At 44.7% G+C, this 988,973-nt stretch overlaps 1 protein-coding gene across 1 annotated transcript; it reads left to right on the plus strand.

Annotated features, from left to right (window-relative positions):
• The first annotated feature begins 230,705 nt into the window (after nucleotides 1-230,705).
• On the plus strand, nucleotides 230,706-888,562 carry ZNF704 (zinc finger protein 704). The gene is made up of 9 exons (XM_078685607.1): nucleotides 230,706-231,089; nucleotides 440,330-440,577; nucleotides 625,766-625,869; nucleotides 691,676-691,908; nucleotides 752,643-752,743; nucleotides 768,364-768,628; nucleotides 841,315-841,419; nucleotides 856,009-856,106; nucleotides 887,201-888,562. Exons 1-9 carry the CDS (start codon nucleotides 230,817-230,819, stop codon nucleotides 887,310-887,312), a joined length of 1,539 nt encoding a protein of 512 aa, XP_078541733.1. The 5' UTR covers nucleotides 230,706-230,816; the 3' UTR covers nucleotides 887,313-888,562.
• Nucleotides 888,563-988,973: the final 100,411 nt, after the last annotated feature.

Here is a 988,973-nt window from a genome sequence, read left to right on the forward strand (position 1 = left end):
AAAATGGAGCTTCCCAAGGAAGAGGTAATCAGTCACTGTAATCAGACCGCCCAGCAGTGAAATTCATGCACACCATATTTACACTAGATCGCTTTACACCGAGTTTTGCAGAGTTTGGCAGCCAGGAAGCAAGTCTTTTATGGCTGTACGGCGACACCTAGTGGCGTGTGTGCCGCGTGCAACCAATAAGAAGCCTTCATTATTTCCTTTCTTCAGGAAGACCCTTTTTAGCGGCCAAATCAGTAAATATCGCGGCCATCGCGCTAATCTGCCAATTTCGCGATTTTTTTATGAATCGCGAAATCGCGAAATGCTGGAAGGTCTGTTAAATATCGAATTTTACCGATTCGGTATTTCAGAATCGGTAAATGGTAGGTAGGAAAGAATTCGGTAAAAAATACAGAATCGGTAAGATTCGGTATTTACCGAATCGGTAATTACCGATTCGGTATTTGCCATTCATTCCTATGGGCCTTGGTAAAGCATGATCGTAGTCCAGCAAGAATATTTCTGCTGGAGAGCAATTCCTAACAGCTCTACACAATGATAGAATACCCATTAATGTACATTTTTTGGGGGGCCCTCTATAGTTTTTTCTATATTTTTTGAGTGTGTGGTGAAGGTTTTGCACTCCCAGTTGCAGTTTTTGCTAGCATGAAAATAAATTAAAAAAGTTTAAAAACCACATAAAAACAAAAACCTTACAAAAAACATCTTTACAGTTAAAAAAATACCCTGAATGAATATGTGTATAAGTATGTCTACAGTGATTGACTAAGTGAATGATGCTATATGGATGATTGAATGTGTGCAAGAGTAATGAATGCATGCTTGAATGAGCGCATCAGAAGTGCATGGGTTTTAGAATGAATGCATGAGTGGTGCATGAGTGATTGAACGAGTGCATGAGTGACTGAACGAGTGCATGAGTGGTGCAGGAGAGATTGAACGAGTGCTTGAGTGCTGTATGGGTGATTGAATTAGTGCATGAGGGGTGCATGGATGATTGAATTAGTGCATGAGTGGTGGATGAATCATTGAATGAGTGCATGAGTAGTGCATGGATATTAGTATGAGTGCCTGAGCAGTGCATGTCTGTTAGAATGAGTGCATGAGTAGTGTACGGTTAGGTGAATGAGTGGTGTATGGATGTTAGAATGAGAATGAGTACATGAGTAGTGCATGGATGATTGAATGCATGGATGGTGCATGGATGATTGAATGAGTGCATACATGTATGGTGCATGGATATTAGAATGAGTCTATGCGTGGTGCATGGTTAATTGAATGTGTGGTATATGGATGATTGAATGAGTTCATGTGTGGTGCATGGATGATTGAGTGACTGCATACGTGGTGTATGGATGTTAGTATGAGTGCAGGAGTAGTGCATGGATGTCAGTATGAGTGCATGGGTGGTACATGGATGTTAGAATGAGTGGTGCATGGATTTTAGAATGTGTACATCAGTGTGCATGGGTGATTGAATGACTACATTAGTGGTGTATGGATGTTAGTATGAGTGCATGAGGGGTGCTTGGATGTCAGTATGAGTGCATGAGTAGTACATGGATGTTAGAATGAGTGCATGAGTATTGCATGATTGAATTAGTGCATGAGTGGTGCAAGGATGACTACATGAGTGGTGCACGGATGACTACGAGTGGTGCATGGATGTTAGAATGAGTGCATGATTAATGCACGAGTGATTGAATGAGTGCATGAGTGGTGTAAGGATTGTAAAATGAGTGGGGCATGGATGGTTTAATGAATGTATAAGTAACGTATGGATGGTCGAATGAGGATGTGAGTGGTGCATGGGTAGTTGAAGGAGTATATCAGTGGTACATGCATGTTACAATAAGTGCATGACTGGTGCATGGATGTTAGAATTAGGGCATGAGTGGTGTATAGATGTTAGAATGAGTGTATGAGTGGCAGATGATGTTGGAATGAGTGCAGCATGTGTATTAAATGGCTGAATGTATACATGAGTGGTGTATGGATGATTGAATGAGTGGTGTATTGAAGACTGAATGAGTGCATAAGTAGTGCATGGATGAATGATTTAATGAGTGCATGAATGGTGTGTGGATGTTAGTATGAGTGCATGGATGTTAGTATGAGTGATGAATGGATATTAGAATGAGTGTATGAGTGGTGCATGGATGTTAGAATGAGTGTATGAGTAGTGCATGGTTCATTGAATAAGTGCATGAGTGGAGTATGGATGATTGAATGAGTAGATGAGTGGTACATTGGTGATTGAAAGAGTGAATGTGTGATGCATGGGTGATTGAAGTAGTGCATGAGTGGGCCATGGATGATTACATGAGTGGGACATGGATGATTGAATGAGTGTTTGAGTATAGATATGTAAATTGCTACATATGTGTGTGAATGGGTGTCTAAATAGGTGTATAAGTGTTTGTATGTGTGAGTGAATGGGAGCACTAGTTTGTTTATGACTAAGGAATCTGTCTATAATACAAACCTAATTTGACATATACAGTCTAACTGAACTCCAGCTACTCTGGAGAAAGAAAAACAAAGAAAAAATATGTTAGCATTTGTTCTTTAAGATTAGAAAATTAGAGCAACATACATTACTTATACGGTGCCAGTTTAATACAATATAACGGAAATATTATTTCCTCTTTTTTACTGTTTTCAGCATTCATATTTCTTCATCATAAATAGTGGTCTGTATGAAGCATCATCAATGAACAGTGGGGGAAAATAGATTGTAAAAAACCAATGCTAACATAGTACATCTTTACAAATAATTAATACAATGCACAACACTTACTACAATTAGCAAATTATAGTTTTTTTCTAAAGTTACTACATCAATCTCAACAAACGTAGGTATTAACTTAAGTATCTTATATTGTTATATCTGGCACAATATGACATATAATTGTAAAGCAGTATTTAATTTTCCAGATCCTTTTGAAAACATTGTTTCTTGTAGGTAAAATAATATGGAAAATGGTGATGATCCATGCAGATAAAATACCACACTGTAGTATGTAGACATTTTTGTTGCAGAAACAACTGTTTTTTTTATTCTCAAGACCGTTTTAGGTGGTAACATAAGGCTGCTGTTTTTGCACTATATTCATATAGTATTTAACTGTAATAAGAGAATTTAGTTTTTAGATGTTATATAAACTCCTTTGTTGAACATAAAAGGACTGTTGCGTTTCTAACAATATTCTGAAGACATTGCCCCCAATAGGCCGAAAAATAAACCATAAAAGCCGTAATAAAAAAACACTGCACACCAGTCTTTATCTACAAATAATCATCAGAACTTTGGTTGAAGAAATAGCAGATGAGTTTGGTAATTTCTTAGGTAGTCTTGGTGTTAATTTTCGATTAGTGTTGTTGCATTCTATCCATCCAGATTGGCATCCTAAATACACAGTGTAGTGTCCAGATATTGTTTTTAGTCCTTCCTGAAAGATGACTGCCAAAGTAGTAAAAGTCCTTCCTGAAATTGATATTTGTCCAGCTACAAAGTTCATTTTAGTAATTCATTTTGAACCATCTGGTCTGCAAGGTCGTAACATGAATATAATGTAAGTTCCTGTTCTTTGTAGAAACAATGTAGATAGAAGGTCTAATCTGTCGTTTGGGCAGGTCATATTTTGGTTGGCGTTTATGGTCACTTGTTCAAAAGACACAGTTTTACAATTTGGTAATGTCAAGTACAGGAATCGTTCTGAATTGACTACAGTAGTGCGGGTGAATTGACAATCTTCACACTTATGCTCCAGTTTGTTACTTAATACAAATAAGTCATTAATATTTACTTCTTCTTCCTCTAATACTCCTAACCTTACTATAGCAAATTCTTATGCATCTTGTTTAATATTGAGAGAAAATGCCACTGATCCAGCAGACATATCTATATACAATTTCGTATTCCTGAAACAGAATGTGTTGTAGTTCTGTCACTGTGTGAACGTTGCAGCGAACCATAGAATGTTTTAGAAATTCTCTTATCTGTTTGATTTCAGTAACACAATCTGGCAAATGGAATAGTACATTAATGACATTTGCATAGCAGTTGACCCCTGTAGTGTTGTCGAATTGGTAGCCTACAATGTCTTCATCATTTAGTAGTTTCCTCTTCTTTGATGTTGGGATTTGTCCTTCTGTACTTCCTTTTGTTCACCATCTATATTCTGTTTTGTTATCTTTCACTTTGGACAGATTACTAATTTTTCATAACCTGGGTACTGGCTTAAATGAGGAGGAAATATACTCCTTAACCGATTGTACTCCCTTACGCAGCTAGTATCAGCAAGTGAGCAGCGGGATAGCATTCTATTTTGGCAAGTAATAAACAGACCCTGTTTTGCTGATCCACTGAAACACGCCCTTTGTCAACACATTACCCTGGAAGATTGGATTGCCCATTACCAAGGGGTCTATAATTATGGGAATTGTGAGGGAGTTGATAGGGCAACTCCGTTGGACACCCCTATAACCTTCACCCTGGAAGAAGTAAGGTGGACATTGAGGGACTGGTCCAGAGTAAGGCCCCGGTTCCATACGGGGTTCCACCGGATCTTTTCCAGGATAACACTGATGTATGGGCCCCAGTTTTGATGAGGGTGTTAAATGAAGCAGTAAGGAACTGGTTACCATTGTCGTGGTCTACTGCCACGATCATGCCGATCTTCAAGAAGAGGGACAAGAATAATCTCCATTGTTACCGCCCTGTCTCTCTTATTGACTCTACAGTTAAAATGAGTGGGTTGACTGAAATGATATCATCTCTGACATGCAGTATGGCTTCCAAATGGGAAAATCAACCATGGAGCAATGTTTGAATCTGTATTTGACAATTGCTAAATACACGGTTGCTCAACCTGGTGCCCTTTCTCTGGGTTTCATGGATCTCACTGCGGCCTTTGGCCGGGTGAACCGCAAACAATTATGGGCCCTACTTGATTCCCAGAGGTTCGCGCCTGCCATTGTGCATTTACTTAGGACCCTCCATGCCCACACTACTGCCATAGTTAGATACTCACGGGGCGTGAACCACTGATTATTTTAAGTGCACCAGGGGGTTCGCCTGGGGTGCATCTTAGCCCCATTTCTATTTACTCTATACATTAACGGCCTAGAGACGGGACTGACATCTTTGCAGGCAGACAGTCCTGAGTGGATAGGAAAGCAATCCCAGTTCTTTTATATGCAGATGATGCGGTCCTGATGACATGCACTGCCAGTGGCCGTCAGGCCCCGATTTGATGGATTTGCAGCTTTTATGAGCGGGTTGGACCTATCGGCCAACTTCACAAAGTCATACATTTTGGAATTTGGCCCCCGGGGGACCCGCTCTAAAACATTCAAAGCAAATGCCCACACTTTAACTAAGGCTCCAGCTTTTCAATTTTTAGGAATCCTATTGTTGTGAAGAATAATCGTAGTCAGTATTCATGGATTATTCTTTATTGATAACATAACCCCGATTCACAGAAGAGACGCGGACGCAGCCGCCAACCAGCTCTCACCACCCGAACTGCCCCCAACCACCTACATACATCAGGAATCCCCACCACAGTTTGAATAATGACACATTAGGCAGAGCGAGGATGCACGAGCGCAAGAACACAGCTGTGCAGTGCTCGAGCCTAGAAGTGTAAGGAACAGGTTCCTGGCTCGAGACACAACACTTCTCCCCCCTTTACAATAACAAACACAACGTACCTGGCTCGAGACACAACACTTCTCCCCCCTTCACAATAACAGAACATTAAAAAAAAATATATAAGATAAAAAGGTTCTCCATGCTATACACTCCTATAAGATTGCACCTTCAATTATGTCCCTGTCAACATGTTTCTGCATTACGCAATCACACCGTGATAAGTGCGAAAGGCCCGGAAGGAGACTATTTAGATCAAACTTAAACAATATCTAATTCCTTACTATCATAGTTGTCATCGCACTCATCACTCACATAAGAAACCACAACATCACCAATATCTTGCTCCCCGCTATCGTAGTCCTCATCGCACTCATCTACAATACACGTCACCCTTTTATTATTTTTACAAGCCCTAGCAAAATGACCGGTCATTTTGCGATAGGCACATGTTTGACCTAAGGAAGGGCATCTTCTGTCATTAGCAAGATGTGTTGAGCTACCACAACGGAAACAATCCCCCTTATTCTCAAAAGCTGTAGCGTTGCTAGTTTGTCTTTTTACGTCTTTCCCATAACTTTGTTTTGGATTTCTCTTGGTTTGAACAGGCGTCCTAACTATTGTAATTATTTTGTCACTGTTCTCACCTTTGGCTTTATTAACCACCGTTTTAGCACACTTAGAGGTTAATTCAGCTTTGCCAATTATCGCTGAAATTTCTCTTAGACTGGCATCGCCATTTACCCATAACTTATCCTGCAAACCACTATTGTTACAATGCATCACAAGTTGATCGCGTATTAATTCCTCCTCTATGGTGCCAAAATTGCAAGACAAGGCAAGTCTTCTGAGCGAAGCAATATAGTCTCTATTTTCTCATTAGACTCTTGCTTCCTATGATAAAAATTAAACCTATGAACTGCCTTACACACAGTAGGTGCAAAATAAGCATTGAGATCATTTATAGCTTGTGTAAATACATTACTATCACCTCCACTGACATTCTTTTTCTCAATTCTATTGTAAACTCTTAACCCACCTGGTCCAATACAATGCAAAAGTATTTTCTTCTTCCTTTCTGGGGTCAATTCCTTACTCTCAAACGTTTCTAAATAATTTATCAAATAATCCCTCCATTCTTCCCATCTCTGACTCGAAACGTCCCCATCACTTATCAAAAATGCCTGTGGCGCTGGCAAATTCATTGTAGTAGTTGCCATCCTTGATATCAGAATGAATAAATACACCAATTTCTTTTAAAGAGTTAGACCTTGCATTAATTTGCGCATTATACTTAAATTAATTTATGCCTATGAGCATTGAAGAGATAACTACACAAAACTAGTCAGCGAGTAAACATCAAGTAAGTCATTGAGTAAATGACACGCTGAGTTCCATTGACTAAAAGATTTTTTTTTCCTTTAACGGATCCGAATGCGTCTTATTTTCTAAAGTACCTCAATATAATGAAATACACTTATAATACTAAATAATTTAAATTTAGTAACATCTATCTGAGTACTAATTAACTTCAGTTACAGTTCTAACATTTCCAGATTGGATTTATAATAAACATTACTAGATTGAGCTTAGAATAACTATAATATTTGATAGTGTGTGCATCACTGGTGAATAAATGATACCCTCGCAATACCTTGTAAAGTAGTTCCATGTAGTGAACGTATCACTGATGAATGTGAGTGTGTAACTGAATAATTTTCGAAATTACACGCTGTGTGTGTATCACTGATGAGTTGTCGAAATGACACACAGTGTGCGTATTACTGATGGTTTGTCGAAATGACACGCAGTGTGCGTGTCACTGATGAGGGTAATTCTGCTTTGTTATCCTTTTTTTCGCTTTTTAATTATCAAGCTAAAATTGATTTAAAGACTAACAATGTGGAGTATGCGATAACATAAGAGTTCTGACGTATTCCTTGGCTGTTACTAGGTAACCTGTAAAACAAAATGGAGTCACGTATCTTGACCCAATGCGTGACCTTGCGCTGGCATCTGCGTGATGACGTTGAGTGTAGTGCTGTGAACAGCGTTCAATCAACACTCCAATCCAGCTTAGAAACAGAACGTTCCTGCTTTTAGAAGACGCAAGTTCCAACGTCAGGTTAACCGTTAACTTTCATGTGTTTCCAATTAATTTTATGTCGTGAACTTTTCCAAAATCCATGCAATCTCACAAATAACAACGGAGAATAACTAACAAATTTTCAAAATTCAGTCCAAATTTGTTTTCTCCTTTAAATACTGAATTCAACTCTACAGTATTTAAATTTAAAAGTAATTCCGTGACACACTACGGTAACTGGTTTCTTCTTCTGTCACTTTTAGAGGAAAATTCCGTAAGCATTTGTGCCAGATTCAATCTGACTTGCGATATCAGGTCCAATAACATTACGTTAAATCACCCTTTTGCAGTATCATTTCCAGGTTGCGGTATCAGATCCAAAAACGTAAGGTTTCAATCAGTATCAGTCTCACGCGCACTTCCCTTGAAGATGCGCTACACTCAATTACGTTAACTTAACTTTCAAACGTAAAATGTGACTTACGTTGGATGTTCACTATGGGTGGTAGCCGATCTCACTTTCCTTGTAGACTTGTTTAATTACTCCTCCTAATATGCTTCCGTTTCTTGTTTATTCCGAAGTCACAATTACCTTAATAAATTGTTTCTTGCATGGGTTCTTCTGGGGTTATGTACCATTGTCGCCATTGTTGTGAAGAATAATCGTAGTCAGTATTCATGGATTATTCTTTATTGATAACATAACCCCGATTCGCAGAGGATACGCGGACGCAGCCGCCAACCAGCTCTCACCACCCGAACTGCCCCCAACCACCTACATACATCAGGAATCCCCACCACAGTTTGAATAATGACACATTAGGCAGAGCGAGGATGCATGAGCGCAAGAACACAGCTGTGCAGTGCTCGAGCCTAGAAGTGTAAGGAACAGGTTCCTGGCTCGAGACACAACACCTATTCGGCGAGAAATTGAACTGGAAACAGCTGATAGAGACGAAGTTAGGCGACATGAATAAATCAATGGGAGCCATTGATAGCTATGCCTACAGACTAGCTTCATGGATCCCGGTATGAGGATATGAGGATGAAGCTCTATCAGTCATTTTGTGTATCCAAGGCCTTTTACGGAAGTGAAATGTGGGGCTATATCGCGACCAACAAACTCATGATCGCAGAAAATAAGTTCGTGAAACATATTTTGAAGGTCCCACAGGGTACCACATCGTTTTCCATGCATGAGGAACTAGGGGTAAATTACATAGTGGACATGGCGGCAGTAAAACCCCTGACTTGTTAATCGGGTCTAATAATGAGTTGGCTTTACATCAGCAGATTATATCAGATTGTTTATCACTAGACCATGCACTGAAATTCCCTTTGCTCCGCTATATTAAAGAGACGTCTGCTGCTTTGGGCAGGGCAAATATTTTTCTAAAACCTGACTCAGTGAAGCCCTGGGACATGAGCATAGCGAAGGAGCTATTTTTAACACACTCCATGGCCTCCCCTGAAAACACCGAACTAACCAAGCCAGCGGTGAGAGGGCATTCTCTCCTAAAATCCGTTCAGGGTACGGAGAATTACCTAGGTAAGTTGAGAAATGCCTCTGATAGATTTTTAATATCGCGTTCCAAATTTAACCAGCTTCCCATCTTTTAGCTCAGCCTGCTGGTTTTATTTTACATGATGAGATGAAAGGCCCCTGTGGTTGCGACAATAGGTCCCCACAGGATACCCTACATTTTGTACTTTTATGTAAATATTTTACTAATCCTAGGAGAATATATCTTAAACCTCTTTGAAAAGCAATGTGTTTGAGACAAGCCTGCATTGCCTTAATGTATCTGCAGTTGCTACCTAATGATCATACGCTTTTTGCAGTTATGAATTTTTTTAGAGCAGCGCTTAGATTTAGAAATACCAGATGTATTAATGGTTGATTGGATTTTTCTCTTTTGCACATTATCTAGACTGATACTCAGTTGTGCTGATGAAGTGTTTTAATGCTTTTCTCTGTTTTATCATTGTATTTTTTATGGATGTGAACAATGAAGTGTTTTAAGGATTTTCTTTGTTTTATTATTGTATCTTTTATGGATGAGATTACCTCTCAATAAAGAGTATTATTATTATTATTATTATTGCATCAGCACACAATTTTGATCTCATCAAAGTCAATCAAAAACAAACCGGACAATGTTCTAATTCATGATAATGCTACATATGTTGTTATGTTATGTTATTTTTTTTTTATTGAGCGCACATTTCACCTGAAGGTCTCAAGGTGCTCGCCTGTTCCAGGAAATGGTGACAGGAGGGAGAAACGAGAAAGGATAGATAAAGAGAGAATCTCAAAACAACCAAGTTTTGAGAGTCCTACGGAACTTTCTGTGATCGGTCTCAGTACGTAAATATAGAGGGAGTGAGTTCCAAAGGGTAGGGGCAAGTGGTAAAAAGGATTTTCCGCCGTTACTGGCGGTACAGATCCTGGTGAAATGAGAAGATGTTTGTTAGCTGATCGGAGGGTTCTAGAAGGGTTGTACCTAATCCGTTTCTTATCAACATAGAGGGGACCAGACAGTTGATTTTGAATGTTATGCACTTTCTGATTGGAAGCCAATGAAGAGTTCTCAGATTGGGTGTCGAGGGGGATCAAGGTGGTAGATTTAGTACCAATCTGGCTGCCACATTTTGAAGGACCTGGAGCTTTGTTAGATGTTCTTCGTTGATGGAAGCCACAAGTGCATTACTGTAGTCTAGCCGGCTGATGATAAGTCCATGTATGAGCGGCATTTGTGATGACAGGGGAACCCATTTAAAGATCTTACGGAGGCTGCACATTAGTCTGTAGCAGATGCTGGCCACATGATTGACATGATTGGACATGGAAAGATGAGTGTCGATCAGCACTCCTAGGTCACGAAAGGCTGAATTAGGTGAAGGACAAGAGCCCAGATTGGTGGGCCACCAATCACTTGACCATTGGGTTGATGCTTTGCTAAAGAGAAGGATTTCAGTTTTGCTAGCCTTCAGTAGTAAGAGGTTATTTTGCATCCAAGTGTGGATATCGGACATACACTGTCTAAATTGAAGTTTGGTGTCAACAAGATCCAGTCCTAGCATGATTAACAGCTGAGTATCGTCAGTGTACGATACTATTTCAAAGCTGTGAAACGTAATCACGCCGGCCAAGGGTGCCACATAGATATTGAAGAAAGTGGGGCTCCGAATAGCGCCCTGAGGGACACCCTTGACAATGAGTTGGCTGCTGAATACGAAAGTGCCCATGTAAACTTTCGAGGTGCGATTGGTCAGGAAGCTGCATAGCCAGTCCAGTGCGGCGCACCCGACACCCATCTCCTGCAAGCGATTCACAAGAGTGATGTGGGAGATGGTGTCGAAGGCAGCTGACAGATCAACGAGGACCAGAATGGCTGATTGCCTGCCATCGAGGTTGAGTCTTATATTATCTACAATTTCCAACAGAGCGGTTACGGTGCTATGAGAGGCCCGGAATCTGGATTGAGAAGGATCCAGTAGATTACTTCTTTAAATACAGTACTTCTTTAATTATTCGTCCTGGATCATTAATGCAGCCCTATAACACATTTGAAAGTGTTATTATTATTTGCTGTTTGGAGTATGCACAAGTATGTGCTAAAAATACCGCTTTAGGTGATTTTACTTATTTTTCTACTGGCTGGGACCTCAAAATACCGGTTGTGCCAAAATAAATTCGATCAGTTAGCAAATCTAATCAGGAGACTGAAAGTGTGTTGCAGGATCTGCACATTATTTATTTCACCTTCCTCCTGTTCTGCAGTCACACGAGCACACCGCTCACCCTGCACACATGACACTCCACTCACTTGTCACTTTTACCGCTCACCCTACACACATAGTGATCACACTGCACTCAGGCTGTTAGCCTGCACTCACACAGTTCATCCTCCTCTTACCCTGCGCTCACAGAGGCACACCCCTCAACCTGCACTCACAGTGACCACACTGCACTTATGCCCCTTGCCATGAACTCATGTTCTTCTCCCTCCACTTACCCTGTGGTCACATGAGCACACCGCTAACCCTGCCCTCAAAGTGATCACACTCCAATAACACCATTCACCATGCACTTACGTTTTCACCCTGCACTTACACAAGCAAACTACTCACTCTGCACTCATGTAACACTTCACTCACCTGTCACTCTCACGGCTCACTCTGCAATCTCACTCAAACAAGCACATCACTCACTATGCATTCATTCCACCCACTCTGCACGTTAACCCGCACCCAAATTTATATGTCACACTACTCACCCTGTAGTCACTCCTCTCCCCCTACTCTGACAATCACATCACTCACTGTACACTAACATAGGCACTCCTGTGGCTCACACAGCTCACCCTTTACTCACATGGCCCCTGCACTAACACTACACAAACAAGCACAGCACTCACTCTGCAGGCACACCTCTCACCCTGCACTTACACAGACAAACCTCTCAGCCTACATTCATACAGGCACTCTGTTCACCATTCCCGCACACAGGGACAATAGTCTGCCGGGACTCATAGGGACACACCAGTCACTCTCCACTAACTCCACTCACCATTCACTCTCACAGATCACTCTTCAGTCTCACTGCTCACCCTGCACTTTACACAGGCCCACCACTCACCTTGCATTTACACAACTCACACCACCGTGCACTCACTCCTCTCACTCTGCATGCCCTCCTCTCACCCGATACTCACATAGGCCCTCTTCTCACATTGCATTCATGCAGCTCACCTGACACTCGCATCAGCATATTTTTCACCCTACACTTGTACCACTCATGCTGCACTCACACTATTCACCATCACTCAGCACTTACATGAGCACACCTCTTACTCTGCACATATAAAAATTGCACAACTATCATGAACATAAACATATTTCTACAAAGGCACCCACAGAATACATGCTCTTTCTGTAGTTCTAGATGCCTACTTAATTACATCTGAAATAATGGGGCTGGTACAAGAGGGGAGAGTGGGCTGAGAATGTGGGATGGTGTGAGAAGGTAGACTAGGGCTGAGGCTTTGTGGTATGGTAATGGACTGAGGATTGTGTGACACCTTCAGCCATTCCTGGCTTTCTTATAACCACAATGCTTCATTTTGGGACTCAAAAACCCAAGAATGCAAAGTGCTACTGGATAAAATCCAGGGTTGCCGATGAAGTTAAGTATTTCATAAGATCAGTTGGCTGCTGTGATATTACGTATTAGAATGTGGATTTGTTCATTTCCGATCCTGTAACTGTTTGATCCACACATGAAACCAAATATAAGCCCCATACCGCTATTTTGAGGAAGTGTACTTTTCATTCATATAATACTTGTAACAAGCATTGACAAGGCAATATATCATAATTTTTGAATATCGTGTAGAGATTGTTATATAAAACTTCACTAATAGGCAAGGTAGGTATAGCAGAAGCAGCATGGCAAGCTTTTCTAACACAATAAAAGCAGATTCACTAATGGAAGTGTGTGTGTGTGTGTGTGTGTGTGTGTGTGTGTGTGTGTGTGTGTGTGTGTGTGTGTGTGTGTGTGTGTGTGTGTGTGTGTGTGTGTGTGTGTGTGTGTGTGTGTGTGTGTGTGTGTGTGTGTGTGTGTGTGTGTGTGTGTGTGTGTGTGTGTGTGTGTGTGTGTGTGTGTGTGTGTGTGTGTGTGTGTGTGTGTGTGTGTGTGTGTGTGTGTGTGTGTGTGTGTGTGTACACACACACACACACCAATGTACAAAAGAGTGCAAGTGATATTGTGAGAATGAATGTGTGTGAGACGATCTGTGTGTCAGTGTATGTGTGTGCTGCTGGTCTGACATATTGGAGGTTATTCTTGCCTTATGGACAAGGGCACTAATAGAATATGGATGGGAGGTGTTACCTATGTCAAACTGCAAGCCCTGACTTGCTTCTACTACGACACCATCATTGGCTGTGGGGACTTGAACTATCTAACTGAGAAAGCCGCTAGCCTAGTCATACCCAGTGACAGGGACGCCACCACACCTGGCCAAAAGCCCTGACATAATGCATGTCATTCTTAGCATATGTGGTGAATCTATAGCAAAATGTTGGAATTGATATTTGAGGTAACTCGTCATAAGAGTTCCAATAATCATTTTATAGGGGTTGTCAATGGCAAAATCCTGACCCTTGTATACTGGAGGAAATTTTTATAAGTACCCATGGCTGTGGCTGACGTATTCATTGTACATTTCTGGCACTTTCATATTGAATGTACTCCTTGGCATAAGGGGATCACACTTGAAAAAACGATGACCTTGGTATAAAGGAAGTAATTTCTGAATTAAAACATTTGAAAAAACAGAGATTTAGCCTAGGAAAGTCCAGACTTCCCTGGTGCACCATGAAAGTACTGGAATATTTCATGAATGACCATAAGGGTCTGCCACGTTTTAGCAAATTTTATCCCAGAAGTTCCAAAACCTTCTCAGGGGAGAAGTCTACTCTCCCTTAAATCATCTACAAGACATCTGTTAACTTGTTTTGCTAACTGGAATTTGGGAGAAGTATGACACCCCTCCAGTTACATAAATCTTTTTCTTCATATGATGGATATAATGTGAGCTCTCACCCCATTTCTGGGAATGTTTGTCCTGCCCCATTGCTGGGAGCAGGACCGGCTTTAGGGTGGTGCAACTGGTGCAGCCGCATCTGTCGTTGACGTTGGTGGGTGAGGCGCTGCGTTTAAAAATAATTTTTGGTTTAAAAGCACATGAACTTCCTTGTGCATCAGGTAGTTTTCAGGCAACAATAAAAATATTGGGATAACTCTGGTGATTAATGTTCCTACTAGTGAGAGTTCCAAATTGTGTCTAGTTGCAGTTTTGGCTTATCGTAAAGTAGCGCAGATGGTTATTGTGCCTACTGCAAAGAATGTGTACCATGCAGATCACAGTACAGAGAGAACTATGAGTAGCAATATAAAAAAAATGAAATGTACGTCAGAGAGGCTATGGAGAGATGAGGTGCACTGCTGGAAAGTGGTAATGAGGGAATTCATGGAGAAGGATAATATGGAGGAGGAGAGCACCAAAAAAGTCTGCCATAATGGCTGCCACCAGTGCTTGAGCTGGCCCTGGCTGCGAGTCTTTGCCCATCCATCCCGCCCCTGAAGTTCAGGTCTTGTTGCGCCATGGGTTGGGATTCAACGTAAGTCAAAGCACTGAACCAAGCTGCCTGCAGCCACATACAGAGCTATCCCTGCAAAAAAAATCACAGAGGGTTGGGGTAGTGGAGGGTGTAGAGACCAGGCACTGCCTGGTGGCGTGTTCCGCATGCAGACGTTATTCTGATAAAAACAGTTTACTTCACACGTAGCCGCCATATTGAGAAGAGAAGGGGACTGCATGTAAATACATGTGATAAAAACACAAAAAGACAATGATCTTATGAGATGCTGGGGAAGCTATTTCAAGGAACAGGAAAGGTACTGGGAAAAGAGATTATAACCGGATGGGTAAAAAAGTTAAACATGTTTTGTGATGAAACAGACGGGAGTCCTGACGATATAAAAGGCCTCAGTTTCCGACGGTTTAATATAAGGATAGTCATTGAGCCTTGCTTAATTGCCCCTCATATTAGAACCTCAGCATTTGCAGGGTTAAAGTCCAGGTGTGGATGGCACTTGTCCTACGTTAGTTTCTAATGCAGTCATCTTGGCAATCTTTGGTTTCTGAGCGGCCCCTACCTTTGTATATATCCCTTTTAAGTGGCAGTATTTCTTTGATAAACTAAACCACGGAAGGCCTCGGGGGCCGGCGCGTTGACAGCGCAGGTTACAGTGATGTATGGTGTACACATTGGATCGGAGTACAGTACACCGTGTTTCCGTTAGAGAAGATGCAGTCTGTGTCCTCGTTCTCAAGGTTGGATAAGAATGCGTCTGGGGTTCACTGTCATCCGTAGACGGCAGCCTTAACCCATCTGCATGAAGTGGAACAAGGATTCAAAGCTCTCTCGGTACAACATGGCGGGAAAAACAGCCAGAGGGCCCAGCGAAACTCTCTCTCCTCATTAACTATAATGAAAGAAAACCTCTCGCGAGAATAATCCATCATGCAAGGACAAGCTTTTTAAAAAATGAATGCCAGAGCCGAACATGTACTACGGATACTTTTTAATGAGCAAGAACTTTTGGGGATTCTTGCTGCTTGAAAGGTTCTGCAGCTATCTTAAGAAAATAAGAAAATATTGCCATCATACTAACCTTTTTGTATTCTTTTATGTAATTGACATTTCTGAGCATAGTTTATCATTTCACTCCCTAGCTATATTAGCCCAAAGGCAAGGCAGGAGTAAATGTAGCCAGCTCTCCTTGGTTCACTGGTCTGCCCCGCTCCCACGATATGACCTTTTGGAAACAGTTTCGGAAGCATGCATAATAGATTAGAATGTTTTAGCTGGCATTTTTTTAAAGTAGTGTTACTTTGAAAACCTTTTAAAACTTTTTGGGAGTATTCCTGGCTATCATCACAAATCATAGATCTCTGTGAGTTCAAGCAAAGTTCCATCCAACGCAGGTTTCGCTGCAGCTCTGCGGGCTGTGGGGCTTCTTCAAGGAGTATTTGCTGTCAAGTTTACTTGGATTAGTTTGAATAATGATCAGTGTGGTCAAAGTGTTACCAAATCAGTCTACTCACGGTGGCTCATGTGGAATCTGCTTCTGTTGAGTGCGGTCCCAGATTATGAATAAATGTACGTTCCTGCCTGGGAAAATCTGATGCACTTGCACTTAAATAATCATTGTTATTTTTTATCCACAGAGAAAACATTTCCCCCATCGTGAAACCCTTACCCTCACACCATCATGTGGCATTCTCTTCTATGCTCTCATCCTGAACAAAACAATTATTCCTGCCCCTGATAGGTTTAAATTAAATCCAGCCAATTATTGGTGAATGCCCATAAATGCACAAGAATGTTGGTGTTCCCCAGGTTTCCACGGTGCCCACATGAATGCCCCACAAAGTAGAGCTGAAAAATAGATATCCTCACACAATACTTGTAGTATTTCCATTTGAACAAATTCCATTTGCAAGGGTGTAAGAAACGTGGGTATTAGTTAAGGCGGTGGCACCCACCTTAAGTAATAAACGCAATCCTTGTCAAAGTGAACCACTAAAGTCACTAAATTATCCTGAGCTCTACCCCCGGTAGCTATGGCAAAGAGCAGGCAGACTTAATTTAGAGACAACTTGTAAAGTACTTATGTAGTACTAATAGAGTAATAAAGTCAAATCACAACACAGTCTGGTTGAAGTGGCACAGAGAACAGGGAACCTACTTCAGGGGGTTCCCCTGGCCATTGAGGGCATTGCATCTAATGCACAAAGGGTGATGGGAGGAATACTTTCAATTAGTATAACCCCTGGCAATTGCTCAGGGTAGGATTCCAGCCTTGCATTTTTTTTGCCCGCCATTCCACCTTGGAATAAACCCAGCCACATGCAAGTCATTCTGGGCCTGCTCCAATAGGAACAGTCAAACTCAAACTGCCTGGCCAGCTCCTCTCCGAAGAGGACCAAAGCCCCCCAAGACCATTTCACCCTAAGTAAGGCTCATCAGACAAGAGCAACCTGCTTTCAGCAGCAGTAGTGGCAAGAGTATGCCCAGGCGTTGGTCCCATGCTCATTGTGCCACTCAAATCAAACTACACCTGAATGACAAGCCCCAATCAGGGCGAAACCCGTCTTGGGTTGCTTGTGTTCCAGTTCACAAAGGACTTGGCGTGGCAGTTCGGTCTGGACTGTTCCTATTGGACCAGGGGCAAGACTGGTTTGCATATGGCTGGGTCCAAATTGAGGTGGCATGGTGGGCAAAAGAAAGATGGGTTGGAATGCTACCAGAATGTCTGTCCGTGATTAGACAAATGCAAGCATTCTTCCCTTCACCATTTGTGAATTTGATGTACTGCCGTATGTGGCAAAGGACGTGAGTTCCATGCTCACTATGCCACTGAAACCAGGCTGCATCTGACTGGCAAGGTCTATTCTTGGGCCAAACCAGTCTCTGGGTGGCCTGTGTTTCAGTTCAGGGAGGACCAGGCTTGGTAGTTCGGGCTAGACTGATCCTATTGGAGCACAGTCAAGACTGATTTGCCTATGGCTGGGTCCAAACTGAGGTGGTATTGTGGGCAAAAGTGCAAGCATTCCTCCCATTACCTTTTGTGTATTTGATGTATTGTATTGTATTGTAATTGCATTTATATAGTGTTTACTACCCCTGACGAGGCGTCATAGGAGATTCGTAGTATTTGCTATCTGCTTAACTAACTGGACCCCTCCTGAGGCGTGAGCCGGGAGGTAGGTGCTACTGAATTGTACTGAATTGTGTGATAACTTGCAATCATCGGCTGATTACTAGCGTGTGTGAGTTACTTTTTATACGGCGAATTTTAAAAATCATTTCTCACTTATTTGAACTTACCCCAGCCCCCGCAAATCCCTTTCCCTGCACTTTGACGGTTCCAGACGATTTTAGGGCTGTGTACCGAGGCTAAGGGGAAGACTCCCAACGGCAGCCATCTTGAGTGGGAGGGGGCAGCTGTGACAGCGCTCTAGCCATCCCTACAAAAGGAAACGGTCGCTCTCCGCGTCAGCGGATGCGTACAGTGGACGAGCCTCGTCAGCGCCGGAGTCACGCCAGAGTCAGCCCGTCCGCGCCTTGGACGTGCCTAAGGGCTATGGCGACACCTCCAATACCTCCTAATGATCATCTTCAGGCACTTCTTATAGAAGATGTATCAACGGTTATATCCTCCCCCATACCCATTAAATACACCTCTGAACATTTGCAGGCCTTACGACCTATAAGACAACCCTCCTGCAGTACGCTGAATTTGGGTTGGGAGAAAGATGTCTGCCAATGTTGCCGATTCTCCATAGATCCTGTAGGGACAAGAGCCTCAAAGGCCAGAAATAGTAAGGACAACGAAACAACAATTTCAAAATCTTTTTCATTTTTCAGTATTAACTGTCGTTCACTACCCAAGCACAAGACAGAAATATTTAACTTATTATTAGATGAGGCTCCAGACGCCATGTTCTTAACAGAAACATGGTTGCAAGAAAGCTCTGGCCCAGATATAGCTATGGCACTTCCTGACCTATATGCTATTGTGAGACTTGACCGTGAAAAGAAATTAGGCGGAGGAATAGCAATTATCTTCAAAAGGACTTTTAGCTGTGAATTCAATAAACTCCCGTGCGAAGGCTGCGAAGGCGCAACGTTCAAACTTTCATTATCACCAAACTTCACTTTTTCTGGAACGCTTATTTATCGGCCGCCAGGAACTGCATCTAAATGGCTGACAAACCTGTCAGAACTCATGGGCCCTTTAGTAACGAAAACTGCTAATTTTACAATCATTGGTGACACGAATCTGCATCTGGAAAATGAGGAATGTTCAATAGCCAAAGAATTTATAACTGATTTAGCATCCCTCAACCTTATATTAAAGAACTCGGGACCTACACATAGAGCCGGTCATTTGCTGGATCCCATCTTCTCCAACCTAAATGACATCTCTATGTATACCGCCCTGCCCTTGCCCTGGTCAGATCACTTTTTGATCAAATTTTCCCTCCTGGTGAAACTGTCTAATAAAGAAAAAATACCGGTACCTATCCAACTTGTCAGGAAATGGAAAAAACTTGATATTGAGAGTCTTAACTCTTTTTTGGAAGGCCAGCTTCCCTGTACAAAGTCAACGGTACAAAACTTCTCGACAGCCGTCCAAAATTGGTTCACGGAAGCTATTGATTTCTCCCTTCCTAAAACAAAATTAAAACAAAATACTCACCGTCCCCCCACCCCTTGGTTCAATGAGACACTAAAGCAGGAAAAAAGAAGCTGTAAAAACGCTGAGCGGCAATGGAGGAAGACCTATTCTCAAGAAGCCAAGCAAAATTATAAAATAAAATTAACAAACTATCAGAAGTTATGTGGCAAAGCCAAAGCTGAATACGCTTGCACTAAAATAACAGAAGCTCTAGACCAATCTAAAACACTCTTCAAGATAGTGAAAGAACTGGCTGGTTCTTCCACAATACAACCTCCGCCAGACCTTAACAAAACACAATGCAACTTACTAGCTGCCTTCTTTGTCGATAAAGTTGACAAAATCCACCAGGACATTGCACAAGTTCTAAATGAACATAATCAAACTCACCCTATCCTGCCCAATATTCCACATTGCAAGCCGAGTTACAATACTAACATTCCAGGCTCCATCCCCTTCGCTGAGGCACCCTCTGTTACACTAGATAACTGGCCGAAGCTTAGCCCTGATATGGTTCACAAACTACTTAATACCATTAAATCAGGCTCGCCCAAAGACCCATTGCCATGCTCAGTGCTAAAACAACTCAACAGTGGCGCCCTGGCCATAATCACCAATCTTCTTAATGCATCCCTGCAGGAAGAATCTGTGCCTGATGAATGGAAACATGCGATGATCCATCCGCTGCTAAAGAAAACGGGAGCGGACCCTAACCTGCCAGCTAACTTCCGGCCCATCTCCTTGTTGCCCACCTTTGCAAAAATACTGGAAAAACATGTGCACAGGTCTCTTACCGACTTCATAACTACTCATGATCTGTTACCCTCCCATCAATCAGGATTTCGTGCAGACTTCTCCACAGAGACGACCTTGCTAGGTGTAACTGAGAACATCCGTTTCATGCTGGACAGAGGTGAAACTGTGGCCCTGGTGCTGCTCGACATCAGTGCAGCATTCGACACGGTGTCGCATGCCGTCCTTGCCCAGACACTTTATTCCATAGGCATTCGTGGCGCGGCCATAAATTGGATTAAATCACTGCTGGGAAAGCGTACTTTTCAAGTCTTCTCACAATCCGCCTGTTCTGACACCATGACCTTCAAACATGGAGTACCACTGGGCTCTATTTTGAGCCCGTTACTTTTTAACATTTATATGAGCCCGCTTGCCAAAATAGTAGAAGAAACTGGACTACTCATGTTCTCATACGCTGATGATTCTCAGCTTCTTTTCTCTCTGTCTTCTGCGGAACCTGACAATCCCTCCTCCCTTAAACTTGGATTAAGTAAGATTGCGGAGTGGATGTGTAAAAACTTTCTTAAACTCAACGGTGAGAAGACCGAGTTAATTGTCCTGGGGAAGAACAAAGAGCATTGGGGACCCCAACATTGGCCAGCCGAAATGGGTACTCCCCCGGTTCCAGTCAAACATGCTCGTAATCTAGGTGTCATCATTGATGATTCTCTTAACTTGAACCAGCAAGTTGTGAAGACTTCGGCCACTTGCTTCGCAATATTAAAATGGTTAAAAAAATCTTCTGGATGCTGCCCGAACATACTAAGAAAACAGTTATCAACGCCTTGATAACCTCTAGGCTTGATTATGGTAACGTGTTGTACTTAGGGGCTAAAAAGGCCACTATCCGCAGACTGCAGACAGTGCAAAATGCAGCAGCGAGACTACTGTGGAAAATCCCCATCTCCACATCAACTTCCAAGTACATCCGGGAGTTGCACTGGCTAAAAATTGAGAATCGGATCAAATTTAAATCCCTATGCTTCATGCATAAGATCTCCACTAATAATGCCCCAAAGTATCTACAAAATCTTATACGTCCCTATCGTCCATCTCGAACCTTCGATCAGCTACGGCCAACCATTTTCTAATTCCTAAAATTAGGCTGTCACGCATGGGTGGCAAATCCTTTTCGTTTCTTGGACCCTCACTCTGGAATACTCTACCACATACATTACGGAATGAGACAAGTTACATGAAATTCAGAAAAGCCTTAAAGACCTGGCTGTTCAACATCTAAAAGACCTGTTTCTAATTATACTACTAGATCATTAGCGCCGGGAAACCCTTTGTTGGGTAGCTGTTGCGCTATATAAATGAACTAAATAAATAAATAAATAAATAATAGCGCTTTTTCGGCGAGTAGCACGCTACTCTGGGACCCATAGAGGATTAGTGTTGAATTAGAATAGTGAAACATGCAAGTACATTTTAAGTGGTGGATAAGTTAGTCAGTTATTTGGATTTGGAATAATAGCAGAAGGATAAAGGAGGAAAAAAGGTCTGTATTTATATAGCGCTTGTTACCCCTGATGGGGTGTTGAAGCACGCTATTCAGGAAGCCCATAAAGGATTAGTGGTGAATTAATAGGGTGAAATAGGAAAGTAATTTCAGTGGTAGATATTATTCAGTTATTTGGAGCGAGAAGGATAGCGGAGGGATAAAAGGGGAAGAAAGGATTGCATTCATGTAGCACTTGTAACCCCTGATGGATGTCGTAGCGCTTTTCTGGCGAGTAGCACGCCACTTCGGAACCCATCAGGATTAGTGTTGAATTAGTATGGTGAAACATGAAAGTAATTTTAGTGGTGGATATGTTAGTCAGTTATTTGGATTGAGAAGGTTTGGGGAGGAGTAGAAAAGAGGGAAGAGTTTAGAAAGGTTTGTTTTGGGGGTATAGTAAAAGAGGTTTCAGATGATGCAAGGAGGGGTAGAGTAGGAGAGAGTCTAGAAAGGGTTATTTTGAAGATCATAGTAGTGGTATTGGGTTTGGGATAAATGAGAGTGGATGTAGACAATATATTGATAGATACATAGGGTGAGAGATAGGGTAGTGCATTGGAGAGAGTAGTAGAAAGAAGTTTGAGATGAGTCAGAAGGTTGGGCTAGAGGATATATCGAGCGAAGTATAGGCTGAGAAATAGGGAACTGCATTGGAAATGCTAAATTAGAAGAAAGTGATAAATATATAGATCCATAAGTACATTGAAGGTATATAGATTCATAAAGGAGGTATGTATATTGAGCAGCATTTCTGGTCCTGGTCCTGGTCAATCTCGAACAGGCTCAAACAGGCAACTGCCCTCGTCCTCTCCGCCCTTAGCCTCGATGCCCGGGATGAGACGCCCTAACCCTGGCCTTTTATAGCCCTAGTGATCAGGTGACCCCGTCAGCCAATGGGAACCCTAGCCCTAACACTATCCAATCACAACACTAGCCCTAAAATCTAGAACCAATAGGAGACCAGGACCTTACAGCCAATCTTAGCCCTAGTCCAAGCACCCAATCAGTTCAAAAACCCTGAACTCTACGTTCAATAGAGGCCCTAGTCATACCAGTAGTCCCAACCCAAGTCCAAGCAACCAATGGCACAGGAAGCCCTAGTCCCTACTTCCAATAGAAAGCCTAACTCTAATCTTAGTCCCACAACTAGTCCAGCAACCAATCACACCAGAAGCCCTAATCGCTACTTCCAATTAAAGATCTAACCCTAGACCCACCCTAGTCCCAACAACCAATAACACAGGAAACCCTAGTCCCTACTTCCAACTGAAATCCTAACCCTAGCCCTAGTCCCAACCCTACATTGATTGAATCATAGACCCAGAAACCAATCGGAACACTCAAATACCCAACCAATGAGGAAACTAACCCTAATCCAATAGAAACATCAGATACAACCACCATTCAGTGTATACGTGTACCAACCACTAGCAGACCATATAAGGTCCCAGCGACCTCAGACAAGGTTTGCTGGCCAGGGAGTTAACAGCTGCTTTTCCTGTTCAGAATCTCCTAGGAGACAGACCGGCTCAATCCACACTTTGGACTTTTGCAGGTAAAGGCCTCACTAACTTGAAATCTAACAATACTGTTTGAATAACACTTTACTCCCTCTCCTGGCCAAAAAATGAAGTGCACAGTCCCTGGTAAACACAGTTTAAACAGCTCACAGAAGCACCCTCTGATGTAGAATATCCCAGTTGTAGGGGGAGGGGGCAAGGGGGTTGATTTCACGGGGTTTTAAACACAAAATGGTGGCTGGGGCTGCACTGTTTTAACATACAGATCTTAGCACAGAGCAAAGGAGAAATTTGGAGGGAAAACTGAATAGTCACCAGGAATGAGAGGGAAACACTACAGAGTTTGGACTGCAAATCCCACAATTCAACAGGTTAAATAGAAGCAATCATGGGCAGGAAAAACCACAAGTTTAAAACACAAAACAGGTGATAAAATATGAAATCACAGGCAGGTTAAAACTACATTTTCAAACTGTAACAACCACAGGCAAAGACAGTAATCACAGAAAGGGAAAATCGTTTTTTTAAAAACCTTTGTTTTGGGGAAGAGACAGCACTAGTCTGCCTCCTTACCACTTCCTGGACTCTGCTCACTGCAATCTGGGGCACAGGTAGGCTGCAACTCACAAGATGGAGGAGAATGATTTGGGGTGCACCCATCAAGGCCTTAGGGGGCCTGGGCAGGTGAAAACTCCTCAAATACTTTGAGAGGCTTATAAAACCATCATCAAGGGCCTTTGGTGGTTGCAGCAAGGAAACCTCTGATGGGCCCAACTAATTCATGTGCGCACATAAGCAATCATAGGTGCATGTGGGATCAATGCATATATGTGGCACAGTTGTTGGTGTATATAACTCAATGGCACGACCTACAGGCTAATCCTTGTCTTTCTCTAGTATATTGCATTTACAGGACAGTGTTGTCATGGTAGTTGCCTGAAAAGCCCTATGCCCCGTTATGTGTAGTGCTAGTTCATCTAGATTGATAATCATATATATCGATCACCATGCAGCATAGGTATACCAACATTAGGTCCCTTGCCTTTGGCTGATGAATTTGGCTATTGTAGATCTGTTCATACAGCAACAGGAAGTAGTGTTTAAATACCACAACACCTTGCATAATGGTGTATCTTGTGCAGATTCAGATTATGCTATATCTCTTCTGTTCTTTGATGGTAGGGTTCTATTACAGAGTCTTCAAATAGACCTTCAACAGTTAGCCACTGACACTGTCATATGTTTGGCCTTATTTCCATCCTAGAGCCCCCTTTTAATGTTATGTTATGTTGTTTTGTGTCACCCAAGAGGGTATATTTCTCTAATGTATATCTGGTTGTCTGATCTTATTTGATTAAGGTATTGCATATATTTCAAACTGATAATTGCTGCTTCCTATTTCGTATATGTGCATACACAGTATACCAATGTTTTCTCATAAGTTGTTAGTATGTTTCTAGTTCATATAATACATACAGTCAGCAGTTTTAGATGACTGTGTAAGGGAATTCACACACTTCTATTAGCAATCTGCAGCATAGATTACAGTGTTAATTTCCCCCAAAATAATGTTGAAAATATTATATAGAGCTTGTTCTAGTGCTTCTCAGGGAGAGAGAAGCTTCAGACGTTCCAGAAGGAGCATTTATGACAATTTACCAAGGTTGCATCCCATCCCTTGCTAGTTAGCTCTCTTAGGAAGAGCAAGAAAATAGAGAGGACGCCTGGCCGTGTCAATGGGTAGAAACTGCCATGCAAAATATGAATACAGTGAACAAATATGAGTGTGTGCCATTTAGGAAACGCATATTTTTGTGGTAAAGTAAACATTAGCTAGGACTAGAGAAGAAGGGAGTTGATTACATCAGAGATTACAACCAAGAACATCAGCAATCATGCTGCCAATTTTGATTTTATTTACCTGTATTGCATTCATTTCTTCACCATAATGCTATATGTGCAATTACACTTTTTCATATACTCTGCATTAAACCAGACCGTAACATATTACTAAAGCCTTTTAAAATTATAGTGTGTATTTCGTGTGTGTGTATGTCCTTCATTACAAAGCCTTCCAGTAATGTGCTGTGGAACTCAGTTAACTTCCCACAACCACCGCATGTGAGTCTTTGAGTTTGTCTGCATATTCAACTCATCAGTATCATGCCATGCCTCAGGAAAGAGTTTTGACTAGGCTGTGAAACATAGGTGGGCATAACATATCAAAAGGATGTTGAAGCATGTGAGGAATTTCAGTAGTGTAGCAAGGCAACCATGAGCACTGATGCAAGAAGGCTCCCTGTCCCTCGTAAGGTAGTGAAAGACAGTCATAACTGGGGTACAGTGGGCCCTCAAGCCCTGCACCCCAGTGTCAAGGCACCTGCTGCTCTATTGACAGGTACGCAGCCATAGCTTTTGCTGTAATAAGAAGGTGTAGCTCAAGTATTTCTTGAGAGTAAAACATGTTATGTTAATTATCCTCAATCACATGAAGGAAAGCACTCGTTGCTTGTCTTCTTCCCTGTAATTTGCATGCAAATGTACTAAGCCTTGTAGAGTATTTCTGTGACTTGTCTGATGGATGGTTCTGAAGTACCATGGGCCCAAATTAGCAGACCGTGAGCTGGTGGAAAGTCGCCAAAAGTGATAAAAGTCAGTGAAATGTGTTGATTTTTAAACTTTCCAGTGGCCTGGAAATTGCCTAAAAGTAACACAAAGTAGCACAGTTGCAATCTCACACTACCACCCATGGTTTTTGACATACAGTTCTACGTATTAATAATGGTAGGCAGGGCTTTGATCCCAAAGATTTTGAATCCTTGAGGCAGGTGCAAAGTGGGAGAAATATGTTCATTTCTCCAAACTTTGAATGTGAGCTGCACTGTACAGCACACACATAAAGTGGTAAACATTGTAAAGATGTATCTAATCATATTTTCTTGTACTGCAAGGCGACCCTTCCAATATAAAACCTATTAATAACTCTCACACACAGCTTGGAGCTATGGTACAAATGTGTGTGCAAGGACCTAGGTACCTGATTGTGCACCAGCACTTGGGAATAGCTCATCAGCGCCATATCTGTGTTCATATGTCAATTACCTTATTTCTCGATTTTTGCACAGTGAATTTCTGAAACTTTGGTTGCTGTACTGTCATGTGCTATGCTGTGTTGCATGAAATGTTATGTTATGCTAATTTATTTTGTAATGCGCACAGCTACCCAACAAGGGTTTCCCAGCGCAAGCCATAACAGAAACTCGAAGATATCTGAATTAGCAATGTTGATTAAAAAAACTGGTTTTTAATTGCTTCTGGAAGTTGGGGAACAGCTTCTCCCTCCTCATCACATCAGGTAAGGAATTCCACAAAGTTGGCCCAAGCAGAGAAAAGGGGCGGCCTCCCATTCTCGACAATTTGAACCTAGGAATTTCAAAGAGCTCTTCTGAAGACGAGCGAAGTAGGCGCAGGGGACGGTACACGCGTACCAGATCTTGTAGATATTTAGGGGCAGAACCGATCTTAATTCTGAACTTATAGCATAGGGCTTTACATTTTATTCGGTGTTCTACCTTAAGCCAATGCAGTTCTCTCAGGGCATTTCCCATGTTGGACATTCTGGGAAGACCACATAGCAATCTGGCTGCAGAATTTTGCACCACCTGAAGCTTGCGCAATACATCTCTGTTAGACCCCAAAAAGAGAATGTTACCGTAATCCAGGCGAGATGTTAAAAGTGCCTGGACAACTGTCCTTTGGGTGTCAACAGGGAGCATCCAAATTATTTTTTTTAACCATTTTAAGACGGTAAACCAGGTGGCTGCAATTTGTACTGCCTGTTGTTTCATTGACAATTTATTGTCAATAATAAAGCCTAGATTGCGGGCCTGCAAGGAAGGCGTAGGTAAAGGTCCCATTTCAGCTGGCCAATGCTGAGGGCCCCAATGTTCAGATTCTTTCCCAAAGATAAGCACTTCCGTCTTTTCCCCGTTGAGCTTGAGCAAATTGAGTTGCATCCATGATGCAATATTGAGCAAGCATAATTGCAGAGTGGAAGGGTCTTGTTTCCCATCCGCCGATAGAGAAAAGATTATTTGAGTGTCATCGGCATAGGAAAACAATACGAGCCCTGCCGCTTCCGCAATCACTGCTAAAGGTTGCACATAAATGTTGAAAAACAGTGGGCTCAAAATTGAGCCCTGTGGCACACCATAGTGGAATGTGTAGGACTTTGAAGAGGCCCTAGTAGAAAACACCTGGAATGTTCGCTCCGATAAAAAGGAGGACAACCAGCCAAGCGCTGATCCAAAGATGCCCAATGCCTGTAAAGATTTTATTAATACGGTATGAGAAACCGTATCAAAGGCGGCACTTAGATCTAATAATATAAGGGCTACTGTATCCCCTGTATCCAAGTGCTGACGTAGCATCTCAGTGACGCCTAGCAATGTGGTTTCTGTAGAAAACCCTGCTCTGAAACCTGATTGTGAGTTGTGCAGAAATTGGGAGGATTCCACGAACATAGATAGCTGGCCATTCACATGTTTCTCCAAGACTTTCGAAAAAGTCGGGAGCAGGGAGATAGGCCTAAAGTTAGACGGCATGACCGGATCTGCGTTTGGCTTTTTTAACAATGGTAAAACCATTGCGTGTTTCCAGGATGTTGGCATGTGTGCCTCCCCAAGAGAAGTGTTTAATAGCTCCATCACTACTCTTAGAGCGGGTTGTTCCATCTGTAGAAGCACTGTGGCTGGAAGCAAATCACATGGAGAACCCGATTTAATGCTTGTTAAAATGTTTAACAAGGAGCCAGTGTCCAAGAGAACCCACTGCTCCAATTTTAGCCGAGAGACTTCTGCCACGGTATGTGCCCGAGCAATATTAGGCAGAGCCGAGGTTGAAGCATTAATTCCACCTAATGTCTGATGAATTTGTTCAACTTTGTTTATAAAAAAATTGGCAAGGGAGTCACATTGTGGTTCATCAAGAACAGGCGGACTGGGCTCAGTCCCTGAACTAGCCAGCTTTTTGACCATGGAGAATAGGGTCCGTAGACAATTTTTTGCCCCCACAATAGACGAGGAAACATAGTCAGCTCGTGCCTTTTTACATAAAGCATGATATTTTTTCAATGTGGCTTTATAGATATATTTGGCCTCGGTAGCATAATTCCTTCTCCAACTTCTTCCCATAGCTTTACACTTGCTTTTTTCAGCTTTTAGCTGCTCCGTAAACCAAGGGGCAGGAGGCCGGTGGTTATTAAAAAAATTCCCGTAGATGGAAGGCAGACATTAGCAGCAGAGGCAATCCAATTATAAATACTATTCAAAGAAGCTAGAGAAATAATAGCACATTTGCACCCAAGTGTATCTTGAGTCTCTGGGTGGAACCTGTGGCATAGTATCAAGGTGCACATTGTAGGTTTGAATTGGAAGTTAGTAACACTGGTTCCCCTTCTTGAGTCTGATGTACTGTTGCCTCATGTGTTTGGCCTATATGTGACAAGTTATTTGGAGACACAATATCCGCAACCTGGAAGCACCCAGGCTCCCCTAAGCCAATCGCAACACTACAATGCAGCATTGTGACTGGTCTGAGCACCGTGGATCGGCACTCAGTTGGGGATTGGGGGCCTGGGCATGTTCCACACGAGACTGTGTAATACAGCCTGGTGGGGAACATGCAAAGTGCGCATGGCTGTATGGCTGGCACAGGACGGCCAGCCAAGCGGTCATGCTCACTCGGAGTGTGCAAACCACTCCTCCCCTTGTGCCTCCAGCGTGCCCCACCTCAGCCCAGCCCCAAACCTGTGAAAAATAAAATGATAATAACTATGTTAATATCATTTGATTTTTCCTGCTCACAGAGCAGTGGGGCAATGCTCCTCTGCCTTAGTGGAGGAGCCGGCCCATTGTCCAGCTCTTTTTAGACAATGTCTCTAACTTCAGTCGAAAAGCCATGTCTTGAGGACCTTCCTGAATTAAGCAAGCGATGGTGATTGCCTGAGGTGGAAAGGCAGGGTGTTCCAGATCTTTGCTACAAGGTAGGAGAAGGATCTTCCCCCAGTTGTGGTCTTGCAGATACATGGGACGGTAGCCATGGCCAGTTGGGCAGAGCGGAGGTCTCTGGTGGGTACGTGGAATGTGAGGTGGTGGTTGAGGTACGCATGTCCCGGGTCATGTATTGCTTTATAGGTGTGTGTGAGGAGCTTAAAAGTGAATATTTTGTTGACTTGGAGCCAGTGGAGGTCTCTTAGTGGATGGTGATGTTGCAGCAGTGGGGGGATGCTGAGGATGAGTCTGGCGGAGACGTTCTGGATTTTCTGTGTTTCTTGAGGAGTTTCTGGGCGATGCCAGTGTAGTGTTTCCATAGTCAATGCTGTTGCTGACGAGCGCATGGGTGACCGTCTTTCTGGACTCAGTAGAGATCCATTTGAAGATCTTTCGGAGCAGGTGTAGCGTGTGTAAGTAGGATGATGAAACGGTGTTGATCTGGCGGCTCATGGGGAGCGAGGAGTCTAGGATGATGCTGATGTTCCGCTTGGTCTATGGGTGTGGGGGAGGTTCCAAGTTCTGTGGGCCACCAGGGGTCATCCCAGGGGGAAGAGGTGCAGCCCATTATGAGGACTTCGCTCTTTCCTGATTTGAGCTTGAGGCAGCTGTTCTTCATCCAGGCGATGACAGTCTTCATCCTTTTCATGAACGTTGTACTTGGCAATTGTGGGTTTGTTAGTGAAGGAGAGAATCAGCTGGGTATCGCTGGCATAGGAGACTATGTGAGTTCGTGGCTCCTGACGATGGCTGCAAGCAGGGCCATGTAGCTGTTGAAAAGTTTGGGGCTCAGGGAAGAGCCCTGAGGCACTCCACAGCTGATCTCTGTGGGTTCCAAGACGAACGGAGGTAGTCTGACTCTCTGTTTTCAGCTGGTAAAGAAGGAGCGGATCCATCCCAGTGCTTTGTCGCGGATGCCGGTGTCATGGAGTCCTGTGCATAGGGTGCGGTGAGGTCAAGGAGGATGAGAGCTGTAGTTTTGCCTCAGTTGAGGAGGGTGAGGACATCGTCTGTTGCAGTGAGGTCTCAGTGCTGAGGTTGCTTCAGAAGCTGGATTGGGAGAGGTCCAGGACACGCGAAGCGGCATTTCGTTGCAATGGCAACAAAATGGCAAGGGACTGTCAACAGTCCCACGGACACGCGCATGCTGTTTGCAATGGACAAATGGCGAGAGCAGCCATCTTTGTCCATTGCAAACGCGCGCATGCGAGCCCTCGCAGAATCGATTCCGAAAGGAGCTCTCCATGGCGAGAGCAGCGCATGCGCTGCTTTCGCCAGGCAACACCTAACTATAATGTCACTGTAACCTTTACTGTTTTTTCAGTGAAATTCTGAAGCTTTTATACTGTAAAGTGAAATCTTATTAACATAACCAACTATAACTTCACTTTAAAATTTGTTTTTTTCTAGGGAATTTCTCACTTACATTGTATTGTGCAGAATAAACAAATGTTGGCAAAGGAACTTGGCGTCTGTGCCTGGTCCTTACGGTATATATATATATATATATATATATATATAAGTATATATAGAGATGTAGTGAACAAAGTGGACTTGTCCGCCGAAACACGTCTGGTCGTTTTTTAAAAATAAAAACCTTTGATTTCCATCCACGGAGTCGGTGCCTGTTCTTTCTAAGCCAACCAGGATTGTATATATATATATAAACCCAGATCCACATTTATCCCCATCATGGCACATGATGCCATCGATACTTTCCATGAGTGTGTAAGCAAACAGCTAAACACCTACAGGGCCAAAAATAAAAATAAAAAACATAGATCAGGACGTGAGAATCTGTCCATGACCCAGAGAAATGCCCTTAAAGCTCTCACAGATGACGATACCATCGTTATACGTCCCACCGACAAAGGGGGCAATATCGTTATCTTAGATAGGGACCAGTATGTAGCTGCAGCCCTGAGGCAACTATCTGATGACACATTTTACACCATTAGCAATTCAGAATCATACAACAGGAGTGTCATTGCTCTGTGGGAAAAATTGGATATGTGGAGAGAGCGGGGCATTTTGGAATGGGAAGAGTATAGGTTTTTGAAGAACAACAACCCTACTCTCCCCGTTCTATATCTCTTACCCAAAATCCATAAGAACAAAGAGAATCCTCCTGGGAGGCCCATCGTCTCCTCTAGAGGAAGTGTGGCAGAACATGCAGCCAAATATGTAGACCATTATCTTCGGGATTGGGTGCAAGGTCTAAGTAGCTACATAAAAGATACCAAAGATTTTCTGGCCAAACTCCAAAATCTCACATGGGATGATGATTACCTTCTCATCACCATGGATGTCCAGGCCCTTTACACCATCATTAATCACCAACAGGGCCTGGAGTCCTGTGAATACTTTCTCAAAAACCGTCCTTTGCGTTTCAAGGAGCACAACAAAATGCTCCTTGAAATGATGGAATGTTGTCTCTCAAACAACTTTTTCCTGTTTGATGGTCAAATCTACAAACAGGACACAGGTACAGCGATGGGTTCAAGCTTTGCCCCTAGCTTTGCCAACCTGTTCATGGGGCAGTGGGAACAGAAAATCTTTTTGGACCCGTCGCTTGAAGACCAGGTGAGGCAGATTGCCACCTGGTGGAGATATATTGATGATCTTTTCTTGGTGTGGAGAGGAACGGAGGAGGAAGCCTCCCGCTTCATTGATCGTCTCAACACCAACGATAGAAACATCAAACTGACTAGTACCATCAGCAAAAACAAAGCAGAATACCTAGATGTCAGGATTGACATAATCAACAATAAGATTCAGACATCACTCTTTAGAAAAGAGACCGCCGGCAACAGCATACTCTATGCCCTCAGCAGCCATCCTGAACCTCTGAAGTGGAGCATTCCCTACGGAGAACTGCTGAGGGCAAAGAGAAACTGCAACACTGAGGCCGGCTACCAACAGGTAGCGAAGGAAATGCTGGATCGTTTCAAACAACGGGATTACCCGGCAGGGGTGTTGAAAAAAGCCAAAGCAAAGGATGATGGTGTCACACGCACTGACACACTTACCGAAATCATCCCTGATGACACCATACCGGGTGATGAGACCACACGACTCATTTTAACTTACAACAAGGAGTCTAAACAGATCCAGAAAATTATAGCAAAGAACTGGAACATTCTGAAGAGTGACAACATCATAGGAAAGCTCATCCCAGATAGACCCAGCATTACTTACAGGAAAAGCAGGAACATAAGAGACATATGTGTCCACAGTGACATCACGAACTACTCTAGCAACCAAGGCCTTGGTTTAAAGGGGTATTTTCCGTGCGGTCACTGCAAAGCCTGTAAGAATAGCACCTTGGTCAAACATACAGAATACAATGGCATAACCAAAGAGATCACCCAATTTCTGACATGCAGTACCATGTTTGTGGTGTATGTGATTGTTTGCCCCTGTGACCTTTGGTACATTGGCAGCACAACTGCCTATGCCAAAAAACGTATACTGGAACACTACCGTGCCATCATCCACAAGGATGTGAAATATCCAGTGGCCAGACACTTCAGTGAACATCACTTCTCTGATCCGGCACTCATGAGATTCTTTATCCTAGAGCAGGTCAATAAGAATCCCAGGGGTGGGAACAGAGTACTGAAGTTAAGACAGACAGAATCCAGGTACATTCTCAATTTCCAAACAAAGGTCCCCGGGGGTTTGAACCATGATGAGGAATTGGCAGTCCACCTGAAAGATGATTATCTATAAATGTCGACCTCTTTGCATGGTTGTTATCTTATGCAATTTTCATGCGTCATTTTTGCATGTTCAATGCACTGTTCTGCTTAGTTCTTCTTCCATGGGCAATGAACTTGTTTATTAATTGCATGCATACGATGTTTGTCATTTTTGATTTTAAATCTTGCTTTTTAATTTCACAGGAGCACCATAGGGACGGAGGCCCCCCATTGCACTGTGCCAGGCCTAACGTCTTTTTCACGTTCCTGCTAGCACTTAGAGCACGCCTTCTCCAGGCATCACCTTCAAGAATTTGACACTTGTGGAACCAGGTCTCAATTAAGTTTTACTTTATTCCATTCTATCTTATTTGCTTCTGGGACTTAAGATGCATTTTGTCGCCCGAGCTGGGATCCACGTCCTTAGGTATTTTACCTGGTAACTTGCAGCACTAGCCACTTGGCTTGACTTTTTTCTACCGTGCGCGCTTCAAGCACAGCCGTTTCATGGGGCTAGCGGAGCCTCACAGGCACTGGACATTCCATCTCCCCTGTGGTCACAAACCGGATAATCACCCATTGTATTGTCCAGGCACGTTGTGAAATGCGGCTCCCTGTTGTTCCCGGTCATTTTGGTGCATGCTGTTTTGCTATTTTGCTGACCCAACTTTATTAAGCGCTTGTGACCAACAACAAACACCAGGGTATCATTCTGGCTGTGCCTGATTTGTTTCTCCGCACGCAGCATATTTTATCTTATTTGCATTTGAAACAGCAGGTAGTACCTCCGTTTCAATTTTGCTAATTTTGTCATCATACTCGTTGGCAAAAATACGATATGGATTTGTACTTACATGTGATTTCATGTTGCATCCCTTGTGTTCCGATGTACATAACAATTAGATTCCCAGCATTTTCATGTGGATTACAATGTGTATTTATTTTGCAATTATGACTGTTCCAAGATGGCGGACACATTTTGTTTCTCACTCTGAGACCTGAGTCCTATGTTTATTTTGTTTACACTTGTGACATGTATTTAGTTTCCCTTCTCTATGCACAACACTTACATGATCAAGGCTTTGTGGAAGCCAAAACATGTAGTAGGTGTTAATAAACACCCTTGGATTCTGCTGAGTTGTGTGGTGTTTTTGGGAACCTGAGAGCGTGGTACATAACTTTCGAACTGTTGGATGATTTGAAATTCTGGCGTGCTCTGCCGGCGTTCACGCCACCTCCCACGGGGCCACCGAGCAACCCTCTAGAGCAACTTGCACGTTTGGATATATATATATATATATATATATATATATATATATATATATATATATATATATATATATATATATATATATATATATTACCTACTGGCGGTCGCCAGTAGATAGATATAGTTAGGACCTAGTTTCCATAGGAAATCTGCAACATTCTATTGGGAATAACTTTGGCGCCGGTTGATTAATCTTTGTGAATTTCTCAAAGAAGATGGCCAGCTCCGCTCTGTTCCTTCCCTGAAAGTTTTGGGGGGATTCGTGAAGTGGGGGCTGAGAAAAAAGAGGGATCCCAAAACGTGTTTTCCCTATGTTATTTTCCATAGGACGATTAGACACGGCTACAGCCCGAACGGCTGAACGGAATTACAAGAAATTTGGCAAAATGGTAGAGTCTGATTCGCAGATCACCCTTTTGTTTAAATGGTGTAAATCCCTCCAGTAGTTGTTGAGAAAATCGAATTAAAAAAATCTATATATCTATAAGCGCGCACCGTACGCGTACCGTACGAGTATGGTACGCGTACGGTGCGCGTACCCCGCGATTTAAAAAAAAAAAAACATTTTTGGGGCCTTGGGGGTCCTTGTGGGACCCCTGAGCAGGCCTAGGGGGTCAGGGTGCTTGTACCCTGCCCCCTTTTTGAGTTCTACACGTTTGTTTTTCTGCTTTCTTGTGCCTCAGTCTACCGAGGCACAAGATGGCTGCCAACAATTTCTGTTTTGGAGTGTTGACAGACAGTGGCAGCCAATCAGCACGAGCTACATGCTCATTGGCTTTCAACACTTCAAACCAGGAAGTGTTGGCAGCCATCTTGTGCTCGGTAGACCGAGGCACAAGAAATCAGTGAAAAAAAAACGTGTAGAAGACAAAAAGGGGGCAGGGTAAAAACACCCTGACCCCTAGGCCTGCCCAGGTGGTCCCACAAGGACCCCCAAGGCCCAAAAAATGTTTTTTAAAAACCCGGTCTGTTTATTTTCAAATTACCCCCCCGGGGGACCAAATCGCGGGGGCATAGTGATAAAGAAGTGTGGGGGGCCCCCAATCCCCCCCCCACACTGCCCCTGGGACCACCGTCCACCGAGGCAAAGCAATGCAGCCCCCTGGTGCATACTGGAAACGCGCCAGGGGGCTGCGTTGCAGAGAGGTGTAAAAAGGGGCATAGCCTCATTACACCTCTCTGAAATGCAGCCCCCTGGCGCATCCTGGAGGTTCCAGGTGGGCTAGTTGGCCCCCAGGGACCCCTAGTATGCAAGGGGAATTAGTTCCCCCTCTGCAAATGCGCCGGGGCTGCGCTGCAGAGAGGTGTATAAAAGGGTGTGGCCTCATTACACCTCTCTGCAATGCAGCCCCCTGGGGAATACTGGAGGTTCCTGGTAGGTTAGTTGGCCCCCAGGGACCCCTAGTATGCAAGGGGAATTAGTTCCCCTTCTGCAAACGCGTCAGGGGGCTGCGTTGCAGAGAGATGTAAAAACATTTGTTTTTCAATTTATATTAAAAATAGGTAATGTAATTTAAAAAAATATCTAAAAATAAATAATTTAAAATAATGTAGTAAATCAGTATAAAAAATATAACAATTAATACATTTAAAGATTATCATTTACAAAACCATTGAAATTCACTGAAAAAACCATAGGTTTCAGCCGCGTTATAGTTAGGAATTACCATTTAAAAAACCTTTGAAATCCCCCGTTATAGTTAGTTGTACTCACTATAACTTGCTCGCCCGCAATGCACTGCTGATGATGTCACATATTACATCACTCATGACATGGTCAGTGACATCACTCATGACATCACTGACGACATCTCAAATGACATCACTGATGACATCATCCTTGTGAAAGAGTGGCAGACCTCCTCTCAGAGTAATATAACCCTTGATACACACATTCAAAAATAGAAACTAAAATTTTCAAAAAAATGGAGATACCAATTCCAGTTAGAACAACCTATTCAGTAATTCCAAAATCTACATACACATCCAGTCATTCACTAACAGTTCTATATGGGCACTCATACATATACTCACTCATCATATGTACTCATACACCTATACATCTTATTACACACGGACACTCATCTATAGAGTTACTCACACACAAACCCAGAAGAATCCCATGGCTGCTGTTCTGCCATTTTTATATGAAAAAAGCTGCAACAAAGCAGAGATCCTTCTCTCAGGAAACGAAAAAGAGATAGTGAGGGAAGTGGGTGGGGTTTTTCAAGATTCTGGAAAAGAAACTACTATAAACCAATCAAAACTGTTGTTTTCATGTCACATGACTTTACGTGCACGCAACGTGTGCGCACGCATGCGTGCACGTTGCGCGACCGTCGCATATAAATTACGTTTTACCCGATTTTCGTAAAAGCTTTTACAAACGTGAAAAGGAGGCAGGGAAGAGACTCCCAGACCCCCTAGGCCTTCTCATGGAGTTCCTGAAGGACCCCGAAGGGCAATAAATAAATAAATAATTAAATCGCGGGGTGCGCGCACGTTGTTCGCACCCTCGAGGTGGAACTAAGTCAAAAACAATAGTGGAGAACGTGAAAAGGGGGCAGGGTAGAAACTTCCTGACCCCCTAGGCCTTCTCAGGGGGTCTCTGAAGGACCCCTAGGGGAAAAAAATGTTTGTTTTTTAAATCACGAGGTGCGCGCACGTTGCGCGCACATTGAAAAACATTTTTTACAAATTTGACTGTTTATATTTTGATTGAAGATGAAGACTATACTGTTTAACTTTATCCAAATCATAAAAACTAGCTGTGCTGTTGCATATTACAGGATATTTCAATGTATTACAATATACAAAGGCAGTTTGTTGGAAAATAAATATATAAAAAATATAAAAATTGATACAGAAATTAGCATTTTAAAAACCTTGGAAATTCACTGAAAAAACCATAGCTTTCACACACGTTATATTTAGGAATTAGCACTTAAAAAACTTTGTAAAATCACTGAAAAAAACATAGATTACACACATGTTATAGTTAGGAATTAGCATTGAAAAAACCTTAGAAATTCACAGAAAAACCATAGGTTTCACACACATCATAATTAGGAACTAGCATTTAAAAAAACTTGCAAATTCACTGAAAAAACCATCGGTTTCAGGCCTGATATAGTTAGGAATTAGCATTTAAAAAACCTTAGAAATTCACTGAAAAAACAGTAGATTTTAGGGGTGTTATAGTTAGCTGGACATTTCACTCATACAAAACCATTGAAATTCCTCCGATATAGTTAGTTGTACTAACTATATCTCGCGCGCCCGCAATCCTCTGCTGATGATGTCACATATTACATCATTCAGGACATGGTCAGTGACATCACTGATGACATCTCAAATGACATCACTGATGACATCATCCACGTGACAATACACCTCATCATACACTAGTATAACCTTTCATCACTCACTGTAAAATACAGAGTACCATATTTAAATCCATTGACACACCGATACAAGTTTATAAAAAAATACTCAGCGATTCCTAGATCTATACACACATCTAATCACTTACCTACAGATTCACTCATACATGCAGTCAATGATCAATAGAACACTATCAAATATACTTATACACCTATATTGACATTACACACCAGCACACATCCTATTCACTTATAAAGTCATCCTATTCACTTATACAAACAATGGATCATACTTACATTTACTTAGCTATACACTTATACACTTATACAAACACCACTTTATCTATTCATATAGATAGTAAATTATGCTTAGTGTGTTATAAAATCACTATTACAAGTATACAGTTATCTATACAGTCACGCATACAATCAGTGAGTCTTACGTATACTTATTTATAAACAACAACTGACACATACATTGCCTTTTATTTTTCTACTTTGTTGGACATGTACCATTAAGAGAGATATTTGCTCATCACCACACCCATAAAGATATTCACTCACCCAAACAACTGTTATAACATGTAGTCTTAACGTCATATACCTACTAAATCAACAATTCACACATCTTTGGGCAGTCGCACACCTCCCACCGAACCACACACACATTCACTCTCAAATACAAATACTTAGTGAACTAAACAATAACGAATATAGACTTTCAAAGAGCTAGTAACCAACTGGAGAAGTAGTTTTCACAACAACTGTCAAAGTGATACAGATGTTCACAAAGTTTAGTCACTATCCAATATATTTAGAGAGACACTTTAAATTACTCAAGTAAACAGTCAATCACACTGCTACTAAATCCTCCATCCAGATATTTATATTTATATATCCACCCATTCTTCAATGCAAATTTGCTATACATATAATACATATTTAAATAACAAAGCAAACCACATTCACTGGGTGATGTCATCAGTGATGTCATTTGGGATGTCATCAGTGATGTCACTGACCATGTCATGAATGATGTAATATGTGACATCATCAGCAGTGGATTGCGGGCGCGCAAGATATAGTTAGAGTGAAATGTCCAGCTAACTATAACACCCCTAAAATCTAGTTTTTTCAGTGAATTCCAAAAATGCTAATTCCTAACTATATCAGGCCTGAAACCTATGTTTTTTTCAGTGAATATATATATAATATACACATATTACCTACTGGCGGTCGCCAGTAGGTAGTTATAGTTAGGACTTAGCTACCATAGGAAATCCGCAACATTCTATTGGGAATAACTCTGGCGCCGTTTGAGGAATTTGCGTATAATTTTCCAAAATTTTGGCCAGCTCCGCTCCATCCCTGAAAGTTTTGGGGGGATTCGTGAAGTGGCGGCTGAGAAAGAAGGGGAGTCCCAAAACATGTTTTCCCCATGTTAATTTCCATAGGACATTCTGACAAGTCTAGAGCCCGAACCGCTCAACGGAATTACGCGAAACTTTTCAAAATTGTAGGGACTGGTACGCACATGTGCCTTTGCTATATTGGTGAAAATTGCTCCAGTGGTTTTTTGGAAAATTAACTTAAAAAACACATATATATCTATAGGCGTGCTCCGAGCGCTCACCGGTACGCATACCGGGGAGCGCACCCGGCGCGCTACGGGAGTGCGCGAGCGGAAAGCTGATTGGCTGTCGGATGTCTGTCAACATTCTAAACAGTCCGGAGAGTCGGCCATCTTGTGTCTCGGTAGAATCGAGACACAAGAGGTTAAAAAAAAAGGGGGAAATGATTAAAAGGGGGCAGGTTAGACACCCCCTGACCCCCTAGGTTTTCTGAGGGGGCCCTAGAAGGACCCTGAAGGGCAAAAAAACTATTTTCTTTTAATTTTCGCGGGAAACGCGCTGGGTGCGTTCCCAGGTGCGCTCTCCGGTACGCGCACCCAGAGCGTACCACAGGGAAAAACATTGAAAGAAAATAGTGTAAAATAAGAATTTGGATTGCTTAGAGGTAGGGTAGCTCTAAAAAGAGCTGTTGTGTTATGTGGGTGATTTAAGTACCTACAATTAGGTACCGATGCAGAGTCTAAAATTCACTTCAATACAATCACTTCGGTACTACTTCATACATTAGAAACAAAAATGAATAATATGTCAACTAATTTTGAATTTGTAAATATTAATTTATTGTTCAGAATTTTCATAATTTAATAGAACTTGTAGCATGTCCTCATCTGGAATTTCCTCTTCAATCATATGATCACGAATGTCCTCATTATAAGTGTGCCATGATGATTGTTGGAATTCTATTGTATCCAAACATTCAATTAATTCTTCGTCAAGAGATTCATCCCAAAAATTATTTATGTTATCTCCTCCTTGTGATAAAATGGTGCTGTCCATATCCGTGACATTTTCAATTTCAATTAATGTAGTTGAAATTTCAAAAGAAATTTCCTTGGTCTCCTCATTCTGATTCATTTTAATTTCAAATTTCTTGCTGTAAATTGCAGAAAAAAGTAATCACTTTCATTTATTGTTTTAGTAATACATAATATAAATGTAGCTTAATCAAGTATTTAGTTCTTTAAAATTAGTTGGGTAGTGTATAGTATCAGGCAGGAACTAGAAATATAAAGCACTGCATGTGATGAAGCTTATCTTAATCCATAATTATAACAGAAGGACTGTAAATAAGTAACAGAAAACATTTTCAAAATTATCTTAAAGTGTACAACATAGTTCCCCTTACAAATTAACAACTCACCTTTTTGAAAGTAGAAGAGTTAGTACTGTGTAATTCAAAGTCCAGCAATTGAGCACACAAAATTTCTCTCAAAAGTACCTCAGACAGGAGTATCACAAAATGGCTGTGTTTTCCTCTCATTTAAGATATATACATAACCAATCAAACTTCATCACACACAAATTCAAAACTAAAGTAATATTTTGATTGTTTCTAAATTTCAATACTTTCAAATGTGTTTTCCCCATGCAATTTTCCATAGGACATTTAGACACGGCTACAGCCCGAACGGATGAATGGAATTACACCAAAGTTGGCAAAATGATAGGTACTGGTATGTAGTAGGGCCTTTTCTATATTTCTTTGAAATTTGGTTCAGTGGTTTTTATGAAAAGCAACTTAAAAAAAACATATGTATCAATAGGCACGCTCCGAGCGCTCACCGGTACGCGTACCGGGGAGCGCACCCGGCGCGTGTTTTTTTGGAAAATTAACTTCAAAAACACATATATATCTATAGGCGCGATCCGAGCGCTCACCGGTACGCATACCGGGGAGCGCACCCGGCGCGCTACGGGAGTGCGCGAGCGGAAAGCTGATTGGCTGTCGGATGTCTGTCAACATTCTTAACAGTCCGGAGAGTCCGCCATCTTGTGTCTCGGGAAAATCGAGACACCTGTGGTGAAAAAAAAAGGGGGAAATGATTAAAAGGGGGCAGGGTAGACACCCTCTGACCCCCTAGGTTTTTTGAGGGAGGTTTAGAAGGACCCTGAAAGGCCCAAAAACGATTTTTTTTAAACATTTCGCGGGGTAAGCGCTGGGTGCGTTTCCATGTGCGCTATCTGGTACGCGCATCCTGAGCGCACCACGGGGAAAAACAGTGTAAAAAAATAGAGTAAAAAAATAATGTAGAGTGTTTAGAAGTAAGTTAGCTCTGAAAAGAGCTGTTGTGTTATGTGGGTGTTTTTTGTACCTACAAGTAGGTACCAATGCAGAGTCTCAAATTCCCCTCATCTGTAAAATGTACACCATCTCTCCTATAGATGCCTTGCATGTTGTAACGCAAGTTGTTGTGGTATATGGAACCCATACCATAGTCTCTGAGGAAAGCAGAAACAGTTTTATTCACATGTTTCCTTGCTTTCTCAATCTGTGGACAAAATTGGTTGGACCAGTTCCATTTTTGCCTTTGGCATATATTAGAAAATACCAAGTCAGTTTTTGGAAAAAGTGACATCAATTGCCCAAAGATGTCCTTTAAAAGCATTTCCAGACCTACCCCAGTCAAAGTGCCTAGGTCATTTACACCACAGTGCACAATTATAAGGTCAGGGTGTGGAAGTTGCATAAAGGATTTTATCAATGGTATCAATTGGTGACTTCTTAATCCTCTCTGTCCAATCCACACAATGTCCACATTTGGTAAATCAAGGTTGTAAATTCCTCTGTTGCTTGCAAATTTTTCACTCCAGAAGACATAGCTATGACCCACAAACCAGACTTTTGGCATCTTGAAGGTAGATGTGCTTCTATTCAGATGAGTTGTGGACATGAAATGGCAGTTTGAAAGTAGGAATTATTAAAAAAAAAGTGGTTGAGATTCAGTGCACTTGAAAACCCAGAAATGATTGGTGCTTTCTTAAAAATCTCCACTGAAAATTAGGGTGCATGCTTTTTTTTTTAAAGATGTCATTTCAATGGTTGAGAAAAAGTCATTTAAAGAAACATTGCACTTGATTAGCTAGTACATTGAGAGGTCAAACACCCTTGCTGTATTCTTTTACAACATAGTATGATGAACTTCTGAACTGTGTGCTGGGTTAGGAGGGAGTTACCATGGTAACAGGGTGAATGAGCACTGGGGGGATGGGTGAATGTTATGTGAGTTTCAAAGTCTTCAAATGTACAACCAATTAAAATGTGCAGTTTGGTTTTGAATTTGTGTGGGAAGAATTTTGATTGGTTATGTACAAGAATATAGTTCTGAAATGAGTAAGAATCTGTGCCATTATTCTCAGGCTCCAGTGAAAGAAGCATTATTCAGAGATTCTGCTTAAGAAAATCTGTTGAGTGTGACTGACACTGTTCTACATCTTTCAAATAATTTTTAAAGGTGAGTAATGATTCTTTTAATAAATATAGAGTGCTTTATGCGCTATGGGGAAGATTAAGAAGCATATTGTGCTTCTTTATTCTTGCATTTTGTGTCATGTTTTTGTGTAATGTTGTTTAAAAATAAAATGGTGCATATTGGCAATGTATTTTGAAAATGAGTTAGGTTTCTGCTTTGTTTCTGTAGTGGTCATTTAAATGAGCTGTGCTTTGTGTCAAAAACAATTTAGTATGCAAAATCTTTTCTGGAAAAAAGTCTGCTTTTTAAATTTTGGAGACGCATTACACTGACTTTCTGTTTGAAATAAGAGAAAACATTTTCACATTTTTCAATAATGTCACCTGTGCTTGTAACAGTTTGCCTCAATTAGCTTAAAGAGTATTCTTTGCTTGTGTCTCACTTTACTTTGTGCCTGTGTGTAATCTGATATATGATTCATTTAATGAAGATACACTGCTGTTAAAAATATGGTAGTATATGTTTTTTGAAGACATAATAGATTACATGTAACATTCTGGTCATGTACCTAGGATCACACTGATGGATGAATCAAGCTTCAGTCACAGTGTGATCTTCGGCACATGACCAGGATGTTACATGTAATGAGAAATTAATGTTATGTCTTGCTTATATATGGGTGGCCTGTTTTTGGTCTGTAGAGACAGTGAAATGATATAAGCAGAAACACACATACTGTTTGCAGAGACAGACATGGTAGATTATATGTAACATCTTGGTCAAGTTCCTAAGATCACACTGTGAGTCTAGCTCGATTTTAAATGGATGTGGGTGAATAATATGCTTACTTGATGTCTTTAAAAATATGGAAGTACATGTTTTTTAGAGACATGGTTGATTACATGTAACATCCAGATCATGTGCCTAAGATCACACTGTGAGTGAAGCTTGATTTAAAATGGATCTGGGTGAATAATATGCTTAGTTGATCTCTATAAAAATATGGAAGTACATGTTTTTTTAAAGACATGGTAGATTACATGTAACATCCTGGTCATGTGCCTAAGATCACACTGATGGGTGAATCAAGCTGCACTCACAGTGTGATCTTAGGCACATAACCAGGATGTTACATGTAATGAGAAATTAATGTTATATCTTGCTTATATTTAGGTGGCCTGTTTTTGGTCTGTAGAGACAGTGACATAATATGAGCAGAGACACACATACTGCTTGCAGAGACAGACATGGTAGATTACATGTTACATCCTGGTCATGTGCCTAAGATCACACTGTGAGTCAAGCTTGATTTTAAATGGGTCTGGGTGAATAATATGCTTAGTTGATGTCTTTAAAAATATGGAAGTACATGTTTTTTAAAGTCATGGTAGATTACATGTTACATCCTGGTCATCTGCCTAAGATCACACTGATGGGTGAATCAAGCTTCACTTACAGTGTGATCTTAGGCAGAAGACCAGGATGTTACATGTAATGAGAAATTAATGTTATGTCTTGCTTATATATAGGTGGCTTGTTTTTGGCCTGTAGAGACAGTGAAATAATAAGAGCAGAAACACACATTCTGCTTGCAGAGACAGCCATGGTAGATTACATGTAATATCCTGGTCATGTGCCTAAGATCACACTGTGAGTCAACCTTGATTTCTAATGAATCTGGGTGAATAATGTGATTAGTTGATGTCTTTAAAAATATGGAAATACATGTTTTTAAATATATGGTAGATTACATGTAACATCCTGGTCATGTGCCTAAGATCACACTGATGGGTGAATTAAGCTTCACTCACAGTGTGATCTTAGGCACATGAGCAGGATGTTACAAGAAATGAGAAATTAATGTTATGTCTTGCTTATATAAAGGTGGCCTGTTTTTTGCCTGTAGAGACAGTGAAATAATATGAGGAGAAACACACATACTGCTTGCAGAGACAAACATGATAGATTACATGTAACATCCTGGTCATGTGCCTAAGATCACATTGTGAGTGAAGCTTGATTTTAAATGGATCTGGGTGAATAATATGCTTAGTTGATGTCGGTAAAAATATGGAAGTACATGTTTTTTAAAGTCATGGTAGATTACATGTAACATCCTGGTCATGTGCCTAAGATCACACTGATGGGTGAATCAAGCTTCACTCACAGTCTGATCTTAAGCACATGACCAGGATGTTAGATGTAATGAGTAATTAATGTTATGTCTTGCTTATATATAGGTGGACTGTTTTTGGCCTGTAGACAGTGAAATAATATGAGCAGAGATACACATACTGCTTGTAGAGACAGACATGGTACATTATATGTAACATCCTGGTCATCTGCCTAAGATCACACTGTGAGTCAAGCTTGATTTTAAATGGATCTGGGTGAATAACATGCTCAGTTAATGTCTTTAAAAATATGGAAGTACAAGTTTTTTAAAGACATGGTAGATTACATATAACATCCTGGTCATGTGCCTAAAATCACACTGATGGGTTAATCAAGCTTCACTCACAGTGTGGTCTTAGGCACATGACCAGGATGTTACAGGTAATGAGAAATTAATGTTATGTCTTGCTTATATATAGGTGGCCTGTTTTTGGCCTGTAGAGACAGTGAAATAATATGAGCAGAGACACACATACTGCTTGCAGAAACAGACATGGTAGATTACATGTAACATCCTGGTCATGTGCCTAAGATCACACTGTGACTGAAGCTTGATTTACCCATCAGTGTGATCTTAGGCACATGACCAGGATGTTACATGTAATCTACCATGTCTTTAAAAAACATGTACGTCCATATTTTTAAAGACATCAACTAATCTCATTATTCACCCAGATCTATTTAAAATGAAGCTTGACTCACAGTGTGATGTTAGGCACATGACCAGCATGTTACATGTAATCTACCATGTTCTTAAAAAACATGTACTTCCATATTTTTAAAGACATCAACTAAGCACATTATTCACCCACATCCATTTAAAATCAAGCTTGACTCACAGTGTGATCTTAGGCACATGACCAGGATGTTACATGTAATCTAACATGTCTGTCTCTGCAAGCAGTATGTGTGTTTCTCCTCATATTATTTCACTGTCTCTACAGGCCAAAAACAGGCCACCTATATATAAGCAAGACATAACATTAATTTCTCATTACATGTAAGATCCTGGTCATGTGCCTAAGATCACACTGTGAGTGAAGCTTGATTCACCCATCAGTGTGATCTTAGGCACATAACCAGGATGTAACATGTAATCTACCATAACTTTAAAAAAAATGTTCTTCCATATTTTTAAAAACTTCAACTAAGCATGTTATTCACCCAGATCCATTTAAAATCAAGCTTGATTCACAGTGTGATCTTAGGCACAAGACCAGGATGTTACATATAATCTACCATGTCTGTCTCTGCAAGCAGTATGTGTGTTTCTCCTCATATTATTTCACTGTCTCTACAAACCAAAAACAGGCCACCTATATATAAGCAAGACATAACATTAATTTCCCATTACATGTAACATCCTGGTCATGTGCCTAAGATCACCCTGTGAGTGAAGCTTGATTCACCCATCAGTGTGATTTTAGGCACATAACCAGGATGTAACATGTAATCTACCATGTTTTTAAAAAACATGTTCTTCCATATTTTTAAAGATATCAACTAAGCATATTATTCACCCAGATCCATTTAAAATCAAGCTTGACTCATAGTGTGATCTTAGGCACATGACCAGAATGTTACATATAATCTACCATCTCTGTCTCATCAAGCAGTATGTGTGTCTCTGCTCATATTATTTCACTGTCTCTACAGGCCCAAAACAGGCCACCTATATATAAGCAAGACATAACATTAATTAGTAAATCGTTTTTGACACAAAGCAAAGAACATGTAATGTAAATCAGCCTTTTGTTGTATACTAGTGTTTATATCGTTTACTTGTTGTAATTGCTATGTAATATGTTTGTAGTGGTCTATAATATGTTATTTTTTCTTTACCACAGATTATAATCATCTATACAAAGAAAGAAAAATATGCCATCCAAACAAAGACGTGAAAAACTTTATAAAAAATATTTAAGGTCTAAGGAAAAAGAAACAAGACTCAACCAAAACAAAATCTTCAGAGAAAAAAATAATGCTCCAGGTAAGCAAACTAAAAATTTTCTCAGGAACTTATTGAAATGTCAAAAAAAAATGTGTGTTTTCAAACAAGAATAAGACACCTGTAATGAGAAAGAAGACAGTGTGTCCCTCTAAAAATGTTAGACCTGTACAAAGAGAAAATATTGACTATAGCAACAGAAGGAGAAATCAATTTATTGAAATTCGTAGACAAATGTTTTATAACAGAATTATATCTAATTAATTAAAAAATGTAAAGAGGTATAAAAAAACGCTTTTTACAAGAAAAAAAAACATAGTTAAGATTGTGGATGAAGCATTTAAAGTTAAAAATAAATTGTTTAGTTTAGTAATGAATAGAATTCGTACACTCGATAAGGTAATCAATATGTTCAAATCAAAATGTAAGTGGAGGAGAGTAATTAATCGGACTAATTTTTGTGAGGTTTTTTCAGGAGAATGGAAGCATAGTTCAAGTTGTGAGCCATTTTTTAATGAAGAAAGTTACTTTCAGGATAATGATTTGGTGCATGCAGTTGACACCAGTGGTCAAGCATATGAGGTGAAGGACGGTTGTCCGGTTGAAAAAGAAGAGATTGTGCCTAGAAATACAGAAGAGGTGTTAGCTGATGAAGTTTTAGGGAGATGTCCTAAGGCTCCAGTGTATACTTGGAATTGTAGTAGTATTTGTAGTGTGCGACAGGATTCAATTGATTTGTTTCGCAGTTTCTTACGGACATATACTAAGAAAAGTGTGAAACAAAAAAATAAAATTTTTACAAGAGTTAGATCCTTGTAGAGTGAGGGAAAAAACAGGTTTGCAAGGGCATTCACTGGCTTGTCTTTCAAGAAAAGTATGTCAGAGTGTTTTTCACCATTTTAGGATGTTAGCAGTGCATCATAATAAAGTGAGGAAATTAGTGAGAAGGTTGTATTATGCAAAAAGTCCAGCACTTAAACTAAAACAGTTAAACAGTGCTCTTTTGCAGGGAACTGAATTAGATGTCAAAAACATTTGTGATGAAATTGAGTTTTGTTACTTTGGTGAAAAAGAGGTCAGTGCAGAAATTGATACAGTACTAGAAGGTAATGTAGAAGAGAATGTAGAGATTTTAAGTACAGAACAATTTGAAAATGAAATTACAAAGTTTAAGGTCAATTCAAGTGAAAGGCCTAATTTTACTTGTGTGTGTTGTCGACAAACTCCTTATAAGCATCAGACTAGATTAGTTGATTTATATGTAAAAAGCGAAAAGATAAATAATAATGAGTGGAAGGATTTTGCAACTTATTTGTTGGTTGAAAATTGTTTTGATTTGGGTTCTGATCAACGTATTTGTAAATATTGTTTTAATAAATTAAATGAAAACAGAATGCCTGCTAGAGCTGTTCATAATAATCTAGAGTTGGTAGACATTCCTTCTGAATTGATGGATTTCAATACCTATGAGTCTATTCTGATTCAATGTGTGCATCCTTTTCAGGCTATTGTTCGCATGGAGCCTAAGACAGGGAAATTGCCTCCTTCAGATTTACAGAGAGGATTAAAGGGAAGAGTTGTTTATTTGCCTCTAGATTTTAAGAAAAATATTGATATAATTGGTGTCGAAAAAGTAGAAGAGGAACCTCTGGTTATTCTAGTTAATGGTGTTCCGACAAAAAGTAAGAAAATCTGGCAAGAATTAGTGGATGTTAGGAAAGTCAAAAAGGCAACGTTGTATCTGGTAAAAAATAATCAGTACTATAAAAATGTGTATGTGGGAGAAGAGGAAACAACTGTACAAGACGACACCGATGTCTCTGCTGGGCAAATAGAAAAAGTTGATGTCTCTAGAAGTGAAGAAATTTATGAACATTATAGTGTTCATCCTTTGCATTCCAAAGAAGTAATGGGGAATGCTATCGACTTGTTTCAGATGAAAAAACCCAAAGGAAGTCCCATTAGTGTATGGGAAGAAAGTTTGGAAGCTCGTTGTTTTCACAGTTATTTCCAACAGGTGAAGGTGGACGATATGACAACCAACCTGTTCAAATTCCTGCATCTGAATACCGGATTTCAAGATTATATGCAGAAGATCCAAGGTTTCGTCAATGCATTCCATATTTGTTCCATCTACTGTTTGAGAGTGACTTGTCTGGACTTACTTATGCTGTAAATCATATACTGAAAAGTGGGACACATCTACAAAATGTTTCGGCAAGGGATTTTATGGATAAAGTGAAACTGCAAGACAGTGTTTTGGAATCTCAGCTAATTAATCTCATGGCATGTCAGCGTGGTACTAACGAGTATTGGTACCGTCATCATGGGGAATTGAAATGTATGCTAAGAAACTTAGGAACTCCTACATGGTTCCTCACTCTTAGCTGTGCTGAGTATGCTTGGGAAGACTTACTTGAATTTCTACGAGAGGCAAATAAAAACATTCAAAATATTGAATACAAGACACCTGGAGAACTGTGCTCTTTGGATCCAGTTAATGTATGCAGATATTTCAATCATAGGTTTGAAGCTATGATGTCTTTTATTACAAACAAAAAAAATCCTCCGCTTGGAGAGGTGTTGGATTTCTTTTGGAGAAAGGAGTATCAAGCAAGAGGTGCTCCGCACATACATATGCTGCTATGGATTAAAGATGCACCAAAATTTGGAACAGATTCAGATGAGAAAGTGATGAGTTTCATTGAGCAGTATTATACATGTGCTGTTCTGAAAAGTACAGAAGAAAACAATTTAAGGCATTAAGTTTTAAGCTTTCAAACCCATCGTTGTGGGAAATACTGTCGTCAAAAATATAAATCCAAGGACAAGTTCTACACGAAATGTCGTTTTGCATTTCCACGTCCAGTAACATTGAAAGGAAGAGTCAACAATTTTATGTCTTCTCTGCGACATACTGTGACAAGAAAATCACCCAAAAATACATATAACCTAAGAAGAAATGAGGAATCCAAATTCATAAATGACTACAACCCAGTCATTTTGTCCATGTGGAATGCTAACATGGATATTCAATATGGGGCTGATAACTCTATTGCTGTGGCTCGATATGTGACGTCTTACATCACAAAATCAGAAAAGACGGAACTGAAGGAAATGTGGGAGGAAATTTCACATGAAAAGAGTCTAAGCAAGAAATTATACAGTTACAGTCTGAAGATGTTGTCGCATCGAGAAATTGGAGCATATGAATGTTCTGATCGGTTATCATCAGCAAGCCTATACGCCAAATCTAGAACCATCATTTGGGTGAGTCTAGGTCTTGCTGCAACACGAAACCGAGTTTTGAAATCTGTACAAGAAATAGAGTATTTAGCGGAGAAAGAACCAGACAGTACAGATATTTTGAAGACAAACATGTTGGATACATACTATCCAAATAGAAGTACTCACCTTGAGAACGTTTGTCTCTATGAAGTTCTGCAAACCTATACTTTTAAAAAGAACGTCACAGAAGACCTCAATAAAGGTGTATATGCTGTAATTGGTTGTGAAGGCTGTCTAGTGAAACAAAGAAAAGGCCATTTGATTAATCATCGAAAATTGAGTTGTGAATCTCCAGACAAAAGGGAATTTTATTACTTAGTTCTTTTGCAACTCTTTAAACCTTGGCGTACAGAAGAGGAACTACTTGGAGATTTTTTTACTTATGAAGACTAGTTCAATGCAACCAAGGATACAATAGAATGTCCTGTTTTTTCAAATTATCTGCAAATGTTGAATGAGGAAATACAGCAAGAAGCTACAATTCCAGCAGAGATTGCTAGAGACAGTTCTCAAGATAGTCAGAGTTCTGCTTCATTGAGTCAGGATCCACTAGGAGGACCAATTATACAAAATGAAGCTGCCACTACCATGGATGAAGTTGAAAGATTCATGGAACAAGCTCAGGAGGATGGAGTTCACTTAGAAGATTTGGAAAAAGAACTAAACGTTGAGCAGAGACAAATATATGACGAAGTCACAGAACACATTGAGCATGGTTTATCTCATGAGAAAAAAGAGTACTCATGTACATCATTTATACCTGTCCAACTGTATGTGAGTGGAGAAGCAGGAACTGGAAAAAGTTGCCTGATTAAAGCGATTGCAACATATTTGCAGAAAACAACGGAGTCATCGCTCTCTTGTGTTGTTACTGCTCCAACTGGGTTGGCAGCACACAACATTAAAGGGATTACTTCACATCGCTTGTTGATGCTGCCAGTAGAGCATGATAACAAATTACAATACCACAAGCTATCTGGAGAAGCTTGTTGTGAAGTTTCAAGAGTCCTAAAGAAAATGAAACTTCTTATCATTGAGGAAGTAAGCATGGTATCAAATGTAATGCTTGCTTTTGTGCATTTAAGAATTCAAGAAATTCTTAAAACAGACTATGATGTGTTATTTGGAGGCAAACACATCATTGTTTTTGGAGATCTACTGCAACTTACTCCAGTGAAAGGACAGTCAGTGTTTAAAATGCTTACGCATGAAGATACCAGGAAGTGCTTAGGAAGCATTGGAAATGTTAACATATAGTTAAATTTCAAATATGCAGAACTGCTTCAAAATATGAGACAGGCAAAGGATGAAGATTATAAAAATATTCTATAAGATGTAAGAATTGGAAAACTAACTGAGCATGGCAAAGAAGCTTTACATGGACGATTAATTTCAAATTTGTTTCCAAATGAAAATATTCTCCCAGAGAATATTTTTAAGAAAATTCCTGAAAACAAATCTGTCATATGCTTGATGCCAACTCTGCAAGAATGTTCAATCTTCAACAACAAAATGTTAAAGTTGGAAAATCAAGAGATTGTGAAACTGGAAGCTATTGATAAAATCGAACATGAAGGAGCAACTATTATTTTGTCAGAAAAGTTGAAATCAAAATTGGATTCTTTAGAGAAGACAATATCTAAAACTGCTGGTATGGAAAAGACTCTGTATGCATCTTTAAATTGTCGTATAATTTTACAACGTAATTTACATGTGGAAAGAGGTTTAGTAAATGGAGCAATGGGTGATGTTGTGGATTTTGTGAATTACCGAAATAGAGATGGAATTGAATTTATAAAAATTAAATTTGATGGTATTGAAGAAGTACAATAAATCAGTGGTTGTTCTGCCCGATTTTTGCTTGTGAAAGATTTATATGTCCGCAGAAACAGTTTCCTTGCATATGCAGTGACTATTCATAAATCTCAAGGTTTAAGTGTTGATAGTGCTTTGGTGAATATTGGAAATTCTGTGTTCAAGGAGGGTATGGCATATGTTGCTTTATCTCGAGTCAGAACTTTATCAGGATTATACTTGATTGATTTTGATGAGACAAAGATTAATGCAGATCTAAATTGTGTAAAAGAATATAATAGGTTAAGAAGAGAGTATGCTCCAAATTTACCTCAATATCCTCTATTTGAAAAGTGTGTGGGAGGCCGAAAAAGAAGAAATGAGAAAAATTGTAGTGAAGTTGTAGCAAAAAGAAAAAAGCTAGATGAACCAGTAATTGTAAGCAGAAACGAAATGGATTCAGTTAAAGATGTTGTTGGATTTCAGTTTGAAAATAGTTCTGCTGTCAACTGCTATGCTAATGTAGTGGTTAATGTTGGTTTTTTTCTCCAAACTGTACAAGAACAGATTGCTGAAAATCGTGATCAAACATTTTGTTGTTTATTAAATTCTGTGTTAGAGAAATGTAGCAGTGATAGAACAAAAATACAAAGTGTTTCTGAAATTCGAAATGTTTTAGACATATGTTCTGGTCTAAATCAATTTTCACAGAATATTCAGCAAGATTTTCAGGAATTTCTAATGTATATGCTTGTTGTTTTGCAAGATGAAGGTGTAGATGTAGAAAATCTTTTTGGCCTTTCCTATAAATGGCAGCATGACTGCGACAATTGCTCCTTTTCAAGTAGTACTACAATAGACACTGAAAGATTTATATATTTGACTTTACCAGACTGCAAATCAGTGTAATTTAATAATCTAGTTAGACAAGCGAATCAAAGCAAGGTCTGTACTCAATGTAAATCAGCAATGCTATCAACATTATTTATACAAAGATATGGACAGTATGTTATTTTAATGTTCCAACGATGTAGACCTGATGGAACTAAATTGACAACATTAATTAAAAAGTTTGTGGCTTCTCAATTATCAATTTCAGGAAGAACCTTTACAACTGCAGCAATTATTTACCATGATGGTCCTTCAACAACATCAGGACATTACACAGCTTATTTAAAATGTCAAAAAGGATGGAAACACTGTAATGATACTCAATTGACTTTCAAACAACGTTTGCCTTCTGACTTACAAACTTCTTACCTAGTGTTCTTACAACCGAAATTGTAGGAAAGGTAATTGAAGATTGCAGCAGTTAATATAAATTAGTTTGCTGTTCAAAATTACTTTCTGAATGAGAGTGATGAAGATAATAAAAAACATGTAGTTCTCATAGAGATAGTATATGTATATCACATAGTGTGTGCTGTATTATAGAAAATATTTATAAAAAGTAAGCTAGAGGTGGAAATAAAACTATTGTTTCATAATGTAAAAGATGTTGGAGCTTTTCTTTCAGAAACTCGGGTAAATGAGACATTAAGAATACTCTGGGCTAATTTTCAAAGAAAATGACTTTCCATATACTATTTGGCCTCGTGGAAAAGTAGATGGATCAAAAGTGAGTTTAGATATGTTTTTTCTAAATTTTACATTATTTATTAAAAGATTGTATGGTTTTTTTTCAACACAATCATTTTGATTGTGTTTTTTTTGCCCGCTGTTATATGATGAGTACTATTGAAGTCACTGTTTTAAGTGAAATTCAATATATTATGAGAACAGCAAAAATAAACCATGTAACATGTTGTTGAAATTATTTTGTATTTTCTATTATTAAATATATATTATTTTCCCATTCTCTTATGCTCACTCACCTATTTCCACCCTCTATCACTCCTCTTAACTCACCCTCACTGGCCTTTTTTCACTCTCCCTCACCTCCCTTCCCTTATTCCACTGTCCTCACTTATTCTCATTATCCACTCCTTCACTGCCCTTTCCCTCTCTCACATCCACCACTTTCCAGCTGTCAGTCACTCTACTTCACTCCCCTTCCCCTTGTTTCCTTTCTTTGTTCCCTCAATAATTCCCCTTCCCTCACTCACCTTATTACACTTCACTCACTCCTTCACTCACTCCTTCTCTCACTTACTCTGTCCTGTCACATCCTCACTCCCTTTCCCTCACTCCCTCTCTCTTAGCTTCAGTCTCTCGATCCTCTCACTCTCTCACTCCTCTTCCGTCACGCTTACTCCCTAAAACTCACCCACACTCCCTTACTTACCTTTCTTTGCTCTCTTACTCAGTTCCTTTCTGCCACTCTTTCCTTCACTACCTCTATGTTCTCACTCCTTTACTTCCCTTGTCTCAAGCTCACTTGCTTTTATCCTCTCTTTATTTTCCCTTTTTCATCAACCTCACTGCCCTTCACTCACCCTCCCTCACCCTTGTTCCCTTATTCCAGTTCCTTCAGTTAGCCTCATTCATCATCTTTAACTACCCTTCTTCTTTCTCTCGTCACGCACTCACCTTTTCCCAGTCCCTTTTTTTCACTTTTCTTCCCTTTCTTCCCTTCCTTTGCTCCCTCAGTCATTCTCCTTCCTTTACTCACCTTACTGTCGTTTACTCACTCTTTCTTTCACTCACCTCTGTTCTCTCATATTCTCACTTGTCTTCCCTCACTCCATCTCTGTTACCTTCACTCCCATTGTCTCCTCACTGTCTTACAACCCTACATTCACCCTCACTCACCTTCCATGCCTCATTGTCATTAATCCACAGTTATTCACTCCTGCTTCTCTGTCACGCACTCCCCTTTCTTTACTCCCCTTTCTTCCTTTAGTTTTCCTAATGCACATTCCTTTAGTATCTTACTCACCTTCAGTTCATTTCTCTCTCCTGCTCTTGTTCACTGTCACTGAATGTATCCATATCATTATCCTTTTAGTAATTTGCTCTCTCTCTATTTCTTTTTAACTCTCTCTGACCTTCACCATTCCTTTGTTTTTCTTTCTGAGTCCTTCACTTCTACTTTATCTTTTACTAACCTTTTATGACTTTTAATCTCTTACTTAGTCTCTTGTATTGTAAAATATATATTATAAATATTGTAACTTATTTTGTTTTCTCTTTCACAGATATTAAATTTAATGAAAATATGTAATTAAGTTTACATTACTTATAAGGTAAGTTTGATGTACAAAATTTACTTTCCCTATACTCTTTTCCTTAACCTCACTACTCTTCTTTGATGCTCCCACACCCCTGTTCCCTTATTGCGCTTGCCTCACTTATTCTGAATCCCCACGTTTACTCCCCTTTTCCTCACTCCTCTCTCACACTCACCTTCTTTCAGACCTTCTCCTTCATTTCTCTTCCTCTCTCTTCCCTTTCTTCACTCCTTTACTCTTTTCCCTTCCCTTACTCTCCTTACTCCCCTTCACTAACTCCTTCTCTTTCTCCCTCTGTCCTCTTAGTTCTACACTCCCCTTCCCTCATTCACTCTCTGTTAGCCTCATTCTCTCCATTTCCTTAGTCTCTCACACCTCTTCTGTCACGCTCACTCCCTATAACACAGCAATACTCCCACACTCACCTTCTTACAGACCTTCTCCTTTACTTTCCTTCCTCTCTCTTCCCTTGTTTCGCTCTTTCACTCTTTTCCCTTTCCTTACTCTCCTTACTCCACTTTAATAACTCCTTCTCCTTCTCCCTCTGTCCTCTTAGTTCTACACTCCCCTTCCCTCATTCTCTCTCTGTTAGCCCCATTCTCTCCGTCCCCTTAGTCTCTCACTCCTCTTCTGTCACACTCACTCCCTATAACTCAGCCATACTCCCACACTCACCTTCTTTCAAACCTTATCCTTTACTTTCCTTCCTCTCTCTTCTCTTACTTCATTCCTTTACTCTTTTCCCTTCCCTTACTCTCCTTACTCCACTTCACTAACTCCTTCTCTTTCTCCCTCTGTCCTCTTAGTTCTACACTCCCCTTCCCTCATTCACTCTCTGTTAGCCTCATTCTCTCCGTCCCCTTAGTCTCTCACTCCTTTTCTGTCACTCTCACTGCCTATAACTCAGCCATACTCCCACACTCACCTTCTTTCAGACCTTCTCCTTTACTTTCCTTCCTGTCTCTTCCCATCTTTTGCTCCTTAACTCTTTTCCCTTCCTTTACTCTCCTTACTCCACTTCACTAACTCCTTCTCTTACTCCCTCTGTCCTGTTAGTTCTACACTTTCCTTCCCTCATTCTCTCTCTGTTAGCCTCATTCTATCCGTCCCTTTAGTCTCTCACTCCTCTTCTGTCACGCTCACTCCGTATAACTCAGTCATACTCCCACACTCACCTTCTTTCAGACTTTCTCCTTTACTTTCCTTCCTCTCTCTTCCATTCTTTTGCTCCTTCACTCTTTTCCCTTCCCTTACTCTCCTTACTCTACTTAATTAACTCCTTCTCTTACTCCCTCTGTCCTCTTACTTCTACACTCCCCTTCCCTCATTCTCTCTCTGTTAGCCTCATTCTCTCCGTCCCCTTAGTCTGTCACTCCTCTTCTGTCACACTCACTCCGTATAACTCAGCCATACTCCCACACTCACCTGCTTTCAAAACTTCTTCTTTACTTTCCTTCCTGTCTCTTCCCTTCTTTCGCTCCTTCACACTTTTCCCTTCCCTTACTCTCTTTACTCCACTTCACTAACTCCTTCTCTTACTCCCTCTGTCCTGTTAGTTCTACACTTTCCTTCCCTCATTCTCTCTCTGTTAGCCTCATTCTCTCCATCCCTTTAGTCTCTCACTCCTCTTCTATCACGTTCACTCCCTATAACACGGCAATACTCCCACACTCACCTTCTTTCAAACCTTCTCCTTTACTTTCCTTCCTGTCTCTTCCCTTCTTTTGCTCCTTCACACTTTTCCCTTCCCTTACTCTCCTTACTCCACTTCACTAACTCCTTCTCTTACTCCCTCTGTCCTGTTAGTTCTACACTTTCCTTCCCTCATTCTCTCTCTGTTAGCCTTAATCTCTCCGTCCCCTTAGTCTCTCACTCCTCTTCTGTTACACTCACTCCGTATAACTCAGTCATACTCCCACACTCACCTTCTTTCAGACTTTCTCCTTTACTTTCCTTCCTCTCTCTTCCATTCTTTTGCTCCTTCACTCTTTTCCCTTCCCTTACTCTCCTTACTCTACTTAATTAACTCCTTCTCTTACTCCCTCTGTCCTCTTACTTCTACACTCCCCTTCCCTCATTCTCTCTCTGTTAGCCTCATTCTCTCCGTCCCCTTAGTCTGTCACTCCTCTTCTGTCACACTCACTCCGTATAACTCAGCCATACTCCCACATTCACCTGCTTTCAAAACTTCTTCTTTACTTTCCTTCCTGTCTCTTCCCTTCTTTCGCTCCTTCACACTTTTCCCTTCCCTTACTCTCTTTACTCCACTTCACTAACTCCTTCTCTTACTCCCTCTGTCCTGTTAGTTCTACACTTTCCTTCCCTCATTCTCTCTCTGTTAGCCTCATTCTCTCCATCCCTTTAGTCTCTCACTCCTCTTCTATCACGTTCACTCCCTATAACACAGCAATACTCCCACACTCACCTTCTTTCAAACCTTCTCCTTTACTTTCCATCCTGTCTCTTCCCTTCTTTTGCTCCTTCACACTTTTCCCTTCCCTTACTCTCCTTACTCCACTACACAAACTCTTTCTCTTACTCCCTCTGTCCTCTTAGTTCTACACTCCTCTTCCCTCACTCTCTCTCTGTTAGCCTTAATCTCTCCGTCCCCTTAGTCTCTCACTCCTCTTCTGTTACACTCACTCCGTATAACTCAGCCATACTCCCACACTCACCTTCTTTCAGACCTTCTCCTTTACTTTCCTTCCTCTCTCTTTCCTTGTTTTTCTCCTTCACTCTTTTCCCTTCCCTTACTCTCCTTTACTTTCCTTCCTCTCTCTTCTCTTACTTCATTCCTTTACTCTTTTCCCTTCCCTTACTCTCCTTACTCCACTAACTCTTTCTCTTACTCCCTCTGTCCTCTTTCTTCTACATTCCTCTTCCCTAATTCTCTCTCTGTTAGCCTCATTCTCTCCATTCCCTTAGTCTCTCACACCTCTTCTGTCACACTCACTCCCTATAACTCAGCTACACTCCCACACTCACCTTCTTTCAAACCTTCTCCTTTACTTTCCTTCCTGTCTCTTCCCTTCTTTCGCTCCTTCACACTTTTCCCTTCCCTTACTCTCTTTACTCCACTTCACTAACTCCTTCTCTTACTCGCTCTGTCCTGTTAGTTCTACACTTTCCTTCCCTCATTCTCTCTCTGTTAGCCTCATTCTCTCCGTCCCTTTAGCCTCTGACTCCTCTTCTGTCACACTCACTCCCTATAACACAGCCATACTCCCACACTCACCTTCTTTCAGACCTTCTCCTTTAATTTCCTTCCTCTCTCTTCCCTTCCTTCGCTCCTTCACTCTTTTCCCTTCCCTTACTTTCCTTACTCCACTTCACTAACTCCTTCTCTTACTCCCTTTGTCCTCTTAGTTCTACACTCCCCTTCCCTCATTCTTTCTCTGTTAGCCTCATTCTCTCTATCCCCTTAGTCTCTCACTCCTCTTCTGTCACGCTCACTGCCTATAACTCAGCCATACTCCCACACTCCCCTTCTTTCAGACCTTCTCCTTTACTTTCCTTCCTCTCTCTTCCCTTCTTTTGCTCCTTAACTCTTTTCCCTTCCTTTACTCTCCTTACTCCACTTTACTAACTCCTTCTCTTACTCTGTGTCCTCATAGTTCTACACTCCCCTTCCCTCATTCTCTCTCTGTTAGCCTTATTCTCTCCATCCCCTTAGTCTCTCACTTCTCTTCTGTCACGCTCACTCCGTATAACTCAGCCCTACTCCCACACTCACCTTCTTTCAGACCTTCTCCTTTATTTTCCTTCCTCTATCTTCCCTTGTTTTACTCCTTCACTCTTTTCCCTTCCCTTACTATCCTTACTCCACTACACTAACTCTTTCTCTTACTTCCTCTGTCCTCTTAGTTCTACACTCCTCTTCCCTCATTCTTTCTCTGTTAGTCTCATTCTCTCCGTCCCTTTAGTCTCTCACTCCTCTTCTGTCACGCTCACACGATATAACTCAGCCATACTCCCACACTCATCTTCCTTCAGACCTTCTCCTTTACATTCCTTCCTCTCTTTTCCCTTCCTTCATTCCTTCACTCTTTTCCCTTCCCTTACTCTCCTTACTCCACTTCACTAACTCTTTCTCTTACTCCCTCTGTCCTCTTAGTTCTACACTCCCTCTCCCTCATTCTTTCTCTGTTAGTCTCATTCTCTCCATCGCCTTAGTCTCTCACTCCTCTTCTGTTACGCTCACACCCTATAACTCAGCCATACTCCCACACTCATCTTCTTTCAGACCTTCTCCTTTACTTTCCTTCCTGTCTCTTCCCATCTTTTGCTCCTCAACTCTTTTCCCTTCCTTTACTCTCCTTACTCCACTTCACTAACTCCTTCTCTTACTCCCTCTGTCCTGTTAGTTCTACACTTTCCTTCCCTCATTCTCTCTCTGTTAGCCTCATTCTATCCGTCCCTTTAGTCTCTCACTCCTCTTCTGTCACGCTCACTCCGTATAACTCAGTCATACTCCCACACTCACCTTCTTTCAGACTTTCTCCTTTACTTTCCTTCCTCTCTCTTCCATTCTTTTGCTCCTTCACTCTTTTCCCTTCCCTTACTCTCCTTACTCTACTTAATTAACTCCTTCTCTTACTCCCTCTGTCCTCTTACTTCTACACTCCCCTTCCCTCATTCTCTCTCTGTTAGCCTCATTCTCTCCGTCCCCTTAGTCTGTCACTCCTCTTCTGTCACACTCACTCCGTATAACTCAGCCATACTCCCACACTCACCTGCTTTCAAAACTTCTTCTTTACTTTCCTTCCTGTCTCTTCCCTTCTTTCGCTCCTTCACACTTTTCCCTTCCCTTACTCTCTTTACTCCACTTCACTAACTCCTTCTCTTACTCCCTCTGTCCTGTTAGTTCTACACTTTCCTTCCCTCATTCTCTCTCTGTTAGCCTCATTCTCTCCATCCCTTTAGTCTCTCACTCCTCTTCTATCACGTTCACTCCCTATAACACGGCAATACTCCCACACTCACCTTCTTTCAAACCTTCTCCTTTACTTTCCTTCCTGTCTCTTCCCTTCTTTTGCTCCTTCACACTTTTCCCTTCCCTTACTCTCCTTACTCCACTTCACTAACTCCTTCTCTTACTCCCTCTGTCCTGTTAGTTCTACACTTTCCTTCCCTCATTCTCTCTCTGTTAGCCTTAATCTCTCCGTCCCCTTAGTCTCTCACTCCTCTTCTGTTACACTCACTCCGTATAACTCAGTCATACTCCCACACTCACCTTCTTTCAGACTTTCTCCTTTACTTTCCTTCCTCTCTCTTCCATTCTTTTGCTCCTTCACTCTTTTCCCTTCCCTTACTCTCCTTACTCTACTTAATTAACTCCTTCTCTTACTCCCTCTGTCCTCTTACTTCTACACTCCCCTTCCCTCATTCTCTCTCTGTTAGCCTCATTCTCTCCGTCCCCTTAGTCTGTCACTCCTCTTCTGTCACACTCACTCCGTATAACTCAGCCATACTCCCACATTCACCTGCTTTCAAAACTTCTTCTTTACTTTCCTTCCTGTCTCTTCCCTTCTTTCGCTCCTTCACACTTTTCCCTTCCCTTACTCTCTTTACTCCACTTCACTAACTCCTTCTCTTACTCCCTCTGTCCTGTTAGTTCTACACTTTCCTTCCCTCATTCTCTCTCTGTTAGCCTCATTCTCTCCATCCCTTTAGTCTCTCACTCCTCTTCTATCACGTTCACTCCCTATAACACAGCAATACTCCCACACTCACCTTCTTTCAAACCTTCTCCTTTACTTTCCATCCTGTCTCTTCCCTTCTTTTGCTCCTTCACACTTTTCCCTTCCCTTACTCTCCTTACTCCACTACACAAACTCTTTCTCTTACTCCCTCTGTCCTCTTAGTTCTACACTCCTCTTCCCTCACTCTCTCTCTGTTAGCCTTAATCTCTCCGTCCCCTTAGTCTCTCACTCCTCTTCTGTTACACTCACTCCGTATAACTCAGCCATACTCCCACACTCACCTTCTTTCAGACCTTCTCCTTTACTTTCCTTCCTCTCTCTTTCCTTGTTTTTCTCCTTCACTCTTTTCCCTTCCCTTACTCTCCTTTACTTTCCTTCCTCTCTCTTCTCTTACTTCATTCCTTTACTCTTTTCCCTTCCCTTACTCTCCTTACTCCACTAACTCTTTCTCTTACTCCCTCTGTCCTCTTTCTTCTACATTCCTCTTCCCTAATTCTCTCTCTGTTAGCCTCATTCTCTCCATTCCCTTAGTCTCTCACACCTCTTCTGTCACACTCACTCCCTATAACTCAGCTACACTCCCACACTCACCTTCTTTCAAACCTTCTCCTTTACTTTCCTTCCTGTCTCTTCCCTTCTTTCGCTCCTTCACACTTTTCCCTTCCCTTACTCTCTTTACTCCACTTCACTAACTCCTTCTCTTACTCGCTCTGTCCTGTTAGTTCTACACTTTCCTTCCCTCATTCTCTCTCTGTTAGCCTCATTCTCTCCGTCCCTTTAGCCTCTGACTCCTCTTCTGTCACACTCACTCCCTATAACACAGCCATACTCCCACACTCACCTTCTTTCAGACCTTCTCCTTTAATTTCCTTCCTCTCTCTTCCCTTCCTTCGCTCCTTCACTCTTTTCCCTTCCCTTACTTTCCTTACTCCACTTCACTAACTCCTTCTCTTACTCCCTTTGTCCTCTTAGTTCTACACTCCCCTTCCCTCATTCTTTCTCTGTTAGCCTCATTCTCTCTGTCCCCTTAGTCTCTCACTCCTCTTCTGTCACGCTCACTGCCTATAACTCAGCCATACTCCCACACTCCCCTTCTTTCAGACCTTCTCCTTTACTTTCCTTCCTCTCTCTTCCCTTCTTTTTCTCCTTAACTCTTTTCCCTTCCTTTACTCTCCTTACTCCACTTTACTAACTCCTTCTCTTACTCTGTGTCCTCATAGTTCTACACTCCCCTTCCCTCATTCTCTCTCTGTTAGCCTTATTCTCTCCATCCCCTTAGTCTCTCACTTCTCTTCTGTCACGCTCACTCCGTATAACTCAGCCCTACTCCCACACTCACCTTCTTTCAGACCTTCTCCTTTATTTTCCTTCCTCTATCTTCCCTTGTTTTACTCCTTCACTCTTTTCCCTTCCCTTACTATCCTTACTCCACTACACTAACTCTTTCTCTTACTTCCTCTGTCCTCTTAGTTCTACACTCCTCTTCCCTCATTCTTTCTCTGTTAGTCTCATTCTCTCCGTCCCTTTAGTCTCTCACTCCTCTTCTGTCACGCTCACACGATATAACTCAGCCATACTCCCACACTCATCTTCCTTCAGACCTTCTCCTTTACATTCCTTCCTCTCTTTTCCCTTCCTTCATTCCTTCACTCTTTTCCCTTCCCTTACTCTCCTTACTCCACTTCACTAACTCTTTCTCTTACTCCCTCTGTCCTCTTAGTTCTACACTCCCTCTCCCTCATTCTTTCTCTGTTAGTCTCATTCTCTCCATCGCCTTAGTCTCTCACTCCTCTTCTGTTACGCTCACACCCTATAACTCAGCCATACTCCCACACTCATCTTCTTTCAGACCTTCTCCTTTACTTTCCTTCCTCTCTTTTCCCTTCCTTCATTCCTTCACTCTTTTCCCTTCCCTTACTCTCCTAACTCCACTTCACTAACTCTTTCTCTTACTCCCTCTGTCCTCTTAGTTCTACACACCCCTTCCCTCATTCTCTCTCTGTTAGCCTCATTCTCTCCGTCCCCTTAGTCTCTCACTTCTCTTCTGTTACGCTTACTCCCTATAACTCAGCCACACTCCCTCACTTATCTTTCTTTCCTCTCTCATTCAGTCCTCTACTCTCACTTTTTCCTTCACTTCCTGTCTCATCACTCCCTTACACCCCTTGTCTCACGCTCACTTGCCTTTATGCACTCTCTATCACCACTCTTTCCTCAACATCACTGCTCTTCTCTTACCCTTCCACACCCCCGTTCCCTTACTCCATTTTTTTCACTTATCCTCATCTACCTTGTTCACTCCCCTTCTCCTCACTCACCTCCCACACTCACCTTCTTTCAGTCCCCCTAGTTCACTTCCCTTCCCCTCTCGTCCCTTTCTTTGCTCCCTCACTCATTTTCCTTTCCTCTCTCACTGCACTCCACTTCACTCACTCCTTTTGAATTTGTTAAGAATACAGCTCTTTTTGAAGAATTGGAGGTAGTTCTAAAAAGAACTGTTTTTTTTCTTCTTTTTTAGTTTTTTTCTAAACAAAAACAGGGTATGTCAAACTTCTCAACAGGAGCAAAAAAAGGGCTAAAAATTAGGGCTGGGGACGGCAGCGGTGATTTTCCCTTGTACGTACAATGTTCATGATGCTTCTGCTCTCCGTAGCAAAGCAGTTCATCACACTGCTTACATTTTATAATGATGTCATCGAAAACAGGCTGAATGTTAGGGATCAGCTGCTCAGGTCTCCCTCTCACGGATGATGTTGTTGGTCCTCCAGTAGATGTTGAGGCGCCATCCCTTGGGGGATTACGTGCCAGAGCCCTGACACTCTCCCGGGCATAGTTCTGAGGGTGCCTCCCCTGAACATGGCGAATCATCGTTGAGTTGCCAAAACTATACTCCTTCTAGGGTCACCCCGTGAAAGCACAGTTTGGCAAATTTTACACTCCACCTTTGGAGCATTAACTTTTTTTTCACCTGGTGGTACGGTAAAAAACTTCCATATAAAGTGCTCCTTTACCTTGGGCTGAGGAGCCTCTTCCTGGATGAACTCATCCGAGTCCTCACTGCTGCTGGGTGGTCTAGCAGCCATTCTTTTCACAAAAAGGTAGAACAGAGAAGAACAGATCTTGCTGTCTCCAAAGTGAAAGAAGAAGTGAAGGAAATGGGTGGGGTTTTCATTATTTGTAAAAAAAAAATGTAAACAACCAATGAAAAGAGTTATTTTAAGGTCACATGACTTGACGCGCTTGCGCTGCGCGCACCGGAGCGCTTCCGGGGGCGCTTACGCAGCACGAATGTAGGCGCTTCCGGGGCGCGCCTAAATGACATTTTGCTAGCTTTTTGGAAATGTAAAATCATTTTAATTCGGAAAATCAAAAATACTACTTTTATAAGTAGGTTACTGAATGTCTTGCATGATTATTTAGTTGAAATACATATTTTTTTTTTTACTTAAGCGGAAATAGCGCTCTCGCGGCGCTCTCGGGTGAGCTTACCGGTGCACGCACCCTGAGCGCTCCAAGACAAAATGATTGAAAAATATATTGAAAAAATTATTTTTGAAAAAAAAATAATAATAATAAATAGTTATAAAAAACAGCTAATAAAATTTTTTTTTTAAATGGTAGGTTACAAACTCGATATACAAAGGAATTAGCTTTTAAAAAACCTTTGAAATTCACTGAAAAAACCATAGGTTTCACAATCGTTATAGTTAGGAATTAGCTTTTAAAAAACCTTTGAAATTCACTGAAAAAACCATAGGTTTCACATTTGTTATAGTTAGGAATTAGCATTTAAAAAACCTTTGAAATTCACTGAAAAAACCATAGTTTTAATATTTGGCAAAATGGTAGGGACTGATATGCAGCAGTGCCTTTTGTATGTTTGGTGTAAATCCCTCCAGTAGTTTTTGAGAAAATTGAATGTGAAATTGAGTCCAATGCAATTTTCCATAGGACCTTTAGACACGGCTACAGCATGAACGGCTGAATGGAATTACATCAAACTTGGCAAAATGGTAGAGCCTGGTATGCAGAAGTGCCTTTTGTATATTTGGTGAAAATCCCTCCAGTAGTTGTTGAGAAAATCAAATGTGTTCAAATTATATATCTATAGGTGGCACACGTGAGTGCACTGTAAGCTTACTGTACTCTGTACCTTCCAGAGTATGAGCTGCATGCTGATTGGCTGCTACTGTCTGTGAACATTCCAAAACAGAAATTGTTGGCAGCCATCTTGTGCCTCGGTAGACTGAGGCACAGGAAAGCAGAAAAACAAACTTGTAGAACTCAAAAAGGGGCAGGGTAGAAGCACCCTGACCCCCTAGGCCTGCTCAGGGGGTCCCACAAGGCCCTCCCAGGCCCCAAAAATATATTTTTTCTTTCGGAAAATCGCGGGGGTGCAGAGTACAGTAAGCTTACCGTAAGCTTACTGTACTCTGTACGGTGTGCGTACCCTCACGATTTTTTGCCTTGTGAGGCCCCCTGAGCAGGCCTAGTGGGTCTGGGGTCTTCTACCCTGCCCACTTTGCGTGTTTTGCACCTTTGTTTCACTGCTTTCTTGTGCCTTGGTTCTACCGAGGCACAAGATGAATGCCAACACTTCCTGGTTTGGAGTGTTCACAGACAGTGGCAGCCAATCAGCATGCATTTCACAGGAAAGCAGCATGCTCATTGGCTGTCAACACTTCTAACCAGGAAGTGTTGACATTCATCTTGTGCTAGGTAGACCGAGACACAAAAGAAGCAGAGCTCACAGCCCACACAACTCTCACAGCCCACACAGCTCTCACAACCCACACAGCTCTCACAGCCAACACAGCTCTCACAGTCCACACAGCTCTCACAGCCCTCACAGCCCACACAGCCCTCACAGCCCACACAGCTCTCACAGGCCACACAGCTCTCACAGCTCACACAGCCCGTAGAGCTCTCACAGCCCACACAGCTCTCACAGCCCACACAGCTCTCACAGCCCACACAGCCCATACTCTCACAGCCCACGCAGCTCTCACAGCCCACACAGCTCTCACAGCCCACACAGCTCTCACAGCCCACACAGCCCTCACAGCTCACACAGCCCTCACAGCCCACACAGCTCGCACAGCCCACACAGCTCTCACAGCCCACACAGCCCTCACAGCCCACACAGCTCACCTCCCACAGAGCTGGGGGGTGAGCTGGGGGGCCTTGTGAGGCCCCTGAGCAGGCCTAGGGGGTCAGGGTGCTTCTACCCTGCCCACTTTGCGTGTTTTGCACCTTTGTTTCACTGCTTTCTTGTGCCTTGGTTCTACCGAGGCACAAGATGACTGCCAACACTTCCTGGTTTGGAGTGTTGACAGACAGTGGCAGCCAATCAGCATGCATTTCACAGGAAAGCAGCATGCTCATTGGCTGTCAACACTTCTAACCAGGAAGTGTTGGCATTCATCTTGTGCTAGGTAGACCGAGACACAAAAGAAGCAGAGCTCACAGCCCACACAGCTCTCACAGCCCACACAGCTCTCACAGCCCACACAGCTCTCACAGCCAACACAGCTCTCACAGCCCACACAGCTCTCACAGCCCTCACAGCCCTCACAGCCCACACAGCCCTCACAGCCCTCACAGCCCACACAGCTCTCACAGCTCTCACAGCCCACACAGCCCACACTCTCACAGCCCATGCAGCTCTCACAGCCCACACAGCTCTCACAGCCCACAGAGCTCTCACAGCCTACACAGCTCTCACAGCCCACACAGCCCTCACAGCTCACACAGCCCTCACAGTCCACACAGCTCGCACAGCCCACACAGCTCTCACAGCCCACACAGCCCTCACAGCCCATACAGCTCACCTCCCACACAGCTCTCACAGCTCTCACAGCCCATACAGTTCTCACAGCCCACACAGCTCTCACAACCCACGCAGCTCTCACAGCCCACACAGCTCTCACAGGCCTCACAGCCCTCACAGGCCTCACAGCCCTCACAGCCCACACTCTCACAGCCCACACAGCTCTCACAGCTCTCACAGCCCACACAGCCCACACTCCCACAGCCCACACAGCTCTCACAGCCCACACAGCTCTCACAGCTCACACAGCCCTCACATCCCACACAGCTCTCACAGCTCTCACAGGCCATACAGCTCTCACAGTTCTCACAGCTCTCACAGCCCATATAGCTCTCACAGCACACACAGCTGTCACAACCCACACAGCTGTCACAGCCCACACAGCTCTCACAGCCCACACAGCTCTCACAGCCCACACAGCTCTCACAGCTCTCACAGCACACACAGCCCACACTCTCACAGCCCACACAGCTCTCACAGCCTCCACAGCTCTCACAGCCCACACAGCTCTCACAGCTCTCACAGCCCACACAGCCCACACTCTCCCAGCCCATGCAGCTCTCACAGCCTACACAGCTCTCACAGCCCACACAGCTCTCACAGCCTACACAGCTCTCACAGCCCACACAGCCCTCACAGCTCACACAGCCCTCACAGCCCACACAGCTCGCACAGCCCACACAGCTCTCACAGCCCACACAGCCCTCACAGCCCACACAGCTCACCTCCCACACAGCTCTCCCAGCCCATACAGTTCTCACAGCCCACACAGCTCTCACAACCCACGCAGCTCTCACAGCCCACACAGCTCTCACAGGCCTCACAGCCCTCACAGCCCACACTCTCACAGCCCACACAGCTCTCACAGCTCTCACAGCCCACAACGCCCTCACAGGCCTCACAGCCCTCACAGCCCACAATCTCACAGCCCACACAGCTCTCACAGCTCTCACAGCCCACACAGCCCACACTCCCACAGCCCACACAGCTCTCACAGCCCACACAGCTCTCACAGCTCACACAGCTGTCACAGCTCACACAGCCCTCACATCCCACACAGCTCTCACAGCTCTCACAGCCCATACAGCTCTCACAGCTCTCACAGCTCTCACAGCCCATACAGCTCTCACAGCCCACACAGCTGTCACAGCCCACACAGCTGTCACAGCCCACACAGCTCTCACAGCCCACGCAGCTCTCACAGCCCACACAGCTCTCACAGCTCTCACAGCCCACACAGCCCACACTCTCACAGCCCACACAGCTCTCACAGCCTGCACAGCTCTCACAGCCCACACAGCTCTCACAGCTCTCACAGCCCACACAGCCCACACAGCTCTCACAGCCCACACAGCCCACGCAGCCCTCACAGCCCACACAGCTCACACAGCTCACACAGCTCTCACAGCCCACACATCTCACATCCCACACAGCTCTCACAGCCCACACAGCTCTCACTGCTCTCACAGCCCACACAGACCACACAGCTCTCACAGCCCACACAGCTCTCACAGCGCTCACAGCCCACACAGCTCTCACAGCCCACACAGCTCTCACAGCCCACACAGCCCTCACAGCCCACACAGCTCTCACAGCCCACACAGCCCTCACAGCTCACACAGCCCTCACAGCCCACACAGCTCACATCCCACAGAGCTCTCACAGCTCTCACAGCCCATACAGCTCTCACAGCCCACACAGCTCTCACAGCACACACAGCTCTCACAGCCCACACAGCTCTCACAGGCGTCACAGCCCTCACAGCCCACACAGCTCTCACAGCCCACACAGCTCTCACAGCCCACACAGCTCTCACAGCCCACACAGCCCACACAGCTCTCACAGCCCACACAGCTCACACAGCTCTCACAGCCCATAAAGCTCTCACAGCCCACACAGCTCTCACAGCCCACACAGCTCTCACAGCTCTCACAGCCCACACAGCCCACACAGCTCTCACAGCCCACACAGCCCACACAGCTCTCACAGCCCACACAGCTCTCACAGCTCACACAGCCCTCACAGCCCACACAGCTCACATCCCACACAGCTCTCACAGCCCACACAGCTCTCACTGCTCTCACAGCCCACGCCGCCCACACAGCTCTCACAGCCCACACAGATCTCACAGCTCACACAGCCCACACAGCTCTCATAGCCCACACAGCTCTCACAGCCCTCACAGCCCACACAGCCCTCACAGCCCACACAGCTCTCACAGCCCACACAGCCCTCACAGCTCACACAGCCCTCACAGCCCACACAGCTCACATCCCACAGAGCTCTCACAGCTCTCACAGCCCATACAGCTCTCACAGCCCACACAGCTCTCACAGCACACACAGCTCTCACAGCCCACACAGCTCTCACAGGCCTCACAGCCCTCACAGCCCACACAGCTCTCACAGCCCTCACAGCCCACACAGCTCTCACAGCCCACACAGCTCTCACAGCCCACACAGCCCACACAGCTCTCACAGCCCACACAGCCCTCACAGCCCACACAGCCCACGCAGCTCACATCCCACACAGCTCTCACAGCCCATACAGCTCTCACAGCCCACACAGCTCTCACAGCCCACACAGCTCTCACAGCTCTCACAGCCCACACAGCCCACACAGCTCTCACAGCTCTCACAGCCCACACAGCCCACACAGCTCTCACAGCTCACACAGCCCTCACAGCCCACACAGCTCACATCCCACACAGCTCTCACAGCTCTCACAGCCCATAAAGCTCTCACAGCCCACACAGCTCTCACAGCCCACACAGCTCTCACAGCCCACACAGCTCTCACAGGCCTCACAGCCCTCACAGCCCTCAGAGCCCAAACAGCCCTCACAGCCCACACAGCTCTCACAGCCCACACAGCTCTCACAGCCCACACAGACCACACAGCTCTCACAGCCCACACAGCTCTCACAGCCCACACAGCTCTCACAGCTCTCACAGCCCACACAGCTCACACTCTCACAGCTCACACAGCTCTCACAGCCCACACAGCTCTCACAGCTCACACAGCTCTCACAGCCCACACAGCCCACACAGCTCTGGCAAAGGCAAAGATAATACCAGCAGCGAACAAGCACTGGCAAAGACAATAAAGGCAGCAAACAAACACAGGCAAAGGCAATACCAGCAGCGAACAAACACTGGCAAAGATAATACAATCAGGGGGGCAGGGGCACGAAAAACGGCACAATCAGGGGACAGAAGTCCCAACAAACGGCACAATCAGGGGGCAGAAGGCAAGAAAAAATGGCACCATTAGTGGGCAGAAGGCAACAAATACGGCACAATCAGGGAGCAGAAGGCAAGAAATACTTCACAATCAGGGTGCAGAAGGCAAGAAATATGGCACAATCAGGGTGCAGAAGGCAAGAAATACGGCACAATCAGGGTGCAGAAGGCAAGAAATATGGCACAATCAGGGGGGCAGAAGCAAGAAATACAGCACAATCAGGGGGGCAGAAGGCAAGAAATATGGCACAATCAGGGGGGCAGAAGCAAGAAATACAGCACAATCAGGGGGGCAGAAGGCAAGAAATATGGCACAATCAGAGAGCATCTTGCTCCGCTCCAAAAATCGGATCCCTAGGGCTGCTCAGGTGGTCCCACAAGGATATTAACATATTTAAACGTTATCCGCTAATAGAATTAGCATTTTTAAAACCTTGCAAATTCACTGAAAAAAACATAGGTTTCAGGCCTTATTTAGTTAGGAATTAGCATTTAAAAAACCTTGCAAATTCACTGAAAAAACATAGGTTTCAGGCCTTATTTAGTTAGGAATTAGCATTAAAAAAACCTTTAAAATTCAGTGAAAAAACCATAGGTTTCAGGCCTTATATAGTTAGGTATTAGCATTTAAAAAACCTTGCAAATTCACTGAAAAAAAACATAGGTTTCAGGCCTTATATAGTTAGGAATTAGCATTTAAAAAACCTTTGAAATTCACTGAAAAAACAATAGGTTTCAGTCCTTATATAGCTAGGAATTAGCATTTAAAAAACCTTGCAAATTCACTGAAAAAACCATATGTTTCAGGTCATATATAGTTAGGAATTAGCATTTAAAAAACCATTGAAATTGCTCCTATATAGTTAGTTGTACTAACTATATTTCGCGCACCCGCAATCCACTGCTGATGAAGTCACATATTACATCATTCATGACATGGTCAGTGACATCACTGATGACATCACTGATGACATCTCAAATGACATCACTGATGACATCACCAAGTGACTGTGTGTTTCTGTAAAGTTTAAATATGTTTTACATATTGGAGAATGAGTGGATGTATAAATGTCTGGATGAAAGATTTAGTAGGTACATGACTGAATGTATGAGTGAGTGATTAAATGTGTCTTACTGAATGCATGGGTTAGTGACTAAACTGTCTGAATGTGTGCATCAGTATGTCTGTTGTTGTGTAAGCAACTGCATGTGTATATCAGTAGCTATATGAGTGGCTATATGTGTTATTGATTGGTTGCCCGAGTATTTGTATGGGAGACTGAGTGTGTGTGTTGGTAGCTGGCATATATAATTGACTATACATAAGAGCCACTGATTGTGCGAGTGGCTGTATGGATCATTGTGTACTTGTAACAGTAGTTGTATAACAAAGTAAGTATGTGTTAGTATATGTTTGAATAAGTAAGGTGTTGTGTGTATAACTGTATAGTTGAGGAAATGAAAGTGTGATTGATTCTTTGCATGACTGACTAGATGTGTGAGTAACTCCATGGATGAGTGGCAGAGTGTGAGTGTCTGTATAGGTGTTTGAGTGCAGATGATAGTGTTGTATTGATGAGTGACTGTATGTATGAGTGATTCTATGGGTAAATGATTGGATGTGTGTATAGACCTAGCAATCAGTGTGTGCGTATGTAGTAACTGGTATTGGTGTGTCAATGGTTTCAAGAATGGTAGTCTGTGTTTAACACTGGGTGTATCAAAGGTTATATTAGAGTGTGAAGAGGTGAGGTGCATCGTATTATCACATGAATGATATCATCAGTGATGTGATCAGTGATGTCAATTGACATGTCATCAGTGATGTGATCAGTGATGTCATTTGAGATGTCATCAGTGATGTCACTGACCATGTCATGAATGATGTAATATGTGACATCATCAGCAGTGGATTGCGGGTGCGCGAAATATAGTTAGTACAACTAACTATATAGGAGCAATTTCAATGGTTTTTTAAATGCTAATTCCTAACTATATATGACCTGAAACCTATGGTTTTTTCAGTGAATTTGCAAGGTTTTTTAAATGCTAATTCCTAACTATATAAGGACTGAAACCTATGTTTTTTTCAGTGAATATATATATATATATATATATATATATATATATATATATATATATTACCTACTGGCGGTCGCCAGTAGGTATATATAGTTAGGATTTTTTCTCTATGGGATTTTTGAAAATTCTATGTCTAATAACTTTGGCGTTTGTGGACGGAATTGGCTGAAATTTTCAGGAAAATTGAACATTTTGTTTCTGAGCAGCCACTGAAAATTTTGGGGGGGTTTGTCAAGGGGGGGCTGAGAAAAAAGGGGGGTCCCAAAACGTGTTTTTCCCATGTTAATTTCCATAGGGCGGTTGGCCTCACTTTTAGCCCGAACGGCTGAATGGATTTGCACGAAACTTGGCAAAATTGTAGGGACTGGTAGCCCGATGTGCCTTTGCTAGGTCTCAAGATATGTGCTCCAGTGGATTTTGAGAAATTAACGTTCAAAAAAAGATATATATCTGTAAGCGCGTTCCGGGTAGCGCTCCGGTTCGCGTACTTGAAGCGTAACGGACCTTCGCGTAGCGAAGCTGATTGGCTCTCCGGTGTCTGTCAACACTCTAAACAGTCCGGAGCGGCCGCCATCTTGTCTCTCGGTAGGATCGAGAGACAAGAGGAGGCAAAAACAAAGGGGGAAATGACCATAAGGGGGCATAGTAGATCCTCCCTGACCCACTAGGTTTGATGTGGAGGCTTTAAAAGGGCCCCGCGGGGCAAAAAAATAATAATTTATGTTTTGTTTTTGTTTTTTTTGCGTGGGGAGCGCCCGGGGGAGCGTACTATAAGGAAAAAAGAATGATAGACTTTTCAAATATTGTATGTTAATTGATTGTTTGTTTTGTTGATTTTTTTTTATTTCTTTATTTTTTAAGCAATTATTTATTATTGTGTTTCAAAATTTAATAAAATGTCTAACATTTCACTGTCTGAAATGTTGTTATTTTCATTGAACATAGCTTGTAATTTTTGAGTGTGTAAAATGTCCTCATTTTCAAGTAGGACATCTACTGATTGCACACATTGCAGTAGTTCTTGGTCCCAAGTTTCATCCATAAATTCAATGTCATTTGGATCAATGATTTCTTGGTTGGTCTCTGCAAGGACAATTTCAAATGAAACTTTCTGTTCGCCTTCCATTTTGTCTGAAATTTGCATAAAAAATATATATATTAGTAGAGATAGGGCACTGTTGGGATTAATTTTAGATAGGCAGTTTTTAACAGTGAATTTATCTTTGGGCAGTGTATAGTATCAGAGTGGAAGTAGGAATATAAAAAAGTGTATGTGATTTAACGTAAGTAAATTCATAATTATACAAGAGAAGCCTAAGTCCATCCATAACTATAACAGAGAAGTCTATCTAAATCTATAACTACTACAGAGGGATAGTATATAACTATCAGAAAAAGTTTACCATATTAACTTAAAGTGCACAATATACTTCAGTTTTTAAAATAACAACTTACCTTTAAAAAGAAGTTGAAGATATTAGTGAAAATCCTATTGAAATGTACACCAGGAAGTAGTAGTCAAAATGGCTGTGTTTCCTTCTCTTCCTTTATATATATTCAGGTACATAACCAATCAAATGTCAGGTAAAAAAAATAGAAAATGAAAGTAACATTTTAATTGGTTGTCAATTCCAACACTTCAGATGTGTTTTGTGAAGTAATTTACCTCAGGGTATTTAGAGATGTCTACAGGCTAAATGGCTAAATGGAATTCCAACCAAATTTGTGAAAATGGTAGGGATTGGTATGTAGTATGAGCTAATCTATATTTGGTGAAAGTGTCTCCAGGGTTTCTTCTGTAAATTACTTTCCCACCTTTTTTGATGGAGCGCTTCCCGGTGAGCGCCCCGGTACGCGAACCGGCAGCGTTACGGGAGTCCACCATTTTGTGTTTCGGTCGAATTAAGATACAAGATGGAGGGCAAATAATGTTCAGAATGGGTAGAAGGGGGCACGGTAGACGTATCTTGACCCCCTAGGTTTTCTGAGGGTGGCTGAGGAGGCCCATATGTGCGGAAAAAAACCATTTTTTTAAAAAATTTCGCGCGGTTAGCTTCCGGTTCGCGTACCGGGTAGCGCTCCGGGGAGCGTACTTTGTTGAAAATTTGTGAAAAAAGTTAGAGTAAAATAATAATTGTGAGTGATCAGATGTAGGGTAGCTCTGAGAAGAGCTTTTGGGTTTATGGTACATTTAGGTACTTATAAGTAGGTACCAATGCACAGTCTTAAATTCAAAATGAAAACTCTGTTGCCCTCATCTGAGAAGTGAACTCCATCTCCTCTGTAGATATCTTGCATGTAGTAACGCAAGTTATTGTTGTACATGGAGCCCATTCCATGGTCTCTCATGTAAGCTGAAACAGATTTGTTTACATGCTTCCTCGACTTCTCAATTTGTGGACAAAATTGGTTCGACCACCTCCATTTCTGTCTTTGGCATATATTTGAATATACCAAGGCAGTTTGAGGAAAAAGTGCCATCAATTGCTCAAAGGTGTCCTTTAAAAGCATTTCCAGACCTACACCAGTCAAAGTGCCCAAGTCATTTCCTCCACAGTGCACAATTAACAGGTCAGGTTTAGGCAAATGCATAAAGGTTTTCACCAATGGTATCAATTGGTGACATGTTAATCCTCTGTGGCCAAACCACTTAATTTCCACATCTTGTAAATTGAGGTTAGGTAAATTTCTGTTCTCAGCATACCTTTGAGCCCAGTAGATGTAACTATGTCCAACAATCCAGACAGAAAACATGGTGAGAGGAGGTTCTGCTGCAGTCAGATGAAGTATGGCAATGAAATGGGAGTTGAAAAAATAAGAGTTTAAAATGAAAAAAACTGTGGAGTTTCTGTGTTAAGGAAGCAGTAGCAGTGATTGGTGGATTTTGATTGCTGAAAACAGAAAGTTAGGGTGCATGGATGTGTTCTTTGAAAGGTGTAATTTGAATGGTCAAGAAAAAATCATTTAATGAAAGATTGCACTGGATACGCAGGTGCACTGAGAGTTCAGAGTTCAATTGAAACATTGTTGTGTGAACTTGCAAACATGAGAGGTCTTTCAGGAGGTGGTTGCTATGCAAAAAAGGCAGAAAGGCCAGAGGGGGGAAGGGTGTTGATTTGAAAAAAGTGAGGGAAGAGTTTTGATTGGGTGACATGAGAGATATGTGTGATGAGTTACAGCATTTCTGTGCTTTTCATAGCTGCAGACTCTGGAGTGCATACCTTTTGCTCTGCTAAAGACAATTTGGTGTGTTTCTGAGACTGTTTTGAAACTCATAAAGTATTTGCTAAGGTGAGAAAAGATTCATTTAATTTAGGTAGAGAATAGTATGGTTTAGGGAGAAATTTATGAAGAAAGTTGTGTATTTAAAATGTTGCTTTGTGTCAAGTGTTTTACAAATAGATTTTGTTTCTTTGTGTTACATAGCCATGTTAAAAGTGATGCAAAAAAAGTGCAAGGGTCTTACAAAAATGCTTTCATGTGTCTTAGGGTATTTTAACTCACTTCCCCATGAATGTATGAATATAATTGTTTTACAAGATGTGTTTAAAAACGTTTTTTGATACGTACTGCTAGAGTTTCATAGGTTGCTTGGGGCATATTTTCAAGGCTTTTGACTTCCTTTGATGTAATTTTTCCCATTTTAATTTAAGACCTTTCCCTGTGGTGCAAGGTCCTTGTAAATATGCCCCCATCTGTGCTCGGCAAATTTAGATTTTAATTCTTTGACTAACATAGCTATGTTAAAAGTGACCCAAAAATGTTGCAAGGGCCTTTAAAAAAACGCTTTCATGTGTCTTAGGCCATTTTAAGTCATTTCCCCTTGAATGTAGGTATCTAATTGATTTAGTTGATGTGTTTAAAAACGATTTTTTAAATCAATTAGGTTTCTTGATATGTACTGCTAGAGCTTCATAGGTTGCTTGGGGCATATTTATAAGGCCTTTGTGTCTCTCTGATGTTATTTTTCCCATTTTAATTTAAGACCTTTCCCTGTGGTGCAAGGTCCTTGTAAATACGCCCCCATGTGTGCTTGGCAAATTTAGATCTTGATTATTTGACTTACATAGCCATGTTAAAAGTGATCTAAAAATGGAGCAAGGGCTTATAAAAAACGCTTTCATGTGTCTTAGGGTATTTTAAGTAACTTCCCCATGAATGTATGAATATAATTGATTTACAAGTTGTGTTTAAAAACGTTTTTTGAAATCAATTAGGTTTCTTGATATGTAATGCTAGAGGTTCATAGGTTGCTTGGGGCATATTTATAAGGCCTTTGAGTCTCTCTGATGTTATTTTTCCCATTTTAATTTAAGACCTTTCCCTGTGGTGCAAGGTCCTTGTAAATACGCCCCCATGTGTGCTTGGCAAATTTAGATTTAGATTTTTTGACTTACATAGCCATGTTCCATACAGTTGTAACCTTCTGCGTAGTCTTTGATATGCTAGACTCCATCTGCACTATGAGATACCTAAGCAAAGGAAACACAGGTGATGTGATTGTGAAATGAGGAAAAGAAACTCCACATTTTTCAATTACATCACATGTGTTTCCTAAGTTTACGAATGACATTGTGCAGATGAGGTTTAGGTCTGTCCACGGACACAGAAAAGGTCTGGCCTTTGTTCAAGAGTGAAGTGGACATGACTTACTTCATTGGTAGGCCTTCACATGTATTATCTCCTCTGTACTCTTCAAAAAGCGTAAATTTCATCTGCAACCCTGAGTAGGCCTCACCTCAAACAAACCTCTGGATAGGGCACACCTTATCGTCATCCTGAATCAATCATTTAAAATATTAGGGACAGATTTATGATAGGTGTGTGTCTCTTTTGCGCCGCTGTGCGTCACTTTTGTGACGCAGCGGCGGTGCAAAAGATTTGCTATGTGGCGACATATTTACAACTTGATGCATCTAGGCAGATGTGTCATGCTGTAAAGTCCCGTGCCACATGAAACCGATGCAGCAGTGATGTAAAACATGCACCATGTTGCAAGACAGGCCTCATTTCATCTCCAACAAGATAAGAAGCTGAATCTTCTGTAAATGTCAAAATTGTTGTATACACTGCTCAACTTATGTGTACTCTTTCATGTGCTAGGGTCCATCTGCACTATGAGATACCTAAGCAAAGGAAACACAGGTGATGTGATTGTGAAATGACGAAAAGAAACTCCACATTTTTCAATTACATCACCTGTGTTTCCTAAGTTCACGAATGACATTGTGCAGATGAGATTTAGGTCTGTCCACGGACACAGAAGAGGTCTGGCCTTTGTTCAAGAGTGAAGTGGACATGACTTACTTCATTGGTAGGTCTTCACATGTATTATGTCCTCTATACTCTTCAACAAGCGTAAATTTAATCTGCAACTCTGAGTAGGCCTTACCTTAAACAAACCTCTGGATAGGCCACACCTTAATGTCATCCTGAATCAATCATTTAACATGTTAGGGACAGATTTATGATAGGTGTATGACTCTTTTGCGTCACTGTGCGTCACTTTTGTGACGCAGTGGCGGTGCAAAAGATTTGCTATGTGGCGACATATTTAAAAATTGATGCATCTAGGCAGATGTGTCATGCTGTAAAGTCCCGTGCCACATGAAACCGATGCAGCAGTGATGGAAAAGATGCACCATGTTGCAAGACAGGCCTCATTTCATCTCCAACAAGATAAGAAGCTGAATCTTATGTAAATGTCAAAATTGTTGTATACACTGCTCAGCTTATGTGTACTCTTTGGTATGCTAGAGTCCATCTGCACTATGAGATACCCAAGCAAAGGAAACACAGGTGATGTGATTGTGAAATGAAGAAAAGAAACTCCACATTTTTCAATTACATCACCTGTGTTTCCTAAGTTTACGAATGACATTGTGCAGATGAGGTTTAGGTCTGTCCACGGACACAGAAGAGGTCTGGCCTTTGTTCAAGAGTGAAGTGGACATGACTTACTTTATTGGTAGGCCTTCACATATATTATCTCCTCTGTACTCTTCAACAAGCGTAAATCTCATCTGCAACCCTGAGTAGGCCTCACCTCAAACAAACCTCTGGATAGGCCACACTTTATCGTAATCTTGAATCAATCATTTAAAATGTTAGGGTCAGATTTATGATAGGTGTATTCTCTTTTGCGTCACTGTGCGTCACTTTTGTGACGCAGCGGCGGTGCAAAAGATTTGCTATGTGGCGACATATTTACAACTTGATGCATCTAGGCAGATGTGTCATGCTGTAAAGTCCCGTGCCACATGAAACCGATGCAGCAGTGATGTAAAACATGCACCATGTTGCAAGACAGGCCTCATTTCATCTCCAACAAGATAAGAGGCTGAATCTTCTCTAAATGTCATAATTGTTGTATACACTGCTCAGCTTATGTGTACTCTTTGATATGCTAGAGTCCATCTGCACTATGAGATACCTAAGCAAAGGAAACACAGGTGATGTGATTGTGAAATGAGGAGAAGAAACTCCACATTTTTCAATTACATCACCTGTGTTTCCTAAGTTTATGAATGACATTGTGCAGATGAGGTTTAGGTCTGTCCACGGATACAGAAGAGGTCTGGCCTTTGTTCAAGAGTGAAGTGGACATGACTTACTTCATTGGTAGGTCTTCACATGTATTATATCCTCTATACTCTTCAACAAGCATAAATTTAATCTGCAACCCTGAGTAGGCCTTACCTTAAACAAACCTCTGGATAGGCCACACCTTAATGTCATCCTGAATCAATCATTTAACATGTTAGGGACAGATTTATGATAGGTGTATGACTCTTTTGCGTCACTGTGCGTCACTTTTGTGACGCAGCGGCGGTGCAAAAGATTTGCTATGTGGTGACATATTTACAACTTGATGCATCTAGGCAGATGTGTCATGCTGTAAAGTCCTGTGCCACATGAAACCTGCGTCAGTTTTCATATAGGTGTTTTGTTGCAAGGTATGCATTAATTTGCATGAAAGCCCTGTAAAACTAACAGAGTGAAATTTAGAAGATTTCACTGAGTCAGCTTTATAGCATTGCTGAATCAAATCCTTACGCCTGTTTGAAACAGGCATAAGAAGTGATGCACCATGCAATGTGAGGCTTCCTCCTGTGCATTGCAGTAGACATGTCGCGCTTATGACGTGATTCCTGCAATGTGCTGCTTTTGCGGCACAGATGCGTGACGCATCTGTGCTGTTTTTGCTCAATGGTGCTCCACATTGTAAATGCGGCACACTATGGGTGGCAGAGCAGCGGTGCACATTAACTGGTGCATCCGTGGGGATGCGCCACTTAGCATAAATCTGCCCCTGTACATTTAAGTATGAGCAGGGGACACAGAGTCGGTGAGGCTTATCCAAGGTTAAGAAGAGATGAGTCTTGTTCACTGAAAACTTGGACATAGGCCTCACCTCCTCAGCATCGCTGGACATGGCTAAATAATAGCTGCAAAATGTTACTCTTGTTAAACAAATTTAGTATTATAATCTCTGAGATTTGTCTCTTACTCTGCAACATCTCATTGTTGTTCTCTTTCTTTAAAGATAACGACAACATCAACATGAGTGACAATCAGCAATCAGTTGATCTCGACCTCATCATTGAACTTGTAATTGAAACGTCAGTGGAAGTAGATCCCTTGGATGATTTAAATCCTGAGGATGATCAAGAACATGATGAGGATGCCGATTTGTCAGAATTGTATGACATAGGGTGGGAAGCTGACCTGCTTGAGCCTATGGAACTATAAACATTTATTTTTAAAATTTAGAATAAATGAAAAGTAAAAATGTAAACTGTTTAATTTTAAATTAAACACACCTTCAAAAACAGGTTATGTGTAGTGTCTTCAATAAAATATTAAAATATGCTCATAAAATTAGATCAGATTCACATATAAAACAGGACAGGTAAAATGAAGAAGAATTCCATTTCTTTTCTGCTATTTCTGTATTCTAAATTTGCCAAAGCACTAAAAAATATTATACGTAAAAATGTCAAGTAGTGTGTTAAGTTTTTGATGACTGTTATTGATTTACTGTTTGGTAATAGTGGTTAATAACATTTTTTATTATATTTTACTACAGATTCAACTGCAGATCATTTCAAATTTTGAGAATGCCAACTAAGGATAGAATGAGAAAGGCTACAAAACGTCAAAGACAGCAGGTCCATCATTTACTGCAGCAGTCCTCTACAATAAAAAATCGTCAAGTCACCAAGAAAGCACCGGGTAAGACCACGAAAACATTCATAAGAAACATTTCTAGAAAAAAAAGTAGTACTACAGAAAATGTTTTTGTCCAGAAAAAGAGAAGCAATTTAAACGGAAAGGAAAGGCCAATCAAAAATGTTACTGCTAGAGCAAGAGATAACTCTGTGCATGATAGTAGAAGGAAACAACAGTTTAGGGACATTCGTAAACGAATGTTCCGCAACAGGATAATTGGCAATTTGTTAAAAATATTAAGAAAGGTCAACAGAAAGTGGTTTTTTATAAGAGAAAAAAAAAGTTGAGAAAGTTATTGATCAGGCATTTGAAATTAAACGAAAGTTATTTATTTTGATAATCAATAGAATTAGGAAGCTAAACAAGGCAATTTATGATTTCAAAAGAAATAGTAGATGGAAGAGAATAGTTAATCGTAGTAATTTTTGTGAAGTTTTTTCCGGAGAATGGATGCATAGTTCAAGTTGTGAGGCATTTTTCAATGAGGAGAGTTATTTCCAGGATAATGATTTGGTGCATGCAGTTGACACCAGCGGTCGAGCTTATGAGGTGAAAGATGGTTGTCCAGTTGAAAAAGAAAAACTTGTGACAACAGAGGCAGAAGAGATGTTAGGTAATGAGGTTTTAGGAAGACGTCCTAAGGGACCTGTGTACACCTGGAAGTGTAGTAGTATTTGCAGTGTGCGACAGGATTCCATCAATTTGCTTTGTGATTTTGTATGGACATTTAATAAGAAAAGTTTGAAGCAGAAAATGAAGTTTTTGCAAGAATTAGATCCTTGCAGAGTGAGAGAAGTGACAGGTTTGCATGGTCATTCACTGGCTTGTCTTTCCAGGAGAGTATGCCAGAGTGTTTTTCATCATTTCAGGATGCTAGCAGTGCATCATAATAAAGTGAGGAAATTAGTTAGAATGTTGTATTATGCTAAGAGTCCAGCAGTTATGCTTAAACAATTATGCGCTGCTCTTTTGCATGGTTCTGAAATAGATGTGAAGAATATGTGTGAAGAAATTGAGTTTTGTTACTTTGGAAGTAAAGAGGAGAATGTTGAAATTGACCCAGAAGAAGAGGGTAATGTGGAAGATAGTGTACAGGTTTCCAGTACAGATAATTTTCAGAAGGAAATTGCCACGTTTCAGGTGAAATCAAGTGAGAGGCCTAATTTCACTTGTGTGTGTTGTCGACGCACTTATTATAAGAATCAGACTAAGTTAGTGGATTTATATGCAAAAAGTGAAAGGGAAAATAATAGTGAATGGAAGGATTTCGCTACATACTTGATGGTAGAAAATTGTTTTGATTTGGGATCGGATCAACGTGTGTGTACTTATTGTTGTAATAAATTAAATCAAAACCAGATGCCTGCTAGAGCGGTTCATAATAATCTGGAATTGGTTGAGATTCCTTCTGAATTGAAGGATTTAAATACTTATGAATCTATTTTGATTCAAAGTATCCATCCCTTTCAGGCTATTGTAAGAATGGAGCCAAAGACAGGGAAATTGCCTCCATCAGATTTACAGAGAGGATTAAAGGGAAGAGTTGTTTATTTGCATCTAGATTTGAAGAAAAACATTAACACAATTGGAGTAGAAAAAGTGGAAGAGGAACCTCTGGTTATCTTAGTTAATGGGGTTCCGACAAAGAATAAAAAAATATGGCAAGATTTAGTGGATGTTAGGAAAGTCAAAAAGGCAACATTGTATTTGAAAAAAAAAAATAAGTACTATAAGAATGTATATGTTGCAGAAGAGGAAGTAAGTGAGGAAGAGGATAGTGATTTGTGTGCTGGTCAAATTGAGAAAGTAGAACCCTCTAAAAGTGAAGAAATATATGAACATTATAGTGTTCATCCTTTGCATTCCAAGGAAGTCATGGGGAATGCTATTGAGTTGTTTCAAATGAAACAAGCCAAAGGGAGTCCCATTAGTGTCTGGGAGGAAAGTTTGGAAGCTCGGTGTTTCCCACAGCTATTTCCAACAGGTCAAGGAGGAAGATATGATGAGCGACCTCATCAAATTCCTGCTTCTGAATACCGGACTTTACGATTGTATGCAGAAGATGCTAGGTTTCGACAATGCATTCCCTATTTGTTTCATCTCCTGTTTGAAAGCGATCTGTCTGGACTGTCATATGCAGTGAACCACATCTTGAAAAGTGGTGTACAGATGCAAAACATCTCGGCAAGTGACTTTATGGATAAAGTCAATGTCCAAGACAGTATTTTGGATTGTCACCTGATTAATCTCATGGCGTGTCAGCGTGGTACTAATGAGTACTGGTACCGTCGTCATGGTGATTTAAAATGTATGCTGAGGAACTTAGGAACTCCCACATGGTTCCTCACTCTGAGCTGTGCCGAGTATGGCTGGGAAGACTTACTTGAATTTCTACGAGAGGCAAATGGAAACATCGAAAACATCGAATTCAAGACACCCGGAGAACTGTGCTCTTTGGATCCAGTGAATGTATGCAGGTACTTCAATCATAGATTTGAAGCTATGATGTCTTTCATCATGAATAAGAAGAATCCACCTCTTGGAGAGGTGTTGGATTTCTTCTGGAGAAAGGAGTACCAAGCAAGAGGTGCTCCTCATATACATATGCTGCTGTGGATCAAGGATGCACCTAAATTTGGAACAGATCCAGAAGACTTAGTGATGAGTTTCATAGAACAGTATTCTACATGTGCTGTTCCAAACGCAAAGGAGGACAAAAGCCTAAGAGAACAAGTTCTACGCTTCCAAAGCCATCGTTGCGGAAAGTACTGTCGTCGTAAATTCAGAAACAAGGACAAGTTCTACACCAAATGTCGTTTCGCCTTTCCACGACCGGTGATTTCTAAAGGAAGAGTGAACAGTTTGATGTCTTCGCTGCGACATAATGTGAGGAAGAAATCACCTAAAAACACATACAATTTGAAGAGGAACGAAGAGTCCAAGTACATCAATGACTACAACCCAGTGATTTTGTCCATGTGGAATGCTAACATGGATATACAGTTTGTGGCTGATAACTGTATGGCTGTGGCTCGGTATGTGACCTCTTACATCACCAAAAAAGAAAAGACAGAATTGAAGGATATGTGGGAGGACATTTCCCATGAAAAGAGCCTCAGTAAGAAGTTGTACAGTTTCAGTCTGAAGATGTTGTCGCATCGAGAAATCGGAGCTTACGAATGTTCTGACCGGTTGTCTTCAGCAAGTCTCTATGCCAAATCTAGGAGTATCGTTTGGGCGAGTCTTGGTCTTGCTGCAACGCGTAATCGAGTTCTGAAACCTGTGCGGGAAATTGAGTATTTGGCGGAAAAGGAGCCAAACAGTACCGACATTTTGAAGACCAACATGTTGGATACATATTATCCAAATCGAAGCAGTCACCTCGAGAATGTTTGTCTGTATGAGGTTCTACAAAATTACATATTCAAGAGGAACATCAAAGAAGATATTGATAAAGGAGTGTATGCTGTAATTGGAAGTGAGGGATGTCTGGTCAAGCAAAGAAAATGCCACTTGGTAAACCATCGAAAATTGAGTGGCGAATCTCCTGAAAAAAAGGAGTTTTTCTATTTAGCACTTTTGCAACTTTTCAAGCCTTGGCGTGCAGAAGAGGAACTGCTTGGAGATTTCCTCTGTTACGAAGACTCTTTCACTGCCGCCAAGGAGACCATAGAATGTCCTGCTTTTCTCAAATATGTAGAAATGTTGAATGCGGAAATCGAGCAGGAAGCAACGATTGCAGCCGAGATTGCCAGAGACAGTTCTCAGGACAGTCAGAGTTCTGTTTCATTGAGTCAGGATCCACTAGGAGGACCTGTTATCGAAAATGAAGCTGCCACTGCCATGAATGAAGTGGAAAGAGCCATGGCACATGCTCAGGAGGATGCGGTTAACTTAGAAGACTTGGAAAGACAACTCAACGTTGAGCAGAGGAAAATATATGACGAAGTTACCAAGCAAATTGATCATGGATTAAGTCATGAGAAGAAAGAGTGCTCATGTACGTCGTTGAAGCCTGTCCGACTGTACGTGAGTGGAGAAGCGGGAACTGGAAAGAGTTTCCTCATTAAAGCAATTTCATGTTATTTGAAGGAAAGGACTGAGTCATCGCTGTCTTGTGTTGTCACCGCTCCAACTGGACTGGCAGCACATAACATTAAAGGTATTACTTTGCATCGTCTACTGATGCTGCCAGTGGAGCATGATAACAAATTACAATACCACAAGTTATCTGGAGATGCTTGTTGTGAAGTTTCAAGAGTCTTGAGGAAAATGAAACTTCTTATCATTGACGAAGTAAGCATGGTTTCCAATGTCATGCTTGCCTTTGTGCATTTGAGAATGCAAGAAGTTCTTAAAACAGAGTATGATGTGTTATTTGGTGGCAAACACATCATTGTTTTCGGCGATCTTCTGCAGCTGACACCAGTGAAAGGACAACCTGTGTTCAAAATGCTCACGCATGAAGATACCAGGAAGTGCCTAGGGAGCATTGGCAACGTCAATATATGGTTAAACTTCAATTATGCTGAACTGCATGAAAATATGCGTCAGGCGAAGGATGAAGTTTACAAGAATATTCTACAAGATGTTAGAATTGGAAAAGTGACCGAGCATGGGAAACAAGCTTTACATGCACGATTACTGTCAAATTTATATCCAGAACAAGACGTTGTGCCTGAGAATATTTTTCAGAAAATTACTGAGAAGAAATCTGGAATATGTTTGATGCTAACTCTTGCAGAATGTGCCATCTTCAACAACAAAATGTTGCATTTAGAAAACCAAGAGATTGTGAAACTGGAAGCTATTGACAGAGTAGAGCATATGGGATCAACAATTATTTTGTCTGAGAATTTGAAAACAAAATTGGATTCACTAGAGAAGACTATATCTAAAACTGCAGGTTTTGAAAAGACTCTGAATGTGTGCTTAAATTGCCGTATAATTTTAAGAAGGAATTTACATGTTGAAAGAGGTCTGGTAAATGGATCAATGGGTAATGTTGTTGATTTTGTGAAATACGAAAATAGAGATGGAATTGAATTTTTAAAAATTAAATTTCATGGCATTGAGGAAGTACAGCTAATTGGTTGTTGTTCTGCTAGATTTTTGCTTGTAAAAGACTTGTATGTTCGCCGTAAGCAGTTTCCTGTTTGCTTGGCATATGCGGTGACAATCCATAAATCACAAGGTTTAAGTGTAGACAGTGCATTGGTGAATATTGGCAGTTCTGTGTTCAAGGAGGGTATGGCATATGTGGCATTGTCACGAGTTAGAACTTTATCGGGATTGTACTTGATTGAGTGTGATGTCACAAACATTTGTGCGGATCTAGATTGTGTTAAGGAATACAATAGGTTAAGAAGAGAGTATGCGCCACATTTGCCTCAATATCCTTTGTTTGAGAAACGTGTGGTAGGCCGGAAACGAAGAAATGTGACCAATACTAGGGAGGTTGTAGCAAAAAGACGAAAAGTCGATGAACCTGATGTTATAAGCAGAAAGAAAAAGGATTCTGTTGAAGATGTTGTTGGTTTTCAATTTGAAAACAGTTCTGGTGTCAACTGCTATGCTAATGTAGTGGTTAATGTTTTGTTTTCTCTAGAAAATGTAAAAGAAGAGATTGTGGTCAATTCGGATCACAGATTTTGCAGTTTGTTAAATTCTGTGTTAGAGAAATGTAGCACTGATAGAACAAAAATAGAAAGTGTGTCTGAAATTCGAAATCTGTTAGACAAATGTTCAGGTCAAACACAATTCTCTCAAAATATTCAGCAAGATTGTCAGGAGTTTTTAATGTATATGCTTGATGTATTGCATGCTGAAGGTGTAGATGTAGATCACCTGTTTGGGCTTTCTTATCAATGGCAGCATGACTGCGTCAACTGTAGGGTATCAAGTACTACCAGTGTAGACTCAGAAAGATTTATATATTTAACTTTGCCAGACAGTAAATCAGTGTCCTTTAATAAGCTAGTAAAAGCAGCTGATCACAACATGGAGTGTAGCCAATGTAAATCTGAAATGATGTCAACATTATTTATACGAACATATGGCCAGTATGTCATTTTAATGTTCCAACGATGTAGGCCTGATGGAACAAAATTGACAACTTTAATTAAAAATTTTGTAGCTTCGCAGTTGTCAATATCAGGAAGGACTTTTGTGACTGCAGCAATTATATATCATGATGGTCCTTCAATAACATCAGGACATTACACAGCTTATGTAAAGTCTAGAAACGGCTGGTCATTCTGCAACGATTCTGTTTTAACTTTCAAAAAAAAAAATTGCCGTATGACCTTAAAAATTCTTACCTGGTGTTTTTAAAACCAAAATTTTAGGGAAAGAATCTCAGGATGTGCTCTGAGGAATTTCAAGAGGTTCTAATGGCTCCTACACGATTTGGCCTTGAGGATAAGTGTAGTACAGAGACAATAGTTCCTGGGAAAAAAGAAGATTTTCTTACAGAAAGTGGTGGGCACAGATTAGTTGAAGGACAACAGAGTATTTCCCAAAGCAAACGGTCTTCTTACCATAACACTTGACGTCATGGAAAAATAACTGCACTTTGAATGAGTTCAGAAAAACTGTTTCTTTTTATAAGCTAATTCAAGCAGCCAATCAAAACATGGAATAGAGGGAATGTAAGTCTGCAATGCTGTCTAGATTATGGGTCCAAATTTTTGATTATAATGTCATTTTGAAAATCCAACTATATAAACCTGATGAAAGTAAGTCTTCAACTTTAATTACAAATGTTGTGGCTACACAGTCGTTGATTTTAGGAAGAACATTTGTAACTGCAGCTATTATATGGCATGATGGTCATTTGACAGATCCGCTTATTACACAGCTTATTGAAAATGTAAAAAAATTTGCTGTTTCGGAAGTTATTGCCATTTGACTACGATACAATGTTGCCTTTTTATTTAAAAATATTCTTACTTTCTGTTTTCAGAAAAGAGAATTTAGGGTAGGTAACTGGCGTATAATGATTCTAGGGGTTGATATAATTTTATCTACTGTTTTATATTGCTTTGTGATTAAAAGTGATGTAGAGAATTAAATAATTGTAGTACTCATAGAGGTAGTGTAAGTCTGCTTCATAGTAAGCAGTATCAGTGTCATAGGAAATGTAGAACATGAGTGAGCAAGAAGGGTAAGATATTACTAGTCCAGGATTGTGAAAGTGATCTTGAACGTTTTCTTTCTGAAAGTTGCGGGAATACAAAATGACGGGATTTGCTTAGAAGAATTCCAAGAGTTATAAATGGCTCTTACACGATTTGGCCTTGTGGAAACGTGCGGTAGAGAGCGAGAAGTCATTTATTGTATGTAACATATTTCTCAAAACGATGGAGCTTTTCTTTCAGAAAGTGGCGGGCTGAAAATAAAAACAGCACAACCGAGTGTAAGCTGTTCATAGGACATCCTTCGACGTCATGGAAAGTAAGTTACTTTTGAGGAGTTCTGATTTCTGATTGGTTATGTTATATGGTTATTTTAAACACAATCATTTTGATTGTGTTTTTTATTCCCCGCTGTTATATGATGAATACCTTCAAGTCACTGTTTTTAGTGAAATTTGATAAATTCTGAGAACAGCAAAAATAAACCATTTAACATGTATAATTAATTCTGTACTTTTTGTACTTATGATCTACATTTAGAAATGTGTAGTAGACATGGAGAAGCTCAGGCTTCTGTAAGTGTCAAAGTTGTTGCATACAGTGCTCACATTCTACATAGTCTTTCATATGATAGACTACATTTCCACAATGAGATACCTAAGCTAAGGAAACACAGGAGATGTGATTGTGGAATGAGCAAAAAAAATTGCACGTTTTTCAATTATATTACCTGTGTTTCCTAACATTACACATCACATTGTGTAGATGAGGTTTAGGCCTGTTCCAGGAGACAGAGGAGGTCTGACATTTGTTCAAGAGCTCAGTGGACATGACTCACTTCGTTATTAGGCCTGCACATGTATTATCTCCTCTATACTCTTCAACAAGCCTAAATTTCATCTGCAACCCTGAGTAGGCCTCACCTGAAACCAACGTCTGGATAGGACACACCTTATTGGCATCCTGAAACAATCATTTAAAATGTTAGGAACAGTTTTATGATGATTGTGCACCTCTTTTGCGCTGCCATTGCGTCACTTTTGTGAGACAACAGCAGTGCAAAAGATGCACCATGTTCCAAGATAGGCCTCACTTCATCTGCATCAAGATACTGTTAGTTTAAAATGTATATCTTTAGGACTGTGTAGGGGGCCTGGAGAAGCAGAAGCTTCTGTAAGTGTCAAAGTTGTTGAAAAATTGTTTGTCCTTGAATCTTTTCCCTTGTCTTTTCTAATTTTTAAATACATGTTTTAATATTTTTCAAATGTTTGTTCTCTCTTTCACAGATTGAAAGTATAAAAATAACAAGTGACTAAGTTAACGACAATTATAAGGTAAATGTTTTGTACTCTTTTCGTTACATTTCTATCACATTTAACTACTATTAGTTCCACTGCTTCATTTCTTTAACCATCACTTTCCTGCCTTTGCTACTTCCCTCATTCCTTTCTCTATTACTTACTTACTCTACTTCTTCCACTCCTTTTCTCAGTCCCTCTCTTCTCATAGTTCCTCACTCTTGTTCACTCACTCCGTCTCTATTACTCTTAGTGTCTCTGACTGATCACTCTTTCACTACTTGTTCATTATGCTTTCTCTGTGTAGTTGAAGAACAATAAGGGGCATATTATGAACACAGCCAATAAAATTATTGCTGTTTTTATCGGCAGAAAACTGCTGCAAAAGCGGTTTTAGCGGCAGTTTTCTGCTGCAAAAGCGGCTTTAGCGACACATTTCTGCCGATAAAAGCTTCAAAACTTTTATTGCCTATGTTGATAAAATGCCCCTATGTTATTTAGATTTCTTTGCTGTTTCAATTATTCTTTTTCTGTTACTTCTTCTTTTCTGCTTTCTGTTTTTTCTCTCTGTTATTCCACATGTTTTAATCTTATTTTGAATATTCACTCACATTCTCTAAGAAACTCTTCTTTGTTATTCTTCTACTCTCCTTTTTTTCTTTCACTTCCTTATCTATTTTGTTTTTCACAATTATATCCTCTTCCATCTTTTCTTCGGTAAATAAATCTATTAAACAGTATCTCTGGTTTAGTCCCTATAGCTGTCTTTCTTTTAACATTACTCTCTGTTTACTTCCCTTATACTTACTCTTCTTTTTAAAAAAAAAAAAATGTGGGGGTTCGCTCCCGGTTCGCGTACCGGGGAGCGAACCGGGAAGCGAACCAAAAGAAATAGATGTTGGCAGATTGCTAAATATTCTACCAATTTTTTTATAAAGGGGAGGTAGTTCTGATAAGAACTTTTTTTTTTATTGTTTTTGTTGTTTTATATTTTTTGTATTATTTTTCTGAATTTTTTTTTACTTTTTTGTATTTCTTTAACAGTTTTCTATTTTTTGGTTTTTTTTGGGGGGGGAAACGAAAACGATTCATTGTAAAGGGCTCAACAGGAGCAACAAAAAAAAAAAAATTTATTCTCTGGGGCGTTTTGGACAATCATGATTGTCGATAGCTCTGTTGATCAGAGTGATGCTACTTTCTCTGTAGCAAAGTAATTGGTTACAACGCACGCACACTTGTTTCACTTCCCCAAACCTCATCTGTATATTTGGGATCGTCTCCCTCGCCTCTGGTCCCGTCACTTCCTGTACAACTGATCTTCTGGCCATAGAAGGGGGATTATCTTGCTGGTCACGTAACTGTGCAGCACTGTAGTTGATAGGATGCCACCTCTCCATATGGCGATGCATAGTATAATTCCCGTAACTGTATTTCTTATCTGTCCCTCTGGACAAATCCTTCTTACAGATCAGGCAAGTTAAGTACCGTGCATTGACTTTTTTTTGGCCCCGAGGATATTTAAAAAATTGCCAAATAAAGTTTTCTTTCAGATGAGACCTCCTGGGCTCCTCAGGCAAAAAATGCCTCTCTTCCTGCTGTTCCTCTTCTTCTTCTTCTTCCTCCTCTTGCTGAATGATAACTTCAGCAGGTGGTCCTCTCTCCCTTGAAGGTGGTGGAGGTGGTGGGGGTGCACCAGCTGAAGCTACTAATGAAGCCATTGCTCAGTGATCACAAAGGGTCTTCCTCTCACAAAGATGAAAGTCAGAGTGAGGAAAGAAGGAGGGGTTTTCATCATTTGGGAAAAACAATACTTCTAAACCAATGAAAAGTGTTACTTTTAGGTCACATGACCTAGTCTTACATCATTAGGAAACCAAAAGTGAAATGAACCAATGAAAAGTGTTATTAACAAGTCACATGACCTATTGTGTTTACGTTACGTGCTTTGCGCCGCGTCCCGGATCGCTTCCGGGAAGCTGCGCTTCGTGCCTCGTTCGCGTACCGGTTCACTTCCGGGTACGCTAACGCGGCACGTCATATGACGTTTCACGCGACAACGCGATACGTCACGCTGACGCGACGCGTCACAATGTTGTTTTCTAACGCGGCAGTTGCGCAAACGGAACGTTTACCGGTTCGCGGACCGGGTCGCGGCACCATTTTGAGCTAACGGGAAGCGACCCGGTTCGCGGACCGGGAGCGAAACAAAAAAAAATAATTAAAAAAATTATTAATAAACATATAAAATATATTTTTTGATTTAAAGAAGAATACATTTTACAGCTATAGATATTAGCTTTTAAAAAACCAATGAAATTCACTGAAAAAACCATAGGTTATAGACCATATATAGTTAGGAATTAGCATTTACAAAACCTTGAAAATTCACTGAAAAAACCATAGGTTATAGACCATATATAAGGGCTCATTAGGATGGCGGACGGACTTGCGTCCGTCCGCCACCCTTGAGGAGGAGGGAACGTCCGCAGGGGCTGCGGCGTTCCCTCCGTGCTGATTAGGATGTGACCGCCAGGGTGGCGGTCACATTCTCTATTTTTAACATTGCGGCGGGTGCAGCTTCAAGCTGCACCCGCCGCAATGTTAAAAATGCATGTGTTACATTTACATGCACAAAGCGGCAGGCACCGCACGGTGCCTGCTGCTTTGTGTACGCAAATGCAGGGGGGTACCATAGGTACCCCCCATGTGCACCCCCCACCCCCCATTCACCCAGGGGGCCCGCAACGGGCCCCCAAAGTGAATGTCCGTATGCTTTTCCATGGCGGAAAAGCCGCCGTGGAAAAGCATATTTACACCAACATCATAATATGGCGGACGGTGTCTCATAGACACCGCCTGCCATGTTATAGCTTTTCCGCTGCGGTCGGAAGCCGACTGCGGCGGAACGGCGGCGGACGGAATTCCAGACCCACCAGCCATCCTAATTTGGCGGTGGGTCTTTGGAGTCTCCGCCGCGGTTTTTCCGCATCCTCCAGGCCGGCGGACACTTCCGCCGGCCCGGAGGATGCGGAAAAACCGCCATCCTAATGAGGCCCCTAGTTAGGAATTAGCATTTACAAAACCTTATTTTACTCACACAAAACCATTGAAATTCCATACTAACTATATATCGCGCACCCGCAATCCACTGCTGATGATGTCACATATTACATCATTCATGACATGGTCAGTGACATCACTGATGACATCACTGATGACATCTCAAATGACATCACTGATGACATCACTGATGACATCTCAAATGACATCACTGATGACATCACTGATAACATCTCAAATGACATCACTGATGACATCTCAAATGACATCACTGATGACATCTCAAATGACATCACTGATGACATCTCATTTGACATCAATGGTCACATCACTGATGATATCATTCATGTGACAATACAATGCATCTCCTCAAACTTTAATATAACCTCTGTTACACCCAGTGTTAAATACAGAATATAATTTTTTAAACCATTGACACACCAATACTAGTTACTACATATGCACTCACTGATTCCTACGTCTACACACACATTCACTCATTCACCCATACAATCATTCATACATACAATCACTCATCTTTACAACACTATCATATGCACTCATACATCTATACAGACACTCACACTCTGCCACTCATCCTTGGAGTTACTCACACACCTAGTCAGTCCTGTAAAGAATCAATCACACTTCCATTTTCTAATCTATACAGTTAAACATAGAGTACCTTACATTTTGAAACATATTTTAACACATACTTACTCTCTTATACAATCATTGATACAAGAACACATTGATCTGCACAGAGTCACACATCTCCCAGCCAGCCACACACACACTCAGTCTCCCATACAAATACTTGGACAATCAATCAATAACCCATGTAGTTACTCATATAGCTACTGATCAACACATGCAGCAGTTTACAGAATAACAGACATAATGATGCACAAATTAAGACAGTTTAGTCACTAACCCATGCATTCAGTGAGACACATTTAATCACTCACTCATACAGTCAGTCACGCACCTACTAAATACTTCATCCAGACACTTCTACATCTACTCATTCTTCAATATGTAAAACATATTTAAAGTTTACAGAAACACACAGTCGCTGGATGATGTCATCAGTGATGTCTTCAGTGATGTCATTTGAGATGTCATCAGTGATGTCAGCAGTGATGTCACTGACCATGTCATGAATGATGTAATATGTGACATCATCAGCAGTGGATTGCGGGTGCGCGATATATAGTTAGTGCAACTAACTATATATGGAATTTCAATGGTTTTGTGTGAGTAAAATAAGGTTTTGTAAATGCTAATTCCTAACTATATATGGTCTATAACCTATGGTTTTTTCAGTGAATATATATATATATATATATATATATATATATATATATATATATATATATATATATATATATATATATATATATATATAAAACACCAAAGAGTCGCCCCTGAAGAGATCGCCACACACGGAGGATCAGCGCTCACAGCACAGCAGGCAGCTTGCTCTCACAGCCGGTAGCAGCCCTCTCAAAGCGCCATACGCGTTTCGAGCTTCACGCTCTTGATCACTGGCTGGCAGAAGAAAGGAAGCGGATTTAGAAGAACTTAATTTATTCAAAATAACAGTCCCGCCTTAAATGGGCGCACAGTGGCATTCTGGTTATTGCAGTCCAAAATACGCCACCATTGACTGACACAGTTCACTCCCCCAGTGGGTTCCGCTGCCTCCATTCTTTAATATCATACCCTGTAAGGTGGGGGGGCTTGCAGTCCATAGTTGAAGCAAGCAATGCGTCCCTGTAGTGCAGGCACCTCCGTTCTCTGATGCTCAAATTCGGAACACCAGAAACCCGCTCTGGCAAGCGGTGGGGCTTTCTCGCGGCCGGACCAGCCGCATTATGTAAAACACCAAAGAGTCGCCCCTGAAGAGATCGCCACACACGGAGGATCAGCGCTCACAGCAAAGCAGGCAGCTTGCTCTCACAGCCAGTAGCAGCCCTCTCAAAGCGCCATACGCGTTTCGAGCTTCACGCTCTTGATCACTGGCTGGCAGAAGAAAGGAAGCGGATTTAGAAGAACTTAATTTATTCAAAATAACAGTCCCGCCTTAAATGGGCGCACAGTGGCATTCTGGTTATTGCAGTCCAAAATACACCACCATTGACTGACACAGTTCACTCCCCCAGTGGGTTCCGCTGCCTCCATTCTTTAATATCATACCCTGTAAGGTGGGGGGGCTTGCAGTCCATAGTTGAAGCAAGCAATGCGTCCCTGTAGTGTAGGCACCTCCGTTCTCTGATGCTCAAATTCGGAACACCAGAAACCCGCTCTGGCAAGCGGTCGGGCTTTCTCGCGGCCGGACCAGCCGCATTATGTAAAACACTAAAGAGTCGCCCCTGAAGAGATCGCCACACACGGAGGATCAGCGCTCACAGCACAGAAGGCAGCTTGCTCTCACAGCCGGTAGCAGCCCTCTCAAAGCGCCATACGCGTTTCGAGCTTCACGGTCTTGATCACTGGCTGGCAGAAGAAAGGAAGCGGATTTAGAAGAACTTAATTTATTCAAAATAACAGTCCCGCCTTAAATGGGCGCACAGTGGCATTCTGGTTATTGCAGTCCAAAATACGCCACCATTGACTGACACAGTTCACTCCCCCAGTGGGTTCCGCTGCCTCCATTCTTTAATATCATACCCTGTAAGGTGGGGGGGCTTGCAGTCCATAGTTGAAGCAAGCAATGCGTCCCTGTAGTGCAGGCACCTCCGTTCTCTGATGCTCAAATTCGGAACACCAGAAACCCGCTCTGGCAAGCGGTGGGGCTTTCTCGCGGCCGGACCAGCCGCATTATGTAAAACACCAAAGAGTCGCCCCTGAAGAGATCGCCACACACGGAGGATCAGCGCTCACAGCACAGCAGGCAGCTTGCTCTCACAGCCGGTAGCAGCCCTCTCAAAGCGCCATACGCGTTTCGAGCTTCACGCTCTTGATCACTGGCTGGCAGAAGAAAGGAAGCGGATTTAGAAGAACTTAATTTATTCAAAATAACAGTCCCGCCTTAAATGGGCGCACAGTGGCATTCTGGTTATTGCAGTCCAAAATACGCCACCATTGACTGACACAGTTCACTCCCCCAGTGGGTTCCGCTGCCTCCATTCTTTAATATCATACCCTGTAAGGTGGGGGGGCTTGCAGTCCATAGTTGAAGCAAGCAATGCGTCCCTGTAGTGCAGGCACCTCCGTTCTCTGATGCTCAAATTCGGAACACCAGAAACCCCCCACCTTACAGGGTATGATATTAAAGAATGGAGGCAGCGGAACCCACTGGGGGAGTGAACTGTGTCAGTCAATGGTGGCGTATTTTGGACTGCAATAACCAGAATGCCACTGTGCGCCCATTTAAGGCGGGACTGTTATTTTGAATAAATTAAGTTCTTCTAAATCCGCTTCCTTTCTTCTGCCAGCCAGTGATCAAGAGCGTGAAGCTCGAAACGCGTATGGCGCTTTGAGAGGGCTGCTACCGGCTGTGAGAGCAAGCTGCCTGCTGTGCTGTGAGCGCTGATCCTCCGTGTGTGGCGATCTCTTCAGGGGTGACTCTTTGGTGTTTTACATAATGCGGCTGGTCTGGCCGCGAGAAAGCCCCACCGCTTGCCAGAGCGGGTTTCTGGTGTTCCGAATTTGAGCATCAGAGAACGGAGGTGCCTGCACTACAGGGACGCATTGCTTGCTTCAACTATGGACTGCAAGCCCCCCCACCTTACAGGGTATGATATTAAAGAATGGAGGCAGCGGAACCCACTGGGGGAGTGAACTGTGTCAGTCAATGGTGGCGTATTTTGGACTGCAATAACCAGAATGCCACTGTGCGCCCATTTAAGGCGGGACTGTTATTTTGAATAAATTAAGTTCTTCTAAATCCGCTTCCTTTCTTCTGCCAGCCAGTGATCAAGAGCGTGAAGCTCGAAACGCGTATGGCGCTTTGAGAGGGCTGCTACCGGCTGTGAGAGCAAGCTGCCTGCTGTGCTGTGAGCGCTGATCCTCCGTGTGTGGCGATCTCTTCAGGGGCGACTCTTTGGTGTTTTACATAATGCGGCTGGTCCGGCCGCGAGAAAGCCCCACCGCTTGCCAGAGCGGGTTTCTGGTGTTCCGAATTTGAGCATCAGAGAACGGAGGTGCCTGCACTACAGGGACGCATTGCTTGCTTCAACTATGGACTGCAAGCCCCCCCACCTTACAGGGTATGATATTAAAGAATGGAGGCAGCGGAACCCACTGGGGGAGTGAACTGTGTCAGTCAATGGTGGCGTATTTTGGACTGCAATAACCAGAATGCCACTGTGCGCCCATTTAAGGCGGGACTGTTATTTTGAGTAAATTAAGTTCTTCTAAATCCGCTTCCTTTCTTCTGCCAGCCAGTGATCAAGAGCGTGAAGCTCGAAACGCGTATGGCACTTTGAGAGGGCTGCTACCGGCTGTGAGAGCAAGCTGCCTGCTGTGCTGTGAGCGCTGATCCTCCGTGTGTGGCGATCTCTTCAGGGGCGACTCTTTGGTGTTTTATATATATATATATATATATATATTACCTACTTGCGGTCGCCAGTAGGTAGTTATAGTTAGGATTGTTTTCCATAGGGAATCCGCAACATTCTATTGGGAATAACTTTGGCGCAGATTGAGGGATCTGCCTGTAATTTTCCTAAAATTTGCCTCACGGTGGTCCGCTCCTTCCCTGAATGTTTGGGGGGGATTCGTCAAGAGGGGGCCGAGATAAAAGGGGGGTCCCAAAACGTGTTTTTCCCATGTTAATTTCCATAGGGCGGTTGGACTCACTTTTAGCCCGAACGGCTGAATGGATTCCCACGAAACTTGGCAAAATTGTAGGGACTGGTAGCCCGATGTGCCTTTGCTATGTCTCAAGATATGTGATCCAGTGGATTTTGAGTAATTTAGGTTCAAAAAAATATATATATCTATAGGCGCGCCTCGGTACGCGCACCGGGGAGCGCTCCCGGCGCGCACCGCGAGTTCCCGCGCGGAAAGCTGATTGGCTCTCGGGTGTCTGTCAACATTCGAAACAGTCCGGAGCGGCCGCCATCTTGTGTCTCGGTAGGATCGAGACACAAGAGGTGGCAAAAACAAAGGGGGAAATAACCAAAAGGGGGCAGGGTAGACCCCCCCTGACCCCCTAGGTTTGATGTGGGGGCCATAAAAGGGTCCCGCTGGACAAAATAAATATATATTTTTTCCGATTTTCGCGGGGGGGAGCGCCCGGTACGCGCACCGGGGAGCGTACCGGGGAGCGTACTTTGGTGAAAAATAGTGAAAAAAACTGATTTTTAAAGTTATGATTTTTAACCTCTTCATTTGTATCTTTAATTTTAAATACATATTTTACTAATTATAACTTATTTTTTCTTCTCTCTTTACAGATACAAAATGTAGTAAAAAAATGTAATTAAAGTTACATTTATTATATGGTAAGGTATGGTATGACTAGGTGACTAAAAAAATGTAGTTTGTCATGACCCTTTGCTTTAAACCTCACTATTATTCTCTCACCCTACCTCACTCCTGTTTCCTTACTCTGCTTCCCTCAGTTATTCTTATCCTCCATGTTTACTCCCCTTTCCCTAACTCCCCTCCCACATTCAACTTCTTTCAGTCCCCCTGCTTTACTTCCCTTACCCTCTGTTCCCTTCCTTTGCTCCCTCACTCATTCCCTTTCCCTTAATCATTCACTTCACTCCTGTCACTCCTTCTCTCAGTCCGTCTGTCCTCACAGTTCCTCACTTCCGTTCCCTCACTCTGTCTCTCTTATCGTCGCTGTCTCTCTCCCCTCATTCTGTCAATACTCTTTCGTCATGCTCACTCCCTACAACTCACCCACACTGCCTCACTTACCTTTCTTTGCCGCTTCACTCACTACATTTCAGTCACTCCTTCCTTTACTCTCTCTCTCTCTCTCCTTTCTCTCTGTCACTCCCCATGTCTTACCTTTATTCACTTTTATCCACCCTCTTTCACCCCTCTCTACTTACAGTCACTGCTATTTTCTAATCCTCCCACACACTCACACCCAGACACACACACGTTACACACCCACACCCCCACCTACACCCACTGACTCACTATAAGTCAACCACACTGCCTTACTTACCTTTCTTTCCTGTTTCACTCAGACCCTTTCAGTCACTGATTCCTTTACTCTCTCTCTCTTTTCTGTCTGTCACTCCCCATGTCTTACCCTAAATCAGTTTTTTCACCCTCTTTCACCCTTCTTTACTTACACTCACTGCTCTTTTCTCACCCTCCCTCACCGTTGTTCATTGATCCCGGTTCCGTCACTACCCTTCTTTCCCCATTCTTTACTGTACTTCCTTTTTCTTTCAACACCCACTCACATTCTCCCAGTACCTCTACTTTACTCTTCTTCGTCTCTCTTCCCTAATTTCGCTCCCTTATTCATTTTCCTTTTCTCAATAACATCCTATTATACCTTCTCTGTTTTTTACTATGTAATAAACAATCCCTCTGTGTTGCTCTCTCTAGCTCTCTTCCTCTTAACATTACTCTCTCTGTGTTCTTCCCTCATGCTCACTCCTTCATTAATTTTTTTTTTTTTTTTTTTGAGTGCGCGCCCCGGTGCGCGTACCCTAAGGAAAAAAGAATGACAGAGATTCTTTAAAAATATAGGTTTATTTTTATAAATTAAAGGTAGTTCTAAACAGAACTGTTTTTTTATTCTTTTTGTTGTTTTATATTTTTGTTATTGTTTTTTTGAACATTTTTTACTTTTTTTGGCTTTTCTGAACACTTTAAAAAAGAAATTGTATTTTTTATGGGGAGAAACAAAAAACAGGGAATTGTAAAATCAGGAAAAAATTAGGTTTTTTTGGGGCAATTGTGGTTGTCACCAGCAAGAACGATGAGCTTTACGCTCTGCTCACCATAGCTGATGGTCTTACCACAAAAAATACAAGTGACCCTGAATTCACCAAACCGTGGTTGGATGATTGGCATCGTCTCCCTTGTGTCTGGTCCCGATGGAGTGGGTTGCTTTCTTTTGGAGGTGCTGGATGAAGATTGGGGAAGGTTACTGGCCATTTCTCTCATCTCTGCAGCAGCATAGTTCCTGGGATGCTTGTGCTGCATATGCCTAATCATGGTGTAATTACCAAATGAATATTTCCTATTAGGGTTCCCCCTTGAAAGTTCCATGCCACAGATTAGGCAAGTCACCTTTGGTGCATTGACTTTCTTTTTGCCCTCTGGAATGGAAAAAAACTCCCATACTATGTGCTCCTTTGGCCTATATGGGGTATTGTCTTCTTGGAGGAATGTCCTTCTCCCCTCCTCATCCTCCTCCTCCTCTTCTTCTTCCTGACCACCAAAGTGATGTTGTGGTGGTCCTCTTGGTGGTGGTGGTGGTGGTGCAGATGCTCCAGCTGCTGCTGCTACTGTAGCCATTTTAAAGTAGAAAAGATTGGAGACAGATCTGCAAACAGGTCTTCCTCAGTCAAAGGACAAAGTCAGAATAAGGAAAAAAGGTGGGGGCTTTCATCATTTGGAAAACAAAACTGTTCTGGACCAATAAAAAGTGTTATTTTCAAGTCACATGATCCGAGTTTTCATCATTTGGAAACCAAAACTGATCTGCACCAATGAAAAGTGTTATTTTCAGATCACATGACCCGACGCGCTTACGCTACGCGCCCCCGTAGTCGCGCCCCGGGGCGCGCCCGGGGGCGCACAGTGTAAGCGCGTCAGGACGTTGCGCGATCGTATGCGCTCGCGTGCTTCCGGGTGCGCTTACGAAGTGCGTCATATGACGCATCACGCGGTTACGCGAAACGTCACGATGTTGTTTTCGTTCACGAGAATAGCGCCCCGGGAGCGCTCCGGGGCAAAAAACAAAAAACAAACCTATTACATAATTATACAATATAAAATTCGTTATAAAATTTTTTCCTTTTTATACCTATAGAGATTTGCTATTAAAAAACCATTGAAATTCACTGAAAAAACCATAGGTTTCACACCAGTTATAGTTAGGAATTAGCATTAAAAAAACCTATTAAATTCACTGAAAAAACCATAGGTTTCACACCTGTTATAGTTAGCTGGAAGTTTTACTCGCATAAAACCATTGAAATTCCCACGTTATAGTTAGTTGGACTCACTATAACTTGCGCGTGCAATGCACTGCTGATGACATCACATATTATATCACTCATGACATGGTCAGTGACATCACTCATGACATCACTGATGACACCATCCTTGTGACACAGTGACAGACCTCCTTTCACTGTAATGTAACCCTTGAAACACATATTCAAAAATAGAAACTAACATTTTGCAAAAAAATGGAGATACCCATACCAGTTACAACAACCAATTCAATAATTCCACCATCTGTATACACATCCACTCATTCACCAACAGTTCTATATAATCACTCATACGTATACTCACTCATCATATGTAGTGATACACCTATACATCCTGTTACACACCGACAGTCATCCAAAAGATACTCTCACACATACTCACACATGCAAATAAACTATTGAACATCCATTTATTTGCATATACAGCTATACACACACTACCACCTACTTACTCTCTTAAACAATCACTTATAGAAACACATACTTATTTAAACAGGAACTCTTACAATCCCTTACTCTCACATATAGTCACTTATATACATCAATATTCACATATACTACATTAAAACATATGTAGTTACTGATAAAGACAATAGTGAGACAGTCATTCAGTCAGTAACACACACATATACACAGTCATCCACCCATACAGTCCTGCACATATGCTGTCTTCAAAACAAATACAAACAGAGAGTCAGTCACTCATGCATCTATGTTCTAAGTAATACCCCCACCAAACATATAGACACTCATATTGATATTAAAAAAAAACATCTAATAACCCATATACATACACATGTAGCTACTCACCAACCCATGCAGCCACTTATACACAAAGTGAAACACTAATCCATATATTTAAATATTTAAACATTACTCACTAATATATGTATACACTAAGATACACTTAATAAGCCAGTGAACCAATCATTTTTTTTTAAAAACATCCATGTAAACCCTTATTTAAACATGTATTCTTCCATCAACTTTTACATATACATATATAACACATATTTTTTTTTTAAATGCACACATTCACTGGATGGTGTCATCAGTGATGTCATGAGTGATGTCACTGACCATGTCATGAGTGATGTAATATGTGATGTCATCAGCAGTGCATTGCACGCGCAAGTTATAGTGAGTCCAACTAACTATAACGTGGGAATTTCAATGGTTTTATGCGAGTAAAACTTCCAGCTAACTATAACAGGTGTGAAACCTATGTTTTTTTCAGTGAATATATATATATATATCACAAACACACCACTCTGGTTCAAGAGAAGTAAGAAGCCACACGGGGGTCCGGTCGGAAACCTTCAATGGGACAATGCAGGCATAATGCATTACGGCGCTCCTGCGCCTTCCTCAGATGCCTCTGCAAACAAAGTCCGATTCCATCCCCGCCTTCATCAACCTCCTGTTGTGCTCCCATTGGTTGGGGAGCTCCACCCCACGATCATGTAACTTCACGCCCACTGTAGTTCATACCCGTATACTACAGCTCCCAGAATTCACCTCAGGAAAAAGGGCTGTGTTGGGGGGTAGAAAATAAATGGCTGGAATAGTCCTGATGTTAGGGGCAAGGCGAGCAATGTCCAGATGGAAAGACTTGTTGTGATGAATATTGCCCTCGGGTTTCCTTGGGTCCCCACTGACGTTTTGAGCCCATAGTGAAGACTGCAGGCGGGCCACCGGAAGGGATACAGTGATTCCCTAACCCTCATGAAGTCACGAGCTGCTTTTAGCAGAAGCCCTGTCCCGCGTCAACACTTACTGGCGGGCTGGAGTTACTGTATATATATATATGTTCCAAATCCGAATCACAATTGAATAAACAGGCACTGACTCCGTGGGATGTGATTTTCAACGAGAAGTTTTTATTCCATGTGAAGGACTTGATGCGTTTCAGCGGACGAGTCCGCCTTGCTCACAACATCTCATCTGTCCACATTGCAGTGAAGTACAATATATACGTGACTTGCTTGGTAAAAGTGAAAGTGAATTGTCATACATACACACACATCTGAGTGCCAAATACCACACAAAACATTAAAAAAGAGTAGGGGGCTTATTGATAAGTAATGGCGAGGTCTCTCAGACCCCGAGGGACAGGCACCTACCGGGGCTTTTGATGAAGTTAATGCGGGGGCCCGTACAGCCTCCCCCATATACCCGGGGACCGCCACCTCCACAGGGCTAATAGGAAATAAATTGGGGGGCCTCCCAGACCACCGTGCCCCGGGTCTATTTAATTTTGTAATGGGGAGCATCACTGACAACCTGGGCCCCAGGGACCACCACCTCCTTGGGGCCAAATAATTTTTTTTATGGCAGTGGGGGCTGCGGGGGCCCCTCCTGGACCGTTCTTGGCTCCAGGGACCACCACCTCTCCAGGGCAGGCCCTGCACCAACAATGTAGGGTGGCCATGTAGCCCTCCTCCTGGAGCCATGGGTGGCCCTGGGGACCGCCACCCCCCAGCACCGGCTCCTGCTATGTCTCAGGATATCTCCCCCGGGACATAGCTGTTTGCTATGGCTTGGCAGAAGCTTTACCACTCCCGCCAAGTCACAGCAAACGCCCTGCTTCCAGCAAGCAAGAGCTGAAAAAATGCTCTTGCTTGCTGGAAGCAGAGCATTTGCCTGTTTCTCTGCCCGCTATCAAGTGAGCACAGGAACAGACAAATTGCTTTCAGACACAGGGAGCTGCATGCATGTTTAGCAGCTCCCTGTGTCTGAAAGGAGGTGGTAATCTGGCTGGGACTGTGGGGGCCTTCAAGCTCCTCCCACGATCCCAATTCAAAGTGGGTGACCTGGGGGTACCCAGTACTAATGGCCAGGCCCCAAGGGATAGTGTCCCCAGGGCCGAATTCGGCATGTAGAGGGGAGCCATGCATCCCCCATTTCTAAATGGCCAGGCCCTGGGGGATGGGGTCCCTGGGGCCTAACTTAGCCCAGGGAAGGGGAGGTCACGAGGCCACCTCCCCTAATAAAAAACTCTGCAATGGTGCCTCTCGGCCCACAACTTGTTGCGGGTGAAGTTCCGTTGGCTGGTGAGGGTCATTGGGGGGAACTCCCTCCCTTCTCCTTTGAGATCCAACCCTGACCTTGTTTCCTTCCGCAAACAACTAAAAACACACCTGTTCAACTCTCCTTAACAAATTCAGCTCTACATCCCTCTTCCCCGGTCTGCAACCTCACTCAGCCTACCAACAGGTTCCTCTAGCGCTTTGACGCCTCAGGGCAGCAATTCGCGCTCTAAAAATCCACTTTCATTCATTCATTCATTCACAACCCCTCCTGTTACCTCCAGTAAGTCCCACACAGTAGGATTGCTGAGAGATCATCGGAGGCCATGCCCTCTTTTGCCACTTCTCTGCAAACATGCCTCCTGGCACCCTACTAGTTTGGGGGATGAAGTCCTCTTGGATGCTGAGGGTCCTTGGGGGTCAAGAACCCCTCCTATTACCTACAGTATGTCCCCCACAGTGGGACTGCGAGGCTTGGCTGAAGGCCCCACCTCCTTTTTCCACCACTCTGTAAATGCAACTGCTAGTTAAACAAGCATTGGCATTGCCAACAGGTTTCACCTTTTGGAGCTTATAAGTGTTTAGCTATAGCTAATGACTTTGCGCTCTGTGCCTATTCAGTCACTGGCCCCAATGCTGAGACTGTTAAAATGTCGTCTGTTTTCCAATGGAGCTTTTTCTGAAATGCACCTCGAGTCCCCAGAACTCCCAACTCTTTGCGTGACCGTCATGTTAAAGTGAGAGTTCTAAGATTTTCACACAGACCACCGACGATGATTAAAAGGGAAACATTAACATTTCTAAAATGTAACAACCACATTACAAGAGGCAGCATCTTTCCTATGAGGAGCAGGCCTGCTTCTAGAGATCTCAACATGAGAGCAGAGGTGAGTGAAGGAAGACGCCATAGTGACGTTTAAAGATGTGTTGAACCGAAGGAGTTAAGAACGTAAAAAACAATGGCACAACGGAAGTGATGGATTTGAAAACAGGAAGTGTATTTAAAAAGACCAGAGACAGAAACACGGAGGAATAGAAGCGAGAAAGCATTAGTAAAGCTGGAGACACGAGAAAACAGAAAAGCGTAGGGTGGAAGGGCATTCCTTGTAGGATGAGCAGTGGCCTAAACTGAACAACAACTGCTTGGTGAGCCGCCCCCTGATGTAGAGAACCTGAGACCAACTGCTTGATTGTCACCTCAGTCAAAGCAATGCCGCCCACAGAACCTAGGAAACAAGATTACTTTTTCACCTGCCGGGTTTGTCTTGGAAAAGCTTTCAGTTGGATTAAAAGCAGTTGAATGTAAAAGGGTTGCAGGGATGAGAACAAAAAAGAGGAAAGGAGAACCGGAAAGATTTTTTCGTAAACAACAATTAGAAAGTAATATTGGAAGATGTCGGGTTACGAGTAAATGGCACACAACGGCTTTATGTAAGCCTTCTGTAGACAATAACATTACATCCCAGTTTAAAACTAATTCCAACAGTTTTGCGTAGTGATCCCTGATTGCGCTAAAATAAATGCATGCATACAGAGGAGCAGAGGAAGAGGGTGCAGCAGCATTATGTGTGTATGTGAATACAGCATGTAAAAGTTAGGCGTAACCACCCTGTTTAAAAGACTGTGGCTCCGGGGCCCAAAGGCTAAGTTTCGAGTGAAAAGTAATGCGCGTTTGATTACAACAACAACCACACTAATTAATACGATTCAGTCCACCACTATGTTACATATACGCAACCTCTGCTCTGTTAGCGAGTTAGCAAATAAGAAATAATACGCATTTGTAAAAATCTAACTCCAGGACCCAGAGGCTATGTTTTATTGCAACCACGGCCTGCAAAATGGGGTAGAAAGACTGCATGTGAACCAAAAACAGATGGTTCCTGCGCGCCACTGCTGGCTCCCGAGAGCAAAACACTCTGGGAGTAAACCTTTGAAAAGAAGCTGGGACATCCACACACCTTTGGCCAATAGCATACTGAAGCCAGACGCAAAGGCCAATAGCGTGTGAGCACAACATGCACGCGCTTTGAAGAAAACTGAAGTGATTCCAAGAGGTCGATTTCCTATGCAGCACATGCGCACTGCCATAGGCTCGACTTAAAAACCATAGAAATTCACTTAAAAAACCCTAAGGTTACAGGGACTTTATAGTGAGGAAAAATAATTTTAAAAACCTTGGAAATTCACTTAAAAATACACAGGTTACAGGGATGTTATAGTTGGGAAATAGAAATAAAAAAACTTTTAAAATTGACGACAAAAACAAAGGTTACAGGTGATTAGTTAGGCTTAGATTTCACTCATGCAAAACCATAGAAATTCGGCAGATATAGTTACTGGAGCTAACTACAACGTACACCCCCACAATGCGCTGCTTATGATCTCAAATATTACATCACTCATAACATGATCAGTGACATCACTCATGACATCTCAAATGACATCACTGATGACATCATCCATAGAATCACTCTCACACCCACTCATACCCACATACAACCTCATGTACACCCACTCAGACACCAACACAATCAGTCACATACGCATTCACAGACCCATACAAGTACTCATACATCCACTTACTCATTGACAGAGCCACACCCACTCACTCACTCACTCATACAGCCAGTCACACAACCACTCACTCCCCCATACAGCTACTCATACAACCTGTCACTCGCCCACACAGCAAATCACACAGCCATACAGCTACTACACACCTACTTCTTCACCTATACAGCCTCTCACACAATAACTCACTTGCCCATACAGCCTCTCAACACAACCACTCACTCACCGATACAGCCAATCACATACTCATGTGTTTTCTCCATGTTAATTCCTGCAGTGTACTGAGGGTCCCTGGGGGCCAACTAGCCCACCAGGTGCCTCCAGTATGCGCCAGGGAGCTGCGTTGCAGAGAGTTGTTCAGAGGCCACGCCCCTTTTTATACCTCTCTGCAACGCAGCTCTGTGGCGCTTACTAGAGGTACCTTGTGGGCTAGTTGGACCCCAGGGACCCTCAGGATTCAAGGGGACTTAATCTCCCAAATTTAAATGCGCCACAGGGTGCGTTTGCACATTGGTGAAGGGGGGGGGGGCGGGGCCTGAAGTCACATGTGTGCAAACACGCCCTGTGTCGCGCTTAAAGTTGGGCAAATAATTTCCTTTTAATCCTGAGGGCCTCTGGGGGCCAACTAGCCAACCAGGTGCTTCTAGTAAGTGCCACTGTGCTGCGTTGCAGAGAGGTGGTCCAGGCCACGCCCCTTTTTACACCTCTCTGCAACGCAGCTCTGTGGCGCTTACTGGAGGTACCTGGTAGGCTACTTGGCCCCCAGGGGCCCTCAGGATTGAAGGGGACTTTATCCCTCAACTTAAAACGTGCCACGGGACGCGTTTGTATAGTGGTGAAGGGAGGGGGCGGGGCCAAAGGTGCCATCTGTGCAAACACGCCCTGTGGCGCATTTGAAGTTGGGGAATTAATTCCCTTTCAATTCTGAGGGCCCCTGGGGGCATGGGCAACGCAGATGTGTCACTCTTCACCTGGTTTGGCATCTCATGGCAGTTGCCAAATATTAGGCCTGTATTACATTTTTAACTAGAATTGTAAAAAAAGTATGCCCCCCCACTCATGCAATATTTTTAGAGATATAGGGGCAGATTTATGAAGGCCTTGCGCCGCCAGTGCGTCACTGTTTCCCATGTTAAAAATGACGCACCGGCGGCGCAAGGCCTTCATAAATCTGCCCCATAGTATATTGTATTTTTACGTTGAGTGAAACATTTGCTGCTTCATAGTAACGTTAAGTATGATGCGTGTTACTATTAAAACAACTCAGTGGTGCCCTTTTTATTTACAATAGACTGATATAAAACTGTGACCGTCAGTAAATTGGCATCACTTAGCAGCTTAGGGTTGGCACCTGTCGTCATAGAGTCAGGATGCGATGGTTCCAGAACTGGGCTTTCATTTGACAAGCTAATGTGTTCTGGGAGTTGTAGTCATTGGTTGCTTCCATTAAGCCACTTGAACTAAACATGAGGTATCATTAACTTGTAACAAGGATGCCGGAATTGGAAACATGTATTCCTGACAACATGTGGCTAACCTGCATCCTTAGAACAGTTAGCATTGACATCACTGAGCTACCTTACCTGCTCCAAGGAGCTAGCTAAATTACAGAATATGTAGAAACTAAAAATGTGTCTTCTCCTTAGAGATTCATTATATGTTATATGTCATATTTTGTTTCAATAATTCACAGACTGTCTCCGCTACTGTTTCCGAAGAGGAGGAGGAGGGGCGAGGTGGAGCGAGGAGCGAGAAGCGAGGCGTGCAGGCGAGTGAGACGAGCTGCTGCGGAGGTAGTGCTGGCGAACGCGAACGCCGTTGGGACGCCAGCGGGATTAACATCAACGTTGGTGCCGACCTCTGCCCCACTGCCAGGGCCTGCCACGCCACGCCTAGTGCCTAGCTCCACGCCTAGTACCTAGCCCAGCCATCGCTCCGTGAGCCTGCACATCCGCACACCTGCGAGCATACCTGCGAGCTCGCAGGCAAAATTCTCTGCAAACCCCTCCACCTCCAGATATTGCATGTTACTGTAGCGGCGGCGGCAAAACTCTGAAGGACTCACAGGATTTAAAGGAACCAAGGGACTGGTAAGCCCGCCCCTGCTCCACCCCGATCGCCCCCGATTAGCCGGTCCCGAGTATACGGTTCTACGGGGGGGCCAAACGGGGGTACAGAGCTACAGATCACGGGACCTACGGGAGCACAGGGGAAATCTCGTGGTAAGAAATGCGCGGCGTGAGGCGCAACCGTGGGGGCCACCCGGCAGTCAGTCAACCGCAAATCCCCACCACAGGCCTGCAACTGCCTCACAATTGCTTTACAAACACTTTAATTCCGCCTTGCACGCCCTGATGACTGGAGCCAGGGTGGACGTGCACAAGCAAGAAGCAAGCAACCACACACGAGCGCAGCTGCCGTTAGAGGCGGCTGCCAAGTAAGAGCCGGGGGGCAGTGAGCCTGGCAGCGCTGACTAGGTTCAACACTGCCTGAGGCCCGCCCCTGTGTGCCCCGCTCGCTATCTACTCTGCCCCTCTCACTTGCTGCTTGCCACCTCGCTATCCGCTGCCTATTAGGAGGTCCCTCACCAAAGGGCCCCCTACAAAAACTTCCCAAAACCCCGCAAAAAGCCTTCTCTGAAGTACCTAAAGCATCAAAAAACGCCTTTAACCCTTTTAAGCCTTTTAAGCCTCTTCAAGCAGAGAGCATAAGCGCAATAGTTCTCAGAGATTCCCATCAACCCCCGATAACTGCGGGTGATTACTACATTCAATCAACTTTCAACGCTATTACCATTGTTATCATTTCTAAAAAACTTCACAACTTCTCACAACTGCTCCCACAACTTGAGTGCTATCGGCTGCCTAGACACCTCGCCATTTTGCTACTCTACTACAATGCGCACTAGGAGCAGCTCTCAACCTCCAAATACTTACCGCCCTCATAAATCCGCCAAGCGCCAAAAGACGAAACTGCTCCTCACACAAGAATCTGGCAGGGGCCCTCAAACTCCCCCTTGCAAACTGCACCCGAAGCCAGCAGAAGCGGTGGTCGCGAGCCCTCTAAAGCCCCCGCAGGGGCACTCCAAGGACGTTAATATGGTCATCAATCTCCCACAACCCGCTTGCCCACCACACCCACCAAAAACAAAAAGTAGTAGCACCGCGGACATTAGAGAGCATTTTTTGCGGATCAGTAAATTAAATGAAACTGCCCCACTTCAATACGGCATGCACGGGAAATCTCCTCAACAACCGTTAGCACCATTAGCACCACCAGCCCCCCAACCTGATGTCGCTTTACCCGGAAATTATCATTCAACGCAAGACCACAGCCCCCTCCTCTGCTCCGCTTGCCCTGCCACCCTCTGAAAGCCAAACCTCTGTTTTCCCACCAGAGAACAAACTTTTAACTCTTGCACTGGATTATAGAGACCGCAAGTATAAGGTCAAAAAAACGGCAGGTAGCAACGATGACTCCATAATCTGGGTCTCGACAACGCATCGACCCAAAGCTCTAAAGCTCTCGCCAATGAAATCTGACTCAGCGCACGAAAAGGCGACAAACTCATCGCGGGGCTCGCTTCACGATTCCCCCCACAAACGCAGTTTTATCCCCCATCACAAACATCCACCCCTTTTTTTAGAGGGGTACCAGACTCCGTTTGCTCCAGAATTAATGGCTTGCCCGAGGAAGGGCTCAAAGTAAGCCCACCAAAAGGGATGTCAGTAACTAGCAGCAGTCACAATAGCAACACTAAAGACCTTAGTCTCACTTTAAGCCCAAGCAATCATCTCCCAAAAGAACATATCAATGCATCGATCAACCTATCCTTGGCTCATAATTATTCCACTGTAAAAAACTCACTCGCAAAGGATCTCGGGCAAGGAGCCACCCAACTGGACACTGGAATGCTCAAAATTGAAGCTCTCTTGGCCGTCACCAACAAAGCCTTGAGCTCTATGACTCGTGCTGCTCACATGCACGCCGATAAACTTGACACCCAGATAGCCATCCTACAACTGGTGGCTGACCCCATAATGGGAATCGACTCAAAACTTGACCAACTAAACTCGCTAATACGAGGAGTTCAAAATAACGTGGCCCAAAATCTTGCCCCCGACGCGAACCTAAACTTGGAACCAACTGCAAACGCAACTGCACATCTAAATCACGTCCAAAGTGGATGTATTTGCGAGCCTCTACTGAACAAACTTGAAGCACTTCGTGATATAATGTCAACATTAAGAGAAGACTTGAGGCTGCAAGCCGAAATCAGAATAAAGAATCATGATACCCTGCCTATCCACCTGCGAACCTCGGAAACCTATAGACCATCAGAACCATGCTCTAATAGCCTACTTTGCCCAAACACAATCCACATCAGTTCAAAATCGGACCACTCTTCGCTCAAACCAATACCCAATATCCCCCCTGAGCAATTTCTGTCCGCGTCTTCGGACCCAGTTGGTAACTCCTTTTTACAAACATCAAGCGCTCCAAAAGCAAGCACGCAACCCAATACCACAGTGTTCCTCCTTACCTCACTAAGCCCTCATAGGCCTACCACTAAGAACGACAACGATTCAAAAGCAGGCACTCATTTGTCCAGAAAGAACAAGAAGAAGCTGAAGAAGTTAAATAAAGCAAATAGAAAGGGGAATGTACTAACACAATGGCTTGGCAAAAATGTAAGCAGGCAGCCCACCGACCCGACCAATAAGGTCGAAAAACTAGCACCCCCCAAAGAGGAAAACATTGAATCCCCGGAAACTATGCCGAACTACGTGCAGCCACCAGTGTATCGCAAGCCTTCGGGCAACTGCCCAAAGCAAAATCACGATCTGGCTAACCCTTCCGATAACAGCCCCTTGTTCCCAGCGGTCAAAACACACAAATCGGCCCCCAAGGATCAGAGCCCAAAAGCAAGAACACTGGAGGGAGGCATTCAACTGACGCGAACAAAAGAGGAAGGAAAACAGCCCAAAGCAAACACAAACACAGACAGTACTGTCAGCATGGCGCCCTTCCATCAAAAACCTCCAACGGGCGGCGACCCCTCAAACACAGTCTGCCCACTAACGATTAAACCAAGCACCCACACCAACTCTGGGGCAGATTTATGTTAACTGGCGCATCCCCAGGGATGCGCCAGTTAATGTGCGCCACAGTGCGCCACAGCTCCGCCACCCATGGTGCGCCGCATTTACAATGCGGCGCACCATGGGGCAAAAACGGCACAGATGCGTGACGCATCTGTGCCGTAAAGGCGGCGCTTTGCTGGAGTTGCATCGCAAGCGCGACGCAGCTCCAGCAAGGCTCGGGGGTGCCCTATCTGACCAATGCTGCATCAAGACCTACGCCTGCTTCAAGCAGGCGCAGGCTTTTGACGCAGCATTGGCGTGAAAGTGACTGAGTGAAATCTTATAGATTTCACTCAGCCACTTTTGCGAGGCGCACCTGCCCTGGAACGCCCACCCTGCGCCGGAACGCCCACAAGCGGCGCAGGGCTTTACAACGTGACGCATCTGCCTAGATGCGTCACGTTGTAAATCGTTCGTAGGGATGCGCCACGTTCACGCCGCATTGCGTGACGCAACAGCGGCGTAAACGTGGCGCAAGGCCTTCATAAATCTGCCCCCAAGAGTCCTTGGGTAATGACCTTGCCGGACCTAGCACCAACCCAGTTAAATTGGACCATGACCCTTGCCCTGGACAACAACAGCACAGAAAAATACTGCTCTACCCCGAGTATGAGTCTCAGGGTCAATGGGACATTTTAAACAGAGGTAACATCCTAAGGCTATGTCATTATCTGCCGGGCTTAGAAATTGTGAACACCATGGACGTTGAGACGGTGGACTTTATAGACCCCGCGCCTGGACAAAGAAATGAGCCTACACTAGTAACCTTCTCCAATCCGGAACGGGGGGAAACGCTGATGAAGAGCAAAAAACAACTGTCCGAATGGGGCATCCAGGCCAAAGCCTACACCCCTACCAATTACCCGATTTTTCTCAGAAATCTCTCTGTCGTGGAAAGGACTCCTACCATCAGACCAGATCAAAAACAGGACAAACATCCAACTGAGCCATCGACAATACTCCGGGGATCCCAACAGGAGCCAAACACAGCTTTATGGATCGAGCACCCCCTGCAAGTATTTGCCTCCACAGCAGGTGGCCCACGTAAATGCATACTAAAACCGCACAAATCGGAAGACTGGTCCTGGCTCTCCCAGGTGTTAGGGTAAAGCGCCGGCTTCCACGCACAGCCACAAACCAATCCACGAGATAGCCCATCATTTAAACATCTGCTCTTGGAACATTCGGGGCCTAACAAAGGAAAAGGCGGAGCGATTAATCTCAGAAACGCTGAAAACTTACGAAATCTTTGCCCTACAAGAGACCTGGGCCCTGGAAAACACCATCTGGGAAGAGTTTACGATAATAGAATCTATCGCCATCCCGTCCAAGGTAGGCGGCCACGCGTCTGGGGCAGTGCTGATGGCAGTGAAGAACTCTCTGACTACGAAGATAGAAACCCTGTACAGGGGAGGTGGCGATCACATCTTCATTAGCATTGAGATTAAGAGCCAAGCAAAGGGGAAACCAATATAAAAAATGATTCTTGGATGTGTTTATTTACACCCAACAAAAGCAAGGCGAGAGCTCACTCTGAGTACTATACTCACAATAATGTACAATCTCGAAACTTTGTACCCCACCGACCTGTGGCTGATAATGGGCGACTTTAATGTAAACCTATTGGAAACTGACCCAGCCCGATCCTCTCAAATAACATCTCTCAACGCAATGTGGGCAATCCCGGCGACAAAATTCCAGTACCACCGAAAGGATGCGAAAGGAATACAATTGGCAACAAAACTGAACCATCTTGGTCTGCGCACTCTCAATGGAAGGATCGCCACTGATTGACCAGCGGCATACTCACATTCATCCTTCTTCCGAATGGCCACCCTAGACTATGTATGGATATCATTAACGGCCTTCCACCTGGTACGCCAATTCGTGGTAACGCCCTCTCCAGATAGCGATCACGCCATTCTAACATGCAGCATTGCCTTGGGCCCCCCTCAACGTCCAACCATAAACCCGATAGGGGCGGCTTCTAGCCTACAGAGTGTGAAGAAACTCCGATGGTCAGAAAGCAATCAGGACGCAATCGAAGTGGAAGTGGACAAGCTTATGTAAATGTAAATGTAAATGTATTTCGATTTATATAGCGCACAAATCACCCAGGGGTCTCAAGGCGCTTGCTTAGGGAACCCGTCCTGGTATTCCCCTGTGAGATACCCCGGCAGGGTATTCACAAGGTGAAAGCCAGGCATCCCGCCGCGAGGGGCCGTAGTGGAGATTAAGCAAGCTATTGCCCAGAGTCGCAGAGTGTGACCCCGTGAGTCGAGTAGGCACCGGAGCGAGAATTGTCAAGTCCGTGGAATTTTTGAGCCCGAGACCCGCCGAGGCGGGGAATCGAACCCTGATCCAGGGCTGATCTCAGCTTCCGGGTCTGCCGCCTCTAACCACTGAGCCACGCTTCTCCATATGACTAGAGGGCTCCTGGCTGACATTAGCCATGTGACGGCCCCTACTTGGGAATCTATACTGACCAACTTAAGAGACCACTTCACCTCAAACCTTTAAACATCCGCTCAAAGGACATCCCGACCTCGACAACTCTGTTATCGCAAGAACAACTCACAACCACTGCCAAAAGTAAATTTAATAAGCTCCAACGAGGACATAAACGCTGCACGAAAAGCTTACAGGAAGGCTCGCTTTAATCAAAAGAAATTGGAAGAAGAACAGCATTGGGCAGCAGCCTTTGAGATTATAAAGTCTAAAGATCAAATTAAATTCTGGAACTGGGTCAATAAGGCTACTCAAACAACTAAACCTCCCACCGCAACTAACATCTCCCCTGCGGAGTGGGAGTCCTACGTCAAAGTGCTTTATTCTGCACCAGATGGTCAGAGTGCTAATAGCCCGGCCATCTTTGCTCAACTAACTAACCAGGACGGATCAACAGTCCTCATTAACACACTAACAGACGATATAACCAGAATAATAAAGAAAACGCGCTCGGGCAGCGCCCCTGGTCCGAACGGCATCCCGACCCAAGTTTTCAAAGCCCTCGCCAGAAAATGGGCCCAGATTTTGACCCCCCTCTACGAGGCCGCAATTTTGGGTGGCCCCATCCCAGAGTCTTGGCAAGGATCGCTCCTCGTTCACTTCCACAAAAAAGGCTCGCGTCTAACCTCGATATCTATCCGATGATAGCCCTTTTAGACGTGGAGGTGAAGGCATGTGCTAGCATCCTATTTGTATCAAAAGGAGGGAGATTAGAGAAGGAGATCAATCGATCAACGGACACGGTTAACCACCCACGGGGTGGGTGGAAGGTCCAGTTGCAGCTTGTGTCCGTGTTTTGCACTAAGGAAACAAAAGAGGTCGCTGTACTGTTCCTATGGGAAATGGGGGAAGTGTCTAGCTGGCATGACCACGGATGTTAGAGTAACATCCTGGGGCATCCATTTTGTTGGATATAATGGCCTCACACACCCCGAAGGATGTCATGCTTCATCATCGGCAGTTGCTCCTCGTCGGGGAGGCGGTGCAATCCCCGACGGGCTCACCTCAAAGAGGGGCTACTCGAGCTCGGCGGTGAAGGGTAGGTCGAACTGCGCGGACACAGGAGGAACGAGCTTTAACCTTGGGCTCTCCCTGATGTCTAACCCCGCCGACGCCTCATGTGGCATGTAGTCCTCAACCTTTAGGCATAGGAGTACCCACAGAGGTAAACATAAGACATACATGACACTAGCATGTTTTGACACTGCACATTTACACGGTCCTGATGAATCGCGGGTGACTATACCCATAGCGTGAAACATGTCGACCTTCATCACCTTTAGCCTCATCTAGGGTCACCTGACCTAACTTGTTGACTCGGAGTGAGCCTAACCCCTCTTTTTAACTGCAGCCAGGGGACCCCCAGAATAAATTGAATTCCGGTACCCCTTGCTACATTTTAATACCCCACACACCACCACACCTAGCCCGGTCCACACACCCCCACCTCACCATAAGGCAGTTGGAAAAAGATCTCCGCCAAAGAGCCCCTCTTTGAGGTGAGCCCGTCGGGGATTGCACCGCCTCCCCGACGAGGAGCAACTGCCGATGATGAAGCATGACATCCTTCGGGGTGTGTGAGGCCATTATATCCAACAAAATGGATGCCCCAGGATGTTACTCTAACATCCGTGGTCATGCCAGCTAGACACTTCCCCCATTTCCCATAGGAACAGTACAGCGACCTCTTTTGTTTCCCTAGCATCCTATTAACAGCACTCACTGAATGGGCGGAAAATAACAACTTGGTCCCCTTCACCCAAACTGGTTTCCAAAGAGGGTGCCACATCGAGGACAACCTGATATGTATTGCCCATCTAATGGAATCCACCCTAGCCTCAAAAGGAAAGGCTCTCCACCTGGGGTTCATTGACTTTCGCAAAGCTTTCGACAGCGTAAGTCGGCCAAAATTATGGGAAAAACTTGCAAGATGGGGCATTCCACAGCCGTTGTTAAAAGCATTAATCGCCCTACACACTGACACATGGGTAAAAGTGCGAGTTACATCAAGCTGGTCGACCTCCAACAAAATCTATACCACCAGAGGTTTAAAACAAGGGTGCACCCTTGCACCAATGCTATTCAACTTGTACCTCGCGGATCTCCCAGAATGGCGGTCACGCATCCGTGCTTTCCCTCCAGGAATAGAGTTAAGAAAGATCCAAACTCTCCAATATGCTGATGACACCATCCTGTTAGATCAAACCCAGGTGGGTCCTCAAAGACTATTCGATTTCCTTGCTCAGTATTGCACCACCAATACGCTCAAGATAAATGTGTCAAAAACCAAAGCAATGACAATATCTTCCGGAAAAACTAAAAAAATCACGTGGCTCGTCGAAGGGAAGAGATTGGAAACTGTTTCCGCCTATAAGTATCTGGGAGTGTGGATAGATCACAAAGGGAGAGCCTCTGCACATATAACTGAAATGCAGGCTGTTGCTCGATCTCTGGAAGGGGCCTTTATAAGAACAAAAAGCGATCTGCACTCCCAGGACCTAGTACCATTAATAAAACTGATCTCAGCAAAATTTCTTCCCACAATCTCCTTCGGTGCAATATCATTTAAAGACAAAATGAATAATTGGTTGGACAGAGCTCAATCGTCGTGCTATCTCAGGGTCTTCCGACTGCCAACTTCAACTGCTCACGCCCAAATCCGGAAAGAATTCTTATTGTCCTCCCAGAGATGGATAATGAGCGCACGCTACATCAGCTATTGCCTAAAGACTAAGCATGCTAGCCTTATACCTTAAAGAGCTGTTTATGGTCAGTCTTCAGTAACCACAAAACCTCCTGGAGCAAATATTTGTCATCATGCCTTGAATCCCTCAAAGCGAAGGACATATGGTTATCTACCGTCCCTATCGACGTGAAAACAAAACTCTTCACCAAACAAGCTAAAATTCTATCAAGCGACTCTTATGAGCAATGTGTCGCAAAGCTCTCCCATGGTCCTTGGGTCTCCAAATTATACGCCCCAAAAACTCTTCCGTCCTACCTTGCATCTTCTACGAAAGTCCGCACAAAACTTCAACTAATGCGACTTCGATTCGGCCTAATTCCGCTGATGGCCTACAAGTTCGGCCAAGGATACAAGAAAGAAGTATCATCGCAGTGTCGCTTTTGCAAGCTGGATGACGAAAACTTTATTCATATCCTGTGCATATGCCGAAAACTCCAGGCTCAAAGAAACTTCTGGCTGAGTCCAATTTGGCTGCTTCTTAACATCAGGACTTGCCAAGAAGCATTAGACGCTTGCATGAGGGGCGACTCCCCACAGTTGGCGGCGCGTTTTGTTAAGTTTATTTCAGAAATTAATTCCCCCAACTTTGTCTTTTGACCTAGTCTGCGTCTGTTTCCCCTCCAGTGACATTATCATCTGTCCTTTAATTTCCAATTCCCCTGTGTTCGCAATTGATTTGTGTACCTTCTGTTCCTTTCACTAGCACTTGCTGCCTAACCTGCCCCTCTTGCTGCTGTTGCTAGTAGTAGCTCCTATAGCGCCATGAAACCGCTGGGTATAAGCGCGCTAAATAAATGCTTTTAAATTCAAATTCAAAAACGGTCATTTCTGTGAGTGCACTTTGCAATGATTTTAATTAATTGTGCAAATAAAGAACTTAGGGGCAGATTTATGAAGGCCTTGCGCCGCCGGTGCGTCATTTTTAACATGGGAAAAAGTGACGCACCGGCGGCGCAAGGCCTTCATAAATCTGCCCCTAACTTACTTACTCTCACAGTTGTCTACCTCATGTATGACAGTTTCAGTCACTCTTTGCTTTTTTAACCAATAGCACTTTGCATTCTGGAACTTGACATTTTCTGCGAAAAGAATGACCTAAAATCGAAGCATGGAAAGCGTTATTGTTTTAAAACCCAGCACTCTTTTGTGGTGACAATTGTTTACTCCTTGATGCGCGGTTTTTAGAAGTGTATTTATTATTGGTGGCAAGAATGCAATGCTAATTGTAAATAACACAGCACAGCACAACCGCCAGCTCCTGAAATGGACTTGAGCGTAATGTTTTCTGAATGCGTTGGCTTGGTCAGCTGCGCCAGACGTGGGGTGTGTGGGCACACATAATGTGTGTCCTCCGTCTCACATTGTGTGCCTCCTGCTGCGCAGTGCTTTTTAAAAGCTATGGCGGTCCTGACGAGAAATGTCTGGGTTCTCTCCCTCGTTTAGAAGGGAGCCCTGGGCACACAACGGCCGGGAATCATTTACCGCACACAAACGCAGCTGCGAGCCCGTATGATGATGACTTTTCGCGCCCAAACCAGGGCTATTCGTTGTAAGGGGGACAGCTCAGCGGCAGACATACCATAGACTTACCAGTGAAGGCGGGCGCTTTCACTCAGCCGCACATGTTTACAGGCGGCAACCCGAGGGTGTAGTGGAGGAAAGGAAAATCCCGGACTGGAGTCCGCTGGGAAGCATGGAGCGAGCTGTCCACTAAACGTGTTCTATGCTAGCAAATGAGATGTGAGAACAATACACGAAGGATTCACTTTTTGTCTATATCAATGTTCCATACACACGTGCACTCCGAGATAGAATAGACGTTGCCTTCCCAACAGTGTCAGACGTGTCCAGGTGCAGATAGCATCTGTATTGTGCTTAAACAAGATGTAGAACACAGTTTAAATACTATGTAAATTCAGTTTTTTTTTTAACCTTGCTGATTGTGCCAACAATCCACAAAATCTGGTGCAAAGGACGACCCCTTTCTTATATGAGAGTAAAAATCCCGGAATTATTTGTCTCAGTACTCAAAGAATACCCAAAATGTTCTTAGTTTTAGGAAATTGCTTCAACTGGGTGCTTTAAGCAGTACTGTTTTTATTACTCACCTGTACTCTTCATCGAACAAATACAGCCACTGGTAGGATGGACCTTTATTCATCCACATACAGGAAAATCTAGGAGCAATCATTTACATACATCGCAATAACAATGAAGACCAATGGGGCTGCACAGAAAATGACAAGGAGACTTGTAATGAGTTTTAAAGGATTTATTGACTAATTTAGTTAAATTAAGGTCATTAATTAATTAAGATCTCAGACTTAAGCTTCATCATTACAAGTATAAATGGTTCAGGAGCTGAACTTCCCAGACAAGGAAAATTAGAATTTTAACAAGCACTACATAAAGAATACAAAATATCCAAAAAGTGTGTTCCATAAAGGAAATCCCTAGTCCAAATTAAGCAAGTATTAGTGGGAAAGGGCCATTTGCTTAGGCAAATAAGGTAAGGTGTCAGCTTCAGCAAACCAAATACAGGACTCTGATGTGAGAATATGAATGCTTAGGCATAAAGCCTTTGCACTCAGGCAGTAAAGATCAGCAAAGCCAAGAAGGGTCTTCTCAGTTTGAACTCAATAAGCATCTCCTCTCTTGTCTAAGGAACGCACACTATTAGTATTTCAAAAAGGCATTTGTTTGCAACATCATAGCTTGTTCTCACTCTTGGGAGCCAATGATGTTACTTTAGACTCTGGGAGCAGGTAAACCATCCTTTTTCTCAGGGCGACACGATGGTCCATGCATGGCTATGTTCTTGGATTGGTATACTTGACAGACTGCTGTAGGGTAATGTCAGCTCATCTCACTTGTTGTTCTTATAGTAACGAAGTCCGCAGCCGGATGTAGTTTCAGGTAGATTTATTGAGGACAGTTACAAGTAGATAAGTAGTAGAAATACAGCCCCACGAGCAGTCAGTCTGCCTGCCTCTCAACCCATACTCCAACTGTCACACTCCAGCATCCAGGCACCCAAACACTCCATTCATGACTCTCACACCAACATTCCATGCATCACATTCACACTGGCTGAGCAGCTAGGGAGTAAGTAACCAGATAAATACAACACAGGTTACTGTATACATTCCCTTCTTCTACAAAACAAAAATAGCAACCACCAAGAAGAGGAAGGTTCAAACAAAGGGAACCACAAGAAAAATTGAAAAGTAGAGAAAAAGCGAGAAGAAAGTGGACCCAAAGCGTGAAAGGATCATAGCAAAGAAACCATAGAAAATCAGGCGTGAACAAAGAAGAAAATACAATGGAGGTAAACAAGAGTAAATACAATACAATGGAAGAAACATACATAAGGATAGGTAATAACATAAGGTACCCAGCTCCCTAACCTCCTAGCTGAGGTAATTGCCATAAGAAAAGCTACGTTTGCTGACAGCCATGACAAAGAAGTGGTTTCCAAGGGTTCAAATGATGGCTCCTGAAGACCTCTTAGCACTGTATACAGGCCCCAAGGAGGAAGGGGATTAGAAACTACAGACTTCTTCAATCAATAGCTTGTAAGCAGTCTGATTTCCAGAGAGAAAATCTTAAAAATGTCTTCCCAAGATTCCAAACCCCCCGCCCCCCTGAATTTTTACCCATTGCTCAGGTACAACAGAACGGGGCAAATCTTTCAAAAACTCCTCCCTTGGGGAAATTTTTTTTTTTGAATGGATTGCATGATCTAGCTACTAAACCTCTATCTTTGCACCAACTCTCAAAAGTTTCCAGTGCTTTGCATACATGAGTAGCATAGACAGCTGTCTTGGGCCCTGAATGCAAATAGCCTCTTAACAAGACAACCATAACTACTAGACACCAATCCTCTCAACTTTCACTGTTCTGCCCCAAGGACGTTGCGAAGGAGGAGGTGGGTATGTCAAGAGGAGAGAAAGATACTCCACTGAAAGCTGTGTCAGAGTGTGGAACCATGGGTGACGAGGTCAAAAATGAGTTGCCAGTATCACTGTGACATTCTCAACCCAAACACCCTTAGAAGAAAGGGAACTGAAGGAAGTACATAAGAAATTCCCTTAGCTTAAGGAATTGCTATATAATCCATCAACCGTGCATTTCCATAGTATCCATTATCATCTCCTGAGGAAGACAAACTGAAGCAGGTCGACCAGGGAGAGAAAAAGTGGAAGGGTGTATAGAAGGGGCTCAGCTTGGTGGGTGATAAAAGGAAGAAAGTTGCATTACAAGCTTGTTTTCTTCTTTTCGCTATGCTTTACAATGTGTTTATCTGGAGGGTGTAGGGGCTGGGGAGCCACCTCAAGTAGTGGGACAAGAATGACGGACAAAGGAGTAGCTTCTACATAAGCCACACTGTTCATATCACAAGGACACCTTTCCAGATAACACAGCTCTGGCTAAATACCTTAAATATATAACTAAATCTACAACTCTGTTATCGAAGTGTCTGCCTGAGTTTAGATATAAACCAAAACAAGTTGCACCCCTCCTCCATTTGTTCACGGCATTATCCTGCAGGGTACCCCATTCGCAGGCTATGTCACTGCAGGCTGTCATTTAGGCCGTAGTGTATAGGGTTATTTTATGTCTTAGCAGGTTAAGCAGGTTTATCTCACCCTTAATTCCCAAAATTGCATTAGCAGTTGTTTTCAACCAATAAATTAAATAATCACTCAAGTGATGGAACTGTTAAAAAACTTGAGTTGTGTATTTTTAAAACATTTTCAAACACTGCAACATCGGAATGGAGCACAGATTATGGGCAACACCCACTGCCAAAGCTTATGACTGGCATGTGAGGCAGCAAAGAAGGGCCTCCAATTCTGTCTGTCTTGGGCAAGTCTCTATATGGTACCCAAATTGTGGTTCAGGGTCTTCATTTCTATTTCCACAGTTAGCCTCCAGGTGTTCTCTGGCCTGACTCTCTTTTGTCTGCTTTCTGTGGAAAAATGTTCCTGTGATGGAGGAGTGTTCTCTTCTGATAGTGTGTCCTATCCATCTCTATCTTTTTCTCATAGGATGGTGTTTATGTTTTTTTGCTTTCTCCTAGTTAGAAATTCCTGGTTGGAGGTGGTATGTAGGCAGGAAATGTGCATGATTCTTATCAGGTTACTGGTGTGGAAGGCTGGTGGTTTGGTGATGTTGCTTTTCATAATCTGCCAGCATTCTGATCCATAGAGTGTGGACGGAACATAGCTCTGGTAAAGCCTAGGCTTGATTTTTGTGCTGTACTGAGATGATCTCCACACATTTTTAAGCACCCTGAAGGCATTCCTGTCCTTGCTCAGTTTGCGCTTTATGTCACTGCGTGCCTCTCCATTATGTACTACCTAGGTAGATGAACTCTTCATTCATGACTAGGTCCTCTTCATCCACCTTGATTGGTGAACAGTTTGGGATACTGAGGGACATGACTGCATTCTACGTGTTGATCTTTAGAACCACCTGCTGTCCATAAATGTTGAGCCAAGGAGCCTTTTCCTACATATGCTGGTGTGTGTGAGAGAGCAAGGCTAGGTGATACGCATTGCCAAGGTCCTCTAGGGTATTGATAAGGTCCAACTGATGCCTCTGGCTAGGTCTTCAGTTGTGCATTGCATCACCCACCCAGTCAATGGGTTGAATTACAATGCTAATATCACACATACATGTCTCACACTCTTGATTTCAAAGATATACTCACTATCTCCCACCATGCAGGTAGAATTATCATAAAAGCTCTTGATGAGGAGAGCTATCTGTTACGGTATTCCATAGGCTCTCAGTATACACAAGAGGATGTCACAGTGGATAGTGTCAAAGACTTTCTCAAAATCAATTCATTTGATGCATAATTGTCTCTGCCACTCCATATACTGCTCTAGGGTGTTGTGGTAGAGTAAGGATCTAATAAACACACTCTCTGCCCTTGTGAAAGCTAATCATTTCTTAACTGCTTGTCCACTACAACAGAAATGTACTGTATGATTTTTGCCAGGATTTACTTGGGATTGACAGAAGGGTGATTCCATGCCAGATATTTCAGTGATTAGTGCTCCCTTCTTTGGAATCTTGGCAATGATGGCTTGGTTTCACTCATCTGGCACTTTCTTTCTCTCCCAAATTGATGTAAACAGTGGTTGGAGGACTTTAGCTGATATCTCAGGATCTGCTTTGAACATTTCTTCATTCAGTCTGTCTTGTCCAGGAGTTTTTCCATTCTTGAGAGAGCAGATGGCAGTGAGATTTCTTCTTTCTGTGGTATTGTTCACATCCAAGTCTTTCTCAGCTTCTTGGATGTCTGCTTCGCTTGTAAGTTCTAGTCTGTTCCAGACTTCTTTGATGTGCTTGGCCCAGCCTGCTTCCTGCTCTTTTTTTGTTCTGAATAGTCTGTCTTGCTTGTCTATTATAGGAGTGTTATATGTTGCACAAGATTAGCCATTGACTACCTTCGTAATGTGAAAGACCTTTCCCAGATCTCTTCTAATGGCTGTCTCTAATGCTTGGCTGGCAATATTATGCATGCATGCTCGCATATCTGCTTGTGGCATTTATTCGACTGCTCTGTTTGCTTCTTTGTACTGGTGCCTGTACTTCTCCTGCAGCCTGTCAGCCTCCACAAATTTCTTTTTTGCTGTCCTCCTGACTATAATAGCTTGCTGTGTGCCTTGTCTTAGCCATTCTTTCATCTTACTTGTCCTGATCTTCAGGCATGCTTCGCTGCTCTTCACATATATTGAAGAGACCTGTTGCAGCTGGCTCAGGTTGATCTTCCATGTTTGCCAAGAATTCGAGACTGTTTCTGATTCATGAGACAAATGCCTTCTCATTCTTTGAGACCTGTAATAATGCCACATCAACGTGCTGTTATCCTGATGTTTTGCATCGCTTTTCAGAAAAAAGAGGAAAAGAGACCTGGCAATATCTCTAAAAGCAATGCAGGAACTCAGTGGGGGATCCTCGGCTAAGGTGGAGGAGCATCGCTCCACTGCTTCAACTACAAGCTCAATACAAAAATGTAAAATGATAATAACTCTTCGTTATTATAACTTTATTTTTTGTATTGAGCTTGCAGTTGAAGTGGCAGGGCGGGGCTGGGCTCCCTACGTCACAGGGAGGAGTGGTGGTTGCATCTTAAGTGCACATGTAGGTTTGGCAAGCCCACTTGGGCCGGCCAAACTTACATTTGCACTTTGGTGGAGAACATGTCCACGTTCCCATTCCCCATATGAACTCTGATCCATAGTGCTCAGACCAATCACAATGCTACATTGCAGCGTTGTGATTGGCTGGGAACCTCAGTGCTTGCTTCCTGGTCCCTGTGTGGAGGAATGGCAGCAGCTGGCAATCGGTGCAATAAGTAGGTAAGGTTTTCTTTCTTGTCTATTTTTTTCTCTGCCCACTTGCCAGCAGGACGCAGCGTGTCAGACTCCCCCCTTTCCTCTCGGACCCCACACCTATCACCTGCGGAGTCCCCCAGGGCTCCTCCCTCAGCCCGACGCTCTTCAAGGTCTACATGGCTCCACTTGCCCCCATCGTCAGAACCTACGGACTCAACATCGTGTCATATGCAGACGACACCCAGCTCATCCTCTCCCTATCCAACGAGCCCAACACCGCCAGACGCAACTTTCGAGAAGGCATGGAAGCCGTCGCCAAATGGATGAAAAACAGCTGCCTACAACTAAACACCAACAAAACAGAAGTACTCATCATGGGCCCAAACCCCGACGCCTGGAGTGACACCTGGTGGCCCACCGCCCTCGGAAACCCGCCAACCCCCACAGACCACGCACGCAACCTGGGAATCATCCTGGACTCCGAGCTCAAAATGGACCGCCAGATCAACTCTGTCTCATCTTCCTGCTTCCACACCCTCCGCCTCCTTCGTAAGACCTTCAAATGGATCCCCCTCGAACACCGAAAGACAGTCACTCACGCCCTGGTCACCAGCAGACTCGACTACGGCAACGCACTCTACGCCGGAATAAACAAAAACCTCATCCGCAAGCTACAGAACATCCAGAACGCCGCCGCAAGACTGGTCCTCAACCTGCCAAAACACTGCCACATCTCCCAGCACCTGCACACACTCCACTGGCTCCCCGTCGAGGCGAGAATCACCTTTAAGATGCTCACCCACGCACACAAGGCCCTCCACGGCACCGGACCAGCATACCTGAACAGTCGACTCAAATTCCACGCACCCCAAAGGACCCTACGATCAGCCCAGCTTTCCTACGCTGTGGTCCCCCGCACCAGAAAGACCAGATCGGGAGGCCGCTCCTTCTCCTTCCTCGCGGCCAAAGCATGGAACGCCCTTCCGCTCCACCTCAGACAGACAACATCGCTCCCCATCTTCGCAAGAAACCTCAAAACCTGGCTCTTCGACAGACCCCCTCCTTGATGGAATGGAACCTGCACCCCCCCCAACCCCCCCCCCCCACCCCTAGCGCCTTGAGACCCTTACAGGTGAGTAGTCGCGCTTTAACAAACTCCTGATTGATTGATTGACCGTTCCCTACCAGTCTCTACTGCAGGAGCTAATGAGGTCTCAAGATATTTCACATGTGACAACACTCCATATGCAAATAATGTTTGCTGGGGACTCTGTCTAGCAGGACCTACCTGATACTGTGTACATTATGGTGTCAAAACAAGTGGTTTTCTTGGCAGAAGGCGAGGTATATATACAACCGAGTCAAGATGAGTTTACTGCAGCAATGTGTTCCCTGTTTAGACTTTCCAACTGACAAAGGAATGAAAAAGTGCTGCATTGGGCTATGCCCAAGCCTGCGATCATGAAGGGTGATTTCAGGGAGAAGGTAAAGTCTAGCATTTATTGAGGCATGTGGAAACTGTACACTACTATGACATCACTCTCTCTCTAACAAGGAGTATGAGAAGATATTTGTGACCTCCTTGACCAGGAAAGAGCTGAAACTAAGCTAATCTTGCCATAAGTGCAGACAACCATTCCAAGTTTGGATTGCATGTCACTCATAGACAATGGAATGACCATTAGGATTATGTCAGCTGTCATGTCAGAGAAACATTCAAGTTGAAACCAGGGCAGCATCCCCCGGCAACATGGATCTATCTATGCCTAGACATAGCCCACCTCTTGCCATGACAATACAAGGAACAGTTGAATCAAGAAAGGCAGAAGTGACCATAAAAATATTTACAGATAGAAAAACCACCAAAGTGATGCAGCTAATCTGCTTTGTCAGTTGGAGGCCGTTCCCTTTAAATAAACAATGCATATTTAAAGCTATGGACTGTCTACAAAACAAGTAAGTGAACCAGCCTGTCAATGAAATGGAGTATCCAGTAGTTCTATATCCAATTTCCCACTTTGCTCATGCCTTAAAATGCCTCTGCCTTTTGGAATTGGTCTATTGTTTCATAGCAGAGCACATTTTCAAACTTAATAAAGATGGTAATTACTGCTACAGGAGGGAATTCATTCAGGGGAATCGTTTTACTTCTGCTAGGCTTTCAGACAGCACAAAGCAAGAGTTACCTTTCCACTCTAGATATAAAAGAGTCACTTGCACCGCTGAACTAGATTTTTGTTAAATAGAAAAAAATAACTTTTGTGCAGGTTTCTAGCATTTTCCTGGCAGACATTGTTGCAGGAATTCTGCACATACACGGAACTATGTGCAGGAAAACAGGACCTCAGTGAATAGGGGTGTACCAGCCTAAGACATCAGTTCACAAAATCCCAAACCGACTAGCTATAGTGTCTCATTCGTTCTCCTACAAAGATCACGGAGCTACAAATGATTAGATAACCCAGAACACAACACTCCCGACTCTCTCAGGAATTGCAGGAGCAAGACATACTCTTTTGCTCACTCACTTGTACTTGTCCACAATATGAATAGTCAGAGTCACTGAGATAGTTCAAAATGTTTATTTTAACTATCGTGCTCTACAATACAGTATATGTGCCACTACTAGCAGCAAAATGCATAAAACTCTGCACAGTTAGCATCATTACAATTCCATACAATATAAAGGGAGAAGTCATTTTATAATGACTGTGTAAATGAGGCCTTTTAGACCTAACCACCCTCCCCTTGACTAGAAGAAGTTTATTTTATGAAAAAGGATGATCTCTGGGCTTTGACAGCAGTCCCCATACCTCAATGCCTGGATGTAAGGTTTACATCACAGGAACAGCAGAGCTCTTCTCCATGGAACGGCTTTCTCCAAGTGTGTTAAAACAACATGCAACAATGTAATATCAAAGCACGAGTCTTCAGTACTGCAGCTGTGTGTAGCATGTTATGTCTAGGTGGTAATGACTGACCAGAAGAGAATAACAAGGGGCATTGTTGATCAACCTTGCACACTGTGTTCAGACTAAACTCCAGGAAAGGCAGAGAACGCGAAAGCAGCCCGTTCTCATGTGAAAGGCACAACAGAATGTTGCAAAAACAAAGTCATGTAGTAATGTGCGCAAAAGCAGCATCATGGCAGCGAAGCTCATGCTAACTTAGTAATATCAACAATGTCCCTAAAGGCCCATATAACACCCTCCCCTTGGTAAGGTCATAGGACATACACAAAGGACCAAAACAGAGTTCAAAAGTCAGGCAGAGTTTAAAGCTTTTGAAAACAAAAATTGGAAAAAAATCGCAATTTTTCAATTTCTTTTATTTTCCAATATAGTCAGTATTGTGAATTGAAATAAAGCTGTCTCTGGGATAATAACGCTATTTTGAAGCAGTTATTATGAAGGAGGTGGGAAGTCCAATAAGGTGTGTGAACTCCATTCCTTCCAAAAGGTCATCTCGTTCGTTGGCAGAAATAAGAGATGCCATCAAATTTAGTAAGTCGAAAGAACAAACGTGCTCCTCATAATCGGATTCCTCTAAAAGCATGAGTGGGCAACTTGCGTGATATTTGATGAAACTTCGTTGTAGGATGTTCTGCGCAGCCGCACAGACATCCCATTCAGCCAGAAATCCAAGTGCAGCCACCCGCACCATACGACCATCCCCAGAACAAGACTGGTCATGAGCCCAACAACTGGATAAAATCCGGGACTGGATGTGACGTGTTGGAGAGGCATACATCCATTGACCAATAGAAGGGCCATCGCTGACAGTAATATACTGGTTGCATGCAAGTAAAGTAGGCAAAGCAAAAAAAGTTAGTCCATAACTGACGCCAAGTGCTGCTAACGGCTAGCATCCAAAAACTTGTTGAATCCGAGCACGGTACAGCTGCAATTGGCTTGGTCTGTGCAGTATCACAAGATGAGCAGCCATTACGCAGCAGGAACAGGAGAAGCAGGATTCCAGCACCTAATGCCAATACTAAGGGAAAGCCTCTAAAGATGCTGGAAAAAATAGAATGAATAAAAGCCGGTATTACTCCAAATATCGCCTGAAAAGAAGTCACAAGGCCAGATCCCACACATTTAAAAACATGTGCAAGGCCTTTTGTGACAGGCGTATCAAATATTTGGTGTATAAGCTCCCCAAAATGTTGTGGGAGGTTAGTGTTCAAAAGGGACTGTATCTCACTAGAAGTCCTAGCCACCTGTAACTCAAAGGTCTCCCTGGCCAAAGTGAGAGACACCTCTTGTTGGAATAAAAACGCTTTGAGCCTGCTCAACATGTTGAAATCTGTTTTCAAAGTCGGAATGGAAGGCCAAATTGAACTATCTAGACTCCCATGCGGGGGTGGAAAAAGCACAGTGCTACAACAAGTTATGCACTGGTAAACTGTTACTAAATACGGGACTCCTGTCGGTAAACCACAGCAGTCTTGGTTGTCATTCGTAAGCAAAGTAAAAGTGGGAATAATTGACGGAACTGGGGTCCCTTTAAAAAAACAAGCAAGATTGGGCACTGACACTTTACACGCGCTGTGCAAATTAATGTGTTTGCAAACCAGGGAATGTCCTATTGTTGAGTTGCAGTCCTCCCCTGTAAGAAAAACTTCCTTACCCTCCCTCTGACATCTGTAAGTGAAAAGCAGGGACCACAATTCATGTACAAATGCACTACCCAGTGGTTCAAAATGGCCAATCGGAAAAGTTGCATACATGATTTAAGTGAAATAGCGAAAAAATAACCCCATGAATTAACCAAACAGCAGAGTCTGTTTCCGCTACCGAGAACGGCAAGGGCTCTAATTGTTCAATATGCAATAGTGTATATGTAGCATCTTTCATGGACATAAATCGTTGTTTATCAGTCAGATTAAATGGCAAAAACAAAGCATTCAAATAATCACCAAGGTACTTTTCCCATTTTAAGAGTTTGCAATGTCCAAGCAAATTGCATAACAGATCTTAACTGATTTTGACCCTGATATAACACAGAAACATCACTTTGAACAATATCGATAACAGATGGAACAATATTGTCTAACGTATAAATGCGCGAGAAAAGTGTGTTAATGCTGTTATCTACTACGGCAAGGACCTTTTCTAAATTGACTTGGTCAATTTGGCGCAGAGGAAAAGCAGCTACAATCTGCAAAAGCTTCCAGATTTCATTGTAAGCAGCATAAAGAAATCGCTTAGCTCTAGGATTCCTAGGCCCTAAGATGAAATTAGCCAGATTGATATCATGCGAGCAGAGAAAGATGTTGTTTCACTGATGTCAGCATGGAATGTTCCAACCATTGTTGGCATTACTTACCCACCGAATATGTGGTGACCGAATGTGTAAATGTATACCGAGGATCAAGTCTAGTCTGAATAAAACTGGGAGTAACCTTATAAAAACACATTTGACATGCATTTGTATTAGTAGCCACACCAACCATCCGGAAGAATCCACTTCAGAGACATTGAAAGTGTCATTTCGAAACACAGCTTGCAATGCCTCGATGGTATAATTTGTGTGAGTGCGCCAATCATCATATTCCACTAAAGACGGAATAGATGGAGTATTTGCATTTTTGACAGTTGCCAGGCCAAAACAAGTTGTTTGGTACACTGTATCATTTAAAAACAAAATTTGAGCTGGGATCAGGCAGGCACGATGTAAAGCTTCAGCTCCCTGAACCTGCCAAGGCTTCGTACACCAGACTGATTTTAAATCAATATTCTCTTTCCCATGGTCATAACCCTGCATAGCCAATTTATTTCTAAACAAGTTGGCGTAAATCATTTTTGTGTGGGTCAACATAAATTTGGATTGTGTAGATGATCGAAATTCAAAGTAATAGGATTCCGGATTAGATATATCATAATCTGTAAAATAAGTGAATTTATCCCTAAGAGTTTTAGAACTCCCTTCTACGGGAGCAGGACAGTGCTCTTAGGGCCCGATGTAGATAAATTAGATTTACCGATTCATAAATACCGAATTTTACCGATTCGGTATTCATGAATTGGTAAATCTAATGTAGGTAATTATTCTGTAAAAAATTTACCGATTCTGTAATTACCGAATCGGTATTTGTCATTGATTCCTATGGGCCTTGAAGCCCATAGGAATCAATGGCAAATACCGATTTGGTCATTACCGAATCAGTAAAATTACTGATTTGCCAAGGGGGACAGGGTGTCACTTTAACACCCTGTTTCTGGCTTGTGTGCCATGTGACACACAAACATGCCCTTAGGGCATGTATGTGTGCCACATGGCACAGGTGTACATGGACAGATGTGCATGTACCCTAGAATTCGTTATTTACCATGCAATAGTATTACATGGTAAATAACGAATCGGTAATGGCCTGTGGCACTGTTTTCAGTGCCACCTATATCTGTATTTACCGATTCGGTAAATTTACCGATTCGGTATTTTACAGAATCGGTAAATTTACCGAATCGGTAAATATACCGATTCTGTATATTTTAAGGCCCCTACATCTCCATTTGCAAATACCGGTTGGTAACGGCCGAAATCGGCCGTTACCGACCGGTATTTGCCGACCTACATCTGGCCCTTATTGTGTAAAATTCAAAACAGGTGTCATCGTGTTTGTTTTGTGTAAAAGATGATGCCCATAATGTTGGTAACAAAATAAATCCCCATAATTGGCGGAATTTAAATACAAATCTTCAGCATCATAGGCAGCATAATATTTTGAATCTGAAAAAAATGCGTGTACTGCTTGCACATCCCAATCATCAGAATGAATGTCCCGTGTCACCACATCTCCTAAAGAGACACGAAACGCGTATGGTACCCTAAGTTCCTCGGTTGGGCCATGGATTTTGTAAGCAACTTTGTCCAAATCTATGCCATCTGCAATCGGGAATGCCGAAATGTCATGAAACTGATTATGTTTCATGATATGGGATGATGTGTGAGGGGCCAGAATTCTATCGACCAAGTTTACTACATATTGTTCTGGCAAGTAATAACCACTGATGAGCAAAAAGAACACTGTCACAAATCCAATTGACATGAAGAGGAAAATCAGGATAAGCACCAACCAAATGTAGGCCCATGGAGGGACCAGGTAAGTCTTTTTGAACCAAGAGAAAACAATTCTTAATTTAGTCGGTGTGTCTGCCAAACTGGATGTCGAGGAGGATGAGCCGGAAGAGAGGCTGTTGTGATCTCCATAGTAGCCACTCGTAGGTTGATTAATCAGAAGTGGAAGTGTCGGGTTCCCTTGATGTTCTTCAGGACTGTTCGGCTCCTCACTCACAGACTCCTCAGGATTATATAAATACTCAACATCCACAGTAAAATATAGAGGTCAGACGGATGAGAGATCAATACTGGTCTCCATCACTTTCGTAACCCTACGAGGACCAGTGGAAGATGATGAAGTCAGTGGATCCAATGAAATTGCGTTGCACGGAACTGCTGGTGTGACACTATTCAGAATCGGCCACATGGTGTAGCTTGACATTGTCCACTGAAATATATCTCTTGTCTTTGCGACCAGGTAAAGGTGGTAAAATAACTATACGAGTACCCTTCACTCCAAGCACTGGAACCGGTGCACAATAAGAGGGAACACATTCTTTTTTGTTCTGCAGCTTTGCTCGTACCAGATCTCAAATTTTAGGAAGCCAGCCAGCAACTGGAATCAGCAGTGCTGCATCAGTGGAAGAGGGTAAATGTTAAGTTGCATATCTGTCACGTGTCTTTTGTAGATCCTGTATCACAGTAGAATGATTATCTACATCAAAGGTTGCGGCAGCCACCACAACGTCTAGACCATCAAGGTCTGGCACAAACATTTTATTGCCAAAGAGCAATTCGTATGGGGTCCGCCCACCCAGAGATCATCTACGGAGGTTATTGAGTGCACGTTCAACCCCATACAAGTGGGCCAGCCAGTTCCTGCCAGTACCTAAGAATCTAGCTGTCAACGATTGCTTTAAGTCACGGTTCATTCGCTCCATAATTGAGTTGCCCTCAGGCCTGTATGGAGACGAAAACTGCACCAGAACACCCGGAGACTTCATCCCATCCTTGTACGCCTTAGAGGCAAATGCTGGCCCTTGATCAGAATGGAAGGTGCCATCGGCAAACATCCTGACAAAGACATGCAACTCCTTGATGACATTTCGAGCATCAGCGCTCCTTTGTGGCCAAACCCAAATGAATCTATTGCACGAATCAACTGCAACAAATATACATTTATACGCAGTATCAGAAGAGAGAGGACTGCAGTGATCAAGATAGATACAGCCAAAAGGTTGATTCGAAATACATAGCTGTGTTTGTGGTGGGGTGTGACTGTAGACGGCTTAATTTGCTGACAAATGTCACAAATGAGTACATAATTACGGGTCTGTTTACATAAACCACGCCACCAGTAACGTTGCTGTAGAATAGAGACTGTCACTGACACACCGGCATGTGTAGAAGCTATGCCTTCGTGTGCGGCTTTGATCAGTTTGGCTGTGGTCCAAGTTGGGAATCACCCGATCCCCAACTGATGGAATCAAAGCATAAGGAACCTGTTTGGGAGTTATGTGATAAGAATATTTCGAAGGGAAGCCCTGAGGATAAGCAATTCCTTCCCTCATTGCAGCTACTGCTGCCAAAATCTCATTATCTATTTTAGTCATGGATTTTGTAACTGCTGCTATGGAACACGTGGCTACTGCGGACTTGGCCGCTTCATCAGCCAAAGAATTACCAAGAGCATGTGCTTCCTCACGTTGATGGCCAAGAGTATGTATAACATGTGTGAGGGGCAGAGGTTGTTTAAGATCTGCCACTCGAACCCAAAGCATTTTATGCTTATTTGCGCTGCCTTTGGAATCCTAATAGTCATTCCGAGACCAAAAGAATAAGTTGTCATTAAAAGACTGGACACAGTAATAAGAATCGCACACAATAAGAGTATTCACATTTGGATCAGCAAACTCGAGAGCAAGTACAAGAGCACGTAGCTCTGCCAATTGTGCTGTACAGTCTCCAAGTGCCTGAGTATGCACAATGGAAGACTTAAACCCTCCATTAACAATTGAGACTGCAACAATCACACAAGCCGCAGAATAAGCATGTTTGGAATCCGTGGCCGGTTGAGCCGAGCCATTGGTGTAAATTATGTAGGTGTACTCTTGTAGAGGTAGCAGAGACAAGGGAGGAGGATGAACGTGTTCATACTGTTAAAACTCCTGTGTCTGTAAGGAAGGATCAAAGATAAACGTGACATCAGCTGATGTCAAAGAAGTAGCCCATTGTATCCAACGGGGATGTAGTGCTTTCGAGTTTGGTACACTCACCTTATTCACAGCTTCTAAAGCAGGGAAGGGCGTGACCATAAGAATGCGTTTGCCTTGCACCAGTGAGCATTCCTTCAGAATCGCCATCTGCACTGCCGTCAAGATTCTTTCAACAGTAGAAAAGCACATTTCAGCAGCAGTGTTTAAATGTGATTTATATTCAATAGGTATTGTGTCACCCTCATTGAACGTCATGTAAGTGAAACCCATTCTTTCAGAAACAATACGTATTACTAGGTTTGTGGTGTTATCACGTGTCAACAAGTAGTTAGTTGCAAGCAAGTCAGATTGCAAAGAATTTAGAATAGAAGTATGTTCCGGAAGCCAGCTGGCAGAAGAAAAGGTCAGTTGTATCAATTCATAGAGCGGTTTGATACTGTGGGCATAATCGGGAATATATGTCCTCCCGAAATTAAAAAATCCCAGCAAAGACTGAAGTTTCTTCAGTGTAGAAGGGGATTGCAATTGTGCACATTTCTCTAAGAAGTGAGGGACCAAGCCCTTTTCTTAATTATTGAGCTCATAGCCCAAAAAGAGCACCGCCAAATGGGCGATGTACGATTTTGCAAAATTGAATTTATATCCATAGTCGGCAAAGGACAAGATAATCCTGTTGATTCGGACAAGATGCGGCATAAGCTCACCGTCCATCCGATAAATGTCATCTACGTACGAGAATGCATCAGGGTCTATGTCGTTCATCAAATACAAAATCTGTGTCGCAAATGCCCTGGGACTATTCCTATACCCCATAGGCAATCGTGTAAATTTTTATTGATTCCCGACTGCAGTGAATTCCGTCAAATCACTGCTCTCAGGAGCAAGATTGTGACTGTAGAAACCATTAAAAATATCAAGTGTAGTTTTGTATTTTTTGGAAACGAGATTGTTCACAAGCGCAGATCTGTGAGTGTTCTGCACCGCAAAAGTGCGACAATGACTTCAAATTTCGATAATCCAATACAATCCGATATGAACCATCAGGTTTTGATACCGTAAAGAGAGGATAATTCATGGGTGATGTACATGATTCAATCACTCCTTGATACTCCAACTGCATTTGAATATCACAAATGGAAGCTTTTGCTTCACGTCTGATTGGATATTGCGGTTGCGGCTTTGGCATAGAGCGTAAAGGTATTTCATGAGCCGGTGAATCAACATCCCAACCCACATGATTACGATACACCGCCGGGGCAAGGGCCAGAGCCCACTCAGCTGGGAAAGCCTGTGCATGCTCCTCAGGGACATAACACGAAAAACTCAGAAGTATCACGTCTTCCCCTCAAGAAGTGGCTAACAAAAAGGGTGGAGGCCAATCTGTCTCCGCTAACAAAATGTCATATGAGGAAGTGAGAATCTCTCAGAAAACCGCTTTGATTGGACGAGGTATATCAATTTCAATTTGGAAAATAATTTCATGGAGTCTGTCCGGGGGGCAACCCGGGTGTCTGCAGTCTCTACTGTAATGAATGTTTCAGTTGCTTTCGCCTCCAGACAGGAAAGCTGAGCCCGCCGCACTATGGTAACCTCCGCTGCCCTATCGAGTAGAGTCCCTGCCCATGTCCAATCCAGGAGTCGCGTCCTCACCGTCTGAGGCATATATCGCTGTTAAAGCAGCAACTTTTTTCTTTTGAAACGGGGGTTGAAAACGAGGTAGATCCTCTTGTTTTCCTTCGACTTTAAACTGTCGAGGCTGATCTAGTCCCTGTGGCGCAGGTTGACTTTAAAAAAAATAAATCTTTTTATTAAATGCAAACAACAAATAAACAGAAAGAAAAAACAGAAAACAAGGCAATACAGTACAAATACATCATGTGGGTGCTGGGGGGGGATACATATTCAAATCAAATGCCAGAAGTAGGTGATGAAACTGGGGAAGGGGGAGGAGTCCAGGAGTAAGCAAGGTAGCTAAATTCCCGTGGAGGAAACATCAGGTTGGGGGGAGGACAGGTCAGTATCCAGTCCCGAGGGGGGGGGGAGTACAGATGCCACCACGGTATTCGTTCCATTGATTCCAAATTTTACCCCATTTGCGGGGCGTGCCACGGGAAACGTACACTGTCTTTTCCCTAAACATGCACCAGTCCATGTTTTGTTGCCACACCAGAACTGTTGGTGGCCTCTGGGCACCCCACAACTGAGCAATGTCTCTCTTAGCAATCATATTACCCAAGGTCACCCATCGAAGCTGCGCCAGGCCATAATCATTCAGCTCCCAGACATTCAACAGACACCGCCTCGCCTCTGGCATGGATCGCACACCCGTGACCTCACTCATCACTTCATGCACACGAGTCCAATAGCTCATAACCGCAGGGCATTCACAAATATTATGGAAGAACGTACCCACCAGACCACAACCACGCCTGCACAATCCATCCACAGAGAACCCCATTCGCACCAGACGAGGACCAGTTACATAGACCCTATGAAGAATTTTGAGCTGGACAAACCGGAGGCGCGCCGAGATAGCCACTTCCTTCGGGGAGGAAATCGCCGCCTGCCAATCCTCATCGTCGAGTTCCAGACCGTCACTAGTCCACACCTCTCGAAGGTTACTCAGTAAGTCGGTTCTGGCATTGATCAACTTCTTGTATATGAGTGAGATTGTGCTGTCAGGGACATGCCCGTCTAGCACCCGATCTTCAAGCGGGGACGCCTCCGGAATATCCGAGCCCAGGGGAAACACAGACAAAACCGCATGTCGGATTTGCACGTATCGAAAGGATTCTCTATCATTCAAGTCATACTCAACTTTCAGCTCCTCAAACGTCTTGACTCTACCCCTGACCCACACATCATTCACCCTGCTGATACCGATCACATCCCACTTATCGAAATCCTTCGACTTCCAGAGGGAGCCAAGTTTTTCCGATGCATAAAGCGGGGTAGCATGGGTCGGCTTATCAGCCCAGCCCAGGGCCGCTGAAGCGTGATGCCACACCTGCACCGCTGTCCTAGTGGGGCCCGTGAGAGATCCGCCAACAGATTTCGCATACAGAGCCCTGTTGTAGTCTCCACCAGGCAGCAGCCATCTATCCATCTCAAACGCCGGGCTTGGCAGAGGACCGTAAGTGCAATGGTTGATGGCCCCCAGCTGAGAGGCCCAATAGTAGCGGCGGATGTCCGGGAGCGCGATACCCCCGTCGTACCACGGGAGCGTCAGCTTCGCAAGAGCAATACGAGAACGGCCCCCCCACACCAATTGTCTCTGTAGACTTTCAATCTCCCGGAAGCAACGGGCGGGCACAACATCAAGAGTATTCTGCAACGCATAAAGGAACCGAGGGAGCGACATCATCTTAAATAACGCCGCCCGTCCCAGAGGAGAGAGAGGGAGCCTACCCCACGCTGTCACGTCGGCGCTGGAGAGGGGGCAACAAATTGCGTTCATAACGAAGCACAGGGTCCAAGGTGATAAAAATCCCCAAGTACCTGAATCCCTCCCGCACCACTGAAATAGGACATCCACGAGGCAGGAGAGGGGCCTCGCCGCATAAAACATAGATGCAAGACTTCGACCAGTTGATGACCAAACCAGAGTTTTTACGGAAGGAAGTTAAAATGTCAAAGAGGACGATCAACGATTTCTGAGGCGACGTAAGATATAGGAGTATATCGTCTGCATATAAGGATATTCGGTCCTCAAACTCCGGAGTCCATCTAATGCCTTTCAAGGACGGTTCCCATCTCAACCATGCCGCCAACGGCTCCAAAGCAAGGGCGAACAAGAGAGGGGACAAAGGACAGCCCTGGCGCGTTCCCCGACCAAGAGCAAAGGAGGCCGAGACACGACCGTTGACCACCACCTGAGCTAAGGGGTCGGTATAAAGCAATTGTACCCAAGCAATAAAAGAGGGGCCGAAGCCAAATTTAGAGAGAACCGCCCATAAATAAGGCCATTCCAATGTATCGAACGCCATGGTGGTGTCCAAAGACGCCAAGATGGCAGGTTCACACAGAGTCGCCGCTCGCGCGAGGACTCCATGCAAGCGCCGAAGATTAAGTGCTGTGTTACGATGGGGTATGAATCCGGACTGATCCGGGTGAACCAGATCGCCAATAACCGTGACCAAGCGAGTGGCAAGTACTTTGGCCAGAATCTTCGGTTCCGCATTAATCAAGGATATGGGCCTAAAGGAGACGCAGCGGTCACGCGGCTTGCCATCCTTGTGGATCACCACTATGGAAGCCAGCCTTTGGTCGGGAGGGAGGGAGCCTGCCTCCAATGATTCCAAGAACATCGACCGCAGATATGGTGCTATCACATCCGGACGGAGCTTATAAAGTTCCACCGGGAGCCCATTAGGACCCGAAGCCTTCCCCGAGCGAACCGAGTGAATAGCCATAGCAACCTCATCAACTGTAGGCGGAGCCTCTAGAAGATCCCTGTCAGGGTCAGACAAACGTGGCAGCGAAATATCACGCAGGAGCAAGTGGGAGTCCTGTTCCGGTCTATCAGAAACGGGGGAGTACACTCCCCGAAAGTGGTCAGCGAAACATTCAACAATATCAGCAGGGTCGGTGATACTCACATCATTCACATCAACAATCACAGGGACAACCCGACTCGCACGTTCCCTCTTATCCACCCAAGCAAGCAATTTCCCCGCCTTATCCCCCACATCATACAGTCGTCCCTGTTGCTCCCTGCTCATCTCCCTTGCAGCATCAGTCACCAGCGCTCTATACTCAAGTTGTTTCAGACCCAAAAGGTGCAGCCTCTCCGGGGTGACCTCGGTTTCCAACTCCCCCTCAAGAACGGTGATGTCATTTTCAACACGAACAACCTCCTCCCGACTACTTCTCTTGACACTGCCAATCATGGAGAGAGCCTGGCCCCATATAACAGTTTTGTACGCCTCCCACAACGTGACAGAGGAGGACACAGAACCCACATTTTCGGCAAAGTAGTGGTCAATCGTTTTGAGTAGTTCCGCCCTAACCTTGGGGTCGCGGAGATACCAGGAGTGGATCGGGGCCACCCTACCCTCCGACCCCAAATGAGCGTCCACCACCAACCACAGCGGGGAATGATCCAAGATACCTTTAGCAAGATGTTTCACCTCCCGTATGGAGGAGGCCTGGGAGGAGGGCATCAGCACATAATCTAATCTCGAAAGACTGCCATGGGCACCAGAATGAAAGGTATACTGCAATTGCCCAGGATGAAGCAGGCGCCAGCAGTCGGTGAACCGCAAAGCCTCCAGGAAATCCCCCAACCAGGACTGTGACTTCGCAATGTCTCGGGGAGGGTAGCGATCACACAGCCCCGACACTACAGAGTTAAAATCCCCACCCACTACAAGCAGACCCTCGGGGTATCCCAAAATCACTCATCCCAAATCGGCATAAGTGGCAGTCTGGAGACCCGGGGGCACGTAGACAGAGAGCAAGGTGACAACCCTTCCCTCCCAGCGCCCCACAATGGCAGCGTACCGTCTCCTGTCATCAAGGATGATGTCGTCAACAGCAAGAGGGAGGGAGTTCCGAACCAGAATGCCCACCCCCCTGGAGCCAGAAGTGAAACCCGAGTGCGCGACGAGACGATAGCCACGCCTATTCATTGCGTGGCATGTATTGCCAAGCAAATGCGTCTCCTGAAGCAGGACCACATCAGGGGACAACCGTCTCAAGAGCTGCAACACAACGCCCCGTTTAATCCTATCTCCCAACCCGTTCACGTTCCAACACAGTACCTCAAGTCCCCTAACCCCCATCCCAAAGGTCAACCCCACCCCCACCCCACACCGTGTGCGACACTATACGACAGGAGATCATCAATAATATGCCTTGAAGAAAACAATGAAACAAAAACTGTAACCCCCAACCCCCCAATAAACCCCATACATCATACCCCCCACCCGCACCCCTGCGTAAGACTCAAGAGCCACCCCAACTTGCAGTGTGCCTGTCGCCCTAACATATAACTATTCTACAAAAATAACCCCAGAGGAGGGAGACTCGCCCATCCCCCCGCCCACACCCCCAGAAGACAGCATGATAGCAAGCAATAGTGGCATAGCACCAAACCACAGCCAAAAAGTCAACACGATGGACCGGGAGCCGATTCAGCCCCTTATTCCTGCTCCACCGGGCCTCCCTCCGCACCACCGGAGTCTCCAGAGTGTTCAGAACGATCCGGGCCAGGGGGCAATGTGTCCAGCCAGTCACTTGCCGCCCCTGGATGATCAAAGAAGAATGTTCGCTCGTTGTACACCACACGTAACCGGGCCGGGAAAAGCATGGCGTATTTCATGTCTCTAGTCCTCAGTCTCTTTTTTACCCCCTGGAATCCTAGTCGCTGTTTCTGAACCTGCTGGGTAAAGTCCGGGTAGAAGCTGACGGCAGTGTTCTCATAAGCCGTAGGACCAGATAGGCGCGACGCTTGCAGGATTGCGTCCCTGTCCCGAAGATTAAAAATCCGAGCAATGATGGGTCGCGGAGTGGCGCCCAGCTTAGGCGGACCACCCGGGATCCTGTGTGCACGTTCAACGGCAAAAAACTTGCTGAGGCCCTTGGGTGCAAGATGATTCAGGACCAGATCCTCCACCAGCAGGTCCACCGAGGAAGCTTCCGAAGTTTCCGGGACACCAACCAGACGGACGTTGTTTCGTCTTGCACGGCCCTCAAAGTCGTCCAGGCGGCGAGTGAGATAGTCACGGGCGGCACGCAAGTTACCGACCTCTGCCTGTAAATCGGAGACGTCAGTAACAAGACTAGATGTCTGTAGATCGAGGGATTTGACATTCTCATTAGTTTTCGCAAGGTCAGCCCTGATCAAGGTAACATCAACAGCGACCGTATCCAACTTGTGGGCCGGGGCCTCATACTGTTGACCCAGTGTGGCCTTCATCCCGGCAATGGCGCCCATGACGTCCCTCAACGACATCTCTTCATCCAGGGGGGAGTCGTCCCCCATCGTGGCCGGGGATTTAGTTGGTCCACCCGGAGAGCCCTTGACGAGGGTGTATCTGTCCATGACATTTGATTGCACGGAGCCCCCTCTCGTTGCCGGTCTGGTCTTGCGTTTCTCTCCCTCAGGCTTGGCGGCCATCTTAGTTCGTGCGCCCCGAAGGGTAGCCCTAGACCTAGTAAAAATGACTAAAATCGATGCGTCCGCAACAATATAGAAATGAAGATGCAAACCAATCACCAAGTGATAAGTGACAGGGGGCCGAGTCACCAGTCGGTGAACAGCGGTGAGGTGAAAAGCAGCAGGCCAGGGCGATCGAAACAAAGTCAAGTAGGACTAGGCGCCTGAAACGAAACTGAAAGTAGACAACCGGGCAAAGGAGGCTCGCGTGATCCGTTGTTGTTCAATTACTGTCCGGCTGGCAGAGAACCAAGCCCGGGGGCAGCACCACGGAGCAGGCCGAAAAAGTTCAAAAGTCCATATCTTCAGTTCCCGATGTCCAAATCAAAGTCTGAAAATGGATAAACGATCAACAGGGCCGTGCCAGTAATAACCCGTTGTCCAAGTCAGGATAGAGTTCAGGATAATTGGTGGAGGTGGCGAAGGACCGGGAGCCCTAAGCTCACGCGACCATCTTGGGTGCGCGCTAAGCGCCTCCTCCGCAGGTTGACTTTTGCCACGATCTTGGCGTTCCCGTCCTCTGACTTGAGAGCCAGATGTGTCCAGTGAAGAACAAGGAGAACGCTGATCAGGGCCTTGAAATGTATCAGGAGTCTTAATTTTCACGCAGTCGCCCAAGTCATAAGTGCGCTCAGAAGACTAAGATGTTAGTGCACCAGCACGCTAACCTTGCTTCTGTTGTTGCTGCCCCTGTTTTTTATTTTTCCAGTTCTTTTTAGGAAAGACTGGATGCCCATCTTTATCAGTCTGGGCTTTTTGTTGAGTTTGAGATTGAGTTTGCATTTGAGTAAAAGGCTTATCTGCCAGACTATTGCTGCCTATGGTCTTATAAGCCTTTGCAATAATCTGCGGTAATTTGTGTGGTTTGTCCACATCAGGGACAGCCTCCAAGCTGTTCGGCACTTGAAAGCAGACTGCATCCCCCTTGACATTGGCAAGGATCATATCAACAACCACGTCGACCACCCCCACCAATCTCATTCCCAGCTCCACAGGCGCTTTGGCTCTGTGTTCATCTTGAACACGTTTTATCATGGAGGGGAGTACGGTCATGGAGGGAGTGCTGAAAGACTTCTAATATACCACTGCAAACACCTTGCCCCAGGTGTTATAATCAGCTAACTCATAAAGCAAGTCTTTAGGCAAACTAATAGTCAATCCTGTGTTTCACCACAGGAGAGGTATTTGGAAAAACAGCTGCTAGTTGTCCAAATTTTTCAGCAAGCCAATAAGGTAATTTGTCCTTATTCTGTGGTCGCTTCCCCATTACTGAATTAACCATAATGGGACTGATGGTCACGCCACCAGGTCCTGCAGGTTGCGCAACAACGCCAGGTGGTCCCATCTGGACGTGGCACATAATGTACTGAATAACAGCTCTATATACGTGATTAAAGACGTAGGTAAGATGCGAAGGTCTCCAATTGCAAGAGTTAAATAATGTGGGTATGGGGTGTACCCAGCCAAAACGGGCCAAGTGGCCCTATCTATTGATAAAGGACCTAAACGGACTGGTGATACTGGGTGAGGAAGGGCACCAGTAAACCACATTTGGTGTTGCCAAACTAAGCTCCGTAACTGCATCAGGCACTCCATATTGAGCCAGATAAGCCTTGAGCTCACGGGTATGAGGCGGAACATCGACCGCCATCACGAAAAACAAAGATTAACAACCTAGAGCACGGCAGCGCAATAACGGGTTAAGAATAAAGAGAAAAAAACATTTTAAAACTTCAAGCTTGAAAGAACATATAAAAACATCAATATAGGAGGTTACACCGTCACAGCTGTCTCTAGAAACAGAAGTGAGGGTATTGTCTACAAGCACAAGCGCTATTCAAGCGTCTCTCAGATAAGAACCAGACCAAACATTGGCGGCGCCATGTTGCAGGGATTCTGCACATAAACAGAACTATGCGCAGGAAAACAGGACCTCAGGGAATAGGGGTGTACCAACTTACCACATCAGTACCCAAAATCCCAAACCGACTAGCTACAGTGTCTCATTCAGTCTCCTACAAAGATCATGGAGCTACAAATGATTTGACAACCCAGAACACAACACTTCCGACTCACTCAGGAATCGCGGGAACAAGACATACTCTTTCGCTCATTCACTCACTCGTACTTGTCCACAATATGAATAGGCAGAGTCACTGAAATAGTTAAAAAAAATTATTTTAACTATCGTGCTCTACAATACAGTATATGTGCCACTACTAGCAGCAAAATGCATAAACCCAGCACAGTTAGCATTGTTACAATTCCTTAGAATACAAAGGGAGAAGTCATTTTATAAAGACTGTGGAAATTAGGCCTTTTAGGCCCAACCATCCTCCCCTCGACTAGAAGAAGTTTATTTTATGAAAAAGGACGATCTCTGGGCTTTGAAAGCAGTCCCCATACCTCAAAGCCTGGATGTAAGGTTTACTTCATAGGAACAGCAGAGCTCTTCTCCATGGAATGGCTTTCTCCAAGTGTGTTAAGACAACATGCAACAACGTAATTGCAAAGCACGAGTCCTCAGTGCTGCAGCTGTGTGTAGCATGTTATATCTAGGTGCTAGGGACTGACCAGACCAGAATAGCAAGGGGCATTGTTGATCGACCTTGCACATCCTGTTCATACTAAACTCCAGGAAAGGCAGAGAACACTAAAGCAGCCCGTTCTCATGTGAAAGGCAGAAACAGATTGTTGCAAAAAAAAAAACGCATGTAGTAACGTGTGCAAAAGCAGCATCATGGCAGCGAAGTTCATGCTAACTTAGTAATGTCGACAATGTCCCCAAGGGCCCATATAACAACATTGGAAATAAATAAACGTTTATGCACAATCTCTATAGGGAAATGGCACTTTGTTTCCCGAAAGACAAACAAAATTTCTTAGATATCCGCTGTAGGGATATATGTTTCTTTAATATTTAGCCCGTCCCACTTTTATTCATCATATATGCTATCTGTGTGTTTGTAAGGCACACATATTGTTGACTCAGCCAATGTATAACAGTAGGTTTTATGCATGAGGAAGGACTTTTCCTGATGTATTATTACAGGGTTTTAAACTGCAGTCAACCAGTCTGGAGACATATTTTTTCATATATAGACTATGAGATCGCTGCAACAAAGAAATACATCTCCCAGAAGGCTATACGCCTATGACTCTGTCAAACTAGCCTATCAGGAGGTGAGAGACTGATCACGAGAGCCAATCAAAAGGTTTTTCTAATAAATAAAAGCGTGATGCACAGCAGCGTATTTTTGTGCCATAAGCCCATGAAGAAGGAACACATTTCCGATACGTGTCGGCAAGGCAGTCCAAGTGTAATGGAGGGCAGGATGTAAATTGTTGCCTGTGTGCATCCCCGACCTTTGTGCAACTTGGAGCGATTATATATATATATATATATATATATATATATATATATATATATATATATATATATATATATATATATATATATATGATTGTTGATACCGAGACTTGAGACTGCATAGGTGACTAGAACACCATGAAAACAGAATGTATATATACATATGAAACAATGAGTAGAATTGGCACAAATGGAATGTTCTTAATGTGTTCACTTTGTCATGAATTATTGAGTTATTATGATTTTTTATGGATAATTCTGACACTGGACCTGTGTGATGTTGTAAACACAGAGTCTTTCTTCTATTTTCTTTGAACCTAAAGGTATATTATCACCTGATATGGAACCATGGTCATGTGACCAAGAGCCTGTGCGCTCGAAACGTGTCTTATTTTGCCCTAAAAATAAAACGAATTGAAAAGTACCTGGTTGGTGTGGCTCGATCTTCTTTATCGAAAGAAGGAAGGAAGTTTTGCAGGATATATATATATATATATATATATATATATATCCACAAAGAACTCCTTAAAAACGCATTGGAAACGCAGGAGACAGACCACAGGACCAGATATTAGATTTCTCTGTTTATTTGCTCAGTTCAGTGAAATAGTGCATAACGCGTTTCGGGCTCCCTGAGCCCTTGTTCACATGCAACATTTGTTAGTACGTTTTCTATTTTTATAGTGCCCAATTTTCACAAGTATAGCCACCCCTCCACACATCATGTGATCATGAAGATAAAAGACAGATTTATATTTGAAGTGCCTTAATATCCGTATAAATACATATACAAAGTTAAAATCACATAAGCCTCCAAGTTTGAATTTGTAGTCACTGGATAAATCCATCCAACATTTGTATCTAGAGGGGGGCAAGAGAAAAAAGGATGACGAAATTAAAAACAATCTTTCTTAAAATAGTAGTAATATAAATCCTCATTTCATCAACGGGACCAAAGAATTGAAATTTGGGCGACATTAGATTTAATAATTTTTTTCAAAAGTGCAAACAGTGCATGTCCATAAAGTGCAAAAGACCTATTGTGACAAATATTATGTCCTAGAGGAAGAAAAAGTGCCAATGTGCAAAGTGAAACCTGCTTGTAAATATTATACTTCATCAACATGATTTCAACAATTGGGTTGAACACCACATTTTGTTCATTATAACAATCATGATAAAAAGTATTTTCAAAAGTCCAAACAAGTATATTTATAAATTATTAAAATTTATAAAAACACCCAGTGTATATAAAAAAATATCTATAAGAAATATATCACAATAAATATAGGTAATAAATTACATATATTTACACAGTAGGGAATAAACCAAGAGAATTTCATATTTTCCGACTAACAGGGACCCTGACTAGACGGAATAAAGATGTGATGATATTATACAAAGAAACTTATTATACATATCCTTAAAGCTGAAATAACCTCCAGGCAACAGGGAACCTGACTGCCTGGGGGCATGAAACAGTGACTCATAATTTGGCTCAACCAAGACAGAATCATTATACAAGTTCATAGGGATTTTTAGAGAAAAGTGTGCAAATCCTCTGTATTATTAAGGCCATTCGGACTTTTGCTGTCGAATTCCAATATCATATTAGATTCCAGCTGCCTTAACTTTAAATCCCTGTTGCCACCTCTTCGTAGTTTAGGTATGGCTCCCACAACATAGTATGTTAAACAATTTACATCCCTGTTGTGTGTTGACTCAAAATGGCGTGCAACCGGATAACTCGAGTCATTGTGTAGAATTGCCCGCAAATGCTGGAGGATCCTGACGTGCACCTGTTTGCTAGTACTTCCGATATAATTTAAGCCACAAGTGCACGTCAGGACTTATACCGCAAATTCTGTTTTACATGTATATTGACCTACAATAGGTATTGCGGTCTCACTGAATGGGGTAAGATAATGGGTCTTATTAACCCCAAATTTGCAGGCCCTACAACTAGAGCATTTACGAAATCCACCAACTGTCTGCATCCAATTGGCTTTTTGCTTGAGTTCTGGACATGGCTGGTCCAGAACAGCTCCCATGATGCACCCAGTTGGAGAACCACACACGTCGTGGAAAATGCTTTATTTCGCCAAAGTTTTCCAACCGGTTTCGAACATTTTTCTCGCCCTTTTTCACAGGAAATGGCTTCTATAGAGATACGGCATCACAGGTGAGTCTTATAACGGTGTTCACATTGTGCCTGGTGGGCGTGTCTGCATAGTGCATTGTGGTACCAGTAGTCTCTGTTCAATAATCCTTGCGTGGGACCTGCTGCCAACTCGCCTAACTTCAATTGTAATACCACAGTGGGTTGTCATCTCTGTACAGAATTGAAGGCGGCGCTGTTCTTTTCCTTGCGAACCGCCACGTCGTTCCAAGCTGTGCTGTTTGAGTGACAGCACTGGACCTGCTCGTCCACAGGGGGGTCAACATACTTATGGATATTCACTTCGTTTTTGCCTTCTCAGCTCTGGTCTAACTAACCTTCTTGGCGTCTTAGGCCCTGATCCCCAAAGGTAAACTTACACTTTTGTGTAAGTTTAAGATTGTTTGCTATTCACAAAATGATTTACGAGTTGTATCTTTACGAGTGTGGAGATCGGTCTTTTTAGGTACAGAGTCCGCACTCATAAAGATACTACTCGTAAATTTGAATTTCTTTGAATAGCAAACAATCGTAAACTTACACATAAAAGTGTAAGTTTACCTTTGTGAATCTGGCCCTTACTGTCTGCAACTAGTATCCACTGTAGTTAGAAACTCGAGATAGTGACTTCTGCTGATAAGACAGGTGAACCTGATTCAACCTCTGCTAATAATAATGCTCTCACTCTGAAAAAAAAAAAAGGACCAATTATATGTCATGGTATTATGCAATAGACATAGGAGCATCTTGAGGTACCTTGTGTTACACACTAAAGAACACAGTCAATGGAAACACAATTTATGTCAACTGTTTTATTTTATTTCTCTACCCACATAAGCTCGTATTACTGTATTATATGATGACGTCTTAATTGTTACTCTATTCATTTTTGAAAACGATGTCTTAGTTAAGGCCTCTCCTTACGAGTATAACCTTGGACCCTCAATGTCAGACCACATTTAGGTACTCCACGCGTGAATTTGACATCTGACCTTTACGTGCTATGTGGGCTTGTGCTGTATTCACCTTATTTTGTTATCTTACTTTACTTTACTTCAACACAAATTGATCCATGTATGTATCATTGTAGGTATCTTTTATGTATTTTTTTTTGTACCATGTATGTATCAATTGTATACATTATTGTTTGTACTTACTTTCTTCTTCCTTTTCTGGCTAAATAAAAACGATTTGTACATAAAAAAATAATGCTCTCACTCTGACGGGTACATGATATTCAATGCCATTCATAACCTACCCATGGCTGAGTCGAATCTCTGGTCAGTGAAATTCTGTTACTTACCTGTACCTGAGACGATCCATCAGAGGGAGATTCCAGTCCATTGTTTCTCTCTTCCCTGGTCCTTGTATTTACCTCGCTTCCTAATGTGTGTTTGTTGTTATGCTTATGTGTCCACATAGGGACTCAGGGATGACAGGGACATTCGACATGTCTCTTATTTTGGAACCTGGCAGTGTCACACGGTGCAGACCCAAAATATGAGCAAATATCAATCTGAAAAAGTAACCACTCGAAAAGATGTACTTTCTCATATCACCTGTTTGTAGTCTGCTGACTCTCAAATCCCAATAGGGCTCTCAATTGTAACCTTATCCACAGAACAGCTGTAGTCATAACCACCATTAAATCCTGGACTACTAACCATTCTTAGGCTGTCACTAAGAGTTTCTTCACAAGCTACCTCAGCTGATTCCCTACTTCCAGTAACCTGCCCCATGGAGTAATACTCACCATGCTGTGGAGGTAAAGAGGGTGCTTATGAGCAGTACAATTATCAATGGTCACAGCTATGCCTCCTGAATGTTGATTGTTAAACCAAATCCCTTGAGGAATGCACCAGCCATTTGAACATACGATGTTGCCTGCTGTTTAGAATCCCCATGTACAAGTCTACCATCTAAGTACAGAAATAGTGTTATTACCTTGGAATGCATTACTCTTAACAGACGGGCAAAACATTTGGCCATGGCTATCCCAAACAGCAAGACTTTGGATTGAGAAGCCAGCAAGCAACAGAAAATGATAAGTATTTCTGATAACTATGGTGGAACTGAACGTGGAAGCATGCATCCTGTAGGTCCATTGATACTAGAAAATCAATCAGGCACACAACTCTCATTTGCAAAGATGATGTTTAATGAACCAGTTCACTGTATTAGGAACATTCACTGGTCTGAACTTGCAGGAAAGATTCTAAACCAACAAAATAATTGAATAAAACTAAGTTCCTCTTTCTCTGACCACTGGTATTGAAGTATTTTTCTCTTTTGCATAAGCCCTGATTGCACACTGTCCATTAGTGATTTTTGGTTCATTGGATCATTTGGAAAGCTAGGACCATGATTTCTGTGTATGGTGGAAAATAACTGAATTTCCCAAGGTGATAATTTCTATAATACATTTATGTGTTGTTCATGTGCCCCAAGCATGGCTAAAATATACATTTCTTCGTTCCACTGGAAATAAGTTAGACTGAAGACTCGTACCGTAACATGAGTATGTATTGGTTAGGGCGACAAGCTGTTGCCACCAAGATTTAGTGATGGTGGCCTCCCCTTTCTTGTGCTCTCCTTTGAAAGGAACACCTGTCTGCCTGTATAATCACACACCTAGACCCTCACCTGGAAATCTGGAAATTAACAACGTGTAGTGTCTTTGTGAGGCACAAATGGACAAACAAGCAAGGAATCAAGCCTCCAATTGCATCATTTGCATGGACCTGTGCTGCCTTGAAAAAGCACTTGAGATTTATCTTATGGAGAGAAACAAGATCTCTCCTCTTCTACTCGAGAGCCTGGTTGAGCCATGGTGCCTGCAATGGAATTTCTGCGAGTACTGTCCTCCCAGCTTCTTCTGCAAAGACCACGATCATCTGCCATGATCATGCCGAAAAGTGACAGCTCAGCCTTGCTGGTGGTCTCCCATTTGATGTTGATGCCACATCATATCCGGCAAAGGCGGAGGAAACTCATAGGTAAGAAAATGTATAATTACACCCGAGGTGACCACCAACACAATCAGGATCTGCCCGAGCAGAAAGAATGTAATTCTCGTGAGCAGGCCTTCCATACGTGAAAAAATATTACCCACCAAAATGCTTTTGCTGCTATTTTGTGATTCTCTCTGAGCATGAAGTAACAATTAAGGACGTCATAATGGAAAGTTATTTATGGACAAAAGGGGGTGACGATTGTAAATGTACTTTGTAAATGTATTTTTTACTACCTTAATGGAGGAACATGGTCAGGCTTCTGAGGACATTATCTCCTCTCATTTTGAAGATTGCGACGAGAACGAGGGACAATATAATAAGGTCTGGTGTTGAAAGAACAAGCCAACAAAACATCTCTTCTTGGTAGCTTTGATTACATTATTGTAGGTTCACAACTGCTTCTTCAAATGGTTAAAGCAATGCAGACACATGCAGGGCACTAAATATGATCAAAGGAATGGGTTTCTGTATTTTTCCGTGTAAGTCGATAGGCCCATGCAATAAGCAGCGGAGCAAAGATAACGGCCAGAAAACCCGCACTCGCGGTAGCTGCGAGCGGTGTCCACGGCTCACCACCGGCACTCACCTGGAACAGAACTGCACAGGATTTGCATAAGGATTACAATTGAAACATGTAGATGACAGAGCCAATAAAAAAATACCTTATTGGCGGCTTATCCAGTGATGGAATAGTCACCAGTGGCAAGCAATCGCACTTAGGGGTTGATTACGATGTCGGGCGGATGGAAACGGGACCGACCGACTGATCACGATGTGACCGAACACTGTTCGGTCACCTTCTCCCTTTCCTCTATGGAAGCTCATGTTACGGCCGTAAATCTGCCATAACGCAAGCTCCCATTGGGGAATGGGAGTCTGTGTTCATCCCTGCACCGTGTGGCAGGCACCCCGGGGTGCCTGCCGCACAGTGCAGGAATAAACAGGGGGTACCATAGGTGCCCCCTTGGCCCACAACCAGAGGACGCAGAGGCAAGGGGGCCCTAATAGGGGCGTCCATACTCGCTCTCCGACAGGCTTACCATGTTGGAAAGCCTGGGATGTAAAGCCTGCCGGAGACCAAGTATTGTAATCCCAAGGGTGGAAAGGCCACCCTTTGGGATTATGGTCCGGCCTCCGATTGGCAGACAGGCTCCTTGGGGCCATGGGAAGACAGCTGGAATGCCTGGGAAGTTTAATTCTGGACCACCAGCATTGTAATGCAGCGGTCGGATATTAAACTGAGATGTGGCCCGGAAAGGCTGCACCATAATAAGGCTCTGAGACTGATCCGCTAACACCCCCCCTCCGTTCCCCCCACAGCGCCTTGAGATCCTCACAGGTGAGTAGCCGCAGTTTACAAACCCCTGATTGATTGATTGATTGAATCGGAAGCACCAAACAAACATCTCAAGATCACAGCAGTAGGTTAAAATAAAGTACAGACACAGAGCTTCAGCTTCCGACCTCAGTGTGACCCCAAATTTGTATGAGGTGTGTATGTCGGGGCACGCCATGGGGTCCTGACGATACAAATAATTTACCTATGTTAGCTTCTCCCACAGTGGAGGACCGACCACTGGCAAGGAACATGTCCAATGAAAACCCGTTAAAATGGGTTACTCTATGTGCAAATGTAAAAACACAGTTGTCAGACGATCACAACATAAGAATAATGCGCCTAAAAGAAGGCGTTAAATCCTAGGTAATCCAGGGAGTGTCCTAGAACATGTGTTCTAGAATCCTGCGCTTCACACAACTACCACCAGACCGGTATTTAGGAGCCTCTATCTGTGTTTTCTGTTAATGCATCCAAACATATACAACAGTGAACACAGGCACCTACAACAGATCAGACCATTTGGCTTTACCAAGGCTTGTCAGCATTGAGGCTTAGTAAAGTTCAGATACATGGGTAATAATAATTGAAATTATTGAGAATATTTAAACTTGAAAATGTTTCAATTTTGAAAGTATGAGATTGTGAAATAAACATTGCACAGGTCTATTTGAGTGGGTGGGGGGATTTTGTAAGTGAGCTCAATATCTCCCAGTCTCCCCTTCACCTTTGCGGTCTACCATTTTACATTAATGACTTACATCCCCTTTCTCCACAAATCTCTTTTTTTTAAATCCCCTTTTGTGCATGTCTCACACTTCCTTTCCTTCCTCTTCATTGCTGTCTATTAAATCCCTCCTTCGACATGTACTTTCTTATGCCACCTTCACTTCACCATTCTCTCTCTCTCCCAGGCTCATTCACTTGCTCTCTCCTAACTTGCAAACACAGCATCTTATTTTCCTTTGGCACTGTCAATATTTCAACAGCTCCTTCACACTTTTACATAAAATGATAATTACATTTTTCACAAAGATGTCAGTCACTGTGGGAGCTCTGCAGAAAGGCAAGGACTACATAACCATGCACCGCCTTCAGCCTCAGAGATCTCAATCGTGCTCCTTTACATTATGTGCTAAACAAGAGTCTTATGTTGCATGAAAAAAAACACAGAACCATTTCTGGCAAACACACATAATCTTTCAGAATATAAAATTAAGTAAAACCTATGAAATGTAATCAGAACTGAATCGCTGGAATGGATTATTTATGGACTTTTTAGGTCTTGCCTGCAGACAGCTTTTAGATGTCAGTTTGCAAAAGACGTCAGGCATATTCACAAGGTAATGGTGAAGCTTGACGTTAAACAAACATTGCTAACACCACGCTCCACCATTCTGAAAATGGAGGGATGCACCTTATTCACAAGAATGCAGCGCACACCTGTGTTCCCACTAGCCCTGGCGCTATATCTAGCTGCCTAGCGCTAACTCAGGCACCCTTGCACCATAGTGAGGTACACGGTCCAATGGATAACCGAAAACCTCCTGAAAATCAATCCAGACAAGACCGAGGTATTGGTGATTCCATCTGCCACCTCACCATGGTGCGACCTCTATTGGCCTGCGGAGTTAGGCCCGGCTCCAAAACCTAGCTTGAATGTAAAGAGCCTGGGGATCAAACTAGATTGCGACCTATCAATGATCAATCAGATTTCTTCCGTGGTGGGAAGCTGTACCAACATCATCCGACAGCTACGGAAGCTAGTCCCTGTCATCTCCCAAACCATGATGCGCTCTATCGTTGCAGCCACCGTGATCTCGAGGATAGATTACGGAAATGCCCTCTACCTCGGCCTGCCGAAAACCCTGACTAATAGGTTACAGGTTGTCATGAACGATGCAGCACGTCCCATCTTTAGGTTACCAAGACGATCCAAAGCATCGCCCCTGTTACAGAGCCTGCACTGGCTCCCTATTAAAGAGCGAGTGGAATTTAAGAATCTGTGTATAGCTCATAAGGCAATCTACGGTCTGGCACCCGCCTACATCAAAGACCGCTTGGTGGTGTACAGTCCAATGAGAACTCTTAGATCCTCAGATTCTCAATTATTGGTCTGTCCCCGGTACAAACTTGTAACCAAGGGAGGGAGAGCCTTCTCTGTGTTAGTTCCTCAGTTATGGAACACATTACCTGAGTCGCTGCGCAGGGAAGAGAACCTCCTACGCTTTAGAAAGGTGCTAAAAACATTGCTGTTTAGAAGGTCCATGAGTGCCATCTAGGCTAGTGGATGTCTTTTCTGTATTGCTAAGTTATTGTTTGTACCATCAATTTCCGAGCGCCTAGAGACCTGCAGGTGATTGGGCGCGTTATAAGTCAAAAATAACAATAACAATAACAATAGTGCAAGAGTGTCTGCGTTGGGGAATGATTGCTTATGTGCAGGAAGGTGTTCCTTGCTGCACATAAACAATCTAGAATTGCAAATTGTAACTTCTAGGTGTGCTGCGTTGTGCAGAACGGATCACTGACTAAATATCGAGGGACAAAATATAGACTACCCAAAATATAGATTCCAAAATATCAACAGACAAAATATCGAATTCCTATCTACAAACAGGTAAGTACCAAAATATCGAACCCAAAATATCGTTTATATATATATATATACTTTGTAAAAATATCGAATTTCTTAAAAATAATGTAAAATTAAAAAAATATTAAAAATAAATAGCTAAAATATACTTAAAAATACTTAAATTACCTTAAAATTATTAAATAACTAATTTAACTTATAAAAAAAATATACAATCATATCTGTTAAAACATATATATATTAACATAATATTAATAAAAAATACACAATATTATTACCGTAGGATAGCGTAGGGGTAAAAATTACTATTCCCACTCCAGAGAGTGCAACAGTAGGGAAAGCGTTGGAAAGCGTAGGGGTAAAAATTACTATTCCCACTCCAAAGAGTGCAACAGTAGGGAAAGCGTTGGATAGCGGAGGGGTAAAAATTACTATTCCCACTCCAGAGAGTGCAACAATAGGGAAAGCATTGGATAGCGTAGGGGTAGAAATTACTATTCCCACTCCAGAGAGTGCAACAGTAGGGAAAGCGTTGGATAGCGTAGGGGTAAAAATTACTATTCCAACTCCAGAGGGGGCAACAGTAGGGAAAGCGTTGGATAGCGTAGGGGTAAAAATTATTATTCCCACTCCAGAGAGTGCAAAGGTAGGGAAAGCGTTGGATAGCGTAGGGGTAAAAATTACTATTCCCACTCCAGAGAGTGCAACAGTAGGGAAAGCGTTGGATAGCGTAGGGGTAAAAATGACTAATCCCACTCCAGAGAGTGCAACAGTAGGGAAAGCGTTGGATAGCGTAGGAGTAAAAATTACTATTCCCACTCCAGTGAGTGCAACAGTAGGGAAAGCGTTGGATAGCGTAGGGGTAAAAATTACTATTCCCACTCCAGAGGGGGCAACAGTAGGGAAAGCGTTGGACAGCGTAAGGGTAAAAATTACTATTCCCACTCCAGAGAGTGCAACAGTAGGGAAAGCGTTGGATAGCGTAGGGGTAAAAATTGCTATTCCCACTCCAGAGAGTGCAACAGTAGGGAAAGCGTTGGATAGCGTAGGGGTAAAAATGACTATTCCCACTCCAGAGAGTGCAACAGTAGGGAAAGCGTTGGATAGCGTAGGGGTAAAAATTACTATTCCCACTCCACAGAGTGCAACAGTAGGGAAAGCGTTGGATAGCGTAGGGGTAAAAATTACTATTCCCACTCCAGAGAGTGCAACAGTAGGGAAAGCGTTGGATAGCATAGGGGTAAAAATTACTATTCCCACTCCACAGAGTGCAACAGTAGGGAAAGCGTTGAATAGCGTAGGGGTAAAAATTACTATTCCCACTCCAGAGAGTGCAACAGTAGGGAAAGCATTGGATAGCATAGGGGTAAATTTTACTATTCCCACTCTAATGAAAATAAATTAATATAATTCACATAATTATCAATTAATCAATTAATAAAAATTAATTATCAATTAAGAATTAATTAATTATCAATAAAAAATTAATTCTCAATTTATTCAAAATAAATACCAATAAATTAATTAACATATTTAATTAATTATAATTAAATTACTTCCCACCCTATTCCCCTATAAACACACAACCCGCTGCAGACAATAAATTAATTTAATTTACATAGTTATCAATTAATCAATTAATAAAAATTAATTATCAATTAAGAATTAATTAATTACCAATTAAAAATTAATTAACAATTTATTCTAAATAAATACCAATGAATTAATTAACATATTTAATTAATTATAATTAAATTACTTCCCACCCTATTCCCCTGTAAACCCACAACCAGCTACAGAATTAAATTAAGTAAAAATTAAATAACATAAAATTAATTACTTAAAATAAATTACAAAAATATATACACTTTTCACACATATACTAACATACAAAACACTTTAAAAAATTCGATATTATTAAAAATTCAATATTTCTAATAAACTATATTATGTTCTTCGATATTTTGACTGTCTATATTTTTAAAATTGATATTACATTTCTTACCTTAAACGATATTTTTGATGTCTATATTCTGTCCATTCGATATTTTGTCCATTCTATATTTTGGAGTCGATATTTAGGTTAGTCTATATTTTGGAATCGATGTTTTGACCATTTGCCGTGCAGAACACATAGAAGTTGCAAATCGTCGAATTGTAACTTCTATCTGTGTTGCGTTGTCCAGAACACATAGAAGTTGCAAATCATCATTTTTTTATTTACATGATTGTTCATGTGCAGGAAAGGACAGGACCCCTTCCTGCACATGAACAATAATTCATGGTGCTTTGCTGTTTCTATATGTCACACACATACTTCGCTTACAGGCATCTAAAAGGAGAATCTGGGCCTTGCAGAGAGCATGGGCCTGGGTAGCGGGATGGTGGAACAGCCAGGAGATGACCGGGGAGGGTTCCGACGACCCGCAGGAGAAGCGCGAGGCCGGAACCCACCAAAACTACAACTCCCATTAGGCAAAGCAGAAGTCTGCGATTGCCTCCTGGGAAAGAGCCACGTGACCCGGAAGCAGAGGAGTAAGCCTCCGGTGTCGGGTTCACCAGGAAGCTGAACAGGAAACATCCACAGATCCTCCTCAATGGGGATGAGATCAAATGGGAAAACAGCAGCTCCTACCTAGGGGTGACTCTGGACTCTAAACTCAGCTGGAGAAACCACATAGAGAAGACCTGCCAGAAAGCAGCAGCCAAACTGGCTGCATTATACCCACTCCTGAAGACCAAGTCGATGCCCATGCAGAGCAAGGTACGAGCAATCACCGCAATAATTCGACCAACTATGACATACGCTTCACCAGTTTGGAGTGGCTGCCGCCCACAGCTCCGGGAAGACCTACAGAGACTACAGAACAAGGCCTTACGGACTGCAGCAGGTGCACCTATATTCACACGAACAGCAGACCTCCACAGAGACCTGGGCATTGAGATGTTGGACGACCATCTCCTCAAATTCAACAGGAAATTCTACAATTCCTAATAAGCTCATGCTAACTTAACACAGTGCGAAGCCAAAGCATAACAATATGACACTTCCAAGTGGTTAATCTTTCCTATTTGTCCCTTCTTTTCATTGGTTGTTCACTCCTATGGAGCAGCGCTACATTACTTGTAGCCTTACACTTGTCCCATTTTAGCCACTCTTCAGGGACTACATTTTCCTTATCTGTCTGAATGCTCTTTGAGCCAGAAGCTATGTTGGTGTATCCTCCAAGCTTGCTGTTGCCCTCCTCCTCAGTGTGCCTGCAGAGGTACCTATTTTTTTTATTATATTCCCTAAATCAATTAACCTCCCCAAGTCGTTCCCCCAACACCACCTCAAGCCCGTAGCTGCCTCATTCTTGCATGGGCTTATGAACCCTTTCATGCAGAGCGCCAAGTGGTTACACGAGCATTAGCTGCAGTGTGTTGCTCAATGCATCACAGTGACTCGAAGTGGCGTATTGCAAGAGTGGATAACTTCAAATCTGGGGAACCATCCTGTGATTCTGGGCAAATCACCGACCTTCTCCCCTGCATGCCTGCAGAGGTACTTATTTTTTATTATAGTCTATAAATCACTTCATCTCCCTGTGCCGTCCCCATCACCACCCGCACATTGCCGCTTGCATTTTATTGCATCGTCCTTAATCTCCCTGTGCCATCCCCCACCACCACCTCCCCCTGTTGCTGCTTGTTTGATTTTTTACAAGTGCTAGTATACTTCTGTGCTCTCTCTATTTATAGGTAATTTTGCATACTCACTAACAGGCTGACATACAGCCTAAACAGAATCACACTATGTTACGTCCATTACCTTGGTGATTGCATACTGGACGGAGATACCTAGGGCAAGATACAGTATACTTTCTCTTCTCTAACTTCCTTCACTCCATTGCAAGTTATTGTCGAAACATATTCGTCCCTCATAGTGGATCCAAGATGTTGGCATGCATGTTTGTGCAACTGGCGACTCCCCAACCTGAGTGTGCTCGCAGATGAAAGTCAATTTATATCTAATCTAAAATTCGAGCGCTTTGATCATGCTTTCTAGGGTGAAAAAGAAATTCATTAGTTTCACTAGTCCAGGGACCACACAGAGGACGACCGATGTATCCCAATACTACACTACAGTGCCCATACTATTGAGCTCACAAGCCCTGCCAATGCACCTCAATCTTGGCCTGAAGTCATCCCTACCATTTTAGATTGGAGACTTGGGAACCCCGTCAGTGCATGTCATTCCTGTTCTATAGCATGGTTGAGGGACCACACAAAGCTCGCTGAGTGTGCTTCAGCACTGTCCTACAGCCCCATTTGTTTCTAGTTTATGGACCACGTATCCTTCCAAGCCCTTAACTTCTTATATGCAGCAGCCCTGCTAGGCAAACTATGATTGATTTTCCAGTGCATACTGCTTCCAGCTGAAGACATTCACGTTACGTGTTATTGTACTGGGGACGTGAATCAGCCATACAAGGTACTCTAGCCTTGACCTACACCACAATGTGCAGCCTTGCTGCTTTAGTAGCTGGGCGAGCACTTAACTCTGTTCATTTACCTTCATCTCAACACTTCTACTATGATGATGCTGGGACCAATACATAACTTTGTCAGCGGATCCGTATCTTTTCATAGCTCTCCATATTTTAGACGGGGCAGAGTGTGGAGTATTTCATAGTGTTTACAAACATACTCTCAGCAATATATGCTACACCAACACTGAGAACTATTGCAACACCGCCCAAAAAAGCCACAAGTGACTTTAAGCATTGCCAGAAAAATTCAATATTCCAGTAATGGAGCCAAGGCACTCCTCAGCGATGCACCTCAATCTTGACCTTCAGCACTCCTGCTAGCAGTCTGGTGCTAAGACCCACACCCCCACCGCCCCCACACTTACACACGCAATTCTGCCAATGCACCTCTATCTTAATCAGACCCACTATTCTAAAGTTAATCTGATTACAACATACCTTTAAAAACACATTTTATTTACACATTCACAGCATACATCAAATCATCAGCAAAACATTAAAAACTATTGGAGTATCACAAACAATATGCACTTAATAACCACACACCTACTATAGAACAAATAAAACAAAAATAAAACCTCTCGCAAAGGCGATACCTATTGCTTTGCAAATGATTTTCCTGATTGTGGCCAAAAAAATGTTGACATTTTCCAAGTGTGAGGTGAAGGGAGGGCCAGTGGTGTGTGGGTTGCAGGAAACGCTTGTGCCTTTTCAGGGGAAGAACTGTTTGGCCCGCAGCACCTATCCTGCAGAACTTGTGTCAAGCCTGGGGTGTCCGGGCCCAGAATGATTAGGTCTGGAGTTGTTTGCCCTGTTAAGTCTGGGCCCAGGCACACTTGCAATTGAAACTATTGCTCCAGGTGAAATTCCCTGAGCTAGTAATGATGTGATAAATATGGATTCCAACAAAAACCGCACAAACACCATTTGTTCCTGAATCCGTATGTAATGAGTAACCAAGGATGTGTGGCCTAAGGTTTGGGCCCTGTCTGACTGACAATGGGTGTTTTCCATCTACGGCCTTCCGTTTTTCTTGACAGCCTCAGAGACCATTACATCCCTATTCCCCCTGCTCTTGATTAAGACTCCAGTACGTTTTATTATGTACAACAAGCAACGTTGTCATCAATTGGCTCAAATCCAAGTGTCAAGAGCTCCTGCCTGTGAACATCCCTACGACCTAAGACTAGTGCTTTTCTTACATCTTGCAGTGTAAGGCTTTGTAAAGTACGGCAAGGCGAAGTTTCAACAAACATTTTTAATAGAATGGGGTTATCAAGTCGCTCGGTGCCAGAGTGTGTTCTAGTTTTTTGACAGAACGATTTAGAACCAGACGTGGTTTGCAAAATGCCAACTGCATCGTATAAATACACACATCGCTGTGCAACAAACGTGCCTCTGGGCTGTTGCCTTTTGTTCAGGCTTCAGTGCTCCCCGGATAATACTGTAACATACACACACACAGGCACAGACAAGCACTGACATTCAGGCAAGCAAAGACATGCAACGCTACAGACACACAGAGAAGATACATACAGGCCCTCACTTCTACACTGCAGGCACACATAGACAGAACAGAAATACAGACAGGCACTAAGGCTCAAACAAACATTGCCAACGTATTATTTAACTTGTGGAATGAATTTTACAGTTAAACAAACGGAGGTAAACATGTTTTTTTTTTTATTAATAACTTGTTTTAGGTTTAGCTGAAAAACAGTTTTAGCTGTCTTCCAGACTTTTACATTTTTTTTTTACTGAGGGAGCTTCCCCCGAACTCTGTATATCCAACGGTTCCCCCGACTCTAAACAGAACAGCGGAACTGCAAGTTTAGCCTGGAGGATGTGGAGGGGGCGGGAGCACTGCCAATATCTAAATGACCCCTTCAGTGCTTTTTTAGCGCTAAACCTTTAAAGTTTAGGAAACTTAACCTAAGATCGAGCTGAAAAGTAAAGACCTTCAACACTTCACTGAAACCTTGAGTGATTGATGTTACATTGGTTGTTAAAACTGTGATGAAGAAATCTGCTTGAATGCCTGAACAACACAGTATTGTATATTATGTGTGTATAGCACCGTGTATGTCTGCAGCACAATGAGGCTTGTTCACAAACTTCCCTTTGTACTGCATTTAGCTGTACTAATATACTAGGTTTGCATCTGCATCTAGGTTTTGTGAAAATCCTTTCATTAACCTAGATGCAGAGACCCCATCTGCCTCTCTCCTATCTTTTCTGTGCAGAGTTAACCACATAGGTTGAGGAGGGCTAAGCACACATATGTATATGTTTTAATAGTAAATATGAGAGGAACCTGGAGCAGTGGCTGGAAAATGTACTCTAGCCCAGCCGTGAAGTAAACCCAGCACCACACATGGCCACTCACATGCACTGCAATGCACACACATAGAAAAATAATGGATGCAGGGAATTAAAAGAACAGCCCCTAGGAAAAATGTTAAGAACAGTAAATGATTTCCAATTTTAAAATACATATATACATATTAAAATTTATATTTTAATAGATTATTTCAATCTTAGTTTTAAATTATTTTAAACTTTTGAATAAAATACAATTAATTACAAGTAAATAAATAGGTTTAATTGAAATTTACTACATAATATTTAAATGTAAAACTATACAGATTGTACAGCATGATTTTAAAATTATTGTATACAATCTTAATGATATATGTAATTAATATATTTGATTTATTTATTAAACACTTTATTTGATGATTTATATTGTAACTTGTTTTTGTTCTGTGCTAATAATTACTTTAAGTTAAATTACATTTCTATTTTAATATCACAAATATCTTTAGTATCTTTTAAATTAATTCTTAAACTTTATTATTTTTTCTTTTACTTTATCATAGGGAGACTTCTGTTCTCGTGTTGCCGACGTCCACTTTCATATGAAAAGTTACTAGTAGTAACTTTTCACTCAAATCCTGTTCAAGAATTTTTCAGCACCTGTTTTAAGGGGGTGGAGACATACAAGTCTGTACCTAGTAGTACATTTATACTTGGAAATGGTGAGTAGCAAAAAAGTTTAAAATTACTACTAAGTACAGTAATAAGTTTACACATGGGTAAATCTATACATGTAATTTGTTTTCCTTTCAGTCGGCTCTATATGTGTGGCTGTTCATTCATGTATTTTGAGTTATGCTCATGTTTCCTTAAGGTTATTTCATTGTGTAAGAAAACATTGTCTGCTAAGAGATACATATGGATAAAGTTGCCTATGCTACACTGTTGTCGTAGACTATGATTTAAATCGGCCCACATGAAACTGTGTCCTTTGGTGTTTAATGGAGCTTTCCAAGCATGTTAACTGCTCAGGAAAGTTTTCTCTCAACAAGGAAACCGTGGGTACATAGTTGATAGATGGAGGAATATGCATAGCTCTGAGATTTGTGTCCAATGTTCCAGAGAAAGGCATCCTAAAGCGAGGCTCGACCGACCATTACATTTCCCAAAAATTATAGGCTGATAAACCTCTTAGATATAGGGGAAAAAGTCTTTGCAAAAATCATATTGAATGTCTTAAAAGACTGGGTAGAAGAAAACCAGATTATCCCCCCGGAACAGGGAGGGTTTAAAGCTGGCCACTCCACAATTGATCATTGCTTTGCCCTTTGGGCTATAGCACGGAAGTCGATGGAAACACGGGGAAGGCTATTTTGTTGTTTTGTAGACTTCTGTGCAGCCTTTGATCTGGTGGATAGACAGCTGTGTGGGAGGCCTTAATTAGTTATGGAATTCCAAATGATCTACTACGGCTGATACAAATGCTCCATACTAAAAATTGGGCCCAGATAATCATAGACATAGATGGCAGTTTATCTAGGAAAATAGAAATTGGAAATGGGCTACGGCAGGGATGTGTATTGGCCTCCCTGCTGTTTTCCTTGTTCTTAGCAGACCTGCCATTTATCTTGGGTAGTGCATTTGGGGCAAGCCCGAAATTAAATGGCAAGCAGATCGCTTGCTTACTTTACGCCGACGATCTGGTGATCATGGACCAGACCGAGGTTGGCCTGCAAAGGAAATTGAATCTATTTAATGACTATTGTTCCAGGAAAAAACTCGTGATCAATATGGATAAGACCAAAACCCTGAGCTTTGGCCGTAAGAAAACAGGGTTTTCTTGGAGGATAGGGTCAGAGAAAGTGGAATCGGTTACTGAGTATAGATACTTGGGGCTATGGTTCGACAAAAGTTTGAAATGGAATACACACCTCGAGGCGTCAAAAGTAAGAACCTCAGCTTCGATCAGCGGCCTGAAATTGTTTAATAAGGCCTATGGTGCAATGACCGATAGACCAGTGCTAAAAGCATATGTGGCTATTGTACCTCCGCAATTTTTGTATGATGCTGAACTGTTATTTCTAAGCGGCAAGGAAAACTGGGATGACGAGGAAGATAAAAACATAAAAAAATTATTTGCTCTCCCCTTGACAGCAATGGTTCAGGCCGTAAGATTGGAACTCGGTTTGACCTCATGGGGTATTCAAATCGGTATGGCCCTATTACGCTTCTGGCAACGCCTAGAAGTAGGCGTAAACACCAAAATATCTCAATGGTGTAAAAATGAAATACAGAATAGCGAATTAAAATGGGCAAGGGAGATCAGGGGGATTATAACAAAGTTATGTAATAAGATGAGAGTTAATATACGCCCCACTGTTCATGTGGTTAACATCGATAAGAAGACATTTAGGTTGTTGGGGAAGGAAATATCCAATGCACAGGATCAAAACCACCTTGTAAATAAAATCTCGATTAGTTTTATGGCTGCTGCTTGGAAAAATGATCAATGCTTCCCTTATATTGATAAGCTACCGGACTGTCAATTACGAAAGGAAGTTTTGAGGGTAAGAATTGGGGTAAATCCTTGTTATATGAACAATCAGGTAAAGCGTGCTATGATAAACCATACGGGAGGCTGCACTTGCTCCTTGGGTACCCAATGTGATCTGCCGCATATCTTATTTGATTGCCTGAAGTTCCTGGATCTACGGATTAAGCTTTTAAAACCAATATTCATGAAATATGAGATTAAAACAAGGACCCAGGCTGTGACACTGATGGCCGAAATGGCCTATTTGGATATTGCCGTGGCCATGGGGAAATTTATGCAAAAAGTGAAGGCAGTTTTATACCTTTTTAATTAATTTTAGCTAGTTTTTCCCGCAATTTAGGTCATAGTGGGTTTTTAGATTGAACTGTTTTTAGGATGTATTTATGTGTGTTAATGAAATGTTTTTTTAGAGGAAATTTTTATTAATGACATGTATTGTTTGTGGACCAATGGTCCGAATAAACGTGAAATAAACTGAACTGAACTGACCGGCCTTTACACATCAGATCCTCCTCTTCACTTGTCTCACTGAAGTCTGCAAGAAGCTGAAGACCTGGCTTTTCAATTAGTCCCACTAGGCCCTAGGTGTGCCTACACTCACACCTGCTCAGAGCCAGAATACCCTCCTGTGTGATTGTGCGCTTTACAAATCTGCATAACTGTCATGCCTGTAGCATTGCGGATGGCGGAAAAGGATAAAGCGCCCCTGATCCCGACGCTGAATGCTGCACGTTTCGAGATTAGACCACTTCCTCTTACGGTTCACTTACCCGTAGCGGGCTCCTGGCGTTCTGCTCGGCTTCATCGCAGTTGGCTCCACATACTTACCTGCACACGTCTTGTTCCTGCGTCGGATCCTAGCGTTCCTCACTGTCTGGACACAACTCCTCCACGTTAGCTCCAGGCTCCTCGTGATGAGCTCTTGGAATTCCTTTGGGCTCCGTCGGGATAAACACACACAAATCCTGAATCGCGTCACGGCCCTGCAAAGAAAAAACAGTCACCAGAATGCACTACCAAAGTTCTTTTGCTAAAACATGTAGGTTAATATACTTATCTAAATTTGGTATCTTCGTCTTTGGAGATCTATTTCTTTTCTTTTTAGTTAACCTCGCCGAACCAAGATGTGTTCCTATATAAAAAGAGGGAATATAATATTTCTCCTTGAATTTATACAGACGCAATATTACTTTCTACTGAAGTTTAGGCGGAATCATTCATAGTTTTTAGTATTGAGTTCCCAGATTGTACTAGCAAGTTACGCTGCTACTTTGTCTTTTCCTTAGACAGAATCATATCTCCCCCTCGACCAATTGTGTGATGTATAATAGAAGAAGGGAATTACTAAGGTATTTACCAAGAGATAATCTTACCTATACTATCATCTTAATATAGTCTTTTCTGAATACTCATATACTCTCTCTCTCCTATTAGAACATCCTCCTTCTACCTTGTCCTGTGCTTGAGTTGGGGAACATCGTGGGGCACCTTCACTCTTTCTTCTTCCCTTCCCTTCTTCCCCTGGTTTACTACTGGTGCTTTGACTTAGTTGGGTACAGTGAGTGACTAGAGAAAGTTGGGGCCTTTCACCTTGCATATCGCTCCTGCGGAATCGTTAGTAGACTTGACAATAACATAACATAACAAACATAACTTCCTGCCTTCTTATGCTGTTTTTTCAGTCTTGTATTGGTGCAGTACTGTATGTGTGTGCATGGATGTGAAGCATGATGTTTATGTGTGTATGTGTAACAAGGAAGCATGGCTACATTAAATAATAGGCGAGTGTGTACCATGTGTGCGAACAGCATGGAGTGTGTGCTCAAAACATGTGAGTTGTGTGCATGGCGTGTTTGCATATGGTGGTTGAATGTGCACGAGGCTCAGGGTGTGTATTCATGATGTGTATGCAAGGGCTGGATGTGTGTGTTTGTTAAGAAAGAAGCATGTGCAACATTAATTATTGGTGTGTGTGTGTAAATATGAGATGTGTGTGCATGTAAAGCATGAAGTGGGAGTACATGCAAATCGCAGTGGTTCTGTTCACAAAGCGCAGATGGTGTGTGCATAATTAAATGAATGAAAACAAATTTATCAAGCTCACTATACCCAGATACATCAGAGCGCTGAGCCAAAAAGGTAAAAATCCCAACAGAACCTGAGAAGCTCTAAGGGCAAATTTTGCAAAGAGATGATCTAAGGTTCTACGTGACAGGTACCAATGGAACAGAGAATTTAGATGGCTGGGTCTTTTCTGGTGCAATGCCAAGAATACCATGCAAAGCACTTTAAAGGTTATCCGCTTTTTAACTGAGAGCCAGTGGAGAGCATGAATACCGTCTATGTTCGAGAGACGCTTAGGAATATTCAAAATGAGGTGAACTGCTGCATTCTGAACCACTTGGAGTTCATTAAGAGAGGAGTTGTTGGTGTTTAAATACAGTGCATTGCAGTAGTCTAATCAAGATTTATCCGAGTGATGACTACTGATTGACACCTTTCATGAGGAATGAAAGGAACAGTTTTTCTTACTGCCCTAATGATATAAAAACAAGTATTGGTGGTACGACTAACCTGTCAGTCAAAGTTGAGAGTGCTGTCAAAAATGATGCCAGATTTTTTAGCAGACCTCAAACCTCCAGCCACGAATGATGGTACCAAATGGAATCCATAGTCCCAAACACCAGCAACTCTATTTTGTTTGCATTCAGCTTTAAGAAATTATCTTTCATCCAAATACTGATGCTGTACGTACATTTTTTGAATTTGTCAGCCCCAAAAGGCAGTTTGTCAGAAATAGACAAAATAATTTGTGTGTGTCATTTGCATAGGATAAAACTTGGAAGCCGAAGGATTGCACTAACTCTGCAAGAAGGGAGAAATACAGATTAAAAAGTGTCAGATTAAGGGACGAACACTATGGCTCCCCAAACGGAAGACTAAGGGCTAGATGTAGGTAATTCGTATTTACCGATTCATAAATACCGAATTTTACCGATTCGGTATTTATGAATCGGTAAATATGAAGGGGGGAGATGTAGGTATTTCTAGAAATTGAAATACTGAATCTTTAATATTCGGTATTTACCCATTCGGTAAATACCGAATCGGTATTTCCTATTGATTCCTATGGGCTGTGAAGCCCATAGGAATCAATGGGAAATACCGATTCGGTAATTACCGAATCAGTAAATACCGATTCCTGCCAGGGTGCAGGGGGTGTCACTTTGACACCCTCTAGCACCCCAAATACAGGCATGTGTGCCATGTGGCACACAGACATGCCCTAAGGGCATGTCTGTCTGTCACATGGCATAGGTGTGCATGCACACCTGGATTCGGTATTTTACCACCCAATTGAATTGGGTGGTAAAATACCGAATCTGTATGGCCTTTTGGACTCTGAAGAGTCCCATCTACATTTGGATTTACCGAATCGGTAAAATTACCGATTCGGTATTTTACAGAATTGGTAAATTTACCGATTCGGTAAATTTACCGAATCTGTAAAATAAATGCCCCTACATGCCAATTCTTAAATACCGGTCGGTAACGGCCGAAATCGGCCGTCACCGACCGGTATTTAGGCTCCTACATCTGGCCCTGTATGTCTTAGCCTCAAATCCTCCACAGCTGACAATTTGCAGCCTATCTATGAGAAAGAAGTGAAGAAGATTAAGAGCAACGCTACTCACTCCAGCATGCTTTAATCGTTGGACCGTACTCAATGGCGAGACGGTATCAAATGCTGCAGATAAATCAAGCTTCACAAGGATAGCCACCCTGCCCTGATCTACCTGGGGCAGGAGACTGTCTGCTGCTACAATGAATGCCGTCTCTGTACTATGTCCACTCCTAAACCCATCGTGTGATGGGTTCAGGATATCATGAGTATCAATCAATTTAACCAAATCCTGGTTCATGCACTTCTCTAATATTTTTGCCTGTGAGGGCAGTAAAGAGATGGGGCGGAACTTTTTCATTTTTTCAGGATCAGCGTTGGGTTTCTTCTGTAAGGAGACAACTATGGCTTCCTTCTATAATCTAGGAAAATATTCTAGTTTCCAGAGTGTAATTCAGAACTCTCTGCAGATATTCTGCAATACATTTGAGTGCCAATTGTAAAGGTTTGGGCAGACAGGGAACCCGATTTAATGTTCATCAGAAATTCCTTAGTTTTCTGAGCACAAATACAGAGGAAAGCAGAAACCAACGAGGAATAGGCAGAGGTAGTAAAAGCCTCAACTAGAATGTCCCTAGCCAATAAAGATTTAAATTCAGAATATATGTTAAGCATTTTATCTCTGAAGTGAGTTGCTAGTTTATCGCAGAAAACTTGTGAAGTGTCCATGGAACATTGAATAGGAGGATGCGACTGCTGCTTAACCCCTAAAAAAGGTCAATTGGACACATTGTTTGCTAATCTGATTTTCTCTGTATAAAAAGATTTGGCTTCACCTATTGGCACATTTATAGCAAACTAAGAGAGCTTTATGTTTCTTTTTTCTGCAGGAGTTACATTCATCCACCGTCTCTGCTCCTGTCTGTGGCATTGCGGTCTTAGGGCCAGATGTAGGTATGTTTATTTTTCCGATTCTTAAATACCGACTCATACCGAATCGGTATTCAAGATTCAGAAAATGTGGTGTAGGTAAAACATTGGTAAATATTACCGATTCGGAATCACTCGGTATCTGAAATCGGTATTTACCAAATCGGTAATTTCCGAATCGGTAAAACCCATTCATACCAATGGGCCTCCTGCCCCATAGGAATGAATGGGTTTAACTGAATCGGAATTTACCGATTCGGAAATTACCGATTCGGTAAATACCGATTCGGATATTTGAAACTGACTAACATGTGAGCCTGTGAACCAATCGGAAACACCAACCACACCCAAAAACAAAGGTACAGTGGAATCAACCAATCAGAATCAACACCCCTCCCCAGTACCTGGGAGTGGCCACACCCATGCAGGTGCAGAAACAAACTGTCAGGAGAGCAGGAGGACAGACAGAGGAGCAGGCTACCCTGAGCTTACCTGAACAGCATCATGGAGAGCCAGGATGGACAGAGGGATGCAGTAGAGCGCAGGAGGAAACAGAAATATAACCCTGAAGAACTGCAGGTGCTGGTTGCAGAGGTAGTGAAACACCACAGCAAAATCTTTGGGAAACAGTCACTGCATGTTGCAGAGTCCGTCAAGCGCACTACCTGGATTGAAATACAAGCAAAGGTAAATGCCATCGGGGTCACCCACCGTGAAATAGACGATTTAAAAAAAAGGTGGTATGACCTTCGCATAATTACCAAAAAGAAAATAGCTGCCCATAGAAAAGAAGCTGCAGCAACAGGGGGAGGCAGAAACAGAGCACCACGATTCACCGACATCGAGGAGCTTGTGGAATCCACCCTAGAGCCGGAATGCATCCATGGCATCGGAGACGCTGACAGCTCGGCCAGAGCTGCAAAGAAACAAGGTAAGATGCATGTATATCATCATCAACCCACTTACCTGTTCTCCTTCCCCACTCTGTGTGCCTACATCACACTCCACAACAGGTATTACTGATGCTCAGCAAAGCATCATGGGAGACGTAGTCATGGGTAGATAAATCTATGCACGCAAATGAGGAGCAGGCAAATGTGTGATAGTAGTGTGATTTAATCATGACACACAGGTGAACTACTCCACTGACACATTGTCCATGTCTGTCCACAGGAGAGTCATTGCGCAGCACAGCAAGGGATAGGGAGAAGAGGATAGAAGGAGCTGGTCCCAGCACAGTTCAACAAGGGAAGGACACAGAGCAGGCAGCCAAGACACCTGAGCTGACAACCACACCACAGCCCCAGTCTCCTCTTTTATTTGGGAGTCAGGAGTCAGGAGCAGCTGCACAGTCCCCCACACCAACAACTCCGTCACCAGTGCAGGAAAGGGCTAGGTGGCTTGATGTGCCCCCTCCCCGCATCCTCGAAACATCTGAGGAGGAAGAGGAGGAGGGTGACATGGCAAACAATCCGCCAGAGTCAGCCAATGATGAGTAGCAGCCCACTCCAAGAGCTGTGCGGGCCAGTGTCCAAGGACAAAGATCACGAGAGAGTGCTGAAGGGCACTACAGTCAGGAGGTCTTCTGTGGTCTGGAGGTCACCATGGTCAAGGTCCAGCGCCTGCAGGCAAAGGCAATGATGGGTGTTCAGAGGCAGGCGCGCAGCATCAACAACAAGCTGGATAACATTGACAAGGGCATGGAAAACATTTCAGACAGCATGCAGTCGCTGGCAAATGGCATGACAGACATGACCCAGTGCATGACTGTCCTGTGCGTCAAACTGGACAGGGACCACTTGGAGAGGCGCAAGGCTCGTGTGGATGTGCGCCAGCAGACAAAAGCGTTAAACCGATTTGCAACTGCAACCTCCCTGCTGTGCAGACGGTCAGTGGCGATGCAGGATGCTATTGTGCAGTGCTGCACCAATTTATCTGTGGGGATGGGCAGAGTGACCTCTGCCATGGAGATGATGCTTACACAACAGACAGCCACTCGAGGCGACACGTGTGGCTGAAAGTGAGGAATCCACCAGCAGGAGTGGCGCAAGCACTCCTGTCCCAGAAATACGCAGGAGCGCCAGGCGTCATTCCACAGAGCCAGGCAACACCGAAAGCCGTGAAACACAGCCACAGCAGTCCCACCCTGTAATCCGTGGACGGAAACATTGACTATGCCCTCCACCCTAAGGACAGGTCACAGTGGGGTTAACTGTGGCCACCCAGTCATGGACATTGATATTTTGTGTAACCATTGTGTGGTATCATTGCGTTTGCGTAGTGACAATTAAACTACGTACATCATAATCTTAGCCTGTCTGTGTCTCATTACTCACTCAGAAATATTGCTGTGTGATCTCTGCCCGTCTCAGTCTCCCATCTGTAGCTGGTGCTGCTACTGTAGCATAGGGCTCTGCTTGTTCTGTGTCATCATCAATGTCCTCATGATGTGTGATCTCCACCTCTGTGCCTTTCTTGGTGGTGAGATTGTGTAACATGGCGCAGGTTGCAATTATTTTGCAGCACAGGATTGGAGTGTACTGGCGTGCCCCTCCACTCTTGTGGAGGCAGCGAAACCTGCTCTTGAGGAGTCCAAATGTGCGCTCCACAATGTTGCGTGTAGATCTGTGAGCAACAGTGTAACGCCTTTCACTCCTGGTGGATGGGTTGAGGTAGGGGGTGAGCACAAAGGACCGCAGGGCATATGCACTGTCGCCTAGGGGGGAGAAAGATTGGCATTAGTTGCATGAACATGATACATTCAACTACTGTGACTGTCAGGGTGTGTCTATGTCATTTACCTAGCAGGTATCCGTTCCCAAATTCTCCGGCAACTAGGCGTGTGTATATCCCACTATTCTGGAATATGTAGGAGTCATGGGTACTCCCAGGGAACTTCGCAACGATGTCTGTGATGATGTTGCCAGCGTTGCATATGACCTGCACATTGATGGAGTGTGTTGATTTCCGGTTCCTGTATATGTGTTCTGTGGCTGCAGGTGGACAGAGTGGAATGTGGGTGCCATCTATGCAGCCTATTACATGAGGGAAGTGTGCCAGTTGATAGAAATCAGTCTTGGTCTTTGCAAGTTCCGCAGGTGTGTCAGGGAATGTAATATAATGCTCCATCCTCTGCATCATGGCGTCAAGGAACCTCCGGAAGAAGCGGGACAGGCAGCTCTGGGACACACCACCTACAGCAGCTATCACACTTTGGTAACTCCCAGAGGCAAGCAGGTGTAGGCTGCACAGCACCTGCACATAGGGTGGGATGGCGTGCGCCCTTGGTGTTGGGTGCTCCAGGAGTGGGTGTAGGTCCCTGATCAGGTTCAGGATGGTTTGGGCATTTTATCTCTGAAGTGAGTTGCTAGTTTATCGCAGAAAACTTGTGAAGTGTCCATGGAACATTGAATAGGAGGATGCGACTGCTGCTTAACCCCTAAAAAAGGTCAATTGGACACATTGTTTGCTAATCTGATTTTCTCTGTATAAAAAGATTTGGCTTCACCTATTGGCACATTTATAGCAAACTAAGAGAGCTTTATGTTTCTTTTTTCTGCAGGAGTTACATTCATCCACCGTCTCTGCTCCTGTCTGTGGCATTGCGGTCTTAGGGCCAGATGTAGGTATGTTTATTTTTCCGATTCTTAAATACCGACTCATACCGAATCGGTATTCAAGATTCAGAAAATGTGGTGTAGGTAAAACATTGGTAAATATTACCGATTCGGAATCACTCGGTATCTGAAATCGGTATTTACCAAATCGGTAATTTCCGAATCGGTAAAACCCATTCATACCAATGGGCCTCCTGCCCCATAGGAATGAATGGGTTTAACTGAATCGGAATTTACCGATTCGGAAATTACCGATTCGGTAAATACCGATTCGGATATTTGAAACTGACTAACATGTGAGCCTGTGAACCAATCGGAAACACCAACCACACCCAAAAACAAAGGTACAGTGGAATCAACCAATCAGAATCAACACCCCTCCCCAGTACCTGGGAGTGGCCACACCCATGCAGGTGCAGAAACAAACTGTCAGGAGAGCAGGAGGACAGACAGAGGAGCAGGCTACCCTGAGCTTACCTGAACAGCATCATGGAGAGCCAGGATGGACAGAGGGATGCAGTAGAGCGCAGGAGGAAACAGAAATATAACCCTGAAGAACTGCAGGTGCTGGTTGCAGAGGTAGTGAAACACCACAGCAAAATCTTTGGGAAACAGTCACTGCATGTTGCAGAGTCCGTCAAGCGCACTACCTGGATTGAAATACAAGCAAAGGTAAATGCCATCGGGGTCACCCACCGTGAAATAGACGATTTAAAAAAAAGGTGGTATGACCTTCGCATAATTACCAAAAAGAAAATAGCTGCCCATAGAAAAGAAGCTGCAGCAACAGGGGGAGGCAGAAACAGAGCACCACGATTCACCGACATCGAGGAGCTTGTGGAATCCACCCTAGAGCCGGAATGCATCCATGGCATCGGGGACGCTGACAGCTCGGCCAGAGCTGCAAAGAAACAAGGTAAGATGCATGTATATCATCATCAACCCACTTACCTGTTCTCCTTCCCCACTCTGTGTGCCTACATCACACTCCACAACAGGTATTACTGATGCTCAGCAAAGCATCATGGGAGACGTAGTCATGGGTAGATAAATCTATGCACGCAAATGAGGAGCAGGCAAATGTGTGATAGTAGTGTGATTTAATCATGACACACAGGTGAACTACTCCACTGACACATTGTCCATGTCTGTCCACAGGAGAGTCATTGCGCAGCACAGCAAGGGATAGGGAGAAGAGGATAGAAGGAGCTGGTCCCAGCACAGTTCAACAAGGGAAGGACACAGAGCAGGCAGCCAAGACACCTGAGCTGACAACCACACCACAGCCCCAGTCTCCTCTTTTATTTGGGAGTCAGGAGTCAGGAGCAGCTGCACAGTCCCCCACACCAACAACTCCGTCACCAGTGCAGGAAAGGGCTAGGTGGCTTGATGTGCCCCCTCCCCGCATCCTCGAAACATCTGAGGAGGAAGAGGAGGAGGGTGACATGGCAAACAATCCGCCAGAGTCAGCCAATGATGAGTAGCAGCCCACTCCAAGAGCTGTGCGGGCCAGTGTCCAAGGACAAAGATCACGAGAGAGTGCTGAAGGGCACTACAGTCAGGAGGTCTTCTGTGGTCTGGAGGTCACCATGGTCAAGGTCCAGCGCCTGCAGGCAAAGGCAATGATGGGTGTTCAGAGGCAGGCGCGCAGCATCAACAACAAGCTGGATAACATTGACAAGGGCATGGAAAACATTTCAGACAGCATGCAGTCGCTGGCAAATGGCATGACAGACATGACCCAGTGCATGACTGTCCTGTGCGTCAAACTGGACAGGGACCACTTGGAGAGGCGCAAGGCTCGTGTGGATGTGCGCCAGCAGACAAAAGCGTTAAACCGATTTGCAACTGCAACCTCCCTGCTGTGCAGACGGTCAGTGGCGATGCAGGATGCTATTGTGCAGTGCTGCACCAATTTATCTGTGGGGATGGGCAGAGTGACCTCTGCCATGGAGATGATGCTTACACAACAGACAGCCACTCGAGGCGACACGTGTGGCTGAAAGTGAGGAATCCACCAGCAGGAGTGGCGCAAGCACTCCTGTCCCAGAAATACGCAGGAGCGCCAGGCGTCATTCCACAGAGCCAGGCAACACCGAAAGCCGTGAAACACAGCCACAGCAGTCCCACCCTGTAATCCGTGGACGGAAACATTGACTATGCCCTCCACCCTAAGGACAGGTCACAGTGGGGTTAACTGTGGCCACCCAGTCATGGACATTGATATTTTGTGTAACCATTGTGTGGTATCATTGCGTTTGCGTAGTGACAATTAAACTACGTACATCATAATCTTAGCCTGTCTGTGTCTCATTACTCACTCAGAAATATTGCTGTGTGATCTCTGCCCGTCTCAGTCTCCCATCTGTAGCTGGTGCTGCTACTGTAGCATAGGGCTCTGCTTGTTCTGTGTCATCATCAATGTCCTCATGATGTGTGATCTCCACCTCTGTGCCTTTCTTGGTGGTGAGATTGTGTAACATGGCGCAGGTTGCAATTATTTTGCAGCACAGGATTGGAGTGTACTGGCGTGCCCCTCCACTCTTGTGGAGGCAGCGAAACCTGCTCTTGAGGAGTCCAAATGTGCGCTCCACAATGTTGCGTGTAGATCTGTGAGCAACAGTGTAACGCCTTTCACTCCTGGTGGATGGGTTGAGGTAGGGGGTGAGCACAAAGGACCGCAGGGCATATGCACTGTCGCCTAGGGGGGAGAAAGATTGCCATTAGTTGCATGAACATGATACATTCAACTACTGTGACTGTCAGGGTGTGTCTATGTCATTTACCTAGCAGGTATCCGTTCCCAAATTCTCCGGGCAACTAGGCGTGTGTATATCCCACTATTCTGGAATATGTAGGAGTCATGGGTACTCCCAGGGAACTTCGCAACGATGTCTGTGATGATGTTGCCAGCGTTGCATATGACCTGCACATTGATGGAGTGTGTTGATTTCCGGTTCCTGTATATGTGTTCTGTGGCTGCAGGTGGACAGAGTGGAATGTGGGTGCCATCTATGCAGCCTATTACATGAGGGAAGTGTGCCAGTTGATAGAAATCAGTCTTGGTCTTTGCAAGTTCCGCAGGTGTGTCAGGGAATGTAATATAATGCTCCATCCTCTGCATCATGGCGTCAAGGAACCTCCGGAAGAAGCGGGACAGGCAGCTCTGGGACACACCACCTACTGCAGCTATCACACTTTGGTAACTCCCAGAGGCAAGCAGGTGTAGGCTGCACAGCACCTGCACATGGGGTGGGATGGCGTGCGCCCTTGGTGTTGGGTGCTCCAGGAGTGGGTGTAGGTCCCTGATCAGGTTCAGGATGGTTTGGGGATGTAGCCTGTACCTTTGGAGTATTTCTGGCTCTGTCAGTTGAAAAAGTGTTATCCTCTGCCTGTACACTTGCTCCTCCCTTAGCCATTCCCTCTCTCCTGCTGCCTGTAGTCTTTGCCGCCTTGCAATGACGTAGAAAGCCGCCATTCTGGTTACACTGTTGCATTTTGGGACTCTTTTTATAGCCTGCACCTGGTTACCACCTACATTCAATCTATGGTAATTACCGACTCCTAAATACCGAATTTCCTTAAATTCTGTATTTTTCGGGTTTCCTACATCTCCATGCCCATTATTTTACCATTTCTTATTTAACGAATCTGTAATTAAGAATTCGGTAAATGTGAATTCGGTAGATTCCACATCGATAAAACACCGGCTCATATTTTCCGATTCGGAATGATACCGACTCACGTTTTCCGATTCGGAATAATACCGACTCATGCTTTCCGATTCGGAAAAAATAGGACTCCTACATCTCATTTCATGGATACCGGTCGGTAACGGCCGAAATTACCGATTTTAGGCCGTTACCGACCGGTATTTGGCGACCTGCATCTGGCCCTTAGGCTTTTAAGTTCTCCCGGGAACCAAGGCGCTGTGGATTTGCTTCTAGTACTAAGTTTAACTGTCAATGATGCCACATTATCTAAAGCTGCCTTATTCCACCCTTGAAGAAATATTGAACACCTTTTCAAGGCCTGCCAAAGAAATCCTGCTCAAATTCCAGCAGGTTATTTATTTATTTTATTATTTATTTATTTTTTCTATTTGTAAGGCGCTACAGCTACCCAATAAGCGTTTCCCGGCGCCGAGACAGAGCATAAGGATGTCAGGAATAATTACTGGCTATTCTTGATTATTGTACGAATAGCCAGGTCTTGACGTGCCTTCTGAACCTGACTTGGTTCTCCTCCTTTCGAATGAAGGGAGAGAGTGCGTTCCAGAGGGATGGCCCAAGGTGGGTGAAAGATCTGCCTCCCATTTTTGCCAATTTAAATCTTTTATCCTCTCAGCACACATAGAGTCCAGAGGCCTCCTGCATACCAACCAGTCGGGCTTCCGGGCCCGCCACTCCACAGAATCTGCCCTCCTTTTTTCGACTGAGGCACTGAGGAAGCACGTGGACGCCGGACATGTGGCGGCACTAGTGCTCCTGGACCTCAGCGCAGCCTTCGACACTGTAGCACATCATACGTTGCTACAGTGTCTGAAGAAAGGAGGGGTGACAGGCATGGCCTGGTCATGGCTGGAATCTTTTCTTACTAACCGTAGCTTCTCGGTGGAGCAAGGAGGAGCACGCTCCGACACCTTTGACCTCGGTCAAGGAGTGCCTCAGGGATCAAGCCTCAGTCCAACCCTTTTCAACTTGTATGTCACCCCCGTGGCTATTACTGCGGAGCGCTATGGGGTGGAAGTAGTGACATACGCAGACGACACTCAGCTGGTGGTCGCTCTGACCCAACCAGCTGAACAAGCCGCCGCGAACTTCTCATCATGCCTCCAAGAGCTGGCTGGATGGATGGCGAAGAACTGCCTCCGTCTGAACGGAGACAAGACTGAGGTGCTAATTGTAGGAAAACCCCCCTCAGTCTGGTCATCTGCCTGGTGGCCACAGACCCTGGGGCCTCTCCCTACCCCCAGTGATCAGGTCAAGAACCTTGGAGTATGGGTGGACTCAAAGCTTAATTATGACTACCACACCAGACGGGTAGCTGGTACGTGCTTTTCGATTCTACGGAAACTCCGTAAGACCCTGGACCTGCTCCCAGAATCCTCAAGGAAGACCCTGGTCCACGCTCTTGTCACTTCGAGACTGGACTACGGCAATGCCTTGTATCTAGGCGCCAACGCCACTAGTCGGCGTCGACTGCAGACAATCCAGAATGCTGCCGCCCGTCTGGTCCTCCGGCTGCCCAGAAGAGCCGCCTCAAAAAAATCTCTACAAACACTTCATTGGCTTCCGATCAATGAAAGGATCGACTTCAAGGTCCTATGTATTGGTCACAGGATCGTACATGGCAAGGGCCCGGCCTTCCTTCGGAACCTTCTCTGCCCCTATACGCCTACCCGACAACTCCGCTCATTGGGAGCAGGCCTCCTCGCTGTCCCCAGACACAAGAAAGCCAGAATGGGGGGTAGATCCTTTCGCTCTCTGGCGGCACATAAATGGAATTCTCTCCCCCTGAGCTTAAGAGTGGAAACATCGGAGCTCATCTTCCGCAGGAAACTTAAAACATTCCTCTTTCCTAAAGAATAGCCCCGTCTATGTCTGACTGACGGAGCAACTAGCTCTTCTGACAGCGCGGGGACACACTGACAGTGTAACCAGGCGCTATACAAACTCAGAAATAAATAAATCCTGGAAAATTACGGAAAAATGTTTCACCCAGTCCTCGCTGCCAACGTTGGAGGAGAGCTGTGGATTTTTATCATCTTGGAGGAAAGGGGAGTTAACGGTGGACCAAAACAGGCGACTATCAGCGGTTTCTGCTGCCTTGGATAGGTGATCCCAGGCTTCCTGCTGTAATTCCTTCTTCCTTTTGGATAGCGCCTTTTTGTATTCAATTCTTAAGAATCTGACCCTGTTCTTGTCTCTTGGAGTAAGGGCTAAAGCGTGTTTAAGTTGCGAGAGAAGGGTCGTACAGGTATGGTCAAACCATCCGATCCCTTTTCCGCTTCTGCTGATTTAGTCCCCGTAAAGATGTTATTAATAACGTTGTTAATGTTAAGAAAATGAGTCATAACAGAAGCAGGCGGACATCCTGGAGTCAGGATAATATCAATGTCTGCCAGGCATTTATTTACAATTATAGGTTCCACTATAGCTGATTTTTCCCCTTTCCACCTAAGCCTAGTCCCATTAGCCCTGTGTGGCTCAATGTCATCCAAGATTCTTGTTGGCAGTTCTACTCTGCACTTCCACGTAGTTATTTGCATTGTGATATAGTTATGGTCGCTCAGGGCAGAAGCATCCCTTACCTTGGTCAGGCAGTGGGGTACCAAACTAGATGAAACCATAATATGGCCGATAGTGGATCCGCTATTCCGCCCAATAAAGGTTGGAATTGAACTCTCACTACCCCCTAGGTCAGTACTCACTAGCTCTAAATCATAAGAAGCCATGACGTTATTGATAGCCTCCCCATAGGCATGATGTGGGAAATGCAACATGCACTCCCCACTATTGGTTTGAATCCCACAAGCCCTGGAGGAGGACAAACTGCAGACTGTTAAATTAAAATCCCCTAACCAAATATAAGTAAAAGTGCATTTTGCCTCAGATATCAGCTTCATGAGGGCACAATCTAACTCCTCTATCACTTTGTGCCGTAAGTTATTAAAAATATTATTATAAAAATGTAGAGTTTCTATGGGCCAAACTCTGAATTATTGTGATTTGCATTGCTGAGGTTTTAGTTTATGATATGGTGGTAACTCATGTCGGTGCCCACAACTTTACACTGCTTCCGTGGATCACCAGAGACCACCAACTGGTTATATGCATATACAAACATTGTGCCAGGACACATTTTCCCCTAGGGGTTCATCCTTAGAAGAAGCACCCCCAGTCACAAGATTGTTGAGATGGCTCTTCCACTTCGTCATTGCCAGTTAAATTATTTGACATCACCTGTCAGTCTCGTAGGTCACCCGTTATGTTATCATCTGATATCACTCTGGAGGTAGGCAGGGCTAAACTGGGAATGGTCCTGCTGGTGATGAGCACCAGCAGTACTAAAAAGCACGTGCTGAGACGGGTCCCTATCGGGCTCTCCATTTTTGCCTTCAAACTCAGGATAAAAAAAAAAAATCTTAACTCTGCAGCAGTGCTACCCTTCACTTCCTTTTTATGTAACTTTAAAAAGACTTGTTATAGTTCTTTCAGTCTCATCATGTCAGAACTGAAGCATTTTCAATGTTATGTACCATGAAGCCGTAGTTGGTGCTTTTTTTTATCTTATGCAAATAACAAGCATTGACAAAGACAATACTCCTGGCTTGTTGTAGGTGTAAAGTTACTTGTATTATATATCTGGATGCATTGACAGAGCTGCAAAATACCAGTTGGGCAGCACCCTAGGCTAAGTAAAGATTTTTAGCTTATGTGTTTTCAAGCCACAGCCTTAAATACATCAGCCACGACTTTGAGAGGAACCCCCCCCCAGTTTTTTCATCCCACTTAACCCGTTGACCGCGGCGGAAATTCTACTGCTGTGCGGGTGATTTATGACTGGGCGTGGTTCGGAAAACCCCCGGCCGTCCTCCGCACATGCCCACTGTGACGTCGGACGGCCGGGGGCCATCCGACACACGCAAAAGGTAAGGCCCTGGAGATAAGTTTCTCCTCAAAGGTCACCACTAGTTTGCATTACGGTACCATGCAGAAACGAGCCATTCACAGTGGATCTGGTGGATCATTACCCACCTCTTGGATAGCAGCATGGCCATGGCTATGAATCAAAACATTCCTTGGCCTAGGACATAGGCTTAATATGCAATGTTTTGGTGACTGAGTGTCTCTATCCCCTTACATGCCTCTAAAGGCACTGGTTACTTGTTTCCAATCACTGGACACGCCCATAACCTACGGAGAAGGTCAGCTTCCCAGTATTCGCATCTTGGGCAAATGTTTGGTCTGGTTGGATACATTTTACTTAGCATCAGTAGGGTGAAATAAGCTCTATGTATGATTTTAAACTGCATTAAATGGGAAGCTACAATGTTATTGTTTTCTCTGTAAATTGTATATGAAGGTCTCTTTCCCATTTATCCTGTGTCATTATGAAATGTTGAGTGTTCCTTGTTGAGTGCTCTGTATATTGCAGAAATCAGTTTACCCCCTTGTGTTGGTTTACGGACAATAGTCAAGGAGGGTGAGTCTGCTGTTCTGCAAAGGAATCCCTCCGAAAGACCTGATTACGAGTGGGTCGATATATTGCAATGCACGGGTCGGAATTTTAAGTTTGACTGTATTTAACACATCTGAAAATTATTGGATGTGTTAAATACCTCAACTGTTGTTAAATTCTGGCAGGTCAAACCTGACAAAATATAACATCCGAAAGTCATATGGTGTTTACCGTACCATGCATGTTTTGGTACATCAAAGACCAAAACCGGCATGTTATTCCCCACAAACTCATAATGGGTGTTATTTATCGCACCCGATAAAAAACATAACCTGTGATTTTGTTGCTTATCAGGTGCTATAATAGCACATAAACTTGTAGTCAGGGCCCAAGACTCGAACTGCTCTTGCCTACACAGCGTGAAACAGGAAGTGTTCTGCCCCTACTTCAAAGTGATTTCTAGCCTCTTTAAAAGTTAACACTTTACCTCCATTCTATAAGTAGTCTATTATACCCTGTCCGCTCTGGATATCTCCTGTTGTTCCGGTATCATGCCACAATTCCTGAATACAGTGGAGGCCACCAATTTCAGCATCTGATGTAATTGAAACCATTTTCAGCACCAACTGCAAATTATGATTACCAAAACATTTTGGGAAGGAAATTTCGGGGCTCTCCCGCCTCCTTAGTGTGAGTGAAGTTTTCAATTCTATGTCAGGGAGGCATTCAGCAAACAGTATTCTGGAGGGCTAATCCAAGCCCCTCACACAGGTATTTAAGGGTGTTTAAGCTAATCCTAGGGCGAGAGCCTGCCCCTGGAGTAGTCCTGGACAGGAGGCACATCATTTCATGGAAGATATATGTAGCCATTTGGACAGTTCTATCATTTTCACTCATGCAAAGTGGATCTTTGAGGGACCAAATGAGTTTTGGCCTGAAGAGGACAGATTGCTCCATGCTGTGGAGGACCCTGCCAACATTCTTAATGGTGCCTGTCTTCTTATGCAATGACAACAATGGACACATCTGGAATGGCAGTTACAGTTAACCAACTGGCCGCTGGGACTGAGCTTAATGTCCCCCTCTGAGAGGCAGCTAAAGCAGTCTCTTCTGCCAGAAGCGCACAGCAAGCTTCATGAAATAATACCTACAGCTAGAGAGTTAGTTACATAAACTGTTTGGGTTCAAAGGAAGCAGATCCCAGATCTTAAATAGGTTTCTGGGACAAATAAAGGATGGAGCTGAATCGACTGATAGGATTTTGCATTTGAGTACAGTTTACTTGCAAGAAAAATGCGAATCAAAAGAGGAAGCAAAAATGGGCCGGCAATTGGTCCAAGCCATCTTCTCTACTCACATCCTGTTTCTGTGTCTGGGCCTCTGGCATTCCCAACACTTGCTCAATATTCCTGCTCTGTATTCTAGACTGGATCCCTTCCATTCTGCTTCAATTATGTACTATGAACTCTCCTACTAATGCTACTCTGTGATCTTCACACATACCTTCCTGTCCTTTTCCAATCTACCCTCAGTGCTTCTCAAATTGAAGTGCCTGACCACAAGATATTCAGGACCTTGCAATTCGTAATATACTTGCTCTTCCATCACTATATCTTCCAACAGGATATTTTCTATACTTAAGTTAGTGGCAATCCTTTTCTAAGTTTGTTTCTATCTACTTCTGGATCAGGACTTACAAATTCAGGATATCACACATCTTGCTTTAATGCTTCCTTGCATCTCAGCAATGCTACAGCTGATGTAAACAAACAAGAAAGGGCTTCGACAGCACACCTCTTGTTAGTTATGTAAACATGAATGACATTTGTGGGTATATGTAGCCCAATTCAACTTTAGTATACAGACATTAACAGCAGCTTTAGTCAGACATAAGGATCCAAGACGTGTAGTAATCTTGATATTCTTTTATTCCAAAAATCACTTCAATAAAAGTTCCCAGCACACGGCTTGCCGACACGTGTTTCGTCTTACAAAGACCTTTTCAAGGCAAAAAAAAATGTATATCCTAGACATCCGGAGGGTTCAGGGACCAAATTCGGTCTCCAACGTAGTGAAAGATTCACATGAAGTCGCCCTGAAATCCGAGTCTTAGAACGCTCGATTACTTCCAGTAAATGTTCTGCCTTGCTATCAGATGTTACACGACCCGGAACTGCAAATAACGCCACTGGGTAGTTGGTGTTGTGAGGGCAAATTGAGCACCCTAATCCAGACTTCTTGGGAAAAGAAAAATTCTTATATTGCACGTATAAACTACAGTATATATCTACGAATGTGCGGACGTTTCCCTATTAGGGAACACTACTACCCATTTCTTTGTTGACTACAGCTGATGTACTTTGTCCCATTGGCTCATAAAGCCTCCTGAGCCTGCTATACATATGGGGGCACTGTCCCAGTTTGCACTGCAGGGTGTCTGTAACAGGGTGCATCCAGCACAGAACAAGAGTGTGTCACCTATTACAGTAAATGGGCTCTCCCAAGGGAATCCACCAACTCACAGATGAATTTCCCATCATCCATCTGCACAGGAATTGTCATCACTGGATTTTCAGCTAAAGCCATCTTTAAGAGAAAAAGCCAAGGAAGAAGACTGCATTTCCCATCTGCACAGGAAGTGACATCATGGTATCCTGTGCTCCTCTCTTCTCTCAGGACCTATTTCATCGACGCTGCTGCATGAACGCACAGCAGATGTGTGCAGTGGGTGCGCCTCTGGTATATCAAAGGCAAAACCTTCTGCACCATTCCAGGCTTGGATCATGCCCAATGCCAGGAAATCTGGTTCTCCCAACAAACACTGATTCCCTGCTGCACTCCTCCATGCTTTTACTCCCGGCTGCTGCTTGCCGCAGCTGTGTCACACAGCATGACTCAAAATGGAAGGAGCATTTACATGCGCCTCCAACAAGTTCTCAGGCACTCTCCCACACCCTACCCCCACTAATACCGCACCAACAGTACCTCACAGTCACACAAACCAGCCACTCACTCACCCTCAAACAGAGCAAACACCACCTAAACAACACTCCATACTCGCATGCATGCTTCTCAACACCCATTTGATCATCAAACATGCCATTGAGATATGGAACCTGCACGATCACATTCAGGGCCTGCTCTTTCTCATGGAAACATGACTAAACCTATCCTGGCACCGGATATCACAAAAGCCATCCCTGCTGGCTACACGATCATTAGGCAAGACCATCAGCACAAGTCCGGAAGCGGAGTCACCATTATTTTCAAAGATACCACCTACACGAACAACTCATGTTCAAGATATGCAACATAGCCAACTTTTCCCTGAACAGAACACTTCTACAGACCACCAGGACTTAGAATATTGCACTGATCCAAAATCTACAGCCCTTCGAGGAAACCTTGGCCTCACCCAGCACGTTATTGAACATACCCACACCACCGGACACCTATTGGACCTGATCTTCTCCTCAATCAACAACGTCATGGTCAACGAGCCCGCACCTATACCTGGACAAACCAGGCTCTCAACAGTTTTAGAATACCCATCCAGCACCATCACAGATCTGCCACCACCAGAACCACCGCCAGTAGCCAGAAAGACATCTCAGAAGAGGAGTGGAAGTCCATCCTCAATGAGCACCAGCCCGAGCACACCAGCAACTTGATGAAATACATCAAAAACATCAACTGCTGGATCACCTCATACACTGACACCATGGCTCCCCTCAAGCACAAGCCACTGCAAGTAACTAGAGCGCAAACTGAGAAAAAGTCACGGCACCACCGATTAACATATCTCCAAATCAGCCCTAAGATGGTACCACATATGGATATGGAAAATCAAGCCTACAGCTCTTGCAGATTGCATCAATGCCATCACTAACAGCAGCATGGAAATCTTCGCCTACAAAGATTTCACTGCACCTCCTGCCACCTCCAACAACATCAACTTCTCACAAGCCCTTTGCAACAAGTTCTCTGAATTCTTATGCAACAAAACCACATCCATATGCAGCAGCTTTGAGCCTCAACCAGATCCAGTCACTGTCGCAACTCAAATTCCCATCATGATGTATGAACAAACCCTCACCTTGTGGCCTGCCATCACCACCATTTAAATTGCTGCCACCATGAAGACCATCCACTCAGGGGCTCCATCTGACCTTTGACACCCCCACGTTTTCATCAAAAGTCTTTTACCCATCAGTGAAGCACTAACACCTGTCCTCAACGCTTCCATTGACTCATTTATATTCCCAGACACCAGGAAGCATGCCACCGTCATGGCCCAGCTCAAGAAACCATCCACTGACCCAGCCGCGTTTTCCAACTACAGACCCATATTCCTCCTACCATACCCGGCAAAGGTCTTAGAGAAACTAAACAACCAACACTACACCGACCACCTCTGCAACCACCAGCTCCTCGACACCACGCAGTATAGATTCAGGCCCAACAGCTTTACAGAAGCAGCACTCATCGCCTTCACAGTCAATATCCGCATTATACTTGACAGAGGAGACACAGCAGCCCTCATTCTCTCGGACATCTCTGCAGCATTTGACATGGTCTCTCATCCATTTCAAATCAGGCATGTGCAAAAGATTGTCATCCAGGGACCCGCTCTCCACTGGATCTGCTTCTGCTTCTTCTTAACGGATAGAACACAAGCTGTAAGCCTGGCACCTTAGTCCTATGAAGCCTGTAAACTAATTTGCAGAGTGCCAGAGGTTCATCACTCTGCCCCACCCTCTTCAATGCATACATGATCCCTCAGGACAACGTCAACATTCTCTCCAATGCAGATGACATGCAACTCATACTCTCCCTCTTGGACAAGACCCAACACAAGAAACAAGTTCACAGCATGCATGTCCAAAGTCTCTAACTAGATGAAAAGGAGAGGACTCAAGCTCAAAACCAACAAGACAGAAGCAGTGATCTTCAGCAAGAACACCTCATCATGGGACTACAACTGGTGTATGGCTGAACTTAGACCCACACCCACATCTAGAACCCATGCCAGGAACCTCCGAATAATCTTCAACAGCAAACTGGACATGACCGCACAAATCAACGCTGTCAAGCCATCCTGCATCCACACTTTGAAGATGCTGACGAAGATCTTCAAATAATTCCCAAACCGCAGTAGAAAAACTGCCATTCATACCCGAGTCACCAGCAAATTGGACTATGGGAACACCCTCTATCACCAAGCAGCTTATTAGAATACTACAAACCATTGAGAATTCAACAGCCAAACTCATCATCGATCTCCCACACAGAACTCACATCCCACCACACTTCAGGGATCTACACTGGCTCCCACAATCACACTCAATTTAAACTACTCACAGGCACATTCATAGTACTACACAACTCAGGCCGCACCTACCTGAACAGTTGCATCTCCTTGCACCAAACACCTCCGCTCCACAGGACTTCTAGTTGAACACATCCCATGCATACACAGAACCAGATCAGGGGGATTGGCGTTCTTTTACATCAACCCTAAAGCATGGACAACATTCCGCTCCCAATCAGAGTCTCCTTTTCTCTTCTTAAATTCTGAAAGAAGCTGTAAACCTGTTTTGTCAATTAACCAACCTACCATAGGCAGGGATTGGTATGCACACCTGCTCAGAGCTAGGATACCCTCCCGGGTGATAGTAACCTTTACAATTACACATAACAAATCAACATAACATAACTCACACCTACTCTGGGGGTAGCACATTAGAATTAAGGTGGACCGGTTGTTTGAAGCAGGAGGTCCAACTTTCACTTTGCCGATGACAAGCTGGCCTGCATTTCAAGGGGGGGCAGAGATATCCCTGCAGGCAGGTACAGTGAGTCAATGCACCTGCCTATAGTGAGGTCCCTGGGTGTTTTGTAGGATTCCCTTTCCACCTTTGGAAGGGCATCCTTGTGTAAGGGCATTAATTGTGCCCCACCTCTGTGTAAACTCAAGGAATTGCACCCCCTAACAGAGCCTTTGTCTCTGTGTTTAGATCTTTTATACTGCACTAAATATACCCCAAGTCCCTACTTACTCTAGGGTTTTCTTAGTATGCTTGCATCAGGATCTGTAATACAGCGCAGGTGTCGAAGCAAAGTATGTACTAGCCCCAAGCAAATGAGATAACGCCCTGTTGTGAACGCGACAGCACAAAATGTGTGCAAGTTCAATCCTTGTTAAAGAATGGGCCACGCAAGTATCTGAAACCCTTCTTTAATAACAAAGTGCTCAGCGGCGAAAGATGCAGAAATTAACCATGTAATTTGCCTAGGGCACTTACCTTAACACGGACCCTGGTATACTTCTTTCTTCTGTGCCTGTTGCTGTTAACCTAGCCATTCATTCTTGAGGCCCTCCTTAGCTGTTCTTCTCAGCAGGAGGCTCTTCTTTCTTGTCTGCTGCAGTTAGCCTACATATCATTGTACAAACTCCACCTCTCAGCCTTTTGCCAGCTTGCCTTTGCCTATTGGAGACACAAGATTCCTTCCAGCTATAGACACCCATGAACATCTGAAGCTATATCCTGGTCTTTTTTGTGGACCTCAAATCCTGTTTTCGCTTAGAAATATGCCTCCTCAGGGTGGTTTCTGATTTTTATTGTGTTTTTGGTCGACCTGTTTCAGCTATAACAGAATAGCCTTAGAGAAGGCAACTGCTAACCCCAATTTTGTTTTAAAAATACAAGAAATCACTAAATAGGTTAGACTAACCCCAATAACCATCTTTGTAATCTCCAGCACTCAAAGATGAAAGAGCTTCTATCATTTCTGTTGTCTAGAAACATGAGCAAGAGTGCATTGAGACAAATGAAAAGCAACAGGTGAGCTTGTTACAAGCTGTTATTGTACTTTGTTGACATCATTTGGTTAGGATTAAAACTATTGTCTAATATTTTCACAAAAACCACACTGAAAAGATTTCATATGAGACCTTATAGCAATACTAAGTTATCCTTTGGCATTTATATACCTTAACTTCAGACGCTAATTCACACATAAGTTGGGTAACACAGTCTTATGAGGTCTGTTTTCCATCACAAGGCACGTCTACCAACCTTTGATTATTGGATTCCCATGGACAAGCTATAGAAGAAGTGTCAAGGTAAGAAAATTCTTATTTAGCTCTTTTTTGCAGACATTCCCCAGATTAATGTCAAGATGACCTTGGCTCCTCTAATATACAGCTTTTTTTACAAGAACTAATATTGGGCCATACTATTATAAATCTAGATCTGCTGGGGGTCTTGGCTTGATAGCCTAAGATGGCGGACATGTGAGCCCGAAGCTCCGTATATGCCTGCCAATTATCCTAATACATCCATGGTAGCTGGGGGCCCAGGCACCCGGCGGGCAGTCCCCTATACAGGAAAAGGAACTCAGAAGTCATCCAGGGCTGTATGCTGGTTGAGGGAACCCGAGTGATCTGAGAGTTTGTGAGCGGGCCTGCGCTTCCCAAAATGGCAGTCTAGATCTCCCGTGGGACAGAGGCAGTCCAGCCTTGAGGGGTGATCAGATCAGCCCGGGCCTGTGGGGGCTAGATGAGGACTGCCTAGCAGAGTGACGGTGTCACAGAGGTGGTTCCTTGGTGGAGCGAAGAGATCAATAGGGACCGAGCTGCTGCAGTGAGACCGGAGCCCGGGAGGCCCCTGCCGCAGCCTGGGTGGTGCTGTAGTGCTGCTGTGCCTGAGCAAGACCCCCGTAGACGCCCTGGCCTCCGTGCTGGCTGAGGGAACATGAACGACCGGGACCTGGGAGTGAGAGAGTGGGCCTTTGCTTCCCAAAATGGCAGCCTGGATCTCCCATGTGACTGAGGCATTCCAGCCCTGGGAGGTGTTCGGACTGGGCCGAGACTGTGAAGGTTAGATGAAGGCTGCCTAGCGGGGACACAGTGCCGCGGAGGTGGCTCCTTGGTGAAGCGGAGAGATCTGCGGTGGCCGGGCTGCCACTATGAGAGCGGAGCCTGGGAGGCCCCGCCACAGCCTGGGTGGTGCGTAGCGCTGCTGTGCCTCACCAAAAACGCTGAAGAGCAACCAGGAAAGGAGACCAGGCGGCTACCAGAAAGGAATGGCGGTGAGTGGCTGCATTGGATGCTCGGTGCCTGGGTCGGGCCCGGTGTCGACATGGGGTGAAGCGAGGTCCAGTGACAGGCAAGAACGGCAATAACTGTGGCACTACTGCGAGTGGAGCCCCTCTCTGGGTTGAGAGCCCATGGACTCGAGTGGCGGCCTGGGACTGTGAGGGGACATCTGTGAAGAACACAGCCCGGGCAGGGGAACGGCACGATCAGCAGTGGGTTGGAGACGCCTGATGTTATTGCCTACTGGCTAGGACCCAAGACAGGAGGAAGGCTGCGGAACCTGGGCCTACAAAACCAGGGTCTGACCCTGTAAGGACTAGATAGCCGGAGGAGATCTGACCAGCTGCTGTGACCTCCGGAGGTCCCTACATTATTCAGCCCCTGACCAGAATATAACTGGGGGCGACTCCCCTGGGCTCGAGATATTGACCGACCTGAATAGAAATCATGAGGTGGTCCGAATGACAGAGCGAGAAAGAGATTCTCCCCCCATGAGATTGCGAAGAACAGCAGGGGCTAGACCGGCCCTGGACCCGCGCACCCCTGGACGCTTCTGCTGGAGCTCCGGACAGCGCTGGAGTGGCAGGGGCCTCCATTTGGTGATCATTTACAATCGCTGGGCAACAGGACTTTAGAACCGTGTGGGGGTGACTCGGGTTAGTCTCACGATCTTGCATGGCTACACGCTACTACATTGGACATTGGGCACTGTAGGTGGGATTGCCCCACACCACTGTTACCTCAACTGCTTCTGAGTACACCCTATTATCCAAGATTGGCAAGCCCAGGGCGAGACAGATGGGGGCCACTCAAGATCAGGAAGATGAATCTCGTGAGCAAATACAGAACAATCACAGAATTGTCCCCAGGAAGATCCAGTGCAACAATTGGCCAAAATATTAGAAGCCATAGCCGATACCAAAGCAACATTGCACCAAGATATAAGCACGATGTCAGTAGGACTGGGTCTCCTTAGGGCGTAACATAAAAAACTGGCTAAAGAGTGAAATTTACGGAATCCTCAATAGCGGACCTCACACCGGCGCACCAAGCACTTTCTCTACAGGTGAGTGAACTTTCCAACAGGGTTCGCACACTGGAGCGCAGAGCTGAGGATGCAGAAGGTCGGAACAGGAGGAATAAGATCAGAGTCCTGTTCCTACCGGAGGGAGTGGAAGGAAGCAACATGATTGCCTACCTGGAGCACTGGCTCCGCATGGTGGTCACACCGGAGGGACTGTTAACCTTCTACACTCTAGAAAGAGCCCACTGGGTCCAGGCCAGGCTACCGGCTCCGGGTCGGCCCTCATGCCTCGTGGTGGCCAAAATACTCCACTTTAAAGACAGGGATACTGTGTTGCAGAAGGCATGCACCAACAGACCTTATGTGGTGGGCAATAGTAAAGTCTTCTTATTCCCCGATTATACGCTAGATGTCCAGAGATGAAGTGCATCTTTTCTTGAAGTCAAGAAAGCACTGAGAGACGAGGAACTCCAATACCCTCTAATATTCCCAGCCCGACTGCGTATACTCTTAGATGAGAAAGCACATTTCTGTGAAGACCCCAAATTGGCATGGGAATGGATTGAAGCCTACAAAACTGAAGGACCACAGGCAGCACGGGGACTCGCGGGACGCTCCCTGTTTGTGAACCCAGGAAATGACCCAGGCGTGGTGCTCCAAAGAAGCTAAGACCACGCAAACAGAGAGGGAGAGAGCAGCGGCGTTGCAGGCTGTGGCTGAGATACTGCTGGACCGACAATCCCCATCAGAGGTGGGATCACCCTCAGTGAGAGGGACAGAGGGATCAGAATCCGACCCCTCCCAAGGAGATAGTATAACCCTCCCAGTAGTGACCCCAAAGACGGCAGATGAGATTATCTGACAATAGATCCTCACACAGTCAACCTACAGGAGTGGGGGATAACTGTGGGCGGAGAACTCCGCTCCGCCCGGGGAGTATGCAGAGATTTGCCTACTCTGCATTCCACGGAGAACGCAGAGTAGGCAAATGTCTGCACACTCCTATAGAATCCCAGGTTAGATGTGCAGGACATCTAACCTGGGATTCTATAGGAATTCTATAACGCATATTAGCAAGCCCATTATCGCTGTTTTATCAGCAGTTTCCTGCCGCTAAAACAGCAATAATTTTAAGGTTCCTTGCTAATATGCCCCCAGGTTAGGCACCTTCCTGGGTGGGTACACCGGCCTTCAACAGCTCTATCACACATACCGAATTCTTGGGCCAGACCTTTTCTGACCACAGCCCATTATTGATGACTTATCAACCCCCGGATGAGAGCCCCCCAATCGCCCTATGGAGACTTAACCCTGTAATGTTATGTTATGTTATGTTATGTTAAACACACTTCTATAGCGCGCATCTGCCCCAGCCAAGGGGCGTCCCGACGCTTCAAGAAGGATACCCAGACACAACACAGCAATACGAGGGCGGAAGCACACAGATTTGAAACTTTAGGAACTATGAGGGAATAAATGCGTTTTGATAGCCCTCCTCAATTTCAGCAGCTCATCTATTTCACGGATGTGGGAGGGAAGAGAATTCCACAGTTTTGCAGCCAATCTAATACTAGAGGATACCCCATTCAGAGAGTCCCTTGTTACCCTCATTGATACATTCTTCCCCGTTTATACCCACACTGCATCCACGGCATTGGTAGAGTGGGAGGCGTTTAAGGTGGGGGTGAGGGGACATTGCCTGGGTCAGTCAATTGGAACACAGAGGGAAATTCGGCAAGAACTAATAGACTTGGCGGATGAGCTGATAAGGCTAGATAATGCACAGGGAGCTGACGTCCACACCTTGTTAAAACTGCAGGAAATACATACACACTACAACGAGACCTTAGAGAGACTGGGGTGCAACAATCATAGGGAATACCTCGATAGTATGCAGAGGGAGTAGGGGAAAGCTGGCTGCCTACTAGCGTGGTTGATCAAACCAGAGACCCGAGGGACACAGATTACACACACCTGGACTGAAACAGGTGAAACTATTTATGACCATGAAGCGATTAACACCTTATTTCCTAAGTATTATGAGATGCTGTATACTGTCCCCCTTCCAGTCCCACAATCTGCATGAGCAGGGTGGCCCAGTGACACCACAAAGCTATCACAGACATGGCCTCTGGAAAAACACCAGGGCCGGATGGCCTCTCTGTGGAACTATACGCAAGATATGACCCCACATTGGCACAACAGCTGGAGACTCTGTACACGGAATCCTTACGACTATACCTCCCTGAAACTACCCAGAATACGCTTGTGATCCCACTCCCCAAGACTTCAGAGGTGGGTGCCCGGGTGAAGGATTACAGACCACTCTCTATGCTCAACATGGACCTCAAGATTCTCAGTAAGGTCCTGGCACTTAGATTACTCCAGCATATGAAATCCCTTATACACCCTGATCAAAATGTTTCATACCGTCCTGTAACACCTCCTATAACCTACGCAGACTCTACTCCATACTCTACCATTCTGAGGCGAGATCCATACCACAGGCCGCAGTCCTTTCAATCGACCTGGAAAAGGCCTTTGACACAATATACTGGGACTACTTGTTCGAGACAATGCGACGCATGGGCCTCGGGAAGGGCTCCGTGAAATGGATGCATCTTCTTCATACATGTCCAACGGCAAGGGTTAAGATGGGCAAAACCAGTAGCGGCTCCTCTTGGGAGTGCTGCGGGTCGATGGGGCGGGGTAGGGGAGGGGTAGGGTGGGGGGTAGTAAACTCTGGAATTGGGCCGAATCTGATATTCACTGCTTTATTTCTCCAATTGTCTCCAGCATGACGTGTTTCGGCTGCGTCACTGCAGCCTTGTTCACATGACTTTTCGAATACAATTAAAGTGCTTAAATAGTGATTTCCTGGCTGAGCATGTCACATGGCGCGTAGAACTAAACAAAATACTATGTATATAAACAATAGTATTAAAAAGGATCTATCAATGCAAAATATGTTGTGTATCAATAATTAAACAATTAAAATTCTTATAAATATACCCACAACATATTTAGAAAAATATAGCAGCAATATATAACTCTGTCTAAAACCTGTTTTTCCTCCGCATTGATAAAGATACGACATAGCATCTATTTACAAATTGGGCCTAGTGGCTTGACTGCATAGTATAAATCCATTACTCTTGATCCTATATTGTCATGTCAGATAAAATGATATTAAAATGGCATAGCAAACTTCCAGGTTAAAAAATAATCATATAAAAATTAATTAATAAATACCGTGAATGCATGAGCGGACAAATTGCTAAAATCCATTGCATTATAGCTTGACCTCCAAACATATTATACCATATATATAAATATAGATAAATTCAAGTGCAAGTGCATTACACGTTGAAAATCCCTTAACTATCTTGATCTTAACTGTGATTCGTACATTGTCAAGTCCCATGATGATATTACAATACTTCAATTTCCATTTTCCATTTATATTTATATTTCCAGGAACCTATCTTGTGATACACTAATCCAAACCATTATCAGAGCTCGACTTAGAGTTGTAAAGTTCAATATCTATGTCTAGTATAGATTTCATAGGAGTAGATTAGTTGGTGCAACAGGATAGCTAAGACATTCTTACATTAAAATTCAGAAATCAATTGAGATCTGTGGGGTGCTACCTCTAAAGCTGTTATAATTATAAAGGTTATAAAACCTACCCTACTAGCAGTTTTACAGAAAATTGTGTAGGTCCTTCCCCGTGTTCATACCTTTTGGGATCCTCGTATCTAGTAAAAGAATGTACTTGGATTCTAGCTGCCTGAGTTATTTCTCCCTGTTGCCTCCCCTTATACTCTTGGGCACTGAGTCGATGATATAATAACTAAGGTCATTCAAGTTTTTATCATGTACCAACTTGAAATGATGGGCTACTGGGTAGCTCTCATCCTAGTTTACAATTGCCCTTAGATGTTGAAGAATCCGGTTAAAGGCTTGCAACTTTGTGCTGCCTTTGTATTTTAGCCCACAGGTGCATTGCAATACATACACCACATATTCTGTGGGGCATGTGTATAGTCCTTGGATCTTAAAAGGGTTAGTATCAAAAGCAGTGCAGTATTCGCTAGTATTTACACCAAATTTACAGGCTCTGCATGATATGCACCTGTGGAACCCTGTCTTACTCGATAACCAGTTCTTAGAGTTGACCACCTCTGGACTTGATTTCTCTAGGGCATCCCTCATAGAGGGCGCCCTTCTGAAGGTGGTAGATGGTTCCTCTGGTAACAATTGAGCTAGGGTGAAATCGGCCAATGTTTTTTAATGATCCCCTCACTTTCCTTTCTTCCATGTTGAACGTGGTGATAAGGCTGATCTGATCTTGATTTTTGATGGGATCTAAGTTGTCTCTCAACTTGTCTTTATTAATTACCTGATCCAGCCAAACATTCCTCTCTGCTATGGCTATTGGCCTTAATCAAAGCAGAGGGTGTGTCCTCACTCGGACCATCAGAGCAAGGTCTGTTTAAAATGTTCAACACCTCGCAAACAAGGAAAGACGACACCGTGTTCTGGTTCAGTCAAGTTATTTTAATCAGCTCAAGGAAAGACGCGTTTCGCGTGCCTTGCATGCTTGCTCACCAACAGTGCATTATGTGAAAATCACCATTTTTAAATCATCGTGCTCATACCCAGTCACATGATGTGACTACAAATTCAGTGCATTAAAAGAAAGACTGGTAGTTCTTTCACTAACTTGTGGCATGGCGTTTTTTCAGTGCAAAATTAATTTCATTAAAATACCCAACACACAACTATTGTCCCGTATAAATTGTAAAATACATTTAAAAACTACTGCCTTGCAGTCATAGACATATGCGTGTTTGTGTGTCAACATGATTTTCGACACACGGTATATTTATTGCTGTTAAATACTGTAATTTCAATGCTGCCCATCGCATGCTTGTTTATAATTATAGCGCCAAAGGAATTACCATTCAAAACATTTCACACTTGTATTTATACTCGTTATCAAGCCCAAGTGGGCAACAGTATGCCACATGTTATACTTCATTCATAGCTCCTATTCAGTCCTTCAAAAAATAATAAGTGAATGTTGTGAGAAGTTGGCCTGATACATGATGCTCACTAGTTCTAGTGATCACCTTGTATCAGTCCAAACAACCCTTATGGTGATTGGTTGTAAGTCAACCTTATAGACCAGCTATCCTAATGGTAGCATGAACAAAGCAGTCTTAGGCTAAACTCTTTTGGCATGTGAAGCAAGCTGTTTTACCACAATATAACCCCTTGAACACCAGATGAAAGGACACCACACAGGTTGTTATGAAAATAAACAGTATATTTATTAATACCAACACCTCTGAACTCTTTATGAGGTCAGAGGGCTAAGCACATGACAATCTCTTAAGAAAAATACGATAAGTTGCCCAAAATTACAATGGTGCCCTAGGGGCACGACAAACCATATACTAAGTAAGTGGAATGTGAGAGTCGATAAAAGGAATGGAGCTGTCCAGAGGCTGTAGGATCGATGGGACCACGCTACACTAACTCTAGGTAAGTAATAGGAGGCCCACGGAACGCGTGTGCAGAGTGTGAACTCACACGCGAGATGCGTACCAACGTCTACAGACAGTACAGTTCGAGTAAAAGGTGAGTACGGACAATCCTGACTAGTTAGGACTAAAACGACTGTGGAACTGGACACTAGGACAGTTAAACTACCCTTGAGCACCGAAATGCTCTCGTTACCTCACCCACGGGCTGCGGGTGCATAGGTGCCAAAGTGTGTCGGGTTCTCGCGTTGAAGTCAATGGAGCCTAAAAGAAAAGATGCTGCAGGCGACCAGGAGGAAGATGTCCGGTGCGATCCAAGGGTGGATCGGTGAAGAAGAGGACCTGAAAGCAGAGGGGACAGTGTTCAAAGTCACTAGCCAGTGACCGGTGTGGAACCAGGAAGGAACAAGATGCTGTTGTCGCGATCAGGTGAAGAGTGGACGCTTGACTCTGCAGCCACGTGGACCAGGAGGTGTCTTCGACGACCAGGATGGAGGCACGAGCTGTCGGCGGGTCGGATCCGGGATTGGAGTCAACAGGCCTTGGCAAAGGCAACCCACGCGGTGAGTGGAAAAGGCGTCTGGTGCGGACTAGGAGAGTCCGGGGTGCCCCTCTTTTGGAAGGGTGCAAGAGCCAGTCTGGAGCAACCAGACCAGCAGTGAAGATTCAAAGGTTCGTCGTCTAGGAGGCCACTAGCCAGCCGGCAAGTGACCAGACAACGCGTCGAGCAGCAGACAAGCAGAAGGGCCCCACGCAGATCTCGTGGAAGCTGGAGGGCTGATCTTCGGTGCAGGGGCTGCTCGGGGCTGGGGCTTCTCAATCCCCAAAGCACTTGGTCGAGTTTACCTCGGGAGTCGTGCTGGAAGCGAAGTGCAGGTTCGTTCAAGATGGCCAGTCCCACGTGTCTCGTCGCACCCACGGGTCTCAGCTTTGCTGCAGATGTGAGTTGAGGTCGGAGAGGTCTGGGAATCCGGGTCTCGTCAGGCTCTGAAGTCTGGATCCTCGAGGGAAGACGACAAAGTGAAGCCGCTGGACGCTTGATGGTGCCTGCAGTTGCAGGGTGGACACTCCTTGTCCACAAGGGAGATTCTTCAGTCTCTGTGGAGCAGAACGTCGAAGTCCAGAGTTTCTTCTTGTAGAATTGTTCAGGATAATCTAATTTGGAATGGGACCAGCTCCTACCTTTATCCTACTAAAGGGGGCTGCACTACTGACTAGGTCCCTCCCCTGGGTGGGACCAGGAAGGGGGGTGGTTACACCCCCTATCCTTTGTCCGGTTTCCCGCCAGAGCTGGGGCAGGGATGCCCCAGCAACTGGTTTGAACCGGTGTATGCACAGGACACCTTGTGTGCCCCGGGCATGTCTCATTCCTTTCAGGCCTGTCCTACCCAATTCACAAAATCCTGTCTGGGGTGGTGCTAGCACCTCACAAGGCAGGAAACCCTTTGTCCAAGTCCCCCTCGCTGGAAGGACTCCCAGCAGCAGGAGGTCAGACTTGTATCTGTGGTGGCAGCATCCATTTTGTGATGCCAAGGCTCGAGTTAACTTTAACCGGGGTTCTCAGTTACATACATGTTGTGTCCCTCTAGAAGGGTGGGATGCTACCCCCGTCGCCAGAATTGGCGAGGGGGTAGTATTCCAATTCGTATGACAACTTACTCGACATGTTTTGATAATGTTATACCAGAGTTGGCATTTAACCGCAAGGTTGATAATGCACTTAAGAGTATATGGTATAGCGTTATCATGGAAACAGCTAAAGGACTTGGTTACGAAAGCTGTAGACAGGCTCAGCTCATGCTAGAGCACCATCTCACATAATTCCAAGCACTCTGCCTTCAGGGTTGATAAGGCCTGCCATAGGAGTGACTCATAGGAGGATATGTGTCCATTTTTAGGGTTAGATATAGGTATTCTATATCTACAGCAAAGGGTGATTACACCACCTTGCCCCAGCTGTCGTGCAGCCAGTTGTGTCAGTTTTAGATGGCCAGAGAGGCGTGGCATAATACATGCTTCAGCCCCTGGTAGGCCCTGGGTACACCTATGCCCTGGGTACAGGGACTGATAAGGTGGCCCAGTACCAATTGGTAAATGCACCTAAAGTACATGGTTGTAAATTTAGAGAGAGAACAGCTAGGCTGTGGGTCTGATTAGCAGGCCCACAGCCAGGGAAAGTCGTAAACCAGTGAAGCAAAAAGCAAAAATCTGGGGTGACCATAGGATTGCAGACCCCACTCTCCTACATAACCCCCCCCCCCCAAACTTAGGGACATTAAACTAACCTTGACCAGGTGAGTCTGCCTGTTCTAAGTGGAAATACCTGGAGAGACCATCTGCATTGCCATGGTCAGTCCCTGGTCTGTGCTCCACTGTAAAGTCCATCCCCTGTAGGGAAATGGACCACCTAAGAAGTTTGGGGTTTTCACCCTTCATCTGATTTAGCCATAAGAGGGGCTTATGGTCGGTCTGAATCTTGAAGTGAGTTCCAAACAAGTATGGCCTCAACTTCTTCAGGGCCCAAACCACAGCAAAGGCCTCCCTCTCAATAGCTGACCAACATTTCTCTCTAGGGGTCAGCCTTCTGCTTATAAAAGCAATGGGCTGGTCATGACCATCAATATTCAGTTGAGATAGAACAGCTCCCACACCCAACTCAGATGCATCTGTCTGGACAATGAAGGTTTTGGAGCAGTCAGGACTCTTGAGAATAGGTGCAGTACACATGGCCTGCTTTAGGTCATCAAATGCCTTCTGACAGCTAACTGTCCACTGAACTTTCTTTGGCCAGTCAGTCAGTCAATTATCTTTATTCGATTATTAAAAATCATAAAAGAGCGAGCAATAATACATGACAACATTTCATCAGGACACATAATAATATAGATCAATATTTTGTTAAAAAACCCTAAAATCACATTATACAGAATAAATTATACATTAATGTTTAAAAAGAGTAAAATCGATAAAATATAAAAGGTAAACATTAGTCTGGGACAAGGTGCCTAATTCTAGAACGATGCTTATTTGTACGTACGCCTGCAACCAAAAAACTAGCAACATGAAATGCTACTTTTAAGTTCGGAAGAAGTTGCAGGAACATCATAGCTGGTTTTACCTGTGTAAAACCCAAATTGCACAATATAGGCAGCAAATATTTTTTCCTAATCTCTTTATAATGGCCGCAGAACAAGATAAAGTGAGTCGTGTCCTGGGTGGAAAAGTAATCGCAATCACATGGTTCAGCATTTTGAGGTCTAATCCACTTTTTAAAATTACCCAGAATGAAGGGAATCAGGTCAAGACGAAATCTCGTTAGAAGGAAACGGTGGTATGGTTTATTTACCAAAAAAAGATATGGTTCCATACCTGGGACAGATCTTAACGTGCAATGTTTCCTAACCGTAGATTTATTTAACTCTGTGGCTTCCCTCTCCAAAACATAATGATTTGTCAGGAGATTTTTAACTATTTTTATGTCTTCCTGAGTTATCAAATGTGGAGAAGAAAAAAGTTCGGCTCGGCCAACTAAAGTTAACTGCGTCTGAACGTATTTTAACAATGGAATATTATGTGCTCTATCCAGGGCTAAACAGTCTTTAAGGATGTTATGATTTAAAGTAAGCTCCTGGTTGAGCCAAACTTTCAACCATCCAATAACTGGGGCTAATTTTAAAATGTCGGTGATATAGCCCAGTCCAAGCTCTGTATGTACTATATATGTGGAAGTTGATTGAGGGACAGAAAGCAGGGTTCTCAAGAATTTATTTTCTACTTTCTGGATTTTATCATATTCATGATTTGTGTACCCCCAAATAACAGAGCCGTATTGAGCAACCGACCAACATTTAGCTTTGTAGACCCTTATAATGCTTTCCATGGGACGGGCTCCAAGTTTTTTAGCAAAACCAAGCAACCCAGCAGCCGCTCTTGCTACAGCGTTGCTTTTAGCCAAAAGCTGGGGGCCCCACGTGCCCTTTTCTAGGATGTATGACGTTACATCGCGAACTTTTACAACGCACACCGTTACAACGCAATTTTTACAACGCAGATACATTTACAACGAATGTTTTTACAACGCATGACATTACATAGCAGATGCTATTACAACGCATGCCATTACAACGTAAGTATAGGTAAGTATATTATTTTTAAAAAAAAATTGTTTATTAAAATTTAATTAATTTAATAAATTAAATTATTTTTTAATAATTAATTTGTAAATATATATACTTTAAAAAATAGTTTATTTTAAAAAGAACAATTATTATTAAAGAACTAATATTAAAAAATAATAAAATTATTAAAATTAATTATTTAAATTATTTTAAATTATTTATTTAAAAACTGAACCCTAAAAATACCCGTTACCCTGAACCCTTAAAATACCCATGTATCCCATAACCCATATCTAGCCCTGAAACCTAAAAATACCCATGTACCCTAAAACCCAAACCTTGTCCTGAAACCTAAAAATACCCCTGTACCCCAAAACCCAAACCTAGCCCTGAAACCTAAAAATACCCCTGTACCCCAAAACCCAAACCTAGCCCTGAAACCTAAAAATACCCCTGTACCCCAAAACCCAAACCTAGCCCTGAAACCTAAAAATACCACTGTACCCCAAAACCCAAACTTAACCCTGAAACCTAAAAATACCCCTGTACCCCAAAACCCATACCTAGCCCTGAAACCTAAAAATACCCCTGTACCCCAAAACCCAAACCTAGCCCTGAAACCTAAAAATACCCCTGTACCCCAAAACCCAAACCTAGCCCTGAAACCTAAAAATACCCCTGTACCCCAAAACCCAAACCTAGCCCTGAAACCTAAAAATACCCCTGTACCCCAAAACCCAAACCTAGCCCTGAAACCTAAAAATACCCCTGTACCCCAAAACCCAAACCTAACCCTGAAACCTAAAAATACCCCTGTACCCCAAAACCCATACCTAGCCCTGAAACCTAAAAATACCCCTGTACCCCAAAACCCATACCTAGCCCTGAAACCTAAAATTACCCCTGTACCCCAAAACCCAAACCTAGCCCTGAAACCTAAAAATACCCCTGTACCCCAAAACCCAATCCTAACCCTGAAACCTAAAAATACCCCTGTACCCCAAAACCCATACCTAGCCCTGAAACCTAAAAATACCCCTGTACCCCATAACCCAAAACTAAATATATACTATTACTTAAATTAATTTATTTAATTTACATTTAAAAAAATGATTAAAAAAAATAACATACTTACCAATACTTACGTTGTAATGGCATGCGTTGTAATAGCATCTGCTATGTAATGTCATGCGTTGTAAAGGCATGCGTTGTAATGGATCCTGCGTTGTAATGGTGTGCGTTGTAACGGTGTGCGTTGTAATAGTTGCGTTGTAAGGGTTGTTTCCCCTTTTCATCAAAGGTCACTCCTAGGTAAGGAAAGGATGGGACTCTCCTGACCTCTTTCCCAGCACAGAAAAAAGTTTTAGTCTTTCTTTTCCTGCCTGCGGCTCCTGCTATCATTACGTGGGATTTTTCTACATTGGTTTTCATGTCCAACGAGGACATGAAATCCCCAAAGGATAAAAGGAGTTTATTTAATGCCACTCCAGAGCGTGCTAAGAGGACAGCATCATCCGCGTACAGGAGGACAGGTATCTTTATCTCACCTGCACGCGGGATGTCAGTATGGGAATCTGCCAGGACTGCCTCGAGGTCATTTATATAAAGAGTAAAGAGGAGGGGGGCAAGGATACATCCTTGCCTAACCCCCCTCTCTGACTTAAAGTGACAAGTACATCTTCCTTCCCTAGTCACTCTGACCGAGGTCTTAAGGTCTCTATGTAGCTCTGCCAGATACCCCACCAAGGGAGCATCAATGCCCATGGACAAAAGGACCCCCCACAGCTTAGCCCTGTTAACCAGGTCAAAAGCTGAGGAGAGGTCCATAAAGGCCATGTACAGAGAGCCCCCCTTGGCAATTACATATTTATTTACGATCAGTTCTAGATTTAAACACTGATCTAGAGTTCCTCTTTTGGCTCTAAAACCATATTGTGCATTTGATAAGGCACCCTTCCCTTCTAAAAGCTGAGTCAGTCTTCCTAAAAGGACTCTCCCCACGATTTTAACACTAGAATCAATAAGGGAGATTGGCCTATAACAGGCCGGGTCTGTTCTTTGTCCCTTTTTAAAAATCGGTATTATGGTAGATTTAGACCAGCTAATGGGAAAAATAAAATCTCTTGTAGCATTAAAAATATTAGTGAGAATTTTGGCACTTAGTTCAGGGGCACTCTTAAAGAAATCTGCGGGAACCCCATCGGGGCCCGGTGCCTTTTTAGAGTGTGTATTTACAACAAGGGGTGGTGATGGACAGAGTCTCTGAATTAAGCAGAATACTCTCACCCAGTCAAGAGATCAGGGCTAAATCCAACACCGTTTTTTAGCTCATTGCACCATCCCAGTTTCAGAACCTGGCTGTATGCAAATTAGTCTGTCCCTGGCCCAGTGCATCATGGGAACAGGGCAGACCAGACTACAAAAGCCAATTCTTACACTGGGAAGGAAACAAGCTTCCGGGGACCGGTTTCTGGCATTTCAGCCGTCTTCGGCCCGGCTTGCTTGAATCCTGATGGTGCAATGAGCAAGGGACTCACATCTGAGTATACCCTTCCACGCTTAGGGTGGACAAAAATATTTACAACAAGGGGTGGTGATTTTTAGAGTGTTGTCACTGATCGCTTTTTTTACCTCCTCAATGCTAAAAGGGGGGATGATAGCTACTACTTGTGTAGGTTGTATTTCACAACCTGGAGTGTTATCAGGGCAGCTATAAATATTACTGAAATGTGTAACCCACTGTTCATCGGGTATGGTGCAATCTGCTCTCTTTTTCTCTAAGCCCACAAAAAATGGATGGTTTATTATCGCCCAAAATCTAGAACTATCTCTCTGTGTATCGGGCGACAATAAGTCGTTCCAGGCCTCCTTTTTGATCTCAGATTTCCTCATCCTGATAGCATAATTATATTTTTTTCTCAGTAATGCTATCTGTTCTTTGTCTCTAGGTTTGTTTTTTAAAGCCTTCAAGAGGATTGAGTGAGCCTTGGAACAATTTGAATCGAACCATTTTGGGCCCCTATATATATGGAGCTTTTTCTTTACAGTCAGGTCTAGATTGACCTGGCGGCAAATAACATTAAACGCTTCTATCAAGGTGGTAACAGAGTTATTATTATCCAAGCAGATTGCAACCTCCCCCTCAACTTTAGCCAGGGTATCCTGTATAAAGGTAATTGGGGTTACTTGATCCCATTTCAGTCTGCGATTCTGATCTCCCAGAACTAAGTCAGTCACACATAAAACTTCAATTTCTCTCTTTCCCAAAACTCCCTGAGATACAATCTCTAAAATTATTGGGTTATGGTCACTAAAAACTGAAGTTTCTACCTTGTAATTATACACTTCAGACAGAATACTGGACGATAAAAAAATATAATCCACAACTGTGCCGGTGTTGTTACCCACGTATGTTGGTAACCTCAAACAAGTGTTACTACTATAAAATTCATAAAGATTAAAAATTGCTAAGAGTGATTCCAAAGCCTCTCCACGTGATGAGTGTTCAAAGTGCGGGCTGGGGAGGTAAGGGGGAAAATCCTCGTATTCCACGCGGCAATCCATGTTACATGGGTGAATATTATAGTCTCCCATGAGAATCACATCGAAACCATGAACACTATTCTCACTGTGGGTGGACAGGAAATCCTCTAGAGTTACCAAATGCTCGTTAAAGATTTGACTGGCGGGGGAGTTATAAAAATTAACAAATAGTATAGGCTGTGAGTTTTGTGTAGTTAATTCAACCGCTAAGATATTTGTTGAATTGGTTTTAATCTGTCTTGGCTTTCCTTGAATATCTAAGGAAATATATATAGCCAAGCCCCCCTTTGCCCTTCCAGAATTACTAGGTACAAAGAAATGGGAAAAGCCGTCTAGAACAAGTCTGTCTGACGTTTCCCAAGTTTCTTGGAAGGCAAGAATGTCATTGGATCTGACCATCTCCAACCAGTTCTTATCGTTGAATTTAGATCTGATACCAGCAACATTCCAGCTCATAATTCTGCAGGCCCTCTTATCTGTGAGTTTTGGATCTAAAGGCCCGAAAACAGGCAAAGGACCCTCATCATTAGTATCTTTTCTAAGAGAGAGTCAATCGTCTTGATCCATGAAGGATAATGGGGCATAGCGATTAAATAATTGAAGGGGTTCTACGAAGGAATTTTGCTGTGGTAGAAGGGGATAATGGACCAATGCATTATGCCTTATATCTTGCCCCCGTCTAGGATTAGAGTCCCAAAATCTATCCCACCCTGGCGCAGGAGTCCTTGGATGAGTGACGTTCTGTTGCTCCCCATAGAAAAATTTCAGGGTTAGAGGAACAACAGTACCCTGTCTGCGTTGAGGAGGGAATAGGTTAGCAAGTATGTTAGGAAGGACATCTTGATTTGAGAGGCTCACTGCCACACAGTCCCCTTTAAACCTTTTCGGCCGGTTTCCCAGCCAGGGGACCCTGGTTGCTGACTTAATTACGTTTGCCAGTTGATGTTTTCCCCCTGGAGCTAACCGCATATTACTGGTTAGCCAGTGCAGAGCCTTGCTTGTAAGGGAGGTAGGGCTTTCCACTGTTCCCCCTTCCAAAGGAGGGACATTCGCTAACACAAGAACCACTGGTGTGGCCTCGACTAAAAATTGTACGGGGTCCGTAGAATGAACAATTACTGGGGGTAAGCTGACAGGGGGATTATTATCTGTTGGGATGTTAACTAAATGAGGGCCCTCAATAGTAGTGGTCAATGATGTTAATGGTTGGGGCGGTAAATTCTCAACAGACAACTGAATCCCTGCACCATCGCTTACAACCTCGTTAACCACATTTCCCCCTGTGTTATTGCTCAAGTTTGTAACTATCGTGGTAATGTTTTCTACCCCTCCTGCAACCGTGGTGTGGAGACCACCCAATCTTTTAATCTCCGCTTGCAATTTATCAATTTTAGATATTAAAGGTTTTACAATGGCATTAATTTTTAACTCAAGAAAGTCAGCAATCCTTTCAAAAAATGCGTCCTCAAAAATGTGATTTTGTTTATCCTCCACTGTATTTACTTGCTTTGTCTTTCGGGTAATAGCCCTCTTCCTTCTTGTCCCTGGACGTGGTCCACCCAACTTAGGTGGATTTTTAGTACATAATCGTCTTGGCCTTATTGCGCGCCCTTTAGGTGTCTGCCCATCAGATGAAACTCGTACGTGTTTCTCCTGGTCAGAGTCAATGTCAATGTCACTTTCGGCCTGTATATTGGAAACCTCAGAGGCCGGGACTACATTGTCAAGTGCGCTGCTTAATCCTTGAAAAATAGGGCCACTAATTATGCTCTCCTGATTGGCTTCCTGCAAAATTGTGTCATCAATCAAGATAGATGCAGTCGGGGACAAACAACGAAGGTCTGGGGATTGGCTTAACCCAAGAGAGTTTCTCCTCTGCGTGTTTATTTTTTTCACGGTCTGGACAAGGTAGTTGTCAAGAGTGTTTTGTGGAGCATCCTTCGATTTCGTAGACATATTTACAATATATTCACAGCCTTGATTTTTAAACTAAGATAATAACTAATAGGAAAACTCTTTCAACTGTGAGTCTTACTTGCAAAGATGAATCCTACAGCATTTCTGGCCCTGCCCCTGCCTCCTCGTGCCGATGAGGGCCGTAGAGGGCCCGCCCTTTGCCCGGGCTTAGCCCCGGGCGTCCCGCTCGCGTCCCGCGAAGCTGGTTCCTGGGCGCTTATGTGCGCCTCCCTGGCGCCCTCGCGGTGTCACAAAGGCGCGCCGCCGCGTAGGCTGCCGGGATTTGTGGTCCCGGAGCGGCGGCGCGTGCAGTCTGATGGAAAGTGACTCTTGGCGGTGGCGGCGTGCTTCCAAGTGCCTAGCTGTGGCGGCGGCGTCTGGCAGGTATGTGAAAAATGGTCTCCCCCGCTTCGCCGGTTCCTGGGCGCTTATGTGCGCCTCCCTGGCGCCCTCGGGGTGTCACAAAGGCGCGCCGCCGCGTAGGCTGCCGGGATTTGTGGTCCCGGAGCGGCGGCACGTGCAGTCTCATGGAAAGTGACTCTTGGCGGTGGCGGCGGCGTCTGGCAGGTAAGTGAAAAATGGTCTCCCTTTCTTTGGCATTTGCTTGCTTGTCAAGTCATTAAGTGGTGTCACAATGGACCCCTCATTTTTGACAAACTTCCTATAGTAACCAGACAGGCCCAAGAAAGCTCTGACCTGTGTCTGGGTGGTTGGAGGAGCCCAGTCCTTTATGGCCTGTATCTTGCTCTCCAAGGGTTGAACCTGGCCTCCACCCACAAGGTGGCCCAGGTACACAACCTGACTCTGCCCTATCTGGCACTTGGTGGCCTTGAAAGTGAGGCCTGCCTTTTGCAGGGCCTCCAAAACTTTCCTCAGGTGGATCAGGTGATCCTCCCAGGTGGAGCTAAAGACAGCAATATCATCTAGATATGCTGCACAGAAGTCATCCAACCCAGTGAGAACTTGGTTCACCAACCTTTGAAAAGTGGCAGGTGCATTTTTCAAACCGAAGGGCATCACCACAAATTGGTAATGACCTCCTGGGGTATAAAATGCTGTTTTGGCCTTGGCATCCTCAGCTAACCTGATCTGCCAATAACCAGCTGTTAGGTCAAATGTACTTAAGAAAGTTTCAGAAGCCAACTTGTCTATCAGTTCATCTGCTCTAGGTATTGGATGGGCATCTGTCTTAGTGACAGCATTGAGACCCCTGTAGTCTACACAAAACCTCATCTCTCTCTTACCACCCTGGGTGTGAGGTTTTGGCACTAGAACTACAGGACTAGCCCAAGGGCTCTCTGAGGGTTCAATGACTCCCAATTCCAACATCTTTTGGACTTCTTTCTTTATGCAGTCCCTGACGTGGTCAGGTTGCCTGTAGATTTTACTCTTGACAGGCAGACTGTCACCAGTATCCACCTCATGGGTGTACCAGTTTGTCTGACTGGGGGTCAGTGAGAACATTTGTCTAAAGGATTGAAGAACCTGTTTACAATCCTCTTGTTGATGCTCAGAGAGGCTGTCAGAAAATACTACACCATCTACTGACCCATCATCAGGGTTCTGAGTGAGCAGGTCTGGGAGAGGGTCACTCTCTTCCTCCTGCCCCTCATCTGTGGTCATGAGCAAGCCGATGTCCTCCCTGTTGACAAATGCGTTGAGCCTGTTTACATGAAGCACCCTGTGGGGGCTCCTGGGAGTTCCCATGTCCACCAAGTAGATGACCTCTCCCTTTTGCTCAATGATGGTATGTGGTCCAGACCATTTGTCTTGGAGAGCTGCTGGGGCCACTGGCTCCAACACCCATACCTTCTGTCCTGCATGATACACAGTTAGGACAGCCTTTTGGTCATGCCAAGCTTTTTGAAGTTCTTGGCTGGCCTCCAGGTTTTTAGATGCCTTCTCCATGTACTCTGCCATCCTGGAGCAGAGACCAAGTACATAGTCCACTATGTCAAGTTTAGGCTTTTTGAGAGGTAACTCCCATCCTTCCTTCACCAGACATAGGGGTCCTCTTACAGGATGCCCAAACAGAAGCTCAAAAGGGCTGTAACCAACCCCCTTCTGTGGGACCTCCCTGTAAGCAAACAGGAGGCAGGGTAAAAGGATGTCCCATCTTCGCCTAAGCTTTTCAGGTAACCCTTTTATCATCCCTTTGAGGGTCTTGTTGAATCTTTCAACAAGCCCATTGCACTGTGGGTGATAGGGTGTGGTGAATTTATAATTGACACCACACTCCTTCCACATTGCCGTCAAGTACCCTGACATGAAGTTTGCACCTCTGTCAGAGACAACCTCCTTAGGAAACCCCACTCTGGAGAAAACTCCAAGTAGGGCCCTGGCCACAACAGGAGCTGTAGTGGTCCTAAGGGGAATAGCTTCTGGATACCTGGTGGCATGATCCACTACCACCAGTATAAATCTGTGCCCAGATGCTGTTGGGGGGTCCATTGGTCCAACAATGTCTATCCCCACTCTTTCAAAGGGTACCCCCACCACAGGTAGTGGTATAAGGGGGGCCTTTGTTGTGCCACCTGATTTGCCACTGGCTTGACGGGTGACACATGAGCGACAAAACTCTTTGTTGTCTTCAGACATATGAGGCCAGTGAAAGTGTGGGGCAAGCCTGTCCCAAGTCTTGTTCTGGCTCAAGTGACCTGCAAGGGGAATCTCATGGGCTAAGGTGAGAAGGAACCCTCTAAGAGACAAGGGGATGACCAGCCTCCTGGTAGCACCAGGCTTGGGGTCTCTTGCCTCAGAGTATAGGAGTCCATCTTCCCAATATACCTTATGGGCACCTGTAGCATTCCCTGCAGCCTCAGCAGCAGCCTGCTGTCTGAGGGGTTCAAGAGAGGAACAGTCTAATTGGGCCTGCCTCAAGTCTGCCCTAGAAGGTCCCCCTGTCCCAAGAAACTCAACCTGATCAGGTTCAAGCTCTTCTAGGACAGTTCCTTCTGGGGTCTCTGGGTCAGCCCCCTGAGAGGGCTGATCCTCAACCTGAGGCAGGGGGGAAGGCTCTGCCTTAACCCTACTATCCCTTCTCTTGGGTAGTGTCTGGTCCATTCTTCCAGGATCCAACACTTGTTCAGCTGGGCATTTCTTGGCCTGTGACCTAGTCACAGCAAGGACATGTGAGGGGAGACCTAGCATTTCTACATGAGTCCTGTACTCCACATCTGACCACAGTGGGGATTCCAAATCATTGCCCAAAAGACAATCTACTGGGAGGTCTGAACTAACTACAACCCTTTTGAGGCCAGTTACCCCTCCCCAGGAGAAATTAACAACTGCCATACTGTGATTGGTAGTGACATTGCTAGCATTGGTCACTAGGTAGTCTGAACCTAGCATGATCTGGTCAGGGTCCACAAATGTTGGTGTCACCATAGTGACACTGGCACATGTGTCCCTGTAGGCCGGAGCCATTTTTCCATTAATTAAAGGTGTTTGTCTGTATTTGCCCAGAGTACTAGGACTTACAGTAGGGGTCATATCCATGTGCCCAGTACAAACAAGAACTGCCTGAGTAGGAATTCTGACTAAGTCAGAACCCACCTCAGTTCCCAGGGTTAACCCAACTATAGCCTTGGGAGGTACACTACCACTACTAACTGTACTACGGGGTGCAGGTGTCTTAGGGACAGTAGTTGTAGGAGTTTGGCCTTTCTTGGTGCACTCACTAAACCAGTGAATCTTACTTTTACAGTATTGGCACCATGGTTTCTTGGGACCATCATTCTTCTTCTTTTGGGAATTCTGGGACCCACCCTCTTTAGGTTGTTGGGGCCCTGTTGAAGACTTCTGGACATTTTGCTTATTCTCATTACCCTTCTGGTCTGCTTTCTTCTGGCCACCACCCTGGTTCTGGTTCTGCTGCTTGATCCTTGTCCTGACCCATCTGTCTGCCTTCTTTCCCAATTCTTGGGGAGAGGTCAGATCTGAGTCAATCAAGTGCTGATGCAACAACTGGTTCTGACAATTATTTAAGATTTGCTCTCTCATAATTAGATTATACAATCCTGTGTAATCAGTAACTTTACTTCCCAGTAACCAGCCCTCCAGAGCCTTAGTGGCACAATCAACAAAGTCAGTCCAATCGTGAGCCTGAGTTTTCTGGGTGTCTCTGAACATCAACCTGTACTGTTCAGTTGTTAAGCCAAACCTATCAATCAGTGCAGTTTTCAAGACTTGGTAATCATTAGCATCCTCATCTCTAACAGTGAGGAGCTTGTCTCTTCCTTTACCTTCAAAGGAGAGCCACAATATAGCTGCCCACTGACTCTGAGGTACCTGCTGTACTTTGCAGGCTCTCTCCAAAGCAGTTACCCACTTGTGGATATCATCTCCTGTCTTATAGGAGGGCACTATTTTACTCAGGTGTCTATTATCAAAACTCCTGTCTCTATCCCTAGGGATATTGCTGCCACCAGTGGGGACTACCCCACTCAACTGTTGCTCTCTAGCAAAGGCAAGCTTTTCTTTGGCAAGGGCAAGTTCTTCCCTTTGGATCCTCAGATTAGCTTCCTTCATCTTTACTTCATGCTCTCTCCTCTGAGGGGAAGTCATTCTCCTCTGAGCAGATGCATGAGAATGCACAGATCTGTAGGAGTCCCTAGAATGAGATCTATCTCTTCTAACTCCAAAGTTAGGCCTGCTAAGGGTCAGCACTGGGGGTCCCCCAGTTCCTTCCCTATGCATGTCTAAATTGGCCCTGGTTAGTCTGCTGACTACTACAGGACCCTTGTCTGCCTCATCCCCAGAGGGTTCCTCATCCTCCTCTTCCTCATCTACATCTTCTGTTTCAGGGAGATCTGGATCACCACGAGTACCTTCTAAGGCTGGCATGCTCCTATCTGGATTAGAGGGGTCTGTGTCAGCAGCCCTTCTGGCATCATATGTCTCTAAGAGACCTAGCAGAAAAGGAGTGGTAGGGTTAGAACCCTGTTTCAATTTCCTGGAGGTACACAATTGTCTCATCTCCTGGAAACTGAGAGCTGCATATCTGGAAAGGACCTGTGGAGGGTCACTAACCACTAGGGGAGTCTCTGAAGTCTCTCCATGGGTAGACATGCTTTCTAGTGAGGTGTAAGTGATGCACCTACCTACACTATGGGTTTTCCTACTGATCCCTTGCTAAGAGTTGTAGTCAGAGTGTGCTAGGCCCTTTCTACTACAACAGCTGGTTCAGTAGAACTCAGAGTATTTCTAAGCTTGATATATGTACCTATAGTACCTTATGTGATCTTTCAAATGATATTTCAAGATTAAACGTGGTAAAAACAACAGCAAGCTCAAATCCCAACCGCTGCACACCAATGTGAGAAGTTGGCCTGATATATGATGCTCACTAGTTCTAGTGATCACCTTGTATCAGTCCAAACAACCCTTATGGTGATTGGTTGTAAGTCAACCTTATAGACCAGCTATCCTAATGGTAGCATGGACAAAGCAGTATTAGGCTAAACTCTTTTGGCATGTGAAGCCAGCTGTTTTACCACAATATAACCCCTTGAATACCAGATGAAAGGACACCACACAGGTTGTTATGAAAATAAACAGTATATTTATTAATAACAACACCTCTGAACTCTTTATGAGGTCAGAGGGCTAAGCACATGACAATCTCTTAAGAAAAATACGATAAGTTGCACAAAAGTACAATGGTGCCCTAGGGGCACGACAAACCATATACTAAGTAAGTGGAATGTGAGAGTCGATAAAAGGAATGGAGCTGTCCAGAGGCTGTAGGATCGATGGGACCACGCTACACTAACTCTAGGTAAGTAATAGGAGGCCCACGGAACGCGTGTGCAGAGTGTGAACTCACACGCGAGATTCGTACCAACGTCTATGGACAGTACAGTTCGAGTAAAAGGTGAGTACGGACAATCCTGACTAGTTAGAACTAAAACGACTGTTGAACTGGACACTAGGACAGTTAAACTACCCTTGAGCACCGAAATGCTCTAGTTACCTCACCCACGGGCTGCGGCTGCATAGGTGCCAAAGTGTGTCGGGTTCTCGCGTTGAAGTCAATGGAGCCTAAAAGAAAAGATGCTGCAGGCGACCAGGAGGAAGATGTCCGGTGCGATCCAAGGGTGGATTGGTGAAGAAGAGGACCTGAAAGCAGAGGGGACAGTGTTCAAAGTCACTAGCCAGTGACCGGTGTGGAACCAGGAAGCAACCAGATGCTGTCGTTGCGATCAGGTGAAGAGTGGACGCTTGACTCTGCAGCCACGTGGACCAGGAGGTGTCTTCGACAACCAGGATGGAGGCATGAGCTGTCCCACGCAGGCTCTCGCTGTCGGCGGTGTCGGATCCGGGATTGGAGTCAACAGGCCTTGGCAAAGGCAACCCACGCAGTGAGTGGAAAAGGCGTCTGGTGCGGACTAGGAGAGTCCGGGGTGCCCCTCTTTTGGAAGAGAGCAAGGGCCAGTCTGGTGCAACCAGACCAGCAGTGAAGATTCAGAGGTTTGTCGTCTAGGAGACCACTAGCCAGCCGGCAAGTGACCAGACAACGCGTCGAGCAGCAGACAAGCAGAAGGGCCCCACGCAGATCTCGTGGAAGCTGGAGGGCTGATCTTCGGTGCAGGGGCTGCTCGGGGCTGGGGCTTCTCAATCCCCAAAGCACTTGGTCGAGTTTACCTCGGGAGTCGTGCTGGAAGCGAAGTGCAGGTTCGTTCAAGATGGCCAGTCCCACGTGTCTCGTCGCACCCACGGGTCTCAGCTTTGCTGCAGATGTGAGTTGAGGTCGGAGAGGTCTGGGAATCCGAGTCTCGTCGGGCTCTGAAGTCTGGATCCTCGAGGGAAGACGAGAAAGTGAAGCCGCTGGACGCTTGATGGTGCCTGCAGTTGCAGGGTGGACACTCCTTGTCCACAAGGGAGATTCTTCAGTCTTCTGTGGAGCAGAACGTCGAAGTCCAGAGTTTCTTCTTGTAGAATTGTTCAGGATAATCTAATTTAGAATGGGACCAGCTCCTACTTTTATCCTACTAAAGGGGGCTGCACTACTGACTAGGTCCCTCCCCTGGGTGGGACCAGGAAGGGGGGTGGTTACACCCCCTATCCTTTGTCCGGTTTCCCACCAGAGCTGGGGCAGGGATGCCCCAGCAACTGGTTTGAACCGGTGTATGCACAGGACACCTTGTGTGCCCCGGGCATGTCTCATTCCTTTCAGGCCTGTCCTACCCAATACACAAAATCCTGTCTGGGGTGGTGCTAGCACCTCCCAAGGCAGGAAACCCTTTGTCCAAGCCCCCCTCGCTGGAAGGACTCCCAGCAGCAGGAGGTCAGACTTGTGTCTGTGGTGGCAGCATCCATTTTGTGATGCCAAGGCTCGAGTTAACTTTAACCGGGGTTCTCAGTTACATACATGTCGTGTCCCTCTAGAAGGGTGGAATGCTACCCCCGTCGCCAGAATTGGCGAGGGGGTAGTATTCCAATTTGTATGACACCTTACTCAACATGTTTTGATAATGTTATACCAGAGTTGGCATTTAACCGCGAGGTTGATAATGCACTTAAGAGTATATGGTATAGCGTTATCATGGAAACAGCTAAAGGACTTGGTTCCGAAAGCTGTAGACATGCTCAGCTCATGCCAGAGCACCATCTCACATAATTCCAAGCACTCTGCCTTCAGTATTGTTAAGGCCTGCCATAGGAGTGACTGATAGGAGGATATGTGCCCATTTTAGGGTTAGATATAGGTATACTATATCTATAGCAAAGGGTGATTACACCACCTTGCCCCAGCTGTCGTGCAGCCAGTTGTGTCAGTTTTAGATGGCCAGCCAGGGGTGGCATAATACATGCTTCAGCCCCTGGTAGGCCCTGGGTACACCTATGCCCTGGGTACAGGGACTGATAAGGTGGCCCAGTACCAATTGGTAAATGCACCTAAAGTACATGGTTGTAAATTTAGAGAGAGAACAGCTAGGCTGTGGGTCTGATTAGCAGGCCCACAGCCAGGGAAAGTCGTAAACCAGTGAAGCAAAAAGCAAAAATCTGGGTGACCATAGGATTGCAGACCCCACTCTCCTACAAATGTGATACTAAAAAGTGGTTAAAAACAGATATGAGAATGCTGCCTAACATTTCTTACTTCATTAAGGTACCCTCCCATGCTTACAAATGTGTAAGCAAGTCTTCTTCCATATTCAGACCGACTGGGGTACGTGTGACAAGCGCCAATATGTAATTTGACTCTAATCTTCTCAATTGTTTTTCTCGGTCTCTGCCTTGTACATTAAGTGGTATACTATCTACCACAAAGTATGTTAAACCCTGCTCGTTCTTCTCGTGATGTGACTCAAAATGGCATAGACTGTTAAATCCAAGAAATTCACTGAAGTGCTACTTATTGTACTAGTGAACTTTAGATTTAACTCGTTGTCTTGTAGTTTTTTAATAAACTCCTTCACTGAAGTTTCCGTCCCTTTCCATACCAAGAAAAGGTCGTCAATGAAGCGACTCCAATGCAGTACATTGTTCTCCCATTCTACCTGATGTTGCTCCCGGACCACCTGCTCCTCCCACCAGCCCATATGCAAATTCGCATAGCTGGGGGCGAAGCAGGTGCCCATCAATGTCCCACAGATCTGCTGGAACAGAACGTCATTAAAAAGAAAATAGTTATTCTTTAAACAGGTAGGAATCATTGTTAGCAACATCTGTGTATGTGACCACAATTTGATGGAACGATTACTGGGGAAGTATTTTATAGCTTTTAAACCATCCTCATGCCTGATGCTGGTATACAACGTGGTGACATCGATTGTTACCAGCAACAGGTCAGCCTCCCAGGGTAGAGCGTAATTTTTTTTTTTTTAAATCCCCAGTATCTTGGATATAAGATGGAAGTAATTGCACTAAAGGACACAAAAATGAATCTACAAATGTGGACGTTTTTTCAAATGCCCCACCAATTGCAGAAATGATGGGGTGCCCAGGTGGATTTTTAAGGTTCTTGTGTACTTTTGGGATCAAATAGAATACCGGTATTACTGGATTATTAATCTTTAGGAAACGGAATTCCTCATGTGTGAGTAAACACTGGTTATACCATCCCTCTAGTTGTTAATTGAATACTCTAAAGCTCATGTGCATGAGCTTCTCTGTGACCCTTGCATAGTTGCTCCGGTTATTCAATTGCTTATATGCCTCTGTTAGATAACTGCCCTCATCCCACAACAGAATATTTCCCCCTTTGTCCACATTGCGTACAATACAGTCATCATTAGATGCTAGTTTTGTAACCAGGGCAGAATACTGTTTTTCATGCTGGGTCAAAACTTTATGTTTTACACTTGTACATTTTTCCAAGTTTTTCAAATCATTTATAACCAAATCATTTTACACATCAATAGCATCCCTCCCAGTCATTGGTATATATCTGGAAGCTGGTCTAAAAGATGTCGGTGCACTGCTGCTAATTTCAACTTCTTGCTCCATGGCAACATTAAGCACCTGGCCCGCAGTTACAGTCATAGACGATAGATTTGCCTCTATTGTGGTCTCCACAGTTTGATTAGATACATTCATTACATTGTCCATGGGTCGAGTATAAATACAAATGTGAAATGTTTTGAATGGTAATTCCTTTGGTGCTATAATTATAAAGAAGCATGCGATGGGCAGCATTGAAATTACAGTATTTAACAACAATAAATATACCGTGTGTCGAAAATCATGTTGACACACAAACACGCATATGTCTATGACTGCAAGGCAGTAGTTTTAAAATGTATTTTACAATTTATACGGGACAGTAGTTATGTGTTGGGTATTTTACTGAAATTAATTTTGCATTGAAAAAGCGCCATGCCACAAGTTAGTGAAAGAACTACCAGTCTTTCTTTTAATGCACTGAATTTGTAGTCACAACATGTGACTGGGTATGAGCACGATGATTTAAAAATTGTGATTTTCTTTTCGAGGGAACATCTGTGATCCACTGCCTGAGTCCGATACTGATAGCTCGGATGAGGAATAAGAGTGGGGTGGAAGAATAAGGGGGAAGGAGGTGTCGAAGGAACTGCCACCAGATGTACAGTATACTATTGATTTTGTAAGGAAACTGTATTTGGATATATCTAAACGAATCATGCTAAAAGGTTGCTTGATTACTGTCAGTACTACCTATTTGTTGATTACTTTTAATAAAAACATTTTTTTTTAAATGGTGATTTTCACATCCACATTGCCCACAGGCTGACAGTACCAACACAGCGGACAACCAATATCCCTCCGCAGACAAAGCTGCTGGCTGTGCTACACCTGTTGGCCTCTGGTACCGTCCAACCAACAACTGCCAGAGTCGGAGGAGTCTCACAGCCAGCCCTATCAAAGTTCATCACAACTGACTTGGATGCCATCATCAGCTTGGTACCCCAGCACCTTCTCTTCTCCCACACTGCACAGGAACAGCTGGAGACCAAGCGAGGCTTCTATGCCATAGCTGGCTTCCCGCACGAGTTGGGGGCAATTGACTGCACACATGTCCTACTTGTGCCCCCTGCCGACACTGCACACAATTAACTCAACAGAAAGCACATGCATTCCATCAATGTGCAGGCAATAGTGGACCACCAGGAACTCTTCACCAACGTCGTCGCCAACTACCCAGGAAGTGTGCATGATTCCTACATATTCCGACAGTCCCTCATCAACCAGCGCTTCGAGGATGGCACCTATGGAAATGCACTGATCATTGGTAAGTACCAAATGAACACACCACACACCTCAACTCCACAACCATGCAACTCTATGACTCCCTTTGCAACAAACAGTTGCTTCCATTGGAGTTCTATGTCAAGGTGCCTATGCATAAGGTATTATAGAATTACTAACAAGTATAAGCGTTGTTAAGGTTGGAACTACAGAATAATATTTCCTAATCAACTTGCAAAAACACAAGAGTCAATTAAAAACTATAACTCATCTCCACAGACAGTGCATAGTCATGAAGCTTGAGGAAGTAATCTTACTCCTATAAAGAAGAGTATGTGAAAGTACAATCTACTCCTCTATTGTATGTTTCGTTTCCGAAACTACAAGTCCAGATCAAAATAGAGAGTACTGGTTACACAGACATATCACTAAGGTATATCCAGTCATGGTTACAGTTAGATGCAAGATTTCAAGGCAAGTTACTAAAGACATCTCTTTGCCTTTAGACATCTACTGCTTCCTGCAGGCATCACTGCCCAGCAGAGGTTATATGTCAGAAGTGCAGTCCAGTGTCTCTGTTTTCTCTCTTAACCCATTCCTCTTTTCCACCACTGCCCCCCTCAAATTTTTGTGTGTGTGGTCAATGACGGAGCTGGTGAGGGACGGAGAAGTGCATTTTCCCCATTGGATCCCAAGTGCATGGTTAGTGCTCTCCGATACTAGACAGGTGATGAAGATTCCAAAAGTGGACTTTGTTACCAAACACAATTGCTTCCGTCTTGAATGTATCCAACTGTAGCCACTGGTGCTACATCCGAAAATGTATGGTCTGCATGATAATCTGATTCATATTTTAATGAATCATTGGAATATCTGGGTTTTGTCACAAAAGTGAAAACGTCAGTGCCATCTGAATGAGCCTGGTGACAAAGGTAAAAATTAAAAAGTAGTGGTGAATAGAACAACCCTGAGACAGCACAAAAGCTATGAAATAGAAGAGTAAAATTACAAAAAAGTAATGCCACTCGAATGACAATACAGAAAGGGCAATATACAGTCTACTGAGCTACGTTCAGTAATCTCCAATTGCAGCACTGGAAACTGGAGAGTATTCTATGATGGAGGCTCCTACTGTCTAGAAATTCTGCCCCATTTATCTATGCCAATCAACAACAAGTGTTACTGGTTTTTAAATACCCCAATTCAAGGTAGGTAGAAATCATAGTCCCCACCACTGCTGCTGCTTTCACTCCATAACATTAAAAACAAATCATAGTCATTACTGAACTTTCAGCCAAACTTAAGATCAACTACAGACCCCCACTCAAAGGGGGAGAAAGACAATGAATCCATTGTCAACAGACACAGCACAAACCCCTCAGTGGTTGGCAGCTAATGGATAAGCAGAAAGATTAACATGTGCTATGGTTTAGATACTTCACATAGCCACCAATCAGCAGCAGGATGTTTAAATGGCTATTTACCAATTCCAGAAAGGGTACTACAATTGGCCCACCATCAACACCCAGGATGCACCCACTGCAGGCTCGATACCCATGGACCCATCCAAGACTCCTCCAACATTGCGGTAAACAAATAACTATGGGCAGAAGCACAAGAACCTGAAGTAAATACAAAGTGTAGGGAGGTTACGAGTGGTAAGACATTACCGTTTCTCTACCATGGTCATCTGAATGTCAAAACGCATATCAGCAGCTTCGCACATCCCTTTGTTCTGCTCCAGTGTTAGGCACTCGAGGCTACACCAAGCCTTTCATATTATATGTAAACGAGAAGAAGGATGTGCATTATCGGTTTTGACACAGCCGCATGGCAGTAAACATCGTCCATGTCCTTATTTTTCAGCTGTATTGGATCCAGTGGCCAGAGGACTTCCTGGCTGTCTTAGGGCGGTTGCCGCCACAGCCATTTCTACATGACAATCTGAAGGGATAGTGTTGAGTAACAAGCTTATGGTTATGGTACCACATTCCATAGATGCACTCCTTAATCAGACCAAGACACAACACTTAACTAGCGCTAGACTCACAGGATACAAACTTACGCTCTTGGCACCCCAAATCACACTCAAGAGATGTTTGACATTAGACCCAGCAACATTGTTACCCTTACCAACTGAACAATCTCATGATTTGCACGATTGTATTTTCTTGACAGAAGAACAAACCAAGGAAAGAATAGATCTTAAAGATACACCTTTGTTAGATCCTGAATTATGGGTGGCTGGTTCTTGCTTGAGAATACCCGATGGCACCACCTCTGCATCCTATGCCATAACCACATTACAAACAGTGGTAGAAACAGCCCGTATTCCGCAAAAATCTGCCCAAACTGCTGAACTCATCGCACTTTTAAGGGCCTCTGAACTTAGTGCAGGGTTATCTGTAAACATTTACTCGGATAGTCAGTATGCCTTTGGTGTGGCACACAATTTTGGCAGGCTTTAGAAGGAACGGGGATTCCTAACCTCCCATGGTTCTAAAATATTGTACGGTGAATTGGTAAATAGTCTTCTCATTGCCATGACATTGCCAAGAAGTGTTGCCATTATCAAATGTGGTGCCCACAAGAAAATTATAGACAAAGTGGGACAAGGACATGCCTTTGTGGATGAAGTTACAAAAAATTCTGCAAGTACGCACACAAGTAGGATGTATGTACTACGATCCCAAGCTGAAAGATGGGAAAATATGTACACGGAGATCAAGGAAATACAGCAGTTAGCTACTGAACAAGAAAAGGCAGAATGGAAAAAGAAAGGAGAGTTAGATGATGAGGGATGTTGGAGATCCAATGATATGCTGAAATGGAAGTTGTCCTATGCCTATTTACTGCCCTTTTTAACCATGGCTCATGGACCTGCTCACGTTAGTGCCAAAAACACCATCTCCCAATCAGAACAGGTTTGGGATAATCAGCACATTTGGAAAACAGCTGAGCATTTGGTTAAATATTGCATGATATGTCTACAACAACATCCCGGGAAGGGAGTATCAACCCCTACTGGTCAATTTCCTCCACCCCGGGTCCCCTTCGAAGCACTTCAAATGAATTATATTCAGTTAGAGCGCTGTAATAATTTCAAGTATGTATTAGTAGTGGTTTGTTCCTTTAGTAAGTGGGTGGAGGCTTATCCAACCAAAGACAACACAGCCTTGACAACAGCTAAAATTCGGATAAAAGAGTTCTTCCTCCGTTTCGGAATTTGTAGAGTCCTATTGAGTGATAATAGCCCCCATTTTACTGGCCAAATGAAGTACCTAATGAATGGTTTATGGGTAAGACAAAAGTTTCATTCTGCTAATTATCCCGAGGCAGCAGGTATAGTAGAGAGGTACAATGCCACATTAAAGTTGAAACTGGCAAAGATACAAGCAACAACGGGCTTTAATTGGCCAGACGCTTTGCCTCTAGGCTTGTTATTTGCTCATTCCATCCCACATAGTAGGTTTGGACTTTCTCCCTACGAAATAGTTTTTGGCAGGCCTATGAATGTATGGGGACCCCCAAGATCAAATGTGATGAAAGAATTACAGTATCCTGTTTTGAGTGATTACCTGAAAACCTTGACTGAAAAATTATCGCTGATTTACCAGCAGGTGCATGACGCTATACGAGACAAATCAGAAGGTCCGGCTCATGGTCTCCAACCTGGAGAATTTGTTTTAATAAAGAATTTTCAAGGTTCTAAGAATCTAGAACCTCGTTGGAAGACCACAGAGCAAGTTCTGCTGGCAACCAGAACTGCTGTCCGTGTCACCAACAGACGCAACTGGATTAATGCTGCACATTGTAAAAGGATCCCGTCGACTGTTCTCCAACCAGAATGCGGAAACAATCTAAAAGACATCTTACAAACTCAGAAGAGTGTTGCTCCTCTGAATAAAGACACTTTGTTTCCTGATCAAACTACGCCTTCGGCAACCAGGTACGATCTACGACCAAGGAAGGGAAGGAGTAGATAGAGATACCGGAGGACCAGTTTCAATTAATGGGATGGTTCAGCTGTGACATAGTAGGATCACAGAATAGGCTGGAGTAGGTTCAGTTTGGGTTGTGATACGTGTTCAGTGGTGCCTGGGTCTCTCTCTGACCTGTGGTTGTATTGATACCGAGAAGGATAAATGCAGAAATTGGGATCTAAGTTGTGAAGCAATGACAAGACTCTGTGTATAGTGACTTTGATCATATTATTGATAATATTGGCAGCAGCTTTTTGGATAATGGAGGAAGTAATTCCGGCTCGAAACTTATTGCCCACTACTACTCCTGCCCCCACAGAACATTATTACTTCACTCTTCCCTATCATTAAAAGTAGCATAGAATGTCATACCTTGATAACACTTTCATACAAATGTTACATCATACTCATAATGTTACAAATACTACTAACTGCTGGGTATGTGGAATATTGCCAGCCCATCAGAAGAAGGGAGTAACGCCTCTCATTCCCCTGCCATTTTCACATAATGGCACTGTTGTGGGCCTCTGCTGTTGATAATATTGCTCCAGTGGATGCAGGCAGACTTAATACACAGGTAAATCAGGTCTGTTACCCCGATGATGAAAGCCTCCCACAGGCCAAATGAAGTGTATGGGAAATGGAGGAGTATCGCAGAGGAAATTCCTCCACAAGATACGTTTTCCTAACACTCCAACAGCCAAAGGTAATGGACCTCCTGTCATCGCTGTTACTAGAGCCGAAGCAAATCTCGGTGTAAGCAGTATTGGCAGTATCCCTGTGGGAAAAAGTGACTGTATTACAGTATTGAATATTATTGGAATGAACAATAGCAGTTTTCTATCTTCTAATAACACTTACTTCATTTGTGGAAACAAAGGTTACTATCATCTACCAATTGGTTGGTCTGGAATATGCTATGTGTCCTTTTTGCTTCCTCCTGTGTTCTTAGCAACTGCATGTTATCACAAAGACCAAATATTGTTTAATGACGTTTCCTTGAACCAATTCAAAAGAACTATAACTAATGAAACTAGAGTAGTAGAAGCAGTAACTAATCAAACTGCGATGGCTCTGAGAAATATTACAGAAGAGCTCCAAATTACAAGAATTGTAACTTTACAAAACAGGATGGTGTTAGATGTAGTCTTAGCCGATCGTGGTGGACATATCACATTATCGGGAGTAGCTGCTGTGTGCTTATCCCTGACCACGCCCCATATGTTTATGACGCCATTTCCAAATTGCATAAAATAGCTGTGGAAATACATTAAGACCAAGGTACATGGATTTGGTCTGAGTGGTTATGGGGAATTGTTTCTACTTGGGGCTGGAAATTATTAATGGGAATAGTAACCATAGGAATCATCTTTTTCACTTGCTGTTGCTGCATTCAATGTGCCCCTACGATTTGTACAGCTTGTATAGCCACTTGTAATAGTGTTAAACCTCCCCCGATTAATGTTCATGAATTGAATCGAGAAATGATGATGCAACTTGAAATTAACAAACTTATGAACATTGGTATACAAGATTAATATATGTGCTTTTAAAATATATTCAGCATAGGCTAAAAAGGAAGGACTGTTGAAATTTAAAATCCAATTCTCTAGTTTTTTAGGTCTCGTCTATGCAGCGCGCATGACCTTTTGCAATCGCTTTAGCTTTTCACCCAAAAACGTGCACGCGTTCCATTGCCTTCAATGGCAACGCATGCACGTGTGGCGATTCACTTGCGGGAACGCGCGGCACCATATGGTTGCAATTATCGCTCCTGGCGCTGCTCGCTCTCGCAAGTGAAACGCTTTCACTCGCTCCCTCCTCTCCCCCTCCCCCTGCTGCCTCCTTTTAGCGTGAGGAACGTGCTTGTTTAGTTGGTAACTTTCTCTGGTTTACTTTCTCTTGTTTTCCTCTCCCCTCTTCTCTGAGATTGCAACAAATAGATGTACAAAGCAAAATGTTTTTTCTTTCTTTGTGGGATTTGCATTGGCTTCCTATTCTCTCCACCTCACCTGACATTACCCATCTGACTAGTCCCTTTTAATATTGATGTAACGAATGCTCGAGCAAGCAAATTCGTCAGGCTTGAATTATTTTTTACCAGGCCGGCTGCATTAGATAAACGTTCCCGGCTGATTTTAATTTCCACATCTACGATATTTTTCACTTTATAATCTTCTTCTTTTTTTCTGTTTGTTTTTGGGGCAGGCATCAGTACTTTTTGTAGCAGTTTAAATTCATTTTCTTTTTTTATTAGTGTAAATAAAAGTAAAATAGCGCCTACTGCAGCTCAAATCATGTGATTACACCTAATACACTTTGGCCATCCTTATGAGTAGCCCTGTTAAAAACCCTGTTATTTCTCTGGCGTTTTTCGGGCCCGGTATTTCAAGGGTTGGAATAATAACAGGCATTACATGTTTTTGGGGAAAAAACACGTGGGAATGGGGGGGCGTGGCTAACAGCCAATCAAGATGGCTGCTTAGCTTAAGAGCTCCGGGGACGGCGTAATCCTTTTCGACAATCCGTCCACTAATCCGCAACACAAACACACTCCAGGGGCCAGAGTTGAGGTCCGGGACCAAGCGGCATCGGTCGGAACAAAACCGGAGGAAATCCGACACCGGGAAGCGAGAGTAATCGTGTGTGCCTGAGAGCGGCCTACGACGTCAGCTGAAGCCGGGACCTCCATTACATGGTGGCCGGGACATAGGTCGGAACTTCGGGGAACGAAGCAAACAAGGACCGGAGGTGAGGCGTCGCAACAAACTCTGACCCGGAGAGCTGTGGCAAAGACACTGTAACAAACGACAACATTTACGGTGCAGGGAGGGAGACGGCGAGAACGGAAATAGCCTCCGGGACCCTCGGAGGAGAGCAGTTCGGGTGGTATCGGGCACAGTTAAAACCGGATGGTCGTGGAAGCGCAATATCTAGTAGACACCGGCCTCTGGGGTTACAGACGTTGGAGGCGGCACAGACCCCAGATACTCCGGGGACACGGACAGGTACCCCTCCTCCCCCCTTCGCCCACGCTCATATCAGACGGCGTCTAGGTGCTGCAGGCCTGGAATCAGTACCTCATAGACATTTGCCATAAGGTGCCCTGGGGAGAGCGGGACACACCTACCGTCGCCCACACAAGGCTTTCGGCTTGACAACCGGCAGATAGTGGTGGCACGAGGCGCAACGCAAGTACTCCCAAGTGCGTGAGAAAGCCCATAGGGTGAACAGTATCCAGGAGATCGAGTGGCGGCGGAGCAGGCAGGTGGCATAACTGTTACAGTCACAGGAATCTGGAGGTCCGGACCTGGAACACAGCAGAGATCCTGCCCCTTAGACACGGTAATTAACCACCCCCACCCTCCAAATCCACGCTACACAAGGGCATCGCAAGGCATAACTAAGCAGAGACCTGAGCCTCACTTATCCAACCCAGGCGCATCGGTGAAAGACCACGAGGCGAACTAGAAGGCGAGAGACATCGACAAAGGACGAAATCGTAGAAAAGACCTCAAACGGAGTCGGGCCTCTGCGATACTGACACTCACCCATCCGCAAAACAATTGCTGTAACCAGACCGGTGCAGGCTTCCGGGGTGGCGGTTGGCTAGCTGTAGAGGCCAGTGAGCCGCAAAACACTGACAGACGCAGCGAGTAGCCCCATCCTGAGGGCAACATGTCGAGTAGCGGTCCAAGGAATCAAGCTGCGCAAGCCAAACTTGATGAATTTGCGTACGACAAAGGAGTCACATCACTCCCCGAGGGACGCAATTCATCGGGCAAGGGAGCAGAAGGAATTGGAGGTAAAAAGGTAACGTGGAGGACATTATGGCGGCCCTGTCAAATGTCCAAACCACAGTCGGATCTATCTCAACGGATGTCAATCTGCTCCGAGCAGACTTCCAGAAAATGACAGACAGAGTCAAAGAGGTGGAAATCGTCACAAAATCCCTAGTGGCAGATACAACAGAACTACAATCAGCCCTGGCTCGTTTGGAGGCGGATAACAAGCAGCTGACGGAGAAGCTCGATGACCAGGAAGGCCGCTTGCGCCGGAATAACGTCCGTATCCTTGGTATTCCAGAATCTGAAGGCACTCAAGCGATGGATCTCTACGTAGAAGAGCTGGTGAAAAAGAGACTACAACCAAAGGGCTTATCTAGTTTTTTCTCGGTGGAAAGAGCCCATAGGGTTCCAGGAGGTAAGCCTAAGCCAGGAGCTCCCCCTAGGCCAGTGCTCGCCAGACTCTTCAATTTCCGAGACAGGAACGCAATTTTACAAACAGCGAGAGTTTCCCCGCCAATCCGAATTCATAACTCGGCAATCGCCTTCTTCCCGGATTACACGGTGGCAGTCGCCCGGCGCCGAAGCAGCTTTATGGATGTGAAAAAAGCCCTACGTGCACAGGAATTGCCTTACTCCATGCTGTTCCCTGCAAGGCTCAGAGTAGTGGCGGAGGACAAGACATGGTTCTTCGAGACACCTGAAGCGGCTTATGACTGGCTTGAAGGATGGCGTACAGTGGGAGCACACCGCAGCGGAAACAGGAACCAACATCGTCGCACAGAAGAGAAGGTCCCGAGCAGCCAGACCACACGCCATTTAACACCAAGTCACTCACCACGGTCAGAAATGGAGGTGGCCGATCAGGAGTGACCCTGCTGGTCATATTAACTCCAGAAATACGCTCCCGGACAATGAAACCACGGCCGTGTCGCTTGTAGATACCGGACTGAACCGGGTCATGGAGGCAGAAAGGGACTGACGCTTCCTTGGACTCTTTACCCCGGTCACGCAAGTACTATGGTTGGGTTGGGGAGTAAGCACTCTGCTAAGTTGGGGAGGCGGGCGGTTCTAAGTCCGTTCAGCAGGGAGGGGGGGAGGGACAAGGGGGAGGGCAGTTGAGACTAGGTCTCATTTGGTTCTAGTTTATAGAGGCACTGACAGTCAGGCAGAGAATCGAAAGGTGAGAAGGTCCCTGAAGATGTTAAATAGACAACAATTACAAACCCGCACACACAGCACTCATGACAAGCAATCCACACCATGGGAAACCCGCACCCCGGCCCAAGTATCCCAAGTATCTTCTCTGAAGCTAGTCACCTGGAACGTCCGTGGACTGGGTGATAAGATAAAGAGGAGACTAGTCTTGCAGGCCTTGAAGCGCCTAGGCCCCACTGTAGCCTTATTACAAGAGACACACCTCATAGAGACGACATGCAAAGCATTGGATAGATGGGGCTACAAGATGGTGGCGCACTCGGAGTTCTCCTCAGGATCCAGGGGGACGGGAATACTAGTGAAGAAAAACTCCTCCTTTATGGTACTCCAGACTAAAATAGATGGGCAGGGGAGATTTGCGGCGCTGTAGGGCCAATGGGAAGGCAAACTCCTCAATATAGTATCAGTATATATCCCCCCAGCACTGCATGCAGTGACACTCCCGGCTCTGAGTGAATTCCTCCTGGCTCTGCCCGAGGGAGATCTCATTATGGGAGGAGACTTTAATGCTACAATGGATGCCTCCAAATATAAATATCCGCCCCAGACCCCACTGACTGGCGCTTCTCGCTTCCAGGGATTCACAGACGCCATGGGCCTGACCGAAATTTGGAGACACACACACCCCATGGCACGTCAATACACATATCACTCAGCAACGCATAACAGCCTCTCCAGGATCGACTATTTCATGATATTACATGCAAACCTGCAGAATGTGGTAGAGGTAGATATTAAACCCAGGGGCATATCTGATTACTCTCTGGTAATACTGACTTTCTCCTACCAACAGAAGTACCGACGGCAAATATACCCTATTCGCCCCGGGTACCTACAGGTTCCCCAGATAAAAAGAGACTTACGGGCGACCACAAAAGACTATTTTGCAGAAAACGCTGCATCGGTCACTTCACCTTCAATAGTATGGGAGGCATACAAGACCGTTTTAAGGGGACAAGCGATAGCTTCTATTACAGGCCACAGGCGCGAAAAGGAGAAAGAACTCTCAGAATTGGAAATAGCTCTACAGGCAGCCGACAATGAACACGTAACAAACCCCACACCAGACACGGCGCATTCCTTGCATCTTAGACAACAGCAACACAGAGCGCACCTACAGGAACAGACGGAGGCTAACATAGCAGCTACCAGACACAAAATATATGATGTAGGGGACAAGGCGGGCAAACTACTGGCATGGCTAGACAAGCGTGAGAAAGGTAACGGGGGGATACGAGAGATAAGGCAAACAGGGGGACAACTCACGACGGACCTGGAAGCCATAGTGGGCACACTGGCACGACACTTTCGAGAAGTATACACACCGACATCAAGAATAACAGAAGAAGAAATGGCGGAGTTCGTAGGGAATATAGAGATGCCAATGCTGACACAAGAGGCCTCTCAAGAATTGGATGCAAGCCTCACGATTGAGGAATTGCAGTTAGCAATCAGAGTGATTCAATCAGGGAAAGCGTTAGGGCCCAATGGGATCCCGATTGAATGGTATAAGCGAATGACAGAAATTGTGAGCCCGCCTCTACTGGCTATGTACAATGAAAGCCAGGAGAAGGGCGAACTGCCACCAGACCAACGGCTAGCAACAATAGTGGCGATTCCTAAACCAAACAAACCCCCGTCTGAATGTACCTCCTACCGCCCTATATCTCTACTAAATGCAGAGGCAAAGATTCTAGCCAAACTGTTAGCTAACAGGTTGATGCCTTACCTACCCCAATTGATACACCCAGACCAATCGAACTTTATGCCCAATAGGAACACAGCACTAAACCTCCGGCGCCTTCATGGGGTGCTGGTGAAGGCTCCATCATTGTTAGAACCTACAGACGCAAAGATGGCCTTCGATATGGTGGAGTGGAAATATCTCTTCGTACTCCTTCCGCGATTGGGATTTGGTCCCATATTCTGCGCGTGGGTAAGGCTACTATACGAGAAGCCCTTGGCGAGGGTATTAGCTAACGGGCACACGTCGGACAAAATACCACTGGCACGGGGGACACGTCAGGGCTGCCCATTATCACCGCTCCTCTTTGCGCTGGTTTTAGAGCCCCTGGCAACACTGATTAGGGAGACCCCATTGCTGAAAGGAATACAATGGAGGGAAGGTTGGGAGGAGTGTCTCTCCCTATATGCAGATGATATATTGGTTTATTTGACAGATTCGGAGCACTGCATACCAGAGCTCCTCCACATATGTGATAAATTTGGGAAAATGTCAGGATACCTGATAAATTGGTCTAAATCGGTCCTACATGTTTTACAGGGGGGGTCCCGTGTTTGCCTTCCGACTGTCCACTCGTAGTAACGAGTGAATCCTTTAAGTACCTGGGCATACACATCACGAAAGACCCAACAGACTTCTTCTCCAGAAACTTGAAACCCCCTCTAGAAAGATTGAAAAACGACACGATTCACTGGGCATCCCTGCCCCTTACATTACTAGGCAAAGCGGCATTATACAAAATGATGGCCCTGCCGCGCTTCCTTTACGCCCTAGAAAACACACCAAGTAAATGCACATGTGTCTACGCTACTTTGGGGTCACAGCCCTGCACGTATAGCACGAGTAAAACTGCATAAGAGTTGGTGTGAGGGCGGAGTAGCACTACCTGACATACAGTTATATTATTGGACTGCACAACTAAAGGTTATAAAGCAGTGGATCCATGCTCCACAGGATGACCCAGCATATAGGGCAGATAGAGATCAACTGGGCTCCTGCAATATGCTTGCAGCCCTGTACAATAAAGGACAGGCAATGGAACTGGAAGGCAGTACAAAGCACACAGTCACACTTTGCCACACTGCACAAGCCAAGTTAGGCTGGGGAGGAACTATCACTAAACTTACTCCACTCTGGGACACTAGAAAGCTGAGACACTAAGAAACAGCAGGGGATTTGACTGGTGGGACGACATAGGCATCTCCACGGTAGGTGACCTATGGGAGAGGGGGACAGTGATACCATTCGCCCAACTCCAGTCACAATATGATCTGAGCCACAACGAGTCATATAGGTATACCCAAATACGTCACGCACTACTGACAGCAATACCACCAGACACGGAGGTCCCGGAATCAGTCCCGTTAGAAGATCGACTTCTCACTGAACACATGCAAAAACATGCCACGTCCTTCACATACAGAAAAATACTTAATAACCTGCCAGACCCCACAGTAGATATTAGGGGCAAATGGGCATTAGAAATAGGAGATATGGATGATTCAGAATGGCAAGAGGCCCTGGCATCTCCTAAGGAGGTCGGAATCTCTGCAAGGTTCCGCTTAGTGCAACTTAAGATTCTCCACCAGGTGTATTACACTAGGGTCATTTTATATAAAATACATAGAGCGCAACATCCATTTTGCCTTAGAGGATGCGGAGAAGAAGGGTCATTTATTCATACAATATGGGAATGCGCAGCAATAACAAACTACTGGCGACAGGTGCTACGTATGATATCGCAAGCGATGGGGGTCTCGCTCCTCCCTGACCCACGTAGGTGCCTGCTTAATATATGGGAGCCCAATGATCTTACCAGATACGGTCAAATATGGGTCACGTTAGGTCTCATGGTAGCGAAACGAAATGTTGCACAGAAATGGGGGGCTGCTGAGACGCCATCTCTAGTAGCTTGGTGCAGGGACATGGATGTGCTCATGGTCACGGAACGGACAGTTTATGCTAATCGAAAGAGCCCCAGAAAATGGACAAAAGTATGGGCGGCTTGGAACATATATAGGGGGGATATATGTGACCCATTACCAGAATCAGAAGGAGAGAGCTCGGATGAAGAATGAGGGCTGGTGAGTGGATAAGGCTGGAATTGGACTGACATGGGGGACATTGCAAGAAAGCGGGACATTATTGACTCCATACCATTGGGATCTTCAGCTGCGTACCAGCAATTTTATTTTGTGATTCTTTGAACACTGTCTTTAATGCCTATATGTTGCATAAAACAATAAAAACAGTTTTAAAAAAAACAACACATGGGAATCACTGTTTCTGCACATATTTCGCCATGTTCCCTCAGGTGTTTCAAACAAGAATGTTGGCTGCTTTATGAAGATTTCAGCAACTTTAGCACTGTGTTAATGAAATAAAAAATATATTATTCCGATGGGCCTTTTAACTTTAGTTACCGCACCGTTAGAATTCATACGCCACTCGTAAAGCGGGCATACATTACTGCCCAGAGGTCTTCTTTTTGCTCTGTCCATACATTTCCAGGCAAAGTAAAAGATGGAAGTGAAGCTTCTTTTGTGTCCAGCTAGTCAGGAAGCAAGGGCTCGCTGTCCATAGCGCTTAGGGTGGGTGACAGGATATGGCATCAGCATTTAAGTAGCGCACCTCTGACGAAGTGCTTTCTATGGATCTACCAGCAAAGGTGTAATTTGCAGTTGGAAACATACCAGGTATGTTTTTTCACTCTAAACAAAGGCTCAGTTTCGAGTTCGATGAGTTCTGGTACGCCGTGCTCTAGTGAGGCATGTACAGTCCCGTGAAATTGAAGGTTTGCATATAATTGGAATTCATCATTGCCGAGTTTGACATTAAGGTACTTCCGAGTTCAATGGCTTGGAATGCTGTGATTAGAAAGTCAGGTGCAAGGGAGTGCATCCTCCCTATAATTAGTAGGGCAACTAGTCTTGAATTTATGGGTATACTAAAACCAGTGTATAGGTTCTGATCCTGTGAAATACAAACAGCTGCGTCCTTGTGAGATAAAAGGAGCAAGAACTCAGCTGTGCTGCTGCAATGATTTTCAGACCTCCGGGCAAAATTCATCATTTTTGTACTCATCGTCCTCTAGAAACAAGGGAGTGTCGAGCCATTTTTTACAATCTCTGGTATCCTCTGTAGGCGTCTTGTGTTTGTACAGTAAGAAGTACCAATTCTTTTTATTTTGAGAGGGAGAGTACCGGCACTTCTCAAGAGAAATGCAGTACTTTTAATTGGAGATTAGCAGCACTTCTCAGAATCACGCAGGTACTCTGGTACAGAGTACCTGCATTCTATTTTTCCATTTGAAGCACTGGCACTAATATGTGCACGCGTTTCATTGCCTTCAATGGCAACGCGTGCACGTGTGGCAATTCATTTGCGGGAGCGCGATGCGCCATATGGTAGCAATTATCACTCCTGGCACTGCTCGCTCTCGCAAGTGAAACACTTTCACTCGCCCCCTCCTCTCGCCCCTCCCCTGCTGCCTCCTTTAAGCGCGAGGAACGCACTTGTCCTTTTAGCCATCGCGTGAGAAAGTGAAGCGTAACCAGACATTAAAAAACAAAAAAAAGAGATAGAATGTACAGCAATATACACATGCTGTGTGCTTTTCTAGAAACAAAGACAAGTTGTTTGGAAACATGAAGAATAAATGCTGTCTAGGGTGTTTTGCGGGTTGGCATCCACCCACAAGTCCACAATGGATGGGGTCGGCGGTGCAATGCTTGGGAGACAGGACACTTTTGAAAACGATGCCTTAGGATGTCACTTCTACCCGCCTGGGCCCCTCGGTGCGCGCGCACAGAGAGATGCCAGCCCCTCACATCAGCGAGGAGACATTTCCATCAAAACGCAGGAGAGGTGCTCACTGTTCATTCATTGTAATGACAGATAGTTGTTTTAGGATGTGCGCAGTTCCTAAAATATGGGTGCACCCGGTCCACTCTCCCACCGCCCCCCAACATTGCTCTTTTTTAACTCCTGAATGAGGATTTGTAAATGTAGTTTACGAGGGAGACAGGCGGTCTCTCCAGTTAATCCCCCGTGAACATATATGGGGGTCACACAAGGTATCGCCCATGGAGCAAGACACAAACAATTCTCTTCCGGTCTGAAGCCCTTCAAGGGTACTGGGCTAACAATTCCCTTTATTTGGTTTTTGGAAGGGGGGAGAGGGTTAGATATCATTGCTAAACGGGGAAATTCGGACTTTGTCCATCTCACTGCTCATGGACAGAGTTTTCCGCCTTTACATTTCAGGAAACAATGTAATGCATTCTGGGCGTTGTAGTCGCAGTGCACCTCTATTCATCGGATAAGATTAAACTGATAGCCGATATTCGCAGGTTAAGAGCCAGTGGCATAGTTAGGGGCCACGGGCCCTGGTGCAAACAAGGAGAAGACATCCTCAGACTTATTTTGGGAGGTACAGTATAACCACGGTTCAGTGCGCCCCGGTGTCACTGTGCAGGCTGCACCATTGGTAGCTACGAGCCTATGGCCGGGATCAGTGTCCGAGAAGTCACAGACTGAGGTAGGTGGCCATGGTTTGCCTGGAACCAATCAGCGGACTGAAGCCTGTTTGAATGGATCTACAGGCTGGACCGCCGAGTGACACTGCCTCACTGCTGCCGGTACATCCCTCCCTCTGCTCTGATTAAAAAGCGGCTTAAAGTAAACACGCATTGGCATAGCCAATAGGTCTCACCTTTGGGACCTTATAAGTATTTAATTATGCAGCACAATATCCTTGGTGCAACATCAACTGTTGCATGGCTAAACACTTATAATGTCAAAAAGGCGAGACCTATTGGCTATGCCAATGCTTGTAGATTGAGCTATGCATCATCCATTTTCACCCCTGTCCTACTTTCAGCCCCGGCTCAAGCCTTGACACCGCACTTGCATAAACATTGGTAAAGAATCTAGATTAGGGTATTGTAGGCTATGTATACATGGGAGTCAACATAAAAGAACAGATGGAGTCTGCTCAGGGTTTTTCAGACAATGGTAAAGCCTCAAGTAAAGTTTACCCAGATAGCATATCTTGTTGTGCAGCCTTAGGATGCGACGATTGCACAAAGCTCCAAGGCTGTCGATTCCTACTGTTACCTCATTTGTGTGTTTTTTCCAAAACTCTATTTTCCTCTGCGTGTCACTTGTTTGTGATCTTTTTCTTTAAAAACCTGTGTAACCATCATTCAGTGTGCTTCCTCCTTGGGTATCTTTATGGTGCTTACCGACTGAGGCCCCATTCATGGATGCTAATAAATTATCTTTGGTTTGTACTTCACTCCAGTGTGGATTCCTCCTTCCTTATCAAAGAACCCCTGGACGAAGGGTGATCCTGCACCAGTGGGTTTTAAATAATCTGCTTCCACAAGTGGACTCCAAATGCAGGTTTGCTGGTCTCTTGTTAATCTTCAGGGACAACAAAAGCTAAAGAAGTTCTGCACCTCCAAAGTGCCTAGCAGACTATTTCGCCCTGGACTTGTCCTGGACACAGCGGATGCAGTCTAGAGATTGAGTTCTAGCCTCCTCCCCCAACAGGTCCCTTCCAGGTCCTGAACCCTTGGCTAGTGCTGAAGTGGACTCTTCATTGCCACAGAACTGCTGCTTGCTAACTTAAAGCCAAATATAATGGTTCCTGAGCCCAGAGTCAAAGGCTCATAGACTACTGCTACTTGCCGGTTTGTAGACAGCCTTGAACACCGCAGAGAACCGAGGCTGTCATCGAACCCCTGGACAGCGCCGATGTGTCGACATCAGCCCCCAGGGCAGGCTCAGTTGCAGGGGACTTTGCCAACCTCACCGTAGATGAAAAAAAGGTTCCAGAAAATATTTTAAGTGTGAAGGTTGCATCTTGACTGGACCAACTGGATACCCTCATCTGACCTCGACTTCCATTGCGATTGATCTGCAACATTGACTTTGCACCAGGCCTCAGTTTGAGGCTCATAGATTACCGCTAAAAGTGAAAAGTAGTTATTTACAAAACTTTTCGAAACTTTTTGGAGTGAAAAGTTGTAAATTATAAAAACCTTCAAAAATCATAAATCTGGTTCCCTTCATCTGATTTTGTTGTTTGGGTATCTATTTGAAGATAAAAATATACTCTATTTTTATAAATTGCTCAAGACGCACCTTTTTAGAGAACACTATTTCTTGATGCACTAACAGTCAATTTCACTCTTAGAAACCAGGTACCCTTCCGATCACACACTGTGGCTTTGCCCTTGTACAGCCGCGCCCCACTGCCTTTGGACTATGTTTGCAGTTTATGAATAACATACATACAGCTGTCAAAACGGTGCACTTATGTATGTTACTTTTAAAGCACGAAGTAAAGTGTGCAGCAAGAAAGTGCTGTGCAAAAGAAGGGGTTCACAAAAAGTAACAAGGGCACAAGATGGGCTTGGGGCAAATATAAAGGGCCAAGGAGGTACAAAGCGTGAGAGGTTCGAGCATTTTATAGTAAGGGCTTTTGAGAACTCAAGAAGTACAATGGAGATTGGCACATAACTAAGGTAAGCAGGGCAGGATTATCTCATCAGACGAAGTGCAGTGGCCACTCAGACGCGAGAGAGCAGTACTTGCACTTGACCACGTTTCAATGGTTGTGGTGTCGATGCTTAAAAGGAATGACGATGTCAAACTCGGTGTGTCTGGAAGTCCAGTGCTCGAATGCGAGAGTGAAGACCTTTTCAGGGCAGACGGGTTTTTGAAGGACTACATTCACCCTCCTCAATTCCATGAGAGGGCCGACGCTGGAAAAGGCACGCGCTTGGATATGTGGCATTTTCTGGCACTGCATCTGGATTCGCAGTACCTGCCATCCATTTCGAAAACGTACAGAAGTCCCGATAAGACAATATTCGAGCACTGTGCAATAAAGATATCTGCACCTCATGACACGAGAAGCTATTATTAGTCTTTCAACGCATTATGGCGAGTTGCTTCTTAATCTTAGCGCGCCCTTCCCGTTCATTGAGTGACTCTCCGCGTTCCTTGCATTAAATACCGTACCTGTGCGCTGATAAGCAGTCCTAGAGGGGTGGCACGGCCGGCAGTTGTTAACTTGCAAAGGTGGACTGGAGAGCGCGGATCCAGTCCGGGTTTTGGGGGCACTGCTCGGCTGCGTGGATCGGAGTGTGTGTAGCAGACACAAACAGAGCTACAAACAGCTGGAGCCCAAGGAGCGGGCCACACTTGTTTACATTCTGCAGGAGGCGGATCCCGCGGGCGGGGAGGGCGCTGTGCCAGGCGGCGGAGGGGCAGGGGAGGCTGCGGCCGCACCGGGGGATCGCTGCACTCTCCGAGGGGGCCACACAGTTGCTGCAGCCGCCTCCAGCCAGGAGCGAGCCGGGCACCCGCGCAGCATGCAGGCGCGGCGCCTGGCCAAGCGGTCCCTGCTGGGCAGCCGGGTGCAGGGCCTGGCCGGGGGGCTCGCCAGGCCAGGCTGCAAGGAAGCGGGGTCCGCGACCACCCAGCTCCGGCTGCTGCTGGAAGAGGACGCCCGGCTGACCATGCACCGGCGGCGGGAGCACGAGCTGGAGGAGCCGGGGCAGGAGGCGCCGGAGGAGGACCTGTGCATGCACAGCCCGGGCGCGCTGCACATGGACGGCGTGGGGCCGCCGAAGCCTGGTCGCAAGGTGGGTGCTTTTCAACGACGCATGTGCCCGACACGTGCACCGGGTGGGAGCAGAGGGGCCCCCGGCACGGCCGGCCGGGGCCACGCGCGCATGTGTGTGTGTGCGCGCGCGTGTTTTCTTTCTGGGGCATGGGTGGGAAGGGCCCGGTGCGGCATGGAGGCGCGGGAGGTGTGTCCTCGCTGGGTACCACCGCTCACTGGCTGAGCGCAGGCACGGATTGGAGCTCCTAGCCGGCGGCTGTCAGACGGATGCTCCCTGTCACGGGGCTCTGCTCTCTGTCAGGCTGTCATGTGTTTTTTTCTGTGCAGTTTTTGACTCCAGGAGTGTCATTGGACATAAGCCTTTATATGTGCGATGTATGTTATATATATCGAGTGGTTGAGTGCGCTCTCTCGGGCGGCATGGGTTTATTTATGTTCGAAGAGACTGCCAGCAGCATGTTGTGTACGTCAATGACGTACGCTCTCGCAAGCAGCACGTGCGCAGCAGTGAGGGTGCATGTTTCTTTTGGCGGCACGAGGCGTGCATCAGCTGTGATGTATTCCCTCTGCCAGCACAGCGGCGCGCGCTTCGGATATGTATTATCGTTGGCGCGCTCTTCTGATATATATTATCGTTGACTGTTTACACTGACGTGTATCGTGCCCATACATTGTGGATGTAGGCTCCAAATATCGACCTGCGTTTTGTGTCCTTGTTGTTTTTGTAGCCTTCTGATGTGTGCACATTTTCTGTCAGTGACTGCAAGGGGCTGTGTGTTCTTTCTAGCAGCCTGGGTTGTTTGTGCATCAGTAATGTGTGTCCTTGATGGCTCCTTGCTGTGCGCGTCAGTGATGCACATTATGTTGGACGTCGTGGGCTCTGCGTTGTCAATGCGTGTCCCGCCTGCCTCCATTGCTGTGCTTTGGAGATGTATATTCTCCTCAGCCGCTTGAGAGTGGGTAGTGTAGTAATGTGTTATTTCTGGCAGCGTGACCTTTGACGTGTGCGATCATTGGCGCCGGTTACATCGCAGACAGTCCTAAGATCTCCGGCAGCGCGGACTTGCACCGGAGATGGGTGCGCTGTCACAACAGATGGCGTGCACTGTTTTATTTGTATTCTCTCTAGTATGTCATGTGCACAGATGACGCGTGTGCTCTCTACCAGCATCATGCACGTTTTCTTCTGGCACTGCAGCCGTGTAGTGAATTCTCTGTCCATAGGGTCCCAACTCCTTTCGAGATCTGGGTGGTGGTCGGGGATGACGTCACTTGACTTGGACCCTGCCAGAATATTGTTGTGTACTACAAGCAGCGGCGCATCGATTCTATTTGACCGTGCCGTCCCTGGTGCAGAATGCAGCTCTGTGGCCGTGGGTGCCTTTGTCTTGCTGTACCCGGGGACCAGCAGCAAGGTTAACAGTTCCCTGTCACCGCGCCGGGTGTCTTACCGTGTTACATCACCCCACCCCACCCCACCCCACATCAATCCCAGAGCCGAAACAGGGGGTGGGAAGCTGTTTCGGCTGGTGTCGCACAAAGCTCTTTGTCTTGCTGAGCTAGGAATCATCTAAAATGAGGTGTGTGTAAAGGTGCGCAGCTCAGATATGAGAGGAGATGCAGTGTGGTAGTAGTGTGCATTGTTTTCCTGCAGCATATGGCTTGGATCCCATTTGGCAGCGCACTGCATGCACACGCATTCTTTGTAACTTAGACCTGCCTTCACTGCTTCCTGCAAAGGGGTGTCTGTCCACATGTAGCTAATTTGTTGTTCTTCTGAATACTTGATGGCTTTCGTGCAGAACACATTTACTGTTCGCAAACTCTGTGATTTTGTAAATTGCACGGTTTGTTACATATAAATGTGTTTTTGGCATATAGTAAACCTATGCAATAACTTGGTAACATGTTGCCAAACCGCTCAATGGCTTTAGAAAACCAAACCGAATCGGTTTTTGGAAGGGCAGGCACGTGTTTAGGGCAGTGCTTGTAAAGGAAATACGACCGCCCCCACACACACCTGAAAATGTGCATCCCTCCGATCCATCTCTGTTTCACATGAGCTGTGTCCTCAGACAGCCTGCATGCAGCTCACTTCAGCTGTGAGTGGTCCCTGGACGCCTGGAGTCTGCGTAGGCGGTGCGTGTGTTATGCTTTGAAGTGTGTGGTGTGCAGTCTGGCACCTTTAACTAGGCAGCAGCGGACAGTGGCACCCACGTGCAGACCCTTTAGCTGCATAGCGTCGTGTGTTTATTGTGCGCTGTCGTATCGATTCGTGCACTGCCAGTTCATCGCAGTGAGCACGTATGGTTATTTCAAGCACTTTTCACTTTGTTACTTTGATTCAATGTCTCTTTTCCTGCTCTTTCCTCATTGACGGCGGATGTTTCATACTCGCGCTGGCCTCTTCCCTCACCCACCCACCCCTTTCTTTCTCTTCACTACTATTGTGTCATTTTGTTGCCATAAGTACTTCGCAGAGACACCCTTGTATCGTTTAGCGATGTTAAAATACATTGATACTAGTAATATTGATACTTTTTCGTTTTGTTGTTATTTGTTTAGATTTTAAAAGCATATTTTGCCACTGCCTTTATCCCTCCGAGAGGCCTTGTCCTCTCCCAGAAGTACAATTAAAATAAGGGTACCCGTAGTGGACGGAGTTTAGTACTTTGTTTCAGCACAGGATTTAGCTAGTATATCTGTTTCATCCTCATTAACCAGAGAAGATAACCACACCCTTGCTGCTGATTCTCCAGTGCACTTATGCAAGAGTGAAACTCATTTTGCCATAGGACAAGACCTAAACATAAGAAGTAGTGGTTAAGGTTTGGCTTTCTTTTTCCTGCAGGGGCAATCTTAAATGGGCAGACATGGGCAGTAGTGAAGAGGCAGAACATTTTTAGACGTCGTTCATTACTAACAATTATTGAGAATTATAAAATCTTTGGCCTACTTTCACAAGATCAAAGGGACTCGTGGTGTGGTTCTAATCTCATTGGATAACAAGAGTGAAAAAAAGACACACATCTACACTCTCAGACAGGTAGCAGTTGCTAGTCAGATTTTATGGGATCACACAGCAGTGTTGCCTCTTAAATTACACATACCTTCAGACAGTTGATTGATTACTCTAATTTTACTGATTACTGTTTAAGGGAGCAATAGTTGCTATCATTCAAATATCAGCATGAATCGTCCCAGTACACTAGTTCATTAGTATATAACTATGTGCAGATTTTGCTGTCAAAAATTTGATTTTCATTGTAAAAAAAAGAGCCAATTTCGGCCAACAAATATTTATCTTTTTCATGGAGAAACGTAGCACACATTTTTTTGTGTCCTGAAATAAGGGTTGTCCATTTTTAGTAAATGCCTCAATTACTAACCCGGTAATTGCATTACTCTGTGTCTCTTCCCTTGCTTCAGTTCATTACAATTTGAGACAGCCCTGCCGAGATAGACACCCCACCTGCTTTTCACATTAGTATAAATGCCCCTCCCTCCCAATGCCCCTCGTGTTTACTAGACAAGCTCATCCCAATGTAGACTTAGTTGTCTTGTTAGTAATGGGCAGGAGGGAAGTATGAATTGACGCAAGGGAGTAGGACTCAGAGTAATGCAATTACCAGGTAAGTAATCGAGGCATTACACCTTCATCCCTCCCTCGCCTAAATTCATTAGAACTTGAGATTTAGCAAGCAAGAACAGAGACAGACAACTGAGGATGCAATACAATCCCACACTCTGTGTTCAATAGTTGCATTAATACATGTTAGACCTCACAAGTACAATAAACTTTTACTTCATAGCACAAAGAACCTTGGAGCCCAATACATCCTCTAGATCAACCGTCTGGCAATTCCTGTCATGATTCATAAAAGTGAATGCAGATGACCAAGGTGCTGCACAGCAAATCTCCTAAATGGATGCCCCTTGAAGCTTGACCATCGAAGAAGATATACTGCAGGTTGATATACCCAGAAACCCCTGCTGAGGGTCCTGATTTCTAACTCCATAAGCTAGAGAGAGCCGCGTTCTCACCTACCGACTTAGAGAAGTCATAGAATGTGTTTGCCCTTTCTTTGCATTCCCAGAATTGACAAACACAGATTCAGAGACTCTGGACAGGGAGACCCTTTGCAAATCTATCCAAAGAGCACATTAGACATCCAGTAAATGGAATCTCTGATCCTCTTCCGAGGATGGAACAGGAATACTCCTGAAGAATCAACTCCTGCTCTTGTAAAAGGCAGATTTAACCATAGGTAAAGGAAGGTAATCCCACTATCCTGTCCTGAACAACTTTACTGTAGGGAAATCTACACAAGAGTGCACCTAACTCACCCAGTCTCCTAGCTTTTGTGCTGTAGTTTAATGTCATCTATCTTAACACCACCAACTCCAAGGGCTCAAAAGCAGGATCAGCTAATGCCCAAAAATACAAGCTATACATTTCAGGCTGGAAACTGTGTAGGCAGATCAGGATGAATATTAGAAAGCCCCATAAAAAAATAAAGAACTAATCCCTCTTCATCCCTAAAATTACCCTAGGAATTCCTGAAGGCGTTAATGGCTGCCCATTGGACCTTAAAGAGGCAACTTTCAACTCAATAGCCGCTTCATTCTTCAGTAACTGAAGAACGTGGATCAGATCAGCAGTCGTAGTGTCCAACTCCTGCTGAGTGCACCTTATTGAAAAGGTCCTCCAATGTTTAGAGAAAGATCTAAAGGAAGACGGCCTCCTATAAACCTTTACTGCAAATGCTAGCTGATTAGATAAACCCCTGTGCATCGGACATCTCCTTATAGCCTCCAAGCCAGGAAGATCCCGGATTGGAAAGTACAGAGAAGAAGGAGTCTTTCATTCCTCCAAGACGCTTTGAGTTAGTAGAAGAGGCAACCAATTCTCTCAGAGCCAAGGCGGGACTACCAATATCTCCTGAGCAGACTCCCTCCGGACAGGGCCGGACTGGGAACCAAAACCGGCCCTGGCAAAGTGCTCGGCCGGCCCCCCCGCCCCCTGGGCGGGAGGGGGGCGAGCGCTTTGCCAGGGCCGCTTTTTAGCTGATTTTGTTACAGGGCCGAAAACGGCTCTGCAATAAAAACAGCCCCCAGGGCCCAAAACCGGCCCCCACCCTTGCGGCCGACCGGGGGATTGCCCGGTGCCCACAACGGCCAGTCCAGGCCTGCCTCCGGAGCCGCACCAGAAAGGAGAGAATGAACGGAAATGGAGGAAACACATATAGGAAATCATTTGCTCACCTGCAGGACAGGGAGTCCATCGCCCAAGCCCCCATCTCCTTAGTCTTTGCACAAAACTTTGGGACTTTTGCATTGCTTGCTGTTGCAAAAAAATCCAGCACTGGCAGCTCCCATTCCACTGACTAGTGGAAAATCCGAGGATGAAGCGAAAACTGTGTCAAAGAAGAAATCTGTCAATGTTTTTAGGTCGAGCTATTATATCCCGCAGGGATTAATAGCTCGAACCTATAGCAGGGGAAACAAACTCTCTTGAACACTGCGGATTCCATGCAGTTCATGTGAGAAATGCGCGTGCACAGAAATCCGTTCCCCCACCAAGCAAGACAAGCCAAGAACATCAAAGCGACCGGCCGCTTTGAGTCCATTTGCCACCAGCCACTTCACGCGACACCAGACAACAAAGGCTGCTGCTCCCCCGCCCTCCCACCCCCCCCACAGCAATGCCGAGAGCTTCCCTTAATGAATAATTATGTGCGCCTCTTCTTTTAATTTTTAGCACGCCATGCACACTTTCACTATTTGTTTTCTTGAAAGTGGGCCATGCACTTTCCGTTTTATATGGATGCTCACACACACCACTCCCCCTCCCATGCCCTTCCTGTAGCTTGTGTGTTTTTTCCCGATGCGCTCCTACCCCACTTCACGGCCGGCCGCAGCTCTTTTGTCACAGTTGATGGAATCCACGAGAGTGATGTGCGTGCCGCCATGCCCGCTTTCCCTTTCAAGCAGCCCGGGACAATGGCGGCCAAGGTCTCGCATTTACAAGAGTTTGAGCTATTGCCATTGTAAATAACAATAGCTTAAACTACTGCTTTGCACCATTCAACGCCACAGCATCCCTCAACGTCACAGCATCCCTGAACGCCACAGCAGTACTCAACGCCACAGCATCACTCAACACCACAGCATCACTCAACGCCACAGCATCACTCAACGCCACAGCATCATTCAGCACCACTCAACACCACTCAACGCCACAGAACCACTCAACACCACAGCACCACTCAACACCACAGCACCACTCAACACCACAGCACCACTCAACGCCACAGCATCACTGTGCACCACAGAACCACTCAACGCCACAGAACCACTCAATACCACATCACCACTCAACACCACAGCACCACTCAACTCCACAGCACCCCTCAATGCAACAGCACCACTCAATGCAACAGCACCACTCAACGCCACAGCACAACTCAGTGCACAGCATCCGTCAATGCCACAGCATCACTCAATGCCACAGCATCACTCAACGCCACAGCACCACTCAACACCACAGCACCACTCAATGCCACAGCACCACTCAACGCCACAGCACCACTCAACGCCACAGAACCACTCAACACCACAGCACCACTCAACACCACAGCACCACTCAATACCACAGCACCACTCAATACCACAGCACCACTCAGCACCACAGCACCACTCAACGCCACAGCATCACTCAACACCACAGCATCACTCAACGCCACAACATCACTGTGCGCCACAGAACCACTCAATGCCACAGAACCACTCAATACCACAGCACCACTCAACACCACAGCACCACTCAACTCCACAGCACCCCTCAATGCAACAGCACCACTCAATGCAACAGCACCACTCAATGCCACAGCACCACTCAGTGCACAGCATCCCTCAATGCCACAGCATCACTCAATGCCACAGCATTACTCAACACCACAGCATTACTCAACCCCACAGCATCACTCAATGCCACAGTATCACTCAACGCCACAGCATCACTCAGCACCACTCAACGCCACAGCACCACTCAGCTCACAGCATTCATCAACGCCACAGCATCACTCAACGCCACAGCATCACTCAACGCCACAGCATTAGTCAATGCCACAGCATCACTTAATACCACAGCATCACTCAATGCCACAGCATTACTCAGCACCACTCAATGCCACAGCACCACTCAAGCCACAGCACCACTCAACGCAACAGCACCACTCAACGCCACAGCATCACTCAACACCACAGCATCACTCAACACCACAGCATCACTCAACGCAACAGCATCACTCAACGCAACAGCATCACTCAACGCCACAGCATCACTCAACGACACAGCATCACTCAACGCCACAGCATCACTCAGTACCACTGAATGCCACAGCGCCACTCAACGCCACAGCACCACTCAACACCACAGCACCACTCAACGCCACAGCATCACTCAACGCAACAGCATCACTCAACGTAACAGCATCACTCAACGCAACAGCATCACTCAGCGCCACAGAATCACTCAGCACCACTGAATGCCACAGCACTACTCAACGCCACAGCACCACTCAATGCCACAGCACCACTCAACGCCACAGCACCAATCAACGCCACAGCACCACTCAGCGCACAGCATCACTCAACGCCACAGCATCACTCAATGCCATAACATCACTCAACGCAAGAGCATCACTCAACGCCACAGCATCACTCAGCACAACTCAACGCCACTGCACCACTGAACGCCACAGCATCACCCAGCACCACTGAATGCCACAGCATCACTCAGCACCACTGAACGCCACAGCATCACTCAGCACCACTGAAGGCCACAGCATCACTCAGCACCACTGAAGGCCACAGCATCACTCAGCACCACTGAACGCCACAGCATCCCTCTGTGCAACCATTCAACAACAACTGGTTCTAATATGTTCTCTCAATGTTTCAAGCTTTATTTCAAATGTCACAAAAATATGTTAATATTTCACTTCTGTTCTTGGATTTTCATCACAATAAAATACACTGAACATAATCTTCCCAAAAGTTATTTACAAAAGTTTAAGCTATTGCCATTATAAATTACAATAACTTTTATTTAAGTATTAATTATTTAAAAAATAAAAGCCATTGTTATTTGTAATATTAATACAACTTAGTCATGTAAATACAACACATATTGCATTATAAATGCTATAGGTGTCACGTTTGCGAAAGTTAAAACTATTGGCATTGTAAATGACAAAGCTATTAATTTCGCTATTTTCAAAACAAACACATAAATTAAAAAATTGTTATTTACAATACCAATAGCTCAAACTTTCCTAACGCGAGACCTATTGCATTGCAAATGCTTGTTTATTTTTATTTTGAAGAGGTTTTTTGTTTTTAAAGAACTTTATATAGTGCTGGCTAGACCCGAAGGTATGAGAGCACTTTACATAAGGTTCCACATGGTTGCCAAATTATATCAGTTACAAATTGCAAAAAACATACCATTAAAAACATTTAAAGAACATAGAGGGTAAGTTAAATGGAGTGAAGAGGGGAAAGGGGTATGGTATAGATATGACAGAGAGACGAAGGGAAAGTCTGCCCCAGGTCCGGCTGGGAAGGTGACGGCCACGGGGGAATCCACAGCCCATCTCCTCTTCAGCTATCAGGTAGATCCACCGGGCATCGGTCAGATAGCTAGGTTTCAACGGAAAAACATTTAAAGAGTGAAGATGACGAGAGGAAAGGAGCGTGGCGGGAAAGGGGTAGGGTGAAGGAGTAGGAGGGAGATACGACAAAGAGAGACAAAGGACGGTCTGTCCAAGGTGCAGCTGGGTAGGTGACGGCCGAGGGGGAATCCACAGCCCATCTCCTCTTCAGCTAACAGGTAGCTGCTCCACCGGGCGTCAGTCAGATAGCCAGGTCTCCACAGTCAAGGGAAAGATCAACAAGGAAATGCCCTGGAGAGAGCAGGATAAAGGGTCAGTGAGGGCTGTAATCAAGATCGGGTAGATGGCTAGATCAATTGTCCATGAATGGTAGGGCGTCGTGGGGAGACCAACTGAGGCCGCCATCTTGAGGTCAGGCAATGTGGTGGAGTCTTTGTTGCTAAACTCAGTCCGTCTCCAAAATTCTCCAAAACTCAGAGTCAAAGGGGGTGTAGACAATGCAGTGGTGCAACATGAGGACGGGACCAGTGTCCACATGTCTTCAGGGGGGGTGAGCCAGGTGAGTAATATCCGTCAGTGGGAGAGACAGCAGCCATTTGCAGGTCAGGCGGAGTGCCTCAAGGGTCATTCTCGATTAGTCACGGGGGCTCATCTGGGTCATCCCTTTAGGTCTGGGAAGTAGATGCAATTTCCGTTCAATTGTGAGGCATTTACATCGAAGAAGAAAACCGGGGGACTCTTTTGAGGTGTTGCTTAGACCCCAAGCGACAATCTACTGCGGGAGCCATTTTTGAATCAGGCACATTACTTAAAAGGCTCTCGACAAATGCATCCTTGCAAATTATAACGTCCAAAAGGACCAAGGAGGACGTGGTCATGAATCCCAGCATCCCGGGCTCACCCCTGAGCTCCAGTGCTCCCGGTGATAGCAACGATGTCCCCACAAGCCGCCCTCCATCTCACGGCGGGTGCCGAAAATGGCGGGCGGGATGCTCAAGGAATCGGAGCCGACTCCCCTCAGCCCCCAGTGCAACCCCAACCTACCGTCCGGCAGCTCACTGCACCTACGGCGGAGATCTCATTGGTGGGCCGCAGACCAGTTGGGCACAAAGGCGCTGCATTCCAGCTGCTCTGCAATCTCAGAAACATTACAGTGTCCACTATCGTGTTGTGGATTGAGGAATGTGAATGCTTTACTGATAACACTGTCCTCGGAGCCTATTGCAACTGCTTGTCCAAGATGATGTCCAAAGAGTGAGACCTTGTCCCCCCTTTCCTGTTGACAAAGTCCTTTTCTGTGACATACCAAAACATGCCTGTTTTAAAGAAAACACAACAAAATGTTTCAATGCTCGCCTTATCGCCTCTTCTCCCTTCAATTCAATGAGTTCTGGCTCTGTGACATCAACCGTGAGCACCACATTTGTGGTAACCCTAGCAAAGCTCCTTATCCTAAAAGACTTGCATGTGATATCACCACCACAGGAGAGGGGGATAACACATTTTTATTGTTTAGCTACCAAGAAATCTCCCTCTTTATTTTACATAGGATGAGAAGCCCTTTTCTATATTTAGAGATGCCAGACACCAAATCCTGAGAATCAACCTCATGAGTAGGTGGAGATGGAACTTGGCCTAGGGAACCAAAACAGACTGTTGTGGCTAGGTCCCCCTGAACTCACATCCAAGAGGACACTTTTGGAGGGTTAACCGAATTTCAGTAATTTCAACAGCGGGAATCATTTGTCATTTTCAAGTCATTGCAGATTTATTCAAAAAGGACAATTTCTTCATTATTCTTTTGCGCAAATTAATATTCCCACATTAAAGTGTATGAATTTTGATTTCTACTGTGGTTTATTTGACTGATTAATTGTTATTTTGCGTTTATACATTTGTGGAGTTTTCATAATATATATATGTATTTTTTTAAATTAATTTTATAATTAGTTTTTTTTGATGATTAGCATGGCTTAGTTTCAATCAAGAAGTATGGAATGCACAACATGTTTTATTATTCAAGCATTTCTTTTCGTTTCAATTTCCTAATAGCAGCGTCTGTTTAAACTTCATGGCATGTTTACATCAAATGGGTTTCACCTGTGGTGTGCACAAAGGATTGATAACTGATCTGATAGCTTTGCACACAGCTCAGCCGATATCACAAACACTAAGGGCCAGATGTATGACCCACAGTGTTTGACACTTACAAATTGCGAATCTCAAACACTAATGTACAACAGTTTCTGTCTGAAACACTGTTTGCAATTCTAAATGGGTTGCAAAGGACCTGCCTCATTAATATTCATGAGGCAAGAAGTATTGTGTGACCCATTGGTAATAGCCAGCACTCACAGGGATGGTGGCCTGCTGGGGTCAGCAGATCACCATGTCTGGGACAGGTTTTTCAATAAAGCTGTTTTGTCTTAAAAAGTAGCCTGTTTTCCTTAAAGGAAAATGGGATGCATTTAAAAAAAATTTTTAATGTTTGAGTTACATTTTTTAAGAGCAGGCAGTGGTCCATGGGACCTCTGCCTCTTCTTAAAAAATATTTTTGCTGCCAATCACAAAGCTCTTTGTTACTGGCTTACCACCAATTTGCAAATGGTGGTAAATACATTTGTTTTTCAACCTCTTTTACGCGCTCCTCCCTAATAGCGACTCACAAAACCTTTTCTAGTGACTCAGTAACAGGTCACTAACTCACAAAAGAGGGCTGGTACATAATACACCTCTTTTTAGCGGTCGCAAATGGCCCGATTTCCCGTTTGCGAACGATAAAAATGGTCACACATTAGCCCTAGATAAAGCGACCACACTGCCTGCCACGGTGCTGGGGTATTGATTGCACAGCGAGTTGACTGCTTGTTTTTGTATAACTGATCGTTGCATATGGACCGTTGAGCATGGGGTACGTTTGATTAGCGGTGCAACAGGATAAATACTTAACACTGAACACTTTTAATTTTTGCAATTCCTCAAAAAATAATATTGGGTTCGAACATGGGGGTCGATTAGGATGGCGGACGGAAACGGGTTCCGTCCGCCAAGGACGCGGCCAAGATACACCCGACCGCTCCGCGGATAAACCGCCATTGTGATTAGGATAATAATGACATAAAACTCCGTCCGCGGCGGACGGAGTACATCAATCCCCGTCCGCAGCGGACGGAGTACACCTGAGACCGCCGCAAGCGGACGGAACCTAAGAAACACCGTCCGCCGCGGATGAACATGACCGCGGGAACAGGCACAGCCACCGCAATACCTGCGGAGGCTCCGTGTCTGCGATTAGGATAACGCCGCCAGTCCCACGGAACTCACCTCCATCCACGACCGCTGCGGAAACAATGCAACGATAAACCCAGCATCCCAGCGGAAGGACAACACGAACACCATCCCTACCGTCAAACCAATTTACAAATGGCTGACGGAAGTAAATACAAAACACACTACACAGGACACCCACCCACCTGAAACACCCACACCAATCACAAGCCACAATGACACCCCCCCAAGCACCTAAAAATCCACACAAGTCAACACACCCACCTGACTGGCAACAACCATTGGGACACTACCACGACACCGAGTATAAAAAGATTCCCACCCACTACCACAATCCTTTGCACCACAGCATAGCTGCAAGCAAGAGGCTCAATACAACGAACAGCAGACACTAAAGTCCACACATACAACCTGCACACAAACACACCCACCACACAAACACCCACCACACCATTCCTACACACCACACACCTGCACATCCCAACCCACTCCACCCACACCTTGCACACCACACACCATGGCACCAAAGAAAAATCCTAAATTCACTGACACAGAGTTGAAGGTCCTGGTGGATGAAATCATCCGTGTTGAACCCCACCTATTCGGCACACTAGTCCAGCAGACCACCGTGGCAACCAAAAACCACATGTGGGACAGGATAGTCAGTCGGGTGAATGCGTCAGGGACCGTGCCACGAACAAAGCACGACATCCAGAGGCGGTGGCACGACCTCAAAACAAGGGTCAAAGGCATCAGTGCAAAAAATCACCTGCGGGCACACCACACTGGCGGCGGCACAGCCCATACCCTATGCCGATTGGGAGTAAAAGGTGCTGGGCATACTGCACCCAGAGAGCCTTGAAGGAATCGACGAGGGAGAAGAGGCTGGTAAGTACAAACCAAGCACCACTATCACACCGACATGGTCTGCCTCCCACAACTGAGAGGACACATCCCCCAGGCCCCAAACCATGCATGTGGGCCACATAATCACCAAAATGTGAACGAATGCCAACAGGCCCCCATGTCCACAGGGAGGGTGGTGGTGTGTGTTGGGAGGTGGGTGGTGTGTGTTGGGAGTTGGGTGGGGTGTGTTGGGAGGTGGGTGGTGTGTGTTGGGAGGTGGGTGGTGGGTGTTGGGAGGTGGGTGGGGTGTGTTGGGAGTTGGGTGGGGTGTGTTGGGAGGTGGGTGGTGTGTGTTGGGAGGTGGGTGGGGTGTGTTGGGAGGTGGGTGGTGTGTGTTGGGAGTTGGGTGGGGTGTGTTGGGAGGTGGGTGGGGTGTGGGGTGTGTGAGAGACCAGCACTACGACTCCCAACAGGCCCCCATGTCCACAGGGAGGGGTGTGGTGTGTGTTGGGAGGTGGGTGGGGTGTGTTGGGAGGTGGGTGGGGTGTGTTGGGAGGTGGGTGGTGTGTGTTGGGAGGTGGGTGGGGTGTGTTGGGAGTTGGGTGGGGTGTGTTGGGAGTTGGGTGGGGTGTGTTGGGAGGTGGGTGGGGTGTGTTGGGAGGTGGGTGGGGTGTGTTGGGAGGTGGGTGGTGTGTGTAGAGAGGTCAGTGATATGTAATGTAGGAAAGATTAAAACATGTCATGTCCACTGCATTGATCATTAAAATCTTGTCCCTCAGGTGATCGCAACCTGACTGGCGAAACCAGCAACCGCCTGCAACAGTCGCCACACTCACAGCACGGACTCTCTGGGGACGATCCCACTGTCAGCTCCGGTGCGGAGGACGAAGGGGGCCCAAGCCGACTCCCAGGGCCATCTGGCTCACAGGAAATCCCTGCCTCTACAACGTTGGCCTGTGTCACCCCACCGACACCTGCCATAGTGACCTGTGCAGCTACCACCACCACCACCACCACCACCACCTGTACCACCACTCCTGCCTGTGCCACCCTGCCTGACCCATCGCAGGACGCAGGCCCATCTACATCCCAGCCAAGCAGGGAGAGTGGACGGCAAAGGACAGACCAGAGGCCACATCTTACCCACAGGAGTGCTTCTCACCGGCGAGGTGTGGAAGGACACCCACCCCATCCTGCTGCAGAAACACTGGAAGCCCTAGCCAGAGACGAGGCCTCCTATGACCGGGGGCAGGCACAGGCTGACCGTGCCCACCAGGACTCAATGGAGAACACAAATCAGTTGCGGTCAATTGACAGGCGCATAGGGCAACTAGTGGACATCATGGGCCAGGTAACAGTACTGTGGAGGGACTGTTTATCCCGCAACACCCCCCCCCTCAGCCAAGTGCCCAGCCGCCACGGTCGCCAACACCACCGCCACCGCCACCTGAGCCCATGGACACGGATGTGGCCCCTGACCAACCTGACCCCCCAGCTGTCTCTGCTCCGGCTACAAGACGGAGGGGCCGTCCGTGGCTGGAAGTAGGTGAGAGCAGCGGGGATGCACCATCCACCCGCCCAAAGAGGGGCCGCAAATGACATTAACCTTGCCTGACCCTGCCATTCACCCGCCAACTATCCTGTCCCACAACGCCAAGTATTGGCACCGGTCTGCTGGACTAGCTGGACATCACCCAATGTGGTGTCACCACGGTCTTTTCATCTACCATGACCTTCAACTCATACTCCCCCACCCAACACTTACTTGTAAATATCCACCAGCATCAATTCACAACCTGTAAATAAATTTCACTTACACACTCAATTATGTGTTGCCTCCATGTTTTAATCACATGATTGTATCTGAATCAGACGTCACCAGGCGCAGGGAACTATGTCGGTGAGAATTATGCCTCAGTGGGAGTGACCTAGGGAAAATGAGAGACAACAAACACATGTCAGGAAACTGATTCACACCCATCACAACACACTGTACTGCAACATACCACAAACCACACTCCCCACCAAATCTGTGGATGAGAGGACACACATCATGGAGCCTTGCATGTCCACAATGAATACAACACACACATGCAAACATAACATACCAGAACAGCCAGCTTTCAAACACCCCATCCACACACCACCAGCAAACATACATCACGCATTGTCAACCTGCACAAGAGGTAGTCACTCACATTCAAGGAAAATAGCGATCAATGAGCTGACGCCTCTGGTCCACACCTTCTTCCTCACCACTATCCTCATTAGTCGACATGGGTGGGATGGGAGGCCGAGGGACTTGTTGGTCTTCAGGGTCCAAGATCAGTTCAATGTCATTGCGCACGGTCAGGTTGTGGAGCATGCAGCAGGCAATCACGATCCTGCATACTTTGCCTGGTGAGTAAGGCAGGGCTCCTCCGGTTTTATCCAGGCAGCGAAACCTAGACTTTAGCAGTCCAAAAGTACGTTCCACCACTCTACGTGTCCTTCCATGGGCATCATTGTATCGCATTTCACCAGCTGTAGTTGGATTACGTATGGGACTCAGCAGCCACGGCCTGTTTGGGTACGCTGAATCGCCTATGTGGGGGGGATGACAGACACAGATATCACTACCAGGATTGGTGGGTACCCCATGCCACACAGAATACACAACTGTCCCCACAGCATACTCACCAACATGTCACGCACGTTCTGGTCGCAGATTTGCCATCAGTTGGGGTACAATGCTGCTCCGCATGATGTGGGAGTCATGTGCGGAGCCTGGAAATCTTGCACACACATGGGATATGATGTTGTCGGCCAGGCACACCACCTGCACGTTCAGCGAATGAAAGTGTTTCCGATTGCAATATACAGGCTCACGTGCCCAGGGTGGAATGAGACCGATATGGGTGTCATCAATGGAACCCACTACGTGTGGTATCTGGCCCAGTGCATAGAAGTCTGCTTTGACTGCTGCCAACTCTGCCGCCCGTGGAAAATGGATGTAATCATCCTTGTAAATCATCATGGCCCTGAGAACATCCCGCAGTACCATGCTGAACATGGACTGTGACATCCCCCCGGCATGTCCAACTGTGTACTGGAAGGTGCCAGTTGCAAAGAAGTGAAGTGCCTCCATCACCTTTGCTGTGGGTGTAATGGAACCAGGATATGTTCTTCGTGGCTGCAGATGAGGAGACAATTGGTCTACAAGCTCCAGCAATCTACGTCGATCAAGCCGGAATTTCCTGATCACCTCCTCGTCAACCATGTCCTCCAGCACAGTGTATGGGCGATGCACATTTGGAGCCCTCCTGTGTGGGAGTAGATGTAGTAGATGTCAATTTACCAACAACGCATAGCTGTGCAACTCTATCACATGTAGGCCAACACAATCAAAATGAGAAATGCCGTCGACAATTATCATATGTGTGACATGTCTGCAATTACCTACAATACAGAGTAGCGTGCAAACAATGTGCAGCCACTAACAACATGATGTGTGCCAACATGTACAATGTAACGTACTCACACGTCAAAAGAACTGCCAACAAGACATGCCTAATGACCCTAATGTGGACAAGCGTCATCACAGACACCGGCGGTGGTTGACCGGCCTGGCCCGGCGGTGGGTGACCGGGCTGGGATGGCGGTGGGTGACCGGGCTGGGACGGCGGTGGGTGACCGGGCTGGGACGGTCGGTCTACGGTGGATGATGCAATGTGACTGTAATGGGGGTCATGAACTGCCATTTTGATTTCCATAATCACAAGTATGTGTTGGCCTGCACCACCCCCACGGAAGGCGTGCCCCGCCATGGTGGCGCCACTGATTGAACATTGTTGCAAAAGATGCAACCTTCGCGGAAGTGCGCACTTGCGGTTGCCGATGTGTGTCCGTGACGGCACGTGCACAGGCAGCCAATGAGAAGAGGTACCGCAGGGCGCGTATGCGCCATCGACAATGGTGGAAACAGTGCACCGCCACACCAGGGCCTGTCATTGGGCCTTTTCGAATGAGGCATCCAGGGGGAACCAATAGCTGGCGACGTGTGCCACTGACATGGGCTCTGGGCCCCATATATGTGTTACTTTCACAAGCACACATTCACTGCTTTGATCCAGTGCTGCCTGTGACCATCACCTCGACTTGCTGCTGCTGAGCTGACCAACGGCTGCTGCCTGTGACCATCACCTCGACCTGCTGCTGCTGAGCTGACCAACGGCTGCTGCTGCTGTGCCACAGTCCAAGACCCTGCCATGCAGGGAGTGCGAGAGACCCGGTCTCGTCCCTTCACCGCAGCGGAGCTGGATATCCTTGTGGACGGTGTGCTCAGCCACTACCAACGGCTCTACGGTGCACCCGGACAGGTGGTAAGTACAGTGGTGTACATGTTGTTGGCCATGCGGTGTTCAGTGGCTCCTGTCTTCTGCAAGCCTGGCAGTGTGCTGTGGGACCTTCACATGTGTAGTGCTGAGCATGGCTGCATGTAGAAACATGTTACTACGATGTTTGTGCATGTCATACTGTCCACTTACGTCTCCCATCATGGTAGGTAAAGCTGCACCTTCGCAAGGCCGTGTGGAGGACCATACCACGTGATGTACGGGCAGTGGGGGGGTGCAATAGACGACACACACACTGCCACAAGCGCTGGGATGACATTTCCAGGCTTAGCAAGAATGTGGCGGAGATGACACTGGGGATGATTCCAAGATCTACACGTCTGGCCCACCGCACAATGACCCCTCTTATGCACTGTATCATTGCTGTGACGCATCCTGACCTGTCCGCCCGGCTGAGTGGGGATCCACAGCAAACTAGCGGTAAGCAGAATGTATGTGTATGTTACTTGGGCCTGCAAAGCATGTATTGGTGCTCAGACACAGTAGTGGCTTCCGTGGTGCGTATGTTTAGCTGAAATACCATGCTGGTGCCATTAGCGGAGTAAGCGTTGGCATCCATGTCCGCCAGGTGGACAGCCTACTTGCTTAGTAGTTGAGGGTTCCAGGACATGCCGTTGAGGTCTGTGGTCCCATGGCATGACATGTGTGCAGATCTACAGGCACTTGCCATGTTCGTGTGATGTACATGTTTGACAGCCAACACCGGTTCTTTGATGTGTGGATGACTGGCAGGGGTGGGACGTGTGCAGGATGTGTGCTACATGTACTATGTATGTAATGCAATCCTAGATCTGTTGTCCTTAAGTACGTGAGTGTGGCACTTACCCACACCTCGTTTCTCTCTTATTTCAGCTTTGGCAGAGGGCACTGACCCACAGACGACGGAGATGAGTGGTGGCAATGCTTCCGGATCAGAGGTCACACACACGCAGACTGACACTGAAGAGGGCAGTCCCGGAGATGGGGACATGACCGTCCCTGAGGACTCACATGTGGAAACACCATTGCCCTCATCCTCAGAAAGTGTTGGTGAGTCCGCACTGTTGGCACAGACAGGGAGTGGGCAATCAACACCTTCAGTCGGGACACAGCACACAGGGCCCACATTGCCACCCACTGCAACATGTACTGCTCGTGCTCGCCAGAGGAGGGGGAGCAGAGTTGCCTTCGGTGCAGGAACCGCCGCCCCTGCCCCAGTGACACAAAGTGCACTTTGTGCAGAGGCTGTTGATCTGCTGCGACAGCTGTGTGTAGGGCAGACCAACATGATCAATGCATTCCAAGACCACAATAGGAAGTTGGGGCAGGTGGTGGCATTCATGGAGGGTATGCATGGCGATGTTGCTGGTCTACACAGAACAGTTCAGTCATTGGCTAACACTGTGTCTTCTGCCATTGTACAGTCGCAAAGACAGGGTGCTACTTCTGTTCCCCCCATCCACACCACTTGATGTCTCAGGGGGGAGTGACTTCTCAGAGCAGGACTCTTTTACAGGTTATTGCACTAGGAGCAGCAACAGGCAGCAGGGCAGGGCACGGAGAGCACAGACCCCATCCCCTAGGACTGGTAAATCTGGCACCAAAGACGACGTGAGCTACACTGGAGTTGATACACAGGATCCTCAAGGGGTGTGGGTAGAAATGGCTTCACATGCTACACAGGCATCCCCACAAAAGGTAGTCCCAAGGGAAGGGCAACTCCCAAGTCCAGGGACACTACCAAGGACACCACAAAGGAAGGTTCAACTCCTAAGAGCAGGGACACTCCCAGGGACAAGAACACTACAAAGGCAAGGTCACCTCAAAAGAGCAGTGACACTCCCAAGGACAAGGACAATACAAAGGTAGGGGTAACTCCCAAGAGAAGAGACACTCCCAAGGACAAGGACACTGCAAAGGAAGGGGCAACTCCCAAGAGCAGGGACACTCCCAAGGACAAGGACACCACGAAGGAAGGTTCAACTCCTAAGAGCAGGGACACTCCCAGGGACAAGAACACTACAAAGGCAAGGCCACCTCAAAAGAGCAGTGGCACTCCCTAGGACAAGGACAATACAAAGGTAGGGGCAACTCCCAAGAGAAGAGACACTCCCAAGGACAAGGACACTACAAAGGAAGGGGCAACTCCCAAGAGCAGGGACACTTCCAAGGACAAGGACACCACAAAGGAAGGGACAACTCCCAAGCGAAGAGACACTCCCAAGGACAAGGACACTACAAAGGAAGGGGCAACTCCCAAGAGAAGGGACACTCCCAGGGACAAGGTTGCTTCTAGAGACAGGTACACTACAAGGGAAAAGTCTGCACCCAGGGACAGGGCACCGACCAGGGAACAGGGAACTTCCAGGGACAGGACACCTCCTACGGCCAAGGCACATCCAAGGGACAGGGCATCTCCCATAGACACTAGCTCCATCAAGGACAGGCATACATCACCCCTGGCTGCACTGAGGCTGATGTTGTTGAAGGAATGTAGTAAAGATGTGTCCGCGGTAGAGTCCCCCCATACCTCCACTCCCATCCAGGCCCGTCAGAAGCAGAGGAAGGAGTACCCTGTTGTTGCATCCCCCATTAAACATGATGCAGAGGCAAGAAGGCAGGCACACAGCAAACGAAAAGCAGGCTCCAGCACGTCCCCAGAGAGCAGACCCCCAGCAACAGATGCTCCACCTTTGGTGGGTGATATTTCATTTGAGTCCGCACCACTTGCCAGTCCTGTCATGTCCAGGGTGCCCTCACATATCCCTAAGAAACGCAGACACACACCATTGACACCTGAACACCCCGATGTCGCTCCAGTACAGCTATCCCCAGCTCCCAGAGCCACCCTGCCTCCTGGCCCATTCAGCCCTGTGGCTCATCATTTCAGTGGTACCAGTGGCGCAGATGCAGTTGACTCTCATGTGCCAGATAGTGGCACTGTGTCTGTTGTTTGCTGTCATGCATCATGTAGTAGCACTGTCTCAGTTGTGCCCTCTCCTGTTTCTGGTGCTGGCAGTGTGTCTGGGTTTGTGGCTCATGTGTCAGTCACTCGAGCTGTGGCTGTGTCTCACACTCCGGTTTCTGGTGCAGGCAGTGTGTCTGGGTCTGTGGCTCATGTGTCAGTCACTCGAGCTGTGGCTGTGTCTCACACTCCTATTTCTGGTGCTGGCAGTGTGTCTGGGTCTGTGGCTCATGTGTCAGTCACTCGAGCTGTGGCTGTGTCTCACACTCCTGTTACTGGTGCTGGCAGTGTGACCGAGGCAGGTAGTTCAAGCAGTCCACCTGATTCTGTGATGAGAGGTGCTGTTCACTTCACTCACATGTCTTTTCACATGGTGTGTACATTGTCCATTGTAACCAGCCTTGCTAACAGTTGTTGTACTTGGGACGGGTGGCTTGAAACACGTACTTGTGTTGCTAGTGATGTACCTGCTCTGTTGTCCACAATGCCCTGTTGCTGTTCTGATACTGCATTCTGCCCTCTCACGTGCTGCCTCTGATGTACCTGCTCTGTTGTCCACAATGCCCTGTTGCTGTTCTGATACTGCATTCTGCCCTCTCACGTGCTGCCTCTGATGTACCTGCTCTGTTGTCCACAATGCCCTGTTGCTGTTCTGATACTGCATTGTGCCCTCTCACGTGCTGCCTCTGATGTACCTGCTCTGTTGTCCACAATGCCCTGTTGCTGTTCTGATACTGCATTCTGCCCTCTCATGTGCTGCCAATGATGTACCTGTTCTGTGCAATGGACTGTTGATACACTTAACCCCTCTCATGTACTGCCAATGTTGTACCTGTTCTGTGCAATGGACTGTTGATGCACTTAGCCCCTCTCACGTGCTGCCAATGATGGACCTGTTCAGTGCAATGGACTGTTGATGCACTTAGCCCCTCTCACGTGCGGCCAATGATGGACCTGTTCAGTGCAATGGACTGTTGATGCACTTAGCCCCTCTCATGTACTGCCAATGATGGACCTGTTCAGTGCAATGGACTGTTGATGCACTTAGCCCCTCTCATGTGCTGCCTCTGATGGACCTGTTCAGTTCAATGGACTGTTGATGCACTTAGCCCCTCTCATGTGCTGCCTCTGATGGACCTGTTCAGTGCAATGGACTGTTGATGCACTTAGCCCCTCTCATGTGCTGCCTCTGATGGACCTGTTCAGTGCAATGGACTGTTGATGCACTTACCCCCTCTCGTGATGCCAGTGATGTACATGATCTGTTGTACCCAATGCCCATGCTCTTGGATATTCTGATATTATGCACCTATTATGTTGAATAAAGCTAATAAATAATGTTTTGTGGTTTGTCGCTGTCATTCCTGGTTGTGTACTTCAATTGTGTATATTTTTGTGCGTTCGTCAATGTATTTCCTGTGACATGACACTCCCCCTCCCAACGTCACAGCCCTGCCAGATACTCCCCTTCCGACAGTAAATGGTGTGTAGCGTACCTGCGTCGTCGTCGATGATGGTCCATGACTTGCTGGTGGAGGATCGCGAAGAGTATCGGAAAAGCGTGTAGCGCTCGGTCCATGTGGGCGAGCTGCTTGTGGTGGGTATCTTCGCAATGTGTGGTTTGTTAGCTGTGGGGAATCCGCCGTGTTCAGGCAGGTTGTTTTTCCGCAGCGGTTTTATGTGTGTTTTCCGCCATCGTGATTTGGGACACGGTCGGAGACGTCATTCCGTACGGCGGTGTCTCTGGATTGGTTACGTCCGCCGCGGGGTCAGGTGTTATTCCGCGGCGGTGCGTTCTCTTCCGCCGCGTACGGAGTTTTGACAGTGTTTCCCATCCTAATATGGCGGTCGGACTGTCCGCGGCAGGCGGACGGAAAAAGGCTTTTTCCGCCTACTCCAGGACGGCGGTCGTCCTTCCGTCCGCCATCCTAATAGCCCCTAAGCATGGACCTTGGGGCACAATTAGTTGTATTTCCATTTGATGATGACTGTTTGGTATTTATTTCATAGAGCGCATGTTGCATATGGTTGAACAGTCTATTTATGTTCATGTTTTATGAAAATATATATTGTTGCTGATGGGCTTTTTTATACCACAGTTACCCCTGATGACGGGCGTCCTGTCCGAAATGCATTGGGTAACTATCTGCACAGTTGCCTAGGATGAGATGTGACTTCTAACGTGCCATAGAAAAAAGCTTGGTTGGTCATTTCTCTAGCATTTAAAGTTTGGAATCACGCTGCCTCTGCATGTACTTTGAAACTATTGAAGAATATTGGAATAAACTTGTATTACTTGGTGAAAATTGCATATTTGACATCTTTTGACTTTTATGGCTTATGTGCAACTTAAATCTGGTGCGCGAGAGTGCACCAGTTAGATTTCAAATTTTGCATCGTGCTACTCGGGCAGAGCATACATCAAGCCAGCACGTCCTAACTTTACCATTGAGCTTCTTTTAAAATGTTTGAACAATGAGAAAAATAGCGTGTGCCCTCAATTATCAGTTTTTGACAAAATAAGCCCTTAGCCAGGCCTAAACATTCCTTTTTAATACATTTGCCACCTTTAGAGTAGGCCCTAAACAGCCCATAGGGAAGGGTGCAGTGTATTTAAAAAGTTGGACATGTACTGTTAACTTTTACATGTACTGGTAGTGAAAAACTCTTAAAGTTGTTTTTCCGTACTACTAGACCTTCCTCCCCCATAGGATAACATTGGGCTACTTTTTATATTTAATAAGTGATAACTTTCAATTGGGAGCAAGTAGGAATATCAAGTTCTCTGTTCAGTGAATTGTAATTTAAAACCCTCTTTTATGGTGAAGTTGGATTTTTAAGTCACAATTCTGAAAATGCCACATTTAGAAAGTTGGGGTTTTCTTGTCCCAACCATTTAGGGCCTGCAGTCTGTATCCTGGATCACACGACCAGGTGTAGCTGACAGTTGATCTGTGTGTATGGCGCCCAGACAGTGAGATAAAGGGGAGTAGGTATTGGCAGGATGGGCAATCTCTGACTTGATAGGGGGGGCAGAACTGTCACCTACCACAACGCACAAAGCCTCTGTACACTCAAAGGTTTTGATTCTAATCTTTTGTGTCCCAGACAGTCTGGAGCCAAGCAGGGTAGCAGGAAATTCCAAGCACCTCCTGGGGTGGAACATTTTAAAAACTTCTCCTCAGTGGTTAATTTGTAAAAAAAATAGGTGCCGGGGCTCTCGTCAGGAGGCAGCTTTCACCGTCCAATTTTTCCTGGTAGCACGGCCTAAAACCGAACTAACTACTAACCATGAAATTGGGGAGAGGAAGTGGCATAATGGCCAGAGCTGGGGAATCCGGTTCGAATCTCAGCTTCGGCTCAACATCCTGTGATTCTTGGCAAATCACTTAAACTCCCCCTGCCTACCACCGGGTCAAATGTAGCATTTCAACTGTTGGAATTGACAGTCCCTGGGCGGATGTCTTTTCATACAAAGTAGGGGAATGTATAAGCACTTTGCTGACAACCATGCTATATAATGCCACACTAGTGATTTGTTTTATTTTTAAATTGGTGCATTATACAATAAAACCAGGTTACCTTTTACAACCACAATCATGTGCACTTCTCCCGCATGTTCAACTATAAAGCAACTAGGCTTATTTCCTTCATAATGAGGCAAACGTGTACAACGCATGCCCCATTACATCGTGACTCCACCAGATACAATCAAGATTGTGAGGCTTAAAACATCATCCTCCCAATGATCAGAACAAAAGAAAATGCTCCATATCTGCAGACACTAATCTATTGTTTAACAACAATTTAACTCATATTAATTACTCGACTGAAACTTAATAATTCCCACATACACAACCACACTTTTCTATTCAATCTAGCTTCCCACATTGCGTATACTACCTCACCTGAATCCGTATCACTTGCCGAGTGGTTTGGGAAAGCAAAAAAACACACATGTATCGAGTCCACTTTTATCCCCACCACACGGCTGCCCAATTTAGGCTCAAATTTAGTACTAACACAGAGGATTTGAAAGGATAAAAGGCTTGTCCCCCCTTTCCCACCCACCAGCTTTCTTAACTCGAAAAGCCTTACTTCAAGGACAATCTGGTAATATCTTTTGTTGCATTGATATCCTAGCTGCCAGAATACATTAAAATTTAAAGGCAGCAAACATAGACAATGTGTCACAAGCCAGTTTTTTGGCAGCCTACACTGATTAAGCCACTCAGAGCAGAGGAAGATACTTCAAAAGGGGCTCGGTAGGGCCGCTTTCAATTAATCCTGGCTGAGCCCTGTTCTCCTGTCGTAAGAACATATAAAATAAGTGTACACTCTCAGTGCCATCCCCGATAGTGGGCATTCAAGTCAACAAGAGCAAAGAGACAAGCCCGTGTTTTGGCAGCCTGCGCACAGATTTAGCTACTCTGAAGCAGGGAAGGATACTTCAAGGGCAGGGGCCCGGCGGGCCCTATCGTGATATATGGCATGGCTACTGCTACTTAGTAGTACTTCCCTACCGTTACTCGTGGTGAGCTGGGACCCTGCACTGCCTTAATCAACTGATTAGACCTGGTGGTGGTGCGGCTGCTGCCTGCCCTCAACCGTTCAACGTCGACAGGCTGACTAGAACAATGATTCGTGGGGTGCGGCCCGTGGGTGTGCTGGGGCCTGGAAATGAAAAAAAAACTGTGCACATGCTACCTGCTGCCGCACAGCCCCTACCCCCGCAGAAGCAAAATCAAGCGCAATCAGTGTCACACCCACTAGCAACACTTCTGCCATCAACATATCATTAGAATCTCCTCTTGACTCAAGCTCAGTCTCACAGCCGCAACACTCTTCACCTGGGGAGACACTCTGCGCCGAATCCGGTAGGGAGGTAAATATATGAATGCAATATGTGAGGTGAAGCAGATGCGTGTAGACCCAGCTCTGATAAATAAGTGCTGGTGCTAAGCACCGGCACAAATAAAGCACTGCTTCTCCTACTTCAATGCTGGCACCACAAATAAATAGTGGACCCTTAGACCCACCTTTTCAGTACATCTCTGGACCTGTTGAAGACTCTGAAGGATTGCTCTGCTGCCCTGCTGCCGGAGTGAGAACTGGACCTGTATTTTGAACTTAGAACCGCTAGAGTGACTCTAAGGGCTAGTTAGCTAGTCTCCTGATCAGAGCCTCAGGGACAGAAACCATGTGGAAACCTGCACCCCGACTACACCTGCTGTGAGTCCTGCCCCCCCTCCCAAGTGGTACAACCCCAGTCCTGGACCCTCAGAAATAGGCCTGAAGGTGCTATGCTAGCCCAGCTGAGGTCCTCTCCAAATCTGCCGCAAAGAAATGAGAAGCCCTGCAAAGCTTCACCACACAGTTACTAGGTCATCAAAACTGATGGGAAGGAAGCAGAGACCTTCAGAGCTGTGCCGCACAGCTGCCAACCTCATTGGATTTGACGCCAAGCGACGCAAAGCCTCAACAAGCCTCACTTCTCAGCTACCAGCTTCATCAGAATCGAAGTGAAGCCTCACAAAGCTTTGATCCACAGCCTCATTGGAACCAACTCAGCGAGACACAACCCAACGCAGAACCTTGCATCATGGCCTGCAAAGTCTCGCAAAGCAATGCTGTGCAGACCGCACATCAGGATCTAAGGTACTTTGTTCAGCGTGCCTAACTGGGCCCCTGTAGCCAGTCCATGCACCATTGCAGTTGGCATGAATTTGTGACTTTGTCTCAGTCTAGCGCGACCATATAACCACAGTTGGCGCGTGGTTCTTTTTAGGTCAAGCCTAGAGGCCGAGCAGGTGCGCTGCTCTGAGAGGCATGCAGTAATCCCTCTGTGGGCCTAGGCCACACCCACCATTTTCCATTTATTGTTTCGTGTGCCTTTCAAAATTGGTTTCTTTATATTCGTGAAACGCTGTTCTTTGTCCCACATTTGGGCGTGTTTTCACTTTAGTTCTGACTACCCCTGTTACATGTGCCCTTAGTATCGGGTTGATTTATCCTTTGTACGGCGCACTCTTTTTTTTTGTTGCCATTTAATGGTCCTGCGCCGTTTGTCGTTTTCATGCTGCCGCTCTTATTCCCTATCTGTAGTCTTCAATCGTGTGCACTACCAGTTGTCCATGTTGCCTTGGCTCACACATTCTCCCTCGTCTTTCCTCCTCTCCCTTTGCTGCCGTGTCTTGCTTTTGTTCTGTGTGCTCGTGCTGCCATTGATCAAGAGCAGGAATCCTTAAATGGGAGCATGGCAGTGTCTTGCCCGGCTCCCAGTGTTGTTGCACCGCAGCACACTGCCCTTCATTCTTTAAATATGGCTGCTGTGCCTTGCTTTGGGTCTGCACGGCATGCCACACACACAGTGGATGCAGCTGGGCTGGCGCTTCTATTGGCTTTGAATGGGAGCCCGGCAGAGTCATGGTTGTTGCACCACAGCATGCCACTCTTAATTCTTTAATCTTTGATTTGGGTCTGCACGGCACGGCATGCCACACACACAATGGATACAGCAGCGCTCACACTGCTATTGACTTTGAATGGGAGCCAGCCAGCGTCCTGCCTGGCTGCCAGGGTTGTTGCACCACAGCACGCCGCTCTATAGTCTTTAAATATGGCGATTGCGCCTTGCTTTTGGTCTGCGCACCACACAGTCTATACAGCAGGGCACGCACTTTGCTTGTACTGCCATTAATGGAGAGCGGGGAGGCTTTGAATGGGAGCCCGGCAGGATCCCGGCCATCTCCCATGGAGACTCTGAGCGTGCATGCCTTGAGTGCCTCTTTGACCACACCTTAAAGAAATACTTAACAAGCGTTTGCAATGCAAGAGATCTCAAATTTGCGAGAGTTTGAGCTATTGACATTGTGAAAGACTTACAGCCAGATTCATCAAGGGAAATTGCGCTCGCAAAGGGCCAGATTCTGAGAACCTGGCCCTTTGTGAGTGCAATTTATGCATTTGGGATTCATCATCCCAAATGTAAAAATCGCTAATATAGAATTTACAATTTTGCGAGGAATTGCATTTAAGGAATCTCTATTTGAGATTCCTTAAATGCAATTCATGAAACATTTAAAAATTGCAAATTCGCAATTTTGGGCCGCTATTTACCGCGAAGTCAAACCTCGTGGTAAATAGCGGAAACGTAGAAAAATGCACTTAAGTGCGTTTTTCTAAGTTGTATGTTACACACACACATGTCCTTGGGACATGTGTGTGCGTAACACCAGCGTCCAATATCATTTCAGCGGTGCAACAGGGTGTCCTTTGAAATCGCCCTTGAAATCGCAAACTCAAAATGCGAATAGCGATTCGCACATTGCTATGTGTGTGCGTAACACCAGCGTCCAATATCATTTATGGGGTGCAACAGGGTGTCCTTTGGACACCCCTGCACCCTTGAAATCGCAAACTCAAAATGCGAATCGCTAATAGCGATTCGCACATTGATATGTGTTCCCATTCATTCCTATGGGCCTTTAGGCCCATAGGAATGAATGGGGAGTTATTCCTTATTTGCGATTAGCAATTAGCTAATCGCAAATAAGGAAGCTGTAGGAATCGCAATAAATATTGCGATTTCTACTTGAATCTTGTTTTGCGAGTCTGTAATAGCGATTCCTTAATAATAGCTATTACAGACTCGCAAAACATGCCGATGATGAATCTAGGTGAATGCCTTTTATTTATGTGTTTTGAAAACCTACAAAACATGCACTTTGTACCTATAGTTGTTGCTTACGAGAAGCAAGGCGGGCAGTAACTGTGCCTCTTTTACTGCCAGCCTTTCTTCTCATAAGCAAGGACTATAAGTACAAAGTGCGTGTTTACTCAATGTTTGCAGGTTTTCAAAACACAATAAATAAAAGGCATTGAGATGTACAATGCCGATAGCTCAAACCTTTGCAAATGTGAGACCTATTGCATTGCAAATGCTTGCTTGTACTGTTTTCACCCAAATCTATAAAAGTTGTATATCTTAGGTTCTACTTATTGAATTTCTGTTGTTTTGGTCTCAAATTATTTGTTACATTTTACTCAGTTTTTCTAAAATGGTGTACGGACTTTCTTGTGTTTCACTTTATTACAGTTTGAAGTACTGCATAAATACGTTCCACATTGCCAGTAAGTTAAGCCTGACTGCGTTTATGCACAGCTACCAGAGGGTTCAGCACAGGTTAATATGGGGTTTGCTTCTGTTTCACCCTGACAAGAATTGTGGTTTCTGCTTGAGTAGGGTTTTACCAACCCGCAACCAGTAACCCTTTTTCCTTCAATGAGTAAATAAATACTAGCAATTTGTGTAGCATCTTTTTGAATGTTTGTCCTCAAACAAATAAACTGCAGCCCAGTGCTGCTGTTTGTCAGGGGGCCACATGTCAAGGCCAAGGGGTGGCACCCAATGACTATCTCTGTTTTAGACACTACCAGGCTTAAAGTGCTACAGGTACTTAAGTCTTAGAGCCAACTGAAAGGTACAGGACATATAGTTGATGGGAGCCTAATCCTTCAGTTTAATACACCCAACATCTAGTGGAGGCAAGTGGATGGCGATTTGGGTGGGCATTCTACTTTCATAATTCCTTCAGCCCTGCCATGTTTCCCAGGTCCATGGATGATGTGCTGCTCCAGGCCATTGATTCACTAGACAGCTCCAAGGCTCCATGCCTTGATGGTCTTCTATAAAGTGTACCAGTACCTCCCTGTCCCACACTTTCTAGATATTTACAATGATTCCACTGAAGAGGGAATCCTACCACCCTCCCTAACAGAAGCAGATATCACATTATTGCTGAAGCCCAGTAAAGACCCTCAGCTCTATACTTCATACAGACCTCTCTCATTGCTAAACTTTGATAATAACATCCTGGCCAAGGTGATTGCTACTGCGGTAGATGGATCAGATAATCTCATATGGACCATTTTCTCCTTTGCCGATTACATGACGTGCTGTGTACAAGAATCCCCACTTCCCCCATAGCCCCTGATGACTTTCCCCTGTTTATATTACTAATATTTAACATGAAAGCGGGGATATTGATCTCTAGGCTCTACAGGGCCCTCAAGTGCATGCAGGTTACATTCGACGAGAAGACACAGGAGAAATGAGCGAATGACCTGGGCGGTGCCCTAACTGAAGTGGAGTGGCATTACTGCTGTGCAAAGATGAAATTAGTGTCCTCAAATTACAGGAACAAAATGCTTCATTTCAAATGTCTGCACAGGGCATGTGTCACCCCCAGCACTCCCACCCGTCTTGACCCCACCGGATCCTTCTAATGCCTGAACTGCAGCATGACAGGGGCGGACTTTACACATCTGACCTGGACATGTCCACACATTGGTACATACTGGGGCGAGGAGATTGAACGCCTCTCCTTGGTGACTGAAAATGATTTTCACCCAGACCCCCTAATTGCAATGCTGGGCTATGTGGCAGATGTCCCTAAAACCATCTACACTGCCATAGCAATATTATTAGCTGAGAGGGAGATAAAACTGCACTGGGGTAATGGCATTCGGCCAACCGTCAAAGCTTGTCTAACAAGTATGATATACTGTGATACTACAAGCGAAGTGTATGCAATGTTACAACCACCTGCCTGCAGACTGAAGGATATTTGTCTGCCTCTTTGAGAATACCTCATAACAGTTGATTCAGATACCCCCACTTAACAATCCGATTGCATGCCAGTGTACGACTCACACCTTCTATGGCCAGTTGCCCAGGTTGTTGCGAACAACCCCCCTGGGCTATTGTACATCTCTGCCTTGCTCCTGAACACTAAACTTCTGGTATTTGCCTATGATTAAGAACCTTCCAGCACATCACTGCACAGAATGTATCACATGTATGCCCACCTTCTTCTCTGCACATCTCATTTATCTGCACATCTTCAACCTCTTCTCTTTCCTCTCAGCACCCTCCTTCACTCTCCCCTGACTTCACCACCCCAAACAAACACTGCACTCACTCCCATTTAAGCACTTTGTTTTCTTTTACTTGTGCCTTGAAAACATGTTAATGTCTGTGTACCCCCTCCACACACATTTACACAAAATTTCGATTGCAAATGGAATACATGACCGCAAATAAAACCGCCGCCACCGCCCAATATAAACTCAGGCTGATTAAGAAAATCATACCGTTCCTGCCAGTTGCAGCAGGAAAGACATTGGTAAGCTCCCTGGTGTTGTCTTCCCTTGATTACTGCAACGGCTTATTCATCAATGCCCAGGCCAGAGTGACCAATAAAATGCAGAGAATCCAGAACGTAGCAGCCCGTCTCCTCTCTGGAACCCCGAAGTTGATGCCTATTTCCGAAACCATAAAAGATCTTCACTGGCTTAAGATACGGAACAGGATTAAGTTCAAAACATTATGCATAGTGTATAAAGCTCTGCATAACCATGGCCCGCATTTCCTGAAAGCCCACCTCAGGTTTCAGTCTTCCACAAGATCGCTTAGATCTAACAACCTTCATCTTTTGTTGGTACCGTGAACCAAAACAGTCACTTGGGGCGATAGGCGCTTCTTGGTGGCTGCTCCTAGACTATGGAATTCCCTGCCAGTAGCCATTAGAGAGAGCCCGTCCCTGATGCAATTTCGCAGAAAAATAAAGACCTGGCTGTTTGGTCAAGAATAACTGCCGACTTAGCCAAGTGGGAACCCTACGCATAATTTCTAGCGCCGAGACACCTAAGGGCAATTGTTCGCGCTGTATAAATTGTAAAAATAAATAAATAAATAAATAAATGACCATTGTTCTGTGTTGTCAAGAGAAAGGCCAATCCACTGACAGGCACTTTGCTTTGCCTTCAGCCTCAGAATTGAGCTCTCAATCAAAGCCATGGGTGGGATGGCTCAAAGTAGGCACTATACAAGACTAATAAGATTCACAAAAATACAGGAATGCAACTTGATGAAATAGCTAACGCTCTTGCGGAATGCAAAATTAAGTAAAACGTGAAATAAAAGAGGAACTACATGGCTGACATGCATTAACTTAACGTTCGTAAATCAATCTATGTTTCTTGCAATATTATTCAGGGAATGAAGATAGGGACAGTTTTAATGCCATACAGCATTGTTGTGAATCTATCTAGGACCCTAATTAGATATCCCAATTCATGCCCTTATGTGGTTATAACAAAGCATATCCTTATAAAGGCATAAGAATCATGTCCATATTTAGGCATAGCCAATGCAGTCCAAATACGGCAAGGCTACTCCCATAGACTCCTAGAAAGCACAACGTGTTCTTTAAACAAACCAAGCCTCCAGCAGCCCGGGAATTCCCCGTCCTTTTGTTTTGATTTGCACAAGAACTCCTGGAGTCCAGAAAGAACTGTTAGTTCTTAGTGACGTCTTATGCCAAACCTTACGTCAAACCCGGCACCTTTCAGGTATAAATATACCAACGTTGCCTTAAGCAAACACACTTTGGTTTGGAGCAGAGCTGCTATCTACTGGCCCGACGCCCAGCTGATGCGAGAGCCGAAGGAAGCCGACCTTCCCATTTGACGCACTGAGAGAGACGCTGTCTTTTCTCTTGCCGAGAAATCCAGCTCCGGTGTTTCCAGTCACCCTTGCGGGTTGCTGGGAGATCGAGTCCTGACAGAGAGATACAAGACCTCCTTCATTCTATAACCAAGGTACGGAGCTGATTAAACCCTTGAGAGAATTCTTGATTCAGATTCTTGGCAAAAAACCAACTTAACTTAAACTGCAACTTATTTACTCCTTCCCACGTATTAGGCTTAGGTCAGGTACACCGGGGTAGGCGTATCTTAGAAGCACCAGTTGAGTACGTTAGTCAATGTTTTTATGTATGTATATATTTTATCCGTTTTAAAGTATCATATGGCTAAGAAACCATATCAATGCTTTTACAGTATTATTTCATAATACTCCTTTTACTGTACACACTTTACTTCATGATAAGTATTGCAATTGTGGCAACTCATTTCTCTTGCATGAGAAAGAAGACTGCTCAATAAATAACAACTTTTATTGAAAATGCCCGTCTCTCTATTTCTCTGCACTCCTGGTGAAATTAAGCATGCACGATTGACTGAGTGAAATAGCTGTCTATTGTTTTCACACGACTCTAGAGATATACTCTTTATTCTGAGGGAGCAAAGTTGTCATGTTTATGCGGTTGTCAGAAACTAATCCCTTCTTGTCTATTCAGGAAAGTTAACCCCTTCCTGTTCACTCGAGAAAGTTTCTAGTGACCTCTGAGCTAGCTGGCAAACCTAATTAAGTCTAACATAGTCAGTAGAGACCTAGATGACCTCAGTCCTACGTCTAAACTGCTGTTTGTTATTCCAATGCGCAGAGCCTATTGGGAATATAGGAACTACACTACAGCATGTTACTAACTATCTTTACCATAAGCACACATTTCTCCCATTGTGCTTGACTCAGATATTTGGATCAACTTCACAAGGGAACAAAATCCTGCTCGTCTTTTGAATCAATTTTGTGATGGAACAAATACTGCCGCTTCAGTTCTAAAGGGGCCAGCGACCTGTAGTAAGGGCCTGGGCTGTCACAGTGGGGAAAGTTAGTGTGATGAACGGTCTTAGCACAATATACATAACAGAAGATTAGCATTATAACAATTATTACTTCCGTGGACAAGGGGCCAAATCACATTTGCTTGCATACAGTCCTACCGTGTGACGAATGGGAAAGGGTAGGATCTAGGCCTGTGAATGACAGTCGTCTGGCCTCACACTGGGATGTAGACTCCAACGCTCGAAACCATGATGCTGACAGTGTCATTGGCCTAAAGTGAATACCACCATAGACTGCAATGGCAATGAAGGGCTTTAGAAAGGTAAGCCCTGCGGCAGGCTGGGCTTGCATGATCCCTATCAGCTACTCACATTGGCGGTATGCCACTCATGATTTAGCCAAGACACAAGCAGACGAGCTTGTGCTGCACGCATCATTATAATACATACGTTTTCATTAAACTGGGAATTCTGGTATATGTCAAGGCTGAAAATTTAAAGCCCTGAATTCTCTGCAAAGTTCGGAGCCATGATGCGCACGTCAGTACATTCGGTGTCCACAGCTTGCAAGCGCCCGCTCTTCCCAGAAGACCCCCCTACCCCCTTCCAGGATTTCGCAGTGTGGGTGGCACATTTTACCGTGAAAAACGCAAAACTTGTGGTCTCAAATTTTATGGCATTTTAGGGGTAGGTACGGAAAATGTGCCTTTCACGAAAATCCAGCTTGGACTGTGGATTGTCAACTGCTGGAGACTCTGCCAGGTCACTGTCTGTGATCTGGCCGAGGCTCCAGCAGCAGGCATGTGTTTGGTAACTTAGAGTGCAGATTTCAGTTTGAAAACCCTGCCCTCTCTGGCATCAGTCTGCCTGCATGCCAACGATGCACAGAGCATCACCCACCTTTCTGCCCCAGATCCATTAATGAGTCCTCAATCAGTCCTCAGGGGAGACAAAAAAGCACATATATAGGGTGGTCCAGTTGTCCATTTTATTGCTGTTTTACTTCCCCCGACGTCTATGGAGATGCTGCTGATTGGTGACCTTGTCTGAAGGGGCAGCCAATGGTGGAGCCAGAGTACAGACCTTCCGTCTGTGACAGGGAGTTATGGGGTCCACTGGGCATTTTCATGTGGGGTGGGTTTGGGTAGGATCCCTTTTCCCTCTCTAAATCTACCCCTCCATCGGTGTCACGAAGTAGACGCAGAAATTACAAAAAACACAACAGAACAAAGAGACACCATCACCATTGCAAGCACCACTGACTTGATTACTGAGAATGCTGCCCGCGGGAACACTTGAATAGTCCCACTCCCCAGAAATAAGTGCTGGCGGTACCCACCGGCAATCATGGGCACAAATTAACCACTATTGCAAAATAATAACTATAATCTGCTGGGGCCAATATTTTCTGTCAACCTAATTCTCTGTTGTGCTGACCCATTGAACTGGCACACATTATGCTTTAATGCCCAGCTTTTAAAGTAATGCAGATAAATTATCTGCAACTCCGTACTATTATAGACGGGCTATGCAGGTCATATCGCCTTTCGAAAGTCTTTTGGAATTACAATGTGATAAAGCCGCAATTGCTGTGGCCCTATTTTTTTATTATTGTAAGAAGTTTTGAATAGGCTTTAATTTGAACGATTCTTTTTTTATTGTAATCTTTACTGCTGATTTTAAATGCTTGCTTTTTCATTTGTTTTAGTATTTGTAAATGTATATGAGAAGTTATTGTTTAATTCTTTATCATTTGTGCATTGGCATTGCTGTGTTTATTTGCACAGAAATGTCTAAATAAATGACTTTTCATGAAACATTAAACCTTGAATTTACATCTGTTTTATACCTTTTCATGCATTGCACTGGTTTGAGAAGTGTGTTTCTGTGCCCTTTGGGGGTGTCTTGAGATGGCCTTTATAAGGGACAGTGTAGGTATTTTCATTTTGGCTTAGTGAATGTGTTGGAGGTGTACATACTTTGGGCCTCATTAATGGAGATTTGAGGTAGGGCAGCGCAACAAGTCACCGTCCTGCGCTGCCTTACTTCAAAGTGAAAGGGCAGGAATGCACAATATTTATCTAATGCAGTGCATTTCTGTCCTTCCCATAGTGCTGGTGCTGTTTCGGCGGACACGTGCCAAAGCAGGCACCCTTGCACCATTGTGTACCTTCCTGCACAAAAACAATCCTGAGATGGGGTTTCTGCCTTTCTATGTGTGCTGCACCATGGTAGGAGGAATAAACGAGGAGAAATTAAGTTATTTCTCCTCGTTACGCCTCAACTCGATAAGCGTAAGGTTTTGGTGCCTCCCCAGGTGTACATGGTCTTGTAAATCTGGGAAAGTGTAAAAATCCAGTGGTGTGGAGTGGGAACACCCACAGCAACGCCCATGGATCGCCTCCTGAGCACTGTGGCTTTGCATGATCTCATAAATATGATTCTGTAATTTGCGCCGCTGGAGTGTCACAAAATGTTTTTTTTTGTTATTTTTAGCAAGAAATTTTATTTGCAGCATGTTTAATAACCATAGAAGCTATTTAATTAGATACCGTCATTTCGCTCCTCACACCCACCAGAGTCCTGGTAATTAATTATTCCCTGATCAGATTCCCAGCCTTCAATATAACCAATAATAATTTAGCAACATATTTACCAGTTGAGCTCAACATTGACAACAGATGATCATTTCTTGGCTCACTAAAACACAATTATTGAAACCTTTTAAAAACATTAAATAGCTTCTTCCTGCTATAGCAAGATTCAAAAGATAAAATTGTAGCAGCCAATATCATCATCAATAGTTTAAAAAAAGACAATGTGCAAAAACCTGCAATAAAGTGCAACAGCAAAAAAGTGCAATAAAGTGCAGTAGCAGAAAAAGTGCAAATATTACAAAGTGCAATAACCACAAAAGTGCTAATGCTTCTAAAGTGCAATCATCAGGAAAAAAGAATTCTAGTGCTCTTAATCACAAAGACTGCTACAATTTCAACATCATTATCAATATCAAGTATTAAATCACCCCCCTCTAATTCTTCTAGGTTTTCAAAATATTTCCAATTTTTTTCAAATCTCCTAATGGCTCCCACCCAACTTACATATGCCTTTTCAAAATTACGAGTCCTCTTCATTTTATTGCACCACTTTAACTGGGCGGGAACCTCACTGGATTTCCAGTTCTGAAGGATTAACCCCTTCGACGCTCATGACGAGCTGGGCTCGTCATGGCATAGCCTCCTCGCACGCTCATGACGAGCCCAGCTCGTCACGTAAAGTGCGGTTTCGCAAAACCCAGCGTACGGGCGGAATTCCGCCCGCACGCATGCGGTTAAGGAGCGGGCTACAGTACAAGATATAAATACGAACATTTCCTCAGCCGTATTGAACATCATTCTATCTTTACATATACCGAATAGGGTCAGCTCGGCCTCGGGCTGGATTCTCTTCCCGATTGCCAGCTCTATATCTGCAAAAATTGCGACCCAAAAGGGCTCTAACCGTGGACAAGTAAAAATATTATGGTGCTACCCACCCTTGGCATCTGAAACATTTGTTTTTGACCTTCGGATATCTCTTCCCCAGGGCCTCCGGAGTCAAATAAGCGAGCCAGCATGTTAGAAATGCCATCCTTTTAAAATTGGCCGCGCGCAGGGATTTACTTCCTAAATGGCATAGGGTCTCCCAATCCTTGCATGAAAAAGCGCATTGTGTCTCTTGGCCTGTTTTGCCCAGATGGCTTTCTATCAATGAAGTTTGTCCCTGGCGGTGTAGCAACTTATACCAATTCCCTATGCCGTTCATTTTAGCCCCATAAAGAGCTACTACCAATTCAAGACTCAAAAAGGCCATAACTATTTTTTTTTTTTTAAATGAACAATTTGCAGATATTCAAAAAAGATGGGTCTCCTAGGGTTATTTGCCCTTGTCATCACCTCTTGCCAAGCAACCACCCTATTTTAAATAACGAAATGTCTTAACTCCCGTAGCCCACACTTTTTCCCAGTTTGTTAACTGGCTTGTCCTTAATTGGAGACCTAGGCTGGTACATTCCCTCAATCTCATATATTGTACGCCTGAGGAGCCAATCTTTTTGATAAAGGACTGAAGTCTAAAAGAATATTCCCTTTAAGTCTTGTATCTGGTCTTTTTTGGAAGTTTGGCGGTTTTTAAAAACACTTGAATTTGAGAACCAATTTCTTGTAGCATTTTATCAAAGAAGAAGCTATCCCGAATACATTTAGATCCCATCAATCCCGCGACTATATCTAAAAAAGGCAGCCTCATAATACGTTTTTAAATGAGGTAGAGCAAGGCCCCTCTGGTTGGTGGATAGTTGTACTACCGACAACTTGACCCTGGATACTTTTTTCCTCAGATAAAACCTCTAAGCATCGTTTCCACTTCTTTAAAAAAGGATGAATTCATCTTTATTGGGACATTACTAAATAGAAATATAAGCAGTGGTAGTATCGACATTTCAATTAGTGAAACCCTGCCACCAAGTGAGAGAGGGAGTAGAAGCCACTGATCCAAAAGTCTCTTAATCTTATTTTTCATTCTTGTATAGTTCAGGTGATATAACTGATGGTACTGACTGGTTACAAATATGCCAAGATATCTAAGTGGATCTTGATTAGTGGCTTGAACTCGCAAACACGATGGAAAAAGATTTAAATCAGCATTGAGGGCAAGGACCTCTGTTTTATTAGGATTTATTTTGTAACCCCCAATTTGCTCGAATTCTCTAAATTCCCTCAGTATACTTTCCATATTTTCTTTATTGGGCATCAGATATAAAATGATGTCGTCCGCGAAAAGTTTCAACTTAGCCATTCGGGGAATCGGGGTTGAATAGCAGCATTATTTCTAATTTTAATTGCTAAAGGCTCTATAAAAAAGGTAAAAAGCAGTGGAGAAAGTGGACAGCCCTGCCTAATCCTTCGGTTCGGTTTTATCGATCCTGCCCGGTTTGTGTTAATTAATACCTGGGCCGAGGCCCCCTGATAAATATTACGTAACATATTAATAACCTGAGCTGGAAATCCGAATTGACCAAGGAAGGAAAACAGGGTCGTCCAATTAACCAGGTCAAATGCTTTTTCAGCATCGACCATTAAAATACATGCCGGGGTTAAATTAGTGTTAAAATAATCCAAGGCGTGTATTAAAAACTCGGTATTAGCTGCCATATATCTTCCCGCTATAAAACCTGTCTGATCACTATGAATTACCTCCTGGGCGGCAAATAAAAACCGTTCAGCCCATACTTTCATTAAAATCTTATAATCCGAATTTAAAAGACTAATGGGCCTATAAGAGTTTACATCCTCCGGGTTTTTGTCTTTTTTAACAAATGACACTATTACTGCTTCTTTGACGGTAGCGGGCACCAACCCTCCTTGCTTAATATAGTTAAATAGTTTTTTCAGATGTGTCAGTAATTAATTTAAAAAGGTTTTATAAAATTCGATGGGGAAGCCATCCTGGCCGCATGCTTTTGCCCCAGCTGTTACTTTAATAGAAGCCACTATTTCTACTGTAATTTATATCAGATCCTAATTGACTGATCCGGGTACCTGAAATTTTAGGAACATCTATATTAGAAAAATATACCTGGATCAGTTCTTCCCCCACCAAATACTCTGTGGAATAAATACGGTGAAGATGCTCTAAAAAAATTTGTGAGATCTTATCACTGTTAACCTCTTCCTGGCTGGTCTGGGGATCCCGTACCTTCACTATTATTGCCGATTCCTGTCTCTTTCTTGTAGAGTTTGTCAAGAGTTTCCCTACCAACTGACTGTCTTCATACACCTTTTGCTGGTAAATTTCGGAACTGCAGATTTCTTCTAATACAAAAAAGTCTCTCAGAGCCGCTCTCGCCTGTTCAAGTTGGTTAGGATACTGCTGGAGCTGAAGGGCATATTCTTTTTCAACTGCAGTTTGTAACTTGGCTATTTTATGCCTCCTATCATTTGCCTGGGCAGCTGTATAGGCGATGATCTGGCCACGAGCTGCCGCTTTGAACCAACCCCACACAGAGAAAGGCTCCGCAGTATTATCATTAATCTTGAAATATTCGGAGATCCAATTTTTGAAGCCTACCACCCAATCCTGATCTTGGAGCAGGGTGCGGTCCAGCTGCCACCTGAACACCTCTCTGTTTTCCATACCAAATACGATTTCAAGCTCAACTTTTGCATGATCTGAGAAGGGATTACACCCACTATCTGTCTTGGAGACCTGAAGAGATCTAGATATTAAAAAAAATCAATTTGAGATGCAGTTTGGAAACAATGCGAATAACAAGTAAAATTTGTTTTATCTAGGTTACTAGTGCACCAGGGGTCTACTAATTGATATTCCAGTTTAAAAGCATCTATAATTCTTTTGGTGTTCAGTTTCAGTTGTTTCTTATTTTTGTTTGAAGTGTCTTTTTTCAAATCCTGTATGTAATTAAAATCCCCTCCTACGATAAGCTGCCCCGGGGCCCCCCTCAAAAGCTCATTAATTTTGACCAGACTGGAAGTATCGTCCGAAACCGGACCATAATAATTAACAAAATTCTAAATGTTCCCCTGTAGCCTAGCCACTACCCATATCCATCTCCCCAGTGGATCTCTCTGAACTTGTAAAAATTCCCGAGACAAATTTCTCGAAACATAGATGGCAACTCCTCTCTGGGGCCGAACCTGCCGATGCAAAAAATGCATGAGAAAAAATCCTGGGTAAAAATAATTTAGGAGCATTTGTCTTTAGATGCGTCTCCTGAAAGAATACCACTTGGGGATTAAAAGATATCAACCATTTTATAAGGGCGCCGTATTTTTGTTTGTTTGAAATTCCATTTGCATTAACAGGTACGATATTACATTTGTTAGTTTCCATCAAGGTTTCTAATTGCTAAATAAACTTAAGCTTTTCATTAAGCAATATCTGTACCTTTTGCTCTTACTCATTTTATTGCAATTACCCCAACCCATCCTACCCTCCCATCCCACCCAAGACGAAAAAGCAACTACCCACCCCACGGGATGTGGAAATACCCCCCAAAGCCACGCTATCCACAATCCAGCCCTCCCCACTAACCTAATGGGTGTCCTGAAGTTACACCCACAGTGACCCCGCTGATCCAGGCCCCCCCTGGCAAAATTATCACTATTAGTTACTAGCTGCTGACCAGCACAAATTATATTAAGGAAAGAAGCAGCAAATGTTATACCAATTTTCATTCTGACACACAGTCGCTCCCCAAGTAGTACGTATAGTGCCTCAGAAATAATCTCACTATCAGGCTATACACCCCTAACAGTAATATAGGACCACTCTAAGGAACAACTAGCCCAACTTACATTCTAAAGGAGGGGGACCTCAAGTGTTACTACTACAGATGGTAGATCCCTCTAAATATACTTATTCAGGCACTGGCCCCTGCCGACCCTGACAAAATCTCCTTCAAAAGGGCTAGTGCTTCTTCTACATCTGTAAACATAAAAAATTTCCCTTTAACCAACACTCTTAGCTTCGACTGCTGAGCAATTGATACCTGTGCACCATGAGCCTTGAATAGATGGAGAATATTAACAAATTATTTCCTCCACCGTGCAGCAGCAGCGGTCATGTCAGAAAAAATATGGCACTTACTAGTTTCTGTCACAGCAAATTTTCTCTGCTGGATTGCTCTCGACAGGATCTTCTCCTTAACACGAAAGTCCGCAAAATTTAACAAGATAGTTCTGGGAATGGTAGAATTAGGAAAGCGTTGTGCCGGTACTCGATGGGCTCTAGTAATCGTGAGGTCACCCTCAAACTCTGGCAGCACATTCTGTTTAATGAATGAATTCACCCATTGAATGGGTTGTGAGCCTTCTATACTTTCGGGAACTCCAACGATCCTAAGGTTGGACCTTCGAGAATGATTTTCGAGTTCCTCCAGTTTGCTCTCAAAAACATTTTTCTTTTTTGCAGCTTCCTTGGCCTCTCCTCTAGCCGTATTAATTTGATCCTCTAGTACGGCAATTCTTGCTTCAGCCTCCTGAAGTCGAATCGGGAACCCAGACATTGTTTCCTTAATTTTTCCTAGTCTCAAATGCAAGGCCGCAATCTCTGTTTGCTGTGTTTTTTTCATTTTGCGGATCTCCTCTAAAATCAAATTGAGCATGTCTCTGATGTCTAACTGGTAGATCCCCTTAGTCTCTGAACCTTGACCTCATCGGTGCTCGCACTCGTCCTTCCGGTCTGGGGATCCGCCTGTACCTACGGAGCCAATGGACCCGATGAAGCCTTTCTTTAAGGTCTTGTTTACAATTCTATTTAAGGATGAGCCTGTGGAATGAGGGAGGGGCTGTGAGGACACCAGGTTCACCGGAGTCTCGGTCGTAGACTCCCTGCATTTATCGACTACATCCAGCACTAGCGAGAGATCCGGATTGGATATTGCAGTTTCTGCCATATTCAAGGAGGTCGATGGTGTAAGGGGTGCTCCCAGAACTTGTGCTTGGATATGCACTTGAGACGGTGCTTGAGTCTGCTCCATCTGTTGCTGCAGGCCTCGGAGGGCACTTATTTCAGGGGTACGTTGCGTAGAACCCACATCTCTGGAGGCTACTACTACTGCTGAGCTGAGTCCTGTATCTGACAACAAGGCATCGAACGGCTGGCGGGCCGCACCAGACGTCAAATGGGAGGATTGAGGATGTGAGGATTTCGGGGTAGTTTACTTTATAAACAGTGGAAAGTCTTTCATTTCTTTTGTACCTTTCTTCGGGCCATCTAATGCCGGGCTTGTTGAACCTGCCTCGGCTCCAGCAGATTCCTGGATAGCTTTCGCCGGATCAGCCCCAGATTCCGCCAGGTCCAACTGCCCCTCACTTCGCATAGAAATAGGGGGAGCTCCTCTTCTGAGCTCTCCATGGTGGTATCGAGGCCTGAAAAAGAGGAATTATTCCCCCTATCCTTGTCTTTTGCTGCCCGCAGTGCAGCTTTTTTCACCAAAGCCTGGCGTGTTTTCACTTTGAGACAGGCCGCAATCTCCGCTTTACTGGGCTTACTGGCAGTACTACCTTCTTTCTGTGGTTTACCCATTTCACCCCCCACTCTTTGCTCCTTGCTATATGGCCTATGGCCTATTGAATGTCTTGTAACTTTTTAAACATTTTTTTTTTGCCCCAGCCACGTCTCTGTCTTCTATCTTCTCAGTGTGTTTCAAAAAGCACAATTTTTAATTTTTTTTTAAATTTGGCTCTCTGTTACACTCTATTGATCTACATTCCCTTAAAAAATGAGCCCCAGAATAGCCCGTGCCTTCTCTCAGGTTCTGTTCTCACCTGCTCCACTCCTCACCTTCTTTTGCCATAAGTCAAAATGGGACTCCAATCTCATATTTCCAGCTTTCCCCCTCTTCTACAACATGCCATGCCGTGCTCACCAGAATTTTCTTTACGCTGCTATTGTCCTGTAAGCAGCCGCAGGGGGAGGTAAACTGGAGGCAGTCCGGGCTCCTTTTTTTTTTCTTTCCAGATTGAATCAGTACACGAATTCCTCAGCCGCCTCTCCTCTCCGCTCCTCCTTGCCGCCGCCACTGCCCCCCAAGTTACCGAAGGCTACGGTCACCCAGCGAGACCGCCGTCACTGCCGTCATTTGCGCAAAACAAAATAGGAAGCCACAGCACTCCTCGCGGTCCTCGGACACCGCAAATCCGCATGAATCACCACTTCAGCAGCACAAGAGATGCAGCGTCTTACTCCTCAGCCAGTTACACGCCGCCATTGCGGGGGGCAGGATCATGAGTCACCTACGGCTACACGGAGGCGTGGAACTCCGTAGCACAATGTGACACTCAGGCAGCTGAAGGGGCTCATAAATATGCCACTTTGTCTCTACTGCTGTACTGCAAAGTTATCATTTATTTGTTTTCTAAAGTTTGAAACTATCCGCCCAAGGATACATATGTTCCTCTTGATGTGTAAACCATAATATTTTGTGATTCTTCTATCCGTTATAAAATCAGCTTTCACAGGTGTGTCTACATCAGTACTGAGGGTAACCAGTAGCATAGGCAACCTTGCAGCCCCCAAGTAACATTTAGTCCATCTTCGTTCATTTAGCCTCTTTGCTTAAGAGTGGCTGCAAGTAGTAGGATTACTTTTACTTAACACAACTCAAGATTAAGCACTATAAATAATGTTTCTCAAAATATACCCAAAATCGGAGATTTATTAAACAAAACAGTAGCCTTGTTCTGGGGTAACTTAAGGTTTTATCGGCAGCATTGAGAAATTATGTTCACTTTCCTTTGTGGACATTCCTTAATTTGCATGGCATTTTAGGGTATGTTTCAGACTACACCTACACACTCAACTGCTTCATATGCAGTGGTGTAACAGGGGGGCCATGGCTAAACTTCCACTCCTGTTGTTATGTGATATATAGCTTGAAATGAGATAGGTTTGAGAAACCCAATGGTTATGCTTATAAATGTGGAAAACGTTGTACGATGGCCTGAATTGTTGCAGTGACACTAAAGAGCATTGGTAAATGATGGCTGTGTGGGTGCATGATGGCCGGTGTGTTGGGTGCATGATGGTGGGTGTTTGGATGTATGATGGTAGGTCTTTTGGTTTATTATGCTGAGTCTGTGGGTGTATGCTATTGGCAATGTTAGCATTTGATGGTGGGTGTAAGAACATATCTTGATTGGTGTGGACATATGAATGTTGCATTGTGATTGTCTGATTAGGGATGTGTGGTCTATACTGGTTGTTGTGTGGAAATATATGTTGTTTATTGGGCAGTCAAATGGTAGTGTGTTTTTACCATCTGAGGACCAGTGAAGGTGGGTGTGTTGGCTTATTATGTTGGATTTGTTGGCGTATGATCACATGTGTTGGTAAATGGTGTAGTTAATATGTTTTATGTTGTCGAATGTGTTACATTGTGAATTCTGAATGCGAAGTGCTAGAGTTAAGGTTGACATAATATGGCAGGGTTAGTATCCAATGTGAATCTTATCTTGCAAATGTCATGACGTTTTAGGTTTTAAGGCAAGTTGTTAGAAAGTGCCTGACTTTTTAGCTTTTAAGGCACGCTGTTGGTAATTTATTTGTAAACATTAAGTCCCTTTCAACTTCAGTTTTTTAGGGGATGACATTATTTGTTTGCTTTTGTGTGTTGGCATTTGATGTTGATTATGTGGATGTACGATAGGTTTTGGACATAGTGGTAACGGTATTGGCTGCCACAAAAATCGCATTTGCACCAAGAACTCTGACAGTCTTTTGTTGCTTGCCATTTCGAAGTTGCACCAATGAAATCATCTTTGAAGTTGTTTAAACATGTGTCAGTGTAAATGAAGTTTGAATGAGCACTGAAGAAGGCAGAGGGCCAAAATGCATTTGCTCAGAATAAAACGATTGGGGTGAATAACTGGAAGGGACTGGAGCGGGAAGTGCCTTTTCGGCCCTAGCCCTGAGGGGTATTGCCTCTTACTGGTCCCCTGGTGGGGGGATAGAAATAAACCAGTGGATAAGCCTTTATTAATTCATTAGGTGAGTTTCTAATGTGCTTCAAAGCAAAATGCGTGCACTTAGCATTGTTAAAATTAAGTAACTTGCACACTCATTGGATGATGTCATCAGTGATGCCATCAGTGATGTCATAAATGATGTAATGTATGTGATGAGATTAGCAGTGCGTGGCGGGGCACAAGTTATAGTTAGTGCTACTAACTATAACTGCAGAATTTCTGTGTTTTTACTTTTAGTTTAAAATGTTAACGTTGTCACTGAGAAATTCACATAACTGTAACGTTACTTCAACCGATGATTCTTTTTTTAGTGAACTTCTAAAGTTTGGGTTTTTTTCAAATGAAAAGAGATCTTTTTTTACACCTAACTATAATGTCACTTTAAACGTTGTTTTTTTCAGTGAATTTCTAGGGTTTTTTAAAGTTTAAAATAAATTATTTTTGTAGGTGTTTATATGGTAGGATAACTGAATAATATATCCGGTGCCTTCGCATTTCTCTGAAAGGGAATTGCTTTCGTATTGTAACTCAAAAGAAAAGAATGCACACTTTGCAAAATGTTTCTAAAAAATGTTTTAGCATAAAACAGAGTTATACTACAATATTTGTGTTGAGATTATCTATCTCCTCAGTTCTTCTGACTGTCATATTGAGACATTTTCCAAGCATGTCCAGTAATATTATAATAGCATACTTTTCAGAGACTTTGTATGTGTTTTTACATTAAAGTTGCAATTATAATTCAGAAAGAGAGTTATCAGTTTTTGTTATATTGTATAGTATTACGTTTCATTATATAAAGCTATTTCTGAAGTGTTTGATTACTCACTAGAGTTGTATATTTTGTTTTAATATGCTGTTCAGAACTTTTTCATTTGTTCAGTTATTATTTAATGTTACTCTGTAAAATCAAAGTCATTAAAATATGGTTGTTATATTCTTTTTGGTTTTTTTTACAAAAAAGGTGGTGACTCTAGCGAGACACTTGCGGGAGTCAAACCCACAATCCCCTGCATGGACTCCGAAGGGGGATGTACTGCCTGGTTGGCTCTCGTTACCCACGCATGAGATTGTACATTTGGTATTAAGTTAAAAACTGTGTTTTTCCTGTAATTCTGAAGAAAGTAACAGATTACAGAAGTTGATTATATTAGTAAAATTGATTTTGATTTGTTCCATTAAATATATAAAGCAATCATATTTTTACTATCTTGCAAGACGCTCATGCGTTTGCTCCGATTGGACTGTACTTCCTGTTCGACTCTCACGATCTATCCAAGGGATTGTGCATTTGGATTTAAGTTAATAACAGTGGTTTCTTGTAATTTTGAACAAAGTAAGACATTAATATTGTTGATTAGCTTAAAAAATTGATTATGAATTGATTCATGAAATATATAAAGCAATAATTTTTTTACGATCTTGCGAGATGCTCCCGGGTATCTCACCAGAGGTTGGGAAGAGGAAACACGTCCTCAGGAAAGATTGTGATTGGTTCATATGGATGTCTTTATTTTGAAGAAAGAAGAGTTTATCCTTTTTGCTTTTTTCACTATTGGACTTTGGTGAAAGTAGACATATTTGGCTTGCTGTCCTATCCTGTTTCACCTTGAGCAGAAAGATGTCTTCATCTGTTTCAGTTGAACACCCAGGGGCTTCTGTACCATCACAGCCACCACAACCATCCAAGGAATCCTTGGTGTGGCAATTCTGAGGCTAGGTGCCAAGAAGGTATCTGAGAAGTACGTGACCTGTACATTTTGCAGCAAAGAGTACAGCCGTAGGAGCAGAAATAAATATTATAATATGAATACCACAGGGATGTGGAGACACCATAGATCCATACATCCGCAAAGGCTTGCATGGGCAGAGTTGGGCCATGCTGGGGAGGTAGACAACTCTACAGGGGCTTCAATATCATTTGCTCCAGGAGATACTGCGCAGGTTCTAAGTGCACAAGTGGACAGTAGCCCAGCTTTTTTTTTTTTTAATAAAGTGCTATTTTGCTGCTTGTGCAAGCAGATATTTTTTTCATCAGAGACAGGCAGGTCTGCTCAGGAGAAGCTTGTCCAAGAGGACAAGTGTCCCCCTAGGCCAGGGATACTCAAATTGCGGCCCAGGTTCCGCATGCGGTCCTCCTGACCTTTACATGCGGCCCACTGGGCAGCAGCAGCACTGGGCTGCTGTTTACTCGACTCAGCATTAACATAAAAAAAAGTTAAATATACAGCAAGCACTTGTTTAAAGGTTAATTGCAGTCAGGTAAAGGAAGTAACTAGCCCATTAACTTTAGGAACATCTTCATTTTTAAAGACAGCAAACTTGTAAAAATACAATAGTTTTTCCAAAATTCAAAAGGTGTATTTCATTGACTTGTAGAACCATTTCAACGTAATAAATCAAATTATAGTAGTGCTTTCAGAAGTATTTTTTTTAAAGTGATGGTTTTCGAACAAGAATTCAGAAATGTTCATGCCCTCCTCACCCTGACAACAATGCCACACCCAAGCACAGGAGATGGTTTAGTACAGCATGCATCCTGAAGTCACGTATTTCGAGTTCCTCTTCAATGTGATAATGAAGAAAAAAGAGAGAAATTGAAATAAAATAATTGCCCTGGGCACACAATTTGGTCAAGTGGAGAAGCAGGGATTCATCCCAAGTTTTCTGGTTTCACATTGCGCAGTTGAGTTCATCTACTAGAAATGCATGCCTTTTTTTTCCCCTACACCCATTTTACACCCCTGCTGGCATCAGTGAGGCCCTCGGTCACACCATAGACCAAACATTGCGCCCCCCAGGAAAATGTTTGTGAGCATCCATGCTTATTTTTATTTTTATTTTATTTTTATTTATTTTTATTTATTTCTATTTTAGTTTATTTTAATAATTTATTTGTTTTTAAGGCGATGCTGTTGGTGTTTGTCTAATACCTCAAGCAGTATGCTTTTTGTTATACCCTATAAAAAATTAAACATTTTTTAACTACACAATTTATTTTATAGTTGTTCAAAACTGTTAAGAACAATGTCTCTTTTCAGAGCTACCCCTTTAGTTTTTATGATCCATGTTGTTTGTACTATCCCTCCCTTTCCTGCCTTCTCCAAAGCTCTCAGAAGAATCTCTCTGGAGCCAAGCAGGCGATCCCTTACGTGCAGCCCGAGGGGGCAGTGCTTCCTTTTTTGCTCTTGCAAAAGGGTGCTTTTATAATAGATTTTAATTTAATCTGAATATATCCTGATGTAGTATGTATAATTTAAATACAGCCGAATAGTAGACAAACTTTGGTACATAGTACACACTGATACTCATTTATTTACTTTTAAGTCCATTTATTATTATTAGAAAAAGTTGAATCACTACTTTTGTTTTGATCCAGCTAGATCGTGTTTTTAGCACAATAATTTATGCTTTCCTTTATTACAGCCTCGTCCAATTAGAAGGATGTGGGGAGAAAGTAGGCTGTCAAATGAGACACTTCTATCTCACTGGCACCTCTCCACAGTCTCACGACCGTGTATAGTAGACTATTGTGAGAGATTGGCCTTCCCAGTGAGACCTTGCATTAAGGTAACCAGTGTGTAGAGTAGGGTGTAAAGAGATGCTGTCTCTCCACTCACACCTTTTACTGGGCTCAGCAGTATGCATAGTAGGATGGGGAAGGTACACTCCTCACATGCATGAACTTACTATTCCATATCAAGTATATCAAGAACTGTCCTCTCAACTGAGTCCTCTACCCAGGAAAATAACCATATATATTAGGGTGCGGGAATGAATTTCACTGTCCAATCACAGCTCTTCCCAGGATAACATATACAATACTGTATTACTTTCTCCTCTCCACTAACACCTATCTCCAGAACAATATAAATGTGCAGGACAGTGTTAGTAAGGATTAGCCTCTCTGCAGACACCTCTTCCTGGACCAACAAGGATACACAGTGACGTCTGGGAAGGGGGTGATCTGTCTGCTAATACATATTAGCAGAGTGAAAGGTGTCTGTAGTAAGGTTTGAGAAAATGTGTCTCTCTGCTCATACCTCTTCCTAGGCTGAGAGGTATACATAGTGCCCTGTTTCCTGACAGATATCTGTTTCATGATAAGTCTGTGTAGTACATTGTGGAAAGAGACTGGTATATCTCCTGTGACCTGTGTCTTGGATTGTGGGTGTGTAAATTAGTGTATGAAAATGGGCCTAGCTCTCTAGTCACAGCTCTCCCCAAGATGATAGATGTACTAGTAAGGTATAGGGATAAAAATTGCCTCTATGCTGAAAACTCTGTCTCTCAAAACAACTAAGGAGACTATGGTACTGAAACACATTGCCCTGTCAGCTGAGACCTCTTCCCAGAGTCATATATGTGCCAAGTAGACTGTGGGTGCAGACTATTCTCTGTGTGCATAATATCATTCAAATGTATACTAACTGTTAAAAAAGAGAATTCAAAAGTAAGTTTAAACATTTCTATTACAAAAAAACAATTAAAAAAAATATAAAACTACAACTATATTAACAAACTATATGAACAACTATAATACAAAATAAAACAAACAACTTTAGGAATATATAACATGTTCTCTGACGCTCATCAACAGGCACTTATCTTTCCCCCTTTTTAGGTCATGCTTGCGTGGACTGCGCACATGCGCAGTCTCACTCGCGAGATTTAATGATTTAGAGGGAGATTCACTAGCGGGCTTTAAGCCCCGCCCCTCTTTCCCATTGGCCGGCATCACCGTTTATGCTAAACGGTGAGTACACACAATAGGGGGAGTAGGAGGATACAAGTCTAGGTCGCCCTCCTTTATACGTGTAGTCAAAAATAAACCCAAAGTGTCGGGTTCTGAGACCTAGCTTTTGACAGTGGCTTCTGCCCAGTATAGTCAGAAAAAAGCCTGGAAGAAAAAAAAAATTCACTCACCAGGGTTTCCCCATGGTGACATGTTTCATCATTGGGGCCATCCCAGCTCTCTACGAACTGGGGCGTGCTATGACTTGCGGAGTTACATAGGAGCACTATTTTGTCGAAGACCATGGGGCCCATTAGGATGGCTTGCCGATTGCCCCCGCCAGGCCAGCGGTGGTCACCACCGGCCTGGCGGGGGCAATCCGCCCGCCATCCTCAGCTAAATGACCCCCGCCATATTAGTATGGCGGGGGACCCTGGCGGACGGAAAGAAGGTCCGCCGCTTTTCTGCCCCGGTCGCCTTGCGACTGGGGCGGAAAATGGTTATATGGTGGCAGTGTCTATCAGACACCACCATCCATATTAGCATGGGCTTTAAACAATGCCTTTCCGTGGCGGCATGCGGAGACTCCCAGCAGGGGCCCGTTGCGGGCCCCCAGGGACTCCGGGGGGATGGGGGGTGCGCATGGGGGGTACCTGTGGTACCCCCCAGCAGTTCCATGCACAGCATGGCAGGCACCGCGCGGTGCCTGCCATGTTGTGCATGGAAGTGCACAGCATGCATTCCTGCCATTATGGCGGGCGGTGCTGAGTGCACTGCCCGCCACAATGGTAGGAATGCAGGATGCGCCCGCCACTGTTGCGGGCGCATCCTAATGCTGCCCACGGGACCCCGCCCTTATGGCGGGTGGTCCCTTTCACCGACAGGATGGCAGGCGGGCAAAGTCCGCCCGCCATCCTAATGCGCCCCTATGTGTGGTGCAATGTGTGGTGGAGTCGATGTATAGTGATTAAAAATACCGTGCTAGTGGGCCTAAACAATTTTATTCCTGCTCCTAGGTAGGTATGGTTAAAAATGGGGTGACACTGTGCACCTATCTTAAATGGGAAGGGAATCAGTGTGCGGTCGGCATGTTTCGAGCTTCCCCTAGCTCTTCCTCAGGACCACACAGGGACCAGCCTGTGTTTTCCACTCCTACATAAACCTTAATAGGAAAATAATTAAAGTTAAAGTGTAAGGGCGGACGCTGCTACTAATAAAGCATGCATTTAAGATACATACAATTTCTAGTTCTCATAGTATACCTGAAATACAAAAAAATAAAGAGAAGGCATTAGACATAACAACCCCCCTCCTTTGAGTAGGGGTACACATTTGTTCTTCCACTGCGATCATATATGGGTGGTATGCTCCCTATTGATGCGTGCAAACTTCCAAGGCATGAGTGGTTGTGCCTAGAATAGTATAACACAAGCAGGTGGAATGTGTGGCGTGAATTCACACATAGAAACAACACAGGACTTGTTGTGGCAATTACAAAACATACACAATGTTTTTCACAGACAGATGTGTACGATTAGAGTATCTCAAAATTGTACTTGTCAGCGTGCGTAATAACACATCATGGTCTCAGGGGTGGTGTCTCCCTTTGAAACAATCCTGTCAGGGGATGATAAGGATAGAAAAAGAAAGAAGAACGTAGTGCCCTGGTTATTAAAACTCATAGAGATGTGCTGGTGTACGGTTCTGGTAGCGTGCAAAAGGTGCACGGTAATGGCCTCCTTTTCCGCTGGACCTGTAGGGATTCAAAGCACTTACTTCAAGAATGGGGACGCCGCGTCTCGTCACCTACTCGTCTTCTCCGCCGGACCGCATCTTAGCGTGTCTACGGCGCCGGGAGTATAAAAAGGCTTCCGGGTTTGCCTACCGCGTGTTAGTCTAGAAAGACTAGACCACGCGTATTAATACTAATGGCCGCCGTGGAATGGGAAGTATGGCGGCCATTTTAGTAGGAACCGCGAGTGGGATTCGCGACCTCCTTAATGTATAAATGGCTGAGATGGGTTGATTATGAAAAAGAAACAATGGACTAAAAGTAATTCAAAATGAACAATTAATAATTAACAAACTGTTATTTTGTAGTTATTGAATCACTGACTTTGGTATTGACTTTGTAAACAAAATTGTTGATTCATAAATTCTATAGGTGCCTCAGGAGGGCGAAACTCATTATTATTCAGAAAGGACAGACAATAATACGGGATGAGGATGTCTAGCAGGTCTTGCGCATCCCGTTAGTGATGATTTCAGGTTGACTGACTGGGTATGGGTATTCATTAAAATAGAGTCAAGGGTCATATGTTCTATAAATAAGCACCAATACGCCAGTGAAACAGAAAAATGACTCATGCTGAGATTACTTCGTGTGGCCCTTTAGTATGTGTTGAGTAAACCCTTTGCAATGTCATGTTTATCATGATAGCTCTAATTCTTTCGCTGATCAAGGACAGAAAGCGCCCCAAGGTATATCGTCATTAAGACCATGGGTGTCTGTGTAAAGTTTGAACACCCAGCGCTGTTACTGCTCCTGTAGTTTCCTTTCTAGTTTTTCTTTGTTCTTGATATGTTCTAGCACCACCCATCTCAGATCATTGGGTGTGTGTTGTTTTTCAATAAAATGGCTAGTCATTTTAGTGGTGGCACGTTTGCATCGTATATTGCTTCTGTGTTCCACTATGCGTGTGCTCACTTTTCTTGTTGTCATTCCTACATAGTGTAGGTTACATGTACAGGTGATAAGGTATACCACGCCTGTGGTGTGGCAATTAGTAAATTGGCGCAGTTTTCAAGTGCTGTTATTATTTAGGGAAACTGTCTTAGTAGCTGTGGTCAAATGACAGACATTGCAATTACTGCAAGGGTAGTGGCCTGCTGGTAATGGGTGTAGCCTGAGGGTGTTGTTCTCATTAGTACTTGTGGTTCTGGGTCGTGTATGTACTAGGTGGGTCTTCGGGTTCCTGCCACGTCTGTGGCTGACCATGGGTGTGGGAATGGCAAGTCCCCCACTGTTTCGTGTATTCATGTGTTTCTTCACTATTTTAGTGACTTGGTTTGAAGCTATGCTGAAGGTGGTTATGCATATGGGTCTTCTTGTTTCTGAATTGTTTGGTATTTTGGGCTCCAGGAGGGACTCCCTGTGGTTATTGCCTGCCCTCTGTGTTTAGAGTAGTGACGTGTCAAGAGTTTCTCGCTCAGGTCTTTGGCCTGTACGTTGTAATCATGTTTGTCAGTGCAGTTCCTTCTGAGACGGAGGACCTGTCCGAACGGGAGGTTTCCCCTCTTCAGAGCCAAGAAATTGGGCCTATTGGCGTCGCGAGGTAGGGCTAGGTGGGGCCGGTGCCCCTCTGTAAATATCCTGGCTCCACTGCCGGAGACAGACCGCAAAAACAGACTGCCTGTTCCGGTTTACATTTCACGTTTTGCTTACAATTGCTTTAATGAAGTATATTGGATGGTGTGTTTCTGCAGTTTTTTCAGGTATCTTGTTATTAATGTGTAGTGCGTAATGTGACACAAGACGCTCCTGTGAGCAGGTGTTGTGGGTTGCCCATTATTGAGAGTTGCATTCAGGCTGAGCTTCTGCCAGCGGCTCATAAAGGGATTCGGAATACTTGCTCCTCTAATCCTTGGCCTGTTTGCCGATCGAACAAGCAATAGTCATGTGTGCAACTTTTAATTGTGATTATATGCAAAAGTGTGTGAAGGAGGTGTGCAGCTGTGAAACTATGGACAGGGCGAAATTTAAAGAACATGCCATGTGTGCATGTGAGTCGGTATAGGTGAGTGGGTGTATTGTGTGTGCGTCTGGGGGATTGGTGAAGGAAGAAGATGCAGGAGAGAGTGAAAGGAGGGTGCTAAAGGAAAGGAATCAGGTGTGAGGGATGCAGATTGAGTGTTTCATGCAAGAAAAAAACTGTTAATATCTAATGGAGACTTCAGCAGACAGAGGTGTGAGGAGGAGAACGATAGTGACTAAGACACTCCGGGACCGTGCCACAGCATATGGTGATGTTTAATTCACAGCCTCCTGCTTAAAAAGATAACGTTACTTTGTATAGAGTTGTATAACACACACAACGCCCATTGTAGGATGCCCCCCAGTTTGTATCAGCCCATTGTGTGCCCCCTCCCCAAAAATCAAGTCTAGAGATTCCACTGATTGGTCCATATCGAGCATTTCCTATTAACTGCAGTGTAAAATGTGCAGCGTTACTTGTACTACCAACACATCTCTATTTCTTAGAAAATGTAGGTCACAGCTTTCCAAACTTTTCATGTTGGTGACATCACCTTTTTGTGAAAACATTTTCAGGGACACGGTAACGCGAGGAAGCGCAGTGAGCCCGAACCACCTATGGTGGGTTCGGGCCCCACACACACACACACCACAGCCCCACACACAACCCCACACACACCACCCCACAGACACACCACCCCATACACACACACCCCACACAACCCCCCACATACACATCCCCACACACACCCCACACACACAAACACACAACACACACACCCCCACACCCCCACCCCCACACACACCCCACACACACACCCCCACACACACCCCCACACACACACACCCACACACACACACCCACACACACCCCACACACACACCCTCACACACACACCCCACACCCCTCCCCCACACCCCCCACACACACCCCACACACACACAACCCCACACACACACAACCCCACACACACACACACACACAACTCCACACACACCCACAAACACAAAAATGCAAGTGTCCGTCTGTAACACAACTGGTGCTCATGTAAAGCGCTCTGATACCTTTGGCTCTAGTTTGCTCAACAAAAAAGTTTTGCAAAAGCTGCATGGTAAAGCATAAAGGATGTTTTCTACCATTATTTATCAACGTAATTGCTTTCTTAGAATTACTCCTTGAGGACCCCCCTTTCTCCCTCCCCCCAATCATACTTATGCAGATGTCATCTAAAGCGCAGCCTCTTTTAGGCAATATTTTATTCCCTGCAGTCCATCAGGGGTTAAAACATCTGAAATAGCAAGCAAGGATGAAACTACGGCATGAAAAAGTCTGTCAGACCAGCTGCCTTCACGTTGCGTTATAGTTGATACACTGTATCAGGCGTGCAACACCCATTGGCATCAAAGGGCTTCAGCCCTTTCTCTACCCCCCCACCCCCCGGTCATGTTTGGCCGCCCGGGACCGCTCACAGCCGCACCCGAGCACTTCACAGGTCATTAAAGACTTTGTGCATGTTAATAGGGCTGTGTTGTTATTTTTAAACGCCACAATGTATATTGTCTGTATATTGTCTGTAAGTGTGCTCTCAAGACTTTTTTATGCTGTTTTGAAGCTTGCTCACAGCATTCGGCTCAGTGGCACCTGTTCCCACTTCTCTTGAATAAAAGGAGTGATCAGCATGGACCCCCACTTCCTGCTTCGCTAGAGAACACTCTGAGAGGACTGGACACAGGGCCACCCTCCTTTCATTATTAACTTCCTCGCCCTTCATACTGCCTGCCTCTGTGCTGTGTGTCTAGATATGTCTCCAGGAGGTAGGAGGCTCGCCTACTGACCTGGGACAAGGAGAGCTGAGGGAGAGAGAGGATGCCAGAGGGGAGACTGCTGGAAAGAGACTTTGAGACACCAACAACAGGTGAGACTGCTATGGAGAGATAGGGAGAGGCTGAGGTGCCAACCACAAGGAAGGAGGGGTTACAGGGCAACTGGAGAGAGGGCTACAGACTCAGCGGGGAGAGGCTGCCAAGTGGGGTTGGAGAAATGAAACGGGGAAGGAATCCGCAAGGCGCTGAACGAGAACAGTAAACATATTAGACCCGAAGGGGCTCATACGTGATACAGGAGGAGGACTAGTAGTCAAGATGTGAAGTGCAGGACTGAACAGTGAGGAGCGCAGGGGGTCAAGGGCAAAGGCCAGAGGTGAAAGGACCACAGCACAGGGCGAGGAGGCCTGAGTTCAAGGGTGAACTAAGGAGCGTTATAGTTGATACACGGTATCAGGTGCGCAATACTTATTGGCATCAAAGGGCTTCATCCCCCCCCCCTCGTCGTGTGTGGTAGCCCGGGACCGCTCACAGCCGCATCCGAGCACTTCACAGGTCTTTAAAGACCTTGTGCATGTTAATAGGGCTTTGTTGTTGTTTCACCCCTTCTAAGAGACCCTGCAGCCTGGCTCTGCCGATTGCCGGCAGACGTCAGATCATCGCATCTCGCGTGACACACCAACATATGGGTCGCTACACAGTAATGTGTCGCGCCACACAGTTTGGAAAGCTGTGATGTAGGTACTTGAATTAGGTGAAAAATGCTCTATCAATCAATATGGGTGTAAAGATGACAACGCTGTTTACCCAGTTCAAGAGTTTGAAACTGTACACCAGACTAGAAAGTTTGTACCCCAGTACCTACATTATAAAACACTGAAAGCACATGTATTCTGCGGACACTTTTAGTTAGTTAGTGGTGACTAATACTTTCCACCCTTAGGAATGCAGGTCTAATTTTTTTTAATGCACTGCATCAGTGAAACATACATACCTCCCTTCCGGGTCCCCTCTCCCTTGTGAGTACATAGGTGCTGTTAAAGTACTTGCAAGAACATATATAGCCTGGTGAATACTACTAGATCAAACAAAGGTAACGTTTTGTACACGTTGTAGGTACTTTATTTATTATATTGTAATCACGGGAGTGCTGTCTAACACAGAAGAGTTTAAAGTCACCAGTGAGGCTGGTACTGGTCTTACACATGTGACTTTTATGAAGCACAGAAACAGGCTTAGGATTGGATGTAAAAATAAAAGCCTGTAGATTTGGGATATGCACAATTTGAAAAGCTTTCGGTTTACATGGCGAGAGATACTGAATGGAATCACTGTGCTTTTTCTGTTATTCGGAGATGGTGTTTATGGAAAATCCTTATTGTTGCGAGTAACGTGAGAGACGTTTTAGCACCGAGAGCGGAACACCCATAATTTCGTAACAGACACAAGCTTAGTTACAGGGAAATTCCTAAACTGTCCAACCCTCTTAGTTTTATTCCGCTCACATTGCGATACTTTAAAGCTACAATGTAAAAATAACTATCGTAATACAGCAGTACATTAAATGCATCAAACATTTGCATTTTCAATGTATGATGTAAAGCTGTATTAAGACTTCTTTTAGTTGTCTAACAAAATTCAAAACAAGCATTTGCAATGCAATAGGTCTTGCATTTACGTGAGTTTAAGCTATTGGCATTGTAAATGACAAAGCCTTTTATTTATGTTTTAAAAGGGAAACAAAAATAAAAGACATTGTCATTTGCAATGTGAATACCTCAAACTTGTGTAAATGTGAGACCTATTGCATTGCAAATGCTTGTTCTTTATTTGCCTACTGGATTTTTATGCTAGTAGCATTTCTTTTCTAGTCTTTTAGCCACCTTAGACTGCCAGAGTCTTTACTTCATGGCTGTATCATAGCAGGCTAGGTGGCATTAAAGTCTCAAAAAGCAGCATATCTATAAATTACATTTCATAAAGCCTACCTCGTGCAGCGTTAGCTCATGCTGCTGAACTGTGCAACTGTTCAGACGCGTTCACATCCTTCCAACCTGAAAACACTGTGCTTCAAGAAGTAGTTATTGCTGAACAGCAGAATAATCCTGCTTGTGTTAACTATACTCTTTTTTTGCTGCTTATGTAAGTTTCCAATTTCCTCCTAAAAAAAGACAAAATAACCAAAAGATCTGTTGATACTGATCAATAATTGATATCAGTGAAACATCACTATATCGTCTAAGCTTTACTACATTTTTCACCCACAATCATATATTTACATCCAGCTCATCAGTAACTTGTTATTCCTTTCTCTTGAAAAATTCCACATGCTCAAACAGTCCATTTCCATATTTTCACACTTAAATTATAACCTGGCAAGAACTCTGCTTCCATAAAAGTTTATAAAGTAACATATTAATCTTGACACACAATCTCACTCAACACAGTGTTTTAATCTAGAAATAGCATTATCACCACTCAAACATCTCATAGGGTTAAAATATATGCACAATGCGGTTCATAGAAACAGTAAAGCTTGCTTTATTACATTTTTTGTTCTAAAACTTAAGAAATAGGCTTTCCTTTACTGAAAAGTATGTACAGTTGAAAAAAGCATTTTTTAACACAATCTGCAAACTTTGAACACATCTTTCTACATTATAATGCGCACCTCTTGAAAGCTATAACACATCTACACCTCCCCAAACAGCTTTTTACACTGTAAACATGATGTGGAATAAGTTTACCACCATTAGTACACTTACTGACACTTGACAACAAAGTTTATAAAACATATTAGTAAATACCTGAACTTGCAGTTCTTTCTTAAATGCAGTTGAACACACCAGTCTCTTTCAGCTCCATATAAATTCACTTCTGCTGAGCACAATTCAAACATACTTCCTTCTCCTCCAAAGTACAAAGAACAATCTAAGCTATCGCTGGTTCTGTACCCAATCACATCACAGCATTTCTTCAACCATGTAATAAGAATGATAACTATTAGTTGCGCCTTGGCCCTTTTTTTTTTACTTCCTCCTAAACTATCTCGCGAGACTCTTGCAGGGTAATAAAACACCTTGTGGCAGATCCAGTAATTTTCCATTTGAGTAAAGTGATTTTTTTGTGGGATTGCAAAACATCTTGTGGCAGGCTCAGCAATTTTCAGTATTGGTATCTCAAGATCGTATGAGCCTATTGTGGCAAACTTCGCTCCCTGAAGCTTGGACTCTACTCTTGTGAGACTCTTGCGGGATGGCAACACAATTTTAAGGAAATAGTATATGGAAGCACTCTCTCCACTGAGAATCCTCTTATGGATAATGGGTGTGCATACTGGAATATGAGATGGGACTACCCTCTGCTTACAGACCTTTCTCTCAGATGACGGGTGTGCGCAGTAGGATGTGGGGAGAGACTGCCCTCTTGTGTCAGACCTCTATGTCAGATGATGGGTGTACGTAGTATGGTGTGTGGATGGCAGAGACTCTCCATTGAGACTTCTGTCTCAGATGATGGGTGTGCGTAGTAGTGAGTGAAGAGGGACTGCCCTTTCCACTCTATGAGATGACAAGTGTGCATTTTGGAGTGTGTACATGGACTGGCCACTCCTTTCAGGCCGGTCTCTCAGATGATGGAGGTATTGAAAGAGACTGGTCTCTCTACTGAGACTTCTGTGTCAGATGGCTGGTATGTGTAGTAGGGTGAGTCGAGGGACTGGCCTCTCCTTGCACAACTCTCTCTCAGATGACAGGCGTGCATAGTAGTGCATGTGGAGGGACTGCCCCCTCCTTTCAGACCTCTCCCTCAGATGCCAGGTGTACATGGTAGGGTGTATGGAGAGAGAATTGCCTGTCCACTGAGACCTCTCTCTCAGATGATGGGTGTGCGGATGCTCCTTAATTCTACTCACAACTCTTTCCAAGCCAATGAGCATGGATTGTAGACTTTGATAAACACCATCTCCAGTAAGACTCCTTCCTACAGTAACGAGTGTGCTTTGCAGAGTGTATTCAAAGATCACCTACTCCTTCCTATTTTTCACGAACATGGGAGCGTCTCCTGAGATCGTTACATTTAAAAAAAAAAACAAGAAGTAACATTCTAATCATCACAATATCTATCTCTTACACACAAAAAAGGGACACAATATGCATTCCTACTAATACAGTGTATTGAGAACTCATCTACTCCTTTGTACTATTCACGATCCCGTGAGAGTCCTGTGAGACCCTAATTTTTTTTTAAAAACAATATGCATTTATTATCATCACAGTAGCTATCCCTTAGACACCTCTAGGCCTTTCTGTTGCCCCCTATAGAGATTTTTTACTTGATTTCCACAACACCTTCAATTTTTCACAGTAAACAGTAATGGCGCCCATTTGTCTTCAAACACTCCAACAGCCAACCAATCATAGCGATTGTTCTGGTGGTAGTCATGGGAGCTCGCACAAGAGCACGAAGTCTCAAGGCAAAAATGGGCCTCCTGCCCAATCACAAGACTCCATTTTTGATTTTGCGCCCTCGCGGGATGCTCGCAGGGCTCTTGTGAGCCCAACTGCCAAAATATACAATTAGTTTTCACCCGTAATTTCTTGAAAACGACGTAATGGATTTATACCAAATCATAAAACGCACAATCTATGGACCAAGATCTAGCTTCCTGATGAATTTGTTGTAATTTCGTTCAGTAGTTTTTGCTGTAGCCCTGCCTAAAGATTTCTATGAAAAATGCAAAATAGAAGGAAGATGCATCTTCAAGACCGCCCATATCACCCACAAAACCCTTCACATCGCAAACCCTAAATATTTAGAAAACATTGAGAGCGGGCAAAACTCGCATTCTAAGAAGCTGTGACTCACTTATTCTCATCCCTCTCAAATAAAAAAAAAATCAACCCAGAAACTCTCTTTCTGAGGTAAGGCTCAATTGATTTGGAACTCACTTCCTAGAGACCTTTGCTGCAACCCCTCCTATACCTGTTTCAAATGGAATCTCAAAACTGTACTACTGAACAAATACTTCAACCTGCCACATTGAGTTTGCTACACCAAAAGGACCATCCAATACAGTCATCTGACCCAATTCAGCGTCTATGCCATGGATGGACAATGCTGGATTATTTGTGGCTCTTGGAGATACATATATTATGTTGCACTGTTCTTTTTTTCACTCTAGTGATACTATGTCAATGGTGAATCCTTCTATTATCGCTATGTCTTGTAAAGTGCTCCGATACCTCCTGGTCTAGTCAGCGCTATATAAAACTCTCAAATAAATAAATCTTAGCTTAATTTATACAGTGATCGATCGATTCAGAATTGTACATCCTAAACACAACGTGTTATGTTCTGAGATAGCTCGAACGTGCTTTGGAATGTATACTGTGTGTTACTTAAGAAATGCATACAAAAGATTTGTGCAAAAATACCCTTGCCTTGCCCAGGAGCATGTGATAGATCACCAACCATTGGACCCTCTTTGGAAACAGGGAACAGGGCGAATAATTGCAAATCTATTTGTTCCTCACCCAGAGCAATGTGTAGATCATGGAGGAATGGATCAGCTGGTACCTGCTGCTGCATCCTCTTCTCAACAGAGAGCAACAAGACCCGTGGAGGCAGGATGGTGCTAGCTAACCCATTCCGCCATGTTTCACATAGTGGGTCGCGATGCATTGTACCTCATAAGTATTAATGAGGTAGGTCATAAATTTCATCCCACTACGATTGGCTACAATCACATGCATGGTGGCTTGCATGTATGTGATTGCTTTTAAATAAAGCAATCTTGTTTTAATTAAATTTTAAAAGGAAAACAGGATGCATTTAGAAAAGCGAATGAAAACGTTTACAAACATTTTTTAGGATGGGGCATTGGACCACTGCCTGCTCCTTACACATGCTATTGTGCACATTCACAAAGGTGAAGGGGTACCTTGAGGACCCCTTCCTGTTTGAGAATAGGCTACAACCTCATTTGAAATGGTGGTATAATATTAATGTTTTTCGATCGGATTTTGATTGCAAAATATTAATACATACAGTAAGGAATCGGTATTTGGAAGGGGAGCCGTTAACAGAACTTTTCCAAATACTACTTTATTATCATTTCCAAAACCCATTTAACAATTTGGAGAAAAAAATCTAATACTGGCCTTAGTATATTTCAAAAAGGGTTTTGGTGCTCGAAAGGGGTGCTCTGTGGCACTGTCATACAGTCCCGGCCAGACGCCGTCAGGAAGCTCTGATGCTTGGGAGCAGGGCCCGATGCAAGTTGTGCTGCTTGCCCCCAAGACCCCGTTTTTCTCTCAGATGGGGTTTGCACCACCGACCCTGCTGCAGATGGTCAATCCCTCTTAGCAGGCTCAATCAGCACTGCTGGTTGAGTAGAGGAGTGCCCAGGGAGCCTTTACCAACCGATTAGCGTCCAGTCACACTGAAACTAACTTTGGGACGAGCCTCCTCGTAGGATAACTGTCAGTGGGGTCATCTGACTGGTTTACTAATGCCTGGCCAGAGGCGGCTTGCATGTCTGTGCTAACGTGACTGGAGCCCATGCAGTGATGGAAGGCAGGTCAAGAAATTGCTGATAAGGACATGAGGTTTCTCAAGGCACCAGGGCCAGACGGCTTCACGGCCGGTTTTTATAAGCAGTACCTGCACACTCTCGAACCAACCATGAAAGAGGTCTTCACGGAATGTGTCCAGAAAGGACGTATGACACAGTCAATGGCAGAGGCAAATATAATAGTAATACCAAAGGAAGGGAAAGACACAAACGAGGCAAAGAATTTCAGACCAATCTCACTCATAAATGTAGACTGCAAGATATACGCAAAAATACTTGCAAATAGACTCAACGCATACCTACCAAAGCTCATACACAACTCCCAAGTAGGCTACCTCAAGAACCGCATGGCCCACGACAATACAAGGCTACTATGCCACATAATTAACCACTCTTCCAAAAGTAACAACGCAGCAGTCATGATAGCCTTAGACGCTGAGAAAGCGTTCAACAGGGTGTCATGGCCATTCCTAGATCAATGCATGGGGAAATTTGGGTTAGGACCAAAGTACAGGAAGATGGTGATGGCTCTATACAAAGACCCCAAAGCGCGGGTGGTAGTAAACGGAGGCACATCAGACATACTTAACCTAGGTCGGGGGACGAGACAAGGATGCCCATTATCACCAGCCCTATTCCTACTAGCCATAGAACCACTCCTAACGATGATCAGAACAAACACAGAAATAGCAGGAATACCTATAGGAGAAGAAACCTTCAAGTTAGCGGCATATGCGGATGACGTACTAATAGTCACAGAAGACCCAGAGAGATCCATCAAGGCACTGACCGACACAATAGAGCAAAATGCCCAAGTCTCGGGTTACAAACTTAACAGGGACAAATCCGAATGCAAACCACTGAACGTCCATACAACAAAAACGGTATTGGGAACGTCCGGACTAACATGGCAACAGAAGACCATTAAATATTTGGGCCTCCTTTTCTAGAGAGATCTAAGAGCAACACTGGAACACAATGAGCAAGCAACCCTCCAGAAAATTAAGGACAGAGTAGAAGGGTGGTCCCCCAAATTCACAACATGGTGGGGAAGAGTAGAAGCGATCAAAATGATGCTCACGCCAATGGTTAACTATATGTTGAGTATGCTTCCACTAATAAACACAGAAGACTTCCACAAGAGACTAGACAAAATGCTGAACAGTTTCTTGTGGAGGGGGAAAAAACCCAGAATAAGCCTACACAAGCTCAGACTTTCAAAAGATCTGGGTGATCTTAACTTAACCAATTTCAAACGAATCCAGATAGCGTGCATAGCCAGACAGGGGCTTCATTGGCTCGACCCGAGACAGGAATACACCCTCGCATGGCTGACATTTGAGCGAGGACTACTTAAAGGTATGAACCCCATCACCCTTCTTACGGCCACCCGTCACCCAGCAATCAAGGACAACCCCGTCCTAAAAAACACAAAAGCAGCGCTTCTAAATGTCGACAAACTACTGACAACAAGCATCAGGAAAAGTAAATTCGAGTCCATCTGGCACAACCCCACAATAAAGTACAGGGACAGGGTTCTCAACATGCACTCATGGTATAGGCATGGCATCTCCACTGCCCACGACCTTCAGAAACAAGGCACGCACGCAACTTTCGACACCCTCAAGGAAGAACTCAACCTACAGAACATAGAACTGTACAATTTTCTGAAAATAAAGGTAGCGATCAGGAAGGCAAACCTTAACAGTCTAACACCATCCCTCATAAAACACGCCGCTAATCTCAACACAGTAGGACACCAAGTGGCACACCTATACAAAACCCTATGCCCCAAATCCACCAAACTCAATGATAAGGTCACGAACTTCTGGGGAGCTTTAGCGGGGAAGGTGCTAAGTGAGGACGAGAGAGCAGAACTATGGAGATCCACCACTAGGAAAAAGGTAACGGCAACCCTAAACCAGACCAAATATTGGCTAGTACATAAGGCATACTTGACACCGGCCCGCCTAGCTTCCATGGGGATCCGAGAGAGCGACTCCTGCTGGAACTGCGACAAGGGGAAGGGAGACCTGGAACACCTAATACTCAGCTGCCCTAAGGTTAGGGGATTCTGGGGGAAAATAGAAACACTTATTAATGAGATCACAGGAGTAGCCCTACACATTGATTTCCCAAGCCTAGTCCTGGGCCTCACATCCCCATCAATCGCAACCACAGAAGACCGCGACCTCATTGACCTACTACTGACGGCTGCAGTCAAAACAGTCCTAAGCAATTGGAAAGACACATCGAAAGCTGCGCCACAGGCATGGCTTAACTGGATCACCTTCCTAAGGGGGGCTGACAACATCACAGCGAAACACTCGCCGAAAACTCACAGGCAGTCGAACATGTGGGGTTCCCTAGACCTCTACTTATCATCGCACAAACCCCCATAGGCGGCTAATCTAGACAATGCACGAGGTGGCACACCTCGCTGGTCCGAGGGCACCCAAAAGGGAAACAGCCTGCAGAGCTCCTTTCTTTTCCTATCTTTCCCTATCCTCTCTATCCTCTCCATCCTCCGGGGCGTGGGACAGAGATGCAACCAAGCAATACGACGGGGCGGCAGACGACAAGGACAAGCAGGACTTGAAAGACTGGCAATCGAACTAGCTGAATGAGACTGGAAGCTAAACAGCTAACCCCCCCCCCCGGGCGTTTTTCTTCTCCTTTCCTTTTCCATCTTCCTCCACCCATGTATATACCATGCTCCATGTAAATATATATTTTTTTCTATATACAATAAAAAATTACTGAAATAATAACAGCAGGAAATCAGGGTTGCGTTTATCTATGCTACCATGCAGAAGGCTCCCATAAAATCTTGTATTCAGTTCCATTTTAGAAATCAGGTTTCTCTCCCAGGCTTAAATCTGAAAGACGTTTTACAGCTTGGCAATGCCATAGCAATGTGGGCGCTTTCTCATTCAATTTTAAGAAAGAAATAGCGCTGCAGGCAATAAATCACTATCCTCTGAAGAGAGAAGAGATGCAATGCTTCTCTAGTCAGTAGGACCCAAACATTCTACTAGTTGAACTTCCTGGTTAGGTGCTTGAAAGTACCCCACAGGGTATACGCACCCAGGAGTACCCGCTAGAGTGTGTGCATAATTATCTTCATATACAATTGTAGAACAGGAAACTTTTAAAAACTCAGAATTTTCTTAACCTAAACAGTGAGTAGATTAATTTGATACAATATTTCGAGGTGCGCTGGTTGGAATATTAAATGACCAACCTATCCCTGAAAAATAATTCCACCTCCTGTTTTCCGATTACATTTTTAGTTTAGGCACCTATGTTTTGTAAAAAGAGTGAATTTATTGGTGATACCTCCCCTATCCCCTTTCCCAATAGACTATTGTCAAGCAATGAGGACCGATTTAATGGGTAAGCAATGACATTTTGTATTCACAACTATTAACCAAATAGTTAAAAATAATGCCGGCCCAATAAATAGTTAAAGTTGAGTAAATTCATGTGAGAACTGAAGAAATGAGGATCAATACAAGGACAAAACTGGAGCTATTAAGATAGTTCGGCGCCTATCCTCATATTCTCTTAATGTATCTATCTGAAGGGCCTGCATTTTGTTTTTATTGATGCAGCAGTAGGTGTTGCTGTACAATTTTGTATTTTCATTAAAGGCATTAGTGTAGAGAGCGTTACAGAGCCTGCCTCATTTGCTATATGGACAGACACCAGTTGATTAACAAAGTTTTCCAATGATCACCCAATAATTTAGGATTCAATACACGAGAGTTCATTTGAAGCTGAGTAGGCTACTATCAGGGTGTCTATTTCATGTGTGTTGATGTCAATATGAGAAATATGATGTATTATCTTTCTGAGTCATCATGCCTCCTAACTGGCCACCACACACTTCTATTTACTTACGAAATTATAGTAACAGCTTGTTTTTAATCATGGTATTGCCTTCACATACATATTATTTAGCTTCTGCTATAATTTGAAAACACTGATGTTCTCCTTGAGACTGGCAATTCAAATACTGAATTAATGGGTACATTAAACATTATACTACTCATAGATTACTCTCTCTCTTTCAGTACCATAGAGTACGCTTTCCATATTTATGATAGGGTAAATATGACAGCCTGTGGCTGGCATTTTACTTTCCAGGTGTGTAGGTCCACAAAACCGGGAGTCAGGAATTTAGTAAATATCCAGGTCCTGTTTTAAGAGAGAGCATATTATCAGTAGTTCATTAATGAGGGATCATTTTTTATAATCCTTTTCTTTCTGGTATTTTGGATAGAAATGCAGGGCAGAATTTCTCATGAAAATGACCCCAATCATATATATATTCACTGAAAAAACCATAGGTTTCAGCCACGTTATAGTTAGGAATTAGCATTTAAAAAACCTTAGAAATTCACTGAAAAAACATAGGTTTCACACATGTTATAGTTAGCTGGACATTTCACTCATACAAAACTATTGAAATTCCCCCGTTGTAGTTAGTTCAGCTAACTATAACTCGCGCGCCCGCAATGCACTGCTGTTGATGTCACATATTACATCACTCATGACATGGTCAGTGACATCACTCATGACATCACTGATGACATCTCAAATAACATCACTGATGACATCATCCAGTGAATGTGTGTCTTTCTGAAAATAAATATTTTTTATATATGTATATCTAAAGGTTGATGGAAGAATAAATGGCTAAATAAGTGTCTAAATTGATTTTATTTGTAAAAATGATTGCATAACTGCTTATTAAGTGTATCTTAGGGAATACATGTATTAGCGAGTAATGTTTAAATATGTAAATATCTGTATCAGTGTCTCACTTTGTCTACAAGTGGCTGCATGAGTTGGTGAGTAGCTACATAAGTAAGGTTTATTAGTTGGTTTTTTGAGTATCAGTATGAGTGTCTGTATGGTTCGGTGGGGGGTATTACTTAGCGCATAGATGCATTAATGAGTGACTCACTCTTTGTATGTGTTTTGAAGACATCATGTGTGCAGGACTGTATGGGTGGATGCGTGTTTGTATGGGCGTGTTAGTGAGTGAATGACTGTCTCAATAGTATCTTTATGAGTAACTACATATGTTTTAATCTAGTATATGTGAGTATGGATGTATATAAGTGATTATATGTGAGAGAGATTGGAAGAGTTCCTGTATAAATAAGTATGTGTTTCTATAAGTGATTGTTTAAGAGAGTAAGTATGTGTACATTTCTGTGAAAGTAAGTGTAGTGGTGTGTGTATAGCTGTATATGCAAATAAATGGATGTTTGCATGTGTGAGTATGTGTGCGAGTAACTATGGATGAGTGTCGGTGTGTAACAGGATGTATAGGTGTATGAGTACATATGATGAGTGAGTACATGTATGAGTGACTATATAGAACTGTTGGTGAATGAGTGGATGTGTATGTAGATGGTGGAATTACTGTATAGGTTGTTGTAAGTGGTATTGGTATCTCCATTTTTTTTAAAATTTTAGTTTCCATTTCTGAATGTGTGTATCAAAGGTTATATTACGCTGAGAGGAGGTCTGCCACTCTTTCACAAGGATGATGTCATCAGTGAAGTCATCAGTGATGTCATTTGAGATGTCACCAGTGATGTCATGAGTGATGTCACTGACCATGTCATGAGTGATGTAATATGTGACATCATCAGCAGTGCATTGCGGGCGCACGAGTTATAGTTCGCTGAACTAACTATAACGGGGGAATTTCAATAGTTTTGTATGAGTGAAATGTCCAGCTAACTATAACATGTGTGAAACCCATGGTTTTTTCAGTGAATTTCTAAGGTTTTTTAAATGCTAATTCCTAACTATAACGTGGCTGAAACCTATGGTATTTTCAGTGAATTTCAAAGGTTTTGTAAATGATAATTTTTAAATGTATTAATTGTTATATTTTTTTATACTGATTTACTACATTGTTTTAAAGTATTTATTTTTAGATATTTTATTTTTTAAATTACATTACATATTTTTAATATAAATTGAAAAAAAGTTTTTAAAAATATTGAAATTGTAATATAAATTTTTTTTATTTTATATATTTTTAATTTGTATATATTTTATATAGCAGGCATTGATATCCTATGGAAGGAAATTCAAGTTACTGGTAAGTACGGTTAAAATTACTTTTCAGGGACAGTAGTGAGCTGAAAGTGCAGCACTGAGGTCTCTCCTGATAACAGGTGAGTAAATCGAAATTCGTAGTTCAGCTGATTTTGGAGGAATTTTTTAAAGTTCCGAAATTCCACACTTAAAAGAATTTCCAAGTGAAACCAGTCAATGTTTGCCTATGGAAGGAAATTCAAGTTACTGTAAGTATGGTTAGAATTACTTTTCAGGATCAGTAGTGGGCTGAAAGATGCAGCACTGAGGTCTCTCCTGGTAACAGGTGAGTAAATCGGAATTCATAGTTCGACTGATTTTACAGGAATATTTGTACATTTCAAAAATAGACACTTAGAAACTTTTCTGGTGAAAACCACACAATAGATTCCTATGGAAGGAAATACAAGTTACTGGTAAGTACGCTTAGATTTACTTTTCAGGGTCCGTACTGGGCTCAAAGATGCAGCACTGACGTCTCTCGTGATAACAGGTGAGTAAATCGGAATTCGTAGTTCCACTGATTTTAGAGCAATATTGTGCTCAATAGTGAAGGAAGGGGGCGGGGCCCGAGGTAACATGTGTGCAAACACTCCCTGTGGCGCGTTTTAGGTTGGGGAATGAATTCCTCTTCAATCCTGAGGTCCCCTGTGAGCCAACTAGCCCACCAGGTACCTCCAGTATGCACCAGTGAGCTGCGTTGCAGAGAGGTGTTCAGAGGGCACGCCCCCTTTTTACAACACTCTGCAATGCAGCTCTGTGGCGTTTACTGGAGGTACCTGTTGGACTAGTTGGCCCCTAGGGGACCTCTGGATTGAAGAGGAATTATTTCCCCAACTTAAAACGCGCCACAGGGCATGTTTGCACATATATCACCTCAAGCCCCGCCCCCTACCTTCACCACTGTGCAAACGCAACACGCCCCGTAGTGCGTTCTAAGTAGGGGGATTAAGTCCCCTTGCATACTGGGGGTCCCTGGGGGCCAACTAGCCCACCAGGAACCTCCAGTATGCGCCAGGGGGCTGCATTGCAGAGAGGTGTAAAAAGGGGCATGTCCTCATTACACCTCTCTGCAACGCAGCCCCCTGACGCGTTTGCAGAGGGGGAACTAATTCCCCTTGCATACTGGGGGTTCTGGGGGCCAACTAGCCCACCAGGAACCTCCATTATGCACCAGGGGGGTGCATTGCAGAGAGGTTTAATGAGGCCAAGCCCCTTTTTACAACACTCTGCAACGCAGGTACCTGGTGGGCTAGTTGGCCCCTAGGGATCCCCAGTATTCAAGGGGAATTACTTCCCCCTCTGCAAACGTGCCTGGGGGCGCGTTTGCAGAGTGGTGCAGGGAGGGGACGGAGCTTGAGGTGACGGATTGCACCAACCTGCAAATGCGACCCTGGCACGTTTGCAGAGGGGGAACTAATTCCCCTTGAATACTGGCAGCTCTTCAACCGCGCTCTCCTTCCCTACTAAAGGCTATTAATTATTCATGAGCCACACACAAGCAGCAGAAACCTACTCAAGGTTATGAACTTTTCTCACCTCCACGGACTACAATATCCAGCATCCTGCTGGATGAAAATAATAGCCACACCCACTCAGAGCGGAGTGATTCAATAAAAACGAAATTGAACACAGAAGGTGAGCTCGTGATGTCGTTTGTGAGAAAAATCCATGATTAAGGGGCGGGTGGCCCCGAAACGCGTCGGATCTGGTGATAAGACTATATATATATATATATATATATACGTGTATGTGTGTTTGTCTATACATACACTTAGATGTACAGGCTCATGTGATGTAAGATCCTCAATGTAAAGACCCCCCAATGTAAAATACTGTGAAGTAGACTTACATACGATTGTTGTGGTAAGCTTGTAATCTCATTGATGAGGTGTAACATGGGTGCAATTGTTACTCAGTTACGATAGTGTGTGAACACTAATCTGCATGTAAAGGACACGTGATCAATTGGGAACGGCCCACATAATGTTTTTGAATTGTAAAATGTATCACTGTTGCAATGTTAGGTATATTATGAGCTGCATGAAGTGGATCCATTTTGCAGACTGAGTTTCTTATTGTTAAACCACTTTAATAAAGTATTTCCGTAGTGACATTGATATGTCCTATGAACAGAAGGATAGAGTTCAAAGGAAATCCTCTAATAAGCACATTTTATTTGATAATGCCGGCGCTAACTGCCCCCAGCAGAACCTATGATCGGTGGTAGGGACAACGAGTGTCACTACTAAAAATACATATTGGCGGTAAAGCACATATTTGTCCCAATACTGTTAATTTCTACAGTGCTACAGTGACGCACCTCTACCGTATATCTATCATTATTCAGTAATGCACATATTCTCCAGCATCTGCAATGTTGTACTAATGTGCATTGCAATTGCATATTTTTCACAATGACAATAATGCGTACTTTAATCCAGTTTCCACAGTCCTCTAGTACTACACTTTATAACCAGTTTATTTTTTTAACCTTCTTCATTTTAACCAGAGGACTCTTCCGATATGCCATAGTGTATTGAAACACATCGATTACACATCAATGTTTGTGGTATGTGCAGTAGTATACCAATCAACGCTATGAGTGCAACCTGTATCCCATATGCTAAACCCACAGTTCAGCAATAAGTACGTTATACCATTGATTTTTAAGTATTTTGATTTTAATAAAATGTTATGTAGTATACTCACTAACAGGGACTTTCAGTCAGCCTTCTTCTTCATCCAGTGGGCTGTTGTGTTATTCACATTTTCTTCAGCCCACTACATCATAGGGCAATGGGTCAGCCCACTTCAGCATTTGGCTAACTTCACTGTGAGTGACAGTACTCTGCTCTTTCACAGGTAGAACATCCACACACAGACTATTTCCCTTCAGTGCTGGGGACAATTATGACAATATATGCTTTATGAGCCCAAATAACATTTTAATTTTTGTTAATTGTATAATTTTTTTTAGACATTGCCGAGGGCCCAGCAGCCACCACAAAAATGTTTTATAAAAACCATGGCAAAACAAAACTAGCATTGACAAAGCTAAATGGCTGCCAGCTGATGTCAGACTATTGTATTTGTCAATGCTTGTCCGGAATGGGTTTAGAACTAATGATCCACAGGCTATAAGCAGATTTTTGTAGTTAGTAAATAAACCCATTGAACTATCTCACAAGTATGAATATCATTGGCCTGCAGATTGCACATAGAATTCTGCATTAAGGGCCCGATGTACGACGGATTTTTGCATGCGTGAATGGGTTTTAAACCCTTTTGCACATGCAAAAATCCTGTGGGCCATGTACTAACCTTATTTTGCGAGTAGTAAATAATTTGCGATTCGCAAAATGGTGTTTAGCGACTCGCTATTAGGAAGGGGCATTCCTTTCCTAATAGCGACCCCAACACTATGTAAGAATGTTTTGTGACTGCAACACTTGCAGTTTAAAGCGCTCACAAATGGGAAGGGGTCCCCAGGGGACCCCGTCTCCTCTGGGAATGCATGCGCAAGGACCACTGCCTGCCCTTAAAAAATGAAAATGGAAAGTTACATTTTTTTTTAATGCATCCCTTTTTACTTTAAGGAAAACAGGCTGCATTAAAAAAACTGTTTTTATTGATTTAAAAGCAGTCCCAGACAAGGAGGTCTGCTGACACCAGTGGGCCACCATCCCTGGGAGTGCCCGCAATTCCCAATGTGGTCGCAATTTGCGACAGCCTCATTTATATTCATGAGGAATGCAATTTCTGTCCCCATTGGGAATCGCAAATAGTGTCTCAGACACTGTTGTACATTGGAAATTGCGAGTCGCAATTACCAGTGGTCGTACATCTGGCCCTAAGTACTCTAACCTCCTGTAATCTCGCACACATGTTAACCTGCAGAAGACAGAGCCTTGTTACTTTTCTGCTGTATTCTATTGCTATTCCTTTCGCTTTCCCTTCTTTCTCCTTCTCAGTTTTTTCAAGATCTAGTTCTTTTGTCTGCCGTCTCTCTATTAATTTCTTTTCCACTTGCTTCTTATGCTTCACTCTTTTTTGCATCATTTTCCTTTTTAATGATCTCTTCCGTTTGTCTATTTCTCTTTTGTTCTACATTCTGCCTCTTTTTGTCTTTCAATTTACTGCATTTTACTGCAGCTTTTTATTCATGTGTTTCCTTTCTCTCCCTTCCTGTCCTATTGTATGGTTTTGTTCTGTTCCTGTAGTTTATTTTAATTTCTTTTATGTGCATTTCTGCAAGTACTTGTTGTTTTACTTTCTCTTCCTTTATCCTCTTGCTATATTCCGTTTTACATCTTCTACTTTCATTTCTATTTTTTACTTTCCCTTGTGCACCCTGCACGAGATGGTCTAGTGACTAGTGGAACAGGCAGTGGTGGCTGGCAAGTATAGCAAATGGGTAAATATATATATTTTTTAAATCATAAATGTAATTAAATGCATAAATGAAATAAATAAACAGGTGCTTACCATGCTTTCCGGAGACACGTCCTCCTCGCTCTGGTCATCTTCTTCTAACATCACGTGAAGCTGGGCTTAACCAATACTGGCACTGTTTTTGATGCTGTTAACCAACCAGCATCAGAGCAGTGCCAGGATTGGACGCTCCATATGATACTGTAGGCTTCTGCATGCTGTCAACTCAGCTGTATAAGACAGCTGGTTTGCGAGGTTTAAAGTGCGCATGTAAGGCTGGCCGTCGCAAGACGGCCGGCCAAAGAGACATGCACACTATAAACTAGTGCACAGGCAGCCCACAACTGCTGCCACTCAGCAGGCTCCACCCTGTTCTGACTCTCGGTTCAGTACGGATTGACAGAAAATATAATGAAAATGAATTAACTTCAATACCATTTTATTTGTTGTCTCTGGGGCATTTCTGGGAAGCTATTAAGTATGGCGACCCTCCTCCGCTCAAATGGAGGAGCCACCCCTCAGAATAGGTGATTTTAAATGAAAGGATTTAGTTCCAGCAGGGATTTCACTTCCCCAATGTGAGGTAAGGCATCACTTACCCTTAGATCGCCGTCTTGTGGTGGTATCGAAGTATTGACAATTACTGAGAAAGGCCAGAAATTCATGTTTTGCCATGACCACTGAAAGGCCTCGGGCAAGGAGAGGACTTCAATGCCTAGTCTAAAGAGCAGTAGTTGACATCAGCACCAATCTTCTTCTGATTACTCTTTCCATTAAAAAAGCCATCTGTAGAGAGGACATAGTAGAATTAGTGTCATAGTGAAGCTCGCAGCTGCTGCTGAAGGTGGGTCTTTGAATGTGTGGGCCCTTGCACAATGTTAGTGACTACACCATTGCCACCCACGAGCCCAAGGTTATCAGCGAGTTATATTTTATTTTACTTCTATATTTTAATTACTATTGTGTACATTGAAGCTGTTTCCCGTCTCTGCAACTTTTGTGAGTGTTTCAACGATTTCATTTGCAGCCTAATTACTAATTAAGTTAGAACTTCAAACTTGATCCATTCAGTAAGTAAATATGATTCTTGCATAATACGTTAATATATATACTAAGTGGGGTACTGGAATTGTTTGTCGATAGTTCGACATGAACAATGTTTTCTAGAATTGATTTTCTATACTATATGAAAAATAGTGTCTATGTTAATTATACATATGGCAGATAAACATGGTATTGGCATTTACTCATTCATTATATTTGTTGTATACAGTGTCAGAAACATAGACTCTGCTTCTGTATGCTTTATAATAAAATAGTTTTCACCTAGGCATGTGAGATAGGTGGCAATAGTAGGACTTTTGTGTCTGACAGACATGTTACATACAAGCCAGTCCTGATTGTGTGCTGTCAAGTAAGCACTAACTTAAAGTGTGTGTGTGTGTGAGAGAGAGAGAGAGAGAGAGATGGGTTAAGGGCTTGGAATGTTAATGTTCTGAATAGTAATTCTAACAGTATGTGCACAATCGCCTTAATATTTTCAGACAATATTTTCAGAGCTTTAAGTTGACATTAGTCACACTAACATAGCAAATAACTGGAAATGTTATACTCCCTGAGAGCTTCATAGCTATATGCACTGATTAGAACTACAAGGCGATCCTGTCTTGTACAAATCAGACCTGGAAATAAATAGAATGTTATGTTATGTTAATAACTTTTATTCAGCGCACAGCTGCCCCAGCGAAGGGGCGTCCTGGCGCCTGATCAAGTACCACAACATAACAGATCGCCACTGAGAAGAGGAAATTAGTTAACGGAGGTGAACAGATGGGTCTTAATCGCCCGTCTGAAGAGAGTCAGGCTATTCAGGGCACGGATATGGACAGGAAGGGAATTCCATAATCCAGCCGCCATAACACAAAAAGAACGACCTCCTATCCTACTCAATCTAAATCTAGGCATGTTCGCTAGGTAGAGGGACTCCGACCTGAGAGACCGCCTGGGGACATATGGGGAAACAAGGCCCATCAGGGCGGGGGGAGACGAGAGTTTCAAGATCTTAAATGTCAGACAGAGTGCCTTAAATTTGATTCTCTGTCTGACCGGCAGCCAATGCAGGGAGGTCAGGACTGCCGATACAGAGCACCGTCTCGGGAGGCCTACAATGGCCCGCGCAGCGGCATTCTGCACCCTCTGCAGTCTAGTCGCCTCGGCCTGATTAACGCCGAGCAACAGAGCACTCCCGTAGTCCAGCCGGGAAAGAATGGAGGCTTGGACCACCAGTTGCCGAGTAGGGGGGTCGAAGAATTTAAGGACCGGTCTCAGTCCTCGCAGAATCCCATAACAGGTGGCTGCGATCTTCTTAGTATGGCTGGTAAAAGAAAGGTTGGAATCCAGCCAGACCCCCAAGTTCTTCACTTCGGCCGCTGGAATGGGAGTCACCCCCAGCTCAGGAGGCCACCATTGATCTCCCCACAAATCCGCTTGCTTTCCTAAAATCAGGACTTCGGTTTTCTTGGCGTTTAACTGTAAACAGTTAATACGCATCCAGTCCGCCACGGCAAGAAGCCCTGCGCGAAACCTGGGGGCAGTCACCTCAGGGTCCCCACTGAGTGTCACCGCTAGCTGCGTGTCATCGGCATAAGATGTCATGGTTAAGCCAGATTGTCTAACTACAGCAGCTAGCGGTTTCACATACAAGTTGAACAGCGTGGGGCTCAACGCCGATCCCTGAGGGACTCCTAACCCCAGAGGATGGAACGAGGACTGACCAGGAGGAATGGCCACTTTAAAAAACCGGTCCGAAAGGAAAGAGCGGAACCATTGAAGAGCCTTGCCCTCAAGTCCCACTTCCTCCAGCCTCCGCAACAAAATGCCATGAGACACAGTATCAAATGCGGCGCTCAGGTCTAACAAAAGGAGCGCCGCTGTCTGCCCCGCATCCAGCACCGAACGGAGATGTTCGCTCATAAAGAGCAGAGCCGTTTCGGTGCTGTGTTGTGCCCGAAAGCCATTCTGACTCTCGTCGAGGATATTATTGCGAGAGAGATGGGCAGACAAGATGGAATTTACGTGTGCCTCAGTGACCTTGAAATGGCTACATTTGCCTGTCTTCTCACACACACTTCTGCAACAGAGACTTTGGTAGTGTTCCTGAGCAATGACACTAGAAACCACGCAGAATTTCCCTCTCCCATCTCCGTGGAGAATAATTAGATGAGAAAGTTTAAAGAGATGCCAGGGTTTTGGAGGGACCAACAGAAGGACTGATTGCTGAGGTGACACACCAAAGTGATGATGTCCAACAGCAGACCATATGGATTTATAAGGTATGGGGGTATTCTTACATTGGGTTGCATGGAAACAAAATTAGGGAATTCTAATAACTATTCAGCTAATGTAACAATTAAGAGGCTGAGAACACGTAGAAATTAGGTAGGTACTAGACTGTTTGAACAGGGCCATAGGGATGTGTGAAAAATATGCTTGGGGTTTTTCTAATGCTCATTTAGTTTTATATTATGACTGCAGAGAATACCGTATTATTTGCCATCATTCTGCTACACAAGATTTGAGGATGAATAGTAGCTAATAAATAATGGGATTTTTCAAAATACCAACAACAATGTGTGTCTACTATTTCAAGGGCGAACAAAGCAAACACAAGGAGATGATGGACGGAGTGCTGAAACTTTTCAGACACTCACCCCCAGTCACAGATCTGTGTTGAATCCATCATCATTCTTTAGCTCACTTTGCCACCCCAGTTCAGACACCGCTATATACAAATCAGTCTTGACCCTGTCCCTCATGGGAACAGTCCAGTCCAATCTGCCACGCAATGTCTTCCCTGGACCAGAAACGAGCATCCTGGGACCGGTTTCGGGCTAACTGCCCTCTTCAGCCAGGCTAGCTTGATTCCATTGGCAAAGTGAGCAAGGGACCCTTGTCTCTGGCACACCCCGCCAACTTATACCGAACAAAGCAAACACAAGGACATGGTGGACGGAGTGCTGAAACTTTTCAAACACTCACCCCCAGTCACAGATCTGGGTTGAATCCATCATCATCTTGACTGTGGGTTTTGATTTGTTCTGCATTCCGTCCATCAATTGTGTGTCTTTTATTATTTCTAGGGGCAGGATTAGGTTTCCATTTCTATATACAATTCTCGCCCTCCAGATGAGAGTTCTCTGACACTGATGTCTTACCCCTCACAGTTTTTATCTGAATAAGCATAAGTGATTGTAGAGAGGAGTGAGAGACACCAACCAATTCTCCTTTTCTCCGAAGAGACTACACTATGCATTACTTGGGTGTGGCCCCCTTCACTCGCAGATGAGGGCTTCACAGTACACCAAACATTTCGAAAAAGGGAGTACTTTTTTACTGATGTGTATATTTCTAAGCATATTGTTGTAGAGACATACTTCACCTTGAAACTCACAGCTTGCTCAACCATTAACGTGATCCGAAGGTATCAGGTATGAGAGCGCTTTACTTGAGCACCAGTCGCATTACACCCAAGAGACATTAATTTTTGTTAGACACGGGCAGATTAAGTGATTTGCCCAGAATCACAGGATGTCGGGCATCCCCACCGAGACTCGAACCTGGTCGCCCAGATTTGAGATTGACAGCCCTTGCCGTTAGGCCACATCCACTTGAATTTTACTTTAATTAGGGTTAAAGTGTCAGAACGTGTGCACTGTTTAAAAATCAGCTCCCCAATTCAAGCAATTGGCTTTTCTGACACTCAGGTATTCTCGAAGTGCCTCAAGTTGTAAATTCATAAATACTATTAAGAATGCTAATTTGATACACATGTTCTTTTCTTTTCTTGTCAGATGATGTACGTCTGCTTATTTTAACATATTTTAATGCTCTAACTTCATTTTATACTGGCTTTATTAAAACCAGGCGGAAAAAGAAGCTGCATTATTATCACTTTTACAATAGGTTTAGTTGTTCTTTGGCCCTATGTGAAGGCCATGTTATGGCTGTCATTTACTATATAATTGACCATTTGCTCATCTTTGCACAAAATGACTTGTTTAATTATTATTCCTTTGTCTTTTTATCCCATTTGTATGTAAAGCGCTCTGATATCCGTAAGGATCTTGTTCGCGCTCTATAAAACTTTAGAAATAAAAAATAAATAAATAAACCAGGAAATAGCAGGCCAGTTGTTGTGATAATCCGAATAATACACACACAATAGATTTCCATAGCCCTCTCCTCTGAGGAGACCGATACCTTTCTGCAGAAAAGGACAACGGAAAGGAGCTTCTTACCCCTCCCTCTGACTGATGCTCGAGAGAATTAGGGATGCATAAAAACTAACGAACCTCTTGCTCTCGGAAGTAGAAGATTAGGGTGTCCTGTCACGAACACACAAAATCAGTCAACACACAAGCATTGGTATTTTATAGCAATTAGTATTTATTGTGGGCCATTCTTCTGCAATTCATGTGAGCAAGGATTGTCATAATAAGGAGTACCTCAGTAATTTAAAAAAGTCGCGTGAATAATAAGATGGACCCTCGTCACTAAACTTTAACCTATTAGTCTAAGCACCCTAGTTGCTTAGTGATATGATAAAATTAGTATATTATATGTGGCACTATTGAACCCACCCCACCACAGACCTGTCAAACAGAAGGCCTCACGCTGGATTCCCATTTGACAGCATCTCTCACAGCAAATTCTTTTCTGTCTGCTCAGTTGCTAGTGGGCTTTCATACCTTCCTCTCCTAGAAAAATCTAGGAAGCAAGTGGGGCTGCTATGCTTGAAAAATGCATTTTAAACACAGGGCAAGAACAAGCGCTTCTTTTGAGAACATTTGGAAGAGTGTAAGCAGCAATACTTTTTTTTCCAGGTCTTCCAGTACAGAACTATTCAGGGCCAATCTCTAAAAGCCTTTGAGCCCACCGGGAACATTCAGCAACTAATTAAAAAATTCCTCTCTCACTGAAGCGAAAAGTGTTTTGTTAGTGACACAAAATGAAGTAGAAACTCTCATGTTAACCAACTTCATGCCTTTCACACTTAAGCTAAGTGAACCATTTGCTTAGTTCCATCTAACACCCATGCGTTACAGGCCTTGATGCAGCCTAACGTGTGGACTATGGACATGCACATTATTAGCATGCATCAAGGGCCATAATACACGTGTAGAATTTCATGAGGTCTCTTCTCACGCTAGGTAATCAGCCCTATAAGGAGCAGTGGACAAATATCCAGTCTGATTTAATTTGATCATTGCTTCTGCCAAGTTGTGGATTGCCACATTACTTTTACCGCCTACACCTAATTGAATATAGTAAAGTTAGAAAGATAAAATCCATTTAAACTTAATAAGGGACAGTATTGATTGGGATATTCAAAACATGATATCTAAGGAATTACTCCAATCAGAATTATTATGGGCCTCATTATGATTGTGGTCAGGCTTACGTTCGACCGCCATCATATCGGAGACGGGACCACCCGATTTGGTGTTGGTTCCCGCCCTGCCGCTGTACAAAAAATCGACTTTCAGCATATCCCTGCACTATGTGATGCTTGGTACATAGTGTAGGCATATGTGGTGCCCCCCGAAACCCATAACTGTGGGCCTGGGGAAGGGGTACCCACTGTGGGGCCCCAATGTCCCTTCCCACCTGCCTTTTCATGGCGGGTAAACAACCATAAAACAGACGGCATTAGGGGCATCATAATTCACCACCATTGTAGGGATTGGATTTCCCTCCGAGGGGATCCCATCCGATCTGTAGCGGTCAGTCTCTCCGACCGCCACCCACACGCCCACCATCCTAATGTAGCGGGGGCGGAAAGCATTATTATGATGGTGGTGGGCCCATCGGTGGCGGTCCCACTGTCATCGTAATCAGGCCCTATATGAGGAAAAAAAGTATGACAGCTATAACTTAAGTCAAATATGACTATATGAGGAAGTACGACAGCTATAACAAAAGTCATATAAAGTTTTTGAATTGTGGCACTCTCTATTAAAACAATATTATTTAGATCATTTTCAAAGGTAAACTGGGTGTAGGGTGCCAGTGGGTATAGCCCTCTGATCCCAGGCATAAAATTCAACAAGTTGGGTAAGTGCGTTGTCTAAGATTAGATCAACGTCCCCACTTAGCACACCTGAGAAATATGTATTAATTACATCAGTCTTGTCAGATGTTTTTAAATCCTTGCACTTCATTAAATCATAACTTTAGTATCACATTTGTCGTGTTTAATGTTCACATGTAGAACCATAAAAGGTTTTCTACTTTTTAAATCAATCCCAATGCATTTCGAGATAAAGCCCTTCGTCAGGGGAACTTATCCTATAATGTAACAAACAATGCATCCTTTCAGAGATCCAAACAAAACAGTGGTAAAACTAAGTGTGAGCGGTAAATCCGTTACGCCCACGGATTTTTCGGATTTTTGGGAAATCCGCAATCCGCGTATTTTACGGATTTCCCACAAAATCCGAAAAAAAAATCAGCGCGGACGTAACGGGTTCAAAAGTTGAACCCCCACAATTTACAATGGCGCCAGCAAGCTGCCAGCGCCGTTGTAAAATAGTTACAAAGTTAGCTTGCACAGGAACCACTAGATAAAACGAAGCAGGTGCTGCTTTATTTTATCTAAGTGCTTCCTGTGCAAGCTAACTTTGTAACTATTTTACAACGGCGCTGGCAGCTTGCTGGCGCCATTGTAAATTACAGCAGCAGCTCACCCTTCGGGGCGATTGCATAGTAACACACACATGGTCGCTGTAGACAACTCTCTGGCACTTTAGGAAGCTGCAGTATAGTAAAAGCACTATACATTTACCCAACGAGGTAGCACTTACTGATTATCCAGTAGAAAGTACTCCAGTTGAGTAGAGGTATGGCACAAAACGGTGGCGTCTTCTTGAATAAATATGAAGGGCAGGGTTCATTCTGGCACGATGGTCCTGGCACAAAAATTAAACCTCAACAGGAAGCACTTACAGATATCAATAAAGCATGTGCCCTAGTTGAAGCTTAAATTCAGTGACTCATTCATCAGCCCAAAAACAATCGTAAGCGTTGTCAAGGCTGGGCAGATGTGCCTTCTTCCCAAACCTACCGTCGAAAATCAGCTGTGATGCTGGATAGACTTTGCATCCTTGACTTTCACGAGCGCAATACCCAGGCACATTGTGTTCGCACGGGTTTCTGCACGTTCGCGAGCGTTTTATACAATAAAACCCTCGCGAACTTGCAGAAACCCGTGCGAACACAAAAAAAAAAATACGCTAGGATCCGCGGATTTTGCGTATTTTCGAAATACGCAGTACGCAAATCCGCAAATCCGCGGATTGCCAATACGCAAAATCCGCTCATGCTTAGGTAAAACAATTAAATAAAAATGCGAGACAGTAATAAAAAAGGAATGTAGAAGATTATAAACCAATTGTGTGCAAAACTCGTACGAAACTGTGATGGAAATCGGGAAGGCGAGAAACCCCCCACCCGATAGAGCGTTGAATCATTGTTAAGTCCCGAGCGTGAAAAAGAAAAAGAAGAAAGTGACAGCACAATCTGTAGTGAAAAATTTAGCACACCTCAAGAAGTTAATAAGTTGTTTAAAAAGATATTAGAATCACTTTAATATGTTAGATTAAAAAAACAAATGTGGTATGCTCAGAAAGTGTGGAAACATCTATTTTACTGTAATGGATTAAATGGGGCCATAAGTATCTCCTTTATGCTGGCTGCTGTTCGTTTTTAGAAAAAATAGATAAGAAAATTGAAAAGGCATTCTTGTTTTCGTTATTTAAACTGCAGTAGCAATTATGCTCTATGAGCTGCATTTGTCCTTGGCTGCTCGCTCTGGCAATAGGCATTATGACATCACATCTCAACTGTAATCCTGTATTACAGTTGAGCAGCTACAACGGTATCTTATTACAGTGACTTGAGATGTCACTATTGAACTATAGTAAGGGAATTAGCAAGGTGATTTTACAAAGGCACTTCGGGCTCCCATGTATTATAGATGAGTTTAAAGTACCCCCACTATAGATTATAGAGATATTGCAAGTCACAGAGGAGTTGTATTTATAGAAGGACAACTGAAGGCCAATTTCCTTTATAAGTTCATGGAACTTCGAGGTCACTTGCAATATCCTTTTTTTTTAGTTCAAAAGTAAATTTAGTGAGAAAACAGGTGATCCAGTTCAGTACAATATGAAGGGGGTGGGGGGTAGTAAAAGGAAAGAAGAAGAGGAAAAAAAGGTTTAAAGTATCATGTAAATATAGCAAGGTTGGAACGAAAAGGTCTTAGTAATATCAATGTATCTATAAAACAAAACATTACATGTAACAACCAAGCAGTAATGTAGAAATAGTCAAATTATAGCAACATAGTATAAAATATTAACATTTAAGATGTGGAATATCATGGAGGTCGAGCGACTTCTTGTTGGGCCGGAGTTAAAGAAAAAGAGCTTTTGGCACTGCAATAAATAAACAATGTAACAGGAGACCATACAATAGAATACTTCATGGCTAGGTGAATGGGATGAACACATGCTGTGTCTAATCTGTGAAGATAACACACTGCGTACCACCAGGCTTGTAAAGAGAAGTTTGTAAAGTCCTTCCAATTTTTAGTGATCTGTTGAAAGGCAATTGGCAACAATATGTCTAGAATCTTGGTGTTGGAAGTATGATCTTCCCAGATAGGAGATAAGCTACCCAAAAAATAGATGTGTGATAGAGAAAGGGTAATTGGATAAAGATGGAATTTATTTGACCCCAAAGAGATGTCCAAAAGTTATGTAAGTAAGGGCAAGTAAAAAGCAGGTGTTTTAAATCAGCTAATGGAGAAGAACAGGACCAACAAGTATCAGGAACAGTGGCATGCCTTTTATGTAATATAACCGGGTGTAGCAAAAGCCTAGTATAGATAACGTTTGCGTAACATTTGCTGCTCTAGAAGTTTTTCCGATTTTAGACCATATTTTATTCTATTGGAAAAGAAGGCCAATCAACTCTAAGACCCTCCTCCCAGGACAATTCAGTCTTGGTCTTTGTTCTAATGAACTGTGTGGATCGTAAATAAGTATAAATATTGCACGCTTTATGAGATGAAAGAAGAAAGGGCAATACATTATTAGCCTTAGGAGTTATCGAGTGCATTTGAATTTGAGTATAAGTAGTTAAAAGAGCTTGTGAGATTAAGTTATATTTGGACTGAAAGGGAGGGGGTAAATGAAAAAGTTGACTGGCTTCAGAAAAAGACAAGGTCTTATTTTGAAAAACAATTGATGTGTCCAAATTAAACCTCTGTCTTTCCAAGATTTCCAATAAAAAGGTTTACCACCAATTAAAATAGATGTGTTATGCCAAAAAGGAGAGTTAATGAAGGAATCCGGATCGGTGGGCGATGGGGATGGAGAAAAACCTAGAAGTTTACAAGTATATATAAGAATAGGAGTAGATAAAGATGGTGGTCTACGAGTAAAAGAGAGAAATTCTTTGAAAGAAAAAGGGGAGAGAAAAGAACATTTGAGTGTTACCCATGAAGGACAATCCACTGAGGAGTCGGAGAGCCATCTCGAAGCTTGGCGAAGTAGGAAAGATCTATGATAAGTGGGGAAATCAGTATAGTTAACACCACCTTCCGCTTTAATTTTTGTTAAACGCAACAGGGACATGCGAGGATTTTTTTTGTTCCTCATAAAAGATGATAATAAAGAGTACATTTTTGTAAAAGACCCAAATATTTAATGTGATGTGAGTTCCAAGCAAAGTTGGAAGAGCTAAAATCATCTTTGAATGTGTATTTAGTCAGAGGCAGTATTTTGCATTTATCACGATTAAGTTTATAACCAGATACAGAGGCGAAAAGCTTCACTCTTGTAAGAAGGCAGGGACAAAAGACTGAGGATCATAGAGAAACAAGATGTCAGCAGCATAAGCTGCTAACTTAAATTGGGTGTCTTTAGTTTTAAATCCCATTATATCACCATTATGACTGGATAAAAAAGGTTCCAAGGCTAGATTAAAAAGAAACTGTGATAATGGGCTACCCTGACGTACCCCTCTTTTTAATTCAAAATAAGGAGTCAAAGTACCATTAACAAGAACAGCTACTTATGGACTAGAATATAGGATAGAAATCAAAGAGATAATTCTTGAGCCAAAATAAAACCATTAAAATGTGTGAAAAAGGTGTGACCAATTTACTCAATCAAATGCCTTCTCGGCATTCAGTGCTATTGCAGCTAATGAATGTGGTAAGTGAGGGGCTACTTGCAATATCCTTTTAACTTACAGCAGAGGGTATTTTATTCCTATGTCCCTTGTCATTTTCTTCTTACAGGTGACTTATTATTATGAGCCACAGCTCGACTGTAATAAGGAAACTAGTGACAGATTTCTATACTGGGAAAGCAGGCTCCCTTGTATTATATTTAGGCTCATAAAAAGTAGTATGAATCCTTAACACCATTTACATCTGCATACAAGCACAACATTAATTTAGGCTCTCCAGCGTATTTTTTATGTCTGTTTGCCTCCCCAGGCGTCATTTTGTCTAACTGATTTTGATGAAAAAAATTCAAAAAATATTTTCACTGCTTTCATCACACATGCAGAAGCATTCTTCACCACACTACATAATTATTCAAATTCACATTGTATTCCACTATTTTATTTGTGTAACTTGGTTAGAATTTGAACTCTGTGCAATCTGAGATTACATGGACTGTTGCCTCTCTTGGGTACACATGCTTTACACTTTCACATTCTTTTGCTTTTATACCAATCACTGTTCATCTGGAACGTCACAAATATAACCTAGCCTGAAACACAGCAATTTGTCCTTGTTCCAAAACCTATTGTTAACTCTTCATTTTCTTTTCGTTTTGCAATATAATATTTCATATAACAACCCCTTTTACATAAAACAAAAAAAACACATTCTTTAAGCTTTAATTCTTTCATCTGTGTTCTCAGAGGAAAACAAGATGCTCTATCATCACAGAGTAGACTATCCATTTCTTCATAAAGTTATAACAAACTTCATATAGCCATAGGCTTTAAAAATTCCACCCTAAAATATTTTTACCCCACTAATGAGCAGTTTCAACTTTAATCTTATTTAGGTCTCATCTAGTGATGCAGCGCCATGCGCTGCTCGCGGAAGCGAGGCTTATTGTTGCCGGGTAGCTTAGCGAAGTGGGACAGGAGAGGTGCATAAGCTTGTTTTATCAGGGATTATTTTTTAAGAAGCATTGGTCTGCCCAAAACATGGGTGTTCATCTCATTTAGGGATCATTTTAATAAACAACATTGAAATAGAGACACCATAAAGTGTCCCAGGCATGACCTTGACTTAACAGTCTTTTCTATGAATGTGATAAATGTGATGAGGACAGTTTGCCACTTACGGCAATGTCCAGAAACATACAAGCTCTTACCCTGATCAGTCTGTCCATTCCGAACTACCAATTACCCCGTGCTTAGTTTGACCAAGCTTTATGACCGCGTTTTTTATCAATAATAGCTGCCTTGCTTTCCTTTGAGTATAACTTGGAACACTGAATCTCAGGCTACAATGTCTGCATAATACATTGTTATTGGCTTAGACCCATGTCAGGAGCAAATAATTAAGCACAAATGGTGAAGTGTATTAGAAGGAGGGAGTGTAGGAAATAGGGTTCCAGTTGCAGCAACCCCCCACTTTTTGTCTGACGCTTGATGCACTTTGATTTGATGTGCTCTGGGTCCCAGCCAATCATGTTCCCTGGACTTGTGTTCTTTTCCAAAACTGTACCTTTGTACACACAATTGACATCGGTGGCCACATGTAAGCCCCTTGTAAAAGATACCATTGGTCTGAAGCAGGGCACTGCACCTATTGTGCCACCCTTAAAGATGCTGCACCTTCATACCCACATACTGCCATTGCAGGCTGAGCATTTTGGTGCATAGAAAAGTGAAAAGTCAACATGGCACACATGCCTGCAACACACTGACTGGGGCCTACTCAAGTACCTTTCTAGCATGGTGCACTAGCCCACCGGTGAGGGTACAATTACATGAGCACTGTGCCCCTACAATGTCTAAGTCCATTCTTAGACAGGTGTTTCCAGGCATCATGGAGAAGGGTAGGTCTTGCCGTACTGTCCTGGACCATACTAAGTGTCCAGCAGTTTTTCTGGGACCCTCCAACTTGCCTAAGGGGTGTTGCTCTGCTCACCTTGGGGTGGATTCGTTGTGCTGCAACCATTCAGGTGCAGTATCATACATAATGAGTGACCATCCCTTATTAGAAAGGAGTTCTCATGCCCCTCGGAGGGGGGGGGCTAAATCACTATTTTTGGTCCTGATGAAATTCTGGCTGACCCTTTGGGAAATCAAGGGATGAAACATGTCGACCTCACTTTGCTGATAGCTGTCTAAGTTCATTGTGACCGTATGATAGCACCACTGTTTTCACTTAGTCCTTGTACCCTTACCCTAAAAAATTGCTTTTAGGGCACCAGAGTCTATTTTAGACACACCCCACTTTTCACTTGACACACTTTCGTGCAACCCCCTCACATGCATTCACCCAAACGGCGTATTTGGATCAAAAGATTTCCATCTCCCCCAGGCCCGTCAGGCATTGCGGTGCCAGTCAGATTAGTAGCGCCCAATGATGAAGCATGACACCCCAACAGGTATGTGAGGGCATTAAGATCTGTCCTTTTGGTCTCCCCGCAACAGTATTAATAGCCTAATTTTCACCACTTTGTGACCACCCGGCCTATGAGGAACTACTCCTACTTTGTTGGTCAATAGGTTAATTCCTAGACATTGTAAGTGCAGTAAAGCCATAAAGAGTTTATGGTCTGGGAGTTGGTAATTGCGAACTCCACGGCCCCATAATGGCTTTCCTGAAACCTGGGAAGTTTGGTAGCACACGTCACAGCACAATACAACCACACTGATTCCAATGGGGGATTTAATCTAAAAGGCCCCCAGAGGGCATCTTAGAAATGCTTCCTGAGACCCCTGGGTAAAGTGCCTCCGCTTCCTGGGTCCAGAAATAAAGCCCATCCTGGGCAGAGGTATCATGCCTCTTCCCCCAGGATGGACTGGGTCCACGAAGGCGAAGCTTAAAAAGGCCTGCTGCCTTTGTAAACTGTCCCTGCATTTTGCTGCCCTCCGGCAATTGGCTCCCACTGGTTCTGACCACCACTTTGGGCTGGAGAATTGGCAGGAAAACAAAGTTATGGGGGGGGGGGAGCAGTGCGTCCACCCTTGCCAACGTCACCTCTCCAGTGGGGGAGGCGAGGTGAAGGAGACGTGGCTGTGTCCCCTCCATCTTGAAGATGAGGGGACACAGCCAATTAGAGAGAGGCTCATACTCCCTTCCCACTGTAGGGTGGTATAATTGGGGGTGTACTCACCCCAAGGAAGGGACCTATTGGTCCCGACCTGCACACACCTGTAACACCCCTAAATTTAGTATTTGGGGACCCTGAACCTTGCCTCCCTAGAATCCTGCAGCCTATTAAGAAGAACAGAAGAAGTCACACAGAAGAGGAGACTGTGGAGAAGAACTGACTTGGCCATCACCCTCCCTGTCCGTCTGCAGTTTCCAGAGATTCTGCACTAAAAGTTGACTTGTCTTGCAGCCAGCGACCTCCAGAACCCCTTGGAGAACTGACTGCCTTTAACAAAGACTGAATCTCCTGTGAACAGCAGCTCTGTTACAAAGAAACTCCAAAGAAAGGCTCTGAGCCTGCTGAGGACGAAGAAACTCAATGCCTGGAACCACCACTGCATCCGTCGCCTACGGCCTGAGTCCAAGTGGCCGACTAGTCTCAGCGAGGTCCCTTAGCTCTTCAGAGTCCGAGTCCACCGTGGGTTGACCCCTCTAGGACTCCCCGTCATCGCCTGCAGCCTCTGCATGGTGATCCCCTCCAACCGCTAGTGGCCCAGTAAAACAAAACCTTACCTCAAAAGGCACCCCTTGCATCCAGTCGCCCAGCGCACTGGAGAAGAGGGCCAGAGGTACACCTATGTCCCTGATCCCATCAACTTACCTTCCCTGCTGTTGTTTCCTCCTGGAAGACTTCCTGGAGCAAGCCTGCAGCCAAAATATAAAACTGGAACCCCCCATAGGATTACCTTGGGGCGCGACACCTCCTAAGCACCCTGCACCCCCCCCCCCTGTGCTGCTGGTGGTGTGGACTTAGTGCTGACCAGGGACACCCTTTGCTCTGACCTTAACCATAGGAGCTTGGCTCCCAAGACCGAGTGATCTGCCTGTGAACAGCCCCCAATCAAGGTGCCCCCAGCCCCAGTGGCTAACATTGGGTCTTTGCACTCTGCACCCGGCTGCCCTAGTGCAGCTGGTGGTACGATTCAAGTTTCCCAACTTAACCTTGAGGAACCTTGGTTCTAACTCCAAAACCTACTCTTGCAGGTCATTTACTTACCTGCAAACCGATAACCTTCTTGTCTTCCATAGGAACCAATGTTATGGTTTTTGTTCCTAAAATGTTTTGTATGAAAACCGAAGTAACTTTCTTTGCTTCGTAAATTGTTGTACTTACCTGTAAATTGTAAGTACCCTTGTGTGATGTCTCGGCATATCACCCCAAGTACTCAAAGTAACTGAAAAGTAATCAACAGTATTTTCTATGTATTTTAAACTGTTTTAAAAGCAAATACAAACCTGTAAAGATTCTAATTCCATCCACAATTGCTTTTCCATATGCCATTTTATCGCTACCTAGTTGAACTGGATTCTGTCTCTGAGCGTGTGCCATCTGTCTCGCTTGAGTAAATACAATAAATGCTTTACACACTCTCCTGATAAGCCTAACTGCCGAACACACTACCACAAAGAGATCTGTTAGTGAATATCTAGTTTAGCCTCTGCTATACCTCTGGGGATGCCCTGGATTCTGTGCGCACTGTACCTTACTCTGGTATAGTATATACAGAGACAGCTTCCTACAAGGGGCATAAAAGGCAAGGGACCCTAGGATTATGAATACTTTATATAGAGTGTTAGAAATGAGGTCTCTCATTAGCAGTGGTTTGCACCCTGTCCAAGTAGGAATCCTCAATCTACTCATGTTAAATAAGGTACACTCTCAGAATAACCTGTGTTTACCCCTTTGGTAGCTTTGCAAAAGCAGTCAGGCTCAATGTTACAGTTCTTTAGAAATTGATGGTTGCGCTTGACCAGGACAACGTACCTTAGATGTGTTAAAAATCATGGAAGATGCATGACGCAGGGGAGGTGAGGAGTCGAAAAGGCAGGTGTTGCGTCTGTTCCAGAGCATCAACGTGCCAACAGTATAGGACAGTGCATTGCGCAGAGGAGTTGATGCATCGCTGTAAGCAATGATGCGTCAGTTCCTTAAGGTGGTGCAAACTCGTTGAGTCGCTAACTCCTAGTGACAATGCATGGCGCAGGGGAGATGATGCGCCATTTGTGGGCACATTTTCTCGGATCCTTACTGCAGTGCTGTGTTGTTGATGAAGTCGGTGCCCAGAGATGATGCATCAGTGATATGTCGAAAGGCAAGTTGTGCTGCCTCGATTCCACAGTAGTGAAGCAGGCGCTGCGTTCGAGTGGTGTGTCAAGGACTTTGGTAATGCAGTGTTCAAGACTCATGTAGTGGTGGTTCTTCAGAGGCGAGACATGTTTTCAGGGCTACTCATGTGGGTGACACAATCAGTGCTGCAGGCCCACCAGTAGCATTTGATATACAGGCCCTTGGCACACCTGGTACACTGTACTCGGGACTTACTTATAAATTAAATAGGCCAATTATGCAGAAACCAAATACCATCAAATTTTAGACAGGGAGCACAAAAACAAATTCGAGCACACAGTCAAAAACAGGAGGACAGAGGCAAATATACAGGGGAACCACACCAAAAGATGACAGGTCTACCATAGAGTCATTGTTAATTTTTTGGCCCATTATAAGAGGATTGCAGCTGGTTGGAAAGGGTTACACCGTAGTTGTGGGTTTGCTGAGCACTAAACCTTAGGGTAAGGAATATTTTATTTAGATACATTCATTTTCACGCCTTTTATAGAAGGATTGAAACTGGTTGGAAAATGTTATACAGTAGTTATTTGTTTTCTATGTTTTGGTGCCGAGTAGTTTCAAGAAAGTTGAAACTGGATTCAGTATGTATAATTGGGCTGCTTGTATGCTCACAGGCCCACATATTATCACATGAATCCACCCCTGAGTCTGACCTATCGTTTATGGGTGAGGGAGTCATTGCCCAGGCCGGTTTTCACTAGTCTGGAAAGATACGAGATGAGATTGGCAGAGAGAGAGGAAAAGAGACAACTACTTGAAATAAACAGTAGAATATTGAGGTTACAAACCAACAAGAGAAAACCAGAGCAGAAGATGTAAACAGACAGTAGGACCAGGGATAAAACAGGAGATCGAAATATAAAGAGGTCATAGCCAGACATCGATTTTTTTTTATTCAATATTTTTATTTTTTTCTCCAATGCTTACCTGGTGCTTTTTCTTGGGGCACTCACTGATGACAAAACAAGTGGCATGGAATCGTAGGACTTTTCATACCTGCAACCAGAAGGAAACAAGCATTTGCAATGCAATCGGTCTCGCCTTTGGGACCTCCGTATATGTATTGAGCTATGCAGCACATTAGCCTGGGTGCTGAAACATCTACTGTTCTTTAACATGGAGGGAAAGTAAGCACCAAACTGCGTGACACACCAGGTATGGGAACACTTGGAGAGAAATATTGCCTTTCAGCATGAAATGGTATAGTCCAAAGCTCTGTTTTTAATATAACATCAGGACCTTCGGTGGTCATATCACTGAAAATACAAGATTTGAAAAATATATTATTGTCTGTGGGTGCTTGAATCTAGAGAATGCTGAAGTGATTCTGGTATTTTACTGACCTCTGCTGGTTGTTTTCTATCAAGACAGTTAAATAGAACCATTTGAACAGAACAAAAGTCCCTAAGCAGAAGCAGACAAGTCCTAGCGCTGTTCTCCAGAGCCCACAAAGTACATACACATATAAGTATATACTAAAGTATATACAAGAGGTCTTGAATGCTCGACCTAAAATGGACTTGTGAGAGACATGTTTTCTGTTCAATTGAAAAAAGACTTTTAAATCCTATAGTTTGGGGAAAGTAAACCATTATCACCTTATTTTGGTGTATATGTTTGCTATTGTGTTTAATCCCACTTTAATAGGAGGATTAACATGGAAAGTAATGGAAAGGTAAATGAGGCTTCGGAATTTCTTTTTTAGTACCTGGAAGCACTTGAGCATTTTCTAAGCTATATGGTCCCAGGCCACAAAGGTCTGTGAATTTTTGATCTGGGCAATTATGTTTCAGGGATCTATGTAGGAGATAAAATCCTCATCGGCTTCCCCTAATGTTACTGCTGTAGCATAATTTTCTTCACTGAAGGCTTTCACATCAGACTATTCTGCTGTCTCTTTGGAGGCCATTGCGTAAAACATTTATCATTCGTTTGACTGATTACATCGAACATATTTTACCAATTTGTCACTCCATTATTCTTTTTTTATGTTTAACAATATTTTTATAACTTTGGTTAAACCTCTTTTAAAAATTCCAAAACCTTATTTTATTTCACTTAAATTCGCTAGATGCACCTGCCTTGCAAAGCTCCTAAGTGACCTTCTTTTTTCCCCAAGTCAAACATGGATAAAGATATTGTGTTTCTCTTCCTGGATTTAAAATAATCTAATCTTTCATGACAACAGATATAATAATAATATGTAGATTTATAGAGCGCCTGGTACACCACACTGGTGTGTACCCACGCTAACACCAAGAGCAGGTTGCCAAAGCCCAGCAGAAGCAACACAGAAGCCCAGGTGGGCAATTATGCAGAACTAAAGAGCCAGGTTTTTAACAAATTCCGAAACTGAGTCTCCGAAGAATCGGCACTTATCCCTGCTGGGAGGGAAATCCAAATCATAGCCGCTAGGAAGGAAAAGGGACATGTCCCCAATTTGGCCCTTTGGATCTTGGGTATTTGCACCAAGTTAGCTTTGGAGGATCTTAGGTAATGTTGCGTGGACTAGGGCTTTATCAGGGGCCACAAGTATTTGGGACCTTTCAAAGCTAGACTAAGGACCAGACAGGCTGGAGTATTTTGCGCTCTTTGGTATTTTTTTAGGCTTAGCCAAAACAAAAACTTTATAAAGGGGTCCTAAGCGGAGCAATGATTAAAGACCGAATAGTACCCTACCCCCTAAGTCTAGCTAGCAAAAAACACACAAGGGGTACTAAAGGTCTGGAAGGCTGGCAGAGAAAAAGTCTACTTGTTAGACAACACAATTACTACCACTATAAAGTGTATAGATAAAAGTGGAGAGGAGAGAAAGGACATAGAAAGATGGAACTAAAAAAGACCCATCAGCCCACCCGTTGGCGGAGCTTCATCATTTGGGATTTTATTCCTCACTGGTAACACCCAGAATCCTCACTAAACAATCATGAGGAAGAGCTGGCATCCAAATTACCGGTGTGTACCGCCACAGGAAGAGGGTAAAGAGCTGTGGGAAAGGAAAAGTTGCAGTGCAAAAAAAGAGGTGTAGTGCAAGAATTGTGAGTGTAAAATTGCCTACGAGGATGCCAAAAGAACAATTTTATTAATGAGGCCACCCAAATGGCAAGATTAAAACGCAGAGTGAGGGTATTATTTAACAAATATAACTACCAAGTGTTCTAATCGCTGGTCAACATGTTTCAGCCACCAAATGGCTTTCTTCAGGACCTATGAATGGAACACTACTGCAACGGTGAAAAAAACTGTGCTCAAAAAGAACCAGAAAAAACACAAATAGATACAACCACGTGTACCAGGAAGGCCTACCCAATGGTTAGCGTCTGATTGGTTGAAGGTGTGGTCTTGTTTGGATATTATCCTCTCCTATAATACATATAAAACATGCAGCAAACAATGTGGGCATGTAATCAAACATGCAGTCAGTAAAAGAACATATATCTGCATATTTCAGCCTCAAAAATTTTATTATTTTGAAAACAAAACTCACCCAAAATTTGAATTGGGAATGGCCTCACCTCGCCTGGCACTCGCTCAGGTCAATAAGGCCCCGCTCTGAGAAAACAGAGAGCATCTAGTCAAACATCAACTCATTTGCGTGATGATACCAGTGATTGTTGTCTCTTAATCGCTCTGTAGATCTAGGATTTCAAAGGAATAGGACGGCAAAGTCTACTAGCCATGCTAGCTGATACCACTCGCTACTTGGCAACTTGCAAGTGTAGATGTTCCAGAGGACTAGCAAGCCCCTGGTGCCAAATATGCGAAATAAGGCCAAAAAAGGGGGAGGGGGCACCCATGTGTGATAAAGAGTGCCTCATAGAACAGGGACATGTTGTCAAATAGTAACAACAAAAATAATAAATATAAATTAGGCCTGCTCGTAAAATTAAAATTAAAATTAATCCGCTGTAGAATGCATTGCTAGACTAACAAGGGATCAAAAACTGTTAGCAAGATCTAACATTGTCTGCTGGTGAACTAAAGCCAATATGGAATGCACTTTATAGTGGTAGTAATTGTGTTGTCTAACAAGTAGATTTTTTTAGGCTTCCCTTTGAGTCTTTCTTTTTCAAACCCTGCTAGGAGCAACGCCAACCCATTTTTCTACCAATAGATAGATAAAACTGCATCATCGGCATATAATAACAGAAGAATATGATATAATCCTTATCTTGGGATGTCCTACTCATTCTTTTTTAAGGCGGCTTCTAGGTAGTTTATAAAAACAATAAAGAGAAAAAGGGCTAAAACACAACTTTGACAGACCAATGCACTCTATTATATCCCCACGTGGTTTCTGTCATAAATCCAAGAATTCTAGCTCTACCTTCTGCCCCAAAGATCATCTGTCAAATGTGGCATTGAATTCTTTCTCAAATGCTGCATCATTCAATGAGAGATTGCTCTTCTTGGGTAAAATCATGGGTAGCCTGGCCACCTCTGCCCTTATGGCATTTCTGTTGATGTAAATGATTTTCATTATGTCCATTTTGATGGTCTTGGCTAATACACTGATTCACCAGTCATTGCTAAGCAAAGCTTGGAAAATGTGATCAGTAAACAAGAAACTGTTCTTGTGGTGAAAGGTGTTGCTGAGCTGCTGGAGAAGAAGTGCTAATATGTTTTGGTACCACTGAGTGAGAAAATAATTTTCATCATTCATTTGATGGACTTCTTATTGTATTAGGTTGGTATTTGATACGGTTGAAGGGCCTTGGCACTGTAAAGCATTGTTAAATGTCAGAGCCAGCCTCACAATTTGGCCCTGCTTGTGAGGAAATACAGCACAAAGATGGTAGATTGGCAGGATAATGATGCAACACCCACCCAAACGTTTTGGTAATCATCAGCAAACTCCTATGTAACAAAGACAATATGGGTACGGGCTCCAGAATAATAAGATCAATGGCAAGAGAAAAAAAGACAGACAAATGAACCAGCACCAAAGAAAAAAAGATCCTCATTGGCGCAGTTAAAAAAACAGGCACAAGTCAGGCTCTACAATGCAAAGCACTGGTTCATGTGTCCCAGCCTTTCGCATACCATTTCACACGTTGGCCAGGTCCACTCCTCCTAAACCATTTATGGAAAATGTTTTCTTGAGCAATTAATGTTTGGACTTTTACGGTACCTTCTCATGTGGTATGTGTCCTGCAGGGAGCCTGCCTTCTAGGTTTGTGCATGTAGAGTGTCTAGAGCCGGCCAATCTAGTTCTCCCCACATGCCCAAGCCACAGGGGCACAGCCACAAATCTTAACCACAGACAAACCCTCCGAAAAGCAAACCTAGTGTCACAGAATCACAAACACCCAGGACCAGCACTCTTTATAAGGTGAACTACCATCAGCAAACGTTTCCCCAGCCAGACTCAAATATATTTTAAGTCTGACTTCAAGCTGAGAGTTTGTTCTTAATTAAAGAGGTATTCCATCCTACCCTCTGGACCCGAGAAGCACTGCCACATCAATAGTAGCATAGAGACAGTTAGGCATTGAATCTTATCTATGGTATGCTATGCTCTGTGGAGTTCTAAAGCGTGTGGCTACTGATCCAGCGCTCTCACCAAAATATTGCACAAATAACACTATCTACTACCACAAAACTTACACTACAACACTAGGCCCATATCAACAATAGAGCGACTGAATCTTGAGGTGATAAGATCTAAATATGTTGTTTAAAACTATCTACAATAATCAAGACCAGCTTGTCATTTTTGAAAGTTTATTTAAACACATCTAGGAAAACTTAGATTTTGGTATTTTATTAAACAAGCATTAGAAAATGTCATAAAGAAAGATTTATTCAGTATTAATAAAAAGAGCATAAATCAAGAATTATTATTCATTAGCAGGAATAAGTAAAATTAAGCATTTTCCAAAATCCTAACTATATCTCTGTCTCTACCCTCATCACCTAGTAATAAAGTAATTAATAAAAACTCCTGTCCTCACGTGTAAAGTCCATCAGCATAACATCGTCCTCCAGATTTCTCGAGCGTAAGCCAACTATGTGTTCTCTGAACCTATTCTTATACCCTAAATTAAGCTGAGCTAACTATTTTTCACATTCCAGCAGACGAATTCTAGTTCTCCATTGGCTGAGCCACCTCGTACCACAGTAAACTGTGACACCTCCTTCTTACATGCCCGGGCAAATTCACTAGTTCATTGTTCATTTAGAAGTCTTGGCAGTTCTTCCTTAGGCTGCTACATTTTGTAGCTAAAGCTTCCTTTTAACCTTGAGCCTGTCAGCTCTGAACTCCCGTGGCACGTTAGCAAACGTTAGCAAATTTCTCCAAAGAGTCATCTTTTTAGCAGTTCATTCCAAAACCTTTCAAAATAAAAGCTCAGAGGCCTTTTCCATCCTTCTCAGAATTATTTTCACTTGAGCCATTTTCATCATTAGGCCTCTTTTCAAAGAGCGTCAATTTTCTGCGCCACCTCTCCTGCGCCACTTTTAAAAGGGTACTAATTTTCTGCAGCCATCTCTAAACTTCATTTGTAAAACTATTATATAAACAAACACAAAGAATAATTAATGAAAGAAATACAGTTTGTTCTGTTGCCTCCCATCATTGCTAATAATTAACCCATTAGTCTAAATTACCTAGCAGTAAAGCACAAAGAAAGCAGCATTTTATATCTACCAGTCTTCATGAATCCATAAAACCTTATGTGCACCTAGAATAGTAGAAATGACATCACATATACAAGGGAAGCAAAATAAGCACATGCCATTATTTTAAAAAACAGCTGCTATTAGTTATGACATGACAATAGACAAGATTAATTTATTATTTTCCACATACATAAGAATGCAACATAATGCACATTTATGAGCACACATATTAGTTTCCCGCGTGTTCTGTGAAAATGCAACTTTAAACTAGATTGAATTATTATACACACAGCACAAATTGTTAGCATTATTAATTTATTTATGGAAGTGTGACTTCACGAGTTTAAACAGATTTCTGTTTTCTATCTCGCTCCATCAACTCCCTCATCTGGTGATTAACAAATCACCACACCACCACCCAAAATTTAGCAAAAATTTTATCAAAGATGAACATGATTCAATTTCACCTGTGTTAGTATTTCTAAAGACTTATCTCATCAGTGTATCTACAATTCTCATATTGAGTTTTAAGAAACCCCTCTAGTTCTATTTCTTTCTCTTGTTTAACATACAACTGAGCTTCAATAAAAGTGTTGCAAAAACTATAACTAATAAAATGTCAGTATCTTGCTTGTCATATTAACCTAAAACTTCTCCTTGTTAATTTCAAAAAGAACAATAACCTAAATTAACCAAAGCAGAATTATTAGGAGCATATATATCAGAGACATCTTACAATATCTCTTTAAAATTAGGCATCTTGAATTGCCTTTACAAAAACATGAAAGTAATTTCATTAAGCTTGCGAAGAAAAATAAAACAAAAATTTGAAAAATTTTACCTAAATTTTCAAAAAATTTCTAACACCCCCCTTTTTCTAATTTTTTTTTTTTATACTCTTTAAACCTTCTAACAGTTTTTCTTCGACCTAATGTCACAAATTAATTTTTCAGCTAACAGAATTTCTTCGACCTTGTGTCATCTAACAAGATTTCTTCAGCCTTATGCCAAAAACAGAAACCTAAAATTTAACAGGTATGTACTTCAATCATTGTCACTATTCTTTTCAATCACTTTTTGACTGTGACTATTTACCTCCATTACAGGTATCACTTCTATTTTCTTTCCTGCCTCACTTTTCTTTTCAGAATCCTTTTGACTTGATTTTTCATCAATCTGTTTCTTTGATCTGTATCTCAATTTGAATTTTAGGCCTTCAATTTCTTCTGGCCAGTTATCACTTTTTCTTAGTAATTTCTTCTTTTGCTTGGTCACATTACATTCTGTTCTCCAAGCTCTTTTTCTGAATTTTCTTATTTTAGAATCTTCATCATTCTCATCAGTTTCAGTGTCAGAAATTTTCATTCTGGACTCAGGTACTTCTTTACTCAGCAGCTTCACTCCGTTAGGAACATCATCTTTGTAGCTGGTACTTGGCAATTCATCTTCTTCTTTTTCTACAATTACCTTCAACTTCCCAGTTTCAGAATTCCTGTTCCTGCTTTCAGAGCTACTTTCCTGCTTTTCAATACTCTCCTGGTCTTGAATCACAATCTGATCACATTCTTCTTCTGCTTCTTTTTCTGGCAGATTTCCATCATTTTCTGAGTCTTCAGTCACGACTTTCAATTCTTCTTCAATCAAGGCTTGTTTTCTATTCATGTTCTCCAGATGTCGACCAACTTGTCGATCTTCAAGATCTGGATTCTCTTCAGTCTCTTCTTCAGAATCTGAATCATCAATTGTGACACTATCCTCATCAGGATTTTCAGGTGTAGTTACACAAAAGTATGGCTAGTGTCAATCCACCTCTTCAGTCTTTTGCACTTCTCTGCATTTGTTGTGACAAGACTGACTGACCTCCTTTTCTGCCACCTTGGCACTAGAGAATTTCTTTTTAGACGAACCTTTTTCCTGATTCATTTTCCTGGTAACAAATCAAGTGCTTGCTCTTTTTCTCTTGTTTGCACTTCAGTTTCATCTTCATCAAACACAGTAATCATTTCATCTGATAAATTCCTGCAGTTCTCCAAATTGATGCCATCATTGATAGTCATCATTCTCTTCTCTGGTATGAATGTCTGTCTCATGACCTTGTCCATCTTAATCTCACGTGGACTTAACTCTGTCTTTTTATCAGTAATGTTTCTCAGAAACATCAAAACAAGTGGAAGGATATCTGTCCACTTTGTACCTGCAGCTAGGCACATTTTAGCATCTCTGTCTTTTATAGTAACATTCTCATGCTCCTCAACATCTGAAATTTCTATTCTATCTGTACAATGGAGCAATCTGTTTTCAATATGTCTTTTGCCATCTGATAATTTTTCAGCAGTAATTTCATCATTATGTCGCATCTGAAATGTTTCAACCCATTTTGAAAACAAACAGAAAATCACAAAAATGTAGCACAGTTTTTTATGCAGTGACATCTGAAAGAAATTCATTTGTAATCTAGTGAATAAACCACTCTCCTGTAATTCTGTTTCCATTCTCACAATTGTTTTCTTAATTGTGTTCACTTGCTGACAAATCAGACACCTCTGGTAAAGAAATTCTGCAATTTTATGGTACATCCTATCCATGTCAGTAATCATGCTATTTAGTAAAACTACTCTGTCATCTTTGTGTATCCAAATCTCATCCTCATCTCGCTGTCTAAAATCTGCACTCAACCATGTGTTTCTCAACCATGTGTTTTTCTCCTCATGAGTTGCTTCATCTTGTAAGTCTTTGACTACCTGCCATGCTTCAACTACAGATGTTAGAATTAGTGAACTCAAAGCATGTTCATCATTCTTTTTGTATGCTGCACATATCACGCCAGCAAACCTTTCTGCCAATTGAATATCATCAATCAACCTTTTAATCAAATTAGCATATCTGAAAAGTGAACCTGCAGAAGTCAATGTTTCAATCTGTTGATCAATTGTGTCCTTTACTTTGATGTCTTCACTCAAAAGAACATCATTTTTATACCAATATTCTGGAAGTACATTTATTCTTTTTGAACTGTTTTCTTGTTCTTTATTTAATCCTGTATCTGTATTCTCTATCTGTTCATTAACAAAAATTTGCAATGGCAATGAAGCCATGTCATTCTGCTGAACCATTACCTGTCGCTGTATTTGTAGCTCTTTATTTAACTCATTTATCTCAATCTCCTTTTCTTTTGAACATAATGTTGACTCATCAGACTGTGTCAATTTAATCAGATCAGTATCAGACTTCTCATTTGCTAAAACTAAAGTCATCTCTGTTTCTTGCTGAGTTGCAATCCCTACTAGTTCAATCTCAAGTACAATAGAATAAACCTTTTCAGTTAATGGGACCTTTAAAACTACGGAACTAATTTCATCCTTTCCCAGCACAGGGACTGTCACTGTTTCCATATATTTCATGGACTTTATCAAATCATTTGATGAATTTACATAATCAGGAATATTAATTCCAGAAGTACTAGGCATTTTATCATGCTTTTCTGTCACGTCAATTTTAGTAGAAGTCTGAGCTGGCACTTTATCAGTTTGATCTGACACTTTTGGCGTTGCATTAATCTGTTCTGGGGGTCTTCTTGAATTTCTGTTCTGATCCATATTTACAACATCAATTGTACACTGATCAACATTTTCTACTTTGACACCTTTATTATTTATTTTCGCTAATTTGGGAATCTTTAATTTATTCTCGCATTTAGCAACAACCTTTTTCATTTTCTTGTACAAGGAAGACATTTTCTTTAATAAATTTGGTAAATGTACTCTTTAAATTTGCCTTGCAGCGCTTGCTGATCAATTAATTAATTAATTTAACACTATCAGGTGTAGAAAACCTTATAATTTGGTCAATTTAATTTTTCTCTTAATTTACCTGTATTATAAATTTTTATAATTAACCTGTAAAGAAAAATATCAATTTGCAAAAACAATAGCAACGCAAAATATTTATTTATAACAATAATATCAACGTATAATCACATGTTTTTTAAATGTACTTAATTTTCACTTACACACCTTCTGCAACATATACCTGTGGAAAAAGAAAACCTAATCTATTTTGCCTTAATTTTCTGTATCTTAATTTTAATAAACCTGAAAAATGTTTATGTATTTGCAAAACAGCAATATAAAATATTTATTCAACACTTTAATGTGACAGGGTAAAATTTTGATACATTTGTACATCAACTTTGAGAATTTTCGTTTTTCCTTTTATTTGATATAAATGATATTGCTGTAAAAACCTCAGACCACTCCCTGCAATATCCAGCTCTAAATCTGCCTTCTACTGCACTTAGTTTAGCTTCTCATCAACACTCATTCCAATATCCGCAGCCCTTTAAATACCTCCACAGTCTTTCAATGCCCCCACAAACATCACCTGACACTAGCGTGATGACAACGTTTAATTCCCCTTTTAAAGTAACTACTCGGCAGGTAATTCAACAATACATTTGTTTCAACACTCATCAACAGCTCATCGGCCAATCACAACACAGTGGCTGAAAACGCTCGGCCAATCACAGCGTTTCACATCAGCCAATCACAACTCAGCAGCTGATGCTAAGATGTATGCTGTTGCTGCTGCAATCTCTCTCCCCTCGCGCTTTGTTTTAGGAAGTATTTTAATACAGCGCGCAGTCTCTGGCCCACATTAGCTGTAACACAATCAGGAGCGCAACCTTGTCATAACGCTCCGGAGCGAGGCAGCCCCAAGACACTCCAAACCATGTATTATTAAATGGGAGAGCCTCGCCCAATCAGAGCGGGGCTCACGGAGCCTCGGCCAATGAGGTCGCAGCCCTTATGTGACGCTACGCGTCAATAGCCAATGGGTGCACCGGGTCCTTAACTAATCACAGCGCTGTCCCTTCGTGAATATTTCAAAGCCGAACAAGCATTTCAAAGCCTGGCAAAGTCACAGAAAATACAATACAATCCCAAACGAAACATCAGAAATGCTTACAAGGAAGGTTTAGGAATTAAATTTTCTTTACAATGCGCAATCGTTTTATTTTATTTATCATGCATGCATTCGCTCGCCCACTTCAATCACAACACCCCTCTCTTCTGAAAACAGCAGTACCATTACACCAATGGAAACCAAAGCGGACACTTTATATTACTCGAGGACATTTGCAAAATTTACAGGCAATAATGATGCATATTAGTTAACCCGAGCGTCACCATTCTAAATAAAGAACCGCTATCAACAAATCACAATGCAGCTCAGTTCTGATGCTGCGTGTCACCAGCCAATGGGTGCGCGGCTTTGCTATGACGCACTGGGGCCGTTTTAGCCAATGACAGCGCGGCTGCTGATGTAGGGAGCCGCTGCAGGCAGCTCTCTCTCCCACTCGCTCCTTAACAGCCCCCCTCCTTCACAAAATGTGATTGCAACGCAGTGCGCTATGCTTATGGCACGCATCAACTGTTACAAACTGCCTTTCAAAATACCAAAACAGAGATCTCTATATTTCGAGTAAACTATTCATCAATCAATTTCAGCATAGCTTTATTTAAACATTCTAAACGCCTCTGCCAAATCGGAGCTTGGTTTTATGACTCGTCGGGTGTTTTGACTAATCAGAACACGGCGGCTCACACAGTTGTTGTTTTAGTTCTCCCTCGCTCTATTTATTTACATATATAACGCATGTCGACAGCATGTTGACAGCTGCCACAATATAATATGTGCCTTTTTATACAATTTGCTTTTAAAACGCATTAATCTTTAGAAATAACAGTGTGATTCTAACTAAGAAAACCAAAACGGACGCCTAGCCAATTACAGCATCACATTAACGCCTCAGCCAATCAGAGTACACCTTTACTGTGACACTCCGAATATTTTAACCAATCAGAGCGCGGCAAGCTCTGACGTATGCAGCAGCTGCGGCTGCAGGCTCTCTCCACACGCTCTCACTCCTAAAACAGCCCCTCCCTTACAATTTTCGATCGGGGCACTTTTAAAAGGATTTAAATAGCGTGCAATGCTTTTTAGTGTATTTAAACACTGTACAACATCATAAAAAGTCTTAGAATGGTACAGACTTTACCTAGAACATTCCTAAGTACCTTAGAATTACTTTTGGTACATTTTAGTGAATACATAAAACGAAACTCATCTGTCTGCTTCTCTAATTAGGATAGTTTACATACATTCAAGTATCCACACTTCGGAATAGTCGGCGCTATTCTCACTAAGGATAATTTTCATTTGCCAGTAGAGCAACTCTTACCCTACCCTTCTAACACGTAAAAATATGAACCCGTTTTCCTCTGAACGCACCGCGAAGTGACAGTTCTAAGAGTTCCACTTGAACATACCTTACAAAACAATCACGCACTTTCACACTGAAAATTCCCTAACTTCAGACACACATGAAATCCGTACAGGACTCTCACCTGTTTATAGAAATCATGCACCGTTAGCAAAATAACACCGTTATCCGTACAGGGCTCTCACCTGTTTATAGATATAAAACATGTACCCGTACAGGACTCTCACCTGTTTATAGATAATCATGCACCGACATTACCCTACCCTTCACTCAAGCTTGAATATAACTAATACTCTTATCACAGTGAGTTTTATGGAAGGCGCTTTGTCCCTATTCTCATGCTGCTCTAATTTCTTAGAAAACCCTCACTATTACAAGATTCACACCTAGCCCTAAAACTGTGTTGCACGGCGACAACACTGTATTGCACGGCGACAATACCTCTGGTACATGGCGATACCAACAGTGATACTCGGCGATATCACAGAAACAGATCAGATATTCTGCATGACTACCTTCTCATCACACAGTTTTTGTACCGGTACACACATAGCACAAAATAAACAAACTCAACATGTGTTAAAATTTAATCCTATGAATTTACCAACATATAAGTATCATGCATGTAACATGTATGTCAAAAACAACATATATAAACCGTCCGATGGCTACCATGAAATTGATCCAGCGCTCTCACCAAAATATTGCACAAATAACACTATCTACTACCACAAAACTTACACTACAACACTAGGCCCATATCAACAATAGAGCGACTGAATCTTGAGGTGATAAGATCTAAATATGTTGTTTAAAACTATCTACAATAATCAAGACCAGCTTGTCATTTTTGAAAGTTTATTTAAACACATCTAGGAAAACTTAGATTTTGGTATTTTATTAAACAAGCATTAGAAAATGTCATAAAGAAAGATTTATTCAGTATTAATAAAAAGAGCATAAATCAAGAATTATTATTCATTAGCAGGAATAAGTAAAATTAAGCATTTTCCAAAATCCTAACTATATCTCTGTCTCTACCCTCATCACCTAGTAATAAAGTAATTAATAAAAACTCCTGTCCTCACGTGTAAAGTCCATCAGCATAACATCGTCCTCCAGATTTCTCGAGCGTAAGCCAACTATGTGTTCTCTGAACCTATTCTTATACCCTAAATTAAGCTGAGCTAACTATTTTTCACATTCCAGCAGACGAATTCTAGTTCTCCATTGGCTGAGCCACCTCGTACCACAGTAAACTGTGACACCTCCTTCTTACATGCCCGGGCAAATTCACTAGTTCATTGTTCATTTAGAAGTCTTGGCAGTTCTTCCTTAGGCTGCTACATTTTGTAGCTAAAGCTTCCTTTTAACATTGAGCCTGTCAGCTCTGAACTCCCGTGGCACGTTAGCAAACGTTAGCAAATTTCTCCAAAGAGTCATCTTTTTAGCAGTTCATTCCAAAACCTTTCAAAATAAAAGCTCAGAGGCCTTTTCCATCCTTCTCAGAATTATTTTCACTTGAGCCATTTTCATCATTAGGCCTCTTTTCAAAGAGCGTCAATTTTCTGCGCCACCTCTCCTGCGCCACTTTTAAAAGGGTACTAATTTTCTGCAGCCATCTCTAAACTTCATTTGTAAAACTATTATATAAACAAACACAAAGAATAATTAATGAAAGAAATACAGTTTGTTCTGTTGCCTCCCATCATTGCTAATAATTAACCCATTAGTCTAAATTACCTAGCAGTAAAGCACAAAGAAAGCAGCATTTTATATCTACCAGTCTTCATGAATCCATAAAACCTTATGTGCACCTAGAATAGTAGAAATGACATCACATATACAAGGGAAGCAAAATAAGCACATGCCATTATTTTAAAAAACAGCTGCTATTAGTTATGACATGACAATAGACAAGATTAATTTATTATTTTCCACATACATAAGAATGCAACATAATGCACATTTATGAGCACACATATTAGTTTCCCGCGTGTTCTGTGAAAATGCAACTTTAAACTAGATTGAATTATTATACACACAGCACAAATTGTTAGCATTATTAATTTATTTATGGAAGTGTGACTTCACGAGTTTAAACAGATTTCTGTTTTCTATCTCGCTCCATCACTACCTGTAGGCTTCCCAGTGCTGACTAAGACAAAGTGTTGCTTTGGGAGAGGTGGAGAAACATAGGGGGGTATTAATGTGGATCTAGCCTTGCTTTTAACATTTTCCTGAATTGTGGAGAGTGTTCCAAAGTTTGGGGATGAGATTAAGCTACCGCCCCATCTGAACTGTGAATTCTAGATACCTTCAAGAATCGACCCTAAGAGGATCTCAAAGCCCTACTGGGAGAGGAGGGGGTCAAGAATGCCCTTTTCATAGTGGGTCTTTTGGCATTAAGCCGGTGGCGGCTCCTCCGCTAAGGCAGAGGAGTGTCGCCTCACTGCTCACTGAGCAGTGTAAAAGAAAAAAAGCCTGGGTGGAGAACATGCCCAGGCTCTCATTCCCCATCTGAGCACTGAACCAAGGTGCTCAGCTTATCACAATGCTGCGGTGCAGCGTTGTGATTGACTTTGGGGAGCCTGAGTGTGCTTTCTGTTCTGGTGGTGCGGAGGGACGAGGAGGAGAGACAAATGAGAAACGACTGCTCAGTTATTTTGGTTTCCCCTCCTCCCTTCCCCCACCCCCGTACCGTACCGGCCGCCACTACGTTAAGCTCTCTATGTGTCATTCAGTGTGTTTGATCAATGCCTCATTGGGGAACAAGTTCAGAGAACCTAGAGCACTGTTTGCTGCGGCAAGTTATGGGACCTTATAAAAGATCCCTACTGCTGCATTTTGGACATCCTGGAGTCTTTTGATGACATATTTGGGGGAGCCTATGTCCCATAGTTCAACTGGGATAGGACAAGGTATTGGACCACAATTCTTCTGGGCACACTCAGAATAATGTCTAGGATTTCACACAGTGCTCTGAGGGTGCCAAAACAAGTTGACACAACTTTTATGGCTTGTGCCTCCATGGAAAGGAACTTGTCCAGCCACATCCCAAGGATTTTAATTGGGGAAGAGGGCATGGGTGAATTGCACAGTCATCCTGCCCAGTCTATAGGTGGTTGAGGGGTCAGCTCTGTTCCATCATTAGAATCATCATCACAGTTTTTCCCCTTTCAGTTTTAAGTAGCAGTTCATCATCCACTTGGATACTTTTTTCAAGCAGGGAAACAGCTAATGGGACTGTGAGCTTTTTCCAAGAGCAAGGGAGACGACCCGTTCTGTGTTGTCAGCATATGATGGTATTGACAGCCCAAACTCCAGAACAATATCTGCAAATTGGCGTGTGTACAGGTTAAAAAGTGTGGGACTGAGCGCTTAACCCTGCGGGACCCCACACTTCAAGGCAAGAACGTCAGAGTAGCATGAATTCTCTTAAATTTGGAAAGATCTGTCCTTTGAAAAGGAGGTGAGCCAATTATTACTGGAGCTCTTTATTCTGGATTCATCCATTCTGTACTTAAGTGCCTTATGGTCACCATGTCAAACATGTCAAATGCTGATCCTAAGTCCAAGAGGAAGATAACAGCTGTCCCTCCCGGGTGCAGCAGCATTTTTTATTCCTCTGTTACTGCAAAAAGGGCATCTGGTGTTTTTTTCTTTTTTCTTTTTTTACATTTTCAATGAGTTGCCCTGCTTTCTCTGTCATTCTGGTGAGGAATACCCATGAATAGACTAACTCCTAGCAAGAGGGAAGGTCACCCTTTAAAATATGTATTCTTAAATAATGTGAATGCTGCTCATGCAAATCAATAGACAACCACAATAACATTTGATGTAGACAGACAAATTCAGGGTATTGTCCTTGAAGCTTCACACTGATTTAATTGTTCATCAAGTTTGATAACTAAGTGCAATTTTAATATGCTCTGTAAAACAATTTTCTTCACCTGCTTCACTGAAGGCACAGCTTCGATCATAGTCTTAGCAAAAGAAAAACAGCATTTAATAAAGGCTTAACAGATTTACTTTGTACAGTCTGGAAAATATATGTGGAAATCACACCTAAAGTTAGAATGTTAATTAGAAAATAAAGGAGACATTAAAAGGCAGTGATTTTACAGTATACATGATGTTCTGATTCCCTAGAGCTAGATCACCTGATTTTGGATTGACACACTTTATTTGGTATTATAAGACTGTGGAAAGACAATGCAATGTATTTGTTCTAAGGTTGAAAAAGCTTTATTTATCAATAACAAGTGTATTTTTAATGAATCATGGGATGGAGATGCAATAGATTTCAAGCAAATTACACCATGAACAGTATGTTTAGAAAGAAAAAGCTTTTTAGTTGTTCTTGCCGATTGGGAGGGAGGTAAGAGAAAGAAGGGCAATTAAACGCTGGAAGGGTACTATAAATATACAGCCATGACGCATAAATTCCTCACCATCTTTAACATATGGTTGCACGCCACAGATCGTCCTTGGTGGTGGATTGAGAAGATGTCGAACAAACGCTAGGACTAACGAGCGGCGACGGATTAACTAAAAACCCGTGGAAAATAAGAAAAAAGAAGTGATTCCCCCCTCGTATTCATTTGGAGTTGGGTCTGCATTTACTAGGGAGCGGCCTTAATAACAGCGGTAGAGGAGAATTGGACAGGAGATATTGTTTGGAATAAAGAAGCCCCCTACCCCCGCTTTCTCGAGTGTCGGAACAGTGCACTGAGAAAAGAACTTCGCCGTGCGTTGTCTCCATTTCGGTTGGAGATTCACTCATTACGATGGATCATTATTAGCCCTTGTCCTGATGAGGCCCGTAGTGAATGGGCTGAAGCGCGTCGACACCCATGAAAAGACACCAGTGTTAAAAATAGTTTACTTTGTGAAAATATATATTTAAAAGAGTACAATAAGAAGATAGGTCGAAAGAATATAGACCGGGTCTGCTCTTTTGTTGATTTCTGGTTAGATCTTAATGCTTAGGAATGCTTTGTTGTACATGTTTATAGCATCCTTTATTTTCAAAAATTGGTGGGCTAACATGTTTTGAAAGATATAAAAAATATGTGTGTGTATATATATATATTTGTATAGAAATATTGTGTGTATATAGATGTTTATTTTGTGATTGTACCTAAATATTGTTTGGAAAATTAATAAGTCGTTGTGGTACATAATTGTTCTACTTTTTCAAATCAAACGCAAAAATAAAGCATAAGTTGGAAAGTGGTGTTTTGAGTTGGAATTGGGTATGGGTACATAAATGAGGCAACATTTAGTTTCTTTGAAATGATTAATGGCATTCAGAAGGAGATATTTTACATTGCTCTTTCATAAATAGACTTTGAGAACCATACCATAGGCATCGTTAGACTTTAGACTGCATCTTTAACATATGAGCATATATTCAACAGTGCAAAAACTGAGGTGTTGCACTGTTCCCTGGACCGCATCCCCAGACCTCTTCCGCCAGATTTCTGGCCTTTAGATTTCCAGGGCGCTGCTGCGCCCATAGAGTCAGTCCGTAATTTGGGAGTAGTGTTCAGTACTAACCTGCAGCTTGATGCTTCAGTGAATCGCACAGTGTCCACTTGTATGGCACTGCTCTGTTCGCTGCATAAGATCTTGCCCCTACTCCCGCCCCAGGTAAGACCAGAGGTAGTGCGGAGCATAATTTCAAGTCGAATTGACTACTGCAACGCACTACTCCTGGGAGCACCGGCCAATTTAGTCGGAAAATTACAGCGGGTGCAGAATTTTGCCGCTAAACTGGCCCTTTCACGCCGCCGTGCGGACTCCTCTACTAAGGCACTAAGAGACCTCCATTGGTTGCCAGTCTCCCAGCGCATTGAGTTCAAGGCACTATGCCTGGTGTTTAGGGCCCTCCATGGGCAGGGTCCGCCCCCTTTGCGGGACCTCTTCTCCTGGTACACCCCGTCTAGACTGCTTCGGTCAGCATCCTCCCACCTGGTGGTTGTGCCTAGGATTTTGAGGTCCCGGACGGGTGGCCGGTCTTTTAGATTCGTGGCTGCAAGACTGTGGAACTCCCTTCCCCTAGGTCTGAGAGGCTTGGAAAACTTCATCTCTTTTAAAAAGACTTTGAAAACTCACCTGTTTCCCAGGGTAATGTAACCATGTATTGTATGTGTAAGCGTCAGGACAGTCTAAGCGCCAGGATGCCCGCCGGGTGACAGACATGCGCTATATAAGAATACCTATACATACATACATACATATTTTTTAAAATACATAAACAAAAAATCAACATATATCCATACCCAATATTAAGAAAAAGTACAGAGAGGTAAAGGTTCATGGTGGGTGGAAGTTGTCAGTACAAGTACTGGAAGTAGGAGAAATCTCATTAGCAATAGCATGAAGAAAGGGAGTCAATGGTAACCATTATGCATTCCTATTATGCAAATAAGTACAAGAAGATGCATAACTAATGTTGAACTTATTATTATGACAAATAGAGTCCTACCAAGACTTATATGACATTTTTGACGAATATTTCCAATTAACAGCTATTTGTTGAAAAGCTACAGCCAACAATATATCAATTAATTTGATGGTGGGATAGTGAGGAGAAAACTCTTTATTTCAAGTCCCTAAAAAAGATTAAGCACATTAAAAGGTTATGAGAACTAAAATACCAATGTAATTTGAGTCTACATCTTGTGTCAAAATGATAATGTATTCGGCTACCAAAATAACTTGAATAATATCACTGTCACAAACCCAACATTTAGTTGATTTATCTGTAGAGAACTTAGCACAATGGTGTGGAATAATGCAACATCAGTGATAAATAAAAACAATGTTTGAGTCGTGTTAGGTGCTCGGGATACTTTATAAATACAAAGCCAAATGTTCCAGAATGGAATGTTCCAGGTAATACCTAAATTATGTACCGAAAAGAGTTCAGTCTTGGACTTGGTTCATATGGGATTAGGAGGCAAAAGAAGCGTTTAAATTATGGCAGATATAGGGCAGGAAGGAAGCTCAACCCTGATTTGCATGTAATGGAGGGAGAATTATCCTTTTAGGTGAAAAACAAACAACCAGGATAGTATTAATAATCAATGAAAAGGAGGGGGGCGTGGCCTGCTGAGCAGCGGAATGGCCGCTCTTTGAGTGTGCTCCGCAGGTCGGGACATAATCCTTTAATTATCCTGCACTGCGGCATGATCTTATGCCGCCAGAACCTCTAAAAACTGTTGCAGACTGTGCGGAGAGGAGCTGTCTGCAATCCTGAGACCCCTGGACAAACTGGGGCTGAGAACAAGCGACGTGAACTTCCCGCCGAGGAGACTGCAGGAGGGCGTGGAGTCCGGCGGGCGGGTGAAGCAAGTAATCGAGCCCGCGACTCCGGAGGCCTAGACGGGATCGGAGCGGTGGAGTCCGGGCGTGTACATGATCCTGCTGCGCTGCGTACAACATTACTGGCAGTGAAGCGTGGGGTCTTTTGATGCCGCATACTATACATTTATAAACCCCACGACGCCTTCATACTGTGTGGCAGTGCGGGGTCGTACTACCTGGCGCGAGGTGAGGCGGCAGCTCGCCCGTGTTCGGACCCGCTGTGGCGCCAATTAGTCAGCTGCGGAGAAGCGGTGGGAGATGAGAGCGTCACCACGGTGGCCCTGTGTGTAGATGTGGGGACGCCTGGATGGGACTGCACGCCTAAAATTAGCTGAGCTTGCCTGTGTGGGGCCCTATGAGGGTGAAATTCTCGGCAGAAGCGGCGCGGGGAGGTGAACCGCGAGGACCAGCAGCTGGCGAAACCTGCAGCAGACCAGGTCTGATTATGGGCGCTGTCGTGCGGACAGGCAGGGCGCGCTGGGCTGTTGCGGCGTCCGTGTTACTAACTAGGCAGTGGCTTGGCCCGGAGCTAAACATCGGTTACACTGCGAGGAGGCAGCCATTTTGTGGGGATTCCTTGGCAGCGCTCGTCTCCAGAGGAGGTGGCGGAGTGCTTTAGCCCGGGGATATCTGCTGCCCCTTGCAAGGGGAGCTGGATGTGGAGACTCTGGCTAAGAATATAGCGGGCGACACATTCCCAGACCAGAGTTGTGGCCGTCGCTGGACACCTATCTGCCATTTTGTGCTCGCCCTCACTGTTGGTGTCACGACATGGGACGGCGGATGAGATAAGAGAGCCGCTGGGATCAGAGGTGATCTGTTGGGTTGAGAGGGAAGGACGCCCTGCATGGTATTATCCTGTCTCCTGCAGTGAGGTGCTGATCGGAGGTGACTCTGCGGTGGCGAGGGCTCCACAGTTGCCCGCCATTTGCCAACCGGAACTTTACTAGGGGGCACTCTTGTTGCACTTCTGAGCTCCTCTTCTTGACTGACCCGAGCACCTGCAATTATGGGAAGGCAAGACGCCAGGCAACCCAAACTAACCTTCGAGAACAAAAAATCCGCTAAACAAGGGGAGCCAGAGCCGGACACACAGGCGGAAATTTCCCGAGACCCAGATGGGGATGACCAGGGTCCAGATCTTAGAACCCTAATGCTGGACATGTGCTCTAGCCTACGCAATATAGACGCTAAGCTTGACAACTTAACCTCGCAGCTAGACGCTGTCAAATCTCAGATGGGGACACACGAGAAGCGCCTGGACGCCCTTGAAAACCGACACACAGAATGCCACGAATTTCAAGTCGAGACCAAGGAGCAGCTACTTCAAATGGATAAGCTGCTGGGGATAATCAGGGCTAAAAATGGAAATTTGGAGACGTAATAATCTACACATTACTGGGATACCAGAGACGACTGCCATCACTAAAATGGAGACATATGTGTCTGATTTGCTTAGAGAATTGTTTGACCCACATCTCTCTGGAGTATTTGCGGTGGAGAGAGCGCATAGGTCACTGGTACCCAGGCCTCCTGTTGGAACTCCGCCTCGGCCAATAATTGCGAGACTGATGAACTACCAGGACAGGGATCTAGTCCTTCGTATGGCCAGAGAAAAAGACAAGATCACTCATAGGGGTAACTTCATCTCGTTCTACCCAGACTTCACACCTGCGGTACAGGCGGCAAGAAGGGAATTCCTCCCTGCTAAACACATCCTGTTTCAGGCGCAGATTCCCTACTCTCTGCTCTACCCTGCGAAATTGAAGGTCTCAGTGGAAGGCACACCACACTTCTTTACAGATGCAAAGTTGGCACTGAAATTTGCAAAACACTTGGGAGGAAAGACGTCTAAGAAGAAGCAAGCTGTGGAGGAGGCGTCGGGAGGAGTTCTAAGTGACAATGATTAACTGGGATATCGTATTAACAGGTGTTAATTGTGTTGGCGCTCATATTGGAGGCCATGATTGACTGCCTGATTTAGACTGAAGAGTTTGGGGCAGCTGTACCACGCAGTTTTTTCTTAATCTTTTAGGCTAATGGGTTTCTGGGCGAGCTGAGACATCCGCAGTTTTCCCGACCACCTTGTATAATGCAAGGTTGCATGCCGGTCCAGCTGCGCCTCCAAGGGAAGGTTCCTGCTTTTTGATGATGCACTGTTTGAAGTTCAATGTAGGGTGGAATACTCTGCAACCTGATTGGGGGGTTGGAGTGGGTGGGGGGGGAATGGGAGGGGTTTTTATGTTGTGTGATGCCAGTCACTCAGAAATGTGGTGCATTGTTGTTGCCTCGCATATTCATGTTATGTCATGTGCCATGAAATATCACTGAATGCTAAAGTATAGTTGCGCGTGTCTCCTGGCAACACATTGAAATGTCTTACTTGGAATGTTGGTCTGAACGATGGCAGGAAATTGAGATTGGTGCATGCCTATCTGGCCCGTCACAATGTTGATTTATGCCTTTTACAGGAAGCGCATTTAAACACTGTACCATCCCGAAGGCTTCACCACAATAGATGGGGGCATGTATACTCGGCGATATATTCTAACTACGCCCGGGGGGAAGCGGTTTTGATACGAAGGGGAATGGATTGGAGGGAGGGTTTGACACAAGTGGATCCAGAGGGACGTTATATCCTGGTGCAGGGGCTCCTGTGTGGTATGTCCATCCTTATAGTGGTTGTATACAGCCCGAATACTGATACTCCTGATTTTATTTAACACAATATGGTCACAGATCAAAACACTTGGATGTGACACTATTCTATGGGGTGGAGATTTTAACACAATACTTAATGAGAGTTTAGATAGAAGGGGCACGGCTAGAACCCTGCACCCGGTGACCAGCGCAGCACTTCAGGAGATAATAGCAGAGGATGATTTGATAGACATCTGGAGAAACAGGCATGGAGTGTTGAAGGAGGGCACTTGTATCTCAGAGCATCACAATGCATGGTCCCGCCTAGACTATTGGCTATTGTCCAGTGATTTGGCTGCCTGCGCGGTCGAGCACTTGCCCCGTTCCTTGTCCGATCATGCCCCATGCATGTTGCAACTGTCCCTACCAGCTATGTCTAGGCGTGCATTTACGTGGAGACTTCCGCCACATGCCCTACTTGATGCAGATTTAAGGGAAGAGATCCGCAATGATATTGCAGAATACTTTCAGAATAACGCGGGATCAGTCAACACAGAAGGTGCACTTTGGGAGGCCTTTAACGTAGTTATAAGGGGGCAATGCATTGCCAGGCAAGCAGGGTTACTTAAAGCTATAAGGGGATCCCTGGCTTCCTTGGAGGCTGATATAAAGACACTCGAAACACAATTCTATGATGGGGGTGATTGTGGCACTACCGGGCTGCTGAAAGCTAAACTGCTAGATTATGCGGAGGAGGCACAACGCGAGGTGAAATTCCTAGGGAAATATGCAGAAGCAAGAGGTATGGTGAGGGGGACAGGCCAGGGCGCACGCTAGCAAATATGATCAGGCCCTCCAGAACCGCGACACACATTCATGAGATACATGACACATCTGGGAATGTGGTGAGAGGGCAGGAGGAGATATTGAGGACGTTCTCTGGCTTCTACTCCGACCTGTACACTGCCACCCAGATTGAATGCCCGGAGGAAATGGGGTCATTTCTTGAATCCATGGTTCAATGACACATATAGGAAATACATGGACCTTCCGATAACAACTGAAGACGTTGCTCAAGTTATCAAAAGTTTGCCTCTAAATAAAGCTCCAGGCCCTGATGGCCTCACAACCACATTATACAAGGCCTATGCGGAGGTGCTGGCGCCTAGGCTGCTGGCGGTGTATGAGGAGGCTTTGGAAGTGGGCAAACTGCCTGCCACGATGAGAGAGGCTTTAATAATTACCCTGCTGAAGCCGGGCAAAGCTGACGACGAGTTGGATTCCTATAGACCCCTCTCATTAATCAATGTTGATGTCAACATTTTCGCCAAGTTACTGGCTAACCGGCTGCAGCCCTTGTTGCCTCTAATAGCGCTCCCTGACCAGTCGGGGTTTATCCCTGGAAGATCAACTTTGCACAATTTACGCACAATTTTTTCTACCTTACACTATCTGCACCCCAGTGTCCATACTGCTGAGGTGTTTTTGGACGCCACAAAAGCGTTCGACACCCAGGAATGGGCGTATTTATTTGCCATTTTGACCAGAATGGGATTCAGCCCCCTCCTTATTAGTAGAATTTGTTTATTATACACGGCTCCCAGTGCCAGAATACAAGTGAACGGATTGATCTCTGATCCATTTCCCATTTCGCGGGGTACGCGGCAGGGATGCCCCCTATCCCCGCTGCTCTTTGCCATAGCAATGGAACCGTTAGCGACCTGCATACGACAGCATCACACTGCACGGGGACTTGGGTTTAGCGCAGGAAGTCTGTTAATATCCTTATACGCAGATGATAGGACCCTGTACCTTATTGATCCAGAAGTCAACCTAGACCCAGTATTGCGCGAGTTTATCTGATTTGGGGGTCTGGCAGGTGTTTGTATAAATTGGTCTAAGTCGGTCGTGTTCCCTTTGACAGAGAGCACGTCAGAGATCGTACCTGAGTTCCCTCTGAGGTGGGAGGCGGAAGAGGTTAAATATTTGGGAATTTGGATCAGTAGAAATCTTCATGAAATCTGGAATCTAAACTATGGGCGTGCTATGACATGGTTGGAGGGGAAGGTGAAGTTATGGGCGAGGTTACCTCTATCCCTTACGGGGCGGCTCGCTTTGGCAAAAATGATCATATTACCGAAATTTTTGTACTTATTCCTTAATGTCCCGATCCCACTGACGTCGCATTTCTTTGCCACACTAAAGTCACAACTTGTCACTCTGGCATGGGCGGGTGGGCAGGCCAGGGCGGCCTGGGATGTGCTGACGCTGCCTTTGCAACAGGGAGGACTGGGAGCACCGGACATGCACCTCTATGCGCTATGCGCCCAAGCCCAATTTTTGCATTTTTGGGTACACCCGACCCCGTTTCAGCCCCATGTCGCTGTAGAGCAGGACACTGTGGCTCCGGTTCCGTTGCAGGTGGCTGTATGCGCAAAAGCAAGGCGTCCTAGAGGTGAGGTTGATATGGCAGAGACATTGAGATGGGTGTGGGATGAGTTGAGAAAGAGGGCGGATGTCACCTGATGTATGCCCCATCATTATCTTTGGTACAAAATCCCCTACTGCCCTGCATCGAGGGAGGTATTGGCACCTCTCTGAAGCAAAAACTAGGCTTGCGCACATTTGCTGATTTATTCCCTAACAATGAATTCATGCCCCCCCCCCCCCCTGCGGCTACTGAGGGTCGGGAGGTGCCTTTTTCAGAACTGTTTTTGTATCATAGACTGAAGTCGGCTTGCCGTGCGTTAAGCAGTGAGTTTCCGCTGGCTCCTCTGACCTTTCAAGCACTAGAAGCGATAGTGAGCTCCCCCTCTCCCTGGAAACTGATTACTAGAATATATAGGCAAATGCAGAAGAGCGCTCCCATAGTGCAGCTCACAGCCATGCGAAACTGGAATAACGAGCTTTCTACCCCACTCACTGAGGAGCAATGGGACTTTTGCTGTGGGCAACTCACTGAATTATCCCCCAACTACAGGCTGCGGTTAATCCATTTTAAATATTTGCAACGTTTCTGCACATGGCGTGGTCGTGCGAGAAGCTGGGTGACTATTGGTCTTCGGTTTTTGTGTCAATAAGCCAGATTGTGGGAAGAGCTGATGTCCTGTCCCCTGAATTAGGGATTTTGGGATATGTACAAAACACTGTGCCCAAATTAAGAAAGTTGCACGCACTGCTGTTTCTATATGCTAAACGGTAAGTGGCAGTGAATTGGGGAGGAGAAGGGTGCCGTCAATCAAGAGCTTGCTAGCTGATGTCACTTATGGGCACACGCAACTGGTGACCTTTTGGGAGTTAATGCAGCCCACCTCCAGGCCACGTGATATTTGGGAGCCGTTCACTCAGTGGAAACGGGGGAGTCAACAAGAAGATGGGATTGTGGAGGAGGATATATATTGCAGGGATGATACATAACTATAGTTATCGAACAGTAGTACGGCTGATAGTAAGCTGAGGTACATATGGTCGATCATGGGTGACTGTTTTGTATTCGGGATGTCGCTATCTTAAAATGTGTGGATGCTATAGACCTGTGAGACAACAGACTGCTGGAGTAAGGACTTTCAACGAATGTAAATATCTAAATGTATGTAACTATATTAATGTAATGACATAACGGTATAGGAAGATTATAATTTTGAAATATGGCACAGGACTGCACTTGACTAAGCTATTGGAAATGCATAATGACTGGCCCACGTTGTGTTTGCTATGTGGTTATAAACTGTTTGAAAATGCTAATAAAAACAAATTAAAAAAATAAAATAAAATAATCAATGAAAAGCGAGCATGAAAAGGAGGACAATGAAATACGTGCCTGAATTGGTGAAAAGTAATGGTATTATTTTCTTTCAAAAATTGTGATTTTCACATAATACCTTTGTCCTTCCAAGACCACCAAAAAGATGGGTCTATTGTGTATTACAATATGTTTGTTATATCAGATAGGCGTGGCTAAGAAGGTAGACCAGGAGAGGGCAGCAGGAGGATATACTGACCAAAGCAAAGAGCAAGTGTGTATCGGAAATGGGAAGGAGAAGTAAGGGGAGATTTGGATGAAAATAAAGAATTTCTCGTGGGTTTAAGGGATGAAGTAACTTTTCTTCTGTATCTACCCAAAGAGAATTTGTTATTGAAGTCCAAAAAGAAACTTCCTGTAATCCAAAAGTTCTATGTATCGACTGAAATCTGGGAAGATTACGCCTCCTTCTAATTTACCCCGTAAGAATTTTGATAGAATGGTGTCAACCTTTTTAAAGAATGATTTAGGAATATTCACTGGCATCATAGAGACGAAATAGAAGGTGAGCGGAGAAAGCCTCATTTTAATGGAATCCAAACATCTCCACCATGACGAAAATAATGGGTTCCATGATGTGATTAATTTGTCTATATTAGTAAGGCATGCTTTGTAGTTAAGAGTAGCAGAATCCTGAATAGTGTGTAAACCAAATGCCTAAATATTTATTTTGGAAGAAGCCCATTGAAAGGAAGAGGTGTTTAGGACTGCTTAGTTATATATTTTTTGCGGGAGTATTTCAGTTTATCCATATTAACTTTGTATCCTGAAACCTCAGAAAAATAAATTATTTCTGTAAGTACATCTGGAAGCGGTACTTCAGGGTGGGAGATAAAAAGGATAACATCATCAGCATATGCTGCCAATTTTAAAGATTGATCACAGTATAGAAAACCTGTTATGGATGAGTTCTGTCTAATGCGAGATAGGAAGAGTTCAAATGCCAAAACAAATAACAGTGAGTAAAGAGGACATGCCTGACAAACTCCACAGAAAAGAGGGAAGTATGAGGAGGTCAATCCATTGACTAATACTGAGAATGAGATAAGCGTGTAATTAGGGCAATAATCCTAGGATCAAAGCCATGCCAAGATAAAGTTTGAGCATAAATTCCTAATTTATCCTATAGAAAGACTTTTCAGCATCAATAGTTATTGCTTCTAGTGGAAATTTAAGAAGAGGGGCTTTGCTTATTCAATTCAGAAACAAATGAGTAGTGTCAGAAGCTAATCTTCCCTTAATAAAAACTGACTGTTCTTTACCGATAAGATGTGGAGAAAGGCCTCAATGCAAGAAGCAAGAATTTTTGTAAATATTTTATAGTCAATATTTAAAGGGAGATAGCGTTTGCAGTGAGCAGGATCTTTGTCAACTTTATGAATCAGACAGATTGTGGATTCATGAAAATAACCTGTGTAACCGACTGTAGTGTAATATTGGAATAGTTTTAATTAGTGAGGTATTAGAATGTAAGTACATAAACGATTGCGAGATTTCCTGCTTGGTTATATCTGTTTCTGAAGAATTAAAATCAAGATGTGTGGATGGTATTTGGGAGGACACTGGAGATAGGAGTTAATGTGGATGGACTACACTTGGGATTCAGGACTATATAAAGTTTTATAAAATGCAGTAAATTCCCTAAATATATCTTCATCTTTGAGCAGAGTAGTTCCCTGTGAACTAGTTAAGGAATCAATTTTAAATCATTGCTTTTTAACCTTAAGGTACTTAGCTAGTAACTTACCATATTTATTTTTCCCACCATAAAAGCGGGCACTACTTTTCAGCAATATTGAAGAAGCCTCTTTAGTTGAAATTCTAGTAAAATGTAGATTAGCTTCAAGAAGGGTTTGAACATCACTACTTGATACTCTTTAGCTGGAGTTTTTTTTCTTTTTTGATACATACCCAATAATAAAACACCGAGCAGCAGCTTTAAAATTATCCTATAAAAGTTGAGGTGAAGTACCTTGAGGGAAAAGAATTCAGAGGCCAAAGACATGAAAGATTAGGGAAACTGAGTGTCTTTTAATAACAAGTTATTGAACCACCAACTAAGCGGATGAGGTTGAGATGGGGCACGTCCAAATCTGTGATTAACATAACTGATAATATATCTGAAAACATATCTGAAAGGATGATAGGGCTAAAGGTAGATTAGATAATATTTTGGGCTAAAGATTGGAAAATAAAAATGTGATCTAGTCTAGTAAGGTGTCCATGTGTATTAGAGTCAAAAGTATAGTCCTATGAAGTGGGATTACAAAGTAGTCATGAATAGATTAAAGCACTTTGCGAAACAGTGGCGTGAAACTGTTTATGCATCATGTGGGGAAGAAACCTTAATGAGGATTGCCTGTTCAAAAAGGGTCCATAATTTAGTTGTAATCGTCTCCCAAAATAAACTAAGTATTCTTTTACTGCAGCCATTTTTTTAAATTGGGGGCCAGAAGTTATAATCAATTTGGTTTGGTGCATAAACATTATAAACAGTAATGGAAATCCTGTTAATCAGTAATTCGACAATAAGCTATCTACCATCAGTATAGTTTTTCTATGAAAACAATCTTAAGATCTAAACTCTTTTTTACACAAAATTATAGAACCATTTGTTTATTAGAAGAAGGACACAGCAATACAGAGCCTACCCAGCCACCTTTAAGTTTTAAAACTTCAGAGTATTTTAGGTAAGTTTCTTGTTATAACACTAGGGGGTGTGGTTTAGATCTTGGCGTTACGCCTGTCGTCCTTCCGTGGCAGCGATTACAAGTACTCGGTGGAGCTGATGGAGTCCTGCCTGTCATATTTAGAAGTGGGCTTGTTGAAACCTCCGTCCACATCAACAGACTGTTTACCATCATGTAAGGTGCACACCTCCGTCAACACGGCGGACTCCTCTGCTGGCTGACAGTACTCCGCCACCATAAGGCCGGCGGCAATTCACTGACCCTATTTAGATTTCCCTGTTGTCCTTGCACTGATTCCTTATGGTTTGAGTCCATGGTGGAGTGGAGGCAGGTAAGTACTACTGATTAGTGTGTCAGTACCCGTATATGTTGGGTTTCTTTCTAAAATATATGTAGGTAATGTGTTATGCCCCTTTTTTTACATATGGCATTGCACACAAACAACACACACACTATTTAATGCAACAACCATCACAACCATTTTTTTAAGTGTGTTCGTTTTACCTTGAGAAGATGTAAAATGAACACTAAAGCATTACACACAAAACAATTGAATGTACGAGCAATGTAAAAATCCGCAAGGTCAAAGCAATTGTTAACACATGATTCATAGTAAGACAAGTGTAAAAGATGCCTACCTTTGATCCCCGGCGACAACGTAGTTGATTATCATCGTTGTCAAGTAGACTCAGCAAAAGAAGGACCTGGACAGAAACAAAAGTGGTAAACATAAAAAAGTAAATTTCAACCACATTTCCGTTAAACTCCGCCAATTCAAATTAGGAGGTATCCGATACAAAGTTTTCTCAACAGAAAGGTACACCGTGACTGGCCCGGAAGAAATCTTTGCAGGATTCACCCCGACAACTGCTTCTGCTGATGACACCGTCGACATGGGTGATAATTCCTGTAGGCAGTACTCGGATGGTCTTTCGTCCATAGACCTGCCAACATCTAAATCAGGGGTCTCCAACCTTTTGTGTAGTCAGAGCTACTTCTAGCCAGTGAAAATCGCCGTGAGCTACTGAACCCGAAGCAACTCGCGCATTTTTCCGAGAGACCCCCCTACGCCCAGTTTCATTGACTTTAAGCCTAATTTCATCAGAGCCCATACTGTGGTTTGAACAAAATACCCAAGACAGGCCTGACTTAAGAGTTCCCTAGAACACCAAAAGGAATGACTTTGGATTTGTGACGCTTCAAGACATTTCAATTAATAGGTCCAAAATTAAGGTCCAAAATTAAGACCTTTCAGTAATAGCTGTCATTGAAATAATCATTATAATGCAGCTACATAATTTGTTCCAACAGTGCCACATAATACCAGGGGCCCTGAACAATGACTTAACAGCCATGCCCCCTCAATCCCATGCCCCCATACCCCTCTACTCCCCCCCCTGCCACATCATGAGCTTGGCCTTGACTACTGGACACAGATAACTGCAGAGTTGTAAGAGGCAGTGGTACCCACGGGCTTGTGGAAAGTGAGCAATCAGACAGCAGCATGAAAATCCTACGCATCTATTTTTACCTGCTTGCCAAGTAACAGTAACCTATACACATGTGCCTTTCAACGTTTTATTGCGTTTATTGTATTGCCTGTATTATCATTGTTGTGACTGCTGTTGTCTGTCTTCCCCCGCTGCCTGTACGTGGCCCTTGCCCCTTTTTCTTCCCTCTGTTCCCCTCGGTGTCCCCAATGCTCTCTCTGCCCGGTCTTTCCTTCTGTACCCCTCGCTGCCCCGTGTCTCTGCCCCGTTTTCCCTTCTGTTCCCCTCGCTGCCCCCATATTTCTGTATTCTGCCTCTGTGCCATTCGTTTTTTGTGCCCGTCTGCCCTCTGTGCCACTCATTTTTCCCTTGTCTTTGTGCCCCTTTTGCCTTCTGTTCCACTCATTTTTCCCTCGTTTTTGTGCCTTTTTGCCCTCTGTTCCACTTGCTTTTTGTGCCTTTCTGCCCTCTGTTCCACTCGTTTTGCTTCGTTTTTTTGTGCCTTTCTGCCCTCTGTTCCACTCGTTTTTGCTTTGTTTTTTGTGCCCTTCTGCCCTCTGTTCCACTCGTTTTTTGTGCCTTTCTGCCCTCTGTTCCACTCGCTTTTTGTGCACATTCATAAAAAAAACAGAATCCAACGTCACTAAACTATCTATCTGCTTACCTGCAGTGGAAGGCACGTCTCCTGGCTGCTTCTGGCGGTGGAAGTAAAGTCTCCTACTGCTCCACGCTGGCACCCGTCGCACAATGGCAGACAGTGCGATGCCAGCGCGTTTTCAGTAGACGATGACGTCACAAGAGTCACACTCTCACGAGTAGCTCGCGATCGACCGGTTGGAGACCCCGGATCTAGACAGTCTGCCATCAAAGAGTCGAGTAATGATAGTCATTCCTGGAAGCTGGGGTCCTTTTGTTACCCATCCCCACTAATCTCATGCTACCAAGACTGGCTTTAGGGCGGTGCCACGCACTGACTTCAGAAGGGGTGGAGGAGATTTTCTCAAATATGTGATGGAATTTAAAGCTCCTGCTGCAGCTTTCCTTGCCTCTAATATTTTTCTGTCACCAATAAAAATGTCAAGATGACTCTGCAGAGAGATGGAGTTTTGCCTAGTGAAAGTTTTGACTCATCATAAGGTAGCGCGGAGGGTATAAGCTGCAAAGCACATTTACCATGCAGATCAGAACGTGCATATAACGTAAATGGTTAAGTAGGTTACTGTTTTTGTCAGAGATGTTTTTGTTACTTGCAGTTTATGAGTTAAAATCCTAATATAGGTCAGTGAGCTAATACTTGTCATGAAAGGCCTGCATGCAGAAATGGATGTGAGAATGGTGGTTATGGAGGCTTGAGGGTCACTTAAAGGGTGGTAGTGAGGGAATCCGTGGAGAAGGAGGTTTTGGGGGCACCAGCAAGCAAGCATTGGCGGTTGGTGCACCGGCGCCACCAGCACTCAAGACGGCCTTGACTGCTGTGATGCGGCACGTCCGAGTTAGGAACACCCGGTATTAGAGTGAAAAGTCTAACAAATCTCTGGCCAAAGCGGAGGAGCGCACACAGTCCAAACATTCGTACTACACTTGCCCCTTTCTGCCCCCCACTCCCTTCAGCATCCGTTCAACCACTTTGCTAGTCCCCCCCAGCCCCTCGACTTGTGGTGCTTTTTCCTCCTCTGGGCTTCCTCTGTTCCATTCCTTGTGTTCTTCCTCCTGCTCCTTTCTCCCCCTTTACTCATCGTCTTTCTCTCCCCCTTTATCCCGCATTCTCTTGCGGTTGTTCCCTCCCCTCGTGCTCCTTACATTTCATCCCTCCTTTGCCCTAATCTTGCTTTCTCCCCTCATGCTGCCTTTCTCCCTTCACTTGTCCATGCGCACCTTTTATTCCTTCTTTGCCCTTCACCTCTCGGGCTTCACTCTTCTCCCTGAGCACCTTGTATACAAGCATCCCCTGCTCTCCCCTCCCGCCATCCCTCGGTCTCCCTGCCGGAGCGTGGCTGTTGGCTGCCCGTCTCCTCTAGCACTTCTGTCTGCAGGCAGTGCCCCACCTCGCTCCGCGTCACGCTCTGCAGCTGGTGAACATCCCCACAAACAGTGCGCGTGCCACTAATGAGGAGCCCCTGGCAGGGCTCCCCACCCGCACCGCACCTGCCTAGATGAGTTTTATGGAGGGCGGGCGCCCAGCCTGACTTCCTGGCACTTCACAGTGCCTCATTAACTTATTGGGGGTAGGCCGCAGTCAGCCTTGTGTCTTTCAGTTTTATGGCGTGCTGCAGTGCTGAGCCTCGTAGGGGGGTGTCCTGGAGAACCGCGCGCTCCTCTGTGCATCTTTAATAGGTGAAGAAGGCAGCTGACTGCGGTGTCCTCCGGCTACACGAGTTACTCCCGGGGTCTCCGCGAGCTACCAGTAGCTCGCAATCGACCGGTTGGAGATCCCGGATCTAAATAGAGTGGGCGTACTGCCAAGTAGTCGGACGGTAAAACCGTCAAAAATGTGCAGTGGGACCGGATCCACCAAGATTTAAATCCAAACCTTGGTCTGGATTAGCCTTAGCTAAATGAGATAACACTCATAAAAATCCTTTTATATTCCCTGAAATTATTCTGAAAGTGACATGCAAAAATGAATTACGAAGAAATCAGGAGAACAATCCAAGCTGTAAAATAATTTCAGAATCCAAATATCATAAGATTAAGAATGGAAAACTTGCCTTTTGCTGGAGCTCCCTGATGGTCTCCTTCTTCTTGGAGGGGACTTTAATTCTGTGGTCTCAGGCGATTCTGATGGCTACCCGCCCAGGGCCTTACCGAACTCCCAGAGGTGGCTCTCCGAGCTCCTGGACGCTTTTGGGTTGGTGGATACTTGGAGAATGCTACATCCTGTGCAACTACAATACACCTTTCACTCTGGAGCCCACGGTAGTCTTTCCAGAATTAACTACTTCTTATTGCCGTCGGCCCAATCCTCATCAGTGCGAGAAGTACGACATCTCCCGAGGGGTATTTCTGATCACTCTCCCTTGTGGCTCAGTGTTGCTTTTGGGGCGGGTAGTGCAGGGAGAGTTGCACCTATTAATCCCAAGACACGTTCCGAGCTGGTCAAAGCTATTGATTGCTACTTTGATGTAAATGTGGGGTCTTTTTCCTCTTCTGTCTCACTGTGGGAAGCCTTCAAGACTGTAATTCGGGGTTGTTCACTGTCATTGATTGCCACTGCTAAAAAGGTCAGGAATGGGGAGCTGACGCGACTTGAAGATGGCCCAGACTTTATAAGATCGGTCTGAGGGGGACGGTGCTCAGCTGGTTTCGATCTTTCCTGGCTGACCGCCGACAAACGGTCTGGGCCTCCTCCGGCTCCGCTGAGATGCCGCCATTGGGTGTCGGAGTTCCTCAGGGCTCAGTATTGAGCCCGACGCTCTTTAACATCTTCATGACTCCTCTGGCGGCAGTGGCGGAGTCTTTCGGGGCTCAGATCGTGTCTTACGCCGACGATACCCAGCTCCTCTTCACATGCCCTAAGGGTGTGGAGTTTGATGGAGAGAGTATCCAGGGTTGCCTTGAGGCCGTGTTCAATTGGTTCCATCTGAACGGCCTCAAGTGCAACTCGGATAAATCTGAGGTACTCTTTTTTGGATGTAGTGCGGATCCAGAGTGGCAGGAATGGTGGCCAAAGAATATGTTTCCACCTTCAGGTTCATCTCAGGTGGCCAAGAACCTGGGTATTAAGATCGACAAGGACTTGTCTTTGCGTTCTCAGGTAATTGGGCTCACTGGCACCTGTTTCGGTCTGCTTCGGATGCTCCGCAAGTTTCTGCCCATCCTTTCAGAAGATCATAGGAAGGTAACGGTACAGGCGATAATCGGTTCTAGACTAGATTACGCCAACATCTTGTACCTTGGCCTACCGGAGTATCTGCTACAACGATTACAGGTGGTCCAGAATTCGGCAGCCCGGGCCATTTTTGGTCTGTCAGGCCGGGCACGAACCTCTGGTCTCCTGCAGGCTCTGCACTGGCTCCCTATTCGGAAGCGAATAACTTTCAAGGCCCTGACCTTGGCTCATAAAGCTCTATATGGGTCAGGAGCCAAATACCTCCGGAAAAGGGTAGCTTTCTATCACCCTCCAAGATCTTTAAGGTCTGGATCTTTGTTTCTTGCGGCGGTCCCTCGGATTAAGAGGGCCCGCATAGGTGGCCGCTCTTTCAGACTGCTGGCACCCCAGCTCTGGAATTCTTTGCCACTGGCGCTGCGCAGTACATCCAATTTGTTGATGTTCAGGAAGGGCCTCAAAACTTGGCTTTTTTCTATCTAGCGTCGGTTTCTTAGGCGAGTCTGTATCTTTCTGCTGTTCTCTTCCCTTTGCCCTGTTTTTTTAACTGTGTTATGTTTTCAGTATGTAGTGAAAAGCGCCGGGACACTCTTTGAGTAGCCGTGCGCTATATAAAACAATTATAACATAACATAACATAACATAACATAGGTGTGCTCGAGGGCGCCCTGGGTGGGAACGATACCCCTGCCACTCTTCACTCCCTGGCTCTGAAACAGGCCAACTATAGGGCCCTGGCTACTGATGCTGCTAGGGTTATGTGCAGTGAGCAGCAGGGTAGACTCTATGATGTGGGTGATAAGGCGGGTAAACTCATTGCGTGGCTGGACAAGAAAGAGAGAGCAAATCGAGTGGTGCCGTTGACTGAGATGCCGTCTGGGGAGTGTGTGTCTGACCCTACTGGAATTGTTGACTGTTTCGTGGACCACTTCCAGACGGTCTATGCCTCTGTGAGCGACAGAGATGAGTGTGATTCCCACCTACTGTTACGTGATATCGCGTTACCCTGCCTCTCTGATGAGGATAGATCCCTGATGGATGCTCCTATTACAGTGGATGAGATCACCGGTGCTATCCGCGCGCTTCGGTCGGGCAAGGCCATGGGGCCCAATGGATTACCCATTGAGCTGTACAAGCTACGGCCTGACAAAATGGCGCCTTATTTGAGGGACATGTTTGTCGAGGCTCTTGATAATGGTGTCCTTCCTGCTGCTCAGCGTCTGGCCACCATAATTGTCATTCACAAGGAAGGTAAGCCGCGGGATCGGTGTGCTTCGTACCGGCCCATCTCACTGCTCAATGCTGAACCCAAGATTCTAGCTAAATTGCTTGCTAATCGACTGGTTAAGGTAGTTGGAGACCTGATCCATCCGGATCAATCCGGTTTCATCCCGCACCGGAATACCGCCCTTAATCTCAGGAGACTCCATGGAGTTCTCGCGAGAGCTGGGACTCTTACGGAGTCGGCCATTTTGGCCTCCCTCGACGCTACTATGGCCTTTGACACGATAGAATGGCCGTATCTCTGGGCGGCTCTCGCTAAGTTCGGGTTCGGCTCTCAATTCATCGCCTGGGTCCGGCTCCTCTATGAACGACCACTAGCCCAGGTGTTCGTGAATGGCAGGGTCTCTGGTGCTTTTGCACTCGGACGTGGCACCCGCCAGGGCTGTCCACTGTCGCCTTTGCTATTTGCCCTTGCTTTGGAACCGTTGGCTGCGTGGCTTCGCTGGGAGCCCTCTATAAGGGGCATCCGGTGGTCCCCAGACTCTGAAGATCGTGTCTCGCTATACGCTGATGACATTCTTCTGTACCTCACCTCCCCCCGAAAGTCTCTGAATGTGCTTTTCGATGTTCTCACCTCTTTCGGTAAGAACTCGTGGCTAGTCATCAACTGGTCCAAGTCATGCGTCTACGTTTTGGCTGGAGATCTCCCCCCGCTGCCCCGTAGATTTCCAATACAGGTGGCTGAGTCTGGTTTCCGGTATTTGGGGATTTATGTCTCGCTAAACTCCGATGTCCGTTATGAACGTAATCTTCTGGCCCCTCTTCAGAGGCTTAAACTTGACGTTCTACGATGGCGATGACTTCCCCTTTCCCCATTGGGTCGAGCGGCTCTGTTTAAGATGATGTCGCTTCCCAGATTCCTTTATGCACTTCAGAATTTCTATGACCCTGTACCTTCGGCGTATTTCCGAGCAGTCGAAGGCCTTCAGAGGCGGCTGATCTCGGATGGGCGTGCTCGTATTTCCTTACCCAAGCTCACCTTGCCGTGGTATGACGTGGCATCGCCCTCCCTGATATCAGAAGCTATTACTGGGCCTCACAACTTAGCGCCGTCAACCATGTGACTTACGCCCCTGGCCATACTCCCACTTTTTCAATGGATAAGCATCTCTTGCCGGGCGGGAATTTTAGCAGGGCACTGTATTCCAAGAACCCATTGGGAGCCCTGACTGGCCCCACAAATATTGCTGTGCGAGTGTGGCGAGATGCTACTGCTGCTACGGGATGGAGTGGTAGGTTGACTCGAATGACCCCGCTGTATGATTCTGATCGTTTGGGCGATTTGTGGAGAACGAAGGGATTCGATAAATGGGAGATGATCGGTATCAACAGAGTGGAGGATCTCTGGTCCAAGGGGCACGTTAAGACTTTTGAGGCGCTTCAGCTGGAATATGAGCTCGATGATAAGGAATACTTCAGGTATATTCAAGTGAGACACGCATTGCTCTCGGTGTTCCCCCCGGGGACTGAGATTCCTGAATCCTCGCCTTTGGAGGACCGCATCCTTGATGGCTACTTGCCTGACAGTGCCATATCTCTGCTATACAAAAAGCTCATCAACAACAGGGCTGACTTGCTTGGGAGCCTCAGAACCTCGTGGACCGCAGACGGCCTTGAACTGGATGACGAGGATTGGCAAATGGCCGTCTCCTCCCTTAAGGAGGTGGCCATACCTGCTCGACTCCGGTGTGTCCAGCTGAAGATTCTCCACCGTGTGTATGTAACGGGTCCGCGTCTGGTGCGAATGGGTTACTCTCTTGATGGACTATGTAAGCGCGGCTGTGGTATGAGTGGAACCTTTTTGCATATTATTTGGGAGTGTCCTGCTGTTGCTGCTTTCTGGTCCAGAGTGCATGCCATCATGGGAAGGGTCACTGGGGTATCCCTATTGCCCGAGGTCAGAAGGTGTCTTCTCAATGTCTGGGAACCCACGGACTATAACACGGCTCAGACTCTTTGGGCAACTCTTGGTAACATGGTGGCCAAGAGGGACATTGCGCAACTCTGGGGTTCCCACAGATCACCTACTATAGCGGCCTGGAGGGAGAACATGGACTGGTGTATGATCAGAGAGAAAACGGTTTATGTGGCTAGGGGTCCCCCTAGGAAATGGGGTAGAATATGGTCTCAATGGAACGCGTATCGTGGCAACCTGTGCACTCCCCCACAAGAACACACTATCGACAACTTATTGTCCCCTTAGTTGACGTTCCGGGTTTATGCTGACAATTTTGTATAACATTGTTCTCCTCGCCGCCCCCCCTCTCGAATTGCAGGTTATCATTGTAAGCAACCCAGAACCTACCGCCCTTCCCTCTGACTCCCAGTAATCGACCACCGCCATGTGATTGTGTTTTCTGTTGTTCGTTTTGTATCATCAAAATTTTAAAACTAAACCTTCAATGCTAGTCTTCTGTATCCTCGACCACGTGCAAGCCATAATACTTAATGTTTCTACCTGACGGACTACCGTGAAGACTGGTATTTTGTGATGCATGCAAGTTGTCTGTCAGAGCGGCCGGCCCCCCGGGTTGTAGGCTGACGGCTGTGTATCGTGTGTAAATTGAATAAAGGTTTAAAAAAAAAAAAAAAGAATGGAAAACTTAATACATAGGAACAAACACATGGTATTCAAGATAGTGCAAGGGAAGAACGAGGAAAGGAAACATGAAATAGAACAAGGGAAGACAATACATGTAAATAATTGACAACTGATAGCACATCTTTGATATAAAACAAGAAGAAAACTTGGGAAGGTGACAACACAGATGCAGGTGGCACACTTCAGAAGGGCCACACACCAACAATGGAACAAAAGCGAATTGGGGAAATTCCTATAATGGTGAATTCATGTGAGGAGAGAAAAATGGGAACTAGCATATAAGCATCTCCAAGGAAAGCATCTTAGCAAGATAAACACGATTGAAAACCACATGAATTGTTATGAAATTCACTAGCAGTTAGAAGAGCCAGCTGTGTCCATAGCATCAGTCATGTGAGAGTTTATAAATCTTCTGAGTGCAGACAGATCCTCAAACATGGTAGTTTTGTTTTGATAGGTGAGCTTGATCAGAAAGAATGAAAGAGGTCATAGCGAGCTCCTAAAGTATATAGCACAGGACGAAGGTTGATAAAATCCTTCTGTCTATTAGCCGTAGCGTTGGAAACATCCCGCATGATAAAAATCTTATTGCCAGACCAGATAACCTATCTCTTGGATTTAACTGCGTTGAGGACTTTTAGAAGGCCAGTAAACTCTAAAAATAAAATAACTCCTAGAGGTGTAGTATGCAGAGCAAAGGTGGGATATTATGACTCTGTGTGCTTGCTGTATATTCAAGTTAGTGGCAGAAGGAAGATCCAATAATTGCGATAAAATTGATACAAAAAAGGAAACTGGATTCTCTCCCTCCATTCCCTCTGGAAGCCCATAAATATGCAAACTACTACATCTGTTTTTATTTTCTAAATCCTCTGAGTGTTTCTTTAGTTAGAGTATTTATTTTTCCTGAGGCGCAATTTTGTTAGTTTAATTCTGTAAGTCACTCACTTGCTGTTCCACGTCCACAAGGGACCATTTTTCTTCTTAATTTTGTATTCTCTTGTTTGTTTCTTCCTCCAGTACAAATCCCTTTTGAAACAGGAGAGGGTGCTTTTCTCAGAAGATGGAGGATCTTGTTTAAGTTGTTTGTTTGTAGATGACACTATGTGCTTCATGTTGGGATTGACGCAAGTAAAGAACGAGAAGTAGTAGGCTGCACCAGTCTATCAGAAGGAGGAGGGTTATCCATGAAGTGGTCACTAGAAGGAAAGTGTGAGACTGAGAACTTGCACAAATGTACTTTGGCAGATAATGAAAATTCTTTATTCTGCCCATATAAGAGCTGTTAAGATTATTTAGCAGATCCTAAATGGAAAGCATATAACAAGAATAAGTGCAAGGCGCTTCATGCAAGAATTCCTCACAGGCCAAATGAAAGATGATATAAGTTGCACTCAGTAAAATAATGTCGGGAGCCAGTAGTCTGTGCCTTAAAAAAAAGTACAGGACAAACCACACCATACAAATGTAGGATTATAAATCAGCTAGTGACGTTCTGGTGAACAAAGAAGGATACGATATATTGCTTACACAGCAGCAGTAAAGAAAATATCAAAAGGACACATTTTAAAGCATTGTAAAGAAGGAATCATGACATCATCTGCTCTGAATGCTCTCCATGAAGTCGAAACTTGATAGGGAGAGGCAAGCCAGTCTTAAATTTGGTGAGAAGGCAAGTAGGCAAAAAACAAAATTACTGCCGTAGTCTGAAGCGCGGATGAGGTGCCTATGGAGTACTTGCCCATAGGTCATGCTCATCCAGGCAGCATCAGCAGCATGCAGAAATGGTTTCCCCGACTCATAGTTTGGTACGACCACACTTAGCAAAGACATTGTTCGCTGAGGTGTGGAGCTTTCCTGTTAAGCAGCTATCTTAGGTGGCGCCGAACCACGTCCCCCACAATGCAATTTATTTTGAATACATATGCACAGCATCTTTAGCTTTGACTTTTATACTCTAATGCATGCTAGAGCTACTTTAGCTGGAATGTGGTTTGTCCATCTCTTGATGATTCCAATAGCAGTTGACTTACTTTTGCACTGAGGAAGACCTTTTGCATTGAGGAGGACCTCTGGGACTTGGGGCCAGATGTAGGTATCCACATACCGGTCGGTAACGGCCGAAAATACAGATTTTCGGACATTACCGACCGGTATTTGGATACTGAGATGTAGGGCATTAAAAAACACAGATTCGGTAAATTTACCGAATCGGTAATTTTACCGATTCGGTAAAATTACTGAATCTGTGTTTTGAGATGGAGATAGCACTGTAAACAGTGCTACAGGGCTATAAGGATTCGTTATTTACCACCAACTATTAGTTGGTGGTAAATAACAAATTCCTATGTAAATGCAAATATGTGCATTTACACCTGTGCCATGTGGAACACACACATACCCTAAGGGCATGTATGTGTGCCACATGGCACACAAGCACTAATCAGGGGTGCAACAGGCTGTCACCCTTGAATTTTTCGGTATTTCCCGAATCGGTAATTACCGATTCGGTAATTGACATTCATTCCTATAGGCCTCCAGCCCCAAAGGAATCAATGGCAAATACCGAATCGGTAAATACCGATTCGGTAAAAAATACCGAATTATTACCTACATCTAATTTACAGATTCTAAAATACCGAATCGGTAAAATTCGGTATTTTAGAATCTGTAAAAAAGATTTACCTACATCTAGCCCTAGGTGATTTATGATCTGCCTGGTTGCACCTCATCCCACTAATTCAGTACTTAGTGGGAAATCTGAGATTCATACAATCCTATCTCCTCTGTTTTCCTTAGGATATGTCTGTATGGGGAAGTTTTAGAGGAGAAAAAGTTGGCTCTGGCTGGTTAATAGAGACTACCTCTATTCCCTTTGGAATCTTCCTTTTAGAGTATCTGCTCCTAACTCTTCCACTGGGTGTGGGCAGCCTGGGTATGAGACAAGGGCCATGGGCTGTGGTTGTAACGGATGATCTATGTAGCTGTATTGTTACAGCTAATCCAAGAGTAAAGAATAAGAAGATCCGTAAGCCCTCGCAGAAGAGAAAAATAGGTTAACTCTTTGTCCCAGAATGAAATTGGGTCTTGAGGTTATTTCCAAGTCTACAACCTGATTAAGATCCAGCATGTACTTATGGGTTTAGTCATGGTTGCTTTCACTATGCCTTCATTGTTCCTCATTTATGAAAATCCACTGGAAATGGTGAGAGAGAGAGAGAGTGGAGAAAGATGCTTACTCTTTACAAGTGTTTAGGAGCTATAGGGATGCAGAAACGCAAATAGCAAAGTAAACCAGTGAAAGAATACATATTATAGTTTTTAAACCTAATTAATAAAATATACGGTAAATATATAAACAACCAAAGATAAAACACAAAACGGATAAAGGGAAATTTGAGGGTAAATAGACCTTTGAACGGAAATAATCCCTAAATCAATTAGGTTAAATAAGGGCAGTCTATAAAACAAAATGCCAGAAATATGTGAAAAATGTAATGCATTGATGCATAAGTGCCTGCTGATGTCTAGTATGGTGGTGTCTAACTGATCAATTCGAGTTTCTTTATATTAGCTCCCACTGAATTACAGGTGTTTTTTATATAGTTTTAAATGATGATAAAATGCGATCTAGCTTGAGTATAACATTGGGCCATGATGATTGTACATTAAATGCTTTGAGATGGAACGGTGCAGGGTTGCAATCTGACTTGAGGTGCCCAGACTGGCCTTCTTTTATTAGCCAGTTTGACGTTTTAATGTTTTGAGGAGACCTTGGTGACACATGAAATATTTGTAGATGGCTTTACATGTTATTACAATCAAGCAACTCCCTCGAGATCAGGCCGTGCAGTAGGTGGGTTGGCTATCTGGGTGAACATTAAAGCAGGAGGTTGTGTTAGGGCATTAGAGATTGTTGACAGTAATTTCCGGCAGTGAGGAACAAAAGAGGTCCAACAATATATTGAATCAATTTTTACAATAATGATTTTACCAGTGTGCCCAATACTAAATATACAATCCTGTTTGAATATATATCTTTTTTACAAAGTTCTGTTGAAGATAGTGGACAGCTAGCTGGCCTTTGCTTAGGCGATGATCTTAATGCAAGGTTGAGGCCATGAAGCACCTCCCTATATCAGTGGCATAGCAAGCCCTTTGGCCACCGGTGTCAGCCCCTGAGTTTGCCGCCAACGACGGCCATACAGAAGAGCGGGGCGGAGGGGTGTGGGTGGATGCTGGCAAGATCGCCGTTCCAAGTTTGCCACCCTCGAGGCCGATCCGATTTTAGAGCGGGGGTGTAATGCTGCCCGCCAGAGACTGCAGGTAAGAGCAGGGGAGGCCGCCGCCCCCAAAACCTGTGCCACCTGGGGCGGACTGCCCCACCCGCCCTCCCCTTGCTATGCCACTGCCCTATATCTTTCTAGTAACGCTGTTTCTAACTCTAACACTATCACCTCTGAACAGAATAGATCTGATGTTAGAGATTCAAAGCTGGCACCACTTCTGGCATCTTGTGAATTGGATAATGTTATGTATACTGTAGGTAATGGCACAGAGCCATTACTCACCTTTAGGGGTCGTGGCCATACATCTGTAATTGACTACTTCTTCATATTGTCTAATTTAGAGTATTGCTGCTGCTATATGAAAAGTTGTTCCTTCTAACCATGGTGATCACAACCCAATTGAGGTAATGTTTACCCTGGCCCCTAAACCCCATTACTCCAGGAGCAAGCAATCTTGAACTCTCAACACACGGATTACGATTAAAATCGAGAGCAGTCGCACCCGCATACTTGTTATAGAAAGTGATTAAAGAGAACCTACATGTGGTCAATAATGTCTTATTAAACTTGATGACACTATCAAGCAGCTGCAGCCTCTTCCCAGCTCCGCTCTTTTGTTAAGAAAGAGCTTATGAGACCCATAAAAATATTTATTATTAAACCCAGATGGTTCAGTCACAGAAAATCAGTCAGGACTAAAACCACTATCAATCAGGACTCCACAAAGGCAAATAGTAGGAAAGGAAGTTGAGGTTTTTTAAAAGGTTTTAGAAAAGGAAATAGAAGATTTACTAACTAATACATTCTTGAGCAAAACAATCTATGAAAGGAACATAGAGATGCCTTGAAGGGATTAGCAAGGTGTGTCAATATGACGATTAAACCTTGAGATAAGGGGGGAACTATTGTAGTTATGGATGCCCACTGCAGGACGTTGAGCAGAGATGAATAGAAAACATTTGAAGAAAGAGTTGTTAGGTTGTTAAGATCTGCAACTGAAGATGAAATAATCTGCCTAGATGAGTATGAGTTTCTCCATAATGGACATCCTATACTACTAGCCCTATACGGACTCCCCAAGGTACATAAACATTTATTGGAGCCCTCAATGAGGCATATTATCACTAGTATAAACCCCCTTACTGAACCACTCAGTAAATATGTGGATTGCTTTTTGAGACCAATGGTCTCAAAGCAAACCTCATATATTTAGGATACAACCAGTGGTGTAACACAGGCCCCTGCAGCCCCCGCAGTGGGGGAGGGGACAAGCCCCTGGGGGCCCCCTCAGCAAGATACTCTGGCCAGAGAGCTCCTGACTGAGTCCAGAGGGGGGCCCTCCACGTACCTTCCAGGGGGGCCCTATAAAGTTTCATTACGCCAGTGGATACAACAGACATAATTCAGGACATTGAAGGTTTAAGATTTGCCCACAACAATGAATGGCTGGTCTCACTAGACATTGAAGCCTTATACAAAAACATTCCCCAAACGGCCATAGTGGAGATGATTAGAAACTTATTACAAGACGAACAAGGGGATTTATCACCTCGTGCCAGTTTAATTACTGAATTGGTTTTGCTTGCCAGTATAGCTGCTGCGGGAACTTGTGTGATCAACAGAAAAATACTTATGTTGGGCACAACTGAGAGAAAGCGTTTGGTCTGCCCATGTTGGTTACCTTGAGTAAAGAACTTGTTTGTTGCACTCCTATTAGCTCCTGAGGGTGGTTACTTCACCTAACATGACTGCCCCATTAAAATGTAATAACATGGCAGTATGTAAGAGGCAGACCCCTGAATCATGATGTGATAGTACTGGCAAAGAGCATCGCTGAGAGAGCCAGTCGCAGTATGACTCGTAGAAGTGTTGGTGAATAGAGCTTGTCGATAAAGGTTTGTCCCTCATTAAAATGGCTGCTGCACATAGGATCTGTGCATTTAGACAACATAAACTGTGGGATTGCTATCCAGACTGATTCCAGACACCCCCACCGGATATGTTCGCCTGTATACCAGCTAGCTTACAGTGCAAGATCGAAAGGCCTGCCTTAAGGGTGACTTATAGGTTTTAAGTGTAGTGACCTCGGATATAAGTATATCTGTCGTAGTGGTGCTAGCACCAGCTCACATGGGCTGCAGTGGCAGGCATGTAGTCACAGTTTGAGTGGTCTTTCATGGGTGGCACAATACATGCTGCAGCCCATCAGAGACCCCTGGTCTACCTATGCCCTGGGTACCTTGGTACCATATACTATGGACATACAGGGGTACACCAGTAGCCAATTGTGGAGGTACAGAAATCCTTACCATGACAAATTTATGGAGAAAGCACAGTGACTGGGGTCCTGATTAGCAGGATCCCAGTCAGAGTAGTCAAAAAAACATACTGACACCAGCAAAAAGTGAGGGTGACCATGAAAGCAGATCCTACTTTCCTACACTTCCCCATCTATTTATGACTTGTAGAGAACACACCCACCCTCTTAGGCACTGCAATGGATGTGTTGTTTGCTGCAGTCATACCCCGTGGTTCTACCTCCTAAAAAGCCTCCCACAAATACCCACTCCTCCCACACCAACCCACAGCCTTAGTTCTCTCTCAATAACTGCACCTGCTGCTCCCTAACCAGCTCCCTGTCCCGCTCTAGTCCCAACAGATTCAGCTCGCTCTCCCCTACAGTAGCAGCATTGAGTTTTGCCTCAAACATAAATTCCAAATAAACAGTTGCAAACCCTGTGCAGAATGTTACTGAATCAGCTCTAAGGCATCTGATACATTTCACTTAATGCAGCAGTTCATTCTAGTGTCCTGAAGTGAAACACCTCCACATTAAAGAAATACTCTGTTTGAATTCTGAAGAGTCTTTAGCTCATTTTTACACAACGATTTACATATCATGCATAGAGCTTTAGTTGTGTCATAGCGCCTAAAGGGAAACCCAATAATCTAGAGAGCTCTGGCTTGCCACGCCCTATTAAATTTCTGCTTGCCAATCTCTGTATTCTTCTTGAAATATATATTCTCCCACTGTGGCAGCAACAGTCCTTTACAAGAGTGGGAGCAGAGAATGTAGGCAAAACATACAAAAGACTCGTCAACTTTTAAATTGTTTTAGAAGACCTGCAAAAGACTTTACATGCATCTGAGGCTTCGGCCCCTGCCCGACCCATGTCGCCTTGTGCCCTCGAAGTTGAAGCTGCACCCTCCGGGCTATGGCAGACAACAGGTGGTGGGGAGACGGTGGGGTTGGCTAAAGCTCTTCCAGCCCAATGGGGGTTGTGCACCTTAACTCTCTTGAAATAAGGCAGAAGAGGTACCTATCCGCGACGGAGTACCTATCCGCCAAACTCTAAATCAGGCCTCTAAAAATTATAATAAATCTCAGTTCCTCATACAGTCTCCAAGCATTGCAACATGTAACTGTTCCCCAACTTATTCAATAGTACTCAGTTTGTCAACCAGAAAAGATGCGAGAATGTGGTCTTCTAAAGAGTTGAAGTCATACCCTGCGGTATTTTCTACATGTCAATAACTAGTGATTATTTCAATGGGCAATTTTTCCAGCTGAAGTATCACGTTTTTATTGCTCTCAAAAGACACGACAGCTTCTATTTTCCTTCTGAATCAGAGCCTATCAAGATCAATTATGCTTGCCAAATGTCTACTTTTGCTACATTTGCTGGAAATAAGATGACCTAAAATGCATTTTAAATGAGAAACATGTGAAATAGTCTGCTGTAAAGTGCTGCTGTATAACAATCTCTATCACTCAGTAAAACTTAAAACGTTACAGTACAACTACCTAACTGAGGGCAACGCAACCGGTCACAGAATTACCATGGAGGCGTGAAATGATGAGTTTATCGATTTAAAGTTGATTTACAATGGTATTAGTAGTGGGCTTTGGACAGCAGCAACATCAAGACAAAACACATTAAATGTGTACCATTACTTTCAAATGCTTTCTTGCAGCTGAAAATGTTTGTTTTGCCATCTCAGCAAACAGCTCCAGAATACAACTGAAAAAAGAGCTTGCACTTCCTTTTGTGGACTCATCTCACCATTATACCACTAAATGACCACATACATTAGTGCAATGACAACTCCATGTATCCAGAATAAGAATCATAGGAATGAGGTGTTTAGTGAATTTTATAAAAAGCACAACAAAAGCATTCATCCAGACTCTGATATTTTAAATATGTTGTGGTTATGCTCCTCACTGCGGCAGTACTGGGAGGGGGTAAATCAAAAATTATCGACCTGCGCCGACCAACAGTTTGCATGCATTTGGGAGGTCTGCTGTATACTAGGCATAATCCTGAGAGAAAAGAGGAATAGGGGCATTACACGTTTTGGACCTCGGCTTCATAGTAGCCAAATGCCTCATTACGAGATGCTGGAAGGCTAGTGAGCCACCGTCTATAAAAGCTTGGTCACACTCCATCCTTACCTGGGCCAGAGCAGAGGGGACATCTCTCCGATGGGAGGACACACCAGGATTACGCAAATACCCAATCTCATCTAATTGGGACACAATTTTGACCGCCCTCCAAACTGCATTATACCCTAGGACGAATGTTGAAGTTGACACTACAGCTAGGCTTATACCCAAACAGCCATGACCACATACGCTAAGCATACATTACCAATGACGTTTCACTGTATATATATCATGATGTGTACTATTTGATACTGTTTTAACTGGGAGGATAGTAACTTGGCCAAAGGTATATTAGAAGCTGCATTGAGAGACGGTGAACTCTACCTGTTTTCCCCTTGTTCCCACATCCATCACCACAACCCCTTCCTGTTCCTTTTAGTTCTTTTCAAGTTTACTGGTTGCTCCAGGTTAGTGGTCTAAATATGTTTGATGTCATTGCCATGGGATGTTACGGAAAACGCAACTGCATATTGTTTACTCACCTAAGGAGACACCTCTAGCTCCTGAGTTGTGTTGTGCATGGCAATACCTTTTAGAACTGTAAGCATGTATGTACTAGACTGGGTATAGCACATTCTTTTACGTGCTCCAGGTTCTGATATGCAGCACAGTATTGACAACCTTGTATGTTTACTGTGCCTACATCTGATTTGTAACTGTAATATGAAAATGTAATAAATAGATCAAACAAAAAAAACAGCACAACAAAAGGTCTGATTACAATGTCTCTGTTGGACCTAACCCTCTCCTTGAGGTCACCTCCAAACTTTTTGCTTCACCCCCTCCTGTTTGGCTGAATCCATTTTTGTTGATGTGAGATTCTGGCCTGGTATATGATGTCCACTAATGTAAGTGGGCACCTTGCACCAGTCCAGACCGCCCTTATGGTGATTTAAGAGGTCTCAGACAACCTCAGAAAGCTATCCAAGTGGTAGCTGTGGAGAGCAGCCTTCAGGCTTAGTCTTGGAGTGTAAAGCAGCTTGTTTCACCAGAATGCAATCCTATAGTATAGATTAAATAAAAAAGAACTACACAAAGTATTGATAAACGTATGTATTTATTATATAACACTATCTAGTACGTTACAGTATTTTCTACACGGTGATAGACACAAAGCACACAATACCTTAGCAAAGAAATCACAGTAAATAGCACCAATACACAGTGGGCCCCGGGGTGGGGGGGGGGGGGGGGGGTCAAAACATATACTAAGAAAGTGGTATAGGAACTCGAGTCAGGACAATGTTGAGAGGACGTAGAATTGCAGGGACCCCACGGAGTGCGTCTGTAGTGTGTGAACAAACAAAATCTACCAAACTTTGGCTCTAACGAGGCGTGCGGGAGACTCTGAGTCTCTTCAGAAAGATAATGGATAATAACAGGGCATCGGTAGCCAATAATTCTTACAGACCACCGCATACTATTTTAATGGGTATTTTTATCTTTACTTTTGTCTGTCTGAAAACTGATGCCATTTTGTAAATTAAACTTTAGTGGCACTCTAACTGGTCATTAGGGAGGGTGAAAGAAAAAGAGATGAGAAACATGACTAATAACACAAATTTAAACAAGCATTTTCTATGTCCATTTCTAAAGGTTACAGTTATTTATAATGAGGCCCCTCAGACAAACTAGTGCTAAAATTAGTTGGGGTCTATTTTTTGAAAGCAAGATAAATTAATAAAAGAAGGACATTAATGTTATATTTGTGTGAGGCAGATGACTAAAACGTCAATTTAACATTGCACCGAAAAACGTCAAATTACAATTCATTCAATGCGTTCCCATAAACCACATTACTGTAGGCCAGTGTTTTCTTACCTTAACTTTTATGGGTTGTTTTTAACTTTTTCATCTGGTGAAATCAATATACTTTTCTTGCTGTGTTTTATCATGTTATGTTTCATTTCATTGCCATTGGCTGTGGTAAACTTCTGCAATGTAAGTGCAGCTGCCTTTCATCTAGAACGTTTGATTTTTCTTTGGTTTGATATATTTTGGAATCTGTGCAGTAGGTACATAAACCAGTTTAAATGTACATTATTAAACAGCAAATTGATGACTGGTTAAAAGCTAACTCCAGGTCCTCCCATCCTGACAGATTGACCAACTGCACTTATATAGCACACACTTCCCAGAAAGCTCTTTTTACATTATTTAGGTGACCTGTGTTAATACAAAGACAGGAATGTCGAGCTTACAAATTCAACTTACTTAGAAGCTCCAAAGAATGAAACAAATGAGTACTTCTACGTTAATAAGCAGGTAAGCATAACTAAAGAGTTTTAAAAGCCAACTTGTCATTAAGGCCATAAGGTAAAACTTAAACCCACATGTCCTACTTTTAAATACCATGCACCCTGTTCTCTAGGCTTTTAGGATCTGCGTTAGAGGGTGACTTATAAGTATTAAAAAGGAAGGTTTAGGCTTGGTCAAAATGGCTATTTAAAACTGCACTGCAGGCTGCAATGGCAGGCCTGAGACAGGTTTTAAAGTGCTTCTTTAGTGGGTGGCACAATGAGTGGTGCAACTAGTAGCATTAAATGTACAGGCCTTGGGTACATGTAGTACCGTATACTAGGGATAGCATTAAGATAAAATAATGAATAGCAATAACTAAAGAGTAGATATGACTCATCAAATGGCATTGAACAAATAAAAGACACTTTCATTTGACTTTGCAGAGTGGATGGTGATTGGAGGTGATGGACTACAGCAAAAGGCTCACATTTTGTACCCAAGGCAGTGGCTTCTGACTAGCTTATAAACCTTTTTTGGCAGTAGCTCTGAAACAGACCAAGTCTGTCAATTAGGGTTTTGCTCAGGTAGGGCTCCCCTGTGGAACGTCACTGCCAGGGAAAGGTTTTTAGTTTTTAGTTTTGAAGTGTGTGATTTTGGACATCTGTGTCTCTCTGCAAATGGGGTGGATGGGAAGTTTGTGGAAAAATGGCGACCCTCAGTTATTCTGAGAGACATTATCATATTGCACACAGCTAATATAGGGTGTTATTTCTATTGGCAGGGAAGTATTCATGATGTCAGAATTATTTCTACCACCTTATTTCTTATGGTATTTTTGTTATTTTTAACAAATATTTATGTGTTCTTGATGGTTGTGACTTCTGCCTTGGCTCAATTTTGTTAAATGGAAAATATTTGCTCCCTGAAACAGTTTCTTGTACTGTGTCTAGGCGTGCCCCAGGACAAAATATAAAAATGTTTTTTATGTGATAGAGAAATAATGCTTTAATGTCAATCATGAAAACTATGAGCATGTGATGAACACCTAAATTCCTCATTAGATCATCCTTTAAACTAAAGGTCAATCATTATCGGTACAAATGCATCATTATGATGGAGAATTTGCTCACTATCAAAGATCATACACAATATCAAATATGTCAGAAATACATCCATAGATTTAGCAATATTTGGTTAAGATGCATTACTGAACTTTGCAAAAACATCCTGGGGGGACCACATTATACACTACACTATCTATTCCCTCTGTCTCTCTCTCTCTCTCTCTTTCTCCCACACACACAAGCACACACACACACACACACACACACACACACTCTCACTCACCGATACTCTGATTTTTTAAAACCTACATGATTTTATCAAGCTGATGCCACTGGCCGGCACCCACACTACAAATATTTTTTCCAGCACCACTACTTCCACGTCAGTCAATGGAAATCCCAAAACCATCTGAAAAGGATACTCATATGAGGAAATGCTACAATTATGTAGTACTTGTAGGGACTGTTACATAATATTATAAAGTAATTTAATTCAAAAGAGTATGCTTCATGCAATTCCTGTAGACATCAATAGTGTAATTGTGTTTGAATAGAATAAACACAATTGCAGAATTACTAAATTCCAGTTAATTCCTAAAATAGGCTATTGCTTTAAAGGAGAAGGCAGCGACAGTATGCTTTGTGTCATAAATAAACAAATATACAGCATCAAACTTGTCTAAAGTAAGCTACACTCTTATTAATAGTGTGCCATGTACATAATAGAAAGGTGTAGCACTTAAAGCGAAGGACATAAAACCAAGGCAGGTACAATACAATAATATGCAGACCTCGACTGAGTCCAGAACTAACAGTAAAGAAGAGGCAGAATATTTGGAGACTTGAGAAATCAGGATAGAGAAGAGGGAGAATGTTTGGGGACTTGAAGTAGGGTGGATGGGTTTCTTAACTCTTGTTAGTTTATTCAGTGTAAAATTAAGTGTTCTATTAACCTTGTACCAAATATAGACTACTCCAGAATGTGATGTCAATTTATTATAAAAATATAAAGTGGTTTCATCGTTGCAAGCAAGCATAAGTGTTTTTCACAGCTAATGATGGATATATACCATAATTTCTTGGCATGATGATATAGCATTTTGTAACATTGTTTTTATTCTTCCTATTACTTTCACAGTCAGCCCTCTGTTTTTTTATTTCATACTATTGTCAGTCCATTCTGCCTCTCAGATGATTTACTTAATCCTTTCTTGAGTGTGTTTCCTATTATATAGTAACATTCACCTTCAGTCAGTTCTTCTACTCTAAAACTTTTAGTCTCTGTTATGTTTTCAAGACCATTGATATGACATGATTTAAAGTTGAGTCCATCCAGCTTTTTAGGTCGAGCATTCGAGACCTCTTGTATATACTTTAATATAAACGTATATGTGTATGTACTTTGGGACTCTGGAGATCAGCCCTAGGACTTGTCTGCTTCCGCTTAGGGACCTTTTTTTCTTTTAGCCCTCTTACATGCCTTTGAAAGAGCTCTTGATGGGATTCCTCCAAACAATCCATGCGAACTGATTCCAACCCTTGGGTAAGGCGTGTGGAGAGAAAATGAGCTTTCCCTACAAGGTGTTACCGTTTCCTTCTCCCACTCCTGTTCACATTTCATGAAACACCTTTTGTTACTAAGGAGTACAGGACCGACGGTAGCCTTGGCATAATCATAGGACCAACATTACTTCTCCCTCCAGATCCCTAGAACCACCCAAATCTTACTTTTACTTGTGTTGTCACAGGCCATATCAGATTTGCAGGTGAAAATAATGTTATTCAAACACTCAGCAAAGGTCGGGGGGGGGGGTCCGATTTCCATGCCCTACATATTTCCCTCCTTGCAAGAATTATCACATAGAACACAAATTTGGAGGCGGGGACATTCATACGGTAATCTTTCGGAAGACCGAACAGAATCGTGCTGGGGCTGACTTCCACCTGCTGATGTAGCACATCTTCCAAAAAAGCACCTACCTCAGGCCAGTACTGCTCAATCCTTGGACAATCCACAAACATATGGAAGTCATCCGCTGCGGAGTACTTACACCTTGGGCAGTAGTATTCCTTCCCAGTCGCTTTAATAGGTGGTTCCTCCTAAGAGCAGCTGGTTTGCTCTATAAAACTTGATAAATAAATAAATAAATAACTACTGCCTGCAACATAGAAAAAGAATCAAACCATAATATAGGCATTTCCTGTTCATTACCTCTAAATTCATCGCCCAAGAGTCTTATAACTTCCAGTTCCGCCTCTTCTCTAGCTTCCAAAAGGGCCCCGTACCAAAAGGAAACTTCCCTTTTCCAGATGCCTGTTCTAGATACTAAATCAAATTTCCAGTTGACTTAATCCTTGACCCAGGTCTGTGTTGCCCACCACGCGGATAACTGATCAAACCTAAACCTTGTTAGTGTCCCTCGAGTTAGACTGGTTAGCGACTCCCAACTTAATAACTTTTGAGTCTTTTTGCAGGTCTCCCCAAAGACTAATCTCGGCCAGTTTAAGTGGATTACAAAGTTGGTCTTGTAGGCATTCCGGGGTCCCGGGAGAGTCCCAGATTGGAGCCTGTGCGGCATAGTACGGAATTTTCAGTCTTTTCCTGATGAACGTCCAATTCTTTAATGCAGCTCCCAGAATCTGTAGTCTGATTTTTTTGTAGAACTTAGGGTTCCCGAATTTATAAAAAAAGTACTCCTGCCCCTGCACCACATCTTGCAACATTGTCCAAATAATAAACCAGAGAGGAGGAATCAGTTTTGTTGGCCAACATCCTAAATTTTTTTAAATGGAAGGCATAACAATAGATGAGTAGGTCCGGTAACGCAAACCGTCCCACGGTAAGACCTCTCCTAAGCTTTTTTCACGCTATCCTTGGACTTTTTGTGGCCCATATGAACGACCCTATTTTTCCCTGTAATTTAGCGATATCCTTAGCGCAAAAAGATAATGGAACACAATTAAAAAGGAAGGTTATTTTAGGCAAAATTATCATTTTAACAAGGTTAACACTCCCATAAATGTTTACAGGGAGGTTTGCGCATCGCGTTAGGAGAGGGACAACCTCTTTGGAGACCCTGTTCCAATTAATTTTGGGAATGTCTTCTAAGTTCTGAGCCAGATGAACACCAACGTACCTCATTTGGTTCTTTGCCCCCTGACTTCCATTGACTTGGTTCGATTGCGTTATTTTGGTCTTTTCCTTATTAATTTTGTAACCTGAAACTTCCCCAAACTTTTCCGCCTTCTCAAATAGCCTGGGAATAGCTACTACTGGGTTTGATGTAAATAAAATCAGATCATTAGCATATAGGGCAAGTTTTAACTCTAACTCTGCCATTTTGAAAGGATGAATAGATGGATCTGCCCTAAGCCAACAAACTAGCGGTTCAATATACAGGTTGAATAATAAAGTTGACAGAGGGCACCCCTGCCCGCTGCCTCTTGAGATACTAAACCAGTCTGTCAATGCTCCGTTAACTAAAATTTTAGCTTTAGGGTTACGGTAGAGACACTTCACAGCCTGTACAAAATTGCATGGAAAACCAAAGCTTTGTAGAGCCTCCCACAGATATAGCCAGATCACCTGGTCGAATGCCTTTGCGGCGTCTATTGTAACTATAGTAAGAGAGGCCTTTTTTACCACAGCAACATCTATTGCCCCCATAACTTGAAAAGTGAGCTCATTTAGCTGTCTCCCGGGTATGAAAGCCCTCTGATCTGGGTGCACTATCGTCTTGATGACTCTAGCCACCCTAGCTGCCAATAGTCCTGCAAAAACCTTATGATCAGAGTTTAATAGGGATATTGGTCTGTAGGACTCGATCTTCTGAGGATCTTTGTTTAGTTTTAAGATCAGAGTCACTGTAGCTTCTGCCCATGAACTTGGAGTGCCTTCTCCCTCCATATATATTTTATTAAATACATTTTTTAAGACTGGCACTACCTTATCCAAAACACCCAGGTATACCTCAATTGGAAGCCCATCTGGGCCAGCTGCTTTGGCCCTGGCCATTTTTTACATTGTGCCCTGATCTCCTCCTCCATTATATTCGCTTGTAAAGATAACCTTTGTTCTTCAGTCAGCTGGGGGAGCGTTATTGACTTTAGCCATTCCTTCTAAGAGCAGCTGGTTTGCTCTATAAAACTCGCTACAATATCTTCCTCATATAGGTCGTTCATAAAGGATCTGGCCTCCTCCCGAATTTTGTCGTCCTCATACAATAAGACTCCTGTCCCTCTTTGGATTAACTTGATAATCAGGTTCTTTGCCCTGTCAGTCCTCCCTTCCAAGCTAAAAGAGAGCCGCATTTCTCTCCGTAAGCAAAGTGCTGGAGCTTGCTAACACTCCACCTGTCCTTTAATTTCTTGTCTAGATTGGCCTGAAATTCTGCCTGTAGAGCCTCCAGCTCTTTTTCCAAACGTGGCACTAAGCTCTGGGACACCAAAGATGCCCTCTGTAAATCTAACCCTTTTTCCTTTATCTTGTTTATCCTATCCGCTTTGTCTTTTTTCAAAAGTTCCCTATTACTGATCATTATGGAGCTTAGTAGCCCTCTTAAGAAGGCTTTAAAGGCCTCCCAGGCTGACTGGTCTTTAGCTGTACCTATATTAAACTTTAAATACTTCTCTGTTTTTTCTTCTAGCTCCAATCTCACTCCTTCATCCAATAACACAGCCCTATCTAGGGTCCACCTTCTTTGACACTCTTTTTGTTTCAGACCAAATATCAGTTCTACAGCTGAATGGTCAGATAAAATCGCAGGGATATGCGTTATTGACTCAACTCCGGAGAACATCATCTGATCTACCAAGAAATAATCGATTCTGGAGTGATGTTTATATTTCTTGCTATAGAAGGTGAAGTCCCTAGTAGTCCCATTCTTAACTCTCCAAATATCCAGCAGGTTGTTTTCTTTAATATAACTTTTAAGTGCTGCAGACATTCTTGATGGGGGGGGGGGGGGGGTCATATTTTGCTTTTAGGTACGATCTAACTGCTTATTCATTTTCATTACCAAGTTAAAATCACCCCCAATTATGAATAGTGCAGATCAGTCAGGGAGATGGCTGGTGGCCACCCCGACAGTCAGGGGCACATTTGTAGTGTGTGCAGCGTATTATGGGCCGAATGAGGATAATTCAGGAGCACTCTTAAAATTAGAGGCAAGTTTGCTAAACTCTTCTGCACCGATCATAGGGACCTTTTTTTCTGTTCAACTGCCTCTATTTAACTGTCTTAATAGAAAACGATCAGTAGAGGTCAGGAAAATACCAGAATAGCTGCCTGCTTGTTCAACTGCCTCTATTTAACTGTCTTGATAGACAACGACCAGTAGAGGTCAGTAAAATACCAGAATAGCTTTCCAGCTAAGGGATTTTCTTTTAATAAAGATTCTGGCAACTGCCTCTATTTAACTCTCTTGATAGAAAACGACCAGCAGAGGTTAGTAAAATTCCAGAATCACTTTAACATTCTCTAGATTCCAGTCCATAGAAATTGTCTTCCACGAACACCCGTAGACAATATTATTTTTTTCAAATCTTGTATTTTCGGTGATATGATCACCGAAGGCCATGATTTTATATTGAAAACAGAGCTTTGGACTATACCATTACCCGCTGAAAGGAAATATTTCTCTCCATGTGTTCCCATACCTGGGGTGTCACGCAGTTTGATGGTTACTTTCCCTCCATGTTAAAGAACAGTAGATGTTTCAGCACCCAGGATAATGCGCTGCGTAGCTAAATACATATAAGGTCCCAAAGGTGAGACTGATTGCATTGCAAATGCTTGTTCATCTTTACAAACTATAATATCCTACGTTTATTGTTTTACAATTTTTGCAATCCACATACGTACATAAAACAAATTCTTTTTTTTTTGGTGCATAATTTGTATACTTATAATTGCAACATTTTTTAATCTCCTGCCCTGTTCCCTCATGAGAAGATAACTCTTCCTGTTTTTGGTTGCATCTTACACCTGAAAATGATATTCTCAATGTTCAGTGGATACATTTTCCTTTACTATAAATGCTCTTAGCTCATCCTAGACTCAACATTTAGAAAAAATAAAGCCAGGTAAATATTTGTGTAAACAGATTTATGTGTTAAACTGGGAACACTCATCTTTGGTGTAGTCAAATCTTGAATCCACAGCAGTCTCCAGAGCGAGGCAGAGCAGTATCAGGGATGGCTTTTAGAAGTCACTTATGCTTTGTTGGTTCCTCTTGGTAAAATGTAGTTCCCATTTAAAAAGAGTTCTGAACAAAGATACATTATTTGATGAATAACCTACTTACAACCACAATTGTTTTAAAGTTGACTTTATGTCTCTACTAGTTAGATGTTGTTGAAATGTAGTGATTTCTTGTAGTTTTACAATTGGCAGTTCGGGCTGGACTGTTCCCATGAGGCACAGGGTCAGACTGATTTGCATATGGCCATGTCTGAACTGGGGTGGCAGAGTGGGCTAAAGAACGGTGATGGATTAAACCCAGATCAGTTGACTGGGGGTGAGTGCTTGTATTGTCAACGCTCTATCCATCACCACCTTTGGTTTTGCTTTGTTCGCCATAAGTTAGCAGGGTATGCTCAGACGTGAGTCCCTTGCTCACTTTGCCACTGGATTCAAGCAAGCCAGGCTGAAGACGGCTGTAATGCCAGAAACCGGTCCTCGGAAGCTTGTTTCCGGTCCAGGGAAGGCATGGCTTGGCAGTTCGGGCTGAACTGTTCCCATGAGGCACAGGGTCAGACTGATTTGCATATGGCCATGTCTGAATTGGGGTGGCAGAGTGGGCTAAAGAACGGTGATGGATTAAACCCAGATCAGTTGACTGGGGGTGAGTGCTTGTATTGTCAACGCTCCGTCCATCACCACCTTTGGTTTTGTTTAGTGAGGAGTGGCCATGCCTTATAATCTGCCTTTCCAAGATGGTGGTCTATACATCGAATGTTACCTGAGCTTCCCTATCCAAAATGAAGTAGAGTATTTTCTTGTGATATAACGTCCTGCTTTAATTAATAATTAGGAGGCATTTCTTAGTGATGATGCATCCCAGTGCATTTAATTCCTTGTTTTTCATTACATTATTTGAGCGTTGCTAATACGTTAGTTCCTGATATTTGCTTCTATCAGTTGGAACGTTTGCTGGATCTAGTCCCGGGCACTCATACTCAGCAGCTCTTTCCTCTTCTCTGATGTCAGGAGGAATCTGGTGCCTTTCTAATCACCTCAGTATTATTCTTCTCCTTGAATCAAGAGTTATAAGATGGCCAAGGAGGTTTTTTTTACTTTGAGTTTTTTTTCCTTCCTATTTGGTACCCTCTTAAGGGGACAGTTAACACCTTTCGCATGTATTATTCAGTGCAGGGTAGCAGCGTGGCTACTGGGGGGAGTCACTTTTTCCTCAATCAATCAGGAAGGGGTCTCAATATACCTTCTCAACTTCCAGTCTTTGACACTTCTTATAAAGCAACATGCAATTAGTTTTATATATTTTTTTCATAATCAGGGCCCCAGGAATTATGCTATTCTGTGTCAGTTGCATTTACTCCTTAGTTGCTGATTTTCCACATAATCCATCTTCTGCTGCATAATTTGCATATTTTAAGAAAACATTGTTTCTAGCTCAAACGAATCAAAAGTTACTAAAATGCGGGATCGGGTGTAGCTGTGCAGTGGAACTCAAAGGTTTACAGGTCACCTTTAATTTGATTATTGGTGTATATGGGTCTGAAACTGGTACTAATGATGGGAGACCTTTGCCAAGACAATATTATGATGTGTAAAAATGTCAACATTTCGAATTAATACTATCACAAAATGTGCCACATTACGCCACATAATTGACCTGTTGTTCCCTCCTAATTTAGTCAACATTGCTACATAATTTGGACATTCCCCTTCTCATAATTCCAGTGGTCCTTATCAATAAAAAAAAATAGTCTTGTTGCGGAGCGATAGGAAGCGCTCTCTCGTCTCTCTGCTCTCACTCGATTGGGCCCTGATTCATAGCAGCGGATTTGGGGACCGGCGGAGGTGAATCTTCACGGGAAAATCTCCCCCCACCAGTGGTGTAGCCAGAGGTGTGCTCAACTGGAGACAGGGGTGCGCGATGGTGGAGAACGGCCATGACATCGTAGGCCATCGGACCAGGCCCAGAGCGAAGAAGACTCTTAAGTGGCCGTGCTGTAGGCCTGCACGGCGCCCTTGAAGAGAGCGTGCAGTGAGCTGATGACACCATGAGAGGCATCCGACACCCGCCGAGATGCCGCAGTGTGGAGCGAAAGGCTTGGGACGGGCCTCCGCAGTTTGACCGAGGATGCGGTGCGAGTACTCTCGGCCCGCAATACATCGGCTGGGGCATGGCTCCTTGGCAGGAGGGAAAGACGAAGAGGTCTGGGCCCTTGGCCCATAGAAATCGGGCGGCCCGGGCCTACCCCAAACCCATCAAGTAAGAACCCACCGGAGCAAAGCAGACACGCTGAGCTGGGAAAGTTTGGAGGAGGTACAGCCTAGTGTGGGGCAGCGGGAGAAGATAGCAACCGGGAGGCCTGGATCATTGGCACTCGTGGAGAAAGTGTGAAGCTGGAGAGTCCCGTCCTTGTCCTAAAGAGCGAGACTGCATGCCAGGACAGTAGTTTTGCTTCCCTGAGTTGGTGAGGCTGGTGCGAGCGGATAATGGACTACCAACAGGGTCCCCTGGGGGGCCTCTGAGACTCCACGCAAACGACAGAGAGCCAGGGGCGTAGCTACAGCTTGTGGCGCCCAGGGCTACCCCTCAGATTGCCGCCCCTTGGGGGGGGGGGGGTGCTTGGGAAAAAGGACGGTGAGCACTTCAAAGATGTTCGAGTCTCCGAGGAGAGAAACGTAGTATTGCTGCTAACAGTTACCTCAATCATGAAAGTTACATTTAGTTATTTATAAAGTTTTATATAGCGCGAACTTGATCCCGAAGGATATCAGAGCGCTTTACAATTTGAGGCAAAGGTAACAAATCAGAACATTAGTCGAACATGGGGAATCTAATGGGCATTGAGATGTTTACTCCTCTCAAAATCGGAATGGTTGTTTGTTAGAAATGGGGGTCTCTAGTTAGCAATGGCTGGCCACTGTCCAAGTGGGGACCCTAAGTCAGAGTAAGGGTAAGGGGGCTACACCCTTTGATAACCCCTGCTCAACCCTGTGGTAACGTAGCACGAGCAGCTAGGCTTATCTCAGAGGCAGTGTGTAAAGCATTTATGATCATACACAGTAACACAGTGAAGAACACTACAAAGGGACAAGTTGACATGTTACTGCTGAATTCCCAATTTCCCCTTGGACAACCTGCAACTGCCAAAAACAGTCCACGCCTAATTTTATCACCCCTGCATAACATGCCAGCTCAGTCGAGGAATAACTCTGTCTTAGCCCACCCACCCAGAATAGTACTTGCTCCCAACAATGCTAATTTTACTTCTCACATAAAATAGCTGAGGGCATCCTCTTACACGCAGGAGTACCACACGGAATTTGTACAGTGTTTTTGTTCACAATCACAATGAATTTAGGTTTCTATTAATTTCCAGCACTACACAAAACACTGCACCCTTGGCATTTACACATCACAGGTAACCTCTCAACTTTGAAATATCTCAACATCGTTTTGTAATTGTTTTGATCCAACAACAAGATTGATGCCCAACAAGACTGATGCTGCCCATGAAATTACCAGGAGCCACCAACCAACCCTCACTACGCAAATGTAGATTAATGTTTGGGTGCCCACTGCCCACTGCCTTAACACGACACCACCCTAGAGTCGGCCCTGCTCACAGCCATGCGCTGTTCCCAGTACTCACCGCCATGCCCTCTTCCCAGTACTCACAGCATGCCCAGTGCTCCTTCAATAGATTCAGAGATTAAACTGAGCAAACAAAAGGGCAGTGGTCGTGTCTTATTGTTGCTGGGCACGTCCACTGCGGTTATTTAGTCCTCGTGACTGTAGAGCCCGCAGGATTTGCCCTTCAGCCATGCTCTGCACGTGCAGAAGAGAGGCTGCGCCTTTCACCGTACCCTACAGCCAGCCAGCCTCCTGTGCAATCGGATTACAGTGCTATAAACTCTCTTTAGTAATGTTGTTTCACTGATTTTCTTAAATTGTTTAATGGTATCCTGCAGGCAAGTCTGCAGGGTGCATGTTACACCTGAGAGCAGCTCAATGGTCATTAGGAGCAGGGCCCTTTCCTTTACACATTAAAGGCTACGAACCTATACAAATGTGTACGAGATGACGGCTATGTCCTATGCTACGTACCTATAAGTCGTGGCTTGAGCAAGTCTATAATAATGAAATCTAAGAAATAAAGTAGTCATACATTTTTTTATATAGCGCGAACTCGACCCGAGAACCAGTTACATTTCACATTCATTTTTAGACAAGGGGTGATTAAGTGATTTGTCCAGAATTGCAAGAGACTGTGCTGACTCAAGAGACTCGAACCGGGTACTCCTCAGTTTCACAGGGTGAAACTTTGGCCGTTATACTACATCATCTACCGAGGTAGAGCACTCTGATTGGATCTTATACTAACTTATATTTTAAAATGCGCGCAAATTCCCTCGAAAGTACAATTTGGAAGAACAATATGTTTGCAATGGAAAAGCTAAAAAATCACAGAAATCCAACATTTATTCATTGGTAGGTTGGCAGACATAGTGCTCACGCATAAATACGGAGTGCTCGCTCTTAACTCACATCTCTTATCTCGAATTGAGCAAACTCATACTCATCCAGAATGGGTATTAGAATTCAATGAAGTGCATACAGGGCCATAGATCCTAACTAACGGCAGAGTGCAAAACGAGTCTGGGCACTTAAAGAGTGTGGAAGTAGTGTAACACTTGTTGGTGCGTGCCGGTCGTGCAATGATTGCAGGTGTAATTGGACGAACCGTTGGTCATCTTTATTCTTTCCTTTCCTCACCTGAATTATTTTATAGTTGCGCTGCCGCTGGCCCTGGTCCGGCCGTATGCCCCAGGCAAGATGAAAGAAGAAGAGAATGGTAGTGACTCACTTCTCCAACTCCAGGCTCGACGCGACGAGGGGCGAGCGTAGGGGGCACTTCACACTGCTTGCTGGGCGCTGCGAGGGCTGGCCAAAGTCCTTACAGGGCCGTCATTGGTTGCGCTAGCGCACGCCGCGCATGCTACCACTGGATTGACGGCCCTGGAGGACTAGTAGCGTGACTGAGCGAGGCTGGGAGGAGGAGGGGCAGACCAACAACGGTCATCACATGATGAATGTTGAATTTTTATTTAATTTCGAACCCGGGCCGACCGTGACAGCAACTAAGTCTGTGTTTACACTTACAGTCAGTATTTATTTATTATAATGGCCATAAGAACTCTCTGCAGTCAGTGCTTAGTGCTAACTTTACATATTGCCATATGTAAAACTAAAGAGCTCCGCCGGTGTATGTCACAGAGGCCGCCGCAACGGGCCTCGGCCTATGACAGTCAGTGCCGGTGTTCTGAGAACCATTGTACCCCCATGTGGCTCTGTACCCCCTACGTCACGGGGTGCAGCGATTCTCAGAACCAAGCTATTCGCCGTCGCTCCCCCATGGCCCTTTGTACCCCCTACGTCATGGGGGAGGAGCGGTTCTCGTGCTTCAGTGTACTAGAAGAATTGCCGTTGATACTTCTTGATACTGCGAATTGAATTGCCGTTGATACTTCTTGATACTGCGCTCGCGGGCGCCATTTGTTTTTTTCATGTTTATTTAGGGTGGAGCGGCCCCCGCGCGGTGTACTCCACAGAGCTTTGCCTACATTGACAGTGCGTCCTCTTCGACCAGGTTTAACTCCCCCGATGGCTGCGGGCATGGTAGTTTTTCCCGGTTATTTGAAGCTTCAATTAATTATCAGTCTACAGCCAGGTTTGCCTTCCCCCGATGGCCTGCTTGCATGGTGGAGTGTTCCGGGGAAATAAATAAAAATAATAAAATAAAAAGAAGCGGTGAACTGGTGGTGTTGCGCCTTCTTCCGCTGCAGTCTGTGGATGGTTTGGTGCACGAGGCTTCATGGCGCAGTCAGACATAAGGGCAGGCGCGCGTCGCTTTGATTCAAGCAAGCTTAAATAGCTCAGTCGGGAGAACGTTCGACTGCAGAGCTAGAGGACCCTGGTTCAATCCCGGGTTTTGACATACTTGCAATTTGTGCTTTTATTTTGTTGTTATTTACGTATTTATTTATTTATGCGATTTTAGTGCTCCGGGGAAATAAATAAAAATAAGAAATTAAAAAGAAGCGGCGTACTGGTGGTCTTGCGCCTTTTCCCGCTGAAGTTTTTTGATGGCTCGGTGCACGAGGCTTCATGGCGCAGTCAGACAACAGGGCAGGCGCGCGTCGCTCTGATTCAAACAAGCTTTAATAGCTCAGTTGGGAGAGCGTTCGACTGCAGAGCTAGAGGACACTGGTTCAATCCCGGGTTTTGGCATAGTTGGCAACTTGTGCTTTTATTTTTTTTTATTTACGTATTTATTTATTTATGCGATTTTATATAGCGCAGACTTTACCCGAACGTGTCAGAGCGCTTCACAAGAGGAGCAGTAATGATACAAGAGGAAACAATTGCAAATGAACAAATTATAAAAGCAAACCTTAAATTACCTGATCAAAAGTGGCAATAGTGAGCAACCAAAATACATGAGGTAGCAATCGGTACATTACAGGAGAAAAAAGTGATATGTGTGCAGGTTACAAAAGCATACAAAGTACAAGTAGAGGTATAATACTGCAATAAATGGCAGACACTCCAGCACAACAACAAATGTTACGTAGGCAATGGTGGGACTTGTGCAAGTATCTAAAGCAAACATAATGTGAGAGGTAGCAAACAGTGTGTTACAAGAGAAAAGTGACATGTGCAAGTTACAAAAGGGTACCATCACAGGTACAACGGTAATACTGGAAAAAATGGTAAACATTCAAACTACCAGAACACACTCGGAAGGAACTTCCATAGTCCTGGACAATAGACTTTTCAATAATGGGAGGTCTTCCTTCAGATGATAGCGAGGATGTGAATTAGATTTGGAGGTGTCTTTGGAGGAGGAGTCAGTCTTAAGTCAAAATCAAAATCCAATTAAGATCAGCAGAAACAGATCCTAGCATTCCTTATGTATGAAGACCTCCATGCCGACTTCAACACCCATGGCCAAGGGTTGTGTCCTGATTACCAAGGTTTCTGGCATGTCCGCCGTCAAGTAAGCAATCACCTTTTTTGGGTTCATAGTTTCCGATAACAACGGAAAATTGCCATGCGATTAACTGCGTTACTGGCGCTCCCCTATAACTCCAGGTTCTTCAGTCCCTTGCGATTCATTGAACGTTGGAGGGCCAGGTTAGCTGGTGGATATATGACACGGGACTCTGCAGTTGGGTTAATTTTCCCCACATGGCGGGCGCTCTTATACCAAATGTGTGCATATTGATTTTTCGCTCGTTTTTTCCAATGGACCGGGTTTTATACTATTATTTTCCAACAGAGGGTGAATGGATAGGATTGAGCCAATATTTCTCGTTAGGTATTCCCTTCACTCCCTTCCAAAATCAGAATATTCCTCAGTGGAAGGGTTTTTCTCTACTTTCCCTTATTGATAATGGCCCATTCATACATACTATCTGGTGATGATAGGCCTAATCCAATTTGCCAGTGTGTGTTGTGTACGGTTTGGCTGGCGTGGATGGGGAGCAGGTAGTATTTATCCTCCCCGTGGTTTTTTGTACCCGCTAACTCAAAAGGGACCTTATACAGGCCTGTTCTAGTTTGCCAGTGTGCGTTGACTAGTGTTTTGCTCGCGTTTATACTTGCCTGTTCAAGTTGTTTGTTGTGCGTTGGCTAGGGCTCGGCTGGCGTTGATGGGGAGCAGGTAGTATTTCTGCTCCCCTTGGTTTTATGTACCTCCTAACTCAAAAGGGAGCTTATACAGGCCTAATCTACTTTGCCAGTGTGTGTTGTCTAGGGTTTGGCTGGCGTAGTATTTCTGCTCACTGTTTTTTCCTGTACCTGCTATCTCAAAAGGGACCTTATACTGGCCTGTTCTAGTTTGCCAGTGTGCCTTGACTAGGGTTTTACTGGCATTGATGGGTAGCAGGTAGTATTTCTGCTCACCGTTGTTTTGTGTACTCCCTAAGTCAAAAGGGAACTTATACAGGCCTGTTCTAGTTTGCCAGTGTGCGTTGACTAGGGTTTTGCTCGCGTTTATACTTGCCTGTTCAAGTTGTTTGTTGTGCGTTGGCTAGGGCTCGGCTGGCGTTGATGGGGAGCAGGTAGTATTTCTGCTCCCCTTGGTTTTATGTACCCCCTTAACTCAAAAGGGAGCTTATACAGGCCTAATCTACTTTGCCAGTGTGTGTTGTCTAGGGTTTGGCTGGCGTAGTATTTCTGCTCACTGTTTTTTCCTGTACCCGCTAACTCAAAAGGGACCTTATACAGGCCTGTTCTAGTTTGCCAGTGTGCCTTGACTAGGGTTTTACTGGCGTTGATGGGTAGCAGGTAGTATTTCTGCTCACCGTTGTTTTGTGTACTCCCTAAGTCAAAAGGGAACTTATACAGGCCTGTTCTAGTTTGCCAGTGTGCGTTGACTAGGGTTTTGCTCGCGTTTATACATGCCTGTTCAAGTTGTTTGTTGTGCGTTGGCTAGGGCTCGGCTGGCGTTGATGGGGAGCAGGTAGTATTTCTGCTCCCCTTGCTTTTATGTACCCCCTAACTCAAAAGGGAGCTTATACAGGCCTAATCTACTTTGCCAGTGTGTGTTGTCTAGGGTTTGGCTGGCGTAGTATTTCTGCTCACTGTTTTTTCCTGTACCCGCTAACTCAAAAGGGACCTTATACTGGCCTGTTCTAGTTTGCCAGTGTGCCTTGACTAGGGTTTTACTGGCGTTGATGGGTAGCAGGCAGTATTTCTGCTCCCTGTTGTTTTCTGTACTCCCTAAGTCAAAAGGGAACTTATACAGGCCTAATCTTGGTTGACAGTGTGTGTTGACAAGGGTGATGGTGTTTGTATACCCCCTTTGCAGGTCCTTAATCATTCTAACATGTAATTTCTGCACTATCTTTCCAGTTTTTTACAAAAGAGTGTTACCCCAGTGTCTTGTCATCAGGTACGATATGTTTGTCACCTTTTTAGGGCATGCAAGCGAAGCGAACGAAAAACACTTTTACTAGTGTTTCAAAAACTGGACCTTGAAATTCCACATAGCTCGTGCATGTGCATTTCAAGGTCCATTTTGATTGAGCTTTGCATGCGTGCTGTTTTATAACAAAACACGCAAGAGGCCATAGGTGGTTGCTTAAGTGCGCCTATGGCCTATTGGTGTTTGTTATGCGCACCAAAGCCCATGTCTCTTCCATAATGGCAGCCAGACACGGCCGCCCTAATTGAAGACATATGCTCGCAGTGGCGCGCGTGGTGCCACTCAGGAGCATCTTTTTTTAGTTTTGGGATCCATTTCACTGTTGAAGCAACTAAACGCTGGATGGTGCCTGTTTGCCCAGGTTGGTCACTCCTTGGCCACAAGGGAGATTCTTCAGTCTTCATCTCAGTTGAATGTCGAAGGGTCCAGACTTTCGTCTCGAGTCGATTCCAGGAGTAATGTAAAGTCTCCTGGGTCAGCTCCTACCTCTATACAACTGAAAGGGGCTGGTTCGCTAACTAGGTCCCTACTATGGTTGGGACCAGGAAGGGCGGTGGTTACACCCCCTTTCATTTGTCCAGTTTGGCGCCAGAGCTGGGGCTATGCTTGGATCACCTAGTGTGCTCCAGGCAGTGTCTGTTTCTTGTCCACCCTCCCTGTCCCAATATAGAAAGTCCTGTCTGGGGTGGTGCTCCCACCTCTCCAGGCAGGAAACCTATTGTCCAGACCTCCCTTGCTGGAAGGACTCCCAGCAGCAGGAGGCCAGACTTGTGTCTGTAGCAGCAGCATCCATTTTGTGATGCTGGGGCTCTGGTTAACTTTAACCGGATAAGTACGTTCAACATGTCTTCTCCCTCTAGAGGGGTGGAATGCTACCCCCGTCGCCAGAAATTGGCGAGGGGGTAGTATTCCAAAGTGTATGACACCTTACACGACATGTTTCGATAAAGCCAAACCAAAGTTAGCATTAACCGCGACGATTATAATGCACTTAAGAGTATATGGTAAGGCGATATCATAGAACAACTTTAAGGACATGGTTCCGAAAGCTGCAGACAGGCTTAGCTCATGCTAGAGCACCATCTCACATATAACCAAGCACTCTGCCTCCAGGATTGTTAAGGCCTGCCATAGGAGTGACTTATACGTTACTATGAGTCCATATATAACTAGGTATAGGGATACTATACCTAAGCAAGGGGTGATTACACTACCTTGCCCCAACGGAGTGATCAGCCAGTTGTGTCTATTTGAGTGACCAGCCAGGGGTGGCATAATACATGCTGCAGCCCCTGGTAGGCCTTAGTTACACCTATGCCTTGAGTACCTAGGGTACACTTTTTACAGGGGATGGATGACAAGGTGAACCAATTCCCAATTGTGGTTGTACCTAGTGTACATGTTGAATTTATAAAGAGTACATCTGTGCTGGCGTCTGATTAGCAGACCCACAGCCATATCTAAGTGGAAAACCTCGATTCCCGAATAAGTCTAAGAACTTATCGTCTTTTGTGGTGTCCGTTTGTAGTGTTGTGGTTACTCTACTGTACGATCCTGGCGTTATAGGTGAGCTGGTAATATTTTGCTCACCGTGGTTATTGGCTCCCTCTTAAGGCTAAAGGGTGGTGTTCTTTGTTTTTACTATGTGTTCACTAGTGTTTTGCTGGCATTCATTGTATTCTGCATGTATTTCTCCTCACTGTTGATTTTTGTACCCTCTAAGTCAAAAAATGATCTTATACAGGCCGGTTCTGTGCTTTTATTGTATTTTAGCCAGGGTACGGCAAGTGTTACTGGAGAGTGTGTGCTATTTGTGCTCACCGTGGGTGTTCCTTCTACATCTAAAGGGATTTTTTACATGTCTGTTCTTGGTTTGTTTTTCTGTACACCCCAAGTCAAAATATGATCTTATAAAGGTCCGTTCTATCTGTTCCGTGTGTGTCTACAACAGTTTTGGTCGCTGTAATGGTGGTGCAGGTATTATTTCAGCTCACTGTTTTTTTTTTTACCTAAGTGAAAAGGGAGCTTATACAGGTCTGTTGTAGTTCTTTACTGTGCGCAGACTAGTTTTTGACTTCCGTTGATTTTGGAGCACTTACTACATCTTCTGACCAAGCTTTTTTGTTGTCCCCCTAATGAAAACGGATCTTATACAGTCCTGTTCCTCTTCTGTTCCTCGTTTTGTGTGTTCACTAGTGTTTGGCTGGTGTTCATTGCGAGCAGCTACTATTTCTACTCCCGATGTTTCTGGTGGGCGTTGACTATGGATTTGCTTGAGTTGATGGACAGGTATTATTTCTGTTGTAAAGGGAGATCATACAGGCCTATTCTATTTTGTTAATGTTCGTTGACTCTACTTTCATTGTGGTTTATGGTGAGCAGATTGTGTTTTTGCTCTCTGCAGTTGTCTGTACCTCTTAAAGTTAAATTGGAGCACATACAGGCCGGTTATATATTGGGATTGTCCGTTGATAGTGTTACTGCCCGTCCTCTGCTGCTCCTAAAACATTGTGACTTATAGTTTGTGCACTTACATTTCTTTGTAGTACTACATTGTTACCCCCCAGTGTGCTTGGCTTTTATGACATTCTACCGTTGTTTATTTGGGAACACCGCATTATCATAGATCTTTTGCACCTGCCTTTGCAATCTGTTCCACATTGTGTCAGTTGTACTTTAGTATACCTCTTCAGCCGATTTTTCACATTCTGTCGAAGATCGTCTTACCTATTTATGTACTTTGGCTTCGTTTTATGTTTCATGTAGGACATAGGCTCTTCCATGCTCTACTCAGATTTCCAAACACACCAGGACATATGGGCTAATGTGCTTTACCCATTTACATTCATTTCCAACAACCTACAAAATGTTGGTGTAACATAAAGTGACAGTCTTTGGTTGCTTTTGTGTTACATTTTCCACATAGTAGGTAGGACACAGATTAATTGACTAAGCCTTCACCACCCAAGAACCTTCCAGCTTTTTCTTGCCACCTCTTTTTAAAAGGCTTATGCATTACTTGGTTATTTGTAATGACAGTTCTGTAGTAGGCTTATGTCTGTTATACTTGTAATCTAATGAATATCCCTGTCTATTTGTATGGACCCCTTGCGTAATATAATTTACTCTGTCAAGTTGCTTTAATTGCAGTTATTTTTCATGCTGTGACTATAACAGAGATACCCTTAGTACAGAACTTTACTGACTGCTAAGAAAGTACTCCATTGAATTTGTAGACTTAACCTCTTACTCGTCCAGCGTTTTCTCCTCACTGTCCAAATTTGTATAATTCTTTTGTCGTTGACCTCTCAGTGCATGTTGGATCCACCACTTCATATTCATTATTAGACACCAACTTGTGCGTACCCATTATTATAATGCCTCCAATGGCCATTCTTCATGCTTTTGTCTTTCATTTTTCGTGCAAATTGTATTTGCCAGACCTCAATCACCATTCTCGTTAAAAACCAAGAAGGATGTGAAGCAGCTTTATTTGCTACCTCTGCATGCCATATTAATCTCAAAATTATTAAAGTACTTTCTTTTCACCTTTCTGCAATGTTCTTTATTTGCAGTCTACTTGTGTTTGTGCGTTTCACAACAATTGAATGCACCATCTCCATGCATATTGCGTACCAAAAAGACTTGACAATGAAGTCACAATATTTATTTTTAATTATTCTTTATTTCATTTGTTTAAATAATTTCCATATGTACCAATTACATTCATTTATTAGCATAATAAATAACAATTTTACATTATACATCACAAACACAAACATTACAGTAAAGAATTGTTGAGAATGTATCAAGTCACAATCGTTTCAAAATTTGCAATTCCAACAGTAATATGTAAAAATCCAATTCTGTACTTCACACCAAAATTTGTGGGCCCACAAATAATTATTACTATTGTTGAAAAATGTATGATGCTCTCAGTTTAATTTTAATTTGTGAACATGATGTCTCCAAACACTGAAAAAACAGTACAGAACAGGTCAAAATAGTTTCAATGTTTCAGAATGGTTATTTACTGTCATCTTTCCTTAGTACTGATATATGTTACATATGTTAAAAAGTCACTTACACAGTAAATATCTCTTTTGCATGTTCGGCTGTACATTAACATGGTCGCTGTGTCCTGATATTTTTTCAAGGGCCTACATTCTTTTGTTTGCATCAATGTAGAGATGGTGGCAATTGAATTATGAACACTTTAATATTCTTCGATGTATATGTTAGTGAATGAAACTTGGACACTTGGTAAGTGTAACAAAAAAAATAATTCTCATTTGCTAAGGCCTAAATCACACGGAAGGGCCGCTGGGGGCAGTCTGTAAGAAAAAGGCAGCTGATCGATCTGTGATCCACAGATTCCGGAGTCAGTCACCATACGTGGTGCCACACCTCTTCCCTAACTGTACAGTGCAGCCCTGATATAGTATTGAGTTACGACATTATATATGACACTGATAAATGACTAAGACATTCTAGTCTACTTTAAAAAAACGTTTGTAAACATTCAAGATACGTATATTTTCATCACTTACATCTACCTGTATACCTAAATAATCTTTTATGCTTGTAAAAAAATCTGTTTACTTTAATGTTAACCAATGTATGCAAGTGTTGTCCTCCATATTGCCGGCCAATTTGTTATTCTGCTTTTTGCATAACTAATCAGATGTTGTAATCACATTCAGTCGTCTTACATAGATATTTTCTATACTATTAAAAACTGGGCAACTTTTCCAATCTTATAGATTTAAATAGGATAAATTTGCACTGATTTCAAGTGTTCTCGGTATCCCAAATACACTGATGCCGAAAGTGTAAGAAGAGGCATGTACAAATACCATCGAAAACTGGTGCGAAGAAGCATGGCTTAATACAAAAATCAAATTCACTTTCACTTCCAAATGGCGGCTAGAGGTACTGGAGTCTACAGAGGTAGCCATGGCCGTTGCAAAAGTGTTATGCATTTTCTTACTGTTAGCTATCTCTCTCAATTTGGTAATTCAACACGTTTATTCCTTATGACTCAAGCATTAAAGTTAATCTAGTCAAGCGTACCTATTAATTTAAATTTAAAAAAAATTAATGTTTTTATGATCCACTTTTTATAATATACACGCACCTTCCTTGAAATTTGAAACTATTCTTTCTCTGCGAAATACTGGCGTTCATTGAATCTAAGTACCCAATTATAAAATTTGTTGCTTACCATAAATCCCTTTTAAGGTTAAGGGCACACATCTGTAGCATTACCTTTGTATTAGTGGATATCTGTGTATTTATACTGTAATTACCACGCAGCAATTAAAAATAATGACATTGTCTGTCTTCTCTGCCTTTCTACATTGTCAATTTTGATGACATTAAAGACCTAAATTTCAGTCTATAATCAGACTTGAGCAATTACAAATAATGTCATTATCAGTTCTCTGCAGTTCTACCTTTTCACTAAACGATGACATTAATGACAAAAAATTCAGCCTATAAATTCAAGGCATCATTGGCCACCACTTCATTGCAAATGAAAATGTAAAACATAGCTGAATATCATTATTTAGATAGATATTTGTCGTACAATACACTTCCGGTGGAAAAAGGGGCTTGAGATCTTACCTGTTATATAAGAAATTTTCTGACCGTAGTATTGCCACGCGTACACCAAAAATGTACGTCCGCACACCACAATTTCAAGCCTTACCAGCCAATCAAATACTGAATTAATCGCCACCCAAGTGGCTCTGATGGTCCAGATTCTCCTCATTACCAGTAAGCAGTATACCTAGCAGGTTTGGTAAACGTCTGGACTCCATTGCCAACAACGTGTCAACCACAGCACTAACATGAAACATAATATGTTCCCTGTGGTCTGCATTATTTCGGGGTCCATTACTGGACTGTGAAATCTTAACCAAATCTTATTGTTAACTTGTACCAGATGTTGGCGTCAACGTCACAGCTTTTGCTGTACTTCCCGTGACATCAGCATTCTTCCTTTACTTCCTCCCACCATTGTGCTTTTTTTTTTTTTTTTTTTAACCCGTTTTCCATTCTGTTGGAATATTGAAATAAGTGTTTTACACACCTATGGGAATCTTACCAACTTTAACCTATATGTATCGACTGCGATACTTAGCGACGAATAGTTTTATGCTAAGCATCATCACAAATTATCGCACATAAACCTTGCTATATTCAACTTATTATTGCAAAAGGAACAAAAATTGGCCACATGCATCAAGAACCTTCACAAATCAAAGATATTCATGCATTACATAGTTAATGGTTTTAGCAATGTCATCCACCTTCCATTGGATAACATGGCTAAGGACGGCTCCGGTATGGTGTTAGCATTTCGAGATATTGGGGTGTAGTGCCAATATTTACAACACTTGCTAATTATTGTTAAAACTTTAAATTTAGCATATCCACATTTCTCATATAATTTTTTTCTGTAACGCCATCTTTGAATCTTAGATGCAAAGTGAAACGAATGACAAAGGGTGCTAACATGCGTTTTTCCATGTTAGCACAGTTACTGTCCACGTACGTGCAACATCTTCTCCATTCCCATCTTTAGTGCGGAGGTGGGTGTGTTTGCTGGTGATTCCAATAAGATCTTCAAGACGAATAATGAAAAAGACATGGATTACAACAAAAGTGGGTGTCAACAACCCGCCTGCCCGCCGAGATTGGGCAGATGCGCAACACAGGTCGAAAACATTTTTGGGAATAGAAGATTATCAAAGTAAGATTAATAATCTGCCTTACAATGGGTCTACTCTCTTGATTACGCTTAAATTGATGGAGCAGGTAGCATCAGACAATGCCACAACAATGCAAAATTTCAAAAGTCTTTGTCATACACTGCATGAGACTCTGTCCATCACCACCCCTTGTTGTAAATAATTTTGTCCACCCTAAGCGTGGAAGGGTATACTCAGATGTGAGTCCCTTGCTCATTGCACCATCAGGATTCAAGCAAGCCGGGCCGAAGACGGCTGAAATTCCAGAAACCGGTCCCCGGAAGCTTGTTTCCTTCCCAGTGTAAGAATTTGCTTTTGTAGTCTGGTCTGCCCTGTTTCCATGATGCACTGGGCCAGGGAGAGACTAATTTGCATACAGCCAGGTTCTGAAACTGGGATGCTGCAATGAGCTAAAAAACGGTGTTGGATCTAGCCCTGATCTCTTGACTGGGTGAGAGTACTCTGCTTAATTCAGAGACTCTGTCCATCACCACCCCTTGTTGTAAATAATACACTGCATGAGCAGCACAATGAAGGACAACAAGCTCCCAAAACGGTCATGCTGTGGTACACGTGTACAAACATGACGCACATGAAACATCACGCATGTCTATCAATACTAGTCTATTTTAAATCAGGATTAAAGCAGCTGGCAAGACCAAGAATCCAGTTGCCCAGATAGCTAACCCCGCTGCCACGGAGCTCAACATCTTACATGGTTCATATAAGTAAATATTGACAGACAGACTTTACACTGAAAATACTTAAATTTATTCCGGTACAGTGGTACGATAAGTCTCCTTGTTTATTTACAGCAAGTCACTGTTGTATACGACCATAATGACTGAATGTGCAAGTAAAATATATTTTTAAAAATGCATGTCAGAAGTATAGTGTACTGTTGCATATCGGATACTTCAAGCAGAAGGGGAACATCTGACAGGTCGCCTGACAAGGATCACCAACCCATCCGCCTACAGATTTATTAATGAACCTCAATTCAAAGAACATTATTATGTTATGTTATGGACAGGTCAGTACTTGTGAGGAGTGTGCGTAAAGTGTCCAATGATTTTGATCACTGTGAGTGTCTAGATAGTCCCAAGTAACCATGATGTTGAACGTTCTTCATAAGCATAGTTAACTCACAATTTGATACAGGTGTAGCATATGATTGAGAAATGAACAGAAGAAGGTGTAGATGAACATCCGCATGTTTGTCTCAAAATCTCTTAACGGTGATTGATAGGAAGCGACCAAGAAGGTCAGCAAAAGATCATTAAATTACATTATTGACTAACCCATTTTTATCAGAAAGATTGCATGGAAAAATGGCTGAATTTTTAACAAGGTAATTGAAAATGCAAGTAGGCAGGTGCATTCTTAAAGTCTTTGCCAGGGTCAGAGCCATATCCGAACAAACCAGATAGCCTGTGTGGATGGGGGTCAAGACGTAGAGTCGATTGAACGCACAGACTCACGCTGAGGTCAAGAAGAGACCCCCGATTGTTGCGATTGTGTCCAGTGTGAATAAATGGAAGCAGGACATGATGATATCTGCTGGCATCAAGCCAACTGCATGTTGAAGAACATCAATACCAACAGAGAGGTGGCTAAACCTAATTAACCAACACGGCCATTGTAAATAATTCACATACCACCCATGTAGGGGATTATGTACACAGTACTTTTACATCTGATTGAACTCGAAATGAACGCACTCAAGCAAAAAGATGATATTGCAGGACTTTTTGGGTTGTTGAACTGAAGTTACCGACTAATTCTTACAAAAATTTGAGGCACTGACATGAATTTTGGAACTCAGGCCACTCACTTCTTACATACAGTCAGAGCATGTTCATATGATTACTGGACAAGTACTCCCATTTAGAAATTCATATACATCCTTTTCCTTAAAAATATATAACACTTGTTCTACATGCTGGATACTATCAGTTCAAAGTCAATCCATTTGTGCTTCAAAAGTACATCACGAGTGTTTACAAACTCTATACCATTAATAACAGCACATCTTTGAAGAAAACATATTAGACCTTAGACAACACTACAAGAAACTCAGAGCAAAACGGGAGTAAGCAGGTCTCTAGATTAGTCAAGGTGAACAAAAAAAAAACTGGGCTTTAAGAAGTTGGGCAATAAGACAATCGACAAGTTCAAGAATCTAGTGGCCCAAAAGCCCCCCCCCCCACTCCAAAAAGCCATTATCATCTAACCACGGTTGATGTCGGAGAAGAATTTTGACATTGAAATGATTGATGTTGAGTTTTTGAAATTGGAAGACATCGACGCAAATTAAAAAATATTATACATCAAGGAGACAGTACATGTTGAAAGTTGACCGTCATCACGTTCAGACACACCAATATTTAAATGTCAAGCCATAAAAGAACAGTGACTTGTGGCTGCATATCAATTTAGCATCACCACATACAGTATTGACACCTTTCGGAAAAAAAATGGATATAATGGGTCCGATTTGATTTACAACCAAATACAAAGTTATATGTTGTTTTGAGCTGAATAGCAAACTCCAACTAAGACTAAATACTTGCACAAAACTGATTGGAGTGTTGGGTCCCTGTCATGGGATCGTTTGTCTATACTCGTTTTGGCATGGATTTGCATCATTGAGGCATTTATGGACCTGTCCCGATCCCGTTGACACACAACTATATTGAAGCGTCTTATGAGCTTAGAAAGACATAAAAGAACACTTATTCTTGGAGGCAGAAGAAGTGGGAGAAAAAACTGCAAAACAAACATTATATTTCGGCTGTTATGGACAGCACAATGATTGTGAATGTTGGAAAAAATGATCATTTATACTAATGTTAAGCTCTGAAGTCCATTACACAGACAATGAGTGTGCACTACGGTACACTTCCAAATACAATCTAATACAAGCCATTGCTTGAAATACAAGCCGGCGAACAATTAGTTATCTGCACATCGAGTACTGACACCAGTAAGAAAAAATGAAGACATAGTGTGTCCTGTTTGGTTTGTAACCTCACTACACAGATATGTGGCTTTTGAGCATAGCAAACTCCAAGTAAGACTAAATACTTCCACCAAACTGATGGTAGTGGTGGGGATCATTTTAATGCACACGAACTGCCATGGATTTGCCTCATACAGCCATTATTGGATCCGTGAAGTCTGGCATTAACAGATTTACAATAAAACTTTAAGAAAGAGCTTGAAGGCAAGAAGGCGGCCAAGACTCCAGGCAACCAATTGGCTTCAGTTGATTTAATGGAGTTTAAACAATAAATACAATGGAGAAACATCCAACGGAATCAGATAGCCAGATACGGCTGCCTGGAGTGCAAGCGCACAGCATTTGACAATACACCACTAGAATTTGTGAAGAAAGAGGCTGAGAACAGCTTGGAGAGTAACCTTTCACACACAACTCATAAGGCAAGCTAAGAGAGGCTTCTCAGATCTGATCTTGAAAGTGATGAGCGCCTCTGCTGAGATTAATGGAGTACCACTGGCGGGTGCAAAGCAGTCACAGTCAAACCAATGTCACAGAATAATGCGATCTGTCTTGAAAATGATGCTAAGATGCGGGCAGGTGCCTGGTTAGGAAAAGCGTCCTACTGTTTAAGACTATAGAGGAAGTTTGTAGAAAACAGAAAAAGTCTAAGTTGAAAATGATTTAAAATAGAACAGAAAACATTTCATACACATGCCCTGCTTTGTTTTGATAGGACCTTTATAAAGCACACTGAAGACTCTGCAGATGGAAGAGCAGATGTAATGACCTTGCTTGCTTCTATTATATGGTAGGATGAAGGCCTTAACAATCATAAATTAGTTTGGAAATCAGACAATAGAAGTTCAGGCCCAGAAGGGTCCTGAATTTTTGAAATCAGACAATAAAAGTAAAGTCCCAGAAAGGGCCGGAACTTTGGAAATCAGACAATAAAATTACAGGCCCAGAAGGGGCCCGTACTTAGGAACTTGGACAATACAAATATAGGCCCAGAAGGGGCACGTACTTTGGAACTTGAACAATACAAGTGCAGGCCCAGAAGGGGCCCGCACTTAGGAACTTGGACAATACAAGTACAGGCCCAGAAGGGGCCCGCACTTAGGAACTTGGACAATACAAGTACAGGCCCAGAAGGGGCCCGTACTTTTGAATTCTTCAAGGATCGATTAATGTGACCTTGAAATTGCTGACTGTCTCAACTGTTAGACAATAAAAAAAAATGACCGTCTCAATTGTTAGACAATAAAAGTACAGGCCCAGAAGGGGCCTGTACTTAGGAAATCAGATCATAAAAGTACAGGCCCAGAAGGGGCCCGTACTTTGGAAATCAGCATGGATCGATCTATGGAAATCATGTAACACATTGCCAGATTTAAACACAATGGAAGAGCGGAAGAACATCAATAAGGTGCATGTACTTAGGAAATCAGACAAGAAAAGTACAGGCCCAGAAGGGGCCCGTACTTTGGAACTTGAACAATACAAGAGCAGGCCCAGAAGGGGCCCGCACTTAGGAACTTGGACAATACAAGTACAGGCCCAGAAGGGGCCCGCACTTAGGAACTTGGACAATACAAGTACAGGCCCAGAAGGGGCCCGTACTTTTGAAATCTTCAAGGATCGATTAATGTGACCTTGAAATTGCTGACTGTCTCAACTGTTAGACAATAAAAAAAGAATGACCGTCTCAACTGTTAGACAATAAAAGTACAGGCCCAGAAGGGGCCTGTACTTAGGAAATCAGATCATAAAAGTACAGGCCCAGAAGGGGCCCGTACTTTGGAAATCAGCATGGATCGATCTATGGAAATCATGTAACACATTGCCAGATTTAAACACAATGGAACAGCGGAAGAACATCAATAAGGTGCATGTACTTAGAAAATCAGACAAGAAAAGTACAGGCCCAGAAGGGGCCCGTACTTTGGAACTTGAACAATACAAGTGCAGGCCCAGAAGGGGCCCGCACTTAGGAACTTGGACAATACAAGTACAGGCCCAGAAGGGGCCCGTACTTTGGAACTTGGACAATACAAGTGCAGGCCCAGAAGGGGCCCGCACTTAGGAACTTGGACAATACAAGTACAGGCCCAGAAGGGGCCCGCACTTAGGAACTTGGACAATACAAGTACAGGCCCAGAAGGGGCACGTACTTTGGAAATCAGCATGGATCGATCTATGGAAATCATGTAACACATTGCCAGATTTAAACACAATGGAACAGCAGAAGAACATCAATAAGGTGCATGTACTTAGGAAATCAGACAAGAAAAGTACAGGCCCAGAAGGGGCATTTACTTATGAAATCAGACAGTAAAAAGAAAAACAGACCCAGAAACATATTTTCAGAAACAAAATTTGCCACAATACTGTTGCCTATCGGATGGTCCGAGCACAAGAAAAAATTATGACAGGTCAAATGTCAAGGATCACCAACCCAGCAGTCTACATAAGCCCGAATTAACCTAAAAACAAACAATATCATGTTAGGACAGGTCAGTACTTGTGAGGAGTGTGTGTTACGTGTGCAATGATTTTCTTTACTGGCAGTGAGATTCCCATTGACAGTGATTAATACTATACAACCAAGATGCTCTGCAAAGGATCAACCGATTGCATTAGTGACAGCATTTCCATCAACACTTGTTTCTAATAAACCAGGATTAATGTCAGCTGGCAAGATCAATACTTCAGTGGGCCTGAAATAGATCCATTAATGGATCCATGAACTGTTGCATTGACCGATTCACATTAAACCTTTACCAAATAAGCTTGAAGCCAAGAAGGCGGCCAGGACTGCAAACAACCAATTTGCTCCCCCCCCCCTACGCCCGGAGACCAAAAATGGCTGTCAGCAGGGCAACGGACAAGACATCGACAGTAAAAATACAGGCCATTTTTGTCCATGCAATTTTGAAATCAGACCCCGAAGTGGGACTGAATTTGAAATTTAAGCAATAAAGGTAAACGTTGGAAATCAAACAATGAACATACAGACACAGACGGGGCCTGTACTTTGTAATTTTAACACCGGACCACTAAATGGACAGTATACAGCTCAGAAAGGGGCTATACTTTGAATTGAAATCAAAGGAAAAAACACTGCTCAGAAAAGGATCTTGAGTATGAGTTAACATAATACACAAACACAACTCTGAATGAGAAATAAGTGGTGGTAGGCTACCACTTTTTTCTTTCTATCATGTTTTCCAGCAAGGTATGAACTGGTGGCCTCGTGATGTCCAAATTTATCTTGAATTTTGTGACCGCATCAGCTGTATTTAGGAATTAAAAACAATAACTTAAGCATCGACACCTATCATGGACATATTTCCCCCCCAATCACCACATCGTCAGACTCGGCCAGACGGCCGGGGGAATCGCATGCTTTTTCAGGAGCAATCTCTCCGTCGGTAAAATCACTTCCCCCTCCCTCACATCTTGTGAACTCTTCTGTCTTGATATCTCCAGCAAGGGCAAACCAGTATGTGTTCTATATCTCATCTATCACCCTCCTGGGGACAACCTCATCTTCACCCAACACATCATGGACACGATGTCATCCAACGCTGGTCGGCAGATCACGAAAATCTACCAGGGTGAGTTCAATCAACACTGGAACGATAAGAAAGACGGTGTGTTATATTGTCTCAAAACTTTCCTTTACGCGTTTAAACACAACCAAATATGCAACATCCAAACACAAGACAAAGGATCAAAACTTGATCTCATCATCGCCAACGAAGACTCCACACAATTAGGGGAAATTCAACCTTGCGATTGGTCAGATCACCAGATTATCACCTCCTACAAAATGAAAAAGGTTAAACCTATCACACCTCAACCTACCAAATGTAAGATCTGGAAAAGGGACATGAATAACCTGAACCACAACTCACTGCCTCACAACCTCACCAATCGCCTCCTCCCCCCTCCTGGGACTTGTGATGTTTCATCACCGACTGACCAGTACATCCACTATATCAATTCAATAATCAATGAAGCCGCCCCACTGCAAGTAAAGAGAGTCTCCACCAAGATCTAGAACCATTGGTAGGATGGGAGACTCAATGAAGACAGGCTATGCGAATGGCAGAGGGGACATGGACATCTGACCCCTCATCACGGCATGTAAAAATACTTAAGACCAAGCGAATGCATACTTTAGGAGAATAAAGCACACAAAATCTGAGTTCTTCAGCCTACAGCGGGACAAAGCCAAAGAAAAAACCAAGAAAGCTGTTCGAACTAGTCAAAAGTCCAATAAAGACGCAACCCTTACTATCAATCAACCATTACTATTACAAGACACAAGAAACGACATACCACACTGTGAACACTTTTCTGCTTTCTTTAAGCTAAAGACTGACAACATAGTGAGTGACCTCCTTAATGATGTAAGTCAATACACGAGCCTCATCAAAAGGCCCGACACACAACCTTAAACTAACACATCCTGGTCGTATTTCGACACCTACTCTGAAGAAGCAATACACAAAATGCTCAGCACCTTGAAGCCCTCTAATAACCTCACAGACCCACTACCTACTAATGCTGTTACAGAGTTCACCCCCGTTCTCCTCCCACTCTGGACTAAAATCAGCTCCCTTCAGCAAGGTCTCATCCCACACTCCCTCAAAGTGGGGCAAGTCACGCCCAGACTCAATAGACCTACAACTGACCCAGCTGACTTAAACAACTACCGCCCTGTCACCAATATCCCCACTCAGGCCAAGGTACTGGAAAAATCTGGACGAGGATACGGGACACACGCATATCTCAATATGACAATTAAAAGAGAAGGAGTTGTGGAAACTTGAAAAAAAAAACTGTGGTTGACAAGAAAGAAATAAACGGACAATAAAGATGTCCACGCCGACAAGGCCCAGACACGGGGTCAATCAGAACATCTAAGTTCTAGTCCGGTAGGGGCCTGTACTTTGCAATGCAAACAATGGCCAATTAAACGGAACGTAAACAGATCAGAAAGGGCACTGTCCCGTGATATCGACAAAAAAAACACCTCTCCGAAAAAGTTCCAGAGTTTGAATTAAATGAATTGTCAAACACATCTCTGAAGGAGCTGGACGACTGCTAATGTTTTCTTGTATCCTGTTTTCAATAAACTATTCAAATGCTGGCCTCAAGTTGTCCAAAATGATCATGATTTTTGTGACTGCCTCAGCTGTGCTTGGCAAAGGAAAACAATAAAATTACAGGCCCAGTAGGGGCCTGTACTTTGTCATTTGAAGTCTGAACCACTAAATGGACAGTATAGAGCTCATAAAGGGGCTGTACTTTGAATTGAAATAAAATGAAAAAACAGTCTTCAGAAAAGGGTCTTGATTTTGAATTACAAGAAAAGACAAACACAGCTCAGAATGAGAATAAAGTGCTAGAAGACTACCAATGTTTCTTTGTATCCGGTTTTCCGGCAATGTATAAACGGCTGGCCTCGTGATGTGTAAAATGATATAGCAACATAGAATGAGCAGAACACGTTAGTATACTGGTAGACACCACTCACAATTACCTTCAATCTTTAAGAAAGTACATATAGATTGAACAGAATTGACCTGAGGAAATAGACCTCGATTTGAGTGACTCAAAAATGTGCCATTGGATATTTCGGCTGTTATGGACAGCACAATGATTGTGAATGTTTGAAAAAATGAACATTTAGACTAATGTTAAGCTCTGGAGTCCATTACACAGACACATGAACGCAATGGCTCACGCTGGGGTCAAGAAGACAACCCCAATTGCTGTTTGTGTCCAGTCCGAATACATGTAAGCTGAAGTGGTAAATATCTGCTGACATCAACACAACTGCCTGTGGAACAACATGAGTAATTTAGACTGTTGCATAACACAGTGATCCCAGTACATGGAGATTTTGTGAACAAAAAATAAGAAATGATCACCAGAGAGTAAACAAGGCGGACAAGTAGGATATTTCAAGAATTAGCTGACCCCCACCCAGAACCCCATCAAGGGTCCCGTGCAGGGGAACGGGACACATATGTAGACCTACTTCCGTCTTATTCCCTTACACTACATGGCAAAGTACAGCAACAATATGGAACCTATCACCACCTTGCTTCAAGATTCCAATGTACACTTCCACATGTACGCCGATGACACCCAACTTTATCTCAAACTACAATCACCGAAAGACATCATGCTCTCGAATTCCACGATCATAAGCATCCAATCCAGGCTGGCCGCTAATCATCTCAAAGTCAACGCTCTTAAAACAGAGTTCCTTCCGATCTCTCCTCCTGCGAACATTACTCCCGCACAAATTTGGCTTAAACACCTAACGGCACTCAATGTTCAACCCACCATCGTGGACTCAACAAAATCCTGCTTTAAACACAATGGAGCAGCCGAAGAACATCAATAAGGTGCATGTACTTTGGAAATCAGACAAGAAAAGTACAGGCCCAGAAGGGGCCCGTAATTTTGATATGAGACAATACAAGTACAGGCCCAGAAGGTGCTCGTACTTAGGAAATCAGACAATAAAAGTACAGGCCCAGAAGGGGCCCGTACTTTGGAACAACGGAACAGACCTCGACACTAAAAGTACAGGCCACTTCTGGCCATATAATTAGGAAATCAGAACAAGCAATCAACGGGCAATGAAGGTGTCCCCGCCAAAAAAACCACAGACACGTGGTCAATCAGAACAACAAAGTACAAGCCCGGTAAGAGCCTGTACTTGTTATTTAAACAATTGCCAATTAAAAGGACCGTAAACAGCTCAGAAAAGGGGCTGTACTTGGAATTGAAATCGACAGAAAAAACACTTATCAGAAAAGGGTCTCGAGTTTGAACTGAATGAACTGATTGAATTAAATGAATAGACAAGCATATCTCTGAATGAGCTGGAAGACTAATAATGATGCCCTCAATCCTGTTTGCAGGGAACTATTAAAACGCTGGCCTCAAGTTGTCCAAACTGATCATGAATTTTGTGACAGCCTCAGCTTTGCTTGGCAATGGAAAACAATTAAAATACAGGCACAGACACTTTTGCAGTGTGTTTAAATATAGAATGAACAGAATTAACCTGAATAAATACACATGGATTAAAGTGACTGAAAAATGTCCAATTGGATTAAGCACATGCGTTTCAGACTGAATTAGCCTATTAGCCAAAACGATTGTATGGACATACTGAAGGAGGCTAAGCGACCTTCCACTACTACTTCTTCTGCTTATAAGTGTAAGAGGTTTTGCATCTAGTGCAAGTCTAAGAACTATGATGCGACGACATGCAAGAGTTGACGAATGAAATTCATGAAATATTTTGCTACCGGCGTCAACACCACCAACAATTTTCCTCTTAGTATCTTTAAAAGTATACAACAAATCTCCATGTATGTAGATGCTCTACAAGGAATATCAAGGTGAACAAACAAAAGCAGGAAGCCCAGAATGTTGCCATTGGAACTTGTAGAAAGCAAAGAAAGAACAGTGAATGTTGGCGGCAGAAGAAGTGCCAAAATTAAACCTGGAAAGTCAAGAACAAATGTAGCAGAGCGATGGTTAGCCCGCAGCTATGAAGGAGATCGACATGTGACTGGATGGCATTATAGAACTCCATAAAGAAAAACAATGTGACACATTGCATGATCTAAATACACAATGGAACAGCCGATGTAAATCAATCAGTATACTTTTGGGAATCTGGAAAACAAATATCAACCAAGTTTGAAAGGAGTAGGCTGTCTGAGAAGAGGTCTCCAATCATAATTCTCTGGGAAGTGGAAGAGTATCGTATCAGCTGGAACTGGATTAAGCCCATTTAATAGACAGGGAGGTTGGTCAATGTTTTAAGTTAATGAAATCCATGAAAAAAATACAGAAAACCACAGAAACAGATACGTAAATTCACATCAACAGATCTTCCAACAGGTAAGTGCACTCAAAATAAAAGCTGTCTTTTAATTCAAGTTGACTCGACCCCTGACAGTTGAACAAATGCCATGAATGGATTGTTGGGAGCAGATGCACCGATCAAAGAATGAAACAGGCAGCGGAGTGAACAGCATGAGCAAACAAATGGTAAGTATTATGCAAACACTTCATGGACGCTTGCCCTCAATAAATTACCATCAGAACATCAAAGTACAGGCCCGGTAGGGCGCTGTACTTTGTAATTTTAACAGTGGACCACTAAATACACTGTAAACAGCTCAGAAAGGGGGATGTGCTTTGAATTGAAACCTACAGAAAAGACAGTTTTCAGGAAAGGGTCTCGGGTTTGAATTGAAAGAATAGACAAACATATCTCTGGATAAGCTGGAAGACTACTAATGTATTCTTCTATCCTGTTTTCAAGTAACGTATAAAAACGCTGGCCTCAAGTTGTCCAAAAGATCATGATTTTTGTTACTGCCTCAGCTGTGCTTGGCAATGTAGTGGCAAAGCTGTGCTTTGTAATTTGAACACTAGAATACTAAATGGACAGTAAACAGACAATAAAGGCCAATGGAACATCTTGCAAAATAGCTCCCCCCTGGCATGGGACAGGAAAATGGATCCTGTGCAGGGGAACGGGACACAGCTCAACGGAGATCCCGTCTACCATGATCCCCTTAACACACCGTAGTTGAAGCGTCTTCTGATTGTAGAAAGCCAAGAAAGAACAGTGACTCTTGGCGAAAGAATAAGTAGGAAAAAGAAAACCTTGAAGTCAAGAAGTAATGGACCAGAGCGATGGTGAGTCCGCAGCTATGAAGGAGTATGGACAGGTCAGTACTTGTGAGGAGCTTTTAGAAAGACAACCAAAAAAAAGGTTGAAAGCTGAGAAAGTTTACCAAGTACATTAAAAAATATACAGAAAACCACTGCAACAGGAACGTACATTCACATCTCCAGCTCTACTAATAGGTAACAACAATCAAAATAAAACCGGTCTTTCACTTCAAGATGACTCTACCCTTGACGGTCGAACAAATGGCATGAATGGCTTGAAGATAGAAGAAGCATCGATCAAAAAATGAAACAGGCAGCGGAGTGAACAGCATGACAAAACAAATGCTATTATCTCATGCCTTCATAGAAGGTTGTTCTGACTAAATGACCTTGCTTGCTTAGATTATACGGTAGGATGAAGCCCTTCTAACAATCATAAATTCGTTTTGAAAATATACAATAATAGTACAGGCCCAGAAGGGGCCTGTACTTTGGAACTTGGACAATACAAGTAACACCTAACGGCAGTTAATGTTCAACCCAACATCGTGGAAAGAACTAAATCCTGTTTTAAACAAAATGGAACAGCCGAAGAACATCAATAAGGTGCATGTACTTGGAAAACATACAATAAAAGTACAGGCCCAGAAGGGGCCCGTACTTTTGAAATCAGACAAGAAAAGTACAGGCCCAGAAGGGGCCCGTAGTTAGGAAATCAGACTATACAAGTACAGGCCCAGAAGGTGCCCGTACTTAGGAAATCAGACAATAAAAGTACAGGCCCAGAAGGTGCCCCTACTTAGGAACTTGGACAATACAAGTACAGGCCCAGAAGGGGCCCGTACTTTTGAAATCAGACAATAAAAGTACAGGCCCAGAAGGGGCCCGTACTTAGGAACTTGGACAATACAAGTACAGGCCCAGAAGGGGCCCGTACTTAGGAACTTGGACAATACAAGTACAGGCCCAGAAGGGGCCCGTACTTTTGAAATCAGACAATAAAAGTACAGGCCCAGAAGGGGCCCGTACTTAGGTAATCAGACTATACAAGTACAGGCACAGAAGAGGCGAGACGTGCTAGAGACGGGGCTAGCCGTGCTGGAGACGGGGCGAACCATCCTGGAGACGATGAAAGGTGAATTGGAGTAGAAACATTTTGCGATTCTGGGAAACGTGATGGTGACAGTCGGAGAGGTGCAGGACATGATGGAAGCACAGAGGAGCAACTATCACTGTTCATTGTGCCTGCAGAAACATTTTTTGGAAAAGGACATTATCAACAAGTTCATTCAATAAACACAGTACTATATCATATACCTATAGCAAATAAAAACATAACAGTCAGAATAGTCAATTAGTATGGTATTTAAAGGATTGTGTTCAGAACAAGTCTGTTCATGTCACTTAAAAAGAAAATTAGAAAATCTGCGGATAACACACCATGAATATTAGGTCAAGAATGAAAGCAATGTACTAGAACAAAAAATTACCTGGATTGCTTACATTGTAAGGCCTCAACATGTCCAAATTAAAAGTTCTATTTAATACTGTGTTTTTAGCATTCATTAGCTTTACACGCATCCCTTGAAATTCTGAAACAGTGTAGGGTCCTGAAAATCTGTGCTCCAAAACGCCGCCTTTTCTGGTTGGACGCCTACTATTTTTCAAGAACACTAACTCTCCTTTTTGGAAGATGTATGGCTGATATTTTTTGCACACTTTATTTAAAATTTTGTTAAGTAGTGAAGTCTTTGACCGTCTCAGTTGGACTTGGCAATGAAAAAGAATAAAAATACGGGCCACATTCAGGAACCTTACTTGTGAAATCAGACAATAAAAGTACAGGCACAGGAGGGGCCCGTACTTAGGTAATCAGACTATACAAGTACAGGCCCAGAAGGGGCCCGTACTTTGTAACTTGGACAATACAAGTGACACCTAACGCCACTTCATGTTCAACCTACCATCGTGGAAAGAACTAAATCCTGTTTTAAACACAATGGTACTTCAGAAGAAAATCAATAGGGTGCATGTACTTTTGAAATCAGACAGTACAAGTACAGGCCCAGAAGGGGCCCGTACTTAGGTAATCAGCATGGATCGATCTATGGGAATCATGTGACAGCTTGCCCAATTGAAACACAATGGAACTTCCGAAGAACATCAATAAGGTGCATGTACTTTTGAAATCAGACAATACAAGTACAGGCCCAGAAGGGGCCCGTACTTAGGTAATCAGCATGGATCGATCTATGGGAATCATTTGACAGCTTGCCCAATTAAAACACAATGGAACTTCCGAAGAACATCAATAAGGTGCATGTACTTTTGAAATCAGCAATACAAGTACAGGCCCAGAAGGGGCCCGTACTTATGTAATCAGACTATACAAGTACAGGCCCAGAAGGGGCCCGTACTTTGTAACTTGGACAATACAAGTAACACCTAACGCCACTTCATGTTCAACCTACCATCGTGGAAAGAACTAAATCCTGTTTTAAACACAATGGTACTTCAGAAGAAAATCAATAAGGTGCATGTACTTTTGAAATCAGACAATACAAGTACAGGCCCAGAAGGGGCCCGTACTTTGTAACTTGGACAATACAAGTAACACCTAACGCCACTTCATGTTCAACCTACCATCATGGAAAGAACTAAATCCTGTTTTAAACACAATGGTACTTCAGAAGAAAATCAATAAGGTGCATGTACTTTTGAAATCAGACAATACAAGTACAGGCCCAGAAGGGGCCCGTACTTAGGTAATCAGCATGGATCGATCTATGGGAATCATTTGACAGCTTGCCCAATTGAAACACAATGGAACTTCCGAAGAACATCAATAAGGTGCATGTACTTTTGAAATCAGACAATACAAGTACAGGCCCAGAAGGGGCCCGTACTTAGGTAATCAGACTATACAAGTACAGGCCCAGAAGGGGCCCGTACTTTGTAACTTGGACAATACAAGTAACACCTAACGCCACTTCATGTTCAACCTACCATCGTGGAAAGAACTAAATCCTGTTTTAAACACAATGGTACTTCCGAAGAACATCAATAAGGTGCATGTACTTTTGAAATCAGACAATACAAGTACAGGCCCAGAAGGGGCCCGTACTTAGGTAATCAGCATGGATCGATCTATGGGAATCATTTGACAGCTTGCCCAATTGAAACACAATGGAATTTCCGAAGAACATCAATAAGGTGCATGTACTTTTGAAATCAGACAATACAAGTACAGGCCCAGAAGGGGCCCGTACTTAGGTAATCAGACTATACAAGTACAGGCCCAGAAGGGGCCCGTACTTTGTAACTTGGACAATACAAGTAACACCTAACGCCACTTCATGTTCAACCTACCATCGTGGAAAGAACTAAATCCTGTTTTAAACGCAATGGTACTTCAGAAGAAAATCAATAAGGTGCATGTACTTTTGAAATCAGACAATACAAGTACAGGCCCAGAAGGGGCCCGTACTTAGGTAATCAGCATGGATCGATCTATGGGAATCATTTGACAGCTTGCCCAATTGAAACACAATGGAACTTCCGAAGAACATCAATAAGGTGCATGTACTTTTGAAATCAGACAATACAAGTACAGGCCCAGAAGGGGCCCGTACTTAGGTAATCAGACTATACAAGTACAGGCCCAGAAGGGGCCCGTACTTTGTAACTTGGACAATACAAGTAACACCTAACGCCACTTCATGTTCAACCTACCATCGTGGAAAGAACTAAATCCTGTTTTAAACACAATGGTACTTCAGAAGAAAATCAATAAGGTGCATGTACTTTTGAAATCAGACAATACAAGTACAGGCACAGAAGGGGCCCGTACTTAGGTAATCAGCATGGATCGATCTATGGGAATCATTTGACAGCTTGCCCAATTGAAACACAATGGAACTTCCGAAGAACATCAATAAGGTGCATGTACTTTTTAAATCAGACAATACAAGTACAGGCCCAGAAGGGGCCCGTACTTAGGTAATCAGCATGGATCGATCTATGGGAATCATTTGACAGCTTGCCCAATTGAAACACAATGGAACTTCCGAAGAACATCAATAAGGTGCATGTACTTTTGAAATCAGACAATACAAGTACATGCCCAGAAGGGGCCCGTACTTAGGTAATCAGCATGGATCGATCTATGGGAATCATGTAACCACACCAAAATATGCAACATCACAACACACGTCAAAGGCTCCATACTTGGTCTCATCATCACAAAGACTGAACCCAAATAGGGGAAATCAAACCTTGTGATTGGTCAGACCGCCACATTATCACCTTCTACATAATTGAGAAAGGTTAAACCAATCGCGGCACAACCCACACAAGTTAAGATCTAGAAAAGGGACATGAAGAACCTGAACCACAACTCACTGCCTCCCAACCTCACCAATCGCCTCCTTCCCCCTCCTGGGACCTCAGATGTTTAATCACTGACTGATCACTACCTCGACTCTATGAATTCAATAATCAATGAAGCCGCCCCACTGTAAGTAAAGAGCGTGTCCACCAAGATCTAGAACCCTTGGTAGGATGGCAGCCTCAATGAAGACAGGCGTGCTATGCGAATGACAGAAGGCACATGGACATCTGACCCCTCATCACAGCATCGCAAGATACTTAAGACCAAACGAAATGCATACTTTAAGAAAATAAAAGGCGCAATATATGAGTTCAGCCTACAGCGGGACCAAGCAAAAAAAGACAAAAAAGCAGTTTGAAGTAGTCGAGAGTCAAACAAAGACGCAACCCTTACTATCAAAAGACACAAGATACGACATCCCACACTGTGAACACTTTTCTGCTTTCTTTAAGATAAAGACCAACAACATAAGGAGTGACCTCCTTAATGATGTGAGTCGATACACCAGCCTTATCGAAAGGCCCGACACCCAACCTGAAAGTAACACATGCTGGTCGTTTTTACACACCTACTCTGAAGAAGCAATACACAAACTGCTCGGCAGTTTGAAGCCCTCTAATAAACTCACAGACCCACTACCTGCTAATGCTGTTACAGAATTCACCCCCGTTCTCCTACCACTCTGGACTACAATTATTAACAGCTCCCTTCAGCAAGGTCTAATCCCACACTCCCTCAAAGTGGGGCAAGTCACGCGCAGACTCAATAAACCTACAGCTGACCAAGCTGACTTAAACAAATGCCGCCCTGTCACCAATATCCCCACTCAGGACAAGGTACTGGAAAAATATGGGCGAGGATACGGGACACACGCATATCTCAAAATGACAATTACGAGAGAAGGAGTTCTAGAAACTTGAAAAAAAGAGTGTCGTTGACAACAAGCATTAAACGACTAAAAAAGGTGTCCATGCCGACAAGGCCCAGACACGGGGTCAATCACAACATCAAATTACAAGACCGGTAGGGGCCTGTAGTTTGCAATTTAAACAATGGCCAATTACAAGGACTGTAAACTGATCAGAAATGGGCTGTACTTGGAATTTAAATCGACAAAAAAAACACTTCTCAGAAAAAGTGCACGAGTTGGAATTAAATGAATTGACAAAGACATCTCTAAAAGAGCTGGAAGACTACTAATGTTTTCTTTCATCCTGTTTTCAAGAAACTCTTAAAATGCTGACCTCAAGTTGTCCAAAATGATCATGATTTTTGTAACTGCCTCAGCTGTGCTTGGCAATGGAAAAAAATAAAAGTACAGGCACAGGAGGGGCGTGTACTTTGTCATTTGAAGTCTGAACCACTAAATGGACAGTATAGAGCTCAGAAAGCCGCTGTATTTACAATGGATAATTACTTAACAACTTCTTAGGCGACATTCATCAAAGGAATTGCCCTATGAAGCTGAGATGTTCTTGTCGTTTAAAAAAAGTTATTTGTTACTGCGGTTTTGGTGTCGGTAAGTGAACGTAAAAGCGCCGACCGACTGTGGGCGTAGACAGGTACAGTGCTCTCCTTCAAATCCCACGCGCATTTGGAGTTACTGTTAAGTGAGCGGGTTCCCTGTGATGTGCACGTGCATGCGCCGTCGGAGGTAAAATTAGGTAATAGGGAAACGGCCATTACAACGAAGCCGTTTCCACGAAATCGGTAACCACGCATGCAGTACAACGCATGCCTGGTTACCACGAAAAAATTTACCACGCATACCTTTACTACGAGGTTTGTAGTAAAGGTATATGTGGTAAAGGAAAAAGATAAAAAAAGGGGGGCTTGGGGTAGTATCCCCCCCCCAAAAAAACTCACCTGAAGTCACGTCGTTTAAGAGAAATCGGAAAATAAACTTCCGCTTTCTCTTAACGACGTATGACGTCACCACGCCACCAATCGAGAACAATGTTACGCGTGGAAAACTAATTCCGTTGTAACGCATGCGTGGTAAAGGCATGCGTTGCAACGGAATTCGTTGTAATGTCATACATTCTAAAATTAGTAGTTCTGCAGGGCCTGGTTATTAAGCGCGCAACATCATTGGTAAATGATAAACTCGGACTTTGACTGTATGCTACGGCCATCCTGAAAACCGCGCAGTCTCCAATCAACATGGTGTGGATAGGTTAAAACAAAGTACAAACCACAACCAAGCCCAGTGGAATGAAGAGCTTATGCAATAGCTTGTTCGGAAAACTGTTGCTATCGCAGTGGGTCTTGCCGGTATACACCCGTTACGACGCAACTTTTACTCCGCACTACCATTACAACGCGGGCATTACAACGCATGACATTACAACGCATTGCGCTGGGGGGCGCTCTAGGATAAGAGGTAAGTTTAATTTACTATCCAACACCTTCCCTAGGGTCCACGGGGACTGGAGTTAGAATAGTAAATTATACTTACCACTATCCAGCACCCCAAAGCGCTATGCGTTGTAACGGTATTCGTTGTAAATACCGCGTTGTAATGGTATGCGGAGTAAAAGTATGCGTTGTAACGTCATACATCCGTCTTGCCATTAAATTTGTTAATGGTTTTATGCTGTAATATGCTGACATGGTATTGACGTGGAAGGCGAATGTCTTTAATTAGCCTCAGCGACCTGGCCTTTTTTTGTAGCACTCTTCAAGTGTGAACGTGTGCGGTCACGTGCACGCAGATGCGATGTTAAGTGTAAGCAGTGTCTTTCTATTTTTAATCTATCTGTGGTGTTTATTTAGTTTAAGATACCATTGTTTTCGAGGCTCCTTGTAAGTGAAATAAATGAAAACAAGCAAACAAATCCCCCCGGCCCTCACTTACCACATGCCGTCTGCGGCCCACAAGCCCGTAAGTACCGTGCTGCGGCCACATAAACGCTGGAGCACGCACACGCCCACCGCAATTAGGGCTGGAGCGCGCCTTGGAAGAGACGCGGGAGGACACTAGCGTGACGCCGTGAGCGTGCACGTTGGTGTTCCCTGCATCTCGCGCGTTTACAGTCCGGTGTCTAATCGTGCACCGGTCTGTACCACTGGGGAGGCATTCACAGCGACAATAAGGCTTGCCAGCGGCAGCGCGCTTGGCGCTGCAACGCAGGAGGGCCCTAAAATGTCGTTCGAGAAGGAATGGGCGGACGCCATTTTGAACAGTAACTCGATGCGTCGCAGTTTATAAAAAATACACACATGGGTGGGGTCAATAGAATTACAAATGCAGATATGAAATGCAAGGACATGCACAACATTAATTTACAATTTGTGATGGTTAGGAATTCAACAAAGACAAATTTGGGGTTTCAACGCAGACGATATTAAAAGTAACGACCGGGCACATGGCGGGCTTTCATGTACAAATCGATCGATAATGAATGGGCAAAGGTAACTCAGTACGTAGAACATTACAAGGAAAAACACATGGGTAGCTTAAAAATTAAAAAAAAAGGTTAATATGCATTGCCACCAGACGTCGAACATTACTTCTACATTTATGCTGGCTGCGCATTCAAACACGCACATGTGGGCTTTCGACGACGACGCCGACTGTAGGAACCTTAAGTGCTTTTTATCCCCTTTAGGTTGTTTAACAATACAGAGCAGGCACACCTGAGGTTTTTCCTTGATCGGCTGTGCAGCACTGCCTGTAACTGTGATCACAGTTGTCTAATAGGCATGCACCATAGCTCGAGCATGCCCAGGCCATATGCAGAAGGGAAGCTCTATCTCCACCACATCTAGGACAATGCACACTCACGGTCTCTCGTTTTTAAAGTGCTGCCTACCCGATTTTGGGGAGAAGGCCTTGCTGGATCCACTCAGTCTTGGCAAACGCGAGATCCGGTTCCTAGTCCTTGCACCTTTGCCTTGCAAATGATGTTCAAACATGGCTATCAACCTGAGATTAAGTTAAAAATAAAGAATCCCCCGGATTACGCTTGAATGCTACTCTGTCAGCGACGCTGTAAAACCCTCCAAGGCTCCCCTTGTCAATGTGTAGAAAATAAACTATCTCCCTAGCGGTGGTGCAGGGCCTGTTGCCGTTGTCTCCAGTCTTAACACTTTGCTTTCTTTATTGTCTAAAAACGGTCTTGAAAGAGAGTCTCTTTTTCTCGGTGAAAGTTTAGTGCAGGAAAGGCTTCCTTCGGTCATTCCTGGGTACTTAATTGCATTTTGGCGTCTGGATGTAGGCGCTTTGGTGGGACTCGGGGGTGGTGGATTCATTAGCTGGCTACAGTACTCGATCTTGCAAGTACAATAATTACTTAACAACTTCTTAGGCGACATTCATCAAAGGATTTGCCCTTTGAAGCTGAGATGTTCTTGTCGTTTAAAAAAAAGTTATTTGTTACTGCGGTTTTGGTGTCGGTAAGTGAACGTAAAAGCGCCGACCGACTGTGGGCGTAGACAGGTACAGTGCTCTCCTTCAAATCCCACGCGCATTTGGAGTTACTGTTAAGTGAGCGGGTTCCCTGTGATGTGCACGTGCATGCGCCATCGGAGGTAAAATTAGTAGTTCTGCAGGGCCTGGTTATTAAGCGCGCAACATCATTGGTAAATGATAAACTCGGACTTTGACTGTATGCTACGGCCATCCTGAAAACCGCGCAGTCTCCAATCAACATGGTGTGGATAGGTTAAAACAAAGTACAAACCACAACCAAGCCCAGTGGAATGAAGAGCTTATGCAATAGCTTGTTCGGAAAACTGTTGCTATCGCAGTGGGTCTTGCCATTAAATTTGTTAATGGTTTTATGCTGTAATATGCTGACATGGTATTGACGTGGAAGGCGAATGTCTTTAATTAGCCTCAGCGACCTGGCCTTTTTTTGTAGCACTCTTCAAGTGTGAACGTGTGCGGTCACGTGCACGCAGATGCGATGTTAAGTGTAAGCAGTGTCTTTCTATTTTTAATCTATCTGTGGTGTTTATTTAGTTTAAGATACCATTGTTTTCGAGGCTCCTTGTAAGTGAAATAAATGAAAACAAGCAAACAAATCCCCCCGGCCCTCACTTACCACATGCCGTCTGCGGCCCACAAGCCCGTAAGTACCGTGCTGCGGCCACATAAACGCTGGAGCACGCACACGCCCACCGCAATTAGCCCTGGAGCGCGCCTTGGAAGAGACGCGGGAGGACACTAGCGTGACGCCGTGAGCGTGCACGTTGGTGTTCCCTGCATCTCGCGCGTTTACAGCCCGGTGTCTAATCGTGCACTGGTCTGTACCACTGGGGAGGCATTCACAGCGACAATAAGGCTTGCCAGTGGCAGCGCGCTTGGCGCTGCAACACAGGAGAGCCCTAAAATGTCGTTCGAGAAGGAATGGGCGGACGCCATTTTGAACAGTAACTCGATGCATCACAGTTTATAAAAAATACACACATGGGTGGGGTCAATAGAATTACAAATGCAGATATGAAATGCAAGGATATGCACAACATTAATTTACAATTTGTGATGGTTAGGAATTCAACAAAGACAAATTTGGGGTTTCAACAGAGACGCTATTAAAAGTAACGACCGGGCACATGGCGGGCTTTCATGTACAAATCGATCGATAATGAATGGGCAAAGGTAACTCAGTACGTAGCACATTACAAAGAAAAACACATGGGTGGCTTAAAAATTAAAAAAAGGTTAATATGCATTGCCACCAGACGTCGAACATTACTTCTACATTTATGCTGGCTGCGCATTCAAACACGCACATGTGGGCTTTCGACGCCGACTGAAAAACAGACGTCGAACAATAATTCTACATTTTGGTATGTTCGGTTTGTTGCGCATTAGTAAAAGGAACATGGGTTTTCGACGCCGACGGAAACACAGACGTCGATCAATAATTCTACATTTCGGTTTGTTGCGCATTACTAAAAGGAACATTTAATACCTAACAACTTACTATAACAATAACAATAGCAATGACAACTTTTTTATAAAAAAGTAGGAGCGATTTAGGTTGAAAGGACTTCGTGGATAAATAATTATACATTTCGGTTCGGTGCGCATTACTAAAAGGAACATTTAATACCGAACAACCACTTACAATAACAATACCAATACCAATAACAACAACAACAACGACAACTTATTTATAAAGAAAGTATGAACCAGTAAAAGACAAGAGCAGAGGCAAGACTCACCGACGAGCAGCTTAAAAAGAAATTTCCGAACAATGTCATGGGATTATATACACCACAGAATTAGATCATTGGTTAAATGGAAGTGAAACTAAACGTAAGTACGCGATGATTGGATGGACTGTGATTCAGAAATGTGATTGGACTGCGACGAATGTGCGCCGATAAGGGGGTACAATGAATTATACCCTACGTAGTGAAACGGCATGAAAACGTAGATGCGCATGCGCAATGTGTGTACGCATGCGCACACACACAGGGGGGACGCTCAGTCACGGGGGACGATGTAACATGGAACACTGGCCCGTGTGCCGCGACCGCCTCAGAAAAGGTGCCGCCTGGGGCGGCGTGCCCCCCACCCTCCCCCCCCTAGCTACGCGGCTGCAGAGAGCGGAAGGTGAAGGAGAGCAGTGAACGGGGGGACCATGGACAGATAAGCACTGACTCCCCTGAGGTAACGAGAAGACATCCTGTTAGAGACTGAGACTTATCACTGCTCCTCGTTGGAGGGGGCGAAACAGATCAACTTATAATTGGGGCGACATCAATACGTTCTTTGATAATCAACTAGACCGGTTGGCGCGGATACATAGACAGGCAGGTGCTATCACACAGGCTGGGTGGTAATGTGTGAGGGACCTGGGGGCTGACCGATTTTTGGCGCACATTTCACCCACATTCCACAGACTACACATTTTATTCACACGCACATAAAACATATGCCGGGGTAAAATACTTTATTGGGTCCCGTTCGCTGCTCCCAAACATAAAGGCCTCGGATATTGAACCTGGCTCCCACTTCGATCATGCCGCTCTGACACTCACATTGGCACTCCCCTCCCCAGACAGACCAGCATATACATGGAGAATGTGCGACACCGTCCGGAGGTGATAAAATGCCTCGGTGCAGCATTAAAAGAATTCCTGACCCTTAACGATACCCCTGACATCTCCATCGCTACACTTTGGAAAACGCTTAAAGTATTTGCCTGGGGGAATTTATTGCTACCTCCGCAGCGGACAATAAAATTAGGAGAGATAAGAGGGAAGACCTCACAAAGCAGGTGCCGGAGCTAGAGCGTTTCCATAAGAGGACGGGGCCCCTCTGGTATGGCAAAAACTAGAAACAGCGCATCTGCATTGTGCCGGGTTAGATCTGGATAAGGCGGATTATGCCGCCCTTCGGTTACGCCGTTTTTTTATGTAGGAGGATATAAGTGCAGGCGCCTCCTAGCCAACACACTCTCTGCCCATTGCCAGGCGTCCTGGGTCCACATGATCTACCACAAGACAGGCAGTGAGTGCTCTAATGACTCAGACATAACACAAGCTTTTTGCAACTTCTATGCAAAACTATACCCAGCCCAACATCTCTCAGAATCAGACTCCCTTGCTTACATCCAGGGGCCCACTCTCCCAAAATTAAAAGCGGATCAGGTGGATAGTCTTGATAGCCCAATATGTATAGAGGAGGTGATTTTGGCAATTGCCCACCTTAAGCTTCTTAAGTCCCCTGGCCCTGATGGATTCTCTGCCATCTTTTATAAGACATTTTGCACCACCTTGTGCCTATACTCACCAGGCTCTTCAATGAGATAGGTGAAGCTTTCGATATCCCCATACAATGCTAATGGCCTCAATTGTAGTGATCCCGAAGCCTCCGAAAGACACTCGACATTGCACTTCTTACAGGCCGATATCTCTTTTGAATAGTGACCTAAAGCTATTCACGGGGACCTGGTGTCAAGTTTAGGTCCTATGATGCCGGGGTTGGTGGACCCAGACCAGACCAGTCTTGCTTCGTGGTCACTAGACAATGCAATGACAATACAGGATGGCTACTCCATCACCATGACAAAGCACAACATCAGAACGTGGAGCGGGTGGTGATATCGGTTAATGCTGAAAAGGCATTTGACCAAGTACACTGGAAGTATCTGGAGACTACCCTTGTGACCTTTGGGGTCGGCGGCCGCTTCTGCAAATGGGTATTTAGCGGTTATAGCTGTCCCACAGTCACTGTCTTGGTGAACGGCCATTCTTCCGAATCCTTTCCGATTACCCGAGGGACGAGGCAGGGGTGTCCACTCTCCCCACTCCTATTCGCACTCTATGTGGAGCCTATGGTCCAGAGAGTGCAGGAGAGTCCATTGATCTCAGGAGTCCCCTTTGGAGGGGTTACCCATATTATTAGTTTATATGCAGACGATGTGGTTGCCAGGATGGAGGACCCTTGCACCTCCGTCCCTGCGTTTTTTGCCGAACCTGGAGAATATGCGGAGGCCACTGGTTTTCAGGTTAACATTGTAAAATCGCAAGCCCTAGGGGTCTCCTTACAGCCTCATACTAAAGAGGCTCTCATACGCTCAGTTCCACTTCTTTGGGAGACAGAGTCGATCCCTTATCTGGGGATCAAGTTAATGACCTCCACATGCAACACAGTCACCATAAATTATAAGTCTCTCCTCTCCCAGACCCGCAAAGATTTAAATTGCTGGAGGCCTTATAGCCTCTCCTGGCTTGGACGGGTGGTGGCACTTAAGATGAATGTCTTGCCCAAAATCCTATACCTTTTTCAAACACTCCCAGAGGAGCCCCCTCCTGGGGTTATTAAATCGCTCCAAAAGGAATTTTGTGCATTTGTCTGGGCCAACAAAAAACCTAGAATGTGCAAAGAAGTAAGTTACAGACCCCCCCCCCCCCAGAAGGGAGGAATGGTGTTCCTAACATAGCCCGATACTACCAAGAAACTCAGCTACCTATCTTACTAGAATGGTCGCGTGGGGAGTCGGAAAAACATTGGCTTTTTATGGAGAGAGTGATTGCAGGTCAGGAGCTCTAGGGAATACCCTTTCGTCACTAGACCCAACACCCAGCCGGATTGTACGGCTCACCAATCATTTGCACAACCTTGAAAGCCTGGTACTGCACTGCGATAAAATATGGATTGACTACTTTTCCATCACCCCTTATACTTATAGTTAAGAATACGGAATTTACCCCAGGCCTGGATCAAGGGGCGCTTCAATTCTGGAATAGAGAGGGGTGCAGATCCATTGGGCACCTCTTTGATGTGGACAGCCCCTTGCCTTTGCTCCATATTTGCTTTGCCGGAATCGAGTGATACAGCTTCCATCAGATCTGCAATCGGGGGCCCAGAGACCACTAACTACCTATGAAAAATGGCTGCACACCAAGACATCCAATGCACACCTAATTACCGAACTCTATCACCTGCTGCACCACGCTGAGGCAGTGGCTCCCACAGCGGGGCAATGGCATTGGGAAACAGAGCTAGGGTGGGCATTGTCACAGGGGCATTGGAGGGACATTTTCTACTGCGTGTGCCATTCTGCCAGGAACGTCTCCGGTATCGAGACAATGCACTAGAATGTCAGTGCTTTCTTAAACAGGATTGCTGTACATTTTCTTATAGGGGCAAAATATAATTGGGAATGTAGTAGAAGCGCTTAGCAAATATTCACAGATACATATGGAACAAGGGGGTGGAGATGCCCCGGACCGAAGATGTCTGCTTCTCCCAGGAGCTTCCAAAGAATGAATTCGATGGTACAGTCTCTCTCTCTATCTATCTATCTATCTAACTATCTATCTATCTATCTATCTATCTATCTATCTATCTATCTATCTATCTATCTATCTATCTCTCTCTCTCTCTCTATCTCCCCCCTTCTCTCTCCCCCCCACAATGTGGGTGGTTCAATGTGGAAGAGACACACAAGTTTGATATCTTTCAGTCATCCAGTTACTCTCTACTGCTGCCTTTGATGAGTGAGATATTTCTCTCAAAATTATAGACACACATGGAAAATAATAAAAAGCAGTAACCTTCCTCAAGCTTCTCATGTGGGGAGAGTCACAGGGGCAGGTAGCAACATCCACACCTGAGTCAGATGATAATTTAGTCAAATGATGACCTGTGGTGAGCCCAGGGAAGCGATGGAGGTGTATTGGCCAGATTGTGTCTCTCACAAAAGCATATATAGAAGATGGCAATCCACTTTGAATGATTGCCAGCATAAGGGCTCTCCAAGAAGGCCTGTCCTTTTTCTAATGTATTTGTCGCCTGTTACCACGTTTTTGTTACTTTGAAACTACTAAATTTTAATCTTGCCTCCTAAATTATGGAACAGTAATAGTTGTGTCCTGTCATCTGCTGTGTTGTTTCAGTGTAGTATCATCCGTCACGTTACTTATAGTCCTTCTTCTAGGGGTTTAGGGAATGTGTAAGATAATACAGCCCAACACCACACCCCTATTAATGCTCCATTTTTGCCAAGTATTCTAATAGCAGGGAAGAGGGTAGATCTGTAGGGGTAAACCTATATTATGCCCCTTCTGCAATGGGAAATTTGATTGCATTTTCATTTCTGGTTGGTATTCACAGGACAAACTCCTTTTACAGGGTGGTAAAGGACTTATGGGAGTGAAGCAAAATTAGCTCATAAAGTGTGTTCATATCAGACCAATCATTGATCAGGAATATTAAGGAAGGGAGGAATGTTCCTAGATTTGTGTGTGTGAGCAAGACATTATCTCTATAAAGCAAAGACTTCTATTGTCTGGATTAGGTTGGTATGCCCAATCTCTTCCAATTGCCATAGGGCACTGCCAAATGCTCTAGTAATAACAATATTAATAGTAGGGGAGAAGGAGTGCGCACCTTATGCCTCCATGAATCATAAATGAGGAAGATAAGCCCCCACAGTTACTTGCACTGTTGGGCTGTTATATAGCCACCAGCCCTTGGAAATATAGCCAGTGCCCAGTCCTGCTCTCTCTAATATTCAAAGAGATAACCCCATTCAACCCTATCAAATGCATTTTGGGGTCGAGAAAAAGGGGAATGGCTTCGCTTCAGGGAGTCGTTGTTGAGAAAATGGGTCTGTGTTCTGAGGTGGCTGTGACTTGATCTTCCAGGTACAAACAATACATGTGGTGGGTGGAAGCGATAATTCATCTTCTTTTTTAGGTTAATTGGCAAGATTTTCCCCTATAATTTTATGTCTATGTTAACTAGGAAATTGTCCAGTTGCTTGTGCAGTGAAGGGGTATTTTCCCGGTTTTGGGGGCACTGTTAATAACACCTCATTGGATGAAAGGTTAATGGAGCCAGAGGTCTCAGGTTCCTTGTATACATCATACAGGGTTCCACTTATTGAGCTTTGCCTAATTCTGTGGTCTTATACTATATGGCATTTCAGCAATTACAAGACACTTTAATCCTTGGTGGCTTCTCCACACAGATTGGCCCTTCGTCCATCAGATAGTTCAGTTCTTCAGTTCCATACAAATTCCTGCAGATGATAGAAAATATTTCAGCTAAGCCTTTGGGGTGTGTTTGCAGGTTACCAGTTTATCATAGATGACTGGGATAATACAGTTAGCATATCTACATTTAGGATGGGCTGCTAAAAGCCGCCCTGCCTTTTCTCCTACTCATAATGACGCCGCCACAGTTGTGCCAGGGCATATTCAGATTTGGACATGATTCGCAAGTTTAGGTAAAACTTTGCTTGTTCCAGTGCTCTCTTATTAGCTTTACTTGCCTTCATAATGTTCTTGTTTAAGTGTTTAATTCCTAACCCGATTCTGCTTTCTTACTTGGTTAAAACATGTCTGTAGCAACATCTTTTATCGTCATTCCTCTCAGTTAGCCCTTGCATGCCATCCACCACATTTGTATTGAGGTCACAAATTGCCTGTTCTGTGTGAGGTATGTCTAGATGTGGCTTAGCAAAATCTGTTTCTCAGTAGATAGTTTGTACTTATTATTGACTCGCATTTACAATAGTTTGAGCTATTGGCATTGTAAACGGCAATGCAAATGGCAATGCCTTTTATTTATGTGTTGTTTTTGAAACAGATAAATAAAAGTCATTGTAATTTACAATGCCAATAGCTTAAACTCTTGCACATACAAGACCTATTGCATTGCAAATGCGTTCGGTGCCCGTGCTATGAATTTTTTTTAAAGCGTGTCCTGCCTGCAATAGCTGGCAGGACAAAGTTATTTGAGATAATAGTGCTTGGAGACTGTAATTAAAGCCTACTGAGTATCAACACGCGTAACAGGGGGTGCCGTTATAGGAGGTTACAAAATGAGACATGGAGGTAGTAAGGAGGGACTACTAAGCCTATGGACCAATAAACATCCACAGTTAAGAGTGGACAATGATACAAGCCGATGAAAAATATAGACGGAGTAGTCGGAGCTTCAAGTCCCTACCTGAATACAACATGCCTCACAGAGCATGCGTTGCTCAGGCTCGACCTAAAAAAAGGAGATAGAGCGAGGGAGTGGAGCAGGGACAGGAGGGAGTAGTATTATGAGTGGTACTGAAATTAGCAGGCTTACCTCGTGATTGCTCCAGAAGGTTTGTCTAAACCACCCTGACCCAGTATCTGTCTAAATACTTCTCTAGTAATGGGTGCTGGAGGTTTCTGTTCTTGAGAGCCTATGTATATTCAAGTGTCTGTATTTCACTTTCTCTTGGTGCTAATTATTGAAGTCATTCCACAATGTCACTTGAATATATGGATTGCATGTGAAGGCAGTTCTGTTTATTTCAAGGCTGCAGATGTTACAAATATTACATGTGCAAATTAGCCCTTGGGATGTGATGTTTTAGACGGGACATGGCTAGATCTCTCTGTAAGCTCAACTTAAAATGGCGGCATTTGTTTACCAATTCCGAATCTGAAGAGGGCAATATCTAGACAATAGCAAGTGTGTAGCTGGTCTTTGAAGCTGCTTAGGTTGTATTATTATCAGTCGGGGGATACTGTGCAAGCCATATGCTCATTCTTTCATCCATGAGAAGGTTTATTGTGCTCCTGCACCCACTTCTACGTCGAGTTTGTATGGATCCCGTTGATCTTTATTTACTTTCCCAGATTCAATAGAATGTCCTTAATTAAAATTTAAAAGGCTTTTTCTGAGAAGTAGCATACATATTTCATTGTGCTACCAATGTAGAATGTAAATGCCCTTCTGACATGTCTCAATGGAAAAGTGCTTTATTAGTCTGAAGAATAAAAGGGATGCAGCGGCTGGGGAGGCAGATGAAAGATGAATTCTCTGGATCTTCAAAGGGTGACGTCTTAAGAGCCTCTATCGACAGAGATAACGCAAGCAGGGAGAAGCTAGCACAGTTCATGCCATTTTGTTGCATCTGGTGGTACCTGTATTTATAGCGCGCGGCGAAGGGTATATAAACTTGGTCCTTCTAGTGTATAACTTCCTGTATTATTAACTGCCTTGTCCTTTGTTTAGCCATTTGGTATGGGAGGGGGTGCTCACGCCGTTGCTTAAGCTTTTTGGAAGATATGCTCCTAATAATTCAAATAAACACATTTTTTCTTTGCCATGTTTGGAGAGAGCCACCCTGGCTCTCCCCTACAGTGTATCCACATTCACGCATGCATACACCCCTCGGGCGGGCTCGACCCGAGGGGATAAATAAACAGCTGGAGACCGCTCTGGGTCTTCCGGCCAAGAAAGTAAAACTAACGTGTTGTGCCGTTCCTTGAAGCGCTGCTGTGGCCTACCTTACAAGTGGCCCTGCCATGCTACATTGGCGATGAGGCCGGTCGCACCTCACGTGTGTTTCACCGCCTGCTCGGCAACCTGCAGATAGCTTGTGGAGCTCACCTGCATCGCTCCGCTCCCGCCTGTGGTCTGAAGCTGCCCGGTCCCTCTGTGAGCCTCCGCCGGCATCTGTGGCCCGCATCGCCTGCCCCTGCTGTTACTGCCATTGCTGTGTCAGCGAGGCCCAGCTCCGGGTCCTCCGCTGCTGTGCCTGCGCCCGCCCACGCGTCTCCCTGACAAGCGGATGCTTGCTGCAGCCGAAATTGCCCGGGGTGAGTGTCTGCCATGCATGGGTCTTCCCACTGTGTGCCTCGCGGTAGTGTGGGTGCCCCTCCTGCTCACCGCAGTGGCTGTGCCTGCACAGGACTTCACGCTCCTGCTTCCAGCCCCCACCGCCGTATACCATTGCCTGGGCCTGCTGCTAGCCCACAGCTCCTACTGCGGCCAGATCTGCTGCGAGGCCCCCAGTCATTGCTGCCCAGCCTGCTGCCTGCACCCACCAGGAAGACTGGGAAGAGATGGGGGAGTGAGAAGAGGATAAAAAAAAAAAAAAAAGGAAAGAAGAAAAGGGAAGCACACCAGGTTCTCAGCAAGGCATACCAACAGACTAGGGTCTGGTGCCTGCTCTGTTACCCTGCCTGTCAGCGCCAAGGAGCAAAGACACCTCTTCTGCGCCATCAAAGCCACAGAACAGTCTATCGCGTGTGGCCACGCACTAGCACGCACTCCCACCAACGGATTCTCAGCACCAAAGCCACACCTTCACACCTGCGTGCAGATGCACGGTCGCAATTAGCAACCCACTAACGATGGGCGCTGCCAGACAGCAGGCCGGGGGAAGCAATCCAGATATGGGTGCCAATGCACCACCCCCAGGGCACAGCCACAGGGCCGCTGCACCTCTACCACCGTTCGGTGAAGCCTCAGGCCCTGCTACAGCTGCGCCACAATGGAAAGCGTGGGTTGGGCGGCTCAACCATTACTTCAAAGGTACTAGAGAGACCAATGGCACCGTGAAACAGTCGCTTCTCATCTACTACGGAGGCTCCAAAATCTATGACCTCTTTGAAATGCTCCCCAACACAGGCAATGACAACGACTACGTTGCAGGGGTCGCCTAACTCAACAGGCACTTTGACCCCCAACTCAACCCCGACTTTGAGAAGTTTAAGTTCAGAAGGGTGTCGCAGCTGGACATGGAGTCTGTCGACATGTTCTACACGCAGCAGCGCCGGCTGGCTGGCACGTGCACTTTCACGGATCACAGGGAGGAGATATGAGACCAAATCATCCTGGAATGCCGCTCCAAACTACTGTGGAAGCTGATCCTTCGTCAATCCGTGATCTCGCTGGACGAGATCCTTGTCTTGGCTCGATCCCACGAGCTGTAAAATATTCGAGCTGACGAAATGGAGGCTGCCCTACACACGCCAGTTTCCGCATCACATGCGTCCTGGCTCCTGCCCATCAAAGAAGAGAAGGTTGAGGCAATCCAATGACACCCCAACACAGCTCGCCAAGCATTGAGAATGCAACACAGGAGGTAGTGTGGATACTGTGGAGATTATCACTCAGCGACAGCCGCTTGTGGGGCGAAGGGGAAGACATGCTCCCGATGCGGCAAGCTCAACCACTATGCCAAAGTGTGCCACACCGGACGGTTCAGGCTGACTTCTTCGAAGCCGCGAGGCATGGCGCAATGCCTTCGCCAGGTCTCCATCGATGACTCACCAGCGACAAGGGAGGTCCAGCAGCAGGAATGGTGCCTCACGCTTTAAGATGATGATGACGAGGTGTTTGTCGTGTCGTATGTCAACAGGACTGACCATCGCTGAAGGCCACCACCAATGTGCTCTGTCTCAGTGGAAGACACGGCTGTTCGCGCCCTCATCGACACTGGTGCCTCAGTGAACGTGATGGACTCAGAGCAATACGATCGCATGTCGCCACGGCCCCCCGGTTGCGCCTTCCAGGGCTCGGATTTATACTTATGGAGGGACGGATCATCCATGCCAAAGTAGCCAGTGGAAAGTACACCACGGAAACCAGGTTCCACATCACAGAAGGACGGAAGGGGACATTGCTCAGCTGTCATACCACTGAAGACCTGGAGCTCTCGTCTTCTTTGCCAACCAGATCCATGACTCCCACGCCGAAACCATTCTGAAAAAGTTTCCGGCACTATTCACTGGACTGGGGAAACTTAAAGGGAAGAAGTTCAAACTCCACATTGACCCCACCGTGAGGCCAGTCGCCCTAAGGCACCGGAGAGTGCCATTCAATCTTTCCCGCAGGTGGAGGAGGAACTAAAAAAGCTTGAAGATCTCGACGTGATTGAGAAGGCCTCTGTCCCCACCCCATGGGTGTCTCCGCTGGTTGTGGCTCCCAAACCCAATCAGCCAGGACCCATCCGGCTCTGCGTGGATATGAGGCTACGAACACGGGCGTCAAGAGAGAATGCCATATTACTCCCACCATAGAGGACATAGTGGCAGACCTGAATGGAGCCAAGTGGTTCTCAAAACTGGATTTAAACGTGGGATACCATCAGTTAGAACTTGAACCCGAGAGTAGGTACATCACCACCTTCTCGATGCACGTTGGCCTCCGGAGGTATAAGAGATTCAGCTTTGGGGTGTTGTCGGCCGCCGAAGTTTTCCAAAACGCCATCAGAGAAGCACTGTCGGGTTTGCAGGGTATGATTAACCTTAGTGATGACATCTTGGTGTTCTCAGACACGTTGGAAGATCATCACACCCATCTCAGAGCCACCCTGAACAGACAGGAAGACTGTGGGCTAACCCTTCACAAGTCAAAGTGCTCCTTCTACCAAGAATCTGTTGATTTTTTCGGGTACACCTTCACCAGAGAGGGATTCCTAGAGGACCCCAAGAAGGCCGCGGCCATCCGAGCAGCCAGCACCCCGAAGAACCCCACAGAAGTGAGAAGCTTTCTCGGCATGGCCACATACTGTGGAAGATTTATTCCAAATCTCGCTGCCATGTCAGAGCCTCTCCGGGCTCTCACATGCAATGATCAAGACATCAAGGCAGCACTGCTGGACAAAACGGTAATGGCTTATTTCCATCCGGGGCGGCACTGAACTGATCTTTGAAGCCAGCCCTGTTGGCCTGGGAGCGGTCCTTCTCTATGAGCACACCCCTGAAGTCTGGAGGCCGGTGGCCTATGCAAGCAAGGCCCTCACTGACACCAAATCGAGAGGGAGGCCCTGGCCATTAAATGGACATGTCAACATTTTCACCTCTACTTGTGCGGCCAGGAGTTCCATGTGGTGACCGACCACAATCCTTTACTCCTGCTCTTCGCAGGATCGTCCAGACTGTCGCCCCCGAGGATTGAGCGATGGGTGGTGCAGTTGCAGTCATACAATTTCAAGGTCCTGTTTCGTCCCGGGGCTCACAACCCGGCCGACTACCTGTCACGCTACCCTCAGTCCATGTCACATCCAGAGTCCTCAGCGGATGCATGCCACGCAGAGGCATTCATGAAGATGGTGTCGCAAGGAGTGTGCCCCACAGCCATGACACTCGAGGAGATCGGCCGTGTCACTGGCGAGGATGAGAAATTGTCCCGGGTGAAAACCACACTGGCAAACAATGGCTGGGCACACTTCATGAACGGAACTCGCACTCTCAGGACAGAGGTCAGCCATGCTCGATAACGGCTCTGGCAAGTGTGCCACAAACTAAGTGTGGGGGAGCAAGGGGTCATCTTGAGAGGACATCTGATTGTAATTCTACAACGGCTGCAGTAAAATTCTCGCGCTGGCGCATGTCGGACATCAGTGGATGGCCAAGACGAAGGCCAGGCTGTGTAGCAAAGTCTGGTTCCCGGCAATGGACTCCATGGTTGAAGAAATGGTGAGGCAGTGCCATGCCTGCACAATTACAGGGGGAGATCCGGCACCGGCACCAGTGATCACTGAAGAACCCAGTGAGACTCCCTGGGCAAAAGTCAGCCTTGACTTCGGGAGTTTGCCCGACGGGCGTTACAGGCTGGTAATGGTCGACTCTTTGTCGAAGTTCCCTGTGGTGGAGGTGGTGGCGTCAACAGCGTTCACACATGTAAAGAGAGTTCTGGACAAGACATTCGCAATGATGAGGCTGCCAAAGGAAATCAAGTGGGACAATGGGCCTCCATTCCAGGGCTGGGGAATTCCAAGAATACCTTGAAAACAAAGCGATTCATCACAGGAAGATCACCCCATTGTGGCCTCAAGCTAACGGGGAGGTGGAACGTTTGATGCGAACACTTAACCGAGCACTGTGCATTGACGTTGACCAAGGTGAAGACGCTGAGGCGGCACTGGACAAGTTCCTTGGTGCCTATTGACAGACGCCCCACAGCACCACCAAGTGTGCGCCGTCTTACCTGCTGTTCAAGCACCCCCGCGAGACAGTATCCCGTCAGACCCGACGTGGGAGCCTTCGGAACGAGGCAACGGAGCGGTTCAGGCAAGAAGGAAAGACGACAAACTAAGAGTGGGAGACCGGGTAGTGATCAAGGACAGGCACCCTGGCTGGAAGTTCCGGATACCCTACGAGCCGGAGGAGTGGACAGTCGTAGGCATTCAAGGGACCATGGTCACTGCCCAGTGGGGACAGCAGTCCATCACAAGAAATGTGTCCAGTTTCAAGAAGATCTGCGAGAATGACTCTAGCCACGAAGAGTCAGACTATCCGGAGCCTACCCCGAGTCTCTCCCCACCAGTCTCACCAGGAACATTGAGTTCATCATGGACGGGATCAAGAAGAGTGAGCGAAGGTGCTGGTCCCGCGGCTGGGTCAGCCCGTTCTGATGAAGCACCTGAGTCGCCCCCGTCTCCCTGACAAGCGGATGCTTGCTGCAGCCGAAATCACCTGGGGTGAGTGCCTGCCATGCATGGGTCTTCCCACTGTGTGCCTCGCGGTAGTGTGGGTGCCCCTCCTGCTCACCGCAGTGGCTGTGCCTGCACAGGACTTCACGCTCCTGCTTCCAGCCCCCACCGCCGTATACCATTGCCTGGGCCTGCTGCTAGCCCACAGCTCCTACTGCGGCCAGATCTGCTGCGAGGCCCCCAGTCATTGCTGCCCAGCCTGCTGCCTGCACCCACCAGGAAGACTGGGAAGAGATGGGGGAGTGAGAAGAGGATTCAAAAAAAAAAAAAAAAAAGGAAAGAAGAAAAGGGAAGCACACCAGGTTCTCAGCAAGGCATACCAACAGACTAGGGTCTGGTGCCTGCTCTGTTACCCTGCCTGTCAGCGCCAAGGAGCAAAGACACCTCTTCTGCGCCATCAAAGCCACAGAACAGTCTATCGCGTGTGGCCACGCACTAGCACGCACTCCCACCAACGGATTCTCAGCACCAAAGCCACACCTTCACACCTGCGTGCAGATGCACGGTCGCAATTAGCAACCCACCAACGATGGGCGCTGCCAGACAGCAGGCCGGGGGAAGCAATCCAGATATGGGTGCCAATGCACCACCCCCAGGGCACAGCCACAGGGCCGCTGCACCTCTACCACCGTTCGGTGAAGCCTCAGACCCTGCTACGGCTGCGCCACAATGGAAAGCGTGGGTTGGGCGGCTCAACCATTACTTCAAAGGTACTAGAGAGACCAATGGCACCGTGAAACAGTTGCTTCTCATCTACTACGGAGGCTCCAAAATCTATGACCTCTTTGAAATGCTCCCAAACACAGGCAATGACAACGACTACGATGCAGGGGTCGCCTAACTCAACAGGCACTTTGACCCCCAACTCAACCCCGACTTTGAGAAGTTTAAGTTCAGAAGGGTGTTGCAGCTGGACATAGAGTCTGTCTACATGTTCTACACGCAGCAGCGCCGGCTGGCTGGCACGTGCACTTTCACGGATCACAGGGAGGAGATATGAGACCAAACCATCCTGGAATGCCGCTCCAAACTACTGCGGAAGCTGATCCTTCGTCAATCCGGGATCTCGCTGGACGAGATCCTTGTCTTGGCTCGATCCCACGAGCTGTAAAATATTCGAGCTGACGAAATGGAGGCTGCCCTACACACGCCAGTTGCCGCATCACATGCGTCCTGGCTCCTGCCCATCAAAGAAGTGAAGGTTGAGGCAATCCAATGACACCCCAACACAGCTCGCCAAGCATTGAGAATGCAACACAGGAGGTAGTGTGGATACTGTGGAGATTAGCACTCAGCGACAGCCACTTGTGGGGCGAAGGGGAAGACATGCTCCCGATGCGGCAAGCTCAACCACTATGCCAAAGTGTGCCACACCGGACGGTTCAGGCTGACTTCTTCGAAGCCGCGAGGCATGGCGCAATGCCTTCGCCAGGTCTCCATCGATGACTCACCAGCGACAAGGAAGGTCCAGCAGCAGGAATGGTGCCTCACGCTTTAAGATGATGATGACGAGGTGTTTGTCGTGTCGTATGTCAGCAGGACTGACCATCGCTGAAGGCCACCACCAATGTGCTCTGTCTCAGTGGAAGACACGGCTGTTCGCGCCCTCATCGACAGTGGTGCCTCAGTCAACGTGATGGACTCAGAGCAATACGATCGCATGTCGCCACGGCCCCCGGTTGCGCCTTCCAGGGCTCGGATTTATACTTATGGAGGGACGGATCATCCATGCCAAAGTAGCCAGTGGAAAGTACACCACGGAAACCAGGTTCCACATCACAGAAGGACGGAAGGGGACATTGCTCAGCTGTCATACCGCTGAAGACCTGGAGCTCTCGTCTTCTTTGCCAACCAGATCCATGACTCCCACGCCGAAACCATTCTGAAAAAGTTTCCGGCACTATTCACTGGACTGGGGAAACTTAAAGGGAAGAAGTTCAAACTCCACATTGACCCCACCGTGAGGCCAGTCGCCCTAAGGCACCGGAGAGTGCCATTCAATCTTTCCCGCAGGTGGAGGAGGAACTAAAAAAGCTTGAAGATCTCGACGTGATTGAGAAGGCCTCTGGCCCCACCCCATGGGTGTCTCCGCTGGTTGTGGCTCCCAAACCCAATCAGCCAGGACCCATCCGGCTCTGCGTGGATATGAGGCTACGAACACCGGCGTCAAGAGAGAATGCCATATTACTCCCACCATAGAGGACATAGTAGCAGACCTGAATGGAGCCAAGTGGTTCTCAAAACTGGATTTAAACGCGGGATACCATCAGTTAGAACTTGAACCCGAGAGTAGGTACATCACCACCTTCTCGATGCACGTTGGCCTCCGGAGGTATAAGAGATTCAGCTTTGGGATGTTGTCGGCAGCCGAAGTTTTCCAAAACGCCATCAGAGAAGCACTGTCGGGTTTGCAGGGTATGATTAACCTTAGTGATGACATCTTGGTGTTCTCAGACACGTTGGAAGATCACACCCATCTCAGAGCCACCCTGAACAGACAGGAAGACTGTGGGCTAACCCTTCACAAGTCAAAGTGCTCCTTCTACCAAGAATCTGTATATTTCTTCGGGTACACCTTCACCAGAGAGGGAGTCCTAGTGGACCCCAAGAAGGCCGCGGCCATCCGAGCAGCCAGCACCCCGAAGAACCCCACAGAAGTGAGAAGCTTTCTCGGCATGGCCACATACTGTGGAAGATTTATTCCAAATCTCGCTGCCATGTCAGAGCCTCTCCGGGCTCTCACATGCAATGATCAAGACATCAAGGCAGCACTGCTGGACAAAACGGTAATGGCTTATTTCCATCCGGGGCGGCACTGAACTGATCTTTGAAGCCAGCCCTGTTGGCCTGGGAGCGGTCCTTCTCTATGAGCACACCCCTGAAGTCTGGAGGCCGGTGGCCTATGCAAGCAAGGCCCTCACTGACACCAAATCGAGAGGGAGGCCCTGGCCATTAAATGGACATGTCAACATTTTCACCTCTACTTGTGCGGCCAGGAGTTCCATGTGGTGACCGACCACAAGCCTTTACTCCCGCTCTTCGCAGGATCGTCCAGACTGTCGCCCCCGAGGATTGAGCGATGGGTGGTGCAGCTGCAGTCATACAATTTCAAGGTCCTGTTTCGTCCCGGGGCTCACACCCCGGCCGACTACCTGTCACGCTACCCTCAGTCCATGTCACATCCAGAGTCCTCAGCGGATGCATGCCACGCAGAGGCATTCATGAAGATGGTGTCGCAAGGAGTGTGCCCCACAGCCATGACACTCGAGGAGATCGGCCGTGTCACTGGCGAGGATGAGAAATTGTCCCGGGTGAAAACCACACTGGCAAACAATGGCTGGGCACACTTCATGAACGGAACTCGCACTCTCAGGACAGAGGTCAGCCATGCTCGATAACGGCTCTGGCAAGTGTGCCACAAACTAAGTGTGGGGGAGCAAGGGGTCATCTTGAGAGGACATCTGATTGTAATTCTACAACGGCTGCAGTAAAATTCTCGCGCTGGCGCATGTCGGACATCAGTGGATGGCCAAGACGAAGGCCAGGCTGTGTAGCAAAGTCTGGTTCCCGGCAATGGACTCCATGGTTGAAGAAATGGTGAGGCAGTGCCATGCCTGCACAATTACAGGGGGAGATCCGGCACCGGCACCAGTGATCACTGAAGAACCCAGTGAGACTCCCTGGGCAAAAGTCAGCCTTGACTTCGGGAGTTTGCCCGACGGGCGTTACAGGTTGGTAATGGTCGACTCTTTGTCGAAGTTCCCTGTGGTGGAGGTGGTGGCGTCAACAGCGTTCACACATGTAAAGAGAGTTCTGGACAAGACATTCGCAATGATGAGGCTGCCAAAGGAAATCAAGTGGGACAACGGGCCTCCATTCCAGGGCTGGGGAATTCCAAGAATACCTTGAAAACAAAGCGATTGATCACAGGAAGATCACCCCATTGTGGCCTCAAGCTAACGGGGAGGTGGAACGTTTGATGCGAACACTTAACCGAGCACTGTGCATTGACGTTGACCAAGGTGAAGACGCTGAGGCGGCACTGGACAAGTTCCTTGGTGCCTATTGACAGACGCCCCACAGCACCACCAAGTGTGCGCCGTCTTACCTGCTGTTCAAGCACCCCCGCGAGACAGTATCCCGTCAGACCCGACGTGGGAGCCTTCGGAACGAGGCAACGGAGCGGTTCAGGCAAGAAGGAAAGACGACAAACTAAGAGTGGGAGACCGGGTAGTGATCAAGGACAGGCACCCTGGCTGGAAGTTCCGGATACCCTACGAGCCGGAGGAGTGGACAGTCGTAGGCATTCAAGGGACCATGGTCACTGCCCAGTGGGGACAGCAGTCCGTCACGAGAAATGTGTCCAGTTTCAAGAAGATCTGCGAGAATGACTCTAGCCACGAAGAGTCAGACTATCCGGAGCCTACCCCGAGTCTCTCCCCACCAGTCTCACCAGGAACATTGAGTTCATCATGGACGGGATCAAGAAGAGTGAGCGAAGGTGCTGGTCCCGCGGCTGGGTCAGCCCGTTCTGATGAAGCACCTGAGTCACCCCCGGATACTCCATCCCGTGCAGTGGCCAGTTCCAGCTCCAGGAGCCAGAAGTATGGTTTCCGGCCAAACCCTGCGCCAAGTCAAAGACTGAAAGACTTTGCATGCACCTCTCCATGAACCTGGAGGACCTAATGGCCTGGTACCGAAAGAAAGGAAGGATGTAGAGAGCCACCCGGGCTCTTCCCTACAGTGTATCCACATTCACGCATGCATACACCCCTCGGGACAGGCTCGATCCGAGGGGATAAATAAACGGCTGGAGACCGCTGAGGGTCTTCCAGCCAAGAAAGTAAAACTAACGTGTTGTGCCTTTCCTTGAAGCGCCGCTGCAGCCTACCTTACACGTGGCCCCACCGCGCTACAATATTGGGCGTCAGTACACTACCTTTTTAGCAGTTTCCCTCCACCATGCCACAGGTAAATATCTATTTTGCACTTTGACAGTGTAGTAAAAAATATGACAATTTGATTCTTATTTAAAATAAAATGGCTTATTTTTGTGTTGCGGTTCTCAAAAGTACTAATCAAAATACGCTATATTGAATGCATTGAATCTGGTAATATACGCATGTGGTTTATAGCTATTGTCGACAAGACTAGGCAAGCACATGTGCAATCATTTCTCATTTCATCATGTGTGATGGTTGGATGAGGTCTGCTACCCACCAAAGATGAGCACAAACACGTTCACTGACTTAGGATTGTGGACTAACTAGATGGCCATGTTTGAATATTTGTTGGCAGAACTGGATATATACATGGAAGTCCCAGGTCCGAATTTGTCATCATTGATGTTCCTCTGTGGCATGGCTTCCCTTGTTGCATGTCCCTCATTTTACTTGCCCATTCTTGGCCACTCTATTTTGTCTATGATTTGTCGCCTGGCAGAAACCATGTATATTTTGTTCTATCGTTGGGATAGACACTTTCATGTAGAGGTGTTTGGTTGCTGAAGATGTAAAAGCTTCTGTAAAATGCACAATGATTTAAAAGTGGGTTGTGTGTCCCATCGAAATTTAGGTAGGTTGATTGGTATAAGTGTGAGCTTATCAGCCTTTTTGCTACTACTATTGTGATTGTAGCATCGATTAGGAGGTAAATGGTAGTTTAGCACAAGCCTATCACAATACCATTTCACCATTTAAATGAGACAAGACCATAGCGTGGACCAATTGTCAATGGGAGACATGGACTTAATTAAAAAAAAAAAAGTTCATACTGCGCCCTGGCTCTTTTCCATTCACAGTGTGTGAACGGCTAGATGGCTACTCTGCGGTCTTGTGGTGGTAAGAGAACCTACTTAAAAAGCTGTTTAATCAGATCTTTGCCCACCAGTACCATGCATGCATTAATACATCATCCTCCCCTTCTCTGTCTGCATATGTGCTGCCCTCACCAGTTCCTATACTTCGCCATTTCTGTGAATTGGATCCTAATTCTCTTGTGCTGAGTGAATTCCCATGCATGGTCTTGCTATGTTTTTTTTGTGATTTATTTTTATTTAATTTATTAGCTGGTTCTCTCACTATTTCTTTTCTTCCTTAAGATTGGATTTGTAATGCCAAAATGCTTTGATTTCATATCATGCACATTGTGTTACCAACTGTTTCCAGTAGATGGCCCACATAAAGCCTGTGTCTCCTGCCTGACAAGCCATCCTCTGGTGCATTCATGCACTTCAACATGAGGACCCTCTGGAGCCACCTAGAGTGCAGAGCAAAGGGCAGTTATCCCTCAGGAGATGTTGAGTTACATCAATTGGAAGAAGATTCAAGAGACAAATACAGGGCCCCAGCTAAAGGGTGAGGCGTAGAGTATTCTTCCTGCTAGTGAGGTAGACAAGCAACTTTGAATATATGACGTTACAACACAACCAATTACAACGCATGCTTTTACAACGCAGTTTTTACATCGCAACTACCATTACTTGATTTTACAACGCATGCCATTAAAACGCATTTTTAAAAACTACCATTACAATGCATACCATTACAACACATAATAAATACTTTTAGGGCAACAGTATGGTAAGTGTTGGATAGCGTAGGGGTAAAAATTACTATTCCCACTCCAGTGAGTGCAACAGTAGGGTAAATGTTGGATAGTATAGGGGTTAAAATTACTATTCTCACTCCAGTGAGTGCAACAGTAGGGAAAGTGTTGGATAGTGTAGGGGTAAAAATTACTATTCCCATCGACCCCAAAACCAATACCCACCCTAAAACTAAAAAATCTCTGTTACTTACCTTATAATGCGTTGTAATGGCATGCGTTGTAATGGTATGTGTTGTAATGGCAGTTGCGTTGTAACAATTGTGTTGTAATAGCAGTGCGATGTAATGACTGCGCTTCAATGGAGGTTTCCCACACCTTTACCAGGGATCTCCTCATCTATGAAGAAGTCACCCTCGCTGGGTCTAGACAAATTGTAACCTTAAGAACTATAAAAAGCACTGGGGTGCACTCCAATTTTATTTCAAGTACTTCATAAGCTGTTTGAGCTGGATGCAGTTTTAAAGGTCTACAGAAGGTGTGCTAAGTGCCAAGAAGTCAAGTGCCCTTCAGAGACATGATGCTCCTTAACTTAAGAGACTATTCACACTGCCAGGTCACACTTAACGTCCTGGCTGGATGCAAAGGTCCCAAACTGTTGCACATGAGGATTAAGCATGTCTCTTCTTTTGGAGGTGGTGTTAACAGTCCACCTCACTTAAGGAGATTCTCCAAGCTAGCCATTCCAATCAGTGGTCAGGGGACTAAAGGCCTGATTTAGAATTTGTAGAATTGGTTACTCTGGGTTACTGCAACATAAACAAGAGGGATTTCCTGTCTGCCTTATTATTAGGGCATTCTATCCTTAGTCCTAGTTAGTTTTTTTGGCATTAAGGGCTGTACCAAAGAATACAGCCTACTTTATTTTCTGGACACCAAATATAAAAGAGTTATGTACTCTTTTCCCATCTCCTGACTCCTCCACCACTGTCATTGGTGAGAGGGAGGAGGTTGCCTATTTAGCCAGTGATAAACTCAGCTGGAAGAAGTTAAGAAGATCTGCCCTCTTTCATTTGCAGAAGCACTGAATGGGACCCTGAAGCACAAGAGGAACAGGAAAAAGCAAACGCACTAGGGGCCTTATTATATATGGGATGCACTTTCCCTGTTTGGGCCTGGCACACCTTACAATAAGTGCACAGGGTGCAAACAGGAACAGTGCACTCTATTACATAGAATGCACTCCCCCCGGGCAGCCGCAAACTTGCTCTGCCCTGGGGGCAGCGTATTCAGGTGAAAAACTGAGCAGGTTTGGAGCAGCCACTCCATGTTTCACTGTGCAGGCAGCAACCTGCCTGAACTTTTAATGTGGATTAGAGATCCCCTTGCAGGGGATGTCTGGGGGGTCCATAGGATCCCCTTTCCCCACTCCAGAGGGCTGTTATCAGGGAGGTAGAGTACTGTCAGTGGGCCTCCAAACAGCTTCTTTGCCTTTGCTCTTGCGTCTATAATACGGCAGGGCAAAGGGATTCCCTGATATGCATGGGGTCATGCCCCCATGCAAATGAGGGGAAGACCTCTTGAGAAAGCACTGTATGTGCGCAAGCACTTTCAATATTACAGAAGGGGCCACACAAGTGTCTGCGGCCCCTTCTGCAATACTAAAGTGCCCCGGAGGCGTGCAAAACGCGCTTAAATGCCTGTTGCGCTCTCTGGGCACTTTGTGTAATTCGGCCTCAGGAGGCCCTATCCCTCACTGAGTCCACCTTTGAGATTCATCACCAACTGTGTTCTTGTTCAGAGTTTGTTCCTGACAGTGGATGTGCATCACCTAGGTGTACGAGACCTTTCCGGTCTCCCTGCCAGCACAACTGGTACACCGTGATTTAGTCCCTAGCTTGTGAGCTGTTGTATGTATGTATTGATCCAATCTATTTCTAGCCCACAAAGTGTTTAGTCCCTGTCTTAAAAGCTGTTTATGCATGGAATCTTTCTGTCTGTTTCAGAAATGTAATTGATTAATTCATTGCATCTGTACTTGGTAGGAAGAATTTAATGTTTTAACATTTCACTTACCTCTGCTGTGATACTTCTGTTTTCATAGTGCCATTATTTGTTGCCTATTTGATTATTATAGCCCGTTCAATGCGTCGGATGGCCCCCGGCCGTACGAAGTAACGGTGGGCATGTGCGGAGGACAGCCGGGGGCCGTCCGAACCATTCCCACTCTTTATTTCACCCGCACCGCAGCGGAATTTGCGCCGTGGTTAAAGGATTAAAGCTTTTATGAAGTGTTTACTTTTTACTACTGTTTGGTATTCTGCAGTTTTTTCTTGTTGTAGTGTTGTAGCCCTATGGGCCTTCCTCCATTTCGTTCTTTTTGAACTTGTTAGTTCTTCTTCATTCTTCATTGTCTTTCACAGTGTACCATGTTTGAAAAAGGTGTAAACATAAAGGATCTCTTATATTATGGATTCCTTGGCTCCTTTCACCATCAGATGCCACTCACTGGACATACCAGATGTGGAATTTGTAAACATTGTCCTGGATGCATTTTGTTTTGCTTACCCCTTCCTAAGTGCTATTCTATGCTTATTGTAAGTGTCTGGTTGGCTCTTATGAGTGTCTTCACCAAAATATTTTCAGCAAACATTTGTATATTTTTGCCTATTGTCCTTTGATTCTAGGGAATAGGGATCTCCATCCCTTTCTCTGAGTAAGTCATGTATGAGCTAAAACTCTCCAATGGACTGCAGTACAACCCAAGATGTTTTTAGTTGTATGACCTTCATTTTTTAATACTCCGGATTCTCTTCTTGTATTGTGTGAATCAACTGAGTACCAAGCGTTTTCATTCACTAATTCGCAAATGTCTCCTGCGTGCTCTCTTAATTTTATACCAAAGTCATTTTGAATACATATTTCCTTTCTATGCACCATAGCATCTTCATACAGTGACTTTTCTAAATGGATTGTTATGGCATGTGTTGTCTTCTATACAATGAATTGTTCAAATGAGTTGCTTTGTTCCCTTTAGTCTCTTATAATATGACACTTCTCTCTGCCCATCAAGTGCAAAGAAATCTCCCTAGGATTAATTCCCATGCCCTCCTTTTTGCTGGGGACATAACTTGGGGGTTCAACCACTGTCCCAGACAGTGATCTTGATCTTAATGCAGGGACAGGCGACCATGAGGATCCCAACCAGACAAGGCATTACCACTCACTTAAAGCCAAATTCCTTGGTGTTCTGTCCAATGAAGCAAACTTCGACAAAGAATTTGCTTTCTCCAAAGAAGAACACTGATGTTCTGGTAGCTGCCTTCATGCCCTCACTATAGCCGGTTATGTCCTTCAAGCCCCATGTCCTCAAGCAGGTGGAACTGGGACACACTGAAACAACTATGTCAGAGGTAAAGGACAATATAAATATGTGTCGGACTCACAAAGAGAGACCCATGTTTATCTGCAAGCGTCTTCCAAATCGTTCTGTTATGGTATTTACATTGCTTCTCAACTGTGGAAAAGCTACATAATTTGAAAATCAGGCATGACTAGTGATATTACTGTGATAATCAACGGGCTCAGCATTGTTTTGTGGCCTTTAAAGTAAAAGATGGCAATCGAACGACTGCTGAGTACATCAGGGTAGATTATCTCTTGTGTCTTCTCTATACTCATTGCTAGTATCTAGGGTATCCTGTTTTAGGTTTTAACCTATAATAACTGATAAAACCCTACCGAAAGAGAAATAGCCCTCACCAGTGTAATCATATAAGCACTGAAAAAACACCTGCACAACCACAAACTAAATGCCATTCAAAGAAAGGAAAAGGAGAGGGAAAGAGTAATTTTTATTTCTTCCTGAAGGGCCAATATAATGTAATTTTGTTATACAAGGTAGCAGCAAGAAAGACTGGGCAAACGTTATTCTACTTGAGTTTTGTTATTTAGGGATGTCACTAAAATATTGTTTCTTCCCTTTGCTTTTTTCAGTTTTGTGGTCTTTGGTCTAAAGATGCTGGGTTTAGAAGCATGTTTTAGGTCTTATTTAATTATTTTATATACTGTAGAGAATCAGGAAATATCATAGCCATATTTGATATTTTGGCTACGTTTTATTCTTTCACTTATAGGCAAAATAAGTGGTTTCATAAGAATCTTTCCCAATACGTACCATTACATTTACCCACAGAGAATGGGTAAAACCCCTTGATACATCAGCCCCCTTTTCTAGCGAGTCAGTATTGATAGTAGGTGAATTGCCAAGCACCCCAGGCTTCAAACATTCAATGCAAGGTGTAGTGACATGTATATGTGAAAAGAGTGCTGTCAACAAGCATCTGGGATAGTGGTTGAGACCAGACATTTGGAAAGCATGGAATGCAGTGTCACTTAGAATGCTGCTGGAGTGATATTGTTTGTATTTGTAGTGATTCAGATACATATATGAAAAAGTTGTGTGATGACCTGTAGAAATCGATACCTGAGCTGAAGTGCTTCCCTGTAATAGATCCTTGTTACTTGGTAGATGGTATGCTGAAAGCATCTTTACAATCTTGAGAGTTAATGAAGAATCCTATTGACTTTTTAGTCCTTTCTGGTGCACTGCTTTGTTAAGCGCTGGAACTAAAATGCTAATATTTCTCATTTTGTGCTCTGTGTGGCATAAAAAAAAAAGAGTCATCCCAACGGTGTCCTTTAGCTGGAGGTTCACAATCCTAGAGGCCGTGAATACTATATTATCAATATGGCAACCGTTTACAGAATTTTTGCTGAGTGGTGATGCCAACGGCAAGAAATGTGAGGATCTTCGGTCGCATATTGATAGTGATGTGAAAAAAGTGCAATCTTCAGGTGCACCAGTACTGGCATGGAAAGCTATGTGAGCAACAGAATTAGCCAATTGTGTACTGGCTGTTTTGCCATTGCCCATCTCAAGTGACAATGTTGAGAAGGCCTTTTCACAGATAAAAGTTTACATAGGAATAGAAAGAGCGAGCGTGCATGAACAAAGACTCATTCAAGAAGTTTTTTTTGTTTTTTTTTTTAGAGTTTTGTATAGCGCAAACCAGACTCGAAGATATCAGGTATCAGAGCGCTGCACATGTGCACCAGTTTCATTACACAAGGACACAGGGAGATTAAGTGATTTGCCCAGAACCACAGGATGTTGAGTGTCGTTGCCGAGAATTGAACTTGGTTCCCCAGCCTTGAGGTCAACAGCTCTAGCCGTAAAGCTACATCTTCTCCCCTGTAGTATTGTATGGTGTACTACAATAAGTTGATTTGTAAAAATGTATTTGGACCTCATATACACTGTACATAGACCATGCACTATCAGTGTAGAAAGCTAGCAATATTAAAAGCAAAACTTCCATAAACGATGGAAAAACACTATTTCTGTTGTTTTTAATGACGCGAAAATGTGTAACCACTGATAAAAACTGTTTCTTAGAGGTATTGAAATTGCTCGAAAACACTGAAAAAAAAACACCTGAATTTACTACAAATTGAAACTGAAAACAGGAAAGCCTACTAGTATCCTAAGACACTCTACCAGAGCTAATGCCACTTTCATGGCATTCTCCTGCTATGTTCCTGTGAGATTCTTAAACAATCAGATATTAGTAGGATAATGTCCAGCCAGACAATACATTTAATAATGTGAACAATTAGACAACCGTAGTTGAGAACATCATTGTAGTGGGACACAATCCAGTATCCTATATGAACCATAACAAATACACAACACAAAAAGACATTTCAGGCAAGACAGATTTAGCTTGTCAAATGCAAATTCTTTCAAGCTTAGTATAAACAGTCAGTGCACTTGTTTTACACAATGGATTAAAGCGCATAGCTGTTTAACATGGGTCGACGATGTTTCGATCTTTTCAGCGAAATAGTAGGATCATTTTCAGGACAATTCACTCGTAAATTTCCAGCGAGGATGCTGCGTTGAATCGTGCATTGTCACAAAGACGTAGCTGTGTTTTCCATGTAATTAACTGGAATTATTTAGTTCTCATGGAATTGACTTGTTCATAAAGATTTTAGAATTGGTTCGTTGAACATTAGAAGATTACAGTATTCTGATATATCGTAAATTGAACTAAAAGTTGGTTCCCTCGAAACGCTGAGGCAATTTCTTAATCAAATCCGGCATGTTCTTATCATGGTCCTAAAGATGATCCGACTATTTCGCTGAAAGAATCGAAAGGCCGTCGACCCATGTTAAACAGCTCTGTGCATTAATCCATGGTGTAAAACAAGTGCACTGACTGTTTATACTAAGCTTGAAAGAATTTGCATTTGACAAGCTAAACCTGTCTTGCCTGAAATGTCTTTTTGTGTTGTGTACAGGATTGTGTCCCACTACAATGATGTTCTCAACTACGGTTGTCTAATTGTTCACATTATTAAATTTTGTGTCCGGCTGGACATTTGAAATATAGCATTGCTTTCAGACTATATATATCCTGCTAATATCTGATTGTTTAAGGACCTTTGTTTACATATATATAACTGTTACCCAAGGTCCTTATTTACCTTGAGGGTTTCCCATGTTTTTCTATCCAATGTTCCTGTGAGAAACACATGCTGGCAGCTATGTGAGCCACCCCGCATGTATTCTACCATAGGCTTAAGAGGCTTGTTGCAGAGTGATGCAGTTTCAGTTTGGAATGTCAGTTTGGTCGGCAACTATGGGCAAAGTAAGTTAAATTGAGCAATGTATTCATGTAGTTGCGGCAAAGTAAGTTAAATTTGGCAATGTATTCTTTTCGTTGCTTGGCAACTGTTTTCTCAGTTACTTTCAGCTTAGAATGATTCACTTACAAAGAAACTAATCAAAGCTTACATTTTTATCTTTCCAACAAATATTGCCATTTTGTGGTACTTCAAAGGAAATTTGTCAGTATTCAGTACCATGTATTTTGAGGAACGTAAAAGTGTCATTTTATTGGTCTGTATGGTGCATTAAAGCAACTAATTAGCACTTTTTCAACTAAGTAATTTTGACCATTTTGTGTTTATTTTTAATGCTGCAGGGCTCAGGCAGTAAACGGGAAATAGTCGCCAATCCCTTTCAAGTTGATGAAACGCACAATGAAGTCAGCCAAGAGGTGACATACCAACCCACCTTACTTCTGGGCACAAGGGAGGAAGATGTGAAGATGACGGAGACCAAAAGGCATAACAGTGTCCATGAGCATGAAAAAGACAACACACGCTCCATCTGCCTCCTCGAACAAAAACGCAAAGTTGTTTCTTCAAATATTGATGTTCCTCAAGCAAGGTAAGGTTGTGCCACTGTATATAAAGTGTGCTTGCTTGTGGTGGGAAGGGTTGAGAACAAAGGGGTGGGCGACGCCCACTGGGTTGCCTCTACGGGTACGACATGTTGTCAGCTGTAGTCTCATTCCAGTAGAAAGGACTCTAGGTGTTTCATGTGGTTAAATCTTTCAGATAATATGAGGGCATCCTGTACATCATATTGTGTTGAAAATTATAGTATCTGGCAAAATAGTTGTGCCTCACTGTATATTCAACCCTGTGATGGGTAATGGTAGTGTGACCTTTATTGTGAGCAGTTTGTTTACACCATTGTGGGGTGACTTGTCATTATCCTTATTGCTGCTCTATTTGGTAGGTGGCCCAATATCTGCTCAAAGACAATCCTCTGTTCTTTTATGTGGTTTATGATGTGCTTGCATTGTGCATTGGTTGTCAGTTGTTCTATTTATTCGTCGACCATGGAGACTGTCAGTTGACACTAGCGTCGTAGACTGCATATTTTGACTGCTACCAAAGAGGTCACCAGCCATCTATGTGACTAGGTGGATAGTCATCTGATGTCTTCTACTTTGTGAAGTAGTTCTAAGTATATGGACTGTGGTGTGTTGACAGTGATTGCTCTGGAAAGCTCTGACCAAATAGCTTGGGAGTAAAGGTTTAGACTTTTGGAGTGCCTTAGAATGTGGGGTAGGTCACATCATTGGCTTATACATCTCCAGCAAGGGCCGCCAGGAAGCAGCCCTACTCTGTACAATGTCTCTGGAGGCCAGTATCAAAGATTCCGTATTCTAAAATACATGAATTTCGGCCTGGTTCTACTGGTTTCAAGTGTAATGAGTTGGTGAGGAAATCGTACATCCATAGGAAATGCCCCACATTTCTCCCAGTTTATTTCAAATTCAGGGAATTATGAAATAGCTATCTGGGGCATAGTTGCTGGAATGGACACATTGGGATCGGTTAGTGTTAGCAATATATCATAAGCATACAGCAATGTTTTAATCTGGCCTGCTGAAGTCTCTAGGTACCACATATGTCTTCTGTGAGGTGAAGTGCAGCCAACAGAGTTACCAATGCCAGTAAGAGTTAAAGTGGTGATAGTGGACACCACTGATATGTGCATCGTCAGATTGGGATAGGTCTTGATTGGAAATCTCCACAGTTTACATTTGCAGTTCATACAGCCATCTCAGTTTTGTGATGAAAGTTTGACACAATTTTGAGAGGGTGTAGAAAAGGTGTCCCTATTCTACTCAGTCCACAGCCTTCTCAACATCAAATGACTGAGCCAGGGCCTCTGTAGAATGGTCTTTCTTATTCCAGAGAAGGTGTGACAAGGTTCTCAAATGATTTGTGGAGGTGGGTCCTGGCACAACGTCTACTTGCAATCCATGTGTTAGTGAGTTTATTATAAGATTAAATCTCCCCTTTGGAAATAAGCAATCAATATTTATATATACATGTAACTCTAACAAAGCCATCTCCCCCCACCTTAACTAACCTCTCCTCCCTCCCCTCACCCTAGGCATGCCTCCGGGTCAATAATGCTTCGCTGTTTGATCAGTGGGCAGGACAGCGATGCTCTGTGTCCTGTATATCCCAGACCTCAAGTTTTGGTGTCAAGGAACAGATGTTCCCCCAAGGTCATCCCGCCTTCCCTTGAGGTACACCATGCATGTCCTACTGGTATACAGCACTGGTATACAGCACCGAGGTGTAATAAACTCCACTGAGCTTGAGTGACATCCATTCCTCCCAAAATCCAAGGGTCCACGTAATGTTGGGCATGCATAGACCCCTGGCTGAGATACATACAACGTATTGTCCTGACTGAGTACCATGATGGGAGGAGGGCCCACCCCATGGACAGTGGAGTGGGTTTTCAACCAGTGCACTTCCTCACTGTTTGGGGTGTGTAGATCTATCAGTCATACATCACTGTGTTTCACATGTGTTTGTTTTTCCAGGGTCTATCCATCTTCTGAGCCTCATAAAAATGGGCTATGGATGGCAGCATAGAGCAGTGCATCTGCTCACTTTGGTTTGGTCCTCTGCCTGGAGAAACAATGTTCAGCCACTTGGATTCCTGAGCATTTTGGCTGCCCTTTTGAAAGGGCACTAGTGCTGCTCTGAGTAGGCACAATGCCCTTCACTAACTCCCATCCTTTCAGCTACCTGTAACCCTCTTGCTCTGTCTCAGCCAATCAGACTTTTCTTCTGAGATATTTCATTGTCACACTGAAACCACTATTCTGTGGAGTAAACCTAATTATTTCTCTGCAGCTAGTTTACTCCTTACATACTCAGCCCAGACAAATGGACTACTCAAACATCTTCCACTCAGGGATACAGTGTTTAGACAGGGGCGGCTCCTCCACTAAGGTGGAGGAGCGTCACCTCACTGAACAAAAGTAAAAACAAAATGATAATAACAATAGTTATTATCAGTTTAGTTTTCCTATTGCAGTCAGTGGGTCTCGGGCGTGGCAGGGCTGGTCACAGCAAGGGGAGGAGTGATATACACTCCCTAAGTGCACATGACTGCATGACCGGCCAAACAGTCATGTGCACTTTGCATCTTCCCCACCAGGCTGCATTACATAGACTGGTGAAGAACATGCTCAGGCTCCCATTCCCCATCTGAGCGCTGAACCACGTTGCTCAGATTGCAGTGCCGTGATTGGCTCAGGGGAGCCTTGGATCCCAGGTGCTTCCTGCTGCCGGCCAGGACTGCAGGAAGAAGGAAGATGATGGAGGACAGAGGAGAGGCAGCGGCCGGACGTTCCAGTTAAGTTTTTATTCTTTTTTGAAACATCCCCCTCCCGCCCCACCACCCGGGTCCGGTAGCAGCCACTTCTGTGTTTAGAAATCCTCCTGGACTCACTAACAGAGGATGCTCAGATACCTGTTCTATCAACATACCTTTTGCAAACACACTATGTATGTTCTCACCCAATATAGCAAAGAGAGTCCTTTTTGGGGTCCAAGTGAAAAGGCAGACCGAGAATACTTGCAATGCGTATAAAGCAAAGTATTTGTCATACAAAATAAAATGTAATTAAACATCATGCAAAATATTTGGGTCTGATTAATTCCTTGGCATTAACCAGATTCCAAATGTCAGAAGAGGGTCAAACCCTATAGAGCCTCCTTTACTTCACTTTACAATCACTCAAAGGTGATGATGCTTGGTCTCCCAGTTACTAGCAGTGGCGGCTGGTAGTATTTGAAACTGGTGAGGCGTATGCAGAACGAACCAACGTATGCGAGCGAGTGCAGCGAGCGAGCTCGACGGCAATAAGGGGGGTTCAGGGGGTTTCTCCCCAGTGAAGAAATTAAAAAAAAATTGGCATCTTTTTGGTGAGATTTTCAGCACTATTTCTGTCATTAATGGACTAAAAATTCAGTTCTTCTAGGCATTCATAAAAGAGAAAACATACATTATTTCAGAGAAGAGGGCTAGGGTACTAAGCAAGACTGCTTTGGCTCTACCCTTTCCAATAGAAAACAAGTTCAATAGACGAACCTGGGGTCTAGGGAGTGTCCCTCTCCTGAGAAAGAAATTTTAAAAAGATTGGCAAATGGTGCATTTTAAAGCAAATGAATGCAGTGATAAAGCAAGGCTTATTAAGTGGTGGGAACGTATAGTCTTGAAATATTAAACACAGTAAAAACTGCCCCATATCTTCTTGCATTAATTTGTTCAACATTTACTGTAATATGTAAATTGTTCTGCATGACAACTTTAGCCCTTTAAAATGTATGCTTGCCCAGTGTCTTGCACTGCATGCAGCATTAACTTTGGAAAAATATGCTCTAACCAGACTTCGGGAAGCACCCACAGCTGCTGGCTGTAACTAGTCATATAGAAACATGTGCAGACAGGCCTTTAAGTGAGATGAAAAAAGTGGGTGCTCCCTATAAAGGAATATGCCAAATACATTTCTGTGGCTCCCATAGTGTGCCATCAGACCAGTATTTCAGTTTCTCTCTGAGATGTAATTGTATCCAGATAACTGGCACAGCAACTGCCATACACCTAAAGCCTGTCAGTATGATTGGCTTTGTCACTGGGTGTTATTTGTTTAAGATAAATGAGTAACAACAATGATTTCTTATAAATAATTAAAATTGAAAATGTTTAAATTCTGAAATAGTGAGTCTGTGAATTAAATAGCATTGAGTCCTGTGGAAGGAGTTTGGGCCTTCAACTATGTGTGCTTGATGTTAGATATGTATCCTCTTTTTCTCTGCATATCTTGTCCATCTGCACCCTCTCTCTTTCCTCTTCAGCATCCTCTTTTCACTCTTCCCCAAATGCCCTTCGTCACATCTTTGTCACTTCACCACCCCCAACATGCACTGCACTCCCTCAAATATAAGCACTTTAATTTTTCTCTTACATTTGCCTTGCAAATATTTTGACATCAGTGTACCCCTTCACATACATTTCCACAGAATTTCAGTTGCAAATGGAATACACAAATATTGTTCTGTGTGCTCTGCAGAGAGACCAACCCACTGACAGGCACTTTGTTTGGCTTGAGCCTTCGCGCCTGCGTGCTCAATCAAAGCCCCTCATAGACACCTGGCATGGCTCGTGATGATGATGAAATGATTCTTATATAGCGCATGGCTACCCGAAGGCATCCCAGCGCTTGCAGCTACAGACGGAGAGGTGAAAAGAAAAACTAATTTATTGGATAAAGCCAGGTTTTTAGTTTCTTACGGAAAGAAAGATGGTTGGGCTCCTGTCGGAGGGAGGGTGGCAGGGAATCCACAACCTTGAGGTGTTGTAAGAGAATAGACGACCCCCTGAACGGGCCTTGTTAATTCTACTGACTTGTGCCAGGTTCTGGTCATTCGAGCGAAGGTTTCTGGAGGCTTTATGACTTTTAATCAAGTTGGCCAGGATGGGGGGGCCTTTGCCCTGAAGATTTTTATGGGCAATACAGAGGGCTTTGAAATGTACCCGTTCTTTGATGGGTAACCAGTGGAGTGATCTCAGCGCTGGCTTATCTGAGGAGCGATGGTTAGTGCTCGTCAGTAGTCTAGCGGCAGAATTCTGCACCACCTGAAGTTTCTGGGTTACTGAAATTGGAACTCCCAGATAGAGCGCGTTACCATAATCCAGCCTCGACAGGATCATGGCTTGTACCAGGATTTTTTTGGCTCTATCAGGGAGTAGAGGGAGAATTTTTCGTAAAGATTTAAGTAAGCCAAAACAGATCGCCGCGGTTTTTCTGGCTTGTACTTTAAATGTAAGATCGTCATCAAGCCAGAACCCAAGGCTCTTGATGACGTTTTTTGGGGTTGGACTCGCACCCATAGCTGGGGGCCATAGCGTAGGGGAGTTAAAAGATGCCTTCCCGCCAAGTAACATCAGTTCGGTTTTTTGATTATTGAGCTTTAACTGGGATAAGCCCATCCATTGTGATACCTCTTCGAGACAGTTACTCAAACTCGGGTGAGACAGATCAGTCTGATTAAGAGAGACCACGAGCTGAGTATCGTCAGCATAGCTGACCAGTTCGATTCCGTAAGGGGCCACTATCTTGGTTAGAGGGGACATGTACACATTAAAAAGTGTGGGGCTGAGGGAGGAGCCCTGTGGAACCCCACACTGCAGGGGGAGGGGCAAGGAGTGACAGTCACCTTCAAATACTTTGAAATACCTGTCGCAGAGAAAGGATTCGAGCCAAGAAAGAGCCTTTCCCGAAATTCCAATTTCGTTAAGGCGGGCTAAAAGGATACAGTGGATAACCGTATCAAAAGCGGCGCTGAGGTCTAGGAGGATGATGGCCACATTGCCACCTGTGTCCAGGATCCTCCTAGACTCTTCCACCACCTTGAGGAGTGCCGTCTCAGTCCCTTGACCTGGACGGAAGCCTGTTTGAGAAGGATGGAGTAAATTGGAGGCTTCCAGGAATAAGGACAGTTGCTGGTTTATAAATTTTTCAGCCAATTTACTATTGGCCGGGAGAAGGGAGATGGGACGGTAGTTAGATAGGTCATCTGGGTCAAGATTGGATTTCTTCAACAACGGTTTGACCATGGCCAATTTCCAGTCCACGGGGACTGTGCCTGTTTCGATCGAGGTGTTAATCAGGTTGATGACGGGAGACTCCATGATAGGCATAACTAGCTTCAAGGTGTTAATAGGGACAGGATCAAGGGGGGAGCCACTTTTGATTGAGTTGAGGAGGGGGGATAGCAGATCCTTAGTGAGCAGAGCGAAAGAAGAGAGTTCGGAAGTAGAACCAAGAGAAGGAGGTTTAGGTGACAGAGGGGATTGGGGAATAAGGACAGGGGGGAGGGCCAGAAGAATATTTTGAATTTTGGTGTGAAAAAAAAGTGCCAATTCTTCAGAACGGGGTCCAGATGCTTGTGGGGCCAAGGGGGGATCCGGGGGTTTCAGCAAACTTTTGACAATAGTAAAGATCTCTTTCGCGGAGTTAGGTGATGCAATGATTTTCTTGGAGTAAAAGGCTATTTTAGTAGCCTTGAGCGCGGCTTTGTAGGCTTTAATGGAGATTCTATATTTAATTTTTGTCTCCGGGTCAAAGTCTTTTCTCCATAGTCTTTCCTCTTTTTTGCAGCTCTGTTTGAGTTTTCGAAGCTCTGGAAGAAACCAAGGGTGGTTGATAGGTCCCCTTTTTTGAATTACAGATTTTTTTGGTAAGGTAAAGTCCAGTGAGTTCTCTATCCACTGGTTGAACTCTGAGTTTGCTATATTGATGTCTGAGTTAGTGAACGGTAAAGTAGTACTTAATACTTCCGACCATATTTTTATATTAAGCTTAGACCAGTGTCTTGTTTGTTTAGTGATAAGGGTTTTAACCGGGGCTGAGGGAGGAAGTTTCCAAGTGAAAGGTATAATAAAATGGTCTGACCAAAGGATCGGGATCGGGTGCAAAGTGATAAGATCGGTGATATTAGAGAAGATGGGATCAAGCAGATGTCCCTTTAAGTGAGTAGGCTTTTGGACTGTTAGAAGCATCTCGCAAGTCTCTAGATCTTGAGCCAGATCCACAGCAATAGTGTCATGTGGATCGTCAAAGTGGAGGTTCAAGTCTCCCAGTATAGTAAAGTTGGGGGCTAAACTGGCGAGATTTACGACCGTTTCCAACAATGACCTGTGAAATTGTCCGAGGGATCCTGGAGGGCGGTAGATTAAAAGCCCCGTGAAAGAAACTAGAGGTGAAAGAGTGATCGAAGAATGAACATTTTCACGGTCCAATAATGGGCTACCTAAGAGGCGACAGACTAGATAATTCTTGTAGAGAATAGCAATCCCCCACCTATGTTCCCTGATCGATCAAGATGTTGGATTAGATAACCCGGGGGCAAAGCCTGGACAATATCTGGGCTAGAACTAGGCCCTAGCCACGTTTCAGTAAGAAACAGTATGTCCAGTGCCGAGTCCTGCAATAGAAATGAAATCTCAGAGACATGTTTTGGCAGGGAACGGCAATTCAAAAGTGCCATATTAAGCTTGTGGGCTGGTTTCTGCCCAATCTCAGGCGATTTGATCAGATGGTAGGGGCAATATTGGCAGCTATATTGATTGCGTGAGGGGTCTAACAAATTTTTACACAGGGAGTTGGGGGGGGTCATGGCATGATTTAATTGCAAAAGGTGGGGGCACGGATATGTGGTTAAACCAGCCAGGGGAAGACCAGGGGGACTGGTCCCTGGGCCCGTCTTGGCGCGGACGGGCGCAGACGGGCAGGACTCTGGCATGACTCCGGCGTGAGTCAGGCGTGAGTCAGGCGTGTCCGCAATCGCGTCCGCTACGCGGAGGGAGACCGTCCTTTTTATATGAAACTAGAGCGCACCAGAGCGCTTCCTTACCCCCAAGATGGCCGCTGTGGAGGCTTCGGTTTCCCGGGACCACACCCTCAGCGTCTGTGCTCAGCTGAGAGTGGGCCCAGGCAGCAATGAGCTGGCGCTACAGGTATGTGGCAAATAAAAACGCTTCTTACTCAAGCGCAATGTCAATAGACCCTAAAAAAGGTAAAACGCTATTTTAATCTAGCGATATACAGGTAGCAGTTTAAAAGATTGCAAAGGGTGCAGGAGGACCTCCCGGCTTCCGCCTCAGGAGGGAAATCAGAAAAGTAGCTCAAAGTTGCCTCAAAGTATGCACAGAAAAAAATACAGATAATCAACAACATTTTAAAAAGCTAACTCATGGGGAATGCAAGACCAAGTGAACACGTAAAATAGGAGAGGAACTAAAGCGCTGAAATGCATTCCCTCGACGTTTTTAACATTCATTGTTTGCAAGCAGTGGCGGACACTGGATGGTACAGAGAAGGGGAATGCAGCGCTAGAGGATGACCAGAGGTAGCGTGCAGGGAAAGAGCATACACGGGGGGATGCAGGATTAGAAAACGCATGAAGGTGGGTGCAGGGAGAGAGGATACACAGAGAGGGGGTGCAGGTTTAGAGAATGCACGAAGGAGGTTGCAGGGAGAGAGGATACACGGAGAGGGGGTGCAGGGTTAGAGAATCCACAGGATGCACAGAAGGAGGGTGGAAGGAGAGTGGATACACGGAGAGGTGGTGCAGGGTTAGAGAATGCACAGAAGGAGGTTGCAGGGAGAGAAGATACACAGAGGGGGGTGCGGGGTTATAGAATGCACAGGATGCACAGAAGAAGGGTGGAAGGAGAAGATACACGGAGAGGTGGTGCAGGGTTAGAGAATGCACAGAAGGCGGTTGCAGGGAGAGAGGATACAATGAGGAAGAATGCATTGTTAGAGAGGATGTACAGATGGAGGATGCAGGGTAGAGAAAGCACAGATGGCGGGTGCAGGCAGGGATAGAAGATACACGGAGGAAGAATGCATTAGTAGAGGATGTGATATCACTTCTTGGTTTGGACTCTACGCCAGAAATATTAGCGTGGAATGCTAATACTGTAACCCAGCAAACACACATACAGTTCAAAGTCGATATATACAAGAGTGCTGCAGAAAGATGCACGTTATTGTTGAGATTGCTTTGCTACATAAACAGTTTAATGCAGATCTGCAGAAATAAAACTCTTTCCGATAGTGCACTGCGCCAGAATACAACAAAATTGTAGCAATCAATATCCGGTGAATCTCTCTAGAAATTAAACAGCCGCTTCACAAAACAATGTCTACTGCACACAGTAAGAACACAGGCAGCCTCTGCTACGCAAAATGCACAGACGTACTGGAATTCACAATCTATCAAACAGGAGAGGCCAACGCAAACATAAATGTTGGTGCACCTTTGCGCATGTCATCTCTCTTCATGAAAAGATGGTGCCACCGTGCCCTGGCACGTCGCCCATTGCTCAGATTCACCTTACCTGAATGTCTAAAGCACACAGAGGCCAGTCCCGACCTTACTTCTGAGGCATGTATTTCTTCAGTCCACAGTCTTGTGTATATCCTCTCCAATAAGAGTGGAGTTTCACAATTTTCCAACAATTATAGTTTTGAAAGGCAAGTGGAAGTGATTTTAAACCTTTAGGCACACTAAATTGGAGTTTGTGGTGCATTCCACAGGGCACCGACGACCCTCCATGCTGCAATGACCCGCTGGGGCACGGAAGGCCTCGCGCCACAGGACAGGGCCACAAACATGCGTCAGTCTGCAGCCAGATTTGGACTTTTAGTAAGGGTCGCAAGCGTGACGCAAACAGGCTTTGTGCAATAGCAGACATAATGACGTTTCACTTTTTCAAATAATTTTTAAGTAGACTGGACAGATGCATCTTCCAAATCACAGCCAGGGACCTCCGTGGTCTAGTCTAATACAACATGACATATTTTAGACTAGAGAAGAAAATAAATCTAAGTTGTAATATTGTTTCTTCAAAGTAACCAAGTACTGTAGCTGCCAGGTGCATAGATACTTTAAGGTGTCTGCTGCTGGTGGAAGCACGTGCAATCTCAAGAGAGGTGTGTCACTTACAGGAACACAAACACCCCAGTGAGAGCTGGCATCACTCATTTGTAGCAAAGCATACAGTCTACGAGCACATCGCACATGCACCCTGACAAGCGGCCCCGCGCACTGACAGGAACACAAACACATTAACGAGAAGTGTGTGTTGTCGGTAGGAATATGCACGCTCTATCAAGGGGCATTTAGAGAGGTGCGTGACACTAGTAGGGTGACTCGCATTTTAATTCAACCTGTCTCTCCTGACTGAATAGGAAAATATTAATTCTAATAAAATGTGTCTCCCAGGAAAAATGCATTCTCTAATGAGGGTACCGATATGAATATATCCACCCTACTGAGAGGGAGAAATCATTGATTAAGGTCAGTTTAAGAGATGTCATGTCAATTATCGGAAACAAACACTCTGGAAATTTCACAATTCAATAATGAAACCTCGATTTTTTTCTGGTGAGGCACCAAGACTCTAGTTCAACACCCCACACCTTTCGAAACAACAACATCTTCAACTGTCATTCGTGAAATGGAGAAAGCGTCCCTCGTAACTGCTGATCTCTCACGTTTCCCAGATGCTCGGACGAGTAGCTGATCAAGTCCAGGATTTGTTCTATGAATTCTGGGACCTGTAGTCCTGGTTAGTAATACGATGACGAGGACTACAAATCCCAGAATGCAGAGATAACCCCCTGCCCAAACTGTTTCATTAGCCAAGAAAACAACATAAATGTGATAAGGAATTTTTTTTAAACGATATTTCCTTAAAGAAACAACAATATGTGCACGAAGTGGAAGACGATCGGTTAATTAGTCTGGTAGCAAAAACTCGAAGTGAGTTTGATTAGTGATTGCATTTGATTACACTTGTACATATTATGTTTTTATACTTATGTAGAGCGCTGTGGCATCATCATGACACGGTGCAACATAAAACTTCTAATACATTTAAAAAACGTGGTTCTGGGCTTGCATACTCTCAACCAAGCTCCAGCCCCTGTGCTTCAGGCAATTGGTTCGGTTGGTGGCTCACTGACTGTTTATTTGCAGACATTTAGTTCAGCTAATGTCGCGGCTCGCGGGGGGGGGGGGAGGGTCGCGGCTCACCAGGCAGGGGGAGGAGACAGGGAATTAAATATAGAACTAACTGAACACCGCGCCGCCTCTGCTCCCCTTGGCTCTTTCACAACGGCACTGGAGTGGACTGGCAGCCCCTCTCAGCCAATCCTGGTGGCTCCTAACGGGCATGCGCAAACCAGTTCAAACACAAGTGCACGTGACTGGGCACGGGATAAGAATTCGCCCTCCGTCCCCACTCATGCGCACTTGTGTTGTGCTGCTGCCTGCCCCTGGTGACGGTCTGATAATCATGTCAGTCAACATGACGCCAGACTGCCCACCTCCTTCAGTCTCTAAAGGGGGTTGGCGGTCCGACGTCATGCTGACTGACATGATTGTCAGTTCTCCCTCGGCGTCTTTGAACTTAAGTAAACTGAGTCAGTTTCCTTAAATTCAGAAACGCTGAGGGAGCTGCGGGCGGGGGGGCTACGCACCCACGCCCCAATGGATGCACTGTTCCTGGTTACTGGGCAGTTATTAGCTCACCTACTATTACAGCACCAAATACATATTCCAGTTTCCAAACATAAGTTATACATTGCATAATAACTATGGGGAGACATCCCTTACTGCTCTCTTGGCTTTAGATAATGGCATCCGAATAATTTTGCACCCGGGCAAATACGGAGATCTAATTAGTATCAAGCAAACTGAAGTCAGAACATCCATGAACAGGATTGTTGATCAAGCACTATTGTTCTATTGTTTGTTAAGGATAGTCCAGTAGTGTTCCAAGTTCTATGTAGAAACTGGAGAAACCATGTCAAGATATGAATGCGAAGAAACTGATCTGGTCAACTGGAATACAGAACAGGACACCGGAATCTCTGAGAGCAATGTCAGTTTAATTAGTGTGTTGAACGGTAAAAAATGTATTCTGTTAAGTTAGCCTCTACTCCTCTTCAATTTTGTCTGCCAGCCCCCATTTTTGTGTTTCTGCGGGGACTTTCATAAAGTTAGAAGTTGCGTGTTCACTGAAAACGGGTTGTACTGTTAATGATCGTGTGTCAGAGTAAGCAGCCCAGCCCTGCCGAAGGGCCTACATGCACAGATGTCTAATCTATTTACCTACCAATGCCTGTAACCTCCCTTGCCTATCTACAAAGATGACGTGGGTAAGGGTTTATCAGGATTCAACAGTTCAGCATGTAAGCATGTAAGCATTATGCAAAGGGGTCGTGGAAGCCTTCTGTAACAATGACAAAGTGGTTTCAATGTGTTTCACGAGGCGCAGAAAAATATAAATGCCAATATAAATGCCATGTGTGAATTTATACTTGTTAGCCCCCTCCCTCCAGCACTTGCAGTGTCAGAGTGATGAGATTTATCTCGTGAGATATAATAAACCTGTGTTTTGTTTCACTTCAGTGTCGATCCTCATTTACTGAACCTGTAGACTAGGGGTGTCCCTGCACCAGTGAGACAGATAAGATCTCTTACTTCTACAAGTGTTAGCAATTGAGTTTGCGTTCCTGATTGCCTGCACTTCACAACCGTATAAACTTGGTGATTGATCAGTACCCAGTGGCAGCTCTCATATGTCGGTCCCCCGCCAGGCTGCAAATTGCTTGCTGTCTGTGATCAGAGATGTTATTTTTGGCAGGCCACAGTACTAAGTTGGCATTGCTCTCGAAGGTTCTAGTGCCCTTGTCTATATTCAAATTGACCATACCAGTTTCTTCTCATTCATATCTTGATGCACCTGCATCCCCTAACAGAGACTACTGCATAAAATTAAAAAGGATTCTGCAGGGGGAGGAGCCAAGATGGCGATTGGGACGGACACGTAGGCTCCCGGCTCCGTGAACCTCCGAGCCCCGCACGACTCTCCTGTCATCATCCTGATATTGCGCCTCAATTTGGTGTTGGGGAATGAGCGCTGGAACCGATGGCGCGATCCCGAGATCCCTGCCGGCCCCATACCCAAAGAAATCTGCGACGGCAGTCAGCGGCCCTGAAAGACTCTGGCACCGGGGCGTCTGCTGCTAAATATGGCCGGGAGCTGATGCAACAACAGCGGCCATCTGTTCTGGGGCGGAGTCGGTCTACTGGAGCGCAGTGTCCATCGGTCAGATTTTCACCACAGGCGTCCTGCTTGACAAGCAACGCGGCCGTGGAGCACCCCCGAAGCGTTGGCCTGGTGGGAACTTTCTATATATGAGGAGCGCAGATGGTAGCTGCTCCGACGCTGCTTAGGATTCGGCCCGGTTCTTGCGGGCCGCTCCCGAATTTTCGGCTGGCGCTGAACCGGAGCGCAGATGACCGCTGCAGGAGACCGTTCCTTGGGGGTTTGCCTTCCCTGTCTCCGCGAATCGGATAGTTGTCGCATCGAGCTGGACTCGCCTTTGACCGATTCCCAGTCCCCATTTGCGATGGAAACACCAGAATGCCGCCTGGATGAGATGGAGAATGCCATCCTGGCTACCGGGGTACAGCAAGAGGTTGAGTGTGTACAGTTATGTGGCGCTACGGTATGTGAGAAAAGGGCTACGCTGTTCTGCGGTGAGATCCTTGCTGCGATTGGTGCCTTTCGATCTGCCTGGGAACATTGTTCCCGTGAGCTGGGGAAGAAGCTGGATGATATCACGCTCATGCTGGGGCACTCACGGTCGGACGACTTCTTGGTGCACGAGGATCTGCCCCGAACTGTCTCCGAGGGGGGTACCGTGACCGCCCGTGTATGCGGAGGGGTACGAATGCTACTGGACTATGCTGTGAATCGTAGACAGCTATCCGTGGCTTTGGACTATTCTGATGGCTCCCTTTCACGACTGTTGTTGATGGCTCCGTACGCTGCTCCGCTACCGACGTCCTTTGCTTTGTCACAGCGACGGCTGGTTCCCGTGCCTGCTTCTTCCGTTTTTGTCCTCGCATCCTTGCTGTGGAATACATGTCCCGGGACTGTCTTGGGGAAGATGGCCGTATGGGCCGATGAATCTGCTGGTGGCCAGCGACGTCCATCTTGTATGCTCGTGTTGCTCTCCGGCCTTGCTTGGACACTTTGTTTCCTTATATCGGCTGATGCGGGAATCGATTGGCAGACGTGCCTCCGGGGACTTGTAAGGACTGGCCAAGGATAAGTTGTCTCCCTTAAAATGTTGACAATTAGGTGGCTGGCGGGGATGGGGGGCACGTGTTATTCTGTTACGCTTAGTAGTGCAATATGTTGATAATTCTCCCCATTATTGATTGATCCGATCGATTACTGTTGTGGATTATGTATCTTGGGGAGGAGGGTATTTTGCGGGACGGGGTGGCCGGGAGCCAGTACGGATGGCCCTCCCCCAGTTTTTAAAAACATTAAAAACTAACTTTTTTCCTTCTCTTTCTGTGACTAAATTTCGGGTATTCTTCGTGGGCGACAGGCACGCTGCTAGGGGGGTGGGGTAGGCCGTAGCCTCTGCAGAGGTGCAGGGTGGGGGGTTGGAAGTGGTTTTTTTTTGTTTTGTCCTTTCTCAGTTTCTATGGGCCTCTTTTTTGTCGTTTCTCTTTTCTTTTTCTTTGTCTTCTTTATCTTTTCTTTCCTTTCTGGGTCAGCTTGACGGTTAGACATTGCGCTTTTTGTTGTTTTTCATCCTGATAAGTATACTTCACCACCGATACTCCGATTATGATTCTCCGCTCTGTTGATATTCGGTTGTGTGCATCACACGCTATATGTCCTTGGTTGATCGTATTGCATTTGATCCTTTTTATTTTGTATTATTAAAATTAACCTTCTTACATCCTGTAACTCAACGGTCACGTTAAACTGGAGTACTATTTTGGGGAAATTGTCGTATTTTGTACTGGGGAGACTGCTGAGTGACTCTATTATTGACGGGTACGCTAAAAATTGCTTTCGAGGCCGGCCAGGGTGGTTGTAGGCCCGTACATGTATGCTATTGATGCACAATAAAGGTTTTAAAAAAAAAAAAAAAGGATTCTGCACTGCACTGTCTAGGGCAAATGTTGATTCAAGTTCTGATGATGATCCCTTTATAAATGTTGTTTGAAATGTCGTTGACTAACTAAGCAGACCTGTATTAATAATTAGATTGAATGTTCTGGTTGTTTACAGAATATGTAAATTGTGATGCTCTCATTGTGTATTTGTATCACTTTTGCCTGAGAACCAAGCATGCTGTAGTACCCTACTGTCACTTATGCACTTGAAAATTGTTTCTTTAATTGTCCTTATTAAAACATTGTTTTGAGAATACGCTTCCGATTAATGTTTCTTGAAAAAATTGTGCATAGAATCAAAGACTGGAAAATCACAGCAAGGAAAAGAAGGCTAAGTTGTTGTTATTTGTATTAAGACATGATTCTGTGACTTACTGCAAACTAATTGGGGCCCAATGTCCCCAGGCTAGTGGGAACTGAAAATATTTCAGTGCCTTAGCTCTTTTGGGATTTCAAAGACATTTTGAAAAAAGGAATGGGGTATATAGATGGGTACAGTTTAAATAGAAATTGAAATTTGGAAAGTATGATCATCTTAAGGGAGATGTTTTCATCTTCTCAGTTGTTGTACAATCCCATAGTAAAGCATCACAGTTCAAAATCAGAATCTTTTCATACTTCTGCATGTTGGAACTCAAAGTTCTTCGTGATCTTGATCAGTCTTTGGTTTTCGAATCCAGGCTCCTCCTGAGGGTAGGCTAAATTGGTGTGCCAATTGCGAAATCTCCATTTATGCTTTTGAAGGATCTATTGAATAAATTAGTACATCATTAATGAATGTTGAACTGTAAGTGCAGCGTTGGCTCACAGAATTATTTGGATTGTTACCGTTCCCTGCAAGAGAGCCAAACATGGCTCAATGTAGTGAGGTGGTAGAAGATTACGAGGGTGAGTGGGCATTCCTATCTTGTAAGATTTGCTGAAATATTGGAAAAGATAGGCATTCATTGATGCCCAACCTTGTGGCACCTGATGCGGCTTTTAAACCAATTTTACAGTGTTTAAATCTTATGATGATATATGGTGAATTTGATTGAAATTTCGGACGTTGCAATCTCGTGCCAGGTGTTCACTCACATGGGGGCCTCTTGCCAGTTTAATTAGTCGAAATAATTACAATTCAAAAACATACATAGAAATAAAAAACAACATACACATTGTAAAGCAACATATTTCTGAAGACGCTCTGTGAGCCACCAATGATATGGACAGCAGTAGCAGGGGCTCAATGGATGGGCATCCTCTCTGGGGCCCCAAAGAGCTTGTAGTGCTTTTGATAAAAACATCAATTATTTATCTGGCAGCCCTTTCTCTCTAGGAAAATGGCTGCCGGTCGGGGAACAGTTAGAGGTTGTTGTTGTCCATATATAGGAGCCACTGGAGGGTGATTTCTCATGGCTTGGTAGAAATCATGCTCATCCCCATATATTTCTGTACATGAGGCCTCCTTCAGAGATGCACTGTTTGCCAAATTAGTCACCAGTGTGTTTGTTGCTTCGAAGATTTAAGATCTGTTGCTGACAGCCGCGGATTACACTTGTTTAATGTTTCTAGTTTTCAGGCACTAAGGGCACAGTGTGCTTTCTCACCTCTGTTGTAAGTTGTTATAGGCAGCTACGTGGGACATGGCAATATTATTCCACATAAGGTGAGAATGTTCTGTAAAACAAGTAATCCATATTTTTATTTGCAATCTGAGGCAAAAATCAGGAGTTTATGTTCACAACTTTGGATACGCCATGAATATAAAAGAATACTGTGCAACTCGGAACAAAAGTGCTTTTGTTGACAAAGCATTGGCAAGTGTAGCAGAATTATGCTACATTACGCTCTGAAATCCTGGAAATGTTGTCGACAACAGCTCTGTCATACAAGATTCAACAATATTTCTTATATCGTCTCAAAGATCGCTTGCATTGTGAATGAATGACTGAGTTTACAGTGGAACGCTGAGGCGCACATGAAGTAATGTGTCCACAAACGTAGTGTAGGCCAAGTAGCTGAACTGCAAGCTCCACCTGGCTTTTACAAGATAATGGTTACTGGTGGAGAATAAAGTATGAAGGGAGTTATCATACCTTTCTAGATCTCTATACAAATTAGAACATTGATATGTTGAGATCTGCATTGAAAACAGCAGAGTTGCTCAAGCCCAGTGATGGCTGGTATAGGTCTTCTACTGCAGCATTCCAATATATGCCTTTCTAGATCTTCATGTTTACTGTAGGACATTTTACCATCCATCATTAGGTTGAATGTTCTAGCATTATATCTTTTTTGTCTTGGGCTACGACTGTCGCCAGAGATCCACTTCACCTAAATTCGGGTAGAGTGTGTATATATCTTTCTCCATCATCGTAGGTATAAGATATATTAATAAACCTAAACACACACACACACCTCTCCCCCATGGTTAAAATGGCATTATAGTTAGATGAATATGTCAGCGCCAACATTAACATTTTAAACAAAGAAAACACAGGAATCCACAAGTTATAGTTAGCTTAGCCACGCACTGCTTATGACCTCACATATTACATTACTCATGACAAGTTCTATGACATCTTTTATGACATCTCAAATTACCTGTCTTGAGCCTAGGATTCAGTCACTGGCAAATATTTGTTGTTCTCAAATACATAAATATTGATACTGATAGAGCCTCACAATGCAAACTTTCTGAAAACAGTAGAAACATCCCTCTGTAATACGACTCTCTGAAAGTTGCCAAAAACAAACATTGAAAACAGCAAATGCTACCTACTCCTGGACCCACGTTTTCTATGGATAGATATTAATTGCTTCTTGAATTGGATCGTAGCAAAAGGTATTATTATCAAATTTGAATGCTGTAGATCACTTGGCCCGACAAAATCAAGTCTGAAGCCATATTTTATGTACCTAGTTTTACTCTAATGTTTATGGCATATCTCAAATAGTGCCCCTAAGCAAATCTAGGTTAAATAAGGTATTTTCAGTTGTGGTTGAGGATATCATGCAGAAATCTTCCCTGTCTCAAACCAAGTAGTAATGGTATTTCTCCAAGAGGTCTTCCTTTCAATGCAAAGTCAATTTCTTGCTTTTGGTTCCGTTCTTCTACGCAATACCTATCAAAAAAGTGTTAATAATTCTCTCACCTTAGTACTTATGGCTTTCTTGGGGGTTTTCACATGAACAGCATAATAATTATGGTGCTTGTTGTGCTCTTTTTCGAAGCTTGCCAATCAAACGTCAGTCATCTCCCTCTTCCATGTGTCTTTTATTAGAAAATTATTATGTCAGGTTCGTGGTATCGATTACTGCTACACGTTCTACAGGGAGTGATAATTTGCTAATATATGCAAAAATGATTTGGTTATTGTGCAGAACAGCACCGCTGAAAACGTACACAATTTCAACAATGCCAGGCTCATGTGAGATTTAAGACAGCATTTTGTTGTCCTAAGAAATGCAACTATAATGGGCAATTTTGCTAAACAAATTTTCTTTCACATGTTCCTTATGCAAACGGGTATTGGTTCAGGATTTGCGCCATTTAATAAGCATGCATGTGCCAAATTATACTACCATGCTGATTTTTATCTCACATGCACTTGTTTTGCACAAAGGTAGTGCTTGCCATCTGACTTGTTGTTATGCTGCTTTACTTTGTTTTATTTGTCTTGGGTCATCATTGTCTATTGTACTAACTAAGGTATAACACAAATCTTGCCCCTTTTGATGATGAAATATCAAAAGCGAGGTTCTTGTTATGACATGTTTTTAGTGTTTATCCATTTTTTTATCATCCTTTTTGTATTTATATTTTTAATATGATGATATTTTTAGTTATTGTGCTTCTTTTATGATCCATTTTTGAGATCGAATAAATATTGGATTGAAATTGAATATACCCCAAGTTGTTGATATTGGGCACAACAGGTCAAAAGAGATCAACATGTTTGTACAAATATATAGCATTTTGGAAACAAGGATTGGCGAAGGAAATCATTTTGGCTTAATGTGCTAAAACTTGGAAATACCAGCAAATGCTGACATAGGCTAATGGGCACTGGAATAAGCCTTGTTTATGTGTAATTTGCTTCTTATATTGTGCTGTTTTTATTCTCCACGCTAGCGACACAGATGAAGAAGGCACAAAAGAAGAAGACTGTACAAAGACACGATTCAGATAGTTACACAATTTCGTGCATGCCTATGGTAGCATCTTTTAGCACAATAAAGCACCAACGATCACTTTATACAATAGTATTGTAACATCACAATTACAACATTATATGAATAGGTAGACATCTAGGTAGCCATGAACAATGTTACTTACACTAGTGAGAATTTAACAACAAGCATAATGGTAGTCAAGCGCAGCCAATCCAAAATGGGATTTATACATTCAGTTTCACCATCCATCTCACTCTCGAACATCGATAGAACTCCTAATCAACAGACACGCAAAGGCGCTTGCATAACCATAACAGGATTGACTGAGTCTCTTTCCCTCTCAGTGTATGCACCCATAGTGTTTGATGTGTTTTTCGTGTTAGCAGGAAACATATTTAACCGGTGACAAATTTAAGAAATCTCAGTTCAAACCATCTGTTCCTTTTGAAGCATCTCAGCTGAAAGCAAACAACAAAATGTTTCCAGTTCGATGTAGTAAAATAAAGTACAATTATTACTACTAGTAGTAGTAGTAGTAGCAGTATTAGTAGTGGTAGTGGTGATACTAGTGGAGTAGTAGTATTGGTTGGAGTGGTGGTTGTAGTAATAAAATAGTGTTCTTTTGGATAAACCCCTAAAACATCCATCATGAAGATTGACACAGATGGAATGGCATTAATTGCTGGCAGTATCATAAGATTATGACATTGAATCTTTAAATTATTATTTACAGAAAAAACATTTTCCCACACTGGTGATAGAGAAAACCTAATCAGTCTATTAAAACAAAGACAAACTATTTTAAGATTCTAGTTATCACTACATAAAAAAGAAAATAAAACTATATATCAACATTATTACATTAAAAGATGTCCCCAAAACAGAAAATAAATGGCATCAGAAATTCGACATATTAAAGTTACTTATCAGCACCAGAGGCACCTGATTTAAGGTGGGCGTATAATCATTTAATTTCATGTATACTATGCATCCTTCAAATAACACTGTATAAATGGTGTGCATTGCACCAGCTATCTAAATAGGAAGTAATCAGGGGCGGCTCATCCGCTAAGGTGGAGGAGCGTCACCCCACTGGCTTTCAGCACTGCAAAAAAAGAAAAAAGAAAATGATAATAACACACTGTTATTATAATTATATTTTTCCGTGCTGAGGCTGTTCTATAGGGCGGGCTAGGCTGCTCACAGAGATGGGGAAGGGGTGGTTGGGGCACTTTCTAAGTGCACATGACGGTTTGGCTGCCCATCTTGGGCCGACCAAACCATTCAGCATTTTCTCCACCCGGCTGTAATGCACATCCTTTGTGGAGAACATGCACAGGCTCCCAGCCTGACTGAGCGCCGAACCACAGCACTCATACCAATCACAACGATAGTGTCATGGTGAAAGCAGTGCCACGATTGGCTTAGGGGTAGACTGGGAGCCTGTGTGCTTCCAGTTCACACAGAAGCAGAGGACGGATGAGGGATTGCGGCTGGCCGCCAGTTAAGTGATCTTGTCTTTTCTTTTTTTTAACTCTCCCACCCTAATACTGCTGCCGGGAGCAACCACCACTAGAAGTAATGATGGAATCCACTCGTCATGAGAAAGAAAAAACTGTAAAAAGAGATAAACAGCTTCTATTGTTTGTTTCTCACAAGGATAGAAAGGTAAACTATCAACAGGAGAATTTGAGAGTTGCTTACTTGAACCATAACCTGAATTTGGCATATATCCTCCTCCAAAAATAGACTATACAGGTATGATTCTTGACCAATAGATATTTCGATACAGTCTGTCCCGGTTCTAGCCAAATACCTGTTAGAGTAGCAAATATTAGAGGTTTGGATATTGCATCAAATGTGGGTGTTAGCTAAAAAATGCTTGAAAAAGAGAACCTTTTAAAGTATTTTGGAATGGTAGTATAAAATCTAAAAGTAAACACTACTGTGCCATTTAAGTTCTGAGACCATCCTGAAAGAGGCCATGATACAGCCCGACTAAGAACATGTTTCCAAATTCCTGTCCAGCTGCATCTAAAAAAAAAATGAGGTGACATTTATATTGCATTGTTTTATAAACCTTACGTAAAAAGGAGATGGTTACTACATCACACAATTCATTACGTTAATCAGGAGTCTTTAGTCGATATTTTGGCTACTCTGGTTAGTAAAGGTATTTAAATTGCCATATCGTTTTTAGATACATCATTTGAGATCCATCAGGCTAGTTGCTTTCCTGATTTCTAGCTTCTTAGATGTTTAGAACTCAATCAATAGAGTAAACAGGCACACTGATTAGGTCCGAAAATATTGTTTGCTAAAGTCTCTGATAAGGAGTTTAACTCTAAAATAAACGGATATGCTCAAGTTTCTTTGGGAATCAATCAGGTTGCCTATTATGACAATTCTTGCCTGAAATATCAGGATTCCAGAAATCATGACATTATGATCTCTGTACAAAGTATGCTGTTTATCTCAGGTTAATTTGTAATGAAGTGCTTACTCTGCTGTTGCCGCTTGCCGTAGCCCGCCTAACCTCCTTTGCCTGATGCAAACGAGTGCATGTGCACCCTGTCGTGCTTGTGCCCGCCTAACTGCCCACTCGCAATATTATGTAATGAAGACGTGGATGCCTGCGTTCGGATAGGAAATCCGATCATTATAGAAAACTGGGAAAAGCGGATTAGATAAATAAATAGGAGAAAACTTGAGGAGGATGAATTTTGCTATAATACTGCCGCCAACCCCTGGCTTAGCTGACATCCTGAATAAATGGTAAGGCTTCAGAGAAAGCCCGGAGTATAACGCTGTAGCAAGGTTGGGCAGGGTTCTCTCGGGGGGTAGGGAGGAAGAGTAGTGCCAACTTCGATACGCCTTTAGGGCCCTGACCACCAGCTAAAACCACTAAGGCTAGTAAAATTTAAATATTGGCAGAAGAGGTCTGGAGAAGACCGGAGAAAATCGAAGAAATTGGGTGGAGGTTGCAACAGGAGAGGACAAAATACTCAGGTGAACAGGCACAGCAGAGGTAAGTGGAAGTGTTGGCTATTAAGAGACTCTTTTGTAAAGTAAACCAAAGAGTAGAACAATTTATTTTAACCACTTGGCTGCTAAGGGGTGTGTGCGAGGTCCATTGACTTTCCATTGAAATCAATGGAAAGTCCATGACGAGTTACCCTTGTCATTAGCGCTGAAGGGGTTAAACACTGCAAAAAGTACAGTAGGTGCCACTGGAGTGTAAGGGAAAAGTGCTGCGTCTTAGTGGGGATGGCACCTGGTAGAGGTAAACTGCGGAAAGACAAGGGCTTGTCAACGGACACCATGATGAGAATAAATCCAGTAGAAGAGATCAAAGTAATACCAAAGGAAAAATGAAAAGCAAAAAAGACAGCATACCAGTCTAACAGCAGGGTTTCTCAGGAAAGCCTGCAACTAGATGAGATGGGAGGAGGGTTGGTCCCTTCAGACCCCATCAAGGACTTAGTAAGTAAACATTTTAAAAGAAAGGAGTGACTGCCAAGTCCAGGCATAAAGGTGAATGGGCAACAAACAGATAACCTATGCGAAGTTGGGCTGGACTGTCTGATCCCACCGGACCCAGATCTACCCATCATTATCAACCAATCACTATCCAACCAAAGTGTTCATACTTTTAATCCAAGGTTGTCATCATCACCACACCTATTCACCACCCTGACAGATGGAAGCACTGAGCAACAGATGAAGATGGTGGGTCAACTAGAGCATAGTACCTCAGGATTGGTGGGTATTGAGTCCGCACAGGGGCTGCAATTGGAGAGCCCAGAGCAAAACCCGAAGACTGTAAGGGAGGAAATGGCAAGCTCAGTAGTTGTACACTGAAAAATATATATAATGAGATGCACACCTTTGTAATCCTGAATTTAACGTATTTTAAACATTTTAATTTTTGCTAGCGTGCAACACCTGCTTAGCGCTTCGTCTCGTTGCGCTGTAATGTGACTAAACCCAAAGAAAGGAACCCATTTCAGTTCCGTCAGGCTGCACAGCCAATTCGAATCCAATTAATCAAATTCATTTGTTCACAACTATTTTCTTCTTAATTTCACCACACTTGTCATCCATTTAATCTCTTATGTTCAATCCATTTTATCCAAATCGCGCTTGTCATCTGAATTCACAAAAACACAGGAGTGTGGGTTGGGTTTCGCATGCCATGAATTTAATCCAGTCACCCAAGGGTCTAGGAGACGCTGCACTAAAATTTTATGGTTTACCGTGTCAAATGCAGCGCTTAGATCGAGGAGGACGACTGCCACCGATCCTCCTCAATCTAAGATTTCTCTAGTTTCCTCCGTAACCGCCTACAGAGCAGTCTCCGTCCCATGTTTGGGGCGGAAGCCCGTCTGTGAGGTGTCAAGCAGCTGATTACTCTCGAGAAAGAATGTTAAAAGACCATTTATGTATTTCTCTAGGATTTTGCTGGCCCAGGGAAGCAGGGAGATGGGATGGTAATTATTAAGGTTGTTAGTGTCCATATTGGGTTTTTTCACAAGTGCCCGCACCATGGCCTGTTTCCACGCAGGTGGAACAGTACTTGTGGAGATTGAGGCATTAAGTACTTTCAGCATAGTGGGGAGAATGGTGCGAGTGACGGCAACCAATGTGCGGGGGGGCAGGATCACTAGGAGAACCTGATTTCACTTGCGCCATTAGAGTGGCGAGTAGTTCCGAGCTTAGCAGGGAAAGCTCATCTAGCAAGGGCGACAGACTGTACATAGCTGGTACATCGCCCACATGCGAAGAGGGCGATGGTGAATCTACAGGGGCAACCAGATCCGTGGCCGGGAATGATGAGTAGATAAAATCGATTTTACGGAAGAAGAACTCCGCGAGATCCTCGCACCGCGATTGCGAGTTATAGTCGGTTGAAGGAGGTTGAGGAAGCTTAGTGAGGCTTTTCACAATCTGATAGATCTCTTTGGAGTTGGAGCTAGCTTCAGAGATTTTTTGTGTATAATATATAGATTGGGCAGTCTTTATCTCTTTTTTGTAGGCTCTAATAGCCTCTCTATAGGTGGTTTTATCCAACTCGGCGTACCCCAGACGCCATTTGCTTTCCAGTCTTTTACACTGACATTTTTTCTCCCGGAGCTCAGCTGAGTACCAGGGGGCAGTGATCCTGGATCTTTTTAAGGTAGTTTTCTTGGTAGGAAGTATAGCGTTAAGAGAGTTCTTTATCCAGTTGTTAAACATGTCATTAGCTTCCAAAGGATCCTGATTAATTGATGGTTTTGTTGTCTCTGACTCATGGACCCATTGATCCAGCGGGAGTTTGGACCAGTTCCGTGCTTCCCGAAAACCCGGTGTTAAGGCGGGGTTTTTATGAGTCTCCCAAACGAGGGGGATTAGCAAATGGTCCATCCAGGGAAGAACGATCAGAAGATCTGCCTTCAGATTGGGGCAGTTGCTGAACACTGGGTCTAACAGATGGCCTTTAGTGTGCGTGGGAGATGGAACAAGCTGGCCCATCTGTAGAGCGGAGAGATCTCCAATTAGCTCTCCGGAGATGTGGTCAGTGGTGTCATCAAAGTGAATGTTCAAATCGCCTAGCAGCGTAAAGTTGGAGGGGGAGGAGGCTAAATCCGCAATAGCCGAAGGTAGTGATACATAAAACTGTTTTACAGGGCCAGGTGGGCGATAGATAAGCGCCCCAGAAAAACTATTGTTCGGGGAAAACTCAAGACAAAAAGACATGCTTTCGCAGTCAGTAAAGGGATTAGGGGAGCATCAGCAGGCATAGTGGTCTCTAAATATAATTGCCAGGGCCGATCGATTCTTACTATTTGATAGCCCTGCGACAGGGCTTGTACTAAATCAGGTTCCGAATACGGGGTTAACCACGTTTCGGTGAGAAAGACTGCATCCGGCTTAAGTTCCTCAAGCAGTAAAGATATTTCTATGTAATGTTTAGGTAAGGACCTACAATTAAGAAGGTACATTTTATATGCCTGTTGCTTATCGGTAGGGGGCGCGGGTTTGAGCTGTGCATTGCATTGCGAGCAATGCGTAGGCAAATCTAAAGGATGATAAAGATGATGACATGTCGCTTTAGCTTGTGTTCTTACTCTAGTCAGTTCGATTGAGCTATAACTCTTAACGTTCCCTTGCCCCGGCCGGGCGCGGACGGGTGCAGACGGGCTTGGCTTTGGCGCACTGCAGGCGCGCCGCCGGGGCGCCCGCTGCGCCCCCGGGAAGTGGCAATCATTTTATAGGCGATGAAGGGAGGGTGGGAGGCAGCCAGCAGCTAGAGCGCTACCCTTCCGTACCCCAAGATGGCGTCCACCCCTCTCTCGCACCAGCCCCTAATCGGCTGTGCAGGGGGTAGGGGTCAAGGAGTGGCTTGGACGAGGTAGGGAGTAACTAAAGTGCGATTTTAAGCATTCTAAAGTCCACCAACAATTTCTAAACACTCAATTTTTTTAAGAGATTCAATCAAATGAAGCGTGTGGCGCCGCAATTTTAAAATAAGCACAGTTTTAAAAATGTATTCTACAAGCCTTGCAGCCCCCGGCTTTTCGCCTCAGTGGTAATGGTGATTCTAAAAAAGACTTTACAAGGACTGTTGGAAGTATCTATGGTGAATAATGATATATTGAAATCCCAAAAGGTACAGCTGCAGTTAATTGTGGGTAAGCTTAAACACATTTTAGAACATATTCCTTCTATAGTCAGACCAGTAAGATGCGAAAATTAAAATGTTAATAGGGTGCCAGGAGAGCAAGCAATACATACAGCTAGGGGTCATAGTGTATATGTCTCGAGGTGCCCAATGTTTGTAAAGAAATCTGGATTAGCAACTAGCTATAGACAAAGCATACCAAGATCAAGAAGGTTGATCAAGAACATAAATGGGAGGGAGAGGTTATTGGGAAAAAATAACATCGCCAGCATTAGGGTCAGTGATTGCAAAAGTAAGGAATCAGAAAGTCTGCACTTAAAAAATAAACCCTGTAAAACGCAGAAAATGCAGAAGGAGCAAATGTTTGGAACGAAGGATGAAAATAAAAAAGAGGGGAAAAGATGAATTTAAGACCAAAAAAAGTTGAAAGGAGAGAGCAGGAGAATGCTGGCCCATCTAGACCACTAATTAGAAAAGATAATGTGACGGTGCAAGGATTGATTAGTGGGAACTTAACTTCGTGGGGTAGGGAAGTGAAAAGTGAAAAGTAAAAATATGGAAAAAATCAAAGAGAAAGAGAAAAAGGAGGGCGAGACGTTTGTGGCTGCATCTTGAAGTATCACACTATAAGGATGGGGGTAGAAGATTAAGAAAATTGCACCCCCTAAGTCGATCACAGCTACTAATAACTTTCTCCAAATGTGTCGGCCTAAGGGATATAGGGACAAATGACCTCCGACAGGTAGGGTTTGTACAAAAAAAAAACGGGAAGGAGGTATCCAAAGTCCTGATGTACTCTGGCTTAGTAAAACATACAATACTAAAAGCAGAAAAGTAGCTGCAGAGGGAAGTAATAAGGATAGTCCCAGATGTAGAACTTACTACAATGGATAACCAAAGATGTGTCTTTCTGAGCCATCATGCGGGTCTGGGGCAAAGACAAATAAGACTAATTGACCAGGATCTGGATGGAAAGAAAGGCATGGAAATTACAGTATGAGGGGGAATGATGGCAAATAGCTGGAGTACTGAAGTCGGGGGAGATATATACCTTTGAACTGTGGTACACCAACCCAGAGAGATGAGGGGTGGCTAAGTGAAACAGATTAGGATACCGGGTCATTGTACAGCCTTGCGGTTCTCTCCTGGAATATAAATGGCTTCAATAAAATTTCAAAATCAGAAACCTTCAAAAACATTATAGATACTCAGAATATTGTGTGCCTGCAACAAACCTGGCTGTGAATGTAACCCCATCAATAGAAGAATATGTGCCGGTCTATAAGCCTGCAACAAAAGGCAGCAAGGGTGATCTACAGGAGGAATCTCTACCCTAATATCAACTAGAATAGCTAGAAAGGTAACACCCCTATCAGTAAGTTGTAAATGGTTGGTAGCATGCAAGGTCGAGCCCCGAGACCCGTACCCTATGAATGAAAAGCTGATTAAAGCTAATGTTTATATACAGGGGTGTGCGGTCTGAGGAATATAGGCACAAAATGAAAAGGATGAAAGAGGACATTGATTGGTTGTGTGAAAGTTATCCAAAATATATTTTTATATTGAATGGGGGACCTAAACGACAGATTGAACCCAAATAAAATGGACAAATGGTCCAAAGAAATGCTGAAATTATTTAATATAAAGGCGGCAACATTTCCAATAAACAAAGGATCTAAATGGGATATAGCACTGGGAAACTACATGGGCTTAAAAGATCCAGTTTGCTTAAATGGGCAGGTAGGCGAGGATTGCCCAGCACGTCAGGCCTTTAAGTTTGGCCAACACCTATGCCCAATTGATTATATGTATATGCATGCTTGGAACTTCGACAAAAAAAAAACTAAAAAAATGGGCTGTGAAGAAGGAATTGATCACGATCCTCTGAAGTTTAAAATGAAAACAGGAAAAGCTGCACAAAGGGAAAAGGTGATCCCAGTACAGATGGAATACCCGAAACAACTTTCCACAAGATAACAGAGGAGCATATGGAAAAACTGTCAGATTTTAAGCAAAACCAATCAATGGGTCATAGCCTACACCCCCACCAGTAAGGGTATGAGAATATTTTTTTGCAGGTAGTACAGTGCTTTGGAGCAGCTTTAAAAGGGAAAGGATTAAAACATGTAAAGCCCCCAAACAACCAAATTAATAGAAACAATTGGTACATTAAGGAATGTAAGATCCTTAAGGCGAAAATAGGGAAAGGGGAGAGAAACCTTAAATTAAGGTAAGATAGAGAAAGCCTTAATACGCTGATGAAGTTAAGGCGCAGGTATAAAAACGTAATCAGAGACCAGAAAAGAGAATACAAAGAAAAGTGCTGGAGACTTATGATAGAGGCTATAGAAAACAAAAACATAAAAGATTTTTGGAAATTAGTGCAAGAGGGGTCAGGAAAACCTCAGGGATGGATGGTTTGTGTAGTGTAGGAACAAGCTTGGGTGGACCATCTGGAGGAGATATATGGTAAAGAAGTTGAGATGGTGGGGAAACAAGTAACCCCTTGGTAGAGAGGGAGCGAGGATATACAAGCTATGTTTGTACTAAGAAACATTAGAAATATAATCATAAGATGGAGCCTTACGCGAGCTGCTGGACCTGATAATATGCCTGTGATAATTATAAAAAATCACCCGGATTGGTGGACGGAGTTATTGTACAGGTTATTTGATAGATATTTGGATACAGGGTTTATACCAGAAAACTGGAGAGGGGCAATTATCAGGCCGATACATAAAAAGGGAGAGATAAAAAGCCCCAAAAACTATAGGTTGATCAACCTCTTAGATGTGGCCGCAAAGGTATAATCTTAGGAATGTTAAAAGATTGGGCCGATCTAAATGGTATAGTACCTCCGGAATAGGGGGGCTTTAAGGAATGGCACTCGACAATTGACCGCTGCTTCTTGTTCTGGTCCATTGCATGTAAGTCTGAGGAGCAGAGGGGGAGCCTATTTTGTTGTTTTGTAGACTTCCGTGCAGCTTTTGATCTTGTAGACAGAATTTGCCTTTGGGAGGCATTGAGAAAATTAGATATCCCTAAAGACCTCTTAAGGCTAATTCAGGAGCTGCAGAGGAGAAATTGGGCTCAGGTTATTTTGTATACCTTGGGGTCCCTAACACAAAAAATACAAGTGAATAATGGGTTGAGACAGGGTTGTGTATTAGCCCCTCTACTCTTCTCTTTGTTGGTTGCCGATCTGCCAGTGACTCTAGCTGCAGCAAAAGGATTTAGCCCCAAGATAAATGGTAAACATGTAGCATGCTGTATGTATGTAGATGATCTTGTGACCTTGGACCAGACTGAAATAGGCCTGCAAAGGAAATTAGAGAAATTGCTAAAACTAAAAGCAAATTTAATTGGCACCTAGGCTCAGAGAGATTGGAAGTAGTTAATGATAACTACCTTGGAGTTTGGATCAAGCGGTCTCTGAAATGGAATTTTCACCAAGAGGCTCTAAACGGAAGTTGGCCGCCCGCCCGCCTCCCGCTTCCCGCGCGCCTCCCGCCAGCCCCATGAGTGGGCTGAAAATTTTTAATAAGGACTTTGGAAAAATGTCATGTAGACCAGTGCTAAAAGCCTATAAAGCCATGATTTCCCCCGCAACTTCAATATAGAGCTGAATTGCTATATATTAGTGGTAAAAACAGTTGAGATGCCGAGGAGGGTAAATGTCTGAAGTAGTTACAGTCACTCCCCAGTTCAGCCATGATTCAAGCAATAAGATTAGAAACTGGCATGATTTCATGGAATATGTGGGCCGCAAAAGCCCTAATAAGTTTCTGGGGGAAATTGAATGGGGAGGATGAACAAAAAAATCTCTCAGTAGTGCAAGAATGAAATTGTGAATTAAAATGGGCAAGAAATGTTGGGACTAACCTGGCTGCCATTTGCACTGCTTTGAAAGTAAAGCAGCTTCCACAGTCTTTACAAATTGATATCTCCAAGAGTGAGCTAAAAGCGCTAGGCAAAGAATTGTCCAATGAAAATGACTACCAATACCTTAGAGAGAAATCTGTACATTTTATGTTAAATGCGTAGCGGAATAAAGTGAGTTATCTATATGTGGACACCCTTCCAAACCTGTTGCTAAGAAACAAAGTGCTAAGAGTAAGAATTGGACTCAACCCTTGTAAAGAAAATGATACGGTAAAAGCAAAAATGATTGGTCTAGGAGGGAATTGTGCTTGTGGGTTGAATACCAAATGTGATATTTTGCATATATTCTAAGGGTGGGCGGACATTTCCGTTCCGCCCACGGAATAAGCGGAATTTTGCACTTTCCGCCTTACGCAAAGAAGGCGGAAAAACGGGGCAAATTTCCGCCCATTCGCGGGCGGAACGGAAGTTGGCCGCCCGCCCGCCTCCCGCTTCCCGCCCGCCTCCCGCCAGCCTTATTAAATTAAATTAAAAGGCTAAATATAACTTTCAATCAAACTTACCTTATTGCGCCACAATCTTCCCCATCGCGGCTTCATCTTTGGAAACTGTGCATGCGTAGAAGATTTATGAGGGCAGTTAGTGCAGTGCTCATTGAAAACGTGTAAGAGTATGTATGTATTTTTCTGAATTATTTGCAGATTTTATTGGAATATATCTTTTATCTGAATAATTTCTTTATGGTTTTATTAGATGAAAATAATTATTATATATGCATTTGTTACTATATTTAAATTCTGTATTGCCATTGGTCTAAATAAACATATCTTTGATTGATCCGTATTTTTTTAATTTCTTTTAGAACGTACTAATTCACAGTATGTTCTTCTCACAGTTTGGATGGTAGACCTAGAAAGAAACCTGTTTTTCTTTAAAATGACCAAAACATTGTATTTGAATGTTTTAGGTTTTCATCAAACCAGAGGTTGATCTGATACTCGGTTGGAATTCATTTTTTTAAAATTGGTTTGGTTAAGCGCTATGTCTGGTGGATCCTCCTCAAAGATAATAGATGACTCATCTGCAACTCAGGGTTGAACTAATTTGCATTCATGGCTGCTAATTTATTAAGTCACAAGGATTCGTGTGCACTCACTAATGTGACAGGAATCACAATGTTTTTATCGCAAGAATCTATCTCAGGATATAAAAATGTAGTCAAAAGGACTCTGGATGTAGCCAGATCTATATGTTAGGTTGGGCAGGGAATTCATCAGAGCAGAGACCAATGAAAACTGAAATACAATGATCACTCATTATTTTCTGTTGTTTTTCCACTCTACAACCTAGATTACCAAACATTTTGAGCTGAGTTTGCATCACAAAAATTATGTGAACCTGGTCAAAATGTTTTTTTCTTTACTTTCCAGTGCAGATTTGTTTTGCGCTGGAAAGAAGTTGCCTGAAAGTAACGCAAAGTAAAGCGAAGTGGTGCTTTGTGTTGCTCTATTTCAAGGGCACCCCATGGGTGGTACATGGGTGTTCCTATGCAGCCCCCCATGGTTACTGATGCAAACCCCTATCTACTAACAATAGTAGACAAAGTTTATCACCAAAAATATAACGCCACTTTGAAGCAGGCTTTAAAAAAGAGAAATGCTTTTACTTCTACTAACTTTTCTGACTTTGTATGTGTATGTGTGCTGTACTGTAAAGCACACTTCCAAAGTGCGAACATTCTTAAAGTGTGTCAAGACATAGGGGCCCATTAGGATGGCGGGCGGATCGCCCCGCCGGGCTGGCGGTAGTCACCGCTGGCCCAGCAGGGGCGATCCGCCCACCATCCACACGTCAAAGACCCCCCGCCATATTAAGATGGCTGGGGAGTCTGCGGCAGACGGAAAGACAGTGGTGGTGGCATCCTAATCACAGGTGCAGGACCGCCACACCCCTTGCGGACGGTCCCGCATTCCGTTACGGTCCACCCACCATCGTAATAGTGCCCATAGTATTTTGTACTGGAAAGGTACCCTTCCAGTACAACCCATATGCTAGACTCACACTGACACCTTTGCACTATGATGCAAAGGTGTGTGTGTGGGGCGCTCAGCAGCCTAATTGAGCGCCAGCACTAGCGGGAGGGACGGATAGTGCCATATATTTGTAGATATGGCACTTTCCTGCTCTCTCACCTTTCACACTTGAAGGTGTTGTTAATCTGGGCCTCAGAGTCTCTTTAAAGCTCACGTTAGAAAACATTTCACGGACTTTCCAAGCTTCATCGCACACTGCTAGATCTCCAGATAAACCATTATATTCCCTGAATGAATTCGTGAAATTGCTACCAAATGTTTAGGACCTTCTTTTCAGCTGCATCCGTCTGGTTTGTATAATTCGATAACATTACACTGGATAATGAGTCCACCATGGCACGATCAGTGCAGCAGTGATTTGTTGGATTGTGTTTCTTCCTTTAATAACGTTCCCAAAGATTACTCTGCTTAAACAGATTATTTATTTGATTTAATCAAGTATTTCACTTACCACGGATATATGTGTCACTTAGGCAGGAACACCTGCATGTTGCATTTATTGACCTCAGGGCATTGGACCTGGTTCCCTGTGCTACTCTTTGGAAAGTGCTTCAATCACTGGCGTCCCAGAACAGCTGTTCAGAGTATTAATTAGGTTACTTAGTGGCAAATATGCACTAGTGGGATGGGGAGAAATGGTGAGCTGTCAGCGTATCAGTGTAAAGAGAGGCGTAAAGACAAGGGTGTGTTCTGGCACGCATGCTGTTTACGCTTTAGATCAATGACATCATTCATTTTTTTAATAAGACACTTAACGATTCACCTAAATTAGCGGGTTGGAAAAACTACTGCACTTATGTACCCACACTACACTCTCCTAATCGATCTCGGGTATAAAATCTATGAGGATGAATTTCTAAATTTTTGGAAATCAGCGGGGTCTCGAAATTGATATTTCAAAACTATAATTCCAATCTTTAATCCACACAAGGAAATTCAATGGTGGCTTCATGTTGAATGGGAGTGCTTTGGAGACTATCTGTGGGTAAAGCTGTTAGATTCCCTTAGTTGGGCTCCACAGATCTGTGAGAGTCATTTGTCTCTAATGCATAGAGCAGTGTCTGCCCTGCAAATCTATTGTACCCAAGGTCTAGGGACATTTCTTGACGAAGCTATCACTATCAGTAGCTGGAAATAGTGTTTTAGCTCTTCATTCAGTCTACCTTTGAGTTCCTCTTTGTGTTCCCCTTTGCTCCCATTTTTTTTACGCCTGTCGGTGAACAGAGATGGGGACATTATTAGCTTCGAGACATTATTGTATAGGCTACACATCTGGACAACTTCTAACTTGAAACCTAAATAAATTGTTTAAAGGAATTGCTCATAAGGGATAGATCAACTAAAACCCTGTAGTTGTCTTTTGTAAAAATCCTTGTTTTGTAAACTGGGTTTGAAAGAGCTGTGGGTTTTCCCTGAGAATATTGCTATGAGATCAGCCAACGAACTTAAGTGCATATCTAGGCTGTTTATAAGGGAAATATCTGGTATACAATCTAGGGCGAATAGAATTATAGATCGTTTTTTGATCATAAATGGATTCCTGCTTATGAGGATTACATGGATAAAATTATGACCACTGTGTGCTAAAAATCTTTGTATTAAGGTTTGCCAGAGGATGTTACCAGTGAATAATTTCAGATGCAAATGGACACTGATAGCAAGTAGGAACGATTGTGTCTGCTGTGACTGAAGAGTGCTGTCTGTTTTTTCTGTAAGGCTATCTTAGTTGAAGGATAAAATGTATTATCCCAGTATGCCGCTCTCTGCGGTCTGGGCATTATACTGAAATCTACATGTATTGAAAACTGAGACAAACGATTTGATCACTTTTGCACTCTCCAGACTTTTATATCATGCATGGGTTGTAAGGAACCACTAGTCTGAGTGAACAATACATTTTTCTAATAATTGTAAGATTTCTGTTATTTTTATTTAGCTTATATGAACTATTATACCTTTTATATGTTATGATGAATTTTGTAAGTGTAGTTTTATTGTGTTTTTATTGGACTGTTTTATCCCAAATACACTTTATTACAGGGAATTATTACTTGGAAAGAGATAAAAGGTAAGACGAAAAATAATTGGATAAACTGCTATGAAAATAGATCATAAGCCTCTTATCTGTTAAACGGCTTCCAAAACCAGGCAATTGAAGTCATTCTCAGAAATCCTATGTAAGATGAAATATATAATTACCACATAGAGGTATGGTTAACCTTCTGCCTAATTATCAAACGTCTGAGATTTGAAAGTTTGCCTTAGCGTAATTGTAAGTGCTGCAGCCATCTTTGCGCTTATGCCAACCATGCCTTCAAGTTGTGGCCGTCTATGACATATGAAGCCTCATTTCCATTCTTGAATTGAGAAATCTCTGACTAGCTTGCTGAGGGGCAAGCGTTTACATTTCTCTGTCTGCTTGAAGGTCTTCTGCATACTTTCTTATAACTTCAGCATCTTGCACCTGTGTTTCCTTTGTTTCAATCTCTTCACAAGATCTCCATTGGAGCTCTGTATGCGAAAACCTATAAACATCTTTCCTGCCTCTGCTTGTTTAATTTATGTTCATTGGGAGTGCTGGGGAATCCCCTTGTCGCCAGTTTCAGTGGCTCACACACAGCCTTTTCTTTCTTCTGTTGAACATTTTCAGATTTCGAATTGGCTTGTGGGCGGATGTACTTTAACAGACATAACTGTCAGAATTATACACAGGACTAAAACAAATAACTGCAGCTCCACAGTGTTGAAAAATGAATAAGGCTTTGTTGTGATTTATTAGCTCTTAATGTTCCCATTAGTTGTATTTTTCCGTGGTTCCATATTACTTAGAACTGAGCTATACCCGCGCATGCATTAATTAGTGTTACGACTTAATTAAAAACAAAAACAAAAAAACCCAGTGTAGTTCATTTCAAACAAGACCTAGAAATATGAGCTCATACAGTTACAGAGAACTGAAATAAGAGACGAAGAATATTTTCTCTAAATGTCTCTTGTAGTGCTTTACACAACATGGAGCAGATTATGGAGAGGGCATACTGTGAGATTCATTAGAGCGCATCCTGTGTTATTTATTCTCTTTTCCCAGACATTTTTGAGAGGACACTGCAAGTTTAGCTTGTTTGGATTTCTTCCCGATAGCAATTATGGTTTAATTATGTGCAGCATCCTTTCACTCCCAATTAGAACTTTACACCTGAAGGGAGCTTTTAGCACTCTCTTTTAGAGCAGCAAGGTCCACTGTCTTGTAAAACACAAAGTGTTTTTATGTACTGCTCTAACTGTTCATGAAGGCTTTTTATGTGTTTCTTCAGACTGTTTGCACAGCGGGTGACGCTGGGGTGTTCTCAGGACAAATAAGATAATAGCCTTTCTACAGCCTTTCTACAGCTTAGCTTTAGAGTTCTCATGTATTTGTACTATGAATTCCATCTGCCACATTTTCAGCACTGTTTATCCCTTTACCTGAGTCTCAAATCCAGAATGTTCTCTTCTAGGGGTTGATTACAAATCAGGTGAAAAAAATGTTAGGTACCTGAAATTTCTATTTCCGGACAGTACCTCTGCCCATATATCTGCCTATTATGAGATGAGTCCCGAAAAATGGGGAAAACTGTGCAGTTTTGCCAGTCAGCATCCTTCCTGGAATTGCCAATTACATTAATTTAACTCACATATTTACCTCCGGTTCTGAGCAGTGGTAATTGTGTACGAGGGTTCTGGGGGGAAGGGCCTGAGGCAAGGGTGGTATGGAAGAACAGGAAATTATGTTATCTGTCTGGGGATGCATCACATGTCCCCTTGTGCCTTAGACGGTTGGGCGGCGCCGTGGCTAGTTGCACTGCAGCCCATTCCCAGGACGAATTTCTGGATGGCAAAAATAGATCTGGTGTTCCAAGAACCATAAAATCCAAGTGTTGAGCCACTGTGTCACTTGCAATTGGGTGGAACCGAATTTTACCTAGGGATTCTGTTCCACTCGACTTTTAGTCTGGTCTTTCTTGTGTTTTCGTTTGTTACAGTCATTGAAAGGCACTCTGTGAAGTTCACAATATATTTGGTCTCAATTTCTGATTGTTGTATTTGAGGCTTGTCATTAGTTTACTTAGTCCCCTTTACAATCAGCAAACATATAGATTTCAGATTTCTTTTACTCAATTATAAAACATTATTTTTGTGTTTCAGCTGCTCTGGGATTTCCATTTTAGTCAACTTTGTACGGAAAGCATGCATGACACATGACTAACTGGACTTGTGTAGACTGTTGGTCCAATGTCACGTGAACGCGAAGCTGAGAGTCAGTGAGTGGTCAGGAAAATGGAGAGGTGACAATAAGACTGACTCAAGAGGAGACAGGCAAAGGGAGAGTTTAATATGCAGCTATTTATAAAGGGGCAAGATCATGAAAGCATTTGAGCTAGACTGCCAGGTTAAGGGAGTGGACCAAATGAGTGGTAAGACAAGCAGGGGCCTCTGTTTGAGCAGAGGAGCGTAGCCCCACTAACCAAAATGCCCCTCAAAAACCCCAGAGAGGAAAAATAAAATGAAAATACAATTAATGTATTACTAGTTTATTTTTCATCCTCCTCGTCCCAAACTGAGTGTCAGGACGGGGCCAGGGTTGTTGCGTGGTAGCAGCAGGAAAGAGGGTGGGCTGCCTGAGCACTTTTCAAAGTGTGCATGTCTCTTTGGCTGGCCAGACATGTGTACTATGAAAGCTCTAATCCAGCTGTTTTAAGACATAGGTTAGAGCAAGTGCAGGGCTCCGGTGTCCTTGGGAGCCGCGAGAGAGGCTGCTCCCTCCAATCCTGGCACTGCTCTCATGCAGCATGATAGCAGCACCAGGATTGGTTAGGGGAGTTGTTGAGTGTCCAGCATAGGAGAAGAAGATAACTGGACTGGAGCGCGGAGGACGTTCGTGCAGGTAAATGACACTTTTTGTTTGTTTATTTATTGTGTCCCCCACCCATTTGCCTGCCTCACCACTCTTTATTCCTGCCAGCCGCGACTAAAGACAAGTAGGCATTCAGGGAATGGGTAGGTTAAAGTTTACAGGCTGAGAAGGGGGAGCTGATTTAAACATGTACATTTCAGATTTCTTTTCCTCAATCATGAAATATTATTTTTGTGTTGCAGCTGCTCTGGGCTTTCTTTTTTAGTCAACTTTGTATGCGATTCAAAACAGTTTTCCATACAAATAAATATATCTCTCGGATGTATGACATTACAACGCATGCTTTTACCACGCATGCCTTTATAACGCGGTTTTTACAACACATGCCTTTACAACGCATAGTGCTTAGGAGTGCTGGATAGTGAATAGTTTAATTTACTATTCCAACTCCAGTCCCCGTGGATAGTAGGGAAGGTGTTGGATAGCAAATTAAATCTATTCCCTATCCTAGAGCGCCCCCCAGCGCAATGCATTGTAATGGGTTGCGTTGTAAAAGTTGCGTCGTAAAGGCACTGCCTGGTAAAAGTTGCGTTGTAAAGGATGTTTCCCATATCTCTCATTACGTCCTACCAGATTTCTACCATCGCTTCACACCCTGACAATCTACACATCCGTGTTCAAATGTTTCAAAGACTGTATCTGACCTTTCTGGAAAGCAAATATGTCATTTCTTTAATTAATTGTATGCATCTCCGAAAGCCAAGAAAAAGCTACTTTTCATTAGAAAACCCTTTGAAATTATAATTTCAAAGGAGCTTTTGAATAGTATCTAATAGTCATTGGACTCAGCATTAACAATGGATGGGATTCTTACCAATCCTCACGGCCAAACTTGACTAGTCCTCAACACATTTGCTAGCCCACTGATTTAACCTCCCTCTCAAAGCTATACCTGTGATCCACTTGCTGTGGGTGTCTGTCTACTTCTATGCATTTCACAAAAGCACTTGCTCCAGTGAAACTTTGTTGGGTAGGTTGCTTAGTTGAGAGTTAGATGTCCTATAATACTCAGATAAATAATATGTTCTTCTCTGTAACAAGGTTTTCGATGGTGTTCGTCCCCCTGTGTTAGAGACCACTGGCATCGTGATAAAAATATGGACATTAGCCGTTAATACCTGGAGACAAAACATAATCTGACTTGCTCCCAGTTCATACAGAACACTGTAAATAATCAATTGTATTAAACCATAGCTTAATCTTGCAGTGCTTTTACAAAGAAAATCCTCTTTAATCCATTACAGGACAGAGATGCCAGCTCGTCGGTAGATGATGACAATCAAGGTGTAGGGCTTTGGCAATTTAATGGAAAGATTGGTATGCCAGCTATAGAAACAGGATTGCATCTTACTGGGCCATGCCAGCAAGTCCTGAACATTGACTAAAGAAAAGCCTCTAAGCAGCCATGTCAATCATTAGCTAGATGGTAATTGGGGACAGAATATCAATGGCAGAATATCGTATATAAAATATCGATAAGTGAGTCAATTTTTTTTTATACCTAACTTTATATATATCTACCTAGGTGGTACATAGAACTTCAAGGTATGTAGATGTGAATAGTAAATCTATAATTCCCCATATGCACTTAACTTTCAATATTTTGTCCCTACATATTCTGTCCTCGATATGAGTATGCTTGTTGGTGTCAATATTCAGTCGTACCATCTCTTGCTGTAGGCTTTATTCACTTCCTCCCTCTGCCTGCATAGCTGTTACTCTGCTCCATCCTCTGTGTTGTTAAAATCATGAGAACTGGGGTAAATAGAGTTGAAATTAAAAACCGAGGAACAACAAGTAGAACCAGGGCTTAGTTTGTAAAAGAATAAATATCGGTGCCCAAAGCTCTGCTCTGAAGTTCACGTCCTGTGCAATTAAATGTTGGCATGCACCACACCAATTCTGCATAGTATTAAAACCACCTCATGCCTCTTTAATCCACTAACAAACACTTCCTGCTCCTTTATCTCAACAGTCGTGCTTCCTGTATTCTCCGTTGGAATCTTTCTCTTCCTTTGTCTTTCCATTTTGTTTTTCTCTCTCTTACTCTCAGTAAATGAGTGATTCATAAAAATAAGTGCCATTCCTACAGTGCTTGATGTACCAAGGGATTTCTCTGGAGGGCACTGCAGCTTGCATCACCCATTGCACTGCTAATTGCACCAGCAACACAACTACTAGCCACCACACACCTACAAATAAGACAATTCAAACTCTTCAGGCGTCCCAAAAGTATGAAAATGGTTTGGGCGGTAGATATTATTATTATTATAAATCTTTATTCGGTGAATAAAATCATTATAAAAGAGTACAGATTAAAGGCATTAATATCAAATGCATAGTTAATAAGTACAAACAGCATAATAACTCATAAAACTGTGGGCAATAAAACAGTAATTCAGGTCTCATTCTCCTGGATACCCACGCTGCTCGTAAAAAGGATAAAACAGTAAAAATGACATACTGGGTGGGAAGCGTCTGAATATACATTAAAGCTGGCCTAACTTGTTTCAGTTTTAAAGATTTCAACAAGGGCATTAAAAAACGCTTCCTCGGCCAGCTGAAATAAGAAAAAAACATTGTAAAATGCAGTATGTCCTGCGGAGACAAATTGACGCAGCAGCAGGGTGCCCTTACCTCAGGCTGTACCCACCCACATGGAGTTGCCAAAAAATATCCGATTGATTGAACCTAAACCTGGCCAATAATAACCTCTCATGCTGTGAGTGAACCATGACAAGCTACGGCTCTATCCCCTGCACAGTTTTTAACAGCATATAACATCGAACTGATAGCTTCCGAAGTTCTAAGCATTTTTCTCCAAATGAAAGCGTTCCAAAAACAACCTTTTGATACCCCCCAACTCGCACACGGAGAGAGAGGAAGGGTCCACACAAATATTAGACCTACCTATAGAGGAAAAAGCAGTCTTAACATAGGCTATCCACGGTATACCATTTACCCGATCCAGGGTCAAACAGTCTCAACCGGTTTAGCTTCAATTCCGCCCTGCTCCAAATCTTAATCCAGCACATGAGGGGCTTAAGGATATCAGGTACGACACTTGTTCAAGCCTCAGCTCTGCCAGATCGGAAAAAGCTGGGTAGACTGAGGGACCTGAACCATCTTGCGTAAAAAATGATTCTCCACTGTTTGGATCCGATCCAACTTGGCATACCCCCAGATCTCACTGCCATATGGAAGCTGTGCGATGCACTTGGCCTGATAGATTTTTAAGAGATCCCTTGGTACCCTGGACCAAGCCTGTGTGCAAAACTAAAGACTCATCTTTTTGCCTCGATCAAAGGTTTCCAGCAATTATTAACGTCAAATAAAATACCCAAGTTAGGGAACGCCTTAACTTTGCCCAGGGTATAATTAGACACCTTAAAAGACTTACTGCTTGTTGATTTGAGGCCCACTACCATTACATATGACTTTGAGAAGTTAACCGACAAATCAAGGTTCCCCATAAAAGACACATACCTGGCCAGTAGTAAATCCAAACCATGTGTGGTCCAAGCCATAAGACCGCGTTATCCGCATATAATAAAACAGGGAGAAATCTATCACCAACCTTAGAGCAATTAGCCAAAACTGATAATAGCGCAGACTCAAGACCGTTTACATACAAGGTGAACACAAAAAGGGGCATGTATGCAGCCCTGACGAACACCAGCGCTCGTCGGGAATTAACAAGTACAGGCTAATCCCTGGGAAAAAAATGCACAGAGGCTGAGGTCTTTGAGGGAGATTAGCTAAAACGGCCACAATCGTAGGAACTACCCCCATCGGACTAAGTGAAGTCCAGAGTTTCACACTGTTCACTATGTCGAATGCTGACGTCAAGTCCACAAATGCTAGATGTAAAGATTCAGGCTAGGCCACAATCTATTAATTAATGATTAGATGAAGGATCAAACATTGGTCTGAGGTCTACCTCCCTGCCTTAAAGCCATATTGAACATCGCTCAGAATGTTTTTTTCTTCTGCCCAGTCCCCCAGCCTATTTAAAAACACCCTTGACCATTACATCCAATAAAGATATTGGTCAGTAACATTGTGGGTTCCCTTGGTCCCCCTTCTTGAAAATGGGAACAATCACTGCAGTGGACCAGGAGGCTAACGTCCCCTCCTGTACATCCGCATTCAGGACCTGCATTAAAATTGGAGCTGAGACCTCTTTATTTGCTTTGAACAGATCTGGTGATATACTGTCAAGGCCTGGGGCCTTATTACTAGACAAACAACAAGAAAAATTTACCTGAACCTCAAATTATTTCAAACATGTTACTGATATACATTAGGATAAATGAAAATTAATACGTTTATCTTGGCAATAAATGTTGCCTTTTTATTTTATATTTTTTTGAAAGATTTTACTTTAAATCACAAAAAGAACACATCATCTACTAAACAGAATATCACATTAGTACAAAAATAGTGTAACAACAAATGAATTGTGTCTCACTGTGCATATAACTACACATATACATTCAATACATTTAAACACAACCTGTGTTGTATCACAACAAAATTATATTAGATACATTTACACACAACAAATGTCACAAAACGGTGATATATACATAATTGATCATATATAGTTATCCAAAAGATTAGTGAAAAAACTTTGAACGACTAAAAACCCTTTCGCTCAGAGAAAAAATTATTCTAATACTCTAAGCATTCGAGGACTTGAGTTATTCATTGATTCCATTGCCACTTAATGTCATAGCCATTAGCTATGCATGTAACAGGAGGGAGAGAGAGGACTAGATAGCTAGTCCGAGTCCCCGCGGGTTTATATGTGATTAAACAAAGAGGACTAGCTTAAGTTGACCAAAGTGTTGCAGTACTCTAATTAGTTCTGTCACGGGCACCTTGTTGGTGTATTCATGAAGCCCTCACCCACCAACCTAGTTGGTGGCATGCTTCATCATCGGGCCCACCCAGTGACACCTAGTATGTCCCGGGTGTGCTACGACGCCTGATTACAGCGGAGCTGGTATATTGCTGAGAATGCAGTGAGTGAGGTTGAGTGAGTTGTCATTTAAAACGGCTTGGTGGTGGTCCCAGTACCCGAGGGTAAATTAAATTTTAATAACTGGGCCGTCACCAGCGGTTAAAAGTAAGCCTACAGGACGCGTGAGGGTGGCGAGTTACTGCCCCCTGCGTCATTCAGATGGTCGACATGTTTCAGCCAGTGCCTTAGAGTATTCTGGCTTTCCTCAGGACCGTTTTTTAAAAAGGTGTAGTGAAATAAAACAGACTTAGTGTTGTGGTACAGACTATGTGATACACTCACTAAGGCGTTTTTCTGTATGTGAGAGGGGGATTCCCTTCTCATGCATACCTGTACAAACAAACATTAAGGACAAGGACAAAACATTTATAGAGAGAGTCAGTAGTCAATTTAGACATATGGTCAACAATGCTTTGGTGGCCGGATCTATAGTGCAGGGTGAGAGGACTATAGTCGGCTAGGTGTGATGGTACTGGTGGTGCCATCAGAGTGATAATACGCGACTGATTAGGAGAGTGGTGTGGCTAAAACACGAAAATCACACTGAAAGAAGTTGACTTAGAATGGCAGGGCGCAAGAAAATTGTTCTTACGCTTTGGGTTATTAGCCAAGGCTTCCTGGAGGGAAGCGGTAAGGGGATGACCCTGTGGGAGAAAAAGAGGTAGGCTGTAGGGGTTAGGGACCTGTGAGGAAAGAAGCGCTTACCCAGTTTGTTGTTTGGAGGCTTGTCAGGTTTGTCATACTCACAGTCTTTCTGGTCAGTGCCTGCCTTGTACCTGTTGTCCCGCCGTCGTCCTCCGGTACAATGAGCCTGTCGACGTGAGGGCTTTTTATACTATGGTTAACAAGGTAATGATGAGCACCTGTGGGAATAGTCAGGGTGGAAAGACTACCCCTTTGTGTTGTTGCTGCTCATGCTCGTGGTTTGCACACTAGTCTCTCGTGCATGCTCAGTATGACAGCGCGATTGCTATGTTACTGCTCATGCTCATGATTTGCACACTAGTTTCTCGCACATGCTCAGTATGATTGCGTGATTATAATGTTACTGTTCATGCAGATGATTTGTACACTAGTCTTTTGCGTATGCTCAGTATGATAGCGCGATTACAATCTGTGTGATAAAGTAATTAAGGTACATGTAGCAACAAAAATATGCCGCAGTTGGAACAGGGAAAGGGGCAACACCCGTGTTAGGTGTGGCGTGGTCTATCTGCGCAGGCGCGAAGGGATCAGTGTTGGCCACGTATGCGCTAATGTTGGGGAGACATGCCTGTGGGACGCGCGGCGGCCAAGGGTGGTTAGGCCAGTTAATCACTGCATTGTGCGCATGCGCTGCTGGGCGCTGCGCGCTAAAGTTGACATGGCAATATTAAGGGGGTTTAAGCATGTGCCCATGATTATGGCAGCCTAGTAGTGCACAAAAGGGGGGAGCATGATCTATGTCTATGTACAGAGGGACTATGGCACGGGGGACTGACCACTGTACACAGGCGAGGTAACTGTGACTGGCGTCAAACACTTACTACAAGTCATCAACAACTCTGAATTCAACCCAGAAACCCAACTCTTGGTGGGCCTGGATATTGAAAGCCTTTACACCAGTATCCCCCAGGACGCCACCATCCAAGTCCTGAGACAGGTACTCATGGAGTCCCCATGGCCGCACCGCACACCCAGAGACTTCATCCTCCAATGTGCCACAATAGCACTAAAAGAAAACGAGGGTAGCCTGTACCTCCAAACCAACGGAACTTCAATGGGCAGCGTCTTCGCCCCCAGCGTGGCAGGACTCTATGTCCATCTCTTTGAGCAGACCCACATCACCCACAACACCAATCCCTATACCGGGAATATTCTCACATGGCGTCGATATATAGACGACATCCTCATGATCTGGCAGGGATCAGAAATAACTCTACATCTCTTCCTCACTTGGCTCAATGAAAGAGACCCATACCTGAAATACACAAGCACCTCGAGTGCAAGCCACTTCGCGTTCCTTGATCTGAACATATGGGCCAAAGATGGCCAATTGATCACTACCACCTATTACAAGCCTACCTCAAGGAACTCACTCCTCCACTACACAAGTTTCCATCCCCGCCCTTTAAGGGAAAACTTACCATTTGGGCAGTTTCTGCGTATACGCAGAAACTGCACTCAAGTAACCGATTACAAAAATCAATCGGCAGACCTGTCTAAGAAATTGGAGGAATGAGGCTACCCCCGGGCCATCATTAACAAAACCAAGAAAAGAGCCAGGAACCAAAATAGGGAGGCCCTTCTGGAAACTGTACCCAAGGACAAGAGTGACCAACCCATCACGTGCGTCACCACATTCAACACAGCCTCCAATGAGGTGGCGAAGCTCATACGCAGAAACTGGAAAATCCTAAACTCTGGGCAACGACAATGGGAAACCCCTAGGTTTGCCTACAAAAGGTGCAACAACCTGAAAGACCAACTCGTGAGCACCCGCCCCAGACCCCTGACCAATAGAGAACCCAACACTATCCTGAATGCGTGGGGCCTACCTAAAATTTCTGGACACTATCCATGCAATGACTGTAGCATGTGCCATCTCACCAGTCATACGAAAACATTGATACTAGAACCAGACAAAGTGTGGACTCAACGTAGCCACACAAACTGCAATTCACGTAACGTGATCTACCTACTTACCTGCAGCTGCGGCCTCCGATACATCGGTATGACCGCCCGCAAAATAAGGACTAGAGTCACAGAACACAGGAGCACAATCAGGTGCAAGAAGAACATTAGCAAACTGACCAGTCATTTCATCACCCAGGGACACACCCCCAATGACCTGACCTGGACCATCATCGAACAACTACCGGAACTGGCAGTGGATAATGAGAAGAAATTACTCAGCAAGGAACAACGATGGATATATCACCTATCCACCCAAACCAATGGACTCAACGACGCCATACCGTGGAACTCAGTCACACCCTAGACCAACACTAGTCACAGTTACCTCGCCTGTGTACAGTGGTCAGTCCCCCGTGCCATAGTCCCTCTGTACATAGACATAGATCATGCTCCCCCCTTTTGTGCACTACTAGGCTGCCATAATCATGGGCACATGCTTAAACCCCCTTAATATTGCCATGTCAACTTTAGCGCGCAGCGCCCAGCAGCGCATGCGCACAATGCAGTGATTAACTGGCCGAACCACCCTGGGCTGCGGCGCGTCCCACAGGCATGACTCCCCAACATTAGCGCATACGTGGCCAACACTGATCCCTTCGCGCCTGCGCAGATAGACCACGCCACACCTAACACGGGTGTTGCCCCTTTCCCCGTACCAACGGCGGCATATTTTTGTTGCTACATGTACCTTAATTACTTTATCACACAGATTGTAATCGCGCTATCATACTGAGAATACGCAAAAGACTAGTGTACAAATCATCTGCATGAACAGTAACATTATAATCACGCAATCATACTGAGCATGTGCGAGAAAATAGTGTGCAAATCATGAGCATGAGCAGTAACATAGCAATCGCGCTGTCATACTGAGCATGCACGAGAGACTAGTGTGCAAACCACGAGCATGAGCAGCAACAACACAAAGGGGTAGTCTTTCCACCCTGACTATTCCTACAGGTGCTCATCATTACCTTGTTAACCAGAGTATAAAAAGCCCACACGTTGACAGGCTCATTCTACCGGAAGACGACGGCGGGACAACAGGTACAAGGCAGGCACTGACCAGAAAGACTGTGAGTATGACAAACCTGACAAGCCTCCAAACAACAAACTGGGTAAGCGCTTCTTTCCTCACAGGTCCCTAACCCCTACAGCCTATCTCTTTTTCTCCCACAGGGTCATCCCCTTACCGCTTCCCTCCAGGAAGCCTTGGCTAATAACCCAAAGCGTAAGAACAATTTTCTTGCGCCCTGCCACACTAAGTCAACTTCTTTCAGTGTGATTTTCGTGTTTTAGCCACACCACGCTCCTAAATAGTCGCGTATTATCACTATGATGGCACCACCAGTACCATCACACCTAGCCGACTATAGTCCTCTCACCCTGCACTATAGATCCGGCCACCAAAGCATGATTGACCATATGTCTAAATTGACTACTGACTCTCTCTATAAATGTTTTGTCCTTGTCCTTAATGTTTGTTTGTACAGGTATGCATGAGAAGGGAATCCCCCTCTCACATATAGAAAAACGCCTTAGTGAGTGTATCACATAGTCTGTACCACAACACTAAGTCTGTTTTATTTCACTACACCTTTTTAAAAAACGGTCCTGAGGAAAGCCAGAATACTCTAAGGCACTGGCTGAAACATGTCGACCATCTGAAGGATGCAGGGGGCAGTAACTCGCCACCCTCACGCGTCCTGTAGCCTTACTTTTAACCGCTGGTGACGGCCCAGTTATTAAAATTTAATTTACCCTCGGGTACTGGGACCACCACCAAGCCGTTTTAAATCACAACTCACTCAACCTCACTCACTGCACTCTCAGCAATATACCAGCTCCGCTGTAATCAGGCGTCGTAGCACACCCGGGACATACTAGGTGTCACTGGGTGGGCCCGATGATGAAGCATGCCACCAACTAGGTTGGTCGGTGAGGGCTTCATGAATACACCAACAAGGTGCCCGTGACAGAACTAATTAGAGTACTGCAACACTTTGGTCAACTTAAGCTAGTCCTCTTTGTTTAATCACATAGCCATTAGCTATAACATTAAGTGGCATAGGTTGCGTTTAAATGTATTGAATGTATATGTGTAGTTATATGCACAGTGAGACACAATTCATTTGTTGTTACACTATTTTTGTACTAATGTGATATTCTGTTTAGTAGATGATGTGTTCTTTTTGTGATTTAAAGTAAAATCTTTCAAAAAAAGATCAAATAAAAAGGCAAAATGTATTGCCAAGATAAACGTATTAATTTTTGTTTATCTTAATGTATATCAGTAACATGTTTGAAATAATTTGAGGTTCAGGTGAATTTTTCTTGTTGTTTGATATTGAGGCCCTACCTACCCTCTAATCCTCAGGGCCAAACCCCCCCTGTTCACAAAAATTATTACTAGACAAGGCAAGAATACCTTGTGTGACTCCATCTAGAGTATAAACCACTGGGTTACAAACTGTGACCTGTGCAACAAGGGTTTTAACACCCCCACCAGCCCCCTGATTACAAATACCCTCAGAGCAGACATCATTGGTGGCTAGAACACGCTTTGGTGTTCTAAGAATGTTGCACAAAATCTTGGATATACTGCCATTAGATGCCAAAAGGACCATTTGCAGGCTACTGTCACGTCCCGTCTGGACTACTGTAACATCCTCTATCTGGGGGTTACTAAAATAAATCTGAGCATCTTACAGAAGGTCCAAAAGGCTGCTGCCCGGGTGATATTGAATATCCCTAGGCGAGTATCAGTGGGGGCAGCCTTGAGGGATCTACACTGGCTCCCTGTACAGGCTAGAATCACTTTTAAGGCTCTGTGTTTCTGCCACGCAATTCTCAATGAGAAAGGGCAGAGGTACGTCCGCCCATTACTCACTGCTTATAGACCTACCCGGAATCTGAGATCTTTGGGCACTGCTAAGTTGGTAGTGCCTAAGGTTCGCAAGGTACAGTCAGGAGGTAGATCCTTTGGTTTTCTTGCGGCTAAGGCCTGGAATAACCTACCTATGGATTTGAGGACCTATCAATCGGAAACAATGTTTCTTAAAAAACTGAAAACCTGGCTCTTTCAATCTCCCACTGGGGTTTGGTGCTAGTATTCTGATGGCAGGCCTTCACGCATCTCAAGGGCCAAGAAACAACCTTCTAATAGATAGACTAACGGGGGAACCTGTTGAACTTATATCTGAAACCAAAAAAAGATTATGCACATTGAGCAGAAATACATTTCATTAATATGAAGTCTTTTAAAATTAGGCCTATAATAACTAATGTTAACTTTAACGTAAACATACCCTAACTATGGTTAAATGTTAATGTAAAAGTCGCACATTATGGTAATTCTAAACATGAAGTTATGCATGAATATTTGCAACTAAATAATACCAAGTATTATACATTGGCGTGTCTTAAATGCAAAGGGAAAAAACTAGACTGCGTCACTAAATCTCTTCTGCCATCCTTGAAGAGGGACTCTTCCTCATTCTGGTCTTTTTACCCTTGTTTGAAGTACGATAGCGAATAGGGGTGATCGAGTCGCTGCAAACAGTTTTTTAGCACAACCTATGAGCTAACCAATCTCAAAGTGATGTTCAGTTTATGGATTGTAAGGAGGGGATGAAGAAGTGACCATGCAGCAAATAGGAACAACAAATATGTTGCAAAATAGATGCCAGACACTGGGGAATTAGGATTAAGCAGGTACCTAAATATATTGTTTAAATACTATCCACTCTTTCCTTAATGACCTGTATGACAATCAAATAGTCGTATTGCAAGTTATGTGAGAAACTTTCCTCTAAACAAAAGAAAGCTACATTTGAACAGGGATTGCCGGCACATTGCTGGGCTGCGGGAGGGCCGTCTAAACAGTCATTGCAGACAGGAGTGTCTACCACTCCTCCCCTGCTGGTCCACCCCTCCCCCTCATGCTCTGCCGGAGCAGGAGGAATAAATAAAATGATAATATCATTCTGTTACTATCATTTTATTTTTTCCTATCTTTGTTGCTCCCAGCAGTGGGGCGACGCTCCTTCGCCTTAGCAGAGGAGCTGCCTCTGCATTTGAAAGTAGCATTGACAATACCAATAGGTCTAGATTTTAAATGAAAATGCCTCCTCAGTCAATAATGGTTCAGGCATTAAATTAGTCATATTACATACATTCTAACGCTCATATCAGCCCTTCTGTGCCCATTCATCAACCCACCGAGTAATATTTGCATTCATCCAGGCATGCAACCATAATAAACTCACACAAACTTAACAAATCATAGAATATTAATTAAAAGAACACAAGTAGAAAAAGAAAAAATACTGCTGTCTAAACATGAGAGACATATGATTGCAATAACAAATAAAATGGAGCATAGTAGCAGGTAGCCATTTTGCAGTGGTACGTACACAGTGTTTCATTATTTGAATTTCCAGAATTGATGCCATATTTAGAAGAAATGTGTTTGCCATCTCGGAGTGGTAGCACAGTGAAATTATGGACAATAGGATTCCATGACTGTAACCTGGTCTAGGGGAGTTGGCCTTTTGGGATGCAGCACGCTGCAGATGAAATGTATGGCAAGGACACAGGAACCTGTTAGCACTGTCTGGTGAGCTTAGTATTCTCCATGAATAATACAAATAAAAAGATGAGAAGGAAGTAAATGAGAGGGAAAATAGAAAATTGAAAGACTGGCAGGCTAGTACTGGCACTGAAGCGCACTGATTTTAAGGTGGATGTGAACATGATCATAAAAATGCTGTTTCATAGAGCCAATGTCTGAAGTGGCTGACCCAATTTCCCATGCTGAATTTTATCATGGTTGGAAGCGGAGTTGCTTCAGCCATTGGCTCTATTGCCCAGTGAATGAGATTTTTCTAATTTGATTTCCTTCTCCAATTTTTATTTAATGTATATCTGAATTTACTGACAAAAACTAAGGTTACAGGGACGTTATAGTTAGGCTCAGATTTCACTCATACAAAACAAGTGAAATTCAGCAGTTATAGTCTTTTTTCCAGAGTTTTATACAGCACAAACTTGACCCGAAGGTATCAGAGCTCTTACCTGATTACCAGTTATGTTACACAAGGACACATTTTTTGGATTCGCACAGGGAGATTAAGTGATTTGCCCAGAATCACAGGATGTTGAGCGTCATTGCCGAGACTCAAACCAGGTTCCCTAGATTTAAGATTGACCACCCTAGCCTGTTAAGGCACATCCTCTCCCCATAGTTGCCTGAGCTAACTATTACTTATGCCCTCACAATGCAATGTGACTGTGTGTCAGTGATTGGGTGAGTGAGTGCCTGTGTGGGTATGTGAGTGGGTCTGTGAGTGTCTGGGTGGGTGTGTGAGTACCTGTGTGGCTCTGTAAGTGGGTGTCTGATTGCCTACCTATGTCTGTGAGTGGTGTGTGTGTGAGTGGTGCTATGCAATTAAGGCATTTGCATATTTGCAGTATTTAAAAGGGAGAATCATGGACTCTGCTGTCACCAGGAGACGAAGAGAAGAAAATCACTAGTCACAGTCACCCCAGATCAGATTGCACTCCAATAGATTAACAATGAAGTCACCTTCATTAAACATTTCAGATTGTTTTTCAATGTGGAATATGAGAGGAAACACTTGCTTTGCTTTTGCCAAGCCCAAGAAGTTAGGATTGTTTGTGATTTACTGAAGTGGAGCTTCTACTGGGGCACCTGCTATGTCATATTAGTTGCCAATAGGTAGTTATACTTACGACCATGTTTCCATAGGAAAAGCATTTTTTTTACTTGCCTATATCTTTGTCACTGTTTGATGAATCTTCATAAAATTTCATAGAAAAAGTGCCCGGTCATTCTTGTTGGGGCGATGTGTCAGGTGCGGGCTGAGAAAATGTGATGGTAAAGAAAGTGTTTTTCCAATGTCAACTTCCATAGAGATTTTAGACATGACTGCAGCCCGAACCGCTGGACGGAATTCCACCAAATTTGGCACAAAGGTAACTCTTGGTCCCGGAAGAACTCTTTTTGTTATTTAGGGTAAATCCATTCAGTAGTTTGGGAGATATTCATGAAAAAAATAATGTGTATGTCTATGGACGTAAAGGCGTTGCAAGCCGCCCCTATCTTGTGCTGATATCTGATTGGCTGGCAACACTTCAACTAGGAAGTGTGCAGAGCCAACTTGGGACTTGGCTTTATCCAACGTTTGTTTCAGAACAAGCCTCCGGGTGGGCCAGGTACCAGGGCCATTGTATAAATCAAGGATAGGGAGGCATGGGCCCCCCTACTAAGGCTCTCGGAGCCCTAGGGATCACCACTGTTGGACCCGGCTTCATGGCGTGGTCCTACCCCTCCCGCATGGCGGGCCGGGACGACATCGGCCCTCCATCGATCCGCTGTCGCCCCCTTGGCGCTACCCTACACGAACTCTCGACAAAGAGCAGCCACCCTGGCAACCCCCGGCTCTCCCCCTGGTACATGGTGAACCCTACACGCCTCAACTCTGCAGGTCCAGCTACCACTCCGGACCACCATGTCAGGCCCGACGCCATCTTGGGCCCATCACGTCCCGAGCACGTGGCCTCGGCCACGACCCCAGCGAAGCCCCGACATCGAGGCACCAAGATCCCCCCAGTTGGTAGAGTGGCCACTCGACGGATCCAAGAGGAGGGGAGTTTCGATGGCCCCCCAGCCGTCCCCGGACGCCTGGTATCGATCGCCCTCCGGCCTCCCTGGGCACTGGCTCCACCCCCCTGCTGGGTGTCTGGACACCACCATCCCGGCCCCTCTGACCCCCTGGCGCGAGGGTCCGGACATCAAAGGACTCCAGTCCTATATCTGGGCTAGCCCTGGATTAGGGCGGCAGTTGTATCCTGGAGTCGAGAGCCCTGCTGACGCTGACGCAGCTGACCCCGAGAAGAACTCGCTACCCTGAACCTTGAACCCCTTGTTGGAGTCCTGCTGGCGCTGCCGCGGCCCATCTTTGCTGAAACCATTTTGGGAGCCTGCTGGCGCTGCCGCGGCCCATCTTCGCTGAAACCATCTTGGGAGCCTGCTGGCGCTGCCGCGGCCCATCTTCGCTGAAACCATCTTTGGAGCCTGCTGGCGCTGCCGCGGTCCATCCTCGCTGAAACCATCCTGGGAGCCTGCTGGCGCTGCCGCGGCCCATCCTCGCCGAAACTACCTCGAAGCCTGGTGGCGCTGCCGTGGCCCACTTCGTCAAAACCATCTTTCGAGATCTGCTGGCGCTGCCGCGGCTCGACCTTTCGGAACCCCCCAGCTCGAGGATTGAGAGCTGTGCGCAGGGTATCCCTACGCCCAACCAGTACTGAGACTGACCCGCTACCCTGTTCCCTGTTTACGAGACTTTACGGATCCCTCGATCCGCTTGTACATATTGCCGAAGATAATCAACCTTTATTACTGATAAAACCTAAGAAACTTATCCTCTTGTGTGGTGTCTTATTTGTAGTGGTGTGATTGCTCTGCTGTACGATTATAGGAGAGGACCCTCACCCAGGAGGCCTCTCGACAACGCTCGGCCACTTCCAGAAGGAGGCGTGGACCTAGGGGTGGTCAGTCAGACATCTTCTGCCTCCCCCGGGATCACCTTTCTAACATTGGTGGCAGGCGGTGCGATCCGAGCCAACGCAAATCGTACAGAGAGTGACTCAACCACTACCGACAGAAACACACCGCGACCATGACTACCAAAGAAACCAGACCGACCGCAGAGTTCCAGAAAGAAAAAATGGAAGAGTACAGTCATAAGGAATTGAAGCAATTCTGCAAGGACCTGGGCATCGCTACCACTGGCTTAAGCACCAAAGAAGATTTCAAGTCGGCCCTGCAAACATGGGTGGAGGCAGGAGCGACGCCACCCCTGAACGAACATAGCCCGGGCCCGAACGGACCCCCGGAGATCGACGCAACCCCAGCAGGGGAAAGAGCCGCAAACATAGACACCGGCCTCTCCCACGAAGACGCCCGAGAACGAGAGAGGAACCGGCTCCACGAATTGGAGCTCGCCCGACTCCGGCTGGACGGAGAACTGCAGCTAGCTGAAAGAAAAATAGCCCTTGAGCAACTATGGCTGGAAGGAGACCTGGAGGAGAAACGGAGGCAGAGAGACCTAGAAGAAAAGAAACTCACGTTCGAGCACGAACGGGGCCTTAAAGAACTTGAAATCAAGTCCAAAACGAGTGAGGCCAGCGCCTCCGGGAGCAGGAGCTCGCCTCCCCCTGTGGACACGAAAGTTCACATCCCCAAGGATGTCGTCAAAGAGTACTCTAAAAACGACGACATCCAACAGTGGTTCAAAGCTTACGAAGTAGCCATGACCGCCCATTGAGTACATCCCAAGGACTGGGGCGCCGGCTTGTGGGGGAAATTCGTCAAGGAAGGAAGAGACGCTCTGCTAGAACTCCCCGATGCCGAGATGACCTCGTACGAACATATGAAAGCTGCCCTCTTCACTCGCTACGGACTCACCCCCGAAATGTACCGGCAGCGATTCCGAGACTGTAAAAAACTCCCCGGTACCACATGGGTGGAGTACGTAAACTTTTATAGTAGAGCCCTAGAGGGATGGATCAAAGGCAGCCAGGTCACCACCTACGAGCAGTTGTTCAACCTCATTGTGTGGGAACACCTCTCCAACAACTGTTTCATTGAACTCCGGCAGCATCTCCTCGACAGCAAACTGACAGAGCCACGGAAACTCGCTGTCGAGGCTGATCGATGCGTGAGCACCCGAGTCCCCCGGAGCCAGATGGGAGACTACGGCCGGGGATCCCCGGGGAACCACCGGCCACGAGGCGGCGGAGGAGGCCAGAACAGGGGCCGAGACGCCCCCACAGGGCCGCCCCCAACCTCCACTTCGCCATCCCTGGCACGACCGGGGCCCCGCCCAAACATTACCTGCCACAGATGCCAGCGGCCTGGTCACTATGCTAACGACCCCCTCTGCCCGATGAACCAACGACCCGGCACCACCGGTCCTCCAAACCGCCAGATCGCGGCCGCCGCCCTGGGCGAAGAAAGAGGCGAGGAAGAGGACGACGACCCCGAGCAGGCCGAGTGGGAGCCCGCCGCTATGTCCTTGGTGTGCTTGGGTGAAAGAGACATGATCCCCCGAGCCCCGATCCCAGGCAACACACAAAAGTACCGCCAATGGGTCACCATTAATGGACACCGGGCCGAGGCCCTCCGTGACACTGGAGCCAGCGTGACGGCGGTCCGCTGCCATTTGGTGACCCCCGAACAGATCTTGCCCAACGTCCTGTGCCCAGTACGGTCGGCGGACAACTCCGAGAGCTTGTGCCAGATGGCACGTATTCCCTTCGAGTGGGGAGGGGTGTCGGGCATGCTGAAAGTGACTGTCCGGGACGATGCCCCCGTGGACTGCCTCCTCGGGAATGACCTGGAAAGTTCCCCCTGGGCCCACGTCGAGCGGAGAGAGCATCTGGGGATGCTAGGCCTGCCCGAGTGGGTCTGTGCGTTCACCCGATCCATGGCCGCCCGGGCCACCGCCCCGAACGAAGATACCCCGCCTGAAGAACCAGAGTGGCCCGCACCTCCGCCGCCCGCCGTCCCCGAGTACGCCGACCCAGAGCCCGACCCCCATGGGCCCAGCCATAAAGACATCACCGAGCTCGGCCACCTTTCCGAACTAGCCCAATGGCGCCAGGAAGGTGGCCCCACACGAGAACAGTTCCGGCAAGAACAGAAAACGTGTCCCTCCCTCGAGGGAATCCGACAACAAGCCGCCACTCAAGCCGCCGGAGACCCCTCGGGGTCCCACTGGGTCTATTGGGACCACGATCTCCTATACAGCGAGCAGAAAATTGTGGAACTGGGGCTAGACGAGGGCTGGTGGTCCCCCTACGATTCAGAGACTTCCTCTTAAACCTGGCACACGACGTGCCCCTCGCCGGGCACCTGGGGCAGGACAAAACCTACAGCAGCCTGGTGACCCATTTTTACTGGCCAAAAATGCGCAACGATATGAACAATCACTGCAGAACCTGTCCGACCTGTCAAGCCAGCGGGAAGAGTGGGGGGAAAGTCAAGGCCCCGCTCCAACCCTTTCCCGTGGTAACATCCCCCTTCGAGCGAGTGGGGATCGACATAGTGGGGCCCCTGGACCCCCGCACCTCTCAGGGACACCGCTTCATCCTCGTCCTGGTGGACCATGCCACCCGCTATCCCGAAGCCATCCCCCTGCGGACCATAACGGCCCCCGTGGTGGGCCGAGCGCTAATGGGGATTTTCTCCAGAGTCGGCTTTCCCCGAGAGGTCGTGAGTGATCGGGGCACAAACTTTATATCCAAATACATGCGGTCCCTGTGGCAACAGTGCAGGGTCACATATAAGTTCACCACCCCATATCACCCCCAAGGGAATGGACTTGTAGAGCGGTTTAACCGAACACTCAAGGGGATGATCAAGGGCCTAGAAGAGCCACTACGACGCAAATGGGACGTCCTACTGCCCTGTCTCCTGTTTGCCTATCGGGGGGTACCCCAGAAGTCCCTGGGGTTCAGCCCATTTGAACTATTATACGGACACCCCGTCCGAGGTCCCCTCAGCCTGGTCAAAGAAGGCTGGGAGACGGCTGTCCGAGATGCTCCACCGGATGTCTAACGGTACCTCCTGACCCTCCGCAACCCAACTCGGAAGTTCCGGGAACTTGCCGAGGCCAACCTTGAGGCCAGCCAGGAGGAGATGAAACGCTGGTATGACCAGAACGCCTCGTCCATCGAGTACGAGCCGGGCCAGCAGGTCTGGGTCATGTCCCCGGTCGAACCTTGTGGCCTCCAGGACAAATGGACGGGGCCCTTCAAAGTGGTGGAGCGCAAGAGCCCCGTCACCTACCTGGTGGACATGGAGTCCCCCCGGAACCCCCTCCGGGTTCTACATGCCAACCGGCTCAAGCCTCACTTTGCCCGCACGGAGCTGAGCCTGCTGTTGGCTACAGATGATGGAGCTGAAGACGACTCCGAGCCCCTACCGGACCTCCTGAGCACCGCCGAGAAGGACGGCTCCGTCGAGGGGGTCACCCTCTCCTCCGCCCTGACCCCAGAACAGCACCAGGACTGCCGAAAGCTGCTGGGGCAATTTGCGGACCTGTTTTCACTCACTCCCGGGGTCACCCGGTGGTGTGTCCACGATGTCGACACCGGGGACAGCCCGCCTGTGCGACACCGGGCTTTCCGAGTTCCCGACAGAGTTCGGGCCTGCATCCAGTCCGAAGTTGCCAAGATGCTAGCCCTGGGGGTGGTCGAACCCTCAGACAGTCCCTGGGCCAGTCCCGTTGTCCTGGTCCCTAAAGCCGCCGCCCCCGGCGCCCCCCCGGAACTCCGGTTCTGTGTCGACTACCGGGGGCTGAATGCCGTCACCAGGATCGACGCCCATCCCATCCCCCGGGCGGATGAACTGATCGATCGCCTGGGGGCCGCCAGGTATCTCAGCACCTTCGACCTCACGGCCGGGTATTGGCAGATCGGCCTCACCCCTGGTGCCCAAGAGCGATCTGCCTTCTCGACCCCCGATGGCCACTTCCATTTCAAAGTGATGCCCTTCGGCATGAAAAACGCCCCGGCCACCTTCCAGAGACTGGTAAATAGGGTGCTGGCGGGGCTAGAAGAGTTCAGTGCCGCATATCTGGACGATATTGCGGTGTACAGCCTCCACTGGGACGAGCACCTGACGCACCTTTGGGAGGTCCTGACGGCCCTCCGACGGGCCGGACTGACAATTAAGGCCAGCAAGTGCCAGATAGGCCAAGGGTCCGTGACCTATCTGGGACACCAAGTAGGGAGCGGCCAGGTGGCTCCCCTCCAACCAAAGATTGATTCCATCCGGGCCTGGGAGCCCCCGGTCACCCATACAGCAGTCCGAGCCTTCCTGAGGCTCACGGGATATTACCAGCGCTTCATCAAAGACTATGGGAGCGGGGAGGAGCCAAGCACGCGTTCGAGATGGCCGTGTTTTAGCTCGGCTCCGTTCGCTCTCCTGTCTTGAACGACTATCCTGTCTTTTATCCTGCCCCGGGAAGTATTCTTTGATGGACTATGGAACTACGACATTTCACAGGCACTTACCGTTTGATCCTTTTGTTCCTGGGTGCCGCGGATCCTGAGCTGTGCCCTTGTCTGCTTCGGGGCTTCCGGAGCGAACGGGCCTGACTCTCCTTGGCGGCGCCCGGGCCTGACGAGGCGCTGTGGCCGGCCCTTGGTGGCGGTGTGGGCTCGGTCGGTGAGGCCGATATGCAATTAGACCGGTTACGCTATCCGGGCCTGGTCCGGCGGTCCTGCGGCCTGGTGTTGGGGCACTGCCTTCCATGGACGGGGTTGACCGTGTATGTGGCTCGTCTCCCCTTTGTCCTCCGGTCCGGCCATTTTGAGTTCCTCCGCCCGGACTCGGAGAACGGTGCCGGCGGCGTGTGGGAGCCGGCGACTCGCCTTCTTCTGGTGGCTCCCCTTTCTGTCCTGGTGGTGCCTCTGCTGGTGGTCGGCCGTATCCTGTTTGCCCTGCCGGTGTTCGGACGGGGGTTGGAGTTTGCCGCGGCCCCGCCGGGCTTCTAAGATGGCGGCCGGCCCCATGTCTCTCGGCCTGGCCGAGACTGGCGACGCTGGTCCGCCGCAAGGCACGTTTGCTGAATACTGTAAAGGTGGACCTACGCTTGGCGACATCCTCGCCGCCCTGCGCTCCTGGGATACTCCCACGGTCGCACCTATCATTGACCTGGAGGAGGATCGTTTTGCCGGGCCCGCTGGGCCCCCCCCGGTGTGTGCGGCTTCATCTCTGTTGTGTGCTGCTGGAACTTTCCTGGAGGTCGTAGGCCCGGCGGCTGCCGTCGATTTGGGTGTTCAGATGTCTCCTGCCCTCCTTCATCCGGTGCTCCCTCCTGGGCTGGGGATCCGCCGGACGGGTCCCGTCCGGACCAACCTCGTTGGATCTCCCTTTCCTTTTTTGCCTCGACTGGCCGACCGAAGATTCTGTGATTGCTCCGCCGGCTCGGCTTTCCTCATGTTGTCTTCGGAACTGTGCCTGCATTGCCCGATGTGGCTGCCGTCCTTTCCTGTTCATCCGGGTCGCGATCGATGCGGCTTGTGTGGATTGCCGATCGGACTCCCTGTTATTCACCTCCTGTTCCACATGATCTGGTTCCTTGTGCGTTGGATGACTACAGCTTGGGATAAACGAGGACAGGGTTGAGATGAACTTGCCTCGGTGGACTATTCTTTCGCGGTATGGTCGGATGATCCGTTTGTAACTGTAAGACTATGTTAGATTCTTCTTCATGTTCCTGGACTTTATCCTTGTGCTTATTGTCTTCCTGTGGGCTCTGAGTGTTCTTGGACGGGGGGTGGGAGCTGCTGGGGTTTTGATTATATGGCTCCTCTCCCGCTGTTACTTCCCTGTTTTCCCTTCTTCTTTTTGTCTTTGTGGTTCTTTCTTACTTTTATTTCTTCTATATTTCGGGTTCTGATTAGGGCGACAGGCACGCTGCTGGGGGGTAGGCCATAGCCTTCTGCAGGGGTGCAGGGTGGGTTGTGCGGGGTGGGGGGGGGGGGGGGTCTGTCCTTTTGTGTTTTTCCTTCATTCCCCCCTTTTTTTGTTCTATGGCTCTTATGTATCCCCCCTTTTTCATGATGCGGTGTCGGCATGTGGCCCCCTGGGGTGTCTTTTGCTGGCATGGGCCTTCTGGTATTCCTGCTGACCCGGTTTACTACGCATTCATTCCTCCTGTTACCACTAGTTCCTTGTGCCGGTCTATTCTTGAGTGCTTCGTTAGCCATGGGATGCGTGCAGTGACGCTGCGTCCTTACTTCCCCCCCCCTTTTTTCCTATGTCCTTTCATCCCCTTTTTTTTTTTTTCTTTCTCCCCTTTTTCTTTCCTCCCCCGGGTTGTTGTGGCAGAGGGCTTTTTGTTTTGCAAACCTAATTTTTGTTTTGTGTATTAGTGTGTGTTCTTGTAGTGGTGGGGGGCGCTGGGCAGCGGTTGCAATTGCTATTATTGTGGGACTCACGTTCTGCCTTTGCCAAAATGTGACTGTTCTTTTTGCATTTTCCTGTGTTCGATACTTCTGCTTGCTCGCGGCCCGCCACAGCCCTCTGGACCTTACGGATTGCCATTATTCTGTGACACCCTTTCCTTTATTATAAAATTTAACCTTCTCTCATCCTGTTTGTGATGGTTGCTCGGAGGCTTTTTGCCTTTGCTTTTTGTAGGGACTGCTTTGATATCCTGTTGGAGCTTCTGTATTGCCTGATATGTTTCTTTCATTGTGGTGGCCGGCCCGATGGGTTGTAGGCCCGTATCTGTGAGCACTTTCTGTATAATAAAGGTTTAAAAAAAAAAAAAAAAAAAAGACTATGGGAGCATTGTGGGGCCCCTCACTGAACTGACCTCCAAAAAACTACCACAGAAGGTGCACTGGACCCCGAGTGCCAAACAGCCTTTGAGACTCTGAAGACTTCCATGTGCACCGCCCCTGTACTCCAGGCCCCCGACTAAAGCCGAGAGTTTGTGGTCCAAACCGACACCTCGGAGCACGGCATCGGGGCGGTCCTATCACAAGTTAACCCTGAGGGAGTCGACCTTCCTGCGGCCTTCATCAGTCTGCGCCTGCTGGCTAGAGAACAACGATGGAGCACCATCGAGAGAGAAGCCTTCGCCGTCGTGTGGGCCCTAAAGAAACTCCGGCCCTACCTCTTCGGCACCCACTTCCGGGTACAGACCGACCACCGGCCCCTGCGGTGGCTGATGCAGATGCGGGGCGAGAACCCGAAGCTATTGCGATGGTTCATCTCCCTCCAAGGGATGGACTTCACTGTGGAGCATCGCCCTGGCAACGACCACGCCAATGCTGATGGCCTGTCCCGTTTCTTCCGCCTCGGCGAGGAGAACCCCCAAGAAGATGGGTGACTCTCCCCTGCCTTCAGCTGGAGGGGACGTGTGTTGGACCCGGCCTCATGGCGTGGTCCTACCCCTCCCGCATGGCGGGCCCGGGACGACATCGGCCCTCCATCGATCCGCTGTCGCCCCCTTGGCGCTACCCTATACGAACTCTCGACAAAGAGCAGCCACTCTGGCAACCCCCGGCTCTCCCCCCTGGTACACGGCGAACCCTACGCGCCTCAACTCTGCAGGTCCGGCTACCACTCCGGACCACCATGTCAGGCCCGTCGCCATCTTGGGCCCATCACGTCCCGAGCACGTGGCCTCGCCACGACCCCAGCGAAGCCCCGACATTGAGGCACCAAGATCCCCCCAGGTGGTAGAGTGGCCACTCGACGGATCCAAGAGGAGGGGAGTTTCGATGGCCCTCCAGCCGTCCCCGGACGCCTGGTATCGATCGCCCTCCGGCCTCCCTGGGCGCTGGCTCCAACCCCCTGCTGGGTGTCCGGACACCACCATCCCGGCCCCTCTGACCCCAAGGCGCGAGGGTCCGGACATCAAAGGACTCCAGTCCTATAGCTGGGCTAGCCCTGGATTAGGACGGCAGTTGTATCCTGGAGTCGAGAGCCCTGCTGACGCTGTCGCAGCTGACCCCGAGAAGAACTCGCTACCCTGAACCTTGAACCCCTTGTTGGAGTCCTGCTGGCGCTGCCGCGGCCCATCTTTGCTGAAACCATCTTGGGAGCCTGCTGGCGCTGCCGCAGCCCACCTTTGCTGAAACCATCTTGGGAGCCTGCTGGCGCTGCCGCGGCCCATCTTCGCTGAAACCATCTTTGGAGCCTGCTGGCGCTGCCGCGGTCCATCCTCGCTGAAACCATCTTGGGAGCCTGCTGGCGCTGCCGCGGCCCATCCTCGCCGAAACTACCTCGAAGCCTGCTGGCGCTGCCGCGGCCCACTTCGTCAAAACCATCTTTCGAGACCTGCTGGCGCTGCCGTGGCTCGACCTTTCGGAACCCCCCAGTTCGAGGATTGAGAGCTGTGCGCAGGGTATCCCTACGCCCAACCAGTACTGAGACTGACCCGCTACCCTGTTCCCTGTTTACGAGAATTTACGGATCACTCGATCCGCTTGTACATATTGCCGAAGATAATCAACCTTTATTACTGATAAAGCCTAAGAAACTTATCCTCTTGTGTGGTGTCCATTTGTAGTGGTGTGATTGCTCTGCTGTACGATTATAGGAGAGGACCCTCACCCAGGAGGCCTCTCAACAACGCTCTTGGATGCTTGATTCCGTTCTGGGAAGGACATGGCTTTTGTAGTTCGGACTGGACTGTTCCCATGGGGCACAGGGTCAGCGCTGATTTGCATATCGCCATTGTCTAACCCAGGGTGGTGTGGAGTGGAAAAACGATGGATTTGGGCCCAGATCTTTGGACTGGGGTGAATGTGTGACATTGATCCACATTCTGTCCATCACTGTTGTGTTTGCAATTACCTCTCAACAACGCTCGGCCACTTCCAGAGGGAGGGGTGGACCTAGGGGTGGTCAGTCAGACATCTTCTGCCTCCCCCGGGATCACCTTTCTAACAACCACCTTCCCAGGGCTATATTTTGCAAATATGCCCCCGGGAACCACCAGCTCTGTGGGGCTATATTTTGCAAATATGAGGGGTTGTACGGATCCACACCTATCCCCAGGGGACCACCACCTTCCCAGGGCTACTATTAAAATGTGGTGGGCATATGAACCCCTTGTTCATATGCCCGGGGACTATCACCTCCCTTGGGCTACAAAAAAAATGGGGGGCCACGCAGACCCCCCAGGCCTTGGGAACCACCTCCTCCTTGGGGCTACTGTCAAAACTTTGAGGGGAGCTGCGTGGGCACCACTGTGCCTCGGGGACCACCACCTCCCCCCAGGGCAGGCCCTTGTAAATTAAAGGAGGGGTGCAGTGCAGCCTCCCTCCTTGAGCCATAAATGACCCTGGGAATCACCACACCACAGGGCTGGCTCCAGCTATCTCCTGAGGTACCCACCAGCAGGCAATAGCTGTTTTTTGTTTGTTTGTCGGGAGCTGTGACAGCTCCCACCAAGCAAAAGCAAACACTCCGGTTTCAGCGGGTGGGAGCTGTCAAAGTACTCCTGCCCACTTGAAGAAAAGATTTCATTTCTGTTCCTGCCTGCAGATGAAACGATTGCTCTTGCACACAGGGAGCTGCATTTCTAGCAGCTACCTGTGTGCAACAGCAATGCCAACTCCCGCAGGAGGCAGGGAGCCGGTAGTGACCGCGGGGCCTTGAGGTTCCCCCGCAATCCCTTTGCACATTGGGTAGGCTCCAGGGCACCCAGAAAAACAAAGCCTGGCCCCGGGGGATGGGCCCCCGAGGCCAAAATCAGCCCGGGTCGGTGAGCCATGCTGCGTCCTACCCCCATTGCATTTAATGTGGACCCTGGAGGATGGGGTCCACAGGCTGAATCAGTCTGAAGAGGGGACCGTGCAGCCCCCTCCCCTGTTGAAAATATATAAATTACGTCCGGGCCCTGAGAGATGGGGTCCCCAAGGCTGAAATCAGCCTGGGGAGGGTGGGTGCACAGCCACTCTCCCTTGTGCAGAGGGCAGAAAAACAAGCAGAAAAGGCAAAATGGAGGACAGAGAGCAGAAACAGCAAAACAGAAGGCACAAAAAAGAGAAAGAAGGGCATAATAGAGGATAAAAAAATGAGCAGGAAAAACAAAACAGAGCAGAAAAGAGCAAAACAGAGCACCAAAAAATGAACAGATAATGAAAAACAGGGGCAGAGAAGGCAAAACAGATGAAGAGGGTGAAACAGAGAGCACTCAGACACTCACACACCCACTCACAGACACACTTAAAGACTCACGCACCCATGCTTTGACCCACCGAGGCAGTCATACACCCACTCACAAACCCACTCAGAGATTCATGCACCCATTCACAGACACCTTAGAAACCTACGCACCCACTCACAAACCTGCTCAGAGGCTCATGCACCGACTCACAGACCTACTTAGACTCACTCACCAACCCACAGACCCACTTAGAGACTCACACACTCTCACTCACAGACCCACTCAGAGACAAGACTCATGCACTCATTCACAGACCCACTCAGAGACTCATGGACTCATTCACAGACCCACTAAGAGACTGTTTTGCTCACTCACAGACCTACTCAGTGACTCATGTACCCACTCACAGATCAACTCAGACATTCATGGATCTACTCACAGACTCACTTAGACACTCATGCACCCACTCACAGACCTACTCAGAGACTCACTCACCCACTCATAGACCAACTCAGAGCCTCATGTTCTCACTCGCGGACCCACTCACAGGCTCACACACCCTCTTATAGACCCACAGAGACAGTGATACACCCACTCACAGACTCATGCACCCACTCACAGATATACTCAGACATTGACGCACCCACTCACAGACCCCCTCAGAGACTCATGCACTCACTCACAGGCTCATGTACTCACTCACAGACTCACACACACTCGCTGACTAACTCAGAGACTAACATGCCCACTTACTGGCCCACTCAGAGACTCATGCACTCACTTACAGACCCATGCAGATACTCTTGCATGCCCTCACAGACCTACTCAGACTCTCATGCACCCACCCATAAACCCACTCAGACATTCACACATCCATTCGCAGACCTATTCAGACATTTACCATCCGCTCACAGATCTACTCAGAAACTCACACACCTACTCACACTCAAGCACCCACTCACAGACCCACTCAGACACTCATGCACCCACTCATGTACCCAGTTGGAGACTAAAGCACTAACTGACAGGCCCACTGAGATACTCATACACTTATTCACAGACCCACTCAAAAACTCATGCACTCAGTAACACACCCACTGAGGTACTTATATGCCCAGTCACAAACTCACTCAGTGACTCAAGCACTCACCCACAGACCTACTGTGACACTCCTGCACCCACTCACAGACCCACTCAGACACTCACAGACCCACTTAGACACTCACATACCCACTCACAATCCCACTCAGAGACTCACGCACCCACTCACAGACCTACTCAGACACTCATGCACTCACTCACACACTCACTGTCAAAGGTTAGTGGTTACAGTTAGGAAATAAAATGGAAAAAACTTAAAAATTCACTGAAAAAACCAAAGGTTACAGGGACGTTATAGTTAGGAAATAGAATTTTAAAAAACTTAAAAATTCACTGAAAAACCCTAAGGTTACAGGGATGTTATAGTTAGGTTCCAATTTCAGTGGTACAAAACCAGTGACATTTAGCGGTTATAGTTATCTCAGCTAACTATAACTTACGCCCCCACAATGCACTGCTTATGACCTCACATATTACATCACTTATGACATGGTCAGTGAAATCACTGATGACATCTCAAATGATATCACTGATGACATCATCCACAGAACCACTCACACACCCACTCAAAACCTTACACCTCTCATATACCTACACATACTCTCACTCACATACCCATTCACAGACCCATATAAGTACTCACACAACCACTTACTCATCCATAGAGCCACTCATATGCCCACTCACTCACTCATACAGCCACTCACACAATCACTCACTCATACAACTAGTCACTTACCCATACACCCGCTCACCCAGCCACACACTCACCCATACAGCTATCACACACCCACTTATTCATCTATACAACCACCCACACACCCACTCACTCACTCACCCATACAGCATTTTAACACAGCCACTCCCTCACCCAGACAAACACTCACACAACCACTTACATCCCCATTCACACATACGCTCACTCAGCCATACATTCGTCCACACTTATTCTACAATACAGCCACTCACAGAGCAACTCATTTAACCAAACACCCAGTCAAACAACCACTCCCTCATCCATACAGCCACTTACACACCCACTCAACAACCCATACAGACACTCTCTCACCCTTAAAGCCACTGACACACCCATTCAATCACCAATAAGTCACTCACACAGCTACTAAGTCACCCACACAGCCACTCACACACCCACATTGTTAGAAAGGCGATCCCGGGGGAGGCAGAAGATGTCTGACTGACCACCCCTAGGTCCACCTCTCCATCGAGAAGTAGCCGAGCGTTATCGAGAGGCCTCCTGGGTGAGGGTCCTCTCCTAGGATCGTACAGCAGAGTAACCACAACACTACAAACGGACACCACACAAGAGGTTAAGTTCTTAAGCTTTATCAGGAATAAAGGTTGCGGGTTCTCAGCGGTATGTACAGGCAGATCGAGGGATCTGTAAAGTCTCGTAAAAGGGACAGGGTAGCGGGACAGTCTCAATATGGGTGCAGGAAGGGATACCCTGCGCACAGCTCTCAATCCTCGAGCCGGGGGTTCCGAGAGGTCGAGCCGCGGCAGCGCCAGCAGGACTCGACAGGTGTTTCGGCAAAGTTGGGCCGCGGCAGCGCCAGCAGGCTCTCAAGATGGTTCAGCCGCGGCAGCGCCAGCAGGCTCTCAAGATGGTTCATCCGCTGCAGCGCCAGCAGGCTCTCAAGATGGTTCAGCCGCGGCAGCGCCAGCAGGCTCTCAAGATGGTTCAGCCGCGGCAGCGCCAGCAGGCTCTCAAGATGGTTCAGCAGAGGTGGGCCGCGGCAGCGCCAGCAGGCTCTCGGGGTATCTTTCGGTTACGGGGAAATGAGTTCTTCTGGTGTCGGCCGGGACAGCGTCAGTAGGCTTTCCAGTCCAGGATACAACTCGCGTCCTACTCCGGGGCTGGCCTAGATATAGGTCTGGGGTCCTTTGATGTCCGGACCCTCGCGCCTGGTGGCCTGAGGGGGCGGGATGATGGTGTCCAGACACCCAGCAGGGGGGTGGAGCCAGCGCCCAGGGAGGCCGGAGGGCGATCGATACCAGGCGTCCGGGGACGGCTGGAGGGCCATCGAAACTCTCCTTCCTCCGGGACCTGTCGAGTGGCCACTCGACCACCTGGGTGGATCTTGGTGCCTCGATGTCGGGGCTTCGCTGGGGCCTGGGCCAGGGCCGAGGCCACGTGTTCGTGATGTGGTGGGCCCAAGATGGAGTCGGGCGAGGCCTCGTGCTCAGGACGTGATGGGCCCAAGATGGAGCCAGGCCGGTAGAGGTGGTCCGGGATGGTAACCGGACCGGCAGTGTTGGGGCGTGCAGGGTCGGGCAGAAGGGGCTGCCCGAGGCTCGGTGGAGGGCCGATGTCGTTCTGGGCCCGCCATGCGGGAGGGGTAGGACCACGCCATGAGGCGGGGTCCAACACGCGTCCCCCCCAGCTGAAGGCAGGGGAGAGTCACCCATCTTCTTGGGGGTTCTCCTCGCCGAGGCGGAAGAATCGGGACAGGCCGTCAGCATTGGCGTGGTCGTTGCCGGGGCGATGCTCCACAGTGAAGTCCATCCCCTGCAGGGACTTGGACCATCGCAACAGTTTCGGGTTTTCTCCCCGCATCTGCATCAACCACCGCAGGGGCCGGTGGTCGGTCGGGACCCGAAAGTGGGTGCCGAAGAGGTAGGGCCGGAGCTTCTTTAGGGCCCACACAACGGCGAAGGCTTCCCTCTCGATGGTGCTTCACCGTTGTTCTCTGGCCAGCAGCCGCCGGCTGATGAAGGCAACGGGGAGGTCGGCTCCCTCAGGGTTGACTTGGGAGAGGACCGCCCCAATGCCGTGCTCCGAGGCATCGGTTTGGACCACAAACTCTCGCCTGTAGTCGGGAGCTTGGAGCACAGGGGCGGTGCACATGGCAGTCTTCAGAGTCTCAAAGGCTGTTTGGCACGCTGGGGTCCAGTGCACCTTGTGGGGTAGTCTCTTGGATGTTAGTTCTGTGAGGGGCCCCACAATGCTTCCATAGTCTTTTATGAAGCGCCGATAGTATCCTGTGAGCCCCAGGAAGGCTCGGACGGCTGTCTGGGTGACTGGGGGCTCCCAGGCCCGGATGGCGTCAATCTTTGGCTGGAGGGGAGCCACCTGGCCGCTCCCCACTTGGTGTCCCAGATAGGTCACGGAACCTTGGCCTATCTGGCACTTGCTGGCCTTTATTGTCAGTCCGGCCCGTCGGAGGGCCGACAGGACCTCCCAGAGGTGGGTCAGGTGCTCATCCCAGTGGAGGCTGTAAACTGCAATGTCATCTAGATAGGCGGCGCTGAACTCCTCTAGTCCGGCCAGCACCCGATTCACGAGTCTCTGGAAGGTGGCCGGGGCGTTTTTCATGCCGAAGGGCATCACCTTGAAATGATAGTGGCCATCAGGGATCGAGAAGGCCGATCGCTCTTGTGCTCCAGGGGTGAGGCCGATCTGCCAATACCCGGCCGTGAGGTCGAGGGTGCTGAGGTACTTTGCGTCCCCAAGGCGATCGATCAGTTCATCTGCCCGGGGGATGGGGTGTGCGTCGGTCCTGGTGACTGCATTCAGCCCCCGGTAGTTAACACAGAACCGGAGTTCCGGGGGTGGCGGCTTTCGGGACCAGGACAACGGGACTGGCCCAGGGACTGTCGGAGGGCTCGACTACCCCTAGAGCTAGCATCTTGGCCACTTCTGATTGAATGCAGGCTCGAACTCGGTCGGGCACTCGGAAGGCTCGGTGTCTTACAGGCGGGCTGTCTCCGGTGTCCACGTCGTGGACACACCACCGGGTGACTCCCGGAGTGAGTGAAAATAGATCTGCAAAGTGCCCCAGCAACTGTCGGCAGTCTTGGTGCTGCTCTGGGGTCAGGGTAGAGGATAGTGTGACCCCTTCAATGGAGCCGTCTTTCTCGGTGGTGCTCATGAGATCTGGTAGCGGTTCGGAGTCGTCTTCCGCTCCGTCATCGGTCGCTAGCAGCAGACTTAGTTCAGTGCGGGCAAAGTGTGGCTTGAGCCGGTTAGCGTGTAGAACCCGGAGGGGGTTTCTGGGGGACTCCATGTCCACCAGATAGGTGACGGGGCTCTCGCGCTTCACCACCTTGAAGGGCCCCGTCCATTTGTCCTGGAGGGCACAAGGTTCAACCGGGGACATAACCCAGACCTGCTGGCCCGGCTCGAATTCGATGGACGAGGCGTTCTGGTCATACCAGCGTTTCATCCCCTCCTGACTAGCCTCAAGGTTGGCCTCGGCAAGTTCCCGGAACTTCCGAGTCTGGTTGCGGAGTGTCAGGAGGTACTGGTAGACATCGGGTGGAGCACCTCGGACAGCCGTCTCCCAGCCTTCTTTGACCAGGCTGAGGGGACCTCGTGTTCTGCCTGGTTTCTCAGATTAGATCGGACCAGCTCATCAGAGCATTACTAACTCAGCCAGAACGTTACCATCTCCCCCTCCCTAGGACCTATTTACAACAGGTAACAACATACATCTACCACCTAAGGACAGGGAATTCCTAAGATGCATACCATGTACCTGCTATAATATCAGCAATCGGCGGCCTCGCGGTCCCATACGAACCGAGACCTCTCTACCCAGACGGCAGTATCAGAATCGGCGGCCTCGCGGTCCCATACGAACCCAGACCTCTCTACCCAGACGGCAGTATCAGAATCGGCGGCCTCGCGGTCCCATACGAACCCAGACCTCTCTACCCAGACAGCAGTATCAGAATCGGCGGCCTCGCGGTCCCATACGAACCCAGACCTTTCTACCCAGACGGCAGTATCAGAATCGGCGGCCTCGCGGTCCCATACGAACCCAGACCTCTCTACCCAGACGGCAGTATCAGAATCGGCGGCCTCGCGGTCCCATACGAACCCAGACCTCTCTACCCAGACGGCAGTATCAGAATCGGCGGCCTCGCGGTCCCATACGAATCCGGACCTCTCTACCCAGACGGCAGTATCAGAATCGGCGGCCTCGCGGTCCCATACGAACCCAGACCTCTCTACCCAGACGGCAGTATCAGAATCGGCGGCCTCGCGGTCCCATACGAACCCAGACCTCTCTACCCAGACGGCAGTATCAGAATCGGCGGCCTCGCGGTCCCATACGAACCCAGACCTCTCTACCCAGACGGCAGTATCAGAATCGGCGGCCTCGCGGTCCCATACGAACCCAGACCTCTCTACCCAGACGGCAGTATCAGAATCGGCGGCCTCGCGGTCCCATACGAACCCAGACCTCTCTACCCAGACGGCAGTATCATAATCGGCGGCCTCGCGGTCCCATACGAACCCAGACCTCTCTACCCAGACGGCAGTATCAGAATCGGCGGCCTCGCGGTCCCATACGAACCCAGACCTCTCTACCCAGACGGCAGTATCAGAATCGGCGGCCTCGCGGTCCCATACGAACCCAGACCTCTCTACCCAGCGGCAGTTTATCCTATGATTACCATTACATAAAGGGATCAGTCTCACTATTCATCAGGGGTATAGAACTACAGTATTACCGATCACACAACGGTTGCCAATTTGGATAATGTACAACTTATTCTCTAATTCAAGGGGCTCCTCTCTCCCTTATTCAGTTACCACTTACCTGATCAGGGTTAGCATCTGTTCACATAACAGCATCTGACTAGAAGAACAGGTTACCCTCTCATACAAGAACACGCAGCACATGTCGGTTCACTAAGAACTGGGGTACTTTATTTCTCATTACAATAAGCAATCATGTAACACCACACTACAACACATAGCCTGCAAAGAGAAGTGAAAGATTAGGTTGTACACTCTAATAAGAAAGGGTCGACATCACCTTATTAATATGAAGTCTGCACTCAGCAGTCATCTAGGTTCCCTTCTCGTCTGTGCCTTGGCTCGTCTTGAAGTCACACCTCCGCAATCACGGGTACACGGCTGCACCGCTATGCGCTGTTCCCTTCACCCTTCTCCAAGTCACTGGAACCTTCCTTTCATCGGCTACTCTCTTTTCCCTGGCTGTTCTGCTAAGAGAGTATCTGTTTCTCGATTCTTCTCCGCCTTTGGAATGGCGCCTGTCTTCCCTGGAATAAGTAATAGCTTTGCTGCTAACGGCTAGATGCCGCCTACGGACTAACTCCACAACTGTCTTGGGCTTTCACTAATATAGAAGCGTGTTTCTTCATGGAAAATTCCGGCCAGTAACCTGCCGCCCACCAAATTCTTGTACCTCCCCATACCAAGGACACGTTCCCAGCCGGCCGGCCTGATGTTGTGTCTTCGGCATGAAGAAAAATACAATCCTTCGACAAGGGCCGGCCTGAACCAGTTCTCTCCAAGCGAACAACACCTCATAACTAAAACATTACACTTGACCTAGAAGCATCCCAAGCTGCCGGAGCAGAAAGAAAGATGGAGTCTCTCCCGTTTGAGGCCTACCAGGCCCGAATTCAGCATAACTCCATGGAAAGTATAATAATACCCTAACTGAAGGACGGATTATCCCTAATACTAACGAATCTATCCCCTAGCCTATGTGTATAAGCCCTAATCTAAGGAGGGGAATACAGAATTATATCAAAGTGCCTTGTAAATAGGCTCTATTCACTACTCTAACCCTTGCACTGGAATGATAAGAGACTGAAGTCACCTTCAATCACCTTTCCTCAAAAGAGGGCCGGGAAAATCGAGCAGAACATTTCACCCTTGACTTCAGTCTATTATACATTCATCAAACAGAACTAACATCTGTGGACGAGTAATATGAAACAAAACTAACTGATCTATGTCTAGTACCAGGTTTGCAGTATTGAAGTAGAGAAGGAATACACTGAATGAAGCAACAGATAGCAATCAGAATGCTAATAGTAATCAAAATACCCCCTAATATTTGACGCAACATATGTAAATCAGGTAACCAATTAAAGAGCCAGTCAAACCAGCCCTGGTCAATGTGTTTTCTAACCTCTTCCGTCAAGTCATGAAGTTTGTCAATATGAGCCTGAATGGATTTCGTATGGTCAGACAGGTTAAAACAACAAAGACCCTCAAAGTCAGAACAATCATGTCCATGTTTAAGCAAAAGATAATCAATAGCCGCCCGGTTCTGCAAGATAGCTCTACGTTCACCCTGGGCGTCTAATAGTATGTCAGACAGGATTGTAGAAGTATGATTAATGGATTTTACCATCCAGCAGGCCATTTTCCCAATAGACTTGGCATTATAGACCGCCAAGGCAGGAACACCAACAATTGAGATAGCTAAACTAAGGTATTCAGATTTGGAATATAAATGCATAGACGAATCACAGTCCTCCTGTAGCATTACAGTATCTCGGATCACACGGGAATTGGCATTAGGATGCGATGAGAACATCAACAAACTAAGTCTGGTAATGGCACAAGGGCCTCCGGAAATGTTCGCGGGAATATATGGCCAGGATGTATTACCACAAGAGAAGAGCCAACCAGAGGGTAGCAGCATTGTACGATAATGACTGGGGGTAACCACTAAACTCCTACAAGTCATATTATTTTGAACAGAAGTACATAATTTCGGTGATCTTCGGAAGCACAAAGTCCTTTCATGAGCTGTGAATGAAGTAGTACCTTTCAATTTTAAACGCACACACTCAGAAATAGCATTGGGATCACAAGTAAGGAAAAAACATAAATCACCCTGCGTGATATTATAAGTGATTATCTGGGACTGGATCAGGGTGTCAGATCGGACAACTCAGTACATAAAGGGCAGTATTCATGTGTAGCAAAATCTCCCAAAAGGACATTAGGATGGGCATTCGATATATTAAAAATATGGGCCAAAGTCTCTAATGAAGCAGGGACAGCAACTAAACAAGTCGCTAGAATGTCAGTCACCGACCGCATCGGTGTTAAACAAAAATGAGGGGCATTAGTCACTCGCTTGGCCAAAGTAGTCCAAAAGTTCGATGACGAATCCCACGCAGCAAAGGAACGCGGTACTCGGGTTCTCAGATCAGCCCGGGTCGATGGGTTCCCTCCTCTCTCGTCGTAGCAGTCCAAAAGGAGTCCAACGCCGACACATCCTGCAGCAACAGTCCAGAGAATGATCTGAAAGAAAATCAAATACAGGCATTATTTATTCTCGTAGATAACATTTGTCAGCCGGGACAGCTTCCCAGCTATCTTTCCCTGGTCTCATGACTAGAACAGTATTATCATGACCGGTTGCAATAATCTCAGCTTGTTCAGGGGGATTTTTAGGCGATTGCACCCAAACTCTAGCTCCAGGATTATCCGTGGAACCAAATCCTTTTTGTCCTCGTACAGTTAGCAACGTTGGGGCAGTGCCTTTTGTGATCTCACCACTGAAAACAGGCATTATCAACAATTGAGCAATTCGGTCAGTTTTATGTATCGGTAAATCAACCTCACTGCTATTCAGCAGGAGCACCTTAAGCTCTCCCTGATAGTCACTGTCAATGACTCCTCCGAGTACTTGAACACCTTTTACAGCCAGCCCCGATCTAGGGGCGATGAATCCAACATTTCCAGTGGGTATACAGACACCAACACCGGTTTCAATGATGACTCGATCTTTACTTTTTATAATAGTATCATTCATGGCATGCAGGTCTAGACCTGCCGACCCCGGGGTCGCTCTGCATGGAGCCAGTGCTCCGGGGGTAATTTCCCAGTACATCACAGTGTCACCAATAGAATTGGGCTTTGCATCAACATTCGGAGGAAACAAACGCATCAATGGAGATTCAGCATTTAGAAAGGGACGATTATTCAAAATTAACAGTGCCTGGAACAAATAATCCCTCCAATTCTTATATCTGTCATCGGTCAATTTACGCAGTTGATTTTTCAGCAAACCGTTCAATCTTTCAATCAGGCCCGAGGCCTGCGGATAATATGGTATATGAAACACCCATTCAATATTATTTTCCACACAAAATTCCTGCACCAATCTTCCACGAAAATGGGATGCATTATCCGATTGAATTTGGAATGGGACACCATAATAAAGCATAATCAATTCAAATGTTTTAATGGTATTCACTTGGGTAGCTTGTTTACAGGGGAAGGCCACTAACAGGCCACTGTATGTATCAACAATGGTGCAAATGTATTGACAATTTTTACTCATAGGAAGTGGACCAATATAATCAATTTGCCAAATTTGAGCGGGCAATTTTCCGCGATGTAAATGACCTTTAACAATTTGAGGCACTTTCCGCTGTCTAGCATGCTGACAAATGGGACAATGCAAAATAATGTCTTTGATTAAATCTAAAGGAATATAAATTCCTCGATCAGCGGCCCACCTGCTAGTGGCTTTCTCTCCATAATGTCCTGCTTTCTGGTGGGCCCATTTCACCAATCCTTCCATATCAGAATCCTGCATGTCCACCAGTGGAGAAGCGTGGCTCAGTGGTTAGAGGCGGCAGACCCGGAAGCTGAGATCAACCGTGGACCAGGGTTCGATTCCCCGCCTCGGCAGGTCTCGGGCTCAAAATTCCACGGACTCAACAATTCTCGCTCTGGTGCCTACTCAACTCACGGGGTCACACTCTGCGACTCTGGGCAATAGCTTGCTTAATCTCCACTACGGCCCCTCGCGGCGGGATGCCTGGCTTTCACCTTGTGGACACCCTGCCGGGGTTTCTCACAGGGGAATACCAGGACGGGTTCCCTAAGCAAGCGCCGGGACGCTTGCGGGCAGCCGTGCGCTTTACAAATCCAGCACATTTACATTTACCAGTGCCTCAGCAATTTTAGATTTTTCATCTGCAATATTATGAAAGAATTTGTCAAGGGAATCTATTGGGGTATGAGCATCCACATGAAAGATTGTAACAGTACTTTGCGGGAGCATTTCCCAAATCTCTTGCCATAATTCTTTTCCCCACAGTTCTTTTGAATGCAATTCCCAATTATGGGAATGCCAAATCGGTAACCAAACTGCCAATCCATTGGCAGTAGACCAGGAATCAGTAAAAATATGACATGTGCCAGGTAACTCTTGTTTCAAAACTTGATAGACAGCATAAAGCTCAGCGAATTGGCTGCTCTTTCCCTCACCAGTTGTACTCAGCTAATTTTTGTGTGATCGGATTATAGGACACTGCCTTCCAATGTCGTTTTGTACCTATGAACCTTGCCGAACCATCCGTAAACCAAACATGGTTTCTGTCCTCCGCAGATAGATCATCAAATGGTTTACCCCACTTAACAGGGGATTCCTGTACTAAAGGTACGGAACATTCACTCTCCGTCTCAACCAATGGCGCCCGCGCCACCTGCTCATGCAAGGATGCAACTCCTTTTGGTCCCACACGTGCCCTGTCTTGTATGTACCATTTCCACTTAATCACACTCGCCTCCTGAGCGTGTCCAATTCGGTGAGTTTTTGGCGAACTCAAAACCCACTGCATGATAGGAATTTCAGGTCGCAGGACCACATCATGTCCCAAAGTTAATTGCTCGGTATCCACCAGAGCCCAGTAACATGCAAGCAACTGTTTCTCAAAAGGTGTATAACGCTCACCAGCATCAGGTAACTTTTTGGTCCAAAAACCTAACGGTACTTTACTTTTTCCTTGTTTCTGCCACAAACTCCAATTTGCATAAAGGCCTTGTACAGACACATTCAAATCCACATCACCATCGCACACAGGCCATAAATCCAAGGCATACTGAATCGCTTCTTTTGCCAAACTAAACGCATCTTGCTGTGGTTTACCCCATTCAAACGCATTCTTTTTACGAGTGACACGATACAAAGGGGCCAATATTTGACTCAAATGTGGAATATGCTGGCGCCAAAAACCAAACAAACCGATGAAGCTTTGGGCTTCTTTCCTACTCCTCGGAACTGCAAACTCAAGAATCTTCTGTTTTACCTGTGGGATCACTTCTCGGTGACCTTCATGCCAATTAATGCCCAAAAATTTTACAGTCTGGGATGGACCTTGTAACTTATCCGGGTTGATTTCCCAACCTTTCTCACGCAGACACTCAAGCATTTTATCTAATTGGGTCTGAACTTCATCTCGTGTTTCACCTTGAATCAAAACATCATCAATGTAATGACATAACTGAATTTGCGGATGTACAGGTACCTCAGCTAAGTGCTCGGCCACCAGCCGGTGACATATCGTAGGACTATGCACATAGCCCTGGGGAAGACTTCTAAACGTCATTTGACGTCCGTTCCATGTAAAACTGAATTGTTCCTGACACTCAGGGGCAATCGGAATCGAAAAGAAAGCATTAGCAATATCAATGGACGCATACCATGTACCTGGATGCTTTTGGATTCTTTCAATTAAAGTAATGATATCCGGTACTGCAACAGTCAAAGGGGGTGTATACCTATTCAGTTCTCGATAATCAACAGTCATGCGCCAAGAATTATCACTCTTACGCACGGGCCAAACGGGATTATTCCAAGCAGAAGTAACCGGAGTTATAACTCCTGCATCCACCAAATCCTGAATAGTGGTACTAATTTCTTCATGACCACCTGGGATACGATACTGCTTCTGACAAACCACTTTTGTCGCCTGGGGAATCTTTATGGGGCCATTCTTAAACGACCAACCCGTACAGGTCTGGATGATATATAATGTTTAGTTCCAAATTGATAACATCCATCATCCAAATGCAAAGTCATTCCTTTCAGAATGTCAATTCCAATTATGTACTCTAAAAGTGGCACGACTAATACAGAATATTCTTTTCTAGGAATTCTGCCTATTCTCATTTCAAGTGTAGTTTGTACTGCGGGAGTTTCCTTTCCACCTAAACCAGTAATTGTAAAAAATTGGCCTTTAAATTTCTTTGATTTTCCATGAATAAGAGTGGCCTCCGCTCCTGTATCTACCAATGCTCGGGCCCTTTGGATATTACGATGTCTCCAAAAAATTTCAATATCTACATAGGGTCTATTATCTCGGTGAGCCCATCTGTGTACGGGAGCTTGACCTACTTCCTAGTCATTTTTACTACGTTCTGTCAGCCAGGACAAATCAGGATAAATGTTCTCACGTTTCTCAGGTATCAATATATCATGTTCATATCCATCTCCATTACGAAATGGATTCCTGTCCTCTGTATTGTACTGCGAATTTCGATCGGAAAATCTGTGTCGATCCTCCCTCCTCCTCAACTCAGGGGACTGATCCCTTTCATCTCTACGTCTGCTGTTAACATAATCATCTCTCCCCCTTTCTCTTTCCCCCTCTCGCTCTCTCTCTCTTCCACGTCGAGGGGACGCATCACGTACATATCGTCGATCATCACGACGATCAGAACGCACACGACGGTTGTCATCACCGCTGTCATCAGAATAATCACGATCGCACTCATTTGTCCGCACGCGCCGGGCACCCTCCTTTCGGTCTAAACCGCGTTTGCGAAACAAGTCCCACAAACGAGAAGTAGTTTCACCATCAATATCCTCCTTCCTCACACCATCAGCCAAAAGTGCAAGAAACATGTCACGTCTAGTAAGCTTATTGTCTCCAGGAGTACGAGTGTCCGACCGGGACTGTCGTTCAGGTTTAAACCAATCACCCAACTCACCGAGCTGGCGTACAGATTCCAGTACCATAGACAACGCATTACCAGTCTGATTAATCAATAAAGTCATCATGACTTGCTTATAAGCAACCGGGGAAGAACGAATAATACGATTCCGCACAGAAGACGTCAACAAACCATCAAGCAATCTGTCAGCAGTACTCAGAAAAATCGCAGTTTTCATCACCTCCTCTTTGAGACGTTGTGCAGCATCGCGCAATGTATACCACGGCTTGTCATTCACAGGCCAGTCAGATTCAGTAGGGTATTTTTGATTACAACCCTCAGTCGCCAACTGAAGCAAACTGATTTGACCAGCACCATTATAATTACGAAAATGATCTTGAACAGTAGAATCCGAACTCAAGGAACAAAATTTCAAAGAATCGCCAGCATCCAACATAATGCCAGCAGCGCCCAGTTCATAAAGGCGCACCATCCACGTAAGCAAGGTCTCACCTGCTCGCTGTCGAAATCGCTGCAAAATATCACTAATTTCCTGTTGAGTAAAATCCTCCAAAGAGTCCAAAGGAATACCATTCGGATTACCGGGAGCCTGCTGCAACTTCCTACGAAAAACAGGATGTACAGAGACCGCAGGAAGAGCATCACAAGGAGCCCGATCAGTAAACTTAGGGGAACAATCTGTATGAGAAGTATCAACACAGTACAAAGAGCGATCGTAGTCACGGGACTCAACATCTGTAGCACAAGAAGCAGATTTAAAAGCCTGTCCGGAGCGAGAAGACTCGCGATTGTTAGACTTCTCATCCGAGGAACGAGAATCACTCGAATTCCAGATATTACCATCCCATTCATCAGGATTCCAATCCAGTCCGGCTTTCGCCACGACCAGTCGCACTTTCCGTTTAGAAACGCGACCACGACGATTCTTGTATTTATATCGTGCAATCCGAACAGCCGCCCTTTCAGCGATAGTCTGATACGTTTCAAGTTTGTCGGCAAGCAATTTATTTTGACACCGCAACAAAGTATGAGCATTTTGAATTTCAACCAACTTCCGTTCCATTTCCACATGCTCCTTCTGCAATTTCAACAACCTCTCATGTACAAGCCTGTACGCAGACAAAACAATCCAACCTCTGCGCCCTAAAATAGGAAGCTCCTCACCCTTCGCTACTGGCGCCTTCTGCAAACAGGAAATCACATCAGCCGGCTCCGCCAGCTCCAGACAAGAATTCCAATTTTCACTCAAACCAGTAGAATCAGCCCACTCGCGGGCCAAGGCCTCATAAGGCGTTGAATCCCAGCCGGGAATATCAACAGGTAACTTAAAAACAGATTTCGACTTTCTCAAAAACATCCTGACAAAACAAAAACTATACACACAATCATATACAAATAATATACAAATGAAACCACGTACGCGCCGAGTACAAACTCAAAAACAACCACAACGCACACAGGTTTCGTAAACGGTTCGTGACGCCAAATGTTCTGCCTGGTTTCTCAGATTAGATAGGACCAGCTCATCAGAGGATTACTAACTCAGCCAGAACGTTACCATCTCCCCCTCCCTAGGACCTATTTACAACAGGTAACAACATACATCTACCACCTAAGGACAGGGAATTCCTAAGATGCATACCATGTACCTCCTATAATATCAGCAATCGGCGGCCTCGCGGTCCCATACGAACCCAGACCTCTCTACCCAGACGGCAGTATCAGAATCGGTGGCCTCGCGGTCCCATACGAACCCCGACCTCTCTACCCAGACGGCAGTATCAGAATCGGCGGCCTCGCGGTCCCATATGAACCCAGACCTCTCTACCCAGACGGCAGTATCAGAATCGGCGGCCTCGCGGTCCCATACGAACCCAGACCTCTCTACCCAGACGGCAGTATCAGAATCGGCGGCCTCGCGGTCCCATACGAACCCAGACCTCTCTACCCAGACGGCAGTATCAGAATCGGCGGCCTCGCGGTCCCATACGAACCCAGACCTCTCTACCCAGACGGCAGTATCAGAATCGGCGGCCTCGCGGTCCCATACGAACCCAGACCTCTCTACCCAGACGGCAGTATCAGAATCGGCGGCCTCGCGGTCCCATACGAACCCAGACCTCTCTACCCAGACGGCAGTATCAGAATCGGCGGCCTCGCGGTCCCATACGAACCCAGACCTCTCTACCCAGACGGCAGTATCAGAATCGGCGGCCTCGCGGTCCCATACGAACCCAGACCTCTCTACCCAGACGGCAGTATCAGAATCGGCGGCCTCCCGGTCCCATACGAACCCAGACCTCTCTACCCAGACGGCAGTATCAGAATCGGTGGCCTCGCGGTCCCATACGAACCCAGACCTCTCTACCCAGACGGCAGTATCAGAATCGGCGGCCTCGCGGTCCCATACGAACCCAGACCTCTCTACCCAGACGGCAGTATCAGAATCGGCGGCCTCGCGGTCCCATACGAACCCAGACCTCTCTACCCAGCGGCAGTTTATCCTATGATTACCATTACATAAAGGGATCAGTCTCACTATTCATCAGGGGTATAGAACTACAGTATTACCGATCACACAACGGTTGCCAATTTGGATAATGTACAACTTATTCTCTAATTCAAGGGGCTCCTCTCTCCCTTATTCAGTTACCACTTACCTGATCAGGGTTAGCATCTGTTCACATAACAGCATCTGACTAGAAGAACAGGTTACCCTCTCATACAAGAACACGCAGCACATGTCGGTTCACTAAGAACTGGGGTACTTTATTTCTCATTACAATAAGCAATCATGTAACACCACACTACAACACATAGCCTGCAAAGAGAAGTGAAAGATTAGGTTGTACACTCTAATAAGAAAGGGTCGACATCACCTTATTAATATGAAGTCTGCACTCAGCAGTCATCTAGGTTCCCTTCTCGTCTGTGCCTTGGCTCGTCTTGAAGTCACACCTCCGCAATCACGGGTACACGGCTGCACCGCTATGCGCTGTTCCCTTCACCCTTCTCTAAGTCACTGGAACCTTCCTTTCATCAGCTACTCTCTTTTCCCTGGCTGTTCTGCTAAGAGAGTATCTGTTTCTCGATTCTTCTCCGCCTTTGGAATGGCGCCTGTCTTCCCTGGAATAAGTAATAGCTTTGCTGCTAACGGCTAGATGCCGCCTACGGACTAACTCCACAACTGTCTTGGGCTTTCACTAATATAGAAGCGTGTTTCTTCATGGAAAATTCCGGCCAGTAACCTGCCGCCCACCAAATTCTTGTACCTCCCCGTACCAAGGACACGTTCCCAGCCGGCCGGCCTGATGTTGTGTCTTCGGCATGAAGAAAAATACAATCCTTCGACAAGGGCCGGCCTGAACCAGTTCTCTCCAAGCGAACAACACCTCATAACTAAAACATTACACTTGACCTAGAAGCATCCCAAGCTGCCGGAGCAGAAAGAAAGATGGAGTCTCTCCCGTTTGAGGCCTACCAGGCCCGAATTCAGCATAACTCCATGGAAAGTATAATAATACCCTAACTGAAGGACGGATTATCCCTAATACTAACGAATCTATCCCCTAGCCTATGTGTATAAGCCCTAATCTAAGGAGGGGAATACAGAATTATATCAAAGTGCCTTGTAAATAGGCTCTATTCACTACTCTAACCCTTGCACTGGAATGATAAGAGACTGAAGTCACCTTCAATCACCTTTCCTCAAAAGAGGGCCGGGAAAATCGAGCAGAACACTCGGACAGGGTGTCCTTACAATAGTTCGAAGGGGCTGAACCCCAGGGACTTCTGGGGTACCTCTCGATACGCAAACAGGAGCCAGGGCAGCAGGACATCCCATTTGCGTCGTAGCGGCTCCTCTAGGCCCTTTATCATTCCCTTCAGTGTTCGGTTAAACCGCTCCACAAGTCCATTTCCTTGGGGGTGATACGGGGTGGTGAACTTATATGTGACCCCGCACTGTTGCCACAGGGACCGCATATACTTAGATATAAAGTTTGTGCCCCGATCACTCACGACCTCCCGGGGGAAGCCGACTCTTGAGAAGATCCCCATTAGCGCTCTGCCCACCACGGGGGCCGTGATGGTTCGGAGGGGGATGGCTTCAGGATAGCGGGTGGCATGGTCCACTAGAACGAGGATGAAGCGGTGCCCCTGAGAGGTGCGGGGCTCTAAGGGCCCCACGATGTCGATCCCTACTCGCTCGAAGGGGGTGGTGACCACGGGAAAAGGCTGGAGTGGAGCTTTGACTTTTCCCCCGCTCTTCCCGCTGGCTTGACAAGTCGGACAGGATCAGCAGTGATTATGTACATCGTTGCGCATTTTCGGCCAGTATAAATGGGTCACCAGGCGGCTGTACGTTTTGTCCTGCCCCAGGTGCCTGGCGAGGGGCACGTCATGTGCCAAGTTCAGGAGGAATTCTCTGAATCGGAGGGGCACGACCAGCACCCGGCTGGCCCCTAGTTCGTCAATTTTCTGCTCGCTGTAGAGAAGGTCGTGGTCCCAATAGACCCAGTGGGACCCCGAGGGGTCTCCGGTGGCTTGAGTGGCGGCTTGTTGTCGGATTCCCTCGAGGGAGGGACAGGTTTTTTGTTCCTGCCGGAATTGTTCGCGGGTGGGGCCACCTTCTTGGCGCCATTGAGATAGTTCTGGAAGGTGGCCGAGCTCGGTGAGGTCTTCATGGCTGGGCCCCTGGGGGCCGGGTTCAGGGTCGGCGTCCTCGGGGACAGCGGGCGGTGGAGGTGCGAGCCACTCTGGTTCCTCGGTCGGGGCATCCTCCGTTGGGGCGGAGGCTCGGGCGGACATGGAGCGGGTGGTCGCACAGACCCACTCGGGAAGGCCTAGCATTCCTAGATGCTCTCTCCGCTCGACGCCGGCCCAGGGGGAACTTTCCAGGTCGTTCCCAAGGAGGCAGTCCACGGGGGCATCGTCCCGGACGGTCACCTTCAGCATACCCGACACCCCTCTCCATTCGAAGGGGATACGGGCCATCTGGCATAAACTCTCGGAGTTGTCCGCCGTCCCCACCGGGCACAGGACATTGGGGAGAATTTGTTCTGGGGTCACCAAGTGGCAGCGGACCGCTGTCACGCTGGCTCCAGTGTCACGGAGGGCTTCAGCCCGGCGTCCATTGATGGTGACCCATTGGCGGTATTTCTGCGTGTTGCCTGGGATCGGGGCTCGGGGGATCATGTCTCGATCACCCAGGCATGCCAAGGTCATAGCGGCGGGCTCCCACTCGGTCTGTTCAAGGTCGTTATCTTCTTCCTCGCCTCCTGTACCCAGGACGGCGGCCGCGATCTGGCGGTTCGGGGGACCGGTGGTGCCGGGTCGCTGGTTAATCGGGCAGAGGGGGTCATTCGCATAATGACCCTGTCGCTGGCATCGGTGGCACGTAACATTCGGGCGGGGCCCCGGTCTTGCTGGGGGGACCCCCCTTCGGCCCAGGGATGGCGAAGTGGGGGTAGGGAAGGACCCCGTGAGGGCGTCTCGGCCCCTGTTCTGGCCTCCTCCGCCGCCTCGTGGTCGGTGGTTCTCCGGGGATCCCCGGCCGTAGTCTCCCATCGGGCTCCATGGGACCCAGGTGCTCACCCATCTATCCGCCTCGACAGCGAGTTTTCGTGGCTCAATCAGTTTGCTGTCGAGGAGGTGCTGCCGGAGTTCGATGAAGCAGTGGTTGGAAAGATGTTCCCATATAATGAGGTCGACCAACTGCTGGTAGGTGGTGACCTGGCTGCCTTTGATCCACCCCTCGAAGGCTCTGCTGTAAAAGTTCACGTACTCCACCCAAGTGGTACCGGGGATTTTTTTACAGTCTCGGAATCGCTGCCGGTACATTTCGGGGGTGAGTCCGTAGCGAGTGAGGAGGGCGGTTTTCATGTGCTCGTACGAGGTCATCTCGGCATCGGGGAGCTCTAGCAGAGCGTCCCTCCCTTCGTTGACGAACTTCCCCCACAGGCCGGCGCCCCAGTCCTTGAGGGGTACTCGATGGGCGGTCATGGCTACTTCATAGGCTTTGAACCACTGTTGGATGTCGTCGTTCTTGTAGTACTCTTTGACGACATCCTTGGGTATGTGCACCTTCGTGTCCACCGGCGGGGGCGAGGTCTTGCCCCCGGAGGTGCCGGTCTCATTTGTCTTGGCCTTGATTTCTAGTTCCTTTAAGCCGCGCTCATGCTCGAGCATGAGTCTCTTTTCCTCGAGGTCTCTTTGTTTTCGTTTCTCCTCCAGGTCTCCTTCTAGCCGTAGTTGCTCGAGTGCCATTTTCCTTTCCGCCAGCTGCAGTTCTCCATCCAGCCGGAGTCGGGCGAGCTCCAACTCGGGGAGCCGGTTCCTTTCTCGTTCTCGGGCGTCTTCGTAGGGGCCCATGCCTAGATTTGCGGGTCTCTCCCCCACGGGGGTCGGGTCGGTCTCCGGGCTTCCGTTCGGGCCCGGGTTGTCCTCATTCTGGGGTGGCGTGTCACCGGCGTCCACCCATGCCTGTAGGGCCGATTTAAAGTCTTCCTTGGTGCTCAGGCCAGTGGTAGCGATGCCCAGGTTCTTGCAGAATTGTTTTAATTCCTTGTGACTGTAGTCTTCCATTTTCTCTTTCTGGAATTCCGTAGTCGGTCTCGTTTCTTGCGTAGTCATGGTCGTAGTGTGTTTTTCTCGGTAGTGAGTGAATCACTCTCTGTACGATCTGCGTCGGCTCGGATCCCGTCGCTTGCCACCACTGTTAGAAAGGCGATCCCGGGGGAGGCAGAAGATGTCTGACTGACCACCCCAAGGTCCACCTCTCCGTCGAGAAGTAGCCGAGCGTTATCGAGAGGCCTCCTGGGTGAGGGTCCTCTCCTAGGATCGTACAGCAGAGTAACCACAACACTACAAACGGACACCACACAAGAGGTTAAGTTCTTAAGCTTTATCAGGAATAAAGGTTGCGGGTTCTCAGCGGTATGTACAGGCAGATCGAGGGATCTGTAAAGTCTCATAAAAGGGACAGGGTAGCGGGACAGTCTCAATATGGGTGCAGGAAGGGATTCCCTGCGCACAGCTCTCAATCCTCGAGCCGGGGGTTCCGAGAGGTCGAGCCGCGGCAGCGCCAGCAGGACTCGTCAGGTGTTTCGGCAAAGTTGGGCCGCGGCAGCGCCAGCAGGCTCTCAAGATGGTTCAGCCGCGGCAGCGCCAGCAGGCTCTCAAGATGGTTCAGCAGCGCCAGCAGGCTCTCAAGGTGGTTCAGCCGCGGCAGCGCCAGCAGGCTCTCAAGATGGTTCAGCCGCGGCAGCGCCAGCAGGCTCTCAAGATGGTTCAGCCGCGGCAGCGCCAGCAGGCTCTCAAGATGGTTCAGCCACGGCAGCGCCAGCAGGCTCTCAAGATGGTTCAGCCGCGGCAGCGCCAGCAGGCTCTCAAGATGGTTCAGCAGAGGTGGGCCGCGGCAGCGCCAGCAGGCTCTCAGGGTATCTTTCGGTTACGGGGAAATGAGTTCTTCTGGTGTCGGCCGTGACAGCGTCAGTAGGCCTTCCAGTCCAGGATACAACTTGCGTCCTACTCCGGGGCTGGCCCAGATATAGGTCTGGGGTCCTTTGATGTCCGGACCCTCGCGCCTGGGGGCCAGAGGGGCCGGGATGATGGTGTCCAGACACCCAGTAGGGGGGTGGAGCCAGCGCCCAGGGAGGCCGGAGGGCGATCGATACCAGGCATCCGGGGACGGCTGGAGGGCCATTGAAACTCCCCTTCCTCCGGGATCTGTCGAGTGGCCACTCGACCACCTGGGTGGATCTTGGTGCCTCGATGTCGGGGATTCGCTGGGGCTTGGGCCGGGGCCGAGGCCACGTGTTCGTGACGTGGTGGGCCCAAGATGGAGTCGGGCGAGGCCTCGTGCTCAGGACGTGATGGGGCCAAGATGGAGCCAGGCCGGTAGAGGTGGTCCGGGATGGTAACCGGACCGGGAGTGTTGGGGCGTGCAGGGTCGGTCAGAAGGGGCTGCCCGAGGCTCGGTGGAGGGCCGATGTCGTTCTGGGCCCGCCATGCAGGAGGGGTAGGACCACGCCATGAGGCCGGGTCCAACACACATGTACACCCATACAGCCACTCACACACCCAGTCACACATCCGTACAGCGGTTATAGTTATCTCAGCTAACTATAATTTACGCCCCCACAATGCACTGCTTATGACCTCGCATATTACATCACTTATGGCATGGTCAGTGAAATCACTGATGACATCACTGATGACATCTCAAATGATATCACTGATGACATCATCCACAGAACCACTCACACACCCACTCAAAACCTTACACTTCTCATATACCTACTCATACTCTCACTCACATACCCATTCACAGACCCATATAAGTACTCACACAACCACTTACTCATACATAGAGCCACTCATATGCCCACTCACTCAATCATACAGCCACTCACACAATCACTCACTCATACAACTAGTCACTTACCCATACACCCGCTCACCCAGCCACACACTCACCCTAACAGCAACTCACACACCCACTTATTCAACTATACAACCACCTTCACACCCACTCACTCACCCATACAGTATTTTAACACAGCCACTCCCTCACCCATACAAACACTCACACAACCACTTACATCCCCATTCACACATACGCTCACTCAGCCATACATTCGTCCACACTTATTCTACAATACAGCCACTCACGAGAAACTCATTTAACCAAACACCAAGTCAAACAACCACACCCTCATCCATACAGCCACTTACACACCCACTCAACAACCCATACAGCCACTCTCTCACCCTTAAAGCCACTGACACACCCACTCAATCACCAATAAAGTCACTCACACAGCTACTAAGTCACCCACACAGCTACTCACACACCCACATGTACACCCATACAGCCACTCACACACCCAGTCACACATCCGTACAGCGGTTATAGTTATCTCAGCTAACTATAACTTACGCCCCCACAATGCACAGCTTATGACCTCACATATTACATCACTTATGACATGGTCAGTAACATCACTGATGACATCTCAAATGATATCACTGATGACATCATCCACAGAACTACTCACACACCTACTCAAAACCTTACACCTCTCATATACCTACTCATACTCTCACTCACATACCCATTCACAGACCCATATAAGTACTCACACAACCACTTACTCATCCATAGAGCCACTCATATGCCCAGTCACTCATTCATATAGCCACTCACACAATCACTCACTCATACAACTAGTCACTTACCCATACACCCGCTCACCCAGCCACACACTCACCCATACAGCTACTCACACACCCACTTATTCGTCTATACAACCACCCACACACCCACTCACTCACTCACCCATACAGCATTTTAACACAGCCACTCCCTCACCCAGACAAACACTCACACAACCACTTACATCCCCATTCACACATACGCTCACTCAGCCATACATTCGTCCACACTTATTCTACAATACAACCACTCACAGAGCAACTCATTTAACCAAACACCCAGTCAAACAACCACTCCCTCATCCATACAGCCACTTACACACCCACTCAACAACCCATACAGACACTCTCTCACCCTTAAAGCCACTGACACACCCATTCAATCACCAATAAAGTCACTCACACAGCTACTAAGTCACCCACACAGCCACTCACACACCCACATGTACACCCATACATCCACTCACACACCCAGTCACACATCCGTACAGCGGTTATAGTTATCTCAGCTAACTATAGCTTACGCCCCCACAATGCACTGCTTATGACCTCGCATATTACATCACTTATGGCATGGTCAGTGAAATCACTGATGACATCTCAAATGATATCACTGATGACATCATCCACAGAACCACTCACACACCCACTCAAAACCTTACACTTCTCATATACCTACTCATACTCTCACTCACATACCCATTCACAGACCCATATAAGTACTCACACAACCACTTACTCATCCATAGAGCCACTCATATTCCCACTCACTCAATCATACAGCCACTCACACAATCACCCACTCATGCAACTAGTCACTTACCCATACACCCGCTCACCCAGCCACACACTCACCCATACAGCTACTCACACACCCACTTATTCATCTATACAACCACCTTCACACCCACTCACTCACTCACCCATACAGTATTTTAACAAAGCCACTCCCTCACCCATACAAACACTCACACAACCACTTACATCCCCATTCACACATACGCTCACTCAGCCATACATTCGTCCACACTTATTCTACAATACAGCCACTCACGAGCAACTCATTTAACCAAACACCCAGTCAAACAACCACTCCCTCATCCATACAGCCACTTACACACCTACTCAACAACCCATACAGCCACTCTCTCACTCTTAAAGCCACTGTCACACCCACTCAATCACCAATAAAGTCACTCACACAGCTACTAAGTCACCCACACAGCTACTCACACACCCACATGTACACCCATACAGCCACTCACACACCCAGTCACATATCCGTACAGCGGTTATAGTTATCTCAGCTAACTATAACTTACGCCCCCACAATGCACAGCTTATGACCTCACGTATTACATCACTTATGACATGGTCAGTAACATCACTGATGACATCTCAAATGATATCACTGATGACATCATCCACAGAACCACTCAGACACCTACTAAAAACGTACACCTCTCATATACCTACTCATACTCTCACTCACATACCCATTCACAGACCCATATAAGTACTCACACAACCACTTACTCATCCATAGAGCCACTCATATGCCCACTCACTCACTCATACAGCCACTCACACAATCACTCACTCATACAACTAGTCACTTACCCATACACCCGCTCACCCATCCACACACTCACCCATACAACTACTGCCACACCCACTTATTCATCTATACAACCAACCACAAACCCACTCACTCACTCACCCATACAACATTTTAACACAACCGCTCCCTCACCCATACAAACATTCACACAGCCACTTACATCCCCATTCACACATACGCTCACTTAGCCATACATTCGTCCACACCTATTCTACAATACAGCCACTCACAGAGCAACTCATTTAACCAAACACCCAGTCAAACAACCACTTCCTCATCCATACAGCCACTTACACACCCACTCAACAACCCATACAGCCACTCTCTCACCCTTAAAGCCACTGACACACCCACTGACACACCCACTCAATCACCAATAAAGTCACTCACACAGCTACTAAGTCACCCACACCGCTACTCACACACCCACATATACACCCATACAGCCACTCACACACCCAGTCACACATCCGTACAGCCACTCAGAGGACCTGTCACACACAGATACACACAGCCACTCACAAAATCTGTTAAATAATGGAATCACTCATTACTAGTACAGAAAGTAGACTATTTAAACTTGTGTTGTATCTTACTATATATTTTTAACGCTCATAAACTATTAGAAAACAGTCATACCCTCTGGATGATGTCATCAGTGATGTCATTTTAGAAGATGTCATCAGTGATGTCACTGACCATGTCGTGAGTGAAGTAATACCCATTGTATTGCAGGGGCCTCAGTTGTAGTTAGCAAGAGTCATTGTGTTGCGCTCCACAATGTACCTAGACTCCAATCTCTTTAGTCGTTTTTCTCTGTCACCTCCCCTATAGTTTCTAGGTATGGGGTCAATAACAAAATATTTAAGGCCTTATTCATTACTGCTGTGACCTTCCTCAAGTGCTGAGCAACGGGGTAGTGTTTGTCCCTATCTATATTCACTTAAATAAACCACAAACGTTAAAGAGATGTTATAGTTAGGCAGAGTAATAATATCTTACTGTACATGAAAAAAAAACTTTAGAAATTCACTGGAAAAAAGTTAAAGAGACATTATAGTTAGGTAAAAATGTCAGTTAAAACTTAACATTTTAAACTAACAAAAACACAGAAATTCACCAGTGGTAATTAAGTGAAACAACTATAACTTGCACCGTTGCCAGGCACTGCTTATGACCTCACATATTACATCTCTCATGACATGTTCAATGACATAATTGAATAAAACATCAGTCATGGCATGTGAAATTAGATCATTAATTATATCACTGTGAATGGCGGTGGAGCAAGTTATAGTTACTTCAGTTAACTATAACTGGTAAATGTCATTGTTTGGTTTAAAATGTTACATTTAGACTAATATTTTCACCCAACTATATCATTATTTTAAGCTTTGTCTTTTTTCAGTGAGATTCTGTGATTTTTTTTTTTTTAAATGTAAAGTGAGATATTATTACCTTACCTACTTAGGACGCCTCTTTAACCTTTGTTTTTTTCGGTGAATTTCTAGGGTTTGTTTTAACATTGAGTAACATTTTATTACCATACCTAACTATGCAAACCCAGGACCTGGATGTCATGGGATTGGCCATCACAATAAAAGGGGTGTAAGTATAGGTGACCTACCGGCTTCGTCAAAGGTTCACAAAATAAATATATAAAATGCAGGGTTATTGGCTTTGTCATGAGGTAACCACGTCAACATATATAAAGCTTACCTAATAGCCTTGTCAAAAGTATACCACATTAATAAATCAGCCATATGTCATCATTTACCAATATAATCAATAACAATATTCCAATGCACCCATTATTAATACACCCATTATTAATACACACATTGCAATATTATATAATAGTAATTGTCACACTTGGATGCTATGACATGTCCATAGGGCCCCATGTAAATTACATTGAAATGAATGGGAACTCCATGACGAGTTACCCTTGTCATTAGCATCCAAGTGGTTAAATTATTATGAATACTGCACTTTAATCAAAATACCCATATGCATATGGTTGAGTCTTTCTTTAACACTCTCTGGTCACATAATGCAGCTTTAGGAGCAACTACCGGGGGTCCCCCGCACTCCAGCTGAAAAGCATTAAGCTGCAATTTAGAGTGCTTTGAAAATGATGGAAAGCTCAGGTCATGTATTTAATTATCCAGGAGACTTACTGAAAGGTTTCTTAAAATGTTCCGGCGGGGGGCTGCTGCGCTACCTGCAGATCCTCACAACATTTAAATACATTGTTGGAGGGGCACCTGCCCTTGTTTTGGGCACTGTCACAAAGTAAAAATGCAAAAATAAAGCCTTCCTTTCAGCAGGTGCAAATGTTTTATAAGCGGCTAAGCTAATGCTGCCTTTCTATGCGGCATAGTGCCATGCGCAGTTTTTACTTTCTTTTTATTTGGGGACTTGCCCGGTCCCACCTGGGGCAGTAACGACTGATAGTATTGTTGGGGGTCATCGTGGGGATGGCGTCGTGGGAGCTGGTACACTTTATTTATTTATTCATCTATTTATTTGTTTATTTATTTTTGGTACGTCCCCTGGTTGCACTCGGGGCACCCACAACTCAACCTTTTGTTGGGAGTTGCGATGGGAGGGCCAAGGCCGCTATGGCTCCACTGGCTCCCCAGCCAGTATCTATCCTTGGGTGCTGATGGGAGCCTGCAACAGTGAATACGCTCCAACCTGGCAGGTGTAGTCTTACTTTCTGCTCTCGTGATGGGAGCAATGCAGTGTTTCCTGTAACCTGCTTTTGCAGGCCAGGAGATAAGTTTGTGCTCCCACCCGACATTAGCCAGCGGGTGCAATACAGCATTTATTGAAGGGAGATGGGATCCCCAGGACTCTAAATCTGCATCAGACCCTGGGGTGTGGGGTGCTAATACCTGGCTTTGTGAGGGGGCTACACATAGGCCACCCTACATAAATATTTTTTTATTAAAAAAAAGAAAACTTTGATCTGACTCCAGGGTATAGCGGCATGGATTAGCAAATTTAGCGGCACAAATATAGAAATTTGGCTGCATTTTTGCGGCACTTTATTTTACTCATGATCATTCATTTTCAGCTTTAAAACAATGGAAACAGTTTTAGCACTTTGAAATAGGCCCTGATGTGATGTAATTTCCTTTGATGTCCCCTTCCTTTACCCCTAGCATTTTAATGAATTGACGCCCATGCTCTAGTTGGCCATGTTACCCCCTCACCTTCCATGTCTAATGTGCCTGTATTTAAAATATATCTTGATGCATTGAGACAACCCATACTTTCATATATTAAAGCAACATCTGAATTAGAAAGGTTTATTCTGTCCTACACGAGAGACGGGCGGCTAAGCTTAGGGTCGCCTTATTGGATGTGGTCGAAATGGGATTACTGAAATGACAGTAAAAACCCTGTATCTTGTTTTTAATTACACAACAAACAGCCGCCTTTTGACTCAGGTTGGTGAATTTTCCACCCCCTATGCTGGCAGACTTACTCCCTCTGACAAGGCAGCTGTTGAAAATTCACCTTATGAAGGATTAACCAGCAGGGCACAGGAGGGTTGTCCACTAAAGTTGCAGCATCCGCCATGGGAAGAAATACTTTGGTGGGTTTCGGCCTTAATGTTTTATCACTAAAGTGGCTCCTCTCATGGGGGGTGCAGATACTCTGTTGAGTAAAATCCAATGCTGAGGAGGTTCCATCAGTAACATAGCGTAAGTATTTGTAAAGAAAACGTTCACCCAAGGGCACCTTGACGCTGAATAACAGATGTTTGTTACCCAACTCCGTGGTTTAATTTTATTGATCTCAGAAAGATGGAAGGCTGAGTGGACCCACCGGGATTTGAACCTGTCACTGTGAGGACCCGGCTTAACCATGGCCACTGGGAAGGCCATGCGAAGTGGAAATACAAGGTATGCACCACATATCAGCCTGCATTTGGCACAGATTTGGGGTACCATGATTACCTTTCCATGAAGGCCCACCACTTACTCCCTGCTGTTCTTGCACAGAACTAACTCCACTGGCCCGATACTGGACCAGCCACAGCAGACTGGTCAGGGGTTCTGCACCTATGTGGTTAGTGACAACTAGACATTAGTGGCCCCAAAGGCAGTTCAGGAGGCGTCTACACCGGCTTAGTGTCCCCTTGAGTACACTACACAGGGTGGTATCATGGGTGAGCTATCCCTTGCCACCATCCTCATCAGGCTATTAACCTGAAAGATGTGGCGATCTAAGCATTTGTTTATGCAGGCCAACGTTTTTTAAAGGTGACTTTGGCTTTCTGTTGCAACAAATGTAACCTTAGATGAAGGCAACAGTTTGGCATTTAAGTGCAAAGACAAACCGCCCAGAGGTAGACTGGACTTTACGTTATCAGCATTTGTGAAGCGCCTTCTACTTTTAGTATTGCGCTGAAGCACTTACTTAAATGGGGACCTATTTTCAAGGTCCTAGAATTCCATTTATCCGTTGTATATGGTTGTTTATTTACAGAGTGCTACTAGAGTTTTCTTAATATTTTTTGATTTGCATAGGATTAGTAGAGGTTTGTTTTGGTTGTTCAGGCCTGAAGCACGCAATAACGATATGCCGGGTTGCAGCCCGATGTTTGTGGAGCACAATGGCTCATTTTTCTCTTTGTGGGTAAAACTAATAAAAGAAATTTAAACCAAAACGAGTTTAATAACTTCGTCTAACAATGAATTAACCTCGGGGGTGACAAGAAATGTTCTGCACCGGGTGCCACCTGACCTTGCTACGCCACAGGGCCTGGAATGGACAGAATACCCGAATGTTTACTTTCAGTTTCACAATACACTGAGGGTGAAATCCCTGTCCCTTTGCCCCTGCAGGAGGTTTGACACTTGTCTAGAGCAGAAGCAGCTGCACACTTTTTCAGCATGTAATTGTTAAGTATTAGTATTGGGGGCATGCACTAATACGCTGATGGTGCACATTACTATAGCGCCTAGTGAACATTCTTTGTGAAACTTTGCCCCGGTAGTGTAAACTTGTCCAAAAACACAAAACAATGATGTAATACTGTCACAAAATGTGCCACATTATGCAGCATAATTTGTCTTTTCTTGCCATATAATTTAGTCAACCCTTCCACATATAATGATCGTCGCCCTGTTGCATAATTCTAGTGGCCCTGCCACCTGCAGTATGGTGCACCGGACATCTGTCTTGATTGTGACAGATTATCCTGTCTGCCAAACTCAAAATAAGGTCATTTCTCTTTCAATCTACATAGGACACATGAATTCCTTAGATTTCAACAAGTGTTCAAAGTCAAGTTCATAAACCTGCTGCAGCTGTTGAGCCATAACGTTAGTAACCAGATATGGGCAAGCTGGAATGCTGCTGTGACTGTCTGCTTACGGGAAAAAAGAAGATATTGTTATATACAAATTGAGCAAAACCAGTAACTCTACCCTCTCATCTTAATCTTCATTAATAAAACATTGTAATACTGTTCCAATGTTTTGTTTGTACATTTTGTCTAACCATCAGATTGTGGGTGAAAAGTAGAAGGGAGCATGAAACGCTAGAAACAATAATCACCCGAAGGCTTCCAGACCTTTGAGGTACATTGAGCAGACCCTCCCGGGTTTCGCGATTTCACGGGCACTTTTGTAAAAATCGCTGCATTTTTACAAAAGTGCCTAATTTGCGGCAAACCGCGAAATCCTGGAGGGCCTGTATAGGGTTCCCAGAGCCAATACCAGAATCGGGGAGGGGCTCAGGCATCCCATCTCCCCACATTTGTAACTATATTCAAAACAATAAATAGCACCAGCCCCCCAGGGCCCTGGTCCACCCCAGGTGGATGTTAATGAAAAGAGGTACCCACCCCTTTTTAAAAAAAATATCCTGCAGTACTCTGAAACAAACAAAACTTCTGGCACCAAAGGTCGGCCCTCTGGGACCCCTCCCTCACCCCCATGAGGCTATGATGTCAGTGTATCCCTACCCCGTCCCCTTAAGTCCTTTTTAAAAAACATTTTCAGGTCAGAGGACCAAGTCTTGAGTCTTGTAATGACTGCTGCAACATTTCTTTTCATGTTGATGCCAGATAGTCAGAGTGCTAACTCCAAAAATAAAACCCTCAGCCAATAAGAGAGCTTGAATTTTCAATATCAGCCCAACAGTCAATCTATCTCTAAATTTTGAACCTTAATGTCTCCAAAATTTCTGAACGTATTTACATAATATCACAAAACTTGGGTGTCATTCAGTTCAGCTGTTTCCCCTGTAGCATCGTCTATAATTCCCTATGGAAATCGCATGAGGAAATTTTCAGTCAGTCAAAAAGCTTTATTCGACGATTGTCATAAAAGCAATACATTATAACAATTCATGCAATAAGAATGAATAAAATTCACACAAAGACAAGAGAAAAGCTAAAATTCATCAGTACGGGAAAGTATGAGGAGTTCAAGGATCATAGAGATAATCATAACATTACTTATTCTGTAGAAGTTTTACTTCTAATGATTACCGTAAAAACAGAACATTAGACAATTCTTCCTATAAAAATAGTGATAACATTTTATTAAAAATACTACAAAAGCTAAAATACTACAAAAGCTAAAATCCATCCATATAGTAATGTTTCATCAAGACTAGGGACATCATGAGTCATAAAGTTGATCGTAGGATTACTTATCCCTTGATGCGTTTACTTCTGATGACCCATGCCCAACCCAAGAATTTGGCAACTGCTATGTAGATTAGGGGGCTGGGATTCGTACAAATAATTCTAAGGGCCAGTACTCCACTCCTAGTGCCCAACAACCTGGCCATTGGGCGCAACCAAGCTCTACGCGGTGGAGAGTATGCTTGACATTCAAAGAGTAAGTGGCTAATTGTTTCCCTGAAATTCGGGCAAAATGGACATAAGGGATTACCACCACTAGACCACCTGGATGTAAATGCTCTGACAGGAATACTGCCAAGTCTCAATTGAAAGTAAAGCTTTCTATCCAGCGGTTTAGTTATGTCGTCCCAGGATGGCTCAAATGATGTCTCGTCCTTGAACTCTATAAATACCCCGGTTAATGAAAGTGGGGGGGTGTAGACCTAAACAATTTAGAAAATATCATTTCAAAATACATGCCCTTTAGAGCCTTTTTTGACGGGAAGGTAGCATTCACCGGGTCCTCCCAGGTCTCCACCAGACCCAGCTCTCTGAGAACCGCTCCAATTCCAGAGAGCCACCTTATCTGGTGAAAGACATCACTTTTAATAATATCAAGGAGGCCTCTTGCAAATATTTCCAGTTCTGGTGTTACCCATATTCGCCTCCAGTATAATACCGGGCGAAGGTTTGCAATGATTTTTATCGGTTTCAAACCTAGGTCCTGGAAAACAGGCCCCATAGGGGTGCTCTGTGGGAGGGTGGTAAGTTTACGCAAAAAGCTGTTTTCAGAACATGTTAATTTGCCTAGGTTTCCTTGCCCCCAAATTTCTACACCGTAAAGGGCGGCATCCATAGCCTTCGCTTTGTAGACCATAATTGCAGGGGCCAGAGGTTTGGTCAGGGACCTAGCATGTTCTCTATTCAATACCCCGGCAAGTTGCCTATGTTTTAATACCTCAAGGTGTATCTGTTCATTCCATCGCAGGTCATGCTGGATGGTCACACCCAGGTATAAAAATGATTTTACTTGTTCCAGGGGTTGTTTATTCATTAGTATTTTCCCTTTAAATGTCTTGTGCTGATTAAAAGACATGAATTTTTTAAAACATTAATTTCAAGCCCCTGATCACTACAGAAGGCTTCAAAGATTCCAAGTGCTTTTTGTAAGCCGCTCGGAGTCTTTGAAATAATAAGACAATCGTCGGCGAACATTAAAATAGGTATTTTGGCGCATGCTAGAATTGGTGCATCAACACTTGCCTCGATCAAGGCCTTTGCCACATTATTAATGTAGAGAGAGAAGAGCGTTGGGGCTAACACGGAGCCTTGGCGCACACCTCTCTCTACTGGGAACTGGTTGGTGACACTACCAGGGGGCCCCCATCTTATTTGGGCATAGTTGTGTTCGTGTAATTTCACTATCATGGATGGTTGGGTGGGGGCATGCCCATATCTTTCAATACAAGCCAGAGATTTGTGCGCGGGACAAGATCAAAGGCGGCCCTCAGGTCAATGAAGGCAGTATACAGACTACCCCCTCCCAATTGGACAACCTTCCAGTGGAGCATGGCAAAGTGTAGAACTTGGTCCACTGTACTTATACATGCCCTGAACCCTGCTTGAAGATGAGACAGGATTCGCATCTCGCGCTCCCAATCGAGAATTTTATTTAATACCAGTCTGCCATAAATTTTTTGGATGGTATCGATTAGACTGATAGGGCGATAATTGCCTGGGAGAGTCTTATCGCCTTTTTTGAAGACGGCGATTATTTCTGCCCCCTTCCACGATTTTAGTACGGGTGATCCTTTGGCTATTGAGTTTGCCAGTAATAAGATATACTTTCCCCATAGTTCTCGGTCGTGCAGGAAGATGTCAGCTGGGACGCCGTCTATTCCTGGCGCTCTACCAGGTGTGATGGAGTCCAGCGCGCATTCAATGTTCCCAATAGTGAACGCATCTTCCACCCAGGGGGTATATTCTATTCTCTCTCTTCGCTCTGAAGGTAAGTCCTGCCCTCTTGCATACTGGTTCAGAAAAGGGGGTGGTGATGAACAGAGTGCCTGAATTAAGCAGACCACTCTTACCCAGTCCAAAGATCAGGGCTTGATCCATCACCGTTTTTTAGCTCACTGCACCATCCCAGCTCAGAACTTGGCTATATGCAAATTAGTCTGTTCCTGTCCCAGTGCATGATGGGAACAGGGCAAACCAAACTACCAAGCCAATTCTTATACTGGGAAGGAAACAAGCTTCCGGGGACCGGTTTCTGCCATTTCAGGCGTCGTCGGCCCGGCTTGCTTGAATCCTGATGGTGCAATGAGCAAGGGACTCACATCTGAGTATACCCTTCCACGCTTATGGTGGACAAAATGATTCAGAAAAGGGGGTGGTGATGAACAGAGTGCCTGAATTAAGCAGACCACTCTTACCCAGTCCAAAGATCAGGGCTTGATCCATCACCGTTTTTTAGCTTACTGCACCATCCCAGCTCAGAACTTGGCTATATGCAAATTAGTCTGTTCCTGTCCCAGTGCATGATGGGAACAGGGCAAACCAAACTACCAAGCCAATTCTTATACTGGGAAGGAAACAAGCTTCCGGGGACCGGTTTCTGCCATTTCAGGCGTCGTCGGCCCGGCTTGCTTGAATCCTGATGGTGCAATGAGCAAGGGACTCACATCTGAGTATACCCTTCCACGCTTATGGTGGACAAAATGATTCAGAAAAGGGGGTGGTGATGAACAGAGTGCCTGAATTAAGCAGACCACTCTTACCCAGTCCAAAGATCAGGGCTTGATCCATCACCGTTTTTTAGCTCACTGCACCATCCCAGCTCAGAACTTGGCTATATGCAAATTAGTCTGTTCCTGTCCCAGTGCATGATGGGAACAGGGCAAACCAAACTACCAAGCCAATTCTTATACTGGGAAGGAAACAAGCTTCCGGGGACCGGTTTCTGCCATTTCAGGCGTCGTCGGCCCGGCTTGCTTGAATCCTGATGATGCAATGAGCAAGGGACTCACATCTGAGTATACCCTTCCACGCTTATGGTGGACAAAATGATTCAGAAAAGGGGGTGGTGATGAACAGAGTGCCTGAATTAAGCAGACCACTCTTACCCAGTCCAAAGATCAGGGCTTGATCCATCACCGTTTTTTAGCTCACTGCACCATCCCAGCTCAGAACTTGGCTATATGCAAATTAGTCTGTTCCTGTCCCAGTGCATGATGGGAACAGGGCAAACCAAACTACCAAGCCAATTCTTATACTGGGAAGGAAACAAGCTTCCGGGGACCGGTTTCTGCCGTTTCAGGCGTCGTCGGCCCGGCTTGCTTGAATCCTGATGGTGCAATGAGCAAGGGACTCACATCTGAGTATACCCTTCCACGCTTATGGTGGACAAAATGATTCAGAAAAGGGGGTGGTGATGAACAGAGTGCCTGAATTAAGCAGACCACTCTTACCCAGTCCAAAGATCAGGGCTTGATCCATCACCGTATTTTAGCTCACTGCACCATCCCAGCTCAGAACTTGGCTATATGCAAATTAGTCTGTTCCTGTCCCAGTGAATGATGGGAACAGGGCAAACCAAACTACCAAGCCAATTCTTATACTGGGAAGGAAACAAGCTTCAGGGGACCGGTTTCTGCCATTTCAGGCGTCGTCGGCCCGGCTTGCTCGAATCCTGATGGTGCAATGAGCAAGGGACTCACATCTGAGTATACCCTTCCACGCTTATGGTGGACAAAATGATTCAGAAAAGGGGGTGGTGATGAACAGAGTGCCTGAATTAAGCAGACCACTCTTACCCAGTCCAAAGATCAGGGCTTGATCCATCACCGTTTTTTAGCTCACTGCACCATCTCAGCTCAGAACTTGGCTATATGCAAATTAGTCTGTTCCTGTCCCAGTGCATGATGGGAACAGGGCAAACCAAACTACCAAGCCAATTCTTATACTGGGAAGGAAACAAGCTTCCGGGGACCGGTTTCTGCCATTTCAGGCGTCGTCGGCCCGGCTTGCTTGAATCCTGATGGTGCAATGAGCAAGGGACTCACATCTGAGTATACCCTTCCACGCTTATGGTGGACAAAATGATTCAGAAAAGGGGGTGGTGATGAACAGAGTGCCTGAATTAAGCAGACCACTCTTACCCAGTCCAAAGATCAGGGCTTGATCCATCACCGTTTTTTAGCTCACTGCACCATCCCAGCTCAGAACTTGGCTATATGCAAATTAGTCTGTTCCTGTCCCAGTGCATGATGGGAACAGGGCAAACCAAACTACCAAGCCAATTCTTATACTGGGAAGGAAACAAGCTTCCGGGGACCGGTTTCTGCCATTTCAGGCGTCGTCGGCCCGGCTTGCTTGAATCCTGATGGTGCAATGAGCAAGGGACTCACATCTGAGTATACCCTTCCACGCTTATGGTGGACAAAATGATTCAGAAAAGGGGGTGGTGATGAACAGAGTGCCTGAATTAAGCAGACCACTCTTACCCAGTCCAAAGATCAGGGCTTGATCCATCACCGTTTTTTAGCTCACTGCACCATCCCAGCTCAGAACTTGGCTATATGCAAATTAGTCTGTTCCTGTCCCAGTGCATGATGGGAACAGGGCAAACCAAACTACCAAGCCAATTCTTATACTGGGAAGGAAACAAGCTTCCGGGGACCGGTTTCTGCCATTTCAGGCATCGTCGGCCCGGCTTGCTTGAATCCTGATGGTGCAATGAGCAAGGGACTCACATCTGAGTATACCCTTCCACGCTTATGGTGGACAAAATGATTCAGAAAAGGGGGTGGTGATGAACAGAGTGCCTGAATTAAGCAGACCACTCTTACCCAGTCCAAAGATCAGGGCTTGATCCATCACCGTTTTTTAGCTCACTGCACCATCCCAGCTCAGAACTTGGCTATATGCAAATTAGTCTGTTCCTGTCCCAGTGCATGATGGGAACAGGGCAAACCAAACTACCAAGCCAATTCTTATACTGGGAAGGAAACAAGCTTCCGGGGACCGGTTTCTGCCATTTCAGGCGTCGTCGGCCCGGCTTGCTTGAATCCTGATGGTGCAATGAGCAAGGGACTCACATCTGAGTATACCCTTCCACGCTTATGGTGGACAAAATGATTCAGAAAAGGGGGTGGTGATGAACAGAGTGCCTGAATTAAGCAGACCACTCTTACCCAGTCCAAAGATCAGGGCTTGATCCATCACCGTTTTTTAGCTCACTGCACCATCCCAGCTCAGAACTTGGCTATATGCAAATTAGTCTGTTCCTGTCCCAGTGCATGATGGGAACAGGACAAACCAAACTACCAAGCCAATTCTTATACTGGGAAGGAAACAAGCTTCCGGGGACCGGTTTCTGCCATTTCAGGCGTCGTCGGCCCGGCTTGCTTGAATCCTGATGGTGCAATGAGCAAGGGACTCACATCTGAGTATACCCTTCCACGCTTATGGTGGACAAAATGATTCAGAAAAGGGGGTGGTGATGAACAGAGTGCCTGAATTAAGCAGACCACTCTTACCCAGTCCAAAGATCAGGGCTTGATCCATCACCGTTTTTTAGCTCACTGCACCATCCCAGCTCAGAACTTGGCTATATGCAAATTAGTCTGTTCCTGTCCCAGTGCATGATGGGAACAGGGCAAACCAAACTACCAAGCCAATTCTTATACTGGGAAAGAGTGGTCTGCTTAATTCAGACACTCTGTTCATCACCACCCCCTTTTCTGAATCGCTCTTGCATACTAGGGCATGAAGTAGGGCACCCAATCTCCTTGGGCTACCCAATTTTGGGGCTTTTCTGGAGAACCTCCTGACCCCCATTTTACTAAATCCCAGAATTGCTTAGAATTCTTAATTGTGCTAGCCTCCTTAAGCTCCCTCCATCTTCTTTCATCCCAGGCACGCTTAGATTTTTGGATTACGGTTTTGTATGTGCTCCTAGCTAGACGGACACCGTCACTAGAACCGGTTTTGATAGCCTGTCCTAAATCTAACCTGGCCTTTCTACAGTCATTATTGTACCACCTGGGAGAATAGTTATTTGGGGTTTTATTCGAAATATGAGATTTAACAAATAGACCCTTTATTTGGGTGAAGAAAGTTTCGTGGACCTTAACCGCACTATCACTCCCTTCCATGGAGGCATGATCAGCTAAGTTCCTTAGTGGCTCGCTGTAAATGTTTACAAATAAAATCAAGGTTTGACTGACTTTGCGCTACTTTTGCCCACTTCAAATGGTGCATATCATTTGTGAGGAGGGTAGTTTGGGGAGCTAGGATACTCGAGTCCTCTGATGCGACTGGCACTTTCCAATATGGGAAAGTCATACAGAGAGGGTTGTGATCACTCTCGACGCGGTCATCGACATATCAACTACATGTTTCCACAGCTCTAAGTGGACTAGAATGTAGTCGATTCTGCTTCTCTTTTACCACGCTTAAACGTGACAGCGCCCATCTTATCTTTGGGGGTTCTGCCATTGGCGGCCCTTAGCCCTTTGTTTAAGCAGATGGAATTGATCTGGATGACCAGATCAGTCCACCTGGTTACTGGGATCAAATCGAGTTTAGGGACCCCCCATTGGCTGTCCTGTTCCTCAGCAAGGTAAGTATCGTCATTTGATAGTGTTTTGAAATTTACATTAAAATCTCCTGCAACTATTATCCGTGAGTGAGAGGAGTATTTATCCATAAAATCATCAAGTGCAACAAAAATACCAGACTTCTGCCCCCCCTGTGCTTCTAGCGTAAACATTATAAATGTCCAATGTTTCTGACTGATTATAGGAAAGTGAGAGGATCTGGATGTCCTTGTGACTCTTCAGGAACTCCTTTATAGTGATTCCGGAGTCCTGCTTGATCCAGATTCCATGTTCACTCTTTTCTGCGGGGATACTAAAGTTTAAAAAACCCTGAAAATACAGGGGGGCAAGGAGCCAGGTCTCCTGGAATATGCAAATGGTAAACTGACTAACAAACAAAGCCCATTCTGGGCTTTGCATCCTGGCACTCAACCCCGCAACGTTCCAGGATATTATAGAGCCAAAGGCATCAAAACCCGCTAGAGTACCTGCTTCGTAGGTCAGATCTAGCGGCCTAATGTCCCTCATACCCATTTCGCAATCCAATGTTATAGGGGGAATACCCGTAGAGGGGCCTTGGGACATAGTTAGAGGGTCTGATACTATATAATTACAGGGATTACATTCTGGCACATCTGGTAGAAGTCAATCGTTATTGTCCAAACCAGACCTAACCGTATCTGCCCTTGGTAGTTGGGTTCCCCTGGGATTTAACCAGTTTTGTGGCAATGAGGATCTCATTTGGATAAGTGAGTGATCGGGGGAACAGGATCTAAACTCCAGCAATGTAAGATTGTAGGCTAGATGTACATGTTTTAGCGTAAGTACAATACAGTCAGTTTTAGATCCTGGGTGTGAGAGTCTGTCAGCCCTAACAATATCTTCCCTTACCACAGAGCGGCATCCTCTTGTGTACCTGATCCAATGTATGGCTTTGTTTGTCAGACAATCTTTGGTTTCAATATCCTTCCCTGAGCTCAGTTTTGGAACATTAACCATATATACTTTGGATCGGTCGGGAAGAATACGGTGGGTTAATACAGGCCCACTACCTGTGGTTTTGTTAGAGGAGGGCTTATAGGTGTTGGGGGCATTAGTTAGTCTAGGATCAGATTTTATTTTACCAATGTTGTTTGCTCTTTCGAGTGGCTTATGAATAGAAGTTTTCATGGGTAAAGGGTTGGGTGGAGCCTCTTTACCGCTAACAACTGTACTATATGGTGCATCCGCCTTCCCTCTCATACTACCTCTAGGGTGTTGCAGTAATGGTTGTATAGCTAGTGATCTTTGTTTCTCTGGGGGTACAATGCTCTGCTGTTCATTATCTAACCTGCATCTAGAGCACGTGTTTGGTTTAGAGATTACATTAAGTACTTGGGAAGTTAAATTATCAACCTTGTCTTGGATGCAATGAATGGAGTTACACAAACGATTCCCAAGGTTGCATAGATTAGTAATATCGCTGCTAACACCCAAGTCAACTGCAATCGAATTCGTTTCTGATACACTTGTCCCCTCCCTAGGCCCACTGTTAAATCTATGTTGCACTGGAAATCCACCTTGTTACCAAGAAAACTGTCAATATCAGCAAGGCTAGGAAATCTATTTGCGCAAAGCACAATGGGGTCAAGCGAGGTTACGCTAGACATATCTGCACCCATTGTCGTGGGGCTTTCAACCATTCCATGTATTGCATCGGAGCTAGCCCTGTTTTTTCTATCCATGAACATTTGTGGGATAACAATAGGACCCCGTTTGTCACAATCCTTTGCACGGTCTATGTCATTTTCCCTCTCAATAGTAACCACATTATGTTCGATGGGGGATTTAGATGTAAGTATGTCATTGCAGTCTTCGATCAGTTCGTCAATACGGGACATGACACAGTTCTCTCCCGCATGCCTAACTGCTTTGCTAACCTTCTTTGATTTTCTCCTCTTCGCACGAGTGATAGAACACTCTGCTTGCCCCTCGATATTTTTCCTTTTCCCCATGTTATTTGTCTCTCGGGCACAGTACCTGGGTGTGAGGTGGGCGAAGGCAGATGTTGGTGGTGGGGCCCAACCCAACCACGTTCAGCCACGGACTGTCACAGACTGTCCGCCCTTTGTCCGGGCTTCGTCCGGTTCGTCCCGCGGCGCGTGGGCTGGCTGATGTTAAGTGGAGCTTGGCGGCTTGTGGGCGGGCCTCTGTGCAGGTGAAATCACGCACGGACTCCTGGACCCTGGAGTCCCGTGCGGCGTGCCGGATTTGCCCCCACAGGTGAAGGATGTCACCAGTCCCTGGTTGCAAAGCCCCTCCGATGGGCGTCAGCAGCTCTGCAGTCGGCGTGCTGAGGGAAGCGAAACGAAGCGGGACCCGCGCCAGCGGGTCCGGCAAGTCGTTAAGTGGAGCTGGGCAGCTTGAGGGCGGGCCTCTGTGCAGGTGAAATCACGCACGGACTCCTGGACCCTGGAGTCCCGTGCGGCGTGCCGGATTTGCCCCCACAGGTGAAGGATGTCACCAGTCCCTGGATGCAAAGCCCCTCCGTGGGCGTCAGCAGCTCTGCAGTCGGCGTGCTGAGGGAAGCGAAACAAAGCTTCTTAGATGTGCCTGATTATTACCAGCTCGTATCTCCAAGACACGTAAAGTGAGGAAGTGAGGTAGAGTAAGTCGGGCACGGCTGGGAATGATCCTGTCTTTAACTCTAATGAGCGGGCCATGAAGTTCACATTCCCCCTGCAGGCTTTTTCCACAGTCTTCACACCATAGCGACTCTGTCGACATGTTTGGGGACTCGCGACAGGGGCTGCGGAGGGTCGAGCGCGGGGCGAGGCTGGATTTCCTTCGCCATTCTTTACCGCCTCTGTCCGGCAGCACTGCCTGGCCTCCGCCGGAGCTGAGAGCCCATGGGGATCTAACCGCAGGCACTCTCTGGCAGCTGCTCCGTAATCTTGCAGAAGTTTCCTACTTGTTTCTGCGACTGCGATAGCTCCTTCACTCGTTTACTAGGAACTGCGCATGCCTCAAAATCTACTACCAATTGTGTTTTGGGACCTCTCTTTACTTCAGTCCCCACTTGACGAATTATATTTGCCTTTGTTGTAGCATTCATACAAACAGATCGGAAATATGGCATTTTGCATGATTTTCCTATTGTCCTAATGAGGCATATGGCCTTTATGATTAGTTTGTTATCATAACCAACTCAGACCAATTGTATTGAACATAAGCTTACTCACAAGGCAACCATCAGATACAGATTAACAACATTATACTTTTTTATTGCAAGAAATTGAATCATTCTTGTATAAATTAACAAATATATATATATATATATATATGTATATGCAAATTCACAGCTGTCAAAATCATATACATTCTCTCCAAGGAGAGCCTAATAATAATTATCACAGTGCAAATCTTGTATCCCCATGGTCTATTTGAGTATGTCTCCAACACCAAAACTTCCTGTTACACCTTCTGAGATATTTTGGGAGATTCCATTTAACAAAATACCTACCTTCAAACTTTGACCACAGTTTAGTAACAATCCACAGTTATCCACAATTATTGCCTTTATCAATTGCTTTTAGTAATAGGTAGACCAGGCCAAGTGTCTTTCACATAACACTTTTAGAATAAACAGATCACCCCTAAAAATCTGACATAACGTTTCCCAAGTACCAATAAGGCCTATAGCTTTTACTGATATGTTTTCTAGATTACTCCAGAGCACAGAGTTTGGTCTTCTAGACCCCTTTGGCAATAAAGGATAGAAAACCAGATGGCCTACCACTATCCCACAATCTACTGAGCAATACATGAGTGAGGCATTTAGAACCCCAGCCCCTCTTTCATTCAAGTAGAACACATTAGACACTAGGAAATGAGAAACTATTCATACATTTGAAAGATTTATTTTTAAAATCAGAATCCGATCCTAGTGCTCACAATATGATTTTTAACCACAATAAGGATAAATGGAATGGCAGCAGTAATGTTTGCTAAAAGCGTAAATAACAGGAACAACCCTAACATATTTTCTGTTTACTTTTATAGCAATCCTATCCTCATTCTGCAACTTCTAGGCAGTAAGCTAATACTAGAACAGCAGAAAATAGAAAGCTTAATTTGAGTTTCAAAGATTGTTTACACTCTTATACCTGTCTGAGCAATAAGGCTTCTGTGAAGTATAATATCAGAGCCTGCTATCCTCATCCTATGAGGCCAGATGTGCTGATAAGCTCAGCAGTCGAAGGCTGAATGCCCCCCTCCCCAGTACCTTTCAATTAGAATGAATGATATGATTGTGAGTGAGCTGTCTCATTGTAGCCTGGCATGAAGGTTTCCTCCCTAATCCTCCACTCTCTGTGCTATGCTTTTACAATAATATTCAGTCGTTGTTGAAAACTCTCAAAATAAACCATTAGCAGAGAGTGGCCAGATGTCCTTTTACTTATTTTCGTTCTGCAAGAGTATGTTCTTTTGAATGATGACAATAAAAGAGACGTAGTTATCAACCTTTTAGAAACTTTTCAGAAATCAGTAAAAATGGATGTAGAACAGAACAGTCAGTGTTTTAGATTAGGTATGGTGAACATATTCAAGCAAACTAGATAGCCCTCTGAAAAGTATGATTTACTGGAGGTGACTTTTTCCACGGGAATCCACTTTCCTCAGTAAGTTTGGCACAAAGAGAAATAATATAAAATAAATGTGCTTTCTATTTTAATCACACACATCCATTTTTGAATGATCAGCACATATAACTCAACATAACGGGAAGGCGTAGAAGAGAAAAAGTCATAATATTCATGGCATTATCATTGGCTTGACTCCATAACCTACACAGGCCAACTATAGTGCGCATATGGTAGCTACCATCATACATATCAGTGCTGGCTCGCACAGGTAACGCTGTGGGCGGGGCTGGGTGGAGGGTGGAGAGTAAATAAATAAATAAAAGCACTTATTTTGTTTTCACAGCAAAGCCGACTTGGCGATGCTGCGAGCGCAAAGTAAGTGCTTTTATTTATTTCTTTACTCTCCACTTTCCCTTCGTATGTCAAACGCAACTACCCCCCACCCAGCCCCGCTCTGCCATACAGCGTTACATGTGCGAGCTGCCACTGATACATACAGTTATACAATTACAAATATATACAAAATTACAATTGGCAAAACAATATACAAACCCTATAAAAAGGACCTAACAAGGATTATCACAATGAAAACCTTCTACCCCCAGAGTTTGTCATGGGATGACAAACACTAAAACCCATGACAAATATGGTAATCTATGAGATGTCATGTAAATAAGTCCCTGTGAACACATCCTGATAACAATCCACTATTAAAGGCTTATTGGCTTTAACAAATGCTTTCCACAATAAATAAGCTTTTTAACATTGTATAATAAAGATATCCGACCTATGGCTTCAGACATAACTTACCAGTAAACCAATCAGGCCTGTACCCATTATTTTTTCAAAAACATTTTATTGATCATTTCAAATAATATCAGTACAACCGGTTACATATAAATTAGTTGATTGATCATATCAGCAGTCACTTTTTAGTATGTTTCGCTTACTTTGTGGAATACATTTCTTATCCAAGCTGCACAGTGCATTGTGAGTGGTGTCTGCCCAGAGTGTATATGGCCATTATCGGTAAGGCGATTATAAGAGTAAGCAAAAGAAAACACGTTTATTAAAACATTGTTACTATTAAACCCCCCCTCACCCCTGCTGATGGGTGCATGGATGATCACATGGCTGATGGTGGACCTATTTGGTCTGAATGTTTCTTGTGATGTATTGTAATATGGATTTCGATGTGGTTGGAGACCTGGAGCGATGGGTGTCGGACTCCAGGCATGTCTATATCTATATTTGTTGAGAGGGTATGAGGGATCTGATTGCTAGGGTATGGCTATTTAAGAGGTCATGAGTATGGTGAGTTAGGAGTGGGGCTATCTAATACAGATATCCTTGAGTATTTAATGTATCTGATGTGTTGAATGATTCTAGCAGTAAATCCCAGCTCATAGCTATGGTCTTTTTCCAGAGACCCCTGTTCTTCCCTATGAATGGCTCTCTACCAGTCCCCAATGCTCGACTTCCACTTTCCATGACTGTAGCATGGGGGGGTGTGGGGGGTGGAGGGGTAGCTGATTTCCACCTCCTAGTGATGCATCGCTGAGTTAGGATAAGAGTTAAGTCTACAAAGCTATTCTGAACTTCCTCTCCCTTCTTCCGTGGGTGGAGTCCCATTATGCAAGTTTCCCCTGTATGCCAATTTGTGCCTCCCACCATCTCCCTGAGGGTTGTTATGACTAGGCCCAAAAATGTTGCAAGCAGGTGCAGGTCCAAATCATGTGGATTAAATCTGCATCCTGCTCAGGATATCTGGGGCAAGCCATCGTGGTGTTGGGGAATATGCAGTGTAATTTGTGCGTTGTCAGGTAAGCTCACTGTTTTATCATGAATTTTTTACATTTAAAACATGTATTGGGGGAATCTTATTTGGGGTATTCTAGTATTGTCTTTCACTCCTTATCTGAGAGGGCCCTATTTTTGTCCTTTTTCCTGTTGTGACGCACCTGGACTAGTCATGATGGTAGTTGAGTACGAATGCCTATGTAAAACCACCGGATCAAGTATATTCCTGTTCCCATTAAGTATATAGTAAGGCTACCAGTTAATTTGTAGCAGGCTCTGTACCTTGAGGCGCTCAGTGTTGTTTGATATAACCTACCAGGCTGGCGTGCAGCAGGAAAAGCGCCCCTGTGGTTCCTTGCTCATGCATAAAATCTGCATGTGTTAGTAGCATCCCATCACTAAACAGTTCCCATATTTCAGACACCTTTGTCCATGGAGTGAGTCTATGTTTCGTAAGAGTTCCCTAGGCTGTTGATATGCCAAGAAATGGTATATCGGGAGCATAGGCGGGAGTATGTGCAGTGTATTTCATTGCTTGTTTCCAGTAAGTGAGTGCAGTCTTGAGCAGCAGAGGAGTCACCGGTGGTATTGTGGCTCCCGGGAATAGCAATTTGTGTAGTGCGCCCTGGTCAATCATCTTGGGCGTATCAGCTAACTCATGCAGATTCCGTCCCACCACCCAGTATGAGAGCCATTGTAATTGTCCTGACAGGCAGTAGGCTTGAAAGTCGAGTGCCCCCATACCTCCGGCATCCGAAGGGAGCTGTAGTTTTGACAGACTGAGATGTACGTGGCCTGCACTCCAAATTAAGTCAATCAGTAGTGTGTTTAAAGCTTTAAAAATTGATCTGGGAATCACCACAGGTAGATTTGTAAAGAAATAAAGGATCTGCGGAAGCATCACAATTTTAGAGATTGCTAGGTGCAGGGCTTTAAGTGGGAAAAAAACTGGGGGTGCTCTAAAAGGGGCGTGGTAAATCTCGTAAAGGGTGTGACCTATCCGAATAGGGGCGTGGTCTAAATCTATATATCCAGCACTGCTGCTCACGGGATCCCTTTAATCCCCCGGTGACTTTTTCCCAACTAAAACTCTGCAGTTTTTCTGCTTGACCTTTCAGGTTGAAAGCCGGGGCTATCAAGGGCAGCCAAGTATAAACAACATTATTTTTGTGCCCGTATCACATCCACACACTACTTTCACTCTCCCCCCCACTCTTCTCTCTGTGTTTTGTCTTCCTCTCTTTCTGTAGGAATGAAGGTCCTCTACTGTGAATTTAACCTCTAGAATATTTTCTGGCTGACCTTCTAATCTCCATATTTGGTCATTTGATTGAACCAAAACGGGCCAAAAGGCATTTTGTGACCAGTTTGTTTTTAGGTTTACGTTTTATTTTTGTGAATCACAAAAACAGCATCTAACAAATGCAAATACCATCAATATGGAAAAGCCGGCTTACAGTAGTATTTCACCCAGGAATTATGTTTCAGCTTTTTATTTTATCTTCATTAGTTTATTTTTGCAATTTTATACGGTGCAGACTCGACCCAAAGGCATTGACGCAGGAAAGTAAGAAGTACCCTTTGGATAATACGCATCACAGAGTCAAAGATAAGCATTACGGTACTAAAAGTAACAAACAATTTGTCGCAGCGTAGACAGTCCCTTGCTAGGAGGCACTTGGCTGTCAATCACAACGCACGCATAAAAAAATAAAGATGCAAGTTTGTAACTGGAATCTACATGTTCTACAAGCTCAAACTAAAAAACGATTTTAATCAAACTGTGGGGATTACCCACTGCACTTACAGATCAAGGATCGGGCTACAAAGGTGAAAAATGGAGAAACTAATTTCCCTGACCTCTCGAATTCAAAACACAGCTCCAATTCATTAAGTGGAGGTTGTGTAGGTCCTGCTGGAGCAGGCTGCCTAGGGCAGAGGCGCAACTAGAGCCACATTTATTTGGGGGGGGGCTAAGAAAGAAATTCGGGTGGGGGTGAATCTTTAAGCAATGGGCAGAGTGGAGCTGCAGGGGCTCTTAGAAGGGGTGAAACAACAGCAAGTGCATCTATGCCCTGATAAATTACTGTTAAGCTTCAATTCTCCAAGCCCGGATCTTGCTCGTCACAACCCGGGAGTCCCCGCCTTAAAGCCATGTACAGGTACCAAGCATAAATGAGACTTAGTAGTAATCATGGAAATTGGAGGACACAGGGTCCTTTTATTGTAACACGAAGGGGAGCCTTGCATGGGGGCGAGTTATAGGAAGAGCATTTTTTTATTTTTTTATTCTTGGGCTTGCTTAGGCAACAATCCTGCTTCCCACAGGAGGCAATAATTCACTCTGTTAGGGCTGCGGTGCAGAGGTGGCAGTGTGGGGCTGCTGTTAAAGCCGGTTCTGAAGTATAGTTTCTTCCAGATAGCTTACCCCCCTGGGGTTACGGGAGGCTTGCCCCCAGCTGCACTTTACCCCTTCAGATCCTGCATCCAGAACCTTGGTGCCCTCCAGCTTCTCTTTACCCCCACACTTTACTCTCGACCACCTCAGTGCCCGTGGGCAGAGCTCAGAGGCCACCTGAATGCTCTTTACCTAGGACCCTGATATGAGCTGAGAGCAGATACCTCTATCTACCCTTTACCCCTTCTCGCCCGCATGGGCGCAGCTGAAATCCCCAGGCTGCACTCTGTGACCTCATGCCCAAGGAGTAGGCACCCTCTGGCTGTTCTTTGCCCCCCTCGCCAAGCTCCGTGGCATTCTGTGTGGCTAGCTCTCGGTTCCAGGCCTCAGACACCGACCTTACTGTTGAGAAAGCGCAGATAACGAGAAAGGAGCAGCTGATACGAGTCAGCCTTGAAGACCTCAGACAGACCAAGATAACCTTTCGCTGGAGCCAGTGACGGGAGGGGGCGTGCACGTGCAGCGTCAGTCAGGGGAAGACGTCTGCACTGCTCACAGGCTGCAGACATGCTCTGCCTGGGCACAGTCAGGGCTTTAAGTGGGCCGGGTCTGCCGGGTCTGAGCACCAGCAGTTTTTTTTGGGGCCCTCGAAACGGGTGTGAAAAAAAAAATGAAGAAAGGACTACCTTTGCCAGCAGCCAAAATAGAGCCCGATAGAGACCCGTTTCGAGGGCCCCCCCCAAAAAATGCCGTTGCTCAGACCCGGACAGACCCAGCCCACTTAAAGCCCTGGATAGGTGGCCTGTCAGGCCTCCCCCCTTTTCATTGGCTTGTCACCATAACCAACTTAGGTCTATTGTTTTGTCTGTGAGATTTCCACCATGGCAACCATCAGGCACAATCGCGGTCAGAAGCAGATGCACAGCTCTGTCCTGCACACAATAAGTCTCCTAGGGCTAGATGTAGGTAAATGGTATTTACCGATTCATAAATACCGAATTTTACCGATTCGGTATTTATGAATCTGTAAATATGAAGGGGGGAGATGTAGATATTTCTAGGATTTGAAATACCGAATCGTTAATATTCGGTATTTACCGATTCGGTAAATACCGAATTGGTATTTCCTATTGATTCCTATGGGCTGTGAATCCCATAGGAATCAATGGCAAATACCGATTCGGTAATTACCGAATCAGTAAATACCGATTCCTGCCAGGGTGCAGGGGGTGTCACTTTGACACCCTCTAGCACCCCAAATACAGGCATGTGTGCCATGTGGCACACAAACATGCCCTAAGGGCATGTCTGTCTGTCACATGGCATAGGTGTGCATGCACACCTGGATTCGGTATTTTACCACCCAATTGAATTGGGTGGTAAAATACCGAATCTGAAAGGCCTTTGGGACTCAGAAGAGTCCCACCTACATTTGGATTTACCGAATCAGTAAAATTACCGATTTGGTATTTTACAGAATCGGTAAAGTTACCGAATCGGTAAATTTACAGATGCTGTCAAATAAAGGCCCCTACATGCCAATTTCTAAATACCGGTCGGTAAAGGCCGAAATCGACCGTTACCGACCGGTATTTTGGCTCCTACATCTGGCCCCTAGTATTTTTTAAGATCCCACAAAAGTCGGTTATTGAATTCAAATGTAGACATAAGCCTACAGGAGTAAATGTCTGTGTGTTTGCGGATTTGGCCCCCATTTCTGGTCTTCTGATATAAAATCGGATGTATGACGTTATAACGCATACTATTACTCCGCATACCATTACAACGCGACTTTTACTCCGCATACCGTTACAACGCATAGCGCCTTGGGGCGCTGGATAGTGGTAAGTATAATTTTCTATTCCAACACCAGTCCCCGTGGACACTAGGGAAGGTGTTGGATAGAAAATTAAACTTATTCCCTATCCTACAGCGCCCCCCAGCGCAATGCGTTGTAATGGTATGCGGAGTAAAAGTCGCGTTGTAATGGTAGTGCGGAGTAAAAAATGCGTTGTAACAGGTGTATACCTATAAAATCTAGTCGGGGAAAATTGTGAAAACAGTCTATGCTTTATCCTAACCTGTTAATAGGAGATGCAATGGAACCACACCAGTTACTCAGTTTCACCCTGCTTAATAAGCTGTAAGAAAGATATTTAGAACATGTAAGAGCTTTTTTTATTTATAGAACATAAAACACAGAAGCGCAATCAACCAAACATGTTCTATATTTAATTTCCACATGTGTTGTTATTGAATGGAAAAAGTATGATAGAGATAAAGACGAGCTATACCTCTTAGAGCATAGAGAATAATGGAGGAAACTGTAGAGAGCCACCTACTTGAGGACATTGAACACACCCTCATGGCCAGGCACAGCTGAAGGTTTAAATAAAGGGGAGAGTGGCACTTTGGGCTCACTCCCAGTCTGCAGATACTGTGTCTAGTGTTGTTTTTTTGCACATTTATATAGCACAAACTCAACCTGAAGGTATTGGAGTGCTTTACATGAGCACTAGTTGTTACGTTACACTAGGACACATTTATTTTTTGGGTAGGCACGGGGAGATTAACCTCTTAACCGCGGCGCGAATTCCACCGCGGTGCAGCGGTTTAATCGGGTGGGTGGGGCCGCGTCGGCCAACGGGCGTGCGCAGCATTACCGAGGTAGTGCTCGCAACGGCCATGGCCGACGCGTGCAGCGAAGGGGTTAAGTGATTTTGTCCAGAATCACAGGAGATGGAGTCGACCCCGAGGCTTGAACCTTGGTTTTCCAGCTCCAAAGTCTGCAGTCTGGCCGTGAGCCCACATCCTCTCCCCAATTGTTATGCTACGCGCTACCAGCCTAGGCCTGCACTGACTCCAACAATAGGAAGGCATTCCTATGTTGATGTCATATAAATATTCAGATATTTACAACAAGGGGTGGTGATGGACAGAGTCTCTGAATTAAGCAGAGTACTCTCACCCAGTCAAGAGATCAGGGCTAGATCCAACACCGTTTTTTAGCTCATTGCACCATCCCAGTTTCAGAACCTGGCTGTATGCAAATTAGTCTGTCCCTGGCCCAGTGCATCATGGGAACAGGGCAGACCAGACTACAAAAGCCAATTCTTACACTGGGAAGGAAACAAGCTTCCGGGGACCGGTTTCTGGCATTTCAGCCGTCTTCGGCCCGGCTTGCTTGAATCCTGATGGTGCAATGAGCAAGGGACTCACATCTGAGTATACCCTTCCACGCTTAGGGTGGACAAAATTATTTACAACAAGGGGTGGTGATGGACAGAGTCTCTGAATTAAGCAGAGTACTCTCACCCAGTCAAGAGATCAGGGCTAGATCCAACACCGTTTTTAAGCTCATTGCACCATACCAGTTTCAGAACCTGGCTGTATGCAAATTAGTCTGTCCCTGGCCCAGTGCATCATGGGAACAGGGCAGACCAGACTACAAAAGCCAATTCTTACACTGGGAAGGAAACAAGCTTCCGGGGGCCGGTTTCTGGCATTTCAGCCGTCTTCGGCCCGGCTTGCTTGAATCCTGATGGTGCAATGAGCAAGGGACTCAAATCTGAGTATACCCTTCCACGCTCTGTCCTGCACACATGTTCACAATAAGTCTCCTAGGGCTAGATGTAGGTAAATGGTATTTACCGATTCATAAATACCGAATTTTACCGATTCGGTATTTATGAATCGGTAAATATGAAGGGGGGAGATGTAGGTATTTCTAGGATTTGAAATACCGAATCGTTAATATTCGGTATTTACCAATTCGGTAAATACCGAATTGGTATTTCCTATTGATTCCTATGGGCTGTGAATCCCATAGGAATCAATGAGAAATACTGATTCGGTAATTACCGAATCAGTAAATACCGATTCCTGCCAGGGTGCAGGGGGTGTCACTTTGACACCCTCTAGCACCCCAAATACAGGCATGTGTGCCATGTGGCACACAAACATGCCCTAAGGGCATGTCTGTCTGTCACATGGCATAGGTGTGCATGCACACATGTGCATGCACACCTGGATTCGGTATTTTACCTCCCAATTGAATTGGGTGGTAAAATACCGAATCTGAAAGGCCTTTGGGACTCAGAAGAGTCCCACCTACATTTGGATTTACCGAATCAGTAAAATTACCGATTCTGTACTTTACAGAATCGGTAAATTTACCGAATCGGTAAATTTACAGATTCTGTCAAATAAAGGCCCCTACATGCCAATTTCTAAATACCGGTCAGTAAAGGCCGAAATCGGCCGTTACCGACCGGTATTTCGGCTCCTACATCTGGCCCCTAGTATTTTTTAAGAATCCCACAAAAGTCGGTTATTTAATTCAAATGTAGACATAAGCCTACAGGAGTAAATGTCTGTGTGTTTGCGGATTTGGTCCCCATTTCTGGTCTTCTGATATAAAATCTAGTCGGGGAAAATTGTGAAAACAGTCTATGCTTTATCCTAACCTGTTAATAGGAGATGCAATGGAACCACACCAGTTACTCAGTTTCACCCTGCTTAATAAGCTGTAAGAAAGATGCTTAGCACATGTAAGAGCTTTTTTTATTTATAGAACATAAAACACAGAAGCGCAATCAACCAAACATGTTCTATATTTAATTTCCACGTGTGTTGTTATTGAATGGAAAAAGTATGATAGAGATAAAGACGAGCTATACCTTTTAGAGCATAGAGAATAATGGAGGAAACTGTAGAGAGCCACCTACTTGAGGACATTGAACACACCCTCATGGCCAGGCACAGCTGAAGGTTTAAATAAAGGGGAGAGTGGCACTTGGGGCTCACTCCCAGTCTGCAGATACTGTGTCTAGTGTTGTTTTTTGTTTGTTTTTTTGCACATTTATATAGCACAAACTCAACCTGAAGGTATTGGAGTGCTTTACATGAGCACTAGTTGTTACGTTACACTAGGACACATTCATTTTTTGGGTAGGCACGAGGAGATTAACCTCTTAACCGCGGCGCGAATTCCACCGCGGTGCAGCGGTTTAATCGGGTGGGTGGGGCCGCGTCGGCCAACGGGCGTGCGCAGCATTACCGAGGTAGTGCTCGCAACGGCCATGGCCGACGCGTGCAGCGAAGGGGTTAAGTGATTTTGTCCAGAATCACAGGAGATGGAGTCGACCCCGAGGCTTGAACCTTGGTTTTCCAGCTCCAAAGTCTGCAGTCTGGCCGTGAGCCCACATCCTCTCCCCAATTGTTATGCTACGCGCTACCAGCCTAGGCCTGCACTGACTCCAACAATAGGAAGGCATTCCTATGTTGATGTCATATAAATATTCAGTGACATTTAATGCCATTAACTCTAAAGGTGTCCACAACACTTTAGCCTTGCGGTTCCTGTTACCTCACGCCTAAAGGAACCACTTTAAACTGGGACAGAGCAGTAAAGGGCGTGTCATGTATGAGAAAATTATGCGAACAGAAAAAGCCTGTAATGGTGTAATTTTCTTGACTCTATAGCTGTGCAGTGTAATTAAATCGTACATTATCTGTGGAGTGAAATACCGAAATTCTTTATCCTTTTGAATATCTTTTTAGTGTGGAATTTAAGGCCTCTTTGCATTGCTTTAAATGTTGGAAACGGCTGCCTGTAGTCACTTTCCTGCATATTTTACACTTTTACTGGGAAACTACTATTACTGTCAGTTTTTACTACACAACTCCCCCTGCAGAAAAAAATCCGAAAGAGGCATCAGACTTGTTTCTGAAATTAACAGAAATGGTGCGGTATAAGCATCATGCATCCCATTAATACCTGTAAATCATTAAATTTTGCAATGGTGCGGTGGGAAACAATGGCCAGTAAACCGACAAATGGATATATTTCTCTACCACACTACTGCCAACAAATGTGGCATGCGAGGCTAGGATGTGTAATTGAGATGTGGGCCTGGCTGGAATGTCTGCGGCTACTCTGACATTTATAAATAACTTTAAGTCAAACGTGGTAGGAAGCCTTTTTTCTGTATCACATATTTTCTCACACCAGATTGTAATTTTTCGCAGCTCTAAAATATTTGCGTAAACCCATCATGGGAATTGCTTCACATGTATTAGCAGACTACATATGACTGCTCTTTCTGGCCTGCTGTGTCTTCATTAGAAACCCGTGGATAATTTCCTACTGCGGGTTGCACTGTTTATTATATATTGAATCAAAGGCCATTCACGGCCTGCCCTCATCCCTCTTGGTAATAAACATTTTATGAGGATCACAGATAATGACCCTCAGAAAAGTATAGACTTGCCGGAGGGGGCTTTTTCCATCGGAAACCATTTTCCTGAATAGGTTTGTGCTTCTGTGCTGACATTCCAGATTTACCAAATGACTCGCTTCTAATTGGTGTCTCCTAAGGCCTGCTCAAGCGTAGCCGCCATGTTGTTATTCTTCACAATAATGCCTTCTTTTCTTACGGCAGTTATTCTAGTCACCCTTCTCCTGTAGGTAAATTTCATCCCTGTTTTGTTCGGTCAGAAGATAATGCAATATTGTTCTCTCTCATTCAGGTTTTAGGCTCCCCTCCATGTTCTCCCAGCACTCCTTGTAATTCCTATACAATTCGTCTCATGAATCTCCACTCCCTTGTTTTCAACAAAAGCAAGCTCCACATATGTTATCTCGTTTCACTTCTCATTTCAGGCCTCCGAGGCCACGGCCACTTCATGAGGAGAATAGTTTAACAATCAGTGACTTGTAGCCACGAGTGATGCCTTTATCCCAAATCTGTAGTTTCTCAAAAGATGCACTTATTCTCCTCCAGTCTGCACTTCTGTCCTTGGCCTCTGGTTGCACACCTCAGCACGCAGCAGGCTATGTGACATATTAAGAACATATATTTATTGCACACAATCAACGACCTTTTCTGTAATGTGGAAGCACGACATAAATTTGCAGTATGAATGGGCCTTTTAATGCTTTTTGCTCGTGGCTGAAGGGTGTATTGGGCTTGCTGTCCACTGTGTTATATGGAGTATGTCTTGACTTTGACCAGCAATTGAAACCTAGTTCATTTTAATTAGCTGAACATCTCCTCCACAAGTCTTCTTCTATGATCAGTGATGTGATAGTGTCATCTAAAGCAGATGTTTTATGAATCTTACACTGAATAACTACAGACCCCATGCTGTCACCTAGAGATGTCATTGTGAGAGGTTTCTCGCAAAGGACAATTTCTTTGACAAATAGGCATTCTTGTTGGGCTCAGCTTTATTATTTTATATATTTTCCTATTTATGTTCCTCAATTGGGTGGTGGACTTTCAGATCTTGAACGTCTTATGTTTCTTTACAAAGTACCCTGGAATTGAGTTTTGGTTAAGCTTAACTATGGTCCCTACATTGCAGTCATGACCAGCCTTGTTAAGAGTAAAATAATTAACCTTTTTGTACTCTGGGTGGCAGGATGGTGAGAAATGAAAGGGGACAAATTCACAAAATTAGCTGCATATTTGAGATGCACATCTTGCCTATAACAAATGTATTTGCAAACTTTGCATGGATGCAGGTCCTGTTCCATACACTGGCTGCATGCAAGAGGAAGATCAGGCTAACAGTGCAAGTGCTGTATTATATTATGGTATGTTATGTATATGTGCATTTATATAGTGCACAACTTACCCGGGAGGGTATCCTGTCACTGAAGCAGGAGATGTATGGGCCATGGCAGCAAGACCGGCTTTAGGGCAGTGCGACTGGTGCGGCCGCACTGAGCGCTGACACGTTGAGGGGCGCTGACCTCAGGGGGGGGGGGGGCGCTGTGTTTAGCGATAACTTATGATTGGAGAGGGAGGCGGAGCTAGCTCGTGAGCGCAGTGGCCGCTTAGTCCCAGAGCTCCACCGACTTCAAGTTAATATCCAGCAAATTATCCTGCAGCGGAGGTGCTAACCTTATGAAAATCATGGCAGAACTGCTGCTGACGACCCGGAGCTCTGGGATATCGCTGGTCCCGCGGAGCTCCTCTTGATCGCGGTGGATAGAGGCGGATGGCTTGGTCGCGACTAGGCCGTGAATCCCCGGCCCCCAGTTGCCAGAGGGTCCGGGCGACGTGCCTCGACGCGCGGCTGCCTCGGGGGCCTTGCACCGGCTCCCTTGGGTCCGCGGAGATTGGTCGCTGGGACTTGCTGCTGCCGCCTGCCTGGAGGCAGGAATAGGAGGGAGACAAGCAGCGATGAGCGGGGAGCGGACTGGGGGCCTCGATAGTGGCCTGCACTTGGGGGAAAAGACTTCGTGGGAGTCCCTGACGCGGTGAAGAGGCCATAGACACCCTGGGGAGGGTGTGCTACGGAGGGCCGTCCCCCACTACAGAACTGCCCTGTGATGCTTGGGGCCTCGCTGGCTAGTGTAAGTACCCTGGTCATATCTGCTGCTGACTTGGCTGCCCACCTCAACTCACATAGTCGGGAGTTGGAGAGGAGAGACTGTGGGTGCATTGGATCCGTGCCTCGGGCGTTCCCCCTGCCTGGCGTGGCTTTTGCTGGCGGCGGCCCTCCCGCTGACGGAGGTGCACCATTGCCTCTGCACCTGGCTGACCCCCTTGAGTCCTGGCGCGCGGCGGCGGCGACATCTGAGATTTCAGCAATACCTAGGGGTGTGACTGCTTGCACGGTGGCATGGACTAGCGGGAGTGACTTTGTTCCGATTTTGGTGCTCCGGGAGAAATACCCCTGTGATGGAGAGCTGTGATTATTCAGCGGCGCAGCGGTGCCGGTCTGGAGCCTACATACCTTTTAGGAGTCGACATAGCTGAGGTGGTTGGGGCTCCTGACGGCCTGCCCTCCGTCCCGGGATCTAGCTTACTGGTCGCTGGCCCCGGCTTTGCTAAGCTCGCTACACTAAACCCCTGAAACTCTTGGTTCCCACAGCCATGGGCAAAGGAGACAAGACCCAAACCAAGTTGACGTTCGAGCAACGGAGGTCTAAGTCCCAGGACCCGGGTCCTGGCAGGAGTGTGGGGGACTCTGCGCCGGTGCGAGGCGATGCAGAAGATGACATTCGCACTATTTTAAAGTCTATGGAACACTCTCTACAGAGCGGCATCTCGGCGCTGGATACTAAAATGGCTGCCATGTCGTCCAGGATGGACAGAATGGTGGAGCGCTTAGATAAACATGCTGAGCGCCTTCATATGAGTGAAAGACGCCTCACAGAAGTGGAGGAGTCCCACACGATGCTGGACGCTGACCATAAGCAACTGGGGAAAGTAATTTGTATCCTTCAGGACAAAGCGGAAGATGTGGAAGCGCGCTCCCGGCGCTGTAACCTGAGACTGGTGGGTCTTCCGGAGACGACAGCCACGGGCAACATGGAGCAATTTATGGAAAAGTTGCTGGTCACGCTGTTGGGGGAGGGGGTCTTCTCTGCCATGTTTGTGGTGGAGAGGGCACCCAGGGCCCTGGGGCCCCGCCCGAAGCCGGGCGCCCCCGCGCCCTATCATTGCGAAACTCCTCAACTATCGTGATCGGGACGCTGCTTTGAAGATCGCCCGGGAAAAGGAGGTCCTACGTTACGTGGGCTCAGAGCTATCCCTATTCCCCGATTTTACAGCCAGGGTCCAGGAGGCCCGCAGACATTTTGTGCCCCTCAAGAAGCAACTCCGTGACCTTGGAGCGGATTACACCATGCTGTACCCTGCAAAGCTCCGGGTCAACAGACAGGGGAAGTCACACATATTTACGGACCCCAAGGTTCTCCAACAGGCTATCAAGAAATGATCCAGCTCAGCGAGAAAGTAACAAGACGACGCGCTGAATTCGGTGCTGGATGAACAAGATTGACTTTCCTGGTAACAGTTCTTGGAACATTGGGTGGTCAAACTGTTAGTACGGTGAGACGTTAACCGGAGCGGGACGTAATCCCATGTATATTGCTGTGTGGGGGTTCTGCTTGGGACAGTAGAGTCCAGGGTGGGTAGGCTCTGTTGGTGGGGGGAGCCGCACCTCAGTGTGGAGCTATGGAGCCAATAAGTGGACAACTGTGGATCATTATAATATGAGAGAATGCTCTGACCTAGGCTTATTGATGGCAGCCATTTTGGTTTTAACTGTGTCACACTTGACTAACTGAGTTGGGGTCACTGGTCTGCTCTCCAGGGGGGGACCTTCAGCACTACCACCTCAACTGCAAATGTCCTTTTGTGAAGGGCGGGGCTGGGGCTGAGGCCGTATTTTGGTAATTGTTTCCTTACTGTTGCTTAGTTGGACTCTGCATCCGCCCTCATGTGACTAGCACTGTGGTTGTTCTTTTGGCAGCATTGTAAAGTTAATGGACCAAGTATTGGGGAGAGGGGGGGTAGAGGGGTGGAGACTGGTATCTCATGCGGCTAGGTTGGGGGAGGTCGGCTGTGGGTGGAGGGCGGATGTAGGGGCTGTTGGGTTTCAGGGGGGGGGGTTGAGGGTTTGTGGGGGTTTTTTCAGCTGATGATACGCACAATGTTATCCCACATGCAGTTTATTTTCACACACATGCTTGCACAGTCACGATATGGCACGTGAAACTCTAGATCCCAAGGAGAGATTGGGCGGGCTGCGAGTACTTTCCTGGAATGTCAGGGAACTGAATGACCATCGTAAGATCCATAAAGTAATTAGTTATCACAATAGACATGATGTAGACCTGGTCTCTTACAAGAGACGCATCTTCCCACATCTAGCCCTATGCTTAAACTTAGAGCATTGGAGGGTAATATTAATGCAGCTGGGTTCACCACACACGCTAGGGGGGTCCTGACTTGGGTTAATCCCAGATCCACTTTTACGCTTTGGGTACTACAAGGGAACGTCGGGGGCGATACGTTATTTCCAGCTGGCGGGGCCGGGCCTTGGACATCCTCATAGTTAATATATATGGGCCTAATTTCGACTGCCCTGAATTTTTCGGGGACCTTGCTAAGATTACAGCTCAATTTGGTTATACTAAGATTCTCTGGGGAGGTGACTTTAACTTGGTTAGGGACCCTGATTTGGATAGGTCCGCTGGCCCCCCCAGAGGCCCAGCTGCTGCTGCGAGAAAGCTTGAGGAAGTATGTATGTTTGGATTTGAGTGACGTTTGGTGGATGAGGAGTGGAGAGAGAGAGGGTTACACACATTACTCTGCATACCACAATCTACACACGCGGATAGACTATTGGTTGGCATCGGGCCCTCTGGGTAGGCTGGTCAAGCAGTGCAGGGTGTTGCCGCGCACGCTCTCGGATCATTCGCCGCTGCTATTGGTCCTGCATTTGCCCGGGAGAAGGATTCCGCCATTCACTTGGAGGTTCCCTCCCTTCTCCCTTCTCGACCCGTTGTTTCGTGAGGAGATGACCGTTGCGATTGACACCTTCTTTACTGCTAACATTGGCTCTTTTGAAAGCTTTCAAATGATCTGGGAGGCTTTTAAAGTGTATATCAGGGGGGTTGCAATGTCAAAACCCTCTGGGGTCCTCAAAGCGATTCGGCAAACTTTGACTGACTTGGAGGGCAGACTGAAAGTCCTGGAGCAGCGACGTGTTCAAGGTGACGCTGCGGCTGTGGATGGTGAGATTAAGGCTCTGCTGGAGGAATACCAGGCAGCGGCAGATTGCGAGGTGCAGCATATGGGGAAGTATGCCGCGGCGTGTACTTATGGGGAGGGCGAGAGACCGGGATCTGTCTTGGCTCGATTGATGAAAGCTAGACGGAGTAAAAGTGTAATTTCGGAGATTAAGTCAGACAATGGTGAAACTTTGACGACCGAGGCGGAGGTGGCTGAACGTTTCCGGCAGTGTTACGCAGAATTATATAGCTCCAGATCAGAGGGAATGGAGGACCATATTAGCGAGTATCTGGAGTTCATTCGGCTGCCCTTCCTCCCAGACGCACACAGGGAGCTCTTGAGCCACCCGATAGAAAAAGACAAAATTATTGAGGCCTTGGGCGGCATGAGAGCTAGCAGTGCGCCTGGGTCTGATGGGCTAACTGTCGCCTTCTATAAGACATTCTTAGTGCAGTTACTTCCCCATCTTGCGGCTTTGTTCGCTGATATATGTGAATTGGGTACCATGCCCCCTACAATGAGAGAGGCTATGTTGATCGCCATTCCGAAACCGGGTAAGGCTCTAGATGAGCTCTAGATGAGTGCAGTTCATTTCGCCTGCTGTCGCTCCTTAATGTTGACCCAAAACTATTCGCTAAAATTTTGCCTACAAGATTGGCATTGGCGTCGCACATCCTGGTCGCGCCTGAACAGGCGGGTTTCATCCTCTCCTGAAATCTGACTTATAATATACGGACGGTGTTTGGTGTGATGCGGGCTGTATTTTTAGATATGGAAAAAGCATTTGATTCGGTGCAATGGTTGTTTCTGAGACGGGTGCTGACTAGTATGGGGCTTGGAGAAATCTTTTTACAATTGATTGGCACTTTATATTACAGGCCAACGGCCCGTGTGCGTATTGGAGATCTTGTCACCGCCCCCCTGTGTATCTCTAGAGGCACCAGACAGGGTTGCCCCCTGTCCCCATTGCTTTATGCCTTGGTGGCAGAGCCTCTGACATGCGCCCTGAGGGAGTATCACAGAAATGAGGGTATTGGGTTCCCTACCTATAGAATAATAGTGTCCACTTACGCGGATGATACGCTTCTCTATATACGCAGGCCTGAGGAAAATTTGACGGTGGTTATTAGAGAGGTGGTGAGGTTTGGGGCGTTGTCTGGACTTAAGGTCAATTGGGAGAAGTCCTTGGTATTCCCGCTTACCCCGGCCACCAATGAATTCGAAATGGAATACCCTTTGGTGTGGACTGAGGATTCGGTTCGTTATTTGGGCATACGATTGCACACGAAGTCGGATATAGTCTTCCTGGAAAACTATGGCACGGCCATTTCTAAACTTGAGGACGATGTAGAGTTGTGGTGTCGTCTTCCCCTGTCACTGATGGGGCGTATATCGATTATGAAAATGGTGGTCCTGCCCAGATTTCTTTTCCTCTTCACGAACATCCCTCTTGTCCTACCGCTCACTTTCTTTATCAGATTAAAGCAGCTCATGTTTAAATTGGCCTGGGCTGGCAGGCAGGCCAGAGTGCAATGGGGGTCCTAACGATGGGTGGACTTGGTGCGCCAGACATGGAATTGTACTACCGAGTGGCGCAGGCTGTGCACCTTCACGCTTGGATCCATGGTGACGCGAATGTACCTTATCTTCGCATGGAACGACTATTCGCAGACTCCATGCCCCTGCCAGCTGTTGTTTTGGAACAGCCAGATTGTAGGACGGGCGTCGTGGACTCCTTGAATTCAACCAGACATGCTTGGCACTGGTTATTGACACAGCAGGCAGGCGCGCTGCTGTATTCTCCGGCTATGCCCATAGAGTGGTTGCGATGGCTGGGCCCTTGCACCAAGAGAGGCGTGATTAGGGCTTTACACGCTCTTAACATTAAGGTGGCGGGCGACCTCTTTTGTGAAGGTACGGCTCGAACTGTGGAACAACTTGAGGGGTTGCTGGCAGGCCAGACTGGCCATAGTGGGCACCGGGCAATCCCCCGGTGCGCCGCACGGGTGGGGGCCGCTTTTGGGCCCCTGGGTGCCGTTTTTGTTAGAGGGCCTGCAACAAAATCAGCCGAAAACTGGCCCGGCAAAGTGCTCAGCCGCCCCCTCGCCCCCCCTCCGAGTGGGGAGGGGGAGCCGGCCGAGCACTTTGCCAGGGCCATTTGTGGTTCCCAGTCCGGCCCTGGTTGCCGGAAATTCACACAACGCTAAACAAATTCCAATTTCACCGAGTGAGAGGGGCACTGAGAGCGTTCCTGGGTGAGGATATGGCTGAGCCACCTGAGGTTTGCGAATTGTCATATGTGGTCAAGTCCCCTTCCCCTCGTAAGATGGTTGCGGTGCTCTACAAGAGGGCAATGGCTCATAGGGTGCATAAATATACGGCTGCCAGACTAGCGTGGGAAAGAGATTTGGACACTCAATTGGACGATGCTAAGTGGTCCTATTGCTGCATGAATATTAGAAGGATATCACTACATGGCAGGCACCGGCTGGTGCAATTTAAATACCTTAATAGGGTAAAGACTACATAGATATGGGCTGCGACACACTGCTGAATGTGAGAGATGTAGTGTGGAGGTTGCAGACTTTATGCAATTGCCAAGGAAGTGCCCAGATGTGTACTCCTTTTGGGAGGCAGTGTTTGCTGAGCTGGGTAGGGTTGTGGAAATGGAACTCACAGCGGAACCACTGATGGCTCTCCTAGGCTACACTAAGCCCCTTCCAAAGGCTATCCGCAGACTGGTGGACATGGTAATACTTATTTCCAAGAAGAGAGTAGCAATGTGTTGGTTGAGGGGCCCTACCCCCACATTACAGCAGTGGTCCAGGGATATTCTCTATTGTTCCACGCAATCTGAGCTCTATAGTGAGCTGCTGCCGCCTAGGAGTAGACCAAAAAATTTCTGGGGCCTATATACAGTTTATTTGGCGGGTGGTAGGAGTAAACGCCTGGACGAGTCTGGGGATGAGGTTGTGTTGGACGCTTCTGGCGTTACTGAGCCGGCTGGCATTGGCTGAAGTGATGGCTGGGATTTGAGCGTGGAACTGAAGGACTGGGAGGATGGATCTTGCTCGTCATGTGAACTTTGCAATGGTATGGTTGGGTGCTGTGTACTGATGCGCCCTCACTTTGGGTCTGCTGTAGGTTCTCCTCAATGGTCCTGGCTGAACTGTACACCAAAGTATACGAAATGTAACTCCGCCTGCCCTCTGAAGGGATGATGGCATTATGGTTGTGTTAATTTAATAGTATCAATGATGAACGCTGCAAGTGGTTTTGTCCGGGGCTACTGTTTTGTTGGGTGCCTTCATCTGCTGTTGTATTCTTCATATAATTAATAAAAAAAAATTAAAAAATGGAAACTTATGATTGGAGAGATGCGGGAAACTTTTGCCCGGTGGTAGGGAGAGAATCTGAGCAGGCGGCCATGGGGTGTGGGCCGTGGGGGTGCCAAACTTGATTGGTGCACAGGGCGCTGCCAGCACTAAAGCCGACCCTGCATGGCAGGTTTGGGGATAGGGGAAAGATGTGTAGCCTCCTGCAATTCTGTCATCTGTGGATTCTAAAGCAGTAGGTATCACTACTGCTGCTTTAGTATTCTTTGGCTCCGATTAGCCAAGAGGTGGGGACACAGACGCCACCTCATGTAAAAAAGATCCAAATATGTTATCAAACTTGGAGCAATAATGTATATTCCCATGGGATCCTGAACAAAGAAAACTTAGAAAGTTCGAACAATATGCATTATAGATTTCCTCTTTTGATTTACATAAACTTTCTTGGTCTCTGCATACACGTGTAACATGTCTTTCCATGGTGGGAGAGGCCATGCACGTTTAGTTCAGTACTAAAAAAATCAGTTAGTTTATGGGTTGTCCTCATATTTTGAATGCCCTGACCACCACCACTACAGAACTTCCTTTGCCATCCCTATATGCTAAACGTAATACTCATTGAAATCCCCCCACTTTCTTTTGCAGTGCAAGTTCTTTGTATTGGATTATATCACTGTGCATCCTGATTCCGTGTACCAAGATCCCAAGATGTATGCCCCTCACGTCATCTTCTGAGATCAAAACCATTTGTGAAAGAGGCCTTTATTTTTAAGTGACCGTCCTTTGCTTGAAAAAATCTTCTAGATGGGACACAATTTCAATCTTAGAGTACGGAGGTGAACAACATAACAAAGTCATATTCATAATGCCACAACCTTCTATTTCAAGGAGTAGAAAAGAATAATGAATCACCAATCCATATGTTGATGCAGAAGTTGAAAATGAGGAATGCAGCCAGAGTTCCACACAGAACTGCATTTGTATTGATTCATTCTAAACCAAATGTTGTGGAAATTTGGCAAGTAAAACAATGGTTCAAGAATGTGACGCGTTAAAAAGAATGGATTCCAAATAAAGAAATGGACTAAGATGAAGACTTTGAGCTGTTGTTTTCAGGAGCTATAGTGAAAACTGTTATTAATTCAGTTACAAAGATAACATTGATTGTATATTCAGTATTGCAAAGTTGTATTGCCATTCGCTGTCTTGATTGATTGATTGATTGATTGATTGAGTTGGGGTACAGGTATATTATGTGCAACGAAGAGTTCGTTTTCAATCCTTAATTATTAATGTTGTCTTAAAACTAAGTTCTATATATTTTATTTATACGTTTATGTACTGCTTCCTTTATTTTAAAAGTATATAAATATCTTTTCAGGGCATCCTGAAGGGAAGTATTTTGTGCCCGGTATATAAAAAGGACAGTTGAGAAAATTGTGAGTGCCTTAACACACTCAATTTAGTGGGTGAATGAGCATGCCTTGGCTTCACTTTTGATGCAGAGTTGTGATGGAAAAGGAATGTATACTTACATCCCTGAAACCAGGGTGCCTTGATGAGATTAAACAATCAAGTTACACAGGGTTAACAATGCTCCAAAATCGGCATATCCAATTGTGGATAATATAATTCTTGTGCCTCAGGCCAAATGTTAAAAAATATTTGTATTTTGGCTTAGAAAAACAATGCACTTCATTTGTGTAGAAATAAATCTCAGGAACATAAATACTTAACCTTTTTTTCGTTCTTCTGTTGTGATATGGTCTATTCCAGGCAACATCAATGTGTCTCTTTTCCAGTGGCTACTTACCTATATTAGAAAGTAGGAATAACCGCTGCACTCCAGGGTGATGCCAAAGCTTAGTGGTAACCAAAGATTAGAAATTTTCTAGGTACTCTGAGAGATCACCTTCTGGTTTCATAGGGTGGAAAAGAACTATCAGCAAATGGATGTCTTACGAGGGTAAGAACTGTCTCAGAGGACTCTTGATGCACAAAAAATGCGTAGAATCATTAGTTGAAATAGACGTAATCGTGTCTCCAAATGTTTTCAATAAAGTTTATTTGTCAAAGTACTTCAAAAATATCTCAGAAAAAACATATTGACGTCATATGTTGTAAATTTCAACTTTACACAGAGGAAAAGACGTAAGGTCCATGTAACATTCTTCTCAAGGTTTTTCACAACCCCAATGCATTTCGTGCTAGATATAGCACTTCTTCAGGGGGATAGTATGTCTAAAGGGAAAACATAAGTAAATTCGATGTAATTCGCCGAAAAACAAGAAGTAACACAAAGAATCTGAACGAGATTGCTAGTACCAGGCTTAAGATTCAATTTAAAATGTGCCAAGCTAGAAATATAAGAAATAGTGCCTATGTATGGAAATGAAATGTGCTCGAAGGAGAAATGGATTTTTATCGTGCTCAAAAAAGAAGAAGTATAGAATACACCGAAAGAAGTGGGATTTGGTCACCCGGGTATATTAAAGAAAAACATGCTGAAGAAGGATTGGTGCGGGTCAAAAATATAGCAAGAAAATACAAGCGTGTGAAAATCAACCACGAAGTATTATTGTGAACATAGAAAATGAGAACGTGCTCATGCAGAGTACGAAGTTGTGCGTTAATCTGTTGTGCGAAATAGCTTACGGAATACCGAGAAAAGTGCCGGGTGAAGTAGGTAAACCGCATCCAGTATTGCCGAGCCGTAACCCGGAAGACGCCACGCATGCGCAGAGGCGCTCAATAAAAGGAGAAAGTAATAACCAAAGAAATAGGACTGTGTACGGTGTAAAGGATGAAAACAAAGAACGTAATCAGGGAGACCCCGAGGGAGAGCATTGAAGGGAGGATAAATAAAATATAGAGAATAAAGGAATACAACAAGAAAAAAGGGAAACAGAGGTAACTGAAGGACGGAATATAAAAGTAGAAGGTGGAAAGCATCTAAACAGTGTATGCAAAAACTATGACCAAAATAAAGTCATACAGTCTGTCAAATAAGTGGGAAAAGGGAAAAGCAGGAGCAAGAAGAAAAGGGGAAACGTTAAGAACTCAAAGAAATAAAATGAAATGAATAACAGACACAAGAGAGAGCAAGAAAATTACTCTAAACCCATCATTATAAATGACAACTTAGTTCAATTCTGTCATTGAGCCCCTTCGGTTGTAGGGCTTGTAGAAAATAAATCCAATTAAGTTCACGCTGTAGTAGCAGTTTGTTATTGTCTTTGTTGGGTGATTTCTTTACAACTTCCAAAACAAGAAACCGTATTTGACTTGGATTGTGGGATTGTGCCACGAAATGCGCCGCAATGCATGGCTTTAGATTCTTCGTGCGAATATTACTCCGGTGTTCTGTGAGTCGGGTTTTAATCTTGTGTTCAGTTTTACCCACGTATGGGAGACCGCACAGGCATTTTAGCATGTATATCAGGTTCATGGAATCACAAGTTGCATTTACTTGGAGATGAATGGGGGTGCCTTTCGTGGGATGACATAGGGTGTTGCCAGGTATGATACTGTTGCCGTGTCCACAGTTCAAACAAGGTATGGTTCCTTTGAAAACAGGCAGAATGGGCGATGTCGGTTGTTTGAGAAGGGTTTGTAAGTTGTTGGAGCGTTGGTATGCAAAGATAGGAAATTTTTCTAAAATGTTGTTGAAATCTTGCTCCAATTGAAGCATAGGCCAGTGTTTGCAGATTATTTCTTTGATGTTTTTGGACTGTGTCGAGAACTTGGATACAAAAACATGATGCTGTTCATCTTCTTGATTGGAGCATTTGGGTTTAAGTAGATCTGTTCTGTTGAGGCTCATGATTCGTTGTTCTGCAGTTTTGGTAATGCATGAAGGGTAACCACGTTGGTGGAATTTAGAGATGATTTTTTGGCTGTCTTGGGCGTATAATTCAGGTGTAGAAGCAATCCGTTTGGCACGTAACAGTTGTGAGTATGGGAGATGACGTTTAAGACTCGGTTGGTGAAAACTTTGATAATGAAGGTAGTTATTCCGGTCAGTTTCTTTCGTGTAAATGGATGTGATGAGTTGGTTGTTGATCAATTTGATTTGAACATCTAGAAAAGAGATTTCAGTTCTGCTGTGAGTGTAAGTGAATTGAATTCGATCATTGATACTGTTCAGATTTTCAATAGCATTGTTCAGTTGTGTTTCATTGCCTTTCCACACCAGGAAAATATCATCAATGTATCGATGGTACGCACATAAGAATGGTTCCCAGTTTTTGTGTTTCAAGATGTTTTGTTTTTCAAAGTGGTACATGAATAGATTGGCGTAGGCTGGGGCAGCACAGTTGCCCATGGCTACTCCAGATAATTGTAGATAATGTTGGTTATTGGAAGATTGAAAATAGCTATGATGTAGGGTAAACTGCATGAGTTCAAGAATAAAGATTTGTAAGTCCATGGGTTTGTTGGTTTGTAACAAAGCTGATTCCAAGGCTTCAAGCCCCAAGTCATGTGGAATCGAGGTGTAGAGTGCATTGACATCAATGGTGGTGAGAATGACAGGTTGGTCAGGTGTAATTTGAATTTCATGGAGTTTTCTTAAAAAGTCAGTTGTGTCTTGAATGTAGGTTGACATTGATTTGACACTGGTTTGAAGATGTTTGTCAATGTATCGTCCAGTAGGCTCATGGATGGATTTGCAGGTACTGACGATCGGCCTGAATGGAGGTTTAGTTGGGTGTTTGTGGATTTTGGGCAGTAGATAAATGTGAGGCGTTTGTGGATATTCTTTAATGAGAAATCGTTTGTCTCTTTCAGTGATGGTATTAGCTAGTGTAGCATTTGTCACTATGGTGCACAAAACTGCTTTAAAATCATTGGTGGGATCCGAGGTCAGTGTCATGTATGGATCTTGATCATTCAGATGAGCTTCCAAGTTTTCAGAATAGAAGCTGGAGTCTAGAGCTACTATGGCTCCTCCTTTGTCAGCTGAGGTGATTTTTAGGTTCGAGTTGTTGGCAAGTTGTTTTAATGCTTGATGTTCGTTTTTTGACAGCTTTGTTCTATGTGGTATAGACAATGAGAAAATTCCATGTAGTTCTTGTTGAACCACTGTTTCAAAACTGTCCAACACTTTGTGACTTGTGGGCGGAATGAAAGTGCTCTTGGGGCGAAGGCCCATAAGTGTACTATTTGTTTCTTGGTCAGTGGGTTGACATATGTTGGTAAAGAAATGTCTTAAACATAGTGTTCTCATGAACTTGAAGAACGAGATGGTGGTGTTCAGTTCGTTAGAATGGTATATCGGAACAAAGTTCATGCCTTTTTGAAGGACTTTCTGTTGTGATGAAGTTAAAGGTATTTGAGAGATGTTGATAATCAAATTCTGTGACTTCTGGTCGACTTCGCTGGTGGTAATGAAGTGGTGTTTCCTTCGGGACCTCCTGGATCTATGGACAGCATAGGGCCGACCCCTAAAAAAGGATCCGCAACCGTGGTGGATTGGTTAGCATTTCTAGAAGCGTTGTTGGTTCCAGATGTGGATGGCTGGTCCGATGTTTTTGTTCCTTGTTGAGGACCTTGTTGTCTAGGTTTGCCTCGAAATAGACCTGTTCTTGGTGGTTCTTCAGATGATGTAGAGTCTCCTTCTGTTGATCTATTTGTCTGGGTACGTTGTTGTCTCCTTGCTGCATATATCTCTGCCCAATTGTAAACTTCACCAAGTTCATAGTCAACAGTATCACGCTTAAATTTTCTTAACTTACGTTCGTTGATTTCTTTCACATATTTATCTAACTGGATATTAATTTCATCCAAGATTTTGTTAATTCTTCAGGTGTTAGTTTGGTACTGAGTTCATGTTTTAGTTGTTTCGCTTCGTTTTCCAATTCTTCTAGTAGTTTAGACAATTCTTCCACAATAAGTAATATTAAGTCTAAGGAGCATTTATTTAGTATTCCATACCATTTCTCTGTGAAACGTGGATTGTTTTTACATAAAGTAGATTTCAAAGGAATTCGCAAACCACGGGGGGTACTTGATGGTATCTGATTAGTGTTGAGGCGTGTAGCCTTTGGTTTATCTCTCTCTTGGCTGTAAACAAAAGTTGACGAATGTTGGATTGAACAGAGCCGGAACTAGATTTGATGTATTCAGGTTCCTGTATCAGCGAATAAATACGATCAGTGTCATCGATGGTGAATTCAAAAGTATCCGCTTTGTTGCCGGTCAGGTTGGCAATATGAGCGTAAGACATGGTGAGTGGGTGCAAAGCAGTTGTGGACCAGAGGAAAATATATGAGAAAGTAGGAATAACCGCTGCACTCCAGAGTGATGCCAAAGCTTAGTGGTAACCAAAGATTAGAAATTTTCTAGGTACTCTGAGAGATCACCTTCTGGTTCCATAAGGTGCAAAAGAACTATCAGCAAATGGATGTCTTACGAGGGTAAGAACTGTCTCAGAGGACTCTTGATGCACAAAAAATGCATAGAATCATTAGTTGAAATAGACGTAATTGTGTCTCCAAATGTTTTCAATAAAGTTTATTTGTCAAAGTACTTCAAAAATATCTCAGAAAAAACATATTGACTTCATATGTTGTAAATTTCAACTTTACACAGAGGAAAAGACGTAAGGTCCATGTAACATTCTTCTCAAGGTATTTCACAACCCCAATGCATTTTGTGCTAGATATAGCACTTCTTCAGGGGGATAGTATGTCTAAAGGGAAAACATAAGTAAATTTGATGTAATTCGCCGAAAAACAAGAAGTAACACAAAGAATCTGAACGAGATTGCTAGTACCAGGCTTAAGATTCAATTTAAAATGTGCCAAGCTAGAAACATAAGAAATAGTGCCTATGTATGGAAATGAAATGTGCTCGAAGGAGAAATTGATTTTTATCGTGCTCAAAAAAGAAGAAGTATAGAATACATCGAAAGAAGTGGGATTTGGTCACCCGGGTATATTCAAGAAAAACATGCCGAAGAAGGATTGGTGCGGGTCAAAAGTATAGCGAGAAAATACAAGCGTGTGAAAATCAACCACGAAGTATTATTGTTAACATAGAAAATGAGAACGTGCTCATGCAGAGTACAAAGTTGCGCGTTAATCTGTTGTGCGAAATAGCTTACCGAATACCGAGAAAAGTGCCGGGTGAAGTAGGTAAACCGCATCCAGTATTGCCGAGCCGTAACCCGGAAGACGCCACGCATGCGCAGAGGCGCGCAATAAAAGGAGAAAGTAATAACCAAAGAAATAGGACTGTGTACGTTGTAAAGGATGAAAACAAAGAACGTAATCAGGGAGACCCCGAGGGAGAGCATTGAAGGGAGGATAAATAAAATATAGAGAATAAAGGAATACAACAAGAAAAAAGGGAAACAGAGGTAACTGAAGGACGGAATATAAAAGTAGAAGGTGGAAAGCATCTAAACAGTGTATGCAAAAACTATGACCAAAATAAAGTCATACAGTCTGTAAAATAAGTGGGGAAAGGGAAAAGCAGGAGCAAGAAGAAAAGGGGAAACGTTAAGAACTCAAAGAAATAAAATGAAATGAATAACAGACACAAGAGAGAGCAAGAAAATTACTGTAAACCCATCATTATAAATGACAACTTAGTTCAATTCTGTCATTGAGCCCCTTCGGTTGTAGGGCTTGTAGAAAATAAATCCAATGAAGTTCACGCTGTAGTAGCAGTTTGTTATTGTCTTTGTTGGGTGATTTCTTTACAACTTCCAAAACAAGAAACTGTATTTGACTTGGATTGTGGGATTGTGCCACGAAATGCGCCGCAATGGTGCTATACTTTTGACCCGCACCAACCCGCATGTTTTTCTTTAATATACCCGGGTGACCAAATCCCACTTCTTTCGGTGTATTCTATACTTCTTCTTTTTTGAGCACGATAAAAATCCATTTCTCCTTCGAGCACATTTCATTTCCATACATAGGCACTATTTCTTATATTTCTAGCTTGGGACATTTTAAATTGAATCTTAAGCCTGGTACTAGCAATCTCGTTCAGATTCTTTGTGTTACTTCTTGTTTTTCGGAGAATTACATCGAATTTACTTATGTTTTCCCTTTAGACATACTATCCCCCTGAAGAAGTGCTATATCTAGCACGAAATGCATTGGGGTTGTGAAATACCTTGAGAAGAATGTTACATGGACCTTACGTCTTTTCCTCTGTGTAAAGTTGAAATTTACAACATATGAAGTCAATATGTTTTTTCTGAGATATTTTTGAAGTACTTTGACAAATAAACTTTATTGAAAACATTTGGAGACACGATTACGTCTATTTCAACTAATGATTCTTTGCATTTTTTGTGCATCAAGAGTCCTCTGAGACAGTTCTTACCCTCGTAAGACATCCATTTGCTGATACTTACATATATTGACATGCCTAGTTCCCCATAAAAATCTGCTTTGTAACCGATTGACTCACCCTATTGCTAGGAATGATTACTAGCAAATTCGAGGACAAAATTGGTGAGACCAGCACAACAGTGCCTTCTACAAAGTAGCAACAGTCTCCCAACTATCAGCTTGAGTATTGTGATCCAGTTTACAGTGGTTGCGTTACAAATCTCAAAGTGAGGGTGCTGGCTGTCAGCACCACCTCACTTAAAAGAAGGTGGAAAATCCATCAACTACTTAAAGAGGAAACGTGCCAAAAAAGCCAATGTTTAGGCCTGGATTACAATATATTTTTGACTGGTACTACTTCATGTTCTTTGGGGTAAATTAAGATAGTTCCTGCTGAGGATTCTGAAGGTGATAATATGTGACAAGAATGTTGTACATATTTGTTGTGTGCCTTCTTGTTGTGGTGGCAATATTGTTGCTATTGTTTGTGCTGCTGTTTTTTTGTGTTGCATTGCGCAATGTGAATGTTTTGTTCTGTAGTTCGTTTGTTGTGTCACTTTGTTTTAGCTGTTTTGATGTGATGTGGCCTGTTAAGTTACTTTGTGTATGTTCTTGTGTTACGTTCTGTAGGTTACTTCAGAGACGTCAACAAATGCTGCTACATTGCAGCAAAAATCAGCATATGTTTTGAGTTAGAATAAGGCATTAGAGATACCTTAATGACTTTCACAGCCTATGATGATAGCACATATTAAATCTAGAGAATCGTGGTATCTCAGCATGCATGGACACTGCACTACGAGATTTCCATCTCTAAGTGTAAAGGTGCTATCCCAACTTTCACCATCAATTGGTCCTTGTAAATATGTGGAATGTTTAAGACGGTCTTGGGCTGACTGCTGCTGATTCGTTTTCAGCGCACACAATCCCAAAACCCTCCTCTGCAGTTTGGCACATTCTGAAATACACAGATTGTGAAACAAGGAAAGGCTGAAAAATAGTTGGCCTGAGAAATGAGTTTCTATCCCTCCCTTTGTGTTTCTACTCTCCACAAAGTCTTAATTTCTCAGGGGAACGGCCAATTGCTATTGCAATTGGTAGTTTGTGAAAATAACTGGCTGGTACAAATCGGTTTCTGGAAGTGTAATAGTGCTCAGTCTTCACTATATGGCCAGTTTCCATAACATTCATAACCACCCTCCTCCAAACAGTGTCATCTTAAGCATTTTGTGGGCCCCACAACTAAGAAATATTTTAGGGACCCCTGTTTGAAACATCTTTAGTTCCCAGTTCCTGCTAATTCAATCCCCAGGTTATGAACCTTATTGAATTATGTATTAAAGATTGAGATACAGAAATATACATAAGTGAGCTATAGAGAAAGTTCACTTTTCTAGGAGGCTGCTGGAAGGTGGGAGCCCTGGTCGGTTGCCAACTTTGCCCAACCCTTAAAACGTCTCTGCTTCCAAAACCTAAAAGCATCCGTGGTAGTGATATCAAGGAATCATGTAACAATTCACAATGTGAAAGAACAGTTAATATATATTACACCTTTGTTGCTCAAGATTTCTTTTAGGAGCACTTCTGAACAGCTTGTGTAATATTAGAAATTGTCTCATACAGACAGTTTCATACTAAGGATTTGGGGAGCCCCAGGCAAGATCAATTTTGGAGGGCCCTGTATGCAACAAATTTGAATTTACTGCTAGATTCCAAACAAAGCTAAATTATATGGTAAACTTTAAGAGGGTCACAGAAAACAGTTGGCAAACGTGTTGTTGGAACCTCAGAGATCCTCAAGGTGGCACTGGGTACCCAAACAGACTTAGATAGATGTAGGCAGAGCTGGTGAGAAGTTTAGGTAGATAATTAGACTACAGAGAGGTCTAATAGAGAGGCGGTTCACTTTCATGGAGGGTTCTAGAATGTGGGGGCCCTGGGCAATTGTCCATTATGCCCATGCCTTAAAATGTCTCTGCATACAGAACTTGTGAGCCACAACAAAAACACAGCACCAAGAGAAATAGTGGCTATCAATATTGCTGTGCTACTGGAAAACATACAAGGTGGTTGCCCATGCCAAATACTGCCATCAAAAGTACTTTCCAATCAGTAAGAATAATGGCTGATGGTGCTGGTCTGCAGCCGGTTTATATCTGTAAACGCTACATCCACATTTTAGGCTATTGGTTAAAGTCTACGTTTAAAATATATTGGTCCTAGTTCACACAAAAGTAGTAAATCTGCACGTGTAATAGCATTCCAAACAGACCGAAGCACTGCCTCCCATTCTTCATGTTTTGGAAAATAGTGAGGCATGGCACATGGTAGCACAGTTATCACATACTTCTACATATGTTTATGTATTCACTGACTACTATCATTTGCAGCAGATAATGGTTCTTGTGGGTTATGCACAGTTTCTCTTACTTGTCGCAGATGTGGTTAAATAAGGTACTACATAAAGTTTCATTTTTAAATGTTAAATTATTGTATGCAAACAATAACGTGGTGTTATTAGGTATCTGGTACTATTGTGCAGGAGATTAATTAATTATAAATATGTACGATGGAATGTAAATGGAACATTATAGCAAATACTGCATTGGACCCACTTGGTGTAATAACAAACATTTAGATTTGTGAATTTGCATTGTGCTAAATTAATATTAAAGCAGAACAAATTTGACCTTATATGCATCACATAAAATAAACCTATTATATCTTGCTTTACTTTGTCCCTATTAAAGTCTTTGTTCCTATCCCTTTTCAGGATCGAGAGCCAGTATTTATTATGTTGCTAGGGTGAGCAAACCAATACTTTTGTATAGATGCATGTTAGAAAAATCTTTGTCAGGCTGAAGCCTACACTTTTCACACACTCCTTTACCCTAGTGACATATCACTAGGTTCAGCTTACAATTCCTTATATTTAAGTCAATATAGATAAAATATAGACCCCACATGCCCAAGGTAAAATAATTACCAGCTGTTTGTCAGAAAAGATTTTCTGAGATCTTACTTTCTATCTTTAAAAAACACTGACAGATAGAGGCATAAGAAAAACAGTTTCAAAAGCCTTTTATTTTCTAATTCGACATCTTAGCTCCTTCTAAGTTATCTGGAGGTGCTGCAACACCTTCCACACCCTTAGGTCCGGCGCCCCTGCCAGTCTGTTCCTATGTTCAATACAATTATTTCCAATATTTTCAAGAGGAACTTGCTAAGATGCGTTTCAGGACTCAATGTTGTTACTTTGTCGGGTTAAAACACTCAGTAAATATACAATATTTTGTTTTACTTGCAAAAAAATCGGAAAATAATTAAAATGGGCTCAAGGTAGTATAGTTACAATATCATGTTTACATACAATAGTAATTTAACACAAAGAACATGAATACTTTCATTAATTGGCTTGTTGTGGTTCTAGTCCCTCATTTTTAATTAATTGAAAAATGTCAGTTCTCACGGAGCTAAACAAAATAGTAGAGTAAAAAAAATAACATGTTTCAGAAGCAGGCATAACACCTCTGCAGAATCTTAAATAAAAAAATGTAAGTAAATAATACATATAAAAATGTGATCTTATTTTAAAACCAAATACATAAAGGATTCTGCTTTCGTAGGTTACTCACTTGAGCATCATTAATGATCATTCTTTATAAGGATTACATTTGCAACATTGTTGACAAAGACACATTTTGGGTATATCTGTAATAGTTATATTTCCAAAGCAGTTATACTTCTTTTAGTGTCTGACAAGTCATTGTTCAGGAGAGAGAAACATAGCAATCTTTAAAAGTCACAATATGTACGCAAAGTGCTATTACATATTGTTTTATCATTTGAAGTTTATTATACAAAAAGCCTGGTTTACTATCTTATTCTTAAAAGGTTGTGATAGCCCTCTCATGGGCTTCAAATCATTCAAAGATGAAGCAAAGTCTGTGAGTCTTCATATACAGAGTGCCAAGAACTGTTAAAAGTACTGAATGATTTACAGTGTTTGATGAAGAAACTTTAGCTTTGGTTGCTACTCAGGTTTTCTGACCTGAAACATGAAAATAACATAAATGTTATCAGTAATTGATCTGTGCTATAAAAACATTGGATGATTAGATTAAAAAATCAATTTGTTAACACCTGTAATACATAACAAAGATAGCTAATTCATCTTAATTTATTGAGAAAAATTATTTTTGAAGCATTTTTTAATCACTATTATCTAATATGTAAGAATATTTAAAACTTCCTGTGAAATCAGAAAAAATTGATATGATTTGAATAGTTGATATTGCTATTGATAAGTGTTGTATGGATTTATATAGACATTGGTGGGAAAAACTGTTTGCTCTCTCTATCCCAGAATCAATTAAACATTCTATGTCCATCTCCCCTGAAAATGTAAGTCTCCTATTGTCAGGCTACCAGCACCCAACACCCAGCCGTCAACTACTAGGTGATGGAAGAAGTGGAAATGCCACCAGTCAATATCCATGTCACAAGCTTTTTATATATGAATCTTATGACTCTGTTCAGAGTCTGACTTTTAGATGTCAAGGTGGGGCAGATGGATGCTTGCAGAACCCATCAATTCCCTGCTGGCCACAGTCACCTATTAACCAATTCTTGGGCTTCAGGGAATCACTGGGTACTCGGCCTTTGCTAGGTGTCATGAGTGAATCTCTGGGGATTTCTAGAGCCTCAATATGGGTCTGTCCCATAGCACCACAAACATCATAAGCGCAGCTATCGGAACAATATAGCCCCAACGTTTTGTGGGCCTTTGGCTGCCCACTGTTCATCATTTTACCATGAAATATTGACCAGTTTTCTGCATTAAGCCCCAGAAGTAACTAATTTTATTCAGACACATAATTAACCGCATGCCCGCTAGCGGTTTTCCCGCTGCGATTTTAAAAAACCCGCGTTACATGACGAGCTCAGCTCGTCATCAGCGTAGGGCACGTTACGCTCATGACGAGCTGAGCTCGTCATGAGCGCCGAAGGGGTTAAAGAAAGCAAGATGTTGTTTTCAGGCTAGTTACAACACTATTGAAGTCAGACTTCTTAATAAGGCAAATTCAGAGGATCTTCTTGAAGTGATCCATCTAAAAATATCTATTTCTCAGAGTTGCCTTCTCCAATAGAAAAAAACCCAGAAAAAATGAAAAGTTGCAAACAAATAGTTCATAATACAGCTCATCAATCTGAAGAGGACAAACCATAACCTGTAATTTTTTTAAAGTTATGTGCCAGTTAGGAAAAGTAGGCTGCGGCAGACCATTACAATGAGGCCATGTGCATCCCAGGCCATGATAATCCAGGGATAGCTCCCACTAGTTGGTTGTGTGAATGGCAGCATGGAGGAGTCTTTAGTTTCAAGAACGAGAGGTACTGTAGTTTCTGCCAACTCTGAACTGCAGAGACTGATTTGCTCCTGGGACTCACTCCATTCCCTCATTTCCACCCAGTGGTCTGTCAAGGAAAGAATGAGCATATAATAGTGCTGCCTGATTCTAACCTGATCGGAAGTTGAAGATGGAAGTTAAAGATGGACAAAATAGATTCTGTTGTATCCTCAACTCTGCCACTTTCTACAAACTGGCACGCCAGGAGGTAGATGTTGTGAGCTTGTTGGAAACAATTATGGCCTTCTCTCGCTAAACTCTAAAGCGAGGTTTATATCTTGCGTGTACAGTTAAATATACGTACTAAAAATATTTTGTGTGTAGTGAAGTTTGTTGTTCGAAGCTGTTATACCTGCTTTGAATTTATTTCAAATCCTCACTGTACATGTGTATTAGACTTACTCTGAATTCTTCTTCAATGCATATGAGTATATCGATAAAAAAATAAGTGTTAAGGTTCCTTGATTTAGCAACTGAAGGGGTGCCTGGAACCCTTAACAATTCTGGATACATGTGAAGATTAGGAGTCAGGAGAATCATGAAGGTTATGAAGTTTAATTGAACAAAGATAAACTACAACAGTGATCTCCATTCTCCATTTTCCATAGCTGGTTAGCAGTTGACCACTACAGTTCATGCTTTAACACACATAATGGTGTGTCGGTATCTCCATCTTAATGGTGCAATGGTTTTCCTTACTAACAGTTACTGTAACCCACTTGTAACACTACAGTTTTGAATATTCTCTCTTCCATCTCTAGTATAGCCACTGCTCACACCACCCTTTAAGTTCTTGCAAAAGTGCATTAAATGACCTTCCTTTCAACATTTATGATATTTTCTAGTGTCTGCTAACAGCCACTAAGAGCACATTATTGTACCCAATAATGTACACTCCTTTCAATGACTTCTGCTCTTGTCCCCCATCAAGTATACATCATTACATTCAAATCCCATCTAGCTACTTTACAATACTCGTGCTACCATCAGTTCTTCTTAAATGTATTTACTCTACATGTTTTTTCAACATTTCCACATTTTTCTCTCTCTCAATAGCATCATTAGTTGAAGGATTGTTTACCTGCCATGCTTTATTATGCATTTCCCTGTTTGATGTATGAAACATCTATTGATCACTCAAATATTCTTCATGAAACCCCTAGAATGTGCATGTGGTAACTCAGTCATATAATTGTATAAATTTTTTATTTTGGGAGCCCCCAAATAAAATATGCCTTTATAGCACCATGTTTACTTTCGAAGCACAATGTCTCTCAGTTGTTACATCATTGGCTATGGCAGAGGCCTGAGTACTTTTAGTCAGGGTACATAACAACACCGGTTTGCTTCTTGTTATTTCTCATTGTAAAATCTCCATACCTCTATCAAAACCTAACATTTGTCACTTAAAAATGTCTTGTCTCATCGGCCGAGGAGTTTTCCTTTTACAGATATGAAAGAGAGGACATGACAATCTTCTGCCTGTTTCCTATCAATACCCTTTCCCTTGTGTCTGAATGGTTCAGTAGTATTGTTTCAAACACACAAAAGTTGGTGAAAGTAATGTTTGAGACAGGTGGCACATTCACCACACAACATCAGGTGGGCCTTGGGTAATTTGTCTTTGTAGGTTAAGACATTTTACAATCTCCCAGCAATGGCTTACCACAGACATACCAACATTGCAGTTCATCTGCCAACCAGCAGTGGTGCAACAGATGCTGGTGTTTCACCTAGTTGCGTCCCACACACGGTGATGGTATCCAGGCTGTAATACACCCTCTGGTATAACTTGCTCCACCTATCCACATTGAGGAATGTTGTTTGCCAAAGAAGGCAGGGAGGTCCAATGTGTGTTTCAGAGATACTTTCACAACGATGTGGAGAGCATATGTCTTGTCATTTGGCATACTACATACCAGGGTCCTTTCAGCTCTAATGTAGTCTCGCTCAAGGCACCACCAGATTGCCTACATACCACACATGACAGTGTTGATAACTTAAGCCCTGACATTTTTTTGCAATAATGGAAGTGATTTAATGTAGTATTTATTTGTTCAAAGCCTGTAATAGTCATAGCACAGACATCCATTGATCGCTGACTACTCCCTGGAAGATGCCCAATGCCTTTGTCCTATAATTCTCTTGGGGTATCTGCCTCATTCCACTGCCCTTCAGAACCCATACTAGTTTATGAAAAAAAAGGATTTGTAAAGCACAGCAAATCACCCTTGAGGGTCTCAAGGATTTAAATTGTAGGCACGGAGAGATTAAGTGATTTGCTCAGAAACAGAGGATATTGATGCGGATGCCGAGACTCGAACTTGGTTCCCACTGGCTCCGAAGTCTGCAGCTCAGGCCGTTACGCCACATCCTGTCCCCGAGAGGGTCAAGATGAAGAAGATGATTGACCTCCGGCCTCCAGTGACCAACTGAGCATAGCCACTCTTTCTAGAGCACATGCTCATGTTACAACATTACGTTGTTTGAACTGCTCATAAAGCATGTATAACTCCAGAGGAAGTTCCCTTCATACTAAAGGGGATATCTTCAAGGCATTTTGCATCATGGATCGGCACCAGACTCCACCATGGAATCCTTGCTTGGATTTTCCTATTTTACTGGGTGAAACGTTTGAAACTGAGTTGTGGAGGTTATTTTACAGCATTGCAGGGATTGTGTTAGGTAGAAATGGGCTGGTTGAGTCCCTAATCTTTTTGGTGTATTACCTTCACTTTTCATGAAGGCTCCTAAGGTCTGCTAATGCATGGAAATAGTTCCTAAATAGGGCCTTATTTGGAGATTGTGGGATGCCTAATGCTGTCATGGAGTACGTTATTAGTTATTTTATGAAATTTCTAGCAGGGTAATGTTGAACTTTCTGTACCTGTCAAATCATTTCCCATAGAGTTTGAGATTTGCACCTCAGGATAAACAACCCCATCAGAACATGGTTGGAAAGGGGCTTGCTATGAAACAGGTTTGAAAACGATAATGCATTATGACAATTGCAGTGTGATGAGATGATATTCTGTTTATCATCCCCCTGGCTTCTTTACTACGATCTTGCAGTTTTCTGTATACTTGAACGTTAATACTTTTCTTTACACCTGTATTCCCAATTAGGGCCAGATTCTATGTAAAGAGAGAGGAATAGCATGAGGAGATGAAGGGAGGGTGGCTGGTTTGAGCGTTTTTGCCAGGGCTAATTTTGGTTCCATAGTACGGCAAGCCGCGGCCCAGGCAGGTACGATACAAGGGTGTTGGACATGGGGTTCCCTCCCACCCCATGTTGAGGGTGAATTAGAGCCTGGGCCGTACGGCGGGGACCCTCAAGACCTGAGAGCAAGCAGGCCAAGGTGTGTAGAAGAAGGGGGCACAGTGCCCTTTAGCAATTGGCAAGCCTGGCTGGTTCCGATCATTGAAATACCTATCCTCGCCCCCACAGTAACGCAACAGGCCTTCTGGGGACTGACAGTAGAGAGGAGTGGGGAGCGGACTGAGTCCCCGTACCTTCCTCCCTTGGCTGAGCCTGCAGCGGCCCTGCAGGTTTAGACCACCCTACAGGGAGTTCTGCAAGATGGGCCCTTGCGGTCTCTTTCAAAAGCCACTGGCGGCTGCTGGATCCCGCCACAGTGACTGCCCCAAAATAGTAGCCTGGGATATTAAAGCCATATGGTAATCCAGCTGCTGTGACAGTGAAGCTCTATGCCGGGGTCAGTGAAGATAGGGCTGGCGCCGGAGCACCCTGTTATAGGCCACATCCCAGCTCTTGCACAGAAGGCGGCGCCAGATAGCTCATTGAGGCTGCTAGTCCTATACCCGCCGATAACACAGACCTCTGTCTGTACAACCTAGCAAGCCTGCACCATGTCGGTGAACCAGCCAAAAAAAGATCGCTCCCTTAAAGACATGTTTGTGAAGCGGGGCGAGCAGCACTGTATATTAAACAGTTCGGGACCGGGGGAGAACACAAGGAGGAGCCTGGCGACGGGGAGAGCCCTGTCACCAAGTCCTTCCTGCAATCTCTTTTCACATCACTTAGAGGAGACCTCCATTCCATGAAGGCAGAGCTTGCAGCAAACCTTCGTGAGGTTTGTTGTGATTTGGAGTATGTAGGAGACAGAGTGGCCCCAATAGAAGACCGAGAAACGAGCCGAGAGGAAGAGATGGAGTGGCTGCAGCAAGAAGTCCTGCATCTTAAGGAGCAACATCTAGACCTACAGGCACACAATGAAGATTTGGAAAACCTCTCCCGCAGGAATAATATTTGCATCTGGGGAGTGCCGACGCATGCTGAGGGAACGAACCTTTGGCATTACGTGGTAGAACTCTTTCAACACATCTTAGGCCACTCAGGAGAGGCAAAACAGCAGCTTGACTGTGTCGACAGGGTAGAGCCCCTCTAGATCTGAAAAGAATCCGCCTGCTGACATCTTGGTGTGTGTACATGATTTTCAAACAAAGAAGGACATTCTAAAGAAATCCTGAGAGGCGCACCAGCTCCAATTCCAAGGCCACTTCCCAGTTATCTGCTAGGACCTCTCCCGGATCATGCTGCAAAAGCATAGAGAATTTAGTCCAGTCACTAACCACTTGCACAAAGCAGGCATAACATACTCATGGGGGTATCCCTTCCAGGATCATCTTTTGCTACAATGGAATACAGCACCAACTGAGATCCCTTCATGGCCCGCGCCAAGCTCTATATTGAAGACCCCACGGAGGTGCAGGGATGGGCTATTCCCCTGATCGCAGAAAACAGAAGAAGCCGGGCTGGAAGCGGGTTAAGGGAGCCCCTATTAAAACAAAGCCGTACCCAGACAACATGAGCAAAAAGCGGCAATCAGTACTCCAGGGGCCTTCAAGAGAATCCACCCTCTCGGAAGTGACTTGAAGCAAAAAGGAATCAATTGAAACGGCTTTCGGTCTAGGGATGTCAGAGGACTAAGCGGTGACATCAGGGATACTGGGATGCTACAGGACTGCCTTTCCTGATGCCCTGCCCTACTTGTGACTGTAGGTCCTCTGAGTGCTTCCTGGTGCAAATGGATGCCAGGAATGCACGACGCTCCAATACAACCATGCCGTTTTGATGAACTCTGGTCATATCACATTGTTCTTAATGTTACTAAATTGGTTTTCTTGGGGTCTTTCCTGTCTTTGTTTTGTTCTCACTCCTCCGCACCACCGCTGCTACCTAGGCATTTACAACTGCGCCTCAATAGGGCGCCCCATTCATGCTCCTGGCATCCTACCTATGAAATTCTTCGGTGGAGGATTCAGACCCAAACCCCAGGACCTGTGCATTGTCAGTCTGAATGTCCGGGGTTTAAATAGCCCGGTAAAGTGTGCTGCCGTACGTTCCCTGATCAAGCTGTCTGGCAGTGACATCTGCCTGCCACAGGAGACACACTTACTTGTCAAATATACCCCCTGCATGCAACTGCTCTGGTTCCCCCGAGAATACTGGTCCTCCGGCCCGGCAAAAAAGAATGGGGTAGCTATTTTCCTTGCCCAGAAGTTCCATGGCAAGCTAATATCCACGTTTGTGGGAGTTATCGGGAGGGTATTAGTGATTAGACTGCAATGGGAGCTGTCGCATTCACCCTGGCTAACATATACACATTTAATGACAGACAGGAACCCTTCATTATCAATGGCCTGGCGATGGCCCTTACTTCCCCTGACTCGGCCATTCTGATATGGGTAGGCTTTAACCTAGTGATGGAACCTTCTCAGCTGCCAGCCTCAAATGGCTGGCTGATGGCGACCTCTGTGATCTCTGGAGACATCTCCACCCCACCTCACAGAGGCTACACGTTTTATTCGGCAGCCTACAAGTCATATTCTTGAATTGACCACTTTCTCACGTATCCAGCCCTCACAGTCTTTGTCAGAGAGTTGAGCATCGAACCCCGATCTTTGTCAGATCATGCCCTGATTGCACTAACAATGCAGATGAACACAGCACAATTCTGTTCTTCAGGATGGTGACTGCGTGACGCTATGCTTTATTCCGTACAGACGGTAGTGGCGATCCGTGCTGCAATAGGGGATTACCTCTACAATAATGACCTTGAAGGGATTCATCTCTCCTTGGAGTGGGAGGCACTCAAGCTCGTCCTTCAGGGTGAGTTGATCACTTCGGCAGAGGCTGAGACTAGGCTGCGACAGGAAAAACAACAACATCTGGATTAAGCGATTTCCGAGCTAGAGTCGATTCACAAACATATGGGGGCCCCAAGGGTCGGACGGGAATTTAAGAAGCAGAGACTTCTCCTAAAACGCCTTGACCTTTACTGGGTGGAATACACCCTGTTACGACTCAAGCATAAATTCTACCTACATGGAGATCATTGTTGCCGCGTGCTGGCACACAGACTGAACGGCAAGGCACTGTCTGAGTCTGTGAGTACTGTGCGCATCCTATCTGGGGTAGAGGTCCACATGGACCGTGAGATAGTGGAGGCTTTTAAGGGTTTCTATAGCGTCCTGTATGCTGGCTTAGATGCCCCGGCTGGAGACGCTGAGGCCTATCTGCGAGAGGTCCCTCTGACATCCCTCCCACCGGATCCACATCCCAGCTAGATCAACACATTTGAGTAGAAGAGGTGGTCACGGCTATTGCTCACCTCAAACCCTCTAAGACGCCGGGCTTGGATGGCTTCAACCCCTATTTTATAAAACCTTCTTTCAAGAGCTAGCTCAGCTATTTAACTCTTTCCTAGATTCCGGCTTCCTCACTGACATGATGTTGAAGGCATCCATCTCTGATTCTTTAGCCGCAGAAAGACCCTGTAGACTGTGGGGCCTTTAGGCCCATCTCCATGCTCAATACTGATGCCTTACATTTTGCAGGCATCTTACTGGCAAGACTCAACCTTGTCATGCTGGGCCTGATCTACCCCGATCCATCGGGCTTCATCCCAGCGCGACAATGTGGGGACAATACGAAACGCCTCCTCCATCTCACTGCCCTTACCGAGCAATCACAGAGGAATGCCATTTTCCTCTCCATCGATGCAGAAAAGGCGTTTGATCGCGTCCACGGGCCTTGCTTACTTGCCACACTCTACAAGTTTAGATTCGGGGATAGATTTATAGTACAAATACTCTGCATTTATAGCGTTTCCTGGCCCTTGGTTCGGGACAACAGGACTTCGTCTTCTATGTTCACTATAGCGCGGGGGAACCTGTCAGGGAGCCCCCTATCCCCACTCCCCACTCCTATTTGCGGGCTACATGGAGCCTATGGCGCAGAGTCAGGGACAACCCACTGGTCACAGGAGCCGACACACATACAATTAACCTATATGCTGATGATGTAATCCTGTCCCTGACAAACCTGTTAACCTTGCTGCTGTCCCTGCTTCAGGATCTGAGGGTAGTTAGCACGGTGTTGGGATTCAAAGCCAACCTTCAAAAATCCCCGATTTTGAATCTTTCACTCAGCCCTTGATAGCCACACTGCACACACAGCTATGCCCAACTATGGCCCCCTTCTGACCCAGACCAACAAGACGCTCTCTGCATGGAGCTGTTTGGGGCTGTCATTGTCGGACATATTGTGGCTGTTAAAATGACAATACTCCTGCACATTCTTTTTATATTTCAGCCCATACCATTAACTCCATCGCCAGTGATCCTCCGTAAACTACAACTCGCCATTAACTGGTTCATCTGCAATGGCAAGAAACTGCGTCTTCACCAACAACGTATCCACACAAAAGCGGAGGGAGGCCTGGCGCTTCCCCTGATCCTGCAGTATTTCCAGGCTGCACAGCTGCGCTTTGTCGTGGAGTGGAATCAACTTCTCTCTGAAAAACACTGGTCCTTCATGGACAATGACAGGAGCTAACATCTGAAGAGCGACCACTGCGCCCACCACGGCCTGGTCGCCCCCACACCCCCTGCCTGCTCCTCCTTACCTGCTGCCATTAGCCTGACGCCAGAAGCCGAGCCTACTCCCCAGCCGCCGCAGGGCCGCCCCAGCCGCCGCAGGGCCCCCAGCCGAGCCCCCAGCTTTTCCCGCCGTCTCAGACTCAAACCCGCCCCCCCGCCTGCCGATTGGTCCCCGCGCTACCCGCCTCCCAGCGGACCCTCCCTCCCGGCTCCCTTCTTAAGGGGACCCACAACACAGACCAGGAGCGACCACTGCGCCCACCACGGCCTGGTCGCCCCCACACCCCCTGCCTTCTCCTCCTTACCTGCTGCCAGTAGCCTGACGCCAGAAGCCGAGCCTACGCCCCAGCCGCCGCAGGGCCGCCCCAGCCGCCGCAGGGCCGCCAGCCGAGCCCCCAGCTTTTCCCGCCGTCTCAGACTCGAACCCGACCCCCGCCTGCCGATTGGTCCCCGAGCTACCCGCCTCCCAGCGGACCCTCCCTCCCGGCTCCCTTCTTATGACGCCCCCAGAGCGACCGCGCAGCGGGAGCACCGGTTGAGCGCCGAAGGTGCGCCAAAGGTAAGCCCGTCTGCGCCCGTCCGCGCCTGGTCCGCGCCCAGTGCCAGGACCCCTGGCCCCCGCAGACCCCAGCCCGCCCGCCGGACGTACGACGTCGCCACCCTCAGCGCACTCAACACCGGCCGAATCCCGGGATGCTACCGAGCCACCCCGAGACGAACCCACGAACCCTTCAGCTGTCACGCCTGCAAGTTCTCCTGCATCCGGACCTGCCCCGCACCAGCACCCGCCAAGCCGAACACCAACAGTAACCACCTCAAGTGCATCCTACTCAACACCCGCTCCGTCCACAGACACACCATGGAACTCTGGAACCTCCTCGACACCACAACTCCTGACGTCGCCTTCCTCACGGAAACCTGGATGAACGACTCCTCAGCGCCCGACATCGCCATCGCCATCCCAGAGGGCTACAAGATCACCCGAAGAGACCGCGGCAATCAGACTGGAGGAGGCATCGCCATCATCCACAGGGACACCATCCGCATCATGACCAACACCGACGACACCCTGACAACCGCCGAACACCTGCACTTCCAGATCCACACGGACCCCAAGACCACCCTCAGAGGCACCCTCATCTACCGACCCCCAGGACCACGCACACAATTCAGCGACGACATCGCCGACTTCATCAGCCCGCACGCCCTCTGCTCCGCTGACTACATCCTCCTGGGGGACATCAACTTCCACCTGGAGAACAACAACGACCGCAACACCGCCACCCTGCTTGACAACCTTGCCAACCTCGGACTCAAGCAGCTGGTGACCACCCCCACCCACCTCGCCGGACACACACTCGACGCTGTCTTCTCTTCCAGCAAGGACATCGCCTTCAGCCACGCCACCGGGCTCCCCTGGACGGACCACAGCTGCGTCCACTTCACCTTCAGAAGATCCACGATCCACCACCACCAGCAACAGGTTGCTCGAAGAAACTGGAACAAGATCACAGCAGACCAGCTCGCCGCTTCCCTGAGCCAGCACCCTCCCGCCAGCTCAGCGAACCCCAGCCAGGCCGCCGACAACCTCACGATATGGATCAGCAACTGCGCAGACGACCTCGCCCCACTGAGGACCCCGCCTAGCAGACCCGGCAGCAAGAAGGCCCCATGGTTCACCGACGAACTCAAGAGCTCCAAGAAGAACTGCCGAGCCCTCGAGAAGGCCTGGAGAAGGGAGCCAACACCGGACAACATGACCACCCTCAAGCACGCCACCCGGAAGCACCATCAACTGATCCGCGCCACCAAGAAAACAGCATACAAGGATCGGCTGGACAACAACGCACACAACTGCAAGGAACTCTTCAACATCGTGAAAGAGCTCTCCAACCCCAACGCCGGAAACAACGACATCACCCCGTCGCAAGACCTCTGCAACTCCCTCGCCTCCTACTTCCACAACAAGATAGCGGACATACACAACAGCTTCAGCACTCAACCGACGCACGCCACGACCGAACCACGGCCCCCCACCACCACCCTCCGCGCCTGGACCCCGATCAGCACCGAAGACACCATCTGCACGATGAACTCTATCCACTCCGGATCTCCGACCGACCCCTGCCCCCACCACGTCTTCAACAAGGCCGACGCTGTCATCGCACCCCACCTGCGTGACATCATCAACACCTCCTTCGACACCGCCACCTTCCCTGAGAGCTGGAAGCACGCCGAACTCAGCGCTCTACTAAAGAAACCAACAGCGGACCCCACCGAATTCAAGAATTACCGCCCCATCTCGCTCCTCCCGTTCCCAGCCAAAGTCATCGAGAAGACTGTCAACAAGCAGCTGGCCGCCTTCCTCGAGACGAATGGATCCCTCGACCCCTCACAGTCTGGCTTCCGAGCCAACCACAGCACCGAGACCGCCCTCATCGCTGCCACCGATGACATCCGGGCCCTGCTGGACAACGGTGAAACAGCGGCCCTCATCCTCCTAGACCTCTCCGCGGCGTTCGACACTGTCTGCCACCGCACCCTAGTGCAATGCCTCAGCAACATCGGAATCCAGGAGAAGGCACTGGAGTGGATCATCTCCTTCCTCGCTGGAAGGACACAGAGAGTCCGCCTACCACCGTTCAGATCTGCAGCCACGGAGGTCATCTGCGGCGTTCCTCAGGGCTCCTCGCTCAGCCCCACCCTCTTCAACGTCTACATGAGCCCCCTTGCGGCCATCGCACGCCAACACAACCTCAACATCATCTCCTACGCCGACGACACCCAGCTGATCCTCTCCCTGACCAACGACCCCGCCGCCGCCAGAACCAACCTCCACGAAGGGATGAAAGACGTAGCCGAGTGGATGACGACCAGCCGCCTGAAACTGAACTCAGACAAGACGGAAGTCCTCATCCTGGGCTCCTCGCCCTCCGCCTGGAACGACTCCTGGTGGCCCCCCGCCCTGGGCACCGCACCCAAACCGACAGACCACGCATGCAACCTGGGCTTCATCCTGGACTCCTCCCTCTCCATGACCAGACAAGTCAACGCCGTCTCCGCGTCCTGTTTCAACATCCTGCGCATGCTACGGAAGATCTTCCGGTGGATCCCCACCGAGACCAGGAAGACGGTCACCCAGGCCCTCGTCACCAGCCGACTGGACTACGGCAACGCCCTCTACGCCGGAACCACCGCCAAGCTCCAGAAGAGACTCCAGCGGATCCAGAACGCCTCAGCCAGACTCATCCTCGACATCCCCCGATGCAGCCACATCTCCGGACATCTGAGAGACCTGCACTGGCTCCCCGTCAACAAGAGAATCACCTTCCGTCTCCTCACCCACGCACACAAAGCCCTACACGACCAAGGCCCAAGCTACCTCAACAACCGCCTCAACTTCTACGCTCCCAAACGCCACCTCCGATCGACCAACCACGCCCTCGCCGCCGTCCCCCGCATCCGAAGAGCGAGAACAGGAGGAAGGTCATTCTCCTACCTGGCCGCCAAGACCTGGAACACCCTCCCTCCCGACCTTCCCCTGACCCAAGACCACCTCTCCTTCAGGAAGAAGCTCAAGACCTGGCTGTTCGAGCAGTAGCGGTACCCCCCCCCCCCCAAACGCCTTGGTACCCTCCGGGTGAGTAGTGCGCTCTATAAATGCCTTGATTGATTGATTGATTGAAGAGAGATGTGGCTGCCTCGCAAGCATAGGGCCAGGAGGATATACTCCTCTCTGGTAATGGCCACGACCATGAACATTTGGGACGCAGTGGATCTCAAACACAAACTAACAATGTTCCCCTCTTGGATACCGCAGACTATTGACAACCCTTACCTCCCCCCCGGGGATGAGTTCGGAAGTTTTCCATTGTTGGGTTGAGCAAGGATGCAAACAGGTGGGCTTGCGATTCAACCCCCTGGGGGTCCTTCCTTTCGACTGACTGCAACAAGACTACTCACTACAGGCGACAGACTTGTTCCATTATGCGCAGGTGAGGCACTGGATAACCTCCCCCGGGCTATGTACCCAGATCCTCTCGCCCTCTGACCCGCTTTGAAAAGTGGCTAGTATGCAAAGACAGAGATAACATATTATTTCTGAACTCTAGGCCGTCCTCTCTGATGAGAACAACGCTTCCAAGACCAAGGCCCAATTCCGCTGGGAGGATGAACTGGGGGTGCCCCCTTTCCAGCAAGGAATGGCAGTATATATATTATAGGGTACATCACACAGCGCACGCTATGTCCAGCACAGAGGCAGCGTACAAAATTGACGCCTATTGGCACTTAACTCCTGCACACATTCATGGCTGGAATAGAGGGCGTACCTACAAGTGCTGGTGGAGCTATGGTCAAACGGGCTCTCTCCTTCACCTGCTGTGGCATTGTCCCAAGCTGGCCAGGTATTGAGATTGGGTCCTGAATGTCACCAACCAAGCATTTGAAATGATTATACCTCGCTTCCCTGCATACATGATTTTGGACCTATCCTATCCCCTGATCTTTCCCCTAAGGTCGATTAGAGGCAGACAAATAGCGATTGCATTGAATGCCGCCCGACATGTACTCCTTGTGCGATGAGGCACGGAAGAGACCCAGACCATGTGGCGTGGCTTCATAGATTATGGTTCTCGCTGGCAATGGAACGCATGTCACTGATGCCATACAACAGAGTAGCCACATATCCAGAGCTTTGGGCCCGTTCATTTAATTCTGTCCCCAAGTGATCTGCCAGAAATATTTGCAGATTTTGCAATTGCTCCCTGGGAATGTCAATGATGTTACCCAGACCGATTCCTGAGAGGTTGGCTGATCCTGATTCTCACTTACCTTACTTCCTAGGAAACTGTGACAATGGGCACGTAGGTGCGGATGAGTTGGGGGAGGAAGGGAGGAGGCTGGGCGGCTTCTATTATTGTTTTGTATTTCCTTGGGTTCTTTCCTTTCTTCTTTTTTCATCTCTCTCCAAATTACAAAATTCAAAATTACGCATAATGCTGCTGGCCTTTGGGTTACAGGCTGAGAGCTGTGTATCATTTGCTACATTAATGCACGCTACCAGCCAATGGTTGTAGGCAGAAAGCTGTGTTGTTGCTCAGTGGGCTGTATTAAGAAAGAATTGTTCTATAAAAATAAAGTCTCACGCAGCCTGTGTACTAGACATTAGACGGGATAAAGAAGCTTGTCTGAAGAACTAAAAAAGAAACGTCCATTGAAGAGGCAGGACTAACAATTGAATAATCTTGCTACCAGAAGATCTATGAAACTAGGTTTATAGATAAGTGAACAGGTGTTAGAGTGTCCACCAGAAAGGGCATTAACGAAGCCAAGTAACTTATTTTTCTGGTAGATACTTTTCCTACAGATTGCTCCCCTTAAGAACAGATACCTAAGCAGTACATCACAACACAACACAGCACAACAGGTGATAAAAGTAGAGATGGTTACTCCGATAAATCGAGTAAGCCCAAAAGAGCCAACAAATAATCTTTAACTGTGCCCACTGAAAGGCTTTTCTGGGCTAATGCTAAGACAAACAATAACACATCTGAATGTTTGGCCTGCAGAAGGTCAGTATCTTTCACTGCCCAGCTTAGATAAACTGTGTTGAAGCGAATCAGAATCAGGACCGGACTGGGAACCACAACAGGCTCTGGCAAAGTGCTGGCCCCCCCCCCCCCAGCCACTCTGGGAGGTTTTAGGTGCCGCCGAGCTCTTTGCCGGGGCTGGTTTTCAGACGATTTTGGTACAGGGCCGATTTTGCAGCTATGCTGCAAAAATGGCCCCCAGGGGCCTAAAACCCGTGCAGCGCACAGGGGGATTGCCCAGTGCCCGCTATGGCAAGTTCGGCCCTGATCAGACTGAATAGATAATATTGAATCCAGCGACTGGCAGATCGAACACATTTAACTGTCACCACTCAATCTCCACATATGGAGGTGTAGGTTGCAGAGACTTGGGTGCAGGACCCTCCCTTGTTGCTGAGACAGGAGGTCTTCCTGAAGCAGTAGCCAGATCGGCAGGCAGATGTTCATGCTCAGGACCTCTGGCTACCGCACTACCCTTGCCCAGTCTGGGGCTATTAAGAGAACTTGACCTGGTCTGTCCTGACTGTCCTCAAAACTCGAGGCAGAGTTGGGATTATGTAGAGAAGACCCACGTGCCATCGCAGACGGAATGTGTCTCATAATGACTCTTCTGAAGGAACTCCATCAGACACATGCAGATATGGGGCACATCTTATGCACAGTTCGTTGGTGTGAAGAATCCACCAGGTGATTTATATTGGAGATGAGTTGCCCAGGCATCTGCAGCTCTCTTCTTTGGTATAGAAGTGCACTGAGGGCAAATGGCCCATTGTGCTCGGCAGCAATACAGTTTTCAGTCTTCTGGTGTCTTACCCCTGCTCTTCCATCAGACCCTGCAAATGAAAGCAACACACGCCCCTGTGCTTGGCTCTCCTCCCTCTGTTGTCCCTTTCATCCCTTTGGGCTTACTCCTGGAATTTAGGTGTAAACCACTCCAGTTCAGGAGTAAGACATTACTGATCAGAAAGAAAGCTTTATGAATCAGAGTGGATTACGTTATTTATTGTATTGATGAATCATTTTTGCATTAGTGTATTGCTACTGAAATGTAAAATATTATTTAGGGAAAACAAAAAAAATCGAAATTTTGCAGCCATGTACTGGAAATTTTCAAGAACAAATATTTGCTGACTACAAATTTCAGTTCTACAGCCGTTCTGAAAAATACGTCCTATGTGCCCTTTCAGGAAGTCCAGTCTTGCATGTAGTGCTCTTAGGCATCTGTCTTCCGTCTGTGACTGCCACACTGTGCCAGTGCAGTTTTTCACCATGGCAAGCATTCATGAAAGAGATGGCTGTATGTCACGAGGTGACACTAAATAGTTAGTTTGGCTTGAAAATGATTCTGAAAAGCATCCAGTGTCCTGCTTCCCCTGCAATGAGAACATTCTATTGTGAGTTTACTTCGATTTCTCAGGTCTTGGCTCATATTTTTCCGGAAAAAAAATGCAAAAGGTTAGATCATGTTTGGGGCATTGAAGAGAGACGAGGTGTTTCATTGGCCATGTTTTTTAATAACCTGCTGTGTTTGTCACTCTCTGCAGGAGCGTGTTGCCAGTGACAGGCTCGGGGAAGTTTATTTATTGCTCAGACGCTGCTTGTGTACGAATGGCTTTGCAGCAAATCGATGCCACTGTGGGCTCTCGTGGACGCCCCAAGAGGGGATGTGCATCAGTGCATTGATGCATTAATGTACCCAGCAATGAAACGTGATTAGCATTCATTAAAACACCAAGGCTGCACGTGCCACTTATCGCGTATGGCAGTGGGCGCGATGCATAACCAGGACCAAGAGCGCCGGTCCCACCACAAAACATTAAAAGATGTTTTTATCACAAAACCAGACCACTTGGCTGTGGATGGAAGAAGCGAGAGACATCTTTATATCTCCTTATTAATTTATTCATCAGTTGCTGACAAAAACATCTATCTGAATAGTAACCATTACTATCTTCAGCCCAGCCCCGCCCTATTGTCACCCCTCCAACCAAATAAGCACACCTCATCTTACTTCCTTGGAAAAGCCGGGAACAGAAAGCCCCAGGGGAAGACTTACACAAAGGGCAACTGGCATTTGCAGCCGGAGACACTTTGGTAGTAATGAAGGGGTCGTGTACACATCTACGGCCCCTTCTGTAAAATTCTGCAACCCTACGTGGGCTTTCCTTCATCTGTATGGGGCGTGACCACATACAGATGAGGAAACACCTTGACGCAGGCGCATTATAGATGCAGGCAGTGGCACAGAGTGTATTGATTACACACCACATATGAAGTGCCACAGACATTGTGTCCCTTCTTGAGTGCTTCCCTGGTAAAGGGAAGTCTGGGGCCCCAGGCACTCACCCAGGCATATTCTTGCAGGGAGGCATAGCAACACACTGCACCCCCCTGTTGGGAGAATCATGCACCCTCTGCAAAAGAAGGGGCTAGTCACCTTGTACTGGAAGGGGGACTAGTAGTTTCGAAATTTAAAAGATGCACCTCTGAAAGCATGCCTCAATGCAGCAGCAAGGCTTATTACCGGTTCGAGGAAATTCGACCACATCTCCCCACATCTAAAAGCGTTAAACTGGCTACCATACGAAGCCAGAATCCATTTCAAGATGGCATGTGTCACCCACAAAGCACTACATTACAAAACACCAAGATATCTGGCCCAGAAGATTGAACTGTCGGGAGGAGTCAGACCAACCAGGAGCGCCAATGCGCTGATACTGAAACCACCCATCTTCCGAAAAAAGAAAACATACGATAGAGCCTTCTCAGGGGCAGCACCCAGAATATGGAACTCACTCCCTCCAAATATCAGGAAAATGACTAACACGACAGCATTCAAAAAGGAAACTAAGATCTTCTTAATGAGTAAATTCCTTACATAGCCAGGAGATGACCTTCAACGACACTGCGTGCTAAACTTCTCCCTAAGGTCTTAGAAAAGAAGAAAGTGAGAGTCGCTAACTAGATGGGAACTAGCCTCAAGAGCCTTATGGACCCAAAACCGAGAAGAAGTATATACAAACAAAGAAAATGCCTGAACTATATCAAAAGGAATACAATGATCAAATATAATAGAAGAGCCGTAGACGCTAACTGAAAGTACTTATAATGTGTAAACCGATGTCAAATACTAGACTATACTATAATATGCTACGATATGTCCCTGCTAGACCTATACAGATCCTACCTCACAGCAATGTAAATGTGTACGTTATTGAACTTGGATTGAACTTTTATCTGACCTTCATATATCTACCTCATAGCAGTGGGATATACTACCATATTGCTACATATTTACCTACCTCACTAGCTATATAACAATTTATATGTATCATTTGCTAATTATATACCTCATGTATATGTCATTGTGAAGCGCTCTGATACCCATGGGTCACGTTCGCGCTATATAAAACTCTCTAAATAAATAAATAAATAAATGCCTTAAATGCTGTGCTGTACCAATGCAGGTGTGATTTCAATCGCAGGAGATCTGGGGTGTTTGCCCGATACAACCTGTTGATACTTGGGTTTAAATGACTCACAAATACCCAACTGTATTTTCCACTGTTTGGAGCGAAACTGTATCTAAGAAGGAGTTTCATCATCTTGGTGCTGTCAATGAGGCCAAAGAGTAAGTTATGCTCTGGAACTGCCAACATTCGAATAGAGAATGAGGATGTGAGGTCTGTCATGAAGATGGTGACATTGACCACAAATAATAACTTCTTGGGGAGGAGCTTCGCGCGCATCCACGTGAGCACAGGGCTCCCGAGGACCCTCGCTGCCTCCCGCATTTATCCTGGATAATATCCTGATTTGATGGAAGGTCATTGAAGACACAGCCCGGCTGATGTACTAGCAGGCTTCTGGGTCGGAATCGGACGCAGGGTCCCCGAGTTACGCCATCCTGAAGTTCGCGGCCTTCTCCATGGAATCGCCTGGGCCTTGAGTTGTGGCTCTACCCGGGTTGTAATTCAACAACAACGGCTGGCGGGGATCAGTTCACAGCCTCACTTCACTTTCGGTTTTGTTTCTCCTGCGCACCGTCTCCCTCTGCCGGGTGACGGCTGATCGGGCTGGCCCCTTTGCCAGTTCATTGGGCTTGAAGCTAGCGACAGTTTGGCTGTGGACTCAAATTGACTCAATTTTGCCTCTGCTATTCTAGTGGGTGAATTCTAAGGAGCCATTTGGACCAGATCTCAAGCCTCCCTTCGGGGCACCCGGCTCGCCATGACGGGCAAGCCCGAGGGTGAAAAACGGAAAGTCAAGACCAACTTCCGAGGAGGCTCAACCCAGACAAATGTCATGGACCGCTACACACTTTCTAAAGTATCCCCCGGTGGCACGCCTAAGACCCGGGAGGAGGCTGTCGACGATCCTGCTGTATCGGCGGACTTATCGCTACAGGACGTGATGGGCACCATTGCTGGTATCAAGTCCTCTATCGGCCAACAATATGAAGCCCTGGCTCTGAAGCTGGACACGGTGGCCATTGATGTCAACCTCATTCGAACCGATTTGGCCAAGACGAACGAGAGGGTGAAGTCTCTTGACATAAAGACATCCAGCCTCACAACGGATGTGTCCGACTTGCAAACAGAAGTGCAGAACCTCTAACTGCCAATGACTTCTTTGCTCGTCGCTTGGAGGATTTTGAGGGCCGTGCACGGCGCAACAACGTGCGTATTATTGGGGTCCCGGAAGACTCTAGTTCACTCTCCACTGATCTTCGAGTGGAGGACCTTATCCTCAATCATCTTGCTCCCAAGGGCCTGAGCAAATTCTTCGCCATTGAACGAGCACATAGGGTGCCGGGGGGGCAGGCGTAGCCCGGTTTTCCCCCCCGTCCGATTATCGCACGGATCTTCAACTTCAGAGATCGCGACGCCATTTTGCAGGCGGCACTGACAGGTGGTCCTACGCAGTTCGATAACGCTGCTGTGAAGTTTTATCCGGACTTCTCTCAATCGGTCCAGAAACAAAGAATGGGTTTTCAAGGGGTGAAACGCCAGCTTGGAGACATGGAGTCAAAATACGCGATGTTGTTCCCGGCCCAACTGCGTGTTGAGTACGACAATCGAACATTCTTTTTTGTCCGGCCTGAGGACGCAAGTGATTGGTTGGACACTTTACCGGCTCGCCGTGCTGGCCAGGACCATACTGGTGGCGATGAGGGGGGCCTAATGGACCAGGACTGACTATGACATCCGTGTCCGGAATACTATTCCTTATGAACAGCTGAGGCTCACTGACTTCTTTGATCATTCCCTTCGTATCCTGGGAGGTAGCGGGGATGGCGGGACCCTTTCCTCCTCTGGGGTTTCTTTGTGTAGATTAGTTGTTTGTTTGTATTTGTAAGGGCGACAGGCACACTGCAAATTGGGGTGGCTTCTGAGTCTGTGCAGGGGTACAGGGTGGGGGGGGAGTTGTGTTGGGAACATTGAGGGGAGGGAGGGTAATGTGTTGGGGTTGTTCGTTTTTTCTTTTTCAAGGCAAAGAACTTTCACTATTTCTGACATTGGTGTGGTGCTCGTTTTGAGATGGGAGTTCATAGTGGATTTGGATGGGGGGTAGGGGGTTGAGGGTACTGTGCTGGAATGTGAATGGGTTGGGTGATCGGATAAAGAGGGGGGTAGTTGCGCAGCTTTTGCGGCGCCTCTCGCCTAACATTGTTTTGCTACAAGAGACGCACTTGAGTGGGAATACTTGCCACGCCCTTAATAGACGGGGTTTCCGTCTTGTTGCCCATTCTGGATTTACATCTAGTTCTAGAGGGGTGGGCATATTGCTTAGGACTTCCCCCCCTTCGAGTTTGATGATGTGGTCCTCGATGCCAGGGGTCGATATGTTGCACTTGTCGGGCGGTGGGAGGGAAAACGGTCTCGTTGGTGTCGGTGTATGTTCCTCCTGGCCTGCAATCCACGACATTTGCTGACTTGGGGCGGATGGTTTTGGGTCTCCCGGAGGGTGTTTTGATATTGGGTGGTGATTTTAACTCCGTCGTTTCTGGCAGAGCGGATCGCTATCCGCCCAGAGACCTTCCTGCTGCGCAATCCTGGTTGGGCGACTTTCTGGAGACGTTTGGACTTGTAGACTGTTGGAGGCTAATGCATCCTGATCAGACTCAGTTTACCTTCCACTCGGGAGCACATGGTAGTCTTTCTAGACTGGATTATATCCTGATACCGGCTGCCCTGTCCCCTTCGATTGGAGAGATTAGACACCTGGCTCGGGGTATATCAGACCATTCCCCTATCTGGTTTCATTTTCATCTTAACACAGGCGCTGCAGGGAGGGTGGCCCCGATTAACCCCTGGTATCTTCTTAACCCCAAATCTCACACTGAATTGATTAAATCATTTGATCTGTATTTTGCTGAAAACGTGGGTTCTGTGTCCTCACCTGTTTCGTTGTGGGAAGCCTTCAAAACTGTTATCAGGGGCCAGGCATTGTCTTTGATTGGGTGTGCCAAGAAATGTAAGAATGAGGCAATTGTTCATCTCGAGACGGAAATTACAGACTTAGAGACTGCATTGGAGCGAGATGTGACTCGAGAGGCATTGCATGTTCTCCACCTTAAACAATTGAAATATAAAACTTTGGTTACTGATGCGGCCAAGATGATGAGTAGGGAACAGCAGGGACGGTTATATGATGTAGGCGATAAAGCAGGAAAATTGTTTGCCTGGCTGGATAGAAAGGAGAGAGCGAGTCGTGTGGTTCCTGTGATTGAGAAATTGGATGGTGTACGCGTGACGGACCCTGTTGAAATTGTTGACTGAGTTGCTGATTATTTCCGAGAGGTATATACCTTGGTGTCCGATAGTCCCGAGGAGGATTCTCAATTGTTGCTTAAAGATATAGCACTGCCGTGTTGGTCAGAATCAGATCGGGATTGTTTGGATGCTGCACCCTCGGTGGATGAGATGGCTCTCGCGTTGCGCTCTGTTCGTTCTGGCAGGGCTCCGGGTCCCAAGGGCCTTCCTATAGAATTATATAAATTACGCCCTGATACCCTGGCTCCCTATCTCCGAGATATGTTTTTGGCTGTGCGAGAAAATGGCTCCCTCCCTAGTGATCAGCGTCTCGCGACCATTGTGGTGATCCACAAGGAGGGCAAGCCACGGGATCGCTGCTCGTCTTATAGGCCTATTTCACTCTTAAATGCGGAGCCTAAGATTCTCGCCAAGCCACTCGCTAATCGTCTGATTACGGTGCTCAGCGACCTGATCCATCCAGATCAGTCGGGTTTTATCCCTCATCGTAACACGTCATTAAATTTGCGACGTTTGCACGGTGTTCTCGCGAGGGCCCCGACGTTGCGTGAACTGGCCATCTTGGCGTCTTTGGACGCCACGATGGCCTTTGACACAATTGGGTGGTCGTATCGTTGGGCCGCGCTCGCCAAGTTCGGATTTTGCGCCGGCTTTATTGGTTGGGTCAAACTCCTGTATGAAACGCCACTGGCGCAGGTGGTGGTTAATGGTCGGGTCTCCATGCCTTTTGCTCTCGGGAGGGGCACGCGGCAGGGCTGTCCATTATCTCCGCTTCTCTTTGCTCTTGCGTTGGAGCCTCTCGCCGCTTGGCTGCGGTGGGAGCCTTCAATGAGGGGCATACGTTGGACTCCGGAATTCGAAGATCGTATCTCCTTGTATGCGGATGATATTTTGTTATACCTCACGTCTCCCCAAAAATCGCTTAACGTATTGTTCGACGTGCTTAACTCCTTCGGGAGGAACTCGGGCCTTGTTATCAACTGGTCAAAATCCTATATCTACGTGCTCACGGGTGATGTCCCTCGTTTACCGCGGGGCTGTCCCATCCAGTTGTCGCAGTCCGGTTTTAAATACTTGGGTGTGTTTATTACGCTGGATCCGGCGGTTCGCTACGAACGAAATTTGCTCCCCCCACTCCAAAGGTTGCGCTCGGATGTAGTGCGCTGGCGTAAATTGCCGTTGTCTCCCTTGGGGCGTGCGGCCCTTTTTAAAATGATGTCGTTACCGCGCTTTCTATATGAACTTCAGAATAGTTTTGATGTGATCCCGTCGACATATTTTCGGGAGGTAGAATCGTTGCAGAGGCAGTTGATATGGGACGGCCGTTCGCGCATCGCTCTTCCAAAATTAACACTCCCCTGGTATGATGGCGGCATTGCGCTCCCGGATATTCGTAGGTATTATTGGGCTTCCCAACTTGCTGCCATCAACCATGGGATGTATGGTCCGGCATTGAATCCGGCTTTTGAAATGGATAGGTTGCTGCTCCCGGGTGGTGACTACTACAGGGCGCTTTACTCGGGGTCCTCCCGTTCACAACTTTCGGGACCTACCGCTATAGCCGTGCGGGTATGGCATAGCGCGACTGCGGCTATGGGCTGGAGCGATAGACTAACTGGCGCAACTCCGCTTTACGCCTCCGCGAAATTGGGTTGTCTATGGAAGACTAAGGGATGTGATAAATGGGACACGATCGGTATTAGTAAAGTGCATGATCTCTGGGTTAAAGGAGGGGTGAAGACCTTTTCGGATCTACAAGCGGAATATAAGCTGAGTGACAGGGAAATTTTTCATTATGTTCAAGTACCCCATGCCTTGAATTCTGTGTTCCCTGTGGGTAGTAATATTCCGGAGTCCTCCCCCCTTGAAGATCGTATATTAGATGGTCACGTGCCAGATAGTACTATCTCATTGTTTTATAAAAAGATGATTAATGACCGATCCGGTTTGCTTGATCGCCTTCGTGCAGCCTGGATTGCTGATGGTATTGAACTGGATAATGAGGACTGTCAATCCGCGATCTCCTCTCCCAGGGAGGTTGCGATTCCGGCCCGCCTCCGTCTCGTCCAACTCAAGATCCTCCACAGAATCTATGTTACCGGCCCCTTCTGATCCATATGGGCTATTCCACGGATGGCTTGTGTAGGCGTGGCTGTGGTCTCCTCGGCACCTATCTACATATAATATGGGAATGCCCTGAGGTGGTGCGTTTTTGGAATCATATACATGATGTGATGAGTGAAGTGACGGGTGTTGTGATGATGCCAGAAGCCCGGCAATGTTTGTTGAATGTATGGGGTCCGAATGATTATGATGTGTCGCAGCTTCGGTGGGTGACTCTTGCCAATATGGTAGGCAAACGAGATATTGCACAATTGTGGGGGACCCTGAGGCCGCCTACAGTGACTGCTTGGAAAGAGAGTGTGGACTGGTGCATGTTCAGAGAGAAGACAGTGTATATTGCAAGAGGTAGACCCAGAAAATGGGGAAGGATTTGGAACCAGTGGAACTCGTATCGGGGAGATATCTGTGGTAAATAAATAATTAATTACCGGTACTATTTTTGAATACAATGAATAAAACAGATAGCTCAATAAATAAGAGACAGGATTTGAGGTATCTTGAGTCTTCAGGCTTTAATCAGGCATAAGGGAAAAGGACAGAACAGCCTGGAAGCACGGGACGGCAGCTGCACGGGGAATGGGAAAGGACTGGAATGGCATGGGGGGCTTTCAGTAACAGTACACAATATATATACTAAAACAATTACATTACATTCAATACAGTAGGCGTAGCAGTAGGCGTTTCTCGTAGCAGTCGCGAAAGATAAGGGCAAAATGATGTAACAAGAAGGCGTGTACAGGGCGTATACAGGGCGTGTACATAGACATGTGATGTAAACGTAACAGAAGTGTCATAAATGGGGCGGAAACATGGAGGGGGCTACCTGAGCAGCTGGGACCTTTAACCTAGTGGTGCGCGCAAACGGGCAATGACGTGTTACCAGGAGAACTGGGGGCTATGACTTCTGCGCTAGAAGAGGAGACTAAAGTCTGGAGTGTCAGAGCGATATGTACCTAAGGCATATCTAGTATCTGGTGTTTGGAGTACATATTGATAGAATCCAAAAGTTATCAGGGCAAAGGCTACTAGACACTAAGACTGGTGCGTGCATAATTCTACATGTATTGCGTGTGCTAGGAATATTCTATGAATATTAATACAGTATTTCTCTTACATGGAGACAGGAAGGCTAGACCATGACGGAAACTATTGATGCGATTCAGTAGCTTAGGAATGCAGAGAAGGAGGGCTGGACTGATAACTAGAAGCATAACATACTCTTGGCAGACTGGCAGGCAGAGCCAGGCCGGGCCGGGCACTGTGAGGCAGGATGTAAGTGAAGGGTCAGGGATGCAGGTGGGGGCTGTATCGCTCCTCGGAGAGGGTTCAGGAGACAGGAGCTGAATCTGGTGTCCGGGCCCTTTTGAGGCCTAGAAACGGGGACAATTCAATGAATTAACGTGCACACTGTAAAATGTGGCAACATAGGTTTACATAGGCCTAAAACTCGTTGCTTTCACGAGGACTGGAAACTGACATACTAGAGATGGACACAACTATAATTGCGTCTTTAATCGATCATAGGGGGATACATGCATATCGATCATGCACATATAGCATAAGATGGGGAACACGTAGGCACATACAACATGGCAAAATTTACTTTTCCACATTCCCTCCTTGTGCCCTACGTTTCCATCAGGAAACATCAATATTCATGATACCATCTATCTGTTCATATAGCATCATTTGCTCGTCTCAAATTGTCTTGGAACGGGATTTAGGACTAGGAATACAAGAGGTAGCACACATGCCGCAAATCGCAGGGCCACATTGTATACAGAGGCAGCAACTGAATATGATCATTACTGCTATACCTAGGAATGACAATACTTTCCATCCCCAGGCAGATATGATACTCCAGAGCCAACCGGACCATGTCCAGGTGCCTGGATTCTGGTGTAACTGATGGGCAATTTTATGAAGTCTGGTTATAGCTGAATAAACAGACGGCGCGTTATTAGGAATGAAAATGCAGCAACTAGATCCAATGACTCTACATGCTCCTCCTCTATCGGCCAGTATGACGTCAAGAACGAGACGATTTTGGAGCACGACAAATCTCATAGCAGATTGCTCTTCGGTTAGGTTACCTAGAGCAGAAGTAGTCTCATTCACTACTGCTTCAAGGGTTCTGGTTAACCTACGTATTAACTTACTATTCTGGACAGGTCCTATAAAGAAGAAGAAACCTTTATTAAAGTCTTGATACTGTTCTAGAGTAGTTTCAGTTTGATCGACAATTGGGGACTCGATCTCCCTTCTATGTCTGACGTGTACTAGATGTGTGTTTCTGTGATAATCAGATGGGGCTAGAAAAACTGGTGGCAGTAGGAAAGCAATATAACATGTTCCATCCCAATCGAGGGGCAGACGAACATATGCGGTCTGACCACAAACAAAATAAGAATGACGTGAGGCTTTGAAAATAGATTTCCCACTGTCACTATACTCGACAATAGTAGTACAATCACTATGTCCTACATGTGCGGAACCATTCTTTCTGATACATAATTCGCCTTTGACTGGTAATACTGAAATAGCAGGCAAATCTGGAGTAGTATCGGACTGAACATTCAGGACCATGAAATTCGAAGAATAATTACCTAAATCATATACTTCATTTTCTAGATCTAACCCTGTTCTATGGGGAAGACCTTGCTTGTCTGGGAAACATGTTCGATTCAGAAGGGACATATCATTTGAGGATGACGTTAACGTGGACCATGCTCCACACGAACCATTATGTGAAAATGGATAAGGAAAGCGTGGCAGAACTCCCTTCGGTGTCTGGAAAGGGGGGAGTCGACCACACACCCAACAATTAGTGGCATTGCTGGTCTGGTGTGAATAGTGTAACATTCGGATGAATGTATTATTACGCATAGCAAGACGATAGGATAGCTCGTGAGGAGGCAGATCACTAAATGTGTGCTCTACTGTAGCATTAGAAAACATATGTACATGTGAAATTGGAAAACATAAATGTAAAGCATAACTTGTGCCGGTAACCATAAGACTCAAAAATAACAAGAAGAATAGAACAATAATACATCTCTTAGAGTTTTGACTAACTCTCTCACTGTGTGGGTCTGTCTCATACATGTCAGGAACCTGTCTAACCGTTTCACCCGAGAGGGACTTAGACAATTAAACTGGCTGACTTATTTTACTAGACCTGAGTTTATCTTTATACTCCTGCTGCGGAGTTTTCTCTAACAGGGGAGGCTTGAGTTCAGAGTCTGTTTTTAGGCAGTCTTTAGGAATAAGGTAGTCCTTAACAAATGTCTTTTCTCGTAATCCATGGAACTTTTTAATATGGCTGAGGTGGACCCACCCCTTCCTGCCTTCAAGTTTCACAGCGGTCCTTGTTGTTAACAACACCATTCGAGGCTCCTTCCACCTGGGCTCCAGCGGACTTGAACGATCAAAATTTCGGACCAATACATGTTCACCAGGAACGACCTCATGCGGTTTCACCTCGGTGTTGTCGGGAAATGCGGCGGCAACCTGTGAACGACAAGAGTGTAGGGCAGACATCAAGGAAGCTAGGTAATCTGTCAGCATATTACTGGAAACATCGGTAAACTACGGGGTCTAGGTGTACCCCACATGTTTGGAGGGCGGCCGAATACGACCTCATAAGGGGACAGACCTGATCTGGAATGCGCAACCATCCTCATATAGAATAAAGCAACTGGCAGGGCAACTAACCAGTCTACACCTTTTTCTCTGGATTGAACTGACAACATATCATACAGGTACGGACTTTCTGCTTGGCTGCAGCTCGTAAATGCTTGTTGAACCAAAGGTTCTGAATACTGTCTAACATAGCTTTTTCTCCTAGATGTGCTGGACTATGTGCGGTATTAATAATGACTTGAACCATAGAGTCGGGGAGAAACCATGTGGCTTTTCCCTTCGTCAACCATCCCTGATCTGTCTGGACCCCTCCTTGTTCAGACCATTTCTTGATTTCTTCGGGAGTAGCATGTAACTGTATGTCTATGACATCTTGTGTAGGGTCCTTAACAGTCATACAAGTAGTCTGATCTGGAGTGAGTGTCTGTGTCGTGTTAACTGGAATGTCTGGAGCCTGAGCTGTAAGCTTGGCTGTTCGATCTGCTAGATCGTTACCTTGGGAAATGATGTCAGTGACTTTCGTATGTGCCTTGCACTTCATGATAGCGATAGCTGTCGGTAAATGTATTGCATCTAACAGAGCTTGAATGAGAAGACCATGCTGGATCTTGGTTCCATGAGAAGTCATAAAACCTCATTCTTGCCAGAGCACTCCAAAGTCGTGTACGACTCCGAATGCATAACGTGAATCTGTGTATATGTTTACTTTCTGGTTCTTGGCACGTATGCAGGCTTGGGTCAGAGCGACTAGCTCTGCTGCTTGAGCAGACAGGGTGTCAATACGACGTGTTTCTATAACTTCGGTTTCAGTAGTCACTGCATACGCGGCTACTAGTTCTCCTGTACTTGTTCTCAACCATGAACCATCCACATAAAGTGTCAGGTCGGGATTAGGTAATGCAATATCTGTCAGATCTTGTCTTGGCTTTGTCATAGTGTTAACAACTTCCACACAGTCATGTGTGACAGGATTTGAAGTAACTGACGGTAACAGTGTAGCGGGATTTAAAATGTTGCAGCGTCTGATTTCTATGTGTGGCTGAAACAGTGTCAGTTCATAACCTGTTAAACGTGCAATTGTCAAGTGCTGAGTCTGGGTTCTGTTTAAAAGAACTTCCACGGAATGTGGGACTTGTACTGTCAGGGAGTGTCCTAACACTATGGAATCACTTTGTCTGATCGCTAGAGCTGTGGCTGCAACTGACTTGAGGCACGCAGGCAGAGCCTGGGCCACTGGATCTAATGTGCTCGAAAAATAAGCACAGGGCTTGTATTGTCCTGCTTGATCTTGTGTGAGAACAGATAATGCAGTACCATCACGTTCTGTGACAAAAAGTGTAAAAGGCTTACTGTAGTTCGGTGTTGCTAGAACTGGTGCTTGACATAAGGCTTTCTTTAACTCATTAAAAACAAGTGTATGTTCCTGGATCCAAGGGAGGACAGTCGATACGGCTGCCTCCTGTGTCGTTAACTGTATCAGTGGCTTGGCTAGAAATGCATACTGAGGAATCCATTGTCTGCAGTAAGAAGTGAGGCCGATAAAAGCTCGTACCTCCTTCTGAGTCTTGGGCTGTGGAAGATGTGCTATTAACTGGATGCGGTCAGGTGTCAACTGCCTACCCCTCTTGGACAGTAAGTGTCCCAAGTATACCACTTGCTGGACACAGAATTGTAATTTGGAAGGGGACACCTTGTGCCCCTGCTCGGCTAGAAAATACAGAACCGTAAGTGACGCTCGCTCGCAGTCACGTTCAGAACGGGCTGTGATCAGTAGATCATCGACATACTGGAGCAGGGCAGTGTCAGTTGGCATGTGAATATTGTCTAGTTGTCTCTTAAGTGCTTGACTGTAAATACTAGGACTTTCTGTAAAACCTTGAGGAGCTCGTGTGAATTTATAGCTTCTTCCATTTAAACAAAAACCGAAAAGGTACTGGCTGTCTGGATGAATGGGGACACTGAAAAATGCGTTCTTGAGATCGATAACTGTGAAGAACGTAGCTTCAGAATCAATGGCTGTCAAAAGTGACGAAATATCTGGGACTACTGGGTACTGAGGTATGATACATTTATTAAGTTCTCGAAGGTCAATCACTAATCGATATACTGGAGGTGCGTTTGGATCAGTACGTTTCAGGACTGGAATGATAGGAGAATTACATACATTGGAGTCAGTTTCTACAACCACTCCTTGAGCAATAAGTTCGTCAATAATCTTGGATAAGGCTGCTACAGCCTCAGGTGGCAATTTGTACTGTCTGATTCGTGGCAAAACTACACCTTGCTTTAGAGTCACACGATGGGGTGTGATATGCATACAACCTACATCAGTTGGACCTTGCGCCCATAAATGCTGTGGTACATTCAATAATCTTGGATCAAAATCATGTAATACATAATGACCTTTAAAGTCTCTCAAAAACAATCGGACCCCTTCTGGGGAGCAGCAAATAACTGCTCCTAATTCTTTCAATGTCTTAATGCCTAACAAATTTTCTGGACAAGATTTCGTGAGTAACAAATCAGTAATTCGGGACAATGGACCAACTTCCAGAGTAACTGGTTTCGATATTTCATTAACAATCGGCTTTCCTGAAAATCCAAGGGAAACATTTTTAGAGCCTGAGAGTGGAGCCCCTGGAACCTCGTCATGACTGATGGTAGTCCTACTTGCCCCTGTATCAATCAAAAACTTTCGGTCTTTCCCTAATACTTGACTGTGTACATAGGGACCCTCTTGATCTACAGGTATCTCGATGAGAGGCAAGCCTACCTCCCTCTCTAGGCTGTTTCATGAATACGGCTGATAATCTGGATACTCTGTCTGGGCATACTGGTACATCTGCTGTGTAACATGCTGTGTTGCAGCGATAGGCTGCGATACTGGAACTGTCTGTTGTGCATTCTGTGGTGACTGAGAAGTCTGTGAAACTTGTTCTTGTCTGGGCGGACGTGGTCTTTCTTTAGTTTTACCAGTAGCTATGTTGTGTTTCAGAACTGCACACTCGTTTATAAAATGACCTGGCTGTTTACAATAATTGCATGTCCCTTTAACGGGAGCTGCAGGATGACTGGCTTGATTCGGACCCCTCTTCTGATTGTCTTGTGGAACAGATTGTGCAACTAATACTTTCATTTTCGTGTCTTTCATACGTCTCCTTTCGTGTTCTTGCTCTTCCCTGATTCTGTTCTGGTGATACTGGAGCATTTGTAACATTTGTGACGGAGTATTAGCTTGCCAGGTACTTTCGACTTTCAAAACTCGATTTTTAACTTGTGGTAAAGAATTCTCGACTAGTTTGGTAACAAAAAGATGAGGGAACGATTCACTACTTGTTTTCAGACCACTGTTAATAATAAAACATTTTTCAAATCTAGAATAAAAATCACTAGTATCTTCATCTTGTTTCTGTTTACAGGCTGAGATTGCATCCCAATCTTCCTTTTTCGTGGCTAGTAATCTTGGCAAAACTTGTATCAATAACTCGGGCAAATCTTTACATTTCTCCCCGAGACCGGTACCTGGTACTCGTAAACCATCTTCAGCTTCTAGAGCTGTCCAATCAATCTTTTTCTCTCCCACCTCCCATTCTTTTTCCTTGAGTTTTTCATATACCCCTGCGGGCAGCAGAACCTTTAACATTTTAATGATATCAGGATACGTGTATTCTCCCATACGGAGCATGTCTTTTAATTCTCGATGGAACCCTGCTGGATCTTTGTCGTGACAGGGAATTAACTTTTTCATCTCTACGAGTTCCATCTTTGTGATAGGGGTGTAAACAAATACTCGTTCTAGCTCACCACCCGCTGTCCTAATTGGGTGTACTTCTCGTAATGGATGCTGTCTATCTATGTAAAATGATTTACTTTCTGGAGGTGAGACATGAACAAAATGCGGATTCAGAAACGTTCGATATTTGTGGCGCTGTTCTAGAATGATACTAATTAAATCAGTACCTAAACCTCTCCATCTATACTGGAGTAACTCGTTCAATACATCATGTAACGGACCTGGATCAGAATGCTGTCCCTCATACAGTGTAATGATGTGCTGGATCATATACATACCCACCAGTCGCTGCTCGGCTGGGGGCAGTTTCAGAAACATTTGTGCCACTATTTCATCTGGAAAAGTGGTAGAATCAGTAGTCCATCGGACTGCTGATCGGGCTAGTTCTTGTTCATGCATTGTACTAAGTTCACTATAACCTATTCGTGATTTCAGAATGTGATCGGTAGCTTGGAATACTTGTTCAAGAGAACTCTGTTCTGGCGCTGGAGGAGGGAAAACTTTCTTGTGATCTAGGCGTGAATGTCGGTCGGGAAGTCTAGTTCTACCTACATACGCTATTCTGGAGGGATTCTCGTCGTCTACCTCTTCATTATCAGAGTCGTCTTCTTTCTCGGTTACTTGTGCTGCTTCCCGTTTCTCGTGTAACTTTATTATTTCCCTACGGATTTTCTTGTACATACTCTCTATACAGTTTTGTGTCTTGTGTCTTCCCTCGGCTATATGGTCACTCCACCTAGTCAGGACTTTCATTTCTTCCGGATCTTTATCCGGATAATCTTGTTCCCTTATTAAACAATTAATTAAAAACTTTAAAAGCATGAGCTGAATCTCGACTTTTCTTTGAATCATGGCGTCGCGAACACTCTCTGGATCTACTCCTGTACGGATAAAACGATATATTCTGTCTAGATATTCTTTCATATTGGGCAGGGTGTCCAAATATTCGGTCACCCGTCTTACACGCAATGAATATATGACCATATTACCATCGCCTGAAACTGGATCATAACGGCATTCAGTAAGTGCTCGCTTGATATCTGCAAATGTCTGAATTTTGGGCGAACGCTGTAACGCTCGTTCATGTAGCTCAAGTATCGTCATACGTCTGTGTTGAGGCGGGGTTCCAGGAGGACTTCCCCCCGTTGCTCCTAGACTCGAATCGTCGGTGTGTACTGTACGTGCTGGTAGAGTGACTGATGTAGCGGGTACATGTACTGTAGGCTGGACCAGGGGTGCCGTAACAGATGCTGCAACGGGTGCCCCGGTGGCTGGAGGAACAGGAATTACATTATTTACGGGAGCAGGCGGAACAGGATTTGCATATTCCGGGACTGTATCGTCCAAGTAGGACGAGAGAAAAATATCAGCTGCGGTCGGTTTGTGACGTAGCTTAATCGGAACTAATGGCGGCGGAAAATTACATGATGCTTCCGGGGTGGCTTTCGGCAAGCCCTCGGCAAGAAGAGGATACATACCTTTAATAAGGGCATTTCTCTGTCTGTCTGACTGTTCTGCTTTGACTCGTTCACCTACTTCGATTAATTCCCTTTCTTGGGCTCTTTCTGTGGATTCCCTACTTAATTCTGTTTTTCTGATTTCTTTTTCGGTTCTTCTATGAGATTCTTTGCGCCATAACTCGATGGCATCTTTCTGGGACTGTCTGGATTTCTTTTTCCATAATGCTTCTTCTACTCGCATGATGCACTCGGCATCCCATGTACCTGACATGGGCCATCTATATTTCTCTTCTAACTCCTTGGTATAATCCACCCATAAGTCTAGATATAATATGGCACTTAAGCCATGCTTGTGATACATAAAATGACCTGGACTGTCCCTTGGTGGGACAGGAACTGCTTCCTCGAGCAACCCTTTTCGGGTTTTTAACTGACGTAGCTTAGAGAATAGAGGCATTCTAAACTTGAATCTGAACACAATACAATACACGATAAACACAATAATGACTGGAAAAACAAATCACTCATACCACAACATTGAAAACACATTAAACGACATTTAAAATAACAGTTCGGACAGAATATTACCTGGTATACTGAGAACAGGACACATGAATTTCTCGAGAACGAAACTTACTAGAATGACTAGATGCACTGCTAAACAGTACGAAACTTACCGGTCTCATAAAGAGACACGTCAGGACCCGCATCCACCTAGGTGGACACTTCGTGTTGGATCTGTGTACCCAAACCCACGGACCAGAGACAAATTAATTGACCCTGTCTAGATACTACCCCAGCAACGGTACTCACCGGGCAGCAAGAACGGAAGGCCTCGGACTGGACTGGACTGCTACGACGACGGACTACGAACTTCGGACTTCAGTTACAGGTGGGCCTCCGGATACCTCGGACCTTGGACTCTCGGCTTGGGCTCTGGTCGGGACTCGCCGCGTTCCTCACCGCCTCGTCTGGATGCTGGACCGCAACCTCCGTCTCCTCCGTGGGCCTGAGGGATACTTGAAGCAGAAATATCTGCACGTGCACGGTATGGTTCCGTCACGGCTGCAGAGGATCAGGGGGCCTGCGTGGCTTCGCCGGCGCGTGGGGAAAGGGCAAGTCCCTATTCGGGCACCATTATGTGGTAAATAAATAATTAATTACCGGTACTATTTTTGAATACAATGAATAAAACAGATAGCTCAATAAATAAGAGACAGGATTCGAGGTATCTTGAGTCTTCAGGCTTTAATCAGGCATAAGGGAAAAGGACAGAACAGCCTGGAAGCACGGGACGGCAGCTGCACGGGGAATGGGAAAGGACTGGAATGGCATGGGGGGCTTTCAGTAACAGTACACAATATATATACTAAAACAATTACATTACATTCAATACAGTAGGCGTAGCAGTAGGCGTTTCTCGTAGCAGTCGCGAAAGATAAGGGCAAAATGATGTAACAAGAAGGCATGTACAGGGCGTATACAGGGCGTGTACATAGACATGTGATGTAAACGTAACAGAAGTGTCATAAATGGGGCGGAAACATGGAGGGGGCTACCTGAGCAGCTGGGACCTTTAACCTAGTGGTGCGCGCAAACGGGCAATGACGTGTTACCAGGAGAACTGGGGGCTATGACTTCTGCGCTAGAAGAGGAGACTAAAGTCTGGAGTGTCAGAGCGACATGTACCTAAGGCATATCTAGTATCTGGTGTTTGGAGTACATATTGATAGAATCCAAAAGTTATCAGGGCAAAGGCTACTAGACACTAAGACTGGTGCGTGCATAATTCTACATGTATTGCGTGTGCTAGGAATATTCTATGAATATTAATACAGTATTTCTCTTACATGGAGACAGGAAGGCTAGACCATGACGGAAACTATTGATGCGATTCAGTAGCTTAGGAATGCAGAGAAGGAGGGCTGGACTGATAACTAGAAGCATAACATACTCTTGGCAGACTGGCAGGCAGAGCCAGGCCGGGCCGGGCACTGTGAGGCAGGATGTAAGTGAAGGGTCAGGGATGCAGGTGGGGGCTGTATCGCTCCTCGGAGAGGGTTCAGGAGACAGGAGCTGAATCTGGTGTCCGGGCCCTTTTGAGGCCTAGAAACGGGGACAATTCAATGAATTAACGTGCACACTGTAAAATGTGGCAACATAGGTTTACATAGGCCTAAAACTCGTTGCTTTCACGAGGACTGGAAACTGACATACTAGAGATGGACACAACTATAATTGCGTCTTTAATCGATCATAGGGGGATACATGCATATCGATCATGCACATATAGCATAAGATGGGGAACACGTAGGCACATACAACATGGCAAAATTTACTTTTCCACATATCTGTACGCCCCCACTGGCAGAAATTCCTAGTCCTTCTCAATCGCCCTGACCTGCATTCCTTCTAGCTGTGTTACATTGAGCTGTTTATGTGTAATTTTTGCCTTTGGCCCCCCCCGCCCTCCCTTATCGGTATTTCAAGTATTTTTCTCCTATTGACATGTGTCTCCCGTCCTCCTCGAGCACAAGCCTAATGGATGTACTATTGCCATATTGCCTTGACTGTTTGTTGAAGTGTTTTTTCTGTTTTATGCAATAAAAAAGTTACAACAAAAAAAAATAATAACTTCTTGTGGTCACTTCCATACAAATTATTTCTGTCCTCAGATCTGATCCAGAAGGGCCGACAGCTCCATAGCCATTGCAGAATTAGAAAGGAGAGCGGATGCCTCCAGTAGCAGCTCTAAAGGGCTTGAAAGCACATACTTAACAACAACTATCATCAACAGTGAGATGTACAAGATCATGACAATATCTATGAATCTTTCCCAAACCAAACATCCATCGGACCACAGCTTTAACGTCTAGTCCATACTGTCAGAAGCCTTCTCTGCATGAAGCGATATTCATGTCTTATTGGCTTTCAAGATAGGCTAACCTTCGAACTGCCTCAAAGGTTGGTGTTGAACTGTATAATTTGTATAGCACTGCTCTAACCCTTCAGTAGCCCTAAAGCACTTTATTGTTGGTTGAGTAAAGTGCTACGATTTTTGTGCAAGATCATAAGAGTATTAGCTGAGGTTTAACATATAAGCAGTGTTACTGGAATTATGTGGCAATGGTGGACCAATTTATGCGACAGACTAAATTAAGTGGCAAGGAAAGGTAAATTATAGAACACATTCTGTTGCATTATTTTCTCACTCTTTTGACATATTTTAGCACAAATATAACACCCGTTGGTAAAAAAAAGTATCCCTTTACTATAGAAAATGCATAAGAAAGTAAAGTATATATATTTATCAGATCCCATTTAAAATGTTATTGATCAACAAGTAATGACTCTGTCTTACAGAGAAGAACTAGACTTCCCATTTCTTTACACTGACAACTAACTTCAGGTGTAAAATAATTTACATAAACATAGTTTCTGTGAGGACAGAAGGAACTCCTTCTTTATTTAGGGCATCCCACATATCCTAAAGCTGGTTTTCAGTCTAGGGTTTCTTCAGTGTCCATAATTTTGGTCTATGGAAACACCGGTTTGCAATAAGAGACAGCTTGCAGACCATTATAGTACAATGCATATGAATCCTGTACATATCTCAGTGGGAGATCTCAAACCTTAAAAAGGGAAACAAAATATTTGGAATCTCTCTGTTCTTTGAGTGCCCTGCGTTGGGACAGAGTTTGTGGAGTACCATTGATTTACATAAGTAATAAAACAAACATTTTTATGGCAAAGAGAGAATCATTATGTTCACTCTGTTTGAGTTACACTGAAATATGAAACATGTTTTTCTTGCACAATCAAAAGCCCACTTCCAGTCTATCATTTGGGGCATTGATACTTTGACACTGACCTTTTCACTGCGTAAGTACCTGTTAATATCAGAATACAGCAAACGCCAACTAAAAGGTAAAGGGCTAAATTTGATGCAAAATGTCTGCCAGTGCAGCGCATCTACTGTGCCATGTTTATTTACTAACTTTTGAACCTTTTGAACTGGAAACAATATCCTTCTTAGTTTGAATCTGCAAATTATGAAGCAGATTCTGGATTATGCAACACACATGGCAAATCTATATTTACTGAAAATCAATGTGGCCGCAGATTCATAGAATTCTATTTTCCATGCCCATCTGTAATATGTCTTGGTGTCATGTGTGATGCATGGAGGTGTGCGCCCCCACTTATTGCAGTACGTAGCAGCTTCTTGCGCTTGAAATGGGATGCAAAATAGTGTTATGAATATGGTTTTAGATTGTATATACAAAGTAATGTAGCTTGAACTCAGTTAAATCATGATTTGGGGAACTGCAAGGTCGTTATTACCATCCTGAGTTGCATATGTAACCAGAGTCGGACTGGGTTAGAAAATAGGCCTTGGCACCAAAATAAAAGTGACTCCCATTGTTGAATCAAATAGCTAAAAAAGTGGCCCACATTGGAAATGGGGGCAGTATTGAACTTGTAAAGGCAAGCTGTATAGGTGTTTTACAAGGTAGCAGAGACTACATGCATTTGAGCTTGCTGCAAGTAATGTTTGTGGTAATATTTGCAAAACCGGCCCTAGCCCATAAAACAGGCCTCCAACCAGCCAGAAGACTGATCTACACACTGACCTGTCAGATCAGCCCATGAGGCACTACCTTATTGCCATATAGGCCACTCCGACACTGCATGTAACTACTGATTATCCTTATTCTTTACATGCGCGTATGCCAGAGGTTCCATGCCTGTCCTGCAAAAGAGTTCCTACCAATGCACGTTTTTTTCGGGATTGAGGAATGATCACTAATGGGGCTATTTTTGATTTGAGGTTTCTCCTTGGACTGTACAGTCTCAGTTTTGACTGAAAGAAGTTTGGCTGTCCCATGGATTGTCTAGTGAGCAAAGCAGAGTTCATTGAAGGAGGTGTTGTAGATTGCTAATTAAGAGTCTAGGGAGTCCAATATAGCCCATGGGTGTAATCAAGATGTGACAGCGCTGGAGGCATCAAGACCTGTAATCTGTGAGCACAGAGTGATGCTCCCATCATTTGGAAAACACCTTTGGTCACTTGGTTAACTCCGATTTGAAATCAGTGTTTGGAGTTCAAGATCACACTTAAGTTCTAAAGACTATAAGAAGATAGAGTTTTAATTTTGCCATGATCCGTTGGTAAGTTTCTCTGTTTTGGAGAAGTTCATTTTCAGATAGCTCTGTAGCATCAGTAGTCTGCTGCCATGAAGCAATGACGAGGTTCAAGAGTTTATCCAGTTTTAAGCTGATTTTGGCAAATTTAGAATAGTTATAACATGTAAACTTGAAATAATAAGTTGGGATAAGAACAACTGAATAGAAGAGGGTTGATTATTGAGCCCCTTGGGAAACACCTACCTCAAAGAAAAATGGTGATGAGCAGAATGTAAATGGTGGAAACGTGTGCTCTGTCTGTATGGTAGGAAGTATTCAAATTAAGGACCAGTCCTGTATCACTTGCTCTTTATACTAGTCGTTGGCATTCAAAATTGTGAAATTAGGAATATAATGGTGACTGCAGTAGAATCAACATTAGTCTGAAGTTCTTCCCATATAGTAATTAGTGCAGGTTCATTGTTCTTTCAGGTTAGAATTCTGTGTATCCACCCTTCACAAATAACCCTGTGGAAAGTGATAGTGGGATGGTGAAAGTGTGTGGTCACAAGATCATTTTCCCTGCTTCCAGATACCTTGTTCCAACCAGACCCTCTGGTCCCTGTCCACGGTAGTGGTTAGAATTACCCCGGTGCTGAGGGCCTTTCTAGGACTGAACCCCCTCTTATGCCCATTTGAACCTTAAGTAGCTCCTTTTCTTTGGGTGGAGCCACAACGCATCACAAAACTAAAGGGTTTTGCAAGTCTTTTTCTAATTACATTGCTGAGCATTACATTGTAGAGAGAGGATGAGGATGTCCTTATCCATGGGCACATGTCGGGGAAATAAGTATCAGTTCACTCGTCAATAGCCAAGTCTAGCTCCGTCTGCAGGTTTTCTCTATTAGTTCCGACCTTGCTAGACAAGACAGACCCCGACTCCTCCCCCAAAACTGGGGTTCAGCCATACTTCTGTACTTAACCGGTTGCAGTTGCAAATGGGAGAGCCTCTGAGTTAGCAAATGAAAATCATTGTTATAAGATGAAGCACAAGAAGCAGTCGTCCCACAGTGGTCAGACACCATCAGGCCTTCAAACACCACCAAGCGAACACTCCTGGCATCCAAATACAGCAGACCTGTTTGGAGCCCCCGTTATGGGAAGCACTTTGCACCATAAGTTACATCATCTGGTATGAGCTGAGGTTAGCACAAACTCATGCTGCTCCAGTCCTCTATAGTGACTCTTCTTTGAAAGCTGTTTTCTAAGGTAGAGTCTGCTGTAGCCAAAGTCTTTGCATGAAAGGTCCCAGGCCTTGACTGACTGGAAGGTTTGACAATACAAAATTAAGTGGTGATGTAGGCAATTCTGCGTGCATGGCTCTCAGTAATTTGGCTAGGACCATACCTTTCTTGTACTGATGAACAACATCATCCTTTCAGGGACTGAACAGGGTCTTGCTATCGAAAAGAGGTGGGTGACTTTCTCTTAGCCCTCCGGTTTAAGGTCTGACAAATTAAGCCAGGATTGGCCATTCGCAGATAAACCAGAGTTCACAGGTCTTTTGGCATTATTGATGGCATCACAGAACATCTGAAGTATTGTTCCGCAGCTTCCTAGTCCAGGTTGAGCATGAACATATATTGCTCGTAAGCACAGGTGAGAGAAAATATGTGTACCATTCAGACTTATGCCACAGATACAGTTTATAGCTGGCCATGATTTGACTCATATTGGCATTAGCCTCTCTCAGGAAGAGAACCAGACTGACATATTGTCATGCTATATGTCACCAGACACCTGGCCTCCATGTTCCTCTAGGAGTATATCACTTTACCTTTCAACCTAAGGAGGGGGAAGACGGCAGCTATGTGGTTATCATGGTCTGACCTCAGTAATTTGTTCCAAGTAAAAAAATAGAAAAATGCACGGTTACTTTTACATCGAAGAAAGTACTCTCGTGAGTAAGTAATCCAGTAGCCGAAAGTGTAGTTAAGTAGGTGTATTCATTGTAAGTAGAATGGTAAAGGAGGCCCCACTGGGAGCAGCGTCCTGCTGCTCAGCCCCACTCCCTCAAACTGATCACTCATTCAAACTATGCTTTCACGAACATTCTGATTACATCACACACACAGGCTGAGCAGCAAGAAAGGAGAAGACCAGAATACAACACATCTCCCTCCTTCAAAACAATGAACACAAAAGAAAGCAAGAGAGAAAAAATACTGTATGCCATGAATATGACAAGGTTAGAATTTCCAAATAAGCACTTCAACAGGAAATAGATGGATGATTACAAATCTAAACTGCAAATTACATCACACACACAGGCTGAGCAGCAGGGAAGGAGAAGACCAGAATACAACAGTTACTTGGCTGGAAATATTGAATGTGGTAAAGCTGCTCCACTTGCACTCCTGTTTTGGCCAAATGCTGACGTTTATGGCCACAAGGGAATAGGAGGTTACAAATAGTGAGGGCCTAAGTCTTTGTCTCTTCAACTGTTTTGTGAGTACGGATTGGTGCTTTTAAGCAGGAGACTGACCTCCTATTTGTAGCAGTAGTAACAAGGAATGAAAAAATACTGATGGAAACTTCAAAAATACATTTAATAGTTTAGTTGGGTGTTTACTTGAACAGTTCATGTGTCACAAATTAATTTCTGAATATTAGGCACTAGTTAAAGGTTGATCAAGTTAATCAATCCTAGGTAAAATTACACAGATTTATTAATTACAACTGCCAAATTGGCATGCTCGGCTGAGGAGGGATCTTTCGACATTTGACATTTCCTGCCAGGAAGGATGTGCCCGTCGATAGCATGTTGAAGATTAAGCTATATCCACACATCTTGTCTGCATCTCTTTCATCATTGACCGGATCTGGCCCGGGGAACCGCAGGGCATCTGCATCTGGTCTGAAGGGGTCTTAGGGCTTGTTATAATTTTTATCAGGCAGTTCATTAACTTTAACTCTTCTCGTGATTTTTTAAATTAGATTTTAGTTTTAAAAATCAGGTCATTCTTTGAAGTCTCTGATGACGCAGATGTCTGCGTAATTAGAATCGGATTCAGAGCTTTGGGTTCCAATGTTAGACTGTTATCTGTATAATCTTGTCAGTTTCGAAGGAGTGAAGAAATCAGTTTTGATGGAGTGATGAAAATCAGAGTTTCGATGGAAAATCAGTTTAAATGGAAAATCAGTTTTGATGGAGTGATGAAAATCAGTTTTGATGGAGTGATGAAAATCAGTTTTGATGGAGTGATGAAAATCAGTTTCGATGGGGTGATGATACTCAAGGGAGGAGAAGCCATGTGGGAATCTGTCTTGAATTCTTCCTGTGCTGGTGTGGCTGTCAATATAGCAGCAGCTGCAACACCTGGAAGTCTTCTGGAATTTTCAGTCAAATTTGCAGAAGAGGGAAAACGTACCTCTTTGGGTCTGGTTTTTTGTAACAATTTCCTTTCATAATGCCAATTAGGAAAAACCACTAGCATAACGTAAGCTGTTACGCTTTTTGGAGGGTGAATGGTATAAGGATGTTCAAGAGTTGGAAGTGGTCCTTGGGTACTTTTTTCAGCGAGATCATAAAACGTTTAGCCTCTCCTCCCTGAATATTCTTTCGGTGCATTTGAGTTCAAAGGTCACGTGGCTTTTTGGCATAGGATTAGCACAGGCACAAAGCTCTATGAGACTGTAGGTCGATTAGAGGCACTTGTATGTGATCGTTTCTACATAGCTTAACGTTAAAAAGTGTTGGAGGGAACATGTTCCATAAAGAAATGTACAAAACTCGCCTAAACCGAAATCACAGGCTGCCACCCAACCTCAGTCTATTATTACATCTTGGGCAGAATTATATTTAACATTCTATCCATAAGGGATGATCTATATGAAGGAGAAAGGGAGACAAGGGTTTAGTAAACACAGAATTAACAAATTAGGCATTTACTTTTGTCATCAGAATGTTCCATGTTCTGGAACCCTCTTACACCCAATTCCAGCTTTGAAACTTATGTCTTCAACAAATAAGGACACCAAACGTGTATATTGCGTCAAGCAAGTAACTACCAGTTAAGTACATTCAACAAACTGAATTGGAAATACATGTTTACTTGTGCTAAACCATAGCTTTCAGGCCTAGGTTTAACAACTATATTCATATAATATGTCACTATCTTCTTGCTACTGTTATCTGGCTTACATTAGGAAACAATATTCTCAAGCCTTCAAATACTAAATACCTTGATCTGCTGGCCATCTCAGAATGCCTTCCCTAGACTTGCAGTCTTTCAAAGTCACTATCAGAGTTTTTCTAAGGCCCGAAGTATTATCACCCATAATACCTTTATATTAAATTGTATTGCAGGTTTCCCTTAAGTCAATCACTTTTATGACTCATATACAAAGAAATTGAATAATTATTTTTGGTTTTGGGACAACAATACAATTTTCATTTATGATACAGAAAGCGTTTGCATTTAGCTGGACAGACAACAGATGTTTCACTCTTTTTGGTCTTATGGCATGCATACATAGGGCTTTTTCAAGGCTGGAAAAACAACATATATATTACATTAAAGAAATAAACAAAACTAGTTTTCTTAGATACGTAATCAACACTTGTGTTGCACTTCAAGCATGCGTTACACTTGTGGATATAAAAACTGCAATTGAAAAGGGGGCCTATAAGACTTGGGGGCACTCGGGTGCTTCTTTTTGAAGGTATACGTGGTACATATGGCCATTTGGGTAGCTCCTAGGTGGTCAAAAAACATTTGATTAGTATTAATTATAATATCACGCACATGCTTAAGTGAGGGACATAGGGGGGTGGTCAGTAGGGACTTTAAGGTTGAGTTCCCCAAGTTGTCAACACAATAAAAAAAGGCGATTAGCCAGATGGTTAACTAATGTACTTTAAGTAAGTCTATTTTGGGCATAGCAGTGGTCAGTGCTCGTATTTGTACATATTGTGCCTGTTTCACAAGGGTAAGAAATGTCAGGTATGGGGAGAGGAAATGTAGTAGGTGCTGAAGTAATAAAGTGTTAATTACCATTATAATGTACTTTTGGTAATTAGGATCTGCAAAAAACCATATCAGTGAGGTAATGAACATAATGGAATTGTCTCTTTGGGTTCTAAATAATATTAAAAATGAGTTGCGAAACTGGAAATAGGTCTCCCAAATCATAGTAGCCATTTATATGGTGGCGGATAGTTTCCAACAAGTGGTAACTTTTCCCTGATGGTCCTAGCTGTGGAGTTAAGAACAATAAATCTGTACTTATCTATACGCAGTTGCTCCTTGATATTTTGGTTTTCCATATTTTGTTCACAATATTGTGGCCACTCAATATTCTACACTCAGTCAAATGCGTTTTAAGGCATGGGTAAAGTGGGCTATTGCCCATTGTACCCAGCTTCTAAGGGGCCCCCTGGGGAAGTGAACTTTCTTTCTAATTGGCTGCTGCCTATTCTATTTCTCTATCTCAATCTGCCTCTACCACTGACTCTATATGCCCGGTGTCATTTTAAGGATTGTTTGGATTACAAGAAATTTCAGTTGTTTCTGTCTAAAGTTTAACAGATAATTTAGCATTGTTTAGCATCATACGTTCTTGAATTAGCAGGAAATAGCTAATAATAATATTCAAATTTGTTATGTAAAGGTGACCCTAAAATATAGATTGCTGGGGGCCCCGTAGATCCTTATAATGACACTGCACTCAGTATTGAGGACTACAACCCTCTATTGCTATTTAAGTGGTTTGTTCTCTTGTTGTTTTGTCGTCCTATTTTTGTAACGTTCCACATTTCCTAAAGTCAGTCTGTAAGAAACAAAACTGTGACATAGAAATTATTTTGCTATTTTAGCCAGCTCTTTGTGCGCTAGAGGGATAGTAAGAGAGGACAGACTTTCCACAGGCCCTCTTATTTTAACTATGGAGAACAGCTGTAACAACGCGGGGATTACCCCGCACTGCCATTACAACGTGGGGATTACAATGAAAGTCGTTACAACGACTTTCGCTGGAGGGCGCTGTTGGATAGGGAATAGTTTAATTTTCTATCCAACACCTTCCCTACTGTCAACGTGGGCTGGAGTTGGAATAGAAAATTAAACTATTCCACTATCCAGCGCCCTCCAGCGAAAGTCGTTGTAACGACTTTCGTTGTAATCCCTGCGTTGTGATGGCATGCGTGGTAAAAGCCTGCGTTGTATCGACATACAACCTTTAACTATTGTCACTAATTGTAGCACATGCTGTACTACAGAAATGTATACCCAGTGATGGTAAGGTGTGTTGTTTTTGCCAGTGCTCTTTTTATTAAAGTGAACATTGTACGATAAATTGCTTATATTGAATGATAATCATGCATGTTGAGTGAAATGCAGTGACAACTGGAACAAGCATTGACAACTCCAAGAGTTCTGGGCTTGGCAAGTTGGTGGGGTGGCTATTTTATTTATTGCAAGCATTTACCAAGAAAGTAATTCAAATAATGGAGAAAAAAACATGCTATTACCTGACAGGGTGGCTATGTGCACATGCGCTTCCTTTAAGGCAAGTTTAATAATAATCGGATTCAGAAAGCAGTTTAGTTTCAATGCACAGCACAGGGAAATTAATCGTAGTTGGTGCAAAGCAAAGCTATTATTGGTGTTCAAATACTGTCACATAAAGACATAGTTTTAAAAAAATCAGATGGCTAAGAGAAAAACACATTGCAGCAACTTCGTTGTACTGATCTTGTGCTTACTGTCTTTATTGCCTGGTTGTTTTTCGCTAAGAACTTCCATTCTCTGATGAAGGACTCTAATCCTGCCTTTAAGCCATTATACCAAACTGCAAAAATAAATCAAAATAAAACGTAAAAGTTGACATAAATTAGAACTGCTCGTCCATTTGCAAACAAGGATCTTTCCCACAACGATCTTCTGTCTGGTGGCTGATACACTGTGTGTGTTTGAATCTTTTCAATTTATATTAAAATGCTTACTTTTAACAACAGAATGCTTTTTGATGTTCTTTTGTGTTACACTGTTTTGTACGGGAGTCATGAGTGTGCATCGTACAACTTATCAAAAATATAATTGGAATTATTGATCTACTGTGCCTGTTAAAGAAATGTTTAGTTCCCGTAAATGGTGCTGGGATTTTTGTGTGGAGATGCATTATGTCACCTTTATTTACCAGGCTTGAAGATGAGCTCATTGAGCTGAGTATTTACAGATTAACATCTGTTCCTCTCCACCATCACTCTAATAGCCTGCACAGCGCCTCTTCTCGGCTGAGCTAGATTACAGGGATGCTGCGTTATAAATTACTTCAAACCATAACAGGCCATAAAAAATGCAATTCCTGGCTGTCGTTACAAATAGGGGATAATGCTAATCGTGGCTGCTTCCTAATTTTACAAATGGCTTTGAAAGGGCATCGTCCGTTGTGATTCGCTTGTCTTCCCGCAGCGCCCCCTCCTTTATAGGTTTAGCTCTAATGATGATTTACTGCTACCCATTTATTATTATTATTTTGGTACCCACTGGTCCAGACCGTTTGAACAACCAACTGAACCAAAAAAAGCTATGATCCCTATTTCCATTTATGGCTAGCTGAGGGCCGGGCAGCCTGGATTGAAGAAACATCCTCCATCGGCCACGCCATGGTGGATCCACCATATTTAGGGTTTCACATTGTTTACGGGTTAAACTGCTACTGCCGACATGGTGAGACTGAGATCAGTGAAAATTAGTAATGCCGATTAGTCCGCCATGTTACGAGGTCACGGTGGAACAATCAGCGTTTACCTTGTTCTCCAGCAGATTGCAAAAGAAAGCATTTAAACCCTCCAGGGTCTCCTAGATAAATACATCTCCCCATAATTAGCCCCATCGCCACCAGCCTGTCGTCTTAATCTCCACTGCCCAAGTAAAATAAACATTCAATACACAACAGAAATGCTTCCGTAAATTCTATCACGATAAAAAAATAGCTTCCTTAGGCCTCTAAAACGTACTGAATCCTCCCAAAGATGTGTAACTATCAGTAGGCATGACTAGAAAAAATGTAACCAATTGAAAGCAAGTCCAGGTTGTACTTCTGACCTCTAGTTAGAGATCCTCAGGGCCATCCTCTTCTCCACCCTCACTGGTGTCTCATCCTTCTAGACCCAGTGCCCCCCCCCCCCCAAGACTGCAGAAAGTATAACATCCTTACAACCGTCAGTTTGCCACGGAACATCTAAGCCGAAATTCACGCCTCCAGCAGTTTTTCCTGCTGGCTGACTACAAGAAGCGAGAGTACCCGGGACTGCCAAAATCAAGGACCCTGAGGCCTATCAGCGGGGAGGACCCTAACCCTTTCTTCCACGCTCCTGACATGTATCATCACTGGGCGACCTGTATGCACATCTTTTTCTTTCAGTTTCATGATTGTTTTCTTCAGGCACCACATCTGTTGTTAAGATTTCAGAAGTCATCCTCTGAATGGCACTGGGTCATAATTCCCCCTCCCCCCCCCTACTTCATGCACAACGTGACTCCGTCTGTGATTTTTAGGGATGCCTAGGCAGCACTTGCGCTGTCTCTTCAACACATGCTGTATTCAGGATTTGTGGATAAAGCTCCACTTACTTCCCACCCATCTTTTTAAATGGCTCCTGTCCCTGCCCTTTGTAAATGGTGGCTTTTCATTGTTAATTAGGCTTTGTAGTCCCTCCTTAGTACAGCCTTGTCTCTTCTTGTAACCTCCCATGAGGACAGCTCCTATTACATGTGTTGTTACGCCTGAAGTTTTAATTACATCCTCAAGGCACTACTTTCCTAAAGTGGTACAAAAGAGGGTGGTGATGGACAGAGCATCTGAACCACTCAAACACTCACACCCAGCCAACAGATCTGGGTTTAATCCATCACCGTTCTTTAGCCCACTCTGCCACCCCAGTTCAGACATGGCCATATGCAAATCAGTCTGACCCTGTGCCTCATGGGAACAGTCCAGCCCGAACTGCCAAGCCATGCCTTCCCTGGACCGGAAACAAGCTTCCGAGGACCGGTTTCTGGCATCACCACCCCCTTTTGTACCACTACTTTCCTAAAGGCCTTCAGACAGGAAACTCACTTAGTCCTAAGCTAGATTGGCAGTGATTACTTTACTCACTAGCACATCTCACATTTATTTGAGACCTTCTATAAATTTCCCTTCATCAGCTCATCATAGAGGACAACCTAATCTGGAATTAATATATTAATTACTTTGTCACATTTCAAAGCTAATAATTGTGTACATGGACATAGCTATTTAATGACTTGCATGCATTGCATTATGGGTAGGGTAGATTTACCATATCTTCAAAGTTTATGATTCCATATCTTCAAATGTTATAATGCTCACTAGGGACTTCCAGGCACAACTTGTGCTACTGCACCTAGACAAGCAGTGCTTGTGCCTTGCTCACTGGGGACATCTAGGTGCAGCTTTGCTGTATTGCACCTACCATGTCTCATTTATATTAGACCGTCTCTAAATTTCCCTTCATCAGCTCCACATAGAATACAACCTTATCTGGAATTAATATAATAAATATTCATATTTGAAAGCGACTAATTGTATTTGTACTTTGTACTTATAGTCGTTGCTTATGAGAAGCAAGGCTGGCAGTAACTGTTCCTCTTTTACTGCCAACCTTGCTGTTCATAAGCAATGACTAAAAGCACAAAGTGTGTATTTAGGCACCGCTTGCAGGTTTTCAAAGCACATAAATAAAAGACATTGGGCCAGATCGAAAACACTAAAATTCGCAGAATTTCAGCGTTGGTGTTCGCAAATGTAGCACACAAAAACCCCTTTGCAAAATAAGGTATTGCAAAATTTGCGATTCTCTATTTTGCAATTGCATTTAAGGAATCGCAAATTGTGATTCCTTAAATGCAATGTAAGAAGCACAAAAGAAAGTGCGATTTGGCCTTAAGGTATCGCAAATTACCACCAACTTCAAGTTGGTGGTAATTGGCGATTTCCTTTAAAAAGCACCTCTGCTTTTTTTAAAGTGCCATGTGGCACACATTCATGCCCTTAGGGCATGTATGTGCGCCACATGTGCAAACATGCACATTTCAGGGGTGCAACAGGGTGTCCCTCTGGAACCCTTGCACCCTTGAATTTGCGCACACAATTTGCGACTACCTATTGGGTACTCACAAATTGCGTGGGCAATTCCAATTCATTCCTATGGGCCTCTAGGCCCATAGGAATGAATAGGAATGTATTCCTTGATTGCGAATCACAATTTACAATTTTGCAATTAAGGAATATCAAGGAATCGCTAAAAATATTGTGATTCCTACCTACATGGCATTTTGCAAGTCCTTAATAGCAATTCCCTAAAAATCGCTATTAAAGACTCGCAAAACTGCTTTTACCTACATCTGGCCCACTGTCATTTACAATGGCAATAGCTCAAATTCTCGATATGCAAGACCTATTGAATTGCAAATGCTTGTTTTAAAATGTTTCACTTTATTTTCCAGGAAGCAATTCTTTTCCATCTAGTCCAGCTGCAGCCGTTTTTGGCCTTAAGGAAGTGGCATGTTGAATGGGCTAGAATAACTTCAAGTTAGTCGATAATTAAACTATTTTAGTTAGAACTGTACCTACTACGAAAGGAAAGAAGAACCATCCTCCCTTTTCCCAGTTCACCTTGGACTTCCAAGCTCTCGTTCCAAAAAAAGTGCACACTTTGAAGACGATCACCTTTATAGCCCTCGCATGCATAGTGACCTGGCCGTTTTCGGTCATCTTCATCACTTGGTACAAGTGGACGCCTCCCTGATTAACACCAAACTAGAGTAGGCCAATTCTCTGCTATTGGGGAAATTGGTTGCCAATGTACGAGGTGGCATTATGCCAACAAGTATGATACTGTTTTACTCCTTATCCTAAAATAATCACACATAACATCACAGATGACATAATCAATATCATCACTAATGACCTCTCATTATGTCGATGAAATCACTGATTACATCGCAAATGACGCCCCAATGAGATATAAGTCATAAATATGACAGCGATTATGCCATTACTGAGCTGTTAAGAATTTTCCAAGTAAAAATGTGTATTGATCTTGTGTAGCAAGATTCCTGACGCAGATCTCCTACCATTTTTGTATACTTGTTTGCCAGTCTTTAGCTGATGTTAAACATTGGTGGTTATTAGTGTGTGGTGGCACGGTAGTCGCTGCCAATGTTTAAGTTCAGCAAACACATTCTCCAGAATTAACAAACATGTAGCTCAAATTATGATTCCAGCACCTACCATTGACAGCACTGAAATTATGTTGGAAGGGTCTCTCTTTTCATGAGTTGTACATATTGTGATTTCGATTTCTTACCTATTGTTTTTGTCCCTCTTTTAAAGGTTTTAACATCTTTGAATTCTGGTTTCAGGAAATCATCAGAAGAGGCAGAGATGGATAAGGTGACTGCTGCCATGGTACTAACCAGTTTATCCACCAGTCCTTTGGTTCGAAGTCCTCCAGTGCGGCCAAATGGTAAACCAATAATGTTTTCTTTTGTGGGTCTGGGATGCAGGGAAGAAGGATGTAGTAGGGATTCCTTTTAATTTTATAACATTATTGATAGCACATGATTCCCACCGTGAAAATTGTTTACATGCCTGTGTTTTCTCTGCTGTGCTTTATGTGTTTTTTGTGCAAAGTGTGACTTAAGTTAAGCATGATCCGACATTGCATTTCCTGAAATATAATTTGGGACATAATTCACATTACATTATTCAATGAGGAAGATCTGCTTCCTTAAGATAACCCCCAATGCAGTTTGCTTCCTCCTCTGGCCATGCCTTCACAGTGGAAGTAAAAGGTAGACTCACTCATAGCAAGCACTTTTTTTATTTTTATTTGTGTGCTGCTTTTCTTTGAGGTGGTACACCTAAGCCCTTGATCAGTCAGAGGTCCCTAATTTCTTCATGGATTCTGATAGTGGGCTAGGTAAGCAGTGGTGATTGTGATGGCTCACACTCCTCTTCCCGGTTCTCTAGAGTGACAAATAGCTGGGCACTTTGCTCAATATGAATCGTACTGGTATTAGGGGTGTGCCCCAGGAGTTAGTCGATAACAGCAACAGTAAAAATAGTAGTAGTATGCTGGAAGTAGCTGGCCACAGACCTCCCTTTCTCTCTGCTGATGACAACAAAAACAAGTGTTAGGACGCGGGAGCCGCAGCACCCTGGAGTAGAGCTTTCATCTGCAGCAGAGACACACTCAGCAGGGCCTTAAGGCTTGCATGTAGGCTGCTCTGTTCTATCCTTTAAAATGGCTCCCAATTTGAACTGGTTGCAGGTTGCTTCCTCGGTATTGACTTGAAGTTCATCTCAAAGACTTAAGTGCTCACCCTTGACACAAATGAGTTACCTGCAGGTCAAAGGGTCAAGTCTTGACAAGGCCTCTTCACACTGTGGTTCAGATCATGTGAAGACATTAAGCAATCTCATATTTTAATGGGATAGAATGGTTGCAGGACTGTTATGGCCACCTGCGTATAACATACAAGTAGCTGCCATTTGGGGACAGTGGTGTACAGTATTCTCCCTTTTTCATTCTCACTGCTGGATGGTGTGTTTTTGCAACTTGGTTTCTCCAGGATAAGTTAAAAGTTAAAAAACACTGTTCAACTGTCCACACTAAATGGGTAAGTTTTACTTTCACAGAGTGAATTTTCTTTTGTCTGCATAAATCTTGCGGTGCGTCTGACTCAAAATCATCAGGTGGGCAGACCTTGAGTTTGGCAAACAGGGTACTCTGTTGCCAATGCTACAGAGGTCCCTGGCTGCCAAACTCTAAATCAGCCCCTGAGTCTCACCTAATGCAAATCGTTACTGACCCTGCTCCTCATGGGAAGTCCATCCTGAACATTTGCCATCTCACCCATTCACCCTGCGGCCCACTGCTTTTGTAGTTGGGAAATTTGAGATGTACTCCCCCCAAATCTCACTGACTAAGCTACACCCATGTAGGAAGCCTCCCTTCCTCCCTTTGCATTTTTTGACAATGTTCCCTTCCTTCTGTGTTGTTGTCAAGGGCCCTTGGCCAGCCTGTTTTATTGTGATGGTGAACTACAAACTTGATGCAGCTGTTGGCCTTTACATTTGGGCACGCTCCATAGGTATAGTTCTAGACATGTAAAGTGAGTTTTATGTACTTGCAGAGGTGTAAGTAGTGCACTGGCCACCTAGTGGTTTACGCAAGGCCTGCCATTTATAGGTTTTAGTGGATGTTTGCTGTTTTTTGTAGCCTCTGGATAATTGTGGACTATAGGTGCCATCAAGACTGCACTTGCAGATCCAGTAACCTGCCAACTCCTAGGGGTATTAGTACAAGCACCATGGCTTGTGGTCAGTCCTGTTTCCCACAACAGTTGAGTTATGTTGCTTTTGATTAATTAGGAATGGTTATCCAGGGTACTTCCCTTAAGCAATGTGAGCTTGTCAGGCTTCTCTTTCTTGCCCTGGAAGCACAGACGTAGGGTTGAATTTGAAGCACCAGTTGAGACCTCTTCTCTTTGCACTGTTATTGGTGGCTTTGGCAGGACAGGTGGGTCTTACACCTAAAGTCATATGCATGCAACTTTCATTTTGTGTGTGATCTTCTTTGGGTACAACATCATGAGCTCAGTATGACAGTGTTGTCCTCTAGAATACATTTCTTCCCTTCTGCTCATGCTCTGGTGGAGAGTTCTGGGGAATAGATCATGGTTTATCTTGCCACTCCCACCTGTGTCTGACGCCATTGTTAACCTCAGTGGTGGAAAACTGCTGTTTGAATAACATTTTATTGTTTTTGGTGCTTCATCGCTTGGATTCTGTTGGGTCCGGCTACATTTGGACTGGCTATATTTGGGAAGTCTGGCCTCTTTGAAATGGAGCCTCATTTGAGCCAGTTCTGGCCTTCGGCTTGCACAATTATAATGGACTGGCCTGGTGCAGTAATTTTGGAATATAACGGTATGGCCTCATTCAATCAATCATTTGCATTTGTAAAGCGCGCTACTCACCCGTGGGGGTCTCAAGGCGCTGGGAGGGGGGGGGGGCAGTGCTCAAAAAGCCAGGTCTTGAGCTGCCTTCTGAAGGAGAGGTGGTCCTGTGTGGCGCGCAGGTGGCTGGGAAGAGAGTTCCAGGTCTTCGCTGCCAGGTAGGAGAAGGACCTGCCCCCGGCGGTGGCCCTGCAGATGCGGGGCACGGCTGCCAGGGCTTGTCCTGTCGAGCGCAGGGTGCGAGGAGGACAGTAGAAGGAGAGGCGGTGGTTGATGAGTTTTGGTCCGAGGTTGTGAAGGGCTTTGTGTGCGTAGGTGAGGAGCCTGAAGGTGATCCTCTTGCTGACTGGGAGCCAGTGAAGTTTCTTCAGGTGTCCGGAGATGTGGTGGTGGCGGGGGATGTTCAGGATGAGTCGTGCGGCTCCGTTCTGGATTCGTTGAAGTTTCTTCTGTAGCTTGGTAGTGATGCCGGCGTACAGAGTGTTCCCATAGTCCATGCGGCTGGTGACGAGGCTGTGGGTGACGGTCTTCCTGGTGTCGGTGGGGATCCAGCGGAAGATTTTGCGGAGCATGCGGAGGGTGTTGAAGCATGCCGATGTCACCGCGTTGACCTGTCTGTTCATGGAGAGGGACTAGTCCAGGATGAAGCCGAGGTTGCGGGCGTGGTCGTTGGGTTGGGGAGTGCTGCCCAGGGCGGGGGGGCCATCAGGATTCGTCCCAGGCGGTGGGAGTAGGGCCGAGGATTAGGACCTCCGTCTTATCGGTGTTGAGTTTAAGCCGGCTGTCTGTCATCCAGTCCGCTACTTCCTTCATGCCTTCGTGTAGTCTGGTTCTTGCTGAGGTGGGGTTGTTGGTGAGAGAGAGGATGAGCTGAGTGTCGTCGGCGTAGGATATGATGTTGAGTCCGTGTTTGCGTGCGATGTTCGTCAGGGGGGTCATGTAAATGTTGAAGAGGGTGGGGCTGAGGGAGGATCCTTGTGGGACGCGGTAGATGACTTCAGTAGCTGTAGATCTGAAGGGGGGAGTCGGACTCTCTGTGTTCTTCCGAAGAGGAAGGAGGTGATCCATTCCAGGGCCTTGCCTCGGATGCCGGCATTGTTGAGGCGCTGTATTAGAGTACAGTGGCATACCGTGTCGAAGGCTGCGGAGAGGTCCAGGAGTATGAGTGCCACGGTCTCTCCCTTGTCTGTCAGGGATCTGATGTCGTCTGTGGCTGCGATGAGGGCGGTCTCGGTGCTGTGGTTAGCTCTGAAACCGAACTGTGAGTGGTCGAGTGAGTCGTTGGATTCTAGGGCGGTGGTGAGTTGAGTGTTGATGATCTTCTTAATCACTTTGGCGGGGAATGGGAGGAGCGAGATGGGCCGGAAGTTTTTGAGTTTGGTGGGGTCTGCTGTAGGTTTCTTTAGGAGGGCGTTGAGTTCGGCGTGTTTCCAGTTTTCGGGGAAGGTGGCGGTGGTGAATGATGCGTTGATGACGTCTCGTAGGTGGGGTGCGATGATGTTGTTGGCTTTGTTGAAAATGTGGTGCGGGCATGGGTCGGATGGGGATCCTGAGTGGATGGAGGTCATGATGCGGGTGGTTTCCTCGGTGGTGGTTGGGTTCCAGGTGTGGATGGTGGTGTTGTCAGTGTCGGATTCCGGAGGTGGGTTCGTGTTGGATGTGGAGAGGCTGTTGTAAATATCGGTGACCTTGTGGTGAAAGAAAGCCGCGAGGGAGTCGCAGAGACCCTGAGAGGGGGGATGGCGTTGTTTTCAGCATCGGGGTTAGAGAGTTCCCTGACGATGCCGAATAGTTCCTTGCTATTGTGGGCGTTGTTTTCGAGCCTGTCTTTGAAGGATGATTTTCTTGCTGCGCGGAGGAGTTGGTGGTGTTTGCGGGTGGCGTTCTTGAGAGCAGACATGTTCTCGTCGGTCTGATTGAGGCGCCAGGTTTTTTCGTGGGTGCGACATTCTTTTTTGGAGTCCTTGAGGGTGGGGGTGAACCAGGAGTTTTTCTTGTGGTTGTCTTTGTGTACCTGGGTCTTCAGGGGGGCCAGGAGGTTGGCGCAGTCTGAGATCCAGTTCGTGAGGTTGGAGGCCGCTTCGTTGGGGTCTGCGGTGCTGGTGGGTGGGTTCTGGGAGAGGGCTGTGGTGAGTTGTTCGGTGGTGACTCGGTTCCATTGTCTTCTTGGTGGTTGTTGGGCGTGGTGGTGTACGGCGGGTTTTTTGAAGCTGAAGTGGACACAGCTGTGGTCCGTCCAGGATAGTTTGGTGGTGTGGCTAAAGGATATGTGTTTGCTGGAGGAGAAGATCGGGTCGAGTGTGTGTCCGGCGTAGTGGGTGGGGGTGTTGACCAGCTGTTTCAGTCCGAGGTTGGCGAGGTTGTCCAGTAGGGTGGTGGTATTGTTGTCGGCGTGGTTCTCCAGGTGGAAGTTGAGGTCCCCTAGGAGTATGTAGTTGGTGGAGGGGAGTGCGTGTGGGCTGATGAAGTCTGCGATGTCTTCGCTGAATTTTGTGCGAGGTCCCGGTGGTCTGTAGATGAGGGTGCCTCTAAGGGTGGTCTTGGGGTCGCTGTGGATTGAGAAGTGGAGGTGTTCGGCATCGGGGAGCGTGTTGTCGGTGTTGGTCGTTATGCGGATGGAGCTCTTGTGGACGATGGCGATGCCTCCTCCGGTGTGGTTAGTGCGGTCTCTCCTGATGATTTTGTAGCCGTCGGGGATGGCTATGGCGGTGTCGGGTGCCGAGGAGGGGTTCATCCATGTCTCGTGAGGAAGGCGATGTCCGGGGTTGTGGAGTCGATGAGGTTCCATATTTCTATGGCGTGCCTGTGGACGGATCGGGTGTTGATCAGGATGCATTCGAGTTTGTTTCCGGGGGAGTTGTTCTTGTTGGGTGCGTTGGGTGTTCGTAGGCAGGTGAAACGGCAGTTGCGGCAGGAGAAAGGTCCGTGGGCTCGCTTCGGGGTGGCGCGGCAGCAACCCGGTGTGCGTCCGCGGTTGAGGGCGGTGAGGGTGGTGGTGTCGTAGATCCGGCGGGGGAGGGTGGGGTCACGGGGGCCAGGGGTTGTGGCGCTGGGCGCGGTCCAGGCGCGGACGGGCGCAGACGGGCTTGCCTTAGGCGCGCCTTCGGCGGGAAAAGGGTGGCGGGAGGGCCGAAAGCAGAACGAAGGGGAATCTGTGGGGAGAAAAAACAGTGAACAGACACAGACAAAGATGGCAAAAAAACTAAGGGGAATCTGTGGGGAGAAAAAACAGTGAACAGAGACAGACAAAGATGGCAAAAAACGAAGGGGAATCTGTGGGGAGAACAAACAGTGAACAGAGACAGACAAAGATGGCAAAAAACGAAGGGCAGCTGTGTTCTTGTTTTTGGCCAGTTCTTCCATGATACTTGTTTCCCAACCTGAATCAAAGGGATTCTTCAGACCGCCTGTTCCCAAGTTGCTGCTGTTCTTTCTTAAATTCCAATGGTCCCTTTCAACTTAGATGTGGTCCACCAACTGTCAAATCTGGTTCAAAGATTTTGGCCTGCCAGTGTTGGCTTCTCTTTATTAATCGGTGTGCATGTTTTTAGATTTTTTTTGTACATGTCCCTCACATTAAAATGTACAAACAATATTTCATCATTTTCCTTGGCAGGAAACAACCACGCTTTTGATTCCTTACCAAATTTATTAAAGAGGAGCATGGCCTAAATGAGGTACATTTAGAATGGCTTTAGGGTGCAGCAGTGGACAATATACAATTTGTTGGTTAGGTGTAGGTAACACACACCTCATTTTTAGGTTGAGCGTAGCGAAAGACCTATTGTCGGCGTGTTCGGGGGGAATCTGAGACAGCGTTGGTGCACGAGCCTCTGCTGTCTCAGATTTGCCCTCGAGGGCGCGCACGGCGCCATGCACATCCCCTGCCTCGCATTCGCAGCATCTCTCAATCACACACAGTCACGCATGCGCACACACATTCCCACGCGCACACACTCACCCCCCTGCCCCCAGTCATACACACACACAGGTAGGCACGCACACACACACACACACACACACACACACGCATGCACGCACCCCCTCCCCCACAACTCACGGGGCTCACGCGCACACACCCGCGCAGACACACATATCCCCCCCCCCCACTCACCGTGCTCTTTTGTCACGTCGCCTCGCTGAGCGCCTTTTCTCCGGCGCATCTCCACACGCGGGGCACTTCTCTGGATCTTCACGCTACCGCGGGGCTCTTCCTCCATGATGGGAGCCCCGCATCAACGAGCAACACCGGCCTCTTCCGGCTGCGTCACAGGCCCCGCCCATGTCACGGGCAAGGATGCCTGACTTCCTGGTTAGTACTTTAGTTTTGCCCTCACGATAACACATTCTATCCAAATCCTTTTCTTTTCCAATCAACATGTAACAGTTTTTTTGTCCAAATGCATTTTATGTTCAACTTTCCGAGTCTCGACAGTCTTGCAGTGTTTCTCTGGCGTCTGCGTCTCCATTTCCCTCCCCTGGCTGTGACTTTACCGTGTCATCATTCATGCGCCTCTCATCTAGTTCTTTTTTGTATCTATTTCTTAATTTTTCCTTCTCGGGACCACAGTAACTTTGTGTGAATTTTATTTGCCGTCCACGGCGCAGTCTTAACTAGGGAGAGAGACACACCAAGTGACGCGCAGGGAAGGGTACTGAGAGACATCACAGTTTCCTCCCGGTTCTCTGCTGTGTTCATTGGTGCATTTAGCTGTGTTAGTGCACTTAGAAATCCTCTCGAATTTCACCATTGCATTCGTGTTCCCCACTTCTGACTGACGAAGCGAAACTGATCTCTACAGATTTTCTAGAAAAATCACAGCATCACAGGTGTGTGAATCACTGCTCTGAAACTACTTGACAGTGTGCGAGCCCCCGGCCATTGCACTGTGATAATTGCAGTTTGTAGCAGTTTCAGTAACTTACAAGCATGGGAGCGTCCGGCCGCTGGTTCAGCTGTGTGCATTCCTGGAATTGTGCGTCACAGTGATGGCCCATGTTCAGCAAGACGTAACAGATATGTGCACGTCCATCCAGCGCTCGGAGGAGTCATCACTTCCGGAGGAGCTTTAACTAGGCAAGTGGGATTCCAGAAAAAGTTACCATTCCATTCCCGTGAATGCAGTTCACGATCGTTTCAGTAACTCACAACAAGTAAGGAAGTGTCACCATCAGCTGGTCAGCCGTTGCTGGTAAATCTGTGAGCCTTCCTGTTCCTGTCAATCTGGTCATTCTCTTTCTCCACACACAGTAGCTGTTCAGATTTGGGGTGGTCAGGGGCACCCCAAGCCTCAACAGGTCTCTGCTGCAGGGTCATAACCCCCTAAGCTATATTACAAGATTGTTAACTTTTGCCCTACAGGCAGCACAAGGCTCTCTGCAACACAAGCATTCCCAATGCAATAGGTCTCTCATTTACGCGAGTTTTAGCTATTGACATTGTAAATGTATGTATGTATTGCGACTTATATAGCGCACGTATCACCCGAAGGCATCAAGGCGCTTGCTTAGGGAACCCGTCCTGGTATTCCCCTGTGAGATACCCCGGCAGGGTATCCACAAGGTGAAAGCCAGGCATCCCGCCGCGAGGGGCCGTAGTGGAGATTAAGCAAGCTATTGCCCAGAGTCGCAGAGTGTGACCCCGTGAGTCGAGTAGGCACCGGAGCGAGAATTGTCGAGTCCGTGGAATTTTTGAGCCCGAGACCCGCCGAGGCGGGGAATCGAACCCTGGTCCACGGCCGATCTCAGCTTCCGGGTCTGCCGCCTCTAACCACTGAGCCACGCTTCTCCACTTGTGCGTTCATCTCTGATGGATATATGTAATTACATCGCATACCAATATCACGCGTGCCTTTACAACGCGGGTATTACTATGCGATGTCAATGACCACAACATGCCATTATATCACAAACGTTTACCACGACTATGCCTTTAACACACATGCCATTACAACGCAAAGGCATGTGTGGTAAAGCTATACTCGTGGTAAAAGTTTGCAAGTTAAGTGACTCTACCCTACCACTGCACAACACTCCCCCGACCCCCAGTCCTCTCCCTACAATAACACTACACTACCCTGCACGGCACCTCCAACACTACCCTAAAACACTACACTACACAAACACTACAACACTACCCTAAACCCTAAAACACTACACAAACACTACAACACTATCCTAAAACACTACACTACACAAACACTACACTAAACTCTAAAACGCTACACTACATAAACACTACAACACTATCCTAAACCCTAAAACACTACAACACAAAAACACTACAACACCACACTAAACCCTAAATCACTATACTACACAAACACTACAACACTACCCTAAAGCACTACACTACACAAACACTACAACACGACCCTAAACCCTAAAACACTACAAAAACACAACAACACTACCCTAAAACACTACACTACACAAACACTACAACACTACCCTAAACCCTAAAACGCTACACTACACAAACACTATAACACTACCCTAAACCCTAAAACACTACACTGCACAAACACGACAACACTACCCTAAACCCTAAAACACTACCTCCAGCACGACCCTGCCCCTACCCCTTGTCCGGACCCTACACTGAAAACTACCCTGCACGACCCCCCGACACTACCCTAAAGCCTAAAACACTACACTACACAACACTACACAAACATTACAACACTACAACAAAAGTAACCCCCACCCCAAGCGCAATCCCACGTACTTCACTCTCCTTGTGGTTCCTCTCTCCTGCGTTCGTGTGGTGGAGGGGGGAGGATGACGTCAGTTGCTGCGGAGACACATTCAAATTCCCTGGCTGCTTGCGATTCCTGCCTGCTTACGTTGTTGTGAGGAAACAGCCTCAGTTTCCTGATAATGACGTGGATAGCCATTACATCGCATGCGTTGTGAAAGCGCATGAGATGTAGTGGCATGCGTAGTAATGGTTACGCGTTGTTACATCACATGCGTTGTAACGCATGCATTGTAATGGCATTGCGTGGTAAAATCCGCGTAGTAATTGCTGTTTCCCATCTCTGATAGTGTCATCCACTTGTGAGGCTCCAATAAATGAGGGATGGTATAGCTCTCCATTTTCTATCAATGTTTTAACAGGTTTCCCTCTTTGTAATTTTCAAGAGTACAATATAGCCCTGTCTACTTCTTGGACCCACGAATTCCCTTGGATGCCCTTGTGCTTACTAGGCATACTCTTTCCCTAGGACTTTCAAAATTTCTGATTTTTCTCTAATCTCTTTTGGGTCAGGTTGGGTTCCCTATCTTTTATAGGTTGTGCCCACCTTTAAGAGTTCGATCATTCAAGACTTGTTTGGGTGTCTGCCCCTTTTGGGTGGTGTTACTGGTGGTTTTCACTCCTTGGTTGTTGACCTTGGTTGGAATACATGACTCTCAATGTCTTGCTTGCACTCTTCCCTTGATGTTTGGTGTGGTAAATTGTTGTACTATTGTGGGCTGCCAGTTCGGTACAATATGGATCGCACTAAGATGATGCTGATTGGGTACATACTTGCTAAGAAAGGATGGACACGTTTGAGGAGAAGGTAATGGACAGATTACCTACCCCTTATCTTAAATACTTCAATTCTCCCATACTTTTCCCAACACGTACAATCACACTCTCCATTCGGAGTCTGGGCTTGTGTGTTATAGGTACGTGGCGTTCGTGGCCAGAATAAAGGACTTCGGCAACATTCAGGAAATGTTGTACTTCGTATAGTACTGTTGTAGAGTGCCTGTCTTGAGGAGATGGATTCTCTTGAGTGAGTTAGTCCCGGGACAATAAAAAGGTAATCGGAGTAATGAATACTACTCGTAAGTACTTCAAACGTTTTGAATTCGAAGGTTTTGTGCACCATGCTTGTCGAAGGTTACCTTCACCATTCTGAAGTCATTTTGGCTTCCTCTGAATTAGTGCCGAAGTCTTTCAAGCCACATGAAAGTAAACTGAGAAACCTCTTCAGTCATTTATCACTCTTCTGTGCCCCTTGCATTCCAATAGCAAAGTGCATGGGCAAGATATTGTTCCCTTTAGAATGAGCCACAAAAAAGAAACACTCAGTAACCACAACTGAAGGTCGTTTACAAAAAGCTGTGTGTTCTGAACACTGAAATTGCTATACACGTATAGCAACATAGGCCAACCTGAATGATTGCTTCAACGAGGAAGGCAGGGAGCAGCAATTGTGATGTTCTGTTTTATTCCCAGACCAATGGGTCAACCCTGTTTCCTAGAAGAGCTTCAACGTCTGTTATTACTGATATCTGCCATCGGCTTAAAAACAGGACAAAGGGAGTTGAAAAATAACCTTCAAAGATAATTCCAAAATGTCAAGCCACAGCCGAACGTCGTTATGGAAAACCAATTTAAGGGTACCCTGCTGTTTCTGTTTGCTCCCAAGATCCCCAGATACTTTATAAGGTACTACTGCTTTGGAGAAACGTACCCCACATCCCCAGATACTTTATAAGGTACAACTGCTTTGGAGAAACGTACATCACTAGAATCTTAAACTGAAGAGGAGTGGCTCATACAAGCCATGGAAGTAGTGAATATGGTTTCTTACCAGTTTTATTTAATTGTACTTTCTCACATAGATCTCGTGTCATCTTATACCTTTGCTCAGGAATTGTTCTGCAACAAACGTTTGAAAAATAATTTTCAAAATTCAATTCTGAAAGTAAACTTAAACCCTCAAATTATTGCGGACTCCCCAAATGTAAACATTATTTTGCTAGTTCTACTGCTGCAGGAAAGAAAATCGGAGTAAGGACAAAAAAAAGTATAAGAAAAGCCTCAGTACTGTGAGATATGCTTGCATGCATCATCACATATTCCCACCTATGCGCTCATGCCAGCTTCTCCTGCAATAGTTCTCCTGTCCAGATTGCCCACATTCCTCTACCCTCTGCTGCCTGTCTATCAGCTGCCCTCTGTTTGTGACTCCATTGCTCGTTTCTTGCTCTATTTGTCCTTTCCTTCACAGTTTTGCCTTTTCTGCTCGTTTCTCTGCCCTTTGTTTTGTCTTTCTGCCCTCTGTTTTTTCCTTTTTTGCTATTTTTTCTGCGTTGTTTGGCCAATTTTGCTAGTTTTTCTGCCCTCTGTTTGGCTTTTTCTGCTTATTTTTCTGCTCTCGCTTTTGCCTTTTTCTGCTTGTTTCTACCATTTACTTCCTCCTGTTGTTTCCCTCCTCCCTCCACCCAGCACCCCGCCTTCCCCCAGATTTACGTAATGGAGGCTGCAGCGTGACCCAATTGAATAGGCCAGTTTTTCTGCCCTCTGGACTTTTCTGCACACTTTTTTTCTGCCCTCTGTTTTGACTTCTTCTGCTTGTTTCTTCCCTCTTCACGCCATTTCCTCAAGCCCTAGCTTTTTAAAGGAAACTTCACACCCCAGCGCCCAGATACCCCCAGGGGGCCAGTGCTGCACTCTACAAATGCTGATTGATTACGCTACAGTATGCAGTGTGATGATATAGATGCTAGGTGGCATTTTATTTTTCTCTTTAATTTACAAATCCATGAGGACAGACATCCTTCTTATATATTACATTTTTTTTTATAAAAATAGCATGGAAGGGCATTTTATTAAATGAAGTGGCCGGGTAGCAAATTTTAGCTGGTGGGCTTAGGGAAAATATAAAATACAATTGGAATTGGTGGGGAACAAGAAATTATAGGAGCAAAGGATGCCACCAAGTTGTGCTGCATGGAGGAATAATGGACATGGAGGGACAGGGAAGCAAAGAAAGAACTAGGGAAGGGAGGTTGCACAAATTAAAAAATTTTTTTTTTAAATAAGCAGGATTGGGAGTGATGGGGGATGCAACAAATTTACTAGGTGGAGCAACAAAGAGTGCAGGAGGTGGGGTTATGAGAGGGAAACAGTACACACAGAGACATTAAGAAAACAAATACACTCCCATGAAGTGCTAAAAGCAAAAGTTCATTAAATGTAAACTGTGGAAGGATTCATGTAATCTAATCTAGAGGATGATAAAGTAGCTGCATTCCATGGAACTGACAAACACAAGAAGATAAAGGTAAATCATTGAATAAGAATCAAGCAAATGAGATTGATAAACCAGCCAGTTATAAGAAGTGGGCTAACCCAAAGCCCACTGCAAGTTTTGGAGTTGTAAACAATAGGTCTTTTGACTTTGGACAGCTAAAGCTGTCTGAGGTGAGACTTAAAAAGGTGTAGATTCAAATGTGTGGATTATTTAAAGAGCAGAGTGAATTTGAGTATTCTCAATTATCATTATTTTTCATCTGGTACTTGTAAGAGCCGTAAACCATCAACTTGAGACTTATAATTGAAAGGGCCGTTGAAGGTTGCCGATTTTGAAGTGAGTTCTATGTCTGCTGTGAGTGGGATGGCAGTAAGGGGCGTATTCTTTTATTTTGACCTTTCTCTGGTCTTTGTGTCTTGACGCTTTCTCTTTTTTTCTCTCCTCATGTAAACTCAAGTATTATTAGTTGTCCAGCTGACATTGTGGGCCAGATCGAAATGTCCTTTCATGCTCTGCTCCAGTGCAAAAAGGAGCTATGCCCTTAATTCTGGTTTCTTGAGTACTCACATTAAATTGAAATATCTCCAATCTAATTTATGATTTTCTAATAGCAGACATCGGAAACACAGACGTAATTACTGCCCTGTGTGTTGGCTTGCTACCTTGACCAACACCAAGGTTTACACTAGTATCCCGTTCCACGGGAGCGAAGAGAATGTCTCCTCTCTTTCTCAGAAATACAACTCTTAGTATGAAGTTTCAGAATTACACAACCCAGAGTTAATATCTCCAAAAAATGAAGGGACCAAGAGGAACCATTAGAGAAGTCCCAAACACAGCAAATAATGGGAAGGCCAGTTCCCGCCAATAGGAAAGCTAGGGAAAGAAAGCGACAATAAGAGTTTTGTTAATAATAGCAATCTTACATCTTGAATATTGCCCTTACACTTATAAATAGTAATTGTGCACTCTTCCACACTTACCCTGTATAGAATTGGTGGTACTTTGAAGAATGGTCTCTTGAAATCAACAAAAAAATTGGGAGCAATCCTTTTATGAGCAACACTAGAAGGAAATCCAAGTATTGTGTTGTTCTTGAAGAATATCTCAATGTCTATATCCACAAAGGCAAGTTCATGCGCTCCTGCGCTGGTCTCGAGGAAAGAGGATTGCTGTCATTAATAAATAAAAACAACCAGGAACAAGAATCCCAGGCTTCGCGCTACCCCGCTATCCAAACAAAAGAAATATCACCCACTGGGCTAAACAAAAGCAGGACTGGAGTAAGCCCGAAATACGGACTGCTGATGTAGGAGGCGGAGCGTCCCCCGAAAATGAAGGGAGGTCGAGGAATCACAAAGGTGCGGAGCAGGAAGGCAAAGGCAGCTGACTTAAATGTACTCCAAAATGCATGCTATCTAAAGGTGCAGACTAGCGATTAACACCATGCGAGTAAACAAAAAAGAAACGAGAAATTAGAAGTGCTTCCAAACATGCGCTGACAAAATGCCGGTCAGGGATAAGGGCGGGGAAGAAAAGCACATCCTAGCGTTTTCTGAGAAAGAACAGCAGCAACGGGAAAATCCAAACAAAAAAGCTCAGTCCAACTGGACTCTAATTGCGAAGCAACGTACAAAAATGACTCGAACTCTACTGAAGGGAATTCAAGAAAGTTCGAACAGTTCACAGGAAACAAGGAAAGCAGCAAACGCCGGAAAGCCAAGCAATTAGTGAATGCAGCTGCTGGCTTAAATCCTCCCCCTCACCTGACCAAACCAGAGCAGTGTGAGAGAGTGCACAACGCCCCCTTTGCCGCTTTGCTATCTGGGAGATGTAGTTTGAGAACCCCACTTATAGTTTGACTCCTAACAGTTCTCCCCCCTAATGGCCGTCTCACAGGTCTGGGTTTGGCGGGGTGAAGTGCATGAAATCTCCGTACCAACAAAGGTGCATGTACATTTTCTGCAGGCTCCTATGTTCTATCCTCGGGCGTATATCCCACCCAATCAACTGAGTATTGTAGTCTACCCTGATGCCTTCGAGAGTCAACTATACTCCTGACTTCATATTCCAATTCTTCTCCCACTTGAATTGGAGGAGGTGGGGTTTCGGGGCAAGAAGGAGGAACATAAGGTTTGATTAGAGACATATGAAACACAGGATGTATCTGTAACTCGGATGGAAGTGCTAATTTTATTGCCACAGGATTGATTATCTTGCTAATAGTATAAGGGCCTAAATACCGGGGTTGTAGTTTACGAGGACCCGGTAACCTCAGATTTCGAGTGGCTAACCAAACCTGTTCATTCACCTTATAACTAGGTGCAGTTAGTCTCTGTTTGTCAGCTTGTTCCTTGATTCGGTCATCCTCAATTAATGGCGAGCTTTGTCCCAAATGGATAAGAGAAATATATGGTGGTCTAGGACTGCAGGTGTATGTATGTCAGCTGAGGGTAGTTCCAAAGGGAGAAATTTAGGATGGTAGCCAGAGATAAAATAAAAAGGTGATACCTTAGAGGCGGAATGTGTGGAATTATTATAGGCAAATTCAGCCAAGGGTAGAGGCTGGACCCAGTTACTTGTAATGGTGCTGAGTAAGCATCTTAGAAATTGTTCAAGGGTTTGGTTGGTCCTCTCTGTCTGCCCGTCTGTTTGGGGATGGAAAGCTGTAGAGAGACGATGGTCAATTTGGAGAGTCTTGCATAACCCTTGCCAAAACTTGGATATAAATTGAGGATCCCTATCTGAAACTATCATGGAGGGTAGTCCATGAAGACGAACAATGTTTTGGATGAAGGCATCCGAGAGTTCTATAGCTGTGGGCAATTTTTTGAGGGGGATAAAATGGGCCATTTCAGATAACATATCTCCCACCACTATTATAGTAGTATACCCGTGAGTGGACGGAAGATCTGTAATGAAATCCATGCTAATGGAGGACCATGGACTGTTAGGTACAGGCAAGGGTTGCAATAAACCAGCAGGACCGCAATGTAAGGTCTTCTGTCTGGCACAGGTAGGGCAGGCTTTAACATACTCGGTAACATCTTCAGTCATGCCTTCCCACCAAAACCAGCGCAAACACATTTGTAGGGTCTTCGTAGCCCCAGGATGAGCTGCCAAAGGTAATGCATGACACCAGCGCATTATTAACTCTCGAGTTTCTGTAGTGGGGAGAAATAGTCGACCTTCATGAAAAAACAGTCCGTCTTTAATCTGATTTTTGGAATTGATTAGCCATTCATGGGGATCTAAAGACTCTAATGCTTTCTCTAGGATTGAAAAGAAAGTGTCAGATTGGGTTTCTTCTCTTTCCCCCACAGCAATGAGCTTATATTCTGGAATAATATGTATAGGAACTTCTATAAAGTTCTTATGTTCCTTCCCTAGACGTTATAAAGCATCTGCTTTACCTTGTTTCACACCCGGTCGAAACTGGATAACAAAGTCGTACTCACAGAAAAAGGACACCCACCTCATCTGTCTAGGTGTAAGTGCTCTGGCTGTTCTGAAATATTGAAGATTCCGATGATCGGAATAGATGGTGATAGTATGAGGGGACCCTAGAAGGTAGTGTCTCCATTCCTGAAAGGCCATCTTTATGGCTAGGAGTTCCCGTTCTCCAATGGTATAATTTTGTTCAGCTTGTGATAATGTTTTGGAAAAATAAGCTATAGAGTGTAAATTGCCCATAGCGATATCTCGTTGTGATAACACACCACCCACTGCTTATTGTGAAGCGTCTGCTTCTATGTAATACGGTTGGGTTTCATCAGCATGGTGTACAATGGGTGCTGAGGTGAGGCTGTCTTTTAAGGCTTTAAAGGCAATGTCTGCTGGTTGGTCCCAATGAAACACTACGCTTTTTTCAGGAGTCTAGTGATGGGAGTGATTAAATCAGAAAAATGACTAATGAACCTCCAATAGAAGTTAGCAAATCCCAGGAATGATTGTACTTCTTTAACATTAGAGGGGCTAGGCCAGTTGGTGATTGCAGATGCTTTATCAGGGTCCATATGTATGCCTTCTGGGGAAATGATGAACCCTAAAAAGGCCACTCTATGGGTGTGAAAGTGACAATTCTCTAGTTTCGCAAACAGATGCTGTTCTTGCAGTTTGCGTAGAATCAGACTAACATGTTGTACATGATCTTTCTCATCTTGCGAATAAATCAGAATGTCGTCTATGTAGACTATAACAAAGACGTCTAGGTATTCTCGTAGTATCTCATTTATAAAAAACTGAAAGGCTGCAGGGGCGTTACATAGACCAAAGGACATAACGCAGTACTCATAAAGCCCAAAATTTGTCCTGAAAGCCGTCTCCCACTCATCTCCTTCTCTGACTCTGATTAGTGATATGCTCCTCTCAGATCTAGCTTGGTAAAGATGGTGGCTTTTCTAACTTGATCTAAGAGGTTGGAGATGAGTGGAAGAGGATACTTATTCTTAATAGTGACTTTGTTCAATGCTCTATAGTCCAAACATGTTCTCAAACCTCCTTCTCTCTTGGGAATAAAAAAGAGAGTGGAGAAGACAGGAGAGGTGGAATGCCGAATAAAACCCTTCTTTTACATGTCCTGCAGAAAGTTATAAAGGTATTTGGTCTCGGGTTATGTGAGGGTATACACTCTGCTTACTGGAAGCTTAGCACCAGGTACTAAATCAATTCGGCAATCATAGGACCTGTGCGCTGGAAGGGTTACGGCTTTGATTTCACAAAGACGTCAGAAAATTCTTTATACTCCATGGGTAACGAAGAGGAGTCAGAGGTAGAAAGGGAACAACATAAAGGAGTATGCCAATGAGTAATTTCCCGATAACAATGGGTCATACAGTAAGGTGAACGTAACGTAACCTTCCTAGAAACCCAATCGATATGAGGGTTATGTTGCTGGAATATACAAAAAATTGTTGTGTAACCTGCACACCAATTAAATTCAAAAATACTAATCAACCTTTTATTTATAGTGATCAATCGGTGCAGACCCGCGTCCTGACTCACCCCTGTCAGGTAGTACTAATACTGCAAAAACAGACACAACTGTGCCCTTTGCCGGAATGCACTGTTCGAATTGGCTCAAATGCCAGGATGCTATACCCTGATTATTAGTCAAAATTCAATATCCGTATCCACATATATATGCACATTCAGTGAACCATCTGTCTACGTAAAACATTTATCACTCAAATGCAAATTTATGTGATGTTTCCAACATGGCTTTACTTGATTTGTTCAAAATTCTTCATGTTTGAATAGACTTATTATCAAATCATACCATAATCATCATTCATTTCATGGTCAGCAAAATGCAAATTAATTTGATAGCTCAAAAACTCATTATACATGTAATTTTCGGTTAACATGATAAATTCATCAAAACTTGCGACGACTCCCTCCCAATGCATTTCGATGCCAACGCATCTTCGTCAGGGGAATGATTCTGCAGAAAAAATATATATTTGTATCCATTTCATGTAAAATAACATTACATTGACATCCCTTGTCCCATTACTTTCCTTCTTTAAACTTCCCAAGCTTTATTCATGCCTAACAGATCAACATCATGCAAATAATAATGTTCCAAAACACCCAAGCTAACTAGCGACATAAGCAACATAATGTAGTTCTCGTGGTGTTCCCTATACATGCTATTCACTTTTATGACGAGTGCAACCTCTGTTTCCTGACCCCTGAGCCATGCTCCCATTATCACCGACTCCAAACCATTATGTGAGAAACTTAACATAAATCCCCTTCCAATAACAAAATGTAAATACCTGAAGGAGCGTTCTGAAAAAACGATTCTCTCTGTAAAATCAAATACACATGACCAGTCAATCACTACGTTATGTATTTGAGCCCTGGCCCCTCCTGTCACCATTGCACCACCGTGCTTACTTGAAAAATAGCGTAGCGTTCCTCTCATTGAATAGTCTCCAACTCCTGCTCACCTATCTGTGAATGAAAACGGAACTTGTAACTTTCCGGTTTTTAAACCTCCACCTTCCACAAGCCCTCTTTGCTCTGACTCTTACCTCGCTGCTTCGCTCGTTCTTTCCCTTCTCCTCTACCCACTGCAAGTTTACTCAGTGGCTGCTGCGCATGACAGGACGTATTTTAAACGTCTGTCCTCAACGCGGGACCCATGCCCCGCCCACCCTACTCCAAACAGGATCCGTGTGTGTCACTCCAACGCGATCCCGCGGCAACCCCCCCTCTCCCCCAACCAGTGCATCGAACGAGACCAAAAAACAATCTCCCAAACATCCCAAACACAACAAACACACATGACACTCAGTGCAACCAACACAAGAATAGAGATGAAAAAAAGACCATGAAACCCGCCACGCCACCAAAAACCCCCAGCTCAACCACAATTCAATCCCTCCCAACCACCCACAACCAATGCGCGCCTGAACCCACAAAATCAAACTTCACAAACACCATCACATGCCCCTACCCGCCCCCGTCCCCGCCAAAAACCACGGCGCTATGCAAAAATAAGTACTCATTAAAGTCATACCTGAATAAAAATTACAAACCATAAACATTAATTGCACTCCTCAAAAAACCGAATCCTGTATTAACAACTAATTCATCACCACGAGTACAGATATATAAATACATTCTCTCATAAATAACATGAAAATTCAATCTTGTCATTTAACCCACCGGGTTTAACGGTCTGGAGATACCTCATCCAGAATGTTTCTCTTTGGGCAATTCTTATATTAGGATCCACATGGGATTCAACCAATACCTGCTCTAGTACAGTATATCTGAGTTGTGGAATCGTGTGTTGCCTCTCTTTCCAATGTTGTGCAAGACTAGATTTTTCGTTGCTCGTTCTGATGTTCGACTTATGCTCAGTGATCCTGATCTTAATTTTCCTCATAGTGCGGCCTACGTATACTAGGCCGCATGGGCATTTGATAGCATATATTACTGAGCTAGTATTGCAGTCTGACGTGTGTCTCAATGTGATTGGTTTGCCTGTGTGCGGATGCGCGAATGTGTTACCTACTAGTACGTTACCACAATGACCACAATTATAACATTTCTGCATACCTTTGGCTGTTGCTACAACCGGTTTCAATTGTTTACTCTTTAACAACTCTTTAAGGTTCTTAGATCTGGATAAAGCGAAAATTGGAGTTTCAATGAAGACAGTTTTAAAGTCTTCCTCTTGCTCAATGAGTTCCCATCTTTTCAATATACATTTCTTAATCTTTGATGTGATTGTCGAATGCTTCAAAACACACACCTCTCTTTTTGAAGTCGATTTCTCTGCCTTTTGAAGTAAGATTTCTCGTGTTTTTAATGATACCTTCCTCTTAGCTTCTGTTAGGACTTTCTCCGGGTAGCCTCTACAACTATATTGTTGTGCCACGTCCTCTATGTCTGTTTCTGCTTGTGCATCATCACTGCTGATCCTTTTGATTCTGATAAACTGTGAGAATGGTAAATGATTTTTTAAACTCTGTGAGTGAAAACTGGAATAGTGCAATGCGTTGTTCCTGTCAGTGGGTTTCTTGAATACCTTTGTGTTAAGGCGGTTGTCCTGCTTCGATATCGTTATATCCAGAAAATTAATGGTGTTCTGGTCGATGGTATGAGTGAACTTAATTCTAGAGTGACATGCATTCAGATGCTCTATGGACTTCTCTAACTGTGTTTTGGGGCCCTGCCACACAATGAGAATGTCATCTATGTAGCGTGCATACATTTTCAAATATGTCGTCCACTCTGGATTCTCAAGTATGTGCGCTAGTTCAAACTTAGCCATGAAAATGTTTGCGTAGGTGGGCGCCCCCGTAAAGCCCATTGATGTACCCGTCTTCTGAAGGTAGAACTTTGATTGCCAAGAGAAGTAGCCATGATAGAGACAAAATTGTAAGATCTCCAATAAAAAGATGTTCAGCGAATACGAGGAATCGCACATACTTGAGAATCCAGAGTGGACGACATATTTGAAAATGTATGCACGCTACATAGATGACATTCTCATTGTGTGGCAGGGCCCCAAAACACAGTTAGAGAAGTCCATAGAGCATCTGAATGCATGTCACTCTAGAATTAAGTTCACTCATACCATCGACCAGAACACCATTAATTTTCTGGATATAACGATATCGAAGCAGGACAACCGCCTTAACACAAAGGTATTCAAGAAACCCACTGACAGGAACAACGCATTGCACTATTCCAGTTTTCACTCACAGAGTTTAAAAAATCATTTACCATTCTCACAGTTTATCAGAATCAAAAGGATCAGCAGTATTGATGAACAAGCAGAAACAGACATAGAGGACGTGGCACAACAATATAGTTGTAGAGGCTACCCGGAGAAAGTCCTAACAGAAGCTAAGAGGAAGGTATCATTAAAAACACGAGAAATCTTACTTCAAAAGGCAGAGAAATCGACTTCAAAAAGAGAGGTGTGTGTTTTGAAGCATTCGACAATCACATCAAAGATTAAGAAATGTATATTGAAAAGATGGGAACTCATTGAGCAAGAGGAAGACTTTAAAACTGTCTTCATTGAAACTCCAATTTTCGCTTTATCCAGATCTAAGAACCTTAAAGAGTTGTTAAAGAGTAAACAATTGAAACCGGTTGTAGCAACAGCCAAAGGTATGCAGAAATGTTATAATTGTGGTCATTGTGGCAACGTACTAGTAGGTAACACATTCGCGCATCCGCACACAGGCAAACCAATCACATTGAGACACACGTCAGACTGCAATACTAGCTCAGTAATATATGCTATCAAATGCCCATGCGGCCTAGTATACGTAGGCCGCACTATGAGGAAAATTAAGATCAGGATCACTGAGCATAAGTCGAACATCAGAACGAGCAACGAAAAATCTAGTCTTGCACAACATTGGAAAGAGAGGCAACACACGATTCCACAACTCAGATATACTGTACTAGAGCAGGTATTGGTTGAATCCCATGTGGATCCTAATATAAGAATTGCCCAAAGAGAAACATTCTGGATGAGGTATCTCCAGACCGTTAAACCCGGTGGGTTAAATGACAAGATTGAATTTTCATGTTATTTATGAGAGAATGTATTTATATATCTGTACTCGTGGTGATGAATTAGTTGTTAATACAGGATTCGGTTTTTTGAGGAGTGCAATTAATGTTTATGGTTTGTAATTTTTATTCAGGTATGACTTTAATGAGTACTTATTTTTGCATAGCGCCGTGGTTTTTGGCGGGGACGGGGGCGGGTAGGGGCATGTGATGGTGTTTGTGAAGTTTGATTTTGTGGGTTCAGGCGCGCATTGGTTGTGGGTGGTTGGGAGGGATTGAATTGTGGTTGAGCTGGGGGTTTTTGGTGGCGTGGCGGGTTTCATGGTCTTTTTTTCATCTCTATTCTTGTGTTGGTTGCACTGAGTGTCATGTGTGTTTGTTGTGTTTGGGATGTTTGGGAGATTGTTTTTTGGTCTCGTTCGATGCACTGGTTGGGGGAGAGGGGGGGTTGCCGCGGGATCGCGTTGGAGTGACACACACGGATCCTGTTTGGAGTAGGGTGGGCGGGGCATGGGTCCCGCGTTGAGGACAGACGTTTAAAATACGTCCTGTCATGCGCAGCAGCCACTGAGTAAACTTGCAGTGGGTAGAGGAGAAGGGAAAGAACGAGCGAAGCAGCGAGGTAAGAGTCAGAGCAAAGAGGGCTTGTGGAAGGTGGAGGTTTAAAAACCGGAAAGTTACAAGTTCCGTTTTCATTCACAGATAGGTGAGCAGGAGTTGGAGACTATTCAATGAGAGGAACGCTACGCTATTTTTCAAGTAAGCACGGTGGTGCAATGGTGACAGGAGGGGCCAGGGCTCAAATACATAACGTAGTGATTGACTGGTCATGTGTATTTGATTTTACAGAGAGAATCGTTTTTTCAGAACGCTCCTTCAGGTATTTACATTTTGTTATTGGAAGGGGATTTATGTTAAGTTTCTCACATAATGGTTTGGAGTCGGTGATAATGGGAGCACGGCTCAGGGGTCAGGAAACAGAGGTTGCACTCGTCATAAAAGTGAATAGCATGTATAGGGAACACCACGAGAACTACATTATGTTGCTTATGTCGCTAGTTAGCTTGGGTGTTTTGGAACATTATTATTTGCATGATGTTGATCTGTTAGGCATGAATAAAGCTTGGGAAGTTTAAAGAAGGAAAGTAATGGGACAAGGGATGTCAATGTAATGTTATTTTACATGAAATGGATACAAATATATATTTTTTCTGCAGAATCATTCCCCTGACGAAGATGCGTTGGCATCGAAATGCATTGGGAGGGAGTCGTCGCAAGTTTTGATGAATTTATCATGTTAACCGAAAATTACATGTATAATGAGTTTTTGAGCTATCAAATTAATTTGCATTTTGCTGACCATGAAATGAATGATGATTATGGTATGATTTGATAATAAGTCTATTCAAACATGAAGAATTTTGAACAAATCAAGTAAAGCCATGTTGGAAACATCACATAAATTTGCATTTGAGTGATAAATGTTTTACGTAGACAGATGGTTCACTGAATGTGCATATATATGTGGATACGGATATTGAATTTTGACTAATAATCAGGGTATAGCATCCTGGCATTTGAGCCAATTCGAACAGTGCATTCCGGCAAAGGGCACAGTTGTGTCTGTTTTTGCAGGTTATGTTGCTGGAGCCATGGAACCCCCAAGAAGGCACCAAAAGTAGGAGTGTCAATCAAATCAAAGGGGATAACCTCAGAATGACCATTATCACACATCATGATAATATCAGGAGTATGGTATGTAATCAGGCCCGAGGATAATTCAGAGCCATGTACCGCTCTTACCTTCTCTGGATGTTTTTTCAAGAGAAACTCTAAGCCTAAAGCTCGGGCAACCTTTATATTTAGAAAATTTCCTGTCACTCCTGAATCAAGTAGAATTGCGAAATTTTGTCTGAGATAAGAGGGTAAAAGGAACACCACATTGATAGAAAAATGTTTCGGAACGTGAACCAGTTTATTACCCAGAAATTGAGAGGTCGGTACATCAGAAAGACTTGGAGGAGTGACCTCGAGCTTCTCCAAGTCAGTTAGTTTTCCGACTGCACAACCAGCCCGCTTTTATTGGGCATGGCTCGAGAGATAGTCTTGGGTTTTGCTGGATATTCTTTAGCGAAGAGACCACCTTTGCCACAGTACAAGTAAAGATTCAACTTTCGACGTTTCTCTTTTTCTTCACTAGACAAAGGCCCTCGAATACTGCCTATTTGCATCGGTTCGCTAGTGTCCTTCATTTCTTTTTTATCGCTTCTAGCCACGAATAAGCGAGAATAATCTCCTTTGGCCTTTTCTCCCTTCCTCTCAGAAAGTCTATGATCGAGCTTGACCACAAGGTCCATAAAATCAGAACAATCTTCAGGAGGGTTAACTATTTTGGAGAGTAGGGGCGCTAGGTGGCGCCAGACCAAGATAGCCACACTGCCGTGAGGCTCCCGCCGGACCGAGCGCTTCTCATCATCCTTCAGCCATCCTGACCGGGTAGAACTGGTCGAGCATCGCCCCTCTGCCTCCGCCACACCTGGCCGATCACAGCGGTGCCCCTCCTGCCCGGGGACTCCCGTCCGGCGCACTGACAGCAGCCTTTAAAAACTGAGCGGGCTGCGGCGCTGGAAGCAGGGCTCTCGTGCGCCGGCCCACAACGCAGGGAGAGACCGCGGCTTGCGGCCTACCTGGCGCTGCCAGGAGATCCTCGCCTACGGGAGAGCGCCCCAGCCCTGATCACCGGAGCTTTCTGCCGTGCCCGTGTGGGCCCCAACGGACACCTCAGGTGAGCGCGGCTTTCAGTCTGCACCCATCCCCCTGCCGCTACCACCTCCCCCACCCCACCCCCCAGCGCTGTGATCGCTCCGCACCGCGCTTCCCGCTTCAAGGGCCTGCCTGCCGCCTGCAATCTCAGGGCATATACTCCTCTACCTGGGACTCATTTCTTCGCCTCGAGGTCCTTACCGCCCTCGATTCCAGCTCTGTGGTTGTGGTCACTCTTCTTGCCGGAATCGCTGCCTGTCCCCTCGCCATACCGCCTGGTGGTGCCCTCAGCCCCTGACCACGTGGCCTGCACCCCACGCAGAATCGAGGCCTGCTGCTCCTATGCCGATCCTGCTGCCGCCATCGCGGTAACCTGGACACTGCTGCTTGTCAATCTTCAATTGGGGGCTCCTTGGTAACCCCCGCAGCCTTTTGGCTACTCTCAACCACATCTGCATCTGCATCGGCACTGCGCCGCCACAGTCTGCCACTGGCACTACCTGCCGGCCACTCCACACCTTGTCGTCGTCCCCCCCCCCGGGGGCGGCCTGCACGGAGGGTTTCCCCTCCCCCTCCCCCCCCCTCCCTTGGGTGGAGGGCCACACGATACATCGTCCTTTTTCTGGCTGACCCCACCTGGGGCTGAGGCAACGCTACTGCTCAGCACGTGGCCGGCTATACCTGTTGTTATGGCGTGGGACGTCGGTCCGCAATACTGCTGCCACCCTGGAACTGCACCTTTTTGCTGCTTAACCTGCCTGGAACCCTTCCTTCCCTCCTCTGGTGCCTGATGCTCCCACTGCGCCCCACCAATATCCGTCCCATTGGCCGAGTAGGAGGTGGCCCGCTCCCCCTTTTCTGTCTAGACCCTCTTACGACCTGGCGTCCTCCCCTCATATAGCGTCGCAGACACCCAGACGAGATATGGGCCGCAACGATGCACGCCAGTCCAAAATTCCATTTGAAGCTAAAAAAACTTCCAAAACTGCGCCAGAGACGGAGGGCAGCCCTACGGCCTCGGCCCCGCAGGAGGAGGACTGGAAGACACTCTTGCTGGACATGAGGCAAAGCCTGTCCACAATAGACTCCAAAATTGACTCCATAAACTCGCGCATGGACAAAGTTGTGACCAAGCTGGAGCAACATGACACTCGCATCAAGGAGTCAGAAGACAGGATTTCGGTTCTGGAAGATGGCGCTGCTTCGACTAGCAAACAGGTCACTCAAATGGACAAGCTGCTCAAACTCATTGCAGACAAGAATGAGGATTTGGAAGCGCGTTCCCGCCGTAACAATGTCCGTATTTTAGGCCTTGCGGAGTCCACCAACACTGGCAAGATGGAGACCTTTGTAGAGACTCTTGTCACGGACCTGTTTGGTAAGGAATCCTTCTCCTCACACTTCATCGTCGAGAGGGCCCACAGATCCCTGGCAGCTCGCCCTCCTCCTGGTGCCCAACCACGTCCCATCATTGTGCGCTTTCTAAACTACAGAGACCGCGATGCAGTCTTAAGGCGCTCTAGGGAACTGGGAACTGTGCACTACTGTAACACGACTCTATCTTTTTTCCCTGACTTTACCCCTTCCGTCCAGGAGGCCAGGCGCCAATTTGCAGGGGTTTAAAAGAAACTTCAAGCGCAGGAGATCCCATACGCTATGCTGTACCCAGCTAAATTGAAAATCACGCTTGATGGCAGGCATCATTTTTTTCAAAGCCCACATCAGGTGGAAGACTTTCTTAAACATCATAGGAGAGACCAAAACGGCGAAGAGGCGGCTCGACGGCGATCTAGGTCCCCTTCACCAATGTCACAACAAGACTGATTTGTTGTACTGCGATCTTGATCCAATCAGAGCTGTGATCTATACCCTTTGTCTATCCGTAGCCTGATTCCTATAACCTCAATTGAGATGCTTGATCTGTATGTATCTCACCGGTCTATAGTATACCTTGGCGCTCGGTCGCCCACCTCCGTCCCACGCTAGGCGTCCGGGGTGCACCCGACTGCCTGTGGGTGCAAGTAGGGAGGTGGTTGGCTGGTTTGGCGCCCCTAGTCTTGGTCCCCCGATGGGCGAACCCCCAATCTCCCCATCCCTTCTCAGGGGAGGGGCAAGTGTAGTATCTAATACACTCTTTGGTTTGTTATGTTTCTGGGTAGGTGGGTGGGGGTTGTATACCCAACTAGTTGGGGTTGCCGGTGTGGGTGGGAAGGAACTTCGAACTAATGTCGATGTTATTGTAAGGTTTGACATGTTTCTTTTGGGTGGGATCGGGGGGGGGATTTTAGGGGGTAACTGTCCTTTCTATACCATCAACTGTGCTTTGGTCTTGGTTTGCGCCATCATATGCTACATGATTCGATATGTGTCTGAATGGGTGAAGTAGAGGATACACAACCATCACACCAGTTTCGACTGGCCTCCTGGAATGTTCGAGGGCTAAATAATCCCAGGAAAAAGAGACAAATTCTGGGATACCTTGACAGACAAGGCGTATCAATAGCCATGCTTCAGGAAACTCACCTGCTACCTGATAGCTCTCCCTTATTTGCCTCCAGGTGGGCCTCATGCAAGGTTTTCTCTTCCTACTCCAACTATGCCAGGGGGGTCACGATCTTGGTCAGACGGGGGGTGAGGTTTACACCTGCTGGTATGGATGCAGATTCATGCGGCAGGTACTGCATGGTCTGGGGGAACCTACACTCGCACACAGTCCTTTTCGCCTGTTACTATGGCCCTAACTCCGACAACACTTCCTCTCTTCTCACATTGTGGGGCAAGATTCAGACATTGGGCATAGGTCGTGTTATATTGGGTGGGGACTTTAATACCGCTTTAGACCCTCGCCTTGACAGATCTGTCCCCCAGGCCTCACACTACTCCCATACCCAACGCATTCTGTCTTCCATTGTTGCTGAACACCACTACATCGACGCCTGGAGACACCTACACCCGTCCCTCAAACAGGGCACTCACTACTCTGCCGTGCACTCCACATGGGCACATCTAGACTATGTGCTCCTTTCGGCAGGCCTTGCTCCTTGGTTGGTTAACGCCCTGCACCTTGCCAGAACCTTCTCAGATCATTCCCCGGTCCTAATATCGCTACGCATGCCCACTGAGGTCTCCCCTTACCTGAGCTGGCGCCTCAACCCTGCCCATCTCACAGACTGCCTTCAGGGCGGAACTTGAACAGGATATCCAAGACTTCTTCGAGCGTAATATGGGGTCGGTGTCGGATGTCACGACGGTTTGGGAGGCCTTTAAGGTCATGGTGCGAGGCTGGTGCATCGCTAAGGGGGGAGGGGTCCTTAAATCTTTACGAGATGAGTTACGTAAGCTAGAATCCGAACTCCGCGAACTGGAACAGAGTAGAACCCGTGCCGCTCGGGGACACACTGCTAATGCCCTGCTCAGGGACAAGCTGAACGAGTATACAGAAGCCGCTGCTAGGGAGTGTAAGTTCCTCGGAAGACAGCACACCGCACGCATTTTTGACGAGGGGGGCAGACCGGGCAGGGCGCTCGCCTCTGCCACTCGAGCCCCTCGATATAACAATTTCATCTCGATTTTACTGGACGAACACCTACTCCCTCAGCGAGACCTCACAGAACAACTCCACATCCTCACTCACCATTATTCCACTCTCTACACCTCTCAAAGGATGGCTCCCATCAACCTAAGTCCATACCTGGAGGACAAAGCCATTGCATGGCTTGGTCCGTCTCAGCAAAAATTCCTGCACCATGTACTCGAGGTGGACGAAATAAAAGATGCCATCATGTCCATGAAGTCGGCAAATCACCGGAATCTGACGGGTTGCCAATTGACTTTTACAAGGCCTACATCCATATTCTGGCCCCGATACTGCAGCAAGTTTACTATTCGGCCCTAGAAGAGGGTACTCTTCCGCCTACCATGCGCGAAACCCTCATAATGTCCCTCCTAAAACCAGGCAAACCACCGGAGCACTGCGACTCCTATAGACCCCTTTCCTTGCTCAACACCGATGTTAAAATTTTTGCGAAGGTTCTAGCGTCGCGTCTCAACCTCTTGATGGAACGCCTGGTCTTGCCAGATCAAGCTGGCTTTGTCCCCAACAGGGCGACATCCCATAATTTGCGTACCCTTCAGGCAGTAATACAAGATATTAACCCTCACTGTGAGGCAGCTGCGGTTTTCCTGGACGCTACCAAAGCGTTCGACTCCCTTGAGTGGGATTACCTTCTAGCTCTTCTTGAGCGTATGGGCATTCCATATAGCTTTCTGGATTGGATAAAATTACTTTATTGCAACCCCACAGCTTCAGTCCTGCTAAATGGTGCCAGGTCATCTCCCTTTGAGATCCAGAGAGGTACCAGACAGGGGTGCCCTCTCTCCCCTGGCCTTTTTGCGATTGCCATTGAGCCATTGGCGGCCAAACTCCGACAAAACCATAATCACCGTTCTCTAATATACCCGGAGCGCCAGCTACTCGTCGCACTGTATGCCGACGACATGACTCTGTATGTCGATGAGCCGAAAAACAACCTCAATACCTTGCTACGTGAAATTACTAAATTTGGTGCCATATCTGGTATACAAATTAATTGGTCGAAGTCTGCCCTATTCCCCTTAACTGATAGGACCGTGCAATTCCCCCTGGACTACCCCTTGATATGGGAAACTGAGGAACTAAAATACCTCGGTATCATCGTGTCAAGAAACCACGAGGCTCTCATTAGGGCCAACTATGGCACAGTCTTGGATAAACTGACCGACACCATCACTAAGTGGATCCATCTCCCACTTTCAATGGCGGGACGCATCTCCCTGATTAAGATGGTGATCCTTCCCAAGCTGCTGTATCTCTTCACCAACATTCCATACAGCCCAGGCCCCCACTGACGCGCCTCATATGGGGAGGCAAACAAGCCAGGGTTAGCCTAAAGACCCTCATGTTACCATATCATCAAGGCGGGTTTGATGTTCCCAACTTTCAAAGTTATTACGACTGTGCCCAGTGTCACTTCGCAGCGTACTGGTTTCACCCTCCTCCCTTCATGGCCCATCTGGCGGTGGAAGATGGTTATATGCGGCCTCTACAGCCATCGGGTTATTTATACACTACCACGCGTATCACAGACCGAGACCCGACTACTGTGGACTGCACCGTCCAGGCATGGAAACGCCTGGCGGACCACATGGAGGTCGAGTTCCTATACTCTCCATGTATGCCTCTTGCGCATGACCCACGTCTGCGGGTCTCCTGTGAGGAAATTGGCTGTAAACTACTCATGAAATTGGCGCTGCATACGTGGGGCGATCTTTACCTTCAAGGGCAGTTTCGTACATCAGCACAATTCTTTGGAGAGTACTCCCCCTCTATTATGGACACGTTCCCGTATGTCCGACTTCGGCAGAATGTCAAAGCTTTTACTCCTGCCTTCCCTGATGAACCAGATACCTTTGCACCCCTCCACAACTTGTTACAAACGGACACCCCCAAACATGTTGTGTCTATGCTATACAAACATGCGCAACCTGCCCCGTCACCCTCACCGTTAAAAGCTCGTAGTGACTGGGATAACGACCTCGACGCTCCGCTAACGGACGAACAATGGGAGGACAGTTGTTCGCACACAAATGCAGTGACTGGTAATGCCCGTCTACGACTGATTCATTTCAAATTTCTGCACAGACTATATTATACCCCCTGCAAATTGTTCCGTTTCGGCCTACGAGGCAACGACAAATGCCTCAGATTCAAGGGCGAGGGTGCTGACTTTTTCCACCTGGCGTGGACGTGCCCAGCGGTAGCAGAGTACTGGCGCGAGATATTTGGTGCCTTGTCCGATATGGTCGGGGTAGCCGTTGATCCCTGTCCTAGGGTTGCCTTGCTGGGCCATACTGTCCCCACGCTGAAATCACACAGGAAATTCTTCGCACTGAGCCTCCTGTTAGCTAAGCGCCAGGTGGCATGTAGATGGGGCAGGGGCCGGGCGCCTAAATTCAAGACGTGGCTAAACACAATGTCTACTTGGCAAGATCAACTCCATAACTATGCCGAACTCTTACCACACAAATCTCGACCCAAGGATCTCTGGGGACCCACTTCATACCTCCTCTGCCAACAGGGAGAGGATCCATCGGAAGAGTGAACCCAAGTTGCACTGACCTACACCAACTCCCTTCTTTCTATCATTAGTCTAGACTGCATCCGATGCCTTATGGTGGCTCTCCCGGGACATTGCCCTACCCTCTGCTCCAGGTGATGACTTACCATTAGCCTCGCTGACTTACGAGGCCCAGTGTCTGACTGATATGTAATGTGCACCCCCCCCCCAGATCGGACTACTTACTCACCTCACCTGTATGTTTTGGACGTCCCAACTTCCATGGCCTTTGCACGCTATTACTCTTTCTGACTTGATGGTGTAACACCCCCCCTCCTCCCACCTCCCCCCCTGTTCCCCCCCCCACCCGTCAGCCAGGAGTATCCAATGGATGCGGAGCTACACTCATCCTGATTAAGAGGGTCCCTCTATACACTCATTAACACTCTATAGCTCCTCATCTCAGTGTCCTCTGATCCACATACTGCGTATGGTGGTATATCATGGGAGGGGATTTGTCTCTGTTGTTTGTTTGCAGTTTCCTTAACAAAAAATGATAAAAGGAAACCTCAAATTATTGCTGCTTGTTCATATGTTGCTTCCGTTCTGGCAGTATAATGTACATTCCGGCGGGTTATTCCAGCTTTACATCGCGGCCGGCCCTGCTGGGTTGTAGGCGACATGCTGTGTCATAAAATGTTTTACTGCCTGACCATCTAACTGTTACCGTTATCCTCCCGTTAGTTGCTGCCGGCCGGTCGTAGCAGGTTGTAAGCGTGCAGCTGTGTATTATCCTTCTATTGCCATCAATAAAGGTTTACAAAAAAAAAAAAACTATTTTGGAGAGTATATCCTTGAGTTCGTCTTTGAGACCTCGATAAAACAGAGAGGTTCTCTTTTCTTAATGCCATCGTGTCTCGGTCACCAACCTATTGAAGGTGGTAATATAAGTTAGCAAATCTTTGGACCCTTGTTTCAGGCTTAAAAGTTCATTGTCACTGGCCTGCATGTAGGAATGACGTGCAAAAAGACTCCTCATTCTGTTTTTGAACATGGTTAGATCATACTAGATAGGATCGTCGTTTTCTACAAGTGGCACCGCCCACTGTGGAGCGTTTCCACTTAGATAAGAGATGATAAATGCTACTTTGGCTGCGTCGTCTGGAAATGAGGCCGCGCGGCATAGAAATTGAAGATACCATATTTGTTACTGTCTCCACTAACAGCTAGATTCATCAAGCCCAAAACGGCTCGCAAAGGGCCAGATTCTGAGAATCTGGCCCTTTGCAAGCGCAATTTATGCATTTGGGATTCATCATCCCAAATGCAAAAATCGCTAATACAGAATTTGCATTTTTGCGAGGAATAGCATTTAAGGAATCTCTATTTGAGATTCCTTAAATGCAATTCATGAAACTTTTACAAATTGCAAATTCGCAATTTCCGGCCGCTATTTTCCACGAAGTCTGACTTTGTGGTAAATAGCGAAAACTTAGAAAAATGCACTTTAGTGCATTTTTCTAAGTGGTATGTTACACACACACATGTACTTTGGACATGTGTGTGCGCAACATCAGGCTACATTTCCATTTCAGGAGTGCTACAGGGTGTCCTTTGGACACCCCTGGCACCCTTGAAATTGCATCCTTATTTGCGATTAGCAAATTGCTAATCGCAAATAAGGAATAACTCCCCATTCATTCCTATGGGCCTTTAGGCCCATAGGAATGAATGGGGAGTTATTCATCGCAAATAAGGAATCACTCCCCATTCATTCCTATGGGCCTTTAGGCCCATAGGAATGAATGGGGAGTGATTCCTTATTTGCGATTAGCAATTTGCTAATCGCAAATAAGGATGATGTAGGAATCGCAATATTTTGTGCCATTCCTACATGAATCCTGTTTTGCAAGTCCTTAATAGCGATTCCTTAATAATCGCTATTAAGGACTCGCAAAACGGGACTATGATGAATCAAGCTGTATATCTTTCTGACATAGCTAAAGGAGTTTGAGGAGGGGTGACTACCGGGACATTAACAGGGGAAGTAGAGGGTTCTATAGGACTTGAGGTTCTTTAATTTTGACTCCATCTTACATTTGTCGTCATTTTGTGTTGCCTTTACACAGGCTGCTCTATTCATAAAGTGTCTCTGCCCTTTGGACTGCCACGTGTTGAAAACCCCCTCTGTCCTCGTTTTGAAACCAATCTCAGACACCAGCTGGCCTAACTGCATACAGACATGTCCTGGCATTACTGATTGACCTATAGGTGCTGTAATTGATTGACTTATGGGTTGGGCAGAAACACGACTCAAGGGGGACCTTCTGGTTACATGATGCCTTGTTTTGAATGTTTTCCTATTGGCTAATATTTTGCAGATCTTGTATGTCCATATCAGGTATTTTGCATGCTTGCAAAAGCTAGGACTGCCCCTTACTTTTGTGCTGAGTTTGTAACCCTAAGCATATAAAGGCCTCTGTGTTCTGTACTCTTTAGACTGCCTCATTCAGTTGCTAAGGCTTCTGTGTGACGTAGTCTCACTTATTTAAGTTTAATAAAGATGTCTTTTCATATTTCAGCTTCTGTGCCAAGTTCTTTGTATTAGTGAGACCCCTGAGATTGAAGACTTGATGTAAATCATCATTTTTGTATATATTGTTGCAGATCTGCACCCCAGGTTTAGAGTTCCTATATCGCACTGTATCTGACTGGTCCTGAAGAAGGTGGTTCGTACTCCTGTTCCTTCCACCGAAACGCGTCGACCATCTCCCCTTTTTCAAACCTAATGACTTTGGTCATCAATTGGACATCAGACCCAATGCTATAGGATACATTATTTGTTTGTGTAATGGAATGGATGCTTAGGAAGAATGTATGTGTTGTGTGTGTGCGGCTCTCTACCTGTTTTGTGCATTAATTAATTGATTTAGTGTTAATATGAATCTGATCAACCAAAGTTATATTTGCACTGTCTCATTGTGGTGAAATAACATTTCTCCGAAACTTTTATGTGGAAAAGTGTATATATATATTTTTTTTTTTATAAATGCTATAAGTGTAAAATGATGACAAAAAAAGAAAAAAAGAATCTTTCTATTGCAAAATAAAGTAAAATGAAGAAAAAAATCTACAATTTGTGTAGACATTGTTAGTGTATGCCCTATGTTTGAGAGACTTTTCCCAAGATAAAAGTACTTATAGGTCAAGAGGGAGCATTTTTCAGTTGGTTTGTTATTTCCTTCCCCTCTACTCCCTGACCTGAATGTAACTCTCAGAGGGGGGTCCCCATTATTTCACTATTTTTTGTAGAAAAATAAACTTATAGTATTTTTTACTTACATACATTGTGTTAGATATTAACAAGCAAACTCTTCAGCTGAAGTAAATTTTTGCTGAATTCAAACGCATATTATAGAATACGCATTGATGTGTCTTAGTTTGAAAAAGATTGCCACCGTGCTCATGTTAATACTGAGAGGAGAACTTTTATTACCTCTGAGCAAATAGCTGTTGCCTTTGTAAGTCACAGAATAGACAGGAATATTTACCAATCTCAGGACTTCGCCCTCAGTTGCACGGGTGAATCTTTGCATTTTAGAATGTTGTTTTAAAAAGGTTACAAACATAAGATTCATTATTTTGTATTATAGGAAGACATTTCAATTAAGGGTTTTCCTCTCTTTAAGCATTTCAGTAAGTATATCCTTGGTTCTGTTGCTAAATAATAATTAACCTATGTAATGAAGAAACATTTTAAAAAAAAGAAACAGTAACAGATGCTGAACAAGATAAGGTATGTGCAAGGAAACTAAAAAGTTAACGATGTCCTGAACATTGATTGGCAATCTCAGATAAAGATCAATCAGGGAAATTGGCTTTGCGAGGTCAGTTTCAGGTGAAGAGGTCAGTTTCTTACAGTTCATTTCAGAGAAGCCTAGTTAATGTGTACATGAACTAGGGAGGCCAGGCCACCTTGTTCGCCAGGCTATCTTTGCAGGCCTGCGTGGAGGAAGGTGCAAAATGGTGACATAGAACAGAAAAAAAATGAAGTCAGACTCGAGGAATTACAGAACCTCAATATGTAGAATTATAAAAAATGATTGGATTTATTAAAAATATTTATTAATTAAGCAAAATTATTATTAAAAATAAGTGCTACAAAATTTGTTTTTTACTATTCATGAAGCTTAATGCTCATACTGTGACCCCCTAGCATTATAATTTAATTTAAGTTATGTTATACTGCATAATGAGGACATTAGCATATAGAATTTCACTTGGCGCAGGCGTGAAAAACTCATTTTTCTAAGGATTTACATGAGATATGTCTAATGTCCAATCTCTGTAATCTGTAAAGAATATTCTGAGGATGATTAATATGTAACATAATTATAGGATATTTATTTTTAAGTGCCCCGAATATCAAAGTCGAATTTGGGTATTCTTGCCATTTAAAATAGCTTTAAAGTGCCTTAGGCTTCAGTAAATGCATACATTTAGGTATGATACAAATTTGCAGGTTGGGTTTGCTTTTAAATGGCTCAGTGAGCCAATGTGCCTGGTGCAGAGGTTTGAGTTTAATATCAGGGTTGAAGGTTTTAACTCTAAGCTGGACCTATTGAAACGTTCATCCATTTAAGGTTGATGAGCTGAGTACTGTTGCATAGGGTAGTAACACACATTTGTTCTAAAGCTGGTATGTTATGTTATTATGTTCTGTGAATTATTCACAGTAACTGTTTTAATAATCTAAGTATAGAAATAAATTGTAGCCCCTAACAGGAGTAATATATATACCATGTGTTTTTAAATAGGGTTGGTTATTGCAGGTTAGAAAGAGTTGGGAAGGCTTTTTGTCTTTTTGTCAGCCTAAGAGTGAGGAAGAGGGAGAGGGCTGAGGAGCCCGCAAGGCAGATTTTGACCTGAAGGTCAGTAAGGTGGGAGTTAGGAGTAAGTGTAAACAGATGGAGAAATGATTGCCTGGAAAAGCAGGGCCTCAAAGGGTGTTGGCGCACGGGACACGCAGAGTGTCTGTGAAAGAGTTTTTGGGAAGTCAAAATTAAGGTGGTTTAGGATGTTTTCAAAAGATGGTTGGTAACAGTTGATATTTTGAGTGTTATGTGCAGTGTCAGCAGTATGTTGAAAAAAGATGTGGTTTTTATTATGACTTCTTTATGAAAGGAAATGTTCGTGCGTTTTACATATGTTTGCATTTTATCCTTTTATGAATTATTCCTGCTGGTCCTATGTGTCAGAAGCGACACAGTAAGTTGTGTTTGACAGCCAAATCTCCACTAACTGGTGATCTGCTGTCAAAAGGAGGGTGAGGATTTTAAACCTGACAAATTAAGCAGTCCCGAATATTGGGTTTTGGGCTGCAGGTTCACAGTGCATAAAGAACATGACATGGTGTTGTGCGTCACCGCTCATTTACATATGCTATTGTTTTGTCTATGCTTTTTGGGCTTGATATACAACAAGTATATCTGATGGCTTGACATGTCCGTTTTGTGCGTTTTTTATTTTATGCATGTTTTTGTTTTATGTTGCTGCTTTTGATACTATTATAAGTTTACCTGTGTTGTGAAGGGATATACATGACGATGCATATCGCTGCACAACAGTTGGGTAGATTTGCTCTGACACTAAATTTCACAGATAGACAGACAACACTTCATCAGTGTATGTCAAATTTGGCTATAATGGTATTTGAACAAAAATAAAAGAGATATATAGGATCAAAGTGTGTCACCTGCAGTTTGTCAGGCTACTGCCCCCTTCCCTTAAGGAACAGGCAGCCCTAGATGTATGTATCCTGATTGGACGTAAGGATAAATTATAGATCTGTGACTCTTGTACATGGTGACCTAATTTCTATATTACATTAGTCAGTTTTGTTCTGCTTCCTAAGTAGTGTATGACTTTGTACCATAAAGGAAACAAGGTTTCATTTTTCCCTGAAGAAGGAACTGGAACATTAGCTGAGGTTACCGTATATGGTTTAGCGGCCAGCGGTAGAGCTAACATTTGTGAACTATTTTGGGATTTTTGTTCACCCAAGTAATTCCTTGTTCTTCCTATAGATTTTTCTTTTGTTACTTCTCCCCTGACCGATGTCGCATCGTGCCTAGCTATTGGGGATTTTAGCTGTGACCTAGTCCCATTTCTCTTTTCCATATTCCTTTCACCAGTCAGCTTTTATTATTGTTGGTGTATTGTTCAGGTTCTCACTTCCAGATTGCAGTAATGTACTAGGAACCCCTATATTATGTATAATTCCCTTTTGTATGACTAGACTGGTTTTTAAGAATTTTCTTTAGGCCTACTTTGATGTTTTCCAGTCTGACCGTCATGGTAGTGATGGACTAGTTAACTGACTCAATACTATAATAAGACAAGTTTCCACCTCAATAGGAGATACCTTACATTTATTTTTTTGAACATGACAAATTTTCAATGACTATTTTAATTTGGATTTTTACCTTTTTGTTCCTGCTTCTTTAATTTTTGGTGGATGAGATGTGTTCCAAATCATGGAAATACCAGGACTTTCTAGTTCTTGTCTTTTGTTTCCACATTTGATCATTAGCCTGTGTATTGCATAGTGCACCTGATGCACAGTTATTAAAAGGGAGGTATCTACATGTCCCTGATCATCTGTATTATGCAATTTCTCTTTTTAGATGTTCTAGATAAGGAATTAGGGAACACCTATATGTAATCATTGAGAGAAAAAATATGTTTACCCCATTAGACGATGTCACCATGTGTGAGGACATCCATTCAGATAGAATTCCCATGTCGCTATCTACCCTTAGATGGTAGATGATATGCTCTCACATGGAAAACCAATTGAAGAGGCTAGAGGCACTGTTTTGCCTACAGCCTTTGTCTTTGTATTGCCTTTGAGAATGACAGTGTATTCTAGACCAGAATTGTCCCATGGCATATGGCCACTCCTTTGAAGATTGCAGGCCACCTGCTTACAGTCCCCTTGTTAAAAACAATAAACTGTTTTTGTACTAAATTTAAGGAAAATAACAACTGTGTCACATTTCCTAAGTCACTAGTTTTTGCAGGGTTAAGTCATAATAACCTGCGGAACTCACCCACAATCCCATCAGTGACAGCTATAGATGAAAAGTCCCAGCACCCAGAAAAGAAGCAAGGCTGGATAGCGATCACCAGCGCGCCATCAATGGTATCTCTAAAGCATCGCACTTGCTCCATCAGACGGCATTGGACATCACAGAACCATAATTTCAGTGCAAAAGAGCGAAAGAGAAGGATTCTTGTTGTTTTGAGGCTTCAGATTTCCACCTGTCATGTGCTGGTAACCTCTGACAGTGTGCAGTCCCTTGAGCCCCTTGGCCTGAGTTTTGGCCACACACACCCCCCTTTTCCTTTGCTCCAACGGAAGTTCAGTGCACCGGAGGATCCAATATTGGAAAAAGGCACTACATTATGGTGCCCATGAAAGAGCAGCCTGAGCGTCCTCTGACACTGAATAATGAGTGTTGCAGCCTGAGAATGTAGACCCGGGTCTGCACGAGATGATCTGTGCCCATGACCAACGAAGAGCACAATATCTGTAGTGTCTGCCACAGAGGAGAGACACTGGTGCACTGCATTGAGACATTGAGACTGTCGAATGAGCTGTGAGTGTTTGCCAGGAGAGCACTCCAAAGGATACTGAGAAGCACCATTTTCATGAAAGGCCTGAATGAAGAGGCCCATGCGGAAGAAAACAACAGAAGCAGATTTGATGGACAATAGGAGCCTGCCAGAGAGGCTTGGACGGACTCTGGGTATTTCCCGTGCGATTGCATAGAATGGGTGTTAGGAGACTGATTCATATTGTTTTACTGGCATTGTCAATAGTCGCTGAAATAACTAGGAGCCCTGAAAAAGTTTGCTAAATAATTTTAGGATTTGCTTTTGCCTAGGGTTGTGAAAACAAAATGATAAACCTGTTTGTAATAGTGGTCATTACTTTCTTTTGCTATCTAAATGTTAAATGCTTTGTTCTCTTTGTATTCCTGCTGATAGCTTACATATTCCTATTTTTATAAAATAAGTAGAATGCTCACCTAGCAATGAATTAGGATTTGCCTGTGTACTGGCAAAAGGAGGGTCTGAGGTTCTTTAATTTTGACTCCATCTTACATTCGTCGTTATTTTGTGTTGCCTTTACACAGGCTGCTCTATTCATAAAGTGTCTCTGCCCTTTGGACTGCAACGTGTTGAAAACCCCCTGTGTCCTCGTTTTGAAACCAATCTCAGACACTAGCTGGCCTAACTGCATACAGACATGTCCTGCCATTACTGATTGACCTATAGGTGCTGTAATTGATTGACTTATGGGTTGAGCAGAAACACGACTCAAGGGGGACGTTCTGGTTACATGATGCCTTGTTTTGAATGTTTTCCTATTGGCTAATATTTTGCAGATCTTGTATGTCCATATTAGGTATTTTGCATGCTTGCAAAAGCTAGGACTGCCCCTTACTTTTGTGTTGAGTTTGTAACCCTAAGCATATAAAGGCCTCTGTGTTCTGTACTCTTTAGACTGCCTCATTCAGTTGCTAAGGCTTCTGTGTGACGTAGTCTCACTTATTTAAGTTTAATAAAGATGTCTTTTCATATTTCAGCTTCTGTGCCAAGTTCTTTGTATTAGTGAGACCCCTGAGATTGAAGACTTGAGTTCTTCAGACTCTGGTCTGCGGAAGCGGAGGGGACCTGGAAATGTGCAGGCTGAATATAGCTACGTTTGTATTTAGGAATGGTATCAGGCACTCTAACCTCTAACTGTTTTTGTGTTTTCAGGACATTAACTTCAGTGATAAGTCTTAAATTCTCTCCTTTAACTAACTTGAGTTCGGTTTGAAGGTTCACCACCGCTGCAGTTAATTCCCTCATCGTATTCTCGGTATTCTCAGGGGACATGGCCTCATCCATACCAGCCGAACTAAAACTCTGGGTTCTTCGCTCAGGTGGAACATAAAACGTGGGCTTGGCTTTCTGTTGGCTTGCTACCTTGACCAACACCAAGGTTTACACCAGTATCCCGTTCCACGGGAGCGAAGAGAATGTCTCCTCTCTTTCTCAGAAATAAAACTCTTAGTATGAAGTTTCAGAATTACACAACCCAGAGTTAATAGCTCCAAAAAATGAAGCGACCAAGAGGAACCATTAGAGAAGTCCCAAACACAGCAAATAATAGGAAGGCCAGTTCCCGCCAATAGGAAAACTAGGGAAAGAAAGCGACAATAAGAGTTTTGTTAATGATATCAATCTTACATCTTGAATATTGCCCTTACCCTTATAAATAGTAACTGTTTACTCTTTCACACTTACCCTGTATAGAATTGGTGGTACCTTGAAGAATGGTCTCTTGAAATCAATAAAAAATTGGGAGCGATCCTTTTATGAGCAACACTAGAAGGAAATCCAAGTATTGTGTTGTTCTTGAAGAATATCTCAATGTCTATATCCACAAAGGCAAGTTCATGCGCTCCTGCGCTGGTCTCGAGGCAAGAGGATTGCTGTCATTAATAAATAAAAACAACCAGGAACAAGAATCCCAGGCTTCGTGCTACCACGCTATCCAAACAAAAGAAATATCACCCACTGGGCTTAACAAAAGCAGGACTGGAGTAAGCCCGAAATACGGACTGCTGATGTAGGAGGCGGGGCGTCCCCCGAATGAAGGGAGGTCGAGGAATCACAAAGGTGCGGAGCAGGAAGGCAAAGGCGTACTCCAAAACGCACGCTATCTAAAGGTGCAGACTCGCGATTAACACAACACAAGTAAACAAAAAAGAAACGAGAAATTAGAAGTGCTTCCAAACATGCGCTGACAAAAATGCAGGTAAGGGATAAGGGCAGGAGAAGGGCGGGGAAGAAAATCACGTCCTAGCGCTTTCCGAGAAAGAACAGCAGCAACAGGAAAATCCATACAAAAAAGCTCAGTCCAACATGACTCTAATTGCGAAGCAACGTACAAAAATGACTTGAACTCTGCAGAAGGGATTTCAAGAAACTTCGAACAGTTCACAGGAAACAAGGATAGCCAAGCAATTAGTGAATGCAGCTGCTGGCTTAAATCCTCCCCCTCACTTGACCAAACCAGAGCAGTGTGAGAGAGTGCACAACGCCCCCTTTGCCGCTATGCTATCTGGGAGATGTAGTGTGAGAACCCCACGTATAGTTTGACTCCTAATACTGTGTTTCTGAGCTCTTCAGCATAACATTCATTCACTTGGAGATATTTCAAGTTAGTGTTTGTGCTAAACATGCCAGTCTGAAGCACACAGACACTTCTCCACTTGTGCAGCAGAGAAAACAGCAGCATGATATGGCCCTATGTCTTTATCTGCCATTTCCAAAGGTTTACCTCCTGAGTTTATTACATTTAACATTCAGCGCATGCCTCCACTGAGATCAGTCTTATGCCCCTTGTGTACTGAATCTTTGACAACTGATCTTCTTCAAACAGATCCAGGCATTTCATAGTTTCTATTCTGAAGGCTAATCATGTAAAAATTGCTATCCAGATCACAGCAGTTTCTGAGAGAAAGACTCTCGGGTCTTGACTCTGCTTGCACAGATCCACCATTTTGGGTTGACCAGTTTGATACTTACTCCATCATTTGTAACAGTTAAGAGGGATGTATATGTGGTTAATGCAGATATCATCATGGTTCACAGAGTGGATGAGTCCAGATTGTAAAGCTCTAAAGAGCAAATGCACAAGTATTTCTTTCAAAAATTCCTTACAGGCCAGAATTGTAATTTGAACAGTTTAAGAGCATCAAGAGAGGCGTCTTTATCCATTGAGGTTCTTCTGCTTGTTCCTTTTCTATAAACCCCCTGCATTTACGGTTGTCAACCCTTGATAGTGTCACCAAAATCCTCCATGAGTGCCAGCAGTTTCCAGTACTCTGATCTTGTTTCATCCCCATGAGCATTCCTTTCTCGATATAAACTTCTCACAGCAAAAATATTTTGTTATCTACGGATGCCAATGAGAGACTCCCAGGTCAACAAAGTAGTCACTAGCAAGCAAATAAGGGCCCATAACAATTTTTATTTGTACCTCTGATTGCTCTGATCATATTAGTCTAAACGAGGGTTGCAGTGCGTCTGAAGCTAATGTTGACAACCTATCACAACATCCTTATCCAACGACTGCATGAAGCCTGCATCCAAGTACCCACACTACACTGAATCTGCTTTTTCCGCACTCAGTTAGTCAGTCAGTTTGGCTCTGTTCACCTCTGATGCCGTCATCTCATCTGTAGAGTTCCAAAATAATCCTCACTCAGCCCCATCATGTTCAATGCCTACATGACCCTAATCCCCAGCATCATCCTCGCCCATGGAATCAACATCATATCCTAGGCTGATGACACCCAGGTCATTCTCTCCCTCACTGAAAAGATCCGGACCATTTTCTCTGCCTGCATGGCCAAAGCCACTTGATGTATAAAAAGCAACTGCTTCAAGTGAAACACAGACAAGATGAAAGCAGCAATCTTCAGCAAAGACACCTCATTCTGGGACTCCACCTAGTGATCTGTCGAACTCGGACCCACACTACTCCTGCAAATCATGCAAAGAAACTCAAAATAGTAATTGACAACCAACTGACCATGACAGGTCAAGTGAATGCATTCTCTATCTCCTCCTACCACACATTCAGGATGCTCAAGAAGATCTTCAAATGGCTCCCTAGTAGCATTTGCAAAGAAATCACCCACTAGGTATCTAAATGTGACCTACAGACAGACAGTTCTACTGTACTCAATGTGGGAATTAATTGCACCCATTTTTATAAAGGGGAATAGCAAGAATGTAATGTGGTACCGGAAGCTGCACAACCATCTAAATCTCAACACCTCCAAGATGGAGTATTTCTTAATTGATTTCATGATTGCAATCTTGGGAGGATGTTGTTGGATTGTGTCCCTGCTTGGGTATTGGACTTGAAAATCCTAACCGATGTCAAATTCTGTTTCAGTAAGGGGATAGTAATTAACAAGCAGTGTCTTCAATTATTATGTCTTAATACACGGTAGCCAGTAAACGTGCTACTCACCTTGAGTCTATGGATCTGGCACCTGCTTTTATCAGCTTTAATAGGGTGCTCATTTGGCTGGCCATGAAGTTACGGTCCTTTATAAAACTCTGATTATCTACTTCAAATATACATTGCCAAATGCTGGTGATGGTCAGATTTAGTTCTACAAGGCAGTGCAGTACGTTTTTCAGATCATCAAGGGTGCTCTGTCAAGGCTGTGTCCTGGCCCTGCTTTTGTTTAACCTTCATATCAATTCGGTTTATGCAGTACTCAGGAGCAGGTCTACGGATACCCAAAGATAGACACAAGACCTCCACTGCTTCTCCTTTTATATTCCCAGGTTAGGCCCGTGTTATGAAGGAGCTTATTTCTTACATTGCCCTTGAAAATAAAATTTCAGCTGTGAACTTTTGCACACATTTGCATGCACGACAATTTTGGATTAGTTTCTCTGAAACGACTTTGTTAATACATCCAGCTTCGCACAACATTGTCACGATGCTCTGAACATCATGTACTAGGCCTCTCTACGTACTGGGTACACAAGTCCTCCTATCTTCATCCATGAGGCGACAATACTATCTACATATCCATGACATCACTAATCTAAAACGCACATCGCGAGGCTGCCCTTAATTATAAATAATAGGCATCCTGATAGATTGGTAGAGAAGGTACTTCAGCTGACACTGAGGGTCTGTGCATTCTGAGAATCCACCATGCACTGGTCTGACATTTTGTGAGGGGTGTCCAACTTGAGGCCAAAGCTGGGTCCTTCACTCTATCCCATCAGGTAATGGGAATGGATTGTCCCTTGGGGTGATTCTTGGCTCTACACCTACACACACTCTAGGTACACTTAGAACACGGTTCGCATAGTAGGAGTACGCTAGATAACTGCCTTATTTTTATGCCTGCATATATACAACTGTTTAGCACCACAGTAGAACTATATCTACTATTTATGTTGTTGGTGCTTGTAATCACGTTTATCTGCTTCGTTCAACTCATCATTGCAGCACACATATTTTGTGCAAGAATAATGTTGGTTCAATAAATATTGTTGAAAACTTCACTGTGTATTCTCTGTATATTTCTCTGAGAATAAGTGAGCACGAGTGACTGAGCAAAAGGTTCTATGCCGCTTCCATGATTCCAGAGAAATCAAGGATATAATGTATAGTGTTTGCCAGAAACTATTCGCTCCCTTGTATGCTCGAGGGGCTTTCGGTGGCACTGTGAGCTAGCTGGTCTATAGACCAACAAATCCTGCGGGGTGTCTGGAATCAGTCTTGACACCAAGCCCTTAGTTTATGTTGTCTGAACAATGCGCAGGTTCTACGGATTGGTAAGAACTACACGACACTCCTGCATTTAGACAATGCAGTTTTATTATCTCGTACAGCTAATCAGCTACAGTTCTTAATAGACATATATGCCTTGTATATGGATTTTATCTACCTACGGTCAAAATTAATCAAACATAATCAAATACAAGTTAATATTAATTTCCTCTCTGGCAGTAGGTCAAAGAGTAAATTGTAAATTGTAGTACCTTGCTATTGTGCTAGGAAAATGCAAAAATCTTTTTTAAAATGTTTTTGATAAGAGAACAAGCACACCAAAAGACGATTGCAAATAGGCACTGACTACCGTATAAATTAAAGGAGAGAAATTGCATACCCTGATGCATACCCTTACAATTTGTGTTGGAGGATTACGTAAAATCTGAGAAACCCTAATCTAAATCAGTGTACTCCAAGAATGTTGACTCACAAAACTTTGACATACCAGACGGTTGTCTAATTGACTTTTGGCCCGATGTAGGTAGCCAAATACCGGTCGGTAACGGCCGAAAATCGGTAAAATCGGCCAATACCGACCGGTATCAGTGCAACGTGATGTATGTCACCAAAAACGTACCGATTCGGTAAATACCAGTCGGTAAAACACCGATTCGGTATTACACGAATCGGAACTTACCGAATACATATTCTCCGAATCGGTAAATAAGAAATGGTAAGTTACCGAATCGGTAAATACCGAATTCATATTTACCGAGTCGGTAAATAAGAAGTGGTAAAAAAGGCCATTTGAGATGTAGCATAGTCAGGAAATACCGAATTTCGTGAAATTCGGTATTTAAGAATCGGTAATTACCATGGATTGGGAGCAGGTGGAAACCAGGAACAGGATATATAAGAAGCTCCCAAAATGCAACAGTACACCCACAATGGCGGCCTTCTACGTAATTGCAAGGCGGCTACGGATACAGGCAGCAGGAGAGAGGGTCTGGCTAAGGGAGGAGCAGGTATATAGGCAGAGGATCACCCTCTTCCAACTCACTGAAGCTGAGATCCTGCAAAGGTACCGACTCCACCCCAGAACAATCCTGGACTTGATCAGGGACCTCCACCCATATCTGGAACACCCAACCCCAAGAGCACACGCCATCCAACCACATGTACAGGTGCTGTGCTGCCTACACCTCCTTGCCTCTGGGAGCTACCAGCACGTGATAGCCACTGTAGGTGGAGTGTCCCAGAGCTGCCTGTCACGCTTCTTCAGAAAGTTCCTAAACGCCATGATGCAGAGGATGGAGCACTACATTGAGTTCCCTGAGACACCTGCAGAACTAGCAAGGACAAAAAACGATTTCTATCAACTTGCACAGTTCCCGCACATAATAGGCTGCATCGATGGAACGCACATCCCATTATGCCCACCTGCAGCAACTGAGCACATTTACAGGAACCGGAAATCCACACATTCAATCAATGTGCAGGTGATCTGCAACGCTAGCAACATGATAACGGACATCGTAGCCAAATATCCTGGGAGTACCCACGACTCCTACATCTTCACCAACAGTGGGATATACAGACGCCTTGTTGCTGGTGATTTTGGTGATGGATACCTGCTGGGTAAGTATGTGTGAGACACCCTGACAGTTCATGCTGAAGGAGCACTCCTGAGTATGTGAATAATCTTATTATCCTTTCCCACCCAGGTGACAGTGCATAGCCCTGCGTTCATTTGTGCTCACCCCCTACCTGAACCCATCCAACAGGAGTGAAAGGCGTTATAACCTGGCACACAGAACAACACATAGCGTGGTGGAACGTACATTTGGGCTGCTGAAAAGTAGATTTAGGTGCCTCCATAAGAGTGGAGGTGCACGGCAATACACGCCAATTATCTGTTGCAAGATTATTGCGACCTGCGCATTGCTGCACAATCTTGCCACCAAGGATGGCACAGAGATAGAACTCACATATCATGAGGACATTGATGATGGGACAGTACAAGCAGATCACAATGCAGCAGGAGCAGCACCAGCAACAGATGGTCAACTGCGACGTGCTGAAATTACCAACAGATACTTCTAATTGAGCGATGACACACAGCCATGTCCAGTGATTGGAACACTCACTTTAATGTACACAACTGCACCTTCCAAAAAAAGCTATAATCAAATTAAATTCACTTTGCACAATGTATTGCCAAAGTTTCCTCACTTTGACCTGTCCTGTGCGCATTAATTATTTCAATGCTTGCGCTTACGCATGGTGTTTTGCGAGGCACGGGGCTGGGGGTCTACATGTGAAGTGTTGCCAGTGTCTTCGGCATGGAGTCTGCTGCTCCTACGTATGTCCTGAACAGGCGTGCTGGACCCACTCCTGCTCGTTGTCTCCTCAGTGTCCCCAACAACCATGTTGCCACCTGTGGCTGTCAGCTGGGTCAGCATTGCCTCCATTGCTGAGGTCACCCTACCCATCCCCCGGGACAAGTCACTGCAGCAGTGAACAATGTCAGTCTGCAGATTTACAGAGCGGCGACACTGCAGGGTGGTGGAGGTTGCCAAGCGGTTGATCGACTGATTGAGCAGCCTGACCTCGCGCCTATACCTGCGCCTCTCTTCTTGGTCACTTTGCAGCCTGTCACAGAAGGTGCCCATGCGCTCCTCCATGCCCCTCACCCCTTCTGCCATGGTCTCCATCCCTTTGCCCATTGCCTCCATCCCTTTGCCCATGGCCTCCATTCCCCTTGCCATGGCACCAATCCCCCGATCGATGTCCGACATCCTGGTATTGAGGATGCGCACCTGCCGGTGCACAGCCATGATGCCTCTGGCCTGCATACGCTGGACTTTCACCATTGTGGCTTCAAGCCCAGCGAAGACACCCTGCACATCCTGCCCCTTATCCTGCTCTCGTGCCCTACGGACACGGTCCCCTGCACGGCCAGATCCCTGTGAGCCAAGTTGTCCAGCGTGGCCAGACATTGTTGGTGTAGTAGGTCTGGGAGCCACTACCACTTCCTCATCGGAGCTCTCCAGTATGCGTAAAGGTGGGACATCCAGCCTCCTTGGCCTCACGCGCACAGGGGACCCTGAGCTGGGTGTTGTAGCTCCTGCTGGTGCTGGCTGTGTCTGTGTGTCAAACAGCAGGGGCGAGAGTGGCTGAGCATTGGTGTCATCCTCCATCGCTGTGGGTGCCTGGGGTGTGGATGTTTCCTCAGGGACTGTGGTAGGTCCAGCAGTGTCTTTTGCCTTCTCCCGCGCAGACGATGTTGTGGCACTACACTCCCCTCCCAGCGCTACTCTGCGCGATGACTCTCCTGTGAACAGACATGGACAATGATCAGCTGCCTGTTTTGCCAACACAGATTCCTAACACACATTAGCATTTGCCTAGACTGTTTGTGCATGGGGAGTGTGGCATGGCATGCAGGGTTCGGTGTTGGCAGCTTTGATGTATGTACCTATGACTACAACTACCATGATGCATTGCTGGGGACTACAGTCATGTGTGCTGGATTGTGAGTGATTCACCCACATTGGGGAAGGGGCCTGGGAATGGGTGGGGTACATGTCCATGCATCTTACCTTTCTTACTTGCAGCTCTGGCAGAGCTATCAGCATCCCCGATCCCATGTATGCTTTCATGCTCCATGGTTGATTCCACGAGCTGCTCCAGGTCGGTGAGGCTTGGGGCACGGCTCTTCCCCCCCACCGGTTGCTGCTGATTCCTTCCTCTGGGTGGCTAGTTTTTTCTTGGTGGTGATCCTCAGATCATACCACCTCTTCTTCATGTCGTCAATGTCTCTGTGGGTCACTCCTAGAGCATTGACCATGCTCTGTATTGCCAGCCAGGTGGTCCGCTTTACAGACTCTGCAACATGCAGAGACTGTTTCCCAAACAGCTGGCTGTAGTGCTGCACAACCTCCTCCACCAGCACCTGGAGCTCTGTGGGGCTAAATTTCATCTTTCTCTTCCTGTCACCTCCATCCTTTGGTGCCTCCTGGGACTCCATGCTGTTTCCCTTGGTCTCACTGCTGCCTGCTCCTCTGTCTCCCTTCCAGCTCTCTCTGCAGTTCTGTTGCTCTGCACCTGCATGGGCGTGGCCACCTCCAGGTACTGGGGTGTGGTACTTGCACCTGATTGGCTGATCTCTCAGGTGCTAGGATGTGGGGTGTGGTGGGTGTCCCTGATTGGTGCACAGGCTCACATGACATGTATTCGAAATTTCAAGATCGGATTTTACCGATTCGGTATTTACCGATTCGGTATTTACCGAATCGGTAAAATCCGAATCGTTGTCTCCCATTCATTCCTATGGGACTGGAAGGCCATAGGGTTGTATGGGTGTTACCGAGTTGGAATTTACCGATTCGGTAGATACCGAATCGGTATTTACCGACTTTGAATACCGATTGATACCGAATCGGTATTTTTTACCGGATTTTTACCTACATCCGGTTCATAAATACCGATTCGGTATGAGTCGGTATTTATGAACCGGTAAAAAAAAATTACCTACATCGGGCCCTAGGACTTATGCAAATTCAACATGAGTAAAACTATGATACATTTTTTTGTTCATGATAACTTTCACTTTACAATTTGCAATAAATGTAAAAAAAAATTCTTTCTGATTAAACAGATAGCTGTTGAAATGGATAATACCTTCTTCCATATCGATTTACAAACATATCCTTAATCACTTCTCAAGAATTTGTTCTCAATTTTTCTAAACATAACGGCTTTTACTGTAAATTCTATTGAAATATGCCCCCTCTCTGTCAGCCTTTGTGATTTCAAGCTCATCAAGAGGGAAACACCCCAGGAGGGCTCCAGCCACAGGAAGGGAGCAGCAGGAAGACCCCTTTGCATTAGCCTTTTGGAGATGCATAAAAGACTTGAAGCAGCAGGGACATCCACTTGGCATTCGCTTTATCAAAAGATGGATAATTATGTACTGACTGACGATCAACAAATGTGTTAGTAGTGGGTACTATTATAATAGCACAGAAGGGATTTTGATCTTGGCCGTACTGGTTCTCTGTCACCATAAACAAAATCAGGGCCAAAATCAGTTCCAGTTGGTCTCTCGCCACATCCCAGGTTAAAATACCTATACAACTCTGTTTTTTATCCCAATTATTATAAATTGTCTGTGACAAAGTTGTACATCATTCTCCACACGTGGTGATTATGGGTACCTATTCATGCTTTCTGAAGGATAGTGCTTTCCAAAAATGTATTTTAGTTAAACTATCATTTCTCAGTGATCCTCATGTTTCTGGAGACTAAAAATAATTGGGACATTTTGTCCCAATCAAGCCCAACTGTGAATTAATTTTGCTGCTCTACTACTGATAGCAGAATGTTGAAAAAAACATAGAAAATAACATTCAAACATATATTCGTTGTGTCTAGCAATTATACATTAGATTGTAGAGTTACAACCTCTGAGAATGCATGTTTACTAAAAAAATATTTATGACAAGACTTTCATAGTTTATTGGAATTTGATACCCCCTATTTTCTTTAACATAGCATGGTGCATACACAGCCAGCAACCATGACTGTGATCACAATGGTTTACAGAGTGAGTTGGAGAGGGGCTACCATACTCGGTAAAAGGAACAAGCCTTTCTAACATGTCTAGATGAAGTATTTTTATTGAAATGGTGTATCTTTAGCCCCTCCTCAAATGATGGAGGGCTTGGCTGTTCTAATGGATATGGGGATGTTGTTCCATATTCTGTATATGTAAATCTAGAGAAAGCCAGCGTCCTGTTTTATCTTTCCTACTTCTCTCCATTTTCAATATGGTTGATTCTGGCTGCAGCTTTGTTGAGTTCCACCAGAGACGGTTAGTTTGTCAGTCAGGTAGGGACAATGGTGACCTTGTAGATTGATGCAGCTGGTCCTAAAATATAAAATCCAGAGAGAAGCACAAAGACAAAGCAAACAAAAAAATAGACACCCTCCTCATCAACACACCAAACATGATATAGCATGTCACACAATCAACACACTCCAAAGATATTGTCCTAAACCTGTCTTCTCAACAGCATTGACAATCCAATGCAAATCGCAAATAAACCTCGACTGCACCAACCACTTTGCCATCACTATCTCCCTGCACAGCGTCAAGTTCAAGTTCAAGTTCAGGAATTTGTATAGCGCACTACTCACCCAGAGGGTCTCAAGGCGCTTGAGGGAGGGTGGGTGCATTACTTATCGAAAAGCCAGGTTTTTAGCTGTTTTCTGAAGGAGAGGTGGTTTTGTGTAAGGCGGAGTTGAGTGGGAAGAGAGTTCCAGGTCTTGGCCGCTAAGTGGGAGAAGGATCTTCCTCCCATGGTGGATTTATGGATACGTGGGATACCGGCGAGGGCTTGATTGGATGATCGTAGTTGGCGGGTGGGTGTGTAGAAGGATAGATATGTGTTGAGGCATTCGGGTCCTAGGTCGTAGAGGGCCTTGTGTGCGTGGGTGAGGAGACGGAACGTTATTCTCTTGTTGACGGGAAGCCAGTGGAGTTCTTTCAGGTAACCAGAAATATGGGCTTGACGGAGGATGTCCAGTATGAGTCTGGCTGAGGCGTTTTGGATGCGTTGAAGTTTTTTCAGTAGTTTGGCTGTGGTTCCTGCGTAAAGGGTATTTCCATAATCAAGTCGGCTAGTGACCAGTGCGTGGGTGACTGTCTTGTTTCGGTGGGGATCCAACAGAAGATTTTTTTGAGCATGCGTAGGATGTTGAAGCATGATGATGAGACGGCATTGACTTGTCTGGTCATCGAGAAGGAGGAGTCTAGGATGAAGCCCAGGTTACGTGCGTGATCTGTAGGTATGGGTGCATTGCCCAGGGCCGGAGGCCACCATGAGTCGTCCCAGGCAGAGGGGGATGATCCTAAGATGAGGACCTCAGTTTTGTCCGAGTTTAGCTTTAAGCGGCTGGTCTTCATCCAGTCGGCTACTTCTTTCATTCCTTCGTGTAGATTGGTTTTGGCGGTGTTTGGGTCTTTGGTGAGGGAGAGGATCAGCTGGGTGTCGTCTGCGTAGGAGATGATGTTGAGGTTGTGTTGGCGCGCGATGGATGCGAGGGGACTCATGTATACGTTGAAGAGGGTGGGGCTGAGTGACGATCCTTGTGGTACGCCGCAGATGACTTCGGTGGCCTCTGATTTGAATGGGGGGAGGCGGACTCTCTGGGTTCTTCTGGCAAGGAATGAGATGATCCAGTCTAGAGCTTTTCCTTGTATTCCGATGTTGCTGAGGCGTTGTATAAGGGTGCTATGACAGACTGTGTCGAAGGCTGCGGAGAGGTCGAGTAGGATGAGGGCAGCTGTTTCTCCGTTGTCCAGTAGCGTTCGGATGTCGTCTGTAGCAGCGATGAGGGCGGTTTCGGTGCTGTGTTTGGCTCGGAAGCCGGACTGGGAGGGGTCGAGGGAGTTGTTGGATTCAAGGAAGGCGGCGAGCTGAGTATTGACGGCTTTCTCAATGACTTTGGCAGGGAATGGGAGGAGTGAGATGGGGAGGTAGTTCTTAAGTTCAGAGGGGTCTGCTGTGGGTTTTTTCAGAAGGGCGCTGAGTTCGGCATGTTTCCAGCTTTCCGGGAAAGTAGCGGAATTGAAGGAACAGTTGATGACGTCGCGGAGATGGGGTGCGATGATGGAGGCTGCTTTGTTGAAAATGTGGTGGGGACATGGGTCGGTTGGCGATCCTGAGTGGATGTAGTTCATCAGGCGGATGGAGTCTTCAGTGGTGATTGGGTTCCAGGAGCAAAGGGTGTGAGAATGCTGTTTTGGTTCGCGGGTGGGTGGAGTGGTCTGTTCTTCGGACTGGTTTTCAAAGCTGTTGTGTATGTCGGCGATTTTGTTGTGGAAGAAGGCGGATAGAGAGTCGCAGAGGTCTTGGGAGGGAGTGATGTCGTTGGTGCCGGCGGTGGGGTTGGTAAATTCTTTGATGATTTTGAACAGTTCCTTGCTGTTGTGGGCGTTGTGTCGAGTCGGTCCTTGAATGCTGATTTCTTGGTGGATCGGATCAGTTGGTGGTGTTTGCGGGTGGCATCCTTGAATGTGGTCAGGTTAACAGTGGTTGGGTTTTTTCTCCAGGTTTTCTCGAGGGTACGACATAACTTCTTGGATTTCTTAAGGTCATCGTTGAACCAGGGGGCCTTTATACAGCCTTGTTTGATCTGGTGGTTTTTCAAAGGTGCTAATTCGTCAGCGCTGTGGGTGATCCATTGTGTGAGTTTGGTGGCAGCTTGGTTTGGGTCTGATGATATGGCAGGAGGGTTAAGGTTGAGCGAAGTGAGGAGTTGGTCGGTGGTAATTTTGTTCCAGTTTCTTCGAGGAATAGGTTGTGGTGGGTTGTGGGTCGTGGTCTTTTTGTAGCTGAAGTGAACGCAGCTGTGGTCCGTCCAATGGAGAGCTGTGGAGTGATCGAAGGAGATGTGTTTGCTGGATGTGAAGATGGGGTCGAGCGTGTGTCCGGCTAAATGGGTGGGGGGTGTTCACAAGTTGTTTGAGTCCGAGGGTGGCCAGGTTATCCAGAAGGGTGTTGGTGTTGTTGTCGTTTTTCTTTTCCAGATGGAAGTTGAGGTCTCCCAGTAGAATGTAGTTGTCGGATGTGAGGGCATGTGGGCTGATGAAGTCAGTGATGTCTTTGTTGAATTGTGTGCGGGTTCCTGGTGGTCTGTAGATGAGGGTGCCTCTAAGTGTGGTTCTAGGGTCGGTGTGGATCTGGAAGTGAAGGTGTTCGGCGGTCGCGAGGTTGTCGTCGGAGCTGGTTGTGATTCGGATGGTGTTCTTATGGACGATGGCGATGCCTCCACCTGATTGGTTGGTGCGGTCCTTTCGGATGATTTTGTAAGCGTCCGGGATGGCAATGGCGATGTCGGGCGTTGATGAGGTGTTCATCCATGTTTCTGTGAGGAAGGCGATGTCCGGTGATGAAGTGTCGAGTAAATCCCAGAGTTCAGTGGCATGTCTGTGGACCGAGCGGGTGTTCAGTAGGATGCACTTCAGGTGATTAGAGTCGGAGCTGTGTTTGGAGGAAGTGGATTTGGTGTGGGTCTTGATGTTGGTGAACTTGCAGGAGTAGCAGGCGAATGGTCCGTCGGTGTGTCCTGGGGTCGCCTCGTAGCAATGTGGTGTGCGAACGGGGTTAAGGGCAAAGAGGGTGGCGGAATCATACGTAATGCGGGTGGAGTGGGATTCGAAAGCGCCAAGGGGTATGGCGCTGGGCGCGGACCAGGCGTGGACGGGTGTAGACGGGCTTACCTTTGGCGCACCTTCGGCGCGCATGGGGCGCGACCGCGGCGCGTGAACGCTGCGCGCAAATGCATCTGTCATATGTGGATAGGGGAAGGGGAGGAGTGAGGGAGGGTCAGCTGGGAGGCGGGGGCGGGGTGTAGAGACGGGCCAGGAGGCAGAACAACAACAGCAAAATGGCCGCAAAATAAACAAAACCAAAACAGGACGAGATTGGGGTGTGGAGTAAAGCTATGGGCAGTAGTGGCACCGGCACGATCAGTCAAAATTTAATTTACCGATCAGTGCGAGCAAAGCAGTGATGGAAATATGCAATAGAGCACTATGATTGAAGTCAGGCGCAGAGAAATATAAGATGCACAGTGACGCTTACGATTTTAACCAAGCACAATAAATGCAGTTTCAGCAGTGAGCACTGAGAGCAATGAAGCGCTACGATTAGATTAAAGCACAGAGGAATTTAAGATGCAAAGTGACGCTTACGAATTTAGACAAGCACAACAAAAGCAGTTTCAGCAGTGAGCAACGAGACAGTGAAGCGCTACGAATAAATTCAAGCAGAGAGGATTTAAGATGCAGAGCGACTAAACCTTCAGATCCTCAAAGATTTCTTTATAGACAACCTAATACTTAAACATATCTCTTACCACCAAAACTCCATATCCAACACCAACATCCTTTTGAAAAACTTCAACATTTTCTTGGAAAACTATGTGAACATAAATGCCCCAGTTAAAACACGCAAGTGCAAATCAAGGTCTTCAGCACTCTGGTGCTCTAAAGACATTGCTGACATTAAACTATCCTTCCTTAGACAGGAAAATTAATGAAAGAAAAATAAAGCTCCTTGTGATCCGTTGATACAGAGCTCATAAGCCATGGCAAAGTACTATACCAACACATTCATTGAAGCCACCATCAGAAGGAGAATGCTTCTCAAGACAATTGAGCACTGCATTAGCAACTTGCCCTGGAGACCACATATTACCCACTCCACAGAAAAGTGCAATGCCATCAACCTTTTCTTAAGTGAGAAATTACAGATGATCCAACCCCACATCGACAACACCAAACATCCTTTATCTTGTACGCCCACGCCCTTCATGTCGAATCTTGCAAAGATCATGCTTCAAAGCTCCAGCTCTTGAGGATCTCAGTCATTCTCAACTCCCTCAATGTTCCTCTCACTCTAGTCATCTTTCCAGAAGCTGTGAAGACAGGCTAAACCTTCCCACTCCTAAAGAAATGTACACTAGACCCTGATAACCTCGCCATCTACCAGGCTGTCACTCATGTAGCATTAATCGGCAAGATCTTGGAAAAGCTGTCTGCATTCAACACCAAGATCACAATAATGCTCACAATCCCCTCCACAGCTACCAATATGGCTTCAGATCATGCTGCAGTGCAGAGACTACTACATTATGCATCATAGACAATGCCTTGCTAACCACAGATAAATATCACCCCTGCCTCCTGATACTGATGAACTTCTCTGTTGCCTTCTATACAGTCGACCATCTCACTGCCATATGTACACGGGAGTTTAGAACAAAATTCACAGCAATGCCCACGGATTCTCATCCTACTTTTCCAACTCCCACCAATTTGTGCACATGGGCACCTTCAGGTGCAAAAATATCCCTATCACCTGTCATCTTCAACCTCTGTATGGAACCACTTGGTTCCCTACTCACAGATAACAACATTGAGATTCACCAATATATTGATGATACACCATTCTGCTTGAAATTCTCCTCTGCTTCAGACATCCACTATGTCAAATACAGCATGGACATAATTCAGACTTGAATGTCAAGAGCCCACCTGAAGCTCAACCCAATTGAGACAGAATATGTGTTATTTGCCATGAACAAAGAAGATACAGTACTAACATAGTTCAATAACATGAATCTTGACAACTTTAAACCCTAACTTTTACTGAATGCCAAGTCACTTGGATTCACCTTGGACACCAACTTCACCCTGAAGGACCACATTGCCAAAAAATACAAAGTCAGCCTGGTACTAGCTCCCTCTTCTAAAGAAAGTGGAACAGTTACTTCCAGAAAGTGGCTTTGGCACTGCTGTTCAAGCCCTTGTTCTCTGTCATTTGGATGGTGGTAATGCCCTGGTTTATATTCTCCCGGCACCCACACTGACACCCAGCGGCATCACTAGAGGGGTGCGGGGGGTGCGGACCGCACCGGGTGTCACCCCATCATGGGGTAACACCAATCTGGTTACACTACTGGCTCGCCGTGTACCACAAACACAGCTCTGTTTGTGGAGAGACAGTCGCGGTAGGAAGTGCGTGCGCAGCGCTGCTAGAATAAATTGTCACCTCTGTCAGTGTTTGATATCGCGCGCCGGCCGTCGTCTCCCCTTCATCCGGTAATGGGACCGGAGGCCGTGGTGAGAAATATTTATATTATGTAGTTTAATTTAGAAATGTGGCACACAACAATCAGATCATATCTGCTGCTATGAGTAATCGCACCAGCACGTTTTGGATAAGAGCACTTTATTACACAAAAATGTCAGCACAGCCTATTGCAATGTTTTCACCCGCGAATGCTCTCTGCATTTGCTCTGATATTTGAAAAACAGCGAGACCTGAGAATTTCAGTGTGTCCTTTCAATATGTGCTGGGGACCTCTGTGTCAGACAATAAGGGTGGACAGTTCCCTCTAGCCAGTTACCGGTACCTTTTAAGAATCGCACAAGCAGTTTTTCATACTAGATCATTTGGGTTCTTACACTTTCACAACGAAATGTCAATCAAGTTCACTGTGATGAATCTTCCAGTGAATGCACAATGAACTGATTTGAGACTTCACTACTCCTTAATCTATTTGAAAATAATGTGCGCTTCTCATGTGGGAGAGTTCAATGTTATCTAACACGGTCGACAGGTATTTTTTATACATAACTACTTGCACAAGCACCTTACCACACCAGTCCAGTCATTTAGCAATGTTGCCATCTGTCAAGGATTCCACATTCAATCTGAGTTTGGACACACATTTTAGCACCTGTGATTGTTTCTTAAGTATTATGCAATATGGCTGGATGACGCCCATAAGTGAATTTTACGTATCTATAACACACTGCACAACCTTTTTTTTCATAATTTCAGATAAATTGGACTCTAGCACCAACAATTTGCTTTATTTCAGACCTATTATTTACAACAAGGGGTGGTGATGGACAGAGTCTCTGAATTAAGCAGAGTACTCTCACCCAGTCAAGAGATCAGGGCTGGATCCAACACCGTTTTTTAGCTCATTGCACCATCCCAGTTTCAGAACCTGGCTGTATGCAAATAAGTCTGTCCCTGGCCCAGTGCATCATGGGAACAGGGCAGACCAGACTACAAAAGCCAATTCTTACACTGGGAAGGAAACAAGCTTCCGGGGACCGGTTTCTGCCATTTCAGGCGTCTTCGGCCCGGCTTGCTTGAATCCTGATGGTGCAATGAGCAAGGGACTCACATCTGAGTATACCCTTCCACGCTTAGGGTGGACAAAATTATTTACAACAAGGGGTGCTGCCTTGCGCTACTTTATGTCTTGTAGGCATTACATGGGTGCAGAATGAGCGTTCGCTTGCATCCACCCATGTATTTTGACACAAACACAGATTTACAAAGACTTTGCGGCAAAATGGTTCGCCAACCCAACAGACGTAACAAGCAGAAATATCTTTTTCTCCTTGCTAATTGCTTTTTCCATGTATAGATTGTTTTTGTGTAGGAAGGCGTCCTTTCCTACTCAAGGACAATCATGCCTGTAACACAGACACACTTATTCTATGGGCAAAGGTGCCTGCAGTGGAGTTAGGCAGCTCACAGTGAGCCAGAGCAAGAAGCGAGCATAAATGCGGCATATCTTTATAAATATGGAGACATTTAGATTTCTTCCTTTCAGGCAGAACGGCACAGCAAGTTCTGTTGCTGCGCCACGTTGCGTAAAAAAATAGTAAATGCGTCCTTAACTGTTTTCCAAAGTATGCCTGAGTTGCCACATTCGAAAGGTGCCTGCTCTGAGCTAATCTACATAATATCACGCTAAAATGACGTACCTCCGCATATCAATGATTGTAATCAGTTTTTCAAATGGACACTGGTGACTGGTCCACTTGCCAGTGCTCAATGTTTGTAATGTCCGTCGGGGTCACAATTCTGGTATGGACAGACTGTCTACTATTCTGTGCATGACCTAAGCACCGTCAATGTGAGGTTCACAAGCTTCTTGTGTTTTTCTTGCTATGTGCATACATCAGCGGCAAGTGGAGATTTTAGGTGGGACAAAACAAAGAACATGGTCTGGAAGCAACTACCCAAATCTTATAAATATGCTTGTCCAAGATAAAGGAGCAAAGTCTGATAGATGAGGCCGCTCGTCGAGGACACCATTGGTACTGCTCTAGCAAAAATTACACTTTTCCTGGAAATCCAAAAGAGAGGGAACTCAGGCCAAAATAAGAATTATTCACAGGCTCAACGTACAAGAGAAGTAGGACTCCTGCAGCAGTTTGCCAGATGTGGACGTACTGTGCATTCACGAGTTAGACCCAGTACCGGCTTGCACATGCCAGGGGGGCGAGGTGGTGGAAGCCAACAGACTACGGGTTAAGTAATATTACATATTATTTTTTTTATTTTACAGAGTTTTATATAGCGCAAACTTGACCCGAATCGGGTATCAGAGCGCTTTACATAGCACCAGTTGCATTACATGAAGACACATTCATTTTTGTAAGGCAGGGGGAGATTAAGTTATTTGCGTAGAATCACAGGATGTTCAGCGTCATTGCCGAGACTCGAGCCCATGCGGTAAGTCGTGAGGGGGTGACACCATGAGTTACTCGCACCGGGTGACACCAACCCTAGTGACGCCTTAAGGGCATCCTACACACCACAGTGCGTCTCATACAGGGCCTAAAGAAATATAATCACACCACTCCAATCCTGATGGAACTCCATTGGCTCCCCTTGCCATCCCACACCATCTTGAAAACCAACGGTATCATTTACAAAGCCATCAAAGCCAACACCACCACTTTCCTTGCAGACAAGTTCAACATCTCTGGTGGTTCTCAACACACCCACTGCCAGGACACATTCAGACTAAGAAGAGTAAGAAAAGAAAAACAAAGCAGTGGTTGTAAAAAGTTTTTAAAAAGTAAACAAGGCAACAGGTCTTTTCCATCTATGCACCCAGGATCTGGAACTACATCCCTGTATCCATCAGGAAAGCCCCAATGCTGCTCTAATTTATGAAAGAGTTGAAGATGCATTTATTTAAACAACTCTACATCACAGTGTATTATAGTCCACAAACTATCTACATTTCCTATCACTTGTTGACCTTATGCGTGTGTCTGACCATATACATTGCTCTGCTGCCTTTTGGTAGTTCACGTTATAGAAATACCACATAAATACCTGCATACATACATTTAAAGACAGATACAAGGGCACACACACCACAATTTCATATAAAATGTGTATTGTATGCTTTTAAAGTATACCTCTTCATGGTTTCAAATGGCCATGGCAAGTTATACTTAACATCCAAATATTTGTACATATTTTTTAAATTTAAATAAACGTTTTATACTTTTCCATACACTTAACAAGGGGTTGACTCAACAGTTGGTGTGGATATCTCCCTATGGTAAAATATAGGGACACGTTAAAAAAGTTTATTACATTTTATAATAAATGAGTAAAAGTACTTTTATGTTAAATATTATTGTAAATTATGTTATATATTTTCAAATATAGAACAAAAGAAAAAAAACGATAAATCTTTACTTTAAACATATTAAACTAAATTAAATGTATTTTTCGGATGTTTAAATTAAAAAACACTTTCTCACATAAAGTTATTTTATGATTCATCCATAACTATTAACAGTACTGTATGGAAATAATTAACAGTCGGTTAATTGTAGTTAAATGAAAATTAAAGTTACAATGATCTATACATTTAAATGAGGTTCTTAAAATATGTTACAATTAGATACTTCGCCTATTTTTTCTATATTTTCTTGAACAATAAATTGCATTTATCTATAGTTTAACCCATTTTAAATAATTTAATGTATTTAACATTATTTGTATAGTCCCTGTCTCCGTTATTTTCTATGAGAGGATGTTGCAGTATCCGTGGTTGGCCATGTGCGGAGCCAGATTTACTACTGTTTGTTTTTGACAGTAGTAACTTACACTCATAAATTTGTGTCCACCTCCTTTTTCACTTTCTACCCTTTTAAGTAACTTTAGGCTCAAATTTTGTGATTAGCTAAAAGAAGTAAAATTACTCAAACATATAAGTAAATTACACATGTACATTACTCGCAAGTGCAAGTTCCCTTTGTTAATAGCCCTGTTTGTGTTGTGTTACTACCTTTTTCCCTTATTAATGTCATGCTGTTCTAGTATTAGCCTTGCTTAATTCACATGCACACGGTACTTTTTTCTGTTGGAAGGGAATGCCCAAGGGAAGTGGAATTGCAGAATGTAATGGCTCTGCGCCATAGTTGTCAGGAAAAATCACTGACCTGTATGTCTGGCCCTCTTGCCTAGGTGAATTCTGCCTTTTGGTCAATTGGACCAGTGAACCACTAGATCAAGACATTTCTTATGGGTGCAAATTAAGGTGTGGTGTCATGGCCTCCATGATAAACGGAGTCCCTTGCTATACTTCTTACACATCACCTAGCCTCTTGAAAACCCACCAGTGCCCCCTGGCATTACAGGTAATGGGGGAAAGAGGCGGAATTGCTTTTTCATGGTGACTACTCACATACAAATTTGGCTGCACCACTTGTAGGGTGCTGTTTAAAGATCTTGATTATAGATTTTTCTGTGTCTTGCTCACCTTGAAATGGGAGGTTGCAGATGATGTTGTTATTTTAGTAATAAGTGTTCATCAGAGTCCTAATTTGTTTATTTCTCAACTTTTCCCTGCACTGCATCTTGGGATAAATTTAAGTAAAGAAATCGGTTACCCTAGATAACCTGTTTGCCAGAGTCCTTCGGGGCCCCCCTCTCCTGCAGGGTGTAAATAACCAAAACCATTTTTTGAATGGCAGGGAGCAGTTGCTCATCGTTCTGTGTAGTTCCTGCCCAATTCACTGTCTTCCCATTCCTAACTGTGCAATAGGCAACCCTACCTTGAGAAACCTCCGTTTAATTGTTTTATTTTGCTTAGTGGCCCATTATCTCTATATTCCTCCTAGCGGCCAACAGCCTATTTATGCTAATTACTTACCAGTTGTTTTTATTTTCGCAGAGAAGAAATAACCCTTTGTTGTGGGTTTAAATAGATCCGTTATGGTATTACCTTTCTGCATTAAATTCCTTCCAGGACATCTAAAACTCACACGCTTCCACAGTGTGGCAGCTGCCTTTCGGAGTCCTGCAAGGATTCTCATTGAGCCTTTGCTTTTCAATTTATGTATCCGCCCTTTGGCAGATATTGTGGATGCTTCTTTGGTTAAACTTTATTATTGTTACTGTGGTACAGTGGACGGGGGAAACAGTTTAAAGCTTAATGACAGTATGACAGAGGTTCTTGTGGTGGGACACAACCTCATTTTAAGTGTCCCAACACTCTTGAGCCTCTTCCTACTCCAAAAATGATTTTAAAGATCTTGGAATATAGCTGGACAGAAAGCTTTAGATGGATTACCAAATAAATAGCGTGTTTGCTAGCTCTTTTGGATGCCTGAGAAAAAATCCTTTGGTTCCTCCCTATTTCTACGCAAAGGACAATTGTTCATGCACTGGTCTTCTCCCGCCTAGATTCTGGCAATGTATTTTGGGATCAGTGGGGCTGCTAAGTCATTAGTGAAGATACTAGAGATTATTCAGAATTCAACTGTACCACATGTGTCGTCCCTATACATGTCTCTGTTTCCACTCAGCTTTGCAACCTTCACTGCCTTACTGTTGACAAGAGTATTATGTTCAAAGCACTGTTATATATGCATAAAGTCATGACACAGATAGCACCCCAGTTTAGTATCTCACTAATTGTTCTTTTCACTCAAATAACTAGAATTTATCGGTGATCCCATGATTTAATTTCTCGAGAGACGGAGGTCTTTCTTTTACATATCTTGGGCATATACTCTGGAACTCTTTGCCTTACTCTCTAAGGCTTTGCACTTCTACTGACAGGTTTCACAAGCAGTTGAAGACCTGGCTATTTTAATTCTGTCATTATGTCTAGCTCTCTTATGTTAGTGCTGGAAAGCTCTTTTGGGGGGCTAGGCACTTTATAACTCAGAGTAACATAACATAACATGACTCAAGTGCAGGAAGTTGAGTTTACACAAGTCAGCTAAGCACAGATGTGGGATTTTGGCCAGCTACGAGAAATGATCAGGGTGACAGATTTCAAGGTTAGTTATGAGCTGCTCAACTTTCCTTGTGTGCAATTTTTGTTTGACCATATTACTCCTGTGCTAATATGTCTGCATTAACTATCTATTAAAGCAAGCTACTCCTATGCATGTAGATTAGCCACAATCTTCTACTCCCCTCCTCCCATCACTGGGCATCAAACATGAAAGTGGCTGAGAAACATGATTACTAAAACCTCTAGTTTTCAAGAAGGAACGCTCAATGGTGTAATCCTTTTCTGGCAACACTACCACATTCTGGCATTCTCTTCCCCCTGGTTTATGAACTACCTCCTCTATGGTTACCGTGAAGACCCAGAAAAACTTATTTCTAGAGAGACCTCTTCTCTAGATAAATTTGATACATTCTGTTAACTTCCTACTTTTCTGTTTCTCTTTTTCTTTCTCCACACTCGACCCTCAAATCTTGTTTCTCAGTCTTTTTCCCCACCATCCCTACCCCACTCTTTCTCATGCCTACAATTCTCCTGCCTCCCTATATTTACTACTCTTTCTTTTCCACTTAGTTTTGAGGTTGTCTTCTTTCAAACAACCTCACAAGGTCACAACCTTTCTCCTTATCTCTTGTTGTCTACATGAAGCCATATTATATATAGGGTGCACTTTCCCTGTTTGCGCCACGACGCACCTCTGGGCAGCTGCAAATTTGTGCTGCCATGGGTTCAGCGCAATCAAGTGAAATAGTTTCACAGTGCATGCGGCATGCCACCTGAACTTTGGAGAGGGGAGAGAGATCTCCCCTTGTAGACGCGTGCAGTGAGTGACTGCATCCATTTGCAGGGGAATGTCTGGGGTGTCTGAGACCCCTTTTTCTCCCTTTCATAGGGCTGCCTTTAGGAGGTGCACTAAAAGTGTGCCACCTTTTTGTGGTGCACTTTCAATTCACATCCTACAGGCATGTTTGCCTATGAACCCACTTTGGTAATACGGGGCGGGCGCAGAGGCAAAGGGATTCCCTAATTTGCATGATGCCTCACCTCCATACAAATGAGAGAATGCCCTTTCATGATAGCACTTTTGCTACATGTGCCCCAGTGCTATCAGTATTACAGAAGGGGACACACCAGCTTCTGCGGCCCCTTCTGTAATACCGCTGTGCCACAGGGGTGCACAATTCGGGCGCACACGCCCTTTGTGCCCCTGGGGTACAATGTATAATACAGCCCCTGGTGGCATATACTCCATTTTTGCTCCCATGTTAATTTTTATTTTGTTTCTTTTGGTTTTAGCTTACTGCGTATCCCTGCATATTGATGTCCACCCTTTTGTTACGACTCCTTCATTGATACCTTGACTATCATTGACTGATGTTTAGAAATTTAATTTGTTTGCATTTATCCATATATGTTATCCTGGTTCCCTTTATTTTGTAACTTTCCATCTTCATACATTGCTTCATTGTCTCCCCTAATGTGGTCTAGCACCCTCGGGCCAGGTTAGGATTACCTACCAAGGCATAAATGAGTCGTTATATGAGCATGGACTTATTTAGGCCTGCAGAAAGTTTAAAGAGGTTCCAACAAGTGGAACCACTTTGAATTTTGTGTGCTGGAGTTTTGAGTGCAGAGTTCATGAATAATAATTTTAAGTTTTAGAGTAGATATCATTTTAATTGAGTAAATAAAAGGTGCTCTGCTTTTATATTGACCTCTGAGATTATGCTAAGAAATGGTATGCTGACACAGACTTTGGATTGTCACTATAAGAGGTCTAAAAAGGAAGCATGAATGGGCAAATGAGGGTATTTTCCTTATTGTATATAGTGTGTGTTTAAAACTTTATTCACAGTTGGTGTCATGCATTGATAAAACTGTGTTATGTGCCTTATTTCACGGATGCCTTCAATGGGGCCATCTTGTGTAAGGATAAAAGCTTGTCTTCTCACCAGTTTTACATCATTAACACTCACCAGCTATGAAGTTTCAAGAGTATTAGTTTTTATGAAGTCTGATTGGGTTTTAAACCTATTTTGATATCACTCACTAGAAGGCCCATTGAAGAGTATACAAGTTGGTTGTTAAGTCAGCAGATTTATCATGTGGTGGGTAAGAATAGAATCCATCAAAATGATTATCACGCCCCATATCATTCTTCTAATCACTATGTCCCCTTTATACCGCTCTGGGTTACTTTGGGGATCCAAAAAATCCAAAATTGCTCTAAAGAAACTAAGGCTGCCAAAAAAACTTGGGGGCTTAAATCTACCAGACTACAGGAGGTACCAACACACTTTCCTAGCTAAACAGGGAACCCAATGGTTTCTATCTACTACTAACACTTCCCCCTCCTGGCTCAACATCGAAAAAAGAACTGTCTAAACCATTACCCCTTGCATCTCTTATAACTATCAAGAAAATCAGAAGAGAGCATTCCACTAACATACTTTCATGCACAGTACAGGCATTGCGCAAAATTGATAACAAACTACCCAACAAAATGTGATACTCACACTTAGTATACTTATGGCACAACAAAAACGTGAAAGTAGAAGGCAGAACGCCATTTTTAGAGAAATGGGCGCAAAAGGGCATACTATCAGTGAGAGATATTGGTACCCCCCTCAGAACCCATACCCTGCTCCCATTTCAAAACGGTATTCGACCGCAATGATATGGATTTCTTTCACTTCTTAAAAATTAAATCACTCATAGCCAGATGTAAACCACCAGCCTCTCCCGACCTACCCAAAACACTAAGTACATACAGCAAAGGGGGACCTCTGACATCCAAATTATACGCTCTCCTCTCCCCCACTAATTCTGAGATAACCTAACCCATCCAAGATAAATGGGAAACCCTAATTCCTGATCCTGGCAACTCCCAAGAGACAATGCCAGATGGGGCCGTCCATGTGGGAAAACCTCACTACCCGAAAATGAACCCCCTCACTGGCACAATGCCACTACTGAATTGACGATATGGCCCACTGAACCCCATCCACACTTTGAAAACTAGGCCTTCGCCCTTTTGAAACCTGCTAGAGTTGTGAGAAGGTAAAAGGAGACTTGAGACACATGCTTTGGGAATGCTCCCTCAACCAAAAATGTTTGGCTGGATATCAGTGACTCCATATCACAAATTCTTCGCATAACCTGGACTTCCAACTTAACGGTCATTATATTAGGTATCCTCCTGCCGGAGGCAAAATAAGCTCTGAAGAAAGACAAACAAATCTTATGGGATATACTAGTCACAACTGGTCTCAAAGTCATCCTCACTGAGAGGAAGGACTCTCCCAAACTGGCCTCCCACATCTGGTGGGAATGGGTTAGATTTACCAGAGGTACAATTAACACACTGATTATGTACCTTAAATCCTTACCACAGAGTAAGAGGAAAATCTGGACCAAAGTGGATAGCTGTTTATCAATGTAGCCCCCAAACCAATGCTAGTAGTCATTCCCAGCCACTCCCCTTCCTCCCCCTCTCCCATCCCCACTCCACCTATAGTCAACCCCCCTACTCCCAGCCCCACAGCCGACATTCCTGCCAACTCTTGACTATTCCTATCGCTCTCCTTCCACTATCTCTTTCTCTTTTCTCTACCTGTCTCTCTATTTTATTTCACTCCATACCCACTGACAGACATATAAGTTGTGGAGGAGTGTGGCTCAATGGTTAGAGCGGCAGACCCAGATGCAGAGTTCTGGCCAGTGACCAGGGTTTGATTCCCGCTTCGGCGGGGTCTTGGGCTCAATTTCCTCGGACCTGTTAATTCTCACCTCGGTGCCTATTCTAATCACGGGCCCCACGCTGCAACTCTGGGCAATAGCTTGCTTAGCCTCCACACCGGCCCCAACAGCGCTAAGGATGCCTGGCTTCACCCTGGGGGTGCCCAGGAGTGGACACTTCACAGGGAAAGCCAGGAGGGGTTCCACAGCGGTATGAGTATCAGCGCCAGGAAGCCGAATAGGCGACACCGCAAGGTGACCGTCTGGTGACAGTGCGCTCTATAAGTACCATGACATTTACATTTACATTTAAGTTACCGTACAGTCCTCATACAGCAACCAATCCAACCCATTCACCACACCAACATTAGCCAACTAAACCTAACAACATAATACTCACACCTTCTGCCCACTGATATGTAACACTCATTCATTATGAGATATAATGTTGTCTTTCACACAGCTTATTAGTATCACCCCTTGGATGGAATGCTTTATTTGTACTTCCTCACCTGTATTTTCTGTATACATAAAATCCTAATTAAAACTTTTCTGAAATAAAAAAAGACTAATTTGTTCCTGTGATTTCTCTCTGTTGCTTTTGCAGAGGGCTTGAATGGCTCCTGGAAAGATGGGGGGTATGTGCCTTCCAGTACAAGCAGCAGTGGATACTGGAGCTGGAGCGCCCCCAGTGATCAGTCCAACCCATCCACCCCATCGCCTCCATTGTCTGCCGATGGCTTCAGACTCTTCCGTCCACCGGCCCAGGCTGACGACGGCATTGATGAGGCTGAAGCGAGCAGTCTTATGTTCGATGAGCCAATACCTAGGAAAAGAAAGGTTTGTCTGCCGTTTGTGTGTTTGCTGTTGATACCATTCGTAGGTAGTAAACATTAAGTAATATGGAAATATTATTTTGTGTTTAACTGTCATTAGACAGCAGAGCACACCCAAACATAAACAAGCATTTGCAATGCAATAGGTCTCGCATTAGGAAAGTTTGAGCTATTGGTATTGTAAATTACATTTTTGTGTTGGTTTTGAAAATAGCAAAATTAATAGCTTTGTCAGTTACAATGCCAATAGTTTTAACTTTCTCAAATGTGACACCTATAGCATTTGTAATGCAATGTGTGTTGTATTTACGTGACTTAGATGTCTTGATATTACTAACAGCCACGGCCGGTGGTAGGTGTAACTGCAGGGCGGTGACGTAGGGAGGGGGAGGGACAGGGTGGGGGTTGTAATGTATGGATTACGGACTTTAATAGGTAAGTAAACATATAAATAAATTAAATGAATTTTGTTGTGTGCACTGCATCACCAAATGTGATGCAGTGCGCGCAGCGAAATTTGTTTTATTTATTTTTATGTTTACTTACCTGTAAAAGTCCGGAATCCATACATTACAACCCCCACCCTGCCCCTCACCCTCCCTACGTCACCGCCCTGCAGTTACACCTACCACCGGCCGTGGCTGATTACAAATACCAATGGCTTTTAATTTTTAAAATTATTAATACTTAAATAAAAGGAATTGTAATTTATAATGGCAGTAGCTTAAACGTTTGTGGTGGTTGTGGTGGATGTGGTGGTGATGGTAGATGTGGTGGTGGATGTGGTGGTGGTGGCGGATGTGGTGGTGGTGGATGTGGTGGTGGATGATGTGGTGGTGGAAGTGGTGGTGGATGTGGTGGTGGTGGATGTGGTGGATGTGGTGGTGGATGTGGCGGTGGTGGTGGTGATGTGGTGGATGTGGTGGTGGTGGATGTGGTGGTGGTGGTGGATGTGGTGGTGGATGTGGTGGTGGTGGATGTGGTGTTGGATGTGGTGGTGATGATAGATGTGGTGGTGGATGTGGTGGTGGTGGTGGATGTGGTGGTGGTGGTGGTGGTGGATGAGGTGGATGTGGTGGTGGATGTGGTGGTGGTGGATGTGGTGGTGGAAGTGGTGGTGGATGTGGTGGTGGTGGAGGTGGTGGATGTGGTGGTGGAAGTGGTGGTGGATGTGGTGGTAGATGTGGTGGTGGTGGATGTGGTGGTGGTGGATGTGGTGGTGGATGGGGTGGTGGATGTGGATGTGGGGGGGTGTGGTGGTGGATGTGGTGGACGTGGTGGATGTGGTGGTGTAGTTTGTTGCACAAAGTTGACCGCGAGTTAGTTCCATTGTATTGTGATGAATAATTAGCGTGGGGCTCTGTGACAGCATATCCACTCCCTAACCAGGAGCTTCTTTACACCAGTTTTATACTCAATCATGACCTCCATGCTTCATCTCCTCCAGCTGCCACACGTACATCCCTAACTAAAATGATGCCTCCCCTCCACACAAAGCCAACCAAAAACTGAATGTCTGGGGCTAACAGTAGATGAGGCGGGAGAATCATCAGTGCAGTATCATCCATGGCTCAGTGCAGAAAGGGAGTAAAAGCTTACTCACACCTCTGCATCACTGTTCAGCAGTTACTATCACAAAATGGTTATGTCCGCACTGGCAGTGTGCATGTCCTAAAGCAGGAAGAGCAAACCTGTTGGTGATTAGTGAAAGCTGACTCCGAGCGTACGACACGAGCCTAAAGTCACTAGGCCCAATTGTCACCTGAAAATCCGCTCCTCGGCCACCGCAGTGCAAAGTATGGGAAGTCCAAACAGAGCACAGACCCGGTGTGGACACTGCAACCTACGCCAAAACAACACAACTGCTAAGGTGCAGTTTAGCTGCCACAACAATGCTTCAACCCCCGCTCCAGAGCCGATACACTGAGCACCGCAGTCATTCGTCTGTCACAAAACACGTGGAATGAGGCACCTCAAAAATGGGTCACTCAAAAAACACACACAGCAATAGTTCTCAGCAGGGCCGGAACGGCGTTCAGCCTTTACTCACGGAAAGGAAACTAAACGAGTGCTGTTGTGAACCCACGGTTCAAACACAGGACAGAAAATACCTACGTTATGCATTTCCTAAAGACCCTGAGCACGCCCCTACCTCGTCTATCTATTACTAGCGTTAACAAAAAAAATAGAGTGAAAAAACAGTAAAAAAAATGGTATAATCCAGAACCGGCAAACATAAAGTGGAGTGATGGTGAAGGATATCCCGGTGCAAAAACCGGAAGCAACTAGCATGGCTTGTGGTGGGGCTTCTAGCAACTAAATGTATTATAGTTTAACAATAATTGAATGTGGCCCCAGGATTCAAACGTGCAGATTGCTATGTTACTGTACATTGTACTTTTAAACATTGCATAAAATATAACATTCTGTAGATCTCGAAAGTTGCTAGCGCAGTGTTCATTCGGCCAATTCTGTATAATAAAATACTTTATACCAAGAGCTGGTAGATTTTGTGTGGCTTGACATGGAATTACAAAAGTGCTGGCAAAGAAAACAAGTTACTTAAACAGCAACAGTTTTGATTTACGATTATTTACAAGGAACCCACCTTCAAATGCACCGCACTATGACAAAGGCCAAGGCATGGGGTATTTTAAAGAAAAAGGCACCTGTATCCCACCCGTCTGAGCATTACATAAGACATTTCATATGCAGCCACCACCACTCGTTCTGTTTTTCAACATTTCCACCCATTAGAAGATGGACCTTTCCAACCTGAAGATCGATGTGAAGGGAGTGTCATGTTGGTGCCCAGAATACCGTCAGCCTCTGGGCAATCGTGGGTTCTGAGAGAATATCAACTTCCCATCTCAGCAATTCTCATAGCCACAAAATGAGCAAGAGGTAAGGGCTCTGCAGCTAAGTTCCTTATGAAAATGGAGTGTACAATATTTGTTGACCATTTGCAGGCAACCGATTTTAAAGCAATGAACACTGCCTTTGTCTGGGACTGTTCAACCAGCAAAAGTGAAATTTACAAACAGTGTGCTACTACAGGATACCAAAGACAACTCAGGCTCTAATATGTATTTAATTCTGGCACCATTATCAAACAATGTACATCCATGACTTGTTGTTAGCATTGCCATAAAAAGTTGGACCATATTGCTGCATAGTAAGGTGTACGGGATGACCAACATTTAAGACAGGTCATAATGGGTGCGACCACAGACTAATGCTTTTTATTTCTGCATCTGTTAAGTACAGAAGGGGGGGGGGGCGGGAAGGGGGAGAAAAAACATTTTTTAAAACACAATTACATGGAGTATCCTAATAACAATATGACTCAATAAGTTTGGTATGTTTACTAAAGATCTTGGATTGAAAAGCCCTTCCACCTGGGGAATATGGACATAGAAGATTATTAAACCAGACAATTTAGATCAGAAACTGGTCCTCTTTTGCATGGCTATTTGATCTGGTGGTTGCTACGGACATCTACAAATAATCACGATTTAAGTGACCGATCATTCAGTCTGAGGAGCCGACAGACCCAATTTATAGACTTCAATCCCTTCAAAGCAGTACTGGTTGATTATCCCCTGCACTGGCATGGATGCAGACACACTGCTCTATGATGTGGTTATGACCCACAGCTCATACCTTACATGAGGTAACGTTTAATGAGATATACAGCTTTGCCTGATAGGCCCAAAGGTGAAGGATATCCCGATGTGAAAACCAGGAGTTCGGGAGCGTGAAGCCGGTCGTGGGGTGGGACTTCCGCCTTCTGCGGGAAGCCCGCGCCCACGGATTGCCTGGCAGACAGCAGTAGTGGTGACGCGGGGCTCCCATGCCTGAGGGATAGCCCCGCGGTGGCTGCACATGTAAGGAGGAGCGTCAGAGTCCTGACTGTGACGGAGCCTGTAGTCCGGTAAGTGGGGCTTGGTTGTAGGGGGGATGTCTGTATGTGTGTGCGCGCCCGTGAGCGATTGCAGGAGGCTGACTTAGTTGAACCATGGCTGGGGGTGGGGGGGTTGTGCGTGTGTGTATGTGTGTGTGTGCGCGTGCGCGCATGTGTCTGTGTGTCTGTGTATGTGTTATCCACTTGCTGAGAATCTGGGACAGGAGATGTGCACGGCGCGTGGGTGAACGTGCACGCACACATGGTGAAATCGCCGACGGCCCTGCGCGTGCCCATCCCCTGTCCCACTTTCCCAGCAAGTGGATAACAAAAGACGCTTCGCTGGATGCAGCGCTTCGCGCTGCTTACACCAGCTTGACCTAATAAATGATGCAAGTGGAAGAAAGCAATAAACCACAGACGCAATCTCTTCCACATATATCCATATTTGACCAGAATGCTTTGATTGCCCTTATCGCATGTGTGTTGTCCGTCTCACCTCTCTCTAACAATCGTCTTTACCTACTTGGTCACTTCCATTAACCCAGGTCACTGTAATTATGTGGCGGAAGAGGACTAAATTATGTGGCACCGTTGACTAAATTATGCGGCATTAAAAGGTAAATTATGTTGTGTAGTGTGCCACATAATTTGTGTCAAAATTACTTGATTGTTTTGTTTTCGTTTTACAAATGTTAACTGTGCTTGGACATTATTTATACATCACTAGTATGAATTTAAGCTCTAAATAAAGCAACTGAAAGATAGGCAGTTAACCTTTGGAAAGGGTCTTCCATTGAGCTGCAAGACGTGGCAGCGTTTTTAGTAACTTGATCTGTCTGAGGTGCACTAGACCCACCAGATGTCCTCACCCACACAGACTTACTCTTCTCATTATCATGCCCACTTAGCACATGCCCTCTCTTTCATCCTGTGTGGGCCATGCCACAAACTGTTGATAGTTATTTTCAAGACAGTTCCCTTTATACTATTTCACCCTCCCTTTTTCTCATTCTCAAATTGGTATCAACCCGCCAAATGGCACTACCAAAATCTACTTTAAACGTTTTGAATTCAGACCTTTGTGTGCTGGTGACATGCATTCATATCTGAACTACGGGCAGTGACTCCGACTTCCTTGCATATGCCTGGCCTCCCAGGAAAGGTATTAATTAGAGAATTGATCTTTTACGCACAGTGACTTTCTAATGTAGATTTTGCCACGGTACACCATTACCTTTTTCTTTCACTGCTATTGTATTAGCCTGTGCCCCCTTTCACTTTAGCTCTGGATTCTTTTGCTGCAGGCTGTGAATGTTCTGTCACCGCACATTTATAGCAGCAAACCAGCATAATCGTTGTCTCTCATGTTTATATAAACCTCATTTGGTGCACATCTGCTCTCTGTGTGCTACCCTTGGTGCAGTGCCCTTTCAAACCCCCACCGGCTTCCATGCAAGGACAGGGTGCACCGACCTGCAGGAGACATTCAAATTCATCGTTGGGAAGAATAGTAAGATGGTGAGTTCAGGGTGTTCACACCTGGGCAAGATCCTAAGCACCCTTTGTACTAGTGAGATAGCGAAGCTCACTACCCATGGTACACCCATGTAGGGGTCACTCTTACAGTCACAACGATGGTGGTGCTGATAACCCATGAAAGATTACAGTATCTTTTTGTATAACCATGCCTCCCCTGAAGTTAAGCAACATGTTTCAGTGAGATTCAATTGTCATTTTCCAGGAAAAGGATTGCACACACGGAAAATCTGAAGACCACTATGGTGAAAACCCTCTTCTGCTCCAAATATTGCATGGAATCCACGGTACTTTCAAGTTGAGCCCAGCTGCTAGCCCAAGTGTGTGCGTGCAACAGCCACCTGTGAACATTAGAACTGTGCCCACCTCCTTTGTACTGTGCTGCTGGATGGCTCAGGTGTCAAGAGCTCATGCAAGTCTCGCTCCCTTGCACCTTTTATTGATCCATAACTCGTCCCAAAGATGTTCTCTCTCACAGTCAAAGTTTGACCAGGTAGATTCATCTCATAACTTCTGCTCCTTCTCTGCGCTACTGCCTAGCTTACATGCTGTGCAGGTGGTAGTTGAGCGACAGGGTACAAGTCAGTGAGCAGGAAACCTTGTTGCAAGAAAAAGATCTGGACACCTGCTTCCCTCAGTTTTCGGACACAGTGATGTAAGGGATACAGGCTCCAGCCAAGCTAGCCACTGAGGAGACAGGACAACAGCAGCTTTGTTGGGAGGGAGGTTTCCCTGGCACAGTTGGCACATTCCCCCCAAAAGCTGTAGACCTCACCACTCTCACTGCTGAAACAGGTTCTGAAAAAACTGTATTGGCACCAGTTCTCACAGTGCATTTGCAGCAATCTCTCTCCGTACCCGTTCTTTCCCTTCTCAGCACCTAGTAGTCTCAAGATTCTCCCCTGGGGGCCTTAGTGATGAATCATTAAATTATTGACAGAGAAGTCAGACTCATCTGCTTTATGGGACCAGTAGAAGCATGACCAGGAGTTGCCAAACCTCTTCCAGACCCCTTCAGCTCCCTGCAAATGTTTACGATTTGCCTCAATGAGTGCAAAGCTGTAGGCCATGGAGATTATCCCAGCCCTGAGCCTCATTGCAGCTCCTAATCATCCCACCTATATTGGGAAGGCAACTCTCCCAGGCCTAGATGACACTAGCCTGCAAATGGTTACTCTTCAAGACTCAAGATTCTGACCCCAAGATGGATTCCAGATACGATAAAGGCCTGCATCCAAACATGTGCTACTATTCAGTTGTTGCCAATGCTTTCGAAAGCCTATCCTTTGAAACCACAGTATGCCTGCCAAAGAATTAAAGCGCGTATGCTCTGATGCCTGCAACGTGTATTTGAAAAACAAGGGAACCCCGACAGTTGAACCTGGGGTAGTCTAAGTATTAGAAAAAACAATGGTCAATGCTAGGCCAAACAGGTCCTAAAGCAGCAAGAGCTGTTGAGTTACGATAGCCGTAGGATCGATATGAAGCAGCTGTCCGTCCCGAGAGAACTCGACCGACTCACGCGGTCTGGAACTACATAAGCTGAAGTTGACATCGACTACGAGGTGATTGCCCAGGATCCGGTATTGATTGCCACGGCTGTTTTTTTCAAATTTGCCCTCCCCATCTAGGTTGTTACCTTTAAAAGGTGACTCTGTTGACACAGACTACGGGTGATTCCCCGCCTTCTTGAATTACATGCCACGGTCGTTAAATTCCTAAACGTGCCTGCGATATCCATTGGATTATTCATATTCTTCATGCTCACATTTCTTTGTGATTTCTGATGATGATCTCAAATCAGTGAGATCGAAACGCAGTTGACCTCTATACAACAAAAAACTCCATTACTGTTAAAAATGACAAACAGAAGTTTTTGTCTATGTTGTCAATGCGATGTATATATTTTAAATGTAACCTTCACTTGCCACATCACACTTGTCTTCACTCTTTTGTGAGCACTTGAACTATATCTCTTATATTAAAAAAGCTTTGCTATATCAGTTAAAATAAATCTTATACTAGGCAAAAGCCTGTATGTGTCCCCACGTATATATTCAGTAAAATTGTCTAATTTTGCTCCTTAGGGCATCAATTGATTCTATATGCATAATGCTATAAGCATTGTGTTTAAACACTATCGTAACTCAACAGGTCTTGCTGCTTTATGACCTGTTTGGCCTAGCAGGAACCATTGTTTTTTCTAATACTGATGCCTGCAACAACATCTCCACTGAAACCTCAGGTCTTCATGGAGTCCAGGAGGTCTCGAGGAAGTCGATGTCAGAGCTGGAAATTTCAGCACCCATAGACAACAAGTACCAGGCTTCCAAAGATAATCTTATCTTTGTCTCCTGGAAACCCCAGCTTTGCCTGTTTTGGTGATGGCCACTTTGCTAATAGGTAGGGCATCATAATTCCATATGGACTGGTTAGCCAGACATGTGGGCAGAAAATATACAGTTTGTCTTGCTCATTCTCAGACAGGCCAAAGACAATGCCATCAAGACAGTTGCAGATGTTGCATAGGTTTGACAGATGCATCCCTTTCTTCGCAGCCTATGACCAGGAAGGGTATATGTTCATATTTAACTTGGAAACAAGGCTACAAAAGAAATACTGCTGATGTCTTGTAATCTTGTTGATATTAGCACATGGACCCTGGTGGGTCCATGCACCATCAATTGTGGCTTTTATCTTCTAATCTAAAATCTGGAGAATTTGTAAAATATCATAAACCTTCCAATCCCTTCAATGGAAAGAACATTTTAAATCCCTTGATTCACAAGGTTCTCCAGCACTATAAGACTGTCACGGTTGGATGAGCATCCCTTAGTACCCTCCAAGAACTACCTCCATCGTCTCCTACCCTTTTCCAGCCAGTAAATGCCTGCAGTCTAGCAAGTTTGCTCTTCTGCTTAAATCTAATGGCAGGCCCTCCTCTTCCTCAGATAGCAACCAACAATAAAGAGGAAACATGTCAAAAGAAGAAACAAGCTCTCACCAGCAGGCACGAAGAAGTCCACAGTCTTCAGGGTCATCTCAGGAAGTCCATTTCCCTTCCTTGAGGAGAATGCTTAGTCTTTTTTACTGTCAATTTATATAGATAACTACCATCTCATGGAACCTCCTTTTTGGTGGGCTCCTACAGTTCATAGAAATGCCCCTGTCCTGGCTACCTCTGCCCCTGAAGCCATCACAGGAGCTTTGTCCAAGAGGTCAAGATTGATATGCTCCTGCTTTTAGAGCAACAGAACTGGTCCTGCCCCAAGTATGTCCGGGACACCACTCTTACTATCTTCCTGTAACAAAAACAGTACTCTATCTACTTAGGATCTCTACAATCAGAATAAGTGATTTTCTCTGCTATGGTTCAAGTTTCAGACTTTGGTACAGGTACTGGCATCTGTTCAAAACAATGACTGGATGTGTTTGGGGGTCTGCAGAATGCTTAGTTTCATGTTTTGCAGAAACAAAAACACCTTCATTTTATGGCAGGAGAGACCAATTCAGTCAGTTTGGAGCACTGCTGTTCAGTCTAATAGCTGATGCAGCATCTCCCTTCCTCAAGATAATGGTCCCAGTGGCGGCCTCTCTGTGGGTATCCCTGCCAGATGATTGTCTCACACCTGTACTGTGACAGAAGGAAACAGAATACTACTGAGCTCTGATCCTAAGGGCCCTGTTCAATGTTGGGATCTCAGTAAACTAAATCAGATCATCCTTGCTCCCATCCAGCATCCAACAGGATGCAGTTATTTGGGGACATCCTGGGCACCATTTTAGCGATGACCTTCCTGCATCTACGGGCTGTATGAAACATTAACCTGAAACTGGCTTGTCAGCATGGTCATTCTAAATGATTCATTGACTACAGGCACATTATTAGCTCCCCATGTGTTCTGCAACTCGACCTGGCTGGGCACTGATACAAGGAACTGGCTGACTAGTTCAGGCCTATCCTAGAAATGCTAATCATGGTATCTACCTTGAGTATATATGTCCATGCTTCTGACCTTTTTATGATATGCCCGTTCAGCCTTTCTTGTCCACAGCTTGCAGTCACCACAAGCTCATAATATGTACAACAGTGCCTTTGTGGCATAAATCATATTGGTGTCAAGGCTCCAGGTTCTCCTACTCGGAATAAGGCTGAAGCTTAATGGGGTCACCTCTCGACAGCCCCAAGTCCGGATGGAATAAATCCTCTCGGACTAGTCGGATGGTCAAGCGAGGGAAGGAAAGGGTAGGAACAGCAGGGAGGGAGATCTAGGAGTAAACAAAGAGATAAACAAGTATTATTGCGGTATACAATTCTCAATATCTGTATCTACCAAGCAGCATATGTGAGAAACGCTATAGCTATATTAGTATTCACAACTACCTGTAAGGAAAATAAGGTTGGCTGTAATGGAGAAGAAGATCGAAGGGGGGAAGGCACGAGGTATGAGCCCCAATCTAATGCAATGAAATGGGGGAACATCCTTTACCATGAAACTTTTACAACGTGGTACCATTACCACGCATGTTTTACAACGAAAGTCGTTACAACGACTTTCGCTGGAGGGCGCTCTAGGATAGGGAATAGTTTAATTTACTATCCAACACCTTCCCTACTATCCACGGGGACTGGAGTTGGAATAGTAAATTAAACTATTCACTATCCAGCGCCCCCCAGCGCAAGTCGTTGTAACGACTTGCGTTCTAAAACCTGTGTTGTAACGGTACGCGTGGTAATACCACGAGTTGTACCGTCATACATCCCAATGAAATAATGAGTTAGTTTTCATATATAACACAAGGAAGCATTCTCATTCTAGAAATCTCCTCTACAACTTGTTTGTAAGCATACCTGTAAAAGACTCAGGCTTGTCCCTTACTAAACGATATCAGTTTAGCCCAGGATCCCCCCAACAGATCTCCCCTAGAAATAAAAGATAACACAAGGCTGGTTTACTGAGTGTTCCAAGGATGAGTACATCAATAATAAACGTACTGGATGGAATGACACATGAGTTTAAAAGTATGTGCCACACTAATTCTTCATAATGCGAGTTACTGATTCACCCGAACCAACTGGTTGAAATACAAAAATTAGTGTTCAAAGTTAGTTCTCACAGTTACTCTCACAGTGAGGAGAAAAGCACTCCGCTAATTAAATCCAGGAAACAAAAGGTTTCTCTCCCGCAAGAGACCGCTTTAGTATTGCGCGTCTCGCCAACAGGAGAAAGGAGGTAATCGCAGGCAATGCAAACTCGTCCTTCTCCCTGCAAGATACTGCCGTAGAATCGTGCGTCTCACCAACAGGAGAAGGAAGGAAAAAGCAGGCTGCCTTTACCTTCTCCCCGCAAGAGACCGCCGTGGAATTGCGCATCTCACCAACGGGAAAAGGAAGGCAGGGAAAAGGCTTGTAATGATCCAAGATCCGTTGGAGGGGTACAAAGAAGGTGAAACAGAGTGGGGCTTCCGCACCCTTACCGTCCGGACAATTTTGTACACAGCATACGGCAGGCATAATCGGCCTCCTCGTCCGTGCGCCATCTTCTCATATACTCTGCCGATGACATACGTTAGAGGCGTGTTGTCATCAGTGCGTCTTTGGGCAACGTACGCGCGGCATGACGGAAAATGTAGTTTTCCGGCCCCCCATGATGCTCTGAGGCATGCCGCGTTATCTTCCCAGATACGCCCTGACAGTACTTCCTCCTTTCGGTGAGCACTGACAGACACAAGGCTTGTCCGGGAATTTCCTGTGAAAGGCAGCCACCAGCCGAGGCGCCTGTACAGAAGAGGGGGGCTCCCAAGAATCCTCTTCGGACCCATAACCCTTCCATGACACCAAGTACCACAAACGGTTATGTGAAGTTTTAGAGTTCACAATTCCACGTACCTCATATTCTAAATTCTGGTTCACCCATAAAGGGACAGGACGCTTCATCACCGGACAGCGGGAAGGTTTCAACAGTGAAACATGGATAACAGGATGGATACGAAAATGCATAGGCAAACGCAACTTCACCACTACCTGCCCCACCATTTGCAACACTCTGTAAGGACCTATGAATTTAGGGTTAAAAAACCTATGTTTCTTGAATCGAATGTTGCGGGTGGAAAACCAGACCAAATCTTGTATTCTGGAGCAGGTCTCCTGTGCCTATCGGACTGTCTTTTGTACAAAACCTTGGCATGTTTGAGATGGTGAGAGGTATCAAGTAGTGTATGTCTAATGTGTGTCTACCTCTGCTGAACTTCAGGGAGTTTCAGGGAACGACTGGGGGTAACAAATGGGACAAAACGAGGGTGAAACCCATAGGAACTGTAGAAAGGTGAATGGTGCGTGGAACTATGAAGTGCATTATTATAGGCAATCTCTGCTATCCACAACCAATCCACCCAGGCCTCTGTGTTAGTGTCTACATAACATCATAGGAATTGTTTGAGGGTTTGGTTCAACCTTTCCGTCTGACCATCAGTTTGCAGATGGAAACTGGTGGACAGAGCAGATGATATGTTTAACCTTGCACACCAAACTCTCCAAACCTTCGCAGTGAACTGAGATCCCCTGTCTGACACTATGGTACGGGGAAGCCCATGTAACCTAACCACATGTACCAGTAACAGATTAGCTAACTGCCCGGCAGTTGGAAGCTGTTTACAGGCAATAAAGGGTCCCATCTTTGTCAAATAGTCTACAACCACAATTATGATTGCATGCCCCTTATCCCTAGGTCCCCCAACAATAAAGTCAACTGACCATTGTTCCCAGGGATTGTCTGGAGTGGGCATGGGTTGCAGAAGGCCTTGCGTCTTTTGGTTATCTGTCTTCATTTGAGCACAAATGCCGCACTCTTGCACCCAAAGAAGTGTATCTCCACGAAGAGGCAGCCACTAAAACTGTCTGAGGGTGTTTGCAATGGTTTTTTGAATCCCACCATGTCCTGCACAGGGAAGAGTATGGCACCAGTGAAAGGCTTGTCTTCTAACCTCTTTGGTAGGTAATAACACTTGCTTTCCTTTCATGGGTACCCCTGGAACATCTTCCATTCCGGATGGTGTTTGAGCCAGTCTCTCCAATAGAAGGTACTGATTCCTTTCCTGAATTTGTGAAGAAAATCTTTGGTTTGAGTTATACACACCAACTGATCTGGCGAAATGATGGCTCGTGTGGGATTTGAGATTTCTTCCATCAGGGTATCTTGTCTGGTCAAAGCATCCGCTTTCTTGTTGTCTGTTCCGGGCCTGAAGGTGATGATGAAGTTATATTCGGAAAAGAACATCATCCACCTGAGTTGTCGAGGAGTACGTTTTCTAGCTGATTTCATAAACTGCAGGTTGCGGTGATCAGTATAGACTGTGACGAGATGTTTAGCCCCTTGAATCCAATGTCTCCATTCAGAAAAGGCAAACTTGATAGCCATCAGTTCCTTTTCTGCGATGGTGTAGTTCTTCTCTGCACTATTCAATTTATGAGACATAAAGGCTACCGGGTGCATCTGTCCTGTTGTAGAATGTCTTTGTGCTAATACAGCCCCTACAGCTCCATCAGAGGCGTCAGCTTCTATGATGAAGGGCAATTCAGGGTTTGCATGAGCCAGAACTGCTGCAGAAGAAAAAGCTGTCATCAAAGAATCAAAAGCATTCTGTGTTTCTTCATCCCACTGGAAAGGCACATTTTTCCGCAACAGACGTGTGACAGGTGTTACCAGGGCTGAGAAATGGTGTATAAAACGCCTGTAAAAGTTAGCGAACTCCAAAAAGCATTGTATGTCCCTCACTGTTTTGGGGATGGGCCACTCCGAAATGGCGGTGACCTTTCGTTCTGCCATGATCTGGCCAGCTGGGGTAAGCATTACTCCCAGAAATTCAACGATCGTAACGTGGAATTCGCACTTGCTTATCTTGCAAAAAAGGTGGGATTTTTGCAAAGTGCGCGGTACGATCCGAACGTGATCCTGATGTTCTTTGGTAGTTGCAGAAAAAACAAGAATATCCTCGATATACACGACCACAAATCTGTCGAGGTATTCCCTAAGAACATCGTTCAAGAAGAACTGGAAGGCCGCAGGGGCATTGCAGAGGCCGAAGGGCATAACGAGATATTCATAAAGCCCGTATCTGGTCTTGAAGGCGGTCTTCCAATTGTCTCCTTCGCGCATTCGAACCAAGGGGTAGGCCCCTCGAAGATAGAGTTTGGTGTATATCGCGGCCCCCTTTAATTGTTCCAACAAAACCGAGACAAGGGAAAGAGGGTATTGATTCTTTACTGAGATGGCATTCAGTGCTCTAAAGTCGATGCATGTTCGGAGCTCCCCATTGGCCTTCGGAATAAAAAAAACGAGGGGAGGCTGCTGCAGGTGACCTTGAAGGACGAATAAACCCCAAAGAAAGATATTTATCCGGATATTGTCTCAAGTGTTGGTTCTCAGGCTCGGTCAAGGCGTAAATTCTGCTTCAAGGCACTACAGCACCGGGTATGAGATCGATTTGGCAGTCGTACATCCGGTGCGGTGGCAATTCCTCAGCCATGCTATCACTAAACACCTGTGGTACAAAAGGGGGTGGTGATGGACGGAGCATCTGAACCAATCAAACACTTACACCTAATCAACAGATCTGGGTTTAATCCATCAGCGTTCTTTAGCCCACTCTGCCACCCCAGTTCAGACATGGCCATATGCAAATCAGTCTGACTCTGTGCCTCATGGGAACAGTCCAGCCCGAACTGCCAAGCCATGCCTTCCCTGGACCTGAAACAAGCTTCCGAGGACCGGTTTCTGGCATTTCAGCCGTCTCAGCCCGGCATGCTTGAATCCAGTGGCAAAGTGAGCAAGGGACTCAAATCTGAGCATACCCTGCCAACTTATGGCGAACAAAGTGGTACAAAAGGGGGTGGTGATGGACGGAGCATCTGAACCAAACACTCACACCCAGTCAACAGATCTGGGTTTAATCCATCACCGTTCTTTAGCCCACTCTGCCACCCCAGTTCAGACATGGCCATATGCAAACTCCTGAGCAAATTCTTGATAGCATTCTGGTAGAGTCACCTCTTTTTCCGCAGCTGTGGCAATATGATATCGCCTGGATAAAGCCTTGGATGGCAGAATGATGGGGTATAGGCAGTGGGTGGAACAGTATTCTGACTCCATTGTCAACTTCAATGAGGACCATTCCACCGTGGGATCATGCTGCTGAAGCCAAGGCAATACCAATATGGTTCCATATTGAGGAGCATGGATCACATTGAATGAAAGGAACTCGCAATGATTATCCTGCTACCATACTTCCAATTTCTTTGTGCGATAACGAATAGGACCTGACTCCAACAGTTTACCATCCACAGCAAAAACTTCTTCCGGGAGGTCTTTCTTGATTAACTCGGCTCCCAGTCTGAGGGCCTCGTCTTCATCCATGAAGCAACGCGTAGCCCCAGAATCCACCATCACATGGAATGGAATCTTGTCTTCTCCTACTACCAGTTTCATTTCAATAAAGAAATGTTCAGACTTAGTATTGATTTCGTTATTGACTGAAGGGATTTCATTTCTGCTTAAGGAGTGTCCTTCTTCCCTCCTTAAGCGCATTAGTTTTCCGACGGCTGATCTGCCATGATTACAGCAACTTGACAGCCCCTGGACCGAACACTCTTAGGCTTCACAGGGCATTCACGTAAAAAAACGCCCTCTTTTCCCACAGTAGAGACAGAGCCCCTGTTTCCTCCGATATTCACGTTCCTGGGGTGTAAGGGCGGCGCGGACTGCCCCAATTTCCATGGGTTCCGCGGTGGCTGTTCTATGCTCTATCGCTCTGGATGGCTCCACATGTAGCGATCCCCGTTCCCTCCTTCTATTATTGCCCTTGCGTTCCTTCAATCTGTGGTCCAAACGCAGCGTCAATTCAATGAGAGCAGTACAAGTCTTTGGCTGAGGATCCACTTGCGCTATGACAACTTTTAAATCATCCCTTAGGCCCTGGTAGAATATAGCGGCTTGTTTAGATTCTGGCCAATCTGTCTCTGCCACTAGTATACAAAAGGTATTCAAATACACCAAGAGATCTTTACTTCCTTGCCTTAACTCGAGCAAATCCTTATCTGCAGAAAAGGTTTCCGCTCTCCGATCAAAGGTTTTTTCAAATTCATCCTTAAAGGTATCCCAATCATGGAGAAGGGGGTCATCTCTTCTTACTATGGGCACTGCCCACTGGGCAGCTTCTCTGCCTAAATATGATATAAGAAAGGCTACCCTGGCCTGATTTGTAGCGAACATCTTGGGTTTGCAATGGAAATGAAGCATCACTTGTGTTAGGAACACTTGGACTTTGTGCATATCTCCATAATATCTTTCTGGAGGGGCCAATGGTATTTGTGAGGGGACTTCGACTACCACTGTACCAGGTTGTGGAAGAAAAGACCTGCCTGCATCAAAGGGATTTCTCTGCAAGCGATCTGCTCTGGCCTGAAGCAGTGCAGTTTCACTACGTAAGGTAGCCAACTCATTTTGAACTATAACAATTGCGGCTAATACATCGTCTAGGGTTGCCATGTCAGCTTCCACCTGATCGGGAGGAGAGAAAAACGTGGGCCGATTATTCTGTCAAGGCTCCAGGTTCTCCTCAGAATCATGCTGAAGCTTAATGGGGTCCACCTCTCGACAGCCCCAAGTCTGGATGGAATAAATCCTCTCGGACTAGTGGGATGGTCAAACGAGGGAAGGAAAGGGTAGGAACAGCATGGAGGGAGATCTAGGAGTAAACAAAGAGATAAACTAGTATTATTGCGGTATACAATTCTCAATATCTGTATCTACCAAGCAGTATATGTGAGCCACACTATAGCTATATTAGTATTCACAACTACCTTTAAAGGAAAATAAGGTTGGCTGTAATGGAGAGGAAGATCGGAGGGGGAAAGTCACCAGGTATTATCCCCAATCTAATGCAATGAAATAATGAGTTGGTTTTCATATATAACACAGGAAGCATTCTCATTCTAGAAATCTCCTCTACAACTTGTTTGTAAGAATACCTGTAAAAGACTCAGGCTTGTCCCTTACTAAACGATATCAGTTTAGCCCAGGATCCCCCAACAGATCTCCCCTAGAAACAAAAGATAACACAAGGCTGGTTTACTGAGTGTTCCAAGGATGAGTACATCAATAATAAACATACTGGATGGAATGACACATGATTTGAAAAGTATGTCCCACACTATTTCTTCATAATGCAAGTTAATGATTCTTACTTCGGAAACTTTATTGCGGCTATTACAGCCATAAAAGCACAATTTAAAAATACAACAATTTTTTTTTTCAACAGTTTAAACAATTCGGGAAATGATCGATATAAGAGTGCAAGAATACAAATTACACAGACAATTATAAATTCGTTTTTGGGGGCAGTGGCCAATAACGATGCACCAGGGTAGGAAATATAATTACAATAAATATCTTAAAAATATAATTTATCTAGATAATAAAAACAGTATAAAAATTGCATTGAAAAATTACTCAAGCCCAACATCTCCCTCCGCAACAGATGGACATTTAACGGTCATGTAATTCACAAATGCCTTGGGGGAGGCCATATCTTGCCTAATCTTCCAGTAAAGTGTCGGTGAACTGCAATTGTTATATGTTCTCATTTAATTATCAAGCAGACGCCTACGCTTAATCCACATGGCAAACAGGAATTTGGCGATCACAACAACAAAAACCGGGTCTGTATGAGTTTTTAAAATCCTAAATATTTCTAAGTAATTTCTAAAGCCCAGGTTTCTGCACAATTAGATCACCCACCTGGATCTAGGGCTCGTATACGCCGGAGGACAAAATAGAACCACGTGAATCACGGTTTCTTCCTCCTCTAAACAACCAGGGCAAAGGGAACCGCTGCTACCTGTCCACTTGTTGGTTCTTGCATTTAGTGGAAGGGTCCCATTCCTAAATTGGAAGAAACGTTTTTTTGCCAAGATAGGTTGGATGGTATCTACAGCCTGTTCAAACTTGTACTGGCACTTAAAGTTGAGGAACCCATGTGTTAGACTGGAGGAGTCAGCCGTCTGAACTATACGCGACAAATTGAATTCCTTCATGGTGCTTGCTAGGGATTTTTTTGAGATTTCTGGGCACGTTATTTCGGGAGTAGTCCATAAATCTTCCCTACCCATAGCTCTTAAGGTATCTCTTATGAAGGCCAGCCAGGGGATACTACCTGCACCCACAATGGACAATACCGCTTTAAGGTCATCCCTACAGTGGGCCAATTCCGGGGTGCACCAGAGCCTAGTTAATGATTCACCCGAACCAACTGGTTGAAATACAAAGATTAGTGTTCAAAGTTAGTTCTCACAGTTACTCTCACAGTGAGGACAAAAGCACTCCACTAATTAAATCCAGGAAACGAAAGGTTTTTCTCCCGCAAGAGACCGCATTAGTATTGCACGTCTCGCCAAAAGGAGAAAGGAGGTAATCGCAGGCAATGCAAACTCGTCCTTCTCCCCGCAAGAGGCGGCCGTAGAATTGCGCGTCTCACCAACGGGAGAAGGAAGGAAAAAGCAGGCTGCCTCTACCTTCCCCCCGTAAGAGACCGCCGTGGATTCGCGCGTCTCACCAACGGGAGAAGGAAGGCAGGGAAAAGGCTTGTAATGATCCAAGATCCATTGGAGGGGTACAAAGAAGGTGAAACAGAGTGGTGCTTCCGCACCCTTACCGTCCGGACAATTTGGTACACAGCATACGGCAGGAATAATCGGCGTCCTCGTCCGGGTGCCATCTTCCCATATACTCTGCCAATGACATACGTTAGAGGCGTGTTGTCATCAGTGCGTCTTTGGGCAACGTGCACACGGCATGACGGGAAATGTAGTTTTCCGTCCCCCGTGACGCTCTGAGGCATGCAGTGTTATCTTCCCAGATGCGCCCTGACAATTGGTCCCTCCACTTCAATTTGCTAGTGCTAAAGACAGTCTTTCTAGGATTGGTTTTTGTTCTTCAGTTGTCAAGATACAGACTGGAGAGGATCCCAATGGCATTAACAGATTAAGATCCAAAGGGCCTTAAGGCAGAGGTTCCTAGTCCTTCGGTTCTGACCAGATGATACCCATTGGGGAAATATGATCGTTTCCTCAGTAGTGGGAGGAGAATGCCTTATACCACTAGGTACCCATAGCTATCAAAATCTGATTTTGCATTGAAATACCTTATCATCCACCATGTCAAAGCAGACTAAACAAACCATATTTACTGTATCTCCTGGCAAAAGCTTCATTTTGTCTGAGCATAAGTATTATAGAAGAGGTCTCATCATCACAGTGGAGGAGCAGAGGAAACTCCCTGGGTGTTTCCTCAACCCAAATAAGGATGGTACACTATGACCCATCTTGTATTCACAAACTCAGAATTGCTACACTTTAGGCTGACATTCCTCCAAGACGTTATTCAGGATGTGGTTTTGTTGTTTCCACTCCTATGATACACCAAATACCAATTAGTTTGTTTCAACAAAAAACATAATCTCAAGATTTTTCCTCCAGGTACCCAAATCCATAGTCTCAGCAGGCTGCTTTATGCATCAACGGGTCAAGGTTATTTGCCTATTCTTTTTTCATCTCTACCTCGTCTTCCATATGTGGCCAGGAAAATGTATCAGACCCTACTGAAATTGATACTCTCTGCTCCAAAATGGCCCGGCAAGCTTAGCTCTCCTATCCCATGGATATGGCCAGCCATCCTTATAGCAAACCACCTGCTCTTTTTCTAGTGTGTCAGCCTTCGGGCAGGTAAAGACTTACAATCTAATCTACCCTTCCCCTATTTAGCAATTTCACATAGGGATCATAAAAATAGAGACTTTCAATTGCCACAGGGCCCTACGAACAATCATAAATAGGTACCTTCACTAACAACAAGTTCATGCTATGTTATCAAAGAGACATTCTTTGTCAACTACTGTTTGGCAAAGGGTGTTGGCTTACTCTGTGTAAGACTTTATTCAGTATCTTGTGAATCTTCAATAATCTGTGTACATGCTCATTTGACTGCAGTTGTATTGTACTACAGAGCAGACATCGTCTCTGTTTTCAAGATTCCTGTCATTGGTGCTTTAATAAAAGGCCTCAACCCAACCATCCTATCTAAAACACATCCTGTTTTTACATGGGATTTACACTATGAGCCCCACCCCCACCCACACCCTCCCTTCTGCTCCTGTGTATGCATGTGATCTCAAAGAACTGTTGTGGAAAGTCGTTTTTCTGGTAAAGATCACTTCTTTTCATAGGGTTAGTAAATTGCAGGCCTTGTCAATAGAGGAACCATACTTTTCAGTATATACAAATTGTTAGGTTTTGCATACACATACACATTTATTACCCATGATAGTGTCACTGGTTCAGCTGATTCAATCTAATGAGTAGTCTACATTATTTACCAACATGGAATAGAGGTCTCTCCATAGAGTAAATATTACAAAATTACATTGACACTTGACATAAACAGCTGTTTGTATCCTTGGCATAACTACACCAAAGAAAGACTATCTTTAATTGAGGTGTAGCTAGATGGATGTAATATTCCAGACACCACCCACGATGGCAGGACAGTTTGTAAATCTGCTAACAAAACAAGCTGGAAAATGCAGTTTTTTCCTAGGATTATCATTCAAGTCGTGATTGGCATTCCCAGGTCAAGTGAGAAAGGAAACCTACCTTTCTTTCAAAGTAGCCTGACCACATTTTTATCCCTGGTTTCCTGATTTTCCTTTACCATAAAATAAAGAACGGGACAAACGAATATGTTCATTAGAAACATACCATCGCATTTATTATTGTAGTAGACATGTAATTATGCTTGTATAACCTTAGGCTCTATCGTGGTAGATTCATATTCAATCATTGGACTTTGCTTGAATTTTAAGAGGCCCGCTTTACTTTTGAAATAGTTATTCGTGTGTGTTATGTTGAGACTGGTGGCATATCTTTCCCATTCATGCAATGACCTTTAAACTCCTTCTCTACTTAGAAGCCGTTCGAGGTGAGTTCAAGGGAGAGAAAAAACAAACGAATATGTCACTCAATCTTCCTCTGGCTGTTTGCTAATTTTGGTGTTACAATTGTTGACTATTAAATGCTGTGAAGTTGTGCGCCGTTTGCTGTGAACAGCTGTGCCATTTGGCTGTTTAAACAAGGTTATAGTTGCATATAAAAAGTAACAAGGCCTTGCTGATACACTGATGCACTTTCAGCTGTCGTGAACCTGCTCTGTGAAGCTACAAGCTGAGTGCATTCCTTGCTGAAGGCGTTCATGCTTCAGCGACACAATCTTCAACAATGTATCGTTAACAAAGGCCCATCATTAATGCAGCAGGCTTGTCTCTCCTGCTTACTCCCCCCCAGCATGCAGTACCACTGGAGTTCGGTTTTTTGAAGCTTCCCATCAGTCAATGCCTCTGCTGGGCATGCAAAACTGTATTGCACATATTTCAGGCCCGTATTTTCATTCTCCCGTTGTGCTGATTCTCAAAAACACACTTCCCTTGAATATTTGAGTAGTACATTTATAATAGTAGTTTATGCAGCCCTCCAATGTTTGGGCTTGTGTCTATGCCACTTCTCTGATTTTTGGGGCAAGCTTAGAAATACGACTATTGGATGAAACACTGGAGTGATAGCTTCACAGACTGAATGTAGAGATGAATTTAGGGTGAAGCACATGCACGGCTGCTCCCATTAAGCAGAAGTGGGGCGGGGAAGGGGGAAGAGGGGGAGGAGCGGGGTTAAGAAAAAAGAAAACTTACCTGCCGGCCCGCCGCCTCTCCTGCGTTCTCTTCCTGGTTTCTTCTCTTCAAAGAAAGCTGGAAGCACCCGGCTCCCAGCCTTCTGATAGCCATTTACAATGCTGCAATGCAAACACCTAGGTGGCTCTAGTACTCCACCGTTCAGGCAGTGGTGGTGAGAGGCAGGATTACTGTGCATTTCAGTACGTTTTCTGTGTTGGGATGGAAAAGGAATATAAATTATCTATTGGCCCAGGATAGCAAACATATTTAAAATGTTTCTGAGCTAAGGTGACCATATGCCAAACAACCCATCGTAGTGTTTGTGCTTGAGCCAGCTTCCCCACACTACTCTCCGAGGGTCCCACTTTAAATGTACTTTAGGTTCTGCATGAAGACGATCCTCATTGTTGATGCTTGTCACATGTGTTCTAATTTTTGACTGTGAAAGTGTTTAGTGAACTGCAGGCCCAGTTTGGGCGAGAGCGAGTCTATGAAAATCTTCCTCAGTAGGAGTCTCAAAATGATCTAAAACCTCTTACTTATCCTCACTTGCCTCTTCCACCTTCTGAATCAGTGGCGGCACCTTGGTCGCTCTGATTTCACCTTCTATCTCGTCCACCTGATCTACTTCAAGACCGTTGATTATTTTTTTTTCACAACAAAATTTTTATTATGCAATGGAAGGGAGGCAGAGCAATAGCTGTGGTTCCCCACAATCAGGAGAGTGCCACCAAACTTTATAACACATTGTACGTTTGCCATTGTGATGTCAAGGAAAATGAGAATAAGACAAAATAGACCACCCTTCCCTACATCCCTACCCCACCCAACATCCCCAAACGCCCAACTACCCCACTACCCACCCCTTATCCTTCCCTAACCCATGCACGTGTCAAAGGAAATACAGTTTTTAATATTCTTGAGGTGTGACACAGTAACGAGGCCCCCTCGGAACCTTTGTCTATAACTCCTCCTCATTTGCTGCAGGGGCATCAAGCGGCAACCCCCTATACTCCGCCCATCTCTTCCAGATCTTAAAATGCTTACGGGGGCAGCCTCTCGCTTCAAAAACAGGCCGCTCCAGTCCCATATAATAGTCCAAGGCAGCCTTCCATGCACTCAGGGGGGGGGCGCGGACTCCCTTCCACGCTCTGGCCAGGTCTCTCTTGGCCACCACCAGTCCCAGCAGCAATAAGTGGCGCTTATATACGTTCCCACCAACCCCTTCAAGTACGTGGAGTAAACCCAGACGGTGAGTGCGTGGGAGATCCCAACCCAAAACCTCAGACATGCAATCCCATACACCCCTCCAGAATCCAATCAGTCGAGGGCATGACCACACAGTATGTATCAGCGTACCCACAGCCGCTCCGCACCGCAGACAGTCCGAGGAGCTAATCAGTCCCGCTCTCCAGAGCCGCTCCCGGGTATAATAAGATCGATGGAGATATTTGAATTGGATCAGGCGAAGCCGCATCGCTACCGCAGTACCGCGTGGGGACTCCAAGGCCTCCCTCCAGTCATCCTCATCCAGGGGACCAACGTCAACCTCCCAGGCCGCTTTCAGAGGGAGCAGGGTGGAAGAGCAGTGGGTCACCATCGACTGGTAGATGCGAGAGACCTTTTTAGTACCAAGGTCACCCATGAACACCTTCGCCTCAATGGGGCTAAACTCCGGGAGTGAGTCTAGATCCGCTATGCTTGGTGTAAGTGCATGCCGGAATTGTAAGTAACGAAAGAACTGAGTTTGGGGCATACTGAACTCAGTGCTGAGCTCCTGAAAGGACTTAAGGGTAGTACCTGACATAACATGTCCCAACATTGATATACCTATGGCGTCCCAGCCATCAAACCCGGAGAGTGTCATCAGTTCGGGAAGGCGTCCATTGTGCCATAGCGGTGTCTCAGCTGTCAGTTTACCCCACCAACCCATTCGTCGTAAGGCCTGGCGCCACACCGCAAAGACCACCTTCGTAACGCACGGCAGCCCCCACCGCAGTCGGGCCGAGTAGAGAATCGTGTGTAACGTATGATCCCCCATCAAGTAGTGCTCCAGGGCATACGTCGGATCCCCCCTGTCGCCATACCACCACTCATTGAGGACGAGCAGTTGCGAGGCCTGATAATAAGATAGCAGATCGGGGGTGGCCAATCCACCACAATATGTGGAAAGGAAACAAGTCTTTAGTGCTACAAGAAGGTGGAGAAGTGTGGCTCAGTGGTTAGAGGCGGCAGACCCGGAATCTGAGATCGACCGTGGACCAGGGTTCGATTCCCCGCCTCGGCGGGTCTCGGGCTCATAAATTCCACGGTCTCGACAATTCTCGCTCCGGTGCCTACTCGACTCACGGGGTCACACTCTGCGACTCTGGGCAATAGCTTGCTTAATCTCCACATCGGCCCCTCGCGGCGGGATGCCTGGCTTTCACCTTGTGGATACCCTGCCGGGGTTTCTCACAGGGGAATACCAGGACGGGTTCCCTAAGCAAGCGCGGAGATGCCCCAGGGTAAGTCCTGCGCTATATAAGTTTCATACATTTACATTACACGAGCCGCGCCACCAGCCCACAGAAAGTGTCTCAGGGCGGAATTAGCCTGCCGACTCTCCTGACCTGGTCGGAAGAGGTCGCTCCCCCACCCTCGCAAGGCGCTCTGACTCTGGGGTATCGTAGCGCTCTGACTCTGTGACTCACAAGCTGTTCCTCGACGCTCTGACTCTGTGGTATCGTAGCGCTTTACAAGCACACCCCAGCGCGACCTTTTGCTCCGCTTCACTGCCGCTGCCTGCTTAGCTCATTGTACTTGTTGATTGAATTGTATGCACTGTGCGCTGTGAATTGTTTGGGCTGTTCCGCCAAGCCTGCGCTTTGTTTACAGATTGCGCTTCACTTTGTGCCCGATTGTGCCTTCTAATCATCCCCAGGCTACTTTCGATTTCCCCGTAGTTGCAGCCATTTTGTTGTTTGTTGTTTCCCTGACCGTAGCTCCACCCCGCGCCCGCCTCCCAGCTGACCCTGCCTCGCCCCCGCCCCCTCCACCACCCATATATGACAGTAGTTCCAGCGCGCAGCGTCTACGCGCAGCGACCGCGCCCAATCCGCGCCGAAGGTGCGCCAAAGGTAAGCCCGTCTACGCCCGTCCGCGCCTGGACCGCGCCCAGCGCCATACCCCCTGGCCCTCGCTCTGCTCAGCCCGCCCGCATTACCTACGATGCCACCACCCTCCTAGCCCTCAACCCCGGCCGCTCCACCAACTGCGTCCAAGCCGCTCCTGGACAAACCCATGGACCTTTCTCCTGCTACTCCTGCAAATTCAGCGGCACCGACAACATCTCCGCTACGACCACACCGCTGACTCCCGACCCCAACCACCTACAATGCATCCTTCTCAACACCCGCTCGGTCCACAGACACGCCATTGACCTATGGAATCTACTAGACACCATTTCTCCAGACATCGCCTTCCTAACGGAAACATGGATGAACGCTTCCTCCGCACCAGACATCACCATTGCCATCCCTGAAAACTATAAGATCACTCGCAAGGACCGTACCAGCCACACAGGAGGAGGAATCGCTATCGTCCATAAGAAATCAATCCGCATCTCAACCAGCTCTGACGCCAACCTCGCCAACTCCGAACACCTTCACTTCCAGATCCACATCGACCCCAAAACCACACTCAGAGGCACCCTCCTCTACAGACCACCAGGACCCCGCGCAAAATTCAGTGAAGACATCACGGATTTCATCACTCCACACGCACTCCCCTCCAAAGAATACATCCTCCTGGGAGACCTCAACTTTCACCTTGAAAAGATCAACGACCGCAACACCACCACCCTCCTGGACAACCTCGCCAACCTCGGACTTAAACAACTTGTCACTTCCCCCACCCACATCGCAGGTCACACACTCGACCCCATTTTCACCTCCAGCATTCATGTCTCCTTCAGCCACACTACGGATCTCCTCTGGACTGACCACAGCTGCGTTCACTTCACCTACAACAAGCCCAAACCCACCAACATCCTCCAACCAACTCTACAAAGAAACTGGAACAAAATTACCATCGACCAGATCTCCTCATCGCTCCTTCTAAACACCCCAGCCCACTCCTCGGATCCAAACCTAGCCGCCACCAACTTCACTCTATGGTTATCCAACACCGCCGACACCTTAGCGCCACTGAAAAAACGTCAAAGCAAACCTGGCAACAAGAAGGCCTCTTGGTTCAACGATGATCTTAAGAAGTCCAAGAAACTCTGCCGCACCCTTGAAAAAGCTTGGAAAAAAGACCCAACCACCAGCACCAAGGACGCCTTCAAAAACGCCACCCGCACTCACCACCAACTAATACGAAAGGCCAAGAAAACAGCATTCAAGGATCGACTTGACAACAATGCCCACAACAGCAAGGAACTTTTCAACATCGTCAAGGAGTTTTCCAATCCCTCGGCCAACTCCAACGACATCACCCCCTCTCAAGCCCTCTGCGACTCCCTAGCCTCATTCTTCCACAACAAGATTGCAGACATCCACAACAGCTTCGCCAACCAACCCGGAGTCCAACCCACCCAACCACATGCTAAACACTCTCCCCCCGCGAACACCCTTAACGACTGGAACCCAATCTCCACTGAGGACACCATCCGCCTGATGAACTCCATCCACTCAGGATCCCCCACAGACCCATGCCCTCACCACATCTTCAACAAAGCAGACTCCGTCATAGCACCGCACCTCCGAGACGTCATCAACTGCTCCTTCAACTCCGCCACCTTTCCGGAAAACTGGAAACACGCTGAACTCACCGCCCTTCTGAAAAAACCCACAGCGGACCCCACCGAACTCAAAAATTACCGCCCCATCTCGCTCCTTCCATTCCCGGCCAAAGTAATCGAGAAAGCTGTCAACAACCAGCTCGCCGCTTTCCTCGAAGCTAACAAATCCCTCGACTCCTCACAATCTGGCTTCCGAGCAAAACACAGCACTGAGACCGCCCTCATCGCAGCAACAGACGACATTCGAACTCTACTGGACAATGGAGACACAGTCGCCCTCATCCTCCTCGACCTCTCTGCAGCATTCGACACAGTCTGCCACAGCACCCTTTTACAACGCCTTAGCAACATCGGAATACAAGGAAAAGCACTTGAATGGATCACCTCATTCCTCACCGGAAGAACCCAGAGAGTCCGCCTTCCACCATTCAAGTCCGAGGCCACCGAAGTCATCTGTGGCGTACCACAAGGATCCTCTCTCAGCCCCACCCTCTTCAACGTTTACATGAGCCCCCTCGCGACCATCGCCCGCCAACACAACCTCAACATCATCTCTTACGCGGATGACACTCAACTGATCCTTTCTCTCACCAAGGACCCCAGCACCGCCAAAACTAACCTACACGAAGGAATGAAAGAAGTTGCTGAATGGATGAAACACAGCCGTCTGAAACTGAACTCAGATAAAACAGAAGTCCTCATCCTAGGTACATCCCCCTCTGCATGGGACGACTCTTGGTGGCCGGAAGCCCTTGGAAAAGCACCCATCCCGACAGACCACGCACGGAACCTAGGCGTTATCCTGGATTCTTCACTCTCAATGAACAGACAAGTCAGCGCCGTATCCTCATCCTGCTTCAACATTCTTCGCATGCTCAAAAAAACATTCCGCTGGATCCCCACCGAAACCAGGAAAACAGTCACCCATGCTCTGGTCACGAGCCGACTGGACTACGGAAACACCCTCTATGCAGGCACTACCGCTAAACTCCAAAAGAAACTCCAACGAATCCAAAACGCCTCAGCCAGAATCATATTAGACATCCCACGCAACGAACACATCTCTGGTCACCTGAAAGACCTCCACTGGCTACCCGTCAATAAGAGAATCACTTTCCGACTGCTAACCCACGCACACAAATCACTCTACGACATCGGACCGGAATGCCTCAACTCACGACTGTCCTTCTACACCCCCTCCCGCCAACTACGGTCTTCCAACCAAGCCCTCGCCACTGTACCTCGCATCAACAAGACCACCATGGGAGGCAGATCCTTCTCATACCTGGCTGCTAAAACATGGAACTCACTCCCCGCGCACCTTCGCCTTACCCAGAACCACCTAGCATTCAGAAAGCAACTTAAAACGTGGATATTTGACAAGTAATCCTCCTCCCCTTCCTAAGCGCCTTGAGACCCTCTGGGTATGTAGTGCGCTATATAAAATTCTCTGACTTGACTTGACTTGACTTGAAACCACCGGGGAGGAATAGGATGAGGGTAATTCTGTAATTGGTACAAAAGACGTGGGAGAGCTACCATCTTAAATATCGCTGACCTACCAAAGATGGTGAGGGGCATCCGGGACCAAGTCTTGACATCTTCTTGAACTTTATCCCACACGGGCACAATATTGCGCTCCCACGTGACTTGGGTGGATTCGGAAAGGAACACCCCTAAATATTTCAGACCGTCCGTAGCATGCTGCAAGTCCATCGCCCAGGGATCTATCTCCGCCTCGCCTCCCAGCACCCAAAGGGTGGATTTGCCCAAGTTTAAGCAGAGACCCGAGACCTCTCCGAATATGCGCATGATTTCTAACACTCGGGGCCCGGAGCGTCGCAGATCTGTGAGAAAAAAGAGGACGTCGTCCGCATACAAGGCAATCCTGTCGAAAAGGGTCTCAGACCAGACAAAGCCCCGGAGCTGAGCATCTATGCGCACCCAGGAAGCTAGAGGCTCCATGGCCAACGCAAATAGGTACGGGGACAAGGGGCATCCTTGACGGGTCCCCCGTCCAATGGAGAATACCTCCGAAATGGCCCCAGCAACCCTGACAGACGCCGTGATATCAGTATAAAGCAACGAAATATAGGACAGATACACTGGGCCCAGGTTGAGGCGGGACAGAAGAGCAAAAAGGTACGTCCAGCTAACAGAGTCAAACGCCTTATGGATGTCTGCTAAGAGCAATGCCGCTCTGTCCCCAAGCGACCCCATCGCGTCAACCGCCGCCTGTGCCCGTCGAATGTTGTGACGTGTCGCACGATGTGGCATGAAACCTGCCTGGTCCGGATGGACCAGTTCCACCATATGTGGGAGTAAGCGGTTCGCTAGTGCCTTTGCTAGTATTTTGGCTTCCACATTAAGCAGTGAGATAGGGCGATACGAGTCGTGTCTGTCGGGGGGTTTGCCAGGTTTCTGGAAGACCACGATCTCGGCATGTCGCCAGTCCGGAGGCAGTCTGCCCCGCTCTCGTGCGATCTCCAGAGTGTTCCGATAGTGGGATCCCAGGAGGAGCTGGAATTTCTTAAAAAACTCACAAGGGTAGCCATTGGGACCCGGTGCCTTCCCTACATTAAGTTGGCCCAGCGCCTCCCCAAGTTCCTCGGCCGTGAGGGGAGCATCAAGTGTCTTCCTGGCCTCGTCAGACACCGCCCGGGGCGGTAAGTCGTCAATGAATTTAGCTACTTCGTCCGCGTGGAGACTATCATGAGGGGCATATTGGGACTGGAAATAATCCGCAAAACTCGCTGCAAGCACAGCTGGGTCCGTAATCGTCACTCCGTCGTCGGCAGTGAGGCCCAGCAACGTAACCGGTTGGAGACGGCGCTGACACAGCCTATGGAGCATGGTACTGGACTTGTCCCCCCATTGATATATTCTGCTCCGCGTGGCCAGCCACGCCAGTTTAGCCTCGTCAATCAAGATAGAGGCGTATGACTGATGTGCCTGGAGGAGCAACCGTATCGCCACCTCATCACCCCCTCCCCTACTCCGACGTTCTAGGTCTTCGATGAGTTTGGCAGCTACAGTGGCCGATTCCCGTCGTCTACGGCGGGCCTCGGCACACCATGCAATATCCACCCCCCGTATAGTAGGTTTCATGGCCTCCCATACCACCTCAACATCTATATCACCCACCAGATTTTCCTGCCAGTAGTGTGCGATAGCCTCTCGTAGGTGTTGGACATAAGTGGGCTGCTGTAGATGCCACGACGACATCCTCCACCGAAAGGGTTGTCTTGTCGTGAGTAGTTCTATCGTGACTGACACTGGAGAGTGGTCCGAGAGCCCCCTCGGATGTATCGCAGCCTCTCGCACCCTACTCAGATACATTCCAGGAATAAACACATAATCTAATCTCGAGAACGAGCCGTGCACCGCAGAAACATATGTGTACTCGCGTACAGTTGGATGCATATGTCGCCACACATCCACCCAACCTAGACCTTCAGCCGTGGCCCGTAATCGAGTAGGGGAATTAGGGGAAGGGGCCGCCAGCACTCCCTGCCGCCTCTGACGGTCCACACAAACATCCATCACCTCATTCCAGTCCCCTCCAATCACCGCCAAGGACTCCGGGATATCCTCCCACACCTTAAACAACTTCTCGGACAGGGCCCACTGCAGTGGGGGGGGAGCATAAACACTTCCAAACACCATCGGTTCTGTGCCCGACCGTTGATTATTTTAATAATCTTCTCATCAAAAAAAGTCGCTGGACCATTACATAGGTCTTGAGTCGTGATGAACTTATAATTTATACAGTTGGGCTTAGAAAGGTAATTTACTATTCTAAATACGCTTCTAGCTTTGTTAGACGCCTCTAAGATGGTGTTGGCATAATACTCGGCTTTCACTTTGACGATTTCCCCTTTATAATTACCCAATGTTACCTTGAAAGCTATTTTATCATCCTCCTCATAACATTTTCTCCACTTTCTTTCTGTTTGTTTGCAGCCCTTCCCTAATTTCTTTTTTCACGTCTCATTATACCAAGGCACTGACGACTTATGCTTATTTTTAAAGGGTGTTGGTAATCTGATTACAGAATTTCAAATACATTTTCCTCCACTGATTTACTTTCATCAAAGGCTTCTTTGTCAGTGAATACTGGGGATTGTTTTGCTATATTTAGCAGTTTGTTCCATTCCCTGCTGTGACGATTTTCTCCCGTGGCAGCAGTGTATTTACTCTTTCTGGGGTTGGCCCCTGAGAAGTTAATAAGGAAATGATCAGTCCAGCATAGAGGTAGAATGTCTTCCACTTCAGCCACATTATTCTCTAAAAAATGTAAGTCTAAAATATGGCCACCCTGGTGTGTCGGTTCCTTCACCAACTGGTGCAAATTTAAATTCTCACAAGATTGAAGAAGATCTTTAAACGCTGTTCCTGAATTCCCATTTGTCCATAGATTGAAATCCCCCACCATAATCATTCTAGAATGAGTAAGTGACATATTGTAAAGAATGACACTGAATGTCTGTGGTTGAGGACGAGCTGGACCAGTGAGGGCATTGAGGAGCCCCAGGAGAATGTATGCAGGGAACTGGGGAAGTTCAGTATTAAAGGCGCCATCGATGTCGTCCAGGACCACCTCCCAGAATCTCGTTAGCTTGGCCAATTCCACAGGAGGTGTATCGGGTCCCGGGGTTGCCTCGCCAGCACTGGCCGTCACATAGTGTGTTCCATTTTTGAATGCATGTAGAGGTGTAGTACCAGTATGAGCTAGTTTTGTATGCTGTTTCGGCGTGTCCTACCTTATGTGCAGTGTGGTGCGTCCCATAAAATATATCTCCCCATTCTTTGTCTCCCATCAGATCTGGCCAGGAGTCTTGTTGTTGTGGGTTGTTTTCATCAAGTGTTGATAGATTTCTGCTACAAGCATCTGGCCATCTTCTTTGAGGAACAGCCATTTTTCAAAGGGAGTCATAGGTCTGCTGGCTTTAGTGTGCGTCTCTGTGTTGAGCAGCCAGGGGGTCAGTTGAGTGTGGGTAAATATGTGACCAACTCGCTTGCAGCAACCTGCCAGCCAGCCCTTAGTAATGCCTGGTGACAAGCCAGGGGGAAACTCCAGGTTTGCAAACAGAGGGGTCATAGAGGAAGGGAAGGATGAAAGCCCGGCCGTCTCCACTACCTTATCCCATATTTTCAGTGTAGGTCTGGTGACAGGGGATGAGTAGAGACCCCAGGATATGTGGACACGGGGAAGCCAGACCTCTCTCCAAATATGGGAACCTGCAGCCATTTCGTCCATAAAGATCCAGTGCTTTTCCGTCATTGGGCGATTCCACTCTATCAAGTATCTCAGCTGCGCAGCTTGGTAGTACCACAAGACATTAGGCACTACTAAGTTTCCCTCTTCTTTAGTTTGTTGCAGCAGCTGTTCTCCCCAGATTCGGATTCACTGAAATAGAGGCCTGCAGCATTGAGTCTGTTAGTGTGCACGTGTTGGAAAAGGAATTAAAAAGGCAAGTCAAAAGGGGAGCCAATTCTCTACAAAACGTCTTATAAAAGATGGCACTGAGCCCATCCGGGTCAGATGATTTTATTGGCTGAAGCCTTGCAATCACCCGAATCACTTCATCTATTCTGATATGTTGTTCGAGTTACTCTGATTCAGCGGGTGGGAGAGGCGTAATCGCTGCAGACTGTGAGGAGGCGTGGGGGTCCAAAATTATAGTGGAGCCCCGCCTATAGTGCAGCATAGAATGCCCAGAATTTGGCCGCAATAGCTGAGGCATCAGACACCGCTGTGCTGGCGCGCGGTTGTATAGCCTTGACCTGTATTCGCATGTTGCTTGCTGCGCAGAGAGTGTACTAGCATCCGCCCCTTTTGTTAGTTCCTACATAAAAAATTTGTTTGAGGCGCAGCATCACTTATTCGGCCCGATCTAGGTCAAGACATTTAAGTTGTAATCTCTCCTGTTCTAGTTTACACCAGATTCTAGGAACCCTGTGCGCTTGTGGATGGTCTCCAGTTCCAATATTGATTTCTCCAGTTCCTCCCTCTTGTCTCTCCTGGTCTGATTGTTGTGGGCAGCTTTTGCTATGAAAGCTCCTTTGGCAACCAATTTGAGAGCTTGACCTTGTCATTAAGGCCCAGATAGTCGCCGATCATCTGCCTGATTGATAATACCACTTCAGGGGAGTACAATAGTGTTTCACATAAGTGCCATGATGGGGGCTGGGTGGGGGGTGCATGGGATTTCAAAGTGAGCGTGATAGCCGCATGGTCAGATAGTGAGTGGGGCTCAATGGAAGAGGTCGTTATCTGGTCACAAGCCGAGGAGGAGACTACGAAATGGTCTAAGCTAGCGTAGGTTTTATGCGCTGCCGAGAAGAAAATGTAGTCCTGTTCCTCTGGGTGTTGCAAATGCCAAACATTGTGTAACCCACAGTCAGTAACCAGGCCAATCCTTCCAAAGAAAAGGGTCCAGCATGCCCAGACCTTTGCCCAGAGCGATCCTGACTCAAATCCATTACTATGTTGAGATCTCCTCCCACCAGAATTACCTGATCAGGGGACTGAAGGACCTTAGCTAGGGGGGCGTGGCCACAGAGGCGACCAAGATGGCTGCCTCCGCTTGAAGCTCCGCCGGTCGGGCTTCCCTAACTTCATTTTACCATGTCTTAGAGCTATCTCAGCAGACTTCATCCATCCTCACAGTCCTCCGATGCACCTGTCCGGTGCCCCGCTGGGCTTTCACGGGGCCAGGAGGATCGAGTACGGCGGAGGGGATTGAGGGCCCGCCCACCCTCTCCCTGGAAGAACCAAGCTGTGCCCGGCTTTGCAGTGAGTGCTGCATCTGTGGGGTCCGCGCCGTCCGTTGCGCTGCCTCGCGGGTCCTGGGGCTTCTCCTCCCTGCCCCCCATCCCTTGCGTTGCTGTGCCTATCTGAGTCCCAATTATCTGGACGCGCTCTCGGCCTTCCGGCCTTCTGCGCACTCCCAAGCCGGGGCCTAGAGTTTTGGACTTCGGCGAGGGGCGCTGGGGCGGGGACCCTGCGCTTCACGGTGGGGCGCGAAGGTGTGCCCTGCGGGGGTGAGCGCTTTCCCCTGCCTAACAGCGGCTCTGCCGGGCACTCGCTGCCCCCACCTCTGACTGCACTACGGCCTGGTGCTTCGGGCCTGCAGAAAGGGATCCGGCTGCCTCCGCCCTGCTCCTATGATACCGACATCGTCCTGCCCGGCCGCCCAGATCACATGTGACCTCCACCTCAGCACATAAACCTGACGGCCGCCACGCACACAGAGGGGCACCGGTGCTTGGCTGGATTGAGACCTGAGGAGGCCCTGCAGCCATCTTCTGAGGCACCACCATAGGGAACGCAGCATTTGCCTTGTTAGCGGACAAGTCCATTTGCCACCACTCCTCGGCTCGGGGCGGCACAGCTCCGAGTCCCCGCCATTACTTTGCTGGTCTGGACCATCTACGCAAGTTTTGTTATTGGCTCCTATCTGCTCCAACACGAGCGCTCCCGTTGTGCCTGTCCTGTTGCTTGTGTTTGCTGCGCTCACTCTGCCTGTCATCCGACTATGCCCTTGGGTGTTCCTCTGCTGGGCCTGGTTCCCTGCCTCGTGTATGCGGAATTATTTTTTTGGGACCGCCATTTTACCTCTCTGCCGCCACCTACCGCCTCCTGGTTTGCACTATGGGAAAGAGAGACCCGAACCGATGCAAGCTCAGCTTCGACAAAGCTTCCTTCCCCACCTCGGATGCCCCCCTGGTGTATCCTCTGGCGCTGTGGATTCCAATGACCGAGATGACGCGACTTCCTTAGTCACGGCTATGATGAGCGAGATGAGGGCCGGTTTTAAGTCGCTGGACAGCCGCTTTGACAGACTTGACCAAAAGCTCGCGGAAATGGGGTCTAAGGTGCAGGCCCACAACAGGCGTTTAGATGTGGTGGAGTCTAGAGTCTCGGATACAGAAGATGGCGCTTCAACCTCGATCTGAAACGTCTAGATCGAGTGGAGAAAATCCTTAAGGACGTGGCCATCAAGAACGAGGACTTGGAGGCCCGTAGCCGACGTAATAATATCCATATCCTTGGCGTGACAGAGACGACCTCCACTGGTCGCATGGATGTCTTTGTGGAAAAGTTACTCATTGATCTGTTTGGCAGAGAGGTGTTCACGCAGGGTTTTGTTGTAGAACGGGCCCACAGATCACTGGGTCCCCGCCCTCGTCCTGGCCTGCCTCCACGTCACATCATTGCAAGACTCATGAATTTCCGTGATCAAGACGCTGCTTTGCATGCGGCTTGCGAGATGGGTGAGATCCAGTGGCAAGGTAGCAAACTGTCCTTTTTTCCTGATTTCACTTTCATGGTTCAGGAGGCACGGCACGGTAAGTACAATGGCGTCAAGGCCACCTTGAGAAATCTGGACCTCAAGTATGGCATGCTTTATCAAGATTGAAGGTAGAGGTTGCCGGTCGGTTTCACATTTTTGATTCCCTCACGGAGGCACAGGAGTTCTGCCAAGGTTATAGGAATAATGGCTCAGGTGCTGCTGTCGATCCTGGTTTGATTTCTCCAGTCCAGGGTGACTCACAGAACAGCGCCGACCTCTTTTCGAATCCAGGGACTGGATGATTGTTCTTTGTTTCATGTCTTCTTAATTCTGCTGTGTTGCAAATTATCATACATTTATAATGCTCATCTATGACTTGTTTTAGGGGTTTGCCTGACCGACGTGGCGTTGCAGCGCCCCATGGCGAATGCCATTGATTCCTTGATCGTCATGGTTTGTTTTGGAACTGCTTATTTTTCTCCCGCTTGGTCAATGACATGTATATCGTATTGGCGCCTTAATTTGGTTATGTGGGTCTGCCTCTTGGAGGTTGGCTAGAGGTTGGGTGGCGGGTAGGGGTTGGGTTTTTGTTTCATTTGTTTTTGCTCATGATAGTTGCATTGTTTATTATGCTCTTTGGGTGCGATTGGGAAGCGTGCATTTCAGATTGCTTTTGATATTGATTCTCCAATGGTGAAGAACTGAAATCTTCATTCTCAGGGAATACTTACTAATAAAAAAAAGAACTTGGCACAGAAGCTGAAAATATGAAAAGACATCTTTATTAAATTCAATAAGTGAGGCCACGTCACACAGAAGCCGTAGCAACTGAATGAGGTAGTCTGAGGAATACAGAAAACAGAGGCCTTTTATATGCAAACTTCCGCATACAAGTAAGGGGCAGTCCTAGCTTTTGCAAGCATGCAAAATACCTAACATTCCTTCTTACACAAGCCGGGACAGACCCATAATAAAAGGACCACAACCCATATCATAAACAGACCATAAAAGAAGGAACAGAAAACAGATAAGAAACAGTATAAGGGGTGTGTGTGTGCATACCAAACTCTACAATGTCCTGTGCTTTGATCCTCAATCTTGATCAGCTAAAGGGCAGGAACTGGTATAACAAGGTCAGCTTCAGGCAACAGGGTCAGTTCACTCAGGTCAAACAGGAGTCAGCATGAACTCAAGCTAAGGTCTACATGTCCTTAAAAGACTGGTTTCAGCCACAATCATGGCCTATGTGAGGGCAACCAAAAAATGGCTGCCATACACAAAATGGAACCCACGGGTTCAGAATTCACAGAACCTCAGACCCTCCTTATGCCCTTACATAGGCAATCACTCAGTCTGTGTCTGAATCAATATCAATATTATCCGTTATACCCTTCACTAAGGCACTATTACTTGAGTTATCTTTCATGGAACACAAGGGATAGACTTCGTTGGCATAAATAAACATCGTCTGATATGCCCATACAGACCCATTGTAACTAAATGGCAGAACCAGAATAGGGAATACCTCTATCTGTAGTATGTGGCATAAGACCACACACCCAACAATTAGTGGTGTTCATTACTAACTGGTGTTGATGCAGAAGTTGTACAAAGGAATTATTAGTAAACTCTGACCTCCTAACCAGTTCATGTTCAGGTAAAGTATGGAAAGAATACAAAGAAGTAGTAGTAGGAAGAGACATAGGTTGGGAGGTGGGTACAGATGTCAACTGGGTAGCAAAAACAATCCCACCCATCAGAGACAACATCATGCTTAAAAACACTAGAAAACATGTTATTAAGAACATATGGACAACAGGAGAAAGTAATGACCACTATTACAAACAAAATTATAATTTTTCATAACTCTAAGCAGAAAGCAAATCCTAAAATTATCTAGTAACATTTTTATGGCTCCTATGCACTTCAGTAACTTATTATATGTGCAGGTGAAACAGTGGTGATCCTCATCAATGCTCTGAGGTGAAAAGGGGATACTCTTCCACAAAGAATGGATTTTATTCTGCTTTTACTAAACAGAATACTACTTTAAAACAATGCCAGTTAAACAATAATGATCAGTCTCCTCAAACCCATTTTATGCAAGCACACGGAAACCACTTGTGAAACCAACTATGCTCAGAGTCCATTCAAAAGCCTCTCTGGCAGGCTTCTATTGTCCATCATATCTGCTCCAGTTGTTGCATGGGCCTCTTGATTGAGGCCTCCCATGAAAAATAGTGTTTTCAGTATCCATTGGAGTGCCCTCCTGGCAAACACTCACAGCTCATTTGAAAGTCTCAATGTCTCAAGGCAGTGCACCAATATCTCTCCTCTGCGGCAGGCACTACAGATAGTGTGCTCTTCATTGATCAAGGGCACAGATCATCTTATGCAGATCCGGGTCTACATTCTCAGGCTCCAACACTCATTACTCAGTGTCAGAGAACGCTCAGGCTGCTCTTTCATGGGCACCAGAACGTAGTGCCATTTTCCAATCTTGGATCCTCCGGTGCACTGCACTTCCGTTGGAGCAAAGGAAAAAGGGGTTGTGTGGCCAAAACTCAGGCCAAGGGGCTCAAGGGACTGCACACTGTCAGAGGTTGCCAGCACATGACAGGTGGGTGGAAAACTGAAGCCTCAAACAACAAGAATCCTTCTCTTTCGCTCTTTGCACTGAAATTATTGTTCTGTGATGTCCAATGCCGTCTGATGGAGCAAGTGCGATGCTTTAAACAGTTCATTTTATAACAAGGGGACTGCAAGCAGGTGGCCTGCAATCTTCAAAGGAGTGGCCATATGCCATGGGATAATTCGGGTCTAGAATACACTGTCATTTCTCAAAGGCAATACAAAGACAAAGGCAGTAGGCAAAACAGTGCCTCTAGGCTCTTCAATTGGGTTTCCGTGTGAGAGCATATCCTCCACCATCTAAGGGTAGATAGCGACATGATTAAGTCTAGGTATTCCTAAATTTCTTATCTAGAACATCTCAAAAGAAAAATTGCATAATATAGATTATCAGGGACATATAGATACCTCCCTTTTAATAACTGTGCACCAAGTGCACTACGCAATACACAGGCTAATAATCAAAATGTGGAAACTTGTCTTATAATAGCATTGAGTCAGTTAACCAGTCCATTACTACCATGACGGTTAGACTGAAAAACATCGAGTTAGGCCTAAAGAAAATTCTTTAAAAACTGTCTAGTCATACAAAAGGGAATTATACATAATATAGGGGGTCTCTGGTACATTACTGCAATCTGGAAGTGTGAACCTAATACAATAATAATAATAAAAGAAGGCTAACTGGTGAAAGGAATATGGAAAAGGGAAAATGGGACTAGGACACAGCTAACATCCCCAATTACTAGGGACGATGCAACATCAATCAGGGGAGAAGTGACAAAAGAAAAATCTATAGGAAGAACAAGAAATTACTTGGGTGATAGTCAGGCATGTGACACAACACCAAGAGTGGGGGTGATACATAAAAATCAAAATAGTTCATGATAGTCAGCTCTACCGCTGGCCTCTACACCATATACGGTAATCTCAGCTAATGTTCCAGTTCCTTTTTCAGGGAAAAAAATGAAACCTTGTTTTCTTTATGGTACAAGGCCATACACTATTTAGGAAGCAGAACAAAACTGACTAATGTAATATAAAAATTAGGTCACCATGCACAAAAGTCACAGATCTATAATTTATCCTTACGTCCAATTCAGGATACATAATTTTAGGGTTGCCTGTTCCTTAAGCGGAGGGGCAGTACGTGACTAACAGCATGTGACACACTTTGATTCTGTATATCTCTTTTTTATTTTCCTTCAAATACCATTAAAGCCACATTTGACATACACTGATGAAGTGTTGTCTGTTTTTCTGTGAAATTTAGTGTCAAAGCAAATCTACCCAACTGTTTGCAGGATACACATCGTCATGTATATCCCTTCACAACACAGGTAAACTTGTAATAGTATTAAAAGCAGCAACATAAAACAAAAAACATGCAAAAATAAAACGCACAAAACGCACATGTCAAGCCATCAGATATACTTGCTGTATATCAAGCACAAAAAACATAGACAAGACAATAACATATGTAAATGAGCGGTGACGCACCCACTTCAAGTCCTGTACTTTATGCACTGTGAACCTGCAGCCCAAAACCCACTATTGAGGCCTTCTTAATTTGTCAAGTTTAAAATCCTCACCCTCCTTTTGACAGCCAATCACCATTTAGTGGACATTTGGCTGTCAAATACAACCCACTATGTCTCTTCTGACACACAGGACCCGCAGGAACAATTCATGATAGGACCAAATACACAAACATTAAAAAAAAACACGTGAACATTTCTTCCCAAAGGCTACGCAAAAACACATCCCTTTTTAACCAACCAAACTCACGTGTCTTGTCAGCCTTAAAATCACCCAGAACAATCCATGAATGATCTGTTGGCAGAAGCAAAAAAAATATACACAACACACAAAAGAGAGACATTTCTCATAACAAACAGACATCAATTATAACTTTTAATCAGAAGACAAAACATAATACACATTAACAGCCACAAAAATAAATTTCCATTACTTAACTGTTACCATCTTGTCAGTTACCTTGCAACATTAAGCTATTTTAACTTTCCAAAAGTAAAATTCTTTCACTGACACTCCATGTTATCTTTGCGCCACAATTCGTTCTCACTTAGGCATGTAGCCTTCAAATTTTCAATAAAAAGCTTTGTCTTGTTTTCTGTCTAAGACTTAATACAATGCTTCATTTTCGGTCAAATAAAAGCAACTAGCAGACATTATTTTTTTAGAGGCAGAGATATATCATTTCTGCAGAGCATTTAGCATGTGTTGGGACTTTCAAAGAAACCTGTTTCATATTTTCCCTTTGGAATTAAGTTCTTTAATTTTGTGGAGAAACCAGAAACCCTTCCTTTTAGAGGCCTGTTTAGCAAGGTCATTCTGCATTTCACAGAGACAAGTCCCTAATTTAAAAGGTTACAAATGTCAACATGACAGCCTCCTTCCATTGTTTACAGGGAAACCAAAGATAGCATCTCAGCGTGACTTGAGCCAGCTGCAGCTTCTTCTAGCCCCCACCCTCTGCTCATTCTGAGGCTGACAAAGGCGAAAAGCCTTCCTAATTCCTCCTAACCTGCAATAATTCACTCTATTTTGAAAAATATTTTCTCTTTTTCAGGCGCTAAAAATGATCTCCATTCCCAGATTATTATTATTATTTTTTTTTTTTGAAAACCTTTATTTCGTATTATTGGCAAACATATACGGGCCCACAACCATCCGGCCGGCCACAACATTTTGCAGGTCAAAGCAGCAATTGAAACGGCGACTCGGAAACAAATGAGAACAAAGCATAATCATTCCATAGTACACCAGGGACATAGGTAAGCCCGAGGAGCAGGATACATAGAGGTTTACATTTTAAATTTATAGTATAGCGTAAAAATTAGGAGTTGAGGAGGATCGAAGTCCATACAAAGTGTCCAAAACAGAAACGGGCGAGCGATACCGACAGAGATCCAGCAAGCCGTAAGATTAATACAAAATGGCGGCCTATCGAAAATACAAAAGGATGTACATTCCCACAGCATGTCACTCGCTGGTCACCACCCACCCCGCAGCGATCCCACCCACCACCCAAAGGGAGGCAGAAAAGAAGAAGAAAGAAAGGAAGAAAAGGCCCATAGAAACCAAAAAGGAATAGGGAAAACGCATACCCCCCACCCTACACGCATGCAGAGGCTACGGCCACCCCCCCCCAGCAGCGTGCCTGTCGCCCCGAAAAGACCCGAAATATAGAAATAAGAAAGAGAAAAGAAAAAGGGAATCGGTGAAGATCGGAGGAGGGCTAAACAGTTGGAAACAAAACCATCGACACATTTAACCCAGCAGCCCCACCCCCCCGGCCCCGGAACCCAAAACAGAACCAACGGCTAACTCCCCAGTCCAGGTAACATTATCCAATCAAAAAAACAGGCAGCAGAAGGCAAAAAAGGAGAAAAAACAGCATCAACCTTGTCCCCTTCGGTCGAGCACGACGACGAGGTACCATCGCAGCGTAACCCTCGTGGATGGAAAAAACAGACAAAACGACGGCCACAATAAAGAGCACTGTCCACCAAGGTCTGTCCACTTCAATGTCCCACGGTCGTCGGCTGAACAAAACAGGAACCCTCGAAGAGCGATCAGCCAAGACAAGAGCAATAAAGCCAGGATAAAACAGAGAAACATGTCAGTAGTACACACAGGATTTGTTCGGCATAGCGTCCAAAGATCATCCCCCAGCCAGCGCCCCGGCACAGATAGCGCACTCCATTGTAGCCTAACCATGACAGGCAACATCACAGCTGGGTGCTCCAAGGGCACCACGCAGATCTGGGGAAGCGCAGCCCGGCATTGGAGCACAGGGTGTGGCGAAGCGCACTGCACAGTGAAACCCATTCGGCAAGTCGGGGGCTCCACGGTGTGGTAAATAAATAAATAATACCCTATTTTTGACTAGACTTATAGCATAACAGATAGCTCAATAAATAAGAGTCAAGATTCGAGGTAGTAGGAGTTTCTGCAGGTTTATTACAGCATAAGGACAGGATCAGGACAACCTGCATAGGAACAGAATGACAGGGCCCAGCAGGACAACTGGGGCCCAGCAGGGGAAAAGAGGCCCAGCAGCTGCTGGGGCTAGGTCTGGGATGAGCGCGCTAACATTTAATAACAAAACATTGACTTATATACATAGCGCAAACACATAGCATCACATTGCAGTGGGCGTAACAGTAGGTGGAGTAGAAGGCGTGACGCGTAGCAGTCGCGAGAGATAAGAGAAATAAGAGGTGTAACTGGGCGTATACATAGACATGTGGTGTAAACGTAACAGAATATGTCATGAATGGGCGGAAACTTTGGAGGGGGCTACCTAAGGAGCCGGGACCTCTAACCTAATGGTGCGCGAAAACTGGCAATGACGTGTTACTAGGAGAAGCTGGGGGCTACGAACTCTGTGCTAGGAGCAGAGACTAAAGTCTGGAGGGTCGGAGCGACATGTACCTAAACCCTATCTGGTATCTGATGTTTAGGGAACATGTTGATATAAACTAGAAGTCATGAGGGGAAAAGCTAACTTGATTCGAAGACTGGACCATGCATTATTCTACATGTAGTGCGTGAAGAATATTAAATGACCATTAAATACGGTATTTCTCTAACGTGGAGACGAGAAGGCTAGACAATGACGGAAACTATTGATGCAGTTCAGTAGCTTAGGAATGCAGAGGAGGAGGACTGAACTGATAGCAGGAACTATAACATACTTTTGGCAGACTCAGAGGCAGAGCCGGGGTGCACCGGGCACTGCAAGGCAGGAAGTAAGTGAAGGGTCGAGGATACAGGTGGGGGCTGTATCGCTCCTCAGCGAGGCTTTCAGGAGACAGGAGCTGAATCTGTGGTCCGGGCCCTTTTGAGGCCTGGAAACGGGGACTTTATAATTGAATAACGTGCACACTGAAAAACGTGGCAACATTACTTACATAGGCCTGATATTCGTAGTATTCACGAGGACTGGAAACTAACATACTAGAGGTGGACACAACTGTAATTGCGTCTTTAATCAGAAATGGGGAATAACATATGCATATTGGTCATGCACACATAACATATGATGGATGAGGCGTAGGGACACAGAACATGGCAAAATTTACTTTTCCACATTCCCTCCTTGTCACTACGTTTCCATCAGGAAACATCAATTTTCATGATACCATCTATCATTTCATACAGTATCATTTGCTCGTCTCGAATTGTCTTGGAACGGGATTTAGAACGGGGCTTGGGACTGAGAATACAAGAGGTAGCACACATGCTGCAAATCGCAGGGCCACATTGTATACAGAGGCAGCAGCTAAATATGGTCGCTACTGCAATACCTAAAAAGGACAGGACTTTCCAACCCCATGCGGAAATTATATTCCAGAACCAACCGGACCATGTCCAGGTGCCTGGATCTTGGTGTAACAGATGGGCAATCTTATGGAGTCTGGTTATAGCTGAATAAACAGACGGCGCGTTATTAGGAATGAAAATACAACAACTGGATCCGAGAATTCTACAGGCCCCGCCCCTATCGGCCAGTATGACGTCAAGGACGAGACGATTCTGTAAAACGACAATTCTCATAAAGGATTGCTCTTCAGTTAAGTTACCTAGAGCGGAGGCAGTCTCATCTACTACTGCTTCAAGGGTTCTTGTTAACCTACGAATAAGCTTACTATTTACAACTGTGCCTAAATAAGGGAAAACACCTTTATCTATATCAATGAATTGCTCTGCGGCAGTTTCAGTATAATCGATAATCGGGAGATTTCTCTTGTGTCTAGTGTGTACTAAGAAAGAATTCCTATGATAGTCAGGTGGGGCTAGAAAAACAGGTGGCAGTAGGAAAGCAATGTAACAGGTTCCCTCCCAATCGAGGGGCAGACGGACATATGCAGTTTGACCACAAATAAAATAAGAATGACGTGAAGCTTTGAAAATAGATTTCCCACTGTCACTATACTGGATAACAGTAGTACATTCACTATGACCTATATGTACAGAACCATAACTACGGACACATAATTCGCCTTTGACTGGTAGTACTGAAATAGCAGGTAAGTCTGGAGTAGTATCAGACTGAACATTCAGGACCATGAAATTCGACGAATAATTTCCTAAATTATATACTTCATTTTCTAAATCTAAACCTGTTCTGTGGGGGAGACCTTGCTTGTCTGGAAAACATGTACTGTTAAGAAAAGACATATCTGTTGAGGATGACGTTAACGTGGACCATGCTCCACACGAACCATTGTGTGAGAATGGATAAGGAAAGAGTGGCAGAACTCCCTTCGGTGTCTGGAAAGGGGGGAGTCGACCACACACCCAACAATTAGTGGCATTGCTGGTCTGGTGTGAATAATGTAACATACGGATAAATGTGTTATTACGCATAGCGAGGCGGTATGCATATTCGTGAGGAGGCAGATCACTAAACGTGTGCTCTACTGTAGCATGAGCAGACATATTTACATGAGGAACTGAAAAACACAGGAAAAGTGCGTAACTAGTGCAGGAAATCATTATGCTGAGAAATAATACGAAACTCAGAAAAACGATACATTTGATTGAGCTTTGACTGACTCTCTCACTATGGGGGTCTATTTTATACATGTCAGAAACAGTCTAACCGTTTCACCTAGGGGAGGACTTATACAATCAAACTGGCTGACTTATTAGACCTGAGCTTTAACTTATACTCTTGTTGCGGAGTTTTCTCTAACAAGGGAGGGGTTGTAATAATGTCTTGTGCGGGACAGTCCTTTAAAACAATGTTCCGGCAATCCTTCGAATCCTGGGAAATGTTCTTGGAAATGTTTTTGAAGACTGGTTTCGATCCTTTGAAAAGTTTTACATGAGAAAGGTGGACCCACCCCTTCCTGCCTTCCAACTTGACGGCAGTTCGGGTGGTCAAGAGGACCTGACGTGGCTCCTTCCAACGTGGTTCCAGCGGACTTGATCTGTCGAAATTTCTGATCATCACAAGGGAGCCTGGAACGATCTCGTGCGGTGCCACCTCGGTATTGTCTGGAAATGCGGCGGCAACCTGTGAACGACATGAGTTGAGGGCAGACATCAAGGAAGCTAGGTAATCTGTCAGCATATTACATGAAACATCGGTAATACTTCGGGGTCTAGGAGTACCCCACATGTTAGGGGGGCGGCCGAATACGACCTCATACGGGGACAGACCTGATCTGGAATGTGCGACCATACGCATGTAAAACAGAGCGACTGGCAAAGCTACTAACCAATCCACACCCTTGTCTTTACATACTTTTGCTATACGGATTTTCAGAGTCTGATTATGTCTTTCGACTAGTCCAGCTGCTTCTGGATGGCGTACACAATGGAACTTCCACTGGTACCCTAACAAAAGGGAAACGTGTTTCATGAGTTCAGATGAGAATGGCTGGCCGTTATCAGAATATACGACTCTAGGGAGTCCATATCTAGGGAAGAATTCACGAACCAACTGCTTGGCAGTGGTCGCGGCTGTGTAATCTGGGACTGGATATGCTTCTGTCCATCTGGACAAGGCGCATACAACTACAAGGACATACTTGAAACCTCGACATCGCTCCATTTGAATATAATCCATCTGGAGGACCTCAAAAGGGTGGTCAGGGGGCTGGAAACCACCTTGTTCCACCGGGACACTTTTACCTGGATTAAACTGGCAACATATCATACAGGTACGGACTTTCTGCTTGGCTGCAGCTCGTAAATGCTTGTTGAACCAAATGTTCTGGATACTGTCTAACATAGCTTTTTCTCCTAAATGTGCTGGACTATGTGCGGTATTGATAATGACTTGAACCATAGAATCGGGGAGAAACCATGTGGCTCTACCCTTCGTTACCCATCCTTGATCTGTCTGGACCCCTCCTTGTACAGACCATTTCTTGATTTCATCGGGGGTAGCATGTAACTGGATATCTATGACATCTTGAGTAGGGTCCTTAACTGTCATGCATGTAATCGGATCTGGAGTATGTGTCAGATTAACTGGAATGTCTGGAGTCTGTGCTGTAAGCTTGGCTGTGCGGTCTGCTAAATCATTACCTTGGGAAATAATGTCAGTGACTTTCGTATGTGCTTTGCACTTCATGATAGCAATAGATGTCGGTAAATGTATGGCATCTAACAGGGCTTTAATAAGGAGACCATGCTGAATCTTGGTTCCATGAGAAGTCATAAAACCTCTCTCCTGCCAGAGCACTCCGAAGTCGTGTACAACTCCGAATGCGTAACGTGAATCTGTGTAAACATTAACCTTCAGGTTCTTGGCATGTATACAGGCTTGTGTCAGAGCGACTAGCTCTGCTGCTTGAGCGGACAGGGTGTCAATACGGTGTGTTTCAATAACTTCAGTGTCAGTAGTCACTGCATACGCGGCGACTAGTTCTCCTGTACTAGTTCTCATACATGAACCATCCACATAAAGTGTCAGGTCAGGATCTGGTAACGGAATGTCTGTCAGGTCTTGTCTTGGCTTTGTCGTAATGTTAACTACTTCCACACAATCATGTGTGTCTGGATTTGAACTAACTGATGGTAACAGTGTAGCAGGATTCAGGACGTTGCAGCGTCTAATTTCTATGTGTGGCTGGAACAGTGTCAATTCATAACCTGTTAAACGTGCAATTGTCAAGTGCTGAGTTTGTGTTCGGTTTAAAAGAACTTCTACTGAATGTGGGACCTGTACTGTCAGGGAATGTCCTAAAACTATAGAATCACTTTGTCTGATAGCTAGTGCTGTGGCTGCAACTGACTTGAGGCACGCAGGCAACGCCTGGGCGACTGGATCTAATGTGCTCGAAAAATAAGCACAGGGCTTGTATTGACCTGCTTGATCTTGTGTGAGGACAGATAATGCTGTACCTTCGCGTTCAGTAACGAAAAGCGTAAAAGGCTTACTGTAGTTCGGTGTAGCTAGAACTGGAGCTTGACATAGGGCTTTCTTTAACTCGTTAAAACTAAGTGTATGGTCAGATGTCCAAGGGAGGACAGTCGATACGGCTGCCTCCTGTGTCGTTAACTGTATCAGTGGCTTGGCTAGAAATGCATACTGGGGAATCCATTGTCTACAATAAGAAGTAAGGCCGATAAAGGCACGTACCTCCTTCTGGGTTCTGGGCTGGGGAAGACTCGCTATTAACTGGATACGGTCGGGTGTCAACTGCCTACCCCTCTTGGACAGCAAGTGTCCTAAGTATACCACTTGCTGGACACAGAATTGAAGCTTCGAAGGTGACACCTTGTGCCCCATCTCGGCTAGAAAATACAGAACTGTAAGTGATGCTCGCTCGCAAGCACGTTCAGAACGGGCTGTGATCAGTAGATCATCGACATACTGGAGCAGGGCAGTGTCAGTTGGCATGTGAATGTTGTCTAGTTGTCTCTTGAGTGCTTGACTGTAAATACTAGGGCTTTCTGTGAAACCTTGAGGAGCGCGTGTAAACATATAGCTCCTTCCATTTAAACAAAATCCGAAAAGAAACTGGCTGTCTGGATGAATTGGAACACTAAAAAATGCATTCTTGAGGTCAATAACAGTGAAAAACATGGCTTCGGAATCAATGGCTGTTAACAGGGAAGAAATGTCTGGGACAACTGGGTACTGAGGAATAATACATTTATTAAGCTCTCGTAAATCAATCACTAATCGATATACTGGGGGTGCACTTGGATCAGTACGTTTCATGACTGGAATGATCGGAGAATTGCATACATTGGAGTCAGTTTCTACAACTACTCCTTGAGCCATGAGCTCGTCAATAATTTTGGATAAGGCTGCTACAGCCTCAGGTGGCAATCTGTACTGCCTGATTCGTGGTAACACTACACCTGGTTTGAGAGTCACACGATGGGGTGTGATTTGCATGTAACCTACATCAGTTGGACCTTGCGCCCATAAATGCTGTGGAACATTAGACAATCTTGAATCAAAATCTCGTAATACATAGTGACCCTTAAAGTCACGTAGGAACAGACGTATTCCTTCTGGGGAACAGCAAATAACTGCACCTAATTCTTTCAGTGTCTTAATACCTAATAGATTTTCTGGACATGACTTAGTAAGTAACAGATCAGTAGTACGGGACAATGGACCTACTTCTAGAGTAACTGGCTTAGATATTTCATTAACTATGGGTTTTCCTGAAAATCCAAGGGAAACATTTCTTGAGCCTGAGAGCGGAGCCCCTGGAACTTCGGCGTGACTAATTGTGGTCCTACTTGCCCCTGTATCGATCAAAAACTTTCTGTCTTTCCCTAATACTTGACTATGAACATAGGGACCTTCTTGGTCTACAGGTATCTCGATGAGAGGCAAGCCTACCTCCCTCTCTAGGCTGTTTCATGAATATGACTGATACTCTGGATACTCGGACTGTGCATACTGGTACATCTGCGATGTAACGTGCTGTGTTGCAGCAATAGGCTGCGGTACTGTAACTGTCTGTTGTGCATTCTGTGACTGAGGAGTCTGTGAAACTTGTTCTTGTCTCGGCGGACGTGGTCTTTCTTTAGTCTTACCAGTAGCTATGTTGTGTTTCAGAACTGCACACTCGTTTATAAAATGACCTGGCTGTTTACAATAATTGCAGTTCCCTTTAACGGGAGCCGCAGGGTGACTGGCTTGATTCGGACCCCTCTTCTGACTGTCTTGAGGAATAGATTGTGCCACTAGCACTTTCATTTTCGTGTCTTTCATACGTTTTCTTTCGTGTTCTTGCTCTTCTCTGATTCTATTCTGGTGGTACTGGAGCATCTGGAGCATCTGGGACGGAGTATTTGCTTGCCAGGTGCTTTCGACTTTCAAAACTCGGTTTTTAATTTGTGGACTTGAATTCTCGACTAATTTGGTAACAAAAAGATGAGGGTATGACTCACTACTTGTCTTGAGACCACTGTTAATACTGAAACATTTCTCAAATCTAGAATAAAAATCACTAATGTCTTCATCTTGTTTCTGTTTACAGGCTGAGATTGCATCCCAGTCTTCTTTCCTAGTTGTCAATAATCTGGGTAAAACTTGAATCAATAATTCTGGTAATTCTTTACATTTATCTCCAAGACCGGTACCTGGTACTCGTGCCTTGTCTTCAGCTTCTAGAACTGTCCAATCGATCTTTTTCTCTCCCACCTCCCATTCTTTTTCCTTTAACTTTTCATACACCCCTGCGGGTAGCAGGACCTTTAACATTTTAATGATATCTGGGTAAGTGTATTCTCCCATACGGAGCATGTCTTTTAATTCTCTATGGAACCCCGCTGGATCCTTGTCATGACAGGGAATTAATTTCTTCATTTCAAGAAGTTCCATCTTTGAAATCGGAGTGTATACAAACACTCGTTGCATTACGCCACCCGCCCCTTGGACTGGGTGGACTTCTCGTAGCGGATTCTGTCTGTCTATGTAGAATGGTTTACTTTCTGGGGGTGAGACATGAACAAAATGCGGGTTCAGGAACGTTCTATACTTGTGGCGCTGTTCTAGAATGACACTAATTAAATCGGTACCTAGACCTCTCCATCTGTACTGGAGTAACTCGTTCAGGATATCATGTAACGGGCCTGGATCAGAATGTTGACCCTCATACAGAGTAATGAGGTGCTGGATCATATACATACCCACCAGTCGTTGCTCGGCTGGGGGCAGTTTCAGAAACATTTGTGCCACTATTTCGTCTGGAAAAGTGGTAGAATCAGTAATCCATCGGACTGCTGATCGGGCTAGTTCTTGTTCGTGCATGGTACTTAATTCGCTGTAACCGACTCGTGATTTCAGGATGTGATCGGTAGCTTGAAATACTTGTTCTAGGGAACCTTGTTCTGGTGCTGGATGATGAAAAATAGACTTAGGTTCTGGACGTACATGGCGATCTGGAAATCTGGATTTTCCTACATACGCTATTCTGGCGGGATTCTCGTCTTCCTCTTCAGGATCAGAGATACTTTCTTTCTCGCTTACTTGTGCTGCTTTACGCTGTTCGTGTAACCTTATTATTTCTTTACGAATTTTCTTGTACATACTTTCCATGGCACTAATGGTCTTGTGCTTACCCTCGGCTATATTATCACTCCACCTTGTTAGAATTCTCATTTCGGCTGGATCTTTAGACGGGTAATCTTGTTCTCTTATTAGACAATTGATCAGGAACTTTAACACCATGAGCTGAATCTCGGCTTTCCTTTGAGACATAATCTCGCCAATACTTTCTGGATCATCCCCTGTACGGATGAAACGATATATTCTGTCTAGATCTTCTTTCATATTTGGTAAGGTGACTAGATACTCGGTCACCCTTCTTACGCGTACGGAATATAAAACCATATTATACTCGCCTGGGACTGTGTCATAGACACATTCGGCAAGGGCTTGTCTGATTTCTGTAACAGACTTATTACTTTTAGGAGTACGCTGTGATGCTTGAGCATGTAATTCGAGTGCTGATAAACGCTTGTGTGGCGGTGGGGTTTGAGGAGGACCTCCTCCTGCGGCCCCTAGACTGGAATCGTCGACTGACATTCTTCGTGCTTGCAGGGTCGGTAATTGTAACGTGGGCTGAACTTGTATGACAGGCTGACCCGGGGGTACCGTAACAGGTACTCCGGTGTCTGGAGGAACGGGAAGTGCCTGATTTACAGGGACAGGTGGAGCGCGAACTGGATTTGCATATTCTGGAACTGTGTCGTCCAAATAGGACGAAATAAAAATATCAGCTGCGGTCGGTTTGTGACGTAGCTTGGTCGGAACTAATGGTGGCGGGAAATTACTGGGTGCCTCTGGGGTCGCTTTTGGCAAACCTTCGGCAAGGAGAGGATACATACCCTTAATAAGGGCATGCCTCTGTCTGTCTGACTGTTCGGCTTTGACTTGTTCGCCTATCTCGATTAATTCTCTTTCTTGGGCTCGTTCTTGGGATTCTCTACTTAACTCTGACTTTCTGACTTCCTTTTCCGTTCTTCTATGCGCTTCCTTACGCCATAACTCGATGGCATCTTTCTGTGACTGTCTGGCTTTCTTTTTCCATAATGCTTCTTCTACTCGCATGATACATTCGGCATCCCATGTACCCGATACGGGCCATCTATACTTTTCTTCTAACTGTTTGGTATACTCTACCCATAAATCTAGATACAATATGGCGCTTATGCCATGTTTCTGATACATAAAGTGACCTGGACTGTCCCTAGGCGGAACAGGAACTGCTGCTTCCAGCAGACCCTTTCTAGTTTTTAACTGACGTAACTTGGAAAAGAGCGGCATTCTAAACTTGAATCGGAACACAATACAATACACGAAAAACAATAACAATTGGGAAAACAATTCAGGCATACCACAACGTTGAAAATACATTAAACAACATTATAAATAACAGTTCGAACAGAATACTACCTGAAAATACTGAAAACAGAAACAGAACAGAATTCTCGAGAACGGAACAGACTAGAGTTACTGGATGCACTGCTGTAACAGTACGGAACATACCGGTCCCATAAAGGAACGCATCAAGACCCGTATCCACCTAGGTGAACACTTCGTTTGTGGGCTTGGGTACCACCAACCCACGGACCAGGAGTCAATTTAGACTGACCCTGTCTAGACACTACCCCAGCAATGGTACTCACCGGGCAGCACGGAACGGAAGGCCTCGGACGGGACTGGACTACGACGACGAACTTCGGACTTCGGACTTCAGTTACGGGTGGGCCTCCGGATACCTCGGACCTTGGACTCTCGGCTTGGGCTCTGGTCGGGACTCGCCGCGTTCCTCCACCGTCTCGTTCGGATGCTGGACCGCCTCCTCCGTCTCCTCCGTGGGCCTGAGGGATACTTGGAGCAGAAATATCTGCCAGTGCACGGTATGGTTCCGTCACGACTGCAGAGGGTCAGGGGGTCGGCGTGGCTTCACCGACGCGTGGGGAAAGGGCAAGTCCCTGTTCGGGCGCCATTATGTGGTAAATAAATAAATAATACCCTATTTTTGACTAGACTTATAGCATAACAGATAGCTCAATAAATAAGAGTCAAGATTCGAGGTAGTAGGAGTTTCTGCAGGTTTATTACAGCATAAGGACAGGATCAGGACAACCTGCATAGGAACAGAATGACAGGGCCCAGCAGGACAACTGGGGCCCAGCAGGGGAAAAGAGGCCCAGCAGCTGCTGGGGCTAGGTCTGGGATGAGCGCGCTAACATTTAATAACAAAACATTGACTTATATACATAGCGCAAACACATAGCATCACATTGCAGTGGGCGTAACAGTAGGTGGAGTAGAAGGCGTGACGCGTAGCAGTCGCGAGAGATAAGAGAAATAAGAGGTGTAACTGGGCGTATACATAGACATGTGGTGTAAACGTAACAGAATATGTCATGAATGGGCGGAAACTTTGGAGGGGGCTACCTAAGGAGCCGGGACCTCTAACCTAATGGTGCGCGAAAACTGGCAATGACGTGTTACTAGGAGAAGCTGGGGGCTACGAACTCTGTGCTAGGAGCAGAGACTAAAGTCTGGAGGGTCGGAGCGACATGTACCTAAACCCTATCTGGTATCTGATGTTTAGGGAACATGTTGATATAAACTAGAAGTCATGAGGGGAAAAGCTAACTTGATTCGAAGACTGGACCATGCATTATTCTACATGTAGTGCGTGAAGAATATTAAATGACCATTAAATACGGTATTTCTCTAACGTGGAGACGAGAAGGCTAGACAATGACGGAAACTATTGATGCAGTTCAGTAGCTTAGGAATGCAGAGGAGGAGGACTGAACTGATAGCAGGAACTATAACATACTTTTGGCAGACTCAGAGGCAGAGCCGGGGTGCACCGGGCACTGCAAGGCAGGAAGTAAGTGAAGGGTCGAGGATACAGGTGGGGGCTGTATCGCTCCTCAGCGAGGCTTTCAGGAGACAGGAGCTGAATCTGTGGTCCGGGCCCTTTTGAGGCCTGGAAACGGGGACTTTATAATTGAATAACGTGCACACTGAAAAACGTGGCAACATTACTTACATAGGCCTGATATTCGTAGTATTCACGAGGACTGGAAACTAACATACTAGAGGTGGACACAACTGTAATTGCGTCTTTAATCAGAAATGGGGAATAACATATGCATATTGGTCATGCACACATAACATATGATGGATGAGGCGTAGGGACACAGAACATGGCAAAATTTACTTTTCCACAACGGACAGAATGGCGTCAAGGCGGTCCCCCAGGTCCCGAGCAGTGGTAGATAGGGCAGTGCGCAAAGTACTCAAAGCGCTCATAACATCAGCAAACGTTAGAGACGCCACAGGTGAGGTAGATGCAGCAGCGTCCCGCACTCGGGGCACAGCCGAACAGGTCTGATCACAACACCGGTCAGAGACATCCATCGTGCATAGGCAGCCAGCATTCCGCAGAGCCAACAATATCGGGGGCCCGGGGGTCACGCAATCCGGCAGAACACCGCACTCATTTGCGGTGCAGCGCCAGTTGTCACATACACCAGCAAAGCAGCCCCGCGTCGGTAGATGCAAGTATCGAGTGCGCGGTCCAAGATGGCACCCACAGCGTTGCTGGCAAACAAAGAAGCATCAAACGTCGGCTATCGGCTGGGGGAAGGAGACATTGTAGCACTGGTCGCAGAAACAGTGTTGCAAGCGTGGAGGGAGCCAGGCGGGATGAAACGTTGCGGCGTGAGGAGCAGTACAGCAGCCGCTCCCCGCCAGTCGACCGTCGGAAGTGAGCACGGGTGCGGCACTCAGGATCAGCCGTCCTCACCGGACAAAGACGGGGACGCCGCCATCACGCCCAGAACGGGACAAGGACGTTTCTCTGCCTCCGCTGCAGTAAACACGCCGGGGAGCGCACCGTTGGCACCAGGACAGTCTCCCGAGTCCGAAACATCTGCGCGGGTACAGGATAACAGGCAGGATCAGCAGCCCTTCGGAGGGAAAGCGAGAGGGTCGGCGGAGCCGAGGGATCAGGCGGCCATCATGGTTGCAGGCTAAGCTCCTCCTCCATTCCCAGATTATTAAACAACATTTACTGTGAATAATTCACAGAACCTAATAACACACATACCAGTTTTTAGAACAAATGCTTATTGCAATGGTAATCATTTCATCAACCTTAAATGGATCTCACTGGGTCATTTAAAAGCAAACCCCAAATGGGGACAGTCTACAAATTTGTATTATACCTAAATGTATGCATCTACTGAAGCCTAAAACACTTTAAAGCTATCATAAATGGCAAGAATGCTGTTTTAAATGGTCTATTATACCCAAATTCGACTTTGATGTTTGGGGCACTTAAAAATAAATATCCTATACTTGTGATACATATTAATCATCCTCAGAATGTTCTTTACAAATTACAGAGATTGGACATTAGACATATCCCATGTAAATCCTTAGAAAAATGAGTTTTTTACGCCTGCGCTAGGTAAGATGTTATATGCTAATGTCCTTATTATGCAGTGCAACACAACTCAAATCAAATTATAATGCTAGGAGGTCACAGTATGAGCATTAAGCTTCATGAATAGTAAAAAACGAATTTTGTAGCACTTATTTTTAATAATTATTTTTCATAATTAATAATTATTTTTAATATACCCAATCATTTTTGCTAATTTCACATATAAAAGCAAGCTGCACCCTTGCCTATCATTTTAGACGCATACATTTATAAGCCTAAGCACAGAAGCCTAACTTGAAACATGACAAAATTTGGCGCTACATTTTTCTTTCTAAAAAGGACACTTTTTATTTAGCAACAGAGCCAAGAATATGCGTATGCTTAAAGAGAGGAAACCCTTAATTGAAATGTCTTCCTGTAATACAAAATAATGAAGAAATGATATAAGTTGGTTTTTCTACAAAAACACACCATTCATTTTTGGGGACCTTTTTATTCCTAGTGAATGTGAATTTAAAATTTTTTTTTAAGCATTTAGAAATTTTGCTTAATAGACTGAAAACATAAAAAACCACAAACACACATTTGAGCTCATTTCAGACATAAACAGAAAGGGGTGAAACACTCAGGACACACAATACAGCGAGCTTTTAGCCATGCATTTCATAAATAGCGCCATCGCAATTAACTTACAGAAGTTGCACTAATGGGAAAACCACATAGACATTTAAACACACATTTAACCCATAACTCAATACTCAGGACAGAAACCAAGGACAGCCCACAAACTGTACTTAAACCAAACCATTTGCAAATACTAGTTGTAAGTTATATTTATAAGAAACGCTTATCAGTAGTGTTCCAAAAGACTGCAAAAACAGCCCAACAGACTGATGTACATCCAAGAAGCGAAAATACACTCAATTCACTAGCTTTGGCTAGCAGAACACCAAAAATCGCTCTGCATATCTTCATTTATAAAATTGCACAGAACACAGGATCCTTGTATGTATTATGTCCATATTTTAATTCCCTGGGGATACAAAATCACCAAGGAAGAAATATGTTTGTAAATCTAAACCTATTTAGATATTTCCCGCTTGGGGGGGGCGGCTAATTTACTTCACATCACACTATGGTACCTTCCAAAAAAGCAACACATTTTTCCATGTGAGCTTGAGAACAGGCATGCCAAAAAATACTGCGGAATACGCAAGTATTATAATCAAAGTGGTGCTTAAGGTACTTTTCGTACGTGCACCGTTCAACTAAACCAAATGGAGAAATATCTCCTCATTACCTGCCTACACAAATTGCAATTCACATATACAAACCTATACAAATCCAAAGTTGGCCAACACAAATTCCAAAGTTCCAAAGCTACAGTACTAAATTTGCTAAGACCAGGCATCTTATAGCTCACTAATCTAGCTTCAAACTTCAAGGGGTTATCTCTACCAATACACTCGCAAATATACGAGCCCCTCGGCTTTGGTAAATGCAATAACCAAATCAAAACCAAGAAACCAAACAAAGTCGTGGGAGCGACCCACTTGTACTTCTTATTCTTACTAATCAAAAGGTTATCCAAATTCTAACTGTCAAGTTCTACATGACCTAACGGTCTTTTTTAGAATACTCACGTCAAAAAGGTTCTCAGTCAGGAGTGACATCATGTGGAGGATCAAAATCAGGAAGAGCAGAAATATACTGGGCTGCAGAAACAGAGAATCTCCAGAATTCCTGTTCACAGAGTAGTAGAGTCCCGTCCTGTTCTCCTCAGTAGATTTCAGTCTTCTGACAAGATCACTCCCACAGAAAGTCACTTCTCTGATGAAGCCCACGTTGGCTGCGCCATTTGAAGAACTGAAATCTTCATTCTCAGGGAATACTTACTAATAAAAAAAAAGAACTTGGCACAGAAGCTGAAAATATGAAAAGACATCTTTATTAAATTTAATAAGTGAGGCCACGTCACACAGAAGCCGTAGCAACTGAATGAGGTAGTCTGAGGAATACAGAAAACAGGGGCCTTTTATATGCAAACTTCAGCATACAAGTAAGGGGCAGTCCTAGCTTTTGCAAGCATGCCAAATACCTAACATTCCTTCTTACACAAGCCGGGACACACCCATAATAAAAGGACCACAACCCATATCATAAACAGACCATAAAAGAAGGAACAGAAAACAGATAAGAAGCAGTATAGGGGTGTGTGTGTGCATACCAAACTCTACAATGTCCTGTGCTTTGATCCTCAATCTTGATCAGCTAAAGGGCAGGAACTGGTTTAACAAGGTCAGCTTCAGGCAACAGGGTCAGTTCACTCAGGTCAAACAGGAGTCAGCATGAACTCAAGCTAAGGTCTACATGTCCTTAAAAGACTGGTTTCAGCCACAATCATGGCCTATGTGAGGGCAACCACAAAATGGCTGCCATACACAAAATGGAACCCACGGGTTCAGAATTCACAGAACCTCAATGGTCAAGCTAGGCTTACAGCCCGGGCCTTCCGGGCTTTCACTGATGTCTTGGAACGTTCGTGGGCTGAATAATACTAAAAAATGCAAACAGGTATTAAACTACATCGTTAGACACAACATTGATATAGTCTTCCTGCAGGAGACGCACTTGTCCTCTACTGACTCCTCCCACATTGGCAGGAGCTGGGGCTCTCATCGCTTTTTTTCTGATTACAGTAGGTATTCCAGAGGAGTGGCCATATTAATACATAAACGGGTCCCGTTCGTACTGTCCAAGATCATGACTGATGGGGAGGGCCGTTATCTGATTGTCACAGGGACTCTTATGGGACACAAAATCACGCTTGTCGGGGCCTATGGCCCTAATGTTGACTCCCCTTCTTTTTTCCATGACCTGCAGGTGCGTCTGCTCACACTCGTACCTGGGATGTTGATTATCGGGGGTGACTTTAATTTATTAATGAACCCTACTAGAGACAGTACATCCTTTTCCCCTGATGCGAAACCTTGATCGTACCCGGTTCATCTTGACCTATGCGCTCACTTTTCATTAATTGACATTGAGGAGAGATTACACCCACACCTCCCTGACTTTACCGATCAATCAGGGTTTCACAATACTTGGACCAGAATAGATTATTGGCTCCTTTCTCCTGGGGTCGCCGGTTGGGTGGAAGGCCTCCTCACACTCCCACGCACGCTCTCGGACCACTCTCCCATTGTTCTTAAACTAAATATCCCCAGACTGGGTGGATATGAGAGGCAGTGGTGGTTTCCCGGGAAGGCGCTACTAGACCCTGTTTTTACTGAGGAGGTTAGACAAGCAATCAAGGACTATTTCGAACTCAACACTGGGTCGGTGGATACCTGGGCGGTTCTTTGGGAAGGATTCAAGGCGTATATTCGTGGAGTTTGCATTGCCAAACAAGCAGGAGTGTTGAGGGATATTCGATCCACACTGGCCAGAGTTGAAAGAGACATTGCCGATTTAGATAGAGAAATATTGCTGACTCCCTCCATGTTTGACACTAATGATGGAATTTAGAGATGAGGCAGACAGGGAACTGTGGTTCCATAACAAGCAATCCGTAGCGCGCAGATACGGCGAGGGTGAAAGACCAGGTAGATTACTGGCTCAACTGCTTCGCCCTCCTTATAACACATCTTACATCACCGAAATTGTAGGACCACAGGGTGATCTGCTCCATACCACTCCGGAAATTTGCAACACTTTCCTGTCCTACTACACAACTCTATATACGACCAAATTAAAGGGAAACCTGCAGGATCAGGGTGACTACCTAGCCGAGATTGCAATGGTCTATCTGGAAAAACACATGCAAGATTTTCTAGCTTTCCCCATTACGCAAGATAGCATAATCAAGGCTATTGATGCGTTGAGGGGTTCTTCGGCGCCCGGACTAGACGGTTTTTCCGCCGAGTTTTATAAGGCCTACAAGGAGATATTGGTCCCTCGGCTAGTAGAGGTATATGCCGAGGCACTGGAGGCGGGCCGCTTGCCCCCCACATTTAGAGAAGCGGTCATTATTCTGCTTCCCAAGCTGGGTAGGGACTCCAAATTATGCAGCTCTTCCAGACCTCTCTCTTTATTAAACCTCGACTATAAGATTCTGGCTAAAGTTATTGCTATCTGCCTTTCACTATTGATAGAGGCTATCGTCTCCCCAGCGCAGTCTGGCTTTGTGCCGCATCGTTCAACTTCTCTGAACTTGAGGACCCTGTTTACGGTATTACATAGAATTGACCCTTCCACTCCGGCCGCCGCTGTCCTTCTTGGCGCGGAGAATGCATTTGACTCCCTCGAGTTGCCCTTCTTCTTGTCCATTATGAGGCACATGGGCATGCCGGAATGTTTTGTCTCTACAGTGGCTCTATTATACACTGCGCCTACGGCCAGGTTACGTCTTAAAGGCACCATCACCGAGCCTTTTTCCTTATCTCGCAGCACACGCCAGGGATGCCCTGTGTCCCCATTGCTTTTCATTCTGGCGATGGATCCTCTGGTCCGTCATTTCCAAGAAAATCATCTACACCGGGGCTACAATTCCGCCTCCCTCCTGATTTCACTGTATGCGGACGATACGATTTTATATGTCAGGATGCCCCACATTAATCTTGAGCCTCTTATCTTGGAAATAACTCGCTTTGGCAAATTCTCTGGCCTTCACATCAACTGGCATAAATCTGTTATTTTTCCGCTTACCCCTAGCACGGCTGCTTGGAATTGCTCCTTCCCCCTTGAGTGGTGTCAAGTGTCGGTTAAATATTTGGGTGTGCATATTCATCTAGATATCTCCACCATGATCAGATTGAACTATGGTAGTGCAATCAGTATGCTGGAGCCAGATAGAGAGCTGGATACGTCTTCCATTATCTATGGCAGGGTGTATTGCTATCATTAAATTGATTGTCCTTCCACGATTTTTATAGCTTTTCAATAATATCCCGATCCCGCTCACCAAAATCTTTTTTTTTCAGCTACGCTCTTTGTTATTGCGCCTAGTGTGGGGAGACAGGTCTCCACGTGTCAACTAGCGAGTGCTGACTCTTCCATATGAAAGAGGAGGATTCGGGGTCCCTGATTTTTACCTCTATTTCTTAATAGCACAATGTTCCTACGCATACCCCTGGTTCCACCCAGACGCTCGCATCTTATATCTGAAACCTGAAGCGGATTTGGTTCTTCCTAGACTCCTCTCCGTTATCCTCCCCACGGGCTTCCCACGCGACCCTTGGGACATTTCCCACCTTCATTATCTGTTTTCTTCCCCTGCTCCTACCCCCCTCCCTTGAATCTCTCCCTTGCCTGCTTTTCCCCTTAAATATGTGTGCTTATTGTTTATCTCGATCTTACAAGTAACTATGTTGCCATGCTCTAATAACTGTGTAACCTTTGTAATGATGTAACCTGTAACTATGATCTGATACTCATGTAAAGCGCTCTGATACCTCCGGGTCTAGCCAACGCTATATAAAACCTTTAAAATAAATAAATAAATACAGACTTTCTCGACAACCTGCCGGGCCTGGGACAGACTGCGCAGACTACTGGGCCTCGCCCAGCTGTATTCACCGGCCCTTCCACTGCCCAATGATACTTGGTTCCCGATTACGGGGGAATTAGTCGTCAAAAACACATTGGGGAAATTCCGCATTCATACCATCGGCGACCTTTTCCCTGAGGGTCACGCTTTTTCCATTTCTGCAGACTCCTGATTCACTGAACGCTCGTTCATGGATTCCTTCATCTTGACCCGGTTGCGATCCATGCTACGCGCCTCGTTTACCACATTCCCACTGGCTCCGGACCCTACACCCCCACTCACGCTCCTTATCCAGCACCCTTCGGGAGCACACATGGTCTCTAAATTATACAAACTGTGTAGTGACTCAATTCCCGTTTTTGACTCCAGGGTTCGTGCCGCGTGGGAAGAAGATCTGGGTAATTCTATCACAGACGACCAATGGGAACAATGCTGTAAGCTACGAAAGAAGTTTCCCTAAACAGTAGATATAAACTCCTCCATTTTAAGTTTCTCCGCAGATTGTACCATACCCCAGCACGTTCGCACAGAATTGACCCTAGTCGTCCCCACCACTGTCCTAAGTGCAAGGCCCCCTATGCCAATTTTGCCCACCTCTCTTGGACTTGCCCCCTTCTTCATGACTATTGGTCTCAGATACACAGGACCCTCAGTGATATTTTAGGGATGAACCTGATTCCCACTCCCAAAGTTGCGTTGCTGGGCTATGTTTCCAATTTCCCTCATGCTGTTAAAAAGCTTGCTGCACTGGGTTTTTTGTTAGCTAAGAGGGATGTCGCTTTGCTATGGGGTGGTAGACGACCTCCGAAGTTGAAATCATGGCTTGCAAGCATGGCCTTTTGTAACACTAATTGTGAAGAATATTCTGCTCAAGTCCCTAGTGCGTCCAGACCGGTGAACATCTGGGGTCCATACCGTTCCTACATTACCAAGATTACTGCTGAACGCCTGTCTCAGCCAGAGAATGGCATAGTTCCCGAGTGAATTGGCTGAGGAGTCTTGAAGTTATACATGATTTGCGAACGTTCTGATTGATGCTCTGTCCTCTGATGTCTTGATGTTTTTTTCTCATTGTCCCCTATGCAAATCTGATGGTTAGTTCCACCGCATATATGCCGCCGTGTCAGCGATTGATTCCCCCCCCCCCTCTTTCTCCGTATGTACAGTCTTCTGCCTCATGGTAGTCTCTACAATGCACAATGTGTTAGGCCGTATCTTGTATGCATGCTCTCCATGTTGTCATCGCCTATCTGCAATGCTATGTAACAAACATTATGTCATTGTATTTCTATGTGAAAAGGATAAATAAAGTTAAAAAAAAGGACCTTAGCTAGTCCTCCTGGTGTTCTTTTGGGGCATACAGTAAGGCTATTGTGAGATGACATGTACCTATTTGCACCCGAATAGCCAACCAGCGACCCTTGATCTTGAGGCGTCTACCTAAGACCATGCCAGTGAAGCGTTTAGAGAAAAGGATTGCCAATCCCCCCTCTTTCCCTTTCCCGATGACTAGAAATGTTGGGGGAATCTCTCAGTGTGCATTCTGTGTGTGTCTTGAGCGAGCAGGTGCGTTTCTTGAAGCAGGCATATATCCCCTTGTGAGTGTTCTAAAACAGAGAGTATCGCTGACCTCTTATTGATAAAACTTGTATGACATTAATTGTAAACCTTGACACTTTTTCAATTCTTGATTTCTGAACAGATGACAGCTATTTAGTGCTAACCTAGATTCAGACTTTATTTATTCTGCACACTATGTTACAATTACATGTGATGACCAATCTAGAATTATGGAAAATTAACAAGGACTGTGTTCTCCATTCCAGAATTCCATGAAAGTAATGTTTAAATGCCTTTGGAAAAACTGCGGAAAGGTTCTGGGTACAGCAGCGGGGATCCAGAAACACATCCGTACCGTCCATCTTGGGTAAGTCACTGTTTCAATTGCACACGGGCTAGGTTTTCTGTAGCCCAGACTAATACAAGTTGAAAGCGGTTCAATGGACACAAAACTGCATTATGGGATTGTTTAGGATTTCAAGGAAAAAACACAAAAGTAAGGAAATGGAAAGTAAAAAATTCCGTCCATCAAGCTGAAGAAAAATAATATCGGTGCTAAATTTTTGTTTGTTAGCAAACAATTTTATATTCCTGTGCCACAGTTGCCTATAACAAAATTAGGTGACTTAATGACAATAGGCATTGGCGAGCCAATACTTCTGGCAGAACTGCAATACATGCGCAAAAAGGCACAGAACAAGTAGACACATGCAAATACATATAGATCGAAAAATCTAAATGAACATACATAGAGGGCCAAATGGGCACAGACCAACATAAAGGCACCTGATTACACACATAAATACACCTCAGGTCATTCATGCACATACACGCTGTCAAACATACAGCTACCTATGATCAAACACTGCTCATATCCATGTAGACAAACAGAAGAAGAGGACACCACCAACATAAATCTATGCACATAAACTAGCATACACAAAGATTGTAGTGTACACAGACTAATTGTACCAATGCACATCCAGGTAGGCACGGATACCCACAAACACACCTATAAGCACTCGGGTACACACAGTGCAATATATATACTGGCACTAATATACATACAAGCAGTACCTACAAAGGGGCAAATACAGACAACGCACATACAGGCAAACATACAGGCTTAGACTACATATGCATAGGTCTGTAGGTTAATGCTTGAGTATGTGGATAGATAATCCATGGATGCATCAGCGTGAGTGATGCAGTGATGATTAGATAGATGAGTGCTTTGAATGATGGATAGATGAATTTGTGGGTTGTTCGGTGGATGAGTAGTTGTGAGTATGTGGTTGTAAATGCAAAGGAACTAAGTATGATTGATAGCTTAGTCATGCACATGGTTATTTATTCCTCAGTCATCCGCTCACTCAGACATTCATCCTATCAGCCAACCATTGGTCTATTCTGTCATAGATCCATTTACACAACAACAGCAACAAACTTAGCAAAAGATTGAGGGCCTGATTTTAATGTCTGGCGGCTGGACCACCGGCATCTATAGAGGCGGTTTGGAGACTGCCCGACGATCATGCAGTGGTCTCACCATTGTATTTCAATTTGACCACCAGGCTGGCGGTCGGAAAGGCGTCGGTACCAGGGTGGGGGCATCCTGTGGCCATGGAAAAGGGCTGCAGCACATGCCTCTGCCATGCAGTGCTTACTGCACTTCTGTGCACCGTGTGCCATAGCCCATGTTGCGCATGGCCTAAAGTGCATGGAGGTTGGTGGGGGCACTACTTGTGCCCCCAGGGCCACCAGGGCCACTTTTCAGTGGCCTACGATGGCCAGGGACCCTGTTTGGGGCTACCTAATCGTTTCTGACAACATTTACATGAATAGGCTGTCAGAAAGGGGTATTTTAATCCCGACTAGGGTGCCTGCCTTGGCACCGCCGCCATTCTAGGATGCTCCTCCGATCTCCGCCCCATCAGGCTCTATGATCCTGGTGGAGCTGGCGGTCTTGCGTCCCACAACTGTGGGTCCGACCGCCAGTATCATTTTACAACGGTCGAACCAAAGGGCAGTCGGCGTTCGGACTGCCACTGACTGGTTGTCAGTGGTCTAACCTACGACATCAGAATTAGGCCCTAAATAACTACTTTTACCTAATAACAAAACAAGCCGGACCTGTTGGTTTTGTCAATGCTTGTTTACATTTTACATGTATTATTTGACGTTCTACTGTTTAATGTATAAAATGTATACAAAATAAAATCGACCAAAAGTGTCGAATAAAAATGTGAAGAAGATGTGAAAACAAAGAACTTGATTAAAAGTGTACTTTGACTAAGCACACACAGCATTAAAGCTGAAGGGCAGATGGAAGGTGAAAACCCTTACTTAATCCAAAGAAGGATTTCAAGGAAGAGATTCACCACCGGGTAATCCATGGCTTCATGGACAGGACAGGAGTGGAAAACTTGTACAGAATTCTGCAAGGATACACAAGAATGATGGGCACGTTGTTTCCAATATTTTAATGTTCTTTGAATTATGTCACTGTTTTCTGTTTCTTTTCCACCTTTTTTCTACTTTTTGTGTTTTTATCCCCCTTTCTCTGGGTCAAAATCTTACGAAGAAAATTATTGAACCCCCAAAAAATATAGCCGGTGGGCCCCATCTGCAACCATCACCTCAAAGTCAACAATGTGTACATGAAGCAAATAGGATATTATATACCCTGCTTGCCTGTTTGATGATTTTCCAGTCAGAAGAGTACGAAGGCCTATGCAGAGCGCACAGCGTGCAATACTAGAGCTAACCCATCTTCGTGAGAGTCAACTTTATTGGCTATAAAAAATATTTAACAAGAGGGGGCTAGCTTCCATTCATAGAGCTACATTCCACAGGAAATACGCACATATTTATACCGAAGCTAAAGTCACCTTGAAAGATTGATTTTCACAAGTGCACCATACAAAATCCGCTAATGACTCACATAAAACACTCCTCAGCCCTCATTCATCTGCTTGTTTTTCATCCAGTTGGTAATGAAAATAACAAAATAAAACGTTCAGAAGCCCTGCTGCAGTTCGGTGTTTCACGTTTACACATGTTTTATAATTAAACAGGACGTTAGCATACAGTCTGCAGTTCACCTAACCATTTTTCTTGTTTTAAATGCTAAGTTTTTTTTGCTCAATAAAAGAATATAAAAAAACGGCCACTGAGATAAGCATATCAGGTGTGTAATGACGCCTTCTTCTTGTAATGAAATATAATTTGTTCTAATTGGACTGACAGTCCATAAATGGGTTTTCAAAAACTATTTTTGATACGCACTTCATAACCAAATTAAATATTAAAATTAATATTATATTTTTAGATGCACTTGTAACTTTCCATCGAAGACTCATTTAATCAAGTAAATGTGTTTTCCTTGCATTCTGATTCCTGTTGCTCTGATTTAAAAATATGATAAACAGAGCTAGTATTCCCACAATGCAAAGAAAAAACTGGCCTTGATGATAGTGCTCACGAATGGACTTGGAAAGCTTGAGAGTTCTTTTGATATTGCTTTTATCACCTCATGGCATTGCTATACACCTGCTATTTTCAGTGTTCCTAGAAGAGCATGAAGCCAGGGTACACAGTAAAAACACGAAACCAAAGAAGATGCATGGTTTTCAAACCTTTGCCTTCATAGCATGTAAAATAAAACGGGCATTGCCAAAGTCAATATTTGGGGCCCATCGGGGGGGGGGGGAGGAGGAGGAGGCAGCACCGACCACAGACACAATTTATGGTGTGACAAAGGCCGCTTTATTGGAAGCAGGTGCACCTTACAAACACAAAACCCTTGGCCTGTGCCGTACAAAACTAAACTTCACTAGATATGAAAAACCTAACAACCCCCACCCCTACAATGGTTCCCACCAGAGAGCAACATAAACACAATTTACCAACTGGAACATGCCTCACTACCTAACTAAATAACTTGTCATATGTAATTCCCCCATTTGTCAAACAACCCAGGCCTCCTACCTTTTTCCCCATTAACTAGGAAGAAACGCCCAATGTCTTAAACGCACACCAGCACCTGTTCCAGCGACACGAAAAACTCCAATAACAAAAAAACCCCGATGCACCGGCTCCCAACAAAACCCTTCCAAAAATCCATCTCACACCTAAAACACCCTCTTGCCAAACCAAACGCACAAAAAAAAATGCTAAACACAAAAACCCCAGGCACAAGGGGTGGGAGGGCGGGAAAATCGACAAACCCACCGACACCCCTGCCCGGCTGCTGTGTCACTGCCACCGAAATGGTGGCCAGTGACACAAAATGGCCGGTTTTATTCACGCCAGCCCAACCTAGCCCAAAGACAGCCCAACCAGGAGCCCAAACCTACTGCCAGCCCAACGAAAACCAGCCCACGTACGGTGCTGGCCATAAACTCCCCCCCTCCCTGGGCCCCCAAAACCCCCCAGGAGTAGCAGGCCTCCCGCTGGTCGGCTGCCCCCCAATGCCCTATTGGGGCCCATCGGGGGGAGGCCGCACCGACCACAGACACAATTTATGGTGTGACAAAGGCTGCTTTATTGGAAGCAGGTGCACCTTACAAACACAAAACCCTTGGCCTGTGCCGTACAAAACTAAACCTCACTAAATATGAAATACCTAACAACCCCCAACCCCATCCTAAAATGGTTCCCCCAGAGAACAACATAAACACAATTTACCAACTGCAACATGCCTCACTACCTAACTGAATAACTTGTCATAGGTAATCCCACCCCCCTTTGTCAAACAACCCAGGCCTCCTACCTTTTTCCCCATTAACTAAGAAGAAACGCCACTCGAAAGACGTACTAACGACTTTTGACCCCCCCCTTAGGATGCCTGCACCTTCGGATACCTGCGCACCCCAATAGCCTGATCCAGTGCCTCCTTCAATTGGACAATATAGAGTTCCATCCCATACCGAGACAGATGTACACCATCTTCCCTGAAAAAATACACTGCCCCATTCCTTAGCTCCGGGTGCTCGATTCTACCCAAGCCCTCCTTCTCACAAAAAACCTTCATCTCTCTGTTAATTTTCCTCCGCGTCTTATCTATGGCCACTGGCCTTTCCGCCCCCCTCCAAAACCTCCTGGGAACAAACACTGACCAGATGACATGGCACCCCGCCCACCTAAGCCATATCTCCAACAAGTCCCTCTTCATCTGCTTGACCAACGCTAAACCCTTGCACTGGACCAGGTCATTCTCCCCTAAATGTATGACCACAACATCTGGGCACACTCCCCCCTTTACCACTTTATTCAAAGCCGGCAACAGCTCATTCCAGCGCATGCCCCCCTTTCCTTGCCAATGACATTGAAACAACCGTTCATCCAATTCCAAGTTAAGGCTCAGGTGCTTTTCCCACTCCGCCCTCTCTGCTCACTTTACAAAAGAATGTACTATAATGTAAATGTCCAACGCCGCCGCAGCTGGCCCAGCCACTGCACCTGCAAAGACACACATGTAAGAGGGTGGGAAAGTCTGTCATTTCAGTGATCCACCCCTGCCCCTCGCATCCTGACATATGTCCTGTAACAATCCGACTTCCAACGCCCCAGTCGCTTGATGTCCTCCTTCCCCCATCCTCGACGCGCTGCCTCTGCCGCCGCCCCAATCCGAAACGAATGCGTCCCGAACGCCTTTGGGTCCTCACCCATAACCCGCAGGGCATGCCACAGGACCCACAACACCTGAGCCGCAGTCACCCTGATGTTTTCCCCCGACCAAAAACCTCCCCTGCCAACACCCGCCTTCCAGCCGTGGACCTCCCCGGCCCCAACACCACCCAAGTACCCTCCCCCGCTGATCAGTCTTCGAACGCTGCAGCCTCTTCCTGGTCCACCTCCCCCCACAGTACACCTGGTCCCCCCTTCGGACCCACCAATTCTGAAACCCTAAAGGCTCCAAAGAACGTCCATGACATAAGTGTGGAAAACAAAGTCGTCTCCCCCCAACAAGGACGCAATCAAATCCTCAGTAATGGGCCGCCGTGACTCACCCTGGCCCCCTTTTCCCTCGCCCAGCCTTCCAGGAGACGCAACCCCAATTCCCCCGCCGATGGCGAATAACCCCACCACAACTTCCCCATGAATGACACTGCCGACAACTTACCCAGAATCGTCACCCTCGACAAACCCTTGTCCATCAAGCTCAACATGAACTGTACCACCTGCTCCTCCCGCCGCCACAGGTCCCCTTGTCTTACCGCTCCAAACCGCTGAAACTCCTCCCATGCCTGCTCTTGTGGACACCGCCACCGATGTCCTCACCAGCTGAACGACCCGGCGTCTCCCACCGACCACAGATCCGTTGGAACCGGAGTCCTGTGCTCGTCCGCCTCCATGGCTAGCCCATGGAACCTCTACCACTGTGAACGAGACAAAGCATCCGCAATGTCATTGTCCACCCCCGGCACGTGTCGAGCCTGAAATAAGATATCATGCTCTAAGCATCGCAGCACGAAAACTCTCATCAGTTTCAACACCTGTGGAATCCTGGCCGACTGTCTGTTGACCACCTGCACCACCGACATGTTGTCCACCTGAAACATCATCCGCTTATGCGCCAAATCCTGTGCCCACACCATAACGGCCACCACCAATGGGAACAATTCGAGAAAGGCAATGCTCCGCCCTCCAGCTTGCCAGTGCGGCGGCCACTGCTCCGCACACCATCTTCCCGCCCAGTAGAGCCTGAATCCGCCAACCCCTGCCGCATCCGACGATAGCCTGACGTCCTACTCCCAATCCTCCGGGGCGCCATGGGCACACCATTGAAGCGCCCCAAAAACGCCTGCCACATGTGCAAATCCTCCTTCTTCCCCGCCGACAACCGCAAATGATGATGTGGCAGCGTTAAACCCGTCAGCGCCAAACCGAGCTGCCGGCAAAAGTACGTCCCGCCCGCACCACGCGGCATGCAAAGTTTAAATGCCCCAACAAGACCTGAACCTCCCGCGCGGTCACCTTCCGCTTGTCCAACATGCTTCCCACCAATGCCAACATTGCCGCTCTTTTGTCCTCTGGTAGACGAGCTTCCATGGCCGCTGAGTCGAGCTCTATACCAGGAAATGACAGCACTGTACTGGGACTGTGCGTCTTCTCTGGCGCCAGGGGCACCCCGAGGTAACCCATGAGGTCCGTAAAACCGTCCAGCTGCTGCTGGCAATCTGTCGAACCCGGCCGTCCCACCAGGAAGAAGTCGTCCAGATAGTGCGTCGCTGTCTCCGAGCCTGTGCGCCAGGAAAAAGCCCACTGGATAAAGGAACTGAACCTCTCAAACAAAGCACAGGATATCGAGCACCCCATGGGCAGCGCTTTGTCCACAAAAATGCCCCCGTCAAACTGAATCCTCAGCAACTGGTGATCATCAGGATGCACCGGGAGGAGCCTGAATGCTGACTTAACGCCGCATTTTGCCATGAGGGCGCCCGTACCAACTGCCACCACAATCTTCCGTGCCACATCCACTGACGAATACGACACCAACGTAAGCTCCGCTGAGATATAATCGTTCACGACGCTCCCACCGGCCATGACAGGTGCTGAATCAAGCGAAACTGCCCGGGCTCCTTCTTGGGCACAACACCAATCGGTGAAATAATCAGATCCGGCATCGGCGGCTCTGGGAAGGGGCCCACCATGCGGCCCTCCTTCACATCCTTGAACAACTTCTCCCGCACAACCTCTTTGTGCACATTGACGGACTTCAAATTCTCTGCCCACTGGGCGATCCGCGGTCCCTCATATCCCAACCGAAAACCCTCTGTGAAACCTCGTCGCAACATGGCCGCATCCTCTGTCCGCGTATACGACACCAGCAAGGGCTCGAGCCGATCCAGCCTAACTAGTGTATGAGCCTTTTCCCATAGATCCTGACCCCCTTTTCCTCCCCCCCGCCCCCGGCCTGATTTCCAGCCGCCGCGGGCTGCTGCCCCTGTGCACCCCCGGACTCCCCAGCAGCACACAACCGGGTGTCTTTTTCTGCACTTGGAGAATTCATGCCGGAAGCGGCACACTTGCCTGCCGCACGCGCCCTTATTAAAATCCCAGCATGCCCTGACTGCGTTCTGTGCGGTGCTCTCTCCCTGCCCCACCTCCCCACGGGTGGGGCGGGCCGAAAAGGGGGTCGGCGCAAGCAGCAAACCACTGGCCGTATAGATCGTGCGGCCGAACTTCGCACCGCCCATAGTCTGGTGGTACAAGTCCGAATCCAGCTCGCCCCACTTCGCCTCCGGGTCCGAAGCCATCCATGCCCGGAACTCCTCGTCATAATGAGACCAGGCATAACCTCCATAAGTAACCTGAGCCCGCCTGACCACCTCCATGTACTGGAAGAGAGCAATGGCCCTGTCCGGATATTTCTCACAATATACGCTAGCGTATATCAGGAACGCCGCCAACCAATTGTCGATCGTCAGAGGCACCTTGGGACGCCTGGCCAATTCTTGTTTCTCTTCCTTCGACCCTTCCTTCGCCGTCAGCTACTGTGAAGGAGCTTCAAAATCTCTACATACTCCCCCTTACATATTTTCTCCTTAGTCGCCAGCGACAGGTGGGCCCCCAGAGGCTTAGTCACCCCCATGTATGGGAGCTTGCACACCGGGACATCGCAACTCTCCTTACCCCCGTGGGCCCTAACGGCACTCTCACCCGCCTTCGCATTCCCCACCCAGGCACTCCCAACACTGCACGCCTCCGCCCCCCCAGACTCCCCGCCGTCTCTCGTCAATGCCCCATCTGGGCCCACCCCTGTGTCCTTCACATATCGTCCTCTGACCAGACGCACCAGGTCCTCCCCCCAAGCGTCTGTACCCACAGACACCTGCGAGCCACGAGGCTTGCCCGAACCACTCCCCACTCTGCCACCATCCTTACCTGGCGTCAAGGCCGGCGCTGGGGGGGGCTGTCACTCTCGGCGCATCCTGCCGTGGCATACCTTCAAGACACTTCCAACAACATTACTCCTCTCCCCCTGCCCCTCTCAAATTTCCCCTTCCTCATCAGACTCCTCCTCATAGTCCAGTCGCCCCCTTTACCCCTGCTCAGCACCTAGCCTCACCTCCCACCTTACCTCCTGGCCGCCCGCTAGGGACTCCAGCCGGCTCAGCCCCACCTTCTCCCTACAAGCTCTCATCAAGTCTCCCAAGTCCACACTCTCCCTCCACACATCCCCCGCATATGACACCGCAGCCTGATCCACAACGTCCGAACTCCATCCCCGTCCCCCGGCGGCCGTCTCGACCCTTCGGGGTGGGGCTGGCGGAACCTACCGCCCCGCTTCCCAGCGTGCTCCCTCCCGTGGTCCCTCAGTAGAGAACGACCGCCTGTACAAGGTGGAGTGGAGCCGCAATCTGCTCTCCTGAGCGCCTTGCAAAGCGTTCCTGCCAAGAGAAAAAGATGGAGTCCAGCATGCTGGGGGAAAAACGAACCCCCTCCCTGCAAAACACACCAGGACCAGCCACCCCCCTCTTCCCACCCCACCCCCCATCACGCCCCCCACCAGGTTCCCCCCGCTCCCCCTCCCCTGCCCCAACTCCGCACGCGCCCCCCTCGGTGATGGCGATCTACTTGGCCCCACCACACTCCCCTCCCCCCGATGACACCCCCATCTAAATCGCTCCCCCCAACCCCGCCCTCCTCCCCCTCTAAGTCAGAATCCTCTATTAAAAGTGGAGACTCTGCCCCCCATACGCCGAGCTCTCACCCCCTGCCCCACCTCCCCACGCGCCCTGGCCCCCGACAGCACTCGACCCAGTCCCCCTCCCTGCATCGTCGCTCTATCAACCCGCACCACCTCGTCAACCTCCAGCTCCTCCCCCGCCCCCTTGCCCCAGCTGTAAACTCCAGGGTCAGCCTGCCCCCGCGCCTCGCCTCCCTCCCGCCCTCCTCCGCGCTCCAGGCACCATCTTTGCACGGCCCCGCTGCCCGCCCTCAGCCGCCTTCTTGCCTAACCTCCCTTCACCCGGCTCCCGCCGCGACCGTGGCTGTTCCGTGGCCAACACCACCGCCGCGGCGTTACTCGCAGCACGCTGCGGCGGTCTCACCTGTACCTGCAACCGGAGAGCCTCCCGGACTCGGGGGTCGTCAATGAGAGCCATGCCTCACACCGGGTGCAATGAAATTATCCGCAAGTTCGCTGGCACTCGCTCCACCGCCACACACGCTCCACACACGGTCCTGCTTTTCCCTCGCCGCGCACCAGGCAGAGCCCAGTACGACGCGCACCCCTATACAACGAGCAGGACAACCAGGAAAAGCAGCACAGCGAACCACAACTAGCCAGGTAAGCCCACCATAAGCCAAGACCGCCAATGCAGGCCACACCAACAAAACTAGGCCCAACAACAAAATCGACAAACCCACCGACACCCCTGCCCGGCTGCTGTGTCACTGCCAACGACATGGTGGCCAGTGAAACAAAATGGCCGGTTTTATTTATGCCGCCAGCCCAACCTAGCCCAAAGACAGCCCAACCAGGACCCCAAACCTACTGCCAGCCTAACGAAAACCAGCCCACGTACGGTGCTGGCCCTAAACTCCCCCCCCTCCCCGGGCCCCCAAAACCCCCGGAGGGTAGCAGGCCTCCCGCCGGTCGGCCGTCCCCCCAAAGCCCTATTCTTTCCTTTGGGACCTATCAGCTTTGCCAATGGTATGTAGTTATGCTGCACAGCATCCCCTATGCTATGCAGCATTGCTATAGAAAACAAAACTTTTGTCGCAGCCAACCACACAATTTTGCGCACAACACATTCACATGCCTGCAAAATGGTGCAGCCGCTATTTTTTGTTGTTGTTAGTTACCGATCTGAATTGGATTGGTAACTTAAAAGAAAAAAAGTGCAAACGCAGGTGGCGGCAAAAGCAACACGGGGCACTGATGGGGACAGAAGCAACACAGGAGGCAGGGACAGAAGGAACACAGGCCACTAGGGCGGGTGAAACAACATGGAGGACTGTGGTGGGAGGGAAACAATAAGGAGGATGCAGAGGGATGATCAAATAAGAGCTGTCGGGGCAAGGCACATAGGAGAGAATGCAACACGCGGCAGTGGGAGAGAAGTACAAGGGCGAGAGAGAGGAACATGGAGTGTAGAAAAGAGAGGAGTACACAACAGAGACAAGTACATGAGGGAGACAACTGGAAAAAACACACACTCTTGATGAGTTTCTGAACAAAAAGGAAAAAGTAGTGTTTGAAAAGCAAGCAGTAGAAGTACACAAGTAATGCATCCATGGTTCAGTAGAGGGACTATTGCATGAAGAGGAAGGAAAACTCACAGAATCTAGTGAAAAAGAAGCAAGCAAATGAGAGTGGCAATAAAGCCATCCAATAGGTGAGCTATAAGCCCACTATAAGTTAACAATATGTCTTGTGTGTCTGATTCCCTTATGAAAACTACATTTTAAGGCATCCATGAGAAATTCTTTCAAATGATGTTTTATTTTCAACCCACCTGGCGAGTAGTTAGATGCTGTGATTGGGATAAGGCAGATCACTCATGAACGGCGGGGATGGCACACTGGCACCGTGCAGCAGTCCCTCCAGTCTGGATGACATAAACACAGTAACGCCTTGTCAGTGGCTCTGAGTAGGGCTCTCTGTTTTGTCACCAGTAGCACACAAGCACAAGGGCTTTGAGATTCGACCCTTTTGCCCGCTCTTGGCTCTCCCCTATACTGTAGACAGTGATGATACGTGCCCAACGCAAAGAGTTCAAGGACAGGAGGCTGAAACATTGCACCACTCTTTGTATACAATCAGATAGAGATCTTTTTTACTAAGTCATGGTCCACCACACTAGGAAGAATTAAATAATGATTAATTAGACACTGCAATGAGAGCGTAGTCATCCCAAGCCAGTCAGCCGTTAACTGACTTTGCTCAGATCGCTTTTACTCCATGGGGCACAGAACACAAATAAACATTCTGATTCTTAAAACTAACCCAGTATAATATGTCCTCTTCCCTTAATGTACAAATAGCAATACATGTTAATCAAAAACAAGAATGGAAATACATAAATGATACACTCCATACTCACATAGTCACATAACAAAACAGGTGGCCTGCATTTCCTATGGCTTCTTGTCATTTCATGACTTTGGCTCATATCACAAAAACTCATAGAATTGCCTCCTCCAAAGGAAGCATCATTCTCAAACCTGCGTCCTGAAACCCACAACTCCTCATCAGTCATCATCATAAAGCCACTATACTCCTTCTCTCTTCCTACATTACAATCACTATCCCTTTGATGTAACCCACTACTCCTGATTGCAATTGTAACCATTTTCAAGAACTACAGAATACCTATGAGTTTTTGTAATCCCCTGAATTTAGTCAAACCACCTTTAATCCAACCAGATTTAATTTTAATCTAATCACCTATAATGAAACAAACTTGTTAGTCGACAGTTTACTTTTCTCTCCTTCCATCTTGCAACACCCACTCTTTCAGCCATGCTGGAACCAACTTCCTTTCCGGGATTCTGCCTTGCATTATCTGATAGGGAGATGTTTGGTAAATGTCATGTTTAGTAGTACAATACACCCATACCATATCCGGGACCATTCTCTCATTATCTTTAGATAGCACCTTTGGTCAATCTATTAGCTCTCTTGACCACACCATTAGGCTGTGGGTTATATAGAGAAGTAGAAATGTGGTTAACCCCACAAGATAACAAAAACTGTTGCATCTTACTAGATGTCAATGGGTAATGTGGGAGCTGAACTCCAACAATCACCTGAACCCCAATAATTTAACACCCGGATATTTACCAAATTATTTTGGTTCCAGAATTTCCTGATTGATCTAGCGGTTGGAGACTGCATTCCTGATCAGGGGAGATAATATTTTAGCAGATTTGCATGAAATAAAATATTAGATACATTAAGGACTCAGTTTTAGATAAAAAATAGGGAATAGAGCTTTTTATTACAGAAAAATGAAAGGATGATACAAAAGAGAATAAGCAAATATCACCAATTAAATGGTCAAAGCAGAAGTACAGGGAATTAAATTCAAAATCATAAGGCTTAGTTATGCATTATTTTATGCAAACATTCTAAGTGTCTGACTCAGTAAGAGTCCCGACAGCTCAATAGAACATTTTGAAAATGGCAAAGTATACCCATCTTTGACAAATAGAGAATAAAGCTCCAGAAAAGCTCATGGATAACAAATAATGACCATTTTCTCCCGAAATGCATGAACTCAGAAGTTTTTTTTATCAAAACTACATAGTCTGTTAATAGGTTCTGCAAACTCATTATAGCATGACCATGTTAAGGTCCCATTTGACAAATCAGAAACAACAATGTAATAATTAAAACTACACAATTATTTAAACAATAACTCATCTTAAGGTAAGAGAAATCTTCCATTGTTTCCTCAGCAACTGCACTTCGAAGATGTGTAACACAAATGAAACATTTCTTGAACAATGGCTCATGAAAACTCACATGTCTTATGCAGCACTTTCAGTGGAAGTGCTTGAAAATGATACTTTGGGTACGTCATGGAATCCTCATTCATAATACACACTTTTGAACATTGCTAATTCATTTATGCTTTACATTCTGCGGAATGAGAGGAGCGATGGTTCTGCAGCAGGTCAGTGATTGGCAGGGTGAATGAGCAGTAGCACATTGAATAGAACACAAAAAGACAGCATCTATTTTAACATTAATGGTGTGTAACATGAAAATGTGGCATAACTATTCATATCAAAATCTAGACTTCTATATGACCCAAATATCTTGTTGTTTGAGGAGCAATCTCATACATTTTTTAGTTACAACTCTATACATCATTAAAATTAAAGCATTTCAAAAATAATTTTCTCACAATATTTGTACAGTTTACATATTTTGAAAAACGCTTAAACAGTACCATTATCTGTTATAATCAGAGAAGAAAACCTACTTCAGCAAATCTCTTTCAAAAGATGAATGGTTACTCGTGTGGTAACTTCCCTCACAAATTTCCCAAACAGCCATTTGGTATGAACATCCACCACCACTAATGCAAATGTCAGTTCTCCCCTAAGTTCATTCATCGGTCCAATTAAGTCCATGCACAAACTGTGCCATAGTTTACCTGGATCCCTAGTGTGCCCTATATCAGATTGTACTCCCCCTCTCGCCTTTTCTCGCCTTCTTCACACATTCAATTTTCCACCTGCAACGTGACTTGTTCATCAAAAACCGGCCACCATAACTCAGACGTAAGTCTTTTGATGTGCATGTTTGCCATAAATATCCTTTGTGGGCCAATTCATTCAATTTAGAGTGTAACCTAGCAGGCAAAACAAACCTTTCACCCCGAGCATCTCACCACACAGCGTCATTTCATTCAAAACTCTGAAAAACAGTTGAAACAGTACTCTCTCTCCTGCTACCCAAAAGATTAAGGACATTTTTACTTCCTCCAATTTAAAATCCACATCCATCTCTTGTATGCACTCCTCACTTGTGATGGCACTAGCACCCTAAGCTACTGCATCCTATACTAATGATACAGCACCTTCACTCTCTTTTGCAATTACATCTTGCCTGCCATCCATGTATTTCTAGTCATGGAATCAGCCTTCCAGTTTACACCTGAGAAAGGCCACAAATGTGTTGAATGCTCTGCTATCCTTTCAATAATATGATGTGAATTGGGGAGGTTGTGACCTTGTCATACAGACCATCCCATAACCTTCTGAAACTATCCAAAACCTCTTTTGTGTGCATGCTTGCCTATGGTTGAGAGGGGAGTGAAATCACAGCTGTGGTCAGCAGAGCCCCAAGAGGGTGTAATTTCAAGAGGGTACTGTGGACAAAGATGCAAGCCATCTCCCTGTTTAGATTTAAATTGTGATATTCACTACTGTGTAAGGGTCTGGACATTTTGCTACTTCACCTGATCACATGAAATTAATGGTTCCCCGCCTGTGCTTCTCACAGTGTAGAAATATGATGTATGACAGAAAGATAGCAGTTAACCCCATTTCTCCACTCGCCCTCTGCCAGTTCCAGATGTGTTGCGGGCAGGCCCAACACCATCATTCTTGGTTCCAGCCAAACGAGGCAGCAGAGTGGCTAGGCCATTTGAAGACACACAGCTAACTAATACTCAGGGGCACTGTTCTCTGCACCCCACACTCCCCACCACTTCAGCTTTCCTGCAATTGGTCGGCCACCATAGGACAAGTCAAAAGATGTGTTAAAATGCAACGGTAACCTATGGACAGGCGAGAAATAGAGCCAGAGCATGTCTTCTCACTTTAGTATCTTGACAACGTGGCCACACCCCTAACTTTGTAAAGTTTGCAAAGACAAAAAAAAGAAAAAGCTTCATGGTGTTGATGATGATCACTTTGACACCTTACACACTTCAAGACGGCAATGGAAAAAGCTTTGAAAGAAGTATTTGGTAAAATTCCATGCTCTTCTACGAAAGCTAGAGAAACACATTTTAAGTGTGACCTTTGGTTACAATCAGCTGGCTTGGTGGCAAGAGAAAGAGGCCTGTAAGTGTCTAAGTGGCTTAAATGGTTGAAGAGTGAACAAGTGGAAGGATTACTGGTTTCCAGGAGTTAGGCTGAGTACTCTCGTGACCAAGTAAGAAGCTGTTGAAACAGCCTCGTTTACTCTTGGCTGATGATCATTAACTGTAACCTGACTGTAATAGTGGTGGTAGTGCATGCTGAGCAAGTGGGTGTTGTCATTACATTAGAGAAAGGAATAGAGGGTGCAGTATATCATGGATGTAGAATGTAGACAAGTAAATTTAAAAGAAAATATATTTTGTCTTAGGTTCTTGTGGATCTCCAGATACTTGTGTCTGAATGATTCTTTTCTTTTAACGTGTTTAAAATGTTTCTGAGGATCAATAATACCTGTTCTAGTTGAAGACTACAATATATATACCTGTTTCATTCAGGACATCTGGTTTGTGTCTTTTTTCTTTCTCATTTTAGTCGCACTGGGGATTCTGAATTTAGTGACGGAGAGGAAGATTTTTACTATACTGAGATTAGACTGAACACAGACTCGGTATCTGAGGGATTGATCAGTGTTTCCCCTGGCTCACCATGTGTAGCATCTACGCCCCCTCTTTTCCCCTCCCAGGATGCTGGGCATACAGAAACAGCATGTGCCAAAGCTGAAACTACATGTATGACACCTCTGAGCCACTCCGCTCCTACCACCCTCTACCTCGTACACACTGATCATGCATACCAGGTACGTTGGTTATTATTATTGTCTTTTTTTATTATATTATAATAGAAAGAATAACTCTAATGAAAACTCAGTGATAAATGACCTGACAACACAATATACATGCTTTCATCAGATTTGACATCTTCTACCACATGTATGTCGTCACACAACCATTTCTGAAACTTCTCTAGCAACTTTCTAGCACAGCTGTTGCCCTTTATATAACAAAGCTATCCTGTGAGCGCTTATTTAGTGAGTTGAGTTCTGTCTCCCTTTGTATCAAATGTGTGAATTACTGAGCACCTACAGAAGTTTTAAATATCAGAAAGATTACAAATTGATTAAACAGTGGCAAAAGTAAGATTTCCGAAAAGATGGAACAAACATTTCTAACTGCCCATTGGTAGATCATCATGGTCCGGGGTCCTTGAAGGTCTATTGAATAATATCAGATCTTCAGTTTTATTGTCTTCAATAGTTGGACAACTAAAAGTGTTTTCTACTGGTCCGAGTGCAAATTGAAAGCAGATTTATATTGGATGATCACTCTTCAGTAGATACACTGTTCATATTCATAGCCTGATTCAAGCCATCCAGCCTGTGTACTGTTTGCCAAAGGTATATTGGTATCCTTCGCTTTTACAGTCTCTTAGTTACCCATGTGTTAATAGAAATCTGCCTTTTGACTTGCCATAACTTCACTTTGTGCAGGTTTTTAATTTGCTATTTGCTTCTTTTTGGCAGCAGACACCACTTCCCCAGGTAACCTTCTCAGCTCATTATTTTGTTTTTGTTCTTTTGAAGACCCTAAGTTCATTTGTGAACTATTTATTCACAAAAATCGGATTATTTATGTTTCTTAGTACCATTAATTATTGAAGCTCATTAGGTCAGGTAGCATTTTTGAACACATATTTTGCTTTATTCTGCTGATATTTTTTACTATGTCCAAGAGAGCTTCTAATTCCCTACTGTTTCCCAAATAGCCAATTGTTCTATCCATGGCTTTTTAAGGCATAGATGTCCTCCATATACATATGATCTGTTGTGTCAACAAGCCATTTTATCACCTGTAGTCTCTGATCAATTTCATTTCAATGCCATGGTGGTATATCAAGGAAGTAATTAAATGATGGAATAGTAACTAAAGAGTAATTTAAGACTGCTTCTCAGAAATCAAAAATGATGGGTAAACTTTATCAATATATGTCAGATTTATTTTTCCTGCCCATTCCTTGTTTAGAGAGATTTGGGTAGAGATAGACCAGGTGACATTTTACTGTTCACGCCATTAGTTACTCACTAGGATGATCATTGGCTTTAGATTGCAGTCTTGTGTAAATATCAACTAATCACAATCAATCAACTGTTTCACCATTCTCTGTAAACTATCAAGTATTAGGGTACTGTGCTTCGAATTTCCCTCTTGTGGCTCTGTGTATGTTTAATATTAAAAAGACATTGTATTAACAGTATTCAAATTCTCCAACCACAGAATCTGAACATTTGGACTTCCACTTTCCAATTGTGTTATTATTTATTTTACTTTTATATTGATGAGCTTCAGAAGACCCATTGCCCTCCCCTGTAGGAAGATCATACGAATCACTCTGGCTATCTTCAATATGAAACATCCTGAATCCATTTACATGAAAAGAGTCTGTTAACCACGTCTCATGGAGGCATACAATATCATTATGTATGACATTCTTGTGATCAAATTGTTCAGCATACTTTTTCTTAAACCCTGCAATATGCCAGAATGACATGCCTATGACTTATTATTCAAACTGGACTGCTTCTGATTGTTCAACAAAGGTGATTTGGTGGAACTAGGTCAAGGTGTTTTTATTGTAAAGAAGGTTTTTGAAGCCAGTCGCTATCCCGCCCCACCCCATCCCCTTCTCCTGTAGATTGATGAACTATTCCTAGTTTAACTATCTCAAATTCATGTTTTAGATCAATTTGTTGTTATTACCATTGAGAGGTTAGTGGGCATGTCAGAATGTTTGAATATTTGAGCATTTTTCAAAAATTAGCTATCCTTCCTTTCTCCAACCCTTAACGCAGCATATTCCAGTAACCAGTCACATGGGAATGGTTGTACCGGTGTCTTTCAAGTTTTTATTATCCAGCATTCTAATATTTTCTGCTTATTGAAACTCAAATTAACTGCTTCATCCGAGCTTTTGCTAATCAATTCCACCACACCAGACCCATCAGATTTAACATTTGTACTGATAACAAATCTTTAGATGAAAGGGAAGCAGCTGATGGCATCTGGCCAGTAGCACTAATACATGCAATATATCATTGACCCTAAGATTTCTAAACAGGTGCACAGGAATTGAAACTGAAACCCCTTTAACCCTCTTTTGATGAAATAAGTTTGAACTGTCAATCTCACTCTCTTCTCTTCGAAGTATGTTCTCCATAATTGCTGTTGTTTTGTGAAGTCTTAGCTCACTAGCTCCAAACTGGCTAATTGCTTATTAGTACTCCTTAATCTATTTGAATTTACAGGAGGCTTAGTAAGGTTATCAACTGACACCACATCTTCTGTAGTTGTGTTGTGAGAGTGCAAGTTAGTCACCTCCCATATTTGCTGCTGGTCAAAAGCGAGTCTGCTGATGAAGATAGTCAGAGTAAATAAAAAATACTGTTTATCATCCGTATTAGCTCATTTTGACTTCTGACTCTAGGACTTTAGAACAGTAGGAGCTAAGGGGTTTCACCTCTCTGCCACCAAATCATTTTCCAAAGGAAGGATTTTAATGTCACCAAGTAGCACTTGTAGAAAATAAAGTGCATATTTGCATTTAAATAATTAGGCACATTTTTAGAACTTGTCAATTTGGGTAATGTGTTTAGCATTCCATAAAGCCTACCAATTGCTTTTAACTTTAAGTGTACCATTCTGGATCAATGATTATGTATTACGCCTCCGTAAACAAAAATCTACATATTCAGGTATCTCCCACCCCAGCCATCCTCGGGATACGATTTAATTTATAAATGGATGCAGTCCATATCATTCTCTTTGGTTTCACATTGGGGTACTTCCTATCTTTTTTTTGTATAACTTTTTATTATTTTGATGAAACAATAATACAAGACATTTTCCATATTGCCCATACAAGAAAAGTAATATGACACTATTGAAGTATAGACTATAAACGTATAGGTAAATATAAATACAAACTACTTAGCTAGAGAAACAAAATTCCAAATACCAAAATATATAGCAGACACAAACATTTAATAAATGTTAATATCACAGGAAAAAATCAGGAATAATCAGAAGTAAATAGAGAGGTAATACAAATTGAATAGTAAACAATGACTTATTGCAGTTGGGAAATGGGATGAATAAGCTTCTACAAATTCTTTACTAAAACAACAGTAAAACTGGAATTGCTAATGCAACACTTGTTTATAGCAGAGCACATGCTAAAATCATTCAGTAAATACTACAAGATTAAAAAAAGAATAATATTAATGATAAATCGTTAGTTACAGATAATAGGTAACCATGGTTTATCATGTTTAATAGCTAGTTGCATCAATGTTACCTTATCTCGGTCTGGTCCATGATTGTGGCATACAGAATCCCACCAAAGTTGTACGGACAGATTATTACGTGTTTTAAAATTACTAGCAGTAACTTGTAAAGCAATTGCAATTAATAAGTCAACTAATTTCCCAAGTAATGGATTGTAAACCACATTACATCTGCCCATTAAAAACAAGAGGAATAGAAAAGTAGAAGAAACATTGGAAATTACTATCGTGGACAAAAATTCCCACCCCAAAATTGACCACTTTAGGACAGAAAAAAACATACGTAAATAAGAAGCATCAACATTATCAGATCCTCAACAAGTATTTTGCCCTGCTATAAAGAATTTGGAGAGAATGCTAGGAACACAATACATCCTATTATAAAAAAATGTGAAAGTTTTATTTAAACTGGCTGAATGAGCTGCCCATATTGTATCTCAATCACAAATATCCCAAATACATTGTAGGTCAGCTTCCCATTTAAGTTCAGTATTTGACTTCTTTCTATCTGCCCTTTGCAAATATAGAACTTTATCTTAGAAGATGATGAGTTTATAGGAGTATCTATGAGGTTAATGTTAATCTCTTGGTCCACTGACATTGCTATGGACATTCCTACAGATGTCTATATTTAGTGAATGTTTATGTCGTTAATGAGGCGAGATATTCAAATATCAGGACAACTCCTGGAAGGGTCTACGAGTGTTATTTATGTGTATATGTAAGTGAATCGAGGGTAATTAAACCTTGTTCTGCCCAAGCCTTCCAGTACAGAAATCTATTATTTTTAATCCACTTATTATACCAAATGAGAGTTTTGAATATATCATGTTCAGACAAAGTAGAAACCATATAGGGTCTTAATAATTGGCATGTTTGTGAGATTGTAGAAGAGGGCCAAAATGTTGGCAGCATGACATGAATAATATATGGCAGTGGGAAAATCGAGCAATGACTGATGATTCTAATGGGAACTATAACTTATCATTACGTATAAGTGGGTTTGTCAAACGACTATATATTTGTATAGTACAAAAGCCTTGTTTTAATAAAGTTTTAAATCAGGAAACTTAACACATCCATGACATTTGGAAAGTTTTAATCTTGTTAAAGAGATCCTAGTATTTCCCATTCCAAAGACAGCTAGAGAGTATTGTATTTATCTTAGAGAAAAGGTTTTAGGAAGCCATAGCGGTACCAAAATTAGGGAAAAGTTTAAGATTTGTAAAATAATCATTTTTATTGCGTCTCACCTTCCCCACCAAGATAGGTATAGTGGGGGCCATTGTTGTGTGAGAGTTATTACTTTAGTATTAATTCATCTGTATTTATTTTAATAGTATGTCTAAGTGACTACAGTATATGTTCCAAGACATATCATTTTCAAAGGACTCCAGGGTAGTCCTACTGGAGCAAATTGTTCTTTACTGCAGAATTTATTAAGGGGAAGCACGTCTGATTTCCCTATAAAAACAACTTGCAAACATCCAGACCCAACACTAGATGGCAGGAGCATGTATGGCATGTGAATTTACAGCTCTACATGCCAAGAACACATGCTTACAGAGTAAGTAACATTAAGTTTGTATTCAGAGGGAGGAGCTTCGCGCGTAACCAAGATGGCCGCGTGAGCACAGGGCTCCCGAGACCCTCGCAACCTCCCGCATCTATCCTGTAAACTATCCTGATCATATTAACCGGTTTGTGAAAAAGAGCCATAGCTGAGGCGAACACCGTTGTCCGAATTTGAATCGGACTTCAGGAGCCGGAATAACATCGACTTGAATATTGCGGCCTGCCCCTCGGAATTGCCCGAGCTCGAGTTGGTGTGATGCCCGGGCAGTAGTTGAACAACAGCGGCCTGAGGGGACACTGATCTGACTTTCACTTTCGTTTTCGAGGCCTCTGTCTGATCCTACTTGAGAGCTAGCCTACTACTAGTGAAAGCTACTTGACTGCTAAGCGATTGTAGGTGCTGCTCCGATTGTGTGTTTTCGGCCCAGACGGACCGTGCCCTCTGATCTCCGCTGCCGATTGGATTGCAGATCCCGGTGTAGCCATTTTCTTTCGTTGCCTACTGTTCTGGAGAGTCTTCCTGTCCGTGATGGCGACTAAGCCTGATGGTGAGAAGCAAAAATCCAAGATCACTCGGCGAGGTGGCTACACCCAGGCAAATAATATGGATAGATAGCTCAAGCTAAAGGATCCCCTGGTGGACCGAGTAGATCACTGGATGGTGCTAAGGAGGACCCGGCCTCATCGACTGAATTGACCTTGCAAGGCGTCATGGGTGCCATTGACGGGATGAAGGCTTCCATCGGCCAACAATTTGAGACTCTTGCCCATAAGCTGGAGACCGTAGCGCTTGATGTTAATTTGATCCGCACGGATTTATCGAAAACCAACGAAAAGGTCAAATCATTGCATTTGAAAACTTCCAGCCTCACGGGTGATGTGTCTGAACTGCAGACGGAGGTCCGCAATCTGAGGACCTCGAATGACTTTTTTGCCCGCCGGTTGGAGGACTTTGAAAGCAAGGCTCGGCGCAACAACGTACGCATTATAGGGGTCCCGGAAAAATCGGAGGATCCGGCAGCTGATCTTTTTGTGGAAGATCTCGTCACCAAGCACCTTGCTCCTTAGGGGTTGAGCAAGTTCTTTACGGTTGAAAGAGCCCACAGAGTACCGGGTGGTAAACCGAAGGTGGGTGCCCCGCCGCGACCTCTCATCGCCAGAATCTTTAATTTCAGAGATAGAGATGCTATCCTGCAGGATTTGCGGACAAATGGACCCACGAAATATGAAAATACCACTGTGAGTTTCTACCCGGACTTTACACAGGCTGTCCAAAAGCAAAGACTTGAGTTACTGGGCGTCAAACGCCGACTGAGGGACATGGAACTGAAATACGCAATGCTTTTTCCAGCCAGGCTGCGTGTTGAATTCGAGGAACAGACGTACTTTTTTGATCGTCCAGAGATGGTAGGGGAATGGCTTGACACTTTGCAACACCGTCGTGACCAGGAGGAGCATTCTGGAGGAGCGGAGGGTGGTCCGACGGAGCAGGAATAGGAGCATGGTTTCCGGTCTCGGAACTTTATTGATAACCCTGACTATGGTTCGATGACTTTTATTGTATGATTGATATGTATACCCGGAGGTTGCTGGGCGATGGATGGGACTCTTTCCTCCTCTAGGTTTTTTTTTTGGAGACTAGTTTGATGTTAGGGCGACAGGCACACTGCAAGTTGGGGTGGCTATTTAGTCTTATGCAGGGGTGCAGGGTGGGGGGATTTGCAACGGGTTTTTCATTTGTGGGTGGGGGTTGTTTGCGTGGGTGTGTTTTGGTTTGGTGCAAGGCAACATATTGTTCTGTCAATTGATTTGGATGCTGAGTTCCGAGGGGGGTTGGATCCACTTTCACTTTCGGGATGGGGGTAGGGGATTGAGACTAATGAGTTGGAATGTGAATGGGTTAGGGGACAGGATAAAGCGAGGGGTTGTGTTGCAACTGTTGAAGCGACTTTCTCCTGATGTAGTATTGTTACAGGAAACGCATTTGATTGGTAACACTTGTCATGCCATGAACCGGAGAGGATATCGCCTGGTCGCTCATGCGGGGTTCTCCTCTGGTTCCAGGGGGGTGGGTATTCTAATTAGGCATTCTCTTCCCTTAGCGATTGATGCCACACTATTAGACGATAGGGGGCGCTATGTAGCTATCACTGGACGGTTGGAGGGTAGGATTATATCTTTACTCTCAGTTTATGTCCCCCCTGGTCTGCAGTCTACAACCTTTGCGGACCTGGGATAGGTATTATTGGGGCATCCTGAAGGAATTTTGATTGTGGGTGGAGATTTTAATTCAGTTGTTTCTGGTAGGGAAGATCGACACCCACCCAGGGACCTTGCCGGGTCGCAGAATTGGCTTAATGATTTAATAGACACACTGGGGTTGGTGGACTGCTGGAGATTACAACACCCGGCCCAGAACCAATACACTTTCCACTCGGGTGCACACGGTAGCCTTTCCAGGATTGATTACATCCTGATGCCAGCTGCGCATGCCCCCTCTGTTACTAAGGTTCGACATCTGGCTCAGAGAATCTCCGACCACTCCCCTTTGTGGCTTCGGATGGAGTTGCGTGTATGTACAGAGGGGCGAGTAGCCCCAATTAATCCGTGGTATCTCCGTACCCCTAAGACCCGTGCGGCGTTGATTAAATCCCTCAACCACTATTTTGTCGAAAATCAGGGATCTGTGTCTTCCGCGGTGTTGCTCTGGGAGGCCTTTAAGATGGTCATCCGAGGCCAGGCGTTGTCATTGATAGCCGGTGCGAAGAAGAGTAGAAATGAGGAGGTTGTGAGACTAGAGATTGAGATTACCGAATTGGAACGTACTCTGGAACAGGGCGTCACCCGTGAGAAGATGCATGTCTTGCGTCTTAAACAACTTGACTACAGGGCGCTGGTCACAGATGCCGCGAAAGTCATGGGCAGGGAGCAACAGGGGCGATTGTATGATGTCGGGGATAAAGCCGGCAAGCTGTTAGCATGGTTAGACAAAAAAGAGAGGGCTAGTCGCGTGGTTCCCGTGATTGAGAGAGTGAATGGTATGTGTGTGACTGGTCCTGAGGTGATTGTTCAGAGTTTTGCGGAGCATTTCCAGGAAGTGTATTCCCCCGTGTCGGATAGACCGGAGGAAGACTCCCATTTCTTGTTGCGAGATATAGCACTGCCCAGCTTATCTGACTCCGATAAAGAGTTGCTGGATGCTGTAATAAGCGTAGATGAAGTAGCTCTCGCTATACGCTCCATTCGTTCGGGAAAAGCGACGGGCCCTAATGGTCTCCCCATTGAACTTTATAAACTGCGCCCCGATACAGTAGCGCCGTATCTTCGTGACATGTTCTTGGAATCACGGGACATGGGCTCTCTTCCCCGTGATCAGCGTCTTGCGACCATAGTGGTGATTCACAAGGAGGGGAAACCAAGGGACCGCTGTGCTTCTTATAGGCAGATATCACTCCTTAATGCAGAGCCCAAGATCCTTGCTAAATTGTTAGCTAACCGTATAATAAAGGTGATTGGTGACTTGGTTCATCCGGACCAGTCCGGTTTCATTCCTCTTCGGAATACGGCTATGAATCTGCGGCGGTTGTACGGCGTTCTTGCGAGGACGTCATGGTTGCGTGAGCCGGCCATCTTGGCCTCTTTAGACGCCACGATGGCCTTTGATACTGTTGAGTGGCCATATTTGTGGGCCGTACTGGCTAAGTTCGGTTTTGGTCCTGGCTTTATTGGCTGGGTCAAGCTCCTTTATGAAGATCCATTGGCTCAGGTTGTGGTAAATGGTCGGGTTTCCAAGCCTTTCGCCCTTGGAAGAGATACAAGACAGGGTTGTCCGTTGTCTCCACTCTTATTTGCCCTTGCTCTTGAGCCCCTAGCTGCATGGATTAGGTGGGAACCATCGATAAAAGGTATTCAGTGGGCCCCAGACTTTGAAGACCGGATTTCGCTCTATGCAGACGATATACTGTTGTATTTGACGTCGCCCCGGAAGTCGTTAATAGTTTTGTTTGATGTCCTTACATCTTTTGGTAAAAATTCCGGCTTAGTTATTAACTGGACTAAATCTTATTTATATGTCCTTTCGGGTGAAGTCCCTCATTTGCCGCGCGATTGTCCCATCCAGGTTGCGCAGGCGGGTTTTAAGTATCTTGGGATATATGTGTCGCTGAACCCGACTTTCCGATACGAACAGAATTTGCTCCCACCTCTGAACCGGTTGAAGCTGTATGTGGTGCGCTGGTGCAAACTACCGCTTTCGCCACTCGGCCGTGCGGCGCTTTTTAAGATGATGTCATTGCCACGCTTTCTATATGCTCTTCATAACACCTTTGATGTAATCCCCGCGACCTATTTTCGGGCTATTGAGAGTCTCCAGAGGAAGTTGATTTGGGACGGGCGTTCACGTATCGCCCTTGCCAAGCTGACGCTACCATGGTACGATGGCGGTATTGCTCTCCCTGACATTAAGCAATATTACTGGGCGTCTCAATTAGGGGCTATTAATCATGGTATGTATGGCCCCGGGTTGAACCCTGCTTTTGCAATCGATAGGTGGTTGTTGCTGGGGGGAGATTATTATAGAGCGCTTTACTCCAGACTAGATGGCGGGAGACTCTCGGGACCCACAAAGATTGCAGTACGGATATGGCACTACGCAAACAGTGCGATTAGTTGGAAAGATCAACTGACCCGGGCGACTCCGCTTTTTGCTTCTGAGAGACTGGGTAGCTTGTGGAAAACGAAAGGATTTGAGAAATGGGATATGATTGGGATCAGTAAGGTGAGTGACCTCTGGGTCAAAGGCAAGTTTAAAACGTTTGAGGAATTGCAAGTAGAGTTCCAACTTGGTAAGATAGGATATTTCCGATATGCCCAGGTCCATCATGCTTTGCGGTCGGTTTTTCGCGAGAGTGCAAGTATCCCGGAATCCTCTCAGCTTGAGAATAGAATACTAGACGGTCATGTGCCGGATAGCACTATTTCTTTGATATATAAAAAGCTAATCAATGGTAGAACTGACTTGTTAGTGCTCCTCCAGGACGTTTGGACCCGAGATGGCCTTGAATTAGATGACGAGGATTGGCAGTCCGCGATCTCTTCTCCTAAGGAGGTCGCGATCCCGGCCCGTCTCCGGTTAGTGCAACATAAAATTCTACACAGAGTCTATGTGACTGGTCCCCGCTTGATTAGAATGGGTTACTCCACAGATGGTCTTTGTAAGCGTGGTTGTGGGTTGCTCTGGACTTTTTTGGATATAATTTGGGAGTGTCCCGTGGTTGCTGCCTTCTGGATTGGGGTGCACAATAAAATGGGAGAGGCTACCGGTGTTGCTCTACAACCTGAGGCTAGACGTTGTCTTCTGAATGTCTGGGAACCAACTGATTATATTGTCGCACAGACGCAGTGGGCAACCCTGGGAAATATGGTTGCTAAGAGAGACATAGCACAGTTGTGGGGTTCCCAGAGGCCACCCACGGTTGAGGCTTGGATGGAAAATATGGATTGGTGCATGTTTAGGGAGAAGACGGTTTATGTGGCACGAGGGCGACCCAGGATGTGAGGTAAGGTCTGGAGTCACTGGAACACTTACCGTGGGGATATTTGCACTCCTCCTCTTTTGGATGTCTCTGAGGTCCAGCTTTCCCCCTGACCCACCATTCCTGTAATGTGGACTGATTACTTGCTCTGAAGCTCGTCTCTCCCCTGCGTCCATTCCCTGATATAATTTATAAACCTTACTGTATGATTTTTTGCTCTCTTTCCTCGTTCGGAATATGTTCTATTGTACTGTATTTTTTGCCTTGTATTTTATTTACCTTTAATAAAAAGATTTACAAAAAAAAAAAAGTTTGTATTCAGAGAGCTCTGAAAAGGAATCCAACTCCCTAGAGAAGGCAGGTAAGGAAGTCTGTGGGTTAGATACAAGTAACAGTTTATCATAAGCTGTGATATGCTGATTATGGACCTTAAAACCACTAAAATGTTCAGAGGCTTTGATCTTCAATAAAATAGTTTCTAACATTGAAATAAAAAGTAGGGGGGATAAGGGACAACCCTACCTTGTGCCTCTTTGTAAAAGAAAATAGGAATACTAAACCCCATTAACAATGACTGACGATTGAGATTAAGAATTTAATAGTGAGATTAGATTTTTAAAAATTGGGTCCAGTGCTATGCCATTTAAGCGCCTTCACGAGGAGTAACTAATGGTTCTGTCAAAAGCTTTTTCTGCATCTAATGTTATTGCAGCCATCGAATATTTAAGATTGACTGCTTTATTAATAATGTCTAGAAAAGTACAAGAGTTGTCAGCAATGTTCTTTCCCTTAATAAAACCTGATTGTTCCGGGCTTATAAGTGTTGGTAATATAGTTTCCACTCTAAAACCTAAAGCTTCGGGAAATATCTTGCAATTAGCATTAAAAAACATAATGGGTCTATAATTTTGGCATAGGGAGGATCCTTTTCTTTTTTATGACTAAGACAAATCATGACTTCATTAAAGAAGCCCTGAGATTTGTGTGAATTGGTAAAGTTATGTATTAAAGTGTAAATTTGGGGATTAAAAGAATAATTCCACGGTGAACATGTTTGGACCTGGGACTTTGCCAGTAGGTAGTTGTTGTAAAGCAATAAGCAGCTTCACTTGTGTTAAAAAAGCCTCTAAGGAAGAGAAATCAATATTATCAGAGGAGGGACGTTACAAAGAGGCAAAATATACATCCATTAAATAATCTGGAGGGGTAAATTCAGGTGTATATAATCTATAAAAGTTGGCAAGAAAATCAGCTATGTATAAGTTCTGTAGTTCTCTATGGCCATCTTTGTGGATACTCAATTATATTACATATTTTTCTTTATCAAACTTAAGATATTTAGCTAGAATTGATCTGCATTTATTCCTACTGCCATAAAATCTTGCATTAGGCTGCAATAAGTAACTACACGCCTTTTCAGTGCAACATTTATTAAATTGGTTCTCAGCCTTATCCAGCTCTTCCAAGACTGTAGAATTGTATTTTGACATGTAATATTTATGTTCCAATTGTTTAATTGTATCTAATATTGAACATTTCTTAAATTGGATCTTAGCTAGCTCTTTCAAGACTGTAGCATTATATTCTGATGTATATTATTTATACATCAGCGGCAGCTTTCTCAACACGGGTGGTCGGATTTCTCAATGCGAGTGGCCACGTATGCTCGCAACCTTCTATTCGTGTTGAGAAAGCTGCCGCTCATGTAAAAAATCTACTCAAGAGGCAGAAAGGGTGCAGCGCCCACTTGCACTGTGCATGGTGCCGTTCGCGATAATTTCACAGCGCGGACAAACACCCAGCACTGAAAATTATCGTAAACTGAATTTTTCTAACCCACTCTGCCGCTTGAAGAGCTCCACATATCGCGGTGGGGTTTTTTTGCACTTCGCCCAGACTTAGGGCAGATACATAAGAACGCTGAAACCATAGTAAGAAAATTGTGTATTTACAGACAATTCTCCATTGCAGTAGCTTTTGTGTACCAATAATAAACATTTCATGATTTCATGAACAAAATCTCTTTTAAAAAACAGGTGTAGAATCCTCAGCAGGGATAAAAAATATTTACAAAACAAATTAGACTGAAAATCCACTACAACTGATGAAAATAATGTAGCACCAGCAAGACATCTTTTAAATTGCACGAAGCAGTAGTTATCACATTTTTAACATATTTCTTTCTTCTAACCCTCAAAAATACAATATATTTCACTGAAAATATCACCCAGAAAACGCAGCATTGTTATATTTCATGTAAAATTCAACTAACCAGTTCATTGGCAAACACAACTGACGATAAATAATGCTAAGTACTTCCACAATTTTAAGGCTTTGACTTAAAACAGCAGTATTATCCATAAGAGGCAGCTAACAAATAGAGTTACTGCTAAGGTAAGCTTTATAGCTTTGCCTAAGACCCTCTTATTCCACCCTAATTAACAAGCATTTACAATGCAATGGTCTCGGCATTCTTAAAGTTAGAGCTATTGGCATTGCTCATGACATTATTTTTATTTATGTTTTTGTTTTTAAAACATAAATAATTGGCATTGTCATTTACAATGCCAATAGCAGGGCATGACAGCAAGCACAAGCAACGAGGGGGCAGGACAGCAAGCACAAGCAACAAGGGAGCAGGACAGCAAGCACAAGCAACGAGGGGGCAGGGGCAGGACAGCAAGCACAAGCAATGAGGGGGCAGGGGCAGGAGATCAAGCACAAGCAACGAGGGGGCAGGAGAGCAAGCACAACCAGCGAGGGGGGGCAGGAGAGCAAGCACAACCAGCGAGGGGGGGTCAGGAGAGCAAGCACAACAAGCGAGGGGGGGCAGGAGATCAAGCACAACCAACGAGGGGGGGGCAGGAGAGCAAGCACAACCAACGAGGGGGGGCAGGAGAGCAAGCACAGGCAACGAGGGGGGCAGGAGAGCAAGCACAACCAATGAGGGGGGCAGGAGAGCAAGCACAAGCAACGAGTGGGCAGGACAGCAAGCACAAGCAACGAGGGGACAGGACATCAAGCACAAGTAACAAGGGGGCAGGATAGCAAGCACAAGCAACTAGGGGGCAGGGGCAGGACAGCAAGCAAAAGCAACGAGGGGGCAAGGGCAGGAGAGCAAGCACAAGCAACGAGGGGGCAGGGGCAGGAGAGCAAGCACAAGAAGTGAGGGGGGGCAGGAGAGCAAGCACAACCATCTAAGGGGGAGGCAGGAGAGCAAGCACAACCATCGAAGGGGGAGGCAGGAGAGCAAGCACAACCAGCGAGGGGGGGCAGGAGAGCAAGCACAATCAGCGAGGGGGGAAGGAGAGCAAGCACAACCAACGAAGGGGGGAGGCAGGAGAGCGATCACAACGAACGAGGGGGGCAGGAGAAGAAGCACAAGCAACGAGGGGGAGCAGGAGAGCAAGCATAAGCAACGAGGGGGGCGGGAGAGCAAGCACAAGCAACGAGGGTGCAGGACAGCAAGCACAAGCAACGAGGGGGCAGGACAGCAAGCACAAGCAACGAGGGGGCAGGACAGCAAGCACAAGCAACGAGGAGGACAGTAGAGCAAGCACAAGCAACGAGGGGGCAGAACAGCAAGCACAAGCAACGAGTGGGGCAGGAGAGCAAGCACAAGCAACGAGGGGGGCAGGAGAGCAAGCACTAGCAACGAGGGGGCAGGAGAGCAAGTATAAGCAACGAGGGGGCAGGACAGCAAGCACAACCAACGAGAGGGGGCAGGAGAGCAAGCACAACGAACGAGGGGGGGAGCAGGAGAGCAAGCACAACCAACGAGGGGGGGAGCAGGAGAGCAAGCACAACAAGTGAGGGGGGGAGCAGGAGAGCAAGCGCAACCAGCGAGGGGGGGAGCAGGAGAGCAAGCACAACCAGCGAGGGAGGGGCAGGAGAGCAAGCACAACGAACGAGGGGGGGCAGGAGAGCAAGCACAAGCAACGAGGGCGGGTCAGGACAGCAAGCACAACGAATGAGGGGGGCAGGAGAGCAAGCACAAGCAACGAGGGGGGCAGGACAGCAAGCACAATGAAGGAGGGGGGCAGGACAGCAAGCACAACAAGCTCTACGGTCCTCCCATGAATGTGTGTGGCGCTGGCGTTGCATCAATTTCCGATCCCAAACCTTTTGGGCACAACATTTTGAGAGGCATTACCAATTGCACTCCTTTGCCTTGCATAGTGTGCTTAGTAAGTCTGGGCTGCAGTGGTGGAAACGTTTCCCACCACCAGGAAGCGCGGGCAGGGAAAAAGACAACGAAACTAGGGAGACAGCTGGAAAACACATGCATTCTCGTAGAGTGCTTAGAGAAAAAGAAAAAGTAGCACCCTAAAAGGTTGCAGGGGAAGGACGTAAGAAATGTCCCAAGCTCCAGATCTTTTTACATTGATGAGAAAGACTGGGGGGAGCGCTTACAGAATAAGCCCAGAAAGGGAAGCCTCAGAGAGACCTATTTACCACAAACTGTTTATCCTATTTTGATTTGAGAAAATTCCGCATTACCCATTAATAGATTTGTAATAGGCAATAAGTAAAATGATAACAGTATTATTAGCATGCGGGTGTAAGTGCATGACAATGTGAGCATTATCCGCATAGACAAAAGCCTATTTCCAAATTAACTAATAACAAAAGGATAAGCCAGAGCATAGGGTGGCAGAGCGCTTTACAGACACGTCATTGAAAAACGACGAATTAACACAGATCCTGAGACAGCAAAAAAAGGCCACTAGATACATGGGCATATCTTTGTGTGACAAGTTTGTAACAACAAGGTAGTTAAAGTGGGCGCAGAATCTGAAAGGTTAAGCTCCGGTGTGCTAAGTTTGGGTATGATATGTTATGGTGCTTTGGCTATGCTGTTTGTTTCTTTTTTTATTTCCTCGTTTGGTGCATCTGCACACACTAAATACATATAAGTTACCCGATTTAACTATTACCAAAGGCATTGACAATTTACATTCCTAATAAAATAACAAGGTATTTTATGGCCTCCTGAAGGTTCTTACACGAGGCAATGGGAACACTGCGAATGTCGAGGGGTCTGCTTTAGCCCCTCACCGCAAGGAAGCACCGCCCTTGCTTGAACTTATCACAACTGAGGAGGACGGCCACTGTTTCGCGCTTTGAACCTGCGGAAAAACACCCACCAGTGTCTCTCCTGGAACCTGTGGCTCTGATGGGAAGTCACTAAGCCCCGAAACCAACCTAGCACATTCCTGAGGTTCATGCCCGAGTACCTCATCCAGTCCATGTTTTGTCTTTGCATTCTGGGACTCATAGTCCTGTTGACCACATTGCGAATGCAGGACTGCATAGAACAGTATTACAATAAAAAGACTTGATTGGATGAGCTGCTCACGCAGACACATGAGCCCTGGCTGACTGAGAGTCCACACTACAAGTACCCCTTGAACAGACACACGCTTACAATCTACCAGAAAGTGATCAATTGCAACAGAGTGCTCCATGAAATGGATGCAAAAAACACAGAATGTTCAAGTTTCTCAGGTTCACATACGAGTAGCTCATCGAGGCCGCATTTTAACATTGCATTCTGGGACTTGTCGTCCTGATGCTATTGGGTTGTAAACAGCAGCACTGGATGAGAAACACACAGGTCATTGTTTGGAGTCACAGGGCTTGGAATCCTTGTTTACTGCCTACTGGTCAGAATTTCAAGGTTCCAGTCTCGTCCATACAGTTACTTTTCCCAATGTCCTTCATGGAGTGGGTGGACAATCCCTGCCCCTTTACAGTTCATTAATCTCTCTGATTGGACCTCTCCAGGTCCATTTACCTTCAGTTTGTTTGCCTTGGCATTCTCAGAGTGAATAGGGTGACTGCAGACAATAGCACCAGGGTATGATATGTTTTTTTTTTTTTAAGATATTTAGCTAGAATTGATCTGCATTTATTCCTACTGATAATTATAATAAATTATAATTTAATTTTTTTTATATTTTATTTAATTAAATAAATAATAATATAATATATAATAAAATAAATAAATAAAAATAATAATAAATAAAAAAAAAAAAAAAAAACAACGAACAAGGGGGGGCAGGTCAGCAAGCACAACGAACGAGGGGAGGGCAGGAGAGCAAGCACAATGAACGAGGGGTCAGGGGCAGGACAGCACGCACAACGAACGAGCGGGCAGGGGCAGGACAGCAAGCACAACGAACGAGGGGGGGCAGGATAGCAAGCACAACGAACGAGGAGGAGGTCAGTACAGCAAGCACAACGAACGAGGGGGCAGGGGCAGGACAGCAAGCACAACGAACGGGGGGGCAGGACAGCAAGCACAACGAACGAGGAGGGGGGTCAGGACAGCAAGCACAACGAACGAGGGGGGCAGGACAGCAAGCACAACGAACGAGGAGGGGGGTCAGGACAGCAAGCACAACGAACGTGGGGGCAGGGGCAGGACAGCAAGCACAACGAACAACACATACTCACCGGAGGACTCGGCAGCTTCTCGACTTCTTCCGGCGGCGGTCGGGCAGAAATGGCGTCAGGAAAGCGGCGCCATTTTCGCATTCGGGGGCGTGTCTTTTGCGGTTGACTGACAGATGACGTCACAGACTTAAAAACTGCAAAAAACACGCCCCGAATCCGAAAAAGACGGGGCTTGAACGGAGTGACGCCCTTCTCCTCCAATGGCTGGCCTCCGTTTAGGAAGCCAGCCAATGGAGAAGAGGGGCGGGTTCAAGCCCCCATACAGTTGTTTACATTAAATCTCGGCTGCGCGAACACTGCTGTGCAGTGTAACGCTAGGCCGAGAACTAAAAACTACCTTGGTCTGCCCTCCTCATTTAATTATATTGCTTAGACAGTCATTGAAGAGTGATATATTTATCTGAAAACAGCTGCTAGCTCTGGGTAAAATACGTATGAAGAATGGTGATAAATAGTTCTTGAGTCTAATGCCCTTTATATACAGCAACTAAATTACTACCCAGGCTAGTTGATCACTTGTGTTGTTCCATCACTTGCTGGAGGTAAGAGCAGACAATACTATCTTTCAGTTGTTCACATTATTCTTACAAGACCAAACTAAGGGGCAGATTTATAAACTGGCAGACACCCATTTCTCCACCAGCACGATGGAGTAAATTACTCCATTGTCCTGGCAGAGGTACCATCCATCAGATTTAGAAATTACCACTAAGCAGGAGGGTCATTATAAAGCATTAGCAGGAACCGCCGTCATAGCTGTTCTTGTCAGTACTTTTTGCAGTTCAGTACATGGCTCTGTCAACATGACAAAGGTCTGCACCACACTGTCTTCTTTTTTATTTTCAAAAACAAAATCCCGAAGAGGGATTTTCTTTTTGGAAAATAAAAATAAATTGCTCCCCTCACCATGGGAGTCCTCTCCCATGGTGAGGTGAGCATTAAGCAGTTTTCATTGCCCTTTACTGTCAGGGTGGTCCTGGCAGAGAAGAGCAGTGACAATTGACCTCTAATTACACCCATCTGAATTTAGGTGGATGAATTAGAAGTCTGCCTCTGACGGCTCTTACTCAGTGTGAGGGGTTTTGTCATAGCAGAGATGGAGTAGTCTCTTCCATGATTAAACCAAAGGTCTGCCCGCAACTAAATTCGGCAGGAGGACCATTATGGTGGTGGTATGCATAGTCATACTAGGTCACCGTTGTGATGGAGTATGCTTACTGCCCAACATATAAGTAAATTAAATTGGCCCACTTCCATTCTCAAATTCCATCATGTTACCAGGGCATACTGGAGGCCTCCTCACTCTGTCACATATTTTTCAACATTTACATCCATCTCCGCTCAGACATCAGAATATCCTTTAGCTGCCTGGTTCTTTCTTACTTGGATGAGACACAGCTCATCATGCATCTTGATAATCAGGTGGAATGATCTATTTCCAATTTTTGCAACTGCCTGTCAGCTGTCCAGCAGTGGAAAGGAAATAACTTTCTCAAAATGAATGCCTGTAAGTCAGAAAATTTCATTTTGGGTAGAAACAGAAAAAGCTGGAATACCTCTCCCTGGTGGTTTCTATGGATGCAGCACCACACTCTTACTGAAGGTCAAATCCCTGGACATTATTATTGATCACGATCTGTCTCCTTCAAAAGGCTTGTAAATATAGTCTTGTGATCATGCTTTTAAATATTGTGCCTTCCCAGACAAGTTCCTCCGCCATTGCTTGTATGTCAATCGTTCTGATTACACTGTGATGAAAATGCAAAGCACCCAAAATGCAGTGGTGCATTTAATTTCAGACTGAACATGTTTCTAATGAACTGTATGCTTCAACACTTAGCTCATTGCTCCATATCTTACTACTCGGTCACTGCGGTCTAGTAACTCTCTTCTTCTCTGGATGCCAAGGGGAGCTTTGAGGCAGTAGGTCATGGAGATCAATCAGCACTAGGCACCATTTCAACTCTGCACAATTTCTTCCTACTTTGACTTCAAGGGATGTATTGCACATAGTGCCCCATGGGCGCAATGTGTGTGTACTCCTGCTTTTTGCACCTTGGTGCACTATGGTATTACAGAAGGGGTCAAAGACACTTCTGTGGCCATATGTGTAATACTATCAGTGCTGATGCCCATATAGTGCCTATGCTATCTTCAGAGGGTGTTTCCTCATTTGCATGTGGGTATGGCTCCAGGCAAAGAGGAAATCACTTTGCCTCTGATCCCACGCAGTTTTTTGGATGCGTCCGCAGAGGGAAACATGCAGTTTAGAAACACACTGAAAGTTCACCACAAAACTTTGACACTCTGACAGTGCACCCTGTGTGAGCAGCCCTCTTGAGGAGAGAAAGAGGGTCCCACGGACCCCGACAAACATTCCCCTGCAGGCAGGTGCAATGAATCAGTGCACCCACTTGTAAGGGGAGCTCTAACCCCTCTTCAAAGTGCAGGCAGATTGCCGCCTGCAAAGAGAAACACAGAGTAGCTTTGAAGCACCCACTTCATACGTCACTGAATGCTCTGCCCCCAGGGCAGCACGAGTACACAGCTGCCCTATGGGTAGTACAATCATCATAATAGGGTTCACTGTCCCTGTTCGCACCTGGCACACCTGCTTAAAGGTGCGCCATGGAACACGCAAGGACAGTGCACGCAATATGTAATAAGGGCCTGGTAGGCACTGAAAACCTACTTGTTCTTTTAATTCCCTTTCTCTTTACATTGTGTTTCTTGGTCATGTCATTTGCTTTTGCTTTTCAGTGCCACGAAATATAAAGGTTGCACTCTATAAGACCCAAAGGCCAATCTAATCAAGACCCAAATATTGGATCTTACCAGGCCTTGCTTCCAAACTGTAACAGCACTTCATGAGCACACGTAGGAGAAGGAAGAAACCTTGGCAGCAGGGTCTTCATATACCCTCCTCTTTCTAGGGGTGAATGTCTGGAAAGGCTTACTTTTCTATCCAGTGGGTGGGATATGAGCACCATCCCCGAGCTCGCTCCTCGATACAACAAAATTACATTAAGGTGATCAAAACACCAAAATCAGTTGGTTGTACAGGAGTAATTCTGTAAACTTTCCACACCACCTGACCCAGTCCAAAGCAAGCAGCCAGCCTGGCTCTCGTTCTGTTCACAGGCCTTTGCTTCACGTGTGGCCTAGCTGTTCCTGGGTCCTCCATGAAGCCAGGATATTTCCTAGATATTCAGTCCATCAAGTGAGCTCAGCTGGAGATGGTTTATACCGATCTCCGTGTATCAGCATTAGAGGGGCACCAGACTGCTTAGATCTGTCTGGCTCCAGTGCAGAGGGGAAACTCTGTCAGTGCTTTCTTGGATGTGGGGGCAGAGTCCGTGGGGCTGCTGCGCAGCCACAATCCAGCTTGACATGATGACCCTCTGGAGAGGAGCAGATCATAGCTGCCACAGTAAAGACAGTTCCCTTCTAGACTCAGAAGGCCCCTTGCATGAGGCCAGCCTTACAGAACAAACAAGCATTTACAATGCAATGGTTTTGCCTTTGTTAAAGTTAGAGCTATTGGCATTGCTCTTGACATTATTTTTATTTATGTGTTTTTTTAAAACATAAATAAATGGCATTGTCATTTACAATGCAACTAGCTTTATCTCTCGCAAATGACACACACAAACACCCACAGAGAGCCCCCCACACACACACACAGCCCCCCCCACACACACACACAGAGCCCCCCACACACACACCCACACAGAGCCCCCCACACACACAGCCACACAAAGCCCCCCCACACACACACCCACACGGAGCCCTCCACACACACCCACACAGAGCCCCCCCACACACTGCGACCCCCCCCACACACTGCAAGCCCTACACACTGCGACCCCCATTTCAATAGATGTGTGATGCTTACCTGGTACTAAATTGGTCCATGCATGGCTGAAAGGTTGAAATGGTGTAGGAGGCAAGGGGACAAATGTGAGCATGGAGAGAAAGGAGTATAAGTTTGAGATTAGTGACTGGGTGAAAATAAAATCAGGAAGGACACAGGGTGGTCTTTCCAAATTAGATGGTCTATTTCAGGTAGAAAATGTCAGTAGGTTCTTTGTGTTCTTGAGGGGGGGATAGGTCCAACCGGCACCATAATCGGACGTTTATTGTTTATACCCATTCACAACAGGTAACTAGGCAGGATGGTCGTCTCAGAGCCCAATCAGCAGTGAAGCAACAAGGTCCCTAAACCTCCGTAGAAGCATGTGAAACACTGAGGGGCCCTCCTCACCACACACAGGGCTGAATCTGCACTCTGCATCTGCACTCTGAATCTCCACTCTGCACTCTGAATCTCCACTCTGCACTCTGAATCTCCACTCTGCACTCTGAATCTCCACTCTGCACTCTGAATCTGCACTCTGAATCTCCACTCTGCACTCTGAATCTGCACTCTGAATCTGCACTCTGAATCTGCACTCTGCACTCTGAATCTGCACTCTGCACTCTGAATCTGCACTCTGCACTCTGAATCTGCACTCTGCACTCTGAATCTGCACTCTGCACTCTGAATCTGCACTCTGAATCTCCACTCTGCACTCTGAATCTCCACTCTGCACTCTGAATCTCCACTCTGCACTCTGAATCTCCACTCTGAATCTGCACTCTGAATCTGCACTCTGAATCTGCACTCTGAATCTGCACTCTGCACTCTGAATCTGCACTCTGCACTCTGAATCTGCACTCTGAATCTGCACTCTGAATCTGCACTCTGAATCTGCACTCTGAATCTGCACTCTGAATCTCCACTCTGAATCTCCACTCTGAATCTCCACTCTGCACTCTGAATCTGCACTCTGAATCTGCACTCTGAATCTGCACTCTGAATCTGCACTCTGAATCTGCACTCTGAATCTGCACTCTGAATCTCCACTCTGAATCTGCACTCTGAATCTCCACTCTGAATCTCCACTCTGAATCTCCACTCTGAATCTCCACTCTGAATCTGCACTCTGAATCTGCACTCTGAATCTGCACTCTGAATCTGCACTCTGAATCTGCACTCTGAATCTGCACTCTGAATCTGCACTCTGAATCTCCACTCTGAATCTCCACTCTGAATCTCCACTCTGAATCTCCACTCTGAATCACTCTGAATCTCCACTCTGAATCTCCACTCTGAATCTGCACTCTGCACTCTGAATCTGCACTCTGCATCTGCACTCTGCATCTGCACTCTGAATCTGCACTCTGAATCTCCACTCTGAATCTCCACTCTGAATCTCCACTCTGAATCTCCACTCTGAATCTCCACTCTGAATCTCCACTCTGAATCTCCACTCTGAATCTCCACTCTGCATCTGCACTCTGCATCTGCACTCTGAATCTGCACTCTGAATCTGCACTCTGAATCTGCACTCTGAATCTGCACTCTGAATCTCCACTCTGAATCTCCACTCTGCACTCTGAATCTGCACTCTGAATCTCCACTCTGAATCTCCACTCTGCACTCTGAATCTGCACTCTGAATCTGCACTCTGAATCTGCACTCTGAATCTCCACTCTGAATCTCCACTCTGAATCTCCACTCTGAATCTGCACTCTGAATCTGCACTCTGAATCTGCACTCTGAATCTGCACTCTGAATCTGCACTCTGAATCTCCACTCTGCACTCTGAATCTGCACTCTGAATCTCCACTCTGAATCTGCACTCTGAATCTCCACTCTGAATCTCCACTCTGCACTCTGAATCTGCACTCTGAATCTGCACTCTGAATCTGCACTCTGAATCTGCACTCTGCACTCTGAATCTGCACTCTGAATCTGCACTCTGAATCTGCACTCTGCACTCTGAATCTGCACTCTGAATCTGCACTCTGAATCTGCACTCTGAATCTGCACTCTACACTCTGAATCTGCACTCTACACTCTCAATCTGCACTCTGAATCTGCACTCTACACTCTGAATCTGCACTCTACACTCTCAATCTGCACTCTCAATCTGCACTCTACACTCTCAATCTGCACTCTCAATCTGCACTCTACACTCTCAATCTGCACTCTACACTCTCAATCTGCACTCTCAATCTGCACTCTCAATCTGCACTCTCAATCTGCACTCTCAATCTGCACTCTCAATCTGCACTCTCAATCTGCACTCTGCACTCTCAATCTGCACTCTGCACTCTGAATCTGCACTCTGAATCTGCACTCTGAATCTACACTCTACACTCTGAATCTGCACTCTGAATCTGCACTCTGAATCTGCACTCTGCATCTGCACTCTGCATCTGCACTCTGCATCTGCACTCTACACTCTGAATCTGCACTCTGCACTCTGAATCTGCACTCTGCACTCTGAATCTCCACTCTGCACTCTGAATCTGCACTCTGCACTCTCAATCTGCACTCTCAATCTGCACTCTCAATCTGCACTCTGCACTCTCAATCTGCACTCTGCACTCTGAATCTGCACTCTGAATCTGCACTCTGAATCGACACTCTACACTCTGAATCTGCACTCTGAATCGACACTCTACACTCTGAATCTGCACTCTGAATCTGCACTCTGAATCTGCACTCTGAATCTGCACTCTGCATCTGCACTCTACACTCTGAATCTGCACTCTGCACTCTGAATCTGCACTCTGCACTCTGAATCTCCACTCTGCACTCTGAATCTGCACTCTGCACTCTGAATCTGCACTCTGAATCTGCACTCTGCATCTGCACTCTGCATCTGCACTCTGCATCTGCACTCTGCATCTGCACTCTGCATCTGCACTCTGCATCTGCACTCTGCACTCTGAATCTGCACTCTGCATCTGCACTCTGCATCTGCACTCTGAATCTGCACTCTGAATCTGCACTCTGAATCTGCACTCTGAATCTGCACTCTGCACTCTGCATCTGCACTCTGCACTCTGAATCTGCACTCTGAATCTGCACTCTGCACTCTGAATCTGCACTCTGCACTCTGAATCTCCACTCTGCACTCTGAATCTGCACTCTGCATCTGCACTCTGCATCTGCACTCTGCATCTGCACTCTGCATCTGCACTCTGAATCTGCACTCTGAATCTGCACTCTACACTCTGAATCTGCACTCTGAATCTGCACTCTGAATCTGCACTCTGAATCTGCACTCTGAATCTGCACTCTGCACTCTCAATCTGCACTCTGCACTCTCAATCTGCACTCTGCACTCTGAATCTGCACTCTGCACTCTGAATCTGCACTCTGAATCTGCACTCTGAATCTGCACTCTGATTCTGCACTCTGAATCTGCACTCTACACTCTGAATCTGCACTCTGAATCTGCACTCTGAATCTGCACTCTGAATCTGCACTCTGCACTCTCAATCTGCACTCTCAATCTGCACTCTCAATCTGCACTCTGCACTCTCAATCTGCACTCTGCACTCTGCACTCTCAATCTGCACTCTCAATCTGCACTCTCAATCTGCACTCTCAATCTGCACTCTGCACTCTCAATCTGCACTCTGCACTCTCAATCTGCACTCTCAATCTGCACTCTGCACTCTCAATCTGCACTCTGCACTCTCAGTCTGCACTCTCAATCTGCACTCTGCACTCTCAATCTGCACTCTCAATCTGCACTCTCAATCTGCACTCTCAGTCTGCACTATCAGTCTGCACTATCAGTCTGCACTATCAGTCTGCACTGCAATATCAGTCTGCACTATCAGTCTGCACTATCAGTCTGCACTCGCACTCTGCACTCTGCACTCTGCACTCTGCACTCGCACTCTGCACTCGCACTCGCACTCTGCACTCGCACTCTGAATCTGCACTCTGACTCTGAATCTGCACTCTGACTCTGAATCTGCACTCTGACTCTGAATCTGCACGCCTTAAAATCCACTCTCGGTTCCTTTGTTTGCCTGATGTTCGTTACCAAATTTTATTAAAAGGTGAGCAGGAAGTTTCAAAGTGCGACAGCATAAACATTTTTTTTAACTATCAGCTTACGATTCCTACCTTATTTGGAAGTTTATCTACTTGAAATATTCCCTTTGTTCTGTAGTAAGCAGACCTTTTTATTCCTCGTGTTAATACGCATGCAATGTTTGTCAATGCCCAGCGGGTCAGGCAGTGTTCAGTAGCACAATATTGCTGCCTCGTGGCCTTTCGCTGCCGCGGGAAGTGCACAATTAGGCGATGCTGTGATCCCGGGTGCACTTTTCTGGTCGGAAAGTGGAAAGTTAGTGGTTTCACAGTGGGGGTCGGTGCCCTATAATAGGTAACACATGGGAAGCTCTAAATAAATAACTTCATCTAATGAGGCTGTCATTAAATAAAAAAAAGTAGCATGCTCGCCGCTGGGACATTTATCACCGCACAAATTAGTCTGTTTTCGCCTCATTAAAATAAAGAGAAACCAGCGTGAATTCGGTATACTTTACTCCCATGAAATAAAACACATCCAGCAAAGGACCTAACTCTAAAACGGATATTCACATATATGTACATCATTTCAGTCCTTTTTAATGTCCACAACGCTAAAACGTATAAAATAAACAAGCTTATAGTAACAATGAAAATGCTGCATCGGAAGGCGGGTGCCGGCTCAATGCCGGGACAGATTCGGGGGCGTTCCCGGCTTTTGGCTGACGTCGCGTGACGTCGGCAAAAGCCAAAGAATCTCGGGAACGCCCCCGAATCTGGTCCGGCATTGACGGACAGGCCCCTCGTCCAATGGCTAGCCTCCATTTATGGAGCTAGCCAATCGGAGGAGGGGGCGTATCCCGACCCACACACACAACTCAAGAGGTTTTTTTGGCACATGCGCAAAGCGCATGGCTAGTCAAAACCTAAAAACAAGAGGGCCGAGCACGTGCACCAAATGCACACACAAAATGTTTTTTATGAGTAAGTTCTCTTGATCTTTACCCTTCCTCTTAGATCCAGGACAAGAAAAATACTTGTATATTTAACAGTTTGGTTATGGTTATCCCAGTAGATGCTGCTGGCGCATTTGCTCTAACGTTTACTGCTGATGTGATGTTAAGGGAATACCAAGGTCGGTGAACCAAGCACCAAAAAGACAAATCCTTTCATTATTCATCCTTAGAAAATTGATTAGACTTACTGTTTAACATGTCTTATTATTTAGTAACCAGAACTGTTATAATACACATTCAAGTTGAAACTTGGTAATACTTAAAGGGCCATGTGTAGGTAATCCCATTTTACCGAATCTAAAATACCGAATTTTACCGATTCGGTATTTTAGAATCGGAAAATGGGATGTAGGTTAAAAATTGGTAAAATATACCGAATCGGTAAAAATCGGAATGTCCGATTCGGTATTTACCGATTTGGTAAATACCGAATCTGTAAAATCCGAATCGGTTATTCCCATTCATCCCTATGGGCCTCCCATAGGAATGAATGGGAATTACCGATTCGGTATTTACCGATTCGGTAAATACCGAATCATTAAATACCGAATCGGAGATACAAAATACAACCAATTGAGCTTTTCAACCAATCAGGTTCATCCACCACACCCCACAACAAAGCAACAGAGGAATCAACCAATCAAATGCATCTACCCCACCCCACTACCAGGAAGTGGCCACACCCATGCAGGTGCAGAGTAACTGAACATTCTGGAGAGCTGTGAGACACTGAGTAACTGGCTGCCCTAAGCTGAGCTGAAGTGCATGATGGAATCCCAGCACTCACAGAGGAAAGGAGCAGAGCGCAAAAAAAAAAAATTCAGCACAGCTGAACTGTAGGTGCTGGTGGAGGAGGTTGTGAGACACCACACCCAGCTATTTGGAAAACAGTCTGTGAAAAGAAACACCTGGCTGGGAATCCAGTCAAAGGTGAACGCCATTGGGGTCACAACACTGTGGAAATTGATGACCTTAAAAAACGGTGGTATTATCTCAGGATCATAACGAAAAAAAGCTGGCAGCATAGAAAAAAGAAGCCCGAGCCACAGGGGGAGGAAGTAGCAGGGCACCTGCCCTAACAGACCTGGAGCAGCTGGTGGAGTCCACCCTGGAGCCCAAGAGTGTCCATGGGATAGGGGATGCCGACAGCTCAGCCAGAGCTGCAACAAAACAAGGTAAGCTGCATGGACATCAATCCTCCCCCTTCCCTGTCCCCCTTCCCCAATGTGTTTGTGTGTTTCACACTCCAGTACAGGTTTTAGGATTTACCTGCAATGCATCATGGGAGACGTAGTCATAGAAACATACATCACTACAATCATCACAGAAAACAGCAAGGCATGCCACACACTACATCCATAAGCAGTTGAGGACATTGTAATTGTGTGAGAGGAATATGATTTAATAATGACACACAGGTTTACAGCACCACTGAGCCAATGTCCATACTGTCCACAGGAGAGTCATCGCGCAGGACAGTGCAGGAAAGGGAGAAAAGGGCACCCCAAATGGAAAGGATTGAGGACGCAGGCACAGGTGCTGGGCAAAGCACTGAGCCGCCACCCGCACCCTCAGCACAGGCAGCATCAACACCAGAGTGAGCCACCACAGTACAGAATTGTTCACCTCTGCTGTACAACTCACCACAGCAGGACCCACCAGCACTCTCTCTCTCACCAGCTACAGATTCCTCAGAACTGGTAAGGCCAAGGAGGCATGATGTGCCCTCTCTCTAAATCATGGAGACGTCCAATGATGATGATAGGGAGGGTGACACCCAAACGGGTCCACTGGAGGCAAACAACGCTGGGCAGCAGTCCACCTCTGAAGGTGTGCATACCGGTGCCAGATGCCGTAGGGTCCGGGAGAGAGGCACAACTGAGGATGGAGAGAGGGTCTTCTGTGGGCTGGAGGCCACAATGGTCAAAGTGCAGCGCCTGCAGGCAAAAGGAATATTATCAGTTCAGAAACAGATGCGCCACTTAAACACCAAGATGGGTAACATAGACCGGGCAATTCGCTCCATGGCAGAGAGCATGAAAGATATGGCAGAGGGAATGAGGGATATATCGCAGTCCATGATGGCTCTCTGTGAAAAACTAAATTCAGACTGCACACAGAGGCGCCAGGAGAGGCAGTGTATGCAGCAAAACACCAAGGCGATGAACCGTCTTGCAACAGCCACCTCCCTGCTATGTCAGCGCTCTTTGGCCATGCAAGAGGGAATTGTGCACTGCTGTACAGATGTGTCTAGGGGGATGGGGAGAGTGACATCTGCCATGTAACAGCTGCTGACCAACCAGTCAGCCAACGCTGGAGAACTAGGTGTGGGGGACACTGAAGACACCACCAGCAGGAGCAGCAGTAGCACACCCATAGAGGACATACAAAGAAGCAGCAGGCACCAATCTGCTAACCCCGGCTCACCAACCACTGTTGAAACCCAGCCTCGGGCATCCCGCACTGTTGTGCGTGGGCGCAGACAATAATGCTGCCCACATTCCACAAGACATGTCAGGGTGGAGTAACCCATGACCGCCCAGTGAGGTTGTCAGACATTGGAGTGCCATGGTGTGCCATTACTAATTTGATGTAGTGCCCATTAAACTACGTCATTCATATTCAATGCCTGGCTGTGTCTCCTTACTTACTTAGAAATAGCTGCGTGTGATCTCTGCCCGTCTCAGTCTACCATCTGTTGCTGGCACTATTCCTGCTGCATAGGGCTCTGGCTGTTCTGGTCCATCATCAGTGTCCTCATGGTGAGTCAAATCAACGTCTGTGCCTTTCTTGGTGGCAAGGTTGTGCAGCATGGCACAGGTTGCAATGATTTTGCAGCAGATGATGGGTGTGTACTGACATGCTCCTCCGCTCTTGTGGAGGCAGTGGAACCTGCTTTTGAACAGTCCAAATGTGCGCTAAACAAAGTTGCGTGTTGCTCTGTGTGTCACATTGTAACGTCTCTCACTCCGGGTTGATGGGTTTATGTAGGGGGTGAGTACAAAAGACCGCAGGGCATAAGCACTATCGCCTAGGTGGGAAAGAGAGTGCCATTAGTTACATAGCATTTCATACATTCAGCTGTAATGATTATCAGGGTGTGTCACTGTGATTTACCTAGCAGGTATCCTTCCCCAAATTCACCAGCAGCCAGGCGTTTGTAGATTCCACTGTTGGAATCTGTAGGAGTCGTGGGTGCTCCCTGGAAATTTGGCCACAATGTCAGTAATTATGCTGTCAGCGTTGCAGATCTGCACATTTATTGAGTGTGTGGACTTTCTGTTCCTGTAGCTGTACTCAGTAGCAGCAGGTGGGCAGATTGGGATGTGGGTGCCATCAATGCAGCCAATGACGTGTGGGAAGTGTGCGATTTACTCTATTTTTCAAGTCACGTATTTTAGTCTTCGTCGCATTCCATGAAATCGAAGCTGCCTTCGGTCATCAGCCGATTCCTGGTGCAGTCTAAGCTTTGTTTCTGCTCCCAATTATTTCCTTTTATCTCTTGACCATCGGCGTGATGCAATTTCAAACAGCCAACCAAGCTTCGATTTCATGGAATGCGACAAAGACTAAAATACGTGACTTGAAAAATAGAGTAAATCGCAATCGGCACCCAGAGAGATTTTGACAAGAAACAAGAACGGTTTCGTATTTGGGATAAACCGGTGATTTAGGCGTGATTTAAACGACATACGATTGATTAAGGTGAACCTCTTCCAAATATTACGGATTGAGAGACTGCGACAAGAGTCTGTTATTAAGACCCAGAAGGCTCCTTCGCAAACCTGTTCAGAAAGTGACAAAGCCCTGATGAGAATCTGGGAATTGGTTTTCCTGGAATTTAAACGCGTCGGCACAATTAAGGAGCACACAATGAAATAAGGAACAAAGAATTTAGTAATGGGTTGTGATAGTTTGAATTAATTTCTGCTATGATCGAATTTGGTTACCTTTTGGGGTTCCGTGCCCCTTGTTTTCTACTTTGTCTATAAATTGGATATAGATTCACTTATTTAAAACCTTCAAGATATAATTGAATGTTTGTTTTTGTAAACCCGTTTTTGTATTTTGGATGTGGAATGTCAAGTATGTTTTAGTCAATATGTGGAATGTAAATGAGATTTTGTAAATATTGTTATATGTGTTTATAAGTGTTGTATAGAATGTATTGGTGTTTTCGTTTTCATACACAAATGGTATAAATAGATAAATACGTAAAATTGACAATAAATGGTATAAATAAAATACCAGTACAAACCAAAAGTATTTGTGCTTGACCCGAAAAGTGTTAGTTTAAAATCATACATGGTATAGGCAATTCTTTTGCATATCGATATAATAAGGCCCTGCCTTGTCCATGCTCCTTGGGGACTAACTCCTTAGCTTTTCAAAGTGTTATGGATGTGGGCACAGAGGCAAACATGTCCTAGGAGGTGCACTGAAAGTATTTCCAGCATCCCCTGCTCTGTTAGGAAAAGCAATCATGTTATCAACCATGAAAGCAGTCTTTGGCAGAATTGCTTTTTATGTGTGCATCTGGGCATAATGGTGTGTGGGTGCACCTACTTTTTCCACTATAGTATTACACAAGCGGCCACAGACTCTTGAGTGCAGTCTGTTCCCAAGACAAGCCTGTGCCACTTGCAGAACTAAGTGCCAACAATTCAGGGGAAAGTCCGACCTCAGGCGGCAGATCGTTCTCCCACCTCGCCGCCAAGACCTGGAACACCCTCCCCATCCACCTACGGCAGACCCAAGACCTGCTGACCTTCAGAAAACTCCTCAAGACCTGGCGTTTCGAGCAGTAGCAGCATCCCCCACCCCAATGCCTTGAGACCCTCACGGGTGAGTAGTGCGCTTTACAAATGATATGACTGATTGATTGATTGACTGCCGATATGCCAAACATCACACACTACAGCAGTGACCTTTAATATACAGCTAATTTGATCAAGGAGTCAGTCCCTCACTTTAACAAATTCAGCAAATGAAGTGTTACATTGTGTCTGATATAGTCCAATGTATGGTGTGTAGATTAGTGGAGGGTGGTGAAGTTTACCTCTTCCACATATATTCCCCAGAAGTGCACACAACTACATGGCTGCATTTAGTGATGTTACAAAACGAGTAAGGCAACTTGTGCATTAGCATTCCCATGCTTACCAAGGGCCAGTCAAACTCTCCTTAACTATGTGTATATTGATTAGGTAATGGCCAGAACTGTGAACGTCACTTTGCTTACAACCTTTTTACTTACTAAAGAACTATTTCTCAAAGACATTAAGAATCAGATACTTAAAAAAGTGCTGAAAATATATATAGTGGTTTTAAATCCACAATCTGTGCTGACAATATCCCAACTGCCTCCATTTTGGAGATGATGCTGCTTCGAAAGCAGAATGAACCAAAAAACGGATCTTGAGCAGCTTTCTCTGCTGCAACCAGGTTTTCCCAGCTGTTTCTCTGCATGCCCCAAGGAAAGGTCTGACGGGCCGCCAGCAGTCCGTACTTTGAGTACCACTGCCCTAGACTGTTTACCCTTCAATGACACTTTCAGCACATATAGGTCAACCCACTTATGACAGTTCGCACTAGAGCCTTGGCTTGCAGCAGAAGGAACCCATTAAATGGATATGCAAGACATGCAAGACTTCATGATTTAAAAGAAACCTGATAAATATCACCAGCGAATGATAGAATGCATGAGTTCAAAGAGGCATTTTTGCAATTGCCCATCTATATGATCACGAACATCTGAAGACTTCTCCAATTTGAAAAGACTCTTTAATGTGTGTAATAAGGAGATCAAAATGACTCAATATTAATGACAGAGTAATACATTTGTGGACACTTTCAGCCTTGGTATACAACCGGACAATGAACAAATCAAATCCCCTGAATCCATAGAAATCATCAGCCCATATTGTACAAAGCCTAAGGATCCTACTTATACATGATACAAACTATAGTCCTGGAATTCTGCCCTCATCCTCATACTCTTCAATAATTTATCACACAGTAAATGGAATCAGGTAGATCTATAGAAATACTGTCATTTGGACAGGAATGTGTCTCTCCTCCAATCCTAAATAGGTTAGCCTAGGGGTCTTGCTTCACCTATCTTAGTGGATGCAGACACTAAAACAAAGCAAGGCCTGATGTGAGTCTTCACGAGGGATAAATACTCTGATGTCCCATCTGAATCTACTGATTGGACGAATGTGCCAAGCATCTCAGAGAATTACAGCTTAGTACCTCACTGTGTGCCAATTATACATAATGGCAAACCCTTTGGAGAGTTGAACAGTGTTGAACCAGTCACATCTTTTACACACACCAGGTTTGGTAGCACAAACAGTGATGAGCTGCCATACATCAACACTTATTGGATGGCAGGAGTCCCAAGGTTCCAGGTTGTGGACAACTCCTTTTTAGGTCTCGGCCTGATGCAGCGCATGCGCAGGTCTGGCCATGACATTTAGTAGCTGCTTTTAAAAGTGCTACCTTGACGGCCACCAGCACAAGAGCGCACGCGCATGCGCGTAATAGCAAGCTGGTGGCCGGCAAGGTAGAACTTGCGGTGACGCGCATGCGCACCACTCGTGTCACCACTTGCTTTTTTTAAAATTTAATTTTTGCGATCGCGATGACTTTTGCGGGCACGTGGCGTTAATTTTACGGCCGCGCGGCCAATGCTTGTTTAGTTTTGGTGCAGTAGTCAGTGGTGCCACCGGGAAGAATGTGTAATATTACCTTCCTCATCTGCATTTCACTTCACAGGCCTCACTCGCTGAGTGGCCCTATTCTCAAGACAGGCATTAGTAGCTGCTCCCACACGTATAGACCACATTAAAAAACAGTATTGCAAACTCCGAATTGAGAAACTACGTGCTTCATTCTTTTGTTTTTCCAGCCAGAGTCCTCCTTTTCCTGTTACGTTCAGTAAAGGTTTGCAGCCTCCCACTCCCAGTTCTTGTCTTGTGCTTCTCTTTATGACAAGATGACTTTGCTCCTTTGCAATTATATAAAGTACATTTAAATACAATCTGCAGCGCTTAGGACGAAAAAAAGAAAAATGATTCCTCGTGCTGTGCCTTAGCAAGCATGAGGTGCTTATGAAGAGTTCCTTTGTTCCATATATGTTCTTGGATTTGTTGCGGCAAGCTTGTGTTTAGATGGATGTGTTATTCTTCGTGCCTTGGTGTGCAGATTTCAGGTTTAGGCATAACTGTGCCTGGTCCTGAAATGGTGGATTTGGTCTTGTGAGAGGGGCCGAATCATTGTGTTCTGTTTCCACTTAATAGACGTATGGGGACGCAGCATCTCGTTACTTAAATGGCACGGCAAGGCTTCTGTTCAGCAATGTGGCCTCGCAAATGTTCAATGAAGCTCCATCAGATTCATTCTACTGTCTCAGAGGAACACAAGCCCCTACAGTTGAGTCCAGGGTTTTTATAAAGGAGGGAAATATCAGGCGCACTGTTCACGATAGTAATAAGTAAGGAAAATAAAATATAAGGGTGCAAGCAGGTAAGGGCAAAAAGACCCTAAACCCCTAAAACAGTGTGTGTGCACCACACACCAAACAAGTACCAGCAAGACCTGTTGCACACCAATGAATATAGTACAAACAGATGTCTCAATGGACATATAAAAGTTCAGTAATCCTTTTTCTGTAGAAGAAAGAAGACGAGGGGTAGTACGATTCCTCTTTTATTGTTGTGGATAGCCAGCCGACACGTGTTTCATCGTAAAGTGGTACAATACTTTAACGACTCCTCAGGCTGTAGTTTAAGAGGTAAAATGCCACAGGTCGCTTAGCCGGTGATAATTCCAACCCGGCCCCGCTCGAGACCAGGTGAAGTAATCTTCAATCTTAGTGTTGATTAGTTCAATCCAAATCTTATTCACATCTGAATAGCTAATCAGATGAATGGTTGGTTTCTTTAGTAAAGTTAATGGGTAGATAGGACAGCAAATCACGCGGCTGTGGAGAATATTCCAGCTTGGCAGCAGGTGTACCGAATCACGGGAGAGAAGCCGGCAGGAAGGGTGCTCCTGCGCTGTAGTTCCGGGTTCTGTAGTTCCGGGTTCTGTAGTTCCGGGTGAAAAAACAGTATTGCAAACTCCGAATTGAGAAACTATGTGCTTCATTCTTTTGTTTTTCCAGCCAGAGTCCTCCTTTTCCTGTTACGTTCAGTAAAGGTTTGCAGCCTCCCACTCCCAGTTCTTGTCTTGTGCTTCTCTGTATGACAAGATGACTTTGCTCCTTTGCAATTATGTAAAGTACATTTAAATACAATCTGCAGCGCTTAGGACGAAAACAAGAAAAATGATTCCTCGTGCTGTGCCTTAGCAAGCATGAGGCGCTTATGAAGAGTTCCTTTGTTCCATATATGTTCTTGGATTTGTTGCGGCAAGCTTGTGTTTAGATGGATGTGTTATTCTTCGTGCCTTGGTGTGCAGATTTCAGGTTTAGGCATAACTGTGCCTGGTCCTGAAATGGTGGATTTGGTCTTGTGAGAGGGGCCGAATCATTGTGTTCTGTTTCCACTTAATAGACGTATGGGGACGCAGCATCTCGTTACTTAAATGGCACGGCAAGGCTTCTGTTCAGCAATGTGGCCTCGCAAATGTTCAATGAAACTCCATCAGATTCATTCTTTTGTCTCAGAGGAACACAAGCCCCTGATGCATGCCTGGCTCAGTGGTTGGACCTTCCTAATGCTTGCTGTCTCTTTTTGGTCGCCTACAGATCCCCTCCCGCGCACATTGATTCTCTGCTGGCTTTCTCGACGTCCAGACCTCGAAGCACCGATGGTGAATATTATGATACTCATACTGGACCTATGTTGTCCTACTGAGGGAGTTTTACACCATTAGAGCACTTGCGGCGACTGCATCCACCTCGTTTTTTCGTGTCCCATATTTCATACCATCTGGGATTTTCCGTACCCAAGTGCCTATCTATGGGGCATAGAGACATACGCAGTCTAGGATCGCCCACATCCCGCACTTTGGGGACGCTTCAGGGCTGTGACAGGGCACAAGTCCTAAACAAGCATTATCATAGCCAATAGGTCTCGCCTTTGGGACCTTATAAGTGTTTAGCCATGCAACACTTGATGTTGTTGCACCAAGGATATTGTGCTGGATAATTAAAGACTTATAAGGTCCCAAAGGTGAGACCTATTGGCTAGGCCAATGCTTGTTTTACTTTCCATGTCCAGTCTTCAGTCTGAAGCTGCAGAATGTTGTGAGGTGAGGAATGCCTCAGTGTATCTGCTGAGTCATGCAAACCAACCGTGGTCTAGTCGATCATCCTTTTAATCAGGAATGTGTACACAGTGTGCATACAATATATAGAATTATAAATGGGTAACAGTGAATTACAGGGATGTTTTTCATCGAGGGGTTCTGAGTGACATCAAATAGACAACAGGAGCGAAGTTCGGGCTGTCTATGATGCCACTCTGAACCCCTTGGTGCAACAAGACTTTGATTGCTCAGTGGCCTTGAGAGTAGTTATGGCATCTGTAAAGGAAGGGGTCACATAACTGTTCTTGAATCTTTCTCTTTCTGATTTTTACAATGATCTCAACTGATCATTTCATCATTCGTGGTCCCAAAGTTGCAAGACCTGGATAATGCGCTCAAACTAGTAAGAAATGCATGTAATAATTCTCTTTCTCGTTCTACTTGGGTGCAACATTTGTACCTGAAAGAAGTGGTATTTACAGTCGGTTTGAAATGTTTCTCCTGCGGCCTTACTTCCTCATTGGATTGGTTAATATACCCTTGCCCTTCTTGGGGCACAACCTGGCTCGCATTAGCACCACTGTCAGTCTGTCAGTCTCTTCAGTCAGATAAGGTTATGTGTGTGCATATCACAATTGTAATAACATGTATCAAAGTTAGCATTTTTTATTTTTTTGGGGTGTATTATCACAAGGTACAGTAGGCAAAATGTGTGCAAATTACCGATTAAGTGCCCTTTGATCCAGCGGGCTATAGAAAATATATCATAAACTACGCTACCCAACTTCATAACCTATAAACAAAATTCTATACTAAATATGGACCCATTTATAAACCTGATATATTTTGGGCCTACTGAATCAGGTGGTCAGAATAAATCTATATACACATTATCTACACACTATATACATATTTATACATTTACAGAAAGAATATTGTCATTAGAATAAAACCCAACCATTTAAACGACCACCAAAGGTGACGTGATCTAGCTAAAGGTAACCTATACTTCTAAATAATCAAGACCAGCTTGTTTGTCAAAAGTAAGATTTTATTTTCTAAATTATGGTATATATGTTGAAAGTTTTATAAATGAAATTTATTAGCAATAAAGCAAGCATGATGGTAAGAAATATGAAAAATACAATTTAAGCAATTTAATCAAATTTAAAGAAATTATATAAAGTTTAGCATTTCTAAAACCTATTTCCCTAACTGAGCTAAATAGACAGAAATTAAAGTAAAGTTCTTTGAGGATTCTTACGTGCTCCACGCAAAGTCCAGCAGCACATCACCCTCATCGGAAAGTCAGAAAGCAGCAGCCAGCCCAACCCTAAGGGCATGACTTTTTATACCTTTCTACGCTAACTAAACTAGCAAAGGAAAGTTTTCAGAATTACTCGACGTCCCATTGGCTGAGAGTGACAAGTGACATGTCACCCGATTCTTAAAAAGTTCCACAAAATCATGTCTTACAAAGACCATTGTCTCTTCCACGTGAAGCCAGAGGCTTCCTGCGATTGCAACTTTGTAATAAGTCATCCTCGCAGCTTCCATAGTCTTTCAGAGCAACTTCCGCGGATGCCAAGTTAAGGACTGACAAAAAGTTCACTTTCGACCTTGGCCATGTCCGACAGAATGATGTCAGCTCATCAGTTTTTGCTTTGTGAATGCAGCTTCAATAAACGTTTTAATTCAGAATGGGCGTCTCGTGACTTTCTGCAGAATTATAGTTCAGCTCTTATTTTGCGGCTCAAATAGCTAGGCCTCAAAAGCAGGCAACTTATGATTTCTAGTATAAAACAAACACAAGAAAAGTATTAATGTAAGAATTAAAGTATATTCTGTATCCACCCCATGGTTTACTAATTAATTAACCCACCCTATTAATCAAAATGTTACCTAGCCATTGCAAACAAATAAAGCAGCGTTTATATTTACCAGTCTCCGTTTATCTATGAGACCCATATGCACCTAGAATAGTAGAAATGACATTACACAGACAAGGAAAAGCAAAACAAGCACATGCTTATTTTAAGTTTGCAGCAGTTAGTAATGACAAAAACGAAAACAATAAATTATTTTATTATTTAGCACGAACAGAAAGATGCAACATTTAAGCACGTTTATGAGCACACATGTTAGTCCCCCCACGTGTAAAGTTTAATCTAGGTTGTATTAGCATGACAAATCACAAATCATTAATAATTTTATTCATGTTATGGAAATGTGACTTTGCGAGTTTAAACAAAATTTTGTTTTCTATCTCGCTCCATCAACTCCCTCATCTGGTGATTAACAAATCACCACACCAGCACTCAAAATTTTGGTAAAATAAATTTCTAAGAAATCGATTCAAATTCATTTGTATTAGTAAACCTAAAAATCTGTTTCAGCATAATCTTTGCAATTAACATGACGCTCTCTATGTAACTCCTGCAACTCAATCTCCCTTTCCTCTTCTTTTCTGAGTTTATAGATTCTTTTCTTTTCTCTTAAATGTTTCTTTCTTTTATGTAACAAACAACCTATTTTAGTCAAAATAAAAATGAATACTATTATAATCAAAGGTGCCAGAATCTTGCCAAGAATTGAACTTCCGATATTATGAAACCAGTTTTTAATTGCTTGAAACCTTTTTGAAAGTTTCCCAGTAAAATCTTCTTCTTCTAAAGGAATTATTTCTGAATGCATTTGTGTAATATTCTTAATATACATTTCAATATTCTTACTTTCATCAGGAATATATGTACAGCAATGTTGGACATGTAAAATGCCACAGACTCCTCCCTCCTTTGCTAGGAGTATGTCTAAAGCAAGACGATCTTGAATTACCATGGATCTAATTGCAATAACTTCAACATTCACTAATTGAAACCCATCAGCAGTGTCAGTTGATAATCTATCAACTATAGTGGACAATTTTCTGATTCTCCCTGCATTTAGGGTTATACCAACAAAAGGTATTACAGCTTGAAAAATATCTCCCAGAACTTCAGTAAAAGTTTCTCTTTTAGCTCTATTTACATAATTATGAATTTTAAACAATCCTTCTGAATCTCTGTCAACATGAAACACTTTAGGAAAAACAATTCCCACATAACAAGTTCCATACCAATGGTCTGGAAGGTTATAGTAAGCTTTGTCACCACAAACAAAATAAATTCCAGGGAAGATAGGATCTTTTCCACCTTTAAATCCCCAACCTCCCATTATCAGATAAGTATCTTCACAGTTGCTTGCACCTACAAAATAATTATCAAAAAGTGTGTTATCTCTTCTAATGCAAAGCTTTCCACTAACAGGCTTGTCTATATGAATTGCAATATTTTCAAGCATTTTGCCATTTAATTTCTCATCCTCTTTTTGCCAGAAGAATGACTTAGTCTGCTTGACTAATTCATTTCTCTTATAAATTGCTCTTCTCTCTTCAACCATGTTCAAAAATTTCTTTCCTTCAGCACTTAATTTACATGTCAGATTATTCTTATAAGCATACTCATAAGTGAGTTCATTAGTAACAAGGAAATACTCTCTCAATTGTTTAGCTTTCTTATGCTTATTTAAAGCATTATCAATTTTAACATTAGCAAAAATCTCATCATAATTTGAATAGTAGTATTCTAAACGACCAGTTTGATAAAATAAACTAGTTAATACACTACATGTAACAGCATAAGTGAGAGGAAGCATATTATATGTTACTCCCTCAGAAACAGAAGCGGGTAACTTAACACATACATAACAGTCCTTTGCATCCATTACCTTTACATATTCACTCAAAAGCTTTGTGAATGTATTACTTGAAAAATCACCTATTGATTTATCTTGATGAATGTTAGGCTGATGATCAATTACTTTTGCAGATGCACTATGTTTAGTTTGGCTAACCAGAACTTTGCTTGTTATGTTAACTTTGTGTAATTCTCTATTCATTTCTAAAGGTATAATCACAGCTAGTACCAACCAGAGCAGAACTAAAATGAGCAGACATACCAGAGTCATCTTACAGCATCTTTTAAAAACAGAACATTTTGAAGTGCTCTCCTTAACGTAAGGCATTTTAAAGTTAGTTTTAGCCTCAAAAATAAAAATAAATTTTAAAATTTATATACACCCCCCTTTTAAAATATATTTTCTTTTATAACCCTAAACAAGATTTCTTCGACCTTATGTCATACATAAGTTTTCTTCTACTAAACAGTTTCTCTTCGACCTTGTGTCAACTAACAGGATTTCTTCAGCCTTTTGCCAATTTAATAATTCTGTACTTTAATCATTGTCACTAATTTCTTGGATTTCGTTTTCTTCTTCACTACTATCATATATGTCAATAACAGGTGGAATTACTAAGTAAGTCCACTCAGGAGACTTGTATTTCTGGTTTGGTCTAATTATTCTCTTCCCTTTTCTCGATATTACTTCAATCTTTCTTCCAACTCCAATTTCTTTTCCTGGACTCTTTTGACTACTGATTTCTTCAACTTGTTCTATTGGCTTTTTAATCAATCTGACTCTCAATCTTCCACCAGGCCAGTAGTCTGCTTTTCTCACGTACTTCTTCTTTGGTTCAGAATTATTCGATTCTGACTTCCAAGTCCTTTTCTTTCCGTTTTCACTTCCACCTTCCACGTCACTTTCTTCAGTTTCGTAGTCTGAAATTTCAATTGACTCAGGAACTTCTCTATTCGGCAATTTCACTCCTTCAGGAACTTCACTTTGTCTTCCATCACTGGTACTCGGCAATTCGTTCTCCTCCTCTTCCTCAATTACCTCTAGCTTCCCAGATTTCGGATTTCTGTTCCTTACTTCAGAGCTTGTTCTCTGCCTTTCGATACTCTCCTGGTCTGAAACTTCCTTCGGTTCAGCTTCTTTGTCTTCAATATAGACAACTGAATCCTCAGTTATCTTTCCTTTTAACAGATTCTCTTCACCTTCAGAATCTATTTCAATTATTTCTAAGTCTTTTCTTGTCAAATTTCCATTCACTGGCACAGTTTCCAGATGTCGACTTTCTTGTCGATCTTCAGAATCTGGAATTACTTCACCTTCTGTTCTGTCTTCTGCTTCAGAATCAGAATCATCTGTGGTATCACTTTCAACATCAGAATTCTCAGGAGTTGGTATTGGAATAGTATGACTTGGATGAATCCAGCGCTTCAATCCTCTGCACTTTACAGCATTAGTAGTGATCAAGATTACCTGCCTAGGTTTCTGCCATCTAGGAGATAGACAATTCCTTCTCCGATGTACTTTCGTTCTGACCCAGTCTCCAGGTCTCAGATCATGTGTCAAAACTTTGTCATTTGATTGAGCTTCAGTTCCCACCTGATTAGACACAGAAGTTACCATATCAGATAACCTTTTACAGTAATCCAAAATTGCACTGTCATTTATGCTCAACAATTTACCTACAGGTATAAAAGCTTGTCTCATAACTCTTCCCATTAAAATTTCATGAGGACTCAAACCTGTCTTTTTATCTGGTGTACTTCTTAATGACATCAAAACAAGTGGAAGAGCATCAGTCCACTTAACTCCTGTTTCTAGACACATTTTTCCAATTCTGTTTTTGATAGTTCCATTTATTTGTTCAACTACACCTGATGCCTCTGGTCGGTATGCACAGTGTATTTTCTGCTCAATGCTCATAGCTTCACAAATTAACTTCAACAATTTGTTATCAAAATGGCTTCCTCCATCACTCTCAATAGTGACTGGAAAACCGTACCTTGGGATGATTTCTCTGAGCATTAGTTTTGCTACTGTAATTGAATCACAATGTCGTGTAGGGAAAGCCTCTACCCATCTTGAGAATAAGCATACAATTACAAGTACATATTTCAAACAGTTGTGTAAGGGCATTTCAATGAAATCTATTTGTAACCTGGTAAAGGGACCACCCTCTCGACCAATTATTCCTGTCCCCACCACTGATTTTCTGTTTGGATTCATTTGTTGGCATGACAAACACCTTTGACAAAAAGATTCTGCAATGGTTCTAAATTTGGTATTGAACCATGTTTCTCTAAAAAGTCTGACCATAGAATCTCTCCCTAAATGTGCAGGACCATGATATAATCTGGCCATGTCAGAAATCAAACAATTTGGTAAAACTACTCTGCCATCTTTGTAAACCCACACTCCATCTTCATCACGTGGTCTACAATCTGATCTTAACCATAGGTCTTTTTCTTCATCTTCTGCTTCGTTTTGTAAATCTCTAATCTCATTCCATGTTTCTACAACAGTTGTTAGCATTAATGAATTTGAATCAGTTTCTGTACTTCTATTCCGATTGTAAGAATAATTTTTCCTTGCGCAGTACTTTGCTGTTTCATCTGCGAAGGCATTTCCTTTGGAAATATAATCAGTTCCTCTAGTGTGTGCTGCACACTTGACTATGGCAATTTCTTTTGGCAATTGTATTGCTTCAATTAATCTTCTAATGAAAACTGCATTTTTAATTGGTGATCCTGTTGATGTCATGTATCCTCTCTGTGACCAGAGTTGTCCATAATCATGCACAACTCCGTATCCATACTGACTATCAGTAATGATGGTAACTCTTATATCTTTTGATATTTCACATGCACGAATTAAAGCAATCAATTCAGCCACTTGTGCTGAACGAACTCCTTCAAGACATGATGCTTCTTCAACATCTTCGACTGTACAAACTGAGTATGAAGCTTTCAAGACACCACCTTCGGATCTTAAGCATGAGCCATCTACAAAGTAGACAAAATCCGATTCAGGCAAAGGTCTGTCTTTGATGTCTTTTCTTGGTTTTGTGCAGAATTCCATGACATCTAAACATTCATGTTCTGTCTCGATGTCATCAACAATTTCAGAATCAGGCAGTAATGTAGAAGGATTCAGATTCAGACATCTTGAAATCGAAACATTATCTGCTCCCAGTATGATTTTCTCATACTTTGTCAATCTGCTACTTGTTAAATGTTGAGTCTTACCTCTTGTCAGTAATATTTCAACTGAATGAGGCACAAAAACTTTCACAGGAAATCCCATAATGATTCCTTCACTTTGTTCTAGGCTAATGCTTGTAGCTGCAACTGCTTTCAAACAACCTGGTAATGCTTTTGCAATTGGATCAAGAACTGCAGAGAAGTATGCAATAGGTTTCTTTAAATTTCCATGTCTCTGAATTAACACAGATAATGCACATCCTTCTCTCTCACTGCAATACAGTTCAAAATCTTTCTCATAATTTGGCATACCCAAAGCAGGAGCTTGGCATAAGCTCTTTTTCAGGTTCTCAAAAGATTCCATCTCAACATCATTGAGAATAATTGGATCCTTTACATCTGATTTGGTCAGTCTTTGTAGTGGTTTCGCAATTACTGAAAATCCACTTATCCATTGTCGACAGTAACCTACCATTCCCAAGAACATTCTAACCTGTCTTTGTGTTCTTGGCGGTAACATTGCTTGAATCATTTTTATTCTCTCTATTGTTACTTGTCTTTTTCCCTTTGCAATTCTGTGACCAAGATATTTCACTTCTTGTTTGCAAAACTGTAGTTTTGCTGGGGACACTTTATGTCCTTCTTCTGCAAGGCGATTCAACAGAATTATTGTGTCTGTTACACAATTTTCTCTTGTCTTTGCAGCTATTAACAAATCATCAATATACTGCACCAGTGTAGACCTACCAGGTAAGTCTAAATCTTCTAATGATCTTTTTAACAGTTCGTTAAAGATTGAAGGACTTTCTGTATAGCCCTGAGGGATTCTTGTCCATCCAAGGGTCTTACCTTGGAATCTGAAAGCAAAGATTTCATAACTGTCTGGGTGTAAAGGAACAGTAAAGAATGCATTGCAAAGGTCAATGACTGAGTACCATTCAGCATCATATGGAATCTGAAATAGAATTACTGCTGGATTTGGAACCACAGGACAACATGGAATAACAATTTGATTAACCTTTCTCAAATCTTGTACGATCCTAAATGTTCCGTTAGCCTTTTTAACTCCCATAATTGGTGAATTACAAGAGCTACTCTTCATTTCTTTTAATACACCTTGCTTGATCAACTTTTCAATTACAGGTGTAATACCTTCAATTGTCTCTGTCTTCATTTTATACTGTGGAGTATTTGGAAATTCTATTCCCTGCTTCAATGCAATTTTAACAGGATCTACGTTTTTCATCAGACCCATCTCTTTCCCAGTAAAATCCCATATTTCAGATTTCACTGTTTCCTTTAGCTCTTCAGGTAAATCCTTTTCTTCAAATGCAGGAAACAATTTTGTTTCTTCTGCTTCCATCATCATCATTGTCATTCTATACAAACCATCTTCCTCCATTGTTTGCAACTCAACTCCTTCAGGAGAACAATATATTCTGCAATTCATTTTACATAGGATGTCTCTACCTAATAGATTTACTGGACTACTGTTACAAACCACAAATCTGTGTTTGTCTCTGTAATTTCCAATTTCGACTGGTACTGGATCAGTTAAATCTGTTTTAATTTGCTGATTACTTACTCCGACAACTTGGATGGTATCCCCAGAGAGAGGTAGGTTTTCAATTTCTACTGATCTAACAGTAGAACGGGTAGCACCAGTGTCCACTAGAAAAGTGATGTCTACATCATTAACTTTCCCGTTTACATAAGGACCGGACTGGTCAACCTCAAGAGTGGCTCCAACAACACACTCTTCCTCCTCTCTCGGGCACCGTCAGCAATAATCATCAGAATCACTGTCTTGGCTTTCTGTTAATAAAAACTGTTGTGAAGCATTTTGCATTTGAACCTTTTGCTGCTTTTGCTGTTTTTGTGGTTTTATTACCTGTTCACATCCCTGAAATCCCACGTTTGGATTATATTTTTGAACTCCCCCACAATTCGGAAAAGGTGGTTGTGGCAATTGGTCTTGACGATTATTCACCTGTTGTTGTTGCTGTTGTTGTAACTGTCGCTGAATATTAAATTCATTTAACCCCTGTTGCATCTGTAGCTGTTGCTGCACGTTAACACCATTCTGCATCTGTGGATTCAATAAGGGATTCTTTAAGTTTCTAGGAGGATGAGGACACTCGTCCCTCCAATGTCCAATTTCGCCACAATTAAAACAAGGTAATCTTTGTTTCAGCTCTTCTATCTTTGGGCTAAATTTCTTTTGGAAATTATTACCTTTAAACTTTCCTTGTATCTGGTTCGTATTTCCAGTTTGAACAAAATTAGTGTTCTTATTTCCCATGCTGGCAATCTGTTGCTCAGCCACCTTTACCTGTGCCCACATGGCTTTCTCCTTCAGCTTCTTCTGTTTTACTTCTAATTCATCGCTACAATATTTTGCTTTTCTCAGAATATCATCTATAGATAGTGCTTGCCATCCGACAATACTAGTTCTGATCATTTCTCCAATTTCAGGTTTTAATCCATAAACAAATCTATAGATAAAATGACTCATGTCTTTTTCATCTAATTTTTCATAACCACTGTATTGTTTAAAGATTAACAGTAGTCTTTCATAAAAAGAATGAACTGATTCTTTTGTTTCCTGCTCTGTTCTTTCTATTTTAACCCAATCAACTTCTTTGGGTGGAATTTTGTTTTTCATCCAAACAATTACTTTCTCATAAAAATCCATTACAAGTGGATTTGGGGCACCTGTTTCTTTAATTCGCTCAGGTTCTGTTTTTGGCCAACTAATAGATATTTTGCATTCTGTCCAAAGATCAGATGGAACAACAATGTCAAAAAATCCATCTAAATCAATCCACAGAACTTTTGACACTTTGATAAATCTATCGACTTGCCTGTACCACTCAACAGGTTTCTCTCTTAATTTTGGAAAGTCATTTGTGAATAACAGAATGTCCTGTCTTGACCATGGGACATGAACATATCCTCCACCTGCAACTTCTCTCATTGGAAATTGTTTTGACAATTTTTCTAATCTTTCATCTTCCTTCCTTTTGGTCCATTTCACTCTCCATTTGTTCAGTTCTCCTAGCTTTTTGATATAGACAATCAAATCTTTAATGTGAACTATTCTTCCCATTGAGTTCAAACTCTCAATGTCACTTTCTGAGAAATCTAATCTGTAATGCTTTGCAAAATTCTTTTGTTTACTTACATCGATTTCAAGTTCTGCAGCTAAATCCTCTAATTGATCATATTTATTTTTCGTTTTCCACTGAATACTTTTACAAATGAATAGTAGTTCATCATCCCGATAGTAATTTAAACTATCTGGGCCAATTGTTCCAATTATTAATTCTTCTATATTCGCTTTTAATTTGGCCACATCAAGTTTTGGTGTGGTTACCCTAACTTCAGGACTTCCTACATCTGACATAGCACCCATTGGTGTTTTTGGAGATAAATCCTCATTAAAGGTTAAATCAGGCATTCTCGATCTAGAAGTGTTTAATTCAGTCAAGTCTGAATAAAATTTTTCAGCAGGCTTTTGAATTTCTGTATTTAAAGGAATAGTTAATCCAGTTTTGTTTGTATTTCTTTGATCAAATACAGGCTGAACAGGACCTATTGTTACTGGAACTGTGACAGCTTCCATGCTTTTTGTCATTCTTTTAATTAATTCTTCTTTAGACCTTAAATATTCATTATAATCATCATCCTCAACATTTCTTGTCTCTCTTGCATAATCTTTTGGAGGTTCCCTTGCTCTTGGTGTCATTGAAAAATGTCTACCCTCATTTCGAGCATTCTCGAATTCTGGTCTTCTAGGAGTTTCAGTGATTTCACAATTATTTGGATAAAGTTTAGGAGCTTCACTAATTGGAGGTGCACTCGGTGAAGTTTCAGTAGAAACCACCGGAGTAGACCATGATCTAGGAGGTCTCAAAGGCTGATTAGGCTGTTTATTTCTAGCAGTTGTATATATTTCTTCCATAATTGCATCCTCAGATTCACTTTCCATAGATTTTCCTGTAGGAGAACCCATTACCATTTCATGAATTAAATACAATCCTTCACTCATGTTTCCCTGTCTCCACATTCGCAATCTATCTTCATGAGTTTCTCTTTTCCATGATGGATTTTTAGAAGGTCTTTTAATTCCACTAGCTTCTCTTTGTAACTGATACATCTCATCTTCCCACTCAACTAAAGCTTCAAATTGAGTTGGTCTCGGTTTTGGAACAAGAGCATTCATTTTCTCTCGTAAGTTTCTTAAAACCCTTACATTAAATGAACCATCATCAGGCCAAGCCAAAACACCATCGTTTTTAGTATAGCGTTTCCAACTGTCGAACCATAAGACAGTATGATATCCGTATTCACCTTCCATGTACGCTGCAGGTGTTTTATACTTATGAAGTAGTTTACCACCTCGCGTTTCGATTTTCTTGTCGGGTGAAAATAAATTCTTAAATTTCTGAAATAATGTTGTCTTTTTCTCAACATGTTTAAAATGATAACTCATTTTCAAAAGTTAAATTTAATTCACAAAATCGTTCGTAAAATATTTCCGGGATGTTCCGCAAAACAACCAATCCGTGCGCGAAACACACCAACAGGCCAATGGCAGTTGAGCTACGTCACTTTTCTGCTCAACCAATAAATTTGGAGAATTTCCCGAACAACCAATCAGCTCACAGGCCGTCAGAGACTCAAGAGCCAATCAGAATACAGCTTGTGACGTAGGTCACCCAATCCCAGCGCGGCTCTGTGACGTACACAGCAGCTGCGGTTTCTCGCTTCTCACTCCTGGCGCTTACCCCTCCTTCACAAAATCTTTTCACAGCGCCATTTTAAGAACACTTTTCAGTGTAAATTAATTCTTAACAATGACTTATAAAGACAACATCTGTTCGTTTCACTAATTAGGATAGTTTACATACATTCAAGTATCCACACTTCGGAATAGACGGCGCTATTCACACTAAGGATAATATTCAATTGTCAGTAGAGTAACCTTACCCCACCCTTCTAACATGTATAATTATGAACTCGCTTTGCTCTGAACCCACCGCGAAGTGAAAGTTCTAAGAGTTCCACTTGAACATAAAATACAATTCAAACTCGCACTTTTACACGGAAAATTCCCTAAATTCAAACACACATGAAATCCGTACAGGACTCTCACCTGTTTATAGAATTCATGCACCGTTAGCAAAAATAACGACGTTATCCGTACAGGGCTCTCACCTGTTTATAGATATGAAACATGTACCCGTACAGGACTCTAACCTGTTTATAGATAATCATGCACCGACGTTAAATTTTACCCTTCACTCAAGCTCGGATATAACTAATACTCTCATCACAGTGAGTTTTATGGAAGGCGCTTTGTCCCTATTCTCATGCTGCTTTAATTTCTTAGAAAATCCTCACTATACAAGATTCAGACCTAGCCCTAAAACTGTGCTGCTCGGCGACAACACTATGGTACACGGCGATACCTCTTGTGATACTCGGCGATATCACTACAAACTGAACAGATGGCTTGCGTGACTAATTTCTCGCCACACAATCTATACCGGTATAGCTTACAGATAGGCACGAAAAACGAACTTAACAAGTGTTAAAACATTGATCCTATTTGCATACCATGACGCAATCCTTAGCAACCAACATGTTACCTTGGTTACCCCTTAGCAACCATCCTCTGCTACCAGAGAATTGATCCAGCGGGCTATAGAAAATATATCATAAACTACGCTACCCAACTTCATAACCTATAAACAAAATTCTATACTAAATATGGACCCATTTATAAACCTGATATATTTTGGGCCTACTGAATCAGGTGGTCAGAATAAATCTATATACACATTATCTACACACTATATACATATTTATACATTTACAGAAAGAATATTGTCATTAGAATAAAACCCAACCATTTAAACGACCACCAAAGGTGACGTGATCTAGCTAAAGGTAACCTATACTTCTAAATAATCAAGACCAGCTTGTTTGTCAAAAGTAAGATTTTATTTTCTAAATTATGGTATATATGTTGAAAGTTTTATAAATGAAATTTATTAGCAATAAAGCAAGCATGATGGTAAGAAATATGAAAAATACAATTTAAGCAATTTAATCAAATTTAAAGAAATTATATAAAGTTTAGCATTTCTAAAACCTATTTCCCTAACTGAGCTAAATAGACAGAAATTAAAGTAAAGTTCTTTGAGGATTCTTACGTGCTCCACGCAAAGTCCAGCAGCACATCACCCTCATCGGAAAGTCAGAAAGCAGCAGCCAGCCCAACCCTAAGGGCATGACTTTTTATACCTTTCTACGCTAACTAAACTAGCAAAGGAAAGTTTTCAGAATTACTCGACGTCCCATTGGCTGAGAGTGACAAGTGACATGTCACCCGATTCTTAAAAAGTTCCACAAAATCATGTCTTACAAAGACCATTGTCTCTTCCACGTGAAGCCAGAGGCTTCCTGCGATTGCAACTTTGTAATAAGTCATCCTCGCAGCTTCCATAGTCTTTCAGAGCAACTTCCGCGGATGCCAAGTTAAGGACTGACAAAAAGTTCACTTTCGACCTTGGCCATGTCCGACAGAATGATGTCAGCTCATCAGTTTTTGCTTTGTGAATGCAGCTTCAATAAACGTTTTAATTCAGAATGGGCGTCTCGTGACTTTCTGCAGAATTATAGTTCAGCTCTTATTTTGCGGCTCAAATAGCTAGGCCTCAAAAGCAGGCAACTTATGATTTCTAGTATAAAACAAACACAAGAAAAGTATTAATGTAAGAATTAAAGTATATTCTGTATCCACCCCATGGTTTACTAATTAATTAACCCACCCTATTAATCAAAATGTTACCTAGCCATTGCAAACAAATAAAGCAGCGTTTATATTTACCAGTCTCCGTTTATCTATGAGACCCATATGCACCTAGAATAGTAGAAATGACATTACACAGACAAGGAAAAGCAAAACAAGCACATGCTTATTTTAAGTTTGCAGCAGTTAGTAATGACAAAAACGAAAACAATAAATTATTTTATTATTTAGCACGAACAGAAAGATGCAACATTTAAGCACGTTTATGAGCACACATGTTAGTCCCCCCACGTGTAAAGTTTAATCTAGGTTGTATTAGCATGACAAATCACAAATCATTAATAATTTTATTCATGTTATGGAAATGTGACTTTGCGAGTTTAAACAAAATTTTGTTTTCTATCTCGCTCCATCACCTTCCACAAAAACAGTTGCTTACAATGTGGGCATATCACAGTTGAGAGGACATGCACAAAATGAAACTGTCATGCTTTAACGTATGCTGTTCTCCACTTGTAATTGACCCACGTGCACTTTTTTATAAGGTCATATCACATTTTAAAAAGATATAGTTCTGCTTAAATGTGTGCATATCACAAACTCTTCGCTTATTTAATTTACAGAATGGCAGTCAGTCAACTTGTACTGTAACTTGCCCCACCTATCAGGTGCTTCAAATATGAGACAATCGCAAGCATGTTGTGACCAGTGCTTAATAATTTGTTTTCACATACGATTGCAGTAGCAGGCTTCAGCAGAGTAAGAGTTTGGCACATGCGCAATATAACTGCCCCATGTACCAGTTGCCGCTCTAGCAGGTTTGTTGAAGTTTTCATCCACTTTTGAACTTCTTTTCAGTTCCTCAACAGACATATGTGTTGATGCAGCCGACTGTAAAGAAAGTCAACCCGTGAAGGAAGTCCCTTACTTGATAACCTCATCTGCACATGCACATCCAAATGGCCAGTTGGAGGAAACACGTCTTTCCAATCTCACTGTGGGGTTTCATGCAATGCACTCGCTAGGGCCAACATAGAGGCATGAATGTTGACTGCGGGTGTGCTTTTCGAGCTCAGCACCGACACCTGTGCCAGGTAATTCTTAGCAGAGCTGGGGTATGGGGAAGCTAATGGCCCCACCCATAGCCACTTTTACAGTAAAAACAGCTAGTAGGATAAAGGCGAGTTTATTAAGATGTTAAATTATCAGGCACAGCCCTGCAACTGCCAGTGGCAGTCGTTGTTACACCATCAGCTATTCTGGCGAGAGCGCGTCTCACGCGGCGCTTGTTTGTGGCAGCTCCTCTGTTTTAACCTACCTGTTTTGCCTATTTGCGTTTAATATTTTTTTTTCACTTACCCCCTGGTTTTAATTCGATAGCCTCTTACACCCCCTCCTCTGTCCCCTCACTCGCACTCTAATTGTGGAAGCACCGCTTTTTGCGGGTCCCTTGCTCTAACTTGTGGTGGCCATCTTGGGTGAGTGGGGCAGCGCGTGTGGAAGTCCTTCCTCTATCTCTGGAGGAAAGTATTTAGGTAGGCAGTTCTTGGCTGCTTGTTCTATTCTGGCGAGAGCGCGTCTCACGCGGCGCTTGTTTGTGGCAGCTCCTCTGTTTTAACCTACCTGTTTTGCCTATTTGCGTTTAATATTTTTTTTTCACTTACCCCCTGGTTTTAATTCGCCTGGCCTCTTACACCCCCTCCTCTGTCCCCTCACTCGCACTCTAATTGTGGAAGCACCGCGTTTTGCGGGTCCCTTGCCCTAACTTGTGGCGGCCATCTTGGGTGAGTGGGGCAGCGCGTGTGGAAGTCCTTCCTCTATCTCTGGAGGAAAGTATTTAGGTAGGCAGTTCTTGGCTGCTTGTTCTATTCTGGCGAGAGCGCGTCTCACGCGGCGCTTGTTTGTGGCAGCTCCTCTGTTTTAACCTACCTGTTTTGCCTATTTGCGTTTAATATTTTTTTTTCACTTACCCCCTGGTTTTAATTCGCCTGGCCTCTTACACCCCCTCCTCTGTCCCCTCACTCGCACTCTAATTGTGGAAGCACCGCGTTTTGCGGGTCCCTTGCCCTAACTTGTGGCGGCCATCTTGGGTGAGTGGGGCAGCGCGTGTGGAAGTCCTTCCTCTATCTCTGGAGGAAAGTATTTAGGTAGGCAGTTCTTGGCTGCTTGTTCTATTCTGGCGAGAGCGCGTCTCACGCGGCGCTTGTTTGTGGCAGCTCCTCTGTTTTAACCTACCTGTTTTGCCTATTTGCGTTTAATATTTTTTTTTCACTTACCCCCTGGTTTTAATTCGCCTGGCCTCTTACACCCCCTCCTCTGTCCCCTCACTCGCACTCTAATTGTGGAAGCACCGCGTTTTGCGGGTCCCTTGCCCTAACTTGTGGCGGCCATCTTGGGTGAGTGGGGCAGCGCGTGTGGAAGTCCTTCCTCTATCTCTGGAGGAAAGTATTTAGGTAGCCATGCTGACGCGCAGCGGGTACGCGCTGCGGGGACGCCGTACTGACGCCGGAGTTACGCCAGAGTTCAGCCCGTCTGTGCCCGTCCGGGCCCAGACGGGCTTAGGGCTGGTCCCTATGCAAGATCCGGTGGAGCCACCACGCTCGTGTATCAGGTATGGCAGGGAAGACCTCATGTCACGCCGGATTCGCCACCCGACCTCTTGTAAATATGTTCAGGAAGGATCACCACCATTTCTGACGTGCAGGGCGTGCAGTGTGGGTCAGAAAACGATCTCCGCTAAATCAGCGCTTTCCATCGCGCTGCTGAACTGTCGGTCGTTGCCTAGCCACGCTATTGAGATTAATTCCCTTATATTGGACCACGAGCTGGATGTGTTATTCTTAACCGAGACCTGGATCTCCTCCAGCTCGGGTCCCGATATAGTTAGAGCACTCCCCCCTGGCTATCTTATTTTACATCAGGATAGGCCTGTAGGGAGGGGAGGAGGAGTTGCTATCCTCTACAGGGACTCATTAGTCTGTAGGTCCCGGAGGGAGGGGTGAGCGATTGCGAGAGCCTTCAGTTCTCTCTTCGCCTATCCCCTACCACATCTATGGCGGGTTTGCTTATCTATCGTCCTCCGGGTGCTCTGGGTAACTTTCTCAACTCCCTCTTGGAAACTACTGCTCTTCTTGCCTCTTCCACGGGTAATTTCGTTATGTTAGGTGATTTTAACATTCACCTGGACGATCCTCTTAATCCTCTGGGAGTAGATCTGCTAGGTGATCTCAAAGCTTTTGGGATTTACCAGGCCAACTCGGGTGCTACTCATGTTAAGGGCCACCTGTTGGATCCCATACTTTCCAACTTAGTGGGCCTCAGTGCATTTCCATCGCTGGCTCTACCCTGAACAGACCACTTTAGGGTGTCTGCCCAGTGGCTGTTTGATATTTCAGCTGCGCTGGCCCCCAGGGCCTCTATCCTGGATAGAGCCTGGTCTAGGCTCCCAGTGAATACTTGGGCGGCATATTTGCAGGCGTCACGACCTCCCCCGGGGCCCAATCCACTTGCTGCGGACGAGAACCTTAACATCTGGTTCACCAACTCATTGGATGCTCTCCTTCCCAAAAAAAAACAACTTGTTAAGGGTAAGAGAGTAGGATCTGCACCCTGGTATACACCTGAACTGAGAACGTTAAGGAAGGGTTGCAAGAGGCTGGAGCGGTCCTGGAGGAAAGACTGGAGCGAAACGAGCCGTAGAGAATATCGGGCGGCTCTTAGTACCTACAAGTCTGCTATTCGGGTAGCTAAAACTGGATTCTTCACGGAGAGAATTGGCTCTGCGGCCAACTCCTCGAAGGAATCGTTTAGGGTCATCAAAGAACTTTTGAAAGCTCCCGAACCTCAGGTCACTCACGAGGACCCACGTGAGAAATGCTCAGAGCTGGCCACCTTCTTTAAAACCAAAATTGATAACATCCTTGCCTCCCTTCCCCGGCTAACCGAGGATGTTTCCTCGTGCGACAGTCCAGGGTTTCAATCCAGGGTGCGACCGGTGGAGTTGGATTCTCTTGGTCCGGTTACTGTGGAAGAAGTTCTCACAGTCTTAACATCTACGAAAAGTGGCTCTCCTAAAGATCCTGCCCCCATGAAATACCTGAAGCAGGTGGCTCATATCATCGGCGGGCCGGTGACGGACCTCATAAATCTGTCGTTTGCCCAAGGAGTAGTACCTCCTAGTTGGAAAGGTGCGGTTGTGAAGGCTCTTTTAAAGAAGCCGAACTTGGATCCAGCCGACCTTGCCAATTTTAGGCCTATATCCCTGCTTCCCGGCATCAGTAAGGTGGCCGAGAAGCTGGTGAATAGTCGCCTCTCACGCTTCTTGGAGTCTAACGTCCTTCTGGGCAATTCTCAAACTGGGTTCCGTCCCGGTCAGGGGACCGATACCGCCTTGCTGGCAGTCGTGGAGAACGCAAGGAGCATTTTGGATTCAGGGGGATCAGTGGCAGTGATCCTCCTGGACCTCAGTGCTGCCTTCGACACCGTAGACCATCAGGTGCTTCTCCGACGGCTGTCAGGGGTGGGGGTCTCCGGGATGGCCCTCAGGTGGTTCGTCTCCTTTTTGGAAGGCCGGTCATTTGAGGTATGGGATGGCCCTGAGAAATCATCCTCAGTACCTCTCCAGTGCGGTGTGCCACAGGGCTCTTCGTTGAGCCCTACTTTGTTCAACATCTACATGGCCCCCCTGGAGAGTGTGGTACTGCCTCTGGGTATTAAGATCATCAGCTATGCTGATGATACCCAGTTGGTAGTAGGTCTCCCTCAATCGACCCATCATCCCGACCGGTTGCACACATGCTTGGAGAAGATCTTTACATGGATGTGTAGCTCAGCCCTCAAGCTTAACGGCTCGAAGACGGAACTGATGCTGCTGGGGAATTCATCGCCTTCTTTATCTCCCAGCAGCTGGCCCAGTTGTTTGGGACCCGTGCCCACCCCTAAGCAGGAGATCAAGAGCGTTCGGGGTGTGGCTTGAGCAGGACCTCTCCTTTAAAACTCACGCGAAAAAGATCTCAGGCGTGTGTTTTGGCCTGCTCCGCTCAGCCCGGAAGATCTTACCTCTACTGCCAGCAGCCTCTAGGAGGTTACTCATTCAGGGGCTTATCATCTCGCGGTTGGACTTTAGTAATGCCCTGTTTTTGGGTGCCCCGGAAGGTACACTAAACAAACTGCAGTAGGTGCAGAATGCGGCCGCTAGGCTCCTGATGGATGTCCCGAGGCGTCAGTCTGCTCGCCCTGCACTGAAGGCGCTACATTGGCTCCCCGTCAGAGAGAGGGTTAAATTTAAGTCACTTTGTATAGCCCACAAACTTTTACAGGGGAAAGGGCCACCTATCCTTGAGGATATGGTCCAATCCTATAAGGCCCCCCGCTCTCTCCGCTCCGACCATCAACACCTGCTGCAGGTTTTGAGGGTGAGGAAAGAAAGAACTGGTGGAAGAAGATTTTCCATAAGGGTGGCCACCCTGTGGAACTCCCTCCCTCTGTACCTGCGTTCGGAAGCAAGTTTTTTACGTTTTCGTAAACTCTTGAAAACTTTTTTGTTCCCTGCCTGATTTCTTGTGCTGATGTGACGCTGCTATTCTCTGGATAAGCGCGGGGATGCCTTATGGTAACCAGGCGCTATATTAAAATTCGCAATAATAATAATAATAATCAGCATACTAATGCAAACTGACCTCATATAATTACAATGTACAGGTACACAACTACCAAACTAGACATAAAAGAAATAAAATGTCCACATTACAGTAACAGAATCACCACAAAAAAATAGACACAGGATGAGAGGAGGGTGTTAGTTTTTCCTTGAAGCATTGCTCCCACTATTCAAGTGATGATGTCGGAAGAGTTCATGGTGTTTTGTAGTTTCTGAACTGATCAGGATGTTTAATAATTACCTTACTTACATGGCATCGTTCAGTGTAGCCATGTGGTTTTATTTACTATGTAGGTCTCTGTTGGTGGTGCAACTTACACAGCGGGGACGCAGTCCGAGAAATCCACCTGTGGTGTCCAGGTGGCCACCCTGCACTCCAAACCATGAGAGTGGAGATGTAGGCTCAGTCAGGTGTTGCTGATGATCGAAAGGCATCATTGGTTCAAACAACCTACATTGGCAACAACTACATCACAGCAGGTCAAGTGCATCACTCACAAAATACGTACAAAAAGGCAAGAGAAGTGGAAGTTCTTCACAAATCCATGCTATAGGTAAAGTACAGACAGAAGTTGTGAAAAGTTCACACAGGAACATGGAATAGGTACAGAAAAACAGCACCCTTCACATCCAATCAGAGCAATAACAAAGTATGGATGATTTGTACATTGAAAGGATACCACATTGCAGCATTTCAATCTTTGCCCACCCACATGTAAAGAACTTAGCAGAATCATGGGTCTAGCAATAAGACATGCTATGAATTTATGATTAGAATGCTGTGCTCATTAGATTTAACACACTTGTGGCTAGTAGTCATCAATTCATGAACATGTCCATCTTATAATAACAGATATTTGCAGTTAAGGAACCAAATGACGTTGGGGGGGTCTAACAGCATTTTCCTTTATTTCTGCTAAGCCTGTTCAGTGGTAATACAAGGCTTTTACACCTATTTACACTGGACCGAAGAGAAAAACACACAAGGGCCTAATCACCAGTATGTAAAGTAGTACTCCTGTAGTAAGTACTCTTTTACGTTTTATTCACATGGCTTTGTGATTTGAACTCAAAACACCTAAAAGAGACTGAATTAGAAAATGTAGAGGCTGTTCATTTACGATTAGTGGAATTAAAAAGGAGTTTGCCTTCTTTGCACTTTTACATATGAGGATTTGCTGGTTTTGGGTTGGATTTAAAAAGGCACAGTATTTCTGTCATACTAACTTCCATTACTCGGAAGTGCCTTAGTGAATCACGCCCATTTTCTCTTTTACAAATATGTAAAATGTTTATATAGATGTTAGATTGCACATGCACCCCTGGCATTAAAGAGGGCGTAATCCAAAGTAAAAATATACATTACAATTATACAGTATAAATACCTAACAGTGCATTTAATCCAATCCCTAACTGTGGATGTGATGTTTTATATCAGAATATTTCATAAGAAGATACCCTAGCATACATATTATTTTCCAGCATCATCTTGACCTTAAAATACAAAGTGCCAGATTAATGTTGCTAATGGTCACCGCATAAAAGGAGTCATCTTTTCCCTAATGTCTGAACTCATTAAAAGTACCTCGGTTTCTAAGCATCCCCAGTTAGGATTATGTGGAAATCCCAGTATGGAAAAGGGTTAATGAATGCGTTCCACGTTTCCACCCTTAAACATACATATTATAATATCGTTTCACATAAATGCCATCATATCAAAGAGGGTGCTTCTAGTTTTGGGGTAACCTCGCCCTACATCCAAAATATTCTAGGTGTCCAAGATAGTGCTAAAGTCACATATCAAGTTTCCAAAGCAATCTTTCCCTGGGTGATAGGTGTTGCTCAGACCACATAGGTTCATGGGGGTGAAGTTGGTGAGGGAAAATCCACTTAAAACAATGCTGCCCAAAAATGTGTCTCATAAGTTAGTTAACACTGTCTGCTTGGTTGTTCAGAATGACAGAACATGTTGGTGTACTTTTTCAGTGCTTAATTTGTAAAATAAAAAGTGCCCCTGCCCTCTCAGAGAGCCTAGGCTGTCAGTGCAGTGCTGGCTCTCTGTTGCGATGTAGAGTAGAAAGCAAAGCTTCAAGTGGGGGGAGGGAAAGTAAAAAAACGGAGTGTGGTGGGATGGGTGGCAGGTTTTTTTAAACATTTGAAACAGGGAGGAGTGGTCATGTTATGTATGGCCCCCCATTACTTCCCTGCCCCTGCAAGTGAAGGCAGGGAAAGATTATTTTGCGTGATTATGCATAACAAAGTTATAGGTAGGTAAAAATGAATAATGTTGATATTTTTCACCCCAGGGTTATATGTGACATCATAACCAAGTTGAGATTATTTCTTGTTGTTTACTCTATCTATCTGATGTCACTCAGGGCCTGTTGGTGCAAAATATCCCTTCAATTCATTGTTACTTATCTATAGATCAATATGTTTTTACTTTTATTTTTTTTAACTAACTGGCAGAACACTAAGCATGCAAAATGTGTTGTGTTGTGTTGTGTTGACGAATCGGATGTATTCTAACTATGTTGCCTGTGCTCAATCCTTCAACAATACAGAAATAAAAGTAGGGCCATCAGCAAGCTGTGCTGAGCAGGCTATGTTTGTTTCAGGTGGAAAAAACAGTATAGCAGAGAATCATCGCTTAACTAAATATTTTGAAATGTTTGTGTACGTTTACCTTAAAATCACTATAAGTTTTATTTTTTTACACAAAGCAATAACCAATATATTTTGAGTCGGTCTTGTAGTTTTGTTTCTTCTAAACAACACATTTTAAAGCTCACGATCATTTACAAAGAATATGTGTCTTAACAATGAAAAAGCTGAGGCAATTGTTTCTTTAGCAACCAAAATCTGCAAGGGGCAAAACTCAGATTGACTGTAAGCAGCAGGATTGTGTGTGCTGCAGATAGCCTGAAAGTGCTTGCGTCTACCACAGCACTTTACGACGGCTCAGAAGTTCACAACTGTGTGCTCTTGCTTTCTGCATTTTAAGTCGGGAGTATGCCCTGAGAAACAGAAGGCTTACCGTGTGATTCTTCTCAGTGGAGGACTGAAAGGAGACACAAGGAGAAGTATCCTGAGACTTTTCACTGTGTTATAAATTAATATGTTTCGTATTATGTATTATCATTGTGGTGGGGAAAAGCAATCCCTGAGTTTACCATTGTGTTTTGTGCATGTGTTGCTTACTCAAGATCACACCCATTCTGCAGTTACATCGCGCGGTGGCTATTCTATCTCCAACCATGTTAGCCTCATCTATGCTATGCGTGCTGCCAATCATCCCTCCAGCAAACCTTTCCTTGTCTAGCTCACCCTCAGAGCCACATGCAGACCTTCATCCAAGCCCTGAACATCTTCGGTCACACACTGCCCACCCTCTGCCAGGGCCTGCTCACCCTGAGCCAGACTCCGGGCCCTACCATTCTCTGCACGGTATGAGCCATGCTTAGTCAAGCTACCCACAACGTCAACCGTACAGTCTCAGGCACACCCTGTGCACCATTACCATCCTTTTTGTGTGATGAGGCATTTGGGAGAGCCAGGGTTGAACTTGCTTATAGGGCAATCACTTACTCACATTTTTTTTAATAGTCACTACCCATCACTCTCTTTTAGATCCCTGTATTATCCAGTCTATATTTTATCTAAGAACTCCCAGAGATCTTTTGGTTGAGTCCGCTCTGGCAGCACTCCCCATTCAGGGTGTGGCTAGGCGCCGATGATGAAGCAGGTCACGATAAGTGAGTGTGATCCAGCGGGCTATAGGAAATATGTCATAAGCAATGCTACCCAACTCTACAATATACACCATCAATCAATAAACAATCACAAGGCCCATAAATCTAACATGACATATTTTTACCAACTGAATCATGTGACCTAATTAACCTATTCACAAATTATATACATTTATATACAACCGCGGTAAATGAATTCATTATACTTTACAAACCCTACGAATTAATTAAGCCACTGTGGCGATAAGATCTTGCTAATGGTAACCTAAACTCATGACATAACAAGACCAGCTTGTTTTCAAAAGTAAGATTTTTATTATCTATTTGTTTAGAAAATGCATTTAGAAATCTTTATTAAAGCATTTTTATTAGAATCATTGCAAATAGTATTGTCTGTTTTAATGCAATCAAAAATTACTATTCAAAATAGAAATAAACAGTTTGGCATTATTGAATCCTAAGTCCCTAACTATACTTGCTAAGAATAAAAGTAAAAGTTCTTTAAGTTTTTCTTACGTGCTCCAAAGAATGTCCGATTGCACGAAACCCTCATCAAAGGTCAGCAAGAAGAAGCGTGACTCTTCCACGGGGCAAGAGTTTTTATACCTTTCTACGCTAAGCTAATCTAAGAAATTGTATATTTCTCTGCTGAAATCGGAGTCCAATTGGTCAAAAAGTGACAGGCGACATGTCACCACATTTTTAGAATCTCAGTTCCGTCACGTTCTTAGAGACCATTGTCTCTAGTTTTCGAACAACGCAGCTTCCTCCAGTTTGCAACATATAGTACAAGAAAGTTTTTGCTTCCTCAGATACGATGCTGTTACAGGCCTTCTCGCCGGTTCCTGGCCTTGGCCTTGCTCGACTAAAGGATTGTCAGCTCATCACGACAAATTTCAGGCTGGAGGAACTCTTTGTCAACATGGACTCTTTCTGGCTCCAAGCAGATTTTAGTAAACGCGAATATTCACTAGGCCCAAAGCCTCTTTCAAAAACTATCATATAAACAAACACAAAGGAATAATTAATGCGAGTAAAACAGTTCGTTCTGTTGCCACCCTCCATTTCTAATGATTAACCCATTAGTCTAAATTACCTAGCTGAAAGCGTACAAATAAAGCAGCATTTTATATCTACCATTCTTCTTTTAATCCAGCAGGATTCTTAATGCACCTATAAGAACAGAGTGACACCACATAGACAGGGAAGCACATCACATTTATTCTAAACAGCTGCAATTAATTATGACACAACAATAGACACGATTAATTTATTATTTTTTCACATACAAGGAAATGCAACATAATGCACGTTTATGAGCACACATGTTAGTAGCCCTTTATGTAATTTCTCGTGTATGCAACTTAAAACTATGTTGAATTAATACACATACAGCACAATTGTTAGCAATATTATTTCTTATTATGGAAGTGTGACTTCGCGAGTTGAAATGAAAAACATTTCTGATTCTCGCTCCATCAACTCCCTCATCTGGTGATTCCCAAATCACCACACCACACCCAAAAATTTAGCACATTTTATTTTAAACGAAAATGGTTCAATTTCACTTGTTAGTATTTTCTAAAGACTTGTTTCAGCAAAATCCTTGCAATTGTCATATTGAGCTCTGCGTAACTCCTCAAGCTCTACCTCCCTCTCTTGCTCCTTTTTGATTTTGTAAATTCTCTTCTTTTCCCTCATGTGCTTCTTTCTCTTGTGTAACATGCAACTGATCTTTGTCAAAACTATCACAAAAATTATCACAAACAAAGGTGTTAGAATCTTGCCAAGAACTGAACCACCAATTTCTTGAAACCAGGTTTTGATAGCTTGGAATCTTTTTGAAAGACGTTCTGAAAAATCATCCTCTTCTAAGGGAACTATTTCTGAGTGCATCTCTGTGATGTTTCTAATGTACATTTCAATATTCTTACTCTCATCTGGGATGTAAGTACAGCAGTGCTGCACATGTAAGATGCCACAGACTCCTCCCTCTTTTGCTAGGATTATGTCTAAAGCAAGGCGATTTTGCATCACCATCGATCTAACCGCAATACCTCAACATCCACTTACTGAAAACCACCTGCTGTGTCAGTGGACAATCTATCAACAATTGTGGACAATTTTCTGATTCTTCCTGCATTCAGGGTTATACCTACTAAAGGGTATCACTGCCTCAAAGATGTCTCCCAAAATTTCTGAGAAACTTTCTCTTCTAAACCTGTTTGCATGGCTACTGATTTCAAATGAACCTTCTGCATTTCTGTCAACATGAAAAAAATTTGGAAAAACAAGACCAACAAAGCATGTCCCGTACCAATGGTCCGGGAGATTATAATAAGCTTTATCTCCACAGACAAAATAAATCCCAGGAAAAATTGGATCTCTGCCACCTTTGAATCCCCAACCCCCCATGATTTGGTAAGTATCCTCACAATTGCTAGCTCCTACAAAGTAATTATCGAAAAGGGTATTATCTCTTCTAATGCAAAGCTTGCCACTAATTGATTTGTCTATGTGAATTGCAACATTGTCAAAAGACTTGCCATTAAGCTTTTCATCCTCCTTCTGCCTTCTGCCAGAACTTTGATTTGGTCTGTTTGACCATCTCATTTCTTTTATAAATTGCCCTTCTCTCCTCAACAAGATTCAGGAAAGTCTTTTCCTCAGCTCTCAATTTGCAGGTTAAATTATTTCTGTATGCGTACTCATAAGTATTAGTAACTAAAAAGAATTCCCTCATCTGTTTGGCTTTCTTGTGTTTATTTAAAGCACTCTCTATTTTCAGGTTAGCAAAGATTTCATCATAGTTTGAATAGTAATACTCTAAACGACAAGTCTGATAAAATACACTAGCTATCACACTGCAGGTTATGCCATAAGTAAGAGGAAGCATATTGTATGTCACTCCGTCAGAGACAGAAGCAGGCAACTTTACACAGATATAGCAATCTTTGACACTCATGACCTTAACATACTCTCCCAAAAGCCTCGAAAATGTATTGCTTGAAAAATCACCAACAGACCTATCCTGATGAATATCTGGTCTGTGATCAATAACCTTGTTAGCTTTGTGTGTTGCACTATGTTTGTCTTGACTAACTGAAGCTTTGCTTGTCATATTGACCTTGTACCTCTCCTTATCGATCCCGAAAGGAAAGATGACAGCTAAAACTAACCAGAGCATAATTAATATGAGCATACATATCAGAGTCACCTTACAGCATTTTTTGAAAATGGAACATTTTGAAGTACCACGCGTCAAAACAAAAGACATTTTATTTATTTATTTATTTTTTTTAGCCTTATTTACTAAAAGAGAAAACAAAAATTTTCAAAAATTTCTAATTTCTAATGAAAACCTAACACCCCCCTTTTAAATTTTTTTTTTTTTCTTAAAACCCTCTAACAACTTTTCTTCGACCTTGCGTCACAAGTTATTCTCCAACTAAATACAATTTCTTCGACCTTGTGTCACCTAACACAATTTCTTCAGCCTTATGCCAAAAACAGAAACCTAAACTTAATCCTAAATTCTAACAGGTTAGTACTTCAATCATTGTCACTATTGTCCTCAATTTCTTCCTGACTACTACTGTTTATCTCAATTACAGGTGGTATAATCAGATATGCCCATTCAGGAGATTTATATTTTTGATTTGGCCTCAAAACTCTCTTTGTCTTTCTAGTCACAACTTCTATTTTCTTTCCTTTTTCTGCTTTCCTTTCAGGATCATCCTGACTAGTGATTTCGTTCACCTGCTCTTTTGATCTCTTTATTAACCTGACCCTTAACCCTCCGTTTTCAGTTGGCCAGGTCTCTCCTTTTCTCAAAATTTTTCTCTTTGGCTCAGACACATTAGATTCTGTTTTCCACTATCTTTTCTTCACTCTTTCCCTCTGACATTCTTCATCACTCTCTCCAGAATCACTGTCAGAAATTTCAATTCTTATCTCAGGATCTTCTCTAATCGGCAGTCTCACTCCGTTAGGAACAGCACTCTTTCTCCCATCACTGGTACTCGGTAATTCGTCTTCCTCCACTTCTTCAATCACCTTTAATTTCCCAGTTCCGGACTTCTTGTTCCTGCTTTCAGAGCTTGTTTTCTGCTTTTCGATACTCTCCTGGTCTTGCTTCTGAACTTGATCAGATTCTTCTGTCGTTTCTGTCTCTTTTCCTTTATCTTGATCAGGTTCTTTCACTTCTCCTGTTTCCTTATCTGATTCTTCTGCTGATTCTTTGTCTAGCAGATTATCTTCATCTTCAGAATCTATTTCAATAATTTTCAAGTCTTTTCCAATCAAATCTCCATTCACAGATGGTTTTTCCAGATGTCGACCTCTCTGTCGATCTTCAGAATCTGGATTTCTTTCAGCTTCTTCTTCAGAATCTGAATCATCTGTTGTCTCACTTTCTTCGTCAGAGTTTTCAGGTGTAGGTATCGGAATAGTGTGACTGGGATGAATCCACCTTTTTAATCCTCTACACTTCACTGCATTCGTTGTTACGAGAACCACCTGCCTTGGTTTCTGCCACCTCGGGACCAAGCAGTTTCTTCTTCGATGAACTTTTGTTCTGACCCAATCTCCAGGGCTCAGATCATGTGTCTGCACTTTGTCTTTCGATTGTACTTCAGTTCCCACCTGATTAGACACAGAAGTCACTACATCAGACAGTCTTTTGCAATATTCCAAAATCGCACTGTCATTAATGCTTAACAGTTTTCCTACTGGTACAAAAGCTTGTCTCATGACTCTGCCCATAAGAATTTCATGAGGACTCAGACCTGTCTTTTTATCTGGTGTACTTCTTAGAGTCATCAGAACAAGTGGAAGAGCATCTGTCCACTTTATGCCTGTATCAAGACACATTTTTCCAATTCTATTTTTTATTGTTCCATTAATCTGCTCAACTACTCCAGATGCCTCTGGTCTGTATGCACAATGCACCTTCTGCTCAATGTGTAATGCTTCACAGATCAACTTCAACAGTTTGTTATCAAAATGTCCCCCTCCATCACTCTCAATAGTGACAGGGAAACCGTACCTTGGGATAATTTCACGTAGAAGTAACTTTGCCACTGTAACTGAATCACTGTGACGTGTGGGAAATGCTTCTACCCACCTTGAAAACAAACACACAACCACCAAAACATATTTCAAACAGTTGTGTCTAGGCATCTCAATGAAATCCATCTGTAGTCTGGTGAAAGGACCACCCTCCCGACCTATGGTTCCCGTTCCCACAACTGATTTCCTGTTTGGGTTCATTTGCTGACAAATCAAACACCTTTGGCAAAGAGACTCTGCAATTGTTCTAAACTTGGTATTAAACCATGCCTCTTTAAAAAGCCTAATCATAGAATCTCTTCCAATATGACCAGGTCCATGATACATTCTGGCCATGTCAGCAATCATGCAATTTGGTAAAACTACCCTGCCATCTTTGTAAGTCCAAACTCCGTCATCATCTCGCTGTCTACATTCTGCTTTCAACCATGTGTTTTTCTCCTCATCATCAGCTTCATTTTGCAAATCCCTGATTTCCTGCCATGTCTCAACAACAGATGTTAGCATCAGTTAACTTGAACCAAATTCTTTGTTTTTCTCCCGATTGAGTGCATAATTATTTCTTGCACAATACTTTGCGATTTCATCCGCATAAGCATTGCCTCTGGTGATAAAATCTTCACCGTTTCTGTGTGCTGCACATTTTACTACAGCAATCTCTTTTGGCAGCTGTATGCCATCAATTAGTCTTTTGATGAATTCTGCATTTCTGATTGTGGAACCTGCTGATGTCATGTATCCTCTCTGAGACCAGAGCTGTCCATAATCATGCACAACTCCGTACCCATACTGGCTATCCGTAATTATGGTAACTCTCAAATCTTTTGCCAATTCACATGCACGAATTAAAGCAATTAACTCAGCCACCTGTGCTGAATGAATTCCTTCAAGACATGATGCTTCTTCAACATCTGCTACTGTGCAGACTGAGTATGCTGCTCTCAAAACACCTCCTTCTGATCTCAGACAGGAGCCATCCACAAAGTAGACATAATCTGATTCAGGCAACGGTACATCTTTAATGTCCTGCCTTGGCTTGGTACAGTATTCCATGACATCCAAGCACTCATGCTCCACATCATTTTCATCGATATTTTCAGTATCAGGTAACAGTGTGGAAGGATTTAAATTCACACACCTTGCTATTGACACATTGTCTGATCCCAGAATAATCTTTTCATATTTTGTCAATCTATTACTTGTAAGGTGTTGCGTTTTACTTCTTGTAAGAAGAATTTCAACTGAATGGGGAACATAGACTTTTACAGGAAATCCCATTATGATTCCTTCACTTTGCTCAAGGCTAACACTTGTTGCTGCAACTGCTTTTAGGCAACCTGGTAAGGCTTTTGCAACTGGATCAAGAACTGCTGAGAAATAGGCAATAGGTTTTCTCATGTGTCCATGTCTCTGAATTAACACACACAAGGCACATCCTTTCCTTTCACTGCAATACAGCTCAAAACCTTTTTCGTAATCTGGCATGCCCAGAGCTGGAGCTTCACACAGACTTCTTTTTAGTTTCTCAAAAGCTTCCAACTCAATGTCAGTAAGTACAATTGGATCTTTTACATCTGATTTTGTCAATCTCTGCAGTGGCTTCGCAATTACTGAAAATCCACTGATCCATTGACGACAGTAACCAACCATTCCCAAGAACATTCTCACTTGTCTTTGTGTTTTTGGAGGTTGCATTCCCTGAATCATTTTAATTCTCTCAATTGTCACCTGTCTCATTCCTTTTGCAATTCTATGACCAAGGTATTTCACTTCTTGTTTACAAAACTGCAACTTTGCAGGAGACACTTTATGTCCCTCATCTGCCAGATGATTCAAAAGAGTTATTGTATCTGTTACACAGCTGTCCCTTGTTTTGGCTGCAATCAACAGATCGTCAATGTACTGTACTAATGTCGATCTGCCAGGTAGATTCAAATCTTCCAAAGATCTTTTCAATAACTCATTAAAGATAGAAGGACTCTCTGTATACCCTTGAGGAATTCTGCACCATGCGAGGGTCCTACTCTGGAATCTGAAAGCAAAGATGTCCTGGCTCTCTGAATGCAATGGAACAGTAAAGAACGCATTGCAGAGATTAATGACAGTATACCATTCTGCATCATGCGGAATCTGGTAAAGAATGACAGCTGGGTTTGGAACAACTGGGCAACAAGGCACAACAATTTGGTTAACCTTTCTCAAATCCTGAACAATCCTAAATGTTCCGTTTGGCTTTTTGATCCCCATAATCGGTGAGTTACAAGGACTGCTCACGATTTCTTTTAAAACACCTTGCTTAATGAATTTTTCAATTACAGGAATGACACCCTCAATTGTTTCTGCTTTCATTTTGTACTGAGGAATGTTTGGAAATTCTATTCCTTGCTTTACTGTAATTTTGACTGGATCGACATGCTTCATCAGACCCATTTCATTTCCAGTCAAATCCCAAATTTCAGATTTAACTGTCTTTTTCAATTCCTCTGGTAAATTTTCTTTATCAAAGGTAGAAAATAATCTCGTTTCTTCTGCCTCAACCATTAGCATAGTCAGTCTGTACAACCCATCTTCCTCCATGGTTTGTAATTCAATCCCATCAGGTGAGCAATATATTCTGCAATTCATTTTGCATAATATATCTCTCCCCAGCAAATTCACTGGACTGCTGTTACAAACTACAAATCTGTGTTTGTCTTTAAAATTGCCGATTTCCACATTCACAGGCTCTGTAAGGTCTGTTTTTATTTGCTGATTACTTACTCCGACTACTTGGATGGTATCCCCAGAGAGAGGTAGGTTTTCAATTTCCACTGATCTAACAGTAGAACGGGTAGCACCAGTGTCCACAAGAAAAGTAATCTCTACATCATTTACTTTTCCATTTACAAATGGACCTGACAGGTCAACCTCAAGAGTGGCTCCAATTACACACTCTTCCCCCTCTCTCGGGCACCGTCAGAAACAGTCATCAGAATCGCTTCCTTGGTTTCCTGTTAACAAAAATTGTCCTGTTGCATTTTGCAAATTTTGCCTTTGAGCTCTTATTACCTGTTCACCTCCGCTGAAACCAATATCTGGATTGTATTTCTGACCTCCCCCACAACTAGGAAAAGGAGCCAGTGGAATCTGATTCTGCTGTTGTGTTAACTGCTGCTGTAGCCGTCGCTGAAGACTCAGGTCATTTAGTTGACGCTGTAGCTGCAGCTGTTGTTGCAGATCAACGTCATTCTGCATCTGTGGGTTTAATGATGTATTTTTGAAATTTCGGGGTGGATTTTTACACTCGGTCTTCCAATGACCGATTTCGCCGCAATTAAAACAAGGTAACTTTTGTTTTAATTCTTCAATTTTTGCATTAAACTTTGGCTTGTTAAAATTATTTTTACATTTTCCCTGACCCTGATTCTGGTTCTGTACAAAGTTTCCATTTTTATTGTCAAGGCTTGCAATCTGTTGCTCAGCCACCTTCACCTGTGCCCACATTGCCTTCTCCTTTAACTTCTTTTGCTTGGCCTCCAACTCATCACTGCAGTATTTTGCCTTCCTCAAAATATCATCAACTGAGTTTGATTGCCATCCGACAATATTATTCCTGATCATTTCTCCAATTTCTGGTCTAAGACCATAAACGAATCTGTAAATAAAGTGTCTCATGTCCTTTTCATCTAGTTTTTCATAGCCACTGTATTGTTTAAAAACCAGTAATAACCTTTCATATAATGAATGAACTGATTCTTTCGGTTCCTGATTTGTTCTGTCTATTTTAACCCAATCGACTTCCTTCGGGGCAATTTTCTTTTTCAACCAGTAAATCACTTTGTTATAAAAATCCATGACCTCTGGTGCTGGAGCACCTGTCTCTTTAATTCGATCTGGTTCAGCTTTTGGCCAACTCACAGCAATTTTGCATTCTGTCCAAAGATCCGATGGGACGACAATGTCGAAAAATCCATCCAGATCAATCCACAGAACTTTTGAAACCTTAATGAATCTGTCTACCTGTCGGTACCATTCCACAGGCTTTTCTCTCAGTCGAGGAAAATCATTAGTGAAGAGCAAAATATCCTGTCTTGTCCATGGTACATGTACATACCCTCCACCTGCAATTTCCCTCATCGGAAACTGTTTAGACAGTTGATCCAACTTATCCAACCTTTCATCTTCCCTCTTTTTGGTCCATTTCACTCTCCATTTACTCAAGTCACCCAATTTCTTAATGTATACGATTAATTCCTTTATGTGAGTAATTCTCCCTCCTGTATTGAAGTTCCCAATGTCTTTCTCTATAAAGTCTAATCTGTAGTGCTTTCCCAGGTTTTTCTGTTTGCTCAAATCAATTTCTAATTCTGCTGCCAGTTCTTCCAATTGATCGTATTTATTCTTTGTTTTCCATTGAATGCTTTTACTGATGAACAGGAGTTCATCATCTCGATAGAATTTTAAACTATCAGGACCAATTGTGCCAATTATTAATTCTTCCAAGTCTGCTTTTAATTTTGCAACATCCAGTTTAGGATTTGACTCAGTTTTCTCAAAAGAATCAGCATCTGACTCTGCACCCATTGGTGTCTGGTTAAAAGAACCTTGATTAAAAGTCAAGTCAGGCATTCTTGATTTTTCACGATGTATTTCAGATAAATCTGAATAAAAATTTTCAGCTACTTTTTGAATTTCTGCATTTAATGGAATTGTTAAACCTGGCTGTTTGATTTCTTTTTGGTCGAAAACAGACTGAACAGGACCAATCGTTACTGGAACTGTCACTGCTTCCATGCTTTTAGTTATTTGCCGAATTAATTCTTCTTGTGATCGCAAGTATTCTGAAGTATTTGCAACTTCCTCATTCCTGTCAGTTCTCATTAAATTTCTAGGAGCTTCTCTTTCCATTGGAAAACTTCTGTTCTCATTACAAACACTAGAACTAGTTCTTGTTTCAAATCGTTCCGGAGTTTCAAAAGATTCAGTATTATTTGGGTACAATTTTGGGGATTCATTTATTGGAGGTGCACTTGGTGTGGTTCCAGTAGAAACCATTGGAGTGGACCATGAACGAGGCTGTCTCAATGGGGCATTCTTATTATTTGTCGTATAAATTTCTTCTAAGACTGCGTCTTCTGATTCATTTTCTACAACTGCGTTATTTTTCTTTTCAGTTCTCTTTTCACCTGGAGACCCTAAAACCATTTCCCTAATTAAATAAAGACCATCGCACATATCTCCCTGTCTCCACATACGCATTCTATCTTCATGCGTTTCCCGTCTGTAACTCGGTGTTTTTGGAGGTCTTTTTATCCCACTTGCTTCTTTCTGAAGTTGAAACATCTCATCCTCCCATTCAACTAAAGCTTCAAATTGTGTTGGTCCAGGCTTCGGTACAAGAGCTAACATTTTTTCTCTTAAATTCCTTAAAACTTTCACATTAAATGAACCATCATCCGGCCAAACTAGTACGCCGTCATCCTTTGTATAATGTTTCCAAACATCAAACCACAGAACAGTATGGTAACCATATTCACCTTCCATATACGCTGCAGGTGTCTTGTACTTATGAAGTAATTTACCACCTCGCGTTTGTATTTTCTTGTCAGGTGAAATAAAAATTTAAAATTTTTGAAGTATCGAAGTCTTTTTCTCAACATGTTTATAATAATAAGTCATTTTTACATCAAATCCGCTTAATCAGAAATGATCGTAAATGTTTCCTGGTTGTTCCGCAACACCAGCCAATCCGTGCGCGAAACACACCAACAAGCCAATCCGGTTCGAGCTACGTCACCACCCTGCTCGACCAGTAAAAACAGAGCTTCCCACCAAAGCCAGTCAGCGTTCAGCTCAACAAAGTCACGTGAGCCAATCAGAGTACAGCTTGTGACGTATAGTACCCAATCCCTGCGCGGACCGTGTGACGTACACAGCTGCTGCGGTTTCTCGCGTCTCACTCTCAGCGCTCACCCCTCCTTCACAAAAACTTTTCACAGCGCCATTTTAAAGACGCTTTTCTCAATGAAATTCGATCAACAACAACAAAAAGAACAAATCATTTGTCTGTTTCTCTAAATAAAGCGATAGTTTTTACAGACACACAAGAAATTCTTTGCGTGGAATAGACGACGCTACTCTCACAGAATATACATTTGCCGATAAAGTAAACTTCTACTCTACCCTTCACACACGTAATAGTGAACGCGCTTCTCTCTGAATGCACATAAAGTAGCAATTCAAAATTTGACTCGAACGAAATTACAAAACCATTTACGCACTTTCAAGCGGAAAGTATCCCTAACCATACACACATGAAATCCTGGCAGGACTCTAACCCACCATAGATAACATGAATCGTCAGTAAAATAAACGACGTTATCTTACCCTTCACTCAAGCTCGAATATATTATATTACTTTTCCCACAGAGAGTTTTAGAACGGGCTCATTGTCCCTATACTCAAAGTTTCGATTTCATAAAGAATTCTTGCTACACATATATTCTACCTGACACACCTATCCCTAACACGTGTTGTCCGACCACAACACCTGTGATATACGACGATACCACTATTTTGAAACAGATCAAATGCACTGTGTGACTTCACTCTTGCCACACTACTCTGTACCGGTACAACTAGGATTTTTCACACTGCAGGAAAAAACCTTTCAACTACACATAACAAAAGTGAACAAACTCAACATATGTTAATCATCGATCCTATGCAACTACCATGTAGCATGTCGGTTACCATAGCAACCATCAAGTCTGCTACCAGGAAATTGATCCAGCGGGCTATAGGAAATATGTCATAAGCAATGCTACCCAACTCTACAATATACACCATCAATCAATAAACAATCACAAGGCCCATAAATCTAACATGACATATTTTTACCAACTGAATCATGTGACCTAATTAACCTATTCACAAATTATATACATTTATATACAACCGCGGTAAATGAATTCATTATACTTTACAAACCCTACGAATTAATTAAGCCACTGTGGCGATAAGATCTTGCTAATGGTAACCTAAACTCATGAAATAACAAGACCAGCTTGTTTTCAAAAGTAAGATTTTTATTATCTATTTGTTTAGAAAATGCATTTAGAAATCTTTATTAAAGCATTTTTAATAGAATCATTGCAAACAGTATTGTCTGTTTTAATGCAATCAAAAATTACTATTCAAAATAGAAATAAACAGTATGGCATTATTAAATCCTAAGTCTCAAACTATACTTGCTAAGAATAAAAGTAAAAGTTCTTTAAGTTTTTCTTACGTGCTCCAAAGAATGTCCGACTGCACGAAACCCTCATCAAAGGTCAGCAAGAAGAAGCGTGACTCTTCCAGGGGGCAAGAGTTTTTATACCTTTCTACGCTAAGCTAATCTAAGAAATTGTATATTTCTCTGCTGAAATCAGAGTCCAATTGGTCCAAAAGTGACAGGCGACGTGTCACCACATTTTTAGAATCTCAGTTCCGTCACATTCTTAGAGACCATTGTCTCTAGTTTTCGAACAACGCAGCTTCCTCCAGTTTGCAACATATAGTACAAGAAAGTTTTTGCTTCCTCAGATACGATGCTGTTACAGGCCTTCTCACCGGTTCCTGGCCTTGCTCGACTAAAGGATTGTCAGCTCATCACGACAAATTTCAGGCTGGTGGAACTCTTTGTCAACATGGACTCTTTCTGGCTCCAAGCAGATTTTAGTAAACGCGAATATTCACTAGGCCCAAAGCCTCTTTCAAAAACTATCATATAAACAAACACAAAGGAATAATTAATGCGAGTAATACAGTTCGTTCTGTTGCCACCCTCCATTTCTAATGATTAACCCATTAGTATAAATTACCTAGCTGAAAGCGTACAAATAAAGCAGCATTTTATATCTACCATTCTTCTTTTAATCCAGCAGGATTCTTAATGCACCTATAAGAACAGAGTGACACCACATAGACAGGGAAGCAAAATAAGCACATGCCATTTATTCTAAACAGCTGCAATTAATTATGACACAACAATAGACACGATTAATTTATTATTTTTTCACATACGAGGAAATGCAACATAATGCACGTTTATGAGCACACATGTTAGTAGCCCTTTATGTAATTTCTCGTGTATGCAACTTAAAACTATGTTGAATTAATACACATACAGCACAATTGTTAGCAATATTATTTCTTATTATGGAAGTGTGACTTCGCGAGTTGAAATGAAAAACATTTCTGAATCTCGCTCCATCAAGTGCCATCTACTCCAACATCTTTGGATACCCCGGGAAGACAGTAGAGCTTTGGTTCAGTTTCTTCCTTTCTTGGCCCAGTTGCCCTTATGTGAGTATGTTTTGTCTTCTGGGAGAACACAACAGGCGCTCTCTGGAAGTGAAGCAAGCTATAGGGCAATCATGCAGCATTCAGGCTGGTCTCACAGCTGAGTGTATAGGCTGGTTTTTGGGCTGCTTGTGGGCCTGTTTTGTGGTCTGCTTGGCAGGTTTTTACTGTTGATTTCCCTGATATTACAACAAACATTGCCTGCAGCAATCTCAAATCCATATAGCCTTCCATAACTTGCAAAACAGCTAACAGCGTGTCTTTACTAGTGGTCCTAATTTCTGTCTGAGGCCCAACCTACGGAGAGCAGATGGGCTAAAGAAAAAAGGAAAATTAAAACTCCCCTCTAGTCTTGGGACAGTTGCTCAAATGGAAATCGAGGAACAAATGACTCCAGGGCTAGTGATTATTTCAAAACCTATCCACAATACCTCTAAGTCTTTAAGCTGATATTGTTTGTCTGGGAGCATGTGATAACAACTGTTGGGTTTAAACATGTCTACAAAAGGTGTATTTTGTATGAATTGATTTTACCTAAAATATCTGTGGTGTGTCCAGATTGCAAAAATTGGCCACATGATTAAGAAAGTTTGAAACCTTTTGTTGTGAATTTGCAATGCTTTCAGGTGCCAAAATTGGCTTTTGACAAAGTTCTCCCAGAATGTAGGCTTTAGGGTTCTTACCTTTGCTAGGAGTCTGAGGTTTCCAATTCCTGTCTAAAGATAATGGAGAAATGTTTCTGCTGCTTCCTTACACATTCAGTGAGTTATAGTGTATACACTTCCTGAAGGTATTGCAACCAAACTGTCATGAAGACAAGTACCATTTTAAAAGAGTTAAGAAAATATTCTGCTTTTTCTTTGACAGGCCACCTCTCCAGTGAATATTCCAGGATCAGCAAAGTTTACCCCTAATGGCAATAACTTTAGCATCTCTTGGCAGTCTCCTCCTGTTACCTTCACAGGTACTCCGGTAAGTCGAATACAAAAAGTATGCCACATAGTGAATAATTTAGTAGAGATTAGCTGAACACCTTCATAATAATGATGCGTGATTTACTTATTAGAAGCCAGTTGTGACAAATAGGTAAAATAGAATAAACCTATGCTGCAATTACATATTCCATTGCAATTTAAATGTTAATTAGGAATTTCTGTGAAAATTTCATATGCATTTCTCATTCCAAATCTGATGTAGACCTAGCAGATTTCTCTACCACTATAAATACTATAATTAAAAATCACCTTATGAAAATGCATTTCCTGATTCAGCTCTTCACACATCGCGCACTGCATTGTGCAATACCCACACTCCAACCTGTCATTTGAAGCGTAAAAGGCCATTTTATTAGGACAAGGTTGCAAACACTTAAACTTTCTTAAACATTACATAATTGCAACTGTAAATTCTTTAACATAAACCCTATAGTTTAATTCTCCCTTCGCCATTCTCAAACACCATCTTATCCTCTTCATTCCTCCCCTTTCACTCTCTGACCTCCTTCCATATCCCCATTCTCACCTTCACTTGCCCTCCAAAACATCCTCTCCTGAATTTCCTTTGTTCCTCATTGCATCCTGCGCCCCGCCATCAGTCACCAGTGCACCCTTCCCCTCCAAGAGGTGGATCTGCCTGAATGTGACTCACCACCCCTCCAAAGTACTGCAAACAAGTACCAGTAGGGCGGTTACCTGCCCGACCACCCCCTCCCCGGAGAGCCTGTGGACCTTTCACCCTTCTCCAGTACTCCCTGCGGCACCAGATGGATAAATTTCACAACTTACTGACCGCATCCTGCAGTTCCATCATATAATATGCATTCCCCAGCCGGAAAGGTGTACCCCATCATCCCTGAACAAGACCAACTCTTCCTCCCTAAGTCCCATGTGTGCAACCGCATTGATGTCTCTTGCCCGGCAAAAAAGACCCATGGCCCTATTCAATTTCCTGCAAGCCTGTTCGATAGCTGTGTGTTTAACAGCCCCGCTCCATACTCTGCGAGGCACAAACTCAGTACAAATCATGCTATTCCAGAGAAATTCCTCTTTATCGCCTCCAGATCCCTCTGCATGTGTTGCAGCAATGCAAGTCCTGTTTGGCAATCCTTTTCCCTTCTTTCCCATCTGCCCCATCAATGGTATCTGTTTGGACATCAGCACCCACCAAACACTTAGCGCCATCTGTTACCTTGTCTGCCGCAGGTGCACCTGTTTTTGCCATCCCCATGTCCCTTGCTACCACCTCACCCACTCCAACAGACCAACAGGTCTTCCCTTTCAAACTCGTGTCTCCCTATCCCATGCCGTCCACCAGTCTCCATTACCTGAGAGTCCGCTGTGTATCACTTTGACTTTGCCCCGGCTGCTGTTGCTCCGTTGTACTGTGGGTTTCACCTTCGGAGCACGCTGCGACCTCTTCCTCATCATCTCGTACTTCTCCCTCCTCCTATTCATTGCTTTAATCCTCATAATCCAGCACCATCTCAGCCTCACCCTCAAATGCACCATACACAGGCTACTGCACCATTCTCTTCTTTCCTTGAATAGCTATGTCCTTCCACCTAGAGCCATCTTTCACTGCTGGTCCACCTGCGCGCGCCCTTGCCAGAGGATAGACAGCTGCAATCCCCCTTTCTGTTTCAGGCTAGCATCCCGGGGCCATCTTGTGCCTCCTGCTGGCATCACCACTTTCCTACCAGCCTCAATCACCGGTCTCGCTCCCCCCTCCCAGGCTGCTTCAACCTGGGGGTCCTCTGCACCACTGGGCCTCACCGCTGTGAAGGCAGTCCCTGTCCCCTTTCGGAGAGTCTGTTCGTCGGAGACCCAGACCCACTGGCCCACGCTTGTTTGTCCCCCTACCTCTCTCCCCCTCCTGCTTCCCAATAGGGGGGTCCCATCCCACCCCAGAGATTCTGCAGCAGCCTGCTCCCTGGCCTTGCACATCCTGGTCCACCTCTCCTCTGTCTCTTGAATGATGCAGCACTGTTCTTTAATGCGTGCTTCTAGATCCAGCCCTTCCCATCTGGGCAGCATGGGGAATGGGTCCTCACCCCCATCCCACCTCCCTTTGACCACAGGTCCCCCTTCTGGACCAGGGGCTCTGTTTCCTTCAAGACAACCTGAGACCCCAGCCCATATAGATGTTTTCACTACTGGGCCCAGGTTGCTCGCTGCTAATTCATCCCTGCATTCATACCCGCTCCTGGTGGGGGCCTCCTAGATTGGTCTAACGACCCGCTCCCTCTGGGCGCTCACTCGGCAGTGTGTTGGTGCTGGCACCTGCACTCCGCAGCACCAGCTCTGTGTTGGGCAGCCCCGCTCCCCGCCCCCCTCCTTACCTGGCTCTGTGTGGTCAGGGAGCCATACGGGCAGGCTCTTCCTCCTGCCTCCGCACTTGGTTCCCGATGCGTCCTTCTTCCCGGCCTCCAGGCAGTGTACCAGCAGGTGGCAGCTCAGGCAGACAACCCGCCACCACTGCCATGACCACACCCAAAGCGAAGCGCGTCGGGCGAAACTTACCTACCCACATCTGATCCAGCAGACTGGGCCGAAGCAGGTCCACTCGGCCCGCCCTGCCCAGCACCAGTAACCCGACCTGGACTGCATCATTATCGGGTTCCGCCATCAGGCACGCCGTCATACCCGGAGCCAAGTAGGCCCTAGCAAAGATGGGTCGGACTGCCTGAAAGGTGGGTGGCAATGACTTCTATAACCCCTCTAACTTCCCTTAAACCTAACTATGCCAAATACCTTTTATTAAACCCTTCCCTCACAGTGGTGCATTGGTGTCAGGAAGAGGCCGGATACTCCTCTCCTGACACCTTTATAGACCTGCCTACTCCTGCCCCTTCCCCTAACTAACCTCACCCCTCCACCTTGTCCTTCCGGTATGGCACGAAGTACCCTGGGGGAAGACTGGTCTGCGACCCTCACTTTCCTCGGGGGCCAGCATAGCCACTTTTGGTAACAGTTTACTGTATCATCAGTGAGGCATGACACATATATGCTTTCAATAGGAGCCAGCCATCATGCTTTTTAAGAAGTAAAGTACATGTAACTCTCTGCAGCAAGCAGGGTCCATTATTTTGACAAAGACACATGCAGGACACATTGCAAGTAAACATGTGAAATCACAAATGAAAGCAAAGTAGATACTCAAGACGCATACCTCATGCATTGCCTGTACTGTGTCCTGTCAGAATATGTGCCCCTCTTACAGAGGGTGCTGTCTACCCTTTACCTCAGGATGCTTTTGGCACCACTGATGGAGCTCTGTGCAGAGCTGTGCTTCTAAGGCAGCACCCGGTGGACTTTGGCAGTCCATGGTGGAAAACACACTTCTGGAATCCTTGGTAGGTGGCCATTGCTATTTCTGTGTTTTCCTCTGTCCGCTGGAGGTCATTAACCTCTTCAATCAATCAATCAATCAATCAATCAATCAATCAATCAATCACCATACAAGATCATCCGGAGGGACCGCATCAACCAGACTGGAGGAGGCATCGCCATCATCCACAAGAACACCATCCGCATCACGACCAACACCGACGACACCCTCGCACCCGCCGAGCACCTGCACTTCCAGGTCCACATCAACCCCAAGACCACCCTCAGAGGCACCCTCATCTACAGACCCCCGGGACCACGCACACAATTCAGCGAAGACATCGCCGACTTCATCAGCCCGCACGCCCTTCCCTCCGCTGACTACATCCTCCTCGGGGACCTCAACTTCCACCTGGAGAACAACAACGACCGCAACACCACCACCCTGCTGGACAACCTTGCAAACCTCGGACTCAAGCAGCTGGTGACCACCCCCACCCACTACGCCGGACACACACTCGACCCCGTCTTATCATCCAGCAAGGACATCGCCTTCAGCCACGCCACCGGACTCCACTGGACGGACCACAGCTGCGTCCACTTCAGCTTCAGATGGACCATGACTCACCACCACCAGCAACAGGTTGCACGCAGAAGCTGGAACAAGATCACAACCGACCAGCTCGCGACCTCCCTGAGCAAGAACCCACCCACCAGCGCAACGAACCCCAGCCAAGCGGCCACCAACCTCACGAAGTGGATCGGCGACTGCGCAGACGACCTCGCCCCCCTGAGGACCCCGCCCAGCAAACCCTGCAGCAAGAGAGCCCCATGGTTCACCGACGAACTCAAGAGCTCCAAGAAGAACTGCCGAGCCCTCGAGAGAGCCTGGCGCAGAGACCCAACACCAGACAACATGACTGCCCTCAAGCTCGCCACCCGAAAACACCACCAACTGATCCACGCCACCAAGAAAACTGCATTCAAGGAACGACTGGACAACAATGCACACAACAGCAAGGAACTCTTCAACATCGTTAAAGAGCTCTCCAACCCCAACGCCGGAAACAACGACATCACCCCTTCGCAAGACCTCTGCAACTCCCTCGCCGCCCACTTCCACAACAAGATCGCGGACATACACAACAGCTTCAGCACTCAACCGACGCACGCCACGACCGAACCACTGCCCCCCACCACCACCCTCCGCGCCTGGACCCCGATCAGCACCGAAGACACCGTCCGCACGATGAACTCCATCCACTCCGGATCTCCGATCGACCCCTGCCCTCACCACGTCTTCAACAAGGCCGACGCTGTCATCGCACCCCACCTGCGGGACATCATCAACACCTCCTTCGCCACCGCCACCTTCCCGGAGAGCTGGAAGCACGCCGAACTCAGCGCTCTACTAAAGAAGCCTTCAGCCGACCCCACCGACCTCAAGAACTACCGCCCCATCTCGCTGCTCCCGTTCCCTGCAAAAGTCATCGAGAAGACCGTCAACAAGCAGCTGGCCGCCTTCCTCGAGACGAACGGATCCCTCGACCTCTCGCAGTCTGGCTTCCGGGCCAACCACAGCACCGAGACCGCCCTGATCGCAGCCACCGATGACATCCGAGCCCTGCTCGACAACGGAGAAACGGCGGCCCTCATCCTCCTGGACCTCTCCGCGGCCTTCGACACTGTCTGCCACCGTACACTAGTGCAGCGCCTCAGCAACGTCGGAATCCAGGAGAAGGCACTAGAGTGGATCACCTCCTTCCTCGCCGGAAGGACACAGAGTCCACCTCCCCCCGTTCAGATCAGAAGCCACCGAAGTCATCTGCGGCGTCCCTCAAGGCTCCTCGCTCAGTCCAACCCTCTTCAACGTCTACATGAGCCCCCTCGCTAACATCGCACGCCAGCACAACCTCAACATCATCTCCTACGCCGACGACACCCAGCTGATCCTCTCCCTCACCAACGACCCCACCACCGCCAGAGCCAACCTTCACGAAGGGATGAAAGAGGTAGCCGAATGGATGAAGAACAGCCGCCTGAAGCTGAACTCGGACAAGACGGAAGTCCTCATCCTGGGATCCTCACCCTCCGCCTGGGAGGACTCCTGGTGGCCCCCCCGCCCTAGGCAGTGCACCCAAACCAACAGACCACGCACGCAACCTGGGCTTCATCCTGGACTCCTCCCTCTCCATGACCAGACAAGTCAACGCCGTCTCCTCGTCGTGCTTCAACATCATGCGCATGCTACGTAAGATCTTCCTGTGGAGCCCCACCGAGACCAGGAAGACGGTCACCCAGGCCCTCGTCACCAGCCGTCTGGACTACGGCAACTCCCTCTACGCCGGAACCACCGCCAAACTCCAGAAAAGACTCCAGCGGATCCAGAACGCCTCAGCACGACTCATCCTGGACATCCCCCGTCGCAGCCACATCTCCGGACACCTGAGAGACCTGCACTGGCTCCCGGTCAACAAGAGAATCACCTTCCGTCTCCTCACCCACGCACACAAAGCCCTACACAACCAAGGCCCAGGATACCTCAACAGCCGCCTCAACTTCTACGCTCCCAAACGCCAGCTTCGATCGACCAGCCACGCCCTCGCCGCCGTCCCCCGCATCCGAAGAGCCACCAGAGGGGGACGGTCCTTCTCCTACCTCGCCGCCAAGACTTGGAACTCCCTCCCGACCCACCTCCGCCTGACCCAGGACCACCTCGCCTTCAGGAAGCAACTCAAGACCTGGCTGTTCGAACAGTAGCGGACCCCCCTCCCCATGCGCCTTGAGACCCTCTGGGTGAGTAGTGCGCTATATAAATGCTATGATTGATTGATTGATTGATTGATGGGGGGCCCGCTCCATGTAGTTTGCAGGGGGGCCCTCTCAAGTTTCGCTACACCACTGGCCAGACCCTTCCCTGCGTCTCCCAGTGAGCACAGGCCACCAGACCCAAGGCAGCTCGAGGCGTTAGACGAAGGTCAAGGAGGAGGGAGTGTATTTCCAACCAGGGAGACAGACTTCTTCACTTCTAAAGATGGAAATGCATGACTGCAACACATACTTGAAAACCTTACCATGCACGATTCAAAAGGGTTGATTTGGGTATTGAAGTATTGATGAAGACTACTAGAGAGAGATGGCGACTTGACAGGGATCAGAAGAAATTTCTGTGCACTGTTAAGAAAAAATACTCACATTTCCAAACAATTGAGCCCCAATGTTGCTCATTGGGTGTACACGGTATATGCACAATTTCTTTTTCTCAAGGAATTATTAAAAATGAATAATACTACCTAGGCGAACAGACGAGGAGGCAGTACTGTAAGTTGTTTCACACAAGCCGAAGTAGTCACTCTGAGAATGATGGTAAATGTATACTCTGTGTCCATACGGTGCAATGTACTAGCTGTATGGTTCAAATGTGATGACCACCAATGGTTCTTAAGCTGTTAATAAAAAAAAAAAAGATTAAAAAAAATGAATAATACTAATTGAAATGCGTATTTAGTGTTTATCACAAGTTTTAAAGTCCATAAATTCATGCTTGTGTCTTCCAGGACTGAAATCTAGACATGCAATTCATTATTTGAACGATTGTATCAAGTTATGTTGTGCACAGATGCTTACAACCAATCACTAGGTTACATTGTTGAAATACTAACAGAAATGTATTTTTTTACTTTAGTTAAGTGGCTCTGCTGATTGAGTAGCGATGTCAGCAGTATGGTCAGTCTTTACAGAACGTAATGTCCCATGAGGGGGCAAGCCAAGATCGTAAATGGCCTGACGAAGGCCGCTGTATTAAGCGGGTCTGTGGGTACCGGACTACTTTTGACAAAAGTAAAGTTACATCTTTGCCTCAGGTTGTATGATATTACATAGCAGAGCATAATGAACACATTGTTTTTAAGTAATGTCACAAAAGCAAAAATAAAAGTATTTGAAGTTACTGTGATTGTTATCCGCACATCAAATCCATATTAACAATTTATTGATTTACTTCATAAAAAAGAAAACTTGTATTAACTGTTTCTCAATGTGAAGAGTGTATGTTGAAACAGCTATAATGTTAGGAAATTGGGCTATTAGTTGTGCAGGATCTGAGGCCTGTACAATCAATAGGTCCACAAGTATGCCCTCTCTGGAAACCAAGCCCCCTATTGTAGTTCTTGACTTCCTCAGAGTAGCAAATCAGAACAGTCCAAGGCCTAATCAACGGAGGTGGCGTGGTCTAGTAATCACCATTCGCTGGCACACAATAATAACACTCAATAAATAATTGTCCAGTCTGTGCTTTTTCTTTAGAAACGGAAAAGTGCATTTACACATACACTACTAAATACTACACAGTAATTTACAAATATACATAAGGATGGTGGAAATAGCTTTGATGACATTACATGCCACACCCCTAAACAGTAGTGGCAGCTACCGGTTTCGGGTGATGGGCCGTGGGCAGCTCCCACTGGTCCTGGGATCACCTGTAGGTAGAGTCCTTAGTCCATTAAAGCATCGGGTGGCTTGTCATTTCAGTTGCCCATGGTGCTGCTGCTATCCAGTTCTAGTGTCCGAGCCCCACAACAACCCTCTCTCTCTTGTGTCCCTTTTTGACCGGGGTGGAAGGTTCTAGAAGCAAGGAACCCCTGGCCAATCCTAAGGTGCCACATTACAGCGGTGACCCAAGGACAGGAAACAGGTAAGATAAAATGTGTTTATTATGCTGGACCATCAGGCAGAGCAGCAACAGCGCAGCTCATGGTTCAATTGTCTTTTCAAACCCCTGGTGCAGAACATTCATACATCAAGGTTCTGCACCAAAGAGGGTTCCATATAAGAGATCACGTGCTGAGCTCGTGAAAAGAGAAGCACGAGCTACTACATGGGTTTTTCCCAAAAACATAAAGAAAAGAAGAAAACAACCTAGGGAAGAGAAGAAATAAGGTAATGAAAGTGAAAGAAGAAATCATGCAAAATACTGCAGAATTACAACTCTAACCTGAGAAATAACAATAAAGGAAACTCCTGTAAGACAAAAGCTAATAATATAACCAGGAGTATTACAATGATGAAATATGGTGACAAACCTGTAAAGAAAAAGAACAAATTACAAACACCATTATGTCCTAACTCTCCCAGGAATGTTTTTGGTCCTAGAACTGCGTCTCACAACATTTTGTTCAACATTAGGATAACTAGAATTTCCATCAAAACTGGATGCATTAGATAAAAGAAGAATAACATTAGATTTAACTAAAAAACATTTGTTACACCATTGACCATTCCCAAGTTTGACAGAATCTCCTTTGACTTCAATCACATTGATAGGAGTAGAAATTTTGGGTCCTCCCTTCCACACCTGAACAGGTTTTTTTACACGCACACAATCACCAACAACCGACTCAAACTCCTTGGTCCTTTTCCTGATGTCAAAATAAGATTTTTGCTTTTCCTGAGAAAACTACACACGCTTCCTGACAGAAGCATCAGTCCAACTACTTCTCTTGACCCACTTACTCATCCAAAATGGAGAAAATACTGTGGTTGCTCTGCGTCCACGCAACAACTTAAAGGGTGAAACACCTGTAGAAGAGTGCAGAGTTGTGCGATAACACCAGAGCATGCTCCTGACAGAATTGACAACAGAGCATTTGTTGGCTAAAGCCCACTATATACATTCCCCCAGAACTCTGTTCATTCGCTCCACAAGACTATTTGGATGGAAAAGCGAACTTTTGAGATGTTTGATTCCACTAGTGACAAGAAAATCTTCAACTTCAGTAGCAATGAATTGAGGGTCATTATCCGTCACCAAGAATTCAGAGAAACCTTCTTTCAGAAATATGTCTTTAAGAAATTCAATAAAGAAGTCACTTCTCTAACAAACTTGACCTCAGGTCATTTGGTGTAATAATCCATTAAAATCAATGCAAATTTACATGAAGAGTCAAGACCATGAAAGGGACCAATAATATCTATCCCTAATTTGACCCAAGGTGCAGAAGGCAAAGCAATGGAAAACAAAGGAGGGGTGGACAACTTTGCAGACTTATCACAACTTGAGCAAACAACACACGACTTAACATCATCTTCATTCTCCTTATCCATGTTGGGCCACCAGAAAGAAAGTCTCACTCTCCTTTTAGTCATGGAAGTTCCCAGGTGTCCCTCGTGAGCACTTACAATGATGCTAGACCTCAAACACACAGGGGGAATGAGTTATCACTCCTCATGAGCAAACCGTCCTGAATAGACAACTCATCAGCAACTTGCACATAAGTCTTAAGCTCAAACTTGAGATTTCTCTCCTTGGGCCAACCTGTCTCCACATGCTTCATGACAGACAACAAGGATGAATCCTTGGCCAGTGCACCACGCCAATCACGCTCCGTGAAGGCACACAATTGAGGGATATCTATAGCAGCAACAATCTATTCTTCCTTGTCATCCTCACACACACTTAAAGGATCTTCCAAATTACCTGAAAATCGAGACAAATAATCCGGACAACTACCAGGAATATGCTCAGGGGAAAAATCAAACTGAGGCAGTTTAGATGACAAACGAGCAATTCAAGGAGTGAAGCCCCTAACATTCTTCCCACTCAAAATAAAAATCAACGGCTTATGGTCAGTTTGGAGACAAAACCTTCTTCCCCATATGACATTTCTAAATGTCATCACAGCCCACCAGCAAGCCAACATTTCCTTCTCAATTTCAGAGTATTTTTTCTATGCCTGAGACAACACCCTTGAAGCAAACCCTATAGTCCTTACTTCATTCCCTTTTGCCTGAGTCAAGACAGCCCCAACACCAACATTACTAGCATCCACAGTCAAAGTGCATGGAAGATCAGGATCATAGTGCTTCAACACCCTAGGTGATACAAGTTGTTCTTTTACCCAGTCAAACACTCTCTGACATTTATCAGACCACTCAAACCCAAATCCTTTCATAAGCATCTGAGAGAGCGGCCTCAATTTAGTTGCAAACCTTTGTATAAAACGTGAATAAAATTCCCATTGGCCTAAAAATGACTTGAGAGTAGACTTATCAGAAGGTGGTTTAGATTTCACAATGGACTCTACTAGACTGGACTTTGGAAGAACACCTTGCTTGGTAACAAGATGTCCTAAATATTCCACCTCTTCAGTCAGGAAAATGCACTTGTATCTGTGTAGAACCACACCTTTGGACTGAAACCAAGACAATACCTCTTCCAGAATTTCATCATGGGTAGACCTGTCAGGAGCTAAAATCAGAACTTCGTCCTGAAAAACAGAAAGTCCATCAATACCCTTAAGCATGTTGTTCATCAAACGTTGAAACACTGATGCATCTGACGCTAAGCCAAATGGCATATGGACATACTGGTATGGGCCAAACGGAGAAACAAAAGTAGTAAGATGCCTGGACTCTGGAGCTAACTCTACTTGATGGTAAGCAGACGCTAAATCAAGTTTAGAAAACATTTTAGCATCCTTCAGTCCCGCAAGAAGTTCAATAATGTTCGGGAGAGGGTATGAGTCTACCTATATTTCCTTATTCAGGCAGCAAAGATCAACACACACCCTTAATTCACCATTCTGTTTCCTAGCAATCACGAGCTGAGATAACCACAAAGATGAGTCCACAGGCTCAATAATCCCTTTCACACACAAATAACTCAACTCCTTTTCCAAATCTTGTCTGATGGTGAAATAGACATTCCTTAGTTTGTGTTTGACAGGTTTAACACCATTCTTGACAATGATGGTGTGTTTGTAGTCACATATTTTCCCAAGCTCCCCTGAAAAAACGTGAGGAAATTTGTTGAAAATTATCTCAAGATCTTCCTGGTCTCGTATAACACAGACTTGCACACTGGTACCAGGCCTAAGCACCATTCCCAACACCCCTGGTGGAACCACCCAAGAATGTTCAGCCCTTTGTGAGGGGCATACACTTTCCCCCATATTTTCCTTCCTCTGAACTCCATAATGTCCTCAATGTATCTGGAAAGGTCAATCTCACGGCCTTCATATGAAACTGCTTTCCGATCAGGAGGAATGAAGGGTCTATCAGGCCATGTTTTGTCCGACAGATCTTGTGTGATCATGGTGATTCGAGCAAATGGATCCACCAACAGTCTTAAGTCTTAGACCCTTATGTTGATCTTAAGTCTTAAGATCAACATAAGGGTCTACACAGAGTTCAGGATTGCCCACTTTAACTCCCTCGTCGTGAACAACAACAACCATGTTACTTAAATCTCTAGTAACAATGGGGCAAATGTATCAACATCCTGATTTGCGAATCTAAAATAGCGATTTTTTAGAAATCGCTATTTGAGATTTGCAAATAGGGATGTATGTAGAAAATCTCATTTTCTTAAAATTCCTTAATTGCGATTAGCAAATTGCGAATCGCAATTAAGGAATCATTTCCCATTCATTTTTATGGGCCAGGAGGCCCATAGGAATGAATGGGAAGTTATTCTCAATTTGTGATTCGCAATTTGAGAATCGCAAATTGAGAATAATTCCAAGGGTGCAAGGGTGTCATAGGGAGACCCTGATGCACCACTGAAATTCACATGTGTGCGCATATGGCGCACATACATACCCTAAGGGCATGTATGTGCGCCACTTGGCACCTTCACAAATGAAAAAAAGTGCATTTGTGAAAGAAATCGCAAATTACCACCAACTTGAAGTGGTGGTAATTTGGGATTCCTTAACGCAGAATTGCACTTTTCTGGTGTTTCTTACATTTCCTTAAATGCAATCGCAAAATAAGGAATCGTAAATTTGCGATTCCTTATTTTGCACTCAGATTTGCTACATACATGCCATTTATCAAAAATGCGTTCGCAAACGCCGAAATTCTGCGAATTTCTGCATTTGCGAACGCATTTGTGCTTGATACATATGGCCCAATATCTTCATTATTGTCATCTAAATTTTCGTCCATGACACACTTGACCATTGAAGACTGCTTATTTCTACTGGTTTGACAGACTTTCGCAAAGTGGCCTTGCTTGTATTATCCATCCCTGTCTCAACCCTCCTGCACAGCATGCTGATACAATTCAAGAAGGCACTATCCAGAAGTCACTGGCCACATCTCCTCTGGGGGCCACAGCTCTGCCCCTTGCTGACATCACCGCCATGGCCTTACCCACCAAAACCTCAAAGAGGAGCCTCCCCTCCTGTTTTGGCTCCAGAGGTCTTGGCTTCCTCCTTTGTTCAGAGGGCCTGGGCTGTCCCAACCCTGGTACAATGTGACAGTAAATTAACGGATGCAGATTTTCTTCCCCAACACTTCCTCCTCAGGAGTTGAGTGAAGCATTGTTAATTGCTTCTTTTGTGTTCCATTTGCTGGGGAGCAATGTAATTACCTTGGGCCAGCAGGTTGACAAAAGGCCTGGACTCTGACCCTGAGCTGAGCCACAGAAATATGAGAATTTTACACGACCAATAAGGTGTACATTTGTCTGCTTGGGAACTGGATAATCAATCTTGGCACACATGTTTCACCCGAGTATAATGACTTGCTGTACTCTGGTGGCCAAAGGGAAGCAAACCTCTAAGGCAGATTTCCCCCTGTCACTCTAGACAATACAGTAAACAATTCTGACTTTGCCTATGAGTGCCCGCTATTATAAGGCCTAACCAGGTCAATATCTAATCCTGCAGAGTCTCCTCTGCGCCAGGCTACCTGTGTGCTCACAAAGTCGTACAAAGCCCGGTAACTGCTGTTACCGGGCTTTGTACGACTGTAGTCTCACGCGCGCAGCCCTTACATGTGTGCACATGCATGTGCACATTTGCTCACATGTAACAATCCATGTGCCTCTTACCCTTGCTGCTTTGCAACAGCTTACCTTAAAATGTAGACACTGGAAGTAAACATGTGTAATCCATTTACAATGTGATTATCATGGGTGAGACACTAGTTGTGAGGCTCACCCACAGTAAAAAGTCCAAACCAGGTGAACCAAAATGAAAAATCTAGGCGGATTAAATGTGCAGAACCCATTCTGCAACATGTAATCACAATTAAGCAGTCCTCAGGGAAAGGGTGCCTAACAAACTCGTTGAGAGCCCATCTCATGTTGGCATCTTGCTTTGTCCTTAGTGTCCCTTTTATTCCAATTCACCTTAGTTTTGGCTTTTTATTACAGATGAAATCTATAGAAGAAGATTTAAAACGTTGCTGCCTTGATGCAGATTTCTTGATGTTGTGCTTCTAAGAATACCTCAGGAGCATATAAAGATCCCTCAAGCCAAGGTTTATTTCACTCTATCACACATTCATCTTGTCATGAACTGTTTTGTCAAGAAAGCATTGATAGGGCTCTCCTGCACACAACTCTGCCTACTCCTCATTTCACTCAGGAGCAAATGTTTTTGTTTCAAACGGCTCACAGAGATGAATATTTTTACTACTAACTTTACTTTGAAGTTCAAGCCATTTGCCTCCTAGATGAACATAAAGCCTTCCGCTTAAACGTACTCCTGGTTTGGGATTCCTCTCTTTTGGTACCCAAACGGCCATTGCTACACTGAAGGCTGTTGCTACACTGTACTTGGTGGCTCTTGCTAGTGTGGGAAAGGAGACAGTCACCTTTAGGGGATAGGCAGGGAACGGAGAGAGAGGGAGAATTGTGTATGGACGAGGGTGGACAGTCAATCTATAATTTACCTTTATATAAAACTGTAGTCACTACAACAGCACTGGTAATAACGTCCTCAGAACCTGGATATGTATTCCACAATTCAAAGATGCCAATAAAACAAGTGTGCTTACTCCAGATATTGCAAAGCTTAACCACAGTGCCAGTAATTTCACGGGTCTGGAATTAACAGGGTTATTTAAATTGAAGTCTGAGAATTCTTATAAGAAATTTAAAATGAATCAGTAATTCCCAGTCTTATGTACCTATTTAATATAAATGTTGGTGTCAGTAAACATGACTTAGGCTTGACTTATTCCTGATTCCCTATTGAATTTCCAGTAGTAAGTTACACCTATCCATGGAAAAAGGTTTGATGAATTTGGTCCATTGTTCTTAAAGTGATTATCTACATATTCATATATTGGTGACAAAAAACCAGACAGTTTTGTGGTTTTAGGATTACAAGTGGGCACACCTGATATGAAATGTTTCATAACAAGAACATATGTTTTTTACTGTGTTTTAAAAGCTTGTTGGCAACCAAAAAGTCAACACTTTCTTTTTGTGTGTATTTTTTAGGTTTCACCAAAGCATACTTGCATCGTGGGAAGCGGGGAGAGCAAGCCACCACCACACACAGTAATGTCCTCTCCACCAAGAGCAGTAATTGGACTGAGGTAGGAAATCGCCCATTGGAAACATTTGCTGAAGCATCATGTCTTTTAGGCTAAAGCGAAACAAATATTTACAATTTTGCCTCACACATCTTAATTGTAAAAATTGTCTTCCATGTTGTTGCTATGTTTTAGTGATTGTTTTCTGCCTGATTGTTTTATAGCTTGCTCTGATTCTTGTTTGTGCCACAGTCTTGTGAGACATAAAAATTAAGTTACTTCCTTTAGTATAAAAATAAGGAGATTCGGATGATTTCTCCAAGAGCCCTGGTGGACTGCCAAACGGACACCAGAGATAGTGTCCTCAATTATACCTCAAGTGGAGCGTTTTTTAAGTGTTTTATGGGGATCATAGGTTTCATTGCCAAAAGTTACTTCTTCAGGGCTAAAATGCAATAAAAACATCTGTAAATAAATGAAGCATTATAGCAAAGTAAATAAATACATTTCAATAATAAGGTGCGTCCAAATCTCTCTTTACATATTAGTATATTTACTTCCTATAAAAAAATAGGCATCTTTCTATTACCGATGTACAGGGAACCACGATATTTAGGAAAGACATCCAAAACTGCATATTAAATTAAAACATTGTCACAGGAAAGCATTTACAGTACATAGTTTCTGTGTAGTGAAGATTTCTCTGCCTGTACAAATGTAGTTGCCTACTTGTGTATTTCTGCTACTTTCCCATTTTAAAATCTAGCTTCATTTAGTAGTGGGTCTCAAGTCAAAGAATTGAGGGCACAAAAGCAATTGGTACCTCCAAAGGAACATCACTGGTTATTAAAATGTGGTGACATATTAATGGAGCCATAGTTACAAATCATTGCCATTGTCCCTAAAATATGCCCAATATATTCCGAATTTGTTGAGTTTTGGAGATAATCAAGAAAGCATATATTTGATGGTGAATATAACAATCGAGAAAGCATATTTGTGATTGTGAATATAGCAATGAGTAAATACAGCCTCTAAGCAACTTAATTTTAGCCACTTTGATTTGAGTAGCACAGCAATGTCATTGATGATGGGGTTATCGGTCCTAAGCGAGTTTGCGATTGGAAACCCCACGAATCTCTTAATCACATGGTTTGTGACTGCAAAAGGGTCATTTCCTATATACAGAACCCATTTTACGATTTAGAAAAGTTGAGTTTTGCAAGCCATATCCAATCGCAATTTGTAAGGGGCGTAAAAGGGGAGTTCCTTTCAAACTGCAATCCAATATGGTTTGTGTCAATGGTTTCCAATTGCAAATCCTTGACTAGTTGCCAACTCCTTAAAGAAGTTGGTAGCTGATTTGCGGTAAACAACCTTTACAACGCAACTTTTACATCGCAGAGCCTTTACAACGCAACCATTACAACACAATCTATTACAACGTATTGCTCTGGGGGGGCGCTCTAGGATAGGGAATAGGTTAATTTACTATCCAATAACCTTCCCTAGTGTCCACGGGGACTGGAGTTGGAATAATAAATTAAACTATTCACTATCCAGCACCCCAAAGCACTATGCGTTGTAATGGACTGCGTTGTTATACTTGCGTTGTAAAGGCATGCGATGTAAAAGCATGAGTTGTAATGTCATACATCCGCTGATTTGCAAATGAAGGTGTCCTTATCGGACCTTTTCCTCTTTAAGAATCGTGTTAGCCATGGTCCAAATGAAGTTTTCCATTTTGAGAATGGAAATACAGGGTTGGTGATCTACTGTACCTTGCAGGCAACCATCTCTTTATTTGTAGTCAATCATATGGAGCCACAAATTACGACCTACCTAATTAATATTCCTTAGGAAGACCATTCTGTAAACCCCTATGAATGGTGATTTTGTGATCTGGCCTAATAGTATATAGGCTGATCTGCACAAAGTCTGTTCACAATCTGTGACTATTATTTACAAATGGACCCAAAATAAATCAGGCCCATATTTCTTTTTTAAAAAACTGCTTGTAGTATTGATAGATTTAGGAGCAGGTTCAAAATATGAAAAGGCTTGAATGTATGTGTTCTGTTAATTTGTTACACACAGCTTGAATATGGGTTTGTATTTAAGATACCTTATTGAAACCTAAACATCACTGTGAAAATGTCAAATTTGCTTTGGGATCAGAATCCAATGAGCATTGTCTCAGATAAAGTGTAGTAGAGTCCACGTGCCATTTCTGCAGATTTCCTTACTGCAACATTGGAAATGCTGCGCTTGTTGCTTTTCCGATGTAATGCATCCTAACTATTTTTGCTACATCGTATTTGGCAGTATGGTTACCTGGTGAAAAATTGTTAAAAGCTACTTGTGGTTATAGAGAAAACCCCATTCTCCCCATTGTACTTGTTGCAAAACTGTGATTTAGGAGACCCTGGTACCTGGTACTTCTCATTTCAGTTTTACAAGTTTATAAGTTTCTCTTGAGCGTTATCCAAAACCATTGGAAGAAAAACCATAAGGATTATCCCCATAAACTATAAGGAGTTCCTTATTCCTAGTGAACATAATGTAAACCAGTAAAGCCTGACCAATAAAAGGCACATCAGAAATGAGTGGTCAAGGAGAGGAGTACCAACTCTCAGAAAACCATTGGTTCAAAATGGACTGTAGACTAGCCTATCAGCACAACTTTAGAATATTAATCTTTGTATAATTTTATTTTTACTATATGAGGAAGGTGATTGTCCAAATGTTATTGTAATAGTGAGCTTGTTGTGTAGTTTCTACTAATCCGTAGGATCTGCATGTTTGTTGGACAACATAAACTAAGGGCTTGGTGCCTAGATTGATTCTGGACACCCCCGCAGGATATGTTGGCCTATAGACCAGCTAGCTCACAGTGCCACCTTAAGCCCCTGTAACCTTACCAGGGAGTGTATGGTTTCTGGAAACCACTGAACATGACAACCCTGACCCCTCAGGGATCATGGAAATAATAAGTACCTTTCGCTCAATCACTCGTGCTCATTTATTCTCAGAGATATATACAGAGAATACACAATGGGATGTTTTCAATATATTTATTGAACCAATGTTATTCTTGTATAAAATACATGTGCTGCAAGGATTAATAGACAGAAGCAGATAAAAGCGATTACGAGTACCAAAAGTGTGAATAGTAGATATAGTTCTATCATAGTGCTAAAACAATGTATATATGCAGGCATATAAAACAAGCCATTATAAATAATGGGGTATTCCCAAATGGTCCCTGGACCTGGGTATCAGCATCTAAAACAAAGCAGTAATCGATCATAGTCCTACTATTCAAACTCTACTCTAAATGTATCTGGAGTATTTGTAGCTGTATAGCCAAGAATTCCCCCAAGGGACGATCCAACCCCATTACCTCATGGGAGAGAATAAAGGACCCTGTCTTGATCATGAACTGGACACCCTTCATAAGATGTCAGACTGCTGCATTTTTAAGTCTTAGCATGCAAGGACCTTCGGTGCAACTGAAGTGCCTCCTCTACCAATCTATCTGGATGCTCATCTTTATAACAGAAAGCAACCTTGCGATTTGTATATAGATTAGTGATGCTATGGATATGTAGATAGCCCTGTCGCCCCGTGGGTGATGATAGAGAGGACATTTGTACATAGTGCAAAAATAGGCCTTGTACCTGACGTTCAGGGCATTGTGATAATGTTGTGCGAAGCTAGATGTGTATACAATTTTAGATTCAGAGAAACAAATCCAACATTGTCGGGCATGCAAATATGTGCAAACTTTCCTGGCTGAAATGTTAGTGTGAGGACTATTTAGGAAATAAGCTGCCTCGCTACATGGGCCTAAATTGGGAATATAACACCCACTCCTCATACTATGAGTCGATATATAAAAGCTATCTAAAAAGCTAGCAGAATGTTAAAGACTTTGAAACTATTCATAAAAAACATCTAAAGGCTAGCTTCCCTATACGATATTTATTTAAAAAGCTTTAAAGTCATGATACCATTTGAAATCTCAAGCACTCAAAAAGCCATGGTGCCCAGAAAAGAAAGCAAAAGCTGTTTTGGTTCATTTTGTTTAAAAAAAGGCCAAATTGTTCGCTCACAGAAAAGCCATTTATTTATGTGACCAGGGTGGTAGACTCTGTGGACAGATGGAAACAGTACTTTTATGCGACAAGTCACTATGGAATTAACCGTCGCTAGAGTACTGGTTCCATTCCGCAGCAACCTTGATCATTCAGCATCAAATAACTCGAGAGCAGCTGCAACATCAGATGAATCACGGCAGATGGAGAACACTTCAGATAACATGACAGGGTTGCCTCCAAAGCGTTGCATGCCCTGTGGAGAGAATTGTCTTTGCAAACCAAGGACCCACTTAAAGCATCCTTGCAGTCGGAACCACTAAGGACAACTTCTGTATACCCATTCATGCATCTGAACTTGAACAGTAATTCCCAATACTCATGCACATATTCTTCCCCTAGCGCTTCATATCTGCCTACCTGTTAGTATTGGAGACTATATTGGAATTGGATAGTCGTGACCAGTAGGGTAATAATAATAATAATAATAGTAACCACATATTGTCCAGTCAGTGGATGGCGTCTCAGCCACGGTGAAAGGTAATATTTCAATGTGCAACATAGTATACTTTGCATCTCTGCCTGACATTACCATCTGTCTATCCATTGGATCATATTCAGAAAACAGACTAGTACTGTTGATGTATCGCCATGACACATGAACGTAATGTTTGTAAAGGCCAGCTCAGAATTACGATGGACCGTAATAGTGACTGTCCATGTTGTAAAACAAGACACCCACATCCCGACAGATGCCCAGGTGTGGTTGTGCACAGTGGATGTTGTTTCACTGTACACCTCCATTCCACATCTTGAAGGGATGGAGGCGATTGAATGGTCACTACTCAGAACTGATAATATCAGGGCAAGCAAGATTTTCTTGTTGGAAATACTTCATTTTTGTTTATACCACAGTTATTTTCAATGGAAAGGACAATTTTTTCTTCAGACTAATGGAACCTCGATGGGTTTTTCAGGGGCTCTCAGCTATGCGAACATTTTCATGTTTAAATTCGAGACTGAACACATTTTGTCAAAACCCCACTGGACCACCAACTTAATCACTTATCGCCACTATATTGATGATATTCTCATCATTTAGTGGGGGTCGCGTGCTGATCTTGAAAATAGTGTCCAGCAATTGAACATGATCAATCAGAGAATTCAGTTGACTTACCACATCGATTCCCACAGCATAGCATTTCTTGATGTTTTACTTACTTTGTCCAATGACACTATTGAAACTTCCATTTTTACAAAACCCACGATCGGAATAATGGTCTGTCCTATCAGAGTTTCCATCCATGGTCACTAAAGCGTCACCTACCTTTTTCGCAATTTTTGCGAATTAAACAGATCACTTCCAATAATGACATTGGCATGCAGACGATCACTGGTTTCAAAGAGAAGTACCTCAACAGAGGTTATCCTCCTTCACTGATAGACCAGGCAGCGAGTAGGGCTTCTTCGCTGTGTCGTGAAGATTTACTGAAAAAGAGAACTAAATCCAACGCACCAAAAAGAGAAGTATTTGTTTCGACATATTCAACACATTCCAAATTGCTAAAATCCATCATACTGAATAGATGGATTCTCCTTCAGTCTGAACCCGATTTCAAAGGCTTGTTTTCTGAACCACCGATGTTTGCCTATAAAAGATCTAGTAACCTTAAAGAAATTCTCAATAAACCCCAATCTAAACCATCTGTGTCATTTAAAGGAATGATGAAATGTATGAACTGCTTGCATTGTAACAACGTGATGACTGGTAAATTGTTACACCATCCCAGGTCAGGCAGCAAAATTCCTCTGAAATGTAATGCCAACTGCAATAGCCATCACGTCATTTACATTTTAAAATGTCCTTGTGACCTATACTATGTCGGGAAAACAGAGAGAATTTGGCGTACCCGCATTACTGAACACAAGAGTCGCATTAGAACCAACACTGCAAGCTCGCCGATTGCTCAGCATTGGCAAGCTTTGAAACATAACATTGCTCAATTGAGATTCGGGGTTCTAGAAGTAATTGATCATCATCCTGATAGAGACATGTCCAAATTTCTTTCACAACGTGAATCATACTGGATCTGGTTCATGCAGACCCTATCCCCCTCTGGGTTGAATGATAAATTTGAATTATGATGCTTTTAATAATGACATCATCCTGTGTTCTTGTTAGATTGCTGCTGGTAATTCGAGTGCATGGTTCATGTACTGAAGGTTTTTGTTATTGAAATTGTAACTCACTTTAAGACAGGTTGGCAATTATGCTCTTTATCACACTGTCTTGTGTCTCAATGATATTTGAGTTTACAATGTTTGCTACATTAATTTTATCATTAATTTTATCGTTCTTTTGCTGGATTAACCCGAATGTATTCCACTTTTGTCTTGTTTTCACTTATGTAAACGATATGTCACATACACAGAGTTTCGGTGGTCTTTTTTCCCTTTTATTCCCCTTCTTTTCTCTTGGCTGTGTTTTTCTGTTCTTTTAACCACCTTAAGATGGCTGCCATTATTCCACTTTCTGATGTTTCTTCACAGTCCGCTTTTCATTTCTTCTACCCCGCACTGGTTCTTAAGCGTTTCTGCGCCATGGCGCGCTGTTCCTCTACTGATGAGACCCCTTGCCTAGACGCTCAGATTTTTCCGAGATTCATTTGGTAAGTGGCACCATATTTCCACATGCTGACAACACGTGTGCCATATTTTTGCAATGCTTGCATTGACCCAGTTTACTTCGTTTTTTTCGTTTGCTTTTAGGCTCACGCTGTTTCCGGTCAAGAATTATCTCACCAGGCGCTAAGGTTTATTGTAACTTTGGCGGGTGAGTCTTTTTGAGTTTTTGCGGATTTCACTGTCTATGTGCTTCATTTTAATACTCCACTCATTACGGTTTGTGTTTGTCCGCAGACTTACGCTGACTCCTTCACCGTCGCGCTGTTATGCGCTTCGGATGCGTTTAGATTGGAACGGTGACAGTTTGGGTAACTAAGCCCGTGTTCTGGTTACGCCAATAGTTTTGGTAAGCCCCGTAGTTACTTTTAGTAGCGTTTTTTTCCTTTTCCTTTTTCTCTTTTTCTTTGTATTGCTGAACCACACTTGGTTGGTTTGTTTTTTTCATTTCGGTCAGTTAGTTGGCGTTTTTCCACAGTCAGGATTCGGTCTTACACTTGACCTGTTCTTATTCTTGGCACTTGGCTACTGTCCTTACTGGTTTGCACTCATGGTGACTATTCTTTATGCACTGTTCCTTTTTTTTAGATACTTTCACATGTGACATTGGGGTTTAGGTTAATCATGTGCTCTCCTTTCTCTTGTGATAATTCTTATGGCTTTCCGCTCATTGTATATAAGTTCATGTAATGGTTTGTACTGTTATTCTACAGATTCTCCTGAGGAAGTGCTCTGTTGTCAGCCCGAAATGCATTGGGATTTTTAAAGATTGAACCATTGATGCTGATGTAAAGCATTTCGTTTGGATTTTGTGATTTGGTGAAACAATTTCCAAGAATTAAAAGTCTACGCACAACGTTTGAAGATTCGAGTGCATTTTTCCTTTGATACATGTTTGATTACTTTACAGTGGACTATTGATTCAATTGTTTATATGTTCTTAACTTCTTGATTAAAATTCTGTTTCTTAGATAACACACTCAATCGAGTGATACACTTAAGCAGTGCACTAGGATTTCCAGATAGGTGTCTGGAATCTTCCTTACTACATGTTGTAAAACAGACATGTCTTGCTGTATTATGTCAATTGCAGAAGACACTATTTTGCCCAATGAATAGGGTCCCAGTGACCTAATAGAAAATCCCTGAGATCCATGTCATCAGAAAGAAGGGACAAGTGTTCCTTCACCTGGGAAAGTGTTGATGTTTTTAGCCGATATAGGCACAACTTCCCAACACTATATGATGTCACCACCCCTGAGTGTTTTTTACTGTACATATCGCTGATCAGGCCTATTAATCCTAAACCCTTCGGTGTTGTGTCTGTCGGCCAAAACAACCATCCCGTCAAATTGGGGTCTGATGAATTAAAAGAACCATTACATATCATGGTTTCTAGTGTATCCACACTAAAATGTGTTAAGTGCTGCCAATTCTAAAAGCGTGAGAATGCGGGAATACGCAATGTATTCAAATCCTTCATTTTCGCTACACCAATACATGAGGTTTGTTACACTGTTTTATTCAGGAAAATCATTTGATGTGGTATGAGGCATGCTCTAAATAAGGCCTCTGTTCCCTGAACCTGCCTTCCTTTTGTTCCCCAGATAGACTTTGTGTCTATGGTGTCTTTCCTGGAATCAAACCCTGTATATTCAGTTGGGAAATAAAGGAAGCATAGTATATCAGCTTGTTGTCTGTTAGCATATTTTTCTTTGCAGGTGTAGGTGCAAGCCTATATTAATATGAGGCTGGGTCTGATGTTTAAAAACCTGAAAAATAAGCAAACTTATTGTTGGTAGTGTTGGGCAGTGTTCCCATTGTTTTTCATTATAAAGAGTGCATGGGTTACTAGAGTTGTGTAAAAAATGGTCCCCATAATGTCGGTAATAGAACATGTCTCCATAATCAGAAGTACCATCATACAATTCATCATTAGAAAATGCAGCTGATTGCTCTAGATCTGCAAGCACATTATGCACAGTTCCAATGTCCCAATCATCAGAGAAAGTTCTAGAGGTGATGTTATAATTTAAGAAAATTTTAAACAGATAAGGAATTTATAAAAAGTTTAGTAAGACCATACACATCATACGATACCCTGTCCCAAATAATACCTTCAGGAACTGGAACTGTTGTAATGTTCACCAGAGACTGGTCCCTAAGATCACTGTGTTATGATGCATGTGGTTTAAGAACCAAGGGCCTGATTATGATGGTGGTGGGACCACCACCGTCAGCCCGTCAGTGAAGGTCCGCCCACCACGTTACACAATGGCGAGCTGATGGTTGGCGGTTGGAAAGACCGACCGTCATGCATCTGAGTGTGTTGGAGGGACTTGAATCCCTGAAACTGTGGTGGTGCCTGCTCATGTCCCTTTCCGTCAGCCGTTTCATGGCAGTTAACCCACCTTGAAAAGGCAGGCGAAAAGTGACTCCTTCCCCCTTGGCCCTCAGCCTTGGGTTCTGGGGGGCACAAATGTTGCCCCCCTACCTATCCCTGCACCAACTTGCAGGCACCGCATGGTGCCTGTCACATAGTGCGGGGATATGTAAAACGTGTCATTTTTGTACTGCGGGATGTGCCTGCAGCCCACAGCACATTCTGCAAAACAACACATACACATTAAGACCGCTCCATGCAGTCGCATCGTAATTCCTATGGCGGAACCGCCGACAGCTCCTCACCCGGTCCCATTCCCCACCAGGATGGCAGTCGGACGAAAGTCCAACAGCCATCTTAAGCAAGCCCCAAGTTCATAAGTTGTACTGCTGAGTGTTCTGGGAGATACTACCCATTAAAAAGTAGGAACAATACAGTCACCAAACCTATCCAAAGTACCAGGAAAAGTAACCCATTGCAATCCAGAGATGTAACTGGGGTGGGATGAAGTAAGTCTTTTTCAGCCAAAAGTAAAAAGCATACATCCATATCCTGAAAGGGAGGTTTTGTGGAACTAGGAATAATCCATTTGTGGCATGCTCGCATAGATGTAATAAATTTGCGAATCGGAATTTCTGTACTTGGTGATTGTACAGTTGTAGTTGTTTCAACAGGGAGAAGTATCATTTCATTGTTGTTTACAGCTTCTCCTTAGAGAGTGGAATTTTCTGTCATTATTAAAGCTTCTATCTGAACTTCCTGTACAGTAGCAATAGAAGTGCATCGGCTATTCAGAAGCCCAAGTGGCCTACTGTTGAGAATCAGCCAGAGTGTGATTTGATAAGATCAATAGAGGCAAACCTTTTGTCTCTGCGACCGGCAAGGGGCAGAAGAGGTACAGTTCTGGTACCTTCAACAGCAAAGACAGGTACGCGCGCTCTGGATGATGGCCCTAATTCTTTTTTGTCCACAATTTTTTCTCTGACCAGGTCCCTAATCTTCGGGACCCAGGCAGATCTTGCCAGAACTACCTTCACTTCTCCAGCGGCAGGGCATTTTACTTTCATTGAGTTCCTGTAAAACAGCCAAGCATTCATTGATGTCAATGTCAGAACTGGTAAAAATTCCGTTTGGTTCCTCAGGAGCAGTACCCTCAAGAAGCCCACCTTCCAGCAGCCTTGACTCAAGCTTAACTGCACAGAGTATCAAAGTGGCTAGACGGGGGGAAGGGAATTAGGGTGAGTACTGCGGGAGGGAGACCTGGAACGAGACGTTATCCTTGATTAACTTTCGTTTCATGCTTCATAAACTCTCTGACTATATTTAACATGGGTTAAGCACTGACAACATACCTGTAAAAGAAAAGCAGGTTATGCACAGAACAGTCGTTGTTTATGTCTTCTCAGGCTTCACTGGCAATTTCTGTTCCTATAATTCTCAAGTATACAATATTATGGCTAGACAACCATGTTTCAAAACGAAGCACACTTGGCTTTAAGGCACAATGTTTCCGTAATGATGTGCTTTAACCACTGTTAAATATCACAGTGGTACTTCCAACAACCTTTTTGCAATACACAACACGTTACATATGCTAATAAGGAAGATTAATATTCAAACGCCCAATGGAGCGCTTCAGCGCTATGTATCAGAGTTCAAAATATGCACATGTCCAGAAAGCACTTCAGCACGATGTGACACAATGCCAAAGTCATTATGTATGTAAATGCCCAAAGAGCGCTTCAGCACGATGTGCCAAGTTGCCAAAATTACCAAACATGTAAATGACCAAAGAGCGCTTCAGCGCGATGTACACAAATGCCAAAATCATCAAACATGTAAAAAGTGCCAAAATTACCACGCATGCAAATGACTATAGAGCGCTTTAGGGTGATGTAAAACAGTGCCAAAATTAGCAAACATGTAAATGACTAAAGAGCGCTTCAGCGCGATGTACAACAGTGCCAAAATTACCAAACATGTAAATGCTCAAAAAGCACTTCAGCGCGATATTCAACTTTCTTTCAAAATGCAAAATAATTTTAAAAAGCACGTAGTTCCTTTCATTATGCTGTTGGTTAAGAAAGGAACGACCCTACCTGATTGTAGCTGAGAGAGGATCTACAACCTGGGAAAAGAAAACAGAAGTCTTCTTGCTGCAATCGGAATCATCTTTAAGCAACCGGAGAACAGGAGCAGCTGCTGCTCAAGCTCAGGGTTCTCAATAACCAGCAATGAGAACAGGGTGTGGCTCCCTATTTAAAGGGCTTAGGAAGAAGCTTCCAGAACAGGGTGTGGTCCCTATTAGCTTCCAGATTCCAGCTCAAGGTAAACTACTGGAGCTGAGAAGGGACAATAGGCCTTGAGAACATCATAGTCTGCAACAAGCATTAGCACAGACAAGTGGCAAAAGTCACAAAAAGCCTTGGCAAAAACAATAGAAAACTGTACACAGGTGCCAGACAAGGTGCACCAGGAATTTGATGTGGCAGAATCCATCACAATAGTGCCCATCAATAGTGCTCACACTGCCAGTCATGTGGGAGCCTCTGGATGCTGTCTGTGAAATTTACGTATCAAATGTGGTGGATGAATAGCATCACTTGGTTCCCATGAGTCTTTATCTGGACCATAGCCTTTCCATGAAACCAAATACCACAATTTTCTTTTTATGCATTTACTATCCTGTATACTGTGTACTTCATATTCTTCATGATCTCCAACGAGGAGAGGTGGTGGACCAGCTTGTCGTTTGGTCTTTGCTGTTTTTAACAATGAAGTGTGAAACACAGGATAGATTTTCATAGACCTTGGTAATTTTAATTTAAATGTTACTGGATTTACACATTTCTCGATCTCAAATGGTCCAATAAATCGTGGCTGGAATTTATATTTCTTTTTTAACTGAAAATTTCTTGGAGCGAACCAGACAAATTCACCAGTCTTGTACTTTGGTTCTATTTTTCTTTTTCTATCAGCACATCTTTTATAGGTTGTTTTTGCTTTTTGTACGTTTCATGCAACATCCATAAAAATATTTCATTTAGAATAGATCAAAAAAGAACATCATATATTAGAAATGTGATGGTGGCACAGAGATTATTTGCAGTAACGTTAGTGAGCTGCTGCTGTGTTAAACATTTAAAACACACATCACTATCCCTGAATGTTAAATATAAACACATTTATAATTTTGATGAGCGTGCCTATGCTGTCAATGGCGTGTCCAAAGAAGGGATTGAAAGAGTTAAAACTGGATCAGAAATTCAAAGCTGCTCTGAAGAGTGGAACAACTTATATTCTTTTTAGGAGTGCAGACGAGGGGATTTTTTTAAATGTTGTGCCTTTGGTAAAGGAAACTGAAACTTGGCAACACCCTGCTTCTCCCGATGTAAAACCCAGAGCTGGAAAGCAAAAAAATTCTCGATTGTGTCTGTTAGTCGTCATTTTGGCTGCTTCCAAACTGTCAGGCAATGTTGCTGAAGGCATCCTTTGGGCCTCTTTCACTCTTAAATCCCCAGAAATGTAGTTAGCATTAGCAACAGTTTATTTAGCCTAGATAGTTCGGGAGCAGATGGGACAAGGCAGGCTCCTACTTAGCTATAAACAAGACCCGTGGCATACCAGCATTTACGTTTACAGTACAGAAGGCCCACATCACAGCTCCAGTCTGGAGAACAGCGCATTGAGAGGTATAATGCTTACCGATTGATCTGCTCCTCGCTTGTCTCTCACTTTCATCTGCCTTTCTTCCTCCTCCGCCCTTCCCTCTCACAGCTACCACATCTCGAACTTCCACGCAGCCCGACCTGCCTCGACCACCCTTCTCATTCGCCTTTGTTATCTCCCTTCCCCCGGCTGGTATTTAGACCCCTTCGTCACTCGCACGACCCACCGCTTCACTGTCCCTGCTGGCCACTCCAGACAGTGTCTGTTGTCAGCAGGTCCATCGCACCGCGCTATGCGCCACGTGTCCTGCCCCTGTGATGAGACCTGCAGGCACTGGCCTGCCAGGGAGAGCTCCTCCTGGGCGTCTGAGAGAAAGCAGCTGTGCTCCCTCGCTGCCAGGATGCAAGGTAGAAAAAAGCAGGTGGTGCGGGTTCGTAGCAGTTCAATACTGCTTGCACCACCTGCATGCTAGCAAGCTTTTCCAGGACCTGCAGCTTCGCACCAGCACATGTCGTGCTGGAATCGGATCAAGAGCACGGTGCCTGGCTGTGAAAGGCCGGTAGCGTGGACTGAGGCGGAGATCAGCAGTAGCGTCATCATGTTTGGCCTGCCCCGCCCCAACTAAGCTCAGTTAGGCCAATCTGAGCAGTTAGGTTTGGTGAGGGCAGGCAACGGCTGTAAAAAAAAGCCCAAGAATAATAAATGAAACTAACAGGCTACAAAATTTAAATGCAAGGCGCAAGTTACTCATGGGGGTTCGGCGAGCTACCGGTAGCTCGCGATCGACCGGTTGGAGACCCCTGATATAGACAGTCAGCGTATGTTTTGCACCTAGAAGATAATGGGGTCATTCTTTAAAGGCGAGACGAATAGCCAACAGTTCTCTTTCTGCCACTCTATAGCTCATCTCAGCAGGTAAAAACCTTTTGAATAGGAATGCTATGGGATGTAATTGGTTAGTTCGTTCATCCTTTTGAGATAGAATTGCCCCATTTGCCGTGTCTGAAGCATCCCCTTCAATTATGAAAGGCTGATCGATGTCTGGATGATTTAAAACATGGGCTGTTGTAAATGCAGTTTTATGGGTTTGAAAGGCAGATTTGGTTTCAAAGGCTTCAGGCAGCTTACTAGGTCACCGGTTAGTTGGTGTCTTCGCTGTTGGGCAGAGCTTGCTGCAAAGTAGCATTCGTGTCGGCCATGTGATTGAGCTGTATTTCGGAGGGTATCTGCCGAGGAAAGCAGTTTTGAAGCCGGCCGTTTCAATTAGCCGAGCTGAATGGGCGCTGAATGGATCAGCGCGAACGTCAACATGTCAGCGAGGCAGTTCAGCAGCTGCCTCGCTGACATGCTGACGTTCGCGCTGATCCATTCAGCACGGCTAATTGAAACGGCCGACTTCAAAACTGCTTTCCTCGGCAGATACCAACTAACCGGTGACCTAGTAAGCTGCCTGAAGCCTTTGAAATCTACTTTGTTACAAGGATTCCACTTCCTTAGGATCCCTTCAAGCACTTCCCAAATCAGACAACCAATCCTGATGATGATCCGAAATGCTCCGGATCGAAACGCCGTCGACCCAACAGCCTGACTAACAGGCGCACTTCTCCTTAGTGGCTTTAGACTTGAACCAAAATTAATTGTGCCCACTGTGATATCACTATAGTCTGCACTTTATGCACAGTGCGCCGACTACGCTGTTTTTCTTTCACTTGCGTCGCCACCTGCACTATTTAGTCACGTTTGTTGCACCAAGTTCCATGTGGTTGTCAATACATTCTATGCAGTGCTGTTCCTAACTGTATATATCCGACCTTGATATGATTGTTACCACATAAAGCTGAACAAATTATCTTTTGACATAAAAAATTGAGTAATCTCCTTCTTGCCCACTCAAGTAATGCTATGTGCATGCTATGTGTAATTGTCTATTGACTTTTCACCTTTCAGGACATTGTGTTCTAGTTGTGCATATAAAACAAGGCATTAATCAAGCGTACTCTTACTATTCAAACCCAACTCTGAATGTATCTAGAGTGTGTTTAAGTGTATAGCCAAGAATCCCCCAAAGGGACGATCTAACCCCCATTACCTAATGGGAGAGAATGAAGGACCCCCTCTTGGTCACAAACTGGACACCCCTCACGAGATGTTAGACCACTGCGTAGTGAATTCTCAGCAAGCAAGGACCCTCGGTGTCAGTTGAAGTGCCTCCTCTACCAATCTATCAGGCAGATTTGGTGAAGGAGAGGAGGAGCTTACGCGGATGACACCAAGCTCCTCTTCTCCTTCAACAAATCTCCCTTTCAGAGGGAATGATTGCAATTTCCCTCTGGATGAAAAGCAATTTTCTCCAACCTAATGCAGGTAAGACGGAGATTATGCTCTTCGAGGACGCTCCGCTCCTATGGTCCCCAGACTGGTGGCCTGCAGCCCTTGGCACCCCTCCTGGCCCTAAAGACCTAGTTAAAAACTTGGGCATTCACCTTGATCATGCCTTAACACTAAAGGAGCATGCTGCCCACACAGCTAGCACCTACTTGTATGTGTTAGGTTTGCTTAGACGTGTCTTCCCCTTCTTGCCAGATCATACCCACAAAACTCTCATGCAGACCATGGTCATGAGCCGCCTCGACTACTGTAATGCCCTCCTTGTCTCTGCGAATGAGTCATCCCTCAGTAGATTGAAGGTGGTCCAGAACACCTCAGCGCAACTCTTCACAAATGCTCCTTTTAAAACTCCCTCCCGTTTCGTTTCATAAACTTTATTCGATTGTTATAAAACATCATAAAAGTATACAGGTTAAGACATAGCACATGTAAAAACAGCAACAGGGGGAATACATTTCATAGAATTAAATTGATGGATATGGCGTAGACTGTCGAAGTTAGTATACAAAATTTAAAGGAAAACCATACTTTTTCTTACTGAAATAGATTTTAAAATAAAGGTTGCAGTAAAAAAGCATAGATCCGGGCTAGCAAGTGAGAATAATAATTGCATAGCATTTCCTGTAGTATACGTAGAATATTTCACAAATAAAGGTTTAAGATAGAAAATACGCAATGCTTTGTACAATGGACAGATTAACAAAAAGTGCAAGGTGCTTTGTTTAGTTAAACCGTCACACGGACAGGGAATAGCAGAATGGCATTTCATCGTGGGAAATGCCACCAAATTATGTACAATGCCAAGTCTTAATCTTGAAAGGACAAATTGATGGGATCGTCTACTAATGGCATTAAGGTACATGGGTATACCCAGAACATCATCTTTAAGAGAATAATAAAAAACATGAGTTTAATATTCTCTTGTTTCAGCTTTCCGCAAATCGGTTTTAACCCTCAGAAATTCACCTTTAACCTCCTGTTTGGACAAAGAGTTTATACATGCAGGATCTTTACTTACATCCATATCAAACAGATCCTTAAAGGTTGAAATCACATACTTTGACCAGGAGATGTTAGAGACTTTTTCCAAATATAAACAGTCCTTGATGATTTCTTTTGTAAAGCCGGTTTCAACCTTGGTAAAAATAGATTTCCAAACCAATAGTGGTCTCAGTCCAACTAGGTCTGTTAAGTAGTCCAAACCTAATTCTATGTGTGTTAGGCCAGTGGATGCCGAGGGTGGGAGACAGAGTAATCGTTTGAGGAACATATTTTCCGTGATTTGCAGGTCCCTTACATTACAATGTCCCCAAACCCCGGAACCGTACAATGCAATCGATGCACATCTATGTTTATAGATATTCAACATATCTACAATACGGCGACTTCCTAGTTTTGAAGCAAAACGGAAAACGCCTAAGGAGGCCTTCCCCATCCTTGCTTTAACATTTATTTGCTCTGGGACCCAGGAACCTCCATTGTTGAAGGTAACGCCCAGATAACAGAAATTTTCGACAACCTCAATACGGTTTTCCTTAAAATAAAAAGGTTTAAGATGGTTTACCTTTTTGCCACACACCAAAATAAATGTTTTTGAATTATTAATTTTAAGTTTCTTCCCCTGAATAAAATCATAAAAACAATTCATCAATTTTTGGAGGCCTATTGGGTTTCTAGAAAGTAAAACGGTATCATCGGCATAGAGCAATACCGGTGTAGGTAGACCTCCTGCATGTGGGGCATCGGCTTGGACTTTCTTTAATTCCTGCTCGACTGAGTTGATGAAGAGCGAGAAAAGCAACGGGGCCAAGACACAGCCCTGTCGGATGCCAGATCTAACCTGGATCTTTCCAGTGCACTCTCCCACAGGTCCATAACTGATTTGGGCCGATAAGTTGGAATAATGTCTTGCTAAGAAGTGGATAATAGCGGAGGGGGCACCCATACCCAGTAAAGTTGACCACAACAAGGCATGGTCGACCAGATCGAAGGCACTAGAAAGATCCGCAAAACACAGGAACAAAGAACCCGGTTTGGCCTTGGTGTATTTTCCTATTAGGAGATTTAGGTTAATACATTGTTCTATAGTGCCAAGACCCTTTCTGAAGCCATATTGGGAAGATGCAAGAATATTATTGTCTTCGGCCCATTCTTCCAATCGCGTCAATAGGACCCTAATCATGATTTTTAAAGAGGAATCCAGAAGGGGGATAGGGCGGTAGTTCTTAGCCTCTCCTCTATCTCCCTTCTTATGGATTGGAATAATAATGGATTCACTCCAGGTAGAGGGGGTCCTATTGTCGACGGCGGCGTTAAAAGCTAGGGTCAGTAGTGGACTCCACAGGGCCAGATCGAATTTATATAGGTCAATTGGGACCCCGTCTGGTCCTGGGGCCTTCCCTCCTTTGCTACTATTAATTGCCATGTCGACTTCATGGATTGTAATTCCCAGAGGTTCAAGTGATATAATGGGGTTATTACAGATGTTATCATGGGACTCCCTAATTGGGTCAAAAATCCCAGTAAAATGTAGGACCCAACTATCTTTGCTTACTTGGGCAGTAAGGACTGGGAAATCTTCCTTCTGGAGGAATGGGCTATTAATAGTGCTCCAGAACAGTTTACTATCCCGGAGGGCTGCAGCTTTATTCAGATCATCCCAGGCTTGTACTCTTAGCTCCTGTTTCCTGCGCTTCAGTTCGATGTTATAATTGGCCCTCAGATGTTTAACCACTTCCCTGTCCCTGGGTAGGTTGGATAGCGCTTTCTTAAGGGCTTTTAGCGCCCGGATACACGCCTGATCGAACCAGCCTAACATTACCCGTTTGATTGGGGCCTTATTAGTAGTAAGGGTTTTCTTGATTATGGTGCCAAGTTCCTCGAAGTCGTTTACAATACTTTCAGATGGGGCGTCGATTTCGAGACAACAAAGTATCGCTTTGGAACCGGCTTTCACAACTCTGCGATGTAAATTCTCAGATTTTTTCCCACACCATTTAATCCGTATCCCGTTTTGCCTACATGGGATGATGTTATCTACAACCCTACGAGTGAAAACCTTTCTAGAATTCTCAGTAAGGATGGACATAGTTAAAACATTGTGATCACTCAAACCAAGGTCCAGAATACACGGGACCGTACAAAACGGGACAATCGGGGTCGAGATAAGCAGGTGGTCAATAACAGAGGCGGTATTCCTCCCCGTAAAAGTAGGAGCCCTATTACCCTCTTTATCAGGTGCATGTTGATGGATGGTCAAATCATACTTTAGCAGAAGGTTATTAAGGGAAATACCATAGGGGGAGTGTAAAAAATAGGCTAAATTCTCCCCAGTGTCTCCATCGAACCCACAAGCAGTTGTATAAGAATGTGGACAAGTTCTGATGTTGAAATCTCCCCCCCAAATAATATCATAAGATATGGTTGATTTATAACAAATTGTGTCCAGGACTGCTTCGAGTTCGTCCACAACAGAAGTGCTGGTGGAATCAAAAGTATTATTATAATGATTAATCAACAGAATATTCTTACCCCTGTTAACTACTAATTCCAATGTCTGTGAATGAAACCCCACTAAATGGCTTTTTTTTACAAATACCGGGAGGTGCACAGATAATAGAATCAATAAACCTCCTTTTGCCCTCCCCATAACAGATTCTTTGGCATGACAATTGTAAGAAACAAAACCCTCATAATGGATGTCTTCAACAGACCATATTTCCTGCAGACACAAAATGTCAAAGTCCATGATGTGTTCTCTCCATCTTAAGGCTGAGACTCTTTGCCGCCACCCTGCAATATTCCAGCTCGCCATCGAGTATCCTGTTGGCTTGGGGACCTGCACCAGTTCTAAAAGGGTATCTATGGAGGCTGATTTTGCACATCCCATATCTGATGGCCCCGGGATATGGGGTGCAAGATAGACCTCCTTTGGATCAATAGACGGGGCAGGTGTCATATGAATCATATCTGAAATACGAGGAGCTACCATACATTGATCCGGAGAAATGTTTTTAGATAGGACTTCCCTATCTCCAGTAACAGGGACCAACTCGAGAGATGGTAAATCGGGGGGTAGTCAATCAACTCCCTCCAAGCCTTCTAAACAGCCATATCGATTATAATCAAAAAAAGAGTTGGGTTGAGACGTATGTTGGGGTAGCATGGGAAGTCTGATATCATATAGTCGTTGCCTACCCCTACGTTCCACTCTGGTCCAATCACCTCTTCTAGTATGATGGGAATTATTAATTGGTGGAAAAAAGAAAGAAACTGGAAGGGTTTGAATAGTGGAATCAAATGATCTGTTGAAACCCGCACAGATATGGGAGACCGTACGGGGGTCTCTAAAACTAACAGTAATACAGTCTCCGTCGATGGTTTTGGGGGTCTTACCAATCCAGGGGACCCTCCTAACCATGATAATTTCGTTATGTAAGTGGGCCGGTAGAGGTCTATTCCAGTTAAGCCATTTGATGATTTTACATTTTAAGGAGCTAAACGTTTCTGTTTCCCCTTTTTCTAGTGGCGGTACTCCAGCCAGAACGACCGTAAGCCGATTGGCTTCTGGCGGAAGATCAGGCCATCTAGGTCTAGGGGTTTTATATACTTTAACTGGAGACCCCTGATTCGCCTCGTCCATATGACCCGGGGGATTAGTCAAACCGGCTTGTTGGCTCACAGGGTGCTGGGAAATTGGTGTATTTACTTTGCTAGGTAAGGAGGGGACAGGTAAACAGCTTACTAAAGAAGGAATAGGGGGTTGAGTCGAATTAGGGGGAAGGGGGGCTAAGGGGATAGGAACAATAGGAGGGGTGTTTAATCGGTTGGGCTTACTGGAATTGGCTAGGATCGAAGCAGTGGTTTTCTCTATGTTGGATATTCTGAGGTCCAGCCTATCCAGTTTAGCCTCTGACGGGGATACCATCGATTTAAATAAAGCAGCAATCCACTCCATGGACGCCTTTCTACCAGGGAGAATAACTTCTTGGGTGTTGTAAGACAGAGGTGGGTCACCACGCAGTTTAGCTGATTTAGCAGATCTTCCGGATTTGATCTCTTTTTTATTATATACTCTTTTCCGTTTCCTAATTGCGCCTTCCCTATCCCCTTGGATCTTAATATGAGTGGAACTCTCTTCAGGGACAGAAATAATTGAAACATTATTACTAGCAGGAGCAAGGTTAATTTCTGCTACAGTAACAATTGTATTAGCCAAAGTGTCATAGTCTACTCCTAACGCAGGTTCTGCCTCAGGAATCGGAGGCTGGACTTCAACCATAGAGGTAGAGTTTGCGCTATTTCTTACCGGTGTTTTGGCATTGGCAAGAGGCCCTAATGATGAACGTTTGAGAGTCATAAGTTCATTGGATAGGCGTTTCTCCAAGATGATAATTTCTTTGTCGATGATGGTGTTCGCCCTGATAAGGAATTTTTCCATACCTCCAGCAGTTGGAAGACTTCCAGTTATCGAGGATTTGCTCCGTGTTTCTCTACCAGCCATAGTCCCGTTAACAGGTAGATGCTAAACAAGTTAGGGGGGTAGCCCGGTCCGGTCACTGCTGGTCACGAACGGGCACAAACGGGCCCGCTCTTGGCCCGGTCTTCGCCCGACGCCGCTCCCGCGTGCTCCCGCGCAGCAGGGCACAACAGCCAAGATATAGGAGTGGTGACAGGCTGTGGGCGTGGCAACAAGGAGAGCGGACCAGGTGGTAGCTGTTGGTCAGGCAGGGACTCCTGGGAGATGGAGTCCCTGCAACGCTCGCAGCCCTGTTGCACGCCCCCGGCAAGTTCCTCGCAGCTAACAGCTCCCTTGAGACTTCCAATGGGCTCACGCTTGATGCGCGATGCGGCACCCTCCCTTCACCTTCTCCACCGGCTCCACTGGCTCCCAATCCTCAAGCGTGTGAAATTCAAAATCTGTCGTATTGTCCATAAAGCCTTGTATAACAAAGGTCCTCTTTACATCTCTAAGAAACTTAAGCCTTACATTCCCTCCAGGACCCTCAGATCATGAAGCAAATCTCTTCTACTGGTTCCCAGGGTTAGGAAAACGAGACTAGGTTGGAAATCTTTCTCCTACCTTGCTCCCCTGTACTGGAACCAACTTCCTATTCACCTGAGACAATGCCCCGACTGTCGACGCTTCAGGAAACTACTTAACACCACCTTGTTCTGAATTATTCTGTCAGCCCGCACAGTAGCTTCGTCCAAAGCACAGAGATACCCGTCCGCCTTGCGATGTGCCTATAGATTACTGATGTTATGGATATGTAGATACCCCTGTCACCCCGTGGACGAAGACAGAGATGACATTTGTACTTTGTGCAAAAAAAACCTTGTACAGGGCATTGTGATAATATTGTAAGAAGCTAGAATTGTAAACAAATTTAGTTTCAGAGAAACTAATCGAGCATTGTCGCGCATGCAAATGTGTACAAAAGTTCACGTCTGAAATGTTAATGTGAGGACAATGTAGGAAATAAGCTGCCTCACTACATGGGCCTAACCTGGGAATATACCAAGATAAGGGGGCAGACACACCTTTCATCTCCACTAGCAAACCAGTTTCATTAATCAATTTGGCATGTTCACTTTTCATTTTTTTCACTCTTCCTCATTAGAAAGATGGACCCACCTTTGCTTGTTGGGGAACAAATACTAAAATTGGGGGGAACAAATTCTTAATATCCTACTGCAGAGCCTCAGGTTAACCAGATGAGTCTCTTATGCCAGATCATTTAATAGAAAATGGCGTCATTCTCTACAGAAATTGCTAATACAAATCATGTTTGCAAGGCTGCAAGGTATCACCTCATCTCCCTTATGGAGTTAAGTTGAGCTAGGTGTTGTCAAAACGATGAAGACTTTGTTGTTGAAGTAAAAGAACAAGTTTACTAAGCACAATGTCACAACCTCAGGGCCACAGCTTCAACAGAACAGCAATGACAGTTCAACCTTCATAACCAATGGAATGCACTAACAGTCGCAGAGGGGAGGGGACACCAGGTGAGGGGAAGGAACCAAGTGGCTAACAAGGTACATACAAACTTGTATTCATTTGAGTATAATTCATACTATAGATTATAGTAATAAATGCAGGTACAATATAAATGAATACGTATATTCACAACAACATCCCAATGTTCAGTCACAATATCTGCCTGCTAGCTGTTTACACTCATGCATGAGATCTGAACTTCTACACATGCCCTGATGATGCACAAACGTTCATCTATAGAAAATGATGAAAACTCTTCTCCACTGAAGTACATTCCGGTGTGTTTTCCCACCAGTAATTATATCATCTCAGTTAGATTACCACAGAGGACTATATCAAGATCTTCTAAAGTAACAGCCGACTTTACTGTAGAGTCTTCAGCCTATAGCAGTACGTTCAGTGCTTCTTCTTCCTGTAAGTGACCATAGAACTCTTGCATGGCGAGCATTGCCTTGACAGCGGTGGCGGGCCAGATTCAATTCAGAGCTTTATGCAGAGCTCATCACACATAATGTTGCACAAGATCACAAAGTGCTGCACAGAATCTTCCTTCTTGTCTAACAGATGTAATCATTGTTACCCCATCCCCACCACCACCACCCCTAAGCGTGCTCGCCTGGCCAAGGAACAATTGCACACTATCAGAAAAGTCAGAACAGGAGATTGAATGTTCTACTTGATGGTAGCTAAACTAAAGCCAGAATTAATTGAAGAACTGGGTTTTGAGACGCGCTGGTCTTAGAAACGATGAAATAATGACACAAATGTGCTCACAATGAAATGGGTAGTTTAATGAGCGAAGGAGCTCGCAACTGCACAAGAGAGCGCCGAGAAACAGAATAACCCAGACCAGAAAGGATTGGAACTATGCCAGTCTTCTGGCACACCAATGGTCCTTGCACTACTGAAAGGTAAATTGCAAAGGTAAATAAGATTAAGAGAAAAAATAATGAACATAGAAGAATTTCCATTTACATAACATAAGATAAGATAAGTAATACGAAAACGTCAGTGCTCCATTACTACTTAATTTCACAGTAATAATAGGTAAAAAGATTACATGTAACACTGGGCCAAGTTAAGAGTCATTTTATGTCGGTGAACTGTCACTGAGGAAATGTGGCATAAGGGCCACACCTGCTGACCTTCGAACTGGAGAACCTGGTTCCAAATATTGCCTGCAGGAGTAACAAATATATGCCGTCTCTTACACCAGGCAAAACACATGCAGTGTATATTTGTAGATTTAAAATTGTCCCAATTTGCATACCTGGCCCACATGTTTTTTGCTATCTGATTCGCTGACTGGGGCCACTTTTATTTTGGTGCCAGGCCTATCTTTTGTACCGATCTGATCCGGGCAGTAAGGCACTTGGGCCAAATGTGTTAGACATAATTCTGCAAAAAAATATAATTGGTTTTCTTTATAACCTATCCCTTTTGTAGTAAATCTGACCTTGCAGCGCGATGAACCCACTTGTAGAAAGTAAATACTCTACAAGAATAATTAAGTAAACATACTATAAAATATGCAAATCATCCTGTAGAGTTCCCAGTAATTAACTCCAGTGTGAAGTAAGTACCACTATCGTTCACAGAACGCTTAATTTAATTTCCCTTAGTCACAAACATTCACAACATCCACCTGAGTGTTTATAGCACCAGCATTTACGTATGTTCATCAGTCCACCATATGTGCTGCAGGCTCGCTGGTCATGTGCTCTGCATTTTTCTGGAGAAAGTTTATTAGATTTTGTAGTAAATCTGTCTTTGTTCCACTTGATTTACATCAAATCGCGCGCTGTGGTGCTTGCGGAGTCTAAGGTTTGAAAACGGGTTCTTGTTGCCATTCTGCCATCTAGTGGTTATAATTTATTTGGCAATCTGTAGAGCTGATTAGATGTTTAATGTCTCTGCTGTTTTTTTAATTTATAGATTTATGTGCAGCCTAGAAATGTTTTTGTCGCGTTTATGTTTGAGAGCTTGGAACCTCGTTATCTTGTTTCGACAGAGTCAGTGATAACAGCGGAATGTGGCCTATCGGCTAGATCGGTCGATCTCGAAGTGGGGGGGAACAGGTTCGAGTCTTGCAGCAAGGACATCAACATCTTGTGATTCTGGGCAAATCACTCAATCTTCATTGTCCAACAAAGTATCCGTCTATAACGCAACTGGTGCTCATGTAAAGCGCTATGATACCTTCGACCCGAGTTCGCGCTATATAAAAGCAGTAAACGTTTATTTTTTGATACTGTGAATAATATAAACATTCCATACATACAATGCCACCCGACTGCTTCGATCCATTTTGCTTATTTTAGTGATTGCTACATTTCACTTGGCTTCCAAGGGAGGTAGAATCGTCTCTACTCGGACAGCAATAACCTGGAATGACTTGCCTCTTAAACTCTGTCACACTAAAGTAGGCAACTAGTCAAGAGCACGGGAGCCCAGGCTCTATTTAGGTTTCGCCCTGGCCGTTGCAACTGCGTAGCAGTTCCTCCGCCCAGGGCGAAATCTTATGATCCTACATATGGGGCTTTGGTTCCGCCTCTGTCTTCCATTGGCTAGCTCCATAAATGGAGGCTAGCCATTGGAAGAGATTGGCTGTCAATCACGCTTTCCCCGTGAAAACGCGATTCGGGGGCGTTTCTCTGTCTTTTTTTAAGTCCCGCCCCTTTGTCCTGGGCCGCGCTGTGATTGGCTGCCGGCCCGGGACACCCCCGTGACGTCATTCCCCGGGCCGCGCTGTGATTGGCTGGCCGGCCTGGAACCGGACTTGTTTTGTCTGTGTAGGTGCATGCTGTTCCCTGCGAGGAGTGTTGTCAGCGACTATGTGATTCGCCCTGTAAGCGCTGTTGTTTTTTGTGTGTGGGCGCTTGCCGTGCTCAGTGCGTGGGTGCACGCTGTGCCCTGCTCGGGGGTGTCATTGCGGTTGCATTCTGTGTCCTGTTAAGCAGTGTTATTTGAAGTGAGTGTATGGGGGGGGGATGGGCGGGGGTTTGTTTTTGTTGCCGCCGGCGCACGATGTGCCCCGTTGAGAATGTTACTGTCGGTGAGGGCATGATGTGCCTGCGAGATGTTGTTATCGATGTATAGTATGCCATCGAGGGCGGGGGTGGAGGTCCTCCTCCGGATGCAGCCCTGCCTAGGATTGGCTGCTCTCGGGGTCGGTAGTACTTTGTTTTTTATGCTAATGAGGAGTTGGGGCTTGTAGATATTTACGTTCAGGCGGGAGACGCCCTTCATTCACCCACATGGTCGCATAAAGGCCGCATTGGCGCCACTTTCGCTCCTTTTACTAGCAGTCCGCGTTTATTTTCCCCTTTCTGTGTCCGCCGGACGCTGCTGCTCAAGCTCCCCGCAGCCCCCTCCCCCCGAGCTCGGCGTCCCGCAGCCCCCTCCGCCCGGCCGCTGATAGTAAAGGGGAGGGGGCGCGGGCGGGAAGAAGGCTGCTGAGTGGTGAGTGTCTGCGCGGCGCATGTTGTTGACATGACACCTGTTGGGGCCGCATCCCCCGGCGGCCTGGGCGCCGCTCCCTCCCCGGGCTTTCTCGCGGGGCGGGGGCTGGTGTTGGTTGGAAAAGTGTGTATGTTTTGTTAATGCTTCTTTCAGGCGTTTGTTCGTGCTGGTCGCTCTCCTAGGTCTTTTGGCGCAGGCGACGTGTTGGTTTGGCGAGGTCGCAGGGTGTGTTTACACTGTAGTGTGCTTCGCTGTGGCGCACGTGTCTATTACGGGAGCTTTTTTGTTGCTGGCGGTGTGAGATTGTGGCGTTTGCTGCCGGCGAGTGGATGGATGGGGAGCCCTGGTGCAGGTGGTGCGAGCGCGGTTGATTGTGGTGGAGGCGCGGTGCGTGTTGTCGCGCATGGCACCTCCTCCTCACTATTGCTGTGGGTGTCTGTGAGGGAGATTTAAATAGGCGCTGCGCAGTGTTGCTGCTCGCACGCGGCGGCCATGAGGGTGAGGGGGCTTTGTGCGGCGGGGCTGCCGCGGTGCGCTCCACGCGGGCGGGCGCCCGTCCTGTCCCCGCTTCCCTTGTTTGGGACGCAAGCCGCGCTGCTCTGGCTATATCTAGTACTGCGGGGATTGTGGCCGTGCAGGGTGCGCGGCCTCCGCCATGTTGGAGGAACAGGAGGCAGGCAGTGCTTGAGGGGGGAGGGGCAGTGCCACCAGGATCGTCTCCTACGGCCTGCCGCTGCACGCCCCCCCTCGAGAGCGGTGAGCCTGGGTCGACGTGGCCTGCCGACCGCCCCTGTAAAAAAAAAAACTCGCTGCACTTTCAAAACCCCGCAGGTGGTCTTCTACCCGCTCGCTTTCCACCGGTGTGAGGGCTGCGCGCGCCCCCTCCCCCGGCCTGTGCTGCGCATACTGCGGCGGCGCCACGAGGCAGCAGCGCGGAGCACGCAGCGTGCGTGCGCTCGAGCGCCCGGCCAGGGAATTCCCTCCCGCTCTGCCCTAAATTCTCGCACCTGTCGTTATCGCTTGCAGGTTCTCATTTCCTCTGCATTTCCTACCCACGTTTCACATGCTTGTTTCTTTCTTATCCCTCCTATATTACTCTCCTAGAAGTGGCTTGCCTGGTTTCGTAACTGTTCCAGGAAGTGAACAATTATAAAAGTGAGAACATGCCGGATAACTTTTGCCTCCCTGTCTTTCGGTTTAGTCCCTGATTTTTAGTTTATTATGTTAAGCATTTTTATTATTTAACTTTCGGCATTATTTATTCAAACACTTCTGTTTTGAAGTAGAAAAAAATCCGACACTTACAAATTTTAGTTTGCACAGTGGCACGTTTTTAGTCATGTCAAAGAAGAGTAGATTAATACTGTTTTCCTTGCGTGCGACAGGCAGGACAATTTTCACACCTACAATTCATTTGGTCACCCATGTCGGGTAGGGTTGAGTTGAGGGTACTGTTTATCAAGTAATGAGCATGGGCGGGAGGTTTTTAAGTTTCGCCTGTGTGTGTGTGTGTGTGTGTGACTGCTCCTGGGTGTGTGTGTGTGTGACAGCTCCTGGGTGTGTGTGTGTGTGACTGCTCCTGGGTGTGTGTGTGTGTGACTGCTCCTGGGTGTGTGTGTATGTGACTGCTCCAGAGTGTGTGTGTGTGTATGTGTGTGTATATGTGACTGCTCCAGTGTGTGTGTGTGTGTGTGACTGCTCCAGTGTGTGTGTGTGTGTGTGACTGCTCCAGTGTGTGTGACTGCTCCAGCGTGTGTGTGTGTGTGTGACTGGTCCAGTGTGTGTGTGTGTGTGACTGCTCCAGTGTGTGTGTGTGGGGGGGGCTCTGGGTGTGGCTGGCTCTGGGTGTGTGGGTCTGGGTGTGTGTGTGTGTGTGTGGTAGTAATTGCTATCTGCTGAGCTCGTCCGTAGGGTACAATAGTTCTCACATTTGCGAGATATTAAGCTATTGGCAATGTAAATGACAATGCCATTTATTTATCTGTTTTCAAAACCAACACATAAATACAAATTTTGTCATTTACAATGCCAATAGCTCTAACTTCTCCAAAGGCGAAACCGTTGCATTGTAAATGCTTGTTCTTAACAGGGTCACCTGACTGTTGAGGCCTGTTTTGGATGGGGGTGGGGATGTGTGTACGTTAACGCGGCCCGTGGAGGGAGTTGCAGTGGGGCAGGTAGACGGGGCGGGGGAGGGGCAGGGTGGAGGGTGATAAACCCCGGAATATGGCTGATTGCAGGTAAGTAAACAATTAAATTAATAAAACGAATTTAGTAGTGCGTCCTGCATTGCATTTTGCAATGCAGGGCACGGAACGAAATTCGTTTTATTCATTTAATTGTTTACTTACCTGCAATCCTCCATATTCCGGTGTTTATCACCCCTCCCCCACCCCGCCTGTATGCCCCACCGCAACTCCCTCCACGGGCCGCGGCTGGCCTAGAGGGGGTCTGCTGCATGACGTTTCCAGTAGGACACTACATTCCGCCTAAAATCCAAAAGATTAAGACAATTCCAACCGCCTCAAGAGTGTTGTTGGAGTCAATCACAAAGCTTGCATTGGTGGTGTTGCTTGACTCCCTGAAGACAGTCTTGACCTACTGCAATCTGTTGTAATCTCTGCTCTTAAACTTGCTTCTGGCATCCGTCAGTGGGGCGATATGAGGTCCACCTCTAGTGCCCGTGGAGGGCCATTGGGTGGGTTGCCACCAGACTGCTTGTGGTCTGCTTAGGGTCTGCATGTGTGCCACATCTGGGCCACTGCAAGACAGCTGAAGAGCCAGTGCCTGGTTGCTCACGCAACCACAGGGGTAGATGGATCCTGGTCAGGACACGCTCTTGCCATCTGGCTCAGCATGCAGGCAGCGTGAGCAGGTAGTCGCTGATTGACTTATACTCCAAAGTATCACTGGTCCTTCTTCTCTGTAGGTATAACAACAGTGTTGGACTCCACTCTGTTTGTTCGTTGCTCCATGGGTGGTAATGATGAAGAACAAAACAGGGGGTTGGTCTGATGGGATTGCCAGACTTTTGATGAACCTGTATGACAAGAGACAACAACTTGCCTTGATGTTACCAGGTATTCTTTCTTGGGTCATCAACAACTTAGAGTGATGGTGGCCAGGTTGCTGGCAGAGGGGGGGGGCGGGAGTGGGGGGAAGGGGAGGGATCTTTTGGTTGAAGAAAATAAACCCAGTTTTTTCTGTGTTTAGTTTAAAAAAGTTGAATCCATCCGTTTAACAATGCCTTTAACCCTTTCGCAGCTGGGGTACTGTGCTGCTGTGCTGGGGGGTGTGGGGGGTGCGCACAGCGCCCCGGTGCTCGTGACGAGCTCACGCAGCACAGTGGCGCTGTTGCGTGCCCGTTTTTCGGAACGTTCTGCACAGTGGAGGAATTAGCCCCACGTGCGAGCGTTGCGCGGCTCATGACGAGCTCAGCTCGCCATGAGCACACGAGCACTGTGCCTCATGACAAGCTGAGCTCGTCATGAGCACGGAAGAGATTAAGGTAGTTTTTGAATTTAAAGAAGGTTGCCTCTGAATGCTCTCAGAACGAGAACAGCAGTTGCGTGTCTTCTGTATAAGTGACAACCTACACTCCCAGCGGACTAAGTCTGAGGCCCTGCGGCACCCCACAGACCAGGGGTTTGGACGAGGAGTAATAGGTAGCTGCGAGCGCTGTTCCAGAAAAGAACTAATCCAAGACAGGACTGTACTCTGAAGGCCAAATAGCCTTAACCTATTCAGCAAGGTGGGATGACCAAACATGTCGAACGCTGCCAACAAGTTGAGCAAAACCACCATGGCAGAGGAACGGCAGTCCACAGCTTCTCTGACAGACTCAGCTACTTCCAGTAAGGCGGTTTCAATGCTGTATCCAGCACGGAAGCCGGATTGAGTGTCATGCAGCAGACTGTTTGTCTCAACAAAGTATGAGAGTTGGTTATTTACCAACTTCTCTAGGATCTTTGTGGGGGCCGGCATTAGCAGTAACAGCCGGTGCAGGTAAAAGCGGTGGGGTGATGGGGCGGGGTGTAGTAAACTGATGACGACGAGGGAAAATAAAAAGTTTATTTTTTAAAACACTTACCTTGCACTTGCCACATCGCTGACTCGGTGATGCGGCGAGCGCAAGGTAAGTGGCTTTCTTTTTTTACATTTTATTTTCCCTTGTCGTCGTCTCTCTACTCCCCAACCTCCCCCTCCTCACCACCCCATCGCTCTTTCCTGCACCGGCCATCACTTGGCATTAGACAAATGGGCCTGAAGTTGCTGAGCATCTAAAATGGTCACAATTAGTACTCAGCACACTGTCACCAATGGTTGTTCAGTTTCTGCATCTGAGGGCGTGGAAAGGCTAAAGAATTTGTTATCAGCCCTTGGGTGGTTCTTATACGTGGCTATTTTCTGTCACTTCCCGGGAACTGTGGTGTCAGCACAAAGCTGCGCAATGCCATCTAACGGTACGGGAGAGTAGTGCTATGAAAAGGTTTTCGTGATCCAGTGTGGCACTAGTGTCTATTCTAAGGTGAGGAGACAAATTAATAAAGGAATTCATTAACTAGATTCATTTTAATTTTAAAATGCTGGCGTAGAACTTGTTGTACGGTTGCAATAATGGGGTAGATGTAGTAGTAAATTACATTTCAAATGTACCTTAATGAATCAGCATCTGTCGATTTAACGTAGTGCTACTTTGAGATAGTGGACCTGTGTGTAGTAATATACAACTGCTCTGGATGCTACTGGTTCATATTGTGATTTTTTTTCTCCAATGTTGATAGTTCTGCATCAGGCAGGCACGTCATTTCCTGTGCCCCCTGTCATGTGATGTAAATTACAGTGATATAATCGTAGGGTCAAAGGTCACTAAATTATATTTCTTGTGATATTCTACTGCTAACAAGTAAGTTTGGCACCTGACTATTTCTAAATATTGTTGTTCACAAATTATTGATAAACATGAGAACGTGTTTGCCTGGTGTGTGCTGTTCATCTCTCCTCTCTTACTGTTTCTTTCATTATATTGTTTCCTTCCTTTGTGAATCAAGCAGTAGAACAAGTCCTTCAGCTGCTGTCTTTATGATTGTGCTCCTGTATCTTTTTCCTTTTTCACTGTAGTCCTCTTTTCCAGCCCACAGCTTTGGTCTCTGTCTCAGAACATTCTGCATCTCTGTGGATGTGAAGTGACTCAGGTCTAAGTGCCACTGAGGATCTTTAGTTGATATGTGCTGAGGTTTTGGTTGTGCTATTCTATAGCTTTTTCACATTTCGGGTTGAGCCTGTTGGCTGGTTAAGGATGTACACTTAAAAGGGGGGTATTGAGGACTAGGACAAAAAGAAAAGAGTATAAACATTATTACTACAGGTGACTAACATTTGTTCTTTGTTGGAATTGCTCCCCAGGCATTCGCTCTGATGGAACAACACCTACACACATTATTCTTTTTAACGAGATGTTATTTCTTTTTGACAGAAAACCTCGTGGTGAAGGCAAAAAATGCCGGAAAGTCTATGGTATGGAGAACAGAGATATGTGGTGCACTGCTTGCCGCTGGAAGAAGGCCTGCCAGAGGTTTGTTGACTAATAACCGGGACCACCATGCCAGTGGGCAGATATTGCATCAGGACCCATTTCAAGCTGCACTTATGATGACAGACTGTTTCACTCCATGGCTCTTTTATCAAAGACTAATATAGCTTTGCAATTTGAAAATAGCACTTGGAGCCAAGAAGAAAAAGCACTTACATAGAAATGACTTTGAGGACGGAGAGAGCCAAATGTTTTTTGATTATGGAGCAGCTATTAGAATGGCTCATCTTTAGATACCTGCATACATTCGTGTTCCTTTAAACAAACTTTTTTAACCATCCTAGGAACATAGGAATTGAACGTGAACATTTATAGCACTTAAGTCAAGTAGCAGCTCGTTCACTGGAAAGAAGGCCCTTTTTATAAGCTTTCTGACAAAAAATACTTGTGGTTGGTTTGCAGCAAAGCAAAGTATAAGCTACATTTTTTTCAAAAGCATCCATTTTAAGACTGAACATCAAGACAGAATAATGCTCTTAATATTAATGGTCTTACTTTAATTTTTTCTATTTTTTGTACTTGGTTTTGAGCATTGGATTTCTTGGATTTCAAGACAAACTTTGTGGAGTTGCTGATAATGTTGGTTATGGATGGGATGATCACCAGCAGATCTCAGCAAGCTTTGGGAATCGAATCAAACGCGGATAGCATGGGTTGATTGACCATTGGTGATTTAGGCGAAGAAGGTCATTTGCACTACAATTATACTTCCTTCCCTGCTTTTTGGAAATAAGGCTTATCCTAGCAGCCACACAATCACTTCATCTGTTACTGAACGCCTGTCTGAACCTCAATCTGCCGCTCTGATACTTTTATTTCTGTTTGAGAGGTCATCGGGAAAATGACCAATTCAGAGTTTGGATAAGGAAATTCTGATAATTGTCTGAGCACATAAGGGAGACAAAAACAAGATGCTTATTTCATTCCTTAACGCCATGAATGTAGTTGTGGCAACAGGGCAACAGTGTCTGTGGACAGGCTCAAGCTGCAGAGATTCTACTTACTCCATGTGGAAAAATGATTCTGAGGCTTCCTTTGTAATGTGGCTTTTATCTTGATCCTCGCCTTGAGTGTTCCACTATTTTAAAAGTAGGTAAAGTAGAAAATGTGCATAGCCCGTGTCTATAGCCATAAGCTGCACATATTTGTAGAGCAGGACTCGATGCCATTTGGCACTTGATTGTCACATTTCGTGCTCCAACATTTAAAGAGCATATATTTTAACATGTATATATAATTCATGAAATACACATATATTCAAGAGTACATATAGGTATATATCTGTATATATATATATATATATATATATATATATATATATATATATATATATATATATATATATATATATATATATATATATATATATATATATAAAATATTCGCTCTCTGCCCCAAAGTACGCGGCACTCTTTTCGGCGGGTGCAGTCCAAGCGCGTCGGAGCCTCGCGCTCTCTATATTCAAGCTCAATCCCTCCCGGTCCCGGGTGGGAAATAAAGACTGCACACACGGGAATCTTCAATTCAAAAAGCAACTTTACTCGCACAGATGCGTTTCGGAAGCCACGCTTCCTTCCTCAATGTTGTTACTTCGCAACGCGCGCCGAGGCGCCATTTTATTTCATTTCAAATGCACACACCGGTTAGTATGGGACATAGAGAGAGGACAGACACGTGAGCGCCATGTTGCTAGTACATGTGAATAAACAATAACATAGCACTTGATTAATGTTATCACCACAATGTTTCTATGGCAGTTTTAAGGTTGGAACGAACATTTGTGAATTAAAAACAACGTTCCTTTCAATACGATCTCGCCGAGGATCGGCATATGAACTCTCTTATGTTATTGTGCACGGCGAGATTTTATCCCCTGTCTTTGCGCAATAACATAAGAGAGTTCATATGCCGATCCTCGGCGAGATCGTATTGAAAGGAACGTTGTTTTTAATTCACAAATGTTCGTTCCAACCTTAAAACTGCCATAGAAACATTGTGGTGATAACATTAATCAAGTGCTATGTTATCGTTTATTCACATGTACTAGCAACACGGCGCTCACGTGCCTGTCCTCTCTCTATGTCCCATACTAACCGGTGTGTGCATTTGAAATGAAATAAAATGGCGCCTCGGCGCGCGTTGCGAAGTAACAACATTGAGGAAGGAAGCGTGGCTTCCGAAACGCGTCTGTGCGAGTAAAGTTGCTTTTTGAATTGAAGATTCCCGTGTGTGCAGTCTTTATTTCCCACCCGGGACCGGGAGGGATTGAGCTTGAATATATATATATATATATATATATATATATATATATGCAGTCATGATCCCAAGAACAGCACTCCAGGTGGTGTATCCAACAATATCCTTTATTAAAGAAAGTGGTGGAAAGCTGTAAACAACACGTCAATGCATTTTGGCTAGAAAAGCCTTGTTCCCGATGCAGACTTCTTGCGTAAATGCCATTTTAAAATGATATTGGAACATCAACACAAACAAAGGACTAAACACAGTGTTCTATTGCAGCCGCCAACTTAAACTGATAAGATGCACAGTGACATTATAGCTAAACGTGTCATCGCAGTATATTATGATTAACGCTTACTGTTGCCACATTTCAAATACTATCTTTAACTCATAATCATTATTATAAAACAAAATCTGGTCACTATGATCTTTAGTACTCTAAAGGGGGACTATACTCCCCCCCAAATTGAGAGTGCCATATTGAAATGCGTTCACACATTCAGTGCAACATAAAATGAAGTAATATAAATTCAAGTGCTCTTTCACAAGTGACACTAAATCCACCACAGTGCTATTATACAATAGTCTAAAAAATATACTTATTTCGATGTCAATCTCAAAAAGCAGAATTACTTTATTCAGAACTCCAGAATGTACCCATACATTGCAATATTGTTTTATTTTGAGACATAATAATATTGGTACACTCTCAGGTTCTGATTAAAGTATTTCTGCTTATCGAGATTGACAGCACAATAAGTATGCTTTTTCGACTATTGTGTAATGGCACTGTGGTGGAATTTGTGTGACTTGTGAAAGAGCACTTGATATAATATTACTTCATTTTATGTTACACTGAATGTGTGATGGCATTTCAATATAGTGCTCTCAATTCCGGGGAGTGTAGTCCCCCGTTGGAGTACTGAAGATCATTATGATCAGATTTATTTTGTATAATGATTATGAGTTACAGATGGTATTTGAAATGTGGCAATAGAAAGGGTTGATCATAATATACTGTGATCACATGTTTATGTTATAATTGCACTGTGCATAGTACCAGTTCAAGATGGCCGCTGTAATACAACACTGTGTTTAGTCTTATGTTTGTGCTGATGTTAAAGTATCATTTAAAATGGCGTTTACACAAGAAGTCGGCTTCGTGAACAAGGCTTCTCTAGCCAAAATGTGTTGATGTGTTGTATACAGATTTTCGCCACTTTCTTTAATTAAGGATATTGTTGGATCCATCACCAGGAGTGCCGTTCTTGTTCTTTGGACCATTGGGGAGCAGTACTGCATATATCTACATTCTCCAGCGTGATCGCAATTATGTGCATCCCCCGTATATATATATATATATATATATATATATATATATATATATATATATATATATATATATATCAAAGCTCCAAGGTTCCCACCTGTTGAAGACGCACTCTGACATCCACTGCAGCAACCTTCATGAGGTAAAAGCTGCATCGGCGGGCGGATCCAGTTTACAGCATGCCTGTTGATTCATGCCGGACGCGTTTCGTGCTCATTGCACTCTTCAGCGGCGTGACAGTCATTTTGGCATAGAGGCCATGAAGGTTGCTGCAGTGGATGTCAAAGTGCGTCTCCAACAGGTATATATATAGATAGAGAGAGAGAGAGAAAGAGAGATATATATATATATATAGATATACCTAAAATGCCATGTCAGTGAAAAATATATTTATTACTGCAGTGCACATTTCAAAGGCCATGTTTTTACCCCAGTGCAGGTCAGATTGTACTGGTTCCACTTTTTAATGTTCACTGCTTCATACTATGGGCTCTGGGATTACGAGCGCTGTGATTGTGCTCTAGTTCTGCTAAAATACCTGTGTCTATAACTAATGCACATGAAAGGACTTCATGGCATAAGTCATAGATGCAGATGTACAGAGTATAATTTACTATTTATTACCATTGTTGAGTAGAAAGGGCCGCATGGCCCACACCCACAAGGGCCATAAATAGCATATTACACTCAACACATCGACGCTATTTATGCTAAGGCAGTGAAAATAATGTGGCCCAGCATGTAGATCAAGTGTACTAATAAAGGCACATTCACAATTTTTATTTTACAGTGCAAAGATCAAAATTGGTGTAATTACTACAGTACAGCATTACTGACATGTGAAACCATTATGTAATGGCTCACATATGGCATCAATGCCCTGATAGTAGAAAATAACTCTGCTAAACGTCATGAAGCTTACTGAGTGCAATTGTATTTCAGTCCTTGTATTTAACCCATTGTTTGCTGATTCTGGCTAAATATCTTTGTTTACAACTACTACTCATGATAGAATAGCATGGCATAAACCATATTTTGCAGATACAGTGAGTCTAATATGCTATAAATTACTATTGTTGTGGGAAGGGCAGCTTAAATCCCATTAGGCTTGGCTTCTGGTGAGTCATACCCCCCCAACTCAGCACTGCTAATACGTAGCCAATTACACTCTGTGCATCTGCATGCATACTATTTCTAGATATAGATATAGATATATACATATAGACAGGTAAAGAGAAAGAATTAATAATTAACCATGTATCATGCCGTTGAGGGTTTCTAGCAACTTACTTACCAGAACACCGATGGTCCAGTAGTTTGTAAATGTCACCAGAACCCCGAAATGGCAGGACACGGCCACAGTAATCATTTACCCTTCCATCTATTCTCCTACTTTAATGGTGGGTTTTTGTGCTACATTAAATTTTTTCAGTGGAGTATGATTCAATAAAATCTGTGTTTGAGTTTACTGTATGGTTCACAAGGATGTCCATACAACATTCTGTGTCTCGTGGGGATATGTCGGGCATGAGGCATAGCTGAGTGCCTTACCTTTAAAGAAGTTATATAATACCTCAGATATGGACATCCAGAGAAGCTATATTATATGAAAAATCCAAATAAAAAATGGCCCTGAAAACAATTATCTAAACAAGTATAAACTGGTAGAAAGAAGCAACATATTTATTGTGTCAGTCATGCAATCAATCATGTTACTGAGCGGGTATATTCGTTGTACAGTGAAGGTCAGGTCCATTCCAGAGAAAAAGACATGGCCCAAGTTTTAAATATATCTTTTAGAAAGTGGTTGGTTTAACCCAATTGTCTTTTTTTTTGTTCTAGTATAAGGACTCAGCAAGCATTGCCTTTTTCTTTCAAGAACTCTATTACATGGAGCAGGCAATAATGTGTTGCTCGAAGGTGCTACATTTATCTAGGTCCAAAATTTAAACAAATAAATGAGTACTCGGAATTTCTCTTTTCAGAAAATCTGGGTGTGGAGTAATTGAGGAGTCATTGAGGCATGATGGAAAGAAATAGCAAATTTAATCAAATATTTGATGACTAAACCATATGGCTAGCTACTGCTGACAGATATACAATCACTTTCTCTGTTTTCTTAAATTCTCTAGGTAAATTTACTAATTTGTGTGAAGATGATATCTGTGTCAATAGGAAAGGATGAGGTAGATGCATCATTTCCTCTGACATTACGTGTTTGGGTGCTTTATTTACTGTGATAATCTTCAGATGCTCGTTGTATCCGGTCACTTCTTACAGTTCCTAAAATCGCTTTCTGAACTTAATGGCAATGTCATTCATCTTTCAGTATTTGACCATTTATTCGTTCTGCCATGTCAGATTGATAGATCTGGAATGATCAATACCTAACTGATCGGGAATGTTTTGATTACTTCCAGGTAATCTTTCTTGAACGTAATCCTTTTATTGTGAGCGTATGTTGTGTCTAGGAAACCGGCAACTATTTTATCCCCTTACATTAAACAAAAAATGCTAGCCTCTTCCCTAGCCCTGATGACTTAACTACCCAGAGGTCTTCATTGTATTATCCACATAGCAGTACAACATTTAAAGATTCGCAATGTATAGGAGGGTGGGAAATCAGGACTTTCCCTATCTGTATGTACAGCACATCTCTTGCTGCACCATACCTCTTCATCAGCCCAGACCTAACATTATGAAGTTATAAGAGTAGTGGCAAGTCTTCAACCACAATCTATCAAGGTTTGAAAAAAAAGTTGAAACATATGAAAAGTCTGTCGCTTGTATATAAAAATGACTGTATCTTTTGTTTTTATATTGCTAAGGACTAGAGTTAGGGTGTGGTTCAGGTTTCGAATAATGGTCAGTGAAAAGATTAGCTATGGGATCAGGATAAGGTTTAGCTTTAGGGTAAAGATGAATATTCGGGTTTGAGTAGGGACTGTCAATTTCGCCTAGGGATAGGATGAGGGCATGGGTTATGGATGAGGATGCAGAAAGTAAAGAAATAGAATATCACATAGATTACATTTACTTACAACTGAAAATCTCTCACTTTTTCCCCAAACTTGTATGCCTTTCAAACATTTATCTTTGAATTTTCGAACTAGATTCCCGTTGACAAAACATTGGTTGGTACATACAAATTACTCGAAGCTGGAGAAATGCGTTCACAGTATAGCAAATTATACCCTGCAAGGGATTCTGAATACTTGACAACTTGAAATTGATGGGTGGTCCTTTTTAGAGTACCAATCCAGAAAGTGGTTCGTCAATCACTTTAGAGCTATAGCAATGGTCGCCCTAAAGAGGAAAGAAGAATTTGAGTAGTTCAAGGTCATAATGGGAAGAAACTACTGTGGAATTTCTATGACCTGTGCTCATCTTCGAGACATCATCCCAGAGAATTGAATCACAATCACGTATGAACTACATACATATTGGCCATTTACGACCGCCGTGTCATGCAGTAGCAGCGTTCCCACCCCCCACCCCCAGCGCCTTGAGACCATCACGGGTAAGTAGTGCGCTTTACAAATGTTAAGATTGATTGATTGATTGATCAACAGTACATGTTTCATAGTGAAAAGATGTACCAAAGAAAGCAATGGAATGGGGCTACTAAACTGCAACCTATCTGCTTACAAAGAATCGAATCAGACCATGACTTGCTAGAAAGAATCACCGTCATTTATCCATGCATCACATACTAACTGTCAACAAAAGAAATATCCATGCACTTATGGCCAGGTAATGATTATACATAAACACACCAGAAAAATGAGTGGAACTGAATTATTTTCAAAATCGCTAAATGCCTCACAACACAGTATGAAACAGAAAATACAAAACTAGGTCAACCCTGCTACAATCGTGCAAGGAACACAGAAATAGGTGAAAACCCCGAAATTCAAATGTCAACATCATAACTCATACAAATACAGAGAGGTTCCACACAGGGACACGTCTGAGTTCTTTCCATATCATTAAAGATACATTTTACAGGCCAGAACTTTGTTATCACTGAATGCATTCTTTGTTTTTGTAGTCTTACTTTTCTTCCATTGAACTAAATAGATCAACACACCTGAAAACAATGATTTATAGGTGAAAAGCTTATGGCTTCAGGCAATGTCTGCACAGAATTGGAGTGAGGTGGTCACCCTGTTGTGCAGTCAATCAATGGAGTGCATCCAGCCACAATCACAAGCATTGTGCTATCACTTCAGCATCTGTCTTGAGCCTCTACATAGACGAAGGCTACAAGAGACCCTCAGTCACTCCAGCAAGGCAGCAATGAGCATTTGATAATTCCAGGATGCCTCACTGACATTTAAGTTAACCTGGTAGTACAAGCTTGTAAAAACATCCACACATTACCCATGGAAGGCCATACATAGCTTAGCTAAGTGGATATAAAAGTAATGCCTAACTTTCTAACCCACAAGCCAACCCTTCAAATGAAGCGACTCCTAAGAATCCCATCGCTTTACTCCCCCAAATCCATATGGGGTACAAGTGATCAAAGACTCAGTGATCAAAGGCATTTACCCATAGTGGAGCCACAAAGAATACACTTAAGCCATCTTCCGCTTCTGTTCAAAGTTTCAGAAACAAATCCACACATCATCAAGCGCCATTAGTTGAACTGAAATGCATAAAAATCAGTTTAACTTTGAGGAAAGTGATATAGGGTCCTGGTACAACATGGCAACTGTATCAGCAACGAAATGACCAGCAGAATAGGGCTGGAATCAGGAAACTACTGTCCGCAGGGTGCTGTACTGCCTCCTTTGCAAAGGCGTAGTCTTTGAAAATCTAAGCATCTTCTGCAGGGCATGTATTGCTTTGCAGCCATGAAGGAAATTAATACTGCACAAAGATCACCACATCACCAACATGAAAAAGAAACCTATCTCACAGGTATGACAACCATCACATGATAGCCATCTCCAACAAAGTGTTTGGCATGGACTTAATTGTAGACCAGGAGCAGTCCTACTATGAAAGCTCAGAAATCATGAAAATAAATTGCTCACCTAAATCACCGTCACACTCAACACTTCCACCATCGTGAACATGAAAAAAATATTTATCTCTTACAAATGCGAGCACACGCACCACAGTGAGGAACCATGCAGACCATGAACCTTTATTGAACTTGAATTCCGGAACGGCTCTGCATCACATATATTCTGTATTCAGATGCTAGACAGATCCTCTAGAGTGCGCTAGAGAGCTGAGGGAGACAAGCTGCTGCCGAAAACGCCATTCTGCCGGAGCTGGACGCCGGAGCGGGCTGCTGCTGCTCTGCTGCTCTGCTCTGTGGCTGTGGTTGATCTACGAGCTGATATACACGCGGATTGGCAGGATACCTGTGGCACTTTGAGAAAATCTCCAACACTAGCTCCTGCTACGGCGACGCGGCGGGAGCGTGGCCACTACTGGACTCAGCCAAACCGCTCAGATACTGCCCCGAGGTTGGGAAGTCGGCAGCCCCGCTCCATCTGAGGACTGCTGTAGGCTGCGGGCTGTGGACTGTGGATTGTGGACTGTAGCCTCAACGGGCTGGCAGCAGACGGCCGACAGCAGACTACCGGCTGCCAGTGGCGCCTTCGGCGCATTGGGAAAAAGAAAGCTCCATTTCACAAAAGCGGCGGAAATTGTTCAGGAAAAAAAACGTCTAGTGATAGCACTAAGCACCAAGCACTAAGAGCGCCGAGACCGCTGAGACCATTGAGCTGGGAGCCCATTCCATCTGCCATTCTTGGCCTTCTCTGCCACTGGTTTTAAAAACTCATTTTGACATTTTGACATCTGAACATTTTCATCAGGCATTAGGAACTTGCAACTGCGTGGCCTGGGCGATCTGGAATGCCATGTGAGCCCGGCAACTTCAGCCCTAATCGTGGAGTTGTGGGATTGACAAGCCAAGCCAAGCCGAGCCGAGCCGAGCTGAGCCAAGCCAAGCTAAGCCAAGATAAGAACTGGCTTCTGCACAAGCGGTAAGCGGTAAGCTGGAGGAGGGTAATCATCATCGGGCAGTGACTGGATTGGTAAGCCCAAAAAAAAAATATATCAATTGTAGTCCTGCCTATTATAAACAGTATAAACATTATATTACATAACAAAACTTTAAGCCGCATGTTTTCAGAACTTTCCGAGCTTCTCCGAAAAGGCGCAGTTTCGAGAAGGTTATATCAAGGTGTGCTGACAATGCAGTGATTTCTGCGAAAATATAAACCTGACTGGGACAGACCAACCCCATTGCCCCTGCCTAACCCTGCCTAACACTGTAAAACTGGCAATTGCAATTGCGCAATCAGCGTAACGTTGCCTCCCTGACGGCAGCTGCACCAGATCCCCGTGTGTCGTGCTCGTGTAGGAAGTGGTTACAGGGCAGAGAACGGAGGGTACAGACAGGCTTGGGAGGGCGTGCGGTCTGCGCAGCTTTGTACTATCGAGGTTGAGCGAACACCCTGCAGGGTTCAGCAAGGGGTCCGTTTAAACCGTTATATTGTCTGGACCAAGACTTAAACCAAGGACTAGGATATAACAAAGACAAAGACAAAGATAAAGATAAACTTAAAGTCAATTCAAGTTCTAGTACCTCCAGGTTTCACCATGAGGTCTGGTAAAGTGAGGAAGGCACTAGGGGATAAGATCCCAGCCTCACGAGGCTCCCTCAAACGAAAAGATTGGAAAAACTGAATGTAAATAAAGAAAATAGTCCAAAACAAAACCCACTGATCTCACCAATTGCCTCTCTCTTTGAAAAGTCAATCCAAAACAAAAACTCGTCATGCTCTCGATTCCAGTATTTTAAAGACCCGGGGGATGTTGTGTTTTCATCTACGGAAGGAGTCCCGGGTTTATTAACACCGATTGAGCCCACAACCGAGACTTGCCCTGGGGAACACGGGGCGGCCATGCCAAACAAAGCCTTTTCAATACCACCAATGATACCTGTCCTTGTGACTCATAGTAATCAATCAAGTGATATATGTGAGCCCTGTAAACACGTTGACCAGATGGAGAGTTTAGGAAACATTGAAAAATCAACAGGAGTGTGGGGGAAAAATTATGAAGTTATAACTGCAGCATTAGTACATAATACCCCAGTGGTCAAACCAACGACATCTTCAAATCTGCAGTCCCCAGGATTGTTAACAATTAGACTAAGCCCAGCTTTTCCGGGTTTAACAGAGCCTACAGATATTGGGGAAGTTTACAGCATGGGTTCGATGGAATCGGCCCCTGACGAGCTGGCCTGCTCTAGTCTCAACACAAGTCCATTTCCAGATAAAAGGGACTGGAAGGATCAGCCGGTTGGGTTCTCCCCAGGCAAAGGAGAGCTAGAGGGGGATGTAAAGTTGATAGTGTCAAGGAGGACAAGTACCTGGCCTGTGAGGGCCTCATGGAACACATACAGAGACCAATGGGTCCCAGGCCGGCTTCATCTCCACCAGGTAATACAAACCATAAAGATCCACCAAAAGAGGACCCCATGACAAAATCTCAAATGGATAAGGCCTTCGTGAATTTGGTTGCCCCTCTCCTAAAAGTCCTGCAAACATCCGTAACAACTATGACAATGCAATCTGACAAGTTGGACATTCAAATCGACCTAATGAACATTATTGCGTCCAACATTGCTGGGATTAATACAAAGTTGGACAACTTAAATAGCATTATAACAAGAGCACAAGCCCATACTTATCAGTTACAATCCCCCTGCTCCTGTGGCCCTGTTTTGGACAAATTGAGCACCCTTCCTGTCATCCTAGACCAGATTCTAACTCTAAATCAAAGATTGATTAACGTAGATCAGATGCGGGACGGTGCAACCGGTGCTAAGCCCGAGGCAATTTTACAGGATGATGAAAATACTTCAAAAGCGTTATGCACCAATGAGGCCGATATCGCCCTGGTTAAGATCAATATAAGTGAAGTAACCGAGATAACAGCTGTGAAAGACTCCAGAAATAATGAGACCACAAAGCTAATGTTAACCAAGAGACAAAGGAAAAAAGAAAATAAGAAAAGTGAGGTTGTTTCAAACATGGTTAACGGAGTTTATCCAATTTTTTCTAATCTTGACCAAGGTCCACCAAAAACCACGGGCAACTCCAGAAGTCACTCAGACACATTCGCAAGTGATGATACGTTCAAAGGAGGTAAATCAGTGTTTAAAAATGCTCTTAAAAACCTCCAGAAATCCGACACACCTTCCAATTCTACACATGTTGTAAAAATGCAGCAAACCGAGAATGTTGGCATAAATCATTCGCCCACTCCAAATCCAGATAGAAACTGCAAATTCATTGGTGATCAGAGCACGCAGCTAGAAGCAATGTACAAGATCAAGCCCATTGAAGTCATTGTCCTGGGCGCGGATAAGGTTGATAAGAAGGGGCTTGCAATCTAGTGGCAGTTTAGTGGAATCAATACCACCAATATCACAGGTAGTTGATCAACCAACAGATAAAAATACTGCCCCAGATTGTTTAATTAGCCTTGCACAAATGTCAGTATGCGGTGATGAAGGTCAAAAGGTAATTCCCGCTCCCTCGACATAACTAATAACAGATCGGGGGAGTACAATTAGAGAGGACTCACCTCACCGTGAACACCAAGGGCTGAATGTGGATTTAAGCTCCTTGACGCAGAGAACATTAAAATTCTGTGTAAAGAATTCAGAGGTTGCACAGGCAAATACGGAATCTGTCATTCCGACAAGACCACTCAATCATAAAGCCGGAATAGAGCTGCACAAAATAATTTGGTTACCAGAGTATAAATCACAGGGGCCACACGATATACTAAACAGGAGCAACATTCTGAAGCTATTGGCAGAATTTGATGACCTAAAAGAAATTAACACGGCAGATCTTGAGCTGGTTGAATTTCTTAATGGCCCTAACGATGCATCAGCTGAACATACATTGACAACCTGGAAATCAATAGAAATAGCAGAAGCAATTATGGGGAAAGTGGATATCTTTCAATTGTGGGGCCTTCAAATATCTCATCAAATTTCTCCCCGCTACCCGCCACCATTGAAGAGGTTGTGTGGAGTTCAACGCACTAGGAAAATTGACGATGCACATACAAATAAAAAAAAACAGTATATTACATTCTATTTAATGCAAAGGGTAGAAGTGAACCTTCGCCAGTATGTGAAGAATCAAAACGGGGTAATGAGGAATCACATAATACAATGGACAACTGGAAATGGCTCCCCGGTATGTTAAATGTAAAACGGAAGGTCTGACCGCTCATAGGTAAACAGAAACAAGATACTAATAAGGTCATACATATGGTATCCTGGAATATTGCTGGTGCGAAACGATTGATAGAAGGAGGTCCTCCATTGGATGAATGGCGCGGTTGTGACATAATTGCACTACAGGAAACCTGGCTATGAGAAGAAATTGCACTAGCTGGGTTTATACATCATGGCGTGGTAGCGGAAAAATGTAAGATCTATGGCCGTGCCATTGGTGGCCTTTCAGTATACGTATCCTCATCCCTAAAAATTAACTCAGTACAATTACAATCACCAGATCCCAGTATTCAGCTAATCAAATTAACAGATCACAACAATAACAATAGCAAACCAACAATCCTGGTTAACTACTATACGCAACCAAATATTAAGGGAAAAAAATTAAAGAATGCGATATTGTGCAAAGTCATTATGGACCTACGATCTACTGACCCACTATCTAACATAATAATCACGGGTGACTTTAATTCCAACTTGATCCTAACACCGGAAGATGATGATAAACTAGTAACTGATAATAGCTACTGGGGTGTTCCCGAACAGATACAAGGAGGTGTTGGTACACGGAAAGACCGACTAGCAATCCAATTAGTGACTGAATTGGAGTTTCTCGGATTGCGTGTACTGAACGGGAGGTTTCCCGAGGACCAACCACCCAGTAAAACATACTATGGTCCTCATTCTCAATCCACGTTGGACTTTACAATGGTTGGTCTTTCATTAATCCCCCTTGTGATTAGTTTTCAAATCGAGTTTACCCTGTTGAGTGACCATGCACTACAACATACCATTTTTAACCTCAACAAGGAAAGATTGCAACCATCATACATATTAGAAGGCCAGTTAAGTTCTGTCAATTTGAAACGGATAAATTGGTCCAACACAAATGAACATGAGTGGTTCTCTACAATGAAGGACACACTGACTGAGATAGGGAGTTCCTCAACGAACGCTATCCAAGGATGGTCTCTCTTTTTGTCAAAATTGAAACAAAAGATGAAGCCGCCTGTCATGAAATCCAGCACTGACGGATCACAGAAAAAACATCCGAAAGAGCTACAAGACCTGCGAAGACTACTTCGAAAATCTCAAAGGAAGTTACAGTCGGCAGACCATGGTACATCCCAATGGGCCAGCTTCCGTGCACAAAGAAAAGAATATAAAAATATGATCTGGGAATTTAAAAGGTCAACAAACGATAACTTCTGGTCAAAACTAATTTACAGTTCAAAACTACAGAATACTAATACATTTTGGCAAACAATAAATCAGTTAACAAGACCCTGTAACGTCCTAAGTTCTAACGTGCAGGAATCGGAGTGGGCAGCGTTTCTCAATCCAAATTTACAGACACCTCGACAATAACTCTAAGTAGTGACCCATGCACAAAAAGTCAAAATAAAACGTGCCCCGTAGAAGAACTTTGGAATAAAACGTAGACCAGCGTACATTGCAACATACCGGGTACAGACCCTCAGAATAATCAATATACGGCGGAAGAAATAATTAAAATAATCAAAAAAGGAAAAACCAATGGGGCGCCAGGCCCGAATGGCATCCCACAAGCGGCGTATAAATATGCCCCTGAATTTTGGGGATCTTGCCTGGCGGAACTGTTCTCAGATGTGCAAAATTTTAATCAAGTACCTGAAAGTTGTCAAGGATCAATATTCATGCCAATATATAAAGGTGGAGAAAGATCATTAGCAAACAACTATCGTCTGATAGCATTGCAGGACGTCGAGGCAAAACATTTTGCATCTTTACTATTAAACGATTTGGTCTCGTGGTCTGGCGAAAAAGCCCTGATCCCCATTAATCAAACGGGGTTCAGGAAGGGGATTGGAACAACAGCAAACATCCAATCCATCACTATGATTGCGGAGAAGTGCATGAGTAGTAAACAGGACCTGAATATGTGTTTTATTGATCTTCAGGCGGCCTTTGACAGTGTAGATCGTAACTTATTATGGGCGAAACTGAGAACGTGGGCAATACCGGAGAATATTCTAAGGGGTCTGCTGCTATTTTATTCAGATACTTGGTCGCAAGTAAAAATAGGCGATGGAACACGACTGTCGAGAAAAGTTCCCACAACGATTGGCCTCAAACAGGGGTGTGTTCTTGCTCCACATTTATTCAACCTCTTCATTTCAGATCTTTCCGGGAAACTGAACCATTGCAATGCCCATCCACCGAAACCAGGTGTTTTACAGCTCACCCATCTGGCTTACGCAGATGATATAGTACTTTTGAGCCTAACAAAGGTGGGACTAACCAGATTAGTAACGGAACTCTCGGCTTTCCTGTTGGCAAACAAGCTGTCATTAAACATCTCAAAAACCATGTTGATTACCAACCGCCGTGGATCGCATCTTGATATTAGGTTAAAGGGAAAACCGCTAGAGAAAGTCTCAGCATATAAATACCTGGGTATCTTTATAGACGATAAACTTAATTTTAAAGAACAGAGGAAATATCTGACTCAAAGAGCTGGTGCCCTATTATTGGGACTAAGTACTTTGTCAAAAAAATTGGAAGGGCCATCACTTAAACCCTTATTAACCGTGATGGCAAACAAAGTCCTCCCAACCCTGACTTATGCAAGTGTGGCAATGCATGGAAAGGACACGGACTTACTAAATAGCCTGACAACAAAAATTTACAAAAAGGTATTACGATTACCAAACAGTACATCACCAGCGCAAATGCGACTTGAGTTTGGATTAAAAAACGAAACACCGGGCAGATTATATTCCTACATTAAGGTGTGGTATCAGATCAAGCAAAAAGCATGTAATAAAAATCTTAACACCTACCTATGGCAAGAGCTCAAATAAAAAAAAAAATCCAAAGCAAATCAATTCCTCACGCATGCTTTGGAGACAACCTGCTAAAAAATCTGTCATTTGCTGTATTAAAACAGACCCTAAATAAAGTGGCCAAACTCCATTCATTAGTTTTAGACAAAGAAATTTTCTCCCATCGCTCGCACTCATGGGCTGTGATAAATGGCTGTAAGACATTGACACCAGCACTGTACCTGGAAACAACCTACTCTATTTTTATTAAGAGAAAGCTGATGTCTCTGAGATTTGGCGACTTTCCAACACTAGCCGATGATCCTGCCTGGAAACAGCATGCTGCCGTTACATGTCGACTGTGTGGTAGCCATAAAGAAGATATAATACACATAATCTGTCATTGTAAGATGCTGTCCAAGGAACAGTCATACTTTTTAAAGGAAAGTTTTCGGATCAGGAGACTACGAACATGCAGATCTGCCATTATTGGAAGCCTGGACATAACCGCTCCTCGAATACATTGCAAGCTGGTGAAGTTCCTGCAGGCATTTGAAAAATGCATAAAGCAACATGAATATTTTAAATTGTTAATGATTTGAATTTTTTTCTGCCTCAATTATTCTTATAGTGATGTAAATAACAGTAGGAAAATTATTTAGTTTTACCTTCTGTTTTTATCATAAGCTTTTTTATCACTCATTTTAATGATAATCTTATACATTTGTATACCTGTTGTGCGACATACATCAAATTGTTATGGTTTTAAGTAACTAAACAATAAAGTTTAAAAAAATAGTGCATCACATAGGTCACAGAAACAAAAGCAGTACTTGTGCCCCAGAAGAAACCAACCAGCCATGAGGTATCACTGTCTGTGAGGGTGAAGGCTTCCGTCAGAAGGCCTACACAGCAACAGCATGTTGAGGGATTCCCATGAATCCAAGAGAGCATCAAACACTTTGTTACAGAAAGGGTATTATTTCCTTGATACTATAATAAAAAGTAATGTAATCAGGAAGCGTGCTCTGGTCAGTAGGAGCTACCCTCAGTGAAGCATCACACACCCAGCACAGCAAGCTGTGGTGTCTGCAGTGACAGAATACCACCCAAACAGTCTGTGTGGTACATTCGCAACATTCCACTTCCTCTTAACAATTTGCAGCAGGGTCATGTTGCCTAATGTACTTTCAACCCAAAATGTCAGCGAAGGAACCCTGGTAATGGGAGTGGGGCAGAAGCAGTAGGTGTCTTCCCATAAGAACCAGACTTCAAGCACATGCTCTGCAAGAGTGAAATAAACATCTGCAAACACTGATGAGTGGATTGAGGGGTGCGAAGATCCCAATTCCAAAACAAAACAGAGGGCTTTAAGAGGAGCCCCTTCTTACCTCCAAGGAAAAGGTGTGCTCTTTGGAGAGAAGAGGAAGGGGAATTATTCTTCATATCAATGTCTGATCTCCCAAAAGAAACATTGAGGGATTTCAAACACGCACGGGCTCCCCTCCAACTAAAAAAAGAGGACTCTGACCATGGGAGCAGAGGGCTTTGTCCTTCATATCCCATCAGATACAAGTCCTTGGTCCTACAAAGAGTGAAAGAGACCAAAGGAGAAGTGCGGCTCACTGGTTAGAGGAGGCAGACCTGGAAGCAGAGGTCAGCCCGGGACCAGGGTTCAATTCCCGGCTCAGCTGGGTCTTGAGTCCTAAAATGTCCATGGACTCGACAATTCTCGCTCCGGTGCCTACTCGATTCACGGGTTCACACTCTGCGACTCTGGGCAATAGCTTGCTTAATCTCCACAACGGCCCCTCGCGGTGGGATGCCTGGCTTTCACCTTGCGGATACCCTGCTGGGGTTATCTCACAGGGGAATACCAGGACGGGTTCCCTAAGCAAGCGCTTAGAAACCGCTTGGTGATTTGCGCTATATACATTCCTGTACATGTACATTTACATTTACAAAGCGTACAGCTTAGTATAAGCCGTTTCCAAGATTAGATGGAAGTGCCATCCATAAATAATGGTGAAGAAAAATAGATGGGCATTTTGGACAGTCACCTCCTCAGCGCATCTAAGAGTTGTCTCATACCATGTGCATCCAAGCTATCATTCTGAAGAAGTATTAGACCTTCAGGATATAAATCTGTCCGACAAAACAAAATAAAACAAAACTAACAAAGGCATTTACAAATATGAAACCAAATGACCACGAGGTTCCTACAGAATCATTAACTCTCCATATCACATCCCAAATATTACTAATGCACATCAAAAATCCCCACCTCTAAGCAGAGCCAAATACCACCCATTTCATGAAAGTCCTCAAAGTCGTACTATTAAAAAGGTTATTTGGAAAACTTTTCTCTTGGGGCGGTCATTGAGGAATCTCAAAGTGGAGAACTCTCATCAACAAACTGAACTCCAGTATCCATTGTTCTTCTATTCCCTGCATTCTTTACATTTGTCATTTTTTATCCCTGAGAACTTTGATGCTATCAAAGGATGTCACCAAGTGTTCTCCATACAACAATACAAATAAGTAGAGAAAGTATTCGGATTCATGGTAAGACCTGCACCAAAGGTCAACCCCGAATCAAAGGAACAAACGGATCTACCAAATGAAAGGTCAGGCATTGTGACCTTCACAGCAAAAGAAGAGGCTAAAATATGTTAAATTTGAATGGCTAGTGTGGCTGTATGTTTCTTGAACATAATTTCAAGCTCAAAATCTGTGCACTAGGGTAGGAAAGAGGGATACCATTTTTATTCTTTAGTCAAGGGTAAATGTTCACTGCTACATCCCACCGAGTGAACAAGGAACACCATTGTGTGCTACACTTCTGTGTTGATCTTTGTTCATAAAAAACAATTAGAAAAAGAGTTGTGTTTGATTTCTGTTATTTGAAAAAAATAGCCGTACTGCAAAGACCAGCAGTTTGTGTATCCAAAATTCAATTTTCATTCTAACTAGATCAGCTGCCCATCAATATTTAATAAAGGTGTACCATATGACGAGCATTTGGTGTCCATAGTATTTCTATTTAGAGGCATCCCCATCGTATTATCAGTAGTCACAGTTATACTACGTTTGTATGGTTAAATATCTCAGTTTTTAAAAGTTTAATTCCCTGAAGGTTGCCTCATGCCCCTGTAACTAAGAGCCATCATATACCCTTCGTTGTTTACTAGAGACTTGTTCCTCTAGTTCATTTGAAGGAGACAAAGAACATGCCCCATGTTTTTCTTTATTTATTGCAGTTAAGCCAAGTCTGATAGGCTATAGATTGTGATGGGAGATTGGAGCTGTTTAGTCCTTCATTAAATATAATACCTCAACAAAGCCTATATAATGCATCTAAATCTGCACATACACCTCACATAATCAGACTATTGACAATGTGAAGAACTGCCTGGTGGTCTTTAAATGTTCCTATATTTTCTCTAACATTTTCGAGAGCCCCTTTCACCCCATATCTATAAAATTGAAAGCCTTGCTCAAATTAAAAAGGTAAATCCGTAGACTCATCCATTCCTTGGGGTGGGGGCAATGTGCAAAAGGTAAGCCTTTACCCAAACCTCTTCTTGAATAGGGATGTACTTGGAAAGTTGTCATAAAGACTGGTGTTATTCATGTCTTCATTGTAATTGTCTTGGGCCACTTGCTGTTACCAGTGCATTTATTTCACTTATGGTCCTCCTTCAGGACATTGGTTCATATATTCAAGGCCATTTATTGTAAACGATGTAGGAACTGTCACACCTTCCAAATGTCTTACTTTCACCTTTCTCCAATCATGGAGATGTTACTGTGCTTCCTGGCAGTTATTGTTATAGCTAATACAATTCCAGCCTTGTAATGTGCCTTTCTTCTAAGTGTTTAGAAATCCCGTTTCACCTATTGCTCCTAACATTTTATTTTACCAAGAGCCTTGCTGCATTGTGTGCAAATACTTCAACCATGTTTTTTCAAATTTGAAAGTATCCTAATGATACAAACTATTTTATTTTTTATTTTAAAACGTTTGGAAATGTTGCCACAGGCGCCATTCTTGGAGTAATTCTGACATTGGCTTATGTGTGTATCAGCTTTCATTTTCACTTACTCAAATTTAGCAGATATAGTCGCGCAGTCCCGCTTGTTAAATTTTCCGATCATCTTGTTAACTTTGCTTGTATAATTGTAAATTTGACTCAGAAAAACAGTTGTCTATATAGCCCTGGGAGGATTATTTCTTTTAGTATTCTTAATGCAAAGGTACATTAGAATGTAAGCAATGTATTGCTTATCTGTGGTCACAAAAATGTAATAGTTTGCTGAAACCAATTAATCTAATTAATGTTTCCTTCGTATCCTTTCAGATTCTAATACTTTTGTTGTGTTGTGTCAACTACTTCGTATGTGCTGTGGTGAGTATACACACCACCTCCAATCTCTGCATCAATGTACATGTGTATGAGGCATATCTACACACAACCCCATCCAGCAGGCTGTAAAAAAACGTCAGTTTAAATCAAATGGAAATCCTTCAGTTGTATAGAAACTAAATGCAAACTATATATTATGCACCTCGGTAATCAAGAAAGCATGCTCCATAGGTTTTGGTTTGAGAGCCAAGAGTGTGAACTCTAAATCCTGTCTCCCACTCACCTTTCCTGGCCAGTTTTCAGGAAAGGCTAGTGATCACTCCCTGGACTTGCCCTACCGTCATCTGACAAAGATTGAGTTCCAGTTCATAATTTCCCACAATGCAGTGACAAGGACAACATAAACATCTACCTCATTGTATCCTCGCCTTTTAATGTCATATGAAGAGAGGCTTCCTTTTTGTATCCACACTACTGTGGACATTTCGACAAAATCCTGCTACTTTTATTCTACAATGTTGCAACAGGTGTAAATACCCACTGCAGCATATGTCAGCCATTCTGGCACTGAGTATGATTTTTCAAAACACATTTGGGTAGGGAATTTTAAGGTGGCTGTTCTGTAATTATTGTTTTACTGTTTTCTCTAAATTGAAGTTCAGGTTGCTATTGTGCAAAATGCAGCTGCTTTGTATTGTTACTCTATTGTGACCTAAGGTTTTGTGTATTATTCACCAACTTTTTGCTACATTTACAACAAACCCATTGCAAAAGTGTTACAAAGTTTACTGTAAGATCCACACTCATGCAAGTACACCTACAGAGTCTGCCTGCATGAGGCAAGTTTATCTTCCTTTTTTAAAGCGACACCAGCCACAATAAGCTGATATTTATAGAGTAATAGAGATTTTAGAGATATAAAACAAAGGACAAATGATGATGGGAGGAATGCTTGTAAACAGTCAACCCACTTGTGGTAGCATTCCAACCCATCATTTTCGCCTATTGCGCCACTCAGAACAGAAACCTGCCTTATGCAAATCAGTATTGACTCTGCTCCGCATGGGAAAAGTCCATCCCAAAGTACCAAACAAGGCCCTCTCCAGAAGGAACTATGGGCAACCACAGACCTTATTTGGTTTTGTTAGGCCTCGTCAGGGAGGTATAGCTTAGATACTGAGGCACAGTGTGTCTATTTGCAAGCATTTCTCCAATCACTTTTTGCGGTTGTTATTAGAGATATGATCTCTACCCTGTAATATACCTGAAATGTGTGTACTGCTCTCCACTCGTAGAAATATATTCTGTTAACTATACTTGGTTCAATAGTTTGTAGACAGCTAGCTGTCCACTCTGGTCTCACAAATGGGCAAGGTACTGAGTTGAAGAGTTACATATTGAGGTGGTTGGATATTCAAATCACCTTGCTTCTCTACATATGTAGACATTATCATTCTTGGTGCACTGTTGTGTGTTTTGTAGTGTTCCTAATTATTTTCCCAGCTAGTTGTTTATCTGTGTTCTCTTTTTTATGTAGTGTGACATCTCAAAAAGGCTTTTGATGCAATCAAAAGAAGACTGATGAAAGTAGCACAGCAATATACCTGAGCATATTAGAACAGGCAAAAGCTTTGATCCTTATCAATCAGTCTGATTTTAAGGCGTTTTCAGAAAATAAAATAGTAATACTTCCAATGATGAGCTCATTGATCTCAAAGGACAGCTCCTTCATCTTTGTTATTTAGATTTACGAATAGTCACAAATACCGAGGATGCATATAAAGTATTATTAGTCTACAGGGTCTCTGTCAAACAACAGTTCTCTTGCATTTGTTAGTTCCTCTTGGTCCTGCATTAAAAAAGAGATGCTGACACGAAATGGCCGCTACGCCTCCCTGTATTACACCCCCCCTTTTTGCTTCTCCCTGTGTCAAGTCTTCCTTCCTCCTCTCCAGGAACCTCAGCTGCCCTCAATGGCAATGATGTGCTGCCATCAAGTGGTCCATATGCCTCAGTACTGAGTGGAGAAGGATGAACTTTAATAGTGGTTCTAATCCCAGCATTCCTCCCCAGTTGGTGTGTACCTGTTTCTTACTGATCTTTTGTTGTCATCGCTCCTTGTGAAGGAAAAGTGATCTGACTGGATATGGTGCCTCCTTCTTTGAAAGGTGGGTTTCCTCCCCTCACCTCGCCTGTCATCCCTTAGAAAGCCACATCTCTGGGACTATGGGCAAGTGTGGTGAACTGCCATTGGCACCCTTGCCCATCTGAAAGCACTGCAGCGCCTAACATGGGAGCCAGCATGTAGAGGCGTTCTCCTGTCTGCAATCTAACGGTTGCAGCGGTGCAGTGAAAAGAAATGTCTTGAACCATTTGCCATCTTGCTCCCAAGGGGGCCAAACAGATTTGGGTCGGTAACATAGTGAAAAGCTCTGTTTCAGTAATCTCTATTTTTTACAAGGTGAAACACATACATTTCAGGATAGGACCTGCATCTCTTTCATTTAGGATACCACAATACACCTACTTGGTTTCTCTGCTTCTGCTCTGTGGCATAGACGTGATTCTGATTCTGCTTTTCCATCACAAGTATCTAAGGTTTGCATTGCACATCCATCATTACTAATTTTTGACTCGTCTACTGTCGCAACAATTACTTTGGAATTGGATACATATTCATCACTGTCTTATAGACTGTCTGTAAATCGGAGCTATTGTTCAACCCCATGTTCTCATATCTTGCCCAGAACAGCTTAGCCTGTGAGAAAACTGGTAATCAATCAGTCTGTTGTCAAACTTTGTGGTCTGATCCCTTCACTTTGACCAGGAATTAACTTCGACGTTCATGACTACAAGGCATCACAAAAATAGTTGTGTCCTCCATGGCACCATTCCATCTCAGGCTGTGGAAAATGGCTCTGCTTCTCAAAACTCCATCTTTACATGTGTTGGTAATCCTTCACATAGGCTGTATCCTTGCTCGGTGTTCTACTCACCTGATTTGGGGAACCATAAGTTGGACGAGATATTTGGGCGATAACTGTAGATGGGGGAATGGTTGAATGGGGGATACGTGTTAACTGGTGGTTAAGTAGAGATGGAGGCTATATTTTTCAATACTGTCCCCAAAAGCACTGCCTATATAACTGGGAACCTGCCGCCATTCTGTGTTTTTAAAACACTGTATTTCATAATAGTATGTCGTTAATGTTTTATAATTGTTTTTCATACTATTATAGTGGCATGCCTCTATGACAACATTCATGCTAATTGTCACACAATTTTGCCATCTTGAGAGGGCTTCTTTGGTTTAAGTCAAGCATCAAAACCCCTAGATATGTTCCTTATTCCAATATAAGCATGCTTGTTAACATGATCACAAGTTTCTTGTTTGCCTTTATCACTACTTTGTGTGTTTCCCGATACCTCTCAATGCTTGGTTAATCCACAAGATTGTAGCTAGTAGTTCCAGATAAAGTCCAGAGAGGCAGGTACTTATGCATTTTAGATGGCAACCACACCTGCCTGAGTTTTTCTGCAGACATAGGAACCTCCTCAGTGGTCTCACCATGTACCTAAAGCTCTTGATCACTTCCAGTTCTTGATTTTCAAATAGAGACGATAACCTTAAAAGGCATGCCATCTCCATGGCAAAGGATGTGGGAATCAGTGTGAGACCCACGTTTGAAATTCTTGGTGGCTTTTATTGCGTGATTTGTTTCGGTTTATTGATTCAAGATCAAACAGCTTCATTGGTGGTGGCTTACTTTTTATGATTGCATCTCTGCAAGGTTTGCTCAGGTGATTGGCAATTTCTACTATTATTGTTTTATGGTTTAGGCACTCAATACGTCATTAGGTCCATGTTTCCCATCGATACTTATTGGCTTACATTGCCTAATTTATTACCACCTACCCCTTATTTGGATCTTCCTCTGGTCAGTCAAGACCTTCATGCTTACTGCTAACTATAGATCAGTGTTCAAAGTGTCTTTCAAACATTTACTACTGAAGTCTTTTCTCTGGTGACTTTTACCTTAATACATGGTATTGGCTCTTTTTCATTGCAAGCTCTACCTCAATAACATATTTTTACAAAAGAGTGCTCCTATACTTTTACCTTGAAGGTGGTCCACTCTTGTCTCAAGACATAAGCTCTTTCTTTATTCCTGATTCTCTCCCTCCATCTGAGTCTTCATTGTTTGAATGTGGTAAAACCTTTCCGTTTACCAAGAGTGCACTGACTGCCTGTGCAACTCTTAATTGCCTTACTAATATTTTATGCAGCCAGGAAGTCATGTTCAGCTACCTCAGCCAATAGATGTGTATGGCAATAAAGATGATTTACCAGTATATCAACCTGGAAATGTCATCCATCAGCTTAGGCTACTACATAAGGAACATAGATGATTCTTTGGTGGAGCCTCTGGATGTATTTGTCCTTGATGCTGCATTCTGGTGTACTTTATCAAAAGTGCTGCAGATGTTGTAATTGGAATTCCATCCCATTTCTCTTCCACTAAAAATATTTCAAGCTTTCCTTATTTTCAATGTCCAAGGAGCATCATCACACTAGATTAGGTTACTTCTCTTACGCAGTCATGACTGCTTATTTCTTTGACATATCCTCACTATGTAAGGCCTAGTGTGATATAAGGAGGATGAAGTGAAGATATTAAGAATATATACCAGTTTTGAGCATCTTCAGTGCTTAAATCAAGCTGTCCACATCCACAGGGTAAAGCTTAGCTCACATTCTGTCCTTTGCCAATTTGGGTTTATGAAACACTTAAACAAAACATGGCTATTGAAAGTTAGACACATAAAAGTGATTTAAGGATAGTGACTAAAGCCTGTTGAAAGCATTTTAGGAAGGCAAGCAGGTTGGCAGTCAGCTGGACTGGCCCACCCTCACTGACTGAGGACTTTGATGAGAAGCTAGATTAAAGTTTTGAAACATGTCAATTAGTGTTCTGAACATTTAGCAACAGCATTGAAATATTGCCCATGCGTATATGTAACTTCTCCAATATGGCATAGCAGCTTTCTCGTAGCAATAGGGCATTTAAGCTAGAAACGTATACTAATGGTGCTTCATTGATAGGTCCACAAGTAACAGTGTATTTATATGTTACCAATTCCTTCCACTGGCATATACCCAGATTGAAGTAATATAATTTAAGTGTTAATGCATGCTAATGAAACCATTAATATGAACACAGGCATGGTTCTTTGTGTATCTGCATCAACCAGCACACAGTAGATTGTATATTTTTTTGTGTGTATGCTGTTTTAGTACTGCAGTATGAGTCTTACATGAGGATAGATATTACTGCTTTATTAAAAAAAGGAAAGTCATGAGAAAACATTATTTTATGTATGCACATCAAAAGTATCCGGTTGTAGGCAGGAGTAATATAAGAACTGTATACAGTGCAGCAAGTGGAGTTGCTGTGTTGATTTGCGTGAATAGGAGAGAGCAGAACTACGCTATATCTTCAATGAAATGGCACAGTTCTCTCTCCTTGCGCTCGTGCACTTGTTGCTGCCTAACGCCAACGCAGACAACCTTGTATCATAGTGCAAGGGTGTCTGCATTAATGTCAGGATAGCTTTTGTGCAGGAAGGAATACCAGAACCCAGCATATATGCAAAGCGAAAATAACGAGGAGGAATTAAGATATTTCTCTTTGTTACACCCGCCTCCGGCAGGCGCATCATATTGGTCCAAACTCATGTCCACAAGTCTTTTTAGATGTAGTTTGCGTCAAAATCCATGGGTGTATGCATGGCAATACCTATACACCACCTATGGAATGCCTACCTCACGAAAAGTAAAACAAGACAGTGCAATGCGCTGCTTTGTTACTTTTTTCTTTTTTTTGTTTACAAAGCAACACAAATTACAATATCTGAAGATGAGTACCCATATAGACTTTACCACTATGTTTTAGGCTGTACTAGAAGCGTCTCTTTATATTTCTTTTTCAATTAAATAAAAACGGGTTTTCTTGTAGTCGAAACACCCTGCCAAAGTCAACACTTTCAGGTCAAATTCATACTGTTGTCATATCAAGGGCACCATTCCTATGACCTATCATAATCAGTTGCTCTGCTTTTGCGGCTCCCCATTTACAGATAGATTCTCCAAACCATTTTTCAATTGGGTGTGTTTTGCACACCCTCAAATAAAACAAGAGCATTAGGTGCACTGGCTCAATCCACTAAGATTGCTTCTTCTGTATAGAGGACAGTACGCATGTGCCGGTTTGCACATGTTAGGGATTGTGAAGTAGCAATGCAATGTGATAGTGCAGTGAGTGCGAGCTGCAAACTTGTGAGTGCATGTCTAATATACCAATACATCTATCCACAACTGCATTACTAAATGTCCGCCTTCCCCTGCACCATGTCTGACCTAACGCAGGCTAGGCATAAGAAAGTGAGGAAAGTAGATGGTAGTCACACCCCTTCCTGCTGTGGTATGCCTTGTATTGTTACGCGTGTGCACTACATAAGCTTAATGAACCGTTTTCATTTTCCACCCCTTGCCCAAGGATGGGAATGAAAATGTAATTCAGCTTCAAACTTTTCCGGCCTTTGGTCTGACATTTAGTTTGATGAGCCATGTGGGTCTCTCCACCCATGTGTATGATGGGAACGAATGCAGACACTTCATTAAGTAGGGTGGTAGCCTTTTGTAGCTCCTGCAAACAATGCGTAACAATCCAACAACACACAAATTTGGGAATCAGAGAATTTGCGTTTTGTGAAGGTCTGCTACACGCTGTGATGAGCAGCACAATGCCTCCTATTGTTCATTTGCATTGAGCATTCTGTCTACCAGAACGCAGCAGCACGTCTGCTCTCGAGAACACCCAAGTTCTCGTCCATATCAGATACCATCAGGAAATATCACTGCTGACAATCTGCAACGAATCAAATTTAAGTCCCTGTGCATAGTATATAAAACACTCAATGATCTAGGTCCACAGTACTTTAAGGATCAGTTTAGACCTTATAAACCGGCCAGACAGCTTCGATCGGCCAATCTTAACCAATTAGTGACCCCACGATCTAAAACCGTCTCGTGGGGGGACTGTCGCTTCTCAGTCGCCGCATCCAAGTTATGGAATTCCTTGCCGCAGCACATTAGGACCTGTTCTTCCCTGCTGCAATTTCGTAGGGGATTGAAGACGTGGCTCTTCGATCGATAATTAACTAGCATCCTGTGAGCCTCCTGGGAAAGAATTAGGGAATTATCTAGCGCCGAGACGCCTACGGGTATTCGTCGCGCTTAACAAATGGCAAAAAATAAATAAATAAATAAATAAATTAATGTGCTGTGTTTTGCCCGGATTCTACACTCTGTTTCTGGTTCCTCATTCTCCCTTATCCTATTTAGAACTGCATTAGATGTTTGCCCTCTAAATGAAGACTGCTATTTAATGCACTACCCTAATCATCATTATTCAGCATCATAAGCTACACCCAAACTATTCCAACGCCCAGTTGTTGAAAAGTAAAACATTATGTATTTTTATATGTTCTATGTGTTTTAAATAAGCCAAGGCCACAGCACATTTCATCGGACTTAAATGTGATTAGTCTTTCATTTCTATTCAAAATGTTCTATTGTGTTTCAATTTATGATAGAAGTTCTTCTTTTGACGATGTCCATCATTGATTACTAAAGATTTTTGTTGATGCTGTTTTTGAAAGTAAACTGGTCCTAAAATATGTAAATATATCCTAAAATATTGAAGTCTCAGTAAAATTAGTCCTGCTGAGTTTTTTTTAAATAAGTGTTAAAAACTAATGCTTCCAAACTAGCGTCAGACCAGAAGTAGGCTATCATAAAATCTCATCGATGGCCGATTTCTACAGATGATCGTATCCAATTTAAATTGATACTTTTACTAATAAGATGTTACAAGCAGCTAGAAAAGAGGTTTTAAGAGTATGTGGTTGTAAAATGGGGACATGTATAAATTGGAATACCTTTTTTCCTATTTTAGGTGCCAAAATCAGGAATCAAGATAGTAGTTATTCAAACTGAAAGCACAACAGTTTTAAAATATTTCCTATTTAGGTTAGTAATGTATAGTATTTCAGTTAAATATACTCTTTCCAGTCAGGTGTACACAAATCCCTGATTTAAAATGTGTACACTTTCCTGTTATGTAGTGTAAGAAAAGACGAATAGAGATTACTTTGAATGCTTATTTTTCATATATCAAACTCCAAAAAATAGGATGGTGGTGTTCACCCTAACTGCCATGCGATCCAGGAGAAGTTAAATGTAGGCAGCGAAGCAACAGAGCATGGATCACCTCCTATACAATTCAAATTGGTTTCCTAGTTCATTAGTAAAATGATACAGTATGTGACCTTGACTGATCTGCCATAGTTTTACCTCAGATAGTCTTTGCAATTAGAGCAAGTACGTTGTATTTAATTGTAATATTCTAGTCACCGACACTTTGTACAGGACATCCTATAAGAAATCCGGTACTTCACTATTACGTCAACATGTATTTCATGCCGACTAGTACTATCTCATTGTAAAATTGATATTAGCATTCTTTCTGACATTATTTGCTTGCCTCCTTATATATCCACCTGTCTCAGCAGCGTAAGGTACTCCCTATGCCTTTTATATTGAGGGAATGTATGTCATGTGTGTGTGTTGTGTGCATTTCAGGCTTGTGAACTATAACCATATTTCATGGCTTCTATGTTTTATGCTAAAGCTGCCTAATAAATTGCAGTAGGCAGCAGCAGTTCACCTACAATAATGTACTATATAGGTTTTTTTTCCTCATGTATGTAAGCAGCTGCACTCCCACCAAAATCTATGGCAGTTTAATTCAAAGTCTGAAACCAAACACAGGCCCGCTCCAGCATTTCCAGGCTTCTCTTGAACCTTGCAACTCCACACTCTCATTCACGCCAATAATCGAAGGTCAATAAATTGCAAACTCTTGCTGAGCAATAACAGTTCAATAAGACATTGCGCGTGTCTCATTCAATTTTCTAAACACATGTATCATTCCTGGAGAGGGAATTCTGTCTCTGACATGTTTTGTTTTAAATGTGAATATTGGCCAGGTTACAAGGTGCTCGCCCTTTTACCCAAAACAAATGGAATATGACAAAGGCAATAGCATACGACAGAAATGAAAGAAATCTTGGGTAAATAATAAGTTCTGGTCACCTTCAGAGATCTATTTTATGTGATACAGCTGCTGTAGGATTAAAGGTGCTTTTGGGTACTTGGCTTGAATAAGCATTTTGTTGATTGTCATTAAAGTTTTAAACAATGTTCCACAAAAGTATGCATCTGGCAAGTAGAAAAGTGAAGAGGACAATAGTGCTTATTCAATGCAACATAGCTTACAAGAAAAAGCAATTCTGAATTTAATAACTATGAGATGAAAAAACCAAGTCAGAAACGCACAAGAGAAAACTGATTACATTTCTCCCAATGGCAAACTTTATGTTCCAAGCAAACAGTTGTTTTAGAAGAGAGTCCGACTTGTACTTGACAGCATTTCAAAACCTCCTTTCTTCGAATATATTTCTGCCATTACTGATTGAACTTATTGTGATGCCTTTCAGGATTTCGGCCATTTTTTACTTCATTGGAGCTTGTGAGAGAACAGTACTGGCTCAACCTGTCAGCGTTCCCTTTCTGCCCTATGAGCACATTTTGGAGGGGATTGATTGCAAAGTGATATCGATGCCTATGTTCCGATTAATTATTGTACATAAAACTATGGCGGAGTGAAAAAAATGACTAATGCTAAATGTGCTATACAATTAGAAATTTGGGAAAACACAAACGTTCATCCCTTTATTTCTGCAGAGAGAGAATAGCACATTTTTGAGAAACAGTGATCCAATGATGCTTGAGATTCCAAAGAAATTCACAGTGGTTTTCAGTTTCACCCAGAATTGAGGACTGGATTTTAACATTAATAGTTACAAAAAACAGGAACATATGTTCAGAAATGTCCTTTTTATGACTTTTAATGACATTTTTCAGTAAGGCAGACGTATGTAAAAAGGAACTGCTTTAAAGAAGGTTGCAGGAGCACTTTAGAGATGTTCATGACATGTTTCCTAACATTTTCTGATCGTTGATTGCCAGCATGGTGGCTGCATTTGCTCATGTGGTGGGATCTTTGCTCCCAGCTGTAAGGTATGGCCTCGGATCTCCCACCTTTGCTCTCAAGGGACTCCTCTCCTGACAATGTCCTAAAAGTTGGCACGGTCCCAAATATTGCTGACTGCCTGTGTAAACATTAAACCTGCCCACAAAATAAAAGCATTAGTGAACTGGTAAAAAATTAAAAAATATATGTTTCTCTTGAACATTGACACTTAAAATTAAACATTTGCCCGGCTACTCTTTACACCGCAATCCCTAGTGTGGGTCAGAGATACAAGGTTTTTCTATGAGTACTGTTACTATGTCTTACTGTTTCTTATGTGACATACTCCTAAAAACCGAGGCTTCAGTCTTACGTTTGGCATAGATGTTTTTAATTTACGAAGTTCCCAGAGCAAAGCTTGTCACCGAATGGATCACTTTTCTATGAGTGAGCATGCGTTGAGAATAAGGCTTGAGTACTGAGGTGAAATTCACCTCTTAAGACAGAGATGAGACCCAACACTCATAGAATGTGTTGTGTAAATCAGGCTCAGTATCTCGGACACGGGTTGATGTTGACTTACCCAGCCTACCTCTAAAAGGCCTTCATGGCCAGAATGACCCATCACAATTGTCTCACCATGGTGGCAAGGATTGATGAAATAAAGGTGAAAAGACATCCCACAAGGCCTAACTTTGTTGTAGAAAATATTGCAAACTTGGGAAGATGTCAGCCCAAGCTAAGCAAAGTTCATTCTGCCATGGGTCCTGCATTCAATAAATACATTTCTAGTCAGTTGTTATATAATCTATTTGTAAGAAAAGTAGGGACGCGTTGGCACGTCTGACACACATTGTACAGCCAAAAGAAGGCGGGGCCGCCCTTTGGAATTAGTTTCCAAGATACAATACTGTTTTGGAGCCTCAAGCATCTGCAGGGGTCACCGCAGCAGGGCTGGGGAGGCAGCACTTCACCTGTTACTTGGACTTTGCAGGGACCACTGTAAGCAGTGGGAGTTGAAATCATGAAAACCTTTGCCAAGTATGTAAATCAGAAAATTGCATTTGTTATAGTGCCCCTGCTACGACTGTAAATACCTTTTTAACTCGATAAAGATTCTTTTTTGTAATCATAGTGTACTCATTGTCACGTTAAGTGGTCGGAGTTTTACAAATAGAATGTTTCTAAAAAGATGTTTTTAATGGCAACGGGCTGAAGTAAAAACGTGTATGAAACAACATTTACTTATGAAACAAAGGGCTAAACATAGGAAAAAATGAATGAACAACGCTGAAGGTTGTACGAATGAGAGCTAAATCAAAACTGGACATGAAAATGATTTAATATGTAACGTGTATTTGTACAAACTGTATCACTATGCATCAGCAGAAGTTAATAAAATAAATTATCCGAATGCAAATTGTATAGTGGAATTGAATGATATGTACTTGGGGGAGGTATTCGGAACCCCGTGAAGCACGACAGACTGCCGGAGTTATACAACACATTGTATGCTTTTTAGGTCAATCCCTACTAGATAGCGCAGCTGACTGGTTTGCTAACATCATCGTGAGGACATTCGGAAAGCTACCCTGGAAGCATTCCGCCTATTGCTTACCATTGGCTTTGTGGTTTGTAACTCACATTTGCTTGTTTTCTATTTGTGGTTCTATTTGTTTTAGGCTGACCAGCTTGTGTTTGTCCTTTCCGTTGCCCAACCCTTATTTACTGTATTCTTCCACCAGTAGTGGATTTCTGTAAACAGGCCTTTAAATATTTTTCTTATCTTGTCACATTTGCTGTGCAGTCAAAGACAGAGGTCAAATGCCAACCTCTGTCTTCCAGGGAGCTTGATGTTTCCTTTTCTTTCTCTGACTTCAAAGTGAGAGGATTTATGTAACAATCATGCTTATCACTGGGGGTGTGCTTGTCCAAGGCTGTACCAGATTATTTTTTTTCTAGCACACAACAACATTTAAATGTCTAAAAATGAACGGTGCAGATATTTCAGAATATATCAGAATTAAAAAAGCACAAATGAAGCATATTTTTTGTTAATTCTGAAATGTGGTGTAAACAAATATTTAATACGATCAAAACAAATCAATACACTAGGGGATGACATTTTCACACATTATCATTTGTGCACTGTATGTTTTTTTTCAGTAAAATTGTATGTCTTTGTAAATGTGATGGTCATTTCCATTGCAGACGTGTTGTCTGTAATGCAGTACGCTACCACACCATGTATACTTAACTTCACCCCGCTCCACTTACTGTGCACCACTCCACACCACTGCATTCTACTCTGCACCACTCCACACTACGCAGTCCACTCAAAGCCACTCCACACTGCGTCAATGCACTCTTCTCTGCACCATTCCACTCTGTCTCTCTACTCTACTGTACTCTATGCCAATGCACTCTACCCCAAACTACTCTACTGTGCACCACTGCAGTCTTCACCACTGCACTCTACACCACTCCCCTCTGCGCCATTCCACTCTGCCACTCTACTCTGCAATATTCCAATCTATGCCACTGCATGCTATGCCAATGCACTCAGCTCTGTTCCACTCCACTCTACGGCAGTGTACTCTATGCCAGTGTACTCTATGCCAATCCACTCTACACCACTTCACTCTTCTCTGAAACAATCTACTATATTTCACTGCACACGGTGCCACTCCACTTGGCGCCAGTCCACTCTACTCTGCACCACTGCACTCTACTCTGTACCACTGCACTCTACTCTGTACCACTGCTTCTACTCTGCACAACTGCACTCTATGCCACTGTACTTTACTCTGCAACACTTTACACTGCACTCTATGCTATTGTACGTCACTACACTCTATTTTACTCTGCACCTTTGTACTCTATGCCACTGCTATCTACACCATTCTACTCTGCTCCACTCTGCGCCTCTGCACTCCACACTAATGCACTCTATACCACTCTACTATACACCACTGCACTATGACAATCTACTCTGCAACACTGCATTCTCTGCCACTGAACTCTAATCCACTGCACTCTACTTTAAGCCACTTTATACTACTCTACTCTGCACCACTGCATTCCATAACACTGCGCTCTACTCTGCACCACTCTATGCCACTCTACTGCACTCTACGCCAATGCACTCTACACCACTCTAATCTAATGTGCACCACTGCACTCTATGACACTACGCTCTTTGTCACTTAACTCCACGCCTCTCTACTCTGTACCACTCTACTCTATGCCAGTGTATTCTGCCCCACTGCAGTCTAGGCCACTCCACTCTAAGTCAATCTACTCTGCAAGACTGCACTCTATAACACTGCATTCTATGCCACTACTCTATGCCAATGCTCTTTACCCTGTGCCAATCCACCTTATGCCACTGCACTCTACACCACTCTACTCTAAGCCACTCTACTTTAAGTCACTGCAATCAATGCCACTGCACTCTACCATTCACAACTCCACGCCTACTCTGCAACAATCTACTCTATGCCAGTGCACTCTATGCCACCGCATTCTACTCCACTCCACTCTACACTACTGCACTCTATGCTCTCCACTCTACCTCATTCTACTCTACTCTGCACCATTCTACTCTACGCCACTCTACTATGAAACAACTGCACTCTATGCCAATGCACTCAACACAGCTTTCCTCAAAACCAATGCACTCTACGCCACTGGATTCTATGCCAACTACTCTGCACCACTGCACTCTACACCACTATACTTTACTCTGCAACACTCTACAGCACTGCAGGCTAGGCCACTGCATGTTACACCACTGCACGCTATGGCACTCTACACCATTGCGCTCTACATCACTGTGTTCTATGCTACTCTATTTTTCTCTGTACCACTGTACTCCACGTCACTGCTCTCCGCACCACTCTACCATACACTAATGCACTCTATGCTACTGTAATCATTGCAATTGAACTTTACACAATTGCACTGTTCAGCAGTACAATCTACTCTGCACCACTCAACTCTACAGCACTCTACGGTGCTCTATGCCACTACACGCTGCATCATTCCATGTCACTCTAATCTGTTTGGCACCACTGCACTCTACGCAACTGCACTCTACTCTACACCACTGCACTCTAGCCTGCATCACTCTTCTCTACCCTGCACTGCTTCACTCTACTCTAAAGCAATCTACTCTACGCCACTGCACTCTAAACCGCTGCAAATCTACTCTGCACCACTCTGCTCTACACCACTACACTTTACACCACTCTCCTCTATATCACTGGACTCTACACCACTTTCCTCAAAATGAATGACCTCTAAGCCACTGCACTCTAGGCCAATCTACTCTGCACCACTGTACTTTACGCCACATTAGTCTAGACCACTCTACGACACTTCACTCTACTATACACCACTCTATGGCACTCTATTCTATTAATCTCTGATCCACTTTGACACTCTACTCCACTCTACACCACTCTACAACACTATTCCACTCTTCTATGTGCCACTCCACTCTACGTCACTCGACTCTACAACACTGAACTCCACTCTATGCCATTCCACTCTCGTACACTGCTCCACTCTATGACAGTCTACTCCACTCTACGCCACTCTACTCTACTGTACGTCATGCAATACCCTCTATGCCACTCAACTCTACACCACTTCACGGCATTCTATGTCACTCAACTCTACGACCTCTATTTCACTTTGAACCTCTACTCCACTCTATGCCACTCATCTGTACTCCACTCTACACCCTTGCACTCTATGACACTTCACTTCCTCCACAACACTCTACACCACTCCATGCCACTCCACTTTTCTCCACTCCACTCTACAACACTCTCCACCACTCCACGCCACTCCATATCATTCCGCTCTACTCCACTTTACAACAGTCTACTCCACACCACTGCCCTCTCCCTCACTAACTTTAAGCCATGCTGAACAGCAGCCACGCTGTGTACAACATGGCTGAATAATATTGCCAATAGCTGTGGCATAGGTGAGATCTACTGGCTTTAACAATGCTTGTTCGCACTATCTCATGCAGCAATGCCCAATGGCCCAAATGTAGTCCTACTGCCCACAGCTGATTTAAAAAAGTTCCAATTCTCAGTACTTTTCTTCATACTACTTCCATGGACTCATCAACTCATATCTGACATTCAAACAAATATAAACACTTTACTGTATATATTTATCATTTATAAATCTCTTTTTATGGTTAAAGAAATCAAGAGTCAAGCTAATAATACTTTTGAGAAATAAAATCCTGTGCTAGCACCAGACCCTCCTAGATCTCACAGAAATGCCAGCACCTTTGACCACCATCCTCTTTGTGCATGAACATCACAAACGAATCCTAACCTGATTCACCTATTTTCTCTTGGGCAAAAGGCAAGTGTTGTACAAGTGGAATCCTTATGATTACTTCCCTCACTGTCCCATGTGAAAGTCTCAAGGCTCCATATCACCAACAGAGACTGTGTTTGCAGGTTTGGCAGTGAGTAGCGTGGTTGAAGAGGGTGTCAATATCCAATTACATAATGGGGTAGCACAAGATTATTCCTTAGGTGGAAGGTCTACAAAGGGAATCCGATAACCATGGCTGATGATGGACAGAACCCATTGATCTAATATCTGCTGGAGCCAATGGTGTAGAAAATTACTGAAGCCTGGCCCCAACTTCTGGATATTCATTTTTGACTTGCTCCCTGAGTGTGTTGACCATGGGTTGAGACGTATTGGTGAATGCAGCTCCCCAACCATGAGCCCGGATTCCAAAAGGTCGTGACGTGTCCAAAACATCCTGAAAATGATGGTTTTGAAAGAAAAACTTCTTTCCTTGAAATTACTTTAATATTTTATTTTCCGCAGTCAATCTCTGAACCATAGTGTTCAATTTGTCAGCAAACAAATTCGTTTCTTAAAAAGGTAACTTATCTATCAATGACTTCTGTGTAGATTTCAGACGCCGTGGCTTAGTCTACAGGGATATGTGCCCTGCAACAGCTGCTACTGAAGAGGATGAAAAAGCCCACAAAGTATCAAATGTCACATTCGAGATGAACTGGGTCAATATCTCCATCTGAGTCAAAACAGGCATTGGATCCCCCTGTTTCTGAAGACAATCAAATAATTTCTCAAAATCCTTAATGAGAACTTGGGAGGCATAGGCTGAGTAAGTGCTAGCCTGACTCCCAAAATTACAGTTTGTATAGCCCTTTTTAAAGCTGCCTCAACCTTCCAAGCAGCATCTGAAAGGGTTGCTTCCTCCTACAAGGAGGAGGAAGATGCCATAGAAGACAAAATGTAGTCACCTTAGGAATCTGCGGATAATGAACCTCCAATTGAGCAAGGAGATATTGCTGTACGAAAAAATTAGGAATATTCTGTTTATCAACATCCTTACACTCTTTAGCTAGGATTCTTTAATAATGCCATGTATTGGCAGTTTGTCTGCAACAGGTTAACTATACTGTAAATAAAACCTATCTTCATCCAGGGTTTGATAAAATCAAGGACCTCATGAATATGTACCAGCATATCTGAGAAAACTTTCTCCTGCACATTTTTGCCTTTTGGTGAATTGGCCAAATCCTCATCAACATTACCTTCCTGCTTTTTAGTTTGTGGCTCATGTTAATTACATCCTGAAGATCTGATCTTGAGATTTGTAACAGATCTTCCTCTAAATCCTGGACATGCTTTCTTTTGGTAGCAGCTTTCCCCCAAGGAGCTACTGCAGTCTGGTCTATAGGCACCATAATGCCAAACCAAGCTGGTAGTAAGTAGGCAGTGCTTCCTATTTGTGGCTGTTTCCAAGCATATTAGTCTCATAAACTATGAGACTTGGAATGCTTAACAACAGCTCACTGCCTCCCTGCAACCGCGCGCTCATAGAGACACCATCGCGGGGACCAAGTGCTTACTCACAATGCAGCACACGATCAACCCTCTTGTGGACCCCAATAACGCTCCTTGTTCCAGCCAAGCACATGAATGGGGAGCACAGCCATGGGTGGTGTGAAAGAAATATACACATGCACAGTGAGTGTATCATCAATAAAACTAACAAGTGCCCTTCAAATAAAATGTATACCATTTTCAAACCAAAACATGCGATTGTCTTTGTTGATGCCCCTTTATGTTTGTCTCCATTCAATAATTTTGGGGGAACAGTGCAGGCTCCTCTGCTAAGATGAAGGAGCATCACCCCACTGGATTTCAGCAGTGGAAAAAATGATAATAATACGTTGTTTTCATTATTTTATTTTACCTTACTGAGGCAGTTTTAAAGAGTGGACAGGGCTGGGCAGTCTCACAGCCATCAGGGGGAGGACTGATTCATGCACTTAAGTGCGCATGACTGTTTGGTTGGCTGTCTGGTGCCAGCCAAACAGTCATGTGCACTTAGCATGTTCTCCACCAGGCGGTAATGCAAAGCATGGGTGGAGAACATGTCCAGGCTCCTGCTGCCTGTCTGAGCGCCAAACCATGGGGCTAAGACCAATCACAACATTGCTGTCATTGTGACAGCAGTGTTGTGATTGACAGGTTAGCTTGGGTGCTTCCTGCTTCCGGAGGAGAGATGGCGACTCTGCATAGAAGTTAAGTGGGATGTTTCTTTTTTTCTTTCACCTCCCTCCAAACTCCCCCCTGCCCACCACCCTGTTCTGTACCAGCTGCCGCTGAAATTGGATGAGGTTCTGGTGTAATGTACTGTCCGAAACAAACCTCAAGATTTCTGTCTGCCATCCCTGAAATGTTATGGACAGTTTTCAGGCAAAAGGATGAGACCAAGACTCTCGAAAATTAAAGCCCCTCCCCCCCCCACCTCAGCGCCTGCCCATTCAAATGCGTTTGCTCTACACTCATTCATGGACAGTTCTACTTACTTGTTTAGTTACATACAAGATTGTTCCTCCGTCAATGCGCCCTTGAGGAAGTTGTTTAAAGAAGGACATGAGTTTCCCTAGTTTCGCAGCTCTCAAGCCAGTTTTGATATATATCATCCAATAATATATCAAGATGGCTGCGACTGAGTCAGGATCATCTCCACAGAGCTTTAGAGACTGGAAAAGCCTGAGACTCCCTGCCACCCACCCCATCAACTGACTGTGAACAGGTTAGCGGAGGGAGTATGAGGGAGATCCTGACCATCCTTTGGGGACCTTTGCCATGGCACATATGTCCTGCGGCATGCTTTACTAGTTAGAGGTCAGCTGTGCTAGGAGACTCCCTCTTGGTGGCAGCATTGAGGTGGCCAACATGCCTCGATTCTTCGTAACTGGCCAAAGACCAACTGCCTACCATGGCCCTCCAAGGAAAACCCTCCTTGTAGACCAACATCATCCTGTGGTTTACTCCATGGAGCTCCACGGCACAAGTGGAGGAGGTGCCTCTGATATAAAAGGTGTTCCTTTGGAGCGGGGTGGCTTTACTTGTTTTTATCTGGGTATCCGATGAGTGATCCCTGTGCTGTGCCCGTACACACAGTACAGCAGTTTAAGGAACTGGGTGCTGGGAGCATCAAAGTTTCCAGTTTCGGCTCCCATGGGGTTGGAGGTAAGCAGATAGACCTCATTGATTTTCTGGAGGTAGCCATATCCTGCTATGGGTTATTTACAATGAGTAGCACACTAACTTGCACCTTGACAACAATGTCCACAGTCATTTGGAAGGAAATATAGACACTCTGCCAAACCCCACTACTGCCTTAGATCAATATGGAAGGGACATCTTTCAAATGAATAATTAATAGTTGTTAATAACTCTGCCCACAATTTTAACAATGGTTACATGGCTCCAGTGGGTCATTGTGGGGTTATTTTAGTTCATGATTTAATGAACAGCAGGTGACCCTGGGTAGGTCTTGCAGCGACTCCATGTTGCTGGACGGATGGATACCTCTTATGGACAGACTATATGTCTGGATGCCTTCCTCAAACAGTATTTGAGCTCCTTGATAGGCAGAAAAATATTCTTAAACTGCCTCTCCTCCCTAAACATACTTTCATTTTGTAACCTGTCCTCAGTATTTTGTAAGGTAACTAATCTTACGTATTAGAGTGCATTACATAAAGACACATGTCACATATTCAGATCTTACCCTCGCTATATAGAAAAGCAAATAAATAAAATAAGAAATAAAAAGAAATATAATTTTTGTAGACACTAGTGAAATGGCTTACATCGACTCATCCCTGCACACTGAAGTTATTGTCAACACGGCCCATTTGGCCTTGGCAAAGGGAACGTAGTCCCAAAGCACATGTACGAACCACTGCATATGCAATTTTCAGTCTCTCTGGTCTAGAAATGAAATATTTGCAAACTGAAAATGAGTCCCATGCAGTGGTGTAGACCTGTGAGCAGCAGGATCCCCCCATTTAATGTACAGAAATTGCTTCACACCAGAGTAGTTTACCATTGAGTGGCCTGCAAATGGTTAGTCAAGCACGTGACTGATCCTCCTCATGAGGGCCACTCCGAGATGCACTTGCCAAAAAGGGCGATTTCTATTGGCCAAACTGGTAGAAGAGACACTTGACACATGTTATGTATTTTAGAGCCTGAGAAAGGACAGTGCTTCTGAACTACTTCAGGTGTCTCACGTACCCAGTAGAATCTAGGAGAAATCGAACATTTAATTCTGCATCCTATTGCACAGTCAATGATTGCCAGTCATCATAGTTGAATATTTCGAGGGGCGTGGCTATCCACCCAATATGGCGGCCGTCTTTCACTAGCGCTCCGACACTGATCCCCTAATTATCCTGTAATTTCCCTGTTGGAGGAGCCCTGGTGTTCCCTGTGTGCGGGGGCCGGTGTGTGGGCACAGAGGGGAGCCTGAGAGATCTGGAGGCCCTTACTGGAAGGGTGCTGAGGCGGCGCCCGAGGCCAGACCGCGGCGGAGCGGACTCCAGGGCCTTGGGCGCGAAACGGTCACTGGCGTGCCTGGAGGGGGAGTCGTGGCATATCTGCAGCCGCCGGGACCCAACCGAGCGTTGCCCAGACGGAGCCTGACACCCCTTGCAGAAACGCTCGGTCTAAGCGACGGGCAGGACTGGCTCTGCCTGTGGCCCGGGGCTGCTGTTGAGGCGCGGCCCGTGTGGCTGGCGGGCGCTTAGGGGTGACGAGACTGCGGCCGATGTTCCTGGGCCTGGAGCTGCTGGGGTCTGCTGTGAGGGCCCGTGTGGAGTGTCAGGGCAGGGAACTACCGCGGTGGCTTCCGCCAATGTGAGGGCCGGCTGGGGAGGTAGTCTGTGAGTAGGGACAACAACGCTCCTGGTGGGTTAAAGGTGTCAGACGGCGCTGTGCGGATCCTGACTGGTGAGGCTCAGGCGGTGGTGGCCCGCCATCCTGCGCCCCGTACACCATTTTGGGGGCAGAGACTCACTGGGTGCGAATAGAGCGGAGGAGGCGCACTCAAGGCGAGGGAGACGCATAGCGAGGAGAGGAGGCCCAGAGAGGTCGGAGGTGGCCAGGGTGTGTGGCGCACCAAGTGTTCTGCGACGCCCTGGGCATGCTGGACCGCTTCCTATGGCACAGCAGAGCACATCGTCTGGGGGGATTCGTTGGAGTCCTGACTGGCGCCTGCTAGTGAAGGGATGACGAGACTGCAGCCGAGGTTCCAGGCCTGGAGCTGCTGGGGCCGTGGAGAGGTGGTATCCGGGGGCAGCGGAGGCGGCAGTTCCCCGGTGAACCGGAGGGGAGGCGGGTCCATCACACGTGCCACCTTCAGACCCTGTCACATTGACCGGGGGAGTATGAATGATTACGTATTTGTATCGCGCATGGCTACCCGGAGGCATCCCAGCGCTTTAGACAACGTTCATTCACCAAGATCAGACAAACAAGAGGGTTTTCAGTGACTTCCTGAAACTAAGATGATTACTTTCCATTCTGAGATAGAGTGGAAGATTGTTCCAGAGTCTTGAGGCCTGTAGGGAGAAGCGTCTGCCACCCATCCGCACTTTCCTCATTTTTGGAATTGAGAGGAAATTCTTATTAGAGGATCTTAATTCCCGCTTAGGAAGGTAGGGGCAAAATAATGATTGTATCAGTGAGGGTGCTTTTTTGTGGATTACTTTATGGACCGTAACCAGGGTTTTAAATTCGATCCTCTGCTGCACTGGAAGCCAATGCAATTGGCGGAGTGCAGGTTTGGCAGATGTCCTTCGCGGGATGTTCAGCAGCATACGTGGAGAAGTGTGGCTCAATGGTTAGAGTGGCAGACCCTGATGCAGAGGTCTAGCCCGGGACCAGGGTTCAATTCCCCGCCTCGGCGGGTCTTGGGCTCAAAAATTCCACGGACCTGATAATTCTCGCCTCGGTGCCTATTCCAATCATGGAGTCCCACTCTGCAACTCTGGGCAATAGCTTGCTTAATCTCCACAACGGCCCCCACAACGCTAAGGATGCCTGGCCTCCACCTTGGGGGTGCCCAGGAGTGGACACCTCACAGGGAAAGCCAGGATGGGTTCCGCAGCGGTATTCGTACAAGTGCCTTGAGACCCTTGCGGGTGAGTAGTGCGCTATACAAGTATCAATTTACAATTTACATTACGTGCTGCACAATTCTGAACAATCTGCAGTAACTTGATTGTCCCTTGGTGGGGGGAGCCTAGATATACCGCATTGGAGTAATCTAGGTGTGATAAGATCAGCGCCTGTACTAAAATCCTTCTGGCTTCAAAGGGAAGAAGACTGATAATCTTCCTCAGAAGCCTGATAAGTGCGTAGCATGTGGCAGCTACCTTCCGGGCTTGCACTGAGAAATTAAGAGCTGGGTCCATCCATACCCCAAGGCTCTTAATTTGGGTCTTTGGCTTGGGTGGTTGGCCCAGCTTGTCCGGCCACCAGCCCTCCACTGTGGTAGGTGCCTTATATCCCAGCATCATTACCTCAGTTTTAGACCCGTTAAGTTTAAGGAAGGATTCATCCATCCATTCCCGAACTTTATTAAGGCAGCTGGAGAGTCTTTCAAAAGGGGCCTCCTGGGTAGATAGTGAGATGATCAATTGCGTGTCATCTGCGTATGTAACAAGTTGTACTCCCCAGGGAAGCACCACCTCAGCCAAAGGCCTCATATAGATATTAAATAAGGTGGGGCTGAGGGATGAGCCCTGGGGTACACCGCAGTTAAGACACATTTGGGGAGAGGAAGCCTCATTTTCAAAGACCACAAAGGTCCTGTCGGACAGAAAGGAGTGCAGCCACTGTAGTGCGCGGCCCGAGACACCAACTTCCTCCAGCCTGTGGAGCAGAATAGAGTGGTTCACGGTGTCAAAGGCCGCGCTGAGATCTAATAATAGTATGGCCGCATGATTCCCACTGTCCACGATCTTCCTCGCTTCCTCAACCACTGTAATCAACGCTGTTTCAGTGCCTTGATTTCTCCTGAACCCAGTCTGCGTAGTATGAAAAAGGTTATTATCCTCTAGGAAAGTAGCCAATAAAGAATTGACATACTTCTCAGTGAGTTTACTGACAGTGGGCAAAAGAGAGATGGGGCGATAGTTGGCCCAGTCCTCAGGGTTAAGGTTGGGTTTCTTCAGCAGGGCCTTAACTTTAGCCTGTTTCCAGGTTGGTGGTACCTGGCCTGAAGTCAAGGAGGCGTTGATCACCTCCTGAATGACTGGAGCCACAATGTCAGATACCAGATTTAGTATTGAGGGGGGTGCAGGGTCATTCGGGGAGCCTGATTTTAAGTTCCTTAAAAGACACTGAGTAGTGAGGAGGTCTATCGGAGCAAATTCATTGAGTTGAATTAGATCCATGTGGGGTACCGAGGGGGGTCCAGTGGGAACATTCTGAAAAGAAGAATATATAGTAGCTACTTTGTTGAGGAAGAATTTGGCCAATTCCTCGCAACGTACCTGGGCAAGTCCTAAGTCTTCAATTGGGGCAGGAGGGGTGACTAGAGATTTAAAAATTTTGAAGATTTCTCTTGGGGAATTGGCAGCCATGCTAATCTTGGTCTGATAGTAATTAGATTGGGTGGTTTTAATCTCATCCTTATACTTTTTCAGGGCAAGTTTATAGTTGGCCTTATCACTTTCGGAGTAATGTTTTCTCCACTGTCTTTCCTGTCGCTTGCAAGCAAGTTTTAGTAGTTTCAAGTCAGGCGTGTACCAGGCCTTCTTGTTCTTGCCACTTCTATGGGATAATTCCATCTTCGGAAGGGAAAGATCCAAGGAGGTCTCCAGCCACAGGTTGAGGGACATATCAGCTTGCAGAGGGTCAGAGGAGATTTCGGGTCGAGTGTTCTTAAGATTAGCATCCCAGGTTTCAATGGGTAGTTTAGACCAAATCCAACAGGATTTTTTCATGAGTTTAGCATGTTCGGGTTGATTATGCGAGGGCATAGAAAACAGTAGTAATGAATGATCAGACCACGGGACCCTAATCACATTATCGTAACTGAGGGACTCGACATTGGTGTAACAATGATCAAGGATATGTCCTGCAGAGTGTGTTGGATCCGTGACTAATTGATTTAGATGGAGAACTTCGAGTCCGGTGCTCAATTTTATAGAGGACGGTGCATCAACTTCCTCTGCATGGATATTAAAATCTCCCAAGATGGTGAAATTAGGGTGGATGCTAGAGTAGTTACTAGCTGTGCAAGAAAGATCTTCACAGAATTGACCGTATGGGCCGGGGGGTCTATAGAGCAGAATTCCCGAAAAAGTGTTAATGGGAGAGAAAGAGATGGCAAATTTAATACCTTCAGCTCCAGAAATAAAGAGATTTTCGAATCGACACCCAAGGGTATTTCTATAGATAATGGCAATCCCTCCCCCCCGATCAAGAAGACGATCTTGTCTGTGTATAGCATAATTGGGAGGTAGAGCCCGTACAATATCCGGTTGGGAGCAATCATTTGTCCACGTTTCCGTGAGGAAGAGTACGTCTAAATCTCGTTCCTCCACCAACATAGCGAGCTCCGTCGCGTGTTTGGGTAAGGAGCGGCAGTTAAGTAAAGCCAAACGGTATTTATCAGCGCCGCCCCCCATGCGATGTAGAGTTTCGGGAAGGAGATTGTAGCTGCATCCAGTGCAGAGATTGGGGGCACAAGTGTGAGTACCCAGCGAGATACAGTTAGTGGAAACAGGAGGATTCAGAGCCATCAACTCATTTCGGCTGTATATAATAGCCGGTCTGACCTGTGTTGTGGAGGATAGCATCTTGGCCCCTGGTCCCGGTCTGGCCCGGACGGGCACAGACGGGCTTTCCTTAGGCGCTCCTTTGGCGCGATGTTGGCGCATCCGCAAAGCGCGTCCGCTGCGCGGAGAAAGTACGTATGGCTAAATACTAGCGCCGAGTGCCTTGCGCCTCAGAAGCTAGCAGTGACACTTGCACTGGGGAGTGTGCAGCCCATCCCCTGTTGACGCCGTTGGAGGACCGGTGTGCCCCAGACACCTAAGGTGGGGATTGGGAACGCGGAGTCGGTGACTGACTGTGTGTGACCGGCTTGGTGGATGCCTACTGCGCAGCAGCTGGTAATGGGCAGGCTCAGGGATAAGCTGCAACATAAACAGCAAGCGGCTGACGGTCTTGGCTCTTCACACGGACATCAGAGTGGTAGCATGGAGCCGGCGGCAGTCCTCTCGGCTAAGATGGATTCTGTGCTAGCGGCGGTGGAGCGCATTGGCACTACTCTGGAGCAAACTAAAGTGCCATTGGAGGCCCGTCAGTCACTGCACAGAGTCAGCCGCTCCAAGAACTGCAACCTGTGGTGCAAAATCACGCTTCAGCGCTCCAAGATATAATAGACAGGGTTCATGTGCTGGAGGATCGCATCGAGGACGCTGAAGGGCGCTCTCGGCGCAATTATGTCCGGGTAGTTGGGCTGCCGGAGGGAGAAGAAGGGAAGGACCCGGAGCAGTACGCTGAGAACTGGTTGCGGGGACTCCTACCCCGGGGGATGTTGTCCCCGCACTTTGTGGTAGAAAGAGCACACAGAGTGCCAGCGCAGAAGCCTCGGCCCGGAGCTCGGCCTCGTCCGTTCCTCTTCAAACTCCTCAATTATCGAGATCGGGACGTGGTGCTCCGTGAAACCTGAAAACTGGGTGATCTCACAGTAGGGAACAGCCGTGTGATGTTCTTTCCAGATTACACGGCAGCAGTCCAAAGAAGGAGGAGCACGTACATGTCTGTGAAGGGACAACTGAGGGAATTAAAGCTGCCCTATTCCTTGTTGTACCCCTCTCGCCTCCATGCGGTCTCGAAGGAGGGTGCTCGCTTCTTTGATGCCCCATCGGACGTCTGGGACTGGCTGGAGGAGATGGGACAGAGGAAAGGAGCAAGACATGCAGGCCCGGAGGAGGGTGGGTGGCAGGAGCAGCGATCGAGGAGGCGCAGAAGGAGAGGGGCTCGCTGGGGCACGGGCCTTGGCCCGGTTGCACCCAGCCCGGAGAAAATGCGACTGGAATGGCAGGAAGCACTTGAGGCGGTTGTGACCCTGGGAGCGGTGAACAGTGCTGCCCGCTTGGACTCCCAGCCACACAGCGACCTGGAAAGGAGTGGCTCATCGTCCCCATCCACAGTGATTTCTGAAGACATGAACATGCCTGTGGTGACACCCCAAATGGCTGACCAGCTTATGTGACTTAGCAGTGTACTATGGCGGCCATACAGGGCCACTGTCTCTGAATATTCCATCTTTTGTATCCTTCTAGAAATATTGCTGTGCGCGTTGTTGCAATGTGTTCTATGCCAAGTGCGTTTGCGCTGCTCTGTGATGACATGCAGTCAAACACATGCGGACGTGCCTGCTGGTCCGTGGTTGGAAAGCGCTGCGCAAACACTGCATTCGTGGGCTCCTCCGCTAGTGGTCCACACTGGCCCTGCGCGTTTAAACAGCATGTACTTCCCCAAGCACCTCTTGAACGCCCGGGAGGTCTGAGACAGGGACGTAACATTGCTTGGTTGCTGACAGCATACTCACCCAGACAGCCACTGCGCTGGACTAACACTTTCTAAGTGGTGCATCTTCTTGAGGTTTGGATGTATGCCCCATTGGGGACTCTCCCTTTTAGTTACACTGTTCGTAATTGTTCTCATGTTTCAGTTGCGGCACACTGATACCCCCTTCCCCGATGGTGCCCGTAGGCCCCCCTCGAGGTGCTCCCCCGGTCCTGTGCGGGTGCGACGCGTCCAGGCACATGACACACACTAGCATAATGACCTGGAACATCCGCGGTATGCACACCCCATCACGCTGTTACTCTGTCTTCTCCTATCTACAGCGGCATGCGGTGGGGATTGCCCTCCTTTGGGAGACCCACATGACCCAGACAGAGCTCGACAAACTCTGCAGGCGCTTGAGGGGGCAAATTTATGGCACAGCGTTTTCTGCGCATGCGCGCGGCACACTGGTATGGGTGAGGGTGGGTGTCCCCTTCATTTGTAAAGACGTAAAGGTGGATCAGGAGGGGAGGTACTCCCTAGTGCGGGGGCGTATGAATGGTCAGCAAGTCCTCTTAGAATCCCTTTATGCCTGAACACGGACCTTTCTAGCGAGCTTGAATCAGGTCCTTCACTCATACGCTGGCCTTCCCTGGCTACTTGGTGGGGACTTCAATACGGTGCTGGACGTGACCTATGGCGTGCCCAGCATCCAACAGACAGGGTATACTCCTATTACTCACCAGTTCATGACTTGCATGTCCGGTTAGATCGGATAGTTAGCACCCAGTTCCTGCTCCCACTCCTGGCCAAATCAGAGTATCTGGGGAGAAAGCATTCTGAGCATAACCCCCTAAGGTTCCAGATTAGTTGGGAGGCGGACCGCCCACCTGTACCTACGTGGAGGCAACAGCCTGCCACGCTTGAGGATGCTGAGTTCCGCTCTTTGCTGGGCATGGCCATCCTTGCCTACTTTGAGGTCAATGAAGGGACTGCGAGTAATGCCATGGTAGAGTGGGATGCACACAAAGTAGCCATCCGGGGGCACTGTAGGGGGGCCAAGTGGAATATACGCAAAACACTGTCTTCTTCCCTGACGCACCTGGAAGCTGAGCTCCTGCGGTATGAGAGGGAGGGTGAGGGGACAGGTGAGCAATTGCGCACACTGAGCGACCTCCGTGCTAAGCATGCGGTTCTTTTGAAGCAACTGAGGTGCCATAATTATGCGGCGCACACGGCCAGAACGCACGCCAGGGCGGACAGAGCTGGTCGGCTGTTAGCCTGGTTGATACAGAGAGAAGTGCGTGGTGCCACGATAGGAGTTCCTTGCACAGCAGAGGGGGAGATGGTGTACACGCAACACGAAATACATCGTGCCCTAACCAGTCATTACACGCAGCTATACAAAGCTCGAAGTACCAGCTGGACTATAAGGTCTTTGCAAACATACTCGCGGAACGGCTAGCGCCGTTGGTCCCCCACTTAATACACTCTTACCAAAACGGGTTTGTGCCAGCCAGATCCACGTCCTTGAACCTCAGGAGGTACTTCAGAGTGGCGGACGAGGCAACGAGGGAATGGCCCAGAGCGAGGTGCCTGATATTAGACCTGGAGAAGGCATTTGTCTGCCTGGAGTGGGGATACCTGTCCGCGGTACTATCGCGCTATGAGCTTGACATAGGATTCCTGCAGACGGTCGATCTCCTTTACAAAAACCCAGTAGTCTGTGTGCGGCTGGGCCCCTACATCTCAAAGGCGGTGGCGGTGGGCCGGGGCACCCGGCAGGGATGCCCCCTGTCCCTGTTACTGTTTGCGCTGGCTATCGAACCCCTGGCGGTGGCCATGCGGCAGACTCTTGGCGACGGAATCCCTTTGGGCGATGCAACTCATCAGGTATCGCTTTATGCAGATGACCTGTTTGTGTTTGTGAGGGACGCGGGATGCATACCGGAACAACTATTCCAGTTGCTGCGTAAGTTCGCAGATGTCTCGGGGCTCCGGGTGAATGCGGGTAAATCCTGCCTTTATGCGTTTGGCAGCGGGGTAGAAGATCCGGGGTATTGCCTCAAAGGCACGAGAGTCCAATGGAAGGCTGACACCTTTAAGTACCTGAGGATCCAGATCTACCGGCTGACTTATTCGATGGAAATTTGGGGCGGGCGGATGCAGCGCTCAGGTCTCAGATATGTTTTTGGTCCACACTCCCGCTGACAACCACGGGCAGAGTGGGCCTTGCCAAAATGGTCATGCTCCCCCGACTCTTGTACTATTGATCCCGGCCTCTTTCTTTTCTATGCTTAAAGCGGTCCTGCGGGACTTTATCTGGGCTACGTCCCGCCACCGACTGGCACTGGTGAAATTATTCCTGCCAACGGATATGGGAAGATTGGCTGCCCCCTGCTTCGAGCATTACTATCTGGCCGCGCAGCTCCAATGGATCGCCCGCTGGTTGGCGGATAGGGGCAGAGACGATACAGCCACAGGCATGCCGCTGTATTCTATGGAGCGTGTCACTAAACTCTTTCACCCACTGGCAGCATCAGAGCGACCCACTCCGCTGCTGCTGGCAGTGGCGTATAAATGCTTCTGCAGAGCCCTGTTCCTCACACAAAGGGTGCTTCCGTACACGCCTGCTATACCTTTGGAGGGTTCCCCAGGTGGCGAGTGGGTCCTCACACGCCCCATGCTAGAGCAGTGAAGGGAGGCAGACGTACAGACGCTGGGTGATCTTTACAGATATGGAGCGCTTGTGGCTTATGAGACGCTGGTCTCTGAGGATGGGCTCCCCCCAGGGGGTTCTTACTTCATCGCTCCCTAGTAGCGAAGCTGTCGGCCAGGTGGGGAGATGTGGCGACGGAGCCTGAACAGCACTTAAACATGCAGTACCTCCACATCATGGGGAGGGGCAAACATCAGTTCCGCTGGTTTGCTGCATCGTTACGGACGCACACGGCGCCCAGTTTGGCCCCTCTTAGAGGCAAATGGGTGTGCGATTTGGGAAGGTCGCTCTCTGACAAGGAGTGGGAGAGAGTCCTTAAAAATCCGGTATGCATTCCCAGAAACATGCGCTTTCGCCAGATACAACTTTATGTTGTATATAGAGCCTATCTCACACCTGAGGTAATCAACAATTACTTCCATCACTCAGACGCGTCCTGTCCCAGGTGCGGTGAGATGGGTGCGGGACTCCATGCTAGAGCAGTGGAGGGAGGCAGACGTACAGACGCTGGGTGATCTTTACAGATATGGAGCGCTTGTGGCTTATGAGACGCTGGTCTCTGAGGATGGGCTCCCCCCAGGGGGTTCTTACTTCATCGCTCCCTAGTAGCGAAGCTGTCGGCCAGGTGGGGAGATGTGGCGACGGAGCCTGAACAGCACTTAAACATGCAGTACCTCCACATCATGGGGAGGGGCAAACATCAGGTCTGCTGGTTTGCTGCGTTGTTACGGACGCACACGGCACCCAGTTTGGCCCCTCTTAGAGGCAAATGGGTGTACGATTTGGGAAGGTCGCTCTCTGATAAGGAGTGGGAGAGAGTCCTTAAAAATCCGGTATGCATTCCCAGAAACATGCGCTTTCGCCAGATACAACTTTACGTTGTATATAGAGCCTATCTCACACTTGAGGTAATCAACAATTACTTCCATCGCTCAGACACGTCCTGTCCCAGGTGCGGTGAGATGGTTGCGGGACTCCTCCACCTTCTGTGGACCTGTCCTGGGCTGGGCACTTACTGGAGTGCAATCAGTGAGCTGCTTAGGAAATGCACTGGTCGTATTATACCCTTTGATTGGCCTGAGTACATTTTGCATCATTTCAGGAGAAGACCCAAGGATAAGGTGTCCTCCCGTTTCTTTGACCTAGGGATGGTGGTGGCAAAGCGCCTCCTTATGAGGCGATAGAAGGCGCGTGACCCGGCTGTTGTACAGGTGTGGACTTCTTCCTTTCAGGCATGGGCCCGGGCGGAGGGGACGCCATACGTAGAGAGGAAACGCTGGGGCTCCGAAAAGAACCCATAGCGGAGCGCTGGGAGCACATGCTTAATACCTTGCAGTTGCCAGGTGGGGAAGGTGGTGCGGGTGATGTAGAGGTTTAGGTGGGCGCCCTTGGGGGTTGGAGTGTACCGTGGGCTGTTCTCCTGTCCGGATGGTCTGTTAGGTACAACTATTGCTCCACCGGGGCATACAGGTTTAAAGTGCAGGTGCAACTGTGGCTGGGGGTGCGTGCGTGCGCGCGCGGGGGTTGGGGGTCCGAGGGGGGAGGCAGGAGGGTGGTTAGTATGTGTCAGTGGTTCTGCCGCTGTTGTTTCAGTTTATTTACGGTTGTTTTTATAAATATCACTTTTGTTTGCAAGTCCAAGTTGGGGGGTCCACCCAAAACCCTGCTACTTGTACAGGGCTCAGCGCGAGGACAGTCATGGACAATCCTGGAGTTTTGCCTGCTTAGGCACTCCACTCCACGATCTAGCTAGCTTCGGGCAATTATCCTCTGTTTCTGAGATACCACAACCATGTCATCGTGACCCCAGCATGTAATGTTACTATGTATGTGAATGCTTAATTGACATGCGCAGATAGCTGTGCTGAAATGGTTGTGGTTCATACTGTACTATGAAACCCTAAAATGCCAATAAACAGATTTGACAAAAAAAAATTATAGTTGAATATTGCGGATTCCCAGAGGTGTACGTGTATTCAGCACACCTGCTGCAACTACGATAGCAGTGAACAGAACATTTTCTAAATATGGCATCAATGTAACTATCAAGTCATATAATGGTTTTTCCTTCAATGCAAAGCAATTTTTTGACTTGGCTACATATATAGGATTCTGGTACTCCACGATAACTTCACTGTGGTTTCAGGATAATGGCATGTTGGATCGCTTCATGGTGACCCTAAGCAATAACATGAAAATGACTGTGCTTGTCTGGAAACTCTTACCCCGAGTTATATGCCAAACCTTGTTAGACCACTTGAACACTCACTATAGCACAACTGGCAAATTTCCAGTTTAGCTTCTAATTGGAATGAAGTTATGGACACTGTTTAGACAGGAATGTCCCCTGCATGGTGTACAGTGTTGTTCCCCTGACGTAAGTACCTGAATGTATGTATCTTGTATCCTGGTTTTTTATTTCAGTCTTTATTTCATGCTACTTTGTGTGTACAGAGGCCAAGGCCAGTCCCTTGACATGAGTGAGGTCCTCGACTTGTGGTGTGACTTGATGGCTACACCAAGCATGCCCTCAATGACATACAGTGGACTCCTACCCAGGGGCATAATGCAACTCTAGGGGGCCCCCCAGCAAGGTGCCTGGAGGGGGCCTCCAAGCTCTGGATACAGCCAGGAGCTCTCAGCCGCCACCCATACACAGTGTCTGAGGAGATCCCCTGTAGTTCGGGGGGGCACACCACAGGGGCTGTGGGGCTGTTGTTATTCCACTGCTCCTGTCCCTGTCATGGGTTTGTGCCTAGAGTAGGGTGGCAGCATACTAAGTTTGTAAACCTATATTTGTCATCAACATTTCTAGCCACATCACTAGAGTAGAGGTCTATTGGTCCACTCATGTAAAGTTCCCCTTGTGTGCGCCACCACCTGACTCTTGCCACTAACATTCCACATCTATGTTCTCTGGAATCTGTGTGGTACATGCAAGGTGTGTGTGAGTGAGCCAGAGCGATGGAGGCCTGGGATCTATTGTTGATACCCCTGGCCTGGACTTTTATACAAGATAGAAGTGAGGTTGTTATTCTAGACAGTGGATGTGTATTGCTCATATTCTTATTTATTTATTTAATTTATAGTTTTATAGAGAGCAAACCAGACCCGTGAGGGTATCAGAGCGCCTTATAGGATTAAGGGTGGAATGCAAAGCGTTAGGAAGGGAGGGACCAATTGGGTAAAATAGGGGATACATTATACAAGAAAAAGAACGCAGTCTAAGGTCCCAGCTACATGTGGGATAAAAATGAAAACAGGTAGATATATTATAAAAGAGGTCAAGCAGTCTCAACTCTTGGGTGGGATGCCCAGGAGTGCAGGAATAGGTGTCATCCGTAGAAGCCATGGATAATGCCGAGGTGGAGGGTGGCACATGTCGCTGAGGTGATTGTAAAGTAATCATTAGACAAGGTATTTCCCCATTAAGAAGGTTTTGGTCTCCTTTTTAAAGTGTGCCATGGACGGAAGTCTTCTGATGGTGGGTGGGAGAGAGTTCCAAATTCTTAGAGCGGCCCCAGAGAAGGCCCGATTGTAGGTTTTTTCTTCCAGGAGCATGCAGGTTGCAGCAACAGGTCTTTGGCAGATCGGGAGTTTCTGGCTCCTCCGTATATCACAAGTTTTTGGGCGAGAAATGCAGGGAAATTGGAGTAAAGAACTTTGTGAGTAATGCAGGCAAGTTTAAGTTGGATTCTGGCCTCTAGGGGAAGCCAGTTCAGAACTTTGAGGTTGGGAGAGATGTGGTTGAATTTCTTTGAGCCAGTTAGGAGTCTGGCGGCGGTGTTGAGGCAGGCTTTCAATGGGGCCAAAGAGTTTATGGCTAGCCCTGCGAGAGTAGAGCATTCATATTCTAGTCTGGAAATGACTAGTGCCTGGATTGCCGTTTTAAGGTCAGGAACATCGAGGAAGGGTTTTTGGTTTCTTAGGTAACTCAGACGAAATCTGTCCATTTTGGCCATCAAGTTTATATGGCCACGCATGTTCAGGTTGCCATCAAGGGATTTCGCAGAATCAACAATGGTAGGAGGGCAGTTTAGTGCTGTGATGGTCTTGATCCATTTCTGGATGTCTGGATTGGTTTTGGGTGGGGAGATTAGAAGAAATTCCGTTTTATTTGCGTTGAGTTTAAGCTGGTTGGCGGTGAGCCAATGGACTGTCACTTCAGGGCCTCGTTCAGGGAGAAAATGTCCTCAGGGGCAAAGATTTTTATGTGAATCTGTGTATCGTCAGCGTACATAAGGTAGGAGATATTGGCGGCACATAGCACCTCGGTCAGTGGTTCAAGGTAAAGATTGAAGAGGGTAGGGGAGAGGGTTGATCCTTGGGGGACTCCAACCATAACCGGAGAGGGGGCAGATAGATTACCGTTGATGAGGACTCTCCGTGAGCGATTTTGGAAGAAGGATTAACCATTCAAGGACGGTGCCATCCAAACCCATCCTGAGTTTGAGGCGATCAAGGAGAATTTTGTGGTTAATCATATCAAAGGCAGAAGAAGGGTCTTTGGAGGAGGGTGGTTTCTATGCTGTGTCCAGGTCTGAAACCGGATTGGAAGTCATCTAGCAGGTGGAAGTTGTTGCTGTGTAGGCTCAGCTACTGTTGCATTTTTTTCCAGAACTTTGGCTAGGAGTGGGATGTTGGATATGGGTCTATAGTTCTGTTAACGCGGGATTTCTGGGTTATAGTTATTATTCCAGATCCCAATTCAGGTCGACTAGATCGTTGGTACCTGTCATTGAGTAAAAGGCAATCCACTATAGGTTAATCAAATAAGGACTTACACCACTCTAAAGAACCACTTACTACAGATAAGTTTTAAAAGTTTATTATAAAGTCAAAGTTATCTGGAGATACAAACATCTCAGAATAAGATTCAAAAGATATACGGGAATCAATATAAACAAGAATTCTCTAAATGCTCTTAGTCGGCAGAATTATATCACTAAAACAAATTCAAAAAGCATTAAAGTTGCCAACATAGACACTAGCTGTAGCTTATGCGTCATTTACAGAAAGGAAAAGTTCAGGTTAAACTGTCCCTACACTAGACTAAGTGACATCCCTACTTAACAAGATCTTTACCTAAAAAAAAGGTGTCAGCCGTGGTGACTTCCAAAGAAGATCACACACTTCTCTTAGTCTTTGTTGCAAATCGATCTCTTGCTGTTAACCTATCTGCCTACCCATCCGCTCTCTTAGGCTCCTCAAACCATCTGCTCTAACTCCACCCCGGGGTGCTGTCCCTAATACAAAATCACATTTCCAATAGAAACGCCCTTAGAGACGCCCCTCACGTGGTGTCGGTTCTGGCGGCAATTTCCATGCTGGTACTCCTCTGGATCCATCGTTAGCGTTGACCTTGCTTCCCAGGCTCTTCTCGGCTGGACGGTACCCCCCAGGAAATTCCTGAAGCCTCCTACAGGTCTGTGCCAGGCTTCTCTGAACAAAGCCCATTCATCACTTTCCTGATTAAACCCCCTCGCACCTGCAAACAGACACTTTCTCTGTGGGCCCCAAATTCCGGCCTCCTGTGTCTTGTGTTTTACTTGACCTTTCTCTAACGAACCCATGCAGATCAAACGAAATGACTTTATCTATTCAGGCCTACTAGAATTACATGAAACAGGCCTCTGCACTCTGCAAACATTTCACTTTCTTTACTTTAAACAGTATTCTAACTAACACATTGATTAAATGAAACACTTCTATAAAACATATATTTCAGTTCTATGATCAATAATACTTTGCATTACAACAACATTAGATCCATTTTGTGTGGAAATGCATCAGCTTCTTGTATTCTCTGTGAACTGCCATGTGGCCTACACATTTCTACGTTTAGCAGAATTACATTTTCCCTTACAACAGCCACATAAACTAGGATTTCAACATCATTCTAACATCACTACACAATTCTATATTAGCTTTTCACACTAGTATATGTATTCTTACTCTAATTAAACACTCATATATATTGCCACTCTATATATTTCACACTCTTATATAATTTCTACTAGGCTGATGCAACGTGCTTGTAAATATGGTGCACTTCTACATTTTTTTTAAATTGCGGTCTCTCAGTCCCCCCTTTGATGACTTTTAGTAGTCATCACAATCACAACACCATCCCTAAGATGTGAATGTTCAAACTGAAGTCGTTGCAATATTCCCTCGTTTCATCCCCTCTAGAGCCCTCAGACTCCTGTACTGATTCTCCTGCATCGCAGCTAATCTCCTTCCTTGCTCTCGCATGGATCTCTGCAACCTGTTTGACCTATACCATTTGTACAGTCGCACCAATCCCCACAAAGGGATTACACAAATCACTATTATGATGATAGGCTTCAGTATGTACCAAATGAAACCCTTTCCTAGGTTGGCAAACCAACCTCCAACTTTACCCATTCCTTGACCTACTTTCTCCCACACATTTACCTTCGTCAAATCCTCAATTTCATGATGTATCTCAGTAATATTCCGTATATATTTTTCTAGAGGTTTTGAATTGTCTGGAATGTAAGTGCAACATTCCTGGACCTTCAAAGCCTTACAGACTCCTCCCTTTTTGGCTAACAGAACGTCTAGAGCAAGTCGGTTCTGAAGAACCATTGCCCTTATCGATTGCATCTCTCCCTCCACCAGCATTAATGATCTAGCAGTACTGGCGGACAACCTATCTACGACTGTTGCCAATCTTCTAATCTTGATGTCATTCAGTATGATTCCCAAAAGAGGAAATGCAGCACCAAATACATCTCCAACTACCTCCTCAGTGCTGACATCTCTTCTTCCTCTAGCTTGAGTTTCTCCCTCTAGGATCTCCAAATCCTTAGCATGGTATATTTTGGGGAAGACAATCGCTAAATAGCATGATCCATACCAATTATCTGGTAGTTTCACATATGCATTCTTCCCACATACAAAATATACATTTGGGATCACCTGCATTTCCTTCAAGAAATCCTTAGAATAATACTCTAACTGAAAAGCATGTTCACAACTTACTTCTCCCACAAACACATTTTCGTAATAGGTTTGACCCCTATGTATACACAGTTTCCCCTTCTTCTCTCGATCTAAAGCTATTGGACCATTACTACCCTTTCTTTGGTGTGACCTTTCTTCCTCGGTCCAATCTGTTTTCCATTGACCTGAAGATTTTAAAATCTTCTGCCTCCTATATCGAGCATCCACCTGTCCTACAAACTTTTTCTCAATTTCTGACACTGTACAAGTCAAATTGTTTCTTCGAGCATGTGAAGTATCTAAAGTTTTCCATGGAAGGAAAAATTTCTGTAACCTGTCTTCACTCTTGTAATAATCCCATTTATTGAGGTGCTTGTAATTTGGCACCTCTGGCAACACGAAGTCAAAGTTCGAGAAGTAGTACTCGAAACCATCACGTTCATAAAATATGCTCAACAACAAACTACATATGATTCCATAAGTTAATGGAAGATGGTGGTACCTAATGCCCTCGTCTACAGATGCTGGCAATTTCATGCATACATAGCAATCTTTAGCCTCCATAGCATCCACATATTCATAAAGCAATTTAGCATATAAATTTGATTTAAAATTTCCCTGCGATTCATCTACATGTAACCTACGAGTCTCAGCTGCTAGCAAAGCTTTCTCTTCCTCTGTATTGTCCCCCTGTTTGCCAGCAGTTGTAGTTCTCTGTGTTGATACTCTTTTTGCTTCCTTTGTTGCCTTTACTTCATTTTCATGTCCCACTACATATGATATAGTAACCACTAAAACTATAAGAGAAATCACTACCACTAAAAGTGTGCCTACTATGCATTTTGTCCTGCGGTTCAGGTTGCCAGCCTCCATGATCTCAAACAGTGTAGTTCTGCTTTTCTTTCACAACACAAAGTCTCTTTTCTTTGCACAATGTCTCTTCTTGAACCACACCTGGAAGTTGATAATCCTTTCCGCAAGTCAGTCTCTGAGTTCTGTAGCAATAGACAACCCTAGCCCTTCTCCATCCGCTAAAATGGAAGTCCCTAATTTCTTCTTCTTCCACTTGGCGCTAGGTTATCTCTTGATCTGTTTATTTACAAAGTCTTCACAAAGTTTTTAACAATCTGGAATTATACGTGTTCCAACAACTCTCATCACACATTCTAAGATTTCCAAACGTAGAAGGAGTTCCTCAAGTCTTGGACACCTTGAACAACAAGCCGGAAATTCTACTTTGTTTAGAACCAAGTCTCTTATTCCGCTCAGGTAAGGAGGATAGACAATATTGAGTGTTAGCAACCCTTCAACCTCCACTCCTGGTATCAGCAACTTTATTTCCACTATTATGATGGGGTCAGTACTGGTCAGGGTCACTTCCCTCACCCTCCCCGTTCTGCGTGCTTCGGACATCTGCAGCGAGGTAGGTCCACTCAGGAGTAGCGTATCTTCTGCAAGGCACTCGCACCCTCCTTGATCTTCTCGGACCTTCCTGTTCCTGTCCTTGTGCACCTTCGTCTGGATCTGAGTCTTCGGATATAGGAGCAAGGGTTCTCTCTGGAGTTGGCTTTAAGTTCGGCCTCTGTTTTCTTTCGGGCCAACTAACTTCTCCACGCCTTGTTCTCCTATTTCTCGTCCTCACACTCTGTTCTTGATCACTCTGGTACTGATCTGTGTCTGAGCCGTATTCACAACAGCTTTCTCCTTCAGTGGCAACTTCAGTTTCACTGCCGTCCTGCCTTTCTTCTTCTGGATCTGTAACAATCCCAACTTCTTCTGACACCCCCACAGCTTGACTGATCCCCTCTAGTGGTTCACTGTCCACTGCTGGATTTTCATCTGCGAGAGGAGCTGTTTCTTCAAGGGGTGCTGGAACTCTTCGAGTATGGGAAGCGTGGATCCAATTAGGCAGTCCTCCGCACTTCACGGCAGTGTTCGTCGTTAAGATGATCTGGTATGGCCCTTTCCAGCGCACGTCTAGGCAGTTCTTCCGGACGTGTTTCTTAATTAGCACCCAGTCCCCTGGACACAAGTCGTGACATGGATCTCTGGAAGATGGGACTTCAGCAGCCTGCACCTGAAGGGACACAGAATGAAGGGCGTCAGACAGTCCCTTGCAGTAATCCAAGATCAAGTCATCTGTGATATTCAACAAAGCAGTGGTTGGGACGGTTGGAAGTCTCATTGCCCTCCCCATTAGCACCTCGTGTGGAGAGAGACCTGTCCTCCTGTCAGGTGTGCTACACATACTCATAAGCACCAAGGGCAAAGCATCAGGCCAACTTAAGGAAGTCGATGAACATACTTTGGCAATTCTGCATTTCAAAGTCCCGTTTATCTGCTCCACGATACCTGAAGCCTCTGGTCGATAGCTACAGTGCAACTTCTGATCAATGTTCAATGCAGAGCAGAGCATCTTCACAACTTCACTGTTAAAATGAGTTCCTCGATCTGATTCCAGGGAGTTTGGCACCCCGTAGCGCGGGATCAACTCTCTAAGTAACAACTTTGCTACTGTGAGTGTATCGCACCTACGTGTAGGGTATGCTTCGACCCATCTGGAAAATATGCAAACAACCACCAAAACATACCTGAGGCGGTTGACTTTTGGCATCTCGATAAAATCTAATTGCATTCTGTTGAAAGGCCCCCCAGACCTCCCAATGTGACTCATTGTAACTGGTGTTCTTTTCCCTGCGTTCAGTTGCTGACATGTAACGCATCTCCTAAAGACTGCTTCTGCTGCAATCCTAAACTTAGGACAATACCAAGTCTGCCTAAATACCCTCAGCATGGCATCCCTTCCTAAGTGTACTGGACCATGTATCTGTCTTGCCATTGGACTCACTAATTCCTCAGGTAACACTGCCCTTCCATCTGCTGAAACCCAAAAGTCCATTTCACTTTTCACACATCCTGCTGTTTCCCATGCCTTTTTCTCAAAATCAGGTGCATTGTCTTGCATTACCTTCAAATCCTCCCAAGTATCCACTGTTTCTAACATCATGTTTAATTCGGTCTTTTCCTGAATCCCACCTACTTCCACTTCCGTGAAAGAATATCCGTGCTCCGCGCAGTAACGGGCAACCTCGTCTGCATATCTATTTCCTTGTGACACAAAATCTGTATTCTTGGTGTGGGCTATGCATTTAACTATTGCAATTGCATCTGGACCTTGTAATGCTTCTAACAGTAGTCGCACAAATTCTCCATTTCTGATGGGCGAACCAGAGGAGGTCATGTAACCCCTCTGAGACCACAATTGCCCGAAATCATGAACTACACCGAAACCATATTGGCTATCAGTATAAATGGTGACTCTAATTTTTCTACCTGCTATGCAGGCCCGGGTCAATGCAATGATTTCTGCTACCTGTGCAGAGTGTACTCCTTCCAGGCAAGCGGCTTCCACAACTCCAGTAATGGTGCAAACAGCATAAGCTGCTCTCAACCGACCAGTATCGTCCCTTAAACATGAGCCATCAACAAAGAAAATTTCATCAGGGTCAATCAATGGCTCATCCACAATATCTGGTCTGGGCTTCGTGCATAGTTCAGTCACATCAAGGCAATCGTGATCTTCACAGTCTTCGCCTTCTATATCATTAGGAAGTGGCATCAGTGTAGCAGGATTCAAAACAGAGCACCTCTTAAGGGTCACGTTTTCCGCAGCAAGAATAATTTGCTCGTAACGCGTGAGCCTACTGTTGGTCATGTGCTGTGTCTTGGTCCTGGTCATTAACAATTCCACAGAGTGCGGTACATACACCACTAACTGGTGTCCCATCACTATATTCTCACAACGTTCAATGCTGACACCTGTTGCAGCAACGGATTTGAGACATCCGGGCAACGCTGCGGCTACCGGATCTAAAGTAGCCGAGAAATATGCAACTGGTCTACGGGCATTCCCATGAGTCTGTACTAACACTGACAAAGCACAACCCTCTCTTTCGCAGCAGTAGAGTGAAAATGGTTTCTCATAGTCTGGCATCCCCAAAGCCGGAGCACGACACAGGTCCTCTCTCAGCTGTAGGAACGACATCCAACACTCTCTGTCCCATGGTACCGGATCACTCACCTCCTTGTGCGTCAGTTTCTGTGAGGGTTTTGCTTTCAGTGAAAAGTTAGCTATCCACTGTCGGCAATAACCAACCATTCCTAGGAACATCCTGACTTCTCTCTGTGTTGTAGGCGCGTTCATTTTCATTATCGCCTCTATCCTATCTGGTGACACCTTGCGTTTTCCCTTTTCTATCCGGTGACCCAAGTACTGTACTTCGGTCAGACAGTACTGTAAATTGCTTGGAGATACCTTGTGTCCATTTTCAGCTAGATGGTTCAACAAGGCAATGGTATCTGTCTTACAAGCTTCTTCTGTTCCTGACGCAACAAGTAGGTCGTCTATGTACTGGGAAAAACATCGTAGAGTGGTGAGATGCACACCTTTTTGTTTAAAAGTCATCCTGTAGTTCATCATATTACTCTGTTTAAGCTTATAAAGGCGTGCAAGCACGGTATGCGCCTTGCCCCATTGCGCTTTTCAATGAAACACAACACACAGGTACCAACTTCTGGAACCATTCCGGCTGCAGCCGGAATGGTTCCAGAAGTTGGTACCTGTGTGTTGCGTCTATGTACTGGACCAGAACCGAGTTCTGTGGCAGTACTAGACTTTCAAGATTCTTCTTCAATAACTGATTGAAGATTGATGGGCTATCTGTGAACCCTTGTGGGATTCGACACCATGTTAAGACGCGATTTTCCATTTTAAAAGCGAAAAGATACTGGCTCTCTTCATCTAATGGAATGGAAAAAAAGGCCTGACAAAGATCTATCACTGTGAACCACTCAGCTTGGAATGGTATCTGAAACAATATCACTGATGGATTTGGTACCACTGGACAACATGAAACAACAATGCTATTAATTTTTCGAAGATCCTGTACTATTCTAAATTTCCCACTAGGTTTCTGCAAACCCATAATCGGGGAGTTACATGGACTATCCACGATTTCCTTCAGTATTCCCTGCTGGATCATAGAGTCAATCACAGGTTTTATTCCTGCTATCGCCTCTTGGGACAATTTGTATTGAGGCGTTCTTGGATAATCGACATTTGGTTTCACCATGATCTTTACTGGTTCTATCCCTTTGATCAATCCTATCTCTTCTCCTGTAAAATCCCATACCTCTGATGCTACTGCATCACGTAAGTCCCAAGGAAGGTCCCCCACAGTAAGAGTAGGATACAGTTCTATGCATGTTCTCGAATTAGCAACTTTAAAGGTAGCATCATCGTCAGTGGTCTGTACCCCCACTCCCTGAGGTGTACAATATATTGTGCAGTTTAGTTTGCACAATAAATCCCTTCCTGGCAGACACACAGGACTAGAATCACATACCACAAACTGATGTTCATTGGTGTAGTTTCCTATTTTCACTGACACTGGTTCTGTCAAAGGGCTAGTCATTCTCCGGTTTGCAACTCCTACCACTTGAATTGTTTCCCCCGACATCGGTAGATCTGGAACCACTGTGGATCTCAGAGTTGATCGAGTAGCTCCAGTATCCACTAAGAATGTCGTAGGACACCCTGCCACTTCAGCCTCAACAAACGGTCCTCTTTGATCCACCTCTAGAACTGCCCCGAGGGTACAGTCCTCTTCTCTGCTTACACGTTGTCCTGTCAATGGATCAATGTAATAACAATTTTCTTCATCTATGAAAAGAGGCATTTGTCTATAGACTTTTCCTCCTGTCGCAATCTTTGGTGGCTGCGGGAACTGAGCTCGTGGAGCCGAAGTCCCCCCTTTGGCCACATTACTTCTGGTCACTGTCACCCTTTGAACTGGAACCTCTTGAACTTCCTCCTATACCTCTAGTTCTCCGTTTTCAGGGTTATAGGGACACTCGCGTCTCCAATGTCCCACCTGGTGACACTGGTGGCACTTTGTCGTTTTCTTCAACGTAGCAAAGTCTATTCTAGGTCTCGAGTTTTCCTCGCTGTCTTTATTCTGATTATTCGATTTCCCTCCCATTGTCCCCGTTCCCTGCTGCTGTCCACCCTTTCCAGCCGACTGCATCTGCACCATCATCAGCTTTTCCTTTAATTTCTTTGCTTTAGAATCTATTTCATCACTGCAATACCTTGCGTACCTCAAAATCTCATCCAATGGTTTGTTTTGCCAACAAATTAAATGTTGCTGAATCATCAAACAAATATCAGGTCTCAACCCCAAAACGAACTTTGATACAAACTGTCCTATATCCTTGGGATCCATTACATCTAGTCCACTGTATTGTTTGAATGTTTTCAGCAATCTCTCATAAAATTCATGAACTGTCTCCTTGGGTTCCTGCCTTGTTCGGTCTATTTTTACCCAATCTATATCTTGTGGTGGCTTGTGGTGGCACCTTCTCTTTCAGCCATGTCATCACCCTTTCATATTTTAACATTACACTTTCTGACGGTCCATTAGTAATAGCATTCCTTTCTGGTTCTACAGTGGGCCATTCAACACTGGTCTTGCATGTTGTCCACAAGTCCCCTGGAACCACAATGTCAAACAAAGTGTTCAAATCAATCCACAATACCTTTGAAATCTTAACAAACCTCTCTACCTGCTTGTACCACTCGACTGGATTTTCCCTTAACTTTGGAAATGAGTTGGTAAATGCAGCTAGATCTCCCCTACTCCAGGGCACGTGTACATAATTCCCATTCGCTATTTCTCGCAAAGGGAATGCTTCCATCTGCATTAGCCTTCCCTCCGGAGACATCACATTCACGCTCCGCCTAACAGTTCCCTTCTTGGACCATCTCTCTTCCCATTTGTCCAGATCTCTCCATGCCCCTATTCCTGTGATCAGTTCCCTTATGTGTGTCTTTAATCCTGTAGTTCTCTTCTCATCCAAATCCTGGTCTGAATACTGCAACCTATGGTTACCCTGCAGTGTCTTTGTTCTGGACAAATCTACCATATATTTTTCTGCTAGTTCAGACAGTTTCTCATGAGCTGCTCTTGCCTTTCGAGTGATGTCCTTTGCCATAAACAGTAGCTCATCTTGCTCGTACGTCTCAATCCTTTCTATCTGCAACGTACCGTCTATTATATCTTCCAGATCAGATCTTAAGCTGGACACATCGAGTCTTTTAGCTTTCACCACAGCTTTCAGTACGCCACCTCTAGAGGGTCCATTTACATCTCTCCCATCACAGCTCTGAGTCCTACGTCTGGGCTCAGGCGTGTTCTGGGGAGTCCTCCCATGTTCCCATCTCTCTAGGTCCCATGCAGTTCCATCTTCTCTGGGTGGGTGGTGAAACACTTTCCTATCTCCCATAGTCCCAGAATGTCCATCCTGCCTGGTTTCTCTAGGTGCATGGTAAGACATTTCATTATTCCCCATTCCTTCACAATTTGGCGGTGACCTCTGATCACTCGACACATGGCAAGATCCCTCACTGTTCCCTGTGTTCCCATGATTCCAGTGCTGTACGTTTTCATCAGGTGCGTGATGAGTGCACCTAAACCTATCTCTGTACTCTCGTGTCCTTTGGTCTCCCTCACTTTGCATGAGACGAGACATCTCTCCACACTCTGCACTTCTCTCTCTTCGCTCCTGCCCATTTCTACCGTCAATGTGACGTATAACTCCTCTACTCTCCTGACTTTTACCATCCCACTCCTGACTGCTTGCGCTAGCCCCGCAGTGAGACAATGTCTCCTTTCCTCGATTTCCCCATTCTGCTTCCACTCTTGACCTGTTGCTCGGTGCTTCTGTGGACCTATCCCATTCTCTCAAGTCAGCCCTCAGCTCTTTATAAGATTTCGGCCGTGGTCCCCTCAGGTCCATCGGTCCTCTCTGACCCCCCTGCTCTGTTACCGGATCCCCTGCCGAATCTAATGGGGTGCTCCACGTTATCGGTCCTGGCAATTGCCTCCAGGCATTTGTCGTGTTATTCCTCCTTTCCATCTCGACTCTTTCCCTGTCTAACTGTACCTGTTCTCCCTCTTTCCCCTTATCTGGGTGATAAATCGACTGTATAGGTCCTATGGTAACGGGTACTTGAAGAACATCTGGCAATTCATAAGACTCAACCCTCTCTGTTGCTGGCGTCTTCTGTACCACAACCCTTCCGACTACACTCTGTATGGTACTATGTTGGGGTGACCCTTCATCTTTGGTAGATACCCAATCCGCTAAAGGGAGTGGCCTATACCCCTCTATGCCAACCCTATCTTCCCTTGGGAGTCCCGTACTTTCTGTCTCCCTATTGTCCGGAGGTGGTCTATCCATTAACAACCTATTTATTACGTTGTCCTCCGACTCGCTCTCCTCATCATCTTCCATGAGCCTCTTTTCTCCTGCAACCTCTCTCACTGTGTACAACTTATCCACCTCAATTGCCTGTACCCTCCATCTCTTGGCGTCCGCATCCCATTGGGCATCTCGCACTGCCCTTACTGATCGCCGTACCCTTTCTTGGCGCCTGTTCAGATTCCTGTCATGCGCCGCCCTAATCCATGCATTAAGGGCCTCAAACTGTGTTGGTCTGGGCGAAGGTTCCATTGAGGACATGATTGCTTTCAGCCGATGTAACACTTCTAACCTAAACGTTCCATACTTCGGAAACGTCAGTTCCTCATTCCCTTCCGAAATCTTGCTCCATTCACTAATCCACAGTACAGTATGCAAACCAACGTTCGTTGCCATATAGTAAGCTGGTGTACCCTCTGGCGGTGCCTCTTCCCCATAGTAAGAATTTCTTCTTTTTCTCTTAAAAATCCCCCTCAAACATTTAAAACACTTCATGTTCAAAACCTACAAAACTTCTATTTTCTCAGCGTTTGTTTACTTCCTGATGACAATCCACCAATCTCAGCGCGGTTTTCGCTAACTGGCCTATCAGAGCGCGGCTTCTCACTGACGTCACACCAACCGCCCTATCCCAGCGCGGCTTTAACCAACGTCACACTAACCGCCCTATCACAGCGCGGCTTTAACCAACCGCCCTATCACAGCGCGGCTCTAGCTGACGTCACTCTCCCCCTTCGCAGCAGTTCCCCTCCTTTCTCAGCTCGTCTTCGCGGTCATGCATGCGTCCCATTCATACTCCGAAAAATGATTACTTCCGTCCAAGCGATCACTTTCCTTGACTGTACGTCCACAGTCTAACTGTAATTGTCACCTTAACCGACGAAATGTCCTTCCGTGTACGTCCAGACAATCGCCTTCTCTGATAGGTTACTTACACATGGTAACTTTCGACCTGCGTCCGTTACCCACACACTCACTCTTGCATTCCCCCTATCTCGGTCCTGCGGCGGTCAATGGTACCTCATGACCTCCTTACTCTGGTCGACAACTACTCTGGATGTTCGATACACCCGAACCACTTAAGCTCTACTTCGAACTTAAGATTTTCACCAGTTCACCCGTTTACCAGGTTACCAGTTTACCAGGTTGCGCGCGCTCACAACCTTCTCTCAATCACACTACAGGCATTCAACTCCGCATGACATCACAATACAAATACAACACAAAACACCGCAATCTGTCAACGCATGACCCTTGTTATACTCACTCTCTTCCGACACTGCTGCTTCTCTCGTACCGTCAGCACCTTCTCCGGCACGCGATTCTTCCGCTGCTCATCTCTCGATCTCTAGGGGCCTTGGGGTAATCTAACCTAGTCTAGATTACCTTCCTCAAGAAGATAACCATCCTCACTCTGCTACCAACTGTTAACGCGGGATTTCTGGGTTATAGTTATTATTCCAGATCCCAATTCAGGTCGACTAGATCGTTGGTACCTGTCATTGAGTAAAAGGCAATCCACTACTAGGTTAATCAAATAAGGACTTACACCACTCTAAAGAACCACTTACTACAGATAAGTTTTAAAAGTTTATTATAAAGTCAAAGTTATCTGGAGATACAAACATCTCAGAATAAGATTCAAAAGATATACGGGAATCAATATAAACAAGAATTCTCTAAATGCTCTTAGTCGGCAGAATGATATCACTAAAACAAATTCAAAAAGCATTAAAGTTGCCAACATAGACACTAGCTGTAGCTTATGCGTCATTTACAGAAAGGAAAAGTTCAGGTTAAACTGTCCCTACACTAGACTAAGTGACATCCCTACTTAACAAGATCTTTACCTAAAAAAAAGGTGTCAGCCGTGGTGACTTCCGAAGAAGATCACACACTTCTCTTAGTCTTTGTTGCAAATCGATCTCTTGCTGTTAACCTATCTGCCTACCCATCCGCTCTCTTAGGCTCCTCAAACCATCTGCTCTAACTCCACCCCGGGGTGCTGTCCCTAATACAAAATCACATTTCCAATAGAAACGCCCTTAGAGACGCCCCTCACGTGGTGTCGGTTCTGGCGGCAATTTCCATGCTGGTACTCCTCTGGATCCATCGTTAGCGTAGACCTTGCTTCCCAGGCTCTTCTCGGCTGGACGGTACCCCCCAGGAAATTCCTGAAGCCTCCTACAGGTCTGTGCCAGGCTTCTCTGAACAAAGCCCATTCATCACTTTCCTGATTAAACCCCCTCGCACCTGCAAACAGACACTTTCTCTGTGGGCCCCAAATTCCGGCCTCCACCATATCTCTTAAGTCGTAAACCATGTAACAGGCTCTGTGTCTTGTGTTTTACTTGACCTTTCTCTAACGAACCCATGCAGATCAAACGAAATGACTTTATCTATTCAGGCCTACTAGAATTACATGAAACAGGCCTCTGCACTCTGCAAACATTTCACTTTCTTTACTTTAAACAGTATTCTAACTAACACATTGATTAAATGAAACACTTCTATAAAACATATATTTCAGTTCTATGATCAATAATACTTTGCATTACAACAACATTAGATCCATTTTGTGTGGAAATGCATCAGCTTCTTGTATTCTCTGTGAACTGCCATGTGGCCTACACATTTCTACGTTTAGCAGAATTACATTTTCCCTTACAATAGCCACATAACCTAGGATTTCAACATCATTCTAACATCACTACACAATTCTATATTAGCTTTTCACACTAGTATATGTATTCTTACTCTAATTAAACACTCATATATATTGCCACTCTATATATTTCACACTCTTATATAATTTCTACTAGGCTGATGCAACGTGCTTGTAAATATGGTGCACTTCTACATTTTTTCTTAAATTGCGCTCTCTCAGTTCTCAGCGGAAGCAGGGTCCAGCGTAGGTTTTTTTAGGATGGGCCCAACTTGGCCAGCCTTGAGTGAATCAGGAATTGAGCCCTGTAGGAGGGAGGCGTTGATTATTGAGGTCCAAGAAGGGATTATAGCCTGAGAGGCGGCAGCTATGCAGTTAGAAGGGAGAGGATCATTGAAGTGATTGTTCAGGTTTAAGGAGGCAAGAATTCTTTTAGATTTTAAAGTTGGACCAGTGCGCTAGGTTTTTGGGTTAGGTTTGGGAAGTAAGCGCAGAGAGAATAGGTAGAGCTGGCAGATTTTGATTTTGGTGGTGAGTTGCGGATTTAAGTTCATTTCCTAGGGCAGAGATTTTGTCGCAGAAGAATGTTGAAAATTCCTCGCTTGATATTAGGAGTTTAGGTGTTTCTTTGGAGGTTTTCGCTAGTTTGTTGGATTGGTGTTTGACCAAACCAAACAACTTGCAAGGTCGATTTTTGGTGTTCTCAAGTTCAGATCTGAAAAATTATTTTTTCGAGTTGAGGATTTTCTAATTGTTGGTATTTCTGACCTGGCGGAGATGTTTTAGATGGCCTGCTGATGGGTGTTGTTTTCAGTATCTTTCAGTCTGTTGAAGGGATCTCCTCTCCTTGTTGAGGGATCCGCTGACCCAGGGATTCCTGTCTTTGATCTGGGTCCTTTTTTTAATTTTAGTGGTGCCAGGTCATCGAGAATGCCGGATATGGTTGAGGAATAGTGATCCGCTAGGTTGTCGACCGAGGTGCACTGAGGGAGGGGGGGGTCGGTCTCACAACGCGCTGCCAGTTTCTCATGATCAAGGTTCTTGGTGTGTCTAAACCATCTTTTGGGAATTACGGGTTGAGGTGTCCATGTCTTGTGGGTACTGGGCAGGAGGAAGGAGAATGTGTGGTGGTCAGACCAGTCACAAGGGTCAATAGAGATAAGTTTGACCACTGATTTTTGGCAATGATCCAGTCTAGGGTGGCGACTTTTGAATGAGTAGGGAGGGAGCAGGCTTGGGTAAGGGCTTGATCGGCCAAGAAGTCTCTGATGGCATTGACCTGAGGGTCCTTAGGATCGTTCCAATGCAAGTTGAAGTTGCCAAGGAAAATGTCCTTAGAGTTTGGAGAAACCTTGGCTGTGGTGATTTCCATGAGGAGGTCCGTAAAGGTGTCATTCTTGCCTGGGGGTAGGTAAATAATGTGAAGTTTGCACACTTAGGAGATGTAGTTGGAAATGAGAGTTCGATGTATTCGCAGGAGTCTGTAGGGTCCACCGGCAGTTCTGTAAAAAGGAGGTTAGAGAGGTACATACAGAGAATGCCACCCCCTTTTTTCTTTCTTGAAGCTGGAATGAGGAGAGCTCAGCAGTGAAGAGAGTACAGTGGAAACTAAGCTCCTTTATAAGTTCAAGTAGGTCTTTTGCTTGGCAAGGAACTGCTGATTAATTTTTTTTTTGCATTTGTCACCCCGAGCGAGACGGGTATGCCCAGACGTGGGTCCCGTGCTTTCCACACCACTGGAGTCAAGCTGATTTGCATATGGCTGGGTCCATGCAGGAATGGCATGGTGTGCAAAAAAAACATGGATTTAGGCCCAGATCTATGTACTGAGGTGAATGTATGACATTGTTCTGCATTCTGTCCATCAATTGTTCTTTTTGCATTTGTCACCCCGAGTGGAACGGGTATGCCCAGACATCAGTCCTGTGCTCTCCATGCCACTGGAGTCAATCTAACCTGGCTGATGAGGGCTGAAAGCCCGAATACGGTCCTAGGATGCTTGTTTCCAGTCCAGGGAGGACCAGGCCTAGCAGTTCGGGCTGGACTGTTCCCATTGGGCGCAGGCCCAAGACTGATTTGAATATGGCTGGGTCCAAACTGGAATGGCATGGTGAGCAAAAAAATTATGTATTTAGGCCCAGATCTCTGTACTGGGGTGAAGGTATGACATTATTCTGCATTCTGTCCATCAATTGTTCTTTTTGCATTTGTCACCCCAAGTGAGAGGGGTATGCCCAGACGTGGGTCCCGTGCTCTCCATGCCACTGGACTCAAGCTATGCTGGCTGATGAGGTCTGAAAGCCCGAAACCGGTCCTAGGATGCTTGTTTCCGGTCCAGGGAGGACCTGGCCTGGCAGTTCGGGCTGGACTGTTCCCATTGGGCGCAGGGTCAAGACTGATTTGCATATGGCTGGGTCCAAACTGGAATGGCATGGTGAGCAAAAAAAACCATGGATTTAGGCCCAGATCTCTGTACTGGGGTGAATGTATGACATTGTTCTGCATTCTGTCCATCAATTGTTCTTTTTGGATTCGATTTCCTGAAAACTGCCATTTGGCTGTTGTAGGGTGTAGGAAGGTAGGATCCTTCTGCATGGGTACCCCCACTTTTTGCCTGGTACTAAGCTGTGTTTTGACTAGTCTGACTGGGATCCTGCTAATCAGGACCCCAGTCTATCTGCTTTCTCCCTAAACTGTTATGTTATATATTTAGGTACACTCCAGATTGGATACTGGGGTACTCTTGTAAGTCCCTAGTATATGGTACCCATGTACCCAGGGCATAGGTACCCCAGAGGCCCCCCATGGGCTGAGGCATGTATTATGCCATCCATGTGAGGCCATACAAAATGGAACTACAGGCCTGCCATTGCAGCCTGTGTAAGTTGGTGCATGCACCACTTACAGCACATATAGTTTTACTATATCCAAGGGTCACTGCACTTGAAACCTATATGTCACCCCTATAGCAGACCTTTACAATCCGGAGGGCAGGGTGCTTGGATCTAAGTGAAAGGATGCCTCTTAAAGCAGGACACCCCTGCAACCTACGGAGTCCATTCTCCCGGGTTGTCAGTGAAGCAGCCATATACTATTTTAGAGAGGCATTATGCGAACTCGTGATGACCATCTCAAAAACAGCTGCTCCAAACACTATCATGTTTGGTGTCAAACATGTTGGAATCATATCCCCACACCGGTAACCGGTGTGGCAGGTATGATTCCACCCACCAGCAAGGCCCTTTGTGGGCTCTCGGTGTTCCCGGACCAGCCTTCTAGCTCCGGACAGCACAAAATGGTTGCTGCTGACCAGAGACACATTTTTGCCCTCCTGCTGCTGAGCCAAGCTCGAGCAGAGGAAGCCAGGCCAATAGGCATCCTCTCACATCGAGGTGTGACCACCTCCCAGACAGGGTTTAGTGTATTAGGGCTGAAAGTCAGCATGAGGGGCACATTTGGTGTCCCTGTGCATAGTCCAGTTCCAACCAGTCCTGGGAGCCGTTGGCTCCTGCTCTGGCACAGAACTGGCCAAAGGACATGGGAGTAACCACCCCCTGTCCATACCCTCGCCTGGGAGGTTACCCTGAATCTTTCCAACCCTCTCCCGTGGGTACCTAAGGGGTTACCTGGCTGTAGGGCCCTAGATTCATCTTGGACAAGATTCAAAATGGATACCACTGCACTTCAACCATCTGGGCACTCTGGGCTTCGTTTCGGCCTGAATACGTCTCCCTCTCAGTCTGCTGCATTGTCTGTGCCTGGTGTGCAGTAAAAAGGATCCGTGCAGAACCTGTGGAGCATCCAAGGCACATGAAGATAATCTCCCTTTAAGTGTAGGAGTCACTGCCGTGCATTTTCAGGCACCACAACACTGCTGACTGGTCTGCTGATCTTGAGCTCCTACTGACTCTGTACAGTTCAGCAACACAGGATCCAGAGCTCGCTTCTCACTTAGTTTAAGGCCAGAATCCCTCGTGGGGGCTGCAATACCTGAATCCCTGTGCACCACGTACTTTTGCAGGTGCAAGTGCTTGTTGGCAATTCTGCAACAAGTGCATTGGGCTCTGAGTAGCCCCACTTCTGGCAACTTCTCCTGCAAAGATGTTTAGCCACCTCGCACCGAGTGCTCCGTGGCCTGTTGTTTTGTGAAGCTGCTTGAGGTCCTCTCGCGACTCCTATGCCTCAGGTATGTGGGTCCAATTGAGGGTCAACTTTGTTTTCCTTGAGCACCACTGATTGCTTGGCACTTTCCCTGACTCCCCTTTGTGTGGTGAGTCTCCTGGACCTTGCTGGTCCGAACTGTACACTTCCCTGACCTCCTGCGTGGGTTGCTGTTGCCAAGGCTTGTTGGTCCTCCCGCCGGACACCGAACCCTCAGTACTTGACATCCTTCATGGGAGGGCTAGTATCTGGCTCCTTGTTGTCCTTGTCATCACCTGGATCCCACAGCTGCAGGGTCAAGGTCACAGTCAACTATCCTGAAGCACCTGATATCGGTGGGCGTTCGTCTGCCGAGCCCCTGGTCACTCTCAAGTGACCCAGACTCTGTCCCCTCTGCTTTCAGGTACTCCTCAACAAGAATCCATGTTTGGATTTCAACTGACACTTTCTCCCATTCCAGCAGTGGCCCTTTCTCGAAGTCCTCCATTGGGTTTGACAGCGGTTTACGACACCACTTCACACCTATGCACTCGGCTTCCCTGGAATAGGTAACTTGGGTACTTCGGAATCCACAGGTGGGGTGGCTCTCCAACCTTCTGTCTTTCACTGGGTTTCTTCGAAGCCAACTGGGAAGGGTCCTTAAGCTTTAACATTCCAACCGCAACTTGCACATAGACTTGTATGGAGCACATGGTCATGTTCTCACACTACACACGCACTCCCTGGGGTCCCTATCTACTCACCTTGGGTGGTTCCTTTGGGTCCCAGCAATTCTATGTCCGCTCGACATTGTCCTGACTCGAGTCGTGGTTCTTATACCACTTTCTTAGTATATGGTTTGGTTCCCCCCCCCCGGTGGCCACTGTGTATTAGTGCTATTTACTGTCATTTCTTTGCTTAAGTATTGTGTGCTTTGTGTCTATCTCCATGTAGGAGATACTGTAATGCACTAGATAGTGGTCTATAATAAATACATATTTTTATAACTACTGTGTTAATCCCTTTATCATTTACTCTATCCTATAAGATTACATTCAGGTAAAACAAGCTGCTTTACACTCCTTCAAAACTAATCCTGAAGGCTGCGCTCCACAGCTACCACTTGGATAGCTTTCTAAGGTTGTCTGAGACCTCTTAAATACCATAAGAGTTGTCTGGACTGGTGCGAGATGCCCACTTTAATTATGGGATATCATATACCAGGCTAGCTTCTCACATAGGGGAGAAGGGCGGACCTGCAGACTCTGTTGTTCAAAGTGAATGGGCCCCTATGGATGAGACCAAAGGGTAGAGTTACAAACATTTTGTGCTGGTTAGTGTCACAAAAGTGATGCTAACCAGCAGAAAATGTTTTTTTCCTAATTTACTTTCCAGTGTAAAACTTGTTTTGTGCTGGAAAGGACCCTGAAAGTAACGCAAAGTAGTGCGAAGTACTACTTTGTGTTACTTAGTGCTAAGGGGTGTTACATGGGTGGTACGTGGGCGTTTCCATACAACCACCCATGCCTTTTGGCAGAAACCCCATCTAGGAACAATAGTAGACAGGGTTTAGCACCAAAGATTAATGCCATTTGAAGGGAGGCGTTAAAAGGTGAAATGTTTTTATTTCTCCTTTTTGTTCTGACTTCAGCATCAGTTTTACTTAACCTTTATAAATCATATGCAATGGCGATTCTATTTGACAAGGTTTAGGCTACATATTTTGCATTTTCTTTTTGCATTTCCAAACCAGGGGAGCTGGTGTGAGAGACTGCCCCCCTGTCCTTGTAATAATAGGGTTAGCCAAAGTACTATGCATTTTGTTCTCTTTTGCCCCTTATATAAGGATCCGAGATCCAGGTTTATTAAACCGATCCTCAAGGAAAAGCAACCATGCCATTATAAAGAGGGTTATGACCACTTGTTAACCTTGTCCACATCTGATGTTTGCTGTGCAATGCTAAATTTTATACGTGTGTCATTTATGATTAGAAAACGGTATGGTTAATTTTGGCTCTATGAATTTGTCTTGTAAGCCCATTTAACGTTATCTATGCTTTTCTGCTATTGTTTTTCCTATAGGCATCAGTAACTTATGACTAATTTAGCCTAAATGGAAGGGAAAACTATGGGCTACAATTTTGATTTTGATTGTATAACCAAATGTATATTAGTTAAAAAAAGTGTTATAGGTCAAAATTGTTTCAAATGTCTTTTAAATTGTCTTAAATGTTTGTTTTGACTTTTATGATTCTTCCTGGAATCGAATAAAGTTTTTGAAATCGAATCGACTTTGCATGCGTGCTGCACTGTGCAGCACACATACAAAGAAGGAAAAGTTGTAAAGTGTGTCTAAGCATAGTATTTTGTACTTGAAGGTTACCCTTCCAGTTCAAAACGTACGGTAGACTCAGGCACAGATCCTTGCACTATGTTGCAAAGGTGTGTGAGCCTGGCCCGCTGCAGTTAAAATCTGTGCTGGTGCTAGGGAGAGGTTAGGAGAGGAGAAAGCCGGATATATGATCAAACCACTACTGCCTAAACAACGACTTCCTTTACCACGAAGGCTAAACCACGACTAATTTTTAACCACTACATTATTAACTACGAGTTCCTAAAGCATTACATTTTCTCATATCTTTTTACATCACTCTGTTATTTAAAATGCACATCTTCAATCTGTGCCCATCAGCGAGCATAATCAAGCAGAGTGTTTTAAGGCTGTGCTTATCTCCGTAAGTACTTAACAACTGACGAACATTAATGCATCATGCTTCCTTGAAAACATTGTGCGCGTGTTTGACGAGGAGCTGTGCCAGCCTTGGTTTTCAGATCTACAAGTCTTTTTTTCAAATTTTCAATTCAGCATTAGCACCGTCCGCATTTCAATGACAACGAAAATGCTGTGCTTATCAGTGTAAGCACTCTCAGCTGAAATCCCCAAGATGTGACATCATTCATTGAACCTACATGTCAAAGTACATAGTTAAACAAAATCTGAAGTAATTCTTAGGATACAAACTTTATTAATCTGTGCCCGTCAGCGCAAGCACTTAAAATGAGCCAAGGCATGATGTATGCTTTACTGAGTATTAAGGCAGATTAGACTCATTCAACACTTTGCAACAAATCAAATATGAAAATGTAATTAAAGGGAGCGCGTGGGTTTTGATTCAGACCCCAGGTGTGCTAAGTATAATTGTCAAGCTGTGATTGTAATTACAATAGTGCCATCTACTGGCCAGTCACAAGGTCTCTTTTTCGTGGTTTAAAAAAGTCGTTGTTCAAGTAAGTCATAGTTAAGAATGTCGTGGTTAAGGAGTCGTCGTTGTTTAGGATTCTTTGTTCAGGTCAGTCGTTTTTAAAACTTCGTTATTAAGGCTGTTTCCCGAGAAAGCCATATCCCAGTAGATATAGGGGCATATTACCTAGCAATAGCGATATTTATCGCTAAGCAGGGTTAGCGGGAATAATTTTATCGCCACGCTACGATGATTTTTGTTGCAGATAAACCTTGCTATTAGGTTTATCTCAAATGCGATAAAAATCGGCCGAAATGCATGAATATCGCTGAAAAGTCAGCGATATTCATGCATTACCGAGCAAATGCTCTTAGCCATGTTATCCACCTACCATTGGATAACATGGCTAAGAACTGCTCTGGGCAGGCGTTAGCTTTTGGAGATATTCGCGCTTAGTGCGAATATTTCCAAAACTACGCCTTTGTAGGTAATAGGAGATAGCGATGTTAGCGACTGTTTTCAGTCGCTAACATCTTGGCACGCCCACTTTGCATGTCATTAGCGATAATTATCGCTGACATGCAAAGTGGGCCCCTAAATGCCCGCTATCGCCAACAAGCTGTCGCTAACTGGTGTTAGCGACAGCTTGGTAATGGGGCGATAAAATTATCGCCGCATTAGCGGGAAAAAGTCCCGCTAATGCGGCGATAATGGCCCTTGGTAATATGCCCCCAAGTGCTCTAATTCTTCCTCCCAGTCAGGCAACGCAGACAGCGTTTTTGGCTTTTGCACTGTGTTCCGTGACTGTTTTGAAAATCTGGGCCCAAGTTGTTTGTCTCTCCCTGATCTCACACTCAGGGGCATATTAACAAGATGTGCGATAATAAAAGCACATCGCACATTTCCATATCGCCGGCTATCGCCGGATTTAATCGCTGTGATAGCGCGTAATTATCAACGCGTAACACATAGGCGAAATTAAATCCGGCGATAGTCGGCAATAGGGAACATTAGCGCATGAAAACAAGCCTTGTTTTCACGCGCTAATGTGTGCCTTGATAATATGGGGGGGTGGATTCAGCTTTATGATCCACACCCCCATGTTATCAATGCCTAACACCTGATCAAAGCAGGCGTTGGAAGACCTGCGGTAAACGAGTTTATCGCAGGTCTCCTTCTCCCAACGCCTGCCTTGATAATAGGGTGTTAACACCTCCAACCACATTTTACATGTGGTTGGACGTGGGAACGCCCACCCTGCATCCCATTAGCGTTACCTATCGCCCCCAGCGCCGGGCGATAGATGACGTCAAGAATACGTCTCTAACTCAGGTTAGAGACGTATTGGTAATAGTGCGATAAAAAAAAAATGCGTTAGCGACTTTAAAAAGTCGCTAACGCATTTATCGCGGGCTTGGTAATATGCCCCTCAGTTTGCCTAATGACAGCCTGGTTTCAAAGCCACCCACCTCTTTGTTCCCCTGTGGTTGGTGCTCCAGGATGGTGTCTACCCTTCTGTGAGCAACATCACTCTGCACACAAAGGCTGTGTCTGGAAAGCAACATGGAAAGGGTACTTGAAAGGAGATCTATCCCAAACCAGTTCTGAAGATGCAGATAGTGGATAAACATACTCTGTCTGATTTTGCTGTGTAAAAGGGGGATCCCACTTGTTTATCAATCCTCTATGGCCAAGTAAAGGAGTAAAGAGGATAACCAGGGCTGATATCTGCCTGGCAATCAGCTTCCCAGATGTGCAGGGACATCACCTGAGTCTGTCCTCTTGCTAGAAGAGCTGTATAACTGAGCTGAAGTGGATAGAAGCCTGACTGATTGCTGAGGGAGGGAAGGAGTCTACCAACCCTGTAGGAGGAGGGTTATTCCATGAGGAGTGAGGTGCATAGTGTTGCAGGTGTTTGTGGGACAACCAGATGAAGAGTGAGGAAAGCGATTTGTGGGCCATGGTGTCTGTTGAATCGCCCTAGGTGTTTCTGCACTGAGCCCAAAGAATCTGTCTGTGTGGGCAGATCTACGCTATGATCAAGCAGTGACCAAGTACGGTGGCTCTCATTTGCTCAACAATCACAGAAGATCATCTGAGGCTGTGACGAAGCAAGACTACTGAATCCAGATCTGTAAGAAAGTGCCCCAGGATCCAGACTGGACAGCCTAGACCAGAGGTCTTCAAACTTTTTGATGCCGAGACCCCCCTGTCAAAATCTTTTTGGCGTAAGGACCCCCTCCTGACAAACATTTCTAGAACTTGGTACTCATCATTGACAACTATCGACAACCATAAATGCCCCCAATTCCCACAACAAATCATTTTACAGTGGGGTAATAACAGTTAACAGTGTTTAGCATAGTAAAGGTCAGTGATTGTGGGGGCATGATCAAAGGTGTGACTAAAAACAAAGGGCCTCATTTATGAGGAATTGGCGAAGGGCAGCGCCGCAAGTCTTCATACCCCAATGTGAAAGGGCAGGAATGCACCTTATTTATGAACATTCCTGTCCTTTCCCCTGTGTTGGCACAGAAATTGCTGCCTAGCGCCAACATAGGCAGGATTGTTTTTGTGCAGGAAGAGGCACCTTCCTGCACAAAAACAATCCAGAGAGGGGGTTTCCTCTTTCTATGTGTGCTTTCTTTTCTATGCAGCACACATGTAACGTGGAAATATTGAAGAGAAATGAAAACCTTTCTCTTCTTATGCCAGCTGTGTGGAGGCATTTGGGTTTAGCACTGCCCCAGGTTTACATTGTTTTGTCAATCTGAGGCAGCGTCAAAATCCATGGGCGTTGTATGGGAACACCCACCGCAATGCCCATGGAGCTGCTACTTGACACAGAGTAAAGCAACACAGCAACTTGGACTGCATTGTCTTACTCCATATCTATGAGGCAATGCAAAGCCACGCAGGGTGACTTTGTGTCAACACATAGCTATAATTGAGACGCTTGCACTGCCGGACCTTCAAAAAACGTGACACTCCAGGGCACAAGTGTCTCATAAATAAGCCCCAAAATATTTTGTTTGTTTTTTAGAACGTTCACAATTAGGTAGCTACATATTAAATAATGGATAGCTTAAATGAAAAATACATTTAAAAATAAATCCTCAGTTGGAAATGCACTGTAGTACATTTTGAAACCTCTATGAGGTCTGTGTCTGTAACCAGAGAGCCAGAGATTTACATTTGGTTGGTGCAGTGGAGAATAATGATGAGTAATGTTTTGTGCTAAGAGGTCACAGCCTGTGACAGAAAGCACTGTGAATGCGTAAGTTAGTAATTCATAATATTTTAGTATGAATTGGAGCTTTCAAAATGCAGATTTTAGTAATACCAGTACATAAGTAATGTCATTTATTTTTTTGCAGAACTCTCCCTTCAACTCTCCTCGGGGGTACTCAGCGTCTCCTCAGGGGTACTAAGCGCTGTGTAAATACAGGTAGAATTAAAAGCAAACACTTCACAGCCCAGGTATTAACTCTTCCTACTACCATTGAGAAGAAACCCAAATCTTTGCAATCACAATGCCTGCAGTGATTACCGCTCCCAAGCACCCTTTACATGTGCAGATTAACTCATAGCTACATTTGCCTTTCATTCAGACAAGCAGCCAAGCAGGCACCCTGGTGTGAAGTATTGTTTTACCTGTCTGCCCGGCCTCTTTCTTTCACCGCACAGGAGATTCAATTAACATCAGCAATTAACTTCAGCAGAAGCATTTTACCGATCAGAATAAAGCGTCCCTAACTGTTGTCTTTTTCCAAAAGGAAAAGCACATTTTGGATTCCAGGCAGAAATTAGGCCAGGAAATGTGCGACCCCCTTTCCATGACTCCAGGGCCCTCCTGGGGATCGCGCCCCACAGATTGAAGACCCCTGGCCTAGACTTAGTTGCTGGTAGTGTGCCACCTCCCTAAAGTTGGTGTAGGGTGAGCACACTGAGGAAGAAACTAAGGGTGCTAAGCAATTGTAAAAATTGAACTGTGACAGACTGAGAGAAAGCATGTTAAAGAGAAGATCTGTACCTGAGCCATAATCACGCTAACACCATATCTCGAAGAGGGAAGAACCATATAGACCAAAAGTGGGTGTAAAGTGAGACACCTGATAGAGGCACAGTCCTCCTTTACAGCATCCAGGATACTAAATTAAGTTGTGACAATATTCATGTCTGTGTTCCGTTCTAGTGAGCATTAAAATACATTTCTTTCTTGGAAGTCAAGCACTGCGTTGGAAATTCATTTATTGTGCTGCTGTATCTCCCTGAAAAACCTGTGACTGCTCACACTGAGTTGCTACCACTGAGATCGAAGTGCTGAATGTGTTGCACTTGGGTCAATTTGTTTGGTCATAGTAGGATAGAACCAGGGACATACAAGGCAATCAATGCTAACGTGCAAGGTTAAGACCCAGTAGCCACTGCCTGCCCTATGCCCCCCCCAAACAGAGTCTGACAGACACACGTTTCCCAGACAACATCCTTGACTCCTCAAGATCATGCAGATGTGCTGTTCGGACATCTTGACCAGATACACATCAAGGAATATGCAGCCAAATAAATAAGGGCTCAACTTCCTCATCTCTGTTGACATGGTACTTGTTTGATCTAGAGGTTCACACAAGAGTGACTCTCCCTTTGACCCTCGCCCATCCCTCACCACAGATGTCAAAGAATCCATGCTTTCTGTGCAGGGAGATGGCTAAATAATTGCCGGATACTCAAAGTATTTTGGAACTCTCAGTCGTGATTCCTGCATCTTTTCATCTAATGAAGAAAATATTGACAGTGGCAACCTTTGTGCACCCTCTAATCTTTATGTCCTAGTTTCTCAAAATAAAAGTCACATCTCTCTCTATCTCCTTGTTCTATTTTGTTATCGTCTCTTCCCATATCCCCATATCAGTTCACTCCCATTGCTAATTTCCCACTTGCCCTTGTTGACACTTATGCCCCTAAAGGACTTATCACAGTCATGGATTGACTGTTGCGAGTTATTATAGCAAGGTTTTCTCATCACCTCCATCTCCCAACTTGAAGCTACCATTTCACTTTTAATCTCCAGGATTTCCACCTTTCCATACACCTCAATTCCTTTGGAAAACACTCACCCTCCCACTAGATGCACCTCGCCCCCACACCCCAAAAATAGCCAATCATAACCAGTACTCGAATGCCACCCTTCTTCCACTTTCCTCTCCAAGTAACCCTACTATCTACACTATTCCGACCATCTCCTCTGTCAGAACCACTCATCCACCTAAACCCTCCCAAGCACCCTCATATAAGTACAATATCCCTATCACCCCTCATAGCCCAAGTGCCCCTGTCACCAAAACAGTCTCAACAGAGCTGCGCTGTCTGCTCCATAACTGCAGATCTGCAATTAAACACAAACTTGAAATCTCCGATACCATCTTTCTTCACAATATTGACATGCTCTTCCTCACAGAGACCTGGTTCAACGATACCTCTCACTCTATGTTTGATCTCCTATTACCCACAGGCTATTCTATATTTAGAAATGACAGAACTGACAAAGTTGGGGGAGGTGTTGCAGTCATCTTTAGAAACTCCCTTCAACTTAAGGCTTTTCCTAACAGCTCCTTCCGCACTTTTGAATGCCTATCTCTTGAGCTTCAATTGCACCACCGCTCACCCCCCAGATTCCATGCCATTTACCGCCCGCTTGGTTGCAGCCCTTTATTTATGGGGGAACTGACTGACTTCGCGTCAGCGCAGCGGACGAGCGCAGCGGGCGCGTCGTAGGCGCGCCGGAGTCGCGCCAGAGTTAAGCCCGTCTGCGCCCGTCCGCGGCCGACCGGGGCTAGGGGCCGTTACCCCTGGTCCTCTTATCCGCTACTCTTCCGCTGACTTGACTCGACTACAAGGCCACTGGCCCCTTGATCCTCGTACTATTCATCGGACTATCCTTTTGGGCTGTAATTCTCCCTGTCATGCCTGCCCACTAGGTTGCCCTCCTCCTCTCGCTTCCCCGTCGGCCCCCTGCTCATCAACCATCTCTGATCTCCACTCTCCCCCATTATCTATCATCTTACTTAATACCAGGTCAGCCATTAAACACCATCAGGACCTCTTCATTCTTTTAGACACAGACAAACCCGATCTCCTGCTGTTAACGGAGACGTGGTTTTCTGAAGCCTCTCTTCCGTCTCTATTGGCTGCCCTCCCCTCGACCTACTACGCTATCCGTGCCGACCGTCCTGGCGGGAAAGCGGGTGGAGGCGTTGCTCTCATTGCCCGTTCTTACCTCCAGTTCCAGATTCTCCCCTCACCCTCCTTGGGAGGAATTGACTACTTGGTGGCTCGCTCCACCTCTCTTTCCCCCCACCTAGCCATTGTGCTCGTCTATCGCCCTCCTCAATCAACCCCATCCTTCCTTCCGGCCTTTCAAGATCTACTCGGCACCCTGGCCGTCAACTATGCCTCGGTTCTAGTCCTTGGGGACTTCAATTATTGGCCGACGGACCCTAAGGAATGTGCCTCATCAAAGGAATTTTCGGAAACCCTTCTCTCTCTCAATTTCACCTCCCTTGTCCACACCCCCACCCACATTCATGGCCACACTCTAGACCAAGTTTGGTCTCTTAATTGTTCCCTGTCTGCACTGTCTGTTACCCCTTGCACTTGGTCCGATCACTTTTTAATTTCGTTTTCCCTTAGTCTTTGTCTGACCAAGACCTTTATCCACACCAAAAACTCATGGGCTCGCAATTGGGGTAAGGTCAATCTGTCCGACCTCTCGACTTCACTTCTGGCCTCCTCTCCCTCTTTATCGGGACTGGACTCCGCAGCCCAAGCCAAAGCCATCGATTTATGGCTTACGAAGGGAAGCGACTGCTTGGCTCCTCTCCGGCGTACCTCGATTAGGCGCCCTAAAGACGCCAATCGGTGGTTTGATAATGATCTGAAAGAACTGAAGCTTACGGTCCGAAGGGCAGAACGCAAATGGAGATTGGACTATTCCCCACCTCCAAGACCCGTTATGTCCATCTCCTAGGGACTTATAAAAAAAACATCACTGAGGCCATGAAAGCCTATTTCTCGGCCAAAATTTTGGCGGCCGAGAATCAACCGAAGGAGATCTTTGCCATCACTCACGACCTGGCTTTTTCCGACAGGACCTCACTTAAACCCCCTCCCTCTCAGAAACTCTGCGATTCGCTGAATTCCTACTTCGTAGAAAAAATCTTGACAATTAAATCCAACATCCCCCCTCCCTCCCCTTTTTTTGTTGACCCCCTGCCTCCCCCCGCCCCAGCCTTTTTCAATTCCTTTCCTCCTCTCTCTGAAGAACTTTTCCTGTCTCTCCTTCCCAAAATTAAATCCGGTTCCCCTTTTGACATATGCCCGGCACACATCTTACGGCAGGTTTACTCTGTCTGTACTTTGCCTCCTCTTGGCTTCCTTAATGACTCACTGGCTCAAGGGGTTGTCACTCCATCACTAAAATCCGCTTCCATCGTCCCCATCTTAAAAAAGCCAGGAGCCGACCCCTCCGTGATGGCCAATTATCGCCCCATTTCCCTTCTACCCTTTCTGGCGAAGGTGCTTGAGCGACATGTTACATCTGCGCTCAGCTCCTTTGTCGAGGAGAATGGGAGGCTGGCTCCGTGTCAGGCTGGGTTTCGGCCCAAGCACTCGACAGAGTCAGTGGTGGTGTCAGTACTAGACACCCTCAGAGAGGGTATGGACGTAGGCAAATCTCAGGCGCTGGTCCTCCTTGATCTGTCCGCCGCTTTTGACACGGTGGATCATTCCATCTTGCTTTCCCGTGTCAGGGCGGCGGGCATAGGAGGCTCAGCCCTTATTTGGCTCTCGTCCTTTCTGAGGGACTGGACCCAGGCGGTTCATCTTGGGGAGTTTTCAGCTACCCCCTGCCAGGTCCAGTGCGGTGTTCCCCAGGGTTCTTCTCTCTCTCCCTTACTGTTCAATCTTTATATCTCGCCTCTTATCTTTGCCCTACAGCAGCTGGAGGTCACGGTATATAACTATGCCGATGACCTCCAGCTCATCTTTAACCTGTCCTCTTCCCCTGACTCCATCTCTAACTTCCAATCTATTCTATCTTTCATCAGGGACTGGATGAACTTCAACCACCTGAAGCTCAATCCCGATAAGACGGAACTTGTGGTGACGGGTGGTTGCTCCAGTCCCTGGAATTCTCTATTTTGGCCCCCCTCCTTTGGCTCTCCTCCTACCCCAGTTCCCTCTGTTAAGACTCTTGGCATCAAGCTAAATGACAAACTCACTATGCACTCCCAGATTGGTTCGGTGGTTTCTTCCTGCTTTCTTACTCTCCGCACTATCCGCTCTATCTCTCGCTTCTTTTCTTTCTCTGCACTTAAACTAATTATGTCCGCACTGGTCCTGTCCCGCCTGGACTACGGGAACATCCTGTTCAATGGCATCCCTCAGTACAGCCTGCGTAAACTGCAACTGGTACAGAACCAGGCGGCCCACCTTGCCTTCGGTCTCCCCAAATTTCATCATACCTCTCCCCTCTTGAAGACCCTCCACTGGCTCCCCGTGCGGGAACGCGCCTTGTTCAAATTAGGCTGCATGGCGTTTCAGGCCAGGATGGGCCTGGCCCCTCTCTTCATATCTTCAGCCATCAAAGCTTATGTCCCTGGCAGAGACCTCCGCTCCTCGGCACAACTTCTTTTAGCAGTCCCTCGCTACCGGAAAAAAAAACAGGGCGGCTCGAAATTCTCCACTCTTGCCCCCATGTTCTGGAATTCTCTCCCCTTCCACCTTAGGTCCCTCACCCAGTATTCCAGCTTCCGCAAAGCTTTGAAGACTTTTTTATTCACTCAGGCTCTTCTCTCTTAAGCTCCGCTCGCCTTTTCAGTCTATGTCTTAGCGACTGATTTTGCCCAGCTGGCTGCCTGCTATCTTAGCGCCAAGAAACCGCCCAGGTGTATGTTGCGCTTGATAAATATTTTAAACTTAAACTTAAACTTCATCAGCGACCAATACTCGCAAATTGACAATCAGATCTTCTTGGGTGATTCAATCTCCACTGGGGCTCGCTTCAAGACTCTTCTGCGAATATGCTGGCCACCTTCCTCTCTGCAAATGATTTTATCCAACACTGCACAGAAACAACACACTCTAAGGACTCAATTATGGACCTTGTTATTTCTAAAGCATGCATGCTTACTATCGCTATCCCTATTCATGTAGAATGGTCTGACTACCGCCTCATCCCATTCTCTCTCCACCTATCACACTCAATAACCATCTGCCAACGTAAGAGGGCTACTTCCTGGTTTCGTGACACTAAAAATATTGATCTCAGTACCCTCTGTGATTCAGCTTTGCTATCACTGCCAAGGCTAGACCCGAACCTAGATGATAACAAACTCACCTCCCAATGCCTCACAGTCCTTGCAGTCGAAATCCATAACATCGCTCCTCTTCAAAGCAAAAAAAAAAGGCCTATTCCCTCAGCACCTTGGTTCAACAAATCCCTTTATGAAGAAAGGAAGTACCTAAGAATCCTGGAGAAACATTGGAGACAAGTGCCCTCCACCGATAATTTGGCCACGCTTCGTTCAGCAAGATCCAAGTACCACAAGCACATCTTTCTTGGAAAAGCATTGCACTTCAGAGCCCTCCTTGACTCAGCCAAAAATAGACCCAAACAACTATTCGATTTCATCAAGAATCCAAACTACTCTCCCCCAACCTCCAAGTTGGAGGATTCTAAAAAGAAAGCAGAGGAATTCGCTATATTCTTTGATGAAAAAGTGAAATCACTTGTGGGTCATTCATCCTACACCTCTAAAGGAGCAAATCCTTAGCCATTTGGCAGAACGTTGACCCCATTTCTGAAGATACCCTCCTCAAATGCATCCTCAAAACAAAGCCCTCCAACCATTCTGTTAACCCCATCCCTAGTGCCATTGCCATCGACTTCTATATCCATTCTGTTTCCTACTGGACCACTCTGGTTAACCTCTCCCTCTGTCAAAGCTCCCTTCCTGTTTCCTTCAAAACTGGGCAGGGTACCCCTCTGCTTAAAAAACCCACTGCTGATGCGAACGACCTCAACAACTTCCGCCCCATCACAAACCTATCTTTTCTTGCGAAAATCACAGAAAGATGTGTAGCGAAACAACTCTCTCGTCATATCAAGGACAATGATCTACTTGACAGTTTCCAGTCTGGCTTAATTCAAAACTGCGGTACAAAAGGGGGTGGTGATGGACGGAACATTCAAACCAATCAAACACTCACACCCAGTCAAAAGATCTGGGTTTAATCCATCACCGTTCTTTAGCCCACTCTGCCACCCCAGTTCAGACATGGCCATATGGAAATCAGTCTGACCCTTTGCCTCATGGGAACAGTCCAGCCCGAACTGACAAGCCATGCCTTCCCTGGACCGGAAACAAGCTTCCTAGGACCGGTTTCTGGCATTTCAGCCGTCTTCAGCCAGGCTTGCTTGAATCCAGTGGCAAAGTGAGCAAGGGATTCACGTCTGAACATACCCTGCCAACTTATGGCGAACAAAGCGGTGCAAAAGGGGGTGGTGATGGACGGAGCATCCAAACCAATCAAACACTCACACCCAGTCAAAAGATCTGTGTTTAATCCATCACTGTTCTTTAGCCCCCTCTGCCACCCCAGTTCAGACATGGCCATATGCAAATCAGTCTGACCCTGTGCCTCATGGGAACAGTCCAGCCCGAACTGCCAAGCCATGCCTTCCCTGGACCGGAAACAAGCTTCCTAGGACCGGTTTCTGGCATTTCAGCCGTGTTCAACCAGGCTTGCTTGAATCCAGTGGCAAAGTGAGCAAGCGACTCACGTCTGAGCATACCCTGCCAACCTATGGCGAACAAAGCGGTACAAAAGGGGGTGGTGATGGACAGAGCATCCGAACCAATCAAACACTTGCACCCAGTCAAAAGATCTGGCATGGCATATGGCCATGTCTGAACTGGGGTGGCAGAGTGGGCTAAAGAACGGTGATGGATTAAACCCAGATCTTTTGACTGATAGATCCCAAATGATCAAAATAGCGAACAGTCTTTCATCTCCCTCGGCGGTAGGTCAAGGTGTTCCTCAAGGCTCTATACTTGCACCCACTCTGTTCAACCTCTATTTGGAACCATTGGGAAATCTCCTAAGTAAATCTAGGATCCTCTATAATCTCTATGCGGACGACACTCAAATCTACCTTAAGGTGGCGTCCACTCACAATCTCTCCATCCTAAACTCTCCTCCGGTTCAATCATGGATGGATCAGATGAATCTACTTAACAATAAACACATCAATGTCAACAGGGCAAAATCCCTCGGTGTCATACTCGACAAAAAACTCAATCTACTCTCCCACATCAATTCCATTGCAAAGTCTGCTCGATACCAACTGCGCCTTCTTTGGGGGATTCGTCGCTTCTTCCCAGAGCAAGACCTTAAAACCCTGGTCCAATCGCTGGTTCTCTCTAGATTGGACTACTACCATTCTCTTCCTAAAGGCCTCTCCAAATCCCACCTGTCCCCCTTTAAATCTGTTCTCCATTCAGCAGCTCGTTTCATATATGGGGCCAAAAGAAGCGACCACATCACACCCATTTTATCCACCCTCCGCTGGCCTCCCATCGAGGCAAGATCTATCTACAAGACTGCCTGTATAACCAACAAAGCCTTGCACTCCTGCTCTCCTCGCTACCTGGCAAATAAACTGAAACTCTCTGGAGGCTCTAGACCATCACGTAATACGGAAAATGTATGGCTTGAACCTCCCTCTTTCAAAAAGGAAAGATCGATGGCCCAATCCTTTTCAGGCAACGAGGTGAGAATCTGGAACTCACTTTCGCCTCAGCTCCCTTCCCAGCCCTTCAAAGCTGACCTCAAAGTTCTCCTCCTTCAAAGACACTTAAAAGTCAAATTCACACCCTCTCTATTCTCTGAAGGAAGTTCTTCCACTATAGGAAATTCTGTACTCCATGCCTATAGAAGTGCCTTCCCAGTGTGTTCTTGTGTTTTGAGTGTCTGCCATTTATTGCAGTATTATACCTCTACTTGTATCTTGTACGCTTTTGTATCATGCACACGTCACTTTTCCTCTTGTAACGTATCGTTTGCTACCTCTTGTATTTTGTTTGCTTTTGATACATGCACAATTGTCACTTTTGCCTCCTGTAACTTAACGTTTGCTTTTGTAACATGCCCACTTGTAATTTTCTCCTCATGTAACATTACTGTTCCTATTGTGAAGCGCTCTGACACCTTCGGGTAAAGTCCGCGCTATATAAAAATGCATTAAATAAAATAAAATAAATAAATAAACTAGTGCTTAATTTGAGTAGGGTGTTGCAAGTGGAGCCCACAGGCACTCATTTTTAGGAACCATCACTTACTTTTCCTCATCAGACTTTGACCGAGTACCAGAGAAAGAAAAACATCAAAATGGGGAAAGAAGGAGAAACAGAAAATCGGGAAAACAATGACAAAAAAGAAGGCATTGATGAAAAAGAACATGCAAGTGTGAGATAAATGGGCATGAAGTTTGTGGTGGTGGATGAAAGTAGCATGAGGAAGAATTAGGACTATGAACGCTTTGTATTCATCACCCCCAACTTCCAGTAGCACTGGCCGTGGACGTCTAAGCAAAACTTTGAGCCCCAGCACTTATTTTTTTACAAATTAGGCACTACTCATAATGTGTCCCTGACACATTGGTGGTGACATTCCTTGCTAATGCACATGCTCAGCAGAGTGTGGATCAGAAGCAGCGTGCGAGGTTGTCATCCCCAAGGCTTTTGATTCTGTACTGACAGATGATGTTGTAAATAGTTATTATAGTTCACCTGCAATGTTGTCATTAACCTCATCGCTGCTAGAGAGTTTCCCCTGCTGTGCTGGACAGCAATAAAAACAGGTGTGGTCATGACGAGCTCAGCTTGTCATGAGCACCTGAGAGGTATATGCCATGACGAGCTGAGCTCGTCATGAGCATGGAAGGGGTTAAGAAGTCCAGCCATTAGCTGTGCTGAGAAGTTCTTACACATTGGCTTGAGTTGTTTGGTGGTCGTGTTCTTTTCAGTGAATTTGCACAGTCTCATCTGTAGCAAGTGGTTTTGAGGACTACGCACTTTAGCAGCTGCATTGGGGGCTGTGAAGTACATGTTATGATTTAATTTGTAAGTTCTTCATTGTTTGCTATGCGTATTTTGTCAATGTCTATTGCGGAAGCGTAGCTTACATTCCACGGCGATGCACCTTTGAAAGGAAACATCCTTTCAAAGGTGCGCGCCATGGAATGTAATATTAATTGACTGCCACCCTTTACCGAAAATTCAGGACTTACTTACTGCCATTTCTGAGTCAAGATTTTTTACACTTCTTGACCTCAGAAGTGCCTATCATCAAATCCCTCTAACAAAGTGTTCATCAGAGCTTACCACATTTATTACTCCTTTTGGAGCATTCAAATATTTAAGGCTTCCCTTTGGATTGGCATCTGCGGCCAGTGTCTTCCAGAAATTTATGGATACCATTTTACATGACATTAAGTGCATCCAGGAATACCAGGATGATGTTTTAATACATTCAAAAACCAAATATGAACATTTCCAAACACTAAGGAAAGCCTTATCACGCTTCAGGGATGTTGGAATAACTTTAGGTGAAAAGAGATTTAAATTTTTTGTAAAGGAATTAGATTACCTTGGTCATTCAATTTCCGCTGAGGGGATTAAACCCAAGCATTCACTTACTCAAGCCATTTATATGTCCCCATTCCTAAAGATAAAGATTCCTTGAAGTCATTTTCTGGTGTGACGGAGTACTATTCCAGATTTATTCAAAATGATTCTCAACTGGTACATCTTCTTCTGGTTCTTCTTAAAAAAGATGTGAAGTTTTTCTGGTCTCAAGAATCTAGTTCAGCTTTCAACCTTGTAAAAAAGGTTATTGTGGAGGCACCAGCTTTATCTTCTTTTACTCCAGGATTAAAATGTACCATTTCGGTTGACGCCAGCCAGAAAGGTTTGGGAGCTGTGCTTTGTCAATGTAATGGTTCTAAGGAAAACACCATTGGCTTTGCCTCAAGATCTCTCAGTGGTGCGGAATCCAATTATAGCACCATTGAGAGAGAAGCCCTTGCCTGTTCTTGGGCTGTAGAAAAATGTAAAACTTATATTTGGGGATCTCATTTCACACTTTTAAGTGATCATAAACCCCTTCTACACCTTCTTAACGGGAATGGTACAGGGAAGGCCTCTGCTAGACTTGTAAGAATCCTCCCTAGACTCCACAAATTCAACTTTACGATACAACACATTTCAGGTGGTAAAAATGTAAGAGCTAATGCTCTTTTAAGGTTGCCCCTAGAAAATGATGATAATGAAAATGTTGATGATATAGAATGTGTTTTAGCTTCTATAGAGGGTAACCAGTGTCATGTGCACACGAAAGAGGTATGTAGTTCTCAGGTGAGAACCAGGATGAGATTTGTTCTTTAAGAGAAGTAATGTATTTCGACAGAGTGGTCTTTTGAAGAAAAAGTTTTTAATTTACCTGCATTAAAAATCAGTACAAACAAGAGCACAGAAGCCGACACGTGTTTCGTCACACCGTGTATGGGTGGTGACTCATCAGGGCTGAGAAGGAAAGGGGTAAAGGATAAAGGTGTTAGGAGCGGTGGGCATGACAAATGTGACTGTAGTGCTGGAATGAAAGTAAAATTCTTGTGGAGACCCTATATTAGATGGTGTGAGCATATAAGGCAAGCCACGTAGAGAATACGTCAATTCAATTAAAAGAAAGTTATAAAAAGGCAGAAAAAGGAAATTGAGAAAGAAAATTAAAATAAAGGAGGTAGGTGTAAAAGGAAAGTAAAAAACCGTTGGTGACGTGATAATCATGTGTGTTGATAACACTTGTATATCAATTAGATACTGACAGACTGTAAGGAACATACATGTGGGAGGTACCTAGAGGTAGAAACAAACTGGTACACTTATAAACGGTCTACACAGGCACAGCGTGACATGGAAAGGAAAGGGGTTTATAGGAACAAAAGGCATTGACAGGTGAAAAGATAAGGCACAGATATAGGTAAAACTGAAACGGCATGTGCCAGGTAACCATGTAAAGTTCCACGTGGTCATGCATAATTAGTTACACTGTGCATCGGAAAATACTGACGGCGAAAAGGCAAATGTCTATGCTCGGCGGAGAGGAATACGGCATGAGAAAAAAGTAATGCCCTCGTGAGGGACTGAGGTTGAGCAATCATGAGGTGCTCACAGTAAACATTCTAACAAGTTGCACAGGGCTAATACTTGGCAAACCCGGAAAAACCGACTGTACATATTCTAACAAGTTGCACATGGCTAATAGATGGCGTACTCTGGCAAACACAGTGGGTGTTGAGACATTGAGAGCGGAGTTCCTAAGAGAAGACAGAAAAATATACAATGGCACACAACTGTATAAATGCCGCCAAGGTCTGCCTGAGCATGAAGTCAAAAAGCGGTAACCTAAAAGAAGACAAATTTTAAAACAACGTGCAAAAGAAAAAGCAACGTAGATCTCTGCCTAGGAAGGATGTGTGCAAATCATCGGGGCACACGCTGTGACATCCGGCTGACAGAATACATTATTGAAGTGTTACACACGTAGACAATTATGCACAGTATGCTGTAGAGACAACATCTCGAAGGAAAACCATGAGTGCATACACATAGGACAGTCTGTGGAGGTCCCAATGCGAGAATGAAACATACATACGGAAATAAACATGGAAAATAAGTGAGAGGGGGGCGAGAGTTGGCATGCGGGATCGGGGACTGGAAAAGGAGGTTAAGGTAACGTAAAGAGGGGGGTACTTGTACTGGTGCGGTCTCGAGTTGAAGCGCGCTAGGGGATGAAGGAAAAGGAGGGAGTGAGTGAAAATGGAATCTGGGTGTGTACAGAGGTCAAAAGGACCTGCAAGGGGTGTTGGAAGGACAATAGTCTTACCCAGCGAAATGGAAATACAGGTCAAGAAACACCGAAGGAGGCGATCCTCGCTCCGGGTGGGGGTGGTCGTGAAATGAATCACGAGTGCTGGTCGTGGACGGATGCGTCCTGAAATTCGAGCTGGGGAATAAAGGGTGGGGTTAATGGAAAGTGCGTTAACTGGTGGAGGGAGTCTGCAGGCGGTCAGGGGACGGTAGGTCTTACCTTAGCTCTGTGGAGGCACGGGTTGTGCGGGAGAAACGGTCTGCATTCGGGTAGTGGATGTGGGACCGGCATAATGAGGAGGGACTTAAGTAATTGACGCGCCCAAATGCGCGGTCTTCAGGGGCGGGGCTAGGTGTGGAAGAAAGAACAGCTAGAACGTACACCCGCCTCACTACGCGGAAAACAGAAGTGGGTATGCTAAGAGTGGAGGAGCTGTAGGCGTGAAGGACAGGAAGGTGTGCTTCCGAGTACACACGTGCTGGGAGAGCAAAGGTGCTCAAGAAAGGAAGGCAGGGAGTGGGAGATGTGACTGGGACAGATGATGGTGAGGCGGGGAAAGCGCCAGAAATAAGGTAAACAGAAAGGGTGGGCAGGGCAGCGTGCTAGGTAGTAAAATAACATGGGTAAAAGTACATGTACCCCAGGGGAATGTGCATGAAGAGAACATAAACACCAAGACAGCGTGAGCATGGAAATGACAGAATGATGCACAAAACAAGTAAGATAACGCTAAGGTATTGTGCCGTGGTTCAGTGGCTAGGCATGATACACTAGTATAATATTCAATTCATAAGTTGAAACAAATGGCAATATAAAATGGATAATCTAGCGTGCATTCTCGGTCAATCAAGCCGTGAAGCCTAAGGTGGTCCTGAAATCCTCGGCCTGTGCGGTAATCGCAGGCAAGCGGCGTAGATAGACATAAGTGATCTGAAAATAATACAATATAAAGGTACAAAACACTTCAGAAATGAAAAAATATACACGGGACCGGTGGAGGTTAGAGTCAAGATCCTAGGAAGTATTCCAGTTCCTGGTCTATGTTGAGTCCCTCTTTGACAGAATGGAGGCGCATTATCCAGGAGGCCTCAGATCATCTTAAGTTCAGTTCACGGTTGCCCCCTCTGGGATTAGCCTCTGTGACGTCGATTCCGAAGAATGAAAGGTTCTTTCTCGTGCCTTGGGAGGTGCACAAGTTGATGTGGCAGGCGAATGGCGATCTGGCATCATTGTTGAGTATGGCCCTGATGTGTTCCATCATGCGAACCTTCAATGCCCTTATGGTGCTGCCCACATACTGTTTGCCACAGGTGCATTCTAGTATGTAAACCACGTATCTGGTGTTGCAATTAATGTTTCTCATGATCTTGTGTACCGTATTGCTCCAATCTCTGAACTCCTTGATGCCGCTACGGGCCCATTTACAGGCTCCACAGCAGCCACACATGTGGAAGCCATTTGCTAAGTTGCTCATCCAGTTTGTGTTAGTCTTTTTGATAGGAACGGAGGGGCTGAGCCTGTTTCTGAGGGTACGACCAAAATCAGGAGCCGAGGAAACGCGTCAATGATTTGGAACGCGTCGGTTGCAGAGGGTACCGGTTCCGTCGGTTTTCAATCCCTCGGGACTGAACCGGTACCCTCTTTAACCGACGCATTCCAAATCATTGACGCGTTTCCTCGGCTCCTGATTTTGTGAGGCACAGGCCACAAAACGTTTTCATTCCGTAAGCTCTAGGTCATCCTAGGCAATAGAGGCTTGACCGAATTAGGCATTAATCAATGTCCTGATGATGATCCCCATGATTAAACAGTGGGATCGAAACGCCGTCGACCTTTTATGTACCTTATACATTGTTTATACCATGCATTATCCAGATGTAAAGGTGCATTTTGAATTATCTGTTCTAATTGTTATTTCAGAACCTTGAAGCTTTTGCCTAAAAGCCCTGTTCTTGTTCACTGTTTCTTCAAATGTACTAATCTGTATGTGCTTAAGTAGGGTACAGGCTTGTGCCCCACCAAGTGAAATTGTCGAAGGAAATTCCTTGTTTATTCCTCCTGAAATAAAACATTGAAACCTCTGCCCGGCTGGACAAGTCATATCAATATAGAATCGATTGTGTCTATATTCATTGTTCTCGTAAATTCATTTGCATGGGACCACTGTTGTTTCCTAAAGATAAACACTGGAAGACTTCTCATTTACCTTTACATAGTGTTCCTTTTCTAGAAGAAGCTTGGGATAAACTGGCCATTGATTTTGCAGGACCATTTGAAATATTACCTCATGATAAACGTTACATTACATCACTTATTGATTATCACTCTGAATGGGTTGAGTTTGAATTTTGCGAAAGTCCAAATTCTTCATCAGTTGTTAATTTTTAAAAAAAGGGTTTTCTTTCTGAGGGTTCTCCTAAAGATATTGTAAGTGACAACGCATCTCATTTTTGCTCTTCAATTGTACAAGAATTTCTGAAGTTACGTGATGTTAAACATCTGAGTGGCACTTTATTCACCTTCATCTAATGGTTTAGTTGAAAGGATGAACAGGTTTCTCAAAAAAGGCATACAAACCGCTATTTCTTGTAATGTGGATGTTGAAAATTTTCTAAAAATAAAAGTATGGTCATATTTGGTTACCCCTCATTCCACAACAGGTATCTCTCCTTTCAGATTGTTAAAAAAAAGGAATCCCGATGGGAACATATGTCCATCTTGGATCAAAGACTTAACTACTACTGATAAGTCATGCTTAGCTTGTCATTATAAAAACATAGTCAAAGAAAATGTGTCAAATCAACATATGATTCAAAAGAGGAACTTTGATTCAAAGGTCATTTATTCTTTACAAAACTTTAGTTGGCGATTGGGTCATGACAGGGTCAAGAAAGGTTTGTCTAAGTTTTCCCTTCCCACACAAGTTCTCAAAATTTCCAAGGGTTCCCTCTTTCTTGATAAAAAGGGGTGGTGGAACAAGCGAGTCACTGGCAAACTTACTCCTGAACAGGCCAACAAGGTGTTTAAAACTAAACACGTGGATGACAGTTCTTCTTGTTCTTATTTTACTTTGGGATCCTTTTCTGACCATGTTTCCCAACCTGTACCACAGATGACACACACTCCAGATGATACAAGTTTACCTTGTTTTGATCATAATGATGATTCCCTGGTAGACTCCAACCCATCAACTTCCTCTCCCACAACTTCAACTAGAGTACATAGAGATTGTTATTTTCCTTCACGATTTAAGGATTACTATTTATCCTAACTTATTTCTTGTGTTTCATTTGATTTCTTTTATTTCTTTTGTTTTGTAAAAAAGGGAGATGATGTGAAGTACATGTTATGATTTAATTTGTAAGTTCTTCATTGTTTGCTATGCGTATTTTGTTAATGTCTATTGCGGAAGCGTAGCTTACATTCCACGGTGCGCACCTTTGAAAGGATGTTTCCTTTCAAAGGTGCATCGCTCGTGGTGCATGTTTCCATGTGCCTTCCAACTGCTGAATGCTTCATTCAGCGGTTGGACATCACAAAATACAGTCGTGCTCCAGTGGTTATGCTGTTTACCTGAAGAAGAATAAACAACGCTATTTATTCAATCCCTTCGTTCTTCTCTGCATTAATCTTTATTAATTAACGAAGGAGTTCTCTACTTTACAGGGGTCCCACAAAATGCTCGATAAGTTATTTATAAGCGTCGGGCGTGGCTTAGCAAGCCACGATGGCGGCTGTGTCCTGCTGAGGCTCCGCGATCGGGCTAGCATCTTGCCCAGTTCCCGAGATCGCCGGGAGCCTCAACTCGCCCAAGAAAGCACCTGTGATGTCCCTACACACTGGGGCGTCCATCGACAGACCCGGAACTGCTGCGGACGGACTGCCTTCTGCCGGAGCCGAGTGGCGCCAACCCCTGAAAATGGCGGACGCGGCTCTGGCCTGAGGGAGAGCGAGCCGCTGAGGAGCGGCTCCCTGAACGGCGGCCCCGGCGAACGCGGTCGGCTGACTGCTGCGGAGGAGCCTGCGGAGGTGAGGAGACCAGCCCGCCGGGGGGGCGCACCGGACGGCGCCTTCCTCCGTTCAGCGTCCCGACACCCAAGATGGCGGACACCACCCAAAGGCTCCGGTGCTCCGGAGCTGTCTCCCCGCCAAGGACCTGACCGGCCACCAGCCTCAGCCGGCCTGCCGCCGCGGATTGCGGGGGGCCAACGAGCGGGTCGCCTTCGCGAGCGGGGCACTCCGGAAGCCCGCAACCTACACAGAGGGCGGTGAGTGCGGATTTCTCCCCTCCCCCCCCGGGGATCTCGACGCCGGCGCCCTGGTGGCCCCCTCCTCCCTCGGGGCCCCATAGGAGGTCGCTGCCTACCTGGGGGACCCAGAGTGCGTTCACCGCCACACGTCGCCTGATGATCCCGGGTGCCTGACCCTAAAATGGCACCCATGGAAGCCTGACGCAGAAGCAAAACGCGAGCCTCACCCCGAGGGCGGGGGTGCCCCGCTCGTGCTGAAGGAGGTACCAGTGACCACGAAGAGTCCCGGAACAACAGCGAGACCGGCCCTCAGAGGTCTGCGCCGGACCGCGCCCTCTCCCTCACCACCCCCTTGTTGTAAATTATACCCTCTCTCGCTCCAGTGCCCGAGCGCGCAAAGTGGCAGCCGCTACACCGGGGCTCCAAGGTGCCGACCCTGATCACACACTGGGAGCCTGATCACCCTCCGATCTGCCACCAAGAGGTGTGGAAGACCTCGAGACGCTGCCGGTGGCTGTCCGCCGCCTCGGTCCTCCTCGGATTCCCACCACCTGACCTCTGGCCCCCCCGGCCGGGGTTGACACTGCGCCACCCGCAGGGCCTCCTAACGCCGTGGCCATCGGCCCCAGCAGCCACGGACCACATCTGGCGCCCTGAACTGGTGAAGGCTCCCTGAGACGGAGGAGAGCCGCCCTGAAGCCGGGGAGGACGGGGGGGACCGATTGACACTGGACTGCCTCTGGCCCTGATACGTCTGCTATCCCCGGAGGGCGCGGAGACCCGGTGGCCCACCCGACAGTACCTATGGGGAAGCCAAGGGCCCCGCAGGTGACGGCTGTCCCTGAAACGGCCGTTGAAAAGATGCCACACACCAGGACGTGGACGCAAGCCAATACGTCACAAACAGACCCTGCACTGTCGGCGAAACTGGACCAGGTGTTGGCGGCGATCGAAATGTCTCGCCTATCAATGGAGGAGAGGTTAGGTGCCCTGACGACGGACATTAGCTTGATCCGAGACGAACACCGTAAACTGGCGGACAGGGTAAAGGAGGGCGAACGGACCGTGACCGAGTTACGACCCGTGGTGAAGATGCAGGAGGAGGACATGAGAGAGGTACTTCGTCGTGTGGAGGCCCTAGAAGAGCGCACGGTGGACTTGGAAGGACGCTCGAGAAGATGTAACATCCGCGTCCTGGGCCTGCCGGAGGGGATTGAAAATTCGGATCCTCTGACCTATATGGAATCCTGGACCAGATCGTTCACCCCGGAGATTGAGAGATCACCGTACTTCTCCATCGAACGGGCCCACAGAGTCCCGGCCCGGGCACCCAAACCCGGCCTCCCTCCACGACCCATGCTAGCTAAATTCCTACATTTCCGAGACCGAGACGCGGTACTCCGAGCAGCCCGGACAGTGGGCCCCCTGCAGGTGGAGGATCAACATGTTATGGTGTTCCCGGACTACGCCCGGGAGGTCCAGCAGCGGCGATCCACCTTTCTGGAAGTCAAGAGGCGCCTTCGCGCTAACGACCTACAGTACTCCTTGTTGTTCCCAGCCCGCCTCAAAGTACTGTACAATGGGAAAGCCCTCTTCTTCACCACGGCGACGGAAGCACAGGATTGGGCTGAACTTCACTGCCCGCTGATCCCTAAGCCCGGACCCCAGAGGGCCCGCAACAACGACCCCAGACGATCTAGACGGCGGGGTGCGAACCGTGCCCAGACTGGCCGCCCCAAGAGCCAGGCGTCCTCCCCCACAAGGTCGCCCGACCTTGCGCAAATCATGCAAGAGCGGCGAGATGCCCTGCGAGCGGTGGTCGAGCTTCACACGTCACCCCCGGCATCAGACCTGGAGAGTCACCCACACCTGTTCACCCCAGAGAAAGACCGCGACAGCGATGGAACGATGTCGGGATTTGGCCCGATCTCTTCCCCACTCATGGCGGCACCTACATTGGACGCTACCCTGGCCGACCAACCTAACACCTCCTCATGAACAATGAACTGTCGATTCCTGTATCCTTCTAATGATCACCTGTTGTATTGCGCGATGTCTAGGTGCCTAGACTGTTTTGCCTGATTATAGCATGTGCATCCGAGCGATGGACTCTTCTCCTACAGGAGCCCGACCCGCGCACAGGCCCAGCAGCGACACATGCTGCCACCCCCGCAGTTAACTGTTGTATTTCTCCCCTAGTGGGATACTAGTTTGGATATGCCACCTTCGGTGCTATATCCCCAGTATTGGGACTGTTACCCACCCAAGGTTATACTAGTTGTTACTCCCCTTCGTCCCTCCCCTACAATTGTGGAAGCTTGGCGCGCAGGAACACACGTGACCCATATACACAGGCGACTTTTGGGTATTATAGGGGGACCCTCATCCCTACCACGGCACCCCAGGAATGGCAATCCCACGCTCAGACATTAACATCCTTACTTTGAATGTACGGGGCCTGCACACGCCCAGCAAACGATACTCTGTGTACGCCTACATTAGACGCATGTCAGCCAATATCGCACTCCTTCAGGAGACACACATAAATGCTACCGAACTCACTCGCCTGCAATCTAAATGGCGTGGAACCCTCTGTGCCACGCAATACTCAGCGTTTGCACGCGGCGCATTGATCTGGGTCAGACCGGGTACTCCCTTCCGGGTGCTCCGACGGGTGGTGGACAAAGAGGGGAGGTATGCGCTTCTGGAGGGAATACTGGACGGGCAGGGAATACTCCTTGGCAGCATTTACGCCCCTAATACAGACCAGGATAAATTCTGGGATCACCTCACGGGCATTCTGGCCCAGTTCACCACAGTCCCGTGGGTACTGGGGGGCGACTTTAACTGCACACTGGACACCACCCTGGACCGCTCACATCCTCCTCCCGCACATTCCCCGGCCCCCCGACAGGCAGAACTCTTTAGGACCTGGGTCACACACTGGGCGCTCACTGACGCATGGCGACACCTCCACCCACTGGCTCGCATTTACTCCTTCCACTCGATCCCACACAACCTCCGGGTCCGCCTAGACCGCTTCCTCTGTTCTGCACCAATTCTCCCTAAGATGACGTCTACGGACTACCTGGGCCGGATCCTCTCGGATCACGACGCTCACATTGTGCGACTAACCTGGCGCCCCCCCACCCACCGGTCCCCACCTGGCGCCTTCCTCGGGATTGCCTGACCGACCCAGTATTCAGAGACATGCATGAAACTTGCATACGGGACTACTTCGCACATAACGCGAACACGGCGTCGTCGGTGCTAGTGGAGTGGGACGCGTTTAAGGTGGTGGCTAGGGGAGAATGCATCAAACAGGTGGTGGGGGTTCGCCGCACCCTGGAGCGGACGCTCCTGACCTCGGAGCAGACTTTAGCCACACTCACTAAACGACTTGACGACTCGGAAGAGCACGCTGTGCTCACGGCCGAGGCCAAGACGGAATATCAGACCGCCTGCGCCGATCTCCGGAAGTATAATTTCAGGGCTTACGCCTCTAGGATGCATAAGGACAGGGACAAAACGGGGGCGCTGTTGGCTTGGATGGCGAAGCAGGACACCGAACTTAAGCCAATCACAGATATTATCAACCCGGACGGTGTGTTGGTGCGCTCACAAGCCGAGATTCTCCTGGCGTTCCAGCGTCATTATACACGAGTGTACGGGACCCCGACCCAGTACTCCCCATCTTCTGTAGACAATTTTCTAGACCCTCTGACTCTATCCACAATATCGGACACCGACAAACGCTCCCTCGACGCCAAGATTGCCCCATCTGACATCACCCAGGCGATACGGGCCATGTCTCGTAACAAAGCGCCGGGGTTGGACGGGTTCCCACTGGAATACTACTCGATGTTTTCCCCCCTGGTGGTCCCTCGTCTGTCGCGGGTGTTTGGGGCGTCTCTTCATCTAGGCAGGCTGCCCCAGTCACTACGAGAGTCCGTGATCGTCACCTTTCCCAAGCCCCACAGAGACCCACTCCATTTGGGGTCGTATCGCCCCATCACGCTCCTGTCTGCCGACTGTAAGATCCTGGGGAAAATCCTGGCGGACCGGTATGCGAAGATCATTCGCCCATTGGTCCACCCCGACCAATGCGGCTTCGTGCCGGGAAGAAACACCTCCCAGAATCTCCGTCGAGTCTTCCATGTCCAGGATCAGGTGCGTGACCGCTTTCCTCGCGCCGCCTGTCTCATTATGGACCTGGAAAAGGCATTTGACACCCTCACTTGGCCCTATCTCTTCTCTGTCCTGCGGCGCCTTAATATCGGTCCGACACTCATGGCGTACACACGCCTCCTGTATACCGATCTCACCGCCCGAGTTCGGATCGGGAAACATATATCACCAGCATTCGGAGTTCGGCGGGGCACAAGACAGGGGTGCCCCCTGTCGCCGCTCTTATTTGCGTTAGCGGTCGAACCGCTGGCGGTTCGGCTACGCCTGGAGGGTGTGAACTGGGGCATTCCCCTAGCGGACGACATGCATTGCGTGTCCATGTACGCGGACGATCTCCTCATATACGTCCGGGACATCGAAACGGACCTGGCCCCCATAGGAGCGACACTGGTGGATTATGCAGACGCCTCGGGCCTACAGGTGAACTGGGACAAGTCCACAGTTTACCCCCTACACCCGAGCCTACCCCCCCGGGAGGTCGAGCTCGGTCCACATACACTCTCATGGTCCGCGGAGGCTCCCCGATACCTCGGTGTCCGCTTATACCACTCTCCGGCGGCCATGCTTGAGGGTAATCACCGCGCAGTGCTTGCTAGTCTGCGCCCGACTGTCGCCTTCTGGAATAGACTCCCCCTGGCCCCGATAGGACGGATAGCCCTAGCTAAAATGGTGATGCTTCCCCGACTCCTTTACCACTTCACAAACCTACCGGTTATACCACCCAGGTCCTTCTTCCGCGCTGTCGATTCCCTCCTAGGAACCCTCATCTGGGGCGAGGGCCGTCACCGGGTTGCCCTGAAAACCCTCCAACTTCCCACGACGCAGGGTGGACTCGGAGCTCCATCCTTCGAGGCGTATTTCCTCGCGGCACAACTCCAATGGCTGTCTTACTGGACGGCGGACCGCTACCCTCAGGAGACTGTCACTTCGGCCGGCAGAGTCGCAACCCCAGAACTCACCCGTCTCCTCCTCCCGGGCACCAAGCCTCGGCGCACATACCCCCTTCAAGTGGCGATGGCGCGCCGGTGCATGATGCGAATCCACCGGCTGTCCCCTAATAGACCTCCGTACTCCCCGCTATTGCCACTGATAGGCGGCCCCAGACAGGACTCTTACTTCACCGCTCCACTGCTCACCGAGTGGTCTCTCTGTGGCATCACGGATTTGGAATCACTCTTCGAGGAAGGCCAGCTAAAATCGCTGGACCGCCTGACCGCTGAATACGGACTCCCCTCAGGCCAATTCCTCAGATATAGACAGCTGCTTGACGGATACCGGCCCCATTTTAATCTCAGCACCGGCGAGCCAGACACGCATCCAGTAATACACACAATCCTACAAATGGGGGTGGGACGCCACTTAATCACCTGGTTATATAAGTCCATCCGGGAACTCTCACATACTCCCCTTACGACTTTGAGAGCCACATGGGAGGAGGACATAGGTCGCGCACTACACGATTCTGAATGGACTAAAGCACTTGAGGCCCCTAAACGCGTCTCTAGAAACGCCCGCTTCAAGAACATCCAATACTACATCCTACACAGGGCATACCTCACCCCAGCGCGCCTGCAGAAGTTCTATCCCTCCACAACATTCCTTTGCCCCAGATGCTGCTCCCCTACGGCGGACTTTCGGCACATGTTCTGGAGTTGCCCCAACCTTCACCCCTTTTGGCGGGCGGTACATGACACTCTGGCAGACCTCACGGGTCTCACTACACTAGCTACCTGGGAGTCCAGTGCACTAGGCATCTTTCATGTTCCCAAGGGAGACCCAGTGCGCAGACGTTTCGTATCATTAGCACTCCTGTTGGCAAACAGATGTATAACCATGCGCTGGCGCTCCCCGGAGGGTCCCCCTGTAGCGGCATGGAGGGGCGCGGTTGGTAAATGGGCGGCGGCGGAAGAGGATGCCCTTAGATAGGAAGAAGCCAGGGGTGCGCGTAAAATTCCCTTGTCCATGGACTGGGCCATGCTCCTCCACAGCTTCCGACAGTCCACACATGCAGAAGACCAGCCTACTCCTCCCCCCCCCCCCACCCAAGAGAATCAATAACCTCTACATGGTACCAACCATCCCGGGACCGTCTCCCGGCACCCTCTACATCCTGATCACACTCTCGTATGCCATACCACCCACCTCGATGCCTGCATCCCCGGGGGTACTCACCCCCTGCTCACCCCTCTTATCCCCCTCCCTCCCCCTCTCATGGTGCGCAGACCAACTAGCTCCGAGCCCCCCCCCCTGACGCCCGTCGCCAGTATCCCCTTGCCTAGACCCTGCTAGCGCCCATATGCTTCCCACCCACGGTTTTTGTCCCCCTCGTTATCAGGTGCCACCACTGTATGGACAGTGCAGACCTTGATCAAACGCTCTCAAGGTGGGATCCTATATACCTGCTATTATCCACCGCCCCATTGGCGATATAGATTCACTGTTTCCCGACCTGCGGACATGTTTGTACGATCTACATTGATCATTCAAGAAAATGTATGTTAGCACCAGTTATATAGATACTAAAAAACGTTGCACGCCTGGCTGTTCGTGGCTGAATGTTGAGGCCATGTCAGCAGATCAATTACACTGTACCTGTATACTTTGATGCAACAATAAAATAAATTTCAGCAAAAAAAAAAAAAAGTTATTTATAAGCGTCTTCTTTCTGCAGGTTTGGTGATCAAATTTAATATATGGGTCTGTGGAAAGAGGTGACGTTTAAAGTGAAGAAGAAAACATGAAAATACATAAAGAACTGTGAAAGGAAGCAAAGAAGAAAGGACTGAAGGGTAGAGAGATTGGTGGATTGAAGGGGGAAACATTGACGGGTAAATGTATGATGACTAGATGGTTGAAAGGATGGGTGGCGAGGAGAATGAATGCCATGGTTAGGTGAATGGAAGGATGGATGGGTGAAAGTATGGATGGATGGAAAAGTGAAAGAATGGTGGTTGGTTGGCTGGCTCTTTGAATAGCTGGATGATGGATACTTAATGTATGGGTCAAAGGTTGGGAGGACGGAAATGTGAAAGGGCGAGTAAGTGAGCATCATGGTTGTATCCCAAAGA

This window comes from Lissotriton helveticus, chromosome 4_1, assembly GCF_964261635.1.
Source record: "Lissotriton helveticus chromosome 4_1, aLisHel1.1, whole genome shotgun sequence".
Taxonomy (NCBI): domain Eukaryota; kingdom Metazoa; phylum Chordata; class Amphibia; order Caudata; family Salamandridae; genus Lissotriton; species Lissotriton helveticus.

Coding starts and splice junctions, on each gene's coding strand:
- ZNF704 (XM_078685607.1), top strand. CDS start 230,817: ATGCAGGCGCGGCGCCTGGCCAAGCGGTCCCTGCTGGGCAGCCGGGTG. Junction 440,578..625,765: donor ATTGATGTTCCTCAAGCAAG/GTAAGGTTGTGC, acceptor TTCTGGTTTCAG/GAAATCATCAGAAGAGGCAG. Junction 856,107..887,200: donor AGAGCAGTAATTGGACTGAG/GTAGGAAATCGC, acceptor TCTTTTTGACAG/AAAACCTCGTGGTGAAGGCA.